This window comes from Lissotriton vulgaris, chromosome 7 (assembly GCF_964263255.1).
Source record: "Lissotriton vulgaris chromosome 7, aLisVul1.2, whole genome shotgun sequence".
Taxonomy (NCBI): Eukaryota; Metazoa; Chordata; class Amphibia; order Caudata; family Salamandridae; genus Lissotriton; species Lissotriton vulgaris.
This window is the reverse complement of record NC_141695.1, coordinates 702,933,983-704,087,415: the sequence shown is the minus strand read 5'-3', so window position 1 is coordinate 704,087,415 and position 1,153,433 is coordinate 702,933,983. Positions and strand designations below refer to the sequence as shown.

At 45.1% G+C, this 1,153,433-nt stretch overlaps 1 protein-coding gene and 1 non-coding gene across 2 annotated transcripts; both read left to right on the top strand.

Moving 5' to 3' along the window:
• The first annotated feature begins 329,703 nt into the window (after positions 1-329,703).
• On the top strand, positions 329,704-982,848 carry CACNG4 (calcium voltage-gated channel auxiliary subunit gamma 4). The gene is made up of 4 exons (XM_086928774.1): positions 329,704-330,100; positions 636,775-636,858; positions 858,322-858,462; positions 982,143-982,848. The coding sequence occupies exons 1-4, from the start codon at positions 329,887-329,889 to the stop codon at positions 982,679-982,681; spliced, it is 978 nt and encodes a 325-aa protein (XP_086784900.1). The 5' UTR covers positions 329,704-329,886; the 3' UTR covers positions 982,682-982,848.
• On the top strand, positions 542,411-542,482 carry TRNAA-CGC (transfer RNA alanine (anticodon CGC)). The gene has a single exon. It is a non-coding gene; the product is annotated as a tRNA-Ala (tRNA).
• Positions 982,849-1,153,433: the final 170,585 nt, after the last annotated feature.

The window sequence follows — 1,153,433 nt, the reverse complement described above, 5'->3', positions numbered from 1 at the left end:
GCAAAAACATATTGACCCCACTTTAAGTGGAAACAGCCAAACAATTAATTTGGTAGATTTTCCTCACATATAGTTTTTAATATGTCAGATTGGCCACCGAATAAAATATTTTTGGAGACACAATGTGGTCATTTTTAACTATCACTACATTTTCACTGATCCTCACAAATTCCCGCTCCGCAATAATTCTGGCGTTGCAGCACACCGGGTAAGCATTCGGCTTAACCCAGTGGGGCCCTATGATGAAGCAGGTCACCAACCAGGTTGGTGAGTGAGGGCTTTCCTTACAAATCGATTGGATTTGTATACTGTATTCTATGCTCTTGAACCACTTCATGAGAGCACACTCTTTCGTTGTTGAAAGTAACTTTCTGCTCTGACAGGCCGTATATGATCTGGCCAGACCTAATAAAAGACGAAATTTGGTAGAACTTTGAATTTTTTGCAAAACCCGACTTCGCTCATGCCACAGTGGAGAGATGACGGAGGCTCAGGCAGTTGATTACACCATTTCAAAAAGCAGGAGCATTGGCTTTTTTCTAGAACCCTGCGGAACTAAAAGTAATCTCGCAAGTACGGACTTTGTTTTTCACATCGGAAATACAAGTGGAAAAAGCACTAGAGGAAATCACAGCAGAGAAATCTGGGACACCAGAATGTAAACTCTAGATGCCCTTGCTGGTTTTATATTATTTATAATTGTGTGTATATTAGTGTCTTCACTTTCTTAATCAATTGGGTCAAGAACGGGGGAAGGGGGGTTAAGAGTGGGTGAGGTCGGTTTAGACGCTCTCACACAGGCTCAGGATTGAGCCTGACAGCCTAGATAATGGTCGGGGAGTAAGGGGAGGGCAAGGAAGGGGGGGTTTCAGACATAAGGTGAACACAAAAGGTGCAGGGAAGATGGGTCAATAGGAATATAGAAATATTAAACAAGGGCAAGTGCCAATCAAATTATGGGATATAACCACGGATAGGTATGCACGGGTTGAACAAGCATTTTCATGGCTAGGTTGAAAATTTGGACTATCAATATACGTGCCCTTAATGATGTAAAGAAAAGACAGAGAGTAGCTGTTTGATTACAGATGACTGGGGCTAATATCATTTGTTTACAAGAGACATGCTTCGAGGGCTCGTAACGATAAATGCTTAATACATTAGGGTATAGACTTATTATTGCTACAAAACAGGGGTGCGAACCAGGGGGAGTGGCTATTCTGGCAAAAAGGGGTGGTCTTCAATGTATGCGATTTCCAGCTGATAAATTTGGACAGTGGGCGATTACAGAATGTCATTATGATAATAGAGAAAGTAAAATTACTTTATTTACAATTCATGGCAATGTCAGCGATGACAAGGATGTATTGACTGTCATTTCTAAGTAACTGGTTCACTGGCCTCTCTCGTTGATAGTGGGTGGGCATTATAATCTAACCCTGCCAGGCGAATGGTCGTCGGATCCAGGTTTTAAATATCGGGGCAGGAAGCCAAAAGTATTCCAGGCTCTGAAAATCGGTGTTTATTGCACAGATTGATCGAAGGCTGGCAAATAAAGAATTCAGGGGATCCTGAATTTATGTATTTTTCCAACCCATATTCTATGCATGCGAGGTTAGATTGTATGTCTGTCTCTAGTTCCTTAAGATCTGTCATCACAATAGAAAAATTGCCAAGAGTGTTATCGGACCACAATCCTCTTGTGTTAAATCTAGAATGTGGGGTAATGAAATCCAATATGATGATATGGACTTTTGAAAGAACACTGTTCATCAATGAGAAAAATTGTCACCATATGAGGAGATGGATATCGGGGTTTCTAGAGGATAATTTAGGTAGCACAACAATAGATGTGGCCTGGGACGCTCTAATGGCTGACATCAGAGGGGAGACATTACAATTCTCTCTCAGGTCTAATAAGGAGGCTAAACAAAAATTGGCTGTTTTACAGAAAGTCTAGAAGAGTCTTAACATCATAAAATGTTCATAGTTTGATGTCCTCATCATCAAAAACTACAACGCTAGGTTCAGGAACGGCATCCGGATCTGAGGATTCACCACTTTCTGTTGTTCTCTTACGACTCTGCATTCTTGCTTTGGTAGAAAATGCCTGTTCATGTTTTTTTGTCAAAAATTATTTTCATTGAGCATCAAACAGAGCTTAGCAAATACGTAAATGACCTCAAAGCCACCCGAGGGCACGCAGGCTTCAGCTATGATGGGTTCAGCTTTATATCATCCTGAGTCCTGCTACACCCCCTCTCAAAATGAGTGATGCTAATTGGAGAAAACATATCTCAAGGAGGTTTGGCAAACCAAATACCCGACTTCCAAACACCACCCCCCCCCCGCAAAAAAAAAACCCTGAGCCTCCCCTGGTGGTGACTAGACTATAATGAGAGAGAAAACACATGAGGCAGGTTATGACCTGGCATATTGACTGGTGGAGAGCAACACAGTCTGAGAGTATATCTTAGGGGCCGCAGTGTGTCAAAGTGTCCAAGGGGAAACCTATATTTGGAAGAGGTGCATGGCCCGCACAGTCGGAGGGCGAACCGCAGACGGCAGACCTTGAGTCAGCAAGGTTACCAGTGGACCCCAGATGAGCTCAAATTCTTTGTAATTGTCCCTAAAAATGTCCGCAAGACGTTCCATGGAAAGTATCCTCCACAGTCGGGCATGCCACAGTGATGTCGCCGGAGTATCCGCCTTCTTCCATGCAACTGCAATAATAAGCTTGGCCGCCCCCAAACACGTCCACATAATCGCCTTGTCGGCTTTGGTTTGGTGGTCTAAGATTGGGTCTCTAACACCAAGGAGAGCAAAGTCTATAGAGGCCGGGATTGGATAACCCAACATGCCTTTGATAGGAGATAGGATCTCATCCCAGAATGGGCGTATATTTGGGCAATCCCACCATATATGCCTGAAGTCCCCCTGCAGCACACATCCCCACCAGCAAAGATCCGAGGTGTCAGGGAAAATTTGTGGGAGCTTAGTGGGGTACAGGTAACAATCATGTAGTGTTTTATAGTGAGCTTCTTGAAGAGCCATGGACTTGTTATGCTTTGCAATGTCCCTCCGGATAGGCACATATGTGCCCATTCCACCTCTGAAATGTCCCTACCTAAAACTTGCTCCCAAAAGGTCATATAACGTGCCCGTGGAGAATGTAGAGTGTGGAGCAGCGTGCCATAGAGAGCTGAGATAGCGCCTTTCATGGAGCCCGCTCTATAAATCACAAACTTCTCCATGTCCGAAAGGTCCCTAGTAGCCGCCTCTCTAATGTGAGGTGTTATGACCCAATGTTTAAGCTGGAGATAGTGGTAGTGTTCACTCGACAGGATTGCAAATTCCTTTTTACACTCATGAAACGTCAGGACCTTCCCATCATGAAACATATCAGATTGTTTGAGGCAACCCCCCTCCCTCCAACAGTCAAAGGGCCCCTCATGTAGTGCCAGGGGAAATACCGGTTAAAATGGATAGGTGTGTGAGGGGAAGGGAATGAAGTCCAACCCTCCCTGTGTGTAATCGTATCCCAAATGTTCAGAGTTGTGCGGGTGGGGGTGCTAATATATGCATAGGGAGGACGATCTCTCCTGGGCTTCCAAAGTACATTCCATATATATCGCCCCACTACGGAGCGGTCCATATGGAGCCAGTGCTTGTCTGATTCCCTTACCGACCACTCTGCTGTCACCCGTAACTGAGCAGCCTGATAATATAAAGTAAAGTCATGTAGGGCCAAGCCTTAGCTGAGGGGTGTCTAAGCACATGATAGGGCAGGCGTGCCTTCCCCCTTTGCCAAATAAATTTAGTTATCAGAGTGCGAAGGTTCGGCAAGAAGGAACACTCCAGCTTGATAGTTAGCGCTTGGAAAAAGTATAAAAATGTAGGTAAAACCGTCATTTTGATTGCATTCATTCTCCCAAGCCACGAAATGTGGAGAGGCGACCACCGTTTAAGGGCCTGCTGAAGTTGAGTCTTCAGCGGAGGGTAGTTTGCTTTGTACAACTCACCCAGCTTAGCTGTAAGATGCACTCCCAAATAATGCAGTGTTTTGCTCATTGAAAAGATGTCTGGTTTTTCAAGCGAAGCACCTCAGCGGGAGGAAGGGTGAGGTTAAGTATGAAGGATTTCGTGAAATTTATTTTAAACCCTGTTACCTGCTCAAAGCGTCGTAGTTCTCCCTGTACCGCCTGCAGCGAATTCACCGGATCCGTAAGCGAAAGTAAGATGTCGTCGGCAAAAAAAGATGCCTTGTGCTCAAAACGGCTAAAGGGAATGCCCCAGATCTCATCATTGGATCTGAACCTGACCGCCAAGGGTTCGATACTAAGGGCGAAAAAGAGGGTCGAGAGTGGGCACTCCTGTCAGATGCCTCTGCTCAGGGCAAAGGGGGAGGAGGAGCAAATGGTAGTTTGCTTTCACCATATTAAGAAAAGTGTCTCCAAACACAAACTTCCGCATAGTTAAAAAGAGGAAAGCCTAATTCACCTGATTGAAGGCTTTCTCCTCATCAAGACCCATGAAAACAGCAGGGATCCTAAACCTAGAAGTTTTCTCAATCAGATGGACAGTGTGCCTGATGTTGTCATGTGTTTGCCTGCCTTATATAAATCCGGATTGGTTGGGATTTATTAGCTCCGGCATCAGATTCTCCAGACGCGCTGCTAAGATTGCGAGTAAAGTTTACCATCTAAATTAAGGAGCGCAATGGGTCTATAGGTGCAGCAAAGCTGTGGATCCTTTACAGGTTTGGGAATTACCGTAATCATTGCCTCCCCCATAGAGCCTGAGACCCGCGCGTTGGCTGGGATGGCTTGGAATAAAGCCATATGATGAGGAATGAGCTCTGTTGAAGAACCCCTGTAGAAATGATCTGTAAGGCCGTCAGGCCCCGGTCTTTATGCAGTTCCTGGAAATAGCCTCCCGAACCTCCTCTTGAGTTATGGGGGAATCCAATGATTCGACCGATGAAAGGGATAGATGTGGGAGTGTAAGGGTGTCTAAAAACTGTTGTTGCCGTGCCGTGTCTGGAATGGTGCCCTGATATAGCTGACCATAGAAATCCCCAAAGATGTTTGCTTTAGCGTAGTCGGAGTGTGTGAGATGACCCTGAAGATCTAAAATCCCCCCAATGAAGTCCCTTTCCCTTTGTACTGGAAGCTGGCGTGCCAAGTGCGAGCCCATCTTGTTTCCCTATGTGAATGAAGACTGACAAATCTTTAGCAGAGTGAATCCGCCCGGTTGGAATAATTGGACCGAAATATACCCCTAAGGGCGGTGAGTTGTCTCTGGAGAACTCGGGTTGGGGTGGCTTTGTGTGCCCGTTCCGCAATCTCCAGTTCTTTTCAAGAGCCTCCCTTTCCCTCGTTCTCTGTTTATTTAGTATCAAATTAAGTTGGATGCATTTCCCTCGCAGTACTGCCTTAAAGGCATCCCAGGTGTTCTGTGGGGATGTGTTCCGTGGGTCATTGTGTACAAAGAAATCAGTAATGGCCGCCCTTATGTCCTCCCTGGTCACCAGGTCTCAGGTGAGAGGCAACGGGAAGTACCACTGAGCAGACCTCTAGTGTCGGCCTAGGGTGATCAAACTATGATCTGAGACTGCTATCAGCAGTATCTGGCCAGCCTGTGCCGCCCCTAAGGAGGATTGGCTGATAAAAATGTAGTCAATTCCGGAGTCCTATGTACATGGTAGAAGTGTGTCTAGTCCTTGGTATTAAGGTGAAAGGAACGCCAGGCATCATTTAGCCGCAGGTCAGTGATTTTCTTTTGAACTCTGCTAGAAAAGGTGCTGGTGGTTGCCCTTTTAGTACAAGTACTATCCAGGGACCGCTGCCACGTGAGATTAAAGTCCCCCATAAGCAAAATTGGAGTCAGACCTTCAGCGAACCCCCCTATTTAATCAAGAGCATGGGAAAGGAAGACAGACTGCCCCGAATTAGGAGCGTATAGTGAGACAAAAGTGCAAAGTGTACCCCTCAGTCGACCTTTAACAATAAGCAATCTCCACTCCCTGTCGGATTTGACAGCCTCGGGTTGGAAATGTGTTGTGTTATGAAAGAGCAAAGCCATCCCATTGTGTTTAATAGCTGCGGATGAGGTATAAATCATCGGATAGCCCCTGTGACGCAGCCTAGTAACCTCCGCCCTCTTGAAATGAGTCTCTTGCAGTGCTACTACTTCAAATTTGGGGTCATTCAAATATTTTAAAAAATTCTGGCGCTTCTGGGGGGAGTTCAGTCCCTTGACATTCCAGGAGGCTACGCTAACCATCAAAAAGGATACCCCCCCTCCCCATACTGTCCATTGACCACAACCCCACAGACTGAGTCACTGTACACAGACTACATATCCATCGCTCCCAACAAATGCCCCCGTCCATCCCCCTTCACCATGAAGAGGTTATAATCCTGCCCTTAAAAAAAAACAAAAAACAACTCCCAACAGTCACCACCGTAAACCCTTTCCCCCTCATCAAGAAACCCCCCCAACTAACCCCAAACCCAAGAGCCGTTGGACCGTGGGCCCTCGGCCCAAACACACTCCTGACACTAAAGGAGGAATAGTGGGTAGCAGGGGCAAGACCCGCAACCCCGATCGCAATGCCATAAAATACTAGGGAACAGCACAATGACAAATGAACAATAAAATAAAAACCTCAGTGTCCTTGGTAAACAAATTGGGCTACCTCCGGAGCCGTAGTGGCCACTCCTGCCGATGAGCCCATCAACTGTACCGCTATCATCAGGCCCTCCCTGGAAAGCCTCAAGTTTGCAAGTGGGGCATGTGTGAGGATATGAATTCCTGGATAGGATGAGAAGCATCAGCAAACTTCTCGAGACTGTGTGCCATGGATTGTGACTCCCCCTGAGTGGCGCTGCCTCTGCTGACAACGTCGAAGCTGGGATTCCTCTGGCAAGGGTAGTCCTAGGACACGAGACCCTCAGAAAGATCCGATATGTGATGAGTTTTGTTTCCATGGTCAAAGACAAGACCAAAGGGAAAGGTCCGTCAATAGTAAATTTTATCTTCTTGCAACTTAGCAGTAATTGGTCGCAGCGCTTGCCGGCGGGCCAGGGTCGCGGGGGCCAGGTCCTGGAAGAAGGAGCAACCCTGACCCTGAAATGATACCTCATTCTTTTTCCTGACAGCAGAGAGAATGGCTTCTTTCAATTTGAAAGAGTGGAGCTTGACCAAGACATCTTGTGGGTGCTTACGGCTCCCTATCGATAGCATGACCACATGGTGAACCCTGTCCAGCTGTTGCGGGGCAATCATTTCTTCAAAGAGGCAGACTAGAAAAGCCTCCAGATCAGGCCCCTCTGCCCCCTCCTCCAGGTCACAGATCCAAATGTTCTCCCTCCAGGGTTCTATTCTCCAAATCTTCCGCCTTAAGCATAACTTGCTGTAGCTGGGTTTGAAGGTTCTGCTGTTTGTCCTGCACCTTGGAGTTAGCCGCCACCAGATCTTGCGCTGGCGCCTCCACCTCCAGTATTCGGGTTCCCACAGCGTCCATGTCCTGCCATAGAGTAGGGAGTTTTTCTGTAAGATCGGCTTTCAATTGTTCCACCGAGGCCCTATGCTCCTGTGTAAACTCCCGGCAGAGATCAGCCTTAAAGTCACGGAGAGTAGCAACCAAATCATCATGTGTGAGCACCATATCTGTCCTGTGGGTGGTGTCTGCTGGGGTGGAGGACGTCTCAGAAGCCTTAAAATACCTGGAGACTTTATTGGTGTGTTTCTTGGAAGGCATCCCCTCCGCGGAGATGCGCGTGACCCAACATTGCCAAGAGTCTGACGAGAGTCGAAACTGCAGAACTCAAGGTCTCATGGAGAGCTTCTTCCACGGAAATAGGGCAGGCTCGGCAAACTGCACTGACTTCAGCAAGGCTATTTTGTCCAGGCAATGTTGATAATTAGCTGTTGCCCCCGCTGCTGATAGAGTACCGTGTGCACAACTCCCTCGCTAATCCATGGGGCCCCCCCCACAAAACCGGCTACAGCAACCTCCACCTGGAGTCTCTGCACCCCCGCCGTGCGGCCTTCTGTTCACCGGCCTCCCAGCATCTTCGCCATCACCAACAGCTCCAGCAGCTCCCCAGAAGCAGCGGACACCGGAGAGGTAATTAACACTGTCCCTAGGCTCCAGAAACTGTGGGGTCCGGAGCTGAGCCAGTTCACAATCGCTCCACCATCTTACTTGGCCACGCCCCCCGTTCATGTTTTTTAACATGGTACCTTTTGTGACATTTTAGGTTGCCAGTCTGGTTTTTCTTTCACAGATTATGCGCCTGGCTGCATTGAAATACATTAAGATGATGTACTCGGCAGCAAGAGATGACAGATACTTGATAACTAGTCTGCTTAGTTCTGGTTACTGCTCCATTTCCCTCACCAATAAAGCTCTTCACCTGAAGCAAGATGTACATTTTCATCAGTTTACTTCCATACCATAGTCTTTGCTGGTTTTCTTGTCTTCTGCTTTTGAGTTTGCGGCAATTGTGAGCTTGCCAATTGTTCAAATGTTAAAAAATATTTACAAGTCATGTTTTATGCTATAGATGATGGAGAACAGGATGGTTAATGTAGGTACACTTACATGCTTGAGGTTGGAGTACTATTTTGACTGAGAGCACTGATAGGCTTATTGACTAGTAGCTATTGTTTTTTTCTTAAAGAACAGCACCAGTTGCAATGCCCTCTGTGGATGTTAATGAAGAAGACAATGCTTCCGTTTTAACTTTTCAGTTTGATGAACCAAATCTGTTTTCATGACCACCTCTTGCACTTGCTTCCCTTTTTCGCTGACTAAAGCATAAAAGATAAAGTGAGAGACTTCAGATGATCTAGACTATGCACCTACAAGAGTATCACACATTTTCTGTTTGGAGTACAATGTCTCTTTGCTCATTCTGGACTTTGGCTTAGAGTGAAAGAGCATACTGCTTAATAAACCTGAAACTTGAACATCATTGTTAGTACCAAGCAGAATGTAGGTTCCTGCATCTGTACATTCAGCACAGGAGACAGAGAAAAAAATAGGGTCACAATAACATTGTCAAATTGAAATGGTGCAGGAGGATCCTCTCAATTACTTATTGTTAGACTTGGCATCTTTTAGTGTGTTTTCCCTGTCTTTTTGCTTTCTAACCTCCCTGTTTTATTTCTGTTTTTGCTGGTTTAGTGTCTCTGTGCACTTCCTCACTGCTGTTCAGTGTTAAAGTGCAAGTGCTCCTGTTGGAAATTGTTGCTATTGATTATGATTTACTAGTCAGTCTCTAGTACAGTGCACTGTGTGTTTCCAAGGCCTGTAAATCAAATGCTGCGAGTGGGCTTGCAGCACTAGTTGTGCCACCCACACAAGTAACCCTTCAAAGGTAACTCAGAAATGTCATTCCACGGTCAGTGTGCAGTCTAGTACTGCCATGTTGACTTTGCAAGTGTACCCACTTGCCAGACCCTAACCTTCCTTTTTCTTATATGAGTCACCCCTAAGGTAGGCCCAAGTTACCCCTAGGGGCAGGGTGCAACGCATTTGAAAGGTAGGACATGCCCTGATGTGTGGGACATGTCCTGGTGGTGAATTACAGTGCACGTCCTTTTTCACTACTGAAAGGCTATCTATCCCACAGAATAGCATGGGAGTTACAACATCTTATAAATATATCTTACCATTGGGACCAGATAGAAAAATAAAGTTTAGTATGCCTGAACTCAGAATCTAAAGACGCATCTTTTTAGTAAAGGTGATTTTTACATTCTGTGTTTAAAAATACCACTTTTAGAAAGTCGGTATTTTCTTGCTTAGCCATCCTGTATTCCTTTGCTAGGATGTGGATTGACTGTCTGAATTTTGAGTAACAGGGGCTGGGGATGTGCTGTGGTTCCAGAGAGTCTGGCTGAGTCAGAGCTGGGCTAAAGAGACCTGGGCTGCATTCAGAGTAGTGGGAGGAGTTTTCACTAGCGCCTGAATCGGCCCGGTCTGCATTTAGAGTGGTGGGAGGAGATTTCCGTTGCACTTGAATAGGACCTGTCTGGCTTGGGCAATGCTGTCTCCACCTCTTGCTGGGAAGCTCTGCCAGAGAAGGCCAAACTGGTTAGGACTAAGCACAGACACTCTGACTGAGTGGTCAAAGGAATTTGGAGTATAAATATTGGGGCCGAGAACTTTAGAACTCTTTTGAACCAAGAAGACTGCCAAGAAGAAGAAGAGTTTGAGAAGTCGTGAGGAGGGACTACCACTTTGCTGTGTGCTTTGCTGGGTCGGCCTGCATTGTCTTTTTCTGTCTTGGGCAGTGAAAGTACTGGACTGAACTTTCTGCAAGTTCGTTTTTGTGAGTTTCTCCGAGGGCTTTAGGTAGAGCTTTTCCCCTGTTAAAAAAGTCTCAGGAACAGCAAAGACTTCAAGTTCATCTGTTACCAGCACTAGGGACTGTGTGTTTTGTGCTACTTCAGAAGAAAAAGCAACCCGACGCCGTCAACGATGCCTCTGCCGACTCTGTGTCCTGAAGGCACCGCAGAGGGCACCGCAGAGGGCACCGCTGCACTTTGCTGACACCGGTGCTCCTAACTTCACCCGCGAGAAGTTCGATCTGCAACGCGTGTGACTCCAAGGGCCGACCTCCGGAACTGATGCCTGCGGACGCCCGCCCTTCGGGGCTCGAGAGGTCGATGACACCTAACATTTCTAAAGGTACTGTTTTGAGAGTCTTCCCGACACCGTAACTAGCCCGCGACGCCACAGACAGACAAACTGTTAGGATTTGTTGTTCACAATGTTGTGATAGCCCCAGGTAGAGTTATCGACTTCAAGGAACTATAATTCAAGTCTATTTTGATTACTGGAGATTTCTGAGAACTGCATGGTGGATTATTTTATCATTTTTAGTCTTGTTTTGGATACATAAAATTAGTTGATATTTTTCTAAACTGGTGTGGCGTCCTTTTGTACTGTCTTCACTGTATTACTGCTGGTTATGTGCAAATGCTTTACCCACTGTCTCAAAGATAAACCTGACTGCTTGTGTCAAGCTACCAAGGGGGTGAGCAGGGATAATTTTAGGAGTGTAACTCCCTCATCCTGCCTAGAAGGAAGGGTCCCTACTTGGGCAAAGCTAGAGACCCCCATTTCTAACTCACCTCATTGCAGTGTAGTCAAACGCATTGATGATGCATCTTCTTTCTTGTGGTCGCTAATGGCTTTACACTGCTGGAACACAAAACCTCTTGGATAAGGGAACGATGAAGAAGACCATTAGCTCACTATTGTTGTTTCTAGTAACTCAGGGCTTCTAAACAAATTGCGGAAAGGCCCAAACATTTTCTCATAAATGTTATTGATCATCATACAATTGACAGAAACTTTCACATGAAGTTGCATTTATTCAATTATAAGATCACTTAGTACAACACCTTAACATGTCCTTTAATTCCAGCAGCAGCAATTTCGAAAATATTACCACCATGGCAGCAAATTTTCTGTTACTGTTTCAAAGCTGCATCAGACAAGGCTAGTGTTAAAAATAAAACAACATGTCTGGAAGCCTCAAGTCCTACTAGCTTTAATGCAAAATAGCAAAGAGAACTGCAAAAGAATCAAACACAATTGTCAGTTCAACTGACCAGGCTCTTGCTAGAAAATGTCACTTGGAGCATAAAAGCTCAAATGCATATTGTTTTAAACAAGTATATAAAAAAATATTCTCAAAACAAGTCAATGCTGCTCAACTGTGTGGCAGACACTTGTTACATTTAGCAAAAACGTATCTAATGGATTGGTGGCAGAATCTTCTCCCCAATAAAGTGCTGAACGTCCTTGACGAGAAAATAATATTCACAAATACAATACCAGGCTCAGTATTCTCCTAAACTTATGTTTCCATTTGGCAGGTTCTAGAACGAGGTTCTTGGAAGTGACTTGAAGGCAACCAGCAACTATATTAACATTGAAGTCTTCAGTATTTAATGAGGGGACCTTAAGTGAGCTACTAAACTCTTTATGCATTCCTTTGTACATGAAGTTCTGATCCATTTATACATGCTTCAATGCTTTTTCAAACAATACAATGTCCTGAATGAGTATGATTTGTATAAGGAAAACAGTCCATCTGATTCTGCAATTTCGAAAATGGTTTGGCAATAAGGGCTAATAGAGTGCGTCATCATATTGCTTACACTCAGGATGATACTACCATGAGCAATTAATTAATGATGTTACGTATTGCTTTGTGAAATGTTAAAGGTTTTGGGTACGCCTATTAAATGGCAAAGAGTTCTTACACATTTGTCGAATCTTAGATCAGCCATTGTATTTTTACAAGAATCACATTTAGTTGCTTCAGAAGTTCTTAGGCTTAAACGACAGTGGGTAGGAAATGTTTTTTCTTCTCCTGGTACCAGGAAAAGGAATGGGACTGTAATTTTATGTCATAAAAAACTTAAATTGATTTTTCTATCTCAAGACTCAGATGACGAAGGACGTTGGTTAATTGTTGTTGACCTTAAAGTTAATGATATCCCTATTACTTGTTTATTGTCTATGCTTCCGCTAAACCTGATAACAATTTTTGGCCTCATATTTCTACTCTCCTGATCTCCACTACATATGTTGTTTTTGGAGGCGATTGCAATTTAATTGTAGACGCATATATTGATCATACGTCCAAATCACCTTTCGTTTCCTCTCCAAAGCACAATCACTTCATCAACCTGATCTCCCATCGATCTCTTGTTGTTGCATGGCGATTTTGTAATCCACAACTTTGTGAATACACTTTTTTATCACCCACTCTCAGCTCACAATCACTCATTGACCATCTCTTTGTTTCTAAAGCATTAACACAATCTATACTACAAGCAGACATTGGTTTTATATTGATCTCGGACCACGCCCCTGTAATATTGTACTTGGAATTGCTTCCACTTAATGTCCCTAATAAAAGATGGTGATTCGATACATCTTTGGTGACTGATTTCACTTTCACTTCTTCTTTTGAAGACTTCATTACAGACTTCTTCAATCCTAACATATCCACTGTATCATCCTTTTCGATTGTTTGGGACACTTTTAAAGCCTCAGCCAGGGACTTTATTATCTCTTATGTTGCTACAAAAGAATGCCTTAATTCCCTCTAAAGCAGATGAAATTCTCAAATCAAGTTATTAGAATCTCTCTCCACAGTTACAAATTCTAAAGCTGATTTACACAATCTTATTGAAGAAAAGTTTAAATATAGTAAGCTATCTACGGGAAATGCATTTGCCTATCTTCTCTGAGGTAGTGCACGTTATTATGGCGGCCAAAACAAAGCAGGGAAACAACTGCTAACATTGATTATGTCTTAAATTCCACTTCTTCTCCAGTAACTAAAAATGTGGAAATCTATGAATAATTCAAGAACTATTATACCTCTCTCTATACTCCTGAGGCTCATCCAGATTCTAGAGACATTCAAAGCTATCTTGCTTCTATTCCAAAACAATTTCCCACAGATATTAATTTTCCACCGTTGGAGCGCGATATCTTGATAAAGGATATCTCCCATACACTGAAATTTCTTAAACCCGGGAAAGCTTCTGGTCCAGATAGATTCCCCATGGAATTTTTTGCCTATTTTTCCAAATCCCTACTTCCTCATCTCCTTTCTTTATTTTCACACTTCATTTCCTCTAAGGTTTCTAGTGGTACCTTTCAATATGCTCTCATTTGCCTAATTTCTAATGAGGGAAAGGATCTTCACCTTTGTAAAAATTACAGACCTATATCGTTAGTTAATACCGACTACAAAATATTCACAAACATTTTCAGTCTCCATCTTGAACTTTTCTTCAATCCATTTTGTGTAAAGAACAATCTAGTTTCATTAAAGGATAAATAACCTCATTCACTAGCAGCTATTTCTCTAGACGCGGAAAAGGCTTTTGACCGGATGGATTGGTAATTTATCTTCCACACATTATTTTGGATTGGCTTTGGACCTAAATGTATCTCTTATATTTCTCTATTGCACACTTCTCTCAAAGCTTCTATTTTTGCCAATGTTTCCATTTCTGATTCTATTACTTTACAGAGAGGTGTTCGTCAAGGTTGCCCTCTCTCCCCACTTTTATTTATCCTCACTCTGGAACCCTTTCGCGCTAGAATTAAACAAAACTCCAGTATATACGGCTTCCAACATAATAATTTCCATGTCAAAATGAGTGTCTATGCAGATGATATTTCACTATATATCTCTAAACCAGAACATTCTATACCTGCATTTTTTGCAGAGGTTAAGACCTTCTCTTCCATTTGTGGCTATAAATTAAATCATGATAAATGCAAAATCCTTCCTCTTAATGTTTTTTGTTTTAAAGAAGATTTTGCCCTTGCTGATTTCTCATGAAACCCCCAAAAGACTAAATATTTAGGTCTTTGGTTTGCCCCTTCTATTAAACAAACGCTATCTCTAAATATGACTCATGTCTTGTCTTCATTATCCACATCAATCTCTAAATGGCATCCTCTGTATCTGTCCTGGTGGGGCAGACTTGATACGATTAAAATTATGTTTGCTTCCATCATTTTTTATATGATTTCTGCTACTCCTCTTAGCTTTCCATCTTATTTTTTCAAAAGATTTATTCTATTTTAACTACTTTTTTATTGAATAAAAAGAAAGCACGTTTATCCCTAGCCATGCTCAAACGCTCCAAATCACAAGGTGGTATTAACTTTCCTGACTTCTAATTTTATCATAATGCTTTTCTTCTTAAGCAACTCTCTAAATCTTTAAACCAACTCACTTCTGCTTTTTCTCCATTAAGGACTGAAATAGAACTTTCTTTCTTATCTCCATTCTCTTTTACATTATCTTTCACATTTACTCACAAAACAGTTTTTTTATCCTCACCAATATATAAAACAACCCATAGAATCTATTATTCTTTTCTCATCTCTCATCTTTCCTCCAAAGATCAATTTCTTAATTCCTCCATTTGGCATAATCACTTTCTTAAAATAAACAACAAACCCATATTTTGGAAAACTGGGCGAGACAAGGGGTTACTCTAGATCCATCATCTGCTTTCTAATGATATTCTCTTTACTGTTTTTGAAGCACATCAATTTATCAATTACTAAATTCCTTCTCCGCCGAATTTAATATATAGACACAAATCATCTCTTCATCCCTGTCATCAATATCCTCCATTCCACTTTCCACTTCTTCTCACCGTAATATACTTCCAATTTTGAGTACTCGATCTAGCGTCTCATCTATTTATAAATCACTTACCAAACTTCCCGAACCTAGAACTAAAACTAACATAATACTCCAATGGGAACATGAATTCCATACATCATAGTCTGTTATTTTTGGGATAAATTATGGTTAAAACTCCGTAAAACCTCTAGGTCAGCAAGCACGACACAAACACTTTTCTTTATTTACAATAAACTTTTGTTTACTCCAATGTCCTTACATAAATCTAATTCCATTACCTCCCCAAACTGCTGGTCATATAACGCCCCTAAGGCTGATTATATCACATGTTATTATCCTGTTCCTCTACTCATGAATTTTGGTTAAAGATTTGGTCTCAGATTAATATCATTTTCTACACTCACTTCCCTTATTCACCTGTAGATATTTTCCTGGGTTCCCTGTCTGATCACTGGCATGATTCTACCTCTAACATAGATATTATAGATGTATTGATTGCAATTGCCTACAAGCAAATAACGAAGAATTGGAAACAAGCTATACAGAGGATCACTATCAGTCATCAATTCTGAGAAAGTTAAAATATCAAGGCCTGGGAGGATCCAAGATGGCGGATTGACACCGCCGGAGTGGAGGACGCTGAGACGGGTCCGGGTAGAAGCAACATTTGCGGTAATGACCCGACACAGCACACAGCATTTGAGCTAAGAATTGCAGATGCCCGCTACAAGTTACAGCACGGAGCAATTTTAGAAGACTCACCTCGTTAAAAGAACCAATTTTATTGATTGAACACGGAGGCTGATGTGGCAACTACGGCTGATTGGGAGCCGTATCCGGAGTTTGCTGCATCCCGTCGGCGTAGAAAAGGCTGAGACATCACGGCTGCCTCGAGAGCCCTCACGGATTCGGCTGGGCTGGGAGAGCCTGTCAAAGTGGATTAGACTGGGATCGGCTTCAACGGCAGTCCGCTGGTTAGGTCTGCGTTCCCCCACGGCACCGGCTGCAGCACAGCCAGAGAGAACGAGCGTCAGCGGGATGGCGCCGAAACCTCCCACACGGACAACTCCCAACACAGCAGCAAGCGGGAGAGCGGGAGCCTCTGCAGTCTCGCTGTCTGTCACTGCCATAAACGAAATTTTGTCAAGTAAAAAACCTCCCAACACTGCGGAAACGGCTCAGAACATTGAACAGCAGATGCAGCAAGGAGCAAGCGGGAGAGCAGGAGCCTCGGCGGTAGCGAGCTCAGTAACTGGAAATATTGTTGAAGCGGCTTTGAAAGACGGGCAACTGCAGTATGGTGTACTCGAAGGAGAAAAAGTCTCACCTCACTTGAAAGGTATTGCAGATGATGGGGGTCAAGTGGGAGGCAATGCTACAAACGAAGGGGAGCAGAATAATTTAAAAGAGGCTGAGAAGCAATCTCAAAGTGACGCTACCACAGTTCAAGATGCTATTAATTTAGTGGCCTCAGAGACGGTTGAAACGGAAAAAGGGGCAAGTGATCTAACTCTCATCACCAATATCACTCTTGCTGATCACACAGATCACACAGATCCCCTAGAACTTCAATCCTCAATGCCGAATTCATCTAATATTGATACTAACGCTAAGACCTCACATGCTGAATTAACTAGTACTACTAGCTTGCCCTTAGATAAAGGATGTGCCGTGGGGGTGAAAGAAATCGAAGGAGGTGAAAATGATGATAACATAGACGTTGGTGAAACGGATGAAGAATATGTGGATGTTAATGAACAGGGGAGCAACACGCCTTTAAGTATGATCAAAGATAAAAATTAAACTTTTTCCAAGAAATCGAAGGGCAAAAGTAAGAACAAGGTGGCAAAAATTTCAGGCAAAACTAAAACAAACGCCTTGAAGGCTATTGCTGAAAACAGCCCTATTAGACAATGGGTACAGGCCAAGGGTGGTGTAAAAACTATGGCGCTGCGACTTTCTGGTAATAGCCCTAATGATTCAGCCACTATGTCTATAGATAAAAAAAAGGCTAATGCTCCACTCAGCCCTACTCAACCCATCATCTCTGATAAGTCAAAGACTACTGGGGATAGTACATTGGATCAACTACATCCACACCCTTCTGCACCTACCCCGATATTTATTGGAGATAATTCTGCTTCTGTGTCAATTGACTGCAGCAATACCAGCAGTAATAGTGGTAATAGCGGTAATGGCAGTATAATCGAGGATATGTGTGACACTCCTAGGGCACCTATTCCAGAGGTATTAAGGACTCCATTAGGTGAGTCTATACAAGAAATACATCCGGGAGATACTGCTTCATCTTCATCTATTGGGCCAACTGAGTGGATCCCGCAAGGGGAAGTGACTGCTTCTTTTCAGACAATCTTGCACCTCTTAAATGAACAGAAACAAGAGGCAAAAACCATTATCATCAAATGAGAGAAGACAATAATAGAACTCAAATTTCTCTGCAAGAGATGGCATGTAAATTGGGGGCAGTGTCGCAAGACATAGAGGAATTGCAGCAAAGAGTGGTAGTTACAGAAGAGAAATCACAACGTTCTGAAGTTGAAGTGAATAGGCACGCCTCTCAACTACTCCAGATGCAAGCCAAATTGGAAGATTTGGAGAACAGGAATAGAAGACAGAATCTCCATGTTTTTGGTATTGCTGAAGGAACGGAGGGGGCAGATCCGAGGGCATACATTACTCATTTGTTCCAAAAGGCCTTTCCTGGCCTTTCAGACTGGGACTGGGACTCTCAGATCCAACGAGCTCATCGACTGCCCCTAGTCCAGAGAGATAAGAGTGGCAAATTTCCAAGACCAATTTTGATCTATATTGGTAACTATTTGCTCCGACAAGCCATTTCTTTAAAAGCGCGCCCTAATACACCAGTTACTATTGAGTCTATCACCTTCTTTGTGAGATCAGATCTAAGTAAACTGTCGCTAGAAAAGAGATGGAAACTAAAACAATTCATAGATCCGATTAAAGATCTTGGATTTCAAGCTTATTTGCAAGAACCTGCAAAGTTGAAAGTGATTAAAAATGGCCGTTCATATTTCTTTCTAGAAGTAGATGAGGTCGAAAAAGCAATTGCTTCTTGGCGAGCTGGGAAATGATTGAGCTAAGGATTAATGTCAAGCACATATGGGTGCTATGGTTCTTCCGGTCTTATTGGATATATTGGTGTTAATATCTTTTTTTTCACAGGATATCAGATGATTGCTTATATGATTAGGTTAAAATTGAAATAATGAGAAGTGTATAACACGGGGTGATTTTTTCTTTTACTGTGTCGTATTGACTAACTATAAATACCTGGACCCTATTAGCGTCCTATCCGCTCATCAACTGCCAGGGGAACGGCAGTCAACAGAATGGGGGGGTCCGCAGGTAAACACGGGGTGGGGGGAGGTAGAAGCAGAGTGTGGGGTGGGCAAAAGGAAGAAATGGCTTGGGGTAAAAAGTGCATCAGAGGACACAAAAATGACAAAAAAATTAAGAAGTTTTACAAGGCACTGATGATTGTTTATAGCGGCCGCATGGATAAGGAAATATATAATTTAAAATGCATTTAATAAAGTGTTTAACCTGGAATGTTTCAGGATTAAACAATAAAATAAAACGCCGTCTTGTCTATGAGGAACTCAGGATGTATAACCCGCAAATAGTAGTTCTTACTGAAACTCATATTGCTTATAAAGACAAACAGCTGATCAAACAATTAGGATATGATCCCTTAGTTTGCACGGAATTTAACGCTTCAATTAGGGGAGTAGCGATTCTAAAACATAAAGGATTGAAATGTGAAATAATCAAGACTTTAACTGATAAAGCTGGCAGATGGGCGATAGTGCAGATAAAGCTAGGAAATTGTAAACGTACAATATGCGGAGTTTATGCTTCTAATCAGGATGAGCCTATAATTTTTGATCAAATTATTTTTGGAACTACTTGGCTGGGGGGGGGGAGTATATTGTGCTAGGAGATTTTAATTGTATAATGAATTATAAATTGGATAGCACTAGGAAAAATGCCTTTCAAAGAATGAGGAAAACTAGAGCTGCAATTCGGGATTTGGCAACAATACATCTTTTAAAAGATGTATGGAGATCTTTAAATCCTGAAATAGCTGGCTATACATTTTACTCTGCTGCACATAAGGTATGCTCACGCATAGACATGATATGGGCTTCAGACTTGATTCTTGGTAAATGCTCAATGGCTATACACCCAAGGGTGACATCTGATCATAACCCGATCTCTATAACATTTACACTAACAACTGAGGAAGCTACCTCCCGCTCTTTCTCATTTCCTCGCTATTTATTTTCTGATACAATGTTCATAAACCAACTTAAGGAGCATATAAAAGAATTCATTGATATTAACAGACAGTCTAGCTTACACTGGGTAGTTTGGGATTCCTGTAAGGCTAGCATACGTGGATTTACTCAGCAATACATTTGGCGACAAAACAAAGAACTCCGAACTTTAAATCAGCAAAGGCTAACTGAAATCAGAGATATTGAACTCCAGATAGCTGATGCTATTTGTAATGGTGCTCCAAATCTAGAGGAATTAAACTTCAAACTAATTGAGCTTAAAGTCGCAATAAAAGACCTTCTGAGGAACAAAAGCGCTAATAAACTAAAAAAATATCATCTAGATCAGTATGAAAATGGAGATAAAAGTGGGAAACTTTTGGCTTACAAAGTTGCAGAAGATCGTTCTATTAATATGGTTAAAGAAATTAAAGGGGACAATAATCAATTATTTTGTGATCCAAAATCAATCTTACAACAATTTGCTTCCTTCTATCAAACCCTTTATACACCGGAAGTTACTATTTCAGATGATTGCATTTACAACTATATTAACGTTAACAAAGTCAACAATTTAGAGCCGGAACAATCGGCTCAATTAGAGGCCGATATTACGCCTTTAGAAATTAGGGGGGCAATTAAATCTTTAGCAATGGGCAAAGCCGTAGGGGAAGATCTTATCCCTCTGGAACTTTATAAAAATTGTATTGAAGAATTAATATCATTATTTGTTGATGTGATTAGTGCTATTGGTAAAGGGCAACAAGCACCCAGATCCTGGAATTTAACCCAAATTATTTTCTTTTTAAAAAAAGGTAAAGCACCCCAAGAGAGGGGATCTTATAGGCCTATTTCACTTATTAATGGTGACGCAAAAATCTTTGCCAAAATATTGGCTACTAGACTAGCTCCATACATGTCCCAACTTGTCTCTCCCCAACAACATGGTTTTATTCCTAAGCGTGACACCACAGCGCATATCAACATGGCTATATCGGCCTTTGATGCAGCACGGACTAAACACACCCCACTCGGTATGATTTTATTAGACGCTGAAAAAGCATTTGACCGGGTGGGGTGGGGTTTTCTATGGGCAGTTCTACAGGCATTTGGTATTAAAGGACAACATCTACGATGGATCCAATCAATATATGATAATCCTATGGGTAAGATCTCATATATGGGGAAATACTCTTCTCTGTTTTCCATTAAAAGGGGGACAAGGCAGGGGTGTCCTTTATCACCACTGCTTTTTGCTCTTACAATAGAACCTTTCTTAATTGCCCTACAACGCCAAACTTTAATTTGCCCTTTTATTAATGGCTCAAACAAATTAGATATAACTGTATATGCTGATGATATTGCTGTTTTCTCGCCAGATGTTGTTAAAACTATGAAAGGTATTTTAATAGAAGCAGGTACATATGGCTCTGTCTCTGGTTACAGACTCAACACCACCAAAACTCAGGTTGTCATGAATTACCAACCAACCACTCCTGTTTCTGGAACAAGTAATGCAGCCACCTACTTAGGTGTTAAAATCTCCTCGATATTGATTCTATCATAGGATTAAACTATGAACCTTTACTAAAAGAAACCGCCATGCAACTTAAGAAATGGCATAAACTGCCAATCAGTATGATTGGTCGAATAAATTTAATAAAAATGAAAATTCTGCCTAAATTTTTATATTTGTTTCGAACGATTCCTCTACAGGTCAATAACTCCTTCTTCATTAGACTAGAAGGGATCATTGGCAGTTTTGTATGGGAATATAAAAAAGCCCGGCGTGCCGTATCATTGCTTAAACTCCCCTTTAGTCAAGGAGGACTGCTATTTCCGGATTTTAAATTTTATTACTGGTCAGCATTTTTGACTCGGATTTGTAGTCTGACAGTTATGGACAAATGCTTATATTTTCACAGGTTCCTACTAGGATTGGATGTCAATATGTTTCTTTATAGGATAAACGACCCCAACTATTTTAAAAGGGTTAAATTTAAGACCATACGGGACACTGTGAGTGTCTGGCGATCTATTATGGCTAAATGCAATACCTCTCTTTTTCATTGTAAAACACCTTTATGGGGTAATCCCGGTTTCCCTACTATTTTTCATGACCCAGCTTGTCAAATGTTTTTAAACTCCGGTATTAGATTTTTGGGGGATTTATATGATCATCATGGTTTTATGGCATTTGATAAAATGAAACTCTGCTATAATCTACCTGAACTGGCAAGGTTTAAATACTATCAGATTAGAGATTTTGTGGTGAAGAAATTAGAACTCACTGCAGTATTAGAATCCGAGATATGGGACTGTATCTATAGAGATGCAGATAAATCTATCATAAGTTTGGGTTACAAGCTTTTTTCTGATCTTAGGACCGGCGATGTTATTACTTTAACAGAGAAATGGAATAGGAAATTGGCAGTGAGTGTCCCAGCAGATTTAATTACCACATCTCTCAAAAGCCTTAATGTATCTGTTCAATCTTCCAGCTTAAAATTGCAAATGTTTAAAACTGTTTGTCAATTATATTATACACCTGAAAGGATACTCAAATGGGCAACGAATAATAATTATTCTGATAGAACGAAATGCCCTAAATGTGATATGAGTGGTGCGGATATTGTCCACATGTTTTTTTCTTGCCCTCATCTTAATGAATATTGGGAAGGAATAATTAAGGTTATCTCTGATAGGCTTGAGCAACCCTTCTCACTCTCACACATTGATGTTTGTGTGGGCATCAATGGGGGTTAAATGTTTAGAGATCTTTTGAATATCCTAATCACTTGCGCAAGGTTAACTATTGCTAGAGCGTGGATCCAAAAGAACCCACCAATAGTTTTGGAATGGTGGAGTCTAGTCAAGGAGATTTATAGTATGGAAACCGCTATCGCGGACTCAAGGCCAGACGAAAAATTGACAGAATATGGGGTTTATTTATGTCTCAGTAATTTTTACTTAAAATTTACGTTTATCTGTTCTTATCTATATTTGTGGCACGGTCTAAGTAATGTTATATAATTATCTAATGCAGCCTTTGAGTATTGTTATATATTCTTTCTTTTTATGTAAAAATGAAATGTTTATTGTTGCCTATGTGTTCCTTTGATGCAAATAAAAACCTTTGAAAAAAAAAAAAAAAAAAGGAAACAAGCTATACAACTTTCCTTTCAAGCTTGTTGCTATAGTGTTTGCTTTAATCATTGACTTGATCGTGCATATGTTTCCCCTTTATCTTTACTCTTGAAAAGACAACTTATATGGTCCTCTGTAACCACTTTTATAGATATATCAGCACAGAAATCTGCCCGTAATCACCCCTTATTGGGTTCCCAAACCACGGAATTGTTTTTTATTAATATTTTATCTACATTTCTGTTTTCTTACCTATAGCTTCAATTTCTCCTCTTTCTTTAATGTTATATTACAGCTATTATACTACAAAATGTTGATATATTTTTATATTGTATTATGCCCTCTTACTTTTATATTGTACATTTTATCATAATTGCTGTTGCACCTTTTTCCTTTCCCCCTCCTTCTTTTCTACAGAGTTACATTATCTTCTCTCTCCATATGCAACTATTTTGTTTGAATTTCTGTTACTTTATTCAGTGGCCTAGCTAGAGCATCTGGCACCCGGGGCTATCTCTCAGATTGGTGCCCATGATAGGTACTTGGTGTTCTGACCGGGTTTTTGTCCCCCTTTTTGAGTGAAGGTGACTTTAGCCTGCTATCATTCTAACAGGAGGATTAGAGCCTCAGACCTGGCCTATTTACAAGGCGTTTGACATAATTCCCTATTCTTTTTTTTATTCTAGGGCCTATAAGTTTATGTTAGGGGATAGATTCCTTATTATTAGTATTATTCCGTCCATTTGTAAAGCTACTAGTATATTTCTGATAGAGTTATGCTTATTTCGGGCCTTGTAGGCCTCGAAAGAGAGAGACTCCATCTTTCTTTCTGCCTCGGCTGCTTGAGATGCTTTTAGGTCAAATGCAATGTTTTAGTTATAAGGTGTTGTTCGCTTGGAGAGAACCGGCTCGAGCTGGCCCTTATCAAAAGACTGTATTTTTCTTTGTGACGAAGACATAACATCAGGCCGGCCGGCTGAGAACGTGTCCTTGGCACGGGGTGGTACAAGAATTTGGTGGGCGGCAGGTTTACTGGCTGGAAATTTCCATGCATGAACAAGGTTCCATATTAGCGAAAGTATGGAGAGGTCAGAGAGTCAGTTAGTAGACGGCAGCTAGTCGTTAGCATCATTGCAGTTAATCAACTTAAAGCAGACAGTCACCATTTTGAAATCCGAAGAAGACCAAAGGCTGATAATCTCTCAGAAAGATTGAAGTTATTTTAGTTGGAGAAGCTGGTGAGCTTTGACATTGAGATCAGAGCATGCAGAGTGAAGAAGTTAGCGGAGCAAACGAATACTAGAGCGGCAGAAACTGATTTATAAGATCGAAGTTGGAAGGTGAAGATAGTTGTGATTCAGAGGAGAGAGGAGTAGTGCAGAACAGCAAGAGTGAGACAGACGAAACAGAGAATAAGAGGAAGGTTCCAGTGACTTGGAGGGCAGCAGAGGAGACCGAGCATAGCGGTGCAGACGTGTATCCGTGACTGCAGGGGTGATCCTAAGATGAGCCAAGGCACAGACGAAAAGGAAACCCAGATGACAACTGAGTCCAGACTTCGTACTCATAAGGTGACGTCAACCCTTTCTTATTAGCGTGCACACACATTCTAATTCTTTCCTTTGCTTTTCAGGCTATATGTTATATTGCAGTATTATATGGTTGTTATAATTTGTTATTGTGTAATAAAGGGACCCCAGTTCTTAGTGAACCATTGTGTAATTGTTATTTGCTTGAAACAGTTAACCTTTCTTCTAGCCAGATGCTGTTATGTGGACGGATGCGTTTCCCGTCCGGGTAAGTGGTAACTGAGCAAGGGAGCAGGGAGCACTTGAATCAAAGAATAACCTTTGCATATTGTAATTTGGCCATTCTTGTGTGAAAGGATCAAACTGTATATGAGATATTCCCAGTAGTATATAATGAAACTTCCCAGAAAAGAGAGAGAGTTAAAGGTATTAATAGGACAGTGATCGTCGTTGTGTAACAGCGTTAGTGAGAGCATCGTAAAAGTACGGTGTGCATACCCACAGGATTGTGGCTTGAGTAGATACCCACATGATGGTGGCTTGAGTAGATACCCACAGGATGGTGGCTTGAGTATATAACCATAGGATGGTGGCTTGAGTAGATACCCACAGGATGGTGGCTTGAGTAGATACCCACAGGATTGTGGCTTGTGTGAACACTGATTGTGGTCAGTGTGTAATGGTAAGTAATCAGAACTACCCCCTTCACTATGAGTAGGAGGGTAGCATAGCCTGGGCCTAAGTTGCCGTGAGACTATAAGGTATGAGTGTGGTGTAGAATATGGAATTCCGTAGTAATCAGTGAGTATTTCTAGTAATCCTATAGATTTAGAGGTGTTTTTGATGATATGAGCTTGTATATTGCTAATTCCCCCTCCTCAGGTAGGTACCCAGGTACCGTGGTAAGTAGGTCCTGAGGAGGGAGGTGGTTACTTTTCGGCCGGGTTGGTAGTGTCTTGGTAAGCTGATTCTATCTGGTCCGAAAATCCGGTTGTTACACTTGGGGGGGGGAGGGTCTACAATGAGAGGCTGCATGCATGGGACACAAAACCTGGAACTGGTTGTTTTACTGCTTCAGAATATAAAGGCTGGGCTTCAGTGCCCGGGTGACGTGGTTGTGTTTTTTTAAATTTAGTAATAGTCTACATGCCAAGTTCTGGATCATTAGCAGTTCCACATTTGTGCTTCTTCTAGGTCCTTAACAGCATTTAACCTATTTGATATTACGAATACAAATGCAAGAATTGTTGGAATAAGAACCCATAATCATTCTGCAAGCAGCTAGCCTTCTTGCCTTTCATTTGCTGCACAATACACAAGGTGAACATGAGGATTAGTGCAGACTCAAAACTGGGGGAACTGAAAAGCAAGGTAGCAGTCACTGCTCCGAGGCAACACAACTAACTCTGAAAAGCACAGCAATTGTTTAAAGTGTGTAAACTATGCATCTGAAGATAGCATGGTGCTATTATTTCATGAACATAAATTCATACGTAGAAATAACTTCTCTGAAGAAACAGTACCTACTTCGTGACATGTTTCATACATTCAGAAAATTGCAGTTTCTGGCAGCTGTCCTTCAAAGCACTGGAAACACATTCATTAACCCGTCATCTCCAACTGGAGCATCTGTCACTGGGCCGGTGACAATGGCAATGGCGAGGTGACAGAACTTAGAGAGGCGAGCCATCTTGTACCAGTAACGTCAGGCCTGACTAGCAGGCATTAAATTACCAAAAAAAAACACAAGAGGGCTTGTTGCTTTTCAGTAGCAGGCTAGTGGCCTCTTGAAGAGGCCATGAGCCTGTTACTGAAAAGCAAGAAATCAATTAGATGTCGGCCTGTCAGGAGATTAATAAATAGGTTTTTCATATTGATACTCGTACTACCTAAATCTGCGGGTCCAGAAAAGCTCTGCCTAGTATTGTGCGTATTCTTACTCTCACAACAAACATATCATCCTATAATAAAACACCAATACACACAAGCAGTGCAGGCCTCCGTCAGCACCCCTAAGCGACAAGTGGCACCTGCAAACACGACCCGTTCTTTGTTGGGTTGGGAGAGGGAGGGTTCCAGTAGGCGAAAACTGATGTAAATTAGGCAAAATAGCACTTACTTTTAATTGTGGCACCAACAGTATTCAGGTGAATGCTTTACATACACCCGGTCCACGAGTAAGTCAGAAGACTCACGACCTGGTCGGGGATCTCAACGCGGTGGTGGTCGGTCTCGAACTAAGTGAGACTGCTGCTGTTCTTAATCAGCTGGACTGTCTGCTGCAAATCGCCCTTCACTACAGAGACTCCACTAAAGAGAACATGTGGTGGTGGTGTGTGTTAGTAGTATATTTTAATAATACAGCGCAGGGGCCCAAAAATATGCCCAAGGCCGTCATTAGTAGCGATTTTGCACGCTACAAGATTGATGGCCCTGGGACCCACATACACTGTACGCCATGTGCTGCACCACCACTAAGCTAGGTGGTTCAGTATTTGCAAGCATGTGTGCTTGCAATTACATACACATGTGCAGTGCTGCTCGGTGACAGCCGCACGTGTGAGTGTGGGGGTGAGGGTCACCCTGTACATCACTGTCAGTGTCCCTAACAAAATCCAGGACTGGCTACAGGCCACCAGTGCCGCGTAGATGCCGCCCGCAAATTAGTGCTGCTTGGGGCAGACCACCCCCACGCCACTTACTTTATTGAACTATTTATATTTAGTTGTATCTCTTCCAAAATAAAGTTTCCTTGTTTACATTTTTAAAAAAAATCATGATCAACATAATTCTTAGTAGCACATAATTCTCTTTTATATATTGGGTTGCAGAAGTTCCTGGTGTTGCCACAGGCTCAGAGCTGGAGAAAACACTTTAAGATCCCTTGCCATGAATGGCAAAATAACATTGCTAATAGATCAAGTGTTAATATATTGACAGAACAATTGAGGAGTGGCCGGAACCTGGGTTGCTAGCAATAAACTATCTTTTCGGTTCTGCAGCTAGTACATCCTCAAAAAGTGTTATCCATGTGGCTGGGTAATTATTAACGTAAGACCCACCTGTCTGTCTTCTCAAAATGTGTAGCAACCAACAAGTGTGGAAACGTAGACTAGTATGTTCATTGTTTAGACACTACCCTTGAATGTATTTTTCTGGTGGACATAAGGGACACAGTCATTCTGGTCTGGGGACAATGAAACAATCTACTTTAACGGTCAGGTCAACCACAGACTCTGCTGTGAAAACCAGCCTTGGCCATTAATGTTTTTTTATAACCAAATTTTATTAAGTTCTAAATTTGCTTGCGGCTGAGAATACATTACATCATGTACACATGGGATCGTCGGTATCATTCGCATCCAAGGTTTACCAAGTTATATCATAACAGTAAAGGTTACAAAAATACTATCCTCCATAGCATCCATGTGTACATAGTGATCGCATATACAAAAACAGTGGAAAAGACTGCAGCATATGTCATACCTAGCTGAATATCATGCAGTCTACACTCATATATGTAGTATTCACACACAGAGATACAAGTAATAAATCTGAGTTGAGTGCAACAAAAAACAACAATAAAGAACTGAGCTACTACTAACTGATTGTCTGTTTCATGCATCGGACGGAACAGGCAGGGCGGAGGTCCCCCAGACCAGGCAGAGAGGGGGGAGGAAGCAAGGAGGGGGAGAAAGGGCGAGGAGGGGGAAAGGGGGAGTGGGGGAGAAGGAATGGGGGCGACGACCACAGGGGAGGGAGGACACGGGTCATGACCTCAGTAATACCTAATTCATCAGTAAGGGTTGTAGATTGCATTTTGAAATGTTCTAAAATTGCGCCCACTCCATTAATATCGGTCTCTTTCTCAAGCCTCTATATTCTTTGCGTTGCAGCACTTTCCTCTCAGCAGTGGCCCGCTGTATAACCTCCTCCCGCCACTTCCCCTCACGCGGTGCCTTGCGTGACTTCCATCACTGTGTGATGAGCCTCTTGGCCAATATCAAGGTGAGGCCCGTAAAACGCCTAAAACTTTCGCCTTCTTGGGAAGAGGAAGGAGACCCAAAAGACAGGTTTCAGGAGCATTCCACATAGAGCGGTCAGTGAGGTCCTGTATAACCCTTGTCCAGAAGTCCACAAGAGAGGGACAGGCCCATAGCATGTGTACAAAATCTGCCTCCGAGCAGTTGTTGAAAGGTAGGGCCGTTTTTCGACCAAGAACCCTTCAGTATTTGCCCGGCGTTAGCCGCCTCTCATACCCTTTAATATTATCAAACAAAGAGGCAGGCGCTGGAGACTGGAAGACTGGAAACAAGAGTTTATTCCGACGGAGCAGAACACGTCAAATCAGACAGCAAGGTATCTTCTCGAGGTGCTCTAGCAGCATCCCTGAGGCCTGGCCTCTTATACACAGGTTTATGGTCTTTATTACAGTTTATTGCATGTGGCACATTCTTACAAACACTTTGAAGTACGGAAAGGCATCCTCGGAATCCCCGCCTCAAGCCCGTTCCCACACACATTTACAGTTGTAGTCCCCACCCCGGTCACAGTAGGTGATGACTATCGCACAGCAGGATATTCCGTCGATTCCCGGAATGTGTGTGTCTGATATGATCTCATGGGGTGGGGGCCTTGGTCAGTCGGAGATCCTTTGAATCGGGGCAGCTGCTTACTGTATGGGGGCAATAAACAGCATCCGCAGGGCCAGGTGGCGGCCTGGGAGCGAGCAGGACAATCGGGCACAGAGGAAAAGGGGTGTTTTATCAAAGGACACGGGATCATGAAAGGAATGAAGGGAGTTGTTGAGTTGGGAACAGGATGGGGTTCCGAGGCAGGGTTGCGCTGAAGAGGGGTTTATGGCCCAAGCATGTGAGAGCGGGGGGCGTCAGCGCGGGGGATGCTTGCGAGGTCAGAGGGAGAGATGCGCTAGCTAGCGACACTGGACAGAGAGACCATGACACTCAAAATGGCTGCTGCTTACGCGCGCATACGAGCCTGAACAGGGGGCAAGATGGCGCCGATAATGTTGACATCGCAAACCAGATTTTAACAGTCCTCCCTTTTCAACATATCTAGCCAGTTTGCCTAGTCGATATCTATCTTCATCAAATTCTCAACCTCGACATTTGTACAATACTTTCATGCGTTCTCCTTCAAAGTCCAGAGTCTTAGGGCAGATGGAAATAATCCTGCTATCAATGCTGACAGAATCGTACATAACCATATGTAGTCAATGTGATAGGCGAGGAGGCAGTGCATACAAATTACATTTGCGGGGTCATACGCTAGACCCGGAGATGGGGACCTTACTTAGATGAAGAAGGGAGTTCGTTCGAATACAAACATGATGTCATACAAAGAATGTTCTGGCAGAATAAGGGCTATTAAGTATATTACTTGAGGTCTAGACTCCATGGGAGTCAAACTAGACAGCATGTTCATGTGCATGACTGGTGTTCTACAATCATCATGATACAGAGTTAACGCTTTCTTAGCTATCCGTGTACAGTTGAAAGTGACCGATGTAATGTTTTGAAGACTCGATTGGGTGATAGTCAATACAAAGTGGTTTGGAGAGGAATTCAACTTAATACAAGTTACAGTCAGGGGGGGGTAATGTTCAAAAGAGTTCTTCTTTCCAGTGTCCTATTACAGCGAGCCATCACTGGCAGGCTCTCATTGTTCTTCTCCTTTCGTTGGCACTGTTGAGCACCGGCGGTGGAGCTATGCGTCCAGCTCTAATCCAAGTTTTCGCATTGCAGGGTGTGGCCATTCTTTGCTCTTGGACCACAGTCCTGTTTGTCCTGTTCCCTAACTAATCTATCATAGGAACCTTTAGGCGGGGTACCCGCATTCCGTTCTTCTTTCGTTACAAACCCTATTCTATCTTTGTGCTGTGTTTCTTCTTCAGGTCAAGTTCAAAATTCCATATGAAAAAAGGGGGATGGGGGCGTGCTTTGGGGAGGCCGAGGGAAGAGAGGGTGGAGTGGGATCAGATCTGAAATGGACCAAGGAGAGCAGAAATTTCAAGCAAGTGGGCCCATCAATCGGGCTCAATGGGCTGGGACTTTCGGCACGAACTGATCAACAAGCAGGGGGCTTCTGGACAGCCCTTCTTTCCATTGCTTTCCATGTTGGGAATGGTGCCTCGTCCCGCATCTCTTAGCTCTGTACCTCCACCTTGGTCGAGGTCATAGATGTTCCATGATCTGCAGCCGGGCTGTGCGTCACGTCCGACCCCTCTCCTCCGACGACTGCATGTTATCTTTAAATAAGTACAAAAACAAGTCTTAGAGAACTGGCAGGGGAAGACGTTTACACACTTCAATCGCTCTCCCAACCCCAAGTAGTCGGGGAAACGTTTATCGGTCACGCTAGGGTGGATGTCCATAAACCCTTACATCGGGGTATGCTGTTAACTCATAAATCATTGCTGAGGTGCAGGTTTGCAAGCATTTCTACAAATTTCCATCATCATGTCTGTTAGGTGGCGATTCCTGTTACATTCGTAAACGTGGCAAGAAGTCTGATATTTATCAATTACATGGTCTATCAAATTCAAACCGGCTCCTCCGGTAGAGACTCGTCTTTCCAAAACAAATCCTGTTGTGCTATATTTTTCTTCAGGGTCTGCTAATTTTATTATTCTGGAAAAAACGGGGACGTTTCAGACACTCTACTATTGTGCAATGGGTGGGGTGATCTGAACGGTGAAGGTGGTGTTATTAAAGCACTAAAACAAAAAGCCACTGACATATAGCTCCCTTTTTAAGGGCCAGATTAGGGGACATCAGTCGTCTTACCTGTCCTTTCTTTCTCAGCCAATTAAGTTCCATCATTTTACAGAAAGGAGAGGTAGTAACATGGCAAGATACGATCGTTTGTTTCTGTCAATTTGTTCAAACACTTTGTCGTGTTTAGGCCAATTATACATGTACCGGCGAGGTACAGTGTTGTCATTTATTCAAAAGAGAGCAAGGGAGCCCTCAGAGGGAGAGAGACCGTTGTGCGCATAAAATAGGCTATTCGGTACACGTACAGCATAAAGAGAGAGAGTGAGAGGGAGAGAGAGAGAGAGAGAGAGACGTGTACGATAATAGGCTACTCAGTGCACACACAACATAGAACAGTATGGGTCAGTTTTATGTATAAAAACACAAGCTCAGCAAAACGTAAATTCAACGTTTACGTACACACGAATAAAGGATAGGGGGCGACAGTACATACATCAAGTACGAAAACCTAAGAAAAAACACAGAGCTATTTTGGGCAAAGGGACCTCTCTTTTTCCTTTTTTTTTTTCTTTTTATGCCTGTTCCGCATTCTCAGTATCCCACTTAATTCATTTGGGGGTCGAACTTTTTACTCTCCTTCCTAATAGTAGACAATTTATTGGAGGCCTCATTTCTAAAATACTTACTCTCTTTTAGTCGGTCGGACACTAGTCCAGTCGTGTTTATACTCACGTGGCCAAGCTGAGGTAAAGGAGGGGTGTCAGCCGGTCGTGCAATGGTACAATTCTTATTTTCTATGAGGATGGAAGAAGAAGTGGTAAATCTAAAATATGCCAATATCCCTAACTTCTGGGCTGAGGGGGCGTTTTCGGATGAACCCCAACCCGGGGTACTCTTAACTTCTCTTATTTAGTCAGCACATAAATTGGTTCACTGGTGCGCATTATTTTGGTTGCACATTTGGGATATCGGTTGGAGTCGGGTTCGTCGTACTGCAATAACCCTTCAAGTTTCTGATGTAGGCCACCCTCCTATTTACTAGCTTCCGGGGGAGGGAGAGTCGTTTCTTAAGTGAGGGGGTACCATATTCGAGCTTATTTTCCCATCCCATTGACCGTTCGATCAACACTTCAGCCACACAAAAACGTTCTCTTCATCGACCCAGACATATGCAATACATACACATTCATACCGTACAATCAGGGCACACATGCACAGTCATACCATACGATTCTTCACGCCCCCGGAGATAGCCTCTGCACATCATGCACCATCTCACAGTACTAGTATATATCTTTTCCTGCGTGGAACACGGTGCGGTCCATGTCCACTCCATTCTTCAGTCGAAACTCCGATGTAACCTACAGAAAAAGAAAAGAGGGGGTGGGGGCAGCATTCAAAGCATATCAGCGCGCATAAACATGAAAATGTTCTACTTACCGCATACCTGACCTATCTCTCTGGGATGCAGTTCCCGGCATTTCGGCATTGAAGCCCAGAGGAACTGGTAGTGCGGCAAAGATAACCAATGATAGGCCGTTTATTACATACTTTCGGGAAATTTACAGCTGTAGTGTAATTAGAGATTCCCGGTTTGGAAAAGGGGGGCGCTTTTTACCCACGAGGGGGCTGCTAAGAAAGAGGTTCGATCTACCGTCCTATTCATTGGTATATTTAAATATCAGGATCCTTACCGATTGCTTTATGCTGTAGGAATGTAGAATCTTGACTATTCTTCTCACATTATTTTCTGTGTACTATATCTTTTTACTTTTTTATAATCAAAGTGCTTCATTTTACTTGTCCCTGAATTCGAGTTACTCCTTTGTGTATTTGTTTCTTAATTAGTCGTACATTATGGGACAAAATACCACACCTTATGTTCGGCAAATAATTCAAGCTAAGGGCAACCATTTTCTAACAACTTTGGAAAAGACAGGCACGATGGAAAAGAATCTCAATCAATCCTAAATTCAGACAAGGGGTCTGCATTATCTGTCCTTTACTATTTGAAAATAACGGCCATTATTCAAAACCTTACCAATCTAGGCGACTGTTATGATGCTGATTCCATATATACATTTTTTTCTTTTGAAAACCTTTATTGTGAAAATGTCAGCATACAAATATGGGCCTACAACCATATAGGCCGGCCACGGTGCAGAGTGAAAGCGCATAAGGTAAGGAGAGATTACACTGTAGTACAAAAATACGTAACGGGCGAGTCATTTAATTGTGAGAAACTAAATGTGACTAACAGTTGTAGGATCCATGAAGGTTAATTTTATAATTGAAGGTATAACAGGATCAGCTGCAATAGAGTCGTCCAGATACACACCGCTGGCGAGTATCATGAGTAACACCACTTTGAAGCTGCGATAATACAATAATCAATAATGAAGGACCAACATCAATAGGATTGTCCGCATGCCCAGTCAGTACCCTTCCCCGTCCATCATGTGCACAAAGACTGCATACATATCCTATAACATCAAGGCTAAGTAACGGGAACGCCATAAGGAGTTGCAAGTACCGCCTATACTGGCGCCATTTTGGGGCGAGGCCGGGCGGGTCCAGAGTATAGTCCAAATGCCTCCAACAACTAGCGGCCGGACCAGAACCCCTTTCGGCAGTTCAAAAATCTCGTTAATACCAACAGAAAGGACAGGCAGCATGAACCGTGGCTCAAAGGTGAGGAAAGCAAAATCTTCCCTACCGGGTCACGCTGAGGTTCCACCAGAACTGATCCAGTTGGTAGTCTACAGTGTCTCCTGGTAATTCAGACAAAGGCTGGCATCATCATGAGAGCACCATCATCTCGTGGCAACGTCGCGGCCACTCCGGAGAGCGGGACAGCAGGCGTATCCCTCCGCCGATGCGCCGAATCAGCCCCTCTCACGGCACCAGAGGGGGATAAGGCGGCGGTCACCCGAGGCGGAGGCAAGTCAATGGGGAATGATCGAGCAATAGTGGCGGTCGCCCCCACCAGAAGCCCGCGGTGGTCGAGGGCCAACGACTCTCGTAGAAGCTTTTAAATCAGAGAGGACGTCTTCAAGAGTGGGGCTCATGCCCGAGCAGGCAAGCATCCGAGCTCCATGGCAGTCCAGAGCCATCCCAGTGGACCAGGCCCAAATCCGGGGAGCCGGCCGCCATCTTGAGAGTCCCACGGCGGCTGCCCTTCACCACGGCCACCGGAGCGGGTCCCCCGGCCAGCCAACCGCGGGGGGGGGCCGCCGAGTGAAACGCTAATGGCAATTCCGGTGAGGAAGAGGAACCTCCACCTTTCGGGGCGGGGGGGGCCGTCATCAAGGCATCCCCCGCACACACCTTGCTGGACACCACCCCTGGGCTATCCGGTGATGGGCCTCGGCGCGTTGTGTTGCCTCCGGCCTACTCGCACAACGGTCCTCCACCTCAGGCCGCCACTGATGCCACCTCGCCGGCTGACGGATTTTGTAGGCTTTCTATAGCCCAAAGCCAACTAAAAAGTAGCCCAAAGTAGCCCAATGTTGCTACTCTAAGGAAGGAGGGACAGGTACAGCATCAAGCAGGCGGTGAATGCATTGAGATTGATGTTGCAGCAGGCTGCCATGTAAATAGTTGTCTTAATAAAGCGTTTTAACATACTACTTTGTTGGAGTGCTGTATATATGTTTATAATTTGGCAACTAGCACAAACAAAAATGTTACTGCATAACCAGGAGAAAAATATAGCCCAATAGTGCTTGATCTAGCCCAATCGGGCAACACTGATGGTGGGTATCAGTCTTCTTTTATTTGTATAGGGTTTGTTGTTATTGGGCGGGATGGGCGGCGGAGCCGGGCTACCTTGCTGCCATCATTGTGTCGAGCTCGGCTCCTCCCACTAGTTTCATATTTCTCGTGAAGGGTTGTTCATAGTGTTTCTATTTTAGCGGGGTCAAAAGGATCCCATCAGTGGCCTACTGATTTTGCTCGATTCCTTTTGTTTTTCTTAGCAATTTTTATGCCATAGTTTGCTAGAAAGATACAGCGGCTAATCCGCATTTTATATATATATATGTCCTTTTTATTAGGGGTGCCCTCCGGTGGAGCCGGATGATCTACCTCTAATAAACGGTCCAGGCTGAACCAACTACCAATCAGTGGGGAGAAGATAGCCATGAAGGGTTACAACGGGGACAAAAGTCTGCACTACCTATCTTATCACTGCTCGCAAAGACTAGACAGAATATTTTAACACAGTGGCATTGAGGACATTCCGAAGAGGTGTTTGGGTACATACGCTTTATCATCTGAGGCGTAAGGTAGGCAGGCCCTGTGTAGTAAAAACAATTGTATTGCTTTGAGTCTAGTCTTTTGGGAGACCCACCTAGGTTACTCAAGGATCTGCACCCATTCTCTGTCATTAAACTTCTTAGCTATATCCGCTTCCCATTTATGTCGAAAAGTCAACAGGGAGAGCCCTAGATGGGACCACAAGCCGCGGTATAGCTATCTGACCAGATGACTACCATAATCCATTATGTGCAGTGTCTGCAATAATCCATAGATCGGAGGCCCCTTCTGGTTGACCAACCATTACTTCCGCACATATTGTGCGATCGCAGCATGTGTTAAAAACAGCATCGGAGTGGCCGAGTAAGTCTGCATGAAGTCTTCATGGGGCTAAGTTCCTGTCTAAAAATAAGTCCCCCCCGGTCGTCACTCCAGTCTCTGCCCAACTGCGTAATCTAGTGGTAGATAATACTACCCGTAAAGTGGGCAGGCCTTCTTGGCCATTAATGTTAAGCTTTCCTGCACAACTTGCATCTTTTCATACTTCTATCACCAAGGACAACCACTACCAGGTCAAGCAGATGTCACCTATAGCAGCCTAACCTTGGCTGCTCATGCTTGAATGTAATTGAAGATTGAGAGCTTGGGTGATTGTTATGGAAAAGAAACGGTACACCAATTAGGAATAAAAACAATGATGAAATGACTTGCCGGTGGGGACTCAAATATAACACAATTATTTGATACCAATCAGAATCCAAATGAAATATGAAGAACATACATCTACTACAAGAGCAGTAATGTTGACACGGATTGCTTGGTGGAGTCTGAGCAGGGAAAAACATACTGTGTGAGTGCATGTCCATAACTGATGTTTTAGTCTGTCTTTCTCATTTGATTCCTCGTGACTGTACAACCCCATTTGTTATGTTGCATATTTTCCTCTTCTCTTTTCTGCAATCTATTGTCCAGCTTTTGGGCTGATCCCACCTCCATCACTTCATATTTTGCCTGGTGGTTGTTCGCTCTGCTTGCATGTAACTGTGTGGGTGGGTGTTAGAGGTTGTTTACTCTTGATGACAAATGTTTTATCATTCAAAACTGAAAGTGGCTTTTTTAAAATTCTGTTTGTTATTACTTGAATTATCAGAGCAAATGTTGCATTAAGTAAGGTTTATGGATGTTCTAGATTTGGTAGGTGCTGGTAAAGGTTGTTAAGCTGCAGATCCGAAATGTACATTTTTTTCCTATCCCCATAGACAATATTCATGTATTGAACTGTTCCAGTGGCCTTGAGGACTATGTGTGATATTACTGCAGATATGTTTTCCCAAACGTGTGTCTGATCAATGTGAATCATCCTCTCTTAGGACTCGTCTTCTCCATAATGTTTAACCAACATTTTAGCTTTTTAATTCTGTTAGCTAATTTTCTTCATGCTAAAATACAGATGATTCGAGAATCTTTCCCCTTCACTCCAAACCTAAGTTATAACTTTCTGACACTCAGCTGCTTCCTAGAGCTACCTAAATAACAACGCCTTCTTTTTTCCTTATAATTACATATATCACTGCAAAGATGGTTCAATCAATCAAACGAGGATCTCTCCAGATCTCTGTGCCATGAAATGTATTCAGCTTGTTTCAGACCCTCTTTTGCCAACCCCTGCAGACAGCTGTTACTCATTACAACTCCTTATAATACCCAATGCGTATTCAGCTGTTCGGAGTTAATAATACCTCCTTTCTTCCTTTCCCTTTCCTCCTAAAATTGCTGATAAGTAGGGCCCGATTCGGGGGGCGCTAGAGGGCGCACGAGCTAATGGCCGCACTTCTGTGAGGCTCTGGCTGCCTGGCCAGTAACATCCTGCATTCATCCTCTTACACTGGAGGTTGACGCCTGAAAAACACACCGAGGGTGGATACATGTGTGCTGCTGATATTGGCCGAGTTTGGTGACGATCCGAGGTCCGACGCCTGAGGATCGGCGAGGAGTGCACCCATCGGGAGAAGGCACTGCAGACGGCTGCTGCGGCGCCCCGGACGCCGACCAACGCGAGGCCGCGGCTTCCCACGAGGCGGCCGGGCCGTGAGGTTGTGGACTGAGGCCTGGGAGTCGGGCGGCCGGCGGGCGGGTCTCCGGATCCCGCCGGAGGTGAGTCTGGCCCCCATCAACCGGCACCGCAGCGAGTGGCAAGTCCAGAGACTGGCGCTGGGATCTGCGAGCTCCCCCGAGACGGACGCGGCGGGGGGGTAGTTTGCAGCCGGCCCTGCGGCGCGCCTGCCTACCGACCTCCCCCGGCTGAAGCTGCTGAGTGCACCGAGCGCCGGGGACGGACAGGGGCGTATCTCGCCACCTCAGACGGCGAGGGGCCAAGACACAGACCGGGGATCTATACCTGGGGATGGCTGCCGCTCCCGGGTCACCCAGCTTGGACTAACGGCGGAGGCCGCCATCACGCCCGGCCGTGCTGCACGCCGCCCTGCAGGCCTCTCTTGCACAGCTGCAGGACACTGCTGCCATCAGGACCTGCGGTAGCGAGGGCGGCGGCCCGTTAGCGGGGGCAGTTGTAGTGGTGCTGTGGGAGCGGGTTTGCCAACACGTCGCTGTACTGCCCTTCACCTTTTGTGCGCTATTGGCGCCAGAGACTACTTGGAACTGCGCGCATTGCCTGCGACCTGGCCGCCAACACGTGGGCCCTTACTGCGCTTTGAACACCGTAACTGAGGTGCAGAGGGGATCAAGAGGCCACTGGTAATCACTGACCTGCTCGTCTGCTTTTATTGCCTGGGGAGGCCTGCCACGTGGGTGACAGCCGGCAGGGCGCCATAGTCTGGAGGTGAGGAACCCTACTACTGCTAGCCGTTTACCTGCCCCGAATAGCGTCAACGCACTGGGCGCTATGGGTAAAAACGACGCAAAACAACCCAAACTGTCCTTTGAACCTGCAGTCGCCAAAAAACCAACGCGAGGCACCACAGGAACTGGTGGTGCTCCAGGTCCATCGAATGCAGAGTCATCCCCTGCACCTGTGACCCCAGAATTGCGACTGATTATCGACGAGATGCGGCAGGGCTTCGCGACAATCGTAGATAAGGTTGACCGCCTCTCTTCCAGGATGGACGGGGTAGCGCAGAAGATAGAAGTCCACGAGGAGCGACTGACAGAGACGGAACGACGCATATCCACTGCCGAAGACACAACCAACACTCACGAAACGCGCCTCAACCGTATGGATAACGTCCTCAGAGTGATTGCGGCTAAAAATGAGGAGTTGGAGGCGAGGAGCAGACGCAATAACATCCGCGTCACGGGAGTTCCGGAATCCACCAACACCGGACGAATGGAGGACTATGTGGAACGCATTCTGCTCGCCGCGGTGGGAAAAGAGGCCTTCTCCAATCAGTTCATTGTTGAGCGAGCACACCGCTCTCTTGGCCCGGTCCCCAAACCAGGGGCGCCGCCACGCCCTATTATTGCCAGGTTACTCAACTACCGTGATAGGGATGTGGCGCTGAGGGCGGCTCGTACAAACCGGAACCTGGCCTGTGATGGTGTTCAGTTCTCCCTGTATCCAGATTTCACACCCATGGTCCAGGACCAGCGGAGGAAATTTCTGGATGTGAAAAAGAAATTAAGGGATATGCAGGTGGATTATGCTCTTCTTTACCCGGCGCGTCTCAGGGTGACTCATCAGGGTAAACAACACTTCTTTACGACTCCGCAGCAAGCCGAGGACTACGTGAAGAGGCTCCGTGCTGCTAGAAGGGACAGGCGTGCGGATGAGGAGGTGGATGCAGACGGCAACCCGGCCGAGCAGGATGAGTCTTAATAATGTCCTGATGATTATTTGCTCGATGGCTCCTTGTTGCATTGTTGATATTTACTTTGGACACTGTTGCTTTGGGATACTGGTACCTACCTTTACAGCCTGCGGTGCCTATGATAACTGTTGACTTGCGACCTAGTCCAGCTTCTGGGCGATGGTGGGCGCTAGTGTGTTCTGCTCCGCAGCTGGGATGTGGCTGTTCATGCACTGTTGCACTGTGGTGCCGACTAAGAATGTGCAGTGATGGGAACTAGGGCGCCGAGCTGACATGGCACATCACTTTACCTGGGGTGCGGCTCAATTGGAGACGCAGCCGTCTTGATAGTTTGGCTATTGGGTTTTGTTGGATTGCTTGTGTCTGTTTTGAAGGCTCGTCCTTACACCCGGCAGGATGATCCTCCCTGCACGCGGGGACACGGACAGCTGCTCCACGGCCATAGAGACACTTTACGGAGTGAAGGCTAGATTGCCCAATGTACACTGTTGGATTGGTTTGGGGCTTGCGCGGGTTGGTGGAGCTGCAAGAGGTGAGAGTGGGAGGGGGCGGACCCAGGGCTGCTTCCCTTGTCCACACTGTTGACTTGGCCTGGTGATAGGCGTGAAGGAACTTGGAAGGTGTGTTTTGACGGCTGACACTTGCAGGATTTGTGTATGCCAGGCACCACCCCTTCTTCTCTGACTTCCCCGTATGCCACTTGCGGGGTGGGATGGGAATGCGGGGGTGTGTAGGTGTGTATCTCTAGTGCCTTCAGGAGGGGATACCCCACATGGTTTGACTACAGTTGCTGTTGTTGGGGATCGGGGTGGTGGGTGGGAATCTGGTACTGGCAAGTTTGGGTTGCTTCAGTGGGTTGGGGGTGGGGTAACGCTGTGGGAGTGGAGAAGGTGTGTGTGTAGGGGGGGGGGGACACATGTTGGGGTGGATGTTGTTAAGAATGGCAGGGGTATTGAGGGTAATGTACATGGTATGCATTCTGGTGCGGGAATGTTGGAGAATGTAGGCGTGTATGCACTTGCACAGAGATGGATTGTGGGGGCGGAGGTACTGTTACTGGGTGTGATCTTTCGTAGAGCTGGAGGGCTGGAGGTACGCATGCTCCATTATAGTGATGACGAGAGCGGGTGATAGCGCTTTATCCACTGTGTCCATATTGTCCTGGAACGTCCGAGGTCTCAATAACCCCCGAAAATGTAGGAATGTGATTGCATATTTGGACAGGAACAATGTGCAGATAGCAATGCTCCAGGAAACCCACCTGAGCCCATGCTGTGTCCCCAGGTTCGCAAGTAGATGGGCAAATGTGAGAGAATTTTCTTCCTATTCCACATATTCCAGGGGGGTGGCCATTCTGGTGGATAAACGACTGATGTTTCAGAAGATGGGGGTGGGTGCAGATAAGGAGGGGAGATATGTGTTCTTGTGGGGGCGGCTGGGTACTGATGTGATATTGTTTGTAAATTGCTACGCACCTAATGTTGACACACCAGGATTTTTCTTGTCATTGTGGGGTCATGTGCTTGAGACCGAGGCTACACACATTGTGTGGGGAGGTGACTTTAACCTCTCAATACATCCAGGGATGGACAGATCAGACGGTAGCGGACAGTATAACACAAAAGCTAGAGATGCGCTGCAGGGTATACTTACTGAGGCAGGGTTACTGGATAGTTGGAGACACTTACACCCGGGAACTAGGGAGGGCACCCACTTTACCACATACGCACGCTCATGGGCAAGAATCGATTATTGTTTCGTCTCTCGGGGCCTAGCTGGTGGTATCGTCCGGGTGAAGCATTTACCTCGCACGTATTCGGACCATTGCCCTGTAGTGGTGGTTATAGAGATACCTGGCTACGCAAGAGTACGGCCCCCGTGGAGACTTTTCCCGTCAGCCCTGCTTGATCCTATCTTTAAGCAGGAACTAGGAGAGGAAATTGAAGCCTTTTTCCCTAGGAACAAGGGATCTGTCGCCAAGGTCGAAACGATATGGGAAGCCTTTAAGGTTACCGTGAGGGGCGTCACTATATCCAAGAGCTGTGGAATACTACGAGAAATTGTACGTACATTGTCGGCTCTTGAAGCGGATCTCAAGTCGCTAGAGGCGGAAATGGTCAGGAATCCCTGTCCTACCCTAGAGAGGGCTTTTAGGACCAAACTGTCAGCCTATGAAGAGGAAGCGGCCAGAGAGGCGAAATTCCGAAGCAAATATTGGACCGCCAGACGATATTGCGAGGGGGATAGACCGGGAAAAGTTTTGGCAGCACTGACGCGGCATCAACGTTTTTCCACACATATTTTGGAGATCACTGATGGAGAGGGCAGGACCTACCGTGATACTAAAGGGATACAGGACACCTTCCTGCAGCATTACCAACGTTTATATTCAACACAACAGTCAGGTGAGGTGGAGTTTGGCAATTTCCTAGACGATATCGCACTCTGCTGGTTAAGTGATAGCGATAGGGCTTTCTTGGGATGCCCCTTCGAGCTGGACGAAATACGGGAGGCAATCATGTCGCTCAGTAATGGCAAGGCTGCGGGGCTTGACGGCCTTCCGGCTGAGTTTTATAAGTGCTATATCGACATCATGGCACCGGTGCTGAGGGAGGTGTTCGAAGAATCGCTAGAGGAGGGAATACTGCCAGGTTCCATGAGGGAGGTGGCGATCACATCGCTTCTGAAACCGGGAAAAAACCCAGCGGACACTGATGCATATAGGCCCCTGTCCTTGCTGAACTGTGATGCAAAGATTTTAGCAAAAGTACTTGCGACTAGGTTATCCCTCCTTATGAGTACCCTGGTCCTGCCGGATCAATCTGGATTCATCCCGGGGAGGGCTACATCCCACAACCTCCGCACATTATTCTCTCTCATACCCACCATATCACCTGAGCTACCGGTCGCTGCTGTCTTTTTAGACGCCACCAAGGCGTTTGACTCGGTGGAATGGGGATATCTCTTGTCCATATTGGGCAGAATGGGGTTCCCCCGTATATTCATCGCCTGGGTTACACTGCTGTACACTTCCCCAGTTGCCAGGGTCATCGTTAACGGTGCGTTGTCGGCACAGATGCCACTCACGAGGGGTACTAGGCAGGGATGCCCTTTATCACCCCTGCTCTTCGCCCTGTCCATCGAACCACTGGCCTGCAGGATCCGACAACTACATAAGGCCAGCGCCTTTAAGTTCAACCAAAGGCAGTTAGGCATATCCCTCTACGCGGATGACGTCACTTTATATGTGCGGCATCCACAGGACAACCTCAATCCACTGCTGAGGGAATTTGTTTTATTTGGAGGCATTTCTGGTGTGCACATCAATTGGAACAAGTCACAATTCTTTCCCCTCACGGCGTCAGTGACCCGCTTTGCGCTGGAGTACCCCTTGGAGTGGTGCGACTCTGACTTAAAATACCTGGGAATCGAGGTGTCGCTTAGCAGGGAGGACACGATTAGACTGAACTATGGGGTGGCAATCTCACAGTTGACTGACAATGTGACTCGCTGGATGGCCCTGCCGCTGTCGATGGCAGGCAGAGCCTCCCTGATAAAAATGGTCATTCTCCCACGGTTCTTATATCTATTCCAGAATGTACCTTATTACCCGGGGGCCTATTTCTTTAAGAGACTTCGCACTGAATTGCTACGCTTGTTCTGGGGAGGCAAGCAAGCGCGCCTAAGTTGGAATGTCCTCACACAGCCGTATGACAGAGGAGGTTTTGACGTTCCTGACCTGGAGGTGTACTACCTCAGCGCTCAAGCTCAGCATGCTTACCATTGGGTTCATCCTACTCCCTTCATGCCCCAGGTGGCTGCTGAGGACTGGATCGTTCATCCACTGCCGCTCAGGGGCATGCTGATGGGGCTGGTGGGAGATGTTGAGACGCCAGCTACCACTGTCACCTGCACCATAGATTCGTGGCGTAGGGTGACGAAACTACTGGGGGCTTCGATGCTCTACTCACCGGCAATGCCCCTTGCATATCACCCGAAACTGTCACTTCTGACGGAAGGTGGATTCCGCTCCATGTGCACCCGATTACGCCTTCTTACCTGGGGTGATCTGTTTCAGGATGGACGGTTCCGCACCAAGGAGCAGATATTCCAGACCGCCCAACCGACGCCAATGGAGTTGTTTTATTATATACGACTACGACAGGGCATGAGGGATATACTCCCCAGCTTTCCAGAAGAACCGAGCACGATCCTACCTATGCACATTTTGCTGGTGTCAGATGGCAGACATTTGGTGTCGAAATTGTATACCGCCATTCGTGAGCAGCGTCCCCCTGTAGTGGCCAAAGCGCGTGCCGCATGGGACTCCGAGCTCCCGTCTGCACTCACCGATGAACAATGGAAATATTGCTGCTCAGTCACTGCCAAAATCTCCTCCAGCTGTAGACTAAAAATTATACACTACAAATTCGTACAAAGATATTACTATACCCCTGTGCGTAAGCTACGATTTCACCTTTCGGAGGACGATAGATGTGCGAGATGTCGCGCGGAGGGCGCGGATTTCCTTCACTTGGCCTGGGAGTGTGGAGCGATTCAGGCATACTGGGAACAGGTTCACGCTGCGCTCCAAGTTATGATAGCTGGCCCTCTGCCCATGGACCCGGTGGTGATGCTGCTGGGTTACACCAGACATATTCCCAAGGCCGACCGTCGGTATGTTGATGTGGCATTGCTACTCGCGAAGAGAAGAATCGCGTGTAGGTGGGGGAGGGGGAGGGCGCCAAAATTTAAGGAATGGCTGGACGATCTCAAGTACTGCCAGGAACAGCATGGCGTTTATGCAGAACTAATGCCGGCCTGTTGTAAACCCAGCGATTTTTGGTCCCCACTGCAGGTGTACTGGCTGGCTCAGGCGAATCACGGCGACTCCTCTGGGGATGACGAGTCGATGCCGGACCCTTGAGCGTGCACGATTTCCTCACACCACGCCCACCACACTATAGATCACACGATGGGGAGGGCCAGTTCCGTCCTGACTGGGGTGAGATAACACGGCTACTGACGAGGTCCCGCTAGGTAGCCTGTAATGAGCATGATCCACTTATCATGGGGTACACGACTGGCTGCTATCCACTTTTGGAAACCTGGGAAATATTGGGCCGCTGGGAGTGACCCGACGTGCTGGTTCCTACAGCCGCCAGTTTTTTCAGTTAGCCTCGGTGCTACGGTGCGCTGAGCCCTGCACGTTGGGGCGCCCTGTTCAAGATTAACCTCCCGTGATCCACCACCAGAACACCCGACGGAATTGCGATTGCATGCTACATGTGTAACACGATACTTTATGGTGGGACGGGAAAAGTTGACTGGTAGATGCCGCTTCGACCGGGGAGGTGTGGTGACTAGTGGCGATTCCTGCCTGACCTACTAGACTGCCTGTGTATGACAGGTTGGGTCTAAAGTCCCCGCGACCTACGCCCCTGCTCGAATGGGGGGGCAAGATTCAGAGGGTTCTGTTCTTATTAATGTTTTGTTGTATTCCAGGAACCACTGTGAAATGCATGCATTGTACCAGCCCTCGTACAGTTGACCTCTGCCCTCTGTATGTACCATGTCCAGTAATGTATTGTCTTGATGCTGCATTGTCTTACGTGCCTCTAAGTTGTATGCCACTATTGAAAATAAAGGTTTAAAAAAAAAAAAAAAGTAGGGCCCGATTCACAGAATGAACTTAAGACTCAATCCTAAATTTACAACTGTTTTGAGTAAGTTCATTCTGTGAATACCAAAAGTAGTAAGTGCATTCTGTGAATGCCAAAAGTAGTAAGTTCATTCTGTGAATACCAAAAAGTAGTAAGTGCAATCTGTGAATACCAAAACAGTAGTACGTTTAGGATTGAGTCTTAAGTTCATTCTGAGAATCGGGCCCATAGTCACTAGTTAGAAAATGTTTTTTCTGGAAATAAGGCTCTTGCTTGGTCATAATGAGGTGTACTCCTTCTTTGTGAAATCCATATTAAATGCTTTAAGGATGATGTTTCGCAAAGCCAAGTCTGCTGCTCTGCTCAGCTGGACATCTCAGCTGCCTTTGGCACATTGCTCCTACAACATCTATTCTTTCTCAGGATGACCGACAGCGTTCAAGGACCTCTGGAATCCTAACACAGATGGAATCCACACCTTCCTTCTATCCATCTCTTTCTCCACCCACCATCGGTGTTCCGCAGGGATCATCTGATTGGTCCACCGCTTTTATTATCTACATTTCCCCTTTTGTTACACCCTTAGTCGCTCATTTTGTTTTCTACTCCAAGTGTGCGGCTGACAACTAAATCATTATCCAATTGAATAATGAGCAGATTCAGATAAAAAAGCTTTTTAAAAATGTCTTCTCGCTGATGCAGAATGGTTAGGGAATAACTCTTTGAATCATAACAGCAACAAGATTTAGGTATTAGTGCTAGATGGCACCCAGGCTTTTGGTCAGGCACCTGTTGGCCATCGACATGGGCTCAACATCAGTACCAACACGAGTGTGGAATGTAGGGTACATTTTCAATCCCATTCTTTACACTTGTAAGGTAGCAAATTGATATCTGCGTGCTTTCCAAGTCTAAAGCTCACACAGAAGATTATGTCCTTGCTTCCTACACAGCATTTTAAACCTGTAGTGCAGGATATTACAGCCTCCTACCTGCATAGCAGTAATTCTATTTATTTCAAGCGGTCAAAAGATGGTTGTCAGGCTTGTCCTGGGGTTGCCGTATAGAGAGCATGTTGTCTGACACCTAGGCAATTTGTACTTTCTTTGCTATTTATGTTATGAAGACTTTTATGTAGTGTGCTAGCATCCAATAGCAGTTAGCCATTTTTCATTGAAAGCAGGAGCTATACAGTAAACAATACAAAGTAACTCAACCAATGACATAAGACACATTTCTTTAGTAGTCCATCTTGTTGATGTAAACTCAGTGAACAATTAGTGAGACGGAGAAGCAGAAACATGAGGGGTAAGTTAACACCTTAGCTGCGTGTAAACATTTCTCCCCAGTGCTGCGCTGTCCATTAGAACTAGTGCTGAATGGACGTTCAATGGTCGTGCGCAGCACTGGGGAGGTAGCGCTGCTGACGACCATTGGCCGTCAGCAGCACTTAAGGGGTTAGGGAGCAGGAAGGAGTTATGTTATGTTATGTTAATGGGCATTTGTTGAGCGCACTGTCACCATGAGTTTCCTGGCGCTGATTGGACACTGAAACTGAGCAGGAGGGATTTTATTGGGGGTGTGAGAAGAGCAGAGTTTTTAGAGACTTCCTAAATGATACAAGGGAATATGAGGACTTAAGTGAGAGTGGGAAAGAGTTCCATAACTTGGGGGCCAGATGAAAAAAACTGTGGCCACCTAATTTGGTAAGTTTGAACCGGGGAATGGCTAGAAGCTGAAGGTGAATGGACCTCAAAATTCGGGAGGTGCAATAGGGGATGACCAGGGACTTCAGAAAAGCAGGAGAGGGACCAGTCAAGGCTTTGAAGACCAGGCAGCCGACCTTAAAGGCTATTCTTTCGCTAACTGGTAGCCAATGTAGTTGATGTAATAAAGGTTTGGCCGACTGCCATCTGGGGATTTTAGATGCCAGTCTGGCAGCCTGATTTTGAATGATCTGTAACCTGGACAGCAGGGATTTGGAAAGGCCGAGATACAAAGAATAGAAAAATCCAGACGAGACATCACCAATGCTATTAGGACTTGTAGCAGAGCTTCAGGGGTCAAGAGGTGGGCAGCTTTCCGTATCCTGTGTAGTTGGAACATGCAGGAAGATGTTACATCGCTCACCTGGGCCTTAAGAGTGAGCTCAGAGTCAATAATGACACCGAGACTCTTTACGCAGCCAGCAGGGGAAGGAGATGGACCAAGCTCAGATGGCCAGTATTGTGGGCCCCAGTGGGAAGCGCTTCTCCCAGGGAGGAGGAGCTCAGTTTTCCCAGGGTTGAGCTTTAGTTGATTTTGGTTCATCCAATGCTGGATGTGCATCATGACCGCCTTGAAGTTGGTGACGGCGTCAGGGGAGGAAAGGGGAAAAATAATTTGTAAATTGTCCGCGTAATTGAATACGGTGACGTCCCAACTGCCCAGGGAGTGGATAAGAGGCTAAAGGTACAAATTAAAAAGGAGGGGGGAGAGAGAAGAACCCTGGGAAACCCCGCAAGATGAAGGTGCCCTGGTGGCGCTGAAGGGACCCAAACTGACTGCTTGGAATCTACCCTCCAGGAAAGACTTGACCCAGGACAAGGCAGGCCCGCGGACTCCGGTGGACTCAACACGGTGGAGTAAGATGTTGTGGTCCACCGTGTCGAATGCCGCCGACAAATCAAGTAGGACCAATGCCTGGGGGCGACCTCTGTCGGCATTACATCTGAAGTTGTCCAACACAGCAAGGAGCACAGCCTCGGTGGAATTGGCTGGTCTGAAGCCGGCCTGGTTCATTTCCAGGAAGTTGGACTCCTCGATGAATTGCGAGAGGCAAGTAGTCACATGTGCCTCCAGGATTTTAGACAGGTAGGGCAAGAGAGAGATGGGCCGATAGTTGGCAAGGACCGCTGGGTCCGCGCCAGTTTTTTTTAGCAAGGGCACCAGTACAGCCTCCTTGAAAGATCTAGGGACTGTGCCGGAATTGAGGGAAGTGTTGAGTAGGGGTAGGATGCAGTGCGGAAAAGTATGACAGATGTCACGGAACACAGAAGGGGGACAGCAATCCTGGGGGAGCCAGATTTCACCCGAGTGGCCAGCTTAGCTAGGGAATCGGGGTCGAGTGTGGGAAAACAAGTCAAAGTGGAGGTGTTAATGGGAGGAGCTGCAGCTATTACTGAGAGAGGGGAGTGAGGGATGGAGTTTTTAATTGCCAAGATCTTGTTGATGAAAAAGGTGTTCAAGGCATTGCATGACTCTGCGGAAGGGGGCAGGTTCGGGAGTGTCCTGGTGTCCGATGTTAATCCGCTGAGGACCTTGAATATCTCTTTGGATTTGTTGGGGGCTGTTGATATTCTGTCCGAGAAGAAAGCAGACTTGGTTGTGATAATGGCTTTTTTATATGCTTTGCGTGCGAGCACGTACACCTCCCTGTCTGTACTGGAATAATTACGCCTCCACCTGCGCTCCAATTGGCGCAGCTCCAGGTGTTGTAATTTCAGTATTGCGTTGAACCATTTGTGGGATTTACTATGGCGTGAGCGGGGGAAACGGGACAGGAGGGCCAATTTATCACTAGCAGTAGTAAGCCAATAGGCAATATTAGCGTCCAGTGTGTTGACGCCTGGATTGTTACTGGGTGGGGGGTGAGTCTCCGCAAGGAAGGAGAGAAAGGCAGAGGAATCAAGAGCGTTCCATTTCCGAGCAATCCCGCCCTCCAGCGGGGGTGGCTTGACCAGGCCCTTTACAGAAATGGAGGAGTCGATCAACGAGTGATCAGACCAGACGCAGGGAGAGATATTCGGGCCAGTGAGCAATACCCCCTGCGTCCAAATGTAATCCAGGATGTGGCCCCCGGTGTGAGTGGGGGTGGTGACATGCTGGGTCAGGTTTAAACTGAGGAGTGCCTCGAACAATTCAGTAGCGTGGGGGCCTGCATCGGAATGGTTGAACTAGTAATTGAAATCACCGAACATGGCGATGCGAGCAGAAGAGGTCATCAGAGCGGCGAGCTGTTCGCTGAGGGCGGCAGGGAACAGGGGCATAGAGGTGGGGGGACGATATAGAACAATGAGAGTCAAGGCACCTGCTTCCGTTGCCAGGCTGATGACAAGATTATCAACCTCAGAAAGACATAGCGAGGAATACGCAATGAATGTCAGATCTTTCCGTATGATTGCCGCCACCCCCCCCGCCACGGCGAGCTGTAGGCCGGTTGGCATTCAACATGTAGTAGTTAGTGGGCAGGGCAGCCAGGATGTCAGGGAGGGAGAGGTCAGACAGCAGCAGGACATCGGGGTTCTCAGCTGTCAGAAGTAATAATTCTAGAAAACAACCGAATACGAGATGGTAGGTGTTTCCTAAAAGAGGTAAGGATTAGCTGAGTTCTGACATTTGTTGTTAGAGCGTTTCAAGCTGATATAGATCTTAAGAAGAAGCTGTTCAGGCAGAAAGTCATTTTTGGGGATTTCAATTCTCAAGTAATTCTTGCTGCTGAGATTCCTTTGGCATCTACATGGAAATTGATGTGGAAAGTAGAGAAGAATGACAAGAGGCGTTGTTAATGTTTATTTTCATTATATAACAGGCAAAATAGCTTAACTCACTGAACTCACTCTCGCAGTTCTGATTCAGACAGTGCTGTCTAATCAACAAGGCAATAGAGTGGTGCCCTGCCACCTGTGAGCCACCGCACAATGCCCATAACCTCTGCCCCCTCTGCTCTTAATTTCAATTAGCGGTGTTCATTAAAACAGAATGTTCTGTTTTTCAAGAACACTGCCAAAGCAGAGGGCACCCATTTCTGCTGCTCCACTCTCCAGGCTCCTGATGATGGGTAGAGGAGGAGGGCGAAGGGTCTGAGTCATGACTCATTTTCAAAGTGATTTTTAAGAGCGCGGCACTGTGCAAATGGATACCTGGGATGAGCATGGGGGAGGGTGTACTTGAACTACTCCCTCTCACACAAGCACCGTTCCATATTACTCAGTGACATACTGCACACGCCTCAGGCAGCACAGCATGTCTCCAAAAATGGTGCTGTCATGCCACTATCAGTGCACCCCTGTGCCCTAAAGGAATTCACACAGCGCAGCAGTGGCGAGATCTCAACTCCTGTTCAAGTCTCTGATAAGGTTGGTATACCAGCCCTATCAATGTCTTACGGTATGCCTTTCTCTTGCCTCTGCTGTCCTGTCTCTCTCTTTCTGCAGCACAGGAATTACGCCTTCCTGGTTCTTATGTTCATAGCCATGTTACAGCACTACTGCTGATTCGGAGATGTAACCATTACCATCAAAGGAATCATTATTGTTAATCTGTACATGTGCGAGTGAGTGTGTGAACTTGAGTGTGTGTGTGTAAGTGTAATTGTGAGTGAGTCAGTTAGAATCAGTGAGACATGCTGTGTGTGAGTGTGATTGTGCGCAAGATTGAGGTACAGTGAGAGATTGTGTGTTTGTGGGTAAAAGTGTGTGTGTTTGTGTGTAACTGAGATATTGAATATAAGTGAGTGCAACTGAAAATGAGAGACTGAAGGAGTAGGTGATGATAAATGAGAGATAGTATGAGTGAGTGTGAGTTAGAATGAGTGAGGGGTGAGAGAGTGTCTGAAACAGTGATAGGGTATTTGAGTGCCTTTGTGAGTGTGTTTCAGTGAGTGTGAGTTGGTGTCAATCAATAATAGTAGGTGATAGTGAATGTGTGTGTGCTTGTGAAAGTAAGTGAGTGATAGTGGGTGTGGTACATAAAAGAGTGAGTGAGTGGAGGAAAGTGAAAATGAATGAGAAAGTGGGAGAAAGAGTTTCAGGGTCAGTATAATAGTGTGAGTTTGTGAGTGAGCATGTTTTTGTGACTAAGGAAGTGAGAGACTGTAAGGGCGAACAATTGAGTTTGTGTGTCTTTGTGAGTGCATATGAACAATAATCTTTGAGTGAGACAGAGACTGCGAGTAAAAGTGTGAGAGAGTGAGAGTGAAAAAAGAGTGTGTGTGTGTGTAAATATGTTTGGGAGTGGAAGCGAGTATTGCATGGTGAGAATAAGCCAGTGAAGTTTAGTGACTGAGGGAGGCAGTTAAGGGAACCGGGAATAAAAGAGTGAGTAAAAAAGTGAGTAAAAGAGTGAGAGTGAGTGAATGAGGGTAAGTGAGATAGTGTGAGTGAATGTCAGTAAGGATGGGAGGGAGACAACGGGTATGAAATAATGAGTAGGTGTATGAGAGTGATTTTGAGAGCATTTCAGTTAGTGAGAGCGCATGAGAATAAATTAGAGTGGTTGCAAGTGAGCAGGTGTGAGTGAGAGCAAGTGTGTAACCGAAAGAATGAGGGAGAGAGGTTGAAAATGAGTATGAATGAGAATGTGAGCGAGTGAATGAGATTTGTGTGTGAGTGTAGGGAAGTGAGGGAGAGTATGGATGGGTTAAAGGCCATTTGTGAGTGAAAATCAGTGAATGATAGAGAGGAGAAAATGAGAGTGTGAACAAGAGTGAGAGTGTGAGAGTAAGAGAGACTGTGTAAGTATGTTTTGGGAGCGAGTTTGAGTGAGAATTGGTGAGTAACATTGACATTGAAGGAGAAAGTGAGGAAGTATGAATGTGAGTGAGTTACAATGAATGTGAGTGAGAATGTGTGCATGTTATGTTAGCATTTCTTGCACTTGCCAAGGCCTACTCAAGGTAATTCTTTGCTTATGGAGGCACCCACAGCAACATGCTGGTTCTGGCACAGTGTAGGCAATTCTTAGCATTAGTAAGAGTCACAATTGCATATGGCAAGGTCGAATTTTCTCCCTGACAAACTGGGGGTATTTCCTTCACATATGGAGCACATATTGCTTGTGGCTGGTAGCAATGGGAAAATTCTAGTACTGACAAATGGTATGTAAAACTGGGCATACAGGGGTACTCATAGCATATGCATGGCACCCATGATAAAAGATTTACAACAGCGCTCTGGTAGTAATTTGTCAAATAGAGGGTCCCACCCCATAGCAAATGTTGAAAAAATGAGTGGAAAGTGTTGCGCTTTGTTGGAACACCTTGAAATTTCAGAGATAGGGGAAACAATAGTCAAGTGCCAAGACAGCTTTTTAAACGTGAACACATGGGAGGCAAACTTACTGAAAAGGTACTTATATGCCTGGAAAGTGCTGACACCAAAATTAAATCTGTTTTGCAACGTACAGCTGAGTGGTCGATCTATTTCATAAGAAAATTGTTTCACGACATACAAAAAATATTTGTAAAACCAGCTCTGCACTAGATGCTGATTTGTTAAGCATCCACATTCAAATACAAGTATTGACAAATAAGATAGCTGTGGCTCTTGTTTAGAAAGTCATAGTAACACACCGAACAAGTACATTTACAGCCTTGCAAGATTCTGTCATTCAACTCGGGTACAATACAGGTGGCTATGGTGCAAGTTGCGCTCAGAGGGACAACATAGGCAGCGGCATGGCACTCTCCATCAGTCACAGAAGAGGTACAGAAGTGTAGAGCAGGCATCAGTAGTGTAAATGTATATCACAGTGCTGCCAGAGAAGCTTACAAGTTTACAGTAAGAAATTGGGTTATTCGTTTAGAGGGGTCGAAGCCCCACTAAAATTATAATTGCAATCCTTATCAGGGTGAACCACAAAAGTCACTAAATAAATCTGTGATTGACCCTTTAATAGCTTGGCACAAAGGCATTGTGAAGGACCCACCTTGAGCTTAAAGTCTTTTGTGGTCTTCTTAATTTTAACCTCTGGCTCACATGTCATTGGAAGACAAACACAAACATTAATAAACAGTGCAAATGAATGACCATGAAATAGAGATGGTGAAGGTTAAAGGGTGCCAAAGAAGCTATCAATGCCAACCAACAGAAAGAGAAATTATAAACAATGACAAATAAAAAATAATTTAGTGGCACGGGAAGTGATAGATCATAAAGTAATGAAAGCCAACTGCAAATAACGGAAGAAAGAAGGAACGGAAAAAGGAGGATGGAAAGAAGGTAAAAAAATGGAAAAGAGGAACGAAAAATAGAACGGAACATAGAAAAAGGAAGGAAGGAAAGAAAGAAAAATAACAAAAGAATTGTAAAATGGCTGCAAGGAGAAGAAAGAAAGGACAAAAATAAAAGTAAACATAAAAGGAGGGGAACAAAGTAGGAAAATAGAATGAAATAATGGAAACAAGAAATTAGAGACAAGAATACGAAAAGAAGGAAATGCAGAAAGTAGGGGGTTTCAAGAAGTAAGGAAGGTGTTGAAAATTGGGTTACTGGTTGAGGAGTATGAAACCCTACTCAAGTAGCAACCACCAATATTGTCCGAGTGAAACACAAGCATACCCCAAATTAGCCTGTTTTCAACCATCTGGTTGCATGGCACAAACGCAGTCAGGTTTAACTTAGAAGCAATGTTTAAAGTATTTATGAAGCACTTAAACAATTATAATGAGCAAACACAACACAAGAAACATCCCTTACCAATCTAGAAAAATAGAGTTAAAATGCAAAAAATTATGTGAGACCAAAACAACAAAAATCCAATCAATAGAACCAGAAATATACAGTTTTAAAGATTTTAAAAAAATATCTTTTTATTAAGTAGTGTATTACATCAAGTAAAGGCAGTGTAAGCCACACTCAGGGGGACTGAACTTCGCTGGCTACCTTTTGCCCCAGCTCATGAGGTGCATGTTATTCTCTAGGGAGAGTGGTTCACAGCCCACTTGCGGGGTTGAGTTGCCCTTTACCCTCCCTTTCTCTCTTCTCTTTTTTTTTAAAGAATTTTTTATTAATCATTTTAAACCAGCATGTCATCAAATCAAAAATGCGGGCCCGATCTTCTGGCAGACAACCCAGCACTTATCATACAATACAGAATGAGTCAGTTCACAGCATGCACCCCCTAACTCCCCCACCCACTTCCCTCTCTACCTCCACCCCCCTTGTCAGTGTGCCCCTGTATACTATCCAACAACTAGACTTATAGTTCCCTGCGCCTTGAGAAAATTAACATACATCCATGATGAGTAACATTATCACTGATCTCAAATAACAGAAGGTCCCATTAGGGTACTCACATGTACACCAGGACCCTGTCTTAATCATGCAGCATTTTCCAATGTGTCGTGCAGGAACTGATTCCTCCTAAATGGCGCTCAAGTGTCCCCATCCAAATCATTCACCTCAGCATTCCCCGGGGGCCCCCACCCTGGCCACCGCACTCTGGTCTACATCTGCCTGTATCCCCTCCCCTCATCCAGCTCTACCGGGGATTGGAGCTCCGCCACCAATGCCCCCCACGCCCTCGCTGCCTCCAGTGCCCTGTCATTGGAGAAATGCCTGGCCAGTTGTAGACGAAGCGTCCCCTAAGCTTCCCCCGCATCTCATCTCATGAAGTCTGCCTTCCATCTGCAGAAGCTAAGACCTGCTCTCGCCTTCCAGTGCATGGTAAGCTCCCTTTTCGCCATTATCAAGCCCAAATCATAAAATTTGCTAGTAACTTTGGTGCTGGGGGTATGCGGGAACCAAAGCAGAAGACAAGTCCCCATCTCCGCCTCCAGCTCGCGCCCTGTCACTTGAATCAAGCACTCCACCACATCTGCCCAGTATGTGCCCAACCGGGTCCCTCCAAAATACTGCTGAATCTTGACTGGTGTTAAATAGGCCCTGTGCAAAGTATATAATTGGACCAGTTGGAACCTGGCATTGCGCGTGCCCTTCCAAGCCCACCTCAACAGCTGTGGCCACGTCGTCTCGGGGATGACCCCACTAAGATCTTCCTCCCATTTACCCTTCAACTCTCTGTGGATAACCGCCTATACAGGCAAGTAATAGCTTTGAACGTGCCCGCCGCCATAGTGACGTATTGGCACCCCAACGAAGTTGGGGGTTCCGACAGTCCCATCTTCCACTGTTTCTGGATTCCCATTACAAGGGCAGCGTGCAATAAATAATTCTCCCTCGGCAGATCAAAAGCGCTCTGCAATTTCTGGAAGGACAACAAAACCCCATCCCTATACAAGTCTCCAATCATGTGGATCCCACACTCCTCCCAGCCAGCCAACGCCGACCATGAGGGAGGGCCGTGCATATTCCCAAAGGGATTTCTGGAGCATATAGGGCCTTAAAACCCGCCTGTTTCTGACTGTGTATCCAGCACATCCGAAGAGTGCACTCCTCGAGGGTGATCTGGTCGAGCCTGATCTTCTGCTGGAGCACAATGAATGACAGCACATGACGAGGGATAACCCTACCCCGCAATCCGTCTGGGCCTCTAAACTCGCGGGCCACAGCCTGAGTGAGCCATTGCAGCTGTGCCGCCAAGTAGTACTACTCAAAGTCTGGGGCTGCCAGCCCCCCCTCCTCTCTCGGCCTCATTAGGGTGGCTAGCGCCACCCGCCTTCTACCGGATCCCCCAAAAAACCCTGTCATCAGCGCCCGGAGCATCTTAAAAAAGGAGACAGGGGGGGCGTGGCCAAGATGTCGGAAAAAGGAGGATGGAAAGTGAGAGGACGCTTCTTCTCGCAGCTCCCCAATCCATCTAGGCCCAAGCCCTGAAATATAGCTTTTTCTCCACCGCCAGAGCTCGGCGGCGCAGGGAGAGGTGGCGTAAACAGACATGAAGACCCTGGTCTGGATCTGGTCTCAAAATAGCCTCAGGACAGCCTGCCGGACGGCATTGGAGGTCCGGACGGGGAGTCGGAGGAGAAAGAGGCCGACCCCCGAAGCACGTAGGAAGGCGACGGAACAACCACACGCCGCGCCCACCATCGTCCAGCGTGCACCGACGGAGGAAGGATTGCCCCGCAACGCCCGGACAGCCCTGAATAATAGCTGAGACCGGCGGGCCTGCTCTACCGGAGCAGCTGTGGGCAGCACTCGGGGTCTTGGCTTCGGCCTGCTCGACTGAACGCCCACTGGGAGAGAACTGGAGCAGACGGGGCGCCGCCTCGAGTCTTGCATGCCGGTTCTCCCCTGGAGCACCCCATGCCTGGTAGGGCGAGCATAAGATGCAACGGAGACCCCACTTAGCCGGGAGGTTCCGGAGCACGAATTGACGCCCGCTGACCGACCGCCGACTGCTGCTTTCGCACAACACGGCACGGCTGGACTGGAGTGGACGGCGAGAGGAGCGGCTTGAGTGGCCTCCGTCAGCAAGCGTAGCTGAGGGGTTCCAGGGCGATCCGCTAGGCCCCGCGGCGCTAACCCCGTCAGGGGCGATCGAGGTCTGGCGGAGACGACGGGCGCAGAGGCAACATTGAGGATCGCCGTTGCGGCCCACAAGCCAGTGTCCAAGCGGGGTCTCATCGGGGTGACCTGACCTCTCCAGGCAATGGAGTACGCAACAGAGCACGCTACAACCGGAGACCAGCGGGGCCTAACGGATGGGTGAGCGGTGTAATGGCGCCCGCCGTCGCAGCCGCGGCTGAAGCCTAGTACGGAACCCGCCGTCGCAGCCGCGGCTGAAGCCTAGTACGGAAGTGCTGGAAGCTATTTTTTCGGACGTACTCGAGACTGCCGCTGGTGACGACCGACAGTCCCCTACTTAGCCCAGGAAGGCATCCCCAGAGCCGGGAGTGTCGAGCCGAGGAGAAGGGGAGAACTGGCCTACACTCGTTCCAAGATGGCGTCTGGCAAAGGCACCAAGCGAGGGGATCGCACTCTCCCCGAAATGCTTAACAGGCCTCAGCAGAGAGGAGATAGGGGGCAACCGTCTCCAAGCTCCGCCGGAGGGTCGCAGGGTGCGAGTGGAGGGGAACCGCCTGTCACTAGATCGTTCCTTGAATCTCTGTTTAGCACCCTCAAAGACGATTTTCAGACACTAAAGCAGGAAGTGGCGGGAGAAGTTCGGGAGGTGCGCAGAGAGGTGGAAAATTGGGGGAGCGAATGGCCACAGTGGAGAGCACGAACCACCGACTCGACGAGGACATCGTGCAGCTGCAACAGGAAGTGTTGCGCCTCAGAGACCAGTATCTGGTCCTGCAAACGCACAATGAGGACCTTGAAAACAGGTCACGACGAAACAACATCCGAGTCCGGGGAATTCCATCTACAGAAGAGGGCTCGGATGTGGCTGGAGACCTGCGAGACCTGTTTAGGGCTATCTTGGGCGAACCGGCGGAGTTCCCAGTCCGGATTGATAGAGCACACAGGGTGGGACCGCCACGACAAGCATCGGCGCCACCACGGACATCCTAGCGTTTCTCCCAGACTTTCCGTTGAAGGAACGCATCATGGCTGAGTCGCGGAAGCAACCCTCATTCACTTTTCATGGTCACTCTGTGGCCCTGTATCAGGACTTGTCCGCCATCACCCTCCAGAGGCAGAAATCATTTAAGATAGTAACTGACTTTCTGAAAGAGCATGACACATCCTATGCCTGGGGACACCCCTTCCGCCTCATCTTCAGATGGAATGGCACGATGCACCAACTGCGATCACTGCAGGAGACGTGCGAGGTTCTGGGGATCACGGAGGAGGAGGAAGAAACTACTACACCAAGCCAGAGACGTGGCCCCAGAGACAGCTGTCGGAGGGTATCGCGGAGATGGGTGCCTGCCACCCCCAGAAGACCGGACTCGCCCACCCTTAGAACTGGCATGGCGAATGCAGTTTCCGAAGCGGCCAGAGACACTGCTTCCAATGGTGATGTAGCGCCGACAGCATAACAACGCTCCGGGGGGAGAACACCACAGTTTTACTGATGTAGCAGGTTTGGGCCCTGGGAGGAGGGGGGGCATGGGGAGGAGTAAGTGGTCGGACGTCCACTTTGGTAAATCACCACAGACTTGTCCGCTGGACATGACTGGGACTGAAAATTGTTGGGATTTCAGGGGACTGAAGAGGGGAGGGGAAGGAGGGCGCTTGGTTGTTTGCATGAGGGGTTTGTTGGGGGGTAGAGGGGGACGGGAGGGGGGTGGAAGGGGAAAGGCAGTTCGGGGGAAGTTTGAGGGGAGTTGGGGGGGAGGGACAGGGTCCGTCCAGTGCTTTTGATTCATTCACTCTAGCCTTCCGGTGCTCCTATGCACTATCTGCACCAGAGCCGCCCCTCCTGGGCCGTGACTCACTGCTTGAAATCTGTTTTCACCCGCACAGATGACAGTCCTTAAAGTAGTCACCCTTAATGTGAAAGGGTTAAATAGCCCTGTCAAGAGGAGAGCAGTGCTATCCCTACTGGAAAACACACACACAGACATTTGTTTCCTGCAAGAGACTCATCTCCTAGCCCGAGACTGTCATAGGATGCGTTCTCACAAATTCCACACACAATTTTTCTCCTCCAACACTACCAAGACAGCCGGGGTAGCAATCCTAGTGTCCAGAACCTTTAAAGGGGACATCCTACATACATTTGCTGAACAGAAAGGTAGACTCCTAGCTTATTATTATTATTATTATTATTACATTTCTTATATAGCGCCAGAATCGACCCCCGAAGGGGTATCTCCGCGCTTGCCTTGGGAACCCGTCCTGGTTTTTCCCTGTGAGATAGCCCCTACAGGGCATCCCCAAGGTGAAAGCCAGGCATCCCGCCGCGGGGGGGCCGTTGTGGAGATTAAGCAAGCTTAATGCCCAGAGTTGCAGAGTGTGAACCCATGATTAGGTCAGGCACCGAAGCGAGAATTATCGAGTCCGTGGACATATGAGCTCAACACCCTGCCGCGTCGGGAATCGAACCCTGGTCCCGGGTCTGACCTCTGCTTCAGGGTCTGCCTGCTCTAACCAGTGAGCCACACTTCTCCACTTCTTATAGGGTTAAGTCGGGAGGTCTGGTATTCACCATCGGGTCGGTATATAGCCCCAACGAATATCAGGAACGATTTCTTAATTCGGCCATAGTGGATATCACCGCCACCCCAGACAGGCACATAATCATAGGGGGGACCTGAACATGGTCTTCGATTCTTCCTTGAATAGGTCAACACAGAGACACCCGCAGACGGGGAAATTTCGCAGGTGGGCAGAAGCCAGTTGGAGGAATTAGATCTCCACGATCTCTGGCGCCGTCTCCACCCCACCACCCCACCACCCGGGACTATTCCTATTACTCACATGCACATAAGACTTATTCATGGCTGGACCATCTGTTAGTCACGGGGCCGGTCTGTGACTTGGCCACAGCCTGCGAGATAGGGGTTCTCTCTCTGTCGGACCACGCCCCTGTCACGGGAACGTTCCAATTGCCACCGACGTCACCCACGCATGGGGTATGGCGCCTCAGGGATACTCTTTTTCATAAGAAGACGGTGGTGAAGCACATTCATGACTCGATACGTGATTTCCAAATGCACAATGATAATGCTGATACAACCCAGGCGACACAGTGGGCGGCACTGAAAGCAGTGCTCCGAGGGGAATTAATTGCCATTTCCTCAGCGGAGAATAGAGCACGACAGCAAAAGTGGGATGAACTCACCAGTGAAGTGCGAGAGCTGGAACAGGTACACCAGAGGACGGGAGCTCCCAGAATCTGGAAGCAACTTAAAACAGCGAGGAAACTCCTGTCTGCCTTAGATATGGATAGGGCGGAATATGCTGCATTATGCTTGAAGCACGCATATTACATGGGTGGGGACAAATGCGGCTGGCTTCTGGCGCACAAGCTCCGGGAGGCGCATCAAAGGCATTTGGTAAAGGAGCTATCGATATCTGCTGGGGTGATGGCTAAGGAGGATAGCCAGATAGCGGAGGGCTTATGCCGATTCTATGCTGACCTATACACGGGCGAACCCCCGTCGGCACAGGCAGAAACGGACTATTTGGCCTCGGTTGACCTTCCCTCTCTCACTCCAGAACAAGCGGAATACCTCGAAAGAGACATTTGAGTTGAGGAGGTGATTACAGCCATTTCCAGGCTTAAACACGGGAAGGCTCTGGGCCCGGACGGCTACACATCACTTTTCTATAAAACATTCTGCCCCGTGCCAGCCCCGATCCTTACGCGCCTCTTTAACTCCTTCTCCACTCCAGGAGCCATCCCCCCAGATCTACCCCGAGCAACAGTGTCGGTCATCCCCAAACCGGGGAAGGACCGGACGCAATGCAGCTCCTACAGACCGATCTCTCTTTTGAATGTCGATCTCAAGTTGTATACTGGGATCCTTGCGGCCCGTTTGGCACTTCATCTACCGGGACTGGTGGACCCAGATCAGGCAGGGTTTGTCCCCGGGAGGCAAACAGTGGATAACACCAAGAGGGTGGTCCATATCCTAGAGAAGGCCTCCCGGATACCTGGGGAGAGGATGCTGATAGCTGTTGACGCGGAGAAGGCCTTCGACTGGGTGCATTGGCCATATCTGGAGAAGGTCCTATCGAAAGTGGGCATAGGTGAGAAATTTTGCACCCTAGTGTTCAATTGCTACAGATTCCTGTCGGCAGTGGTGCGGGTTAATGGTTGCAGCTCCCAAAAGTTTACGATAGAGAGGGGCACCAGGCAGGGGTGTCCATTGTCCCCGCTTTTCTTCGCACTTTATATGGAGCCCCTTGCCCAGAGGATACGCCAAAACCTGAATGCGATTGGAATACGGATGGGGAGGTATACCCACACCATTAGCCTCTACGCTGACGACATCATATTGACACTGGCAGATCCAGAGAGGGCACTTCCGGCATGCATTGCTGAATTAGAGACCTTTGCTGCTGTTGCAGGCTTCAAAATGAATATGGGGAAGTCGGCGGCCCTTGACGTTTCGTTGACTGCTGCCACTAGAACCGACTTGCAGGACCGGTTCCCCATGCACTGGTCTAAAGATCTGGGGCCAGATGTAGGTAGGCATTTACCGGTCGGTAACGGCCGAATTCGGCCGTTACCGACCGGTAAATGCAATTTGAGATGTAGGGCCCTGTATTTTACAGAATCGGTAAATTTACCGATCGGTAAATTTACTGATTCTGTAAAATACCGAATCAGTATTTTTTCCGATTCGGTAAAATTGATATGTAGGTGGGACTCTTCTGAGTCCCACAAGCATTAAAGAATCGGTATTTTACCATCAAATACTATTTGATGGTAAAATACCGATTCTGGTGTGCATGCACATGTGTGCATGCACACCTGTGCCATATGACAGGCAGACCTGCCCTTAGGGCAGGTATGCCTGCCACATGGCCCCCGAACCTTTTTTGGGGGTGCTAGAGGGTGTCAAAGTGACACCCCCTGCACCCTTGTCAGAATCGGTATTTGCCGATTCGGTAAATACCGACCGGTAATGCCCCGTTCATTCCTATGGGCTTCAAAGCCCATAGGAATGAATGGGGCATTACCGGTCGGTATTTACCGAATCGGTAAATACAGATATTTACCGATTCGGTAAAAGGAACATCTGGATGTTCCTACATATCCACCCCTCAGATTTACCGATTTTTAATTACCGAATCGGTAAAATTCGGTAATTAAAAATCGGTAAATCTCATTTACCTACATCTGGCCCCTGGTGCCCTACCTGGGCATACTTCTGCAACCCCACGTTACCCGCCATGGTGGCCGCTAACTACGCCACCCTGGGTAAGAAAATAAAGGAGGAACTGGGTCGTTGGAGCAGGGGCACTTTGTCCTGGCTGGGCAGAATAGCCGCGGTGAAGATGACCATCCTGCCACAGGCGCTATACCTGTTCCGGGCTCTGCCGCTTCAGCCCCCGAAAGGATGGCTCCAGCAGACTCAGGCGGACCTTGCACGCTTCATATGGCAGGATCGCAAACCTAGGCTCAAGAGGGCCCTGACCACATGGGCACCTGAGGCTGGGGGGCTGGGGGTACCGGACTTACGCAAATACTTTCAGGCAGCACAATTACGCTATCTGGTGGAGTGGAGCAAGTGGGAGTCTGACAAACACTGGCTTTTTCAAGACCAGGCGGTGGCGGGCCGGACTCTACAAGAGGTGCCCTTCTTACGTAGGGCTCATCGTCCGCCCTATGAGAAATGGCTTGTGACACGCACCTCAGACACGAAACTCATCTCAGATCTATATAAATTCTTGCAGCCTTCCTTCTCTTGTCTTTATAACCCAGGTAGGGAACGCAGGGAACGAGAATTGGGAAGATCCTTAAGTCACACCGAGTCGGACCATACTTCTTACCAAGCACGTCATTCTGCATACCACACTGTGCTTACAGAAACATTTACTAAAGTGTCTTGAGATGAATCGCAACATCGAGAACACTTTTTGGCGGGCCTGTGGGCAGATAGGCACACTCACTCATGTTTTATGGGAATGCCCTCTACTGTGCCTCTATTGGAAGGAAGTCCTGGATCAGATTGACTCAAACTTCGACATTGAACTGCCTCGCTTCCCTGCATATGTATTGTTGGGCTTACCCAATGGGCTAATGTATCCTCTGAGGTCTCGTAGAGGGAGGCAAATTGCGATAGCGCTAGGCTCTGCAGTTCAAAATATACTTATTCACTGGTGCACCACCACACTTCCCTCCACAACAGGTTGGTTGCATAGATTGTGGCATGTCCTGGGGATGGAAAAGTTGTCGCTTATGGTGGCGGGAGAGGTGGAGCAGTTTAATGACCTGTGGCAGCCGTTTCACTCACTACTCGTTAAGGAATTTACAGAACTTACATGCCCCCGATATCTTCGACTGTTGAGATTGACTTCACAAGCGGATTCAGATAACCAACGAGCCTAGGATTGTGAGCAGCTGAGAGAGAGGGGCGGCTTGAGGGGGTTGATGCGGGAGGGCGACCTTAGCACTGGACGGGAGGGGAGAGGGGGGTTTCGAGGGGTTGGGAAGGGGAGGGGGAGTTTTGGGGGGTTTGTTTACTTCTGAAGTTTTTGTTGCAGCATACGCGCCAGGCATCACACTTGGATGGACATTACGTTTGCAGAGCCCTTATGCGCTGGTGCGCTACTATATGGTTGTACCATAAGCAATGATTTTTTGTGACAACTGTTCCTTTTTATTTGTGAATGTCTCAATAAAATGCTTTAAACATAAAAAAGGAGACAGGTATCCAGACCGGCAAAGTACGGAAGAAGTAAAGCAGTTGTGGGAGTGCGACCATCTTCAAAAGAGCCCCCGCAGTGCACCACCTACATTCCCCTCAAAGAGGTCGACGGGAGCATGAAATACGCGGACCCCCAGATACAGTAGGCAGTCAGATTCCCACCTCAGACCCTCAAGCACCAGAGGTTTCTGACCACCTGGGGATAAGGGAAACAGGCAGTTCTTTGTCCAGTTCACCCGTAAGCCTGACAAGCGACCAAAATCCCGAAGCAGGGTTCTAGCACCCTGCAGGGAATCCCCTGCATCAGCCAGATACAGGAGGAGGTCATCCGCGTACAGGGATATGGGGTGAAGCTCCCCACGCATCAGAACACCCTTGTACAAATGCCCCCGTCAGGCATGCGCCGCAAACGGTTCAATTGCTAGCGCAAAGAGCAGTGGGGACAAGGAACAACGCTGTCGGGTGCCTCTCTCCACTCGACAAGCCGCTGAGATAGTGCGTCCCTTGCGAACCCTGCCTGTGGCGGAAATATACAACAATCTGGTCCAGCGTACAAACTGATCACCTAGGCCAAAGCCCTTCAACACCCGGAACAAATATCACCACTCCACACTATCGAACGCCTTTTCGATATCCACTGATAGCATTACTGCCTCGGACGTTCCCTCCTCTCTTTCCCCCATGTTCCGTATCATCCGTCGTATACACGTCACAGTGTTTCTAGCAGGGATAAAACCGGATTGGTCCGGATGCACCAGAGTAGTCATGTGATCCAGGAGTCGTGTGGCCAAAATCTTGCTGAGGATCTTATAATCAATTGTGAGCATTGAAAGTGGTCGGTACACTGTCCTAGAGGTGGGGAGCCCTCCTTTCTTCAGTAGCGGCACTATGATTACTTCTCTCGTGGTGAGCGGCAACCTGTCCAATTCCCACGCCTCTCTGTAGATCGACTGCAAATGTGGCGCCAGAGTGTCAAGTTACGCCGCATAGAATTACACCGGCAGGCCATCCGCCCCCAGTGTTTTCCTCCTGGCCATATGTTTAACCAAAGCCCTAATTTCTCCTAATGAGATTGGTTCGCCCAGTTTGATGCCCTGTTCCGGGGTCAACTGAGGCAGCCCCGCGGCCGCTAGATAGTCGTCCAGATCGTCGGGCAGGACCTTCATGCTTCTCTGATACAGGAGTGTGTAGTAATCCAGAAATTTGTCGTTGACCTCTTTCTGCGAGTAGAGCAGGTCTCCAGCAGGTGTAGTCAGTGACACTATGGGGGATCCCCGGGCAGCCGGATTGGCCAGCCAGGCCAATAACGACCCTACCTTGTCCCTTTCAGCATGGGCGCGTACCATGTACTCCTTATAATCATAGCAGTGGAGCCGCCCCACCTTGGCGTCCACTTCCTCCCGCGCCACCAGCACCCTCTCTTGGCCGCTCCCGGTCATGTGATGATCTATTTCCTCCTGACGCAGATGAGTCTCTACCCGGTCTATATCCTGTAGCAGCGACTTACGTGTCCCAGCAATAGACAAAATGCATATCCCCCGCACCACTGCCCTGAACGCATCCCATTCGTGGGCTCGGCTCATCGCTGTCCCTGAGTTTTCTGCAAAGTAGCGTTCTGTGCCCTCCCGGAGCTCTGTTTGAAACGTGGAGTCCTCCAGCGTCGCCTGATTCAGACGCCACGTCGGGATCACTGGTTGCAGCCTTGACCAGAGGACAGTAATCAGACAGGGGTTGTGGTCTGAGAGCATCATGGCTAGATACTCGCTATGGCGCGTGATCTCCAGGGCTCCTGGAGTGCACAAAAAGCCATCGAGTCGCACATCTAGATCGTGTGGTATTGAGTAAAACGAATAGCTCCTGTCTGAGGGGTGGTGTGCCCACCAGGCACCCACAAGACCCCATGCTTCCTGCCATTCCCTTCTCACGCTAGCTATTCTGCGCACCACCGACTGAGCCAGAGGTGGGTGGGAGCGATTCAACTCTACATCAGTGATGGAATTGAAGTCCCCTCCCAGGAACACCATGCCAACTAAAAAATATGCTAGCCTCCCAGAGAGGTGCGCAAAGAAAGCGGCGTGCTCCGAGTTTGGGGCATATACACTGCAAAATGTCACATCCCTGCCATCCAAGCGGCCGAGCACCAGCACAAACCTCCCCTCCGGGTCTACTATCGTGTTCATAGGTTGGAAGGGAACCCCCGAACGCACCTAAATTAGGGACCCCCTGGCAAACGCAGAGTAAGTGGTGTAGAATATATGACCTCTCCATCTCCTCTGCAACACGCGCCCCTCAGCCTGGTCAATGTGTGTCTCCTGCAAAAAGGCCACCTGGATCCGCCCTGCGGACTAAGTAAGCATGTACTTTATAACGTTTCCTCATGGAGTTCAGCCCTCGCACATTCCAAGTGACACATTTTAATTCAAGTTGGTTCGCCATGAGGGAATATACAACAGAAATGTAAATGTAAATGTATTGCGATTTATATAGCGCACGTATCACCCGAAGGCATCAAGGCGCTTGCCTAGGGAACCCGTCCTGGTATTCCCCTGTGAGATACCCCGGCAGGGTATCCGCAAGGTGAAAGCCAGGCATCCCGCCGCGAGGGGCCGTTGTGGAGATTAAGCAAGCTATTGCCCAGAGTCGCAGAGTGTGAACCCGTGAATCGAGTAGGCACCGGAGCGAGAATTGTCGAGTCCATGGACATTTTATGACTCAAGACCCCGCCGAGCTAGGAATTGAACCCTGGTCCCGGGCTGGCCTCTGCTTCCAGGTCTGCCTACTCCAACCAGTGAGCCACACTTCTCCAGAATCCAATACAGCCTAGTGGGCACACTGACAGCCCCCCGCTTTGCGAAACATCTCCAACAAACCCCCTCCCATCCTTCCCCAGAACAGGCTCTAAACCATAGTTACCCATCCAAACACAACCCTCAGAAGGGAAACACCCTGGTAGCTACCAGAGTCTCACAATAGGTGTGAGTTAGAGGGGGTGACCCAACACCTAAACGGGTTGGACAGCAATCTCACCTACTCAGCTCGCTGGTCGAGCCTCACGTACTAAATTTCCCTCCCCCTGACAGTGTTCCACCCCAGAGAGCCCCCCAGGTAGAATTCAAACAGCAATAGGGCAATATTCAACAATCAACTATCAAGAATCAAAAATCCGATATCCCCCCTCAGTGCCCCCCGCCTCAGCAAGGAATCAAGCCCCACCCCATCTCCAGCAGAGTCATATCCACCCCCCTCAAGGACACAAGACAATGTTCAGTGCACCTCTTCTTACTATACTGAGGCCAGGGCCAGGCAGCGTCACTCGTCCATCAGGCCATCAGAAGTCCGTAGAGTGACCTGAGGTAGATGTCCATCGTCTTCCTCAGAACCCTCTGACCCCACATACGCCGATCCATGTTGGGACCCTGAGTCCGCCACCGAAACTGCAGACGCCGCTCCCAATATAATAGTGACCGCCTGCAAAGCCGCTTGTCTCTCCAGCTCCGTCTGGGAAGTCGACGGTGACCGCCTATTCACCACACGTTTCCTGTTGCGACTGCCCCTATGAGGTTTCGGCTGTCTTGGCCTCCGAAATCAGCTGTTTAGCGCCGTCCTTACCCGCACGGTACAGCTCGAGCCAGTGCCATGCGTCGCAAGGCGTGTCAAAGAAGGTAGCAGTTCCGTCCACCATCACCTTCAAGCGTGCCGGGAAGAACAGAGCATATTGTATACCCTCGTCGCGAAGGGCTCTCTTGATCGTCATGAAGGAGAAGCGGCTCTTTTGGACCTCTTGAGAGTAATCAGGGTAATGGGAGACCGAGGCATTGTTGACCCTATATGGGCCAGAGGGCCGGGCATTCTGTAAGATGAGGTCCCGGTCCCTGAAATGGAGCAGGCGCGCGACCACCGGCCTGGGAGGACGGCCAAGGGCCGGTGGGCAGGCCGGCACATGATGGGCCCTCTCCTGCGCATAAAATGGTGAAAGCCCTTCCGGGGCAACCACCTCCCGCAGCCACCTTTCGAGGTAGTCGACCATGTTGTCCCCTTCAATTTTCTCGGTCAGGCCCACCACCCGGATGTTGTTCCCCTTCTGCATCCTCGGCCCTCTTCTCCAGCAGTCGCGATAGGTACCTAAGAACGCCTCCGTCGCCTTCTGGGCAGGCTCCAGTGTCTCCAGTGCCAGTTCTGTGCTCTTGACGCGATCAGCCAGCTTGCCATGGTCCGCCCGCAATAATCGGAGGTTCAGTGACACCTGCACAATATCCTGCCTTAGCGCCTCCTTCGTGTCCGATATGGCCTTGAGGATCTGTTCCATCTGCTTCTGCTGCAGCCCCACAGCCAGATCTCCCGCCGGGCCCTGGTCCTGAGTCTCGGGTGGGTCCTCAGTTTGATCAGTCTGGGTCGCCCCCGGGATTCGCTGCGGCTTTCCCATGGCTCAATCTCCAAGACAGAGGTCCAGCTCAAAGAACCCAGGCAACGCCCCTACAGCCGGGAAGAATAATATGCACACCGAGTGCTCTGGTCAATGTCTACAGGCTGGGAGCAAGAGCACCAGCCACCGCTTGGTACAGGCACGACTCCACCGGGCCCCACCGTCAATTCCACCAGGGGAGGGCCGCGCCCCGCAGCACTGGCAGCCTGCCCACTACAACTGCCCTCGTCTTCGTCTGGGTGAGGCGCCCACCGGTGGACCCGCAGCGGCCCCAGCCGCTAAGTCAAATGCACTGCAGTCCGCTCATCATAAGTCCGCAACACAGCTGGCCCCCCCTGCCGGGGTGTTCTCTATGCACCAGCCCCCCAAGGATCTCGGAGCACAGGGCAGCGGGGTGCAGCATCCGCGGGGGGGTCTTCAAAACGTCTCACCTTCCAGGGGTTCAGGCTCCCCCCCGCCCCAGAGCACTGGGGCGGCAGCACGAAGGAGGGGTGCCTCAGTGCAGGGTCTTCACGGTGCCAACGCAGGCAAAGGATCGTCGCCGCCACTCTTCCCGGCCGCCGCAGTCCGCGGCCGATCCGTGGGGGCGAGCCTGCCTCGACTCACCACCTGCCCCGGGGGGCCAGCACTGCCTTCCAGTTCCTTACCTAGGGCACCTATGGCATGCCCAGCGCCTACACCGGACGTCACTACAGCTACGGGGCACAGTCGGTCGTCAACGGTCGTCCGGGCACCTCCTGGGCTGATGTAGCAGTCCGTGTCCCTCAGCCGCCAAATCATCTGCAGCGCGGTCAGCACTCGTGCTCCACCGTGGCGCCAAATCTCGCCTCTACCGGGTCACCGGCCGCCGCCGGCGGACTCCGATCCACGCGAGGCCGGGGATTCCAGGCCCCCGTAGGCCAGAAGCAAAATGGCCGGGCTCCCCCAGGGTGATCAGCAGCGAACACCGAGCGGGCCGCCCCCGGGGTCCGGGCCGAGGCTCAAATCGCGTGCAGGTACCTCCCAATCCTAGGGGGCTCACCCCGAGGCCGTCTGCACCACCAGGGAAGTCCCTTGTTCAGGATAAGTCGTGAGGCCGACACGGAGCTCTTAGCTCACGCGTCCATGCCCGATGGTGTCTAAGCCACGCCCCCCTCCCTTTCTCTCTTCTCATCCTACCTCGTTTCTCCCCCTGTGCCCCATCCATGGTCCCCAAATCTTTTTGAATATATGGGGGCAACCTTTGGCCTGATATCTTACTCACTCTGCCACCTGACACCAGTCCAGATCCTCTTTCCATTCTCTAATCATCGGGGATCTGTTCACACCCCATAATCTGGCTAAATTACATTTTGCCACCCCTGCAGCATTTGACAGCAATTTGCTGGGGTGTTTGGGCCATTTCTCTTCCCCTACAATGCCTAGTTGCAGCTATTTCCCTCCAATAAGATTGCTAGCCCTGTGACTTCCTTCATCATCTCTATAACCCTGCTTCAGAAGCGTTGTATTAAGAAGCAGTCCCAGATCGTGGGGTAGAAAGTGCTTATCTCGCCACACCCCATAGCACTCTCGGCTGACTCACTGCAACCCATCCTGTGTATCCTGGATCTAGAGAGATACGATCTGTGTAGCACTCGGAGTTGCACCAAGCGAAACCAAGCTCGGATGGCTATCTCCCTAGGATTGTATATGGCCTCCCTCCATTTCTCAACATCCATGAGACCCAAGTTATCTGACCATGCCATCCTCAGCTGCAAGAGGGGGTCCGGTGAATTGTTCATTATTTTTTCATATGTTAAGGAGACTGCCTTAACGGGCATGGGGTCAAGGAGCAGCAAGTCCTCCATAGGGGAGTAGTCCGGTAATTGTTTGCCCTCTGGTAGGTGGCATTTTAGAGCATGCTGTAGTTGCAGATATCGGAATATCTCTTCCTGATTTAGATCGTACTCCAACTGCAACACTCTAAAGGTTAGTAGTGACCCCCTCCTGATGTTTACCAGCTTATTTATGCCTATTAAATGTCAATGTGTGTGGCTGCCCAGTTTGTTCACCGCTCCCAAACTGTCTCTGTCCCATAGTGGAGTTTCTGCTGTAAGTTTATCATTCCTCCCCAGGTGTCAGTTGACTGCTTTCCATGCATGCAGTACTGCTTAAGTATGAAACAAGAGATTTCCTTTCTTTGCCCTTCCATAGAGAAGTGATTGGCACTCCTCTTTACCCATGGCCCAGTTGTCCACCCTAAAGGCTGGATCGTCTCTCCCACCAAACACCCAGTCATTTACCACTTTAACTAGTCTTTACCATTGTTCAGGTTTTAAGGTTTTCTCAGGTCAACCTCATCGCATCGTCAGTTGTCTTCTCCACTCGGGGAACCCCCATTGCGGCTCTTGCGGGGTTGGCCCACTGATTTTGGCTGTGGGATCGGAGCTCTATGCGCCCTTTCAAACGAGAAAAACTTTGATAGGTGCTTGGGACGAAAATGTGTCATGATCAAGTCCTCAACAAACAAATCTACACTCTGAGCCTCTACTTCCTCTGACACACCTACTATTCAAATATTGTTGCGCCTGGATCTTCCCTCTTGGCCCTTGACTCTAGCAGCTTGCATCTCTTGCTGTTTCGAACTTGTTCCTCCAAAGATTAGGCGATGTCTGGAGATCGTGAATGTGCGTCTCCACCGTTCTCCCCTTACCTGGCATCTTTTGGAAGTCCACCCATAGGAGCCCCACTTCTATGGTGACCAAGTCTATTTTTAGTTCAAGGGAGGTCTTGAGGCCTTGTATTGCTGCCTTGATTGCCCCATGGTAGGCTCCCGGGGGAGTTGCTTAGTTAACAGCCTTGCCCACCTCCTCTAAGTTTTGCTTGGGGTCTGCGTATATTTGGTCATCATGTTAATTTGCGAATATTCCTGTCCCTTGGGCTTCACCAGCCACTAAAGTGCTTATTCTGCTTATATTGTGCCCCCTTTGTCAGGTGAAAGGTTGTGATGGTATGTACTTTTGCTAATGATCTACCTCTGGCTCTCAGTGCCCCCCTCTAGGTATCTGGAATGTGGGGGTGGTGGGGGGGTATTCATATGCTGCCAGCCCCTGGAGGCCACCTTCTTGCGCCCCCAGGAGTCTGTCTGGCCATGCCCCTGGCCAGGGTCTGGGTCGTTATCACTGATTGCACAGATGGAGAGCTGGGTGAATGGATGGTCGAGTCCCCGGGGGTCACTTCACTTTCAAGTTTACTGTTTGATTACTTAAAATCATTACAAAGTGTTAAAACCGTATGACTCACTTATACATATATGAATTTAAAAAGGGGCTGAAAGGAAACTTTGATTAATACAACAGCAGTGCAATAATCTAGCAGTAAAATTGAATGAAATTTAAAAATTGTCCGAATGTACGTTTATCTTTTACAGATCAGCTCGTTAAATAACATGGCAGTCACAGGTGTCCCGGAGGTCCAGTCTCGACCACTAGGGGGAACTGATCCGAGCAAGCTTCTCCCTGTTTCCTTCATACTTGCAATGTGTTTCTCTTCATTGCAGGACCCATTGCCCTGTACTCAGGTCACCTTTGTGAATGACGTTTGTCCTCCGGCATTCTTCAGATGTCATACCAGATTCATTCACTAACCTCCAGCATCGTCGAGGCTGGTAGGCCTTTGGCACCCTGTCCAGTGTGTGTGGCCTCAGTTGTGTTCTTCTTCGCCGCTATGATCCAGGCCCGCATGGGCAGGCCCCACTTGTTCTCTGCTGTCTCTGCTGTGTGCCCTCCTGCAACCAGGGTGTTGCATGTCTTGTGGCCTTTGATTTGGTCTCATTAGGGTGCCCGCTTACCCGCTTTCCAGATTGTTACTGGTCGGACCCAGGTCCCTCCAGACAGACTGTGGGCCTCAGCTCCTCCTTTGGGCCTATCTGGTGTGCTCCCAGGCTACTTGTCGCAGCCACATCCAATGTGTCCCTTCTCCGGCTGTCTGCCTATTGCACTGATGTTCTCCAGGCTGCAGTAGGCCGGGCCCTGCTCCCCTCCTGGACCGAGCCGGCGCTGCCCTGGGGAGTTGATCAATGCCTCCTCCAAGGCCTCTCTGTGCCGGCTGTTTGTTACTGGGAGGCTCCCATCGGCCCATGCGCCGCTATCACCCGGGCCGTGCTCCAGGCAACCACAGGCCGGTTCGATCTCCCCAGGATGGCGGAAGTCCTTAGCACCCGCCCTGGGCCGGCCCAGTCCCAAGCAGGCAATCAAAGCCTCTCCTTGGTCCTCCCCCTGCCAGATGTTCATTACTGGGAGGCTCTTGTCGCTCTGAGCGCCACTGTTATGTGGGCCGCTACAAGTTAGATGACCCTTCCTCCACTCATCGTCTCCAGCCCTGGGTCCGCAGAGCAGCAGGGAAGTCCGATTTTTAATCAGATCTGGACTGCCATGCGCTCCTCCTGCCCCAGGTATGGACTGTGACTATTGTGGTCTGAGATTTCTTTTTCGGATGGTGGGTCCCAGGCTGCTAGCTCATGGGAGGTCTTCTAAGATGCAACCATCTTGCTTCGAGTCAGGCCAAGCCCCATCTCCAGTTTTAAAGATTTAAGTAAAAATAACGCATTGAAATACCCAGGACCAACTGTGGTTATCTGGTCACTCCGTACCAGGACATAGTCATAAGTTCAGGCTGACCATGATGGAGTGCAGGCCAGATATGGGGAGAAAGTAAGGTCCGCTGACCACAATACCTTAAATCCTGGTTGTAGAGCATTCCAAGATCCTGCATCAAGCGTACAGAGGTGGTTCTGAAGAAGCTGCAGGGCTGCGATGCTTGGTCCTGTGTCATCATTGAGGATGCAGTCGATCTGGGCTTGCGATGTAAAGTTCTGTATCAAGGAAGCATCCCCCAGCGGCAGTTTTGAGGAACTACGGTCTGTGATGCTATGTCCCTTGTCGAAGATGCACCACACAATCATGGTTCTAAATAAATTGTGGGGCTGCGATGCAAGGTTCTGCGTCATTATTGAGGATAACGTTAACAGGAGCTTGTGATGTGAAGTCCTGAGTCTAGGATACGTTGTGTAGTGGTGGTTCGAAGGAGGTGGGAGCTGCGATGCAATGTCCTGCATCGAAGATGCATCATGCAGTATTAGTTCTAACCAAAGAAAAATAGCTGGGCTAGCAGAGGATCTTCAGGCTCCCTTTCAATGGTCCGGGACTAGGGTGGCACCACTGGGAGGCAAGACACACAGAAGACGGAGTCCAGGTCCTGGGTTCGACGTGGATGGAGCCTTTTCTGTCCCTGAGGCTCTGATCAGGAGGTGGCCAAACTAGTCCTTGGAATCTCTCTGGTGACCCTGGGTTCAAGATGCAGGTCCAGTCCATTTCACTGAAGCAGCAGCGAGGCAGAGCAGTAGAGTAGCAGTCCTTCTTGCAGAGCAGCACAGCAGTCCATCTGAGTCATCCACACATCCAGAGGTGTACTGAAGAACTGGGTTTCAGGGTTCAATATTTACATTTGGTTCCAGTTTTGAAGTAGGAGAAGGTTCTGGGGTTTTCCACCACCTGAAATGTTTGGAATTTCCTGTCTTCCTGCCCTGGCCCCAGCTTGTCTAGGGGCATAAAAGACGAGTGTCAAAGCCTTTGTGAGTGTTCTCACACAGAGGCTTTGTGATGTGCAAGTGTAGTAGGTGACAGTTCCTCCCCCATCAAGTCAGAGATGACCCATCCTGTCAACACTTATTCCCTTTCGTCTCACTGTCGGAGAACAATAAGCAAATACCAACTGCCATCTACAACTAGCAATGTGACCCAGGATGCAGACTGCAGAGAGCATATATTTGAGACAACAAAATAACAACTTTCTAAAAGTGGCTTAAAATCCGACTTTACCATTATATACATACACAATTCTTTAGAAAAAGGGCAGTGTGCCCTCCCGCAGCCGGGGTGTTGCATGTCTTGCGGCCTTCGATTTGGTCTCATTAGGGTGACTGCTTTCTTGTTTTCCAGATTGTTACTGGTTGGACCCAGGTACCTCCGGACAGACTGCGGGCCTCAGTTCCTCCTTTGGGCCTATCTGGTGTGCTCCCAGGCTGCTGGTCACAGCCTCATCCAATGTGTCCCTACTCTGGCTGTCGGCCCATGCACTGATGTTCTAAAGGCTGCTGTGGACCGGCCCCTGCTCCCCTCCTGGACCGAGCCGGCGCTGCCCCGGGGAGCTGATCAATGCCTCTTTCGAGGCCCCTCTGTGCCGGCTGTTCTTTACTGGGAGGCGCCCATTGACCCATGTGCTGCTATCACTCAGGCCATGCTCCAGACCACCACGGGCGGTTCGATCTCCCCAGGCTGGAGGCAGCCCTTAGCACCCGCCCGGGCTGGCACAGTCCCAAGCAGCTAATCGATGCCTCTCCTGGGTCCTCCCCCTGCCGGATGTTCATTACTGGGAGGCTCTTGTCGCTCTGTGTACCACTGTTATGTGGGCCGCTACAAGTCAGCGGACCTGTCCTCCACTCATCGTCTCCAGCTCTGAGTCCGCAGCCCAGCAGGGAGGACTGATTTTTCATCAGATCTGGACTGCCATGCGCTCCCCCAATATTTATATTTGGTTCCAGTTTTGAAGTAGGAGAAGGTTCTGGTGTTTTCCACCACCAGAGATGTTTGGAATTTCCTGTCTTCCTGCCCTGGCCCCAGCTTGTCTAGGGGCATAAAAGATGAGGGTCAAACCCTTTGTTGGTGTGCTCACACAGAGGCTTTGTGATGTGAAACTGTAGTAGGTGACAGCTCCCCCCTCATCAAATCGGAGATGGCCCATCCTGTCAACACCTATTCCCTGTTGCTCCATCTCCGGGTTTTCACACTGAGACTCAGGGCGCGAAAACGAGAGGACGCGAGGATGACGCCGGCTGCACCAGACCTCGGTCCCGTGGCAACTTTTGCAACCGCATTCCGTCTGTTGCCCCCCTCATCTGCGCAGAGAACTCCGGGGGTGTCAGGCGCGGGAGAGCAGGTAGCAGAGGCAGCGAGGCGGTTCGGCTCTATGACCCGCGATTTACAGTCCGCAGCCTGCAACGCGCATACTACACTCTACGACGGTGTTTGAGGTGGCGGCAGGCAGGCGGCGGAAAACGGCGGAAGCGGTGTGGTGCGGGCCGTCTCTGGAGCACCACGATCCCTCTACTCAGCACAGTACCGCTGCAAATATACATAGTGGATGTGAGCAGAGAGCAGCAGCCTGCAGCAGCCTGCATCTGTAGCAGGCCAGGAGTTCAGAGAAGGGCGAGTGGGTGGCTGGCAGGAAGAGGCTGTGGCCGTCCGCCACCATTACCGGCCGTGCATAGGAAGGGACGCCCTCCCTGGCCCCCTGGCCCTCACGGCCCCGGCCCCCCCTTCCAATCGGGGCTTCAGCTCTTGGAGACTGCCAGCCCCTCTGCACTCCTTGCGCCTCTGTGTTATGGCAGGGGTAGGAGCCTCAATTGAGCCACAAGCCAAGGCGCGGCAGAGCGACATCTGAGGGCAGTGAGATCGAGCAGAGCTGAACAACTCCCCTGCTGCTGAAACCCCTAACTTGGCAAACCAAATCCTAATTTACCGAGGATATTCTGAAAACAACTAGTGGTTGTGCGCTCACGGATACCTGGGGACACCTGAGGATAGCAGAGGATAACAAAAGAGGCGCTGGTGAATGAAGAGAACGGAGAACGGGGAAAGTTGATCGGAGAACGGCACTCAGGACATAGCAGGCTTCACGACGTAAGGTGAGGCCACTTGAAGAACTGACTAACTGGCTGTCATTTTTGTGTGTGTCCCTACAAGCCTATAGCCCCCTCCGGTCTTGGGGACGACTTTCTGCTTCTCTTTACTTCCTTCTGTCGCTGTTACCTAGTTTACTAGACTCTACCACATCCCGGGAATGCCTCCCCCTCTCTTGACCTGTCAGGAGGTGCGCCCAGAGAGGCTCACTGAGAGCGGGAGTTAGACATCAATTTTGAAAGAAAAAAAAACGTGACATTAGGAACATTTTGCGGCCACATCAGACAGCAGACAGCCTAGGCAGCCACATTAACCCAAACTGGCCCTCAGCGTCCCGCTTGCAATAATGCAGTCTGGAAAGACAAGGCAACAGGAATCAGCAAACCCCGCCAAAAGAGCAAAGAGAGCAAATAAGAAGTCAATAGACAAAGATAGTCCCGATATGCAAGTGAGGGCGAAAGATGATGCCCACAACCTAATCTCTCTGCTTCTTACTAGACCTGAACTCTCGTCAAGCGGGATGGCATGTATCACAAGCAGCCCAAGCAGCTCAAGCGGCGGCCTCAACATGCCTAAGCCAACATACCAACCGAAAATTTATACAAAATTTTCATTTCTAAAAGATGCTGGGCGGGTACTGTGCTTAAACAGCAGTAAAGTAACTAACCTCCCGGAGCCGCTCCAACCTCTCAATGCACACCAAACGGAACATCAACATCAATTGGCGCATAAGCACCAGCAGCAGCAGCAGCATTGGCAGCAGTCTCAGCAACAGGGGTCAGACAGTAGAAGCCTATCAGCAAGATGCAAAAACTATGTTAGTGGTGGCGCAAGCCCTAAAGAGGGAAAAGATGCATCAACCATAATTAAGGAGGCAAGGACCCAGGGATTCAACGAAGAAAATCAACTAGGGTACGACGACATGAATCAATTGGAGAAACCCCAGCCTACAGATAAAGTAAAAGGCAATGAGCATAGGCTCAATACGTCTGGCCTGGCGGTGAGTGGCAGAGCAACAACGACAGAGGGAGGAATCGAAGGCGGGGAGGGAAAAAAGGGGGAATTAACCAATAACAGCACCCCCTATGAGCACATCAAGGATGGATCATTGATCCAAAGGTTACCACAGCAACTGGGAGGAGAGGTGGAGGCTTCTGAAACAAAGAAGCATAGTCTAGCTTCTCATGGCTCCATACAGCGACTAGACATGCCGCCGCAGGCCAAAATAGAAGCCAAATTTATCCCCAAAGATCACCCTCTCAATTTGGGTTTTCATGATTCTATACGGCAACCAGTCACGCCACTGCAGGTCAAAAAAGAAGACAATCCCAACCCCAATTACATACCTCCCATTATGGGTACTCTTGGACAGGATACATCAGAGATACCTGAGATACTCAAGCATCCGGTGGCACGCACAGCTAATCTGAGTACAGTAAAACAGATAGCACAAACTCCAAAAAAATGATAAAAAACACAGAGGACGAAAAATTTCCAACAGCACAAGATGAGCACGTTCAACTAAGATGGGCAAAAACAAACACCCAACACAGCCTCAGCCTTGTCACAGCCCAACTTGACTGTAATACAAAACAATCGCTAATGCCTAAGGAAACCGAACCAGAGACATCTTACACCTGAAGAATGGGAGGAACTAGTCGCGTCCTATTCCAACGTCACCGGAGGTGAGTCAGATAGAAGAAATAACAGCTCTCCAAAACCAAACAATGAAAAGGATAAATCACAGGACAAAGACGATATCTGGTCCACTTTACTGCACACAATGCAAATGTCTGTGAACGCATTGCAGTATCAATCAGACAAGATGGACCTCCAGCTGTCAGTCCTCAACTCACTCTCCATTTTTGTTTCCAGCATAGATGACAAGCTGGCCGACCTCAACAATTTGATCAAGAGGGCACAGTCAGACACAAAACTTGCCCAAACTAGCTGCACCTGCATAACAATTGTGGACAAGCTAGCAACATTACCATCAGCATTGGATAATCTCCTTGTCGACATAAGGAAAGCAGTGCCAGCCAACCAACGCTAGGCGTGGTCCACTCCAGTATTAGTGGACAACAAACGACTAAGCTAAGTAAAGTCAAAAGATCCAAAGCACAGGCTAAGCAAACTGCAAGCGCGGCACAGACAACAGAGAACAAACAGTCTTGCGACGACGAGGGCTCACCCCCATCAGGGCCAAACATCAGTGTATTAACTGAAGGAGCAACAGTAGCCCTGAAGAGAAATTTCACTAAACCTAGTAATCTCCTGGAAAATCAGGTTCCGCTTGAAGGGGCACAATTATCCTCCAAACAGCGGAGAAAACAAAGGAGAAAGGGGCGAAACCAAAAAACCTTGCAGGCATCGCCATACAACAAGGAAGGAATCCACAGAACCAGGGATGATCCAAGGGATGACCAACTAGTCTACTCATGTAGGGAGAAAGAAGATAGGGCCCCGGGTCGAGGAGAGAAAAGGAGCCTGACCCAGGAAAAAGGACCAGAAATCATTGTGCGAACAACCGCCAAAGAATTGACTATGGATAGAATGGAGCAGAAACCGGGGAACAACAGCGGGAGCCCTTTTGGGGAACCACCGATAATAACAAATGTCTGGGAAATTAATAAGGCAAAATCATGCCCTGCCACCCCATTAATCAATGGGTCGAGGGAGCCAGTAGGAGAAAGAATAATCTCACGAAGCAGCATGGACGGGGAGACAACTAAAACATTTGCGCCAAATATGGAGAAAGCTGCAGTAAGTAACAGCCAGCCACTTGGCTCGATTATACCATCGCCATCATTATTAATAGAGAACGCAACAGTGACAGAGGACACCCTAGACCAACAATCAGGGTACTCAGACGTTACAACAGCAATCATGTTTCACCCAGAGTATATATCAAAGGGACGGGCTGATACACTAAACAGGGGTAACATCTTGCGTTTACTGAGGTCTATTAACACGCTAAAAAATATCAAAACCACCGACCTGGAGTCAGTTGAGTTTAAAAACTCACCCGATTGCCCAGGCTTAGAGCTAACGAAAACAGTATGGGCCACACTAGACCTGGCCGAGAGAGTCCTAAAAGAACAGAAAAGGTTCAACGAATGGGGCATTAAACTTCAGCCAATAGCAAAACAAAGGTATCCTGACCCACTACTGGTTGAGCCAAAGCGCCAAGAAGAAAAACGTGGCCATGAACAACTGAGCCCGCGATTATTCTCGGTACTGCGAGGGGCTCATAGTAACAGCATAGAGTATAGGGGTAACGGAGAATATAATGCACCTAGGGCACACGTGGAGATAAGTAGATCCATGCTGGAGTGGAGCAGGGTAACCAGGACAATAAAAATCAAAACTGGAAGACCGTGACCTTTTAAGTATAACATACCACCAAAAAAGACCTTTTTGAAAATCTGATCCTGGAACATCAATGGGATGGGAGATAAGACCACGGACCCTGAACTGCTAACTTATCTGCAGAAATTTGATATAATTTCGCTCCAGGAAACATGGAGCGTACTACCAACGGCACTGCACGGCTTTAACATGCTCCACCTACCTGCAATCAGAAGCACCAAATTTGGCCACAACAAGGGAGGATTAGTCACATATACCTCCATTAGCAGCATATACGCAACAAAACTCTTACCATACAATTTAGCTCCACCAAACGAAATGCAAGTATGCCGAATCACCCTGCAGGGGAAGATAAGCAAGGAATACATAATACTGGTAAACCTCTATCTACACCCACGCGATAAAAATAAAGGGAGTCAACAACAAAAGGAGGAGTTGATGAAAATAATAACAGATGAGAAAACAAACAGTTGGATAATCACAGGAGATTTCAACTTAAACATGCTGAGGAGACAAACTGATGACATCAACAGAGAGGAGGACCCATTTGCATGGGAGGAGACGCCCCAAGACATTAATACAGACGGAAGACTCACAAATACCTCAAAAAGTCTACTGTCATTCTTAGAGCAACTGGGCGCACGTGCATTAAACGGCAGATACCCCGGAGATCGCCCGCAAACAGCTACATTTAATAATGCAGCAACGAGGTCAACAATTGACTACACCTTCTGCAGCGACCACTTACCCCAGGAAATCACGGTAGACGAGCCATCATTACACAAACTGCCCCCAGCAAATATAATCTGCTCAGAATATACTAACAACGAGAGAAGAGTAAAATGTAGCACCAACGACCCTGAAGGACTACTAGCTCGAGCAAACAACTATGGGAAGAAGGGAAAGCAGTTACCCCCGACATAATCGGAGGCTGGCAGGCATGTACAAACACCCTACGTAAAAGTTACGGAGATACAAAGATCCGCTCTGGAAACGGGAGAACAACGTCCCAGCAAAATCCACAGTCTGGCTCCAATCCACGGAACAGAGCCAAGTTAAAAAAGCTAAAAACTCGGATAAATCTCACACTGCGGAGGCTGAAGAAAGATCCCTCGGCCTTACAAGAGTTGAGGTTGCTAAAAGCCACTCGCAAAAAACTGATATGGCAAAACAAAAAGGAAACTGAAGAATCCCTGTGGGCCAGACTGCTGTATTATGTCAAGAACAATAATAGTGCACAATTTTGGAAGAAGATAAATGCCCTATCAAATCCGCTAGGTAAGCGCATCCGCTCCAAAGTTACAGAAGAAGCATGGATAACCCACCTCGAACCCCATTTTAACAAAGATCAGACCCCCCAAATCGGTGTAAATATCCATGAGCTTAATATGGAACTTCGACCGCTCTATGAAAATCTCAATGCATGTCTTGGACAGAACTCCACAATCACAAACATCCAAGTTCACAAAAGAATCTTGAAAGGCAGACGAGAAGGAGCTCCTGGCCCCAATGGGATTCCGCCCATATTATTCAAACAAGACCCTGCATATTGGGCTACAGTTTTAAAACCAATATTTGAAAGAATCCTGCCGACGTCAACATTACCATCATCATGGAGAGGCTCAATGATCTCCCCTATATACAAAAAAGGCAACAGGAACGATCCCAAGAGCTATCGGATGGTAGCTCTTTTGGATAACGAGGCCAAATATTATGCTGGGGTACTTCTTCAAGAATTAACAATATGGGCCACGGAAATCAAAGCAATACCCTACAATCAAACCGGCTTCTGCAGGGACATGGGCACTGCCACTAACATCTCTGCCCTCTCACTAATGATAGACGCAGCACTTACAATTAAACAGCCTCTGTACATCTGCTTTATCGACTACAGTTCAGCATTTGACTATATAAACCAAAATATTCTGTGGCAAAAATTAAAAACATTAGGTATTCCATCATTGCTCCTAAGACAACTAATCCTTCTGCACAGTAACACCTGGATACAAGTCAAGCTGGGGGCAGGTAAACATCTATCGAAAAAGATGAACACAACCTCAGGACTAAAACAAGGGTGTGTATTAGCCCCCACACTATTCAATCTATTTATGGCTGAGCTTTCAGTTCAACTCAATGGAAGCAACGCGCATGCACCAAAGTTAGGTGGTCACTAGCTATCTAATCTCCTATATGCAGACGATTTAGTACTTATCAGTCGGACACCCATAGGATTACAACGTCTGCTGGACATTACATCTCAATACACTATATACTAACAAACTTAGCATCAACCAATACAAAACAAAAGTCATGTGTATAAATTACCGGAAAACAAAAACAAAACACAACTGGCACTTGGCAAAATGCAAGCTTGAAGTCGTACAAGACTACAAATATCTGGGGGTTATGATCGATAGTAAAGGCAATTACAAAGTACAATTTGAGGCAATAAAAAAGAGGGGGCTTATGACAGCAGTAGCACTAAGAAACCTGAAAAACATAACCGCGGGCCCTAGCTTCCTCCCTCTGACCAAGGTGATACAGGCCAAAGTCATACCATCTATAACCTATGGAAGCGAAGCCATGAGAGGGAGGGATGCGGAAACATTAAATGGTACCATCGCCAGAGCGTTAAGAATTATATACGGGCTGCCTGGATATACATCTCCAGCGCAAATGAGGCTGGAATTAGGTATACAAAAACAGGAGCTGGGCAGGAAAGGAGCCTTTGTTAAAACCTGGTTTAAGATCAAAAAAGGGCAACCAGAAACTTTAAATTTCTATTTGTGGTGAGAAGTAGAAACGAAAGTAACTTGCCCAGCCAGACTGTTCTTGGACACTGCACTGGACCAGTTGGGCTTACGGCAACTCTGGGCAACGCCTGGGACCATGGCAAGCTTCAAGAAAATCGTAAATAACACTGTTAAAAAAGAGTCCATCTTACAGGACAAAGCGGCCTTGACTGAACGTTCGCATGGCTGGCTCACTATACAATCTTATAGTAAAGCGACTCCTCAAGCTTACCTCCTCTCTAACTTCTCCAGAACCATCAAAGAGAAGTTTCAGAAATTTCGGTTAGGTCTGCTGCCGACAGCCTACCACATGCCCCCTTGGCTGCGCCCTCCAAAGCCAGTAGTGTGCTGTCTTTGTGGGGAAGGAGAGGAGGACATAGACCACATTATAACCATTTGCAGCGAGCTGATGCAGGAGCGCCGGCAACTACTCAGACCAATTTTCAACAAAAACCAAATACGGTCGTGCAGACAAGCGTTGTTTGCAAGCTTCTCTGGCCAAGATACTCAACTAAGCTGCTGTCTGGTAAAGTTTTTAATTGCAGCTGACCTACATTTAAAAAAAAAAAAAGTGCACACAACCGTAACAGTGTTTTAAGCATATAATGTCAAGTTTTTTTCTCCACACCCAAGCCTCAAAGGAAACTACTGAAAGGCTAACTATACGACATACTTTGCACAAACCAACGGAAGCCGAGGCAGCACTAAGCACTTTAAATCGGCGCATCTCGGTCTGTCAACATTCTGAAGCCAAGACTTTAATAAGGGGGGTTCTTTTATCTCACGGACTGCCACTAATATTCGCCGGCCGAAGTGAAGAAAGAAGATTATGGATTACCGAGGCCGGGGGTGTGGATTTTCTTCCCAATCTTAACGCATGTTTTTGTTTAACTATGGCTATCAGCTTTTTTTATAAAGAAAATTGAGGTTTTATTGTTTATAATAGTGGGTCAATCATTGTAATGGTTTTAATTAACTGCACAATAAACTTATTACTTACTTACTATTCCCTTTTGTCTCACTGTATGAGAACAATGAACAAATACCACCTGTCATCTACAACTAGCAATGTGACCCAGGATGCAGACTGCAGGCACCAAATGTTTGAGGCAAGAAAATAACAACTTTCTAAAAGTGGCAGTTTTAGAATTGTGTTTAAACTCTGACTTTATCATTATATATATGCAATTCCTTAGATACCAAACACGATATCCTTACCTGCTTTCAATTGAAAGTTATCACTATTAAATATAATAAGGTAACCCAATATTATTCTATTGAAGCCGTATGCCATGCAGTCGGGATTTTCAGCACCAGGACATGTAAAACTTAAAAGAGTACATGTCCAACTTTTTGAGTACACTGCACCTTTCCCTATGGGCTTTTTAGGCCCTACCCCAGGGTTGACTTACATCTACTAAAAAAGAAGGTTTGGGCCTAGAAAAAGGTCTATATTGCCAGGCCTGAAAAGCTGTGCAAATGGTACCCACAGGCTGTAATGGCAGGCTTGAGGCATTTTAAAAGGCTACTTAGGTGGGTGGCACAATAAGTGCTGCAGGCCTAATAGTGCAAAAACCATAGGTGATGGACAAAATGCAGACCAATGTCATACATTCACCCCAGTACAGAGATCTGTGCCTAAATCCATCGTTTTTTTGCACCCCACACCACCCCAGTTCAGTCGTGGCCATATGCAAATCAGACTGACCCTGTGCCTCATGGGAACAGTCCAGCCCGAACTGCCAAGCCATGCCTTCCCTGGACCGGAAACAAGTTTCCGAGGACCGGTTTCTGGCATTCCAGCCGTCTTCAGCCCGGCTTGCTTGAATCCAGTGGTGTGGAGTGCATGGGACTCACGTCTGAGCATACCCATCCCACTCGGGGTGACGAGTTCAAAAAAACGATGGATTTAGGCCCAGATCTTTGTACTGGGGTGAATGTAAGACATTGTTCTGCATTCTGTCCATCAACTGTGTTTTTTGCAATTTTCACCCCGAGTGGGCTGGGTATGCTCAGACGTGAGTCCCAGGCTCTCCACATCACTGGAGTCAAGCTATCCAGGCTGAAGAAGGCTGATAGCCAGAAACCGGTCCTTGGATGCTTGATTCCGGTCTAGGAAAGACATGGCTTGGTAGTTCGGGCTGGACTGTTCCCATGAGGCACAGGGTCAAGGCTGATTTGCATATAGCCAGTGTCTGACCTAGGGTGGTGTGGAGTGCAAAAAAACGATGGATTTCGGCCCAGATCTTTGTACTGGGGTGAATGTAAGACATTGTTCTGCATTCTGTCCATCAACTGTGTTTTTTACAATTTTCACCCCGAGTGGGCTGGGTATGCTCAGACGTGAGTCCCAGGCTCTCCACATCACTGGAGTCAAGCTATCCAGGCTGAAGAAGGCTGATAGCCAGAAACCGGTCCTTGGATGCTTGATTCCGGTCTAGAAAAGACATGGCTTGGTTGTTCGGGCTGGACTGTTCCCATGAGGCACAGGGTCAAGGCTGATTTGCATATAGCCAGTGTCTGACCTAGGGTGGTGTGGAGTGGAAAAAAACGATGGATTTAGGCCCAGATCTTTGTACTGGGGTGAATGTAAGACATTGTTCTGCATTCTGTCCATCAACTGTGTTTTTTGCAATTTTCACCCCGAGTGGGCTGGGTATGCTCAGACGTGAGTCCCAGACTCTCCACATCACTGGAGTCAAGCTATCCAGGCTGAAGAAGGCTGATAGCCAGAAACCGGTCCTTGGATGCTTTATTCCGGTCTAGGAAAGACATGGCTTGGTAGTTTGGGCTGGACTGTTCCCATGAGGCACAGGGTCAAGGCTGATCTGCATATAGCCAGTGTCTGACCTAGGGTGGTGTGGAGTGCAACAAAACGATGGATTTAGGCCCAGATCTTTGTACTGGGGTGAATGTAAGACATTGTTCTGCATTCTGTCCATTACCTGTGTTTTCTGCAATTTTCACCCCGAGTGGGCTGGGTATGCTCAGACGTGAGTCCCAGGCTCTCCACATCACTGGAGTCAAGCTATCCAGGCTGAAGAAGGCTGATAGCCAGAAACCGGTCCTTGGATTCTTGATTCCGGTCTAGGAAAGACATGGCTTGGTAGTTCGGGCTGGACTGTTCCGATGAGGCACAGGGTCAAGGCTGATTTGCATATAGCCAGTGTCTGACCTAGGGTGGTGTGGAGGGCAAAAAAACGATGGATTTAGGCCCAGATCTTTGTACTGGGGTGAATGTAAGACATTGTTCTGCATTCTGTCCATCAACTGTGTTTTTTGCAGGCCTAATAGTAGCATTTAATTTCCTGTCTCTGCGTATGTGTAGTACCACTGTACTGGGAATTACAAGTACATTAAATATGCCAATTGGGTGTAAGCCAATGTTACCATGTTTTAGGGAGTGAGCATACACACTTTAGCACTGATTAGCAGTGGGAAATTGTAGTCATAAGCACAACAAAAACAAGATCTGCAAAATCATGGAGGACTAAGGCAAAACTTTTTATGGAGGACCACCCTAAGGCTGTCTTATGGAAGGGACAATACAGTAATGAAAGAACAGAGGAAGTAAAGTTGGAAAGAAGGAAACAAAATTACATATGGGTATAAAGAAAAAGAGAGTGTTAGAAAGACAGACATTCAGTAAAACAAGGATTTACTGAATGAAAGAAAGAAGGAATGAATGAAATGAAAATTGAAAGAAGTAAAGAAAGAACAATAGAAAGTAGGAACATGAGATTGTAAAAAAAAGGAAAGAGGAATAAAAGGAAAGAAAGCAGATGTGAAAAGGAGAGACTGGATGAAAGAAAGAAGTCAGTGTCAGTAAATGTGCTATTTTGGGCTAAATGCCTTTAAAATCATGATGTAAAATGTTTCATTTTGCATCATAGGAAGAGTCAGGATCACTAATTGTTCTTGGTCATAAAGCACTACATTGCTTAAAGTACAGAATATTGTACTTTTCTGACTACTCTCTTGGCTAAATTTAGAGGGAAATTGTAAAGTATTTATGGAGCACTCAAATAGTAACAAAACAAAAGAAATCAAGGTAACAATAAATAACCGAAACAATTTCTGAAAAATAGAGTTAATTTTAACAAATAAAATGACAAAAACCAAATTAGCAGAACAGGAATAATGATTTTTTAAAGTCTTTAGGAAAAATAGCACCAAAAAGCACAAAGCACCAATTGTGGTTATCTGGTCGCTCTCAACTGGGTCACAGTCAGGCTGACCACGATGGACCGCGGGTCAGATACAGGAGCCAAGTGCATCTTCCTGAAGATTTTACCTTTTCTGTGCGCAAGTATATGTGGGGAGCAGCAGTGCAGCTTCGTGTTTGTGGTCAGCGAGAGGAGACCACTGTCAGCGCAAAGAGCAGGATGGATGTTGCCGACAGTTGTTGTTTGGCATGAAGGTTGGTTGTCATTGGAGTTTTTTCATTGGTGGTGGACTCAGATGGCTGCTGTTTTAGCTGGTTCTCAGAGTGGACGTGAAAAGTAGGTCGTTGCTGAAGATTCATATTGCCGGGTGTCATGGATAGTCGTCAAGTAACATGTGGAGTCCATTGGCGATCATGAAGAGCCTAGAAACCTTTGGTTCTTCACCCTCGGGACTTGTGCTTTTGAGGCAGGAAGAATATACGCTGATGCCAGCCAAGGTTCTAGGACCTGGGGTGCATCTCTTGGGGTATCAGGATTCACTCCAACAAAGGTCAGCAACAGAGCTCATGCAGGTTCATGTGGTATTGATCAGCTGAGCAGTTGCAGAGGGGTCTCTGGAAGCTTGTTGTTTCCCTGTATCTCAAACATGAGGTCCGCCAACTGACCCTTGGATTCAACTCTTGGGAGCTTGGGTTCAAGATAATCAAGTCCAGTCTTTCTTCTTCAGACAGCAGACACTCTTTCTTCTGAAGTTTCCACAGCTCCAGGAGTGTTCTAATGAGAGGTTCTAGAGGTGCCACTTTTATCCCCAGTGCCAGCATCTGGGTGGCAGTGCCCCGTTTGTCTAACGTTCCCCCTTCATGTGTTTGCTGTTTCCTCTTTACTACACTAGACAGTTTGGAGCCAGACAGGGATAGGTGTGAGGTATTTGTCAGTGGAAGAGCAGGCAGCCCTTAGAAGTCAGATAGGGAGTGGACAAGCTCTGGTCCTATCCTTTGAAGCTTAGGAAGGCTGAGTACTATCAACCCGGTCATTCTGCTCAGGAGAGGAAGACCCTACCCCACAACCAACTCCCTTTTCTTCACATGTCAGAAAGGAATACACAAAACCCCTTCGGAGAGCCAGTCACAGTCAAGTGACCAAGGAAACTGGCAGAAAGACACATTTAGTTTTGCATAAAAATCCCAAATTTCTAAAAGTGCCATTTTCAGGGTAATACTTTGAAATCCAACTTTATTATTAAAGAGCATTTGAAATTACAAATCATTAGAGTGGAAGAAGCATTTCTGTAACCATTCCCCCACTAAGTAAGTGTAAATAAAAGGTAACCTACTTTTTGTCTATGCCTTTCAAAAGTGAAAAATAACCTTAGGAGTGTTTCATTGTCAGGACATGAAATAAACTTAAGTACATATGTCCTACTTTCTAAATCCATACACCCTGCCCTATTAGCCTTCAGGGCTTACCTTATGCGTGACTTGTAAGTATTACCAAGTCGGGATTAGGTCTGGCAAAAGGTTTACTTTGCCAGGTTGAAATGGCAATTTAAAACTGTACTACAGGCTGAAGTGGCATTCCTGAAACATGTTGGTTTGCAGTGCTATTTTACTGAGTGGCAAAATGAGTGATGCCGCCTATTAGTAGCATTTCATTTACAGGCCCTGGATACTTTCAGCACCATTTAATAGGCACTTATAAGTATATTAAAAATGGCAGTTGTGTGTTTGCCCTTTTTCCCATGGTTATGGAAGCAAACACAAGCGCTTGCCTGTGGCTTGCAGGGGTAAAGTGCACAGAGTTCTAATGCCAACAAAACTGAGTTGACCAAAAATAGGGGAGTGAAGTCAAGCGTTCTGAGGAAATGCCATGCCAAGGATGTCAGGTCTCATATGTGAACTTCCTAGCAGAAAGCAAGAAGAACTACCCACCGTCTTTGAACTTCATATCGCTAAAGCAGAAACGCCTAGAAAGACCACCAGCATTGGCATTTCCAGGGAGATGTTCCGCTGTAAAGTCCATGACCTCGATGGACCACCTCAACAATTTGAAATTTTCACCTCTCATTTGGCATTAGACCTTGGAGGGGTCTTTGTTCTGTCTGTACCCAGAAATGAGTTTCACACAAGTAAGATCTCAAGTTGTTCAATGCCCAGACCACTACAGAGACTTCCCTTGCCATCACCCTCCATGTCTGTTCCCTGGATAGTAGCCTCCTGCTGATGCAGGCTACAGGTTGGTTTAAGTACTCATCGTGCAGCATGAGAGAATAGCCCCAATGCCATGCTCTGATACATCAGTCCGCATGATTAATGTTTGGGAGAAGTCATGTTTCTTGAGCACTGGTCTGATGCACATGGCCTCTTTCCATGTGTCAAATGCTTTCTGAAACATCTCAATCCAGATCACTTTATTAGGCTGCTTTTTGGAAGTAAAGCTCTGTCAAGTTGTCAACATATGGTGCTATATGCCTTGGCAAATCTCCTGTAGTAATTGGTGAGTACTATGAAGGCTCTCAACTCAGTCTGGGTCTTCGGGGATTCCCAAACCAAGATGATTTGTATCTTGGGCGGGTGAGGCTGCACTTTTCCTGCACTGAATTGGTGGCTCAAGTACAAAACGGATCCCTGCCCTATCTGAAACTTACTGGCCTTGATATTCAGGCTTACTACCTTATGCAGGGCCTACAGCACTGCCCTGAGCTGGTGCAGATGGTCATCCCGGCTAGAGCTGAAGACAGCAATTTCATCTAGGTAGGCATCGCTATAGTCCTACAAACTAGTCAGGCTCCAGTTGACCAATCTCTGGAAGACCACCGGTGCATTCTTTAACCCAAAGGGCATCAGCCAAAATTGGTAGTGGCCCCTTGAAGTGGAGAACCCAGAACTCATCTTGGCACCCTCGTTTAACTTGGGTTAACGCAATACGCCAATACCCTGATGTCAAGTCAAATGTGTTCAGGAACTTGGCAGCTCTCAACCAGTCAATGAATTAATTATCTCAGGGGATAGAGTGTGCATAAGGCTTGGTAACATAAGTCTCGGTAACTGAGTTGAGCCCTCTGTAATCAACACAAAATCAGAGTTCTGGTGTGGTGTCTGGTGGGGCGGACCCGACTACCAGAACCACTTGACTGCACCAAGGGCTGTTTAAGTCCTCTATCATCCCAACTCCAGCATCTTGGATACCTCCTTTATGCTGGTTCCCACTTTATCAGACAGCTTGTGGATCCCTAATCTTGACAGGCATGCTGGACCCTGTGTCAATATCATGGGTACACCAAGTGGTAATCCTGGGGGTAAGTGAGAATAAGGAGGAGATTGGCGATTCTCCAATTACCTTGCAGAGAGAATCTTAATTTCATTAAAGACAACTAAGGCTAGAATTATGCAGTAACATTTTATTGCTACCCCAACATACAGCACTTTAAAGAATATTAAAAACATCATAATTAAAACATTCCAACATAGAATGTCGCAACATCATAAAGCTCCATGACAACTGTCCTCTTCAAGTTGCACCACAAACCACGTATTACTTCAGTTCCATCCAAACCTTGATGCAGTTATCTGAAAAAAATGGATATCAAGTGATACTGATACTGACATGACAGAGATAGAAAACTGCAATATTAATCTTATAACTAAATTGTTACAAATTGTGAATGACATCATTCTATATATTTTAAACTCAATAGTATGATAAAATATTTGTAAACATCTAAGCATAGTAATGTTCAGAACTTAACAGTACAGAAAAATAGGGCATAGCGGGAGGGATAATGTTAGCCGCTGTTGTCTTTAATGAAAATAAGAGTCTCTACGCAACGTAATTGGAGAATAGCCATTTCATTACAGGACCGGAGGCTACCACTATGTACGTTTTAAGCTTTTCAGCACTACATTGCTAACATGTGCTACAGGTCTAAGGTAAAAATTAGCAAAAGTGCTAGCGTAAGAATATCGGCGAGTGTACCTACTGCCCAAAAGACCTTACTGACCATTGCCGCTCTTGACAAGTGTGCTCCAAATCAAGTTTAGTATATTCATGCTTAGGACATCACTGTCATTACCCATCTAGAAATTGTAGCTGATGTTACTGCTCTGAATGATTTAACATAAGAAATTAGTAATTTTTCTTCACCGTTTGCTCCGAATTCTAACATGGTTTGTTCATAAACTTTCAAACCACTTTACCACACAACTTTTGACAGCCCTCAAAAGCTGGGTAAAATCTGTTTTCTGACATTGTTTATTGTTCTTTTCAATATCTCAAACCCCATCTGGAGTGTTGTACCTGTTGCAAGTTTCTAGGGCTTATACATCTAACACCCTTTTAAATGAAATTAATCATGGTATGGTTGCCAGTTTGAATAATTTGTGTCTTATAGTGAGAAAACGATTATCTGGCCAAGATCCAAATACCAAGTTTACATTCTGTGGTAAATAAATTATTACCCCATACGTAATTTCTATACATTAGCAAGAAGCATATATCTAATGAGAGGCAGAGTCCGTGGCGTCCGTTTCAGAAGGGCTCTATTACATTCGCTGCAGCCAATGGAGAATCGGGTTCCATCACCACTAAGGTTCAGGAAGGATCGAAATCTAACGTTTATTCACAGAGTACATCATTTATAGTACAAATGTACATTAACTTGCATGGAGAAGGTGGAGTAAGCGAAAGAGAGAGAGAGATAAGAACACATAGGCGTGTAAAAGGGCGTACATGTAGGCGTTCCCTTGGTGAGTCACAAGTGTTGTCATAGGTGGGTGGATACCTAGAGGGGGTCTGAATGGCTTGGACGGGGTCATGGAAGGGGTCTGAATGTCCAGCTGGAACCTTTACCCTACTTGAGTGCGTAACCTAGTCATGACGTGTAACAGACGTGCAGCTGGGGGAGACAAGAGGGGGTTGACTTTTGTGCTAGTAGAGGAGTTCTTAGATGTCAGAACGACCTGTACCTTGAGTACTATCTAGTATCTATAGTAGCTTTAGTTTCGGAGAACATATTATCTAACTTAAAGGTCGCTCGGGCAAAGGCTATTCATCACTGAATGCTAGTTCGGGCCTATATTTCTCCATGCATAGCATGGGGGCTGGGGCTTTCTTATGGATGCGAGCTCTGTAAATTACTTGAATGGAGACAGGAAGGCTAGGCCCTATCTTCTGCAGGCTGAATATGTTTATCCTTTTCATTAGGCAGGAATGCGTTTCTGTGGAGCAGAGCAGATAACTGTAGGCAAAATACAGTCTTGGCAGGCCAGACCGGGCACCTCTCGGCTGAGTAGGAAGTAAGGGAGAGGTCAGGAATGAATAACTAAACTGCATCTTTCAGAGCATTCAGGAGGCTGAATTCGTATCCGAGCTCGACTAGGCCACAAAAACGGGTGCATCTTATAAAGACGTTGGCAACATAGGTTTAGAAGCAGAATTATCGTTTCTAACATGGAGGGCCTAGTAACTGACATGTTAACGTTGGACGCAAATGCATATGCGTCTTCATTTCGGCCATAGAGGGAAAATGCATGCATGTCATACATGTACATTGAACGTTGGGGTACACGATAGGGGACATACTTGGCCATATAAAATTCAATTTTCCTCATTCCCTCCTTGTCCCCTACGTTCCCTTCAAGTCACATCTATTTGCATAAGACCTTGTATATGGTCATACTGCATCATTAGCTCATCTTTTCTCTTCTGGATTCGTGGATGGGGAATACAGGCAGTGGCGCACAAGCCGCAAATCGCTGGGCCACATTGTAGACAGAGGCAGCAACTGAACAGAATAAGTAGCGCTATTCCTATGAATGATAGTACTTTCCATCCCCATGCTGCTATTACATTCCAGAGCCAACCGGACCAAGTCCATGTGCCTGGGCTCTGATGTATCTCGTGAGCTATCTTATGTAGTCTGGTTATTGCTGCATACACGGAGGGCGCGTTATTTGGAATAAACAGGCAACAACTGGATCCGATGACTCTACAAGCTCCGCCCCTATCTGCCAGAATGACGTCAAGAACAAGGCGGTTCTGAAGAACGACAAGTCTCATAGCAGACTGCTCCTCTGTTAAGTTTGCTAAAGCAGATGCAGTCTCATTTATTACTGCTTCAAGGGTTCTTGTCAACCTACGTATTAATTTACTGTTTTGAATGGGACCTATGAAGAAAAAGAATCCTTTATTGAAATCTGTATATTGCTCCAAAGTTGTTTCAGTCTGATCGACAATTAGGGAATCTGTCTCCCTCTTAGTTCTAACGTGTACTAGTCGGGAATCTCGATGATAATGGGATGGGGCTAGAAAAACTGGTGGCAAAAGGAACGCTATATAACATGTTCCACCCCAGTTCAAAGGCAGACGAATATCTGCTGTCTGACCACAAATGAAATAGGAATGGCGGGAGGCTTTGAAAGTAGACTTTCCTTTATCATTAAACTCGACTACTGTTGTGCAATCACTGTGTCCTAAATGTACTGATCCTTGTTTTCTAATACATAATTCACCTTTTACGGGTAGAACTGATATGAAGGGAGAACCTGTATTATTCTTAGACTGGACATTTAAAATCATAAAGTTAAAGCATTTCCTTGTTCATATACCTCATTTTCTATATCTGTTCCTTTCCTTTGAGGAAGACCCTCTGTGTCTGGGTAACATGCCTCATTCATTACTTTGTTCAAATCACCCCATACCCAATTGTTCGGGGGATCTACAACCTTTTTGTCTAGTGAGGACATTAGAGCAAACCATGCTCCACATGAACCATTATGCGTAAACGGGAAAGGAAAGAGAGGCAAAACTCCTTTAGTTTTCTGGTACGGTGGGAATCGGCCACATACCCAACAATTCGTTACATTGCTGGCCTGATGTGAATGGTGCAACATTCGAATGAAAGTATTATTCGCGGACTCAAGCAGCTGTGGTCTGATTGCAAGGGGCCTCACCTGGACACCGGCAGGGCTGCGAGGGTAGAGCGGGTGGACTCCACGTTCCAGGAGTCCCCGCGCGCCCGTTGTCAGCTGGGCTCCTCTCCCTGCCGGCCCCGCCCCCAACACAGCACTTTAAAGACGCTTTCAGCCCTCACAGCGGTGGTATTCTCACCAGGACTCTACGCCACGCCAGACTCTTCAGCATCTCCCGATCCAGCCTGCTGAGCCGCTGCTGCTCGCCGGATGCCCGCTGCGCGGGTCCCGCTTCGCGGACTCAAGCAGCTGTGGTCTGATTGCAAGGGGCCTCACCTGGACACCGGCAGGGCTGCGAGGGTAGAGCGGGTGGACTCCACGTTCCAGGAGTCCCCGCGCGCCCGTTGTCAGCTGGGCTCCTCTCCCTGCCGGCCCCGCCCCCTAGGTCACCTTCGTATTTCTTCTTTAAGTGGAGCAGTCTTTCCCGCTGAGCGGGAGCGCGCGGGAGGGCGCCGGGAGAAGCCCGGGACAAGGGCGGGACCGTCTGTGGCCGTCCGGGGCCGCCGGAGGCCGGGCTGGGCCAGGTCATTTTCATTTTCATGTTACTTGCAGTAAGCAGTGACTAAGCTCTTTGATAATTGGGATTGCTAGCACTGTTTTCTAGCCACTACCTCAAACCCCCCTATCCTGGTTTGCCCTTTGTCAACATGAGTCATTCTGCTCCACCAGGTGTGAGTGTCTCTGTTTTGGGTCCCCTTGATAAATTCTTTAAAAAATCCGCAAAGGAGGTTGATATGGACCTACTTCTTGCCGAAAGGAGAGCCGAGCGTAGACGCTCAATTGAGCAGTTAAAGAATATCCCACTGCCAGTCCTTAATATCCCTAAGGATCTCCCCGCCCAAGGTTTGAGCATTACTGATGCTGATTTGACCGATCTTAATCTTACCCCTAGTATATTCAGGTTCCCTGCTATCTCCCCGCCCTGTAGTAGTGCTACCTGCGGTGGTCAGTTGGTCTGTCCCCCTATCAATCACTCAAGTATAATTGAAACAAACATTCCTGAGTCACACAGCAGGGAAGTAGATCCATCCCCTATGCTGTCTAACCTGTCTCTGGTTTGTATTGTCCCAGGAGAGACCACTCCAGAGGCGAGTGTCCTAAAGCCAGGAACCACGTCCAAAGCAGCTTTTAGGGTAGTTCACTCCCCACCAAGGAAGAAAAGGCGAAAGGGGGGGGGTAAAAAGGAAAGGGCGTAGCTGCCAGACCCCACCACCATCGAAACCCAACACAAATAGTGTGTTGGGTCCACCTCTTACAGTTGAGCCTCCCCCCACAGATGCTGGTGAGCATGCAGCCCCTGAGCTAGTAACATCTGAGTTAGGTATCTTAGGGGTAGGTGAAGTGACTCTTGACATCTTGGAGAAGCTTATCAAATCTTACATGCTCCCCCTGCTAGAACGTGTAAGGGTTATGGGCGAAAAGTTGGATCGCCTTGTGGCGTCCATTGAATCATCTCATACCACAGGCCTAGGAAAGAACAAAGGCCCCTCCTCTAACCCTGCAAGTTCATCCCTTGCTGCTGGCATATTATCCAAAGCCTCTAGTCATCCTACCGCCACTACCACTAAAACGCTCACTTCCAACACCACCAAATCAGTTACCATTTCAAACAATGCACCGTTAGTGGCTGCGAAATCCTCAGTAACACAACCCTCGGTGACAGTTAATCCTAGTGTGGTAACTAGCAAATCACTGGCTAAGGGAGCAGCATCATCGACAAAGAAAGGGATGGGTAAATCCGCTGATGTAAATTGTAAAAAGAAGAAATTCATACCGGCAAAAAGAAACGTAGACTTGCCGCCCGACTCTTTAAATTTTGTTATTGTTATGACAGGTGTGCCACCAGTTCAGGAAGGGGACAGGGAAAATGACGATAGTTTAAAAAACAAAGTCATCTTCTGGCTAAAAACAAACAGACCCCTTCCTCCGAACCTCAATGGGGATATTGTCACGGTTAGGAGATGTCAGTGGGTTGGGGTGCGCCCCAAGGATATCGAGGGGGACATTGTGATTATCAATTTTAGAGACCATAGGGTTGTATCCCACCTCACTGATTGGTATGTGGGGAACAACGAGGGTGGGATTTCCACAAGGAATCTAAGTTATTTCTACCCCGAAACTTTGATTAACCCAAACAAGCGTCTTCCTGGTAGAACTAACAAATCTAAAAATCCCCCCAAATGGTCCAACTTCACATCAAGCTTCCATGTTCCCCATTTTAACCCTGAGGCGCTTTATCGCTCGTACATCCAATCCACTTACAACTGTCCTGTACAAACGCCGGGCTGGGCTAAGCCATTCATCCAGCCCTCTGGTCCTCCTATATCCCTGGGAATGCCTTTTTCAAATAATCCCCCGTATCCCTTGATTCCCTCAACACCAGTTTTTTCACAGTCACTGCAGCCTCCCAGCTTATTTCCAGCACATTCTTATTCCAGTAGGCCCTCCCATCCTAAAGATCTGTGGAACATCCCACTGAGAAACTTATATGACCCTCTCTCTGGGCTGTCGTCTATTGATTGACAAACAAGTGAGAAAAGCAACATCGCCCAGTTTAATTCTTGTGTGGGAGCGGCCCCTTGTATCCTCCCACGTAATGCTGCAAGTTTCAAAGCTCCACTCGAGTGTTGGGAGGATGGAAACACAGTTTACCTAAGCGAGCGGGTCATATCTCCACCGTCTCATGACTCACTGCCTTCTAATGCTGCTTCTCCCACAGGCTCATTTTTAGTACAGTCAACTCGGGTTGGGTTATGTAGCAAGTCAAGGGAAGGGACGCTTGTTGAGGTACCCCCATCTGAAGCAAGTTCCCCTCATCCCGGTGAATCCCCTCCCGTAGATGTAAGTGTCCCGGGTGTTCAAGCTTGTCTTAAAGGTACCACTCTGGGATGTTGGAATGTGGCGGGTATAGATTCCTGCATATGTATACCTGACTGGGCTGACTTCATCAGTCAAGGTGACGTCTGGTCCTTTCAGGAGACATGGTCAATCCTTCCGGTTTTTTTCCCAGGTTTTCTGTGTTTTAACAAACCCGCAGTTAGAGGTCAAAAAGGCAGGGCCATGGGGGGTCTCACTGTTTGGGTGCGCCAAACAGTAGGGGTCACTGTAAAAGAAATTTATATTGACTGTCCTGATATCCTCATAGTTAGCTTGAAACTCAATAGTGGGTTGGATATTTTGTTGTTTAATGTCTATGCCAGAGGAACACCGGGTGGCCGTGTATCATCTACCCTAACACTCTTAGATGAATTTCTTGGCTCTACACAACAAGGGGGCCATGTGGTGGTTATGGGAGATTTTAATACCTGCTTCGAACCCCTAAGCGGGGAGGATGGGATGTTAACTGAGGTCGAGGACATGACATGGGCATTCCACAGTTAGAGCTACCTCCGATTACTAAGTGGTCCCAAAGTGCCACTTTCATCAAAGGCCTATGTCTGAATTGGGGACTGCGTGCCCTAAACGGTCGCACGAGATCGGACAGACTGGGCAATCCAACATTCTTTAATGGAAGGCATAGTAGTTGCATCGATTATATTTTAGTCGATGCAACTATGTGGCCCCTAGTCTCGGATATGATAATCAGACCACGGACCGAAAGTGATCATGAACCTCTCCTAGCAGAACTGAAGGATTTCAGTTTTGCCGGGCCCTCTGTGCGTCACTCCAATGTCGTACAAGAGGCCTTGGTAATAACAAATGATATGAGGAGGGCTCGTTGGCCAAAGGTTGCCGTGGACGAGAATGCTCGTATTAAAATAAGATCTCTGGTTTCTGACTCCCTAAGAGTTCTTGAGAAATGTGACGACCCGAACCAAAATTCCCTCAAAATTTCTGACATTCATGCCAGCTTGTTTGTATCCCTAAAGACTTTATTCATTAAAGTAGTAGCCAAAAAGGGCTCAGGAAAGCCGAGGAAGCCTGCGAACTGGTTTGATGATGAGTGTGATAAATCCCATTCAAACCTGTTCAAAGCATTAAAATCTAGGAACCCAGCCCTAATCAAATCTTGCAGGAAGGCCTACAGTGTAGCCAAACGGCGGGCTAAAGCCGCCTGGGATGAAGAGCGCTGGGCTCTTCTTGTTGAGGCCTGCGGCTCTAGGAACCGCACGCAATTTTGGCATCTCCTTAAATGGGGTAAGTCCCTGGATGATCCTCCTAGCCCTGCTTCTGTCGATCAACAAAAATGGGTGTCCCATTTTGAGGAACAGTTCAGGTGTCTCAGGGAGGGGGAAGCTCCCATTGGCTGGCCGCCGTCCTTTGATACCCTCGTGTTTTCGGCCAAAGAGGTTGAATACGTCCTGAATACCATCCCCAGGGGCAAAGCACCCGGCCCGGATTGCATTCCAGCAGACATTTTTCAACAGGATCAAGACCTTTGGGTACCTTATCTTCTGCACTTGGCAAATACGTTGGCCAGGGGAGCAAAGGTGCCTGATTCTTGGGCTGGTGCCAAGATTTTGCCCATCTTCAAGAAGGGTGATCGGTCGGTTCCTTCCAACTACCGACCGATCAGCCTGATTGATGCTGTTCAAAAGATAGTGTCCCGCCTTGTCCTTTCCAGGGTCCAGGCTTGGATCGAAGAATTTAATATACTTACCCCTCTCCAAGCAGGGTTTAGACCCCATGTAAGTACCCTGGACCAGGCTTTCCGGTTTATGTTATTACACTGGAAGACGGTCACCCTGGGTAAGGGCAACTTATTTGCGGCATTCGTAGACCTTCGGTCTGCGTTTGACCTTGTTCCGAGGGCTGGGCTCTGGAACTGCCTTCTGGAAATAGGTATGCCTCCCTCTTTGGTCCGCATCATAGTTAACCTTCACGCAGAGACTTATGCCTTTGTAAGATGGGGCAAACCTGGAGAGGTGACTAAGAACTTCCCTGTGTCGAAAGGTGTCAGACAGGGATGTGTTTTGGCACCAACCCTGTTTTCCCTATACATAAACAGAGTCATCAAGTACTTTGAAGGCTGTCCCACAGATGCTCCAAGTCTGGCTGGCATGAAAATCCCTCTGCTCATGTTCGCTGACGACACTCTCCTGATCTCGAGAACCAGACAGGGATTACAGCTAGCACTGTCGAGGTTTGAGAGTTTCTGTAGCGAGCATGAGCTGGAGGTGAACGTTGCCAAGACCAAATTTATGGTTATGAGGGGGCACAAACAGGTCAAGGCTAGGGTTACAATGGGGAATACCCCCTTAGAGCAGACCAAGCACTTTACCTATTTGGGAGTTACTTTCAGTGACACTTTAAGCTGGACCCACCAGATCGAGCTCATGACCCTGAAACACCAACAGCTGGGCGGAGTCTTGATCAAGGAACATAAATGCTCATTTACGAAGCCAATGTCACCGCTGATGAAGATTTTGATATTTGATATTTATTTATTTTTATAAAGCGCATCTATCGCTCCAGAAGGAGCATCCTGGCGCTGACAATCAGAAGGGCCATAGCTAGGTGAGGTCAGGAATCATATGGCTGCGAGGACTGACGGGTCGGGTTGAAGGAAAATCCAGGTCTTCAGGAGTTTCCTAAAGAGGCTTTCTGAGGGGGCATGCCTAAGGTTAGAGGGAAGGCTGTTCCAAGCCTTGGCCGCCAGAAAGGAAAAGGTTTTTCCACCTTTGGTTTTGAGCTTAAACCTGGGTAAAATCACCAGATTGGCTTCTAATGACCTCAGGCAGCGCGAAGGAATGTATTGGGGGAAGCGCTTAGCAAGATAGGAGGGACCGGTGTTCTTAGTGGCCTTGAAGACAGTAACAAGGAGTTTAAAAAGGATCCTTTTATGGAGGGGCAGCCAATGGAGGGTGTTGAGGGCCGCAGAGGCTGAGGACCTTCTCGGAAGACCAAGAACGAGCCTGGCTGCCGCATGCTGGACGCTCTGTAGCTTCTTAAGAGTGGACTTTTTTATACCTGCCAGAATACCATTACAATAATCAAGCCTGGACAGGATCAGAGCCACGGCCACTGATTTCCTGGCGGAAATAGGGAGAAAGTCGAAGAACTTCTTTAGCTGTCTGATAAGGTTAAAACAGCACCCTGCTGTGATACGCGCATGTTCGTCGAAACTGAGGGACGAGTCAAATTGGACACCCAGATTGCGGGCCGATGAGACAGCACTGGGGGGTGCCTCGGAGTGTTGAGGCCACCAATCTTTTGGGGAGAAAAGGGTGTCTTTGCCTAAAGGTATGATTTCAGTTTTGGCGCTGTTGCACTTAAGGTGGTTATTGTTGAGCCATGTAAAGACTTGGGAAAGGCAGTTCTGGAAACTAAGAGCGGCATCAGGAAGTTTTTTGTCTATGGTGACGACAAGTTGGGTGTCGTCAGCGTAAGATGTTACAAGGATGCTGTGGGATTCGATCAGGGTAAGCAGGGGAGCCATGTAAATGTTAAAGAAAAGTGGGCTGAGAATGGACCCTTGGGGCACACCTGATGGAATGGTTCTTTCGCTAGAGAGGAAAGGGCCAAGTGAGACTGTTTGTGATCTGTTGGATAGAAATGAAGATATCCATTTCAGAGCGGTGTCCGACACACCAATTTCGCGCATTCTGTGGATGAGGATTGCATGTGAGATGGTATCAAATGCTGCGGTTAAGTCGAGCAGGATGAGTACTGCGTGTTTTCCCTCATCCTGCAGGAACTTAATGGTGTCGGACAACTCGATCAGAGCAGTTTCAGTAGAATGGCCGGGGCGGAAACCAGATTGCTGTGGGTGGAGGAGATGGTTGTTTTCTACAAAGGCCTTTAATTCTGCCTGTACTATTTGCTCAGTAATTTTACCAAGTGCTGGGAGTAGGGAGATTGGGCGCATATTGGAAAGGTCTGTCGGGGGTTTATTGTGTTTTTTCATTAACGGCTTTACGATAGCTTTCTTCCATTCAGCCGGGACAGTGCCTGTACTCAGGGATTGATTAATGATGGAATTAATAAGGGGGTTGACGGCCTCAATGAGAAGATGGAGAATAGCCGGTGGACAGGAGTCGGTGGGGGCTCCCGAACGGCAGGTCATGATGGCCTTCTGGGATTGAAGCAGGGATACGGGTGAAAAGTTACAAAGGGAGGGTGAGTCAGTGTTATGAGGTAAGGGGGGAGTGTCAGGAGGAGGGAAATCCTTGTGGATGTTATTAATTTTCTCAACGAAAAAATCAGCGATCTATGGTGGAAAGGTTTTATCAGCGGTGTTATATGGCGCAGAGCTATGGGGTGGTAGCAACTTGGAATCCCTGAAACACGCCCAAAACAAGTTCCTAAGGATGGTAACTGGTCTGCCACAGTCGACTCCTTTAATCCCCTTACTATTCGACCTAGGGTGCCACTCGGTGGTCGATTATGCCAAATACCGACCGCTATCATTCTGGCGACGCCTGTGGACAACGCCAGATCTACACCACTACGCTGAAGCTTGTCTGGAGGTAAAAAATCTTCCAGGAGCCCTAAAAATAGGATGGTTTAGAGATCTTAAGGCCACTCTTCTATCTATGGGCCTTACGGAGTTGTGGTCATCGCCCGAGACAGCCACATTTCCATCTAAAACAGAGCTTAAAAAATGTTATTGGGATTGGGTGATGCTCAATACTTTCTCAAAAACAAGCCCAAGTAGTCTTTCAGGTTTATTTATGGTGCACAAAGATCTACCCAGTTTAGAAAGATACTGGGATATCATCACCAAACCTCTGGACCGCAAACTCTTCTTTCAATTTAGATGTGGTTCTCTCCCTATAGGGGACTTTACCAATAAGTGGGGGAATGCTAGTTTGAGGTTTTGTGCAAACTGTCAGGGTTCTGGGGAAAGTCTGTCTCACCTTTTGTTTGTGTGCCCCTTATACTCTGCCCCCAGATCTAAGTGGCTCAAACCAGTTTGTAGTCAACTAGGCACTCGCTCGTCTGCTGAGGCCTTGAGATTGTTAAAAACTAATCTGGATCCGCTTATTGTTGTGGGGGTTGCCAAGTTTCTTGGTTGGGCTTGGGTGATCAGATGTAGGTTTATTAAACAAAATTAGTAGAGAATGCTTTTATCTTGTATATACTGTGGTAATATGGTATCCGTGACACCTTTTAAATTTTTGTATATTTCTGCATGAAGTCAATTCGATGTCGTTGATTTAATACTGATTTTATATATGTTATTGTGTGTTTTGTATTTATGTCTTTTATGATGAATTAATCGAATAAAGACTTCTTGAACTGAATATGTGCACAACACTTACCTTGTAAGTATCTTCCTATGAAAGAAAACATATATATAAGGCATTTTTATGTTTAGAGAAAATAGAAAATACACTTAGCTGTTTGAGGAGCAGCGAATAAAAGAGGAAGAGCCACAGTTGGCATGGAGCTATATGATTTTGCGACATTCTATGTTGGACTGTTTTACTTATTGTGTACTGAATATTCTTTAAAGTGCTGCATGTTAGGGCAGCAATAAAAGGTTATTGCATAATGGTAGCCTCCAATCTTGTAATGAAAGTGCTCCAGCAACTGGTAGTATTCGCTCTCCTGGTGTGAAGTTCTAGAGGGTGAGAGGTTCACACCGTCTATTGAACCAACTCGCTCTAAAGAGAAGAGGTAATCTGGGAGAAGTTCACTCTCCTCTTCCTCACCTACAACGGTTGCCAAAAGCATGGTGAATTTGGGCCTCCCAAACAATTGATAGATAGTTGTAGGGAATTGTCCAAGACTCAGTTCTGAATTTTACCATCAAGGTTCACTGTACCTTTCTATTTTCTTTCCAGGATTGTTATTAACGTATAATGCTAAATATATTCACAACCAGGGCCAAGTGAAGAAAAAACAGTATATAATACCCTGGTAGTTTCAATGGTTTGTAGACCCAGACATCAAAGTAAAATGAATCAACTGAGAAGCTTGCAGTGTTTGTTTTATTCTATATTCTTAGAGTTAAAGACCGAGTGTAGAATGTGGGCAGCAGGATAGGGAAAAAAGAAACCAAAGAAAATTATGAAAACAGATAAAGGTAACATGTTTTTTGTAGCTGGACCGTTATGAATGAGGAAGTGGAAGGCCAATCAAAAGTTATAGTATACTTACAAGAAGGTTTGAGGTTCAAAACTGACATGGTGTATGTTAATTGGAAAACATAATCCTTTTGAAGGAAGTAAAGTCAGCTCTGAAGGGCTCCATGAAGTAATGCATGGATCAAACATGTATGGAGATTAGGCCCGGATAAGCCATCCAAGAAGGGGAGCTGCTGTATAAGGCATATGTAAAAGTGTATCAATAAAGCACAGGTAAAATAATAAAGAAAATGAGAAAGAATAGTGATTAAGTGCATAGTGAATAAAGCACCCAGCCCATCCAAAACAAAATAGGAGTGCCAAGAGAATTAGCTTAAAGTTGACATCATAGTTGTAAAAGGAAAATGGTAAGTAAAATGTGATGAGTAGTGTAATGTGAAGTAAACAGCATAGCAGTTTTAAGCCAACAAAACACCCAGTGTGAGAAGAAACTGGAGATAATGCCCACTCATTTTAACAATAGTCTGAATGGAAACAATTGAATGTACAGCATTTTGAGAGGTACCGTTATAATGGCCATGAACTTAATAACAAACAATGAAGTATTTCATAAGCAACTGTCATTGTTAGCACCCAACAGCAGTATGCTAAGTAACAGAAGGTGCAGGCTATAAAAGTGGCATGTTGATGATTACGAGATCTCTTAAAGCTTGTAAAAAAACATGCAATCCAGAGTCTTTCTATTTAATGTGCAACCAGCCCATGCCAGTGACGAAGTAATTTACTAGAAGTGGCCACATGAAAGAGATAGAGGAATTTAAAGGTATTAAAAGGCTCAAGTATCGTTATGGCTATAGTAACTCGAGTCTAACCTGATACCACTAGCTGCTAAAATACTTGCTGTTGTAATATCTGCATTTTAAAGCCACTTGTTACACTTTACTTGTATCTGCTACCCAATTTTACCTTTTGTTGTTGTGGGAATTTTAATTACGGCGATTTTTTTTGTGTGAATGGTGCGGGAATCGAATCAGGTCCCCTTGAGCTCTGTGACCGCTAGCCGCCCTTTTTCCTCTTCGGCGGGGTCCAGTGGTTGGATGATGGCCCCTTCAAAATGGGCCGCTGCGGTTGAGCCTCACAGCTATAGTAACTCGAGCTAACCTGATAATACTTGCTGCTAAAATACTCGCTGTTGTAATATCTGCATTTTAAAGCCACTTGTTGCACTTTACTTTTATCTGCTGCCCAATTTTACCTTTTGCTGTTGTGGGAATTTTAATTACGGGGAATTGTTTTTGTGGAGGGAGGGGGAATCGAACCAGGTCCCCTTGAGCTCCGTGACCGCTAGCCGCCATTTTTCCTCTTCGGTGCGGTCTAGTGGTTGGATGATGGCCCCTTCAAAATGGGCCGCTGCGCTAGCACGCAGCCGACACGCGCAGCGGGCACGCCGCTGGCACGCCAAAGGCAAACCCGTCTGCCCCATCAGCGACCCGGAAAAGCCTGGGGCCGGTCATGCTGCCAGTTTTGCCGGGGAGGCACCAAAGGTATTTACCTATGATAGGGACCACTTGGTAGCACTTAATAAGGAGTCGGCGTGCAGACCCCATTCGGTTAATCTAGGGTATAATGGTCCTGAGAAGTGCATATACTGTAGTTGGTCAGTTCGACCTCAGTCAAAAGAGCACAAAGCTAAACGGGCTATGCCTGCCCCAGTTAGGGGAGAAGAGGTCACAGATATATTTTGGAAGGCCTCTCTATTGAATGTCTGGCCCCTGAAAAAACATGAATTCTTAAGCGATTCATCCAAGGGACTTGTTGTTTCTGACTGAAACCTGGTTAACGGAGGCCTCCAATCCCACTATTGCGAATGCGATTCCGCAGGGTTACCAGTTTTTGAGGAAGGACCGTCCCGAAGGGAGAGGCGGGGGCTTGCTATTATTTATAGGAGTTCTTTTACGTGTATTCCTTTAGTGGATTTGGAGATAGAGGGGGCAGAAAGTTTGGGCTTTTTTTAACATTTTCAGCTCAGCAATCCATGGCAAGAGTAGTAATTTAACGCCCCCCTGGTCCGGCAAAGGATTTCTTAGACTCGATTAGTCACTCCATTTCTCCCATTGCAGCCAAATATAGCCACTGTATGGTTTTGGGCGATTTTAATATACACATGGATAAATCTTTGGAGCATGACCCTATTAGACTTCATGAATCTTTGGATATCCTTAACTTGACCCCGTTTGTATGTGGTGTTACACATGATAAAGGCCATATACTGGATCAGGTTTTTTCTTCTAATCTGATTTATGTGGATACCCCCTTGGCCCTAACCTGGTCCGATCACCATTTGATCAATTTTAAAATTTGTTGAGTTGCCACAAGGCCTCAATCTTTAGATATAGCCAAGGTAAATCATTGTTCTAGATCATTTCATTTGATGTCACCTGAAGCCATTCAGTCGGCGTTGCAACAACGGCCGATTCTCTTAAGCAGTATCTTGGAACAGGATGTAAAGACGTTAAAGGACTGGCTTCAGCAACAAGCCACTGAATTGGCCCCCTCTTGTGTGAGACCTGCCAAATCTACTCGAATGTCAGCCCCTTGGTTTTCTGAGGCTCTTAGGGACAGTAAAAGAGCCTGTAAACATTATGAAATTGAGTGAGGGAGAAAATATAATTCTTCAGACAAACCGATTTACAAACAGGCATTGAATAATTATTATAAGAGTATACGTGAGGCAAAGAAGATTTTTCTGTCTACAAAAATAGACATGGCATCTAATAAGAGTAAAACACTTTTTAACGTTGTAAAAAGTTTCACCTCCCCTGCCTCTATAAGTCAACCGTTTGTCCCCACAAGCGACTGGACGAATCGAATGGCCCTCTTTTTCTATGAGAAAATTAAATTGATTCAGGATTCCTTTGAAATTCAACCACTGGATCGGGAGGGTTTTGAGGTCCCTCATTTAGATGCTTGTTCCAGCACCAGGGCTTCCATGTAGGAATTCCCTGAGATTACCTTAGAGCAATCTCTGATATTTATGAAAGCTCTGGAGTCGGGCTCGCCTACGGACCCTTGTCCAGCTAAGGTCCTATCTTCATTAGCAGATGTGATTAATCTCTGTGTGAATACCATTCTGAATACGGCTCCACAGGAGGGGCTAATGCCACACAGGTGGAAGCATGCAAACTATCTTCCTTTATTGAAGAAACCTACAGCTGATCCTGAGGTAGCATGTAATTATAGACCCATCTCGCTTCTGCCTTTTTTCTCGAAGGTTCTTGAAAAATTTGTCAATAAGGTCTTCACGAATTTTGTGGCGAACAATGACTTGCTGCATTCTAGCCAATCGGGTTTTCGAGCCAACTTTAGTACTGAGACGGCTTTACTGGAAGTTGCAGAAACTATCAAAGCCGCATTGGATAGAGGAGGCAGTGCCGTTCTGGTGCTGCTGGACCTCTCTGCAGCTTTCAACACTGTGCCCCATACCAGACTATTGGAAAGACTCAGTGATAGTAGTATTGGTGGCACGGTGTTGAGTTGGTTTTCATCTTTTTTGGCTAATCACTCTCAAACCATCTGGGCTCCCCCCTTCTCGGCGGTAGTTCCCCCTCTCAATGTGGGGGTGCCAAAGGGCTCTATTTTGAGCCCAACTCTTTTTAATTTGTACATGGCACCCCTGACCCTTCTCGCCGAGAGTCTGGGTGCTAAGATAGTGTCATACGCTGATGACACTCAGCTGTTGTTTACCTGTGAGAAGGGAGCTGAGTTTGACGGCAACTTAATTAACACTTGTCTTTCTAAAGTCTTCTCTTGCTTATGTTGCAATCATTTAAAAAACAACCCGAGAAGTCCGCGATTATTTTCTTTGGACCTCAGCCACCGGATATCTGGCAGGAATGGTGGCCCCAGGATATGTCCCCCCTGTGTCGGCTGTCTCTATAGTGAAAAATCTGGGAGTCAAGTTGGATTCCACCCTTTCTATGAAGGCTCAAGTACACTAAGTGACCAGGGTATGATTTGGGCTGTTGAAAATGTTGCAAAATTTTCTCCCATTGCTTTCCATCCCATACAGGAAGACAGTGGTTCAGGTGCTGATAATGTCCAGATTGGACTATGTTAATTCCTTGTACCTCGGCCTGCCTGAATATCTTTTGAGCCGACTACAAGTGATTTAGAATTCAGCAGCCAGGGCCATTTTCCTGTTGGGCCCCAGAATGCAGTCCTCCCAGCTGCTGTCTACCCTTCATTGGCTTCCAGTCCGGAAGAGAATTCAGTTTAAAGCTTTGGTCTTGGTTTTTAAAGCTTTTCATAAGATTGGGGCTCCTTATCTCAGGGAAAGATTTCAGCCTTTCCTTCCTCAGCCCTCCCTGAGATCCTCATCTCAACTTTTGATCGGTACTCCCAGGGTGTTTCGGGCCCGCATAGGGGGTAGATCCTTTCAAGTAGCTGCCTCTCGGTTGTGGAACAGTCTTCCTTTCGCGATCAGACAGAGTCCTGACCTTCTTACATTTAGGAAAGGGCTTAAAACTTGGATCTTTCAGCTGTGAGTTGTTAGCAGTCTTTGGTTGTGTTTGTGTTACTGATATTTGGATGTTTTTTTAGCGCAGGGACACTCCAGGGATTAGCCGCGCGCTCTTTAAATATGTGTTAACATAATAAAACAAGTAGTGGGAGGACATAAAATGCAATATAAATGATGGGGAAATGGAACACTTACCCGTATAGTCAAACTTGCACCATTGTCAGGATATAGCTCGGCATGGTAGGGAACAGGGACTGTCTAAAACAAACTGACACAAAAGAAAGATTAAAGACAATAGGTCATAGATTGGAGACTAGACGGTAAGGCAAACTAGGTGCAATTTTTGTTGAAATCCATAATGAAATGAAGGGCAGGATTGGGGGTTAAAACTAACGGAGGGTTCATGGGGCATCGATTGGGTGCCAGACCATGAACTGATAACGATCCATATTGGTAGAAGGCCATAAGGAGAAAAGGCCCTGGATTGCACTTAAAATTTAGCTTGCAGCACCTTCAAAGCGTTCCTCGGGGTCTGGAGATCCACCAAATAGGTGACCTCCGCTTCTGCTCTTTGACCTCCTAGGACCCAGTCCACCAGTCTTGTAAGGCCTGGCCCACACTGGCTTTATTATCCACACTTTTTGACCAAGTTGAAACTGTACCAAAGTGACCTTCTGCTCACACCAGAGTTGCATGACTTCCTGGCTGACTTCCAGGTTCTCAGTGGCTTTTTTCTAAAAGCGCTTCATCTGAGTCCTGAGAGCCAACATGTAGCTGACAACATCTTGGGAAAGTTTTTTGGGAGCTTGCTTCCACCGCTCTTTCACAAGTCTAAGAGGTCCCCAGACATGGTGGCCATGCTAAATTTCAAAGGGACTAAACCTTAGTCCCATCTGATGTACTTTCCTGTAAGCTAACAACAGCCATGACAAGAGGACGTCCCAATTACCTCCTCAAGGGCTCTGACAGGCCCACGATTATGCCTTTGATGGCTTTGTTGAACATTTCAATAAGTCCATTGGTCTGGGGGCAGTAGGGTATAGAGAACTTGCATTTTACCCAACCCTCATCTCACATTGGCTTCATGTATGCTGACATGAAGTTGGTGCCCAGGTAGGCACAATCTCCTGGGGAATTCCACCTGGATAAATATCCCCATCAGTGTCCTAGCCAATGTGGGTATAGTCACTGTCCTCAGAATTATGGCATCCAGGTACCGGGTGGAGTGGCCCACCAAGACCAGGATGACCTATTGCCCTGGTCTGTTATGGGGTAAACAGACCCCACAATATTGCTACCCACCCTTTCATAGGGGGTGTACGCAACAGGGAGAGGTATTAGGGAAACCTTCTGCTTTACACTTGACTTCCCACTGGCTTGGCTTGCAGTGAGTGCAGAACCAGCAGAATGCATCTGAGGTCATTGTCATCATGGGCCAATAAAAGTGGGTGACCGCCCTTGCAAAGGTGTTGGCCTTCCCCTTATGCCCTGCCATGGGTACATTATGAGCCAGTCCCAGTCAGAAAGCTCCGCAGCACTGGGGGACCACCAACACATTGGTTGCCCCTGGCTCAGGGACCATAGGCTTGTTTTATAGGACATCATTCACCCAGTAGATGAGGTGATCACCAGAGATGGCTCAATTTGCTTGCTCAGCAGCCTGTCACCATAGGCCCTTAAGAATTTTGCATTCCCTTTGCACCTGGCAGATTTCTGCCTGGGGGGGGATCATCCTCAGGATATGGTTCCTCCCACACCGTGGTGACATTTGGGTTGGTTTAGTATGCATCCTGGCCCTCCACCTTTTGGCAGGAACCTGGGCCATTGTTCTAGACTGGACTAGGTATTTTGGACTTCCCTCACAGGCTACCGTGGACTGTGTGGCCAGGTGGCCAGGGGCACCAACTCAAGCAACCCTTCACCTCCAAATGGGACTGGATCTCCACATCTTTCCAGATGATGTGATCTAAGTCGTTCACTAGCAGAGAGTCCACAGCATGGCCTGACTCACCGCTATCTTTAATGAACCTGAGAAACCCATCCATTCAAAGGGAACCAGAGCCACTCGATTGTCTGCAGTCGCAACTAGGTGGACTAAATTAGGAATTACCTGCTCTGAGGGCACCAGATGACACCTAACAGTACTGGCTCCTGTGTCTCTCAGAGCTTACTCCCTCTACCCATTGATGGTGAAATACTGTCTGTACTTTTTAATATTTTCAGGAATATGAGCCTTTGACACCATCTTTCTGTCACCCAGGGACAATAGGGTAACCTCTGCACTCCCCTGGCACTAACTGGGGGTATCCTTCTCCCAAGCACTACAGTTGCAATCCTTAGGGTCTGCCTATGAGTGGCGGGTTGCTTCCTCTGCTCACATATGTGATCCCCCTTAAAGTGTCCATATTCGTAGGACTTATGGCACTTTGTTTCAGGATGGAACTAAACTCCTTCCCCTCAGAACTCCACTGGGGGCCTTGAGAGGATGTCTTTAATTTTTTCCTGTTTTCCACCTTCTTCACATGGGTGCTCCCTTCTTCTGTGTCATTGGATCTCCCTGGGGTACCTTTTTTGTGGACTGGTGCTGAGTCAGAGGGGCGCTTCCCTATAAAACGTACTTGGTACAGTGAGTTTGGAATCAATGAGGTGTTGGGACAGGTCTGCAAAACAATTGTTGAACATGTGCACTTTGTGAAAACAACTTTTCAGCCCTTTATATTTACTCAAATCACTGCCCTTCACCCAATCATCAAGTGCCTTCTTGGTGTAATCCTTAAATCCACCCGGGACTGGTTTGACAACTTCCGGCTGTCCTTGAACTTCAACCCCTAATTCTTGGGGGTGTAACCATTTTTCCTAACAGAGGCTTCCTTCATCAAGTCACCCCTACCTAGGGCAAACAAATAATCCCTCCCCTTAGTGGGCATGTGACTCCAGAGATTGTCTCTCCAGTCCCTCTCTCTCAGGCACTCCTTGCATCTCCAGGGCTACCTCACAATCTTCAAACCTCTTATAAATGTCATGCTACCACCCCATCCGCCTACTCTGAAAGACCTTCAACTGGATTCCCCTCAAACACAAGAAAACCATCACCCACGACCTCATCAGCAGCAAACTGGACTACGGCACTGCACTCTATGCTGGGATCAACAAGAGCCTCACCACAAACTCCAGAACGTCGAGAATCCCACCACCAGACTAGTCCTAACCTACTGTGCAACTGGCACATCAGCCAACACCTACGGTCACTACACTGGCTCCCCGTTGAGAAGAGAATCACCTTCAAGCTTCTCACCTATGCCCACAAAGCCCTCCACAACACCGGACCCACCTACAAGAACCACCACCTTTCGTTCCATGCACCCCAAAGATCCCTCTGCTCAGCCCAGTTCTCTCTTACGAAGGTATTATGCATCAAGAAAACCAGAACAGGAGGACGCTCCTTCTCCCTCCTCGCGGCCAAGGCTTGGAACACCATCCCTTTCTACCTCCAACAGACACTAACCCTCTCCAAGTTCTTGAAGGACCACAAGACCTGGCTCTTTGATGAATCACCGTGAACATCGAGGAGCTGCACCTCCCTCCCACCCCAGCCCCTTGAGACCCTTTTGCTTAAGTAGCTGCACTTCACAAGCCCACTGATTGATTGATTTATTGATCCACAAAGCTAGGCACCAGGACTTTGGGTGTGAGACCCTCTTGTCTCCGTTGGACACTGGATTATAGTGACCACCATCGCTGCTGAACTCTGATAGATGTTTGGTTTTGAAGGGCAGCTCCTATTGACTCATTTCATGAGCCAGCAGAATCGTATTTCCCTTCAAGGCCCTATGAGCAGCTATACACACAGCTTTTGAAGCCAGCATCTTTTCTGCCAATGCTTTCTCTGCCTCAGCCTTCTCCTACTTTGTAGCCAGCTTTAGCTTACTCAGTTGGAGTCTAATCTCCCTTTCAGCCTTTCGGTCCCCCGGCTCCTTAATGGACAGGTTGCATGAAGACAGACTGTTCCATGCCCTGGATCTAGCAGGGGACCTTACTGCTGTGTCCCCTCCTCTCTCCTCTGGGGTCATGGAGAACTTGATCTCCTTCCTCTCCGGCTTCATCTTCCTCTTCTACATCATCAACATAGATTCTGATGTCAGATTATTTATAGGGGATTGTTGGTATTACACAAATCATTGCATGTCACTGCACAAACACGTACTGGATCTCATCACTGAACACCAATATAAGAAATTGGGTTGTTAGTTGTGAGGGGGACCACTATTGAAATAATAAACGCAATTCTTGTCAGGATGAACAACAAAAGTCATTGCTCCTCTGTGTGTTAACCCTCTGAAAGTTAGGTACAAAAAGAGATGAGCTTTGAGGCAATACTTAAAGTATTTATGCAGCACTCAAACAGTAATAATAGAGTTAATTTTAATTTTAAAAAATGACACCAAAACAACAAAAATCCAATCAGTACAATCGTAGTCAAGAATTTCCAAAATCTCTAGTAAAAATAGCAACACAAAGAACCAATTGTGGTTATCCAGTTGCACGAGATTCGGTCAAAATCACAAGTTGAGGATGACTGCAACGGAGTGCGGGACAGACACAGGGACCAGTTCTGCCTGCTGAAGATTTTACCTTCGCTAAGTCGAAGTCCATCAGTAGAGCTGCAGCAGATCTTCTTGTTTGTGGTTGATACAAGGAGGACATTGTCGGCGCAAAGAACAGGTCAAGTGTTGCATACAGTCATTATTTGGTGCGTAGAGTTAGTCGTCGCTGTAGCTTTATGTTGGCAGTTGACACAGATGGCTGCTGTTGGAGATTCAAGATGACAGGCTTTGCGGACGGCCATCGGGCATCATGAGTAGTCTGTTCACTGTCGCGAGGACCTCAAAAAACTTTGGATCTTCAGCTGGAACTCAGGATTTGTGGTTTTGAGTCAGGAAGTGTACACTCTGATGCCAGTCAAGGGTTCAGGACCTTAGGAGCACCTCTTGGGGCCCAGAATTCACTCCAGCAGAGGCCAGCAGCAGGGCTCACGCAGGTCCAGGTGGTACTGGTCAGATGAGCAGTTGCAGAGAGGCCTGTGGGAGCCTGTTTTGTCCCTGTATGTCAGCCAACTCACCCTTGGAGGCACTTCTGGAGAGGCTAGGCTCAACATGAGCAGGTCTAGTTTTTCATCTTTAAACAGCAGGGTAGTCCTCCATCTGAATCTTCCAAAAGGTCCAGGAGTGTTCTGATGAGAGGTTATTAGAGTATCACTTTTATTCCCAATGCCAGCATGTGGGTGGGTATACGCCTTCTGTCTGAACTTCCCCCCTTCTAGGGTGTGGCTCCAAACTATCTAGGGTAGCAAAGGCAAGGCATGCCGAGGTGTGGCCTGCATTTTTTCGTGGCAATCCAGCCAGCCCATAGAAGTTAGAAAAGGGGTCGGCGGGCTCTGAGCCTATCCTTTAAAAATCAAGAATGCTGAGTGCTGAGTGCAACCCCTCCAGGACATCCTACTCAGCAGAGAAACATCCTGCTCAACACCCAAGGGCATTTTGTCTTTTTATCTGGAAGGAATAAACGCAAAACCCCATAGGAGGGCCATTCAGTCATTCGACTTTAAACACTGTCAGAAAGGCACATTTGGCTTAGGTAGAAAAAATGCCAACTTTCTAAAAGTATCATTTTCGGAATAGCAGCTTAACATTCACCTTTTACAATTAAAGAGAATTCTAAATAACAATTTCTTTGAGTGGAAGAAACATTTATCTTTCTGTTCCCAAACTGAAGTTATCACTTAGTGCGTGTAATAAGGTAACTCATTGTTAGTCTATGGGAGAGATAGCCGTACAACAGTGAAAAATACCAGGACATGTAAAACTTAAGTACATATGTCCTACTTTTCAAATACCATGCACCCTGCCCTATGACCTATGAGAGCCTACCTTGGGGGTGACGTAAGTATTAACAAGCATTTGCAATGGAATAGGTTTCACCTTTGAGACCTTATATGTCTTCAGCTATGCAGGACATTAGGCTGGGAGCTGAAACAACTACTGTTCTTTACCATGGATGGAAAGTAAGCACCAAACTGCGTGACACGCCAGTTATGGGAACACATGGAGAAAAATATTGCCTTTCAGCGGGAAATGGTATAGTCCAAAGCTCTGTTTTTAATATAAAATCAAGGCCTTCGTGGTCATATCACTAAAAATACAAGATTTGAGGAAACTATTGCTGTCCACGGGTGCTTGTGGAAGACAATTTCTATGGACTGGAATATAGAGAATGCTAAAGTGATACTGGTATTTTACTGACCTCGGCTGGTCGTTTTCTATCAAGAAAGTTAAATAGAGGCAGTTGCCAGAAAAAAAAGAAAGTCCAGCAGCAGAAAGCAATTCTGATATTTTACTTACCTCTACCGGTTGTTTTCTATCAAGACAGTTAAATAGAGGCAGTTGAACAAGCAGAAAGCAATTCTGGTATTTTACTGACCTCTACTGGTCGTTTTCTATCAAGACCGTTAAATAGAGGCAGTTGAACAGAAATAAAAGTCCCTAAGCGGAAGCAGACAAGTCCTAGGGCTGATCTCCAGAGCCCACAAAGTACATATATGTGTATGTACTTTGTGTACCTCTTGTATATACTAAAGTATATACAAGAGGTCTAGAATGCTTGACCTAAAAAGGAATGTTTATGCCAACAAAAGGTTTACTGTGCCAGGTAATATTGGCAGTTTAGAACTGCACTACAGACTACAATGCCAGACCTGAGACATGTTTTTCAGTGCAACTTTAGTCAGTTGCACACTGAGTGGTGTTGCCCACTAGTAGCATGTAATTTACAAACCCTGGGTACAAACCATTTACTAAGGACTTACACCTAAAATACATATGCCAATTTTGCCATGTTTAAGGATGAAAGCACCTTACCACTGGTTAGCAGTAATACAGTGCACAGAGTCCTCATACTAACATAAATGAGTTCAGCAAAAACAGAGTACTGAAGGCAAAATGTTTAAAAGAATACCATTCTAAGGATGTCAGATCTAATACCCACATAAATGAGTTCAGACATAAAGGTCAATCAGGGTGATTGAAAAACAGTTAAAACAGCAGTAATCTGAAGAAAAGAAAAATGTGTGCTTCTAGCACAGTGACTAAATGCTTACACTGATGTATTTGTTGGTGTATGCATGGCCAAGGGTGTATTAAGAGTACCTTTCCCCTCCGTGGGAGCAATCTTGTTTGCCACTAGACGATCACAATTGCAAGTGCATTAATACAAGCAGTAAACCCCTATGCTCTGATACTTGCCAAACCACACCATGTATTAAATAATATTCTGAAACACAATTTCGTCACAAACAGTGCCTTCAGCACACCCACCCTCTTACATGATCTATCCAGATCTGTGCTTCAGCATAGGCACTGCCAGGTCATCCATACCGTGACAGATACTGCTTTATGCTTAATGGCATACAGAAACGCAGATAAACTTGGTCTACCTGAGGGCGAAGAAGAGATTAAATGGCAGTCTTAGTTTATTGATGTCCAAATCAGAAGTACTGATCTGTTCTATTTCATGAAATTACCAAAGACAGAAAAACTTCCTTTTAAAAGTGCTGAAATTGAAGTAATTAGAAAATGTAAAAATAAAACACTTGCTTTCATTACATATTTAAAAACTGTTGCATAAGGCATTGTGTGAATGCAAACATAATGGTTTATGTGCATTTCCTAAAACATATAATGATATAATGTATATGCATAGAACGTGTTTATAGTATATATAAGTGTGGTATGATGTGCAAGTGTGAGTGTTGGATATATATGATGGTGTATTGTGTTTGGTAAGGTATAGGTGAGTTTGTAGTGTTCTGTAGGATTTAGGTGGTATCATGAGATTGGGTCTAATGGTTAGGGATGCAGAAAGAATAGGATGTAGAAGGCCGGTGATGTAGAGTGCATTTGCTGTTACAGATAGGTGCTAATGCTGTAGGGTGTTGATGGTGGTCTTTGGTGGAGATAGTGAAGATACTGTAAAGTATAGAAGGTAGCTGAGGTAGGTCATAGATGGTTGTTTAGTTAGTGGGTGTAAGGCATCTATGGTATGTAGGCTGTACATGGTTTTTTAGGTAGTGTGACAGGTGGTGTGTAATGTAGAGGAGAATGATGTAGGTAGATGGCAGAGTATGATGGAGTTGATGTTCAGGTGGAGCTGTGTGTATATGATGTAGGGTTGGAAGGGTAGTGTGTTATGTACATTTTGTACAACGTACATAGGGCATATGTGATGCACGGTGGTGTTTATTTGTGAAATGTGTGATGTAGGTGATGGACAGTTGTAAGGCATATATAGTTGGTATGGGGTGCTATAGGTGTGGGTGATGTAGGATGTAGGATGTAAAGGATCCAGGTGGCATAAAATATATAGTGTGTGGTTTCGGAGGTCTTAGGTGATGTTGTGTAGGTGGCAGACTACAGGCAGTAGTATCTGCTTTAGGATCTAGAGTGTGTAAATGGTGGTGTAGAGTGCTTATGGGTGTGCAACATGTAGGTCATAGGCGGTGGAGTAGGTTGCAGTGCAGGATAACATGGTTGTGAAGTTTTAAGTTAGAGGGGTATTGTGTAGCTGACAGAATGGATGTTGGTGTGGTAGAGTGTAGGTGTAAGGAGTATTTTCATGTTGGGTTGCAGGTGATGGTGTAGGCTGCGGTGTTAAAGGTGTGGTGTGCTGTAGGAATAATCTGGTGGTGTAGGAGTGGGTATGGTGTAGGTGGTGTTGTGGATGGAGTTGGTAATGTCGCTGTAGGCGAAGCAGTGGATGTAAGGTGGTGGAGTAGAAAAGGAGATTGGTGTTGTTGGTACAGGGTATAGACAGGGACACTGGAATTCTGCAGCTGCAGGTTTTTTTTAACATAATTATGGATTTGCTGCATAATCGTAAATTTTTAGACTAAAAATAGTTTCTAGCTCAATAGGACCATAGATTTATTAAAACAATGCAGCTTGTTTGCTAGCATCTTTCGGTTGCTTATTTAGGTATTTAGTTGTAAAACTGGTACTAATGAGGTGAAATCTTTGCTTACATGGTATCACCATATGTAAAAATCACATTCAAATGAAGTAATATTATATCAAATGTGCCGCATTATGCCGCATAGTTTGCCTTTCGTTGTTGCATAATTTATTCAACCTTGTCACATCATTTTGTGCTTCCCTGTCGCATAATTCCAGTGCCCTGAATGTAGAATTTTGGTGTCTCGGTGTTGGATCTAGCTGTAAGGTAATAACAGTTTTTATCATAACATTATAAATCATGAAATATGCATCTGCTTTCCACTAAAGTATTTTTTGTTGTTCTTTGAAATAAATTATTACACAGAGATGTTCATTCATCTAGCATTCCCATCCGTTTGCAGTAACTGAGTCAATTGCATCTGATTAATGTTGCTAATTAGACAGAACCCCCAGTGGAGAAATTAATTTTGAAGGTTCATTTTGCTGTTACTGGATAGATGAATATTTCCAGTGAAGACTGCGGGAGTGTTGTCTATGTCCTTTTTCGTTGGTTAGTGGGCTGTGACTTTTCATGAACCTGAAGCACCCTGATCAGGGAGGGTTCTCATATGCTCAGATCAGGCACACGCTGCCTAGGGGAAGGGCTAGGTACCCCCAGCACGCCCATGAAGCCTTTATGAAGCGTCAACTATGCAAAGCATGAACCATCTCTAGAGTGTTAGTGTGTTGTTCAGGTCTTTTACCCATTCAATCTCTGCCGTCTGTACTGAGACAGATAAGGGCGCCAATTAGCCGCTTCCATTGTCGTGAGAGTTCTTTGATGCAGATGTACGTTCATTTGGAACTTGCACATGCTCGAAATTTAAAAGCGAATAACAAACAACGTGGCAGCCACGAGATCATGTTTTGTGGTCGTCGATAATATACTAATGGATGCTCGAATTGCTCCAGTCCACTCGTTGAACTAGCACTTCATTAGGTCTTCTCTGGCCTTTGGTTATTGCCTCCTGATAAACACATGCAAATGTAACTATGTGTCTCCGGGGCTACTCGTATTTTTCCGGTCGTCATTTTTTAATGTACCAGAACGTTCACTTGTTAAGCAACGCGGCTCCCTTATGTTTTGGTAAAGATGTACTCGAAGAAAGCTTGTATAGCCAGTCTGAGGCCACTGCAGTCACCGATAAGATGTAAAGTATCGTATGCACATGTTCCACTGTGCTAGTCGGGCAACATCCCCGTCCCCATCAGTCCTACAGCAAGATATCAAATCTTCCCTTCAGCAAAGTTGTATCCAATCTGCCCTTCCAAAGACGTCTGCAATGTCTCCTTCACCAAGACCTATCCAGCCTCCCCTCGGCAAGGCGTATCCAGTCTTCCACCAGACTCTTCTGACAAGATGTATGTTTGTGTATGTATGTGTGTTCTTATATAGCGCTCGACTTACCCTTGGGCATCTCGGCGCTTGCATTGGGAACCCGTCCTGGCTTTTCCCTGTGAGATAACCCGTACTGGGCATCCCCAAGGTGAAAGCCAGGCATCCCGCTGCGGGGGCCGTAGTGGAGATTAAGCAAGCTATTGCCCAGAGTTGCAGAGTGTGAACCCGTGATTCGAGTAGGCACCGAAGTGAGAATTATCGAGTCCGTGGACACTTGGGCGGGGGCCGTAGTGGAGATTAAGCAAGCTATTGCCCAGAGTTGCAGAGTGTGAACCCGTGATTCGAGTAGGCACCGAAGTGAATTGAACCCTGGTCCGGGGTCTGACCTCTGCTTCAGGGTATGCCTCCTCTAACCAGTGAGCCACACTTCTCCACAACCTGATGATGGATGCATTGTTTATGCAGTTGTTGCCAATGTGGCACTCGGCTGCATCTTTGTCAATAGAATCCAAGTCTGCAGGGAACCAATCACCGGCAGTTGATGTATTTGATTGCTGCAATCACCGGCAGTTGATGTGTTTGATTGCTGGTACGTTGGTTGGACACTGTCAAAGTACAAGAATCGGGTCTGGGTGAACCTCTGGTGGTGTCATGCCATATTACAAAATAAGTCTTTCCCATTCATGGGCATTCAGGAAGCGCCCTTTACACCCCACCACTGGCATCAATCATTATACACCCCCCCCTTCCCCCCACACCCTCCCCCACACTTTATGCCCGCCTAAATGGCTTTGTGCTCATCACAGGTCATCTCTCTTTGGATACAGCTATAAGTTTGCCAGAGTGTCAATCCTGCTCATCCATTTCGTGGTGGAGACGTTGTGGGCGCTGAAGAGCAGACCCACAGTTTGCAGAAAATCCCAGTGTCAAGTTGCGAGGGGTTTGAGGTGCAAAGCAGGAAGAATACAAAACGTGGCACAGGTGGACCAAAGAGTGATACTGGGGACTGAGGCCAAACCTACGTGCATGCTCAGTTGATGCCTCTCTGCTTGTTGAGAATGACACGAGACTGAGTAGGTGTAGGTGAAGAACACTCTTCTAAGCTTTACCACCAAAAGTCATAGAAGAGATCCCCAGGGACATGAAATGAAATGAAATGAATGAGATTTATATAGCGCACGACTTACCCCGGGGCATCTCAGCGCTTGCTTAGGGAACCCGTCCTGGTATTCCCCTGTGAGATACCCTGGCAGGGTATCCACAAGGTGAAAGCCAGGCATCCCACCGCGAGGGGCTGTTGTGGAGATTAAGCAAGCTATTGCCCAGAGTCGCAGAGTGTGAACCCGTGAGTCGAGAACACACCGGAGCGAGAATTAACAAGTCCGTGGAATTTTGAGCCCAAGACCCGCCGAGGCGGGGAATTGAACCCTGGTCCCGGGCCGAACTCAAGCTCCAGGTCTGCCGCCTCTAACCCCTGAGCCACACTTCTCCACATCTTAAGCATTTTGGGGGCCATGAGCAAAGTGTATGATGGAGCCCCTGTTCTGAACAGCTTTGTACTTATGCTTCGATTTTACCTCTTTCATGCCCTGTTTGGCTAGGTCACTGACAGTGCAAATGCACCGTGGTCCAAATCCTAAATGCAATGTTTTTACATCTGATATTCAGGGACAGTGATCTGTGTTTGCAACATTATAATACAGCAGCAGCTCATTCATGTTATTACAAATTGTCTTTGTGACCTCTTCCCATTCCTCATATGTGAAGTCCTGTTTTGATCTAAAACAAACTTTGGTATGGGTGTAGCAGTGTTGAAAAAACATAAACATGTATCTGCAAAGTGTCTGTAATAGACTCACATACATCACCCATATTAAAAAGAAATGAAAGGAAAACAGTATTAAAAACAATCTGTTTAAGAATTATTCAAGGTCATCATGGGAAGAGTCTATGTAGGACAAAGCCAGCTCAATTAGGAGGTGTGCCTGAAAGGCTGAGGCCCTGGACCAGAACCCACTTTGCCCATGCCTTAAAAAGAACCCCTTGCCTGGGGAAACATCATTTACCGTGCAGTCTTCATAATGACCAACCTTTACAACTATGGTATTACCCCGCATGCAACGTTATCACACATTACTTTAGCACACAAGTCGTTACAATGACTTGCTGTAGGGGGAGCTCTGTTGGACTGATGTTAAATTTTAAGTCCAACACCTTTCCTACTGTTGCCTAGACTTCATTTGGAATAGTAATGCTAATCTGAAATGTCCTGCACCCCCTAAAGCAAGTTGTTGTAGCGGCTGGCGTGCCAATGTAACGTGTGGTAAAGTTGCATGCGGGGGTACTGACTGCGTTGTAAAGTCATGCTTGGTAATGTCTACAGGGTTCCTTCATACAACCCCTTGCCTGTGATGGAGGAGGGAAGAGAGGGGAAACTTCAGTAACGCATATGTGAGCAACTAGGGCTTGTATGCTATGTGTTAGACTCGGCGGTCTCTAGTTGGCAGAGGTATACACTTCTGACAAAAAGGGACTAACTTCCTCTAGTCAGGGCAAGGGGATCACACACTTAGATAACCCCTGCTCACCCCCTCCGTAGCTTGGCAAAGCAGATAGGCTTATCTCAGAGGCAGTGCGTTAAGCATTTATGACCACATACAGTAATAAAGTGAAGACACTACAAATGGACACGACACAGTAGTATTATAAAAATACGAATGTTAATATAAGGCTTAGCACAAGACCAAATAACGACAAAAATATACCACAATCTTAATAAATACTTTTGGAAGGAAAAATAATAGTTCAAGCGTAGTTTCTTCTTAGCACAAAGTCTTTGGTAACAAAAGCAGCTCTTCTTCTTTAGATCACAGTTCTTGGCAACAATGTAACCCCCACGGGAGTCACACGACGTCGAGGCAAAGTCAATCCAAAGGTTCGGCGTCGACCGCGAGGAGTGCTACGTCGAGCCCGGAGTCACACGGACCCCCAACAACACAGTACCTTGGAAAAGCGAAGCACACGATGATCAGCGACGTCGACGCCTCGGAGTTGGGGCGATCTGCAGCGGCGTCGACAGATGTCAGGCAGGAGTAGCGCTCACGAGGTGAAGCAGGATACGGCGTCGTCGTCGATGTCGATGATGATGTTGCAAGAGTGAGCAGCGCTCACGGCGTCGAGAGGGCACGGGGTCGAGGCGTCGGCAGCGGCTTCGCTGCTAGTGTCGATCGGGCCCAGCGGCCGGCGTCGAAGATGCGGGACACGGGAGCTGCACTCACGATGTCGAGCTGGATTCGGCCGCGTCCGTCAGCGTCGAGATTGCTGGATTCTTTAGAGGTGCTGGATTTTCAGGTTCCAGCAAAGCACTTTTAGCAAATAAATGAAGTCCTTTAGCCCTGTGACTTCAACAGGAGGCTGGCACTATTCCAGCCCTTGGTGATTTCCTTGGCAAAGTTTGAGAGTACACACTCAGTTCCTCTCTCCTGGTTCCTTGGCAAAAATAAAGAAGCAACTGCAGGATTCCCCCCAGCAAACAGCACTCTGGCAGAAGGGGCAGGCAAGTCCTTGGATCAGCAGGCTTCTTGTCCTTGGTTCAGGGTTCCTTGTCAGAATTGATTTAAAGTCTTGGTTCAGGGGTCCTTCTCTTATACCCCTTTTCGGCTTTGATCCCTTTGTACATGCAGGGGGGCAAAGCATGGGCGGAAAATCCGTTCCGCTCACGGATTTTGCGGATTTTCGGTAAATTCACAATCCGCGAACGCTCGCGAATTTACCAAAAATCTGCAAATTCGCACGCAGCGGATTTTTTTTTCTTGGTGATACAATTTTGCGGCGTGCGGTGTAAGTTCGCGATTGCGAACTTGTAGGTGCGGCGGGCAGCAACAATCTCGCACTCGCGAAATTACAAAAATTGCAATTCTGCACAAGAAATCTACTAGCAAGCAGCATAGACCTTCTGAAAATGATGTTTTTTATCAGAATAACTCCTCAGGTTGACATTTGCCTGCACTTTTTTGGATTTGAGGCCATTTGATTTTCTTTGGATAACTTTTGGATTAGAAATCAACTTTCTCATATAAGCTTGTTTGGGGCATTACAGTTGCTGTAATGCTGTTCTGCAGAAAAACGAGTTTTGCAAAAGTGAAAGCATTCAGCAGGTTAAAAAGTTCAAACTCATCATTAGTAACCATTCCCTGTAGTGCTTCCTGACAAGGGCCCCTCCAGAGTTCAGTTGCTAGTTGCAACAATTTTATGACCCTGCTCTGACCCTCACAGCAGGCTCATAGAATAGCTACAAGTAGGCCACAAAGGCCCTGGAAAAAAAAATTGCACTGCAACAGAAAGCAAATTACAGATAAGGAAGCAGGCGCCAGACTGGAATTTTAAAACAGTGACACATTAATAAATCAACCCCAAATTAATTCATGTCAGTTGAAGCAGGCAGGTGTGCTTGCTTTTTCCCCCCCATAATCTACAGTGATGATGAACCAGAGGGTGGCATTGATGTACCAGAGGGTGGCATGGGTGAAACAGAGGGTGGCAGGGGTGAAACAGAGGGTGCTGGGAACCTGTGATGATGAACCAGATGTAGAAACAACATAATCGTGACCGTTGCGAGCCGACATGTAAGTTCGCAATTGCGAACTGGTACAAAACCCTCGCGAACTGGCAGAAATCCTTGCGAACTGGCAGAAATCCTTGCGAACACAAAAAAAAAATCCGCAAATTCGCGAGAATTCGCGGATTTTGCGGATTGCGAGTTCGCAAATTCGCTAAATTCGCGAATGCCAGATTCGCAAAATTCGCCCATGCTTAGGCTCCCCCTCATTCCAGGTCTGTTGTGGGTGTAGCCAGGCAGAGGCACCTGGCCTATTCACGGTGCAGGGCTGGGTCCTCAGACGCCCAGCAGGAGGTGGAGCCAGTATTGTCAATGGCAGGAGCAGAGCTATCCGTCGCTCAGCCAAGACCTGGTTGACTAAACTCTGGAAGATGGCAGGGGCATTCTTCATCCCAAAGGGCATAACCCGGAACTGGTAGAGCCCATCTGATGTGGAGAATGCGGACCTCTCCTTTGCCCCATCAGTCAAGTCGATCTGCCAGTACCCAGACATCAGATCAAACGTACTAAGGTACCGGGCAGCCCCAAACCGATCTACGAGCTCATCAGCTCTGGGGATGGGGTGCGCGTCGGTCTTGGTGACCGAATTGAGTCCTCGGTAATCCACGCAGAACCGAAGTTCAGGTGAAGCACCTGACGCCGCAGCCTTCGGGACCAAGACCACTGGGCTGGCCCAAGAACTGCTAGAGGACTCAACCCCCCCTAAGGCAAACATTTTGGAGACCTCCTCCTTAATGTATGCTCTGACCTTGTCAGTCACCCTGTAAGCCTTGTGCTTCACAGGAGGGCTGTCCCCAGTGTCCACGTCATGGACACACCAGTGAGTGACACCAGGAATCAAGGAGAACAGATCAGGGAATTGTCCCAACAGTTGGCGACAATCTTTCTGCTGCTCAAGGGTCAGTGTGTCAGGGAGGACAACACCATCCACTGACCCGTCTTGCTCTTTCACATACGGGAGGTCAGGAAGAGGCTCACTCTCCTCCTCCATTCCAGCATCTGTAGCTAGGAGCATGCCCACTTCGGACCTTTCTAAGTGGGGCTTTAACCGGTTGACATGCAGGACCCTCAAGGGGTTCCTGGGAGATTTCAAGTCCACCAAGTAGGTGACATCGCTCTTCTTCTCCACAACCTTAAACGGTCCAGTCCACCTGTCCTGAGCGCACAAGGTTCCACAGGGGACATGGCCCAAACCTCTAGACCAGGCTGAAGTTCGCCAAGAGTGGCATTCCGGTCGTACCACCGCTTCATCTCTTCCTGGCTGGCCTCCAGATTTGCCTGAGCAAGATCTCTGAAGCACCGAGTCTGGTTCCTAAAGGCCAGCATGTAACTGTATACATCCTGGGGAGGTTTCCTGGGAGATTGCTCCCAGCCTTCTTTGACCAGACTCAAAGGTCCTCTTACCGGGTGACCATACAAAAGCTCAAAGGGGCTGAACCCTAGAGACTTCTGCGGCACCTCTCGGTAAGCAAACAGCAGGCATGGCAAGAGGACGTCCCATTTACGCCTCATTGGTTCTTCAAGACCCATGATCATGCCTTTAAGAGTCCGGTTGAATCTCTCAACCAGCCCGTTACCTTGAGGGTGGTAAGGAGTGGTGAACGTGTAGGTTACCCCACACTCCTTCCACAGAGACTTCATATAATTGGAAATGAAGTTGGTGCCCCGGTCTGACACCACCTCTCTGGGGAACCCCATGCGGGAGAAAACACCCATCAGCGCCCGTCCCACCGCGGGGGCCGTCACTGTTCGGAGAGGGATGGCTTCCGGGTACCGTGTGGCATGGTCCACCAAGACCAGGATGAACCTGCTGCCCAGGGCTGTCTTGGGAACCAGGGGCCCAACAATGTCAATCTCCACCCGGTCAAAGGGGGTACTGACGACGGGAAAAGGTTGGAGGGGAGCCTTCTGCTTCCTTCCGCTTTTCCCACTTGCCTGGAAAGTGTGACAGGTTTTACAATGGATGTCTACATCCCTTCTCATCTTAGGCCAATAAAAATGGGTGACAAGCCTGTCATAGGTCTTGTCCTGCCCCAGATGTCCAGCTAACGGAACGTCATGAGCCAAACCCAGTAGGAAGGCTCTGAAGCGCTGGGGTACCACCAGCACACGGGCTACCCAGGCTCAGCAGCCTTAGGCTCGCTATACAGGAGGTCGTTCGCCCAGTAGACAAAATGTGATCCTGACTGATCACCTGCGGTCTGGGCTGAGGCCTGCTGCCTCATACCCACAAGAGAAGGGCACACTTTCTGTTCTGCACACAATTCTTCCCTGGAGGGACCACCATCCTGCTGCCAATGGGTCAGCTCAGGCAGGTCTCCCAGTTCAGCAACTTGTTTCCCTGTGGGCTCTAGGGCATCCCCCTCGGGGTCTACCTCCTCCTGGACCACGGGAACGGTGGGGGCCGGTTTCCCGCGCCCCCTGCCTCTTCTCTTCACAGCTGGGTCCTGGGCCATATTTTCAGGCTCCGGGACCCCATCGACACCCTTACTCGCTGTCATCGATCGAGTGGTCGCACACGTCCACTCTGGCACACCCAACATTTTCAAATGCGATGCTCGCTCCACCTTAGCCCAAGGGGAGTCTTCCAAATCATTGCCCAGGAGACAATCAACAGGCATGGTGGGCCTCACATCAACCTGAAGAGTACCTGAAACTCCCCCCCATTCAAAGGAAACCTGAGCCACCTCACACTCTTTTTGGGAGTTGTTGGCAGCTATCACGGGGTAGAATGCGTGGGGAACCGCCTGCTCTCTGAACACCAAGTGACACTTGACAGCTGTCACACTCGCTCCCGTGTCTCTGAGAGCTTCCACTCTATGGCCATTAATGGTCACCCACTGCCTATATTTATTAGTGTTACTAGGCAGAGGGGGTGGAGGGACCATTTCCATGTCTCCTAGCGAAACCAGGGACATCTCTGCGGGACCCCTCCCACCATGGGCAACCCTCTCCTCCCCTCCCAGGGCTACACTCGCCAACTGACGGGGGGTGCACGTGGTGGTGCATTCGAGTCCCTCATGGGACACTGGGGATCATAAAAACGATGTCCCACCTGCTTACAGATGTAGCAGGTCATTGGGCCCCTATGAACAGGTTTACCTGTCGGGCCCCTGACTTCTTCACAGGGGGAGGCTGGGAACCTTTCCCTTGGGTCCCTTTGGGATTACTTTGGGGCCCTTTCTGGGACTCCTTCTGTTTACCCTTGTCCCCCCCACTCTTCTGATGTGGACCCTGCCCACCTTTGGCTGAGTCTCCCACTGGAACCTTGTGGACCCTGGTACTGACCCAGCGGTCCGCCTCCTCAGCAAGTTTTCTAGGGTTAGATATCTTGCTATCAATAAGGTGCTGGTGCAGCTCTGGAAAACAGTTATTCGACAAGTGCTCCCAAGCAAACAAATCATAAAGAGCTTCATAACTTTCCACTTTGCTGCCCTTTACCCAACCATCCATGGCTCTGCAAAAATAGGACACATATTCAACCCACGTCGTACCAGGCAATTTCTTACATTCTCTAAAGGCTTGTCGGTACTTTTCTGGGGTTAGGCCATACCTCAACATTAAAGCATCCTTCATATGAGTATACGACATCCTATCCTCCATAGGAATATCTAACAGGGTATCCCTTCCCTCATTCACAAAGCGACCCCACAACCCCGCTCCCCAATCCTTTTCAGGGACCCGGTGGGCCAACAATGCTAACTCATTTGCTTTAAACCATTGGCCAATATCTTCATTCTTATGATAATCTTTGATTACATCATTGGGAAAATAAAACCTACTTTCTGCAGGCACAGATGGGATGCTGCCACCAGAGGGATTCAATTCTAAACTCTTAGCTTGGAGTTCCATCTCCCTCACTATTTTCTCCCGTTCAAAAGCTAACTTTTCTCTTTCGAACTCCAACCTTTTGATCTCCATATCAGCTTCTCTCCTTCCTCTTTCATTCTCGATCTCCAACTGCCCATCTATCTTAAGTTTTGCCATTTCCATGTTGTATGCTCGTCTTTCGCCTTTTCTTCTCTTTCTTCAGGAGAAAGACCTTTGGAGGAAACACTGCTCCCGGGAGGAGACACGGGCCCATTCACTGGCACCTCCTCCTCCCCTTCCACTGGCGGTACCACCACCGCATCAGCGGGATCTCTAGCCGCTAACCAGGCCTCCAATGCTTTGAGATATTCCTCTTTTCTTGAGAGGCCTGTGGTAGAAACTTTAAACTGCTTGCAAAAGTGTTGCAGCGGCTTCTTCCCTTATTTCTTTATCTTCTCCCTATCAAACTCCTCCACAACAACAACAGGGGTAGTGACTCCGGCATCACTCATGGTCAAAACTGGCAGTGTTCAAACAAGCTTCAGGAAAGCGGAGAACAAAAATAGAATATCCTATCCAAAAAATAGATTGTGGCTGCGCTATGGTCTGCTTTCATTATGTAGCGTACACTAATCACTGCTCATGGGTCATAAATGCAAAGTTCAAATCCTCACCGCTGACCCACCAATGTTAGACTCGGCGGTCTCTAGTTGGCAGAGATATACACTCCTGACAAATAGGGACTCACCTCCTCTAGTCAGGGCAAGGGGATCACACACTTAGATAACCCCTGCTCACCCCCTCGGTAGCTTGGCAAAGCAGATAGGCTTATCTCAGAGGCAGTGCGTTAAGCATTTATGACCACACACAGTAATGAAGTTAACGCACTACAAATGGACATGACACAGTAGTATTATAAAAATACGAATGTTTATATAAGGCTTAGCACAAGACCAAATAACAACAAAAATATACCACAATCTTAATAAATACTTTTGGAAGGAAAAATAATAGATCAAGCGTAGTTTCTTCTTATCACAAAGTCTTTGGTAACAAAAGCAGCTCTTCTTCTTTAGATCACAGTTCTTGGCAACAATGTAACCCCCACGGGAGTCACACGACATCGAGGCAAAGTTAATCCAAAGGTTCGGCGTCAACCGCGAGGAGCGCTACGTCGAGCCCGGAGTCACACGGACCCCCAACAACACAGTACCTTGGAAAAGCGAAGCACACGATAAACAGCGACGTCGAGATGTCCGGCGTCGCGTCTTCAGCGTCGATCAGGCCTCGGAGTTGGGGCGATCTGCAGCGGCGTCGACAGATGTCAGGCAGGAGCTGCGCTCACGAGGTGAAGCAGGATACGGCGTCATCGTCGATGTCGATGATGATGTTGCAAGAGTGAGCAGCGCACGGGGTTGAGGCGTCGGCAGCGGCTTCGCTGCTAGCGTCGATCGGGCCCAGCGGTCGGCGTCGAAGATGCGGGACACGGGAGCTGCACTCACGATGTCGAGCTGGATTCGGCGGCGGCCGTCGGCGTCGAGATTGCTGGATTCTTTAGAGGTGCTGGATTTTCAGGTTCCAGCAACAAGCACTTTTAGCAAATAAATGAAGTCCTTTAGCCCTGTGACTTCAACAGGACGCTGGCACTCTTCCAGCCCTTGGAGATTTCCTTGGCAAAGTTTGAGAGTACACACTCAGTTCCTCTCTCCTGGTTCCTTGGCAAAAATAAAGAAGCAACTGCAGGATTGTCCCAGCAAACAGCACTCTGGCAGAAGGGGTAGGCAAGTCCTTGGATCAGCAGGCTTCTTGTCCTTGGTTCAGGATTCCTTGTCAGAATTGATCTAAAGTCTTGGATCAGGGGTCCTTCTCTTATACCCCTTTTCGGCTTTGATCCCTTTGTCCATGCAGGGGGGCTCCCCCTCATTCCAGGTCTGTTGTGGGTGTAGCCAGGCAGAGACACCTGGCCTATTCACGGTGCAGGGCTGGGTCCTCAGACGCCCAGCAGGAGGTGGAGCCAGTATTGTCACTGGCAGGAGCAGAGCTATCCGTCGCTCGGCAGGAGGTGGAGCCAGCATTGTATCGGGCAGGGCCGGCTATCAAGAGCTACACTTCCCCTACTCTCAATGCAGATGTACCACTCACCCCACACTGACTCATTCAGAACTCTGGATCCACTCAGCCCCTGTCACACACACACCAAACCAGCAGAAACCAGAAATAGTTAGACAAGAAAATAGTCACTTTCTAAAAGTGCTATTTTCAAACCCAGAGTCCAAAAAACCATCCACCCAAACGGATGCGTTATCGAACCCTGAGTTCAGGGATACCAAACTCGACATTGCACCATGCTCCCCGAGCCAGCTAGGATCATACCATTAATAATCCCGGCTGCCCATTTTAACTAATGGAGAGCAGGCAACCTTACGATAGTGAAGTACGAATATGGTGGTAGTTCACTATTAGGACATGCCAACTTCGTCAGGCTTGCCCTACCTTATACTTACAATGCACCCGGCCCTTGGGCCTACCAGAGGGGTGACTAATATGAAGTTAAGGGAAGGTTTGGGGGACTGGCAAGTAGGCGTACTTGCGCAGTCCGCGTGACAGTACCAGACTGCATGTAGGTCTAGCAATGGCAGAACTTTTTTGACATACTTTTACTAGGCCGCTCTTGTGGGTAGCACAACACGTGCTGCAAGCCCACTAGCAGCATTTGCATTTACAAGCCCCGGCACTCCGCGTGCACTAGACTAGGGACAGACAGTAAACCAAATAAGCCAAACATGGAATACAGTAATTTAACATAGGGAGCACTTGCACCGCGGCACTGATCAGCAGTGGCACAGTGCCCAGAGCAATATACCAGCAAAAACATCGTAACCATAGGAGGCAACAGAAAAAATGGAGGAGAGACTCAAACCAATGATGTCAGGTCTAACACTATGTGTACAATTAATGAATGTTTGTATCCGTCTTTAGGATAATAGGGTGTTGTCTTTTATGCTTACCTTGCTGAAAAGGGTTGTCTTTCCCCTGTTGGCCGGGTGCTCCTCCTTATTTGGCTTTCTTTGTGGCATGTGGCCCTGTCGCCCAGTTTGCCAGTGCCTGTGTGGGGGACCTCCTGGGAGTGCCTGGTGCTGGGTGCTGTGGCTACCTGGGGCTGTTGCTCTGGGGCGTGGTCCTGTGGCTGTTGGAGTCCCTGGACCTTCCATTGCCTGGTTTTGGTTCCCCCTGCTCTGCTGTGGGTGTTCTTATTTCTTTAACCCTTGTGTGGTTGGCGGTCCAAGGGCTGTTTTCTGGTTGCCTCTGGTGGGCCGGCTTGTGGTGGTTCAGCTTGGCCTCCAGTCATGCCTCCTTGGTGCTGCCTGCTCTCTTCTAGCTATATCCCACCAGGCGTCCCTTCTCCTTTTTTTTCTATGGTACGGTCAGGGGTGTCCTGTGGTCTCTGGCTTGCGTGGTCTTGGGCTGGTGGGTGCCTGGTCCCTTTGCAGTAGGGTCCTAGTCCTTGCGGGGGTGAGTTGGCCCCAGCCCGTGGTTCCGGCATGGTCGGTCTTTGCCTGTCTGCCTGCACTTGCTTGCCCCCTCGTGGGCCTGCTCTCGCTGGGGGTGTCAGTCCGTTGGTGTGCCCCCTGCCCCTGTCATGGGTGCGGTCTTGTGGTGTTTGTCTTGCCTCTGCTGCTGCCTGCCTGGCTGCTGGTTCCCTGAGGTCTGTGTTTGAGGGTGGGGCGGGGGAGTCTTGTGCCTCTGGCTGCTCTGCTTTCTTCTGTTCCTGGGCTGTTGTCCCTCTGCCTGTGTCGGTGTTTCCCTGATGTTTTGTCCCTGGGGCCACTTGCTCTCCCCCTTCTTGTTGGGTCTGGGTGGCATGCTTGATGCTCTTTCTCTACTTTGGCCTCTTCCGGTCTCTGTTCCTGTGCGGGTAGGTGGGGGCACTGGCCTTCCGATCTGGTTCTGGGGTTTTGGCTGATGCCTCTTTTTTGTTTTGGGCCTGGATGTTGTGTTCTCGGCCCTGACTGGTCGGGCCTTTGGGCTGTTTTCTTATTTGGGTTTTGGTCCTGTGCCGGGGTCTCTGCTGCCCCCTGTGGCCTTTGCTTTTGCCTGTGCTCTGCTGGGGCTCACCCGCTTTGGGCCTTCCCCAGGTGTGGGTTGGGCTGTGGGGTCCTTTTGTTCGGGCGGATTGCTTGGCTTCGGCCTGGCTTCCTAGTTGCTTTTGCCCTCTGTTGCCTTCATACTGCCCTGGGGGTTTCTCCCCTGCTTCTGCCCTCCTTTGGTGCTTGCTGGGCCGTGGAGTTTTTTGTGCCTGTGCGCTCTGCTTGGCTTCCACCCTGGCTTCGGTTGCCCTTAGTGACTTGGCTGGTTTTGGTGTTTTTTTCCCTCTGCTCAGTGGATGAGGTATCAGGGTTGTTGCTTTTGGGCCTGTCCACACCCCTTCTGGGCCTCTATGGGTTCCGTATAGTTAGTCCCTGGTCTTTGCTGCCCTGTCTGTTGTTTGGTCGGTGCCTGCCTGGTCTCTTAGGGGGGTTCTCTGGTTGGCTTGCTCTTTTGGCCTTTGCTGGTCTTGGCTCGTCTACTGCTGCTATTGGGGCTCACGTGGAGTTTCCCTTGCTGTGGTCCTGGGTTCTCTGGACCACTTAGTGGACTGGCTGTTTGGTTGGGGGACCCATTGTCTCTTCTCCGGTGGTAGGCGTGTGTGCCTTCTCTGAGGCTGTGGTTTCCTGCTCCACTCACGCCCGAGTTGAGGTTGGGGTGGGGTGTTCTTCTGGGGCTCTGTTGTTTTGGGCCAGGTCTCCCTCTTGTTCCCTTTGTTCTTTGGTTTGCCCTGGTCTTGGTGTCCTTGGGGTTTGACCTCACCTGCCCCTGCTGCTATGGCATTTCCTGCCGGTCCTGGTTCGGTGGGGGGTCTTGTTACTTGGGGGTGTTTGACCTCCTGGGGTTCCGGGCTCTGCTGCTCACTTCTGGCTCTGGCTCTTGGGGCCTTGTGGGATGGCGTTCCGGGGCTTGTGTTCATGCTTCCCGGGTGTTCTTGTGGGGGCCTTGCCCTTTGCCTCTTGGCCTGTCCCTGGGCTCTGGCTGCACCTCCTGGGCTGGGTGCTTGGGGGTTGTTGAATGTCGGCTCCGGTGATTTGTGCTCGTCATTCATTCCTTCCTTGGGCCTGGTTTTCTTCTGTGGGGTTTCAGAGGCTTTGCCCTTGGGGCTCTCTGAGGACCGGGTCATTCTGGTTGGAGTGGGCTTATGCCTGGCCGGTGCTTACCTCCTTCCTGATTGGGTCTCGGTGGTCTTGCCCTTGGTTGGTCCTTTGGGTTTGTGCCTTTGCCCTGTTGGCTGTCCCTGTCCTCTTTTCCTTTTGGTTTGGTCTCTGGTGGGACTGCCCGGTGGTGTTGGGGTTTGTCCTGTTGTTGGCCCTTTTTGCCCTTCGTGCCTGGTTGTTTCAGGGGCTGTGGGGCCTTATTTCCTTCCCCTCATCTTTTTGGGGTTCCATGTATGTCTGTTTGGCTGTTGGGGTTTCTGTCTTCTTCTTGCTTGTGCACACTCTGTGTCTGTGCTGCTGGCTGCTCCTGTGTGGCTGCCTCGTGGTTTTGGGCGTGTTGGCCTTTCTTCTAGTGGGTACCCTTGGGGTTTTTTCATGTCCTGTTGGGGCTTCGTCTTCTCTGGTCCGCTGGGTTTCGGGGTGTTGGTTGCTTTGGCCCCCTTGTTTCCCTTCTGAGGCTTTGACTTTGGGGTCTCTTTGGGGTGCCTCCTTTTCAGCTCAATTTTTTGGGACTAGTCGGCTTTGTGGCGGTTTGGGGTTTCCCTTTTTGTTGGGGCCTGGGTGCTCTGTTTCTCGTTTTTCTGGTTGGCTGCCTCCATGCTGTCGCTGTCGCCTTCTGTTTTTCTTGGTCCCAGTTTCCAGTTCTTGGTTCTGTCCCTGCTGGACTGTGTCTGGCTTGCTTGACAGTTTGGCAGCTGGGGTTCTTCTTCCTTGTGTGACTTCCTCAATGTCCTTTTGTTGGTGGCGGCCTCTGTTGGTTATTGTTTGGCATGTTCTCCCCCTTCCTTGTTCGCTGGGGGGGGGGGCTCCTGGTGTGTACTGGATGCCCTTTGTGAGTTGTCCTCCTTTTCGTCTTGGTCGTTTCCCATTTGTTTTTGGTGGGTGCAACCCTGCTTTGGTGGGTTGCTTTCCTGTCTGGGTGGTCTGCCTGTTGTTTCCTGTGGTTCTCTCTTTTGTTTCCCTTGGGTTGCTGTCTTCGGTGTGGTTCTCTGGGTGTGCTTTAGGGTTTTGGAAGGCCGGGTTTCTGCTTTGGTGTTCTCCACTTTGTAATGAATGGGACAAGGACAGGAGGGACCTGGGGGTGATACTCTATTACTTACCAGTAATCTCCATTACACTGGGTCCCGTTGTCCTCGTCCCATTCATTACACCCAGCCCCTCCCTCCCAGACGGCTGGCCTTCCTGTTGTGGGCTTGGTAGTTCAGGCAGAATGCTGGGTAAGTACTGCTTATGTCCTCCCAGTGGGAGGGATTTGGGTAAGGGTCCCAGCATTCCTCTGTTCTTTTTTTCTGTCAGGAGATGATTATCTCCACTTCATCATGAATGGGGCGAGGACAACGGGACCCGGAGTAATAAAGATTACCAGTAGGTAATAGAGCATTCTACAACTATGCTGTGGGCCTTCTACCTTTACGCAAAAAAAATACAAAATACAACCTACCCACTTTAAATGATAAATAAATGCAAGTTTAAGTAAGTGACAGGAAGGGCAATCTTTTATGCTATGGACCAGTTCAGTTTGCGACCAATGCAATTGCATGAGCGTGTGTGTAACGAGACAGCCTCTAACTAAATTCTGGTAAGTGCATGTGAGAATTGTGTCCTATGTATTTATAGCACCGCAAGGTCCCAGTCTGTGTCTGAAAGAACTATGAATAACCAAGTCATTATTGTAAAATTATATTAATCTAGAGATGGGAGACCAACAAGAAGGCATCACCCGGGTGGTCAGCTTGAGGCCTCTTGGACCCTCAAGCCCATGATGCGCAGAGCTTTCAGGTGTGCTCCAACCATATGCACCAATAATTAAAGAGAAAGCATTTACCGTCAATGTACAGCATGATAGAGAAAAAGATACCCATCTAGTGGCTGAATGCCACAATGTAAAATCAGAAAACCTGGCTTCCCCACCTGACCAATTGCAGCATTCCTAGGCATATATTTTATTTCACAGTGCCTCCTTTTTCTTCATATATGCATAATACCACTTTGAAATACATGAGTTCAGTAAGTGTGCTGTGCAAAAAAAGATAATGTTGTGCCATATATAATAAGAATCTAGGAGACATTTAGTGTGCACCCGACAACTGACTTGCCTCTTAGTTCACTAATGGCATTGTCATCAGCAAGGGTGACATACATTTTTTTAGGTTCCTGTTTAAGAACTAACCCTTTTATTAAATGCATTTCAATGCAGGGATATAATCTTATGTACTAAGGTGTTAAAATATATATATTGTTTTTCATTTTCCAGAGGCGTTATCATTTTACATGCTGTTAAATGCACAATTTACATGTCAAACATTTTTAAGGCTCAGCTCGTGCACAGGTTCTTAGAGCAAAGTGAAACCTTCAGTTGCGCTTAATTTGGCTGTGGCTCTGCACTCCTTATTAGTTCATTGGCTCGCTCGCCTCTATATTATAGAAAGTATAAGATAACAGTGAACCACATTTATCAGCTGGAAAACCCTGCAGGTAAAATCATTGTGAGGAAATCGTGCTTTGCTGCCCAGACCCCTTCTCTGAACCCTACCCAAATCTTAAACATAGCACGCGATGCATTACATGCTCCCCTTGTCAGTCAACATTCTACACTCCTTCCTTCACCCTCCTTACCCATTCCCTCTAACTGCTCCGTACAGCATATTTTTACCACAGATCCCTGCACCTTGCCACCTGATGCAAATGGATTGCAATGTATGTGTTAGACCTCACAGAAAAGGGAATATTAAGCATAAGATCACCAGGTAAATAAGGTTTGTACAGCAAGTCCCAATTCCTTGGGATTTAACTCGTAATTGCACTGTACTGCTAATTGCTGATGTGGCGTTTGCACCCCATAGTCCTGTGCAACTTGTAAATAGGGGCAAAGTGGGACCCTCAATGTGCATGTGGATAGACCAACAGGGATGAAAGGCCCAGATATCACTTCCCACCACATCTACAAGACTTTCTTTTCAGTGGTACTTGAAAACATGTGTTGTTAATGCCACCTCATTTCTGGATTGAGCAGTGCCAATGTTTGATATGTTGGTCTTTCTGATCGAATATTTACATGCTTCAAGATTTTCAGAATATGGTGGCATAGCTTTTCATGAATTTCAGGAAATTTCATAGGTTATTTGAGGCTTGCCCTAAGCTGCACTGGTTGTCAGTTTCTAGAAGCATCCATTAAATGACAGTCTCCTTTGCATACTGAGCCTATTATGAAACAGGGCCCATGATGTTTTTGTGTTTGCTTCCAAATGTAATCCTTCTTTCATTTGAGATCTTCTATCCTGCTATAAGTCCCCTGATTTAGAAAGGCTTGGGGTTTAGAGAGGGATGCTCCTTCTCTTTTGTTGCTTCCTCTATTTGGATTGCACTCTTCTTGGCCTGCTCAAAGTACAGAACCATTTGATGTTAATTCATCTATGTCATTGATTATTTTTGTGTCTGTGTTTGCTTCTGGTGTTTGCAATTCTCTCGTGTACAATATAAGGGAAGAAACCTCCTACGTGCAGTTCAGAACCCTACTAAAAACATGGCTTTTCAGACAAACCTACAATTACTTGCATTTTCACTCAACTGCTACTGCTCTCAGCGCCATGAAACCTCTCGGGGAACATGCGCTTTAAAAGTTCCTCATAATAGAACATATCTTTTCTGGTGATGTTAGTCGGTTCAGCCATAGGGCTTTCATTGCACTTTATAAGTAACAATTCAACTCATGTCTTGCATGTTTAGGTTTTCTGTATATTTAGTGGCTGCTCTCAAGCACTAAACGTTTGGTCAGAAGCAATTTTAGTAGAAATCAAGCAGAAATAAGGGTCATGGAGCATTATTACCTGAGGGAGGGAAAGCTCAGGTATCTGGCACCTGACCCATTGGTAGACTGCGAGACATCTCAGCAAAGTGACGCCTAAACATATCATTTATATCTAACTGTAGGAATACCTCTGCCACCTAAAACGATTGGCTTCTAAGTGTGCACAGTAAAACAGATGTAGAATTTGCTTTAACATATGCTTATGTGGATTTTCAGGGATGATGTCTTAGAAGGATAAGTGCACCAACACTGAACTTGTTTAAGCATGCATCACTGTGTCCTGCCTCTTCAAACTAGTGTTGTTTAGCAGCAAAATGTTTGTGAAACCTTAAACCTTATTCGGTTGTCAAACTAAGCTGGGTTTGTCAAAAGCAGTATTGGTTTTATATTGTCTATAGTAGTTTAATAATGCAGAAGCACTGCACTTTGAAACCACTACTGTGCGCACTATTCATCCAGTATTACAATGGCACACTGGTAACAATGTTGTCTACCTTCTGCCCCATTTGAGGTTGTCCCTTTCTGGACCCAGGTCAGGCTAATTGCTATAATTAGTATCGATATCTTGGAGAATTTAGTAATTCTTCTCTATGGAATTTTGGAGATATTCATATCAAATGTTTTTTTTATAATGCACACTGCCACAGCAGGATTTAAAAACAACATTGATACATTAGATTATTTGCCTCTTAATGTGCTGCAGAACAAAACTAAAAGCATAGTTGTTGTTATTATCACATATGTAGTTAAGAGGCATGATTTCTGCTGGAGTGATCTTTTTGCAGGACATTGCTCATCAGCCACACAATCTTTGTGTTCTGGATGTTTAAGCTGCACTTGAATCTTTGAATGGTAGAAGACCATTTGTTGGCAAGGTATTTCAAGCAGCTACCTTTTTTGCCTTTTCTTTAGACTGGTGTTTGTAGCTCTGTAATCTCATTTGATATCTACTCAACATGGGATACTAATAACAACATTTTATTATTAATCTAGAATTGCATAGTTTATGTGCAGAGAAATTAAAATGTGTTCATATTGTAAGCCGATTGGCACTTCTTCAATCTCAGCAGTATTGGAATATGCATTAAGAATCTGATTTGAGACTTGACAGTCACACATCTCAAAATCATATGTACCCACTTAAACCCAATATTCTGAGACCTTTACATGTGTATGGCCTCAAATAAGCACATGTTGCAATATCCCAGTGAGCAGACTGAAATTTAACCTTTGGTCAGACTGGAGGGTGTTCCTGAAGATGGAATGAAAAATAATTCACAAGATCATTGTCATTTTACAGAAGGATTTTCCAGAGAATTGGTTAAAAAAGAGCCAAAAAAGAGTCATCATCCTACAATATCTTGGCCAAAAACTGGTTCTACCCAGTTTGTAGTGAAATCCATAGATGAAGCTTTTTAGTTGTCAAACCACTAATTTCCCTCTGCTCTGGAAAAATCTGTCTAAGTAGCCTATAAACATTGTCAAATCCAGTAAAATGTGTTTATTGTTATCCTATCAGGTTTAATCAACATGTTTAAAAAGGACAATGCATCACTCTTATTTCTTGTACTGGCTCCAAGGATGGCACGTCTCATTGTTCTGAAGTGTTTGCCCCACCTTCATTGGCTGACCTGTTAGCCTCCCAAAAAGTTCAGGTCTAGTTTCTAGTTGCGCCCCTGCTAGTGGACAACCTAGGGATGCACATTTATTGAGCTTCCAGGAGTAGCTGTGCTGCTCATTCAACTTCAACAAACACAGAGCCCAATTTAAATCAAAGACATGAAGGTATGTTTGGACAATTACTGAAGTTTACAGCACACCTGGCCTTCTTGCCTACAATGTAGCCACTGAGAAATTCTAGAATACCCCCCTCCCATTGTCGCAGTCATTGGAACATTGAAGATCTATGTTGGGTTTTAAGCGACCCCTGGACCACAATTAGGTGAAGAGCAGTTCACAGCATGAGCACTGAAGATCGACATAACGAATTTCCCTCACTCCAACAGCAGCAATGACAGGATGAGCAGAAGCACATAACTAGATTGGACTAAGGTAACAGACAAGCAATCAACAACGTTGGGCGCACCTCCCCCCCACAGCCCAACAAACATCACAACATACATGCTAGCCATGCGTACCTCCCCCCCACAGCCCAACAAACGTCACAACATACATGCTAGCCATGCACACCTACACTATTGCGCCATAAAACCAGGGCATCTCAGCGATAACATGTATTAACTAGTTCTTGTTATATTAGGACCCTCCCTCACAGTTTATTCTGTTAGCAAACATAACCATAATAAGGCAATGGCAAAGATGCACAAGATAAGTCAAGCTTAGAGGGGCCGAATAGTGTCCAAAATACAGCGAGCAACGGAGGAAAGGTAAAAACAATGGATTCAAAGATAACATAGTTGCATAACAGCGCTAAGCATGTGACATTAATGGGCCAATGGGAGTAGTACTTCTGCACTGTGCAGCAAATCCATTAGCATAACCTCACTTTGTGTTCATAATATCATAGACTAGACCAACTAATGTATGTACAGAAGCAACTCTTGCAAGCTCCAATTGGACGCACATGTGAAATTTATGTATAACCTGTCATAATGGAAAACTTTAAAATCAATAAAAACAGATTTTAAAAAAATGAGCCCTGAAGATCGACACTATCCTCAGATTCCAATTCGTAGCATCACTAGGGGCCTTTATCCTCTGACTAATGCAACAAAGTTATACTTACATTATTGTGAGCTTGTGTTGATAACTTTGTTAGCCAACCACATACAACTATAATTTGTTTCTTCTTAATACTTCCAGAATGTTCTCCATCATTTATCTCATTTGCTATAGTCCAGTACGCAGTTTATGGGCATGTGTTTTTATCTGTGTAGGTCCTGATTTTCATTGTTTATTCTTTAATGTGTTCAAGCGACTAGTCTGAATTAAAACATTGGAATATAAAACTACATTAAAAAAAATAAAGAAAAAGATGATGATAGTCTTACCTGCTATACTCTGTCCTTCAATATTTTCCACATCACAATAGTTCTTTACTTGATATTTGTGAACAACAAAATGTTTTATACAGTATTTTATTGAAATACCAGCGTTAGGCATCATAACCTGTACTTCATAAGGCTGTTGCCTAATAGGAGGGTATAATTCTGCCACTCACAAGAAAGTAACTGAAACAACAGAGTTAATGTTGGTTCTCAGAGGTTATCCGTGTTAAGTAGTCTGTACAACCTTTATTTAGTACTGGACTGAGTACAAACAAAAGATATCGATCTGAGGGTTTCGCTGTAGACAGAGATGCTGAGTCCTGTGGTGCAGAATACTCTGAATCTTTCCAGTGTTGAGCTCCTGTGATGTATTCAATAGAACATTGGTCATGATGTGAGAATGTGAACTTAGGAGTTGGTCAGGTTCATTAGGGGAACAAGAGTCAGGAGTTTGGTTGTTGGACAGAAGGACCTGAGGCTGGAAGCCACATTATAGGATTGGTATCCCTGCTGCCAGATAGCTCCTGGGATAACATATTTTGGAGTTGCCCTTGGCCCCTCTTGAGCGAGTCTGTTGCGTTTTAGTGAACCAAATTCATTTCCCCTTTAAGAGAGATGCCGATGGGAGCAGGCCTCTGAGAAAAGTAGTTTTCAGGGATGGAGCAATGAAAATGACAAGTCTGACTGAAAGAATGCTCTACTGGAGTGTAATATAAATATTAACAGGACAGTCAATTCGGCCCTGAGATGGTATGCTTATTCCTAGGAGCACTATAGTCATGAATTACGAGTTGATGGATTATTATCACTCCCAAAATTGTACTGTTAGAGTCTGGCAGGTCAAACCTGCAAATTTCATTCTAGGTAAAAAGGCCCAGAAAAAGGCAAAATAAGGCATAAAGTGTGTTGAATATTGATTTTACATGTTAGGCCTCATTTTTAAGCTGATAATTCAGAATCAGAGGCGTTTACCACACCTGGTAAATACCTCACCCCAGGTAATAGTATTTACCATTTGGGATAAATACCCCACCCTATTCTGCCTAACTTGTGAGGAGGGCCTGAAGAGTAAATTCTGAGTCTCATTATGGTGGATGATACAGTGTGGTGTCCCCCATTCCAATGTGTGAAAACAAGAACGTCCAGAAGGATATGAAAAGGGAATTACATTTCACACATTCTAGCAGTCAACATTGGGATATAACAAGCCAACCCTAATAAACCATTACAACGAAGTATTGATGTTCTGATCATTTTTTGGGTGAGTAAGGATGCACACCCTCATAGGGAAATTAAGTGCAAATGCAGACAATGTAGATCTCAAATCACACAATGAATAATAGAGCATACATCAGGGCAAGGAGATTAGACAGGGAGAGATGGTGCTTAAATGATGTCAAAATCAGCAGGATGCAGCTCTAATTCTAACATTTCAGGCTTGTTGAAGCCTATAGTATGGAGGATATTCCATTCTTGTTATATATATAGATATATATATAACATAGTAGATAAGTAGAAAATAAGGAATTTACTAGCTATGACAAAACCTCTCAAAAATATAGATTAATGAATCCAAACAATGTCTGCCCATTGCGACTACTCCCATATTCTTTATAACCTCAGCAGACAGCATAGATGACATTCTTGCAAAATTTACTAAAAGTAAGGACCCCATGTCTATCCAAATGCTATTGGCCATTGCCATGCCCCTGCTGCTTGTCATAATTAAGATTTTAGGGGGACAAAATCACTTTCTGCATCAAGGCTATGCAGAACCCCACACCATGCAATCAAAACGCAGGGTACACATCATTGGTGCTTTTAGGTAGAAAGGGCTCATAATGGCTTTCAGGGGCTTTGGCTGAGCTGTGAAGTAAGCCCTGATTTAGAAACTGGCAGAAGTTAATCCTAATGAAGATACCACCAGCTTACTTTTCATCTATTGAAAACTCTTCTTTAGAGGTATATTGTGTTCCTCTGTAGAACAATAAATAAATAGAAATAACAGGCTGATCGTGTTGGAAATTCAGCAGCACACTAACCATACAAGCATGTGCTGCACTATTAGGCTTGCAATTTGTGGTCTCATTCTCAGGGCTATGCACAATTATGGACCAGCACTCCGCTATAAATGAGTACAGTTCATCATGGACCAGGGGCAGTGGGTGACATTTCAAAGTGGTGGGGCGCAAAGTGATTTGTATACAGCACCGTAGCGGGCGAGCGCAGCGAAGTTGAAGTTGAAAGTACTTAATAGAGCGCACTGTGACCAAGCGGCTTCCAGGCGCTGGGGTTTGACAGAAGCACACAGAGGCAGACCTGGGGAAATTTAAGAGGGATAAGCTTGGGCAAACAGGTGGGTCTTAAGCGCTTTGCGGAACTGGGGGTAAACAGTGATAGACCTGATGGTCAAATGGAGACTGTTCCAGAAGCGGGGGGCTAGAATGGACAACCTGGTTCCACCAACTCTAGACTTGCGAAAGCGAGGGACATTGAGAAGAACCTGATTGGAGGAGCGGAGGGTGCAACTGGGAGTGTAGAGACTGATCAGGGAATTTATGAAAACCGGGGCAGTGCGGGCACAGGCCATAAAGACCCGGCAACCCATCTTGAAGAGGGTTCTCTGAAGAATGGGGAGCCAATGAAGGGACTTGAGTAGGGGAGTGATGTGATGAAACTTAGGAAGATGGTGAATGAGACGGGCGGCTTGATTCTGGATGGCCTGAAGGCGGCGCAGTTCGTAGGCAGGAATGCCCACGTACAGGCTGTTCCCGTAATCTAGACGGGAGAGAATCATAGCCAAAACAATAAGTTTGAGGGCATCAAGGGAAAAAAACGAGAGATTGTACGGATAATACGGAGGGATAAGAAGCAAGATGAAACAACTGAGCTAAGGGGGGCGTGGCTTGAGCGCCGAGGGAAATGGCGGCGTGAGCCCGGAGCTCCGCGCCTCTTCCCCACAAGAATCCTGATAGAAAGGCCGAAGAACCCGTGTGTGCCCCGGCGCCGATTGTAAGTCCGGCGGTGACTGCTCGGACGAGAGCTGGGCTGCCGGCGGCATCGCAGTGCCGAGAACGGCCGCCGATCGCGGCGGCCCCTGGAGCGGAGGGGAGAACGGCGCCGTACAAGATGGCTGCCTCGGCGGAGTCCTGAAAAGCGGAGGGCCGCCAGAGAGAAGAACACTGCCGGCGCACATAGAGAAGGCGCGATCGCCGGCAGCGACGGACCCCACACGGCGAGGATTGCACCTTAGAGCCTGGCTGCGGTGCGCAGTAGCATCGGGTGTGAGCGGAGACGGCCGCCCGGGTCCGCTCCTGCGGGCGAGGCTTCCTGGTGGACTCCTGGCCGAGAGGACGGGAACCGGAGCTCCAGCCCAGCCCCAGACACCAGCCGATTCCACAGGTGAGCGGGGGCCGTCCTGAGAGGGGGTCCGTGGGAAACGGTGCACGGAGCTGTGCATCCTGGGCCCCCCTCCCCCCCTCGCCCCCACAACAGTGGCCCGTGCAGCATATGGGGGCATGAGGAAAGATCCCGAGGGACATTGAAGGGACTGTGGCGGCGTCCAGCACACCACGCCACCCCAGGGGGGAGTGAACGATACCCCACAGCACCCGGGGGTCGAACAGCACGACGGACGCCTACTCTGGGGCGCAGTGACCGAGCAACGAGACCCCGTAGCGCGCAGGGGCGGACCACGTGGCCGGGGCCCGGGGACAGCAGGCAGGAGAGGACGGCGGGAGCGGCGAGGCCGGCCACGATGGGGAAACCGAGGACCAAGGTGGAGGAGGCGGCAACGTCGGAAGTAGTGGAAGGGGGCCCCGCTGAGCAGACTGACCTGCAGCGCCTGCAGGACCGGATACTGGACGCCATAACGGCCACCAGAGATGCGCTCCACAACGACATAGCGCAAGTGGCGTCGGGGCTGGGCCTACTCCGGGCGGACCATGACAAACTAAAAGACAGGGTCAAAGAGGCTGAAGTGGTGCTCGATGTCATGGCGCCGGCTCACAAGGCGATGGAGAGTAAGCTGACGGAGGCCCTGGACCGCATAAGCACCCTGGAAAGGCGAGCGGAGGATGCGGAAAATAGAAGCCGACGCAGCAACGTGCGAATCGTAGGTGTGCCGGAGACGGAGGGGACGGGGGACATGATTGCCTACATGGAGGAATGGCTGAAATCGGTGGTGGCGCCGGAAGGGCTTTCGCCATTCTTCACTCTGGAGCGGGCCCACAGAGTCCCTTCAGGACCGCCCAAGCCCGGGCTCCCACCCAGACCGATCATAGCCAAGTTGCTCCACCACAAAGACAGAGATCTGCTCCTGCGGAAGGCTCGTGAGGATGGCCCCTTCCAGATTGCGAACAGTAGTGTCACACTTTTCCCGGACTTCACCTTCGAAACGCAGAAACAACGAGCCTCCTTCCTCACGATCAAGAGGGAACTGCGGAATGAGGGGATTGCCTACTCCTTGCTCTTCCCAGCCAGGCTACGAGTGGTAGTGGACGACAAGGCGATCTTCTTTGCGACTTCAGCGGAAGCCTGGGACTGGTGGGAGACATACAAGGCCGGGACTGACGGCGCCAGGATGAGGGAAGAGCGAGAAAAAGAGCGGGAACGCTCGCCCAAACGGCTGCGGAAGTTGAAGAGACTATGGAAACGAGGGCGAGGGAAGCTAGGCCCTTCGGCCTCTCAGACTGACGCGGAACGACAGGCGGCGCTGCTGGAGGTGGAGAAGCTTGGTCGGGCAGAAGGTCCCGGATCTAGGGGGGCCACGGACTCGGACACTCATGTCTCGGCCTCTGGCTCGGAATCGGACCTATCGGGGATTCACCGCACGGAAGGGCCGCTGGTGACGCCGCAGACGGCGGACGAGATCCTCAATATATGAACTACTGTTGATGCAGATTGGGTAATGTTTGGGGAGCTGTGTGGGGGGGACCTTTGCCTATGCACATAGTGGGGGCCGGGGCACGCGGCGGGGTTCAGGGCAGAGGGGCCATGAGGAACTGGGGAGGGAGTGTGGCGATGGGCGACGCGGCCTCCCTCTGGACTAGGCCGTGCTCCGTAGGCCCTTAAGGCACCCACAGCTACGGCTGTGTAGTTGAGACCTGGGTCATCAGGTACGGGAGTTTGGATGGGGACTGGTATTTCGATATTGGGGCCTGTTCTGGGGGAGGGAGGATGTTCCACAGTTGGGGACTGTTTGCTTTTTTCTTTGAAGTTGTTGACCCTGGGTGTACCATGGGTAGGGCTGTTGGGGAGTCTTGTTTTTCTCAGAGGGGGCACCATCACCGCCGGCGGGCTGGACTTGGAGGGAGTGTTTCGTCCGGATTACTGGGATAATGGCTAATGTAAATGGATTGACCTGTATTACCTGGAATGTCCGGGGCCTACACACTATGCAGCGCAGACACAAAATACATGCCTATTTAGTACGGAGGGGAGTGCACATCGCAATGCTGCAGGAGACGCATCTCACACGGCAGGAGGGGGAGGCGCTACAGAGGAGATGGCGGGGGCAGGTTTATCACACCAGCTATTCGGCCTATGCGTGGGGAGTGCTCATATGGGTTAGGGCAGGCACGCCTTTCCAGCTCACACGCCAATGGGTTGACCAGGAAGGGAGATATGTGGTGGTGGAGGGGAAACTTGAAGGTAGAGATATAGTATTAGCTAGCATTTATGCCCCAAACACGGACCAGTTGGCTTTCCTCGCGACACTGTCAGGGACGCTGGCCCACTCCCTTGCAGGCCCGGTCCTGCTAGGGGGTGACTTTAACTCCATTGCCGACCCAGTGCTGGACAGGTCTCACCCCCCCCTTCGTGACTCCCCGGTTTACAGGCTCTCTAGAGGTAGGAGGGACTGGCAGGAGAGCTGGGAACTTATAGACATCTGGAGAGGGCAACACCCGACTGACCGGGATTATTCATTTTTCTCCGGGCTCCATGACTTGCATGTCCGTTTGGACACCATACTTTGCTCCCGGGAGGTGCTACCATGCGTCACTGGCTCAGAATACCTATCGAGAACAATCTCAGACCATAATCCGCTCCTGATCCGGATGGCGTGGGTGGCGGAGAAGCCCAGGGTTCCGCTCTGGAAACTGCGGCCTGAGACTCTGGAGGACCCCCTCTTCGGGGAGGCCCTAGCGGAAGGAGTGGCCTTGTATTTCACGGAGAATGAAGGGACGGCGACATCAAGGGCGACGGAGTGGGACGCCTTCAAGGTAGTGGTGAGGGGTATCTGTATCAGGGATTATGTAGGCGTGCGGAAGGTACTGCTGGGCGATTTGGCTACGGCGGATGCTAGGCTGAGGGAGGCGGAGAGGAGGCGGCCGGGACGCCCAGAACTCCAGGAGTCTCTCTGTTTGGCCAGGGAGGCGGTAGCCGTTGAAGTGGAAAGGCTCCGAGCATTTGACTACAAGCGCTATGTGCTGCGCTCCCATGTGGACGGCGATAAGGCGGGCACCCTCCTTGCGTGGCTATCGAACCCCACCAGACGATGCGCTCCCATACTCCAACTGCGAGATATGACGGGCGTGATTCAACAAACTCAGCTGGGCATAGTCAACGCCTTCCAGAAATATTACGAGGGCCTGTACAAGAGTGCCCCGGGAAACAGGACGGGACTGGTGGAACCCTTCCTGGCTGATCTACCCCTACACCGGATAGAGGCTGAGCAAGCGAAGAACTTGGGGTCGGACATTGACGTGGGGGAGATACGATCGGCGGTGCGGCGCATGGCGAGGAACAAATCGCCGGGGATAGACGGACTCCCCATAGAGTTCTATAACAAATATCTGGACATACTGGCACCGCGACTCCTGACTGTCTATAAGGAGGCCAAGGCGTCGGGGCGGCTACCGCAGTCGATGAGGGAGGCATTAGTGGTACCACTGCTGAAGCCCGGCAGAGAGAGTGATGACCCTGCGTCCTATAGACCGCTTTCTATGCTCACCGCAGACTATAAAATCCTGAGTTCCATACTAGCGGCGAGGCTACTGCCCCACATGGCGGGGCTTGTGCACGACGACCAGAACGGCTTTATACCGAAACGCAACACCACGATCAATATCAGAAGGCTCATCCGTCTCCTGGACGGGCTATACGAAGGGGCGGGGACGGAACTGGTCCTCTCGGTTGATATTGAAAAGGCCTTCGACAGCCTCGAGTGGGACTACCTCTATGCTGTCATGGAGCGCTTTGGTCTGGGGGCTGGTTATATTCATTGGACGAAGGTCCTATACGCGGAAGCGATTGCAAGGGTGAGGGTGGGACCGGCGGTATCCCTCCGATACCCGGTGGAGCGGGGCACTCGTCAGGGCTGCTCCCTATCACCGCTTCTTTTTGCACTGGCTATTGAGCCGCTGGCGGCTGCAGCCCGAACGGGGCGGCACACCCGCGGAGTGCGGGCCCGTGACGGACAGCATTTCATCTCGCTGTATGCCGATGATTTACTACTGTTCCTCTGCGACGGGGGTGAGGATTTACGGAGAGCGGAAGCTCTACTGGACAGCTTCGGAGAGATGTCGGGCCTGCGGGTTAACTGGCCCAAGACAAGTTTGTTTCCGCTACTGGAGGGCACTGCCCAGCCACAACACCAGTCGGAGGCGACCTGGAACCCTACCTGCATGAAGTACCTGGGGGTCCATATCTACCATAAGCCGGAGGACTTGTTTGAGGGCAACCTGGGACGATGCGTACGTGGACTGAAGGGCTGTATGTCCTTCTGGTCCACATTACCACTATCAGTAGCGGGCCGGATTTCCCTACTAAAGATGGTTGCCCTACCGAGATTACTGTATTATTTCCGGACGCTCCCAATCTGGATACCTGGCTCCTTCTTTAAGCTCCTTAAATCGCAAATCACAACGTTCATTTGGGGAGCGGGACGGTGCAGAGTAGCGCTGGCCACGCTCTCTCGCCCGAAAGATGAGGGGGGTTTGGCAGTGCCAGACTTTGAGCTCTATTACCTAGCAGCCCAACTACAAGTCTTCACGCAGGAAGTAGCGAGGGTATTTCGGGGCCCAGAGGACGAAAGCTCGCGGGGGACGCCCAGACACGTCCTGGCGTATATCACCCTCCAACAACGGCTGGACAGTCGGGATTTGTCGCTGGAACAGCGCACGTACCGTCACTGCTGGAACCGGACCCAGAAGAGAGCGGGTACCCAGCGCCCGTACGCGCCTGAGATACCACTGGGCATGTTAACGGCCTTACCGCATGGCGGCGACTGGTCGCAACTACAGGAGTGGGAGGAAGCGGGGATACAGGTAGTTGGGGACCTCTTTGAGAATGGCGCACTGCTCCCGTTCCAGGAGCTAATAGATCGCTTCGGTATCCCGAGAGGGGGATTTCTGCTGCATGCAGCAGTTACCAGGGCGATGCACGCCCACTGGGGCACGGGACTTGAGGAGCCCGGAGCGGCAGCGGCGTGCCAGTACACCATGATGGCGGCGGGCACGATTAAGGCGGTTACATGCCTATATGGTCGGATGGTTAGGGAGAATATCCCTCCTCTCACATCCCTAAAAACCAAATGGGAGGCGGATCTGAATAGGGACATACCGGACACGACGTGGGCACAACTTGTCCGTAGGGCTCGCAACAGCACGAGAAACGCCAGGTTCCAGCTGATCCACTACTATGTGTTGCATAGGGCGTACATGACCCCAGGTAGAATCAGGCGGTATTTTGGCGATGACACGGCAGCCTGCCCCCGGTGCCCGGAGGAGGGGGCTGAGTTAGTGCACATGCTGTGGGCATGCCCAGCCCTACGGGAATATTGGCAGGAAGTAGGGGAGGTGCTGAACGAGGTGACGGAAAGATCCATAGAGTACGGACCGGCGGAATGTCTATTGCACTGGTTTCCCCATACCCCCAAAAATAAGCTTACGAGTAAGTTTATCGACATGGGACTGATGGTGGCTAAGAGGGAGGTCACTACGAACTGGAAGGCGAGGGTGGGGCCTACTCCACGGAGATGGCGGCAGGAGTTTCTAAAATGGGCCACGGCTGACAGCACATATAGATACCAGCTAGCGCGTAGAACCCCTAGCCAGACAGCGGCTGACAATGCGACCGCATGGGAAGTGATGGTACAGGAACTCAGGGATAGCGAAGCTGACGCAGAGGAGGAGACTACCGGGGGGGAGGGGATGGAGGAGGCGAATTGAGGCCCTAGGAGCAGCAGGAATGTAGGGAGACTGAAGCCAGCAACCCAGAGATGGTAACAGCGTAGCCTTAGGCGGGTGGTGGTGTGCGGGTTGGGGTGGGGGGGGGAGTTTTGGTTTGGCGCAGGGAAGGGGAGTTGGGGATCAGCGCGTAGTTTAGTAGGGCCATAAAAGTAGTCATACACTTATTCCGAACACTAACCACTCCTCTGTACTGAACGTCAGGCATGGATGAGCAGAGACTTCAACGCCGCCCAACCCCCGGGTTGTGGGCCGGACGGCTGTGTACTGATTGACGAGATGTATCATATATCTGCTGAAACTTACAATGCTGACTATCTGTGTGTATTGGCCTGTACAGGTATGCCTACAATAAAAATTATTTAAAAAAAAAAAATGAAACAACTGAGCTAATCTGGGGATGCATGGATAGGTCCTGGCTAACTTTAATACCCAGAGTCCTAACTGAAGCAGAGGAGACCGGGGGAGGACCAAAGGTGGGGGGCCAAAAAGCAGCAGACCAGGGGCTGGAAGAACCGCCTGTCAGGACCAACTCCGTCTTATCCGGATTAAGCTTAAGATGGTTATGATTCATCCAGTCAGAAATAAAAGTAAGGGCAGTGTGGAATTTCAGGAGGGAGTCAAAGGAAGGGGAAAGGTCGAATACAAGCTGAAGGTCATCCGCGTAGTTATACACAGAGACCTCCATGTCAAGAAGAGAAACAATAAGGGGTTGAATGTAAAGATTAAAAAGGAGGGGGGACAGGGAAGAACCTTGGGGAACCCCGCAGGGTACCAAGCAGGTGGGGGCAGAGAAGCCTGAAAGATGGACCGCCTGCGACCGCCCTTGGAGAAAGTAGGCGAGCCAAGAGAGGGTGGTGCCCTGAACGCCTGCTGCCCTGACACGGTGAAGAAGGATGGAATGGTCGACCGTGTCAAACGCAGCGGACAGATCAAGGAGCACCAAGGCTTGAGGTGAGTTGAAGTCAGCCTTGCTCTTCAGTTCGTCCAGGATGAAAAGGACCACTGATTCAGTCGAGTGGACCGGACGGAATCCCGCTTGGTGGGAGGCCAGGAGGTGGTTGTCCTCGATGTAAGCAGAGAGGCAGGTGGTAATATGGCTCTCCAAGATCTTCCCTAAATAGGGGAGAAGAGAAATGGGCCTAAAATTAGCGGGGAGGGTGGGGTCTGAACCAGGTTTTTTTTAAATGGGAATGACTATGACCGATTTAAAGGATGATGGAACTGATCCTTGAGATATAGAGGCATTGAGGAGAGAAAGGGGGGATCAGGGCAACTAAGGAACAGCTCCCTTAGGATGCGAGCCGGCCCACAGTCCGCGGGGGAACCAGACTTAACTTTCCTGAGCAGGGCAAGGAAAGATTCCTTGGAGATAGGAGGAAAGTGATCAAGAAGGGAAGAGGGCAGGGGAAGGAGAGGGGGGAAGGAAGAGAAGGTACCAGAGGAATTTTACGTTTGATATTAGCGATCTTCTCTATGAAGAAATCATTAAGAGAAGAGCAAAGAGCTTGGGAAGGAGCAAGATTAGAGTTGACTCTGTCAGAAGCAACCAAATTGTGAACAATGGAGAAGATCTCTTTAGATTTATTGGCCGCCAATATGATCTTCTCAGAAAAGTATTTGGTTTTGGCTGAGAGGACAGCTCTCTTATAGCTGTTAAGAAGAGATTTGTATTTGGCCCGCAAGGCGGGGCAATAATTGCGCCTCCACCGGCGTTGTGACCGTCTAAGGTCCAATTTAAGAGTTTTAAGTTCATTAGAGAACCATTTGTTGGCTTCATGGGGGCGACAAGCCTTAACTTTTTCTGAGGGGGGGCGACCAAGTCGCAAGAGGCGGACAACCAGGAGTTTACGGCGTCCACTTGGAGATCGAGGGAGAGCTCAGATAGATCAGGAGAGGAAAAGGCAAGAGAGGTCCAAAGAGAATTGAGATCAACCCGGTTCCAGTTCCGGGCTAGAATGTTCTTGGGTAAAAGGGGTTTATCTATTGCGCCAAGGTAGATGGAAAAAGAGATCAGCAAGTGATCCGACCAGGTGCATGGGAGAATAGTGGGAGAAAAAATGGCGCGACTGGCCGACCAAATTTGGTCCAGGGTGTGGCCATGAACATGGGTGGGGGCGTGAATGTGGGGAGAAAAATTAAGGTAATGAAGAGTAGTCGAAAAGTCTTTAGAGGTCTGGTCTTCCCTGGGGTCCCCGGCCAATAATTAAAGTCGACCAAGAGAAGGACCGACGAGTTATTGACCACCAGAGTAGCTAGGAGTTCCTGCAGAGTAGACACAAAGGAGTGCATGTTTTGAGGGGGGCGGTAAAGAAGGACTATAGTCAGAGGGACCAGGAGATTCACTGAACGGGCAACTAGAAAATCCACACTGGAGATGGGGGGGTGAGGAAGGAGCTGGAACTGAAGGTTGGACTGGATGATCATAGCCACACCCCCTCCGGCTTTTCCGTCCGGGCGATCCGCCCGGAGGGCATAATAAGAGTCGGGGAGAGTGGATAGGACATCAGGCAGAGAATCTGCGGAGAACCAAGTTTCTGTAAGGAACAAGAAATTGGGGTTTTCAGTGTCCAGGAGATTAAAGAGTTCCAGCTGATGCCTGGCTGCAGAGCGGGTGTTAAGGAGATAAGCAGAGGCCACAGTAGGTGGAGGGGGGGATGAGAAGGAAGGGAAACCAGAGGGACAGATGACGGGGGCTTAAGCAAGGTGAGAGCAGGTGGGGGGAAAGGGGCAGAGAGGTCTAATGCGGCAATACGTTTAAGTAGGGGAGTACTGAGGGGCCAGTTGCCATAGTGAGCGAGAAGTTGAACAGAGGAGTAAGTCAAAAAAGGGGCAGGGTCAGTGGCCCCGGGTCCCGACCGGTCATGGATGGGCGCAGACGGGCTTAACTTAGGCGCAACTTCGGCACGCCTCCGTCGCGCCCGGTGCGAGCATCCGCTGTGCTGCCGGGAAGATGGCGTCATTATGTAAGGGTCGGAGGGGGCATGGCGGGGAGGAGTGGCCGAGAGACTGCACCGGCAACCCCAGAGTACCCTGAAGATGCCGGCAAGACCTCACCCGTCCCCGCTCCAGCAACCAGGACGGCAGTGAAGGGGAGCGATCAGCGAGCAGGCGCTCTGAAGTGCGGGCAGGTAAGGAAGTTAAAAGCAGCAGCAGGAGGTGTGCACAAAGTCCAAAGTTACACTTTAAAATAGCAAGAGAACGTTGCTCCCGGCAGGGCGCCTCAGGAGATCTGCAAGCGATAGTCAAACAAGCACGATAGCAGTCATGCGCCAGAAGTACTTGTCAGGGCGAGCGAGCGAGCCCGAACCTCAAAAGGGGGTTTTGGGGGGGTACCCCCCAAAGAAAATTTTGAAGAAAAAGAAGAAAAATCGTGCATTTTCAAGCAAATTTGAGAAAGCAGGAAGGTTAATAAAGCAATTGTGAAAGTGCAGTTATTAATATTAATAGATGGCATAACATAGGTAGCTGCTTATTCAGTATAACCACAGAATGACCATGCAAGGTTCTACAGCATATTCTAAAGCAGAACAAAACAGTGGAACTACCCCTCCCTTAAACCATACAAAAGAGGATGAATGAACTAGTCAAAAAGTGTCCACGAGGACACTAAATGAAGCACAGCGATGTTCAGAGAAACCTGGAGCCACTACCAAAATGAAAGTAGCCGGTGAATGAAAACAAAAAACAAGGAGGAGGGGCCATCACATGCTGTACAGTGTGATGGCCAAACAAAACGTTCTCTGAGTGAAATCGCCTGGGGCGGAATTAAGCAGCAAAGGAGGGGCATTTACACAAATGCAACAGTAACAATTAATCATTTCTGAATGCCACAGATCGTAACCAATGGCTGTAGGGGGTTGTGCCAAACCCCACAGAAGAGATATAACAGGTTATTCGAAGCTCGACTTAAAAATGGTGAGCGAGATAGAAGCAACCTGGGAAGAATGGATAAGCAGCGGGTGAGACTGAGCAGATAGAGTGCAGGAGCCAATGATTGTGTGTGGGTTTCTACCTTGAAGGATGCCTACATCCGTGAAGTGCCATTGAGAGATGTCAACACTGATGGAAAATCCTGGTAGCCAATGCCAAAAGTTCACTCAACCACATCAGCCAATGAATGAAATTGGCTGTTCAAAACCCCCTGCCTGTCTATGTATGTTTTATGTTGTGCTCTGTATTGTGTGTTGTGTCTGACAATATCTCTTACCATACAGCTAAAGCTACCTCTGAGTACCACTTGAGGCCCGGGGAGATAAGATAACATGATAGCTTTCTCTTCCTCACTTAATGGGTCTGTTCTCTGCAGTGTGCAACAAGTCCTGATGTACACTGCCTACAAGTTGGCATTGCTGTTCAATACCTCTGACTTCGCAATACCTCATTCACTGCACAAAATGTGTGCAATACAGTCAACTGTGCGTTAACTTGTGCAGTACCTTTGAATGGGCACTGCTATGTGTAAGAGGCCGTGACGCCTGCCTCTGCACAAGCTCTTTAGTATTGAACGGCTCAAACAATGAGAGCAGGTATATATCACCCACTCATGACAGGCATATCTCATTCATTCATAGCAGGCATATTTCACCCATTCATAACAGGCATATCCCATTCACTCATAGCAGGCATATCTCACCCACTTGTAGCAGGCATATCTCGCCCACTCGTAGCCAATATATCTCACCCACTCATAACAGGCATATCTCATTCACTCATAACAGGCATATCTCACCCACTCATAGTAGACACATCTAACCCACTCATAGCATCCATATGTCACCCATTCATAACAGACACCTCACGCATTCATCGCTGTCACATCTCAACCACTCGTAGCAGGCACATCTGACCCACCCACATCATAGCAGACACATTTCACCACTCACAGCAGCCTTATGCCGCCCATTCATAACAGACACCTCACTCACTCATGGCAGGCATTTCTCACCCACCCACAGCACTGAATACACATTTCACCCACTCACAGCAGCCATATGCCACCCATTCATAACAGACACCTCACGCATTCATCGCTGTCACATCTCAACCACTCATAGCAGTCACATCTCACCCACCCATAGCATAGCAGACAAATCTCACTCACTATAGCAGCCATACGTCACCCATTAATAAGAGACACCACACTCACTTATGGCAGGCACATTTCAATCACTCAATGCAGGCACAGCTCACCCACTCATAGCAGACATATCTCACCCTCTAATAGCAGGCATATCTCACACGCTCATAGCAGTCACACCTCACCCAGACACCGTCCGCCTCTGCACTAACAATCACTTTAATACACATGCGTCACCCACCACCAGAGCGACATGCCTCACCGTGCCACTGCCGGCCTCGAGGAGACATTAGCTCCACTCGCTGTAACATTAATTATAACATTCATCGTAACTGACAGTCATTGAGCCCCTCCTGCCCGAAGTCACGGCTGCCTCTGGCCTCTACCCTCACACTCTGACCCTTCCGCTCAGGAGCTCTCAATCCGCACAGATCTCACCCGCGTCCAGCAGTCTAAAGCCCAGAGTGTCCTCGGCAGCGGTCTCACCCCCTGACACCCCCGAACTCTCCCCCCCTCCCACACACACACACAGGGCACTCTCCAAAACCGGTGCACTAACACGGGGCACAACCTGAGGCTATAGAGTAAAAACATGAAAGGGCCGACTCCACCTTTCTTATAAAATCACTCAAACTCTACAATCCATTTAACTAAAAATACAAAATTGACAAGAATAGTTCTAAATTAAAAAAAAACACATTTCAGTTACACTTATTTGTAAAACAGTGAAACCAAAAATCACTAGTCAGGTTATTATACGATCCTGATTTCCCCTCTCCTGGGGCCTGAATGTCACTTTCATTCTGCACAGTTTTAAATCATGTTTTAGGAATGAGTGCTCAAGGGGGGGGGGGGTCTGATGCTCGCAGGGAAGAGGGACAAGGCCTTACCGTAGAAAGAAGGTTCTGCTGTTTGCAAGAAGCCCAGTGCCAGCAGCAACCGGAGGGCAGCTCTCACGGGACCCATGGCTTAAAGACAAGAAGGGACAGAGTTAGAGACGGCCTGCCCGATCCCCCACCTACCCCCCGAAGCCCCCAGCATCAACATGCACAGGAATGGCTCTGGAAGAGTGGGGCGCCCGGTCCCCAGCACCCCAAGTATCCCCGCCTCTCACCAGCTCCATCTGACCCCAGTGCCTGGCAGGGATCGCACTGCAGGGGGGGAGGTGGGAAGGCTGCTTTCCATTAAGGGTCGTGACCTCCCGTGACGCAGGCTACCTGACGTCACTTGTGGCCTGTGATGGGCGTTAAAGAGGGCCCACAGGGCCTGGTTCCATCAGTTGGGGGAAGCCTGGCCCCCGGGGGTACACACAGGGGCTGGCATGCTGCACCCAGGGTTACAGAAGAAAACGGAATTCAGTGCCAGTCACAGGGCGTGTGCGGGCCTCGGTCACCGTGACCCCACCCACAGAGATGCTGTGCCAGCCTGGTACAGCCCTGGCACACGGCCAATGAGCCTTGCACCGGTGCTGGAGTTGCATTCAGCGCTGTACAGAAATATGTCTATACCATAATAATATAGAAGGGGGAGGGGGGCGCAAAGAGCGCTACATTTCTCGTGTCTATGTCCTCTCTCGGACAGTGAATCTCTTACCCCCGCTGCTCTCGCTCAGACAGGGTGAATCTCTTACCTGCTGGAAGGGTGACTATACGGTGTGTGGCCTCTCAGCTGCTGTGCTCTCTGACCGGCGCCGTGCAGAGACAACAATCCCCTTGGTTTTTATAGACCCAGTGACTCGTGACTCGGGGTCGGGGAAGTGACCCCCGCAGTCATCCCAATCCACTTTCCCGTGTCTCCGGGGGCCTTGCACAATGACGAGGCTCCTCACCCGTATCCCCCCCCCATGACACCGTGAACGAGAAAAAGAGGAACACACTGACAACGCTCAGTGACACAATCACGACACGTGTGTGAACACACACTGCAGAAGCTGACTGAACACACCCGCGCTGACGAGGTGGGCCCAGCACACGCTGCATCTTAACCTCACAGGAGTCCAGCCCCACGCGCGGCATCCAATGATGGATGCTGCGTGGTGGACCAGCCAATCCTGGCGCTGCATGCAGTGCCAGGATTGGCTAAGGGGGCACATTTGCTGCTCGCCCTGTCGCCCTTTGTAAACCCGGGCTGTGGCAGGCGAATAAGTACCCGTGGGTCCGCTGGGAAACTTACAGTGTGCATGCTTGAGATAGTTGCCAACTATCCCAAGCATGCGCACTGTAAGTTCCCCAGCGGGACTGCGCACTATGGTCTGCTGCAGCCTGAGTGTGTGGACTGTCACTCAAGCTGCAGCAGGCCACCCCCCCTGCGCAATTCCCGGCGGCTGATTGTTACAATGTAATGTATTTTATTTAGATATGATTGCGGCCGGCGGCCGCGATGCGGGTCCATGTGGCTGGTGGGGCTACGCCCCTACTCCCCAATGGACGCACCGCGGCTGTCATGGACACCCAAAGCTTGAGTTAACTAAAGTGGTGATCTATTTTGGGATGTCTGACTCCGCCATTTATGTGTTATTTGGGCTCAAGAATGAAACTACAGACCCACACGGCAGCAACATGTGCAGAGGTCTATATTTGTGAAAGGTAAAGTGCAGCAGCTGTAGTTATGGTTATGTCCTTTCCTTCCAGCAAGCAAAGTAGGCAATTATTGTCTGACTTTAGCGAATGTCTTGGAGAAACATTGTTTACAACCTTTTCACACAATTATAGCATCTCTTGTGGTTTGCATGTAATGCCAGGTGTGATTTCAGCAATAATATAATTCCTGATATCGTCAGTGATTTTGGTTATATTTGCAGAGTACTGTCCAGCGAAGAAGGCCGCCTTTGTCAGACTTTATTGAATTCCTCAAAAAAACTCGTGGGCCTATTCACCAACTGCATTAGTGTGACATAGCACTGCATTAATGCTATCGAAATATGGTTATAATGCTATTCACTAACCTGTTGGCGAAGATCTTTGCCTCCGCCTTGCCTATCTTTTCTTTCCTGAGATCTCTGCACAAGTACATAAAGCGTTTGTTGTAAATGTGATCAATGCCAGAAGAAGTGGCTGGAAACTAGGCAATGCTTATTACAAAATAAGAGGGCTTGAGGGATGGGTAAGGAGGTATTTGGAGTGATAAATTCTAATACAAACACCCACCTACAAAACAATAAGCTCATTGGTATTTCCAAACAACACTTCTGAAGTCACTACAGCTCAAAAGCCCAAAAAACAGTTGTAAGTGTACTCCGTCCAAGCAATGGAGTAAGATTAATACTACACAGAGCCACACACAAGTACTGCAACACAAAACCATAGAAAATAATGGAGGCAGGGGGGTTAATTAGGATGGCAGGCAGATCGCCACTGCCGGCCCGGCGGTGCCGATCCGCCCACCATCGCAACCCTATTTACCCCCGCCATATTGTAATGGCGGGGGTCTCGCGGCAGATGCAAAGTGCGTCCGCCCCTTTTCCGCCAGTCGGCAATCGTTCCGATTGCCAGCCGGGCCGATTTGGGCCACAATATGGTGGCGGTGCGTACTAGGCATCACCATCCATATTAGGATGTGGGGAAATCAAGGTCTTTCCATGGCGGAGGCTAGTGGGGATTCACTTTGGGGGCCCGTTGCCTCTAGGGTGGCGGGCGGTAATCACCCCCAAGTCTCAAAATACCAGTCCATAGAACATATTGTTAAATAGTTAAATTATTGAGACTTTTAAAATAAATCCCAAAAATATATATCATGTTAAACAGTTATATTACAATTAAATTTATAATTCTAATTTTTAAAAAACCAAAACATTAATATCTATAAATTAAGTTTATATATATTATTTATTAAATTACTTAATGAACATCTAATTTGGTAATATTTTATTAGTTCTCAGTTTAATTATTTTCAATTAATTTATATTTCTATTTACACAAAACTATTTAAATTTGTAGTTAATTGGTAGTAGCCCTAAAGAAAAGTCCTATGGACTTTTACCATGAACTAGTGATTTCTGACAGGGCTACTACCAGGGCAGAAACATGTCAACCTCCTTTTAGGGTGAATGATTACCCTTCATGTTTAATCCTGCTGATTGGAGACATTAAAGACTGAGTAGGTCCACCAATAGAAAGTTAATTTCTTAATTTTTGTCCAAAATTTCCTCTCCTTTCGACACTCTTCCGGACCTTTCCTCTTTAGAATCAGACCTTACGCAGAAAGATCTTCTTCAAGCTCTTAACTCTCTCAAACATGGTAAAGCTCCAGGTCCCGACGGTTTCACTGTTGAATTCTTCTCCTGTTTCTCAAAACTACTTATTCCCAAATTACATACACTTCTTTCTACTTTCCTTCAAACTGGTTCCGCTTCTGTCTCTTTCTCTGATGCCCTTATTTGCATTATCCCGAAACCAGGTAAAGATCAACAACATTGTAAAAACTATCGCCCTATTTCTTTAGTAAATATAGACTATACCATTTTTTCAAAGGCTTTAGCATTGCGTTTAGAATCTTTTTTACCCGAGCTTTTAGGGAAAGAGCAATCCGGTTTCGTTAAAGGTAGACTGCTGACAGATAATACTAGATTGTTTTTTGACATTCTCTCTAAGACCTCACATAGCTCTCATCCCCTTGCAGCTATAGCCCTAGATGCAGAGAAGGCTTTTGATCGAGTTGAATGGCCATATCTGTTTAGTACTCTGAAGTGGTTTGGTTTTGGTCCAAAGATTTCCACCCTGATTTAATTCCTTTATTCCCGCCCTAAAGCAGCAATTTCGGCAAACGGTACCTTATCTTCTTACTTTTCTCTTAATAGAGGGGTTAGACAGGGATGCCCACTTTCACCTTTTTTATTTAATCTTGCTTTAGAACCTTTCCTTTTGAGAATTCGTCAGAATGCTAATATACATGGTTTTAATTTAACCGACTCTGATATTAAGATGGCAGCATACGCTGACGATGTATTATTATTTCTCTCCCAACCAGACGCATCCCTCCCTGCTTTTTTAGATGAAGTTAACTCATTTGCACAAGTATCTGGCTACAAATTAAATAAGGATAAATGTGAAATTTTGCCACTTACCAAACTCACTCTCAAGGACGATTTCTCTGCTTCGGGCTTTACTTGGAGCCCAAACTCTATTAAATATTTGGGTCTCCATTTTACTTCTTCTCTTTCGGGCACAGTTACTAAGTGTATGGATGACTGTTTACAAAAATTGACTACTCTCACTAGCAAATGGCATCCTCTATATCTATCGTGGTGGGGGAGATTAGATACAATCAAGATGATGCTCTCTCCCATTGTCCTATTTACAATATCTAACATACCGTTCTCTATCCCTTTGAAATGTTTCAAGAAAATTAACTCTATTTTATCTTCCTTTTTATGGGGACATAAAAAGTCTTGTATGTCTTTGCCCACATTAATGCGTTCTAAAAGAGAGGGTGGGGTAAACTTTCCGAATTTTGCCTTATATCATAAATCCTTTTTATTGAATCAAGTGTCGAACTGGATTACGGATTCCGCATCATCCTCTCCTCTCTGGTTGGCCTTAGAAAAGTCTTTTATATCTCCCTTTTCTTTCAAAGAATATCTATGTTTTCTCGTAAACCTCAATCTTTATCTACTCCTATTCTTAAGTATACCTCCAAAATCCTTCCTTCCTTTCCCGTTTCATCCTTTTTTGATCAAACTATTTGGCACAATACATCTATATTAATTAACAATAAGCCGATTTTTGGGAAATCCTGGAGATCACGTGGCCTTATCTGGGTGCATCAATTGTTTCACCAAAATCAGATCATCCCATTTGCATTAGCTGCTACTTCTTTCAATCTACCTCCCACTTTTCGAGTTAAATATTCGTTATTGTCACACTCATTACATATTGCCTACGATGCTTTCCTTGCTGCACCTCCTCCATCAAATCACGTATCCTCCGATATGTCTTCACTGAGTTCTTTACTTCTTAAACAACCTAAAGCTTCAAAAATATACGCTTTTCTTCAAACTCAGTCTTCATCTTGCACGAAAACCACAACTGAAGAATCCTGGGAAAAAGACCTAGAAGTCTCTTGGCCTATTGAGCTATGGGACAAATTATGGCTTAAGATCCGTAGATCTTTCAGAGCTGCTAATACTACTCAAACACTATTTTTTATTTATAATTGTTTATTATTTTCACCACTAGTTTTTAGTAAACAATACCCAGACGCTTCTGATAAGTGTTGGTCCTGCTCCTTACCATGTGCAGATCTTTTCCACATGCTTTTCAGTTGTCCCCATGTGCATAATTTTTGGCGGCAAGTTTGGTCTCAAATTAACAAGATTTTTTCCTCTAATCACTCCTTCTCTTTATCTCACATTTTCTTAGGGAGTGTTTCCCCCATCTGGGATCATTGCACTTTCAGGGTTAGAATAATTGACTTATTGTTGGCAGTAGCTTTCCAGCAAATAACTAAAAATTGGAAGGATTTTACCAAAATATCTTATCAGGCTTGGTGGTATGCTGTTTGCCATAATCACAGATTAGATACGACTTTTGTCTACCCCTTGGCTTTAGCTGCCAAGCGAAAAGAATTGTGGAGTCCAGTTACACTATTTTTTGATTTAAGTGCTCAGAGTTCTCTGCCTTTGTCCCCGTTACAACAAGAAGTTCCTAAACCTCCATGAATTCCTATATTTTGTTAAACATATTAATATTATTTTCGCTTTTCTTGTAATTACAATGTCTATTTAGTATATCTTTTATTACCTTGTACCATACCAGTTGCCAATTTTGCTTATATTTATTCTCAATTTTTGATGTTTCTTTTTGTAGCTTATATTAATACCTTTAATTATCTTGATGTATACTTTTGCTTGTTATTTTCTTTGTCTTACTTTGTAAGCTTATGTCATATTCTTTCAATAAAAATGTTCTGAACTCAAAAAAGAAAGTTAATTTCTTCTTTCCACATCAGGAAGCACGTCTGGATATCATAACGCTTCCTCTATCTATTACTCCTCAAAAGCTCCTCTTTATCTATTTAGGGTTGTAGTCCACATTGATGTAGACTTATATCGATGTGAGGAGGAGCCCTGTGATGTAGCATGCTATTTTGGGTGGATGAGGGCTTCCATCATGTAAAGAGTTGTTCCTTGAAGATCCGTCCACCCTTTTTTACTGACTAAAGCTACATACTCTTTTTTACTCACCCAAGCTACATACTGCTTTGCAGTTAATTCTTCCTAGGGTTGTCTTGTTGCGGTAGGAGTTATTTCGTAGGGTAATCCCCAGGTCTTTGCTTTTGTCTCCCCTATTACTCTCTACTCCACCTGTTGTTAGAGTTAAATTAATTAATATACATCTGCATGACTATTTCAGCTCATTACTGTAAATAAACAGCAATTTTCATAAATATGAACTGTTTTGAAATACACTGTATTTTTAGTTTTTTACTCTAGATTGCATAAAATGTGTGGTTCAGTCAATATAAACCAGTCTTGGTTTCCTTTGCAATATTTCAGTCACTTGAAAATATAAATACAACACCTGTTAAGCTTTCTGTAAAGCCTTCACAGAGAGTGTTATCTGTTCTGTTTCCTAAAAAGGGGATTTCCTAAATATTTCCAAAAAAGAATTAGTTAACTATACAGACACATCGGGATTTCATGATATTCCGTTCTGAACAAAGAAAAAGTTGCATTTCTTTGTTTTACAAAATTGGATGGACTCCACTGCATTGTGCCTGTGCCTCCTTTGGCCTACTCCCTGCTATTTCATGTCACCTCTGGACTCTCAACTTGTTGTCCCACATCACCTCTGACTACTCTAAACCTGCTGACCCATGTTCCCTCTGGGCCTTCTGCCCCACTGTGCTGTGGTTCCTCTGGCCACCCTCCCTTCTGTCTCCTCTGGTCTTCTACTCCCTGTAGCCCATGCATTCTTTAGATCATTTACCCCTAATTCCCTGCCTCCTGTCCCACTTTCCTCTAAACCCTAGCCTCTTGTGCCCCTCTCCCCCTAATCCCAAATATCTCTGCACCACCCTGCTTGTGCCCCACCTGGCCTCCCACATGCCACTGCCCGGTTAATCCTCTGCCCCACCAAGTCTTCTGCTCCCCTCACTCTCATAACTCCTGCCCCATGTTTCCTCTAGTGCCCAACCCTTATGACTCTTTTTGCCCCTGTCCTCCATATCCTGTTCACCTTACCTTTCCCTGGAACTCCTTCTGCCCCTGTCATAGCTGCATAGCAGGTTGTCTGGTGCCAAGATTTCAAATGGGAAACAGTGCTCTCTCTGGCACCAGATATCCCCTTTTTCAAGGTGTGGTGCCGCAGGCCACACACTGTAACTTGGCAGAGTCTCTGTTAGTGACAGGCCATGAGCTTTTTTTGACAGGCCCATTTTCTACCTCTTGTAGAAATAACATCCATTTTGGGGTTTTGTGCCATGATTGTTCCTTTTTTTAAAATTATTTTTATTAAACACATGCTTCAGACATAAAACAATATGGTACATACGTCAAATGCAGTGACCTATACATCAGTTCACAGGGTCCTACATATATCCACCCGATGCAGCCAACCGTTTCAATCATCAGAGTCTGGAATACTGTCTTCATCATCAGCTCCCTTTTTCTAAATGTTATTTTATGTTATTTTTTTAAACCTGGGCTGTCCCTTGTGCCTCCGCACTCTAACTCCTGTATTTAATCCAAGCCCCCCAAATCTTTTCCCATTTGCATGGGCAGCCTCTACTCTGGTTTATTGTCTGTTCCGCTCTTTGACACCGATCTAGATCCTTTTTCCAGGCCTCCAGTGTTGGAGCCTCCCCCACACCCCATGCTCGGGCTATATTCCTATTGGCCACTCCTCCTGCTAGGGCAAGCCATATTTTGGCACATTTCGACCAGACTGCCTCTCCCGTCACTCGCAGGGTGTGCCATCTAGCCTCCACTGGGACCTGTGTCCCCACCACTGTCGCCAAGTCACTCCAGTACCTTTGAAACTTGGGGCAGGACCATAGAATATGGAAGGATATGCCCTCCTCGCAGTACCCTCTCCCACACTCCTCTGAATCACAGTGGTCTATACAATACTGTACTGTCCTTGGGGTGTAGGACCTATGCAGTATCCAAAGCTGAATCAGCCTGGTCTGTGCCCTGAATATTCCTTTTTTACACAAAATTAAAGATAAGATAAAACTTGTCAAAGAATAGCTGTGACTGTAAACAGTCAAGTGGTTACTTTGAGTATTTGCTTTTTTCAGAATCGTCCACAAGCAAATGAACATTACAATATGTTTTACTTTTGTTTTTTGATAAAATATGCTGCCTTCTTTCACAGCATAGACCAACACACCAAGCATGTTGGTTGAAAAAAAATAGATAAGGCCTTTTACAAAAAAAAATGAAAAATCAATGAATTAGCCAGCAATGTTCTCATATTTCCTTTTGTTTAATTTGCAATTACTGCATTTTACAAGTTGTGGATCATGACCTCTGTTAAGTCTGTGTTGACAGATCATTACTCTTACCAGATTTGTTGCACATACAAAGTTTGGCACCATTGAACATATCTTTGCATTCAGCTGTTAGATAGAAAATTAATTCTAAGGGACTCTCTTCATGAGCGTCCATTGCTGAGTTTGCTTTTAGTCAGATTGTCCTCTGCTGAACTGCATTGCTTTCATAACATCTTTCATAAAAATACTCACACATCAGTTAGAATGTATTGATTTCTTTCTGCCACACAAAAACCTGCTTGGATCTCAAGGTCGGCAATGGAATTAATTCTACTTTAGCCGTAGAGGAATGAATGGACAGACCAGAGGTCTACTTAAGCCAATGCGAAACATATATTTCAAATGCTCATATGTCAGCAACAGCTATATTTCATCACTAGATGAGTCTTGAAGTATATATTGAGACATTCCAAGAAAAAACTTAAAATCACTTTTTTCAAAAACGATTCACATTGAATTGAGTCAGTATCTTGTTATGAATCTTATAATTTTTCTCTTCTGGGTATTCTCCTTTTTGAGTTACATGTGCTAATCAATCAAACATGAGCATGTGTGATTAAAATAGGATGCACATTTTGTTTATGTTATTTCTCTTTCAGATATGGTAGCAAGCTTGTCTGAATATATTCATAGTACCTAATATATGAGTTGACTGTCCTGTTCTATATCAATTGTTGTTATTTGATTTCTGAAAAGTTTCTAGAAGGTTGATACCTACGTATCTTATTTATTGTTATTATTAAAAAAACAGTCTTTCAGAATGAAACTAAGCAAAAGGGCATCAGGCCACTCTCTGCCAATTGTTTATTCCATGTAATGTTATAAGAGCTGAGCGCAAGGAGTGAAGGTTTAGAGAGGAACCTTCTTGCCAGGTGACAATGAGAAAGACTGTGCCAAATCATGTCGCCCATTGCAATTAAAGGCTACAGTGGAGGGAGGTATTCAACCTTCACATGCTGAGCTTATCAGCACAGCTGGCCTTGTACAATGAGAATAGCAGGCTGTTGAGCACAAGTCTAATTGTTATGACAGGTATGCGGGTGTGAACCATCATGGCAACCCATACAAGGCCTTCTATTTTCTGCTGTGCTAGAACTACCTTAGTACCCAGAAGAAGCAGAATGAAGGTAGGATTGCTGTTTAAGGTATACAGAAAATATGTTGGAATTGTTCCTGTTATTTGTGCTTTTAGCAAACATTGCTACTGTCATTCTATTTGTTCTAATTGTAGTGAAAAACATATCATGTGCACTAGGATACGGTTTTATTTTAATAATAAACATTTGATAATGTATCATAGTTTCCTAGTGTTGTTGAGTATATTCTTTCTTACTGAAAGAGAGTTTGGGGTTCCACCTACTCTCTCTGCAATTTATCATTGAATTGGCCACTACCTGAAACACGTCTAACTCAAATATTGCTCAGTGGGTTGCAGGGTGATTTCAGTACAACTGGTTTTCTGTCTGTGTTTTTCACATTGACTGAGTCTTTAGAGCCAAAGGTCTAGGACATTGAACTCTGCAATCTACAGTAATCTAGGAAACATACAAATAAACGACAACTTTCAAATTATAAATGGCAGCAGCAAAATTGAAGTACAGACATATAAAGTGATCAAAAAAGTAAAATTGAATGGATTTTTTTAAATACAAGACATTATAACACTGCCAGAGAAAGATGAAGAAGAATTATTATTTAGAACACTGAGTAATGGTCGGGGGCAAGATGGCCGCCGTAGCTCTGTAGAGAGAAGTCGCATTTTCTCTCTCTCCTATCCTAGGATGGTGAAGAACTGGTGAATCCAGGGATGTGGATTCTGGTTAACCTGGTATACCGTGGCACGGCAGAAGCATTTAACCCAGGCTGGCTGAGGGGTCTCACGACAAAGAAGGTGAAAAACTGGCTTAATTGTTGGAAAAGTGTTATAAGTAGCGTGAAAGCACCCTTCAAGATGTCCCAAAGAACCAAGGCGGACAGAGACAAACCAGCAACCACAGGGCCGATTAAAGGCTCAGCCGCTGCAGTAAGAGAGGGGGCAGTTCCAAAAGCTACGTCTTTGAAAAAACAAACGGAACTTCCTAATCGGTCCTCGAAGAGCGCATTAACTAAGAAACCCGAAAAACAAGAGAAGAAGACTGAAGGGGGACCTGAGACCCGATCGGCAGTGACTAAAACTACAAAGGAATTATCAGTGGACGGAAAAACCCTGCGCGCACAAACGGTGACGGCAAAAGATCAGAAGCGGCAGGAAACCTTACCGGAGTCTTTCATCTCGAGAGCGTCCCCAGCAGTACCGCGGATAGAGCTTCAGCTAATCGAGCCCCAGCAGAATGAAATGATGGCCGGGAAGGTAGCGATACCGCTGCCGGTTGCAGGAGCTCAGAGAGACAGAAGGGAGTTGAACGCGGAAGCAGAGTCAGCGGACCGCGAGGATGCAAGCGTCAAAGGCTTGGTTGCTGGGCAACCACTGAACAATGCAGGAGACGGCTTGTTACAACCGGAGCTGAACGCAGAAGACGCGAAGGTGAGCGAGGGGGCCGGTAAGAACATCGGCTGTAATGACAATACCTCAGATCGCCTAGAAAAGCACAATAACAAGCAAATGCTAGACGCCCTACTATCTGTGGAGATAGGGCCACATAGCAAACCTATGCAATGTGCCGAATCAAGATGGGGTAGCACCCAGAGTCTAACGGAGCAGCAAGGGTTACACTCGGACCAGGACATTGGCAAAAACAGCAAAAATATAGATAGAAACATGAGGGGAGGTTCCCCTGAGTTCTTTTCAGTTTATGAGGGTTCAGATTCTACAGATGTTAGTGAACAGGAATCTGAGGAGGAGGGGAGTCGCACTGAACATACTTCTGATTCGGATACTAGTAAGGGTTCCAGTGAATTAGTGACTAAAAAGAAAAGAGGAGTTGGTGGTAGAAAAAGAAATGGAAGAGGATCAAGGAGCAGCATGAGTAAGAAATTGTCATGGGACTACTCTGCTACCTCAGAGACCTATCAGGAAAATGAGCAGGAAGAAGGGGAAAAGGAGGAGAGGCAGAAAACTCAAAACGTAACTCTTGAAATGCTGTTTGGGACTTTGAAACGGATGCAGACTGAGGCAAGAATGGAGAGTCGAAGAGCAAAAAGAGACACAAAAAAACTTCAAGCATCGTTAAGAAAAGTAAGCAGAAAGCAGGAAGAGGTTGAGGGGAGAGTTTCGCAAGTTGAGGAAAGGACAAGCAGGGTAGAAGATGAAGTGACAGAATGGCAGACTTTCAAAGCGGATCAGGAGAAGGTGGTGGAAGACCTCCAATGGAAGTTAGAAAGTTTTGAAAATCGCCAAAGGAGAAACAATGTGAGACTTTTGGGACTGGAGGAAGGAAAGGAGGGGCAGGACCCCAGAGGATATGTGGTTAAGATCTTGGAAGAGGCCTTTCCAGAGTCAAAATGGCACTGGGATGTTGAAGTGCAGAGAGCACATAGATACCCGCTGTTCATTAAGAAAAACCGGGGGGGCATGAGAATGAGCGCCCAAGAGCAATGCTGGTTTTCCTAGGTAATTTTTTAGCGAGACAGGAAATAATTGATAAGGCTAGGCCTGACTCAAGAAAGACAGTTGACGGGAATACTTTTTTCTCTAGGCCAGACTTTTGCCACGTTACCATGGAAAGAAGGTGGAAGTTAAGACAGATGATAGGGCCCTTCCAAAAACAAGGGGCAGAAGCTTATTTGTTGTTCCCGTCAAGGTTGAAAGTAATCAGGAAAGGTTATACCAGAATGTTTACGTCTGAGATAAAAGCAGCAGAATATTTAGCAGAAATCACGGAATTTGATAAAGGAAAGGAGAGCAGAACCAGAACCAGAACTCCACCGAGGTCTCCTGTAAGAACTCCACCAAAGACCCCGTAAGATGGTAATACTAAATAAATGTATTTAGCAATACCGGACAGAGATGAGAATAGGATAGGAGAGAGTAGCGATTCTGCAGACTACAGGGGGCTACACATAGGCCAGGATTGGCCTATTTGCCTGTAGCAAGGGGTGGGGGGCTCTTAAGGGGAGGGGGGTAAGGGGGGGTGAGGGGAGGGTGGTGGGGGGAAGACAAACACGTTGGTTTTGGGCACAAACATGGTGAAGATAAAAGAGGTAAAAAAGATGCATGGAGTAAGATACACAAGAGAATTCCAAGAAAAAATATGGGGAAGAAAACAAAGAAAATCAATAAATGCTGCTGGCTTAGATGTATACACGAAGTAGGAAAAACTATGAATTATAATGACTTGTAGAATAGTTTCAATAAACATTTGCGGACTTAATGAGTAAAATAAGAGGTTAAAAACTGCTTCTTTGTTAAAATCGTTAAAACCTGACCTAGTGTGCCTTCAGGAAACACACATTGAGGGTACCAAGGCTTATTTATTGGATCAACTTGGCTTTGATGTTTTAGCAAAAACCAATCAGAATACCAAGACGAGAGGGGTGGTGATTCTGGGCAGGAGACAGGATACACTGGTTTAGGCATGGGCGGAAAATCCGTTCCGCTCGCGGATTTTGCGGATTTTCGGGAAATCCGCAATCCGCGAGATTTGCGAATTTCCTGAAAAATCCGCAAATCCGCGAGCAGCGGATTTTGCTCGCACTGCTCGCACTGTTCGCGTGAGTTCGCGCCCCGCGAATAAGTGCGAAATTGCAGAAATACGATTTTAGCAAAACTGAAAGTAACTACTTACCAGGTTCAAAAGTTCAGGCTCATCATTAGTAGCCATTTCCTGTAGTGCTTCCTGAGGGGCCCCTCCAGAGTTCAGTTGCCAGTTGCAACTATTATGTGACCCTGCTCTGAACCTCAGAATAGTTACACATATGCCACAAAGGTCCTGAATTACAGCTAAGGGAGACAAGCAGGAGCCAGGCTGGAAGTTAAAATCCATTAATCAGCCCCTAATTCATTATTGTCAGTTGGGGCAGGGCAGGTGTTGTAACTAATTTTGCAACAATGAAAGCACTTAGCAAGTGCAAAAGATCACTAATCAGGGCGCACTAAGGAAGCAGGTGCCAGCTAAAAAAATATTCTGTGACACATTAATCAGCCCCAAATTAATTCAGGTCACTTGAGGCAGGGAAGGTGTGCTTTGCTTTGCCAAAAATAATGTACACTGGACAACCAGAGGGTGTGGTGATGAAACAGAGGGTGGCATGGGTGGGCCAGAGGGTGGCATGAGTAGTCAGAGAGTGGCAGTGGTGACAGAGAGTGGCAGTGATGAAGAAGAGTGTCCCAAACAGGTTGGACACGTAGAAACAACAAGTTCGCAAAACTTGCGACCCGACAGGTAAGTTCGCAAATTGCGAAATTGTAAAAACCCTTGCGAACTGGCAGAAACACGGGCGAACACAAAAAAAAAAAAAAATCCGCAAATTCGCGGGAATTCGCGGATTTTGCGGATTGCGAGTTTGCAAATCCGCAAATTCGCGGATTGCCAATCCGCAAAATCCGCTCATGCTTACACTGGTTAAGAGGAAGTTGGAGGATCAGTGGGGCAGATGGGTTATAGCAGAACTAATGTTTAGGGGAGAAACTTTTACGCTTGTTTCAGTTTATGGATCTACTGGAGATGATCCAGACATTTTCCAATTTTTAGACGCGGAACTTGCGCAGTGGCCGGAGCCTATAATCTTATGTGGTGATCTGAATATTCATGATGCAGATAGTAGTTTTTTAGATTCTAATAGGAAATATATGCGGAGAAAAAGAAGAACGTACAGGGCCCTAGCAGATATGGCAAGGAATAATTCTCTAGAAGATCCATGGTTAAATTGCCATCCGAACCTTGATGGGAGTACTTTCTTTTCAGCTCCTCATCAGACACTGGTCAGGCTGGACTATTTTTTAATCACGAGAGGTCTGATAGATGGTGCAAGGATAGTAAGAGAACCAAGGATCATATCAGATCACAGCCCGTTAGTGTTAACTGCAATACTTGGGCAAAGGAGAAATAAAGAGCTGAGACAATGGACGTTTGACAGAATGCTTCTCCAGGATCAAACTTATCGGGAGAGAATGAGTGAATGGATTAAGGAATTCTGGGAGATCAATAGAGGTACTTCAACACCAGGGATTGTGTGGGATGCTTTTAAAGCCGGAATAAGAGGAGAAACCCTGAGTTATGCTATCAGTGCTCAAAGAATGGAGAAGGAAAAAGCGGAGAGAGATAACGAACTAATTAGAGAGGCAGAGGAAGAACTTATGATGGCTATACATGCACATTTTCCAATTGAGCAGATATTATTGAAGATAGTCGCCCTCAAAGCAGAAGGTATGGATGGGATGGCAAAAAAGACCGTTGAGAAGTATGTAGCCAATAAAGAAAAGGCGCATGAACTTAGCGAAAGAGTTGGTCATATATTGGCTGTACGAGCTAGACAAAGAGATGGGGTGGCTGACATTAAAGAGATCAAAAACGGTCAGGGAGCCAAGGTTAAGGGTGCAGAACAGATTAGAGAGGTTTTTAGACAGTTTTACACGGAGCTTTATGTATCAGATGGGTATGAAAGAGAGGAGGACATAAGGGCTTATCTGAGGGAGATAGAGCCCTCGGTGTTGGTAGAGGCAGACAGAAAAGAGCTGGAAGAGAAATTTAAGGTGGATGAACTGACTGAGGCCTTGAGGGAGCTGCCATCCGGGAAGGCTGCTGGTCCGGACCAGATCCCAATAGAATTTTATAAAGTCTTCCAATCCTCCTTGTTAGCAGAAATGTTTAATGTGATGTTGCTAGCGCAAATGGGTGAGTCTGCTCCACAATCCTGGGGAGGCGCAGATATTATTGTTATTCCAAAAAAGGGCAAACCTGTAGATGTCCCGGGCTCCTATCGACCCATTACTTTAATGAACGCCGATGTCAAGGTGTTCTCCAAAATTTTGGCAAAAAGGCTATCTAGGATAATTGAATCATTGGTTATTCCTTCTCAGCATGGATTTATTCCATGTAAGGGAACAACCCAGCATACTAGGCAAGTAATCACGGCATTTTATGTAGCAGGCATCCTGGAAGACCCAATGGCAGCAGTGTTTCTCGACGCCGAAAAAGCATTCGATAGGGTCTCATGGAGATATTTATGGGATGTTTTGAGGTGGCACGGTATAGGACCAGGATTTATAAAGGCTCTGCAGACATTATATATAAGCCCGACGGCTAGGATAAGAGTCAATAGAGGTTACTCAGCGGCAGTTAATATCCAGAGAGGCACAAGGCAGGGTTGCCCCTCTTCTCCCCTGCTTTTCGCTTTATATCTTGACCCTTATATACGAAAGTTGGAAAATAATCAGCAGATACCACCGTTAGCTCTCAATGGCTGTAGACTTAAATCATTAGCTTACGCGGATGACGTCGCCATCCTGACTGCAGAACCTACAGCTGCCATAAGGGCAATTGAAGCAGAAGCTGAGAGGTTTGGTCAGTTTTCAGGATATAGCTTGAACATCACTAAAACTCAGATAGTTAAAAATCAATGGGCAATTTGTAATGATGTTAGAGTGACGAATATGGCAACTTATCTAGGGGTACAAATAACAGCAGAAATAGGTAAGATTGTGGAAAAGAACATGGATCCCTTGATAGCTCAAACGAAAAAAGATCTGGAAAAAATGAACAATTTACACCTGACATTAGTTGGCTGTACAAACATCATCAAAATGATGATTTTACCCAAATTTTTGTATGTCTTCAGGGCTGTACCTTTGTTGTTTGAAGCCAGCTGGTTTAATGGTATAGAGGCTATATGTAACAGGTTTATATGGGCACACGGTAAGACCCGGAGGGCCTATAGGTATATGACACTCCTCAGAGAAAAAGGGGGATGGGGTGCACCAGATTTTCGTTTATATTATATGGCTACTGTGTTGCAATATATTCAAGGTCTTATTGGAGGCAACACTGATGATGTAAGACTGCAAAAGATGTCTACAGAGGTTTATGCTGTCGCACTTGGGGTAAATGCTCACAATTGTTTCTTAAAATGTACAGATTATAGCTACTTTAAGAGAACTAGGTTTAAAACTGTCAAAGCGGCAGTCACAGTGTGGAATGCATTTTTAAAGAAAGTAAAGATGGGGAGGTATAATAGGTATGTCTCATTAATTAACAATAGGTCACTCCCTGAGGAAATTTTTGCAGATCACACAATGGCAGAGTGGGCTTTAAGGGGGATCACGCAAATAGGAGATCTATTCTCACAGGATGGTTTCAAGCAATTTTCAGAGCTAAGAGACACATATGGCATACATAATAGGGGATTTTTCAAATATTTACAGGTTAGAAGTTTCCTTAATAACAAAGTCGGAGGCCCAGCAGGTTTTAATAAAATAGAAATAATGGAGAAAATAAAACTGATGGGGGATTGCTCTATCAAATCCTTTTATGCAGCACTGGTGAAAGAAAAGCAGGACGATTTAGATAAATTTAGCAAGAAATGGGCGGACAAATTGGGAGTTGAAAGTAATTTGTTTTATGATTCTTTAAATTTAGGATGTACGATACTATGTGCTGCCCCACTGCAGTCGCAGCATTATAAAACACTATATTTTTTGTACTTTACGCCTGCAAAGATCGCAAAATGGGGGGGGGAAATACAGGAATCAACTGTCCCAGATGCAATGCGCTGGAAGCAGATCAGATAGTGTACATATTTTCGCAACATGTCCCCAATTACGAACATTGATTAATGAGATTGAGGGGTTTTTGGCAAGATCACTGGGTATTGTGATATCCCTTACACCAGCTTGGATTATGTTAGGTGTGACTGAAGGGGAACAGGATCAATATGCTGAATTTCTGTTTGTAATAATGGCTGTCTACAGACTAACAATAGCTAGGGCTTGGCTAGATAAAAACCCTCCGAGATTGCAATGCTGGCTGGCAAATACCCTGTATGCATATAATATAGAGGGAAAAATTTATGCTCGAAAGGGGAGGAGTGGAAGACGACTGGGGAGAAGAATTTGGGAGCCACTATGTAAGTGGAAAGAGGTGCAAAGAAGGAACAGCTAGGTGTGGGGGTGGAAAGATGTTGTCTCTACTGTTATTGGTTTTCTGTAGATTTCGTATTTGTTTTCTTTCTTTGTAGCTGAATGTATTATTGGTATGTTAATACTTAAGGATGGAGTTTAAATAATATAATGTAAAAAGTATTGTAATGGATAAATTGTGATACATGTAAAGCTCATAATGCGCTGTTATGGTGAAGAAAAATAAAAAATTAAAAAAAATAGAACACTGAGTAAATTTCAGACTACAATGAAACAATGTGATCAAAGTACTTGACATAGCAAAACAGCAAGAACTCAAGGGAATTAAATATTAAGGAACCAAGAAACAGGATACTATAATTATCCCTGAAATTACCACAGTATCAGGAATTTGAAACCTAATGATAAGGGCAGAGCAATTGTTACACTGGGCAAAAGGTTTTCATAGGAATATTATTTATTTAATTGAGGAAGAAGGTCATTTAACCTCATCGCTGCGGCAGCTATTCCGGAATAGCCGCCGCAGCGCTAAGGGGGCTGGGGGGCCACGCGGTGCGCCGATACTGGTGACGGAACCGCTCCGTCACCAGCCGCGGTTGAGCTGTGCTCATGACGGAGCGGTTCCGTCATGGCCCCGCCCGCTTGATAGAACGCGCCGCACAGGCGCAAAATCAGCTCCGCGTAGGCGCGTCGGGCGGGCCATGACGGAACCGCTCCGTCATCAGCACAGCTCAACCACGGCTGATGAAGGAGCGGTTCCGTCATCAGCACGGAAAGGGTTAAAACTCAAACATGAGTTCATAAACATAATGTCTTGATTATTAGAAGATGAATAATGAAATCACTTGAGAAAAACATTAAAATCAGTATGAAAATATATGTACTGTAACCTAAAAGTCTCAACTGACGCAGAAAACCTCCCCATGAGGCCTATCATATCAGGTTCAAATTCCATCTATGATGATCTTTCAAAATATATGGATTTTACCAGCAAATGCATTTACCGGAGAGCTCAAAACTAATGAAGGATGCATAAACTGCAGATGTCATTATCTGTGGCTCACTTTTCAGTGCTCAGGGGGCACATGAACATCATAGTCCATATTTGCTTGCACAGAGCACATCCAAAAGAAGGACAGGCTGGAGGTGGTTACAAATTTTGGAAATAAAAGGTTATACATCTCTGGAGGATGCATTTTGTGGCAGCGTCCAAATAGAAACTACATTTCCTGTGATCCCATTGAATCTTCATGCTGTTTGAAAATGCTACGGACATTTTGAAGCCCTTTGGAGATACATTTCGGTACACTGACAAAATATATCAACACTCAAAATATCCTCATACAAAAATATAGTGAACAAAATACCTTTAAAATACAAGAGTATACATCGTGCAACACCGAATTCGCGGTATATGCTCTGTTTTGCCCCTGTGGAAAGGCCTACATAGGCAGCACAATACACAAGGCCAAAATTTGAATTTTGGAACATTTGAGGGCCATAAAAAACTGTGGCAAGGCATACCCTATTGCAAGACACTTCCAGGCCGAACATAATCAAAATACAAATCTGTTGAGGTTCTGTGTGTTGGATATGGTGAAACACGATGAGAGAGGGGGAAAAAAAATACAAAAACTTCGAAGGTTAGAATCCAGGTTCATCATCAAATATCAAACCGATAGGACATAACTGTGACGAAGAGTTAGAAACACATCTAGGATAAGGGGACAAGGGAGTCAGCTCCGTGTGAATCTCCTGTTTTTGAACTTGCAAGTAAACTGGGGTTATGTAATGTTTTGATGATGAAAGCACAAAGTCTAAAGAAGTGTGAGACAAATAATCTTAATGAACTTATGGCAGACCAGAATGGAATCACACTGTGATATTAATGAAGTGTTGCGATTTGAAGTCATGTTCTGGTATCAGAGAAGTCACGGTAGATATTGAACCATAGTAGTTTCGAGGACTAAGAATTTATGAAATTATGAAGTAGTATTGTCTCAAAATACAGAAAGAATGATTTTAAAATCACATAGGGTTATGGTGAAACATATGAGATAAATGTTTTATTGTTTATGTATTTTCATAGATGCAAATGAAGAACACAAGAGGAAGAGAATATGAAACTATGACAGCCGACATTAGGGATGAATTATGAAGAGAGTTGCAGATTGTAAATGAACTATGAAAAATGGAATTTATTGGGTTACAAGATGTTAAGCCCACTTGGGCAGAATGGACTCATTGGAAATGGCGCGGATCGAATAAGCCCACTGGGGCTAGATACCTAAGACGCTCTATCTGAGAAAATAGAGGAAAGCTTTAACCTATGGGTTGTTCACCGGCGACAAGCTGGATAAAGTTTTTGTTGAAAGTTAGACAAAATACCCAATTATTACTATAAGTTTAATTAATAGCATAAGAGAATCCTGAATTAAATTCTCAAGTCTAATGTATTTTGAAGGGCTGTGCATTAACTCGAATGAGTATATATGTATGTTTAGTTTAGTTTAGTTTAAAGGAGCTTGTAGAGCGCCTGGTGACGCCTCCCGGCGTGTCCCCGCGCTGTGGAGAGAGTGAGTTTTGAGGAGAAGGGGAAACTATCATGGATTGAAGAGGCAAGTTTTCAATTTCTTCCTAAAGGAGGTCTCATTCACCTCTACTCGGATGTCCATAGGCAGGAGGTTCCAGTGCTTCGCTGCCATTGTGCGGAAGGATCTGCCTCCCATTCTGGCCTTTTTTGGACGGGCAGTTCTGAGCAGACCTGTACCTTTGGATCTAAGGGTTCTGTTGGGTTCATATGGCGAAGCCAGATCTGACATATAGGCAGGTGCCTTGTTATGGAGGATCTTGTGACACCATAGCAGAGCTTTGAAAATGATCCTCTTCTTGATAGGCAACCAATGGAGAGTTGCCAGAGAGGGTCGTGAAGGGGCTCTGCGGGGCAGTCTTAATACTAGGCGTGCTGCCGAATTTTGTAGGACCTGTAATTTCTTTATATTTTTCTCTGAAGTGCCTAAGAGTAAAACATTCCCGTAATCAATCCGGGAAGTTATTAGTGCCTGCGTCATAGTCCGTCTGGAGTTGAGAGGCAACAAGTCAAGGGTACGGTTGAGAGTCTTCATCACTCCGAAGCACTTGCCTACAGTTCTCTTTATATGGCTATCAAAAGATAGCTTATTATCGACCCAGACTCCTAAGTTCTTCGCCTCCCGACTGGGAGGGGGCAAAGGACCCAAACAGGTGGGCCACCATTCTTTAGTCCAGTTGGTCTCATTACCTCCAATGATGATGACCTCTGTTTTGGTTCCGTTCAGTTTTAAACAGTGCTCTGTCATCCAAGAGGCCAGCTTGCTCATACAGTTGTTGAAGTTCGCAGCTTCCGTGGATGGGGCTTGCGTCAAAGATATTAAAAGTTGCGTATCGTCGGCGTAAGAGACAAGCTCCACGCCGAACGCTTGCACCACCTCAGCCAGGGGGGCCATGTATAGATTAAACAGGGTGGGACTCAGGGCCGAGCCCTGAGGCACCCCCTGTTCAAGCCGTACACTGTCTGAGAGGGAAGTCCCTCTTTGGACTTGGAAGCTCCTATCGATCAGAAAGGCTTTCAGCCATCCCAGTGCCCTGTTGGTTACTCTGGCTTTGTTTAGACACTGTAGCAAGATGGAGTGTGCTACAGTGTCAAACGCGGCACTGAGGTCGAGCATGATGAGGGCCATGATCTTGCCCTTGTCTGCTCCCTCTCGTAGGGTTTCAGTGGCCCTGAGGATAGCCGTTTCCGTTGAGAAGTTGGATCTGAAGCCCGATTGGGATTTATGGAAAACATCGTGTTCTTCTAGATGTTCCATGAGTTGGATGTTGGCAATTTTCTCGGCTAGCTTAGCTAAGTATGGTAGCAGGGAGATTGGCCGGAGGTTGTCCAAAATGTCTTGGCTGACATTCGGCTTTTTCTTGATCGGTAGTACAACTGCCTGTTTCCAGTCTGCCGGCAGGCAGGCTGTGGAGAATGATATCTGAAGTAGATGTCTATAATGAGGTTCTAGAGCAGGGAAGGCTTCAGCTAAGATTTTTGGAGGCGCCGGGTCTCGGGGAGAACCCGATTTGATTTTATTACATAATTTAGACAGAACTTCGTACAAGGGAACTTCAAAAGATTTGAGGCACTTTAGAGTCTTAATAAGACTGTCATTTTCTATGAAGTCAGAAGTCGACTCTACATGATTGGCGAAGCTTTTATATATTTTGTTAATTTTCCCTGAGAAGTACTGTGCAACTTCATTACATGATTCCACAGAATCATTTTGAGTGGAGGAGTTAGTATCCACTACTGATATTTCTTTATAAATCTGGAATAATTCCTTCGAGGAATTGCCTGCTTCCATGATACGGGAATGATAGTGCTCTGCCTTAGCCGAACGTACAGATTTGTAATACACTCTTTGAGAGTTTTTATACTTCATTTTAGTTTCTGCACAGAAATTCTGGCGCCAGGCTCTCTCAAGATTTTTGCAGGTTGTTTTCATGGTCTGCAGTTCTTGGCTGAACCAGGGAGCAGCTTTTTTTAGTCTCCTGGCCTTGGTCATGATACGACTGGGGGCAGTAATATCGAGGGCCTTGATTACGATATTGTTTAGGTTGTTGCTAGCAGCTTCACAGTCTTCCCCTTTAGGAGGGCCCTCCTCCTGGGTAATTTTAATAAAAGATTTTATAGAAAAGCTCTTCCATTTTCTACGTTTATACCGCAGAGATTGGTGTTGGAAATGCTCTCTTCTGTCCACTTGAATCGTGATCGGGATAATGTAGTGATCCGACCAAGGTATGGGTATAGGCTGTAAGGTGTTAACTCCCTGCCAGTTACAAAAGATAGGATCCAGTAGGTGACCTAATTGATGAGACGGTTCTTTGTTCTTCATTTCAAGTTGAACCGAAAGAAGCTCCATTTGAATCTCAGAGGCATCATTATCTAGTGGATCTTCAAAATGAGCATTGAGATCACCTAGCACTAGAAGTCTAGATTTTCTAAGTGCTAAGTGGGTGATGGCTTCCATTAGAGTAGAAGTAAAATCATACATTCTGCCAGGTGGGCGATAAATCAGGATTCCCGATACGGAGTGGTTAGGGCCGATATTAATTGTGAAGGATCCAGCTTCACTGTGATCGATCTGTATAGGAGCTAAGGAGCAGACTAGAGGGGCTTTCGTGGCTATGGCAATACCTCCCCCCCTTCCGTCTTTTCTATCTAATCTAGAGAGGGAGTAGCCGTGGGGCATGGCCTGGATAATGTCAGGGTCTGAGTACTCATCTAACCAGGTCTCCGTCAAGAATAGATTGTTAAGATTTTGATCCTCGAGTAGATGAAATATTTCGAGGGCATGCTTGCGGAGAGATCTACAATTAAGTAGAGCTGCTTTCACGGAGTGACCCGTGCTTGTTGTAGGACTGTGAGTCATGGGTTCAAAGCTACAACCTGTACATTTACTTAGCGACTGGGCGGTCATGGCGTGCTTACAAGCTGCAGGCATGTCAGGTTGGAGATCGAGCAAAGCAGGTCTGCCATACCTTATAGTGGTTGGTGTAGATGAACCAGGGTCTGTGGCCCCAAGCCCCGTTCGGCCGCGGACGGGCGCGGACGGGCTTGCCTTAGGCGCGCCTTCGGCGCGCAAACGGCGCGCCCGCTGCGCTCGTCCGCTGCGCTTCCGGGGGAAGCACATTTTTATAGAATGAAGGGGGCGTGGCCTAAGGGTGGTGACGTGGCCGCAGTGCTTGCAGTCAATGGCGTCAGCCGTGGAAAGTTTCCCCTCTCAGCGCTAAGGTGCGCTGCACTGGGGATACACTGGGCGAGTGGCAGGTAGGATTTGCTTTTAATCAACACAGTATCACACAATTGTTAAAAGTATTAAAACACAAGCAGTCTTCACGAAGAATCTCCCGGCTTTCCGCCTCAGGAGCTCACCAGTTCTCTAGTCGCGCTAGTGCATCAGCGCGCCTAAATAGCGAGTACAGGGGGCGTGGCCTAAGGGTGGTGGGCGTGGCCGCAGTGCTTGCAGTCAATGGCGTCAGCCGTGGAAAGTTTCCCCTCTCAGCGCTAAGGTCCGCTGCACTGGGGATACACTGGGCGAGTGGCAGGTAGGATTTGCTTTTAATCAACACAGTATCACACAATTGTTAAAAGTATTAAAAACACAAGCAGTCTTCACGAAGAATCTCCCGGCTTTCCGCCTCAGGAGCTCACCAGTTCTCTAGTCGCGCTAGTGCATCAGCGCGCCTAAATAGCGAGTAAAGGGGGCGTGGCCTAAGGGTGGTGGGCGTGGCCGCAGTTCACATTGTTCACATTGTATCTATTCACATTATGGTTTGGCAGCGCTAGTCTGCTTTCTATGGTTATTCACTAAAATGTCACATGTTAATTTAAAGCCTATTCAATATGAAACACTTTCACTCGTGAGCAAGGGAGGTGAGCTCCTGAAACGCGTCGAGTTTTGTTTGCCTTTACACTGCATTAAAGGCTATTTTCCAGCAAAAGAAGCGTTCGTGTGTTCTTGACTAGAAAGAAACGGTCGGGATTTGAATTGATTCGTAGGCTCGCAACCTACACACGGACCGCTTAAGCAGAGCGGTGCTTGGCGGCTGCTGAGCTATTCGAATTGGGATATATATATATGAATGGTCTGAATTTATGAATGATGTGATGCAGGGAATGCTTAAACTGCTAGTGAAACATGCATGGAATGACAGAACCAAATTACAAGAGGAGATAAAGGATATTGAGGAGAAGATCAGCGGCGACAAAGACACGAAAAAATGCGAGGAGTTGCGTGAACATATGAAGAAGAGATTAATTGATTATGAAAACACAATCAAATTAAGGAAACAATCCAAGTTCATCCGAGATGAAAAAGACTATGCAAATGGGAGGATTGTAACATTTGCAAGAAAATATGATGCCCCCAGGAAAACACTACAACAAGACAAACTAAGAAATAGAACCCCGGCGAGCACTGAGGAGTCGGAAGTCTCTGAGGACGGATCAGTCAGGGCTAAAAATACAGGGGGAGAAAAAGGTGCAGAAGGTGGTGGGCACCATTCAGAAGCAAGATCATTGACACCTGCTTCAGAGTCTGATTCTTTTTTCGAGGAATACGAGGTCATAAGAGGACTCAGACAATGACCTGCGGCGACCACACACCCACCAAAACCCTCAAGAGGAAAACGAGGAGGGGCAGGCAGGGCCGCGCAAGTAAGATCCACCCCTGTGGTGACGAGGAGTACCCGAGGGAAGAACTGGAAATAAATACAATAATGCCGACACAGAACACCATAATCAATCTATCGGATAGAAAACTGACAATAAATGAAGAAAAAATACTACAACTTGGATTAACTTTCTGTCCAACTCCGGCGTTTGATTACACGCAGACACGGATAGATCTGTTTAGATTTATCAGGAAGATTAAATTACAAAAGATACACACTCTAAACCCCAAGACTGATGATGGAACTGGAATGGAAGAGACTGATCCACTAGCAGCAATAACTGGAAAAGATCTACATGCCATTGCTATGGCACAAACCATGATTGGAATGAGTGACTCCCAGGACTGGGAGATACAACCCACACAGATGTTGGAGGAATGTGGGATCACACAACAAGGCTGCAAAAGTAAAATGACAATAAAATCCAAAATCAATCCGAGAACTCCACATGATGGAATCGACACATTTCAGGAAGTGGTTATTGAAGAATTAAAAGGACTACAAGAAGAGAAATTCAATTGGAAAAGAAAACATTTGAAAAAGGAAGAATGGGCTGTAATTAAAAGCTTAAAAGAGGATGAGAATATCATTATTAAACCCAGTGATAAAGGCGGAAATATCGTCATCCTAAAATGCAGCCAATATGAGGACGAGGCACTTTCCCAATTGAATAACAAAGAACATTGCATGGAAGTGAAAAGGGAAAAACATGTAGAAAGTACTAGAACCTTCAATAACCTGATTGCAAAATGGAAGGATGACGGAATTTTGGATTTTAAAGACTGGAACAACTTGAAATGCGAATTTCCCCAGATTGCTACGTTCTATCACCTACCTAAGGTGCATAAGAGTAAAATATGGCCTCCAGGTAGACCAATTGTGTCTGCAAAAGACAGCCTACTCGAGAAAACCTCAACCTACATCGATAGCTTCATCTCTCCGTTTGTTAAAGATCTCAGCTCGTACCTGAAAGATACAAAGGATTTTTTGAGAATCATACAGGATGTCAAGTGGGAGGAGGACATGATCCTAATAACACTGGACATTGCCAGTTTATATACTTCAATCAGGCATGAAGATGGCCTGCTGGCAATGAAGAGTTTCCTAGACAATAGATCTCTTAAATATCGAAGCCACAATGTAATGTTGCTGGAATTGACAGACTTCTGTTTAAGAAATAATATCTTCTTATTTGCAGGGAAACTGTACCTACAACTCCAGGGGACCGTGATGGGCACGTGCTTCGCCCCCAGCTACGCAAACCTATTCGTGGGCTGGTGGGAGAAGCACGTGGCCTGGGCGGGAGGCAACGACCGGTGGATGAATAACATCATCCTGTGGACCCGCTACATCGATGACCTGTTCTTGGTGTGGCGGGGTTCACAGAATGAGGCTGAGGAATATATTGCTGAATTGAATAACAATAATTTGAACCTCAGCTTCACTAGCAACATCAGCAGGAGTGAGGTCTTCTACTTGGACCTTCGGGTCTATGTGGAAGATGATATAATTCAAACTGCAGTCTATAGAAAACCAACTGCGGGTAACACAATTCTGCCCTCACACAGCTATCACCCCCGTAGCGTAATTAATACCATTCCCCTGGGAGAGTTTTTGCGGATGAAACGCAACTGCTCGACCAAACAGGAGTTTGAGAAAGCGAAGGAACAATCTAAAAAGAGATTTTTACAAAGAGGATATGGCAAAGGGATTCTGGATCAAGCTGAGATTAGAAGCAATTCAGTGGGGAGAAAAGACCTACTAATAGACAAACCGAAATCTGCTGAATCAAAAATCAGAATGATTACTGACTATTCAAAGAAGTCACCAGAAGTTTTTAATATCATGAGAAAAAACTGGAAAATCTTGAAGACAGACTCTGTAATAGGGAAATCCCTGTCCAATTATCCTCTTATTTCATACAGAAAGGGAAACTCTTTTAAGGACCATCTAGTTAACAGCCACTATGAGAATAGAAAAAATATAAAGTCGACTGTTTTAGGTTTCTTCCCATGTATGAAGTGTAAGGCCTGTAAAAACTCAAAGAAGGTCAAAGAATATCAAATTCCAGGGAGGAAAACCAAAACAAAGATATCGAAACTGCTCAACTGCAATTCTGACTACACTGTGTACTGCTTGATATGCCCGTGTGGGAAGAAGTATATAGGGAGCACAGTGAAACCTACTAAACTTAGGGTCCTTGAACATATGAGGGCTATCACCTCAAAGGATCCAAGCTATCCAGTAGCTCGACATTTTGAGCAAATACACAATAGCAACAGCAGTCTATTGACCTATTTCATACTGGACCAACTAGTCAGAACGGAGAGAGGGGGAAACTGGGTAAGAAAGTTAAGAACCTTAGAATCAAGGTTCATTATCCAGCTTCAGACTAAGACCCCAGGCGGGATGAACAATGAAGAGGAGATGTGGACTCATATCTAAAGTATTGTCATCCTGGCCCCTGTGAGAATATGTAAACCCTGAGAGAGAAAATATAGAAAGGAGATGTAAATAAAAATAAAAATGTTGTCTGCCCAACCCCTAAAAAAACTAAATAATACTTTGCTATGGAAATGTATAGGAACAATCATAAATGATTATTGTGTAAGCACACAACATGACCAACATTAAATTGGCCCATTCAGGGCTTGATTGTACCGAACTTGAAATAGATAATTGTTCCATGTACTGCAAAAATGTGAACCGTTCGTCAAAGCCTAGAACGGGATCGTTGTGGGCTTTGCGAATCAATGGCACTGTCTAAATAGGCGCCCGAGAATATAAACACTAAACACAAGTTACCACGAACACTTGAATGATGGAATCAGGTAATAGATTATTATTACTACATGTATTATGTAAATAATTATGTTGAATGAATAACATTATGGTACCAAGTGTTATTGAAATGATTGATGTAATGTTGCACTTAACCCATTATAAGATGGCTGCCACAAGTAATGATGTAATTACAAGCTTTGTGCCGTTTTTTATGTTTATCTTTTTAGAACATGTGACAGGTTGTCACCATGGTTTTATTTAAATCACCAAACAAACAAGTGCGAGTTTACACTGACGAAGGCGGCAACGCCGAAACGCGTTTGTAAGCTTGACTAACTGCTAAAAGTTTCTGCGATTAAACAACTTGGCGAAACCACGCTGTATTGGCTTTGAGTGCTCTTTATCTAAAAAACGAATCCTGAGGATTGTGGGGTTTGGCGTTGTCAATATATATATATATATATATATATGTATATATATATATATATATATATTATTTCACTCGTTTCCTCTCGACGCGCCCACCATCCAGAGCCACTTCAAAAGGAAGAAACGGAAGACCCAGAGTGCAGGTGAGTTTTTTAATTTTCAGCACACCACGCCAGCATAACGTTTCGGCCTTCGCAGAGGCCTTGGTCACATGACACACCGAGAGAGTTGAGCAAAATGTAAAGTGCTAGTGCATCCAAAACAGTACATTTTGATTGGCTAGTATACTGGGAGGGAGATGTCCAAAATGAACATGGAAAACATATTGCGTAAAGTGCATAGAAAATTGAAATCATTTCATGTTTTGCATGTTTTTGCTGATTACTGTTTAAATACAATTTGATCCGAAGAACTGGTTAACATATGTTATCCTATGTCACTATAAAATCACGTGATGATTAATCCATATATTTTACATCCTTTTGAACAGAAAAAGACCAAAACAAAACAAAGATATATACATATAATATAGTCAATTTGATTAGGATTAGCTAGTCGGATCAAGTGAAAATCATTTTTCTCCACTCAAACATTTTGATATCACTAGGACTAATGCAGTTCAATTGAAATTTACATGTGTCCAGAGTAGAAACAATCAGTATTACACAATTTTCAGCTCACCACTTTAAGCCATATTATTAGTACTGGTGATAGAAAGTACAAAATAAAATGATGTGTTCAAACTAAACCAAATGTGATAAAGCCAAACATATATATATTTTTTTGTGATTAAAAATGTGATTAGTTCACATGCCTAATGCAACTTCTGACAAGAGTATTCCAGGTGTACTCATTACAGTGGTATCTAACTTTACAACCTAGTTTGTTAACACATTTATAGTTGTAATAGTAACCAGTAATGAAACCTAAGTAGTAAGCAATTCAACCAAAAAGGAATAGTCGGGGGCAGACATGTATGCAAATGGCATAAAGAGACATGTTATAAACACGTATAAAAATCCTCCGTTGAATTGAGGCCATTTGGGGTCTTGCTGTCCATTTCCAAGATGTACCTGGTCTCTAATGCCCTTAAGATGCCATCTCTGTTGCCGCCCCTCCTTAAAGGACCTACAGTGTCTATGGCATAGTACCTAAGGAGTCCACTGTTGTTGTCGTGGTGCTCCCTAAAATGCCTCGCAACCGGATACGTGGCATCATTGGTGTTGATAGCCCTGATGTGCTGGAGTACCCTTTTGTGGACCTGCAATTAGGTGCTACCAATTTATTGCAGGCCACATGGGCACTCCAGCACATAGACCACGTACTCGGTTTTGCATGTCAACTGTTTGTTGATCTTACGGGGCACTGTGGAAAATGCCGTAAGGTACTCGGTTTTGTTGAGTCCTTGTGAGCATGCCTTGCAGCTCGAGCATTTTCTAAAACCTCCACTAGCTGCCAACCAGTTTTTAGGGGGAATCACCTCTGGGCTAGATTTTACCACAGCATCCTGTAAGGAATATGCCTTTCTGAAGGTGATAGCTGGCTTACTAGGCACGTATTCACCTATTACTGGGTCGAGTTTGATCAAGTTCCAGTGTTGGTTGATTATCTTCCTAAGGCCCCCGTGTTGCCTATTGTAGGTCCATATGAGTCTGATTGGCTGTGGAACACTGGGATCTGTGGACCTCTGGGCTTTCTTGTGGATCAGTGCATCATTGCGGGACAGGGCATTTGCTTTTTTAATGGCTATATCTATTAGATTTTCTGCATAGCCTCTTGCCAGAAACCTCTGTTTGCTTGCTGCTTGTGCTGCTTTACAGTGGATGTCTGTACTGCAGACACGCCTAATTCTGAGCATCTCCCCATAGGGGATGCTCCTAATTAGGTGTGGAGGATGGTGACTATCTGCGTGCAGCACGGTGTTGCCCGCAGTAGGCTTTCTATAAAGTTTAGTCTCTAACCTGTCCTGACTGACCTCTATTGTTACATCAAGAAAGTGTGCTTTTTTCTGACTTATATGGGAAGTGAAGGCCAAGTTGTATGCATTGCTGTTCAGGGTTTCAATGAATTTTTCAGCTTCCTCATGTGTCCCCCGCCAGATCATCAAAATATCATCGATGTACCTATACCATCGTATGATATGGCGGGTGCAGATTTCGAGGTAATCACCATGGAGAACCTGCCTCTCCCAGTATCCCATATGTAAGCAGGCATAACTGGGAGAGAAACAGGCCCCATGGCGACACCTCTAACCAGCTGATAGTACTGGTTAAGAAACATGAAGTAATTATGATGTAGACAGAAGCTGATCATGGTGAGTAACAGTTTGTTGTGCTCGGCTAGTTCGATTGGACGTTTACCCAGATAGAACTCCACAGCCCTCAACCCATCTGCATGCACTATGCTGGTGTACAGCGATGAAACATCTAAAGTGATCAACCAATAGTCTTTTTCCCATTGTATTTCATTGACTTTCTCAAGAGGTCACTGGAATCCTGAATATAGGAAGGGAGTGCCAAAACATGTTCTTGGAGAAATTAATCAATATAGGTAGTGGCTTTCTCTAATAGGCCCCCACACGCCGAAATGATGGGTCTTCCAGGCGGCTTGATAGAGTTTTTGTGCACTTTAGGAATTAAGTACAACACGGGGGTAATAGGGTGATCATTCTTTAGATATTTTAGTTCATCCATACTGATGAGTCCACTTGATCGCCATCCCATCAATAAGGAATGAAAGTCTGATTGTGCTTTCCTCAGTGCGCCCACATCACAATGTTTATAGCAGTTTGGGTCATTCAATTGGAGGTAAGCCTCCTCCATGTAGAGATTCCTGGGCCATATATATAAACACTAAACACAAGTTACCACGAACACTTGAATGATTGAATCAGGTAATAGATTATTATTAATAAATGTATTATGTAAATAATTATGTTGAATGAATAACATTATGGTACCAAGTGTTATTGAAATGATTGATGTAATGTTGCACTTAACCCATTATAAGATGGACGCCACAAGTAATGATGTAATTACAAGCTTTGTGCCATTTTTTATGTTTATCTTTTTAGAACATGTGACAGGTTGTCACCATGGTTTTATTTAAATCACCAAACAAACAAGTGCGAGTTTACACTGACGAAGGCAGCAACGCCGAAACGTGTTTGTAAGCTTGACTAACTGCTAAAAGTTTCTGCGATTAAACAACTTGGCGAAACCACACTGTATTGGCTTTGAGTGCTCTTTATCTAAAAAACGAATCCTGAGGATTGTGGGGTTTGGCGTTGTCAATATATATATATATATATATGTATATATATATATATATATATATATTATTTCACTCGTTTCCTCTCGATGACGCGCCCACCATCCAGAGCCACTTCAAAAGGAAGAAACGGAAGACCCAGAGTGCAGGTGAGTTTTTTAATTTTCAGCACACCACGCCAGCATAACGTTTCGGCCTTCACAGAGGCCTTGGTCACATGACGCACCGAGAGAGTTGAGCAAAATGTAAAGTGCTAGTGCATCCAAAACAGTACATTTTGATTGGCTAGTATACTGGGAGGGAGATGTCCAAAATGAACATGGAAAACATATTGCGTAAAGTGCATAGAAAATTGAAATCATTTCATGTTTTGCATGTTTTTGCTGATTACTGTTTAAATACAATTTGATCCGAAGAACTGGTTAACATATGTTATCCTATGTCACTATAAAATCACGTGATGATTAATTCATATATTTTACATCCTTTTGAACAGAAAAAGACCAAAACAAAACAAAGATATATACATATAATATAGTCAATTTGATTAGGATTAGCTAGTCGGATCAAGTGAAAATCATTTTTCTGCACTCAAACATTTTGATATCACTAGGACTAATGCAGTTCAATTGAAATTTACATGTGTCCAGAGTAGAAACAATCAGTATTACACAATTTTCAGCTCACCTCTTTAAGCCATATTATTAGTACTGGTGATAGAAAGTACAAAATAAAATTATGTGTTCAAACTAAACCAAATGTGATAAAGCCAAACATATATATTTTTTTTTTTTGTGATTAAAAATGTGATTAGTTCACATGCCTAATGCAACTTCTGACAAGAGTATTCCAGGTGTACTCATTACAGTGGTATCTAACTTTACAACCTAGTTTGTTAACACATTTATAGTTGTAATAGTAACCAGTAATGAAACCTAAGTAGTAAGCAATTCAACCAAAAAGGAATAGTCGGGGGCAGACATGTATGCAAATGGCATAAAGAGACATGTTATAAACACGTATAAAAATCCTCTGTTGAATTGAGGCCATTTGGGGTCTTGCTGTCCATTTCCAAGATGTACCTGGTCTCTAATGCCCTTGAGATGCCTTCTCTGTTGCCGCCCCTCCTTAAAGGGCCTATAGTGTCTATGGCATAGTACCTAAGGAGTCCACTGTTGTTGTCGTGGTGCTCCCTAAAATGCCTCGCAACCGGATACGTGGCATCATTGGTGTTGATAGCCCTGATGTGCTGGAGTACCCTTTTGTGGACCTGCAATTTGGTGCTACCAATTTATTGCAGGCCACATGGGCACTCCAGCACATAGACCACGTACTCGGTTTTGCATGTCAACTGTTTGTTGATCTTACGGGGCACTGTGGAAAAAGCCGTAAGGTACTCGGTTTTGTTGAGTCCTTGTGAGCATGCCTTGCAGCTCGAGCATTTTCTAAAACCTCCACTAGCTGCCAACCAGTTTTTAGGGGTAATCACCTCCGGGCTAGATTTTACCACAGCATCTGTAAGGAATATGCCTTTCTGAAGGTGATAGCTGGTTTACTAGGCACGTATTCACCTATTACTGGGTCGAGTTTGATCAAGTTCCAGTGTTGGTTGATTATCTTCCTAAGTGCCCCGTGTTGCCTATTGTAGGTCCACATGAGTCTGATTGGCTGTGGAACACTGGGATCTGTGGACCTCTGGGCTTTCTTGTGGATCAGTGCATCATTGCGGGACAGGGCATTTGCTTTTTTAATGGCTATATCTATTAGATTTTCTGCATAGCCTCTTTCCAGAAACCTCTGTTTGCTTGCTGCTTGTGCTGCTTTACAGTGGATGTCTGTACTGCAGACACGCCTAATTCTGAGCATCTCCCCATAGGGGATGCTCCTAATTAGGTGTGGAGGATGGTGACTATCTGCGTGCAGCACGATGTTGCCCGCAGTAGGCTTTCTGTAAAGTTTAGTCTCTAACCTGTCCTGACTGACCTCTATTGTTACATCAAGAAAGTGTGCTTTTTTCTGACTTATATGGGAAGTGAAGGCCAAGTTGTATATATTGCTGTTCAGGGTTTCAATTAATTTTTCAGCTTCCTCATGTGTCCCCCGCCAGATCATCAAAATATCATTGATGTACCTATACCATCGTATGATATGGCGGGTGCAGATTTCGAGGTAATCACCATGGAGAACCTGCCTCTCCCAGTATCCCATATGTAAGCAGGCATAACTGGGAGAGAAACAGGCCCCATGGCGACACCTCTAACCTGCTGATAGTACTGGTTAAGAAACGTGAAGTAATTATGATGTAGACAGAAGCTGATCATGGTGAGTAACAGTTTGTTGTGCTCGGCTAGTTCGATTGGACGTTTACCCAGATAGAACTCCACAGCCCTCAACCCATCTGCATGCACTATGCTGGTGTACAGCGATGAAACATCTAAAGTGATCAACCAATAGTCTTTTTCCCATTGTATTTCATTGACTTTTCTCAAGAGGTCACTGGAATCCTGAATATAGGAAGGGAGTGCCAAAACATGTTCTTGGAGAAATGAATCAATATAGGTAGTGGCTTTCTCTAATAGGCCCCCACACGCAGAAATGATGGGTCTTCCAGGCGGCTTGATAGAGTTTTTGTGCACTTTAGGAATTAAGTACAACACGGGGGTAATAGGGTGATCATTCTTTAGATATTTTAGTTCATCCATACTGATGAGTCCACTTGATCGCCATCCCATCAATAAGGAATGAAAGTCTGATTGTGCTTTCCTCAGTGCGCCCACATCACAATGTTTATAGCAGTTTGGGTCATTCAATTGGAGGTAAGCCTCCTCCATGTAGAGATTCCTGGGCCATATATATAAACACTAAACACAAGTTACCACGAACACTTGAATGATTGAATCAGGTAATAGATTATTATTACTAAATGTATTATGTAAATAATTATGTTGAATGAATAACATTATGGTACCAAGTGTTATTGAAATGATTGATGTAATGTTGCACTTAACCCATTATAAGATGGACGCCACAAGTAATGATGTAATTACAAGCTTTGTGCCGTTTTTTATGTTTATCTTTTTAGAACATGTGACAGGTTGTCACCATGGTTTTATTTAAATCACCAAACAAACAAGTGCGAGTTTACACTGACGAAGGCGGCAACGCCGAAACGTGTTTGTAAGCTTGACTAACTGCTAAAAGTTTCTGCGATTAAACAACTTGGCGAAACCACGCTGTATTGGCTTTGAGTGCTCTTTATCTAAAAAACGAATCCTGAGGATTGTGGGGTTTGGCGTTGTCAATATATATATATATATATATATGTATATATATATATATATATATATATATATATTATTTCACTCGTTTCCTCTCGATGACGCGCCCACCATCCAGAGCCACTTCAAAAGGAAGAAACGGAAGACCCAGAGTGCAGGTGAGTTTTTTAATTTTCAGCACACCACGGCAGTATAACGTTTCGGCCTTCACAGAGGCCTTGGTCACATGACGCACCGAGAGAGTTGAGCAAAATGTAAAGTGCTAGTGCATCCAAAACAGTACATTTTGATTGGCTAGTATACTGGGAGGGAGATGTCCAAAATGAACATGGAAAACATATTGCGTAAAGTGCATAGAAAATTGAAATCATTTCATGTTTTGCATGTTTTTGCTGATTACTGTTTAAATACAATTTGATCCGAAGAACTGGTTAACATATGTTATCCTATGTCACTATAAAATCACGTGATGATTAATTCATATATTTTACATCCTTTTGAACAGAAAAAGACCAAAACAAAACAAAGATATATACATATAATATAGTCAATTTGATTAGGATTAGCTAGTCGGATCAAGTGAAAATCATTTTTCTGCACTCAAACATTTTGATATCACTAGGACTAATGCAGTTCAATTGAAATTTACATGTGTCCAGAGTAGAAACAATCAGTATTACACAATTTTCAGCTCACCTCTTTAAGCCATATTATTAGTACTGGTGATAGAAAGTACAAAATAAAATTATGTGTTCAAACTAAACCAAATGTGATAAAGCCAAACATATATATATATTTTTTTGTGATTAAAAATGTGATTAGTTCACATGCCTAATGCAACTTCTGACAAGAGTATTCCAGGTGTACTCATTACAGTGGTATCTAACTTTACAACCTAGTTTGTTAACACATTTATAGTTGTAATAGTAACCAGTAATGAAACCTAAGTAGTAAGCAATTCAACCAAAAAGGAATAGTCGGGGGCAGACATGTATGCAAATGGCATAAAGAGACATGTTATAAACATGTATAAAAATCCTCCGTTGAATTGAGGCCATTTGGGGTCTTGCTGTCCATTTCCAAGATGTACCTGGTCTCTAATGCCCTTAAGATGCCTTCTCTGTTGCCGCCCCTCCTTAAAGGGCCTATAGTGTCTATGGCATAGTACCTAAGGAGTCCACTGTTGTTGTCGTGGTGCTCCCTAAAATGCCTCGCAACCGGATACGTGGCATCATTGGTGTTGATTGCCCTGATGTGCTGGAGTACCCTTTTGTGGACCTGCAATTTGGTGCTACCAATTTATTGCAGGCCACATGGGCACTCCAGCACATAGACCACGTACTCGGTTTTGCATGTCAACTGTTTGTTGATCTTACGGGGCACTGTGGAAAAAGCCGTAAGGTACTCGGTTTTGTTGAGTCCTTGTGAGCATGCCTTGCAGCTCGAGCATTTTCTAAAACCTCCACTAGCTGCCAACCAGTTTTTAGGGGGAATCACCTCCGGGCTAGATTTTACCACAGCATCTGTAAGGAATATGCCTTTCTGAAGGTGATAGCTGGTTTACTAGGCACGTATTCACCTATTACTGGGTCGAGTTTGATCAAGTTCCAGTGTTGGTTGATTATCTTCCTAAGTGCCCCGTGTTGCCTATTGTAGGTCCATATGAGTCTGATTGGCTGTGGAACACTGGGATCTGTGGACCTCTGGGCTTTCTTGTGGATCAGTGCATCATTGCGGGACAGGGCTTTTGCTTTTTTAATGGCTATATCTATTAGATTTTCTGCATAGCCTCTTGCCAGAAACCTCTGTTTGCTTGCTGCTTGTGCTGCTTTACAGTGGATGTCTGTACTGCAGACGCGCCTAATTCTGAGCATCTCCCCATAGGGGATGCTCCTAATTAGGTGTGGAGGATGGTGACTATCTGCGTGCAGCACGGTGTTGCCCGCAGTAGGCTTTCTGTAAAGTTTAGTCTCTAACCTGTCCTGACTGACCTCTATTGTTACATCAAGAAAGTGTGCTTTTTTCTGACTGATATGGGAAGTGAAGGCCAAGTTGTATGCATTGCTGTTCAGGGTTCCAATGAATTTTTCAGCTTCCTCATGTTTCCCCCGCCAGATCATCAAAATATCATCGATGTACCTATACCATCGTATGATATGGCGGGTGCAGATTTCGAGGTAATCACCATGGAGAACCTGCCTCTCCCAGTATCCCATATGTAAGCAGGCATAACTGGGAGAGAAACAGGCCCCATGGCGACACCTCTAACCTGCTGATAGTACTGGTTAAGAAACATGAAGTAATTATGATGTAGACAGAAGCTGATCATGGTGAGTAACAGTTTGTTGTGTTCGGCTAGTTCGATTGGACGTTTACCCAGATAGAACTCCACAGCCCTCAACCCATCTGCATGCACTATGCTGGTGTACAGCGATGAAACATCTAAAGTGATCAACCAATAGTCTTTTTCCCATTGCATTTCATTGACTTTTCTCAAGAGGTCACTGGAATCCTGAATATAGGAAGGGAGTGCCAAAACATGTTCTTGGAGAAATGAATCAATATAGGTAGTGGCTTTCTCTAATAGGCCCCCACACGCCGAAATGATGGGTCTTCCAGGCGGCTTGATAGAGTTTTTGTGCACTTTAGGAATTAAGTACAACACGGGGGTAATAGGGTGATCATTCTTTAGATATTTTAGTTCATCCATACTGATGAGTCCACTTGATCGCCATATCATCAATAAGGAATGAAAGTCTGATTGTGCTTTCCTCAGTGCGCCCACATCACAATGTTTATAGCAGTTTGGGTCATTCAATTGGAGGTAAGCCTCCTCCATGTAGAGATTCCTGGGCCATATATATAAACACTAAACACAAGTTACCACGAACACTTGAATGATTGAATCAGGTAATAGATTATTATTACTACATGTATTATGTAAATAATTATGTTGAATGAATAACATTATGGTACCAAGTGTTATTGAAATGATTGATGTAATGTTGCACTTAACCCATTATAAGTTGGCCGCCACAAGTAATGATGTAATTACAAGCTTTGTGCCGTTTTTTATGTTTATCTTTTTAGAACATGTGACAGGTTGTCACCATAGTTTTATTTAAATCACCAAACAAACAAGTGCGAGTTTACACTGACGAAGGCGGCAACGCCGAAACGCGTTTGTAAGCTTGACTAACTGCTAAAAGTTTCTGCGATTAAACAACTTGGCGAAACCACGCTGTATTGGCTTTGAGTGCTCTTTATCTAAAAAACGAATCCCGAGGATTGTGGGGTTTGGCGTTGTCAATATATATATATATATATCACAACCAAGAGTTTTAGCCTCGATGGAAGAAAACCACAGAATCAGCATTTTTTGCATCCATTTCTTTGGGAAGCAACAGCAAACAGGGGATGCAGGTAGACAATCACCATCTGAAATACGCAGCCAAACCGGTTTTGGGATTCCTGTCCCTTCTTCAATGGCATCTGTGAGACATGATGGTGCAAAGTGCGCAAGATTTAAAAGAATCTGCCTCCTTGGGTGTGGCGCAGAAAGCAGCCTTCTGGGTCTTGTAGTGCACAAACTGGTAGTCTCAAGTGAGTTCATCATAAACACAGTCAATGAAAGCAAAAGTTAAAACCCAAGTGGGCTGGTGTAGAGTTAGACTGTACTTATCCTCTTTGTTATAATTCTGCCTCTCCTGGACAGCCGATCTCCCCATGCGAGATAGCACCGTTTGGGCGCCATCACAGGTCCACTAACAAGTGGCAGGCTTTACTTCCGTGGCTGGGCTTTAGCCGCTAACATCACATCCAAGAGTTTTAGCCCCGATGGAAGAAAACCACAGAATCGGCATTTTTTGCATCCATTTCTTTGGGAAGCAACAGCAAACAGGGGATGCAGGTAGACAATCCCGAAACCGGTTTGGCTGCGTATTTCAGATGGTGATTGTCTGCGGGAGGGAGTCCGTTCAAGGCACCTTCCACCTTCCTTCCAGTAATGCTGCGCGATGCCCTGGATATCTTCCATGACCGCGTTATGGAGGAACTTAAAAAGTTGCACATAAAAACAATCAGGATACAACAGAAACAAAATAACTCTACTTCCAAACAATACTTCCAATTAATGGAAAAACTGAAAAACAACAACTCTCTAGTCGTGAAGAACTCGGACAAGGGGGGAAACTTGGTGCTCTGGGATAAAACAGAATACAGGGCAGAGGCATACCGGCACTTGAATAACGTCGAGTGCTACGAACAGTCCAATAGAGTGGCGGTTAACAAGGTAAACATAGAGTATAAAATACAATTGATGGCTTGGAAAAGAGAAGGGTTAATTACAAAAGATGAATTTTGTTTTTTGCAGAAGGAATTCCCCACTTTACCTACCTTCTACTTAATTCCAAAAGTCCACAAACAAACCACCCCAGTCCCAGGTCGCCCCATCATCTCCGCCAGGTACAGTGTTTTTGAAAACACATCTAAGTATGTGGATCACTACCTACAGGAACACATGACTGCATTGCCGACATACTTAAGAGACACCAAAGACTTCCTTTGCAAATTAGATTCCATTACTTGGTCAGAAAATTACCTCCTTATGACACTTGATATCTGTTCCCTCTATACAAGTATCAGACACGAAGATGGGTTAACCGTAACTGAACATTTTTTGCAAAATAGATGCATTTCTTTATTTAATCACAACAAAATGTTACTCAGTATGATGCGTTTGTGTCTGTTTAACAATCTATTCTTGTTTGATGGGAAAGTTTTTAAACAGCGACAAGGTGTCGCCATGGGTGCATGCTTCTCCCCCAGCTACGTGTGTTTACACGTGGGCTGGTGGGAGGAGCATGTACTCATGGGGCGGCATAGAAACTTGGCAGAAAAACATCTGATCCACATATGGAGGTATATTGATGATATATTCATTGTTTGGAAAGGGAGTGAATTTGAAGCACAGGCATTTGTCAACACCATCAATGACAATGACCTTAATTTGCAGTTCACCGCACATATAGATCAACACAAAGTTAACTTTTTGGACATCTCAGTAATCATTGAGGACGATAAGATCACAACCCAGCTATATCGCAAACCAACAGCAGGAAATTCCTTGCTGCATGCTTCAAGCTTTCACCCACAGCATACCATCACGAGCTTGCCTTACGGTGAGTTTCTAAGAATACGGAGAGCCTGAAGCACGCCTTCAGCTATGGTGGCAGCACAACAAGCAGCCAGGAGCAGACTCTTACAACGAGGCTATCCAGCTAAGTTGTTAGATTCTGCACTAGCCAAGGCCAATTCTAGGGATAGAAAAGAACTACTAGAAACACCACTGGGTAGGAGCACGACAGAAGGAGTGATACAGCCTGGAGACAGACTGAATCCAGAGGCCAGTGCCAGCACCACAGTACCATGTAGGTTTATATCCACTTACAATAGACAAGCTAAGGCGATAAAGGGCATCATTAATGCCCAATGGCCTATTGTACTTACAGATACCGTACTGGCCCAAGCAGTACCCATAAGACCTAACCACACGTACAGAAAGGCTCGGTCTAGGCATTATGACCTTGTCAGAACTAGCCCAGAGTTGGATATAAACAAAAATTGGCTCACAGCTAGCCTGTGTTTCCATAAGTGCAGCACATGTCGTGCATGTAAGTTCGGCATTAACACCAAGTCGTACACCACTGGCTTCTCAGATGTCCAGGTGAAATTAAAAGGACATTATACATGCTGCACAGATCACGCGGTATATGTATTACAATGTGGCTGCGGACTTCGCTAGATAGGGAGCACAAAGCTACCAGTCTACCAACGAATATTACAGCACCTTCGGGCAACTGTAAATTCGGACAGTACATACCCGGTGGTCCGCCACATAAATGAAGAGCACGCAAGTAATCTTAACATGCTCCATTATTTCGTCATTGATAGTGTCCCTTTTAATAAACAAGGTGGTGACCGTGAGAAAAGATTGCGACAACTTGAGACCAAGTATATACTGAAGCTTAATTCAAAGACTCCCAATGGATTAAACATCTGTGAAGATATACATCATTTCCTTTAGAGTTGCATTTGCAGCTCAAGATAGGTAATGGTAGTATATGGAATCAGACAATATCTTCACGCACTTTTGAAAATTCATGTCCTCGAAGTAGCCTAAATGTGATCTGTAAGATTAATCATAGAGTTCTTCATTGGCCCCGAGCAGACCGCCTTTTGGGTTTCTTCCTGTCCCTTGACCAAACTTTTCATTATATTTTTCTTTGTATTTTTCTTGTTGATTGTCTTTAGTGTTTCTATATATGTCGTTTTCACTCACCTTTTATGTGTGACCCTATATATCGAGTCAAATAAGAGGAAAGAACAATTCCTCAGGCAATGAGAGTCCATAGGTCCATGTGGTGAGCTACACTTTAGGAATACTGATTCAGACCAAACCTTCTCTGTTAGCACAACTCAGTGTGTAATATACACTTGTTGGTTTAGAATGAATAACTTTTAAAACTACACTTTTTTGCACGGAACCTTCACTTTGCACATATTGTTTGTCTGATACTGCGGTAATATTGTTAGTTTTTGAGCATTACCAGACTGTGGGTCACCAATAGATACTCAATACTTAGACTAGAGATTTATACCCGGTTAATTCGAGGTTATAATCACAAGATTGAATATCCAGGTAGCATTTTCAAGATTTTTTGCATTTGTGCATAGAATTGTTTTTGAGTTTACATTTAATTACATTCAAGCAATCCTGCTTCCTGTGTTGCGAACATATAACATCTAGTCAATCATTTAATAATATCATCATTATGATTATTATTATTTTGGTTTACCCTACAGCCTGATTGTAGTTGTATTTGTACAAGAAAAAAACATTCTGCTTTGCAAGCAACATAAAGTTCAAAACTAAGATGAGCTTTTAATGTCAAAGGCATTCAAATCTACAATGTAAGAAAAATGTTTATTTGTAGTTTTTTATACGCAGTATGTCTTCACTTTTTATTGTATGTGTAGTTTCAACAATCACGTGATCACCTACACCAATGTATTTAAATGTAGTTGTTTGAGCAGTCAAGGTATGTGAGCAAGGCTACACGTTAGCCGAAACGCGTCATCCTGTCTGACAACATCTCGCACCTGGTTAAATAAAAGTCACTGCAGCCAGCAGTGAGGAAGTTATTTTGGAGTCCGTGTTTTTCTCCTTGGGGTGGATCGAAGCACCTGAGCGGTAATTGGAGATGTACATATATATATGAACAGGATTCGCCGCAAACAGCTGCTCCATGCAGAAAAGGACAAAAAGCGGACCCAAGGTTCCTTGTGCAGTATCAAGTGACTTTATTTAAGTGCCCAGCAAGTCCACCATTAGGCGTTTTGACCCCAACTCGGGTCTTGATCACATGACGTGTTGCCTTCAGTGTGGTCGACATTTAAAGTGGCAAATACACGGGAGTGACATAATGAGATCAAAGTGCAAGTGCATAGTAACTGAAGAGTTACTATTAAGCAGCAAGAGGTTCATTACAAGTGCAAAAGTTACGCATTCAAAATACATATGATGATAAATATATAAAAATATAAATATTCAGCTATGATTATGCATTTTATAATAAATACATAAATGTGTATATAAAATAGCTCAAAACAATATATAATGCGTAAAAACAATGGAAATCACAATTATTAAGTTGTTAAGAACTACATTAATAGTGGCATTTAAAATCTATTAAAACATACCAACAACTGGAATTGTACAAAGATAAAAATGCCTACTATCTTATGATAGGTCTGAGAACCTGATATATGTTCCATTGTATTTGCCAATTCATATTTTACACACAATGTCATGCTCCTTGCTGCAAAACTTTGTTACATTCAAGCCCAAGTGGGCAATGGTGAAGCTTTCTTCAACCAATATATACTCTGCACACAACCACAATGTCGACCAGATAGTCAGTGCAAAAAGTAGTGCTAAAAAAGTGATAGATAAAATATTAAAGAAAAATAATTTCCTAATTTTCATATTCAGACGAGGAAATGTACCATGCATTAAAAATGAAGAACATTTCCAATTTTTTCATATACAGAACTGATTTTTCTACAGAGCACAAATCTCAACAAATTATCCATAAGTTTGATTAAAGACACGTATAAAAATCGTCGCTGGCATTCAACTCTGATGGAGACTTGGTGTCGAGCTCCAATATATATCGTGTTCCCAGGAGGCGTAATTTCGCCTCCCGGTTTCCTCCTCTTTTGAGTGGAAGGATTGTATCTATTACAAAGTATTAAAGATACACAGGTTTGGTCTCATGCTTTTCCTCAAAATGCCAAGCTTCAGGATAGGCTTGATCCCTAGTACTGTTTGCCCTGATGTGCTGGAGTATCCGCTTGTGGGCCGGCAGCTTGGTACTACCGATATACCTCAGCCCACAGGGTCACTCCAGCGCATAGACAGCAAATTCAATTCTACAGGTACATTTTTTGTTATTGGGTATGGGGTCAGATTTGAAAGGGCTGCTGTAGTGAGTCTTGTTGCATCCACACTTACAAACTTTACAACTAGGACACTTTCTGAACCCCTTGCATAATGCCATCCAGTTTGTAGGTGAAAGCACTTCCGGACTATTTCTGCTTAAGCTATTACTCATTGACCTCGATTTCCTAAATGTCAAAGCCGGCGTAGATGGTAAGAGCCTTCCAAGGACAGGATCACCTTGCACCAGGTTCCAATTATGGTAGAAGATCTTTCTAAGTGCCTGGTGTTGGCTACTGTCGGTGAGTATGATCCTTGGTTGGAGTTCTGTGGTGGCTGTGCTATCTAGAACCACCTTCTTGGGTTTGGATATCAGTGCTTCCCTTCTAGACAGATTCCTGGTCTTATTGATCGCACTGTCTATGGTACTGGGGGTATATCCTCTTGCTATAAATCGTAGCCTACTCATCTGCTGCGCAGTCTCACAATCCATAGCTGTGCTACAAATGCGTCTGATGCGCAACACCTCCCCATAGGGGATGCTCCGTATTAGGTGATGCGGATGGTGACTGCTCGCATGCAGAACTGTGTTGTCTGCGGTGGGCTTTCTGAATAGTCTAGTAGAAAGTGTACCACGATCCACATATACCTCCATATCCAAAGAGTAGACCAAGGTTGTACTAATGGTCGATGTAGAGTGGAGGTTGAGGCAGTTGTTATTATTTAGGCCCTTGAATTCCATTGCACTCTTTTCTGATCCTCTCCAAGTTAAAAACAGATCATCTATATACCGTAACCATGTTACTACATGCTGATTCATTATCTCTTTATGCTGCCCATGAGAACCTGCTCCTCCCACAACCCCATATGCAAACATGCATAGCTGGGGGAGAAGCAGGCTCCCATCGCAACACCCCTGATCTGTTGATAGATCTGATTATCAAATGAAAAAAGGTTTTGCTCCAAGCATGCCAATATCATAGAGATCAACATTTTGTTATGCATAGAGAGGTTCATTGGTCTTAGATTTAAGTAATACTCAACAGCTTTAAGACCATCACAGTGCCTATTGGAAGTATAGAGTGACATTACATCTAAGGTAATTAAAAGCATGTCTGAACTCCATACAATATGATCAATTTTGCGCAAGAAGTCCGATGTGTCCTGTATGTAGGATGCCAACCCTTTCACCCAATCCTGCAAAAAATAGTCCACATATTTGACGTGTTTTTCAATATGCTGTTAATCCCAGAGATTATGGGTCTCCCAGGAGGTTTGCTAGCACATATATGGATTTTCCAATTTGTCAATCTCAGCCTCCAACATTTCAACCTGGGCTTGCAATTTTGCACGGTCGCTCTCCACATATTTCACCAGGAACCCGATCAGCTTGTTGGAGGACTCTAGATTGCATTCGGCCCATTCAGCAAGCATTGCGGGATCCGGATTCTGATAGCTCCGTGCTAGTGTAATCCGTAGGCCTCTAGGTACTCTTCCGAACTCCAAGTAGCGGGACAGGGATTTGTGCTCCCACCACTTGGATTGTTCAGAGTGCACGAGTTTCTCCAGCTTCTTAAACATGTCTCTAACATTTGAATTTCCTGCAGGTGCGTTGCTCGTGTATACATCAGTTGCTGACCCTCCAGCCGGAGAGTCATTAAACATTGCATGTATATATATTGAATTGAATTGAATTTGTATTTACATAGCGCCTTCAAGCGCAGTATATAAATATGTGGAGGAGTCAGCAGTGGATATATATATATAATTATATATATAATTATATATATAATTATATATATATATATATATATATATATATATATATATATATATATATATATATATATATATATATATATATATATATATATATATATATATATATATATATATATATATATATATATACCAAAAAGAAGCGACCCGTCTCCTGAAGTCCGGGGCCCGTTGACAGATGGCGAGCAAACACCGAGCGGATCACTCGGTAATTAGTTACCACACAACAATCCTTCACAAGAAAGCTCGCACTCGGGATAAATTTCACCGCAGTTTATTCAAGCAAAGTAACGTGTTTCGACAGCAAAAGCTGTCTTGTTCACACAATTGCATATTGGAACAGGAGGTCCATACATAGGTATACAACATAAAGGAAGGACTTAAAGTTAGATAACTGATGTACAAGTCCTAATGTGGCGGCCATCTTGGAATGGTAGATACATATAAGTGGTAACACCAACTTTAAAGATATGTACAAGAATACACAATATACATGTATACACTATTTACAAGAAATTCAATATATCAATAAGGCTGCTGATATCACGTATATTCACAAAGCTGCCAAGATGATCGCGAATATTATTTGCTGTATTCGGCATAGTGCCGTAGTTCATCTAGAAATATCCTTGTGATCTAGACCAGTAAGTTAGAGGTGTCCCACAAATTATATAATATATATTCAGCATAAAGCTGCCACGTTACATAGACAATACCTACAAAACGCATCCTGTGTCAATAAAGAGAAGAAAATGTGAGGAAAAAGTTATAGTCCGTGCAAAAATTTAAATAACCACAGAAAGTGCAAATTCTTATATGTTAGACAGGACCCTCAGAAAGAAAGGGGTAGGTTGTCAGGGATGAATACAACAATCCACTATTCAAATAACCTGTCCTTTCTTCCTGTAAGTGAAAAAAATAAAATACATTTGCAATGGAATTCAGAGAAACACAAACAAGATGCAGATTAAATACAGTACAATGGCAATTAACAGATCAAATGAAATGTAGGTGACCAAGACCAAACATTAATCTTTTAGATGGTAGGCAAGTTCTTCATCCAGATTGTGCCCTTTTGGATGTTTGGTCTCAAGATTAATTATCCACTCTGATTCACGTTTACGAAGGGCAAGAGTTCTATTCCCACCCCTTGGACCTAAGTGGACTTGTTCCAAAGCAAAGAAACGTAACAAATTGCTCTTGGAACCATGACAAAGTTCAAAATGTCTCGCTATGGGGTAATGGGGGTCTTTGTTGTTTATCGCCCGCATATGTTCAAGAACTCTTTTTTTGGTCATAAGTGTGGTACTACTCACATATTTCATTTTGCATGGGCACACTAGTACATATACGCGGAAGGTGGAACTACAAGTAAGAAATCGCACAATTGTTTTGGGAGTATCAAATCCAGGGAAGGAAACACTTTTTACCATACTGCTGATACGACAGGCTTTACAATGCCCACAGGGGTAGAAGCCTTTGAGTTGATGATCATTTATTGTTTTTTTGGATGTGATATCATTGCGAACAATGATATCTCTTATGCTTCTGCCTTTTCTATAGGTAATTTGGGGCCTGCATGGTATACTGGGACCGATGATAGAGTCACTAGTCAGTACATCCCATTTGACAGCTAGTATTTTAGAGATTTCATTTGAATTACTGTTGAAGGTAAATATTGCCCTCAAAGTGCCTTCAGAATCCTGGTTATTTTCTTGAGTGTTGGTGTCATCCTTGGAATTCAATAGTGAATCTCGCTCTACACTCAAGACTCTTTCTTTTGCTTTGTTGAGTACCCATTCGGGGTAACCTCTCTCTCTAAATCTGGACATCATGATGTCCATCTCATTATCAAAAGCAGGAACGGTACTACAGTTCTTTTTTCACCCTCAGCAGCTCACCGTAAGGAATACTCCACTTGAGAGTGTCCGGATGGCTGCTGAGGGCGTGAAGAAGAGTATTACCAGCTGTAGTTTTTCTGTAAAGGCTAGTGGTCAGGACATGTTGTTCAGCTGTTATTCGGAGATCTAAAAACTCTATAGTAGTACCACTAATCTGACTCGTCAGTCTGATGTTTTGATTATTGGTGTTCAGGATGCTAATGAACTCGTTAGCCATTGCTTCACCACCCGTCCAGATGATAAACAAATCATCAATATATCTGAGCCACACCTTTACTTTTGAAAAATACAAGTTCAAGGTGTGGTCAGATCTAATCTCCTCCTCCCATTTTCCTAGGAAAAGGTTGGCAAAGCTTGGCGCAAAACATGTGCCCATAGCTGTGCCACGGATCAGTTGAAAGAGATTCCCATTGAACATGAAGATGTTACCAGTAAGACATAGTAGCATCATGTCCAATATCATGTTAGGGTGATCTAAATATTGTAGTTAGAAAGGACAGGTTATTTGAATAGTGGATTGGTGTATTCATCCCTGACAACCTACCCCTTTCTTTCTGAGGGTCCTGTCTAACAGATAAGAATTTGCACTTTCTGTGGTTATTTAAATTTTTGCACGGATGTCATCAGTGATGTCACTGACCATGTCATGAATGATCTAATATGTGACATCATCAGCAGTGCATTGCGGGTGCGCGAAATATAGTTAGAACAACTAACTATATAGGAGCAATTTCAATGGTTTTGTATGAGTGAAATGTCCAGCTAATTATAACACCCCTAAAACTTACAGTTTTTTGAGTGAATTTCAAAGGTTTTTTAAAAGCTAATTCCTAACTATATAAGGCCTGAAACCTATGGTTTTGGTTCTCAAAAGAAACACATTGCACTCTCGGGGCCCAAGTCAAAGACGCTTTGTTCACAAGGAAGCGTTTCGGCATTCTGCCTTCATCTGCTTGTGTTTGAAAAGCGGCACAACCTATCATGATGGTTTTTAACAGGTTAGTCCCATTGGATATGGCACACAAACACCAAAAAATGACTCGGACCCAGCATTTTTCTTCCTTGATGTATTCTGGGATTCAAAGTCCATTAAAGAAAATATTTTTCCTTTTTTGCGGCACAGTTTCCGTCCTCTTTTAGTGCCCTGTCGATCATTCCCACCATACCACCTTCGCGCCATGGAGTGTATCTTCTCCTAGGACCCCTCATCACCTTGCCACAGGGTCTCGCTGCACTCAGCACAGGAGCAGGTCAGATGGCCATAGCTTCCACAGGCATGATTCCTGTCGACGAAAGTTGGCGTCGGTGCCCTTATTACCTGATGGCGGTGCAATTGCCAATTAAATTCCAGCTCGAAAGTCCATCTCGCCAATGTATGCACTCTTGCAGGCGGGTGAAGTTAATATGGAGGTGGGTCCATGCAAATATCAAAGCTCCGGTTCCCAAAAGAAACACATCGCCCTCTCGGGGCCCAAGTCAAAGATGCTTTATTCACAAAGACGCGTTTCGGCGTTCTGCCTTCATCTACTTGTGTTTGAAAAGAAGCACAACCTATCATTATAGTTTTTAACAAGTGAGTCCCATTGGATAAGGCACGCAAACACCAAAAAAGGACTGAGAGTACGATATTTAAACAACTATGGGATATATTCACAAGAACGTGTGATAACTACCGCAAGAGGAGCGTAACACAACTTTCAACATCGCAGCCCATCTGGGGAAAACAACTCTGTGACAACGTGGAATTCACAACACGGCGGTAGCATGCAATAGTTTGCCAACACCGCGGCCAATGCCTACGACACAACCACCACGACGGAGATAAAAACACAAACCCCAACGCAAAAAAACCTGCGATGGGCAAAAGCGCAATAAGAAAACAGTGACAACCAGCACGAGGGCAGCAATACACGCGCACAATGCAGGAAAAAGCACAAGAACAGCATACTGAAAATGCCACAGAACAAAATCCAACACAGCGGAGTACCACGGATGCACCCTGGCCAACTGCAGAGAACTACATGTACACCACAACTACCTAGCACCGTGGAAGAACAGAACCGACAGGCACACTGCATGAAAGAGACCAGTGGCTGACAAATCAGAGCCGCACAAGCGACACACCCACCGTGCAGCATACGCACATAGGCAGGGGTGCACCTCAACATTGTCAACATCCCAGTACAAACAGCACCCCCACCACATTTGAACACAGGACACACCTGATTCCGCAAATGTGCACAACCGGTCAAATCATATTTGAAATCCCAGGGAAAAGTAACATTAAAATGTACAAATACAAGCTGAAACCTGCAAATATGTTTTATTCACACATGCAGTGCATTTTGACATTTACTACTGTCGCTTGATTGCCATGGATGGTCACAATGTGACGTGCTCATGAGAAGTAAGTGTCAATGATGGTATTCCTACGGGCCATTCCTGCTGATGCTGCAGTGGAATGTGGCCACCTGCCTCATCACCACTATCATTGTCCGATACCTCTAGGACTGGGATCCATGGGGCCCTGGTGCAAACACAGATGTTGTTCAACACACAACATGCAAAGATCAGCTTGCACACGATGTCCGGGCTGTACAGGAGATCCCACCTGTGCCGTCCAGGCACCTGAAATGTGACTTCAACACACCAAATGTGTGTTCCATGATGCCCCTGGTGCGTATGTGGGCCACATTGTACTGTCTCTGGGTGGGTGTGTTCAGATCTCTGAGGGGTGTCATCATCCAAGGGCAGAGTGCATATCCTTGGTCACCTGTGACAGTGCAGGGAGAAAAGAGTCAATACTTGGTTCGGCAGAATGTGATGGCAGGTTCACCAACCCAGTGATACCTGTGCTGGCTGTTTGTGGGCTGAGTGTAAGCCAGCCCACAGGGAGTAGATGATGCTGGCAACTACACCAACAGTCATCAGGCACCCAGAAATGCAATGTCAGAACTACAAGGGGGATGATACGAGTCGCACAGGGCTAGTGGCCCCGGATGTACAGCGGGTGACACAGGCCCACCGCCACGGGACGCTGACCTGCGGGAGACTAGGGTAGGGTCATGTAGGCAGAGCAGTGCCTCAAATGTGTTATGGCTGCATTTCACATCTCCACATGTTCAACTGTTGTGTAGCTGTGGTGCCATGAAATGTCTGTGTTGAGTGCAGGGGTAGGCCCGGATGACCATGGAGAAGTGTGGTCATGTCTGGTAGTGTAGTTTGACATGTTGATTGTGGTTTGGTCACATTGTGCATTGTGCTTTGGAGGAATTGGGATGTGTGGTGTTTTGACTTGGTACTTACCAACGTGCAGTCCTGTTCCAAATGTGCTGTCCTGGAAGCGCTGGTTGATGATGGACTGTCGGAAGATGAAGGAATCATGCACATTGCCTGGGCAGTTGGCAACAACATTGGTGAAGAGTCCCCGGTGGTCCACTATTGCCTGCACATTGATTCAATGCTTGTGATTTCTGTTGCGGTAGTGGTGTGTAGTATCCGCAGGGGGTACAAGTGGGACATGTGTGCAGTCGATTGCCCCCAACACTGCTGGGGATCCAGCTATGCCGTAGAAGCCTTGCTTTGTCTCCAGCTGTTCCTGCGCAGTGTTGGGAAAGTGGGGTACTGGGGTATGAAGCTGAGGATTGCATCTAGGACAGGTGTGATGAACTTTGATAGGGCTGGCTGTGAGACCCCTACCACTCTAGCAGTTGTTTGTTGGAAGGTACCAGAGGCCAACAGGTGCAGCACAGCCAGCAGCTTTGTCTGCGGAGGGATGTTGGTTCTCCGCTGTGTTGGGACCGTCAGCCTGTGGGCAATGTGAGTCATGATGTGGTGAATGGTTGTCCTTTTGAGCCTGTAGTGGACAATGACTTCCTCTGGCTTCAGGTCTGTGAGAGCGGGAACATTTTCGGTAGGTCCGCTGTCTTACTCTATGCTGCCTCTGTGGGGTTCCGGGGGGGCAGGTGTGCGGGTCCTGGTCATGAGGATGGTGGCGGTCCCGGGGGTGATGGCGGCGGGTGTTGTGACCCTGTTGGGGCTCCGAGCTGTATGATGAGTAGCTCTATAGCGTTGTTTGTTCTTTGGGTGTTGCTGTATGAGAGGCTCCATTGTCTACTGCAGGTAGTCACCGTCTTTACACCTGCTTGAGGCAGGTGTTAAATGCCTATGGCTACCGCGGTTTATCACCTGTTTTCGGTTCGGATCTGTCAGTTCGTTGTGAAAGTGTTGTTGTTTTTTCGTGTGTTTCTGCATGGGAACGCCTAATCTGCATCTCATTAGTTTTAGTTGGTGGTGTTGTTCGCTATAGTGTTAGGTTTTGGTACTGTTATCGCGGGAATTCTGACGATGTCTGCTATTAGCACCAGCTTGTGAATGGTGGGGTAAATTTATCATGACTTTGGCTGCGCTAAAGTGCCTTTAATTCGGCGATAGCTCCTTGGGAATATGCCCCTATATTTTTGCAAAGATATTAATGACTTCAATATTTTTTAAATCGATATTTCTTATCTTGGAGTCAATATTCTTTTTTTTAAACTGTTTTTATTTGATTTTATCATGAACAATACAAAATAAGCCAATACAGAGGAATGGGCGAAAAATAAATCTGGGAGGCCGTATGTGTTTTTTAAACTTGGTGTTTTTATTTTGAGAAGTCAATGTAACAAGAGGAATTTGAGTCAATCACAAAGAAAAATATGTCTAGGTTCTGGTAATTGTTCTTGGTTTGTCAGGACTTATTCATTCCTTAGTGAAACTCCTTTTTTCTTGCCCTTTTCTTAGTTCCCAGGTCCGGTCTCCGGTGATGCGTCATCCCCGGGTACCAGGAAAGAACACAAGGAAGGCGAGGTAAGTAACATGGTCTGTCTATTAAATTCAACAATGACAGAGATCACCACACCCAGGTGTACATTAAAAAACGCTTTTCTTGAGTGTCTAACCCTCTAATAAAGGGGTGAGGAAAGATGGGAGGATATTGTGCCAAAAGAAGAGAAAGAGAAAATAAACACATGCGTATAACTAAATCTGTGTAGCTTTATTCTCTTGTTTTTCCAACTAATTACATTGACTTTTCCTTCAGTCTTCTTGAATCCTTTCTATGACTTCCCTTAAGCTACTGCCTTAATTCTTTTCTTCTTGTACTCTTTCTATATACGTTTGTCTTTTGCTTTTATTCCTTTAAGTCTGCCTGTTTCTTTTGAGTCCAATCATTAATATTGGTATTGAATCAGGGACTCTCTTTTTATCCCTACACACTACTCGTCATGAGTCTCTCTAAGCTACTCTCCCTTAGTTACTCTTCTCCTCCCCGTACAACCTCAAGGCAACTGTCACATCCCCCCCTTTTAATGTACCGGGTAAAGCCGCAACTCTTCCCTGAGTTGCGGCAGGAACTTCAGATTTCCCAGGGTGACCACCACTCTGCCCTCCACCCTTCTGGATCCTTGTCGTCCTCTTGCGCTGTTCTCCAGTTTTTGGCTGCTGAACCTGGACATCTGTCTTCTTCCTCTACCTGGCGTTTTTGTCCTCCTCCAATTTAAACCCTTGAGTCCAGACTCCTCCTTCCTTTTTGGAGTCTTCGGGATTCTGCCTTCCTGTGCCTCATGTTCCAGGTCTAAGCGTCTGTCCTTCCAGGTCCGTGCTCGTTGCTGATTGGTCTTCTATGTTCCTGGCGCCGCCTTCCTTCTTTATCCACGCCTCTCTGTTGTATGCCTTAAACTTTTTTTTTGTCTTCATAGACACCAGGTCCACGGGACAATTCGTCGGTCTTGAGATGGAAAGGTAAGTCTGAATGCGTTACGGGTGCTCGGTTGGAGTCCGGGGGATTCGTAAGAGGGGGCAGTGGTGGCTCATCCTTACAGTCACATAACAACAAGTCTGATGAACATTGCACATAAAAAATTGCTAATCCAGTCGTCCATCTCTTGCGTATGTGTTGTGTACCATCTCGTGCCTGAGCTCTGTGGCGAGTGGGAGAAAAAAAAGAGGGGGCAAGGAGGCCTTTATCTCTTCTCCATCCCGCCAGGGTTTTGAGGGGTCATTGGGGATTCTATTCCTCCCTCCTCTGCCTTCAGCCCATAGAAGCTCATCCAAGGGGACCAAAATTTGTTAAACTTTTTGGGGCATCCTCTTACCTTATATACCATCCTCTCAGCGACCATATACATATCCATGCTCACTCTCCATTCTGCCCTCATCGGAAGAGTGGACGCTCCCCAATGTCGGGCTAGATCTCTCTTTGCCACCATGAGGCCCAGATTACAGCAGAAGTTTAGTGCGGGGACCTACATCTAAGGACACCCCTAGAAGAATGAACTTGGCATCCAAGGGGAGTTCCATTCCCAGTATCTGGCTAACCTCCTCCAGTATTTGGGTCCAGTAAATTCTAATCTGTTCTCATTCCCAAAGTGTGTGCGTGAATGTACCTCTTTCCGACCTAGAGTTGATATTCTTGACCACAATATTCTAGCTGCCAATATTTCTGTGCCACGATATTTAAAACTCAATATTAGTGTATGTCGACATTTCCAGCTCGAAATTTTGAATAAATACCATACGTTTCATTATAGTGCACAGCAGCCTTGCTAAGCAGTTGAGCTGCTGTAGCCTGGACCTTGAGCCCAGGTCTTGTGGATGCCTTAGATACTATTTATCTTTCCATGAATCGTGTATTTTAAGTGTTCTAAGGATGTATTGTTGTATACCAAAGGCTATCTTTAATATTTCAGCGAAGCATAGAGTGTTTACTTCCAGTTAGAAGGTAGTTGCCTTATAACAGTGAGAGTGAGTCATGATCAACGTTGTATTACATTGATTGAAGCAATATTATTAATGTTTCAATTTGTCATGACTACCATTATTCTACTTGAGTTTTACAATGTAGATAATCTGAAGCTATATCTATGCTACAGAAAGAGAAAGCATTATATAGATCAGGGATTACATGTTTGCCTTGTTTGCACTGCAACCCATGGGTGTTAATGGCCAACAGGGTGACAAGTCAAATTTCAATTAATCACTGTAACAATAAATATTACAAATGGTGGAAAGTCAAAAAACACAGATTCACTAGCATTCTGTATTTGTCAAATTTATTTTACTAATTTTCAGAATTCATGTGAAAAAGCAAATACTTCTTTGCTACGTTCCAAATCTGCATTAACAATCATTCTTCGGAAGAATTATTCTTTGCAAAAAATCTATTCGGCATGATATGTATATCATAAAAAAATAAGATTCATTGATGCTTTTCATCCCAGTAAAATACTGATGCATGGTAAAGTGAGTCCCAAAATATATAAATGTGATTATATGAAGTTGATGTATCCAGCATTCTCTCAGGGCTGTTGAGAAATCAATATGAAAAAGCATTAATCATAAAATTAAACAATAAAAACCGAACGCCACAATGCCCAACCAAACTACGGGACCAGCCGCATCACTTATGTTCACCACGGACGCTTCAATTTGAAATACTAACCTCTAAACATATAGAGCACCTAACGCTACATTAGTGAATTGGGAGGGCTTGAGACTACAGCTGCGGCATACTTGCCCAATCTTACTATATCATTATTTATACCAATCATTTCACACCTGGAATTAGCCCTGATGAAATCTGCTGTGAGTGTAACAGCCATAGACGAAACAGGTGTTTGCAAAAAGGGAAATGTTGGACCAATGTCGCAATAAAGATCTATTGAAACCACGATCCAATCTCTGAATTTCTGTGTGCCCAGAGAATCCTGTCAATAAAATTGACAATGTCAGAGTAATTCCTGGATATTCACTGCAAGAGTATCATATAACGAAGCAGGGTCTATCCCCTTTCCGTTTATACCAGCAGCATGCACAAAAAGACATAATACTATTACTACAAAAATCACGCTAGAAAAACCTCTTAACTTGCATCTAAAACTCAGATTGCTAAACTTTCATAAATGTTGGCCAAATATACGTGCTACAATATGTATGCACTCCAGGGGTGCATACATATTCATCAGATTATGGACTTTTTCCATTTATTGAGGGTAATCTCAGTTTTTTCTCATCAAATGCACCCACTTACCTCTAGTGAATTATTCAACAAACTGTCAAACACTGGTCATTAATCGTTTCCCAAAAGCCTAAGGAAACTGGTTTTCCTCTTACAGTATTCGATGGAATCATCTACCCGAGATTCATGCGATAGCTGTATAGAATATCACAAAAAAAAATGCAAACAAGAAAAAAGAAGGAAAGAAGCAGGCAGGCGCCATAATTCAGACTATCAAACATTAAACAAACTTAATCTTGAAAAAGTATCCAGTAGACGTATTCATTAAAACGCACTCACCCAGTGGCGTAGCTATGGGGTCGGGGGGAGGACAGTGCGCTACTTTTTTGGGGGTGGCGGGTGAGGTAAGACATTTTGTCGAGCGCAAGGTAAAAGTTTTTTTTTCTCGTTGACGTCTGTTGACACCCCACACCCCCGCCCTTCCCTGCACCGCCTGTTACTGGGCGGCATACTCAGGGACCACCCGAGGCGGCAAAAGCTCTAGCTACGCCACTGCACTCACAAGCTCTTCTGTTATAAATGATTCAACACAAACTCTTCTCCAACAGGTTAAAGCCCATATGCACCATCACACTGTTGCATTACCCCACAGGATTAAAGTAATCAGCACTGTCTGTCATAATGTCATTCATTATTCTGAAAATTCAAAAATTATTCAATCTAAGTATTGCGTATACATATGACTCAATTGATTCACCCATCCAGTATCATAACACTCAACATGCATATCACCAAACTACATCAAAATGATTCACCACCTGGCCAAAAAATCATCTAGACCCCCTGACCGTTCAGAGTTGCCTGTCGCAGGTTTTTCGCTGGCTGGCAATGGCCCAGCTTAAATGTAACGAGGAGAAGACGGAGATCCTCCTCTATGGATCTTTTCCGGATAATTTCAGGGAACAAATTTGGCCCTCCGACCTACCCTGTCCGAACTCATCAGGTGCCCCTGTAAAGAACCTAGGTGTCTGGTTCGGACAGGATTTAAAGTTTGGGGAGCATATTAAGAAACTAACCGGTACCTGTTATGCCACTCTAAAGGCCCTCAGAAGGTTCTTTCCCCTCATTCCCGGCAAAGCTAGAGAGACTGTGCTTAGAGCGTTGATTTTATCACGCTTAGACTATGCAAATGCACTCTTCAGTGGCCTACCTGATTACATGGTCCGTCGACTTCAGGTTATTCAAAACTCGGCAGTCAGGTTGATGTTTCAACTACCCAGGAGAACTAGTGTTCGTGAACATCTGCGCAGCCTTCATTGGCTGCCTATTGCCAATCGTATTTTGTTTAAAATTCTGGTCCTGGCATATCGGGCTATCAATCAGCAAGGCCCAGTATACTTGCGGAACAGATTTGTTCTTTATGCTCCTAAACGGGCTCTCCGCTCGGCTAACCTTTGTCAGATGGTCCAGCCTAAATTTAAGCTTGCCAGAACTGGAGGCAAATCCATCTCTGTTAAGGCTGCTAGAGTATGGAATGTTCTTCCTTTGGCCCTTCGCACTGCCTCCTCACTTTCGCAGTTCAAGAAGGGACTCAAAACATACCTGTTTAATATTACTCTGTAATCTCTCTCTTCGGTGTGTTAGTGGCCCCGCCTTTTTATCATGTACTCATCGCGCCAGGATACTCCTGAGTAACAGAGCGCGCAATAAAAGGATTTATAACATAACATAACATAACACCTGCATTTACCTGATACTACGACTTTCTCTCATATCATTTTAATGTGTCAAACAATTCATCCATTGTTGCTTCGTTTATCCCTCAAATTTCGCTGCAGCGTCACACTCAGTTTACATTCAGTCTCACACTTACTGTATAGAAATAGTCAGTACCCGTATGCAGTACCCCTCACTTTTATAATAGATAATGCATCTTAGATACTTCTTACCATTGCAGTAACTTTCATTTTATTGTCTCGTACAAAAAAACATGACCCCCACACTTCTTAGTTCACAGAAGAAGTATTCTCTTCTGTCCTACATAACGCATCTGTAAAGAATGGCTGTCTGTAAGATATCGCATCATAAGATACCTTTCAAAAGAAACGCTACAGCATTACAACGAGAGAACCCACGCTTTCAGGTAACAAAAAGTCTTATATGAACAGCCATCAGATACATCCTAAACAATATGTCTGTGTAAAATGACTATCCCCAAAACATATCGCATAAAACCCATTACAACAGCAACAAATTAACATCTTAGCAACCAAAAGACAATGATAACATAATAAACACTCTGACCCTCTTACCTTCTAAGTCTTTCACTCACATCTGCATTCTCCTCTTTACTGATCAACATGTACCTAGAACATGCGCTGTGGTTGGACTATTTATACTAACCTTCTGTCTCCAAGAGCACCAATAAGCAAGTTAAACTCTAATTAATAAATAAAAAAATGCTTTTTATAAATCTCCTCCAATCTGATTACTGCTCCCAGATTACGTTTCAAATACCAGTTCTCACTAAAATACCTCAAAAACCACTTAATAAAATCCTAAATCTATGCGTGGCCAAGATGGCGGCAGAGTAGGACGTGCTTCTCTGTCCCTCCGGCACCACCTGACATTTTGCTTTGTAAATCGCCCTACCTGGTGCCCATCCACGCTGCAGACAGTGTGCTCCTGTGTCCCCACGTCGTCCTGAGTCCAGTGGTGCACCTATTTCCGAGCTTTGTGGGGGAGCCTCGATGTTCTGTGCAGTGCGGCCATGACACGGCTTGTGCCCGGCGGACCTCCTGGTAGGGGAAGCGGAGGTCTGAGCGGCGCGGAGTGACACCTCGGCAGCGGTGAGTTGCCGCCCCGCCTCGTGGAGTTGGTGCGGAGTGTGGAGCTGTACCTGGGGCGGCAGAACAGACAGGCTGCTGCTGTTGAGCCCAGAGTCACTGCGGCACTGAGGCCTGTCCGGGAGGAGTTGGTGTGCCCGGAGGCCGCTCGGGCGCCAGCCAAGGCGGCGGCTGTCGAGACCCTCGCTGGGCAGGTGTGTGCTACCGCATTGTGGCGACCCCGGCGGAGGTTGCCCACTCCTAAAGGCTCGCTTTGGCAAGAGGTGAGGAGTGGAGGGACAGCTGCCTGGGGGCCCGGAGCTCGGTCCGCAGTCCCGGGGACGGTGCGGGGCCCTCACGAGTGGTGCTGGTGTTGGTTCCCCGGCTCTGGTGGTGTGCGTGGCATCTCCCCCGGATTTTGACTGCTCTCTGGGCTGGTTGGCTCCGGGCTTTGCTGGCTGGCCGGGACCTGACATCGGCCCATGTATCGACGGGCGGCGCAGTGGGGGGCCCCTTCTCTCCCATTGCTTGGTGTGCTCCCTGGGGCCTGGGAGTGAACTCGTGCCAATTGCCTTGGGCATGGTGATCGCGGGGCTGGTGTGGACCCCCCTGTCGGCCAGTATTTCGGCGGGCGGTGCTTTCCTGCTTTTGCATTTCCCCGCCTGCCGGGGGCCAGCAGAATCTGCGGTGTTTGGGGGATTGCAGCGGTGCCCCACTGGAGCTTTGAATGCGGCGGAGGGGGGCATTGATAGGCAACTTCCAGAGGCGCCCGTAAGGAGATCCGTGGGGGGTGTGGAGGTGTGGTCGGGGGCCTGGCAGGCACCTAGCAGTGAGGCTCGTGGGGCCTAGGCTCGGCCTGGGATCTGGTGTGAGGAGCCTCGCCGCCCTGCTTATTTACCTGCTGAGGGGTGCTGCCTGTGGATGTCCTGGGTTGGGGAATGACGTTGCTTCCTGGGCAAAAGAGACGGGAGCTGGGCCTTGCGCCTGAGCGGTCACACCAGACCGCTCAGGCGCAAGGCCCAGCTTGGTGGTGCTGGGGGACCCGGGGCTGTTCTGCGGTGGCACTGCTGAGCTGAGGAGACCGTCAGACGGAGGAGGGTGCACCTTCGGCCTGTGTGTCGGCGGGCGGTGTCTTTCAGCTGTGGCCCAGGTCTGAGCTGTCCGGGGGGGAGAGCGGGCGCTGCTGGACCCTGTTTACGCCCTGTTGGGCCCTCCGTGGCGCCAGGATGTCAGCTAACAGGGGTAAGAAGGATAAAGCCCTGAAAGACGCATTACAGAAAGCGGCGGGCGGTCTGACTTGCAGTCAGATGGTCAATCCTCGCAGCCTGAGGATGTGGATGTGCCCGCGACTAAGGCCTTTATGTTGGAGCTTTTTGCCGCAATTAAGGAGGACATCTTAGAACTCCGTTCCCAACTCTCTTCTGACGTGAGGGAAATGCGGCGAGATGTAGACGCTATTGGGAGCGGGTGGCGACCCTGGAGGAACATGACCTGAGTACTGCCGATGAGGTTCATCAGCTTCAGTAGGACATACTCTGCCTCACAGAACAAAACCTGCAGGCACACAACGAGGATTTAGAAAACCGCTCCCGAAGAAACAATATTAGAATTTGTGCGGTCCCGTGGAAAGGGGACGGGGATAGTCTGTGGAAGTATGTGGAGGCGTTGTTCCGACAAATCCTTGATGAGGGGGATGAGCTGGACATTCAACTAGATCGTGTGCATCGTTTTGGTCTGCCGAGAGGTGCCAAAGCTCCCCCGCCGGACATCTTGGTATGCGTGCATGATTTCCAGCTTAAGGAACGGATTCTCCGTGAAGCGCAAAACCTCAATCCAGAGTAGTTCCGGGGTCACCAACCCGCTCTCTTTCAAGATCTGGTGGCCTCCACTCTTGTCAAACGCCAAAGCTTCTGACTTATTACAGCCCATTTGCGGGAGCAGGGCATCCCCTACTCATGGGGGCACCTGTTTCGGATCATCTTTAAGTTCAAGGGCAAGCTTCTGCAGATCTGATCGCTGGAGGCAGCTTATGAGGCGCTCGGATTGGAGAGGTCTGCTGCCCAGGCCGAATCAGGTGGGTCACCTTCTTCGTGGCACAGATGCTCCATGGAGTGGCAGAGAGTTGGAAGATCACCTCCTCCGATGAAGCCTGACCTATCTGCGAGCCTATTGGAGAGGGAGGCGGTGTTCTCTTCAGTGGCGCTGTTGACCGACAATGAGAATGTTCCTTGAGGATTGCTTGCCTGGCACAGGTTGGACTCTACTTCGGCGCCGGAGGGTGGGAATGGGGGGTGAGAATGGGTTTTCCGCTCTTCTCTTGGTCCTTGTGTGGTGGAGGTGCCTTGTATCAGGGCTGGGTGTGGTTCTGGGATAGTGCCACGTTTTCCCTACAGATTGATTCCTCTGCCGGACTTTGGTCGACTTGAAAGACGTTTGCCATTTTTCTTGGTTTCTGTGGTTCAGTATTTTTGTGAGGGTTTTGAGGGTTGTTTTTGGGTCTCGGGTTGTTTTTGGGGCTCCGCATCAGTTCTCAGGGTAGTTCAGTGTAGGCCGGGCAAGCTGCTCGCCTCCTGCACTTCCTTTAGTGCTCCGGTCCTAGGATGTTGTATTGGCACTTCCTTCCCTCTTAGGGGTTATGGGTAGAGATCTGAAAGTGGTAAGCCTGAATGTTAGGGACCTGAATAACCCTGTCAAGCATGCGGCCATCCTTTCCTTGTTGGAGAATGCTGACGGGGATGTGTGCCTGCTGCAGGAGACTCATCTCCTATCTAGGGATATTAGGAGGATGAAGGACAGGCGGTTTCCTGTGCAAATTTGGTCTGCTGGTCCAGCAAAGAAACATGGGGTAGCTATTCTCTTTAGTGCGCGGGCGCATTGTAAGATCCTATCCCAGGTGGTTGACATCAGAGGGCGGTTTGTGGCTGTCCGGGTGCAATGGGGGGACATAACCTTGACAGTGGGGTCACTGTATGCACCAAACGACGCCAAGAGTAATTCCAGAAGGCAACTCTATCCGAGGTGTTAGCTTCTCCAGACACGCATGTGTTTGGGGGGATCTGAATATAGTAATGGATGCGGGGCTGGATAAGTCTGGGTTGAGGTAGCATCAGGCGGGGGCCCTGTCGCAGGGGGGGAGGCAATGATTGCTGCAAGGTGGACTGCGTGATGTGTGGAGGGTCCAACACCCCCTCGATCAGGACTACACTTATTACTCCGCGGCCCATAAAACTTATGCGCATTTAGACCATTTCTTGTCTACGTCCTCTCTTTTGCCCCATCTGTCAGCAGCAACTATCACCCCACGCTCCCTGTCAGATCATGCACTGATCTTGGTCATGCTTTCCGGTTGTGGTCAGCGCCCACCGTTGTCTGGCTGGCGTCTCCAAGATTCTCTTTTGCATTCGGAGTCAGTAGTCACTCGAATACAGGATGCTGTCACCCAGTATTTTGTTAGCAATGATCAGGATGGCATATCCTTAGCGTCAGTGTGGGAGGCCCTCAAGCTGGTGGTCAGGGGGGAGTTTATTCCGCTGTCTGCGACATATGCCAGGGTGCGCAGGGAGAAGCTTGCGGATTTGGCGAAGGAGGTAGGCGACCTAGAAGCGATACATTAGAGGACAGGGGCCCGCGCGTATGGAGGGAACTGGAGACGAAGAGACGCATGCTGAAGCACCTTGATTTGGATAGAGCGGAGCACGCACTTTGGCGCCTATGGGGCAAATTCTACCTTCGCGGGGACACGGGGCCGGATGTTCGCGCACAGGTTGAGGGCGCGAGCGCAGCAATCGGCCATTCACTCCATTAGGGACTCTCAAGCAGTGGAGCACACCACTGACTCCCTTATCGTAGAATCCTTCCGGCAGTTCTAGCAGACCTTGTATCAGGGGAGGCATCGGACTCTGAGCGGGTGGCAGCTTATCTGGCATCCTGCGATGTTACACCTTTTATTAGGACCTCAGCGGATGCTCTGGATGCTGCAATACGTATTGAGGAGGTCATATCCACGATTACGTGTCTGAAACTGGCCAAATCCCCGGGGCCGGATGGCTTCTCGGCCATTTTTTACAAAACCTTTTGTGTGGAGCTGGCTCCTTTTTTAACGTGCCCTTTCAACTCCTTTTTAGAGGTGGGGAGGTCATCCCCAAGCCCGGGAAAGATCCTGCGGAATGTGGATCGTATCGCCTGATCTCGCTCCTCAACATTGATGCTAAGCTATTTGCCAGTGTCCTGGTGGCGCGACTTAGCCCGTTGATGTATGGCGTCATAGACCCTGACCAGGCGGGCTTTATTCCAACGTGGCAAGGGGGGGATAACACTAAATGGCTCCTGCACCTCATGGACCTGGTCCACCGTTCCCGCACACAGGCCTTCTTCTTATCTATAGACGCGGAGAAGGCCTTTGACCGCGTGGACTGGAAGTATCTGTTTGATGTGTTGAAGACCTTCGGTCTGGGGGATAACTTTGTGTGGTGGGTCAGCTGCCTGTATGCGGCTCCGAAGGCGGCAGTGAGGGTAAATGGGTGCCGATCTGCCCTTTTCCCTATTACCAGAGGGACACAGCAGGGATGCCCCCTGTCCCCGTTGCTTTTTGCGCTCTATATGGAGCCTTTTGCTCAGCAGGTAAGGTCTAACGGGGGTATTGTGGGGATCTGGTTCAGCACGGACACACACAAAATTAGCTTGTATGCTGATGTTGTGATCCTCTCGCTCACGCAGGCCCACTCTTCGCTGAGGCACTTGTCGGCGGAGCTTCTCGAATTCAATTCGGCAGGGTAGCGGGATTCAAAGTTAACTTCTCCAAATCACAGGTCCTTAATATATCCGTCCCTGCCGCTGAGGTGCAGGATTTGCAGCAGGACTTTGCCTATCAGTGGATACATTCCGATGTTACGTATCTGGGAATCTGTCTCACCCCAACTATAGCAAAGATGGCTTCTCTTAATTACAAGCTGATGATGGACCAGGTGCCAAACCACTGTCCGAGTGGTCCTGCCTTAATTTATCCTGATATGGTAGGCTGGCGGCAATCAAAAGGACGGTGCTTCCCCGTATTCTGTATCTTTTCCAGATGCTCCCGTTCACCCCCCCCCCGCCGGGTGCCCTCCAGAAGCTACAGGGATTCCTTAATAAGTTTCTATGGAGCCCTATCACTCATCACGGCTCCTAAGTCCAGCAGTGGGATAGGCTTCCCCCTGCTGAAGGCATACTCTCAGGCGACATGCTTGCGGTTTGTCCTGGAATGGAATAGGCCTTGGTCCAGTAAACACTGGAATTTCATGAATCAAACGGTAGCGGGATGCAATATTTGGAGTGAGTTGTGGCTTCCCCGTAAACACAGGGCCTGGGGTCTTCACTCCTCCACGGTGACGTCACCAACACTGAAGGCCTGGAATCAATTGGCGCGGTGCAAGGGTTGGACTACTTTCCCATCCCCTATGAGGCCTATTGGGTATAATCCGGATTTTCCCCTGGGCTGTGCGTCCCCATCTTCCAGCGCTGGAGGGAAGAGGGTTGTAAGAGAGTGGGCTCCCTCTTTGACCTTGATGGCTTAATCCTGTTTCCCCGGCTTTGTCTGGACTATTTCTCCCTTGCAGAGTCCGATGCCTATCCTTATTGGCAAGTGGCACATTGGGTTACTCGGCCTTCTAACATTGCGTCTATGTCCCGTCCTTTGACGGCTTTTGAAAAATGGATAGTATGCAAGAAAGATGATCGCAAGCTCATTTCTGATCTGTATGCAATGATTATGACACGTCCCAAAGCCCCACGTACAAAAGTGGGTTTCCTTTGTCTTTGTTTGTTCTTTTTCTTGTACTTAAAAGCGGTATCTTACTTCGCGGGGTCGGCCTCCGGGGTGTAGGCCCGAATGCTGTGTCTAATGCCTCTGGGCTTCACTCTGCCGGCCATCAGATGTAGGCATCTGAGCTTTGTTTTGAATTGTTGTTCTGAGCAATAAAAATGATTGATTCTAAAAAATCCTAAATCTAAACCAGTAATCATGTACTCATCTTTAGCAAACATGGCATTTAAACAGAATTTGATAGACACACGTAAAAAGGAATCACCCCAAAATGTTATGTGAAAGTCAAATAGCACAATGGGGGATCAAACTCCCCATTCGTAAAAAAATGTGCCGGTTTATATTGATTGTTGGTTGGTTAACGAGGTAGGAATAGTCATGTGAACCTTCTACGAAATATTCTATGCAGAGTCTAGATATAGCACACAGGGCTCAAATTCCCCACTCATAGTAAAAATGCAGTCCTATATCAGTTCTTTAACCCCTCTACCACTCGCTTGTACAAATTAATGTATCCTAAAAGCAGGGAAACATTTAATACAACAAATATCTAAATTTAAAAATAGCCTTCTCAAAAAGAAGGAATCCAACACCATAAGGTCAACTGGTGGAGATAGGGATTAAACTCCTTCCCCCCACTACTGTATAAGGGTGTGTAATTCTTCTTCAAGTGCCTTAACCTCCTTTGTCTTGTTCCGCACTCCACCGCTCCCCCATTGCTGTTGCTCAGCTGCCTTTGATCCTCCGGTTAGGTGACTGCGGCACAGACCCCAATTCCTCTGGGTCAATCCTGCTGTGGGGACCTTTCCTGCAATTGTATCTACCTTGTTTATTATATTTTTATTTTACTTTTATTTGGATTTCTACTTATTTAGTGGCATAGTGGTTCGTCATGCATATTGGGAGCTTTCCAATTATTGTGTTTACCGCTGACTTACCCCCGAGTTTCCTGCATCCAGCTTCCCAACCTCACTCCTCCCTGCTGGCCATCCCACCTCGCAGGACTACTTATGGAGGCAGCTGCTTGGCCCCTGTGAGCAGCCCTTGACCTCCTTGGTCTTGCTCGCCACTCCCCCACAGCCGCTTTGCACCTGCCTTGGCTCCTCCTGTCAGGTGACGGTACTGCAGTCCAGGAGCTCTCTGGTTCAATCCAGCTGTTGGGACCTTGCTTGCAATAATATCAAACTCATTTATTTTATGTTTCTGTTACATTTATCAGGAGTTCTACTTATTTAGTAGCATAGTGGTTCCCACTTCACGCTCCCCACCCTCACGCCTCCCTGCCAGCCCCTCCCACCTCCCAGGACTAATTATGGCCCCTGTGAGTAGCCTTTGAGCTCCTTGATTTTGTTTGCTACTCCCCCACTGCTGCTGCTCAGCTGTCTTGGCTAACCTGGTTGGGGACCACGCTGCAATCCCGGCGCCCTCTTGTTGGATCCCACTGTGGGGAGCTGGCCTGCAATCATATCTACCTCATTTATTTTAATTTTCTTTGACTTTTATTAGGATTTCTACTTATTTAGCGGCGTACTGGTTCTTCATGCATATTGGAAGTTTCTCTATTAATGTGTTTGCCGCCGACTTTTCTGCCAGTTTCCTGCTTCCCCCTCCCTGCCCTCACTCCTCCCTGCAAGACTCTCCCACCTCCGAGGACTACTTATGGTGGGCGCATTGTGGCCGCGCTGCCAACGCACCAAAGGCAAGCCCATCTGCACCCATCTATGTCTGGACCGCACCCAGCTCCAGGACCCCTGACTCTTCTACCTCACAAAGCTACACCGCTGTAAACCTCTGAGCCCTAGACACCAGACACACCAACACCCACTTCTGCCACACATCCCCAGGTACCACCAGAGATCCGTTCTCCTGCAGACACTGCTGCGTCACCTTCAGTACTGAAGGAACCAATAACACTAGAGACACCGCTAACGCAACTTCGTCCACCAGGTCGACTGAGACCACAACAGCAAAACTCCAGTGCATTCCATTCAATACACAATCACTCTGCAAACATGTCATGGTGATCTACAACAGGATCTCATTCCTCACCCCACCTCATCTTCCTCAAAGAGACCTATTTGAACACCACACCGCACCAGGGATTGCCATCACGAAGGCTACATGATAACACACCAGGACCGTACCAACAAACAAGGAAGAGGACTCGCCATCATCTACTAGGACACCACCTGCTGCATGACATCCCCAGAAATCGAACCCCGATAATGGAACATCTCAACTTCCAACTCCACACAGAAGGAAAAAGCACCATCAGAGGCAGCTGTGCCTACACATCAGGAGTACTTCACCCCAGCTTCTGCCACGCCATCCTGGACCACATCGCTCTGATCGCAAAAGACTCCAACCATTAAATCTTCCTAGGAGACCTCAACTTCCACCTTGATAACCCCAATGATGCCAACACCACTGACCTCCTGGAGAGCATGAGTAACATTGGCCTTAAGCAGCTTGTCACTGATATTACTCACATCACAGGACACACACTCGATGCCATCTTTACCTCCAGTGACAGAGTCAAGTAAAACCAAGCCACACAGGTCACCTGGTACGACAACTACAGCATCCACTTCACCATCTCAGGATCCACCAACTCTAGCTCCATGCCCCCAAGAATCTTGTGCAGAGACTGTAAAAAGATATCAGAAGACCAGTGGAACAACAATTTCTTCTCCCATCTCTCAGACTCTACCCTGACCCAGTACAAGCAGCAAAAAACTTCTCCCAGTGGATTAAAAAATGTGCCAACGCTACTGCTCCCGCCAAGATAGCCAAGCTTAAATGACCAACCAAATTAACATGCTGGTTCACTGAGGAACTACAATCTACCAAGTGCAACTGCTGGCAACTAGAAAGGAAGTGGCGCAATAGCAAAAAGACGGAAAATCGCACTGCTTTCAGGATAGCACTCAACTAGTACCACCGCCTCCTGAAAGAAACTGAGAAGAATGCCACAGCAGACCGCATTGGAGGCATTACAACCCACAGCAAGAAACTCTTCACCATCCTGAAGGAGTTCTCCAATCCCACTGCCACGAGAATGACATTTCATACTCCCTGGCACTGTGCAACAACCTTGCTGATTTCTTTCACTACAAGATCTCGGTCATCTATGAAAACGTTGAATGCCAACCCTCCGCCGCCGACAGTGTCAACCAGCTCACACCCACTAACACTAACCCAGAACACCTGCTCACCCACGGGTACCTCCTTACCACGCAAGACACTCTCTCCATCATGAACTCCATGTACTGGGGAGCTCCCACAGACTCCTGCCCATACCTCGGAAGCAAGACAATCAGAGACAAGCTCAGGAAAGTCTTGAACACCTTCATCATTTCAGTCTCCTACCCTGAGGACTGGAAACATGCTGAAGTGAAGTCCCTCCTGAAACAACCATCCACCGACCCTGCTAAACTGAAGAACTACTGGCCCATCTCTCTGCTCCCCTATCGAGCAAAGGTCCCTGAGAAAGCTATCAATGAGTAGCTCACCCAACACCTATAATACCACAGCCTCCTGGACCCCTCTCAATCCGGATTGCGAGCCAACCACAGCACCAATACAGCCCTGAAAGCAGCCACAGATGACATTGGGCCCTCCTGTACTGCAGAGAAACGTAATCCTCCTGGACCTGTCAGCCGCGTTTGAAACCGTCTTCCATCACATCCTGATGAACAGACTCCACCACATTGAGATCCAGGGATATGCCCTCGAATGGATCACCTCAAACCTCACCGGTAGAAGCCAGGGGATCCGTCTCCCATCATGCACCCTGGAGCCCAAGAAGATCATCTGCGAGTCCCCCAAGTATCATCTCTCAGCCCCACCCTCTTCAACACCTACATGACCCACTGGCTGGCACCATTAGATCATATAGACTCAACATCATCGCCTATGCCGATGGCACCCAGCTCACCCTCTCATTGTCCGAAGACCCATCCACCACAAGAGCCAACTTCCATGTACGCATGATGAACCTTGCTGACTGGATGAAGGAAAATTGCCTCAAACTCAACACGGCCAAGACAGACATCCTCACCTTTGGGAACACCTCACCATGGAACAACGCAAGGTGGCCAAAGGAACTCAGCCCACCCCTGCCCTAAAAGACCATGCCTGCAACCTTGGCATCATCCTGGACAGCAAGCTATCTATGAAGAAACAAGTAAATGCAGTCTCATCCACCTGCTTTGCCACCCTTTGCATGATCTGCAAGATCGCAGTCAACACCAGAAGGACTGTCATGCAGGCCTTCATCACCAGCAGACTGGATTACGGAAGCACACTCTATGTTCGAATCACTGCACGCCTCCTGAAGAGACTCCAGACAATACAAAACTCAGCAGCAAGAATCATCCTCAACCTCCCCAGAAGGACCCACATCACACCCCACCTCAAGAAACTACATTCGCTCCCGATCCAAAGAGATGCTAGTTCAAGATGCTGACCAACGCTTACAAGGCCATGCACAAAGTAGAACCAGCTTACATCGACAAAAGCCCTATCTTCCACCAACATCTTCGATCTGCTTCTCTCTCCCTCGCAGACACCTCACGGAACCACCGAACCAACAGCAGAGGACACTCCTTCTCGCCCCTGTCAGCCGAGGCATGGTATAAACTTCATACAACAGAAAGAGAACCAGGGGTCTTTGTCAAGGGCCAGGTCAGACAGATCCTGCTCTAGTGACAACTGCTATTAATTCAGTTGTAGGTATCAAATCACCATACTATTTATAGACATCCAGGGTACATACTAGTGTAACTAAATAGAGAGCACGAGTGGTTGTAAGTGAGACTCACATACGATATTATAATGGATTCCCATCAAATGTCTTGCGATGATATATATTCTCATCTGGTCATCCAAACAAACATGGGGTGGTTCGTCCCTTGATCATTGGCACCATGTCCACACCCAGTTGCTAGAGAAGTCTCAGTGAGTCAAAACCACATACACTGTGCTGACCGTGAGATATATCACAAAGTATGGGAAGAAGTGCAGTGAAAAGAATAATAGGTGGTGTAGTGAGATAAAATAGAGTGGTGAAAACAGTGGTAACTACGTTTTATTCAAAAAGTTGTTTCACCCTCTAGTTAAAACCAAGAACAGTGCAAATAGACAGGCAGTCCTAAACAAATATCGACTGCCACAAAAAAGGCCAACATGTTTCAGCCACTAGGAAAAAGAGTTTCCGCAGACTTTTTGTGGCTGATAACCTGGATAACCATGGTATGGACCTGACATGGGTGGTTGGAAAGGCAGTTGTGGCGGGCCGAATGCCCCCCAGATTTTAGGAAGAATGGCAGGAAATATGGATCAAACTATTAAGGGTCTAGTTCTGATAGTAGCAGTGACACTGACACCACAGGTCCATCTATGCAGGGTAGCAGAGGTAGAGGGAGGCCCAACAGGTTCCAACAAAATAGAGGTAAACACCAGACACAATTTCAGCCATGGTGGCCCCTTCCCCCTTGGGGGGATTCGGCCCCGCCACAACTGCCTTTCCAACCACCCATGTCAGGTCCATACCATGGTTATCCAGGTTATCAGCCACAATATAATCCTCAACCTTTTTTTAGGGTTTGGCCCACGCAGGTCGCGAGGAAAACACAGAAACCAACAACCACAGGTTCATTAGGAGGACACATCACGGCCCCATGCGGGGACCCGCAGCAACACCAGGAAGAACCCCCAACAACCAGCAAACAACCAGAACCCAGTCTCGTGTTAAATTTGAGCAAGAGACAATTGAGTGAGACAGAAGAGAAGGCATTGAACAAAGGTTTAGGGTATGTCACCACTTTTGAAGGAGACCCTTTCCAATTGCAAATTGAATTAGCTACCTTTTTCCGCAAACTGCGTTTACATTATTTCTTTAAAGACAAGCTCTTGGAAGATAATGTCCCCAACAACGAGAACACAGGATTGAGGAATAAGTCCACTTTTATGCCTCCTACTGCTGTGACACCCCCCCCCAGGTTGTTACTTTTGAGAAAGCGGTTGTCGATGACATTAAAAAAATCTGGGTCACCGATAAAAATAAGCCCTTCAAAAATCTATCCAAATGCGAACATTTGACTTTGCGGGCATTGGCAGAAGACACCACTATCACGATCAAGCCTGCCGATAAGGGCGGGGCGATCGTGATTCAAAATACAGCTGACTATAGGTCAGAGTGCCTTCGTCAACTAGGGGTCAGGTCATCGTATGAACCTCTATTGGAAGATCCCACCATTCGACTGAGCCAGGAAATCAAAATCTTGATAGAAGAGGCCTTAAGTGAAGGTTGGATCAAGAAGCACAGTTCTTACAGACAAACCATCCAACGGTACCTTATTTCTACACATTGCCTAAGGTGCACAAATCCCAAAGACCCCCTCCGGGCAGACCAATAATATCTGGTCTGGGCTCTTTGTTGGAGCCCCTCTCGGAATTTGTGGACCATTTTTTGCGGCCGATTGTACGTACCATGCCTACTTATCTCCAAGATACAAAAGATGTCTTGCGGGTGATACCTGAAGTCGAATTTAACACAGAATCTGACTTTTTGGTTTCATTTGATGTGGAGTCCTTGTACACCTCCATACCACAGGATGAGACTTTAGAGACCATACTGTCCATCCTGGAGGGCACACCCTTGGACTCCCCCACCCCGGTGAAATTCATTATGTCCCTGGCTAGGCTTGCGATGAAAGAAAAATTATTTCAATTTGAGGAAACTATGTACCTTCAAGTGTCAGGGACTAGCATGGGAAGTATTTTTGCTCCTTCCCTGGCGAACCTCTATGTCCACACTTTCGAGCAACAGCACATCTTGACACCCACCAACCCGTTTTTTCCATCAACTGTGTGGTGGAAACGATATATAGACGACGTGCTAGTGATATGGAGAGGGGACCGTGATTCCATCCTACGGTTTCACCAGTGGCTTAATAATCAGAACCACTTTTTACGCTTCACGGTGGAGATAAGCAAGGAAAGGCTTTCCTTTCTTGATTTATCGATCTACGCCACTCCGACTGGACTTGAGAGTGAATTGTTCCGCAAGACCATGGCAAGGAATTCTCTACTATTATATGGAAGCCAACACCCAAAGGCCCTGCAAGATAATCTGCCTTACAGGCAGTTTCTCCGCGTCCGGAGGAACTGCTCTACAAAAGAGACTTTTTTAAAACATTCAGAAAGTCTTTCCCAACAGTTGGAAGCCCGCAATTACCCTAAACGCCTGATTAAGCAATCTTGGAAACGGGCAGCAAATAACCACAGAGACTCTCTGTTAGAACTTCCCCAAGAGAAGCCAGCACTCAATCGACTTACCTTTGTAAGCACTTTTTGTACCAAGTCCAACCAGGTACAAAAGATTGTGAATCGCCACTGGCGTATTCTGAAAGCGAGTGCTGACAAAATTGAACCTCCTCTATTCTCCTTCAAGCGATCGAGTAACTTGCGCGATCACCTGGTACATACACACCCGAAGGAGACTCCTAAACGCCCAATAGGCACTCTCTGGGACCTACCAGCAGTATAGGGACATTGCGGAGACTGCTAGATGTGCCCACAAACTAGACACACTACTGAAATAGACATTGCAATTGAACGCCCCTGGGAGCAGCGACACTTTACGAACTGTAATAGTTCACATGTGATCTATCTATTGACATGTCCATGTGCCAATAAGTATGTCGGCATGACGACGCGTAAGGTCCGCCTCAGGATGCTCGAACATAAGAGTGCATTCGGATGTAGAAAGACCATTACCAAACTCACAAGACATTTCGTTGAGCTTAAACACACAGAAGAGGAATTTACTTGGACAGTCTTAGAAAAGCCCTTTATACCATCACACACTAGGGATGTCTCTAAGTTTTTATTTGCCAAAGAACAACGTTGGATATACAAACTTTCCACAGACTCCTTGGGGTTAAATGATGAGATTCCATGGGCCAGCCTTTAAAAGGGTTGCTTATCTATTATATCTCAGCTAGTTGATTCTGTGGGAATGAAGAATGATCCTCTTAATATATTCAAATACTCGGAGTTACCGAAAACCGAGGAGGGACTACAACTCGTCATTTAATGACGTTGTTTTTTGGTTCTTGGTCCTCCTGCGAGTTGAGGCACGCTTCCTTGTCAAATCTTTAGATACATTATTTTTGAACGGGTAAGCGCGTCCACTCTTAATTACTATGACCGACACGAGAGTCAGATATTTTTGGGACATGTCCACAAATGATGTTACAGGCTCCCGTCCTGCTAAGGATGTTCATCTGATAAAGTTAAGTCAAGAGAGTCAGTGTGAATGAACGACGATCTTCAGAAACATATGTAAACATACAGCACCTTTGAAAAACACGGAGGGCTCACAAGATTACATTTCTTCATACGTTGATGTCAGTTTGCAGTCCTAGGTCCTCTCGCGAGATTGTAGTCGCGAGTTTGTAGTCACGCTTCCCGGGCAAACCGCAAATTTTAACTTACAAATATACTTTTATTGGCTGTGTGCGTGATCTTTACCGAATTATTAAGACTGACACAATAGCTAATTAGTTCTTGTGAAAGGTCCACAAACCACGGGACCCGGAAGCGGGCGTGCTACGTATCACGGGACTCCGCCCCTGAAGATACCATACAAATACTTCCCTTCGAAGTAGGCTGGTGCCTCCCCCCCTGATTCAGCGCCTACAACGAGGCATCGACGGACAAGTTAGTCTGTCAAGTAATGCATTATCGGATGATACGATTCTACCCATACGGTTCCGTATTTAATGCATGGGCAAAGATTGAAAGGGCTGTAGTTGTTTACCGTTTTAAATTTAAATCTAGTGCCACGCTGATAGAATAAGAGACATGGGCGTATATTGTTTCCTGGCTGCAGTCTTTGCCTGACATAACAGAATAAGAGGCAAGCGTACTGCTTGAGGAGAGCGTGTGTTTAACATCTGTTCTTTGATTATTCCTTATACATCACCGGAATAGGTGAAAAGCCCATAGTAGGAGTTTCTCTAAACCATCAAGGACAACTGTTATGAGCTTTTCGAATGACTACATTGTAAATGTTTTAAATTTGGTATATTGATAATTTTTGATGTGATGAGGCTCCTTGAGAGTGAGCCAGGTCCCTTATAAATGAGCGCCAATGAGAGAGGAGACAGGATTAAGTGTGTACATGGTAGAAACAGGAAACGCTCTATGAGCAAATTGTTTGACTCAAGACACCTTACACTTCTCTCCCATAGAGCGGGCCTCCATCTTCCTGAGCAGGGTCCAGGAGAGGTGAGGCGCAGCCCCCGGGCAATCTGGGTGAGTGATGAACTATTGAAATGTTTTCATACACGGTAGGGTACTAACGCTGTGTATTCCGGACTGAGAGCCTTATGTTTGTCCCTTTCTTTTTAGATGTGAGACCACTCCAGTAATTGACACGGATCATGCTGATGGACTAATATGTCCACTTATATCCTTTTTCTGTTTTCACTTTTTTTCATTGTATGTAGATTCACATTAGCGGTAGCAAATTTTTGAGATCAGAGGCCCTGAAGAAAGCCTGATGAACCTCTTTTTCCTAGTGGCTGAAACATGTTGGCCTTTTTTGTGGCAGTCGATATTTGTTTAGGGCTGCCTGTCTATTTGCACTGTTCTTGGTTTTAACTAGAGGGTGAAACAACTTTTTGAATAAAACATAGTTACCACTGTTTTCACCACTCTATTTTATCTCACTACACCGCCTATTATTCTTTGCACTGCACTTCTTCCCATACTTTGTGATATATCTCACGGTCAGCACAGTGTATGTGGGTTTGACTCACTGAGACTTCTCTAGCAACTGGGTGTGGACATGGTCCCAATGATCAAGGGACGAACCACCCCATGTTTGTTTGGATGACCAGATGAGAATATAGATCATCGCAAGACATTTGATGGGAATCCATTATCATTTTTTATGTGAGTCTCACAACCACTCGTGCTCTCTATTTAGTTACACTAGTATGTACCCTGGATGTCTATAAATAGTATGGTGATTTGATACCTACAACTGTTATGTTATGTTATGTTACATACATTTGTATTGCGCACAGCTGCCCCAGCTAAGGGGCGTCCTGGCGCATGGCAGGTAATATGCAACACCTACAGAGAACACAACAGAAGGAGAGAACCGAGGCAAATTTATTAAAACAGAAAAGTTTTCAAAGCTTTGCGAAAGGCTAAAAGATCAGATCATCTAGCAACCGCATCTCAACTGGGAGAGAGTTCCAGAGCTCGGCCGCTCTGACCCGAAAGGAACGGCCACCGACCCGACACAGCCTGTATCGGGGGATCACGGTAAGTGCTTGGCCCAAAGATCTCAGGGGCCGGGTAGGCACATACCAGGACAGAAGGTCCGCAAGAATTTGAGGACCCCCACCCCTCAAAATCTTGAACGCCAAACACAGCACTTTAAACTGGATTCTTGCCCTGATCGGCAACCAATGCAGTGATCTCAATGTGCCTGAGACGGAACATGTTCGGGGTAAGCCAACAATGGCTCTCGCCACGGCGTTCTGAACGCGTTGAAGGCGGGTAACCTCTGCCAGATTGGTCCCTACCAAAAGAGAGCTGGCATAGTCCAGGCGTGATAACACTGTAGCCTGGACTATCAGCTGCCTGGTGCGATGGTCAAAAAACTTCAGGACGGGACGCAGAGACCGTAGGATACCGAAGCAACAGGCCGCGGTTTTCTTAGTATGGCCCACAAAACTGAGGGAGGGATCCATCCATACTCCTAGGTTCTTTAATTCTGTGACCGGAAGGGGGGCCGGCCCCAGCTCCGATGGCCACCACCTGCCCCCCATAATTCCGACCTCCTACCGACGATCATGATCTCCGTTTTCTTTGCGTTGAGCTGGAGACAGTTGTTCTTCATCCAGCTCGCCACCGCCCTAAGTCCACTCTGAAACCTGGGGGCATCCAAGTCCGCATCCCCGCTGATCATAACCGCTAGCTGAGTGTCGTCGGCATATGAGACCATGGTCTGAATTAATAGCAGTTGTCACTAGAGCAGGATCTGTCTGACCTGGCCCTTGACAAAGACCCCTGGTTCTCTTTCTGTTGTATGACTTGTTGTTGGGGGATATGAACCATGGCAGGTCTTAAAACATCCCTCGGACCCTATCTTTCCCTGTGGTGTTATTTTTTTTCTTCTTTTTTTTTAATGGAATTAACTTCCCCTGCACCTCAAGACTGCACTATCACTCTAACTATTCAGGTGAGAACTCAAGACCTGGATATTCGAATGAACAACCCACCACGCAGCAGCCAACATCGCCAGTGCCTCAAGACCCTCAAGGATTATTTGCTGTGCTTTACAAATGATTGGCTGATTGATTGAAACCAGACCTATGCTTTAGCATCAATCTTAGAGGAACAAATGGCCTAATTACGATGTTGGGTGGACTGTGACTGACAGGCCGTCAGTGGCGGTCTGCCCAACCGTCAGCCCTTCAGTCTGACTGCCGTAATGTGATGCAGGCAGACACCACTGTGGGGATTATGATTTCCCTTTCCGACAGCCTTTTCATGGCGGTCCATTGAGGGGCTGTTGATAAGGGAATTTGCGGACCCCGAACACGGTCCCCATCCCTCCTGGGCCACTGCAACGTGGCCCAGCGGGACCATGTAGTGCCGACACTCACATCCATTCACTGTGTGCCATGTCCCACATTGTGCTTGGCACAGAGTACATGGATGTGCACAAAGTGCTCTTTTACACTGCGACTTTTGCTGTGGCCCTTTTCCATGGCTGAAGCACAAGTCGCTGTGTTAAAGAATACTTTTCCGACTACCAGCCTGGCAGTTGCATCATAACTGGGCAGTCAGACCGCTGCCTGCTTGTCAGTTGGTCTCCTGATTGACGTGATAGCGGGTGGCAGTCCAACCACCCCAATCGTCATTAGGCCCATAGTTCTAACTTAGTGATTTGAGAACAATAAATTTGGATTAAGGCTAGAACACCTAAACAAGGTTTAATCTTTCTGAGTACATCTCAAACAACTATATTTAACTATTAAATTGTCTCTGAAAATAGGCATGAAGAACTTCCCTGAAGTAACACTGGACATTTAGATTAATACATTTGTGACTAACGTATACATAAAAGTGACTGATAAAAATGGCTCACTGTTAGCCACAAGCTTTCATCCAAGATCATCTGTATGAATATTACAATATAGTCAAATATTGAGTGTTAGAAGCACTACATCATATGATACAGTTTATGGGAAACAAATGTGGGAAATGATGCAGACATCTTTAAAGAGAACATTTCCAAAATATTTTAAATGCACATTCATTAGACAGAAATTAACTATGAGCAGAAGCAATATGAAAGATAACATTTACTGAACTATTCCCTGTATTAAACACCTGTTGGCAGTGGTTACATCAGTGATGAAAACCTGCACCACCCTGAGTAATGAAGAAAGACTCATTATTGTATATATACAAAACGAGAACATTCAGAAAATGTTAATAAAGGCAGTATATAAAATACAAGAAACTTTTCAAAGGGCCTTTATAGAAGAGAACATTTACATGTCTTGCCTGCAGCAGTTTTGGCAGTATAATACACAGTTAAGAAAATGCACAGCCAGTGAGTGGAAATAATGTAGAATCCGGTCTATTAAATAAAATTACAAAGCGGGAAGTTATATGTGGGCCAAAATATGCAAATTGGAATTATGAATAAATTATTACAATGAACTATAGGACATTGAATAGGAGATCACATTTGGTCAAAAACATGTTTGGAATTGAAACATTTAAGGGCCAGATGTAGGTAAGTATATTTTACGGATTCATAAATACCGAATTTTACTGATTCGGTATTTATGAATCGGTAAAATAGAAGGGGGGAGATGTAGATAGAATCGGTAACGGTATTTACCGAATCGGTAAATACCGATTTGGTAATGCCCATTGATTCCTATGGGCACTGAAGCCCATAAGAATCAATGGGCATTACCGAATCGGTATTTACCGATTCGGTAAATACCGAATGTTGCAAGGGTGCAGGGGGTGTCATTTTGACACCCTCTAGCACCCCGAATTCAGACATGTGTGACATGTGGCACACAGACATGCCCTAAGGGCATGTCTGTCTGTCACATGCCATAGGTGTGCATGCACACATGTGCATGCACACCTTGAATCGGTATTTTACCACCCAATTGGATTGGGTGGTAAAATACCGATTCGGTAAGGCCTGTGGGACTCAGAAGAGTCCCACCTACATCTCAAAATTACCGAATCGGTAAAAATACTGATTCGGTATTTTACCGATTCGGTAAATTTACCGAATCGGTAAAATAGGGCCCCTACATGCCAAATTGTAAATACCGGTCGGTAACGGCTGAAATCGGCCGTTACTGACCGGTATTTCGGCTCCTACATCTGGCCCAAAATCTCTAAACTTAGGGTTAAAATTTGCAAATGGAATGAATCACCACGGAGGGATGGAAGGAATAGCAAGATGATGCAGATGGAAACCCACTGGAAATATGCAATGTAGAATTTTACTACACACTGGAATTAATGTATAAAGTACGTGAATGAATATGGTCAAGACAAATAATGGTGACAATGCATGGTGGTGGGATTGAATTCCAACTTAATAGTTGAAATTAGGAAGATGTTTTTTTCTGAATGTCCTTGTATCTATTTGGTTGTAAAAGGAAGAATTTGTTAATTTAGTTTTGTGCTGAGTTTTTTTTGATAATAGAGTAAAATGTGAAAAGGATAACACCCCTCATAAAGGGGAAGGGCTTCACCTGAGATACATTGATTGGCATATTAACTGTAACTTGCAAACCATAAATGAAAAAAGAAGATATGCTAAAAGGATGAATATGCCATTAACAATACAATAAAACTACATGGAAATATATTCTTATTCTGGGCCATATTGGGTCTAGAATCAGTCTGAGGGGATAGTAAGATATGGTGTCCTCTTGGGCCAGTAGTATCATTGAAACTATTTTGAAACACAGGTGATTTAAAAACAATATAAGTGAATACAGGGATTTTTTTATTGTTGAATATACCTAAGCCAGTCCCAAAATAGCCTTGCAGCCTGAATCATAAGTACTGACTAGAAGAACTCACAGACTGGGAAGCCATTTCCCTTGTTTTATGTGAGGAGTAGACATCATGGTTGGCCAGTTCCATGTTCTTGTTCTCTTCCACCCTCATATTTTATGACTGGAATAGATTTTACTAATCACAAGAACTGAATCTCTAGAGTCTGCCAATGGCAAAAAGATGACACAGGATCTTCTTCCTCACCAAGCATGTGCAATGAGGCAGGAGGATACTCTCTAATGAGCTAAATTTCAGATTCACTGATGAAATATCAAAAATACCAGTGTCAAAAATATTGCATGGAAAGTCAAACATTTACATAGCATAAATATAAAAGATCAAAATATTGTCAAATAATAGTAAAGGATATTGAATTTTAATTATAACACACTACATTAACCTTACACATATATTAAAACAATTGAAAATTTCACTGCGTCACTCTACGCCGTCACTGCATCAAAATTCCTACGCCTGCTAAGACCAGGCGTAACGAATCATGCAGGGCTTTTTTAAATGGACTCACCTATCTGTTGCGGCGCAGTGCTGGAGTTGAGTCACTTTCAAGAGCAACTCTAGGAATGCATCACTTTTGTGCCTACAGATGCATCAGAATTTCTGACGTATCTGGTAATCCTTACGCCATGGAGCACTGTATTGTGAATACAGCGCATCCATGGTGGCGCAAGGAAATTTGGCACTGGTGCAAGGAAACTGACACATGCATGCAGATGCGTCAGTTCCTTGGAAATAAGGCCCTACATTTAAAATAGTTTCCACTCTATTAGCTGAACATTCCAACAGGCACAAAACAAAATATATAAATAACAGCAAAAGTAACAAAGCATGTTATTTAAAAATACAGCAACACCATAAATTTAGTAAACAAAAAAGTAAATGTTATATAAATAATTAATAGCCAAACCAATAACAATAACACAATAATCCAATAAACAAGTAAAAATATATTATATTGTTGAAATTATCAGTTAAATGACTATAGAAAAATATAAAGCGAATTAATTATCTAATTAACAAATTAACATATAAAAAAATATAATAAATTACACAATAAATATGTAAAATAGTTCCCCGTCCTATTCTCTTACAAACACAAAAACACAGTGATATCATAACACAATATAATGTACAGCTACATTTACATAATCAATATAAATGTATAAAACAACTAAAAAACGATATTTTTACCTTATATATTCTGTTGCATGTTATTCTTGACCTCACAGCATGTTTTATACTTGTAGTCACAGTGATGGGCTACGTAGCATGTTAATTGTCTGTGCTGTTGCTAAATTTCTTAGGTAAAATGTGAATCAGCAGGAGGTACACATTGACAATGTCACAGATGTAACTTTATCTTGTCTTAATTCTTCAAATGTTTTAAGTATGTATCTATTTTTTAGTCTAGGTCTGAGCTAATTTTAGAACTGTATCTGCATGACATGGTCATGCCATGTAGAGCTTACAGTGTAGACTTTTGCTGTCATAGTTTTTAGTTATTACTCTAGCCGCTTTTTAATATTCTTTTAATCTTGCTCAGTTATTTGCACAAGTCGGTCGGAGTTGATCTGGTCTTTCGGTCATTTGCTAGCTATCTTCTGTCTCTATGCACTTTAGGCATTGGCACTTTTCAAGGTCCTTACTCGACAGTTAGGGATTACTGTCTAAATTGGATCTCATTAATTCCAGTCATCAGTCTTGTACGATGGTTATTAATCTTCCGTACTGTATGCATTTGCACTTTTGTAGATTTCTCTCATACCTCTGTGTTAGATGAAGTTTGTACTTTTTAAAATATGTAGTCACAGATTGCCATTTGTACCTGAATGTTTTATCATGTTTTTAATGTACTGTATGCATATGGCACTTTTATGGTCGCAATGGCGAAATAAAGTTATTGACTGACTGACAATGTTTGTGTCTCACTATATTTTTTACATAATCTTTTCTATATTTAGCTAATAATAGATAAGGGGCCTCATTTATGAGGCCCCTTGCGCCATCGGAACTTCACTTTTCATGAAGTTCCGTGGCGCAGAAGCCTGCGTGGTATTTATCAGGCAGCAGTACGCCAGTTTTTGTGGCGTACTGCTCCCTGATAAATATCAGTCCCTTTAACGCAGTGTTCTGCGTTAAAGGGGCGTGCAATGGGTGTTGCTGGGGGCGTTCCCAGCAACAACCATGCCCTTTTGACACTGCCCCAGATTTACGAGAAATCGTAACTCTGAAGCAGTGCCAAAAGCTTACGCCTCCCCAGGGGAGGCGTAAGGGAGGCGCAACAAGGAGAAATGTCTTTATTTCTCCTCGTATTTCCTTTTTCTATGTGTGCTGCATTCTGCAGCACACATAGAAAGAGGAAAAGCCTCTTGTGATTATTTTTGTACAGAAAGGTTTCCCTTCCTGTACAAAAATAATCTTCCCCGCAACGCAGGCACCCTTGCACCATTGTGCAAGGGTGCCTGCGCTGGCGCAGGCAGCCCATTGTGCGCCGGCGCAGGGGAAAAGGACAGGAATGCGCCGTATCTTATAGATACGGCGCATTTCTGCCCTTTTCTTTTGCCGTAGGGAAGCGCAGCAGGAAGGCCTGCTGCGCTTACCTACGGCAAAAAGTCATAAATGAGGCCCATGGTTTCCTCATTGGACCTCGGAGGGTGCCTGTCTGGAACAGTCGTCCTGGCCGGCTGAGAACAATTGCCTCAAAACCCATTGGAAATTCTCTGGCCTGAATAAATAAGTGAGAGCTGGCCAGATGACTGTGAGGATGGCCTACACCTCACTAGCATTATCAGTGCAGCCACCTCAGGCGTCCTCATCCTGACACCTGACATCCTCCCCGTGGTTCCTTAAGTGTAGGGCAAACCTGCAAAGGAAGCAACAAGGTAGGTGCCCCATCATGGCGTACCCCACCCTCAGAGGAAGGAGGTGGTGGCATGGGCCTCGTCTCGTAGCCCACTCCTAGTGGAGAGGAGGCAGCACGCAGGAGACAGACGATCAGCGATGGCACATGGTGCTTCCCTTCCCCTGAAGTATGCCATCTCCACTGATAAACAGTGGTTCCCCTAAGCTTCCGATACATTATTTGACCGTCTTTATGGCATAGGTTGTTCCCCTCTGCACGTTTAGGTTGTACTTGACTGCTGGTCCAGTTCATAACACAGAGCAATAGGTAGAAATATGATACCCTCCTTACGTGACATTGCCTCTGCTCCATCAGGGCTGTAGTCATCTCAGACGTCTCCTCCTTTGCACTGTGACCGCTGCTGCTGCCCTGCTTACTACTTACACATGCAAGTTTCTGTGTTAAACTGCAATACTTGATTTCCCTGGATACGAATTTACCACCCTGGCCTGCAGTTACAGTACTCGTTAAAGTGCCTTATTCAGAAACATAAGTGCTCTCTTATCAAATAGATGACAAGAGACGTTGTAATAAAACCAGGGATATTGCAAATTATAAAATAACTGTGGGTGGAATTAATATGATGTCTAGGCATAAAATGTGTGCTGATGTAAAACATAGTATCTGTAAAAAAATTGTACGTTTGAGAAAATGTAACATTCAGAACTTCTTTGGGCTGGACATTTATATGGTCCGGGATGCGCGCCACCCCTTCCACCACCAATCCCAATGGTAGGAGACAGACACAGTTTGAACTTTTGGAAGGCAGGGGGGCCTCGCGACCCCCCCGGCCGTATTTATTAAAATATGAAACAAAATGTAAAACTTTAAATTAAAACGTTTCATTTATCATGTACAAAATTAAACTTTCATTACACTTGATGAAGACAGGTATCCAGGCTAACCTTAACAAATCTCTAATACAAAGATTTTCCTAACCGAGTCTAACATCATGTCATAATGCATTGCATACGAATTTTGTACATCCTATCGTTAGGGGCCAATGGCAAGGTCTTAACCGGTGTCAGATCCCTATCACCAAATTTCCGCCCTCTAGTGTGAGTGGCGCATGCGCAGAGGGCTTGTCATGGGGGTCCCCTTCGACTCTGCGCCATCTTAAGGTCGTCCGAGTTCCCGTGCGGGGTAACCGTAAGAAGGACAGCGTGGACTCCCCCGGACCCCCGGACTCTCTTTCCCCGGACTCTCTTCCGCCGAAGCGGATATCCGGCCCCCGGGAAATTCGTGGGAGGGGCATATAGCCGTCTCCCCCTGGAAGGGGCCTTTGGCTGTCTCCCCCTGGGCGATCCCATCCGTAATGGGTGCCGCCCCCCGTGGGAGGGGCCAATGGCCGCCTCCCCCGGGCGCTCCCATCCATAATGGGTGGCGCCCCCACTAGGGACCTTGAAATCACTGCTCACCGATCATGACCTTACCGCCCGACCGAAGACTAAATAAATACGACAGTTAGTTACCTACTAGTGGGGAAAATAACACAAGAACAAACTTATGCCTAATCATAGCTAGAAGTTTTTAACAAAGGAGGGAGGGAGAGGGTCAGTGGATTCGATCTCCCCTGGCAATTTACATAAATAAAGTCGAATCCACTCTAGTGGTGGTAGTGGTCCCTACAGTGGTGGGGAGCACACAGTGTTGTGTAGAATACCCCTCACACACCAACAGGCCCCTTGGTGTCATGCTTCATCATCTGGGTCTTCGCACCCCTCTACGGGATGCGGCGTGCTGCGACTTACGACTACCTAGGAGCACTTCAAGTGAACTATGTGTTGGTGAGTGTGGGGGGGTTTTATTGTGTGAGTAGTGAAGTCGTGAGAGGTGAAAGTTAAAAAATACCTGGCTCGTAGGGTAAAAATAAAATTTATTAAGCCCTCGGCTGGTATTGTTAAAAGGGTGCAGGGTGAGGTTGTTACTGTATTTTAATGTACATCAACCTCAGAAAGTGCGTCGACATGACATGTTTCGGAGTGTGGAAACTCCTTCTTCAGGACGAGGGAGTGCACAAACCTCCTCACCTTACTCACATGCGGTGTAGATGTTAAAGTGTTAGTGCGAAGACCCCGATGATGAAGCATGACACCAAGGGGCCTGTTGGTGTGTGAGGGGTATTCTACACAACACTGTGTGCTCCCCTCCACTGTAGGGACCACTACCACCACTAGAGTGGATTCTACTTTGTTTATGTAAATTGCCAGGGGAGATCGAATCCACTTACCCTCTCCCTTCCTCCTTTGTTAAAAACTTGTCCTGGACAGCGCACAGCTGTGGGAGCCCCTCCTTTGGACACACATTAGTGGACGTAACACACATTACATCCAAACACCTCATTTCGTACTTTAACAGAATGGAAGGCGAACATGGCATCACCTTCGGGGAGGATGATGTCGATAGGATCCTTGCGGAAGTCAATCCCTTCGAGGGATTAAGTAACAGTGACCCGGGCCCCTCTGTGGCGGACTGGGATGAACTAACGAATTTGAGAAAAGTCCAGATTATGGCTGCATTACATGGCCTCCTCATGAGAGAATATTTAAGGAACAAGATAGCCCCACAAGGCCTGATCGTACAAAACAAACCATTTATCTTTCAAGACGATCTTGTTTTTAAAAAATCCTGGTCTTTGATCTCCTGGCATTGTACCAGAGATTGGCTGGTACTAATAGTACAAACAGCCACAAGAATTTCACAGGAACTTAAGGTAGAGATCCAGAAACTCGAGGTACAACTCAAGGCTTTTATTTCACCTGCAGCCATGAAGAAAGGTCTGGAAGAACTTAACCAACAAATGACAGACTTTGAAACAACACTTAAGACAAGCAAGTTTAATAAACTCAAGAAAGATAAGGATCGGTTCACTGCAGAGAGGGCATACCCTTATACTAAAGCAGACTATGTGGCGAAGAGTAATACAAGCGATACTGATAGTGTGAGTTCAGATGGCAGCACTAATTCAGGTGGTTTCCAACAAAGAAGACAACAAAGTGGAGGTTACCGACAACAGAGAACCCAATACCCACGCCAAAGAGGCTGGAGAGGTTTTCAAGGACCTCCACAATTTAACCCCTACCAAGGTCAATTCCAAGTACCATACCAATACGGTCCACCTCCGATGGGACCGTTGTACCCACAATGGGGACCAGAACCAACACTCGCACCCCAAACCGCGCAGCCTTTTTTAGCATGGGGCCAGGGACCCCGCAGAGGCAGGAACAAGAAGGGCAACAACGTCACCTGGCAAACAGTGGACGTGGAGGACCCGAGGGTCCACACCAGGAGCATGACAGCGAATCAAGCCTCCACAAGCAAGAGGGGAACTTAGTCATCAATATATCCCCTTGGCCTCTGACTGATCTACAAAATCAGATACTTAATAAAGGACTTGGATACGTCCCTACCAACAAATCTGACCCTTTTCGCTTACACCAAGAGATTCAAGACTTTGTGAGAACTATCAAACTGAAAGCGTTCTTTAATAACAAAGAACCCACTCCTGACACTTCGGACACAGGTCTAAAACCAAAATCGACCTTCACACCAGCCGATAACCAACTCCCTGTCGAAGTTCTAGCTTTTGAAAAAGCTATCATGCTGGAACTCGGTCATTTGGAAACCAATCAGAACGTTTTCCAGAACTTGAGCAGGTTAGAAAATGAAGCAATAAAAGAACTTTCCCAGAACAAGAAACTAACCATAAAACCAGCTGACAAAGACGGGGCAGTGGTTATACAAACCACCACCGCCTATGACCAAGAGTGCAAAAGACTCTTATCAGATGAGAGGAACTATCGGGTCTTGCCAAATGACCCCACTGAATCTCCACGCACACAGATAGGGGCAATGACTGAGGAGGCGCTAGCCCATGACTGGCTGACCAAGAAGGAAACTGATTTCTTGACACAAAAGAACCCTCATACACCATACTTTTATAGTATACCGAAGGTACACAAAAGTCTCACCAACCCACCAGGCCGTCCCATCGTATCTGGGATTTCATCAATACTAGAGCCTTTGTCTAAATTCGCTGATGCCTTTCGAAGACCTTTGGTACAAGCGACAGACACATACCTGAGAGACACTAAAGCTGTACTACAGTTACTACAAGATCTCCCATTTGACCAAGACTAACAAATGCTGGTGAGTCTAGATGTAGAGAGCCTCTACACCAGCCTCCCCCATGACGAAACCCTCCTCATCATTGAGGAGGTACTACATTCTAAACCATGGAAATATCAAACCCCACGAGGAGTGGTGATGGAGTGCCCCGGCCAAAAAACGCGATCGAATCCTCTCGCGTGTCATCCTAAAACCAGCCGAGTCAAACCTCCAAAGGTGACGTCAGACGCTGAACTTTGAAGCAGGGTGAAATACAGAGTGCCGGATTTATAGTGGATGTAAGAAAGATAAGCGAAAAGAATAATTTCACAGAGTCTGTTTACTCTCGATCGATCTAATACTAACGAGGGGCTTGTCTTTAACCAACAGCTTTTGAAAGAAACCACTCTCGCGAAACTGCAGAAAGCAGAAAATCCTGCTCCACAGCTCATCCATGAGGTACGTGTAGAGACAGTTCTCTACAATAATGTTAACTTGTTGAACATTGCACTTACATTTCTCTAACTATGTTGCACTCACTTCACAGTAAATGATGCTGAGTACCACAGGTAGAAGCAAGGGATTACTGACAAAGACCACGAATTTGAGGTCGGAGTACTAATTAGGCGCTTGTTTTTGCAAAGGTCATTTATTCTGTAAACATTGCAACCCAGCGAGCCAGTCCTGAGATATCATTTTATACATCTGCAGATACACAGTCTCAGAGCGCCTCGAGAGGAACATTGTTGCTCTACACCACAGATACTTCAGGTAAATCTAGACACTTATGAGGTAATGAGAGATATATAAGGAATCAGCTATTCTTACACTATTTTCTATTACACTTTACAGTATAGGACAGCCTCCAGTCCAGGTCCTGAGGAGAGCCCCTCAATAATACGTGGGCTCGAAACGCGTTGACATATTACTGGAAAAAGATTCAGGAAGGGCACATCAGGATAGTGACTATGGACATTAATTCTCCTGTTCTGTGACCCTATTACTCGCTATTGTTCCAGTAAAAACAAACAAGCAGGCGAAAAAAAACATCTAGTGCCTCTTGTTGTTTGTAGGTTGTATTGTAGGACTGGCGCCTCATACATTGATTGATAATAGGCATTTTTTGTCTGTGTTTTATGAATATAATGTGTATATATTGTGTAAATGTGAATATGTTTCATTTATAGTGACCGTCCAATTTATGTTGTGCAAAGTGTAACTTTATGTGAATTTTTGCTATTGAAACTGTATCTTTCTTTTGTCATATACAAATGAATTTTGTGAAAAGAAAAAAAAAAGAGTAAAAATACTAAATGAACAGTGGGTCTGCTTAGATCAATTGGGTAAGTGTGACCAGAATTTGTCATTTCATCTAACCTACCTCGCCAATATATATTTTTTGTTGTTACAATTTGAGTGGTCTAGGCTAGGTAGTGGATAGACCCAGGCCTTCTTTGTTTTCTTTAATAAATAAGTAAGCACTGAACAAACCAACCTTTCTCCTATAACACAACAACTTAGGAGAAGCTTATGACTTACCATTTGTAAATGTGTGTGTATTAGTCTGCATGTGTGTCCTTGTCTTTTTCTTACAGGGTTCCAGACTACACTAGGTCACAGATTGCCCTATTTTCTGAACAGATATTTTCTGATGATAATCTTTATCCTAATGTGATGTCTTGATTTATTATGCGCTTTATCTTCACAGGTCGTGTTCTATTACCCCCAATTGGGCGCTACAGACCATTGGATCATAAAAACATAATTAGGAACATTACACCTAATTTTTTGTAGATTTTATTTTTGTATTTAACACTTTAACATCTACACCGCATGTGAGTAAGGTGAGGAGGTTTGTGCACTCCCTCGTCCTGAAGAAGGAGTTTCCACACTCCGAAACATGTCATGTCGACGCACTTTCTGAGGTTGATGTACATTAAAATACAGTAACAACCTCACCCTGCACCCTTTTAACAATACCAGCCGAGGGCTTAATACATTTTATTTTTACCCTACGAGCCAGGTATTTTTTAACTTTCACCTCTCACGACTTCACTACTCACACAATAAAACCCCCCCCACACTCACCAACACATAGTTCACTTGAAGTGCTCCTACGTAGTCGTATGTCGCAGCACGCCGCATTCCGTAGAGGGGTGCGAAGACCCCGATGATGAAGCATGACACCAAGGGGTCTGTTGGTGTGTGAGGGGTATTCTACACAACACTGTGTGCTCCCCATCACTCTAGGGACCACTACCACCACTAGAGTGGATTCTACTTTGTTTAAATTAATCATAGCTAGATACATCCTTCCCTGCTACCCCGCCCTTGTAGAGCGGATGTCCCAGAATAGTATCCAATTTACTATAAACATTGCTACAAAGGAGGAAAGGTCCTATAAAAGAGAAACCATTTTTTTTTTGCATACATTTTTATCACACTTCTACAAAGGAAAAAAGGCCTATAAACCAATGTTTAGTTGCATACACAATCTTGGAATCAGTCTACAATGGGGAAAAAACGGCCTAAACAAGACGTGTTATGCATGGCAATCAATTGCAAATCACAACTTTGTTTACTCCCAACTATTGCAACAGGGACTGGTGGGTGGGTCAAAAAACTGCAGCTTGTTCCCTTGAGGGCTCACGAGCGACGAGTGGTGCAGCCTTCAGAGCGCGGGAACAAGAGGACGCCTGCCTGGACCCCCGCGCCTTTTAACTTGCAGCGGGGAGGCGGGGCAGCATCCCCATCCCGCCCAAAAGTGCACGATCTTCCGGGCGGGTGTTAGGACAACCTTCTTAGGCGGCGGGGGCGTGCTCCAACCATGCCACTTTGGGCATACCGGCCAGGAACACGCCCCCAGCCATACGTTCGGGGTGACCGAGAGGTCTCCCCTTTCCATATGGTCCGGGATGCCCGCCACCCCTTCCACCACCAATCCCAATGTAGGAGACAGACACAGTTTGAACTTTTGGAAGGCAGGGGGGCCTCGCAACCCCCCCGGCTGTATTTATTAAAATATGAAACAAAATGTAAAACTTTAAATTAAAACATTTCATTTATCATGTACAAAATTCAACTTTCATTATACTTGATGAAGACAGGTATCCAGGCTAACCTCAACAAATCTCTAATACAAAGATTTTCCTAACCGAGTCTAACATCATGTCATAATGCATTGCATACGAATTTTGTACATCCTATCGTTAGGGGCCAACGGCAAGGTCTTAACCTGTGTCAGATCCCTATTCACCAAATTTCCGCCCTCTCGTGTGAGTGGCGCATGCGCAGAGGGCTTTACCCTCGTAGCCAACCGTAACTTCCCTTGTCATAGGGGCCCCCTTCGACTCGGCGCCATCTTAAGGTTGTCCGAGTTCCCGTGCGGGGTAACCATAAGAAGGACAGCGTGGACTCCCCCCTTTCCCCACACTCTCTTCCGCCGGAGTGGATATCCGGCCCCCGGTAAATTAGTTGGAGGGGCATATAGCCGTCTCCCCCTGGGAGGGGCCTAAGGTTGTCTCCCCCTGGGCGATCCCATCCGTAATGGGCGCCGCCCCCCCCGTGGGAGGGGCCAATGGCCGCCTCCCCCGGGCGCTCCCATCCATAATGGGTGGTGCCCCCACTAGGGACCTTGAAATCACTGCTCACCGATCATGACCTTACCGCCACAGGCCAGATTGTTGATCGGCCAATCTCTGGCCCCCCCACAACTCCTATAGGTCATGTCTCCTCAATCCCACTAGCCAAGCTATCATGTCTCCTATCAATATGTCATTCCCCACCCTGGACAGGTGTACCCCATCGTCTGAATAACAGTGGTCCCCCCAGATGCACCTGTGAGGTATACTTTGAAGGTGGGTAGAACGAAACAATTTCTCCCTTTTATTGTTGACCCTCTTTACCGAATGGTTCAACGCTGTCGTGGACCACCCACCCCTCCATACCCTCCTCGGAATCATGTGTGACCAAGCTATCGTGCACCCCGGGAGTGTCTTTGCTAACCAACTAACTGCTGAAAGTATGTGTTCAATTAAAGCCCGTCTGCCCAACTTCACCAAGTCATTGCCCCCAATGTGCACTATGACTACTGATGGCGGTGACCTGTGCCACCCTAACAATTCTTCCACAAAACTTTGCAGTCGGTCAATACCCAAACCGCCCTTCCCATGGAAGGACACCCTGAAACCATATTCCTCAGATGTGTGGATCGCATCACCTGCCCTGAATATGTCCGCGGCACGCCTCACGTGTAAATGTAAATGTAAATGTATAGGCATTTATATAGCGCACTACTTACCCGGAGGGTCCCAAGGCGCTTCGACCGCTGCGAAACCCTTCCTGGCTTCCCTGAGAGATGGTCCCTTAATGGGTATCTCCAGGGTGAGACCAGGCATCCCCGGCGGTCTGGTGGGGCCGTTAGTGAAGATGAGGCAAGCTAATGCCCAGAGTTGCCGAGTGTGATCGCTGATCAGAGTGGGCACCGAGGCGAGAGAATTATCGAGTCCGCTGACCCTGGTCCAGAAACCTGCCGCGCCGGGAATCGAACCCTGGTCCCGGGCCGTCCTCTGCTCTCGGGTCTGCCTCCTCTAACCAGTGAGCCACACTACGTATGAGTGGCCCACGACCCAGACCACTCGTCTTCTATTCCTTGTTCCGGAAGTGGTGGTTAGCTGATACTGGGCCGGTCCCAATTTCCGCCCTGCGTCACAGGTCGTGAAACAGTAATCCAAACAAAAGACAACAAGCGTGAGTGCACTTCTTCAGTAAATTACAACATGTGCAACTGTACGTAACGTTTGAAACAGTTTGAAGACCAGCACCCCAACTGTTTAACATTGTCTGCCTGCAGACCCCCGGCCGTCGCTTCTGTAGCGGCCCCTATCCTAAACGAATGAGTTCCAAAATCACTCGGGTTCAAGCCCGCAGCTGCATCCGTGATCGCCAGCACCCTCTGGAACTGAAACTTTGTTGTTAACGGGGTACCGCCAGCATGCCGCAGCAAGGCCCCCCCCCACGTCGCCACCCTTTGTTTTAGGTAGGCCTCAACGTGCCTCACTGGACAACAGAGTCTACCTCCTGGTCTGTCTTTGACCTGGCAACCGTGATCAGCAGGGAATCCCCCTCACTTGTGTGTGGTCCCTGCGCAGACCCCCCTCGGTATCCCTTTTATTGGCAGCCACTAGTTCGCCTACCCGCAGGGCCCCATAGAATGCCAACGCAAATGCCGCCCGGAATAGGACAGCCTCGCTAGGTGAGGAGCATGTCTCCTCTAGTTGAGCTAGCAAAGCGGTCAACCTGTCAAATCCTATCGGATGCCTGGTATCCTTTTTGCGCCCCTCTAGGCGCCGCCGCTGCGCAGAGCCTTTCTGACTATAAAGGAGTCCATCGGGTCCCTGATCCCCTGGAGCTGAGCCATAAACGTTATGGAGGCCTCATACCGACTGGCGGTTGCCGCCGACCGGCCCTCCTCATGAAGTGCCACTAAAAATTGGGTAGAGGACCCCTCCTGACCCCATCTATGCTCCCATGCAGGGCCCAAAAAGGCGCAGTACGAGCGGAACGCCCCTTCATAAGCTTTCCTTGTCCTGGGCACTAAACTGGCTGCCACGAGGTTTTTGTAGTCCAGGGCCCCGATTTGCCATAATGCTTCGGGAAATGGCGCTGCCATTAGCTCCGCTGAGCGCATCAGCTGCATTATTCAGTACTCCCGGCACATGTTTTGCCCTGAATTGTACATTTAGTTTCAAGCATTTTAACACAATTTCTTTCAGCAATCGCAAAATCCACTTTCAGCGTGCTGCCTGCTGGTTAATGCACTCAACCACAGTCATGTTATCAGACCAAAATATCACCGAGCGGTTTCGGAACTCCTCAGGCCAGGCCGACAACGCTTCCCAGATGGGGAATAACTCCAGGAAACCAATGTTGCTCGTCAAACCACTTGTTTTCCCACCATGCTGGCCATTTCTGGGCCGACCATCGGTTACCAAGGATTGCGCCAAACCCACTGCCCGCAGAGTCGGTCCATAAACCTAATTCTGCTGACGAGGCCGGGGCTTTGCTCCAGACTACCCGGCCATTGAAATCCACCAGGAATGTCAGCCAAATGAGCATGTCCTGGCGAACCTCTGCCGACAGCCTCGTACGATGGTGCCCCTCTTTGAGGCCAACCATGGCCTGGGCAATGGATCGGGAGAAAGGGCGAGCCATTGGTATCACCCTCAGTGCAAAATTCAGCTGTCCCACTGTTTGCTGTAGTTGATGCAGTGTCACCTTGTCGTTCCGAAGGCATTGCAACAAGGAGGCCCTGAATTTGGCAATCTTCTCCGCCGGCAGACGGAAGCAACCCTCCACGGAGTCTAGTTCAATACCCAGAAAATCCAGGGAGGTAGTTGGACCCACTGTCTTACCTGGCACCAACGGAACCCCGAAACCCCGCATGAGCATGCAGAATTCCTGCAATGCCTGTGCACAGTCCTGAGAGCCCTCCGGGCCGAGAAACAGGAAATCATCGAGATAATGCATCACATGTCGGTGCCCTGAGGCCTTCGAGAATGCCCACTCCAGAAATGAGCTAAACATTTGAAAATAGGCACAAGAAATCGAACAACCCATCGGCATGCACATATCCATGTAGTACGTCCCCTGAAATAAGAAACCCAACAAGTGCTGATCCTGTGGATGCACCGGTAGTAACCTAAATGCGGCTTCAATTTCCGATTTTGCTAACAATGCACCGGGGCCTAGGCGATTCAACATTACCACTGCGTCATCAAATGATGCATACCTCACAATGCAAATGCCTGCATCTATTGCCTCATTCACGGAAGCCCCCCTTGGTGCAGATAGGTTATGAATGAGCCTGAATTCTCCCGGCTCCTTCTTGGGAACTACCCCTAATGGGGAACACACAAAATTGTCCGTTGGTAGTTCACTGAACGGTCCTGCAACCCGCCCCAAGCGAACCACTTTTGCAATTTTTGCGGCGACCACCGTCGGGTTGTGCGTAACGGACAGTTGGTTTTTGCATAAGGGGGCCCCCCGAAAATCACCCGCCGGGACCCTGAAGCCATACGAGAAGCCATCTTGCAGGATCCCGGCGGACACATGATCAGGGTATTTGTTCAGCCAGGGAGTCAAAGCAAAAATATCCACGGGCAATTGTTTAGTCATCCGAGGCACCGTGTCAATCCTGCTTGGTACCCCCTTTTCCCCCAGTACTAATGCCTCTGGGTCGACAGCTAGTTTCGGGGTGAGAGGTGTTACCACAACCTGCGCAGGCATGCCTGAACCTGCATGTTCCCTGCGGCCTACTACACGTTCCTTTGTGAAAACCCCAACATACCCCTCGCTTATTCCCATTCCTGCCCGATCTAGACTGAGTCTCTCCCCCGTGGGCTGGTCGAAAGGGCTGTGGATGTTTCTGCTGAAAAGCCCTGAAGTCGTTTGCACTCGACCCTGATCCTCCTGCCAAGCCCGGCGTGAACTGCGCATGCCAAGATACAGTGTCCAAACAATCCCAAGTCAGTGATTCATTAAACTCTTTTGCTTTCCTAAACGACACGTCATACCCTTTCCATGCATCCCCTCCATATTTCTCATGTAAGCCCGTGATCCTGCTCTGGTAGCAAGCAAGGTCTCCCAACAGTTCTGGTGTTCGCTCACCCATAATTGCTACAAAAACAGAAAAAGCCCTGATCCAGTTCATCATAGATTCTTCCACCCTGAATTCTACCATTTTTGCCCTCCATTCACTGGGGTGCCACAAATCTTTCTGGGTCTTGGCATATTCTAACTCACGATTGTCCATCAACAGTGAAAACATATTAATGTATTTATTCGCCCACACAATCTCTTTTATGGCCATCGGAACATGTTGTGCCAGGCATTCCCGCCTTCAAGGTACTCCCCCATTATTGGGAGCGACCTCTTACCGTTTTCTGTCGTACCTCCGGTTGTGTCTGTCGCCTTATTCTGATTCTCGACTGCGGCCGCGTTCGCCACCTGCAGAGGAATAGAAGGCACGTTCGCTGCCCCAGAGCCCCTTGCCTGCCTGAGCTGATCGATAATCTGCCTAGCCTCCTCAGCTGGATCTTCCGCCGCCGCGGATCCCCCCGCTCCCTTCTTCAACCAAGGCAACACCGCCGCTAGATGCATCGGCAGTTCGGAGGGCACTTGATCTTTATCCAGCGGTGTGATAATCACTGGGATTGGCAATCCCCCATCCGGTGCAGGTACCGGGCTGGCCGCTGGGGTTACTGGGACCAGCGGAACCTCCATCGGGGCCGGGGCCTCGCTAAGACCCTCTTTCTCTTTCTTCTTTTTCCCCTTGTCCCCCCCTGGAGTAATGTTCGGCAAAGCAGGCCCCACAATCCTCTTAGGTCTCCCTAAGTGCCCCGCCTGAGCTTCCACTTTCTTCTGGAGCGCCGCTAAGCTGCGACCCAGTCGGTCCACTTTACCAAATTTCCTGTCCATCGCCGACACTTGGTTTACCAGTGTGCGACGCATCCGTTCCATCTCGGAGCTCTTTCCACTCTTCTTTCCAGGCATATCCGACGTTCTGTTTTCTCTCTGCCTGTTTTCCAGCAGCTCCTCGGATCCCAGATACGCCTCGACGACTGAAACAGAAAAAACAACGATTACCACGTTCAAAAAACTGCAGCTTGTTCCCTTGAGGGCTCACGAGCGACGAGTGGTGCAGCCTTCAGAGCGCGGGAACTAGAGGACGCCTGCCTGGAACCCCGCGCCTTTTAACTTGCAGCGGGGAGGCGTGGCAGCATCCCCCTCCCGCCCAAAAGTGCACGAACTTCCGGGTGGGTGTTAGGACAACCTTCTTAGGCGGCGGGGGCATGCTGCAACCACGCCACTTTGGGCATACCGGCCGGGAACACGCCCCCCGCCTGCAAAGGTTTACCGGGCGGTCGGGGCACCCAGCCATACGTTCGGGGTGACCGAGAGGTCTCCCCTTTCCATTTGAAGCATTTATTTCTGTATTATTTTTTGCGGTGCTTTAACTTCAAATAAATGAAAATGTTGGCAATGCTAATGCAGTATTTTAATTTGTTTTCATAATGTTTCTTAACTATCGAACAGCTGACATTCCAGGGGCCAGAACACAAAACAATTGCTTTTGACTGGTGCTATTACATATACTTGCAGGTGAGTGATTCGTGCAAACAACTTACTCACCGTTCTGTGGAAACGATAATGTGTGTGCATATGTAAGCAGACAGGCGACAGCAATACCACAATGACACAACAACATATTAGAATAACATATCACAATAACATCAATACAGCACCACAACACAACATCATAACACATCAATTAACACAGCACAATGCAGTGCGTCTAAATTCAACTAAGCAAAACAAAACAATACAATAATACACAGCAGCGCAACAGCCCAACTTTGCCATATTGCTGAGTTTGGTTGTTTTGTGTTTTTTCATTCTGGTAAACTATTGTGGCAGTAATGGCCTGAGTGTGCTTTTGTATAGTTAAGTTGTATTGTGCTGCTTTTTAGCATAATGATGTGCAGTTGAACCGTGTGCTATTGTGTTACTGTTTACTTTGTCTTGTGCCTTTGTGTTGTTTTTGTACTCTACTGTTAAACAGTTAAGCAGTGTGTTCGTGTTATTAGGCTGTGCTGTTGTATTGTTGATATTTGTTATTGTTCTATGTTTCTGTGTTGCATTTTCTCTTGGCGGTGCTGTTTTGTACATGTTGTACATTTATTTGTGCAGTTGCATTATTGCATGGAGTTTGTGTTGTGTTTTTTCGGGGTTGTTGCATTGCATTCTGTCTTGGTTGTGTTTGTTGTGCTTTGCTCTACGGTTTTGCTGTGTTATTTCGCTTTGTGTTGTTTTTTTGTGTTGTATTTTCTTCCGTAGTTACTTTAAATGGTCAACAAATTATGCTACCTGTGCAGCTAAAAGAAGCACACTCTTTTAAAAAATCATTGACAAGCATCATATTACCACTGTCTATGGTGGACACATAAGCGCCAATGCAAAATATAGACTTCCAATTTGGGTGACGGTCGAAGGTCTTCAAAGAAATTGACTCTACTTAAAACATGCAATGGTTCAAGCCATCATAGTATAGTGTTGTGCTAACGCTACTGAGACATGGATTGTTTGTGATCCTAAGAAAATGCTTCTTGCAAAAAATAAACATAAATCATGTAGTATTTGTGCTAATGTCAGATCACTTGAAAGGCATCTCCTGCCCAAGTGAAATTAATGGGTTTGTACTTGTAGATTATAAATAAACATTCCAAGGGAACAAGGCACAGCCTTGTGGGACTCCACAATTGAAGGGGGTGTTTTGGAGAAAGAATGAACACCTTTTTTTAAGTGTGGTAAGTTAGAATAGACGTGAACCATGGGAGTACTTGGTCTGATACGCCGGTATCAGCAAGTCTTTCACATAGAATGGTATTGTCCACAGTGTCAAAAGCTGCTAATAAGCTCAGCAACATCTGGGGCTGACACCAGCACCATCCATTGCCCTTCTAAGGCTGTCAGTTGCAGACATCAAGGCTAGCTCAGTGCCCGGATTGGAACAAAACCCAAACTGGTCTTCGCCAACAGCCTGTTTTGTTTTCTAAATGGGTGCAGAAGTGGGGGCGTGTCGTTCCTATTACTGGCAGGAAAGTGATAGTTTATTGGCGTGTTCGGGCCTCTCCCAGGATTCTTAGGGCTCAACTGCCTTCGTCTAGACCAGCAGGAACTGTGCTACTTTGTAATGAATTTTTAATGATTAAAAAAAGTGGGTTCAGTTAAAACTGGGGCCAAGATTTGAAAGAACTTAATGAGAAGAGGCACCAGCGGTGAGCTAGATTTACATTCTTTCACATTCTCCAGGAATTGGAGGCTATCAGTTTGTTCTCAAACTGTGAGTATGGTGATAGGAGAGATGATCTAACTGCAGACCAGTTTTGGGCAATAGTATTTCTAGTTAGTTTATTTTTTCATTTAAAAAATAGGTTAAATGTAAACAATTTCCTGGAAGAGACAGACAGCCATTTCCAAAGAATGCAGGTTGATAAATTTTCCTTTGACTATGTCTACCATCGGTCCAACTTGGATTTCTTGCTCTGGTCCTGAATTCCAAGCAGTCTCCATGGCCTTTTCATTGCCAAGACTATGTTACCCAAAGATCCTTCAAGAACCAGGCAGGCAGATCCTTGACGACTGGCATTGCCTAAAGTATACTGATTTTGTGGGAAAACATCTCTTATCGATATGTTTCTTCCATCCATTTCCAATAGATGCACAGCACTAGACACACAACAAAGAATGATAGCAGGGATAGCATTGCAGATGAACATTGCTGTAGTGTGAAGATCCTTTTAGACTTTGCTGATGGTCATTGCTGTAGGTAACTGTTCCTAAGACAGGAGTCCAGCTTATTGGGCTACGGATTTTATGGAAGAAGGATGGAGGAGATGGAATGACGTTATTGAGATAGATAGGTCCAGCAAGGATACAGTATTCATGAGGGAAAAATCCTCAATTCTGAAGAGTTGCCCTCACACACCCGTGAAGGAGTCATGCTTCATCATAGGGCGTTTTTGCACCTCATGTGGTTGGCGCTGAAGTCCCACATGGGCCCTGCAAGATGACTCTTTAAGAGAGAACATTTTTGAGTGAAACACCATAGTGGTGAGTGGGGGGGGTGTGGGTTAGTGCAGAGGTGGATTAAAAATACCGCAATGGTACCCAAAAACGATTTTTTATTCTTGGGTCTGTATGGTATAGTTAAACACAGAAATCAAACTTCTTCCACCAATGAGGGAGTATAGTCTGGTTCAAAAAAGGTGAGTAGTGATAAAGGTCAACATGTTTCACACCCTGGTGGTTCAGAAAGGATCCTGGGCATTTCTCCAGGACAAAATAAATGTAGAGAATTATCAATGTCCAAAGTAGAAGAGATCAGGGGAGAAAGAATGCCTTGGATGTCAAGTCTCAGTCAGTCAGTCAGAATATCTTTATTCGACTTTTTACAAGTCATACAAAGAACAAACAAATACAACAATTACATTTGCATAAAATACATACAAAAAAAAGTTATATACATAGTTAAAAAAGTTTTTACATTTTAGGTGAAAAATACATAATAAAAAACCATTGATTTTAAGGCCAGATTTGGTCAACAGATTTCGCCCTTGCGGCAGCTACCAAAAAGTTTGCCATGCAAAAAGTAATGCGTGGGTTAGGTAAAAGTTGTAAAAAGAGCAAAGCTGGTCGCACCTGTACGAAGCCTGTTTCTTTCAAGATGGGGAGCAAATATTTCTTTCTCTGCTCGTGATACAGACTGCAAAACATGACAAAGTGCAAAGTGTCCTGCACCGAAAAATTGTCGCAGCTACACGGTGGGGCCAACTCAGGCTTCTGCCAGCTCTTAAAAGAACCCAAGTAAAAGTGTAGCAAATTAAATCTAAACTTTATTAGTAAAAACCTGTGATAAGGGAATGTAACAAAGCTTAGATAGGGGGCGAGTGAGGTTGAGCTAACCAAAAGGCTATGGGCCCTAACCGCGGGTTTCAACAATTCATGTTCCTCCCGCCGTGCTTCCTGCCTTTCCTTGAATAACTTTTTAATAATGGCTATATCCTGTCCCCTAATTTTATCCGGGGATGAAAAAAGTTCCGGGCGACCCAGGTCTGCAAGTGTTTTCGCTAAATAGGCCAACCATGGGATGCTATTGTGTTTGACCAGAGATAGGACGTCAAGCAGAATTTTATGGTTCAAGGGGAGATCTTCGTTCATCCACATTTTCAACCACAAGATCAGTGGTGCTAGACTCAAGGTATCAGACAGATAGGGCAAGCCCACCTCTTTGTGGATAGAGTACGTTGGGGTTGACTGTGGAACAGAGAACAGGGATCTGATAAATCTGTTCTCTGCTCTCTGAATTGGGTCAAGATTTACATACCCCCACAAAGGGGAACCGTATGACGCTATGGCTACCGGTTTGCTCGTATAGATTTTTAGAAGGGCTTCCATGGGCCTAGCCCCTAACTTACCAGCAAAACCCAATACTGCTGAGGACGATCTTATTACTGCCAACCTTTTTGCTCTTATCTGTGGGCCCCAGGATCCTTTCTGGTCAAACGTTACCCCTAAATAGGGAAATGTGGTTACATTGGTGACGGGAATCCCCCTACAAAAAAATGTTTTGTGTCTTTTTTTGTTACACTCACGCCCCATTACCATCGTGTGTGATTTAGAGGCGTTAACCTTGAGGTCCAAACTCTCCATAAAGGAACCAAAGGCGTCCAAGAGATGCTGTAGGCCTACACCGGTGCGAGCTATCAACACTGCGTCGTCCGCATACAGGAGTGCCGGTATTTTGACGCCTCCTGCATACGGAACGTCGGCTGCCTGACCCCGCAGGTGACCACCCAAACCATTGATATAAATAGTGAATAGTAAGGGGGCTAAGATGCAGCCTTGCCGCACCCCCTTTAAGGATTTAAACAAAGGGGTGCGTCTACCATCATTTGTAACTCGGACAGCTGCAAAAAGCTCCTGATGCAGGGTGGCCATAAACATAACCAACGACTCGTCGATACCCATCTCCAGCAATATCGACCACAGTTTTGTCCTATTAACCAGATCAAAGGCCGAAGAGAGGTCCATGAATGCAAGAAACACGGAACCCTCCTTTGCCACGGTATATTTAGAGATCAGTAGGTGCAAGTTTATGCATTGCTCAATGGTTCCTTTTCTTTCTCTAAATCCATATTGTAATTCAGACAGCCCACCACAGCTCTCAACATTCTCCCTTAGTCTGGCCAAAAGTACTCTACCTAAGATTTTAATGGTTGAGTCCAAAAGAGATATAGGCCTATAGGAAGCGGGGTCATCCCGCTGGCCTTTATTTTTAAAAATAGGGACGATGGTGGATGTGGCCCAAGAACTGGGGGCTTGATTATCGTTGACTGCATTAAACACATTTGACAGAACCTCCGCCCACAATTTAGGTGAGTACATAAAGAAATCGGCAGGGACACCGTCAGGGCCAGGTGCCTTGTGTCTTGTTGTAGCCAATAATGCTTTTTAAACTTCTTCTGGGTTAAAAATAATAGGGTGTGCAACTACTATAGGTAATAGGGCATCTTTAGTTCCTTCCTCCTCTCCCTCATAGACGTTTTTAAAAGGATGCAACCATTTTTCGTCGGTGATCACGCAATCCATAGGAACATTTTTATCATCGGAAAATAAAGGCTGTTTAATGATCTCCCAGAATCTCCTACTGTCCTTCAACACTGCCGCTGAGAGGAGATTTTCCCAAGATTCGCGTTTGATGGTATCCTTGCGGTTCTTGATGGCTGCCTTATAATTTTTCCTTAAACTGGCAATGTCATCTCCGACCCTAGGAGAGGTTTTTAAGGCTGCCAGCAGTACTCTGTGGGCTTTTGAGCATGCAGAGTCAAACCAGCGCTTATTTCCAGGGGTTCCTTTTTTTGGTTTGGCTAGAAGATCCTTAGCCACCTGGCCACATATTGCCTCATAAGCCGCTATTACTTCTTTGCCTTGGGCGCCGGATTTTTTGCAGATATCCACCTTATCTTTTATTTTAGGGAAATTTTTTCCATAAAAGTTTTCCGGAATCACTTTAGCCCATTTCAATCGTCTATCTTGTTCGGAGGGCCTCAAGGGGTGTACAGGTTTTAACGCTATTGGCGGTGCACCCATCTGGCCTCCCCAGGCCACTTCGAGTAGTACAGGGTTGTGATCGCTATAAGGTGTTATGACTGTTCGATAGTCCATAGTCCGGTTTAAGATGCCTTGTGAGACGAAGATGTAGTCTATCACTGATCCGTGATGGGTGCCAGTAAAGGTTGGCGCCCTCGGACCCCTGTCAGGTTCGTACAGATCGTAGTTAGCAAGAAGTTCTTCTAGCTCGTGCCCCTCTGTGGAATGTTCAAAGTGGGGTCCCAGGGGGGCCTCCTCATCCTCCTCGTTGACATTGTCACTACTTCCCTTACAGGCTAAGTTACATAAATGAATGTTAAAATCACCTAATAATATAAACTCAAAAGCAAACTTGATATTCTGAGATACTGTGTTTAAAATGCTATCTAGGTTAGCAACATTACAACCTCTGTATTCGCTATTCCAAGAATTGTAAAAGTTCACATAAATGGTCCTGCTATTATTGTTTATCACCCTTTCAACCATTAAGATGTTGACGGAGTCAGTATTGATCTGCCTATAGCTGCCCTTCAAGTCTAAGGAAAACATAATTACCAGGCCACCTTTGGCTCTACCCATGCGACTGGGGACAGCAGGTTTAGTGAAACTAGTGAATCCATCCCACCAAAAATTGGCGGATGTATCCCACGTTTCTTGCAAAGCGATTATGTGGTGATTTGAGACAAAGCTCGAACAAGCATTATCCTGGCGTTTTGCATTTGAGCCTGCTATATTCCAACTTATGATTTTACAGGGATCAGTTGGTATCCTAGGCTCTTTTACCCCCACCAAGCACCCTTCAGCTATTCGTGAAGATATAACCCCCTCATTTATTTCCACTTCAGAGGGGCTCTGTATTAAGTCGGTGTTCAAGTTCGGCTTTTCACAGGCCTCCAACTGATGTAATAACAGGGGATGGTCGCGCTCTCGCGTCTCATTTCTCTCTGATTCTTCATTGAAAGTAGGCTCGCTGGGGTCTTCACCGATATAATATTGGCCATTGTGTGATAGTGGCATGTATCTAGCCTCGTTTTCTAAGTCAATTACAAGCTTAAGTCAATCACAGTTATTTAGGTCGGATAAAGGGCCATACCTATTCCCCCTTCCGCATCCCCAATTAAAGGGAGTAGCTACCTGACCGTGACCAACTACTGAGGTATTCCACATAGGTTGTGGCGTATTTGGGCGTAACAAAAACTGGTCATTTCTCATCTGTGGTATAAACCTATTACTCCGGCCCATAAAGTCGTGACCCGGGAAGCCAGGGCCCCATCCATTTAAAGCTGGGTCAAAAGGCATAACAGGCCTGAAATTTGGCTCTTGCGGGTAATTGAATCTTCCAGACTCAAAGTTGGACATGGGCCAGAAACGGTCATTAGGCTGTCGAGGTCTAGTACCCCCTTCCCAGCCGGTGGCATTGTTCGCTCTCTTGGGTCTAGGAGTGTTAAAGAAAGTAGCAAGCTGGGCCTCACTAAAGAAAAATTTTAGGGTGAGGGGGATTATGGAACCGCTACGCCGTTGAGGTGGGAAGATGTTGGTCAAAATGTTTGGGAGGACGTCAGCGTTCGCAAAATTTATAATTACGCAGTCCCCCTTAAATTTTTTAGGCTTGTTCCCAATCCAGGGTACCCTCCTGGTCATGATGATATCCCCTGCTAAACTATCCAACCCTTGATGTGCCATATGCATGTTAGTAGTGAGCCAATGTAGCGCTTTATCTTTCAGACCCTGTTTGGATTCTGTTTTATCTTGTGGTAAAACGGGAACATTTGCTAGTACAAGCACTACTGGGGAGGCTTCCAAAATGAATTGGGCTGAGACATCCTCTTGTTTTGAACCTGCTATAGCGGCGGATGTGGTGGTGGGAAAGACTCCTGCTACTGCTTCCTGTCTGGGTGCCGATAATGATGGTGATGGTAGTGGCTGCTCTAATAGGGTGGTCTGTGATGCATTCTCAGTTGGTATGACCTCTGCGTCTCAACCCACCAGTTTTGTTACAAGGGAGGATAAATTCTCCACCTCTTCGGCCAACTTACTATGTACTACACCCACCTTTTTGACCTCCGATGTTAATTTGTCCAGTTTCCCTATCAGAGGCTTAATGATTGTCCTGATTTTAATATCAATCATTTCTTGTATCCGATTAAATAGATCATCGTCAATAATGTGTCTTGACTCCGCTTCAACGTCAAAATCCACATATTGCGCCTCCCGTCTTGGGGGTGGTGTGGCCAACTTTTTCCTACCTTGTTGTTTCCCCCCCGCTTTGACTGGGATTTTCTGCAAGCTCTCACAGCCCGTGGTGCGGGCTGCTCCGGTGATAATGCTTTTTCCACTGATAAAACTTCTTCCACTGTAACTATCTGATGGTTGGAGTCAGTGCCAATGTTAACAGACAAATTTACCAAAACGTCGGAATCTTCTTCCTCACTGCCATGTTCTTGTGGGATAAGGTATGATCTATTTATTAAGGGAAACTCTAGCGGTGTAGCAGACGTCACTGTGGTTGATACACTTGAGGACGGGCTTTCTGGGGGCAGAACTGGGGATTGGCTCAAGCCTAAGGATTGCCTCCTCTCATTATTAATCTTACTGACCTTTTGAATGACATAGGAGTCCATAGTATTAAGTGGCTCGGTAGCAGCGGGTGCCATTTTCTTCCTCACCATGTTGCCTAGCGACTGTAGCGAGTAGTCAAGATAGATGGGCGGTATAGCAGGGTAGGGTGCAATGGGCAAATGGCTACTAAACAATGAGTTATAGTCAACTTTGAACCATACCTTATTGGTGCAAAGCAATGGACGTCAGGGAGGTGGCCTCGCCTAGCCTTCTCGGGCCTCTGAGGGCCACAGAGGGCCCGCCCTTAGCCCGGGCTTCGCCCCGGGCGTCCCGCGAAGCGGAGGGCTCGCTTCCTATGAATCCCCTCCTGTTGCGTTGATCGCGTCAGGGAACGCGCCGCCGCAAAGGCTCACGGGAACTGTAGTCCCGGAGCGGCGGCGCGACTGGCGGCAATGAGGTGCTGTCTGCGCTGAACCAAGGGCGCTCCTCCTTCTCCAAAGATCTCGTGGCTCTTGTAAAGGTACGCCTCAATACGCTCCGCTGTACTGTCTGTCAGGACCCCCCGCTCCCCCGAGGGCTCGCTTCCTATGAAGCCCCTCCTGTCGCGTTGATCGCGTCAGGGAACGCGCCGCCGCAAAGGCTCACGGGAACTGTAGTCCCGGAGCGGCGGCGCGACTGGCGGCAATGAGGTGCTATCGGCGCTGAACCAAGGGCGCTCCTCCTTCTCCAAAGATCTCGTGGCTCTTGTAAAGGTACGCCTCAATACGCTCCGCTGTACTGTCTGTCAGGACCCCCCGCTCCGCCGAGGGCTTGCTTCTTATGAAGCCCCTCCTGTCGCGTTGATCGCGTCAGGGAACGCGCCGCCGCAAAGGCTCACGGGAACTGTAGTCCCGGAGCGGCGGCGCGACTGGCGGCAATGAGGTGCTGTCGGCGCTGAACCAAGGGCGCTCCTCCTTCTCCAAAGATCTCGTGGCTCTTGTAAAGGTACGCCTCAATACGCTCCGCTGTACTGTCTGTCAGGACTTGTAGTGGCGTTTGCCAAGAAAAATGTTAGTTCAACAAACACCTGAAATTCAGCTATCCAAACTAGAAGAGAAAAAAGAGAAGGGCGAAAATACATGTGTATATAAAAAGGGAGCCACGCAGTTTGTGTAAATACATATCACAACTTAGGCTGTTCAAATTGAAAAGAAGCCTACTTAAGGTATCATTATCCACTCGCAGCAAATAGGTTGTCACCTCACAATGAGTGATGAGCCTAGGTGTACGCAAGATTACAATTATAACATGGGTTGTCTCTCTTACCTGTGGAAGATGAAGGAGAGGGCCTCAGCGGAGGTAGTAGGCGTATGTAAGGGTAACCTGTATGGTGAAGTGAGAAGGTAAGGTAAGGAAACAGAGAACAGTGGAGGCTACATAGAGACCAGTCGTCCGTAAGTAAAAGAGAAAGTGTACTCACAGTGACCCGTAGCAGCGTGAGGTAATCTTACCTACCCACATCCACTACCGCCCGCACAGGTAGCGGTGGTTTGGTTTTATAGCAGTGAAATTTGTGAACGCCAGAGCTGCTCCCGGCTGGGAAACGGCGCGGGAAGACGGATGTGGCCACAAGGGGGTTGTGTCATCGACATGATTGGGTTTTGTTATACGTTAATGGTGACCTTCTTAGAGTGGTACAGAGGTACTGTAAAACATCAAACAAGTTTTTTCAACAAAAATGGGGGCATGCCTATATAGTGACAGAATCAGTACTCAAATAAGACACACAGAGGTGTCTGTATACACTCAGTTCGAAATGAGAGAACGCAGGTGATCGAATGTGGAGAGACATATTCAAGGGTAATCCACATTCAGGTGTTTCGTCTTGAAGTGAGCCGAAACGTCAGGTTCCACGTTACTAAATGGGGGTCTCATCAAGTTGTTGTGGCCTCAGATTGGCAGTTACTGCTGGCTGGAGATACTGTAGCGCAAACTGCAGATCTCACATTGCTGATCAGAAAGAAACTGCATTTGAATTTCTTGCTACTGCTTGACTGGATGAAATTCCAGTTTCAGAAAAGCACTTAAATGCCCAGACGATAAAATGTTGTTCTTAAACCTACAGTAGCACTTAACCATATGTTTGGAGAGAAACTATTTCTCTCCAAACAGCAACAGCAGCTCGAGCAGTTGGGTCCACCGGAGCTTCGTTTTGACAGTCGTCACAGGAGGCGAGATCTAGGTGTGAACAGGCCTGTTTACGGTCACGAAGAGCCCAAACCTTCAGGATTTCTCCTTTTCTTCGCACGAAGAGCTCAACTGATGTCAGCCAAGGGTTGAGGACCTACCAAGGCACCTCTTGGGGAATCAGTAACTTACTCCAGCAGAGGCCAGCAGGGCTCCGGCAAATTCAGTGTCACGTCCAGTGCAGCAGGTCAGCTGGGCAGTTGTAGGAAAGCATCTGGAGCTTATTGTGTCCCTGCATCTTTGAACAGGATGTCAACCACCTGACCCTTGGAGTCACTCTGCCTGGGATGAAGAGATCAGGTCCAGTCTTACTTCTCAGGGAGCAGGGGAGACCTCAAGCAGCATGGCAATCCTTCTTCTTCAGTATCCACAAGCTCAGGAAAGTACTGAAGAGTGGGTCTCAGGGTCCAACATTTATATCTTGAGCCAGCTTTGAAGTGGAAGAAACGTCTGGAATGTTCACACACACATAGTTTTGGGATATGTTGCCTCTATTTCCACAGGGTCTGGGGTCACATGAGGCTAGTGTGAAGTTCTTTGTGTGTGTGCTGAGACAGCTCCTATTGAAGTGCAAGAGTAGTAAGTCACAGCTTCATCCCCACCCCAACCCATCTTGCCAGGATGGCCCAACCTGCCAAAACCGACTCCCCCATTGTGACACTGTCTGAGAGGAATAAACACAAAAGCAAACTTCTGCCTACACCTAGGGGCCTATTTAAATCCTGGTGAGCAGAGTATTTCATCTGTCAGGGCAGTTGAGTAAATTACTCTGATGGCCTGGTGAAGGGCCGGTAAACCAGATTTATAAATGACTTCCAAGCTGGCAATCATTTATAAAGCATTGCTAGGAACCTCCATCACAGCAGTGCCTGGCAATGCATTTCAGTGTTTGCTGCAGAGCTCCATCCATCCTTTTACATACTCTAAAATCCATAAACCCACACATCCACCACCGGGACGCCCTATTGTTACTGGGATCCAATCGGTCCTAGAACCGCTTTCTCAATATGCGGATTTCTTTCTAAGAGAATCTGTGGTAAATCAGAGACCTTTTGTCAAGGATACCACCGACATTCTCAATATTTTGGAGGACACACAGTACGATCCGACTGAAGAATTCTTTGTCACAATTGACATTGAATCCTTGTACACTTGCATACCCCAGGACGCGGCGCTGGTGGCAGCAGCACGTGCCCTGGGTGACCAGGAATGGTTTTATGATACCACCCAGGCATTTGTACTCCAATGCATCGAATTGGCCCTCACAAGAAACTATTTTAGCTATAAGAACCAGCTTTATCTCCAGGTCTCGGGGACTTCCATGGGGTCCACAATGGCCCCCAGTCTGGCCTGTATTTACGTTGGGCAGTTTGAGGAGCACGTCATCTATCCTAATAACAACCCCTTCCAGAGTAGTCTCCGACTCTGGAAGAGATATATAGATGACGTGCTCTGCATTTGGTCAGGCACCGAGGAGAACTTGCTCAAATTTCTGAATTGGCTCAACGAGCAAGATGCTAATCTTAAGTTCACCTGGACCTATGATAGGCACAAGGCTGTATATCTAGATTTAGACATTGAATATAGAGACAACATGATTAATACCTGTGTACACCAGAAGCCCACAGACAGGAACTCTCTACTTTCCTATAATTCTTTCCACCCCAGGGCGTTGAGAGACAACATGCCCGTGGGGCAGTTTTTGAGATACAGGCGCAATTGCTCTTCCACCAACACTTTTCTGGAGCAATCAGAAGAACTGGCATCCAAACTTACAAATAGGAATTACCCCCAAAAAGTTGTTAGACAAGCTAAAAAGAGAGCTGTAAACACACCAAGAATGGAAAGGGGCGACCACTCGGTCCCCCCAAACGTATGGTGGAGTGCCCCGACCCCCCCGGTAAGCCATCTTGGGCGGGAGGCGAGTCTCGGCTGGTATGCCCGAAGCGGCGTAGCCGGGGCGCGCTTTTTCCCGCCCAAGAGTGGGTTGTCCTAGACACTGAAGCCGCCAGCCACGCCCCCGGAGGCGGATGGAGGCGGGTTCACGCCCGCCCGGAGAAGGATAAAAGGAGCGACAAGCCAAGGAAGCATCCTCTTGTTCCTGTGCTCTGAAGCTGCACCTCCCCGTTGCACGTGAGCTCGAGACGGAACGAAGAGCCAATTTTGAACGATTTAATTTTGTCTTTGTTCTTTCAGAAAATCAGCGTTGGACGATGCCGGGCAAGAAGGTCGGAAAGCGGGTCGGTACCGATCAGATGCTCCGCATGCTCGCGAAAGACATGGCCGAGATGAAGAAGCAGATGGCGGCAATGAACGGTGTGGGAGGACCCAAGCGAGTCGTCGGACCAGCATTGCCGGGAGTAGTCCCTAACGGGAGAGGTAGAAGGGCCAAGAAGGGAGCGTCAGGGGGGGAGGCCCCGGTTCCCGAGGTGCCGCCGGCGCACCCTGATGCACCGACCGAGGCCCCGATCCCGGTCCCGAAGGAAGGGCAACCAATTCCGGTTGTAGTCACCCCAGTGAATGGGGAGGATATGCCTCCCGAACTGGCTGCGCAGTTGGCAGCATGGTTGGGGAAAGATAGCGAGGGGGCCACGGCAGATGACGCCAGGGCAGTGATGAGGCAGTTGCGGCAATCAAGAGAGGCTGCGAAGGCACCTTGTCCTTTTGTTCCTCCGCAGGCTCCAGTAGGACAACCCGCAGCGGGCGTGAGTTCGGCAGCGACTACGGCCACAGCTACCGGTACAGGTAAGCAGCTATTGCCGATTGCGGGGGAGGGGTCAGTACCCTCGAGAAGGGAGAAAGTTGCTCAGCATATTCCGATGGAAATCAAAGAGAGGATATGGGCTGAGAAATATATAAACATGTTTTCTTTATTAACGGATCATTACGAGATTGAGCATTGAAAGTTCAAAAGGAGTTTCTGCACCCTAGTGTTTGGCGCGCTAAGATGGCCGCTTTCAGAGTTGATGAAACGATAGGTAATTGGGGCAGAGCGTTTGGTATATTCACTGCAATTATGGGGGAAAGAAGGCCTGAATTGTTGGCCGAGTTACCCGTGTATCAGACACGTATTATGGAGTTTTCTCAGACATATGAGGGTAATCAGTGGTTTTGTTACGATAACATATTTCGTAAGGCCAAGGAGTTCGACACATCCCTGACGTGGGATTGTTACGACTCCATTTCCTGGCAAAAAATGGAGAAATCAGGCATGGCAAAGTCGCCATTGTTGGGGGGGAACGGGGGCGAGCTTTCCCGCCACTCATCTGGGGCGCCCTTTCGGGCGGGATCAGGTAACAAGCACCATTCAAGGTCTAATGGCAACACAGGAAAAAAAGGGGTCTGCTGGAGTTTTAACAGGGGCAAGTGTACAAGGCCCCAGGGGTCATGCAAGTTTAAGCACGAATGTGGGGGGTGTGGACAGTCCTCGCATCCCGAGACCATGTGCAGAGCCAAGACGGGTGACACGGGAAGTAGGGGAAGCGCCAAACAGGTCTGAAATAGTCCGAGGGGCGCCTCTACCTACCCCGGTTGATACCATGGCAATGATTCCTTGGCTCAATGAATACCCGGATCATGTCTCCGCTGGGGTGATGCGAGACGGTTTTTCGTATGGTTTCCGCATCCCGGCGGGGAATTTTCAGGGTAAAACACAATGTAGGAACCAACTGTCGGTCCTGCAGAATACGGCGGTGGTACAAGCAAAGATTGGGAAAGAGGTGACCCGGGGTCGGGTTGCTGGACCATTCGACATACCGCCAGTTCCTAATTTTGTTTGTTCACCCCTGGGAGTGGTCCCCAAAAAGGACCCGGGCGAATTTAGGTTGATACATAACTTGTCAGCCCCGAGAGGTCTTTCGGTGAACGATGCGATTAACCCGGGAGTTTGTTCGGTGCGGTACGCATCTTTCGATGAGGCCGTCGCCATGTTGAATCGCCTGGGGCCCGGAGCGCTGATGGCCAAGTCAGACATTGAGTCAGCGTTCCGGTTGCTTCCGGTACACCCAGACGATCAGCGTCTCCTTGGTTTTATGTTTCAGGGACGCTATTACATGGATAAATGTATGCCATGGGATGCTCCATATCTTGTGCGTATTTTGAGAAATTCAGTAGTTTTCTTCAATGGGCGTTCACAAGAATAACGGGGTTTGAGCATGTTATGCATTATCTTGACGATTTTTTGTTCCTGGGGGCAGCCGGGGACTCTGAATGTGCACAGGCTTTGAATAAGTTTTGCGATCTCATGAGACATTTTGGTGTGCCATTGGTGCCAGGTAAGACTGTGGGGCCATCCACCTCGCTCGAGTTTCTTGGAATAGAGCTCGATTCCGAGGAGGGGTGCTTCCGGTTGCCCAAAGAAAAGGTAATAAAATTCAAGGCCTCGCTCGAAACATGTATTAGCGAGACAAAGGTAAATTTGCATCAATTACAACAGACTGTGGGTCAGCTGAATTTTGCCCTTAGAGCAGGGGTACTCATAGTACGGCCCCCGGGCCGGTGGCGGCCCGGCAAGCCTTCCTTGGCGGCCCGCCGGACCTTGCAGACATGTACCAGTTTAAAAAAAAAAATTCAAGAGTTTTAGTAAACACTGCCGGTTGATGCAGCCTGACTCGGAGAGGCTCTGCTCTAGGGAGGCCGGGAAATTCCAGCCATAGAGTGGAGCTGCAGGGGCCTCAGAAGAGGTGAAACTGAACAAAGCCTCATTAACGATTTAATGGTCTTTTAAAGACCTGTGAAGTGCTCTGGCTGTGTGCGCGCCAGGCAAGCTGACTCATCCCGGGCTGCCACAGAGGAGGGGGGGGGGGGGCGGGGATTGTTGGACAATTACAGTGATCAGGACAAACCCCGTGACGGATTGAACCGAGCCGAGCATGAACTTAGAGATCACTCTGCGCAGCCTCAAGTAGCATTTGTTTTATCGACACTGAAGGGATGAAAGTCTGAATCAGCCCAGCCTTATTTGGAATCTCTGCCCTCCGGATTACACCTGATCTCTGCTGCAGTGGTCCAGCCAGCTCTCGTGCACCCTCTACATTAGGGAGTCACTAATAATGTGCTGCAGATTTTGGGAAGGCTGGGGAAGGTGGTTCGATGTGTGCAGCAAATAGCTCTTGCTTTTTGTGATATTTCTAATAGAATTAATACACCTTGCCTAGACAGAGATAGGGAGACAGAAATGGAGAGAGAGGGCGAGGGAGGGAGAGGGCGAGGGAGGGAGAGACAGAGGGAGGGAGAGACAGGGGAGGTTGAGGGAGTGAGAGAGTCAGGGGAGGGCGAGGGAGGGAGTGAGAGAGGGAGGGGGAGAGTCAGGGGAGGGTGAGACAGAGGGAGGGAGAGACAGAGGGAGGGAGAGCCAGGGGAGGTTGAGGAAGGGAGAGTGAGGGCGAGAGAGGGAGAGTCAGGGAAGGGAGACAGAGGGAGAGCCAGGGGGGGTGAGGGAGGTAGAGAGAGGGAGAGTCAGGGGAGGGAGAGAGAGGGAGAGTCAGTGTAGAGGGAGGGAGGGAGGGAGGGAGAGCCAGGGCAGGGTGAGGGAGAGGGAGAGTGAGAGTCAGGGGAGGGCGAGGGAGGGAGAGACAGAGGGAGGGAGTGTGAGGGGAGGGAGGGAGGGAGGGAGAGTGAGGGGAGGGAGGTAGAGAGAGGGAGAGTCAGGGGAGGGAGAGAAAGGGAGAGTCAGGGGAGAGGGAGGGAGGGAGGGAGAGCCAGGGCAGAGGGAGGGAGGGAGGGAGAGCCAGGGCAGGGTGAGGGAGAGGGAGAGTGAGAGTCAGGGGAGGGAGAGTCAGGGGAGGGAGAGACAGAGGGAGGGAGAGTGAGGGTAGGGCGAGGGAGGGAGAGACAGAGGGAGGGAGAGTGAGGGGAGGGCGAGGGAGGGAGAGACAGAGGGAGGGAGTGTGAGGGGAGGGAGGGAGAGTGAGGGGAGGGAGGGAGAGTGAGGGGAGGGAGGTAGAGAGAGGGAGAGTCAGGGGAGGGAGAGAGAGGGAGAGTCAGGGGAGAGGGAGGGAGGGAGGGAGAGCCAGGGCAGGGTGAGGGAGAGGGAGAGTGAGGAAGTCAGGTGAGGGCGAGGGAGAGAGAGGGAGAGAGGGTGAGTCAGGGGAAGGCGAGGGAGGGAAAGAGTCGGGGAGGGAGAGAGAGGGAGAGTCAGGGGAGGGAGGCAGAGGCATAAGGAGGGAGGGAGACAAAGGGAGGGAGGGAGGGAGAAAGAGGGTGAGAGGGAGAGAGAGAGGAAGACATGGAGAGAGAGGGAGGGAGACAGTTAGAGAAAGGGAGGGAGACAGTTAGAGAAAGGGAGACGGAGAGAGGGAGGGAGACAAAGAAAGGGAGGGAGACCAAGAGAGGGAGGGATACAGAGAGAGGGAGGGAGACAGAGAGAGGGAGGGAGATAGAGGGAGGGAGGAAGGAAGTGGGAGGGAGTGAGGGAGACAGAGAGAGAGGGAGAGAAAAAGAGAGGGAGGGAGAAAAAGAGAGGGATGGAGAGAAAGAGAGGGATGGAGACAGAGGGGAGGTAGAGAAAGAGAGAGGGAGGGAGACAGAGATAGGGAGGGAGGGAGACAGAGAGAGGGAGGGAGACAGAGAGGGAGGGAGGGAGACAGAGAGGGAGGGAGGGAGACAGAGAGGGAGGAAGACAGAGAGAGGGAGGAAGACAGAGAGAGGGAGGAAGACAGAGAGAGGGAAGGAGACAGAGAGAGTGAGGGAGACAGAGAGAGTGAGGGAGACAGAGAGAGTGAGGGAGACAGAGAGAGTGAGGGAGACCGAGAGAGTGAGGGAGACAGAGAGAGTGAGGGAGACAGAGAGAGTGAGGGAGACAGAGAGAGAGTGAGGGAGACAGAGAGAGAGTGAGGGAGACAGAGAGAGAGTGAGGGAGACGAGAGAGAGAGAGAGAGAGAGAGAGAGAGGGAGGTAGAGAAATAGAGAGAGGGAGGGAGGAAGAGAGAGAGAGGGAGGGAGACAGAGAGAGAGATATGTGTGTATGCTCGGTCTGGTGGCTCAGTGGACAAAGACATCCGCTGCCAGGGCCTGTGTTCAACCTCATGGTCACAGGTTTTTTTTTGTCTTTAGCCCCGCCCCCTCTCTCACTGACCACGCCCCCACCGGTGCGGCCCTCGGCCACAAACTACACTGTAAATTTGGCCCCTTAGAGAAAGTTTGTGAGTACCCATGCCTTAGAGTGATACCAATGGCTCGCCCTTTTTCCCGCTCGATTGCACAAGCCATGGTCGGCCTTAAAGAGGGGCACCACCGCACGAGGCTCTCGGCAGAGATTCGCCAGGACATGCGCATATGGTTGGCATTCCTGGCAGATTTCAATGGTTGTGTTGTCTGGAACAAACCGGAGGTGTCCTCCGAGGAGCTGGGGTTGTGGACAGACTCGGCAGGGAGTATGGGCTTTGGCGCCATATTTGGTAATCACTGGTCAGCTCAGACATGGCCGTCATGGTGGCATGAGTGTGGGCTTACAGGTAACATTGCGTTTCTCGAATTGTTCCCTATTCTGGTGGCCTTGAAAACATGGCCTGAGGGGTTTCGGGATCACTCTGTGGTATTCTGGTCGGATAATATGACTGTGGTTGAGTGTATCAATAGTCAGGCAGCACGATGCAAATGGGTTCTGAGATTGCTCAAGGAAATTGTCTTGCTAGGTATGCAATTGAACGTGCTTTTTAGGGCAAGACATGTGCCAGGGGTGCTGAATCAGGCTGCTGATGCGCTTTCTCGTTTCCGTATGCAGGCCTTCTGGGGTTTTCTGCCCACAGCGGACCCGGTGGCGGCACCATTTCCCGAAGCTCTCTGGTCTCTCGGTGCCCCGAACTACAAAACCTCGTGGGAGAGAGTTTAGCACCCAGGACAAGGAAGGCATATGAAGGGGCGTTCCGTTCCTATTGGTCCTTTTTGGGTTCTGCTAGGGGGGAGCTTTGGGGCCAAGACGAGTATGTCTTGAAATTTTTGCTGTCTTTACATCAGGCAGGCAAATCAGTAGCTTCGGCCCAGAGGCATCGGGCCGCCATTTCTTTTATGGCACGGGCTCATGGTATCCAGGACCCCACGGCGTCTTTTGTAGTACAGAAAGCGCTGCGTGGGTGGCAACGCCTTGAGGGTCGCAGAGTGGATGAAAGGCACCCGATAGGTCTGGAAAGGTTGGCCCTTTTGCTGTCCGTACTCCCTGCAACATGTTCTTCTCAGTCAGAGACAGTACTATTCCGGGCCGCTTTTGCATTAGCATTCCATGGGGCTATGCGGGTGAGCGAACTGGTGGCAAAGAACAAGCAGGATACGGGGGGTGGTCTGTGCCGAGAGCACATTCAAGTTAAGGGAGAGACGATGATTGTCTCGTTTGCCAGGTCCAAGACCGATCAGGGAGCGATCGGGGACAGTGTAGTGGTCCAGCGGATTCCCGGATCTCCCATGTGCCCGGTGGCATGCGTTGAGGAATATTTGGCGCAAAGGGCGGCATCATGGGAGGGGACCTTGCTGAGACACGCCGATGCCACCCCACTGACGAGGTTTCAGTTCCAGCGGGTACTTGCAATGGCAATTTCGGCCGCGGGCTTGAACCCGGGCGAGTTTGGGACCCATTCCTTCCGGATAGGGGCTGCTACAGAGGCTACAGCCAGGGGTCTGAGTGTGGAAAAAGTGAAACAGTTGGGGCGTTGGTCCTCGAATTGTTACAAAAGGTATGTGCGGTTGCACATGTTGTGAAGCTGATATCATGTACTCACGCTTCTTGTTTTTGTTTGGTTTACAGTTTCGCAAGCTTACGAGGCGGGGCGGACTGTGCAGTCGACCCGACACCTGGGAACCAGCGGTCAAAGATCACCGGCTGAGGAAAGAGTGGTGTGGGTCGTGGGCCACTCATACGTGAGGCGTGCCACGGACGTATTCAAAGCAGGTGACATGATTCACATGGCTGGGGAATACGGGTACAGGGTGACCTTCTACGGAAGGGGCGGGCTCTGTATTGACCAGTTTCAGACTTTTATGGAGGGTTTGTTAGGGCGGACAAGGTCACCGCCAGCTATTATCATAGTACATCTTGGGGGCAATGATTTGGTGACCACTGGTCGACGAGTACTTCTCGAGTTGATACTATCCACTGTAAGTTGGTTGGCGAGAAGGGTTCCGGGGTGCACGATTGCATGGTCCCATATGATTCCACGGAAGGTGTGGCGGGGGGCTAATTCTGTGAATGCTATCAATCAGTCGGTGAAGAAAGTGAATAACAAACTTGGTAGATTGTTCCGTACAAGTACATTGCATTTGATTCCTCATGGATGTATCAGGGGGGATCATATGTATCTAGAAGATGGGGTCCATTTGTCCCGGGTTGGGAATTCCTTACTCATAGGAGACCTCGTAGCCTGGTTAAAGAGTTTACAGCATGACCTTTAGGTAGGAGTTTTGTGGGGGGTCCGGATAGCCGGTCAACTATCCGGCCTGTGGCGGTACGGTCATGATCGGTGAGCAGTAATTGGAAGATCCCTAGGGGGGGGCGTCACCCATTACGGATGGGAGCGCAAGGGGGGAGGTGGCCATTGGCCCCTCAACGGGGAGGCGGCCCCTTCTAAGGATGGGACGCCAAAAGGAAAGGGAAGGCGGTCAAGGCCCCTCCCTGGGTAGGAGGGGCTACGGGCCCCTCCTGGGAATTTCCCGGGGCCAGGACATCTGCGACGGAAGATGTGGTAAGTTGTGTGGGGTGGGAGGGGGGTCTACGCTACCTTCTAGACACCTCACACGAGTCCTCGGACGACCATTAAGATGGCGTTGAGTTAACAGGGGCCCCCGTCAAGACAAGGGAAATTGGAATGTGCACAGAGGTGCAGTCCTCTGTGTGGCCGCCACTCACAAGTGAGGGGGGAGTTCTGGTTAGGGATCTGACACCGGTTACGACCTTGCCGTTGGCCCATAACGTTAGGATGTACAATTTCAATTTTGAAAAATGCATTTGCAGGATGTTAGTATCGGCTAAGAGAACCTTTGTATTAGAGATGTGTTAAGGTCAGCCAAAACATCGTAATGTGGAAATGAAATTGTACATGATATGAAACTGTTATTTTAATGTTTTAATTGTGTTTCATATTTTTAATAAATACGGCCGGGAGGGTAACTCCCTCCTGCCTCCAAAAGTTCAGAACTGTTCCCGTATTCCCATTCTTGGGGATTGTGTTGAGAGGGGGTGGCGGGTATCTCAGCCATATGGAAAGGGGCGACCACTCGGTCCCCCCGAACGTATGGTGGAGTGCCCCGACCCCCCCGGGAAGCCATCTTGGGCGGGAGGCGAGTCTCGGCTGGTATGCCCGAAGCGGCGTAGCCGGGGCGCGCTTTTTCCCGCCCAAGAGTGGGTTGTCCTAGACACTGAAGCCGCCAGCCACGCCCCCGGAGGCGGATGGAGGCGGGTTCACGCCCGCCCGAAGAAGGATAAAAGGAGCGACAAGCCAAGGAAGCATCCTCTTGTTCCTGTGCTCTGAAGCTGCACCTCCCCGTTGCACGTGAGCTCGAGACGGAACGAAGAGCCAATTTTGACCCACCCACCAGCCCCTGAGGACAGCAAGTTGCTTTGAAATAAAGTCATGTGACGTGGTAATTGTTTTCTTACAGGTTGTTCTGAATAAAGTTTGTGATTTAGTATGCAATAAAGTGGATAATTTCTTTACAGTATGCTTTATTAAACAAAAGTAATGGCACCAGAGTTGGTCAGTGATGTTTTAGAGAGTTCATACTTTGAATTGCTTAAACTATAATTGTCTTTCTCCTCTTTAGTACTTAGTTTGTCGTATTTATTTTTGGTCGGGCGGTAAGGTCATGATCGGTGAGCAGTAATTGGAAGATCCCTAGGGGGGGCGTCACCCATTACGGATGGGAGCGCCCGGGGGGAGGTGGCCATTGGCCCCTCAACGGGGAAGCGGCCCCTTCTAAGGATGGGACGCCGAAAGGAAAGGGAAGGCGGTCAAGGCCCCTCCCTGAGTAGGAGGGGCTACGGGCCCCTCCTGGGAATTTCCCGGGGCCAGGACATCTGTGACGGCAGATGTGGTAAGTTGTGTGGGGTGGGAGGGGGGTCTACGCTACCTTCTAGACACCTCACACGAGTCCTCGGACGACCATTAAGATGGCGTCGAGTTAACAGGGGCCCCCGTCAAGACAAGGGAAATTGGAATGTGCACAGAGGTGCAGTCCTCTGTGTGGCCGCCCCTCACAAGTGAGGGGGGAGTTCTGGTTAGGGATCTGACACCGGTTACGACCTTGCCGTTGGCCCATAACGTTAGGATGTACAATTTCAATTTTGAAAAATGCATTTGCAGGATGTTAGTATCGGCTAGGAGAACCTTTGTATTAGAGATGTGTTAAGGTCAGCCAAAACATCGTAATGTGGAAATGAAATTGTACATGATATGAAACTGTTATTTTAATGTTTTAATTTTGTTTCATATTTTTAATAAATACGGCCGGGAGGGTAACTCCCTCCTGCCTCCAAAAGTTCAGAACTGTTCCCGTATTCCCATTCTTGGGGATTGTGTTGAGAGGGGGTGGCGGGTATCTCAGCCATAGTGCTCTTCTGGAGAAAGTTGTCGAACAAAGAGAAGAATGCGTACCGGTGGTTATGACATATGACCCGATGGCGACTAAAATAAGACAATCTATCCGGAAACACTGGTCCCTGCTATCGAACAATGAATTTCAAATGCCGCCTCCTAGATTCGCGTTCAAAAGAGCGTGTAATCTTAAGGATAAACTTGTACACTCTCGTGCCCTTGCTGAAAGAACCACCTCGAACTCTACGGTTCCTAATGGTCACTACCCCTGTGGGACGTGCTCCGTCTGTCCACTGACTAAGAAGAGCACGAGTGTGATGCTGACATCAGGAAAGGAATGGTTCCTGAACCACTTCAGTAATTGTAATTCCACCCAGGTGGTGTACAGACTTATGTGCCAATGTGGTTTACACTACATAGGATTAACATCATGAAAAATCATAGTCAGAGTGCAAGAGCATTTAAGTACCATAAGGGCAGGCAAACTAACAAAAAAATTAGTACAACACTGCTTCAAAGAGAAACACACCTTTACCTGGACAGTGTTAGTGAAGGTGAAAGGGACTCCACAGAACATAGAGAGCATTCTGCTCTCAAAGGAAGCACGTTGGATTTACAGCGAAAAGACAGATCAATGGGGGCTCAATGAAATTATTGAATGGAATAGGATCAAGCTGTGATTCCATTGGCAGTGCTGTTACTGGTTCTCTTTTCTCACTGCTTCCAGTAGTGTTAGCTAAGCCCCGAGATATGACAGTGGGATTGCAGCTGGCATAGTCCTGATGGTATGCATTATTCCCCTCTTTACCTGTCTGAGCTGCTCTGTGACTTGGATTGTGCAGCCGCAGTTAGAGTGCTCTTTGACTTGGATTGTGCATCCGTAGTTAGAGTGGAGGTACAAAGCATCTACTTGTAGCCATAAGAGGGCTTCCGCTCAGGATGAGGGCCAAGGATTACATTTGTCCTTTAAGCACATATAATATATGTCCGGTTTTTCAATAAATATTTTTTTGAGTCTGCAGGTCAAACTGATGTATATATTTTTTTGAATCTGCAGTTCAAACTGGTATGGAGTGACACAGAAACACTAGACCCCCCCAAAAAATTTTGGGCTTAGATTGGATGAGTTTTTAACATCTATCTTTCTGTTAAGTTTGCAGCCTATTCTGACGTATAGTACTGCACTTACATTTGACTTTACACTCTGACTAGTCTAAGATGGCCACCATTCACAGTACTGGACTCTGCTATTGTGTTTTATGTGCGTTTGAATATAAGGAGGCATTCCTTGGTTAATCAGATGCTTTGGTCTCGATACGATAATTATGGTACCGCAATCTTATCAGCTCTAGCACTGGAAGTGACTTTTTCTGGCATCGGTCCCCTTGCATTGAGCACCTTTCCAAGATGGCCGCCATCTCAGCAACCGCGCCACATGACCGCTTGCAGTGGGCGTATGCTGCTGCAGGTGTTCATTACAGTGCGACCGGGGCGCAGACACTGTGAAGGAGATGAAGCGCTCATGACTAGAGTTCACTGTGAGAAGTATCGTAGTAGATTTAGTGATACTGTGGCGTGTGACTTATGTTTTGAGCTTAGCATCTGCACAGTGGGCATGGAGAGGGTTTGGTCCGCCGTAATAAGTGGGGTATCGCATGACCGAAAGCGAGGGCTGACTACCCTAAAAGAAAGGGTGTTTGACACGTGCATCCCTCACTCGAGCACAAATACGCGACGGTCAAATGTGAACATTTGAGCATTTTTACGATAAGTTTGAAGCTACATCAATGTGTGCCTAACGTTCAGTATGGATGTGTGTTACTGTTCAAGATCTTGAATGTATAGTTTCATAACTTTTTAACAATGAGATATAGTATGTATGGGTATTCCCGTTCAATGGCTTGAAAGAGTGGTCTTCTAGCCCCTTAATAATGAGACATGCTTAAAAAGATTTCTGACAGTCGGAAATTCTTTTTGTTTATATCGTCAGAATGCTAAAGGCTAAGTGAAGGCGAGGACTCATGGTTGGAGTACTTCTGCATCCCTTTCAACCCCTAGGCGACCGCTATGAGCAACCAGGTTGTCTCTGGGTAAACAATGTTCACATATGGCACCATTTATACTGCAATTCATGGGTGTGTTTACATGCTTTTAACTGTTTTTATGCGCCTGTTTTCTTGGCAGTTAATACAGAACAAGTGTCCAAGAGTTGAGTGGCAGCATATAGTGCAGCCCTGATGAATCTGCCAAAATTGTTGTGGCAGCGAAACATGTCGACATTGGCAATAGGTAATGGTATGCATGAATAGCTACCAGCCTTTTTATCCTTACAGCATACATTCATTTCCCTACGAATAAAGTTGTTTAAGGGAATTGGATGCTGTGTTTTCATGCACTTATTTACGTTGTGTGTTTGTTACTAGCAGATGTTTTCTGCTTCCCACTGTTTGTTACACGTTTTTGGTTGTTTGTTTTGGACACTTTCCTTCTTCTTTCTTTGAGAATCGAGTGACTACCGATGATGAGACAGGGGCTTGTCTGGAAATTACATACCAGTTACCCCATTGGTGGTGTTTCTGTGAGGTGTCACTCGTTTCTCGCACATTTTTTCTAAGTAGAATTTGGTCCAACACTGATGGTGTGGATCTCTGATATTGACCTAGATGTGTCAGACTGCTTGTACTTGTTGTTCTGTGTATCTGTCAAGGAAGATGGGCCTTTTTTAATGTGAACTTGGAAACTTTTGGGCGTAGTGCAGTGAATTGTCCCCTCATAAACTGCAGGGGATCGTAATAGTTATCAGTACACACAGACTGTTCTATTACTTCAGTAACTGACACAAGTTGACGTCCTTCGGACAGGGTCTCTTGTTGTTGGTCTCCATCAACATGACACAGCTCTGGAGCCCTTCTTAAGCTGGTAGCTGGAATTACAGGTCTGCCTCCTATGGACCTTACTCCACTGCCACCGGAAGGGATTAATTACAGCGGAGATGGTGTAGTCTCCCTCATGATTAAACCACGGTCGGCCTGTTCCAGGCGGGCGGACCACTACCTTGCCTGTGAGCATACTCCATCCCCGTTGCGATGGAGTATGCTTATGGACAACATATAAATGGTGTCCCTAGTCATGTGACCCAGGACACAGTGTGCAGGTACCATGAAAATGCCGGCATTCTAAAAGTGATCCTTGAGGAATCATTTATTACACACACTTCCTATTTAAATATCGTCATAGTCATGAACGAAATTTTTTTAAGTATAACACAGGACAAGGTTGTATCAAAGATGTTTCCTTTATAGAAAAGTTGTTGTTTTTCAGTTTCAAATTTTTTCACATTTTTAAAAGTGCAAAACATAAATATAAATGTATATACAACTTATATGGCAACCAAACACTGCTGTTATAATTTCTGTGTCCACAGCAGTACCTTACACCCTCTGTATAATCATATGGACTAGATAACATGAATTGCCATACATTATCAGAAATTCAAAATATTTACAAATGTCTTCAGTTGTCATCAATGCTTTCTTTGACAAACAAAAGGTGTAGTGGTGTCGACGTTTCGGTCTCACACAAAATTAATTTAACAAGACCATCCTCAGGACGAAAAAGGTTGCACCACATTAGAAAAAATGAATCAAAGCTACATCAATCGATCCTCCAGCAAGTGTCCACTTGCTAGAAATGTCCTCAATGCTTCAACGATACTTATTCTCTTCCAAATGTTTTCAATGCGGCAACTCCACGTTAGGCAGTCGTCCTGCACTCGGTATAACAGCGTGATATCATCAGCACTTCAATGATACTCTTTCTCTTCCCAATGTATAATTTCAATGCGGCAACTCCACGTTAAACATCCGTCCTGCATTCGGCATAACAGCGATTATGAAAACATTTGGAACTACACCTTTGTTTGTCAAAGAAAGCATTGATGACAACTGAAGAAATTTGTAAATATTTTGAATTTATGATAATGTATGGCAATTCATGTTATCTAGTCCATACGATTATACAGAGGGTGTAAGGTACTGCTGTGGATACAGAAATTATAACAGCAGTGTTTGGTTGCCGTATATAAGTTGTATATACATTTATATTTATGTTTTGCACTTTTAAAAATGTGAAAAAATTTGAAACTGAAAAACAAAAACTTTTCTATAAAGGAAACATCTTTGATACAACCTTGTCCTGTGTTATACTTAAAAAAAATTCGTCCATAACTATAACGATATTTAAATAAGAAGTGTGTGTGATAAATGATTCCTCAAGGATCACTGTCTATTGAATTGATTATACCCATTTCCTTGGGGATTAGTGGGTTGCCCTATTTACTGTTAGGGCATTCTAAAAGTGGCAGTTTCAGAATTGTGACTTAAAATTCGACTTTACCATTAAAGAGGATTTTAACAATTCTCTAGACAAGTGGGGTGGGGCTCAAGGGGATAATAAGGTGTATATAACAAAGAAGTTACATGGAAAATTGAAAATTGTAAAATGTTCTATAAAGATAAAGGAATTTCCTCACTAGAACCTTGCCTAAATACTGAAGAAAGACACACTACTGCAACTCAGGGAGGGTCACCCACTCCGCCAGAGGCTGTCATATAGCGATAGACGTTTGTTGTATTTTGTTTGTTTCTGTTTTTAAAAATGTAAGTCAAAAAAGTAGTAATGAAATCACAGGGCACAATTGCTAATAGACTATTGTGATGGTGGGATAGTAAAGGTCCCCAGATCATTGTACCAACAATATTGCCTAGGTTACATTGTAACTTCCATTCCTTTGTGGCACCTCATAAGGCTAGCGTCTTATGAGCTGGGAACGGCGCCAAGCTACTCTTTACAGATGGGTAACCATATACCATATTGAAGCTTGTAATATGATTAGGGCTCCCGTTTTTCCCTTTTTACATATAAATACAGACGGAAATCTATATTTCCTTTTTCTGTATTTATATTTAGAAACGGTAAAATACTAGAAAATGTTGCCGCGCTGGAATCCAGAGTTCTTGCCATGCCCCCTTCCTGCTGCTTGAAATTCCTTCCCGAGCACACACACACACAGCCGCACCCGAGTAGTTCACAGGTCTTTTCAAAGACCATTTACTTGTTAATGAGGCTTTATTGTTCTGTCACCCCATGCTGTAGCCTCTCCTAACGCTCCTGACTCCCTGTCCCAGGCCCCATACAGTGCACGTTTTTTCCCTGTACAAGAAATAAAGTACGTTGGTCATTTAGAAAGGAAACCTAGCATCTCACTCAATTTGCGAGACAAAGGCAAGTGATGAATTTTTGCATGCCTGATTCCCTGAACATAACTCACTCATTGGCACGACTGTACATGCTTGGCTGTCCCGCCCCAACTGGAACACCTGAATGGGGAAGCATATGCGGCCACAAGCACCCCTCAGCGGTCCTTACAGCAAGTCCCCACTTTGTAAGTGCCCGTATTGAAGTTTTTTATTTTTGTCATAAATGTAAACATTGTCAGGTCTTACCTTACCAACCTCACACATTTCTTTAATTTTACCTCCGTCCTTTGGGTAGCGTTACCAACAGAAGAAAAACAGGAAGCGAGGGAGGCGGCAGGTGCCTTTAGTAACACATTACGGATGGTGTAGATATAAACGATGGATTAGATAGTGTGCGTCAGAGGCAGAGGAAGCCTCCTTCTGCTATTACTAGAACAAGGAGGACTGCATGGGGGTGGGGGGGTTATTCTTAATTACCAAACGTTCATCTCTGACCTATGTTAAGCCTTAGTGCAGAGGTACTTCAACTGAGAAGCATAATGAAATAAGAGGCAACTTAGAATTAATAACTTTTTTTCCTGCCACACAAACAACCTTAGTATTGCCATTTCATAGCACTTTAGAAAGAAGGGTTTCTACTACCAAATGTAAAAGTATGACATTTATCGACCATGGAAGAGTAAATTCCAGAGTGGACCCTGCAAGGTTTCGAATTCCCAGGCGCTTAAAAGAGAAACATGTCCAGCTAATCGTTGTTACAAAATTGTTCTATATATCGACTCGTTGCATGTTGGTTCCCAATGGTACTGTTTTAGTGCTTAGATATGTATATATTAAGGGCGAAAAAGCTTTGTATATTTTGCAAAATACTGGCTTTTTGGTTGATACAGTGGTTTAACGCACTGCAACGTTTCAGGAGCACTGTAAAAGGAGAACAACTGAACGGGGGAGGGGACAGCTTTTGCGTTTTATGACATTACAACAAATGCCCCCTTCAGAAAAGGCAGCACTATGCATCAAGCACCTGGATTCAAAGCACATGTGAGTGATGCATCTGATTCCCTGCACCTCAGCCAGGCTTCGCTAAGAAGCTGCAACCAGAATAAATTGCTTGCAACTTGACAACAAGAGTTTCCATGCTGCAAATAGTGAGTGGAAGTAAATTGCAAACAGCTGGGGGAGGCACTTTAATAAGAGTACTTGAGAAAGGCGGTGGGGAGAATAAGCACCTAGCTGTCAGGATGGCTGAGCGAACTGAAGACTCACCGCTCACAAATGTGGTGCCTTAGGAGTCAAGAGTTTGAATTCGCCCTAAAAGCCGGATTCGTCCCTCCAATTATGTTAAATTGAAGTACAACAAAACTCTTTACAGCGCTTAAAAATGGCATGCTACATTTGGCGCTATATCTAACCGAATTGTTGCTGTATCGCTGGCTGGGGTACAATTCTTGTCTGTATAATGTGCTAATGAGGTGCATTATAGCACGCAGTGTGAGGAAGAAGCGCAAGCGGAAGGGGGTCTGTGTTGCATTAGGGTGAGGTCTGGCTCCTATTACTGTGCCCTCTCACTGATGTTCCCCATTTACACCGGTGTGATCTGTGTGATACACTGCATGTCTGGGTACCATGGCGACAAGAGACACAAAGTGACAGGACAATAAAAGTGCACTTGTACAGCACTGGGTTTTTACTGTGCACACTTTTAATCCGTGTTTGTTTTAGGATGGCATCCTTCCAAGAGGAGGGGGCGCTGTTCCTCTGAAGGGGGTAGAGTTAAATGCCTCTGACAGGTGGCTTTGGATGGAAATACAGAAGCGCTGGCACATGTTTGCTCCTGATAAGTGCTTGTACTCTATCCTAAAGTGTTTTTATAGCAGAACTGAGAATCACATGTACTCTCCTTTTCAAATTACTCAGTACTGGACCATTTAAAGCACTGCTAAAGCCACAACAAATCGCTAGTTTAAGTGAGCGCATGTGTGCATTGTCAATTTAAATAAATGTGGAAAAATACTAGCTACTGCCTTTTACTTGTGGCAAAAATAAATGTAGATAAATACAGAAAAAATGCCCCAAAAATAAATATGGATAAATACAGACAGAAATGGCAAAAAAATAAATACCATAAAACCGGGAGCCCTAAATATGATGTTTGTACATTGATCCTCACATGCATACTACCAATAAAAAATTTTTTAAAAATGAAGGAATTTTAATTTGGAGGCTAAAAATAAAGGCCCTCATTATGACGCTGGTTGGACGAGCATCTGACCATCATCGTAGCTTGAATGAGACCACCCGACAAGGGGTAGGAGGTCCGACCTGCCGAATTACAATGCGACCACCAGCCTGGCAACACACCCTTTACTATTACGGCATGTGCTGACGGACGGAAAAGGGCCACAGCACAAGTCACAATATTAAAGGGTAGCTCACTGGTTAGAGCAGGCAGACCCTGAAGCAGAGGTCAGACCCAGGACCAAGGTTCAATTCCTGACGCGGCAGGGTCTTGAGCTCAAATTTCCACGGACTCGATAATTCTCGCTTTGGTGCCTGACCTAATCATGGGTTCACACTCTGTAACTCTGGGCATTAAGCTTGCTTAATCTCCACAACGGCCCCCCGTGGCGGGATGCCTGGCTTTCACCTTGGGGATGCCCTGTAGGGGCTATCTCACAGGGAAAAGCCAGGACGGGTTCCCAAGGCAAGCGCTTAGAGACCCCTGGGTGATAAGCGCTATATAAATTCAATATACAATACAATACAATACATCTATGCACCATGTGAAAGGCACTATGTGGTGCCTGGCACATGGTGCCGGGATGTTTGGGGGCCACCACATGTGCCTCGGGCCCCATAGCGGAGGCCCAGGGGGAACTCGCTTTCCATCTGCCTTTTAATGGCGGTCAAATATAGAGGGAAAGGGATGGGACATTGTAATCCCGACGGCGGTGCCTGCGCAGGCACCGATGCTATTCAGGAATTGCCTGTCCAACCACCGCCCGACGGGATGTTTGATTCTGTTGTAGGTGGCGGACTTTTCCCCGCACACAGTGCTCCAACCGTCGGACCATGGACCTGGATGTCATACTGACCGATACCGACGGCCTGTCGTGGTAGTCCGTACAACATCGTAATCAGGCCCATAGTAGATATCCTCCAATTGATCCGTTGGAGTGACCAAACAGAATATAGTATGAATGATGGGTGGCCTTAATGGAATTTAGACAAGTTCCAACATTCCCATTAAAAAAAAATATATATATGTATATTTTATATTTGTTTGTGAATAAAATAAACATTTTCATCATGTATACATTTGTTTTAAAAATGCTTGTTTTCATATTATTGTGTATTGTTTTGCGGTTCAAATTATCAACATTGCTTAGGCCACCATCCCCGAAATTCCAACAATTACTCAGGGTGGCCCAGATTTTAGTAATGCTTCAGTGGGGATCCCCGGTTTCTAGTAATAATTAAGTGGGGGTCCATAGACATCTAAAAGTTAAGAGACTAAACATGGTATTTCTACATGTTCCAAAGCAAAAATGAATATTATTAAACGTAATAAGTTAACTCGATGTTATTCTACGGGAGAGGTTGTCCTTGCAGTACTGATAAACGAATTTAAGAGTTTTCACTACCAGGACATGTACATGTCCAACTTATTAAATACAATGCACCATGCACTATGGGTTGTTTAGGGCCTACCCTAGGTGTGACTTAATCGTTTTGAAAAGAAAGGTTTAGCCCAGGCAAATGGTTTATTTAGCCAGGTCAAAATTACATTTTTTCTCAGCTAACCCCTGTAATTTGCCCTGCCGTAACGAAAGCACTCAATCTTTCCTTATGCTCTGCTAAATTTCCAAGATCTTGGAAGCAGGCCCTAGTCACCCCACTAGTAAAAAAAAGCAGGATTAGATGTAAACAACACTGCCAACTATCGACCAATATCCCAGTTACCTTACCTCTCAAAAGTGCTGGAGAAACTGGTCAATAGACGGCTATCCACTTATTTGGAAGCCAATGAACTGTTGGATGTCTCTCAGACAGGTTTCAGGGCGAACAACAGTACTGAAACAACACTTTTGGCGGTGACAGATAATATCAGGGCCCAGGTGGATCAGGGTAAGACAGTCGTCCTGATACTCTTGGATTTATCGGCGGCTTTTGATACCGTACCACACGACCAACTACTGAAAGCCCTGGAAGGGAAAGGTATTCGAGACAAGGCATTGGGATGGCTACAATCCTTTTTGGCGGATCGAACACAATCAGTGTGTCTGGGTGATTTCATTTCTCCCCCGCGAAACATTAAATATGGGGTTCCTCAGGGGGCTTCATTAAGCCCAACCCTGTTTAATGTATTTGTTTCCTCATTGGCAGCCATTGGAAGAAGGTGGGGTGTTGAAATGTGTTCTTATGCTGACAACACCCAGCTGATGGTCACCATTGATGAGAAAGATGATCCTAAAACTCGACTACTAAAATGCCTGACTGAGCTGGCCAATTGGATGCAAGAGCACTGTCTGAGATTAAATGCAGACAAGTCAGAAATACTCCTGTTTGGCAAAAATCCCCAGCTCTGGGACAACAGCTGGTGGCCAAGTAACCTGCCATAAAAGCGAAAAACTTGGGTGTGGTATTGGACAGTGCTCTGTCCATGAAATCACATGTCTCCATTGTCTGTGGCAGAGGCTTTGCATTATTGAAAATGCTCAGACGAGTCTTCCCCTGGATTCCGACTGAGTGTAGGAAGACCCTGGTCCAGTCGCTGCTGATGAGCAGACTGGACTACAGCAACTCTCTGTTTGTTGGAATGGCAGACTATCTTTTCTCTAAACTGCAGATAGTGCAAAATGCCGCGGCAAAGGCTGTATGCAATAAGAAGAGATATGATTCGGCCAAAAGTTGCATGCGAGAACTACATTGGCTCCCAATGCGACAAAGAGCCAACTTCAAATTACTGTGTATCACACACAAGGTACTTTACAATACAGGCCCTACCATTCTACACAATAAAGTCAAATTCCATAGACCATCGAGGAACCTTCGATCCAGAACTTCAGGAAGAGCAAACACTACCCACGTGAAGACTGTCAGGATGGGAGAGCGGGCTTTCTCTCATCTAGCTGCAACCAAGTGGAATGAACTACCTCCCAATCTCAGACTGACAGAATGTCTCTTATCATTTAGGAAACAATTAAAGACACTACTCTTCCCTAAACCAGAATAATCAGTAATCAATGCGGTTACCGTACCCCTCAGCACCAAACCTCAGCGCCGTGATATCCTACCTAGGATGATTGTTAGCGCTTTATAAATAAATTAAATACAAATACAAATACAAATAACTGCATACAGGCTACAATGGTAGGCCTGAGACATGCCTTAAAAGGGCTACTTAAGTGGGTGGCACATTAAGTGTTACATACCCACTAGTAGCCTTCAATTTACAGTTCTTGGGTACATTTCATTCTCCTTTACTAGATAATTATAAGTAAAGATAAATGAGCCAATTGTGTGTAAGCCAATGTTACTGTGTTTAAAGGAGTGAGCACAAGCACTTTAGCACTGGTTAGCAGTGGTAAATTAAGCCAACAAAAGCGAATTATAGCAAAACATGAGAGGAGAAGGCAAAATGTTTGGGGAAGACCCTCCTAAGGCTGACACATCTAACAGGCAATGATTGTAAAGCGGTGTGGTAAGTACAATGATAGTCAAGAAAGATTGTCTGTTGTTAGGAAAGAGATCTGGGCATCTGGATGAATATGTATAAACTAGCATGTATATATCTTGGTTGTAAAATATGTGCTCTTTTGAGTGATGTCTGTCAAAACATGTATATATATATATATATATATATATATTCACAGAAAAAACCATAGGTTATAGTGGATATATAGTTAGGAATTTGCATTTACAAAACCTTGAAAATTCAATGAAAAAACCATAGGTTATAGGCCATATATAGTTAGGAATTAGCATTTACAAAACCTTATTTTACTCGCATAAAACCATTGAAATTCCATATATAGTTAGCTAACTATAAGCGCTAACTATATATCGCGCACCCGCAATCCACTGCTGATGATGTCACATATTACATCATTCATGACATGGTCAGTGACATCACTGATGACATCACTGATCAAAACAACCAGTGATTGTATGTGTCTGTAAAGTTTAAATATGTTTCACATATTGAAGAATGAGTGGATGTATAAGTGTCTGGATGAAGAATTTAGTAGGTGCATGACTGACTGTATGAGTGAGTGATTAAATGTGTCTCACTGAGTACATGAGTTAGTGACTAAACTGTCTTAATTCGTGCATCAGTATGTTTGTTGTTGTGTAAGCTGCTGCATGTGTTGATCAGTAGCTATAAGAGTGGCCATATGGGTTATTGATTGGTTGCCCAAATATTTGAATGGGAGGCTGAGTGTGTGTGTGGGTGGCTGGGAGGTGCGTGACTCTGTGCATAGATGTGTAAGCAGTTGATTCACTAGGAGTATGAGTTCAAGAGTGCATGTGGAAACAGCTATATGGGCGGTTGACTGTGCATGGGTGTGTTGGTGAGTGAATGGATTTCTCATTGCTACATGTGCAAGTAAGTACGTATGTAAAACACAATACATGTGAGAGTTGAGATATATAAATAACTGAACATAAGACCCAGTGAATGTGTGAGTGGCTGTATCGATCACTGTGAGCTTGTATCAGGGATTATATAAGAGAGTAAATATGTGTTATTATATGTTTGAATAAGTAAGATGTGTATAACTGTATAGTTGAGGAAATGGAGGTGTGATTGATTCTTTGCATGACTGACTAGGTGTGTGAGTAACTCCATGGATGAGTGACAGTCTGTGAGTGTCTGTTTATACTGAGTGTATGTAAGGTTATATTAGAGTCTGAAGAGGTTCATTGTATTATCACATGAGTGATGTGATCAGTGATGACAAATGAGATGTCATCAGTGATGTCATTTGAGTTGTCATCAGTGATGTCATCAGTGATGTCATTTGAGATGTCATCATTGATATCATTTGAGTTGTCATCAGTGATGTCATTTGAGATGTCATCAGTGATGTCATCAGTGATGTCACTGACCATGTCATGAATGATGTAATATGTGACATCATCAGCAGTGGATTGCGGGTGCGCGATATATAGTTAGCGCTTATAGTTAGCTAACTATATATGGAATTTCAATGGTTTTATGCGAGTAAAATAAGGTTTTGTAAATGCTAATTCCTAACTATATATGGCCTATAACCTATGGTTTTTTCATTGAATTTTCAAGGTTTTGTAAATGCAAATTCCTAACTATATATCCACTATAACCTATGGTTTTTTCTGTGAATTTCATTGGTTTTTTAATAGCAAATATGAAAAGCTTTAAAATGTCAAGTACGTGATAGATAAAAACATTTTCGTATTTATGCACGCTGATGTGCTTTGAACGCTGCCCCCCCCCCCTCCCCTCTTTTGCCTTAGTAGTACTCTCTCTTTGCAGATACAGAAGGGTAGTTAACGCAGGCCTTTACCCCCGTTGTAATCCGTCGTACCTCCTTGTCTCTCCATTTGATTGATTGTTGTCCAAGCATTTACTGTTTTAGAATTGGTTCTCTTTGGATCATTCTCTATTTACAAACAAGCACAAAGTCGCAATACTCTGTTTAGTCTTTGCAGATAGTGAAAAATCGTGTAAAAAAATAAAAGTAATCGAGCAAAATCAGTAGGCCACTAATTGGATCTCTTTTTGACCTCGCTAAAATAGAAATATTAGGAACAACCCTTCTTGAGAAATACGAAAATAGTGAGATGAACTGAGCTCCACACCATGAGGGCTGCAAGACAGCTCGGCTCCATCACCCATCCCGCACAAAATAATGACAAACCCTATGCAAATATTAAAAATATAGACAACACACCAGCAAAGAAACAGGGTAAAACATTTTATTAAAAAACTATTTACATAACGTTGGTTTATAAGATGATGTCAGTAGTGGACCGATGTGTGAATAGATCGAAAACAGCACAAGGCTCCAAGATCCGGATAGCAAGCTCCTGGATGTTGGGTGCCATAGTTTAGAGTTCTGAATTTCAGCCTTTTTCAATGCCTGTGCTTTGTTGAATCAAAATGGCGGCTTGACACAAAGCTGACTCAAGCGTTGTTACTGATGCTATGCAGACCAAAACTGGTTTTCAGTTTGTACATTTTTCTAGATTTTTCAATCCAAGTTTGGTTGACTTTGTAGAACGATGGCTTCAGATTTTCAACATACGGTGTGGTGGCGCTGACTGGGAGGGGGCGCTTCGCTCCTGCCCCCTCCCCAAGTAAGATTTTCATACGTGAAAGTACGTTAATGGTTTTGGTCCCTGAGATGCTTCGATGTCACTACCATTCTCAAATAGCATAAGTTCTAGATGTTGGGTGCCATAGTTAAGAGTTCTGAGCAGCGCTTGTAACACTGTCTGAAGCTTATTTCCACCTACTGCAGCTTCACTATTCTCAAAGTAAGTGAGTGTCGTTTGTGGACCTGACTGCATTAGAAAACAATGTGATATGTTACCTTCCTAAACAGCTTGACGGAGGCCCCTGAGGGGCGCTGTGATGGCCATGGACTCGGAGAAGACGCTTGGCTCCGACACCCTCCCCAAGTCTTATAGCACTGGTGTAGCCTGAGATCGCCCCCGACATAGGCGGCCGGCTCCCGGGGTCCGGCGGTACTTTTTGCCTTTTGATGACTCTTCAATTCTGGACCTTGTCCCACAATCCGTTTGATCTGAAGACAAGCTGTAGTGAGGCGCCCCTTTATCGTTTTAGTTGCCATTCCGCCCGCTTTTGCTACACTGTGCCTCTTCCGCCATTCAGCTGTTTTCCGCCCGCTCTTGCGACTACAGCGTCTCGCTCACCATGTAGTTGAGATGCGCCCGCTCTTGCGGTGCAGCGATAGGCGGCTGCCACAGGACTCTCAAAATGGCGGCCGGCTCTTCGGTTTTGGGCCTGGTCCACTAAAATGGCCCTGGGACACCTTGGAACTCGGACGCTTGTCTGCTAGGGCTTGGGTCCCATTCTCGAAAAGCGTCCCCTCAGCCGTGAAGATTCTACAAAAGTCTTGGGGGCCTCCGACTCCCGCAGGCTTCTGGTGGGGAGCGGCTGCCATGATTGCTCGTGGAATGGCCACGACGGAGCTACGAGATGGTAGTGGTCTCATGCTGACGCCAGCTTTAGTCTGAAACATCCAGAAACACTGTAGACTACCAATTCGATCAGTTCCGGTAGCGCCCCAACATGACCCGGAAGAGAAGAACTTGCCCTCCCCTCTTTGACTGATGGTTCTTGTTGCCTGTCCCCTCTGTTGTCATTTAACAGAACTTTTTGGACTGCTGAAAGGGGTTGTGTTCTGAACGCTGGTTGGTGGAGACATTTAGACTATATTCTTGACCTACGTTGTCGCGTAATGCGTTTTATGACACGCCGCGTTAGCGCACCCGGAAGTAATCCGAGGCGCGGCGCGCAGCGCGTAACGTAAGCATAACAGGTCATGTGACTTGTTAATAAAACTTTTCATTGGTTCATTTTACTTTTGTTAATTTAATGATGAAAAGCTTGGTCATATGACCTAAAAATTACGCTTTTTATTATTTTCGAACAATATTTTTTTTTCAAACATATGTTATAATATTCCAGGCTAATGTACTTTCCCGGAAAATTTACAACTGTCTTGCAAGTAAAATATATTCCTTTTTCGAGAAAAAGGGCGTTTCTTCCTTCCATGACGGAGCCGTTGAGTAAAAGAGATTCGGCCTGCTGTCTTAGTCGCCGATACGCCTGATTATCAGATTCTTATCGATCACTTTATGTTGCAGACATGAAAAACACAACTGCCCTTGACCATTTATCTTTACTGCGTTCCTACATATTATACCTTTTATCCGTCATGTAATTGGACTGCTTTATTTCACTTGCCTTTTACTGATTCGAAAACAGTCACTAAAAGTAAAAACTTTACAAATGAAAATACTACTACCGTGTTTTGTTTTAAAAACCTTTATTGTGAAAATGTCAGTATACAAATACGGGCCTATAACCACGTGGGCCGGCCACGGAGCAAACTCAAATCGTATATGATGAGGAGACATTTACACTGTAGAAGAACGTAACGAGCGGGCCATTAGGTGACAAGAACAAAGGTGTCTAACAGTTGCGGAATCGGTGGACGTACATTTTGTAATTAAAATACGACAGGGCCACTTACAATAACATTTTCTAGATATACATTTGCGGGCAAAGAGTTACGAGTCCCATTTATACCGGCGCCATTTTGGGCGAGGCCGGGCAGGTCCAAGATATAGTCAAAATGTCTCCACCAACCATCGGCCAGACCAGAACCCCTTTCGGCCCTTTATGTTACAAGATGGTGTCTTCCATTCAGAAAATATTGGTGGCAGCATTTTGAAAGGAAACAGAAACAGCCGTTCTCCTAGTGAGTTTCACATTGTTACATTTAGGAAGAATGTTGAAGAGTAGTATGTGGAAAATCTGAAGCCATTTTTCTACAAACTCTCAATCAGACTTGGATGGAAAAAAAAACCTGAAGAATGTACAAACTGAAAACCAATTTTTGTCTGTATAGCACCAACAGTAACGCTTGAGTCAGCTTTGTGTCAAGCCGCCATTTTCATTCAATCAATAGCGTCCCCCTGCACACATTCAGGGACCTGGTCGTGTCTTCAGATGAAACGCATTGTAGGAAAAGAAGCAGAAAGGAAAAGGAAAAAAGTTCCGCCGGACCTAGTGAAGCTGCAGCAGGTGCAAATAAGCTTCAGACAGTCTTACAAGCACTGCTCAGAACTCTCAACTGAGGCACTCAACATCCAGGACTTGCCATTCGGATCTTGGCGCCTTGTATTTTTGTTTTGTTTTTGATGGAGGGGAAAGAACAAAAAACAGACATTGAAAAAGGCTCAACAGTGCAGGGCGCCTTGTGCTGGTTCCGACCTATTCACACATCGGTCCGCTACTGACATCACCTCATAAACCAACGGGGCACCCCACGCCGACTTTCGGCGCAGCATTGTAGGATGGCCACACCAGTGCGGCAATTTGCTGGACACCACCTCGGTGCCATCCAGATCTCGGCGCGTTCATTCATTCAATAGCGTCCCCCTGCACACATTCAGGGACCTGGTCGTGTCTTCAGAAGAAACGCATTGTAGGAAAAGAAGCAGAAAGGAAAAGGCAACAAGTTCCGCCGGACCTAGTGAAGCTGCAGCAGGTGCAAATAAGCTTCAGACAGTTCTACAAGCACTGCTCAGAAATCTCAACTGAGGCACTCAACATCCAGGACTTGCCATTCGGATCTTGGCGCCTTGTGCTGGTTCCGACCTATTCACACATCAGTCCACTACTGACATCACCTCATAAGCCAACGGGGCACCCCACGCCGACTTCCGGCGCAGCATTGTAGGATGGCCACACCAGTGCAGCCACTTGCTGGACACCACCTCGGTGCCATCCGGATCTCAGCGCGTTCGAGTCACTGTGCCGGAAGAGTGACCGGAACTCAGCTGAACACGCCGTCTTTCGGCGCAGCATTGTAGGATGGCCACACCAGTACGGCAATTTGCTGGACACCACCTCGACGCCATCCGGATCTCGGCGCGTTCGAGTCACTGTACCGCAACAGTGACCGCAATTCAGCTGGACACGCCGTCTTTCGGCGCAGCATTGTAGGATGGCCACACCAGTGCGGCAATTTGCTGGACACCACCTCGGTGCCATCCGGATCTCGGCGCGTTGTGCTGCCTTCGGCCTATTCGCACATCGGTCCGCTACTGACGCCGCCTCACGTGCCAACGGATTTTCTACGCTTTTTGTAGCCCTATGTCGCATAACAGGTCATGTGACTTGTTTATAAAACTTTTCATTGGTTCATTTTACTTTTGGTTTGCTAAAGATGGAAGGCTTGGTCATATGACCTAAAAATAACACTTTTCATTGGTTTAGAACATTTTTTTTTCCCAAACGATGAAAGCCCCACCTTGTTTCTGGATCATTCAGACTGAAGCTGGCGTCAGCATGAGAGCACCACCATCTCTTGGCTCCGTCGTGGTCATTCCGCGAGCAATCATGTCAGCCGCTCCCCACCGGAAGCCTGCGGGAGTCGGGGGCCCCCAAGACTTTTATACAATCTTCACGGCTGAGGGGACGCTTTTCGAGAATGGAGCCCAAGCCCTAGCAGGCAAGCGTCCGACTTCCAAGGTGTCCCAGGGCCATTTCAGTGGACCAGGCCCAAAACCGAAGAGCCGTCCGCCATTTTGACAGCCATGTGGCAGCCGCCTATCGCTGCACTGCAAGAGTGGGAGCAACTCCACAACATGGTGAGCGAGACGCTGTGGCCGCAAGAGCGAGCGCAACTCAGCTAGATGGCCGCCACCTGGGGAGGCCCGTTCACGCCGCCTCCCCCCCCCCCCCCACCCCCCGGGCCGCCGCACGCCAATTTTCGGAGCAGCATTGTAGGATACCAAAACCAGTGCGGCAGTTTACTGGACATCACCTGGGTGCCTGTCGTACATGTTGTGTCAGCCATGTGACACTGGACACAGACCGCTACTGACGAGGCCTCCCCCCGCACCACCCGGGACGCCCCACGCTGTTTTTCTGTGCTGCATTGTAGGATCCCTAAACCAGTGCGGCACCCAGGCGACATCACCTGGGTGCCGTCCAGAACTCTGCACGTTGTGCTGCCTTGGGACTATTCGCACAACAGACCGCTACTGACGAGGCCTCCCCCCGCCCCACCCGGGACGCCCCACGCCAATTTTCGGAGCAGCATTGTAGGATCCCTAAACCAGTGCGGCACCCAGGCGACATCACCTGGGTGCCGTCCAGAACTCTGCACGTTGTGCTGCCTTGGGACTATTCGCACAAAAGACAGCTTCTAACCATTGTTGCTTTTTGTGTTAATAAATGTTTAAATGTTTTTAGTTTTTGTTCTGTTCATTATCGTTAAAAGTTAATAAAGTTTTATAACCTTAATTTGTTGGAGTGTTATCTATTTTTTGAAAAACGGGTGAATGGGGCCTTGAATCGGGTTATTGTCATGTGTGGGCTTTGGAAGTGTGCTGCTGCAGGATCGGACATTTCAAACTCAAATGCACGTTCTTTTTCTTACCTTTCCGAAGCATGGAGCGCAATAGCAGGCAGAGAAAGGGTGATGCACGTGTTGAACACTACCTGACCTGGCAAGTTGCTGGCAGTGCCCCCCCGCCCGCTCCTGAAAGAGGGCACACACACACCGCCGCCCCGAGTACTTCACAAATCTTTAAAAGACCATGCGCTTGTTCATGAGGCTTAAATGGTTTATCACCTCTTCTAGAACCCCTACATCGACCCTCTGACGTTTCATGGAAAAATTACCATGTAACACAATACCAAGCCCTGTCAGCTGAAACCCCCAAGGAATCGTGGGGCATATTATCAAGGGGGTTTATCTCCGCTTTTTTGGCTTTAAAAACCATGAAAGCGGAGATAAAATTATTTCCCTATTATCAAGCTGTCGCTAACACCAGTTAGTGACACCTAAAAGGAGATAGCGACCATCTTGGGCCCGGCTTTGCATGTCAGTGATACTTATCACTAATGACATGCAAAGTGGCGTGCCAAGATGTTAGCGACTGGAAACAGTCCCTAACATCGCTACCTTCTATTACCAACTTTTGGAGATATTCGCGCTAAGCGCGAATATCTCCAAAATCTAACACCTGCCCTGAGCAGTTCTTAGCCATGTTATCCAATGGGAGGTGGATAACATGGCTAAGAGCATTAGGTCGATAATACATGAATATCGCTGACTTTTCTGCGATAATAGCAAGGTTTATCTGCGATAAAAATCGCCGATGTGCGGCGATAATTTTTGTCTCTAAACAAGTTATAGACAAAAATTATCGCTAGTTGTTCGTAATATGCCCCCGGGTTTTTGCTTGCAGAAATCGGGAGGCGGGAGACTAGCACTGAAATCAGTACTCACACGCCTGAATCAGGAGGATTGGCATGTCTGAATTCTCTACAGCTGGGGCCATAAACTACATCCGCAGGGGTAGGTGATAGCCTGGGACCAGCCTGGCATCTAAAATGGCTGCCGTGCACGACAAAATTGTGGCATTCGAAAAAAGGCAAGATGGCGCAGCCGCTGGAAGAGATATATCAACATATATCAGCCTCCTCAGCCACCCTCAGGAAACATAGGGGATTAGGATATGTCTCCCGCACCCCCTTATACCTAGTACTTTAATTAACGAAGCACAAAATGGCGAATTCCCGTTTCGCTACCAGTTTGCGGCCCAGTTCGCGGCCCGTGAAGCGCTTCTACCGTGAAAAATCTTTTTTTTTTTATTTTCCCCACGGGACCCTTTAATAACCCCAACAACATTCCTAGGGGGTCAAGAGGGGGATACCTTGCCCCCTTTCATTAAATTCCCCCTTCGTTTTCCACCTCTTCTTCTCTCTCGATCCTACCGAGAGACAAGATGGCGTCCGCTCCGGACTGTTTAGAATGTTGACAGACACCGGAGAGCCAATCAGCTTTCTGCGCGCAAAGTTCCGATAAGCGAAAAGTAAGCGGACCGGATCGCTGCCCAGAGCGCTGTTACAGATATATATCTTGGTTTGAACGTTAATTTCTCAAAAACTACTGGAGCACATATATTGAGACCTAGCAAAGGCACATCGGGCTAACAGTCCCTACAATTTTGCCAAGTTTCGTGCAAATCCATTCAGCCGTTCGAGCTAAAAGTGAGTCCAACCGCCCTATGGAAAAATGAATGGGAAAAACGCGTTTTGGGACCCCCCTTTTTTCTCAGCCCCCCCTTGACGAAACCCCACCAAATTTTCAGGGGCTGCTCAGAAACAAAATGTGCCATTTTCCTGAAAATTTCAGCCGATTCCGTCCACAAACGCCAAAGTTATTAGACATAGAATTTTCAAAAGTCCCATAGGGAAAAAATCCTAACTACATATACCTACTGGCGATAGCCAGTAGGTAATATATATATATATATATATATATATATATATATATATCACACTTCAAGCTGCGCAGACGAGCGTTTCTCCTTTTACGCCACCGCCCGCCGTAGACAAGACACGGACCCAAATCTAGTGCTTGGTTAGGTTTTATGTCCCAAAAACCGTCAGAGACGCGTTTCACTGCTTGCGCGGCTTGTTCACTTGTATATTTGATGTTTGGAGTTTCCCTTTGTTAATAATTCTATTAGAGATCTTTGAGTTTTGTGCAGTTTAGCTACCCAGGTATGTGCATGACAATGAATAGTTAACACTAGCAAATTCTTGAGTATAAGGCCATGTTTCTCTAAGGGATCTATGTGTGGCATATGACCACCAAACAGTGCTTCCTCCCCCTATTACTATTCCTCCTACAGTCCTGTACTGACCTACAAAATAAGGTTTGCGAGTCACTATTAGGAAGGGGGGTGCCAAGGGCATCCCTTCCCAATTGCGAGTCACAAGGGCTTTTACACTTGTTTTGCAACCAGATGCAGTCGCAAAACAATCGCAGTTTACCGCCTACTTCAATTAGGTGGTAAGCCAGTTGCAAACGGGAAGGGGTTCCCAAGGGGCCTTTTCACCTTTGTGGCTAGCAGCAAAAACTTTTTTTGAGAGCAGGCAGTGGTCCTTTGACCACTGTCTACTCTTAAAAAATTAAACAGAAACATTTAATTTTTCTTTTGGAAATGCACTCTGTGTTCATTTAAAGAAAATGGGCTGCATTTCCCCACCCCAAAAAAGTAGATTTAATTAAAAGCAAACACAGACATGGGTGTCTGCTGTCTCCAGCAGACCACCATCTCTGTGTTATTGCCCATTTCCAATGGGTCGCAAATTGTAACCTGCTTAGGAATATTGATGAGGCAGGTGCATTGCAAGCCCACTGGGAATCTAAAGTGTCCGAGACATTAATAGATTTCATTTTGCGAGTCTGTAATTTCGAATCGCAAAAATTCCTAAGTAGATACTTGCAAAATGAAATGGTCGTACATGTGGCCTCTTGTTCCTGTCGCTCTCCCATGAAGAAATCATTAAGCAATTGGGAAATAAGAAAAAAAACAAATCATCTCACTCTCTTGTAAGTTGCTGGGAATTCAAGTGAAACTATAAAAGAATTCCTGTTTAGTTTCCCTGTCTACTCTCTATTGTTAATATGTACTTGAGTTTGTTTCAAGGGTGTCAGTCAATTTAATCTCTGGGCTTCCTTATCACCTTTGTGTTTGGTGTATAGTTCATGTCTCATCCTTTGTGTATGTCAGGACTAGAATGTGTGTGACCCTAGAGAGAACTCAGATCGTCCATTTCAATCTTTACATCTCTCAATGGAGAACACAAGCAGAGACATCCTAAGGATTTTGGGAGCCCTGGGCCAAACGTATTTTGGAGTCCCTGTTAGGAACAGCTTTGGTTGTATTTATTTGTTTCAGCTCTTCCATCCCTCTTTGCCCAGGTCACTGGCAGTGCACAGGCACACTGGTACAAATTCCAAATGCGTTTATATCTAATATTCATGGATAGTGACATGTTTTCATATATAGTAACACAGCAGCAGCTCACTAATATTACTGCAGAGAATCTCTGTGACACACTCCCATATCTCAAATGTGAAGTCCTGTTTTGAGCTAAAAGAAACGTTTTTATGGATGTTTCATGAAACATCAACACAATATTTCTTTGAAAAATGTCTGTAATAGACTCTCACACATTACTAATATTAAAAATAAGTTAAAGGAAAATGATATTTAAACGATCTGTTTAAAAAGTATTCATGGTCATTAGGGCAAGACTCTCTGCAGAACAGAGTTGGCTCTATCAGGGCCCTCCCTAATTATTAAATATTTTGTTATTGGTAATTATTTTTAATTACATTTTTATTGGTATTGATAATTTTTGATTATTTAAATTTAAAAATTATTCATTACTTTCCCTACTGTTGAACTCACTGGAGTGGGAATAGTAATTGTTACCCCTACGCAATCCAACGCTTTCCCTACTTTTGCACTCACTGGATTGGGAATAGTAATTTGTACCCCTACGCTCTCCAACGCTTTCCCTACTGTTGCACTCTCTGGAGTGGGAATAGTAATTTTTACCCTTGCGCTATCCAACACTTTCCCTACTGTTGCACTCTGTGGAGTGTGAATAGTCATTTTTACCCCTACGCGATCCAACGCTTTCCTTACTGTTGCACTCTCTGGAGTGGGAATAGTAATTGTTACCCCTACGCTAATCAACGATTTCCCTACTGTTGCAATCACTAGAGTGGGAATAGTAATTTTTACCCTCCTGCTATCCAACGCTTTCCCTACTGTTGCACTCACTGGAGTGGGAATAGTAATCTTTACCCTCCCGCTATCCAACGCTTTCACTACTGTTGCACTCACTGGAGTGGGAATAGTAAATTTTACCCTCTTGCTGTCCAACACTGTTGTAAATTTATTTTTAGAGATTACATATTTTATTTATTAATTTTAATATTTTTAATACATTTTTAGTATGTTCAAATTATTAATTATATTGATTATTTAATTAAGTTAATATTACTTTTAACATATATAAAAAAAGTAATATTTTTTACAAACTATATTTTAAACAACGATATTTTGTCTTTGATATTTTTGTACTCACCTGTTTGTAGATAGGGATTTGATATTCTGACCTTCGATATTTTGATGTCGATATTATGTCCATTCTATATTTTTGTTGTCGATATTTAGTCAGTGATCCGATTCAGCATTTTCTGGGCCCACTTGCTTACCATTGGTCCTCCAATAGACCTTCAAATCTGTCTGAGGTGACAGGACTTAGTATTAACAGTCAATAAAATGTCAGTTAACAGTGCAACACAATTAACTATAAAACTGAGGGCCAGGTATCGCTAGCAACGTTCAAAAGGTTTCTTACAAGTTAATAATCAAATTAAAATAAACAACTCTATGTACCATGCTATGAAGATATATAATGTCCCCAGACACCAAAAGAAATTAGGGCAAATTAGTATCGACCAAACAAGTAGTTCTGTGGCTATGATACAGAACATTAGCATTAAGATTTGATGCTCAGAGAATAATCTAAGGTTCTCTCTTCTATACATTAGTAATCTATAATTCAGAGTCCAGACGATGGTTTGGGAGGAAAATGGTTCTAGCGATCAACGTAACTCAATATAGGAAGTCAGGTCTAGTTTATTTTATTGTACTCATGCTCAGCTTATAAAAGCCACTGCAAGTTCATGATAAAAAAATTATTACATTTATAAAAAAACATATGAATCTAGGAAGGAGAGAGGACCACTTAGGCCTAGTGCCAGGGCCGTTTTAAAACTATCAATTCATTGATAAAATGCAATATTTTGAATAAATATCGCAAAACAGAAATTGATAAATAAACAGGGTGATAAAAACTGCTGTGGCATTAATTTTAGAAACATTAAAATGACAATTTCACCATTATTAAAAATAGATCACTCAGACTTCAGTCAATATGTTACCCTAAACCTTTTAGTAACTATGATGTACTGAGCTAAGAATAATTTCATGTATTTGAAACTCAGTCAGTCATTTCTCCCATTATTGGAGCTGATTAGGATGGAGGATTTTCCGCATCCTCCGGGCCGGCGCCACCGCCGGCCCGGAGGATGCTGAAAATCCTCTGCGGACCCACCAAAGACCCACCGCCACATTAGGATGGCTGGTGGGTCCTGGTTTCAGTCCGCCGCTTTTCTGCCGTGGTTGACTTACAACCGCGGCGGAAAAGCTGTAACGTGGCTGGCGGTGTCTATCAGACACCGTCAGCCACATTAGGATGGTGTAAAACAGATGCCTTTCCACGGCGGCTTTTCCGCCGTGGAAAAGCATGTGTAACTTCACTGCGGGGGCCCGTTGCGGGGCCCCTGGGTGAAGGCGCATGGTGCCTGCCGCTTTCTGCATACAAATGAAATGTATGCCTTTTTACCATTGTGGCGGGTGCAGCTTGAAGCCTCACCCGCAGCAATGGTAAAAATAGAGGATGTGACCGCCAGGGTGGCGGTCACATCCTAATTTGACATGAGGGAACTCCGCAGGCCATGCGGAGGTTCCCTCCTCCTCTATGGTCGCGGACGGACTCAAGTCCGTCTGCGATCGTAATGAGCCTCTTAGTGTAGATTGAAGTGCCAGTGCGTTAACCCATGAGCTTGTTTCACACTGAAACAATTGTACCTTGCTCTTTCTTGGGTTGGTTTTTTAACATGAAGCCCTGAGGACACGTTTAAAGCCTTCAATTGATGAACTGCGCTTTTAGTGGGTGCACGACTTTGTTATGCGTACGGCACAACTTCGTGCCATAGAATAGAATTTTGGAATGGAATGCAGAAGTGGCCGGTGGAATGACGGATCTAAGCATTTTGTCAGCTTTCTTCAGAAATGTGGTCATACTGCAGATGGCTTGAGGATGAGGGTTGTTTAGAAGAAAATCTACGGAGGTTTGGCTTGTACAGGTCCCTTGTTTGATCCATGCTTGGCGAAGGAGTTTCTGGCAATCTTCGATTAAGACTGGGCAGATACAGAGAATGTTAGCTAAATTTTCTCGTGATTGGCCACATAGCTGATGCTCATTTGATGCTGGGCGCAGGGACCAAGGCAGTAGAAGGTCCAGGGATGAGAAAATTCCCATCCTGATATGGCACTTCTTGATTTTGAAATGCCCTGCAAAGGTATCTGTTAGATATGTTTGCATCTTGTTTTGTTATAGCTTCTCTGTATGACACAGGCATCCTTTCCGAAATTCAGGTTCCAGCGGTCTTGCAGAGATGAGGCGTTTTCAATTGCTCTATTTAATGCCCTCTTAAAATGTTGGTGTGAAAGATTTTGAATCGAAAGTGCAGTGATTGTTTTCAATTTTAGTGTTTCGTGCAAGGCGATGGACCAAGGGTTTTGAAGGACTGGGTGATTTATTTCAGATGTCTCTTGCCAGATTAGATTTTTCCTGGTTTCCTTCTTGGCAGCTCACGTGTCATGTAAGTATTTGAAAATACAGGCCTTTTGTGCCAGAACTTGATCATGCAACTTGAATTCTAGTCTAATCTTGGTGGCTGGGGAGTAGTTTGGGGGTTTACATAATGACCTGAAAACTTGACTCTCAGATGTATTCAAAAGGGAGCCCAGTGTACCGGGGAAGGCTTCTGAGCCATAGGCCAATGTATGAACTAGTTTGCTTTTTACTATCATCAGCAAAGCTTCGAGGGTCAGAGTCTTTGTGTGTTTTAAACATTGATTGAAAAACGAATTATAGCACTGCAACCTTTAGATAAAGTGCATTCTTGTGGGTTAAATGCCCTCCCTTGGCATTGAGCCAGCATCAGTAGCTGCGTGTTCTGAACAGTCTGGGTTTGTTGAAGTACCATGTTCCAGGTTTTCTATTTCTCGTCTAAATATCATGGCATTGGTCTTCTCAAAATTCACTATCATGCCACTCATAGGGCTATGTGCAAATAAGGCATTGGGTAGCCTTTGCAGCCCCCTTGCTGTTTGACTCAAAATAACAGCATCATCAGCGTAAAGAAGGGAGGTAATATGTCGAGGTCCCAGTTTTGGTGAATCGCTGACGACCGTGTCAAGAGCCGGGACCAAATCACTCACAAATAGATTAAAGAGGGCAGGTGCTAGAACGCATCCTTGTTTGACTCCTTGTTCTATCCTGATCTTATTGGAGGCTGTTGAGTTATTATCTAATTTGACTCTAGCCCATGCTTCAGAATAGAGCAGTTGAATACCCCGGAGTAGTGGTTGTGGGATGCCCCCGTGTTTTAATTTTTACCAGAGGAGTTCACGTTGCCACTAGATTATCAATAGTGCCTAGCATGGGCCTATATCTGGTTTGATTTAGTGGGAGCAAGTAGGTTGAGCTTGCCCATGCTTCTAGGGCCTCAAGTAATAAAGAAGCAAAATATTTTGCCTCAACATCTAAAAGGGCAATGAGGCGGATGCTTTCCTTGGTTCGCCACTGAGCCTTTTTTATAGATGGATTGCAAGGTTGAACCTTACCAAGAGGATGGGATGGTGTCTATGATAAGGCAGGTTCTAAAATGCCTTTCCCGGAGTTGTGACCAGAATGCAATGTCCTGTTTATAGACTGAAGAAGGGATGCTGTTTGGACCAGGGGCAGAGTCTGCTCAACATTTTTAAATTGAAACAGTGGTCCTTTTTGACGTGATGGTTATTGCTAAAAGGTGCATTTGTTTTTGACATTCTCTTTAGTTCTGGAGATTTGGACAGTTTAAGATTGTGGGTCTTGACAGTTCAGGTAATTGGGATTGGTTTGGTACAGAGTTCCAATGTGTTGAGACCAATTGTCTGCTGTAACATCGTTTCTGTTTTGTTGAGAAAAGACCTTTAGATCAATTTATGATGTTCCAAAAAGCTTTAGAGTTTTTTGTTGGACAGGCCAAGAATATCACTAGTTGAATTTCTTCTTCATGTCTTTTCTTTGCGTGCCAAATGGCGATCCAGGTTTATCTGCCAGATTCTTTTGCAGAGCACACTTCTGGATTTCAAGGTCTTTTGTAAACCATGACTGTGTTGCAATAGATATTGCCGGGCCAGAAGCCCACCAGGACCACTGAGTATAAGTAAGGGTTAGAAGGACTTGGTGCAAAAATGGTTCCCAAACTTCGGTTTTGTGGACTCGTAAAGGAAAATGACTATGTAGTGTTGTTTTCCATAACGAGTATATCATTGTGATAGTTTAGAGCCAATCGTCTCTAACATCTCCAGGGACTTGGACTGATGATCTAAAGACAGCTGATGGAGCGGATTTTCAGATTTATTTCTGAAAAGTTTGTGACAAATGAAACTCTCATGATTTTTATTTTTATTTTTACTAATGTGTGTTGCATGATTTGCACGTTTACTGACTCAACCTAGAGTGATATTCACCATCATAAACACGCGGGTATAATCATTTGTGCTCTTGTTATGTTTGTCGTTTTGTTTTGAATAATATATTTACTCTGTCTTTTGTTTTGTTATTTATTAATTGCAGCTGTTTTGAAAATAATAGCATGTGCATTCATATAAATGTGCTTTTGTTTATGTATTATCATCTCATGTGTATGTGTTTTGTTTATTTGTTTGTATGCAAAACTAGGTAACATAGCTAAAGGGTTAATTTTAGTAGAGGGGGTGGGGGACAGAATAATTATCATTTCTTAAATTAATTATTGTCTTGTGTTTCCTTGCATACTAGACTCACCCTCATGCAAAAAGGCTTGTGGCCTATTTCTAAAATGGACGTCTGAAATGCAGAACCAAAGTGGGCCTTGCACAGCTATGATGGAATGTGAAAAAAAATTCTACACTAATTCTTGGAGAAAGGCTTGCAAACAAAGGCTGTGTGGAAGCTTAAGACACTTGGTTCAGATTGTTTCATGGTCAAGGCCGTACTTGATGTTCGGCAGCGGAAAAGCGGAAAAGCGGAAAAGCGGAAAAGCGTGAGCGGACGAAGGAAGTTTTGCTTTTTGCCAAATGTTACTTTCTTCGGAAACTGCCGGTGATTTTTTTAATAGACCATGGTACTTTTGAAAACGTGACTCTGGCTATGTGAGAGATGAATGACCACATCGAAAGACATTTGTCGACCAATCAAATCCTGTTCTGCTCGAATATTTGTATTCTTTTAGTTAGTTTTAGATAGGAAAATACTATAACAATTGCCCCCTTGCTAAGAGCACTGTTCGATCGATCCTGTGCTCCAGAGACGCTGCCAGATTTCCCTTTCACGTAAGACTCAGAAAATTTCTTTACTTACAGGGTTTTTCTTTAGCTAATTTAGGGAGATAGGTAATGGACAAATAAATAAATAACTGTTTGAGCTTTACTCATGCTGATGATGGTTCTTTGAATTTGCTTATCATTTGTGCCACTAATGAGTTAAGTTTGCTAAAATAAAGAATGCTAAATAAGAGATATGTTTCTTCTTTGAAATAAAATTAATAAAATAGATTTTGAAATAACAAGCTGGTCTTGATCGTTTCTTTGAGTAACCATTAGTTAATCCATTGCCTAATAAATGTGACTTAATTAAAGTGTTTGCTAGATTTGATTAACTAGGTCATTTGATTCAGTAGGTCAAAATACAAATCTTAGTCAGGATGGGCCTAGTGACAATTTTATAAATAATGGTGAGTATCGTGGTGTAGAGTTTGTTTATATGAGTCTGAATTTCTTTGGACCCGCTGGATCAAATTCCTGGTAGCAGAGTTCAGTTACTATGGTAACATGCATGTTACATGGTAATTACATAGGATACATGATTAACACATGTTAAGTTTTGTTTAAGATGTGATATGTTTGTTGTTAGGTTTTTCCAGTTGTGCGAAAAGCCTATGTGCCGGCAGAGTAGTGTGGCAGGTGAAGTTACACAGTTCATTTGTTCCGTTTCAAATAGTGGTACAGAAATATCACTAAGTGTTGTGCGTGTACAACACAAGTTTAGGGAATTAGGTATGACAGATTGCATGAATAGTGAGGATTGTCTATGAAATCGTAACATTGGGTATAGGGACTTGGAGCCCATTTTAAAACTCGTTGTGAAAAGAGTAGTAAGATTTTTCCGAACTTGTGTGAAGGGTAAGATCGTTTTTCTTACTGGCGTAACAGGGATTCTATTGGTGGGTTAGAGTCCTACTGAAGAATTCAATGTATGTATGGATAGGTTTCTCTTTGTATGAATGTGTATATAAATTAAGGGTGGGCGGGCAACTCCGCTACGCTCACGGAGTGGGCGTAGTGCTGCCTACTCCGCACTTTGCGGAGTATGCGTAGCCGGCAGCACTACGCCCACTCCGTGGGCGTAGCGGAGTTGCCCGCCACCCGCCTCCCTCCCGCCCTCCCTATATACTTTAATCTAAATGGTATAAAGAATTAAAAGGCACTTACCATGCCCGCCGCTGCCCGCCGCGTCCCCGGGGCTCCCTCTCTTTATCTGCGCCTTCTTGGATAGTAATGCGCATGCGCGGGCGGCCGCGCATGAGCATTTCTCGTGAGAAATGCGCATGCGCGGCCGCCCGCGAATGCGCATTACTATCCAAGACGGCGGCGATGAAGAGAGGGAGCCCCGGGGACGCGGCAGGCAGCGGCGGGCAAGGTCAGTGCCTTTTAATTCTTTATACCATTTAGATTAAAGTATTTAGGGAGGGCGGGAGGGAGGCAGGCCTGTGGTGCGTAGTGGGGCTACGCGGAGCGCGGAGGTGGGCGTAGTTTCTCGCCCACTTCGCGTAGCTCCGCGAAGCCCCACTACGCCCAGGGTAAATATAAATTGAAAAATTATTTTATGAAAATAGCGTTGTCTACTTCATGTGAGTGAAATTTCTGAATGTTTGACAAAATTATTACTTTGTTAGCAAATCGGACGAATGGTTTGTTTTATGTAGTTATTAATTAAAACTCTTCAAAAAAGAAGTGTTTAAAATGGCGCTGTGAAAATATTTTGTAAAGGAGAGGTGAATTACGGAGTGACACTGACACGCGTAGCTTGGCTGCAGTGGCAGTATACGTCACAGGGTTCGCGCTGTGATTGTCTGACATACGTCACAGCAAGCGCACTTATTGGCTCACATGATCAAATCGAGCTGTTAGCTGATTGGTCTTTTCTGAAAACTGGTTTCTCATTGGTTGAGCAAGGTGGTGACGTAGCTTAACCTGATTGGCTTGTTGGTGAGTTTCGCGCACGGATTGGTTAGAATAGCGGAACAACAGAAAATTATTTACGATCTTTTCTAAGCTTTACGAATTAATTTTAAAACATGAGTTATTGGTATAAAGAAGAGAAAAAGCCTTCATGGGTTCAGAAAATTAAAAATGTATTTAATCCTGACAAGAAAATTAAAGCGCGTGGTGGAAAATTGCTTCATAAGTATAAAACACCCGCAGCATATATGGAAGGAGAATACGGATATCATACCGTTCTTTGGTTTGAGAATTGGATGCAATATACAAAAGGAGATGGTGTTTTAGCCTAGCCGGAGGATGGGTCATTTAATGTTAAAGTTTTAAGAAACCTAAGAGTTAAAATGATGGCTCTTTCACCAAAGACCCAGACCCACACAATTTGAAGCTTTAGTTGAATGGGAAATTGAAATGATGGAGCTTGAGCGAGAAAATTGGGGAACACCAAGGAGTTTATATAAAGAAACTCATCAGGAAAAAGTACGCCGTTGGAGGAAAGGAGATATGCAGGAAGGATTATATCCAGTATTAGAAATGGTTTTAGAATCAAGTCAAAAGAATTCTCAAGAGAAAGGTAAATGAGATCAGGAATTTGATGCAGTTTTAGAGGATATGTTAAACAGTCCTCCACCGTATCAACAACCAGGTTGTTCACATTCTACTCCAAGAAGTTTTTCAGGTGTTTCTCCTTCTGCACCTAGGGAGGAAGTTGAGGAATCACCCAGATTCATGAGATTACCTGATAGAGAAAGGTCAAGAAGCAAAACAAGATCCCCGAGAGAAAATTCTAATTCTAGAAATAATATTCCGAAAATGATAAAAAGACTCTGCCTGATATTCCAAATATAACAGATTATCTGAAGGCAAAGGGAGAATTAATTCAACAATTGACAAAAGGCATGGAAGCAGTGACAGTACCAGTTACAATTGGTCCTGTTGTACCGGTTTTTGATCAAAATGAAAACAGGCAGTCGATAATAGCAAATCCTTTGAATGCAGAGATTCAGAAAGTGGCTGAAAATTTTTATTCTGAATTAACAGAGATTCATAAAGATAAAACAATGCCAAATTTAACTTTAAATCAAGGTTTGTCAAATGTCACACCATCAGTTGCAGAATCAGATTCTGGCTGTGTAAATAGAACAGAGTTAACACAAATTCCTGAAACAAGACAGCTTGATGTTGCTAAATTAAAAGCAGATTTAGAGGAATTGATTATTGGCATAATTGGTACTTATTGTTTGAAATAATATCAGGATGATGAATTGCTTTTTATATGTAAAAGTATACAATGGAAAACGAAAAATAAATATGAACAGTTTGAAGAGGTGGCTGCTGAATTGGAAATACATTTAACTCGTCAGAAACAATTGCAAAAGCATTACAGAGTGGATTTTTCTGAAAGGGACATAAAAAATCTTAACACTACAGGAAGAATGACTCACATAAAAGAATTAATTGTGTTCCTGAAAAGATTAGGTGACTTAAGTAAATGGAGAGTTAAATGGACAAAAATGAGAGAAGAAGAAAAGAAGGACAGGGGAGAAGTGTTTGGTGAATTTCCAATGAGAGAAATTGCTGGTAGAGGTTATGTTCATGTTCCTTGGACAAGACAGGATATATTATTATTTACAAATGATTTTCCAAGACTCAGAGAAAAGCCAGTGGAATGGTATCGCCAGGTAGATAGGTTTATTAAAGTTTCCAAAGTTCTGTGGATTGATCTCGATGGTTTCTTTGACATTGTTGTCCCGTCAGATCTCTGGACAGAATGCAAAATTTCTGTGGGTTGGCCAAAGGAGGAACCACAAAGGCATAGAGTAACAGGTGCTCCTTCAGACACTGTCATGGATTTCTATGACAAAGTAATTGTCTGGTTGAAAGATAAAATTCCTGCAAAAGAAGTAGATTGGGTTAAAATTGACAGAACTAACCAGGAACCAAAAGAATCAGTTCATTCTTATTATGAAAGATTGCTTCTGGTATTTAAACAATACAGTGGCTATGAGAAATTAAGCGAAAGTGATATGAGCCATTTCATTTATAAATTTGTTTATGGTTTAAGACCTGAAATAGGGGACATGATTAGGACTGGAATTGTATGTTGGCAAGCACTTTCAGTTGATGAAATCCTGAGAAAGGCAAAATATTGTAGCAATGAAATAGATGCTAAACAGAAGAAACTTAAAGAAAAGGCAATGTGGGCGCAAGTGAAAGTAGCTGAGCAACAAATAGCAGCTATAGAAAATAAAAATTTTCAGCAGATCCAGAATCCTGGTAAGTTTAAAGGAAATTTTACAAATAAGCCAAAATTTAATATAAATATTGAAGAATTAAAACAAAACCTACCCTGTTTTAATTGCGGTGAAATTGGACACTGGAAGCAAAAGTGTAAAAATCAGCCCAGAAATTTAAAGAGTTCATCATCAAATCCACAGATGCAGAGTGAGATGAATCAGCAGCAACAGCAACAGCTTCAGCGACAGTTAAATGAGATAAGTCAGCAGCAACAGCTACATTGACAGTTAGTGAATCAGCAGCAGAATCAATACATTCAGCAAAGCCAAATTCCACAGCCACCTTTGCCAAATTGCAGCAATATACAGAGGTACAATCCGGAAACAGGTTTCTGCGGAGCTGAACAGGTAAAAAGATCACAAAATGTGTCAAGTGTTTCTCAACAAATTTGGTTAAAAGAAAACGAGAGCAGTGATTCAGAAGATTGCTCATGACGGTGCCTGAGAGGAGAAGAAGAATGTGTAGTTGGAGCCACTCTTGAGGTAGATCAGTCAGGTCCATTTGTAAATGGTAAGGTGAATGATAAAAATATCACTTTTCTTGTGGACACTGGTGCTACCCGTTCTACTGTTAGGTCAGTGGAAATTGAAAATCTTCCTCTCTCGGTTGATACAATCCAGGTTGTTGGTGTAGCTAATCAGCATATTAAAACTAGTCTGACAAATCCTGTAGATGTAGAAATAGGAAATTACAAAGACAAACACAGATTTATCGTCTGTGACAGCAGTCCTGGTAACCTATTAGGTCGGGATTTATTGTGCACGATGAATTGCACAATATACTGTTCACCTGAAGGTATTGAGCTTCAGACCTTAGAAGAAGATGGGTTGTACAAATTAACATTGTTAATGGTTGATGAAGAAAATTAAATGTTGCCTGCTTTTGATAAAAATAATTTGCCAGAAGAACTAAAAGAAATAGTGAATCCAAGAATTTGGGATTTGACAGGTGATGAAATGGGTTTAATGAAACATGTAGACCCAGTTAAAATTACTGTAAGGCAGGGAATAGATTTTCCAAATGTTCCTCAGTACAAAATGAAACCTGAAACAATTGAAGGAGTAATTCCTGTCATTGAAAAATTCATTAAGCAAGGAGTTTTGAAAGAAATTGAAAGTAGCCCATGTAGTTAGCCGATTATGGGTATTAAAAAGCCAAACGGAACGTACAGAATAGTTCAGGACCTGAGAAGAATTAATAAAATAGTTGTTCCTTGCTGTCCAGTTGTACCAAATCCAGCAGTAATTCTATATCAGATCCCGCATGATGCAGAATGGTACACGGTCATTGACCTGTGTAATGTTTTCTTTACAGTTCCTTTACATTCAGATAGCCAGCAAATTTTTGCATTTCGGTTCCAGGATCGAATATTAGCATGGTGTTGTATCCCTCAAGGGTTTACAGAGAGTCCATCTATTTTTAATCAGTTGTTAAAAAAGTCCCTGGAAGATCTAAAATTGCCTGTAGGGTCAACATTAGTCCAGTATATTGATGACCTTCTTGTTGCAGGAAAAACAAGAGAAAATTGTGTGACTGACACCACTACACTTCTGATTCGTTTGGCAGATGAAGGGCATAAAGTGTCACCTGCAAAACTACAGTTTTGCAAGCAAGAAGTTAAATACATAGGACACAGGATTGTGAAAGGAATTAGACAAGTGACTATTGAGAGAATAAAAATGTATTGAGCAATACAGCCACCAACAACTCAGAGACAGATCAGAATGTTTCTAGGAATGATTGGTTATTGTTGCCAGTGAATTTGAGGATTTTTAGTTATTGCAAAACCATTGCAAAGATTAACAAAAGCAGGCATTAAAGATCCAAGTGTTTTGACAAAAACAGAATTAGAGGCTTTTGAAAAACTAAAAAGAAGTCTTTGTGAAGCACCTGCACTGGGTATGCCAGATTATGACAAAGAATTTGAGCTGTATTGCAGTGAAAGAGAAGGGTGCGCTTTATCAGTTCTAATTAAGAAACATGGAAACATGAGAAAACCTATAGCTTACTTTTCAACTGTCCTTGATCCTGTTGCAAAAGCTTTGCCAGGTTGCTTAAAAGAAGTGGCTGAAACAAGTGTGAGTCTTGAGCAAAGTGAAGGAATTATCATGGGGTTTCCTGTAAAGAAAGATGTACCTCATTCAGTTGAAACACTCCTTACAAGAAGTAAAACACAACATCTGTCTAGCAATAGATTAACAAAATATGAAAAAGTTATTCTGGGATCAGATAATGTATCTATTGCAAGATGTCTGAATCTCAATCCAGCCACACTTTTACCAGATGTGACTCCTGATGATGATGATGATGTAGAACATGAGTGTCTGGATGTTTTAGAATACTGCACTAAACCCAGAAAAGACATTAAAGATGTACCTTTACCAGAGTCAGACATTGTTTACTTTGTGGATGGCTCTTGTTTAAGAACAGATGAGGGCATCCTGAGAGCAGCATATGCAATTTGTACAGTTTCTGAAATAGTTGAGGGTTCAACTCTTGAAGGAATTCGTTCAGCACAAATAGCAGAATTGGTTGCTTTAATTTGTGCTTGTGAAAGAGCTATATGGAAAAAAGTTACCATAGTGACTGATAGTCAGTATGGTTATGGAATAGTCCATGATTATGGGCAGCTTTGGTCTCAAAGAGGTTATTTAACCTCTGCAGGAACTCCGATCAGAAATGCAAAGTTGATTAAAAGATTAATTGATGGCATTCAATTACCAGAAAAAATAGCAGTAGTTAAATGTGGTGCGCATTAAAAGGGTCAGGATTACATCACTAAAGGAAATGCTTTTGCAGATGAGACTGCACGTTACTGTGAAAAGAACAATCTTTCACTTAATAGGGAGAGGAATAATGAAAATGCAATGAATTCTCTCATGCTAATATCTGTGGTAGAAATATGGCAGGGAGTTAAAGATTTACAAGACGAGGCTGAGGATGAGGAGAAAAATACGTGGCTCAAGGAAGATTGCAGACAGCGTGAGGAAGATGGAATTTGGGTTTACAAAGATGGAAGACCTGTTATGCCTAATTGCATGATTGCTGACATGGCACGGATGTACCACGGTCCAGGTCATTTAGGAAGAGACACTATGATCAGACAGTTCAGAGAGACTTGGTATAATCCAAAATTCAGAGTCATTGCAGAGTCACTTTGTCAACGTTGTTTGAAATGTCAGCAAATCAATCCAAACAGAAAAACAGTGGTGAGCATGGGAACCATAGGTCGGAAGGGTGGTCCTTTTACCAGGTTGCAAATGGACTTTATTGACATGCCTCAACACAATAAGCTCAGGTATGTGCTTGTGATTGTCTGTTTGTTTTCAAGATGGGTCGAAGCTTTCCCAACTTGTCACAATGATTCAATCACTGTGGCAAAATTGCTTTTGAGGGAGATCATATCTAGATATGGTTTTCCAGTAACTATTGAAAGTGATCGCGGAAGACATTTTGAAAACAGACTAATTGAACTAATTTGTGAAGCATTTGGCATTAAACAAAAGCTGCACTGTGCATACAGACCAGAAGCATCAGGTGTTGTAGAGCAAATAAATGGAACAATTAAAAACAGAATTTCAAAAATGTGTCTAGCCACAGGAATCAAGTGGACAGATGCTCTTCCACTTGTTTTGATGTCATTGAGAAGTACTCCAGACAAGAAAACAGGTCTTAGCCCTCATGACATACTTATTGGAAGAGTAATGAGACAGGCTCATATTCCAGTTGGAAAGTTGCTAGCAATAAATGACAGTGCAATTTTGGATTACTGTAAGCAACTCTCTGACATGGTAACCTCTGCATTCCATCAGGTGGGAACAGATGTGATTTCAAAAGAAAAGGAGCAAGCTCATGATCTTTTGCCAGGAGACTGGGTCAGAACAAAGGTTCATCGAAAAAGGAACTGTTTGGTACCCAGGTGGCAGAAAGCAAGGCAAGTAATTTTAGTGACAACGAATGCTGTCAAATGTAAGGGATTGAAAAGGTGGGTGCATGCTAGTCATACTATTCGTGTACCTGCACCAGATAATCCTGATGACGACAGTGACGAAACTACATCAGATTCAGATTCTGAGGAAGAAGAAAATCCTGAAAATCCAGATTCTGAAGATCGACACGGAAGTCGACATCTGGAAAAATGAGAAGCAAGACAAGCATCAAATGAAAAAGAACTAGACATTGTTGTTGTTGATTCAGATAATGATGAAAATGTTCTAGAAAAAGGAGCTGAAAAGGAAACTGTGTCAGAAGAGATTCAAGATCAGGAGAGTATTGAAAAGCAGATTGAAAGCTCTGAAAGCAGGAACAGAAATTCTGAAACTGGGAAGTTAGAAGTACTTCCAGAAGAAGAAGACGAATTGCCAAGTACCAGCTACACAGATGTTGTTCCTAACGGAGTGAAACTGCAGAGTAAAGAAGTTCCTAGATACAGTATTGAAATCTCTGAAACTGATTCAGACGACAGTGATGAAGAATCTGAAATAAGAAAATTCAGAAAAGAGTCTGGAAAGCTGAAAGTAATGAAATTGAGCCTAAAAAGAAACTTTTAAGAAAGGGTGATATTTGGCCTAGAGAAGATTTAAAATTCAAATTGGTCAATAAATCAAAAGAGCAAGTCAATGAAATTACAAGTCAGAAAGGTGAAACAGATAAAAAGGGTCAAGTTGCTGCCATCCATATAGATGAACCAGTTAGTGGAAAGTTTTGTATCAGAAGAGATAATACGGTCTATGATAACTATTTTGTTGGTGCAAGTCAATGTGAAGACACTTATCGAATTGTTGGGGGTTGTGGATTTAAAGGTGGCAAAGACCCAATTTTCCCAGGGATTTATTTTGTCTATGGTAATAAAGCATATTTCAGTCTTCCTGACCATTGGTATGGCACACCTTGGTCTTGTCTTTCCTAAAATTTTCCATGTTGACAGGAACCAAGAAGGATCATTTGAAATTGGCAAACACCTGAATAGGATGAAAAGGGAAGGTTTTTCAGAAATCATGGGGGATATTTTTGGTGCAATAATTCCTATGGTGGGAATAACCCTGAATGCAATAAAGATCAGGAAGGTTTCCACAATTGTTGACAGATTGTCCACTGATACTGCAAGTGGTTTCCAGTTGGTCAAATCGGAGCTCATTGCTACCAGAAGCATGGTTATGCAAAACCGGCTTGCCCTAGATATCCTTTTAGCAAAAGAGGGAGGAGTCTGTGGGATTTTGCATGTCCAGCACTGATGTACATATATCTCAGATAAAAGCCAGAATATTGAATCACTAATTAATAATATTACAGAATTTCACACTGAAATAGAACCTATGGAAGATGACAGTTTTTCTGAACGTTTGGCAAAAAGATTTAGGGCAATCAAGGAATGGTTCGCTGACATTGGCAGTTCAATCATTGGTAACGTACTCTATCCTGTAATAGTTATTGTTATAGTGACACTTCTGTTAAAAATCAGTTGCATGATTCACAAAAGAAAGAAACATGTGAGGGAAAAGAAGAGGATTTATAAGCTCAGAAAGGCTCAGGAAAAGGAGATTGAAATGGATGAGTTCCGCAGGACTCAAAATGATACTTCCAGGCAAAGACAGACTGATGAGACAGGAGTTTAGACTTACTAACACTGAGAGAAATCATTATGTCATTTATAAAAGTAAAAATTTTGTATACATTTTTGGGTTTTTGTTTGGTGATTTAAAAATCACCAGAGGAGGGAGTTGATGGAGCGGATTATCAGATTTATTTCTGAAAAGTTTGTGACAAATGAAACTCTCATGATTTTTATTTTTATTTTTACTAATGTGTGTTGCATGATTTGCACGTTTACTGACTCAACTTAGAGTAATATTCACCATCATAAACACGCGGGTATAATCATTTGTGCTCTTGTTATGTTTGTCGTTTTGTTTTGAATAATATATTTACTCTGTCTTTTGTTTTGTTATTTATTAATTGCAGCTGTTTTGAAAATAATAGCATGTGCATTAATATAAATGTGCTTTTGTTTATGCATTATCGTCTCATGTGTATGTGTTTTCTTTATTTGTTTGTATGCAAAACTAGGTAACATAGTTATTGGGTTAATTTTAGTAGAGGGGTGGGTAACAGAATAATTATCATTTCTTAAATTAAATATTGTCTTGTGTTTCCTTGCATACTAGACTCACCCTCATGCAAAAAGGCTTGTGGCCTATTTCTAAAATGGACGTCTGAAATGCAGAACCAAAGTGGGCCTTGCACAGCTACGATGGAATGTGAAAATGTTTTTCTACATTAATTCTTGGAGAAAGGCTTGCAAACAAAGGCTGTGTGGAAGCTTAAGACACTTGGTTCAAATTGTTTCATGGTCAAGGCCGTACTTGATGTTCGGCAGCGGAAAAGTGGAAAAGCGTGAGCGGACAAAGGAAGTTTTACTTTTTGCCAAATGTTACTTTCTTCAGAAACTGCCGGTGATTTTTTAATAGACAATTGCACTTTTGAAAACGTGACTCTGGCTATGTGAGAGATGAAAGACCACATCGAAAGACATTTGTCGACCAATCAAATCCTGTTCTGCTCGAATATTTGTATTCTTTTAGTTAGTTTTAGATAGGAAAATACTATAAGAATTACCCCCTTGCTAAGAGCACTGTTCGATCGATCCTGTGCTCCAGAGACGCTGCCAGATTTCCCTTTCACGTAAGACTCAGAAAATTTCTTTACTTACAGGGTTTTTCTTTAGCTAATTTAGGGAGATAGGTTATGGACAAATAAATAAATAACTGTTTGAGCTTAATTCATGCTGATGATGGTTCTTTGAATTTGCTTATCATTTGTGCCACTAATAGATATTCTGTTTCTAACAGAAACATGGCTCAAAGCAGGCTCAGAGCCAGACATCATTCAATCACTCCCATTGGAATACCTGATTAAGTTCCACAATAGACCCGAAGGTATCGGCGGAGGAATAGCTGTCGTATATAGAGACTACCTCTCATGCCAATTCAGAGATAGTCCTATACTTGACTGCGAAAATGTGTTCTTCTCCGTGAATCGACCACCCTCGTTCACCCTCTCGGGACTTCTAGTATATCGCCCCCCTGGACCAATTCGACGCTTTAATGAGTCACTCATTGACTCTGTCTCCTCTCTTGCGTGTCTATCACCAAACTTCTCGTTACTGGGAGATCTAAATCTCCACCTCGATGACTCCTCCTGCAAACCGGCGACGGATCTCAAAGCAGACTTGGGCTCACTCAGTCTCGAATTGCTTAATAACCTTCCCACTCACATCAAAGGGCATCTGCTGGATCCCGTTTTCTCCAACCTCCCATGTCTTACAACTCTACCCCCCCATTCCCCTTCCTTGGTCAGACCACTTTTTGGTCCCCTTCAAACTACAGCTGTCAACCAAACCTATTGGTAAACCTCCTCCCCAACCCCCGACCGTCTGTGGAAAAAACTGGACAATAATGCCTGGGCCCAGGCGCTGTCCTCCACTTCACCTATCCTGGACGATGACCCTTCTATCGCAGATGTTCAACTTCAGGATTGGATCCATCAATCCTTAGAAATAACCCTGCCCCGCAAACAACTACCCAGCAGGAATAAAACGGCCAAATCTCCCTGGTTCACCCAGGAACTTCGCATTCTAAAAAGAGTTGCAAAAAACTCGAACGTGCATGGAGGAAAACCTGGTCAACAGCCTCCAAAAGTGAATACAGAGCCGCTATCAAGCTCTATAAGAACGCAATAAAAACTACTCAAGCCACCTTCTTTAAAGGAAAGATTGCTGCTGCGGCCAACTCCGCGAAGGAAACATACCGCATAGTACGGCTCCTGACAAAAATCCAGGATCCCCCCTCCCTTCCAGACCTTGAGGGTACTAGATGCAACCAAATGGCCAATTTCTTCTCCGCAAAAATCGACAAAATCCTTACTTCACTCCCTGTACCATCCGTCCATTTCCACACCACCTCACCTCCCCTTCATCCTGAGGCTCCTTACCTACGAGCCTTTGAACAGATCTCCACGGAGACGTTTTTAGATACCCTGCAAACTGTAAAAAGTGGCTCGCCATCTGACCCTGCTCCCATCAGCAAGCTAAAACTGGTCGCCCCCATTGTAGCTCAACCTCTCACCAATCTCATAAATGCCTCCTTCAGGAAGGGTGCAGTCCCAGCCAATTGGAAGAAGGCTACCGTCAAAGCCCTCCTGAAAAAACCTCACCTGGACCCCACGGACCCCTCCAATTTCAGGCCCATTTCGCTCCTCCCAGGGATCAGCAAAGTGGCCGAACGAATAGCTAACCAGCAGCTATCCATCTTTCTGGAGTCAAATCACTTACTACGAGACTCTCAGACCGGCTTCAGACCGGGGCAAGGCACCGAAACCGCCCTGCTATCAGTTGTCGAAGAGGCGAGAGCCATCATAGACGCAGGAGGATCAGTGGCAGTGATCCTCCTCGATCTAAGTGCCGCCTTCGACACGGTGGACCACGCCATCTTGGTCCACCGGCTAAGTCGAGTGGGAATCACCGACTCAGCCCTTGCGTGGATTAAATCCTTTCTTGAGGGTAGATCTTTTCAGGTGTCTGATGGTTTTTCCACGTCCAAATCCCTGCCCATGCAGTGTGGGGTCCCCCAGGGCTCCTCCCTGAGCCCCACGCTTTTTAACATTTATATGTCCCCCCTCGAAGACGTTATCACTCCCTTTGGCATCAAGACAGTGATGTACGCTGACGACACCCAGCTGGTGGTGTCTATCAATCACTCAAACACTAGTTTAGAAAACCTCGCCAGATGTCTTGAAGGGATCTCACAATGGATGTCTGACTCAAGACTCAAGCTCAACGGCGATAAATCGGAGATCCTCCTCCTAGGCAACCAGAACAAATTACCCACAAATCTTTCCTGGCCACCTTGCATGGGTACCTACCCTACCCCTAAAACCGAGGTCAAAAGCCTAGGTATCTGGCTTGACCAGGACCTTAATTTCAAAACCCAGGCCAGAAAAACCTCAGGGGCCTGCTTCGGCTTAATTCGTATGGCCCGAAAGATCCTCCACCTGATACCCTTCCAGTCCAGGAAGTTACTGATGCAGGGACTGGTTAACTCAAGGTAAGACTACGGTAACGTTTTGTACCTGGGAGCCCCTGCATCAGTTATTCAGAAACTACAGGTGACCCAAAACGCCACAGCTAGAGTCCTTACAGGAACCAAAGCACGGAGCTCGGCGAAACCAGCCCTCAAAAGCCTACACTGGCTCCCAGTGAAGGAGCGCATCACTTTCAAGACGCTCTGCATATCGCACAAAATCCTGCATGATAAGGGCCCTCCAATACTCAGATCCCTGATGAAACCACACCAATCTACCAAACATCTAAGATCTGATACACTTGCCCTGGCTTCTATCCCAAGAATAAAAAAGGCAAGATCTGGCGGTCGCATGTTCGCCTACAATGCGCCAAAGCTCTGGAACACCCTCCCACTAGCCATGAGGAGAGATCACAACCTACTCTCCTTCCGTGAACAATTAAAAACTTGGCTATTCCCGTAAATTCTCCCGGTTTCTGGCCTCCAATTTGGAATAAACTAGGTCCTCTTAGCGCTGGGATGCCCAAGGGTAGCTATGCGCTCTACAAATCCACTTCCAAATTCCAAATTCCAAATTCCTAATGAGTTAAGTTTGCTAACATAAAGAATGCTAAATAAAAGATATGTTTCTTCTTTGAAATAAAATTAATAAAATAGATTTTGAAATGACAAGCTGGTCTTGATCGTTTCTTTGAGGTACCATTAGTTAATCCATTGCCTAATAAATGTGACTTAATTAAAGTGTTTGCTAGATTTGATTAATTAGGTCATTTGATTCAGTAGGTCAAAATACAAATCTTAGTCAGGATGGGCCTAGTGACAATTTTATAAATAATGGTGAGTATCGTGGTGTAGAGTTTGTTTATATGAGTCTGAATTTCTTTGGACCCGCTGGATCACAGCCACTGGGGCATATGATCACTTTCGCAGCGTGCTAAGATTATAAAGGTTTTTATTTGGCTTATCAACGAAATTGAGCAAAATGTATAATCTAGAAAGTCTGGTCAAGACATGAGAAATCAAAATAGAAAAGCGTTAGCATGTCAGAAGCTTGGTCAAGATTCTTCAATGGGTCAAGTGTAAGTGTCAGCCTGAGTCACACAGTAAGCAAAAATCAGTAAAAGCTGTGGGGTGCATGACTTCTCAAAGTCAATTAAGCTAGCAATGTCTCAAGGAAGGGGGGAATCAAGGAAAGATGTCTGCAGGAATCGGATCAGCATCAGGGCAACGTCAGAAAGGGATCTGAGTAATTTGAATAAAGTAAAAGAAGATGAGAGGTGGCTCCGCTGTCCTTGGGGACAAAACACTCAATTGCAGTGAAAAAACAAAAGACTCCCCTAGCGCAATACACACATACACACACTTCTACTCTTCCACCCGTCAGGTAAACGTCTCTCATTTACTTTCCCATCCTAACATTGGAGCATTGATTTTTCCTAAAAGGAGCCCCCCTATATAAATAAAGAGGATCCAAACAATGAATCCCTCGAATTCAGATATTGTCATGGTCGGGACCCCGACCGCTGAGCCTACCGTTTACCCCGCTTACTGGAAAAGGGCCACCGTCCTTTTCCGCGAGATGCGGGAGGAATGGAAGGGGGAGGCGGCATGCACAGAACTACAGCCCTCAGCTGCCTTTGCGGTGTGACGCAAACGCACATGAAGTGATGCGGCGCAAAGGTTCCGGTTGGCTATGAAAGTCGAAGCCGAAGACCAAAACACCGCTGATTATTCGAGTGCAAGGGTGCACATGTCCAGAGGCAACCAGCGATTTCAAACCTGCCAAATTTTCCTGTGTGGTGGGGTAAGGGTGTCGGTGACACCACCAAGAGTCCATTAGCATTTTCCAAGTGCTCGCTCCTAAGCGGCAGTTATTTTCTTCACGAGGACATAGCGTGTCCGTAAAACAATAAGCCTTGCTAGAACATTTCCAAAGCTGAGAACTTTGCGTAACCGTCTACTGCGATTCGCTTGCATTTGGGGGTGATCCCTAATACCAGGTGGTATATTGCTTCGATACACAAGAACACACCTTTCTCATGAACACAACCTGAATATTTAAAGGCATCGTTTGAATTACAAACTCTTTATTGAACACCAGGATTTATATGCATTGATGTGTGTGTATGTTTGTCTCATCTTTAGCAGGGGGTCATAGAGTGGTAGCTGGAGTAGACTATCCTTCTTCCCTTGTGAAGCCTACATACACACCAGTGCGGATGGGTACAAAACATTGTTATCTTTCTCCCATAAAAATGCATAAGTGACAATTTATATCATGGTGATGTGATGTTTATATGTTGTTCATTTATCTACAGTACCCAGTCTTGAGTTTTATATAAAGGTCTGCTACTACGTATAAAACTAGGTAGCCCAGAGAAGGCTCAGATGACTACCCAATCGTCCTTCTCTACATGGCTCCACATCATGGTTAATTTCCTTTACAGGTAGACATGGGCTGCTATGTGGCAATAAGCAGGGTCCGTTATCCTTGTTTATGTTGAAGCTATGTCTTACGGAAACCTTTCCTTTTCTACAGGTCTCCCTCCCCGCTGTTCCCATCCTTTCCTTCCCCCCGATTGACCGCCTTAATTTTCCGTGCCTTTATGGCAGTTCGAAATTAAGGTTGTCAATAGGTGGACCCATTTGAGCAACGAACCGATCCTGAGAGGCCTTCGAAGGACTCCAACAGATATAGCGCTTACAAATGTATAGTTTTACTAAAATGACCAGTGTCAAAAATTAAAAGAGGGAGCAGTTCTCCCAACAATAGAGTCAGCACCAATATAGGCCCTAATAGTATAGTAATTAAATTTGAATTCGAGGAATTCATTGTTTGGCTCACTGATTCGCTGTAATCTGAATAAAGTCCAAAGGGAACTGTATAATATAACGGGTAAAGTCCATTAGGCCACCCCCCTCAATCACACCATCACAGGTCCATTTGAAATCCGCGAATCATCATGTTGCAGACTGCAACATTTGCAATTTGTTCCCAAACTGGACATGGGAATTACATCTTTCACTCAACAACACATAGGTTGCAACTTTTGGACAATAGTTTATTCAGTTAGTGCTCCGTTTCTCCATATACCTTTTGTAAAGGACCTTTTCTCAGACTCCTGTTCCTCCATAGCTCTAATACAGTAAGGCGTCTGTTCTAAACTAAAAATGGATGTGAATTACTGCAGGAAATGTCGAGATAGCAGAAAAATGAAATCAACTTTATTCGCATGGCAAAATCCTCATGTTAAGTTTTGTATTACCTTCAATGGTAAACATTTAATATGCTTGCACATTTAAAAACAAATGAATATACATCTCTAATGCATTTACTTCATGCTACATGTAATATTCAGTAATTGCAGGTAATCCTAAAGCTGCAACTATGCTAGATGAGCACAAGTCAAGGGACCAGTAATCCCTTTTTAAATCTACAACATCTACTAACTTTTCCCACTGGTTCTGGTTCATCACCAGCTTCCTTGGCCTAGGTGCCGAAGATAGTGACAAGTATATACCTTTGGTCCAGTTCTGGCAGGCTATGTGGTACTCTGGCCCCTGGCAAGCCCATGTTCTGCCCAAATCCAGAGCTCATTGACTGAAACTTGCATTCCGCCTATTAGGTCAATTTTTCCCTATGGACTCCAACCATAACTTGCCCCAAATCATGCAGTGCAACCTAACCATCCCTCTCCCAGCTAGAAACAAGAGAGGCTTCCTGATATTAAGAGTCATTGTCCAGTGTCTTTAGCCAAATCGTATACATAAGAAATGATGAGGCATGAGAGAATTGAAAACTTTAAACAAGGAGACAGTCCTGGCCTCTCTGGGCATCCTAGCATTGAGGAGATGTGGGGTTATATATTTTTTGATTATCAAACAAGGACAGGTGGCTAGGCGAAGGACCCTCTTGGAATCAGAAGTACCACTGCCCAAATGTGTTGCTTAGTTGAAAGAAAAAGTCATGCAATGCAGCTCATAGCACATAGCGCTTACTTGCATCTGGGTGGTGTTCCAGGGGTAGAGGATGAGTGTTCCTGTGCATCCACTCGTGGATTTTGATGAAATCCATATTTACTAAAGTCTGTAAACCTGAGTGTGCACACAATGGTGTGCCTGGCCATAGCTGGCGTAATGAGGACAAATATCTTTATTTTTCCTCTTTACTTCCACTTTGCATGTGTGTTGCATAATAAGAAGACTCTAGGAACAGTTTTTGTACAGGAAAGTATTCCTTCCTGCACAAAAAGTATTCTGACTGCAACGTAGGCACCCTTGGCAACAACAAAACAGAAAAACAATTGTTTGAAAAGAAACATTGCTGGAGAATCCTCCTGTTTTCACACAAAAAACGGTCTAAACAGCAATATTCAATGGAACAGCATACACACATGATCCCTGGCTTCCATAAGTCTTAACCTCATGCCATAATACCCAAGTAAATGGGCTATATCTGAACACCCGAAACTTGTGTTGCAAGAATTTCACATACCAGTGCAATCTTCTTAGCACTACTTGGTGGAAACATTCACCCTCACTGTGGCTTACTTAGCCCGTAATTTCTATTAGTCATATGAAATGCCCACTACTACATGTAGTAAATGAGGTTACCAAATGATCGCTGGTTTCTCATAATATCCTTTGGTAATGAAATTGGCAACCGGATGCATAAAGGTCATCCTTGAATCAACCACAGTCTTCTAATTTAAATTAGGGAAAAGATACCCCTTTTTTATTGCACCTTTTTATGTGCGTTTTAAATTTTACAACCGTACAAATCCTTTTAACATTTTTAACAGTATTTGTGTCGCATTTTCATTGTTTCCTTATATATGTAGTCTCAGTCCTATCTACAGTTATCATAGGGCCAATGAAAACTTTTCGTTTTGCTTTTGATCTGTTTTTGCCAGCCACGTTCAGGTGCTACAGCATTAGCACGCATCCATTTTGGTTTCCATGGCACTATCCACTGAAGAGGCGACAGGGACACGCCCATGTCAGGGGCGGCCTTAGGCATGTGCAAGCTGTGCACCTGCACAGGGCCACCAAACCCCAGGGGCCACCACGCCAATATATATCCTTAATATAATATTCCTCTGAGGATGGATACATATTTGAGTGCCGGCCCCTGGCAGGGATTTGGTGGCCTCCGGTTCTGTTCCACTTCCAAACACCCTGACCCCTCCCCCTCCCCCCCCCCAATATTCACTGGCCTCCACGCTCTGCCGTGCCTGGACACCCTCTTCCGGGGCCCCCTACCTACGCTCCCTGCCCAGGGCCGCCATGAGCCTAGAGCCGCCCCTGCCCATGTGCAAATGACTCATTCCCAGAAGCACCTGCTGAGCATGCTCATGTGATGCATCGCACCATCCTGTCGACTAATTAGCGGGATGCAGCTTGGAACAGTAACAATGTATAGTGCTCTGAAGGCCAGAAAGTAGGTACTCATATGGGCTATCACCCTGGACCAAGGAAGTGCGGGCTGGGGGGATGAGTAAAGTTCTCTGAACAAGACCCCAAAGTTGGTGGGAGTTGTAACTATATATGTGATCCCTAACAGCATGTGACTACGGGGCTCTCCCCCTCGGAGTCTCCATCTTAAAAGGAACTATCGAGCAATAAGTAATTAATTTCTACCTTAAATACTGTATGATAGTCATGTTATTTTCCCCCCACCACTTGGTGTGCTTGTTACTTTTAAACTAATCAATATGACCCTTATCACCTGAGAAGATGCATGTTCACATATATCGCTCTGTCATAACACTGCAGCGAATGCAGAATCACAATTCGCCGCATAGCTTCAAAGTGCAAGATATCTTCCGCACCTTTGATTTCTCTTCATGATTGGATGATGCAGACCAGATAGGGAAACAGCGTTTACAGCTCTGTCTTTACATCGTGTTCCTTTACGGCGCAGTTATTGTAACAACCATGTTGATAGAACGCGATGCCTTTACAGCGCAAGTCATTTGATCGACTTGCTGTAGGGGGTGGTCTAACCTAAGGAATAGTATAACTTACTATTTCAACACCTTCCCTACTGTTGTTCAGGCTGGAGTTGGAATAGTAAATTATACTATTCCTAAGTCCAGCGTTCCCCCTACTGCAAGTCGATCTAATGACTTGCGTTATTTTCCTCCCACCACTTGATGTGCTTTGTTACTTTTAAACTAATCAATATGACCCTTATTACCTGAGAAGATGCATGTTTACATATATCGCTCTGTCATAACATTGCAGCGAATGCTGAATCACAATTCGCCGCATAGCTTCACAGTGCAAGATATCTTCCGCACCTTTGATTTCTCTTCATGATTGGATGTGCAGAGCAGATAGGGAAACAGCGTTTACACCTGTGTCATTACATCGTGTTCCTTTACAACGCAGTTATTGTAACAACCAGGTTGTTAGAACGCGATGCCTTTACAATGCAAGTCATTTTATCGACTTGCTGTAGGGGGTGCTCTAACCTAAGGAATAGTATAATTTACTATTCCAACACCTTCCCTACTGTTGTTCAGGCTGGAGTTGGAATAGTAAATTTTACTATTCCTAAGTCCAGCGCGCCCCCTACAGCAAGTCGATCTAATGACTTGCGTTGTAAAAGAAAGCGAAGTAATAGCAGGCGATGTAATATGCTATATTCAGCACATATAGCTATATTCTGCCATTTCATTCAGGGCACAGAGGTTCCATCACGCTTGGAACAACATGCATGGTCTAAGCGCACTGAGAGTACTAGGTCTATTCTCTCTTGAATGTTTTTTCTACCACAGTACAAAATGATGCCTTTCTCATTTTTTATATTCCACACAGAGACTCAAATGGAATAAAAGACAGATAAAACTGTAAGTTACGAACTGGGTTATTGTTGCATGCCTTAGCGCACACAAATCTGATCCTGAATAAAGCCATACTGACCCTCTTGGGCTGCTTAAATATTATGGCTGAAACATGTTGACCTAAACTGAACATGTGAGAGTTGTTTGGTTTCTCGCAACACATCCACCACTAATTGTAATCTTTGTCTACGGTTACCACTATTAAAATAAACCACATTAGTTGATAACCTACAGACAATTTCAAATTCACCTCTTTCCTCGTTTGAGAAAAAAAGCCAGCTGTGCTGTTTTCAGGTGTTGAAGAATACTCTTGATGAGCTCGGTGTCTCAGGTGGGACCGCTATGATGAAGTTCGCCACCAACTAGGTTGATGGGTGAGGGGTATTTTAATAAAAGCCAACAGTGCTTTGTTCACACCGAATGTGACGGACATCTCAAGCAGACTAATAAATAAGTATGGTAGTGTGCTCGCTTTTCTTTCCTGAATATATTTATACAGGAAGGAGAGTGAGCTTATTTCTCACTCTCCTTTTTGATATCCTACTGTTTAACATAAGCCTGAATCAAGTGTACAGCTTTACCTCAAAATAAACACATCCCACTCTTACTTAGGTTATCATTTTTACTCCTAAACAACATACCGTTCATAATGTATTCTTCTATAAGCTATTCTAGAGTCAACTGCTCTGCTAAACTTTCTGTTCTACCAGATGAAAAAACTCTCCGAAAATTCATACAGCCTTCTCAAGTAACCCTTCTCTTATTTCTTCTGTCCTGTAACCTATGTTCGATCAGCAGCACCAACTCTATACATTCAGAAATTTAGGTTAGGGGGCGTGGCTTGAGCGCCGCACAAGATGGCGGCTTGACGGCGAGGCTCCGCTGACAGGACGTGAGCGCCGGCAATTTTCTCAGCCTACACCGGGACTTCCCTGGACCTCTGCACAGAATCTGCAGTCAGAATGTGAGGTGAGCAGGACGTTATATTCCCTGTCTCTGAATTCCGCCGGAATGCGCTCTTTTATCAAGTGACGCGGTCCGCTATTCCGGCGGCCGCCATTTTCTTTTACCGCGATCCTTTCACGAGCGGTTTTCGCCTATGCAAGCCTCGTTTTCCCTTCACGGAGACTGTAATGTGAATTCTCCTCCTCATTCAGCCTCATATTACTGCAACATGCCTATAAAGCTGCAATTTTCGTCTTCTGTGTTTTAAAGGTCACACGCTGTTCTCACTAACTTTGCCTCCTCACCTCAATGACTTCTCATCTTGGTTGGCGCCTTTTTTCACTGCATTCATGCTTTTGGCGCATTCTCTATTCTTTTATTTATTTTGAAGAGGATTTCGTACAAAAACCACTAAAACTTTGCAATTTCTTCACGACAAATGGTCTACACTTGAATCAAGGGTTCTTTTGGTGGAGCAATCTACGGAGTCTCTTCAGACTTCCTGTGCAAAAATTTCGGTGTTGGAGAAGGATGTCTCTCTCTTAAGAAGGCAGACAGAGGAGTTGGAAAATAGAAATCGTAGAAATAACCTACACCTTTATAATCTTCCGGAACTCACAGAAGGGTCAAATCCAACTGCTTTCTTCCAAACCTTCTTACCGAAAATTCTGGATCTTCCTCCTTCTTCTTCACTCAACATTCAACGTGCACATAGACTTGGTCCAAAAGTTTCCACCAAACCCCGCGGAGTCATCATGCTGTTCTTACAATATACTGACCTCCTTCAAGTACTTTCAGCAGCAAAAGCTAAAAAACAAGTTATGTGGGAAGGTCACCGTTTATATCTTTCTCAAGATGTAGCTAAAGTAACAGCTGACCGTCGGAAGCAGTTCCTTGATTTACGTCCACGACTTCGGGATCTTGGTGCCAGTTTTGGTTTGCTTCATCCTTGCCTCTTCAAGGTGACCTACAAAGATAAGACCACGACTTTCGAAGAACCACGCGTCCTTGAAGAATTTCTCCGTCATCATGAAGCCGAAAACATGGACACTGCAAGACCTGTTAAAATATTCATGTTTTTACCATGTTTGACTAACGTGTTTATCTCTTTGTTATCCTACCGTATCTAGTTTTGTTTCTTCCATCCTAGTGATTACACCTAGTCCTAGTTTATTGTGCCTAGTATTGTGCATTTTACATATTTGGTTTTTTCTTATGTCTCTTTAACATCCCTTTTTCAATTTGTGTCTCCCTACAGATCCTCTCCTCATGTTCTTCACCCTGGTGTATTTTTGCTCCCTTCAATTGCTCCTATGCTGGTTCCTCAAATGTTCGGTCGCGTGAGTTTCCGTTGTCGATGTCGTCCTCTTCTGGCGTCGTCACCCCTCCTTCTTCTTCTGTATTTGTTGGTATGTTTCTCTTTTCTTCTCACTCCTTTCTATTTTCTATATTTTTTCTATTTTTTCTAATGTTCTTTCTTACTATTTTCTTTCTTTACTCTTTTCTCAACCTTTCACTTACCTTACTCTCGACTTTTTCTCTTGAGTATTTCTCTTACAGACTCTTTTTTGCATTCTTACTACTTCTCTCCTTTCTTCTCGACTCATTTTCTACTACATCTTCTCTTTTATATCATTCTCTTGATACTTTATATTCCGAGTAGTTACCTGGAATGTTAAGGGGTTAAATAACCCCATTAAACGTCAAAGAGTTTTAACACATTTGACCAGACTTAAAGCCGATGTAGCCCTCCTCCAAGAATCCCACCTTACAGAAACGGAGGCTACCAAACTTAGAAGAGGGGTGCGTCAAGGATGCCCTCTATCTCCTCTTTTGTTTATTCTAGCTTTAGAACCCTTTTTAACTAAGATTAGACTCGATGATAATATTACTGGTTTTAATTATGGTTCTCACAAACAAGCTAAATTATCGGTTTACGCAGATGATATCTTATTTTATTGTTCAAACCCCCAAACAACTCTTCCTTCCTTCCTTAATCAAGTTTCCTCTTTCTCAAATGTTTCAGGTTATCGCCTCAATACTGACAAATGCGAAATTTCACCCTTAAATCCTTTATGTCAAAAACATCTCTTTGACTCCTCTGGCTTTTCCTGGTAACCCTCTAAGATTAAGTATCTAGGTATTTGGTTCGCTCCTCGTCTCCCCGACACACTTAAATTTAATTTTGAATCTCTCTCTAATAAAATTACTACATCGATCAATCGTTGGAACCCTCTCTTCCTTTCCTGGTGGGGTCGTTTGGACTCCATCAAAATGATGCTAGCACCTTTAGTTCTCTACTCTATTTCCATGATTCCCATTCATATCCCGGACCACTATTTCAAGTCGATAGACACTCTTCTATTAAAATTTTTGTGGAAGGGTAAAAAATCTAGAATAGCACTCTCTTCTTTGAAAAAGGATAAATCCCTCGGTGGAGTCAAATTCCCTAACTTTAAATCATATCATAATGCTTTTTCCTTAAAACAAGCCCTGCGGTGGCTTTCTTCTGATCTTCCTCATATTCCTCCTCTATGGCTCACGTTAGAATCTTCTTTTCTTCATCCTTATGAATTTGAAGAAGTTCTATCCTTTTCCTCTAAGGTATCATCTCTTCGTTCCCCCATCATTTCTCACTCCTGTTCTCTTCTTCGTCCCTATTTATTGTCCACATACCCTTCTGCTTCCTCTACTCACACCCAACCTATCTGGCATAATAAACTCCTCAAAATTCGTAATCGCTCATTATATTGGAAAACCTGGCATTCTCTTGGTTTAAAATGGATCTCCCAACTTCTTTCAGATACTCAACCTCTTCCTTTTCATGACCTTCAAACGCAATTTTCGCTGCCTTCCTCTTCTCATAAGCAATATTTATCACTGATTCCATCCCTTACCCAATACCTTTCTTCGCTCCCGATCACCAACTCTATCTCTGTCATTCACCTTTCGATTTCTAATGCCTTCGACCAATCCCTTTCTGCTTCATTTATCTATAAATCTCTGCAGTCTTCTAACGATCGCACTAAATCTAAAGTTGAGTTGGCTTGGGAAAAAGATTTGTCTCAAATTTGGTCCTTCACTTTATGGGATAAAATTTGGTCTAAGATTCACAGTACATCCAGAGCTGCAAACACTACACAAACGTTATTCTTTATTTATAATCGTACACTATTCACTCCATTAACTCTGTCATCATTCTCCCCAGACACTCCCTTCACTTGTTGGTCCTGTCCATGCCCTTTGGCTGATTTGAAACATATGATATTCGAATGTCCTCACATTTTACGTTTCTGGCAATTAGTTTGGTCCCAATTGCAAAAGATTTTCAACTTTACTTTTTCCATCATACACATTTTCTTAGGTTCCCTCTCTCCTGCTTTTACCGGGTCACACCACAAACATAAATTAATTGACCTCTTAATAGCCATTGCTTTTCACCATATTACATCACATTGGAAACAGGCTAAAGATGTTTCTTTTACTGCTTGGTGGAACGCAGTTTGTTTTAATCACCGTCTAGACACAAATTTTGTTTCCCCCATTTCCTTAGCAATCAAACGTGATCTTTTATGGCTCCCCCTTACTGAATATTTATCTAAGATTGCCAGGCCTCCTCCCACTTCTCCGATACGTAATGTTGAAGTTCGTAAACCACCGTGATTGCATTTTCTTATTTGCTTATACTGTTCTTCATTGCATCTAATGTTTATCATATCATTTATATGTTTTTATAATTCAAGATGTTCCCTCATCCCCTATATTCCTGACATTTATTGCTTATCCTATTTTTATGTATAAGATAGCTTTAATAAGTTTCGCCATTTTGTAAGAGAGATTTCTTGTTTCTCATAACTTTTGACTGTTTCTTCATTTTCTGTCTTTGCCTCTTTTTATTTCAATAAACTTCAAACTTAAAAAAAAAAAGAAATTTAGGTTAGATTTGTGATCAACCAGTTCTTAATCTATTCTCTCTGACCATTCCGTCTGAGTTATTTCATACCTGGTATTTAGAGAAGCTAACTGATGAAAACTAATCTCATAAATCCACAGTTTCATTCCACCTTGTTGTATATCAAACAATGACTCTTCAACTGAGTACTCAAGTCAGAACGTTCAAGCACCTTCTTAAATGTTATCAAAAAAGAATCGCAAGAATGTAGACAAGAATACAGCTTAATTACTAATTGAGTAGCCCAAGCCAATGCTAACTCAGTAAGACAACCAAGCAGGTAAACCACCTTGTCCTGGTCTTGAAAAAACTGTGCAGGGCAAAAAGCAAGACTCAGTCTAACTTCACTGCTTCCCCATAAAAAATGCTGGGCACTAGAAGGAACTACTGGGATGTCTGTAGTCTGTGATACAAGAGTCTGCTTTAAGAGTCTAAGTCTCAAAGCCCAAAAATTGTAAAGCTTGTGCTAAATTCTGTGAATAATCCATAGTGTTATTAAACCTAAGGAGTCGTTGGTGTTGCAATCTGCAAAGGGCTGGATGTGGAAAAGTTCTGTGGAGTCCCCTTCTTGATTGATCAAGGAAAGAAACACTCCTCCCACTAGCCATGGTGATCCCCTGCACATAATAGTACAGAAGCAAGGTGCCAAATATTTCATTAAGAAAATCCCAGTTGGGAGCATTACCAAAAAAGGGAAAAAACACCATCTTGATAATTTTCTAGCTCTTGATTGAGGATGGAAATGCTTATTGAAGTCATCAGCAAGACACAAAACTCTTCCTGACATCAGAAAGGAGAAAAGGGTCCAGCAAAATCCAGGCATAGAAATCTACAAGAGGGTCAAAACAGCTTGAAGCAAATCAGGGACAAAAAAAGAAATAGAAGCCAGGGACAAAGAACGTGTCAAAAAAAGGGAACTAATCCATTGTGAAGTGACTAACACTTAGAAATGTCTCCGTATATATATTATTAACAAGAACTTGCCCCACAGGAAAGAACTCTGTCCCATTGGGAACATATCCAGCCAATTCAGTTCAGTTCAGTTCAATAAGCTTTATTCGGTTGAAACAAAGCAACCGTAAAAGCACAGTACAGTTATTGAAATACATTCATATCTATACATAATAAAAAGAGATACCAAGCCAAAGAATAAATACGTACATACATACAATAAGTTTACAACAATATAACAACGGTTTTTGGATTATACGAAAAAAGTGCATAGTGCGTTAACAAGGAATTTCATTCGTTTTAAAAGGGGGATACAACCCTCACTCAATCGACATGTAACCAGTCTAGTCGTAGCAGCTATCCCCCACTTAGTGCCGCCTCCCCTGCAATTCTAAGCAACCCCAAGCATCAGAGTTTTATTGTCAGACCAATCAAGGATCGGATTATCAGGTCAATACGAAAAGTAATTCCGAGTAGGTAGCTTGTAGTTGCTGAGTGTATGGCCATTGTAGTCCCTACAGCGATTCTTTCCTGTCTTAAATCTTACATGGGGCATGTATGCGGCTCTGGGGTAAAAATCTCTCAGTTCCCTTACACCTATTGGGCCGTCACCCCATTGAGGCTGCCAGCCCAGTAGATAATGGACAACCCGAGGATCCCTAAAATTTACAAGAATCAGATCTCCCGCTATATCTTTGGTTAGAGGACCCAACCATTTCACCCTTCTGACATTCAATATTTTTCCGTCGATGTTTGGTGGAAGGGGCCTGTTCTTTGTTAGCCAAAAAGATACCTTGTTTGCCAACTCAGTTTGTCCCTCGATCTTTTCATTGCTTAATTCGGGCACTCCTGATAGAATGCATACAAATGGAGCTGCCTCCGGCGGTAGGTCAATTTGATTAATTTTTCTTTGCCTATAACCATTTTTAGAGAGAGCCCCCACTAAGGGCGTTGAATCTTTGGATAACCCTACTCTTTTATCAGAGCTCTGTGGTATTACCATTTTTGGTGTAGTCTGCCGAGTATTAGATGGTAATGACTTTTTAGATTTATTAGGTGCAAATGACTGGGTTGAAGGAGTACTGCTTTTTGTCATAGTTATTGGTAGATCAGCAGTGGCTGTAAGTTCAACTTTGTTAGCTCTTACCAGGCTTTCTAAAAGGATAGCGTTAGCCTTCATTGTCTCTTCTATATAAGTAACTTTTTCCCCGATTACCATAATATTTTTAACCAGTGGGATATTAAAGATTTAACGATATGTTCAATCAGGGCCAATGGGTCAGTTGGTGTGGAAGGTAGGGGAGAATCAGAGGTTGAGCATGCCCTGAATGATTGCGGGGAATTACTACAGGCCGAAGGGGAACTTACATGCCGCTTTCTTCTAGTAAGGGGTGTTTGAGGATTTGTTATAAGAGTGCTATCTTTATCTATAGTTAGGGAGTGGCTTCCCAGGTAGGTTACTTTGGGATTGGGTGGTGTGTTAAGGCTAGGACTTATATTTATTGGGGTACCTGTTGAATCGTTTCCCTCTTGAAACAAGGTGTAATTGGTTCGCTCCACCCCTGATTCCCTCTCACCTCTCTCTCCCCAAGCAGTGCGTCAAATCACCAGAGCGATGGCCCCGGGCGGCGTTACACACAGCGCAGCGGCACCCGCGAAGCGGGTGCGGCAAGATGTGGCGAAGGGGCTCCTGTCCAGGATACAGAGGGAGCAGCGTCCCAGGTGCGGTTCCCCACAGGTAGGTTCAGGTGTCCAGGCGTCCGAAATACAAAGTTCCCCCCAGTGCATGGGATGCCGAGTGGTTTTGAAGAGTTTGCCGTCTGGGAGGCGGGGCAGTCAGGGGGCGCAGACCAGATGACAAAGGTCAAGCAGGGACTCCTGGGAATGCGAGTCCCTGCAGCGCTCCACCCCTGATTCCCTCTCACCTCTCTCTCCCCAAGCAGTGCAGCAAATCAACAGAGCGATGGCCCCGGGCGGCGTTACACACCGTGCAGCGGCACCCGCGAAGCGGGTGCGGCAAGATGTGGCGAAGGGGCTCCTGTCCAGGATACAGAGGGAGCAGCGTCCCAGGTGCGGTTCCCCAAGGGTAGGTTCAGGTGTCCAGGAGTCCGAAATACAAAGTACCCCCCAGTGCATGGGATGCCGAGTGGTTTTGAAGAGTTTGCCGTCCGGGAGGCGGGGCAGTCAGGGGGCGCAGACCAGATGACAAAGGTCAAGCAGGGACTCCTGGGAATGCGAGTCCCTGCAGCCAGTGGCGGTTTCACCGTGGGGGCGTTTGGGCGCCGCCCCCCCTGCTTTCTCGCCGTGCGAGAAGGCAGAACAAATGGTAGTTATCATATTATATAACTACCATTGTGTTTCTGCCTACTCGTACGGTGAAGCAGAACTTCCTGGTTTAAAGTGGTGGTGGGAGTGGCTTGGGGGAGTGGCTTGCCCACTGTGGTTAATACTGACTGTTTGGGCGGCCTGAGGCAGCCCAAACAGACAGTATTCACAAGAGTTGGAAAGCCACTCCCCCAAGCCACTCCCCCCCTGGCCTCGAGTAACTCGCCTTGTTCTCTCTGTATGCTGCAGCATACGTAGAGAAAATGACGTAGGTGGGGCAGCCGGCCGCACCAATGAAAAACGTGGCAGTGGAGAAGGAGGCTGCCTGCTGCACCGCCTTCTTGATGACGTGCTGGTGCTGCCTGCAGGATTTGAAAGCGAGGACGGCGGGAATCGGGATGGAGTCTCTGGAGTCTGCTGGACGGTAGGTTTACTTTTACTTTACTACTTAATTATATGTGTATTTGTGTTAATCACTGTAGTTTCCAAACCCCTCCCGCTTCCCCCCTCATCCCCTCACGACTCGAGTGCGACCCCATTCCACCCCCCCCCCACCCCGCCCGTAATCCCAGCTGCGACTGGCTCTCAGTCATAACGTTAATTATGGGATGCTCAGAGTAGGTGGCCTGTGCGAAATGTTCGGCTCAGTTACCTCTGGGCCGGCCCCACGTTCTGTTATTTTATCATGTCCAGCGAGGAAGGCGCAGTCAATAACTCTCACAGAGATCTGTAATATGCAAACATCATTACGGAATCCAGGCAGACCATCCTGCTGCAGAACTGACAGCTGCGAAGGCTGGAAAGGGAAAGTGCAATTAAGCAAGTCATTGCCCACGACTTTGAAGCCCAAACGCGGCAGGCACCTCATTTCAAAGACACAGGCATTTGCTGCATAAAATGATACAACTTGCTGGCCGTGGAAAGCCCTTGGCCCTGGGTGACCCTAGAATACAAAATAAATCCATCCATTAGCACATTCTAAAAGCCCTACGTGTTCTGGTCTCATTAATTGTTTTGCATTAGCAAATATTTAATTGTGTGGGCCTGCTCCTGAATTGATTTATGGTTAATTGCGGACAGTTTACTATCCATAAATACTTCTGCAGTGCACACAATGCGCATCTACGTCTCCCACTGTAGCAAAGTGCCTTCTGTAATATCTCTACACTTAAATTGAAAGATCCTGTTGTTTCTCCTTCCAAGGCTCGCACTATAAATAACACAACAGTTTACTAGTTAGTTGCGAGACAATACCAGTACCCTAACATCAGCAAAATCAGGTCGTTTGATTTCAGCGTCCTTCATTCCATATCTCCCAATAGCTTAATATTACATTCTGATGGTAAAACTCTTTTTAGGTAAATCCGGACTCATTGAGGACACTTTAAAATGTTGGCCCGTGTGTATGTTTGCAGTGAGCGCTGATGACATTTGTGGAACACTTATCTTAACTTAACTTGCATTTTCAAGAGAAGCCTCTGTGTTGCTAAATAAAGGGTGAGGTGCATTAAAGTATTCTTTTAAACCCTCCTGTTTTAAAATATTGCAGTCAGGCTAAGAGGAATGAAGTGAGATATGGGACAGCGCAGGGTTAAATGTGTTACTTTTATAAACATACTCGCTTTCTGAAATTTGCTGTAACTTGCACCATTTAGCCCTTTTTTATTCTTCCTTGCCGCAAGAGTCCCTCCAGTTCCTCTTTAGTCAATCAGGATGGCTTGCAACACAACACACAATCGCAACGTTTACGCCCTACCACTTTCAAAAATCACCAGCCGCCACTGCCTGCAGCGCTCCACCCCTGATTCCCTCTCACCTCTCTCTCCCCAAGCAGTGCAGCAAATCAACAGAGCGATGGCCCCGGGCGGCGTTACACATCGCGCAGCGGCACCCGCGAAGCGGGTGCGGCAAGATGTGGCGAAGGGGCTCCTGTCCAGGATCAGGCAGTCAGGGGGCGCATATATTACTACAACATCTCCTATCCTTAAAAGAAAACTGCTCATATTCCATTTAAGTTCCCAACCGCTCCAACACCTCCTTTCCTCGTGGTAACTGCTAACACCACCTGGTAACTGCTAACACCAGCCAATTCATAAAAGTGGCCCACAAGAGAATTCAGCCTACTATAGGCTGATTGCCCTAACAGATGTGGAGGCAAAAATGTTCTCAGGCTGACTGCTCAACAATCTTGAAGAATGGGCCGCCAAAGAAAAAATCACTCCAATATTCCAAATTAGTTTTGAAAGGGGCGAATCAATGATTACGAACTTGACCTTACTGACTTTATTATCTGAAAAAGCAAAGCATAAAAAGCAAAAGCTATATATTTGTTTTGTTGATCATAAGGCCGCTTTTGATTCTCTCCCCCGCAATTTACATTGGGCAAAGTTATCTGCATGGGGCATTCCAAGCCAATTGTTAGATATGATTATATTGCTAGATTCTAATTCGTGGGTCCAGGTCAAGGGTGGCAGCTATACAACTCACCAATTTAAAATGCTTAGTGGTCTTAAACAAGGTTGGGTCTTAGCACCTTGTCTTTTTTATCTTTTCATGGCCGATTTACATTCACACGTTAAAATGTTAATGCTCATTCACCTAATCTTACAGGACAAAATATAAAATATCTACAGTACGCAGATGATACCATATTGTTCAGCCATACTCCCATAGGTTTATGAAGATTAATAGATTATTTCAATAACTATATATTAGCCAATGGCTTACAGATGAACACCAAAAAAAAACAAAAATGATAATTGGTTCGACTAAATGAGATCTGAGAATTCGGAACATCAATGGTTTAAAAATTGAAACTGTAAAATTTTATAAATATTTAGGTATTACATTTGATGACAAATTGTCCTTTAAACAGCATTTTCTTAATTTAAAAGCAAAAGACACGGCGCTGTCTTTTGCTTTTAGGAAGATGAGAGACACATTAGAATGTCCTAACCATGAGCACTTACTTAAGGTAATGAAAGTGAAGCTGATTCCCTCTCTGGACTATGGTTAAGTAATTTTTCAAAGGAAAGACTCAAAAAATCTTGACAAACTACAGATAAAAGTTTTTAAATAAATCTTCAGAGTTCCAAAGAAAATCAGTCATGCCAATGTTAGTTTGGAATTTGGCTTGAAAAGACAGTCTTTAATAAGACAATCTGCATTTTTAAAATCTTTATACTCCTTTTGTTCAGACCCAGGCACACTGGCAAATTTTTGCTGGCAGGAAATAATGGGGTATGAGCATGCTAATGGTTGGAGATCCTATCTAAGAGAGAGCTTAAACAATGTTAAGTCTCAGCCCTTTGAAGATGTAGCTACAAATAAAGCTGCATTCAGACAGGTTCCAAACCAATCGGCTAATTTTATAACGATTTTACTGGACAAGGATGTGATTGCCAAAAAAAAGTCATGCATGGTCAATTATCAATAAATTCACTAAATTGGAGCCACAATTTTATAAGAGACAGATGTTTGGTGCTACGGCTTGGGAGATATCTCACAAAGGATGGAACCCTCCCCCCCATGGGTACAAAAATGTCCCTCAAATAGCTGCAGTATATGTGGTCTTCATAATTAATCACTTTTACACATTTTATCTATTTGTCCTCAACTTTTAGAAGAGAGGATTTCCACAGTGTCACTTTATTTATAGCATTTCATTCATTGTGTTTTACATGATGATATTAAAAAAGGGGGCAGTACATGCAATTCTAAGAAGACTTTGTGAAAGGTTTGTTTTAAAAAGGAACTCCACATTGGCACTTTAACTATGGCATTTTAATTATGACTTTTTTTATCCTTAAATATTACAATGCGGGGTAGTGGAGGCAATTCTCACATAACGTTTTAGATATTTTAATTATTAGTTTTATATATAATGTAGTGAAGTTATTTGTGATTTGTGTGAAATATCTGAATTCTAATAATAGAAATAGAACATCATCCTGAGAAGGATGGTACACTTGTAATGTTTACATATACAGGCACTTTAGCATTGGCACTTTTGAATTAAGAATTGGAGGTAAAATACTCAAAATGCTGCTAAAATCTTGGGTAAATATTGTATTGAAATGTGGTGCATCTTCGATATTATTTTCCAAGTTTTTGTTGTGTCCATGCACAATTTAATGTATTTTACATATCTCCTACTTGTAAAGCACAATTTAATGTATTTTATATACCTCCTGTTTGTAATTTTTTTAATTAATCAAAAATAAAGTCTCCATTCATCATTCATCAGGAACATCTCCTAACATTATATGAGCAACACACCATCTTGGAGAGGGCTGGTAATATGTCGTGTCCATGTCCCCTTTGTTAAAATCATCGTGCCCACCAAGTAGATGAAGAAGCCTGAGCTTGCCATTGCTTGACCAGCACTTCATTTCCCGTTCCCATGGCCACCATCCATGCCCACTAGTCCGACTAGCTGATGAACTCCCCTTGAGGTGGCCGCAAGCTTGGAGACACTAGGATGGTTGAATTGCTCGGCTGCTCGGCTGCTTGGCTGCTCAGCAGCACGCAAAACAGGAGTGGCCCGTGCAGGTAAGAGAGGTGAGGCGGGGTGGAAGAAGGGGGGGGCAAGGGAAAAATAATTTGCTGTCTTCAATTTTCCTTCATCACGTCTGTCAAGCCCCCCTAAACCACCCCACCACTCTTACCTGCACAGGACGCTCCTGGCGCCAAAAGTGTTATGCCACCTGTTAATGCAGACCAAGCTCCTGCCAAGTCGCAACCGGCATGACTCGTGGGTGGGGGGTTAGGGGGCACGTGGAGGGGGGACCTTGCGGGGGGGGGGGGGTTAATTTAAAATAAAAACTTGCCTTCGTCGGCCCAGAGCCGAGTCATCGGTCCGGCAGCCTCCCTACCCTAGGCCAATCACAACACTGCAATGGCAGCGTTGTGATTGGTTGGGAGGCCGACCTCACATGCGTCTATGGGGAGGCAATTTTCTCCATGCAGCCTACATGGAGAAAATGGAGAGTACGCATGACTGGTTTGGTCGGCCTCACAGGGCCAACCAAACAGCGCCCGCAACAGTGGACAAGCCTCTCCTCCCCTGCCCTAGAGCAGGCCAGCCCCCAAACAAACCTTTCTGCTTTCTTGCAGTGTAAGAAGCAAAAACATAAAATGGTATTGTAAATACCATTTTATGTTTTTGCTTCTCGTACTTCGAGAAAGCAGTGGGGCGACGCACCTCCGCACAATGGAGGAGCCGCCCCTGCTCGGTCCCGCCTCTTTTCCCCCTACTGGGCTTCTGGAATGTTGGTGAATCTGTTTTCAGCAGTTACAACACCACCCTCCACTTCCTCTCCTTTATTTCACTCTTGTTGTTTCCTTTTCATACCTGCTATCAGCCTTGTCACTGTTTTACAATGTTTCACTTCCTCTGTCTCTCTCTCGTTTCTTCCTTTTTCTCTTGCTTTTGGGTCAAAGTCAGATTATGACAAATGCATCCTGGTTATCAAAAAACGAAGGCTGGTGCCCTCCACCTTCAACCAGTGGTGCACATTATACACTGGGAATGTTTGTACCTAGGGCACCTGTGTACTACATGGATGAAATTTACCGACTTGATATAGACTGTATCAAAAAACATGTTACTATGGGATTTTCACTGTAATTAGTATACAGTTTACATTCTATATATGCAGTTTCTATGTCTTGATATAGTCGCCAAGTTGTAAAACGTGTAATGTAATGATATTTCGAAGCACGTGCATGCACACCGGGCGTGGTCGTAAAGTAGGTCGTACCAGCGACTCTTTTATTGTAAAACATTTCCACGGACACATCTTTGTCGTGGGTGTGCCAGCGTCGCGCAGTTTTGACAGCCAGAGGTGGCCACAGAAGTGAGCCTGTGTTCTGATCCTCGTGAAAAAGATTGCTCCCCACTTCTCACTTTGCATTTCCCTTCCTGATTGGCTTCGGCGGGGGTGGGCGTGGCCTAGAGGCAGCGCGTGCATCCTAAGTCTTCGGTGACGCTCAGTGCTTCTTCTGAGTTTGGGGGAAGTAAAGATTCCGGGGTCCGTCGGTGGTGCGCGAGCGGGAAGCGCACGAGAGGCTCGGGCGGTGTTTGTAGTCGGGGTGGTCCAACAGCTATGTTCAAGTCGGTACTTGGCGAAGGGACCGCACTTCTCCCACACAATGTCCCCTTCGGCTCTGCAGGTGGTCGGGCGTGAGCGGCCACACAGGTTTCGCGGGGGAGACGCTTAGCTGCTGCTCCAGCCGCCACCCCAGCTCCACGGGCCGCGCTGTGGACTATGAAGCACCATGGTGTGGTGTGACCGCGGGATCCAGATGCTGCTGACCACCGTGGGGGCCTTCGCCGCCTTCAGTCTCATGACCATAGCCATAGGCACCGACTACTGGCTCTACTCCCGCGCGCACATCTGCAACGGGACCAACATCACCCTGGACGACATGCCCAAGAAGACCAAAGGGGACCTGACCCACTCGGGGCTCTGGCGGATCTGCTGCATAGAAGGTAAGGCAGGCTACTGCGTGCCCGAGGGGACGGGCTGGGCGCTTTACTTGAACCAGATGGGCAAGTGTCACCCAGGTGGGCGCTTTACTTCCTCCAGATGGGCAAGTGCCACCCGGGTGGAGACTATTTCGTCCAGACGAGCCAGTGGGGTGGGCACTTTACTTCATCCACACAGGTAGCTGCCGAGGGGTAGGGTACTTTATTTCATTCACAGGGGCTTGTGTCAGCGGAGTGGGCACTTTACTTCATCCAGATGGGCAAGTGTCACCCGGTGGGCACTTTACTTCATCCAGATTGGCAAGTGTCACCCGGGTGGCGACTATTTCATCCAGACGGGCTCCAGTAGGGTGGGCACTTTACTTTATCCTCACTCGTAGCTGCCGAGAGGTGGGCGCTTTATTTCATCCACAGGGGGCTTGTGTCAGCGGAGTGGGCACTTTACATCATCCAGATAAGCCAGTGCCAGCGGGGTGGGCACTTTACTTCATCCAGGTGGGCCAGGGCCAGCGGGGTGGGGACTTTACTTAGTCCACATGGGCCAGTGCCAGCCGGATGGATACTTTACTTCGTTCACACAGGCCAGTGGCACGGGGTGGGCACTTTACTTCATCAAGATGGGCCGTTGCCGGGGGGGGGGGGGGGGGGTCCACTTTACTTCGTCCAGATGGACCAGTGAAAGCAATGTGAACAAACAACACTTTATTTAGGGCGAGTCCAGGCAAACGATTCGAACACCTTCCTTTCTATAGAAAGACAGATCGGAGCATAGCTTGAGCACAGTACTTTTCCAGATGTGTAATTTGCAACGGTTTGAGAACATTATTTCTCTAGAAAAGTAGCTGTGTAAACAACTTATTTGCTGCTGATAGACTTATACGGCAGGTCTATTTTTTTGCCCTGTTGCCCAGAGGTTCCAGATCGGACACGACATGTTCAAATGTGACAGAGGTCCCGTTATGAATCCTTAACTTCCTGATTGCCCATATTTAGGCTCATTTGGGCCACCAGGTGGGTTGGCGTTATCAGTCTGAGAGCTGGCATGGTGTGCCCAGACTACTTGCTCCTCGTTGGTTTCAGCTTCTCCTTACAGCGGTGACTGGTTTAATGGCGCGGCCTGCGCAGAAAGGCGAGGGTGGAGGAGGGAATAAGTGAGAGAGAGATGTGAGAGAGAGGTGGGCACAATATGAGACATGGAAGCATTGCCCATGTCATTCTTTTCGCACGTGGTCACCAGGGCGCAAGGGCTTTATCTGGAGGTGTGGAGACCGCTGAAGGGCCGCTTGTCTGATCCAACCACAGATCGTGTTTTCGGTCCACGGATACACTCCATACTCGGGCCTCAGGGCGCTAGCCTCGAGGTGCTCACGAGGATGACAGTGGCCGTGTTTTCACTGTGCGGCAGCCAGGAAGCTCCTGTCTGGGGCTTAGGACAACTCGTTGACCCCGTGGTGACTTAGTGCACAAGGGCGAGAGCAGATACGAAGTGTCCCCTGGTGAAATCCAAAGCCTGGCCGGATCTGACGTGCCAAGGCACGGACAGCTTGCTGTGGCAGTGGCAGAGAGTGTGAGCGCGAGACAGCTTGCTTCGGGGCCATAGAGCAGGAAGACGCGGGGCACGCGTGGTGCGTGTGAGGTGGGGGAGTGGGGGGTGGGGGGGAGGGGGCTGCACAGGGTCATGGGCGCAGCAGCGGAGCATGGCAGTGTTACCTGGTGATGCTGGTGACACGGGTGGGTGGCTCATAAAGATCATTCAGTTTGAGGCAGGAGTCGCCAGTACGGCCTCAGCACGGCTCCTGGGTGCAGCCAGGAGTGTCTCTCTCCGATACCTTTACTGTACGCCCCAGACCGGTTGAAACGAGGAGCTGCCTGGGGCTCATGGTGCGCTCAGCAGGTGGTCGCAAGTTTACATCAGTTGCAGTCATTCGGGGACAGGGTGAGACAATGCCCGTGGAAGGAGCTGCTGTATGTTGGTTCGTGCCGCAGACTGCCGCGCTCTGGTAGAAGTGCTCGTGTTTCCAGCGGGTGGCTTCTCTCGCCCGGAGCATTTATTGTGCTTTCTGAAGGTTGGCGCCGCCTCCTTCTCTCCTGGAGTCGGTCGTGTTTTCGGCCAGCCGTGCATTGGTAGTGTATTGAGTGCATTTCCAAAATACATCGTGCGTTCGGGTCGGGGTTATATTTCTGACCGTAGGGCAGCCCCTAAACTGTTGTGGATGTGAGTCGTGCTGTGAACTGCCGTGCTGTGCAGAATTGTAAGCCTACCAGTCTCGCCACTAAGTATCGGGCATGTTTCGTGGAGTGTTAGGAGCGGATCGCGGCTGTTGCATGTGTTGCTGTGATTTGTGGCGGTGGCGGGATAGGAGTCACGCCCACCTAAGGTTTCCTCCTGCAGTATTGATGTTCTGTTTAACAGACCCCGGAGAAGTGTCAGTACGCCTATCCGGTCCTCAGAGCAGAGCGCCGGTCTGAACTGGCCTGAGTCAGACAGACCTGCACCTCCGGATCTCCGCGAGATTGCTCTCGGGTGGCGCTCCTTCTACTTTGTATTTGATGTTGTTGTTGCTAGGCAACCAGCATCTCTGAGATCGCCATGGGAACCTGACAGTGTATTACACACAGCCCCGCCAGGCCCGAGTCTGAACCTCTGCTCGAGCACCCGGAAGATGCTTCTCCTTCAGTTGATGAATCTTTTATCTTTAGTGGTTGACTCGTTCTCAGGCACCTTCCCTCTCACGCTAGTTTGATTTTTGTATTACTCACATTTCACAAATACTAACAACTTTTATGAGTGCAAATCAGGAAGGAATAGGGGAAACGCATGATGGAGCGTGTTCACCGATACAACAGTCTCAATTAAATCTGACGCTGGGATTATTTCAGAATAGGGGCACTGAACATCATGACATTCATTTGAAACATGTAAATTCACAACTGCTAAGTGATGCGAGGCTGGGGGTGGTGCATTTCCCCCCACACCCCACTCCCAGCTCCACTTGTGAAGATGTTATTCAGAAGCAAGCATAAGCATGTGCCAGTATCAGCCACGCTGGGTGTTTGCTTTAATTAGTGTGTGCTAGTCGGCCTGTAGTCTACGTGTGCCTGTACTTTAGTAATTGTATAGATGTCGGTGTGCGTTTGTCTGATATTGTGTTTGTTTTTCTTTTCTTGGATGTGCCTATTGCTTCGTCGTAGCTTGTGCGAAAGCCCGTCAGTCAGTTTAGTTAATTATGGTATATCTGTCTGCCTACGTTAGTCTTCTGTGCTTGATTGTGTATGCGCTATGCATCTTTAAGAATCGGTGTTAATTTAACTGCGCGTCTCTGTGGTCGCGTGTGTGTGACTGTGCATGCTTGTTGTGTGGGCATTATTAGCCTATTTGTCTTGAGCAACATCACAAAACACGATTAGCACCTGTGTGACTGTGCAGTCTGCAGAGAAATCTTTGAAGACAGACACGGGCTCTGACTTTCATGAAGAAGCTAGCCGTTTGTTAATTCCCCAGGATGTTCTGATTTCCTCTGAAATTTGCTTTTTATATTTGCCGTCATTTCCAATTCCCCACAACATAGCCTTGGTAGGTAATCCCACAGCCGTGTTCTCATCCAAAGATCCCTGTGGTTGGTGAGTTCGTGAAATGGTGGTTTCCTTTTGAAGAGTGTTGTTTTCGTTCATTTCGGAGGGTGCCCTTTCAGCCTGCAGTCAGCTGCGCCTTGGGCTGCAGACCAGGCGAGCGCTGTCCAGCCCCGGGTGCTGAAGCTGCCTTGGGGTTGCGCGGGATCCTCCGAGGACAGACAAGGACAAGGCTCAGAGGCGAGCTCTCGGCATTTCCCCAAAGGGTGTTTATGCCACCGAATGGGGCTGTTTTATCCTTTCTGCACCGCTGCACTCGGCGTCTCATCTTCAGTCAGGCGTGCTGAGCGAGCGCAGCGAACACACATGAAGCTTGGATTTCACATGTTCTGACTAATTTCACAGGACAGCCTCATCCCTGCAATAATGCGTGGAAGCAGAGGGGCACTCTTACACAATGAACTGTAAATGTCACAGCATGCTGCATAAATATTTATACACTTGCCTTTGCACAGCGGGGGAGGAGTGCTGTGCAGGACCTCCTCTGTCAGGGTCCGAGCTGAACCTCCTCCATATGCACAAGTCCATCATCCCTGTGCAATGAGGGATGAGGGCAGGTGTTGAGCCCCCATAGGATCGTGTCAGTGTGATGGTATATCAAAACAGAGCACCGTGCACTTTTTCCTTAAATGTAAATTGTACCTGAACTATCGAATTTTGTACCTTAAGCCTTTATTTGTTAAATATGGGGCACGTACAGTGGATGAGGCAGTGAGTCTTATTTTTAACATGAATTCTGCTGATATTTGTTTTTATACTGCCACGTTTTTAATCAAATCTATCGGTGTACGTAAAAGAATGATATTTTAGCATATTGGTCTGTATTGTATTGAAACCTTTTTTACAAAATTTTAATGATTTCTGTATATGTATTTTTATATGTGCTTTTATGGTCAATTCTTTTGTACCGAATAAAGCTTCATGAACTGAACTGAGCCCCCATATGCGCACACCCCGCCCTGCATGGCTCAGCCTTGCACACAGAAGGTAGACTGTGGCCTGCACCCAACCACCGTATGGACACACCACACTGACACATGACCTTTAGCTTTGCACACGCCTCGCCCTGCATTGCCCAGCCTTGCACACCGAGGGTAAACTGCGGCCTGCACCCAGCCACCGTATGGACACACCACTGACACATTACCTTTAGCTTTGCACACACCCTGCCCTGCATGGCTCAGCCTTGCACACAGAGGGTAGACTGCGGCCTGCACCCAGCCACCGTATGGACACACCACTGACACATTACCTTTAGCTTTGCACACGCCCCGCCCTGCATGGCTCAGCCTTGCACACTGAGGGTAGACTGCTGCCTGCGCCCAGCCACCGTATGGACACACCACACTGACACATGACCTTTAGCTTTGCACACGCCTCGCCCTGCATGGCTCAGCCTTGCACACCGAGGGTAGACTGCGGCCTGCGCCCAGCCACAGTATGGACACACCACACTGACACATGACCTTTAGCTTTGCACACGCCCCACCCTGCATGGCTCAGCCTTGCACACAGAGGGTAGACTGCGGCCTGCACCCAGCCACAGTATGGACACACCACACTGACACATGACCTTTAGCTTTGCACACGCCTCGCCCTGCATGGCTCAGCCTTGCACACCGAGGGTAAACTGCGGCCTGCACCCAGCCACCGTATGGACACACCACACTGACACATGACCTTTAGCTTTGCACACACCCCGCCCTGCATGGCTCAGCCTTGCACACCGAGGGTAAACTGCGGCCTGCACCCAGCCACCGTATGGACACACCACACTGACACATGACCTTTAGCTTTGCACACGCCCCACCCTGCATGGCTCAGCCTTGCACACAGAGGGTAGACTGCGGCCTGCACCCAGCCACTGTATGGACACACCACTGACACATTACCTTTAGCTTTGCACACACCCTGCCCTGCATGGCTCAGCCTTGCACACCGAGGGTAGACTGCGGCCTGCACCCAGCCACCGTATGGACACACCACGGACACATTACCTTTAGCTTTGCACACACCCCGCCCTGCATGGCTCAGCCTTGCACACCGAGGGTAGACTGCGGCCTGCGCCCAGCCACAGTATGGACACACCACACTGACACATGACCTTTAGCTTTGCACACGCCTCACCCTGCATGGCTCAGCCTTGCACACAGAGGGTAGACTGCGGCCTGCACCCAGCCACCGTATGGACACACCACACTGACACATGACCTTTAGCTTTGCACACGCCCCGCCCTGCATGGCTCAGCCTTGTACACCGAGGGTAGACTGCGGCCTGAGCCCAGCCACAGTATGGACACACCACTGACACATGACCTTTAGCTCTGGGTAGCATCGGTTGAGCGCAGGTCCTGACCTTTCACCAAACTGGGCAGCAGCCCCCAAGTGGACCCTCGCTTCATCCCCACAACCAAAATAGTTTCCCTCAGTACAGCAGCAGAATGTCAATAGTGGTGCCATAAATAATGTAAGCCTTTCGGGAACATTCCTGTTGACTTCGGACAATTTTAAAGCTTCATTTTACCTTGCTGGTTACTTTCGCTGCTCCTGAACACGAGGACCGGGGACCAAAGCAGACGCTGCCGGGGTCGGGACTGCGAGAGCCAGGGTGCACAGCGCTTGAAGATCCCAGCGCACCTGGTGTCTCTTCCCGCCCCCAGCCCTCCGCCCTGATTGCTCAAACACCGGCTATTTAAGGCTCGCGGCCCCCGCTCCGCGGGAGCCGCTCGCAGCCTTTGGGGAACATTCCTGTTGACTTCGGACAATTTTAAAGCTTCATTTTACCTTGCTGGTTACTTTCGCTGCTCCTGAACACGAGGACCGGGGACCAAAGCAGACGCTGCCGGGGTTGGGACTGCGAGAGCCAGGGTGCACAGCGCTTGAAGATCCCAGCGCACCTGGTGTCTCTTCCCGCCCCCAGCCCTCCGCCCTGATTGCTCAAACACCGGCTATTTAAGGCTCGCGGCCCCCGCTCCGCGGGTGCCGCTCGCAGCCTTTGGGGAACATTCCTGTTGACTTCGGACAATTTTAAAGCTTCATTTTACCTTGCTGGTTATTTTCGCTGCTCCTGAACACGAGGACCGGGGACCAAAGCAGTTGCTGCCGGGGTCGGGACTGCGAGAGCCAGGGTGCACAGCGCTTGAAGATCCCAGCGCACCTGGTGTCTCTTCCCGCCCCCAGCCCTCCGCCCTGATTGCTCAAACACCGGCTATTTAAGGCTCGCGGCCCCCGCTCCGCGGGAGCCGCTCGCAGCCTTTGGGGAACATTCCTGTTGACTTCGGACAATTTTAAAGCTTCATTTTACCTTGCTGGTTACTTTCGCTGCTCCTGAACACGAGGACCGGGGACCAAAGCAGACGCTGCCGGGGTCGGGACTGCGAGAGCCAGGGTGCACAGCGCTTGAAGATCCCAGCACACCTGGTGTCTCTTCCCGCCCCCAGCCCTCCGCCCTGATTGCTCAAACACCGGCTATTTAAGGCTCGCGGCCCCCGCTCCGCGGGAGCCGCTCGCAGCCTTTGGGGAACATTCCTGTTGACTTCGGACAATTTTAAAGCTTCATTTTACCTTGCTGGTTACTTTCGCTGCTCCTGAACACGAGGACCGGGGACCAAAGCAGACGCTGCCGGGGTCGGGACTGCGAGAGCCAGGGTGCACAGCGCTTGAAGATCCCAGCGCACCGGGTGTCTCTTCCCGCCCCCAACCCTCCTATTTTACGCACTGGTGAGCGCGCACGCGGGACGCGCGCGGGACATCGCCCGGGGCTAAGACCGGGCAAAGGGCGGGCCCTCTGAGGCCCTCCGAGGACTGAAAGGACTGGACTGTCGGTAACCCCTAGCGTATCATTAGACTTTCTGCTGTTGCTACAAAGCCGCTATATTTGTGTGGGTCGTTCTGCTTAGCCCTTGGCATTAATAGTGCTTTGGTTTTATCTTAGGATCATTGTGCTCTATAGGGGTTAGTATTTAAGCTGCGGTCCTCCACCTTTTGCCTAGAGTATCACCGACAGTAAATTGTTGGATTTATATAATGTCTTCACGGACAACTCGAAGCCAGGTGGGGGCAGGGATAAAAAATACAAAAACAAAAAAATTGACTAACACCCTGGATAGTTTTATCCTTCGTACTCACACTCTAATTGACGAAGGTATCATATTGATGGAACGGAGGGTTTCCCAAGATTTGCTTCACGCCAAAAGATCGTCATTGGGTAACATAGCCCTGGCTCGTACTCCGAATAAAGATCTGTCCTTATCAGCCACGCCACAATCAATTTCTACTGATGCGACACCAGTACTGACCATGGCCCAGCCCCAATGCATAAATAAACCCTCGGTTTCCCTACTACCAGTATCCCCAATCGAGTCTGTTACCCCTACTACTTCACTGGTTACCGATGTTATTACACACACAGTTCCTCTAGAGTCACAAGGGCTTCCTGTAGTAGGTTCAATATCCCCCCCAAAATTAACCGTCCCTGAGATGCTCAGTGATATTGTACCCTGTTCAGAGAATTTAGCATGCACGGGAACTGGTGCACAGGAGGGAGGGTTAAGTGTGGATGCTACAGTTGATTCAGCTAGGATACATCGTGTATCGCACCCCCTGCCCCTAGAGTTGCCTGATGTAACTGCATCGGATTCTAGCATAGCTAGTATACTTAAAAATGGTAGCCCTGATGGGTCTGCAGAGAGTGAAGAGGATGCGGACGCGCCCTTTTTTGATTCCCTAGCGGACCTTATTAGGTCCTTGCTTTCGCCCCTTGAAGTTAGACTCCAGGGTATAGAACATCAACTCGGAATTATATCAAAGGAGTTGGAATGCAAGGGGGGGGTAGAAACACACGCAATTCAGAATAACACCCTTGGCACAGCGGGAACTTTATTGCCAGTGGCTAAGAACCCTTTAATAGCACCTACCCAGCAAACCAAGACCCGTCCATCTGCCCCAATTGTAGAGAAGGTTGGTAAAGTGGTCACCAAACCAGTCTCTGCAGAAGTTAAAAAACCCCCGGGGAAAGCTGATCTTATCGCCCCTAGCGCTACTCCTCTCCTAGCCCCTGTAAAGACACCAAGGGTACGGCGGAATATTAGTTTACCATCTGACGCCTGCCCATTTGTGATTGTGCTAACTGGTGTCCCTGAGCTTACCCCTGACACCCCAGAATCATTTTGGGGCCTTAAAAATAAAGTTTGTCACTGGCTTGACAGAAACTTTCCACCCCCTCTAAATATTAATAAAAATATCCTCATGGTAGAGAGAGCTCCATGGGTTGGAGAGCAAAAGAAACATCTCAAAGGTGATTGTGTGGTGATCACATTTGAAGACCCTTGTATAGTAGAGTTTATTTCCTTAGGGCATCACCGCAACACTGACTCTGAGATTCTTGTCAAACCTCTGTCATATTTTTATATGCCTGCGGGTAATCATGATAACAGATGGAGTTGGCTAAGGGCTACCACGCGTGAAACTGGTTGGAGGAGACCTGAAACCCAAGGGAACCAGCGCTTTAACAATTGGGGAGGGTCTGCTAGTGGCAACTGGCAAGAAGTACGTAGAGGGAGAGGTAGAACTTATAATGGTGGAAATAGGTTTAAGGAGGGATGGTTGGGTCCACAGCTGGATTATCCTATCCAATGTTACAACCGTTTCAACGGCCTGGAGGAAGTCGATTGACTTACTAACGGGTCCATTGAGCATTTGGGTAGTGGGGTGTTGCATCCCTTATGGGGAGACCAAGTAAATCTGTCTGTAGATATAGTGGCTAATGCCGGTTTTACTAGTTCAGATACAATTGAATCCCTGGTAGTAGTTGGTAACAGTACCCACGATATAGTCTCCACAGGACAATTGGAAATTAAGGCACCGGGTTCTTCAATTAACATTTTATCATGGAACATTGCTGGTTTAAAGAAAAATTTAGCAAATCCTGATTGGAACACTTTTATTACCAAATATGATATTTGTATGTTTCAAGAAACGTGGTGCAAACTTCCTGAATACATGAATGGTTATTCTACCTTCTATGTTCCAGCTGTTTCATTGGGGAGAGGGCGCCCCTCTGGTGGGTTACACATTTGGGTAAAAATATCTCTGAACTGTAGTGTCACCTCTAACAAGCATGTTTCTAATGACATCTTGCACATCACTCTAAAGAACAGTGTAGGGGGTCACAGTTATGAAATCTTCTGTATCTACGCTAGAGGTCTCCAGGGAGGGCTTGCTTCCCCAGTATTAGAACTAATGGATGAGGAGTTGTCCAACCTCCCGGCCAGATCCAAAATAATAGTCGGGGGAGACTTCAATTGCACGTTCGAACCGTTAGATATGGAAGAAGAATCAGGTCTCAATGTAGTGGAAGGAAGACCAATTATACCCCCCCTAGCTCTTAGCGCAATTAAGAAATGGTCACCTAGGGTCATTCAGTTGAATGCCTTGGTGTTAGACTACAATCTTTGGGCTCTTAATGGCCGCACAAACTCTGATCGTGAAGGAGCGATGACTTTTAATAGGTTGGGGTGCCCCTCTTGTATCGACTACATCCTTTTAGATGAATACTCCTGGCCTGATTTAATCGATATGGTGGTTAGGGAGTCTTCTTATAGCGACCACAACCCCTTATGTATGCAACTTAAGTGGGTAAGTGGCCGGAATCCCAGACAGGAAACAGAGATGATCACTAAAGAAGTTTTCCCTGTAAATAATAATCGGAAGCTAAAATGGAATGTGGTCAAATGCGATGAGGGGAAGCTACAAAATATCAATGACTTAGTATCTAAAGAAATTACTAGTTTGACAGCTTTAGAGTCTGTCCCAGTTAACCTAGCCGAGCCTAGTTTGTCGGTCTCTTATAGCAATCTAATAGGTAAAGTGGGAGCCCACTTTCGTAAGAAGCAATCGGGAAAATCCCGCTCTAACGGTACCAAACCAAATAGTAACCCATGGTATACGAGTAATTGTAGAAGTAAAAGGGATGCAATTACTAAAGCAATACGTAGCAAGGACTCTGTGGCCGTCAGGTTAGCCAGGAAAAATTATGCGTGCAGTATAAAATCTGCTAAAAGGGAATGGGAGGAAGAGCATTGGCAACAGTTGAAAGAAGCAGCTCGTGGTAAAAATACTGTTGCCTTTTGGAAATTAATTAACGCTCAAGATAGAAAGGGAGCAGGTCCCATCATTTTAAATCATATTACGGATCAGGAATGGTATTCTCATTTTTTTAAACTTTATTGTGAGGAGAGTGTGGATAGCTTGATACTATTATCAGCTAATATCCCGAAAGAACTCCTGGTGTGAATTTTATTTACAACACAGATCCATTTTCCCAGAGAGAAGTACTAGATGCTATCTCTAAATTATTGCCCGGGAAGGCCCCAGGCCAAGATGGTCTTCCAGGGGACTTGTTAAAGCACGAACCAAACGTGTGGGCTAAATACATATCAAGTCTGATGAATTTGATATAAGCTGGCCATCCTGTTCCCGACTCCTGGAAAGGGGCTGAGGTAATAACCATTTATAAAAAGGGCGATAGGGACGACCCTTCCAATTACAGACCGATAAGTCTGATAGACATTATTCAGAAGGTGGTTGGAAGGGTGATCATAAACCGTACAGAAGCATGGCTTGTGGATAAGGGTATTTTGTCCCATTTCCAGGCCGGGTTTAGAAGCAATATAGGTGCAATAGACCAGGTATTTAGATTCTGTGCAGTCTGTTGGAAGTCAGTGTTAATTACTAAGGGTAGTCTATACCTGGCTTTCATAGACTTGAAGACAGCATTTGATGTGATTCCACGGAATAAGCTCTGGTCGGTCCTATCCGATATGGGTTTTCCTAGTTACCTTCTACAATTCATTATTAAACTCCATGAGGGGAATTATGCCAGGATCCGTTGGGGATCCCAGGGCCAATTGACAGAGAAGATCCCGGTAAATAGGGGAGTGAGGCAAGGGTGTGTGATGGCCCCAACCTTGTTCTCCCTCTTTATTAATGGGGTTGTAGCCCATTTGAGGGAGGATCCTGCTGATGCCCCCGTCCTTGTAGGAGAGAAAACACCCACTCTCCTCTTTGCCGACGATACTCTTCTCATGTCAAAATCCCCAATGGGGTTGCAAAAACTACTCGATCGTTTTTGCAGTTTCTGTACAGACAGGGGGTTGTCAATAAACACTTCCAAAACAAAGCTGATGGTGTTAACTAATAAAAAGAAACATAGGAAGGTAAACCTCAGGCTGAATGACACCCCGCTGGAGGTGGTAGAGGAATTTGATTACCTTGGGGTAAGACTTTGTAATAACCTGAGCTGGTCTGCCCATATCGCCAAAATGGTTTTAAATCTCAAAAGGGTTGCAGGAGTAATTCTTAAGAACCAGCGCCGATCTTTCAGTAGACCCATAGCCCCCACCCTGGCAATTTATGAAGGGAAAGCATTAGCAGCAGCAGTTTATGGTTCAGAACTTTGGGGGGCGGAAAATACAAAAGCCTTAGCTGTGGCCGAAAATAAGTTTATTAGAGATTTGGTCTCGCTACCCTTATCGTCCCCACTGAAACCCCTTTTTCTTGACATGGGCAAAAAATCGGTTGTTGATCTAGTGCAAATTCGCCCCTTGCTATTCTGGGTTCGTCTTAGAAGGACCCCAGAACTTTTTAACTATGCTCAGGTTTTGGATGAGCTGATCAGTTTGAACGTAGCAAACAAAATTCAATGGCTCAACAATTTAAAGAGGCTTGTAAAATCTATAGGTCTGGAGGAGAGTTGGATTTCGCAATTACCACCCCCAAAAGCAATTGTCAAAAAACTTTATTGGGATTGGGTTGTTGCTAAAGAACACAGGAATCCTAACTGGGGTCATCTAACTAGTACTTTCCTTGATCACAAGCCCCTTAGGAAGTTAGAGCCCTTCTTGGATTTTATCCAGGTCCCTCGCGATAGAACATTGTTTCTGAAACTCAGATATGGGATTCTACCCCTTAACACATTCAAAGTAGGTTGGAAGGGATACAGAGGAACAGAGTGCAAATGCCCAGGTTGTCCCTGTCCAAAAGAATCCTTGGGCCATTTCCTATTTGCATGTGTAGCCTACAAAATACCTAGAGGAAGGTGGTTGAAACCTGTCTGTAGGAACTTAGGGGTGAGGGATCATAGATTAGCTATGCATATTTTTTTAACAGATGTTTCTTCAATGTACATGGTCTGTGGGGTGGCTAAATATGTAGCGAATGCTTGGCTCATTAGGTCAAAACTCGTACCCATTGTCTGAATTGTTTTATGTGCAGTTTATTATGGATTTATTATGGTTATTGTATACGTACTTTTATGAAATTTTGTTTCGAATAAAGTATTTCTAATGATAATGTAAATGTTTAGCGGATGTGTGATGTCAACAGTGAGGTCATCAGTGAGTCATTGGTGATGGCATCAGTGACATCTTGTGTGAGGTCTCGAGCAGTCTAACGGGGAGAGTTATGATTCGCTTATTTGAACATAACTAGCACATTTCAGTGGTTTGTAGATTTTGTCTTGTAAACGTGACTGGAGTTTTTATTTTTAACATACCTGTTTGTTTTATAAGAAAAATACATTCTAACTGCATTCTCATACTCATTGTCAACATTGCCAATGCAATATTCAGATACTGTAGCTGTGTGCTCATCTTTGTGGCTTGTAGAATGTTTGCACTTCACAAATCCTAAGCTGTTGCAGAAAAGCACTTTATCTGTGTCTTATTTCTAATACCTGTAAACATGTTATCTGTTTTACACCAACACTCAGACTATAAACAACGTTTGTAAACTCGTGTGGTTTTCCCCAGATATTTCATTGCCATTGCGTGCCTCTTGTTCTGTCAATCCTTGTGTTTGATTTGGGAGACGCATGAGCAATGGAGAGATGTTGGTAGTGAAACTGAATGATGAGTGGTGGTCGCTTAGCAATGTTGTGGGGGAAGAGTAACCACACAAGGATGATGCTACCATAAATCATTGTTGTGAGCTACTAGGACATGACAAAGCTTTAGGGAGGGGGAGGCTGTGTGACGAATATGGGTGGCAGACAAATGAGACATTATCTCTCCACGGTTTGTGCAGTAAGTCTTTTGCAAGCTGCATGTTTGAATGAAAAGGGTTGAGTCCCGAGATTACAAAGCTCATTGCAGAGAATGACCAATCATTTTGGAATCACTGGAATCTCACATGCCCTGCCACTTGGCGTTTTGCCATGTACACCAGCTTAGATAGATAACTTAGGCATGCCCGCTTCAATATTGCCCTGGAGAGTATAGTTATAGAAGCAGACTGTACTCCTGCTGGATCCATTCACAACACACTTCACATACACACTTAACATTGTTACTGCAGGTATAAACAAGCATTTGCAATGCAAAAGGTCAGACATTTATGAGAGTTTGAGCAATTGGCATTGTAAATGACAATGCCTTTTATTTATGTGTCGTTTTAAAAAAACAAATAATTAAAAGGCATGGTCATTTAAACTCTCTCAAATGCAAGACCTAACACATTGTGTTTGGCGTTAGGAAGGAGGGCCTTCAGCTATTTCTGAAGATAGTGCTTTGAGCCTGTAATTAAAACCTACTGAGTAACAACACACATAAGAGGGGTGTCCTCATGGGAGGTTACGAAATGAAACAAGACGGTACTAAGGAGGGACTACTAAGACTACGGACCAATGAAAAGCCACAGTTTACAATGGACAATGATACAAACCAATGAAAAACAAGGGCGGAGAGTGGGCGGGGCTTTAAGTCCATACCTCAATATAGCATGCCCCGCGGAGCAGCGCAAGCGCTGGCCAGGCTTAACCTAAATAGGAGCACCTTGACCTAGACTGAGTATACAGATACATATGGGTTGCTCAAATGTGCATATACTACACTTACATTTTTATTATTCAGTTTAGATTATTCAGATATGTAAAAACAATACACCAAATTAGTGACAAGTGGCGAATTGTTAATACAGTGCATTAAAAGCATTCTAAAAGAGTGGAATATTATCATCATTATATATCAGCACACCAGGCCAATTGTACCCGACTGAGCCATCGGCCTAAACTACATGCTTATTAGGTCAGTTCAATCAAAAAACTTGTTAAATGTTTCTTTCTGGATGAAGGTGTTGTGCCCTAGTGTCAATCCATACAGCAAGTAAACGTATACTGAATGGACAGGCTTGTGCACACACACACACACACACTCACACACGGATGTATGTCGTTACAACGCATACTTTTACAACGCATACCTTTACAACGCATTTTATACAACGCAACATCTATTACAACGCATTCCATTACAACGCATGCCATTACAACGCATCTCTAAAAACTACCTTTACAACGCATTCCACTACAACGCATACTACCTTTACAATGCATACCACTACAACGCATACCATTACATTGCATGTATGGTAAGTATTGGATAGTGTAGGGGTAAAATTTACTATTCTAACTCCAGGGGGTGCAACAGTAGGGTAAGTGTTGGATAGTGTAGGGGTAAAAATTACTATTCTAACTCCAGGGGGTGCAACAGTAGGGTAAGTGTTGGATAGTGTAGGGGTAAAAATTACTATTCTAACTCCAGGGGGTGCAACAGTAGGGTAAGTGTTGGATAGTGTGAGGGTACTATGTGTATGCGTTGTAATGGTATGCGTTGTAATGACTGCGTTGTAATGACATGCGTTGTAGTGGTACGCGATGTAGTGACATGCGTTGTAATGGTTGCATTGTAATGGCATGCGTTGTAATGGATGTTGCGTTGTAAAAGTTTCGTTGTAAAGGTAGTGCGTTGTAAAAGTTGTGTTGTAAACGTTGTTCCCCGCACACACCCATGCGCACACACACACCAACACACAGACACACACCCACACGCACATATGTGCACACACACACACAGACTCACACACACACATGCACACACACGCACACACACACACAGACACACAAACACACACAACTTCTCGCTCTCCCTCTCCCTCTCCCCTCTCTCTCCCCACATGGTAGCCTAGCAGTCCAGGCACACACAACCACACACAGACACTCAACGTCCCCAGGCCCCTCAACACACCATTGTGGTCTAGCAGTCGACAGATACTAAAAGTATTCTACCTTTTCATATTCAGCACAGAACCTTCCCATTTATCAAACTCCTTATGGTCTATCCTGGTCCATTCACAGATATTTGTTTCTGAGCACAGCACCGCCTGTGTGTCCCTGTCCCAGCTGCCGCTGCTGAGGAAGTTCGAGGCCCTCCTCCACCCGCAGGCTACCACCTGCACCTCATCCCTGGTGGCCAGTGGTAGGCCGTAGGTTTGCTCATCCTCCATTGTATTGCCTGTATTTTCTTTCATTGCTCCCATTGTAGTGACTGCATTTTCATTGTTGTGTCTGTGACTGCTGTACTCTGTCTCCCCCGCTGCCTGTACATGGTCTGTGCCCGTTCTCTCCCTCTGTTCCCATCGCTGCCCCCGTGTCTCTCTGCCCGGTTCCCTTCTGCTCCCCTCAAGCCCCTGTGTCTCTCTGCCTGGTTTTTCCTTCTGCTCCCCTCGCAGCCCCCATGTCTCTCTGGCCATTTTTCCCTTTTGTTGCTTAGCTGCCCCTGCATTTCTGTGACTTTTCTGCCTTCTGTGACACTCGTTTCCCCCCATTTTGTGTGACCTTTATGCCCTTTTCTTGTGATCTTTTGCCTTCTGTGCCACTCGTTTCCCCCAATTTCTGTGACCTTTTGCCCTTTTGTGACCCTTTTGCCCTCTGTGCCACTCGTTTTCCCCTCAATTGTTGTGCCCTTTGCCTTCTGTTTCCTTTGTCGCCCCTCACCGCCCCCGCTGCTGTGTCCCCTGCGGCTCCGCCCCCCTGACTGCCCATTCGCTGCCCCCGCCTCCCAGCTTCTCCTCACTCCCACCTCCTCATACATGCCAGCCGCTGCGCGGTCGTGCCGCTGGCACGCAGCAAGCCCGTCTGCACCCGTCCGCGCCTGGACCGCGCCCAGCGCTAGATACCCTGGCCCCCGCACCCGCCATGATGACTGCCGCCACTAGGACGCCCGCACTCTGCACACTCTCAACCCCGGACGGACCCACAACTGCTTCAAGGCCGCCCCTAAATGCACAGACGGTCCCTTCACCTGTCGGAACTGCAGCTACACCAGCCACAGAGCCGACGAACTACCCACCAAGAAAGACCTCAACCACCTCCGATGCATACTACTGAACACCCGCTCCGCACGCAAACACGCAGTCAAGCTCTGGGACCTGCTCAACACAACCTCCCCGGATGTCGCCTTCCTGACAGAGACCTTGTTGAACAACTCCTCTGCACCCGACTTCGCCATAGCCATCCCAGACGGCTACAAGATCACCCGCAGAGACCGCACCAATGGAGTTGGAGGAAGAATCACCATCATCCAGAAGAACAGCATCAGGGTCTCGACTAACATCAACAACGGGCTCAGCACCGTCGAACACATGCATTTCTAGATCCACACAGACCCAAACTCCACCCTCAGAGGCACCCTCGTCTACTGACTCCCCGAACCCCGGCCCCAGTTCAGCGACTCCATCGCCGACTTCATCAGCACGCATGCCCTGACCTCCACCGACTACATCCTCCTCGGAGACCTGAACTTTCACCTTGAGAACAACAATGACAGCAACCCCACAACCCTGATTGATAACCTCGCCAAACTCGGACTGAGACAACTCATCACAACGCCCACCCACTCCGCCGGCCAAACGCTCGACGCCATCTTCTCCTCAAGCCCGCACGTCTCCGTCAGCCACACCACCGAACTCCTCTGGACCGACCACCGCTGCATCCACTTCACCTTCCAGAAACCCACCACACACCGCCGCACCCAACAGATCCCCCGCCGCCGCTGGAGCAAAATCAATGAAGACCAACTACATGCAAACCGCGCTCTCAGCCCACCCACCGAACCCTCCAACACTGACGTCGCTGCCCACAACCTCAGACGCTGGATCGAGGACTGCGCCAACACCCTCACCGCGCTGAAGAAACCCCCCCACAGAGACACCAGCAAGAGGGCCAGCTGGTTCACTGCAGAACTCCTAGATTCCAAGTAAGCCTGCCGGAAACTAGAGAAGAAATGGCACAGTGAACAAACTCCAGACAGCCACGCAGCACACAAGGACGCCATCTGCAACCAGCACCACCTCATCAGGGCTGCCAAGAAGACCTCCTTCAAAGACCGACTCGACAACAACACACACGACAGCAAGGAGCTCTTTAACATCATGAAGGAACTCTCTAAACCCAGCTCCAACACCAACGACATCCCGCCGTCGCAAGCCCTGTGCAACTTCCTCACCACCTTCTTCCACCGCAAGATAGCAGACATCCACGACAGCTTCAACACCCAGACAACCCCAACAGACAGCAACACAACAGACCCTCCGCACACCATCGACCAGGTCCCCTTACTAGCCTGGACCAGCGTGAGCATCGATGACACCATCAAGACCATGAGCACAATCCACTCCGGCTCTCCGTCAGACCCATTCCTGCACCACATCTTCAACAAAGCAAGCAGCTCCATCGCACCCCACCTATGCAACATCATCAATCTCTCCCTTGAGACCGCGACCTTCCCAGAGAGCTGGAAACAAGCCGAGATCAACGCCCTACTCAAAAACCCAAGGCAGACCCAAAAGACCTCAAGAACTTCCGACCCATCTCTCTGCTCCCCTTCCGGGCCAAGGTCATCGAGAAAATCGTTAACAGACAGGTAACCCGATACCTCGAAGAGAACAGAAAACTGGACCCTTCTCAGTCAGGGTTCCGCAGCAACCACAGCACTGAGACCGCCCTCATCGCCACCACCGACGGCATCAGGACCCTGCTAGACAACGGGGAGACTGCAGCACTCATCCTCCTAGACCTTTCCGCCGCCTTCGACACCGTCTGCCACCGCACACTACGCGCACGCCTCCACGCCGCAGGGATCCGAGACAAGGCTCTGGAATGGACCACCTCCTTCCTCTCCGGCAGAACCCAGAGCACCCGCCTTCCCCCATTCTGTTCCGAAGCCTCCCAGATCATCTGCAGCGTACCCCAAGGATCACCCCTCAGCCCGACACTGTTCAACATTTACATGGCCCCGCTTGCACACGTCACCCTACAGCACGACCTCCTCTCCCTCACCAATGAACCCATCACTGCCAAAGCCAACCTCCATGAAGGAATGAAGCCCGTCGCCGACTGGATGAAGATCAGCCGTCTGAAGCTGAACTCGGACAAGACGGAGGTCCTCATCCTCAGCTCAAACCTGTCAGCCTGGGACGACTCCTGGTGGCCAACAGCACTGGGGGCAGCCTCGACCCCCACCGACAATGCACGCAACCTGGGAATCATCCTTGACTCAACGCTTTCAATGACCAAGCAAGTCAACGCCGTCTCCTCCTCCTGCTTCAGCATGCTCCGCATGCTCCGCAAGATCTACTGATGGATCCCGACAGATACAAGAAAGACAGTCACCCAGGCCCTCGTCAGCAGCAGACTCGACTACGGAAACGCCCTTCACGCGGGAGCCCCGACCAAGCGCATCAATCGACTACAACGCATCCAAAATGCCTCGGCACGAGTGATCCTCAATGTACCACAACACGGCCACATCACCCCCCACCTGAGAAACCTGCACTGGCTCCCGTCAAAAAGAGGATATCCTCCAAGCTCCTCCTCCACGCACACAAGGCACTCCACAAGACCGTCCCAGCCTACCTCAACAGACCGCTCTCCTTCTACATCCCCAACCGCCAGCTATGCTCCGCTGACCTCTCACTCACCACCATCCCGTGCATCCGAAGAACAACCACCGCCGGGAGATCCTTCTCCCACCTCGCCGCCAAGACATGGAACACCCTCCCACTGAGCATTCAACAGACCCAAGACCTGCTGATCTTCAGGTGGGCACTAAAGACCTGGCTGTTCGAAGAGTATCGGCCCCCACCCACCCCCCGAGCGCCTTGAGACCCTCACGGGTATGCAGTACGCTTAACAAATGACTGATTGATTGATTGATCGATTAAAACCAAGGTTTAGGAAAGCCCATTAAAACTTGGCAGCGCACACACTGCTTGAAATTATGAAATGTCCCTGTCAGGATGTTGTTACTTAATCGAGAAATGCCACATATCCAGTGAGTTTTTGAGTCTTTCCATTGCACAAACGGTGTTACGTGTTTGGCACTGGCATCTGGGGAATCAAACGACTGTAATCGAAATAGGATAATGCAGCGCAGTTATTCCAAAAACGTAAACCCTTGCACTGTTCGCCCATTGCTATATTATTCACTAGCAGATTGTGAGATGGCACGTGTACAGAAAACCTTACTTTTCCACTGCTAGGTAATAGCATATTTTCTTTATGGACACAATATGATAATTAATAGACAGTTTTAGAATATTTATTTTTCTGATTAACGTCGACCATTCCTACAAGCCATGTGTTAGTGTCAGTATCACATGCTGTAATACTCTCCCATGAGGAATATAAGGTACTGTACTCCTCATTTAGAAAACATATAAGTGCATTTTCTAGGAACTATAATTAATCCATGAAGATTTACATAATTTGCATATGGTACTTGAGGTGAGGAGGCCTACCATGGCCCAAGCCTGGCTCAAGACAAATATTGGCCACTTCGGATTAGAGGAATGACAGGACAGAGCCACGCCATGGACATGCCCCGTCTATCTCTATTTCCTCAAAGAAAAAAACAACAAAACCCTGCCCAATACGGAAGAGCACCGGTAAGACAAATTAGCATAAATAAACGCCCGGAGGCGTGTTTTTCGCCTCCTTCACCGCAATTACAAATCAACACAGAACAAGGAGGTGATAATATATTTGTCAGTCTGCACCTAAGGGATCGTTTACATATCTGTTCCACTGAAAAGCTGCTACCAGAAAGAGATCGGGCGCTCTGCCACTTCTTCTCTGGTTAACTGTTTATGAACTTTATTAAAGTGTGGGCATTTTTACCTACAGTCAGTTTCTTTTACCACCAAAATGGGAACACAAATTTAAAGTGATCACTACAGCATGCTGCATAACTGACATGTAGATTATCAAACTGTCCAAGTCGTTTTGACCCATAATACTGTTAAAATAGGCACACATTTGATTAACATTCTGAAGGGAAATGCATTTTTTGGGTCCGACCCCCCTCCCTCCCCCATCCCCACTCCAACGAACTTTCACTCTCTCCATCTGGTTTTTAACATCCGCTGTGGCTTATGTCCTTCTAAACAGACCAAACCACACGAGCTCCTTTTAAATGAATAACCATTTTATTCTCACTTGCCATACCTTTTACTCTGGTAAATCACCTTTCGTACCCTGAGTTGCTGCACGGTTGTTCAGAGTACAGAAACTGGCGGTTGGAAATAAAGAAACCGTTTTTTCACTCATACTTCAAACATACCACGTGCCCTTGGAGTGCATTCTTCCTTTGGCTCGGACGTTTGCAAGCTTCTTACTCAATGAACTGGAAGTGGCACAGTATGCTACATACATATTTATATACTTGCCTTTGTATAGCGATACCAGGCAATGTGTTCCCAACATATACCATGCATTAAAATGTGAATTATGCAATACGAAGAATTGCATCTTTTGAGCATCCTGGGTTGCAAAGACCTTGAGGCAGTGCTGTATTATCTGTAACACTTTACTAATTAGGGAATATGAAAAAGGCAGCGCGTCCCTGGCTGCACTCCCTGTCACTTCCCCTAGCCGCTGATATTAACACACCTGCCTCGGCCTGGTCTAACAGCTGTCAGTAGCAGAGTCCAAAGTAAAGAGGGGCAATTAGCCTCCTGCTTTCCTGGCGCTATGAACCGACAACAGCGCAGTTCTAATTCCCGAACATAGGGCAGGGCCAAAAGGTTCAAACCCCTCCCAGAGGGAGGTCTAGACCATGTGCTGCAGAGGGGATTCGAGAGGGCTGAACTTGGAGAGCCGAGGGCTGATTGGGAAGGCAGGAGAGCAGTGCCTAATTTGAGCTGGTGTTTGCCGGTGGGGGCCACCAGCACTTATTTTTCCATTACATTTTTTTAACTGAGCACAAGAAAGAGCAAATCACAGAGATCGGAATTGCTGTCCTTTCATTCCTGTCCTAGAATGGATATGGGCAATTGCCCTTTAAGGGCCTGATCTTAAGTTCCCAAATAACCCTGTGGGGCCATAGTTGATGATTCCAGCTGGTATCTCCGCGAGTTAAACTTCCTGCAATGGGGAATAAACAGGACTTTTTACACAGGTTTTCCCTGATTCAGGCTACTTTAGCACTGTTGTTTACAACAGACTCCAGACTGTTAGTAAATGCCAGTAGTGGGTCGTGTGGGTAAATGAGTCACCGATCAGAAAGATGGTGGAAGATAAAGACCGCGAAGCCACCACACGTGAAAGCAGGTACCTGCAAGAATGAGATCAAGGAGCAGGGAGTGTCTGGTGGTGAAATAAAGGGGCATCAGGTGGATTTAAGTTTACCAACCCTGGTTTTCAGTGCGTGTTATTTCATTGTGTGCTTTGGGGACTTCTGAGCAGAGTTTTACCACCAGCACTTTTTAGGCCAAGCCTGGGCAGTGCATGTGCTGCTCTGCAAGGCATGCTGTAATCTAGACTATACTAGGAAAAAATGGGGGTTGTGCCCAAATTACCCTCATGTACATGAGCACATGACATCAAAAAGATGTATACAAATACAAAGGAGCACAGAGGGATCGAATCAGTATTTATTTATAATCCAGGTTAAATTAAAAACCCAGATATATCCAAAAATGAATTTTTAAGGAATGAATACACAAATTACAATCATATATATATATATATATATATATATATATATATATATATATATATATATATATATATATATATATATATATATATATATCAAACAACTAGGTGGAGCACACAAAAAATCAACAAATGAATATATACAACGAGAGTACCTTCACTTGCACTCAATCTTTCCATATAATAATACAATGTACAACATATACATCACATATACATATGTACACACTAATTACACAACAACACAGCCCTACAAAAATAAAAACAAAAATTACACAAAACACTTATATATCTATGTGTGAATTCCTGAATTTCAATGCTGCACTCCCAGGTAGTCCTATAACAGCGCCAGGGGAAACCAATTACCCCAAATTAATTTTTTCAGCCGGCGCTTATGCTACAATCTGGCACAAATTCACATTTGAAACGGACTCCTCCACAGAATGTTGACGCAGTCGCGGTCACGTTTCAGCCACACGTATCTATGGGCTTCTTCAGAACAGAAGGGCCAAAGTACAGGGATCCACCGAGTATATACGGACCCTGTGCACCGTGGCTGAAGAGTCCAAGGTGGGGTACTCCCAACAAGGGGTACCTCTAAGGGTTGGCGCCCACTTACAGTGCCCACTCGGTTGTAAACTTCATAGCAAAGGTAAAGTTCAATTCAAAAGGCCAGGAGGATCGATTACAAGTCTTCTCTCTGGTGGCTCAAATCCACACGGCAAATTATTCTTCAAGACGCGTCGGCAACAAAGTTTACCGGCATGGTGTAATCTAGACTATGGCTTGAAGCACCTCCCATCTTTTCTATTCAGTCCTGTTCGTGCCCGTCATAAATGCATGCTTTTGGTTGGTCAGCATGCTGAATTCGTCCCGCCTTTTTGTGTTTCAGACCCTCCCAGGAGACTGCCCCGTTACAGGTGGTCTAAAGCTTTTTTTGCGTTGTGCGCACTATTTTTTTTCTTTTTTGCCTCAGCTTGTGTATCAGCTCAGCGCCCGCTTCACAGATGCTGTGGTTCATGTTTCGGTTGGCGTTTGCATCACAGGTTTAATTATTGTTTTATTTTGGAGGCCTTGTGCCTTCTAACAACGTGCCCATTTTCATTTTCATCATTGTGTCTTGTTTTCTCCTAATGGCAGCCAGCTCGCCCTGTGCCGTCTCTTTCTTCACCCCACCCCCACCACCCCTCCGAGTTTGCTGCTTGCATTGTAAGTGATTTGCCCCAAATCAAAGGATGTTGAGCTGAAGCTGAGACTCGAACTCCTCCGTCAGCAACTCTGACCGCACGTCTTCACAGCATGTTTGATGCCGTTTCATTGCTGTTTTTTAAATGTTGCCAGATGGAGTCATTTATAAGCTCAAATGCTGTTCCAGTCACATTGAGTGCCATCACTCCCCACCCCCTCACTGCTTTCATTATCCCCATCTTGTCTTGTTTCCTGCTCACCCTGTGCCATCTCTCCCTAACCCTTTAACCTGCACCCACCAACCCTCCGAGATCGTTGCTTGAATATTAAGTGATTTGCCCAAAATTACAGGACACCGCTTTCATTCTCACCATTGCATCTTGTTTCCTGCTCGTGGCAGCCTGCTCGTCATGTGCCGTCTCTTACTACTCCTTCACCCCGCCACCACCATCCCTCAAAGATCGCTTCTTGTATTTTAAGTTATTTGCCCAAAACCACTTGCTCATCAGCGACTCAGCACCCTGAATGCTCAGGGGTCACACAATATGCTGCATTACTAACTCCTTATAAGATCCCAAAGGCAAGACCTATTGCATTGCAAATGCTTGTTCTTTTACAAATCAAGCACTGCAGGAGAGCTCTTCAAATCTGAAAAGAAGAAGCTATAATGGAGAATTTTGCGGTGAACTGCTTTGTATGATAGCTTTTAGCCAAAAAGCATATTCCTGAGAAAGGACATGGATCATACTCAAATTAAATCAGGACGGTGGAAGCTCGGGCATTGTGTTTGAAATGCACAAAGGCACACGAAATGCACGAAAATAAAAAGGCTTTCTACCTGCTGCCCTCACAATTCATACCTGCCTCCACGCAGAGGTGTGGAGAGAGCTGTCTCCGGATTTTGTGGGGCCAGCTCTTGGCCCAGAATTCAGGGATAGCGGCATTAGCTTAATGTTGACCCTACTGGGCTAAAGGGAATTAAAGACCTCCCAGAAAAGTTTATTTGTTGCTGGATGGTGCAGAGGGTCCCGTACAAGAAGAAGGTGGTAGCTGGCTGCAATATAACAAATGAAGCATTAACCACCGGACACTTCACCTTGTTGCCCATATGGCATTTCCCTTCTGTGGCTGAACACAAAAGAAAGCCCTTTGGGCTGGGAAGTTGTTGCTGCTGAAAAGAAGTCCAGTGGGTCTTTTAGAACAGGGCTTTCTTCTTGGTCCTGAAACAGAAAACTTGGCAAGCATCCTGCAACTACAAGCCATGATCTGTGGCTTCAAGAAAACGCCTTGGAGTTTGGAGAATGTTTAATATAGGTAGCAGTGCTATAGTATTGTTTCAGAAAGTCTGTGACTTCGAAAATTGAGGACTGCAACAAGATGATGAGCCTAACAGAAAAAGGCACAGCCTTAGAAGCTTTATTCTAGATCTTTCCCAGTGGTGTGTGTTTTTGGCAGGAAGTTTGGCGCTACAGCAGGGCATCTAAGCAGACACACCTTAACTTGTAGAGCCTTTATTGACTACAGCCTCCAGACGTGTGCCACTGAAGAATTTCAAACACTAAGAGAGTTTCTAAGTGCAAAAGTAAAACTGTAGTCAGTATCCGGACACCACCTCTTACACTGCTGGGTTCTCACACGAGTGGCTGTAAGGGGTGCCAGCGTCCTAAACTACAACTGCCACAGACTAACATTGAGTTTTTAGGTTTCTATCGGTTTTAATTAAATGTTTTGTTTTGTTATAAGTGGAATTTTACGAATCAGATTTAGAGTTAACTATTTCCTAACTGCAACTTTGCTTTGAATAGTTAGTTGGGCATGTACCACATTTATTTTCTAGGAGGAAGGCCTGTACCAAGCTTGTACCAAGCTCCCATGGGTGAGAAAGGAATCCTAACAGAAACCAGTTTACGCTTGTTGGTCTGAATACTTGAGTCTCGGTTGAACTCACTAACACTGTTCGCTGCATGTCAATTTTAGAATTTAACTCACAAGCGGAGGTGAGTGCCAATTGCTGTCATTTCATTCTTGTCTTAGCATGACTATGGACAATTGCCTTCCAAGGGCCTCATTTTAAGTTCACAAATAACTCCGTGGTGAGATACTGGGGACGGAATTAATTATTCCAGCTGGAATCTCTGCGAGTTAAACTTCCTGCAATGGGGAATAACCTGCTCGAACCATAATTACCGGGACTTTTAGACCGGTTTTCCCTGATTCCGAGGAGTTTAGCTCTGTTATTTACAACCCACTCTCAACAGGCGGTAAGTGTCAGTGGAGGGCCGGTGTGGGCTGATGGGTCTGGAGTTTAACGCGTGCATGCACCCCTGACAAAACAGACTTCGGTGTCCGGGAACCATGGGGCATATTATCAAGACAGGCGATAAAATTATCACAGCTTTAGCGGCAGAAAACTACGGCTAAAACGGCGATAATGGGCTTGATAATATGCTCTATGGAATTCCAATTGAAGCCAATGTTAGATGTGAAGGACATCTAACCTGAGCTTCAATTGGAATACCATAGAGCATATTATCAAGCCACATATCACTGTTTTAGCAGCAGTTTTCTGCTGCTAAAGCGGCGATAATATATATTGCCTGTCTTGATAATATGCCCCCAAGTATTTTCAGGCCTGGAAACCCAAAATTACAGTCAGTTGTCCTCCTGAGCAGTGTTTCTGCAGGGACACCGCTCACAGCAACTTCGGATGAGAGTGTAACAAGATGTAGTAATGTGAGCAGAAATGGCGCCAACACGGTTTGTACACCTTACCATTGGTTTATGTATAAATCTAAATTGGGTGCAAGTACTACCCACAGTCTAGCACCACTTTATTCTGTTTTATATATATAGTAATTTTGTTAAACCTCTATGATGTGCATACTAGTAATAAAACTGAATCTTGGATTTCTTTGCATTATCATCAGGGCATTCTTCAATACATTTTTGTAAGCATACTTTACGAACTATCAGCCTGATTCACAAATAATGCTCTTAAATCTACACTTGTACTCCAACATACAGGTTTAAACTTATGAACTGTTTCATCTCACATGAATTCCCTGTAGTGCTGTGCCAGTTTAAGGTTTCCAGGCATATTACTAAGACGATCAAGTGACATTTTTTAAATTGGTATTTTCTCAGTTCAGAGTTGAAAGAACAGTACAATTCCATATTGAAGAAAGACAGCCTACTTGGAAATGCATATTTTTTTCTTTTCTTTCCCAACAACCTGTAGCGTCCTTGCCAGTCTGCGCACTTGCCATTGACTGCACCACACATGGAGCTTAGTATAACACGTCTTTATTCTTCTGCGTTCTAAACATACATTTAGGCCACTATGCTCTAATACTTACGTCACTGTTCTACGGAGTCCATCAGGAGTCACAAGGGTTCCGTCATTGCAAACTCACACAAAGCTACATCTCCCCACTGTTAAATAAAAAATAAAACATTTTTGCAAATATAACTCTTCAATGAGTCTTTGTTGCACTTTTTTTTTGTTGTTTTTTTTTGTTCGAGAACATTTATTTGTTCAATACAAGTCATTCATCATACTTGGGAGGTGTTCAAGAACATTTATTTCCTCAATACAAGTCATTCATCCAGGAAAATATTATGAAAGCAAAATAAAGTTCAGGCATTGGGAGGGTCTTGTGTGGCTGGTGGTTGTCTGCGTTCCAAGGGGAAACATTAACTGTTGACAATTCTCGCTCCATCCTCAGCCCCTGGGTAAGGCCAGTTTACAATGGGTTCCGACAGCCTGGTCATCATTGCTGCACTTGCCTTTTACTCCTCGCTCTGTTCATAATTGTGTTTTATGTGTTTCCAGATTCTCCCTTTGTTTAGGTGGTCATAGAGAGCGTCCGCCTCTTGGTCAAAGGCCCGTTCAATGAACAAGGCGCCCACGACAATAGTCAAGGCACTTTGATCACATGTCCCGACTGTGCCTGTGGAAACTGGGGACTATGGTTTCCTGGGTACTCATGCCTAGGTAATGAGATGACACAGGTTCTGGAATGTGGTGATGAAAGGGAGCAGGGAGTGTCAGTTGGATGGGAGGCTGGTAGTGTGAGTACGCTACAGGCTTGTTCTCTAGTAAATATACAACTTACCTTCATGTCCGAGCGTGCCCTACAAGGACAGAAAGTAAAAATGTCCATGACCAACGTTGGTGATGTAGGATCAACAGCAGTCAGAGGCTCTTCACTTGCTCTTTCAGACCCAGGCTTTACATTGACATCAGTGCCTGACGAGCGATGCCCCACATGTTGAACAATGCGTGGAATTTCGCGTAATACACTTCGTAAGATGTTGGGAAGTCACCATGTGTCCTTTGCTGGTCACAACATGAAATGGTTCAGCATCGAAACGTGCATCTGACTTTCATTTTCTATGCTGACGAACAAGCACTTCGTCTCCTCCAGTGAATGAGACATCTTAGGCCTTTGTTAAACCTGTCAGCCTTAGAGTGGGCTTCTCCTAAAACCTTTGCTTTGAACCTCCGTGTTTTTGCTGTATCTTTTTGTTGGCCTTAGGACTCTGATCACTTTACCACTGCTAATCAGTGCTAAAGTGCATGTGCTTTTTCCCTAAACATGCTTGTGATTGCCATATACCTGACTGTCCTATTTAATTTACCTGTAAGTCCCTTGTAAAATGGTACCCCATGTACCCAGGGCCTGAAAGTTAAATGCTACTAGTGGGCTTGCAGCACAGACAGTGCCACCCACAGAAGGAGCCTTTCAAACCTGCCTCAGGCCTGCCATTGCAGGACCTGTGTGCATAGTTTACTGCCACTTCGACTCAGCATTTAAAACCTAGTTGCAACGTCAAACTTCCTTTTTATTACATATAAGTCACCTCTAAGGTAGGCCTTCAGTAACCTAAGGGTAAGGTGTATGTAAGTAAAAGTTAGGACATGTACCTTTATGGTTTGCTGAGTCCTACCCCTCTCATAGGGTAGCATTGGGAATTCCTTAAAAATCTATTCTGCTGCAATTCCTAATCAGAGAGGAGTAGCTTTTTGATGTTACATATGTGTGGGATGGTATTGATAAATCCTACTTTCTGGTGAGGTTGGATTTAATTTTACTATTTTAGAAATGCCACTTTCTGTACACTTACTGCTCTGTGTGCCTGACAGCCTGTCTCCACTACATGGCTGGGCTGGGTGACAGCCAACTTTGCGCAATCCCTCTAGACAGCTACAACACAGGACACTCAACTGTATTTGCATTTATCTGCATACTGATGGTTCATCCTGGGTAGGAGTGAGGAGATGAGGTAACACCTCACTTGAATAGGTATACAAAGGGCTGATTTACCCCCATAACTAGGCTGTCAGACAAGACTGGGCTGAAAGGGGTCTGTGCACTTCAAAGAGTTCCTTTGAAGTCACCACCACATCACAAAGGCACTTTCAGGTATAAGTACTGGGTCTCTGACCCCATCTAATCAGACACTTTTTAGACCTGCAACCAGACATTGCTGGTTCTGCATCTGCACATTTCTAAAAAGAACTGCTGTGCTGCCAGGAGGGACTGCCACTCTGCTTACTGGTCTTCTGTTTTGGCCTGCTGCTTGTTGTGCAGCAGGAGGGGCTGCCACTTTGTGACCTGCCTTGTTGTGCTGGCTTGCTGCCTGCTATATTTGTATTTTGTGGACTAAAAGCATTTCCAACGGCTTCTTGGTATGCCCCCTGTTACCCGAAGTCTCAGGACCTTCTAGTCCCTGCTGTGTGATTTCTCATCCTGTACGTCCCGCAGTGGTCTGTTGAATACAAGTTGCTCCTAATCTCCTGCTCATGGTGTGTGTAGAGCGAGCACTATTTGTTCCACTGTTTCCAACGCACCCTCCAGAAAGAAGTTTGCTGAGCACCCCTTTTTGCAGAGCGGCCCTGGGACTGCAACTGAGAACTTCAGTTTATGCCAGCCCGAGCACCCGCCTCTACACCAGATGCTGTAGCCCTCCAATGAGCAAAACCTGAGGGGAAGAGAAATATTGCTGCATGTTTTAGATGTGGTAGTAGTTTCCATTGGGAAATTGTAAAATGTGTCCTGACAAGGATAAAAACGGTTCCAGAGGCAACACAAGAGGACATTTTGCAAAAGTGTGCAGATCAGCTTCTAGGAGGGAGAAAGTGATACAAATCTAAGATAAATTGTAATCTGTTTGGGAATATGGTGATCAGGATGTCAACACAGTATTGAACTTTAACGATGGCAAGGGTGTAATAAAATGTCCTTTATGTATTATTAGTATATATGGTGGGGGTACACGTCTGTTGCTGAATTCATGCACTTGGTATGCAATTGTAGCATATGACATAGTCAGAACGAAATGGCCTAACAGGATTTTGTTACCCCTGGATATTACTCCAGGAGGATATATAGCCAATAAAACTCAGTTAGTGGGTTCGTTTTAGACCAATATAGAATTTGCTGAACGCCATATGTTTGGGAAGGTTTACGTTGCAAATAATGGTCAATCTTTATTTGGTTGGCTACATCAGGAAGAACTCAGTGTCAGATTGGACCCAAGAGCGGATACACCTGCTTATTCTATTGGGATTTCCAGTGAAGTCACATGTAGTGGGAAGTCTGGAAGTGAATTCAACTTTATGCATGAAGTGAAACCTAAGTTCCCTGAGCTTTTCACCAATGAACTGGGGATGTATAAGGGATCTACACATCACATAAGGTTGCAGGAGGATGTTATACCTGCTCTTCATAGAGTAAGAAATGTGCCTGTGTCTTATAGATGTAAACGGAAAGAAATGCTACAGGATATATGTGCCAGTTGCATCTTCCCCCTGGGTTTTTTCCGGTAGTAATTTCGGCAAGCCCACAGGGGAATTGAACCTCTGCATTGATCTACTCAGTTTTTCTAATTCGGTGGATGCCCACCCACTTCCGAATCTACATGAGATGGTATGTACATTAGCTGGAGCGCAGGTGTTTTCATGTCTTGATTTAGCCAGTGCATACTGTTGTTATGTTATGTTATGTTAAATTAGGACTTATATAGCGCAACGGCTACTCCAAAGGAGTGTCCCGGCGCTTTGAGCTCCAGACCAAAAGGAGGGCAGAAAACATAACAGTAACAAAGAAAGGGGCCACAGAGGGGAGAATTATCCGGCAAATAGCCAAGTTTTCAAGTTTTTCCTGAAGATAAGCAAATTAGAGGTGCTCCGCAGGGACAACGGCAATGAGTTCCAAAGCTTAGGAGCGAGAAAGCTAAAAGACCGGCCGCCTAGCCGAGCCTTTTTGATACGTGGAACCCGAGCCAAGGCCAAAGTTTCTGACCTAAGGGAGCGTGCCGGTCGATAAAAGTCCAGCCTCCTCTGAAGATACTTGGCACCAGTGCCATATAAGGCCTTGTGGGCAAGAGTCATGGTCTTAAACAGTATCCTCTTCCGCACCGGGAGCCAGTGAAGGGATGCAAGAAGATGAGAGGCACTAGTCCGACGATGAAGGCCAAAAATGGCACGCGCAGCAGCGTTCTGGGTGATCTGCAGGCGTTGGAGGAGGTATTCAGGCAGGCCCAGATATAGAGCGTTGGCATAGTCCAATCTGGACCCTATGAGGGCCTGAACGGTAATCCTCCGATGTTGCTCCGAAAGTAAGGGGAAAAACTTGCGCAACATTCTGAGGATCCCGAAACAAGTTCCCGTAAGGGTGGAAACCTGGGATTTGAGCGACAGCTCATTATCGATTTTGACTCCCAGGTTCTTAGCCCACTTAGATGACTGTGTGGGAGGGAACTTGTCAACAGGCCACCAGCCTCGCCAATCTGGTTCAGAGGGGCATCCGAAGAATAGTATCTCGGACTTATCCGAGTTGCACTTGAGGCTGTTTTGTGAAAACCAGCTAAAAACAGCCCCAAGGCACTCGCGGATCCCTTCGCCATCAAACTCTTCACCCTTACGACAGGTGAAGAGGAGCTGAGTGTCGTCAGCATAAGAGACGATCCGGGCCCCATAGGACTCCGCCAATGTCGCCAGAGGGGTCATCAAGATGTTGAAAAGAGTGGGGCTCAGGATAGAGCCCTGAGGCACTCCGACTCCCAATGGCGGCATCTCGGCGGATCCGGGTGGAACCCAGACCGTCTGGCGGCGGCTGGCCAAGAAGGAAGAAAACCAGTTGAGCACCGTCCCCCCAAGCCCGATGTCATGGAGCCTAATGAGGAGATCCTCATGGGGGACGGTGTCAAACGCCGCCGACAGGTCTAGCATGACTAACAGCACCCTGCCTCCCATATCCAGCACCTCTCTAATGATCTCCGAGACTTCCAAGAGCGCCGTCTCGGTGCTTAGGTTGGACCGGAATCCCGATTGGGACTCATGGAGCAGATCATTAGACTCCAGGAAATTGGAGAGCACGCCATGTACGTGCTTTTCCAAGATCTTGGTCAGTGCTGGGAGGAGCGAGATTGGTCTGTAGTTGGAAGGAGCCTCCGGGTCAAGATTAGGTTTCTTGATCAGAGGAATGACCATGGCTTGCTTCCAGGTCGGAGGCAGAAAGCCCTCGCTCAGAGATAGATTAAGGATGGGATTGGCTATAGGATTTATAGCATCTGCCACTCTCGCCAGAAATTTTGCCGGGCATGGATCTAATGGTGAGCCCGACTTAAGGTTCCTCATCAGGGTTAAAGATGTATCAGCCGAGAGAGGAGGAAAATCGAGCAGGACTGGGCCCGGTGGAGACAGAGGCACTGCCTCAATCGGCCTCACAGACACATTATCCAGGTCTCTCTGCGGAAAGGAGGCCTGGATTTGCCTAATTTTGGTGGTAAAAAAGTTGGCAATAGTGTTGGCCCAGATCTCTGTCGGGGCACTCTGAGTGGAAATAGACCGAGGGCCAGTAAATTCCCGCACGATTGAGAAAATCTCCTTACAGGAGTTGGCAGCATCGTCAATCCTTTTGGCGAGATATCGTTTCTTGCTCTGCAGAACAAGTTCATGGTATGCCTTCATCGTTGTTTTATAACGTTGTTTAGCCTCAGGCTCATACTGGGCTCTCCATGCACGCTCTGCCACTTTACAATGCCTGCGGGCAATGGCTAGGTCCTCCGTGAACCAGGGAGCAGAAACCCGTCGAGCAGCGGACCTGGGTGGCTGGAGGGGAGCGAACTCATCGAGTCTGGCGAGGAGCCATGATTGTAAGCTCTCCAGATCTTCCTCCAGATCCCCAGTACAGACCACAGGGTGATCAATTAAGGCATGTGTGAGCATGTCCGAAGTCACCCTGTGCAGTGTCCTGTAGTTGCTTCCCTGCTGTCTCGTGGTTCTGGCAGGGGGGGCCGACATAGAATGTATTTCGAAGTGGGCCAGGAAATGGTCAGACCAAACGATTGGCGAGAGTGTAACATTCATGATAGGTATGGTGGAAAAAACCTGATCAAGTGTGTGGCCTTTATCGTGGGTAGGACCAAAAAGATAAGGGGAGAGGCCCAAGGTAGATGTAAAATCCAACAATTTGATGGCATTTTGGTCATTGTGGTCGTCCATGTGAAAATTAAAGTCGCCTACCAATAAGCACTGCTCCGATCTCAAAACAAGGACCGACATGGCCTGTTGGAGGTCCTCGAAAAAAGAGCCGACAGGGCCCGGGGGTCTGTAAACGATCATACCCTTCAATGCTTGTTGCGGTGATAAAGAGATGGTGAAGGCTAATGAATCGGTCCCTTCGATGGTATGTGTGTGCGTGACCGTGCACGGAAGAGAATTCTTCACAATCAGGGCGACTCCTCCTCCCCTTCCCTTGTCTCTATCCTGACGATAGATGGTGTAGTCAGTGGGAATGGCAGCCACTATGTCCGGATTAGAGGAATCATTGAGCCATGTCTCAGTAAGCATCAGACAGGTGGGACTGATGGTTGACAAAAGATCAAAGATCTCTTGAGTGTGGCGATGCAATGACCTCGTATTAAGGAGTAGACAGAGATGTTTAGAGCTACTCTCCTTAACAGACAAAGGGGAAGGGAGGGTGCGAACAGGGTGCCAAAGACAGGCAGGGCACTTATGCTTACCCTTATACCGGCTAGGGAAGACTGATAGGCATGAAGTACTGCGATTGCGCAATAACAAGAGCTCCTGAGCGGAATAGCAGCACATAGTGGCCAGAGGTACCTGCCACGCCGAACGCCTCCGGGACGCTGACGGGCGCAGACGGGCAGGACTCTGGCACGACTCCGGCGCAGATCCGGCGCGGCCGCTGAACGCGTCCGCTGCGCGGAGAAAGAGGTGAGCTTTTTATAGCGCTGCTAGAGCGCGCGTGTGGAAGTCCTACCCCCAAGATGGCTGCCAAGATGAGATCCCAGCCCTCGGCGTCAATACTCAGCCGAGGGCGGTCTCAGAGTCCCAGGCAAGGAAGGGGGGGGAAGCAAAGCGCTTACAAGCGCTGGGAGATCGAAAAATAAGCAGCGCTGTGCTCCTGCACGCTTTAAACACAAGCGCGAGCACAACTGCAGAGGCACACAATGAAATTGTAAATTTTAAAAAACACGAGTCAAGTGTTCTAAATAAAAGAAAAGTAGGGAGACCTCCCGGCTTCCGCCTCAGGAGGGGAAAGTAGGTTCGAAGCAGATGGTAATCACCTGCAGAGTGATCCGGTTCCCTTTTGTAGCGCTGCTAGAGCGCGCGTGTGGAAGTCCTACCCCCAAGATGGCTGCCAAGATGAGATCCCAGCCCTCGGCGTCAATACTCAGCCGAGGGCGGTCTCAGAGTCCCAGGCAAGGAAGGGGGGGGAAGCAAAGCGCTTACAAGCGCTGGGAGATCGAAAAATAAGCAGCGCTGTGCTCCTGCACGCTTTAAACACAAGCGCGAGCACAACTGCAGAGGCACACAATGAAATTGTAAATTTTAAAAACACGAGTCAAGTGTTCTAAATAAAAGAAAAGTAGGGAGACCTCCCGGCTTCCGCCTCAGGAGGGGAAAGTAGGTTCGAAGCAGATGGTAATGAATGCATAAAGAATCTAAAAATCTGACTGCATTCATCAATCCTTTGGGTTTGTTTAGGTTTTGCAGAATGTGATTTGGTTGGGAAGCTCTGCTTCAATGTTCCAAAGGTTAATGAAAGAAATGTTAGATGATCTCCCTGGAGCAATCACTTTCCAAGATGATAAATTGGTATTTGGAAAAGACATAGAGGAACATGACTGCACTTAAAGAATGTTTTGACTGCTTCAGTAGTTGAGAGTCTGACTTTACGCTGAGACAAATGTAGATTTAGGAAACACGAAGTTGAGTACTTAGTACATTGTGTCAGTGGATCTGGTAGTAAACCAAAGGAGTCATGTAGAAAATATCGGTAACGCACCAGTACCGACATGTAAAGAACAATTGGTGGCTTTTCTTGAGTTAACAGAATTCTATGCAAAATGTTTACCCAACTATGCGGCTATGGTTGACCCTTTTAGGTGTTTAATAAAGTAAAATGCAAAATTTGAATGGACTAAAGGAATGTCTACCATTTTTGATACCTTGAAAAGTCTGATTGTGAATGCATCATGTTTAAAATATTTTGTAGTTGGCAAAAATTGTAGTATAATGGTGGATGCTATCAAATATTGTTTGGCTGGTGTTTTAATGGCCATGAACATGGCCAGGAATGGATTGAAGCATGTGCATTGAGAGCCTTGCGTGATGCGGAGAAAAATGATTCTGTGATCTTGGTAGAGTCTCACTATTCAAGGGTGAGCCCATATGTCTGATAAATATGCTACAAATGTCTTTTTGGGTGTGCCAGAAGATGAAGGGTTTAGGAATTCTTGTAGTGATAGGCTTTTCAATGGTACAAATATGGATTTGTTCAGTGCCAATGCCAGGAGTATAATATCAAGACATCCACTTTCATATACTACTGGGGGAGTTGGTAGAATTGCGGTGCACGTGGAGCATCTTTTGGATTAGGGTGGAATGTATATATATGTAAAGGGCATGATGGTTGCGGTATTGATGACTTGGATTTACTGCTGTCAACATATGCTATGCTGAAATAAACACTGGATTTGTAATTACTTGAGTTGGCGTTCCTGGTGTCCTCCCAGTTCTTACAGTGTGCGTGCTGGTACCAAATATTTTCCCTTGATCCTGTTGATATACTTTGCTATCAGCATGCTGGAAATAACAGATTGTATTCCTTTGCTAAAGAACAGCTGGAATTATAATCAGCTTGTGTGCAAGGATTTTCAAAACCCCAGGCAAAATTTCATTGTGCACTTGGGTGTAGGCTTTCCCTTAGTACAAAGATTGTTTTCGATGCTATTTGAACTTGTCCCGTCTGGTAGTAGTGCCACATGGCCACTGCCTACAATGGCATTATGGTAGTACCAGCCTTGTTTTAAACATCCAAAGTCTGATGTGAGACCCATTTCAGAAAAGTGGGCCCTGTACAGCCAGAGTCCTATCTGTAATTCTTAACTTTTTTATGTTAGAGTTGATTAGCGTTGGCATAGTTCTCACAGTTCTTGGCAAGTGGCATGTCATTCTTCCGCAATGTTATTTGGTAAATGTTGGAAAGCAGGTTATTGGTAGGTGTAAGTATGCATCTACCATTAGCAATACGGCCACTAACGAAGTGTTAGGTCCAGTAAAGGTCTCCATAAATTAGTCCCTTGCTCAACCCTTGGTAGCTGGCAGCGAGCAGTCAGGCCTAACTTAGGAGACAGGAGTGTAAAGTACTTAAAAACATCAATACACCAAATAAGCAAGTCACTAAAAACCATAAAAATCCAACATCAATTTAAAAAAAAGTATATTTTTATGAACAAATAGACACCAAAATGACAAAAATCCAATGTAGGGAACCGGAGATATGAATTTTTAAAGAATTTAAACTTTCTAGTGCTTATAATCCAATAGCACCGCTTTGGGACATTTGGTCGCACTTGACTGGAACAAAGTCAAAGTATGAGGCCTACCGCAATGGAGCCCTAGTCGGATAACCATGAGCAGGAAGCCTCAGTCACAATTCTACCTTCACACTTAGAAACTTTTCTGGAGATTTTTCTTCCGTCGCCGATCAACCCTCCACAGGAGGCTGGATTCGGTGAGGGTTCGCCAGCTTGACTTCCTGGGAGTCTGGAGCTTCAGAGCTTTTAGCGGGACAAACCTGAAATCCTGGCTGAGTCACGGTTAAAGGTAGTCGGCCTGACTCCTGACGTTGGGTTGGTCCACTCCTGGAGCATTTTCACAAAAGTTCTCCAAAGTTCTCCAAACTTCAGGAGGTGCTTCCTGAAGGTATCCTTGTAGGTTACAAGTGTCTAAAACACCAATCCAAAGGTCTGGAATCTCCTATATGGTCTCTGGGATGTCTGGAATATAATTCCCACAATGCACCTGGCCAAATCCATAAAGGTCCACTGGGACACTCCGGGATGAAGACTGTTGGCTTAGATAATAGCGGTGGACTTAGTTAACCTGTAGTTTGCAGGTAGTCCACACCTTAATCCTTCTTGAAGCAAGGTACAGTCCCCAGGGCTCAAGTACCAGATTGTGCAGCAGGTGAAGGTCATCAGATTGCAGGCCTTTGGGTGCATATCCAGATTCCAGCAGGACAGTCCTTCTTCTTCTTGTAGTTTTGGGCAGCAGATCTGAGAGACTATGCAGCTCTCAAATATTTATTTAGTATTCTCGGATAAAAATTAGTGGAGCACATCTGTCAAATGCGATGCTGGGTGCCACCTCTTTTCCCACAAAGCATTACACTTCCAAAATCCAACATAGATGAATTCTCTCCAGAGGAGTAAGACTTGCCTAAACCAACCTACTTGTGTTGCTCATTTACCTGAACCCTCCCTCTCCAGACTCCTGCAAATTCCATTCTTGACCCTGCCATCTGACAGGAAGATAGGGTGTGCCTGGTTGGCATTCCTTACTGTTCTGCTCTATTTGAAGCTTGTGTTTTATTACCCATCCCCCTGCCTGGCCTGGTCTTTGCAGATGCATAACTCCCACCATCAGATAACCTTTGCTCCAGACAGGCCACTTATCACTGCAATCAAAGCAGCTTGGCTAAGCCTGCTAAGGCTAACCAATCAGCAGAGACTACTAGAAAGCTGAATTTTGGCTTACAGAAGAGAAAGTTCTACAACTTCTTTTTTGTACTAGTTATAAATTGTTGTTAGGTTTATCATTGTCCATCTTTTAACCCCTTCGATGCTTGTGACAAGGTCAACTCATCATGGGTGTTACCTGCGCTGTGCTTATGACGAGTTGACCTTGTCACATAACAAGGGATTTTTAAAATTGCAGCACAGCACAGGAATGTACGGTAGCAATGATGAGGTTAAGTCTCTGAATCCCATTTTCTGCCCGTTTGTAGCAATAGTTATAATTTTATAACATATTGTCATGTTAGCCTATGGAACTATTAATCTACAAGATTATCACTTTTAAAGTGCCCGTAACACCAAAGTCGAATTTGCCTAAATTTACTTTTAAATACGGTCTGCAAAGCAAGGCTGCCTTTAAAATGACAGCAGGCACTCAGCAGTGTACATATGAAAGTTCAGAAAATCTGCTGGGGCTCTAAACTTCCATGCCCTATTGTATACTAGGGACTTATAGGTAATTTGAACCCCTAGCCCTATTATATACTTGGGACCAACATGGTCTGTCAATACCCAAGGCAGGGCTGCCTTTAAAACTAGTCCTAGGATGCTTGTTTCCAGTCCAGAGAGGACCTGCCCTGACAGTTCGGGCTGGACTGTTCCCATTGGGTGCAGGGTCAAGACTTATTTACATATGGCTGGGTTCAAACTGGAATAGCATAGGGAACAAAAAACTGTTAGATTTAGGCCCAGATCTTGTACCAGGGTGAATGTATGACATTGTCTGCTTTCTGGCCAGTACTGTCTTTTTGCATTTAAAAGGACAGCAAACACACAGCAGTGCACTCATGCAAGTGCAGAAAATCTACTGGGTCTCTTAACTCCCATGCCCTATAATATACAAGGGACTTATAGGTAAATCGCACCCCCTGGCCCTATTATCAACTTGGGACTTATAGGGTCTGTCATTGCTAATTGTAAGTGTACCCTTTTACATGTACCCTTTTAGGTTTTGCCTATGTAGCGCATGCTGTGTTCAGTATTTGGGCTTTCATTCCACCCCTTTCCGCCCCTCGCTGCTAATTTGTTAAACAGTGTGTCGTTCCGAAAAGCTTGTTGCTCTGTGGCTCGTTTACTTGTTCTTACTCTTCTATCCCTCCTTCCCTCTTCTATCCCACCACTATTTCTTTTCAATCAGAAAAACCGAATAACATGTCCATCACTCAAATTAATGTAATATTTCCATATACTAACTCCCCTCCACCTCCCCTTTACTCACCCCCCCCCCCCCAAACCCCTGCCTATGGCTATAAACTCCCAAAAGAAATAACTAGACCCTTCCCTCTTTCTTCTCAATCCAAATAACTGAGTAACATGTCCACCACTCAAATTACTTTCATATTTCACGATACTAATTCATATGGGTTCTGGAGTAGTGTGCTACTCTCAGAAAAATCGCTGCAACGCCTCACGAGGTGTAGTAAGTGCTATATAAATGCAAACCCTTTCTCCTTTTCTATCCCTTCACTATCCTTCTCAAACCAAATAACTAACATATACACGGCTCAAATTACTTTCATATTTCACTATACTGATTTACCACTAATCATTTATAGATTCAAGACTAGCGTGCCAATCGCCGAAAAAAAAGTCAACGCCTTATCAGGGGTAGCAGTCGCTGTATAAATGCAAACCTTTTCCCCTCCACTATCCTTCTCAATCCAAATAACTGACTAACATATCCACCACTCAAATTACTTTCATATTTCACTATACTAATTTACCACTAATACTTTATGGGTTCCAGAGTAGCGTACTACCCGCTGAAATAGAGCTTCATCAGGGGTAGCAAGCACTATATAAATGCAAACCATTTCCCTGTTCTATACCTCCACCATCCTTCTCAATCCAAATTACAGACTAAAATATCCACCACTCAAATTACTTTCATATTTCACTATACTAATTCACCACTAAGCCTTTATAAGGTCTGGAGTAGTGTGCTACTCGGCAAAAAAGCACTCTGACACCTCATCAGGGATAGTAAGTGCAATATAAATGCACTTACAATACAATGCACTACAATATGTTCCTCTTTCTTGTGTTAAGTTACGGATATCCGTTCTCTGTAGTGTTTTTCCCTTTGCGTTGGCACTCTTTTTTTTATGTTGCAGAGTGCATGTTCACACTGTTCGTATTACACAGTCCACCGTACACCTCCCCCTCCATTTGTTCCACACCCCCCCAGCCGCGGTCGGTAGTGGGAGTACCTGCAGGGCGGTGATGTGGGGAGGAGCAGGGTGGGGGGTAGTAATGTATGGATTACGTAGCTTTACAGGTAAGTAAACATATAAATAAATAAAAACAAATTTCGTTGCGTGCATGGCATCCCCAAATGAGATGCAGTGCACGCAATGAAATTTGTTTTATTTATTTATATGTTCTAGTGCGAGATCACACTCGCACTAGAAACAACAGTACAATTAGATTTAAGGACGTTTAGCTATTTAATCTATCTACCCGACTGTCTATCTGTCTACATACCTGTCTATCTGTGTGGCAATCAGTCAGTTCGTCAGTTCGTCAGTCTACACTATCATTGAAAGTGGGTTCTCCCGTCAGCCAGCCTGCTGGGAATGTGTGCCAGCACGCTATAGGCAGTGCTTTAAATGGGCCGGTACTCACAAGCTGCTGGGTGTGAAGGTGAAGATTTCCATAAGTTGACAACAGAATAAGTGGAAGACAGTCCAGGTTTGGGGGGGGGTCCTGAATTTTGGAGATTCAAAATGCTCCAGGTTCTTGCCACAATCCCCGCACATTCTGCATGCAGCAAAGATTTAGCAGAGCCAAGTTCCAGTGTTAGATGCATTGTTTTAGTTAGAAAAAAAGGTTTGAACACAAAAATAAAACAAACACTAAGAAAGCCAATAGGTCGGTCTAAAGGTGACAACGCATGTAACATCAGCCATTCAAAAATGATGTTTTAATGCATTGTTCGTACAAATGCTATGGCCATGTCTGAACTGGGTGGCGTGGTGAGCAAAACAACAATGGATTAAACCCAGATCTGTGACTGGGAGTGAATGTTTTGCCAATGTGTAACATTCCATCCATCACCTTGTGTGTTTTGCTGTTCGCCCTATGTGGGAAGGGTATGCCCAGATGTGGGTCCCATGCCCACTACACCACTGGAGTCAAGCTATCCTGGCTGATAGCCAGAAACGGTCCTAGGATGCTTGATTCCGGTCATGGGAAGACATAACTTGGCAGTTCGGCTGGACTGTTCCCATGAGGCACAGGGTCAAGATTGATTTGCATATGGCCATGTCTGAACTTGGGTGGCCTGGTGAGCAAAATAACGATGGATTAAACCCAGATCTGGGACTGGGGGGGAATGTTTTGCCAATGTGCAACATTCTGTCCACCACCTTGTGTGTTTTGTCGTGGGAAAAGTAGAAAATACTGTTGCTTTTTCTATAAAATACGTATACGAAATAAAGATTTGAATGTGACAAAAAGGGTGACGACTGAGTGTGCTTTTCAGATGAAATATAGTCCCTCAAGTATTTAAAGAAATGTACCCAACAGGAGATGGAATGGTACACCAAAGAGCCAGTGTTTTCAATGAGCAACCACTGTCAGGTACTCACCCCTTCCACTTTCAAATCTGAGAAAAGACCTGCAATTTGGAGAAGCAGAGTAATGTTCATAATGGCAAAGGACAGGCACTTCTCAGCAACAAATAGGTACACTTGGCTAGTGAGTACCAACACGTGTATATTCCCATTCCAAGTACCTTAAACAGCAAATATCATGAGGCGATAGAGTAATACGTCTTTGAGTGGTTCTAAAGTCCAATCAATGTATATTTTAGAGTATGGGTAACAATACATCAGGCACACAAACAAATGCACTGTTAAGCCAGACCTAAACAGCTAGAAGAATTTTAATTTCCATAGGTAGTAACAGTTTATTTATACAATAGTCTTAAAAAAAATCATCCAGTAAAAACAGGTTCTTGCGTTTACTGCGTAGATCTTAACAAAGTTGTACTGATGCCTATTGCGCGTGCACGTCGAAGGCAAAATAAATGAAGTGTATTTACACTTGGTCAGGTTCCCACTTTCCGTCAGAGTCTGGCAGCTCTTGGGTGGCACGGAAGGGACGTTAGAAGGTGATCGATAAATCTTCCCAGCTGCATTCATTGCAAAGCACCCAGTGACACCAATTGAAAAGTAGCACATCTACTAAATGAGATATTGAACATCCGCTAGGCAAGAGCCGCCAAACACCAGGGACTCTTAACTCTGCCCGCCTTATAAAAACACAGACTGGTCAAAGAACGTCTTTGGGTCATCAAGAGCGCGCGCTTTCCAACGTTGCGGTTTGTTTAGTCTACTGGTCTATAAACCACTTCCATACCGATAAGGCACTAATAGGAAATAATTTAAAAGCGTCACTCGCTGCATTGATGTTCATGAGTGAAAGTCAATACTACTCACAGCACAGGGCCCATTAGGATCACGTTGAACCCTATGTATGCAAAGAAAAATGTTATTCATCTGGTTCATAACCTCATCACAGCAGGCGCCTTATATGCACTAGCGTGACCTGCTGTGAGGAAGAACAGATAAATCATTCATACAACACAGCACAAGCCTTTAATTGAAGGATTCACCTCCAACTCTTGTTAAAAGGTAATTGTGCCAGAATCCACAAGGAAAAAAGAAGGACGCAGCTGCCATACTTAAAGATAAAGTGTGGAACACCATGCTGGAAGTGCTCCCAATCAAAGTAAAACAAAGCTTTTAAAGATAAAGTGCATCATGCCACACTGGAAGTACTCCATGTCAAATTAAAATCAAGTGCAATATGCTGCGATGGAAGTGTTCTGTGTCAAAGTAAAAAAAAAAAATCCAAAGGCAGGACATTCAATAGCACAAGTGGAAGAAGACAAGTCATGTGGGCAATACATGGGGGTCAACAATTGAGAAAAAAATGTGGGACAAGCAGAAACCAATACCCAATTAGAAGCAATATTTTTTAAAGGGCACTGGCAATAGCCAATCAGAAGCTGGAGGCAGGCTGTACGTTCAAAGACTGAATACAGCATGTTGAGAGGCACTGCATGCTCTTGCACTGCCTAGGCTCAACTTAAAAACTAAAAAATGGGGATGAACAGGACAAAAGAATAACTTTCTAACATGGCTCCCACAAACAAAAGGTGATGAGTAACTAACCTGCGCCCTCGTAGTCCTTATCAGCTAAGTAGAAAAACCTGGAAAGTCAATCCGCATTTTCATGAGCATCCCCAGGGCTGTGTTCCACTGTGAAGTCCATCCCCTATAGAGAAAAGCCTACGTCAAAAGCTTGGGATTCTCCCATCTCATCTGCATGAGCCATTTGAGAGGTCTGTGGTCAGTTTGAACATGAAAGTGAGTACCAAACAGGTATGATCTAAGCTTTTTCTGGGACCAAACCACAGCAAAAACTCCCCTCTCAATTGCACTCCATCTTTGTTCCCTGGAGAGAAGTCATTGGATAAAAAAGGCAACTGTCTGATTAAGGCCATCCTCATTTACCTGTGCCAACACTGCCCCAATACCCTGTTCTGAAGCATCTGTCTGAACCACAAATTCCTTTGTGTAGTCAGGGGCCAGCCAGACTGGTTCTGAACACATAGCCTCCTTCAGAGTGTCAAAGACCTTCTGACACTCTAGGGCCCACATCACTTTCTTTGGGAAGTAAGTTCTTCTTTTTTTTTTTTTGTCCTCATTTTCCACCATGGTTTCATATATAACAGATTAATGTACTCCTTTGCGCTGTCTCAGTAGATTACTGGCAACGGTTATATAGTATTCTGTTCCGTCACCCTTCAGTGAGCAAAGGCCCTTTCAAGACCTGCAAATCGAAACCATATCGACGTGGGCAATGCTGCCATCATACTTGGGGATCCAATATTAGGAAGGCACACAAAGGGAGTAAGCCATAGCAGCATAATCATTGGACCGGGGGAAAAAAAAAACCCGGACAGTTAATTCCATTTAAGCAAATGCCAAAAGGATCTTTTGTTACGGTTCCCAGATCTTACTAAGTCAAGTTTAGACACTTGTAGGACCGAGGTTCGCCAGTCTAACAGTGTAGGAGGATGATGGTCTTTCCACTTTTTACAGATCTCCCTTCTGGCTAATATGATGGAGTAAAAAAGATCTTTCGCCGGACTCCGCACTCCATCAGTCACTCCAAAAATTGCAAGAGGGAGATCGATCAAAATTTGAAGTCCCAAAGATATCGTAAGCAAATTGCTGATGGAGTCCCAGAAGGCCGAGATAGAGGGGCATTCAAAAAACATATGGGCTTCGGTGGCATCCATTAAACCACATCTGGCACAGGCTACCGAGGAACCTTGGACAAATTTTGACAATCTTTGTGGCGAGTAATATGCTCTATGAAGTGTATATAGGTGGTTTCTACGCAGCCATGCGGGCTTCACAATATCCCACAGGACCTTAAATGATGCAGACCACCGATCTTTTAGGTTACAGCAGGCAAGACAAGAGCCCCACAGCAACTCGAGTATCTGGAATTCCCCGTCAGACTCCTCTTGTATCAAATTGTACCACAAAGATACCTCTTTTTTGCCAGATGGTTTGTCCAAAAGTAGAGTCTCAAGCTGGTTGCCACCCCCAACTGGAGCTCTACTATGGGCTGTGGCCTGCGAGGTATAGGAATGTGCCCAACTAGCAATCTGAATATACTTAAATCTAGAAAGATTTAATCCTGTCTTCCCTTTTAAGACTTCCCATGGCAGAAGGCTTCCTTCCACAAAGATATCTCCCCATGTCTTCAGCCCACCATCCCGCAGAGGAGCAGCTAGGCTATCTTCTAGCCACCCAGGATTTCCAGGAGATCCCCACAGCGGGGCCCTTCTAGAGAAGTATCCAAGCTTTATTAAGTTCCTCACCTTAGACCACATTTCTGCCATCCCCTGTAATACCTTCAATTTGATTTTCTTAAAAAACTTTGGGTCTCCAAATTTAAAAAAAAATACCTGACTGCGCTACTGCTTCACCCTTCAGCATGGCTGAAAACATGCTACCAACCCCATGGTCTACGGGCATCTTTAACAACATTTGAGCATGACAAAGTTGGAACGCCCAAGCATACATTTGTAGATCAGGAGCTGCTAAGCCTCCCTTCTACTGCCGGCGCCTGAGCTTTTTCCATGCAATCCTTGGAATATGTTTATCCCAAATAAAAGATGTTATATCCCCCTGTAACTTAGATATAGCTGATAAATCAAAAAAAGGGGAATAGTACTGAAAAGAAATTACACCTAAGGCAGGAAAGTCATCTTAACCAAGTTGACTCACCCCAACAAGGATAAAGGGAGATATGACCAGGATTGCATTAGTTTACAGCATTCCCTTGAGACAGAAGCAAAATTGGTTGTGGCAATTTTATTAATGTTTTTAATGATGGTCAACCCTAAGTAGCGTAAACTTGGAGAGAGCTGAAACTTCGTACCGCAATCACTATCATTCCAAACCATTACCTCGGTCTTTGAGGCGTTAACCTCATATCCTGATATTTCCCCAAACTCTAGAGCCAGTTTAATAGCTGCTGGAAAAGCTGTGCGAATATCTAAAAAAAGTAACAAAATATCATCGGCATATAAAGCCACTTTTCTTTCCCACCCTTCATAAACAAATGGCTTAATAGACTCCTCCTCTCTTAATAACTGGGCAAAGGGCTCTATATATAGATCGAACAACAAGGGGGAAAGGGGGAAGCCCTAACGCGTTCCCCTTGTGATAGGATAGGGGTCAGATAATTCACCATTCACTAACTCCCTGGCTGATGGATTTGAATATAGAAGTCTGACTGCTCGACAGAAGCTCTCCCCGATGTTAAACTTATCCAAGACCCTCGACAGGTATGCCCAATTCACCCTGTCGAAGGCCTTGGTAGCATTGAGTGTCAGGACTGCCAGTGGAAGTGAATCAGTTGTCGCCATATCTATGACCACTATCAAGTCATAGGTCAATTCGTACAATTGACGGCCTTTCACAAACCCCTTCTGGTCACAATGTAAAATGTCTGATGCTACTATACTTAACCTCTTCGCCAGAACCGTGGCAAAGATCTTATAATCCACGTTCAGGATGGATATGGGCCTATATGACCCGCAGGACAGTGCTGACTTCTCTGGCTTTAAAATTAAAGTAATTGAAGCACTATCCCAGGAGACAGGAGGAGATAACCCATCCTGTAGGATTTGGTTGAATAGCATGGTTAGAAAGGGTACAATTGCTTGTTCCAAGGACCTATAGATCTCGGCTGGGAGGCCGTCTGGGCCGGCCACCTTCCCCTTCTTGCTGTTGAGGATAGCTGCTCTAACCTCCTCTTCTGTTATAGTATTATCCAAGGAGGCCCATTGCTCTACGGATAAGGAAGGGAAAGACACCTTTTCCAGCCAACTGTCAATGTATTCCTGATCCAAGATGTTATCTTCCTGATAAATTGTTTGGAAAATTCTCTAAAGATTCTCCTAATATCCCCATCTGACGAATAAGGTACATTATTATGAATTATAGTCTCGATGGTATTACGGACCTGGTCAGTTTTCGCTTTCCAGGCCAACAGTTTTCCAGCTCCCTCTCCAAATTGGAAATGGGCTATCTTACTAGCCTCCCAAACCCAACTGACCTTTTAAGGATACTAACTTGTTAGAAAGTGCTTGTGTAGGATTCTCAGGTAAAGCTTGATCAATCTCGCCTTGGGTTTCCAACATCTCAGCTTCTATGGAAGCTACTTCTGCCTTATATTGCTTCCTTCGAAATGAGATATTGTTGGTAATAAGGCCTCTTAAAAAGGTCTTATAAGAGTCCCACACAATCTCAGAAGCAGCTGACCCCAGATTGATCTGTATAAAGTGCTGGGTTTCCGTAATTAGGAAAGATATGTCATCTGCTGCTGATAAGAGTGAGCGGTCAAATGTCCAGGATCTAGAAACCTTAGGGAACCCCTCAAGTTCCTTGAATACTGCCGAATGATCTGATAGGTGGGATGGGAGGTAACAAATATTTTTTACAAATTCTACCAGTCTATGATTAATTAAGACAAAATCGATGATAGACTGATGATTATATTTCTGGTTACGGTAAGAAACCCCCTACTTCTTGCCGGCCCTATCCCTCCAAATATCAACAAGCCCATACTGCTTCATAGATCTAAGTAAAAGAGTCCTAGTCTTAGAAAGAGCTAAAGGCCAACTATTAGGGATTTTGTCTAAAGCAGAGTCCAAAACTATATTAAAGTCCCCCGCCAGAATCGTCGGTTCTGGGAAAGACAGTAAATGAGAAAATATAGATTTTAGTATAGAGGGGTCATCTATATTAGGCCCGTAATAGCCCTCTATCGTAGTTTGTGCTCCGGCAATTAATACTGTAGCGATGACCCATCTGCCACCTGGATCCACCATTTTCGAGACTAATCTCACTTTGAATGGTCTTTTAAAAAATAATTGTCACACCTCTGGTGTTGGTAGATTGCGAGGTTGATATGGAGAAATCGATCCATCTATTTTTCTTTACTAATGAAAATACTTCAGCCTCCATTAAATGTGTCTCCTGGAGAATGATTGGCAAGAAAATGGGGTAACCCAAAAAGTCAGCAGACCTGGGTAGTGAATATCATTCAAAAACAATGGTCTCCAACTATTCTTTGAACAAGAACCAAATTAATCGAATAGTTAATTAAACTTTCACCTATTCAATGGGCATATATATCAAAATTAGCCCGATCCAATTAATGTCAATTTCATCCACAGAAAAACAAAGCAAAAAAGCAACAGCAGAGCATTCAAAGAAGCATAGGGCAATTTTAATTCACCATTGAATAGGTGTAAGTTTAATTAACTATTCGATTAATTTGGTTCTTGTTCAAAGAATAGTTGGAGACCATTGTCCTGGAGAATGATGACCTGCGCATCAGAATCCCGTAAATACTGCATTATCTTATCCGCCCTGGGTCCGGTTGAAGTTGAAGTTGAAGTTGAAAGCATTTGTAGAGCGCGCTGTGACCGAGCGGTTTCCTGGCGCTGGGTGATTACGGATGGCAGAAAGAAAAACATCAAGGGATCAGTGAGAGGAAAATGCTTGGGCAAACAGATGGGTCTTGAGTGCCTTGCGGAAGTGCGGATATTTATTTTAATTTTTTATTTTAGCTGTTTTATAACGCGCTCTGTTACTCCAGAGTATCCTGGCGCGAAAAGTAAAAAACAAGCAGGTGGCCAGAAGGAAACAAGAGAAAATTAACAAAAGTCTAATAAGCAGATCTAAAAAGATGAGTCTTCAGTGCCTTCTTAAAAGGTACAAAATTCTGGATCAATCTCAAGGATAAAGGCAGAGTGTTCCAGGCCGAAGCCGCAAGAACGGCAATTGACTGGCCTCCAAGGCGCACTCGCCGAAAGCGGGGAACATTCAGAAAATTGCAACCAGCTGAACGCAAAGAATGAGTGTATCGGCTGAATCTTTTCCTCAAATAGAAAGGCCCAAGATCATTGACTGCTTTAAATGCTAGTGTTAGGATTTTAAAAGTAATCCTTTGAGTCACCGGCAGCCAATGTAGCTCCTTCAAATGGATTTGCACACTCTCTCTACTGGGCACATTGCACAGAAGTCTTGCCATCGCATTTTGAATAATCTGTAGTCTGGCGACTAGGAAGGCTGGAGTTCCGCTAAGAAGAGAGTTGGCATAATCGAGCCGTGATAGAATTAATGCCCTCGCAACCGACTCTCTTGCTGAAGATGGAAGATATGGAAAGAACTTCCGCATAGCTTTGAGAGATCCGAAGCAAACCCCTGTAAGTTTTTTTATGTGTGCCTCAAATCTCAGATCCTCCCCAAACCATACTCCCAGGTTCTTTGCCGGGATAGTGACTGAACTTGGCTGGGGAAAATCAGGAGGCCACAAAAGATCTCTAAAATTGAGCAGAAATTGGCCGTACAGCAACATCTCTGTTTTGTCTTCGTTACATTTTAGCTGTGCCACTGCTAACCAGTTAAACACCGCAGAAAGACAAGAACAAATGACCTCAGTATTAAGTGTTGTATCTGGCCATGTAAATAAAAGTTGCGTATCATCGGCATACGCTATGATTTTGGCCCCCATTTGTTCGTCCAACACTATCAGTGGGATAAGGTATACATTAAAAAGCAATGGGCTTAATGTAGACCCCTGAGGTACCCCGGTTGTAAGAGGCTTGTCCGAGGAAGAAAAAGGTGGGATCCATACTTGCTGGGACCTATAGGACAAAAAAGATTTTACCCATTCCAGTTCTGAGCCTAGCACACCAATCTCAGCCAATCGAGTCAGGAGAAGTGAGTGCGGGACAGTATCGAACGCGGCAGAGAGGTCCAATAAAATTAGAGCCGCTCTGCCGCCACTGTCCAAACACTCCCTAATCGCCTCTGTGATCTCCACCAAGGTTGACTCCGTGCTGTGTGCTGCACGGAAGCCAGACTGAGCAGGGTGGAGAGCTTTCGATGACTCCACAAAGGTATTCAACTGACTAAAGGCAAGTTTCTCTCCAATTTTTGCCATGGCTGGAAGCAGGGAAATGGGTCTGTAATTGCCCGGCATAGCAGGATCAGCACCCGTTTTCTTCAACAAGGGAAGCAGCTTTGCCTGTTTCCATTCCGCAGGAACCTTGGGAGTTTCAAAGGATCAACCCATTATTTGAGAAACCTCCAATGCCACTGATTCCGCCACTTCAGCCAACACCCGGGCCGGGCATGTATCACCAGGGGCACCGGATCTCAAAGATTTAATTGCAGACAAGGTGTCTTCCACTGAGGGGGGCGTAAATCTCTCCATAGTATGAGTAGGCGGTATTATAAATCTAACATTTTCAGCAGTCCTACTCACACCACTGACCGTTCTAAGACTTTGCTGTATTGTAGCAATTTTTGTTAGAAAAAAAGAGGAAAGATTCTCACACCATTCAGTAGAGGGTTTCACCGATGTTTGTTCAGCACACGGGGAGAGAAAGCTCTTGACAATTGAAAAAATTTCCCGACTGTTATTATTAGCTCTCTCAATTCTTCTGGCAAAGTATTCAGATTTAGCCAGTTTAATACTAGCATAGGGGAGAACTCTCCTGTGGCTGCTGACTTTGATGCTGTAGCGATTTTTGTACTGCTGGTGAAACGCTCCTGAACGCATTCTAGCGCCGTCACACGGAAAGCGCTACCTGGCAGCGCTGGTGGATAACTGCTCGCGTTTCCTGCTTCGCGGGAAACACTCGTCTGTGTAGGGTTGTAGGCGGTTGGAGAGTGGGAGAAACCTCATTGCCCACAAGCCATCTGGGCCAGGAACAACTCCCCGCCACGCCCCCCTCACCTGGCTTCAATTGCGCTGAAGGTCCGCTGTGGAGCGGAGAACTCTCTTGTGGCTGCTGACTTTGATGCTGTAGCGATTTTTGTACTGCTGGTGAAACGCTCCTGAACGCATTCTAGCGCCGTCACACGGAAAGCGCTACCTGGCAGCGCTGGTGGATAACTGCTCGCGTTTCCCGCTTCGCGGGAAACACTCGTCTGTGTAGGGTTGTAGGCGGTTGGAGAGTGGGAGAAACCTCATTGCCCACAAGCCATCTGGGCCAGGAACAACTCCCCGCCACGCCCCCCTCACCTGGCTTCAATTGCGCTGAAGGACCGCGCATCGCGGAACGCGCGCGGGCATCGCCGGGCTAAGCCCGGGCAAAGGGCGGGCCCTCTGTGGCCCTCAGTGGCTGAGGTAGGCTGGGCTGGGCCCCGTTATTTTGATTTTTGAACAAAATAATCTGACAATTGTTTTGAAGTTGTGCTACCTATATCTCACCTTTACACTATGACAGCAAAGACATTACGCTCCGGAAGAGTCCTAGGTGGGAGGTCTTGTATAAAAACTAGATCAAATCCCTTAAGGAATAAATATGAAAATAGCGTTCTACTGAAAGGTCAGATGCAGCTGCTGAAAATTTGGGAAAAACCAGTGAATAAATCCATGGAAGTGCCAATTATTCTTAATGACCCATCGTCAACTATGGTTGAACCTCAGTTTGAAGTAGTGAAGACTTCCAAACCCGAGTTAACTATAGGAAAAAACATATCTACTTCACTTTCAAATATTAATTCAACCCCCTTAGTAGGGACATCTAAAGGCTCTAATTCTGATCCCACTAAAGCACATTCCAAAGTTCCTCAGTCCATGACTTTCAAACTCACAGAAAACGAGGAAATTAATATAAATGATCTTTCCATCCCATCCAGTATCGATCTTGAACTTTGTGGTCGCTACATGGACGAGAAAATACTGGAACAATCTAAACCCAGTAAAACTCCAAATGGAGCAACACCATCTGGTTTATTGCTATACAGTAGCACTCCTTCTATGACATCAAATGACATTTTTTCGTTGCAGAGCAATCTGAACTCCCCGCAGCTCAATCTATCTGGGATTTGTTCTCTTAATGCATCCGGACAACCAAAAAATGAAAAACCTATTTCCGAATCTCTGATAGCTCTCGAACATTTACTCGCTTCTATACTCCTTCTCTTAGGTAAATTTGTTGGGAGCTCTGATTGCATTTTGCACTCGGTTTCAGAGATATTGAAAGTACTGCTTGCTAAAAATATTGAGACTGGGGCTACCGATCACACTGAAGTTGCGGACCAGAAGGATTTGGTCAATAATCCTACATTGAGTAAAAATGCACAAATGGAGAAGCTGCTAAAGGTTGATATCCATGAGCCCTCTGTGGCTCTCCCCTTACTCCCCTCACAATGGAGAAAAGAATCTGAACCATCTTTGAAGGAAGTAAGCTCGGCAGAGGTCAACCAATCTGTCGTGATATATCTTTTTCCTATTTTTAACCAGGATGTAAAAGATTCTGAAGGAACTGCATTGTCAAAAGGGATGGTAAAAGTAAAAAGTAGAAAGTATAAGGGAAAAAATAGGAAACCTACTCGCAAGCATAATAAGAAAAAACAGAGACAAATTATTTTTCAAAAGCACATTGATACAGAAGTCCGTGATGAAATAGACATTGTAGATAGAACATTAGTGGACACTTCCTCCAATGTGGTTATTGTTTCTGCTACTAACTCTGTTGTAGAAGATCCACTTGCAGTCAGTATCATGAATGAGGGTCCTTTAAACTCTAAAGTTGCCATTATAATTTCTACGGAACCAGTAAAGGAAGCTACAAGAAATAATCCTAATACTGAAAAAAGGGCACTTAATCCATCTGCTCCTAATTTTTGCCCCATTGCTGAGGAACCTAGGAACATCTCTCTTGCTCCCTTAAAAATCTCTAACCTCTGTATTGATACTTTGACATTGGACTTCCTTCCATTATTTGACTCTGACCTAAACTTGAATAGATCATGGTTGATTAATTCCTTCAAAGATATTGAAAGTTTAAAACTTATCCTGTCCAGTGACATTGACCTGGTCTCCATAATAAGGGTTGGAAGTGAGCAACGAGCACGAGTAAAATTTTGTTCCAAAATTATCGCTAATTTAGTTCTCCAACAAGCCGAGGCATTTCAGTGTAGAGGGATCGATGTGTTACCTTTTATTAATAATGTAAAGCGTATCGCTCCCAGAGAAGAAGCCTTTAAAATGGGTTGTGAAAAGGATGATCATTATTCCTATAGTAAAGATTTAAAAATTTGGGTATCCAGAGGCAAACGCATGGTTTCAGAGGTACTCCCTCTTTCTGTGAATCTGGATAAACCTCCAACAGAAGATAATCAGTTATGGAACTGGCTTCCAGGAGTTCTGTCTAATAATACATCGAACAATCCAAGACTGTTCCAACATCTTTAACAGTCAATTAAAAATAGTATCCTGGAATGCTGCAGGTTTAAATAATTGTTCTGAGAAATTAGAATTTTTATTCTCTTTGCATGCTGATGTGTTATGTATCCAGGAAACATGGTGTAAAAACAGTATATATGGAGGAAAAGACTATTTTGTCCTTGAGGCCGCCGCCACATCTGTAAAAAAAGGCCATGCAAAAGGTGGAATTGCCTGTTTCTTGTTAAATTCATTACAATGGCAGTTTTCCCACTACAAGGACAGTAGTAATCTTTTCCAGTCTATAACCATTAATAATATAGGGACAGTAGGAAATCGTTCTTCTCTTGTACTTTTAAATGCATATATTCCCCCTGAAGATACTTTTAACGTTGTTTTGAAGCGAATGTTTTCTTATGTAAAACAATTATTAGAGCAGGATCAGCCCCCTTATATTTTGCTTATGGGTGACTTAAATAGCAAAGTTTCCAATGCAAGTATAGATATGTTTAGAAATACCTACAAGGAAGAAGCATATAATATACCTCAAGCAATTTTTCCTAGTAACATAAAAACTAATAAAAGAGGAAAAATATTACTTGAAGAGCTTAGTTATTTTGAGGGTCTAATTGCAAATGGTAGGATGCCTTCTGACATTCCTGCCAAGTTTACACATAGGTCATTTAGGGGTGAATCCATTTTGGATTATGTGATCACGGACTATGATACATTTTCCTTCATTCAAGATATAAGGATCTCTCAGTCTTTTTTAAGTGATCATAATATAATTAACTTAACTGTTTTGTTACAACCTCCAGATACAGACTCTTGGTCTATAATTAATAAAGGAGTCTCAATTCACTCTAAATCTGGAAGGTGCTTCTGGGACCCTACCAGTATGAAGGAAGTCCAAAATGTACTAGCACAAACCATTCTGGAATTAGAAGAATGGCAGCGTAGGTAATACCTAAATTTTGAAAACTTTAAGAAAAAGGTTACTATGGTAGCTAAGAAAACAAAAATTACCAAAAAATCGTATTCCCCTCCTAGTATATTACTACCCTTAAATAAGGAGATAAATAAACTAGTGAGGCAACAGTACCTTAGTAGAACAAAGGAAAATGCACAGAAATTAGCCCTACTACGGAGAAGGAGGGTCAGACTGAAAATAAAATTAAAAAGAGATAAAGAAGATTCCCTCTGGATTAGGTTAAGAGAAGCATTGGCCTCTAATAATTCCAGAGAATTTTGGTCTATAATAGGAAAGGGATGTGGCGTAAGAACCACCCCTACTCCCATTGCTATTGCAGAAGATATTTGGATAACATTTATATCTGGTTTGTATGCATCTAATGGTGCAGAGGGTGATAATGGGGATTTAGTTCAGAATAGCAAAAATAATATAGAGCTTCCAACCGAGAAAACCATAGCCTCTGTGTTAAAGAGTATGCGCTCTTCCGGAGCTATGGGACCGGATGAATTACCCATGTCCCTAATGAAACAAGATGTCATCTCCTGGAGTAAGATTCTTCTTCCAATATTTCATGCATGTCTCCTTTCAAGATCTGTCCCTGACTCATGGAGGGGAAGTATATTAATTCCCCTATTTAAAAAGGGAGAGCGGGAGAATCCAGCAAACTACCGTTTAATAGCTTTATTAGATGCAATAGGAAAAGTGTCCGCTAAATATCTTTTATCATTGATTAATGAATGGATAGAATTTAATTGTATTTTACCTTTGGAACAAACCGGATTTCGTAAAGAACATGGAACATTAGATAATTTAACAGCATTGCAGGTGATTACTGATAAATATGTACGTGTTCGAGGTGGTGGAATATACGTGGCATTTATAGACTTCTCCACAGCGTTCGACAAAGTAGATCGTCCTACGCTGTGGAGAAAGCTTGCAGCGTTAGGTATGCCAATGCAGCTTCTTGAACTTGTGAAGGCCCTTCACTCGAACACATGGTGCAAGGTGTTATATGGTGGAGAAAGAGGTCTCTCACAATCCATACCTTCCCTAAATGGTTTGAAACAAGGGTGTATATTGGCCCCTACATTATTTTCTTTATATACGGCAGACCTTCCTAAGTTTATCTCTGCTTGTGAGGGGCAAGCCCCAAAAATTGGAGGATCAGTGATATCGGTTTTAATGTATGCTGACGATATCCTTGTCTTAGATCTAACACCAAAGGGCTTGTCTACCCGTCTGCAGGCATTAAATCAATTTGCAGAAGCACATTATATGAAGATTAACGTCTCGAAAAGTAAAATAATGTGCACTTTTGGAAACAAAAAATGTAGATCTGAAAATTATTGCTGGGCCATAGGAAGGCAAAAACTCGAGGTGGTCAAAACTTATACCTTTTTAGGTAAAATCATTTCTGCAAACTTAAGTGAGAAACCCCACATTGAGCACAATGCACATAAAGCATCGGCTCATGGTATGGGATTAAGTTCACTGTATAACGCTACAGGGAAGAGACACTTCACACTATTTCTAGAGGTATTTAGAGCAAAGATCCCTGCTACATTACTATATGGATTAGAACTAGTGGAGCTAAATCATTGGGGATTTTTGCATAAAATAGAAGGAAAGGTGCTAAGAAGAATTTCCTCTTTAAATACAGCTTGCTCTGTTTCTGCATGCAGGCTAGAATTCGGACTCCGAAGCTGTTGGGTACAGGGGCTGACTGCCCTTGTAAGGTGGGTGGCCTGTTTAGCGAGAAGTAAACCAGATACCTTACGGGATGCCATTAAAAAAGAACTTCTGGGCCATTTTAATGAGTTCTCTATGCTGGTTAAGAACTTTAGAAAAGCTGTAGTTTTGTTAGAGTTGGATGAAAGCTCACTGTTTTTACTTACACCTGCAGAACTAAAGTCAAAATTAAAATGCGCATCATGGGAACTCAGTTTTAAAATGGATATGATCGCTAAACAAGGGAATAAAGAAAGGCAATTTCTGTTAAGTGCATATACCCCAAAACTGGCCCAACAATAACCTTCTTGGAATATTCCCCATAGAGTCCGTAGATTGTGGTACCTTTTAAGACATGACCTGCTCCCGCTTAATTACCTCATTGCGAAATGGTATGGTGTATCCCCTATATGCAACCTTTGTAGTAATGCTATACAGGACCGTAATCATATCTTGTTTATTTGTCCTGCACTGCGCCCTTTGCGTTTTAAGTGGTTAAAACCAATTTGCTTAGAACTGGGAATTTTAAATGTTAAAACCTTTTTCCATGCACTTTACTGTCCGCCAAATGAAATGTTCTGTTTTAGAATTTTTAATTTCTTTAAGGGGTTTTTAGATATTTATTAAATGTTACATGGAGAAGTGCTAGATGACTGCTCAACCAGTGAATAAGTTGTGGTTTGTTAACTCTGTAACCTATGTTTTCCTTTGTAATCATTATTGTTTTATTGTATGTGTTTTATGTGGCCCTCAGTTGAGAGTAAGCATGGGCGGCAAATCCTTTTCGCTCGCGGATTTTGCGGATTTTCGGTAAATTCGCAATCCGCGAGATTCGCGAATCTCCCGCAAAATCCGCAAATCCGCGAGCAGCGGATTTTATGGCTTGCTCGCACTGTTCCCGTGAGTTCGCGGCTTCCCAGTACAACTTCGCGCCCCGCGAATAAGCGCTAAATTGCAGAAATACGATCTTAGCAAAACTGAAACTACTTACCAGGTTCAAAAGTTCAGGCTCATCATTAGTAGCCATTTCCTGTAGTGCTTCCTGAGGGGCCCCTCCAGAGTTCAGTTGCCAGTTGCAACTATTATGTGACCCTGCTCTGAACCTCAGAATAGTTACACATATGCCACAAAGGTCCTGAATTACAGCTAAGGGAGACAAGCAGGAGCCAGGCTGGAAGTTCAAATCCATTAATCAGCCCCTAATTCATTATTGTCAGTTGGGGCAGGGCAGGTGTTGTAACTAATTTTGCAACAATGAAAGCACTTAGCAAGTGCAAAAGATCACTAATCAGGAAGCACTAAGGAAGCAGGTGCCAGCTAAAAAAATATTCTGTGACACATTAATCAGCCCCAAATTAATTCAGGTCACTTGAGGCAGGGAAGGTGTGCTTTACTTTGCCACAATAATGTACACTGACTGGACAACCAGAGGGTGCTGTGATGAAACAGAGGGTGGCATGGGTGGGCCAGAGGGTGGCATGAGTAGTCAGAGAGTGGCAGTGGTGACAGAGAGTGGCAGTGATGAAGAAGAGTGTCCCAAACAGGCTGGACACGTAGAAACAACAAGTTTGCAAAACTTGCGACCCGACAGGTAAGTTCGCGTTTGCGAAATTGTACAAAACCCTCGAAAACTGGCAGAAACCCGCGCGAACACAAAAAAAAAATCCGCAAATTCGCGAGAATTCGCGGATTTTGCGGATTGCGAGTTCGCAAATCCGCAAAATTCGCGAACGCGAGATTCGCAAAATTCGCCCATGCTTAGTTGAGAGCCAAAACATAATAAACTAAACTTGAAACTTGAAACTACTAGCATAGTACTCCTGCTGTGCCGAACGGTAGGCTACCTTAGCTTGTGGGCAATAATCTGCCCGCCATACTCGCTCCAATTTCTTACAGGCAAGCTTAAGAATGCGTAATTGGGGTGAGTACCAGGGTTGTGAAGGGGTCATCCTATCTCTACCAGATTTCATCCCTTTCGATGAGGCCGATATCCCTGCTCTCAGCCAATCATCGAAAACCTGAAGTGCAGAATCCAATTCCCCTCCCAAGATCGGTCTGTTTTGATCAAGCGAGGTAATAAAATTACCTACATTGATCTTCGGGGGGAACGTATTCCTGCAAGGCTTGGGAGTGTCTTTCATGGCCGACCAAGTAAATCTAATCAGCCGATGATCTGTCCAAGTTAAAATTTGAGGGGGATCCACCTTCAAAGGAAAGTTAGAACATATGACATCTAGAGTGTGCCCACCTATATGTGTAGGGGAGGAGACCCATTGGGTTAAAGACGCCAGGTCAAAAGAATCGTTTAGAAGCTCACTTTCCTGGAGTTCAGGCTGATCTACGTGGATATTCAGGTCACCAAGCAGTAAGAAACGTGAAAACCTCACTGCTCGGGGGACCAGAGTCTCTAGAAGAGCTTTGAGAAAAGGACCCAAGAGGTACTGGAGGTCGATAAATAAGGGAGCCACCCAATGTAAAGTGAGGGGACAAAATCAAAAAAAAATTCACAATCTCTCCCTCCACTATATCATCCGTATTTTCTATATTGAGGGCCCAAGAATCCCTAACGATAATGGCTAAACCGCCACCCCTACCGCTGGCTCTGTCTTTCCTCCGTATCTTAAAACCTCTGGGAATGGCCAGCTCAATGTCGGGAGCACATGAGCTATTCAGCCATGTTTCAGTAATAAACAACAGGTCCAATGTGCCATCTTCCAATAAAGAGTACATTTCTGCTGTATGTTTACACATTGAACGTGCATTGATTAAAGCTGCAGAGATAGAGGCTAGACCTAAGGAGGAAACTGATGGAGTAGTCTCATTGATACAGCATGAAAAACCACACGCGGAGCAGGATTTAAGACTGACTGGGTCTATCCTGACACAAGATGATCCCATCTCAGGTGACGGGCGGAGCGTCATCAGACTCGATCGAGTGTATCTAATCGCAGTATTAACCTGACTCCTTAACTGATAGGATAGACAGTAATAGATCTAATGGTAGGTGGAAGACTGTTCCAAAAGCGAGGGGCAAGAGTGGAAAACTTAGTGCCACCCGCTCTAGACTTGCGGAAATGGGGAACAGTAAGAAGGGCCTGGCTAGAGGAACGGAGATTGCGACTGGGAAGGTAATGGGTGACCATCGAGTTAATGAAGATAGGGGCCGTGCGGGCGCGGGCAATGGAGACTATGCATCCCATTTTGAAAAGGGTTCGGTACAGAATGGGAAGCCAGTGAAGGGACTTAAGTAGGGGAGAAGTGTGGTGAGATTTGTGAAGCCGGTGAATAAGGTGAGCAGCCTGATTTTGAATGGTCTGGAGACGCCGCAGCTCGTAGGCAGGGATGCCCACATACAAGCAGTTCCCATAGTCCAGACGGGAGAGAAACATGGCTAAAACAATAATTTTAAGGGCGTCCAGGGAAAAAAAACGGGAAATCTTACGAATAATCCGGAGAGACAAAAAACAGGATGAGACAACGGAGCTGATCTGAGGGCGCGTGGAGAGGTCCTGGCTGATTTTAATGCAGAGGGTTCTACCCGAGGCAGAGGGGACCGGGGGGGGGGGACCAAAGCTGGGAGGCGAGAAGGCAGAAGTCCAGGGACTGGAAGAACCACCAGTCAAGACCAGCTCCGTTTTGTCCGGGTTAAGTTTGAGGTGGTTTAGGCTCATCCAATCAGAAATAAAAACAAGTGTGGTTTGAAATTTAAGAAGGGAATCAGAAGAAGAAGAAAGATCAAAGATTAACTGAAGGTCGTCAGCGTAGTTATACACGGAGACCTCCATTCTGAGCAAGGAAACAATAAGAGGATAAATGTAGAGGTTGAAAAGAAGAGGGGAAAGGGAATAACCCTGGGGAACCCCACAGGACACCGGGCGAGGCGGGGCAGAGAAGCCGGAGAGCCGGACAGCCTGCGACCGGCCTTGAAGGAATGACGCGAGCCAAGAGATAGCGGTGCTCCGAATACCCCCTGCACTGACATGGTCGAGAAGGATGGAATGATCCACCGTGTCAAAGGCAGCGGACAAATCGAGAAGCACCAAGGCTTGAGGAGAGTTGGAATCCGCCTTGCTCTTTAGCTCGTCCAGGACAGAGAGGACCACCGTTTCGGCGAATGAACCGGGCGGAAGCCCGCTTGATGGGAAGCCAAGAGATGGTTGTCCTCAATGTAGGTCGACAGGCTGGAAGTGATATGGCTCTCTAGGATCTTGCCTAAATAGGGGAGCAAGGAAATGGGCCTGAAATTAATAGGGAGGGTTGGGTCAGAGCCAGGTTTTTTTAAAATGGGGATGACAATGGGCGATTTAAATTGGGGCGGAACTGTTCCCTGAGAGATGGATGAGTTAAGGAGGGACAAGAGGGGATCGGGGCAGCTAGCAAATAGCTCCCTTAAGATGCGGGCCGGTCCACAATCGGCAGGGGAGCCAGACTTGACCTTCCTAAGCAAAGCAAGAAAGGATTCTTTCGAAATGGGGGGGGAGTGAGTAAGAGATGAGAGCAGAGGGGGGAGAGAAGGAGGAGGAAGCGGAGAAAATGGTGGGGAGATGTTCCGTTTGATATTGACAATCTTCTCAAAGAAATAATCATTAAGGGAGAGACAGAGAGCTTGGGACAGGGTTGAGGTTGACTCTATCGGATGCGGCCAGGTTGTGGACGATAGAGAAAATCTCCTTGGATTTATTAGCCGCTGATGAAATTTTGCCAGAAAAATATTCTAATTTGGCAGAGAGAATAGCTCTCTTGTAGTTGTTTAAGAGAGACCTATATTGATCCCTCAGAAGGGGGCAATAGTGTTGGTGCGGAGGCCATTCACGATCCAGGAGAGGATTTTCACACTACTCATAAGGGCTCAATTGAACCATCCACAGATCCCTCAGATCGCTCATAGCGGCTAAATACCCAAAACTCTGCCCTAATCGTAATATTGCCTTGCTACAAATAATGACTCTAAGCCAAAAGTACACCAAGCAGAAAATGAGTTTTTTTAATTACTTCTCCCCAACCCCCCCTACCCCCCATGCCCTGAACTACCACCCCCCCCCCCCCCTTCCTCCTCAGGAAACCCTTGCCCTATCTGTCCGGAACTAGTCCAGAAGATAGTGCCTCAACCCAATACTCCCACTGGGCTATCTACAAAAACAAAAATTAAAGGTGAGGACCAATACAAAAGAGTAAATTACTAGGCCTATACCTGGCCAAGCCCTAGTATAGGAAGGAAGAATACTCTTACTTTCCATTCCTTTCTCTATCGTCTCATATTCCCTTTCCTTTTTTTTTTTTCCTTTACTGTGGGTTTTCTTTTTTTTCCTTTCTTCCTTTTTTTATCTTTTCTTACCACTTTCATCTTTAGTTAAGCCTTTCTTTCCTCTTGTTCATTACTGCGGCCTTCCCCACTTTCCCATTATGACCAAAAAATAAAAGGAGAGAGAGATACTAAGATGCTATTCTGAACAGTAAGAACAGTAATCTCAGCCAAAGGAACCCTTAGCACTTCCCTTAGTCCCCCCAAGGGTGAGTAATAGCTCATCTGCCTCCTGCACAGACCTGATATTAAACATTTTGTTGTTGTGCATTATTCTCAATGAGGCAGGGAATTTAAGTTGAGCCGATGCACCTGCACTTCTAAATGCCTCCAAACGCCTGCCAAGATCCAACTGTTTCTCAAGGGTAGCCCTAGATAGGTCCGATCTAATTTGAAAGTTGAACCCTTTCCCTACCAATGATTTATGCTTCAAAGCTGAATTGAGAATACTTTCCTTAAGCGTGTAAGTATGGAAATTTACAAGGATTTTGCGGGGCTTAACTCTTTGAGGGTTTTTCCTAAAAGGGTCTCTATGGATGCGTTGGATGTCTTTGGCCAGGTCTTCGGGTAACTCCGCCAAACTCAGTGACTCTCTTAAACGAGAAACCACATACTGTTTAATGTCGGACCCCTCGCTTCCCTCTGGAACATTTAAAATACGGATATTACTACGCCTAGCGTTGTTCTCCAAGGTTTCCATCCTTTCGGCCATTAGAAGATCTTCTCTCTTTAGCTTGATGATGTCGCCTTTGGCCTGATCTAGATGTAGTGATAATCCTGCGACTGTCACTTCAAGTGCTGTTGTCCTAGCATTAAGGCTATCAATCTTATTATCAAGAGATTCACAGAAATTTCTTATCTCTAATTGGTTTGCTTTTGAGGCATCAAACCCATTCTTAATGTCTGTGGACAGAGCTAAGAACATAGACTGCAAAGAGGTAGTCATGGAGTCGCCACTATCTCTTCGCGTGGGCTCTTCCTGCAAGGCATCCACCAGTTGTGCTTTTTCTACCTCCATCCCCTCTGATTCTGTGTGTGTCCCTTCTAGAAAAGGTACTTTATCAACTACCTGGGGGGGGGGGGTCGCTCTCTATGACCACTGCATCTATCTAAAGACCAACCTCAGAAGTAGGAGAAGGGGGTACCTCCATAACACTAGCCCTACCAGCCCCACTTAACTCCAGCAATTGACACTCTAATGGAGCAGACTGAGCCAGGGCCTGATCTTCTAAGAGGTGCAATATCTGTGGAACTACTTTAAAATACGAATGCAGTGATGGGGTGATTTTGGACCCGGCACTGATAGCTAGGTTGTGGCCCTTTATTGTTTTACAGTTTTTTGCCCGCTTAGCTTTAATTTCAGCACTTAAGTATGAAGAGGTCTTCTTTGTTTTTATTGTTCCAGAAACCGGACTAGTAAATGTATTTGGCCTCCGAGAAAGAGGCTTAAAAAGCGGTTTAACAGGTAATACAGATATCAAATTTAAATCACTCTCGGCAGGGCTGGCATTAGCACTCTTGTCCCCAGCGCCCTTCTTCTTGCAAGCACGCTTACCTCTTTTTTTTAATGTAAATACTGGTGTACCTTTAGAGGAGTTAATATCAGCCTCCGGGCACACCACAGCCTCACCACAACCCCCTTCAGCAGGCTCCCCTGGACCTCCCAACAACACCTTGAGTTCCTGTGATGGAGCCGCTCCGGTCTCGGCGTCAGCGTCAGCGTCAGCCAGTATCTCCTCACCAACAACGCTGGGGCTGGTATTGTCGTTTGCCACGCAAGGAGCGTGCAATAGGCTCCGGAACCGCCGCCCTTTCCTGAGCTCCAGGGCGGCCCGGGACCAAAGCCGCAAGCCCGGACGAGCCAAGGGCAGACGGGCAGAGAGACGCGAAAGCGGCAAGACACACACTCCAGCCGCCTGCCAGGATCCGGGAGGAGGGGTAGGGAGGGAACATGAGGGAAGTAAGTTCTGTCAGGGGAGCCACAATGGTCTGTAAGTTCTGATTACATTTTCTATAGTACCCAGTCAGACCACCAAATGCCCTAACCTTTGTCTGGGTAGTAGGGGCTGCCTAATCCAAAATGGTTTGGATTTTGACCTGGAGAGGTTGTACATGGCTTCCACCTACCAGGTGGCCCAGTTACACCACATAACCCTGCCATAAGTAGCACTTGCATGCTGCATGGCCTGAAGCACTTTCTTCAGGTGAGGTGGTTTAAGTGATTCTCACAGGTGGAACTATAATCAGCTATATCATCAAGATAAACTGTACTGAACTGTCAAACCAGACAGAACCCTGTTCACCAACCTTTGGAATGTGGCAGAGGCATTCTTTATCCAATGGGCATTACTTTGTACTGGTAATGCCCGTCTGGTGTGGGGAATGCTGACCTCTAATTTGCTCCTCCAGTGAGGGCAATCAGCCAGTAGCCTGAAGTCAAATCAAGTGTACTCAGATACTTAGCAGCCCCTAACCCATGAATGAGGACTTTAGCTCTGTGTGATCATTAGTCTTTGTGACTGCATTCAGTTCTCTCTAGTCTACAGAGAACAATAACTCCTTCTTCCCCCCCTCGGGATTAGGTTTGAGCACCAGCACCACTGGACTGCCCCATGGACTGTCAAAGAGCTCAATTACCCCTACCTACAGCATGTTAGCCACCTCAGCCTTGATGCTGGCGCTGACCTGCTTAGACAACTTGTACAGTTTATGTTTGACAGGTGGGCTGTCACCAGTGTCAATGTGGTGCACATACCACTCAGTGATACCTGGGGTCAAAGAGAACAGACCATCAAACAGCCCCAGTACCTACTTGAGTCTCCTCTTCTCCATCATCTGTGACCAGTAACATGGTCATATCTGCCCAGTCATGGAAGGACTATAATCTATTGACATGCAGGGCCCTATGAGGGTTCCTGAGGGTGTTAAGGTCTGTTATGTAGGCAACCTCCCTTTCCTCTCAATGGTTGGATAGGGCACAGTCCACTTGTTATGGAGGGCCCGAGGAGCTACAGTCTTTAACTCCTTGGACGCTCATGACGAGCTCAGCTCGTCATGATGTACACCTCTATACACTCATGACGAGCTGAGCTCGTCATGAACAATGGGAATCAAGAAAAGTCAGCATCCTGGAGGATTACCTTTAGCATTCATGTGGTTAACAACCCTACCAACTGCCCAAGAGTATACTCAGGCATGGCAGACTTTTATTCATATCAGTGCTTCAGGAGCTCCAGGAGGGCCTCCAGTTTCCTGCTTGCCCTGTAGATGTACTCTGGTATGCAGAATCGTAGGCCCAATACATAGTCAAGCACATTGTCCTGTGCTTCCTTGAGAGGCTTTTCCAACAACTCTCCAAGCAGGCACAGCGGCCTCCTCACAGGGTGCCCAAACAACAGCTGAAAGGGACTGAAACCAACCCCTTTTTGCAAGACCTCCCTGTAGACAAGCATTAGGCATGGGAGGAGAACATCCCATCTACTCCTGAGTTGATCATGCCCTTCAGGGTCATATGGAACTTTTCAACCAGACAATAAGTCTGGGGGTGATATACAATGGTGAACTTGTAGGTAACACCAAATTCCTCCCTCGTTGCCTTCCGATAGCTGGACATGATATGTGTGTCGCTATCTGAAACAACCTCTTTTGTGAAACCTACTCTGGTGAACACATATACTACGGCCCCAGCCACTATAGAAGCAGTGACTGTTTTGAGGGGTATTGCCTCAGGGTATCTTGTGGCATGGTCCACTACCACCAACATATACTTATTCCTTGATGCAGTTGGGGGCTTCAGGGGACCAACAATGTCTACCCCTACCCTCTCAAAGGGAGTCCCAACCACTGGCAGTGGTATCAAAGGAGCATTTGGTTTGCCCCCTGTTTTGCCAATGGCCTGCCAGGTGACACAGGAACTACAGAACACCTTTACATTCTCAGACATACGGGCCATTAGAAATGATCTACAAACCTGTACCAAGTCTTGTTCTGCCCCAAATGTCCTGCCAAGGGGATATCGTGACTTAAAGACAGGATGAACTCGCTGTACTTCTGGGGCACCATCAACCACCTGGTGACCCCTTATGTGAGGTTTTTGGCCTCAGTATAGAGCAATCCATGTCCCCAATAGATTCTGTGGAACCCACTGTCATTGCCCTCCTCTTGCTTTAACGCAATCCGCCTCAGGTCCTCATGGGTGAGACAGTCTCTCTGCCCCTGACAAAACACCTCTCTGGAGGGTCCATCGGCTCCTGTCAGTTCTGCCAAATCTGACAGCTCTGGCAGAAGATGGAGTCCCTTCCTCAGAGGCCAGATCTTTCCCACTCACAGTCAGATTCCTGCTGTATTTCTGGAGTTTCCTGGGCTGGCTCAACAAACCCAGTGCTCTTCTTCTTGGATGCTTGGTCCATTGTTCCAAAGTCCTGCATTTCCCTTCTGGGTAGTCTGTGAGCTGGTCACCGCACACAGATTCTCAGGGAGCTCCAATATTCTCATATGGAGCCCTCTCTCTACCTCTCACCATTCCGAAGCTTCAAGATAACTTCCCCGTAAACATTGTACTGGGAGTGCAGGAAACAAAACTACTTTCATAGGGCCTGTCTCACCTCCCATTCCAAATCCACCATACCCATTGGATGGAGTTTGGTTCTGCTGTCTGCATAGGTCACCTGGTGAAACTCACCCAGTAGTATCTGCTCTTTAGACATCAGTGTGTCTTTGACCATAGTCACACTGGCTCCTGTATCTCTCAGTGCCTCAACCTCAGTTCTATCGACGGTAGGCCTCGGCATGAACTTATCTGTGCTTGAGGATAAGGTGGTCAGGGTTGCAATATCCACCCCACACAGGAACACTAAGGTTGCCTCTGTATCTGCCCTACCCCTCTATGGAGTACTGTCCACCCCCACACTTACATTAGCAATTCCTAGGAACTGCCCACCAGTGGGGGGCTTCTTTGTGCAGACATCTCCTTTCTTGTGTCCTGACTGATTACAATCAAAGCACTTTCCCACCTTTGAGGAAGCAAAGAACCTACCATTCTTCCCTTGATACTCCTCCCCTTGATGTTGGATTGGGTCAGGGTCCCCTCCTTGTTTAGGTTTGTGTGTGTCTTTTGAGCATTTCTTCAATTTTTGACCTTTTTCCCCCTGGTGGGAGACCTGTCCACCCATGTTCTGATCACCTCCCTGGTGCTGATTGGAAACCTGGAGACTCACACACTCATCAGCTGTTCTGGCTAGTTCCCCAGTTCTAGACAGCCGAGAGTCCACTAGGTACGTCTCTGGCACACAATGGGACATATTTACAATGGAAGTGACGGAGCGTGGCATTAGCCTTCTTGTCTTAAAACCGTGCTCTGCCACTTCTGAGAAGCAGGGTGCACCATATTTACAACAATATGGTGAAGCCCTGTGTTTCCCCCTGTGCTGGTGCTAAATTTAGCTGCCTAGCGCCAACGCAGGCACCCTTGTACCATAGTGCAAGGGTGTCCATGTTGCAGGGGAAGATTGTTTATTTGCAGGAAGGTGTCCCTTCCTGCACACAAACAACAATTAAATGATATTTATTTTTTAATGAATCTTTATGTGCAGAAAGGGACACCTTCCTGAACATAAACAATCAATGGCATTATGCTGTTTCCATGTGTGCTGCACAACACAGCACACATGGAAACACAAAAACGAGGAGACATTTCTCCTCATTTCGCCAGGGTAAAACCAGGTCTTTTCTGGTCTTCATTGTGGCACGGTCCAATATTTACACCACCCTTGTAAATATGGGCCAGCGTCAAAATCAATGGATGTTGTGGTGGAACGTCCACCGCTAAACCCATTGCCCTCCGCTTTCACTCTCAGTATATCGTGAAAGAGTACCTTATTTACAAGGCAGCCTTAAGCTACGTTAAGTGGCTTAATACTGCCTTGTAAAAAAGGCAAAGCCTCTATCGCCACCACAACATCCAAAAAAGGGATGCTGTGGTGGTGATAGGGGCTAGTAAATATATCCTAATAAGTCTAAATGTGTTCTTTCAGAAGCAAATTATACAACCCCTCATATGTGTTTACTTGGTTACCCTCAATCCAGCCTCCTAGTACCTTCGCTGAGAGGTCCACAAAGTCCTCCCAGGACTGGGTGTTTTTTTTCTGGATGTCTCTATACTTTTCCTTGTACTGCTGTGGGCTCAAACCAAATTTCTCAACTAAGCATCTTCTCATGTCGGTGTAGGACCTAACCTCATCCCCTATAGTGTCAGGAGCCTATCCCTCCTAGCTATAGTAATTAGTTCCCACAAGAGTTAAACGCAATGCTGGGGGCGGACCTCCCTCATCTCAAGGGCCCTCTCAAATGCCATTAGCCATTTGCCAATGTCGCCCCCCTCTGTGTACCTGGGTACCATTGCCTTGGCAAGCCTGGAATCATACTCACCACCCTTGGACAACTCACTCTCTTTTTTGCTATCGCTGCCACCATTCCTTCTTGCTTTCTTCTCCTCCCACTGCTCCCTAGCTAATTCCAGTTTCTCATTCTCTAAGAGATTGAAGCTAGTTGGACCTCAAGCTCCCCCTCTAATGGACATTGGCGGACTCTGTGTGGGGCACCCTGCCCTTCTCCCATCATCTGGAATTATGTACCTAGTGCTGGAAGCCATGGAAGAGGTATCATCATCACCCTTCTACTGGGCAACGTTGGGGAGTTAGCCGTCCCCTCCCATCTATTCTCTGGGGCTGCCATGGTTTAGGCCTTCAGGGTCCTAACCAACTCTGTCTGAACGCACTCCACAGGATCCAGGATGTAGCAAGAATGTCCACCTCCTGACCTCACCAACACCCTAACAGAACCATATACAGGGTGTTCGAGTAGTCGAGCGAGGGAAGGGAACAGCGGGGAAAGGGAGGCTGCAAAAGAAAACACACATATGATGAATATGCATTTACTCACACTACTACTCTCTTAAATTCTCACTAAGGCGAAACCTATTCACCTGAAGGCCTTTTGCTAGGTTCCCAATCCAAACAAAGAAGTAGAAAGGACTCATATGTCTCTTATCCCTACGGAACATAAACATACATATCAATGCTGGCAGTAGAGCAGATGACAACCCCTACATGTAAAATAAGAGCTCTGGAAACCTACCCTGTCTGTTCCCCTTTTAAAACATAAGGATGGGGGGTGCTCTCCTAATATTTGATGATCCTTAATGATATCAGGTAGCGACCCAAGAATAAAATGAAATAAAGGATATGGTAAATTTGTTTCGTAGATCCTCACGAAACCAAACGATCAATAGCACAGTTCTATAGAATAGGACTAACTCCAAACACGGTAGAACGTAGTTAACCTCACCACCGTTCTCTGCTTTGGCACTTTACCATTTCCATGCAGTTTAAACAGTCAGTAATCCAGAATCCATACTCCAATATTAAAGTCCCCAATTCGGCAAGACCTAGTAATGTCTACCACTGTCCTCCGCCTTGGTATTTGTAATCCACAAATTAGATTTCTGTACACCAGGCTCCTGGATGCAATCACGGCAAGGCGTAGTGGAATACTACAACCCTCCGCGATAGCTATTCCCTCTTGTTCGTGACGGTAATGCGAGGAAAAATCACCTCCGCATTCCGCCCTCTTCACCCAACAAAAGAAAACACCAATACAGGAAAGCCTCTCTGAATCACAACTGAAGGGTTGTTAGAAGAGCCCCACCCGCGCTCCGGGCGCCGAACAGAAAACAAGCGTTGTCGACCAACAAACGCTAAAAGTACCTTCTCTGCAGCACAATCCGGGAAGACCCCAGAACTCTGACCAGCAAGACGCTCTCCCGATACCAGGATCAGAGAAACGGTGCAGTCAACAAAACAGAATCAGGCACAACGTGTTAAGGCTCCGCCCACTATTTATAAAGTACATCTGTCTGAAGCCTTCTGGGGCATGTAGTTTACAGCGCTAGGCAGGCGCGGTTGAGACGAGTCCTGACAAACTCTGCCTTACTAATCTTGTTAGTAGCAGATATCCCCCTAGCCTTATAGTGAACCCTAAGCTCTGCCACTGAGAGTTTAGTTTGTTGAGCCAGATCCAACTCCATGGTCTCCCTAATTTGGTGCCACAGTAACTATCAATCAGAATTAGAACACATTCAGAAAAATCAAAACAATCGACTACAAATCAGTTTAGTCCAAATTTAAAAAAACGCAAAAATCAAATGTTTTGTTAATAAGACCATTTAGAGGATTTTTAAAGATTTTAACTTACTTATTGTATGGTGTAGCTTAAACACATGTCCATATCCACACCGTTCATCACTAAATGTTGGAAAGTGGCTTATTGGTTATGGTAAGTATGCACCTACCACTAGCAATAAGGCAACTAACGCAGATTAAGGTCCAGTAAAGGTCTCAATAAGTGTGTCCCTTGCCCAGCCCTTGAAAGCTGGCAGTGAGCAGTCAGGCCTTTTAAAACACCAATACACCAAATAAGTAAGACACCAAACACAATAAAAATTCCACACCAATTTATAAAAATAGGTTATATTTTTATGAACAATAGACAATAAAATGACACAAATCCAATGTAGGGAACAGGAGATATGAATTTTTAAAGAATTAACACTTTCTAGTGCTTTAAGCCTACAGCGCCACTTTGGGACATCTGGTCGCACTAAAATGGGACAAAGTCAAAGTTTATGGCTGACCACGATGGAGCCCTGGTTGGATACCCTAAGCGTGAGGCCTTGGTCAAAGTTTTACCTTCACACTTTGACACTTTTCTGGAGCTTTTTCTTCCGACGCGGATCGGCCCTCCACAGCAGGCCAGATTCGGTGAGGGTTCGCTGGCTTGACTTTCTGTGAGGCCCCCGAAAAATTCTGGAAGTCTGGTGCTCCGGAGCTTGCAGCTGGATGAACCTGAACTCTTGGGTGGTTCACGGTTGAAGGTATTTGGCTTGGCTCCCGACATCGTGTCGGTCACCTGCTGGAGCTTTTTCAAAAAAGTTCTCCAAAGTTTTCCAAACTTCAGGAGTTGCTTCCTGGATATATAATTTTAGGTTCCATATGCCCAAAACACAAATCCAAAGTTCTGGAATCTCCTAGATGGTCTCTGTGATGTCGGGACTGCAATTCCCACAATGCGCCTGGCCAAATCCTTAAAGTCCACTAAACGCACTCCAGGATGAGGACTCTTGGTAGAGATGATGCATGGGTCTCTGTTAACCTGTAGTTTGCAGGGATCCCACTTCTTAATGCCTCTTGAAGCAAGGCACAGTCCCCAGGGCTGTAGTGCCGGATTGTGCAGCAGGCACAGTCAGTCAGCCTGCAGGCCTTTGGGTGCAAATCCAGATTCCAGCAGGACAGTCTTTCTTCTCCTTGTATCTTCAGGCAGCAGCTCTGAGAGACTATGAAGCTCTCACATATTTATTCAGTGTTCTGGGGCGACAAGCAGGGTGCACCTTTGTCTACTTAGATGCTGGGTGTCACTCAAAAGCATGAAAACGTTCTCCAAAGTGTGGCATCTTCTTGTCCCACAAAGCACTGCACTTCCAAAATCCAGCATGGATGAATTCTCTCCAGAGTTGTAAGATCTGGTTAAACCAGCCTACTAATGTGGCTCGTTTACCTGAAACCCCCACCTCCAGAATCCTTCAAATTTTATTCTTAGGTCTGCCATCTGGCAGGAAGAGGGGGTGGGCCTAGCTGCCATTTTTTTACTGTTCTGATCTCTTTGAGGCTGGCTCATGTTTTATTACCCATCTCCCTGTCTGGTCTGGTCATTGCAGCTGCAGAACTCCCACCATCAGATAACCTCTACTCCGGCCCAGCCACTTTTCACCTTATCAAAGCAGCCTGGCTAAGACTGTTAAGGCTGACCAATCAGCAGAGACTACTAGAAGGATGGATTTTCGCTTACAGAAGAGAGAGTTCTATAACTTCTTTACTGTACTAGCGATGAAAAGTTCAACAATAGTAAGTTGTTGGATTTCTCATTACCCATCTTTGAACCACATGTTCAGCCCCTCCCTAGCAATCGCTATAATTTAATAACATATTCTCATGTTAGGCTATGAAGTTAATAATTTACAATGGGAAAAATGGAATTGGAGGTTTTTCCCTCACCTGGGCACTTAAAACATATTTTATAAGGTCCCTGTGTATAGTTACATGGCACCCCACCCCTGGGACACCTAGCGGAGAGCTTGGGGTGCCTAATATTTAAGAATAAGGTAGATTATCACTTTTAAAGTGCACATACCACCAACGTGGAATTTGCATATAATTTACTTTTAAGACAGTCTGCAAAGCAAGGCTGCCTTTAAAATGACAGCAGGCATTCAGCAGTGCACACATGCAAGTGCAGGAAATCTGCTGGGCCTCTAAAGCTCTTTGCCCTATTATATACTAGGAGCCTATGGGTAGTTTGAACCCCGAGCCCTATTATATAAAAGGGACGTATAGCATCTGTCAATACCCATTGTGAGGATTTACTTTTAAAGACATGGTGCAACGCAGGGCTGCCTTTAAAAAGACATCAAGCACATAGCAATGCACACATGCACGTCCAGAAAACCTGCTGGGCCTATAAACCTCCATGCCCTATTATTTTCTAGGTGGCAGATTTGCAAATCCCTTGCGCTACTTTTGCATCACTTTTAACATGGGAAAAGTGACGCAAAAGTGGCACAAGAGGCTTGTAAATCTGCCCCTAAGAACTTATAGGTAGATTTCACCTCCTGGCACTATAATCTACTAAGAACTATTACAAGTACTTTTTAAAAAATATAGAACTGGCCCTGGGACTGGTTAGCAGAGCCCAGGGAAGACTCATGGTGGCCAGCCGCACTGGAAGATGCACCGACGCCCACTGTCCATGCACGCAACCTGGGGGTCATCCTGGACTCAGCGTTGTCAATGACCCAGCAAGTAAACGCTGTCTCCTCCTCCTGCTTCAACACCCTCTGCATACTCCGCAAGATCTACAGATGGATCCCCACCGGAACCAGAAGGACGGTTACCCAGGCCCTCGTCAGCAGCAGGCTGGACTACGGCAATGCTCTCTACGCGGGAACCTCAACCAAACTCCAGAAACAACTACAATGCATACAGAACGCCTCTGCACGCCTCATCCTCGACATCCCCCACCACAGCCAAATCATAGCCCACCTGAAAGACCTGCACTGGCTCATCGTCAACAAGAGGATCACCTTCAAGCTCCTCACCCACACTCACAAAGCACTCCACAACACCGGACCAGCGTACCTCAACGAACGACTCACCTTCTACACCCCGAACCGCCAGCTTTGCTCCGCTGACCTCGCTCTCGTCACCGCCCCCCGCATCCGACGAGCGACCGCCGGCGGCAGATCATTCTCCCACCTCACCGTAAAAACCTGGAACACCCTCCCCATCCGCCTGTGACAGACCCGGGACCTACTGGTCTTCAGGAGACTCCTCAAGACCTGGCTGTTCGAGCAGTAGCAGCATTCCCCCCCCCCCTAAGCGCCTTGAGACCCTCACAGGTGAGTAGTGCACTCTACAAATGACCTGACTGATTAATTGATTAAAGTCAGAATCAGTTGCCACGAGTGTTATTCAGCAAAAAATGGGGGGAACTGGGCAAAAGGATGATTTTCTAACAGTAGCATCTTCCAGAATGCTCTGGAAGGTACGTACAGACTCTATGGGAGCTCTAGATGTCCTCCTATGTACTGCAGAGTGTTTTTCCAGTTAGTATCTCAGTTTTACCCTAGTCGTAGCCAAGAATTTGGTGCTGGCTCCATGTCTCTTTTGACAAATCCTAATGTGTTTCAAATAAAATGACTACCTTATAATGAAAAAAGACTACTTGATATTAAATGTGCTGCAACTGTTGATTCTGCATGGTATCCCACATTCATCAGAAACCTCCATTACTTGGGTCGACTTCTGATGTATTTTGGAGAGAAAAAGGCTGATCTGATACAAGAAGAAACACAAATGGCAACCAATGGTGGTCGACCATCACATCAACACCAGCTCCATCTGAACTGAATCAGATAGCAATGGAACTCATAGAATTAAGTCCAGGCCCTGTATACAGAGCTGGTGAGACTGCCTCTGTTGTGAGCTTAAACAACAGGAGGGCAGTAAGGGCAGAAATTATATCAAGGGGTGCCCGGCAGCGAGATCATGGTGGGTGAGGGAACTCTGGCTATTGAGGTGGCATAGACAAGATGCTACAGTAGATGGTATTGTGGCTCAGGCCATTCATAGATGATGGCTGCTGAGGGAAGCCCTGGCATAAACAGGATGCTGCCATAGGTACACTGCTTATGGGATGGGAAGGGCTGAGACAAATGCTGCAGTGTAGGGCTCAAATCTCTGACTAATTGGAGGAAAAAACCCTTAATGACAAAGATCTTCAGAAGGCCTGAGTCGAGCAGGAAGCTGCCTGCTACCTCAACAGATGCTTCTTGGAGGTGATTGTGCTAAGTAAGTGAGACAGAAATGGAAAATAGCAAAGAATGCAAACTGAATTTAGAGACAGCGCTGGAGGGAAGCTGCAGAATTTATGGTTGGGGTCGTACTTTTATACAAGAGTGACACATTCTTGTACTCCAGCCCATTCTCTTTGCTACTTGCGAACAGTAGTACAGGTTGATTCAAATCTAGCTTGCCCGCTCCCTTTCCTCTCCCTACATTCCTAAGTGTCAGCCTCCTGCATCAAAGCAAACACTCAATATGTCACTCATCTTCATCTTACACTATAACTCTTCACCACATTCTAACATTTTATGAAGGTATGTGATCATAAATTAATTGCACCAATATTGGACAGCACACTGGCCATTCCTTTACAAACTACACCATGACAGCACACTCACTCAGTGTATCCACTCTATTTACACAGCATAAAATATTGACCTAAAGAGTCACAAGGCATATGTAAACTAATACCTACATAGCACGGAACACCAAGTTACCCTCTCTACATGAAAATGGTATCAGCACATATAATCGCTAAAATATCCCTTTCTTCTATGGCGGAGGAGCGTCTCCCCACTGCTGAAATGCAGCAGACAGAAGGAAACTAAAATGACAACAAAACTAGTTTTACTTCCAGTCCGCTGAGTGTAGGGCGGGGAGGGGCACAAAGCAGAGGGAGGAGGAGTGGTTTGTCCAGCTGTCTTAGGATGACCAAACCGACATGCACACTTGGATATCTCCAGTTTGTTCCTTGGAGATATCCACAGAGCTCAGGGGCACATGCTTCAAGTCCCTGCTGGAGCGCAAAACCGACCGCCCTGCCCAATACCAGGGCTTCTCTCATACTGGGAGTGATAGCATGAGAGAAGTGCTGGGATTGCTTGGAGTCTGGGAGCCTGTGCTCCTTGGAATTGCAGCGCTGGAACGGGGGCCGATGGAGCAGCAAGGCGCAGGAGCAGAAGGCCGCAGTGGCCGGCAGGAAAGGTAAGTCTATATTTTTATTATCATTCCCCCCCCCTCACATCAAATTAGCAGCAGCCGCTGCTGTCTGATGATCCAGTTGTTTAGTAGCTATTTGCTACAATGGGCCAGATGTAGGTAACACATTTTTACCGACTCAAAAATACCGATTTTTACCAAATCGGTATTTCAGAAAAGTGAATCGAGATGTAGGTCAAAATTCGGTAAAAAATACTGATTCGGTAAAAATCGGTAACCCCTTCACGGTATTTACTGAATCGGTATTTTCCGATACGGCAAATACCGAATCGGTAACTCACATGCAATCCTATGGGCCAGGAGGCCCATAGGAATGCATTGAAACTACCGACTCGGTATTTACCGAATCGGTAAATACCGATTCGGTAAATACCGAGTCGGGGATACAAAATATCAGGCAGTTGAAGTATCAACCAATCACGTGTCTCCATCCCGCCCCTCAGCCAACCAACAGAGCAATAGACCAATCCTGCGCATCGACCCCACCCCACATCCAGGAAGTGGCCACACCCATGCAGGTGCAGTGTAACTGATCACACAGGAGAGCGGACTCACAGAGACAGGCAGTTGTGAAGCAGAGCCCTGCAGGAGAAACAAATGGAGCCCCAAGACTCTCAGAGGGAAGGAGCAGAGAGGAAGAGGAAGATGAAGTTTATCACTGGAGAACTGCAGGTGCTGGTGGAGGAGGTAGTCAAGCACTACCCAAAAATCTTTGGAAAGCAGTCCCTGCAGGTACCAGAGGCTGTCAAGAGGAGCACCTGCCTGGGGATCCAGACTAAAATCAACGCCATAGGAGTGACCAACAGGGAAGTGGACGACCTAAAAAAGCGATGGTACGATCTAAGGATCACCACTAAGAAGAAACTGGCTGCAAGAGCAAAGGAGTCCAATTTAACAGGTGGAGGGAAGAACAAGGCACCTCCACTCACAGACCTGGAAGAGCTAGTGGAGTCCACACTGGAGCCACAGAGCGTCCTGGGGATTGGTGATGCAGACAGCTCAGCCCGAGCTGCAGCTAAGAAAGGTAAGGGACATGTCCATCATCCCACACCCCCTGCCTGTGTTCCTCCCCCAATGTGGCTATGTATTTAGGAAATCCAGTTCTGACTTTAGTAGTCATCTGCAATGCATTATGGGAGTGGTAGTCATAAGAATACCCATATGAGCAGTCAACATGAAATGTCGTCAGGCATGCCACACAATACAATCAGACACATGGGAGGAGCAGAAAATAGTGATGTGAAAATGTCATTTAATATTGATGTACACGGTGAAAGCACCACTAAGATACTGTCCATGTCTGTCCACAGGAGAGACATCACGCAAGTCACAGCAGGTGAGGGAGAAGACACATCCCCAAAGGGATAGCAGTGAGCAAGAAGGCAGGGATGCTGGGCCCAGCAGTGCAAGACCTACAGCACCCTGCACACAAGCAGCAGACATACCAGAGGCAGACGACACCATGCATCTGAAAGCATCTCCTGTGCTCATTGGCTCACCACTACCTGCGTCAGAACACACACCAGCAGACTCCGAGGTGTCTAAAATCCTCAGGCCTGTGAGGCATGAGGGTCCCCCGCATAGGATCCTGCAAACATCCTCGGATGAGGAAGGGGAATGTGAGGAGTCAATGCAGTCTATGGCAGGGAATGCACCAGGTCACACATCCACTCCTGTCAGGCCATCTGAAGGAAGAAGACGTCGTAGGGCTCGGGAGTCAGGCGGCAGTGGCCGTGATGAGAGTGTTTTCCAAGGCCTCGAGACCACAATGGTGAAGGTTCAGCGCCTGCAGGCAAAAGGGATAAGTGCAGTACACAGGCAGATGCTAATTCTGAACACCAACTTCACAGACATGAACAAGGGAATAGCATCAATGGCAGACAGCATGAGGGACATGGCAGAGGGTGTCAGGGACATGTCTCAGTGTGTGATGACACTCTGTGAGGAACTTCGTGAGGACCGTGCACAAAGGCGCAGGGAGAGCCATCGTACGCAGCAGCAGACAAGCGGCATGCGGCAACTTGCAAATGCAACTTCACTGATATGTCGCCGGTCAGTTGCAATACAGGAGGGGCTGGTGCACTGCTGTACTGACCTCACACGGGGGATGGGGAGAGTCACTACAGCGATGGAAGTGTTGCTGACAAACCAGTCAGCCACCACAGGAGCAGAAGGTGTCGGGGACACAGATACCACTAGTAGCAGGGGCAGCACCCCTGTCCCTGAAGTAAGGAGGAGTAGCAGACGCCAGAGTGCCGGCGCTGGCAGAGCAGACTTAGAACCCAGCCAAGCTCATGCATCACGCGGGGCTGTACATGGGCGCAAGCAGTGAGTCTAGCAAGTTCAGTTGGATATGTGAGGGTGAGGTAACCCCTGTACACACAGTAGTGCCAGGCACACTAGTATGTGACATTTGTGGCTCATGTCTTTTCTACGTAGTGCTAAATAAACTACGTGCATTGACGTACAACACGTGCTTTGTCTCGATACTTACTCAGAAGTAGTTGTGTGTGATTTCTGTCCGTCTCTGTCTTCCATCTGTGGGTGTTGGTACTCCGACTGTGTTGGCTGCTGGTAGTGCCTGCTCATCGTCATGGTCTTCATACTCCTCCAATTCCACCTCTGTGCCCCTCTTAGTTGCGAGGTTGTGCAACATTGCACAGGTTGCAATTATCTTACAGCACGTTACAACTTTACACTTTTGTGGAGGCAGCGGAACCGGCTCTTCAGGAGGCCAAAGGTGCGCTCAATGATGTTCCGGGTGGACTTATGTGCCACATTGTAACGTCTCTGGCTGGGGGTTGTGGGGTTGAGGTAGGGTGTCAGGACGAAGGAACGGAGTGCATATGCACTATCCCCTAAAGTGGAAGACAAAATTATACATTACTCAGATGCACACATTGACATATGTCTGCTTCATCTATCAAGGGAGTGTCACCCATTTCTTTACCTAGCAGGTATCCTTCCCCAAATTCACCCGCTGTCAGGCGGGTATAGATCCCACTGTTTTGGAAGATATATGAATCGTGGGTGCTTCCTGGGTATCTGGCCACTATATCGGTGATGATGAACTTGGCATCACATATTGCTTGTACATTAATTGTGTGTGTTGACTTCCTGTTCCTGTATATGTGCTCTGTGGCAGCTGGGGGGCAAATGGGGATGTGGGTCCCATCTATGCAGCCAATCACGTGTGGGAAGTTTACCATGAGGTAAAAGTCTGTCTTGGTCCTGAGCAAGTCCGCATCAGTGTCTGGGAAGTGGATGTAGTGATCCATTCTTTGTATCATGGCGTCCAGGAACTTTCTGAAAAAACGCGGCAGGCAGCTCTGGGACACCCCACCTACCGCTGCCACTATACTCTGGTAGCTCCCAGATGCTAGGAGGTGTATGCTACAGAGCACCTGGACATGGGGTGGGATGGCATGGGCCCTTGGTCTTGGGTGGTCCAGGAGTGGATGCAGGTCCCTGATCAGGTCCATGATTGTTTCAGGGTGCAGTCTGTATCTCTGCAGTATCTCTGGCTCTGTCAATTGGAAGAGTGTAATCCTTTGCCTATATACCTGTTCCTCCCTTCTCCATTCCCTCTCACCTGCTGCCTGTAGCCTTAGCCGTCTTGCTATGACGTAAAAAGCCGCCATTCTGGTTCCAGTGTTGCATTTTGGGCCCTTTTTTATAGGCTGCACCTGATTACCACCTGCTTGCAATCCATGTTAAATACCGACTTGTAATTACCGAATTTCGGAGCAAATCGGTAATTTAAGGCTCACCTACATCTCAATGGCGTGGTATTTTCCATTTTGTAATTTCCGATTCGGTAATTTTACCGATTCGGAACTTTTACCGACTCGGTATTTGTTCCAATTCGGTAATTTTACCGATTCTGAACTTTTACCGACTCTGTATTTGTTCCGAATCTGTAATTTTACCGATTCGGAAATATTAACGATTCGTTATCTTTACCGAGCCGGTAATCTACAGGTTCGGTATTTTTTCCGATTTTAGCCGACCTACATCTCATTTTCCAAATACCGGTAGGTAACGGCCGAAAACACTGATTTTCGGCCGTTACCGACCGGTATTAGGCTACCTACATCTGGCCCAATGTGTTTTACACAGAAGAACACAACGACTAACCAAGGTAAAGCACTTAAATCTGAATGTATCGTTGTTGAAATTTGGTGCTACAACTCCCAGCACCCGCCGTCGATAGGTGCCACTGATACAAAGAGTTTTAAAGAAAAAGGAGGTGCATTCAATAATTGTTCAGGAGAGGCAATAAAGTCCAAAAAAACCTTCTTTATTCAAAAAATAGTATAAGTAGCTCGAAGCACAGCCAACGCGTTTTTTTCCTGTGGGCCAAGAAACTTCGTCAGGGCTTAATATAAATAATAAATTGATTGTAATAACAATCAATTTTTGATTCAGTGTTGAATATATCCTATATCATTTATTTATACTATTTTGTAAATAAAAATGATTTTTTGGGACTTTCTTGACTCTCCTGAACAATTATTGAGTGCACCTCCTTTTTCTTTGAAACTATTTGCTACAATGTGCTAGCCTGAATACTCATTGATGCCTGATGTGATATCTGAGGAGTTAGTTCTGTGCTGTGCTGGTTTTTTGCAGGGTCAAACCTGCACCATTGTGGGCGATCAGCACACCAGCATACCATGCACCACTTGCCCTAGTTTGTACATGTAGTTCTATAGTCAGGCTTATGATCGTGAGCAAATCTTTCAATACTTTGGGTGTTTTGCAGTGGTTTGTACTGTACCATGTGATTGAAGAATTGTAAGATGTCATTCAGGTAAAACAACACACGTAGGTTATTTTCGAGCTCATATTCACTGAAGTGCTCCCTGCACATGATCCTGAGCCACTACCTATGTAACTTTACTTTCAATTTATACACTGCCCTGCGCACATCACAATCTATGCCTTCATCCTTTACACTGCTCTGCACACAATTCTCTTTCTGCCACTTCATCCAGCAGGCAAAACCCAAGGTTTGTATTTTTTTCCTTCAATATTTCAAAAGAAATCTTCACCACTCTCGCATAAGGAATTAACATATACACGACCACCAGCTTATTCATTTCTCTTTGCATTTTTGGCCAATCACATGTCCTTCTTCAAGGTTCTATTGAACCTCTCAATTAGGAGATTGCCTTCAGAATGGTAAAGCACACACCTCTGTCTCATATTCCTTTTTGGAAAAATATCCACCATCCCATGAGGAGCTAGTTCAGGCTGGACTGTTCCGATTGGAACAGGGTCAAGTCTGGTTGGCATATGGCTGGGTCCAAACTGAGGTGAAATGGTGGGTGAAAAACGATGGATTGAGATGTGACCCGAGCAATTGCCAGTGGCCAAAATCAATTCAAGCATTCTATCCATCACCTTGTTGTTGGTGCAGTTGCCGCCCTAAATGCAACGTGTATTCCCAGATATGGGTCTCGTGCTCACTGTGATACTGGAATCAAGCTATACCTGGCTGATGAGCTCATAATAAGGGCAAAACAGGTCCTATGTTGGATCAGGCTGGACTGTTCTGATTGGAGCAGGGTCAAGGCTGATTTGCATCCTGCTAGGTCCAAACTGAGGTGGCATAAACGGTGAAAAACAATGGATTGTCATGCGGTCCGAGCGATTGCCACTGGCTGAGATTAATTGAAGCATTCCATCTATACCTTGTTGTTGTTGCAGTTGCAGCCCTAAGTGTGATGGGTGTGGCCAGACCTGTGTCCCATACTCACTGTGCCACTGGACTCAAGAATTCCTTGGCTAATGACCTCAATCAATCTATCAATAAATCTTTATTCCGACAAACATATCAGAAAAAGAGCCACGCAGGTACAATTTACAAAGATATTATTAAAACATTCGTATTTAAAATAGATGACTAAAATTCCTACAAAATGGTCTCAGGACATAATAAACAGATTAAATATAAAAAACATAGAACACTAGACACCGGGCTATAAATCAACTCAATAGGCAACAAGTGTAAAGAAGTTATCAGAAGCAACGAATAGGGGATAATAAATTGGCATATATTAGCGCTGTTAAGGGTATAATATCCTTGTCTACTCATTTTAATATCTGAAAACGTCCAGTTATAGGAGCTCTTTTTTCTTCTTGGATGCCATAAGAAACATAGACACAGACTCTATAGCATACATTTAAGTTATCTAGGTTACGGATAAAATTAATATCATCTGTATGATAAATGCTTTTTTCTTTTAAAAACAGTGGCCACAATATTTGTTTCCTCAGATCCCTATACAAATTAAAAAAATTATAAAATGTATTGTGGACTGGTTAGACCTGCCATTGTATGGGCATTTGGGTAATTTTTGGGAACAAACACCTATCTCAGGAAAAGCATCCAAAAACTGCAATGTGCCTAGTTGCAGTCTTGTTAGATAGAATCTATGTTGGGTGTGTGCTACTAGAGTGAGATAGCTCTGGGCACTTGGTTGTATGGGATCTTAGAGGTACATTGACAGAGTCGGTTTAAAACGCACTTTATTATCCCTATCAGCCAACCTTTTCCCAATCAGAATGATGATGAACTCATAATAAGGGCAAAAGTGGTCCTAGGTTGCTTGTTTTCTGGTTCAGGGTAGACCTGGCCTGGCAGTTAGGGGTGGACAGTTCCAATTGGAGCAGGGTTAAGGCAGATTTGCATATGGCTGAAACCAAACAGAGGTGGCATGGTGGACAAAAAATGATGGACTGAGATGTGGCCCGAGCGATTGCCAGTGGCTGAGATTAATTTAAGCATTCCATCGATCAGCTTGTTGTTGTTGCAGGCCTACTATTAGTATTCAATTTACAGGCCCTGGATATATGGTATACCACTCTACAGGGAACCTTTAAGTAAATTAAATGTGCCAATAAGGTGTAAACTAATTTTACCATGTTCAGCAGAGTGAGCACAAGCACTTTAGCACTGGTTAGCAGTGGTAATTGCACATAGTCCAAAGGCCAACAAAAACGAGATCAGCATTAAAAGTGGGGGGGGCGTAAAGGCACAAAGTTTGGGGGAAGACAACCCTAAGGCTGACAGGTCTAATAACCATTATAGGAATTATAGGCCAACATCAAAAGACATTAACTAGAACCAACACATACAAAAATAACGTCTCCCCAAGAATAGGACCAAACATGCTGAATACTAGTTGCTCTCACAATTTACTGGAAAGCTTCCACATGTTCATTGGTGGAGATCTCACCTTCCGTACCTTGTCACTAAAATTACAATGACATACAATCTCTTATTATCTACTCAATTGGGTGATCCATTCCAGGCCACAAGTACTCACAACAACCAACACCCTCTCTCCTTTGATTTGCAAACTTCTGATGATCCTTAAGAGACAGTTGATTTAACCTAACTGTCAGCTTTTTTGGGAGAATTGGTTGCACAATCATAAAAGCTGTAATATCACAAACTTACATCTCACCTCTCACAGACTAAAAGCAAAACAGATCTGCATTCCATATTTGCCTTTTACCCCATCCTTCAGAAATCTTCTTAACGTCTTGCAGAGTCATAAAAGCCACCATTTTCTCTGCCTATTCCTTGCAAAACCCCCAATGACACAGAATAGACCCTCACAAACATTCTCTCATCTGCCTTATGCACTTGTCTGCTGTCATCGTTCTCGACAATTAAGAGTTAAAGTTAATCCTCAGTTTTATTATATGTACAGTAGGGAAATACATAACAATACTTCTGAAGCAAGACAATCCATAAACATTTCATAGACAAAATGGTATCCAGACATTTTCTCATACCTCAAACCTGGACGTTTGTAATTTGTCCTAACAGAAAACTCTGCACCTACACAAAATTGCTGAAATTCTTAACACTCCATTAAAAAGCAAATCGATTATACTTTGCATGCGTGGGTTAATATCCCATCTTCGTCACCATTGTAATATTCCACTAAGGTAAGACAGCAATTGTAAGTTCTTTTCTAGCACAGCTTTAATGAAGCTGCCCATCCACAGGATCCTGAACAACTGCTGATCTCAGAACACTATTCAAAGACTAAGTTCTAAGAACATGGAAAAGAAATGCTAAACTTATAACACACAGCTCAGGCTGTCATCTAAGAATGCATTAAGAAGCCAAACGTGTCTTATCATGTATAGTGTTGTAGGTATTTGCAGAGTACTAGTCAAAGCCCAGTTACTACTTGATAGTTTGTATAGGCTGCAGCTGGTCTAAGGCCCAGGGGTTTTATTCCTTTCAAGTGTGTAGGACGTGCATGTGTGTTTAACTGAATTTAGCATTGAAGTTCTAGGGCTGGTGCTCTCATACCATTTAGCCTGACAGGCTAGTGACGTTGCAACATCATAGTAGAGTGACCACGAGAGTTGAAAATGGTCCTCTCTAAGGTGGTGTCCTGTCAGGAGTCTTCATCAGAACTTATCCTTTCGGAGGAAAACCAGCCAGGGCAGCTCTAGTCTCTGAGCCCAAATGAGCCAATTCCTTCGGTTGTAAATTACTGTATGGGGACTGTAGAAACCCTAGGTTTTTAGTGAACTGCCCTGATCCTTCTAGGTGCTGCTACTCCACTTGGTCCACTCTAATTGTCTGCAATTTGGATGGTTGAACAACAGGTGAATTGTGACTGAGTGAACCCCAGCATAGCTCAGAGTACCCTTGTACATTTGTTTGGTACAGTAAAGGAGGTTAGAAACTCTCCCATCAGACTCACGCACCTCTGTGCGAAGTATATTGTAGGCTGCCTGGAAACCAGGAAGATAATAAAGCCCCGCCATCCTCGGAGATCTGTATGTCAGTGGAGTTACAGGGTACAAACGTTGAGGACGTTGCAAGGGCTCACTGCCCCACTGATCTACAGTGTTTGTATAACCTTGATTACCTACAGGGTATTAGGGAGAAAGCAACATAGGAGATAAGCTGGAGACAATACAGAGGCACGACAGCTCCCTAGGGGAGAAGCAAGGTAGTAGAAACCCCAGGCACCCTTTATAAGCAAAGAATGATTTCAGGAGCAAAAACCACAGATAGAGCCCCCAGAGGATAACCCAATGCAGGGAGGAGACACAAGAATGTTAAATGTTAGACACAAAGCCAGGTGCTGAATGGGTACCCTTGAGAAAAAAGAGCGCAATATAAGTCTCAAGCAAGGGAACCTCTCAAATAGAGCCAAAGTGTAGGTGGCCATAACTGACTTGAAGAAGGGAAATCTCCCACCACTGCAATAGACGTTAGGTGGCAAGGAGTTTATTGTAAATGAAAGATGTCATGTAGCCAGGTCACGTAGCTTATAAGATGTAGGTTTATTATATCAGTTATATCTTAGTTACAGGTTACAGGTTATATCAATAGCCCCACCAGGAGCTGCATTCTTGCTGCTCAGCGTTCTCTCCCCAACTGACACTCATACCCACCATGAACATTCCATTACATCAAACGCACTCTGGTTGAGTAGCCGGGGACTAATGAGAGGATGCATAGCAACAACCACAAGTTACAACTCATCTCCTCTCTTAGAGAAACAATTGAAAACATCAACAGATGTAAGAAGGAAATAAACAATGAATCAGTCCTCTAAATATCCAACTCGTAAATCCTCAATTACAAAAGATGGAAGTAAATGATCAGCCAGTCCTATAAATATTTGACTCATAAGTAATCAAAGCAGGTACATCGTCTGCAAGACTTAGAGAACTAATCCACTCCGTACTACACACAGTTAATCCTTGACCCCTTAGGAAGGACACTCACAGTATCACCACGGTGCAACAAACACACTCATCATATACTGCAACACACTAGAACATTAGCGTGCACACACACACACACACACACACACACACACACACTAGCCCTACACTTCTCCTTAACCTCTTAGGAAGGACACTATGCAATATTAGGGTGCAACACACATGCCCCTACAAAGTATCATCCTTAACCCCTTAGGAAGGACACTACGCAACATTAGGGTGTAACAAACATGCCCCTACAACTCATCATCCTTAATCCCTTAGGAAGACCATTACGCAACATTAGAGTGTAACACACATGACCCTACTTCTCATCCTTAACCCCTTAAGACCACATCACCCCCTCCCCTCCCCCCGCCCTGTGAGCACGGCGAAAACTGCTCTGAGAAAAAAACTTAACATGGCATTAATAAAAATTCACAGGCACTTCATAGCGTTTCCAAAGCATAGTGGAATGTCCAGTCCGTTGTTTGTAATCCTTGCATAGCATGAGTTCAATGGAAACAAAGTCAAGTTTTTGAAAAATACTTTTCTTACTGTCAAGCCTCCTGTTGTGATGACATACTGCTCCCTACTTATACCTCACTTCCTTCATAGAAACTGTATTCTTGTGGAGAAGTGTGGCTCAATGGTTAGAGCGGCAGACCCTGATGCAGAGGTCTGGCCCGGGACCAGGGTTCAATTCCCTGCCTCGGCGGGTCTTGGGCTCAAAATTCCAAGGACCTGATCATTCTCGCCTCGGTGCCTATTCCAATCTTGGAGTCCCACTCTGCAACTCTGGGCAATAGCTTGCTTAATCTCCACAACGGCCCCCACAATGCTAAGGATGCCTGGCTTCCACCTTGGGGGTGCCCAGGAGTGGACGCCTCACAGGGATAGCCAGGATGGGTTCCACAGCGGTATTCGTACAAGCGCCTTGAGACCCTTGCGGGTGAGTAGTGTGCTATACAAGTATCAATTTACATCAGAACCACAGGCTGCAGTCACAAATTTCACTTTGACACGTTGAGGCAGACATCAGTAATAACTGTACATGTGGAACTAAGCTCTTCCAATACCATTGTTAGTCATGGAATCCAATTACATCCTCCCCAAAGCCGCAAAATGACCACCGATGCATAGCCAAGCGCAGTTCTCTCCAGGAATTAGGGCTTGTTTGGTAAACGTGCTTTACGTTCTTTCCACATCAATCTCCATTGTCATTCGCCTCATTGAACACAACGCTGAATCGGGAGCTGAGGAATCCACAGAATGTGCGCGACTATCACGCGGCTCGTGCACCCACAATGGTAGGCTTTTAAACAATAATTCCTTGCTGCACATAAGACTGCATCAGGAGTTTAGGAATCCACAGAACGAGTGCGAATATTCATGCGAGTCCCAGGTAGAAAGTCAGGACCATAACAGTATGCGTTTTAGCGATAACACCTCCTATTTGTCACCAGTTAATCCCTTACACAGCAAAATTTAGGCACAGTGAGGTGCACTTAACCCAACGGTGTGGTTAAAGTCATTACACTTGAAATTCCAAATGTACTCACTGCCAGCTGAACAACATACACCAATAAAGCTGTATTACAGCCGATTAAACTCACTGCTGATTCGCTGCAAAAGTAAATTCTGCCTTCTATGTTCATCAGTGAACAGTCACCTCAAGTAGATCACCCTCAACGTTCACAGGCTGTCTGTTGATGATGTCACTGGTGGGGCTTCGGGGCGTCTACTACTTCTTCGATCACTTTCCTCTTTGTTGCACACAGTAGATTCTTCAATTTCTTCAATCTCCTTTTACTTTGTCTTGACAGTCTGAATACGTGTTGTTTCATTTCTAAATCGTTGCCAGTGTTGTAAATGAAAGATATCACATAGCCAGGTCACGTAGATCATAAAATATAGATTTATTGTATAAGTTATATCTTAGTTACAAGTTATATCAATAGCCCCACCAGGAGCAGCGTCCTTGCTGCTCAGCCCGCTCTCTCCAAGTGACACTGACACGCACTAGGCCCTCATCAACATTCCATTACATCACACTCACACTGGCTGAGCAGCAGTGAACTGAGGGCTATGGAGAGGATGCAACCCAACAACAACGTGTTACAACAGAGGTCCTGTTAACTAAAAACAGCACACGTTCACACTAGGATGAGATCGATGTTAATCACAGCCCTTTCAAAGTTCTGAGGTTTTCTAAAGTTTGGTAATGGACCTTAAAGGAAGGGGGATAACAACCATGGTAGATGTAGTCAGTGGAGATCTCACCTGGACTTTTAAAATGCTTTTAGAATTGTTTTAAACTAATATAGGCATGGACATGATAAGCACCCAAGACCTTTGTGGATATTGTTTCGTTTGAGGTTGTTGGAAACAATGTCAGTGCTGTAGGGATTCCCAAAAATACAAATGAAGAAAGTGGAGACATTGTCATTGCTTATGCATTTAGAGGTGGAATGTGCAAACCCATAACAAACTTGTGTTACCGATTGGATGAACTCCAACTCTGTTGTGCAAATCAAAGTCAAGAACTCCGCTGTTGTGCAGATTCTCCTTTTTATATCTGCTTTTTTTCATGAAAAAAATTCCCAGAGGACTGACAAGGGTGACTCTGAAGACCATGTTTGTTTACTCCTGGGAGATATAAATTTGTACCAGTCAATAATGTTTCAATGTAGTTTCCTTTTCATTTCTGGCTTTTAATCAATGATAGAGCATTGTATGATGATGTTTGGGGATTGACTTCCTTTTTAAAAAAAATTAAGTTTTTATTTTCTGCAGTAAAACATAAAAAAGCATAACAGTTCAAGACCGAATAGGCCCACCCCTCCCCCCAAATTGTACCATCAGATGATAAATATATTGCCACTTACAGAAAATATTGCATGTGCTCCATAAACGCATTTGTGTTTCTTAGGCCACCATCTAGTCTACATTTATAAGTGATTGATTGAAACTCCATCATAATGAAAGAAGATACATAAAAGGCAGGTGCATAAAAGTGAGTCCACAGATATATCACACATCTATCGGTAGGGACAAAGAATACATCAAAAAGAGTGACCTGTACTCAATACGGGGCAAGGTGCAGAATAAGCAAAAAAGTACAATCTGCTAAAGGTAAAAATGAGATGAACGAAATGTTGAACGGTCATAGCCAAACAGCTATTGTTGAAATTCCTAGTCAGATATCAACATGAGAAGAGAGAAATATTGACAAGTTTCAGACAAATACGGAATACCAAAAATTACAATTCATACAATAAAATTCATCAATCTTCAATACATTAAAACCAAAATTCCAACGGGTAAAAGAAGAGTAAACCTGACCCCTGCTTGGCATACATAGAGAATTCATTTTCAACCCAGTAGTTCATTAGTCATTCGTCTGGCTAAGCCATCTGGATAGGGGCTCCCATATGATTACACCTTTCTTTTTGGACCGTATACCTTTTTTGGCATAGATAGCTTTTCTAAATTACAGGTGGAGACAAGTCTAGCAAGCCAATGAGAGAATAAAGGAGGGTTTGGGTCTATCCGTGCAGATGCTACATAGCCTGTAGATTGTCATGGCCACAAAAATCAGAGCCTCACCGTTGTCCCTATCTACAGTGTCCTGAATACCCACCAAGATGGTAGCAGGTGACAATGAAATATCTATTTTCAAGACTATTCTAAAGAAATCCTGAATTTGATTAAGCAGATGCCCCAGATGTACGCAAGAAGCGATCATATGGATGGAATTAGCTCCAAATTCCGCACATCTGGGGCATCGCGTACCCCTGCCAGTCCCCCACTTAGCGATTCTACTAAGGGTAAAATAAAGAAAGAAGAGGGGGATGTCTTCCAAAGTCTGTAATTCGATGTGTTGTTAGAGGTTTGACATATGTTTGCAAGCATTTGTCATTTGTTTGGAATATGTAATTTTTTATTAGTTGATCATGGATATAGAAGGATGGCATACCATTTAACAGTGTCTCTGGGGGAATCCCTTGTAGACATGGAGCTGTTAGAGAACCCTTATAGCCCTTCAGTAATCCATGCTTCCACATAGGGGCCCACTGCCCATCACTAGAAGCTGTTGAGAGAAAGCAATTAGGCGATACTAAGGGAAGGGGCTACAGTTACACAACATTTGGAACTCATATAGGAGGAAATCTTGAAATATTGGTTGGGTTATGCAAAATGATAACTTCTCATCAACCTTTTGGACTGTATGTAGTTCCAAATTTTGGGCCTGATTAGGATCTTAGCAGACAGGGTGACTCCTTTACAAATTTGACGGATATCCCATCCGCAAATTATAATTCCATTATATCGTGTGGAACTTGTAATACAGAGGGCGGAATACTCGCCACGTTTATGGCCGAGTATCCCATTTGCAAAGATCATATTCAGGCCCTTTGTGTTTTTAACAAAAAATCTCCCTAGACAATGTTTGTCTAAAATATGTTGACGGAGATTTATTCCACGAAAACATTTTTGGCAGTATACTTTTCAACATTTTTTTAATGTTTTAGAAAATTCTTTCACTCAAATTAATATTTGTTGGGGTATTTCTTCTGCAAAACACATTGCTGATATGTATTTAGCTCACTGACTAAAACCTCAACAATTTTAAGAAGCTTACAAAGATGATAGTTTTAAAAACCTCTCAATGCAGGAGTTTGCAGACTTTCAAACTTATCTCAGTCCTGTGTATGAGACACATAAAACACAGGCCTTGGCCATGAAATCCTGTAATAGAATATGTTCTCTAGAAGACGCTGATGAGAAACTGTATAGAAAGCCGTAGTCAAAGTCTTTGTGAAATATACGTGATATTGCAGGTCATGAGAAATGCATACATGGTTCTCATTGGTCGTATATGATTGCATGGAAACCTGAATTATTTGTATTGTATTCGGTGTCAGTGAGTCTTTGAACAGGTGAGTATTCAGGAGAGGCCATCTTATTGTGAGACAATCCTGCTCTTTCAAGTTTATTTTCTCTACTGGAGGCTAGGTGTCAACATGCTGTACGTGATGAAAGAAATGGACATCAGGCATGCTGGAATGGTCTTCTATACCCCCGTCTAATGTCTAGTACAGTTTCTAACCGCACTATTGCTACAAACTTGCATTTTTTTTATTGTATACTGTAGCCGACCCATCAACAGGGTCACAAATAGAGGACACACTCCAGTGTTAGCGCTTATTTCAATAATACTTTATAATATTTCGACAGACCATAAATAGAGGCATATTCCCTACAGTACAAATCCTTTCCTAAATCATTCCATTTTAAAAATGTCCAGATCTTAAAAAGAGTGCTCCATAAAGCAGAGTATGGGGCTTAAATCCTGTTTCCGGTTTTACTTAATACTTGCAGTATACATCTTTGACTATCTGTATTGCCTTTATTTGGGCAGTGGGTCCCTGAAATCACACTTCTTCCCCCCTGGGCACCCTTGAACACAGGCCTGGGATCTGAGGTCAATGTTCTTCTCGTTATAAGCCTGTGAATAGCTCTTTCCGCTGGTCGGGCTCGAGCGCGCGCGCGCCGCCTCTTGTTTTCGCAACAAGGCTCAGATTTCTATTCGGATTTATATTCTGTGTCTTGCAGTTCCTGGGGGCGTCCTCCGCGGAGAGCTGCTCGGGGCCTTTGCCGTTAATTCGGCCTGCCCAAACTAGGACAGGAAATAACAGATTGCCTGAAGGGCAAATGCTTAAATGAATTCACAATGAAAGTATCATATATCCCGAGCCTGATTTTTCTAGCTCAGTGAGCCATGTTCATTCATTTTACCCACAGAGAACGAATAGTTTTGCAAGAAATGTTTTTATAATCGAGTAAAGTAGAATAGCTAAGAGTAAGAGAAGGGAATGTGAACAATCACTCAGTTCCAGGTTCTGCCCTTCGGCCTTCGCTCTGCCCCGAGGGTTTTTACGAAGGTTGTCGCCCCCTTGGTTGCCTGGCTTCATCTCCGGGGGGTGATGGTGTATCCATATTTAGACGATTGGTTAATCCATGCTCCCTCTCGGGCCCTGTTGTTGGAGGCGAGAGAGTTGGTTTGCTCGGAGTTGAGTTGAGGCGGCACGGTTTTCTGATCAATCTGCCGAAGTGCCACCTGTCTCCTTCGCAGGATCTGGTGTTCATTGGGGCTCGGTTTCGCACGGACCTCAACCGAGTGTTCCTACCGGAGCCTCGGGTGGTGACCCTGTTGTCCCTTGCTCGCAGATTCCAGGCGGGGGGTTCCTTTCGGGTGCGCCTCTGGTTGCGTCTTATGGGTCTGATGGCGGCGACTGTCTTTACGGTGGCTTGGGCTCGGTTTCACCTCCGCCCCCTGTGGTGTTACCTTCTGTCTCTCTGGGATCCGTTGTCCCGCGATTGGGAGTGTCTGGTGCCGGTGTCTCCTGTGGTTCTGCCTGCACTGCTTTGGTGGTCGGATCCGGGCCATCTGTCTCAGGGGCTCCCCTTGCAGCCCTCTCCGTCGCTGGTGTTAACAACGGATGCCAGCGCTTTGGGGTGGGGGGCGACCTTGGGTTCTCAGTCCCTTCAGGGTCGCTGGTCCCTGCTGGAGAGTCGCAGGTCTTCCAACTGGCGGGAGTTGACTGCTGTGTCCCGTGCCGTGATGGGTTTTCGGGTGTGTTTGATGGGCAGGAACGTCCTGGTGAGGTCGGACAATATGGTGTCGGTGGCCTATCTCAACCATCAAGGGGGGATTCGTTCGGCTTCCTTGAACGCAGTGGTGGTTCCGTTGTTTTGTTGGGCGGAGGGTCATCTGCTGTCTCTGACTGCGATTCATATCAAGGGAGTGGACAACTGTGCGGCGGATGTCCTGAGTCGCTGCTTTCCGGCTCCTCTGGAGTTGTCTCTCACCCGGGTTGCGTTTCGGCTTGTGTGCGGGATGTTTGGGCGTCCCTTTCTGGACCTCTTTGCCTCCCGGTTGAATGCGCAGCTTCCACGCTTCTGCTCCAGGTTTCAGCAGGAGGGTTGTTGGGGGGTGGATGCCCTGTCGGTTCCCTGGCCATCCCGCCTGCTCTATGCCTTCCCCCCCCTGGCGCTGATCCCCAGGTTTCTGTCCCGTCTGTGTCTGGAGGATCGGGAGGTGGTGGTGGTTCTGCCCTTTTGGCCTCGGAGGTCTTGGTTTCCGACAGTGCGTCTTCTGGCGGTTCGGGGCCCATGGTTCCTCCCTCTGTCCCCGTCTCCCCTGCGGTCCTCACCGCCACTGTCTCTTCTCCGCTTGCGGCTGTCGGTGTGGAGGTTGAGAGGCAGGGGTGGCGGCGGCGCGGATTCCCGGAACATTTAGCTGCTGCCATCCAGAGTTCCCGTAGGCCTTCCACTCTCCTGTCCTATGATCGCCACTGGGGTAACTTCAGTCGTTGGTGTTCGGCCTTGGACCTTTCCCCTTTGCACTGTTCTTTGCAGGCGGTGCTTCAGTTTTTGTGGGAAGGTTTTGAGAAGGGTTGGGCTGTGTCCACCTTGCGTGCCCAGTGGGCGGCTGTCCGGGCTTTTCGTTCCCCGTGGGGTAATCTGTCTGATGATGAGGATTTGGTCTCCAGACTGCTCCGCGGTTTTTCTCTGTCTCGTCCGGTTTCCCGGCCTTCCTTTCCCCTGTGGGATTTGCCCTTGGTCCTTCGGGCCTTGATTAGTCCTCCGTTTGAACCTTTGTCGGAGGTGGATTTGAAGTTTGTGACCTTGAAGGTTGTGTTCTTGGTGGCCATCACGTCTGCCAGACGCCTGGGCGAGTTGGGGGCCTTGATGTCACGGGAGCCTTTCCTGTCCTTTTCGGAGGGCGGGGTGGTGCTCCGCCTTGATTCCTCCTTCGTGCCTAAGGTCGCTTCTCAATTTCACCGGTCCCAGGAGTTGGTCTTGCCTGAGTTGAGTTCTGTTATGGATTCCCCGGGTGGTCCTTGTTGGTCCTTGTTGGATGTGTGCCGGGCTTTGCGTATTTATCTTGAGCGCACGGCGGCTGTCAGGTTGACTGACTCCCTGTTTGTCTCTTTTGGGGCTGCTTGCCGTGGACGTAAGGCTTCGTCTGTGTCCATTGGTAGATGGCTGAAGCAGGTCATTTCCTTGGCCTATTCTCTTTCTGGGTCCCCTCCTCCTGTGGGTGTTCAGGGTCGATCTACAAGGGGGGTGGCGGCCTCCTGGGCTGAGGTCCGGGGTGTCCCTCTTTCGGAGATTTGTAGGGCGGCCACTTGGGCGTCTTCCAATACGTTCATCAGGCATTACCGTCTCCTCAATTTGCTGGGTGATGAGGGCGGTTTTGCTTTGGGGGTGTTGGGTTGTGTTCGCCCATGATTTATGTTCTGTGCTCAATAAATGCCTGGTTTTTGCTGTACTGGTTGTTTGTTGTGTTTTGTGGGATGTATGCCGGGGGTTGCTTTGGTATGTCTCATATAGTAAGGAAGGTGTCGAGGACGTAGGGACCTGGGGGTAATGTCCTATTACTTACGGTAATCTTCATTACTCCGGGTCCCGTAGTCCTCGACACCTTCCTGGCTTCCCCCCCTCCCGCCCTGTTTGCCGGCCTTCATCCTTTGGCTTGGTATTTCAGAGGGAATGCTGGGACATGTACCCTTTTGTACTCCCGGCGGGAGGGGGAGGGTAGGTCCAGCATTCCTTCTTTTTCTTTTTTCTGTCAGAGATAGGGATAATCTCATATAGTAAGGAAGGTGTCGAGGACTACGGGACCCGGAGTAATGAAGATTACCGTAAGTAATAGGACATTTGCAACAAAATAACATTGCATCCACTACATCGAGCTAACCTCTACACCATAATGGAAGTATGTGATAGATGACTGTAAAAGGTGAATATAATAGTTAAAACGGTTAGGTAGGTGATGTGGAGGCAAAATAATAATAATATACTAACTATGCATATGTAGTGGTGGGCAACGTACTGGATTCAATATAAACACAACTGGTTATGGAGATTGTACAAAACACTACAGCCAATGGCAAGGAAAAAAACTAAAAGAACTGGTGAAAGGTTAAAGGGGTTCAATCATAACCAATGCAAAATGAGAAAAACACTGGACCATCCTTCAAAAAAGATGACATTTTTTTACCTTTGCAGAATCGTTGAACCTGCTGTTTGAAAATATAACATACAAATCAATAAAGAGTGAGATTGCTTTTCTGCTTTTTAATCCGGATTGTTTATAGCTACATTATCCAAGATGTAATAATGGAGACATTCACTGTATATAGACGACAGACAGAATAAACTGCCATGTACCCAAAAGAAACCTGCGATCATCCAACCCCGCAGTGGCCGAAACACCGCCGATCCACAGAGCCAGATAAGGCGAAAGATTGTTCTCTCACATCGCAGCCAAGACCTGGAACGAGCTACCGGCAGACATCCACCCCCCTAGTGCCTTGAGACCCTCACAGGTCACAGGTGAGTAGTGCACTTACAATTCCCCTGATTGATTGATTGATTGATTGCTGTAGGGTATTGATTTTCTTCAATGGAGGGGACAATAGGAACATCACATTGCTCCTCCTGAATAGTTAGGCCAAAATCAGAGCCAAAGGTTTGTCCCATATAGCTACTCTTGTGTGTCGATATGTTTGGATTTTAGAAAGCATTCTAGGACTATTCCAGAAATATTAGTATATGTAATTATTTCAACATAAGTAGTCGAAACGCTGCACACTTTCAAATGCAGACGAGAAAGCGCTATTGAACTTAGAACATTCCTTTTTGCTCCCACGGCGAAAATATTTTTCACAGGCATAAACCCTTGCTTGAACATATGGCTTAATGTTGGGAGTTTCTCTATCCATACGCATTGTTCAATTTATTTTCTCCTATCCTTGAAAGGAGTAAACTTGCAAATGTGTGCAGGGTGTGAAATTAAATACCCGCAAATGTAAACATCTGTCAGTTTTTACCAATTTTTTATTGGCAGACTCATTCTACACACTGATCCTGTTACTAAGTTTTCAAACACAGAATTTCTACCATGGGGAATTTTGGGTATGCAAATGTCAGGATAAAATTCAACACATCCCTAATTCTGTGACTCAATTATGCAATTTTATCCTCCCCAATAACTCTTTAAGCATAGAAGTGGAACCTTTACAGACAAAATATTAATACAATTTGGGCTGTTAGTTTTATAAATAACTTGATGTAAATGTGCATATACATTCCAAATGGTGACAGATATGTTTCTTTTAATATATTATTTTATGGACATTGTGATGGTAATCTGAATCATTTGCTTGGTGCAAAATACCCATCCGCTGACTGTTTACACTGCATAATTTGCATCATGTAGAAAGACGTCCATAGTACAGCAAGATGCACATTCATATAGGTAGACTTTTTCTCCACCATGCAGTCAAATGGACAATCATGCACTTCCAAAGGTTTGTTGAATACTAACCGGAACTCTGGGTTCTCGGTCTGAGGCTGGCAGAAAGATGGCCTCCACAGTTTTCTCAAGTCTGGGGTAGGCTTGGATGGGCAGTGGAGGACTGCAACCTAGAAGCTGGTGCAGGGTTACGTATTAGTGCAGTATATCACAATTATCACACTTGCAATTAAAATATCTGAAAGCCTTGCCAAAGCTGGTCAGGCTCAAACTCAAAACATAGCAGCGTAACTGCAGATCAAAAAGTATTGTTACAGTTGACTTGCAAAGGAAACCAGTCCTCAGGAAGGGAGTTAAAGAACATAGGAAGATAAGATTACCTCCCTTTTGAGGGTCAGGTCATTCTGGTTTCTTAAAGTGGGGATGTCCTGCAAATTGGGTCTTAAATGCTCTAGGTCAGCAGCATTAGAACCAGATGCAGTCCAGATGCAATCACCCATACTCTTCTCAATACAGCTATCATGTAGCCATTTGCTAAACCTCTGCATAGAAAGCATGGGATGAAATAAATAATAAAGAGAGATGCAGGGAGAGACTGTGCTGATAAGCCAATGTCATCAGTCAGTTCGCCTGCACTTATGGCATTTGGTTCTTGAGGTAACCCTCTTCTGGTCTCTGATGAAGGGTGGCGAGGGAGTCAATACCTGTTCAATACACAGATGTGACTCTAGACTCCTTGGACTGGCCTCGGGCTTCTACACAGGAAAGGCGAACATTGACAGAGTTGTTGCAGGGCCTTCGTCCTGATCCAAGTCAAAATGAAACAGGCAGCACTCAGCCCCGTGTTCTAGAAAGACGCCAGATGGAAAGGCCATACTGCCCACACAGCGGTGTCAAAGAAGGTGTTCTATATGCAGGAGCGAGCTTCAGTATCTCTATTAAAGTCCTAGCAATTGGGCAGCTGCCAGAGGGAAATGAATGGGTTATCCCGTTCAGACTAAGACTACAGAGTAGGAAGGTCAAATAGTTGTCTGCCTGATCATAGGGTGTACAGGACACCAAGTGGTTTCTTGTGGAGTGCCAGGTTTGCATTTTAAATCCATAAAAATCATGGGCCCCAAAACTAATTTCAAGAAACAAGAAACAGAAAAAGAGGTGAACTTTCTGGGACAAAGAAATAATTGTGAGGTTGGTCCGGTTAGGATGTTTTAGCCTTACCAGTACACTCTTTTCTATTTGTAACTTGTATTTTGTGCAGTCATAGATACATAGACATACACACAGTGGTGGCCCTAGGCACTATTACCTCTACTTTCATACATTTAACCTTTTAGGTTATTCTTCCATGTGACCTTTCTGTGGACGGTCAGGAGAAGTCGTTGCTGTTTGTATCAAAACCTGAAAAGTGCACCATAATGTCAATTTAAGTTCCTTAGAACTGAAAACCAAGACAAGGTGTTGCATAAGTTACGACTTTTGGCGTAACAACAAGGTGTGTTTTCCCACCCAAGGGTAACATGGGTGAACTCAGTTCAATGCACCAGCAATGAATGTGAAAGACAGATTATTGTAACCCAGATGAATGTGAAAGACAGCTTATTGTAACCCCACAAAACACTATTCAATGTGTAATTGACATAGACATATTGCTTTTGGTTTACTAACAATCCCATCAAGAGGTCAGGGGCACCATGGAAATAGCAACAAACCTTATTTTGTTATTCACCATATCACACATACTGTACTAAGAAGAATGAACACTTTCAAGTTAAAAATATTTATTTCTACAGGAATTATCTGTTTCTCAGTACATCTAAAACAACTACACAGTATATCATAAAAAAACAAGAAGGCATGTAATAAATAACAAGAATAAAACGAACGGTTCTAGCATTTCTAAAATATCATTAAAAATGTCACCTAACCCCATAACATATATGCATTATGCTAAGAGAGCATGGAAGGCAGAGCAACTTGCAGTCTAGCGTTTCCTAGGGAAAAGAAATGCACTGCATACCTTGTTGACAGCAAAGACTGTCTTTAGCAGTGGAGGCACAAAGTCAGTGTTTCCTGCAAAGGGCAAACACATGTTGCGGTAGCAATCACTCGGTCTTCCTCCGGGACTCAGCGTTATCAGCTTCAGATGAGCTGTAGCATCTGCAAAGTGTGAAGTGTGCCAGCAGTAGGTGAGACTGTCTCTGGAAGAATCTCAGTTGATAATCTGGGTGAAGGACCTTTCCTGACAAGTGATCAAGTGGTCGTTCTTATATAATAAATCTTATCAGAAATGGGAATTTGTGGCATGTTTAAGAATGCCTGACATAGATTATGTGCATCTAGGTACGTCCCAGGCGTTTCCTTCTGGGCATAGACTGTAAAAGGTTGTCAAATCAGACTACACTATTTTAGTTATATGTCTGTAGGTGTTCTTTTTTAACCATGTCATGATACAATGTAGACATTTTACCCAGACAAATGTTGCATTGAGGGTTGTATCTGTGTCATCAATTGATTGTCTTGATGTGTTCACAGTTCTTGGAAAGATAAGGTCAGGCAACATCTGTGTCTAATAGCAGACATTACAATGATTCTGCATACATTTGGAAATATGGTGACTTCCATTGGTTGAAGACAGGAAGATGGCGACCTCCCTTAGCCAAGATGGAGTTGGGACTTCATAAAATGGAGCTGGACCTTAGTGGCTTTACGTCAAAGGACCCACGTGATTGCCCTAAAACCTGGTATTATTTTTTTTTAATGCCATTATTTGTATCACAGTTTTTTATGTTACTTTAGTGTGCATGATAGTAAAACTATCAGTAAAAAAAAGTTTCTTTCCATCAATGTGGGCTCTCTGCACATGGCTCTTGTCACACCCGAACCAAGAACACTATCAAATCAATCTTGAGAGGAAGAAGTGCAAAAAAGAAAACCAAGAAAGAAAAACAAGGCAATATGCCTTTTCATCTACACATTTGTATCTGGAACAACACCCTATCTATCAGAACTGCCTCTACTCTGCTCCAATTTTGGAAAGAGCTTAAGACACAAGATGATGGAGTAACATTCCACTTTTGCTCTTTGAAATCAGCCACCCCTCCAATCACACTGCGACTGTATCTTTGCCTTCACTCCTGCCCTGGGCTCCCATACCGCTGGTGAGCTTTTTCCCTATGCAAATACCCAAACATACACCAGACCCTGACATAGTGCTGAACAGCCGAAACCGCTGATGTCAGATCTCAAAATAGTCTGTACCATATCTCCTCTTGTTTCTCCTGTCAGCAATTTTATTAGCAGTTGAGTAGGATGTATGACATTACAACGAATGCTTTTACCACGCATGCTGTTACAACGCCAGTTTTACAAGGCAAATCTTTACGCATAGTGCTTTGGGGTGCTGGATAGTGAATAGTTTAATTTACTATTCCAACTCCAGTCCCCATGGACACTAGGGAAGGTGTTGGATAGTAAATTAAATCTATTCCCTATCCTAGAGCGCCCCCCAGTGCAATGCGTTGTAATGGTTTTCGTTGTAAAACCTGCGTTGTAATAGCACTGCGTTGTAAAAGTTTCTTTGTAAAGGATGTTTACCAGTTGAGTACACCCAGAATAGGGGGTTGTTGAAATCTTACAATCTAGTATGATTTCTAAATAATTTTGTGGAAACTGGTAGACATTTCCTGCAATTGCTAATGGTTAATGGGGGTTCCTGTGGCATAGCTGCTGTATAGAAAACCCTCCAAGAACGGATAAACCTATTTCCATGTAAGGCACCACAGGTACTCCATGTCACAAGCTGGATATAGAAAGTCCAGGGGCTGTATTACGCATTGTCATTCTTTGCGCCCGATGCAACTTTTAAAAGGTGGACCAGGCTCAAACAATGACAATGTACCTTATTATGATGTATGTGCTGCCCCCAGGGCAACCGCGAGCATGCGCTTCCCCAGGGCAGCACATTCATGTGAAAGCACAGAGCAGCTGCTCTGTGTTTTTACAGTGCAGGCAGCACCCGCCTGCACTTTTACAAGGGAATAGAGATCCCCGTGCAGATGGGTCTAGTCAGTGACTGTACCCACCTGCAAGGGATGCCCCTTTTGCCCCTGAAAAGGGCTGCTCTCAGGTGGCGCACTGTCAGTGCGCCCCCTGAGGGCTTCTTTGCCTCTGCGCCCACGTCTGTAATGTGGCTGAGGCACAGAGTCAAAGAAATTTCCTCATTTGCATAGGGCACACCCCTATGCAAATGAGGGAACACCCTCTGATGGTAGGACTGGTACTTCAAGTGCACTTGAGCTATCATTATTAGTGAAGGGGACGCACAAGCGTCTGCGCCCCCTTCTATAATACCAATGTGCCCCAGAGTGCGCAAAGCGGGTGCAAACGCCCGTTGTGCCCCCAGAGCACTTATTGTAGTACGGCCCCTGAAATCCTCCTATTTAAACACCGCTATTAATGCCACGTGCACCAGCTATGGGAAGATAGGTTTTAGTGTCTTTAACCATGAAGAAACCTTTTGAAGAGGCACATTCTTGCACATTAAAAATTCCAGAGAGCGTCAGCAGAAGGCCCTGCCGGGACGGAGTGAGCGCTGGTCGCCATCTGTGTTTTACCACCAGTTGATAATTAACAGGAAGCACTTCACTAGGAACAGCGTCTGGATTAGCCGCTTCCGGCCTCTGAAGGGGGATGATAACAAGCCCACTATTATCATCGGGCCTTTCCCAGGGCGATGCATTCAGACTAGCTTCTGCCTGAGCCGCTTTCAATGCATGCGTTTCTCCGTTCAGCAGATTTTTGAACTTCATAAAAGACCTCCGACTCCCTGATCTGCCAGGATGCTCTTATGAGGAAGTATTTATTTCATCCATCTTTGGGTACCTATGAAATGCGGTGGTATTGAAATGTTGCGGAATGTTAGCCGATGAAATGTCAGCTTCTTAAGTAAGGAATGAAACGATCAGGGGGCAGATTTACGTTTCCTGGCACATTCCTGCAAATCAGCAGGGATGTGCCAGGAAATATGCGTGACGCAAGTTTACCCTTGCGCCAACACAGATTCGCCGCATTTACAATGCGGTGCATCATGGCGCAGGGATAAACAGATGCGTGTCGCATCTGCCGTCGTAAGGTTGACGCAGTGCTGGAGTTGTGTCGCAGGCATGACGCAACTCCAGCACTGTGCCACTCTGGCCTATCCTCAACATTGTGCGTCACACCTTACGCCTGCTTCAAGCAGGCGCAAGGTTTTTATGCAGCGGCGTCGGAAAAGTGACTGAGTGAAATTTTATAGATTTCGCTCAGGCACTTTTCGGGGGCGTTCCTGCAATGGAACGCCCACCTTGCGCCGGAATGCCCACATGAAACCTCACGCAGGTTTCATGTGGTGCAGGGCTTTACAATGTGACGCATCTCCCTAGATGTGTCACGCTGTAAATAGGGCACAAAGTGGCGCATGGGTTATGCCACTGCTGCTTCACAAAAGTGACGCAACTGTGGTGCAAATGTGGCGCACAGGGCTCGTAAATCAGCCCAGATGTATTGGACAACAACGGTGCCTTCCTTATCGTCCCACTTTAGTTTATATGGCACAGAAGGGAAGGAAGGACTATAACAAAGGCTCCATTTTCACCTGACCTTATTTTGACGTGCAAAGAAAGAAAGATAGTATTGAAGGCAATGGAGTCTTCGGTATAGCCCACCATTCGCTTCTATGAAACAGGAAAAAAAATATACAGTCCGGGTAGCGCGTAATTGAAGCCACTGGCGATAAAGTCAGGTGGGGGGAGCAAGATGTGCACAGAGGAGCAAGGGATGGCTGGGAGATATGTAAGGATGGGGGACAGTTGATGGAGGAGCCCAAAGGGGATGAGGGAAGGAGGAAAAAGGAAGGAGGAAGGGGTATGAGAAAACAGGGAGGAGGCAATCATACAGGCATGAACCAGGAGAGACAGAACGGGGAATATTATTGTAACTTAGTCCTTTATGCAGTTCACTGAAACCACTTAAGTAAAGGCAGAAAGTATACTCAAACAGCTAACCGTATTAGGTAAGAGATTATTATTCAAGTTGGCTGAGGCTAGATGCGATCGACAAAAAGTCCAGATGATGGACAAAAGAAATTGGCCAGTCTTTGAAGGAGTGGAGTGAACACCATCTCCATGTATATTATGAGCACTAAGGGGGCTGATTTGGAGTTTGATGGATGGGATTACTTTGTCCCACACCTGACGGATATCCCGTCCACTGTATTACAATTCTATTCTATCCTATGGAGCTTGTAATTCAGTGCACAGAATTTGTCATGTTTGTGATGGAGTCACCCCTCCGCTAAATTCGAAAACAAGCCCTAACTGTTTTTGATAACTTGCCTGTGAAAACCCAGACCTAAAAAGGAAGTCCAAGAGAAATTTCCAATCACCATCTGCAATATCTTTTAGCTAAGTCACAGATCATAATAAGTCCATACAATGCCACATACCATCTACACTAACACCTCAGACTCTGTTTCTCATCTTTGTGATCCAGATAGCTGAGACAAGTGCAGAAAACACTTAGTTCCCTTCTGCGGCAATGTCTGTTTCGACCACTTAGGCCAAGAAAAGACTTGCTTTACAACCCTGCATACACATAGTAAGTTATAATGTGTCTAGAACTTTACTCCATGCACCATATACTGAGACTGAACTGGTCACTGAAACTGAAATGCACCCACAACTGCCTCAAATACACATCTACTCACCCAACCTCATCCAGATTAGTACACGTAGCAGTTCAACATACTATCTTTCCCCTTTCTTTTTCATGCCCTGAATGTCATTTCAAGATGACTGCGTAGCACTGGGTGAGGTGCTGGAAAAAGAATCTGTGAACAATGTAAACATCACATCGATCTCCACTATCTTCAACAGGCCTACTAATCAGGTTTTTCTCTAGGCCTGGGTAAAATATTAATTATATATCTCAACAAGACCTGACATACTAGGAACAGTGTATTATAGTTCAAAGGACCAGGGGTACATATTCTTTAAAAAGATACCCTGACAGGACAGTACAATAGTTACTTGCCTGTATGTCCCACTGGTCACAATTTCCACTACACACCGTCATGTACCTCAGTTCACAACAAGCCTTTAAAAAAAAGTACAAATACCACCATAAAGACCTTGTGCAGAAAGTGTGTGAGAAAGTGAAAAAGCACCTCATGTTAGTAACACCAAGGGGGCAGCTTGGTGTCTTTGACCAGCAAAATTAAAATTCTAAGACACTGCTCAGGTCTTAGCGAATTGTGGGTGCTCTAAAATACAGCATAAGATTTTAAAGAGAACAGTGACTAGCTCTAAATTGAAGACTGAGTCAATGACATTCAATGTTAAGGATTCTCTCCCACCTTTTCCTGAAGGCTTGTGTCTCTGGGCGTCTATGGTGGCCTTTACCTCTGCTTCAAAGAGCACATACAAAATATATCCCAGAGTGGAGTTGTTAAACACTATGGGCCGCCCGGATTTTTCGCTTTTTGAACACCTTATTGTTGAGCTTTTACTGTGGGGGAGCCTCCTAAGTAGGGACTCACCCACAGTGAACTCAGAATGCAAGAGACTGCATGGGATTTTACTGGTGTCCCCCTGGCTTGACCAGGCCACTGCGCAGCAGCTGGAGTAAGGTACACCGGGCTGGTTACATGCAGACACATGTACAAGCGTGTGCACACGTGTAGGGGCTGCGCTGGGGAGATGCCTAGCATGTGCAGGTGCAGATAGACTGGGGTGGCAGGACTTATGCAGACTTATGCAGGCGCTGCTCTAATATGCAGGAATTCCCACAATGCCTTGCAGGCCAGGACCGGCCTGCAAGGGCAACACAGCGTTTTCACTGCTTGTGGTGGCCCCAGGAGAACGGGGTCACCACCATATGTGTGCAAAGGTGCAGGGGGAGCTGCTGGAAAAGCACAGTCTCCCCCAGCACGAAAATGGAAGTCCCTCCCTAAGTCTCCTGGGGACTTGAAAAGGATAACCCCACAAGGGCTGAGCCAGCATTTTAACACCTTCTAGGCTGGAACTTTTGTTCTACTGCTGGGGGTGTACTGAGGAGTGCATTAAAGAATGAAGAACTGAGTTGGGAATGTCTGAAGTAAGGTATTCCCTGGAGGGGAAGAGGTGTAATTGCACCTGTAGTGCATTTACTAATATTATTCCTTTAATAGGGACTGAAGGTTTCCTGTGTAATGTGAAGTACCAGTGGAAGGTGATGTCATAAGCAAAGTGGGATTATGTTGCCAGACATTACTGCTAGGGTTGCCAGACATTACTGCTGGGGTGTCTGGCTTTATATGGGTAATCCTGTGATTTCATTTGTGTTACCTTTAAGGGGCTGTAATTGCACTGCAGTCTAATGATCCACAAATGTGATGAGTGCTGTCTTTCTAAAGTGATGCCTACACATGTAGTCTTGCTGCTGCGCTTAGGTGAAGAACCCAGACTGCTAGCCCTTAAGATGTAGAGCTGTATTCTTCATGGTCCGTAGGAAATGCTCAGTCAGGCTTGTGTGTCACCAAGGCAGGGTTACCTACTTTAAATGCTTGTTTAGATAATGGGGTGGGTCTGCCAATGGAGGGACAGAGCTGAAAAGACAAAACAATAGGCTTTTTTTAGACTCACAAACCAGAGAACAATGTAGTCCCCCTTTTGAGAGTGACTCCCATGCTCCAAACCTCGTTACTTGATATGCCTCCATCTCCCCTCACCCCATTAATCCCTGATACATGTGAACTTCTGCTTGCTATTATAACTCAAGCATCTATTTACCACTGACCTTTTTAGGTCGAGTATCAGCGCACATCCGCTGACTGCGAGTCCACAGGAGTGATAATACAGCTGCTGCTTTACATTGGCTGACAACACCATCGCTTCTCCTTATTGGCAGGTGCTCCTGATATATCACTTCAGTTTTTACACCGTAGGTTTTAGCTATTTATTTATGGACTATATTTTTTTCTTACAATCACCTCATTCTGCGCTTTACCATTAATGGCAGCTGTGGCACTTTCTTTAGACATGGCTCGTCACAAGAAAGGTGCGCGGACGCTATTAAAGCGAAAGCGCATAATGGGGCTCTTTTAATAAAAAAAGCATTTGTTTGCAAATGTTATTTTGTAAAAGTGCCCCATGCCATGATTTAACTTTACTGGCGGCCGCGCCCCTTTCTTTAAACAAGCCCTGTCTAAAGAAATGCGCAGCTTCTGTTAAAGATCAAAACAAGCATATGCAATTTAATAGGTCTAACATTACTAAAATTTTGAGCCATTGGCGTTGTAAATAGTAATGCAACGCCAATAGCTCAAACTTTCTGTAATGCGAGACCTATTACATTGCAAATGCTTGTTTAAATGAGTGTCTTTCCAACATGCAGGCACGTAAAATCTATATAGTGTAAAGAACTATGCTGTTCCTTGGGGCCAGGTATCTACTAAATATATACCTATTATAAAATATAAACATCAAGTAATGAACCGAGCTGACAGAAAACGTAGATCATTCAGAACACTGCCTCTCATGCTTCATTTGCCTCCAGGTACAGTTTTCTTCTTGCCCCTCAGCAGCCAGTAGAGCTGCTCCTGGCAGCTTAAGGAGCTACAGAAATGCCTTCTTCCCATAGAGGAAGCTCTTCTGCACACAGAAGCTCCATGTGAAGCAGCTCCTCAAGCCTCCTTTTAAAATAACAGAAAATGGGCTACCCTGAGCCCTCGTGGCTTAAGTCTGCCCTAAAATTCCCGGATTGGCCGTAGCAGGCACCGGGCGTTTTCCTGGTGACCTGGAAGGGTGGGGGCTGTTTTGTTACTAGGGGCCGGTTTCACAGCAGTGATGCAATAGCGGCCCCCTCTAAAACAAACATTTGGAATGCATCGGTCTCGTTTTTGGGACCTTGTATGTATTTAGCTATGCAGCACATTCGCCTGGGTGCTCAAACATCTACTGTTCTTTAACATGGAGGGAAAGTAAGCACCAAACTGCATGACACGCCAGGTATGGGAACACATAGAGAGAAATATTGCCTTTCAGCTGGAAATGGTTGTAGTCCAAAGCTCTGTTTGTAATATAAAATCAGGGCCTTCGGTGGTCATATTACTGAAAATACAAGATTTGAAAAAAATATTGTCTACGGTTGCTCGTGGAAGACAAGTTCTGTGGACTGGAATCTAGAGAATGCTAAAGTGATTCTAGTATATTACTAACCTCTGCTGGTCGTTTTCTATCATGAAAGTTAAATAGAAGCAGTTGAACAGAAAAAAGTCCCTAAGCAGAAAGAGACAAGTCCTAGGGCTGATCTCCAGAGCCCCCAAAGTACATACACATATAAGTATATACTAAAGTATATATACTAATGTATATACAAGAGGTATCGAATGCTCAACCTAAAAATTAAGAAGTTGGTATTTTTAGCAATACTTTCAACTTCATACTATTCTAGATATACAGTGTGTATTATTCCGCCAGCTAGGGGTTGTATTGATAATAACACTCAGTTGCCCAGAAATATTGAATACTGAGAAACAATAGGTAGTCAGTGGCACTCATAAGAACAAAGAGACAAAGCCCACAATTCATCTGTTGATTTTGAGATTCATTGTTTTCTCAGAGAAAAGTGTAGCCAAGTGCAAGACAAGCTGAAACAAGCATTTATAATGCAATGGTCTTGGCATTATTAAAGTTAGAGCTATTGGCATTGCTCATGACATTATTTTTATTTATGTTTTGGTTTTTAAAACATAAATAAATGGCATTGTCATTTACAATGCCAATAGCTTAATCGCTCGCAAATGCCAGACCTATTGCATTTGCACCCACACATAGCCACACACACAAAGCCACCCACACACACATACAGAGCCACCCACACAGAGCCACCCACACAAAGTCATTCACATAGAGCCACCCACACACACACAGAGCCACCCACACAGAGCCACCTACACACACAGACAGAGCCACCCACACAGAGCCACCTACACACACACACAGAGCCACCCTCACACAGACAGAGCCACCCACACATAGAGCCACCTACAAAAAAGCAACCACACAGAGCCACACACACACAGACAGAGCCACACACACAGACAGACAGAGCCACACACACAGACAGACAGAGCCACACACACAGACAGACAGAGCCACAAACACAGACAGACAGCGCCACACACACAGACAGACAGAGCCCCACACATGGACAGACAGAGCCCAAAACACACACAACCACACACACACAGCCCCACACACAAACACAGCCCCCCACACACACACAGCCCCACACACACACACAGAGCCACCCACACACAAGGAAAAGAGGCCAGAAAAAACGCTCACAACGAAGGAACAGAGACCAGAAAAAACGCTCAAAACAAGGGAACAGACGCCAGAAAAAATGCTCACAACGATGGAACAGAGGCCAGAAAAAACGCTCACAACGAGGGAACAGAGGCCAGAAAAGCAAGCACAACGAGGGAACAGGGGGCAGGAAAGCAAGCACAACAAGAAAACAGGGGGTAGAAAAGCAAGCACAATGAGGGAACAGGGGGCAGAAAAGCAAGCACAACGAGGAAACAAGGGGCAGAAAAGCAAGCACAACGAGGGAACAGGTGGCAGAAAAGCAAGCACAATGAGGGAACAGGGGCATCAAAACCAAAGAACTGCTTGGGTTCTATGGTACAACCAGATGTCTGACTTTTGGAGAATGTCTATAAGAGTGAACTAAGGTCTTATCACAGCCAGATTAGGAAATCTAAAAGAGATTACTATAATAAAAGGATTGACGGTGCAGAGAACACATCTAAAGAGCTCTTTAGGATTCTGAAGGAACTCTCCGCCCCTCTAGCGAGTTCAGGGGAAGTCCCCCCCTCGACAGAGTCATGCAATGAGATTGCAGACTTCTTTATAGGGAAGGTTGAAAAGATCTATGCATCTTTTCAGACTAATTCTGAACCCACAAATATGCCAGACCCTAACTGCGAAACTCAGGTCATGGAAAAACTTAGGAAATTTGTGGTCCCCCAAGCAGAGGAGCTTATCAACATCTTATTGGACATTCACTCGGGCTCTCCCTTAGATGCGGTCCCAGCGAGGATTCTTCGCAGTCATCTTCCCCAGGTAGCGGAGCACATAGGTAACTTGGCCTCTCTTTCCTTCCATGAATGTCTAGTTCCGGACATCTGGAAACTGGCCCAAGTTGTCCCGATAAAAAAGAAAGCCCATATTAGCATAACGCAATTAGACAACCTTAGACCAATCTCCCTCCTTCCCTACTGTGCGAAGGTAGTAGAGAAATTGGTTAACCGACAGCTGGTGAGCTTTGTGGAGGAAAACAAGCTCCTCCACTCGTCTCAGTCGGGATTCAGAGCCAAACACTCGACTGAGACCGCCCTCCTCCTATCGACAGAACTGCTGCGGTGTAGGGCGGATGAGGGTCACACGGCCGCACTGGTCCTACTGGACTTAAGTGCGGCGTTTGACACCGTATCGCACTCCGTACTACTGGACCGTCTGAGTGAAAAGGGAATAACCGGACCTGCCCATGAGTGGTTGGTTTCCTTCCTTAAGAACAGGAGATTTCAAGTGCATTGTCCACCATGTAAATCCAGTATAAGATGTCTTAGACAAGGGGTTCCACAGGGCTCGATTTTGAGCCCCACGTTATTCAATCTGTACATGGAACCCCTTGCCAAACTGGTGGAGTCATATGGTGTTGCCATAGTCTCCTATGCAGACGATACACAACTGGTGATCAACCTGTCCCGTGATCCAGTTGTGGATGCTGAGAATTTCTCGGCCTGCTTGGTGGCACTTGATGGGTGGATGAAGCAGAACTATCTCTGCCTCAATGGTAATAAGACGGAAGTTCTTATCGTTGGTCCCTGTCCTTCCATCTGGACTTCTGCCTGGTGGCCCATAGAACTGGGCTCTGTCCCGGCCCCGGTGGACACAGTCAAAAACCTTGGCTTTCTTCTTGACTCTAATCTAGCCTACACTAATCATGTTGGTAATGTTGCCGGTAAATGCTATGGCATCTTGAAGGTCCTGAGGAAAATCCTGGACCTACTGCCCCCCAGCTCCAGAAAAACTATGGTACATGCCTTGGTCACCTCCCATTTAGACTATGGGAACTCCCTCCTATGTGGACTCAGTAAAAAAGGCCTAACACAGTTACAACGCGTCCAGAACGCAGCTGCCAGGCTGGTCCTGAACCTCCCTAGGAGAGCCTCTGGGAAACATGCATTGCGTTCCCTGCACTGGCTCCCAATAAAGGAACAAATTAAATTTAAAACTATGTGCATTACCTACCGTATAGCTCACAAAAAAGCACCTCCATATCTCCAGGACTTGCTTCCAATCTATCGTCCCTCACGCCCTCTTAGGTCGATGGGCAGCATGCTATTAGTGGCTCCACGGATCCACAGAGCAAGGATGGGAGGACGGTCCTTTAGACACCTTGCCAGTAAAGACTGGAATGACCTACCCATCGAATTGAGGATGGAACCGTCTGAAACCAGGTTCAGACAGAGGCTGAAAACCCATCTCTTCCCCAAGACATAATCAGCATAGTCTCCCCGGACCCAGTGCTCATCCTCTGTGAGCTAAGCTGAAGAGATGTTAGTGGGATTGTCAGCGCGGGGACGCACTGTTCTCTGTGCAACCAGGCGCTTAACAAATGTCATTAACTAACTAACTAACTAATCTACCACCCTCTCGGTTTCTTGCTTGTGGTGAGACAATGTGGATGCAGATAACTTCCACCAGAAGTCACACCATACCATCAATCCAGTTATTTCCCAGATCCTTGGGTCTTCCCAGTTACATCAGTGATACAATTCATACCACCTTGAAGACTGATGACGTCATGTTCTTCACATGTGCATTGACGCTTTGTATCCACCAATTGAATGAATCCCTTGAGTGGCGTTGAAACACTGCACGATTCTTCATCACGAATCACTGACAAATTATCGATTTCACTAAAATCGTCCTACACAAATATCGAGTCTCAAACATCGATTACAATTATATCGACACCCTATACTTATTTTAAAAAAATACTAAAACATCGATCACACAATATCGATATACAAAAACATTGACTACACAAATTTCGAAAGCACTTTTATCGAAATATAAAATATTGACATTTATAATTAAATATCGAACATCAAAATTATATCGATTACACTAATATCGACAGCACATATTTCGACTATCTCTAAATATCGACAGCACTAAATAAATATTTTTTTTTTCTAAACACTACACATGAAACACTATTAAAAATACACCCATAGAAATATATTTTAACATACAAAAGACATTTATATGAATATATCTCTCTAAAACAATTATTAAAAATTACAACATCAATAAATAAAATTTATACACACACATTTACTATATAGACATTTTTAAACAAATATTACTCTTATTTTACAACCTATACAAATTCTATAAAGTATTAGTAAAACACTTACTAATAGACTACTCCTCTGTATAAACTTTTAACAGACAACTAACTTAATTCATTAACTTAAAAAAATTCAAACTAACCAATACAAACACATCTCAAGGTATGTGACCAATCACAAACAAACACTAATTAAACATACCCTATATAAAGAAGTTAAAATAATACCCTAAAACCAGCAGAAAATATTCAGCTTCAAGATACACTGCCAAATTTTCGACTACCTTAAAGATTCTTCTAGGAACGAAAATACTACAAACTACAAAAAGTAAGTAATCTTATAGCTCTGAATGAAATGATTTATCTAATGTAACCTACTACTCACACTCAAATTTTTATAACTGATTATTTCTTTCTATTTTTACTTTTTTCCACAACAGATTCTACTATAAAATACAGAAGAACATTTCCTACAAAAGTACTACAACCTACTTATAACGTAAGTATATTAAAAATTGTTTATTTACACTAAAAAAAGCTAAATAAATAGGTAAAATGATAAAAACATGTAATAAATCAGACTTCAATTTCTAATGTTTCAAAATTAGTAAACACAGGTTTAAAAGACAAAACAAGTGAAAATCTTTTTTAAAAAATGAAACTTCTATTATAAATACTGAACTAACTATTACTCATACATTTTTATTTTCCAACAGATAACTGAAAAACGAAAATCTACAATTTATCATCCAAAAATCTACATTCAACAACTAAGAATTAACACTTGGTAAGTATAGAATGCAAACACATATACTAATATTTAGCTTTAAAAAATCGACAATGTTAGTACTTACCTTTATTAAAATGTATAAATGTGTTTTCAGAAAATGTTATCTATTTAAAAATAAATAAACTGAACTTTTTCATTATAAAAGGTAACACCCTAACAAATGTGTAACCAAAATACACATATAAACACTGTCTAAAATATTGTTTACTTTCTTTCAACAGACCAGTAAAAAACTATAAAAGCATCAAGCTAAAAAGACATCTACTTTCAAAATCTACAATTTTATTGTTGGTAAGTAAGTAGCTACAAATTGTACGTAAATAATTAAATACTCCTTTAAAGTAAAACCTTTTCCTAATATTATTTAATACACCCTTTCTAGATTTGAGAAAACAACAATGACAGAAGAAGCAAGATTTATAACATCTCAGAAAGGAAAAATTTTATTATGCTATATGGGGTATACTTATACTCAGGAAAAACAAAAAGACCTTAAAGTTAACTGGAAATGTACTAAGTATTACTCTAACAAATGCTATGGGCGTGCAACAACCAGAGAAACAAGTGTCATTAATACTACTGAACATAACCATCCACCTAACATCTCAGAAATAGAGGTTAGATCTACTCTAGAAAATATCAAAGAATTAAGTAGCACATCTGACCTACCAACAAGTGTAATTCTTAAAGAATTACTACCAAGAGTACCTAGAGAAGCAAGAGGTCAGTTACCATCAATAGCTTCTATAAAAAGAACCATAGCTAGGACCAAAAAATCCAGTAGACCAACAATCCCAATACCTAAAACTTTTGAAGAGATCATTATTCCACCTGAGCTTACCATAACACATCATGATGAACCTTTTATCTTCTACGATAATAACAACAAAGATAAAAGGATAATAATGTTTGCTACAAACAACAACCTTAGGAAATTAAAAGAAAGTCAAACATAGATGATGGATGGCACTTTTACCATATGCCCTAAATCAATCTATCAATGATATACCATACATGGGCAATACCATAATACCTGTATCCCGTTCATCTATTGTTTGTTACCAAACAAACAAACATCTACTTACACAGAAATATTGAACAAAATAAAAGAAGAAACATCAGACTTCTTTCCACTAAACATTATAATAGACTTTGAACAAGCAATGATCAATTCCATTCTTAAAACATATCCACACACATCCATACAAGGATGTTACTTCCATTTTAACCAATGTCTATGGAGAAATTTGCAAAAATCAGCACTTGAGTATGCAACCAATATTACCTTTGCATACCAAATCAAACACCTAATAGCCCTAGAATACGTGCCAATAACCGATGTGGCTGAACACTATAACCTTTTAATAGAAAGTCCTTTCTACACACAAAACGAACAAAAACTAGCTCCACTTTTGGATTACTTTGAGGATACCTGGGTGGGGAGACTACACAGGTCAGGCCACAGACGCCAACCTAAATTCCTAATACCTTGGTGGAATGTATATCTACCAACCCTAAACCAAGAAGCCAAGACAAACAACGCAGTTGAGGGTTGGCATAATGCCTTCCTATCTTCAACTGGACGAATAACTCCCACACTACACAAACTCCTAACAGCAATCCAAAAAGAGCAAAGTTTTCAAGAATTAAGAATGGAGCAATCTGTCTTACAACTAAAACCCAAACTATCAAGACAAACTGCCCAAATGTACCAATATTTACAACAAGTACAACTTTACCCTACAACAAAAGGACTCGAATACTTGAAAATGATAGCCAAAACATTAAACTAAATACACTAACCATATAAAAGGATCAAAATCCTAATAAAGCCTGAAATATAACACCACACATCTCCATAAAAAATCATAACATATTTATTTTGTCTAATATATTTATTTAATTTATAATATATAGACAAAATAATTATCTAACTATAGTAATAACGTTTAATAATAGCACATTTCCCAACCCACATAAATATTAATATTAAATCACTTACCTTTTCACAGCAACGTAATAGGAAAATCCAATAATCCATAACAATCCATGTAGTGATAAATCCACAAAATATAAAAAAAGACCCCATAAAATGAAAAAATACAACGGTGCTAAATCCATCCAACATCCAAATAAATCGATAGTTCCAAATCCATCAAAAACCCCAAAATAGTTTAAAAATTTAATAAACGCTCCAGGAAACCCGAAAAATAAGGAAGTGTAAAATACATCTCAGTTAAAACAACTGAAACACACTTCCTTTGATAAAAAAAAACTTCACAGCTCGGAAACGGAAAAGGCTGTATCCAAACACCTAGAAGGAAAAAAAAAACCTTCCCACCCACATAAAACTTAGAACGATACATTAATAATAAACATAACATACATATTTTTAACAAAATATAAATAAACAGCCACAAACACACTAACTCCAAGTTCAGGAAACAACAAAACGCCTCGAAAACGGAAAAACGTAACTACTCAACTCCATAATATTTAAATACTAATATACTAATCCAAAAACTCTAAATAACAAACTACTACCTTCAAAAGTTAGTGAAAATAGTTAAAATACAACGAAAAGCACTCCTACCTGCTCAGACGTGAATTAGCTTCCAACCGCGGGCTTCAATCTTCAAAAATGACCCAAAAAGACTATGCGGGGTTACAAAATAAAAGACCCAAATAATAGTATTATCAAGGAAATAGTGAAATAAATGTCAAATAAATTTATGTTACAAATTGTTTAACAACATGTTACCAATTTATTTATATTTGTTCCATTCCTATATTATTATAATCATATTTTTAATATTTATTACATTAAATATTATTACTATTTAATATTTAATGAAATAATTATTAGAACATCTTCTGTTATAAATTGTCAAAATAAATGTATAGTTTTTCTGTATTTATTTTTCCTATTTTACTAATAATTTAAAATTATTATTATTAATAATATAAAATTAATAATAATACATTTAAAATATAGAAATGATATTATATTTTAGAAATGCTATTGAAATTATGTTTATTGTATGATATTACATATTTCTAATATCAATGTTTCAATTTAAAAATATAAAAACATGTATAACATCATTTGTACAGCACATTAATATGTTAAAAATTTAATAAATGTTCATTTAATATCAATGTATATATATATATATTAATTTGTATCAAAATGTATGTACTCTATGTATTGTATTCCTCAATCTATTTTCATTTACCGAATTATTTGTATATACCTAAAATGTACTTTACTGAACAACTATCCAAAAATGTATAATTTCAAATTACATTTTACTTATACTTATTTGTTGAAATATTATATATTGATTTGTAATACATTTATAATTTATTTTATGTACTATATGAACAAATAAATAAAAAAATAAAAACAACTGTGTTATTTTTGTCTACGACCTATTATAAAATCACTACTAAAAATTTAATAACTTTTTTTAATAAACTTTATATAGATATATATATAAAGATTACAAATAAATTAATTACAATATTGTGACCCTTTTAATATTCACACATATAACTAAATTTAATTTAGGTAGATACTACACACTTAACCTATTTAATTTACTATTCCTACTCAAATTACATTCAGTTAAGGTAGGTACTGGACACTGAACCTATTTAATTTACTATTCCAACTCTAATCTACATTTAATTAGAGTAGTTGTTGGACAGTGAACCTAATTAATTTACTATTCCAACTCCAATCTGCATTTAATTAGGGTAAATGCTGGACACAGAAATAATTTTATTTACTATTCCAACTCCAATCTACATTTAATTAGGGTAGGTGCTGGACGCTGAACCTAATTAATTTACTATTCCAACTCCACTCTACATTTAAATAGGGTAAGTGCTGGACACAGAATTTTTTTTATTTACTATTCCAACTCCAATCTACATTTAATTAGGGTAGATGCTGGACACTGAACCTAATTAATTTACTATTCCAAATCCAATCTACATTTAATTAGGGTAGGTGCTGGACACTGAACCTATTTAATTTACTATACCAACTCCAATCTACATTTAATTAGGGTAGGTGCTGGACACTGAACCTAATTAATTTACTATTCCAACTCCAATCTACATTTAATTAGGGTAGGTGCTAAACACTGAACCTATTTAATTTACTATTCCAACTCCAATCTAAATTTATTAGGGTAAGTGCTGGACACTGAACCTAATTAATTTACTATTCCAACTCCAATCTACATTTAATTAGGGTAGGTGTTTGATGTTTGATGTTTGATGTTTGGTGGTTTTTATATAGCACTCTGTCACTCCAGGGAGCATCCTGGTGCTTTGTCTTCATTGCTGACACGTTGTACAGTGTTTCGACTGCATTTGGGAATTTTGAAAGATAGTTTAGACCATAGTTTTGCATTTGGATTCTCGGAGTCCGTAGATCCAAGTTTTTAAGGATTTTTTGAAAGTCTGTTCTGAGGATATTGAACGGAGGTCTATGGGGAGTGTGTTCCAGGCCTAGGCCCCAAGAACTGACAATGATCTTCCCCCCTTGGTGGCAAGTTTAAACTTGGGGACAGTGATCAGATTGGCTGTGGATGATCTGAGTTCTCTTGAAGGATGGTACCTGTGAAATCTGTTGTTTAGGTATTTTGGGCCCCGTTTGTGAAAACATCTGAATGTGATCACAATGATTTTAAATAGGATCCGCTTCTGAATGGGAAGCCAGTGCAGCTTGTTTAGGGCAGCTGATGCTGATGATCTTCTAGGCAACCTCAGGACTAGTCTTGCTGCCGCATTTTGAATAGTCTGTAATTTGTGTAGGGTAGATTTTGTAACTCCTGCATACAGACTATTACAGTAGTCAATTTTAGATGTTATTAAGGCAACTGCTACTGTTCGGCGGGCGGGCAATGGTAGATAGTCAAAAAATGTGCGTAGTCCTTTCATGATGTTAAAGCAGGCAGCTGCTATTTCTTTGGATTGTTGCTTAAAAGAGAGCAGATTATCAAATTTTATGCCCAGGTTTCGCGTGGCATTGATGGTATCGGGAGGAGCTTCCGCATCAGGTGGCCAACAGGTGAGTGGGGAAAAAAGATTATTTTTTCCAAATGGAAGGATCTCTGTCTTTGCAGAGTTGCATTTCAGATGGTTTTCGTGCATCCACTTAAAAGTCGCCGTCAGACACTCTTTTAGGTCTCGTTCTGCTTTAGCTGTATCTTTGTCCAGAGTCAGGACCAATTGGGTGTCGTCGGCGTATGCGACCATATTTACGTTGAAGGACGCAATTAGATTGATCAGGGGAGCCATGTATAAGTTAAATAAGGTAGGGCTCAGACTAGAGCCTTGAGGTACCCCTGAGCTAATCTCCTTCTCCTTTGAATAGAATTGTCCTAACCTGACGATTTGTTTTCTGTTTAGCAGAAAGTTAGTGAACCAGTTCAACACGGTGCCCCCTATACCTGCCTCAACTAGGCGATGTAATAAGATGGTATGGGACACCGTGTCGAAAGCTACCGATAAGTCAAGGAGGACAAGGACAGCCTTGCCCCCCTGGTCTAGTGCAGTTCTTATGGTTTCTGTTGTAAACAACAGAGCTGATTCGGTAGAGTGGTTAGCTCTAAAACCAGCCTGGTTGGGGTGTAGGATGTTATTTGTTTCCAGGAACGTTGTTAACTGTCTATTGACCAGGGTTTCAGTGCATTTACATAATGCAGGGAGTTGGGAGATTGGGCATAGGTTAGTTAGGACAGATGGATCATGTAAAGCCTTTTTTTGTAGTGGCTTTACAATGGCCGTTTTCCACGCATTGGGGACTTCTCCGGATTTTAGTGAAGCATTGATGATGTCGTTGATCATAGGGGTTACGTCCTCTTTAATGGCCTGGATTAGTGAGGGAGGGCACGGATCAAGTGGCAATCCAGATTTGATTTTTGACAGAATTTTCAGGGTGTCTGCTTTATCAATTGGGTCAAAAGTATTCCATCTAACTGTTTCCTCAGGGTTACTTTCTTGCGAATTGTGTACTTTATTTTCCATAGTAACAGGAAAATTTTTGGTGATGTTTACAATCTTTTGTTCAAAGTAATCTGCAATATCGTTACAGAAACTTTGTGATGGTGGTATCTCGTGAGATAGTATTTTTGGATTTCGGAAGCTGGTGACTATACGGAAAATTTCTTTTTGGTCATTCTGTGAGGTTTCTATTCTTTTGGTGAAATAGGTTGTTTTAGTTTTTTTGATAAGTGCGTGGTAATTCTGTCTTGCAGTTTTAAAGTTGACCTGATCTACCTCGTCATATTGTTTACGTTCAAGTCTACGAACTGTGCGTCGTGTGTCTTTCAGTTCTTCTGTGAACCAGGGAGCTGATGTTTTCCCCTGTTTAGATGTGGATTTTTTGTTATTTCTTCCTGACGTCAGTTTCTCACCTATGGTTCTCATCCATTTATCATAACTAAGATTGTCAATAGTAGCGTTTCCTACTGCCTCTGGTTTATTCTCTCTAACCCAATTTTTTAGGTCAGGGTGCTCAATGATTTTGGTCCAGCAAGGAGTTGGCTTCTCATCTTTAACTTTAGCTGGTTTAGAGGTTTTCATTTCTTCAGTTTTGAGGTAAAAAGAAATGAATTTATGGTCAGTCCACGTTTGGAGTAGGGGCGTAGAGACGTTTATTGACTTCAAGTTCGTGCAGATGCAGTCCAGCACATGGCCCGCTGTATGTGTGGGCTCATTCGTAAGAATTGTGAGCCCCAACACATGCATGATGTCTTTGAAAAGTAGTGCATTTGTGTCGTTAATGCAATCGAGATGAAGATTTAGATCTCCCATTAGGGTAAAGTTGGCGGCCTTGAGTGTCATATTAGTGAGTGCTTCACCTAGACTTTCTAAAAAGTGGCTGGTTTGTCCTGGTGGGCGATAGATAAGTGCCCCTGAGAAAGTGAAAGAGTCGTGGGCTTTTAAATTAAAAACTAGACATTCCGCGTCTTTTATATCCGACAATTCCTGAATATTACATGTGAGGGTTTCTCGATGAATAATAGCAATCCCTCCTCCTCTTTGTATAGGTCTGTCCATTCTCTGAATCGTGTATCCAGGTGGGAGTGCACATACAATGTCAGGGGTGGACCAGTTTTTTAGCCATGTTTCCGTGACCATAAGGCAGTCCAAATTATTTTCTGTAATCAAATCATATATGTGTAGGGCATTTTTACACATGGAGCGTGCGTTGATTAGTCCTCCCTTTATAGTTTTATATATAATTTTTGGAGTGAATTTTACATAGGATTGTAATGTTTGTTTACACGTAATACATGAAATGGGTCCTAACCATCTGTCTATTGGTATGGCATGTTGGCATTGTTTGGTGGTGGGATTTAAGGACAGTAGCTTTGCTCGGGTTAACTGACCTGTAGACATTTTGGCACAGGGCCGCAGTCCTCAGCCCGTCCTTAGCGCAGACGGGCGCAGACGGGCTGACTCTGGCGTGACTCCGGCGCTGGCGAGGCGCGTCCACTGCACGCGTCCGCTGTCGCGGAGGATGTCCGTATCCTTTTGTAGGGATGGCTAGAGCGCTGACCCAGCTGCCGCCTCCCACTCAAGATGTCTGCCGTGTGAAATTCTTACCTTCTGCTCGGTAAACAGCCCTGAAATCGGCTGTAACCAACGAAAGTGCAAGGGGAGTGATTTGTAGGGGCGGGGTGAGTGTAATTACTATTCCAAAGCTATTCACGAGCAAATGCTAATTTAAAAAAATTCGGCGTCTAAAATTGCTACTAGCGTGCGTGTACATTGCGCTATCAATCAGCGCCAGTTGCACACGGTAAAGCACACAGATAAGCTTAGTTTTCTTCTACCTCCCGGCTCAAGCCTCAGGAGGGGTCCAAAATTTATGCAGGTAACTCAGTGTCAGCGCAGTGATTCTCGCGTCTGAAAACCCTGGGCTCCTTTTGTAGGGATGGCTAAAGCGCTGACCCAGCTGCCGCTTCCCACTCAAGATGTCTGCCATGTGAAATTCTTACCTTCTGCTCGGTAAACAGCCCTGAAATCGGCTGTAACCGACGAAAGTGCAAGGGGAGTGATTTGTAGGGGCCGGGTGAGTGTAATTACTATTCCAAAGCTATTCACGAGCAAATGCTAATTGTTAAAAATTCGGCGTCTAAAATTGCTACTAGCGTTCGTGTACAATGCGCTATCAATCAGCGCCAGTTGCACACGGTAAAGCACACAGATATGCTTAGTTTTCTTCTACCTCCCGGCTCAAGCCTCAGGAGGGGTCCAAAATGTATGCAGGTAACTCAGTGTCAGCGCAGTGATTCTCGCGTCTGAAAACCCTGGGCTCCTTTTGTAGGGATGGCTAGAGCGCTGACCCAGCTGCCGCCTCCCACTCAAGATGTGCTGAACACTGAACCTAATTAATTTACTATTCCAACTCCAATCTACATTTAATAAGGGTAGGTGCTGGACACTGAACCTAATTCATTTATTTTTCCAACTCTGATCTACATTTAATTAGGGTAGGTGCTGGACACCGAACATATATAATTTACTATTCCAACTTCAATCTACATTTAATTAGGGTAGGTGCTGGACACTGAACCTAATTAATTAACTATTCCAACTCCAATCTACATTTAACTAGGGTAGGTGCTAGACACTGAACCTATGTAATTTACTATTCCAACTTCAATCTACATTTAATTAGGGTAGGTGCTGGACATTGAACCTAATTAATTTACTATTCCAACTCCAATCTACATTTAATTAGGGTAAGTGCTGGACACTGAATTTTTTTTATTTACTATTCCAACTCTAATCTACAATTAATTAGGGTAGGTGCTGGACACTGAACCTATTTAATTTACTATTCCAACTCCAATCTACGTTTAATTAGGGTAGGTGCTGGACACTGAACCTATTTAATTTACTATTCCAACTCCATTCTACATTTAATTAGGGTAGGTGCTGGACACTGAACCTAACTAATTTACTATTCCAACACCAATCTACATTTAATTAGGGTAGGTGCTGGACACTGAACCTATTTAACTTACTATTCCAACTCCAATCTACATTTAATTAGGGTAGGTGCTGGACACTGAACCTAATTAATATACTATTCCAACTCCAATCTACATTTAATTAGGATAGGTGCTGAACACTGAACCTAATTAATATACTATTTCAACTCCAATCTACATTTAATTAGAGTAAGTGCTGGACACAGAAAAAATATTATTTACTATTCCAACTCCAATCTACATTTAATTAGGGTAGGTGATGGACACTGAACCTAATTAATTTACTATTCCAACTCCAATCTACATTTAATTAGGGTAGGTGCTGGACACTGAACCTATTTAACTTACTATTCCAACTCCAAATCTACATTTAATTAGGGTAGGTGCTGGACACTGAACCTAATTAATTTACTATTCCAACTCCAATCTACATTTAATTAGGGTAGGTGCTGGACACTGAACCTATTTAACTTACTATTCCAACTCCAAATCTACATTTAATTAGGGTAGGTGCTGGACACTGAACCTAATTAATTTACTATTCCAACGCCAATCTACATTTAATTAGGGTAGGTGCTGGACACTGAACCTAATTAATTTACTATTCCAACTCCAATCTATATTTAATTAGGGTAGGTGCTGGACACTGAACCTAATTAATTAACTATTCCAACTCCAATCTACATTTAATAAGGGTAGGTTCTGGACACTGACAACATGTAATTTACTATTCCAACTCCAATCTACATTTAATTAGGGTAGGTGCTGGACACTGAACCTTTTTAATTTACTATTCCGACTCCAATCTACATTTAATTAGGGTAGGTGCTGGACACTGAACCTAATTATTTACTATTCCAAATCCAATCTACATTTAATTAGGGTAGGTGCTGGACACTGAACCTAATTAATTTACTATTCCAACTCCAATCTACATTTAATTAGGGTAGGTGCTGGACACTGAACCTAATTAATTAACTATTCCAACTCCAATCTACATTTAATTAGGGTAGGTTCTGGACACTGAAAAAAATTATTTTACTATTCCAACTCCAATCTACATTTAATTAGGAGAGGTGCTGGACACTGAACCTATTTAATTTACTATTCTAACTCCAATCTACATTTAATTAGGGTAGGTGCTGGACACTGAACCTAATTAATTTACTATTCCAACTCCAATCTACATTTAATTAGGGTAGGTGCTGGACACAGAACCTAATTAATTAACTATTCCAACTCCAATCTACATTTAATTAGGGCAGGTGCTGGACATTTAAAAAAAATATTTTACTATTCCAACTCCAATCTACATTTAATTAGAGTAGGTGCTGGGCACTAAACCTAATTAATTTACTATTCCAACTCCAATCTACATTTAATTAGGGTAGGTGCTGGACACTGAACCTAATTAATTTACTATTCCAACTCCAACCTACATTTAATTAGGGTAGGTGCTGGACACTGAAAAAATTTAATTTACTGTTCCAACTCCAATCTACATTTAATTAGGGTAGGTGCTGGACACTGAACCTATTTAATTTACTATTCCAACTCCAATCTACATTTAATTAGGGTAGGTGCTGGACACTGAAACTAACGAATTTACTATTCCAACTCCAATCTACATTTAATTAGGGTAGGTGCTGGACACTGAACCTATTTAATTTACTATTTCAACTCCAATCTTCATTTAATTAGGATAGTTGCTGGACACTGAACCTAAATAATTTACTATTCCAACTCCAATCTACATTTAATTACGGTAAGTGCTGGGCACTGAACCTAATTAATTAACTATTCCACCTCCAATCTACATTTAATTATGGTAGGTGATGGACACTTAAAAAAATTATTTTACTATTCCAACTCCAATCTACATTCAATTAGGATAGGTGCTGGACACTAAACCTAATTAATTTACTATTCCAACTCCAATCTACATTTAATTAGAGTAGGGGCTGGACACTAAACCTAATTAATTTACTATTCCAGCTCCAATCTACATTTAATTAGGGTAGGTGCTGGACACTGAACCTAATTAATTTACTATTCCAATTCCAATCTACATTTAATTAGGGTGGGTGCTGGACACTGAAAAAATTTAATTTACTATTCCAACTCCAATCTACATTTTATTAGGGTAGGTGCTGGACACTGAAAAAAATTAATTTACTGTTCCAACTCCAATCTACATTTAATTAGGGTAGGTGCTGGACACTGAACCTATTTAATTTATTATTCCAACTCCAATCTACATTTAATTATGGTAGGTGCTGGACACTGAACCTAATTAATTTACTATTCCAACTCCAATCTACATTTAATTAGGGTAGGTGCTGGACACTGAACCTATTTAATTTACAATTCCAACTCCAATCTACATTTAATTAGGGTAGTTGCTGGACACTGAACCTAAATAATTTCCTATTCCAACTCCAATCTACATTTAATTACGGTAGGTGCTGGACACTGAATCTAATTAATTAACTATTCCACCTCCAATCTACATTTAATTATGGTAGGTGCTGGACACTTAAAAAAATTATTTTACTATTCCAACTCCAATCTACATTCAATTAGGGTAGGTGCTGGACACTAAACCTAATTAATTTACTATTCCAACTCCAATCTACATTTAATTAGAGTAGGGGCTGGACACTAAACCTAATTAATTTACTATTCCAACTCCAATCTACATTTAATTAGGGTAGGTGCTGGACACTGAACCTAATTAATTTACTATTCCAACTCCAATCTACATTTAATTAGGGTGGGTGCTGGACACTGAGAAAATTGTATTTACTATTCCAACTTCAATCTACATTTAATTAGGGTAGGTGCTGGACACTGAACCTATTTAAATTATATTCAACCTCAAATTTAGATAAATTTAATACACTCCCCATACTTATACCCTATAAACCCTACATCTCACTTGCAAAAATTATAATTATAAAAATAAATCACCAATAATTTTTTTCCAAAAATAATATAAAATTTCGATTTTCCAAATTATTTGAAATTTCAAATTTGCATTTCACATTTCTATATTTTTTTCAAACATATAATATACTCTATATATATATATAAAATACACTCCCCACCCTTATCCCCTATAAACCCTGCATCCCGCTACAAAATTATTAAATTAATTTGTAATTTAAATTTTAATTCTAATTTCGAATTTCGAAATAATTTCAAATTTCTAATTTTAAATTCTATTTTCTAAATAATTATTTTATAACAATTTAAAAAAATCAGTATATATTTTTAAAACACTCCCCACCCTTATCCCCTATAAACCCTACATCCTGTTGCAAAAAATAAAATTAAATTTGTAATTTAAATTTTTAATCTAATTTCTATTTTTTAAATAATGTCGATTTTCTAATTTTCAAATCTAATTTGTATTTAAAAAAAATTTTACATTTAAAAAAATTCTGTATATATTTTTAAAACACTCCCCACCCTTATCCCCTATAAACACTACATCCCGCTACAAAATAATTAAATTAATTTTTTATTTAAATTTTAATTCTAATTTCGAATTTCGAAATAATTTCAAATTTCTAATTTTAAATTCTATTTTCTAATTAATTATTTTGTAACAATTTTGAAAACTCGGTACATATTTTTATAACACTCCCCACCCTTATCCCCTATAAACCTTACATCCCGCTCCTAAAAATTCACATTTTTTTTAAATTTCTAATTTTTAAATCTTATTTCTATTTCATTATTTAAAATGTTTTTACATTATAAATACAACATTTTAAAACACTCCCCACCCATATCCCCTATAAACCCAACATCCCGCTGCTAAAAGTATATAATACTTTATAAAACTATTTATTACTACTATAAACTATTATAGCTAACATTTTACACATTTAGTATTTTACAAACATTTAACAAACACTTTTTGTCATGTCGATATTTTGACTTTTCAATATTTTTAACATCGATATTTGTTATCTCGACATTACTGAACTCGATATTATTTATAAACACAAAAAACGATATTTAGTACTACGATATTTCAAACATCGACATTTCTTACCTTCGATTTTTTAGACTCGATATTAGTGCAAGTCGACATTAAAAACTCGATATTTTGACTGTGTACCGTCCTCGACCTAAAAACACGACTTGGTCATTATGGCAATTTGACAGCTTATAGTGATGTAGGCAGTGGCAGTAGAGATAATAATGGACAAGCTGCCTGAAGAGGACTCGTTAGTAATTTAGGCTATTTCAAAAACGTTATTGTACTTTTTACAAGTGCACATTTCACAGCGCATACATATATACATTTAATTTTCAAAGCAATAAGTAACTATTCATAATTCGGTCAACTTTACAATGTGGAAACATATTATTGGTCAATTGGGGGCAAACCCGATATTGTCTCCTATTTCCAAAAATGAAGAATTGTGGTCTTGCACTATAAGGCCCAAACCTGGCTCGGTTTTAGATATGTGCCTACAGTCTGAATGGGGTGGTTCTGTGGTTTGAATGAGTGGCAGTCATCTGCTTCCAGGATTCCAATCAGCGATTCTGAACCAAAATGCACTGAAGGCAGGGAACATGGCCGCAATGGGGTGCCCTCTATTGAGGGGTCTTATGAAAGGGCTAATTCGCAGGAGCAGTTGCAGGAAGAAGCGAAAACAGAATTGCATGGTTCAATTCGAAAGGCTTTGCTTCGGAGTAAATTCTAAACAGCTCAGATTTACACACGATGCTTTGTTTACACCAGATTCAAAGAGACATGGGCTGGAGCGAATCTGGAGGTACACAGGTAATCACAGAACTCTGCAGACCTCAGAGGGAGTTAGCCTGCACAGGCGGCATAAACGGCCATGACTACAATAATCGCGAAAGTAATAAACTATCCAAACTTTAAAACGCGCCCACCCACCTCACACATTACCTTTCACCGAGGAATACAAAGATTACAACCATTCCACCAACTAGGGTGACCAACTGGCATAGGTGCAAATTCAGGGCGGTGAGTGCAAAAATTCAGGACAAAGGGTCAAAATTCAGGACAAAAATTCAGGACAGGACGTCAAAATTCAGGACAAAACTTCTTGACAAAAGGTAAGTTTTACAGACACAGCAGAGGAGGTCGTGCAAACTATATAAGTAAGCCCATCCATATCCAAACATATTCAACCATTTGCAAACCTATACATCATGTATCCTTCAATCCATCATTTCACTCATCCATCCCTCCATCCACCCTTTCACTCATCCATCCTTCCACCCTTTCACCCTATCCATCTGTACACTCATCCATCCACTGTCCACCCATCCATTCACTCATCCATCCAGCCATCCTTTCACTTACTCATCCATCCACTCAGTCACTCATCCTTTCACCCATTCACCCTTTCCGTCATCCATCCATCCTCTTTCTCTCTCCATCAACTCTTTCACTTAGCCATTCTTCCTTCCTTCCATCCACTCACCAGTCCATCTACTTATCCACTCATGAATCCATCCATTGACCCTATCACTCACCCATCCTTTCTCTCATCAATCTACTCTCTACTCCTTCACTCATCTATCCATCCTTTTGTCCATCTACCCTCCCTTTCACTCACTCATCCATCCTTACATCCACTCTTTCGCTCATCCGTCCATCCATTCACCCTTTCACCTATCAATTCATCAATCATTTCACTCATCCATCCACCTATTCACTCGCCCATCATCCACCCTTTCACTCGTCCATCTATCCACCCTTTTACCCACCCATCTACTCTTCCACCCATACATCCATCAATTTACCTTTTCTCTCATCCATACTTCCACTCAGTCATCCATCCATCCTTTCTCCCATCATCCATCCATTCACCCTTTCAGTAATCCATTCAGCCATCCACCCATCCCTTCACTTACTCACTTGCCCACCTTTTCATATTAATTATGAGCTGAGCCTTTGTCTGCAGAGTTGCAGACAGAAGAGGCCCATCAAGAACTTCACCCTCGCTGTAGTTCCTAAAGCAAGGGGTGGGGTGGGGAGGGTTCACTGTGCCCCTGCACACAGGCAATCTGAAAAGTGGAAGGCATGAGTCATGCATGATGCACAGTGCCAGGCCATGACGTGACTGTGACATGGTGTTCTTACCAGGACTTTAAGTGGGATGAAATAACTGGGGGGGGCTCTCCAAAGGGGGTGTTCAATGTAATTAAGGGCGTGGCTTAAAACATCTAAGAGAAAAATCTGTGCTTAGCATACGGTGCCGCCAGATGGTATTTTGCCTCTTCTGTTATTGTATCCATATATATAACACAACAAGAAACGTTACACCTACAACAAGCCAGAACTATTGGCTTTGTCAATGGTTGTTAGTTGCATAAAATAAGAAAGCAGCAATCATGGCTTCCTTGAATATAATATTGAAAATGCATCCGTTCTAAAATGATGAGACTGAAAGAACTCTAGCCCCTTCTTTATAACTTCTTTCACCAGCTTCTTTTCTTTAACTGGATTCTCATGTAGCAGCATTGGTGTTTATGCACCTTTCTTTCATCTGACAGAATGCGCTGCCCTAGACCGAGGGTGGGGGAGGCTCACCACATGCTTTGCAGCCCAGATTGGCATATTGTCATGCTGTATGTTGACAAACTGCCGCATACAGAATGACAAAGGGCAGGGTAAGGCTACTCTTGTGCTCTGAGGAGGAGTGCTTTGAGGTGGCCCCATCACGGAGTTGAGGCTTCATGCAGGGGAACAGTGTTGTCCCTGCAATGCCGAAAATTGCAGACAAACGGTGTCCGTAAAAGGGATCATCACGGACAACGGATGTGAGATCCAAATTACAGACGGTCCGTGAAATTTACAGACGGTTGGTCACCCTAAGGGGAATACTAAACATCCAGCGATTGTTTCACACATGCCAAGAGCTACAATTTACTTAATATGAAGGAGTTAGGTCCTTAGATAATGGGGAAGGCTGGACCTTAATTACAATTTTGCAGGAAAAGAGTGCCCCCCACTAGTTTTTTGAAAAAAGCTCTTAGTTATAAGCAACACATCTACTTGGGTTAGAGGTGTTCGGTATATTTATTTGTACCTTGAGTTCACCAATTAATCAAAACGTTCAGAATTTTACATGTCAGACAAAGAACACTACAAATATGACATATACATGTACCAGTTTAGACATAATGTTTAACACAAAAACAAAGAAACAAATCAACATGTGCATACACTATACACAACAAAGCATTAACGTCTGTATTCAGACTATTCCACAAGAAAAGTCACAATAACCAGTGGTGAAAAATTATTATTTGAACAGTAATGGACAGAATCACACATGAAAGGAGATATCACGACACATGAATTGTAGCAATCGTTACAAAACACTAGTTTTTGGTCGTGTTAATTGTTTTTTATGGGTGCTTGTTATTTTTATCCCCTTTCTTGCCGACGCGTTTCGAACTTCATACACCAATTACGAGTTCTCTTCAGGGCCTTGTCATTACTATCTTCAGGGCCTTGTCATTACTATCTGCCTGAGTGGTAGCCGGATTTTTTCTCTATGTCTTGTTCTGGGTAATGGGAACTGCAGTCTTTAGTTTAGTTTAGGGTACGGAGGGGCGTCTCCCTATGGCACGGTGAGGCTTCAGTTACCTCGTAAGGTGCCCCGCGGGCTTCGGGAGCGGCTCACTTTCTGCCCCACAGTTTTCGGTTCCACGTTGTTATTCAGAAGTACCGCGTACTAACTCTCAGTCACCCTCCGATCTCATGCGCTTTCACCAAGCGGTTCGCTTCCCAAATGGTTCAGTATCGATACTCAGGCAGATAGTAATGACAAGGCCCTGAAGATAGTAATGACAAGGCCCTGAAGAGAACTCGTAATTGGTGTATGAAGTTCGAAACGCGTCGGCAAGAAAGGGGATAAAAATAACAAGCACCCATAAAAAACAATTAACACGACCAAAAACTAGTGTTTTGTAACGATTGCTACAATTCATGTGTCGTGATATCTCCTTTCATGTGTGATTCTGTCCATTACTGTTCAAATAATAATTTTTCACCACTGGTTATTGTGATTTTTCTTGTGGAATAGTCTGAATACAGACGTTAATGCTTTGTTGTGTATAGTGTATGCACATGTTGATTTGTTTCTTTGTTTTTGTGTTAAACATTATGTCTAAACTGGGACATGTATATGTCATATTTGTAGTGTTCTTTGTCTGACATGTAAAATTCTGAACGTTTTGATTAATTGGTGAACTCAAGGTACAAATAAATATACCGAACACCTCTAACCCAAGTAGATGTGTTGCTTATAACTAAGAGCTTTTTTCAAAAAACTAGTGGGGGGGCACTCTTTTCCTGCAAAAGAGCTACAATTTAGGCAGAAGACTCCGAATTTTCTCAGAAAAAATGGCTTTATTTTAACAGTCTCCTGTCTAAATTGCCTTTTCTTCAAGTCAATGGGGGGGGGGAATGAAAACTCCTGATTTTTTATTCAAAATCTCCCTCTTTCTAGTGTCAAAATGCTGACGTGTGCTGTTTGTTATTTGGTGAAAGGGAGGTCATGTGGCAGAGTGAACAAAGCTGCCCTTTGTAACTGGGGGCCATGATCCTGGGCAAATTAATTAATTTCCCTGACCCTAAAAAAAAAAAATCTGTCCTGGTGTATAATTAATCTGGTGGTCATGTAAAGTGCCACCATGCTCTTGGGTCGTGTTTGCACTATATAAAACTGCAAAAGGAATACAAGAAAGCATTTCTGTCAAAAGTAAGTGTTTTTGTGGTATTTTGCATTATGAGGGCTTCAACAGCATATCACTGCCTATAAACCTTCATTTATAGTGTTTTAAAGCCCCACATATGTGTTTTTTTAATTGCTGCATATTAGCGTGCTCCAATTAGAGTACATTTGCTGTTAATAATTTACTGAAATGTGACAAAACTACATTATAGTTTAAAAAAATAACATGAAGCTTGTCATGTACGTGCAAAAGGTTCCTGTAACTTCTTTGTGCCTTAATCTGTAAATCTATTGTCAAGGAATCCCTCCTATTTAGTCATTTATGGGCCAAAGAGTCTACATTGAATAATACCCTATATTATGAGGTACATTGTATATATATATTGAGAGATATATATCCCAACTACAGTAATGTAACTGCTTTGTTGTGGTATTACTCTTGATTTAGTTCTACTTTGTGATGAGAGCCTTAGAGTAAGAACATCTCTCAAATAAAAACTTAATGCTTGTGGAGCAATAAACGTGTGTGCCCGCGTGTGGTATCTACATATGAAACATTTCAAAGCCATTCTTTGGCTTTGACATTATTACCAAAACGAGCAGTGTCAAAGGCAATAGATTTGGCTTTTATGGGCTGCAATCACTCAGGGTTCCACTCATCCTCCTCTCATAAAGACACACCACCCATTCAACAGGTTGTTCACCCTACACTAACAGAGACACACTACCTATCCAGAACTCACAAGGATGCACCATCCCGCTGGACTGAAATAACAAGCAGTGCACCCTGAACTTACAAGCACTCCTCTCATCCTGTGCTATCACAGACATCACCTTACTCTGAACCCACACCAGTACAAGCCTCACTCTGCATACCCAGGGCACACGGGTCTCTCTGCACACGTACAGGAAAGACATGCACCTAAAGCACTTTGTTCACGAGTCACGATGCACTCACACTCGACGTTCAGAAGACCAATGGCTGGGTATCCTAAAGCTGTTCTCATTGGCCCTGGTGCGCATCAGGGCCAATGAGAACACTCCTGTAGTGACCCAGCGAGCTCTAGGATTGGCTGATGGCTTTCAAGCCAATCCTAGATAGCTTTGTTTGCTGTGCACAGCAAAGATTGGACCAACGCTTTTGTGATAGAAAGGCACATGATTTGCCGTCACACTACAGCAGGTAAAATTACGGACAAATGGCGTCCGTTAAAGAATCCTTCACGTACAACGGACAGACGGCCGAAATTACGGACTGTCCGTGAAATTTACAGACGGTTGGTCACCCTACCACCAACGTTGATGTTTGCATCGACTCCTGAATACTGACAGTCCCTTAGCAAAAGAACGTTCTCGAAGGAGGTATTAAAGAAGCAATACAATACGAGCAATATCTAGTACATGTCAGAACTTAATTCAATATTTGCCAGTTTCACCTATTCTCCATTAAATGTTCAACAATAAGTGCAAATCTATGAAACAAATACAACATTTACAAAAGTGAGCAGACGTCTTAAAAAAGTCAATGCGTCCGCACTGGTCATACTGACCATTCGCCTCGAGTAGCAGAGCTGATTGCTGTTCTTCCTTTTGTCTTTTTCATTCTTTTATGTTTAAATCCACAAAATATTAATACAAACGAAATTGAAAGCGCCAGAACAGTAAAGCATTTGCCTCTGGAAAGAAGTGTTACAGGCTTGTTCCTAGCCTGACAGCCACTTAGCCCTCACGTCTAAGACTAGTTCTTGTTGACACTGAAGATTAAACTGTATTTTTAACGAGTATGCTCTCAAATGTGTAAACAGTCTTAGAGATGGAACGTCTACACTATCTCAAGCGCCGAGCATACGGTCACTAGCGCTATTAGAATTTCACATGGCAGTCCCCAGTGCATGATTGAGGCAGCCGCGTAGTCCATTTTGAGCACTAAGCAGGGGAACCAGATCCTCTTTCTAGCTGCATTCACGAGAGGCAACAATTACCCGCATGTGTAAACAACGGAAGTGGGTGTAGTAGAGCCAAAAACGGTTAACGAGGAACCAGCAGGAGTGTGACTTAGCCAAATAAAAACGAATTCCCCTTCCCTTGCTCTCTGACCTCCTCCTAACAATGCTACGAACGCTGCAGCACAGAGCCGCCACGCCTGATCAGATCGAACCTGCCCTAAACACGCAGTCCTTCGGAGATGAGGATTTACAGCAGCAGATGTAGGGTGACCAGAATTTAAAAGCCAACAAGCAATGAGAGCGCTCCTCAGCAGAGAATTACAGAACAGGCAGTAAGAACATACATAAAATGTAATTTTTAAACCCAGTAGCTTGTCTGTTAATTAAATTGCTTTCTTCAAACAACTGCTAACTTTCCCTGCTTTGTAAAACATAAAAAACACCTCCCACCGTTTTCAGTCGACCCTCTCTAAAAACCGGGACATGAGCTAAATTTCTTGAAATTTGCTGGGACAGCTGGTTGAAAACGGTGACCATCCTGGCAAAATGGGGACGCCTGGTCACCCTAAGCAGATGCCCCTTAGTGACCCAGACGAAGCAGTACCGCAAATAACAGAACCGAGGCGGCGACTGGAACTATACACTTCAAACGAACACGCTGAGGGCACAATATGGGCGGATAAGTATAGACTGAAGCAGGGGCCGCTTGAAAACTTACCTGAACTGAGATGCAAGGAGCGCTGCCGTCATCAGATTAAAGAGAAGTTAGAAAGAAGCCTAACTCTCTTTTAGTGGCCATATTTTAATGATGGTATTTAAATACCTTTGAAACGTGTGATGTGAACAATCTAGAAGGACTTGGGTAGATGTTGTGACCCAACAGCCCTGGCTGCTGACTTTGGATCGGGAGATCCTGGTTGGAGTGTCAGATTCCCCTCAGCGTCCCTACCAAAAAAATAAATGTGTACTTGTGTAATGTAGCTAGGGCTCAAATAAATCGCTCAAATACATTTGGGTTGAGTCGCGCTGTATACAAACTGCAAAAAAATTAATATAGTTATAAAATGGTTACCACCCCTGCTTGCAAATTCCCTAATGCGATGTGCGTGTATGGATGTTGTGAGGGCTGGCAGGGAGAGGCTCTGGAAGAGAGCTCTAAGGCTGTTTACATTTAAAGCGATAGCGCTTGCACACTTCCCATGCACTTACGGGGGAGCTCTGGGAAAGCGAGAGGGGGAAGGGGTTAAGGGTGAGTGCATGGTGAGAGGGTTACCCAGTGAGGGAAACAAAGATAAACCCCTTTAAGGGGGCTTGTCTTGCAGCGACGAGGTGGCTTAACATATAAAGCTGCCGACTTTGGAGCTGGGGAGCAGGGTTCGAGCCTCAGCATGCTCTGTATCACCTCACCTCATCATGAATAAATAAAAAGTGATACTGGTGGGGGAGAGACAAATACAAATAAAAAAACATTGTTCGATCGTGGCTGGACTGCATTAATCATAAGCATTGGCAATGCAATAGTATGGCGGTGTAAGAAGGCAATGGAAGAAAGTAGTCTGTGCAGTAAAGGGGCCAATAGCCGTGGGCGGACACAACTGAAGACATGTCCATCACAAGGAGGGACTAACAAGCCTACAACCAATCGGAAGGCACTATGTAGAACATAAGCCAATAAAACTGATGGGTGGAGAGTGGGTGGAGCTTATATACACTATAGTGTATACTGCATGTCTCAACGAGACCTAAAATGCTTCAGCAGGGCTAAAGCGGGAGGAGCAGTGCTTCTCGCTAGACCCACTTCTCCCTGCCAGTCCGGCTAGGGTTGGTTTGTGCTCCCAGTCTCCTCCCCCAGTGTCTAGGCCAGGTGATCGAGGACGGACAGATGCCCTCTGCTGCAGCAGACAGAAGGACAACAGCTTCGAGACATGGTATTTCTCAAAACCCTGCTGACTGGGTGACCCAAAGTCACATGACAGAGCTCTGCCTTCATGAGCTCATTCCTGAAGGCTACAACATCATTCCCTGACCTCATTCTCCCCATACTGATGAAAGCCCTGCTGCTATTCGCAATGCAGGCTGAGCACCTGAGTTTGTGAAGACGAGAAGCATGGAAGGGCTGGGGAGCAGCAGGAGTGACCCCCATCACCCATCCCGGTATCCTGTGCATACACTATTGGGGCCAGATGGCAATCCCCAAAAGTAAGAGAAACACTCTTGAGACCATGACTGCTCTGCAGTCTGGGAATATTAACATTCATTACGCTCTTGGTGTCATACTTGTTCATTACAACTATAGACCATTATTACATTTAACCTCTAAGTCTTGATTCTCACGTTGTAAGCAGATTGTTAGCCTTTCATTTAAAACAGCCACAGTTCCTGCTGAGTGGAAACAAGCCAAGCTTCTTCCCCTGCTGAAAAAGGCTGGAGCAGACCCTGAAGTGCTGGCCAATTATCGCCCAATTTCTCTGCTCCCGGCTATGGCAAAAATAGGGGAAAAACTGGCTTTCCGGCAGCTTAATGAGTTTGTGGAATCATCTGGGGCTCTCCATCCTGCTCAATCTGGTTTCCGTGCTGCGCACAGCACGGAATCTGCTCTGGTGGAGATCTCTGAGGCAGTTAGGGAGTGTCTGGACGGTGGCGGCAGAGCAGCTCTAATTTTATTGGACCTCTCTGCCGCGTTCGACACGGTGCCTCACCAACGCCTCCTCTCTAGGCTTGCGGACATTGGGGTTGCCGGCCTTGCTTTGGACTGGCTGCGCTCCTTTCTCTCGTCTAGATCACAACAGGTTTGGCTCCCTCCTTTTTCATCTTCGGCTAAGCCCCTCATGACGGGGGTCCCGCAGGGCTCCACCTTGAGCCCTCTTCTTTTTAATGTATATCTGACCCCCCTGATTGAGCTTGCCGAACATTTGGGGGCCAAAATCATCGCATATGCTGATGATACACAGCTGTTGTTCACCTGGCCTAGGGATGTCTTAGATACCGAGCGGATTCAGTTCTGTTTATCCGCAGTTTTCAACTGGTTAGCCTCCGCGCAACTGAAGTGCAACGAGGATAAGACGGAAATACTGCTTTACGGTCAATTCCCCCCTAATTTTAGAGAAGCACTTTGGCCGGCCGGTTTCCCGATGCCCAGTTCAGTCAATGTCCTCGCCAAGAATCTAGGGGTCTGGTTCGGGGAAGACCTCCGGTTTGAGGGGCACATTAAGAAGCTGGCAGGGGGCTGTTTCGGGACCCTTAAGGCATTACGGAAGTTTTTTCCCTATTTGCCTGCCTCAGCAAGAGAGTCAGTGGCTAGAGCTCTGATTCTTTCGCGACTTGACTATGCCAATGGCCTGCTGAGTGGATCCCCGGCTTATATGGTGAGACGTCTCCAGGTGATCCAAAACGCAACCGTCAGACTGTTGGGTAATATCCCCAGTCGGGTCAGCGCTAGAAACCACCTGCAGAGCCTTCACTGGCTGCCAGTCTCTCAGAGAATTACTTTTAAAATCTTGACCCTGGCCCACAAAGCCATTTATGGACAAGGCCCCGCCTACCTGTTGAAACGATTCAGGCGCTACTCTCCTAAGCGATCATTGCGCTCTGCCGCCCAACATCTGCTTCAGGTCCCGCGCTTCCGGCTTTCTCGGCTGGGAGGGCAATCAGTAGCGGTGAAGTCTGCTTTGGCTTGGAATGAGCTCCCTCTATCCTTGCGAGCTACGGTGAATTTTATCTCTTTTAAAAAAGGGTTGAAAACCCATTTGTTTCGACTAGCCTTTTAGCTTTTGTTCTGTGTAGGGTAGGCTGCTTATTCTTATTCTGTTTTTTCTTTTCGCGCCAGGATACTCCGGCAGTAATGGAGCGCGCTATAAAACAGCATAATAATAATAATAATAATAATAATTCTTTCTTGTATCCTCTGCTACCATTTTATTTTCGTAGCATCTGAATGGGCAATTGTTGTCCGTGTGTCCATTCAGTAGAGTTGTGGGTGATATGTCTATTTAATGACGTTTTTTTAAATACTTCAAATACTTTTGTGTATATTGTGGCCATTAATCACTCTTTTAACTGTCCGCAGGGCCAAAGATCATGTGTTGTCCCTTCTGTAATGTCATCTAATGTGTTAATTGGAGCCCACTTCAAACTATTTTGAAAACATGAGAGATCTGTCGTCCGCACCAATGCATGGTTTTCATACTGAATGTAATCGTATTATTACGAAAACAAAAGCCTGAACAGATACTGTTATGAGTATTGAACTCCATGGAACACATCAATCTGGCCATGTCTTACAACCAGAAACAAAGCAACTTAGGGCCTGACTTAGGGTTCGACCGACGGGTTACTTCATCATAAAGGTGACAGATATTCAGTCCTCTTTATTACAAAGAGCCTCATAACTTATGGCACTTGTGATGAGGCGGACGAGATACACGTCCTGTTTGTTAGTGTATATGTCCGACTCAACTCTAAATCAGCCCTTAGTTTACTGTGCAATTACACCACCAGGTCTGATTTCTTACTGTAACTTCGCCACTTGTCCAAGTTGTGTGAAGCTCGTTCTTTCATGTTTTGTCTCATCTCATGGTCAGAGTCTCCCTTCACCTAAGAATTAGAAATGTGGCTGATAGTTATGGATTTGTACTTAGAATTTGTAATGTTGGGGAGTAGATCGGACATAGGGGCTGTTGCCATGGGCTAGATTCCAACTACATTTCTGCATTTTTTTCTGCAAGCCATTTTCCTCCCAGTTGGCATTTCTTAGTATTTGTTGAAATACTTTGTCAATTCATCAGGGAAATTCTGCTTATCTCACACAGGAAAGTGGATTTTAATCTGTAACCATGTGCCACCAATGATGGCAATATATTTTGTAGCTGGAACCAGGGTGTCGGACATGTTGACGGTGCTATGTTCTAGAACGGAAAACAAGAATAAATTAAACAAAAAACAATAGCAGAACTGATCCTTTTTTTCATTTTTATATATTCTTGATCCAATTTTTTGATTAAAAATGAGCCTGAAATAAAGTACTAGAGAGGATGGAACTGGAAAACGAGACAGATAATTGCTCTGAGCAACATCAGAGCAAGACTAGGAATCACCTAGGCAGACATTTGGTAGGACAGGGAGGTAAGAAAGCGCTTCGGGATGAGCAACACTCGGAGAAGTGTCAAGAAGCTACACACTTACGTAAGTTAAGCAACCCAATTCCATGACACTGCAGATACCTGGGTGAGGGTGTTGACCATGACATCATGGCAGTCGATGTCGAAGAGCACGAACACCAACTGAATGAACTCAAGCCTCTCATTTTAACAACGTGGCGGCCCAGGGAAGCCAGAGAGAGGCATTTCAGGAGCAGTCTTGCACTGTACAGACACTGCTTCTGCTTTAATGTCCTCTCCAGAGTTACCAGCTCGCGGTGGCCTTAGTGGCAGTCTCCAGCCCCAACAATAAATGAAGAGGCTGCTACAGTAGAACACATGGCACTGCCTATCTCCCAGAATCTTGTTTATCGCCTTTAATAAACTTACCTCTGCCGATGGCCAGCCCAGTAATATGGCACTTCCTTCAATAGGATTCTGGGATATGAAAGGTGCCAGCTTCTGTGTCACTGTGTGTGTGTGCGCGTGTGTGTTGTGTGTGTGTGTGTGTGTGTGTGTGTGTGTGCACGAGTGTCCGGGCACGCGCGTGTGTGTGTTATGTGAAGCACAACGTCCCCAGGAAGATCCCTTTTTGTTCACGCGCTGTAAGTTTTGTACATATAATGCTAGGATGTTAATATTAATTTAAACAATCACTCAGTTATACAGCCGGCAGTGGCAGTCCCAGAACAGCAATCAGTTAGCAATTACCGATTAGGCACTTGCGACAAGCGCGCAGGAGATAATTGCCTGGGGGGAGGGGGGTGAGCTCTCTGTCATATCACTATCGTAGAGGATGAGGCAACTGTTGTTTCACAAAAGGCGAGGGCAATTATGTTTCAGCTAAGGACCCTAATGTCATCAAGCAACATAAATACAAGAATTGCAATTCAATATTTCAGATATAATACAATTTAAGGATCAATAGAGAAAGATAGCTGTCTAGTCTTTTTTTCCTTAAAGTGATTTAATGGATATATTTAGCATTAAAACACACACACACAGTCTCTCTCTCTCTCGCTCTCTCTCTCTCGCTCTCTCTCCCCCTCTCTCTTTCTCTCTCTTTTTCAATTGCACATGATACCTGTACCACTCAATGCTTAGATGAAGTGGTGTAAGAATATGGGTTATTATTTGGGGAGGATGCGAGTTTTTCCTAAGCAGTAAGTCCAAGGTTTTGTCACGTCCAACACACAAGTTCAGTAAACAAACCTGGGCTTAAGCCCTGGTAGCTTATGCACAAAGCAGCCAGGTGTAACCTAACAAAAATGTGTAAGGTATTGAGTAGAAGAAAAAAAATGAATACAAAAAAGTCAAAACACACAACAGTAAAAATTACACAGCCAATTTCTAAAAATAGATCAACATTGAATAGGTAAAATGGCACCAAAACAAGTGAAATCCACTAACGTGAACCAGAGATATGAATTGTTAATGACAAGAAGCAGCAAGAAAAAGAAAATCACTGGTCAGAAGGAACTGTTTGCTGTTGACAGTGACGGAGAGGCAATTTCAGGCCATCCCCAAAGGAGCAAAGATTTTAACCTTCTGACTCAGTCTCTCACTTAGGGGCACATAAGGATGGCGGGCGGATCGCCTCTGCCGGGCCGGCGGTAATCACCGCCGGCCCGTTGGGGGCGATCCGCCCGCCATCCTTGCAGCAAAGACCCCCCGCCATATTACTATGGCTGAGGGGTTCGCGGTGGACGGAAAGACCGTCTGCCGCTTTTTATATGGTGGTGGTGTCTGTTAGACACCGGAAGCCATATTACTATGTGGGCGGAAACATACCTTTCCATGGCAGCAGTGCCGCCACGGAAAGGCATGCAGAGTTTGCTTGCGGGGGCCCGTTGCGGGCCCCTAGTGATTCTGCGGGGTAAGGGGGGGCACATGGGGGGGTACCTATGGTACCCCCCTGCATTTCAGTGTACAACGTGGCAGGCACCGCACGGTGCCTGTCACGTTGTGCATTGAAAGGCACAACCTGCCTTTGTGGCAGTGCGGCGGAAGGTGCTTTCAGCAATACCCACCGCAATGTCACAAATGCACCATGTGCCCGCCAGTGTGGCGGGCGCATCCTAATTGGGAGTACGGGACTGCCACACCATCAGCGGGCGGTCCCGTTTCCGGGGGGTATGGCGTAGGACAAATCCGCCCTCCATGCTAATGACCCCCTTAATCTCTGAAATGTAAGTCAAAATCCTCCAACAGGGGAAGGTTAAAGGCTGTATTTGGAGAAGTATTCTAGAAGCTGTACAGCCATTGGACAAGGCCCCCCTGAATTCATTGGTTTTGGCAAGAAAAGCTTTGAGAGGGAAAAGTGAAATTTTGCGTCTGCAGAAGTCCTCTCGTTAGTCGGATACTTTTTGCTTCTTCACCCAGCCAAGATATCTACCTTCAGATTGAGAGCCAGATTTATCAAGGGATTGCATTGCTCTTGTGTCACTCAGGGTGTTGCTAAGGCAACGCAATCCCTGAATCAGATTTACCAAGCAGCAAAGTCAGGCCATGTTGCATGGCCCTACGTTGCTTGGTAAATCTGGAGTAATGCAAGGTAACATAAGTCACTGCCCTCCGTTACTCTGCCCTGGGAAGGCATTCCATGGGTGGAGTGTGGGTGTTCCTATGCATCCACCCATGGATTTTGGTGCATTACCAGATTTACCAAGACTGATAGACCTGGAAATACGACAAAATGCTACTCCTTCCCAGGGGAGGCGTAATAAGGAGAAATATGTTTATTTCTCCCCATTGTTTCCTCTTTATAAATATGCTTCATTCTACAGCAAACTTAGAAAGATGAAAAAGACCCAGAGGGTTGTTTTAGTGCAGGAAGATGTGCCTTACTGCACAAAAACAATATTGCCTGCAACACAGTCACCCTTGCACCTTGATGCAAGGGTGTTGCCACTGGTAGCAGATTGTACAAAGGCCAGGAATGCACAATATCTTGGTAAATATGGTGCATTCTTGCCCTCTCCCTTTCACGCAGCGCAGCAAGTTGTCTTGCTGCATTACGTTGCACGACAGATTGTTAAAGTTGGGCCTTAGCCTCTTGTTTGGAGCTCAGAATCCTCCAGCCAAGCAAGCCTGGAAGCTGTGGCCAATCAGGTCCTCTCAAACTCAGACACCTTTGCAGCAACATCCTGCTGATGCTTCAGAGGTCTTGGAAGTCCAACACGTTTTTTAAGGCCCATCTTTTCAGGAATAGTACCTTTTGATCTCTTTTAAGGTATGCAGGACCTCAGGGGCAGCAATTAGTGGATAGGACTCGCTGCAGCAGAGGCCATCAGCAGGTTCAAATCCAGAATCAGAAGGAAATCGTCAACTAATCACTTCAAGAAAAAAAGCTTCTTGCAGCTTATTGTGCTCCTGAAGCCACGTAGGAGATTAGTCAACTGACCGTTGGAGGCCACTTCTCAGTCGTGTCAAGTGGGAGCCGGTCCAGCCCCTCAGTTCTCCACACAGGTCACAGACAGCAGGTCTACTCATTTGTTCTTCCAGAGGTCCAGGAAATATCAGATGAGCTATGGATGAGGGTCAATTTTGATGATTCACTTGCCAGTGGTCGGGAGGGATTTCTTGACACTCCTTAACCAATGCGAGAAAAAGTTGGCAACCCTTTCCACTTTTGCAGCACATGCTGTTTGCACTACTGAAAACAATCCCATAGTGCATTGTCCTGAGTAAAATACAACATGACATAATCCTTCTGCATTTGGAGGTGACCGGTGTCCCTGCCCTGCGTGAATTTATGGAAATAAGCAGTCCCCTTCTCTTCAACCACACCAAACTGGTTCTTAGATCACCTCCCCCTCCCACTGAGCTGGTGCCACACTAGCTACAGATGACTAAGGAACTAAAGGCTTCTCTTCCCCAGGACTCCCTTTACATTTACCTATAAATGGGCAAGCCTCTGGTCTCTTTCAAGTTAATGACGTTTCTGAACCCTCCACAGGTGCCCTTCCTTAGTTGAGAGTCGCCACATACAGCATATCTACCTACCAAAAGCTATAAACCATCATTTCTGCTTGGGAAGCTGTTATCACACCTCATTATTGGAAAGGAAAGGAAGGGGCCAGCTGCTGGCAGGCTACGGGAAGCCTACTGGAGGGCCAGGCAGACAAAGTCTAACTCTTTAAAATGTACTTTTCCTAAATATTTAGCAAAATCCAAATTCACCAGTGAATTGGGTTATTAATAAATATTAAAAGCAGTGGTGGTAATCTGTTGGGAATCCAAAACCAAAGTTAGCATGAATAGTATTTTATCTGAATTTTAGTATACTCATGACCACCTGCAGCCCTTAAAGTTAAAATCACCTTGGGGCTGAAGGAACAAGCCAACACTAAATTTTGACAAGTAGCACTTTTAAATTCTAGGCACTCTACCTTGTTGGCTTCAAAACCTACTCGACGGTGACTTATTTAATATTTGAAAGTAGGCTTACTTCCCGTCAAAAATTGTTGTTTTGATGGGTTTGCTTGAAGATTTAAAAGCTGCAGCTGTCAGGCTACACAGGTAGCCCTGAAGCTAGGTTTCTTTTATTTGCCTAATGGATGGCACAACATGTGCTGCAGTCCACAGGTGATATTTAACTTTCCTTGCCATTGGTTATTTTCCTGCACCACATGCTATGGTCTTACTGCAAAGTTAAACAATTGGGAGCCTGGAAAGTAGTGCCTCAGTGCTGAGTACAAAAATCAGCGGCCTCAGTCCACAAAAAAATGGGGGTTACCATGCAAAAATTGGTGCTTTCTCACCATTGGGAAGTAAACAGAAATTAAACTATAGTACAGTTGGAAGGATGGAGAAAAGGCAAGGGCATAACATAGGCCCCTGAAGCCCCCGCAGAGCAGGGGGCCCCCACCCATCAGAGGGCCCTATGCAGCCCCAGGTCTATAAATATGGGTAGGAGGCGAGAGAAGGTATGAAGGTGAGCTGGAGCAGAAAGGTGTGAAAGACCAAGTTATTGAACAACCTTCACCTGCTACATGTTCTAGGAAGGGGGCGCTAAAAACCTACATTGTAAACATTGATAGATGAAAGAATAGCACCTGGACACCGTACCTTTCATTACCCATATGAAGTTAGGAGAAATTTAACAGTTCTGGTTCCTGAAAATACAATTCAAGTAAATGGTATTTGGCTTCAGACAACCTGCCTCCTTGTAGTATAAATCTATGGATTCTGACATTGGGTAGGCTTCCACCCTCTATATGTAAACCCTTCAAAGAATGGTGCTGAGAGATGGACCTGGCATCTATTTACTGCTGAAACACACCTGTGGGTGTATCAGCAGGATCATGGCTGGAGTATGGCTAGGCAAAATACCACTTGAAACTATTAAGAGTGTTTGGCCATCTCTATCCCTATATCTCAAGTTGAACATAGTTTTTTTTTGGGTGGGGGTTTTATATGAGGCAGACTCGTCCTGAAGGTATCAGAGTGCTTTACAGAGGAGAGATTAACTGATTTGCCCAGAATCACAGGATGTTGAGTGTACCTGCAGAGACTCGAACCCGGTTGCCCAGCTTCAAGGTTGACCGCTCTAGCTGTTAGGCCATATCCTTTGAAATCTGTGACGGTTTTAAAAAAAGAGGTGAGCAGGGAAACTTTTAGAATTGATGTGACCAGGAATGTGAAACCCTACACATTACTGAGATATAATTTTCACTCGCCATGAGTGAAGTCTGACAGAATGCGGTGATGCTAAGGGCACCTGAATCCTAATATGGCCAACATACCCTAATCTGCCCAAATGTTCCCACCTTTGATCTGGAACACTCTTCGGAAAGTTCTTCCTTTAAAAACAGGAGCTACAGAGGGAACTTTGGGGAGTTGTGATCCACAGGTATGGAATGCTCTCCAGCTTTACATGATTGATGATTAACCTCCGTTCAGAAAAACGTTGAAAACGTTTCAACCTTTTGGGTTACCAGGCTGTTTTTTCTCATAGAGTGTTGTCCTAATTCCAATATATTATGTTCAATGTGCTTTCTAAAGTAATTAAATAAATAAAATAAACTATGAGGACAATAACACAATTATACTAAGGAGGTGAACGCTTCATTTTCATTGGCAAACTCTGCTGATGCAAGCAGAATTTACCATTACTTCTTTGACAGAAACATCCAAAAATCACAATATTAGCTGAAGGATTTACATCTGAAGAATTTACATTGTTATAAATCGTGGCCCTTGCACACTTTGCCAGAGGAGCTTGTATTCCACCTCAAAAATCCTTCTTCTGACTCTACAAGTATAACCTATGTTTATTATGTTTTAATTACCAATCAATAAATTGATCAGTCATTACGTTTTCACACATCAATGCTTGTTGGACAATTTGTTCAGGTGGCATCGACCTTATTGTGGTTGGATTAAACAGGTGTATAAAACTGATTTCATTGTATGGATTGAGTTACCTGTTATCTGAGTGAGAGGGAGGGGAATGTATTTTAAACAATAGGGCGAATGTGTAGGACCTACTAAATTCCACATGGGCACATACTAATTGTTCTGAATCATTCTTGGATGCATGATTGTCTGTGGTCAATTTATTGTATATGTTTTAGCTACCAAAAACACAGCATACAAATAAAAATTATTAAAAAACTTAATTCACAACAAAATTAATACACTGCTAATTTTATGTATCACATGATGAGACACTATGAACAAAAAACGCAGAATGCTGGTGTCAAAGAAGACTGGTTGGGGCCCCGGGCGTCTGTAGGTAATGGTGCCTCCTATCGTGGTTTTAGTGTCGGTCTGTAGTCGGAAGTTGAGGTGTGTTGTGAGAGGTGTTGGTATGTCATTGGTGACGATGTGTCAGATCATTTCCTTGAATATGATATCAATATCCCCCGCCATGTTTGCTGATGCGGTCATGGTGTATCATCTTGTAGCTGTCGGGAGCGGCTGTGGCGATGTTAGGGCTTGAGGAGGGTTTAAGCCATGTTTCAGTGATGAAGGTCACGTCAGGGGAGAGGGTAGTGATGGTGTCCCTGAATTTCATGGCGTGTTTGCAGAGGGAGAGTGAATTGAGCAGGATGCATTGGAGTGGTTCCGGTGTTCGTGTTCTTCCAAGCTGAAGCATTGCAGGATTCATCGTGAGCTATGCCGCATGAGAAGCGGATGCAGCGGTAGGTGAAGGGTCCTTGGGTTGATTGTGGGGAGGAAGTGAAGCATCTGTTGCTTCAGTGTCCTGGGTCCAGGAGCTCCTTGGTGGTGTATCGGCTAGTGGCAGGAGGTCCAGCAGTCCTGGAACTGAGCGCAGTCCAGGTGGAAACAGGCACCGACGTGCTTGCTTTTGGCATGTCGGGGTGTGATAGCAGCCTCCATAAGTAGTTCTGGGAGGTAGGATGGGGCTATCAGAAAGGCGGAAGCGCGGGGATTGGGAACAGCATCGAGGCATGGCAGGCAGAAAAACAGTGTGAACAGGTGGGAGCAATGAGAACTACTGCCCCAGTGTAAACCCCCCCCCCCCCCCCCCAAAAAAAAGAGGTGCTTATAATTACAAATAACCTCAATAAAGTAATGAGCAGAAATACCCCACTAAACTAAAAGGCAAGGATTAGACCCCAATGAAAGAAAAACCTAAACAAGTGGACCTGTGGACAGCATTCTTGAACTGGAGGCAGCAGGGCCTAGTGCCAGAGTCCCAATCCTGAGGAGCTGGCAGCGAGGAGAGTCGCACATGACCAAAAAGGTCAAGGGTTACTCTGGAAACGAGATCAGGCCTGTGGAGTATGGGGAAGCAGAAGAGGAGGAGGGGACACATTAGAGACATGTGGCTGAATAATAGGAGAAAAGCAACAACTGAGTCATCACTTCCGGATTTGCATTAATAGTGTCAGTTCGATGTAAGAAGTTGCTCTTGCAACTTATTTCATTGCAGGGCTCCCTTAGGGGTCCCCTCTGCCAAACATTTATTCACTTTATGCGTGCCCTTTCACCTTTGTCTTGATTTCCTTTCCTCCTGCAAATTCCTTTCCCTTTGTCCCTGAACTGTTCCATGGTTTTCTTTAAATGTGATTCCTATGTACTTAGCATGACTGTTGCTGCGCATATGTCAGTTGTTGGGGCTTCTAAGTAGGTGGAGGGTTTCTCGAACACTCAGGTGTCGTCATTTGCCCGTCCTTGAAGCATCATAAAATTTGTTTAGTGTACCTGAGAGTTGGACTTGGCCCTTTATGTAGGGTCATCCCCAAACATTTTGCCTTCACCCTTCTGTTTTATGAGTCCGTTTTTGTTGGCATTTAGGACTCTGCACACTTCACCACTTCTAACCAGTGCTAAAGGGCTTGTGTTCTCTCCCTAAAACATGGTAGAATTGACTTATACCCAAATGGTCTATTTAATTTACTTGTTAGTCCCTAGAAAAGTGTTACTACATGTACCCACGGCCTGTACATTAAATGCTACTTGCTTGCAACATTTATTGTGTCACCCACTTAAGCGTGTCTCAGGCCTGGCATTGCAGCCTGCGTGTAAAGTTCTGAACTGCCATTTCGACCTGGCACACAAACCTTTTGCCAGGCACAAGCTTTCCTTTTTAATACATATAAGCCATCTCTGGGGTAGGCCTTGGACAGCCCAGAGGTCAGGGTGCAGCGTATTTAAAAAGTTGGAAATGTATTTTTAAGTTTTATATTTCCTGGTAGTGAAACACTCTACATTTGTCTTTCACTACTGTAAGGCCTAGCTTTCCGATTGGATAACATTGAAATTACCTTATTACATTTAATAAGGTATAGCTTCCAAATTGGAACAGGTCTGCAGGTAATGTTTGATGTCTTTTGAATTGTAATACAAAATTCACTCTTACGGTAAAGTCAGATTTTAAATTACAAATGACACTTTTCGAAAGTTGGCATTTTTTTCTGCCTTGAACATTCAGTAACTGCAGGCTGTCTCTGCATCACGTGGCTGGGTATAGCTATCAAATGAGCTTTGTGTATTCCTCCCAGACAGCCGCATACAATAAAGGGCACAGGTGTGCCTGGATGGGCCATCACCAGCAAACGGGAGGTTGGAGCTCGGCACAGCCCTACTAACACTAGAATAGGCTGTGTCCTGCCTCCACACAACGAGCTGGACACCCCCTGTAGTTAGTCAGGAGCTAGGGCACTTGAGGCAGGAAACCTGTGCACTTAAAAAGGAAAGCTCTAAAAACTTGGTCCATTTCAAAGGAGGCTATTACAAAAATGGGATTACCCAATACTGGTCTGGGACCTTGGTTCAATATGATACAAAAAACAATGGTCCAAGACCTATATTTTCAAACTGATGCCTATCAAGCTCACAGTAATAGGTCCAAAAACAATTTTAGAGCATAAGATATTAGCTCACAGTAATCAATGCATTTCTGAGTTTAAAAAGTGCAACAAGCAAAGTTATTTATAATTCACCTAGTATGTATTCTTGTATCATTAGGTGAACAGTTATTTAATCACTGTATCAATTGGAGAAGATGGTGGGGAAAGAGTAGGTTGCGCCAAAGGGAACGTGCAGAAAAGGGGTGCTCAGCTGTATAGGAGGGGAATAGAAATTCACAGTAGTGAACATGAACAGAGAATTAAAATAATAATATGGATGCCGGCTCCTGCCGCATCAAAGTAAATGGAAATTTGTATTGGTGGCCCCTTTCTGGGCCGGCATGAGAATTGTTTACTGTTGGGAGGTGCTGGCTCTATTGAACACCTCCCCCCCCCCAGGTTTTTACTTTGCAGCCGTCAGCACAGACTGCTTTGGGGCTCATTTGACCTTCACTAATGGAAGGAAATGCCTACCATGATGACCATTTGTGAGGAACCTATATCCCGCATAGACCTGTAGGTTAGCAAGCCAAGCTCATACCTGCTTTTTCCCATTTTTACCCATCCAGTGCAACTCCCTGACACTTGTCTCCTATCCACTCTGTAGGTGGATGACACAAACATCACACCTACATAGGTTGTCCATACAGTCCTGAAGAAGACCCGCAATGCCGAGGTCATGAATTTCCCTCGCAGCCCTAAGTCAGGTCGAAACGTCGACGCCCCCAAAAAATAGCCTGGATCACGAGTTCTACTCTAATGTGCCACTCAAAGATACATATTTCTGTATTTATGAATTTTAAAAAGTTTTCACTAATTTGCCATGGCCAAGCTTAAGGAGGTCTGGGATGCATAACCAGTCCAGCATGTAAATTATTTTAATTCTCTCTTCATTGTTCATTACTGTGAATTTCTATCCCTCATTTCAAAGGAGGCTCCTGGTATAAATATTGGGCCAGAGACATCAGCTCTTCAGTAAGCTTCTGCCCCATAGACTCTCTGCCAGGAAGAGGTACTGCTGTGCTGCTGAAAGAACTGCCACTCTGCTGGGCTGCTGCCCTGATGAGTAGTCCAGCAGGGCAGCAGCCCAGCAGAGTGGCCATGCTAAATTGCTGCTCTGCTCCCATGCTCCTCTGCTGCCTCATGCCTGAGTCAGAGGGATTGGACCTGCACCGGTACCCAGAACACCCAGAATAACTCAATGGCTTGTCTGCTGTCCTCCTGTTCAGAGCCACAAGGACATAATAGGCTCCCAACCATCTGAACCAGCACCCAGATTGGAAAGATTATGGAGAAAGAATTTTGATCCCATAAAGAAAACTGCTTATAAACTAGCCTTGAAGACCCATTTCGCCAAAGTGCAAGAGGGAAAAAAAAGCTTTTTAACCTCTAAAATAGAACAAGCTGGAAACAGAAGCCTAGAACTGTTCAAAATTGTTATGGAGTTCTCCTCCCGAAAGTAATTAAGCCCCCTTTTACTCCCACAGAGGAATAGACCAACCATATGGTACAATACTTTTATAATAAAATAAAAAATATTCAGGATGCCTTCATAACTGGGTGCCAAACTAGCGACGATAGTCTAGCTGTACCGGTCTCTACCTACCCCAAGGTAGGCAAGACTCTTCGTGAATTCTCCCTTATTCCAATGACTATGTCCCTTAAAATAATGCAAGCACTGAAATCTGATTCCCCTATGAATCCTTGTCCGGCCAGAGTGCTAGTCTCTATTGCAGATGTGATAACACCAGCTGTAAATCTGGTCCTGAATTTATCACTATCGGAGGGTGTGGTGCCTGAGTGTTGGAAACAGGGACGAATCTTGCCACTTCTTAAAAATCCTTCGGGAGACCCCTTGACAGTCAGGAATTATAGACCCATAACGTTGCTGCAATACTTCTCCAAGGCCTTGGGGATGTATGTGAACATGGTGTTCACTGACTTTATTGAGATCACCCATGCTCTACACCCTAGTCAATCAGGATTTAGATCCAATTACAGTACTGAGACGCATCGACCGCTCACGGGGAATGCCATTGCGAAGGACTGGCTCGACCACCAACGACAACAGGATCTTCGTGCCATAACATCTACCACTTGCAGCCCAACCGCCTGTGCCAACAGCAGGAACTTCATGCAACTGCGACAACCATTCGCAATGCCAGGCCTGCTCTTTGCGCTACATTGGTGACCATCTGGGACACTTCCCTGCTCCTCGCAACCCCTTCCACTGTGAACAGGACTCTGCGTTGGACTGAGAAGGTAACTTTTCGGCAAGCCTAACCTCATCCCTGTATCCGACCCATGCTTCATCACAATCATCCTGAACTTGCGACATTCTCCCTGTTTTGCACAACTAGATAGATGTGAGTGGAGCTTTGGGCTTTTTGGCACAATTTTAACTTAAATGTTTAAAATTGCATATTTCCTGTTCTACTGACTGGATTTTTGTTGTTTTGGTCTTATACTGTTCATTACATTATACTCAATTTTTCAAAATTTGGTGCTGGATTTTTCTTGTGTTGTGTTTCAATGTATTACTGTTTGAAGTGGTACATACATACTTTCCACATTGTCTCTAGGTTAAGCCTGACTGCTCTGTGCCAAGCTATCAGAGGGTTGAGCACAGGTTAATTTGGGATTTGCTTATACTTATGTGGGTGCTGCTTGAGTATGTTTTAACACCCCTTAACCAGTAACCTAATTTCTTACACTGAGTGAATTGACAAACAGACTCTAACGAGGGTGACTTACTGGCGCATTCATCAATGTAGGCTTTTGTGATTCCTTAATTGCGATTATTAAGGAATCGCAATTAAGGAATTGCAAAAGCCTATGCATGTAGGAATTGCTATAAAATTAGCGATTCCCAAACATTCCTTAATTGCAACTCCCAAATTGCGAGTCACAATTAAGAAATGCGTTCCCATTCATTCCTATGGGCCAATATGCCCATAGGAATAAATGGGAGATTGCATGCGCAATAGGTACTCGCAAATTGCGCATGCCATTTCAAGGGTGCAAGGGTATCAAAAGGACACCCTGTTGCCTCCCTGAAATTGATCTGTGCACGCATGTTGCATGTTGGGCACGAAATGCATCAAGGGAATGTGTGTGTGTAACCTACAACTTTAGTCAATTTTTCAGCATTTTTTCAAATTACCATCAAGTACAAATAGATGGTAATTTGCGCTCCCTACTAGCAAAATCGCAATTTGCAATTCAATCATGCATTGCATTTAAGGAATCGCAATTTGCAATTCAATCATGCATTGCATTTAAGGAATCGCAATTTGCAATTCCTTAAATGCAATCGAAATTTAAGAAATCTCAATAATTTGCGATTTCTTAAATTGCGAGAGGCTGGCAGGTTGATGCATCGCAGAAGCCTTTTTTTGTGGGCGCAAACGGGCGATTTTTGCAAATTTCACCATTTGCGCTTGCAATAATGGTTGATGCATGTGTCTGTAGGGCCTTAGTGTTAGTTTCCTTATTTTCCTATTTAGAGCCAAGGGAGGTTTTCAACACTAACCAGTCAATTTTCAGTATCTGGCATTATACGCGAGGTATGCCATTTGAGAAATTACGAAAACATGAAGTTCACTTCTGTTTGTGACTTATTGAAGCTCATTCATTTTTCCTTGCATTGTAACAGTCTTCACCTCTCGCTGGCTATACATTGGTTTGTTTGCGGTCGTGTCTATCATCAAGCAATGAAGTCAGAAGTATTTTTTAAACTAAGTCGAACAACAAAGAGAGCATCGTAGGCAAACCATGACTGCAGCACCCCCCTGACTTTATTACTATTTTTTAACTTTCCTTTTCTCCTCGAATAAAGCTCTACCTTGTATGGCAATCACAGTCAATTAATTATGTTATGTGGCAAGGAAAGGCAAATTATGCATCATCTTATCTGATGTAAGGCAAGTTACGTGTCAGTCTTTGCCGTCGATATCTACCCATTTTCATGTTTTAACAAATAGTGTTTCAAAATTATTCTATTGCTAAGAAAATGCATACATTTCTAAAAAAACGGTTCAAATTCAGCGGGTCATAATCAAAATGTTATTTACGAGCAATTCATTATTTTGCCGATATTTTATTAAAACTGCTCTTTCTGTTCGAGTGCATAGCTTTTGTAAAACATATACAATGGGGTACTCAGCAGAAAACAAGCCTGTATATGTCAAATGCGTGCCTCTTCTATTTTGTGTGTTTCATTTGTGGTTTAAAACATGTTTTCAGTTCACCAGAGGGGCTCTGGAAGGTCATTGTTTCTTTAAGAAGCAGAGCATGCAATATATAGTTGGTGCATTTCATACTTACCATGTATGTATCTCACAAGGGCTTTATAGGATTCAATACATCAGACTTTTAAAAAAAATGCAACATGTCTGGAACTAAAGTAACTTTTTCCCGGATCCAGTGCCTGCAATAAGTGCCTCTTTGAAAATGTATTTGTGAAGTAAACATGATAAATCACAAATAGTGAGAGAAACATTTGAACAGCAAAAAAGGAATCAGGCTTTACATAGTGGTTCCATTATATTTAAGTTGCTTAGTTTTTTGTTTTCTGCTGCAGATAGCAGCTCTTTCCCAGTCCGTCAAGTGGTAATGGTTCCACCATCTGTGCAAAATTGTTACTGTTTTTAGGTCTTGCCTCTCAATGCGCATGCGCATTGAGCAGAGCGAGACTATAGCGACTTAAACAGACTTTACCCAACTGGGCGATTTGGTGCTGTGCCCGTGCGCTTTTAGGTCAATGCGCAAGCGCATTGACCTAAAATGCGCATGCCCATCATCAAATCGCGATCTGTTCCATCAGTCGCCCTCCTCCCACACCTTTGAAGTGAAGCTTAGCTTCACTTCAAAGGCCCCTGCTGCTTCACACCCTCATCGCCGCTCTCTCCGCTCCGCCACCCCCCCTGCCCGCCGTGTCGCATTTCTCCTCCCCCCTCCCCACAGCAATGCCCTCCGTCTTGGTTTTTTCATTCCACTTATTGCCCTGACTACCACACTTGCCACTGTGGACTCAAATTGACCCTCGAAGTACAGCACAGACGATGCCTTTTAGTCCCATTGGTTTATTTACATGCTATAGATGGAGGAGAAACGTGCTAAATAATAGTAGTTGTCATATACAAGCATGTCCTAGTAAAGCTATTTGTATGTTGATTATTAAGGGACGCCTTAATCGGTAGGGGAGACGGGAGGGCTGCAAACACATACAGCAGAGAGAGGGGCCTCAAATCTGCAGGAGCGCACCCCCGGAAGCTTTGCTGCCATAACTTAGTCGAGCATTCATTGCAAGCTCATTTCAGCAACGCTACCCTTGTGCTGTGCTGCGCTGCAATCAGAGTGGTTTACGGGGGGTTTCCAATGCTCCCCGCACCACTCACAAATAATTGTAATACTAACCAATTTATATAAATAACGCATTCTATTTAAAAATCAACGGATATCTTAAAAAAAGGACAAGGTATCTCTCTCTCCTTCCGCCTCCCTTCATACACATATGCCACCCCTTGCCCCGGATCTATCCCCACCCGCTGTCCTTCTCCATCCTCCGTCTGCCCCTGGGATTCCTCACCAGGATTCTGCCTATTCCACCACCACCGCTCCTTCAGCAGTGTTTCAGCGGCGTCCGTTACCAGGGCAACAATCAGGTTGAAGGGCTGTGTGCACTGTGGTTGTGCCGACATGTTACAACCTTAGACTAATACTCGCAGGGAAAGACGCAGCCATATCGGAGTGTAGCCGACAGTCAAGTCTTAGTTGTACGTGAAAGGGCAGAAGTATGAAAGCTCGAGTAAGTACGACCCAGGCTTAAACTTATATTGAAAAACTTCAATAGCGAGTGTCTTCATATTTTTAGTTCAATAAGATTTTATTGAATTTTAAGAAAGGAGCAGTACATAAAGACATACAAAAAAGTGAAGAAATTCATTAAAATACAAAGAAGCGAAAAAGAATAATCATAAAAATACAGTCATCAATAAAATGCATCGCAATATAACAAAATTTGTCATTCAGAGGAAAACAGAAGAAGGGAAAAGGAGGGGAAGGGAGGGGAAGGGAGAAGGGAATGGAAATATACAATTCATAGCATAAATACTTAAATAAGTAGAGTTACAAATACTACATGAGCAATACAGCAAAAATAATTATACCTGTACATATGAATCTATAGGAGACCAAAAAGATTGAAAGTGTGTATATTTATTTTCCATTTCATAATGTTTGATTCTATTCCTTTTTTAACTGCACAGCGTTTTTAATATTTGCGAACAGAAGTGTTTTGGCTGTTACTACGTTTATCAGAAGCCTATACTTTTGTCTTTAAAGATGGCTACTTCGCTGATGTCTGACTTTACTTTCTGCTTTATGCAAACGTGCCATTATGCATTGAGCATTTTTGTATTGCCATTGTGCAAGGGGATACCAATGTATTTTATTTTATTCATCACACACCCTCACATCCTCTTACCCTCACAAACCCTCACCCTCACCCACCGTCACCCCCTCACCCACCCTCACCCACCCTCCCACCCCCTCACCCTCACACCCTCACTCATCCTCACCCCCTCATCCTCACACACCCTCACACCCTCACCCCCCTCACAACCCTCTCACCCTCACTCAGCCTCACACCCTCACCCTCACACACCCTCACTCACCCTCACACACTCACACACCCACTCACCCTCACCCTCACACCCCCTCACCCTCACACCCCTCACCCTCACACCACTCAGTGCTACAACACATATGTGTGTGTAGGTGCAAATGCAATGTTCTTGGATTTTCGGCACAATAAAATACACTGAACATAATCTTCACAAAAGTTATTTACAAACGTTTAAGCTATTGCCATTATAAATTACAATAACTTTTATTTAAGTATTAATTATTTACTAAATTAAAAGCCATTGTTATTTGTAATATCAATACATCTAAGTCACGTAAATACAACACACATTGCATTACAAATGCTATAGGTGTCACATTTACGAAAGTTAAAACTATTGACATTGTAACTGACAAAGCTATTAATTTTGCTATTTTCAAAACCAACACATAAATAAAAAAAGTGTCATTTACAATACCAATCGCTCAAACTTTCCTAATGTGAGACCTATTGCATTTCCAATACTTGTTTAATGCATGGATACAACAATCACCAGCGGAACCTTGGTAAAGTGTCTGGTGCGACACTGCACTCTATGTGCAGCCTTTTTAATAACTTTTGACACATTTGAGCTACAAACATTGTTTTGGTTAAAATCTGCAAATTATGCAGCAGATAAGAGGTTGTGCTGTAAATGAGGAATGTCCATCTTTAGTCAGAAAACAAGGGTGGAAACACATAATACCAGAAGTTATGGTATAGCAGATAAAGGAGAGCTTGGATGACTGAGTTATTTGGGTTGGGTGACTTCCCTCCACATGGTCACTGTGCAGGTGGCAGATGCTCAACATAACCTGCAATGCATAGGAGCAGACATCAGAACATATTGGTAACGCTGAAGGCGCAAACAGTGCTATACTTACTGACCACTTAACCGATTAGCACCACGGAGGATCGCGCAGAGCGCGCTGCGCTTATAATTGCTGCTTAAACGCCGTTTTCACGCGGAATTGCGCTTTTTAAAAAACCTGTTAACTATTTAATTTACTTTGTGTTATTTACCCCTGCTTTTAACCAACGCCCACTTACTTGCACATTAATAGTACAGCACTGCGTTTTGCGGGCCCTTGTCCTGGTAGTCAATATCGGCGGCCATCTTGGGTGAGTAGGACGCCTGACGGCGCCACTTTGCTTGACGGTCTAGACGTCACAAGGACGCTAGACCTCTACATAAGGGGGATAAACTAGGTGCTCGGCCACTTACTGACCACTTAACCGATTAGCACCACGGAGGATCGCTCAGAGCGCTCTGCGCTTATAATTGCTGCTTAAACGCCATTTTCACCCGCAATTGCGCTTTTTAAAAAACCTGTTAACTATTTAATTTACTTTGTGTTATTTACCCCTGCTTTTAACCGACGCCCACTTACTTGCACATTAATAGTACAGCTTAATGGATCAAAAACGGAGATCATGCTCCTGGGTCATCACTTTACACCTCTCCCCAAAGCCGCCTGGCCCCTTTGCCTGGGTGAGCTGCCCATACCAAAGGATAAAATTAAAAGCTTAGGGGTGTGGTTTGAGCCCGACCTAACTTTCAAGACACAGGCACAGAAAATCGCAGGCATCTGTTTTGGCCTGCTACGTTCAGTGCGGAAAGTTCTCCCTCTTCTGCCTCCCCAGTCCAGGACACTTCTGATTCAGGGGTTAATATTATCCAGACTGGACTATAGTAATGCCCTGTTTTTGGCAGCTCCCGAAGCTACCATTAATATTCTTCAACGGGTGCAGAATGCTGCAGCCAGGATGCTTGCGGGTGCCTCAAGAAGATCTTCAGCTAGACAGGTTTTGAGAGCGCTTCACTGGCTGCCTATACGCGAAAGAGTCATCTTTAAATCGCTATGCATCACCCATAAGGCTCTTCAGGGTAAAGGACCTCCGGTCCTCAGGAGCCTGATTTGCCCTTATAAATCATCTCGGGCTCTCCGGTCGGACCTTGGAAATTTTGCCAGGGTTCCCAGAGTTAGGAAGGCATGCACAGGGGGTCGCCGCTTCTCTGTAAATGCCGCAAAAAACTGGAACTCTCTCCCCAGTCGGATTCGTACCGAACCCTGTTATTTTAAGTTTCGAAAGGCCCTTAAAACATTTCTTTTTCCTAAGGATTCCTAATTATCGGTACACTCTTCAGGTTGTTCTTTGTTCTATTTTCTTTGTTAGCGCTGGGACGCTCTCGGGCAGCCATGAGCTTTATAAATTAAATTTCATTTCATTTCATTTCACCGCGTTTTGCGGGCCCTTGTCCTGGCCTATGAATAAAATGATAGGAAAAACAAATACAATTTGGGGATGGGAGGGTGGGACAATGAATAATTCATTACCTGTCCGACGCCCTCCAACGCAGGTGTGGTGTTTTCCTGCCCTGCCAAACCTCTATATATAGATTCCCTCAGGCACCCTGGCCTTCCTTAACCACTCCCTAATTGCACCTGGTGGCCCATTCCATTGTACGAAAATACCCAGGGGGAAATACCCCCCCCCCCCCCCAAGCCCCGCCCCACCCTTGATCAAGCATCTGAACTTCAGGTTTCTTCATTTCACGTTTTTGATTGCAGCATGAATCTACAGACCTCTGATTTACCCATGAGGTCAAATGGCGACTCGTTTTTTGTTTATCCTTTATTGAGGGAAAAGAAATGTGGGACAAAGTCGAGCCTCAAGGCACCGTCTTCATTCAGATGTCCATGGCCGACCAATGGTCGATGAAACTCTTCCTTTAGATTGATTGCCTGAGGGTCTCATTTTATTGCTGTAATAATGTACAGCTACATTGGAGCACATGTTATGACCAATAAATAGGGCAAATGTCAGGTCAGGATGTTATAGCTTGCAAGACGGGCTCTATTGCAATTCGAACGCGCTGCTCTATCTGAGAAGATTAATTTGCCATCTCGTGAGAAGGCGTTCTTTGTATATTACACGAAATCAATCATTTTTAACTAATTTACAAAACGATGATAGCGTGGGTTACTAAAATGTTTACGAAGCATATAGGAGAGCTAATAACGTGTAATGGGGGAGACAATTTTTAATATGTCTTCTACTTAAGTCATTAATCACTTGTATCTCATTTACGAGTGCTTCATGACGTGTCCAATATAAGGAGGGCATTAATTAAAGCCGTTTAAGCCACGTATGAGTCATTCATAGAACCTTAATTACTGTTCTGTAACCTGCTCGTGGTGCAGGTTATCAATCATCCATAAAGACGTTATTACTCGATCCTTAAAATAAAGCCAATCCCGCATGAGATAGAAACATCAATATGTCCCCGAGGTTGGAAGCTGAGCTCTCTGGGGTCTTGTCTCCCCATGTTGTGTGCGTACTCGTCAGACGAGTCGATTTGTGTTACTTCTGAAGCCGTCTATTTGTCCACTCTGAGTGAGGAGGCAGCTTCTCGAAGGTTCGATGGCCTCGAGCTGCTGGAAACAGCAGCGGATTATTATCCCGCATGTAGTCTAATGCGGTGAATGAAGTAATTGGCGCACGGGCTGTCAAACTGGCTGGCCAATTGAGCGTCAGGTACCTGCGTCGCTGCTCTTCTGTATTACTTCTTTTACATGTTGTTTGGAGAACATATGTGCAAATAGCTAAACGACAGCGCTTGTTTGATGAGTAAATACACCCTGATGGTATATATAGCTAAATAAATCAAATGGTTTACACAGCCACTGCTGGATTGAGCCGTGATTGCAGCTAGAGCCCACGCGCACTCTTTGGGGGAGCGGAACAGTGCTTATTTTTATTGCAAGAGGAAGAGTAAAGCGGAAAAAACAGAGGAATAGAAAGAAAGCGGGAATGAAAGAGAACCTCCAAGAGTGGGATAAAGGAGCAGGAAGCGTCTGGTGGATGACGAAATAGGCATGAATGAGGCGGAATCAAGGCCACGTAGCCTTGGTTTTTAGCAACCCCGATCTTCGTAGCACCTGCTTCTGCTTTTGAGAAGAACTTTCGAACCTAGAACAAATTAAGCACTGGACTCATATCTACTTTTATCTCAATCAATAGCTTTTCTCCCTAATCTTGTGTTTGTCCCACGCAAAGCACATTTTAGTCTCACTGTGTTTTGATTTAATTAATGGATTGGTTTGATTAGATGTCTTGTATATGACATCAGACCTTTCTCTACAGTGCACAAGGAAGTATTTTCTCACCCTCTTTTTACTCCTGCTCCCCCACTACTTTCCTTTCTTTTGTCCACTTCCCTTCTACCTCAACTGATCTGCGAGCGATATCATCTGTCGTATGGGTGAACAGCTTTCTTAAACTGATATGTAAGCCATTCCAAGATAGTATAGGAAGTCCATTTGGTTTGCATTTGGCATTCCAAGATGTCCGCTCAAGCCCCCATCAGGAAAACAAACAAGCATTAGCAACCCAGTAGGTCTGCAGCAATCATGGGCAGGACTTTAGCCTTTACAAACATTCATCCTCCCACATGTTTACTCTATGTGAAAGCAAAACAAATAATGTGTTCAACATTCTGGTGCAGATTTACAGCAGACATCTGTAATGATCCCTTTGAGTATGTATGACTGCCTTCTTACTGCACAGAGTCCCTGTATTCAAAAGGAGGGATATTCAGCACCAGTGCTTAGCTTGTATCTGTGGTTTGTGGAAGTAAACATCCTGATACCTGTTGTGTTTCCAGAAGTTCAGCAGTGTGAGCAATAAGTCAGTTACATAGAGGTACGTGATGAATTCAGAATTAAAGTGGCAGAAAAACGTTCACCTCGGAACCCAAGAAAATCATCTGCAAAGTCCCCCAAGGATCGTCCCTCAGTCCCACCCTATGCAACACGTACATAAACCCCCCGGCAAAGGCCATCTGATCGCATGGACTGAACATGATCTCCTACGCCGATGACACCCAGCTCATCCTCTCTCTGTCAGAAGAACCCTCCACCACCAGAGCCAACTTCCACAGATGGATTATGAACGTCGCTGACTGAAGGACATCTGTCACCAACTCAATAGAGACAAGACGGAAGTCCTCATCTTTTGGAATAGCACCTTACCATGGAACTACACATGGTGGCCTGCTGAACTTGGCCCATCCCCTGCCCGACATACCACACACGCAACCTCACATGATCTTGGACAGCAAGCTATCAATAAAGAAATAGGTAAACGCAGTCTCAGCCTCCTGTTTCCATACCCTACACATGCTCCACAAGATCTTCAGGTGGCTTCCAATCTACACCAGAATGACCGTCACGTAGGCTCTCGTGATCATCAGGCTGGACTACTGGAACACACTCTAATTAGAAATCACAGCATGCCTGTTACATCCTGGTAAGGAATTCCAGAAGACTTGGATAGGTTACAGATGATAGTGTAAAATCCTTAAGTAGGTTCGTTTTGAGTAAAATCATGAATAAAAGTACCTTTAAGAAGCTTGAAGAAGGTCCTCACGCGTAGTTTTGATTCCACCTCTTCGCCAAATTTATGTTACATCCTGGTAAGGAATTCCAGAAGACTTGGAAAGGTTACAGATGATAAGTTTATTCTTCTTAGATGGTTAGATAGGTTTTCCAGTATATATGTAATCAAAGCCCCACCAGGAGCATCCTCTCTGCTGCTCAGCCCAGGATCCAACTGACAGTCCACTCACAGCATACCAAACACTCCAATGACATCGCATTCACACTAATGCCACTCACACTGGCTGAACAGCAGAGGCAGAGAAACAGGGAAGATGTAAGGTAGAAACAGATGTAACAATGCCTCCTAAAGAGACTACAGATAGTACAAAACTCAGTTGCAAGACTCATCCTCGACCTCACAAGACGGACCCACATCACACTGGCTCCCAAACCAGGGGACATGCGAGTTCAAGATATTGACCCACATGTACAAAGCCCAGTACAACGAAGGACCAGCATACATCAACAAATGCATGACTGGCACTAACCAATCAGACACAATCGATCTGCCTCCCTCTTCCTTGTAGACACCCCCGGATCCGCCAAAGCAACAGTGGAGGAGGCTCCTTCCCACTCCTGGTGGCCAAAGCTTGGTACAACCTTCCTCTGCACGACAGGACCAACTCATCACTTGGGGACTTCAGGAAAGGACTCAAGACCTGGCTGTTCGAATGAACAGATCACAACAAAACAGTAACTCCAGTGCCTTGAGGCCCTCAAAGCAATTTAGTATACTTTATAAAACCCTGATTTATTGATTGATAGTAGGTGAGCTTCATCTTTCATCACCTGCAGCAAGATATCTATCTCAGTGCTGCAGTGTGTGCAGAGTGTCAAACGATGAGGCTCAGACTGAACCTGGCAGACACAGTCCGACACAGTCATATACAGGAGAACCATGGTGCGAGCCCATCTCCCATTGGCTGATTTGGGCTAGGAGCAGGCGAGCCTCAGAGCCCACTATAAACTATGGATTCTGCTGCTTTTAAATGAGTCCTGTCCCATGCCACCTCCTGGTGCCCTGATTTAGCCTGGCGGTGCTTTGAGCCAGCTATGATTCCTCTGGATGGTATCACCCCGCATTAATTGAGATATTTGTCTCCCAACAGGGAGTGGGAGGCTTTGAAAGATTTTAGTCTCCACATTGAAACTGACAATTTTTGAAAGCTTCTTTAAGCTTTGCTATTTTCGTTTGTATGATTCAGAGAAAAAAGAGAATGACCTTACTTTGATGGGAGGTATGTTTCATGGTACAGTTAATATATTGAGTCAATATTTGGTACTCATACAAAATGAAGTGGGTAGATTGGGTGATAATTTAATGATGTATATTTATGTCTCCCAGATTAATTGCTTAGTAGGTTCTTGTATATTTAATCGGAACCCTGATACCGGCTGCACACACTTTCCGATGTTGGATTTGAACTTTGGTCGAGCCAAAAATATCTGAGAGACTATTTTTTTTTAAGTTGGAGCCCTTGAGTTTTAAGCACCTTGGTTATTAGTATGGCCAAGCATTGGGAGGTGACATGCTAGGATGTAATGGATGTGTGACACAAGAGAATTATATTAATTTAATTATGGGTATGCCAGAATACAAAAGGAGATTTGCTAGGCATGAAGTGACACCTCCGGGTATTTGCGCGCTAAACAAATTGCAAAAATAAATAAATAAATAAATAAATGGGCTTGAAGTAATAGAAAGGTGTTAAGTGTGTATTTGGAAGGGAATATGTGAGGTGATCAACCCCTGGTCCCTGAGTGTAGCATGGTGACAGTCGTTTCAAATGTACACAACATTTTTTGGAATTAATCAAATTGTTTGGTCCTGTGTTTAATATGGTGACATCCTTTTTAAATGTACACAAAAAAAATTGGAATTAATCAAACTGTTTTGGCCATCGCAACTGTATAATAATGTATACAAAGGATTGTAATTGGTTATTGAAAACAAGTTATGGACATATACATTTGGTGCACAATAGCTAATTATTGTTTTTATTCATGTGTTTTTATTTATGAGGTTTTATGCAGGAATTTATAAAACTTGGCATTCTTTTGAGGGTAAATGTTTTTTTCTTTGTCTTGAAGAAGGTGGTTATAAATTGTAATGATCCAACGAAATGCGTCAACGCATATTCAGTGCTAAATTTGAGGAACAGATGAGCACATTAGAAGAATATTTGTTACATATATGTGCTTGTGAGGTCGATTCCTACACATTAGCATCCTTGAATGACAGATGCAATTGTCGTATGTGTGTTCTCTCTCATATTTTGTTTATAAACTCTTGTTTATGCACCTTTTTAGAAATAGATTTTATGACTTTTTCTGTGATGCCATTATAGCATAAAGAGGCTTTTTAATATATGATGTAATGTTCTATGGACTGATATTTGATTAAAGCCTTGTCATATAAATATCTGATATGTTTTGTAACATCTGACTCATTCAGGATTGGGGCAAGGAATATTTGATGCATGATTATTGGAGTGAGATGCTGACTGTTTGAATGTATAATTGATAAAAAGGTGTGATACGTTGTAGTGACAAAGGGAAAAAGTTAAGACTTGGCTGAGGAAAAGGCCAAAGACGCTTGTGCCGAGATGGAATGTGCTGCTTTCGCAGGCCTCCTGGCCAAGACATCTCTGCTATTGTGGGTACAGTCTTTGGCCTTACAGTGCATGTTTGATCATGCTGCATTGGTAAATTAAACACATTGCACCAGTGGTCCCATCGTATGCACATAGGAAGGATTAATTTCCAATACATTCCTATGCTGACACAAGAAGTCTCAGCTCCTCGCCTGCTTTAGATGGTGAATTTTAAGGAAATTATGCTTCCTCTGTCCTTATCTACTTTACAGTGGCTCAACCTTTCTTGACCCTGAGAGGCTGCGCCTGCCAGTCTGGGGTCTTAAAGAAGAAGTCCGGTCATGAGAGGTGTGCCTTAAGTAAAAACATTAGGCTCTTTGTCTTCATGAAATTCAAATAAGGCGTTACAACCAATTTAATGAGGATCCGGAGTTTCCTAAAAGGCAAAGAAAACAAAAGCGTTTTTTGTCATCACTGTATATGTTTAGAAGGGCTCACTCTTTCAAAGTGGGCTCAATGTCTAGAAGCCGCCAGTACCTGAACATGTGAACGCTGTGTGTGCACCACACGTATTTATGACCAGAACTGGTGCTGCCACTAGTCCCCCTGCTGACATAAGTCATCATTCCTGTTGGGCGAACAACTGATCTTTTGGGCTGCGCTAATGCAGCATCTACTATAACGATGACCCTCGGTATCGCGGTGGGATTCAGGGCCAGATGTAGGTAAAATAGATTTACCGATTCTTAATTACCGAAAATTACCGAATTTTACAGATTCAGTAATTAAGAATCGGTAAATCTGAGGGGTGGATATGTAGGTATTCCAGATGTGCTGGAATAAGGAATCGGAAAAATGTGGTATTTACTGATTCGGTAAATACCGAATCGGTAATGCCCATTCATTCCTATGGGCTTTTGAAGCCCATAGGAATGAATGGGCATTACCGATTCGGTATTTACCCAATCGGTAAATACCGATTTTCACAAGGGTGCAGGGGGTGTTACTTTGACACCATCTGGCACCCCCAAAACAGGCTCGGGTGCCATGTGGCAGGCATACATGCCCTAAGGGCAGGTCTGCCTGTCACATGGCATAGGTGTGCATGCACACATGTGCATGCACACCGGAATCGGTATTTTACCATCAAATTGGATTTGATGGTAAAATACCGATTCGGTAAGGCCTCTGGGACTCAGAAGAGTCCCACCTACATCTGGGTGCCTCAGATTCGGTAAATTTACCGAATTTTTATTTTACTGATGTAGTAAAATTACCGAATTGGTAATTTTACCGAATCGGTAAAAAAATGCCCCCTACATACCTGTCACCCATTTACCGATCGGTAACGGCCAAAATCGGCCGTTACCGGTCGGTAAATGGCCTGAAACGGCCACCTACATCTGGCCCTTAGTTCTTTCGAAGGGCACACTAATATCTGCCCACACACTAACGTATAACACATATTTTTCTATCCTTCCCCCATTATATTAACATCTGGGGCCATATGTAGGTAATCTCTATTTACCGATTTTTAAATACCGTGGGGCATATTATCAAGAACAGTCGATACAATTATGGCCGCTTTATCGGCAGGAAACTGCAGCTAAAGCGGCGATAAGGGTCTTGATAATATGTCCTTGTGAATTCCCATAGCAGCCCAGGCTCTGGTGTTAACCTGGACTTCTATTGGAATTAACAAGGGCATATTATCAAGCCCATTATCGCCACTTTAGCGGCAGTTTCCTGCCGATAAAGCGGCGATAATTTTATCGCCTGTTCTTGATAATATGCCCCCGAATTTTACCGATTCGGTATTTGAAAGTCTGTAAATAGTATGTAGGTAAATATTCGGTACATTTTACTGAATCAGTAATATTCGGTATTAATGATTCGATATTTACCGATTCGGTAATTCCCATTCATTCCTATGGGCCTGGAGGCCCATAGGAATTAATGGGAAGCCATTCACTATTACCGATTCGGTAAATACCAAATCGGTAATAGGGGGAACATATTCAAGGGTGGCAGGGTGTCACATTGACACCCTGTTTCACCCCTAAATCGTGCATGTGTGCACATGTGGCACACATACATGCCCTAAGGGCATGTATGTTTGCCACTTGGCACTGAAAAAAAAGCAAAAAATTGCTTTTACTAAGGCATTCGGTATTTACCTCCAACTTATTGTTGGTGGTAAATAACGAATCCTGAAGGCTAAAATGCACTCACTTGAGTGCCTCCTACATAGGAATTAAGGATTCAGTAATTTACTGAATCGGTATTTTAAGAATTCGGTAATTTACCGATTCCTTAAATTACCGATTCGGTATATTACTGAATCCTTGAAACCTGCCTCCTACATCTCTAATCCCTAAATATCAGTCGGTAACGGTGAAATTTACAGAATTTCACCGTTACGGACCGGTATTGCCCCACCTACATATGGCCCCAGGTGTTTTAACCTCTGCAGTACTCATGGCCTGCTACACAAGCTGTAGTCATATGTGTCTCTTTAAATGAACAACCGTTTTGATTTCTAAGTTGCCATGATATCAAATCTGGTAAATAAAACCTGTCCTTTATGTCAGAAACATTTCGTATTTCACATCTTCTGGGAAGTGGGGCTTGCTAGCTACTGCTTTAAAGAACTGGCCACACAATATCCACAAAACGAGTATGTAAATTCCAGAGAATTATCAGGGGGGGCTATTTTGGTTTCAACAGATCTCTTTCTATTTCAACAGTGTACCTCTCAACTTCACCGAGGTCAGACACTATCCATGTGTCGCCCAAGTAGAGGTTTAAAGGAAGGAGATTTACTTCGAAACCTTGTGGCTCATTTATGAGCCCTTGTGTCACTTTTACGCTGCTAGTGCGTCACTTTTTGTGACGCACCAGCGGAGTAAAAAATGTACCTTGTTGCACCATATTTACAAAGTGACGCATCTAGGTAGATGTGTCACTTTGTAAACCCCTGCGCCACATTATACCTGCCCCAGGTATAATGTATGCAAGGGGGGCGTTTTGACGCAAGAAAGAGTCATAGAAGGGACTCAGTGAAATCTATAAGAGTTCACTGTGCCATTTCTTGGACGCTAATGCATCAAAATCTTACGCCTGCCTCATGGCAGGCGTAAGACTGACGCAGGCACTAACAACATGTGACTTGCCCATGTGAAGTACACGTTGCTGGAGTTGCGTCACTTTTGTGACACACTCCAGCAATGCATCACTTTTGCGCCTACAGATACTTCAGAAATACTGACGTATCTGTAACTCCTTGCAACATGATGCGTCATACTGTAAATATGACGCATAGTTAGTGTCGCAGTTTTCACGCAGCGATGCGTCACTTTTCATAAATGAGGCCCTTTGTGAGCAGAACTGGGAGCGACAGGGTTGGGTTTGGAAAGGTGAGACCGTGATCCACCTTAGTTTGTGGGTTAATGGAACTCGAAATTACCTTTGGTTCTCCCAAGTGTCCTTAGGAAATGAATTGTTACACACTGTTGAAACAGGCGAGTTGAATATCTCAACATGATATTTAGATAGGTGCAGCATCATCACCAATAGCTGCTTAGTTTACTCCTCAAGATATTCTGCTTGACCCTTTTAAGGGAGGTAATCTTCTTGGAACTGGAGAAGAGAAAAGATTTTCCTGCCTGCTACTCTACTAAAGAAAGGAATCATTGTCTTCCTGCCTGGAGTCGAGAAACCTGTATTCATCTCTGTCTAAGAATTTTTGCTCCTTTGCATTTCTCTAGAGAGAGGTAGGTCGTGCAAGCCTACTGCTGGCCCGCAGCACTAAATGTGTCCAAGTTCTGCCATTAAGGCAGGTTACACCGGTAGATCTTCCCAGCTGTGGTTTGTGGATGCAAGGTCACATGAATTGAAGAGGCAGCTTTCTGCTGTTGAGACTTATAATATATAGACATCAAAGTAGAGTTATAGGAACCCTTCTACAACTAGAAACTATGGATTAGAATCTGAGGATTTAGTGTTCACTTTTTCCATTTGTGGAACTGGAACATGTGCCTCTTTTCCTAGAAAGTGACAAATTTGGTATTTGGACAAAATATTGAGTTGTAAAAAGTGGGAGACAGAAATATTGGTAAAAAATATTGTGTTACAAAAGTTTTGTGATGCAGAAACATTGTTGAGAATATCGTTTTTTTCAGTTAAGTAATATTGTTGTTTAGAACTTCATTGTTGTTAACCTCTTGTGTGCTCAGGACGGCCCCGACAGTCCTACGTCACAGTGGGCGTGTGCTCAGGATGGCCGGGGGCCGTCCGAACACCGCCGATTCCCCAGCACGACGCAAATTCTCCGCCTGTGCGGAAGAATTAATTAGTGAGCGGAGTTCGGATGGCCCCCGGCCGTCCTCGGGTTTAATATGGTTTTCAATAATATAGTTGTGACGAATATTGTTCATTAAGTATCTTAATGTGTTTCAGTTCATATATTAATTGTATGTGTTATTGTTTATATAATTGCTAATAACAATTTCAAACATAGTTTGTCATTTTAAGTGATATGTGCTTTGTTTGTCACGTCAGCAGCTGAATTCCCTGTGCCTCCTCCCTCAACTGCTCGCGGAACCCGCTCCGCGGGTCCCGCTTCATGTGGGGTCTAAATTACTGCACCTTTTGGGACGCCTGGCCGAGGATTGCTGAACGCTACACCCGTGGTGTGTTCTGTGGGTGCTTGAGAGTGCAGGGCTGCGAGCGAGCGTGGGCGCAGGACTACTAGTCCCAGGAGCGCCCGCCAGCCTCTATTGCTAGCACCTGGGCCGCTCTCCCTGCAGGCTCCTCCCCACCAGATCGAACTTAAAAGCTGGTGTACCTGGATCATCGCTGGGACACTTTGTGCTTTGTTTGTCACGTCAGCAGCTAAATTCCCTGTGCCTCCTCCCGCAACTGCTCGCGGAACCCACTCCGCGGGTCCCGCTTCGTGTGGGGTCTAAATTACTGCACCTTTTGGGACGCCTGGTCGAGGATTGCTGAACGCTACACCCGTGGTGTGTTCTGTGGGCGCTTGAGAGTGCAGGGCTGCGAGCGAGCGTGGGTGCAGGACTATTAGTCCCAGGATTCCGCCAGCCTCTATTGCTAGCACCTGGGCCGCTCTCCCTGCAGGCTCCTCCCCTCTCACACTGATCCCATAAACACAACAGACTAGTCCCGCTGCGCGGGAGCGCGCGGGAGAGACCGGGAGAAGCCCGGGACAAGGGCGGGACCGTCTGTGGCCGTCAGGGGCTGCAGGAGGCTGGGCTGGGCCACCCCCCTGACACTTAGACAACGGGACAGTGGTATTGTTTCTAAATATTGTTAACTGCCTATTATCTACCCTATACTACCGTATGCCATGTTATATATGACTCATTTCGTATAATTGGGTTTGTTGTTAATTGTTAACTCATATACTTTCAGGGTCTTTTCATATACGTTGTGCTAAACAATTCCTTACACCCAAGATGTCTTCATCTGATTTGAATCCTTTACCTAGCACTGTAGGGGTATCTATTCTTGGCCCATTGGATAAATATTTTGCTAGAGTTAAAAGTGAGGTAGATAGAGAGATCACGCTGGCAGAGAGGCGGGCTGAGCGTCGCTTCTCTATTGAACTCCTTAAAAAACAACCACTTTCTGCTCCACAGAAGGCTGACACATACATTTCATCAGACTTAACTACACGCAAAGAAACTGATGCTGATCTACTCAGCACAGAAAACATTCCACTAATATTCCAAGACATCCAATCAGTTTCAGATGATATGATAGTTATTCCTGATTCCAACACCATTGAGTCAATCCAAATATCCAATTCTCTAACTGACCTAAGTACATCTTTACCTACTGATGTGGTACCCCTTCACAATATAAATGTACCTTCCCCTGTGTTCACACCCTTAGGAACAGACTTTCATCCGATTATAGTACCTGATAAAAAGTGCAAAAAATCTCCTACTAAGGGAACTAATAGCATATCTCGCTCCCCGCCAAGAAAGAGGAGAAGAAAGGGAGGAGTTAGAAATGGGACAGATTTCTCCCCATGGCTACTAGTAACATGTACTCTCCACATAAGAAAATTAAAGAAGTAGGGAAGGTAGATCCAATAGGGCATCCAATTGCTAACTCGAAATTTTCCCCCAATTACAAAGGGCTATTAGAGGATATTGAATGCCTCTTAAAAGCTCTAATACTTCCACTCACTGAAAGAGTTAAAAGGCTAGGGGAGAAAATGGACCAGATTCTGTTAGAGCAAAATTCGACGGACCACCAAAAACCCAATAACCAAAGTAAAATGCATCCTGTAGCTAAACAGCATACTAATAATCCACTTAGGCAACAAATTGCCTCAACCATACCCAAAAATGTGTCACTCGCAACAAATCCAAATGAATCAGCAGGTATCAAAACTGCCACAGCTATCGAAAAAACTAACATAGAAAAACCCCATACAGGTATATCAAAAAGAGGTCATACCAAAAATGATCCCCCTAGTAAGGCTACCTATACAATTAGACCAAAAACTAGAAATGTAGCAGACCTGCCCCCGGAATCATCAAACTATGTTATTATTCTTACAGGTGTCCCGGTCTTGCCAGTTGGAAACATAGAACATAACTCTAGTCTTAAAAATAAAGTTATCCACTGGTTGCGTAAGAATAGACCGCTCCCCTTGCACCTAAACGGAGACATAGTTTCAGTGAGACGTTGCAACTGGGTGGGTTTACGACCCAAGGACATTGAAGGGGACGTGATAATAGTCAACTTCAAAGACCATAGACTAGTCACCTACATCAGTGACTGGTTTCCTGGGAGATGTGAGGGAGGCATATCAACACGGAATCTGAGCTACTTTTACCCAGAAGCTCTGATGACGCCCTTAAATAATCCATCAATGTCGTCCACAAATCAGCCCCCAATGAAGCGTAGACCTGATGTACCATATAGGTCAAACCTAATCCCGAACCCGGTTGTCCATAGATACCACAGCGACAATGACACCCCTTTTTTCCAACCCATGCCCACAATTTATCCTCCAATGATGCGTAGACCTGATGCACCCTATAGACCAAATCTAATCCCGAACCCGGCTGCCCATAGATATCACAGCAGGAATGACACCTCTTTTTTCCCACCCATGTACCCAAATCTATATCAACCATCGTTGGATAATAATAATTTTCACATCAATAATCCCAGGGAATACTAGGACATACCGTTATCCAATTTATTTCATCCTTTCTCGGGACTGGATGAAAATGAATGACTCATTGAACCTTGTCTGAAGGAGAAGTATCCTTGTGGGTACATGCCTAACTGTCAATCTATAGCAGAGGCAAGAAATCCTGATTTAGGGAAGGCCAATACAGTTAACGCGAGTGAAGTAACGATAAGGGAAGTTACCCCAAAAAAGAGTAGTGATGGTAACAGTGATGACCCTGGTCGAGCTGAACCTGCCAGTATACTGGAGGAGATCAGTGTGACTGAAAAGCACTACAAAACCACAATAGGCAAGGAAATCCTGGGGGGGGGGTCTCCCTGAAACTATCATAGACAGCGGGTTATGTACCAGCCGACGATTAAATGAAAGCTCCCGGAAAAAATGGTCTATCACATTCTGGAACATAGCCGGCCTCAGGGCAAAAATAGAGAATCCAGATTGGAAGCTCTTCACTGAAAACTGTGATGTTATATGTCTCCAAGAAACATGGACAGAGAGTGAATACCATATGAGCGGTTTTAAAACTGTTTCCATCCCCGCTGTAGGTTCAGTGCATGGACGAGCGAAAGGGGGTCTATGCATGTACATTTCTAATCGTTTGATTTTTTAAAAACTTCAGTTATATTTTCATACCTGCTTCTTTCATATTGTCGGGGTGCACTTTAGCAGTTCTGTTTCCATATTAATAGTTAATTTTTATAATAATATCCCTCCTGCAGATATATTGACGGTACTTAAAATTCTGAACAATAAGTTAAATGGTATTATCAATAGCTCTAATAGATTGTTCACTGTAATATGGGGTGGGGACTTTAACTGTTCCCTATGTGAAAGGTCTGGAACAGGAAATTGCGGCCTATCCACGGAAAGGGATACTAATACATCCCATTTTGAGCACTCAACATTGGGGAACGCACTAAATGAGATCCTGTTTACTTACGATCTAGGGTTCGCAAATGAACTATGTCATAACAAGTCTGCATTCACCCCACCCTTTAACGGCAGAGGTTTGATATCAACTATTGACTTTATCCTTATTTTATCATGCTATCGGGATTTTATTGTCAATCACAATGTTTTAAGCTTTCCCCTTAGCGACCATTTCCCGATAAGGATAGAACTATTGGATGCACATCTAACAGTGCACAAAAGAGCTGAGGTTTTCTCTGTTGATGTAGACATAAATAGGCAAAATGGATATGCCCTTAAATGGACTAGGGTGGTTCCTGAGGCTTTCCTCAGTAAACTTGTCAATGCTTGTAGTACAAACTTTGACGTCTGCCTGGACCCGGAAACTGAGGACGCAGAAATCATAACTAATTTTAAAGAGATAACTGCCAGTATAAAAAAGGGTTTATGGGTTAATGTCAAGGCTAATAAGAATCAAAAGAAAAACAGAGGCTGGTTTACACCGGCCTGAGCAAGGCTCACAAACAACTTAAATTTGCCTTGCAACAGCGAGTGAGAAATCAACCTCTGATAAGGACCCTACGTTAGGAGTATAAAACTGCACTTAAAACCCAAAAACAGGTGATGAAAATTAAGGCATGGACAGCCATTATGGAGGCCTCAGAACTTAAGGACATGACTGCTTTTTGGAAAGCAGTTAATGCCCCTTTTTTTAAAGATAGCTCAAAAGCACGTATGGAAATAGCTGTAAATGAAGAAGATTGGGTTAAGCATTTTGAAACTCTCTACAACCCAGCAGCAGCTTCCATCGATTTAACAAGAGAACCAACGGATAGGAAAAAGAACGTAGAACGGCAGCAACTTAACTTCCTACTGGACGAGGTAACCAAGGGTATTAAGACTAGTCTTGGGGGTAAGGCACCAGGTCCCGACGGTGTTCCAGTAGACATTTTTAAGAAGAACATCTGTCTTTGGGCTCCGTTGCTCACCAGAATTTTCAATGCTGCCAGCTCCAAAGGATTACTTGATAAGTGGTACAAATCGATTATAATCCCTATTTTCAAAAAAGGAGATAGATCTAGTTGTGCTTGTTACCGGCCCATATCATTGCTTGACTGCACCATTAAAATTATCGGGAGAGTCATTTTAGTTAGACTTCAGAAATGGGCAGAGGAACACCATATCATAAGCGATCTTCAATATGGGTTCCGAGAAGGAGTTGGTACTACTGAGCAAGTACTTAATCTATCAATCTTGATAGAAAAATACATAACAGCCAAGGGAGGTAGACTCTTCCTAACCTTTTTAGATCTTACCTCGGCATTTGATTTTGTAAATCATGGCAAACTATGGACTATTCTAACCAGTTTGGGAGTAGAAGTAAACATTATTAGCTTTCTAAGAGAACTGTATAATGGGGCTAGTGCAATGGTCAGATTTGGCATAAAAGGTGAGTGTACAAGGGAATTTAGAGTTGGAAGGGGTGTGAGGTAGGGGTGTGTCCTTGCTCCATTCTTATTTTCTATTTATATTAATAACTTAGAGGACACACTTTTACAGGAATGTAATGATATGCCAAACGCCTCAGCCCGCCGGTTACCTGCACTTATTTATGCAGATGACACTGTGCTGATGGCAAGAACACCTTTAGCCATGCAGGCCATGATTTCGTCTTTTAGTGCCTTTATGGACAAACTTGAATTACAAATAAATTGCACTAAGACATTTGTTATGAACTGCGGGAGTAATGCCCGCCAAAGAAAAAAAAAACATGTTCATTGGGTCAACCCCTTTACAGCATACCCCAACTTTTCCATATCTGGGGATTCTTTTTGAGCACACCGGGAACTGGAATAGTGCAATACAGGCCAGGAATTTACTATTCTCCAAAGCCATAATGGCTCTTAAGACCTTTAGCAAAAAGATGGGCAAAAAGCCAGTTAAAGAGCTTATATACATATATAAGACTAGCTGTGTTTCGGTGGCACTATATGGGGCAGGTATATGGGGACACTTAAACGTTACTAGTTTACAAGTAACTGAAAACGGTTTCTTACGATACCTATTGGCACTTCCGTTGAGCATGTCCAACTATAACTGCCATACAGAATTGGGTATCCCCTTCTTGGAAGACCTAATTAGAATTCAACCGATACTTTTACGGCATCGGGTATGGACTAACGAGAGATGTCATCTAAATAGACTCATACTGGGAGATGCATTAAAATTGGATGGGGCAAAAAGGATAAAATGGTTATGCTATATAAAAACTGTCTGTAACAATATCAAGCATCCGGAGTTCTTTGACGAGCCAGATACTATGTTCAACACTACCAGGAAGACATTGAAATTTTTGTGCCTAAACTTCCTTGTGAACCAAAGACAAACAGATGAAATGGCAAAAAAGACTGTGATCTCCCATCAAATGATCACCAAAGGAAGGACCATCCAGCCCTATCTAAATTTACAAATGAAAGAGCAAGAAAGGTTCTTATTGACCAGATTCAGATTTGGAATTTTGTTCAGATTACTGAGTTTCCCAGCCACGAATGATTGGTCCAAGGTTTTGTGTAAATGCCCTTGCGACAATGTCTCTGACCAATCGGATATACACATCTTATTCTTTTGTAGATTTTATGTGATATCTAGGAAGAGATGGATAATGCCAATTTTAAAATATATGAATTTGAGACAGTGCCGCCCTGCTTTTCTAGCTATACAGATTTTGGAGGACATTTTCTCCGTTTCTTCCGTTGTGGCATTTCTTAAAAGTGTATCTTATCTGTGTAAGACAATGATAACATGACTTTTACCTGTGTATATATATACTGTGTAGTTTGTTCCCCTTTTTTTATTCTTTTAATCAATGCTTGATGTAAAATTTTTAATGTGATTTTATGTACTTTTCTGGTTATGAAATATAACCGAATAAAGTCTTTTGATACTGATATGTAATTTTATAATTTAGGGCATGATTGAATTTGAATTTGAATTTAAAAGAATTTATAAAGCGTGCATACACCATGCGGTTTCTTGGCGCTGGGGATACTAGTGCCGGGAGTACAGAGGGCTAGGGAGAGATGGCTTGCTGGAACAGAAAGGTTTTAAGAGCCCTACGAAACTCCATATAGGAGTCAGAAGATCTAATTGGGGGCGGAAGTGTGTTCCAGAAGGTGGGGGCGAGAACAGAGAATTTCAAACCACAGGATCTGCTTTTCTTAAAGTGGGGGATTGAAAGAAGGGATTTGGAAGAAGAGCGTAGGTCTCTAGTGGGGCAGTAGGCTTTAATAGCAGAGGAAATAAAGACAGGGGCCGTGCCTGCATGAGCCTGAAAAGTCAGGCAACCCAGCTTAAAAGGAGCCCGCTGTTTGATGGGTAACCAGTGTAGAGATTTGAGTAGGGGGGAGGAGTGGTGGAACTTGGGAAGACCGTATACCAGGTGGGCGGCCTGGTTCTGCACTAGCTGGAGGCGCTGGAGGGCGTAAGCAGGAACCCCGTTGTATATAATGTTCCCATAATCGATCCGAGACAGGACCATCGATATTAAAATCAGCTTGAGTGCAGGAAGGGAAAAGAAACGGGAGATTTTTGGGATAATACGCAAATTAAAAAAACAAGAAGAAACAACAGAACTAATGTGGGAGTGAAGTGTAAGGTGTTGGTTAAGTGTGATCCCAAGGGTTTTGACTGAGTGTGAGGGAGAGGGAGAGGGGCCTAGGGAGGGGGGCCAGAAGGAAGGGGACCAGGGGTTGCGACTGCCACCGGTCAGGACCAACTCTGTCTTATCAGGGTTGAGTTTGAGGTGGTTAGAATTCATCCAATCCCGGATAAACAGCATGACCGATTGGAAGCTGTGAATGGCTGCTGAGGAAGGGGACAAATTAAAAATGAGTTGGAGGTCATCGGCGTAGTTATACACCGTGACCTCCATCTGCTGCAGGGCAAAAACAAGAGGGAAAATGTAAAGGTTGAACAATAAGGGGGAAAGGGAGGACCCCTGGGGGACGCCGCACTGCACCTTACGGGGGAGGGCAGAGAACTCGGCCAAATGGACTGCCTGGGTACGGTCACTCAGGAAGGAGCTGAGCCAGGCCAATATTGGGCCCCCCATTCCCGCCGCCTTGACACGGGAAAGAAGAATAGAATGATCAACCGTGTCAAAGGCGGCGGACAAGTCAAGGAGGACAAGAGCCTGAGGAATGTTAGTGTCCAGCCCCTCCCTAAGCTGATCCATGATGAAATGACCACCTTCTCGGTGGAATGCCGAGGGCGAAAGCCCGCCTGGCAAGGTGCAAGATAACCGCTTTCCTCCACAAAGGAGCTGAGTACCTGAGTGACGTACGACTCAAGGACCTTTCCCAAAAAAGGAAGAAGGGAGATGGGACGGTAGTTTGTCGGGGAAGCAGGGTCAGCCCCGGGTTTTTTTAAGATGGGGATAATGGTGGCGGTTTTGAAGGGGACAGGGAACACGCCCATAGAGAGGGAATCGTTCAAGAGGGTAAGGAGAGGGGAAGGACAATCTGAAAAAATCTGGCGCAAAATGTGAGCTGGGCAAATATCAGCAGGGGAGCCAGATTTGACACGGCTGAGAAAAGGGAGAAAAGATTCTCTGGTCAATAAAGGAATGTGAGTGAGAGCAGACCGATTGGAAGGTGGCTGGAGGTAGCTGAAAGTGGGGGAAGGGGGGGAATATTGGCCTTGATGAGTGCCACTTTCTCAATGAAAAACTCATTGAGAGAGTCGCAGAGGTCCTGGGAAGGGGGAATTTTTGACGATGTCCTGTCAGATGAGGCCAGCTCACGAACAGTAGCAAAGATTTCTATTGGCTGACTCTCAGCAGCCAGGATTCGCCTGGAGAAATATTCGGCCTTGGCGGCAAGAATATCTCTTTTGTATTCACTAAGAGTAGAAGTATAGCGTTGCTTGCGAATGGGACAGTAGGCGAGCCTCCAGGCCCGCTCGGCTTGTCGCACCTCAAGTTTTTTGGCTTTGAGGCCAGAACTAAACCACTTGTTCGTATCATGAGCGCGTCTAACTGTGATGTGCTTCATGGGGGCTACTTGGTCGCAGGCCCTCGAGAGCCAGCGATCGAGGGTGGCTACTTGGGATGACACAGCCAAGCCAGCTAAGTCCGGGCAAGAAGTTGTCAACGAACCACACAGGGAAGGGATGTCTACTCTACACCAGTTCCTTGCTCAGGTGTTTCTGGGAAAGGAGGGAGTTTTGGTAAGACTAAGGTCCAAAAAAAAAGAAATTAAGAAATGGTCGGACCACATGCAAGGCATAACAGTAGGGGCAGAGACTGGGATGTTTAAAGTCCAAGTTTGGTCCAGGGTATGACCTCGAGAGTGGGTGGGGGTGTGAACCTGTGCAACAAAGTTAAGGCTAAGAAGAAGCTGGGAAAAATCTCTAGATATATTGTCGTCTGCGGGGTCATTGGGCCAAAAATTAAAATCTCCCAGAACTAAAACTGATGCGTTGTTGATTACCAGAGTAGCTAGTAAGTCCTGGATAGCGGGGATAAAACAGGGGCTAGGCTGGGGCGGGCGATAAACTAAGACACACGTGATGGGGGCCAAGAAAGAAGCGGAACGCACAACCAGGCAATCTGCTGCCGGAATCGTAGGAATGGTGTTGGACTTACATCTGACCGCCATCCCTTCGGAAACAGGACCACCTGACTAGCTGTTGGTGGTACCACAACTGGTATCACGATGCGACCGCCTTCATGGTGGTCGCCATGTGTATTTTTGTATTGCGGAGCGTGCTGTGGGCTGCAGCGCAAGCCGCAGTACAAAATATACACTTTGTGTATATCCCTGCACTACGTGGCAGGCACCGTGTGGTGCATACCACAGGGTGCAGGGATATGTAGCGGGCCCATGTTGGAGAGCCAGGGGGAAGGGGGGCCCGCTATGTCTGCAATGTCCCTTTCATGGCGGGTAAACCGCCATGAAACGACTGGCGGGAAGGGACATCGTAATCCCTACGGCGTTACCTGGCAGGCACCGCCACCGTTTTAAGGATAGTGGACCCTCCAAATGCCTGATGGCCTCCTTGAGCCCGTGGGATCCATGGCGATTGGTCTCTCTGACTGCCAACCATCCTCCGCCATCATAATGTGTCCGGCGGCAATGCAGGGTCCAAGGGCTGATGGTAGCGGTCCCACCACCAACGTAATGAGGCCCTTAATTTCTAATAGTAATTTATAGTGTTGTAGTGGGTTGCTGATTTTGTAGGGGTATATAGTGTGGGAAATGAATTAAGTAATAATTATTTAAACAGTTAATATTAATGATTTAATTGATTATTAATTATGTGAATTGTGTAGTCATATTTTTTGTTACATTTTCGGTATGGACTGCTGGGTTTGTGGGGGTATAGGGTAGGAAGGTAATTAACTGATAAATAATTAGCAATTTATTATTCATGAATTATTAAAGCAGAGATCAGACCCGGGACCAGGATTCAATTCCCGACGCGGCAGGGTCTTGAGCTCAAATGTCCATGGACTCGATAATTCTCGCTTTGGTGCCTGACCTAATCATGGGTTCACACTCTGCAACTCTGGGCATTAAGCTTGCTTAATCTCCACAACGGCCCCCCGCGGCGGGATGCCTGGCTTTCACCTTGGGGATGCCCTGTAGGTGCTATCTCACAGGGAAAAGCCAGGACGGGTTCCCAAGGCAAGCGCGGAGATACCCCTTCGGGGGTCGATTCAGGCGCTATATAAGAAACATAATAATAATAATAATAATAATAATAATAATTGATTATTCATTATGTAAATTGTGTAATAATTATATTTTCTAATTATATTTTAGGTGTAGGCTGCTGAGTGTGTATGGGTATAGAGTGGGAAGGTAATTGAGTATTAATTAATTAATTAAGAATAGGACATGTTACAATGCAAACTTCTACAATGCATGCCATTACAATGCAGTTTTTGCATTGCAGCATCCATTACAATGCATGATTTTGCAACGCATGCCATCACAATGCATATTTAGAAACTACACCTACAACACATTCCATTACAATGCATATCATTACAACGCATACCATTACAACGCATAATACTTTTAGGGCAACAGTAGTGTAAGTGTTGGCTAGTGAAGCGGTCAACATTACTATTCCCACTCCAGTGAGTGCAACAGTAGGATAAGTGTTGGATAGTGTGGGGGTATAAATTACTATTCCCACTGCAGTGAGTGCAACAATAGGGTAAGTGTTGGATAGTGTAGTGATAAAAATTACTATTCCCACTCCAATGAGTGCAACAGTAGGGCAAGTGTTGGAGAGTGTAGGGGTAAAAGTGCTATTTCCCATGACTTACTTTATAATACGTTGTAATGGCATAATTTGTAGTGGCATGCATTGTTATGGCTGCGTTGTAATGGCATGTGATGTAAAGGATGTTGCGTTGCAATGACTGGGTTTTAAAGGCAGTGTGTTGTAATGACTGCGTTGTAATGGTTGTTTCCCATTAATTGACCATTATTTATTATTAATGATTTAATTAATTATGTAAATTGTTATTTATTATTAATGATTTCATTAATTATGTAAATTGTGTAATAATTGTATTAGTTTGTTAAATTTTAGGTGCAGACTTCTGGGTTTATGGGGATAAAAAGGGGGAAGTTAAGTAATAATTAATTAGCAATTATGTATTATTTTAATGTTAATTATGAAATTGATTATAAATAACTTAAAGTGTGTAATAACTTTATATTTCAGTTATATGTTATGTATGGGTTGCTGGGTTTGAAGGGATATACTTAGCTGAGATCCAGTGATCTATTACCATTACGCCCCAAGCGCATTCCGACTGCCAGATTTGGGAGTTGCTCCTTTTCATTCCTGGCTCTGCATAACTGGAACCAGCTGCCCTTGTCCAACCTCTAACCATTTCATCTCTTGGTGATATGTCCCCTGCTGCAATGGCACATAGAGATCCTTTTGGGGATGATTTGTGTGCCCAAAAAATAAAAAATAAAAGATAAAAAAATAAAAATATTGGGTAGCAAGTTAATGAAGTAATATTTATAATTTCATTATTTATTTATTGGTAATTATTTAATTGATAACTATCTAGATTGTGTTATAAATATTTGTTTTAGTTATATTATAAGTGGTGGTTGCTAGGTTTGTAGGGGCATAGTGTGGGAAGTGAATTAAGTAATACGTAAATTAACATTTTTCCAGACATACCCATGACCTTTCTTGAGCCATTGCTTAAAATAATGCAGATGACCCACACAATGTGGAACAAAATTTGTATGATATGTACACATTCTATAGAATAGCAATTATTGTTTGGTGCTGGCATCTCTACAATGCCCGTAATTGCAGAATCTCAGAGAAAATACTGGGACCTATATAATCCACCTGGTCCAGCTACACTTTTAAGTGTTAAGCCATTCTGCTCCAATATTTCCCAAACTTGCATCAGAGATCTTGTGTGTAATCTTACAATCTTACAATCCTAAAGAAAACAAGTATATGAAAAATCAAAGAAGTCAATGTCAAAGAGGAACAACATGAATTGTTCTTAACAAGTACAGGACTTCCATGCTCACAATGACTGTGAGTGCTATAACTCTGGATGAAGGTCATCTGGATGGAGAACATTTGATGGACACCAACCTTGAATCTATTGTTGAGAACCTTCTGGTTTCACCTAAGAATGTGACCAATTCATTGGCATTAGGGAGATCGGACTAAAACTTGACTTGATACATATTAAGTTGATACACATTCTTAAATTACCTTTACTATTTTGAGCCAGATTGATAAGAGAAACCCACTTTGAAGAGTCAACTTCTCCTTATGAAAATTATTGAACACATTCTTAAAACCTTTCCTGGCTTACATATTGTGTATCATGTGCATCATATTCTTCTTGAGGAATAATTTGTGACAATACTTTTTCATAACTTGACATAAAAAATTTGCATTATCTTCTTTATCATGCCTAACTTATTTTGTTGCAATGTATATAACTATTCTTCAGCACAAGGGTCATATTTTATTTTCAGCTTGCTTTAGAACAGACTCATATCAGCTAAGTAAACCGAGATAGTATCCATCCTGCCTTTTAATATCTCACATAGCCTTAAATACACTTCTATCCACTTCTCTCCATTTAAAATATTTGGCCCATATAGACGATGGCTCAAATTCTTTCGTTTGTGTTTATATATTTTCCCACAAATGTCACCTTTTATTTATATTTATTTTTTACTGGGGACCCTAAATCAGCCACCAGCTCAATTTCCACCTCACCTATCTTAACCTCACATAGGAGTCTTTGTTTTGAAATATTCTATCACAAGCACTCACATCACTTCACAAGCCATTCCATTTTCATTATAGGCTCCCTTCCTTGATCTCATATCCTCCCTTTCATGATCTCATAAACTTTCCTTCCAGATTCAGAACATGTTTTTCTTTGTATGTGACAATATTTTGGCCTGCTACATGTGACATACTTTAATGTAATATGTAACATTTCAAAGTGTTTCTCCTGTCTTAAATACATACATGTTAGATACGCACATCCAATTCCCACTTCCCTTGTTTAAGGGTGATCTCTTTTATCAATGCTGCTATAGCACTAGTCATACGTGTAGCTTATCTACACCGAGGTCTCCATCACCTCTCAATTTGCTGGAATCCTTTGCTTGTATGTGACCAATAAGTTGGTGAAGTAACACTTCTTGACCTAACATTCAAGTAGCGACCTGTCCCATTATTGCAGCCACAAATTCATCAGTTGAAAAATCTTCCCCTTGCTTCCTCATAAAATAATGTATGGTGTTCCAATGTTTCACTTAACTTCAATTAGAAATGCATGTCTAACTTACTTATGCCTTTGCCAAAGTCATGTTCTTCTTTTTCCCCTTGTGCTGATACAGCTAATGTCAAATGTCTAAATAAATATATCCACTCAGAAAAATTGGTGCAATTTATTTAATGCATCCATGATCAGTAAATACGTATGAAATTGCTCTTCCATTTTACATTAGGCAATCTCAGTTCCCTTTATTCTACATAAACTTACTTGTGGGTTGATGCATGTGTTGTGAAGATGTGGAAAAACCACAATGCGTATGGCCGAAAGAAATGCCTTAAATTCTTTGACTATGCCCTCCATTCCATCCTTCAGTTATGAGCATGGATCTTTAGTTGTGAGTAGTCACTGTAATGAAGACATGGGAAAACAGATACATTATTTCTTTTTATTGAGTATTTTCAGCAGTACAACAAGCCACTGGGCTCTAGATTGATTGGCAACATCAGTAGATTTCCTTCTGTGGTAGTCCCCCGTGAGTCTTTCTCATGTGTCTTGTTTGTTTTATATGCTAGATCTTTTTTCTTTATTTACCAAATGTATTCTCAATCCAGTCCCAGTCTTTTCTCATTTGCAAAGTTGGCCAGCTACTCTTCTTTTCCTTATTTCAGTTCATTCTGGAATCAACCCTAGCCCTGTCTCTATTTCCACACTCATATTCAACTCTTCCCCCAACCGAAATTAAACATAAAGAAGCTTAGTCCTCATGAACCTCCTTCCGGAAAGCAGCCGACCCACAGACTTGTATTCCCCTGCTAAACACACTATAGGAATGTAACAACAGAACAAATCAATAATCACCTGGCACACTCACGCAGCTTAGATCTTTGCAGCAACCAAGCTTTAAGAAATGACTAAATAGGTACACAGAACTTTCCTTCACATCAACAAGTGCTATTAGATATAATCTTATTCAATTTCACAGCTATGGATTTCACTCTAAGATGTTCGAGTGACAACCATTGAGCTGTTTCTAACGATCATTTTCATTTTTAGTGGTAGTAATAAAATGTACTTCCAAGACATGTATCTTATAGAATTATAATTACAATCACTTCAAAAGGTAGTAATACACCTTTTAAATTCATTCATTTTATATAGACGAGGCATCTGTTCCTACGAACTCCAAGGAGTGGACCTCTGGGTTTTTAGAGGCTGATTATGATGCGGTCGGAAAAGGCTCCAACGGTCGGTAGGAGCCTTTCCAACTGCATCGTAATATGTTGGTCGGATTCCTTTCTGACCACCTCATTACGATGGAGACAGTTGGAAAGGAATACAATCGGTCATTCCGACTGGCTTCCAGTCTGCATGCCGTCAGTAATCCCAAGGGCGGCTCTTTCTGCCCGGGGGATTACGATGTAGGGTTTCAGCACCCTTTCGGTGCCACCCTTTCCGACAGAGAAAGGCTGTTGGAACTCGACTTTGGGGGCTGCCAGAAGGGCACGCATGGGGCCCCCCAGTTGATCCCTGCACCCCGTGACAAGCACCTTAAGGTGGACTGCACCTCCTATTTTACAATGGGAGCACGCATTCTGGCCGGAATATGTGCTCCTAATGTAAAGTATAGGAATCGTTCGGTCGCATCCTAATTAATTGGTCCCTGGGACCACTGCCTGCCCTTAAAAAATATTTCTACATGCATTCCCAAAGGGGGAGGGGTCCCCTGGGGACCCTTTACCATTTATGAGTGCCTTACCACCCTCTGAGAAGGGTGGTAAACTGCAAGTGTTTTGCAACCGCAATTGTGGTCGCAAAACATTCATACATAGGTTTCGAAGTTGCTATTCGGAAGGGGAGCCCTTGGAACGCCCCTTCCTAATAGCAAGTCGCTATCCCTATTTTGCGAGTCGCTAATTGATTAGCGACACGCAAAATAGGGCTGATAGATTGGTACTGTTTTTTGCAGTCGCAAACGTGCCTAAAACCCCTTTGCAACAGCGAAAAAGGTCACACATCTGGCTCTAAGTTTCTATCTGCTGTTACTGAAGCGAATAAAGCTTTCTCCTTGAAAAGCCTCTTCAGACCATTTGCCATAAGAGAATTTTTAGACGATGATTATCCAAACCTGGCCCTCATTTTTTCCACTGACGCTAAAGAAGATTTCGACAGCTGAGTCATGGACAGCCCAATGTCTTGCATCACTGCATAGGAAAGTTTATTACTGGTTGCTTCATACAGTAGGCCATTGGCAAATCTATTCTGGCCAACGAGGTCTAGGAGACAAGAGACAGCTCCTGTCCAAGAGCCTGTATCATAGTAACCACTGGGAGACCCAGTGGAGCCCTTAAACAGGGGCCCTCCAGTGACTCCTAGCAAACATAGTGATCCAGGGCCAACAACTCAGCTCCGTAAAGTGTCTGCTGAATCAATTTCCCTACCACCGCCTCCCTTAAAGGCTCTCCTGATAGGTCATCAAACCTCCAATCAAACCTTCTCAATGCATTTACTTTACTTAGATGCCCAGTTTTTACCTTCTTCATATGACTGTTCCCATCTCAAGTTCCAAGCAAAGGAAATCCCCTAGTATTTATGTTATTCAACTTGCTTTAGTGGGGCATTATCTAAAAACTCACCTGCCGCTTTGAGAAGATCATGGTTCTGGTTTTCTCCACATTTATCGTCATTGAGTTCCTTTTGCAATAAGTGCGTAGGATTTCTAATTTCCACTTCAACCCTATCTGGGTATAGTCCATCAGGACCAAATCGTCTGCATACATCAAACAATGAGTGTGCACCCCACCTACTTTTGGGGAAAGGGCATTTGACATTCACTTGGCACAAACAGTTTTCAGCAGTGTGTGTTCATACTTCCCTACTTCATGTAAGACACTGTCAATCAATATACTTCCTCACAAAGGGCCTGATTCACAAAGGGCCTCCACACTCATGGTGGAGGCCCACAGTTATGGGGGAATCTCCGCACTTGGGGTGGAATTTCTGTAATGATAATTCTTTTTGCAGAAAACCAACCCACAACTGCAGACCTCTGCATTGAGTGTGGAGGCCCTTTGTGAAACTGAGTCTTCTTTACATGCTGCACTTCCAATAAAGACATAAAATATTGCTTGTTGTGCTGACCTGCGAATGGCAGCATGTCTCCAGCAAAGATGACAAGGGCCAAGCAGGTCACTTAGGTTTATGGTGCACTGAGGATTCCTCTTGGAACCACAATTGTCACCAACATGAAGAATAAAGGAATCATTCATTTGCGATACTAAGTTTATTCACAAAGTTACAGGAGTAACCAGAAGCAGCTCCTGACAAGCAAAGAGACTCACCAGCTCTTACAGGTGGGATCTCAGGAACTTAGGGCCCGATGTAGGTAACAGTGAAATACCGAATTCTAAATACCGGTTTTTTACCGATTCGTTATTTAGAAATCGGTATTTCAGATGTAGGTAAGAATTCGGTAAAAAATACTGAATTCTTAATATTCGTTAGTACCGAATCGGTAATTGAGATTCGGTAATAACGAATACCTACCCATTTGTTCCTTTGGGCTTGGAGGCCCATAGGAATGAATGTGAAGACATTCGGTATTACCGATTCGGTATTACCGAATCGGTAATACCGGGAGGTATTTCAAGGGTGCCAGTGGTGTCCATAGGACACCCTGTTGCACCCCCGAAATGTGCATGTATGCACATGTGGCACACATACGTGCCCTAAGGGTATATGGAGGCGTGCCACATGGGACATAAAAAAAGTAATTACCACCAACTTGAAGTTAGTGGTAATTACTGATTCCTTAAGGCCCAAAAGCACTCTTTTATGTGCTTTCTACATTGCATTTAAGGAATCGGTATTACTGATTCCTTAAATGCAAGGCCAATTAGAAATCGGTATTAAGGAATCGCTATTTACCGATTCCTTAATACCGAATCTTTCCCTACATCACAAATGCCTAAATACCGGTCAGTAACAGTGAAAGTTACCAAATTTCACCGTTTCCGATCGGTATTTGGACCACCTACTTCGGGCCCTTAGTTGGATAACTGAGAGCTCATAAATTCCAAATAGAGACATCCTTTTTCAATGTGACACAGGGTGACCTTATGATGGGGATATCCACCACTAAACCTTAAATATTCTCTATTATGATACAAATCCAATTTTTAAAGGGATTTCAAAATTATGTCAGGGATGCCCATTATTACTCCAAAACTGTATACAATGTGCTAAGGATACTCATTCCACAGCCCCAAATATGTCAGTGATGGCTGACATTATGCCAGGAGTAACCCTTACTATGTGTGGGATAGCCACCATTGGTTGCATGGATGGCAATCACAATACCTAGACAGTCGTACTAAGTAAAGGCCACTGTTATGCCAGGGATGGCTAACACAGTGATGAAGGAAGTTAAGAATGTGCTATAAAGGGGGGCATGTCTAAAATGGTACCCGTGTAGGAGTGTTTTCTCGGAGCTCCGCCGTGCAACATCGCTAGTCAGCGGATCCCCAGTGTCCTGGCAGGCTCCAAGCACAGGCATCGAACCACTGTTGCTACGAGATGCCTGTCGGCACCCCGCTGCCCAATGGGGAAGTACTATGAGCGATGCATCAATGAAAGGGAACGGAGGCGCTCTCTGATGCTTGGTGCCACTGCAGTGTGCGGCTTCTGCCTCCGGAGTCCCTAATGCTTACAGAGCTGCACCGGAGGTGGGAGCTTGCCAGACAGCTTGCGGGCCAGGGGGGGCGCCATCTCCAGGCACAGCACTAGAAACATGGGCTTGCGGCCTATACATCTACCCGAGATCAGAGTAAAGCCACAGCCTGGGACCCCCTGGGCGGTTGCTGCACGCTGGGACTTGGTGGTGCGCAGGGTGCCGAGGCCAGCAGGAGGCGTGGAGAGACCCATTGGGGAGGGGGGCATTGTCCCCACTAAGGATCACAACGCCTGGAGGGCGCATTTGTGAACTTTTCGGTTCGATGGCCGCATTCACCTGGCGGGGCAAGCCCAGATCGGGGGTGAGATGGACGTGAGAAGCTTCCATCAGAGGGAGAGCCGAGGAGGCTCCACTGCCCAGATCAGGGTCGGACTGGCCGTAGCAGGCACCGGGCAATCCCCCTGTGCGCCGCAACGGGTGGGGGGCCGGTTTGAGGCCCCTGGGGGCCGTTTTTGTTACAGGACCGTTTTTGCAGCATAGCTGCAAAATTGGCCCTGTAACAAAATCGTCCGAAATCCTGCCCAGGCAAAGAGCTCGGCACTTTGCCAGGGCCGGTTTTGGTTCCCAGTCCGGCCCTGGCCCAGATACGACACACAGCTCGCTTGGCACTTCAGAACCGCCCGGAGGAGACAGCGAGACTGCCCCCAACTGAAGAACTAATGGGGGCCACCGTTGTTCTCCCCCCCTGTGGTGCCGGTGGGCCCAGTGAAGCAGGACACGGCATGCTGCCGCGGGCGGAGTGCTGACAGCGCATGCGGGGTGCCCAAAGACAGTTTGTGCAATGCAGGTGAGGTGCTGGAAGGCCCAGGGAGAGCCCAGGCCATTGATAGTGCCTTCTCTTGGGGACCCAGGAACAGTGCTTAAAGCATAAGAATAAGAAATATACAATTGCAGAAATCGAAAAGAAAGCACCTCATATATTAAAGCTGTGATAAAGAAGCCGAGACAAGCATGACAACAAAATACGGAGAAATATGCAGGGCAGGCCCTGTAGAGTTGCCTTCTCCGCAGGAGCTGCGAGCCCAGGGTAATCATAAGCGCGTGTGCGCGCGCACTGGAAAGCTTCAGATCTTTTATCTGCTGCTGAAGCCACGTGAAATCAGCATGAAAGCCGTGAAGTGGCCTCGAGCGGCCGGCCCTTGTGCCGCGTGCAGTGAATAGGATATGCAAATCTCTCTCGCCTGATAAAGCACCCTTGTCCCTCGTGTTGTCTGGATTGCTGTTGAAGAACATACTTCTATGGGTTCTTATCGGAAGCTTGGCAGGCGGCTCTGAGGGGGGCTCATGTTTCAAACCAGAGGCGATGGAAGTTACAATGAGTACGATCTTTCGGCTGGAAAGGGGTACTTTCTGCAGCTAGCATTACTAGATCTGTCTCAGTGTTTTTCATCATATCCTACAAGTGGCAGTCGCCACTGTGTAAAAAATTGACAGCAGGGTAGTACCGTCCTAATAACAACTTGTATGTTAATAATGCATTACAATGGTTATTAGAACACAAGGGTGAAACACAAAAACACCAGCAAAAGAACAAAAGGCCATCCAGGAGGCATACATTACAAAACTAAAAACATACGTTTTTCAAACATGAAAATAGGCTCATTAAATTGCATATTGCATCTCATATTCAGCTGCAGCTGTTATTTTTTTATCTGTTTCCAGGCAGCAGCGTCAGGAATTGCTCCTACACGGCGGTGCTGCATCGGAAAACTCAGCCACAAAAAGTGTGGAGTCTATTTTGTAGTTTCTTCAGTTTATTGTAGATCTTTGCAGCATGAACAACCTCTATGGGCCCAGACTGGATTTGGCACCACGAGGCAGGTGGAAACTCCCAGCAGTGGAGTTCAAACAAACTGCAAGTGAAGCCTTTGTCTCCCTGAGAAATCTTAACAGGAGGGAAGCTCTGCATCAAGCCCTTGGAGATCTTCTGAAGCAGTATACCATAGCAGGGCAAAGGTTCAGTCCTTTCCACTGCCCACAGGCAAAAACAGCAACTGCAGGTCCACCCAACAAAGCACAGCTTTCCAAACTTTTCATGTTGGTGACACCCCTTTTAGCGAAAAAATAATTTCAGGGACACGGTAACGCGAGCGAGCGCAGCGAGCGAGCCCAAACCACCTAAGGGGGGTGGTTTGCATGGTTAAATTGATGCACCGGCAGCACAAGGGACATGTAAATAGCCCCTAACTGTGTAACACACAACCCCACACACAAACAACCCCACCCCCACACCCCCACACACACAACCCCACACACACAACCCCACACACACACAACCCCACACACACATAACCCCATACACACACACACATAACCCCACACACACACACACACATAACCCCACACACTCACACAATCCCAAACACACACACGCAACCACACAAGCACAACCCCACATACACACAACCCTACACACACAGCCCCACATTCAAATGTATTTTATTTTTATATAGCGCAAACTCGACTCGAAGGTGTCAGAGCGCTTTACACGAGCACCAGTTGCGTTACATTCATTTTAGGCCCCAGGAGATTAGGTGATTTTCCCAAAATCACAGAAAGAAAAGTAAAAAAAATACAATTTTTAAAGACACTGATGACAGAATTAAACTTATGAATTATGCTTAGATCTCGCACATTTTACAAACATTGATTGATAAAGTGCATAGCATACTCCGACGCCCGGCTACAACAAGGCACTGGACAATGTGCGCAGATCATGAATCTGATTTCTTTCCTGATGTTGATGGTACGGATGCCATGTTCCAACAACCGACACGTTGCCCAAGTACGTGATTTCTGGAAATTAGAAGCAGATACCTGCTTCGTAAAAGGCAGTCTTTTCTCGCCTCGGTTAGTCGCTCCTACTTCTGACGGGCGATGACTATTCCAGATTGAAGGAAAACATACATCTGTGCAGAGCGCGCTGACCAAAGAAGTTAAGCAACACAAACGATTACAATTCTCCTTGATCTCTGTCACAGGATTCTCGGCCGCTCCAGCCATTAGGACACATCCTCTCCCTTGTTGCAGCCATTAACAGGAGGGTCTGAAGATGTTTCCTAGGAAGGATTCTATGCCATGTTGATCAGGCGGGCAACTAGAGCCAAATTTCAGGGGGGGGGGGGGGGGGCTAATTCTTCCAGCTGTAACCAGAGCGGCTGTAAAAAGGGATGAAAACACAACAAAAGCCTCATTTACAAGTACCTGGTCTTTTAAAGACCTGTGAAGTACTTGGGTGCCGCTGCAATTAGACGTCGCCAGCACGCGAAGCTGTCGCAGCCCGGGCTGACACAAAGAGGAGGGGGGTGGGCCAATGGGTGTTGCGCGCCTGATGCCTGATGCAGTGCTTTAAATGGAAAAAAATAAGTGCAGGTACTCACCAAAAGGAACAGTGGGTGGAGTTAAGGGCGGGGCTAAGGGGTAACAAGGGTCGGGGTTAGCTTTTTGACCGTGCCAAGGTTGTATGCACGAAATCTGCATGCATTTTATCACCCGCCTAAGGATTACATTGCTGCTTCAGCCTGCCTTAAATCAAACCGGTGGCTACAGCCCACTGAGCCATCTGGCCAGTACTAGTACTCTTTGTAACATGCACACGTCACTTTTCTCCTGTAACATACTGTTTGCTACCTCTTACATTTTGTTTGCTCTCGATACTTGCGCAAGTGCCACCATTGCCTCATGTAACGTTTGTTCTTGTGTTTGAGTGCCCTCCATTTATTGCAGTTGTATACCTCTACTTGTAATTTGTATGCTTTTGTAACCTGCACACATCACTTTTTCCTCCTGTAATGTATCGTTTGCTACCTCTTGTATTTTGTTTGCTCACTATTGTCACTATTGCCTCATGTAACTTAACGTTTGCTTTTGTAATTTTCTCCTCATGTATCATTACTGCTCCTATTGTGAAGCGCTCTGACACCTTCGGGTAAAGTCCACGCTATATAAAAACGCATAAAATAAATAAACAAGTCTCTCCTGAAACATTTGTAAACCGGAGTTAGGGCCAGAGCTGACAACATCTGTACTGGGGAACCAGGTGCCAATCTCCACATTTTTGATTGGTCTTAAGGTCTGTCCAAGGTCGATTAAATAGGAATCAGTGAGTGTGGAAGTGGAAGTGTGCAAGAAAGCAATTCATATGCGTGGCGACTGTAAAAGCCTTCCATTACGTTCTTTTGGAATGTCCTGAATAGTGCCTCCCACCGCCACCCATTAGATTTTACAGCTCCCTCTTAGCACCCACTGTGAAAGATCTTTGGATAAGGAAATGACTCAGCAGACACACCCCTGCTCTGATTTACAAAGCAGCTCACGCTGGGTCCTGGTGACGAGCTCCATTGCCTCCCCTTTGGAAGTCACCGCAAGTGGCCTGCAGCACCAGAGATTAGTCATGGATTCGCGAGACGCGCCCCAACGCACGCCTTGAGGGGGCCTGACTGGCGCAACACACCTATGTACGGGGCGCAACCCAGTAACGTGTCGCGCCACACAGTATGGAAAGCTGTGCAACAAAGCAACACACAGCAAAGGGGACAGCACACTTCCTGGCAGTTCTTTAGCTCTTCTTCTTGGCAGGGTCCTTTCAGTCCAGAAGCAATCTACAATTCTGGGGTTTTAGGTCTAATACTTATATCCCTTTTTCTCTTTGTAGTCTTTGTTCGGAAAGTCTCCACTGCTAGGAAAAGTCAGTTCTGTCCTCCCTGGTCCAGTTTCACTACAGGAGGTGGAGACAGCATTGTGCTGAGCAGCAACAGCCTATTCAGGTATCAGTGACAACTCCTCCTACCACTCTAGCCCAGGATGGCTCACTGGCATATGCAGGGCACACCTGAACTCCCTTTGTGAGTGTCTGGAGTTAATGCACAAATAGCCCCTGTCAGTCTAAAACTAAACGGTGGATCCACAGTCAGGCAGGGAAACAGATCAAAATATTGCTCCAGCCTGGAGGGAGCAGCATTAGGAGTTGCTCGCCACATGTGTGAGCAACTCCAGCTCAAGATGTATGTGGGGAGCTGGATGGGGCTACAGGGGCCATGGGGCTCTCCCCGTGGCACCCCAACAAGAGTACGGTTGGTGCCCTGGATAGCCACTGGAGTACCCACCTTTAACAGTGATGAGCCCTGGGGGATGGGGTCCCTGAGGACGAAATTGCCCTGGGAAGGGGTGCCACATGCACCCCCTTACCTTTATGTAAAAGAGTGGCCCTGGGAGGATGGGGTCTCCATAGCCTAAATAGTCTCAGGGAGGGGGGCATGCAGCCCCCTCCCCTTTATTTAAATAAGTGGCTCCCGAGGGTGGGGTCCCCAGTGAAAATAACAGCTAGTGGATGGGGGCTTTGCTGTCCCTCTCCCCTATTATAATTAATTATTTATAAATTAATTTAATTAGAAAACAAACAGCCCTGGGGGATGGGGTCCCAAGGGCCCTACAAGGTTCAGAGAGGGAAGTCACTCTCTCTCCCCTATTAACTCATATATACAACCCTAGGGCATGGGGTCTCCAGGGTCTAAAGAAGCTCATGGAGCGGGACGATGTGATCCCTCGCCCATTTAAAAAAAAAAAGGCCCTAGGTGATGGGGTCTCCAGTGCCTGGCCCGATGGGCAACTCCCCACTGCGCACAGCCGAAGGCCGTGTGAAGTGTGGGGTTAGTTGCAGGCCAGGTCTTGGAGCCAACCCCCTCACCATGCACAGTCAAAGGCCATGCACAGCTTGGGGTTGGCTGCATGCAGGGGGTTGGCATACACCCTGTGGCCAACCCCTCACCAAGCATGACTGAAGGTCCTTCGTAGTGTGAGATTGTCTGCCTTCACGGGGCTTAGGCACAGGCCCGTGCTGCAGACCAGGCCTTGTGGCCAGCCCCCCGTACCTGACCAAAGGCCGTTGCAGCATCGGGTTAGCTGTAAGTGGGGGGTTAGCTGCAGGCCAATATTACTTAAAAACACTTGAAATTCTAGTTAGGTGAATTTGTCAGTAACAATATTAACATTTTGAATTGAAAAAAATACAGAAATCCTCCAGTTATAGTTAGCAGAGCACTATAACTTGCGCCCCCGCCATACACATCTATGCCTCTAGGTAAACTATAAAACAAATGAATACACCCTTTTCGTGATGCCATCAGTGAAGTATTCAATGATGTCAAATGAGATGTCATCAGTGATGTTATAAACTATGTCACAGAACATGTCATGTGTGACTTCATATGTGAGGTCATAAGCAGTGCAGGGCGGGGCATAAGTTATAGGTAGCTGTGCTAACTAAAACAGGTGAATTTCTCCGTTTTTTTAGTTTAAAAAAGTTAATGTGACTGACAAATTCACCTAACTATAACGTTACTCTAACTTTTGCTTTTTTCATTGTATATATATCTATATCTATGTAGATATACATATTTAACTTTCTGACACTACTGTATTATTCAAAGAGTAACTTCCTCTTGCGAGATGGACATACATTTAAGCAGAATCCCATATAAACAAACTTGAACAACTTTACAAATTACTACCTGTTTTGAAACTATAAACACCCTAGACTGTGTGATCTGATAAAACCGCTGTGTCCTATATATGAAACGCCCTGGCACCCTTGTTTGAGGCTAATGAGCATGCTATATAACCAGTGGTAGCTGGCACAGATCGGGGGTGCCGGGTCGGGAAGGTTGTAGAAAAATAAAAATAAAAACATACCTCATCACTGCGTCTCTCCTCATCGTCTCTCCTGCATCTTGAGATGGGCCAGAACAGAAGCAGGAAACAATCAGGCTCACCTATGCCAATCACAACTCTGCTGTCAGCAGCATTGTGATTGGTCTGAGCGTAGTGGTTTGGCACTCAGACGGGGACTATCAGCCTGTGCATGTTCTGTAATACAGCCTGGTGGAGAACATGCAAAATGCAAATGACTGTTTGGCCGGGCCAAGATGGCCAGCAAAACCGTCATGCGCACTTACAGAGTGCCCACCACATTGTGTTATTATCATTTTATTTTTCCTTTTATACACTGCTGAAAAGCCGCGGGATGACACTCCTCCGCCTTAGCGGAGGAGCTGCCCCAGTAAGATAATAAAGTATATTAAAAACTCTTTGGGGTGCTGCTTACTCTCTGGTGTTCCCTGTCCCCACCCGCAGTGTGTTCATTTTGTTTTATTGAGGAGCTGGAAGAGAGTGACTCCTCTGAGCCTTACAGAACTCCAGTTGCCATGGCAAATGTCCTTGGTAATAAACAGTTCTTCATTACACAGACCAACAGGATTTCACGATTAATACAGCTCATTGCTTCTCCAGCTCCTTAGATGTTGGCGGCTGCTCGTTAGTAACTATATTGAGATGGCCCAGTAAAGTGGCTCTCTGGGTTGCATGTTTGCTGTAAAATCCTGTACTCAACCTACTACTCACAGGTTTACATCCTAGAAAGGCTAGTTCAACTTTTAATCTTTTCAAGGTATGATAAAACAAGTCCTTTTTAGCAGGAAAGATGACACGGACAACTACTCAACAAACTGGTTTGGTGCACTGAAGCCTTCTGAACCTTCGCGGACACTAGGAAACACAACCCTATGAAAGCACAACATGGGGTGATCCTGCATTTAGAGCACATTATTTCAAGGGCAAATGATGAGACTCTGTTTCTTTCTTTATTCATTTATTTATATTCATCAGGTCCTTTTCACTCATGTGAATAAATATCCCAATTTGTGGTTTCATCCTTGAACAATGTGTTAATATATTCTCAAATCCTATTTTGGTATTACATATGAAATGGGGATTATACAAATATGAATAAAAGCATGGATAAGCCTCATCAGGAGTAGTAAGCGCTATATAAATATGTAATTGTCCTTTTGCTAGTATTTGCATAGATGGACCATGCATACGCAACTGCTGCCGACCATTAGCACTTCTGGAAACCCACAATTGTGGTGTTTCACCAAAGAACTCCAGAAATTCTTTGGGACTTTCAAAAATGGGTGCATTTCCACCCAAATCTGATTGTAAGCCTATGGGTGTGCACTATTACACTATCAGAGCAGGGGCTGACAACAGTAAAAGATTCGCCAGCCCTCACCACTTAAAAGTTTGGTGAGCGGCAGGGACCGAGCAGTTCCAGGCCAGGTTTAGGCGAGGCTTGTCTCGACATTAACAATTATTTGTTCCACACCTACCTGTCTCCTCCTCAGTTACACATATGTTACTGCTCTGCCTACTACATGCAGACATTCTCACTGGGATCCAGTCAAAGGTTGGTAACTGCTGATGACAGGTGTCTCCAACAGGTAACTTCTCAGCTACTGGTGGCTCTCCAGCTACCTATATGTAGCCTCCTGTGTGCCGGCCAGCCTTCTAAATTAGACACTTTTGCTTGGTTGAATTGAAACACATTTATTTGAGAAGAAAATATGTGCATTTTCAGAACTCACAAGGTATGTGTGGAGAAAAATGGTTGGATTTCCATGTTATATTTAAAGCTAATATTAAAGTCCTAATTCCAAGGTATTGGTGAGACTTATCACTAATACTATCACCCTGGTGCCAGGGGCATTGGTTGTGTGTTAACCATGTAGAGGCGTTCCAAATTTATAAAGCTTTTTTAACATTACTACTTACTGATGCAGTGAGGTTATCACAGCAGGATTTGTTGCAAGTGGTATCCACTAATTCGTTCTTGTCTTACGTGGTCACTATTACCACACTAATAATACTAGTATCTCGGTATCATTTTCATTAAACTTAAATAGCTCTTGTTAAAGAAAAGGTTAGAGCCTCCTAGCACACCATCTAGCTGGCGATGTGGTGCACTCACTGATGTCATGCTCAAGTAACCTAGCGGTAAGCATGTCACTCACAGAGGCTGTAGCACCGCTAAAAGTCCATTCCAGGCTTTCAATGCGAGAGAATAACAGAATGTCTTTGGACGTGGATGTGGGCTCTGGTTTCACGGGGTTTCCAGAAGTACAGTAAGTAGTTTCTCTTATGTGTAGTTATGCATTACTAACGGTAAAATCTAAATTATACATATTGGTACAAATAAGAATACGACTCGGTAATCTATTATGCCTCATAATGACGCATTTTGAGATTTTTTCTATAGTAGAGATGAGGATGCTTTCGTTTAAAGCAATCATTTTTCACTCTTGCAGAGAAATACGTGTCCAAGTCCCAAACAGCAAAAAGAACAATTGATATACAGAATGCAGAACAATGTCATACATTCACCCCAGTACAGAGATCTGGGCCTAAATACATCATTTATTTATGCACCATGCCATTCCAGTTTGGACCCAGCCATATGCAAATCACAATTGACCCTGCGCCCAATGCGAACAGTCCAGCCCGAACTGCCAGGCCAGGTCCTCCCTGGACTGGAAACAAGCATCCTAGGACCGGTTTTGGGCTTTCATCCCTCATCAGCCCTGATAGCTTGACTCCAGTGGCATGGAGAGCACAGGATCCACATCTGGGCATACTCGTTCCACTCGGGGTGACAAATGCAAAAAGAACAATTGGTGTAATTTGCTTTTTCACCCTAAGTGCGCCGGGTATGCCCAGTCATGGGTCCCGGGCTCACTGTGCCACTGGATTCAAGATATCCTGGCTGATGAGGGGTGAAACTCCAAAACCGATCCTAAGATGTTTGTTTCTGGTCCAGGGAGGACCTGGCTTGGCAGTTCGGGCTGGAATGTTCCCATGAGACACTGGGTCAAGACTGATTTGCATATGGCCAGGTCTAAACTGGGGTGGCATGGTGAGCAAAAAAATGACAAATTTAATCTAGATCTCTTGACTGGGGGTGAATTTTGATTTGTTTTGCATTCTGTCCATGAATTGTGTGTATTTTAAGTTCTGAATTAGATATGAGACAAACTTAGAGTTTTAACCTTGTCAACATGTCAGTTCTGAATGGCTGCAATAGTGTTATGCGTCTTGGTGCCATAAAATGAGTAATGGTGACACCAAAAAAGTGCCAGCACCTGGAGAAGGTATAACTGTGGTTTGAAATGCTACATAAGAGAGCAAGTTGTTCAATTTGTTATCATTGCGCCCTGATATTTTGGAAATGGCTTTGGAAACTCACAAAGACATCCCATGCCCTGGGTAAGCCAGTTGTCACTTGAGGTGAGGCAGTCACCTCAGGCCTGTCAGACGTCTTTGAGCACTCTCGCCTTTTCGGGACGTACCCTTCAGGACAGTTGCCTTTGCTGTGAGAGAGCTGATGTGGCCTTATTGTCTTGTTCTTCTATTTTGTTGCCTGAGGTGTTGGCCTTCTGAAATACCTTTGTTCCAGACTTCCGAAAAATATGTAATCTTGAGCAAACCATTTTACTCCCCACTGCCTTACTATCCATTACTCCAACTTTTGTAGCCCCTAGAAGTGGTCCAGTCAAGAGTAGGCTCTATACAAACAATCAAATGCTATCTGTTTCTCTCTGTATGGTGACCTCTATCGCAAATTGAAGTAGATTTAATACAGGTCATAAATTCACATCCAGGGACATCCAGGCATGGCCAACCCAGCCTTCCATCCTTTCGAAGTCAGTAGACTGCGTACAATTAAAAGGTGCAAAGTGAACACCTGTTATTTACTGTAAAGACACAACATTAGTGTTTTTACCCTAAGGATTTAAAAACTATTTTTCTTCCCTTCAAAGGGCTTCCTCAGTGCCACATAACTGCTCGTGATAACACGTCCTGGTACACCACTATGTGAAAACATGTAATTAACATTAATAAGGTGTTGGATTTTGATGTCATGTGCCGTGTGTCCTCCCTGCATTAAATCTGATCACATTCATTTCACATGTATTGAGACAGTGTCACTCTGGACGGTGGCAAGTTGAGTCTATGGTTTACGGTAACTTTGGTAAGATGCCTTAAAACTGGAATCTCCCTTGTCTATATGTCTATTGCAGCTATATTAAAGGGGTCAAAGTTTGTGTTTTACACCTCGTCCCCTCCTATGGAATTTGGAAGGCTGAGCTAGGGACTAAGTTTTTCTCATGAAAATAAATAGATCCCAAGCGTTACTGTCCTAGTCACCTAACAGCTTATCGTGACAAGAGTCACAGATCGTGACATGAGAGTGTGACTAGGTACGAATAGTAGAGTGGAGACCGAAGGGAACAAGGGAGATAAAGGTGATACAATGATACAACTAATAACTGGACAATATTTACCATAAATATACGACTGGTGCCTTTTGCGGTGTGACCTATTTTAAGGTGACTACATGCATGTTTGTGCATTGGCAGCTTGATTCACAAAGTTATTTTCCACTTTAAAACGTGCTCCATCATTGATGGAATTTTACTATCGCAAATGAGATTTGACAATACGGACCTTCTGTTATTATGGTTAAATTCGCAATTTAGGGATTGGGCGGGCTATGAGTATTCCAGAGGGGATCTAACTGCAAAATTAGTCGAACTCCCACAAAACATAGGCTTGTGGGCACTCAGGTACTAGGAAGCCCTTGCAAATCTTCTTCCGTCTAAGGAAAGAGCATGTGCCTTTCCCGGATTGGATGATGGCGCTTCCCCATATTAAATGTTGGTGTAGGCAAAACTGTTTTCCAATGGGAAAAGTACTTTTCCTTTAAAAAAAAATAAAATAAAATTAAAATGTTAAATGTGCAAAAAGACATTAGCTTCTTACTTCTGAATATAGAATTTTCAACTAGGAGGGATTTCTGAATGAGTACATTTTATGTATATGTCTGCTTTTGGAAAAGTATTATTGTTATTGTTCAATGGGAGCGCTCCAGAGGTAGTTTGTGAATCACATAACAGTTAAAAACTGATCCAAACTTTGGAGTAATCTTTCTGCAGCGGACGTAACTTTCGAGATCCGGGCATCAGATTTTAGTAAGATAACTTTTCCCGCTCAGTTTTTCGAGACGAGTGTAGCTTCGAAAAACTATGGGGCATATTCGCAAGGGCTTTATCGCCGCTTTAGCTGCATTTTTTGCCGCTAACGCTCCGATTTTTATTGCCCTATCAGCAAGCTGTCGCTAACAGGCGTTAGCAACAGCTTTCTGGCGATAGCAGCCGGTTTTCCGATCGCCTTGCATGCCAGCGATGATTATCGCTAATGACATGCAAGGTAGGCGTTCCCAACTAGAAGCGACTGTAAAACAGTCGCTAACACAACTTCCCACTATTAGCACCGCAGGCGAAGCGATAAAAAAAGTTGCGCTAAGCGCAATTATCGCTAGTATTTAACACCTGCTGAAAACCTGACTTACCTGTATCCTCAATGGGAGGTGGATTTTCAGGCTGAGTCCACCATGGCGTTCATGCGTGAATATCGCTGGATTCCCAGCGATATTCAGGCATTTCGTCACTATCGCTGGATATTTTATTGCAGTGGAGATAAACGTTACTAATAGCATGTTTTCTCCGCTAAAATATCTAGCGCTAGGCAGCGATAAAAATAAACGCGCTAAGCGCGTTTTGCGATAAATATCGCAGGTTCTTGCTAATATGCCCCTATATATTACTTCAGTGTTTGACGAGTTAATTTTCGAAATGAGGTCCTGTCAGGTAAGTAGTTATGACTGGAGCAGAGTCAGTCATGCTACTTGTGCCCGACATGTTGGATGTCCCAGCTCTCTTAACACTTCATAAGTGTTCCCCTTTCATAAAACCTCCCACATTATTATGGGTCAGCACAATCTTAGTGAACCCTAACTACCATGGACATGACTCTGAGTTCCAGATTAGGTATTGAGCAGGTTTGGACTGGGAACCAAAATCAGACCTGGCAATATTGCGCTGACCATACACGCGCAGTGAGTGAGTCTGATCACCGCAATGGAAGTGTGGATGGGGTCCCGACTTCAAAGACATTTTTAGAAAAATGGTGAACAATTATTCATGTTGGCAACACATCAGTCATCCTATACTGCCTCTTTAATCCATCTGGTTTTCTTCTCACTTCTTCTTTTCTCTCATCCTCTCAGTGGCGTAGCTAGACCTACTGCCACCCAGGCGGCCCCTAAGTTTGCTGCCCGGTGTGGGTATGAGCGGGGGGTTGTGGCCGACTTGTTCCAGGGGGGAGTGGCGGACCTCTCGTTCTTGGGGAGCAGGGGGGCGGTGGTACTCGACGGGCACAACTTACTCACCTCCACCGCCCCCAAAAATAGTGCCACATGGGGCAGACCACCCCCCTCCCAGCTACGACACTTTATCCTCTCTCATTCCCTCTCCTTTTTCTTTCTCTAATTGTAACTTGTGTATAACTTTCCCTGCAATGCCTCCTTTCTTTTGCTATCATCTTACTATTCCTCTCTCCTTTGCTCTCATTCTTCCTAGTTGGACTAGTCAGATACTTGGAATTAGACTAACGAATATAAAGACACTGATGCACACAACACACTCCACCAACTGCACCACTGCTGCAAACAAGCATTCCTATTGTCTGCATACATGCACTGATTGGCAGTATGTCGCAGGACTAACCACCTTCAATCCCAGAGGGTACCCACCTTCAGAAACAAGAAGGGTGAAGGGAACCTCAGCATAAAAGTCAGACACTAGAATGAGAGGCAGAACCCACAATCACCTATAAAGACAAAATCATAGAGCAAGGAAGTACACACATGACTGATAGGGATGAAAAACGCAGGAACATTACATTACTATAAATTAGAAATATGAATACATGAGATGAGACACTTCTGATTTAGGAGGGGAGATTTTTCAGCATAACCTACGATAGTTTAGCTTGCTCCCTCTTGAAACAACCTAAACTCCAGCACAAGGTAATGGAAAACTTGTCTTATGAAGACTATATTAGGTGTTCCCAAATGTTGGCATGCATGTTGCATATGAACTTCAAACAATATTTAATTGCATTGAGATTTCTACAAAATACCATCTTAAAATAATCCATGATTTTAATAGCCCAACGCAAAATGCATACTTCAAATATTTAGCATATGCACAAATGTTGCACAAAGTAGGATGTCCGAAAATTATGTAGCAGCACAGATTTGTCTATTACATGCTAAGTTATTATGTTCAGTAAAATTGATGATTGGGCACAAAAGAGGATGAAGGAAATCAATAAATATAGGGATATGGTTATATAAAGTGAGTGCCGAGGCAACCCATGCAGTAAGGTATGAAAAGCAGATCATGGTTTCACACCAGGTTCATTTATGTCTTGTCTTACACTGGTTCCTTTAAATATGCAGTGGATTCTTTGCACATATTGCCTCGGATTTGGAGGGAAAATACAGACCTTTCTCCTTGATAAACAAATTCATTTTCCTGCGGCAAAAATAGCATAGATGATTGTATCTAAAACGCTCCCTTAGCCTGTGGGAAAGCAAATGGTTCTGCGTATTACCTGAGCCTTGCAACAGACATTAAGTGCTATTTCTTCTCCACTAAAATGTACAATAAATTATGTCTCCACGCATGGAAGCAGAGAAATAATGGGGCCAACTTACAGAAAAAGTAGTTATTCTGCACCCAAATATTTGCATCTATGTGCAGGTGCAGATTTACTTCATTCCCCAGTTTACTAACATTCCAAGCAAAATGCATGGAACTTTGCGTCGCACAAACTTTTCAAGGCATATTTGATGAGGTCAAAAAAGTAAGGGTGGGCGTAGTTCGCGAAGTAGCGCTACACGTAGCTACGCAAAGTGCACTTCGCACTACGCGAACTGCGTAGTAGCATGTTCGCACTTTGCAAAATGTCATTTTCAATGATTGCACAGTGCGGACAAGCATCCGGCACTGTGCAATCATTGAAAATGGCATCTTGCACAGTGCGAGCTATGCTTTTCTGCCGCTCGAGGAGATTTTTACTCGAGCTGCAGCTTTCTTAACGCGGACTGGTAGTTTCACATCGTGAGCGGTCGCGAGCATGCGCGACCACTCGCAATGAGAAACCTGACCTCCCCGCGTTGAGAATATTACCGGAAGGTTTATTTTCCATGATCCCAATCAGCAACTTGATGTTTCTGATCGCGAACAAGGAAAAAGTCTCGCGAGGATGTCATTTTGCTTGCTCGCGGTCGCCAACTTGACATTGAGGACCGCGAGCGAGCAAAAAATGACCACTACAAATGTTTGCACTGTGCTACATGCAGTTCGCGTAGTGCGAAGTTGTGCAAACTTCGCAAACTACGCGAGCGTAGCGTAGTGCTTTGCCCAGGGTTACAAAAAAGGCCTTTGATGTGTGGAGTTCTCCATGGCTGAGAAGTCCACACAAAGGAAATGGAGCCCTCTGTGCAAATGAGCACATTTTTTCCTGCACAGGAAAAATCTTTTTAACTTCCTTGGAGTTAGCCCCTCACTTATACCACCCACCAAAATTGGAGGTGCTCTGTTCCCCATTCCACAGTGGAAGGGAAGTTACACCAGCCCTGTGCTGGAGTAAATTTATGACGCTTTTACAGGTGTAAAAGGAGGGACTGGAGTTTGGGAATGCTTACTAATGGACATGTTTGTGTTCATTCGCAAACCTCCATGTGAGTAGATGTGACAGAGATCTCCTTCCTTGTAAAGAGATTTACACTAGGGGTGGGCAGTATATTCCACTCCACCAGTGGAATTGACGGAATTTTGGACAGTTGCATTATGCTTGTAATGCAGAGTTTCAGCCAAATTTCGCCAGTCGTCACATGGTGGAGATTTTTTCTCACACACAGCTCGAAAAGTGTAAGTGACGAACACGATGCATCCCCTACTGCGATTTACGGTTACTAGGGAGGCACCCGTCGAGATTTCTCCAACAGACTGTTCATAGTCAGAAAGCTGCCACTCGAGTAGAAAACCCACTCTACCAGCAGCAAAATCAACCTGAGAAGCTTTGCCCTAAGGCACGCTGTGTGGTGCCATTCAAGCGGCACGAGCACTTGGTACTAAATCACAGCACAAACAATGTGACGTGACTATTTCCACCAGATTGTGGAATTCTGTGGAATCTTGCCGAGTATTTTTGTAACTATTTGGAATTCCATGGATTGAAACTCTGCAAGATCAACCAAGGCCTAGATTATGCTTGCCCAGACTTCCTTTGTGAATTTCTGGCAGATGTGACAAGACAAATTTGGTCATAAACATATGTTTACAACAGATTGTTCCAGTGTGAATAGGACCCTCTATGTTTATGTAGATTGTGTTGAAAGAATCATGACCTGTGGAAACTAATGTTTCTTAAGAAAGACCCATAATTGCTGGTGGGGGGGGCTGGAGATGGGTTACCGCTTTGATAAACTATGTGCTCAATGAAAGCTTAAATTCCTGGGAGAGCCACAGCCGCAGTCTGCATTTTGGAACAGTATCAGACTTACACGCAGTACTCTTTTTACCTTGTCAGGAATGGTATTCCTTGTAGAGCATCCGTAGTTGGAAAGTCCAGAGTTTCTTTGTGAATTTTTGTTCCTCTCCTTTTGGCGCAATTGTTCAGCTACGGGTGTTTGCAGTCTCTGATTGTTCAGCTACGGGTGTTTGCAGTCTCTTGCTCGCAGCCTGTACTGGTTGAGGTTACTTTCTCCCTGGCTCACAGCTGAGCCCACCTCCAAGTTTCTACAAGCCAATAGAAGGTTGTGCTGCTACTGTGAGGTGGGAGTCTCATCCTTTGTGACCTAAGAGCAGGGTAAGGCGACCAGCTTTTGGCACTACCCTAGTGCATCAGCAGCAAATAGGCTGCTGAGGCCAATGGAGAGGCAATGGCTCGGGTGCAATGAAAGACCCTGTTTTCCTAATGTTACTGCTTTCTCTTCTGAATGCGTTTGTACTCACACAAAACAATCATTGGCAAAGCCAATATGCCTTGCATTGGCTGCAATCCTTTTGCCTTTCTCAATACTTGTTTTGTCATTGTTTATGCAAAATGTTATTGTTGGAATTGCACACATTGCCAGTGTACTCCTTGGCAGTGAACTGAACTATTTTGTGTGTGGATGACCTCATTATAAAAGAGTAGAAGGCTGTCACTTACAGAGAATTTAGCCATTGGCTGAAGTGGGCTGACCCATTGCCCCGTGATGAATTCTGTAGTGGGTGGAAGAAAAATGTAAATGGCACAGTAACAGACTAATGGTTGAAATGGTTGAAGAGGACTGGCAGACAGCCTTTATAAGTAAGTATATATATATATATATATATATATATATATATATATATATATATATATATATATATATATATATATTCACTGAAAAAAACAGAGGTTTCACACCAGTTATAGTTAGCTGGAAATTTTACTGACATAAAACCATTGAAATTCCCTCGTTATAGTTAGTTGGACTCACTATAACTTGCGCGCCTGCAATGCACTGCTGATGACGTCACATATTACATCACTCATGACATGGTCAGTGACATCACTCATGACATCACTGATGACACCATCCTTGTGACAGAGTGACAGACCTCCTTTCACTGTAATGTAACCCTTGAAACACATATTCAAAAATAGAATTAACATTTTTTTTTAAATGGAGATAACCATATCAGTTACAACAACCAATTCAGTAATTCCACCATCACCGCCCTTTAATGGCCCCCATATCAAACGTAGGGGGTCAGGGGGGTCTACTCTGCCCCCTTATGCTCAATTCCCCCCTTTGTTTTTGCCACCTCTTGTGTCTCGATTTTACCGAGACACAAGATGGCGGCCGCTCCGGACTGTTTATAATGTTTACAGACACCCGAGAGCCAATCAGCTTTCTGCGCGCAAGTCGCGTGGCGCGCCCGGTGCGCTCCCCGGTGCACGTACCGGGGAGCGGCTATAGATATATATATTTTTTTGAACCTAAATTACTCAAAATCCACTGGAGAACATATCTTGAGACATAGCAAAGGCACATCGGGCTACCAGTCCCTACAATTTTGCCAAGTTTGGTGGAAATCCTTTCAGCCGTTCGGGCTAAAAGTGAAATCGACCGCCCTATGGAAATTAACATGGGGAAAACGCGTTTTGGGGCCCCGCTTTTATCTCGGACCCCGCTTGACGAATCCCCCCCCCAAACTTTCAGGGAAGGACCGGAGCTCCGCGAGGCCATTTTGAGGAAATTTTCAGTCAGATTCATCAACCGGCGCCAAAGTTATTCCAAATAGAATTTTGAGATTTAACATTGAAAAAAATCCTAACTATAACTACCTACTGGCGACCGCCAGTAGGTAATATATATATATATATATATATATATATATATATATATATATATATATATATATTCACTGAAAAAACCATAGGTTATAGACCATATATAGTTAGGGATTAGCATTTACAAAACCTTATTTTACTCGCACAAAACCATTGAAATTCGCATATATAGTTAGTTGCACTAACTATATATCGCGCACCCGCAATCCACTGCTGATGATGTCACATATTACATCATTCATGACATGGTCAGTGACATCACTGATGACATCATCCAGTGACTGTATGTTTCTGTAAAGTTAAAATATGTCTTACATATTGAAGAATGAGTGGATGTATAAGTGTCTGGATGAAGGATTTAGTAGGTGCATGACTGACTGTATGAGAGAGTGATTAAATGTGTCTCACTGAGTGCATGGGTTAGCGACTAAACTGTCTTAATTTGTGCATCATTACGTCTGTTGTTCTGTAAACTGCTGCATGTGTTAATCAGTAGCTATATGAGTAACTATATGGGTTATTGATTGGTTGCCCAAGTATTTGTATGGGAGACTGAGTATGTGTGTGGGTGGCTGGGAGGTGTATGACTCTGTGCATAGATGTGTGAGCAGTTGATTCACTAGATGTATGGGTTCAAAAGTGCATGTGGAAACAGCTGTATGGGCAGTTGACTGTGTGCATGAGTGTATTGGTGAGTGAATGGATATCTCAGTGCTACATGTCAAAGTAAGTACATATGTAAAACACAGTACATGTGAGAGTTGACATATATAAATAACTGTGCATAAGAGCCAGTGAATGTGTGAGTGGCTGTATGGATCATTGTGAACTTCAATCAAGGATTGTATAAAAGAGTAAATATGTGTTAGTATATGTTTGAATAAGTAAGGTGTGTATAACTGTATAGTTGAGGAAATGGAGGTGTGGTTGATTCTTTGCATGACTGACTAGGTGTGTGAGTAACTCCATGGATGAGTGACAATCTGTGAGTGTCTGTTTACACTGAGTGTATCTAAGGTTATATTAGAGTCTGAAGAGGTTCATCGTATTATCACATGAATGATGTCATCAGTGATGTTGTCAGTGATGTCATTTGAGTTGTCATCAGTGATGTCATCAGTGATGTCACTGACCATGTCATGAATGATGTAATATGTGACATCATCAGCAGTGGATTGCGGGTGCGCGATATATAGTTAGTGCAACTAACTATATATGCGAATTTCAATGGTTTTGTGCGAGTAAAATAAGGTTTTGTAAATGCTAATCCCTAACTATATATGGTCTATAACCTATGGTTTTTTCAGTGAATTTTTAAGGTTTTGTAAATGCTAATTCCTAACTATATATGGTCTATAACCTATGGTTTTTTCAGTGAATTTCAATGGTTTTTTTAATAGCAAATATCAAAAGCTGTAAAAAGTATTTTTATTTTAATTCAAAAATATATTTGATATGTTTTTAATAAAAAAAAATGATGCATCTGCCAAACCCTGACCTCTTAATAGTGCACTGTGGTGGATATGATTTGGGCACTATGACTGGGGTTGGTCTTGAAATGCTTTTAAAGAACACCTTTCTTCAATTGATGACACTTTTTCCCCAAACTGCCTTGGTATATTCAAATATATGTCAAAGTCAGAAATGTAAGTGGTTCAACCAATTTTTTCCACAATTTGAGAAAGAACGGAAACATGTGAATAAATCTGTTTCTGCTTACATGAGAGACTATGGAATGGGTTTAATATACAACAATAACTTGCGTTACAACGTTCAAGACATCTACAGAAGAGATGGTGTGCACTTCCCCGATGAAGGGAATAGAATATTCGTCCTTTATTTAAAAGTGTGCATTGGAACATACTTGTAGGTACCTAAATTAGCCACAGAACCCAATAGCTCTTTTCAGAGCTACCCTACCTCTGATCATTCAAAACGTTTATCTTTTTCTTACTTTTTTTTTTTTTTCACCAAAGTACGCTCCCCGGTTCGCTTACCGGTGCGCGTACCGGGCGCTCCCCCCGCGAAATGTAAATTATTTTTTTTGTTGCATGTATCAGCGTCCTTATCCCCCCTCCGAAAACCTAGAGGGTCACAAAGTGTCTACCGTGCCCCCTACCCATTCCGAACATTGTTTGTCCTCCATCTTGTGTCTCAATTCTACCGATACTCAAAATGGAGGACTCCCGTTACGCTACCGGTTCGCGTACCTGGGCGAGCACCGGTGAGCGCTCGCTAAAAAAAGGTGGGAAAGTAATTTACAGAAAAACCACTAGAGACACTTTCATCAAATATAGAATAGCCCCTACTACATAGCAGTCCCTACCATTTACCCAAAATTGATGGAATTCCATTGAGAAAATTATGCTGTAAGCCTGACTAAATATCCTGAGGTAAATTACCTAACAAAAACACTTATGAAGTGTTACAATTGACAACCAATCAAAATACTACTTTCAAAATCTTCTATTATTTCATGACATTTGATTGGTTATGTACCTGAATATATATAAAGAAAGAGAGAGAAACACAGCCATTTTGACTACTACTTCCTGAAGTACATATCAAGTGCATTTCAAATGAGAACTTAAACTTCTTTTTGAAAGGTAAGATGTTATTTTAAAACTGAAGTATGTTCTGTACTTTAAGTTAATTAGGAAAACATTTTCTGATAGTTATATACTATCCCTCTGTAATACTTATAGAATAAGATAGACTTCTCTGTTTTAGTTATGGATGGAGTTAGGCTTGTCTTGTATAATTAAGAATTGACTTAGACTTTATCACATACATTTTTTTATATTTCTACTTCCAGTCTGATACCATACACTGCCCAAAGATAAAATCACTGTTTAAAAAACCAAACTACCTGTCTGTACTTAAACCCAACAGTGCCCTATCTGTACTGATATATATTTTTTTAATTCATTTTACAGCACAAAAATGGAAGGAGAGAAAAAAAATAACGTGGAAATTGTTGCAGAATGCAACAAAGATACAGAAAATGAATCAGAATTCTTTGATGAATCACGGAACATAGAACTTCTGCAATGTGTTGAATCTGTGGATTTCCTAATTGAAAATGAGACAAATTCTGACAAAGAATTATTAGAAGTTCTTTTTAATTTTGAAAACAATTCTGAAAAATAAATTTATATATAATAATTCAAAAATTGTTTGAGACATTATTCATTTTTATATGTATTTTTTAAACTAGTAGCAAATTGATTATAATGTAAAATTAGACTTTAAATATACTGTGCAACTTTAAGTTTGCTCATAGTTACTTCCTTTCTTCCACTATATCATCTCCAATGTGTATTTAACATCTCTTTATCATCTCCTGCCTCCATGGTGTTTCTGCTTTCCTGACAGACTACGCTATGAATTCCATATACCACAATAACTTCTGAAACAACATGCAAGATATCTACAAAGGAAACAATGTATTTTTATTTTTAGACTCTGCATTGGTACCTACATGTTGGTACTTAAATAAAAAAATAAAATAAAAAACAAAAAGAACAATCAATAAACATACAATATTTGAACATTCTTTCATCCTATTTTCCCAATATTACGCTTCCCGGACTGCTTCCCGGTGCGCGTACCGAGCGCATCCCCAGCAAAAAAAACGATATAAAAATTATTATTTTTTAACCCCGCGAGGCCCTTTTAAAGCCCCCTCATCAAACCTAGGGGGTCAGGGAGGATGTACTCTGCCCCCTTATGCTCATTTCCCCCTTTGTTTTTACCACATCGTGTGTCTCGATCCTACCGAGACACAAGATGGTGGCCGCTCCGGACTGTTTCAAATGTTGACAGACACCCGAGAGCCAATCAGCTTTGCTTCGCGAAGTTCCGTTACGCGTCAGGTACGCGAACCGGGGCGCTAACCGGAGCGCTGTCACAGATATATCTGTTTTTTAAAACGTTAATTTCTCAAAATCCACTGGAGCACATATATTGAGACATAGCAAAGGCACGTCGGGCAAACCATATCTACAATTTTGCCAAGTTTTGTGTAATTCCATTCAGCCGTTCGAGCTAAAAGTGAGTCCCACCGCCCTATGGAAAACTCAATATTAAAAACACGTTTTGGGACCCCCCTTTTTTCTCGGCCCCCACTTCACGAAACCCCCCCCCCCAAACTTTCAGGGGACGCTCAGAAACATAATGTGCCATTTTCCTGAAAATGTCAGCCAATTCCGTGCACAAACGCCAAAGTTATTCCACATAGAATTTTCAGAAATCCCATAGGAAAAAAATCCTAACTAAATATACCTACTGGCGATATTATATATTACCTACTGGTGGTCGACAGTACGTAGTTATAGTTAGGACCAAGTTTCCATAGGAAGAGCATTTTTATTTTGCTTATAACTTTGGTGTCGTTTGATGAATCTTAATGAAATTTTCAAAACAAATGATTTGCTCATATCCACTCCTATGTTGAACGTTTGGAGTGATTCATCAAGGGGGGCCTAGGTAAAAGGGGGTCCAAAAACGTGTTTTATCCATGTTAATTTCCATAGGAAACTTTAGACAAGGCTACAGGTCGAACGTGGAACGGAATCACCCCAAATTTGGCAGGGAGAAGGGTTTTGGTCTAGAAAGCACGCTTTTGTTTATTTTGTGTAAATCCGTTCAGTAGTTTTGGAGAAATATCAAAATTAACAGAAATCGATAGTTGGGAATTTTGCCATCTGATTGGCTGAGGCGCTACGAGCACGAGCTTACTGCTGATTGGCTGCGAGCGCTGTGAGCGGTTGCAACTAGGAACTGTTGGCTGCCATTTTGTGATTCCGTTGAAGCGAGTAAGGAGAAAAAAGGACAAAAAAAGTTGGAAAGGAGGGTAGGAGCACTGTAACCTCTATGGGGTAGTGTGAAGCGAAGTAGTCACTCTTACCGGTCTGAAAGTGTGGTGTTGCTCAGAGTGACTTGGTGCTGATATGATATGGTGCTACACTCAGGTATGAAACAGAGAGCCTAAACCGTGAGGTCATTGATGTAAAGTGATGTGGTCTGATCATTGTAGCATACGTGTGCAAGTAGTGTTAGTAGGCGTTTATACCATACAGGGACTGGGAAGCGAACTACTGACCGCTATCATGCGTTTATACTATACCGGAAGCGGGAAGCGAATTACTCATGCCTACCGGTGTGAAGATATGGGGATAAAACCGAGGTGATTGCTGTAAAGGGATGGGCTCTGGGCGCTGTAGTATATGTCTGCAAGTAGTGGTAGTAGGCGTTTATACCATACAGGGAGTGGGAAGCGAACTACTGACCGCTACCGTGCGTTTATACTATACCGGAAGTGGGAAGCCAAGTACTCACGTCTACCGGTGTGAAGAGTCGGGGATCAAACCGAGCTGATTGGTGTAAATTGATGGGCTCTGGGCACTGTAGGATACTAGCTGCAAAGTAGTCAGCAGTTAACAATCATTGACCTTTCCTGTGCCTAAAGGCAAGCAATTTTTCTTCTCAGCCAGAATGGTTACCTCTCCCAGCCAAATATGTTTATTGCAACTCTGGACGTGTGAAATGTGGTGGAACTAGTCCCCCTTACTGTGACTGGGGACAGGCCTCCTAGGGGGGTTCTGGGAATGGATAGGTATATCCAAAACAAAAGAGGTAGTGCTAATGCTGCCCTTTGTTCTGCCAACTGTTCCTGTCCACTCCCACTTAGTTAATACCTTCTAAATGGTCAGCAATAAGCACCCATTTCCCTTCTTGGGTCCAGAGACTAGCCATTGTCTTCTGAGCCAGGGTCATTAGGTCTCCCAGAGAGAGAGAGATGGATTCCAGCTCTAGAGGTGTTATGGGGCTATCAAAAATCTGAATTTAGCCTTAGGTAATTTTTTAAAAATTAGGCAGGAAATACATTCAAAGCATTTTCTAACGCTTTCCTCAGCTGAAGTGGAAAATAAAGATTTTAATCCCACCTACAAAGTGAAATCGCATTTGGATTTTATTTAACTGTGATGCACACTAACCTCAATATGTAGTATGGTCTATTTGTATATATAAGTACCCTGCATGTGGGCCTATAAGGCATATTTAAGGGGGACTTAGGAAAATATAAAAAGTAGGATTTTCCTACAGTCATTTTTCCTGCCATGTGTCACTCCGGTGCATTTTAATTGGAGCCTAGTCCAAGCACAATGCTGCTCCTAGCAGATACAGAAACATATGTTTAGCTATGCATATGGGGGGTGTAAATGCTCACTGCAGCACACTTTTGACATTTAACTTTAATTGTAATAGGTACACTAAGGGCCAGATGCATCTCAAATTTTTTTTGCGATTCACAATTAGGGAATTGCAAAACGGCATACATGGAAATGTGCAGTACACTTTCTGCAATTCCTAAGGGGTCGCAAATGACCTACCTCATGAATATTAATGAGGTAGATCGCAAAAATCACAGGGATGGTGGCCTGCTGAGATCAGCAGACCACCATGTCTGTTATTGCTTTTAAATAAAGCAATAACTTATTTTTTGTAAAACAGCCTGTTTTCCTTAAAGGAAAACGAGATGCTTTACAAAAAGAAAAATGAAAAAGTTTTTTTTACATTTTTTAAGAGCAGGCTGTGGTCCATGGGACCACCGCCTGCTCTTAAAAACGCTTTTACAAACATTCACAAAGGGGAAGGAGTACTTTGGGGACCCCTTCCGATTAGGGAATATTTTACCACCTACTTGAAGTAGGTGGTTAAATGCGAATGTTTCGGGACCACATTCACAAAACATTCATGCATACTGTTAGGATTCGCTATTTGGAAGGGACGCCCTAAACACACCCCTTCCAAATAGTGAATTGCAAACCCATTTTGCGATTTGATAACAGGTTGTCGAATCACAAAATTGGGTTTGATGCATCGCAAAAGCCTTTTTTGCGGTCACAAATGGGCCGAATCAGCCCGTTTGCGAGGAGAAAAATGCTTAATGCATCTGGCCCTAAAGGCCCAATTTATAAGGAACTTATAATGCATGTTGAAAAGGCCAAATAGTGAGTTCCAATGTACAACACATTTTAGCGGCTAAGCACGGGGTATTACTTCTGTTTAATAGTGGCAAAGTGCACAGAGTTCTAAAGCCAGCAAAAATAGATTTCAGAAAAAGTGCAAACATCTACAAAAAATGCACATTTACTGCAGTAAGGCGCACACTCGCTTTGGTGCATTACTCTTAAGAAATTTCGCCTAACGTCTATTTTGTTATTTAGCCCCTCTCATCCTACAAGAGACCCACGAAGCTAGAACAGTTCCTGGATGCGTGGCACTCTCGCACTAGCATGCCATGGAGTGTACTTATGGAGCTGCAAGGAGGCATGCCACCCTCTCAGCAAACACTCTTCAAAGGAGACTGAGACGATTGCAACACATTTAATGCTGATTTACAGGTCTCCAAATTGCAACTGAGCCACCTCATAAATGGAAATGTTAGAGGCCGAGCAGGCAATAGCCTGCGATGAGTGCACATCAAAGCAGTCATCTGGGGACAAATTGAAGAGAGGTGTCAAGGGCAGGCGGGCTTGGGCTACAAGTCACACATCTCTGCAGCAGCAGACGTGTTTCAAGCAGCAGCTCTGTCCACTTGAGGGAGATTTTGTCGGTACTCTTGGTACTAAGGAGATAGCCAGCTGTGTGTCAGTGTATGTGTGTGCGTCGCCATGCACCCATGTGTGAGTTATAAGAGGTGCTGTTTACTTATTTGTATAGTGCACACCACAACTCGAAGGTTCTCAAAGAGCTTAAATAATAGGTGATATTTGTACCCAACTTATGTTTTCAGCCTTAAAATGAAAAAGAGCTGAGTGAGCAATAGAAGGATGTGACTGTGCAAATGCTAAGATTGATGATCTACCTTACCAAATAAAATGAATGATCATTATCTAGCTCAACATTACAGATATATTAAAAAGTTATAGCTGGTCACAAGGCTGCATACATTTCTATGCACAAGGTGCTAAACAACTGAGCTATTCTAATTCCAACAGTGCTGCATTGTACCTATTCCATGCAGGGCAATGTAGAGCAGTCAGAGATAATCTCCGCGGCACCTACCCGCCCTAAACCCCATCAAATGTCTGGAAAGGTCCCCTTCTGATATGATAGAGCAATGCAGATTCGGGATTCCAGCTGTGAATGAGTGAGTGACTGAGTGAGTGCATACACGCTAAGTGAATGGATGGCAGTTCACATCTGCTTAGAACGGCTGTACATTCATTTAGCTGTCGTGAATACGAAGAGTGGTGTGGGAGGCTGAAGAGCCTTCCAGCGCTGGACAGTGTGCACATCGGCTAGTTCACACCCTGTTGTACTCCTGTCCATTGCCTCTAAAAACTACTACGACTTGCAAACATGTATTTGTATGATGTGGTTACCTCCCGATGGCGGATTTGTGGTTCCAGACTTACAAAGTTTGAATAGGGTTTGTGTTACTTTTTTAATACAGACCCAGTTTAACGTCTACTAGTGAATTTACAATCCAACACAAATCGTTATTTATGCTGAATTTTAAACCAAAATATCATGACACAGTGCAATGTGCTGCGTTGCATTACTTTACATCAAGGGGGTGTTCCATGGGTGGTAAATGGGTGTTTCCATGCAACCACTCATGAGGCTTGATGAAAATCCCTATCTACAAAGAATTGTAAACAGGGTTTTGCACCAAACTCATGTGCCTCCCTGAGGCAGGTGTAAAGAGGAGAAATGTTTTCATTTCTATGAGTCCTTTCCTGTTTTCATGATTGCTGCATTCCCAGCACGTAAACCAAGAGGAACATGCCATGAAGTAGGAATTGTAGACGAGGGGTTGCGCTAAAATTCTTTGCCCCTCTGAGACCGGTGTAAAGAAGTGAAATGTTTTGGTTTCTCCAGGTTTTTTCCTCTTTGCATGTGTGCTGTAGGGATGCATTCTACTGAACACATACATGGAGGAGCATGCCTTAAAGCATATTAGAACATTGGAATGTTGGGAGCTCCATTGAAAACAATGGAGTGCTCTGGGCTTATAATGGCTGGTATAAGCCCGGAGCTCCACCAGTCCAATGTTTCTTTGTTCACAGCTCTGGCTGTGAACAAAGGCTTCAGGGAACCTGAGGGGATTCCTTTTTGTTTTTGTTAGAACATTCTGTCCTCTAGTGACAGAATGTTCTAATAGCCTTATAGCCCTTCGTAGTTGGGCTATACCTCTATTAAAGTCCTTCTCCCTTGTTAAATGCCCTCACCTACGGCTCGGGGCCTTTAACGCTGAGAGGGCCTTTAATAGCCGGTATAGCCCTCTACGGCGGGCTATAAGGCTATAGTTTTGCACAGAAAGGGACCCCTCACTAAAGAAAAACTGTGCCGACCACAACGCAGACACCCTTGCACTATGGTGCCTTTGCTCGCACACGGCTGCCAAAAGAGCTCCGGCGCAGTTCCGGATAGCCTTTGTTAGCTATGCAGGACAGGGTAAAGAGAAAAAAACATTTCCTCGGAACTGGATAATCCCTTTAATTCTTATGTCAAGATCATTGTCTGTTCTGTAGAATTTAAGGGGCAAACAAAAATATTTTTGCAATTCTTATCTTCGAGGTGTAGTTTAACCACCATGTAGTATACACCCACTCAGTTTCACTTCAGAGCCTTAATATCACCAGGCCACGTCTTAGATATATTCATACTAACTAAGAAGACCAATATACCGTTACCTATATCATGTGTTTATGATTGGGCCTGATACACCAGCAAATAGCACTGGTACGATGAATTATGCTTGTTTAGGTCACGAGCACCGCGGCGCTGTGCACGCCCCCCTCCCCCCAGCACAGCGGGGGAATTAGCTCCGCGGAGAAGGGGTTAAGTGTTCCAATGTGAGTACTTCACTCAACTATTCATGCTTCTGTGCTTCATTTTAATGTGTATGTATATACTTATATAATTGATTTTATAACCATCTCCTTCCCACAATATCAGGCCACCATAAAATGTGGTCGGAAATATTTCACTCCAATAGCCAATGACATCCCCAATATTAACCATGAGTTTGCAACAATTGTTATGACACATTAGAATGCTACATTATTTATTCATTTAAATCAGGAGGTCACTGCGGCCTCGGAGCCTGGGTTTTTCCAGGAGATAGCTGCATGGATGCAGTCAGCTGCTGCAAATCCAACAGATTGCTAGCGTAATGTCCTATTACTTACCGGTAATCTTCATTACTCCGGGTCCCGTAGTCCTCGACACCTTCATACTAACAAGTGGAGATAACCATCTCCTGACAGAAAAAAAACCAAGAGGAATGCTGGGACACTAATACTGCCCCTTCCCCCGGGAGTACATAAGCAGTACTTACCCAGCAGACCTCCTGTACTAACAAGCCCAGACAGGAAGGCCGGCCGTCCGGGAGGGAGGGAGGGGCGCATGAAGGTGTCGAGGACTACGGGACCCGGAGTAATGAAGATTACCGGTAAGTAATAGGACATTACCCCCAGGTCCCTCCGTCCTCGACACCTTCATACTAACAAGTGGAGAATACCAAAGCAGAAAACCCGGCCTTCCGCACGCACAAGTACACCCAGGAAACCACACCAAAAGCAGCCACCCAAGGGAACACCGAGAAGGAAGACCGCAGGAACAGGCCGGCCCGCAACCCAGAACAGGACAGCAAGGACAAGGACCGGAGAAAAAAAGCCAGGGCTCCAAAGAAAGGAGGCCGCCAACCCGGGAAACCGGCAACCGGGACCGGGACCGGGACCAGGACCAGGACCAGGACACCAAGACCAGCAAAAACAACCCACCGGAGAAGACCGCCCAGGCAGACCCACCAGGAAGACGAGACAACCCGGAAGAAAGCCAAAGAAGGAACGGCCAACAGAGCGCAGGCCCAAGCACCCAGCCCAAAAAGGAAGGAGAAGCACAGGCCAGAAACACGGCCAAACTCTCAAAAGAAAGGACTCGAGCCCAAGAGAACCGAGGAGGAAACCCCACCGAGGAGGCCCAGGAGGCAACAAGCACCCAGGAGCCGAACAGGACCGAGAACCTGACCCAAAAGACAGGGACAGGAAGGAACCCCATAACCCAGTCGAAAGCCCACCAAACAAGGAGAGGCCAACAAGACCGGAAACCAGCAACAAAGAAAACACAACCAGGTCGGGAACAGAGAAACCGACCTCAAGCCCAGAAAACCCCAACCCCAAAGGGATGGAACACAAGGCAGGAGGGGAGCACAGAGCAACCGGGAAATCCCAGCAGCCGGCCAACGAGGCACAGAGGGCAGCACAAAGAAGGCGCCCAAAAGACACAGGAACCCCACACCCAGGCCAGGCAAGCAGCAAGGGCAGGAGCAGCGGGAAAAAGAAAGCCCAGGGAGCACAGCACCCAGACCACAATCACAAGGCCCCAACCCAGCAACTCCGGAGAGGAGCCAAGCAAACCGCCAAAAAAGAGGCCAACAAACCCCAACAGAAACGGGAAGCCAGGACCAGAGTCAAGCAACCCGACCACGCAGGAGAAACAGCAGGCCAAGCAAACCCCGAAGGAGAGCAGAGGACCAAGCAGCAGGAAACCACAGACAACCCGCAGCCCGGAGGGAGGAACCCGCAGAGGCACGAGCACCACAGAACAGCACCCCAACCCGAGAGGGAGGGGCAGCCAAACAGACGCACACAGGGAACAAAGCCCCGGAAAAGCAAGGGAGGAAGGAGCAAGCCAGGACCACAGAACCAGGAAACAACCCGGAAAAGGCCGGCAACAAACCCCCAGAGCAGGACAAAAAGGGTCAGCACAGCCCGAAAACCCAGAAGGCACAGCCCGAAGCCACACACAACCAGCACGAAGCCGGCAGAACCTCAGCCACAGAACCCCACACAGGCCCACAACACCGGGAAAACAAGCCCGGGAAGAGAACCAACAGCATGAGAAGGCCCAGAAGGAACCACCAGGAAGCGGCCCCAACGCAGGACACCCCGCCAGGACCCAGAGGGACACCGGCCAGGAAGCAGAGCCCAAAAAGGAGCCCAGCAAGCAGGAGCGGCACGCCCCAGCCAACACCCCAGCCAGGCACCCACCAAGGGAACCAGACGAGACCAAAACAACCCAGGAAGCAAAACACCCCCGAGAGCAGAAGGACCAAGAAGCCAACAGCACCCAGCAGCCCCAGGAGGACAGGCAGGCACCAACCCGGCCCGACCAGGCACAACCACCGAGCAGACAGTAGAGCACGGGGACAGCATACCACACCAGAGAACAGGTGGCACGACAGGACACGGCAGCAGCCAGGAGGCCCCATCCCGGAAGAAAGTAGACAGGCACCAAGGCCGAAACAGAAGGAGCAGCCAGGAAACACCAGAAGCAAGCCAAAGGCAAGCACGGGGAGAGCCAGGGCCGAAGCATCCAGGCCAGGCACACAGAAGGCCCCGGGACAACACCAGAAGCCCCAGGCCGGGGCAAAGAGAAGCCCACAGCACCAGGAAGACCCAGATGGGCGCCCAACCAGGCACCAACCAGGCCCGAACCAGCAAAACCGCAGGGAATAACTGAGACCAGGTGCAGGCAGGGAGGAACAGAACAGAACAGCCAAACCCAAGGCAGCACATGCCACCCCAGCGCAAGTAGAGGGGACAAAGCACCCCAGAGATGCCCCGGCACGACACTAGCAAGCACCAAAGGACAGGAACCAGGTGCAGCTCAAACGCCGACCAACCCCACAGGAGCCAGGAAGCGGAGGCGAAGAACCAGGACACACCATCGGAACAAGGCCACAACAGCCAGCCCACAGCGGAGACAAAGGCACCCAAGGAGAAGGCAGCCCACGCCAACCCCGGAGGTAAAAAACCCCAAGTCCGAGCGGCCAAGAGCAGGGGCACAACCCGAAGAAGGGAGCCAAAGCGAGAAGCCCCACGACACGCCCGCCCCCAGAGAACAGACAAGAACCGGGGCAGGCAGGCGGCAAGGCAGCAGGCCTGGAACAGAAAAGTGACCCCACAGACCAAATAGAGGAGCACAGGAACCCAGCGCCCGACCGACCAGCACCCACCAGACACCCACGCACCGCGGGAGGGGGGGGGCAGCAGAGAACACCAGCGCGTCTGAGCACCACAAGCACACAGGAGCACCCGCCACTGAGCACACACAGGAAGCAAGCAGCGCAGGCACCTGTGGCAGCAGCACGACCACCCAAAAAAGAAGAGGGGACGAAGCACAGCGCCGAACACATGCACCCCAGGAGACCATGACGCCGAAACACGGCACAGCCAGAAGGACAGCCAGCCCCCACGTCCAGGAAGAGTCCACGAGACACCCAGAAGAAGAAAAGGGGGCGAATCATTTGCAGTCGAGGGGATGTAGCTCAGTGGTAGAGCGCATGCATCGCATGCATGAGGCCCCGGGTTCAATCCCCGGCATCTCCAGAAGTCTCTGTTCAGTGTCTTGCCATGTCCCAGAAGGCTAGTCCGCCATCTTGTATTGTCCAGAAGAAAAAGGGGGGAAACATCAGGAGCGGGGGCCAACAACACAACAAGGCCCCAACCGCAATGTGAGAAAAACAGAAACACCATCAGTACAGGAAGTAGACACCCCAGCGCCCCATGCCATAAAAGCAGCAAAAAGGACATGCCAGGGAAAGGCGGAGGCACCTTGCCCAGGACACACCCAATAGGAAAGGAGCGGCAGCCCCAGCAGACGACACAGGCGGCCAAACGAAACACATGAAAGGATCAAAACCCTGCCTACATACATATACACACACATAGTCACAGGAGGCACGAGGCTGGCGTACCAGTACCCATGCCCACAGCCCCGACCCCCAAAAAGCATGCCACAGCACCCAGCAGAACAACCTTATGGCCACAAGGTGCTGGGGGCCCTCGGGGAGAGAAGGCGAGCAAATGCCCAGTGTTACACGGGGAAGAGCTGCCGCTGGGGACCGAACACCGAGCCCGGTGCACAGGAGTCAGTCGCTCCGGCCGCCATGCTACATCTCACCACGTAGCGCGACCCCGACCCGAACAGAAAACAGGTGTCATGAATTGAAAACATGCCACAGTAGGACCCAGAGACAGCAATTTGCAGAAACGAAACCCTGCCCCTTGAGAACCTCAGCCCTCACAGGATACATCACAGTGAGCCAAAGGTCCCGGAGAGCAGAACCAGCCCCGAAACCCAGGCAGCCCGAGAGCAGGGCGGGGGCCTCAGAGGCACAGAACCGGGCCGCTTTGACAGCTGAGACGTGGCAACTCGGGGATCGGAAAGCGGCAGTCCTGGAGCCTGTAATGAAGCACACTGACAACACAAACGAAGAACTCTGTAGAAGTAATACAAAAGAAGGAAATCACCCACAAGCAGGAGCGGACCCCAGTCCGGACTTCAGCAAGCCGCGCTCCACCCTCGCAGGTAACCAGCAAAAGACAGCAACAACAGCTGGAAGCGTGAGCAAAACTCAGACAGTACAGACATCACATTGCCAAGTACGGGGGGAGAAAGACCGGCACAGAAACACAGCGCGTTCAGCAACACAGTGCAAAGTAGCTGACGCATGCCAGAAGCAAGGAAAAACCCCGCAAGCGGGACTCACCCAGAGTGGGGGCCAACCCCAGGAACAAGGCCCCCACTCCACCAACACCACAGCCAGGAACAGCAGGAGCCCATCCAGTGAGGCACGCCTCCCCGGCCAAGCTCGGGAAGACGAGCCCGTGACCCGGAAGCAACTTCCCGGGAACTCCAGCCCCAGCCGCAAAGGACCGGCAGGTGCACGAAGTGCACAGCAGAACACCGGCTCCAAGTAGAGACTGACTCCCAGCAAGCCGGGCAGGCCAGGAGGCAGTCCAGGAGAACCCCACGCCCACACAGCCAGGCAGCTGGGCGGGGTGGAAGAAGAGAAGCACCGCCACTCAAGCCCAGCAGGAGCAGCACCAGCACACCATCCAATCTGTCGAAGACAGAAAAAAAGAACAGGAGGTCTGCTGGGTAAGTACTGCTTATGTACTCCCGGGGGAAGGGGCAGTATTAGTGTCCCAGCATTCCTCTTGGTTTTTTTTCTGTCAGGAGATGGTTATCTCCACTTGTTAGTATGAAGGTGTCGAGGACGGAGGGACCTGGGGGTAATGGTTGTTATGGCAATAATGGTAGTAAGGATAATTAAGGTGTTGTTAATGGTGGTGGTAAAGGTAGTAATGGTAGTCAATAGCTCGCACTTGAGTCCTGACTAAACATTAAAAATGCCTACTGCAATTAAAAAAATCTAATCTCACCAGTCAGTTTACTTCACTTCACTCATCTTCTTCTCTCTATATTTCCTTCTCTCTACATCTAGCCCCAGCTCCCTACCTGTATCAAAAACCTTACCTACCCCTCTATAACTCTTTCTCTACCAATCTCTTCCTCTTTCTTCCTTATTACATCTCACCTACAGGCTGCCTCACCTTTCTCTTCGTATTTAGCTTCTCTCCCTGCTTCACCTATCTCACTGCCTGAGCTCTATTTCCACCCTCTTGTCCTTTTACTTCACAACTCTTGCAATTAGGGGATTTAAGCCAATGTGCCCCCCAGGGAAAAGAAAGCCCAGTAGGCATGGGGGAAAGGATTTGAAAAAACAGAAGTGGAGTGGGCGGCTGGCATCGGGCTGCCCCTCCACCTCATGGCCCAAGAATCCCCCATAGCAAGAGAGAGCACGTTGGATTTCACTTGGTGTCGTTTTAACAGATGAAGGGACAGTGTGGGTGGTTAGCTCTCTGTTGGCAAAAGACCATCTGGGTCCTAGGAGTGTGGTCTGATGTCAATGTCTGACTGGCATGCCACACCATTCCTATTTTGGACTCCAATCCCTAGCATCTCGTTGGAATTCTGCCTTGCCCCAAGATTCTAAACCTTGTGCTGATAGAGGGCTCACGTGCCATGTTGATGCTTCTGTCCATATTAAGAATTGAATGTTGTGGGCAGTAGTTACTTTCTTGGCTATTGACAATTGTTAAAACCCAGGGCCCGATTAACAAAGTTATTTGTGCATGTCAGTTCAAATTTCACATGCAAAAGAATTGATTTATAAGGGAAAGCTCCCCAGAGAAGGGCTACCTACAAATCCCTGAGCTATACAGGTGTAATGGTATGCTAGTATAATGTAACATTTAGGTAAATTTCTGACCTGGGATAGAGAGTGAAAGCTCCAAGGCTGGAGTTTTCGTGGGTTTGTGGGCATGCACAAACCTAACCGTGGAATGGGAACACACGCATAAATCAGTGGGGTTGTAGGAAAGGTGATTTCTGAATCAAATAAAATTGCAATTGGACTCACACTAAGATATTTTTTGGAACGTACAGATAGACACTGTGTACATTTGTCCTTGTGCATTCACAACAGCCCTCACATGCACAGAAGCGTTAAACATTTGAGACAAATTCTCAAAATATTGTTAAATCTGCTCCTTTGAGTTAACACCTTCAAATGGGTACAGATTTACAAATATTAGGAATTCACACACTTTTCCAATAGTACTCCTAAAAGCCTATGACAGCCACATGTTTCAGGAGTACTCATGAACATGTTTTGTGAATTTCTTTTGTATGCATGCAAAGACAGTTGCGTATGCACAGTTGTATATGGTGTAAAACCGCACGTGCTAAAATATCTTTTCATGAGCGCTATAACACACTACCACTAATTCTGGGAATGTTATCTATTCCAATCATGAAAACTTTTTTTGCTTCCGCCTTGATAGATGTAAATATTCTTTGACTGGATAATGGACAATTTGGTAAATATCTAATAATTACAAGTTTGAGGTATTCGCAAACTTTCTGAGGCAATCGCTTCCGAAAACTAACACTACCTGCCCTGGTAGGTGTCCATTTTCTGTTCTCGTAGAGATGTATTGTAAGTCTTCAGGTGCCTGACTTAAGATCACTGTTGAAATTGAAACTTTGAGGTGATTAAAGGTGGGCAGAATCAAGTTATCTGCCAGAAATTGGTGGATGTAGTTCCCCCATCACACTCAAAGGCAGTGGAAGCACTTGGTCTCTCTCAGTGAAGGCTAAGGAGGCTCTGCTGTTAGAGCACTTTCCCAGATTTCCCACTACCACAGGACCACTAACTGACCTGCTCTGGAACGTCCGCACATTATAGGGTGCACCTTCTTATGCTTTTTTTTCCACCTAATAGTTGCCATGCAATCCATAGTGTTCTTGGGCAGGAATAAAGTAACAAAGACTGACATGAATGTCAGGAAAAGTTTTGGTTGATCTGTATCTGAGAAACAGAAAAAACTGCATACAGGGCCGCCATGACATAGCACCCTGGCTAGCACTGCCAATTTAGCAAAATGTGGACCCACCATGTTGGCACCAGTATCTCTGGTGACAACTACCCCTCGAGGGCTGTGTGAAACTGTAACATTTTCAGGCCAGTCTAATGTACTTGAAATGATCATCTTTTTGACTTTGTGTAGAGGTGAAATGTTAGACATCAATAGTTAACCTTCTCTTCTAATCATATTGATTCAGGGTAATGCTGATGCCATTGGAGCTAGGTTCAGAAATTATTGGTGGATCACTTTTCATATAAAATCCTCCATCAGAGTGCAATAATGTGATCAACCATATGGAACACCTCCCAACCCATGCATTTGAGACCACCCTAAAATGATCCAGGATTCACCGTACACCACCAATTTCTAAATCCTCAGTCAACCAACCAGCACTGGGAACAAAAGCTGCCATATCTTAACCTGGTAAAGAACGTAGTCCATATGGGCAATTCAGAGCTGTAAGTATTGGAATAAATACGTTTATAAGTGTATAATTTTTCTTAATACATATCTGAAGTTGTTGCCTGAAACATGAAGGGGTAAGAGTGCTTAATTAACTTCATTCAGTATGATTACATGAATACATATTTAAAACAACACACATATTTGATGTGGTCAAGCATAGATAAGTTGCCATTTTTTTAAAATACGCACCTTAAGTGAGTTAATATTTGTAAGAAATTGGGTTGTTGGTTAAATGAGGTGTTAACCCTGCTCAAGCAACAGTCACAATCCCTATCGGAGTGAACCACTAAGGTTGCTTACTTAACTTGTGCTTAGCACCATGGTATCTTGTCAGGCTTAACTTAGAGGCAGTGTGTAAAGTATTCATGCAGCACACAAACAGTAATAAAGTGAAAACTTAACACAAGAAAGATCCCACACCAATTTAGAAAACTATAGTACATTTTTCTAAATTATTTGACCCCAAATTGACAAAAACTCAATAAGTAGATCGGAGTTATGAATTTTTAAAGTTTAAGGTAAAAACTGGTACCTAAAAGTAAAAAGCTGCAAACAGCAGACATTTAGTCATGCAAGACCGGGTCAAAGTAAAAAAATATGTCCGACCGTGATGTAACAGGAGTTGGATCCAAAAAGCGGATTGGGCCGGGTTGGCACTTACCTTCTGACTAGGAAGAAATTTCGGTAAATATTCTGAGAAAGTAGAAGTTTTGCATGGTAAGGTCACAGGCTGTACCCGAGGAGGAAGTGTTGTCACTGGGGAACTGTTGGATGACGTTGCGGTAAAGATTTCCACATTCAGATGTATTCTCTTTTTTGGAAGACGAAAATATTCAGCAGGACGAGGCTGGAGTCTGTAGCTGACAAGGGTTCCACAAGGCCGTAAATCCCTTCTCAGAAAGGACGGCTGAATAGTATTTACTACTGCAGAGAAGAATGTATCGAGAGCTTCCGCGTAGTGAGGCTGCCTGGTGGTGTACACGCCGGTTGGCCCTGGTTTCGTCTTGGTTCTCAGAGCAGTTTTTAGCCAAAAAGTACTTCAAGTTCCAAGTTTTGGAGTTTGGCAACCTGGGATTCTTTAGCACCGCTCACAAGGGTCCAGTACAGGGGAGGCACCACTTGGAGGGTTGGTACTCACTCAGGCTGGTACCAGGTGCTGTTTCAAGATGGTTGGAGGCCTTTCTGTCCCAGAGGGTCTGCCAACCAAATAGCATTTGGAGTCACTCTGGTAGTCCTGGGTTCAAGAAATGGAGCAGGGCTCAAGCAACAGGGTAGGCATCTGAGGGTTAAAGGCAGGCTTCAGGTAGCAGAGCAGTTTCTCAGGGTGCAGCAAAGTAGTCCACTGAAAAACGCATCAGACCACAGCAGCAGACAGTCCTTTGACAGTCTTTCTGTGGTCCACAAAGTCTACTGAAGAATGGGTCTGAGGGTCCTAGTTCTACATTTAATAACTGGTGCCTTCTTTGAAGTAGAAGAAGTTTCTAGAGAATTTCCTTTGAAGAGCTTGGAGTTTCCTGCCTTCCCTGCACTGACTCAATTCTGTCTGCATGTTGAAGTGAGGTAGTGTGGAGTCCTTTATGTGTAGCCCCTTGTGTGGGGCACAGCTTATTGACTTGTAAGTGGGGCTGGGCCCAGCTTCACCCCACCACCCAGCTAGTGATGGCCCATCCAGGCATACTTAATTCCTTTATTGTGTGGCTATCTGGAGGGAATAAACAGAGTCCAACTGGCAACTACGCCCAGTCATGTGACGCAGGAACAGGCTGCAGGCACAAAAAAGCTAGGGCAGGAAAATGCTAACTTTCTAAAAGTGATTACAAAAAAGGAGGGGATAGTCCCAATAGACCAGAACCAAGTAGGGTCTTCTGATAGAATTTAAAAGAGAAAAAACGTGGTATCCTTGTCACTTATACATTACTTTTGAAACCCCACACTATATTCTTTCAGTGATTGGGTTATTTATTCAACCTATTATTCACAAACTCTCGTTTTTTGGAAGGACTTTTACCTTCACATAGAACACATAAATATCATACATATATTACATATATTTACATATATTACAATTTGCACTTTTGCTTTCAACAATATACAAGACCAACATTTGATCACAACATATACAATACTTTTACAAGACTTTATATCGCTATCTCTATTAATTTAGCTGGATGTGATAAAGGATCAAAAAAGGAATATAATTGATTCTTTGAAATATAAGGAAGAAATTTGAATGCTACAAAACGCTTAATGACATTTAAATTGAGCTAACACTTGATTATTTGTTACACATTGGTTTGTTTTGATGTAGTCCCGGTTGTATAAAGTATAAAGTTAAAAATGCATTTAGGCTGCAATGGCAGACCTGGGACATGGTTTAAGGGGTTACTTTACTGTGTGGCTCAATAAGTGCTGGAGGCCCACTAGTAGCATTTAATCTACAGGGCATAGTTACATGGTTTACCACTTTTCTAGGAACATATTACTAAATTAAGTATGCCCATCATGTGTACAACAATTTTACCATATTTTAGGTAGTGAATACAAGACCTTTAGCACTGATTAGCAGTAGTAAAGTGTGCAGAGTCCTAATGCCAACAAAAACAAATTCAGAAAATAGGATAATAAATAAAAAAGGTTTGGGGGAAGGCTGTCAGGTCTAACAATATTGATCTACAGTGATCCTCACTGATAATTGCCCTTAGCTGGTAAGCCCTAGATATTGTTCGTTATCTCATTGTGTCACCCATACACTACATCTACAATAGTGCTTTTTGTGACCCTTTATTTATTTAGGTTTAATGTTCATATCACAAACCAATGAAGCCATCACAGTAAGAAGCCACATGCTGCCCAAACAGCCTATACGGATTGAGGGCTGCAGTATTATAAAATGTTACTTAACAAAGTTCAAGCAACATGTACTGAAAGCCATCAATGAAGGGTCGAGGAATTTGGGTTTAAGGCCCAAGCACCATTAATTCTCACATTAGTACGCACTGCCCTTGTTAAAAAGGCTAATGGATAGGGGAACCTCATGGCACGTGGCTCCAACCATTCACAACATTGGCCACACCTTTATCAGATCCACTATGGCACCACATCGAACCTGTCCCCTAGCATGGAAATTTTTCAGATGTACCTGGGTTGCCACCACCTGCATGAATATTTACGTATTTCCATTCACCTTCACACTAAGATTGGCTGTAAAGCATGCTTGCTTGGACACATGAATCAAGATATATTTTCTGCGCTACTTGTACGTAGTGTCTCTTCTTGAAATAGCCCAGGTAAGTCAGAAAATATTGAAACCGTGAATTTGTGACAGTGATCTATTTGTTTAAGATGGCACATCCAAGTATCCCCTCTTGCAGGAATTTATCAAGAAGGCCTGGCAAGATGATACTTTAACCAGTGTTTTGGACAGCCTTTCCACACATTGTTTTAACTCAGAAGTAAGGAGGCTTTCCACAGAACCCTTCAGGTCCTAAGCCTTTGACAAAAAAAGCCATCCAATCAACCCTCCTTGCATTTTCCAAGACCTCTACCTTGTTTTCTAGCCTCATAATGGAGGTCACAGTGCACTCCCTAAATTCAATTGATTTATCATTGACCACCTTGTGATTGGATATGATAAACTTCTCTAACACATAGATGGAAGCCTCTGTCCTCTGAACTGAGACTTTGGCAGTAGCAACCATTGCAGATACTGAAGGAAGCAGGGAAGCATTGCTTACACAGATGTAACTTGAGCTTAAACTTTATCACACTTCATAATTGGATTAGTCTCAGATACCATGAGTACTTTCTCACTTTGTGACAAGCCCACTAGAAAGTCATTGTCCACTTGGGCACCGCCAGCTTTACCAAAGTGTAGCTAGAAAAGAGAGTGGAAAAAAGTCCTTCATATCTTGTACTCTTCACTCACCTCGAAATTGGTGTGTTGCAAACTCCTGAAGTATGTTTCAGAAACAAATCTTCACATCAGATGTAGAACAAGCCCATCAATTCCATTTGGTAATTTGAGCAGTTATATTCATGCTCTGTTATGTCGGGTGAGCACAAGGTGGAAGTCCCTCCTTGTCTGTCATAGCTTCACCTCAATGTGTGCTCCTAGGCCTCGCTTCTGTCACCACAGCTGCCTTCGTCCCATGAATGTCAGTGTTCCTGGTCTATTGCTCTCTCACCTTCACTGAGACAAAAAGGCATGAAACCATCTTATGCTCTCCGTGGATATGGGCAGAACACCAGGTGCCCCCTCCCACGGAGGACCTTCAGGTCCTAAGCCTTTGCCAGAGCAAACCATTCAATCAACTCTCCCTACATTTTCCATGGCATCTCCCCTTCCTTCTAGCCACACAATGGAGGTCACAGTGCACGCCAAAAATTCCTTGATCTATCATTGCCCACCTTTTAATTGGGTATGATGAACTTCTCTAACACATAGACAGAAGCCTCCGCCCTCTGAACTGAGACTTTGGCAATAGCAATTATTGTGGATATTGACACAAGCATGGAAGCATTGCTTAAATAAATGTAACTTGAGCTCCAACTGTATCACGCTTCCTAATTGGATTAGTGTCAGATACCATGAGCATCTTCTCACTTTGTGACAAGCCCACTAAAAAGTAATTGCCCACTTGAGCACCGCCAACATCACCAAAGTGTAGGTAGAAATGAGGGTGGAAAAAAGTCCTCCATATCTTGCACTATTTACACACCTAGAATGTGTAGTGCAGCAAGCTCCCAAAGTATGCCCCAGAACCAAATCTTCACACAAAAGGTAGAGCAAGCTATCAATCCCATTTGGTAATTCAAGCAGTCATATTTACCCTCTGTTATGTCGGGTAAAGTCCCTCCTTGTCTGTCATAGCTTCACCTCAATGCAGGATCCTGGATCTATCCACTGTCAATCAATCAATCAGGGAGTTTTAAATGCACTACTTACCCATGAGTAACTCAAGCGCTGGAGGAGGGGGGCAAGCAGCTCCGGTCAGTCAAAGAGCCAGATCTTGAGGGTACCTGAAGATGTGCAGGGTGGGGGCATGCTTGATGTCGATCGGCAGCTCATTCCAGGTCTCGGCCGCAATGTAGGCGAAGGTTCTTCCACCCATTCTTGCTTTGCGGATGCGTGGGGGTTCAGCAAGGGCGAGGTCGGTGGATCAGAGGCTCCTCTTGGGTACGTGGAAGGAGATTCTATCATTGAGGTATTGGGGTCCGGTGTTGTGGAGGCATTTGTAGGAGTGTGTGAGTATCTTGAAGATTATTCTTTTCTCACAGGGGAGACAGTGGAGGTTGCGCAGGTGCTGCTGGGTGATGTGTTTGTGTCCGGGGATGCCAAGGACGATTCTGGCTACGGGGTTTTGTATGGTCTGGAGTTTGCAGAGCAGAGAATTGTTGATCCCTGCGTAGAGGGTGTTTCCGTAGTCCAGTCTGCTGGTTATGAGTGAGTGGGTGGCGGTCTTCCTTGATTTAAGGGGGATCCATTTAAAGGTCTTTCTGAGGATGCTTAGGATGTTGAAGCAGGTGGAGGTGACAGCTTTTACCTGCTGGGTCATGGAGAGGGAGGAGTTGAGTATGATGCAGAGGTTCCGGGCGTGGTTCGTGGGGGCAGGGGCTGCTAAGGGCTGTGTGCCACCAGGAGTTGTCCCATGCAGAGGGGGAGGTCTGTGGATGAGAACCTCTTTCTTCAACCGAATTGAGCTTCAGGCAGTTGCTGTTCATCCAGCATGCAACGTCCTTCATTCCTTCCTGGAAGTTGAGTCTGGTGGTGATGGGGTCCTTGGTGAGGTAGAGGATGAGCTGGGTATCGTCGGCATTGGATACTGTGCTGAATTGATGCTGTCTAACAATGGCGGCGAGGGTGGCCATGTAGATTTTGAAAAGCGTGGGGCTGAGGGACGATCCTTAGGGTTCTCCACAGTTGGTTTCCGTGGGTTTGGAGAGGTAGGGTGGAAGTATGCTTCTTTGGGTTCTGCCGGCAAGGAAGGAGTGGAGCCAGTCGAGGGCAGTTCCCTGTATGCCGGCTTCATAGATTTTGGCGGTGAGTGTGCGGTGGGAGACGGTGTTGAATGCTGCAGAGAGGTCGAGCAGGATCAGGGCTGCAGTGTGTCCTTGGTCGAGGAGGGTGAGGATGGCACCTGTGGAGGCAAAAAGAACAGTCTCAGTGCTGTGGTTGCTGCGGAATCCGGATTGGGAGGGGTCAAGGACTCCACAGCTGCCTTCCTCCTATCAATCTCAGTGTTCCAGGTCTAGTGGTCTTACCTTCACTGAGATAAAATTGGCTTGTAACCATCTTATGATCTCCGTCAATGGGGGCACAACACCAGGTTCATGTGATGTATCGTCTGGACTTGGAACCCAAACAGGTCCTGGCAATTTTGTAGGACCAGCCCTGAGGGGGAAGGGAGGTTGGGGTGCAAGTGTGAAGCAATCCTGCTTTTGATACAGATGCCGATATTGCAGCACCGCTTGCAAAACCAGCCCCCAGTATCAAACAAAAACGCCCCCACTGCTGCAAAATCGGCCCCCACCCTTTCAGCCTCAGGAAAAATGCTTGATGCCCACTATGGCCAGTCCGTCCCTGATCTGAACAACCACAATACTGATCAGCCAGGGGACTAATGGCTGAGACTCCCTCCATTGCATTAGTGTCCTCCAACACTCACCAGAGCCAGACAAAGCTCATGAGAAATCTGCCATCCTACCTTTCACGCATCCAAGCCCATTCCCTTGTGATGCTTACCATTGTATTGTATGCCATGTTGTGGGTTTCTTTTGAGCTTTATGGTATCCTTTTTTTTTTTTTAAATATATTTTTTATTTTCCAATTAAACACAATACATAGACAGTGCAACACAATTTCCTATATAATTAGTAAACATAAAAGATAACTGAGTATTAAACAAAACCTTGAAAAAAAAAAGAACATTACATCACTTAGTATAATAATCCTAAATACTAAAGTTTAAGAAAAAAGAAAGCTTAAAAGAGAAAGACAATCAAAATTACTGCTATAATTAATACGCATTACAGTACTTCAGACCGTACAAAGTCCTCCTGCAGTTTCCCAACATATCATATCCCAAATCCAGCCCGCCACCTACTAATTGGTTCCCATATTCTTAACCCCAATTGCCTTCCTCTCCTACCTTTCCTTGCATATATAGATTTTTCCAAATTATACACTGACAATAAGTTAGCAAGCCATACTTGCATACCAGGTGGGTTCTTATCCAGCCAAGCCCTTGCTATACAAAGTCTATATACAGCCATGGCAACAAAAATAAAGTCTCTCTCCCCAAAGGTATCCTCCCCTACTATTCCCAATAATATCTGGGCAGGTGTAAGGATAATTTTCACATCGAGGGAAGATTCCAAAAATCTCTCTATGTCCTTAATTAAAGAATGAAGCTGAGGACATAGGGCAAACATATGTACTATGTCAGCGTCTAGTGAGTTACAGCGTGGGCAAGAGATCCCCGTAGTACCACCCCATTTCGCTATTCTGGCTGGAGTATGATAGAGTAAGTACAAAGTTTTGTATTGTTGTGACTGCAATGGCGCAGAGCAAAGGATCGTTCTTCCTAAGTCCAATGCCTCCTGAAACCATCCAACTTCTCCATCCAATTTCTCTGCCCACTTACAACCATACTTATCCCTATCATCCTGCTTTAATTCTACGAGGCTTGCGTAAAAGCTGCGTATTGAGCAATCTCCCCCTAGCCTAATCTTTTCCATAATATCCACTCTATTAAACCCAGTCCGTCCACCCAGTTTTGTCCCCAAAAAACTCCTTATCTGAAGGAATTTAAAAAAGTCCCGCCTATCTAACCCAAACCTCTCCATTAATTCTGTGAACTGTACAAAGCCTCCTAAATTCATCACATCCCCTACCTGAACAACTCCTTTCGCTGCCCAACCCTCCATTGTCCTGTCCCCGAAAATTTCAGATGGAAAAGATCTATTATTCAGCAACCTAGTATACCAATTAAACCTCCCTATACCCACTTTCTTCATAAGAGCAGTCCAAATCTTAATTCCAGCTTCCAAGGTCTTGAATCTAGTTCTTTTATAATAGGCAAACTCTGTACAGTATAAGAAGCAATTTTCCACCTCCTCCCCCAGAACTGCTGCATACACCCTATCAGAGCTATCCATCGTTCTCTGATCAAGCCCTGCCCCTCCAATCAGCCCTTGAATGTATTGAGTTGCGGCTGCCAGGTAATATAGCCTAAAATCAGGTGCTCCCCACCCACCTCTCTCTCTGGGAAGGGTCATGAACCTATATGCTCTACGGGTCTTACCCTGTGCCCATATAAATCTATTAAGTAGAGCTTCCAAAGTATTAAACCATTGTCCCTCAAAATACAGGGGTATTGCCCTAAACAAATATAAAAACTTGGGCAATATTACCATTTTAATAACATTCGTACACCCCACTAAGGAAAGATGCAGATTATTCAATCGTTCCAAGTCCAGCTTTACCGTACTCATCAAAGGGGTCATATTCCTCTGTACCACAGTATCAAGATCCGCTGAAATTATCACCCCTAGATATACCGCCGACCCCGTGACCCTTTGATCCGTACATCCCACAACATGTTGATTACAGACTATTTGGGTTTTAGCCCTATTTAAACTATAGCCTGAAACCTGACCAAAGTTAAGAGCCTCAACTTCAACCTCTCTAATAGCTCCCTCTGGGTTAGATGTCAACACAGCCACATCGTCTGCGTAAGCCAAAGTTTTAACCACGCAGGCCTTCAATCTCATTGGGGGGATCTCCTGATTACCTTCCAACCTACGCAAAAAAGGATCTAAGTATATTGAGAAAAGAAGAGGAGATGAGGGACAGCCTTGTCTGGTTCCTCTTTCTATCTTCACTGCAGCTGAATATCCTCTGTTGACCCTAATTCTGGCGCTAGGGTTCTTATATAGTGTTTGCAGGGCTTTAATGAACCTCTCCCCTATGCCACCCCATCTCAAAGTTTGCCATAAGTATTCCCAGGAGACCCTATCAAACGCTTTCTCAGCATCCAAAAACAATGCCGCCATAGGGTCTCCCAGGGTACCAGCAGCGTCAAACATTGTAATCACCTGCCTTGTATGCACTGTAGTTCCTTTGCCTGGTATAAACCCATGCTGTGAGCAAACTACAAGATTCTCAACAACCCCTGCTAATCTCTTAGCCAACATTTTGGAATAGACTTTAGTGTCCGCATTCATCAGCGTAATCGGTCTGTATGACCCAGGTTGAATTGGGGGTTTCCCTTTTTTTAGAATAACCATAATATCAGCTCCGCCCCATGAGTCAGGTACTGCCTCACCAATTTGAGCTAATTTCATAACCCCAAACATATCAGTCCCCAGAGCACTAAAGAAAGTTTTATAAAATTCCACCGGAATCTGATCCGGGCCCGCAGCCTTTCCAGAAGATAGAGCACCCAATGCCATTGATAACTCCTCCATCTGAAAGGGTAATTCCAGCTCCTCCTTATCTTCCTCCACCATACACGGCGGAATAATGCCACTTAAATACTTTCCAATCTTTTCTGCCTCTCTTAAACTGTCCTCCTGGTATAGCTGCGCATAAAATCGCCTGAACACCTCCCTCACCCCTTCTGTATCTTGAATATTAACCCCCTGTTCGTCCCTAATTTCCATGATATCCGCAGCTGCCAATCTCTGCCTAGTTCGGACAGCTAGCAAATGTCCCACTTTCTCGCTAAGCTCATATGCTCCTTCTTTCTTAATTAAATAGTTATCTGCTGCTTTTTTAGCTATATGTTCTATTGCTGAGGCCTTTAGTGAAACAATTTTAAGTAGATGTTGTTCCAATGAGAGTTGTTCTTCTATAGCTACCCCCAATTCCTCTTCTGCTTTCAGTAATTCACTATTTATCCCCTTAATCCTGTCTTTTTCCTTCTTCTGTGATGAGAGTACAAAACTCAGGGTCTCTCCCCTAACCCCTGCCTTAAAGGCATCCCAAACCACTCCTGATGGTGCCGTACCTCTGTTAATGTCCCAGAATCCCTCAATCCAACCCTCCATATACCTCCTATACCCCTCATCCCTCAAAAGTGATCTTTCAAATGTCCATTGTGCTTCCTTCCTCCCCCCTTGGCCCATCTTAATAGTTAGAATGACAGGGCTATGATCCGACACCACTCGCGGTTGTTTTTCAATCTGTGCCCCCCCAATCAAGGATCCCGAAATGAGAAAATAGTCTAACCTAACGAGCACTCTATGTGGAGCTGAGTAGAATGTGCTGGGATCTTTATTTGGGAGGATCTTAATCCATGGATCAGTTAATGAGTTATGTGCAACTAGCCCTACTATAGCCCTATATGTTTTCTTCTTCCTGCCTCCATAATGGCCCCCTGCCTGTAAGAATGAACTCAAGGGATCATGAATATTTAAGTCTCCACAAAATACAATTGGTTCTGACCAGTGTGCTAGCTCTACGTCCAAGTAATGAAAAACCTCAGGATCATCTTCCGTTGACCCGTAGACTGTTACAAGGGTAAATTTATCACCTTTAAAACTTATCTCCACAATCACCCACCGACCCCACTGATCCTCCTTCTTCCTTATTACCACCACGTCTCTACTTTTGCCTAAAACTGCTACCCCCCTATTTCTAGACCCTTGTTTAGAATTGGCCAAAACCATAAACCCTAGCTGTCCCAAAAGATAGCTCTTAGATGCCTCCACATGTGTTTCTTGCAGACATACTAAGTCTAGTCTCAGCAATCTCAAAAGTGCAGCCACTCTTAGCCTTTTAGCAGAGTCGTTCAAACCACAAACATTTATAGTGGCAATTCTACAGCTCATTAAGGGATATCAAACTTTTCCCAGGGACTATAAGATCATACTTAAGCAGCTGCTTCAAATTCTTACTATTCTTACTCAAGTGCTGAAATAACCGAATAAAGTGTGTGTTACACTGTCCACCCTTGTGTTGTACTAACCATTGTGCTGTTTTTCCTCTACATTCTTTATTTCCCCTTAACCCCCTTATCCCTCCCTGCCCCCCCTTCTCCTCCCTTGCTGACCCACCCCCCTCCCCCCCTTTACAGGCAAATAGGTCCGTAAGACCTATGTGTGATCGCTGCAGATCGTGGCTGTCGCTAGCCACCCCCTGACCCCCCCGCCACCCCCACTCTACTCCCCTAACTTTCCCCCATATATCTGTCCTCCCCTTACCCATTCTTATTTCTTAGTTACAGTGCTCTGTGCTTCTTTTTAGTGCTTCTTTTTTAGTGTATAAGCCAAAGATATACAAATACTTTTCAACCATTCTTCTTCTGTTTAAGCTCTTCCAAGAACTGCTGAGCCTTAACCTCTGACCAAAACATTAGCACCTTCCCTCTTACGACCACCTTCAGTCTTGCTGGGAATAACAGATACGCCTCAGCACCCACTGCCTGAAACGGTTTGATAAGCTCCCTCAACCTCCATCTCCTCTCTACCGTCACATGGCAGAAGTCTGGTCTAGTGAAGAAGGTAGTCCCCTCAAATGTCCGCCTATTATCTGGCCTTGCTTTTTCCAACAGTTCTTCTCTAAGGAGATAATTGCCTACATAAATCAGAATGGCTCTGGGTAGAGGTGGTTGTCCCCCCCCACCCCTGGCTTTCTTGACTGTAAATGGGAATCTGTGGGCTCGTTGAACCTCCTTTTCCCACTGCCAATCGGATTCCGGAAATGCTCCTTTTAAGAGATTTACCACAAACTTTAAAACATTCTGCCCTTCTGTCCCTTCTTCCACTCCCAAGAGGCGGACATTGTTCCTCCGCTGGCGATTTTCACATTCCTCCATCTTCCAAAGCAAGTCTTCCGCCATCTTTTCTTGAGTTCCTTTAAAGTCCTGCCAGGCTTCCACCTCATCTTCTAATCTCCCTGTCCTCTCCTCCACCTCCGTAACTCGACTTACAATACCATCATAAAGTTTGTTGACTTTTTTTAAAGTATTATGGATTTTTTTCGTTGCGTGCCTTGCCCTTCTACTTTCAGCTCTAGCCTCCCCCTGCATTAGCTTTAAAGTACTAGTTATCATATCAAAGGGAGCTTGCAGCTGTGCTGGAAGTGGGGTTACATCAGAAGCGATTCCGCCTGCGACTCTCTCTTCCATATACGTCTGCGACGTTGCTGAGTAGTCCCAAAGAAGCTTCTTTCCCCCCACCGGGGATCCTTGTCCTTGCCCATGCTTTCTTCCCTTTACCCTTCTTTTTTTCTGAGTACTTTCCTTCCCTGATGAGCTCAAGCCTGAAGTAGTCTCTTCATCCTCCTCAGTGTCGGACTCACTTATTAATGATTCATCCGTGTCTTCATTAACTGAGAAAAAACAGTCTCCCTCAGTTGAACCTTCTGCCACTTCAGGAACATCAAATGCCTTTGATACATTGCCCTTTTTTGTCAGACTGACCGTGCTCCCCCATGACTTTCCAGCTTTCATTTCAGCCTCAACCTGCATTAGGGCTTCATGCATATCATAACTCCCTGCAGCTTTAGCCATATGTTCCGCATCATGGGGTTGAATTATTGCCAATCCAGCCTGTTCAACGCCCTGTTTAACGCTGTGACCCTTACCGGCATGTATGTTTTGCTCGAGATCCACAGCAGCCTCGCCATCCTTTTCCCCTCTCGATCTGTCACCTCCAGCTTTGCCTCTGCTTCTGCCTCCGCCGCCATCACAGCCATCCTCGCGGTCTGCCTCGCAGTCTGCCTCAATGCGTGACTGTTGCCTAGCGACCAGAACAGCGTCTGCAGGAGCGTCCTCTGTAGCGTCCTCGAGGACGCCTCCGGTGTCTGCTGAGCCCCCATCGAGCTGTAGAGGGTTTCTTGGGGTAAACGCCTCAATCACGGTAGGCTGTCTCATACCCATGTCTCTGTTCTTGCCCGAGGGTCCCGATGCCTGATTTTCCGCATTGTTCGTGCTTCCCTTGATTACTACCGCGGGGCCGCTTTTAGACGTTTCTTTTACCGGCACCTTACCGCGTAGCTCTGCTTTCTTTCCTTTCGGCGTTGAGACTGGGGCTGGGGCAGTTGATTTTCGTATGGCCCCCGGCATCCTCTGTGACCCAGAACCTGCATCAGTCTTTCCAGGGTCCGCACTCTGCTTCTGCTTCTGCTTGCCTGCGTCCGGCTGCGTCTGTGGTTTATTTTTTCCCCCTTCTCCTTTTCTGGCTTCGAGGGACGTGGTGGTAGCGACATTTTATTCAGAGAGTGATCTCCACCCAGGCGCCTCGCTACTTTTGTTTGCAAACAAGTAGAGCCAAATCCTCTATTGAGCACTTTCCTAATAAAGGATAATCCCAGCCGTTTTATGCGACACCAGAGCTCACGCGCCATCTGGGGAAACAGGGATTCATCCTAAGAAACTTAGCCTACAGGGGGTATAGCCAGGAGGTAGCCAGGAGCGACTCCTCACCACAACCCGTCAGCGGCCATCTTGCCTACTCCGGCATTCTCGAGCTTTATGGTATCCTGCTGAATAAATATACAAAAGACACACAATTGATGGATGGAATGCAGAACAAATCAAAACATTCACCCCCAGTCAAGAGCTCTGGGTTAAATCCATCATTCTTTTGCTCACCATGCCACCCCAGTTTAGATCTGGCCATATGCAAATCAGCCTTGACCCTGTGCCTCATGGGAACAGTCCAGCCCGAACTGACACGCCAGGTCCTCCCTGGACCAGAAACAAGCATCCTAGAACCGGTTTTGAGGTTTCACCCCTGATCAGCCAGCCAAACAGTCCTGCGCACTTTGCATCTTCCCCACCAGGCTTAATTTCACAACCTGGTGAGGAACATACAAAGCCTCCCAGTCCCCGTCTGAGCACTGTGGTTCGGCACTCAGACCAATCACAACACTGCATTGCAGCATTATGATTGGCTATGGGGAGCCTGGGAGCTCAGGTGCTTCCTGCTCCTTCCTACAGCCGGTGAAGACAGGAAGAAGAGGACGGAGATGAGGCAGCGGTGGGCCAGCCCAGGTAAGTGTATTCTTTTTTTATTTGTTCCATCCCTTGACTCCACTCAGCCCCCACCCAACCAGTTGCGATCAGTAGCAGTCGCTACTGCCCAATGGGCTGGTCGCATACATCAGTGTGTGGACCATTTTTTTAGTAGTTTGTGGACATGTTGTATGTTCAAATGGGCCGGTTTTTACTGTTGATTTCCCTAATATTAAAACAAACATTGCCTGCATCAATCACAAATGCTTGCAGTTTCCCATACCTTGCGAATTACCCATACAGCAGTCTTTACAGGTTAAAACCTGGCCCGATTTGAAAATGTGGGCCACTTTTTAATCTTTATGATTCACTAACATCGGCCATTCTTATTTCGGGTCTTGGGCCTATTTTCTGTCCCAGACCGACCATGCGTGCAGTACTGTCTGATACTCATACAGAAGCTTGGGTGGGAAGTGTTTGTGTTGCCCACTAAAGGGACAAGAGGTCTGAGTAGTGTCCCTACAGTGAATGTCCATTGCTGGTGTAGCAGCCCTGCTGAGAAGCAGCTGATTTATAAGAATGACACCATAATAGCCAGGCTGAGCTGTGCACATGATAGCTCCATCATCAAGCACATTTTACCCATTACCTGCTACTAGTCATCACGTACTAGTATGTACTACTAGGCTGTGACCTGTCCCTAGCCATGTCCCTCCACATAACCTCTCACCCCCAAACAGGGCCAGCTTTGCGGCTGCACTGGGCACTGACCTGTGGAGGGGGTGTTGACCTGGGGAGGGAGGTGCCTTGTTTTGCAATAAATTATGAGTGGAGGGATGAGGGGCACTCATGCCTGGTGGGAGTGAGAGAATCCGAGGCGGTCATGGCGCATGGGGGTGTAAAAAATGATTGTCGCACAGGGCGCCAAAAGCGCTTAAGCCGGCCCTGCCCGCACACTCGCACACACCCCGCCCTCCTCCTCGTAATGGTGATTCCACATAGCCATTTTTAGGTATTGCATACGCAGCGCCAACCGTATTGGTGACAGTAGTGGGGGGAGACGTACGAGTACGGGTAGGTCTGTGTATAATACCATTCAGTGGTACAGGATCTGCAAGCCAATCTTCTGTGGCCACTTGTGCCATGTATCGAGGGGGATACACCCAATAATGTGCGTAATGGGCCTGTGCCCACAGAAAGTATATCTCGAAATCTGGAATGTTGAAGCACCCTTGATCATACGGTCTCGTTAGTATTGACCATTTGAGCCTTAGCTGCTTCCCTCCCCATTGCAATCTGATTCGTTTAGAGCGTAACATTTTAAAAAAATAGAGCCCAGGGTGGTATGGTATATTTAAGAATAAATATAGGAACTGCGGGAGTATGATCATTTTTATAAGGGATGCACGTCCTGCAAATGAGAGCGGTAGTGATATCCAGCGTGTAATATTAGTGTTTAGTCATGTTATAGCTGTACCATAGTTCAACCTTATCATGTCTTCTCTATCTCTGGTTATCTGTATACCGAGATATCTAAGGTCTGTGTCACACCATTCCAGTGGGAAGTTGAGCTGAAATTAAGGCACTGCTGCTGTAAGAGGAAAAACTTGGGATTTCCCCCAGTTAATACTAATACCAGATAGTCTGCCAAACACTATAAATTTCCATATTATGGGGTTTATATTTTGTAGGGGGTCTCTGATGTATAATGTCACTTCATCTGCATTTATAGATTTTAATATTTGGCGTAGACAACAGCTGAATGCTTTATCTTGGTGGTACTGACGAAGTCTAGAGGCCAGCGGTTCAGTCGCAATGGTGGAAAAACAGTGGGGATAACGGGCACCCTTGCTGAGTGCCCGTTGAGATAGAGATTGACTGGGAAAGGTGTCCATTTATCAATATCTTGGCAGTGAGTAGGTGGTATAATAGTTTAATCCAAGATAAAAATAGGAGCGGGAAGCCCATTCGCTGTAATACACCGAATAAGTAATCATACTCAACGGAATCGAATGTCTTGGTGGCATCTAAGAATACCGCGGCAAGTGGGAATTCAAGTGCTACTGTTTGAATCAAGGAGAACAGGGTATGGACATTATGGGAGGTGGCCCTGCCCGGTACAAATCCTGATTGGTCTGGAAGTATGAGTTTGTCCATTAGAAGAGTTAGGCGGTTGGCCAGGACTTTAGCCAATATCTTTGTGTCGGAATTTATTACTGACAGTGGCCGATAAGAGTGGCATGACTCGGGGGGGTTCCCAGGTTTCAATAGGGATGTAACTATCGCTTCCCTCATCTAGGAGGGAGTTTTCCTACTTCCAGGGATTCCTCATATACTTCTTTCGGCACTGGTGCTATGATATCAATGTAGCTTTTATAAAATTCCGCTGGTAGGCCGTCTGATCCTGGCGCTTTCCCATTCTTCAGCTGAATTATTGCTCCCCTGATTTCATCGATCTCAAAGGGGTGACTCAGGAATTCTCTCTGTGCATCACTGAGCCATCAAAGCACCACCTACCCCATGAAGCTGTTAAGGTCTTTGTCTTTGGGATACATATAGCATTCTGTAGTATTTGATGAATGTGTCTAGTATGGTGAGTGAGTCTCGCTGTGTCACCTCCCCAGGCCCCTGTATCTCTAATATGTGGGTATTAAAGCGTGGGCATCTAGTCACTTCAGCCAATGTCTTGCCTAGCCTTTCGCCTTCTCCATATTTGTGGGCCACCCAATAGTGTCCCTTATATTTTGTCACCCTCATCGCAGTTTCTTCGTATTCAGACAGTTTCTCTAGGAATTCTTTTTGCACCTGCCCTATCTTGCCCCACCCCATTCGTCTCTCCATCCCTCGCTGTTCCGGCTCCAGTTTTTTTAGTGTACCCTGTATATCCCTTAGTACCCCGAAGCTCTTTGAAATGCAGAATCTCTTAATCGTTACTTTAAAAGCCTCCCATATCATCTCAACACTATCCACTGACCCTTCGTTCCTGGTAAAGAAATCCTTAATTTCATCGCCTAGTTCTGCTTGAAACACTATGTCCAACAGGGCTGTGGATTGTAGTCTCCAGCTTGGTCTGGGTCTGTCATAGCCTGGCGGGGTGAGTGACAGCTTCACTGGGCAGTGGTCCGAAAAAGTCCTGGCTAGGTGCATTACATTACATATAGCTGATCCTAGGCCCCTTGAAAGGAGACAGTAGTCAATCCGCGCCCATGTCCCTCTGTGGGATGTAAAATGTGTTCCCTCCTGGACTTGTGGGTGCGTGTGCCGCCAGCTATCAAATAGTCCGCCCTCCTCAATTATGCCCCGTAGCGCCTCCTGTAAGTTGGTATAGTGATGTGCAGTCACATTAGATCTGTCCTGACTTGGATTTAGGGTAACGTTAAAATCCCCCCCAAATTATGTGAGTGGATCCGATCGCTAATATTTTGCCCCACAGATTAGTAAAAAACTCGGGCTGTCTGTATTGGGTCCATAACAATTTGCAATCGTGACTGAGTCTCTGCCCAATCGTCCCCATGCTAGAAGATATCTACTGTGTGGAACTTCAATCGCCCCTGCTAATTCAAAACAGGTTTGTTTTTTAAAGAGTATTGCTGTTCCTCAGGCATACGAGGAGTAGGAGGAGAAGAGTCTACAACTCGCCCATTTGCTGGCAAATGTGATCTGGGCCTTTTGGTTAAGTTGGGTTTCTGTAGTAAAGCCACGTGTATCTGTTGCCTGTCTAAATAGGCCAGAACTTGCCTCCTTTTCTTCGGATCTCTGAGGCCCCTGACATTCCAAGACATCACCCTTAGTGTGGTTTTATCCTCCAGTGTCATTTTGCCATTTTATCACTTCATGACTAACGTGTTGTGAGTTTATATTTGTCAGCACTTGTACATATAAAGAGACATACTTTCTAAGAATATACCGCGCATCTTGTTCACTGTTGCTTTGAACCTCCCATCCCCCTACCCCCCCTCCCATAGAAGCATCCCAATTATGCCAGTTGTGAGTGTCCCTCCCCCCTCCCCGATGCCCAAAAGCTCATTCATTGTAACAGGTATGTCCATTCCCTAAGTTGCTTCAAGAATTTTTCAACTTGTTGAGTCTTTGAGAAGAAGGTTTGGGTCCCTTGGTGTGTGACGCGAAGCTGTGCGGGGTAAAGTAGGGCATACTCAATCTGGGCCTGCCTTCGTTTTCGTTTGACTGCAAGAAATTTGTGTCGTTCATCCTGGACCTGCATCGAAAAGTCAGGGTACATGGTGAAGGGTATCCCATCATAATACAGCTGCTGTTTCTCCCTGGCCACCCGTAAAGCTACATCTCTGTCTCTGTAATTCAATAGGCGGGCAATGATAAATCTGGGAGTGTTTCCAGGGGTTGGCCATGGTCCAAGGGATCGGTGAGCCCTTTCGAGGATGAAATAAGGAGAGAGCAGATCTGTACCCACCACTGCCACTAGTCATTTTTCGACATACTCCTCCATCTTGCCCGTATTCTTACTTTCCGGTATTCCCAACATGCGTATGTTGTTTCTCCTGCTTCGCGCTTCTATGTCCTCATTTTTGGCTGCTATGATCTTTAGCAATTTATCCATCTGTGCCGTTGTTTTGTGTACTCGGGCAGTGGTATCTTTGACATCGGAGATGCGTGGTTCCGCTTCTTATGCGTGTCTCGTGACCTTCAATTTTGCGGGCTATCACATCCATTTGTGTTTCATCGTGTCCATTTTGTCCGCTATAGTCCCAAATCCTTGTCGCACTTCTCACAAAATCGATTTCATGTCATCCCCTGGTGTTTGCTGTTGTTCCTGCTGCGTGGTTTCAACACCGTTGTCTATCTCCTCTTGTTGCTGCCGGGTGGATTTTTTGGTATTGAATGTCAGCCGCGGTTGGCGGGGTCCGGTTCCGCCATCTTGGCACTGGCCCTCATGGCGGTTGCTAGGGTATGTCTGGTCGCGGGACCCGCAGCGGCTCAGCGTCTGCGCTATACAGTTCTCCTTGGTCCCCCTGTTCTTTATGGTGTTGTGTGGGTCTATTGTGTAATGGCCCTTCAGCTGCGGGAAAAGGATCCTCTCAAGGGCTCTAAGTCCAGGCCAGTTGCACCTGCCATACAAGCTTCTCAGGCGGTAGGCTATGTCGTTGTGGTATGGCCTTGATTCGCCAGCTTTCTGTGGGCAGTGTTCCCCAAAATGTTGATCTCTGGCCTTGTCGCAGCTGTCCAGTTTCCAGTTGAGGTAGCGCAGCGCCGTGTCACCACAGTGCCCCAGTTATATGGAGTGCGTACATGTCCCAGTCAGGCTCCTTCAAACGAGCGCCAGTGCCAGGTATTGCGCTCTTCTGAATCGCCTTATTGCCTTGCCTTTGGGGGTTCACTGAGCTAGTTTTTTTTCCCGTTATGGCCGCTCCTGCTAGCTGTCTATTCCCCAGTGCTATTGTGCCTCCCGGCATAGATTACAGCCCCCACCATCCGTGCTCCGAATTTCCCAGTGGCTGCACTGCTTACTTGTGGCGCAATTCACTGGTCTGCTGTACCTGATGAAGGTCGGCACGTCGCCGGCAGTGCTCAGTGCCCGTTCGTCTTCGCCATTTTCGCGCTCAGGCCTATCCGCCTTGTGGGGACCACATCTCTCGCATTCCTAGCTCCGACCCGCAGCAGCACCAGGAGCGCTGTCAGCGTTTCTCGGCCTCCGCTCTCGTTCGCAGCTTTCCGCCTTGAGACACCGCGGGCAGTTCTGAAACTAGTGCTGCTTACTCCATGCGCATTAAGATTCCTCACCTCACGTTGTTTTTGCCATTTTGCATCGGAGGAATCAGGATTATTAGCGGTTTTCAGCGCCGGTCTGCAGGAGCCTCACACAGTGGCAGCCATTCCGCTTGTGCTCCACCTAGCGCCCCCCCAGTCTGGGCTGATATACTGATGGAAGTAGGCACGGGCGGTCCTCTGCTGTTATTTTCCTAATGAGAGAAGTGGCACAGTAACTCCACTTTCCTCTGTTAACCCTCACCCACTTTAATTTGAAATACTCAAGTTCTTTCCTGGCAAGCTTTTTACAATACTTCATTAATATTCATTTTAAGTGACGGCTTTAATGCTGCCAAAAAGAGATTAGCAAATTGTAGTATCCTGCATCTGTTTGGTTATGTAGTTTACTCCTCCTTTCCTGGAGACATTTATATCCCAGCACATTGTTAATGTTATCCAATGTACACTTTCTGCTCAGCCAGTGTGTTTGTGCTGAGTGATCCTTATAATGTTGGTGATTGATGATGCACCTCGGAATGTTGGGAGCTGGTGTGCTGTGGAGCGACAGTTGAGAATGGGCTGAGCAGCACACAGGCTGCTCCTGGTGGGACTCCTTGAAAGATCTCACCTACATGATGTTATCTACAATAAACACTTCTTGAATTACATCCTTCCTGTGTGGACCCTCATCACTACATATTTTGGCGACAAGGATGAAGAAGAACCTACACCTACAAGAAGATCTCAGGAACCTGGCGTACAAATCAGGATGAAGATGAATCAACCTACACTTCAGACAGTATCCACAGGAAAGGAAAAACTGTGAACAAGGCACAAGCTATGTTTACTTACAAGAAAGAATTTTGTCACAGAAAAGAAAAGAAGACATCTACACTAGTAAGTTGAAGCACTAAGCCGTTAAGCCCCACCAGTGTCCTCACCACCGGACAGCCCTCTCCCTGGCGTTTTGTGCTCTTCTTCATTACCTTCAATCATTGAACTTTGTATACATCTACTGCCTGCTCTTTCATACTCTTCAACTCTACAGGCAGACTATTCATCTCTTTCACGTTGGTGCATTCCCAGGCAAACACTCTACGACCCTGATTTTTACAACTAAAATGTGGCATGTACTGGAGTCGTTCTGCTGCCTACGCTGTGTGACCGTGTGCACTTTTACACTACGTTTTGTGGACTTACAATCTTTCTACATGTGGTACTGTCATTGTGACCACATTCATTCTACTGAACAACCGGGCGAACATCCTCACACTATCTACAACTCCTGAAAATTGATTTGGGATATTCCACTTCTTGTCTCACGCTTTTACTGGGCACATCGGCATCATGCTGCCTTACATTCGTGTATGTCACTGTGGGCAAAGTGGTGACTAACCGTTGTCCACGAGTCAACCAGGTCTGTAGTGTTTATTTTGTGCCTACATATCTGTTTTCATCGACTGGATTATGGGTCTTTACACATTTATTGCAACGTGATTTTTCCAATTCACATTATGTGGCACTCAACTTGTGGATTTTCTCCCATGGCGGTTTGTAATCATGTCATTGTCACAAGAAAACATTGGAGGCCTGTTCAGTGGCAGTTTAAATGGTCAAAAATGTTCGTTATCTTGTGCGCGCGCGCAGCGCTTAACTCATCAACGAAGCAGCTCATGTCTTCTCAGGGTCGCTCTGTGACGTCAAGCTCGGAACTCTGCCTTTGCTGCTTCTTGACATCTGCCTGCAGCAACGCATCCTACGTGCCGCCATGTTGTGATTGCATCCAGCACTCAAGCGTTTGGTTTACTCTGACAGATTGTGTGTGCCATCCACGTTCATTTTAAGCTTACACAGGACATCCCTAGTTCCAAGTGCTCTACTCCACAGTATTTCATTTCAGGACACCAAACGTCGTGGAATTCATAGTGCCATTGGTTTTCACCATTAAACTTCGGAGCCATCAAGGACAAAGGCTAGGCATGCCTACCGTTTCATGGTCCACCTCTCACCTTAAAAACCTGTTCAAATGTACTTTGCCTGATGCATTATACGTTTATGTTTCAATGCCAGAATTATTAATCGCTATCATTATTCAGTTTACTTTCACTAGGGTGACTTTCTCACCATTAACGCTTACTGTCAGCATATGACATTTTAATGTACTGTGTTTCACACTTGCTTTTGCATATGTGTTTTTGGTTTGGTGCTGGTTTACATTATATATGCCCATCACCATCATTATCCTACATTGGATTGTATGGTGGTTCTCCATGGCTCATCATTCTACGTTTATGGACCATGGACCTTCAGGGGTTGATTTTTCTTTAACTTGTGTACAGTTTACACTTTGTTCTTCCCTATATAGGGATGGCTATGGGTTCTATACCCATTAGCTCATACACACATTTTCCTACTTGCTTTGTGTTCATTACCCTTTACGTTTCCCTACACAGGGATGGGAATGGTTACTAGCCACATTTGACCAAGCGTCATACTCTCGAGAGTGACGTCTCTTCAGCGCACTCTATTGAATATTTTCCATGGATTCGTTCAAAATAACCTATTCTTCGAATTTGGTCCAAGTGTGTTTTATTTTCTTTTACACGTTAATTTACACATTATTGCTTCATAATGTTTCAAGACATATATCTTTGTTCCTCCCAATGCATTTCGGCATCCGCCCTTCGTCAGGGGACTTGATCCTGTAAAGTAACCAAGTTTAACACACAATCAGTACATGTATTTTAAGAGTAAAGCAACTCTTCCATCGTACTAGTGCTCGTGTTAGTCTAAAAACATGCGTAGGACGAGTGTGGGGCAGGTTATTAGTGGGACTGTGCCTAGAAGGTGAACAGTTGGGCGAAAAAAAGACTGGGAGATGAATTTGGTTCAAGTGAAAAAACGAGTGCAATGTGTCCATACCTATTATCGGAGTGAGGGGACTGGGAATATGCTGACGGAGCTCCGTAGGGGGGGTGCAATAATCATGCTGATGTGTTTCTGATTATTCCAAGTATTTGAGCAACATGTCATTACGTGATTCGTAGTGAGACATTAAGTGCCAAGTGATATCACATACTCTCGACTGACCTGCGATCGATGCTCTAGGTTGCGTTTCCGATCGGTATAATTGTCTGAACACCCTTCTGTAAAAGTTGAAAAGCGTCATAAGTTTACTACTGATTATGCGCGTAGTGTGCGTTTCTATCTAAGAGTGGGTCGCGGTGCTTTGCTTACCGGGTGTTTGTGGCTGAGAGCTAAACTCTCGTGCTTCGTTCTGCGGTGATGGACAGCAGTTTTCCGTGGATGACTGCCGCCAAAGTTAAATGTGTTGATAGGGTGGCTGAGGTCATGTGACGCCTCATTTTGCAAAGCCTTCTATGACTGGCCGTGACAGCATTGCCATGGTTGCACGGCCGGCGGGCGGACGTGTTTTTTTAAAGAAAAGAGAAGTTGAAATGCTTTATCTCGTGCATTTTGGGTGACATGCAATATGTGCGCGTGAGACACGAATGTACGGTGGAAAAGGAGTGTGAGTTCCCGTCGGAACAATGTGATGAAACGATATCGATTACAATGACAGTCAGTGTATTATACAGGTGAGATGTACAAATACATTGTTAGGTGAACATGCTTGACTAGAATAAAATTCAATTGAATTAAAGTTTGAGTGATGAACTGTCCCACTGAAAAATAAGTTCATAGATAACAACTGAATTCTAAACGTTCATTGAGCCCCTTGGGCTGTACTGAGGACAAACGGTGTATCCAATGTAGTTCTCGTCTGAGTAGGTACTGGGCGTTGTCTCTTCCTGGCAAGATTGGTACCATTTCTAGAATGCAATATCTCAATTGGCTGGGGTTATGATTGTGTTCCTGGAAATGAGTAACTATTGTTGATTTGATTGATTTTAAACGGGTGTTACTCTTGTGTTCCACTAAATGTGTTTTTATCTTCCTGGTTGTTTTTCCAACGCAAATGAGGCCACACGGGCATTTTAACATGTACACTAAATTCATGCTGTCACATGTTCCGTTGACGTTCAGTTTGATTTTAATCCCATGTAGTGGATGAGTGATTTCATTGCCTCATATAATAGAGTTGCAATTGCCACAATTGTGGCAAGGTAATGTTCCTTTGAAGTCTTTCACTGGGGCATTGGTTTTCCGGTTAAGTAGTTCTTTGATGTTTCTCGTCCTTTCATAGGCGAATATAGGGTTACTTGCAAATATCCCTTTGAAATCTTCCTCTAAGGCTAGTAACGGCCAGTGCTTGAGAATCACTTTTTTGATGTTTTGACTTCTAGTCAAGTATTTGGATACAAAAACTGCCCTACGTTCATCTTTAGCGTGTGGTGGTAACAACAACTGTTCTCTGTTCAAATCCTGTACTCTGTCGGCAGCCTGAACTAACGTGGTCTCTTGGTACCCCCGATCCTTACATTTTTTAATAGTGTTGATTTTGTGCTGTTCATACAGATGTTGAGAGGAGGCGATCCGTTTGATTCTGAGTAATTGTGAAAACAGAAGGTGTTTTTTAAGAGATGGTTGGTGGAAGCTGTGAAAGTGAAGAAGGTTATTCCTGTCGGTGGGTTTCTGGTATACTGTGGTTTGTAGGACGCCCTGGTTATGAATAACCAAGACATCTAGAAAAGGTAGCTGGGTTTCACTGATGGTGGATGTGAACTGGGTACGGTCATTGATTTTATTGAGGTTTTGAATCGCTGTTTGTAATTCTGAGGTTGATCCCTTCCACGGGATGAAATATCATCAATGTACCGTTTGTACAAAATGAGGTTTTCTTGCCATTCTTGTTTGGTCAATATATGTTCGGTTTCAAATTGATTCATGAAAATGTTAGCGTACGACGGAGTCGCACAATTCTCCATGGATGTACCTGAACATTGAGCATAGAATTGATCTTCGTATTGGAAATAGCTGTGAAACAGTGTAAAGTGCATCAACTCCATAAGTAGTAACTTCAAATTCTCTTCTTTGTCGCTGTTGAGCAAAGCTGTTTCGATGGCAGTTAAACCCAAATTGTGGGGGATGGAGGTGTACAATGCTTTGACATCGATGGTAGTTAAAATCATGTTGGGAGTAAATGCCAGTTTATGTTCTTCTAAAATGTTTAAGAAATGTGTGGTGTCTTTAATGTACGTAGGTATCTTCTGAACTAATGGTTGCAAATGTTTGTCAATGAATTTGCCCACCGGTTCATGGATGGAATTCACAGTGGAAACTATAGGACGGAAGGGTGGAATGGTTGGATGCTTGTGGATCTTGGGGATAATATAAATATACGGGATTGATGGATTTTGCTTCACTAAGTATTCTTTGTCTTTCGTGGTGATGATACCTGTGTCAATTGCTGCGTCGATGATTTGGGTTATGATTTTGACGTACTCCTTAGTGAGATCGCTCTCCAATCTCATGTATGTTTCCTTATCGTTGATATGTTCGGTCACATTCTTTTCATAGAATTCAGTATCCATGATTATTAGGGCCCCTCCCTTGCCCGCTTGTTGTATGGTGATATCCTTGTTGTCTGCTAGTGTTTGAATCGGCTGCCTCTCCTTTTGGGTCATGTTGGTACTTTTAGTCCTAGGTGATTTGAAGATTTTAGCTAGATCCTTACTCACTACCTTTTCAAATGCGTCCAGTACTTTATGGCTGATGGGCGGTTGGTATCTGCTCGGGTTTCTCAACCCTAATAGGGTGTCCGGTTTGTTATTAGTGTCCTGATCTTGTTTCTCAATGATGTTGGTGAAGAAGTGTCTGAGACGCAAACTTCTTAGGAATTTGTATGCACACACTTGTGTTTCTAAGATGTTAGAGTGGTATGTGAGGACGAACTATGTTCCTTTTTGTAACGTTTGAGTCTGGAATTTCGTTATAGCTTGTTTGGATATGTTGATTATTAAAGTTTGTGACTCCTCGTGTTCTTTGAAACCGGTTCTGTGGACGGTGCTGTTTTTGTTCCTGTTCTTCCCCCTCCTGGTTCTTCCTGGGGTCCTCGGCCTTTCTCTAAAAAAGTATTGACTGATGTATGTCTGCGGTTGTCCTCAGAGCGTGTATCATCTTGTGTTTGTCTCCCATTTCGTTGAAACATAGGACCTCTTCTGTTGGACTGAGAGTCATCTGATGAAGATTCATCAGTGGATTTGTATTGTGTTGGTCTCTGTTGGCGTCGGCGGGCATAGATGTCGGCCCAAGTGTATACTTCCCCAGTGCGGTAGTCGGTGGTATCTCTCTTAAACTTCCTCAATTTTCGCTCATTTATTTCTTTGGTGTATGTGTCAAGTTGGACGTTTATGTCTTTCAAAATGTCATCCCATTCCTCTTTTGTCATCATGGAGTTGAGCTCGTCTTTAAGTGGGTGCTTGATCTTTATTTAGATCCTCTAGGAGTTTTGCTAGTTCTTCAATTATTAGTAATATGAGGTCTAGCGAACATTAATTAAGTATAGCGAACCATTTCTCGGTGAATCGTGCGTTGTTTTTGCACAGGGTAGATTTCAGTGATATCCTGAGGCCACACGGAATACGTTGTGCCTTATGATATTTTATCAATGTGCTTGCGTGCAGTCGTTGATTGATAATGCGTTTAGACATGTAGATGAGTTGTTTTATGTTAGCTTGTGTAGAACCGGTACTTGTACTGGGACCTTCGTCCTCTTGTATGAGCAAATACATTTGTTGTGAGTCTGCCTCGGTGAATGCCAGAGTGTCTGCTCTTTGATCAGAGGAATGTAGCATATATTCAAATTGCATGATGTACGTGCGGTGCTGATTCCACGGTGGTGCAGAAGGAGATGATGTGAAAGCCAATGATTGGAGCGTGGGAATCGCACTCTGTTTATGTACGAGTTTCTTGAGTTCCCAAAGTGGGTGGTGCTGCTGAAGTTAACCCCGTGAGCCCAGGGTTGAATAATATGACCAAGCGTCACTACCCTCGAGAGTGACGTCTCTTCAGCGCACTCTATTGAATATTTTCCTTGGATTCGTTCAAAATAATGTATTCTTCTAATTTGGTCCAAGTGTGTTTTATTTTCTTTTACACGTTAATTTACACATTATTGCTTCATAATGTTTCAAGACATATGTCTTTGTTCCGCCCAATGCATTTCGGGCATCCGCCCTTCGTCGGGGGACTTAGGTTTCACTTGAACCGAATTCATCTCCTAGTCTTTTTTTTGCCCAACTGTTCACCTTCTAGGCACAGTCCCACTTATAACCTGCCCCACACTCGTCCCACGCGTGTTTTTAGACTAACACGAGCACTAGTACGATGGTAGAGTTGCTTTACGCTTAAAATACATGTACTGATTGAGTATTAAACTTGGTTACTTTACAGGATTAAGTCCCCTGACGAAGGGCGGATGCCCGAAATGCATTGGGCGGAACAAAGATATATGTCTTGAAACATTATGAAGCAATAATGTGTAAATTAACGTGTAAAAGATAATAAAACACACTTGGACCAAATTTGAAGAATACGTTATTTTGAACGAATCCATGGAAAATATTCAATAGAGTGCGCTGAAGAGACGTCACTCTCGAGGGTAGTGACGCTTGGTCACATTATTCAACCCTGGGCTCAGGGGGTTAACTTCAGCAGCACCACCCACTTTGGGAACTCAAGAAACTCGTACATAAACAGAGTGCGATTCCCACGCTCCAATCATTGGCTTACTAGCCCCATTTACCCATATACACTTGCCTACATAGGCCACTCACGGTTTTCACCCTTACACAGGGCACAGTTACATGGGTCTCTGTCCCATCTACGCTCACATCGCTACCTTCACATAGGGTGCGTCTTATGGTTCTTTGTCCCATTCTTATTCTACATGTGACCTCCACACGAGGGTTGTCCTTTCACGGGCATTTCACACTATGGGTCACAGTCCCATTTATAGTTCTCCTCACACTCTTGCATAGGAGTAGAGGACGGTCATGGATCTTAATCCTATCGGCTGACATTGCCTTTCTACATTAAGTCACATTGCAGTTTTTACAACGTAGTGTGTCTCTCATTATTGATTTGAATTGTTTTTTTGAAAATTGGGAGAGGATTTGTTGCATCACTATTGTATTTCTTTTCCTCTTCTCTGTTTTCTCTTATGTCCAGCTTTCCTCATGATGTTATACATAATTTTCATCCTTGGCTTCTGGATGTACATTGCTTGTTGTCGTCCTTTGTCTCCAGCCTTCCCTCTTTCGTATTTTCATTCCTTTCCTTCCCTGTTCAGGAGGAGATCCATCACTCCCACTTCTTTGTATTTGTGTAGGCTGGTGTCCGGTTTGCGTCATGCCTTGTTCTTCCTTCCCTTCCTGCCTGCCTGGCCAGTAGGTGCGTTCAGGGGTTAGTCTTTGGTGCATCTGTGTCCCTCTGTCCCTTGTTGTTTCCATCTTCTGGTTACTTGTCTTCTTCTCACAACTTTGCTATGTCCGTGACGTGAGTCTGGGTATTCTCCATCGGTTTTCGCTCAACCCTTTGCTTCCTCCACCTGCTCTTAGCACGGCTTTGCTTACTCCTTTCCTTGACGTTGTTTCTGTTCCTCTGCTGTTCTTCCTCGTTAACTCTTCCTAGGTTCTCTCTTGCTATTTGTTATTCACATTTTGGATTTGTGCTTCTGTTAGAACGAAAGGGGATATGTAGTATTCTGCATCTGTTTGGTTATGTAGTTTACTCCTCCTATCCTGGAGATATTTATATCCCAGCACATTGTTAATGTTATCACATGTACTCTTCCTGCTCAGCATGTCTGTTGGTGCTGAGGGCTCCTTAGAATGTTGGTGATTGATGATGCACCTCCAAATGTTGGGAACTGGTTTGCTTTGGAGCAACAGTTGAGAATGGGCTGAGCAGCACACAGGCTGCTCCTGGTGGGGCTCCTTGAAAGATCTCACCTACATGATGCTATCTACAATAAACACTTCTTGAATTACATCCTTTCTGCGTGGACTTTCATCACTACACAAATGATATACACACAGCAGGTACCATGCACTTTGTCTTCACAGAACAATAGGCTGACTTTACGTTCTTGTCAAGTGTAGGTAATCCCTTCCATCTGAGTTGGCATCGTCCTTCAGCACTTGCGGGGACAGCCTATTGGCTTAGTCCCTTTCAATAACCCCTTCTATGATTTTCACCGATACTTCGGGAACCTCCCTTCCTGCTCAGGATTGGCACTTTAAGGCAATACGCATCTTCAAATGCCTGGGAGCTTGTGGCCTGTTGAGTGGCATTTACAGCGATGCCCAAGTCATCTCACCAATTCTGCATGTAATTTCCCATACCCTGCAGCTCCTACCACCTTACCCGTTGCCCTAACTATTGTTATAGATTAGTGGTGGTCTGGAACCTAACCATTTCTCCATCTTAGATGTCCGTTTGCGTCCATCTTTTGTCTTTTGTGAAGCAAGCATTGGCATAGCCAATAGGTCTCGCCTTTGGGACCTTATAAGTGTTTAGTTATCCAGCACAATATCCTTGGTGCAACAACAAGTGTTGCATGGTTAAACACTTATAAGGTCCCATTCTCAGCACTAACATCCTTTGTTTGCAAACAGGATACTAAGAAACGGCACATTCCCATCCAAGAAAGGCATTGCCTCCTCTCCAGTGACAATTACCGAAGACCGCGTGAGGCAGGTGCGAGGCCCAGCCGGGAAAACGGCCTCTCTCCCGCCGGAGCACGCGGAGAACGCCCGGGTACCGAATAGCGGCTCGCTCTTTTAACTACGCAGCTGTTTTCCTGACAAAATTTACATTAAAAAATCTAAGCTGTCAGTTATCCTCGATTGCTGGCTTCCCGGGATAAGGGATTTTCAAGACTGTTTGCAAATAGCATTCGGGCGCGTTGATTGCCTCACCACTGTAAAGCCAGCTTAGGTATAAAATATTTACATAGTATTCGTGGAAGAAAATCCATGTTTACTCTTTTTAGCGAAGGGTAGATTTTTCCGACGATTATCCTGTGCATTTATGCTCTCGAGCAGGCCAAGGAGGGCATGCTAAGCCAATGTGTGACACGCACACACAGACACAGGCGCTCGAACACACACTTAAACCGCTGAATAATTTGCCACGAAAGCATGCATAAGTAAAGAAGCCGCGCTGCCAGGGGCCGGCTTTAATTCTGACTGCCACAGATAATATATCTAAGATGTCGCTTTTCTATTTACTTCAATATTGAGGTCATTGCCTGATTGCCAGTGCATATTATCAATTTTGTAAGCAAAGAGGATTTTAACACATTTCTGAATACAAAGCAGGGACTATCTTTACATCCATTCCTATCGCTCGCATTCTCTCTAACAGCTCTTTCGCACTCCATTCCTCCCCCTCTCTGTAGCGGCAAACCTTTCTCTCTGCAGTTCTTTAACTCTTCGCATCTTTATTGCTGTCTGTACTCTACGTATCTTTCTGTCAAAGTCTCTCTCTACGCTGCTTTCTCTCTCTTTCTCTCTTATTATATATAGAGGCCTCCCTTTTTTTCTATTTCTGTGTCTCTAGATATCTTTTTCTAGCTCCATCTCTTCGTCTCTCTTTGCATACCCCTCATTGATTTTCTAAATATTTCCCAGTCTTTCTTCTGTCCTACTGCTGTCAACTTCTCTCAAGCTCTCACTTTAAGATGCTCTCAGTCTTTCACTCTCCACAGCTTTTTCTTCTTCAGCTCTCTCCATCCATCTCTCTCTCTCTTTCTCTATTTGTCACTATTTCCCCCTTTCTTTACCCCTCTCTTTCTATTTATCTGGACCTCTCTTCTCCATCTCTCTTTCTCTCATTCTCTCTCCTCTATCTAAGTTTATCACTGCTTCTCCTTGCCCCCAATCTCTCTACATCACTCTCCTCTAACTTTCACTCTCTTTACATTTATCACTCCCATTTTCTTGTATTTCTGTCTCTAACTCCCGGTCCCAGCCCTGTCACTCCACCGCTATGTAAATCTCTCTCTCTCTCTCTCTCTCTCTCTCTCTCTCTCTCTCTCTCTCTCTCTCTCTCTCTCTCTCTCTCTTTCTCTCTCTCTCCCTCTCTCTCCTTCTCTCTCTCTCCCCCTCGTACCCCAATTCTCCCTGTTTCTTTGTTTCCAATTTACACTCATTCAAGAAAGCAGAAAGGTACATAAAGAGGGCTCGCAGGTCCAGGGCAAGCACACACACAAGTCAAAGGTACCCACAACAGGTAGGCTCACACGTGCACACACACTGTCATTAAAGCATGCCCCCACAATACACATGAACAGGGTACACACACAAACACACGTGCAAACACAGAGTGGATGCACACTCAGATACACACAAAGACACACACCTTGCACATACAGTGTTGCTGCAAAACACCAGAGGTTTGGTGCACCAGCTCTGAAGGGTAGTTTACTTTCTTCCATGAGAAATAACGAGCGGTGGTATGCACTGGCCAGTGGGAGGGGTTGGCTGTCTCAGCCTCCTATGCATTTAACCTGGGAGACCATGCACAGTGCAGCACAGCCTGATCCATCCTCAAACTTCTTTTTCAGAGAGGAATGCGTTCTCCGTTTCACAATCCAGACTAACACTTTCCCATTTTTTAGGAAAGTTAACATGAATTTCGAACAGTGCTGTGAACTGACCACGCAAAGACACTAACTTAACTCAGAAAGTGCATCATCAAATGTGCCTCTCTCAGAATCCCATACTGCCAATCCCCACTTTTACACCCTAATGTAGATGATCCAGACACTCACAAAGCATTTGTACAACGCACAGACCCAACCTTGTAAACATCGCCCTAACTACTACACATCCTCAAACTACAGAATACACATCCTACCTAATGCTCATCAACACTCACTCAGCAGTACTCTATACACTAGTTATCGCAGACCTTATCATGTCTCACCAACTTGACATCCTCTTCATCACAGGAACATGATTTACTCCTACATCGTCACGCATCCTAGTCATGCTTCTTTCCACAGGCTACAGCAGTTATCAAGTGGACCTTGCACATAAGAAGGGAGGAGGCCTCACTCTCATCGATAAGTCCTCCTGGTAATGCACCCTAGGGAAGCAAATAACACTTAACTTCATGGAGCTGCTCAGATGCCATTTTCCACTCTCTGCAACTTAGACTTCCACCTTTCATCTCATTGACAGGCCAACTGGGCATAACAAGGACTTAATTGATGAAAAACACTCCAGGCAATTGTGTGTGCTTCGTTATCCATTTCAACTAGCTATCGGGCACCACTTTGCTGTGCATTTTAAGGATGTATTATACACTTAACCTCATCTCAGAGATACCACTTACCTGATCCTTCCTGACAATTGCAGACTTTTCTGGCAGCCTCCACTCAACGAGGTACGCCAAGGGATACCTCCCACATTCTGGGCTGTCCGTAGCCCTGAAGAGGACCTCTATGACATCACACTAAGGCGTTATTAGGGTCGAAACATCGACAATATGCCATGGCTCACTCTTAACAAATCTCTTGGTGAATACTATTGAGCGGCCTTGCCATAACCAGAGATATTGTCATCCTTGTTATTCTGACCGATTTGTTAGCTGTACATATTTGTATATAGCTTCACTCTTGTACATATGCACTGCACTACCACTCATCACTATATAAATGTGCCCCACCTTGACAGCCCTTGAAAAATGTACTTCTAAGAAATGTTTGAAAAATCAAAAATAACAAATAATGATTATTTTATTTTTGCAAGCATTATGGAGTTTCTTGTTGTACTATTGTGTTCCAATATACCAATAATCTTGTGTTGCGTGCTGCGATTTAGCCCACTTTCTACTTTCTAGCATATTGGTTAAGCTGGTATTTTCTATGGGGTTGTACCGAAGTAAAAACCCTTTACCTCAGGTGAATCATTCAAAGGTTGTATTAAGGGCTCAATGGATAACAGCAGAAGTAGCAGAGACAAGGAGCAGCCCCGCTGTGTACCTTGATACAGATTAAAAGGGATAAACAGAGCCTCGCTACAGGATCGGCATAATTTAAGTCTCCTAAATTTAGTTTTGAGAGTATGGACTCTGAAAAGGGCCACAAGACCAAATTGAAGGCTTTTTCCACATCCAGGGCCATATCATCCGAAGGATGTGAAGATAGTCAGGCCATCTCTATGATATGACAAATCTAGCTTGTTTACCTTTGATTAATCACGTTTGGGAGTTATGTATAACTTCGGGGTGAGTGGTTATACTATTTTAGCCAGAATATAGGCATATATTTTTGCCTCCATATTCAACAGAGAGATAAGTCAGTAATATTTGGGGTTAGAGTGATCCTTACCGTCTTTGGGGATTACCACAATTGTGTCTTCTGCTGCAATTCCCAAGACCTTGACCTGTCTCACAAAGTGGTTAAGAGCACCTTCTAAGGATTTAATGATGGAATTTACAAATGTGTTATGGGGAAGCCATCAGGGCATGGTGCTTTTCCGGAACTAATGGACTTAATTTCCTCTAAAACGTCTCTGGTCTTTAGGGACATATTTAGTCTTTCTTTTTGGAATCAGAGATAGTTTTTAGTGGTAGTTTATTCAGGAATTCGAAACAATCATTTTTGGTGATCTCTGTCTTTGGTCAATAAACAGAAGTGTAGAAGTTTTTGAAAATGTTCAGAATATATTCAGTTTTAGATCTGGGTGAGCTGTCTGGGGCTTTGATGTGGGAAATTAGATTTTTAAAATTATTATTAAGGGTTGCAACTAATTCTTTCCCAGCTTTGTTGAGGTAAAGGTTGATGATAAGAAAAACATAATGAGCGTTCCATATCTAACCATCAAGGTTGGGTGCTTGAGTACTCTAATAGCCAGTGTTGAATAGGAAGCAAGGATGTAACAAAATTGATAATGGTTATAATCACATTTTTTGAGTTTCTATCGTACCCTACCATGATGAGTAGGGTTGTTTTTAAGTATCTAAGCAGGTGAAATGCTATAGCACTTTCACTCAGCCCCCTAGAACATCTGTCTATACAATCTGCTCCTGACATCCCTCCAATCTAATTATAAGTACTTGAAGGTGGGCATGGTTTGCAATAAACTGAAACAAGCCACCCAGTATCTAAACCTCTGTCACTTCTCTGGGATCATAATAATGGAATACAATGAGACTCACCACCATAAATGCACTCATTTTGAATATGCACCAGACATCAAAGGCATCCATGAAGATCTGGTCAACCATGAATCCTAATTCTCCTTGACCAATTGGCAGCTTTTAACACAATTAAAATACTATCTTAATTAAGCACACCAAAGGTAGTTTTAAAACCTCGTAGGCAGAGATAATCTGGCTTTAATCTGTCTATTCCACTTGCTCCCTAAGCGTTGCAACAGAACATTACTACTCTCCAAACCATTTAGCAAACTCTTCATGCCTCTTGGAATTCAAGCCTGAAATGCCCTCACAAAATGGTGTTGAACTAAGGGAAAAGAGAAATCATTCTACTATGCTCACTTCCTCACCTGGCATTTATATTTCATATAATAAAAGTATAATTGCATTTGTCCCTCTGCACCCAGGTGATTGCTGGCATGACAAGTTGGCTGACAATTCCATTTTTTTGCAAGCTGTCACTCAGTAAATTGGCGAATCATACAGGTCATGTCAGTGATATTTTAAACACATTCTCTGTCTTTACTAAATACGTTTTTTTAGAGTGATTAAAGGAAACAAAAATGAAAAAATAAAAACATTGATTCAGAACCATTAATTAATGATTTTGCTTCTGATGATTTTAGCAGAAAAAGAGAAAGATTTTAGCAGGAGAAATGCAAATCTCTGGTTTTTGGTACTGATCAGCGTGAAGTACAACTTGGAGAGAAGCGGTTATACTGGTACACAGGAAAGGCTATTGATGCCCCCCGGTTGGCTGGCTCATTCAGGGCTTTGTTTCTGTAAAAGAATAATATATTCACCTAGGAATTATGGCAAATTACAACACACGACAGACCTTTAAAGAAATACATTAAAAACATTGTTGAGAATATATTGATGTAACAACATCAACATATTTTCTTAAAAACGTAACATGTAGCTTTTATTTTAACAAGCTTTTATCATTGTTTTAATTATGTATAATATACATACTTTAATACATACAGTTCTACTAATATAATTATGTAGAGATATAGAAAATCAGATTTTTAATTGTGGTGGGCACAGTCTTTTTCTGAGCAGTGCTTGAAGGCCCCCAAAATGTGACTTCTAAAAGGTAAACAGTTACTGTGAGGAATATCTGGCTCGCCCTTTGTGTCTTGGCTCTAGCAGCATGCCTTTCCCGAGAGAGGAACATGTGGTACTTATGCCACAACAAAACAAAAGTGCAATATTAAACACAAAATAAATAAAAATGTAGTTAAAATTATAGGCATACATAAATAAAGAAAATCTGATATAGGAATCAAAGGTTAAGGCAAACATGAATTTATTCTATACAAATACAAATCTCTGTGCAGGCCTCGGACAGGTAGACATCAAATTGTCACTGAAGAAGGCAGGGAAGTTTTCTTTCTTCTGAGCTCCGTGTGGGGAGACGAGCATGAAGGACAATGTAAAAGGTGAAACTGAAAGTGACAGCTGAGGACCCATAAGCGAATCATACAAGAACTCCCACCCCCTTTTTTAGGTCTCGCGTCAGCGAAAAACCTAATGTTGCTGGCTTGCCGGGAAAGTTGGACAGGGGATGGGCACGCGCTTTCCCTTGGCGATTTCATCGCCTGCACGCGCACGTCCAGCACGGCGCTGTGCACATCCCCTGTCCCACATTCCGAGCAAGTCAAACCTTTTGAAACCGCGCGCACACGCCCACAGAGACAGACACACACACATACACACGCACAGCTACACACATGCGTGCACACAGACGCGCGCGCACACACGCACCCCCCCACTCACGGGCTCACGCACACACACAGCCACGCACGCAACCGAACCCACCACTCACACACGCACGCACACAGACACACACAGACACACACATATCTCCCACTCCACTCACCGGGCTCTTTCTCCACTGCCTTACCACACGCGGGGCTTCCTTCACTCCTGGGAGCCCCGTGTCACCGCTGCTCTCCGTGGGCCGGGCTTCCCGCAAAAAAGCGGAAGTCCCGCCCCACGACGTGACGCTCCCGAACTTCCGGTAAGCTGTTCCTAATTAGCCAGATGATTAGCCTGACGGCTACATACATACACTACATAATGTAATATTGAGAAAGGGGATCGGGTGGATTTTTGCTCTTCTCAAATAGTTCGTTTTATTTTAGATGTTTTGATTGCGCATTCTACTTTGTCTGCTAGCAGTGCACTATGAACCTCGGTGCAGTAAAGGGTATTGATAAGCATCCTTAAATGCGACAGGGGTATGCTGTTGAATACTGAAAGAGAAACCCCACTGCTGAAGTATGGAGCTCACGAGGACCAGAGCACCTAAGTGTTAGAAAAGCCGAGTGTCAAATTGTCTTTTTAACGCTAGCAGCACGTCCTCTGCACGTTCGTGCATCTTGACAGTTTATGGATGCAAGAAACTATTTATTGAAGTTTCCAGAGTGCATTTTTAACTGAGAGCTGTTGTTATGTGTTTAAATTATGTCCGCTGCTCCATATGTGCAGCTGCCTATTTCCCAATTCCTAACTCTGCACCTGCTCATCATACTTCACGCTGGCTTCCGTCTTCCAGCAGGCGTTTCAGTGCTACATCTTAAAATAAAATAGCATTAGTAGCACTGCACTACGGTTCTTTCAAGAGGCAAAGGCCGGCTGGCGAGGCTTGCAGAAATGGTCACAGCTCAGTATGGCTGTAGGAGCACGACTGCCTATGCCCCCCCCTTCTCTGAAGAGCTTCGGTCAGAGTGGTGAACCTGCCGTCCTTGCAAAAGACGTCTGAAGACTGCATGCAGCACTGAAGAGGCAAGGCTCGATCGCGCATGTGTTAGCAAGGAGTCTCCTACTGCACTGCTGCAGCTTCGAGGCATCTACAAATATATGTAATACAAGAAGTGTGCAAACTTTTTTATTATCGCACACACCCTTTGTAAGCACTGGTTTCATGATCTTTAACAGAGTTATAAGTATGTGCTCAGCCCCCCCAACCACCCAAGCTAACAATTACAGGAGGATATTAAGTATTTTTATTTATTAAATAGTAGTTTGGTACGCGCATACTGTGCATTCCTAGCACTAATGTTGGATCCTAATCAACTACTGACCGACTCGCCCACTCTCTCTCACTCACTGACTGACTCTCCCACTCACTGACTGACTCTCCCACTCATGCTCACTCATTCTCAACACATATTACATTACAAATGCAATAGGTGTCACATTTGCGAAAGTTTAAGCTATTGGCATTGTAAATGACAATGCTATTAATGTATCTATTTTCAAAACCAACACATAAATAAAAAATGTGTCATTTACAATGCCAATAACTCAAACTTTCCTAATGCGAGACCTATTGCATTGCAAATGCTTGTTTTCTTTAAGTTGCAGGATTGTCCCCAAGCTTCAAAAATGTTTATTACACTGGCTACTCAAAAGCAATTGTGCCCTGGGACCGTCTTCAGCTCTTTCCAAAATTGGAGCAGGTTTGAGACCGTCCTGAAGGATGCCATTCCAACTCCTGGGTGCATAAATGGGGAAGGCCTTTTCCCTTGAGTCATCTTTTTTGCACTTCTTCCTCTACAATCTAATGGCATCCTTGCTGTAACACAATTTATGGTCTTATACAACGAGAAAGAATATGTTATAGAGGCAGTGTTCTCCGCTTTTAGCTTATTTCTGAATTTTGAAGGAAGGGGAAGCAGTTCTGACGTTGCTACAGGTGTTGTTCATAGGTTGTGCGTAAACTGTGAAGGTCTGATCCCCTCTTTTTTGTTTACCGTTTTACATTTCTTTGTGTCCAATCTAATGATGTCACCGGCTCCTTTTAGCTATTTTCTTAGCCACCTGTGTCTGGGTGATATTTCGAACATGGTACAGCTGATAACAAAGGCGAAGAATGCTTGGATGGGAAAGCCGCCTAGGCTCTTCTCTGTTGGAGTCAGGCCATTAATGAGACTTCAGCACTACAAATTTAACTTTGATTGTATGTTGCTCTCAGAAGTTAGTAAACATGCTTTTCTTCCAAGTTTAAATAGAAAAGCACATTCCGCATGCACTTCTGAAAGCAGATGTTACAGTTTAGGTGTCATTTGGAAAGGTTTTACTTTTGTTCCAATGTCACAACTCAGCCTTTTGTTTAACTAAGCAAAACACTTTGAGCACCTGCTGCTGATTTACCACAGTAGAACACGTGGCTCCTTTAAACGAAAAAAATATATAGTGCACGGTATCAATGTTTAATTAGCAGGCACCAGATATTCGAAAGGTTAACATCCTAGATGCTAAGAGCAAACACATGGGGGGGCGGGGGTGGGGGGGGGGGTACACAGCAAAAAGGGTGAACGTTATTTAGCAATGTTGCAAAAGAATTCATCTTTTTTCATCAGCTTTCAAAGCTAATCCCTGTCCATTTACAAGAAGTAACTGAGGGTCAGATAGCATGGGTCGTGGATGCATGGGGTTCAAGCAAATGCAACCAGGTTCACTTTAACAGCTCTGCAACCAGTGTGAGAAGTCTCTGAAATCCTCTCCTGATGACTTTCAAACAAATACAAATGAACTAGCTTGGTCAGTGCATGGAACAGGAAGGTATTGCACAACAAAGGTCCAATTTAGGAGAAGGAGCAGCCACTCAAAAGAAATCATCTTCAATTGAGCTGGACAGGGTTTTAAGGACTATGGGCCTGATGTAGGTCGCCAATTACCGGTCGGTAACGGCCGATTTCGGCCGTTACCGACCGGTATTTGGGATTTGACATGTAGGTAGGCTTATTTACAGAATCGGTATATTTACCGATTCGGTAAATTTACCGATTCTGTAAAATACCGAATCGGTAAATTTACCAAATCGGTAAATACAGATGTAGGTGGCACTGAAAACAGTGCCACAGGCCATTACCGATTCGTTATTTACCATGTAATACTATTACATGGTAAATAACAAATTCCAGTGTACATGCACATCTGTGCATGTACACCTGTGCCATGTGGCACACAGACATGCCCTAAGGGTCTGTATGTGTATCACATGGCACACAAGGCAAAATCAGGGGTGCAACAGGGTGTCAAAATGACACCTTGTCACCCTTGCAAAATCAGTAATTTTACTGAATCGGTATTTACCGATTCGGTAATTGACATTGATTCTTATGGGCCTGTAGGCCCATAGGAATCAATGGCAATTACCGAATCGGTAAATACCGATTTGGTAATTACCGAAACTTACCGATTCGGTAATTTTTTGGGTAAAATTACCTACATCCCATTTGCCTGTTCTTAAAATACCGAATCGGTATGATTCAGTATTTACGAATCGGTAATCTGGGATTACCTACATCGGGCCCTATGTAATTTAATATCATTGTACTTTGTAAAACACTAAGGGCCTGATTTGAAGTTTGACATCTGGTCCACCACACTGACGGGCAAAGATCTGCCGCATTTAGAGATCACCACTGGCCTCAGAAATCCATGATGGCAGTTCCTGTCAAGGTACAAAAGGTTTAGTGGATATCCGCTGTCTGTCATGACATGGGAATTTGTTGAAAAACGTAAAATGTATGACCAGCCTGCGAGCTTTCTATCTGGGCAGGTCGAAAATGTTTTTATGTCCCTCACTTCCAGGAATTTTCTGGTGTTGACGGACAATAAAAACAACCATCAGATCATCTATTCTAAGTAGAGTGGGAGGTGTGATGGCTTTATTCTGATGTGCCCTATTCTGTCAGGAGGTCTGAGGTAGCTTTCTGTCAATGAAGCCAACAATGATCTCTGACTATGGAAGGTTCATGGTCCACCCATCCCTAAATGAGGTGGGTGGAGCGTCAGTTTGGCAAACAGATTACTCGGTCGCCCTTGGAAAGGAGTGCCCTGTATGCCAATCTCTAAATCATCTCCATAGCACCTGTGAGGATTAAATAGTTAAATAATGAAAGTAAGTATAATGGTTTTCGCATGGGCAGGGGAAAGGAAATGGTAATGAACAGTTCAAGATATAATGGAGAACCTTGCAAAAAGTAAATAAACAGGGACACTAATAGAATGATGAATGGTCCATTTAATATTTACCAACATGGTGAAGGCGATGAAGAACATCTGATGAGGAAAGTTTGATATGACTGAGAATAACAGTATAGACATGGACAGAGAAGGTAACATACTCTCCATGGGCACAGTGAAAGTCAAAATCAGAGCCCTTCAAGGGCCAATAATGGCAAACATATGTAGACTTGTTGTGTTTCGACCATCATTTCAACTTACATTGGGCAAACCTCATTTGGAGGCCTTCAAAGGGTTGAGAAAGAATGAATTCCTGATCTTGGCTGCCCCACCTAAGCAGGTATGCATGGCAAGCTAACCCAAACTGAGCAATATGTGCCAACCCAGACTATTGCGACGATGAGATGTGTACAATACCTTCTGTATTCATGAAAACGAGACATCTGGGCTTTGAAGATACCTACAGTACTTTATGTAATCGTATATCATTTGACTCATCTCTCAGAGCATCAGCTCCCATGAAGGTAAACAGTGGGAGAGTGTAGAAATTGGGAGCCTTCCAGTATTAACCACTATAAAAAAATGCAAGCCATATAATAATTTGGAATTTCACAGTTGGTTACCTCCTCTTTGTAACACATGCAATGCACTGGGTCAGTATTTTGACCATAACTGGACCTGCTCCTGTGCCAATGCACAAACGACGTATCTGCTTTATGATATGCTGTCGCATTGCATGTCAAAGTATCATTTTCTAAAGTATTGTTTAAAGAAATATCATGCCTTAAATATCGTTTTCAAAAGTATCAGCACTTTGGTTGTAGATTTTCCATTATTCCTCTAACAGTGTGATATTTTTGTAAACGATATGTAGGACACCATGATTGGTGTCAGACCACATCTTAGCTATAATATTCTGGTAAAGTACCTAGCCACAGAGCCAACATTTTATCAATACATGGCGGCTGTGACTGCCTTGTAATACAAAATATACCTCAGTGCTTTGGGAATCTCTAGTGCTGTTCTGGAGAGACATACTAGTGTACGTCACACATGCGCGTGACTGACACATAGGAAAACTTCTCATTAGCATCACTTTGACACCTAAAATGCTCATCGTTACACAGACGCTTTACCTGGAAGCCAAGATAATGAGATGTTCAAAGAATGTGTCTAATTTATGCCCACAGCACCGCATTTTTATTCTGTTCAAATTTCAAAAGCAGCAACAGAGGAGCAATGAGAGCTTTTAGTGGGGGAGGGGAAACAAGCTAATATCACAATATTTTTTCAATATGCTGTGACATATTTCAGCAATATGTTTCTCAGTCGCAATCTCACATCCTCCTGATTAAACAATAAATCACTATATAATGCTCGCAGAGGGTACACAGTGCTTGGCTTTTGGAAGAACTGTTTTGCCGATATATTGGTATATCCAGCCACTATTTTAGGAGACACATTAAAAAGAATAGAATATTTTGCATAAAAAGAATAAAAATGGTTTTCCTATGCCACAATAAAAATGCATTGGGTGAAGAAAAGGAAATCCTTTATACATGCCAGCTCCATTCAGTTTTCCTTCTTAGGAGAGGAATCCATGATGGTAACTTGCCTCTAGCTGCATTTAATCCCTCAGTGAACATTATAAACTCTTTTATGATAATGACATCTGGCAGTTTTCTGTTCACTATTGAATTGTTTGCTGCATTTCTGTAGTCTCAATCATGGACGTCAATTTGCCAAAATGCCAGGGGTAGCGGAAGTGACATCACACACTATTTGACCTATACTTTGACTCACACACATGCCTACACATACTAACATTCACACATTTTCACACACATAAATACACTCTCTCCCGAAAACATGCATACAACATACATTTAACAGCATTTTCTACTTACCTTAGCTTACAGATAGGGTCACATTCCAGCTAATGCACTTCATGTTTATTACACTAATAGTGAATAATATTATTCACTAATTGTATAATTAAAACATTGACAGAAACCTGGCAAGTGGAGCTCTAACCAGCATTCATTAGGAAGTCTCGACCCTGTGTTCCAAGCACTGATTTTGTCACCTCTGAGGCCAGGGGGCGAGTTATAGTTACCCTAGGTTCACATTGCATTGGACTAAAGTTTTGTTTCTCAACTTGAACAACATGCCATCCTGGTACATGATGGGCAGAAGGGTTCTTTTGACCATTGTTTCTCCATGTTTACTGCCAGTTTTCTGTCAATTTTCTCTCAGGCCTCTCTTAAATCTTTCTCTAGCCTAAAAAATCATGATAATTAACCTGCAAGAAAGAGAGGAAACATACTGGTGAGGCGAAAACCATTTCAGCAGAGGCCTTTAGTCAGGCTTACTTTAGTTAATTAAGGCACACCATAAATATAAGGTCAGGTTTATGTATATAATTCAGTATGACAGATAGGTTCTAACATGTGATATATACAATGAACATATGACAAACAGGCTTCCACTTACCCTGATTTTATTACCTCTCCTGAGGCAGCCCAGTATTTCTTTGGCTCTTTCAGTGACCCTGTCATAGTTTTTTAGGTCATCCATGATGGGAATTCAAAGATGTTAAAAGGAAACTTTATGACGGGTGAGATCTCCGCCTATCTTGACGACCTACTACCGCAGGCCGTCACCGACGAGACCAGGACCGCTCTGGACGCTCCGCTCACGGCTGAGGAACTCGGGGAGGCCCTTGGCCAATTGAATACTGGGAAGGCGCCGGGCCCGAGCGGCTACCCATATGAATTCTATAAAAAGTTCCACCTCCAGTTGGGGCCCCACTATCGGCGGGCACTGGAGGCGGCGCGGACCCGAGGGGAACTGCCGCCTGACTGGCGCCATGCCGAGATTGTGGTTTTCTTGAAGCCGGGCAGGGCCCCGGACAGGCACGACTCGTACCGGCCCATTTCCCTTTTGAACATCGAGGCCAAGCTTCTGGCAAAGGCCTTGGCGAACCGTTTGTTGCCCCACATTGCTGACCTGGTCCACCCCGACCAGGCCGGGTTCATGCCCCATAGGGCCACCCAACATAATATCAGGCGGGCACAGGCGGCGGTTGATGCCATGGGTACCCGGGGTGAGCAGGCGGCACTCCTACTGGCGGACATGGACAGAGCCTTTGACTCTGTGAGCTGGGCATACCTATTTACTTTGCTGGCCCGCCTCAACCTAGGCCCAGTGTTCTTGTCGTACATACGCCTGCTCTACACTAACGTGACGGCCTTGGTCCGAGTGGCCGGGGCTACCTCCGGGCGCTTCCGTATAGGCCGGGGTACTCGACAGGGCTGCCCCCTGTCCCCATATCTCTTCGCCCTTGCCATGGAGCCCTTGGCGTCGAGGGTGCGGGCGGATGCCCAGCTGCGCGGCTTTGTCTGGAACGAGGATCTGGTGGATAGGATCGCGCTGTATGCGGATGACGTCCTCTTTTTTCTCTCCGATCTGCAACGCTCGGATCCCCGGGTTCTGGAGATCATGCGCGTATTTGGTGGGATCCTGGGTCTCCGGCTCAACCTCAATAAATCGACCCTGTGGGTGCTGGGCGGCGGAGTTGTCACTGACCCCTGGGCTGAGGGACTGCGGGTGGCGACGGATGGCCTGAAATATCTGGGCATTTTCTTATCGGAGTCGCGCGTGGTGGCTTGGGCTCGTGGTGTCCTGCCAGTGTGGGAACGAGTCCAGGCTGATGTCAAGGCTTGGTCCAGGATGCCGCTTACTATCTTTGGGAGATCGGCCATCTTTAAGATGGTGGCACTCCCGCGTCTCCTCTATCAACTCCAGAATTTCCCGTACCCCGTTGGCCAGCAGTGGTTCCGTCAAGTTAATTCTGTATTGGGCCGCTTCCTATGGGACGGCGGTGCGGCCAGGGTGGCGTTGAAGACATGCTTTCTGTCTACGTACTGTGGTGGCCTGGCCACCTCGGACCTCCTCTCCTACTACCAGGCCTCCCAACTACTGGTTCTTAACGAATGGTGGTACGGCGATAGAGGGGATCCGGCGTACGCCCTGGAACGATCGCTCATGGGTGATCACACGCTTCACACCATTCTATATTCGCCTCGCCTGCGCCGTGTGCTGCCATCGGTTACCAGAATAGTCTTTGCTGTGTGGCGGCAGACCCTGTGCCGCATGGGCTGGTGGGGCAAATTGACGGCCGAGACTCCACTTTGGCATAATGGTCTGCTCCCGGAGCTGGCGGCCCTGTCCGGCTTTGAGGGCTGGGAAGCCATTGGTGTTACGCAACTGGGCCAGGTCATGTCCGGCACTACCCTCAAATCCTTTGAAGAACTCCGCGCGGAGTTCCAAATGCCTCAGTCCCAGTTCTTCCGCTACCTGCAGCTGCGACATGCCCTCACCCCGAGCATCGCCGGTCTGGATTCCCTGCCGGAGTTCAGCCCGGTGGAGGCTAAGGTGTTTATGGGGGATCTGGGGGACAGAAAGGTTTCCAGGATATATCAGACGTTGGTCATCCACTGCTCCTCTACCCTGCACTCTCTTCGGGCGGCGTGGGAGGTGGACATAGGCCCTCTCGACGAGGACGACTGGAGGGAGGCGCTGGAATCCCCACGTGGAACCGCCATTGCTGTCCGGCTCAGACTCATCCAATTTAAATACTTGCATCGCACCTATTATACGTGTGAACGGCTGTGGAAGGCTGGGCTGACTGCATCCCCGGAATGCTTGCGTTGTGGGGCAGTGCCTGGGTCCCTGATGCATACTGTGTGGACGTGCGGCCGGCTGACTGGGTTCTGGAGGGGTGTGTGGAGCTGTCTGTCCGAGGTCCTGGGCTGGGACCTTCCCCGTTCTCACCGACTAGGGTTATTGCACATCATGGAGGGGGTGGGGGGAAACATATATAAGCGCCACTTGCTACTCTTGGGGCTTGTCGTGGCTAAGCGGGATTTGGCCCGGGCATGGAAGGCGGTGAGGGCCCCCCCCCCTATCTGCATGGAAGGCTGGGCTAGATTATTTCATGGGTCTGGAGAGGCCGATCTTTGAGGCGAGGGGCTGCCCGCGCAAACATTACAAGATATGGAAGCGGTGGGCCGACTACCGAGGCCTGTCTTTGGATCCCCCGGCGGAGCAAGAGGAGGACATTTGACTACAGTGACATTGTTGGCCTGAACGCAGCTAAGCTCTGGTTGCACTACACCTGCATATTTTGTTCTATTGCTTTATATACACGTGTGGTACGGGGGGCTGGGGGGGGAGGGGAGTTTTGGGGTTGGGGGGTCCGAGTTGTGGGATAGGGTGGGTACCTGGGGGGGTCTACATAATGAGCCTCTTCTTGAGTGTGTTTTATCACTTGCTGCCTCTGTGATTTGCTGTACTGATATTGTGGTGGTGATCTCCGGTCATGGGGACGCCACGTTCTCACTGCTCATTTGCTCAATAAAATTGGTTTTGAAAAAAAAAAAAAAGGAAACTTTATGGTAATTTGTCTGTGTGTGCAAGGAAAGCTTGCATTCAGTTTGAGGCCCGTCAGTATGGGGTTCAGGGCTCCACCTCCCTATTTCCAGTGCATGAGGATTATTTGTTAGGCTAAGAAAAGGTCAGCCTGACAGACACTCCTCACATGAAGGTCAAGCAGTCGGATGCACACATGCACCAAGCAGACAAGGCTAAAGATTTCACAGCCCTGTGGGCAGCGACATAATCAGCCCAAATAGATCTTGTGAGGCTGCTCCCCCTGATGACTGGGGGAGACTCACTGATACAGTCATCCTGGGGTGCTTTAGGCTTCAGCCCAATTTTTCACAGAGTGTGGTGGGATCAGCAAGTCTCATTTGGGGGTCAGTCACTGTGTGACTAGTTAGAAAACGTCCTCCTTTCATTGGCTGACTTTTGTAAAGGTTACTCAATGAGAGAGGCACCAGGATCTTGTTATCCCTGCTGCCTGCCCAAAGCCTCCAGCTCCCTCCCAGGGCATTAGCCTATTGCCCTAAGCCACCCGCAGGTTTAGGTGCATATGTGTACGTCTAAAAATGTATGTATTTGTGTGTTTGTGCTTCTTAATGAGTTAGTGTATGTGCATGTATGTATTTGTGAATGGGTGGGTGTGAGTGTGCACGTATGCATGTGTGTGTTTGTTAATAGATGGGTGTGAGTACGTGCTTGTGTATCAGTGGATGGGTGGACGTGAGTATGTTTGTGCGCCCCTCAACCTACACATTTAAGCAATTGCACCTTGCGCTGTAACTAATCTGTGTGTAATTTGTTGCATATATAAAATTCATTTGTCAATATCTGGATGCATTGCAGGTATTAATAATAGTGCCAATATTGTATAATTCTAAACCTGAGTAGATGCGAGGTGGGGTGTATTATTTAATGGGTTTTGCATTGTAATTACTTTTTCAGCAATTTGTCTATAGATAGAATGTTGTGAACAAATAACATGATTTGATTACAATACTGTTGTAAAGTCATCCTGTGCCCTGGGCACCCCCCAACATTTTGCTGACTGGAACTGGTGGTAACTGACTCTGACTGACCCTGGGCTCTGTTTAACCAGGCCCAGTGCCAGTGCCAAGCTAAAATGAACACATCAGAATGCAGTTAAGACACCCAACATACACTAGGGTACACTGTGGTATGGTGGGGTACCCCTGTAATTGGCATGACCTACCCCATAAGCCCCTAGTATGTAATAGGGCAGGGGATTAAAACTACCTGGAACTCTCCAGTATCCTGGGGCATGGCAGTTTAGAGGCCAGCAGATTTTCTGCACTAGCAGTTGGACCACTACCTGCTCTTAAAAAATGAAAGTAAAACTTTTTATTTTCCTTTTTGTTAAGCATCCCATTTTCCTTTACGGAAAACAGACTGCTTTACAAAACAAAAGATTGCTTTAGCAATCAGAGACATGGTAGTCTGCTGACCTCAGAAGACCACCATCCCTGTGATTTTTGCAATTACTAATGGGTTGCAAATTGCATCCTATCTCATTAATATTCATAAGGTAGGTAATTTGAGACCAAATGGAAATCACATAAAGTGTCAGCACACTTTCATACAAGCCGTTTTGCGATTTCCTAATTGCAAATTGCAAAGAATCGCAATTAGGGAATCGCAAAACGGTGTCTTCATAGATCTGTCCCTTAGAGTGATACATTCAAACATTATACTAAACAAACAACTGGACTTTGTTGGGGGTCAATCTCCTACTACTTACTGATTATTATGACACTGTGGGGGAGGGCAATCCTTCTAGCAGCATAGTACCTTGTGAAACCTTTAAAATGTTGAATTACATCAGATTAATTTGTAGCCCTGAGTTCTAAGTCACCTGAAACCTGATGGTTTAAGCATGACTGCCAAAGATTTTCTGCACTCTTTGCCAAACTACATTAAGGTGGTGCTGCTGCTGTGTGGATATTCATAGTTTCCAAGTGCCACATGGCAAATGGCTTACTTCAAGTCACCTCGCCTTTTAACAGGCAGCACATTTTATTTGGAGCTTGACATTTTGCTGTTAACATTACAACGAAACCCCACCAGCAAAGTGCAGTTGAGTAAAAAACCAAGATTAACTGGAGGTACTACACATAACAATGGGGCACCATGAAGCTATGAATTGTGATGGTGTGAGGAAAGTCTTCTGTCATGCTTTTACCCTTAACCCATTTGCATGGTGAGAGCTCTCTTTTCACAGATATCTTTCACAACACCTTCGATTCAAAATGTTAAGCCTGGAGTGTTTGGCGGCTGACCTGTTGTCAATTTTGACTTGTTAGAATAGGAGGCTGATATGTGAAAGGATTTTACCCTTTCTAGTCCTCATTCACAAAAGGTCTCTGCGCTGGTGGCAGAGGCCCGCATTCGTGTGGGAGTCTCTGCACTCAGGGCGGAAACTTCCCGAGATTCCCTGTGAATGCCTAGGCTCCCCCATAACTATCGGGACTCTACCACTAGTGTGGAGGCCCTTTGTGAATTAGGCTCTTTGCGTCTGTGTGGGTAAATGTGATAGTACATATTGGACAAGATTCTTATAATCCAACCATTTTAACTAATCTGTGAAAGAATTAAACAATACCAAAAAGATCAACTATGATTGTAATATTCCCATTTTTTTAAGTGTATAAAATAATTTGATCTGACATAAAAAATGTTTCCCTGCACCTTTGATTCAAGTATACTAAAGTGGAGGACGCAAACGGAAGAAGAAACAGTATTTTAGTGACATAAACTCAAGCAGAATAATCTTAGATCTAGTCTGTCTTACTGCTAGCTTTTATTGCAATGTTACATTGTGCTGTTCCCTTCAGGAAGAAATAAAAATGTCTCATTCTCTCTCACTTTCCGTTGGTATTTTAGTTTGTAATTGTGCAAGTGTCTATCAGTAAGTATGTTTTTACACTGAGTAAGGCTATTTCCCTTTTGGTGGGGTTTAATCAGTTATTATAAGTTTAAACTTAAAACAGAATAGCCAACCCATACTGGACAATTTGTGGTATAACAGTGACAAACGTGCTATAGTGTCTAGGCTTGGGCATAATTCCAATTAGGAAGGATAGGCTGGTGACATAGTACTGAGTTGGCAGAGCCATACTCAACCATTGGCTGGATCGGCCTTTAGAATGAATCGTCACTGATGACGTTTTTGCCCATACTAAGCTGACAAACGAACATGTTCAGACCTGGCAAACCCTTGCATGTAGGGCTCTATTCTGCCCTGGTCAAGGTAGGAGCCTCTGCCTAATGGATGGCACCATTACCTTGAAGGGTATAGGCATCCAGTGAGAGGATTATGGAATCTGTTCAGTCTGCAGGAGCCCCATTCTCCTCCCTAGTCTTACACCACCCTGGCCCAGGTAAGGTAGGTGGCCCTGTCCAGTGCCTGGCGCACTGGCTTCCCAGCCAAAAGCCATGGCTTCACCCACCTCCCCCTGGGGATTCAGGGAGCTGTTCTGCCTGGAAGAGCCCCAGACTCCTCCCCAGTCAGACGCTTCCCATGACCAGATAGGGAAGGTGGCCTGTGTCATACATCCCATGGGGGCCCATTGTCGTTTTCCTCAAGTTAGCATGACCACATTACAGACTGTCCTCTGCTTTGCCCATATTACTATACAAACATATTTTGCTTTGTGCCACACTGTACTTTCACACGGAACCTGCTATTATTTAAGCATTCAGTTCTTCCCTGGGATTTAGTCTGCACACCGTAGACAAGAACAAACAACAATGCCCCTTGTTATTTTTTTCTGGTCAGGCCCTAGCACCTAGCCAACACATGTAAATGCAGCTGCTGCTTGGGAACACATACTTTTGTCATATTGGTATTCACAGCCAGGCAATAACACACTTGGAGAGGGATCTTTCTAGGGAAGAGATCGTGACATCACCTGAGATGTAGAACTTTTAGTTGTTCATGCCAAGGTACAGGGTCTGCTGCCAGCAACAAGAGATCTTCTGATATATAATAATTTTGCTTATCGTGGACAAGTACAAGTGTGACAGTGATAGTGAAAGGGTGTGTCCTGCAACCACGATTTCAGAGAGGGTATGGAGTGTTGTGTTCCGGGGTGTCAAATCACTTGTTCCTCTGTGAGTGAGTAGGAGGGCAAGTGAGATACTATAGGTAGTCAGTGCCGGGCTCATGGCTACTAAGGTGGTAGGATGACTCAGTCCCTGCCTACTAACATTCTATGAGTCCAAGCATACTTCTGTGCCTCCACAGAATCCCTGCAATACCTGGATCCCAGGCTTCCCAGGCAAAATCCATGTCTTCGTCCACCTCTCATAGCGGATTACAGGAGCTGGCTCATTAAATCAGTTATGGCTCCTATGATTGCTCCATTCGTTATGTGAATAATTGTGGTAATTCTAGAGCTACCCTCCCTGGATGTGTGCATTTGTCAGACCAAGACCAATCAAGGCTTCCTTGGGGAACCGGGGGGGGGAGGGGAGGGGTTGGTCTTTGGTCATGCGTAGGTTACACAAACATGACATGGAGCGCTCACTGTGATCTGGGAGGTGCATTAATTTCCTGTTGTGTCTTTTGCGGTTATCAGGTTGTAAAACATTACCTAAAGATTATGGATATCTGAAGGCTGCATAGTTTCAAGAAGGGGTGCTATGAGCAGATGAGAAGGTGCCACCACTTTAGACTACTGAGGGGGGGTATATCTGGGTACCTCTTGCACTAACATGCTTTGAAACTCATGGCGACCTCAAAGTTTCACATTACACAAGCATGGCATAAGGTTGATGGAAACCAGGAGATGGGCAGAGGAAGTTAAGCACGGGGCACAGCTTGCGGTGAGATTGAAGGTTTGTTGAAAAGGTAAAGAGGGTTGATTAATTTAAGGTGCTCCTTACAGGTGACGCAACTGTTCAAGTGCGTCCAATAGGATAATGGGGTTGAGTGCGCTACTGGGGTGTAAGCGCATCCCTGTGGTGGGCACACTTATATGGTACTGTGTGATACGACCAACTAATGAGTTTAAAAGGGAGCTCTTCCTCATAATTGAGAAAGCCACAACTGATGGAATTATTGATGACAGAACTAAAAGATACCTCACCACAGAGCATCCCCGCAGCCCTTCCATCACCATGCTGCCCAAAATCCACAAAAATTTGACGGACCCTCCGTTCCGTCCGATCGTATCCACCAGAGGTTCAATACACGAACCGACCGGAAAATTTATCGATCGCTATCTTCAGCCCATGGTCTCGAATTTACCCAGCCACATTAAGGACACCACGGAACTATTGAACAAACTGTCAAATCTACAACTTCTTGACAATGAGAAACTTATTTTGTGTACAGCAGATGTAAGAAGCTTATACACTTCTATCCCCCATGAAGGAGGTATCAATGCCGTGGAACAAGCTTTACTTCAATCAGAAATTGACGATTCCCTGAAACCTTTCATCCTTGAATTAATGATATACACCTTATATCATAGTTATTTCAAATTTGAGGAGAAATGGTACCTGCAATTGTCCGGGATGGCCATGGGCAATTGTGCGGCGCCGACCTACGCCAACCTGTACATGGGAAATTTCGAATACAATCACATCTATCAGACCAACACCTGGATGGATAACCTCAAACTTTATGTTCGTTACATTGACGATTTGCTTTTCATTTGGAAGAACACTGAAGAGAGCTTGGAATTGGCTCTTACTGAACTCAATTCCAAGGATGATCGAATCGACTTTACCTGGAATCTCAACCATCATGAAATTGCGTTTTTGGATGTGCTCATCAAAATAACCCCTCAGGGAATACAGACAGATCTCTTTCGGAAGAGCACTGACCGCAACAATGCTTTGCTCTTTAGCAGCTTTCATCAAAACTCCTTAAAGAGACACCTACCCTACAGCCAGATGTTAAGAGTCACCAGGATCGTGTCTGACCCCGACATCAGAACAAACCAAGTCTTATCTATGGCATCTAGATTCCGGGAGAGAGGTTACCCAGAAATAATCCTGAAGGAAGCCATTGACCGATCTTCAAAAATCCCTCGCACGGAAGCTTTGCAGAATAAACCGAAAACCGAAAATGAGAGAATGGTATTGGTTTCGAGGTACTCCACCTCTAGTAATAAATACAAAAGGATTATTCTAAAACACTGGCGTGTACTTTCTTCTGAACCAGACTTTGGTGAACTATTCAAAGATCCCCCCATTTTTGCTTACACCAGACCAATGAACTTTAAAGAGATCCTCTCAAGAAGCGCTACTGAACCTACCGCAACACATCACACTGGCACAAGACCGTGCCACCACTGCAGCAACTGCCATAATGTGATCAAAGGGAACACTGTCAGTCACCCCATGCGAGGGTTCAATATCAAGCTCAATGTTGACGCCACATGCGATTCCGCAAATTTTTATCTCCTAAAGTGCCCATGTGGTAAAACCTATGTGGGAAAAACCAGTCGGAAAATCAAGACAAGACTTAACGAACACAAGTCTAATATCAGAACCAAAAACACCAAATCTAATATTGCCATCCACTTTAATGAAGCCAACCACAACGTGGCACAGCTCAAATACCTGGTGTTGGAGATCGTCCCCAAGATCGAAGGGAGAGATAACAACAAAACCCTTCTACAAAGAGAAACATCATGGATGTACAGATTGCAATCCCAGAAACCTTTCGGTCTTAATGACCGCACAGAACTAAGTTGCTACTTATAAATGCCCTGCTGGGCACATCTTGATGCTCCTCATCCTGTTTTGCTGTTTGCATTTAGCAATTGCATGTTTACACTTCCTTGCTTATCTCACTTGTTTTCAACCACAGCACCATTCCAAGATGGCCACGTTTTGCACACCCTTCACATTAACCCCTCTTCTATTTTTACTACCCCGCCTCCGTTATGTTAAACTCCGCTTCCACTCCGCGAAGGCTGTTACAACCTGAACCGGAGCTTCATGCTTCCTAACCTGCGTCTCACTCAGTAAGTCTTGCCTGTCTTAATCTTGCCGTTCATTCTAACCGCGCATGCTTCTACAAGCCGCGTATCACTTTGTTTTACTCTGTTTGACTACCTCTCGCTGAACTCCGCATGTTTGTTAAAGACCGGTAACCACGTTATCGAGCACCAGCGTTTGTCACTTTGAATTCTTTTCGAGTCCGGAGCACGGACATCACTCCCATCCTATTTACCCTTAAAATTCACAAATGGGTGATTCTCCCTTCATCAAACCATTTTTTTGTCTCTGTCACAAGGGCGCATGAGGTTGTTTTCACGGATCCGCGTATCCACGTGCAGTTACCCTGCTGTTTAATTGTTGTTTTAAGCTCTTACATTGATTGGGTTTCAGTATATCCTTTGTTGTAGTGCTCCTTGAAAAAGGACGTCCAGTCCGAAATGCATTGGAGCTTTTTTCACGCCTAATGATGATAACAACGATTGTTAATCCATTTCATATGAAGAAAATATGAGACGTACTGATGAAAAAGTTTAATTAAATTTTGAAAACTCTGAAAGTTTTGGAACTTTATTTGAATATCTACTGTGTTGTCGTATCACACAGTACCATATAAGTGTGCCCACCACAGGGATGCGCTTACACCCCAGTAGCGCACTCAACCCCATTAACCAGGAGATGGGCCCATTCTCTGAGTGTTTGGGTCACCCCTGCACCCACATTACACTCACACTCACACAGATCTTGGAATGACTCATTGAAACTCTCTATTGATGTTATAACTACAATTCTTGCTTTCCTAAATTTGCTTGAAAATGCACCATTTGCCTACCATTTTTTCAAAATTTTCCTGGGGTGAGAATACCGCCGAACTCCCCTTTTGACGCTTGGGCTCGCCCACTATGCCTGCTCGCCACAGGGCATTCTTCATAAAAATTTACGCCTCGCCACTTTTAAATGTCACCAGCCACCACTGTTTCTAGTAGCGTTTATTAAAGTTGTTTCAGTTAAAAAGCTCATAATTGGATCTTGGGATTGAGCTGGAGGACTGCCGTGAGGCAAGCTGCTGCCTGTCCTAGCCCCTTCCTCTGGTACCCCCTTGATGCTCTTGACTGAGTGTTCTGGGGGTACCAAGCATTTACTGTGAGAAAATCAGAGTGTTAAAAGCAGCCCCGTGACCTGAATACTTCAGCTAGAAATAATTGGATAGGACTCTGGTACTATTTTGTTGTTTTTCAGAACTGGGGCCATGATTAGAAGGGACTGCGGGGGCATTTGTAACGTGCCCCTGGAGGTGAAATTCTTGGACCAGCTCAATTCAAACCAAAGGAAAGCATTTCCCACAAATGTTTTCATTAATCAAGAACAATAGTCAAAGGTTTGAAGTTGATCAGATAACGTTGTACTTCCGAACAAAAATAATGTTGAATAGCCATCCAACTGTGTTATTCCGATGATCTGCTGAGCAGCTTCCAGGAAACCAAATTCTTTGGTTTTCTGAGGGGAGTAGGGTTGCTAAGCTGAATTTTAAAGCAATTGATGTTGGAAATCGTCCTGGGCCTCTATTAGGGAATGGTTGGGGCTGTGGCAGGGGGCTCTACTCCCTATGTCCTCCAATGTCAGAGCGATGATCGTCCATGCAGGGGCCCTCCCCCCAATCCTACTTACGCAGAGGTGCTCCACGGATGGGCCTAGTCTTCCCTGCCTTAATGGGGTGGGTGCTCGATCTGGCCTTGGCCTGAAAACCCAGGGTTGCCCGTGTGCATCACCTTGGGTGCGCACTTCTGCAGCTGGGGCCGGGAACGTCCCCTGTCTGCCCGCTTGCGCCTATTTCCATGCAGGCCCTCGCAGGCTTTGGTCTCTGATCCAGTAAAAGGTGTGCTGATATCATCTCCCTGAGCCAAAGAAGGTCCTGCCTTTTCTGGTACCCATTGAATTATTCCGGCTCCCTATACTTTGTACAACCAGAGTGAAACAGCAAGCCTATAGAGTGAATGTGTCTCCCCCAATAATCCCCCACAATTAGTCCAAAATTCAAAATGTGTTGCTGTATAGTGTGCTCATCTACTACTGCTGTTTCCAAAGAGTGATCCCAAGGACCAAATTGATTCAACCACAACGAATAAGTTCCAAAATTATTTAGTCCATCCAACCAGTATGAATCCAAAATGTTCTTTAATCTTCACATGAATATTGTAAAAACAGCCAACGCATTTCATCCATCTTCTGTGGACTTCATCAGGGCTTATTAGTTAGTCATGTTCTTCTGTGACTAGTGTCATGAATGTCAGCACTGTTTTATTCACAATCGTTCATTTCTCCTTTTGTGTACCTAATCCTTCTTGGATCCAGGGTAGACTCAATACCTCTTTATTGAGTAATTCTGCAGCGGTGCCTGGTTAAGCTCCAGTTGCTGCTGCGGTGGTCGGCGTCTCTTCGTGTGATCCCCATGCTTTGTCATCTGACTACGACCTCAGATCAATGTAGCGACCTGCTGAATTTAATCATTTTACTAAGTGGAGGAAAAGACAGTAACCAGAATTCCCTAAGTAAAAGCGAGTGAAGAGAGACGAGCCCAGATTTCCATTGCTGCTCACGTGTACCACCTTAGGTGTCCACCTCTGTGGATGGATATGGAAAGGTCCCCTATCTGCCCGCGGGTGTTGGTCTCCATGCTGGCTCCCAAAGGCTTTGGTCACTGATCTGGGAAAAAGTGTGATGCTGTGATGCCCCCTCTGCAAATGAGGGCCTCCCCCTTGGAATTGGTCAGGCTCCCCATGCTAAGGTATCCGACTATGGCCTCAGATCAACGTGGTGACCAGCTGAATTTAATCCTATTACTAAGCAGAGGAAAGCCTGGTTTCCATGCTGGCTCCCGCAGGCTTTGGTCTTTGTTTCCCTCAGTAGTGGCGCTTGACGAGGGCCCAGGTACTTTTTATCAAGGCTCACCCTGTGAATAGCATTCACTTTGTGGGGGCTTAACAGTCAAGGAAAAATTGCTTACTAGTCAGGCCCAAGGGAGATGGTGGTTGGGTGGGGGCTTCACCCTCCTTAGCTCCCTAGGCCTGGCCACCAAGGAGGTAGAAGGCAGCAACCTCGGACATCCTTGGATGATGGACTTGGGGTGTTGGTACCTACCCAGAGCATGGTGTCTGCATACTGGGAAGGACCCTTGTGCCCTTCCAGGGTGTGGAGCAGACACAGGACCCAATGTGAAGGTCCAGGCTGATAACACATAAGGGTGATATTGGACTAGGCCTGGGCATAGTTCGCAGAGTTTTGCTACCCGGAACTCTGCGAAGTTACAAAAAAACTCTGCGAAGTTCCGTGTGTGGCGGAGTGCAGTGCAAACTGGAGTTTGTGCTGGTATTCCTGCAGCTCGGATAGAAATTCTACCCGAGTGGCAGCTCACGCTCGCGAACTTACTGTTTGCGATCATGAACGGGGAAAAAACTCAGCTGCACATCGCAAAGCGGAGTTTTCTGCACTTCGCGAGCTCCGCGGAGTGCGGAGTGCAGAGTGCAGAAAAATCCACAAACTGAGCGAAGTTCACCGCCCAGGCTTACATTGGACCAGGGATGAATCAGGGGCTCCAGTGGGCCGAATAGCTCCTCTAACACCCCGTGAGAGTTGGGTGAAGCCATGGCTTTCACCAGGGAAGCTTGGCCTCCAGGTTCTTGGTAGAGCCACTTACCCTACCTGGGCTAGGACGGCGTCTCACCATTCACACATTTATTGTACCAGCTGTGTGTACTTACACTTGCATGGCTTAATCTTTGAGACAAAGGTATGCCACTTGCAGGCTCTATCAGGTAGCCACACCTACTGGACTGGAAGAGGAGTTGCATGCCCATCCTAGATTGGCCTGCTTTGGTTGCCCCTGCTTGCCTACAGGGGTTTGGGGGATAGGGAAGCCTAGTCTTTTCTGTGACAACAAAAGGGAGAAGCAGGCCAAGGTGCAGCCTGAGCAAGACACAGTGGAACTGTGTCCAAGCCTGGTCACTCCTAGCTGCCGCATAAATTCACAGGGTGGAAAATGGCAATGGACATGCACAAGGGCCCAGTCTGCCAGGTAGCATCTGGGACTAGCACCACTCTGGTCAGACCTCTTTACCAGCTGGCGAGCTGCTTGGCCTTCGCTCTGCGGAGTCGCCTTCACAAAAGGCAGACCCTCGAGTCAGTCAGTCTAGGCAAGATGGAAGCTCTTTGCTTGAAACAACTGCTGAGGTTGGCCAAGCAGTCCATCCCCAAGTGGACCAAGTGTGTCCAACCAATCAGAGTACAGTGCTGGTTGAACCGGCCCAAAGCAGGCTGCCCTGCTTTTGGATGTCAGCTTTGCACCCCTACCTGCTCTCTGAGAGTCAAGGCTCAGAGAAAGAGCCATCAGACAGGGCTGGAAGGCAGCCACAGACTCAGCCCCGTGGGACCCCAGGGGAGCTTTTCCTGGTCCTCACAGCACGTCGGGGTAAAAGACACATAGACAATGGGGCTCCCTCATACCTTGTCCCTAATATTCCAGAGGAAGGCCAACTTCCTATCTTGTAATCCACACACATCCAGTGAAAGGGGCCCAATAGAGCAAATACATCAATGTCATTGAGACCTTGCAAGGCTTGGAGGGCTAAATGAGCCTTCATCAGGACCACAAGATCAGCCTGGCCGTCACGATCACTGTACAGTGCTGGCTAAACCAAATAAAAGCAAGCTGTCCTGCACAAGGATGTCAGCTTCATTTGTCTGCCTGCTCTCAGGGAGGCAAGGTTCGAAGGAAAGGCCCATCAAACTGGTTTGGAAGGCAGTACAGACCCAGGCAGCATCTCGATGAGAACCAGAAGGCCACAAGGGGGTCCCTAGTACACTGTCCCTACTAATGTGGAGCAGGACTACTCCCCTTTCTTGTAATACATGCACAAGGAGTAAAAGAGTGGGAAGCCGGAGAAAACTCACAGAACTCCTGGAGCTCTGGTTGGGATCAAGGAGTCAAATAAGCAATAATCAGGACTTCCACAGCTGCCCAGGCATTTGGGCACCCTATAGGACCATGTGGCATGCAACCAGGTGCTGGGCTCAAAAGACAACCATCTGGTTGCACCGTGTTTCATTTTAAAAAAGGAGTCATCAAGCTCTTGGAGATGACAGGGGCTCTGAGGCCAGGGCTCCAGGAGCCCAAGCTGGGAATCAAGCAAAATGCTATTGGGGAACAGCAAACTCAGGCCTCTCTGGGGCCCTGGCAGCACCTGGGTGAGAACAATTGAAAAAATGGGTCAGGGATTCTCTAACTACTAATCTGGAGGAAGGTTACCCCTTTCCTTGTAATCCGTGCACACTGGGTGACAGAAGGGTCCTCAAAGTAAAAGCACCCAAACTCATGGAGCCCTGTCTGGGCCTGAGGACTCAAATGAGCCCTCATTAGGACTTCTAGGGCTGCCCAGCCGTCTGGGTGCACACTAGGAACTAATTGTACGCTAGATGGCCGGGGTTCAGAGCAACCTGGTGTCCGGACTTAAATGACAGCTATCTGGCCTCATCGAGACTTTTTAAAAAAGATTATGCTCACTGTAGTAGTGAACAGGGACTCAAAGTCCCGGGTTCTCATAGCCCAAGCTGGTTATTAGAAAAGGGGTTGAGGGGGCCTCAAAGAGCTCTGACCCGGGCCAGGTCAAACCTTCTAAACCTGGGCAAGCAGGGACAACCTCCCCAGTCCTCTGGGACCCCTTCCTGTGCACTTTGTGACACAGTGGGCTGGGGAAGGGAGCCCAGGGCCATGGGTTTCCAACATAGGGGCCACCAGAGCTCTGATCAGGGACTGGATCAGAGCTTCTTATTCAGGGCAAGCAGGAGGTCTCCCTGGCACATCCCAGGCACTTAGCGACACTACAGCTGGAGAAGGGAGCCTAGGGCTTGAGACTTCTACCAGAGCGCCCTGCAGGGCTTTGACTCGGGCCCAGTCAGAGCTTCTGAACACAGACAAGCAGAGGAAAGCTTCCAGGGTCAGCGGCCCTCGTCCTGTGCTCTTTGAGATACTGCGTGCTGGGAAAGGGAGCCCAGGGCCACACACAGATCTGACCCGGAGCCAGGTCAGAGCTCCTTATCCCTGGCAAGCAAGAGAGGCATCTTCTGGCCTGTGGGACACCTGTCCTGGGGACTTTATGACACAGGGCCCAATCAGATCTACTGAGCATGGAAAAGCAGAGGAGATCTTCCAGGGCCTGTAGGCCCCTGTCCCATGCACTTTGTGACACAGCCTGCAGTAGAAGGGGCCCTGGTCTGGGGACTTCCAACCCTGTGCCTTTCAGAGCTCTGAGCCTGGGGCTGGACAGAAATTCTTATCCAGAACAAGTGGGGGAGGCCTCCCCTGGCCCGTGGGACCCGGTCCCAGGCACTTTGTGACATAACAGCCCAGAGAAGGGAGTCCAGAGCCCGCTGGGGATCTGAACCATGGCCCGCTGGGCTTCTGAACCAAGGCCCAGTCAGAGCTTCTGAACAGGGACAAGCGGGGGAGACCCCCAAGGCACTTTGAGACATAGCAAGCCAGGGAATGGAGCCCAGGGCAAGGGTCTTCCACCCCAGGGCCTGCTCGAGCTCTGTCCCAGTCCGGTCAGAGTGAGGTATCCCAGAAAAGGAGAGGAGGTCTCCCTGGGCCTGCTGGACTCCATCCCAGGCACTTAGTGACATGGTGGGGGTGGAGAAGGAAGCCCTGGTCCTGGTGCTTCCACCTTTGGGCCTTCTGAAGCTCTGTCTTGGGATCCAGCCCGTGTTTCTGAACCCAGACAAGCAGGGGAGACCTCCCCAGGCCTGCGGGTCCCTGTTGGCGGCACTTTAAAACACAGTGGGCAAGGGAACATAGATCAGGGCTGGTCAGAGCTTTTGAATCCGTCAAAGCAGCGGAGACATCCGTGGGCCTGGTTGACTCTGACCTGTGCACCTTGTGATAAAGTGAGCCGGAGAAAGGAGCCCAGGGCTGAGGGAGTCTCTGACCCAGAGCCCGGTCAGAGATTCTTTTTTTTTTATACATGTTTTTATTACCAAAAACAAATGGTTTCCATACAAATTAAAACAATATACTTTACAGTGGATCAGCGGCTACAGTTATATATCACTGTTCACAATGTACAGTTCCCTTAATTCTCTGATGTCCCCAAGGTTATCCCAGTTCCGGTCAGAGAATATTTACCCTGGCAGGCAGGAGAGACCTCCTGGTCCTACAGGCCCTTGTCCTTGGCTCCAAGTGACACTGCAGGCCATGGGACAGAGCCCAGGGCTGAGGGCTTCCACTTCCAGGCCTGCCACTGCTCTAACCGGGGACCAGTCAGACATTTGTATCCCAGGTAAGCAGGGGAGGCCTATCCGGACCTTCAGGTTCCTATCCCAGAAACTTTGCAACACAGCATAAGGAAACCAGGTTCCCAGGGTTTCACCCTGGGCTTGCCTGAGCACAACACATTCTTTTAATTTGTGCACACCTAGTGACAGAGGGGAACCTTTGAGAAAATGTATCTGGCGTCCTGGAACCCTGACTGGGATTTAAACTTTAAATGAGCTCTCATTTGGACTTCCAGGCCAGCTTAAGAATCTGAACAGTATGTCACGTGAAGGAAAATACGTGTTCCATTCATTTATTTTTATACACAAAATGTCACCAGTCTCGTTGGCATGGCACATTTTGCACCACCCATGTAGGCGTGGTAAAGAACCCATAATATGAATGAAGCCCAGCAAATCCATTTTGGCCATCTTTGGCATATGATGGACATCTCTAGTATTTGATGATGTAAATGAACATGAAAGTCAAAAACCACCCATGTGAGGACAGCTGCAACCCTACCCTGCTCCAATTTAGGCAAGAGCTAAAGACCCATCTCTTTAAAGAACAGTAAATCACCACACTGTAACAACTACTTCTGTTCTTATAACCCAGCTACCCCTCCATTACTTGACAGTATCCTTGGATTCGATGATCTACAGTGCTTTACTGCCTTTCTCCTAAGTGTTTCTATACAAATACTACAAGCAATATATGTGCACATACATGAGAGTACATGAGGAAAATAAAAATAAAAATTTGGTGACCAGGCTTGTAATGACTAAAAAAGAAAAGCTGACATTTTGTGGAAGAAACTGTGATTTACTGAAAAGGTTTTGTTTGGAGCAATTGACTTGTTAATCTAAAATTCTGTAAAGTCTGTTTTCGATAGCAAAATGTATGTATTTAGAGAAACCATTAATTAGTCGTTTGGGAAAAAATAATTACATTTCTCATATTTTAAACTGATATTTAGTAGTGAGTGAGGTGGGGAAAGCTTAGTGGCTTGGTACCAGAGATCTCTTACAACTGCGGCGCTTTGTTGATTTGGGTAACTGCACTTCATCTTCTATGCTGAAAAAAGCCTTGTGATAGTATCCTTACTGTTTTTTGAGGTCTGAGTATTTAAAATTGCTGGGACTTCTCTGCTTTCTGATCCTGAAAGATCTCTAATTTGGGTGGTAGTAATGCTTTTTTAGCCTGATTTTATCATTTGTACCTTTTCAAGTGTTTCCAGTGTTTGCAAACAGCCCCTTCCAAGCAGATTCATGGTCATAAACCTGGCAGACTGTATCAGGAGGAGGTGGGTGAAAAAGTGAAAGGACGTGGACTCCAGAGCTTAGGAAAGATCGTACATGCGTTTAAAGATCTACCAGATAAAATGGTATAATCAAAATTTGTAATTGCACATGAACCACTTTTGTGCCGTTGTACCAAAATGTGCACAGTTTTTCTCTAATGCTGCAGTTTTAAAGTGGTTTGGGCATTCGGACATCCCTAGCGCTCTGGGGTGGCATAACATCAACTGATTATAATGTTACTTACATCTCTTCAGGACCTCTGGATTTTTAGACATTTTATGTGGACAATTCTGTGGAAAAATGAATCATTTTGCCCTTTTATCAAACTGTGCTCCGTGCTTTCAGGTTTTTTGGGGGCAGGTCTTAAAGCCCACCACTTTCAAAGTTTCCCAGACACTGCTGATCCACTCTCCATACAAGATACATATGCCAATTCCTTACGCACTTTTTCAACAAATATTCTTTTGATAAACTAGTGCTTGCTGTTTTTCTTATGAATCCGCTCTGTTTTCCATTACTAAATAATCATTATAGTAACTCACCTAAGAGGTCTAATGTTGCATGCCACATATGCCTCTTTGAAGTGCCAGGTGTTCGCACTCTCATTGCTCATCAAACGCATATTTAGTACCGCTTTTGTATGTTTTATCACAACACTAGATGTGAATCCAAACAGAGGCGTAGCTAGCCCCCTGGACGCCCATGGCGGTCCCTGCGTTTGCCGTAGTGAAGAGCGGTGGGAGCCCCCAAAACGCGGACGGCTCCCCTGTCCCCCTCCAGCTACACCACAAGAGCATTTTAGTCTCACACTTGTACGACTGGATGAGTTGTACCCTTCCACTGCTAAGCTGAGGGGAATTGTATTTTCTTTCCCTTTCAGGAGAGTGCGTGCCTTTTCTTTGTGCCTCCTCTAGCCACTTGTTTCCCCGACGCTTGCATGCTCTCGGTTTTTACCCTTCCTCCTCTGATGCTCCCTTACAAGCTCCACCACTATCATCTAATGCAACCGGATGCTCCCCATCCTGATCCCATCGTCTTTGTTTTTAGAGGGCCCGGCATCTGCACAGTGCTGCTAGGCTGCTTTCTTCCGTCATGCACTTTATTTTTTAGCTTTTAATTCATTATTTTAAAATAGCCATCCAACAGTAAATGAAAAATGCCAAAATGGCGTGTGAATCACAACATATGATCATGCATGAGTGCACATCAGTGGCCATCTTGTAATGCATGTGTCATAATGCTCATACATATATGTATAATGACATCCGTGCATATACAGCAATGGTCGTCTTGGAACAGTGGTGTAACAAAACTTGAGGGGGCCCCCCTGCAAAGTAAACAGAGAGGGCCCCCACTCCCCAGCCCAACACCTATCGCTTTTGCTGAGGGGGTCAACTCTTGCACCACTGCGGCTTATGTTACGCGTGTCTTGGAATGGCTTTCCTCCAAAACATACTCCATTTAACGTGTCCACATATTTGTTTGGAAGTATGCCCACCTGTCATAATCCATATATGCATAAGCTTTGGGATGCTTTAGAAGCCATTTTAGCATTATTTAATTCCAAAACAAACGAGCAATGGCAAAGCCAACAGCATGTCTATTGCAGTTGAGACCCATTCATTTTTCCAAAGCTTGTTTTTTACTGCAAGTAATTCTGAATCACAATTCAGGCATCCTGTCATTGTTCAGCACTCTGTCGCTATGCATACATACATACATACAAACCTGTTGTAGAATTATAAATAAATAAATACATAATATTGTGGGCATTCTTGCAATGAGATGAGCAAAAACATAATTGAATGCTATCTGTGCAGTGGGCATAGGGCTCCCTCGGAATGGAACTATGGTGTAAGCTGATGACATGTGCACATCCAATCATATAATGTATGATCACTTGGCCTAACAATAACCCTGAAATCGTTTAGGCTTGATAACTTACTTACCACATTCACTTTTATTTTTATATGCACAACAGGAAAAAGTATTATTGGAACTATCCTCCAGAACAATATTTTTTGTAAACTTATTTTATTAACAATTTTCTTTTATTAACACAGTACGGAAATATAGATACGGATAAAACAATCAGATCCCTCAAGCGAAGTTGGCAGCAGTACAAAACTGAGCAGTTAAAGCAACACACTTATCAGACTTGCGACAGAACAATCCAATAAATACCTCTACCTCAATAACCCAGAGCTTGATCTTAAGGAAGCACCCACTCTGTTCATTCAGAGGACAACAACTGCACTGGCATTCCTCCCAAGGAACTATCGAGGTCCAGTAAAGGGAAGGAGAGTGTGTGTGTGTGGGGGAAGGGGGGGGGGTGCTACACTCGACTATCCTCCTGGGCAGACGAGTGGGAAGCAGCCGCCGAGCCCGCCCCCGGGTCACACTCCTCCAGCAGTGTTTGCCAGGCCTCCTACAATGAACTCTGTCCCCTCTTGGCCGCCCCGAGCAAATTCGCACCCTCATAGTCCGCTCATCTCAACAGCTCCGACTTTATTTGGCGAACTGTGAGCCCCTTGTGCTCTTCCAAAATAAATAAGCATGATTTTCCGCTTCGCAGTATCAGGGCAAGGTCCAGAGACATCATAGTATCCTTGTGTTTGGCCGGTCTCGGGAGCAGCCCCGACAGGCTGCAGGTGTGGGGGGCAATGAATGCTCTGTGACTTAATTTACAAGGCCCACTGCACCTGGCAAGAACTCCCCCAAGTGAGGATAACTCCACACCATATGGTACATATCCATCCCTACCGGGCCACATCTGAGGATCATAAGCCGGAGTCCAGAAGGAATGTGTTGTTCTTCTGAGGGCGGAGGTATGCCCTACAAAGGTAATAAAAATGATTTAAATTGAAATGTTCATTATTGGAAATTCGGGAGACCCTAGAAAGAAGTTTAGCCCAGTCCGTGTCATTGATAGGAGAGCTGATATCAGCCAGTCCAGGTGTCTTTGAGAGAGCCAAGGAGAACAGTAGTATTAGCCCTGATTGCCGCATATAATCCCGTAATGGCCCAGTGTCTATCCGAGGATGTGCATAGGACATGGAAGCCCTGTAGGGTGAGTTGATGTCCCTACCCCTGGAGCCACCACCGACGCACCAGCGCAGTGAGGACACCAAAAAAGGGGAAGTGGCCCACTGGCATGTAATAGAGGGGGCAACCTTTGACCCTGCTTGCAGGCAGGTCGCCCACGCCGCTGCTCGTCACCTGACTGCCTCCTTGCTGCCTCCTTGTTCCTGGGCTTTTTCCTCCCCTCTGCCCTGTGCGTAAGTTCCTCCTGATCCCCTCGCCGCTCCCGATCCGGCTCTTTCCCGCCGCTGCCTCCCTGCGGCCCAGCCCCCCTGCTCACCCATTCGCCTCCCCGCTACCGCCTCCCAGCTGCTCCTCCCTCCCAAGCCACCTCATATGCAGGTCGAGAAGCAGCCGCGCTGCGAGAGTGACGCTGGCGCGCCAAAGTCGCACCTAAGGCAATCCCGTCTGTGCCCGTCTGCGCCTGGACCACGCCCAGTGCCCGAACCCCTGGACCCCGCGATTGCCACGACACCAGAATCCACTACAACGCCAGCACCCTCCACGTACTCAACGCCGGCCAAAACCACACGTGCTTCCAGGCCGCCCTGAAACAGATCCTTCTCCTGCCGCACCTGCAGCTTCACCTGAGACAGAACCACCAAACCTCCAAGGACTGGACCCAATCATTTCCGCTGCATATTCCTCGACACCCGCTCTGCACGCAAACACGCCGTCGAGCTCTGGGATCTGCCGACACCTCTGCCCCAGACGTGGTCTTCCTGACCGAGACCTGGTGGAACGACTCCTCGGCGCCCGACATCGCCATAGCCATCCCAGACGGCTACAAGATCACCCGCAGGGATCGCGCCAACGGAATCGGAAAGGGAATAGCCGTCATCCACAAGTCCACCCTCGCAGACGACATCCTCAAGACCGCCAAACACCTGCACTTCCGGATCCACACCGACCCCAACACCACCCTCAGAGGAACACTCATCTACAGACACCCCGGGCTCAGTACAGCAACTCCATCGCCGACCTCTCCAGCACCCACGTACTCGCCTCCATGGACTACATCCTCCTCGGGGACCTGAACTTCCACCTCGAGAACAACAACAATGCCAACTGTGCCACCCTGATCGACAACCTCGCCAACCTTGGCCTCAGACAACTCGTCACCGCACCCACTCACGCCACCGGCCACACGCTGGATCCCATTTTCTCCACAGGCTCCCACGTTGCCTTCCACAACACCACCGAACTCCACTGGACTGACCACCGCTGCATCCACTTCACCTTCAAGAAACCAACCACGTACCACTGCACCCAACAGCTGCCTCGCCGCTGCTGGAGCAAAGTCACCGAAGACCAGCTGATCACCTCCCTCGCCATGAACCCACCCACTGACCCCACCAACCAAGACGCCGCAGCCCGCAACCTCAGACAGTGGATCGATGACTGCGCCAACACCTTCGTCCCGCTCAAGAAACCCTCCAACAGTCACGGCAACAAGTGAGCCACCAGGTTCACCAACGAGCTCCAGACCTCTAAACGCGCATGCCGGAAACTGGAGAAGACATGGCTCCACGAATGCACACCGGACAACCACGCAGCCCACAAGGACGCAACCCGCAGACACCACCACCTCATCAGATTAGCCAAGAGATTCTCCTTCAAAGACCGCTTGGATAACAACGCACACAACAGCAAAGAGCTCTTCAGCATTGTAAAGGAACTCTCCAACCCAAGCGCCAACGCCAACGACATCCCGCCCTCACAAGAACTGTGCGACTCACTAGCCATCTTCTTCCACCGCAAGATCGCTGACATCCTTGACAGCTTCAACACCACGACTACGCCAGACTCCACCTCCCTTGTGAACACCACCAGCGCCATCAGCCTGGCCTCCTGGTCCAACGTCAATGGCGACGAGACACGCAAGGTTATGAACTCCATCCACTCAGGAACACCGTCTGACCCGTGCCCACACCACATGTTCAACAAAGCAGTTGCAGCCATCGCACCCCAACTACGGAAGGTCATCAACATCTCCTTCGAAACTGCGACCATCCCGGAAAGCTGGAAGCACGCCAAAATTAACGCCCTCCTCAAGAAGGCCATAGCAGACCCCAAGGACCTTAAGAAATTCCGGCCCATCTCCCTGCTCCCATTCCCGGCAAAGGTCATCTAGAAAATCGTCAACATGCAACTAGCCCGCCACCTAGAAGACAACAACATCTTGGACCCGTCCCAGTCCAGATTCAGACAAAACCACAGCACCGAGACAGCCCTCATCGCCTTCACAGACGACATCAGGCGCCAACTAGACAACGACGAAACATCAGCCATCATCCTCCTGGACCTGTCGGCCACCTTCGACATGGTCTGCCATCGCACCCTAAAGACACGCCTCCTAGAAACCGGAATCCAAGAGAAGGCTCTTGACTGGACCACATCCTTCCTCGCCGGCAGAACCCAAAGCGTCCACCTCCCACCCTTCGGATCCGAAGCCACGGACATCATCTGCATCGTCCCCCAGGGCTCATCCCTCAGCCCGACGCTGTTCAATGTCTACATGGCCCCCCTCGCACAAGTGGCCCGCCATCACGACCTCAACATCATCTCCTACGCCGACGACACTCAGCTCATCCTCTCCCTCACCAAGGACCCACACACCGCCATAACCAACCTTCATGAGGGAATGAAGGCCGTTGCCGACTGGATAAGAAACAGCCATCTGAGGCTAAACTCGGACAAGATGGAGGTCCTCATCCTCGGACCCACCCCCTCAGCCTGGGACGACTCCTGGTGGCCGACCACACTGCAAACAGCACCAACACCCACCGACCATGCACACAATCTAGGATTCATTCTCGACTCCTCCCTCTCCATGTCTAAACAGGTCAACGCCGTTTCCTCCACCTGCTACAACACCCTCTGCATGCTCCGCAGGATCTACAAGTGGATCCCGACCAAAACAAGAAGAACGGTGACACAGACCCTCGTCAGCAGCAGACTGGACTACGGCAACGCACTCTATGCAGGAATCCCAGCCAAACACCTACGACGACTACAACGCATCCAAAACGCCTCCGCCCGGATGATTGTCAACGTCCCCCGCCGCAGTCACATCACCCCCCACCTGAGAGACCTACACTGGCTCCCCGTCGACAAGAGGATCACCTTCAAGCTCCTCACCCATGCACACAAAGCACTCCACAACGCCGGACCAGCCTACCTGAACAGCAGACTCAGTTTCCGCACCCCCACCCTCCAGCTCTGCTCCACCGGCCTCGACCTCGCCGCAGTCCCACACATCCAACGAACGACCTCCGGCTTGTGTCATTAACATACATCATAATTTGGTCTCTGATTAAGTCATCATGTAGCGAACCAATTTTACAAGAAATTGCCAATTTTTTAGAGCTGTTACATAATCCTATTTTTTTTCAGATTTCCCTTACTTTCTCTAAAAAAACTGTAGTGATCGGTTAACACAGACACACACACAGTCATGAGAAATAAGTCTCCAAATCTTTTAAAGCATGTAGAAATATAGTGTGTCTTGGATTTTTCCCACCTAAATTTAACACGTTATAACTCCAAGACCTAAACAATGTAATAAAAGTTTTTTCTTCCTCTCAAGAGACATCTTCTTCATCAGAGGTTAATATGTAGTTTATAAAAATGCTTTTCACTTTTCCCATTTGATGGATGGCTCTGATCCCGATGGCTTAAACGGCAAAGTAGCTGCTCAGACATGATGAGAACTCTATTTTCAGCACAATACAATAAGGTGTACCTGAAAACAAAGTCAAAATCTTGGTTGAAAGAATAGGGATGCTCAGGTCCATGGAGACTTGTCATTATCTATCTTGCATTTTGTATAGTATAGCACCAAGTAGATCATCACTGGCCACTGTGTTGTAGAAAAACGGTGCAAGAGGCCACTTTGTGTCCCCCGGTTCTCACTAGCAATCTTTTACAAATAAGCACAATCCACAAAATCTAAGTCTAAACAAATATTAAAAATAAATGTACTTTAATTGGAGGTTCAATTGATGACAGTGATAGAAAATATTACAGAAACAAGATGTGGTAAGGTTAGCGAATATCATAAGATAAATTGCTGTAATGATGGTTCTAAATTTCTGAGTTTTCAAAATCAATATGATCCCAAGAAAAGGCTACATAATTTCTAGCCATTCACGCTATCCAGACTATATCAGATACAGACTACATATTAGATGAATTAAGAAGAAGTTCTGTTGTTTAAATAATCAGGTTACCACCAGACTACAGAAATGCACAGTGGAAATGCTATGCACCGTTCGTTGGTGATCTGCAATGCAGGTGAATATCCACATTGTGAGGTCCTGCTGTGAGACCCAGCAACTCTATCCAAATTGAGTTGAGGATGCCAGAGGTACTGGGAATCTCTGGGGGGCTGAGGGCTGAGTGAGGTATTACTAGTGAAATCAGTAATTCTGGGTCTGATTACCCCAGTAATTCCTCATTCTACCCTTGAGTTTCAGCAGGGGATTTTGACTCTTAGAACAGACAAGGTCTACAATACTCCCCTGATTCTTGTAATTTGCATGGGGCAATGAACTTTTATTATCTGCTCCATTGGAATTGCAAAGAAACTCATTATAAAACCCTTAGAAGAGGGTCCACCCAACTTCCTGACACTCAAGACTTTATCTTTAAGTGGAGTGGGGGATGCGTGGTCAAGCAAGGATGGAGTAAGGTGGTGGAAACGGAATCCCAGCCAGCTGGCCCCATCCAGCAGAATCCAATTCCCACCAAGGGGGTGCCCATTCAGTGAGGGGAGCCTCCCTTGACCCCAAAGCACAGACAGGGAGCAACGGAATGGACAGAGACTGCCGATGTGGAGACCAAGGGCTCAGCTTGGCTGTCGCGTTTATAAAAAGGCAGCCGAGGATCGCGGATATGCAGCGAGTGTGGGCCCCAAGGGGGTACGGTGTGGCCGCCCTTGGAGGTCAGCTAGCTGGTGCGATACACCTGCCGACCCTGGGGGGCAACTATGTTCCGGCATGAGGGAACAATAGTGAAAGCGCAGAAGCGCAGAAATGGCAGGCCACATGAGTTGCTTGCTGCCGGGCGAGCTACAAACCAGGAGAAGTTGATGACACTTCGAGTGGTGAGTGGCCTCTAACCCCACAGCTGAGGTCCTCCAAAGGGACCACTTTGGTTCATATAAAACTGCCTCTAAAGAGGTGCCAGAATCTAAAATTGACATGCTAGTGACAGATCTGGAGATCCTGAGAGATGACCAAAGGCGCCTTGTAGAATGGCAGAAAGGACATTGGTGTAGGTCCTCCAAAGGTGGTGACGCTGCAGGCGCACTTCACCTCCATGGAAAATAGGGTCAAGGCTTTAGAATTAAGAGGACTCAAAAACAGATCTCATGTGAATAACAGAGTGATTGGACTGCCTGAACGCACAGAGTGGAATCACATGCAGGCCTTCCTTGAACGATGTTGGAAAGACGAGGTTGCACTTCACTCTACAGAGAGCACAAAGAGTCCCGGCGTGACCCCCACCCGGGGGGCCCGCCTCGACCCATGGTGGCCAGACAGTTACATTACAAAGATCAGGACCACATTGTACAACAAGCCTGATCCCATGGACACCTAAAAGTGGGGAAAAGCAGTCATATTGTTCCCAGACTTCACCAAGGAGGTACAAAAGCAGTGGTCTACCTTCCTGGAGGCTAAGTGGTGCCTCACAGGTGGGCCTCAAATATGCAATGATGTTCCCCACCAGACTGCGAGTGACAAAACCCAAATGGGGTGCTGTTCTTCCTGACAACACAAGAGGTTTGGGAGTGGCTCGACCAACACCCACCACCTGAGAACAGCAAAGCGCCCATGAGAAGGAAATAGACGAGAATCAAATCAAGGCACAGAATGAGGAGCTGCAGCAAGGCAGCCTCCACCAATTCAGAGGTCTAATAACAGCTGCGGGCGGTGGAATTTGTGGCAACAATGGGTGGATCAGGAGCGAGGCCACAATCGACGTTGGATGCGCTTTGATGATGGACTGCCTGTGGTGACACCAGGAATGGCCAGCGACGGCTCGTGGAGGGAGTTACGGTGGGGCAGGAGGGTGGGGAGGGGGAGGGGCAGGGTGGAGGTTGCTAAAAACCGGCATATGGATAATTGCAGGTAAGTAAACAATTTAATTAATAAAACGAATTTCGTAGCTCGCACTGCATTGCATTTTGCGATGCAAGGCGCACTACGAAATTCGTTTTATTAATTAAATTGTTTACTTACCAGCAATTATCCATATGCCGGTTTTTAGCAACCTCCACCCTGCCCCTCCCCCTCCCCACCCTCCTGCCCCACCGTAACTCCCTCCACGAGCCGTCGCTGGGAATGGCTGATGAACTTCTGTAGCTTGAACATCCTTTGGTCATGTGGCACCAGATACTGAAGGGGGGGCCACCACAGAAGTGCCCCATATACTCTTTGGAGGGTAACAGAATCCCCTCAGCAGACTGCCAGCCCAATCATTGAGGTGTCCCTCAATATTTATAATCGTTTTTTGTGCTACTGTTCCATTTACACCACGTTGCATCCGTAATATTGAGATTGACGTGGGATGGTGCAATCTGGGGAATTAATGGGGTTAAAACAATGTAACCTCGTTGATAGAGTTGCTTTGTTTGCGACAAGAATTATCACTTTAGACAATGTGTCTTTTAGACAGTAATATGTGTGTCGTTAGAAACTAGATTACACATTTCTGCCCCATCTCTTCTTTTTAAAATAAAATAAAATAAATATGCCGCACAAATGTCGATGAAGGATATTTTACTTGTGTTTCATAACAGATAGGAATGTGGAGGACAGACGTCTTATGATTCACCTTTCACTAAAGGTTAGACTATTATTTGTTTCTCCACACAGTTTGTGGACACTTATTCAGTTATCGATAATAGCTTCACTCTGATCGGAATTACAACTCGTATGACGACAACTTTTCGAACTAACCGGGCGGTTGATATTGTTCGACTCTTCTAGGTAATATATCTTTTTATCTAAGGGACTTCTTTATAAAACACGTAATTTTTCTTTTTTCAGATTCTGGCACATCTTTGGTGATCCTCTTCCAATAGTAACTACAGTAACATTGTTTCTTACCTGTTCTGGTCTCTTCTTCTTTTCTGGACACATGCCGGAATTTTGACACATCTTGTTTTGTTACAATATAGTTATTTGTTTGAGATTTATAACTGAGGATAACTACATGCCTGTAGTGATTGTTTTTGTGCAGGAAGGTGCCCCTTTCAGCACAGAAACAATCTCCCCATGGCGCAGGCATCCTTATGGTGCAAGGGTGCATGCGCCGGCGCATGGCAGCTGTTTGTGTGCAAGCACAGGGGGGGGAGATCACAGGAATGTGACTTATCATTGTAGATATGTCACATTCCTGTGCTCTGAAAGTGCCGCAGCGTGGCGCAGCCAAAGGGCTTGCGGTGCCGAGCTGTGGCACTTTCTTGTAGATCTGCCCCTAAGTCCTATTTAGGTCACAAAAGCTGTGAAAATCTGGAAAGATATAATAAAAATCCTGGCAAAAAGGATGAGATGTTGTAGAAAGGGAGAAACGCTTCTGCCACACTTCAGGAAAACAGAAGGCATACTGAATAGGTGGCTCGGGGACACAGCACTAACTGACGCCGTTGTCAGTGCCTCCTGTGTGCTCTGGTGGAGACGAGATTCAAACAGAGCGGTATTTGGGCCAGTAACCCACCTCGCAGCATCTTCATGTCAGACTGGAGCAGAGATGAAGTGTAACAAAATCTTGTCTTTTGAGCCAGGCGAGCACCGGATGAAGGAGAATAACCGATTAAAGCAGGAAGTGTATGCCTCAGAAATGGAAATTACTTACTGGCAAATGCACAGCTTGCATAAAAGCAGTATCCTTTCTCCCTAGATTGTACTGATTCCCATTTGAACGATTACGCTGGGAGTATCTGCTTCCGGGAATAGCTGGAAATGTCCTTCAGCTCCTAGATTCAAGCATATTAGTTTATCATTTAGAAATGAAACTACATTTCATTCAAATAAAAATGCCTATATTTGCAAAATGTTTTGTTTGCAAAAAATGAACTATTTCATAGCTTGTATATTTGTGTAATGTATATTTGTTTCTGCATTTTTGTGTATTGTTTTGGATTCACATTGTATAAATAGCTTAGGCTGGTCGTCATTCAGTAGTGATTCAGTGGGGATCCGCAAAAGTCAAGAACCACTGGTCTAGTTTCATTAGCTGAGGAACATAGGCCTGATGGAAACTCAAGAGATTTCACAGCAAACAAATTGACCAAAATGGACTGAACTGCTGAGGACATATGAGGACAAGCATTGGCATAGCCAATAGGTCTCACCTTTGGGACCTTATAAGTATTTAATCATGCAGCACAATATCCTTGGTGCAACATCAACTGTTGCATGACTAAACACTTATAATGTCTCAAAGGCGAGACCTATTAGCTATGCCAATGCTTGCTTTAATAAAGCTTTGCCGAAGCAGTGTTTTGCGGAAAGGCAATATGCAAATGTGGACGACTTTTTTGGGTGCGCCCGGGCCGATTTTTAATCCGAATCCAACCCTGGTCTGGGACGAATAGGTTATGGTACCAGGAAGCACCTGGACTGCATGGGGTAAAGCTGCGGCAGGACCCAATCCATGCCACTCCTACAAACTGCCGCCTCCAAACAGGGCAGCGATATTCTACCCGTTACATTAACACAACTGCTCTGCAGGGCAGCCTTGCTGGCAAAATAGCTTAGTACTTCCCAGGAGGACATTGAAATTACATAGAAAGGTGGCGTCTAAAGAAGGTTTTTTTAGACTGGGAACTGCGCAGGTTCTCCTCCATTCTTACGGCACGGTCACACAAAATCCTTATGCATCACACCAGCTTGCCAAGGCGAGACCTATTGGCTTTAGCAAGACAAGTGTGCATCCATTCAGCCATGCAGGGATGGGACTTTGGTGACGTCACCGCAGGCTGGTACGAGGCACAGTGAGAGATGATGACTGAAAGTTCTTGACAAGTCATTACTAATCAGGACGTTTTTATTTTATATTTATGTAGTGGCAGTAACATTTCGAACAGAAGCATTGTACTGAGGACAGTCACTCAGGAAAGGTGCCACAGCAGTTAACTCAAGCCAAAGTCAGGAATGGTTGTCTGCAAGGACGACACTGCAATGATGAACAGCAAAAACAGTTAAACAACATCAGCCATCGCAAAGCACTTAACACATCAGACCAGGCTACTCTGTTGGAAGCCCTGGCACCAGCCCCGATGTCACTGTGGGGAAACTAAGCTGCTGAAATAGCTCTGATGGCTGAAGGGAGGCAGAGATCTGGGATTCACTGCCCTGCAAGCTAGAGACTAAATACAGCAAAGCCAGGTCCATCTTTCCTCCTCCTGAAGTCGATAAACGGGTTTGAATATTAACAAGTCTTGGCAGTTGCACTTATGTGGATGTTGCAATGTCGATCATAACTTCCAATCTCTCCTCCCAAACACATGTCCCTTGGAAACACACCCCCGCTCAGCCTTGAAGGTCTCAGTCTGAAAACTTAGACTTTCACCGGTCTGTTGATAAAAGGTGGACCACTGCAATGGGTGATAACAGGAATTCCATTTAGTGCCTAGACACAGCACCCCCATTCCGCCAGCTTTCAGTGGCAAAAGGGGCAAAGTGCCTGAATGGGGTTCATGTCAATATGAGTTATTAGAAAAACGCACACTGACATACTCTATATGCGCGCTTCCGTTCTGCACAGTGCACATACTAATAGCGCTGCAAATTATTTTTTGAAAAAAATGAACACGAGCGCTAGATACAAAAATAAATAAATAATAATAATGTTTCTAAAAGAATTCACGACTCGGGTCAAAGTAGTCCACATAAACAGAATTTAATATCCAGTGGACAGGCACAAAAGTGTAACACTAACTGGTGATTAAACTTTCACTTGAAATGGAAAACGTGTTTTCTAAAACACAATCCTGTCATAATCTCCTATTTTTGTGTTGAACCTTGTTGACTGTATGCAACCGAAAGACACGGTGTGCACAGACCCGTTAAGGCACCGTTGTTTATGTTCAGGTAGAAAATATATAAATTTTAATCACACGGAACCCATAAGTTACACACAACATGAGCTGGTGTGTAAATAAATTCGTCAAGGCACGACGGTTTTATTTGTTTGCGCAAAGAGGAGCAGGGAAAGTTGTCACATAACAAACATTTGCCTTCTGGCCTGCGCCCCATATGAATCCCCTTCGGTGGAAGTCGGCCGCACTGAAAATATTGTTGCAGGAAATATTTCCTTCCCCCCCCCCCAAACGTCAGCCAGGGCAAGGGATTGGGCACAGAGTCACTGACAACAAATATGCTGTTTTGCTGGTGATAAAACTGTTCGAGGCATCGGCAATCAATATAATAGCCGAAGTGAGAAGGCTGTAATAGTGCATAGAGGCTCGGGGGCCGTAATGAATGGCCCCGGCCCTGCCTTTGATCCCAGGCACTCGTTTGTTCATCCTGTCAGTATTGGCATCCGAGCACCGCTCCGTCTTGTCAATCTTCATCTGTATTTAAACAGTCCTCCCGCGCCAACGCTGACTGACGGCCGCGAGATAAATGAAAAACAACACATGCGCGCGCTCAAGTGTCCAAAGAGAGTGTTTCATCAAGACCGCCAGAAATATTGCAAGCACCTAACAAATATGGACTTTTTATCCCCCTAAAAAAAAAGGAGTGCCACCCTCACATCTGAGCATACCCTTCCCCCCCTTTTCTGAATCGTTTTGTCCACCATAAGCGTGGAAGGGTATGCTCAGACATGAGTCCCTTGCTCACTGCACCATCAGGATTCAAGCAAGCCGGGCCGAAGACGGCTGTAATGCCAGAAACCGGTCCCCGGAACCTTGTTTCCTTTCCAGTAAAAGAATTGGCTTGGTAGTTTGGTCTGCCCTGTTCCCATGATGCACTGGGCCAGGGACAGACTAATTTGCATGTAGGCAGGATCTGAGCTGGGATGGTGCAGTGAGCTAAAAAACGGTGATGGATCAAGCCCTGATCTGTTGACTGGGTACGAGTGTTCTGTTTAATTCAGATACTCTGTCCATCACCACCCCCTTTTCTGAATCGTTTTGTCCACAATAAGCGTGGAAGGGTATGCTCAGACATGAGTCCCTTGCTCACTGCACCATCAGGATTCAAGCAAGCCGGGCCGAAGACGGCTGTAATGCCAGAAACCGGTCCCCGGAAGCTTGTTTCCTTTCCAGTAAAAGAATTGGCTTGGTAGTTTGGTCTGCCCTGTTCCCATGATGCACTGGGCCAGGGACATACTAATTTGCATGTAGCCAGGTTCTGAGCTGGGATGCTGCAGTGAGCTAAAAAACGGTGATGCATCAAGCCTTGATCTGTTGACTGGGTACGAGTGTTCTGTTTAATTCAGATACTCTGTCCATCACCACCCCCTTTTCTGAATCGTTTATCTGAAGGAATGGCAGTATAGAGAAGATAATGATGGCAGTTCTAGTTAAAAAACTTAAAGATCGTTGCTTATTTTATTGTTATCTTTAAGGATTGTTGTTCATTTGTGTACAGTTTTCCACCATACCGCGTTAAAACTATGCGAAGGGGAGCCATCTTAGTTCCCCTTTCTGGTTCGAGACTCAGGCTCTAGCACAATAGGTAATATGTGTTCACTGCAAAGACATCCTTATATATAAGTATATACTGCATTTCTGAGTGCCTATCGAGCTGCAGTGCAATACAGCACTGTACAATATGGACAGTGTTGCATGAAAGTGGATGAAGGGTAGAAGGTAATGCGGACATGCAGAAGGTGGCACAAGCCTGAGCTGCAGGAGATGGGTCATGAGCTACTGTTTGAAGCGATGAGTCCTCAGCTGCGTCAGGATTTGGAGAAGCGATGTGGTCTGCCACATTTGAAACAGGATTGTGCTCTATATTCTTGGCATGTATCATGAAGGATGGATGGCTCATTTTTTCTGTCTTGCAGTTCCTCTTTCTAGTCTGCAGATGGTACCGATGTGTGTAACTTATTTTTCTGCCAGAGGTCTTGATGTTAGTTGCCATGGATGGAAGGGTGTTAGTGCTGATGGCCTTGTAAATGACACAGCCTATTTGAACATAAAGCATGCTGGTAAAGGGAGACACTGTAGTTCTTAGAGTGTAGGAGTGATGTTGTCATATTTGTGAAGACCTTTAATGTGATGGGTTGGGGATCGTAGGATGCTCTGCAAAGGAATCAGGTGAGTCGCTGGGGCACTGACCACAGAGATGGTGCTTTCATCAAGCTGAGACAGTGTTTAATTTGAGCCTGTGGTTTCTGAAGCTCTGCACTAGCACTTCATTTTCAACACCAGCATTTATGGCTTTCGAAATGAGCAACACAAACGTTGTTTTTTCAATTTAATATATATTAAAAGTGGCTAATATCTGCCGTCCAGGCCATTCTTACAGTTTTGGGGGCCTGGAAAAGTCTGAAATTGTCACACTTGTATGAGTGTGATGCTTAGTTGTTACGTTGGTACTGTCATTGGCAGCACTGGCATGGCAACAGGTTGTGCAAGCTTCAGTGGCTTTCTGATGTACGCCCTGGCATTTTTTCCAGTAAGCACTGAGATGAGGATATGGCTGGTGCCTGCATGGCTTTCATGAAATCCTGTTCGGGGATAAAGTGCTTTGTTTTGTGGAGTAGGGTCAGTTGTCTTACTTCCAATCTATTTGTTGCATTCATTTATTTATTTATGTGTACCATTGATTGCTGTAATGTTGCATGGTTTGATGTTTTATCTTGTTTGTAAATTGTTGTATTGTTATGTAGTTCTTACCAATCCGTAGGACATGCACATTGTTAGAACAACATAAACTAAGGGCTTGGTGTCAAGACTGAGTCCGGACACCTCCACAGGATAAGTTGCCCTATAGACCATCTAGCTCACAGTGCCACTGTAAGCTCCCCTAACCTACCAGGGAGCGAATAGTTTCTGGCAACCAATGAATATGACAACCCTGATTTCTCCGGGATTGTGGAAACAGGACCGGACCTTTCGCTCAGTCACTCGTGCTCTTATTCTCAGAGAAATATATAGAGAGAAAATACAGTGGAACGTTTTTCAGTAATATTTATTGAACCAACGTTATTCTTGCATAAGATTCGTGTGATGCATTGATTAGGAGACAGAAGCAGATAAACGCAATTACAAGCACCAAAAGCGTAAATGGCAGATAAAGTTCCACCAAGGTGCTAAACAATTGTATATATGCAGGCATATAACCAAGGCAGTAATCTAGCATACTCCTAGTATGCGAACCCTACTCTAAGTGTACCTAGAGTATGTGTAGGTTTAAAGCCAAGAATCCCCCCAAGGGACGATCCAACCCATTACTTGATGGGATAGAGTGAAGCACCCATCTTGGTCCGAACTGGAGACCCCTCACGAGATGTCAGACCGCTGCATGGTGACTTCTCAGCATGTAAGGACAGTCGGTGTCAGCGGAAGTCCCTCCTCTACTAATCTATCAGGATGCTTGTCTTTTATAATAGAAAGCAGCCTTGCGATGTACGCATAGATTAGTGATGTTATGGATATACAGATAGCCCTGTCGCCTCTTGGATGAAGATAGTGATGACATTTGTACGTAGTTAGAAACAAGACCGTGTACATGATATTCAGGGCATTGTCATATGTGCAAAGCTAGATGTAAAAACAAGTTTAGTTTCAGAGAAATGAATCCACCATAGTCGTGCGTGCAAATGTTTGCAAAAGTTCACAGCTGGAAATGTTATTTGTGAGGACAATGTAAAAAATAAGCTGCTTCACTACATGGACCTAACTCGGCACTATCGCAGTATGAATTGTTGAAACATTTGTTGTATACATTGCGATACCTAACTATTTAGCCTCTATCTACTGTATTACATGGTATGTACAGTGCTCTGACTTATGTGCTCTATTGGCTGTTTGTATGTTTCTTACAAATTACTGCTATTGTGAGCATGATGATGTGCAATTATGCGGTGAATCTGCGGTGTATTCTATCCAAGGTTTTGTCAGATATCTTTTGTGTTAGTGATTAGCTTTGTTTTGGGGGCATTTATATCAATTTGTAATGTATATTCGTGCTGTGTTGGATGCATGTGCTATTTTTCATCTAACACATTCTGTTGGATGGTGTCTGTGTTGTTTCTTAGCTGCTGGTGCACTTGTGAGCCACATGGCACATTAATGCCTTTTTGAGTGGATGCGTGTGAAATGCTCCGTTAAATGTTTTGTGTTGATTGCTAAGTGACCGGATGAGCGCACAGAAGGCACATTGCATCATTTGCTAGATTGCAATGGGCACTGAACTTTGAATGGAACCTATTAAATGTATTTGAACGAATTATAAAAGGGATTCAGATTGTTCATGTATCAGATGCTTTTCGTTAAGAAACAAATATTTCCTTTTGATGCAGATATTCTATGGTTGAGGCAGAGACATTGTAAGGCAGGCAGGGGCAGGGGCAAAGTGCGCAATTACACAGGGATCTACAAGAAACCCCTGCCCTGAGTGTCTTGACCTGTGATAGAGACTCCAATTGTCGCTGTTGTTGCCGCATACTGCGAGATCCGTGACCCAGAGACGACGTGAGACGATGTGACGACGTGAAAAGTGAGAGCCGGGAGCCAGGAGCCGAGATGCGAGTGAAGGTGTGGAAACCCAATATCCCAGTATCCCAGAAACTAGGCTCCAAAAAGCTTGGAAAAAGGCGCCGGTTTGCACCAAATCACGCCGAAACCCTCTTTTAACACCTCCTCAAATGGCGAATATTGAGCCGCTGAACTGCAGAAGCCTGAGCCTTGTCTGGGTGAGATGCGAGGCTAAGGGAAGCCAGCAGCGCAGCGGGGGAGACGGGTGGGGCGAGGCGAGAGTGGTGAGAGAGGTGAGAGTGGTGGACGACGAAGAGGACGTCTATCATAGTTAAAAAGCGGAGTGCAAATAAAAGTCGTGTAGAAAAGACATCTGACAACCTCGCTGCAGTTACAAATCCAGATCTTCATAAAGAGGAATTTCGCATTTAAGCAAGGGCCCCCCAAGTGAAAGTGGGGAAGGGCACGGGCGCAAGTACACGTATAAGGGACAACAGATGTATATGTAAAAAGCTGTTTTCTTTCCCTTATCAGCATTATTGCCCCCACCCCCGTCCTGAGGATCGTGTCTGGTAACAGGGGGTAGTGCTTGGTGGAGTATTGTGAAATTGCTAAAAAGTATCAATTGAAGAGCTCAAAAATGGCCTCCATGAAGAACAAAAGCACACTGGGAATTGCACAGAAGCAAAAGGTCCTCCCTAAAGATCAAAAAGTTTCAGGAGAGAGCCTAACGTGCCCAGGGGCAAAACCAAAACTCAAACAAGCACAGAAGAAAAAAGAAAAAGTTTCTAAGGAGTCATCGCAAGGGGATGTAAGGGAGGTACAGAATCAAACTCCCTTAAAGACTTTGTGGGGAAACATTTTAAAAGGGTCTTTTCACCAGCCACGTCCTCAGCTGCCCAAGAAGGGGAGGAATCATGGAAGGGGGGTTCCTCTCTAATTTTTGATGAGCATACGGTCTGTAAATTTAATCAATCAATCCCTACAGTCTCTAATAGGTTATAAGGGGCTAATAATGTCACCTCATCTATCCTCATCTCCGCGGCTGTTACCACAGTGTGTTACCCAGGTGACCCAGGAGATAAATAGCGCAAACTTAAGGCAGGATGAGGAAGAAGTCCAAACCTCGGATGTAAGATCAAATGGAATAGAAAGACATGAACTACATGGTGTCCAGAACTCAGCTCCTTTGGACAGTAATGGCGACAACCAATCCTTAGAGCTTAACTTAGAATCCTCAGGAACACCAGCCTCTTCAATGTTGGAATTGATGTTAATGCTGCAAAAATCACTCCAGGGGCTCCTGGAAGTTACAATGCTAAACCACAACATTTTAAAAGCACAGAAAATGCACCTCTCTAAGATTGAGGGGAGCTACATGGTATCAGGGGCCAAATGCCATCAATGTTAAGACCCATCCCGGACCCGGTGACTCTAGCCCCGGTGATGGTGGGGGAGGAGGTCGGGAATGTTGAACCCCCAACTGCCAATCATGAAGTTCATGTCTCAAGATGGCCGATGTTGGTCAAAAGAAGGGGTGATTATACAAGATATGGTTTATTAAAACGAGGGAGACCAGCAGGAAGAGACGACCTAAGAAAGGGTAACATAAGAGCAGTGAAAAAAAGAAGGGAGCTGGAGGAATTAATAGGAGTATCTGAACAAGAGCCAAAGCTAAAACCCCTTAAAACTGTGAGAGAAAGAAGAATAAGTAAAAAAAAGTGCTGAGAATTCAACGAGGAATCCAGTAAAAAAGGGGAATTGTAATAGTAAACAAAATCACCAGGAAAAGGCAATAAAATATATAAAACACATATCACCTAATGTAGCTAGAATACCTGGCTTTACTACCTCCCTTAAAGAGAGGCCATATCTGGGCAATAGTTTGGAGGAAGGGGTCAGAAATAACACTCAACTGCCCCTGAGGGAACCCAGATTGTTAGGAGAGGAGGATAAATGGAACAGGTGGCTATATTTTGAACAAGTGAAAATGGGAAGGGGAGGGAAAAAACATGAAGAAGAGATCATACTTAAATAGGTCCCATCTTCTTAACTCATTCGCCCATTGTCCCAACTTGAAAGGAATAGGATCAAAAGACCTCCGACAGGTGGGTTTCCAATCAACCATTGACGGTAATGATCTTACCAGGGTACAAGTCTATTCTGACCTGGTAAAAATTGCCATAATGAAGGTAAAGAGAGAGATATTAAAAGAAGCAATCAGGCTAGTACCCAAAGAAGAGGTAGTGATAGAACACAATGCTCCGCAAAAGAAAGCCTTCCTAAAGCATCATGCTGGTCTAGGAAAGAGGCAAGTGAGATTATCAGAAAGAGAAGTAGATTTAGGATGGGAAAAACTCAATATAGTAATAAATAATTCAGACTTGGTGGAAGCCTGGAAAAATTGGAGCTATAGTACAAGTCCTGCAGGGACTTCCTAGCGATATTTAGAGGAAACCAAAATAAATGGGCTACTTAGCGGCGTAGAATAGGTAACGGGGCAGCTACATAGCATAAAATTGGTCTCTTGGAATATAAATGGACTAGGAAATAAAATAAAGCAAGAATTTATAAAAGAATTGGCAAAAAACAATGAGATCATTTGCATCCAAGAGACCTGGCTATGTGGAGACCCCCCGGTAGTTGAAGGGTTTCGACAAATCCATCGTCCGGCAATAAAATCATGGTCTGGTCGCTCAGCAGGTGGCTTACTGACATTATTATCTACAATTTTAGTGAAGAACGTACTTCGCTACTTGTAACTTGTAAATGGTTGTTTGGCTGCAGGATAACCACAATGTTTGCCGATAAAATGTATGAAAATATGTTGATTCTAAATCTATACATGTAATGGGGTACCAAGGAGGAATATGGGTTTGAAATTAGACATTTTAAGAATGATATGGATTCATTTTGTGATAAGTATGGGTCGGATTTAATTTTGTGGGTGGGAGATTTTAATCATAAATTAAACCCAAAGCTGGTAAATCTTTGGTTTACAGAATATGATATAAACCAAGCAAAGTTTCCTGAAAGCCTTTTCTCAACCGATGATGCAAAATTGGGAAATTACCTAGCGACAAAAAGCCTTTTTTGCTTAAATGGTAGGATAGCCCAAGAATGCCCTGCAAGGAAAACTTTTAAACAGGGGACCCAAAATTGCCCAATAGATTATGTTTTTACGTCGGCATGGAATATTGAATTAGTAAAAGACTTCAGGATCTGCCATACGGAAGGCAGTGATCACAATATAATAAAACTAGAGCTTGCAAACTACCCCAGATTGTCTGCAATAAAGTACTAATCACACAAGAGACGGATTACCCAAAGCGGATAACAACACGACTAACAGACGAATATATAGAAAGGTTAACGAGACTGCAACAAAATATTGAGCTAGGATGTGTGAGTGGCCTAAACTTAACCTGGTATGTTGAGAAAATAAATCACGTGGTACAAAGCATAAGTGTAGAACTAAGAACTGATGCAAGGGTTTCTAAGAGCAAACAAAACATCCAGGTCAAAACAAGGAAAATGGTTCAAAATTGATTGCCTAAATATGAAAAGAGAACTAAGGAGAGAAGAGCGTAGTTTACGCAAAAAATGTGACCAGGCCAGGGCCGAAAACCTTGCCAAGCTAAAGAGAGAATACACCTCACCACTTCATAGTCCTAAAAGGGCCAACAAGGAAACATGCTGGGGGAAACTGTTGGAGGCAATCGAATCTAAGAACATACATCAGTTCTGGAAGCTGGTACTATCAGCTACAGAACTTTTGGTTGCCTAAACAAACTGTGTGGTGGTAGAGGCAGCTTGGGAAGATTATCTGCAGGAACTATATACCCCGGGGAGAGAAATGGATGAGAAGTAGTTAAGGGACTGGAGGGCCCTGGTAGAGGACCTAAAATCAGATTTTTTAACTGAAAACATACCTAATACAATAAGGACCTTGAATTTAACAAGAGCAGAAGGCCCAGATAACCTACCAGCTCTGACAATTAAATCAAAGTTGTCCTGGTGGGCAGAATTCTTCTCTCAAATGTTTTTAGTAATCTTAGAATCAGGAATGATCCCAATAAATTGGAAGGGAGCAATAATTAGGCCGATTCATAAGAAAGAGGATGTTTATGCCCCAAAGAATTACAGATTAATTAACCTACTAGATATTGGCGAAAAGATCTTTGCTAAAATGATATTAGGTAAGTTAAAAGATTGGGCAAAACAGGGATCTATTGTGCCAGTTGAACAGGGAGGTTTTAAAGAAGGACACTTCACTATAGACCATTGTTTTGCCCTGTGGGCATTGGCCCGGAAATCAATAGAGCAAAATGGTAAATTGTTTTGTTGCTTTGTCGACTTTCGGGCACTTTTTGATTCTGTGGACTGTAACTGCCTCTGGGAAGACATGAAAAAATATGGAATACGAGATGGCATATTGATGATTTTAAAAGAGCTACATAGTGGGAATTGGGCCCAGATCATCAGAGATACACAGGGGTCATTAACTCATAAAATACCTGTAGGGAATGGCCTCAGACAGGGGTGCATTTTGGTACCCTTGCTAATTAATTTTCTTAGCTGACCTCCCCGCAGTGTTAGAAGTAGAAAGAAGTGCAAGTCCCCGAAGGAGTGGAAACAAAGTGTCCTGCCTTTTATACGCAGATGACCTTGTGATCCTTGATCAAACTGAAATGGGACTCCAAAGGAAATTAAATGTTTTTAAAAATGATTGTGTAAAAAGTTTTTAACTGTAAATATAGAAAAAAACAAAGGTTTTATGCTTTGGGAAGAGAGGCAAAAATTTTAATTGGTTTTCAGGACAAGACAAACTGGAAATAGTCAAAGAATATAGATACTTAGGCATCTGGATTGATAGCGCATGAAAATAGAACACTTACCTGGAGGCCCAAGCAGCAAAAGCCTTCTCGTCAGTCTGTGGGCTGAAAAAATTCAATAAAGAATATGGTGATATGTCACACAGACCTATGTTAAAGGCATTTGAAGCAATGATCCCCCCGCAAGTACTGTACGGGGCAGAAGTGCTGTATCTGAGTGGCAAATGTGGGTCGGATTGTGAGGAAGGAAAGATTTTAAAAATGATATTGTCCTTACCAAGCTGTACAATGATCCAAGCAATCAGAATGGAGCTAGAGCTAATAGCATGGAGTGTACAGACTCAAATGTCCTTAGTAAGATTCTGGAAACGCCAGGACTTAGGTGGTGTGCAGAAGGTCTGACTCTGGTGCAGAGAGGAGATTCAAACAAGTAGCCTTGGTTGGGCAAAGGATGTAAGAAGAATCCTCCAGAAAATAGCAGTTCGCCTTAAGGTGAGACTTTCGCAGAGATCCCTGAAAATAGACTTTATAAAGAGAATGCTTAGAGACCGAGGGCTCTAATACTCAAGATCGCAAGATCTAGATTATATGAGTGAGAAAAAATCGTCAAGTGGCTAAAGAGGTCATGGGAAAATCCAGCTTGGTTCCCATACTTGGATATTCTGCCTAATAAAGGGTTAAGACACGAAATTCTAAGGGTTTGTGTTGGTATCAACCCCTGGAAGACGGAAGAAAAAATAAAGGCAGTATTGATTCAACTAGATGGTATTTGTAAATGCAGGCTAGGAATAAGAAATTATACTTTGCACATATTGCTTGATTGCACACTGATTTTAGCCATACGGAAATTGTTTTTATGTCCAATATTCTTAAAAAACAAGGTTAACTCACGTGCCCAAGCAGTTTGTCTACTTACGGATATGCCATCTCTAGATATTACGATTGCATTGGGAAAAATTCTGAAAGCAACAAAAGACTTAGTAAGGGAGACATTAAAGGAGGGGCATTGATTTTAAATGCTTTTTGTGTTCTTCCATTAAAGAATTTTATGGATTTAGGGGCATATTATCAAGAATGGGCGTTACATTATCGCCGCTTTTATCGGCAGGAAACTGCAGATAAAGCGGCGATAATGGGCTTGATAATATGCTCTATGAATTCCAATCGAAGCCCATGTTAGATGTCTTCACATCTAACATGGGCTTCGATTGGAATTCATAGAGCATATTATCAAGCCCATTATCGCCGCTTTATCGGCAATTTCCTGCCGATAAAAGCAGCGATAATGTAACACCCATTCTTGATAATATGCCCCTTAGTTTTGTGTAAACTGTGTTAAATGAATTATGATTGTCTCAGGGGGCTACATTTTTTTTCTCTGTAGGTTAAACTGCTTTTTTATTCTTTATAGAATTAACAATGTCATTACTATGCAGATCCTAATCATGTTATATGTATTGTTTAAAGACTATGGTCTAAATAAATAACGTTTTCTCTCTCTCTCTCAATTACACAGGGCCCTCAATTTTAAATGGGTCTCTCTTTCACTATCTTAACCTCTCCCCCTCTCCAGTTTAATCTTAAGGATTTTGAGGCCTGGCTCAAAGCCATAAATAATCTGTTTACGTGTGATTCAGTGCCTGAAAATTTAACATACTCTAATATTTTTGGTGCATTATGCTTGCTTCAATTATCACAAAATGGGTAATAAAATTCAAAATTGTTTTGAACACGGGCCCCAAAATATCTTCTGCCCAGGCCCACAAAATCCCTTAAAATGACAATGGTTGAGAATTGCGTTTCTTTAGTAAACTATTCTACTGCATTGTAATCTTATGGAAAAGTTCTCCAATTTTGACAATGCATCCAGTAGCGGGAATCGGAGGTTTTCATGATGCTTTTGGACATCACAAATTGAACCTGATTTGGCAAAGCCAATAGGTCTTACATGTACATAGTGAAGGTTTTCTTTCTCTCTCTCTCTCTTTTTATCTTTCTACCCCTCTCTCTCTCTCTTTCTCTCACATGCTACATGATCAGAGGCACTTTAATAGGTCAAGTTGTGATTATGCAGAAAGAGGGGACACAGTTTCCGGTGCAGAGGTCAATCCCCTTGGAATAAAGTTTCGCTGATAAGGGAACCGAGCAACAAGAGGCGTGCTGCCCGCAGGATGTGCTAAAAGCATGGCATTCTGCTTCTCGGTGTTCCAGTTAGGCATGGCTGTTGCTTTGTAGCTGCAGCTCTTCACTATGGTAGTCTGACTGCTTAAATAAACCTTTGGTCTTTCTGTGCCAGAGGTCTGCTCCCAGTGTCTGGGATGATGAATGTTATTCTTTAGTTGCAGAATCAGGCCCAGGAAGAAAGGCAAGCTCTCAGACTACAGACATTGCAATGACGCATGATGCCATTTTAAATAAGCAATTTTACAATTCTGTGGCTTTTTTTAATCATATTGTAAATTTCTGCAGCTCACAGCCCTGTGCAGAAGGCCAACCCCCACTGCACACAAAGTTTCTTTAGCAAAATGTTACTGCTTTAAAATTAGTGAGCAGTTAAGCTACTGAAAAGATGGGTATGGTGAGTAAACTAATGTGGAAAGTGGATGCTGCACTTATGCAGATGTCTTGCTGTTGGGCTATTTGTAGCCCCTTTAAAAATACATTAAGCCTCAAATTATTAAAAAATAAAGAAAAACAACTCTCCTCACATTTTTAACTCACTAGTTTGAAACCTGAATTAACGTTTCAATGCTCAAAGTTGTATGCCCCCCGGCACTCAAAAAGATACATTTGGCACTGTATAATAGCAAGAAGCAAGTCCCCTGACATCAGCGGGCTACCTGTTAAAATGTATTCTGCATGTGGATCATAGTTAGCGGCTTGTCTGTTACATGTGCATGAAGCAGCGTGGGAGCTCGGGACCCCACCAGTGTTCGAGAGAGAGGCATTGCTGATCATCTTTCCGAAATGAAACAGAGACCCATTGAGTTTTAGATCTTACAGACCGCTATCCCTCTTAAAAGTTGATGACAAAGTACTTGGGTACGTGTTGGCAAACCGCCTGATACCGAGAGCGCAATCTATCTTGGACGCAGATCAAAATCAATCAATCAATCAATGCATTTATATAGCGCTCTACTCACCCGGAGGGTCTCATACCAGGCAGGAACACCTTTCTGAATATAGGCAGATTATTCAGGGTCATGGATTGGGCTAGGCGATGTGGCAGGGGCGCATGATTGGCCTTGTTCCACATAGAGGGCCATTCAACGGCCGGGCATGGCCCCATTTATTAGCAGTTCTCTGTAATATAGGGGTGGGCCCTATGCAGTTAAGATGGGTATTACTATTGTACTCACAGCCATTAGCAGGAGTCTGCACTGGCAGAACAATCTCTGAATCCTTCTAAATTGAGAGGGCCTCGAGGCAAGGGAGTCTGCTGTCTTCTGACGTATTTCTTCTGATGATGAGCCTGCTGGCATCCTCCTGCATACAAAAACCCGGGTTCAGGTGTTAATGTGGAAGTGAGGTGGCATATGATAGCATTACAGGTCAACAATTCTTTGATGTTATTGTGCGACAATGGCCTTGTGCTGGACCTCCTGATTTACCTGAAATATTCAGAGCGATGTCCAGATTAGCAATAAACTGGTATAAATCCTGGTTATTTCCCTTCCACATAATGACATATGTCCTAAAACAACTGCTGCCTGCTACACCCTTGAACTGGAAAGACGACACCATCAGAAACCCGAGAGTGAATGTCTGTCACTCCGAGATAGACCTGGCCGACAGGAATCTGGGATAGGCCTTGACATCCATACAGGCAATCGCTTCCGGTTCGGTCCACACTCCCTCTGTCCCCGATGTACAGGGTAGCAATATCGAAAATGGTATTGCTCCCTTGGTTGCTTTATTTCTTTGTGGCACTCCGGTAGTACAGAGGCAGCGCTTATTCAGGAAACTACAATCGCCACTCACAACGCTGATATGAGGAACAGGGAAGCACAGAGAGCAAATCGAGAAATTATACACCTCTTTGACAGAAGGTGGGGTGGTGGCCCCCAATTATGAAATGTAATATGTGGCTGCAATGGCCAATGCGGTGGCTCAGTGCCGGGGGAAACCCTGACTCAGATGGCATACTTGCAAGGCTAGGGAGTGTCCCTGTGTGGAAGAGGATATTGGGACTGAAATGGGGCATATGCAGGAATGGTGTCTTGATGCAGGTGGCGTCTAAGTGTTGGAAGGCGTATGTGCAGCCTAGACCCTATCAGATGGCATACACCCCTGAGCCTCCACTGTGGGCATCTCAGGTTGCATCGAACTTCGGAAGGTTCACAATATAATCCCCTGGATGGAAGTCGGACTCGCAATATGCTTGGACTTGTTTGCCGATATGTTATTACTCTCAATACTGAATTTCACTGAACTTTAAGACCTGGGTCACTCATCAGCTGTCACTCACAAGGGCTACTAATCAGTCAGAGTCAAAGGTGTCAACAGTATTACAGGTGCCCCTGATGCACAGCTCCCACAGATTAGCGAGTATGCACTTTACTACATAACACAAATCTCGGTTGAGAGAGCCTGAAGGTGTGGTAGACCCATCTGAATCAAGAATTGACCACAAAAGAATGGACTCAGTACCTGAGTAATGTTAAGGAGCTTCCAGGAATGCCAGACTGAAATATATCCAATTCACTTATTTACATCACACTTATTTGACCTCTAAAATAATAGGACATGTGGCACAGTGGAGCAATGAACACTTGTCCCAGATGTACGGAATGGAGGCTGGATTTGACCATATGTTATGGCATTGCCTTGTGGTGGAACGTATCTGGGATGAGGTGTTGGTGTGTATAACTGATGCTTCTGGGAAAACAGTCCCAAGGGAAGCTTCCCTATGTCTGGTGGGCTTAATGCCACATACCAAGAAAGGGAAAGATATTTGTAACTTTGTGATTCTCGCATTGGTACTCATGAAAAGGCGTATTGCCTGTCATGGAATGCCCTCTCTGGGCAGTGATTTGGAGAGTGGTTGCGAGACTTGGTTAAGTGGGTGCGTGCCAAAGAAGATATGCTATCTAATTGTGTACACTTGGGGAATAGCAAAGCAAGATATGTACACAGGGGCTGCTACCCAGATGCACCCTGTGTCTTAGTCGGTTCGCCAACTCTCCCCCCTCCTTCTTTATCGTACTCCCTCTTCTCTGTTCTCCCCCTCCATTGAAATATGATGGCACCTGAACCATGAATGCAGGATGAACGTACTGTGATCTTGTCTGACAACCAAGTTATAGCATTTAATGTTTTTCTTTCTATGGTTGACTCTCGCACTAACTGATATGCACAAGACAGCAAAGATATATATGGCCATGGAGGCGGATAGACTTGAAAGTCATAGCTTATCCTTACGTATAATGTAGTAGATCACATATTGTATATAAACCCAGCATACGGAGATTTGATGTTTGTCATTATGTTTACCATATTTTCTGAAAAGGTCAATAAAGACATTTACAAAACTTTGAATGTTGTTGAACCCAGAATACATTAATTTAGGTATACCTTCATGGCTCCTGAGATACAGGCCAATAGCCTACCCATAGCACTCTTTCATGCAAGGATTTAATTATGCAGTTAATTTATTTCTCATGTTTCCTAGAAATAGATCATATGCGGGCGTCTGCTAATCAATATCACCTGCTGTGTACCAATTCTGGACCTGGGCGGTTGAGCGGGTTAAGAGGGATATATGCTTTCGGATGGAGCTTTCCCTGCTACACTGCCTACTGCAGCAAATTACGAAACCCAAAAAGCTCAAGATGGCATACAAACTCTTGCGACTACTCCTGGTTTTAGCAAAGCACAGGATCACTTTAACATGGATGGAAAAGCATACCCTCACAGTTGATGAATGCTTAAGGAATGTGTGTGAGTGGATACTGGCGGAGGAGGCCCACATGACGGCCAGTAGGAGGGATGAAAAATTAGAAGAGGATTGGGAAAATAAGGAAGTTATGCAACGTGATTTTAAACCCTGGGGCAAATGTGAGTGATCAACATGATTCAGATGCGAGTGACCGCACGACTGAGGAGGAGTTCAGCTGATGTTTCTGATATTTCATTGTCAAGCTCTTAGATTTGAGACAACTGGTAATGCAATACGTGATAATGTACTGTCTACATATTTGCACTTTTGCCGTGGACCCCACCTGACAGCAATGTTTGAAACTGTATACCCACTGTGAATTTATTGAAAAGATAAATAGAGGTTATAAAAAAACCTAAGGCTTTGCCTATGGAATGGAAAATTCTGGGTTGAGCAATCAAGGAAAGTGACTAACTCTAGATTGAACAATTAGAACTGATTTAACATCTGTACAGAAATCGATGAAACATTGTGTGACTGTAATTAATTCAGTAAGAGAATCATAACGTCTGGATTTTTCCGCATAAATACAATTGGAAGGCATTGTCTGCTCTGAGATGTTGAACTCAATGGCATTCTGTTTTGTTGTTTTTGTTTAGGACTCTACAAAGGAAATTGCTTTAGGATTAACCACTTTCCAGAGGACAACGACTACGACCATGACAGTTCGGAATATATACTACGTAAGTATATGCATGAATTCAGCTTTCTTTTTTTAAAATAAAAGACAAGCATGCAAAGTATGTGGTCAGACTTAGTCAACACTTATCCTCACCATATTAAAAAATGTAACTGTGCATCACAGCTAAGGCAAAATAACTTTCAACTGCTACAGATTGTACGAGCCACCAAGTGAATGTTAGACCCCACCCAGGAGGATGGAGTGTGAAAGGTCTGCTAACACATGGCCCTCAGTTCCTGTTGTAGGTGTTGTTAGCCAACTATTAATAGCAAAGATCTAATTTAAAGTTTGGTGGTAACAGGAAATCCCTTGATTTCTGGAGGAAGTGATAATTTTGTAGGAAAATCCAACTCCAGAATTTCCACCACAATATCAGACTTCTGATGGAGAAAAATCCATACATTTTTTCGTCTTCAGATTTAGAACTTTCTCCAGAAACTATATGATCTTCAGAAACCGTTCAACTCTACATCAGCCCTAAGACTCTCATTGCAAGTGGCCCAGTTGGGGATACAATAATAATTGCATCTTTTAAAACCCAATACTATACGGACCGGTATTTAAAAGGCAGGTAATTATCACCTATTCTAAGTTGTGCCCCTAAAATGGGACATAACATGTGGAGTTTGGTGCTTTGCATGTCAAAATCAGCATGTACCACAGTTATCAGGCATTTTGAACCAGTAGAATTCAAATAGTTTCACCTGCAGAAATATATGTGGGGGAAATTGCATGAGATGTAAAAACTTGTCATTCTGGCCCCTAAAAATAGTAGTTTGCACAGGGATCTGAAAAGAATGATGAGGACCTTAGTGTTTAAAATAATTCAGACGATGAGTTACTTATGGGCCAGTTTAGACTTTAATATTTTATGGAAAATGAATTGTCAGGAAATTTATTTCTCCCTGTTTCTGCATATGTTATTCATTGAAATCCTATTTTTGTCAGGGTCATTTAAAAAATGTGGAAAGGTAAAAATCCTTCAAAGCATCATGCCTGGTATTCTTATACCTCAAGATATGATTGAAAAACAAGGGGGCCATATTCTTAAATGAAAATAGAACTTTAATCTAAATTGTTTATGTATAAAATGTACACATTTTTGAGGAATCACCTGGAACTGCAGAAAAACTCATACATAAACTATGGGCATGATTCATAAAGGTAAACGAGCACTTTTGTGTAAGTTTACAATTGTTTGCTATTCACAAAGGTATTTTATTAGAAGTATCATTGTGATTGCAGGTGTACTTTCAGGTGTGAGGGACCAGCTTTAATGAGTGGGCTATGGGAGTTCAAGGGCGGGATGCAAGTGAGTAGTCACACACCTGTAAAAGTACAGGCACATTCTCACAATGAATGCATTCAAAGATTTACTTCAGCCTGTGGCAAGAGTAAATCCTTCTCCAGAAATGTGGTGAGTGGAGGGGTTACAGGAATGGCTGCTCTATGGGGAACAGCAGAAGAACAAAAGTATTCATCAAGAGACAACAAACTTGGGTGTCACATTTACCATGAACACATTCACAATGAATACATTTTTGCACCTGAAAATGATTTTAGATGGAAGTAACTTGAAACGCACAATGTATTCCAAAACTACTCCTGGGCAGTTGTGACAGTTGCAGCTTTCCATGAGTTCTTCTGCAGTTCCATGTGAATCCTCAACAATTTCTAAACTTACCACAAACATAGACATAAACAATTGGGATGAAAGTTCTGTTTTTGACAATCTTTGCCCCTTTTTTAGTCATATCTAATGGTATAGAAAAATCATGACAGTATGCTGTAAGATTGTTTTTTCCTTTCCATATTTTTAAATTATATTCTTCTTCATTAGTTGCTTTTCTAAATGGTATCCACAATGTTCAGACATACATATGGGTAAGTTCTCTTTCAGCTTAGAATAAATAAGCATATTTAATGGCTGATACACATCTGTGTACAGTTAATTTTGAGAATATGTATTAGAAGGAATAAAATTCTCCAAATGTATGTATGTAATGAGGGTACTTCAAGTAACATTGTTATTTGTGGCCTAATCTCTCTATGATAATAGAAGTCCCTAGTAACTGCCAATATTCTGATAACATAGAGTTGGGGATTATTTATACCAAATATAATATCTAGAAGTATGTTATGTATGTGCAAACTCTCATTATTAATTGTCTTCTTACAGACTCATTCTGGCATTGGCATTCACTTGTGATAGGACGATTAAGTCACTACTGGCTTCTTGTACTTTATTTCAAGGGTGTTTTAACCTATTTGTAATTGTCTATGCAATCCAGTGTGCAAATAGACACAAAACAAGCATACCTACATCTGGGCACATCACCCATCACTACTATGTTGTACAAAGGTATTAATCTAATGCAGAATACAAACTATATCTGACGTGAATATGCTATGTACCCAATAATATTGTCACCCATCAATACCACACAGGTATCCCTGACTCCATCAGCATTGCACTAATCCACTAGGCTTGCTGCTTGTTTTACATCAATAACAGAAATGAAAAAAACAGGCAAATCTACATTTTGAATTTCCATGATGCAGCATCATTAAGAACTGGGCAGGGGTGGAACACGGGCAAGCAACTTAGGTCCTGGGCTTCAAGGGACCGGGGTACTTATTCCTTTCTGACACTTGATGTGATCACACACAGCTCACATTAATCACCTAGGTTATGTTTAATCAGCAGTGTAATAGGAGTACGCAACCTGAGAGACAGATCTGGTTTCTAAATGCACAAATTGACAGATGTTTGACTAGACAGGCAGCTCTACTGTCTGAGGTGTGAGCTTATTATGTCTTTGTTACATAAAGGTGATCATATGCTATCTGGTTGCTTGAATTGGCACCAGGCTGCACATAGTGTGCCAGCACCAGGAGGAAGCAGAAATACACCATATCTGTGTAAATATAGCACACTTTGGAAGTCCCTGCATTGCATGAACTATCAGTAAATCGCCCCACAATTTCTTTTACATTTGGAATTAATCCAAGCTTGCATGAATGTAGTCACCATGTACAAGGGTTTTTCTCATAGACTTAGGGCCTTACTATGAGTATGGGGGTCCACAGGTTTGCAGCACTTGCCACCACTGCAGGCCCGTCCACATTATTTTGAGTGTGGCGGTTGGACCGCCACAGGACTGCTGCATCCACTAGGATCCAGGATCACAAAGTGATGGCTCAGCGGTCAGGAGCAGTAATATGTTAGCGGTGATGCTGCTGTACCACTAAGCATATTACAAGTTGCCTGTCTACTGCCCATTTCATGGTGGTGAGCTTGCCATGAACAGGGTGGTGGAGAGGCAACTAAGGGGGCACTAACAGTGCTCCCAGCCACTCCTGGATCTGGGTGTGCATGCAGAGGGGCACATGCCGTGCCTCCCTAGAATTGGACCTCTGTTCCTGCACGGTGTGGCATGCACAAAATGATGCATGCCATATCATTCTGGAATGTGCAGTCGGCACTCTCATGGCAGCGGTCTGCATGTTAGACTCTCCTATGAGCCTTACAGACCCCTGCAGTGAGACTGTTGCAGCACAGCTTGCCCGCTATGGATTATACTCGTAATCTGGCGGGTAGATGCACTATGAGCTGAGCCGTTCTCCTGTCAGCATGGTGGTGGGATGCCGACCGGAGGACCGCCAAACTCGTAATGAGCCCCATAGATTAGGCAGCCGATTAACAACCACTACACTTGACTTTTACTGGAATTCTTAAACCTATTTTTCCCGTTTCTCTTTATCACTTTCTTTTCCTCATTTCTGGGTCAGCACATTACAAATTCTAGCTCATTGCAATGAAGATGGCCTGGATCTTACATTTATTTTGTGTTGCTGTGTAATGCATCGGGTATTTTTGACCCCTCTAACCTCCAACACTTCCTGAGAGCAATTTGTGACTTCAACCTTAACTACTAAAGTGTGAGACAAGGATACTTTTAAAGATCACTTTGTGTTCACCTGGAAGGGCCCTCACCAGCATGTTTTGGGAACTTAGGCATATCACACACAGCATCTTTGGTCACTCTCCCTCTTTAGGCTGATAGGTGGATTTCATAAACTAGGGTAGAGGCAAGGTTTGATTTTCCTTTTAAGAACCTCCGATAGTAATTTGCTCAAAATAGTGTTGATTTCACTAGGTAAATGAGGCTGCCTTCCTCCACATTACATCTGGAGCAGTTAGTAGTCTCAAAACTAAAACAATATATATGCATTAGAAGCTTTAATTTATAATAAACGTGATGTTTCAAACAAAATTACTTATATTAATTCTCAATCAGGAAAAACTTTTTCAATTTTTATTAGAATAAATAAGTGTAAAAATATTCTTCTATGGATCCATCCATAGCACAGTTACATATTCATAAAACATACGCCTTTGTACGCATATAAATTCTGTTCAATAAACATTTATAACACTGAAAATCCAATTAATGAAGTTGATCTTGATGCATGATCATCAGTGTTAACAACATTTTAAAATCCATTTCAGTTTAAAGTTTTTTCTGATTTTACTAATCCAGACTATAATTGCATCTAAGATACATATTGCAACAGTTCTTATACTCCACACCTTTTCAATTACTCCTAAAGCCAAAACCAGCTCGTAAGATATAAAATATTAATGTGATATTATGCACACTTTTAGATGTCCATCAAATGATCACTCCTTTTTATAGGCTCACATTTGCTAAGACTACTGCACAAACCATAATTTGTCTCTTGATATTTATCATAAAAGAAATTTTCTTTGGACTGTACTTCAAGACTCAAAATAGTATTAACTCTGTGTATCAGTGTTCACCTTACTCACACCTGTTCAAACTCTCATCACTCATAAAAGTGAAATATAACCGTACACCAAAGGTTGACAAAGTAAACAACGTTTTTAATAAAAAAAGTACAAATCGATTTATTAATCAAAATATCATAAAATACATAAGTCTTTGATTGTGTAAACAATCAATTATACTATTCCCTGAGATAACATCTGAAATTGATTCCAAATAATGTACACATTATAGACACGTCAAGATAAAAAACATTCACATTAAAAAAATGTTACAAGTTAAAAAGAGAGAACATACAACAGACAAAACATATGTCATTCAAGTGACACACATCCGTGATATCATAGCATTTACAGTTGAAACCCGGTACTGTAGTGTTGATAAGTACTTAGTGGTCCCAGTCTCTTCACGGATTATGTTTCTATTAAAGGACGTCAACGCATTTCGATGGAAAACCTTATACCATCTTTATCAAGACTGAATTTGTGACTCTCAAAGAAAACCTGGTTTTAACTGGAATCATTGATTGATTGATTGATTGATAAAAATTTATAACGCGCAAAACAATAACCCGCAGGTATCAAGGCGCCTAACAATAAAATCAGAAAGCAGAACCATTCATCCATTACACATAGGGTTGCAGGAAGAGGCGAGTTTTAAGGGCACTACGAAATGTCTGTAGCGAGGGCAGGGACCTAAGATCCAGAGGAAGATCATTCCACCATTTGGGAGCTAGGGTGGAGAAGGCCCTGCCACCCCATTTGGCTCTTCGTATGCGAGGGGCTGACAGAAGCAGTTTCCCGGAGGAACGCAAGTTCCTTCCAGGAGTGTAGTGGGAGATGATGGAACCCACTCCCGAGTCACTGTTTTTTGTGATGGCTCTGTATGTCATGCACAAGACCTTGAACCGTACTCGGTGTTCTACCGGAAGCCAATGCAATGTTTTCCTGGCCAATGTGGCCGAGGTACGTCTGGGAACATCCAGAACAAATCTGGCTGTGGCATTCTGAACTACCTGTAAGCGCTGCAGGAGGCTCCTGTTTAGCCCCGCATACAGCGCATTACAGTAGTCTAGGCGTGAGCCAATGAGTGCGACAGCTATTTGTTTTCTAGACTGTAGCGAAAGGTATTTCCTGATCCTTCGCAGGGTATGGATTAAGCCCCAACAGGTGGAGATGGTTCTACTCACCTGTCTGCCCATATCCAGGGCAGGATCTATCATCACCCCAAGATTTTTAGCAGATGTTGTAGGGGAAGGGCACACTCCAAGCGAATCAGGCCACCAACTGGCTGACCAGATGTTTTCGTTCCCTCCAAACACCATTACCTCAGTCTTCTCCCCATTCAGTTTAAGAGAGTTCTGAATCATCCAGTGACCAACCGCCTCCATGCAAGATCTAAACTTAGAGGCGGTCTGCACATCTGAATGGGAAAGAGAGACGAGTATTTGGGTGTCATCAGCATAGGAAACTACCTCCATCCCGAAAGTTCTTATTAGTCTGGCCAGTGGGGTCACGTAGATGTTAAATAGGGTCGGACTAAGAGCCGACCCTTGGGGGACCCCACATAGCACAGGTCGGGATGGAGATAGAAACTCACCCAGTTTGACTCTTTGTTCCCTCCCAGCAAGGAAGGAGGTCAATAGATCTAGAGCTGCGCCCTTCACCCCCACATCCCTCAGGCGAGATGTAAGTACTGAGGGGTAGAGGGTATCGAAAGCTGCAGTTAGATCTAACAGGACCAGGAGGGTGGTCTGGCCCCCATCCACTGTCGTGCGGATGTTATCAAGCACGATGGTGAGGGCCGACTCGGTGCTCTGTTCCCTCCTGAATCCGTGCTGGGAGGAGTCCAAGCAGCCCGCGCATTCCACAAAGGCCGCGAGATGCTTGTTCAGATGTGCCTCAAGCATCTTCGCCGGGGCGGGAAGCAACGAGATTAGGCGGAAGTTTTTTAGGACCTCCGGGTCGAGGTAGGCCTTCTTTAGCAGAGGTTTCACTACTGCCTTCTTCCACTCTGAGGGGAAGACACAGTTTCTTATAGCTAGATTCATTATTTCTAGCAGCGGTGGTAAGAGGGTCTCCCTACACTGCTTGATGATTTTCAGTGGGCAAGTATCCAGGGGGGAACCAGATTTAATTTTATTAGTCAGAATTTCAAGATCTTGCAAAGTCAGGGGTGGAAAGGAGTCCAAGGTGCCCAATGGGGAGACATCGGTGGTAGGCATATTCGTCTCAGCCAAGACAGTAGGCACACTAATACAGGCTCTTTGTTTTTCAAGAGCTAGGTGGATATCCTGTATTTTAGTGTGGAAAAAGGAGGCAATCCTATCACATAAGTCCTGCGAAGGTACAACAGGGTCAGGGACTTGTAAATTGACTAAGGAGTCAACAATTTTGAAAAGCTCCTTCGGCGAAGAGAGCGAGGTTGTCAGGGTTACAAAGTAGTCTTGTTTAGCCTGCACAATCTCAGCCTTATATTTCCTGATAAGGAGTTTGTGAGCTTCTTTGTTCTTAAGGTCCCAACTAGAATGCCAGAGCCTCTCCTTCCTTCTCACTTCTTGCCTGAGGAGCCTGAGGGAATCTGAGAACCATGGGGCAGATGGTCTCTTTCTGGCTCGGCGACGGGTCTGTATTGGGGCCAATTCATTCATGGCCTCAGTGATAACCTGTTCAAAGTGGCCAACTGCGGTCTGTACACTGTCCATACCCGTAGTAGAGAGGCTGGCAGCCCAGGGCGCAAAGGAATGGCTACTGATGTTCCTGAAGTTTCTGGCCAATCATGAAAATCACCTTTTGATAATTTTAGGAGGATATAAGCGCATCCAATAAAAAATGGAATTGCAGTGGTAGTCCAGGGCAGATACCTCCGTCCTCCTCACTGATGTCCTGATTGCAGTTGGGGAATTATCTTTTTGATACCCCTCGAAGCCCCGGTACTGGGTGGTTGACGTGGAGCTTCCCTATATCATTGGCATTGTGATCACCAGCCTAGTTGATACAGCTGTCCTTCCGGATAGGAACAGTTTTATCTTCCCTCGAGCTTGTCACCTTCTTATTGCAGCCTTGATGATCCCTTTTATAATTAGGGTTCGTCGGCGTACTGGAGCGTCACATCGTCAGTCCGGTATCATCCATACATATTGCAACAGTTCTTATACTCCACACATTTTTCAATTACTCCTAAAGCCAAAAACAGCTCTTAAGATATTAAAAAAAAATGTGATATTATGCACACTTTTAGATGTCAAATTATCACTCATTTTTATAGGCTCACATTTGCTAAGACTACTGCACACACCATAACTTGTCTCTCGATATTTATTACAGACTACTTCTATATTGTCTACGTCATTAATTAGTTTACTCCTATTCCCAGATTCATAAATTAAATGTTTGAAATAATGAACAAGGCAGCATGTTACTTTCCTTCTAAAATTCAGACTGGCTGGCATTCCTTATCACCCTGTGGCACTGGTCCTGGCACTGCTCTGTACTTGCACACAATACTCAACCCGAAAGCACTCTAACCCCATCCCTCTATGATAATGATATTGGCATTATGTCTCTGTCATGGGGAATGTGCAGTGATTAATTTGAGACTGTGGATGCGGGTGGCGCCCACCGGCACTCATTTTTGGAGACTGGCACTTATTTTACCCAATCAGACATTTTTCATGAGAGGGAGAAGCATAACAAAGGTAGAGTGTTAGAAATGGGGTTTCATGTTGGCTAGGGTATGCATCTAAGCCAGGCAGACCCCACCACTCTAGTCACATCAAAAATCCCCAGTGCTCACCCTCTGGTAGCTTGATGCAGAGCAGGCAGGCTTATCATCCAAGGCAATGTGTAATGCGTTTTCACCACACACACACACGAAACACACTGAATACACCACAAAAGAGACTCCACACATGACTATATAAAAATATGTTTTAATATTGTATATATTTCATAAGACAAAAACAACATGAATCTTAAGTATCATGCAATTATGGAAGGGGAGTGGCTAAGCAAGCCACAATGGCGGCTGTGCTGTGCTGAGGCTCCGTGGACGGGCGGCCCAACAGCCCTGTAATCCTCGTCGTTGGGGGAAAAAAACCAACCCTCCTGGTGGCGGCGCTCTACTGGCTCCGGGTACAGCCGGTGAAACTGCGGTGCCCCACTCTGCATGGGCAGAAAACAGCGTTGTCCCTAGCCTGCGGACATATCGGCAAGATGGCGGAGGCCCATCGCCGAAAGGGGAGTAGACGGCGCAACCGCCCGGCGCTGCACCTCCCGCAGCCACATTTTGCGGATTCACGAATCCGGGTCCAGCCACACGGTGGATCCCCCCCCCCCCCCCCGCCCTCTGCAACAGTGATCGGCGGCGCTGCCTGAGATCGCCAGGCCGCCTGTGTCATTTCCAAGGCGGCGGAGACGGCTGGACGTCCAGGGACACCGCCACAGAGGTGCGGGCCACGGGGGGAGTGAGAGGCGGCCCCCACCCCAACACTTGCATCGGCCTAGGAGGGGGCTGGTGGCCATACTTTCCCCCCCTCCTGGGGGTCAGACACCCGACGGGGGCTCCCGAGGTGATGCCAGCCTGACCCCAAAATGGCACCCATGAAGCAACAGCGCTGAAGCAGATGACTTCCCCGGCGGTCCTGAGGGATATCATAAGCAACATCAGCGGGTGAGTGCCTCGCAATACTGGCTTCCCTGCGGGCCCCCCCACGAGACTCCCCGCTGGCCCGGACACACTACAGGCGGGCTGAATAACACACTGACGTTGCCTGACCTTAAGATGGCGTCTGCAGCATATCGACCTGGACTGAACCTGGGCCGCGCCATAAAGAGAGCAGACCCTCGGGGTGTTCACAGGGCATTCATTGCTGTATTGGAGCCAATCACTCTCGGAGGGTGGCATACCCTGGGTGGGGGAGCGCTGGAAAGCAAGGTGAAGGTCCGACGACACACGGTAGGCCCCACCCGGCTGGCACGGCTAGCGACGCAGCGGGGCAGTCCCCGGTGAGGCGCAGGAGACCTCAGGGCACACTACGCCCCCTACCACATGAAGGCGACGAGCAATACGACCGCCACTCAGGGGCACAACACTTCGATCTCACCCCCACGCCAGACAGAACATAACGCGGGAACAACCTCCAGGGACGCCGCCATGGGGAAGCCAAGGGCCACGCAGCAAACGGCGGTCCCGGAAATGGCACCAGAAAATCAACCCCGCACCAGCGTCCTTTTCAAGGTGCCATCGCCCCAACCGGACCCTACTATATCTGACAAGCTAGACCGGGTCCTAGCAGCCATAGAACTTTCTAGGGCCTCCATGGAAGAGCGCCTGGGTACTCTCACTACGGATATGAACCTCATCCGCAACGACCAGCAGAAACTAGCCGATAGGGTCCGGGAGGGAGAGAAGACTCTGGCAGACGTGCAGCCAACCCTGAAGACCCAGCAGCAGACACTTCAGAGAGCCATGGATCGCTTGGCGACAATGGAGGAACGGGTGGACGATTTGGAGGGACGCTCTCGGTGTTGCAACATACGCGTGCTGGGACTGCCGGAGGGAGTTGAGGGAGCGCACCCTATTGAATACGTGGAGGCCTGGGTAAAGTCCTTCACTCCAACCAAGGACTGCACTGCCTTTTTCTCGTTGGAGCGAGCCCACCGGGTTCCGACTGGGAGACAGCCACCTGGCGGCGCCCCTCGCCCCCTGCTCGCAAAATTTCTACATTTTCAGGATCGAGACGCGGTTTTACGGGCGGCCAGACGAGCAGGCCCCCTGCAAGTCGAAAACCTGCATGTTATGATCTTCCCGGACTATGCCAAAGTGGTACAAAAACTTAGGGTGACCTTCCTAGAAGTGAAACGGGGCCAACGAGCGAACGGCATACAGTACTCATTGTTATTTCCTGCTTTCTTGAAAGTCATCCATGCTGGCTCCACACACTTCTTCTCCACGGCAGAGGAGGCCTGCGACTGGGCAGATCGCCACTGCACACAAGGATCGGCAGCGGCCCAGCCGCAGAAACGCAGCCACAGGGCACCCCGCAACAGAAGGCATGCCCCACAACAAACACAACAGCAGGGGCAACTGAACTGGAGGGACCCCGCCGGGCGTCAGGAAGTCAAATCCCCAGACCTGGACCAACTCAAGCAGGAGCGTCAAAAGGTCCTTCAAGCCGCGGCGGATCTCGGGGCCCCCCCATCGGAGGAGGACGTAGAGGGGGTCCCCCACCTTTTCACATCAAGTGGCGAGGAGGACAGTAACCAAGCTCGTCCCACAGCAGACTCAATTACTATGCCCCCGATCACACCAGTGATCACTGATATCACCCAGTAGGGGAGATCCCAGTCATTGCCCGACAACATGCTCCGCAGATAGATCTTGACGGGTGGGTACCCCGGCTAGGGGCCACCCGCCATCCATGTCAGAACACATTGGACACACTACACCCCAAACCGACAACCATTTATCCTACTAACGCCCGAAAGGCACTTGCCTCGCAGGCTCAGCCCGCCACCCCTACAGATTGACTGTTCGCTCCCTGGTTCCTGGAGCGCTAGTTTGGACGTATCAAGCTTGTCGATGCCTCCCAAGTATTGGGACGGTTTTCCCACTCAGTTGCATGTTTGGTTCACCCTGTTCTTTCTTCCCCTACACCCAATAGAAGACATGAACACCAGGGCAGAAAACACACATGGAGGGGGGCACCCGGGGGCTCTCTCCACGTGCAGCGCCGCCTCTTTCCCTGCCGCCACGACGCGCGCCACGTCCGAGAGCAAGCGCGACGGCGCAGATAGTCCTTTGCCCACCTACCCATGCTACACGCAGACGTTAGTATACTCACCCTGAAAGTGCGGGGCCTGCAAGCGATACACGACATATGCATATATTAAGCGCCAACGTGCCCACATCGCGTTCCTGCAAGAAACGCACCTCACAGCGCCCGAGCAAGACAAACTGAGATCTCGCTGGTGGGGTACCCTATGCTCCACATCATACTGGGGCGCTCATTTGGGTTCACCCAGGCACTCCCTTTCAGGAAACACGCAGAGCTGTAGATAAGGAGGGGAGGTATGCCCAGTTGGAGGGTCTGCTAGACGGGCAACCAATCCTATTAGGCTGCATCTACGCGCCCAACGTTGAGCAGGATAGATTCTGGGACACCCTCTCAGGAGTGTTGGCCCAATTCGCCTCTCTCCCATGGATATTAGGGGGTGACTACAACTGTGAACTGGACGTAACACTTGACAGGTCCCACCCACCACCCCAACGTTCTCCAGCCACGGCACGAACTGAAAGATTCCGCTGTTGGGTCAACCACTGGACGCTCGTAGACGCATTGAGGGCTCACCATCCCCACACGCGGCTATACTCCTTCCACTCCATCCCACATGACTTGCGAACTAGACAGGTTTTTATGCACCCCGTCACTGATACCCAAGGTCCAACACACCGACTACCTAGGCCGAGTAGTCTCAGACCACGATGCACACATCCTAAATATACGCTGGAGACCACCCCACCCTCCGGTGCCCACATGGCGCCTCCCGAGGGACTGCCTCACAGACCAGGTATTCAGACACGAACACACACAGACGGTCCAAGATTACTTCACCCACAACACCGGGACTGCCACCTCTAGGCTAGTGGAATAGGACACTTTCAAAGTAGTGGTAAGAGGCACCTGTATCAAACAAATAGTGGGGGCCCGCCGCACACTCGAACACACACTAACCGACTCGGAACGCACGCTGGCGACGCTCACCAAAAAAGAGGATGCCCGGTCGGCTACGACGGCACAGGTAGCCAAGGCCAAAATGAAATATGCAACAGCCCTAGCGGACTTGCGGAAATTAAATTTTCGTGCTTACGCTGCTCGCGTACACACAGAACGCGACAAAACAGGCACACTATTGGCGTGGTTGGCACGCCAAGACACAGACGCAGACCCATTGCAGAGATCCGGACGTCCGTGGGCACACTGGTGCGCTCCCAACAGGACATACTTGATGCGTTCAGGCACTATTGCGCTGCTGTGTACAGTGCTCAGACACACTACCGGCAAGAGGCGGAGGCCCAGTTCCTGGACCCGCTACCGCTCCCCCATATCTTGGAGGCGACAAGGGTTGCCCTGGAAGCAAAAATAACAACGACCGACGTCTCCGGTGCGATACGCTCTCTGGCGCGGAACAAGACCGCCGGCCTAGACGGGCTTCCTCTTGAATACTATAGTACCTTCGCTGCTCTGTTGACCCCCCGGCTGTCCTCCATGTTCACGGATGCCCTCGATCGGGGGAAACTTCCGGCATCATTACGAGAATCGGTCATAGCGTCCTTTCTTAAGCCGCACAGAGACCCGCAACAACTGTTCTCATACCGCCCTATCACGCTCCTCTCGGCCGATTGTAAAATCTTTGGGAAAACACTGGCTGTCAGGTACGAACAGATATTGCGCCCCCTAGTCCACCCGGACCAAAACGGCTTCGTCCCCGGCAGGAACACGTCACAGAATATCAGGCGAGTCTTCCACGTCCAAGATCAGGTGGGAGATGCCTTCCCCCGGGCAGCCTGCATAATACTAGATCTCGAAAAAGCTTTTGATACAGTGGCCTGGCCGTACATCTTTGCAGTCCTTCGTCGGACGGGAATAGGTACAACCCTATTACAATACACTCGGCTCCTATACACCAACCTTACGTCTCGAGTCAGGCTAGGTCGCTACATACTGTCCCCGCTGCGAGTTGAGAGGGGCACCAGGCAGGTTGCAGGAAGCCCACCGGCCTCCGAGTGAATAGGGAGAAATCCGTGATATATCCCCTGCACCATTCCCTCGCTCCGCGGGAGGTCCGGATTGGTTCGCAGAGCCTATCCTGGAACACGGGCGCCCCCATTACCTGGGGGTCCGTCTTTATCCTTCACCCATTGACACATACGAGGGCAACCATTGTAGAGTCCTCCCTTTGCATCCGTGCCTCGGTGGGCTTCTGGAAAAATCTCCCACTTGCCCCTATTGGTCGGGTGGCCCTGGCGAAAATGATCATAGTCCCCCGCTTGTTATATTACTTCACCAACCTTCCGGTCGTGCCCCCCAGACAGTTCTTCCGCCAGTTGGATACGCTCCTTCGCTCACTTGTGTGGGGAAACGGCCGACACAGAATAGCCCTCACTAAACTCCAGTTACCCACTACGCAGGGGGGTCTCGGTGCCCCAGCATTTGAGTCAAATTTTGTCGCAGCTCAACTCCAGTGGCCTCTCGTACTGGACGGCAGGCAGACACTCCGGGGAGACTTGCACTACACACGGTCACATCCCCATACCAGAGCTCTGTTGTTTGTTGCTCCCTGGAACCAAACCCTGTCGGACCTACCCCCTGCAAGTAACAGTGGCACGCCAGTGCATGCAACGAATTCACCGTATGGCAGCGCAGACCCCTTGCTATTCCCTACGGCTGCCACTGGCGGGATGGCCACGAGGGGACACATACTTCACGAGCGCCATGTTACGCGTCTGGACGGAATCTGACATCACAGAGGCGGAGGCACTCTTCGCGGAAGGCCTGCTTCGCCCATATGACCACCTCATGGAGGACCACGGCCTCCCCCCGGGGCAGTTTCTGACACATCGCCAACTCATCGACGGCTATCGCCCACACAGTTACCTTACAGCCGGCGAGCCCGCGACACACCCCGTAGTCCACACCATCCTTTACATGGGCAGTGGCAGACACTTAGTTACTTGGCTGTATAAGTCAATCAGAGAACTGATGAGCAAGCCCCTGCATGCCTTGTGGGCTACCTGGGAGGACGAGTGTGGGCGACAACTACACGACCAGGAGTGGGACAGGGCGCTTGAATTCCCAAAGAAAGTGTCGAGAAACGCACGGTTCAAAAACATACAATATTACATTTTACACAGAGCCTATCAGACCCCGGCGTGTCTCCAGCGGTTTTACCCCAACACGCAATTCTTATGCCCCAGATGTCATTCCCCAGATGCACACTTTCAACACATATTCTGGAGCTGCCCGACCCTTCAGACCTTACTTGACTAAATCAGTGCCCTCACGGGCCTCAAAGGGCTTCACACCTGGGAGGCGGTTGCTTTGGGGATTTTCCGCAGGCCGAAGACACACAAGGTACAAGCCAGATACGCTGCTTTATCCCTGCTACTAGCTAAAAGGAATATAGCCATGCAATGGCGCGCGATCTCCGGCCCCTCGCTCGAGGCATGGGCGGGAGCAGTGAAAAAATGGGCGATGGCGGAGGAGGACGCCCTGAGGGAGGAGGAGGAGGCGAAAGGTCAGCGCAAACACACCCTATATCTCTAGAATGGGCCACAGTATCTCACCAGTTTGCGTTGGCCCGCAAGCGTGCTACCCCGAACATTTCTCAAGATCTCGCCACCCACCCTGCTTCACCGACGCCCCATTAACGTGCACATAACTTGATCACCTCCATCTCCCTGGCTCCCTTCCCCTCACACCTCTGCTCCCCCCCCCATTGTCTATCTGCAGAGGTGCCCTGAACAACATGTCTAATTCTGCTCCTCATATTCATTCTTCACCCTGCTCCACGCCCCATACTCCCCCCCCCCCCCCCCCCCCGCCCCCCAGTTTCTCTTACCAGTCCTCTTCCTTCCACGCTCGATTCCCTGTTACTCTTCCCCTAGTTCTCCCCTGCGCTCACACTGCGTCAGTCACTAACGGAATCATGCCACTATTCCGCTCTTCATATACATAATGACGACCTCCTGATGGCATGTTTATATCATTGTATTGTCTCTGAACGCAATATGATGTATCGTGAGAGCTTTCTTTTTGATGAAATGTTAATAAAAACCATTTTTTTAAAAAATAATGTCAGGGCATGAAATGCAAAAGGTTATATTAGAGGCAAAACACCTAGATAATACCATCAGTGCCAATAATGTAGGAATAATAAAAATGCTTCTAGGTTGCAAATGACATGCATCACAGGTATGTTTTTAAGTCTGAAAGCTTCCCAAGTATGCCGATCATAAATACCTTTTAAAGAACTAGGGTTCAGGAGCACCTGCACTCCTCTTAGGTGGTATATGGTAATGGGATAGAAAAATCAATGTGCACTCTTGTCTCTACACACAACCTTGTGCTGTTCCCGAGTCCTCTTCTGAGGCTTTCCTCACTGAAGAGAGCCACACCAATGTCCCCACGGCCGCCCCAAAGGCAGAGAGGGGGAGCACCACTGCAGGCCACACAGAGAGACCTCATCTGGTCCCCCTCGTTTTTCTGTAAACTAAAGCATCTGCCCGCTAGAATCAAAACACAGGGAGTGACAGTAATTTTCTGGCCAGTGCACCTGCCACCTCTGCTTCTGGAATAAAGAGGCGGGAGCTTTGTAGCAACGCTTTCCCCCTTAATTCTTCCTATTTCAGTGTCAGTCGAGAACAGGCTGTGGGGAGCCTGTGGCACAGTACCTATTGAGCCGGCTGCCGGTGGTCTCGAACATGGGCCCTCGAAACAGGAAATCCATTAGGGCTTTGGTGCAACCTCTGGAGTGCAGGTGAGCCTCCAACTCTGGGCTCGGGTTGGTGAGCGTAGAGGCAGGCAGGATTAGGGCTCAGCTGCTGTAGAGGCTGACATATACTATCCTCGCTTTCAGGGAGTTTGGAGAAGGACGTGCTCAGCTTGTGGTGGCTGCTAGGCAACCAGGCAGGTTCTCATGGTGCTTGGAAGCTCCGATGCTGACTTATGTTGCAGGACAGGCAGAACAGAAAGCGCTCAGTAGACACTAGGTTGAAAATGACTGCTAGGGCTGGACTCAGAGTTCCATTGCCAATTCTGGAGCAGCCATCAGTCGCAGGAGAACACTTGAGAGGTACAACAAGCAGAAAGCAGTATGCAGGCAGACCAGCACAGCAAAACCAGGAGCTCTAATGGTGGTCTCTCCTGGCAGCACTACAGTGCCTTGGCAGCGTGGAGTCAGGGAGCAGCTAGCAGCAGGGCAACAGTAGAAAAGCAATAAAATGAGAACTTTAGGCCACCCAGCCAGTAGCAGGCAGCCGGACAACAGCAGAAGAGCAGTCCAAAGGAGTCCTTAGGGCAGTGCAGCAGTCCTTCTGACAGACATTCAGTTCCAGATCCAAAAGTGCTCTAAAAACATGGAGTAAGAGCCCCTGTATTTATACTCAAAATTGTATTTGTACAAAGGGTGATTTCAAAGGGAACCTTAGAAGTGCATTTCAACCCCAGCCCTCGCTCCAGACATCAGTAGGGGTAAATCAGCCCGTTGTGTGAGAGCAGAACACAGCCTATAAAAATGTAAAGAGTGAATGCCCTCACAATCTTCCAGCCCAGGAAGACCATCAGTAAGCAGATTAATGCAGGTGTAGGCCTATCACACTCATCCCTCCATGCGTGACGGCTGTCTGAAAAGTATTCACAAAGTGTAGCTGTCACCCAGGCCCAGACGTGGATTAGAGTCAGGCTGCAAAAACACAGAGTCACAAGCACAAAGAAATATTAATGTGAAATCGAACTACACCAGTAAGCAGGATTTGTCACTAGCATTCTAAACATACCAAACATGGCAACACTACTCCTTTTAGAACAGGAATTACCACTTTAGCACATTTACGAGAATTTCCAATGCTAACCTATGAGAAGAGAAGGCCTCACAGTAATGGGAAATAAGATAGGCTGTTTGTCGCTACCAGCACATGCCACACAATGAAAGCACACATCCTACCTTTTGCTCACACAGCATCCTGCCCATAGGGCTAACTAAGGCCTGCCTTAGTGGTGCCCTATATGTAGTAAAAAGGGGAGGTTTAAGGCTTGACAAGTAGTTTTAAATGCCAAGTCAAATTGGCTGCCAAGTGTTCAAACACGTCCTGCAGTGGCAGGCCTGAGACAGGTTTGAAAGGCTACATCAGTGGGTTTCATAAGCAGTTCTGCAGGCCTACTAATAGCATTTAATTTACAGGCCTTGGGTATATGGCATACCACTGTACAAGGGATCTACAAACAAATTAATTATGCCAAACAGGTGCAAACCAATCATACCATGGTTAAAGGAGAGAGCACATGCACCTTGGTAGTGGTTTGCAGTGTTAAATGCCCAGAGTCCTACAACCAACAAAAAAAGGGCCAGAAAAATAGCAGGAAGAAGGCAAAATGTTTGGGGATAACCCTAAAACAAAGGTCCAACATAGAGAAAGTGTCACAAAGGGAGATAAAGGGTCAGAAAGTTTCTGGCAGTGGATAAAAAAGAATTGGGGTGGATATAACGTTCTGATTTTTAATTGCATTGGCTGTATGTTTTTGAGAAGCTTTAGACACCGCCACTCATTCTGTCGCAAATTAAGTACTGGGCTTATGCATACTCACAGAGGACAATGTTTTTTGCAATACACGCATGCTAACTCTTGTTGTATCCTAGAATGAACATTCAATCAGAATATGTATCATTTGGCAAAAGAATGCAGTGTTTTATGTCAAGAATTGAGAAATACACAGCGAAGTTCAATGAGGGGTGGACTGTTACCTAAAAGAAGCCATGGCCCTATGACTTGAATTAGTTTCTGAGACCTTCATGGTTGGTCTTGGCAACCCATCCAACTCTAGAAGCAGTCTTGAAACTTTGCTGCCTGTTGGTAGAGTGTCAAAATAGTCATTCCACTCCTGAGTTCCATATCATTGGAGAGAAACGTGCCTCTATGTACAATAGTATTGAAATGTGAGGCAGAGCTGGTGTCAAAGAGGCAATATTAATGCTGCCCAGTTACATATCAACATATAATGACTGGCTCGTAATGATGGGTAAAAGTATGACACCTGGTTCTATACCATGAGGAAATGTTTAGGTGCAGTTTTAGTATTATGATACGACGAGTCAGTTATACCACAATTTAGGTCCAGTGATGGAGGTCTTGTGCTGAAGTCTGCATCCAGCAGTGCTACCATGTTGTCACATCTCTGTCATTGGACACACATGCTGCCACAGTCAGCATCTTGCTTGTAAGCATGTTCCTGTGTTATGTATTCCTGTATACAAGCAGGCTGGCGGGGGTATTATCCAGAGAGTGGTGTGGGGTTTGAGATGTTGCCTACTTTGGAGTAGTGCGAAGCCGGTGGAGGGAGGCGGATGAGGGGCAGTAGGTCTGCGTTTAGACTGGCACAGCTTGGACGAGCCTTCCACTCTTGGACAAGATCATTTGTGTGGAATTGAAAGGAAATAGAAACAGATTGTGTAAGTTAAAAAGAATAATTTGAAGCATTAATCCTTTCAGATAACGATGCCTTTTGCCACTTGACTGTGCTAATGTATTTGCCTACAGTTCTGCCCTTTTCACAGCTCCCTTCCAAAGCATTACATACCCACGCATCTTGTGTGTCCCAAAGTTTGAGCGCGGCCTTTGTTATAACAAGGCATATCCACATTCGCCTCTAAAGGATGCATCTTGCTGTGCAGTGCTGCAGATTAAAAATAAAAAAAACATGTTTTTTTCAGGACAAGAAGTGGACTGCAGACCTTGGGGTCAGGACACTTCCTGGGTAGCTCATGAAATGAAGTGGAGACAAAGTATGGTGATTCATGTTTTTCTGGAAGAGCAGAAAGAAACTAGACTTTCATTTTCAGAACAGGAAGGGGGCAGATAAATAGCGAGTGTGAGGACTTCCTGTGCAGCACAGGGGCAGGTGAGCCTTCCAGAAACGATTGCAAAATGTTGGACCACCCTGCACAATTTCAGTAAAGACCCCCGATATTCCACCACCAGTGGTGCATCTACCCAGTTATACTACACAAGAAATGTCCACGGGTCTAGAAAAACGTATCTACCTCAAAGGAACAATGATCCAAAAAACCTAAAGGATCTATGTGTGTATGAGCAAAAAAGTCTCCTTAGGAATAAGGATACCCATCAGTCACCACTCGATACTGCCCTAGTTATCATCTCGGCCTCGTCTTGGCACGTCCGTCGTGGAGCATAAATAATGAACACAAGGACCTGATGTTAATGTCCCATATCAAATTATGAGTCACTGGATAGCCCTCTAGATGTCAACTGGTAGTGATTTGTGATGGGTGAAAAAATTGCAGTGCATACATTTATTTGTCAAAAAAGTGACTTAAAATTGAGTAAATGAGGGAAGCATTGTGTTTATTATAATCAAATGCCCAAGGTTAAAAACAGTGCAAAATAAGGCAGTTTTAACAAATACCTGCCAGAGTGGTTACTAGGTTGACATGTTTCGCCAATACATAAGGACACTTCTATCCTCTGCCTTCCTCATGACCTATAAGTGGAATTGCTACTGCAATGTGCAACATAAACACCAAAAGGGTGTAAAATAAGAAGAAAATAACCGTTTCACCTGGAATCCTAGGTGTCTAGTGAAATCCTTCTGCATATTGGCTGATTGGCCACTGTAATTGATACATAGTGTCATTAATCAGGTTTAATGGTTACATATCCAAAGAGGTAAAATCAAACATCAGGTGTTTGCAACTATCGACATCCCGGTATGGCTTAATTACCATCTATACAAGTGTTTCATGGATGATAACATCAAGTATTATTATATTCATTGATGTGTTGCTACTCCAGCTTACCTATTTAGCAGGAGGATTAAGCCCCACATCGCCTGGCTGCGGCTCAGGGAGAAGGAGCACTGCTCTATAAAAATCAGAGAAAATATACATAGAACATAGTTGAATGCCCTGTTTCCTCTGATATGTTTGTTCACGTCCAAATACACACTCCTTGCCACTGGTTGCTATCATTATTGTCATTCACTGATGGTCCAATTTATGTCAATAACCATAATGAATACTGTGATTTTCAATCTTACTGCTGTCTTTCCATAGTAAAATGTATACAAGAACATTGTGTGAACCAGCGTAGTTCTGGTGCCACTCTATTACTGTGACCCTATGTTATCGGAAAGTCAGATAGTGCCATAGAAAGCCACCACACCCCTTCTATGGGTACACTACGCTCTTTAGTTTGTGGAACACTGAGAGAATACTTGTGGCAAAACCTCAAGTATTCAATCATATCGTATATTGGCCTAACATATCAACAAGCAGGTGCAACACATAGCACAGTTGTGTCCTCCTTTTTCTTACTGCGTTACGTGCATCGTAATCAACAGATGTTCTATACTGTCATAGCCCCACAATCTATAATCTCACATGACGCTAACCGGCACCACTCCCGCGCCATAGTCTAGGGTATTCTTATGTGGCAATTGAACATTTTTCAGAGAGCCACCAGGTCAATGTTGAGGACAATCGACTCTTTAGTTAGGGGGTAGCACTTATAAAAGCGCAATAGGCATTCCATCATACTGCTTATCTAAGAGAAAGACCCCGTTCTGCTAGAAAGTATTGTCAAACAGTGCAAAATGCGTGCAAAATGTCCCCCCATTCTCTCCCTCTCAAATTCAAATTCAAATTCAAAATAACTTTATTCGGTATTTGTCAAACACCATAAAAGCAAGCAATGCAAGGTACATTCAAAACACAACATTAAAAACTTAGTAATAAAAACAAAATCACTGCAACCAATACACTTTGTTACATTTATCAAACAATTAATCTAATCTTACAAGCCATAAAATCTTTTTATAAAATACATTTGGTAGGAGAATAAGTTCATTGGGTTGGTGGAACGGTTGAGGTAAATATAGCATATTTATGTATTATGTAGTGTTATTAGGCACAAAATAATACTCATATAAACCCTCAGCCGTCTAATCACTTCTCATGGTTCCTCTACATTTTATAATGAACGACAGGAATTTTATCACCACTACAATAGTAAGCTCATCTTGGAGCAAATACAATCTATGGAGAGCAGTTTTACAACTTCTCAGGCCCCACAGCTTTAATAGTGGTAACAAGTGTTTTTTCCTTCCCCACTGGTAGTACTGGCAGAAAAGAATACAATGTATATTAGACTGGGTGGCTACCCCATCACACGGGCATTTTATCAAATTCCCAGACCAGTCATTTGGAGCAGGGAACGTTATTAGCCTAAAAAAAGAATCCGTCCTCAATCGTGCTAAAAGCATTCTGTGATAACTTGACAAATTTGGCGCCAGATAGGGATGAAGGCCATGATCATGGAGGATCTGGCGATGGGCTACGATGGTAGACTTATTCCCATCTAGATAATATCTCCTCTCCTCCAGTAGACCAAGACATATCTCTTTTAATACTTTTTTTGACATTTGGGCACATGAGGTTGGGTTTGAGAAAAATTCTGGCTGGCCGATGGAATTCAAGAATTTTTTAACATAGGCCAGCCATGGCTGCTTAGAGCCCTTGGCTTGCTGCAGGCAATCATGAATTACTTCCCTATTGAAGGTCGTGTCCTCGCATGTCCAAATCTTGTACCACAGCATGACTGGCGCTATCTTTATCAGATCACTAATATGGGATCTGTCAAGTTCATTGTGGCATATGGTAGTAGATGTGGAACGCGGGACTCCTAAAAGATACCTCAGGAAAGCATTTTCCACCCTTTGAATTTGAGAACTGTCTGCAAGTCCCCATATCCCCGCCCCATACACAGCTGTAGACACACATTTTGCTGCATAAATCTTAAGTAGTGTGTCTACCGGTTTCCCGCCGAGTCTTTTAGCAAATTGCTTGACCGCCCCTATTGAGCGGGCAAAGGCCAGGTTCCGGGAGGTAATCGCTGCGGACCATGTCCCCCTATTGTTAAAAATAATGCCCAGGTAAGAAAACGTTTTAGACATAGCTATCTTTAAATCATTAACAAAGGTTTTGCAATCAGGAACTTTTTTACTGGTGGTACATGACATCGTAAAAGTTTTCCCCACGTTTATTTTTAGGCCTCTAGAGCTCATGAAGGTTGCAAAGCCCATTAATGCCTTTTGGAGTCCCCGCTGTGTGCGGGCCATGATCACCGCATCATCGGCGTATAACAATAGTGGGACTGCGAGACCATTTATCTTGGGGTAGTCCACCTCCAGATCAGACAAAGAAGCTGCTACCTCGTTGATGTACAGGTTGAATAGAAATGGCGCAAGTATGCAGCCCTGGCGAACACCCTTTGCTATGGGAAATTTTCTAGTTTGCTCGCCATTTTTACCAAATCTCACCGTGGCGCCTGCATCTCTATACAACTCCTGGATAAAACGTAAGATATTTTTATCTATCCCCATTGTGGTCAGGGTTTTCCACAGCATTCCATGATCCAAACAATCAAACGCCGAAGTTAAATCAACGAATGTTAAAAACAGATTCCCTTTTTTTGTTCCAATATATTTGTTCATTATGAGGGACAGGTTTAGACCCTGCTCTATGGTTCCCAAACCAGACTTAAAACCATATTGGAATTTTGAGAGTATCCCATTGCTCTTAGACCATGTTTGTAATTTGGTTAACAGCACCCTGCCTGCTATTTTCATTAGGTTATCTAGCAGGGAGATGGGGCGGTAACATTTTGGGTCTTGTCTGTCCCCTTTTTTAAATATTGGGATAACTATTGCTTCATTCCATGTGTTGGGAAAACCTAGTTTAGTGTAAGCATTCAATACATTTGCTAGTAAGGGGGCCCAAAGATCTACGTTCCCTTTAAACAAATCAATAGGAACTCCATCAGGTCCAGGGGCCTTTAAACTAGCGCTCTGGCAGATAGCTTGTTCCACGTCTGCAGGGGTGAACATTACTTTTAGTGGGAAATTTTCCTGAAGCGGTGAAAGAACCCCTCGCCCCGCATCCAACTCATCTTGTGGGATCGAAGCAAGTGAATCTTTCATGTAGAGGGAGGTAAAATAATTAACCCAAACATCTTCTGGTATGCCTATTTCCATGGTGTCTACCTTCCTATCCAGAAAGAAGGGGGCATTAATTTCTTTCCAGAACGACGTGTTGTCCCTTAGAGCGCTTGCCTTTATCAGGGCTTCCCAGGCTGCGTTTTTGAGTTCTTTCTGTCTAGTTCGAAGGGTCTGCTTATAAGCCTGTCTCGCTTCCTTAACCAGGCCGCTATCCCTCGGGACGATCTTTAAGGCCTGTAAGAGGGCTTTATGTGCCTTAGTACAGGCTCGATTGAACCAGCCATGTAATCTTGTGTCATCCCCTAACTTTAATTTTTTAGTTAACTTGGCGTTTATTGTGGCTTTGATCCCTTCATACGCCTGTATTATTAGCTCGGGGTTGGTACTTGGTTCCAAACAGGTGGCAAATTGTCTAGATTCTTTCCGTACCAGGTCTTTTAGAAAGATTGTAGGTTCAATTTTTGCCCATTTAATGGCGTAACCATTTTTTCTGGCCAGCGCCACTGAATGACCATGAAGTATATTCATAGTACTTGTTTTTTGGGTCCCCGATTTCCCTAGACTAAGGGAGGTGCTGATAGGAAAATGATCGCTTATTGCTAGATCCTCCGTATCAAAACCCCCCACCCAGCCTTGATTCCTGTTAGAGACTAAAATAAAGTCAATTACAGTGCCTGCCCCATGGCCAAAAAAAGTTGTCTGGAACGCTACGGGTGGCTGACAGAGTTCATTTGCAAAGGCAAAATCCCACTCATGCATGAGTTGATTTAACAGGTTGCCCCCTGTGGAGTGTTCAAAGTGCGTAGTTGGATCCCCTTTTAGGTCAAAGATGCCACAATTTTTAGTTTGACTATAGGGGCATAAGTGGCAATTAAAATCCCCTGCTATAAGTAAGCAGTCTGCTGCCTGCCCACCTTTCTTTAACAGTGAGTCCAACTCCGCTATTAAGGTTTTCACCTTAACTTTTGGCGCGTTGTTATAGAGGTTGATCAGGAAAAAGGAGCGCCCGTTCGATTTAATAAACAGGCCTTGTAATAAGCTCCCTACGCCTGCTTTTGGTCCGCTTGCCTCATACATACTCTGTTCTATATTACAGAGGTTTGAAGTGAAAATACACAGTCCCCCAGAGCCTCTGCCTCGGTTAACCTGAATCGAGGGAACATAGAAAGTGCTAAAACCCTCAATGTGGGTCTCATCTGGGTCCCAGCACTCCTGTAGGCAGATTATGTCCTGCCTTTCCATAAAAGTTAGAAATAACTGGTCCCGCATTTTTTTTGCCAGCCCAGCAATATTCCATGATGTTATTTTTAATGAACATTTCCCCTCATTGGGTGGACTCGGTTCTTCCTGACTAGTTAGTGGGACAATGCCCACGGGCAGGGCTCCAATCTCATTGTGGGTTTGACTCTTAAACTTATCTATTGTGCACAGATGTGAATGCATACAGGTGGTTTCGGTTATGGACTCAGGTCCGTTCTCCTTCAGTGGCTTACTAGATTTATCTGTTAGATGCTGGCCTGACAATTTTACACCACCCGTGTCATGATCTAATGTAGTCTCTGTCATCACGGGATTAGTGCTTTCTACCTGGGAAAGGACATCATGGATCTTAAATTGGGGAGCTAAGATTACTGATACCCCTGTACTGACCTTTATTGGTCAATCGACCATATCTAAACAGTCGTATCTGTTCCTTGTAGGAGCCCCCCTCCAATAATCAGGGTTTGGGTTTCCTCTACTATAATACCAGGGGCGAGAATCCCAGCCTCTGTTCCAGTGATTATTGCTATTCCTGTTTCTACTTCTATTGGTGTACCCCACCTGCGTCCATGGCCAATCTTGGTCTTCGTCCCAACCAGTTGTATCACCATAATTGGGAATATTTAAAGGTGGATAGAAGAAGGAAAGACGCTGTACGTCAACCCCCCCCCTTTTTTCAAGCGCTGGCCAGGAAGAAATATAGTCAACCATGGCAGGATCGTCACAGTTGACTATAACACAATCACCCTGTAGGCTTTTTTTCGTGTCCCCAATCCAATACACTCTTCTCACTGAATTTATTCTGCTAAGATGCGATGGCTGTATGGGTCTGTTTTGACTTAACCATTGCAGAACTTTGTTCCTCAGTGACCACGGGGGCTCATCCGAGCCGTCTGGCAGTTCTGACACCCCTGTTAGGACGACAGTGTACGGGGTAGCCTCAGGTGGCAGGTGAAACGGCCGCCTGAATCTAATGCCCGTCCTCTGTTTTCCCTGAGATTGGGGAGGCTGGTTTTTTTGTGATGTGTGTGCAGTCTCCTTTAGATTAGCTAGCTGAGTATTTAACGCCACAAGGGCTGGGGTGGGTTGCGCATTAACACTAGTGTTGTCGGATTGGCCCTTCCCTTCTACAATTAGGGGTTTAGGGGTGTTTTGTGAGTTTGGTTTGACACTTTTATTAGTCTGGGTGTTTACTACTTTATCTTGAACACGGGGCTTTGGGCACGCCGCTGGTAAGGTAAGCGGTTGAGCCGGTTTAGCCGGCTTTGGGCACGCCGCTGGTAAGGTAAGCGGTTGAGCCGATTTGGCCGGTTTACTTGGCTCTTTGGATTTCCCCTCCCCCGTATCTAGGGTGCCCAGTGACTTCTGAGTAAATGCAGGAGTATTTAATTTTGCAAGTTGTTTTTCAATTATCCTTATACTTTTTTCCAAGGGTTTCAGATGATATTTTAACAATTCCCCCATGCTATTTGTAAGAAAATCATGTAGTGACACACATGTGGTGCATGGTTTGTGTATACCACCTGCAGCGCCTAGTGCGTCTAGGTTCCCCCGTGACTCAGTGATCTGTGGGGGCATGTCAGGAACCACTCTATATGTGGGTGGGGGGGTTTGCAGTACTACAATATTGTTACTGTTCATATTCAGGTTACAAGGATTTGCACAGTTAGGTGGAGCCGATGTGGTCTCCTGTAAGATCAACCCCTTACTTGACCTCTTAGGTATGGCACCCTCCCTTTCACCCGTGGAGTTAGATTCTAATGCCATGTCTTGGTTGTGTAGGAGTTGCAAATCCGGGGTTTTTTCCAAGTCCTCCACAGAATCAGATCCTAATGACAATTGTGTTGCTGACAGGTCCATAGTATTTGGAACTGTGTGAACTAGTGCACTTGCTTGATTCAACAAGGGAGTGATTGGACCCTTGTAACTTGGAGTTTGTGCTAGAGCCAAGGGGCCCAATGACGATCTTTTTCTAGCAATCTCCAGTTCATGTGACATCCGACGATCTATCAAGTGGATGGTATTATCGATAACTGCATTGGCTTTGTGCAGAAATAAGTCAATGGGTCCGGTTATGTCAGTAGTTTTGTCTGTCTTTTTACTTCTAGTGGCTCTAGTCATGATGGGGCAAAAACAGACAGGTCTACTGTTTGACTGAGATGTGGGTGTAGGTCCCCGCAGTTATTATCAGTACAAGTCTAAGAATGAAAAATAAAACTCAAATACCGTGGCCCAGTCCAGTCCTGCACAGTCTGTAACGGGCTGAAACGGGCCCGCCCTTGGCCCGGGCTTCGCGCTGCGTCCCGCGCTGCGGGAGGGACTGAGCTTGTTTTTATGTTGTGCTGTGATGAGGGGGCGTGGCCGCCGGGGGAAGAGGCACCAGCTGTGGAAGCCAGAGGCTGCTGGTCCTCGCAGTCCCCCGGTGTGGTCCGCAGTAGTTTGATTGATCTGCCTAGGTCCAGCGCACGCTGGGAGCGTGCTGTGTTACCGCCGAGTGCGGAACTGCTCCCACCAGCAGCGCGACCTGGGATTAGAGCCCCTTTCAGCAGTGGGACCCTCCGTGGGCAAATGAGCAGCTTCCTTCAAAGGCTCTCCGCAAAGACAGAGGAAATGAGCGGCACCCGCGGAGCGGGTGTCGCGAAAGGTATGTAGTCGGTGGTGAGGGGGCGTGGCCGCCGGGGGAAGAGGCACCAGCTGTGGAAGCCAGAGGCTGCTGGTCCTCGCAGTCCCCCGGTGTGGTCCGCAGTAGTTTGATTGATCTGCCTAGGTCCAGCGCACGCTGGGAGCGTGCTGTGTTACCGCCGAGTGCGGAACTGCTCCCACCAGCAGCGCGACCTGGGATTAGAGCCCCTTTCAGCAGTGAGACCCTCCGTGGGCAAATGAGCAGCTTCCTTCAAAGGCTCTCCGCAAAGACAGAGGAAATGAGCGGCACTCCCTCTCACCTATCCGTCGGTACTCCTGACGGTCTTCCAAGCCGTCTCGGGGAGGTGTTCGGCAGCATCTCTCCGCCATCTTTATCTCGGCACTCGCGGCTCGTAGGACACGAGACACGTGAGCCGGTCATGTGATACCATCCCGCAGATTAAGGATCAAGGAAAATGGAGTTCTCTATTTCTTAATGGGCCTGTTTCGTGTCCAGTTTGACAGCAAATAGCGCTGCAATGACATATTTCTTATTCAGAGGGAGTAGTAAAAGAAAAATATTCTTTATAAAAAGAGGGTTGTTTTTTTAAGAAAAAATCGAGATTGAATTTATCTGGAACATACTCTCTCTATGAATTTATCAAGCGATATTCTCCCTGAACATATAGATTTATTATCTACTAGCAGCCCGTCCCGACCTTGTCCGGGAGCATTCAGGCTTCTCCTACCCCCGCCTGCCCCGACATTGCCCAGCAGCCCGTGCCCCCGCCCGCTCCGTTCCCCGCCTGCCCCAACCCCTGCTTGGCCCGACATTGCCTTTCCTCTAGCGATCTTTTTTCCCGGCTGGCCCGACCCCCGCCTGGCCTGAGTCATGGGACAGCACTACCTGCAAAATGTTCCCGCCTGCCCCGACATTGCCTTTCCTTGTTGTAACTCCCCGTCCCCCGCCTGGCCCGACACCAGCCTGCCCCGACATTGTCCCCGGAGCCTTACCTCAGCTACCGCTCTGCTCCTCACCGCCTGTCCACCACCGCTCCTCCCCCGCGCCATGTCCGCCTCTCCGCTACTCCCACCGCTGCTGGCTTCACGTCACCGCTCCTCCCCGCGCCATGTCCGCCGCTCCTCGGATGCCTCTCCTCCCCGTGCTGACGTGAGCTCGCACGTCGCGGCCGGCACTACTTTGGGGGGGACTACTTTTAAAAAATATATAAATATTGTAAATACCGGTTAATTTTTACATTTTTCTAGCCTATAACCATGTACACAACCTGCCGATTTCAACGGTGTATCGGGTGTGTAGATTGGCACAGTGGTTCCCGAGTTTACCCGCCTCAAAGCCTGAAAGTTTCTACTTTATTATAGTAGTATAGAATAATCTTTTAATGAGGGAGAACCCTATTTCTATGTTCTTACCAAGAATGTCCATAGTGGTATCTTGTGTTCTCTTGTGCATGGAAGAAACTCGACTTTGGTGAACAAAATTTGTAAAAAATGTTGTAAAAATTTTTTACAAACTTTTTTTGTTGAAAGGTGGTTCGTGAACAAGGGATAATCTAAAAAGCCTGTGCCAGAAGGTAACGAGACCTATCTCCAGAGTCCGGAAAGGGCTACATTGCTTGCGGTCTTACAGTGGGTAGCTTTTTAAACTAAACATTCCATCAGACTGAGGCACCATTCATTAGAGATAAACCTAATTTCTATCTTCTGATGGGATTGCTTCTGTCCCGCAGCCACCTGCTCTCCCAAGAATCACGATTTAGGAGCAGTTGGTTCCCGATCATTCTCTGTGTTAGCCCCTTGCCTTTGGAATCGTATTCCGCTTGTGCTCTGACAGATCTTTCATGGTTTAGTCTTGCATTAGACGTTTGAGTTTTTCTCTTTGTCAAATGTAGTGACTTTAATCCCTGTTTTTCCCTGGTACTTGTAATTACTAGAACATGAAGCCTCATGGTGACTATAGTCTATATAAAAGCCTGCTATTTTCATTGAGCTGCTCTAGGGCGTAGCCGCTTTTCCAGTTGGTGAAGAATGCAGACATTGCGAGACCTGTACTACTGATGATGTACAGAGTGTCGCCTGGATTCCAGATGTTAAGATCTTAACGGCTGTCACTAACCAGGTTTCTTCCTAAGAACTCTAAGAAGCAAAGAGCAACAAAAATCGATGGAGTAAGCTATCTCAAATGCTCTGGAGCAACCTACCATTGCTCAATTTTACTGCGAAACACAAGCTACACCCTAGAACCTATAAAGGACAACACTAAACTACCTCAAGGGCATCCACCTGTTTCATAGACTCCTAATGTAGCTTTGAGCAGGCAGCGACAAGGTAGGTTTCTCCAACATGGCTAATGATGGTGCAGATGACCCCAGGCTTGTATTCTGCTGAGATGTTCCAAAGCGTCAATTTGCTTATTGCCGAGACCTGAGCTAGAGCTTGTTGCAGCTATGTACACTCATCTGAGTTTCTCACATCATTTTATGGTTTGGGAACATGTGGGTTTTTTTCAGCACCGGAGATGCCCAAAACTGAGAATTTTGTAGCAACATCCTCCACATGTGTTAATCAGCCTGGACGCATGGAGTCATTTCACAAAGCGATTGACGCCAGTAAATTGTACACAAAAGGTTTCAAGTCAGGGGCGAATGGTTTCATTGGTGCATAATTCTATGCCATGAGTGCATGGAATTGGGCCACCCCCAAACTCGTCGGCCGTGCAAGTGGAAAGGGTTCTCCTTGGGGTGTTTTCTACATGGAGGAAGAATAAAAAAGGAAACAAAGTGTGTGTTCATGCAGTGTGATGTGTAGGTTACAGCGTGTACTATTACATTGTGAATAAATAGCTGCCTTCAAAAACATCACATCATTCGGAATCGCTTCTGGAGGGCTGCGTAGATCCAAGTGTCCCGTTGGTGTGTGATAGATTTCATACCTGTAAAACTGTTTGTTGACCTGGTAGGGAATGGTGCAGTGTCTGATTATGTGACTCCCTTTATCTGGAAGGTCTACTCAGTGATATCACTTGAAAAAAGGTCTAAATGTATCCCATGTCAGATGTGAGTACCTCCCTGTTCCAATGTATTTCTATTTATATTCGCTGAACTATCACTATAGTGAATGCACAGTTCCAGCTTAAAATCAATAGCTGATGAGCATGTACTCTGAGGGCGTTTACTAGCTGGATGGGCGGGCCCAATACTCTCCTCTTTGGCATAAGCCTAGATCCGCCCTAGGGAGAGGTCGCCTCAGTAGCTCCCAAACAAGTTCAGTGATGCACAGTACTGAGCAAAGACAAGCGCGCTCCAAATAAAGCACCCACATGCAGCACACAACACAGAAGCTCTGCGTCCAATGTATCTGCTAGCGCTGTGTACCTAAACCCGCCCCTGAGGTGCTGTTAGGGGAGGAGGAATTGGCAAAAAACAAATGCCCTGCATGCTAAAATGCCTTCCATCTTCAGCTCCTGGCAGAGCGCCTAGCGCACGGAATTGCTTTGTGAATAGTTAAGCAGGCTGAACGTTCAAGATGTCCCACTGAAGCACGGGTAGCAATTTGTAGCAACAGCTGTAACTTGCCATAATAGGATTTAATAAAATATTTGTATGTATTCCTGGAAGTGGTAATTGTGCGTTGCTGCCCAGGGGAGCAAGCTCTTTTTTGAGCTATTTACCCTCAAAGACAATTTGGCCACAGTGGAGAGGCGAAAGGCAATTATTGAGGGATAGACTGATAGGTGAATACATTCTTATACAGCGGATATTGTTAACTGAATCACTGGTAGGAGTTTGTGAATTTAGAACTCGTGGAAAGAGCAGGATTAATAGTACTTTCAACCAAAACGCAGATTGCAATGTTATCTTCTAAACCTCCCTCTCCCTCCCTCACCACTTGTATTATTCAAAATTATGACAACTCCAAAGCAATCCAGTAGGGGACAGTGAAGCTTGCATACTGCTTCATGTAAAAAACATAACAAAAATGTTACACCTGATGCAACCTACAGTGATTATTCAAACGACAACAGTCCCTCTTCTAAACACATCAACGCAAACACCTTAATTCAGGATCTCGACGCCAATCAGCTCACTCAAAGAGTGATGCTGCCTACACATAAGAAGCATTTGCAATGCAATTGGTCTCACCTTTGGGACCTTATATGTATTTAGCTATGCAGCACATTAGCCTGGGTGCTGAACCATCTACTGTTCTTTAACATGGAGGGAAAGTAAGCACCTAACTGCGTGACACACCAGGTATGGGAACCAATAAAGAGAAATATTGCCTTTCAGCGCGAAATGGTATATTCCAAGCTCTGGTTTTAATATAGAATCAGGGTCGTTGGTGGTCATATCACTGAAAGTACGACATTTGAAAACATATTATTGTCAACGGGTGCTTGTGAAAAACAATTTCTATGGACTGGAATCTAGAGAATGCTTAAGTGATTCTGGTATTTTACTGACCTCTGCGGGCCGTTTTCGATCAAGAAAGTTAAATCTCGGCAGTTGCCAGAAAAAGAAATAAAAGAAAGTCCCTCAGCAGAAAGAAATTCTGGTATTTAACTGACCTCTACTGGTCAAGACAGTTAACTAGAGGCAGTTGAATAGAAAAAAAAGTTGCTAAGCGGAAGCAGACAATTCCTAGGGTTGATCTCCAGATTCACAAAGTACATAAACATATAAGTATATACTAAAGTATATATAAGAGGTCTTGAATGCTCAACCTAAAAAAGGGTATCTATTTGACCCCTTCATCCTCAAATATACCTGACTAAAGCCCAGCAACTCTCCTTTTTATGTGATGCTTAGATCAATATCTTCTTCTTCCCTCTCAATAAAGGAGGAATCAAGCTCTCATACACTCTGCAACCTACCTCCTGACGAAGTTGGACGAAAGTAGATGGTGACATCTGGGAATCTACTCTATCCAGCTCTGTTTCTATCATAAAATGAGGGGTTGCCGAAATGTATTCTGCATTAGTAAATTGGATAGAGAACTCATTAGAACAGTTATTCCCTAAGAGAGTAGAGAAAGGTAGCCACACCCAATGGCATGCCCCGTAAAAGGAAAGAAAGAAGCTGGAGGAAAGATTATGATACTGCCAGTAACATTTTTTTCAAGATTATGGTAAAAACACACACACATATATATATATATATATATATATATATATATATATATATATATATATATATATATATATCACTGAAAAACCCATAGGTTATAGACCATATATAGTTAGGATTTAGCATTTACAAAACCTTGAAAATTCACTGAAAAAACCATAGGTTATAGACCATATATAGTTAGGAATTAGCATTTACAAAACCTTATTTTACTCTCACAAAACCATTGAAATTCGCATATATAGTTAGTTGCACTAACTATATATCGCGCACCCGCAATCCACTGCTGATCATGTCACATATTGCATCATTCATGACATGGTCAGTGACATCACTGATGACATCACTGATGACATCTCAAATGACATCACTGATGACATCACTGATGACATCTCAAATGATATCACTGATTACATCACTGATGATATCTCATTTGACATTACTGATCACATCACTGATGACATCATTCATGTGATAATACGATGAACCTCTTCAGACTCTAATATAACCTTAGATACACTCAGTGTAAACAGACACTCACAGACTGTCACTCATCCATGGAGTTACTCACACACCTAGTCAGTCATGCAAAGAATCAATCACACCTCCATTTCCTCAACTATACAGCTATACACACCTTACTTATTCAAACATATACTAACACATATTTACTCTCTTATACAATCCCTGATACAAGTTCACAATGATCCATACAGCCACTCACACATCCACTGGCTCTTATGCACAGTTATTTATATATGTCAACTCTCACATGTACTGTGTTTTACATATGTACTTACTTTGACATGTAGCACTGAGATATCCATTCACTCACCAATACACTCATTGTAATTGTGATTGTAACTGGGTTTTATATCGCGCCAGCTCACCGACAGGTCTCAAAGCGCTACTAACCAAGTACAGCAACAAGAAACATGATAGGTATATAAAAGCATCTGGAGCAAGTGACCGTCAACTAGGAAATGAATGCGTCTTTGAAGAGTAAGGTCTTCAAGGACTTCCTAAACTGGAGAAGGTTGGACTCTCTGCGAAGCGCCTCCGGTAGCTTATTCCAGATAGTCGGGGCCTGAACTGAAAAGGATCTGCCACCTTTAGTTGCCAGTCTAAAGCGTGGGCAGGATAGCAGAAAGGAACAGGACGATCGCAAGGCGCGCTTGGGTTCGTATATTTCAAGCCTCTCTTTTATATAGGCTGGCGCCTGTCCGTGGATTGCTTTGTGGCAAATGCACATACTCTTGAATTCAGCTCTTTGCACTATAGGCAACCAATGAAGCCTATAGAGCAAAGGGGAGGCATGGGTCCGCCTTGGCACTCCAAATATCAGGCGCGCTGCGTCATTCAGAGTAACCTGAAGACGGTTGGATAAATTGTTTGGGAGGCCAAGGTATAGAGCATTGCCATAGTCGATTCTCGACACTATAGTGGCTGTGACAATGGTTCTGAGCATGTTCCTTGAGAGTATGGGGACGAGCTTACGCAGTTGCCTGATTAGGTTGGTACAAGAACCAACTACAGCAGACACTTGGTTAGCCATCGAGAGTTCCTGGTCAATTTTCATCCCGAGGCTCTTGACGCTAGGGCACGGTTTTGGTGTAGGTCCAAGTTCTTGTGGCCAAAACAAATAATTCCAGGGGGAGGTCGAGGTTGAGACTACGAGAACGTCCGTTTTGTCTGGGTTGATTTTTAATAAATTGGACGACATCCAGTTTACTGTAAAACGTAAGATGTCTTGGGCATGGACTGAGCTGATGGTGTGTTGTCGATACTCAGCAGCAGCTGAGTATCATCGGCGTAGTTAAAAACTTTGCAGTTCATGTTTGCCAGGGACTTTATCAGTGGCTGTAAGTAAAGATTAAATAGGAGTGGAGAGAGCGCAGAGCCCTGCGGGACTCCACATGTTAAGACTCCCGTATCGGAGACCTGATCTGCTACCTGGATTCTCTGCGTCCTCCCGGATAAAAAGGCTGTCAGCCATTTGAGGGCTTGCTCTCCTATCCCGAACCCAGCCAGTCTGCCCAGGAGCAGTGCATGGCTGACAGTATCAAACGCCGCTGAAAGATCTAGTAATATCAGGGCGCTTGGCTTTTTACTGTCAGCCATACATCTAAGCTTGTCTAGAACAGACAGCATTACTAGTTCCGTGCTATGGTGGGCACGGAAACCAGCTTGCCGCTCCTGGAGAAGGTGGTGAGATTCCAAGAGGGGTGAGAGAGATTTTAGCACGTGCTGTTCTAGAACTTTTGACAGAAATGGCAACTGGGAGATAGGCCTATAGTTCTTCAGGCTAGATGGATCTGCCCCAGGCTTTTTTATCAGGGGTCTGACGCGTGCTTCTTTAAAGGAGATTGGTAATGATCCAGTGACTAGAGAGGTGTTTAGGAGGTCTAAGATCTGATCCTCTAGAATTGGAACAGATAGTCGGAGGATATCGGGTGGGCACGGATCGGCAGGGGAGCCAGACTTGGTGGACGCTACCAGTTGTCTCAGGGTGATAGGGTCGATTTAGGGGAATCTGGTAAAGATGGGGGTTGAGGGATTTAAAGGAGGCAGTTGTTCAGCGTATGATACTGGATTGTTTTTCTTAATATCAGACAAGATGGTTGCTACTTTTTCAAGGAAGTATCCTTGAAAGGTATCACAGTCGATGGATATGACTATCTTTTCCTCCTTCTTACTTAGCTCCTTCAGAATTTGGAAGGTTTCTCTCTGGATGTTTGTAGCGTTGTTTATGCGCGTCTCGCAGTAATCCTTCTTAGCTGACACAATAAGTTTTTTATATATTTGAAACGATGTTCTATATGATTCCCTATCAGTATCCTTTTTGGATTTCCTCCAACATCTTTCGAGGTAGCGAAGCTTTCTTTTTTGTTCACGTAGACTTTGGGTGAACCAAGGGGCTCCTTTCTCTGCACCCTTTACTTTCTGTACCTTTTCAGGGGCAAACACATCGATTGATTGCCTAAGGATGGTTGTTATGGCATCATACTTTGAGTCAAGGTCAGTCTCATCTAGGGGGATTGTGGAATTCTGTATATATTTGGGCAGAGTTTTGGCCAGGGTATCGGCATTCACTTTTTTCCATTGGCGCACTTTTTTGGATTTTAGAGGGAGTTTAGTCTGGGAGTTGTTTAGCGGTATGTCGTACAGGATTAGGTGATGATCCGACCAGATACAGGGTGTAATGTTTGTAATGACTGTCTTTGGGATGGAGGACCAGATAAGATCTAAAGTGTGGCCTTTTATGTGGGTTGGGGCTTCCACAAATTGTACTAGTCCAAGAGCGGTCATAGTGTTCTGTAATTTCTGGACTAGCGGATCTTGATCGCTTTTATCCCAGTGGATATTGAAGTCGCCAGTTACCAAGATGTTTTTGTAACGTGTACATAAATCAGATATTATAGGAAGGAAGAGATCACTGAACGTTGCGGTACTTTGGGGTGGGCAATACACTGTTAGGATAGTGCAACAGGAGTTGTTCATAGTGATTTTTATCCCTAATAGGTCGACGGTATTTATAGTCTTCGATAGGATTTTGGTAACTGTAAGCTGCCTTTTGAAGATCGTTGCTACACCCCCACCTCGAGCCCCATCTGGTCGGTTATGCCAGATCATATCATACCCGCTGGGAAGGGCGGCAATGATATCCGGGGAGGATGCGTCACTCAACCAAGTTTCGGTGAGTGCCAGGATATCAATAGTCTCGTCTTGTAGAAGGGTGTAGATTCCCAGGTGATGTTTTTGTAAAGACCTGGTATTAAGGGTAGCTAGCTTTAGGGGGGATGGACGATTAGGGTTACTACAGCTGGCTATGTGCAAGATGTTATTTTCCTTCAGTGTAGCACATGTAGTGGGGGACAGTGTGTACCTGTCTGATTTTAGTGCTAGGAGATCCGCTGAGGTATAGCAGGTGCGTGTACCAGAGTCCCTAAGCCCTATGCCCGGTCGTGCGCGGACGGGCGCAGACGGGCAGGACTCTGGCACGACTCCGGCGCAGGTCGGGCGCGCCCGCTGACCGCGTCCGCTGCGCGGAGTCATCCCTGCCCGTTTTTATACCGATGGGAATCGCGTCACGAACTACAGCCCGACCCAAGATGGCCGCCAAAACCGGTGCTCTGCTCTCGGCGTCAACACTCGGCCGAGAGCAGGTCCGGATCGAGAGTAACGGGGGTGACAGGGGTCTGAGGCGCCACTGAGCGCAAGGGGGGTCACAGGGGGGTCGTAATACACCTATTCCACTCAGGTGTGGCAAAGTAAACAAATACACAAATTTCAATTATTAAGATCAATTAAAATTTTAGGAAAGGTAAGAGACCTCCCGGCTTCCGCCTCAGGAGGGTGAAAGTGCGTGTAGGTTAGAATTACTGGCACTCTCCCTATGCGTCCCTTTTATACCGATGGGAATCGCGTCACAAACTACAGCCCGACCCAAGATGGCCTCCAAAACCGGTGCTCTGCTCTCTGCGTCAACACTCGGCCGAGAGCAGGTCCGGATCGAGAGTAACGGGGGTGACAGGGGTCTGAGGTGCCACTGAGCGCAAGGGGGGTCACAGGGGGGTCGTAATACACCTATTCCACTCAGGTGTGGCAAAGTAAACAAATACACAAATTTCAATTATTAAGATCAATTAAAATTTTAGGAAAGGTAAGAGACCTCCCGGCTTCCGCCTCAGGAGGGTGAAAGTGCGTGTAGGTTAGAATTACTGGCCCTCTCCCTACGCGTCCCTTTTATACCGATGGGAATCGCGTCACGAACTACAGCCCGACCCAAGATGGCCGCCAAAACCGGTGCTCTGCTCTCGGCGTCAACACTCGGCCGAGAGCAGGTCCGGATCGAGAGTAACGGGGGTGACAGGGGTCTGAAGCGCCACTGAGTGCAAGGGGGGTCACAGGGGGGTCGTAATACACCTATTCCACTCAGGTGTGGCAAAGTAAACAAATACACAAATTTCAATTATTAAGATCAATTAAAATTTTAGGAAAGGTAAGAGACCTCCCGGCTTCCGCCTCAGGAGGGTGAAAGTGCGTGTAGGTTAGAATTACTGGCACTCTCCCTACGCGTCCCTTTTATACCGATGGGAATCGCGTCACGAACTACAGCCCGACCCAAGATGGCCGCCAAAACCGGTGCTCTGCTCTCGGCGTCAACACTCGGCCGAGAGCAGGTCCGGATCGAGAGTAACGGGGGTGACAGGGGTCTGAGGCGCCACTGAGCGCAAGGGGGGTGACAGGGGGGTCGTAATACACCTATTCCACTCAGGTGTGGCAAAGTAAACAAATACACAAATTTCAATTATTAAGATCAATTAAAATGTTAGGAAAGGTAAGAGACCTCCCGGCTTCCGCCTCAGGAGGGTGAAAGTGCGTGTAGGTTAGAACCGCCCATACAGCTGTTTCCACGTGCACTTTTGAACCCATACATCTAGTGAATCAACTGCTCACACATCTATGCACAGAGTCATACACCTCCCAGCCACCCACACACACACTCAGTCTCCCATACAAATACTTGGGCAACCAATCAATAACCCATATAGTTACTCATATAGCTACTGATCAACACATGCAGCAGTTTACAGAACAACAGACATAATGATGCACAAATTAAGACAGTTTAGTCACTAACCCATGCACTCAGTGAGACACATTTAATCACTCACTCATACAGTCAGTCATGCACCTACTAAATCCTTCATCCAGACACTTATACATCCACTCATTCTTCAATATGTAAGACATATTTTGACTTTACAGAAACATACAGTCACTGGATGTTGTCATCAGTGATGTCATCAGTGATGTCATTGAGATGTCATCAGTGATGTCATCAGTGATGTCACTGACCATGTCATGAATGATGTAATATGTGACATGATCAGCAGTGGATTGCGGGTGCGCGATATATAGTTAGTGCAACTAACTATATATGCGAATTTCAATGGTTTCGTGAGAGTAAAATAAGGTTTTGTGAATGCTAATTCCTAACTATATATGGTCTATAACCTATGGTTTTTTCAGTGAATTTTCAAGGTTTTGTAAATGCTAATTCCTAACTATATATGGTCTATAACCTATGGTTTTTTCAGTAAATTTCAATGGTTTTTTAATAGCAAATATCAAAAGCTGTAAAATGTATTCTTCTTTTAAAGGAAAAATATATTTTATATGTATTTAATATAATTTTTTTATGTATATACATTTTTTGAGGGAACAAATTTATCAACTATCATGCTGAAGAAGAGTGTGGGGGAAAAAAAACAAAGAGGAGGACTAGGAGGAAAGAACAATCAGTTCAAAAATACAATTGCTTTAAAGCATGAAGTGCTTTTTCACACATTTACATTTAAATAACCCATATTAGAACATACAAAATATCTACAGAGGAGACGGTGTACATTGAATTTTAGACTCTTCATTGGTACCTACATGTTGGTACTTACATCACCCACACAACACAACAGCTCTATTCAGAGCTACCCCACCTCAAAGCACTCTAAAATATTATTTTACTATTTCCCTTGGTTTTCCCCTTGTTACGCTTTCCGGAACGCTACCCGGTGCGCGGACCGGGCGCTTTTTTTTTTTTTTTTTTACATATATGGGCCTCCTCAGCCACCCTCAGAAAACCTAGGGGGTCTGGATATGTCTCCAGTGCCCCCTTATACCCATTCCCAACATTGTTTATCCTCCATCTTGTGACTAAATTCGGCCGAAACACAAGATGGCGGACTCCAGTTATGCTACCGGTGAGCTACCCGGTTTGCGTACCGGGTAGCGCTTCCACTGCGAAAAATTGAAAAAAAATGTATTTTATTTTTTTGCCCCGCGGGGCCATTTAATAGCCCCCACATCAATCCTAGGGGGTCAGGAGGGGTCTACCTTGCCCCTTTCATTCATTTCCCCCTTCGTTTATTTCCACCTCTTGTCTCTCGATCCTACCGAGAGACAAGATGGCAGCCGCTCCGGACTGTTTAGAATGTTGAGAGTCACCGGAGAGCCAATCCGCTTCTCCTCGCGAAGTTCGGTTACGCGTCTGGTACGCGAACCGGGGCGCTAACCGGGACGCTGTCACAGATATATATATTTTTTTGAAAGTTAATTTCTCAAAATCCACTGTAGCACATATCTTGAGACCTAGCAAAGGCACATCGGGCAAACAGTCTCTACAATTCTGCCAAGTTTCATAGAAATCCATTCAGCCGTTCGAGCTAAAAGTGAGTCCAATTGCCCTATGGAAAACTCAATGTTAGAAACACGTTTTGGGACCCCCCTTTTTTCTTGGCCCCCGCTTGACGAAACCCCCCCCCCCAAACTTTCAGGGGACGCTCAGAAACAAAATGTGCCATTTTCCTGAAAATTTCAGCCAATTACTGGTGACCGCCAGTAGGTAATATATATATATATATATATATATATATATATATATATATATATATATATATATATATATATATATATATATATATCATTTCTATGGCAAAATGAAACCCCTCATTTTGTTCCTTTGCAAATTAAATGTTTTAAGTGTTAACACTTTATTCCAATCAAGATGACTTCAGGTGTGCCATACTTTTGTCATAAGTAAGACTTTTAGCGCTCTAGTTGTTCTTTAGAACACTCTGGGACATTCTGTCACTGGGCTATAGTTGGGCTACATCTGGCTGATATTTGGGCTACATTTGTTTTTTTTGTCTCTGGTGGTCATCTTTGGGCTACATTGGGCTACATTTGGGCTCTAACATATATATAGCCCAATATATATTTTTCAAAGTTAATTTTCGTAAAAACCACTTGAGCATATATCTTGAGACATAGCAAAGGCACATCGGGATACCAGTCCCTACAATTTTGCCAAGTTTTGTGGAAATCCATTCAGCCGTTCGAGCTAAAAGTGAGTCCAACCGCCCTATGGAAAACTCAATGTTGAAAACACGTTTTGGGACCCCCCTTTTTTCTCGGCCCCTGCTTGACGAAACCCCCCCAAACTTTCAGGGGACGCTCAGAAATAAAATGTGCCATTTTCCTGAAACTTTCAGCCAATTCCGTCCATCAACGCCAAAGTTATTCAACATAGAATTTTCAGAAATCCTAACTATATATACCTACTGGCGACCGCCAGTAGGTTATATATATATATATATATATATATATATATATATATATATATATATATATATATATATATATATATATATATATATATATATATATATATATATATATTCACAGAAAAAACCATAGGTTATAGTGGATATATAGTTAGGAATTTGCATTTACAAAACCTTGAAAATTCAATGAAAAAACCATTGGTTTTAGGCCATATATAGTTAGGGATTTGCATTTACAAAACCTTATTTTACTCGCATAAAACCATTGAAATTCCATATATAGTTATAAGCGCTAACTATATATCGCGCACCCGCAATCCACTGCTGATGATGTCACATATTACATCATTCATGACATGGTTAGTGACATCACTGAGGACATCACTGATGACATCTCAAATGACATCACTGATGACATCACTGATTACAACATCCAGTGACTGTATGTTTCTGTAAAGTTAAAATATGTTTTACATATTGAAGAATGAGTGGATATATAAGTGTCTGGATGAAGGATTTACTAGGTGCATGACTGACTGATTGAGTGAGTGATTAAATGTGTCTCACTGAGTGCATGGGTTAGTGAGTAAACTGTTTTAATTTGTGCATCATTATATCTGTTGTTCTACAAACTGCTGCATATGTTGATTAGTAGCTGTATGGGTTATTGATTGGTTGTCCAAGTATTTGTATGGGAAACTGAGTGTGTGTGTATGGGTGGCTGGGAGGTGTGTGACTCTGTACATAGATGTGTGAGTAGTTGATTCACTATATGTATAGATTCAAAAGTGCATGTGCAAACAGCTGTATGGGCGGTTGACTGTGCATGAGTGTATTAGTGAGTGAATGGATATCTCAGTGCTACATGTCAAATTAAGTACATATGTAAAACACAGTACATGTGAGAGTTGACATATATAAATAACTGTGCATAAGAGCCAGTGAATGTGTGAGTGGCTGTATGGATCATTGTGAACATGTATCAGAGATTGTATAAGAGAGTAAAGTAAATATGTGTTAGTATATGTTTGAATAAGTAAGGTGTGTATAACTGTATAGTTGAGAAAATGGAGGTGTGATAGATTTTTGGCATAACTGACTAGGTGTGTGAGTAACTCCATGGATGAGTGACAGTCTGTGACTGTCTGTTTACACTGATTGTATCTAAGGTTATATTAGAGTCTGAAGAGGTTCATGGTATTATCACATGAATGATATCATCAGTGATGTTATCAGTCATGTCAAATAAGATGTTTTCATTTTTTTTTTTTTTTTTTCAGATGTTTTCAGTGATGTCATCAGTGATGTCATTTGAGATGTCATCAGTGATGTCATCAGTGATGTCACTAACCATGTCATGAATGATGTAATATGTGACATCATCAGCAGTGGATTGCGGGTGCGCGATATATATTTAGCGCTTATAACTATATATGGAATTTCAATGGTTTTATGCGAGTAAAATAAGGTTTTGTAAATGCAAATCCCTAACTATATATGGCCTAAAACCAATGGTTTTTTCATTGAATTTTCAAGGTTTTGTAAATGCAAATTCCTAACTATATACCCACTATAACCTATGGTTTTTTCTGTGAATTTCATTGGTTTTTTAATAGCAAATATTAAAAGCTTTAAAATGTCAAGTACGTGATAGATAAAAACATTTTCGTATTTATGCACGCTGATTTGCTTTGAACGCTGCACCCCCCCCTCCCCTCTTTTCTCTTAGTAGTACTCTCTCTTTGCAGATAGTGAACGGTAGTTAACGCAGGCCTTTGCCCCCGTTGCAATCCGTCGTGCCTGCTTGTCTCTCCATTTGATTGATTGTTATCCAAGCATTTACTGTTTTAGAATTGGTTCTCTTTGGATCATTCTCTATTTACAAACAAGCACAAAGTCGCAATACTCTGTTTAGTCTTTGCAGATAGTGAAAAATCGTGTAAAAAAATAAAAGTAATCGAGCAAAATCAGTAGGCCACTAATTGGATCTCTTTTTGACCTCGCTAAAATAGAAATATTAGGAACAACCCTTCATGAGAAATACGAAAATAGTGAGATGAACTGAGCTCCACACCATGAGGGCTGCAAGACAGCTCGACTCCGTCACCCACCCCGCCCAAAATAACGACAAACCCTATGCAAATATAAAAAATATAGACAACACACCAGCAAAGAAACAGGGTAAAACATTTTATTAAATAACTATTTACATAACTATTTTATACTTTTTATTGCCCGATCCGGCTAGCTCAATCGATCGAGCATGAAACTCATGCACTCTGATAGCAAGCGTTGCTACTGATGCTATGCAGACCAAAACTGGTTTTCAGTTTGTACATTTTTCTAGATTTTTCAATCCAAGGTTGGTTGACTTTGTAGAACGATGGCTTCAGATTTTCAACATACGGTGTGGTGGCGCGGACTGGGAGGGGGCGCTTCGCTCCTGCCCCCTCCCCAAGTAAGATTTTCATACGTGAAAGTACGTTAATGGTTTTGGTCCCTGAGTTGCTTCAATGTCACTGCCATTCTCAAATGGCATAAGTTCTGGATGTTGGGTGCCATAGTTAAGAGTTCTGAGCAGTGCTTGTAACACTGTCTGAAGCTTATTTCCACCTACTGCAGCTTCACTATTCTCAAAGTAAGTGAGTGTCGTTTGTGGACCTGACTGCATTAGAAAACAATGTGATATGTTACCTTCCTAAACAGCTTGACGGAGGCCCCTGAGGGGCGGTGTGATGGCCATGGACTCGGAGAAGACGCTTGGCTCCGACACCCTCCCCAAGTCTTATAGCACTGGTGTAGCCTGAGATCGCCCCCGACATAGGCGGCCGGCTCCCGGGGTCCGGCGGAACTTTTTGCCTTTTGATGACTCTTCAATTCTGGACCTTGTCCCACAATCCGTTTGACCTGAAGACACGCTGTAGTGGGGCGCCCCTTTACCGTTTCAGTTGCCATTCCGCCCGCTTTTGCTACACTGTGCCTCTTCCGCCATTCAGCTGTTTACCGCCCGCTCTTGCGACTACAGCGTCTCGCTCATCATGTAGTTGAGTTGCTCCCGCTCTTGCGGTGCAGCGATAGGCGGCTGCCACAGGACTCTCAAAATGGCGGCCGGCTCTTCGGTTTTGGGCCTGGTCCACTAAAATGGCCCTGGGACACCTTTGAACTCGGACGCTTCCCTGATAGGGCTTGGGTCCCATTCTCGAAAGCGTCCCCTCAGCCGTGAAGATTCCACAAAAGTCTTGGGGGCCCCCGACTCCCGCAGGCTTCTGGTGGGGAGCGGCTGCCATGATTGCTCGTGGAATGGCCACGACGGAGCTACGAGATGGTAGTGCTCTCATGCTGACGCCAGCTTTAGTCTGAAACATCCAGAAACACTGTAGACTACCAATTCGATCAGTTCCGGTAGCGCCCCAACATGACCCGGAAGAGAAGAACTTGCCCTCCCCTCTTTGACTGATGGTTCTTGTTGCCTGTCCCCTCTGTTGTCATTTAACAGAACTTTTTGGACTGCTGAAAGGGGTTGTGTTCCGAACGCTGGTTGGTGGAGACATTTTGACTATATTCTTGACCTACGTTGTCGCGTAATGCGTTATATGACACGCCGCGTTAGCGCACCCGGAAGTGATCCGAGGCGCGGCGCGCAGCGCGTAACGTAAGCATAACAGGTCATGTGACTTGTTAATAAAACTTTTCATTGGTTCATTTTACTTTTGTTATTTTAATGATGAAAAGCTTGGTCATATGACCTAAAAATTACGCTTTTTATTGTTTTCGAACATTATTTTTTTTTAAACATATGTTATAATATTCCAGGCTAATGTACTTTCCCGGAAAATTTACAACTGTCCTGCAAGTAAAATATATTCCTTTTTCGAGAAAAAGGGCGTTTCTTCCTTCCATGACGGAGCCGTTGAGTAAAAGAGATTCGGCCTGCTGTCTTAGTCGCCGATACGCCTGATTATCAGATTCTTATCGATCACTTTATGTTGCAGGAATGAAAAACACAACTGCCCTTGACCATTTATCTTTACTGCGTTCCTACATATTATACCTTTTATCCGTCATGTAATTGGACTGCTTTATTTCACTTGCCTTTTACTGATTCGAAAACAGTGACTAAAAGTAAAAACTTTACCAATGTAAATACTACTACCGTGTTTTGTTTTTAAAACCTTTATTGTGAAAATGTCAGTATACAAATACGGGCCTATAACCACGTGGGCCGGCCACGGAGCAAACTGAAATCGTATATGATGAGGAGACATTTACACTGTAGAGGAACGTAACGAGCGGGCCATTAGGTTGCAAGAACAAAGGTGTCTAACAGTTGCGGAATCGGTGAACGTACATTTTGTAATTAAAATACGACAGGGCCACTTACAATAACATTTTCTAGATATGCATTTGCGGGCAAAGAGTTACGAGTCCCATTTATACCGGCGCCATTTTGGGCGAGGCCGGGCAGGTCCAAGATATAGTCAAAATGTCTCCACCAACCATCGGCCAGACCAGAACCCCTTTCGGCCCTTTATGCTACAAGATGGTGTCTTCCATTCAGAAAATATTGTTGGCAGCATTTTGAAAGGAAACAGAAACAGCCGTTCTCCTAGTGAGTTTCACATTGTTACATTTAGGAAGAATGTTAAAGAGTAGTATGTGGAAAATCTGAAGCCATTTTTCTACAAACTCTCAATCAGACTTGGATGGAAAAAAAAATCCTGAAGAATGTACAAACTGAAAACCAATTTTTGTCTGTATAGCATCAACAGCAACGCTTGAGTCAGCTTTGTGTCAAGCCGCCATTTTCATTCAATCAATAGCGTCCCCCTGCACACATTCAGGGACCTGGTCGTGTCTTCAGATGAAACGGATTGTAGGAAAAGAAGCAGAAAGGAAAAGGAAAAAAGTTCCGCCGGACCTCGGTAGCCGGCCGCCTATGTCATGTGCGACCTTTGGCCACACCAGGGCAATAGTGAAGCTGCAGCAGGTGCAAATAAGCTTCAGACAGTCTTACAAGCACTGCTCAGAACTCTCAACTGAGGCACTCAACATCCAGGACTTGCCATTCGGATCTTGGCGCCTTGTGCTGGTTCCGACCTATTCACACATCGGTGACTTTTCAACGATATTCATGCATTGCGGCCGTTTTTTATCGCATTTGCGATAAACCTTGCTAATAGCAAGGTTTATGTGCGATAAAATTCGCCGATGTGCGGCGATAATTTTTGTCTCTAAACAAGTTAGAGACAAAAATTATCGCTAGTTGTTGGTAATATGCCCCCGGGTTTTTGCTTGCAGGAATCGGGAGGCGGGAGACTAGCACTGAAATCAGTAGTCTCACGCCTGAATCGGGAGGGTTGGCATGTCTGGATACTCTACAGCTGGGGCCATAAACTACATCCGCAGGGCTAGGTGATAGCCTAGGTCCGGCCTGGACAATCGGACACAGAGGAAGAGGAGTGTCAGAGGGTGCGGTAGTGAATAGGGTGAAAGGGAGGTGTCGGGCGGGCACAGGGTGTGATTCTCAGAGAAGAGCAGCGCAGATGGGGGGAAGTATATGGCCCATGCATGAGAGAAAGAGCGGGGGTGACCAGTGCGTGGGGGAGATGCTTGCGAGGGTGGGGAGCCATGCTGAGGATCGGCGGCGTGCAGAGAGTGGCCCTGGTCAAGGCATCTAAAATGGCTGCCGTGCACGACAAAATTGTGGCATTGGACAAAAACGCAAGATGGCGCAGACAATGTTTATCAATAAGGATTCATTTATAACAAAATATTTACTCGCAGTGACAAAATGGTGGTCAACACTTCCTGATTTCCATCGAATCGAACGTTAACAAACGTCACGCAGCAAAAAAAACAAAAAAAAGCTCACGCACAGAACAGTTTTTAGCCATGTTATCCAATGGAAGGTGGATAACATGGCTAAGAGCATTTGCTGGATAATGCATGAATATCGCTGACTTTTCAGCGATATTCATGCATTGTTGCCGATGTGCGGCGATAATTTTTGTCTCTAAACAATTAAAACGAAGCACAAAATGGCGAATTCCCGTTTCGCTACCAGTTTGCGGCCCAGTTCGCGGCCCGTGAAGCGCTTCTACCGTGAAAAATCATTTTTTTTTTATTTTCCCCACGGGACCCTTTAATAACCCCAACAACATTCCTAGGGGGTCAAGAGGGGTATACCTTGCCCCCTTTCAATAAATTCCCCCTTCGTTTTTCACCTCTTCTTCTCTCTCGATCCTACCGAGAGATAAGATGGCGGCCGCTCCGGACTGTTTAGAATGTTGACAGACACCGGAGAGCCAATCAGCTTTCTGCGCGCAAAGTTCCGTTTCGCGAAAAGTAAGCGGACCGGATCGCTGCCCGGAGCGCTGTTACAGATATATATCTTGTTTTAAACGTTAATTTCTCAAAAACTACTGGAGCACATATATTGAGACCTAGCAAAGGCTCATCGGGCTAACAGTCCCTACAATTTTGCCAAGTTTCGTGCAAATCCATTCAGCCGTTCGAGCTAAAAGTGAGTCCAACCGCCCTATGGAAATTAACATGGGGAAAACGCGTTTTGGGACCCCCCTTTTTTCTCGGCCCCCCCTTGATGAAACCCCCCCAAATTTTCAAGGTCTGCTCAGAAACAAAATGTGCCATTTTCCTGAAAATTTCAGCTGATTCCGTCCACAAACGCCAAAGTTATTAGACATAGAATTTTCAAAAATCCCATAGGGAAAAAATCCTAACTATATATACCTACTGGCGATAGCCAGTAGGTAATATATATATATATATATATATATATATATATATATATATATATATATATATATATTACCTACGTGTCGCCAGTAGGTATATATAGTTAGGATTTTTTGTCTATGGAACTTTTGAAAATTCTATGTCTAATAACTTTGGCGTTTGTGGACGGAATCGGCTGAAATTTTCAGGAAAATGGCACATTTTGTTTCTGAGCAGCCCCTGAAAATTTGGGGGGGTTTCGTCAAGGGGGGGCCGAGAAAAAAGGGGGTCCCAAAACGCGTTTTTCCCATGTTAATTTCCATAGGGCGTTTGGCCTCACTTTTAGCTCGAACGGCTGAATGGATTTGCACGAAACTTGGCAAAATTGTAGGGACTGTTAGCCCGATGTGCCTTTGCTAGGTCTCAATATATGTGCTCCAGTGGATTTTGAGAAATTAACGTTCAAAACAAGATATATATCTGTAACAGCGCTCCGGGCTGCGCTCCGGTCCGCTTACTTTTCGCGAAACGGAACTTTGCGATGCGAAGCTGATTGGCTCCCTGGTGTCCGTCAACATTCTAAACAGTCCGGAGCGGCCGCCATCTTATCTCTCGGTAGGATCGATAGAGAAGAAGAGGTGAAAAACGAAGGGGGAATTTAATGAAAGGGGGCAAGGTATACCCCTCTTGACCCCCTAGGAATGTTGTTGGGGTTATTAAAGGGTCCCGTGGGGAAAATAAAAAAAAAATATTTTTCACGGTAGAAGCGCTTCCCGGGCCGCGAACTGGGCCGCAAACTGGTAGCGAAACGGGAATTCGCCATTTTGTGCTTCGTTTTAATTAAATTACTAGGTATAAGGGGGTGCAGGAGACGTATCCTAATCCCTTATGTTTTCTGAGGGTGGCTGAGGAGGCTCATATATGTTGATATATGTCTTCCAGCGGCTGTGCGTGCGCCATCTTGTCTCTCGGTAGGATCGAGAGAGAAGAAGAGGTGAAAAACGAAGGGGGAATTTAATGAAAGGGGGCAAGGTATTCCCCTCTTGACCCCCTAGGAATGATGTTGGGGTTATTAAAGGGTCCCGTGGGGAAAAAAAAAAAGATTTTTCACGGTAGAAGCGCTTCCCGGGCCGCAAACTGGTAGCGAAACGGGAATTCACCATTTTGTGTTTCGTATTAATTAAATTACTAGGTATAAGGGGGTGCGGGAGACGTATCCTGATCCCTTATGTTTTCTGAGGGTGGCTGAGGAGGCTCATATATGTTGATACATGTCTTCCAGCGGCTGTGCGTGAGCTTTTTTTTTTTTTGCTGCGTGACGTCTGTTAACGTTCGAATCGATGGAAATCAGGAAGTGTTGACCGCCAATTTGTCAGTGCGATAAAATATTTTGTTATAAATGAATCCTTATTGATAAACATTGTCTGCGCCATCTTGCCTTTTTTCCAATGCCACAATTTTGTCGTGCACGGCAGCCATTTTAGATGCCAGGCCGGTCCCAGGCTATTACCTAGCCCTGCGGATGTAGTTTATGGCCCCAGCTGTAGAGAATCCAGACATGCCAACCCTCCCGATTCAGGCGTGAGACTACTGATTTCAGTGCTAGTCTCCCGCCTCCCGATTTCTGCAAGCAAAAACCCGGGGGCATATTACCAACAACTAGCGATAATTTTTGTCTCTAACTTGTTTAGAGACAAAAATGATCGCCGCACATCGGCGATTTTTATCGCAGATAAACCTTGCTATTAGCAAGGTTTATCGCAAATGCGATAAAAAACGGCCGCAATGCATGAATATCGCTGAAAAGTCAACGATATTCATGCATTATCGAGCAAATGCTCTTAGCCATGTTATCCACCTCCCATTGGATAACATGGCTAAGAACTGCTCAGGGCAGGTGTTAGCTTTTGGAGATATTCGCGCTTAGCGCGAATATCTCCAAAAGTTGGTAATAGGAGATAGCGATGTTAGGGACTGTTTCCAGTCGCTAACATCTTGGCACGCCCACTTTGCATGTCATTAGTGATAAATATCACTGACATGCAAAGCGGGGCACAAGATGGTCGCTATCTCCTTTTAGCTGTCTCTAACTGGTGTTAGCGACAGCTTGGTAATAGGGAGATAATTTTATCTCCGCTTTCTTGGCTTTTAAAGCCAAAAAAGCGGAGATAAACCCCCTTGATAATATGCCCCACGATTCCTCGGGGGTTTCAGCTGACAGGGCTTGGTATTGTGTTACGTGGTAATTCTTCCAGGAAACGTCAGAGGGTCGATGCAGGGGTTCTAAAAGGGGTGATAAACCATTTAAGCCTCATGAACAAGCGCATGGTCTTTTAAAGATCTGTGAAGTACTTGGGGCGGCGGTGTGTGTGTGCCCTCTTTCAGGAGCGGGCGGGGGGGGGGGGGGGCACTGCCAGCAACTTGCCAGGCCAGGCAGTGTTCAACACTTGCATCACCCTTTCTCTGCCTGCTATTGCGGTCCATGCTTCGGAAAGGTAAGAAAAAGAACGTGCATTTGAGTTTGAAATGTCCGATCCTGAAGCAGTACACTTGCAAAGCCCACACATGACAATAACCCGATTCAAGGCCCCATTCACCCGATTTTTTAAAAATATATAGCACTCCAACAAAGTAGGATTATAAAACTTTATTAACTTTTAAATATAACGAACGCAACAAAAACTGTAAATACATTTAAACATTTTTTAACAAAAAAAAGCAACAATGGTCAGAAGCTGTCTTTTGTGCGAATAGTCCAAAGGCAGCACAACGTGCTGAGTTCTGGACGGCACCCAGGTGATGTCACCTGGGTGCCGCACTGGTTTTTGGTTTCCTACAATGCAGCTCAGAAAAACAGCGTGGGGCGTCCCGGGTGGTGCGGGGGGAGGCCTCGTCAGTAGCGGTCTGTTGTGCGAATAGTCCCAAGGCAGCAGAACGCGCTGAGATGTGGATGGCACCCAGGTGATGTCCAGTAAACTGCCGCACTGGTTTTGGTATCCTACAATGCTGCTCCGAAAATTGGCGTGGGGCGGCCCGGGGGGGCGTGGGGGAGGCGGCGTGAACGGGCCTCCCCAGGTGGCGGCCATCCAGCTGAGTTGCGCCAGCTCTTGCGGCTACAGCGTCTCGCTCACCATGTAGTTGACTTCCGCCCACTCTTGCAGTGCAGCGATAGGCGGCTGCCACAGGACTCTTAAAATGGCGGACGGCTCTTCGGTTTTGGGCCTGGTCCACTAAAATGGCCCTGGGACACCTTGGAACTCGGACGCTTGCCTGCTAGGGCTTGGGCTCCATTCTCGAAAGCGTCCCCTCAGCCGTGAAGATTCTACAAAAGTCTTGGGGGCCCTCGACTCCTGCAGGCTTCCGGTGGGGAGCGGCTGCCATGATTGCTCGCGGAATGACCACGACGGAGCCACGAGATGGTGGTGCTCTCATGCTGACGCCAGCTTCAGTCTGAATCATCCAGAAACAAGGTGGGGCTTTCATCGTTTGGGAAAAAAAAAAATTCTAAACCAATGAAAAGTGTTATTTTTAGGTCATATGACCAAGCCTTCCATCTTTAGGAAACCAAAAGTAAAATGAACCAATGAAAAGTTTTATAAACAAGTCACATGACCTGTTATGCGGCATAGGGCTACAAAAAGCGTAGAAAATCCGTTGGCACGTGAGGCGGTGTCAGTAGCGGACCGATGTGCGAATAGGCCGAAGGCAGCACAACGCGCCGAGATCCGGATGGCACCGAGGTGGTGTCCAGCAAATTGCCGCACTGGTGTGGCCATCCTACAATGCTGCGCCGAAAGACGGCGTGTCCAGCTGAGTTGTGGTCACTCTTGCGGTACAGTGACTCGAACGCGCCGAGATCCGGATGGCACCGAGGTGGTGTCCAGCAAATTGCCGCACTGGTGTGGCCATCCTACAATGCTGCGCCGAAAGACGGCGTGTCCAGCTGAGTTCCGGTCACTCTTGCGGTACAGTGACTCGAACGAGCCGAGATCCGGATGGCACCGAGGTGGTGTCCAGCAAGTTGCCGCACTGGTGTGGCCATCCTACAATGCTGCGCCGAAAGTCGGCGTGGGGTGCCCCGTTGGTTTATGAGGTGATGTCAGTAGTGGACCGATGTGTGAATAGGTCGGAACCAGCACAAGGCGCCCTGCACTGTTGAGCCTTTTTCAATGCCTGTTTTTTGTTGTTTCCCCTCCATCAAAAACAAAAAAAAATATAAAACTGTGCAAAAATACAAAAAAATCAAAAAATGTTTAGAAAAGCAGTGCTTGTAAGACTGTCTGAAGCTTATTTGCACCTGCTGCAGCTTCACTATTGCCCTGGTGTGGCCAAAGATCGCCCATGACATAGGCGGCCGGCTCCCGAGGTCCGGCGGAACTTTTTTCCTTTTCCTTTCTGCTTCTTGTCCCACAATCCGTTTCACCTGAAGACTCGACCAGGTCCCTGAATGTGTGCAGGGGGACGCTATTGATTGAATGAAAATGGCGGCTTGACACAAAGCTGACTCAAGCGTTGCTGTTGATGCTATACAGACAAAAATTGGTTTTCAGTTTGTACATTCTTCAGGATTTTTTTTTCCATCCAAGGCTGATTGAGAGTTTGTAGAAAAATGGCTTCAGATTTTCCACATATTACTCTTCAACATTCTTCCTAAATGTAACAATGTGAGACTCACTAGGAGAACGGCTGTTTATCTTTCCTTTCAAAATGCTGCCAACAATATTTTCTGAATGGAAGACACCATCTTGTAGCATAAAGGGCCGAAAGGGGTTCTGGTCTGGCCGATGGTTGGTGGAGACATTTTGACTATATCTTGGACCTGCCCGGCCTCGCCCAAAATGGCGCCGGTATAAATGGGACTCGTAACTCCTTGTTGTGTACTGGTTGAACAACCTTGATATCACGAGATATGAATGCAGTTTTGATGCTCATGGCGGGCGGGGACGAGAATTGATCGAATATTTCGACATCCCTATTGATATTAAGTTCTGATGTGTTATTGATTACTGTACTATTGAAAGTTCGAATTAACGTCACCCATGGTACTTGCACGCAAATGTATATCTAGATAACTTTTTTGTAAGTGGCCCTGTAGTATTTTAATTACAAAATGTACGTCCACCGATTCCGCAACTGTTAGACACCTTAGTTCTTGCAACCTAATGGCTCGCTCGTTACGTTCCTCTATAATGTAAATGTCTCCTCATCATATACGATTTCAGTTTGCTCCGTGGCCGGCCCACGTGGTTATAGGCCCGTATTTGTATACTGACATTTTCACAATAAAGGTTTTTAAAACAAAACATGGTAGTAGTATTTACATTGGTAAAGTTTTTACTTTTAGTCACTGTTTTCGAATCAGTAAAAGGCAAGTGAAATAAAGCAGTCCAATTACATGACTGATAAAAGGTATAATATGTAGGAACGCAGTAAAGATAAATGGTCAAGGGCAGTTGTGTTTTCCACTCCTGCAACATAAAGTGATCGATAAGAATCTGATAATCATGCGTATCGGCGACTAAGACAGCAGGCCGAGTCTCTTTTACTCAACGGCTCCGTCATGGAACGAAGAAACGCCCTTTTTCTCGAAAAAGGAATATATTTTACTTGCAGGACAGTTGTAAATTTTCCGGGAAAGTACATTGTTACAAAGCAGACTGCAGGCTGAAGAAGTATGAAGTTAGGTTTATTACAACAGCCCCACACGGGTGGTGGTGCGTGGGTAAGCGGAACATCAGTAATGACAGTTGGTGTCAACGGTATCAGCTGGGAAGGAATGGAATGTGGGGGAACCAATGGGAAAGGGGAGAACTCAGGGGAAGTTCACGCGCAGGGGAGGGGAAGGTACCATGCGCTGGGGTGCAGGGGGGGTGGCATAGGTAAGATACAACACATCTTCCTCTCTTGAGAGTTTTGGCAACAGTGCCACGGAATGTGGTGGCAATAAGCAGGTGGGTGCATAAACAGTTGGGTAATTAGTCACACACATAATCATCTAAACGTTTGGGTCTACGGATGGTTCTACCAAACCTTCCAGAGGCCGCCGGTAAGTTTGGTGCACATTCGGTGTCCGAATGAGAGTCAAGGTTAGTTCTGCCGAACCTACCTCTGAATCTGTGACCATCAGACGCAACTTCAGAATCCGAATGAGGGTCATCATGACAACTCCGATTATATGTCGAAGTGCTGGGATTGACACCTGCAGACCGATCTGTCGATTGACCATCATCAGAGTCAGAGTCAGGTTGGAGATCACGTGTGCTGTTATTTCTAGACATATTATTCTCTTCAACACAAGATCTATCAACATCTACCCACAAATCATTGCTAACGGTAACATGCTGCTGTTGATCGTGGGCCTTGCCACTGGGATGATAATTCGCCAGTCTGCTCATGTGCCAGACTTTTCCATCACTGAGTCTTGCCGCATTGTTAAACAATTCGTCAATGTGAAGTGGGGCGGTGAATCTGCTTTCTCCTTTCTTTACTTTTTTTTCCAAACGAACTTTCACAAGGTCGCCAACCTTGAATGTATGATCTTTTGCGCTGTGTCTAGAATCATACCATTCTTTGTAGTACTTCTGTGCTTTGATGATGTTATTCCTTATGTTTTCAGGTGACCATTCAATTTGTTTGGATTCAGACATCCACCCCAGATCAATGCTCATGGGCTGTCTGCTTCTCATGAGAATAAACGGTGCTGTGCGTGTGCTTGCACAAGGAGCAATCCTGAATGCCCAGATAAGTTTGTATATTTCCTCTTCCCAGTTTAAGTTTGCATTTCTGGATAGTTGTATGTGTCCCTTCAAGACACGGTTGAAACGTTCAGTGAGGCCATTTCCTTCCGGATGATAAATTGAAGTGGTGTGATGGGTGATACAGTTCCTAGCAAGGAATGACTTGAATGCCTCAGAACAGAATTGCCGGCCATTATCGGTGAGCACCGATTTGGGTAAACCTTCACTTAGAAAGAGCTTGTCCAAGAAGTCTATACATTTAGAGCTGTCAATTTCCTCAACAATCTTAATTTCTGGCCACTTGGAGAAATGATCTATTGCCACCAGGATGTACTTGATTTCTCCATTATGTCCTTCGATGGGCCCCACAATGTCCAAGCCCAATTTCTCCCATGCCATTTGCGGGGGTTGAATCGGAGAGAGACTGACTTTTGAAGTTTTGAGAGTTTTGTCTGAGTCACAGCATTCCACACAGTTCCTGACCTGGACCTTAATTTGCTTGTCAATACCCGGCCACCAATAACTTGCCCTGACTCGCTGCTTAGTTTTGGTGATGCCAAGGTGGCCAACGTGACACAAACTTAGGATCTTGTCTCTGAGCGTGGCAGGGGCTATGGCTTTACCCATTCTGTACAACACGCCGTTTTCCAAACTGAGTTCATTCCTTGTTTCCCAGTACGCCTTGACATTGTCCTGTAGGTTGCGCTTATCTGGCCATGCGGAGTTGACGAATTGGCATACCATTTGCAGAGTAGAGTCGCGCGACATGTGTTGACCCCATTCTTCCGCTGATATTCCATCCAGGTCAGTGTTGAAGAGCAGAGCTACCTTCTCCTCGTCTTCTTGAGTGACCATGCTTTCCGTGTGAGGCAGAGGTAGTCTGCTGAGGAAATCCGCAATTTTGTTTTTCACTCCTGGCCAATATTCTGCCGAGTAGTTGTAATCCAACAACTTGATTGACATTTTGCTGAGTCTTGGTGACGCATTTTGTAGACCAGAGGCAGTCAGTATCTTGATTAAAGGTTTGTGGTCTGTGCGGAGATGAATTTTGTATCCCCACACATATGCTCTGAAGTAATTGAGCGCCCATGAACAAGCCAGCATTTCGCGCTCAATGACAGAGTACTTTTCCTCCGCAGAGGTGAGCGACCTGGAGGCAAAGGCTACAACCCATTCTTGGTTAGATGAGTCCTTCTGTGCTAGCACAGCTCCAATACCTTTGTTGCTTGCATCTGTAGTTAGGTAGATATCTGCTTTGGGGTCAAAACCTTTGAGGAAAGGCGCCTCGCTGATTTCCTTTTTGATGGTAACAAAGGTGTTCTGACAGTCTGGTGACCAGACAAATTTGGTTTTGTTTTTCAGTAATTGTCTTATACTGTAGGTTTTTTCAGAGATATTCCTTATGAATTTGGAGTAATACTCCGTCAAGCCGAGAAAGGCTCTTACATCTTCTTTGCTTGAGGGACATGGGGCATTGAGGATAGCATCCACTAAACCTTGTTTGGGTTTAATTCCTTCTCGGCTGATGGTGTGTCCAAGGTAAACCACTTTGTCTTGTGAGATTTTACATTTGTCTAACTCTACTGTTAAACCATGCATTTTCAGTTTGCAAAATACTTGTCTAAGGCGTGTGTCATGTTCCGATTGGTTGCTGCCCATGACCAGGATATCATCTTGGAAAAACCTGATGCCATCAACACCTTCCAGAATGGATGTCATGACCCTTTGGAAAAGTGCTGCGGCAGAGGCCAATCCAAATGGTACCCTGGTAAACCGATAGCAACTAAAGGGTGTGATAAAGGTTGTGAATTTTTTACTGTCCGCATGCTAAGGGATCTGGTGATATGCGGATTTCAAGTCAATTATGGAAAATACACACATATCATTGGTGGCACTGAACATTTCACATATACGTGGTAGAGGATATTGATCAACAATAATGTTCTTATTGAGGTCCCTGAGATCGATGCAGAGTCTGATTTTCCCGTTGGGACGTTTAACAACTACCAAGGGGGAAACCCACTCTGCCGATTCCACTACTTCTATAATGCCATCCTTGACAAGTCTGTTTAGTTCAGTTTGAACATCACTTCTCACTGACACTGGTAGATGTCTTACCTTGTGAATGCAAGGAACAGCTGAGTCCTTGAGTTAAATTTTGTGTTCGAAACTGTTAAGAAGACCAACTTTACCTGAGAACACTTCGGGGAAGTCTTTTTGTATTGTCAATTTACAGGAATCATTTATGGACAAGACGGGATCATCACTATTGGGATCAAGCATGATGCCTAGATCAGCCTGGTCACTCCAGCCAAGGACAGAGGGGCCTTTTTTTGCAACATAAAGTCGGCAAAATGCTCTCCGGTTTTTAAATTCAAATTCCAGATCACGTGTTCCTAGGAATTCTATGTTGTTTCCCGTGTAGCTTCTAGCAATAACCTTGGGTTTTTCAAGAGTTGAGCCAATTTTATCCGTGAATTGCTTCCAAATATTTTCGTTGATAATCGTGAAGGGAGACCCAGAGTCTGCCATCAGATTGACTGTCACACCTCCCAAATTGACATCACACATGGTTTTTTTTTTCTTTGTTGGCGTGAGTTCTAACACGTCATATTCAATTGAGAAAACATAACTGACATTGTCGGAGTCAGAATACTCCGAATCCTCTTCGGTTGAATCACTCTCTTCATGAATTTGTCGTACCTGTCTGCTTTGTTTGTACAATTTTCTGTTGCAAACCTTAGCGATGTGACCAGTCATTCCGCATGACAAGCATTTTTGATGTAAAGCTGGACACCTTTTTGAGTCAGCTAGATGGGTTGGGGACCCACAGCGATAACATTTAAGTTCAGGAAAATCATTGTCTCTTGTATTACTGCATCTATCACTGCTATGCTTCGATCTGCTTGGTTCACTTCTTTTGTAATAATCATGACTCATTTCTTTTTTGTTTCCTTTCTGTTTGAATTTACTTGCATTGGAGGACCTTATAGCTTTTATTTCCGCTGGTTCATCAATAACTGCTTTGGCACATCTGCCTGTAAGTTCAGCTTTCTTGACAAGGGCAACAACCTCCTTCAAGGAAGCCTCACCATTGACCCAAAGTTTGTCCTGGATATTGGGGTTGCTCGCGTGCATAATTATTTGATCACGCACAAACTCTTCTTGCAGTGCTCCGAATCTGCAGGTTAAGGCCAAGTTGTTCAAGGCAGCAACGTAATCCTCAACGCTTTCATCTTTTCCTTGCTTCCTTCTTGAGAATTTGTACCGATCAACAGCAACGCACACAATTGGCGAGAAGTGATCGTCCAGATCATCTAGGGCATGTTGGTAAACATCATCACCTGTTCTTACTTTCTTCTCTATGTTATTGTAGGTCTTAAGTCCACCAGGACCCAAACAGTACAAAAGTACTTTTTTCTTCTTTACAGCAGTGAAATCATCATCCTCAACTGTCTCAATGTAATTAACAAAATACTCTTTCCACTCTTTCCAAGGCATGCAAGGTGCACCTTTGAGAGGTAGAAATGCCTGAGGTTGCGAAAGATTCAAGGAACTGAGAGCACACATGACGGTAGATGAATTATAGGATTAAGATTTACACTGCGAGGATTCCAATGTCACTTTATACACTTTTATTTGTGAAGTGTTAACAGCTGTTGCCTTCAATCAATAAGAATAGGCTTTAGTAAGTGCTTGCTCAGTTATTTGTGACCTTTTTTTGTTTCTTATAAACACATTTCGCAAAGTCAAAAGAATGCAGAGCTTAGGCCAGGCTCGAACACTGACTTGAAGAAAAACGATCAATTTCTCATGAAGTATTTTTTTTTCCCAAAATGGCCCCCAGCGCTGCGTTCCAGTGACGTCACGCGTCACCAGGCATGCGCAGATGAGTGGAATCACAGGCGCGAAAACAGCTGACAGGAATTTCCGTTTCGAATGCACAAAGCAAGCGCATACGCCACTGACAGGAATTGAAATGCGCTATGGCAACCTCAGCCAGGGAAGAGCGTCGAGCACGTTCAGAGGGCACACACGAAGGGAAATCCCACAAGTACCGTAGCAGTCCTACCTCCGTGTGGCGCAGCAGCCGGTCGTTGTGAGATGCTCAAATCTCGAATGAAGACACACGGCTACGTTACCCTCGACAGCTATGCGGTCCACGTCTTCGTTCGCTTATGAAGAGAGGGTACCGGAATTCCCAAGGTAAGAAGAATAGTTCCAATGAACCGATCACAGCAAAGTTAATGTCCATCAGCTGTACCACGGTGTGAGGCTGTAGTTCCGCTGATAACCTCGTCGCCACTGTTACAAAGCAGACTGCAGGCTGAAGAAGTATGAAGTTAGGTTTATTACAACAGCCCCACACGGGTGGTGGTGCGTGGGTAAGCGGAACATCAGTAATGACAGTTGGTGTCAACGGTATCAGCTGGGAAGGAATGGAATGTGGGGGAACCAATGGGAAAGGGGAGAACTCAGGGGAAGTTCACGTGCAGGGGAGGGGAAGGTACCATGCGCTGGGGTGCAGGGGGGGTGGCATAGGTAAGATACAACATACATTAGCCTGGAATATTATAACATATATGTTTTAAAAAAAAAGTTCGAAATCAATAAAAAGCGTATTTTTAGGTCATATGACCAAGCTTTTCATTATTAAAATAACAAAAGTAAAATGAACCAATAAAAAGTTTTATTAACAAGTCACATGACCTGTTATGCTTACGTTACGCGCTGCGCGCCGCGCCCCGGATCACTTCCGGGTGCGCTAACGCGGCGTGTCATATAACGCATTACGCGACAACGTAGGTCAAGAATATAGTCAAAATGTCTCCACCAACCAGCGTTCGGAACACAACCCCTTTCAGCAGTCCAAAAAGTTCTGTAAAATGACAACAGAGGGGACAGGCAACAAGAACCATCAGTCAAAGAGGGGAGGGCAAGTTCTTCTCTACCGGGTCATGTTGGGGCGCTACCGGAACTGATTGAATTGGTAGTCTACAGTGTTTCTGGATGTTTCAGACTAAAGCTGGCGTCAGCATGAGAGCACTACCATCTCGTAGGTCCGTCGTGGCCATTCCACGAGTAAACATGGCAGCCGCTCTCCACCAGAAGCCTGCGGGAGTCGGGGGCCCCCAAGACTTTTGTAGAATCTTCACGGCTGAGGGGACGCTTTCGAGAATGGGACCCAAGCCCTATCAGGGAAGCGTCCGAGTTCCAAGGTGTCCCAGGGCCATTTTAGTGGACCACGCCCAAATCTGAAGAGCCGGCCGCCATTTTGAGAGTCCTTTTGCAGTCGCTTATCGTTGCATCGCAAGAGCGGGAGCAACTCAACTACATGGTGAGCGAGACGCTGTAGTCGCAAGAGCAGGCGGTAAACAGCTGAATGGCGGAAGAGGCACAGTGTAGCAAAAGCGGCCGGAATGGCAACTAAAACGGTAAAGGGGCGCCCCACTACAGCGTGTCTTCAGGTCAAACGGATTGTGGGACAAGGTCCAGAATAGAAGAGTCATCAAAAGGCAAAAAGTTCCGCCGGACCCCGGGAGCCGGCCGCCTATGTCGGGGGCGATCTCAGGCTAAACCGGTGCTATAAGATTTGGGGAGGGGGTCGGAGCCAAGCGTCTTCTCCGAGTCCGTGCCATCACACCGCCCCTCGGGGGCCTCCGTCAAGCGGTTTAGGGAGGTACCATATCACATTGTTTTCAAATGCAGTCAGGTCCACAAACGACACTCACTTACTTTGAGAATAGTGAAGCTGCAGTAGGTGGAAATAAGCTTCAGACAGTGTTACAAGCGCTGCTCAGAACTCTGAACTATGGCACCCAACATCCAGAACTTATGCCATTTGAGAATGGCAGTGACATTGAAGCAACTCAGGGACCAAAACCATTAACGTACTTTCACGTATGAAAATCTTACTTGGGGAGGGGGCAGGAGCGAAGCGCCCCCTCCCAGTCCGCGCCACCACACCGTATGTTGAAAATCTGAAGCCATCGTTCTACAAACTCAACCAACCTTGGATGGAAAAATCTAGAAAAATGTACAAACTGAAAACCAGTTTTGGTCTGCATAGCATCAGTAGCAACGCTTGCTATCAGAGTGCATGAGTTTCATGCTCGATCGATTGAGCTAGCCGGATCGGGCAATAAAAAGTATAAAATAGTTATGTAAATAGTTATTTAGTAAAATGTTTTACCCTGTTTCTTTGCTGGTGTGTTGTATATCTTTTTAATATTTGCATAGGGTTTGTCGTTTTTTTGGGCGGGGTGGGTGACGGAGCCGAGCTGTCTTGCAGCCCTCATGGTGTGGAGCTCAGTTCATCTCACTATTTTCGTATTTCTCATGAAGGGTTGTTCCTAATATTTCTATTTTAGCGAGGTCAAAAAGAGATCCAATTAGTGGCCTACTGATTTTGCTCGATTAATTTTCTTTTTTTACACGATTTTTCACGATTCTTCACTATCTGCAAAGACTAAACAGAGTATTGCGACTTTGTGCTTGTTTGTAAATAGAGAATGAACCAAAGAGAATCAATTGTAAGACAGTAAATGCTTGGATAACAATCAATCAAATGGAGAGACAAGCAGGCACGACGGATTACAACGGGGGTAAAGGCCTGCGTTAACTACTCTTCACTATCTGCAAAGAGAGAGTACTACTAAGAGAAAAGAGGGGAGGGGGGCAGCGTTCAAAGCACATCAGCGTGCATAAACACGAAAAAGTTTTTACCTATCACGTACTTGACATTATACAGCTTTTGATATTTGCTATTAAAAAACCAATGAAATTCACTGAAAAAACCATAGGTTATAGGCCATATATGGTTAGGAATTTGCATTTACAAAACCTTGAAAATTCACTGAAAAAACCATTGGTTATAGACCATATATAGTTAGGGATTAGCCTTTTCAAAACCTTATTTTACTCACACAAAACCATTGAAATTTCATATATAGTTAGTTCCACTAACTATATATCGCGCACCCGCAATCCACTGCTGATGATGTCACATATTACATCATTCATGACATGGTTAGTGACATCACTGATGACTTCACTGATGACATCTCAAATGACATCACTGATAAAATCACTGATAACATCTCATTTGACATGACTGATCACATCACTGATGATATCACTCATGTGATAATACCATGAACCTCTTCAGACTCTAATATAACCTTAGATACAATCAGTGTAAACAGACAGTCACAGACTGTCACTCATCCATGGAGTTACTCACACACCTAGTCAGTTATGCAAAAAATCAATCACACCTCCATTTTCTCAACTATACAGTTATACACACCTTACTTATTCAAACATATACTAACACATATTTACTTTACTCTCTTATACAATCCCTGATACATGTTCACAATGATCCATACAGCCACTCACACATTCACTGGCTCTTATGCACAGTTATTTATATATGTCAACTCTCACATGTACTGTGTTTTACATATGTACTTACTTTGACATGTAGCACTGAGATATCCATTCACTCACTAATACACTCATGCACAGTCAACCGCCCATACAGCTGTTTCCACATGCACTTTTTAACCCATACATATAGTGAATCAACTACTCACACATCTATGTACAGAGTCACACACCTCCCAGCCACCCATACACACACACTCAGTTTCCCATGCAAATACTTGGACAACCAATGAATAACCCATACAGTTACTCATATAGCTACTGATCAACATATGCAGCAGTTTGTAGAACAACAGATATAATGATGCACAAATTAAAACAGTTTAGTCACTAACCCATGCACTCAGTGAGACACATTTAATCACTCACTCATACAGTCAGTCATGCACCTACTAAATCCTTCATCCAGACACTTATACATCCACTCATTCTTCAATATGTAAGACATATTTTAACTTTACGGAAACATACAGTCACTGGATGTTGTCATCAGTGATGTCATCAGTGATGTCATTTGAGATGTCATCAGTGATGTCATCAGTGATGTCACTAACCATGTCATGAATGATGTAATATGTGACATCATCAGCAGTGGATTGCGGGTGCGCGATATATAGTTAGTGGAACTAACTATATATGAAATTTCAATGGTTTTGTGTGCGTAAAATAAGGTTTTGAAAAGGCTAATCCCTAACTATATATGGTCTATAACCAATGGTTTTTTCAGTGAATATATATATATATATATATATATATATATATATATATATATATATATATATATATATATATATATATATATATATATATATATATGAAATCCAAACCTTACTCGTCGAGATAAAAAGAAAAGGCGCTGACTCCGTGGGCTTCACGAAAAGGGAATTTATTTACCCTGTGCAAATGGCTTTACGCGTTTCGGCGGACAGACCGCCTTGGTCACAACACCTTTCCATATAAAAAAGACAGTTTATATACAAATGCACAACTCGATCGTCGGAGCAGTTTGATGACGTTCTTTGTTTACATCGGCTATTGGATAGACATAGAAAAAATCTTTTTACACATGATTCAAATGCAAGATTTTGTCGTGCTTGGGCATTACTTTGTGATTGAAATCCACTGCTAGTGCAGTTTGCGATTGCTATACATGATTATAAATTAATTCAAATTACTTAAATTCAGTAAATCGCAAAATCTCACGTTACTGAATACTCTATGCCCAGAACAATTGTGATGAATTCATTCACATATGTACATTGCTTTGAACCTTCTTGCCCTCTGGTTCCCCACCGGCAGAAATCACGGCACAGCAGCAGGTAAGCTTTTTACAGTTCTTTATTTGTTTTTACACACCATGTGCAAAAATCCGTGCAAAATCGGACGGCCTACGCGTTTCGGCTTCAATAGCCTTCCACTGGACCATATATATATATATATATATATATATATATATATATATATATATATATATATATATATATATCAATTTAAATTGACCCGGCAGCCGCCGAGCTCCGCTATGCTCTCAGCCACTTAGGAAGGCAGTCCAGGTGTGGGTTCTGAGCCCGTAAATTAACTCCAATTTCTGCAGCTTTCACTCTCCAGAAACACACGGACACTTCTTAGTGGAAAACAGCCTTTATTTCACTTCAAAAGCAACCAAACTTGACGCGTTTCGGCAACTCTCCTCCCTTGCGCACGAGTAATGGTGTGTCATTACTGATAGGTTTTAAATAAACATGTGACATTTACTAACAAACAGAAATAGAAAGCAGACTGAAACTGCTAAAATATAATGTGGTTGACTCTAATGGAAAACAGAGAAATTTGTAAATTAATGATTTCGTCTTGCTTCATAAACATGATTATATTATGTGCACTATTAATTAAATTGATACATTTAACCATCTGCTTGTAAACATTATTTGGCATTATTAACAGTGTTCGTGTATTTCAACAAAAACTTTATCCAACAGCCATCTACTGCAATTATCTTCAGTTTACAATTACATAAAATAAATTTCGTCCGATATCTCTCTCATGCCAATATATATTTTCCTTGCTATTCACTCAAGGTATCTCGCCATAGTGGTCTGAACATGCAAACGTATTATTTCTGACTTAAGTAAATTCAGCCCCAAGGCTTCAGGCCATAGTGTTCAAAGAGGTTCTTTGAAAAATATATATTTTTCAAAGTTAATTTTCGTAAAAACCACTTGAGCATATATCTTGAGACATAGCAAAGGCACATCGGGATACCAGTCCCTACAATTTTGCCAAGTTTTGTGGAAATCCATTCAGCCGTTCGAGCTAAAAGTGAGTCCAACCGCCCTATGGAAAACTCAATGTTAAAAACACGTTTTGGGACCCCCCTTTTTTCTCGGCCCCTGCTTGACGAAACCCCCCCAAACTTTCAGGGGACGCTCAGAAATAAAATGTGCCATTTTCCTGAAAATTTCAGCCAATTCCGTCCATCAACGCCAAAGTTATTCAACATAGAATTTTCAGAAATCCCTATTCAAAAAAATCCTAACTATATATACCTACTGGCGACCGCCAGTAGGTTATATATATATATATATATATATATATATATATTTATATGAAATCCAAACCTTACTCGTCGAGATGAAAAGAAAAGGCGCTGACTCCGTGGGCTTCACGAAAAGGGAATTTATTTACCCTGTGCAAATGGCTTTACGCGTTTCGGCGGACAGACCGCCTTGGTCACAACACCTTTCCATATAAAAAAGACAGTTTATATACAAATGCACAACTCGATCGTCGGAGCAGTTTGATGACGTTCTTTGTTTACATCGGCTATTGGATAGACATAGAAAAAATCTTTTTACACATGATTCAAATGCAAGATTTTGTCGTGCTTGGGCATTACTTTGTGATTGAAATCCACTGCTAGTGCAGTTTGCGATTGCTATACATGATTATAAATTAATTCAAATTACTTAAATTCAGTAAATCGCAAAATCTCACGTTACTGAATACTCTATGCCCAGAACAATAGTGATGAATTCATTCACATATGCACATTGCTTTGAATCTTCTTGCCCTCTGGTTCTCCACCGGCAGAAATCACGGCACAGCAGCAGGTAAGCTTTTTACAGTTCTTTATTTGTTTTTACACACCATGTGCAAAATTCCGTGCAAAATCGGACGGCCTACGCGTTTCGCCCGGCAGCCGCCGAGCTCCACTATGCTCTCAGCCACTTAGGAAGGCAGTCCATGTGTGGGTTCTGAGCCCGTAAATTAACTCCAATTTCTGCAGCTTTCACTCTCCAGAAACACACGGACACTTCTTAGTGGAAAACAGCCTTTATTTCACTTCAAAAGCAACCAAACTCGACGCGTTTCGGCAACTCTCCTCCTTTGCGCACGAGCAATTACTGTTAGGTTTTAAATAAACATGTGACATTTACTAACAAACAGAAATAGAAAGCAGACTGAAACTGCTAAAATATAATGTGGTTGACTCTAATGGAAAACAGAGAAATTTGTAAATTAATGATTTCGTCTTGCTTCATAAACATGATTATATTATGTGCACTATTAATTAAATTGATACATTTAACCATCTGCTTGTAAACATTATTTGGCATTATTAACAGTGTTTGTGTATTTCAACAAAAACTTTATCCAACAGCCATCCACTGCAATTATCTTCAGTTTACAATTACATAAAATAAATTTCGTCCGATATCTCTCTCATGCCAATATATATTTTCCTTGCTATTCACTCAAGGTATCTCGCCATAGTGGTCTGAACATGCAAACGTATTATTTCTGACTTAAGTAAATTCAGCCCCAAGGCTTCAGGCCATAGTGTTCAAAGAGGTTCTTAACGTTAGTCCGTTTTTAATTTGTCACCTTCTTCATTCATTCAACTTGATTCATAATGAAGACTGCCAAAATCTCATTTTCCTCTTCTTCTCATACTCTCCTTTAGAATCTACAAAGAATACACAAATTGTATATCAACCCATAAAATTCAAATAAAAACACCATTCGTGATTAAAAAACCTTTCGGTTAATATGAGACAAATTACGATTACTTAGTTATCGAATGTCATAAGCCACAGACACCTCAATGGTTATCAAACTGCGGTGACTTCTCAGATGCCGGAACAGAAAAACCTCTAACATTTTAGACATTTTCAAAACATTTTCAAGATCTTAATCAATTCTACGGAAATACAGTTAAAGAGTGTTTGCACATGAACCGAAATAAGGATACAAATAACTTGCATTCAGTTTCCTATCCCAGATGAGTTTGTAGCTCCTCATCGCAATTATGACCTATTGGGACTACTGTCTGATATTTTATAATGAATCTTGACTCTAGCCTTCGCAATCGTTGTACCCTATTTCCTCCTCTCTCATGTTTCACCATATCGGGTAAACAAAATCGCAATAGATTTGTGTTCTGGTTATGCTCTGTTTGAAAGTGTCTGGCAATGGGATACGCTTTGTTACCATTTTATCACCGTTTTTTATTGCCCTCAAGTGTTCCAAAATCCAAATTTTTGCCTTATGTATGGTGCTACCTACGTAGGCTTTCTCACATGGGCAAAACTCTGAGGAGTGTCCTGGAACTAGCAGTAGAGCCCAGAGAAAAACCAAGTCTTGCGATTTTTTACGGAAGACGGGCTCGGAAATAGTCATCGCAGCTCACAGGGGAGCTCATTCCAGGCCATTGCAGCCAAAAAAGAAAAGGCCTTACCTCCCCTTCGAGTCCACTTAAAGCGTGGATAGCTAAAAGAGAAGCACAAGTGGAGCACAGCATTCTGGGGGCAATGTACTTAGTGAATATATTGAGGGCTAGAAGAAAACACTGCTCTATAGACCATCACGAATGCTTTGGAGAGGACGCGTTTCTTAACAGGCAGCCAATGCAAAGCTTTGAGAGCAGCTATCATTGAGGAACACCTAGGTAGGCAGAGAAGTAACCTGGCTGCCGTATTTTGATTCACCTGCATGAGCTTCACCAGCTTCCAAGAACAGAAGATTCACATAGTGGGGAGATGTGAGGTGATCATGGCATGGATCACTACTCTTCTTGCCTCCAAAGGCAGGAGGGGAAGAAATGTCATAATGGTATAGAGCAGTGGTATAGATCAGCGCAAACCATTGACCTACTACTGTCAAAATGTGTGCCTTCATAGAGAGGGTATTGTCTAGTTTGTTTTAATCCAATATTTTTTACCACTAGAGAAGGAGGACGTGGGGGGGGGGGGCAATGAAAAGGGTCAAAGATCTTCCCACCAGTTGGACAAATGTGACTCAAAAGAGATCATTTCAGTCTTCTGAGCATTACATTTCAGTTGGTTGCTCTTCATCCAATCAAAGATGGCATGCATGCAGTCCAAGAAATGCGATAGAGGCAGGCAAACACTCGAAGTCAAAAAGCAACTGCATCTCATCAGCGTAAGAAACAATTTTACAGCCTAACAGCTAAACAATAGACACCGGGGGGGGACTGCATAAAGATGTTAAAAGGGTAGGGCTAAGAGAAGAGCCCTGCAGAATCCCTTGATTTACTACCTCAACTTCAGAGGAAAAAGGAGCAAGCAAAACCAATCGGCCTCTGTTCCTGAAGAATGACTTGAACCGGTACCAGACAGAACCCTCCACACCCAAGATGGAAAGACGGTGCAGGAGGGCAGAGTGTGGGACGGTGTCAAACGTAGCAGACAAGTCAAGAAAAATCAGGGCTGCATTTTTCTTTGAATCCAAAGCCTATTTAATATGGACAGAGACTTCCAGTACTGCTGATTTTGTGCTATGACAGGGGCGAAAACTAAATTGGCTAGGGCGTAGCAGGTTCCCATCCTCAAGATATTCTGAAATCTGAATGTTGACAAGCTTTTCCAGCATTTTTGTCAAGGCCGGCAACAAAGAGATGGGCCTATAGTTGGAGAAAATGCAGGGGTCCAATGTAGGCTTCTTGAGCAAAGGGAGTGACTTTGACAATCTTCCAAGCGCCAGGCACAATCCTGAGGCTTAATTTTAGAAAGGGCCAGTGTACCAAGTCAAAGTCTTTTTCAGTGTCTAATGATAGTATTAGATGGGGTTCTTCTCTAGATTGTGTAGTTTCCAGCCAATCATGCAGGTGATGCAGATTTATTCTAGTCAATCTTTTTGGCATGAAGCCTGACTGGTCATGGCGGATAAGGGGGGATATGGCATTCATCAATCTATGGGCCAATATTAGAGCCAGAATTTTGATTTCAGTATTTAAGGGAAATTGGGCAATAGGAACTGCAAGCCGTGGGTGGCTTGCCTTGTTTGTGGATTACCACAAGTATGGCATCTCCAAGATCATGTGGGAGGGTAGCTGTTTTTTTTGCTTCCTGGAATAGACTTAACAGGTATGGGCTCAACAGATCTGCATTCTGTTTATAGAATGCCCCTGGTATGCCATTGGGGCCTGGGGTTTTCACCGGTTTCACGTTAACTATGCAGTTCTTATTTCAGCTAATGTGATCTCCTCTTCCAATAGCTGGACAGCAGTAACATTCAAGGAAGGGGTGGAAAACTCTGTAAAATAGTTTTCTATTAATGGGACGCTTGCTAAGGGATGTGCTTCATAAAAGGCCTAGTAGTAACAGGCAAATTAGTTTGCTATGTCTATAGGTATAACGCAGATATGGCCCTCCCCCGATTCTATATGTGATACCCAAAGTGCCTGCTTAATTTTTGCTCAACCACACCAACACTCTTCTGGCCTTATCTCCAGCATCATAAAGTCGCCGTGTGTGGCCTGGATTGCAGCCTGTGCTTCGCGATGTGCTAATGCCTGATATTCCTTGCAGAGGATCATCATAGCTCGTAATTGTGAGGAGACTTCATCTGGCTTTCGATTTAAAGGAAACAGGTTTTTATTTCCTCCATCTCCCTCCTTTCCATCTTTTTTTATAAGCTATTATGTTCTATGCCCTGCCGAGGAGAGCTGTCTTGTATGCCTCCCAGAGTGTGTTAGCTGACGATACTGAGCCTTCATTTTCTTTAAAGCACAGCTCCATATCTGTTCTAATCTCCTGGGCCACCCTATTGTCCTGCCCGATTCAGCGGCTCAACTTCTCCTCCCTAGGGTGAGCCATAATGGGGAGTGGTCTGAAAGACCTCTGGCTAAATATTCTGCTTTGTCTATTTCTTCCACTTTGCCCGGTGGGGCCAGGATGTAGTCTATCCTTGAGAAGACTCTATCTACTCCTGAGTAGTATGAGTAGACCCGGGCCCGGGGGTGGTGTCGTCTCCAAAGGTCTGTCAGTCCAATTGTAGTGAGGAAGCATTTGAGCTGCATGTCCCTGTGTGTGGTAGTTGTGTGGGTGGTACGGTCCAGCCGGTGAGCTACCACATCGTTAAAGTGTTCTCCACTATGTGAGTGCAGGAGCTGCCTCCAAAGTATTCCTGTCAGTTTAGTTAGCGCATATGTTTGCAGGTGTGGGGGTGCGTAAACACTGATCAGCTTACATCGTGACTATCCCATGTTCCCTTAACGGCCATGTAGGTCCAGTTTGGATCTATCCAAGTGCATTCTACCATGACCCAGTGGGACTTCCTGATCAGGATTACCACTCCCCAAGCACCAATGGAGAAGCCTGCGTGCGACAATGATCTGTATGCTCCTCTGCCCAGGAACCCACATTGCGTACCTCTCAAGTGTGTCTCTTGGAGGAATATCACCTCGGGTTTCAGCTGTTTGAGGTAAGCAGCCACCAGACCTTGTTTTACCTTATTTCCGAGTCCGCTAACGTTCCATGGCAGAATGGAGTATTTACTGTGTTCCTGTGACCCCATCTGCTCATCAAGGCATCGAGTAATATTGTCTTGGGTGGTCTTTTCTCGCTCTATCTGGGGTATGATCCCCATGTCTGTGTTGCTGTCCGCTTGCGTCACTGTACTTTTGGTGCATCCACCTGTGCCCCAACTGATCCACATCTGCTCGCCCCCTCCCCCACACACCATCCCCTATATGTCAACATGACAACTGTGCCATGGATGGTTTAGAGAGGTCTGTTGCCCACTCTCCCCCAAATTTCTTTCCTATTATCCCTCCATTATTATGCCAATTAGATATGTGTAAAGTCAGCAATAGGGAGGTATGTGAAGCAGTTAAACAAATAAACAAGCAAACAAACTTGAACGTGAGTATGGGATAGCAGTCTCTCTCAAGCACCGGACCGTACTGATGAAGGCTCACCATCTCGCGTGTTGCCACCTGGCTCCACCTGCTCCCGGCATCATCAGATTTCTTCCTCTCTGCCTTGTGGTCCTATATCTTTTCACAGACTTGTGTGGGGAGTGTACTCCAGGTGTACAATTGAGGTCAAAAGGAGGTGCTCCAATTCAGAGTCAGTCGAGGGAGCACTAACCGAAACCTCAGTTTCTTCATCCTCCCCTTCCTTTCCTTGGGGCATCCCCCTTTCGCGAGTGTGGGCTCCATTTTCTGCATACAGGGAGAGTCCCATTCACCGGGCGCTCCCCCAGGCTGCGGTGTAAAGCATTGTCACCTGGCCTGGGTCTGTAACCTCCCGAGCTTTCCCTCAGTCTGCCTTGGTTTAGGCCTGATTCTTTGCTGCCAAGTCCCTGCGGAATCCTTTGGTTCTGTCTCATCCAGCCGTTGCAGTGGGAATTTTTCTACCCATGTCCAAGCTTCATCAGCAGTCTGGAAGAAGAATGTCTTCTGGTTATACATTTCTTAGAGCTTGTCTGAGAACAGGAGCATTTTGGATACGCATTGCTCTGAGTTTTGTTTTCACGGAGTCGAAGGTGCACCTTTGTTTCTGCGCCTCTCTGGAGTAGTCCAGGAAAAATATGATTTTTGCCTATGCGTGTCGGAGTACCTTTGTTTTCCTCGCTTCCCATAGTATTACATCTCTGTCTTGGTAGTTATAGAATTGGGCTATGAGTGGATGCTGTGGGGTCCCCTCTGGTTGTTTGGGTTTAAGGGCTCTATGTGCCCTCTCGATCACGAAGCATGATGAGAAATGGGCTGTGGGAATGAGTCATGGAGCCAGTTCTTCAGGAACATGTCCAAATTTGGGTGCTCCGCCCCCTCCGAGAATCCAACATAATGCAGGTTGTTTCTTCTTACCTAATTTTCAGCGTCATCCACTCTCCAGGCCACCTCTTTCAGGGTTGCTTGCATGTCGAGGACTTCCTTTCACAGTGTGGTGGTCGTGTCCTCCACCTCCGAGATCCTGTCTTCCATTAGCATTACCCTTTCGGACATCTTTTGCAGGTCTTGTCGTAGTGGTGTTACCTCCGATCTCACCTCACCTATCCTCCCTTAAGGGCTTCCCTGGAGGTGTTTATGGCCTGCAGGAGCATCGCATTGTCTGGGGTGGAGGTTTGTGGTCCACTCAGGTCCGCTGCAGTCTCTACAGGTTTCACATACTTGTCTAGTTTGCCTTGCTGCTGCAGTTTGAGTTCCTTGTCTTTGACCATGTCTTAGATTATTGACCCTGGTACGTGGAACTGTGTTGTCCAGGTGTGGAGTAGACCTGCTTTAGATCGGAGATCTAATGAAGGCTCTGTGCTCTTTCTCTCTCGTCATTTAATGCTGGATTAGGTTATATCTCCAGTGTTTCAAACACAGTGAAGGGGTGTTATTCAGCAGAGGTTTCCTGTCTACTGTGAGAATTCCTGGCTCTTCATGGGTAGTTTGTAGCAGGCGCATTTCCTGGAGACTCCTTTCGCGGAACCCCGGCAGTCCGTGGGGTCCGTTTGTGCCCACCATATGTTAAATCATTGCTATGGCCCCATTTGCTGTCACGGTCTCGCTAGAACCAGGCACTGTGTCCCCATGTCTACACCCCCACTCTCAGGGCTCCTTGGAGGGTGGGAACCACTGGTCCTACCTCACTCCTGAGCACCAGGGTCCCCTGTGCCTCTCTGCCAATGCTGGCTCAAAATGGAGACGCACGATCGCCCCCGCCAAACGCACAACTGGAGTAGCCTAATGCAGGCAATAGTCCAACTGATCAAAATTAATCCATGTATTGCTTTGTAATCCAGTTTCTGCACACTATCATCAACTTTATCAAACTTTCTTTCCCACACGTGGAGTGGATTGGCAGCTTCAAAACCCTGGGGCCGTCCACCTCAGGACCTTGCTGCTTCCTCTGGAGGCTCCCACCACCTACTTCCACCCTTTTTTACTTGTGTGGTCTCACTCCATACCTTTGTCACATCAGAGTCTTCAGGCCTTCTCTCTGGCACTTTGTATTCACCGGGTTCTAGCCGCAGGTGGAGGAGGGAACAAAGCTGTCGTTCTCTTCACCATCTCGGATACCACGAGCTGTGGCCCCTCCTGGGGAGGATGTTGTGTCTCCGCGTTCCCCCTGCCTTATCGCCTATAGGGTGGGTGCTGCTCCTCCTGTCGTTTGGGCCTCGCAGCACAGCGTGGCAGCTCCGGTCAGTTCAGGGCTCTCTGCACCATATTCCAGCCTCACCAGCAGTTCTCCACTCTGCACTCAGCTTTTGTCAGCGCTCTCTGTAAAGGATCAGAGAGGCCGCAGGACGCTGTCAGGCCTTCGGCACATCTGCCCCAGGGCTCGTGGCACATGTCGTCTTCGTTTAGTCTGTCGGATGGGTCGTATTTTGGTCCAATACACCATTTAAACCTCTCATTGGAAAGTGAGTACAATCTTGGGGCACAGTTTCTTGGTGGAAGGATAGATTTAAACAGGATTGGGTGTTGGATTATTCTGTGGGCCAGCAGAGCTTGTGCTTAGAGCTGCTAATCGGCCATCCTGCAGGCCAGGCCCCCTCCCAGAAGTCAATCTTGAACAGAATTGGCAGTGCATAGGAAGTAGCAAGGGAAAGAAACTGAAGAATTGCGATGTTCTCCTTCTATACATGGAACAGAGGCAGATGCATCACCATTACCAAACTTCCAGCACAACAGCAATGAATACTTTCTGCATCTGTGAGCTTCATCCAATATTGAAAAATGTTTCTCTACATTGTAGATAAGTGGATTATTATTTAAGGATGACAAGTGTCCACCTCAAAGGATAAGGCTATCACTTTCTAGATATGACACAAATATTATAATCTTCTGCTCAATCTCACGCACCCCCTCCACCGGCCCACCACTTCTTCTTTTTATCGGCCACCACTGCGAAGTGGCAATAACAATCTAAGAGATTGGTAGACCGGGACCCAGGTGCGATTTTAGTCAGAAAGTGAATGAACCCTGGTTGGATAAAATCTATAAATACCCCCTTTGTCTAGTGTGTTAAGCATGAGGAAATTCTCTAGGGGATTGTACTCTGGTATAGATATGGGATTGTCTTGATAAAGTTTTATTTGCCCACAGAAAGGCACCATCTGGGCCTGGAGAATTGGACAGAAGGTCAGGGGTAGAAAATATGGGAAGGGTTGAGGAATCTAAAGGTATTGTGGGAGGGAGACCATTCATGCCCAACTAGCGGAAGATATCCCCTGCCAGCTGAAGCCTAGAGCTGATAACCACTGCTCAGATCTCTCCATTTTTCCTGCACAAATGTCAACTACCCCCAGTTCACCCAAAGCCCCCCATAGAGGTGTAAGATTTCCATGAGTGGGGATACTGTAGTTTTGGGGCATTGGACATAAAGAATCATATCATCCACATATAAGTAGACTCTGTCATTCAGTCCAGCTCCCCACTGAAATCCCTGTGACCTAGCATCTACTCTGATTAACTCCGGAAAGAGTTCCATCACCAGGGAGAAAGTGGGCACCCCTAGCGAGTGCCATGCTCCATCGGAGAGGAAGTGGAGAGGATTCTGTTGACCGTGACATGCTCCAATAGGCCACAGTAAAAAGTGTTGTTCCAGCTGAAAAACCAATGGCCAAGTTACATCCAACGAAGGACCTCCAGTAGGAAAGGCCAGTGGACCGAGTCAAAGGCTCACTCCACACCAATCAGGTGCAGGTGATGGAGACAGTGCTGGGTGCTCCTGCCAGGCATGAAGCCATTTTGGTCTAGGTGGACTACAGAGCAGATCACTTTTCCCAGCCTTGACGCTAGCATTTTGATAAGTATTTCCACAGAATGTTTAGTTGTTGTTTTTTCAGGGGTGCTGTGAGCCTTAACCATAATAAAGCTGAGAACGCAGTCTGACACAGTGGAACTGCTAGACTTTTACCCACAGGCCTGCCTGAAGCTCTTGGGGAAAAACTTTTCAGACTTTCCAAGTTTTCTTCTGGTGGCCACACAAACACCAGAATACACTTCTAAAGCACCAGGAGCCTTGGGAAAAGGCACTTACAGACTCTCAGGGTGTCAGGCAGAGGCCAAAAGTAACAGCAGCTCAGGTTCAGTTGGCACTAGTCAGCTGGGCATTTCCAGGAAAAGGCCTCTTACAGCTTGTCTCCCTGTAGCCTCACAGGATGTCAGACAAATGACCTTTGGAACTCACTTCTTTCTCTTGAGTACAATAAGGAGCATATCCTGTCCTTTAGGCCTCCTCTCAGGTCACAGATAACAGGTCCAGAACTCTTCTGATCCTCCACAGGTCCTCAATGTGTTCTGAGGATGGTAATTTGGAGTACTACATTTATGCCTGGCAACAGACAGTGGGTAGGGGTAAATTCTGACACCCCTAACCAAAGGGGTAAAAGATCCAGTGATGTCCGTGAGAAAGTAAGTCTTTGAAGGCAGTGTGTAGCTGGTACTGGTCAACAGTTTTAGAATAAAACATATACTCCATACTTTGAATTTTCCTATTGGTCAGGTGCAGCCTGACCAGTGACAATGCCGGTGTGGGCCCAGTCACAGGGGTATATGCTATTTCCGAAGTAACTAATGGTCCACTCTTGAATTTTATGCACCTGCACTTGTGGGAATCGAGATGTTTTTAAGTGTGAATTATTTAATATTTAGAATTCAGGTATTCCTACCTTTTAAAATGGTGATTTTAACAGGTATGTTCTGCAATGTTCATGCAGCTGCTGCTGTCAGACTACACATGGCAGGCTGAAGGGACAGTCCACAGGGTGTAGGTCCTGGGTACATTTTCTTTACCATATACTAGGGACTTATAGGCAAATTATATAGGCTGATCAGGTGTATACTAATGTACCACATTTAAAGGAGGAGTACAGACACTTTGCTCACATTTAGCAGGGGTAACAGTGCACATGTTTCTAAGTCCAGCACAAATACAGTACAGAAAAGGTGACAAATCTGGGACGGCTATGCAGAAAATGTAGATTTCCTACATATTGTGAAGTCTAAAATTTGTATAACTACCCGATGAAATGATGGTTGAAAAGTCCAAGTCAGGAATAGATCTTGGCAATTTTCATAGTAAGTTCTACAGAGGATGAGCCCAAAGGAGGTCTCCTTTGATTTTTATGTTAGCCTTTTAATTCTTTTTTTTATTACTTATTTCTCAATGTTGAATCTGAGGTTAGTGTTGGGGGCTGTTTAAAAGGATGAAGGAAACAGAGCAGGCAAGGAGAAAGATGCAGGGAATTAATGAGCACAACAAGGTGCAGTGGTAGGTGTGAATCTAAAATTCCAGATCCTATCCTTGATCGTGAAATTCCTTAACTGTCCTTCCAAGATGATGAAGATAAATAAAGGTATAGCACCCAAGAAAGCCGACATTGTGCAATGCATGGTACACTCTCTCAAATGGGAAATTTAGAGAGGTTCAGATGCAAGACACACATTATATAGATCCATGCAACTGCACAGACTAAAACCTGCAGAGTGGCTATTTTGATGTCACATTCCATACCATGCACGGTGTTGGAAACATTGATTGCAAAAAGGGAATGTACACTCTGATGAAGAGGGAACTAAGGGATGAGGATAGTAGCCCTTTACCGCCTTATCACAGTGCAAGGATGTATGGAGGAGTTTCTGGTATTCGCTGGATACGTTTGCGTAGTCATGCAGTGGGGCAAGGAGTGAAGAGAAGAGTTGGGTGGACTTTCAGGAAAAATCAGAGGAACTTAAATAATAATTCTCTGAGCTGAGATTTGTGGACATCCGGAAACTGGAACATCTTTCTAGTCATTTGTGAACCATTAGTATTCTAGGATAGACATAATTCTAGTAGCTCGCACCATGACAAACAATGTCAAAGGGGCAGAGATAGGCGGGATAACTGTCAGATCACGCCCCATTGTGGATAATCAGTCGAAGGGCCAGCAAGACATTCGAGGGCAAGGCATTGGATACTAGGAAGCTATATTCTGGAAAAGGCAGTGCACAGGGCTCAAATAACGAAGGATATAGATGGTTACATACAAATCAAACACACCCTAGAAAGTCCTAACGCAAACCCATTGGATGCATTGTAGGCAATGGTCAGGGGAGCTTCACAACTCTTGTGGGCGAGGCAAAGAGAGAATACGTTTTAGTACAATCCCAACTTGAGACAGATCCAAAAGCTGCAGAAAGAACACATAAGGAATCCGGCTACTGAGTGGATCTTATAAAGATTAATTCAAGATAAACTGGAAGTGGTGTTATTAAGTCAAAAATAGTGCTCTTTCCCCTTCGAAGAGAAGTTTATGAAAGAGATGAAAACGCATTCTATTGGCAAACAAATTGCACATTAAATGAAACCTGAACTGCACGAGCTGCTGATGCATGGATTTGGAAACTCTGGTCCATGTGACCTAGAATAAGCTTAAAGTGCCCAGCTATGACAATTTAAAAAATGTAAATCTATCTAAAAATCAGCCTTCAAGGGAAAAGTTTATTTTGAACAAACATGGAAGTCATGTCGATTTTTGCGTGTGGGATTAAGCATTGGCACAGAGAGACTGAGGCGAAGCTGCTGTATGTATTCAGGTCATGTGCAACACGTACAGCCATGGCAGTAGTATTGAATAGTAGAGACCAGTACATGGGCAGATGAGGCAGAGTCTGTTTTAGTACCTAAGTAGGAAATAAGAAGAAGAAATACTTAAAATGGTTATTCGCGTGATTATTCATGCTGTTTATGGAAGCATAAGAGATTGGAGTATTAGTTGAGGGGTATAGGAACTCTCTCCAAATAATAATCACAGTCCTTGACTGGGTAAACTACAGAGCCTACTACTAAATAACGCCCTGGTAACTTGGCACAAAAACAATCAGGCTTACGGTAGAGGCAATGTGTAAAGTATTTATGCAGCACTCAAACAATAAAAAAGTGAAAACAAAATACATGAAAAACCCAACTCAACTTAGTAAACCATTTACATTATAATAACTAAAACAACACCAACATGGTAAAAATCCAATAAGTAGAACTGGAGTTATGAGTTTTTTAAGTTTAAACTTCAAAATAGCACCTAAAAGCATTGAGCGCCAACTTCAGTCATCTGATTGTGCTTGACTGGGACATGAGTCAGGTTTAAAGCTAAGCCAACCATGATGGAGAGCAGGTCAGGCACAATGGCAAGGTCTATCTCAGTGAAAAGGTATACCTACTGACTAGGTTTCTGAAATTAAAGACAAAAATACTGAGCAAAGCACGGAAGCAGGCTGTAACCAAAGAGGGCTCCAAATCCTTATTTAGCCAGTGGACAAGGTCTCTGTGAATTCGTTGACTTGCGACAAGAAAGCTCCAAGGGGCAGAAATTTGAATTTCACCCCCCAGAGAAGGCTACTTGCCGTCCGGAAACTTTTTGTGTCGTAGGTGAAAATTTCTACCTTCGGATTTATTCATTTATTTGAAGCTCAGATTCTACCAGCGGGGCAAGGCTGCAGTTTGTTGCAGAAGAGGGCTGCATGATGCCTTCTCTGAGAAGTCCTCCTGGATCGGATTTGCTTCTGAGGAAAATAACATAGTGGGAGCAACCTAAATCTTTGGCCCAGAGGGGATGCACCTCCTTCGGACTGACTTGGCAGGTTGGTCCCAGTCCCTTGTTGGTTAGCAGAGCAAAAGGTTTCTACTTTCCAGGTTTCAGGCCACTTCAGGAAGAGAAAACTTTGACACAAGCCAAGGGTACAGGACCTTGCAGGACAGGACCTGTGGGCCAGACTCACCCCGGCAGAGGCCAGAAGCAGGGTCCTGGGCAGGACCAGTTTCAACTGGTTAGCTGACAATTCTGGAAAAAGGATTTGAGGAGTCTGTTCAGTCTCTGTACTGTAGTTCAAACAGGAGGTCAGCCTTATGATCCTTAGAGTACACTTCTTTGTCCTGTTTACAAAAGACAGATCAGACTTCATCCTCAAGGTTCTTCTCAGGTCACAGGCAGAAGTCTTTTATGTTCTTCCGCAGGCCCATAAGTTGTCTGAAGAGGGTACTGGGGTGCCGCATGTATGCCCAGTACCAAACTGTAATAGGGGGAAACTCCTGACCCTCCCTAACTAATGGGGTAAAGGTTCGAAGGGGTGACACCACCCACCTTTGCAGCAACTCCTGTGTGTTTTACCTTAAACTATCCTAAAGTGCCCTTCCCTACCAAACCCAACATATCAGAACCCTGTACAGACCTCTCTGTGGCCACCTAAAGGTGTGGTTATGATAATCCGCACACCCTCCAAACCAATTCTTTTGGCAGCTCCTTTCCCCCTGAGATTGGTGCCTGGCTGTCTAGCTGGACAATAGAGGGGGTCAGGCCCAGGTGTAAACTACATATGCCTGTGACAGGGAAGGCATACTTTGAAGTTAATTACATTTCTGAGCAGAACACAGATGGACATATAGCCTGGGGATGCTCAACCTCGCTCCCTTGTCTCTGCTCTGGGAGCCACTTTTCACCCAATTAAGGAGTCATACACCTCTCAGATGACAGTGAACACTGGCAGAAAGGTACATTTGCTCAGGCTGGAAAATGTAAACTTTCTAAAAGTGTGATTTCCAAATTTCTATTAAAACGAGTATTTAAACCATATTTCTGACTGCTCCAAAACTGAAATTTAGCACTATAAGCAGTAAACGTTATTATAGTGTAATCCAGTGTTTTCACATGGGAGGGTCAGCCTGGCCACAGTGAAAAACAGCTTTGGGTGTTTTTTTACTGCCGGATATGTAAAATATTAAATATACATATCCTACTTTTTAAGTCCTACTTATTGGTATTAAAAAGGAGGGTTTCGGTCTGGCAAAAGGTGTACTTCTACAGGTAGGTTAAAATGGCATAACTGCATACCCAGGCTGCAGGGGAAGGCCTGAAGACATGTTTTATAGTGCTGCTTTAGTGGATGACACAATGAGCTACTGCCCACTAATAGCATTTACTTTACAGGGCCTGGGTACATGTAGTACTGGGTACTAAGGACTTATAAGTAAACTAAATGTACCAATTAGGAATATGCTAATTTAACAACGTTTAAAGGGAGCGCATAAGCACTTTTATCTCTGGTTAGCAGAGGAAAGTTTGCAGAGTCCTGTGGCCAACAAAAACAGGTTCGACAACACCAGGCACAAATCTGGCTAAGTACCATGCAAAAGATGGTCATTTCCAACAGGAAACACATTGCTGATGTTGTGTCCTGGGTGCAAGAGAGCATGTGCTGGATGGCCATTTTTCTATGCATCATGTGCATTAAATTTCCTCATCTATATTTATAAAGCGTTTTATGGAATTATAACTACTTCTTTCTGAAGCTTGAGTATTTAAGGGTGCTGTCACTGTCTGATCAATGAGCCTGGAAGGTCTCTGTAACTAAGAGGACCACTGTTGTATGAGCAAGTTTCACCTCTGAAGTTCTCATTTTTATGGACAGAAAATGTGAGATCTGTGCAGCTGTTAATTACTCCATCATACTAGTTTAAAGTGGATTCTCGTGTATGACATGTAAGTGGAAATCTACTTGGAAGTGGAATTATAATTTTTTTTTAAAGGAGGTGGAATGTAGAAGTGAAGAATGATGTTGTATTGTTGCAGCTGCCGCCACTAATGGGCAGCGTCTTCACAGGCAGGTGCCTTCAGTGGGAGGACCGCAGCACCAGGAGGTTCAGGCTGGTGCTGGGCAGTCAGCAGCAGTGGTAAGAAGAGCTTGGCTTGGCCTTCATTACCAGAACAATCCGAGACCGCAACTCGTACTCCTTGATCTCTCATGTTAGTTTCTTCTGGTGGAAGCTGCTCCCTGGAGGTTCCAGTCTGGAACTCAGTGATGTTTGGCAGTGAAGAACAATGAGGCAAAAACTCTTCAGCAACCTCACGGCCTTCCTGGGACAGGAAGGCCACCTCTCATATGAAAGCTTATAGAAGCATTTTATATCATCTCAATTACTTGTTTTAGTCAAGATATTTCTTTTTTGCCTGTAGTAAATCCAAAATGGACGAGCTATCTTTTCAAGTACTAGGTATCCCAATTCAACATGGAAGTTGTCATGTGATCCTTTGTCATTTCCTTTGCCTGCAAGTTTACTATTTAAGGAAAGCCTTTTTCCCTTGTCAATGCGTCGTAATGCAGCTGTAGTATTTTTCTGTAGGTTCAGCACCCCTTAATACTGCATTTTTGTTCTTAATATTGTTCCTTCTATGATTCACCATATATTTGGAGCCTCACTTACATGAACGCTTACTTCAGCTTAAGTTCCTCCGGAGAGTCTTCAGTGGAATTATCATCTCGGTTCCTGGGCTCTGTTTTTCCCTTTCCATCTGTTCTGTGAGTTTTTGTACCACTGGCCATTCCTACAGAAAACTGCTACCTTTTCTGATGATGCCTGTTTTTGTTTCACACACACAATAATAGCAAAAAGGCACTCTAGCTTCAAGAAGGAGACACCTCTACCACGGACACGCAAATAACCGGATCAAGTAGGACCAACCATGTCTCACAAATTGATAAGCTATGTGACGCTTTGCACTTTGCAGCCAATTTTAAGGCAAATTGCTAAAATGCATAAAACTGCCACATTTGTTAAAAGTTTTCTTGGAGATGGTGAACCCGGAGAAAGCCTTTCAGGTTTAGGCATGTTTGGGAAAGTATAAAAGTATTTGGATGTTACTTGACCTGAGCTGTTTTAATACATTTCTGTGAAAATTGTTCTCTAAAATCCACCCTTTCCCCCTGTTTTTTCAAAATGTTCTCAGGTGGGCACAACTCTGGAGCAATTTGAAGGAAGCAAGGGTTGTTTACTTTGATCATTCGCTCAATACAAATAGGGATGGATGTCTGTACCCCATACATATAAACTTCACCAGTCACCAGTAATGTTTTGAAAGATCTCTGTGGGTGTCAAAATATCCTTTTGCAGTTCAGAATATACGAACAAAATTTGATGGCTTCAGCAAAGTGTCATTTATGACCATGGATTGGGCAGGTCTGGTGGCTCTGTGCGCTCAGCAAATAAATAAGATAAGTGAAATAGAACACAAGGGTTTTACGCTAACAAACAACAAACACAAATAAACTAGTCCTGACAACCCTATTTCATCAAACCAGGTGCCATACATTTTACACCTTAAATAGCATTCAACAGGTTGCAAAAACAACCTGGTCAATGTCCTAGTTGGCGAAACTTTGGACAGTTTGTTTTCCTGTAATACCTTTTTTCTCTTTTTCACACCCTTTTTTCTGCGGAAGGCGGGGTGATAAGCGAGAAGATTTTTGTTTTTTGTAAACTTTTTACTTGAAAAGCTTTGGATGTTCATGGCAAGGCCTTCCTCTGACAATTCCCCAAAACCTGATTCGTCAGCTTAGTTTCATCAGGCTGGTATTCTCCATTTCGGGAATCAGCCCAAAATGAGCTACGACCAGCACATCATAGTTCACAAAACAATGGTCTGAGCAGAGCATGACGGACAGTCACCCACATGGTTCAATGTGGTATCACTAGGAAAAGTAGAAGCCTTAGGTAGTAGCTTTACTGGTATCTGTTTTTACTGGATGTATGCCATTACAACGCATACTTTTACAACGCATGCCATTACAACGAAACTTTTATAACGCAACATCCATTACAACGCATCCCATTACAATGCATGCCATTACAGCGCATTTCACAAAACTACCATTACAACTCATTCCATTACAACGCATATTACCTTTACAACGCATACCATTACATAGCATGTATGGTAAGTATTGGATAGTGTAGGGGTAAAATGTACTATTCTAACACCAGGGGGTGCAACAGTAGGGTAAGTGTTGGATAGGATGGTGTAGGGGTAAAAATTACTATTCTAACTCCAGGGGGTGTAACAGTAGGGTAAGTGTTGGATAGTGTAGGGGTAAAAATTACTATTCTAACTCCAGGGGGTGCAACAGTAGGGTAAGTGTTGTATAGTGTAAGGGTACTATGCGTTGTAATGGTATGCGTTGTAATGACTGCGTTATAATGACATGCGTTGTAGTGGTATGCGTTGTAGTGTCATGCGTTGTAATGGTTGCGTTGTAATGGCATGCGTTGTAATGGATGTTGCATTGTAAAAGTTTCGTTGTAATGGTAGTGCGTTGTAAAAGTTGCGTTGTAAAGGGTGTTTCCTGTTTTTACGTGTGGTTGAATGACGCTTCAGTTCAGAAACTTGATTCCAGCTTGCAGACATAATGCTTCGTGTAGGATGTGAGCCCTAGGAGGAAAGCCACTTGTGGGAATGAGACCGGGTCCTGAGACTTAGCAGCCAGACTTCTATCTATAAAGCATTCAAGCAGCCAAGGCTGACATTTATCTCTAGCTTTTATTTACTCTGTAGCTAGGTTCATGCTATACAAATCACATGCTATCCTACATAGATGCATGAGGCTTTGCACATCCCACACCTTCATCACCCTTGTGTATCTTGAGGGATAGCTGGGTGTTATTAGCATGCATATTATAACTAATCTCCTCGCTACCGGGGATGTGCGTGGGATTATCTTTGTATGAATGAAAGGGGATCGCGGATAAACCTGTGTATTGTAGCGCAGGTAGGTGATAAGATCACGCTTCCGCCTCTAGGGTGGGTTTAGCTTGAAAGAATACAAATCATTTTGGTAAAATTCCATCAACAGCTTTTCGCTCTCGAAGCTAGTAGAGCGGGATGCAGGGCTTACACCTTTACACTTGAATTCACAAATTGAAAAAAAGACCATCGAAATTCTGTAAGTAAAACAACAAATTGAATAAATTCAATCGAGCTTGCAAGGAATATGAATGATGCTATTTATATGAGAGATTGCATTTCGCAAATTTAATACGTACATAAATACATTTTTATTAACACTTGCTTGGCTTTGATCCATCTTCAAATAAATTTACACCATTCATGAAATGGTTAAAATGTGTCACGCTGAACTGTAACCCGTTCAGGAAACATACATGAAGGCTGAGTGAAAGGGGTAATAGTCTCGGTAGAGAGATATTTCCCGATCTATCACTGCAAGTTCGCAAACAAAGAGATCTCACTTAATTCCTTTGAACATCTGTCAGGTTCACTTCTCATGCTCCAAAGAGTACTTTGGAAAAGCTGCCAGGCAATCACAGCCCTCCCCTCGGAAGTAGCAACATTGTGTCCTCTGAGCATAATCTCCGTGCAACAAGCAGGTAGGTGAGTGTTGGCTCAAGGCCTTTCCAGGAAAAGAAACTGACGCCAGTGAGAAGGAGGAACAGGTTAGAAGAATCATGGGTTTAATCTGTCGTGTTTATTTTGATCCCGTTTGCTTGCGTTTTAAAATAAGAAGTGCATGAAGCCGTTTTCTCGGGGTGGCCAGTCCTATAGATAAGTACCAGTACCAGAACTCACGTATAAAATGCAGGTCGTCGTGAAAAACTGCTGGCATTCAGGTCCTGGCTTGGAGTTGGAAGAGAACACACAACCCTCCCATTTGTGGGGGAAATTGAAACTCGCAAGAATAATCTATGTGCGGAATTTCCTTACCAATGGACTGTTTTAGTAATGATTCCACAAGCGATTTGTCCTTCGGATGTAGGAATTCCTCTAGTAACTATTGGATTTTCTGTTGCAACTCAACCCCAACTCATGCCCTTCATTGTACTACATTGCATGCAGTTTCCAGAGAAGCATTAGTACGAAGTGCAAACATTCTAAACAAGGGCACTACCGCACGTGGGCAGGGCCATTTTAGGGATTTTGGAGGCCCCTGGACCAAAGGTATTGGGGGGCCCTGGGCCAAAGGTATTTGAGGTCCGTGGTTCAGAACATCTTTAAATGTATGATCCAATTTCAGCTCTTGCATGTCCTGTTCGGCCAGGTAACTCACAGAGCACAGGCACACTCGTCCAAATTCTAAATGTGTTGACATCGAATATTCAGGGATAGTGACGTGAAACACAGCAACAGCTCACTAATATTACTGCACCTTGAGACACCTTCCTGTTTCTCATATGTCCGGCTGGTTTTGATCGAAAATAAACTATTTTAGGGATATTGCATGAACATAAACACAACATTTCTCTGCAAAATGTCAGTAATGCACTCTCACACAACACTCACATTAAAACTAAATTAAAGGAAAACTGTATTTAAAACAATATGTTTAAGAATTATTCGAATATATTAGGACAAGACTCCCCAAAGGACTAAGTTGACTCAATCATTTCCCCTCCTGAAAGGCTGGGGCCCTGGGCCAGGGCCTACTTTGCCCATTCCTTAACATTGCATATTTGCTAAGAAGGGACGGAGTACAGCATTAGCCTTCCTGTCATAACGCCGCACTCCGCAACTTATGAAATGCAGGGCTGCACCATGTTTACAACAATATGTTGCAACCCTGCGTTTCCCCCTGCACTGGCGATACATTTAGTAGCATAGAATCAACGCATGCACACTCTCCCCATAGTGCAAGGGTGTCTGCATTGAGGGGAAGATTGTTTATGTTCAGGAAGGGCACCCTCACCGCACATAAACAATCTTTAAATCACGTTTTGTAACTTCTATGTATGCTGCTCAATGCCGCACACATAGAAGTTGCAAAAGGTCATTTTTTAAATGATTGTTTATGTGCAGGAAGGAACACCTTCCTGCACATAAACAATGGTGTTTTGCTGTTTCCATGTGTGCTGCACAATGCAGCTCACATGGAAACGGAGAAAACAAACATTTCTCCTCGTTTCACCATTTTAAGACCAGGTTTTTCCTGGTCTTAATTTTTGGCGCTGCCTCCTATTCACGCCAGCTTCGTAAATAGGAGGCAGCGTCAAAATCAATGGGTGTTTTGATTGCACGCCCACTGCAACACCCATTGACCTCCCCTTTCATGCTAAGTATAGTGTGAAAGCGAGCCTTATTTACAAGTGGGCGTTAAGCCAGGTTAAGTGGCTTAATGCTGCCTAGTAAATAAGGTGAAGCCCCTATCGCCACTACAACATACTGAAAGGTGACACTATGGTGGCAATAGGGGCTTGTAAATATGCCCCCATGAATCACTGCTGGAACAGTTTTCAAAAGCATACCATTTACATCACACATATCTCCACCCAAGACTACGGTGGTCCACTTTCCATTATCGCACTTTAGGACACTATGGAAGTGCGGTTGTACTTTACATCTGCAGAGCCACCAGAAGTCATTTATCGGGGATGGAGGATCTTGAATAGCTGAGTGTATTTTTTGTGGTTTCATTTCATGCTGACAGGGTCTCAAACAAGTTTGCCATGCCCCACCCACACCAGAACATGCGACCCTGTGGGTGGTATTACTCAACAATGAAACGATGGGACTTGACATTATTATCGGCTTTACATCTTCACTGAAATTAAATGGTAATAAACAGGGCATTATTCTATGCCTCGCCAGTTGCGGTTTAGTGGGAAAATTGGAAACTGTGGAACCAGGGGATATGGTTTTCAATCCAGGCCTCCCCATGAAGTCAATTGGTGTTCTGAAGGACACTCCATTTCTGAATAAATTCTTCACTTTTCGCATTTTGCAACAATTGAAGTACTTGGATTCTGTCTACAATGGCCGTGCACGTGGGAAAACAGAACCGGAAATCATTACACAGTGACATATTTCCCTGGAGACAGCGCCAAGCGTCAGGGTCTACTCACTAAAATGTAGTTTTCAGGCCTAGTAATAAGCAATCCTGAATATTGTTAACTTGTTTTTCCTGCTTGACCACCTTTGGTGCTCTTGCCCAAATATGGCGCCTATTAGGATGGCGGACGGACCTGTGTCCGTCCGCCACCCCCGAGGTGTAGTGACCGTCCGCTGGGGCAGCAGCGGTCCCTCCGTGCGGATTAGGATGTGTCCGCCACCCTGCGGTCATATCCCGTATATTTTACATTGCGGCGGGTGCTGCTTTAAGCAGCACCCGCCGCAATGTAAAATATGCATGCGTAGCCTTGGCATGCACAACTTGGCAGGCACCGCGTGGTGCCTGCCAGCCTGTGCATGCCAAAGCAGGGGGGTACCATAGGTACCCCCCATGTGCACCCCCCAACACCCTGGGGGCTCGCAACAGGCCCCCAAACACGAAGGACCACATGCTTTTCCACAGCGAAAAAGCCGCTTCGGAAAAGCATGTTTTCTGCCCCATCCTAATATGGCTGGTGGTGTCTGATAGACACCGCCACCATATAAGAGCTTTTCCGCCACGGTCAAAAGGCGACCGCGGCGGAAAAGTGGCGGACCGTCTTCCCGTCCGCCGCTGACCCCCCCAGCCATCCTAATGTGGCGAGGGGTCTTTGAAGGCACCTCAGCGGTAAAACCGCATCCTCCGGGCCGGCGGTGGCTTCCGCCGGCCCGGAGGATGCGGATTCACCGCAACCCTAATCGAGCCCTATGTTCTCACTATGCCTGTGCCTCTTTATCAGACTTGATGTGATCACTTTAACAAAGGCTCAGCACAGAAAACAGGCAAGAAGAACTTATTCCCGCAGCAGCCCTCGACGTAGAGGTTTCGTTCATGCACGATTATGATTTCACCATATTTTGATGGATTAACCAGGAAAGTAAGTAATTACCACCAATGTTCTGTCCTTGCTATTACCTTTTCGTTACAGTACTGATGTGATGAAATATCAACCTTTCATCAGATCCCAAAGTTGTGGATAATGCATTCCAAAGATTTACCAAGTCACAAAGTTGTGTTGTTGATTGTTTTATATATGTTATGTTATGCTACATACATTTGTATTGCGCACAGCTGCCCCAGCTAAGGAGCGTCCTGGCGCATGGCAGGTAATATGCAACAACTACAGGGAACACAACAGAAGAAAAGACAAAGGCAATTTATTAAAACAGAAAAGTTTTAAAAACTTTACGAAAGGCTAAAATATCATCTAACAACCGCATCTCTACTGGAAGAGAGTTCCAGAGCTCGGCCGCTCAGACCCGGAAGGATCGACCACCAACCCAACTAGTGAATTGGTCGAATGTACTGCTTAACAAGAGGAGTCAGAATGTTTAGCCTGTTGGCGATGCCAAGCTATTGTCTCGATCAGACTAATGTAAATGTATGGTAGCAGCCTCCTTCTAGCTTAGGGTCACTCCCCTGGTGGTGCTACTGCTTACGCTCATCTGAATTAGCATATCTAAAGGTAAACATGTCCCTAAAGTGGCTGTCACCTTGCATGCTATTACTCCTTCCAATCAGTCACCATGTAAACATGCGCAGGTGCCTCACAACTCTGCACAGAACGTGTCCACAGTGTCAGGCTTGGGACGTCTTGCTTTGGGGAGGGGCGCGGTTACAGTATCGACTTCACAACCAGCCATTAGGACTAAATACTCCACTCTGAGCGTCTTTTCTGGGCTTCACAAACCCCTTTGCCTTTGTTGTCGTGTGACATGTAAAAAGTAGAACACAAAGTATCCCACACAAACTCAGTGTGGGACAAACACCTCAAATGTGAGACAGCCCCACCAAAATCGTGATGGTTTCCTGCTCAATAAGAGATACAATGTGGGTGAACCGCAGAGGAAGGAGCCCAAAATCCAGCAGCCCAGACATAGACCCTTCAGGGTAGCAATCAAATCCCAGATGAGGGGACCGGGAGGTACCAGAGGCCAGGCACTACGTGATAACGTTTTAGAGAACCTTATGCACCATCCCAGGGTGGAGCGCCACTCTACTCATTCATGCCTTTCCCACACCTTTAAAGCTGCTAGTAAGGGCAGTTACGTGGGTGGCAAGGTTGAAGCCCTGCATAGCACGACCACGTTCCGTCACCCTTTCAAGGCACACTGTTGCATATACATGGCAATCTGGGCACAGTTTTTCCAGCACTCATTGACTCAGAGCATTTGCATTTCCAGAGAAAAGTTCCTGCACTCACAGCCACATACTGACTGCAGTCTCCTAGTGAAGTGTCAGACCTCACTGTCTTGCATTGCATGTTGTCCCATCAAGAGGGATTTACACTCACTGTCTACAAGAGCGTGCAATGTCTCACAAAGTTGTCGCTCACTGATTCACAATGCAGGCGTCATTTATACAGTGTCACTGACGAGTGGCTGTTTACAATCTCTGGTTTTATGAATATGGGCGTAATATTCCTATAATTACTGTACCAGATCCAAAACACCATAGCCAACCCCATCTATGTGGTCATTTTAGGGTCTCTATTGTACATTTTTTATAATACGTTTTGCAAAAAATGTAAAGTAAGTATTTATTCACCGTTGATAATGACACACTCCCCTAAGAACACCAGCTTAGCCCTCTGTTTTGACCAAACATTGCTCCATTGTACTACTCAGTGACTGTTCGTCCAAGTGCCTTCAGAAGCTATCTAGAGCACAGCTGTCAAGCATATTGAGTTGAGCTGCGCCCAAGCCCTGTAGTTTACCTGCAAAGTGGAGAATCTTGGATACATCATACATGTGATGATACTCTTGTAATGCATTATGTTTCATCATGTAGTGGACGTAGGCCTGCTGTTCATGTGTGCACAGTGGAAGCAGCCCTGGGGTTCACTCAAAGAGAACCCTCACACTTAGCCCAGGGTGGCCACTGCCACTCAAATCAGGCTATGGGAAGACTAGGATTTTGATTCTGTTTCTGGTTCTACCTGTTGTCCAATATCCCATCTCTTTTACTGAAAAAATTGACATTTTGCACCCAAATGCATGCCTGTACCATAGATATATTTTACCTTGACCGTGCTTGCCGAGACTACAACTGCTCGATTGATCAGTGTGCTGTGTAATAGAAAATGACTAAAATGCAATTGAATAATAGATCCAGACTCTTTCCTTTCAATTTTTCTCATCCTTATCCTCTCGGCATGCTGTATGACCTAATATAGACGTAAAACAATTTACAATTAAAAAATATCACAGAAAAAATCTCACGGTGCTGAATATCAAATTTACATACTTATAGTGCACACTAAAAAAACTTTTAAAGAAAATATCTTGGTCCTAAGTATCAAGATGTTTATATATATATATATATATATATATATATATATATATATATATATATATATATATATATATATATATATATGTATATATATATATATATATATATATATATATATATGTATATATATATATATATATATATATATATATGTGTATATATATATTCAATTAATTATTTAAAATGATAATTACTAGTAGTTACCGCCTGGCCGCAGATGCACTGCCAGTTGTCACACGCGCGCCTAGGCTGCACCCCAAGGTCCAGCGGGTAGGTAGGTCCCAGGAGGCGTATTGAGACAATTCGTCCATGGGCATCACCAGAGCAATGATTACCGGCAACGAGGCCCTGTCTTTCTACTCATACAAATCAATTCCACGAACTGCTGCACCCCACCTGATAGTACGCCCCTGCTTCTCAGGGTAGAGGAGTAGGATGACCAGTCCCATTCCAGGGTGGTTATAATTTGAAATTCAGGGGGGCATCTGGCACCACAGTCCTGAATATATCTTCATTTCAAAAGCCACAACCTCCAGTTCCCTTGTCTGACCAATTACAGTGATAAACCTGAGCACTCATGACACCGACGCGAGAGATCCTAGACCACTTAGTGGCACCCTCTTCCAAAACCCCAATGTGACACCTCTTGATCCACGTGCATACTTGCATCCAGTGAATAACACATAGCATTGGTCATGTCAAAACTCTCAAGATATGAGTCTACAAGATTTGCAGTTCACTGAGTGATATTTAGGAATCAGACATACTGCGCCGCTTCAGATATACTCATATTGGTGCATTGTACATCGGATAAGACCAAAATCAATAAAAAACTTTTAAAACTAAAAGTTACTACTTGTAACTTTTCGCACTGAGGAGCGATCCCTGCCACCAGGGTGGAAGTCTCTCGAAGGTAAAGTTTGCCTCCGCAGACCTCGGCACATACGTCAGTGGATAGCATTTTGCAGTATTTTAGTAGTACTATTGTAGTACTACTAAAGTACTAGAACAAATTGTAGTATGTTAGAATTACGATAGTACTACTAATATACTACAACAAGCAATTTGAGATGAAGCCTCAAAGTGTGCTACTGGAAAGTCTGTTCTTTTATTTAATTTAACGTGCTTGTGTTGTGCGCTGGTATGAGACGTGTCTTTACGTATGTCTCCTGCGAGTAGATAACATTTCATTCCATTCTTACTCTGTGGCTCTGGAGCACCTTATTCTCTAAAAACAATATAATCATAATGATAACAAATTATGATTTTTTTCTTTGAGTGCGACATTACCTTTGCATATTTGACTTGGGTGTAGTCGAGACATACATTTGTCGTTGCAGTATTCTGAGAGGTGTTTATGATTTTGACGATGCATTTTTTAGCTACGGTTTTTTATGACTTCCCGTCGGAGATAAATAACATTTAGCTACTGAGTGTATTTACCTGTCTGATATTATTTGAGCGTCTGTTTATCTCTCTCTGAAAATTAGACGATGAGTGACAGATCTTAGAAAGAACAGGATGATGGTAATTAAGAATTGTACACTGCACTGGTACCTGACAAACATCTTTGCATCAAAGCTAGAGTTCTGAATCGAATACTGCCTTGAACCATCCGTGTAACTCATTTCTATTCCTCGTCTAGTATCCGTATTTCATAGCTGCCATAAATGTGATATCCTTGCTTCGTCGGTTGTCAGACTTTGATGGCACTGCCATGCTCTATTTCACATCATTCTCGGAAGCTGCAAGCAATCACCCGCGTATATTATTCTATTTTCATTAAACCCTCACTTCCATCTACTTATCAACGCTGCCTCAACTCAATTGTAAAATGTGTATCTTTTGAAACGTGAAAAACTTTCAGAATACACCATATTATGGAGGCATAAAGTATGCTATTTGATTGAATTTCATGATACAGAAGAAATGTGATTATACATATTTTCTTTTGTGCAATAAACCTATTTGGTTTAACTTACTGCGAGTGCTGGTTTGTCGACTTTTGGCAGGCAGAGGAGGCAGAGGAGCTGTGAAACATATAAATGCAATACAATGTTGAATGCGATGCAAAGTATGTTTTCTATGTTTATTACTGAGTTTGCACAGGTGATTTCAGTTAACCACTCGCTTTCACTTTAAAAGGTGTACCTAACTAAGTAAACGCTGTCATGTGATCAAGGCTCCGCTGAGCCGAAACGTCGGTGACTCTTTCTGCGAAATAAAACCTTTTTATACACCTCGAGGTCCGTGTCCGGAGTCTGCTTGCTGTGTTGCACGAACGCGCGAGTTTGGAGACAAACGGTGTACAGGAGATATAGCCAGTGGGATTCGTCCTGGCTTTACACGGGACCCCCCTTGAAAATTGGTCGACGCTTTGGAATCGAATTCTTTCTCTGAACGGCGTTCAGGGAAGTTACAAGCTCCGGTAGGAGTACGGCGTCTGACCCCCGGCTTCCGGTAATTGACCGGAATACAGAGCGAAGGATTTGGGCGCCCTGGACTGTATGCGGCTCGGGCTCGAGTCTGACGGAAGAATACAGTCTGGCAAGGCGAGGACGCTCAATCAAGTAAGCTCACCTGCAAGTGCTACAGCTGGGAAAGGGGAGAGGGCAAGCCCGGAACCTCGGTTTGTTTGCCGGTAATTTGGAAACGGCCAGCCTAAACGGTACCGGTGTAATATCAAAGAACATTGCAGAAAGATGTCGGGTGACAGCGTAAGGGCGCGGGAAACATTAGCTGCAACGATGTTTTCCGATGACACCCCTATCCCTGACAATATACAAGGGAGGAAGAATGCAGAAGCCAGTGGCAGCAGCAATACAACCAAAATTAAGGAATTATTTAAATCATTAGAAAAAAAGTCATTTCAGGAACAAGCCAAGTGGTGGGAGTCTAAGTCACTGCAACGTTATATCGAGGTAAACCGCATCCCACGGGGCTTGAGAATATTAACAGCCCCCACTTATGAAAACCCAAACGCCGATTTGATGAAAGAGTGGGCAGAAATAAATTTAGAGGCATCGCGACGCCAAGTGCAGGTGCTTATTAAATATGCAGATATTGACAGAGCCAAACTCCTCACGGAAATAGCCACTTTGTATGAAGAAATTGATGGCCTGGGGGAAGAGGAGGAAAAGAACAGACTTTTAAAAATCATGCAAGAACGTCTGAAGAAAGAGGAGGCAAAAATCGTGGCAAGGAAATCGTACAAATTCCAAAGGGACAGGAATGACTACGAGTTGGGCCAGATTTTTACTTTTGCGGGAAAATTCGACACTCTTCGCAGGGGTGGTGCCAAACAGCAACAACAATCCAATAAAAGGAACCCCCCGAGCCACCTCAACCCCGCAAGGAAAGAAGTAGGTGAAGCAAGCGATTCATCCAATGCCACAGTTAGTTCAGATCCAGACTCTGATTTGGAAGCAGACCGCCGTAGACAGGCGGAAGCGGCAACACTACCGAAACTTACGCCTGGCCAGGAGATTGTTTTTTTAGGCCAGGACAGGCGGAATACCCTGAGATCCCACACAAAAAACAGTCAAGAAAATGCAGGGCAAACTACAGGCGCCGCCAGAGGTCGCGGATGGCAAAAAAGAGGAGCCCAAAAGAAGAGAGGTGGGGGATCCGGACGGAACAATGCCCCACAACTGGAGTAAAACCAGCCTCCAATCGCACTATTGTTAACCTTACTGAATTGAAACTTACAGAAAAGGAGGAGAACATACTCAAACTTGGCTTGTCATATGCACCCCCCTGCGACTTTGATTATACCAATACCAGATGTAATGTCTACAAGGCAGTTAGAAAATTGAAATTGCGCAAATTCTATGCCTTAAGAAACAAAGACGGAACGACATCAGACATGGAAACTCAGCAACCTGAGGCATCACAAGGAACACGCATTATAAGTGAACTTTGGGAAACAGAAGGAATGGGTTATGAAGCAACCCACAGTACCAATGGAGCTAACAAAGGGATGGATGAGAGTGGAAATAGAATATCCACAACTACAGATTTTAGAGCACCATCTACCTTCTATCCCATCCTTCTACGAGACAACATAGATATTTTCCAAGAAAATGTGGTTATGGATCTGAAAAAGTTGCAAGTTAAGATTGGGAGCAAAAAACGCAGATATTCAGCCCAACAACAACAATATAAAGCATTGACTGAGAAACTCAACAAAGAAAAAAATGTGGTAATCAGGAGCAGTGACAAAGGGGGTAACGTGGTCCTCATGACTAAAGTTAACTATGATAAAGAGGCCTACAGCCAACTAAATGATTGTGATTGTTATGAAAAAATCTACAACCGTGAGCTCCTGACCATCAAGGAAGAATATCATCGAAGACTATGTAAGTGGCGGTCAGCCAAACTCATTACTGACAATGAATTTGATTATCTGAAGGTTGAGCACCCTGTAACACCGATATTGTATTTTTTACCCAAAATACATAAAGACCCCATCCATCCACCGGGAAGGCCAATAATATCAGCAAGGGGGAGCCTTCTTGAACATACCTCAATTTATATAGATCATTTTATACAAGGTTATGTTCAAAAATTGGGGTCCTATATACGTGACACAGGGGACTTCCTAGTTAAAATCAAGGATGTACAGATTCAGGAAGGGGATTGGCTGATAGCCCTAGATGTAACAGCCCTATATACCAGTATAACGCATAGTGATGGTCTTGAGGCAATACGGTATTACCTAGCAAGAAGAGAACCAGGCAATGAAAAACACAGCAAAATGTTGTTAGACATGTTGGATTTCTGTTTGTCAAACAATGTGTTTTTGTTCAACTTCCAGTTGTACCGCCAAAAACAGGGGGTGGCAATGGGGGCCAGTTTCTCTCCAAGTTACGCATGTCTGCACATGGGGGCTTGGGAGGAACTGGTCCTGGGGCTTGGTTTCCAACACATCATTAAGAACAACCTAGTAGCATGGTTCCGCTTCATTGACGACCTGTTCGTCATTTGGAGAGGGAGCCAGGAAGAGGCCCTCAAATTCATTGAGGATATCAATGATAACCCCCTTAACCTCAGATTCACTGCAACACTCAGTCAGGAAGCAATCACTTTTTTAGATGCTGAGCTCTACGTCAATGGGTGCCGTTTGGAATCTAGGGTTTATAGGAAGAAGACAGCGGGCAACAGCATTTTACATGCTGCTAGCGCGCACCCGGTTCACCTCATTTCCAGTATCCCATACGGGGAAATGCTGCGGTTAAGATGCATATGCAGCAACCCCGTGGAACTAGAACAGGCACAAAAGGAAAGCAGGGAGAGATTCCTTGAAAGAGGATACTCCGCAAAAGTGATAGACAGAGCTGTGCAGAAATCCTTATCAATGAGTAGAGAGGAGCTCCTAATCAGAAAAGCGGATAGAGAGTTGTCCAGTCAAGGCAAAACCAAATCAGATACAGTTGAGCCTGAATGCTTCAGATTAATAACAGGATTCACTAGACAACACCAGCAAATAAAGAAAATAGTGAATAAACATTGGCCCATTGTGCTGAGGGATAATGTTATAGGCGAGAGCCTACCAAAGACTATCTCTTTGACCTACAGCAAAGCCCCCTCTTTAAGGGACCATATAGTCAAAACCAACCCGGATCCCTTTACAAGAACTGAGTGGTGGCAAAGGAATAAGGGGTTCTATAACTGTAAAATCTGTAAAGCGTGTACTCATGGTGAAAACACCAAAACCTATAGGGATGGATTCACAGGGAAGGAACATGTAATAACCCAAGTACTAACATGCAAGACAGAATACGCTATATATGTTTTGCGCTGTCCTTGTGGCCTGCAGTATGTGGGCAGCACCAGGAATGCTGTCCATAAACGCATTTTGCAACATTTGCGAGCGATTACGAATATGGACAGCACGTATCCTGTTGCGCGCCATTTCAAGGACCACCACCAAAGTAATAACAGTGGTCTCAAATACTGGGTTATTGATTCTATCATCAACACAAAAAGAGGCGGAGACAGGGAGACCAGGCTCAGAAAGCTTGAGACAAAATACATCCTCCTGCTTAATACTAAGGTGCCTCATGGGTTGAATGTGACTGAAGATCTCCACACATGCTTGCTCTAGTAGACTCAAGATATTAGGACTGTGTGCTCTCCCCCACGTGGATAATGTCCACGGCACTCACCCGGCTGGGAGATGGCCGGGACAGATCCCGTGGGGGCTGCGAGCAGTCACAGTCCTTATGAACCATCACTGAAAGAATTAATGCTGCTATGTGAACACAATGCTTGTCCAGTTATTATTATTTTTCACTGTGCACGTTTTTTGCAACCAGGTTAAGAACCATTGAATTATAATGAAATGTATAGGTTTTTTACCATTAGGTTGTTTGTTTATTTGTACTTTTGGATTAGTTTGGTTTTTGGGTTTCAGGCCCTTTGTGGGCCTGATTTATTTATTTTAACTCGTTCCAGCACTTGGAAAAAAAATTTTTAAACATAGAAACATTTTGCATTCACACAGGAAGTTTTAACATGGAATTGTTTGACTTTTGTAAATGAAAACTTACCCGCAAAGTATTAGAAGCCTTAATAAGACAGTATGTAAGGAATATTGCAAGAAAAGATGTAATTACTTCTCCCCTCTTGAGCAATTGTTTTATTTGTAAACATATACTGTATATAAGTGAACTGGATCAGGAACTTGGTATTCTGTATTATGCGTATTTGCACTATGCTAATTTTGCACATATTGATGCACTTTTTGAAGCACTATTTGCACTTTAAAAAGAAAGCACGCAGCACTTTATAGGGATTGAACTATTGTACCGAGGCTCCTGAATTAGGAGGCAAAATCGAAAACTATGTTTACAAATATGTATATACAATGATTAGGGGTTCAATATATATATATTTATTTGTAAATAGGGCTTTTAAAACGGGTTTGATCAATTGATATGTGTATTTTACAATAATACCCCCCCTTTTTTCTAGTCATTCAATTTATTTAATCTGTTGTTAATCTTGTGAATATGATATGGTTATAAATGTATTTTACATTTATTAAGAAACATATAAATGCAATACAATGTTGAATGCGATGCAAAGTATGTTTTCTATGTTTATTACTGAGTTTGCACAGGTGATTTCAGTTAACCACTCGCTTTCACTTTAAAAGGTGTACCTAACTAAGTAAACGCTGTCATGTGATCAAGGCTCCGCTGAGCCGAAACGTCGGTGACTCTTTCTGCGAAATAAAACCTTTTTATACACCTCGAGGTCCGTGTCCGGAGTCAGCTTGCTGTGTTGCACGAACGCGCAAGTTTGGAGACAAACGGTGTACAGGATATATATATATATATATATATATATATATATATACATACATACATACATATATATCTATATATATATATCTATATATATCTATATATATATATATATATATATATATTCCAAAAATACACTCTACATACGCAAAGCATGCAGTGCACTCGTGTAATGGCCGGATTTTCCGCTTAGATGGGATCAGCCCCCAGGGGCCCCTATAACCCAGCCAAAACGTACTCACCTCCCTCCTTAGAACGTATTCACAATGAATATGGATAGATATATAGGTATATATATACAGGTCGCACCTAAGGATGGGGAATAGCAATACACATGCATAGATTCTCTACAATATCTTATTCACATCAGTTGGTCTCGCGGCCACCCCGACCCAGACCGGTCTACCCTAGGGCAGATATGACACACAATCCGGTGCGTCTACACATGGGCCTGCAGAACCCAATGCTCCCCTTTCCAAACGATCCACAATCCGGTAGATCTACACGCCAGTATCCTCCCTGACGCTCTCACTTATGCAAGCCACAATCCTGTGGGTATCCACTCTGGTATCCTACCCAACGTTCTCACTAACGCCGCATATCAACGACGACCACATTCCTATGAGCAATTATCGGGACAATGTCTCAGTTATCTACTTGGGATAAAACTATAATAATGACTTTTAATATGGTTCCCAAATTATATGATGTACCTCCTATTCTTGGCATCAAAGGTCCACTCACTCCCTCTTTGTTCGATCACTATTTACCTGATCGGGATTTCACATCCGTTCACATAAACAACTTTCGACTAGGAGGTCCATTTACCAAGATTGAACAGGAACACAAGGCACACGTTCGTTCTATAAGAACTAGGGTATTTATTAACAATAAACACATATCACATTACTATGCAACATAATTTCTGAAAAGGTAAAGATTAGAATGCGCGCTAATTGGGAAAAGGGCGGAGATCACCTTGTTAACATGAAGTCTGGGCTCGGCAGTCATCTAGGTTCCCTTCTCGTCTCTGTGTCCTGGCTCGCCTCGCAGTCACGCCCCAGCCGTCACAAGTACACGTCTGCACCGCTAGGCTCAACCTCGTCTGCTTCCCTCCAGGCCACCGGAACCTTGCTGGTTATTAGCTACCGTCTCTCTCTCTCTCTCTGTGCCAGTGCGCTCCGCGCTAATTCTCCTTCAGTCTTTCTCAGAGAGTTTCGGTCTTAAATCTTTCTCGGACTTCAAAGATGGCGACTGTCCGCCATGAAATAATTAATGGCAGAGATGCTAACGGCTAGATGCCGCCTACGGACTGACTAACAACTTACTAACACCTTCGCTAATATCAAAGCCCGTTCCTTCATGGAAAGTTACGGTCAGCCACCTGCCGCCCACCAAATTCTTGTACCTCCCCGTACCAAGGACACGTTCCCAGCCGGCCGGCCTGAAGTTGTGTCTTCGGAGTGGAGAAAAATACATTCCTTCGATAAGGGCCAGCCTGAGCCGGTTCTCTCCAAGCGAACAACAGCTTGAAACTAAAACACTACACTTGACCTAGAAGGCCTCTCAAGCTACCAGGCAGAGAGCAAGATGGAGTCTGTCTCGTTTAAGGCCTACAGGGCCCGCAATATGCGCAACTCCATGGAAAATATCCTAACACTTTAGCAAATGGGCAAATCATGACTAATACTTATGTATCTATCCCCTAATTTAGATTCATAAGCCCTACACCACGGAAAGGGACACGAAAATACTCTACTATATAAAAGGCAGGGATCCTGTCTATAGTCCTAATCCCTATGCTATGGGGGTGATAGACTGGAGTCACTCTCCATCATTCTCCCTCTTAAAGTAGCCAGAAAAGGGCAGCCATTACATTACACCCCTTGACTCCAGTCTATAAACCACAAACTAAATGGAACTCACATCAGTAGAAGAATAATAGGAAACAAAATTAACTGATCTATGCCTCTTGCTAAGTCTACAAAACTGAAGCAGGGAAGGAATGTACTGAATAAAGCAACAAACAGCTATTAAGACACAAATGGCAACGATAACTCCCCCTAAAATCTGTCGTAAAGAATGTAGGTCAGGTAACCAATTAAAGAGCCAGTCAAAGAAACCCTGATCTATATGTTGTCTAATTTCTGCAGTCAAGTCGTGGAGTTTGTCAATATGGGCTTGGATTGATTTAGAATGGTCAGACAAATTAAAACAGCATAGACCCTCGAAATCAGAACATTCATGTCCATGTTTTAACAAAAGATAATCAATAGCAGCGCGATTCTGTAAGATAGCTCTACGTTCGCCTTGGGCGTCTAATAAAAGGTCAGATAAAACAGTAGAGGTTTGATTGATGGACTTAACCATCCAGCAGGCCATCTTGCCGATCGTTTTGGCATTATAAACGGCCAATGCAGGCACTCCAATGATAGAAAAAGCTAAACCAAGATACTCTGATTTAGAATAAAGGTGGACAGAGGAATCGCAGTCCTCATGCAATGACATTGAATCACGTACAATACGGGAATGTGAATTAGGATGTGAGGAAAACATTAATAAACTCAATCTAGTGATGGCACATGGGCCACCAGAAATATTTGCAGGAATATAGGGCCAAGATGAATTTCCGCAAGAAAAGAGCCATCCAGCTGGCAATAACATGGAACGATAATAACTAGGGGCGACTAATAAACGTTTACATGTCATATTATTCTTCACAGAAAGACATAAATTCGGAAGTCTCTTTAAACACAGCAATCGTTGATGAGCCGAAAAAGAAGTTGCAGCCTGTATTTTTAGCTTGATACATTCGGTGATAGCTTTAGGATCACATGTCATTATAAAACATAGGTCCCCAGGGGTAATATTAAAAGTAGTAATCCGGGAATGAATAGGGATATCGAGGTCTGGAAGAGCAGTGCATGAGGGACAAAATTCATGGGCCGCAAAGTCGCCCAGAATAACATTTGGTCGGGCATTCGAGATATTAAAAATATGTCGCAAAGTCTCGGTAGATGCAGGGACGGCAACCAGACAGGTCGCTAAGATGTCAGTGACAGACCTCATTGGGGTAAGACAGAAATGTGGAGAGTTCGTCACTCGCTTTGCGAGTGTAATCCAAAAGTTAGAGGAAGTCATCCACGCAGACCGTGGAACTCGGATTCTCCCATCAACCGGCGTCGGTGGATCCTCTCCTCTCCCGGCGTAGCAGGCCAAAAGGAGTCCAACGCCGACACATCCTGCAGCAGCAGTCCAGAGAATGATCTGAAAGAATACAAATACAGGCCTTAATCATTCTCGTAAATAACATTTATCAGCTGGGACAGCATCCCAGCCATCTTTCCCTGGCTTCATCACCAAAACGGTGTTGTCATGACCGGTCGCAATAATATCAGCCTGTTCAGGAGGATTTTTAGGCGATTGCACCCATATTTTAGCTCCAGGAAGATCAGATGATCCGAAGCCTTTTTGTCCTCGCACAGTTAGCAACGTTGGGGCAGAGCCTTTTTTGATCTCACCACTGAAGACAGGCATAATCAATAACTGAGCAACACAGTCAGACTTTTTAATCAATAAGTCAGTCTCACTGCTATTAAGCAGGAGAACCTTAATCTCTCCCTGATAGTCACTGTCAATTACTCCGCCGAGCACTTGTACGCCTTTCAGGGCCAGGCCAGATCTGAGGGGAATTAATCCAAAACTACCGGCAGGTATACAGACACCAATGCCAGTTTCAACAATGATTCGGTCTTTTCCTAGTAAGTTTGCATCCTTTAAAGCATGCAGGTCTAGGCCTGCGGAACCTGGGGTCGCTCTACATGGAGCCAAAGCTCCGGGGGTAATTTCCCAATACATGACAGTTTTGGATAGAGAATTAGGCTTTACATCAACATTTGGAGGAAACAAACGCATCAACGGGGATTCAGCATGTAACAAAGGGCGATTATTCAAAATCAATATAGCTTGAAACGAAACATCCTTCCAGTTCTTATATCGGTCATCAGTCAATTTACGTAATTGTTCTTTCAGCAAACCATTCATTCTCTCAATCAGTCCTGAAGCTTGTGGGTAATATGGAATGTGAAACACCCAATCAATATTATTTGCCGCACAGAATTCCTGCACCAGTCTTCCACGAAAGTGGGATGCGTTATCTGATTGAATTTGGAATGGGACACCATAGTACAGAATAAGCAGCTCCAGGGTTTTAATGGTATTCACTTGGGTAGCATTCTTACAAGGGAAAGCGACCAGAAGGCCACTATAAGTGTCAACAACTGTACAAATATATTGACAATTTCTGCTCATAGGGAGCGGACCGATATAGTCAATCTGCCAAATTTGAGCGGGCAATTTACCTCGATGCAAGTGGCCTCGAACAATTTGAGGCACCTCCTTTTTCCTAGAATGCTGACAAATGGGACAATGTAGAATGACATCTTTTATTAAAGAAAAAGGAATATGAATTCCTCTATCGGCAGCCCACCTGCTAGTGGCTTTCTCTCCAAAATGTCCTGCTTTCTGGTGGGCCCACTTCGCCAATCCCGCCAAATCAGAATCTTGCATGTCCACCACTGCCTCAGCAATTTTAGATTTTTCATCTGCAATGTTATGGAAGAATTTATCAAGGGAGTCAATTGGAGTGTGAGCATCCACGTGAAAGATTGTTACAGTACTCTGCGGGAGCAACTCCCAAATTTCTTGCCATAATTCCATTCCCCACAATTCTTTTGAATGCAATTCCCAATTATGAGAATGCCATGTTGGTAACCATACCGCCAGTCCATTCGCAGTGGACCAGGAATCAGTAAAAATATGACATGTGCCAGGCAATTCCTGTTTCAAAACTTGGTAAACTGCATAGAGTTCAGCATACTGACTACTCTTACCATCTCCAGTCGTACTCAATAATTTCTGCGTGATCGGGTTATAAGAAACAGCTTTCCAATGTCTTTTGTCACCGATAAACTTCGCTGAACCATCCGTAAACCACACATGTTTTCTATCCTCCACGGACAGATCATCAAATGATTTACCCCACTTAACGGGAGACTCCTGCACCACGGGTACCGAACAATCGCTTTCAGTCTCATTGGAGGGCGCCTGCGCCACTCGCTCATGTAAAACCGCCACACCTTTCGGACCTACACGTGCCCTGTCCTGAATGTACCATTTCCATTTAATCACACTCGCCTCCTGAGCATGTCCAATTCGATGGGACTTCGGTGAACTCAAAACCCACTGCATAATGGGAATTTCAGGCCTCAAAATCACAGCATGGCCTAGGGTCAGTTGCTCGGTATCCACCAAAGCTCAATAACAAGCAAGTAATTGTTTCTCAAAGGGTGAGTAACGCTCACCAGCCTCAGGTAACTTCTTGGTCCAAAAACCTAATGGCACTTTTTGTCTGCCCTGCTTTTGCCACAGGCTCCAATTGGCATACAGACCTTCCACGGACACATTCAAGTCCACATCACCTTCACTCACAGGCCACAAATCCAAAGCATACTGAATAGCTTCCTTTGCCAAATTAAAAGCATTCTGTTGAGACTCACCCCATTCAAACGCATTCTTCTTACGAGTGACTCGATATAATGGAGCCAAAATCTGACTTAGATGGGGAATATGCTGACGCCAAAAGCCAAACAAACCAATAAAACATTGAGCCTCTTTCCTGTTCCTAGGAACTGCAAAATCAAGTATTTTTCGCTTCACCTGTGGGATCACTTCTCTGTGACCTTCATGCCAATTAATTCCTAAAAATTTAACATTTTGGGATGGAGTTTGTAGTTTGTCAGGATTAATTTCCCAACCTTTCGCTCGCAAACAGTCAAGAATCTGATCTAAATGGGACTGTACCTGGTCTTGCGTTTCACCTTGAATCAAAATGTCGTCAATATAATGACTCACCTGAACTTGTGGATTCATAGGCACTTCAGACAAATGCTCCGCCACCAGCCGGTGACAGATCGTAGGACTGTGCACATAGCCTTGAGGAAGACTCCGGAACGTCATTTGGCGTCCATTCCACGTAAAACTGAACTGTTCCTGACATTCGGGGGCAATCGGAATTGAAAAGAAAGCATTAGCAATATCAATAGAAGCATACCACGTACCTGGATGCTTTTGAATTCTCTGAATTAGCGTGACAATGTCAGGCACTGCAACAGTCAATTTAGGTGTGTTTTTATTCAATTCTCGATAATCAACAGTCATGCGCCAAGAATTGTCACTTTTGCGCACGGGCCAAACGGGATTATTCCAAGCAGACGTGACCGGAGTTATGACTCCCGCGTCAACCAAATCCTGAATTGTAGCAGTAATCTCTTCATGACCACCTGGAATACGATATTGCTTCTGAGAAACCACTTTCGTGGCCAAAGGAATTTTGATAGGTGGCATTCGCAAACGGCCAACCCGAACGGGTCTGGTCGAAACGTACTGTCTAGTTCCAAATTGATAACAACCATCATCCAAATGCAAAGTCATTCCTTTCAAAATGTCAATTCCAATTATATATTCCAAAAGTGGTACAACCAACACAGAGTATTCTCTACGAGGAATCCTACCAATTCTAATGTCAAGTGCAGTTTGTACTGCGGGGGTTTCTTTTCCACCTAAACCAGTAATCGTAAAAAACTGTCCTTTAAATTTCTTTGATTTACCGTGAATTAAAGTGGCCTCCGCCCCAGTATCAACTAATGCTCGGGCCCTTTGGATATTACGATGTTTCCAAAAAATCTCAATATCTACATAGGGTCTGTTGTCTCTGTGAGCCCACTTGTGTACCGGAGCTTGACCTATTTCCTAGTCATTTTTTCCGCGTTCTGTCAACCAAGACAGATCAGGATAAATGCTCTCAGTTTTCTTCGGTATCAAAATGTCTTGTTCATATCCGTCTCCAGTACGAAACGGATTATTGTCATGTTCAAAAAATTGCGAATTACGGTCAGAAAGTCTGTTACGATCCTCCCTTCTTCTCATCTCAGGGGAATAACTCCTCTCCTCTCTATTTCTATTGGAAACACGATCATCTCTTCCCCTTTCACGTTCATCCTCTCTCCCCCTCTCGCCATTACGATGAGGGGATACATCACATTCACAGCGCCGACCATCACAGCGATCAGAATTCACACGTCGTCTCTCATCACCACTGTCATCCGAACCACGGTCATACTCATTCTTTCGCACACGACGGGCACCCTCTTTCCGATCCAAACCACACTTACGAAACATATCCCATAAGCGATTATTAGGCTCACCGTCAATGTCTTCCCTTTTGACACCATCAGCAATGAGAGCAAGAAACATGTCACGTCTAGAGAACTTATAGTCCCCACCAGTACGGCCCTCAGGTCGAGATTGTCTTTCAGGTTTAAACCACTCACCCAGCTCACCAAGCTGACGAACGGACTCAAGCACAGCAGACAAAGGATGGCCAGTTTGATTAATCAACAAAGTCATCATAACCTGCTTGTAAGCAACAGGCGAAGAACGGATAATGCGATTACGCACAGAAGATGTTAAAAGCCCATCCAGCAATCTGTCAGAAGTACTAAGAAAAATAGCAGTTTTCATGACTTCCTCCTTCAAACGTTGCGACGCATCGCGCAAAGTGTACCATGGCTTGTCATCAAGAGGCCAATCAGATTCAGTAGGATATTTGTGGTTACAGCCGTCAGACGCAAGCTGGAGCAAGGTAATTTGACCAGCACCATTATAGTTCCGAAAATGATCCTGAATAGTGGAATCAGAACTCAAAGAGCAAAACCGCAAGCAATCAACAGCATCAAGAAAAATACCGGCAGCGCCGAGTTCATGAAGGCGCACCATCCAGGTAAGCAAGGCCTCACCAGGCCGTTGTCGAAATCGTTGTAAAATGTCACTAACCTCCTGCTGAGTAAAATCTTCAATACAGTCTAAAGCTATACCAGCCGGATTACCAGGGGCTTGTTGTAATTTGCGTCGAAACACAGGGTGAGCAGAAACCTCAGGAAGAGCTTCCGAGGAACCCCGCAACTTAGATTTAGCAGAACAATCGGGGCAAGATACGTCATCCGAACGGGAAGAACGAGCACGGTCGCTGTGAGGACCCGTATCAGTACATGAAGCAGATTTACAATCACGTCCGGAGCGAGAAGACTCGCGCTTGCCACCCTCCTCAGCCGAGGAGTCCGAAGCATTTGAATCCCAGATATTACCATCCCACTCATCAGGATTCCAATCCATTCCGGCTTTTGCTACAACCAGACGCACTTTCCGTGACGATACACGACCACGACGATGTTTGTACTTATATCGTGCAATGCGGACCGCAGCTCTTTCGGCTATGGTCTGATATGTTTCAAGTTTGTCGGCAAGCAATTTATTTTGACAACGCAAAAGAGTATGCGCATTTTGCAACTCAACACACTGTCCTTCCATGTCCTTAAATTGTCTTTGTAACAGAACAAATCTCTCATGAAGTATCCTGTATGCATTAAGAACAATCCAACCTCTGTGTCCTAAAATAGGAACCTCATCACCCTTCACTACTGGCGCCTTCTGTAAGCATGATACCACATCGGCAGGCTCCGCCTGCTCTAAACAAGAAGACCAATTTTCACTCAAACCAGTAGAATCAGCCCATTCACGGGCCAAAGCCTCGTAGGGCGTACACTCCCAGCCGGGAATCTGAATCGGTAACTTGAAAACCGACGGCGATTTTTTCGCAAACATATTCACACACAAAAATTATATATACAATTATACACAAAATATTATACGTACGAGCCGAGCGCAAACCAACAAGATCAAAACAATACAGCGCACACAGGCTTCGTAAACAGTTCGTGACGCCAGATGTAATGGCCGGATTTTCCGCTTAGATGGGATCAGCCCCCAGGGGCCCCTATAACCCAGCCAAAACGTACTCACCTCCCTCCTTAGAACGTATTCACAATGAATATGGATAGATATATAGGTATATATATACAGGTCGCACCTAAGGATGGGGAATAGCAATACACATGCATAGATTCTCTACAATATCTTATTCACATCAGTTGGTCTCGCGGCCACCCCGACCCAGACCGGTCTACCCTAGGCAGATATGACACACAATCCGGTGCGTCTACACATGGGCCTGCAGAACCCAATGCTCCCCTTTCCAAACGATCCACAATCCGGTAGATCTACACGCCAGTATCCTCCCTGACGCTCTCACTTATGCAAGCCACAATCCTGTGGGTATCCACGCTGGTATCCTACCCAACGTTCTCACTAACGCCGCATATCAACGACGACCACATTCCTATGAGCAATTATCGGGACAATGTCTCAGTTATCTGCTTGGGATAAAACTATAATAATGACTTTTAATATGGTTCCCAAATTATATGATGTACCTCCTATTCTTGGCATCAAAGGTCCACTCACTCCCTCTTTGTTCGATCACTATTTACCGGATCGGGATTTCACATCCGTTCACATAAACAACTTTCGACTAGGAGGTCCATTTACCAAGATTGAACAGGAACACAAGGCACACGTTCGTTCTATAAGAACTAGGGTATTTATTAACAATAAACACATATCACATTACTATGCAACATAATTTCTGTAAAGAAAAGGTAAAGATTAGAATGCGCGCTAATTGGGAAAAGGACGGAGATCACCTTGTTAACATGAAGTCTGGGCTCGGCAGTCATCTAGGTTCCCTTCTCGTCTCTGTGTCCTGGCTCGCCTCGCAGTCACGCCCCATCCGTCACAAGTACACGTCTGCACCGCTAGGCTCAACCTCGTCTGCTTCCCTCCAGGCCACCGGAACCTTGCTGGTTATTAGCTACCGTCTCTCTCTCTCTCTCTGTGCCAGTGCGCTCCGCGCTAATTCTCCTTCAGTCTTTCTCAGAGAGTTTCGGTCTTAAATCTTTCTCGGACTTCAAAGATGGCGACTGTCCGCCATGAAATAATTAATGGCAGAGATGCTAACGGCTAGATGCCGCCTACGGACTGACTAACAACTTACTAACACCTTCGCTAATATCAAAGCCCGTTCCTTCATGGAAAGTTACGGTCAGCCACCTGCCGCCCACCAAATTCTTGTACCTCCCCGTACCAAGGACACGTTCCCAGCCGGCCGGCCTGAAGTTGTGTCTTCGGAGTGGAGAAAAATACATTCCTTCGATAAGGGCCAGCCTGAGCCGGTTCTCTCCAAGCGAACAACAGCTTGAAACTAAAACACTACACTTGACCTAGAAGGCCTCTCAAGCTACCAGGCAGAGAGCAAGATGGAGTCTGTCTCGTTTAAGGCCTACAGGGCCCGCAATATGCGCAACTCCATGGAAAATATCCTAACACTTTAGCAAATGGGCAAATCATGACTAATACTTATGTATCTATCCCCTAATTTAGATTCATAAGCCCTACACTAAGGAAAGGGACACGAAAATACTCTACTAAATAAAAGGCAGGGATCCTGTCTATAGTCCTAATCCCTATGCTATGGGGGTGATAGACTGGAGTCACTCTCCATCATTCTCCCTCTTAAAGGAGCCAGAAAAGGGCAGCCATTACAACTCGTGAGTTGATTTAAAGTTTTATTTCATCCAAGCCATCGTAGCTGACAAACACGTTTCGGCCTTAGCTGCCTTTGTCAATGTCAGCGCGTCTCCATTTTGAAAAACCTTAAATACGTCAGTTCACATCAAATTCAAAAACTGGCTACAGGGAGACATTGCCTTCCGAATACATGGCGGCCATATTTGTATATGTACATTGCAAAACGGCGTTTTATAATACATCAAACGCTTCATTAGATGCAAGTGCAACAACAAACATAATACCCAAGTATACATTTTTTAACATGATTATCTTCTATGTAGGAAAACTAATTATGCCCTGAATGGGCCTGATATTCATCCTACATATCATCTGATAAAGAGGTTAGTTCGGTGATGTGGCAACATGGCAGATATAAGCATATACTCTGTCTAAGAGAACACATGATTGTAATATCTCATTTATCATAAACATACACATTATAATATTTATTAACCTTGTTCTGCCCTGTATGAGCCTTGACATTGCCTTAACCACGCTTGCCATTAAGACCCTGATTAGTGCTGAGCTCCCACCTCAACCTTAACCATGGTCTCCCTCACCGTTATTATCTACTCCCCAAACATCATTTCACAGCGCTCTCGATATAGGAGAAATGAGTAGGTTCTACTTGTAGGATTTTCCAATGTTTGTTCAGACATTTCCTTAACTCATGTGGCGTTGTGTTATGAGTACTGATATATCTTACAATATCTTCATCAGAGTTGATCGCTTTCTTCCACAGAAGGAGTGTGTGCCTGGCAATTTGTTGTTGCATAGTGAAACGGAGATATATACATATACGTATATATCTCCGTTTCACTATGCAACACTGAACAGAATTACACCAAATTTGGCAGAAAGCTAGGTCTTGGTCCAAAAGGTGCCTTTGTGTGATTTTGTGTAAATGTGTTCAGTAGTGTTAGAGATATTAACCGAATTCCAAATTTGTGTATCTTGGGGTGGGAATCCTCTGTGGATCCGACAGTCCCTGTACTGCAATCCGATTGGCTACCAACACTCCAACCAAGTGTTGGCAGCAACCTTGAGACTCGGCTGCAGCTGAGTCCCACAAGGTAAATATTATAAATGAAGAAAAAGGTGCAGGTCTCCCATGCTTGTTTACACTAAATCTCCCAGGTGGGCAAAGTCCTGGGGCATGCAGGATAAATATGATGGAGGGGGGATGCATGAGACCCCCCTCCAAGGGCATCTTTATGCCACCACCTCCCCGGGGCTTTAAAAAAAAAAGGACGGGGGCTGCATGGACCCACCACCTTGAGCTTTTAAAAGCCCCAGGGACCATCACCTCCTAGGGGCTAAAAAAACAATATGGAGGGGTCTGTGCAGACCCACAGGCCCCCGGAGACCACCAACACCCTAGGGCCAAATGCAAAATTAACACATGGAGGGGGTCGCAGTGGCACCAATCCTGGGTCATACATGCCCTGGGGAACCCCAACTCCCTGGGGTTGGCCTGTGCAGAAGAAAGGAGGGGTGGCACTCCTGGACCTATATATGGCTCTGGGGACCACCATCCCCCCCCAAACCCGGCTCTTGCAATGTCCCGGGGTGCCTACCGCCGGGACATAGCTGTTTGCTTTTGCTTGATGGGAGCTTTTGACAGTTCCCTCCAAGCAAAAGCAAACACTCTGCTTCCAGCAAGTGAGAACTGTCAAACCGCTCCTGTTTGCTTGAAGTGGAGTTTTCATTCATTCCCTGCCCACAAACATGCAGGCAGGGAAAGAGATGAAAGATTGCTCTCAGGCACACTGAGCTACATTTCCAGCAGCTCCCTTTGTGCAAGTGCAATGGCTGGGACCGCGGGGCCATGAGGCCCACCCACTGTGGGCCCCATCCTGCACACTGGATGAACTGGGTGGGCTCTAGGACACCCTGGAGATTTGGCTGGGCCCCGGGGGATGGGGTTCCCGTGGAGGGTGGCTGCATGGCTCCCCCATTAAATTATGTCTGGACACGTGGGATAGGCCCCCGGGTGCCAAAAGCGGCCCATGGGGGGGGGGGGGCATGCAGCCCCCACTCCCATTAAGTCATGGCAGGCCCCGGGGGTGAGGTCCTTGTGGCCGTTCTGGCTCTGATGCTCATTTCTCAAAAATGAAACCTCAACTGCTCCACTTCTGTAAAAGTAATATGATCCTAGCTCCTGGGCTTGGCGAAAGCAAAAAAGTGTGTTTTCTTAGCAATTCCTTATTAAAAAATAATCTGAAATCTTTTATGGAGGGGACTACATCGGTCATCTATTGGGGCACAATCTGTTTGTTCTTTTTTGATCTCCCTTGCTGAGAGCACAGTCCATGCTTCTCTCTTTAAATTGCTAGGAGTATGCAAATGTGGAAAAGGGCTTTGATGCTTCCCTGTTTGGCCCTCACCCACCTTAGTAGCATCCAAAGGTCTATGTATATCACTGTGCTTTTCCATAGGAAATGCCTTTTCTGGTAGGCTAATAACTTTAGCAGAGATTATCAAATTATGGTGAAACTTTCCAAAAAAGTTCTCTTTATTGACTAGTTTCTTCATGGGGAAAGTTTTGGGGTGATCTGTCAAGCAAGGGCCGAGAAAAAAGGGGTTCCCAAAATGCAAAAGCCCCATTTGCCATATACTTTTAGAACAGCACTAGCCCAAAAACTGCTGATCAAAATTACACCAAATTTGTCAGGAAACTAGATTTTGTTCCAGAAAGTCTTCCTTTTATATGTAGTGGAAATCTGTCCATTCGTTTTTGAGATATTACGTCTCAAACATATTTGTGTATCTGGACCTGCACAGTGTTGTCATGAATTATGCCATTTCAGATGTTGCAGTGCTGTTATCAATGATATCATAGAACATGTCATGTGTGATGTATATGAGAGGTAATTAATTAGCAATACATGTCGAGGGTGTGAGTTACAGTTACTTTAAGGGACGAGATATAGTTACTTGAGGGAACTACCTCTGTAAATGTCAGTGGTTTTGCTAGTTTAAAACTGTATGTTTCAACTTTCATTTTCACGACCTCTAACGTCCCTTTAACCTTTGGTTTTTTTCAGTGCTTTTCTAAGTTTTTTTAACGTAAATTTATATTTTTTTATGATACATGAAGCCAAGCCTAAGCTGAAGGCTGTGCACAGTGTGGGGTTGGCAACAGGACCTGATCTGCATCCAGGCCCCGTGTCCAACTTCCCCCAAGAGTAGCCAACCTCACATTGTTCATGGCCTTAGGCCACTCGCGGTGTGGTGTTGGTCTCAGGTCCTGACCCAAGGTTGGAGGTGGGGTTGGGTGCAGGGCCTGGCCCTGGAGCACAAGACAGAAAAATGATGGCAGCTCCACCAATTGTTCTTTTTGCTTTTGATGTGAGAGAGACTTCAAAGAGAAGCCTTGGAAGTGCACATATTCCCTGCCCTGGCTCCCATTGCACTGCAGGTGGTATGAAGCTCTTTGTGTGGGGACAGGCACAACCCATTCAGGTGTAATTCCCATCCTCCCCAGGAAGACCCATTAGGATATTAATAGTCTATCAGTCATATCTAGAAAAAACAGCAATGGACCGCATACCGCTAGCCCATCCTCCAGGTCGCCCCTAAGCACTCTGGTCTGTGAAGTGCCTGAAGTTCGAAGATTTAATGAAAGTTCGTAAGTGGTTCACCTACGTAGACACAAGTAGATACTTGTTATTCCCCCGATCTCTAGACCCGGGACATGGCCCGGGTTTCGGGATATCTTCCCTCATCAGTAGAGAAAGTCAAAAGGGGTGGAAGAGAAGGCCTCCTCGTAACCGTCATGGGCCTTGTTGCCCAGCACGCAGGTGCATCGTCCAGAAGCTCGTCAGCTTTGGAGGCTCATGGGAGCCCTTATGTAGAAAAAACAGCAATGGACCGCACACCGCTAGCCCCTCCTCCGGGTCGCCCCTAAGCACTCTGGTATGTGAAGGGCCTGAAGTTCGAAGAATTACTGAAAGTTCCTAAGTGGTTCACCTATGTAGGTGCAAGTAAATACTTGTTATTCCACCGATCTCTAGACCCGAGACATGGCCCGGGTTTCGGGATATCTTCCCTCATCAGTAGAGAAAGTCAATAGGGGTGGAAGAGAAGGTCGCCTCGTAACCGTCACGGGCCTTGTTGCCCAGCACGCAGGTGCGTCGTCCAGAAGCTCACCAGCTTGGGAGGCTCATAGGAGCCCTTATGTAGAAAAAACAGCAATGGACTGCACACCGCTAGCCCCTCCTCCGGGTCGCCCCTAAGCACTCTGGTATTTGAAATGCCTAAAGTTCGAAGAATTACTGAAAGTTCGTAAGTGGTTCACCTATGTAGGTGCAAGTAGATACTTGTTATTCCCCCGATCTCTAGACCCGGGACATGGCCCGGGTTTCGGGATATCTTCCTTCATCAGTAGAGAAAGTCAATAGGGGTGGAAGAGAAGGCCGCCTCGTAACCGTCACGGGCCTTGTTGCCCAGCACGCAGGTGCGTCGTCCAGAAGCTCGTCAGCTTGGGAGGCTCATGGGAGCCCTTATGTAGAAAAAACAGCACTGGACCCCACACCGCTAGACCCTCCTCCGGGTCGCCCCTAAGCACTCTGGTATGTGAAGTGCCTGAAGTTCGAAGAATTACTGAAAGTTCGTAAGTGGTTCACCTATGTAGGTGCATGTAGATACTTGTTATTCCCCCGATCTCTAGACCCGGGACATGGGCCGGGTTTTGGGATATCTTCCCTCATCAGTAGAGAAAGTCAATAGGGGTGGAAGAGAAGGCCGCCTCGTAACCGTCACGGGCCTTGTTGCCTAGCACACAAGTGCGTCGTCCAGAAGCTCGTCAGCTTGGGAGGCTCATGGGAGCCCTTATGTAGAAAAAACAGCAATGGACTGCACACCGCTAGCCCCTCCACCGGGTCGCCCCTAAGCACTCTGGTATGTGAAGTGCCTGAAGTTCGAAGAATTTCTGAAAGTTCGTAAGTGGTTCACCTATGTAGGTGCAAGTAGATACTTGTTATTCCCCCGATCTCTAGACCCGGAACATGGCCCGGGTTTCGGGATATCTTCCTTCATCAGTAGAGAAAGTCAATAGGGGTGGAAGAGAAGGCCGCCTCGTAACCGTCACTGGCCTTGTTGCCCAGCACGCAGGTGCATCGTCCAGAAGCTCATCAGCTTGGGAGGCTCATGGGAGCCCTTATGTAGAAAAAACAGCAATGGACCGCACACCGCTAGCCCTCCTCCGGGTCGCCCCTAAGTACTCTGGTATGTGAAGTGCCTGAAGTTCGAAGAATTACTGAAAGTTCGTAAGTGGTTCACCTATGTAGGTGCAAGTAGATACTTCTTATTCCCCCGATCTCTAGACCCGGGACATGGCCCGGGTTTCGGGATATCTTCCCTCATCAGTACAGAAAGTCAATAGGGGTGGAAGAGAAGGCCGCCTCGTAACCGTCACAGGCCTTGTTGCCCAGCACGCAGGTGCGTCGTCCAGAAGCTTGTCAGCTTGGGAGGCTCATGGGAGCCCTTATGTAGAAAAAACAGCAATAGACCGCACACCGCTAGCCCCTATTTCTATTTCTATTTCTATTTTGGGGGTTTTGTAAAGCGCATGGTGAAGCAACAACGGCGTGTCCTTCTCTGGGTCGCCCCTAAGCACTCTGGTATTTGAAGTGCCTGAAGTTCAAAGAATTACTGAAAGTTCGTAGGTGGTTCACCTATGTAGGTGCAAGTAGATACTTGTTATTCCCCCCGATCTCTAGACCCGGGACATGGCCCGGGTTTCGTGATATCTTCCCTCATCAGTAGAGAAAGTCAATAGGGGTGGAAGAGAAGGCCGCCTCGTAACCGTAGAAGTACCCTGACCTCCTAGGCCTGCTCAGGGGGTCCAACAAGATCACCCAGGCCCAAAAAAAAGTCTTTTGTTTTTTAAAATTACGGTGGTCCGCTTACGGTGCGCGCACCCCCGTGATTTTTCAAAAAAAATGCCTGGAGGGCGGTGGTCCCCGGGGCAGTGTGGGGGGGATTGGGCACCCCCCACACTTCTTTATCACTATGCCCCCGCGATTTGGTCCCCCTTGGGAGTAGTTTTTAAATAAACATACCAGGATTTAAAAAAAACATTTTTGGCCTTGGGGGTCCTTGTGGGACCCCCTGAGCAGGCCTAGGGGGTCACGGTGCTTCTTCTCTGCCCCCTTTGCGTGTTTTGCACCTTTGTTTCACAGCTTTCTTGTGACTTGGTTCTACTGAGGCACAAGATGGCTGCCAACACTTCCTAGTTTGGAGTGTTGACAGACAGTGGCAGCCAATCAGCATGCCTTTCACAGGAAAGCAGCATGCTCATTGGCTGTCAACACTTCTAACCAGGAAGTGTTGGCATTCATCTTGTGCTAGGTAGACCGGGGCACCAGAAAGCAGAAAAACAAACGTGTAGAAAAAAAAAGGGGGCAGGGTAGAAGCACCCTGACCCTCTAAGCCTGCTCAGGGAGTCCCACAAGGACCCCCAAGGCCAAAAATGTTTAAAAAGAAAATCCTGGTATGTTTATTTAAAAACTACCCCCAAGGGGGACCAAATCGCGTGGGCATAGTGATAAAGAAGTGTGGGGGGTGCCCAATCCCCCCACACTGCCCCAGGGACCGCCGCCCTCCGGAGCAAAGCAAATCAGCCTCCTGGCTCATACTGGAGGCTCCTGGTGGGTTAGTTGCCCCCCAGGGACCCTCAATTTGCAAGGGGAATTAGTTCCCCCTCTGCAAACATGCCCGGGGGCTGCGTTGCAGAGAGGTGTAAAAAAGGGTGTGGCCTCATTACACCTCTCTGCAATGCAGTCCACTGGCTTATACTGGAGGCTCCTGGTGGGCTAGTTGCCCCCCAAGGACTCCCAGTATGCAAGGGGAATTAGTTCCTCCTCTGCAAACGCGCCAGGGGTTGTGCTGCAGAGTGCTGTAAAAAGGGGCCGTGCCCTCTGAACACCTGCCTGCAAAAATTTAGTAAATCAATATAAAAAAAATAACAATTAATACATTTAAAAATTCTCATTTAAAAAACCTTCGAAATTAAATGAAAAAACCATAGGTTTCAGGCCTGATATAGTTAGGAATTAGCATTTTAAAAACCATTGAAATTACTTTTTAAAAATCATAGGTTTCAGGCCTTATATAGTTAGGAATTAGCATTAAAAAAACCTTTGAAATGCACTGAAAAAACATAGGTTTCAGGCCTTATATAGTTATGAAATAGCATTTTAAAAAACTTGCAAATTCACTGAAAAAAACATAGGTTTCAGGCCTTATATAGTTAGGAATTAGCATTTAAAAAACCTTGCACATTTACTTAAAAAAACATAGGTTTCAGGCCTTATATAATTTATTAGGAATTTGCATTTAAAAAACCTTGCAAATTCACTATAAAAACCATAGGTTTCAGGCCTTATATAGTTAGGAATTAGCATTGAAAAAACCTTGCAAATTCATTGAAAAAACCATAGGTTTCAGGCCTTATATAGTTAGGAATTAGCATTTAAAAAACCTTGCAAATTCACTGAAAAAACAATTGGTTTCAGGCCTTATATATTTAGGAATTAGCATTTAAAAAACCTTTGAAATTCACTGAAAAAACCATAGGTTTCAGGCCTTATATAGTTAGGAATTTGCTTTTAAAAACGTTTGAAATTCACTGAAAAAACTATAAGTTTTAGGGGTGTTATAGTTAGCTGGACATTTCACTCATACAAAACCATTGAAATTGCTCCTATATCGTTAGTTGTACTAACTATATTTCGCGCACCCGCAATCCACTGCTGATGATGTCACATATTAGATCATTCATGACAAGGTCAGTGACATCACTGATGACATCTCAAATGACATCACAGTTCACAGAGCCACTATGTGGGACATCTGCTTGGGATATTGAACGGCACCCACATGCGGAGGCCCATCTGTGGGCTCGGAACTTTTTGGCAACAGCAATATTTATGTGCACCCATTAGGGTAGAGCTCGCTGATCCAGACTACAACTCCTACAAGTCAATACGCTCAACAGAGCAGCCCATCGAAGGGTGACATTTTTCCTTGTGTGTGCATGGGTCAGAACAGCACGAAAGACTGTCGAAACCTCTGATGAAGTGCGGCAGCACAGAAACGCGTCAGGCATGCATAACTCGACACGAAAGCTGTTATTTGCATCAGCATGCCGGTTCCGTTCTTACCCTTTAAAAGCCTGGTGCTAGCAGATGTCTGAGTGCGTCTTTGTTCCAGTGGGGAACTTTGGAGCTTTCATTTTACGATGCATCCCCGGCCGCGAAAGATGCACCACCCTACTAAGGGTGGGGCCCACGGGCTCTGTAGTTCACAGAGCCATTATGTGGGACATCTGCTTGGGATATTGAACGGCACCCACATGCGGAGGCCCATCTGTGGGCTCTGAACTTTTTGGCAACAGCAATATTTACGTGCACCCATTAGGGTAGAGTTCGCTGGTCCAGACTACAACACCCACAAGTCAATACGCTCAACAGAGCAGCCCATTGAAGGGTGAAGTTTTTCCTTGTTGTTGTATGAGTCAGAACAGCACGAAAAACTGTCGAAGCCTCTGATGAAGTGCGGCAGCACAGAAATGCGTCAGGCAGGCATAACTCGACACGAAAGCTGTTATTTGCATCGGCATGCCGGTTCCGTTCTTACCCTTTAAAAGCCTGGTGCTAGCGGATGTCTGAGTGCGTCTTTGTTCCAGTGGGGAACTTTGGAGCTTTCATTTTACGCGGCGTCCCTGGCCGCAAAAGATGCACCACCCTACTAAGGTTGGGGGCCACGGGCTCTGTAGTTCATAGAGCCATTATGTGGGACATTTGCTTGGGATATTGACCGGCACCCACATGCGGAGGCCCATCTGTGGGCTCGGAACTTTTTGGCAACAGCAATATTTACGTGCACCCATTAGGGTAGAGTTCGCTGATCCAGACTACAACACCCACAAGTCAATACGCTCAACAGAGCAGCCCATTGAAGGGTGAAGTTTTACCTTCTTGTTGTATGAGTCAGAACAGCACGGAAAACTGTCGAAGCCTCTGATGAAGTGCGGCAGCACAGAAATGCGTCAGGCATGCATAACTCGGCACGAAAGCTGTTATTTGCATCGGCATGCCGGTTCCGTTCTTACCCTTTAAAAGCCTGGTGCTAGCGGATGTCTGAGTGCGTCTTTGTTCCAGTGGGGAACTTTGGAGTTTTCATTTTACGCGGCGTCCCTGGCCACAAAAGATGCACCACCCTACTAAGGTTGGGGGCAACGGGCTCTGTAGTTCATAGAGCCATTATGTGGGACATTTGCTTGGGATATTGAACGGCACCCACATGCGGAGGCCCATCTGTGGGCTCGGAACTTTTTGGCAACAGCAATATTTACGTGCACCCATTAGGGTAGAGTTCGCTGATCCAGACTACAACACCCACAAGTCAATACGCTCATCAGAGCAGCCCATCGAAGGGTGAAATTTTTCCTTGTGTGTGTATGGGTCAGAACCGCACGAAAGACTGTTGAAGCCTCTGACGAAGTGCGGCAGCACAGAAACACATCAGGCATGCATAACTCAACACAAAAGCTGTTATTTGCATCGGCATGCCGGTTCCTTCTCTACCCTTTTAAAGCCTGGTGCTAGCGGATGTCTGAGTGCGTCTTCGTTCCAGTGGGGAACTTTGGAGCATATATATATATATATATATATATATATATATATATATATATATATATATATTTTTTTTTTTTTTTTTTTCTCACCTACTGTTGGTTGCCAGTAGGTAGTTATAGTTAGAACCTAGTTTCCATAGAAAAAGCATTTTTAGATTTGCTAATAACTTTGGCGTCGTTTGACAAATCTTCGCGAAATTCTCCAAAAGCAAAGTCTAAGCAGGTCAGCTCCTATCCTGAAAGTTTGGGGGTGATTTGTCAAGCGGGGGCTGAGAAAAAAGAGGGTCCCAAAAAGCATTTTCCCCATGTTAATGCAATTTCCATAGGAAACTTTAGACAAGGCTACAGGTCAAACTGCTGAACGGAATTACGCCAAATTTGGCAGGGATAAATGTCTTGGTCCAGAAAGCATGCTTTTGTTTAAATTATGTAAATCCGTTCTGTAGTTTTTAAGACATACCACATTTTACAGCTATCAATATTTGAGAATTCTAACATCTGATTGGCTGAGGGGTTACAAGCACAAGCTTGCGTTTCAGTGGCTAAGAATGGTTGAAGTGTTGGCAGCCATTCTGTGACTCAGTTGAAAGGAGTAGGGGGACAAAAATAGAAGAATTGTATAAGACGGTATAGTAGGAACACTGTGGAGTTACTTTAAGCAGTCTGTATGGTGCAGAGGCAGGGAGCTTGAACGTTGCGTTGGCCGTGGAAATCACGGTGCGCGGTATTGCGGCAAGGTTGCGTAGGCTCTGGAAAGTCCGTTGGGAAAACAATGCACCGTATTGCGAGTAGCAGTGTGTAGGGTGCACACATAGGTAGTGTGAATGGTGCGTAGGCTGTGCAAATCACTTCCACAAAACAACGATGCACCGTATTGCGGCAATGTTCAGTAGGTTGTGGAAATTATATAGGGAAAACAACAATGTGCCGTATTGCGGCCTTCCTTTAATAGAATGCGGAGTAATGTCTACTTGTAATACAGTGTTCACTTTTATCACAGATAGTGTCACTTTGTTGCAGGAAATGTAATATTATGTGGGAGGGCGTGCTCTCTATCTGTGCTCAGAACAAAATGAATGCTTAATTGGCTGAGGTGTTCCAACAACGAGCTTAATGTTCATTGGCTGCGAACCATTGAAAGAAGTGTGGTATTGGGTTCTCCAGGCCTACATACTCCGCAGAATACCCTCTACACCATAAGAACTGTTGGCACGGAAACTAGAAAATGTAAAAGACAAGTTTATTAAGACCCCATGGGGTGGTGGTACATTCCTACAGCACCCTTCGGTAATGCAAGAAGTATTTTATTTTATTTATTAACGATTTGTAGAGTGCCTGGTGACCCGGAGGCATCCCCGCGCTATATCGTTTGTGGGAACCAGAGGAGAGAAGAGGGAGAGAGGAGGGGGCTTTATTTTGGAAATAGGAGCGTTTTCAGTTTTTTCCTGAAGATCAGATAACTGGGTTCCAGCCTAAGGGTGCGGGGCAGTGAGTTCCACCCGGCGGATGCCTTCACGGAGAAGCGTCGGCCGCCGGTCCGTGTCTTCCTGTATCTGGGGATGTTGGCCAGACGCTCATTCTCCGAGCGAAGGGATCTCGGGGCCTTGTAAGGAGTGACCAGGTCTCTAAGGATGGCAGGGCCGACGCCATTCAGCAGTTTATGTGCAGTACACAGGGCCTTAAATTCGACCCTTTGACGCACTGGAAGCCAGTGTAGTGCCTTAATTGCTGGTTTGGCTGATACTCTAGAGGGGAGGTTCATGAGTAGTCGGGCGGCTGCATTCTGTGTGCGTTGGCGTTTCGCCATGGTAGCCTCTGGAGCTCCCAGATATACCATGTTGCTGTAATCTAACCGCGCAAGGATTAGACCTTGGACTAGGAGTTTCCTAGATAGGGGCGGGAGTAATGGGAGGATCCTGCGTGTGGTGCGCATAAGCCCGAAACAGGTGCCCGCTGTTTTGGATGCTTGGGTTTTCATCGAAAGCTCGGGTTCCAGCCAGACTCCTAAGGTCTTGATTTCTTGTTTCGGGGTGGGAATTTCCCGAACACATCTGGCCAGACCAATGGGGGGATGGTGGCCCATTGCTTGCCCATGAGCATGACTTCGGTCTTTGACCCATTTAATTTAAGTGAAGACTCACACATCCAATTGTGAATTTCCGTGAGGCAGTTTGACAGATTGTCCGGGCGGTCGTCCAGTTGGGATAGTGAGACGACCAGCTGCGTGTCGTCAGCGTAGCTCACTATTTTAATCCCGAAGGGGGTAACCACATCTTCGAGAGGGGCCATATAAGCATTAAATAGCGTTGGGCTTAGTGACGACCCCCTGGGGACCCCGCTCGTGAGGGGGAGGGTGGTAGAGTGGTGATTGCCATCCCATACCTGAAACGAGCGCCCTGCAAGGAAGGACTCTATCCACCTGAGCGCCGAACCTGCGAGCCCTGCTGCAGCCAGCCGATGGAGTAGGACACGATGGTTAACTGTGTCGAAGGCTGCGCTAAGATCCAGGAGGATCACTGTGAGAAGTTGGCCCGATATGCAGCGTTCGCTATTCTAGCGACCACTATGTATCGTTCCAAACGGCCCTTATGGTGCTTGGTTGTAAGTCAACCTTAGACCAGCTATCCTAGTAGCGTGGATACGAGCAGTCTTCGGGCTAAACTCTAGAGGGCGTTTTAAGCCAGCTGTAATACCATCACATACCCCTTGAACACCAAGTGAAAGGACACCACACAAGTGTTATGAAAATAAACAGTATATTTATTAGAATCACAACAGCCCTGTACTCTTTATGAGGACAGGGTACTAAGCACAGACCAAAAAGCTCTTAGAAAATACTTCAAGTGCACAATTAAAACAAGTGCCCGAGGGCACGGAAAGTTTAGTGGTCTCGGGCGGACCCGATAAGGCAAGTCGGAAGCGAGGGACTCGGGACCCTAGAGTAAGGAGGCTATGCAGGCACCGAAATGCCGAAGTTACCTAGCCACGAGGGCTGCGGCTGCACAAGTCTTACAGGCGTCGGGGGTCTTCGCTGACGAGCCAGGAGCCGGAAGAAAAGGAGTTGCTGGCCGGCGACCAGTGATGAATAGTTCGTAGAAATCCAAGCCTGGATCAGTGATCGTTGATACCTGAAAGCAGAGGGGACCAAGTTCGTACTACTAGCCAGTAGTCAGAGGGTACCAGGAAGGCACCGGATGGCCGTCACCTCGACTAGGTGAGTGGGCGACGCTAGGCTCTGCAGTCTCACGGACCAGGAGGCGTTGTCGGCGTCCAGGATGGAGGTGCGAGCTGTCCCACGAAGGTTGATGCTGTCGGCGTCGCTGGGCCCAGGATTGGGGCAACAAGCCTTGGCAGATTTCAGGGCCACGTGGTAGGCCTAAAATGGCGTCTTGAGTGGACCAGGAGGGTCCGGGGTGCTCCTCTTGGAAAAGGGAGCAAGGGCCGGTCTGGAGCAACCAGACCAGCAGCGTTGGTTGTCGGATGTCGTCAAAGAAGGGCACAAGCCAGCGGCTAGTGACCAGACAACGTGCTGAGCAGCGATCAGAAGGGCCCCACGCAGATCGTGGAGATGCTGGGAGACTGCACTTCGGTGCTGGAGCTACTCAGGGTCGGGGCTTCTTGGACCCCAGAGCACTCACCAGAGAATTGCTTCGATGGTCGTGCTGATTAAGAAAGCGTGCAGGTTTTGATGATGGCCGGTCCCTCGAGGTCTCGTCACACCCACAGATCTCAGCTGAGCTGTCGATGTGGGTAGAGGTCAGAGGTGCCAGGGAAGCCGGTTCTCGTCGAGCTGGGTCGTCGGATCCTTGAGGAAGGACTTGCAGCAAACCGCAGAGTTCTTAGATGGTGCCTGCGGATGCAGGGTGACTACTCCTTAGCCACAAGGGAGAAATCTTGAGAAGAGTCTCGAAGTCCTTTCGTAGAAAGTATTCTTGATTCAAAGATGATCTAATTTGGAAGGGTCCCCGCTCCGGCCTTTATCCTAAAGAAAGGGGTGGGTACATGACTAGGTCCTGCCCTAAGGGTGGGACCAGGAAGGGGGGTAGTTACACCCCTCTCCCCCTGCTGGACTTTCCCCAGGTCAGGGGCTGCGCGCCCCTGGAACTGGTTCTAGCCGGCAGATGCGTAGTGAGCACCGGGGTGCCACTCCGCAGTCACCTCCTTGCAAAGCCCTACCTACCCAGAATACACAAACCCTGTCTGGGACGGTGCTAACACCGCCCTTGACAGGAAACCCTTTGTCCAAGCTCTCCTCGCTGGAAGGACTCCCAGCAGCAGGAGGTCAGACTTGTGTCTGTGGTGGCAGCGTCCATTTTGTGGAGCTGAGGCTTCAGTTAACTTTAACCGGGGTTTACAGTTACGTACATGTCGTGTCCTTCTAGAAGGGCGGAATGCTAACCTCGTCGCCAGAATTGGTGAGGGGGCAGCATCCCGATTCGTATGACACCTTACTCGACATGTCTTGATAACGCGATACCGAAGTTACCGATATGATACGCGTTATCATGGAACAGCCATTGGGTCTTGGTTCCGCAAGCTGCAACCGGGCTCGGCTCGTGCCAGAGCCCAATTCACACGGTTCCATGCACTCTGCCTTCAGGATTGTCAAGGCCTGCCATAGGAGTGACTGAGAGGAACTCGGGTGTCCATTTTAAGGTTAGGTATAGGGATACTACACCTACAGCAACGGGCGAGTACGCCACGTGGCCCCAGCTGTCGTGCAGCCAGTTGTGTCAGATTTAGATGGCCATCCAGGGGTGGCATAATACATGCTTCAGCCCCTGGTAGGCCCTGGGTACACCGATGCCCTGAGTTACAGGGTCTGACAGGGTTGCCCAGTTCCAATTGGGTAATGCACCTAAGGTACACATATCAATTTAGCGAGAGAACAGCTAGGCTGTGGGTCTGATTGGCATGCCCACAGCCCGAGAAAGTCGTAAACCAGTGAAACAAAAGCAAAAAGTCCGGGTGATCATAGGATTGCAGACCCTACTCTCCTACAATCACTGCCACTGACCCTCCTGAATCCAAGATGCACCTTGCCTCCTCGATGACGGCAAGAAGGGCGGTGTCTGTGCCATGGCCCGGGCGAAACCCAGTTTGGGACTGCCGTAAGATGTTATTTACTTCTAGAAACTGTGAAAATTGCCCATTAACCAGTTTCTCGGCCAATTTGCTAATGCAAGGAAGGAGTGAAATTGGCCGGTAGTTCGCCATATCGGCTGGGTCCAGGTGGGTTTTTTTTAGGAGTGCCTTGACTACTGCACTCTTCCAGCTGGAGGGGACCGAGCCTTGGGCGAGCGAGCTGTTTATAAGTTCCGTGATCGTAGGCACGATGACAGGGGCTACAGTTTTAAGAAATCTAATAGGTGCGGGATCCAAAGGTGAACCACTTTTCATTCTGGCCATAGTTGTATCTACCTCGTTGCATGTTACTGCTCTAAAAGCAGACAGTTGAGGGCGCAGGCTGCTTCCTGTCTGAGTGGTGGATGTTTCATTGTCCATATGGTACGATAGGCAGGGAGGGGGAAGGGAGACTAGAATGCGGGCAATTTTATCGTTGAAGTAAGTAGCCAGTTCGTTACTTCGGTCCACCGGGGGGGTATTGGAGGAAGATGGAGCTGGTATTTTCAATAGCTCTTTTACAATAAGGAAGGATTCCCTTGCTGAGTTGGTGGAGTTTTTTTATCCTCGTATCGTAATGGGAAGCTTTGGTGAGCTTCAGAGTAGATATGTATATTCTCACCGATTTCTGGTAGGTTTCCTTGCTGGCATGCTGCCAGTCTTTCCTCCATAGCCGCTCTGCTTTCTTGCAGTTTTTGCGGAGCGTCCGGAGTTCCGGGGTATACCATGGGGCGGATCCTGGTTTCCCGTTTTTATCCTCCCGGGTTCTAATAGGGAGGATGGAGTCCAGTGATGTGACGATCCACTCCCTGAATTTACTGTCTGCGGTGGCCGGATCTTCCGAGTAAGTGGGGGTAGTTGTCTTCAGGGTTCTTGCCCAGTCCTCTGTGGAGAGCTTGGACCATGTCCTGTCCCTGGTATAGGTGGGAGATTTGTGAGGTTTCTTAAAAGCTCCTGGCAGACGGAGAGGGACTAAGAAATGGTCCGTCCATGGGAGGGGGAGGGACTCTATGGCTTGCATGGTAGAGATGTTTGTGAACACCGGGTCAAGCAAGTGACCTTTGTTGTGTGTGGCTCCGGAGTTTAAGAGGTGGAGGTCGTAAGCCGCCAATTCTGCAATCAAGTCGGCTGCCCCTGTATCTAGAGGGTCATCGAAATGAATGTTCAGGTCCCCTAGTATCGTGAAGTTGGTAGTGGAATGGGCCTGAGACGCTACAACATCCAGGAGAGCCCTGGAAAAAGGGCCTGGATGACCAGGAGGGCGATAAACTAGGAGGCCTGATAGCGAGTTAGTCGGAGCCAACTGGATAGTAAAATGAAGGCTTTCAGAATCAAGGACATGCGCCTCATTGGCTTTACAGGGGAGATGGTCCCGATGGATGATGGCCACACCACCTCCCCTACCGGAAGGATGGGGTAGGGACTGAATAAGAAAGCCCGGGGGGATAGCTAGGACCACATCTGAGTCCGAGTGATCGGAGAGCCACGTTTCCGTCAGGAACAGAACGTCGATCTCGTGGTCTTCTATTAGATGGTTAATTAACAATGCGTGTTTAGGGAGTGAACGACAATTCAAAGTGGCCAGTTTAAGGGCTGAGGGCATGGCGGGTCGGCTAGGGAGTTTGAGCTGAGCTGGACGGCAGAGGGTGCAACTGGTAAATGGTCCTTCGAGATCATGTATATAATTACATGAGGTATCAATAGTGGATCTGAGACTTAAAAGGTCCCGGCGTGAGTAGCTTACCTTAGGGGCAGCTTGGTCCGACAGGGGTTCTGGCCCTGGGCCCGGCCGTGCGCGGACGGGCGCAGACGGGCTTGCCTTAGGCGCTCCCGCTGCGCTCGTCCGCTGCGCTGGTATGGCCGACACATTTGATGTCGAGGGGAGTGGGCGTGGCCTCGTGGTGGGTGTGGCTACGCTTTCGAGCCGCGATGGCGGTTTGGGTGTTCTCCCTGTGTCAACGCTAGGCTACGCTGTATCAGGGGAAGTCAGAAGGGCTGCTCGGCGCGTTGGCAAGCGCTGCTGAGTTCAGGTGAGCTCGGGTTTGTTGTTTAAAAACAGTGCAAGTGAGATACGAAAGTTTTAAAATAAACAGAGCAAGAATACAATCCTCCGGCTTTCCGCCTCAGAGGTCAGACAAACAATAATACTAGGCACTTGTATATCAGCGTATTTGTACTATTTCAGGTGGGCGTGGCCTCGTGGTGGGCATGGCTAGGCCTTCGAGCCGCGATGGCGGTTTGGGTGTTCTCCCTGTGTCAGCGCTAGGCTACGCTGTATCAGGGGAAGTCAGGAGGGCTGCTCGGCACGTTGGCAAGCGCTGCTGAGTTCAGGTGAGCTCGGGTTTGTTGTTTAAAAACAGTGCAAGTGAGATACGAAAGTTTTAAAATAAACAGAGCAAGAATACAATCCTCCGGCTTTCCGCCTCAGAGGTCAGACAAACAATAATACTAGGCGCTTGTATATCAGTGTATTTGTACTATTTCAGGTGGGCGTGGCCTCGTGGTGGGCGTGGCTACGCCTTTGAGCCGCGATGGCGGTTTGGGTGTTCTCCCTGTGTCAGCGCTAGGCTACGCTGTATCAGGGGAAGTCAGGAGGGCTGCTCGGCGCGTTGGCAAGCGCTGCTGAGTTCAGGTGAGCTCGGGTTTGTTGTTTAAAAACAGTGCAAGTGAGATACGAAAGTTTTAAAATAAACAGAGCAAGAATACAATCCTCCGGCTTTCCGCCTCAGAGGTCAGACCGAACATCAGTGTAAGTCCTTCTTTTATACAGTTTTACAGACATTAAAAGACAGGCGGTACACAGTTACAGAGTTTTAGGTACATATATGGTCATTTTTGGAACACAGCCAACTCATGGGAGGAGTTACAATAACACTGGTCAGTTTGGCGGAACATTCCTGAGTGATGACTGGTCAGTCGGAACTACGCATGTGCAGGCTTGACCGTTACTAAAAATAGCCTGTTACTGGGCAAACTCAAGTGGTCAGTGGTACAGAGAAAGGACCAAAGGGCATGCTGACCACGAGGCGACGCATTCTCTAAAATGGCCGCCGTAACATACAAAATGGCGTTCAACCACTATGGTCAAGCTAAGGGAATAACGTGTAGTAAAGCTTAACGCTAACTCAGTCATTTGCCAAATTACGACAGACGACCCTTTAGCGTTTAGCTGAAGCTACCTCATAGTGGAAATAATCAGGATACTCATCTTCTATATCAATAGACATAATTTGGGCCACTTCTTTACGAATTATTTGTTCATTTTGGGCAAAAGCTCGTCTGGATGGAATGCAAGCTGATAGACACATAGAACATAATGCAGGGCCACACTGGATACATAAGCATAAGAAGAATAATATCCCAATTATTATACATAAGATTGTCAGTAACTTCCAGCCCCATGTACTAAGCATTAACCAGAACCACCCCGAAATGGTCCATGTACCATTGTCCGGATGTATCTCAGCAGCAATTTTATGTAATATAGCATCATATACAGATGGTGAATTATCTGGCACGTAAACACAGCAACTACTTCCGATAATGCGGCATGCCCCCCCTCGATCGGCTAGAACTAAATCTAGAACCATCCGGTTCTGAAGCGTTACAATTCTAGAGATCTGAAGCTCCTCAGTTAAATTCCCTAATGCAAAAGCAGTATCATTGGCAACAGCTTCAACAACACGAGTTAATCGTCGTATTTTCCGACTATTCAGAGCAGCTCCCACAAAAGAAAACAAACCCAGATTGAAATCTACGTATTGTTGCAGTGCGGTATCTGTCTGATCAATATCGTCAAGGACTACTGCTCTTTTAACTCTATTCAATACAAAATCATGATATAACACATAATCGTTATGGTACATGGGTGGAGCAATGAATACAGGGGGTAATACAAAAGAGATGTAACATGTGCCTAACCATCCTAAAAGGAGACGATGATAACCTTTATTACCACATATGAAGTACGTATTTCGGGAGGCCACAAATGAAATGCCATTCGGGGTATCAAATGTAAGAGTGGTGTTACATTCACTTCTGCCAACTGGGATTGTACCTTTATTACGTATACAGAGATCGGCCTTTGTATCAATGACATTAATAACATGAGAATTGGACATGTTAACATTTCGTTGATTGCTGTAAACTCGCGGTGCAGATACATTGTCCGGGTGGTACTCTTCCCATTCGAACTTAGTACCTTCAGCTTGTGGATAGCCGTCTCGATCGTTAAAACAAATCTTATTTAAATGGAAAAGCAACCCCCCTTTTGTTGGCCATCGCAAAGTAAACAGGAGAGTGTACCAGGCATTGCAAGACCCATTGTGAGAAAACGGGAGTGGGATAAGCGGTGTGCCTCCTTTCTTTTGATGTCCAGGCAACATCCCACATACCCAACAGTTAGAAGTGTTCGTCATATTGTGGGTGTGATGCAAGATTTGAATGAAGCTATTATTCAAGTAAGTCTGTCGGTGCCGTTCTTCATGATATGGTAGAGTGAAAGGAAAATGTTCAGATGGAGCCGGGGTAGTCGGCAGCAAATGTTCTCGCACAGGTACCACAAGTTCTACTACCCAGGCTATCACAGCTATTACCACAATTGTCAACACAAATAATACAGCACCAAGTATTCTTTTGTCTCTCGCTGCAGAAGACGCCATAGTTCAAAAGTTCACAATGTCTCAAATGTACAACTAAAAAAATAAAAATGTGAGTGCTGGGCTCCGAGGTAGCCGTTGTTTTCTTCTCCGGGGTCAAGACGGGTGTCGCTACTCTTGGCAGAAATGATCCCCCCCCTTGAGATTCCCGGTTTCCGTTTCACAAACCCCAGAGCGGTAACTCAACCAGTCTCGCACCAAAAAAAAATCTTCTTATCGTGGTCGCAGATTGTATCTTTGTCGCCCAGAAACAGTGTGGTCCGGGAAGGCTCCCTCCGATTCGGCAGACGTTACAGCTGGGCTCTTTTCCTCGTCCAAGATGTCTCTGTAGTCAGACAGCACAGTAGGATTCACCAGATCCGGAGAGACACGGCGGCAGTGAGTAGAGTGCACCCACCGCTTCCTGTTGGTAACTGGCACAGCGGTTCGAGTTGCGAGCAATACCTGCTCGGGGCCACGCCACCTCGGTTCCAAGCTGTTCGTCCTCTCGAACGAGCGGATCATAACATAGTCACCAGGACGAAGATTGTGAGCCTCTCCAATGGAATTGTCAGGGAGCGCTTCTCGAACCTGTTGCTGAATAGAAGGTAAATCATTTGTTAATCGTGCCAAATAATCGTTCATCATTATACAAGGCACATCATGTAACAGTCGAGGCTTAGGAACTCCCCATATATTCATTGGCCTTCCAAACACCACTTCATAGGGTGTGAGGCCAGTTCGAGAATGGGCACTGATCTAATAAAGAGTAATGCTAACCGCAAGGCATCCGGCCACTTCAAAGACGTGAATGCCACAATCTTAGCCAACTTTAGTTTCAAAGTAGCATTGTACCGTTCAACAACACCTGCTGACTGAGGATGGAACACAGCATGAAACTTCTGCTGGATTCCCAATCCTTTCAACACGTACTCCACAATCTTCCCAACAAAATGGGGACCATTATCGCTCCACAAAAATTTGCAAACGCCATATTGAGGGAAGTACTCTTTGAGCAAAACCTTAGCTGTTGTCAAAGCTGTATTATCCTTCGTGGGGAAGGCCTCAACCCATTTGCTAAAAGCACACACCACCACTAAGACATACTTAAGGTTATTGCAACGCTCAAGCTGGATGTAATCCATTTGTAGTACCTCGAACGGTGCAGAAGGTAGAACGAACCCCCCTTTCGGAGTATGCGTCCCTTTTGCAGGATTGTGTTGTAAGCATATCAAACAGGTCTGCACTACTCTCTTGGCCGTATTGGCAATCTCAGGATGCTCCCAAACTCGCGTTAGCAATCGAGTAATTGCAAGAGCTCCAACATGTGCCAACCCATGTGTCATCTGGACCATCGCTTGCAAGTAAGCTGCAGGCAATTTCCATCGTTCCATATCTTTGCTCCTCCAACAACCCTCATCATCCAGTACTCCCTCTACTGCCCAAGTTGCAAGTTCTGCTTCAGTCGCTGATTTTTGAATATCTAATATCTCCTCTCTAGCATCATGCCATCGCTCGGCCTGCGACTTCACTACATACATTGGGGAGTCATTTCGTGACATAGCCGTTTGTCTTGCTATACTGTCTGCAAAAGCATTACCTTGTCCCACTTTGTCAGTGACCTTTTTATGTGCACTGCATTTAATTATCGCCACTTTCTTTGGACAAAGTAACGCATTTAGGAGATCACGCACTAGCTCTCCGTGCATAATGTGTACTCCATGCGAAGTCAAAAACTCACGCTCTCTCCAGGGTAGGCCGAAGTCATGAGCTACTCCGAAGGCGTACCGGCTGTCTGCGTAGATGTTCACACATAAGCCAGCACTCAATTCGCAGGCTCTTGTCAAAGCTATTAACTCCGCTGCTTGGGCGGATTTCTGTGGGATTCGTGCTGTTTCTACCACTGTCTTAAGTGTCGTGATCGCATATGCTGCAGAAGTTGTGCCATCTGGCAGCCTCAAACACGATCCATCAACCCACAGTTCCCCATCCACATCTGGAAGTGGCGTATCCTGTAAATCGACATGACCCTTTGTTTGTTCTTCGGTCAGGAAAACACAATCATGGTGTTCTTCCTCCTGGCCCTCAGCAACCGGATACGGCAATAAAGTGGCAGGGTTCAGGGTAGCGCATCTTTTCAGTGTGATATGTGGCGCCAGAAGTGTAAGCTTATATCCTGTTAAACGTGCGCTCGTAAGATACTGGGTTTTCGTTTGATTTAGCAGAGCATCCACTGCATGGGGAACTAACACCAACAGTTTATGCGACAAAACTATTCCTTCACTCTGTCGTGTAGCTACTGCTGTTGCTGCAACTTCTCGGAAACACCCAGGTAACCCTCTTGCTACAGGATCAAGAATGGCTGAAAAGTACGCACATGGTCTCTGCTTATCCCCGTGTGCCTGCACTAACACTAATAATGCGCACCCTTCTTTCTCGTGCACATACAACGTGAAAATCTTTGTGTAATCTGGTGTACCTAACATGGGTGCAGAACAGAGGGCCTGTCTCAATTGTTCAAAAGCATTCTGACATTCATCTGTCCATTTAAGGGGCATTGGTGTAGTTTTGGACAGTAACGCTAACAAAGGTTTTATAATGTGCGAAAACCCCATTATCCACTGTCTACAAAAGGACGTTAATCCTATAAAGGCACGTACATCTCTCTGAGTGCGGGGGACTGGTGTATCTAAAATCGCTTGAATTCGATCAGATGTTAATGCACGTCCCTCCTTAGACAAAAGATGACCGAGGTAGGTCACCTTTGGTCTACAATATTGTAATTTCTTCCTAGAAACTTTGTGATTATTCTGAGCCAAAAAGGAGAGCAAAGCAAGAGTACTCTCCTCACATTGGGCATAGGTGTCTGCTGCCAATAGGAGGTCATCAACGTATTTAATAAGAGCCACTCCAGATCGCAATTCAAATGAATCGAGCTGTCTTTTTAAAGCCTGGCTGTAAATGCTAGGGCTTTCCGTGTAACCTTGAGGAACACGACAAAATCTATACGATTTAATATTTAGCGTGAAGCCAAATAGGTATCTGCTATCGGGATGGATGGGAATGGAGAAGAACGCATTTTTAAGATCAATAACAAAGAAAGTCGTAGCTGTGGGGGGGACCAAAGTAAGTAGGGTGGTGATGTCAGACACCACCGGGTACTGGGGAATGACAATTTTGTTTATTTCTCTCAAGTCAATAATAAATTGATAAACCTTGTCATCAGTGTCTTTCTTAAGGATCGGAAGAATAGGGCTGTTACAGACATTGTAAGGAACTTCCTCCACTACTCCTGCAAGAATCAAATCTTGAACAATGTGCGTCAGGGCAATTTCACCTTCCCTGGATATCTTGTACTGCGGTACCCGTGGCAAAGATACTCCCTCCTTGACAGTAATTCGAATAGGCGGAATAAGCATCTGTCCCACATCCGTATCTGATGTCGCCCATAACGTGTGTGGGAGAGAGGCTAACGCTTCAATTTCTTGCATGGTACACAGTCTGTCTGTATCTGGATAATTATCATTCAAAATAACAGGAGCGCAGCGTATCGTTGCTCGAAAATATTTGAGCAAATCTATGCCCATAATATTGTCTGGAGTATGGGGCAACAACAAAAATGGACAAAAACCAAAAAATTTGTCAATGCAAAATGCAAGAGGTTGTGATAATGGGCTTGGAGAGGGTGTGCCATCGAACCCTATACATGTTATTGTTTCGCCAGACAGGGGAGCCCTTGGAACCAAGTTTTTAGACAAAGCACTACGAGTAGCTCCTGTGCCAACTAAAAACTGATCAGTAGAACCCAAAACGCCCGCTGATACATATGGACCTCTTTGATCTACTGGCACTTCAACCGATTCCACACCCCATCCTACGCAATCCTATGCATGCACATAATCCTGACTCTCCACGTTCTCACCCTCCGATATCTGATACTGATTTCGCTGATCAAAAGTATTCTGTTCATCCTGACCACGACCCCTCGCCTCAAACCTACCACGATCACTTCCACCACCTCTCATTCCCGAATAACTATTCCGTGACCTTCCACCACCTCGACCACGCTGGCTACGTTGTTCACGAAGCACCGGACAATCTTCAGCCCAATGTCCGAACTCTTTACAATATGCACATTGGTCTTCAGCATTATCAGTACGACCATATGACTTATTACCCCCTCCTCGCCTGCCTCTATCATTCCCTCTAGATTGCGCACCGCGAACCTGTGCCAACATCACCTTCGTCTTCAATTCCTTCGCTTTCTTATCAACACTTTCTTTAGCCTCTAATTCCTGCCGCTCATAATACTGAGCCATGGTTAACAAAGACGCAGGGGTCGCCGTGGTCCAGGAACTTTCACTAGTTTTCAACCGCTTTGCAATCTCCGGTAGGAGATTAGCCACATACTTGTCGACAAACAGATGCCTACCCGTATCGTCTGTTAACAATTGTCCACTGTAATCATGAAACGCTTCTTCGAAACATGTGAAGAAGTCAGATACCGACTCGTCTTGTTTTTGTTTACACGAGGCTAGCATAGTCCAGTCAATCTTTTTAGGGGGAACAAGCGTTTTCAATTTATTCAAAATAGCTGTTGGAAGGTCTAAAATCAACTGACAAGGTTTGCATGCAGGCACCCTGTCTAAATCAGCTTGGCTTATATCTTTCCAAGTTGCTCTGAACATCGTTTGATCATCGAACTTACGAATCGCTCTCCACATATCAGGGGGGAGTATTAATCCACAGAAAAGATCTATATCAACAAGCGTCATAACACAAGAAGAAATAGCCCCCTCCACTCCTTCATAGAAAGCTGCCGGATATTTACGGGGATCAGGTAAAGCATTTTTCAATGCCATAACATCCGCTCTATTCCAAGGCGTATATACCCAATTATAGATAAAATACCCTTTTGCATCCCCAGACGTTTTATCATCACTGGTACCCTGCCCTTTAGGAGGAACATACAAAGGTGCAGCTTCATGCATAGGCATAACATGCACTTTAGAACTCTTATCTGCTCCAAAGATAGAACACTCTTTGGATTGCTCCGTCGACCCCGGCAAGGACTTCTCTGATCCTTTTCGTTTTTCCCGCAAGCTGGACGCCTCATCCCGTAGCTGGACCAATCGTAAGAAAAAGGCATCCGCATCTGAAAGAACAAATATACCTTTATGCATATTCTCATGATGGACTGATACCTCCTTAGGTTCTAAATCCTCTGAATTCTTACGAAATCGCTCAACAACTTTATCTGCAAAAGTATTTAGAAAACACAACTGTTCCCGTTCCGACCACTTATTCCTTTCAGCATTAATTTCTGACATAGCTATTCTATTCAAATTCCGTTTTCTGGCGAGGCCACGTAATTCCGCGGCTCTTTCAGCAGTTAACCTTGTACTCGCACTTCTTCGATCTTCATCACCGAAGTCCTCGTCCGGGGCCGTAGGCTGAACATACGGAGGCGGAGACCGATCTAATAACGAAAAATCATCAACTTCATTAGTAAGGACAGGATAAAGCGGACGTCGAATAGGAAATTGACCGGTCGTTTGCAAATTACGTTCCCGTGCCTCCCTCTCTTTCTTCTCCTGCAACTCCTTCTCCTCCAGCTGTAAAGCTTTATCTCGAGCAGCCTTGCGCTGCTCTTTTTCCGCCAAGGCAATCTCATGCTTCATACTAGGCATGGGCGGAAAATCCGTTCCGCTCGCGGATTTTGCGGATTTTCGGGAAATCCGCAATCCGCGAGATTTGCGAATCTCCCGCAAAATCCGCAAATCCGCGAGCAGCGGATTTTGCTCGCACTGCTCGCACTGTTCGCGTGAGTTCGCGTGAGTTCGCGCCCCGCGAATAAGTGCAAAATTGCAGAAATACGATTTTAGCAAAACTGAAAGTAACTACTTACCAGGTTCAAAAGTTCAGGCTCATCATTAGTAGCCATTTCCTGTAGTGCTTCCTGAGGGGCCCCTCCAGAGTTCAGTTGCCAGTTGAAACTATTATGTGACCCTGCTCTGAACCTCAGAATAGTTACACATATGCCACAAAGGTCCTGAATTACAGCTAAGGGAGACAAGCAGGAGCCAGGCTGGAAGTTAAAATCCATTAATCAGCCCCTAATTCATTATTGTCAGTTGGGGCAGGGCAGGTGTTGTAACTAATTTTGCAACAATGAAAGCACTTAGCAAGTGCAAAAGATCACTAATCAGGGCGCACTAAGGAAGCAGGTGCCAGCTAAAAAAATATTCTGTGACACATTAATCAGCCCCAAATTAATTCAGGTCACTTGAGGCAGGGAAGGTGTGCTTTGCTTTGCCGAAAATAATGTACACTGAACAACCAGAGGGTGTGGTGATGAAACAGAGGGTGGCATGGGTGGGCCAGAGGGTGGCATGAGTAGTCAGAGAGTGGCAGTGGTGACAGAGAGTGGCAGTGATGAAGAAGAGTGTCCCAAACAGGCTGGACACGTAGAAACAACAAGTTCGCGAAACTTGCGACCCGACAGGTAAGTTCGCAATTTGCGAAAGTGTACAAAACCCTTGCGAACTGGGAGAAACACGGGCGAACACAAAAAAAAAAAAATCCGCAAATTCGCGGGAATTCGCGGATTTTGCGGATTGCGAATCCGCAAATCCGCAAAATTCGCGAACGCGAGATCCGCAAAATTCGCTCATGCTTACTTCATACGTTCACGCACTGCTTTCTCCCACATTCGCACACAATCAAACATATCCTGTCTAGGCCTACGTTGAAACAAGCATTGCTCCACAAACTGAACCTTTTGTAAATCAAACGACCCATGTAGTGGCCATTGCAACTCGGGATCAGACTTAGTGTATTTGTTCCATAATTTACTGTACAATATAGGGGGAGGCCAAATTTGATGTACATTTCACGGTTAGGGGTCCCCTCTGGGGAAGCCAGCTGACATTCATTTAATCTGTATGTGGTACCACTCCCAAGACAGGACATCCCTCGGAGTGTGCTTAAAACAGGCATGTTCAAAAAGTACCACGAAAACGTGATACCGTAAAAATGGCACTTACTATACTTCACACAAATGTGCCGCTCAAAGTACAAACGAAGTTAGAGAAACATCTCTACATGCCTGCCTATGTGAAGTGCACTACACATATATGTTCAAATTCACAAACTCAAATGTTAGCTAACTCAAAACATATTCATATTCATAGAACCACTGTAAGCGTCCGCAGACTACCTTACCAATCACAATTCTTACCCAAAACTCAAGTATCCAGGTTCCAACTGCCAAGGTCTTTAATCAAATCAGCCAAACCGGCACTGTACAGCAACGCAGACGAGCAGGATCTCAGTCGGGGACCGGCGCCACCTGGAAGGTCAGATCAGAAGGAAGGGAAGAAAACACCGTGGGTGCCAAGACTCGGGTCACTCAGTGGCAGCGTACGCGTCCATGGCGAGTTTCCAATCCTTCGTCACGACCTCTCCTTCGGGCATCCGAGTCGCCGATGAGTCCCTTCGTGGTCGCCAATTTGTGGTATTGGGTTCTCCAGGCCTACATACTCCGCAGAATACCCTCTACACCATAAGAACTGTTGGCACGGAAACTAGAAAATGTAAAAGACAAGTTTAGTAAGACCTCATGGGGTGGTGGTACATTCCTACAGCACCCTTCGGTAATGCAAGAAGTATCACACCGAACATCGGTGTAAGTCCTTCTTTTATACAGTTTTACAGACATTAAAAGATAGGCGGTACACAGTTACAGAGTTTTAGGTACATATATGGTCATTTTTGGAACACAGCCAACTCATGGGAGGAGTTACAATACCACTGGTCAGTTTGGCGGAACATTCCTGAGTGATGACTGGTCAGTCGGAACTACGCATGTGCAGGCTTGACCGTTATTAAAAATAGCCTGTTGCTGGGCAAACTCAAGTGGTCAGTGGTACAGAGAAAGGACCAAAGGGCATGCTGACCACGAGGCGACGCATTCTCTAAAATGTCCGCCGTAACATACAAAATGGCGTTCAACCACTATGGTCAAGCTAAGGGAATAACGTGTAGTAAAGCTTAACGCTAACTCAGTCATTTGCCAAATTACGACAGAAGAAGTGTTGCCAGCATTCCCTTCCCCTCTGCAGAGTAGCAAGGACATCTGATTGGCTCACATGTTCTTAGGAGGACCTTCCAGAGCGTAATGTTCATTGGCTGGAAACCATTGAAAGTAGAAGTTTTGCCAGGCATTCCCTTCCCCTCCGCGGAGTAGGAGGGACATCTGATTGGCTGACGTTTTCCAAGGAGGACCTTCCCAAGCTTAATGTTCACTGGCTGCGAACCATTGAAAGTAGATGTCTAGCCAGCCATGCCCTTACCCTCTGTGGAGTAGCAAGGACATTTGATTGGCTCACATGTTCTAAGGAGAACCTTCCAGAGCTTAATGTTCATTGGTTGAGAACCATTGAAAGTAGAAATGTGGCCAGCCATTCCCTTCCCCTCCGCGGAGAAGGAGGGACATCTGATTGGCTGACGTGTTCCAAGGAGGACTTTCCCAAGCTTAATGTTGATTGGCTGTAAACCAATGAAAGTAGAAGTGTTGTCAGCGATTTCTTCCTCCTCCGCGTAGTATTAGGGACATTTTATTGGGTAACGTGTTCCAAGCAGGACCTTCCCAAGCTTAATGTTCATTGGCTGTAAAGCATTAAAAGTAGAAGTGGAATCATTGGCACTATGTTTCCCAGCACGCATTTCACTGGAGAAGGCATGCTAGAAAGAGATTATAAAAAGTGATGCAGTCCGTGTTTTTGTCTTTCCCCCCTCCCTATGATTAAGGTGCAGGTGCACGGAAATGTGTCAGGGACATTTAAATAATTGGAGAGTTTGGCACGGTTTGATGAAATAAAAGCTCTGATGAACTATCCTGCTGTTGAGTGCTTCCTCAAGCTCGGGGGCTTTATTTTGGACATATATATATTCAATGAAAAAACCATAGGTTATAGGCCATATATAGTTAGGAATTAGCATTTACAAAACCTTATTTTACTCGCATAAAACCATTGAAATTCCATATATAGTTAGCTAACTATAAGCGCTAACTATATATCGCGCACCCGCAATCCACTGCTGATGATGTCACATATTACATCATTCATGACATGGTCAGTGACATCACTGATGACATCACTGATGACATCTCAAATGACATCACTGATGACATCACTGATCACAACATCCAGTGATTGTATGTGTCTGTAAAGTTTAAATATGTTTTACATATTGAAGAATGAGTGGATGTATAAGTGTCTAGATGAAGAATTTAGTAGGTGCATGACTGACTGTATGAAAGAGTGATTAAATGTGTCTCACTGAGTGCATGGGTTAGTGACTAAACTGTCTTAATTTGTGCATCAGTATGTTTGTTGTTGTGTAAGCTGCTGCATGTGTTGATCAGTAGCTATAAGAGTGGCCATATGGGTTATTGATTGGTTGCCCAAGTATTTGAATGGGAGGCTGAGTGTGTGTGTGGGTGGCTGGGAGGTGCGTGACTCTGTGCATAGATGTGTAAGCAGTTGATTCACTAGGAGTATGAGTTCAAGAGTGCATGTGGAAACAGCTATATGGGCGGTTGACTGTGCATGGGTGTGTTGGTGAGTGAATGGATTTCTCATTGCTACATGTGCAAGTAAGTACGTATGTAAAACACAATACATGTGAGAGTTGACATATATAAATAACTGAACATAAGAGCCAGTGAATGTGTGAGTGGCTGTATCGATCACTGTGAGCTTGTATCAGGGATTATATAAGAGAGTAAATATGTGTTATTATATGTTTGAATAAGTAAGATGTGTATAACTGTATAGTTGAGGAAATGGAGGTGTGATTGATTCTTTGCATGACTGACTAGGTGTGTGAGTAACTCCATGGATGAGTGACAGTCTGTGAGTGTCTGTTTATACTGAGTGTATGTAAGGTTATATTAGAGTCTGAAGAGGTTCATTGTATTATCACATGAGTGATGTGATCAGTGATGACAAATGAGATGTCATCAGTGATGTCATTTGAGTTGTCATCAGTGATGTCATTTGAGATGTCATCATTGATATCATTTGAGTTGTCATCAGTGATGTCATTTGAGATGTCATCAGTGATGTCATCAGTGATGTCACTGACCATGTCATGAATGATGTAATATGTGACATCATCAGCAGTGGATTGCGGGTGCGCGATATATAGTTAGCGCTTATAGTTAGCTAACTATATATGGAATTTCAATGGTTTTATGCGAGTAAAATAAGGTTTTGTAAATGCTAATTCCTAACTATATATGGCCTATAACCTATGGTTTTTTCATTGAATTTTCAAGGTTTTGTAAATGCAAATTCCTAACTATATATCCACTATAACCTATGGTTTTTTCTGTGAATTTCATTGGTTTTTTAATAGCAAATATGAAAAGCTTTAAAATGTCAAGTACGTGATAGATAAAAACATTTTCGTATTTATGCACGCTGATGTGCTTTGAACGCTGCCCCCCCCCCCCCCTCCCCTCTTTTGCCTTTGTTAGTACTCTCTCTTTGCAGATACAGAAGAGTAGTTAACGCAGGCCTTTACCCCCGTTGTAATCCGTCGTACCTCCTTGTCTCTCCATTTGATTGATTGTTGTCCAAGCATTTACTGTTTTAGAATTGGTTCTCTTTGGATCATTCTCTATTTACAAACAAGCACAAAGTCGCAATCCTCTGTTTAGTCTTTGCAGATAGTGAAAAATCGTGTAAAAAAATAAAAGTAATCGAGCAAAATCAGTAGGCCACTAATTGGATCTCTTTTTGACCTCGCTAAAATAGAAATATTAGGAACAACCCTTCTTGAGAAATACGAAAATAGTGAGATGAACTGAGCTCCACACCATGAGGGCTGCAAGACAGCTCGGCTCTATCACCCATCCCGCACAAAATAATGACAAACCCTATGCAAATATTAAAAATATAGACAACACACCAGCAAAGAAACAGGGTAAAACATTTTATTAAAAAACTATTTACATAACGTTGGTTTATAAGATGATGTCAGTAGTGGACCGATGTGTGAATAGATCGAAAACAGCACAAGGCTCCAAGATCCGGAGAGCAAGCTCCTGGATGTTGGGTGCCATAGTTTAGAGTTCTGAATTTCAGCCTTTTTCAATGCCTGTGCTTTGTTGAATCAAAATGGCGGCTTGACACAAAGCTGACTCAAGCGTTGCTACTGATGCAGACCAAAACTGGTTTTCAGTTTGTACATTTTTCTAGATTTTTCAATCCAAGTTTGGTTGACTTTGTAGAACGATGGCTTCAGATTTTCAACATACGATGTGGTGGCGCTGACTGGGAGGGGGCGCTTCGCTCCTGCCCCCTCCCCAAGTAAGATTTTCATACGTGAAAGTACGTTAATGGTTTTGGTCCCCGAGATGCTTCGATGTCACTACCATTCTCAAATAGCATAAGTTCTAGATGTTGGGTGCCATAGTTAAGAGTTCTGAGCAGCGCTTGTAACACTGTCTGAAGCTTATTTCCACCTACTGCAGCTTCACTATTCTCAAAGTAAGTGAGTGTCGTTTGTGGACCTGACTGCATTAGAAAACAATGTCATATGTTACCTTCCTAAACAGCTTGACGGAGGCCCCTGAGGGGCGCTGTGATGGCCATGGACTCGGAGAAGACGCTTGGCTCCGACACCCTCCCCAAGTCTTATAGCACTGGTGTAGCCTGAGATCGCCCCGGACATAGGCGGCCGGCTCCCGGGGTCCGGCGGTACTTTTTGCCTTTTGATGACTCTTCAATTCTGGACCTTGTCCCACAATCCGTTTGACCTGAAGACAAGCTGTAGTGGGGCGCCCCTTTATCGTTTTAGTTGCCATTCCGCCCGCTTTTGCTACACTGTGCCTCTTCCGCCATTCAGCTGTTTTCCGCCCGCTCTTGCGACTACAGCGTCTCGCTCACCATGTAGTTGAGATGCGCCCGCTCTTGCGGTGCAGCGATAGGCGGCTGCCACAGGACTCTCAAAATGGCGGCCGTCTCTTCGGTTTTGGGCCTGGTCCACTAAAATGGCCCTGGGACACCTTGGAACTCGGACGCTTGTCTGCTAGGGCTTGGGTCCCATTCTCGAAAAGCGTCCCCTCAGCCGTGAAGATTCTACAAAAGTCTTGGGGGCCTCCGACTCCCGCAGGCTTCTGGTGGGGAGCGGCTGCCATGATTGCTCGTGGAATGGCCACGACGGAGCTACGAAATGGTAGTGGTCTCATGCTGACGCCAGCTTTAGTCTGAAACATCCAGAAACACTGTAGACTACCAATTCGATCAGTTCCGGTAGCGCCCCAACATGACCCGGAAGAGAAGAACTTGCCCTCCCCTCTTTGACTGATGGTTCTTGTTGCCTGTCCCCTCTGTTGTCATTTAACAGAACTTTTTGGACTGCTGAAAGGGGTTGTGTTCTGAACGCTGGTTGGTGGAGACATTTAGACTATATTCTTGACCTACGTTGTCGCGTAATGCGTTTTATGACACGCCGCGTTAGCGCACCCGGAAGTGATCCGAGGCGCGGCGCGCAGCGCGTAACGTAAGCATAACAGGTCATGTGACTTGTTAATAAAACTTTTCATTGGTTCATTTTACTTTTGTTAATTTAATGATGAAAAGCTTGGTCATATGACCTAAAAATTACGCTTTTTATTATTTTCGAACAATATTTTTTTTTCAAACATATGTTATAATATTCCAAGCTAATGTACTTTCCCGGAAAATTTACAACTGTCTGGCAAGTAAAATATATTCCTTTTTCGAGAAAAAGGGCGTTTCTTCCTTCCATGACGGAGCCGTTGAGTAAAAGAGATTCGGCCTGCTGTCTTAGTCGCCGATACGCCTGATTATCAGATTCTTATCGATCACTTTATGTTGCAGACATGAAAAACACAACTGCCCTTGACCATTTATCTTTACTGCGTTCCTACATATTATACCTTTTATCCGTCATGTAATTGGACTGCTTTATTTCACTTGCCTTTTACTGATTCGAAAACAGTCACTAAAAGTAAAAACTTTACAAATGAAAATACTACTACCGTGTTTTGTTTTAAAAACCTTTATTGTGAAAATGTCAGTATACAAATACGGGCCTATAACCACGTGGGCCGGCCACGGAGCAAACTCAAATCGTATATGATGAGGAGACATTTACACTGTAGAAGAACGTAACGAGCGGGCCATTAGGTGACAAGAACAAAGGTGTCTAACAGTTGCGGAATCGGTGGACGTACATTTTGTAATTAAAATACGACAGGGCCACTTACAATAACATTTTCTAGATATACATTTGCGGGCAAAGAGTTACGAGTCCCATTTATACCGGCGCCATTTTGGGCGAGGCCGGGCAGGTCCAAGATATAGTCAAAATGTCTCCACCAACCATCGGCCAGACCAGAACCCCTTTCGGCCCTTTATGCTACAAGATGGTGTCTTCCATTCAGAAAATATTGGTGGCAGCATTTTGAAAGGAAACAGAAACAGCCGTTCTCCTAGTGAATTTCACATTGTTACATTTAGGAAGAATGTTGAAGAGTAGTATGTGGAAAATCTGAAGCCATTTTTCTACAAACTCTCAATCAGACTTGGATGGAAAAAAAAACCTGAAGAATGTACAAACTGAAAACCAATTTTTGTCTGTATAGCACCAACAGTAACGCTTGAGTCAGCTTTGTGTCAAGCCGCCATTTTCATTCAATCAATAGCGTCCCCCTGCACACATTCAGGGACCTGGTCGTGTCTTTAGATGAAACGCATTGTAGGAAAAGAAGCAGAAAGGAAAAGGAAAAAAGTTCCGCCGGACCTAGTGAAGCTGCAGCAGGTGCAAATAAGCTTCAGACAGTCTTACAAGCACTGCTCAGAACTCTCAACTGAGGCACTCAACATCCAGGACTTGCCATTCGGATCTTAGCGCCTTGTATTTTTGTTTTGTTTTTGATGGAGGGGAAAGAACAAAAAACAGACATTGAAAACGGCTCAACTGGAGAAAAAAAAAAATTACTTCTTGGGTGCATTAGGGCATTTATGATTTTCGAATGCCGTATTCATCAGGTTGATGCTCATGTTGCCATAGGACAGCATAGCACCACAGTGTATACAAGTTAACTTCATATGTTCAGATGAGGCAGGTGGCATATTTAGCATTCACCTTCTTTGATCCAGGAGGGATGGAGAAAAACTGCCAGATGAAACTTGACCATCCAGATCTCGGCGCGTTCATTCATTCAATAGCGTCCCCCTGCACACATTCAGGGACCTGGTCGTGTCTTCAGAAGAAACGCATTGTAGGAAAAGAAGCACAAAGGAAAAGGCAACAAGTTCCGCCGGACCTAGTGAAGCTGCAGCAGGTGCAAATAAGCTTCAGACAGTTCTACAAGCACTGCTCAGAAATCTCAACTGAGGCACTCAACATCCAGGACTTGCCATTCGGATCTTGGCGCCTTGTGCTGGTTCCGACCTATTCACACATCAGTCCACTACTGACATCACCTCATAAGCCAACGGGGCACCCCACGCCATCTTTCGGCGCAGCATTGTAGGATGGCCACACCAGTGCAGCCACTTGCTGGACACCACCTCGGTGCCATCCGGATCTCAGCGCGTTCGAGTCACTGTGCCGGAAGACTAACCGGAACTCAGCTGAACACGCCGTCTTTCGGCGCAGCATTGTAGGATGGCCACACCAGTACGGCAATTTGCTGGACACCACCTCGGCGCCATCCGGATCTCGGCGCGTTCGAGTCACTGTACCGCAACAGTGACCGCAATTCTGCTGGACACGCCGTCTTTCGGCGCAGCATTGTAGGATGGCCACACCAGTGCGGCAATTTGCTGGACACCACCTCGGTGCCATCCGGATCTCGACGCGTTGTGCTGCCTTCGGCCTATTCGCACATCGGTCCGCTACTGACGCCGCCTCACGTGCCAACGGATTTTCTACGCTTTTTGTAGCCCTATGCCGCAGAACAGGTCATGTGACTTGTTTATAAAACTTTTCATTGGTTCATTTTACTTTTGGTTTCCTAAAGATGGAAGGCTTGGTCATATGACCTAAAAATAACACTTTTCATTGGTTTAGAACATTTTTTTTCCCAACCGATGAAAGCCCCACCTTGTTTCTGGATCATTCAGACTGAAGCTGGCGTCAGCATGAGAGCACCACCATCTCGTGGCTCCGTCGTGGTCATTCCGCGAGCAATCATGGCAGCCGCTCCCCACCGGAAGCCTGCGGGAGTCGGGGGCCCCCAAGACTTTTATACAATCTTCACGGCTGAGGGGACGCTTTTCGAGAATGGAGCCCAAGCCCTAGCAGGCAAGCGTCCGACTTCCAAGGTGTCCCAGGGCCATTTCAGTGGACCAGGCCCAAAACCGAAGAGCCGTCCGCCATTTTGACAGCCATGTGGCAGCCGCCTATCGCTGCACTGCAAGAGTGGGAGCAACTCCACAACATGGTGAGCGAGACGCAACTCAGCTAGATGGCCGCCACCTGGGGAGGCCCGTTCACGCCGCCTCCCCCCCCCCCCCCCGGGCCGCCGCACGCCAATTTTCGGAGCAGCATTGTAGGATACCAAAACCAGTGCGGCAGTTTACTGGACATCACCTGGGTGCCTGTCGTACATGTTGTGTCAGCCATGTGACACTGGACACAGACCGCTACTGACGAGGCCTCCCCCCGCACCACCCGGGACGCCCCACGCTGTTTTTCTGTGCTGCATTGTAGGATCCCTAAACCAGTGCGGCACCCAGGCGACATCACCTGGGTGCCGTCCAGAACTCTGCACGTTGTGCTGCCTTGGGACTATTCGCACAGCAGACCGCTACTGACGAGGCCTCCCCCCGCCCCACCCGGGACGCCCCACGCCAATTTTCGGAGCAGCATTGTAGGATCCCTAAACCAGTGCGGCACCCAGGCGACATCACCTGGGTGCCGTCCAGAACTCTGCACGTTGTGCTGCCTTGGGACTATTCGCACAAAAGACAGCTTCTAACCATTGTTGCTTTTTGTGTTAATAAATGTTTAAATGTTTTTAGTTTTTGTTCTGTTCATTATCGTTAAAAGTTAATAAAGTTTTATAACCTTACTTTGTTGGACTGTTATCTATTTTTTGAAAAACGGGTGAATGGGGCCTTGAATCGGGTTATTGTCATGTGTGGGCTTTGGAAGTGTGCTGCTGCAGGATCGGACATTTCAAACTCAAATGCACGTTCTTTTTCTTACCTTTCCGAAGCATGGAGCGCAATAGCAAGCAGAGAAAGGGTGATGCACGTGTTGAACACTACCTGACCTGGCAAGTTGCTGGCAGTGCCCCCCCGCCCGCTCCTGAAAGAGGGCACACACACACCGCCGCCCCGAGTACTTCAGAAATCTTTAAAAGACCATGCGCTTGTTCATGAGGCTTAAATGGTTTATCACCTCTTCTAGAACCCCTACATCGACCCTCTGACGTTTCATGGAAAAATTACCATGTAACACAATACCAAGCCCTATCAGCTGAAACCCCCAAGGAATCGTGGGGCATATTAGCAAGGGGGTTTATCTCCGCTTTTTTGGCTTTAAAAACCATGAAAGCGGAGATAAAATTATTTCCCTATTATCAAGCTGTCGCTAACACCAGTTAGTGACACCTAAAAGGAGATAGCGACCATCTTGGGCCCGGCTTTGCATGTCAGTGATACTTATCACTAATGACATGCAAAGTGGCGTGCCAAGATGTTAGCGACTGGAAACAGTCCCTAACATCGCTACCTTCTATTACCAACTTTTGGAGATATTCGCACTAAGCGCGAATATCTCCAAAAGCTAACACCTGCCCTGAGCAGGTCTTAGCCATGTTATCCAATGGGAGGTGGATAACATGGCTAAGAGCATTAGGTCGATAATACATGAATATCGCTGACTTTTCTGCGATAATAGCAAGGTTTATCTGCGATAAAAATCGCCGATGTGCGGCGATAATTTTTGTCTCTAAACAAGTTATAGACAAAAATTATCGCTAGTTGTTAGTAATATGCCCCCGGGTTTTTGCTGGCAGAAATCGGGAGGCGGGAGACTAGCACTGAAATCAGTACTTACACGCCTGAATCAGGAGAATTGGCATGTCTGAATTCTCTACAGCTGGGGCCATAAACTACATCCGCAGGGGTAGGTGATAGCCTGGGACCAGCCTGGCATCTAAAATGGCTGCCGTGCACGACAAAATTGTGGCATTCGAAAAAAGGCAAGATGGCGCAGCCGCTGGAAGAGATATATCAACATATATCAGCCTCCTCAGCCACCCTCAGGAAACATAGGGGATTAGGATATGTCTCCCGCACCCCCTTATACCTAGTACTTTAATTAACGAAGCACAAAATGGCGAATTCCCGTTTCGCTACCAGTTTGCGGCCCAGTTCGCGGCCCGTGAAGCGCTTCTACCGTGAAAAATCATTTTTTTTTTATTTTCCCCACGGGACCCTTTAATAACCCCAACAACATTCCTAGGGGGTCAAGAGGGGGATACCTTGCCCCCTTTCATTAAATTCCCCCTTAGTTTTTCACCTTTTCTTCTCTCTCGATCCTACCGAGAGACAAGATGGCGGCCGCTCCGGACTGTCACGCAGCAAAAAAAAAAAAAAAGCTCACGCACAGCCGCTGGAAGAGATGTATCAACATATATCAGCCTCCTCACCCACCCTCAGGAAACATAGGGGATTAGGATACGTCTCCCGTACCCACTTATAACTAGTAATTTAATTTACGAAGCACAAAATGGCGAATTCCCGTTTCGCTACCAGTTCGCGGCCGCGCTTCTACCGTGAAAAATCATTTTTTTTTTATTTTCCCCACGGGACCCTTTAATAACCCCAACAACATTCCTAGGAGGTCAAGAGGGGGATACCTTGCCCCCTTTCATTAAATTCCCCCTTCGTTTTCCACCTCTTCTTCTCTCTCGATCCTACCGAGAGACAAGATGGCGTCCGCTCCGGACTGTTTAGAATGTTGACAGACACCGGAGAGCCAATCAGCTTTCTGCGCGCAAAGTTCCGATAAGCGAAAAGTAAGCGGACCGGATCGCTGCCCAGAGCGCTGTTACAGATATATATCTTGGTTTGAACGTTAATTTCTCAAAAACTACTGGAGCACATATATTGAGACCTAGCAAAGGCACATCGGGCTAACAGTCCCTACAATTTTGCCAAGTTTCGTGCAAATCCATTCAGCCGTTCGAGCTAAAAGTGAGTCCAACCGCCCTATGGAAAACTCAATGCAAAAAACGCGTTTTGGGACCCCCCTTTTTTCTCAGCCCCCCCTTGACGAAACCCCCCCAAATTTTCAGGAGCTGCTCAGAAACAAAATGTGCCATTTTCCTGAAAATTTCAGCCGATTCCATCCACAAACGCCAAAGTTATTAGACATAGAATTTTCAAAAGTCCCATAGGGAATTTATCCTAACTATATATACCTACTGGCGAACGCCAGTAGGTAATATATATATATATATATATTTAGACACAAAAGTTTAGCTGACCCAAGCCTCAAGTCCGGCAGGCGCACGGCTGGGGTAGCCACCCCCTCTATATCTCACACGATATATCTTACGCGAGATCGCACCCTCTCCCACACCTCTCAATTAATTATGTTTAAAAATACTGTCAGCATCTAATATTTGTTATTAATTTTTCTGCAACCCCTAATAATTACTTGTGCATGAATAAGATTGTTTATGTAGCGCTTGTATTACACTTCACGTTTAGAATTAATCACGTGACCAACTTTCCTCCGATAAGCATTAATTTTACTACAACATCTTTTGATCATATAAGAATGTATATCATGAAATACAGTGCTGCAATATACATTGAATGTTTATTTTATCCTTTATCGAGACGATAATACAGTTCAATACCCTGCGAGGGATTCTATTGTCCATATTTATGATCACGTGACTTTCACTTTATTTACTCTCACTTTAACAATGTTTATTGCCCGTGATGAAGGAGTGACTACAACTCCGAAACGCGTTGGGCATCGTGCCTGAATAAACCTTTGCACTGCGATGCCTGTGGCCACGGCTCCTTTGTTGGTAACTCTGCGTGAACCAAGAGAGTTCTCACATTGGTAACAGTGTGTGAGATTATATATATATATATATATATATATATATATATATATATATATATATATATATATATTAATTCAGACACTCCTCACCCTCCGGTAGAAGAACAAAGGACGCAGCAGGGTTTCACTAGGGTTTGAAAGGCTGCTTTGTTAAAAGGATTTAGGCAGACCGGTTTCAGCGCGTAGCTTTCATCAGTGCCAGCAGTCTCAGCCACGCTTTCCCTCTGACGATCTTAAAGGCATAGCCCCACCTTCTCTGTCTGATGAGGCTCACCTGCGCTGGACTCTTCCTCACGCTGCTACAATTCCGGGGACTACCAGTCCCACAATGCCGCATGACGATGTCCAGTGCTTGTGGGGAACCGTGGCAAAATTCAAAGTTCACTCGCCATGTGTCCCTTTCTCTCGTCCATCAAAGTAATTTGCAGGCACCAGTTGGAGACGCCAATTCAGCATAAGCGTCTCGTCGAGCAGTCTCAACCCGCCGTTTACACAGCAGCCTCGGTGCATTGCAGGTCTTGATGGTGGGTCACAGATAATTCCGACACCTCGGTAACCTCAAGAAATGTTCCCATGTCTCTGTGACCTACTTATATGAGAGGGTCGTCGGTGCGCACCACGGGCAGCGCGTTAACATTAATTCAGACACTCCTCACCCTCCGGTAGAAGAACAAAGGACGCAGCAGGGTTTCACTGTGGTTTGAAAGGCTGCTTTATTAAAAGGATTTAGGCAGACCGGTTTCAGCGCGTAGCTTTCATCAGTGCCAGCAGTCTCAGCCACGCTTTCCCTCTGACGATCTTAAAGGCGTAGCCCCACCTTCTCTGTCTGATGAGGCTCACCTGCGCTGGACTCTTCCTCACGCTGCTACAATTCCGGGGACTACCAGTCCCACAATGCCGCATGACGATGTCCAGTGCTTGTGGGGAACCGTGGCAAAATTCAAAGTTCACTCGCCATGTGTCCCCTTCTCTCGCCCATCAAAGTACTTTGCAGGCACCAGTTGGAGACGCCAATTCAGCATAAGCGTCTCGTCGAGCAGTCTCAACCCGCCGTTCACACAGCAGCCTCGGTGCATTGCAGGTCTTGATGGTGGGTCACAGATAATTCCGACACCTCGGTAACCTCAAGAAATGTTCTCATGTCTCTGTGACCTACTTATATGAGAGGGTCCTCGGTGCGCACCACGGGCAGCGCGTTAACATTAATTCAGACACTCCTCACCCTCCGGTAGAAGAACAAAGGACGCAGCAGGGTTTCACTAGGGTTTGAAAGGCTGCTTTGTTAAAAGGATTTAGGCAGACCGGTTTCAGCGCGTAGCTTTCATCAGTGCCAGCAGTCTCAGCCACGCTTTCCCTCTGACGATCTTAAAGGCATAGCCCCACCTTCTCTGTCTGATGAGGCTCACCTGCGCTGGACTCTTCCTCACGCTGCTACAATTCCGGGGACTACCAGTCCCACAATGCCGCATGACGATGTCCAGTGCTTGTGGGGAACCGTGGCAAAATTCAAAGTTCACTCGCCATGTGTCCCTTTCTCTCGTCCATCAAAGTAATTTGCAGGCACCAGTTGGAGACGCCAATTCAGCATAAGCGTCTCGTAGAGCAGTCTCAACCCGCCGTTTACACAGCAGCCTCGGTGCATTGCAGGTCTTGATGGTGGGTCACAGATAATTCCGACACCTCGGTAACCTCAAGAAATGTTCCCATGTCTCTGTGACCTACTTATATGAGAGGGTCGTCGGTGCGCACCACGGGCAGCGCGTTAACATTAATTCAGACACTCCTCACCCTCCGGTAGAAGAACAAAGGACGCAGCAGGGTTTCACTGTGGTTTGAAAGGCTGCTTTATTAAAAGGATTTAGGCAGACCGGTTTCAGCGCGTAGCTTTCATCAGTGCCAGCAGTCTCAGCCACGCTTTCCCTCTGACGATCTTAAAGGCGTAGCCCCACCTTCTCTGTCTGATGAGGCTCACCTGCGCTGGACTCTTCCTCACGCTGCTACAATTCCGGGGACTACCAGTCCCACAATGCCGCATGACGATGTCCAGTGCTTGTGGGGAACCGTGGCAAAATTCAAAGTTCACTCGCCATGTGTCCCCTTCTCTCGCCCATCAAAGTACTTTGCAGGCACCAGTTGGAGACGCCAATTCAGCATAAGCGTCTCGTCGAGCAGTCTCAACCCGCCGTTCACACAGCAGCCTCGGTGCATTGCAGGTCTTGATGGTGGGTCACAGATAATTCCAACACCTCGGTAACCTCAAGAAATGTTCTCATGTCTCTGTGACCTACTTATATGAGAGGGTCCTCGGTGCGCACCACGGGCAGCGCGTTAACATTAATTCAGACACTCCTCACCCTCCGGTAGAAGAACAAAGGACGCAGCAGGGTTTCACTGGGGTTTGAAAGGCTGCTTTATTAAAAGGATTTAGGCAGACCGGTTTCAGCGCGTAGCTTTCATCAGTGCCAGCAGTCTCAGCCACGCTTTCCCTCCGACGATCTTAAAGGCGAGCCCCACCTTCTCTGTCTGATGACGCTCACCTGTGCTGGACTCTTCCTCACGCTGCTACAATTCCGGGGACTACCAGTCCCACAATGCCGCATGACGATGTCCAGTGCTTGTGGGGAACCGTGGCAAAATTCAAAGTTCACTCGCCATGTGTCCCCTTCTCTCGCCAATCAAAGTACTTTGCAGGCACCAGTTGGAGACGCCAATTCAGCATAAGCGTCTCGTCGAGCAGTCTCAACCCGCCGTTCACACAGCAGCCTCGGTGCATTGCAGGTCTTGATGGTGGGTCACAGATAATTCCGACACCTCGGTAACCTCAAGAAATGTTCCCATGTCTCTGTGACCTACTTATATGAGAGGGTCCTCGGTGCGCACCACGGGCAGCACGTTAACATTAATTCAGACACTCCTCACCCTCCGGTAGAAGAACAAAGGACGCAGCAGGGTTTCACTGGGGTTTGAAAGGCTGCTTTATTAAAAGGATTCAGGCAGACCGGTTTCAGCGCGTAGCTTTCATCAGTGCCAGCAGTCTCAGCCACGCTTTCCCTCTGACGATCTTAAAGGCGTAGCCCCACCTTCTCTGTCTGATGAGGCTCACCTGCGCTGGACTCTTCCTCACGCTGCTACAATTCCGGGGACTACCAGTCCCACAATGCCGCATGACGATGTCCAGTGCTTGTGGGGAACCGTGGCAAAATTCAAAGTTCACTCGCCATGTGTCCCCTTCTCTCGCCCATCAAAGTACTTTGCAGGCACCAGTTGGAGACGCCAATTCAGCATAAGCGTCTCGTCGAGTAGTCTCAACCCGCCGTCCACACAGCAGCCTCGGTGCATTGCAGGTCTTGATGGTGGGTCACAGATAATTCCGACACCTCGGTAACCTCAAGAAATGTTCCCATGTCTCTGTGACCTACTTATATGAGAGGGTCCTCGGTGCGCACCTCGGGCAGCGCGTTAACATTAATTCAGACACTCCTCACCCTCCGGTAGAAGAACAAAGGACGCCGCAGGGTTTCACTGGGGTTTGAAAAGGCTGCTTTATGACATCATCCGGTGAATGTGGTGTAGTTTGACATTTAAATATGTATTATATATATATACCAATCTGTATTGAAGATTGAGTGGATATATTACTGTCTGGATGGAGGATTTAGTAACTGTCTGTTTAAGTGAGTAATTAAAAGTGTCTCACTTAATACATGGATTAGTAACTAAACTATGTGAATGTGTGCATCACTGTCTCTGTTGTTGTATAACATGCTGCATCAGTTGGTCACTAACTACATGAGTGTGTATATTAGTTAATCATTAGTTGGGTGTAACTCGGCATAAATGTGTGAATGGTTGATTGACTAGGTGTATAGGTTTAAGAGTGCATGTGGAAACAGTTGTTTGGGTGACTGAGTGTATTTATTTGTGTTTTGGTGAACGAATATATGTTTTAATAGTACATCTTCAACAAAGTAAAAAAATAAAAGGCATTCTTTGTGAAAGTTGGTGTATATAAATAAGTATATGTAAGAGTCAGTGATTGTTAGAGTAACTATATGAATGAGTGTATAATTGTAATGGTGATTTTTTTAAATATATTAACTATGAGTTACTATATGTTTGAATAAATGAGGTGTTGTTGGATAATTTGGTAAGTGAGTAAATGTAAGTGTGATTAATTTTTTTCATGAGAGAGTAGAATGACTACTGATGTGTCAATGTCTATATATGTGTATAAGTGCATTTTGATAGTGTTCTATTAATTAATGACTGCATGTATAAATGATTCTGTTGTTAAATGGGTAGTTGTGTGTGTAGACTTAGGAATCAGTGAGTGGGTATGTAGTATCTGGTCTTGGTGTGTCAATGGTTTCAAATATGGTACTCTGTTTTTTACAGTGAGTGATGAAAGGCTTTAGTAGTGTATGATGAGGTGTATCACTGATGTCATTTGAGATGTAATCAGTGATGTAATCAGTGATGTCACTGACCATGTCATGAATGATGCAATATGTGACATCATCAGCAGTGCATTTCAGGCGCGCGTGTTATAGTTAGCAGAATTAACTATAACGGAGGAATTTCTATGGTTTTGTATGAGTGAAATGGCCAGCTAACTATAACACCCTTGAAATCTATGGGGGTTTTTTCTGTGAATTTCTAAGGTTTTGTTAAATGCTAATTTCTGACTATAACGTCTCTGAAACCTATGTTTGTTCAGTGAATTTCAAAGCTTTTTTAAATGTTAATTTCTAACTTTAACTTCTCTGACACCTATGGTTTTTTTCAATAAATTTCAAAAGGTTATTTAAATGCAAATTTTTAAGTGTGATAGTAGTTATACCTATTTGCTTGTACTGATTTTCTACAGTTTTTTTTAACTGTTTATTTATGAATATTTTATTCATTAAATAACATTATATATTTTTCTGAGAATTGCAAAAAAAAAAATTTTTTTAATTCAAACTGAAATATTGACACATTTTTTGTTTTCATTTTTTATTTTTTATATTTATAATATATTCTTTTTAAAAGAAAAATAATTCCCATATTTTTTTCGGAGTCACGCACTCAAAGCGTATACATCACGGTGGGTGCGCGGATTCTAGCCGACATTTTAGAAAAGTCGTGAAGGATCAGCGTACGGTGTGCGACGGCTGTGTGTTTTTCAGTTACATCATATACATTTCATATTACTTGATATGCATTATTGGTATGCGACCAGTCCGCGACTACTGCTCCCACGCATTCATGATACATGCACATTAGGGTATGAGATGCTTGCGCTTTGGGGGGGTCCCGCGTGACGACATATACGTACTAGGGCACGCTAGGTGCGCGACTCCCGCAAAAAAAATTATGTTCCAAAATTATATGAATGTGTCTTTGATATACACATTAGGGCAAGAGATTATCTAAGATATTCATAACAATAATATATTTGTACTTATAATAAACTTATATTATTTTTAAATATATTTTCGCGGAGTCGGGTGCATGGATCTTGAGCGGAGAGAACCAGGTCAGCAGACCTACTGTAGAGCCAGAGAAACCAGCTCAGCAGAGCCGGTGTAGAGCCAAAGAACCAGGTCAGCAGAGCTGCTCTAGAGCCTAAGAAGCAGGTCAGCAGAGCTGCTGTACAACCAGAGACCCAGGTCAGTAGAGCTGCTCTGGAGCCAGAGACCCAGGTCAGCATAGCTGCTCCAGAGGCTGAGAACCAGGCGAGCAGAGCTGCTGTAGAGCCAGAGAAACCAGGTCAGCAGAGCTGCTTTTGAGGGAGAGGACCAGGTCAGCTGAACTGCTTTAGAGCCAGAGAACCAGGTCAGCAGAGCTGCTCTAGAGTCAGAGAAGCAGGTCAGCACAGCTGCTTTAGAGCCACAGAACCAGGTCAGCAGAGCTGGTCTAGCGGCAGAGAACCGAGTCAGCAGAACTACTTTAGAGCCAGAGAACCAGGTCAGCTAAGCTCTTTAGAGCCAGAGAACCAGGTCAGCAGAGCTGCTCTAGAGCCAGAGAACCCGGTCCTCAGAGCTGCTTTAAAACCATAGAACCAGGTCAGCAGAGCTTCTTTAGAGCCAGAGAACCAGGTCAGCAGAGCTGCTCTAGAGGCAGAGAACCAGGTCATCAGAGCTGCCTTGGAGGAGAGAACCAGGTCAGCAGTACTGCTTTAGAGCCAGAGAACAAGGTCAGCAGAGCTGTTCTAGAGCCAGAGAACCAGGTCAGCAGAGCTGCTTTGGAGCCATATAACCAGGTCAGCAGAGAAGCTCTAGAGGCGGAGAACCAGGTCAGCAGGGCTGCTCTAGAGCCAGAGAACCAGGCCAGAACAGCTGCTTTAGAGCCACAGAACCAGTTCAGCAGAGCTGGTCTAGTGGCAGAGAACCAAGTCAGCAGAACTACTTTAGAGCCAGAGAACCAGGTCAGCTAAGCTCTTTAGAGGGAGAGAACCAGGTCAGCCGAGCTGCCTTAGAGGAGAGAACCAGGTCAGCCGTGCTGCTTTAGAGCCAGAGAACCAGGTCAGCAGAGCTGCTCTAGAGACAGAGAACTAGGTCCTCAGAGCTGCTTTAGAGCCATAGAACCAGGTCAGCAGTGCTGCTTTAGAGCCAGAGAACAAGGTCAGCAGAGATGCTCTAGAGCCACAGAACCAGGTCAGCAGAGCTGCTTTGGAGCCATAGAACCAGGTCAGCCGAGCTGCTCTAGAGGCGGAGAACCAGGTCAGCAGAGCTGATTTAGTGGGAGAGAACCAGGTCAGCAGAGCTGCATTCGAGACAGAGAACCAGGTCAGCAAAGCTTCTCTAGAGCCAGAGAAACCAGCTCAGCAGAGCCGGTGTAGAGCCAAAGAACCAGGTCAGCAGAGCTGCTCTAGAGCCTAAGAAGCAGGTCAGCAGAGCTGCTGTACAACCAGAGACCCAGGTCAGTAGAGCTGCTCTGGAGCCAGAGACCCAGGTCAGCATAGCTGCTCCAGAGGCTGAGAACCAGGCGAGCAGAGCTGCGGTAGAGCCAGAGAAACCAGGTCAGCAGAGCTGTTTTAGAGGGAGAGGACCAGGTCAGCAGAACTGCTTTAGAGCCAGAGAACCAGGTCAGCAGAGCTGCTCTAGAGTCAGAGAAGCAGGTCAGCACAGCTGGTTTAGAGCCACAGAACAAGGTCAGCAGAGCTGGTCTAGCGGCAGAGAACCGAGTCAGCAGAACTACTTTAGAGCCAGAGAACCAGGTCAGCTAAGCTCTTTAGAGCCAGAGAACCAGGTCAGCAGAGCTGCTCTAGAGCCAGAGAACCCGGTCCTCAGAGCTGCTTTAGAGCCATAGAACCAGGTCAGCAGAGCTTCTTTAGAGCCAGAGAACCAGGTCAGCAGAGCTGCTCTAGAGGCAGAGAACCAGGTCATCAGAGCTGCCTTGGAGGAGAGAACCAGGTCAGCAGAGCTGCTTTAGAGCCAGAGAACAAGGTCAGCAGAGCTGTTCTAGAGCCAGAGAACCAGGTCAGCAGAGCTGCTTTGGAGCCATATTACCAGGTCAGCAGAGAAGCTCTAGAGGCGGAGAACCAGGTCAGCAGAGCTGCTCTAGAGCCAGAAAACCAGGCCAGAACAGCTGCTTTAGAGCCACAGAACCAGGTCAGCAGAGCTGGTCTAGTGGCAGAGAACCAAGTCAGCAGAACTACTTTAGAGCCAGAGAACCAGGTCAGCTAAGCTCTTTAGAGGGAGAGAACCAGGTCAGCCGAGCTGCCTTAGAGGAGAGAACCAGGTCAGCCGTGCTGCTTTAGAGCCAGAGAACCAGGTCAGCAGAGCTGCTCTAGAGACAGAGAACTAGGTCCTCAGAGCTGCTTTAGAGCCATAGAACCAGGCCAGCAGAGCTTCTTTAGAGCCAGAGAACCAGGTCAGCAGAGCTGCTCTAGAGGCAGAGAACCAGGTCATCAGAGCTGCCTTAGAGGAGAGAACCAGGTCAGCAGTGCTGCTTTAGAGCCAGAGAACAAGGTCAGCAGAGATGCTCTAGAGCCAGAGAACCAGGTCAGCAGAGCTGCTTTGGAGCCATAGAACCAGGTCAGCCGAGCTGCTCTAGAGGCGGAGAACCAGGTCAGCAGAGCTGATTTAGTGGGAGAGAACCAGGTCAGCGGAGCTGCATTCGAGCCAGAGAACCAGGTCAGCAAAGCTTCTCTAGAGCCAGAGAAACCAGCTCAGCAGAGCCGGTGTAGAGCCAAAGAACCAGGTCAGCAGAGCTGCTCTAGAGCCTAAGAAGCAGGTCAGCAGAGCTGCTGTACAACCAGAGACCCAGGTCAGTAGAGCTGCTCTGGAGCCAGAGACCCAGGTCAGCATAGCTGCTCCAGAGGCTGAGAACCAGGCGAGCAGAGCTGCTGTAGAGCCAGAGAAACCAGGTCAGCAGAGCTGCTTTAGAGGGAGAGGACCAGGTCAGCAGAACTGCTTTAGAGCCAGAGAACCAGGTCAGCAGAGCTGCTCTAGAGTCAGAGAAGCAGGTCAGCACAGCTGCTTTAGAGCCACAGAACAAGGTCAGCAGAGCTGGTCTAGCGGCAGAGAACCGAGTCAGCAGAACTACTTTAGAGCCAGAGAACCAGGTCAGCTAAGCTCTTTAGAGCCAGAGAACCAGGTCAGCAGAGCTGCTCTAGAGCCAGAGAACCCGGTCCTCAGAGCTGCTTTAGAGCCATAGAACCAGGTCAGCAGAGCTTCTTTAGAGCCAGAGAACCAGGTCAGCAGAGCTGCTCTAGAGGCAGAGAACCAGGTCATCAGAGCTGCCTTAGAGGAGAGAACCAGGTCAGCAGTGCTGCTTTAGAGCCAGAGAACAAGGTCAGCAGAGCTGTTCTAGAGCCAGAGAACCAGGTCAGCAGAGCTGCTTTGGAGCCATATAACCAGGTCAGCAGAGCTGCTCTAGAGGCGGAGAACCAGGTCAGCAGAGCTGCTCTAGAGCCAGAGAACCAGGTCAAAACAGCTGCTTTAGAGCCACAGAACCAGTTCAGCAGAGCTGGTCTAGTGGCAGAGAACCGAGTCAGCAGAACTACTTTAGAGCCAGAGAACCAGGTCAGCTAAGCTCTTTAGAGGGAGAGAACCAGGTCAGCCGAGCTGCCTTAGAGGAGAGAACCAGGTCAGCAGTGCTGCTTTAGAGCCAGAGAACCAGGTCAGCAGAGCTGCTCTAGAGACAGAGAACTAGGTCCTCAGAGCTGCTTTAGAGCCATAGAACCAGGCCAGCAGAGCTTCTTTAGAGCCAGAGAACCAGGTCAGCAGAGCTGCTCGAGAGGCAGAGAACCAGGTCATCAGAGCTGCCTTAGAGGAGAGAACCAGGTCAGCAGTGCTGCTTTAGAGCCAGAGAACAAGGTCAGCAGAGATGCTCTACAGCCAGAGAACCAGGTCAGCAGAGCTGCTTTGGAGCCATAGAACCAGGTCAGCAGAGCTGCTCTAGAGGCGGAGAACCAGGTCAGCAGAGCTGATTTAGTGGGAGAGAACCAGGTCAGCAGAGCTGCATTCGAGCCAGAGAACCAGGTCAGCAAAGCATCTCTAGAGCCAGAGAACCAGGGAAGCAGAGCTGCTTTAAAGCCTTAGAACCAGGTCAGCAGAGCTGCTTTAGAGCCAGAGAAACAGGTCAGCAAACCTGCTCTAGAGCCTAAGAACAAGGTCAGCAGAACTGCTCCTGAGCCAGAGAACCATGTCAACAGAGCTGCTCTAGAGCCAGAGAACCAGGTCAGCAGAGCTGCTGTAGAGCCAGAGAAACCAGGCTAGTAGAGCTGCTTTAGAGGGAGAGAACCAGGTCATCAGAGCTGCCTTAGAGGAGAGTACCAGGTCAACAGTGCTGCTCTAGAGCAAGATAACCCTGTCCTCAGAGTTGCTTTAGAGCCATCGAACCAGGTCAGCAGAGCTTCTTCAGAGCCAGAGAACCAGGTCAGCAGAGCTGCTCTAGAGGCAGAGAACCAGGGCATCAGAGCTGCCTTAGAGGAGAGAACCAGGCCAGCAGTGCTGCTTTAGAGCCAGAGAACAAGGTCAGCAGAGCTGTTCTAGAGCCAGAGAACCAGGTCAGCAGAGCTGCTTTGGAGCCATATAACCAGGTCAGCAGAGCTGCTCTAGAGGCGGAGAACCAGGTCAGCAGAGCTGCTCTAGAGCCAGAGAACCAGGTCAAAACAGCTGCTTTAGAGCCACAGAACCAGTTCAGCAGAGCTGGTCTAGTGGCAGAGAACCGAGTCAGCAGAACTACTTTAGAGCCAGAGAACCAGGTCAGCTAAGCTCTTTAGAGGGAGAGAACCAGGTCAGCCGAGCTGCCTTAGAGGAGAGAACCAGGTCAGCAGTGCTGCTTTAGAGCCAGAGAACCAGGTCAGCAGAGCTGCTCTAGAGGCAGAGAACTAGGTCCTCAGAGCTGCTTTAGAGCCATAGAACCAGGCCAGCAGAGCTTCTTTAGAGCCAGAGAACCAGGTCAGCAGAGCTGCTCGAGAGGCAGAGAACCAGGTCATCAGAGCTGCCTTAGAGGAGAGAACCAGGTCAGCAGTGCTGCTTTAGAGCCAGAGAACAAGGTCAGCAGAGATGCTCTACAGCCAGAGAACCAGGTCAGCAGAGCTGCTTTGGAGCCATAGAACCAGGTCAGCAGAGCTGCTCTAGAGGCGGAGAACCAGGTCAGCAGAGCTGATTTAGTGGGAGAGAACCAGGTCAGCAGAGCTGCATTCGAGCCAGAGAACCAGGTCAGCAAAGCATCTCTAGAGCCAGAGAACCAGGGAAGCAGAGCTGCTTTAAAGCCTTAGAACCAGGTCAGCAGAGCTGCTTTAGAGCCAGAGAAACAGGTCAGCAAACCTGCTCTAGAGCCTAAGAACAAGGTCAGCAGAACTGCTCCTGAGCCAGAGAACCATGTCAACAGAGCTGCTCTAGAGCCAGAGAACCAGGTCAGCAGAGCTGCTGTAGAGCCAGAGAAACCAGGCTAGTAGAGCTGCTTTAGAGGGAGAGAACCAGGTCATCAGAGCTGCCTTAGAGGAGAGTACCAGGTCAACAGTGCTGCTCTAGAGCAAGATAACCCTGTCCTCAGAGTTGCTTTAGAGCCATCGAACCAGGTCAGCAGAGCTTCTTTAGAGCCAGAGAACCAGGTCAGCAGAGCTGCTCTAGAGGCAGAGAACCAGGGCATCAGAGCTGCCTTAGAGGAGAGAACCAGGCCAGCAGTGCTGCTTTAGAGCCAGAGAACAAGGTCAGCAGAGCTGCTCTAGAGCCAGAGAACCAGGTCAGCAGAGCTGCTTTGGAGCCATAGAACCAGGTCAGCAGAGCTGCTCTAGAGGCGGAGAACCAGGTCAGCAGAGCTGCTCTATAGCCAGAGAACCAAGTCAGAATAGCTGCTTTAGAGCCACAGAAACAGATCAGCAGAGCTGGTCTAGCGGCAGAGAACCGAGTCAGCAAAACTACTTTAGAGCCAGAGAACCAGGTCAGCTAAGCTCTTTAGAGGGAGAGAACCAGGTCAGCCGAGCAGCCTTAGAGGAGAGAACCAGGTCAGCAGTGCTGCTTTAGAGCCAGAGAACCAGGTCAGCAGAGCTGCTCTAGAGCCAGAGAACCAGGTCCTCGGAGCTGCTTCAGAGAACTAGAACCAGGCCAGCAGAGCTTCTTTAGAGCCAGAGAACCAGGTCAGCAGACCTGCTCTAGAGGCAGAGAACCAGGTCATCAGAGCTGCCTTAGAGGAGAGAACCAGGTCAGCAGTGCTGCTTTAGAGCCAGAGAACAAGGTCAGCAGAGCTGCCATAGAGCCAAAGAACCAGGTCAGCAGAGCTGCTTTGGAGCCATAGAACCAGGTCAGCAAAGCTTCTCTAGAGCCAGAGAACCAGGGAAGCAGAGCTGCTTTAACGCCGTAGAACCAGGTCAGCAGAGCTGCTTTAGAGCCAGAGAAACAGGTCAGCAAACCGGCTCTAGAGCCTAAGAACCAGGTCAGCAGAACTGCTCCTGAGCCAGTGAACCATATCAACAGAGCTGCTCTAGAGCCGGAAAACCCGGTAAGCAGAGCTGCTGTAGAGCCAGAGAAACCAGGCTAGTAGAGCTGCTTTAGAGGGAGAGAACCAGGTCATCAGAGCTGCTTCAGAGGAGAGAACCAGGTCAACAGTGCTGCTTTAGAGTCAGAGAACCTGGTTAGCAGAGCTGCTCAAGAGCCAGAGAACCAGGTCAGCAGAGCTGCTTTAGAGCCATAGAACCAGGTCAGCAGAGCTGCTCTAGAGGCGGAGAACCAGGTCAGCGGATCTGATTGAGAGGGAGAGAACCAGGTCAGCAGAGCTGCATTCGAGCCAGAGAACCAGGTCAGCAAAGCATCTCTAGAGCCAGAGAACCAGGGCAGCAGAGCTGCTTTAAAGCCAGAGAACCAGGTCAGCAGAGCTGCTCTAGAGGCGGAGAACCAGGTTAGCGGAGCTGATTTAGAGGGAGAGAACCAGGTCAGCAGAGCTGCATTCGAGCCAGAGAACCAGGTCAGCAAAGCATCTCTAGAGCCAGAGAACCAGGGCAGCAGAGCTGCTTTAAAGCCAGAGAACCAGGTCTGCAGAGCTGCTTTAGAGCCAGAGAACCAGGTCAGCAGAGCTGCTCTAGAGGCGGAGAACCAGGTCAGCAGAGCTGATTGAGAGGGAGAGAACCAGGTCAGCAGAGCTGCATTCGAGCCAGAGAACCAGGTCAGCAAAGCATCTCTAGAGCCAGAGAACCAGGGCAGCAGAGCTGCTTTAAAACCATAGAACCAGGTCAGCAGAGCTGCTTTAGAGCCAGAGAACCAGGTCAGCAGAGCTGCTCTAGAGCCTAAGAACCAGGTCAGCAGAAATGCTCCTGAACCAGAGAACCATGTCAACAGAGCTGCTCTAGAGCCAGAGAACCAGGTCAGCAGAGCTGCTGTAGAGCCAGAGAAACCAGGTCAGTAGAGCTGCTTAAGAGGGAGAGAACCAGGTCAGCAGAGCTGCTCTAGAGGGAGAGAACCAGGTCAGCAGAACTGCTCTAGAACCAGAGAAACCAGGTCAGTAGAGCTGCTTTAGAGGGAGAGAACTAGGTCAGCAAAGCTGCTTTAGAGGCAAGGGACCAGGTCAGCAGAGCTTCTCAAGAGCCAGAGAACCAGGTCAGCAGAACTGCTTTAGAGCCATAGAACCGGGTCAGCAGAGCTGCTTTAGAGCCAGAGAACCAGGCCAGCAGAGCTGTCGTAGAGCCAGAGAACCAGGTCAGTGGAGCTGCTCTAGAGCCTAAGAGCTAGGACCGCAGAGCTGCTGTAGAGCCAGAGAACCAGGTCACCAGAGCTGCTTTAGAAAGGGAGAACCAGGGCAGCGGAGCTGCTATAGAGCAAGAGAACCAGGCCAGCAGAGCTGCTTTGGAGCCAGAGAACCAGGTCAGCAAAGCTGCTTTAGAGCCAAGGGACCAGGTCAGCAGAGCTTCTCTAGAGCCAGAGAACCAGGTCAGGAGAACTGCTTTACAGCCATAGAACCGGGTCAGCAGAGCTGCTTCAGAGCCAGAGAACCAGGTCAGTAGAGCTGTTGTACAGCCAGAGAACCAGGTCAGTGGAGCTGCTCTAGAGCCTAAGCGCTAGGACCGCAGAGCTGCTCTAGAGGCAGAGAGCCAGGTCAGCAGAGCTGCTGTACAGCCAGAGAAACCAGTTCAGCAGAGCTGCTTTAGAAAGGGAGAACAAGGTCAGCAGTGCTGCTTCAGAGCAAGAGAACTTGCATGCAAATGAATCCACATTTAACAAACTGTTAGATGAGAATATAAATCTAAACAATAGAATAAATAAATGACTGAATTGGTTGGCGTAGAATTAAATTGGCACATTATTACCAAAGTCTGGGTGCCAGCGTAGGAAACTGGCAGAATACAGGGCGGACAACCACTCGCCTGATGAAGTTGCACTAGAGTGCCAAATTAAGGAGACATATGGATGGCCACAATGTCACAGAGAACCTAAATATTAGTTATTTAAAAAAGGCTAGCATCAGATGACCATGAGACACAGAATTGTACAATATTAAATAAATAACGGACATACCACATGGTCCGTAGTTTACAATGTGGTCATATAGGAGCTTAAATCATAAGCAGGTCAGAGTCAGCATCTAAAATAATTAATAGGTATTAATTAGAAAAGGGCTGAGGTGGCAATGACAACATACAACACACATAGAAGGGGGGTAGAGCGGGAAGCTTACCGAAACACGGCATTATGCCAGTACTTGGTGTTCAGTCAAGCAAATAATAACTAATATTTAGGTTCTCTGTGACATTGTGGCCATCCATATGTCTCCTTAATTTGGCACTCTAGTTTAGATTTATATTCTCATCTAACAGTTTGTTAAATGTGGATTCATTTGCATGCAAGTTCTTTTTTAATAATATTGATTCTCTTGCACGCTCGCATTTACCTATGTGATAAATAGAGGTTGAAGCTACACCCCTCTAATCTAAGTTAATTACACCCGTTTACTAGGTCCCCTGCCCCTTCCTTGGTCCTGATGAAGACCCCGCAGCAAGGTTAAATCTTCCTGCGTTCTCAGAGGGTCGAAACGTCGACGGCTTTTTCATTCACGGCAACCACACATGCGAAAAATTGCATTTATATTGTACTATGTGTCGTATGCCTGTTCTGAAATAATGTTGCCATAAGCTTGTGGCACTAACTGCTATGTGATTCATAGCGTGAAAAATATTTTGAATTTGTGATTTTACTGTCACGTCATCCCATCACTCCCTTACCTCCTCACGATCACTTCCTTTTCCTTCCCGGGGCACTGTATGACCATGAATACAGTTGACTGCTTTGCTATGTGTATTAATTACACTTGATCCCTTATTGAATAATAAATTTGTGGATCAAAATAATTGTTTCAGATCAATTCTTGTGAAATGTATTATATGTCTTCCACGTTTGCTGGGGACCCCTTCCTCTTAACACTTATTGAACCCAGGTCCCCGTGATTCCATTGGGTAACCCCCTTGTACAATCTCAGAGCAAGAGAACCAGGCCAGCAGAGCTGCTTTAAATCCAGAGAACCAGGTCAGCAGAGCTGCTCTAGAGCCAGAGGAACCAGCTCAGCAGAGCTGTTGCAGAGCCAAATACCCAGGTCGTTAGAGCTGCTCTAGAGCCTAAGAAGCAGGTCAGCAGAGGGATTGGTGACGTTACAACGCAGGCTATTACAACGCCTGCTGTTACAACGCGGTTTTTACATCGCATACCATTACAATGCATAGTGCTTTTAAGCGCTGGATAGTGAATTATTTAATTTACTATTCCAACTCCAGTCCCCGTGGATAGTAGGGAAGGTGTTGGATAGTAAATTAAATATATTCCCTATCCTAGAGCGCCCCCCAGCGCAATGCGTTGTAATGGTTTGCGTTGTAATGGTTGCGTTGTAATGGTAGTGCGTTGTAATGAATGCGTTGTAAGTGATGTTTCCCCAGCAGAGCTGCCGTACAACCAGAGACCCAGGTCAGTAGAGCGGCTTTAGAGGCTGAGAACCAGGTGAGCAGAGCAGCTGTAGAGGCAGAGAAACCAGGTCAGCAGAACTGCTTTAGAGCCAGGGAACCAGGTCAGCAGAGCTGCTCTAGAGCCAGAGAACCAGGTCAACAGAGCTGCTTTAGAGCCATAAAACCAGGTCGGCAGAGCTGCTCTAGCGGCAGAGAACTGAGTCAGCAGAACTACTTTAGAGCCAGAGAACCAGGTCAGCAGAGCTCTTTAGAGGGACAGAACCAGGTCAGCCGAGATGCTTTAGAGCCAGAGAACCAGGTCAGCGGAGCTGCTGTAGATTCAGAGAACCAGGACTTCAGAGCTGCTTTAGAGCCATAGAACCAGGCCAGCAGACCTGCTCTAGAGGCATAGAACCAGGTCATCAGAGCTGCATTAGAGGAGATAACCAGGCCAGCAGTGCTGCTTTAGAGCAAGAGAACCAGGTCAGGAGAGCTGCTCAAGAGCCAGAGAACCAGGTCAGCAAAGCTGCTTTAGAGCTATAGAACCAGGTCAACAGAGCTGCTCTAGATGCAGAGAACCAGGTCAGCCGAGCTGATTTAGAGGGAGAGAACCAGGTCAGCAGAGCTGCTCTAGAGCCAGAGAACCAGGTCAGCAGATCTGCTGTAGAGCCAGAGAAACCAGGTCAGTCGAACTCCTTAAGAGGGAGAGAACCAGGTCATCAGAGCTGCCTTAGAGGAGAGAACCAGGTCATCAGTGCTGCTTTAGAGCCAGAGAACCAGGTCAGCAGAGCTGCTCTAGAGCCAGAGAACCAGGTCAGCAGAGATGATTTGGAGCCATAGAACCAGGTCAGCAGAGCTGCACTAGAGGCGGAGAACCAGGTCAGCAGAGCTGATTTAGAGGGAGAGAACCAGGTCAGCAGAGCTGCATTCAAGCCAGAGAACCTGGTCAGCAAAGCTTCTCTAGAGCCAGAGAACCAGGGCAGCAGAGCTGCTTTAAAGCCAAAGAACCAGGTCAGCAGAGCTGCTTTAGAGTCAGAGAACCGGGTCATCAGAGCTGCTCTAGAGCCTAAGAACCAGGTCAGCAGAACTCCTCCTGAGCAAGAGAACCATGTCAACAGAGCTGCTCTAGAGCCAGAGAACCAGGTCAGCAGAGCTGCTGTAGAGCAAGAGAAACCATGTCAGTAGAGCTGCTTAAGAGGGAGAGAACCAGAACAGCAGAGCTGCTCTAGAGGGAGAGAACCAGGTCAGCAGAACTGCTCTAGAGCCAGAGAACTAGGTCAGAAGAGCTGCTGTAGAGCCAGAGAACCCAGGTCAGATGAGCTGATTTAGAGGGAGAGAACTAGGTCAGCAAAGCTGCTTTACAGCCAAGGGACCAGGTCAGCAGAGCTTCTCTAGAGCCAGAGAACCAGGTCAGCAGAACTGCTTTAGAGCCATAGAACCGGGTCAGCAAAGCTGCTTTAGAGCCTGAGAACCAGGTCAGCAGAGTTGTTGTAGAGCCAGAGAACCAGGTCAGTGGAGCTGCTCTAGAGCCTAAGAGCTAGGTCCGCAGAGCTGCTCTAGAGCCAGAGAACAAGGTCAGCAGAGCTGCTGTACAGCCAGAGAAACCAGTTCAGCAGAGCTGCTTTAGAAAGGGAGAACCAGGTCAGCAGAGCTGCTTTAGATCCAGAGAACCAGATCAGCAGAGCTGCTCTAGAGCCAGAGAACCAAATCAGCAGAGCTACTCTACAGCTAGAGAACCAAGTCAGCAAAGCTGCTTTAGAGCCATAGAACCTGGTCAGTAGAGCTGCTTTAGAGCCAGAGAACCAGGCCAGCAGAGCTGCTTTAGAGCCATAGAACCAAGTCAGCAGAGCTGCTTTAGATCCAGAGAACCAGGTCAGCAGAGCTGCTCTAGAGCCAGAGAACCAAATCAGCAAAGCTGCTTTAGAGCCATAGAACCAGGTCAACATAGCTGCTCTAGAGCATTGGAACCAGGTCACCAGAGCTGCTCTAGAGCCAGAGAACCAGGTCAACAGAGCTGCTGTATAGCCAGAGAAACCAGGTCAGTTGAGCTGCTTTAGAGGGAAAGAACCAGGTCAGCAGAGCTGCTCTAGAGGGAGAGAACCAGGTCAGCAGAGCTGCTCTAGAGCCAGAGAACCATGTCAGCAGAACTGCTTTAGAGCCATAGACCCGGGTCAGCAGAGCTGCTGTAGAGCCATCGAACCAGGTCAACAGAGCTGCTCTAGAGCATAGGAACCAGGTCACCAGAGCTGCTCTAGAGCCAGAGAACCAGGTCAACAGAGCTGCTGTATAGCCAGAGAAACCAGGTCAGTTGAGCTGCTTTAGAGGGAGAGAACAAGGTCAGCAGAGCTGCTCTAGAGGGAGAGAACCAGGTCAGCAGAGCTGCTCTAGAGCCAGAGAACCATGTCAGCAGAACTGCTTTAGAGCCATAGACCCGGGTCAGCAGAGCTGCTGCAGAGCCATAGAACCGGGTCAGCAGAGCTGCTTTAGAGCCAGAGAACCAGGTCAGCAGAGCTGTTGTAGAGCCATAGAACCAGATCAGCAGAGCTGCTCTGTAGCCTAAGAACTAGGTCAGCAGAGCTGCTCTAGAGCCAGAGAACTTGTCAGCAGACCTGTTGTGGAGCCAGAGAAACCAGGTCAGCGGAGCTGATCTAGCCTAAGAACTAGGTTAGCAGAGCTGCTCTAGAGCCAGAGAACCAGGTCAGCAGAGCTGCTTTAGAGCCATAGAACCAGGTCAGCAGAGCTGCTCTAGAGCCAGAGAACCAAGTCAGCAGAGCTGCTCTAGAGCTAGAGAACCAAGTCAGCAAAGCTGCTTTAGAGCCAATGAACCAGGTCAGCAGAGCTGCTTTAGAGCCAGAGAACCAGGTCAGCAGAGCTGCTCTAGAGCATAGGAACCAGGTAAACAGAGCTGCTCTAGAGCCAGAGAACCAGGTCAGCTGAGCTGCTCTAGAGCCAGAGAACCAGGTCAGCTGAGCTGCTGCAGAGCCAGAGAAACCAGGTCAGTAGAGCTGCTTCAGAGGGAGAGAACCAGGTCAGCAGAGCTGCTCTAGAGCCAGAGAACCATGTCAGCAGAACTGCTTTAGAGCCATAGAACCGTGTCAGCAGAGCTGCTGTAGAGCGATAGAACCGGGTCAGCAGAGCTGCTTTAGAGCCAGAGAACCAGGTCAGCAGAGCTAATGTAGAGCCAGAGAACCAGATCAGCAGAGCTGCTCTGTAGCCTAAGAACTAGGTCAGCAGAGCTGCTCTAGAGCCAGAGAAACCGGGTCAGTAGAGCTGCTTTAGATCCAGAGAACCAGGTCAGCAGAGCTGCTCTAGAGCCAGAGAACCAAGTCAGCAGGGCTGCCCTAGAGCCAGAGAACCAAGTCAGCAAAGCTGCTTTAGAGCCATAGAAACAGGTCAGCAGCGCTGCTTTAGAGCCAGAGAACCAGGTCAGCAGAGCTGCTCTAGAGCCTAAGAACCAGGTCAACAGAGCTGCTCTAGAGCCAGAGAACCAGGTCAGCAGAGCTGCTGTAGAGCCAGAGAAACCAGGTCAGTAGAGCTTCTTTAGAGGGAGAGAATCAGATCAGCAGAGCTGCTCCAGAGGGAGAGAACCAGGTCAGCAGAGCTGCTCTAGAGCCAGAGAACCATGTCAGCAGAACTGGTTTACAGCCATAGAACCGGGTCAGAAGAGCTGCTTTAGAGCCAGAGAACTTGGTCAGCAGAGCTGTTGCAGATCCAGAGAACCAGATCAGCAGAGCTGCTCTGTAGCCTAAGAACTAGGTCAGCAGAGCTGCTCTAGAGCCAGAGGACAAGGTCAGCAGAGCCTCTCTAGCTGACACTGACTAACTGAAACTGACTGATTGACATTGACTGACACTGATTCACTGACTGACACTGACACTGACACTGACTGGCACTGATTGACTGACGGTGACTGACTGACAATGACTGACACTGATTGACTGACACTGACCAACTGACACTTTCTGACTGACTGACACTGACTGATACTGATTGACAGACACTGACTGACTGACACTGATTGACTGACACTACCTGACTGACTGACACTGACTGACTGACACTGACTGACACTGACTGACTACTCTCTACTACTCACTCTCCACTACTCTCTCTCTACTACTCACTCTCTACTAATCACTCTCTACTACTCACTCTACTACTCACTCTCTACTACTCTACCACTCTCTACTACTCTCTCTACTACTCACTCTCTACTACTCTCTCTACTACTCACTCTCTACTACTTTCTCTACTACTCACTCTCTACTACTCACTCTCGACTACACACTCTCTTATACTTGCTCTCTACCACTCGCTCTCTACTACTCTCTACTACTCACTCTACTACTAACTCGCTACTACTCCCTACTACTCACTCTACTACTCACTCTCTACTACTCTCCACTACTCACTCTCTACTACTCACTCTCTACTACTCAGACCCCTCCAGGTAGGTCGATCCCCCTCCGCACAGCTCCGCCTGTGTGCCCCTTGCCGCTACTGAGGTCTGGCTGGTATGTGTGTTTCTTCCATTTTGGTGCCCCGTTTTTTTGCCTTCTGTGCCACTGTTTTGCCCCCTCTTGTGCCCCGTGTTTTGCCTTCTGTGCCACTGTTTCCCCCCTCCCTGTGCCCCGTTTTTTGCCTTCTGTGCCACTGTTTCCCCCCTCCTGTGCCCCATTATTGCCTTCTGTGCCACTCGTCTCCCCTGCCGCTGTGTCCCCTGTGACCCCACCCCTCTGACTGACCACTGCCCATTCGCCTTTCCCGCCTCCCAGCTGCTCCTCCCTCCCACCTCCCCATATATGCCGGAACCTGGGCGGCCACGCCGCTGGCGTGCTGATGGCATGCCCAGCGCCAGGAACCCTGGACCCGCAAACACCACAACACCCGCCTCCGCTACGACTCCAGAACTCTCCACGAACTCAACGCCGGACAATCTCACACCTGCTGCCTGGCCGCCCCGAAATGCACCAAGGACCCTTCTCCTGCCGGAACTGCAGCTTCACCAGTATCCGGCCCGCCAACCCACCCAACATGGTAACCAACTTCCTCAGATGTATCCTGCTCAACACCCGCTCCGCCCGCAAACATACCGTCGAACTCTGGGGTCTACTCGACACCAATGCCCTAGACGTCCCCTTCCTGACTGAGACCTGATTGACCCCCTCCTCAGCACCTGACATCGCCTTAGCCATCCTGGAAGGCTACAAGATCACCCGCAAGGACCGCACCAACGGACAGGAGGAGGAATTGTCATCGTCCACAGAAATACTCTCAAAATCTCGACACACACCGACAACACCCTCAGCACCGCTGAACACCTGCACTTCCGGATCCACACCGACCCCAACACTACCCTCAGAGGCACCCTCATCTACAGACCACCAGGACTCCGACCAAAGTTCTGCGACCCCATCACCGACCTCGTCAGCACACACACCCTCGCCTCCACGGACTACATCCTCCTCGGGGACCTGAACTTCCACCTCGAGAATAATAACAACGTCAACTCCTCCACCCTGATCGACAACCTCGGCAACCTCAGACTCAGACAACTCGTCACAGCACCCACACACTCCGCTGGCCACACGCTTGACCCCATCTTCTCAGCGAGCAGCCACATCTTCTTCGACCGCACCACCGAACTCCACTGGACCGACCACCGCTGCATCCACTTCCCCTTCAGGAAATCCACCACACACCACCCCGCCCAGCAGATGCCTCACCGCAGCTGGGGCAAGATCACTGAGGACCAGCTAACCTCCGCCCTCCCCAGAACCCACCCGCAGGCCCAACCGACCCAGACGCTGCAGCCCACAGCCTCAGACAATGGATCAACGACTGCGCCAACACCCTCGCCCCGCTCAAGAAACCCCCGAACACCCACACCAGCAAGAGAGCCAGCTGGTTCACCGAAGACCTCCAGGCCTGCAAGCGAACCTGCAGAAAACTAGAAAAAAACTGGACCCGCGAAAGAGCACCGGAAGCTACACAGCCCACAGGAACGCCACCCGCCGACACCACCAACTCATCAGATCTGCCAAAAGGACCACCTTCAGAGACCACCTAGACAACAACACACACAACAGCAAATAGCTCTTCCTCTTCAGCATCGTGAAAGAACTATCCAACCCCAGCTCCAACACCAACGACATCCCACCGTCATAAGACCTGTGTGACTCTCTGGCCACCTTCTTCCATCGCAAGATCACAGACATCCAGGACACCTTCGATGCCGTCACCACCCCGGCAACAGCCCACACCCACGACCACCACCTGCACCAACCGCCTGCGTGCCTGGACCAACATCAACGACAACGACACCATCAAGATCATGAACACGTCCACTCTGGATCCCCGGAAGACCCCTGCCCACACCACATCTACAACAAAGCCAGCAGCACCATTGCACCCCCACCTCCGGAAAACAATCAACATCTCCTTCGAGACAGCAACCTTCCCGGAGAGCTGGTAGCATGCAGAGATCAATGCCCTACTAAAGAAACCCAAGGCAGACCCCAAGGACCTCAAGAACTTCCGACCCATCCCCTGCTCCCGTTCCAAGCGAAGGTCATCGAAAAGGGAGTCAACATACAACTGACCAGCTTCCTCGAAAAGAACAACATCCTGGACCCATCCCAGTCAGGGTTCCACAGCAACCACAGCACCGAAACTGCCCTCATCGCCGCCAACGACGACATCAGGAACATGCTCGACAATGGAGAAACTGCGGCCCTCATCCCCCTGGACCTGTCAGCCGCTTTCATCACTGTCTGCCACCACACACTAAGAGCACGCCTCCATGATGCCCGAATCCAAGAGAGGGCCCTGGACCAAACCACCTCCTTCCTCTCCGGGAGAACCCAGAGCGTCCGCCTGCCCCCCTTCCGCTCCAAAGCCACTGAGATCATCTGCGGCGTACCCCAAGGCTCATCTCTCAGCCCAACGTTGTTCAATGTCTACATGGCACCACTCACCCACATCACAGCACGACCTAAACATCATCTCCTACGCCGACGACACCCAGCTGATCCTCTCGCTCACCAAGGACCCCCACATCGCCAAAACCAACCTCCACGACAGAATGAAGGCCATCGCCAATTGGATGAGGAACAGCCGACTGAAGCTGAACTCGGACACAGGTCCTCACCCCTTCGGCCTGGGACGACTCCTGGTGGTCGACGGCACTAGGAGCACCCCCTACACCCACCAACGACGCACGAAACCTAGTGGTCATCCTCAACTCCACACTCTCCATGACAAAGCAGGTCAACGCAGTCTCCTCCTCCTGCTGCAACACCCTCTGCAAGCTTTGCAGGATCTTCAAGTGGATTCCCACTGAAATTAGAAGGACGGTCACCCAGGCCCTCGTCAGCAGCAGACTGGACTACTGCAACGCACTCTACACAGGAGCCCCGGCCAAACACCTGAAACGAGTCCAACGCATCCAGAACGCCTCAGCACGCCTGATCCTCAACAGCTCCCGCCGCAGCCACATCACACCCCACCTGAAAGACCTGCACTGGCTCCCCATCAATTAGAGGATAACCTTCAAGCTCCTGACCCACGCACACAAGGCACTCCACAACACCAGACCAGCGTACCTCAACAGACGACTCAGCTTCTACACTCCCGCCCCCCCCAGCTCCGCAGACCACGGCCTCGCCACCGTCCCCCACATCCGAAGAATGACCGCCGGCAGCAGATCATTCTCCCACCTCACCGCCAAGATGTAGAACACCCTCCCCATCCGCCTATGGCAGACCGAAGACCTTCTAACCTTCAGGAGACTCCTCAAGACCTGGCTCTTCGAACAGTAGCAGCACCCCCCCTCCCCTAGCGCCTTGAGACCCTCACGGGTATGTAGTGAGCTTTACAAATGCTTTGATTGATTGATTGATTGAGTTAGCGCTCTAGTTGTTCTTAAGAACACTCTGGGACATTCTGTCATGGGGCTATACTTGGGCTACATCTGGGTGATATTTGGCCATCTTGGGAGACTTATTTGTTATGAAGTTTCCTAATTTCCTCATTTAGTCGCCTCAGTAGGAAATACATTCAGTTTTTTATATTGATTCCATCAAGAAGGCATTCAGATGTGTCACACATTTGCCATCAATTCTGAATGTTAGCACTCTAGTTGCTCATTAGATCACTGTAGTAAAGCTACTCCTGACCGGGGAACTCTGCTGCTGGTATTGAAAGTGCATCTTTCAGTCTGCATGTCAGAATTTTTTTATGAAATAGAAGAGGATATGAGAAGTCACTCAAAATGTGCCCTTATTATTGTTCTGCAGCACTAATCATATTTTCTATGGCAAAATTAACCCCCTCATTTTGTTCCTTTTTAAATTAAATGTTTTAAGAGTTACCACTTTATTCACATCAAGGTGGCTTCAGGTGTGCCATACGTTTGTCATAAGTAGGACTGTTCGTGCTCTAGTTGTTCTTTAGAACTCTCTGGGAAACTGCAGTAGAACACAAAGGAATCAACTGACAGTCTCTGCCCTTTTGGATGTTCATGTTTTACTGAGAATGTCAGACTTCATTCTCACATGACTGAGAAAGATAATGTGAATTTACAGAAAATATGCTCTCAGTTTAGCTTATAGAGCACCTTCCAAATGTCTGTAGGAAAAGCATGAGAAAATAGTTTTCTCTCAAACATGATTCATGATATCCCAGCAGAAGGCTTTTTCACATGGTAAAATAAATCACCTTAGAACACACCACAATTCCTAAAATGAGTATGGTACCATCAACAAATGATTTATATAGTAACTAAAGGCTTAAAACCTTTTATTAACTGTAATGCTTTTTAATGAGGTGTTATCATGTATATTGGCCCCAAGATGGCTGCCAACACTTCTTGGATGAAGTGCTGACAGCCAATCAGATCTCACGATGAGATGTGTGGTTAGGCTCCGCCCAGATATATATGCATTTTTTTCCTTTAATATCTAAAAAACTACTGAACAGATTTACACCATTTAACAAAAAGGCATGACTCTAAACCAAGCTACCTTTCTGCCACATTGGGTGTAATTCCATTCAGCAGTTCGGGCTGTAGCTGTGATTAAAGGTTCCAACTGAAAATTGCATGGAGAAAACATGTTTTGGGACCCCCTTTTTTCTCGGCCCCCGCTTCATGAATCACCCCGAGACTTTCAGGATAGGAGATGACCGGAGCGCTCCACCAGTTTTGAAAATGTTGCGAAGTTTCAACAACCGGCGCCAAAGTTATTCGGAATAGAATGTTGCGGATTTCCTATGGAAAATAGGTCCTAACTATGACTACCTACTGGCAACTGCTAGCAGGTAATATATATATATATATTCCCTTTCCCGGCAAACTGTTGCATGCTGGGATATGTAGTACATCTCATTATTGGGACGCTGCACATGATGGTAATTGGTCATCAAGGAGGGCGGAACACTCTGTGAGTATTTCAACAGCTGAACATTCAGACCAAACAGTGGCATTTGACTTTCCTCATAAACTACACTGAGCGCTGAGGAGGCTAATCGCAGCCGAAATGCATACGCCCGTCATGATGCCGATTCGAAAATAAGAAGCCTTCTTGAATGACCCCTGTTGTGGCCTCTGCCTTTCTTTTGGAGGGTGTTTGGAGATATTATACATGCTTGCCAGCAGCATGTTACAGAGACCCCTGCACGCAATTTTGGACCTGATCAACACTGGCAACCTGCTTCTTGCCTCGGCGAAAAGCTTCTCTTTTTTCAAGTTATTGAAACGGATCGGGCCCACCCTTGGCAAACAGGACAATATGCAGCGGTATCGGAGTTATTAACTCCTCCTTGGGAGAATGCAGTGCGGACTTACCCCGTGAAGAAGAGTCCTAGATGTCAAGGTTGTGCAGTTGCGGACTGGAGAAGGCTCTTACTTCTGAATATGCGGTAATAGCGAGAGACTGGGTCCATAGCCATGTTCACAGAGCATGAATCCATTTGGCTGCCCTTTCCCGGCAAACTGTTGCATGCTGGGATATGTAGTACATCTCATTATTGGGACGCTGCACATGATGGTAATTGGTCATCAAGGAGGGCGGAACGCTCTGTGAGTATTTCAACAGCTGAACATTCAGACCAAACAGTGGCACTTGACTTTCCTCATAAACTAGACTGGGAGCTTAGGAGGCTAATCGCAGCTGAAATGCATACGCCCGTCATGATGCCGATTCGAAAATAAGAAGCCTTCTTGAATGACCCCTGTTGTGGCCTCTGCCTTTCTTTTGGAGCGTGTTTCCATATATATATATATATATATATATATATATATATATATATATATATATATATATATATATATATATATATATATATATATATATATATATATATTATATATATTGTGCAAGGCGGAGGAGCTAGCAAACCGGCTGACAATAGTAACAACTGTGATGCCAAAAATCTCATGAAAGTGTTGGAAAAGAACAGCTGTAGTGAGTTAGCTAAGTGGTGGGAGATAAGATGATTAGAAAAGTATCATGAAGTCAGCAGAATTCCACGAGGTCTGCGGATAATGTTGGCGCCGAGTTTCGATAGCCCGAACCCTCTTCTATTTAAGGAGTGGGCTGAAAGCAATTTGGAGGCATCAATGAGACTGGTTTGCCTACTAGTGAAATACCCAAGGATTGATCGGGATAAAAATTTGGAAGAAATTACACGCAATAATAATGAATTGAGTAAACCTGAATATGCTAATGACAAGGAGTTTATTGAGAAAAGTACTAAAGAAATGAAGGAACGTTTGCGGAAGCTTTCAAAACTAGGAAAGCATTTAAGTTTGCCAGCGATAAGCAAGATCACGAATCAGGGCAAATTTTTACGTTTGCCAGCAAATTTGACCATCTTCGCAAACAAAAGGGCGGTGAATTTGTCAAACATGCTATAACCTCGAGAAATGTAGAGTTGACAGCTAATGACTTACTTATCTACATCAGAGGCCAGTCTGGCCCCAAGCGAAACAGAATCTGATGACAGTACCCCCTGTGCAAAGCGAGGGGATTTGGGGCAGCTTACACTGGCAGAGGAGTTAGAATATAACAGGATGCAGCAAAAACAAACATTACGCCAGAGGTATCAAAACGCCTCAATAAACAAAGGCGGAATGCAAGAAGGCCAGAACGGCGCAAATGTTTCCGCAACAAGGGGAAGGAGGCAGCAAAATCGTTACTGGAAAAAAAAAATTAAGTGATGATAATACCATTGTAAATCTGACAGGTACCATTCTTGATTAGGCTGTGAAGCAACTGTTATCCTTGGGACTGTCCTTTTGCCTTGAAAGTAACTTCGGCTACTGCAGCACCCGCATAGACATTCTCAAATTCATCAGAAAGATCAAATTAAGAAAGTATTTTACTATTAAAAATAACCTTGAGCAAAGAAAAAGGATATGGAAAGCAGAAGCAACATCGCCCAATGTGGGTTACAAGCCAAGTATATACCATTAATACGAACGTTACATGATCTTAGAGAAAATGAGGCCAGTGCTAGTAGTACTCAAGAAGCAGCCGATGGTGAGGGGATCAGCATATCATGTATGGGTCGAAGTCCATTCAAACCAACTTCCACGTTCCTTCCCAATATGCCACGAGATGCCATTTACATTTATCATGATTGAATCATTGAGGATTTGAAAAAATTGCAGTATACCAGCAAAGCTCATCAACGGCCACCCAGTAAACGAATGGAACAATATTCAATCCTGATGAAGAAACTTAAGAATAACAACAGTATTGTAATTAACCAATCCGACAAAGGAGGGAATGTTGTTCTCTGGGACAAAAAAGAATATACAAAAGAGGCCTATCACTACCTCAATGATGAGCAGTGTTACATGAAAAACAATATGGCGTCAGTGAAAATGATCCAAAAAATCTATAAAGAAGATTTAAACGAGTAGAAAAGAGAGGGCCTCATCTCCAAGGATGAACACAAGTTTCTCAGCAAGGATTCCCTGACCCTGCCAAATATATACATCATACCAGAGGTACATAAAAAAGAAATACCGGATCCGGGAAGACCAATTGTGTCATCTATAAATAGTACCTTTGAGAACACTTCTAATTACATAGACTTTTACCCCCAGGAATTTGTAACAGGCTTGCCGGCTTACATCAAAGACACTACTGAGTTTTTACACCTATTGAGTAACTGTGAGTGGTCTGATGATTTCTTGTTTTTAACGATGGACATAGCTGCCCTATATACTATCATTGCCCATGTTGATGGCATAAGAGCTGTGCAGTTTTATCTAGAGAAAAGACCAATTGAAATGTATTGCCACAACCAAATGTTAATCAAGATGATTTCTAGATGTCTCCATAATAATGCTTTTATGTTTGACAACTCAGTTTTAAACAGCAAAGAGGTGTGGCTATGAGGGCATGTTTCTCCCCCACGTAGGCTGTTGGGAGGAACATGTCCTCAAGGTACAACATGCCCCAGCATGGTCTGCTCACATTGTTAAGTATTGGCGTTACATCGATGATGTGTTCATTGTTTGGCGAGGGACTAAGGATCAGGCGACTGCTTTTGTAAACAGTATCAATCACAACAAGTTAAATCTTCAGTTCACTGCCAACATAGACACCACGGTGACCAACTTCCTTGATATTCAAGTCCAAATAATTGATGGGAAAATTGAAACTTGTCTATACAGGAAGTCAACAGGGAACACCGTGCTGCACGCAGGCAGTTTTCATCCCCAACACACCATAGCTGGTATTCCGTATGGTGAGTTCTTATGAATTCATAGGGCGTGTAGTACTCTCGAAGCTAGACAGTACCATCAACAGGAAGCTAAGAAGAGATCAGAGGCCAGAGGGTACAACTCTAGTCGCTTGGAGACAGCTATGAAAAAAGCGAATGCCCTTAGCCGTTCCTCCCTTTTAGATCCAAATAGGAATTCACAAGCAGTTGATGTTAGCCCTACTAGCAATGGGGAAATCAGATTGATAACGGGTTACAGCAGATAGGCCAATCACATAAAGAAAATCATCAAAAGAGAATGGCCCATCATCCTCTCTGACCAAATATTAAAAGAAGTGGTCCCTAAGAACCCCTCCATTACCTTCAGGAGGGCCGATGCAATGCGGGAAGAACTTGTGAAGAGCAGCCCAGAGACTAGTTCTACTGGGAATTGGTTGTCCCCTCGCAAGGTTTTTTTTAAATGCAGCTCATGCTGAGCCTGTAAATTCGGCATAAACACTACTTCATATCTGACCCCCTTTTCCAACATTCCTATCGCTCTCAAGGCTCATTACACCTGCCGTACTGAATTTGCTGTGTACTTTTTAAAATGTAGTTGCAACCTGTACTATGTAGGCAGCGCCAAGCTACAAGCTCGTGTACGGATCCTTCAACACCTGAGAGCCATCGTGAACTTATTCCGGCATACCCTGTTGCCCGGCATTTTAAGAGTGAAAATGACAACAATTTAAACTGTTTACAGTATTTTGTCATTGATGCGGTGGCACCAGTTAAGAGAGGTGGCAACCGGGAGAAAATCTTACGCCAGCTGGAGTCACGATAAATAGTAGAATTAGATAGTAAGGCAACATTGGGGCTGAATTTAGGAGCAGACCTTTAGAATTATTTGTAAATGGGGAACATATGTTAAGATAACGCCGCTTGCCTGTCCCAATTTAGGTGTTCTTTGATGTATAAGCTGACTTACCTTTGAATACCGAATCATACCATCAAGAAAGAATACATGATGATTATTTCTTTACGATGATGTTCTATATCTCCCACCGTTTGTTGATTTCTCTGGCTGTACATGGTTGCATACATGTGGCATGCATCAGTTTTCATAATTTTCAAGCACTGAATCACATGATGGTTTGCTCATATAGTTTCTATTCACGTATATATCACATATGGTCTATTAGATAATTTTCATTTTAGGGATTATCCTTATGGAGGTTGAAGTGATTAGTGAGAGCGCACATACGCAGTTACCACCACTTTTTTTGCATATATACATACTTCCCAAATTAGGGGTTCCGCTGTTTTCGTTCCATTACACATTTTTTATATTTTTTTAACTATTACTCATTTATTTCTCTTTTGCTCTTTATTGAGCACTTTAGCACTGGTATCATATTCATCACCAAATGAGATATCATATAAGTTGTTTCACAAGAGAGGCGCCACAGGGGTACAAGTTGATCGACTACAGGAGAGGATTAGTTTAGCCATCTATGCCATAGTTATCTTATTACGATAAAACCCCCCTTTTTCAAGGTTTATTTTTAGTTATTATCCCTTAGCGAATTTGCACAGTGATCATTTCATGTATGTGATGATTTAGCTCAGCGTATTTGCACAATCATATCTTTGCATTATTGATTGGAACTATCTCGAATTAAAGAACAATAAAGGGCTTTGAACACAAGAAATATGGCAAAAAAATGATAAATAAATGCTGGAACAGAGCCAATGACAAGCCGAGAATGGATTGCCTTATACCAAAAAAGGAGGAAAACAACCAAACAGAGGAACCTATAAGGCTAATCCTAGACTACGGCAACGAATCCAGGCAGATAGCACAAATAATAAGGAAAAACTGGAAAATTCTGCAACTGGATACTGCAATTGGAGAAAAAATGGGGACACATCCGGAAATAACATACAGGAGAGCCAGAAACTTAAAAGATCATTTGGTCCACAGCCATTTTAGAAACAGAAATGTGAAAGCTACTTGGCTGAAAACAAAAAGGGATTCATAACGTGCCATAACTGTAAAGTTTGTGAAATCGCCAAAACAACAAAGGAAATAACGATGGCGAATAATAAAGTCTGGCAAATAAAAGAACTAATCACATGCAAGAGTCAGTATACAATTTACATCATAGAGTGCCCCTGCAAGTTAAAATACGTAGGGAACACCATATGTGAATTAAAGAAACGAATACTTGAACACGTTCGTGCTACAGTAAATAAAGACCGAAACAACGCGGTAGCTAAACATATGGAAATTCACCACAACGGGAACTGAAAACTGCTTAAGTTTTTCGTAATAGAGACAATGCCTTTATCCGAAAGGGGTGGCCACTGAGAATAAACCTTACGTCAAAAAGAGTCACGTCATATCTTGAATTTCCGCACCATGACACCTTTCGGACTTAATCAGTTGGAAGAACTGTATATACATTTGGGAACTTAAAATTTAGCTTCACAATTTTCTTTTCTTTTTTACCATGATTGCAACAGAGAAGAAACAGAAAAGGTAGAATACGCTATCATGCAAAATGACTAATCTGCGACAGTGAGATGTATGCCCACTGGAGGGCTTGACTCTTGTAAATCATATAAACACTAATCAGTAATCCACTATAAAAAGGAAAAAAATTGCATTGTTGCAAAAGAACTTTATTAATATTGGTCAAATAAGTGTAAACACAATATGTGCTCAGTTTTTTAAAATTTCTAAGATAAGTAAATAACACTCGTGTTGAAACTATTTGCCTGAAATAATGTAATGTATTTGACTGAGATACACAGTTGCACTTGGATATTATTTGTGTATTATTTGTCGCCAAAGAAAAGTGAGAGGACTACAGAGCCCACAATTCATGGGGTCAGCTGTTCCTCCTCTTCTTTCGTGACAAACAGGAAACGGAGGAATCACGGATTTCCTGTAGCAATGTTTTTAAACCATTAGAAACTGTTTGACTAATTAACCGTGAACAAGGTAGACAGGGCTACTGAAACACGTTGGTTAAGTCTGTGCAATGACCAAAAATTGATTTAAGAATAAATTAACTTTCTGGAACATATGGCTGGAGTTGCGGCTTGATTGTTTCCGTGGAGACGTTGTTTGGATTTGTTAACGTCTGGGTTCGACCGTACAAGCCACGCACCTACCAAGAAGCGCCAGTAGCGGGGAGAAAAGGAACTATTCAGTGTGCATATATATGTATATATAATGGCGGAGGTGCTCGGTGAGAGAGAATAAAATTTGCAGCACGACTTTGGGTCCGCGTTGTCTCTTTGGTGAAAAAGATTCCTGGGGTGAGACGACTTTCGGGATATATATATATAGCGCAACTCTTTGCTTCACTGCAGAACTTTTGGAATTGTGATTGAAACTTTCGGCTGAGGGTTTGCCGAATTTTCGCGCCACCTGACTACGGGAGGAGGTCCCAGCAGAACCCAGTGTGCTTTGGATTATGTTATGGAGGGACCCAGTGCCGGCCGCTGAGAACACCACCGACTTCAACTTGAAACGTATCCCGGAATAGCACCGCCCTCAACTCCCGGACGGGTAAGCCTTTCTGTGTCTTCCGCCGTGTCGAGGGGAGAGCCGGCATTTCCGTGCTGGTTCTCTTCCGAGACCGGTGGTGTGCGTAGAGAGTGTGCTGCCCCGGTTGAGTGAGGTATTGTAGGACGGAGTTAAAACAATCAATCCCACGATTTTGTAGTCCCATCTGGGACTCTGGTCTCCGTAACTCTTTCGGTGTGCTTCCTGGACGGGACATTAGCGGCATCAGGAACTGCTTACTAAAGCGGGAGGATTTTCAGTTTAAAAACTTTTTTCTCACACTGTTTATGTGAAACGGTAAGCCATTCCGTTTCCAGCACCGGACATATACCATCAGTGCCAAGCGTTGTTTACGGTGCACGATCAATTCATTCAACTCATAGGAGTCAAAAGACTACAGTATGGAGGAAGAGGGAGAAAGACGAAAAGAGGCAGTAGCCCTGTTTGCCAGAGCACCAGGCAAAGGGGGAGCAGGGGCAGCAGTAATGGAAAGACCCACAAGCAATCCCCTCAACGTGCAATTAAGAAAATATGAAAAACTTAAAAAACAAGAAAGCGCTAGGTGGTGGGAAGCCACTTCCTTACAGGACTACGTAGAAAAAGAAATGGTGCCCCGTGGTCTAAGGATTTACATAACACCATCCCATGAGTCACCCAACACCAAGATGCTGGAGGAATGGGCACAAAATTCAGCGGCCAGTAGTAAGAACATGCTTTGCATATTGATCAAGTATGCATGGGAAGACCGTGAAGATATCTTGAAACAAATCAAAGAATTAGAGGAAGAATTCAAAAACAGTAAAGATCAAGATATAATCAACAAATTCATGGATGAACTAAAAGGCCGACTAAAAAATCATGAGGATGATATCAAATATAGGAAGCAGCGCAAATTACACAGGGATTGTGGGGATTATGACAGCGGGAGGATCCTTACGTACAGCCCAGAATATGATTATCTGTACAAGCAAACTACCCCCCAAATACAAACACCAGACAATGCGGAAGCCAGAGCTGATAGCGTGACAGTAAGCAGCGCTAGCGGATCGGAATCTGATGCTTCAAAGAAAACCACAAGTACCTTGTCAGAAACAGAAGTAACCAAAAAGCCGGCAAGTTTTTTAGACGAGTTCAAAGTGCTCAGGACCCGGCGCAAGAAGGAAACGGAAACAACCCAACAGCAAACCTTCCAGAAAAGAACAACACGAGGAAGACCAAGGGGACAAGCAAGAGGACGGGGAGATCACGCCAGAGACACATCAAGCTCCAGCAGAGACGAAGAAAACAACCAAAAGCCAGTGGGAAACAAAAGAGGTGGCTACAGAAGAAGGAGATAATTATGGATGACGCTATGGTAAATAAAACTATAATCAATTTATCATCTAGATCTCTAACTCTTAAAGAAAAACGAACCCTGTGTCTGGGTTTAACTTTCTGCCCAACTGAACTATTTGATTATGCCGGGACTAGAGTGGACATGTTCAAATTTGTCCGCAAAATGAAATTAAAAAAATGGCACTCATTGAGACCAGATAGAATAGCACCAGCAACAGTGGTTGAAGAAGATATATCTGAAGTCACTGTAGGCGACACGGACACCCTCCAAGACATGTATTCCTTGGCAGGGTTGTCCAGTGATAGCCAACCGAATAGCTCCATAATGGGAGTAAGGGAGACACAAACTGACAGGGCGGCTTGTACTTCTTTCAAACCCAAATCGATATTCTGTCCTATACTACCACATGATGCAATCGATACTTTCCATGAGGTAGTTACCAGGGAACTCATCAAATTGAAACATAAACAAACTAAAGTAGGAGTGAAAAACTTTAATCTATCTAAAGAACAGATGGATTTCATTTTTTCACTAGCTGATGACAAAAAGGTCATTCTGAGGCCTTCAGACAAAGGAGGCAATATTGTCTTGTGGGGGAGGGACCTCTATATTACCGAAGCTCTCAATCAACTTGAAAGGAGCGTATTCTACTGTAAGTCTAACTCTGATGAATATAATGCCAGCATCACTGAAACATGGGAAAGTTTAATGGAGTGGGGAAATGAGGGACTCCTTTCTTGGCAGGAATTCTGTTTTCTGAAAAAGGACTACCCCAAGATGCCCATTTTTTATCTTCTCCCGAAGGTTCACAAAAATATCAGTCAACCTCCGGGCAGACCCATCATCTCTTCAATAGGAAGTGTCAATGAAAACCTATCCGTTTACATCGATCACTTCCTACGTGAATATGTTTGTCTTCTCCCTTCTTATACCAGGGACACCACCGATTCCCTTATCAAAATCGAAAAAATTGTTTGGGTGGAGGGGGCATTGCTCATCACGATGGATGTAAATGCCCTGTACACCATAATTGACCATATCCAGGGTATGGAGGCTTGTTACCATTTCCTTAAACAAAGAGAAATTGGCTACAGAGATCACACATGCATGCTTGTTAACATGATGAAACTATGTTTGAAAAATAATATATTTTTGTTTGATGGGTCCATCTACAAACAAACTAGAGGTGCGGCCATGGGATCAGCATTTTCCCCTAATTTTGCCAATCTTTTCCTAGGTAAGTGGGAGGAGGAGATAAGAGAAGAAAAAGACCTTGAGCCATACTTTACCAAAGTTCAAACTTGGATAAGGTATATTGATGACCTGTTTGTCATCTGGCAGGGCACTGAAGAGGAAGCTGTAGAATTCATTGACAAATTGAACTCCAACAGCTACAACATATCTCTCACTTTCAATATCAGTAACAAAAGTGTCGAATTCCTTGATACCACAATAGAAGTAAGAAATGGTCAGCTCACTTCCAAACTCCATAGGAAAGACACATCAGGGAACAGCCTCCTTCACGCTCTGAGTGCCCACCCTGACCCCTTAAAATGGAGCATACCCTATGGTGAGCTCTTAAGAGCTAGAAGAAACTGTAGCAGTCAAGAGGGTTTCATTGAAGAACAAGAAGCCATGCTGATTAGATTCAGAGAAAGGGGTTATCCTGAATGGGTACTCACCAAAGCGGTCAAAAAAGTAAATGAAATCGAGAGATCCAGTACATTGATACCTAAAGCCAAAAATGAGCCTGTCACCTCTGATACCAGACTCATCACTACCTTTCATGAACAATCCAGCAAAGTTAAAAAGATCATTAACGAGAACTGGAAAATATTACAAGCAGATACCACCATAGGCCCTAAAATCACTGAGAGACCACTAATAACATACAGGAGAGGCAGGAATCTCAGGGATATTTTAGTGAAGGGAGATATCACTGAGACCAAGAAACAACATATCCAAGGGCTCAAAGGTTTCTATCCCTGTGGACACTGCCGGGCATGTGCGGCTAGTGTCATGGTCAAAGAAATAGAAGTCCCAGGTACCCATGTGCGTAGAAAGATCAAGCAATTTCTAACATGCGCCACCAACTTTGTTGTGTACGTCCTAGAATGTCCCTGTAACATCAAATATGTGGGCAGCACCACATGTATGGCCAAAAAACGCGTGCAAGAACATCTTAGAGCCATTACGAACAAAGATGCCAAATACCCCATAGCTAGACATTTTCAAGATGTCCATAATTCTAACAATTCCTTGTTAAGATATTATGCTGTAGAACAAGTGAACATAGGCAGAAGGGGTGGCAACAGGGAACTGGCCCTTAGAAAGAGGGAGTCACGTTGGATCATGGAGCTCGAGACTAGGGCCCCGGGAGGACACAACATGGATGAGGAATTAGCAACTCATCTCCATAATGAATAGGTGTATTGCTGTTTTGATATGATTTACCTATAGATGACCTGTAGTCAGTCTGCTCCTCCTTTATATAGAGTTGCTATCTGTGAATCTTGCATAGTTGTCAGAATTTCGTCGTAAACATGTATCTCATGTAATTATTTTAAATCATTTTAATCTTGTATTGTCATGTTTCTTTCAGGAGATTAGGAAGGGGAACTGCACTCTGTCTGACCACCTCACCACGGCCCCACTCATCTCCAGTTTGAATGGAAGAACTCACGTCACTGTGTTTTAAGATAAGACTTTCACTATGGGCACTTTTTCCTTCTTTTTGTGAAACATATATTTTTTACTTGTCCCTTCGCCATTACTATGGTCATGCATTATCCCCCCCGGTTGAATCCCTTGTGCACTAGACAGCCAGCATTGGTTCAGTCCTATGTAGTTCAAAATTGGCTACAAGAATCGGTATCAGGGGGGCACTAGACCGCCAGCATACACCATTATATAATTATATAATTTGGTTTTTACCGATTTTGAGGCTCAGGCACTGCACGAGGTTTGTGTAGTCTAATCCTTACTACAGTACTAAGTGGGCACTAGACCGCCAGTATAGATTTCTGAACAATGGTTCTAAGTACGGACAGTGTTGACTCTATATATATTGTCTCATTGGTTTCATTTAAACATGGTTGAAATGTCGATTAGCAATTCCTAATCAATTTACTTTCAGTGCAATGCAAATTGTATGCTTGGTTAATTTCACTCTAATTTAAATTGAGTTGATTTACAACATGCGTAATCCCTCACATGGGTTTCCTGTTACCTTTGAATACGAGTGACTCCACTCCAATATGGCCGAAAATGTATTGACCTGAATGGTTGAAGGGTGTTTGACCTTTTTCTATGTTCATGAATTGTTTTCACAGTATGTACTTAACATGTCGAAAATGGGATAATGGTTATCGTGTGATCAAGACACCTTGGTGTGTCGAAACGCGTAGCGATATCCGGTGATTAAAAAACTTCACAACTGAAATCCTTGAGTGCGCGACTCTTTGCTTCACTGCAGAACTTTTGGAATTGTGATTGAAACTTTCGGCTGAGGGTTTGCCGAATTTTCGCGCCACTATATATATATATATATATATATATATATATATATATATATATATATATGCTCCAGATTTTCCCCTAGGAAAGAAAGCACTCTCACAACAGCTGGCAGCCAGTACCTTTATTTGGTAAAGACAGAGACAGGCATCACAATCCATTTCACAGTCCCAAAGTCGATATAGCCTGATGCGTTTCAGTGCTAAGCGCGCTTTCCTCAGACGTTCAACAATGTTCTGGTGCACGTTATAACACACCCCTTTTATTACTGAATTGCCCGCCCTTAGATGGGCCACTTAGATTCCTGGGCATTGTAATTCATGTGTCCTGCATAAAACTCCAAATGGATGCACATCAATATTCTGCGGGTAAACATCCAAGCCTTCAGATGGGCCTCGTAATACCGTTCTGTCTAAAATCCTCAGAACATTGGGTCCTTCACGGCATGGGCCGCTGTGTAAACGTGAAAGCTCCAGATTTGCCCCAAGGCAAGAACGCAATATTCTCGTGCACGTTATGACACACCCCTTTTATTACTCTGCAAAGCCGAAATTATGGACCAACAGCTCTGAGGATTTTAGACAGAACTGTATTACGAGGCCCATCTGAGGGCTTGAAAGTTTACCCGCAGAAATTATGTGGATGATGTCATCAGTGTGCCATCAGTGACATAATTTGAGATGTCATCAGTGATGTCACGGACCATGTCATGAGTGATGTAATATGTGACATCATCAGCAGTGCATTGCGGTGGCACAGCTAACTATGACGTTGAATTTCTCTGGTTTTGTACGAGTGAAATGTCAGCCTAACTATAACTAAGGTTTTTTAAATGCTCATTTCTAACTATATCGTCCCTGAAACATGTGTTTTTTCTGTGAATTTCTAAAGTTTTTTAAATGCTAATTTCTAACTATAACGTCCCTGAAACCTGTGTTTTTTTAGTGAATTTCTAAGGTTTTTTTAAATGCTAATTTCTAACTATAACGTCCCTGAAACCTGTCGTTTTTTCAGTGAATATCTATGTTTTTTTAACTAGCTGTTGAGTTTCCCGAGTGGTGGAGAAAGGGGCTGGGCCTCCAACCAGTGCTCAGGAATTCCACTGCGTAAGACTTACAGGAGGTACCAGGAGGGATTCCTGGCCCCTAAGGGTCCCCAGGAATAAAGCAGACTTCATCCCCCAACCAGTAGTGCGCCAGGAGGTGCATTTGCAGAGTGGTAGAGAAAGAGGGGCGTGGTATCCAAAAACCTCTAAGCAATCCCACTGTGTGGGACCTACTGGAGGTAACAGGAGGGGTAGTTGGCCCCTAAGGACAGCTTTGGAGTCCCCGGGCTGAAATTGGACACGGGAGGGGCCCCTTTCCCGTTTAGAATAAAAAAAATAGGGGTCAGGCCCTGGGGGATGGGTTTCCCAGAGCCCCAAGAATGGGAGACGAGGAGGGCTTTACAGCCTCCTTCTGGAAAAAAAAACCTGGCATTGGGCTGGAGGCCCCTCCCCTTCCCTGTAGCACTCTGCAAATGCGCTCCCCTGGCATTTTGTAAGTTGGGGAATTAATTCCCCTTGAATACTGAGGGTCCCTGGGGTCAACTAGCCCACCAGGTACCTCCAATATGGGCCACAGAGCTGTGTTGCAGAAAGGTGGTCCAAGGCCATGCCCCTTTTTTACACCTCTCTGCAACGCAGCTCTGTCGCACTTACTGGAGGTAACTGGTGGGCTAGTTGGCCCCCAGGGACTCTGAGGATTCCAGGGAACTTAATCCCCCAACTTACAGCACACTAGGGGACGCGTTTGCACAGTGTTTCAGGGAAGGGGCGGGCCTGATATTACTTGTGTGCAAACACACCCCCTGGCGCTTTGTAAATTGGGGGATTAAGAATCCAGAGGGTCCCTGGGGACCAACTAGCCCACCAGGTACCTCCAGTAAGCACCACAGAGCTGCGTTGCAGAGAGGTGAGCCGAGGCCACGCCCCTTTTTACACCGCTCTGCAACGCAGCTCTGTGGCACATACTGGTGGCACCTGGTGGGCTAGTTGCCCCCCACAGACTCTCAGGATTCAAAGGGACTTAATCCCCCAACTTACAACACTCCAGGGGGTGTGTTTGCACAGTGGTGCAGGGGGGGGGCCGGACCAGATATTACAAATGTGCAAACACACCGCCTGGCGCATTGTAAATTGGGAGATTAGGTCCTCTTCAATCCTGAGGGTCCCTGAGGTCCAACTAGCCACTAGGTACCTCCGGTAAGCCCCACAGAGCTAAGTTGCAGGGAGGAGGTCTGAGGCCATGCCCCTTTTTACACCAATTTGCAAACGTGGCTTCTGGTGCAATGTCGGTGGGGCGATGAGGTCCTCTTGTGTCCTGAAGACCTCAGGACACAAGTGGACTTCAGCGTCCGAGCAGCAGTGCACCAGAAGCTGCATTTGCAGTGTGGTGTAAAAATGTGTTTGGCCTAAGAACATGTCTCTGCAACACAGCTCTGTGGCGCTTACTGGAGGTATCTGGTGGGCTATTTGGCCATCAGGGACCTTTAGGATTCAAGGGGACTTAATAGGGATTTTATAGTTAGAAATTAGCATTTATAAAACCTTAGAAATTCACTGAAAAAAGCAAAGGATTGAGGCACATTATAATTAGAAATACTCGTTTAAAAACCATTGAAATTCACTGAAAAAAACATAGGTTTCAGGGATGTTATAGTTAGAAATTAGCATTTAAAAAAACCATTGACATTCACTGAAAAAAACATAGGTTTCAGGCACGTTATAGTTAGAAATTGGCATTTTAAAAACCTTAGAAATTCATCGGAAAAACCTTAGGTTTCAGGGATGTTATAGTTAGTTGGACATTTCACTTGTACAAAACCATAGAAATTCTGCTGTTATAGTTAGTTCAGCTAACTATAACGTGCTCCCCTGCAATGCACTGCTGATGACGTCACATATTACATCATTCATGATATAATCAGTGACATCACTATTGACATCACTGATGACATCTCAAATTACATAAAATCTGGGTCGTCGGTGGTCAAATCACTGAAAATACAAGATTTGAAAAAAATATTTTTGTCTAGGGGTGCTCGTGAAAGACAATTTCTATGGACTGGAATCTAGAGAAAGCTACATTTATTCTGCTATTTTACTGACCTCTGCTGGTCGTTTTCTTGCAAGAAAGTTAAATAGAGGCAGTTGCCAGAAAAATTAAAAAAAGAAAGTACCTCACGAGGAAGCAATTCTGGTATTTTACTGCCCTCCACTGATCGTTTTCTATCAAGACAGGTAAATAGAGGCTGTTGAACATTCAGCAAGCAATTTCTTGTATTTTACTGACCTCTAATGGCTGTTTTCTATCAAGACAGTTAAATAGAGGCAGTTGAACAGAAAAAAGTCCCTAAGCGGAAGCAGGCAAGTCCTAGGGCTGATCTCCAGGCCCCACAAAGTACATACACATATAAGTATATCCTAAAGCACGCATAAGAGGTCTTGAATGCTCGACCTAAAAAACCATGAGACCCCCTCTTTTTCCCACAACTTTAAGAAACACAAATAGATGATAGATGTTACTGGATATTTGATATTTGAAGAGATATTTGATATTTAGATGAATTGTGCAGTTGATAAGTCGCTAGAAACAATAGCCATAACGTATCCATGATGAAGACCCTTTGCAGGGACGAAACATGTTGGCTTGGCTCACATGTTGTTGGATATGAGACAAAAAAAATTGAATAACAGTTTATTGGATGGACTGAATATGAATGATGATGTCACCGTAGCATCAAGAGCAGAAGGAATTTCAATGAGTTGAACTGTGATAAAAGAATCAAGGACTATTCTAACATTTTAGTTCTTCCCTCTGGTTTCTGTTTGTGGTTTTGTGTGATTTAGGAGGTGTTCTCGCAGTTGAACCTCAGCGTTAAACACCTATCTTAATATATTATTGCAACATGTACTGATGCGGTTGAGTGCCAAGAAGAGTGTCTCACTGGTCGCCACCAGCACTAAAGCTGGCCCTGAGTGTCATCATGCATTTATTACTGGGTGTTGGATGAGACTATAATTCATAAATGTTGAGATGAGACAGAAGAAAGCAACTCAGGGGGTTAAAATGACAAGATGAAAGAAAGTCCCTAGTAACTTTTGGAATACAACAGTACCATGCCAGAGGCTCGGACAGGAGCAGACTGGCACACACATGGATGACCAAGAACAAGAAAAAGGAATTAACAATGGAGCGAAAATATAAACTTAGGACCATATTTATGTACAGGTTGCGTAGCTTTTGCACCACGCAATGGGGTGCATGCACGATGTAACCCTATAAGGCAACTTATCAAGCCATGCAAGGCCACCTTGCGTGGCCCTGAGTGGCTTGATAAATCCAGAGTAACACAACGCAGTACAAATGGCTGCGTTGAGTTACTCTGCCCCAGAAAGGCATACCATGGATGGAGACCGGGTGTTCCCACGCAACACCCATGGATTGTGGCGCATTCCCAGATTTACCAGTACTGGTAGACCTGGGAATGCGAAAAAATGCTATGCCTTCGCAGAGGAGGCCTGGCAAGGAAAAATATCATTATTTCTCTTCATTTTTGTGTTGCATTCTATAGCAACAAACCTCAGGAGATTGTTTTTTGTGTCCCTTCCTGTACAAAAATAATGTGGCTTACAACGCAGGCACCCTTGCACCATGGTGCAACCCTGCCTATGTTGGCTCTAGGCAGCGCTTTGTGTGCCAGCACTGGGAAAAGGCAGGAATACGCCTATTGTGTTAAGTGCGGCCCATTCCTGCTCTTATCATGACTTGCTGCGCAGCATGACTTCTACATAACTATGCCTCATAGAGTACCGGCAGCCACCCCAGCCACTGAAGTGCAGGTTGATGTGGGTCTGTGTGTGGGGGGGCTGGGAGGGGGGGGGGGGACTGGTTTATCACGAGAAAGTATCTTTGCAAGGTAGTATATTAAAATATACAATACAGTCGCCAGTCAAATACATTATTCCATCTTTGAACACTGAACCCAATGATATATCTGAGCACCGAAGCTTTTGTTGCGCATCACACTCTGAAAAAAGATGCGTTCATGCTGCAATCGGCGGGCCTTGGATCCGTAGAGTCGAGGGACCCTGCGCATTTTCTATTTTTTGTTTAATATACCGGCCAACTTGCGAGACGGAGGAAATGTTGGAGTTTAAAAAAGCCGCATCCATGCTGCTGCTGTCGCTCTTAGCCGCGCAGCTGCTTTGTGTGTGGAAAGCAGCAGTTGGCTGAGCCGGCTGTCACCGGCGGCTCACAAAGCTTCTGAGAAGGGAGGGATGACTGGTTCAGTCAAGATGCTGCAATACGTCATAAGTGGCTGAAGCTGTGGTTGGGTGTCCGATAAAATGGGATTGAAAGTATGTGCTTTTGTATCAAATGCTGTCCTGAATTCTATATGTTTGTATGTGCATTAGCCTAACAACAAACCTCGAAGTTAAGCAGTCTCTCTGATTTAATATCGTTCTTCTTCTTTTGGGGTGGTTGTGGAAATGAAATCTTAATAGCACATCCAGACTCATTTTGTCCACCTGTCCCTTATATTAATTGCTTCACACGGATCACTGCAAGCTGCCTGCTGCCAGTGCCACCACAAATGGACACAGGAGGGTGCCAGATTGCAACAAATACCTTGTGGTTAGAAGAAAGGGAGCCCAAGAAAGAAAATTGCATTTTTCCTGGTGCCCGAAACTCTTGTCTGGAGCTGCTTTTATGTAATAATCAGTTTTAACAGAAGGAAGCATGCAAAAGATTTACAAACACCTGTATTTTGTGTCATTGTTGTGACGTCGTTCGTTCACCTTTATCAAGAAAAAGGCAGCAATATTCATTGTTAATAGAAGTTACAGTGTACTACCATCGCAATGTATGTTGGCAGAACCTTATAAAAATCCATCTACATTTAAAGGAATACTAGCTTTTCAAAGTCCTTCTGAACTTTCTTTCCCTAAATATGGATGACTGATAAATAGGATTCAAAGTGCACTGTGTAATTTAGTGCACTTCAGGAGTTCAGTTAATGTTGAGCTAGTATCCAAGAATACAGACAGGAGGTGAACGTGTTCAACGTAGTTTATTGCAAGCTAAAGAGCACACGTAGACGCGCCCAGCACCTGCCAGACTCTACTCACCGACCACCATTCGTTTCTCACCCACCCCAGCATTCCATATACCCGCAGTCTCAAGCAAGCACAACACATCCACCCCCAACACCAGACACACACAAACTAACATTCTCCCCAAAACACACGCAACCTCAAGCAACCACAACACTTCCATCCCCAGTACAAGATACACAAAAACATTCTTTCCCAAAACAACACACACAAAGCCCTCATCCTTACATTCCTTTAAAGAAAAGTAAGACACAATTTAAAATAAAATGGAAATGGAATCAAACATTGACAAATCCCCACAAGCAAGGTATCTAGAAACAGAACTGGCTAGAATTCCTAATTTTTCACACACAAAAATCGTCTTTCCATCTAGGGCATGGGTACTCACAAACATACTCTCCGGGGCCAAATTTCACAGTGTGGTGTGTGTCCGAGGGCTGCACCAGTGGGGGCGGGGTCAGTGGGGGAGGGGGCGGGGCTAGAGCAACAAAAAAATACTATGACCATGAGGTTTAGCACAGGTCCCTGCAGCGGACGCCTTCGTCCACTGAGCCACCTCTTTCTCTGTATCTTTCTCTCTCTCTCTGTCTCCCTCCCTCTCTCTAGCTCTCTCTCTCTCTCTCTCCTTCCTTCCCTCTCTCCCTGTCTCCCTCTGTCTCACTCACTCTGACTTTCCCACTCCCTCTCTCTCCCTCTTTCTCTCCCTGTCTCCCTCTGTCTCACTCACTCTGACTGTCTCACTCCCTCTCCCTCTGTCTGTATCTCTCCCTCTGTCTGTCTCTCACTCTGTCTGTCTCCCTCCCTCTGTCTCCCTCCCTCTGTCTCTGTCCCTCTGTCTCCGTCCCTCCGTCTCTGTCCCTCTCTCTGTCTCCCTCTGTCTGTCTTTCTCTCTCTCCCCCTCCATTCCTCTGTCTCCCTCTATCTGTCTCCCTCCTCCCTCTCTCTGTCTCCCTCCCTCCCCTCTCTATCTGTCTCCCTCCCCCTCTCTCTCTGTCTTCCTGTGGTGTCTTGGTGTAGTGCATTCTCCTGGTACCATGGTGATGGAAGATGCACTGCAGCTAGACTCTAGAATGGGGGGACTGTAGTCAGTTGATGAGTACAGCTGGACAGGATAAGGTGTACCTGCTTGCCTTCCAATAAACATACTTGGAAATTACTATTTTGAATTGATCCTTCTTTACATTTTGGCGACTGAGGTCGGGATTGAACAGCAGCAAGCAGGAAGATTAAAGAACCTACGCAATTTTTTTTTATTTAAAGCGAACTCCTTTCCTGGTTTTGAACATTCATTTGAAGAAGAAACTTTGTTTTAAAAATAAAGGGAGGAAGAACCACTCTGGACTTTGCAATACTCTGTGAGTAAAGAATTGAAAAAACCTTTCATGATAAATAACGAAGGCAGAACTTTTCTGGACTTTACCGTGCTCTGTCAGTTAAGGAGGAAATATTACTCTGTATCCTTTTCATTTACTTGATGGTTGGGAAACGTTATATTTAAGAAATGCTTAATGAACATATCCGACATTGTGTAATGAACTTCGTGTAACTCTTGATTCTTAAATTGGAAGTTCCTGTGATAGTCGGATATTCTAGCATTAAACAGTTTGAACACTCGTGAATGAAGCCTGGATTGTAAAAAGAGTCAAATGCTCCCGCATCGTTATCTTTGCAATCAGTATATGGATTAAATGATCGATTTTTACTTCTACCATCCAATTCAATAACGATACCTGAACAAAGTCCATTCTTCAAGTGGGGTTGAGTGTTCTTTCCCCAAGGTCCATGATCGCGCTGAGAATGCTTCGATCTCCAACCATGACGTCTTTCCCAGAATGTTGAGAAACGACGGAGTGAAACTTACATCACGTAGCGTTTAACGTCATCATTTGACGCGGGTCACGCTACGTGCCTCCATTTTAGATTTGGACTAGTCGTCTAATTCATCACACCGCTGCCTGACATTCGCCAATCTTATTGCGCATGTTACAGGATTCTTGTTTTTAACGGTGACGTGTGTAGGAGAGTAGGGTCTGCAATCCTATGATCACCCAGATTTTTTGCTTTTGTTTCACTGGTTTACGACTTTCTCGGGCTGTGGGCCTGCCAATCAGACCCACAGCCTAGCTGTTCTCTCACTAAATTGATGTGTGTACCTTAGGTGCATTACCCAATTGGAACTGGGCCACCTTGTCAGACCCTGTAACTCAGGGCATCGGTGTACCCAGGGCCTACCAGGGGCTGAAGCATGTATTATGCCACCCCTGGATGGCCATCTAAATCTGACACAACTGGCTGCGCGACAGCTGGGGCAACGTGGCGTACTCGCCCGTTGCTGTAGGTATAGTATCCCTATATCTAACCCTACAATGGACACCCGAGTTCCTATCAGTCACTCCTATGGCAGGCCTTGACAATCCTGAAGGCAGAGTCCATGGAATCGTGTGGATTGGACTCTGGCGCGAGCCGAGCCCGGTTGCAGCTTGCGGAACCAAGATCCAATGGCTGTTCCATGATAATGCATACCATATCGCTAACTTCTGTATCGCGTTATCAAGACATGTCGAGTAAGGTGTCATACGAATCGGGATGATGACCCCTCACCAATACTGGCGACGAGGTTAGCATTCCGCCCTCCTAGAGGGACACGACATGTACGTAACTGTGAACCCCGGTTAAAGTTAACTGAAGCCTCAGCTCCACAAAATGGATGCTGCCACCACAGACACGAGTCTGACCTCCTGCTGCTGGGAGTCCTTCCAGCGAGGAGAGCTTGGACAAAGGGTTTCCTGTCCGGGGCGGTGTTCGCACCATCCCAGACAGGGTTTTGTGTATCCTGGGTAGGCAGGGCTTTACAAGAAGGTGACTGCGGAGTGGCACCCCGGTGCTCACTACGCATCTGCCGGCTAGAACCAGTTCCAGGGGCGCTCAGCCCCTGACCTGGGGAAAGTTCCGCAGGGGAGAGGGGTGTAACTACCCCCCTTCCTGGTCCCACCCCTAGGGCAGGACCTAGTCATGTACCCACCCCTTTCTTTAGGATAAAGGCAGGAGCGGGGACCCTTCCAAATTAGATCATCTTTGAATCAAGAATACTTTCTACGAAAGGAACTCTCGACTCTTCTCAAGATTTCTCCCTTGTGGCTAAGGAGTAGTCACCCTGCATCCGCAGGCACCAGCTATGAACTCTGCGGTTTGCTGCAAGTCCTTCCTCAGGAATCCGACTGCCCAGCTCGACGAGAACCGGCTTCCCTGGCACCTCTGACCTCTACCCACATCGTCAGCTCAGCTGAGATCTGTGGGTGCGACGAGACCTCGAGGGACCGGCCATCCTCAAAACCTGCACGCTTTCTTAAATCAGCATGACCACCGAAGGGATCCTCTGGTGAGTGCTCTGGGGTCCGAGAAGCCCTGACCCTGAGCAGCTCCAGCACCGAAGTGCAGCCTCCCAGCATCTCCACGATCTGCGTGGGGCCCTTCTGCTCTTTGCTGTTCAGCAGGTTGTCCGATCACTAGCCGCTGGCTTGTGACTCTCTTGACGACACCCGACAACCAACGCTGCTGGTCTGGTTGCTCCAGACTGGCCTCTGCTCCCTTCTGCGAGAGGAGCACCCCGGACCCTCCTGGTCCACTCAAGACGCCATTTTAGGCCCACCACGTGGCCCTGAAATTTGCCAAGGCTTGTTGCCCAATCCTGGGCCCAGCGACGCCGACAGCATCAACCTTCGTGGGACAGCTCGCACCTCCATCCTGGTCGCCGACAACGCCTCCTGGTCCGTGTGACTGCAGAGCCTAGCGTCGCCCACTCACCTAGTCGAGGTGACGATCATCCGGTGCCCTCCTGGTACCCTCTGACTACTGGCTAGTAGTACGAACTTGGTCCCCTCTGCTTTCAGGTGTCATCCATCTCTGATCCAGGCTTGGATCTCTACGAACTATTTCCACTGGTCGCCGGCCAGCAACTCCTTCCTTCCGGCTCGTCAGCGAAGACTCCCGACGTCTGTAAAGACTTGTGCAGCCGCAGCCCTCGTGGCTAGGTAACTTCGGCATTTCGCTGCCCGCATAGCCTCCTTAGTTAAGGGTCCCGAGTCCCTCGCTTCCGACTTGCCTTTTCGGGTCCACCCGAGACCACTAAACTTTCCGTGCCCTCGGGCACTTGTATTGATTGTGCACTTGAAGTATTTTCCTAAGAGTTTCGTTGTGTGCTTAGTACCCTGTCCTCATAAAGAGTACAGGGCTGTTGTGATTCTAATAAATACACTGTTTATTTTCATAACACTTGTGTGGTGTCCCTTCACTTGGTGTTCAAGGGGTATGTGATGGTATAACAGCTGGCTTAACACGCCCTCTAGAGTTTAGCCCGAAGACTGCTCGTATCCACGCTACTAGGATAGCTGGTCTAAGGTTGACTTACAACCAATCACCATAAGGGTCGTTTGGACTGATGCATAGTGATCACTAGAATAGTGAGCACTGCATATCAGGCCAACGTCTCACAACGTGCACACCTGGTGTAACAGCACTTTATTCAACTTTATGTTAAATAGAAATTTCAAGTCATTTATATGATACGATACACTCCTTCACGTGATGTGCAAAACTAAGTATGAAAATATGGAGTCGTGATTTAATCTGGTGTGGTATTATCTACCAAAGAACACATCAAAGATCAACTTCACATCAAGGATCACATGACTTGGGTTCCTTGAGTTGTTACATCACTCGAGAGAAAGAAGTTTTTCTAGAACTGAGTCTGTGGATCTTCGAACTTCTCTGCGGAAGTGACGTCAAGTATAAGATTTTTTGAACGTCGTCACGCAACGTGTCTCCGTTTTGTGTTGTTTGAGGAAGACTTACAGCCACGGAGAGCATTGCCGATCGCCTTTAGGGTACTTAAAGTAAAAAAACATCGTGAACCTGCATTTTTTTTTTCTCACTTGTTTAAAAAAAAGATCGCTTTATCACAGGTTGTTGGCAAAGTGCATACTATATTATGCACATCTTGACATTTATTATCACAGGTTGTTGGCAAAGTACATACTATATTTTGCACATCTTGACAGTTATTATCACAAGTTCGTCGCTGGTGCACACCATATGTAGCACATTGTATCACTTAATTTTCAAACGATTATCGGTGATGTGCACACCATACTTCTATTCTTCTCTGATAGTTGTTCGGAAACATCAATTCTTCTCTGATAGTTGTTCGGAAACATCAATTGTGATAATATTGATCCACTGTGACGTTAGACATCTTTATTGGTGTTTAAATGTATTACATTATTTAAAAGCATAATTTTATTGTCCTGTCTTTGTGTAAGTATACCACACAATAGTAGTATATTTTTAAATAAGTATATATTAGGGCATCACATGAGAGTTAATTTTGACAATTTATTGAGTTCACAATTTAAGTATGCAATATAACCTCATTCTTTACCTTATTCTGTTCAACATTAGAATTACCAGGGTGTTGCGCACTCGGTAACTAATTTGCATATCAATTCTTGTTTATGTTGTATTTATGGTAGTCCTTTGGAATGGTGCATCATAAATTTAGCACATTTGGTCATCTTTACTTGGTGACTTGTTCACTGTTTATTTGACGCACCTGTTAAGAATTAAGTTTCTGGAGTGGTTCGCCTTGCCACAGAGAACTTTTCATTGAACTCACTATTTACAGTAGTGTGTTACATCCAAGAATCGCATGGTACTTACTTATTCTTTAAGTAGGTTGCTAAGGTAATTATATTTCAAATAGTTAACAGTGATTTAGATGGAATTTCTCTATTCTATACATTTAATGGATTTAACACGATGAGATGCACACTTTAAAATTATAGGTCGTTGTTACGTTTCAAATAGGTTAACACGATGGTATGAATAATTCATCCTTTTTATACATTTTAACATGGTGTTGTGCACGTTTTTGAGTAGTTCATTTGAGAATATCGTAGTTTGAATAATTAACACAGAGTTGTGGTTGGAATGTCTCCATTTTAATGCATTTAGCACAGTGAGGTGCACACTTTAAAACTGATGGTCATTGATATATTTTAAATAGTTTTGCACGGTAGTGTGGATAAAACTCATCCATTTAATACATTTAACATGATGACGTGCACATTTCTGTGTAGTCATTTGAGAATATTATAGTTTGAAGAGTTTACATGGTGGTGTGGAGAAAGTGTTCTCCATTTTAAATGCATTTGGCACAGTGAGGTGCACATTTTTAAAATGACGTGCACATTTTTGTGTAGTCATCTGAGAATATTATAGTATGAATAGTTAACATGGTGGTGTGGAGAAAGTGCTCTCCATTTTGAATGCATTTGGCACGGTGAAGTGCACATTTTTAAAATTAAAGATCGTTCTTGTTTTACATTATTTGACATTGTGTGCAATTTTAGTTTAGTACTTCCTGACACAGTCGTGGGCACACCTTATAAATTGCATATTTTCACTGGGAGTTGATGTTATGATAGTAATGCTATGATATTTATCAGGAATTATTTTTGTTGTTGTTGTTGTATCCTATTAAGATAAGATTTTTATCTGTCATAAATGTGGGTACGTTACACACCTGCACTGACTTGCCACTTTAGATATTGGCATATCGTGTGGTATTAATTTGTAAGTTAATTGAAGTGATTTTATTTTATTCAAATTACTTATTCTACATGATGTAGTTCTTAGTGAAAGTGTGGAAGATTAGTAATTTAATGTCGATGCCTATTTCATTTGTTTTAGTTTGTTATTTTAACAACTATTGAACTGTTGACAACAGTGGTAAGTATACTTTAAAAATTGTTTAACTCAAGTGAGGCGGATAATATTCATTCATTTTAATGCATTCTAACACAGTGATGTGCTTACTTTGAAAATTGCTGATTGTTACTATATTTTGCAGTTTAACAAGGTACCTGAATTAAATTATCCTTTTTGACGCACCTTAACACAGTGTTGTGCACACCCTAAAATTAGATGTTATCATTTTTTTTTATATAGGTTTTATTTAGGTTAACACAGTGTTGGGGATGAAGTTTCTTTCTTTCAAATGTATTTTTAACACTGTGATGTTCGTACCTCAACTGTAATTCTTCGAGCATTGAGTGACGTTGTGATATTTATCATATAATTTTTGCCAGTGTCCTCTTTAAATATGTCTGAGATTCCTATTTGTAATAGATGTGGGCACAGTAAGCATTGTGCGAATTACAGGATATGTCCATCCTTAAAAGCTATGTGCAAATACTGCTGTAGTGTAGGAGTAGAGTCGGTCAAATATATTGAAGGATCTAATGTTGCTAACGTTGTCAACTCCGATTCTTCTTGCGATGATTATTTTGACACAGATAATTTGGTGTCAAATGTAAATCCTGGATCAAAAATGGGGCCCTGTTCTAACATTGTTATAGGGGGAGTCGAGGTTAACTTTATACTTGATTCTGGCACACCCTACACAATTATCAATATTGAGGTTTGGAAGGAACTTTTTGCTGATACCGTATGGAAAGAGTTGCTGCCTCCTGATATTCAACTTTTCAGCTTTTCAGGGGAAAGGATTCCAATGGTGGGGTTCATAGAGATGATTTTTGAATTTCAAGGCAGGAGGTGTGTTGGGAAACTATATGTATCCTTGGTTGGCCGCCACTCAATCTTGGGTAGGGTTGATCAAACCAATTTAGGTATTGTTATTAATGGGGAAAAGAGTCTAAATTATGACTTTGGACACGTATTATGAGGTTGGACGTAGTCATTTCACATGAGAATTATACGAATAGTCACGTGTTACATCTAATAAGGAATAGGATGTGGGAAGATTCATATGCAAAGATTTAATTGTAAAATTTGGTGTTGCTTCCAAACTTGTCTTCCTTTGGACCTTTATTCTGAGTCGTACGTTTGTTAATGATTTTGGTACATACAGTGAACTGAGATGCTAATTTTCAATATGGTGATTGGTTGATATTGAAACCTGGCATAAATATAGTTGGGTAATGACATGTTGTGTGCTTCCATACCCTTGTTGGAATTGTGTTCTTATTACCTTGTTAAATATCTATGGAATTAGCACTATAGCTGAATAATATTATTGCGAAATTATCTGCTTTTGCACCATCTACACAGTTGTCTACTTCTCTTCTAGTCTTATTTAAACGCCACATGCACTTGTTGATAGATGAATTCCTGCTCGTCTCAGGAATTGTGCAATGCAAAATTGAATGCGTATTTTAAAATTGTTTTGTTGATTTGAGGGGGAAGATGTGGGTTTACCACTGTGTAGCCATTACTGAATTGTTTTGAATTGTTAATGAATTGTTTTGAATTGCTAACTTATGTAGAGTGTTTTGCTTTAATTGTGTTATTAAAGTAAAGAGGGAAGATGTGGTGTCTTGGTGTAGTGCATTCTCCTGGTACCATGGTGATGGAAGATGCACTGCAGCTAGACTCTAGAATGGGGGGACTGTAGTCAGTTGATGAGTACAGCTGGACAGGATAAGGTGTACCTGCTTGCCTTCCAATAAACATACTTGGAAATTACTATTTTGGATTGATCCTTCTTTACACTCCCTCCCTCCCCCTGTCTCCCTCCCTCCATCCATCTGTTTGTCTCCCTCCCTCTGTCTCCATCTGTCTGTCACCCTCTGTCTCTCACGCTCTGTCTCCCTCTCTATGCCGAGGACCTAAGCTGAGCCTTAGGGCCCGGCTTAGAGCAGCTTGAGTCCAGAGGAGCAACCCAGCCAAGGCCTCAGGCTTATCATGCCACTCCCATTTATAGAGATTCACATTAATTGAAAGTAAACCTCACAAGGCCATTTTACCGGTGCTGCAGTTACCACCTGAAACTGCCTGACTCTTTGAAGTAGAATAAATGTACCCTTCTTACTTTCAGGGAACATCGAAAAACGAACCTTTTGTGTCTCTTCTTCCTCTTATATTGCTTCAAACGTTGTACAGTAGTTTTACTTGCTCCAGTATGTAGACTGTACTTTACTTTGCTGTTACTTGCACCAGTTCTCTGAGATCTGATTTTGCCCTTTTGGTTGTTACAGACTTTAGTTTGTTACTGGTGTCCGGACTTTGGTTGCCAATAACACAGATAATTCAGGTTACTCTTGTCCATACCCAAGTATTAGGACCACTGGCTCTGTAGACTGCCCAGCTTGCTTGCCTCCAAGAAGAGCTTGAAAACAATTATTTTACAGAAGGCTTTTCCTGATGCCTCCACACAAGATCACCAAGCAGCAGACGCAGCATAAGACCTTCTGCACGCTTCTATCCGTTGGGATGCCTTGAGGTGGGAGCATGACACCCAAGAATCTGAAGTCCTTTCTATGACTTGGTGGGTGTTGCAGTGTAATAGCAGGGGAACTTGTGGCCATGATACAAAACACACAAATAAACAAGTAAAAATGGTACAGTGCATTGATTCAAATAATTCCCCAGTCACCCCCTTCATCTCAGCCTGCCTTTGTGTCATCCCGGGCTGAGACAGCTTCTCGGGCAGGCACACACAGCTGCAACCGAGCACTTCACAGGTCTTTAAAAAGACCATTAGCACATTAATGAATCTCTGTTTAATTTCACTTCTTCTTAGGCCCCTGCAACTCCACTATGACTATTACTGGAATCACCCGGCGGCCGGCCCCCACAGAGCAGCAGAGTCTCTTAGACTCGCGCTGCTGCAACCGGCAGTGTTTGAAGACACTATTATTATTTTTTTTTTTAAATACACGGGTACAATGACTGCAAGGTCCGCGGGCCACCAAGGAAGGCTTGTCGGGCCGCCAGCGGCCCACGGGCCGTACTATCAGTACCCGTGATCTAGGGGGTTTCTGTCTTCTCTTCGATGCGGGATTGCTGGATGGCTTTCCCTCAGGTTCACCCTTTGTATCCTCAGAACTTTCAAGAAACCCTTACAAGATAACCCGCCTTAGGGTTCACACCCTTCATCCATTGGAGTGTCGGAGGATCTACCCTCCTGTCCATGGAAGTATCAGAAATACACAAATTATACACATTTCCATCAGGTTCAACCCTTCATCCAGTGTTGTCATGGATGGTACTCAACTCTCTCTTTCAGACTCTGACCCATGTGGTTGAAACAAACCATCCTGGCCCATGGCACTCTCTTCCATCGCAGTATCACAGGAAACCTCTGACTCTCTACGGAGAGCCTTCGACTCACCATCCTCACAGGAATCTAAACATCTCTTCTTCGTACTCAACTTCATCATACCAGAAATCTTTCACCTTGTTACCATCTGCCTTAAACTATCAGACCAGTCTTGAATGTGACTTAAATAAACTGCTCAACAAAGTTAGCAACATCAAATTATAATCTGCATTTATTTCCACAAAACTAATGTTACATGTACTTTACTCGTCTGGTACTGGTTTGTATTGTGAATCAGAGGGAAATGCCTGCCTGGTTTAGAGTTGGTTGGTAACAGATAGTCTGATATCAAACACTAAACCATGCCCCAAGTCCCAAAGGGGAGAAGTGATGAAGGGCGCGAAGGAGGATGCTGGGGCCAATATAAAGATCTATGTTCCCCAAGTTGGCCAATTCCTCTTTTAGCTCAAGACAAGTGCAGCTCCTCCACCTGGGTGGAGGAGCGTCGCCCCACGGCTTTCTTGCAGTGCAAGAAGAAGAAACATAAAATGGTATAAATTCCACTTTATGTTTCTGCTTCCGCACTGGCGAAAAAGCAGAAAAAGGTTTTACATGGGAGGCAGGCGGGTGGGCGGGTCGGGGAGGAGTGGCTAGCCCAATGTTATGGGCGCAGACTGTTTGGTCGGCCCCAGGGCCGACCAAATCAGTCATGAGCAGTCTCCCATTTTCACCATGCAGGCTGCATGCAGCCTGCATGGAGAAAACGGACTCCCCGTAGACACCTGTACGGATGGCGTCCTAGCCAATCACAATGCTCCCATTGCAGCGTTGTGATTGGCTTAGGGGAGGAGAGTGAGGCTGCCTGCTTCTGCTTCCTGTGAGTAGAGAGAGCGGAAGATGCGACGCGGGACCGGAGCCGAAGGTAATTTTTATTTTATTTAAATTTTATCAAATTAACCCTCCTACCGACGCAATCCCTCTCCGCTCGACCCCCGCGCCCCCCACCCGCAAGTCATGCCGTCCGAGACTCGCTCAAGAAACTCCTTGATGAATGTAAAACACCTTACAACAAGTGTTATGTTTTTTTTAAATCCAAATGTCACATCATTTCACACTGCAGCATCTACGTCAGTACTTTAAAGCTTCTGCTACTCATCAAATACCCATAGTATCAGTTCACATTTTTGCAAATTTTTTCCCATTTTTAGAACCAGCGCATCTTCTGAAGGAGAGTACCAATACTCAGCACACTTGCATGAGGGCTGCAACATATTCAGATCTCTACCAGATGCATGATGGGTGCTATGTTAGAGGAGGGAATGAGTACATATGTAAATAATACCCTGCTAAAGAGCTGTACAGTTGTGAAAAAATTCAGGGCTCACTGACAGAATATCAACCACAAAAATACAGATGTAAAAAATATTGAGGTAAAAATATAGATTGCAAAAATATCAACTCCCCATACTTAAACAGGTAAGTACAAAAATATCAAAAAATATATAGTTTACAATGATATAGTTGTATCAAATATCGAATAAAAAAATATATATAATTTAAATATAAAAATAAACATAAATTGAATACTAACTTTAATTTATTAAAAAATATATAATTACATGTATTTTTGAACAAATACAACAAATAAACTTATTTTGAAAAATGTAAGCACACACATATATATATATATATATATATATATATATATATATCCTTGGTACCAATTCAAAGCTTTAATACTGTGCCTGGAGTGATAAATGGCTTTTGTCATTATACAGCACTGTGCTAGTCCTCTGCTTAAAGACTTTGCTGTAGAAATGGCAAAAGACTTTGTCCATTTCTATCTCGGCGTGGATGGCACTGTGCTAATCCTATGCTTAAAGACTTTGATAGAAAAGCAGACATTCGAGGTGAGCAGATCTAGAGTGTCGCTGGTGTTGATAGTGCTCTAACAGGAGCTGCTTTCCACCTAAACTTGAGAACTACCCAGAGTTCTCTCCTTATTTTTTGCATACTTTATGTGTCACTCTATGCCTGAAAGGGTTTTGTTTTGACTTATACTGGGTGCTCCCTTGTGTCTGGACAAAGCTATACCTCTCTGAAGAGCTCTAAATATAGCGAAACACTGTGTCAGAGGTTGCTTTTACTCACTTCAGGTTGGCTTGAATTGGTATTTTACCAATTCAAAGCTGTAATACTGTGCCTGGAGTGATAAATGGCTTTTGTCATTCTACAGCTCGCCAAGGACAGCACTGTGCTAGCCCTATGCTTAAAGACTTTTCTGTAGAAATGGCAAAATACTTTGTCCATTTCTGTCTCGGCGTGGATGGCACTGTGCTAATCCTATGCTTAAAGACTTTGATAGAAAAGCAGACATTTGAGGTGAGCAGATCTAGGGTGTCGCTGGTGTTGAGAGTGCTCTAACAGGAGCTGCTTTCCACCTAAAATATATATATATATATATATATATATATATATATATATATATATATATATATATATATATATATATATATATATACAGTTTACAGTTTACAGTTTTTATAGTCTTTATTTCGAAGTTTTCCTTCATAAAAGACATAACATACATAAAAATTTATCAGAAACACAAAAAAAAAAAGAGAATGATATTAATCAAAATCAAAATCAAAATTTAAAAAAGATAAACCTTAATATAAGCAAATAACCACTTAATACATTTTTTTCTTTAGCAGTTATCAACAAAAAGCTATACCAACAATATCTGGAACAGTTTCCATTATACACAATGTTAGAACTAACGAATATAACAGGCAATATGTCCCAGATCATAATCAGTCAATTTCAGTTTCGAAATAATTTAGTTAAATTAATGATGGACGCTACTTGCTAGCTTCTTTGATATACCTTGCTCGGATTACCCAAGCCCATCCAAGATATTTTGCCAAGCCAATAGACACCCACTCAGCTGTATTAGTTCTTAGAATGTGTATTGCTTTTTTACACACCCGTATTTTTGTTCGTCGACAAACTGGTTTGAGCCACTTCAGACGGGGTGCGCGATAGGCATGACATTCGAATAAGAAATGGCTCTCAGTTTCGTTAACTTCTAAACAAAAGGGGCAATACATTTTCAGACTATTCTGCCATTTGTTAGTAAATTCCCTAATTGGTAAGGTGCCTACTCTGAATTGATGATAGAGTTTTCTATCTAGGCCTTTGGTGATGTTATCCCAATACGTCTCAAGTTGTATATATGTATATATATATACATTCAAAATAGGACATCCATTCATTCCCCAAGGAAATCATCCGGCACTCGAACACGGGTATCGTTAGTTCAGGCTTATTTTATTATTGTACAAGTTACATCCATCAACGCGTTTCGGGAGTCAAGCTCCCTTGATCATGATGTTTGTTCCGCCATTTAGGACATCTAAAAATACACAAGCAGGGTAGTAAGCAGTGCAGAAGGACCATCAAATCCTGGTCAGACCGTCTACTAATGCGGTGGCCATTTTAGCACTTGCAAATAAGGAAACCTTTATTAATATAAAATATAAACATCCTATTATCTTGTTTTTTACCGTTTCAGAAGTATAAAAATACAGTCTTAATATCACGCAAGTGCATGTGAAACTCAATTTCATATATTCAAACGATAAGGATTCCACAATTGTCTGGGCAAGTGCCCCTAAACCACTAGAACCTTAAAAGAGTATTCATAGGATTATTTAACAATTTCTTATCTCATGCTGAACAACTCATGTTTCCAATTGATTGCTTTCATTAGACCTCAGACAGCTGACCCAATGATTTATCTAAATTCACCACTTGGCTTTGTCTGTATAACTGATTATTCTCGTTTGAATGGTGAAAGCATTTCCTAGTAATGCAATTTTATCCAAGATAACCCTATTATTTTTTAATTATTTTTTTTTAATTATTTTTTCATAAAGTGCAAAAGCCTATTTGTAAACAATAATTCTCTCTTACTGTAAACAACTACTCTATAAAATGCACAAAATTCAGAGAGAAAGTAAAGTGCTAGTGCTTGAATACGTTTCATTTTTACTATGAGCTATTAACTCCTCTTATACAACATAAAAGGAGTAAGCCATACATAAAGTGCTAATGCCTAAACGAAAATAGTAGCACTCTATACTGATTATGTAAGCAATCCACTCCTATTGCACATAAAAAATGTTTAAAGTGTCAGTGCATAAATAGTTAAAAAAGCATTACCCATTTCATTCCACTTCTTCAATGCCATCATACTACCTCTTATGCATTAAAAGAAGAAACATTTTTTTTTAAAAGCTTATTTTAACAAGTCATAATTTCAATGTGCAGTTTCGATATGCTCAAGGTTGATCTATCATTTCATTTAATACATATGCAATCAGGTTAGGCATGTATAGAGATCTTCATCTACATTCAGTCCCTGTGGCTCTTTGCAATTGAATTCTAAGATAAAATAGGTCTCCAACCTCCTTAGTTCACCATTCCTGTCACCTCCTCTCTTTTTCTTTGGGACCTCTGCAATACAAGAATATTGGAGGCCTACGGGGTTACTTTGGTGGTGTGACTCAAAATGCTGTGCTACAGGGTAGGATCTATCCTGATTGACAATTGCACATCTGTGCTGCAGGATTCGCTGGTGCACTGGTAAAATAGTGCTACCAATGTGTATCTTGGGGCATGCGCATTGTAATACATATACTACATATTCACATTTACAATTTATAGCACTCCTGACTGTAACTGTCTTATTAAAAGAGGTTTTAAAATCTGTGCAGTTCATTCCATGTTGACAGGCTTTACACTTAAAACATCTTTTAAAACCAGGTTTCGGTTTCAGCCAGTCGATGTTGCTTTTCTTTTTCTCTATGAACTCATTTTTTACAATTAGATCTTTAAGAGATTTAGATTTTCTCTATGTAATTCGGGATTCCTTTTCACCTTTGAACCTAACACTGGATCATTCCTTATAGATACCAGTGTTTTCTTAGAATAGATCTTATTTCTTTATGTTTGGTATTAAATGTGGTTATGAATCTCGAAGTAACTTGGTCCTTCTGTGATTTACCTAAATTCTTTAGTTGCTGAGTTCTAGAAGGTTCAAATAGTATATTCTGTCTTACCAACCTTCTTGCCTCGCTGGATGCTCCTTTGAGGATCGTATCCTTAGACCCTCTTTGAATAAACCTCTGGGTCATTTCAGTCTCAATCTTATCATATTGCTCATCACTGCTGCAGGTGCACCTGGCTCTATAGTATTCCCCAAACGGAATACTTCTTAAAAGAGCTGTCGGATGGGTGCTTTCAGCATGTAATATTGAGTTACCTGCAGTTGTTTTACGGAACACTGTAGTTTCTAGTCTGCTGTCTATGGGAGTAATCCTAATATCGAGGAAATCAATTGTTTTTTTACTTGAATGCCCCATGAATTCCAAATTTAATGAATTCAGGTTCAACTCCTCAATAAATAGGTCGATTGATGTCTCCTTGCCCTGCCACAGCACGAAGACATCGTCGATATACCTGACCCATAATAGAGCGTGTTCCGTCCAATTATCGAGGGGACCCCCTCTCTCTCTCTCTCTCTATATATATATATATATATATATGTATGTTGGTGGAGGTTCATCGATGACCTCTTTTTAGTATGGCAGGGCACGGAAATTGAGGCAAAAGAGTTCATTGATTCACTTAACAACAATGAATTGAACCTGAACTTTACCGCCAACATAAGTAAGACCAGTATAGTGTTTCTAGATGTGGAGGTATTCATCAGTGAAGGTAATGTCAAGACTAAATGGCACAGAAAACCCACAGCGGGAAACACAATCCTACACGCTAGCAGTTCACATCCTAACCATCTAATACAAAGTATTCCTTATGGTGAGCTACTGCGCATAAAGTGAATCTGCAGCAGTAGTGAAGGATTAAAGCTAGCACAACTGGAATGTATAGGCAGGTTTAAAGCCAGAGCTTATAGCAACAAAGGTTTAGAAAAGGCTTTAACCAAGTGCAATCTAGTCGAGAAAGGGAAGAGTTAATGGACAAACAACTAAAACAACCCATTACCCCTGGCAAAACAACCAGTGATTTTAGGTTAATTATGGACTTTAATCGACAGGAGGTAGCAGTAAGAAAAATTATTAACACAAACTTGTATCTCATAAAACAGGACCCTATAAAAGGGAAAACAGTCCCCAAAAGACCATCCATAACTTACAGGAAGGGTGTATCTATGAAAGATACTTTGGTAGAAAACGACCCATGTGGCACGCCTTTGAAGGGATCTTGGTTGGCGCAAAAACAAGGATTTTATAAATGTAAGATTTGTAAGACCTGCCAACATGGGGTAACCACCACAAACTACTCTATACATTTTGGAGGGCAAAACAAAGAAATAACAAAGACCTTAAACTGCAAAACTGATCATGTGGTGTATCTGTTGGAGTGCCCGTGCAAACTAAGATATAATGGAAGTACCATCTTACCAGGGCACAAACGGGTAATCCAACACATACATGCTATCAAAAACCACAATCAGGCATATCCAGTGGCATGCCACTTTCAAGAAAAACATGAGGGCAATCCTAAAGATCTTAGATACTTTCTCATAGACTCAGTCCCAAGACAAAAAAGAGGAGGGGATTGGGAAAATCCCTCAGAAGATTAGAGATACACTACATTCTAAATTTAGATAGTAAGCACCCTAATGGACTGAAAAGCTCGGAGGAGCTACATGCGAGCCTATGAGTTAGTAGTTGACTGACCCCACTGAAATTGGTCTGTTAAGTTTTCCTACTAGAGACAAAAAACAGAAAACTAACAAAAAAACAGAAAGTCTGGTTATGCAGGATATGAGTTAGGATTGTACACTAACAATAATAAGAAGGAAGGCCACCACCTGTATTTATACTGTATATACAAATTGAATTCCCCCTATACATGTTTATAAGCTACCATTGTTTTTTAACTTGGCACAACTTGCACTTTTTTCACTTTTTCAATTAGCACTTTCCTTTTTTTGCACATATTACAGTCCCTTACAGTAAGATCGATTAAATTGGATCAAACTATAAACTCGATATACATAAGGGCAAACAATTAATTGACTGATAAGGACCTAACAAGATGGACTAGATATACGAGTATCCAACAAACAGAGTCAAAGTGGATTTATCCCAATAATGTTGACACATTAGTGTGATTTTAAACACTGTGTGATGACAGATGGGTGTTTATATAGGCTACAAATGTTTTTTACATGACAGTATTTAATTGTGAGTATTTATCTATATATTTATGGTGGTTTTATAAATATATGTTCTATTGATATTTACTAATATGTATTTATGGGTGTATATATATATATATATAGGTATGTTTTAATTTTTATATATATTTATATATATATATTTATAGATCCATTTTATATACAAAACAAGTGGAGACTTAAAACGCACACACCATGCCTAGATGCAATAACCTGATCACCCATTTTGTATCGAAAGCCCTATTTTTGTCATCAGAATAATGTATTTATTCAGCAATATTTGCACTATCCAATAGCAGGTGGAGTGAGGGGAACCATACACCATCTGCACTGGTTATACTATCCTGGCCCAAACGAGTTATAATGACAGAACGTGATGGATGTTCAAGTGTATTTTAAATATAAATATATTTTATTATATGTAAGTCAACACACAGCACTGTTTTGCACAATAATCACATGGTGTATTATCACCCAATCAAAACAAATGAGAAAAAAAGTGTAACCTTTAAAAAGTATTGCCATTGGTAGAACCGTGTCATGTGATCAAGTCCCCAAGGAGGGATGAAATGCGTTATGGCAGCCGTTTATCTGTGAGAAGAACCTGAATAAAACAACTCGGTATTAAACAAGAATCCTGTGGTCCGTGCTCGTTCTGTTCCGGTGGTGATTTATGGAAGAAGAGTACTTTGGAATATATAGATACATATATATATATCCCAATAATTCCTTCCGCGGTTGTGAAAATAATACACTCCCAGGCACACTTTTTGTATGCAGTTCAGCGAAGTTTTAATCTGCTTCCACATATATATATATAAAATGATGCAGATATACAAAAGATTAATAATTATTATAATTAATAATATATCATTTACAAAAACTTAAATAAATATCAAAAATATATGTAAACATATTTAAATATACCAAAAACATAAAGTATTAAAAAAGGAAATCAATTCAATTTAAAATAAAAATTAAGCAACACACCTATTTTACAATTTAATAAAAAATAAGTTGCAAACAAAAAATATTGCAAATTATAATATTATTTTTTTAATAAATCAAACACATAATTATATAAATTGCAACATAAAATAAATGATTACAAATTAAAATAAATATATATACACATTTCCCACCACATTAAAAAGAAAACATTTTTCTACTAAAAATAAACATAATTACTTCCACCTAAAACAACACAACAGTAACAAAATATTTTAGACCACACGAAAATAAGATTTATTGTTCTAACTACACTAAGTAAAAAAAATATATAACATATAACATTACAAAATACTGCAATCTACTATTCCCACTACACTTAAAACAACAATTACATTGATAATTAACAACAAAAAAGCAATTCCCACTCCAGTCAGTGCAACAGTAGGAAAAGTGTTGGATTGCGGAGGGGTAAAATTGACTATTCCCACTCCAGTCAGTACAACAGTAGAGAAAGTGCTGGATTGTGGAGGGGTAAAATTTACTATTCTCATTCCAGTGAGTGCAACAGTAGGCAAAGCGTTGGATTGTGGAGGGGTAAAATGCACTATTCCCACCCCAGTCAGTACAACAGTAGGGAAAGTGTTTGATTGCTGAGGGGTACAATTTACTATTCCAACTCCATGCAGTACACCAGTAGGGAAAGTGTTGGATTTCAGAGACGGGTAAAATCTACTATTCCCACTCTAGTAAATGCAACAGTAGGGACAGTTTTGGATAGCAGAAGGGTAACATTTACTATTCCCATGCCAGTCAGTTCAACATCAGAAACAAACAAAATATCTTCAACAAAATAAAAATATTTTAAAACCAAAGTAAATACAAAAATATATAAATGTTGAATATATATATATATATATATTTAAAAATGTTAAAACATTGAAAAAAAATATAATGTGAAATACATATCACAAATAGCAACAAATATTATTATAAATAAAATACAAAAATAGTTTTCATAAAAATAAATATTTTTATTAGAAATTATTTATTAACAAAAACATTAATTATTACATACATTTAGTTTAGTTACTTCCCGCCATATAACACCACAAAATTAACAACCTGCACCTAAAAAAATTATTGAATATAAATATTCAACAAATTAATGTTCATTGATTAAATATTCATGATTAATTATTTATAATGAATGTACTTACCACAATATACCCCCACAAAACACACAACAGTTAAATATTAAATCAATAATTCGTATTCATTTAAAAAAAAAGAATGAATTGCTTAAACTTGATTTACTTCCCACCCCACACCCCAATAAAACCCAGAACCCACATCTAAAATGTCAAATAAATAATGTATTTGCACAGTTAACATTAATTATCAATTAAACAAATATTAATAATTAAATAGCAAATTATAATTTATTAAAATTAATTAACTTCCCACCTTTTATCCCTATACTACCCACACCTGCGCCTAAAATTTTACTTTTTAAATTAAATAACGAATAGTATTTGACAACTAATTATAAATTAAGTACAATTAATTTACTCCCCACCCTTTACCCCTATAAACCTCAAACCCACACCCCAAATAATGTTATTGTACGTTGACATTGTTAATGATCAATTAATTAATTAATATTAATTAGCAACTAATTATTAATTAATTAAAAATAAATTAATTCCCAACCTTTGCCCCTATTAACTCCACAACCAGCACCTAAAATAATACACAATTACCATAATAAATTATCAATTAATTAATATTAATTACCAACTAATTATTAATAGATTAAAAACAAATGAGTTCCCGTCTTTTACCCCTATAAACCCGAAAACCCACACATAAAATGTACCCCCAAAAAATTAAAAGCACAATTAACGCAATTAAATATCAATTAAATAAATATAATTGAATAAAAAATAATACATAATTTGTTATAATTGAATTACTTCCTACCCTATTCCCCTACAAACCCACAACCCGCTACGGAACTAAAGAGGCAAAATGTAATTAAATTAAATGTAATAACTACCAGAAATTTAACACATAAATTAAAAAACAAAAGCAATAGTTATACAGAAAAAATACATGACATCTATTCAAAATATATACTAAAAAACATGTCTAATTAAAAAATCGATATTTCAAACAACTATATTTTTGCAGATGATCAACATTACTTACCTTCAAACCGACATTCTTGACAAGGATATTCTTGCACTCAATATTTCCATTCCACAATATTTCCAGCTCCATATTAATGTAGTTAGAATTTTTTTTACTCGATTTTCTCTCGTTACCAAACTCAGTACATGACACACATGTTGTTCTTGCTTAGTGTGTTGTGTAATGTTTTATATTACATGGGTTGTGTTCCATTTGTGCATGTTTCCCTTAAAGCAAGGGAGTAGCCAGAAAATTAAAATACACCCCACTTGAACTGTACCTCTAATCACACGAGCATGTGAAAAGAGCAAACCAACTTTTCTTCGAACACTATCTCCCTTTCATCCTCCTTCCATCTTTCTATACATCCATCCTTTCACATTTCCACCTATTTATACACCTACCTCTCCTTGCCTTCACATTTGCAGCCATCTATTTTTCTTTCCATACATCCTTTTACTCTTCCTTCCTCCGTCCTTTCATTCATCTGTCTTTTCTTCCATGCTTTATTCTATGAACCCTTGCACCTATTGATCCTTTCACTCTCCCATTCATTCTTTCACACTCCCATCTATTCTTCCTTTCACCCTTTCATACTTTCTTGCACTTTTTCGTTCACCATTCCTTCCTTTCACTCTTTCTTCATGCAGTCTTTTACCCATCTGCTTATTCTTCCATGCTTCCTTCTATGCACCTATTGATCCTTACAATCTTCCATTCATTCTCTTACGCTTCCATCTTTTCTTCCATTGACTCTCCCATCCTTCCATGCACTCTTTCAACATTTGTTACTTTCACTCTTCCTTCCTTCATCCTTTCATTCATCTGTCTATTCTTTCATGCTTCATTCTAAGAACCGTTTTACCTATTGATCCGTTCACTCTTCCATTCATTCAATCTATTCCTTCTTTAACCCTCCCATTCTTCCATGCACTCACTTATACCATTTGTTTATTTCACTCTTCATTTCTATCTTTCATCTTTTCCTTCTTCTTTCCTGTCACGTTTCCTTTCTCCTCTCGTTCTTTTTTTTTACTCTTTTTGCCTGTCCATCTTTATTTTTCATGCTTATCTTTTCTTTCTCTCTTTTTTCTCTCAAGCTCACTTTTTAGGTCGAGCCTAGACAGCGCATGCGCTGTTGCAAGACCTGGTGTAAACACTATACTGAGTGTAATCCCGCCTGCTGCTTGGGATTATTTCACTACTCTGCTACTCTTCTTTCCTGGCTCCTTATTGGTTCCTTGTCTTGATACATCATTTCTAGTTTTGCCTAGTAGCACCGACAAACTACAGCTTACTTACGCTGTAGCTGGTTAATTCTTACCTTATGGACTACTTGCTTTATTTCCTGCTTTATGTATGAGGGTCAGTAAGCACTTCGAACATTCGCTCCAAAAACTGAAGCAGGCAAGTCTAAGCAATCATGCCAAGAAAGCCCTACCATTTATTGTGTGGATGATTGCAGCCAGGGGCGGACTAGATTTGAGCAGCCCGGCCAGGACGCGTCTGCAGCTCAATTGAAAAAAAGATACAGCATCACACACTCTTGCACGCCGTGAATGTGAGGTGTGCCTGCGAGCTGCTAGCATTTGTTAAAATGGGAGACAGAGCACCTGAGCAGCGTAGTTCAGAAGTTTGCTGTAAGACTGGTTCATCTTCAGTTATGCTAATAATGAGAAATGTGATCACTTGCTGCGAGGTGGCCCTAAACCAGGACGGAACAGTCCCATGGCTATTAACACAGCCGCCAGAACGGGCATCACACAGTGAAGTCCGTGCTCTGTTCTCAATATTGCTGTTGCCAGTGCCGCCTCACATTGTGTGACTTGATTGCGGTTATTTGTGTCTCATTGAAAGGGAGGGACGGCAAGCAAGGCCAGCGAGTCTGGGGTTGGGCGACCGAGCTTCAGTGCATGCTGCGTAGTTCCATTTTGCAGCTGCTGATCATATTTCATGGAGCTGTTAAGCAGGGCACAAGTCCTAAAAAAAGAAGTGGGGGGACGTTCAAGTTAGGTGGTGTCATAGGAAGTGACGTCATGGAAGGGAGTCCCTTCTTATTACAGGGAGACCCGCTTCACTTGGGGGGGCACGTTAACACACTGTGGAATGTAGCTTCATTATCTGTGTGTCTTTGGGAGCGATTCTGTGAAAAGCTCTGTGAATCGACCCGGCAAAGTTACACGGCGATGGGGGCAGGTACAATTCAGCTACAATTCAGCTCTCCCAAAATCTACAGTACATTCACCAGATCAGGAGCTGGCCATTGGCCACAGTTCACTCTTTCCTAAGGGGCCTTCTTGTAGCCTAGTACACCTGCTACCACCATGTGCCCCCTGGCAGCTGCCATGCTCCTTCCCAGTGTAATCCATAACTCACCATACTTAGTGGTTAAATTATACTCACCTCCGAGAACGTCCGTGAATCTTGAAAGCCTTGGCAATCTTTCAATACAGGTCCTTGACGTTGGTGAAGCCCTCAATGCGGCCAGCTGTTGGGCAGGGGTGATGACGTCCACCTGGTAAAATAAGTGGGGGGACGCCGTCCACCCACGTGGTATCCCGACTCGAGCCCTGCTGTAAAGGCACTTAAACTCCAAAATTTGGTACTGTCTGGTAGTAAATATTTTAAATTGCTGCATCAAGAAATACAGAGGTGTTGTTGCCGAAATAAGGATTTGTACATCCAGTTCATGTGAGTAGCAATAGTTTCTCTTTGAAAACATTTACTGTCTGCTCCAAATTTGCAGGATGGTTAAATGGAATTTTGTATAATTTATGTCAGTATTTTGGTTATTTCATTATTTACATTTTAATATTTTAAGAAATATTTTGAGTGCTCATCGTGTGCATTTACATTAATACCGTATGTTAGTGCGTTTAGAGACTTGTTGCAATTTGTTCTCTGTTGCCTACCATTGTAACAATTCACAATATGTTTACGGGAAAGACAATGTTGCTGTGGGTTGAGATGTGTTTAAAAGAATTGTCTTTGTTAACTATGACAGGAAGCCAGAAACAGCCATACACTGGAAAACGGATTAAGGGTCTCATTAGGATGGCGAACGGACCTGCGTCCGTCCGCAACCCCGAGGTGGAGGGACCGTCCGCAGGGGCAGCGGCGGTCCCTCCGGTGCAATTAGGATGTGACCGCCACCCTGGCGGTCACATCCTGGATCTTTAACCTTGTGGCGGGTGCTGCTTGAAGCAGCACCCGCTGCAAGGTTAAAAAAGCATGTTTTACATTTACATGCACAAAGTGGCAGGCACCGTGCGGTGCCTGCCGCTTTGTGCATGTAAATGCAGGGGGGTACCATAGGTACCCCCCATGTTCACCACCCACGCCCCCTTCACCCTGGGGGCCCGCAACGGGCCCCCAAAGAAAAGACCGTATGCCTTTTCGTGGCGGCATTGCCGCAGCGGAAAGGCAAGTCCCAATGCAAATCCTAATATGGCTGGTGGTGTCTGATAGACACCGCCACCATATTAGAGCTTTTCCGCCGCGGTCGGAATGCGACTCGGGCGGAAAAGCGGCGGACGGTCTTCCTGTCCGCCGATGACTCCCCAGCCATCCTAATCTTGGGGGGGGGTCTTTAGAAACACCGCAGCGGTGAATCCGCATCCTCCGGGCCGGCGGTGGCTTCCGCCGGCCCGGAGGATGCGGATTCACCGCAATCCTAATCGGCCCCTTAGTTCATACAACACAGTAATGTTTTGGCTGCTCACCCACCAACACCTACTCAGGACTCCATGCCTGAAAGCCAGGGATATACATTAGTGAAGTTCTGCAGAGCATAATTGAAGCATTATGACATAATATTTGGCGGAGGGAAGCTGAGAATCGGAGTTAATTGTTTTTGCATATCTTAAATAAAGATGGTCCCGCGGAAGTTCACCCATTGGAGTGATCTTTGATGTGCATTGGATCTGTGGTGATGTGGTGTGGGGAGGGATCCGGGGAGGTGTGTGCTGTCTTGCTGAGCTTATTTTGCTATGTGCAACGGCTGTGGGCGAGAACATGCGGAGTTTGTGCGCCCTTGGGGGGAGGGGGAGGGAGGGTGGCAGTTGGGGGGTGGGTTTTTTGTATTATTTCGTATGCCTTGGTTATACATTCTTGAAGTAACTCGCAAAAGTCGATTGCTCTTGTTGTATATATGACTTGATTCTGCAGATGTCTCTGGGGTGCAGAGCCCTGCGATTTAAACGCTACTTGACAAATAAAATTAGTTTTAAAAAAAGAATAAAGATGGTCCCCTGAAGAGTTTAATCTTTTGTTGTTTATTGTGCACGTTCTACGTATGATCAGCCCATCAACCTTTAATGCTTTTGATCGCACGGAGTCTGAAACTACCAAATAGCATAGTTTGACACTCAAAGCCTTGCAACTTTGGCTTGGCTGTGTACTCACATGTGGGGAGGGTATGGTTAACCCTCCACTCCCTAGCTGCACTGCGTGTTTGTGGATACTAATTCCATTCATTTATCTTTCGTTAATCCAATTTTTAACATTTATTTCAATCTTGACCATGTCGCTAATAATTATTTTCCTCTCCTTTGACTTGTCCACATTTCAACAATTTGTAGCAGAAAAACTTCTTGCATAAGCGGGTGCCCATCCAGGCCTCTTCTTTCCGCAAATACGATTCAGTACAACAGATGGTTCAAAGCAGCAGTTGTTTATTCAAAACCCAATGCATTTCGGGCATTTAATGCCCTTCGTCAGGGGAGTCTAGAAAACAGTAATACAAAACAGTGCTTTAGGTCTGACATATGCATACTAATGTTGCCTATGTACAAGTAAAGATAAAAACATTCTTATCCAAACTTCACGCATATCAATACGTAACTTACAATCTTCCCTTATGAGTGTCCTTCGCTATCCAAACCCCATGAACCAAGAGCTCTAATCACTCGCTTCCATTACAATGGTGAAACATCAAAAGTCGCATTTATCTATGTCATTATACTGAGCGATTATGTAGACCACGCTTCAACCTTTCATTAGCCGAATAATATTTGCATATTTTTCAAAACATTCCCATCTTACAGTACGCCTGCCATCTCTTTAATTTTCTGTATCAAGACGATTCTTTAGACTGCCTCACTTTAAACGTGTGCGTGGCATTTTCTTATTTCCCCACATTTACATATTACAATCTACTATTGTGCGTAACGCGTACCTGCTGCCTTTAACTTTCATTCTCTGATCAACACTGGCCTCGGCCTCCTTCCTTCCATGTGATCCTTTCACTGCGTGCCCTCAGTGTTAAACTCTTGCGTGCTCCACCTCCCTCACGTGGTAAAAGTTTAATTACTGACACCTGTGACGTTCTCGCTATCCTACAATTCCCGTAATGCATCTTGTTCACATAAATAGGCAGCGCTAGGTCACTTCATATAATAATTACCAATCCTATGAATCCTTTTAAAAGCAACATAATTACATATAAACAAACATTCCATATTATCTCCCATGTCCAGAGTTACTGCGAACCTGCTGTTAAATCTTACGTGGTTTTATCCGTCAAAGTCGATAGTTCTTTCATTCATGATTATTTAGTCCTGGGTGCTACTCCAACAGAGGGCATATTTATGTTTACAACAATCGCAAAGGGTGGCGTGCACACCATTTTTTTCGGTTTTAACATTATACTTTACAATAGTTTAATCTTCAATTGTCCTGTGTGCGTGCCAGCCGGGGTAGTGCAATGCCCGAATGCACTGACTTACGTACAAACATGTGGGGAGGGTATGGTTAACCCTCCACTCCCTAGCTGCACTGCGTGTTTGTGGATACTAATTCCATTCATTTATCTTTCGTTAATCCAATTTTTAACAGGTTTGTTTATATGTAATTATGTTGCTTTTAAAAGGATTCATAGGATTGGTAATTATTATATGAAGTGACCTAGCGCTGTCTATTTATGTGAACAAGGTGCATTACGGGAATTGTAGGATAGCGAGAACGTCACAGGTGTCAGTAATTAAACTTATACCACGTGAGGGAGGTGGAGCACGCAAGAGTTTAACACTGAGGGCACGCAGTGAAAGGATCACATGGAAGGAAGGAGGCCGAGGCCAGTGTTGATCAGAGAATGAAAGTTAAAGGCAGCAGGTACGCGTTACTCACAATAGTAGATTGTAATATGTAAATGTGGGGAAATAAGGAAATGCCACGTACACGTTTAAAGTGAGGCAGTCTAAAGAATCGTCTTGATACAGAAAATTAAAGAGATGGCAGGCGTACTGTAAGATGGGAATGTTTTGAAAAATATGCAAATATTATTCGGCTAATGAAAGGTTGAAGCGTGGTCTACATAATCGCTCAGTATAATGACATAGATAAATGCGTCTTTTGATGTTTCACCATTGTAATGGAAGCGAGTGATTTGAGCTCTTGGTTCATGGGGGTTGGATAGCGAAGGTCACTCATAAGGGAAGATTGTAAGTTACGTATTGATATGCGTGAAGTTTGGATAAGAATGTTTTTATCTTTACTTGTACATAGGCAACATTAGTATGCATATATCAGACCTAAAGCACTGTTTTTTATTACTGTTTTCTAGACTACCCTGACGAAGGGCATTAAATGCCCGAAATGCATTGGGTTTTGAATAAACAACTGCTGCTTTGAACCATCTGTTGTACTGAATCGTATTTGCGAAAAGAAGAGGCCTGGATGGGCACCCGCTTATGCAAGAAGTTTTTCTGCTACAAATTGTTGAAATGTGGACAAGTCAAAGGAGAGGAAAATAATTATTAGCGACATGGTCAAGATTGAAATAAATGTTAAAAATTGGATTAACGAAAGATAAATGAATGGAATTAGTATCCACAAACACGCAGTGCAGCTAGGGAGTGGAGGGTTAACCATACCCTCCCCACATGTTTGTACGTAAGTCAGTGCATTCGGGCATTGCACTACCCCAGCTGGCACGCACACAGGACAATTGAAGATTAAACTATTGTAAAGTATAATGTTAAAACCTAAAAAAATGGTGTGCACGCCACCCTTTGCGAGCGTTGGCTGTGTACTCGCCATATGCTCCATTGCAGAATAATAAAATAAGATTCTTGTATCCCAGCTATTTGTTGTGCCTATATTTAACTATTGAGAATGTATGTGGCAGAAAACATGCAGATTTTTAAATATGCAGTGAGCTTATACTTTATCTTCATAGAAATATGTGATTGCAATTTCGCGCTTAATAATAAATCCAAATCTGCATGGATTTGTAATTGTAAGTGACTGAACAATAAACGTTTTATTCGGTTGGGAAAATTAGCTGCTCTTCACGTTTTTCGGGGTATAAACTAGGGGGTTACCCAAATAAAGTCACTGGGACTGCGAACGGCGTTCATGTCAGATTTAATCGACATTTTCCAACTTTGCTGGATCCATCCATCTCGGCCGAACTGATCACGGCTCCCCAGTTCCGGGGCTAACAGTTTCTTCATTTACCTGTGACTCAGTGAATATTTCAAATGTTACCACATGATACTACGCGTATGATAAACATGCAACTCAGTTGAAAACCTATGACGTCGCGATCCTATATCGGACTTCCAGGTTGCTTGCCCCCCTTCTTGGTCCTGATGAAGACCCCGCAGCAAGGGCTCAACTAATCCCTGCATTAATCAGAGGGTCGAAACGTCGACAATTGCTCACTTGCTAATCAACTTCACGCCATCAATTGTTTCATTTATAGGCTAATGTGGAGTATGATCGTACAAATGTATCCATTATGAACCGTTGGTCCACCATACTGTATATGAATAATAATTACAGTTTTCCTTGATTCGCTGATTTTACTGTCACTTATTCCTTCTCACTACCTTATCCTCACCTGATCACACTCCCTCACCTCCCCTATTCCACTTGGGGCACTGTACAACCAACTGTACTGTTTGATTAACTCTTGTGTATATTCAATATACCCAGTCTCATTGTGATTAAAACAATGTTGACTCATTTAATGTGTTGTTATCTATTTTGTTTCCAATGTTTAAAAATGTATCTTGCATAGACACTGGGACTCTCTTCACGTTTTTCGGCAGGGAGTGGAAGGGTAAAAATGGAGACTATAAGAAACAAGCATTTGAAATTTAATAGGTCTCGCTTTCACACGAGTTTAAGCTATAAGTATTATGTTAAATGTTAATGCCTTTTATTTATGTTTTAAAACCCAAAACATAAATAAAAGTCATTGTAATTTACAATGCCAATAGCTCAAACTCGAGTGAATGTGAGAACTATTGCTTTGCAAATGAATGCTCTATTTGTAGCTTGTTATTTTTTACCTAGTTTGATTATTTCTCTTTTGCGATTTCCATGAATGTACATATCAGCCATTGCCCACACCCCTTTGTCATAGTAGTCCCTAAAAGTAGTATTTATGAGCATTTGGTCTGCAGGCGGAAGAGGCCCATAAGTAAGTAATGAATGTATTGGCGCACCCACTAAATCTGCGAACGTGTGTGGAGGTAAGGTGAGGCGGTGCGGGGGGAGGGGCCGCTGGTCCCTGTGCCACTGCCTTTATGGGAACTTACCTGAAAGTTGCAGCTTCCTTGGGGCACCCCTAGCAGACTTACACTCTGTCTTCTGATGAATACATTCTACTATTTCTCCGCCTGCTGTGCTGTGAAGTCATCTTTTCAATGAAGTTTGGGAATGCAAAAAGAAAATATTTCAAGAAATATTTAAACTTTGTGGAGGAGCTGGAGCTGAAGATGAGATGAGGGTAGAGCAGAGTTCTTCAAACTTTTGTCGTCTGAGCCCATCCATCGAAACCTTTTTACACGTTGAGCCCTCCTACCACCACCACCACCCGACAAAAAAGTTCTGGAAGCTGATACTCTGCATCATTGATGGCCCGTCCCTCCTGCAGAGCCCAGGTCGTGTAGGGCAAATAATATTAAATAAAGTAAGAGTGTACAGTAAACTGAAGATTTTTTGTGTTTGTGCTTATTCTAAAGTTCAAATGAAAAGTCTCCCCAAAAAAAATTAGCACAGAAAATTACATTGGCGCTTTATTTTTCACATAACTATATTTAGTGTCAAGATAAAGCCTTTGCATGCTCTTTAAACAACACATGGCTGGCATTTTTCTTCTGATAACCCTACTTTATATTCCTATTCATAAAATGCATTCTCACACTAAGGCAGTAAAAAGTAGAATCCAAATGTAAGGAATAAGAGGGGGGCCCCAGGGGGTACTGGAACCAGAAAACAAACAGCCTCTGTAATCAGTTTACAAACGTATGTAAATATACAGATGGTCTTTAACAGGCGTACAACGCCCATTGCCTCCAAGGGCTTTAGCTACCCCACCTGTTGTGTGTGTCAGCCAGGGCTGAGACAACTTCCCAGGCACACACAGATTTAGAGCTGCTGCAGGCTGGCTGATCTGGTGTTCGTCTTATCGCAGCCGTACCTGAGTACTTCACAGTCTGTAAAAGACCATTTACTTGTTAACAAGGCTTTGTTGTTTTTTCACCCCTGAATTAGCCCCTGCCCCGAAATTTTTATTAGCCAGCCCCACATCCCCCCCCCCCCCCCCCCCCAAAAAAATGTTTGGGTCTAGTTGCACCTCTGGTGTGGCTCATTTCTTTTTTTAAGTTTTTCAATTTACTTTTAGAAATATATTTTTTAACTTTGAACGCCGTCTGCAATTTGAAACTTTTTAACTAGATAGCCTTATATTAAGTTTCTATGACATTGACACAGGCTCAGATTTCACGTTACTTTCTTGGAATTCATAGCCGCAAGTCAAAACTACAATACCCACCATTCCAGTGTGATAGTTACAACAAACGTGATCAAAGTATACAAGTGAACATCCATAAAGAAGCAGATGGGGACATTGTTGTCATTCTCTAGTCCTCATTCTTTGCTGCTTGTGTTAGCTGACGTAAGTGCCATTCTTGTTTTCTTAAATTAAAGTTTCAGTGATAAATGTAGTTATATTTATCTTTGAGTCTGGAATAAAATCTGTTGGCATCTCATTCTGGGTACTGTGCAGCACCTGCTTTGACGTGTAGCCAGTGTGGGTACCACTGTGGTTTGCTACTGTCATGCTGCGACAGGTGCCACCGCCTCAGCACATGTTGCAGCAGAAGGCCGCGCTTCCGGTTTTAGACGTCACATGGATCGAGGAGAGCTCCAGTGGGCAGTCTCCCCCATGAGCTATCCCATTTCAATCTCTGACCTCCCTGCAAGTTTCAACAGCAGCTAGGGCCATGGTGTCTGATTGCATTGCTGAACACTGATAATCTTTAGTCCCCCTTTGTCACTCACCTCCACGCAGACATGGCTGAAGAGCATGGGTACGTGAGTCAGGAAACAACAGTAAGATATGTTATGGACTCAAATTTTAGCATCATGTTTAAAGTGACAGTATCCCAATTGGTGGCAGCAGCCATGTCAACGGCCTTAAAAAATACATGACCTCCTGACTGACCGGTTTGGACTTTCAGAGAGTCGCAGTACAGACACACCCTGTGGTTGCAGGAGGGTCTCCAAAGTGTGGTTCAGAGATAAGAGAAATCCGGAACAAAGGCACACTCTTTTGACAAGTTGCAGTTGCTAATATACTCACAGCCTGCAGGGTGCAGGTGCTGGGTTCAATGTTGTTAGAAGCCTGTTATGTTCCTGAGACTTCTGATCAGGAGGCCAGCCAACTAGACCTTGAAGTCACACTGGGATCCTGGGTTTAGAGAAGGAGGTCCAGTCCTTCGCATCTGGGCAAGAGGGCAGCAGGTCAGCACAGCAGGGCAGCAGTCCTTCAGATCCACAGGCCAGCAGAGTGGTGGTCCTTTTCAGCAGCACAGCAGTCCTTCTCCCTGGGAGAGTCTACAGAACGATAAGTGTATTGAAGAGTTGTGGTCTGAGGTCAAAGATTTATACCTGATGCCCACTTTGAATGGGAGGAAGCTTAAAGAGGTTTCCATCCGCCTCCCAAGGTTTATTAAAATGTATTGTTACATTATTTTTGAAAGCATAACGTTATTAAAATATTTTATAATTAAATTAAACCTAGATACTATTTTTATATATTTTTAACACTAAGGGCATCATTAGCCGCCCGCCATCCTCATGGTAAAGGGGACCACCCGCCATAAGGGTGGGGGTCCCATGGAGCCAATTTGGATGCGCCCGGGACAGTGGTGTGTGCATCCCGTATTTTTAACATTGCGTCGGGCGGTGCTGAAAGCACCGCCCGCCACAATGCTAAAAATACATGTTGTGCTTTTCAAAGCACAACATGACAGGCACCATGTGGTGCCTGCCACGTTGTTCTTTGAAAGGCTGGGGGTACCATAGGTACCCCCCATGTGCACCCCAACCCCCCCCCCGGAGTCCATGGGGGCCTGCAACGGGCCCCCCAAGCGGACTATGCATGCCTTTCCCTGGCAGCAATGCCGCCACTGAAAGGCATTCACAAAGGCACATTCTAATATGGCTGGCGGTGTCTGGAAGTCACTGCCATCATATTGGACCCTTTTCCGCCCGCTCGACATGTTGACGGGCAGAAAAGCGGTGGACGGTCTTTCCTTTCGCCGTGGACCCCCCAGCCATAGTAATATGACGGAAGGTCTTTTCTACAGGGATGGCGGGCGGATTGCCCCCACCAGGGCAACCGCTGGCCCGGTGGGGGAAATCCGCCCGCCATCCTAATGAGGCCCTAAATGTTATTTATTTATATTTTTAGCTATTTGAAATTATTTAATAAAAATTTTAAAAAATTCCAAAAGGGTTTCCATTTGAGTACCTGTTCTCCATTATTTTCTATTAGAGGATGCTGCACTACTAGGGTTGTCCAAGTGTGGGCTAGACTAATTACTATGTTTTTTTGTTAGTAACTCACACTTGTACGTGTAATACATTTTGTGATTAGCCAAAAGTAGTAACATTACATACGTAAATTACTAAAAGTGTAACCTACATTTGTGAATAGCCCCATATGTGTCTTACTAAAGTATCCCTTTCTTTGTGGCAAATAGTAGACAAAGGCATCCACAAACAACATTAAAGGCAAACATAGGTGTAGTTGTGAATGAGATATTGTATTTTAGGGCAATATGTTTAAGTTGTCTATTTCGAACATTCGGACTCTAGTAATATTGAGCTCACACTCTCAGTCCACCTCTGGGAATGAGGTATCTTATTAGACTTTGAACTCGTTGGAAAAAACTATAAATACATCTATGAAGTAAATTAATTAAACAACTGATTGATCTCACTAGGACTGGAACTTGTGACCCACATGTTACAGATAAATTGCTGCATTGGTGCATTAACTGAGTGAACTTTCTGAATGGGATTAAATGGTGGTTCAAGCAAATCTCTCTCCCCACATGCCCCCAATAGCAGCAGGCTACACTCACTCCTCCCAAATACCTATGGTTTGCTGAACACATGTAGCGACTCTGTAACCTGTTACCAAATCTCTATATGGGTTTAGTTCATTCAAAAAACACACTCACTGGTCGCAAACGGTATAATTTACTAATTGCAGGGTTTGTGACCACTAAATGCATTTGTACATCTGGGCCTTTGCTACACAGGCCACACCTCTTGGAAAGGATTCCTGGGTACCCTCTTTGACCAATCCCATTTTAGAGACTGTATGCATATATATATTTTCATCCTGCTTAAAGCACTGATACTGACAACAAAGGTCACAGGACAGCAATAATCCCATGTGCATCACAGACTTTTTTTCAATAGGGGAGAAACAGATGCTGTAAACAACACTTTTAGCTAAGGAACACATGTCAGTTCACTGGGAGGGCAAGGGGATCCGTTCTTGACAGTCTGCTGGGGATGGACTTCAAGGGGTGGGTGCCTTATTTGAGGGAACAGCATGGTAACTGGCTCATGTGATTCCCGAGCCAGGAAGGACCATACTGATAACGTCATATCCTTTCTCTCTTGTCGGCAGGCATTGTTCGGGCCTCCAGTGTCTTTCCCATCCTCAGCACAGTGTTGTTAATGCTTGGAGGCCTCTGTGTCGGAGCAGGGCGGATTTACAGCAGCAAAAACAACATCATTCTTAGTGCCGGGATTCTGTTCGTAGCAGCAGGTAAAGTATGTCACTCAAATGTTCATTTATCTCAATAGAAATATACCAAAATATATTCTTAGCAATGGCAGTGACATACACTATATATACACAATGAGCATGTACATTCTGGTATTCTTAAGTCTCACCTACAGATAAGTTTAGCTGCCTGTTGTGCAAGACCTATTTTCTCTAATACATTAAATTATGTACATATGGTGGGTTTAGGGTCAGGACCTTGCTGTTCTTTGGATGGCGGCTTTCTTGAACAATAATTTCCATGCTTCTTAATCAATGACTTTCCTTCCTATTTTCCTATTCTTTGTTTGTCCTTCCTCTGGAGCATCTCTTCTTGATTGTGTTCTGATTGGATGGCGTGTGCCATTTCCCAATTTTATTTGTTCTTTTTCTTCTCACACTCAGGGGAAATGCATGTTTTTCTTCCTCTCACCCTCCCTCAAGTTCTCCCCACCACCACTATATTGCTCCCCCGTTTGCCCACCACTATTGGGTTGCTTTCCAGAGGGCTATTTCTTTTAATGTATGAATCCTCCACTCCTCTGCTGCTCCTCCATCCCCTCCGCTCCTCCTGACGCTTGATGCAATTGACGTCCTACCCCCACCGGCTTCTCCAATGCTCCTCCACCTCTTCCCTTCTGTCTTCCATTTTTAAGAAAAAATATGTTTTCGCTTTTTTAAAAAAAAAAAAAGATCAGCACCTACAATCAGCTACTGGGACTCTCCTTTCTTTTTCATATTTTCATGCACATTTTTTTAAATATAATTCCTCCAATTGTGGCATCCACGTCCTTGCAATAAAGCATTTCAAATCACTGCCTACTGTGTAATAAGTGACCTATACATGCATGTGTGGTGACGCAGGTGCACATCTCATGTGGTAGCCACTGTATCATTATGAAACATATGCGTACATCCATGATGACACTCATCAGCAGCAGCAATACCCATTTTATTGTTTTCCTTTTGCTGATGCTGACAGCATTGGTAAAAACCACTGACAAAACCAATATGTCTAAGGTAATGGTAATGGTAATGGTAAAAGTATTTTTAAAGCGCTAACATTCATCCTAAAAGGATATCATGGCGCTAAAATTGAACAACGTACAGAAAGCTGGCACTGGTCGATGATAATTTTAATGAGTGTTAGGGAACAGCGTGGTTTTAAGTTTTTTCCTAAATGTAAAGTAGTCATCAATAAGTCTCAGATCTATCGGTAAATTGTTCCACAGGTTTGCAGCTAAGTGTTGCACGGCCACCCGTCCTAACCTTCTTTATTCGGGTAGTTACCGCTCTTGCTGTGAATTAGGAGCAAAGATTTCTATTTGGTACATAGAAATTGATTCTGTTTTTTAGGATGGTTGGGCCGGTATTGTGCAGTACTCTGTGGGTGATGCACAGTATTTTAAAAGTGGCTCTTTCTCTCATTGGCAGCCAGTGTAAGGCTCTCAAACAACTTGTAGCGGAGTCATATTTTCTTTTGTTGCATACAGCTTTTGCTGCCGCATTCTGAACAAGCTGTAATTTTGAAAATAGGTAATCCGCCATGCCAACGAACAGGGAATTCCCGTAATCAAGTCTGCTAATTAGTAGTGACTGGACTAAGATCTTTCAACATTCCAAGGGAATCCATGGAAACACTCTTCGTAGCATTTTCAGTAGCGCAAAGCCTTTACCACAAATAGTTGTTACGTGGTTTTTCATTGACAATACATTGTCGATGTGGACTCGCAAATTCCTCGCCGTCTTAGTTGGTTTGAGGGGGGGTACCAAGAATGTTGGGCCACCAGGTGTCATCCCAAAGTTGTTGGGAGCCGCCGAACAATAAAATCTCCGATTTATCGGCATTTAGTTTCAGACAGTGATTATGCATTCAGCTGGATAATTTGGAGAGGCAGTTAAGCAGTCTGTTTTTGGAATCTTCTTCACCATTTAAGGCAATCATTAGTTGTGTATCATCAGCATATGAGCAGATGTTAACGCCCCACTTCTTCCCAATAGTGGCTAATGATGACACATAAACATTAAATAATGTTGGGCTTAATGATGCCCCCTGTGGTACACCATACTTGATCTTACGAGGTGTGGAGGTATAGCTGCCTAATCGGACAGATTGCGATCTGTCGGATAAGGGCCTGATTACGATGGCGGTGGGACAGCCACTGAGAGGCTGTCGGTGAGGGTCCCACCGCCATCAGCCCCTGCAGGTCTGTCCGCCACATTAGGATGCGGCGAGTGGATGCATATTGCAGAGGGACCGCATGCCTCACATTCAATGGGCTCAAAGAGCCTATCAGAGGGACTGCAATCCCTACAATAGGAGTGGTGCATGTTCAGGCACTACTGTAGGAATTACAATGCCCTTACCAGGTCAGTCCGCCATTAAAAGGCAGGCGGAAAGTGATTTGGGGCCCTAGCGGGCAGCCTTACTCCCCTGGCCCTCTGCTATAGGGTCTGGGGGGTACCTCTGTTGCCTCCATGAACATCACAGCACCATGTGGAAGGCACCGCATGGTGCCTGTCACAAAGTATGTATGTATGTATCGCATACTTTTATAGCGCAAGCTGTCACCTGGAGGGTATCCTGGCGCTTTGACTCTACCTGGCTATGTGCGGTCATAGAATTTACACCGCCCTTGGGAAGAGATAAGACTTCAACCCTTTCTTGAAGGAGCTAAGTTCATTCAAACTCCTCAGGAACAGGGGAAGAGAGTTCCAGAGTTTTGCGTCAGTAAAACCAAAGGAGCGGCCACCCATCCGTATCATCTGAATTCTAGGGACTGCCACCACATGCGGAGGAAGACCGTAAAGGTCTAGCTGCCGAGTACCAGCAAAGAGCTCTTGCAGTAAGACAGGCCCCTGTCCGTGAAGAGCCCTAAACACAATACAGGACGCCTTTAAACAGATACACTGGTGAATTGGTAGCCAAGGGAAGGGAGAGGTCTTCAACGGCGGCAGAATCAAGGACTGTCTGAGCGCAGTCTTTGCGTGGTTTCAGCGGCACAGCCTGAAATGCAACTCAGACAAGTCTGAGCTGCTCTTCTTCGGCTGTGCCCCAGACCCGGGCTGGAAGACATGGTGGCCCCAGGACATGTTCCCCCCAGAGACACCATCTGCTCAGGTAAAAAATCTCGGAGTGGTGTTTGACGATGACCTCTCTTTTCGTCCACACATCCTGGAATTAGCAGGGAAATGTTTCAGCATCCTCAAGATGCTTAGGAAATTTCTTCCTCTGCTTTCACTGCAGTACCGTAGGAATGTAGTTCAGGCGTTGGTGGGATCACGCCTGGACTATGCAAATGCGCTCTTTGCGGGCCTACCTAAGTATCTGTTATCTAGGCTGCAGATTGTACAGAATTCGGCGGCCAGAGCCATCTATGGCCTGCCCAGGAGAGCCAGTGCCTCAGCGCTCTTAGCTAGGCTGCACTGGCTGCCAATCGCTGGGAGAATTAGATTTAAACTCCTCACTTTGGCGTTTAAAGCTCTCCATGCGATTGGTCCTTACTATCTGAGGAAGCGTACTGCTTTCTATGTGCCACGGAGGTCTTTGCGGTCGGCGGAACTGGCCAAAATGGAGGTGCCTGTGGTCAAACGTGTCCGGATGGGAGGTCGCTCCTTCCAACACGTGACAGCATGCCTGTGGAACGAGCTCCCACTTTCCCTTCGGAAAGCAAACAACCTCCTGGCTTTCAGGAAGGAGTTGAAGACTCTGCTCTTCACCAAGTAACCCGCGATAACTGTAGTGTGTTTGCCTTTGGTTTTCTCCTGTTTCTAGGGGCCTCTTTGCTAAAGCGCCGGGACACCCTTTGGGGTAGCCGTGCGCTCAAAAAGTTTGGCTTACATTAACATTACATTACAATGCAGATCTTTTAGCGCTAGAGAGGAGGAGGCCGAGCGCATTCGAGAGAGGGCAAGCTTAGCTACCATATTCTGTAAGCGCTGCAACTTCCTGATCAAAGTGCTTGGGGCACCCAGAAGAAGTGCGTTGCAGTAATCAAGCCTGCTAAGAATGATACTGCGCACCACCTCTGGTCTAGCCGGTGCCGGAAGCAAGGGAAGGATCTAACGCAATGTACATAGTAATATCATACATGTAGCAATCGTTTTATTTACAAAGGCGTCAAGCTGAAGATTTGGGGCAAACATAACACCCAGATTGCGAGCAGCATCCGGTGCCACAACTGTGCCCAGGAAGGAAACTGGCCAGAAACCCGTCGGCAAAGGGCGAGAGGTACGGTCCGTGGAGCAATACAACACCTCCGTTTTGGATCCATTGAACTGGAGGGAGTTGTGTTTCAACCAGTCCGCAGTGGCCGTCATGCAGCAATGGAAAGTTTCCTTAGAAATGGCATCTCTGCCTTCAAAGGAAAAAATTAGCTGCGTGTCATCGGCATAATTGATGACCGAGATGCCAAAGGATTTGATCAGCCTAATCAAAGGATGGTGATCTAGATTGAATAAGATGGAGCTGATTGCAGACCCCTGGGGCACCCCTTGTCCTACCCTTCTAGTACCAGATCTAAAAGGCGGCAAGGCCACCACCTGATGCCTGTTATGAAGATAGGAAGTTAGCCAGTCCCGGGCACGGCCAGCTACCCCAATCCCTTCCAGTCTACTGATTAATGTGGCATAGTTGATCGTGTCGAACGCGGCCGACATGTCGAGCAGCACTAAGAAGGCTGCCCGACCAGTGTCGACCCGCGAACGAAGATCGTCCAGGACAACCATCAGCGCGGATTCCGTGCCATGGGCTGGCCAGAAGCCGAACTGAGCCACATCCAGGCAGTTGTTAGCCTCTATAAAACTGGACAGAGATTTGGTGACAAATTTCTCCATGATCTTAACGGGAAATGGGAGCAGCGAAATTGGCCTGTAATTCGCTGGACAGGTGGAATCCAATGTGGCTTTCTTCAAGAGGGGGGAGACCACAGCGAGTTTCCAGCTTTCAGGGACAGTGGCATGCTAAATGACTGGCAACAGATGGAATACAAAGGGGGAAAGAGTTCCTCGCGGAACGCTTTCCAGAACTTATGGGGCAGCGGGTCCATCGGAGAGCCTGAGGACACCCCATTGGCCAGAGTACAAAAGTCCTCGTACGAGGGAAAGATAAAACTGTCCAATGGCGAATACTCTGTAGCTTCCCCGGGAGCACCCGATGTAGACAGAGACGCTGACTCTATCAGGGACTGAGGACCGGGAGTACAGGAAGCCAACTGGGAACAGGGAGTCCCTGCCTCAGACAGGCCACTCAGAATGGTGGAGATCTTGTCCTCAAATGCTGGAGCCAAGGAATCACACAAAATCTGGGAGGCCGGGATGTTATTGGTCGCACACACCGGATGGGAAAGATCATTGACGATTTTGAAAAAAGTCTGTGATTTATTAGCTGCTTGAGCCAGCATATCCTCAAGATATTTGGCTTTAGCACACTTAATCTGAGCTGGGTTGTTTACAAACATGCCTCTTAGCAGTGAGGCTTGTGCTGCATCCCTTTTTCAGGCTGCAGCACAAGCCTCTATGCTAAGAGGCATGTTTTCGACCGCCTCCACGGCGGTCAGATTATAATTTGTCCGGTGGGACTGCTGACTCCCTGTCGGACGGTTCCGTTCCCGACAGGATGGCAGTCGGACGCTCGTTCAACGGCCATCATAATCAGGCCCTAGGTTTGGAAAGCTTAAAGGCACGAACGAAGGGCTCTGACATTGCTTTTGATATTAGTGTTGTCATGAGACAGTTGTGTATGTCCACTGCCAATGCCAGGATGCTCTAGACAGATTTTTTGGGTTGTTGAGATTGCTTTGTATTTGCTTCTCCCAGCAAGATTCCAATGTATTCGCGATTAGCCCCATATGCCCTTTCTCCTTTCTTTTTTTGTGTTTTATGACTGTTGACATACTTTTTCCTCCACTTTTTCACATCAAGCTAGCACTTTTGTCCTATGCCTTCCTTCTTCTCCCATCCATGTCAGGCAGAGGACAGGGGGTGATTTCCATGTCAATGTAGGTTGTTTTTGGGCTACAAAATCGAATTATTGGAGTAAAAAAAATATTGTTTAATTTTCTTGTATTTTGAGTTTTACTCTGTAAGCAAAAAATAAATGTTGTCAATAACTTAGAATTAGTGACTTTTCCAGCAAAAGTTTATAGGTTAACATCAAACCCTTTTTAGGTTTCTCCTGCACAGCACTTGCACTGTGCTTAAGAAATCTATTGTATTTAATACAAACCTAAAGAGACTTACATCCCGCCTCCTCTCTGTCCTCGCTTCTCATTGGTTCCTGTGTGTGCCACTTACTTTTCCTCTATTTCTATAGGCTGTAGCAGATTTTCCTGCATGTACCAATGCTTGATCCAGGTCTGCCTCTCTTATCAGTTACTCACCGCCTAAATACTGTTAACATCCGCTTTGGTGGAACCATATTTTTATAACGTTTTGCCTTTTACTACAGCAGCATATTTATATAACAATTTATCACCCGGAGAGATTAGGTGATTTGCATAGAATCACCGGATGTTGTAAGGCCCAGTTGAGGCTCAAATCGGGATCCCTAGCTCTCGAGTCAGCAGCTTTGGCCGCTGCGTCACATCCTCTCTACTCCTGTGTTATCTGTCAGGGAGCTCTTTCCTTCTCCCAGACGATGATCGATGAAAACAGCTCTTTATTAATTACATAGGCGAAACCAATGCATTACCCCTGCATGTTAATTTAGATGTCTCCCTCAAAACATTGTTCTCCTTCCTACAAGCAACAAATACTGCAGCTCCAATAATTAATGCTCCTGCTTTCAGATAATAGTGAGAAGGATTGAGCTGGTTAACTGTATCACCTTTAGGTTACAGAGCTATGAACCAACACGTGTTTTTTTAAAGTTTGTTTTTAAAGAAATGATTAATTGCTGCAGTTCCCGGCAGTTCCTAATTTGAGCTAGTGCTCAGCACCAGCACCCAATCCTCGGCACCGGTGCTTATAGTACCAATTAAGGACACACTCATTTGGAAGGTTCGCGATTTTCCCCAGAATCACAGGACGTTGAGCCACGCCAAAACTCGGACCCGGTCCCCCAGCTCCAATATCGGGAGCTCTAGCCATTAGGCCAAGTCCTCTCCAGAATAATAGATGCCGGGGCACTAGTCAGGAGGCAGTTTGAGCCAGCACATTTCTCCTGTTAGTGCTGCCTCTTAAGGAGAGCCCCAGCACTTTTCTTTTGGACAAATTAACCACTGGTTTCCGGTAGACCTGTTTAGCCATGCTGGATCATGGGCTTATATGAGAACAAGTAAACATGAAGTATGTATATATTCCATCACCATTTTAATATATCTAGGATCAAGCATTGTGGTCAAAAAGAGGATTTTAAAATTAGAAGTCATGTTTGCGGATTCTACGACGAACAAATTAGCCACTAGATCACACACTGTCCCTCGGTATAAAGTTTAATTAGAAATATAGCGTTTAAAAAAAGAGTGGGAGAGCGGAGTTCCAACAAGTGCAAGAAGGGCTGAACCAGGCACATCCATCATGAAGCTGCAGTCCTTCGTGCCCAAGAGTCTCTACATTGGCCATTTCCAAGGCACACCACAAACAAGCATTGACTAAGCCTATTGGTCTAGTCTTTGGGTCCTATTGGCTATGCAACAGTTATTGAAATGCTGTACAGCATACCTGATGATGTGCAGCACGCCTAAAGGCAACAGCCATTCACAGTAAATAAAATTAAAAAAGTTTCTATGTAATGTGCAAAATGACATGGGTGCTTTAAAAAAATGTATTTAAGAATCTGAGTTGTTATGTGAGGAGGTTCTTTTAGAGTGCACTGTCATCGTGAGTTTCCTGGCGCTGATTGGGGTTCTGTAGGATGGCAGATGAGAGATTAACCAGATTGGGGGAAGAGCTAAGTTTTGAGAGACTTGCGGAAAAGGATGAGTGAGTTGACAGATTTGAGAGAAAGGGGAAGAGAGTTCCAAAGTGTAGGGGCAAGATGTGAGAAACTTCGACCTCCAACTCTCGCGAGTTTAAAGGAGGGGGTGACCAGGAGGTGAAGATGAAAAGATCTGAGATTGCGAGGGGGGCGGTACGGAGTGATGAGGGATTTCAGAAACCTTGGGGAGGGACCAGTAAGGGACTTGAATACTAGGCTGCCGATCTTAAAGGCTGCCCTAAGATTGATTGGGAGCCAGTGCAATTTGGCAAGGAGAGGCTTGGCCGACTGCCATTTAGGGATCCTGAATACCAGTCGCGCCGCTTGGTTCTGGGCGATCTGCAGCCTGTAGAGCAAGGTTTTTGGCAGACCATAGTATAGGGAGTTCGAGAAGTCCAAGCGGGAGAGGACCAAGGCCATGGTGACTTGGAGCAAGACTTCGGGGGACAAAAGATAAGCGACCTTCCTAATCCTGCGGAGCTGGTGCATACAGGAGGAGACCACTGCCCCCACCTGGGCCTTGAGAGAGAGTTCGGAGTCAATAACGACTCCCAAACTCTTTACGGATGCCACAGGGGCGGGGGGAGGGCCAAGCCCAATGGGCCAAAAGTGTGGACCCCAGTGGGTAGAGCTCCTGCCAGGAAGAAAGAGCTCTGTCTTTCCAGGGTTCAGCTTAAGCTGATTTTGGCTCATCCAGAGGAGAATGTGGGACATGACAGAGTGAAAATTGGAAACAGCGGAGGGGGTGGAGAGAGGAAAGATGAGTTGTAGGTCGTCAGCGTAATTAAAGACGGTGACGTCCCACTGCCTCAGAGAAAGAAGAAGGGGGCGGAGATAGAGATTGAAAAGAAGGGGGGGACAGAGAGGAACCCTGGGGGACACCACAAGAGGAAGGTACTTTGGGTCCATGGAATGTACCCAGACTGACCGACTGAGACCTGCCGGACAGGAAGGAGTGGACCCAGGCCAGCGCCGGGCCCTGGAGGCCAGCTTGTTCGACACGGCGGATAAGGATGTCATGATCCACCGTGTCGAACGCAGCCGACAGATCTAACAATACCAGGGCCTTGGGGATGCCCTTGTCGGCATTGCCTCTCAGAGTGTCGAGCACGGCCAGGATGACTGCCTCCGTAGAGTGGCCGGGTCTGAATCCGGCCTGATTGGCCTCCAGGAAGTTCGAACTTTCTACGAACTGTGAGAGGCTAGCAGTGACGTGGGCTTCCAGAATTTTGGAGAGGTAGGGAAGGAGGGAAAAGGGTCGGTAATTAGCTGGGACCGAGGGGTCAGCCCCAGGCTTCTTCAAAAGAGGCACTAGGACAGCCTCCTTAAAAGAGCCAGGCACCGTGCCCGAGGAAAGAGAAGAGATCAACAGAGGGAGAATGCATTCGGGAAGGGTAAGGCAGATGTCTCGTAATATAGAAGGGGGGCAACAATCATCCGGGGAACCAGACTTGACCCGGGTGACTAGTTTCGCTAGGGTGGCTGAGTCAAGAGTAGGGAAGTGAGAGAGTGAGGAAGAGTTGTGGGGAACCGGAATGATATCAGCGTCAGGAAGGCAGGCGGTGATGGAATCCTTAATCCTAACAATTTTGTCCACAAAGAAGGAACTGAGGGCATTGCAAGATTCCTGGGTGGGGGCCTGGGTAGGAAGAGTCCTAGTGTCAGTAGTGAGTTCCCCAATGACTTTAAAGATTTCCTTGGATTTGATGGGTGCGGAGAGGATTCTTTCAGTGATGTGTGCGGATTTGGCCGCGATAATAGCTTTTTTATATTTATTACGCGCGGCCAGGTAGGTCTCCCTACTCGTGGTGCAATAGTCCCTTCTCCACCTGCGCTCCAATTGGCGAAGTTCAAGATGTTGCTGTTTTAAATTAGAGTTGTACCACTTGTGGGAGTGACTATGCCGGGACCGAGGGAATTTAGTGAGGGGGGCCAAGGTATCGCTGGCCGAGACAAGCCAGTGGAGGATGTCATTGGCTAGCTCGCCAGTGCTGCGGTCAGGCGTGAGGGAAGGGCGCGATTTCGAGAGGAGGTCAAGAAGGTCCTGAGTGTCTACAGCCCTCCATTTTCGTGCCATGCCGCCCTCTAAGGGAGGGACCCTGATATGGCCAGTGATAGTGAGGGTGGCCTCGACCAGGAAATGGTCGGACCAGATGCAGGGAGTGATCACCGGGTGAGAGAGCTTGAGCCCATGGGTCCAAATGTGATCGAGGATGTGGCCTCCAGTGTGTGTGGGGACGTCTATATGTTGTTTTAGGTTGAGGGACGATAAGGCCTCGAAGAGCTCAGTGGCCTGAGGGCCAGCCTCCTTATGTTGGAACCAATAGTTAAAGTCCCCGAAGATGGCCACACGGGAGGAAGAAGTGGTGAGATTGGCCAGCTGTTCGACAAAGGAAGAGGGAAAAAGGGGCATAGGGTAAGGGGGACGGTATAGCACCACGAGCGTGACAGCGCCCTCTTTCGTGCCCAAGTTGATCACAAGATTGTCAACTGCTGGGAGAGTAAGCGAGGAAGTGGAGATGATTTGTAGATTTTTCCGAATTACTGCTGCCACGCCCCCTCCATGACGACCACCTGGTCGATTGGCGTTCAGCATGTAATAATCGGGAGGCAACGCCGCCAGGATATCTGGGAGCGAGTCTTCCGATAACCATGTCTCCGAGAGTAGGAGTACATCAGGGTTCTCGGTAGTCAGTAAGAGGAAGATATCGATCTGATGCCTAATAAAAGAACGAGTATTGAGGTAGAATATGCGAATGCGTGACTCATGAATGGCAGGTATGTCCACCCCTAGTAGAGGGGGGAGCTTCCCATAATTCCCAGAGTGGAAATGCGGGCCCAGATGGTAGAATGAAGGGAGCAGGGGGGGACTGCAGTGCTTTAAGTGCCGCAGCGGTGTAAATTATGGGAGCGGTAGCGTCCCTGGCCCCTGCGCAAGTCTGGGCACGGATGGGCACAGACGGGCGGGACTTAGGCGCGACTTTGGCGCGATGACGTTGCGCCCGCTGCGCTCCCTGAAAGGAGGGACCATTTTATGAGGCCGAGGGCGGGAGGGGCCGAGCGCTGCACCGCTCGCCTACTCCCTCACCCAAGATGGCGGCTCACCAGGTCACGACCCAGGCAGCACCTAGCTCGGCTGCAGTGGACGGGCCGGGAGGCGGGGCAGGGTGTCAGCTAGTGGAAGTGCAGCGCGACCGGACGGGTCCCAGCGGGCACTCGAAGGTCGGGAGAGAGTTTTGGCGAGGCGGCGCAAGATGAAATTAAGCGGCTCCAGGGGGACCTGCACGACAAAAGAGGTTGTAGCGCTAACTAAAAAAAATATATAGTGTGAAACTTTTTTTAAAGTGCATGGGAGAAGCAACATGGAGGCCAGAGGGTAAGCAACTTGAAGGGCACTACATTTTTGAGGCACTGAAGTGCTTATGCACATGGATAGCAAGCTACACTATGCAAGAAGTGTGGTTGGTAAAGTTTTGTTTTATTTTGGGCTTATGTCGGAAGTCTTTTCATGTTGAGCGTGATAACCACTGAGGTTCGAACTAATACACATAGAAATCCACATAGCACCAGCCTAGCAATAGGGCAAGAGGGATGCAGTATGAGTGGAAAACAAAAAAGGAGGGTAATCAGAGTAGGCTCACTTATTCATATGGCTACATGCATCATGCATGTAAGAACTGGGGTCACCAATTCCACTGCAGTAGCTTGGCGCGAGCGGGAAGGCACCCGAAAGCTAGGTGTAAAGCAGAAGTGCAGCACACACTCCACCGAGACAGGGAGGCACACGCAATAAAATGACACCACACCAGTTAGAAGTTTAAAACAAGATTCTTTACCTAGACTCTCTTCATTGCAGGTAAGTAGCTGGGTCTTGAACAGTTCTCAAACATCAGGCACATAGCTCTGTAAATATCTCGCTATATGTATGGGCAAGCTAGGCAATGACATTCCTCATGTACAGATTAATTATGAACAACAATTGCTAGGACCAGCTTCACTGTAAAACACTTCTTAAACATGTGGATCATTGAAATGAATAAACCTCTGCATAAATGGCATATCAGTAACACAAACCAGGTTACCTGCTCCAGGACAGGCTGCAGAGAACACTCCCCTAGCCAGGGGTTAACCTTAGCACAAGAAAACCGTTAACAAGTAGGGCTAATGCCCAGTTCAGGGGGCCCTCAGTCCATTTCCCCCTTATTTCAGGCCCTTGCTGTATGAATTAGGGCGACCACAGGGTTAATTAGGGCCTACGGGGCCCAACTGCAGGCTCCTGAAGGGGAGGGGCGGTCGCGGGGCTGCCTCCCTGGTTCCAGAGGCTCCTCAGCAGCCCCCGCGGTCACAGCAGTCTCTTGCCCTCGCCCCGGGGGGGGTGTTACCTCTAGTCCCGGCCTCCGGTGGAATGCGGGAGCCCGCGCAGGCTAAGCGGGTTTCCCGCAGATCCTTGGCGGTCCCTTAGGGCTTCTGGCAGGTCTGGGGCCGATGTGTGCTCTCCCTCTCCTGGGAGCCCCCTCGCCAAGCTTCCTGGCCAGTCCCGGGCCTCCCGGGGCTTCACCCAGCTCGGAACCAAACAGTAGGCAGCAAGGGCTGAGGCGCGCCCACAGCCGCCAATCGCAGCGCGGCCTACGGGGGGCGCAGCAGCCTCCGCCAATGGCTGTGCGGCGGGTGGCGGGGGCGCGGCCAATGACGAGACCGGCGCCCCCGTCATGTGATGGATGTTATCCTGGCTTCCTTGGCCCGGGGCAGGCCTCTCTAATACCGAGGTGGCCCTCTCCAGGCTCCGGGGGCCAAAGCAGGCAACAGCGGGCACCTCCCTGATGAGGCGCCGGGCCGCGGCGGTGACTCAGCAGGCACAGCGCTTCCTGATTATGCACTAGGGCCGTGGCGGTGAGGTGAGTCAGTAGCGCCTCGCGGGCCGCAGTACCGGGCGGCGGTGGTGAAAAGCAACTGCGCTATTCAGGCACAGCGCTTCAAAGTGCACAGTGCTTTGGAGTTCACAGCGCTTTGGTAGACAGCAATTCGGGCATGACACAGTTCTGGGCAGTCTAGAGTAAGGCAGCACTGGGGATCAGTCACAGCTTGGGCAGGGCAGCACAGGAGCACAGTTCAGGTGGGAAGTGCTGGTTACCTGGTTGATCCCCCAGCAGTCCTCATAGCAGGTAGGTGGTTTCTTGCGGTGCTTGATGGTTCCAGCGCCCTTCTGGTGTAGTTTCTTGGGAGGGGGAAGAAGGGGGGGTTGAGTTAGTGGCTCAGAGGTAGGATGGTCCCCCTTGGCTCACTGGAGGTGGTTCCCTGGGTTCCTCAATGCTGGGCCAGATCAGTGGGCTGGCAGAGTCCCTCACCTAACTTAGAAGAGCAGTGCCTAGGCCCAGTCAGTTCCAGTGGTGTAGGTTCCTCACCTAGGCCCAACTGCCTAAACTCCTACCGAGGTTCCTCCAGGTCCAGTGGCACCCCAACTGACAGGCAGGTTTCCCTCCTTTCCCCTTATACCCCCTAGGTCAGGTGACCACTCTCTAAAGGCGGCAAAGCGTAACTCCTCCCCTATTCTGGAAGGTTCCAGGAGCTTCCACATTCTAGGCTGTGGGCTGAAAAGGCAGGATGGCAGGGTTACTGTATCCTAATGTACTAGCCTGCTCCTGACTACTAGTGCGTGTTTACAAAGGCCACTCCACAGTAGCAGGGGCCTGTGGCAGCAATGTTGTTGGGAGAGAGCACCTGCACCTCAGCACTGTTTGGCTGTGGTAAGGCACCCAGAGACCTAGGTCCAACAAAAAGATGGTGAAAAAAACAAGGCAAAGGGCAAAAAAACGGGGTAAGACCACCCTAGGGCTGACAAGTCTAACAATGCATATATGGTGTTGAATGAGTAAAAGGATGTCAAGAGGGCACACATGGGACTTGGTGACATGAGAAGTAGCCAGGCAACTTTTTAAAAGCATTTTAAGGTAAGGATACTGTCTGCTGCTGAACAAATACATACAATACAATAAACAATTGAACACAAAGAAAACATAGTAAAAGATGTACTACAAAAGTTTAAATGTCTCATACTATTTTTAGTTTACCATTAAATGAAGAAACTATTTTGGGGATATGTACAATGAACTGGTGGAGTGCGGGTTAACTCCAAAATTGCTAACGTTGAGCCCCGTCAGTTAAAAAAAGCAGGGATGCGCTGTATTTACAAGGTGCACCCCTGCATTTCCGCTGGCACTAAATTAAGCTGCCTAGCGCCAACGCAAGCAGCCTTGCACCATAGTACAAGGGTACCTGCTGTGAGGGAAATGATTGTTTATGTGCAGCACTCATGGAAGTTGCAAATCGTCATTTTTTTTATAATAATTGTTTATGTGCAGGAAGGCACACCTTCCTGCCCATGAACGATCATTCTTGGCGATTTGTTGTTTCTATGTGTGCTGCACAATTCAGCACACACAGAAACAGCAAAAACGAGGAGATATTAAACATTTCATTTTGCCATGTTAAGACTAGGTTTCTTTTGTCTTCATTTTGACACTGCCCCATATTTACACCACCTTTGTAAATAGGATCAGCGTAAAAAAGCAATGGGTATTGCGGCGGAATGCCCACCGCAACACCCATTTCCTTTCCCTTTCACGCTAAGTGCTGCGTGAAATTGGGTCCTATTTAAAAGGCGGCATTAAGCCAGGTTAAGTGGCTTCACGTCGCCTTGTAACTAAAGGGATGGACTTAACACCACTTGAATGTCTTATCAAGTGACATTCTGTTGGTGTTTAGTCCTTGTTCGTATGCCCCTATGTTTGTGTTATACTCGTTGCCCTTCTAAGTTCATCATAGTAAGCAAAACACAGTATGATCTGACAGTGAATTCTGCAACTCCAGAGTTTGTCACTTTGTTAACAAGTTAAAAGCTATGATCTCCTAAATGGTGCTATTGGGCATTTACGATTCTGCCCACAAAAGTGAATTTAAATTTGTAACAAAAAAAAATAATAATACCAGTATGTCTTATTTTCCTGTGTTCCGGTTCATTAGTCTAGCAAGGGCTCACATTATTTTCAGTGGGATGATGTAACTCAATGAATCGCATTTGTGTTGCAAGTTCTACACATGGGACCCGATTCACAAAGGTAAACCTTGACAGTTGTCTAAAGGCGCAATTCACAAAGGTTAACTTAGACCTGAAGTTCAAGTTTAGACCAGAAGTCTAGTACTTCAATGTAAGTTTACCTTTGTGAATTGGGTAGTTTGGATTCAGGTCTAAAGACTTCAGGTCTAAGTTCACCTTTGTGAATTTGGCCCATGCCCTTCCAGTTACGGGTTAGAATCTTGGGAATAATGGATTCACATTTTAATTATTCTGGGTTGCTTTAGTTGAGTACCATCAACTTATTAATGATAACACGTTTTGTTTAAGAACCAAGGGCTTAATTTAGAGCTTGACAAACAGGGTTCTCCATATATTAAATGAAAATACCTTTTCTGAAACAATCTTTTGAGTATATTAGTTTGACGATATCTTTTGCACTGGTGCTTATATAATTTGACTGTATAGAAATGTTTGCCAATGTGTTTTAATTTGTATTAGGCCATTCATCATCAATACTGTACATTATATATTGTGAGCTTCTTCTATTTAGTAAGGGTGGTAACTATGTATCATGATGTTAAGGAGAACTTGGTATACTGTCGTGCAAAGAGTATTTTCCATCATATTATTAGTTTAATTTGATTTGCACAGGAGCTTATGAAACTCGTAACTTAAGAGTTTAAACATTATGTGCATGTATATATTAAGAGAGAAATTCTATATATTGATATTGGCAAATTAATTTTGGTAGAAAATGTATATTTTAAAATGGCCGCCACTTTTCTGACATTATGAGACCATATGTGTGTATTTGTCCAATTTCTATGTTGATGGTGCTTCATTATTTACCCCGGGTGTAGTTACTTTACTCCATGACCCGTAGGTAGGATTTGGCCGAAAAGCGTTGGGGGGAGCTGTCTTTCTAAAAACAAAATTCATGCAGAGACCAGGAGAGTCTGAGGTTATTCTTGGACCGTCGAGAATTAATGTTACGGGTTGCTGGAACCCATCTCAGGCCGCCGCTTAAGTGGCCCAAGAAAAATGCTGGATATATATATATACTACACTTTGAAAACGGCAAGAGTCCAAAGGAGAAGGCCACTCCAAGGTTGCATGATACCAATGCTTTTTATTTTCAGCAGCGAGTTTCGGCTGAATTGAGGCTTTTTCAAGGTTACGAGTCCCATCACCATCAGAAAATAAATAAGCATTTCAGTATAGACACTGAAGAAATCTTCCATCAAGTGTCAAACCATATAATGCACCTGAAGATATTTACACTGTGGGACTTTGCCTTTTTTTGGATAAAGTTCCCTAAACTTTTTGCTTTTCCCCTAGACCTTTTTTCTGACATGTGTTGCCAACTTAGATGTTTTGGACGCTTTGCTACTGCTAACCAGTGTCAAAGGGCAAGTGTTCCCTGTATACAGTGTAATGGTAATTGGTTGTCCATAATTGGTATGTTTGCCATACTAACTGAAGTTCCTAGGAAAGTGCACTAGGTGTATCAGGGATGCTAATGCAAATGCTACTAGTGGGCCTGCAGCACTATTTGTGCCACCCACATAAGTAGCCTTAAAAAGGGAACCCAGGCCCGCCATTGTAGGGCATGTGCGCGGTTTGTGAAACTGCCATGTTGATCGCACTCACTTGCCAGAACTTACCTTTCCCTTTCTGTGCACCTAAGACACCCCTAGGTATACAACCTTTACAACGTAACTTTTACAACGCACTACCATTACAACGCAGTCATTACAACGCAAACCATTACAACACATTGCACTGGGGGGCGCTCTAGGATAGGGAATAAGTTTAATTTACTATCCAACACCTTCCCTAGTGTCCACGGGGACTGGAGTTGGAATAGTAAATTAAACTTATCACTATCCAGCACCCCAAAGTGCTATGCGTTGTAAAGGCATGCGTTGTAAAAAACGCGTTATAAAGGCATGCGTGGTAAAAGTATGCGTTGTAACGTCATACATCCCACCCCTATGGTAGGTGTAGCATCCCCCCTGGACAGGGTGTAGTGCATGTGAAAGGTAGGACAGGTACTAACTTGTGTGTCATGTCCTGACAGTGAAATAATCTCCATTTAGTTTTTCACTGTTGGAAGGCCATCTTGCCCATTGGATAGAATGGAAAGGCTGTATAATATGTTTTCCAGCCTATCTTCCCAAAGGCTTAAGATGGAAGGGTGAGGTTTAATATTCCTGACCTCACCCTGAAATAACACTTCTTTTTATGAAGATGGTTTTTGCATGATCTGTTTGTAAGCCACTCTTTCAGAAGTGGCTGGGTTTTTGTGCTTTAAAAATGTATGTGTGTCTCTGCCTGGTTGTGGATTGACTGGCTGGATTTGAAAGCGATAGGATATGGGGAATGTCTTGACCTAGGGAAGAGGTGTGACAGCTCAGGCTGACCTGCATTTGGAGTATAGGGGAGGAGAAGCCCCTAGAGGCGAAAAGGCCTGGGATGGTGCTATAAAAAAATTGTCCCGTCTCCTGCTGAGTGATTGAGAATCCAGACCCCCACTAATCAAAGGAAGAGGGTGTCACTGGTATGGAGGCCATTAAGGAGGATAAATATGTGTGCTGAAGCCCCTAAACTTTGGAGAATGGCTTGATCAAGTGTGAACAAGACGGGAGCTACTTCGTAGTCAAGAGGACCTTTGCCAAGGAAGAAACAACTGAAGAGACTGATGGATTGGACTGCTCTTGCTGAGTGACCTGGGACTGGCCTGCTGTTTGTTGTTTCAACCAAGGAAAGGCTAAAGGAATTTTGCTGTGTCCTGTGCCCCCCTGCTTGAAGGACTTTGCTGTGTGCTGTGCCCTGAAGTAACTGTCCCCAAGGGCCTGAGGTGAGCTGGCTCCCTGTTCGCAAACACAGGAACACAAACATTTCCAGAGAAGACTCTCAGAGATGAAGTGTGCGTGTGCTCTGTCTAGCCTGAGACCTTCATAAGTTGTGCCCTGTGACCGTGGGCACGTGCAGTTCCAAATGAGACTCAGCAACGCAGTGTGCGTTTGCTTGGTGCAGCCTGAGTCCTTCGAGAGGATCGTCTTGTGAACTTGTGCACCGGGAAACCAAATAAGTCTCAGCGATGCAGTGTGCTTGTGCTTGGTGCAGCCTGAGACTTTCACGTGGATTGGCCCGTGATCGTGCACACTAGAAGGGTAAGTGTGTCTCAGAGACTCTGTGTGTGTTTGCTGTTTGCAGCCTGAGACCCTCTCCAGAGGTGCCCTGTGATCGGGGGCACCCAAAGATCAAGCGTGTCTCAAGCAACGCTTTGTGCGTGTGCTTTCTACAGCCTGGGACCTGCACAAGTTATGCCCTGTGATCGGGGGTGCCAGACGATAAATGTGTCTCCACAACGCCGAGTGCATATGCTTTCTACGGCTGGAGACCTACGCAAGATGTGCCCTGTGATCGTGGGCACTAGAAGATCAAGTGTGTTTCAGAGACTCTGCAAGCGTGTGTCATGTTCAGCCTGAGACCCTTGTGAGGATTTCTTTGGTTACCGTGCACCTGGAGTCCAGTGAGTCTCATTGACTCTGAGTGCGGGTGTAGTGTGCAGCCTGGGATCTTCCCATTGCCCGGAAATTCCGAGAGATTGCATCGGAGGCCAAGTCACTGGACGAGGAGAGGAGAGTGGGTTTAGGCCCCCAGGTAACGTGTCGATTCCTGGGGCGGGCACCTGGCTCGGAGGGAGACGCTCTCAGCTTCTTTCTCTGTCCTGCAGCACGAGTCTCTGCTTTGGCTCAGATCGTGGTGCATGTGCCAAGGGAGTGGCAGAACCGGGGCCGGAGTGCGAAGCTGTATTTACAGTGTTATATCTTACCCATGTGGGGGGACAACTGTGGCCGGAGACTAACTGCAAGCCAGCACGAATGGCGGAAAGACCGCCGGAGGCACCGTGAATGGTGCAAGAGTAAATTACGCATCACATTATTCCTGCATAACGGAGTATCTGATGATATTATGATGCATTGACTTATTCCTGCACAACGAACTGCTTGTTTGTCATATTGGCCATTGCATTACTTTTGCATGAAGAACTGCCTGATAGGTGTGTTACGCATTGCACTAGCTTTGCATAACGAACTGCCTGATAGATGTGTTACGCCTTGTCTTAGTCCTGTATCACAAACTGCCGGATTGTCCTTTACACATTGTATTAGTGTTGCATACCGAACTGCCTGATATATGTGTTCTGCATTGCATTAGTTTCGCATAACGAATTGCCTGTTAACTGTATTACACGTTGCATTGCTTTTTCCTAACAGACTATCTGAAGGAGACTGTACACATTGCATTACAGGGGCATAACAGTTTACAACGTTGTTGCATTACACACTGCATTACAGTAACAGTACAAATCACCAGATAGCCGTATTATGATCTGCATTATTCTTATGTTGTGAAATACTTGATTGTTACATAACGAACTGCATATTACAACATTAGGAGTACATAGAATTGTTTAGATTAGCTCAATAGTAATAGGCCTGGGGAGCTTTATCCCGACGCACATGTTGGTTTAGTATTGGGTGGTCGCATCGTATATCTTTTTATAAACATATACTTGTTTTTCTATGAAACTGGTGTGTAGTCTATTTGTGGCGTCAACATTGGGTTGCTGTGAGCATAATTGCTAATACTTTACACATTGGCCTTGGAGATAAGCTTGCCTGCTCATGCCAAGCTACCAAGGGGAGTGGAGCGGGGCAATCTATAGAGGCGACCTGTCTTTCCCTAACGTAGGGGGCTCGTGGGTCCCTGTTTGGCCTACGGTACTTACCTCAGCCAACCAGAGATCCAGGGATTCTAACATACACAAGAAAAGAATATAAAAATTCATCACAGTGAAATATTCAACATACTATTTAAAATGCACAAAGAAAAATAAATAAAAGAAACGCAAACAGGGACACAAATGAACAAAGACAAAATACTATTGTTCACGAAAGCTGCGAATCAATTCATCATCTTAAACACAGTCTCCTATAAGGCGAAGCTCGATGTCAACTGAAAGCAGCAAATTACATATGCATAATGAGTAATACACTCTATAAACAATGTGTATTGTGCAATATATAAATATTAAACCAAAAATTCGATATTCTAGTAATCAAATAAGTGACAAGACCTACGATTTAGCCTCAGTGGGCATTCCTAAGCATCACCAATCACGATGTGAGTGGAGCAGTTACTATATACACTAAGCGCAGTGAACATATTCAATTCTATAAGATTTTGCCCCAATGGCCAATACTTAGATTGCAGGTGGAATTAATTATGAAGAAGCAGACAGCATACACAGAGCAGTGCTCTGCTACAAATTGTGTGGCATAATATCCAAGTAATTGAAGTAATACCAGGTCTGCACACAAAGTCATATGTGCAACATGGAAGGCCACTATGTAATGAACAGTATATGTAATAAAAAATCTAATAATACAATAACCATAAATATAGACAAATTGCATACAACTTGCAAAGTGTTTTACCATCATACTTCTTTGGGCAAAGCAACCTTACAATGAAGAATATTGATATGCCATCATTCCATTCCAGAGCATTTGTCACTAACAGATTTTTGACAGTAATTTACATGTACCTCTAGTTCTTCATCCTTGTTGAAACCTAAGGGATGTTTTGTCTATAAGTCAAGGATATACCTAGATTCCAGTTGTCTGAGCTGTCTGGTTTTGTCTTGCTATGGGTTTAGAAGGTGCCCGTATTCCTAGTTGCTCTCTGATGTTCAAGAATGCGTTCCTAAGTGGAAATGAGGTACATGAGATTGCAGGGGAGCCTCAACCAACATATGAACACAGTAGTCAGATGAACATGTTAGAAACTGGGTGATATGTCTCTTTCGTCCACCAAATGACAAATATTCATAGGTATTCACAGTATGTTTACATGCCTTACATTGGCTGCTTTTAAAGATGCCCACAGATTTTGACAACCATGTTTCCCCTTTCAGATTTTCAGCATGATAGCTATGTGTTAAGATGTCCCCCAGGGATTTTCCTCTTCTTTATGTAATGGAAGGTCTGCTAGGTAATCCAAGGCCTATGATCCTATCATTTCTCAAAACGGATCAATGTCTGCTCATGATGTTCCTTATCATATGTGATGATCTAATATACAAAGAAATCCAGCATATACACTCATCTATCTGAGATTAATCAGTGTTATGGTATAGGAGTTTGTCTCTAGTGACTAGATCAGCTTTCTTTCAGCCATCTTTGGCCGCATGCCCCCTTCCCCTAAATCTCATATTCGTGTGATTTTTTTGTTTTTGAAACTCGTCTTCAGTGTTACATGCCCACCTAATCCTCAATCCTTTGCTATAGGGGATGCTGTTCATTAAGTTTCTAGGGTGATAACTTTTGAAATGTAATATAATATTCCCAGCTGATTCTTTAGGAAATATGGTGGAATAGACTTTCCCTTTTCCACCCAAAGTTTAACATCCAGAAAATCAATCTAAACCGGACTCATTGTAGTCATGAATCTTATCTTGAAAGGATTAGCATTCAACAATTGTATGAATCTCAGTGCCTTTTCAAAGAGCCCATTCCACAGAATAAATAAATCATCTATGTACCTAGTCTACACAGATACATGTTGGGTGAACACTTCATTATTTTTCACCCAGGCCACCTGTTCGACACACCAGCCCATTATAAGATTTGCGAATGTAGGTGGCAAAGCAGGTGCTCATCGCGGTAACCATCCACATATGCGCCGTTGAAGGAAAAGATATTCTCCTTAAGGCAATATCTAATCATGTGAAGCAAAATGTTGTTATGTTTGTAAAAACATACAGCTCTGATTTTCAAAAAGTCTTCACTAACCTTCGCTCCAAACTGGTGATCAAAGCATGCATAAAATGATGCGACATCCATGGTGATCATCACGTATGTGTCCACCCATTCAGTGCTTTGTATCTTGGTCAGAAAGTCACTGCTGTCCCTGCACTACAAAGGTAGCACGGAAACAAAGGGAAAAATAAATACATTTATATAAATGGCAGTATTTTCTGAAAATCCCTCTTTAGAGAATACTATTGGCCTCCACGAGGCATGGGATATGCTTTTATGGACTTTAGGCAAGAGATTAAATCATGGTGTCTTGAGATAAACCTTTCTTAGAAACAGATATTCATCAAAATCAAGTATGGCATAATCACCCCAGTCAGACAAATAATCATATTTGAGTACTGATTCCTTGTATATTTCTAATTTGATGATCTCATAGTATTCTGATTGGTTTAACTGTCTGAGTGCTTCACTTTCATACATAGAAACATCTAATACCACTATTTTCCCACCCTTATCTGAGGGTTTAATGACTATTATGTCATTCGATTTTAAGGCTGTTAATACTTGTTTCTGCGCATTAGATAAATTGCGAGGTGCTCTATTCAACTTATTTCTTAAGTAAATTAATTCCTTCACCGTAATAGCATGAAATACAGCGATACTATCATGAGGCAACAATAGTATCATCCTAGATGTCAATTTGAAACCACTGCCACGTGGAGTGTCCACATCTATTCCCAAAGACTCCAGAATTTGATTTAATTTCACATCAGAATTTTCTGATTCTCCCACCTTGAGTAGCGTCTAAGAGGCAAGAGACAATCTACGTCACCAACTTTGATGTCACTTCTCTTAGTAGAATTGCCAGAAAGAGTAGTTTTTTAGTAGCCATTAAATGCAATTGCTGGAGTTTTAACTTCTTGATAAAAAGATACAAGTCTACTCATGTTTGTGCATAGATAAAGTCCAAACTAGGACAGAAAATCAATCCCAGCTCAAGGAGGGCTCTTTCTACATCATTCAATGATCTTATAGAGAAGTTGATGACTGTGGGTTTCTGCATTAGGTTTTCTTGTTCCGATGGGTTGCATTCCTCCTCTTCTCGTGCGCTTCCTCTGTTTGCTTCTCCTCCACTTCCTATGCCCCTTAACAGAGGTCCTTTTTGGGTTTGTCCGCCTGACGCAGTAAAAACAATATTTATTGTAAGAAACCCCCTGTGGGTTAACAGAAGTGCAGATGCCTGCCGTGTCATCTGTATTGGTACTACAATCCGAATTGGATTCAATGGCGCATTTCCTTTCTATAGACATCATATTTTCTAGCAAATGTCAGACTTCTGCACTCTGCATAATCCTTTTTATCCCACTGAGATTTTTATTGTTTTTTTTAACTTAACTTCCTCCTCCGCAGTTTATCCGTCATAACTTGTTGCAAATCTTTAATCATAGTTTGGTCACTCTCCTTTTCAAGTTTTTTTAGCTCTTCTATCCCACTACAGATTCTCACCACATCCAATTCAGTATATTTAAGGAGAATTTGCATCATACCTTTAGAGGATTTTTCAGTAAAATCGCCTATTCCTCCAGGAGCCTTGGAAAAAGAGATTCATAGGTAGGCATAATAAAAATACATAATCCATGTGGATCTCGATTCACTTCAATGGATCTGGTAAGTGAGGTCAGTTCCCTCCATTTGCTTATTTCCTTGTGCATTCATTTTTCAAAATCAAATACTTTTTGTTTAATGGTCACAGTACCTTTATGTTGCAATTCTGCTCCACCCACCTCATTGTTTGTGCTAGTTTCATCCATATCGCCAAAAATGTGTTTCGCTGCTTTAAGGAAGATTCTGTCACTAGCAGCCATCTCTGCTGGCAATTTGTTGATTACTGCTGTGCTAAGAGCCCCCCAAACAGACCGTTCCGACCTCGCCACAGACCCGGGCACTACCACTATCCAGAGATATCCGTGAACCACTGTGAGACAGTCGGAGTCGATCGGTCATGTGTGGTCAGCCTGCTCCAAAGCTCAACCGTGTCGGTTGGAAAGTTCAATCAAAAACATTATGTACCATGGCGAAGATCACCAAAACCCTAAAAACACCCTTGTCACCCAAATACCACTACCCACCCTGAAGCCTAAAAATACCCTTCCCACCCAAATACCATTACCACCCTAAACCCTAAAAATATCCTTGCCAACTAACACCTTTACCCTCCCTAAACCCTAAAAGTACCCTCGACATCCAAATACCTTTACCAACCTTAAACCCTAAAAATACCCTTGCCACCCGTACACCTTTACTCATCCTAAACCCTAAAAATACCCTTGTCATTCAAAAATCCTTACCCACCCCAAACCCTAAAAATACCCTAGGGGAAACATCACTTACAACGCAACTTTTGCAACGTAGTGCCTTTACGACGCAACTTTTACAACGCAAACCATTACAACGCATTGCGCTGGTGGGGGCGCTCTAGGATAGGGAATAGGTTTAATTTACTGTCCAACACCTTCCCTACTATCCACGGGGACTGAAGTTGGAATAGTAAATTAAACTATTCACTATCCAGCGCCCCAAAACACTATGCGTTGTAATGGTATGCGTTGTAAATCCTGCGTTGTAAAAGCATGCAATGGAAAAGCATGCGTTGTAATGTCGTACATCCATACCCTAGCCACCCAATACCCTCACCCACCCCTAAACCCTAAAAACGCCTTAATACATATATGTTATATCAGTGAATATATGTATATATATATTTGTATTGAAAAAAACAAGGGTTTTAGGGACATTATAGTTAGGAAATAGAATTTAAAAAAACCTTAGTTCTCTAAAAAACCACAAAGGTTACAGAGACATTATAGTTAGGCTCAGATTTCACTCGTACAAAACCAGTGAAATTCAGCAGTTATCGTTACCTGAGCTAACTACTAATGACCTTACATATTACATCACTCATGACAGAATCAGTGACAAAACTGATATCACTGATGACATCTCAAAGGACATCACTGATGACTAATACTGGGCATAATTCGCGAAGTAGCGCTACGCGTAGCGATGAGAAGTGCACTTCGCACTACGCGAGCTACGCGTAGCACTACGGGAACTGCGTAGTACCCTGTTCGCGATGATTGCACAGTGCCGGATGCTTGTCCGCACTGTGCAATCAATGAAAACGGCATCTTGCACAGTGCAAGCTGTCTTTTACTGCCCCTCGAGTAGATTCTTACTCGAGCGGCAGCTTTCTCAATGGGGACTGGTAGTTTCTCATTGCGAGTGGTCGTTAGCATACGCAACCACCCGCAATACGAAACCTGACCTCCCCGCATTGAGAATCTCGCCGGGAGGTTTATTTTCCACGCTCGCGATCGGCAACTTGATGTTGCTGATCGCGAACGACGAAAAAGTCTTGCCGGGATGACATTTTGCTTGCTCACGGTCACCAACTTGACGTTGAGGACCGCGCGCAAGCGAAAAATGACAGCTGCACTACGCTACGTGTGTTTGCACTGTTCTACGAGCAGTTCGCGAAGTAGCGCAAACTTCGCAAACTATACGAGCGGAGCGTAGTGCTTTGCCCAGGGTTACTGATGACATCATCCAGTGATTGTGAGTGTTTTCTAAAAGTTTATGAGTGTTAAATATATATACTACGGTATTGCAGATTGACTGCATGAGTGGCTGTATGGGTGAGTGAGTAGACATGTGAGTGCTTGTATGGATGTGTGAATGGGTAAGTAACTGGTTGTGTGACTCTGTTAGGAGGCTGTATGGGTGCATCAGAGGGTGTGTGAGTAGCTATATTAGTGAGTGAGTGGGTGTGTGAGTAAGTGGCTGTATGGAGATGCCTCAAGAAAACCTGGTGAAACCGGAAAACCATGGAAGACCTGAACAACTACAGGAGCACCCAAAAGGAATACCACCAGCGCATCAGAGACAACAAGCGGACCTTCATCAGGAACGAAATCCAAACCAACGTAACAAATGCCAAAGAACTCTTTAACGTCATACAGCAATTCACCAAACCCCCCAGCAAAACCACAGACGTCACATCTTCCTAAGAACTCTGCAACAGGCTTAGCTCCTACTTCCACCTGAAGATCAAGGCCCTTAACGCCGATTTCAGCGAACAGATGCCAGAGAGCACCCCCCACCACCACCACCGACATAGAGCCTACCATCACAACCTGGAATCTGGCCACCGTCGAACACACCACCGCGATCTTGAAGAACACCCACTCAGGAGCCCTCACTGACCCCTGCCCACCACACATCTACCACAGAGCCGCAGCCGCCATTGCACCCAAACTTAGATGGACCATCAACACCTCCCTCGGATCTGGCACCTTCCCAGATGACTGGAAGCGGGTGGAGGTCAAACTCCTCCTCAAGAAGCCCACGGCCGACCTGACAGACCTGAAAAACTACCGGCCCATCTCTCTCCTCTCCTTCGCTGCCAAAGTTGCTGAGAGACTCGTAAACACTCAGCTGACTCCTTCGTCGAAGAGAGCTCCATCCTAGACGCCTCCCAGTCCGGATTCCGCAACAACCACAGCACCGAGACCGCCCGCCTTGCTGCCACCGGTGGATCCACATGCTACTCGACAAGGGACACACCGCAGCCCTCACCCTACTAGACCTCCCCGCAGCCTTCAACACCATCTCACACCGCACCCTCACACCCAGACTTCACAACGTGAGGATACGAGGAACAGCCCTCAATTGAATCCGCTCCTTTCTGTCCGGCAGAACCCAATGGATCAGATTCCCCCTTCCTCTCCAAACCCACAGACATCAACTGCGGAGTACCATAAGGATCATCGCTCAGCCCCACGCTTTTCAACGTCTACATGGCCCCCCTCGCCGCTATCGTCAGACAGCATGGGCTCAGCATAGTATCTTACTCCAACGACACCCAGCTCATCCTCTCCTTCACGAAGAACCCCGAAGACACCAGACTCTGCTTCCAGAAAGGAATGAAGGACGTTTCAGCCTGGATGAAAAACAGCTGCCTAAAGCTCAACTCGGAGAAGACACAGGTCCTCATACTCGGACCCTCCACCTGGGACAACACATGGTGGCCCGCACCGTCTGGAGTCCACCCACCGCCATAGACCATGCACGGAACCTCAGCATCATCCTTGACTCTGCCCTCACCATGACCCACCAGATCAACTCCAACACCTCCACCTGTTTCAACTGCCTTCGCATTCTCCGCAAGACTTTGAAATGGATCCCCCCCGAATGCAGGAAAACAGTCACCGATGCTCTAATAACCAGCAGACTGGACTACGGAAACACACTTTATGCCGGAATCAACAGAACTCTACAACACAAGCTTCAAACCATCCAGAACACCACAGCCAGGCTCGTACTCAGAACCCAACAGCCCAAGCACATGACCCAACACCTACAAGATCTCCACTGGATCCCCGTTGAGAAGAGAGTAACCTTCAAACTGCTTACCAACGCCTACAAATCCTTCCACAACATCGGACCCAAATACCGCAACGAAAGAGTCTCCTTCCATGTACCCAAAAGGAACATCCGCCCTGCTGAACACGTCCTCGCAGAGACCCCCGCATACGCAGAACCAGAGCAGGCGGGAGAGCCTTCTCCTACATCACAGCCAGTGCCTGGAACGAGCTCCCAGTCACCATCAGACGCTCCCCGACCCTGCAAACCTTCAGGAAGAACCTCAAGACCTGGCTTTTTGACTGAAGTGGAGCTGCACCACCCACCCTACCCCCCACGCCACCAGCGCCTTGAGACCCTTACAGGTGAGTAGAGCGCTTTATAAACCCTTCATTGATTCATTCATTGTTGGAGGAGCGAGTGGCTGTGTGTGTGACTTTATGGGTGAGTGAGTGGCTGTGTGAGTATGTGAGTGGGTGTGTGAGTGGCTCTGTGGAATTAGTATGTGGGTGTGTGAGTGGCTGTGTGGGTGTGTCAGTGGCTGTGTGAGAGGTTGTGTGGGAGTGTGAATGGTTCTGTGAATTATGTCATGTCCTCAGCAATAGAATTTGAGATGTAATCAGTGATATCACTGACTATGTCATGAGTGATGTAATATGTGCGGTCATAAGTAGTGCATTGTGAAGGTGTAAGTTATAGCTGTCTCAGTTAACTATAACTGCTGAATATCACAGGTTTTGTACAAGTGAAATCTGAGCCTAACTATAACGTCCACATAGCCTTTTTCAGTGAATTTCTAAGGTTTTACCAAGCCCCAGGGACCACCACCTAATAAGGGCTAAATTTTAAAATAAGCTGGGGTGCTCCATGGACTGCCAGGGTCCTGAGGCCCACCACCTCCCCGGGGCCTACTGAAAAATAATACTAGGATGGTGGCTGCCCAGTCCCCGTCCCTTGGCTGAATTCGGCCCCAGGGACCCCATGCACTGGTGCCCAGCCTCGTCTACCTGGGTGCCCTGGCCTCACCTAGGGCACCCAGTGTGCTTTGGTAGGATCGTGGAGGGAGCCTGAATGCCCCTGGGGTCTCTGCTCCCTCCCTGCTTCCTGCAGGAGCTAGCATTCCTCCTGCACACAGGAAGCTGCTAAATATACAGCTCTCTGGGTATGAGAGCAGTATTTCAATTGTTTCCATGCATGTATGACTTAGGTCAGGGGAACAGATGAAAACTCCTCTCCATGCAAGCAGGTGCAGTTTAACAGCTTCTGCTTGCTGGAAGCAGAATTATGTTTGCTCTCGCTTGGCATTAGGGCTGGGGCATGATGTGCCTTATATGGCTGGAGAAGGGGGGCGCCACAGGGAGGTGGGATCAACAAAGCTTTTGAGAATAACTCTTTTGTAATATGGCATTTATACCTGAGGATACATTGATTCTATCAGGGCAGACCTCATCCTACCCAGGGGCGGCCTTAGGCATGTGCAAGCTGTGCATCTGCACATGGCCACCAAACCCCAGGGGCCAGCACGCCAATATATATCCTTAATATAATAATCTTCTAATGATGGATACATATTTTGGTGGAGGCCCCTGGCAAGGATTTGGTGGCCTCCGGCTCTGTTCCACTTCCAAACACCCTGACCTCCCCTCTTCACTGGCCTCCGCGCTCCGCCCCGCCCGGACCCCCTCTTCCGGTGCCCCTTACCTACGCTCCCTGCCCAGGGCCACCATGAGTCTAGAGCTGCCCCTGTCCTACCTGTGGATAGTACAACTGATAGAGCTTCAAATGTGTACCTACCGCCCTCCCAAGGCTCATAGATCTATGAAAAACTTATGTTTGAGGTTTAATCTAAAGGATGCATGAATATTCAACACCCAGACACACTAGATTTCATTTTTTCCTTTCTGCTGCTTCTTTCTTATTCAAGGATAGAATAATTAATGATTTCGGATTCTCACACACACTACATCATTACCACTTGTACAGAAGTCAGACACATCTCTGACCATTCCTGTATCATTTTTTCATTTATATGTGGTGCCCTATTAATAAAAAAATCTGAAGATTGAATGACAAGATTCTTAATGATGATGAGCATACTGCTAAAATTTGCACTGAACTCCGGAACTTCCTCAACACGAACCCAGTCAGCAATACTTGCCCTCTTACTCAATGGGAAGCTTTAAAAGCTGATTCAATGAACAATTTAGAAAAATAATTAAAATCGTTAGAACAACAACACAGACAAGATATGACAAGATGTGACGAATACCAACCTATTAACCAAATTAAACAACAAATGGAATGCATATAATTTGCCGTTGAGTAAAAAGGCAGGCACCTGGATTAAAAAAAAAAGTATGCATATGTGCAAAGCTAATAGAGCTGGTAAGATGTTTGAAATTAAAGAGAACAAATCTTAAATAACTTGTATAGGGCACTCAGGTGGTACAATACACAGCAATCTAGATCAGATAGCTGATATTTTCAAAACTTTCTATATGGAATTATATGATAACAACAACAATTTAATCCTGAGCAATGTAATGAATTTCTTAAAAACCTAAATCTTCACTACAATCACTGTTGACGAAAGAGCACCCTTTTCTTCTGAGGAAGTTTATCAGTCATAAAATTATTAAAATCCTCCAAAGCCCCAGATCCTGATGGATATACTGCATCTTAGACTAAGCATTCTCTTCTACACGAGAAAAAATGGCACACCGGCTGAAGCAGTTAATGCTGTCATTCCAAAAGAAGGTAAAGACCTATCACTTCTGAAAAATTACAGTCCAATATCATTGATTAATATAGACTGTAAAACGTGTGATAAAGTTCTTGCCACTTGTTTAGATAAATTAATTCCTACATTATTTCACCTCACCCAAGTAGGATTAGTTAAAAATGGGCAATGCAGTGATAATACATGTTTTGCTGTGTCATGCATAAGGCATCCCTAACAGCTTCCTCTACAGTTACAATAGCCTTTGATGCTGAGAAGACATTCAACAAAGTTTCCTGGTCTTTTTTTAAAGCAGTTCTTAACAAATTCGATCTAGGAGAAGATTTGATTAAAATGGTTATGGCCTTTTACACCCACCTTAAACCCAGAGGCAAACTTAATGGTACTATTTTTAATTGTTCTGACCTAAAACAAGACAAGAGACAAAGCTGGGCACTCTCACGGGCACTTTTTCTTTTAGTAATTGAACCTTTTTTACAAACCACAGGAGACAATAAGGATGCTGCAAGCATAATATTTGACAATCTTATGGTTAAAGCAGCTACATATACAGATTATATATTAATCTTTACTGAGCACACTAAATCATCTATCCAAACCTCTATAGAAACTATTGAAATGTATCCTACAGTATCAGGCTATACTAGCAGCAGCTCCTCCGCTAAGGTGGTGGAGCGTCGACCCACTGCTCAAAAGGAAAAATAAAATGACAATAACATCATTATTATCATTTTATTTTTCCTATTAAAGTTAGTGGCTCTATGGGTGGGGTAGGTAGAGCCAAAGCAGGGAGAGGAGTGGTTTGCACTCCTTAAATGCACAAGACTGCTTGGCCGTACCTCTTGGGTCGCCAAACAGTCCTGCACACTTTGCATCTTCACCACCAGGCTTGCTTTACACAGCCTGTGAGGAACATGCGAAGCCTCCCAGTCCCAGTCTGAGCACTGAACAACTGCACTCAGACCAATCACAATGCTGAATTGCAGTGTTGTGATTGGCTATGGGGAGCCCAGGTGCTTCTTGCTACTTCCTGCTGCCGGCGGGCACAGGAAGAAGCGGCGGCTGGCCGGCTCAAGTAAGTGTTTTATTTTCATTTCCTTCCTGCACCCTCCCACTACTCCCGATCAACTGCTGCCGCTACTGGGCTATACATTAAACAAAGATAAATCTCAACTTATGGCATTGTACAAGTTGGGGAGAAAAGATGTCCTGTTCACCTCTGCCTTATATTGGCAAATAAATCAAATGTATAAAGTACCTCGGCATTGGATTCAATGACGATCTGAATGAATCCCTTGAACACAATGAATCTATCTTGTAAAAAAGGTATCCAAAATCTTGAAAAGGCGTCCCCAAAATGTCTGACTTGGTGGAAGAGAATCAAAACATCTATGATTAGATATGTGATCTCTATGAGTTCGATCGCATCATCAAAATATTTCTTTTGCAAATTGGACGATCTTTTAATAATTCCTTTCGAATAACAAGAGACCAAGGCTCTCCCTGTAAAAACTAAGGTTACCCAGAAACCTGGAAGGAATCAGATTAGCAAAATTGTCATTATGTCATAAAGCTATCCTCTAAAAACAAAGCTCTAAAACTTTGTTTCAAACAGAACAAAATAGCTGAAGTTAGCACGCCAGATCCTCTGAACCTTCAAGCTTATTTCTTTCCTAACTGCTTCTAACGTGCACTTCCTTCACTTCACAGATATATTTCATAATCAAAACACTTGACTTTATCTATTGACTTAAAATCAGTCACTAAACTTTAAAATTCTACTTTTGGCTTCAATCAGGAACAATCACCTAATTAAACTTGATGGCTCAAGCATCAAATGGCCAAGTTAGATCTTGGCTGGTATGTTTACTTTGGGCCACCTTGGTCCCCAACAATCCCCGCAGACTTTTCCAAATCCACAAACTAAATTTCACCTATCTAATATGGAATTCTACTGATTCCTTAAATTGAAATCAGCCATCTCTGAACTTAAGCTCTCTTTCTCCTTCCCATCTATTTTAGAGCTAATAGCCTTGTACAATTGTAGTGGTCACATTAGTTCCCAAGTCTACGCTCTCCTTCTCCCTAAGTCCTCTATATTAATTACATCTTCTCAATCCAAGTGGGAACGTGAGGCCAATATAAATAACTCCCCTTAAAATTGGCAAGAGATGTGGACCTCTAGTTTTAAATAAAAAAATCTCTCTCTCACTGTCCAAATATTATCTTGTACATAGATCTTTCTAGACTCCGCAACGTTTGTTCGAAATTAAGTTAAGAGATAACACAATGTGCTGGAATTGTAATGTTACTTCAGGAAATCTTGCTCACATGTTTTTTCAATGTCATGTACTCAGGACATTTTGCCTAAAAATCTTCTGTTTTATTGGAGATGTTTTGCAAATTAAACCAACAGTTTGTTTTTCATATCTTGTTCTTGGTCTTCATAAAACATAACTAACAAATGTGAATTACAGACCTCTTTAAGCACTTATCCCTGTACGTGCTTGTAAAATTATACTTAGTAACTGGAAAAGCTCAATCAAGATCTCCTTTGAAGCCTGGAAAGAATTGTTAATCTACAGGCGCAGATAACATCATACTACAGCAGTTCCCTTGGAGACACAAGAGCAGTCATATCTGGGAAAAACTAGAATCTTATCTTGATCAAGTTGAACCTCTGTGGCTGTTGGTCTCATTACGAATATTGTTGTATCTTCGTCAATACTAAAATGGTACTATTTTATTGTATTATTATATCCATCCATCCTTTCTTTCTACTCTCTTGTCCTTTCTTTCGCTCTCTTTTTCTTCTTTCCTATTACTTATCTATAAATAGCTCTGCTGCTAATTTTCAATATGATTATATCAATGCATAAATGTATGCAATAGCATTGTCTGTATATTTTGGACTCCAGAGTTTCTTAATATATGTATGAAATATGGTCTAACTTTCCTAAAACCAATGAAAGATTTTGAAATAAAAAAATCTTAGAAAAGTTTATTAATAAACAGCTTACAGCTTCCTCCTATTACATCAGAATCTGGATGAGGCACTATCAGGATTCAGGCCTTCTTACAGCCCAGAAACTGCTTTGGTCTTTACCTTGGATGATCTTTAACTACTAGCAGACAAGGGCCATTTATCAGCCCTGGACCTGCAAAATCTATCTGCAGCATTCAGCATAGTCTCTCCTGGACAACTGATCACTAGGCAGAGGGAAATATGGATCGGCGTGCTGCTCTGACTGGATTAAATCATATTGTCACTTACAGTTTCAGGCGGCTTTCCTTATGCCTTTCTGTTCTGAGCTTAACATCTTGAATCATATTTGCATACATGGTCTCAGGCCATTTCCATTGTGCCTTTCTGTTCTGAGTTTAAAATCTTGAATCAAGGGATGCCACTGGGCTCCTTGTTGAGCCCCACCTTATTTATTCTGCATGTACGTTCACTAGCTAAACTGATGCACTCCTGTGGTTCCAGTTTAATGAGCTATACAGACGACACCCAACTTTTAATATCAGTTGGTGATCACTTTCCTGACTACTTGCACACATTTGAAAACTGCATAGTTAATGTGACAAGATGACCGGCTGCCAAATCATTGAAAATCATTTATGATAAGGCCACAGAACTGTTGCTTCCTTCACACCACTATGCTTCTTCTCTATCGAATGACTTTTGGTTTTGGCCATCACAACTGAGCCCTAACCCCAACCCAGTGACCAAGGTGCAGGCATCTCCTTGGTTATTACCTGTCATGTTAGTCATTTATCATCCACCTAATTCTTGATTATGAGATCCTTGTACAGAATTCTTCCATTGTTGCCTCCATAAATCCGTCCACTGGTGGTGCAGGTCAGGATCAGTAGCTGGCTGGATCATGCCAATTCATTGTTTTTGGGTTCCTCCTCTAAGTGGCTGTTGAGTTGCCTGCAGCCTAATCTGAATGCGACTTCTAGGATGGCATTACAGCGGTCTCACCGTTCCTCGGCTTCCTTAGCGCTGAATAGTTCCCATTTCCCAAAAGTGTCATCTTTAGGTCACTCTGTAAGGTTTTTCGGGCCTTTCATCAATGCTTAGAGAAAACGTTTTTTCCTTATTCTCCTTCCTGTCAGTTGCATCTTTGGGCACACACCTTTTGTTATTCTCTAGATGTATTCAGCCCAGGATAGGCGAACGTACCTTCTCTGTGATGGAGGTTAAAGCATTGGAACACCCTGACTCCCAAATTACAATCCTGTGATCAATCTTTAGCATTTATCTCAATAGCCTGGCACTTCATATTTCTTGTTTTACTTTGGTCATGTGGATTTTTCTCTCCTGAGTGACAGGACACTTTGAGGCACCAGCGCACTTTTACATTACATTTTAAAAGCGTTATCTTCAAAGCACTTTTCTTGGCTTTTCAATCCTTTCATCACTTTCGTCCTCAAAACTTGCAGCAAACGTTTCTTCAATAAAGGCCTTCTTGCCAGCTGAGGTCTTCTAATGCACATCTTTTGGTGGCTACCAGGTTTTGCCGCTTGGGTTTTTGCCTCATTAGAATAGGGGGCCTTCTGTGTTTTTGCAGCTAAATTTGGAACTCCCTCCCTTTTCATCTGCACACCTTTGATCACTTACTGTCATTTAGAACAGCCTTAGAAATCAGACTTTTCCTTCAGTGGAGTTTGATTGCCTCCTTTTTTTCTGCTAACCTTTGGACCTCTCTAGGACCAGGACTACTTTCAGGAAGTAGAGCGCTTTACAGATCTATTTTACTTTACATTACAATTATATAAAAATGTATGTGCTTTAAAAGATGGAAACCTTGGGTGCACACACATCCGTGGCGGCGGCTGTCTTTGAAAGATTTATATTTTATTTCTATAAATGGCTGACTCCATAGATATGAGCACATTTGCAGCCACCATTTTCAATAAAACAGGCTTCTCCAACGAGTAGCTTGTGAGCTCCTGGTAGCTCTCCAGCCACTTGTAAGTAGCTGTCCTGTGTGCAGTCCAGTTTTCGAAAGTTGAGGCTTTTGCTTGCTTGAGTTAATAGATGTATACAAAAATTAAGAAGTGTGCATTTGAGACGAAAACCTGCCTAATGAAATGAAGTGATACTTTATGGCATCCCGGCACTGAGGTGACAAAAAGCAGTAATTTGGCATAGGAGGCCAACAATTTAATTTTGTCTGATATGGTCATTATTACAACACTAGTAATATTGATAGGTTGAGATGATTTTCATTAAGCATAAGTAGCACTAATTGCAGAAAACGTTGGAGACCCCTGCCATAAAACAATAAGAATGGGCAAAGCCAATAGTTTTCTTTGCTGAGACATATTGGCTTTGCCAGTGCTTGTTTTTGTTTTCTTAACCGTGAGCTCTGCTGCCCTGGCACGGTTATTTATCAGGCAGGCAACATGTCTGCAAGTTTGAGAGCGAGGCTGGAATTTGTGGGAAAATTTTGTATTTTATCTCTGATCTGAGCTGTTCATTTAGACTTCAGAAATGGTGCAGCATATGCAACAAGTCTGTCTAATCACAACCCAGCCCACAGTAAAAAAAAAAAAAAAAGATTGGCAAATGCCAAGGGTTTGGCATTGGCTGACAGTCTTTTGCCTTTGTCAATGTTTGTTTTGCTTTGTTATTTTTTTAAACCTTTATTTTTGAGGAGTTGTCACGCACTCTCCAATATAAAAAATAAAAACATTGACTAAAAGAAAAAAAAATGTTACCCTCACCAAGCAGGATTTGCCATAGTAGTCGCTGGTACTGAATGGAACTACTTTGTGTGGATATGCTCTTTGTGAAAGAGCAGAGGGCCAGATGTAGGAGCCCTAATACCGGTCGGAAACGGCCGATTTTGGACAATTCCGACCGGTATTAGGGTTTTCAGATGTAGGGGGCTGAAAAATACAGAATCGGTATATTTACCGATGCGGTAAAATTACCGATTTGGTAAATTACCGAATCGGTAAATATACCGATTCTGTAATTACAAATGTAGGTGGCACAGTTTACAGTGCCACAGGCCTTTCAGATTCGGTATTTTACCACCCAATCCAATTTGGTGGTAAAATACCGAATCCAGGTGTGCATGCACATGTGTGCATGCACACCTATGACATGTGACAGACAGACATGCCCTTAGGGCATGTCTGTGTGCCACATGGCACACATGCCTGTATTTGGGGTGCTAAAGGGTGTCAAAGTGACACCCCCTGCACCCTTGCTGGAATCGGTAAATACCGATTCGGTAATGCCCATTGATTCCTATGGGCTTCAATGCCCATAGGAATCAATGGGCATTACCGAATCGGTATTTACAGAATGGGTAAATACCGAATCTTAACGATTCGGTATTTACCGATTCTGTAATACCTACCTCCCCCCCCCCCCCCCCTCTATTTTACCACTTCTTAAATACCGAATCGGTAAAATTCGGTATTTAAGAAGTGGTAAAAAGAAGTGGTAAAATAAAATTACCTACATCTAGGCCAGAATTTCATCACTCACTGGGAAGTTATCCAATGGCTGAAGTGGGCTGACACGCAACTCCATACTGTATGCTTTTGTGAGTGGAAATAAAATGTGAATTGACACAAAAAACAGACCAATGGACGAAGAGGGCTGTCAGAAACCCCCTTTTCATAAGAATATCATACATAATGTTAGTAAAATTAATATTTCTTGTCAGGCCTACAAACATATGTTGATGGTTCGGTGGGCTAGAAAAAGTACCTCTAGGGGTATATGTTCGACAAGCCAGACCTACTGTTAATTACATGTTAAAACGTTCAGCTGCTGAGAGTGGCAGCAAAGCAAGAGGCGGAGCAAGCATCACCACAGGCTTTCAAGGGAGAGCAGCCGTGATACCAATCCTAACTGTCACATCCATCTTCCTTCCCTCACCCTCCCCCTCCCCCAACAGTGATGTGCACCCTTGAAATTCGTTTTTAATCTAGTAAGCATAAGAAGACGAGGCCATTCCAGCTGTGCTCAGAGTGCCAGTCAACACAAGCTGCCAACAGTGCTGTACCGCATCCACAATTATTGTGTGGTTTACAGTATGTTTGTGGTCTACAACGCAGCCTTTCACCATGAGGATGTTAAATAGTAAGCTGCTGTGTTGCAGGCCCAGTGCTGTCTATGGAGTACAATTGAGTTGACTGCAGGGGTGTGAATTGCAGTGGTACGGAATATATTGGCACAGAGTACTGTGGTTTTGAGTAAAGTAGAGTAGAGTGCATTGGTATAGAGTGCAATGGAGTAGTGCTGTTCAGAATAGAGAGGAGTGGTGCAGAGATCAGTAGTGGTGAGTGCAGTGGCATAGAGTAGATTGTTTCCGAGTAGAGTGCAGTGGTGGAGCGTAGATTAGAGTGGGTTATAGAGGATAGGCATATAGTGTACTGGCGTACAGTGGAGTGGCACATAGTGGAGTTGAGGTTCCGTGACAATTGTAAGTGGTGTTTTTTTAACTCGCACGAATATGGTCGAGTCTGGTATCTATGAACCGCAAATGACGAGTTCAGTAAGTGTGCGCAGTTTCGCTGTGCTAACTTAAACCGTTCGTTTGTTATGTGGGTTTTTCATCTGTACCCACGGGTTCCATCTTAGATACGGCATCCATTTTGTCTCTTGCCCTCAAGTAGCCAGCGAACGGACGTTGTCCGCTTCGCGACCCTGGGACTCCCAAGATATTTGCGGAAGACACATGTTCTTTGTAAGTGTCTTTATGATGAGGGGGATGCTACTGTAAAGCAGATGGTGCCGCTCGAGCCTCATCTTGCCGCACGGACTTATTGTCTCAGCCGTGCATCTCATTAGGCACGTCCCTTTGATGTCTGTATCTCGTGTTTCCCGATACCTCCCCTTTTACACCCTTTCCGATCTCCCCACTGTCTCCGTCTTCCTCTGCACCTGTCCTTGTTCCTATTTCGATCTGTTTTACTGCTGATTGGAATTCGCTAATGGTGGGAAGATGGGTTTTTACAGTTGGGAACCACCAAATGTTTCCGCACTTATGTTCCGGACCTCATGTGTATCAAAGTGACCAAAGCGACCCCTCTGGGGGATAATGGTGGGAACCGGGTTGTAAACTTTTGTGTGCCATGTTGTCCTATGGGTAAAAACTGTATAAAAGGAGCGATCCACAGAACCAATTTGAAGCAGTCTCCCCGAACTACACTCGATGTACTTCCTGTGATTTCTGTGTTCCCTGCAGCAAATAAAACCTTGAATCTTTGACGCCGAAGGAAGTGTCCCGTGTCTCTGTCATTCGTACGCCGGAGCAGGTTACCCACGAAGGTTTCAGGTGTTGTGCCCTGGCACCGCTGGGTCTTAAAGAACCCAGTCCTTCAGTTGGTGCCCAACGTGGGGCTGCATCAGTGGTACCGGTCCAAGCCCGACGATCGTGAGGAACTTCGTGTGAAATCTCCGAGGGAAGGTGCACTCCGCTTCATCGATCCTGTTGTCGAAACAAGTGGCCCGAAGACTTTTCCCGCGAAGATTCCCGCCTCCTGACGGCTGCGACGGACTGCTGCCCTGACTGTAGACCTGTTTTGGCGCCTGGCGTAGACCTTGGTATAGCGAGACGATTGACGGGCCTTCCTGGTGACGCCATCGATCTTTGAGTTAAGTATTTGTGGGTCGCTCCCAGAGTTCTTGGTTGTTGACACTTTAGCGAGTGTTTTTGTTGTTAACGCTGTGTGAGTGTTTTTGTCGGTGACACTTTGCTAGCGTACTTTGTTGTGTTGTTTGACGACTGCAGCCGCCAAAAACCGAGGGTTTTGTTCATTGCTGGGACTTGGTAAATCCTGTAACCCTTGAAGTTTGTGAAACTCGGCTAGTGTGCAAGATGCCTGGCCGCAGTACTTTGTTTAGTTGTTTCAGGCCTTGTGGTACGGATTCCCGACTGGAGGACTCGTGTCCGATACCTCCGGTTGGAACTCCCACGTATGAACTATATAGCAAACATGGGCTAGGCCCGATTACTTTTAATGAATACTGGATCAAATATACGAAGAAAGATGGTGACCTTCGCTGGCCACCACATGGTAGCTTCGAGGCACCGATCTTAGATAATCTAGAGGTTAAATTATTCGCGAAAAAGTCAAGGCCGGCCATGTTTGATGCCTTTCGGTTGTGGCGTAAAGAAGCCCGACAGAAAGAAATCAGACAGACTAAACGAAATCAGCGAGATAGTGCTGGTACCATTGTAAAGAAAGCAGAGCAGTTCCAGCATGATAAGGAGGTTAGGGAAAAGGAAGTGTTTGACAGATTACAGCGTATGACTATAGATAAATGTTATCCCGCTTTGCCTACGGAGTCGGACAAGAAGGAAGATGCAGTTGAGGATCCTTTAATGTCTTATCTTATGAAGTCGCCACCTCCGTACGTATAGGGTACCACGGTCCCTGTGATTCCCCCTGTACCTGTTCCTGCACCTATTCTTCCTTTGCCTGTTCCTCAACCTGCACCCGTTCTCCCGACTGTTCCTGCTCCTTCCTCTGTTTCTATTCCTACTGCTCCTCCGCTTCCACATACTCCTGCTCACGCTACTGCTCCTGTTTTGTTAACCCCTGCTGTTGTTTCTGCCTCTACCCCTTCCCTTGTTAGTCCTGTGTCCTATACTTCTCCCTCTACTCGTAGTCGTAATTCTCCTCTTGCGGCTAGCTTCTTTCATTCACTCGGACCTGTTCTTGGGTCCGCTGGTTCAGATGGTCCTCAGAGACGTAGTCAGCTTCCCGGTAATAGGGAACGTGCTTCGCTATACAATATGGCGATGGGTTGGATGACGCACCCCCTTAGAAATCCACCACGTGTTGTGCTCGACACGTTTTGTCAGTTCAATATACCAACCCAAAGATTTGTGTTCGAGGAAATGTGTAAGGTTCTTCGTGATCAGATATCGGCCGACGCGCCTGACGAGGTGCTGACCGCGTTGTCTGATCTACAGCTTCAGTTCTCGACTGGACTGATAGTGGATACCAATGTTCGACGTGCTGTTGAACGGTTATTATCTTTTCGTCCCACTCCTATACCTCAAGCCTTGTTTGTCGAGGATGTCGAAAGACAGACAGATGAGTCTGGCCAATATCCTATGCGCGAAGTTCCACTAGTATGGATGCCAGGTGATGCTAATGCTATTCCTATTGTTCCGCCGCATTTCCAGAGAGTATGGATACATCTCCCGTGGAAGCGATCAGAGGTGTTGCAGGTGAAGCAATCTTTGCCTGACCCTCGCAAAAATCCTGCAGGGTATTACAAAGAATTATCGCAGCTCGTAGATGCTACGATAATGAATCTTGCCGATATTGACATGTTGTTCGGCAATGTCGTACCGCAACCGGTTTGGGCTAAGATTCGTCAGGAAAATCACGCAAACGAATTAGGTGGTGATTGGGCGGCCATTATAGCGGCGGATGGGTTGCAAGTTGGTGGTGCTAAGCCTGAACAGTTGATTGCTGCTCTCCCTCAAAGAATAATCACGTTAATGAAAACTCTTATGCCAGCTATGAAGGTGAACTGGGACAAATTGTCAGCTTGTAAACAAAAGAAGGACGAGAGTGTTTCCGACTTCTTTACGAGGTTCGAGGAAGCATTCATCGACCATAGTGGCCAGGATATGAGCACTGAGGGTGGTCAAAGGTTGTTTGTGGATAAATTTGTTTCGAACTTACTGCCCGATTTGAGCAATAAATTGAGGAATTCAGAAAGTGCATGGGCCGTTTCTACTTCGGCTCAGATATTGGCTACGGCACAATATTATGAGAACAGAGAGAAAGAAGAGAATGATCGCGCTGATAAAAAGACGAAAGAGCTAAAAACTAAAGTGCTGCTTCAGCAAGCGTATCCTCCGCGCTCAAATCAGAATAATTCGCAACAAAATAGATCACAGCAGCAATCAAACAGATCTCAAACTCGTAATGACTCCTCTTCCCAAAGATCTTCGTTAGGATACAATCAATGTGCTTATTGTAGACAAGAGGGTCACATTAAATTCAATTGTCCTGTTTTGAATGAACGTAATAGTGGTAACTCATCTAGAGGAGGTCGTGGTGGTTCGCAGCAGGCACCACGTGGTAGAGGTCGTGGTGCTCAGAATGATCGTTCAGATAACTCATTGAATTCCGATAATTGTTTCGATCAACGTGGATCGTCGCAAGGACGATCTGCGCAGTACAATGTAGACGATTATTACGTCGATCAGGGAACTGACGACAGTAATTACTAGGACAGCCAAAGACAAGGAGAGGGAGTGGTATCAGTTCCGGTTGATCAGAGAGGGCCTTACGTCGCAGTTGCTACATCAGGCGTCGTTGAGCCTTTTCTGTTGGACACTGGTGCAGCAAAAAGTTCCATTAAGCATTCGAAACTCCCTGGCGCACCTTTGTCTGGCTTAACAAATGTTTCCGTTGGATTCTCTGGCGCCCCTGTTAGCAATCCAGTTTCGCGCCCTTTGCCCCTTAAAATTGGGCCGCGTGAGCTAGAAGCTCCGTTGATTTTGACTACGGGTTGTGGTGAAAATCTTTTGGGCCTGGATTTGCTTAAACGTTTGTATGCGACTTTGTATTGTTCTCCTGCGGGTGTGAAGCTTACGTTAGGAGAGAGGGTTGTCTCTCCCATGTACTTGTCCCTCGATAAGCTCCCACCGGAATTGAGTTCTCTTCCTGCGTCTTTGTGGGCAACGGGTCCCAACGATGTGGGCCTACTTGATATCTCCCCATATGTTGTTCAGTTGAAATCTAATGTGCGATTGCCACGTATTCCCCAATATCGTATCTCCCTTGATGGTGAACGAGCACTGTTAGCGATCATCTATGATTTGATCGAGAAAGATGTTATTGAGGAGACTCGGGGAAACGTGTGCAACAGCCCTGTACTGCCCATTCTTAAACGTACTGATCCTTCAAAGCCGCCTGTTTATCGTTTTGTTATCGATTTACGGGAGGTGAATAAAATCGTGGTTCCTCAATTCCCTGTTGTGCCTGACATCACGGCGCTACTGACTCTGATTCCAGCTTCTGCATCATGGTTTTCGGTGATTGACTTGAAAAATGCGTTTTTCAGCATCCCGATTGCCGAGGAGAGCAGAGACCTTTTCGGTTTCTCTCTTGGTGGACGCAGCTTCCGGTTCAAACGCGCTCCTCAGGGCTACTGTGAAAGTCCATCTATTTACAGCCAAGCCTTGAAGGGTCAACTGGATGCGTTTAGGTTGCCGGCTGGTGCGGCCTTAATCCAATACGTCGACGACTTATTGGTGGCTGCTGATACTCAGGACATTTGCAAAATTGCTACGGTGTCGTTGCTGCAACATCTCTGTGAGTTAAATCACAAGGTGTCCCCTTCTAAACTCCAATATTGTTGTCAAGAAGTCACCTATCTAGGTCACTTATTGTCAAAGGAGGGAAGGAGGTTGACCCCAGAGAGAATTGCAGCAATTGCGCGCATGGCTGTGCCAACAACCCAAAGAGATGTGCGTGCCTTTCTAGGTATCACATCGTACTGCAGGCAATGGATTCCAAATTTTTCATTGCTAGCGAAACCATTAGTGGCTCTTACGTGCAAGGATGTTTCGACTCCTTTACCATGGACGGAAGAATGTCAGAAAAGTTTTTCTGAATTGCGTGATTCATTGTGTTCGGCTCCTGTGTTAGGTACTCCTGACTACAGTAAGCCGTTTACGTTATATGTTCACGAGAGGGAAGGTTGTGCTTTGAGTGTCTTAACGCAACCTTTTGGTGGTAAGCAACGCCCATGTGCATATTTTTCCTCGACCTTGGACCCAGTAGCTAGAGCATTGCCGAGTTGTTTGAGAGCAACTGCGGCAGCTGCGGTCTCCATCCGACAATCAGCAGGATTGGTCATGGATAATATGCTTACACTGATGGTTCCGCATGCAGTCGATACTCTTTTGAATCGTACGAAAACTCAGCACTTGACGAGTGCGAGGTTGTCTGGGTACGAGTTGACGCTGTTGGCAAGCCACATTCAGATAAAACGTTGTAATGTTCTGAACCCGGCAACTTTGTTACCAATTAGCACAGAGTCAGATGAAGTAGCAGAACATGATTGCTACTTGAGGACAGAGGAGGAAACAAAAGGTCGAGTGGACCTTAAAAACACCCCATTGGAAGATCCGGACGGTACATTGTATGTGGATGGGTCATGCTTTAAGTTGCCGAATGGCGATGTGACTACTGCTTATGCTGTTGTAACGTTGAATACCGATTTTGAGACTGCAAGGTTGAATCAGAATTCTGCCCAAGCTGCAGAGCTGATCGCTCTTACTAGAGCGTGTGTGTTAGCGAAAGGAAAACGTGTGAATGTGTTTACCGACAGCCAATACGCATTTGGCGTCGCACATAGTTTTGGACGATTGTGGAGAGAGAGAGGTTTCTTGACGTCGCATGGTACGAAGATTCAGCATGGCCAGCTTGTGAATGATCTTTTGGATGCACTCACGTTGCCTAAGCAAGTTGCAATTGTTAAATGTAGTGCGCATCGTAAGGTGACGGATGATGTTGGTCGTGGTAATGCGTTTGCGGATGAGACTGCTAAGGAGACTGCCCGGAACCTTAGCACTCGAATGTATGTGACGAGTTCGGTTAGGTGGCCTACAGAATCGAGCATGTGTGAAGACACTATCGAAAGTGTGAAAGAAATTCAGAATGAGGCCACCGAGACTGAAAAGGCGAAGTGGAAAGAAAGTACGGGAAAGTTGGATACGAATGGTTGTTGGATTGATTTGTCTGATCAGAAAAGATGGATGTTACCGGATGCGTATGTGCTGGCCGTTGTGACAATGGCGCATGGGTTAGCACATATTAGCGCGAAAGGTATTTGCAAATTGTTGTCCCCTGTATGGAAGAATGATGGTATCACGAAATGTGCTGAACGTCTGGTGAAGAATTGTATGGTGTGCATGATGTACAATCCTGGCAAAGGAACCCCAACTCCTCCTGGCATTTTTGCTCCCCCTTCATGCCCCTTTGAGGTGATTCAATTGGACTTCATCCATATGGAGCGATGCAATAACCTGAAATACGTTTTAGTTGTGGTTTGCGCATTCTCCCGATGGATCGAGGCCTATCCTCTCAAAGACAATACTGCTTTGTCTACTGCGAAAACCCTACTGAAGGAATATTTTCCTCGGTATGGAATGCCTAGAGTCGTGTGGTCAGATAACGGAAGTGAGTTTGTGGGTAGTGTGATGAAGAGTGTGTGTAAGGGCCTTGGAATTAATCAGAAATTCCACAGCGCCAATCATCCCCAGTCAGCTGGATTGGTTGAAGGGTACAACGGCACCCTCAAACTAAAGCTCGCGAAGATTCAGGCTACGACTGGTCTTTCGTGGCCTGACGCTTTACCTTTAGCATTACTGTCAACTAGGGCGACTGTACACTCCCGAGTAGGGCTTAGCCCCTATGAAATAGTGTTCGGCCGTCCTGCGAATGTGTGGGGGGTTCCTAGGCCAGGAATGTTCTGTGATCTTGAGTACCCAATGTTGATCGATTATCTTCATGACTTGACTGCTAAACTGAGGTTAATTCACCAACAGGTTTACGACGCATTGCCGACGCAGACGGAGGGTCCAGGCCACCAGCTCCAGCCCGGAGATTGGGTGGTGCCGAGAAATTTTTCACGCAAGAATAACCTGGACCCGAGGTTTACTGGACCCTATCAGGTTCTCCTTGCCACGAGGACTGCTGTTCGTCTCGAGGGACGCAAGAATTGGTTGCATGCCACCCATACCAAAAAGGTCCCTATCCCTTTGCCGACAGACCCGTGGGTAAGGAGAGGCATTGCATCAACTGAAACTGAAGGATTGCCGGCGTTTGTACCATTCAGCGACGCGCAGCCTGTTGGAGAATCCTCAGCGCAGCAGAAAGACATTGTTGAACAATTATCATCAAAAGACTCAAGACCAGAACACTCAACTGATCAGCGGGACGCTGTCTCTTCAACGGATCCTTTGTTTGACGAGCAGACACGTCCTGGGAAAACTCGATACTTTCTACGATCTAGCACTAAAGACTAATAAAAGATCCTGCTTTGCTGTATTGACAACTGCATTATCCCGTTTTCCGTGATCAGTTTTGAACATTCATATTACTGTGAATATTTCCGTATATATATATACTGAGCTTCATTCCTTATACTTTTTGCTTTTACAGCTGAGAGACTTTGTTTTTGCATATATACATATTGTGCATTAAAGGCCGTAGGGCCGCGCGCGTACTTCCTTCTGGATAGTAGGTCTTGACGCTAGGTTAAAGGCCGTCGGTTCCTGGGAACTCCTAGGGATTGACTATAGCTACACAGAACGAAGGGCGTCAAGAAACGTTGCGGACGGTCGTAGGGAATGGCATTCTCGAAGCTGAATGATCTGGAAGGAGCTCAGGCTCATAGATTCAAGTTGCAGCAACTCAGTCGTACCAAATGTTTTATATTCCAACTGTTTGTATTGTTTTTGACTGCTTCTGCATTATTGGCGGGTGGGGTGTATTACACGATGTCTTACTTCTTACCTTCTGCTGCACCTACTCCTACTCCAGACCCTAAACTTACCTCCACTGTTTCTCCTCATTCCTTTCACATGTTACCGGAACACGAACAGGCTAGACGTGTAGAATTCCGCAACAATTCCTTTATTCAGCTCCTTCATCAGCATCAGTTAGTGGTTAACACTACTAATTGTTGGGTGTGTGGGTTGATGCCACATACTACGGATAAGGGAATTCCATATCTGGTGTTACCGTATAGTTCCCAAGGGTCAGCTCGAGCATTTCAAACAATGTTTCGAAGCGCACTGGGTTTCCACCCCATTCGAGAACCACGTTCCCCCTACTCTGGTCCTACCTCGTATCAAAAACCTTTGTCGATAGCAATAGAGGATTTAGATAGCGATATCTATGATCCTTCGCTTATTCCCGAAGAAGAGATACAAGCCTATAGGGTCCTAAGTAGAGGTGAATATAGCGCGTTCACTAGCGAAAAGCAGCTTAAAAGCTCGCCTCCGATATGGGTCGTACCCCACACTGGTAATTTTTGTCTCATGGGTCGTGGCCGAAGATCGCAAGCTCGACTTGGAGCAAGTGCTTGCACTGAAAATTACATCCTGCCGATGGTCTCGTCCCCTGTGTTTCTGGCTGCCAAGGGTACATACTTTATCTGCTATGATCGTGCATATGCATGGTTGCCCGCTGACTTCATGGGCTCATGCTTCATTGCAAATTTGTTGCCTCCGACGTTCACTGTAGATGCCGATTATCATAAGACTAGAGTTGTGCGAGGCGTAATTAGCGAAGAGGATACTGCCGGTCAAGAGGCAGGAGACTTTTTCAAGGGTTTCCTCCCGTTTTGGGGACCTATGGTTAATAGTAGGAACCTGAGACAGTTGACTCGAGTGGTAGAATCGACAGCTAATATTACCGCCAGTGCCCTTGGTAATATCACCACTGAACTTCAGGCGGATAGACTTATGACGTTACAAAACCGTATGGTTTTAGATGTCATCTTAGCAGATCGAGGTGGGGTATGTAAGGTGATCCATTCGAGCTGCTGCATTTTCATTCCAGATAACACTCCTACTGTCTATCAAGCCATCTCGAGGTTGCATAAGATCTCCGAATCCATACACGTGGATGTAGGGGATTGGACGCTACTTGGATGGTTTTGGGGCCTGATGTCGACTTGGGGTTGGAAGATTCTGATGATCATCGGAGTCGTTGTAGTGTTCCTGTTCACGTGTTGCCTTTGTGTGCAGTGTGGTCCTGCCTTATGTGGCCTCTGTGCTACAACGTGTATGAGACAACCACCTGTTACCAAGGGGACTCGGTTGGACAGAGCTATGCTACAGCAACATCTCGATGGTCTGATGAATATCGAATATGATTCCGACTAGTGCTTGCCTACATGAGGGCAAAAGGAGCGTCTGAGGTTCCGTGACAATTGTAAGTGGTGTTTTTTTAACTCGCACGAATATGGTCGAGTCTGGTATCTATGAACCGCAAATGACGAGTTCAGTAAGTGTGCGCAGTTTCGCTGTGCTAACTTAAACCGTTCGTTTGTTATGTGGGTTTTTCATCTGTACCCACGGGTTCCATCTTAGATACGGCATCCATTTTGTCTCTTGCCCTCAAGTAGCCAGCGAACGGACGTTGTCCGCTTCGCGACCCTGGGACTCCCAAGATATTTGCGGAAGACACATGTTCTTTGTAAGTGTCTTTATGATGAGGGGGATGCTACTGTAAAGCAGATGGTGCCGCTCGAGCCTCATCTTGCCGCACGGACTTATTGTCTCAGCCGTGCATCTCATTAGGCACGTCCCTTTGATGTCTGTATCTCGTGTTTCCCGATACCTCCCCTTTTACACCCTTTCCGATCTCCCCACTGTCTCCGTCTTCCTCTGCACCTGTCCTTGTTCCTATTTCGATCTGTTTTACTGCTGATTGGAATTCGCTAATGGTGGGAAGATGGGTTTTTACAGTTGGGAACCACCAAATGTTTCCGCACTTATGTTCCGGACCTCATGTGTATCAAAGTGACCAAAGCGACCCCTCTGGGGGATAATGGTGGGAACCGGGTTGTAAACTTTTGTGTGCCATGTTGTCCTATGGGTAAAAACTGTATAAAAGGAGCGATCCACAGAACCAATTTGAAGCAGTCTCCCCGAACTACACTCGATGTACTTCCTGTGATTTCTGTGTTCCCTGCAGCAAATAAAACCTGGAATCTTTGACGCCGAAGGAAGTGTCCCGTGTCTCTGTCATTCGTACGCCGGAGCAGGTTACCCACGAAGGTTTCAGGTGTTGTGCCCTGGCACCGCTGGGTCTTAAAGAACCCAGTCCTTCAGAGTGCATCGGCATAGAGCGCAGTGGCATAGAGTATAGTGGTGCATAGTAGAGTAGTGTTGGGTAGAGTGCATTGGCCTAGAGTAGAGTGGAGTGATGTAGAATAGAGAGGTGTAGAGTGGAGTGGTGGAAATAGTAGTGCAGTGACGCAATGTGAAGTGGAGTAGCCTAGTGTGGAGTGGAGTGGTGAAGAGTAGAGTGCAATGGCGTGGAGCGAAGCAGAGTAGAGTGGAGTGGGGTAACATGGAGTATGCATGGTTTAGTAGCATTCTACTATTACAGACAACTCGTCTTCAATTGAAATAACCATTAGATTTGCACTCACATACAGTTTAAATGATAAAAGTATACAGCACACAAACGATAATGTGTGGAAATGTCATCACCCAATGTATTGATTTATTCATCAGCACAGGCCACTTACAGACATTTAAATTTTGTTGTGTGCTAGGAAAAAAAAACATTGTACAGACCCCAGTAGCCGCCATGATTGTCACATATATCCTCTCCCTTTGAAGTCAGAAAAATAAAAATAAACACCAAGCTCCCTGGAAGACACGGGTTGACATTTGACCTCCATCTTTAAATGCACAGCAAATGTGACAAGATAAGAACAAGATTTAAAGGCCTCTTTACAGAAAGTGAGTTTGCGGAAGAATACAGTAAAGAAGCTTTGGGCAACGGAAGGGGCAAACTCGAGTTGGAGGGCCTAAAGCAACTATAGCTAGCAAATAGAAAGCCAGAAAATGTGAGATACAAACCACAGTGCCCTAGTAAGCTATGGGCAGAATGCACTCATAGGTCAAATTTCTAAATGTCCCCAATATATCTTTAACAAACCAGACAGCTGCGCTATCTCATAGGCTGCGACGTAGAATAAAAAGAGTGTCTGAAACTGCCTGCTCACATTATTTTATCCGCCACCACTTCATATAGCTTTTTAAAAGGTTTGTAAAGAAATTGTGGGAAAAATACCCAATGCCCAGCCATTTCTTGGAGTGGGTCGGCCCCCTTTGATCTCTAGTATGTGTGAGACTTATTGGGCACACCTTGGAAGTATTTTAATATGTTGTGAAGGCGTCTTAAAAACCAGTGGTTTAATTTGCCAATTTATGTAAAAATGGTCATCTAAAAAGCATCATTTGTACCATTGATAAAGAAATATATTACGGTAGAACGACGTGCAGCAGGGAAGACAAGCTGGCTGGCTTTGCTTATTCACTTTATAGTATTCGGTAAGTGTATTACGCCATTCATTCTCTAACCTCAGTCAATATCAGTCCGTGTTCAGGGCAGACCGGTCTTTGTATAAACTGCATGTGTACCTATTGACAAATAATCAGTGTGCATTGAATGACACTTCTTACCAAGCTTCATTGGTAAGAATGAAATTGTTATTGATACATACCAGCCTGTTATTCGGACTGCTCGCTCATTTGTCAGTATCTTGACGGTATCCCTTGTGACTGTGTAGCTCCAGGGCCCCACCTGCTCTTAATCCGCCCTTCCTCATATGTCTGCCTCGTACAAAACCGAAGACACAAATAGAGCATACAATGACAGCATGGATACAGATCGGTCGATTCGATTATTCGTTTTTCATTAGGGTCCGTGTGGAATGACAGCTATGTCTGGCCTGTGGCAGTGGCCTCACCGCACCCTGTTAAATATGCTGTTCCAGCAAACAAGCAATAGGTAGGCCTGGTGGCAGGATGAGGAATAACCCTGGTGGCTGATTGGACATGTAGCCGAACCCATACCCTAGCACGCCCAGTAGGCCAGCCAGAAAAGGGTTACCTTAGATGACAAACACCCATGAACTGCACATATTATCATACATTAATATAGCAATGCGAACGCAAGTCTGCCATGCCGCAGGGTCGAGGGGCAGGCGTCGTGGCTTTCTCGAGCTCAAAGAAGGCGAGCGCACTGGCAGGTTTATATCAAACGATCTAAGATGAACGAACAGTGGTTGAAGGAAATGCCTGTGTTTCCGGTTTTGTGATGTGCTAATGTTATGCACTGTGATAACAAAAAAATTAGCAATGCAAATATCTATTCACGTTATGATCTGCAACAATTTGGATCAATCCGTGCGTGTAAGCTCCGAGCCGGGCGCGTGTGATAGATAAACTGATTTACATGTCCTACTTTTAACGGCCAGGCATCAGCCGCTCCTGCAGTTAAATCAAGGTTCAATCATTTCTTCAACTTGTTTCAGCTTTACAGTTTCCCCTTTCACTCTTTCTGTATTGTTACCTTTCGACCTATTCCGGTTTGATGCCTGTTTAAATGTCTGTTATTTGAAGCGTTTTGTTTTTCTGCCCCACAAGCCGTACCGACATTCATTGGTTTCACGTGAGTTGTGCATGAGGTATGTGGATATAACACGCTTAAAATATTGCCTTTACATTCAAAGTGTACATCATGCGCCATATAATTTGGTGGAAGCACCTCTCACTCATCCTCCTGTAAGCTGAGGGATGGCGCCTCATTCTTACTGAGTGGTTGCTACTACGAATTAATTAGCCACCTTGAAGTGGTGGCTTTCCTTATAGACTGGAACACCAGACATTCAAGCATAAGGGAAGCCCATCGTGTTTTTAAAAAACTGCCTATTTAATTTTTTTTTAGAAACTGGCAGCTATTAGGATGGTATTAATATTTTTTGTTATAAAAGATGCAGTCAGAATTGCTATAGAATTATATTATTCTTAATGAATTTATAAAAACTATTGGAGGATGTTAATTTGCATTCTAGTATGTCCAAAGGGCAAAATGTTCTATTTATTCACTAGCTACTGTTACTTTGAAAGATACATGCTTTTTTCCAATTGCTTCTCACACAAATCCATTAGTAATTCGCAGTTCACAGAGTGTAAATTGAGACTCGGGCGAAGAAAGCAGAGAGAATGCATTAGAGAGACAACCAGCCCCAGAAACAGGGGCATGCCCAGTGCCTTGCTTTCACTCTCCCTCTTCCTCTCCATTGCACCTGGAAAGAGAACTGTGCACTGACTCAACCAGAAAATCCAAAGTAGAATCCAGCTGCAGAAAAATGGAACAAGATGTAGGGATGGAAAGACATCGCAGTGGGTGATGAACACAATAAAAAATACGGTAAGAAATACATCGCTATGCATCGAGTTCTTAGTAAATGCTCTTTTATTTGTGGCCTAAGAAGAAACTGACATCACAGGAAACTAGGTGACCTGAATAGATTTAAGGTTAGTCACTTCTACTTCTTCAGGGGAAGGGCGTCTTCACGGCATGAAAAGAATAATCCAGAGTCTGACGTTCTTCATGTCCTCCATTTTCCTGCAGTTCACCTGCTGCCGTCTCTGGTCAGCCCTACGCATGTGGCGGCCGGCACAGGTAAATGCGGTGAGGCGGAGGGGCGGGCTTGGTGTGAGGGAGGTGTAAGTCGACAGATGAGGAATATGTATAATTAAATAAATAATTAATACCTATTCCATCGTCTGTTGGCCTCCCCCCTGCTGCGCCCTGTCCCGCAATACTGCGCTTACCTGAGTTGGCTGCCGAATTTCTCCCTACCAGACAAGCATGAGAACCAAAGATGTGTGGTCTTTTGTTCCATGAATTCGAGGCCATGCAGACACACTGCTTCCTCTGTAACAATGACAGACAAATCGGTGAATAGATTTAGAGATTCAGAGATATACATTTTGAAACTTTTTTGTCAAAAAGAGCCAAAGATAACCCAGTTAAAGTTATTTGTTGCAGTTGGACCGAGACCTTGATATGATTTCAAACTTACTGCGATTGAGTGAGGGTTTTGTAAGCCATGCTGGTGGCTCCAGTCAGAAATTCTTGGAACATAAGCTTTTCTGGAAGCCAGATTAGTTGGGGAAGGCAGGATGCTGCAGCCAGTGAGTGTCCTCTGAAGTCAGATATGTTGAGTTCAGCACTCCCCCTGATGCCTTCAGTTTTAGTTTAAAAAAAGTCAAGGCAAAGCTGACATCTGTAGCCACCAAGGTCGTTTTACCAGCACCTTGCCACCTTGCCACCTTGCCACCTTGCCACCTTGCTGTGGTCCAAAGTCTCACGTTCAGACTTACTGACTTTTCTTTCTCAGAAGTCTTTAATGGGGCAAAGCAGGATGCTACAGCCAACAGGGGCTCCACCAGGCTGGATATTTCCTGAACTTTGTAGTTGGCGAAGACTTATCTTTTATCCAGGGCTCTTGTCACCCTGTTTCGACCCCTAGACCCAAATATTATGTAGGACTTTATTCAGGTCCTGGCACATAATCTGCTACTCCGCCAGAGGAGTGGAAGCCATGACCTCGGCCACATTGGCAGATGACTGCCCACCCTATTTAGATCCCTGCCTTCTTGGTAGGCGTTTCTGTGCTGTAAAGGGGGCTGCCACACACTGGATCCCTTCACAACACTATGCAGCATCTTCTTTCAGGCGCCCACATGACAAACTTTTTCGTTCAGAGAGACCAGTATCCCATACCAGGAATGTGATTTTCAGAGCAAACAATTAATGGTCTCAATGCACAGCGACTTTCCTCTGCATGTCGGATCATTCAGCCTTTTTCCTCCCTGCGTCTGCCATGTTTTGTATGATAGTCACGAGAAAAGAAGAATAAGTAATGGTAATTCTACCTCAAAAGGGCAGGATGACTGTCACTTTTACCTACTAGGCCTTTGGCGGAAGGACCACCAGGTCATAGGTTTACAGAGCCAGTGGAGGGTCTGCTAGTGCAAACTTGTTGCTTTCCTCCAAATAGAGTGTGGGAACTGATTTTGGCATGGCAGGAGTACTGCTGATTCACAACAGTGCTCCCACTCCTCCAAACCCTCAATGAGGCCCTTAGTCCTACTTGATTATAGGCATTAGGACAGTTGTTCCTAGTCTCTCCCACAGTTTCCAGGCAAGGCTCCTAGGGTTCATGCCTTCCTTCTAGACAGGGCTCCCAGACTGTCCAGTAAAATCGAATCCCACAGTGGCAGCAGGTTCTCCATTATATCATCTTTTGTGTCCCTGAGCTAAGACAAGAGGCCAGTCAACTCACCCTTTGGAAAACACTCAGTATGAGAGGACAACAGGATACCCCTCAGTCCTTTTCACAAGCAGGCTCTGTCAACATCCTGCTTCTTTCAAGTCTTCAACAGGTCACATATGTCTTTGTTCAAAGTGGCAGGGCCCTGGTTCCCGTGTTCAGGGCTGCAAAACACCTCCAAGTGCCAGCTCTTTGGAAAGTGCCTCCATCTAGGAGCAGAGACAGGTCTGAGAGAGATCCCCTATTCTAAGGCTTCCTTCACACAGGGCCCATTTCAGTGTCAACGTAAGAAGAGGACCCTGACTGTCTTTTGGGATGCCATCTGTATTATTGTTCATTGTCAACTATCAGGTACCAGGGTAAGTGGCTAGTGATTACTCTCTGAAACTTCTATTGTATCCTGGCAGAAAGACCCTATCATGCTTCGTCAAGGCTAGTTATCACTGCCAGGGGAAGCCAAGAAAACCTGATCTATTGCACAAGCACTTCGGCACTACAAAATAGGCATCTGCAAAGTGACCATTCTAATATTCTTATCAAACACCTTCCTTTACCAATGAACTACACTTTTGATAAATATTAAAAACATACTTTGAATGGAATTTGCAGCTTTATATCCTGGCATGAAATGTGCAAAAATAACTCTAGATCAAAATAAGGCTGCCTCCACAAGAAAAGCAAAATTAAAATAGCACTTTAAAGTTAGTAAAGTGCATATTATTATTAATATTTAGCATGTCCCACTTTCATACATTAAATACGCAGCCTTTTGGGCAAAATGTTACACTTATATGTGATGTAAGTAATGTATAAATATAGGTTTTTGTAGATGCCAAAACAGTTTCTTTTAAGATGTGGTACTGCAGGCTACTAAGCGCCAGCCAGTCAGGCCATAGTGGAAAACTTAAAGCCATGTTTTCCAGTCATGGGTGTATAAATGTAAATTTCAGCAAACAGTTGACATTTTACCTTTTTTGTGGCACTGGTGCACTTTCCTGGAAAAACTTACAGTGCCATTCCTTAAAAGTTAAATATGTTGTAGTGTTATCCCCAATATTAAGTGGTTATACCTGGTAGATTTCTGGAGCCAAACAAAGTGACCTGAAACTTTAGTGAAAAAAAAAAGAAAACTGTAAAGTACCTCTCACCAGCTCCTATTTTGTTATGGTCTTGTGGGTAAGGGTTCACAAGAGTCAGGCTAACCTGTCAGAGAATCTGTTACATCTGGAGATGATATGGTGAACCCCACCTCGAACCTCCGAACTAGAACACCGACGCATGTTGATACTTTATAATGAATTAAAAAATATTATCATAATAAACACCTCAGCAATCAAAAATAGAAAGTGAAAGCTAGATGCTCGCAAAATATTTTTGATCACATACTCACACATTTCAGTTGTGCTCCTCTCTCCAGCACAATATCACATGATTGCTCAGGCACACCTAGAACCTGAGTTCTGTGTCCATATACACAGTGATCTCAGAGCTTGAAACCAGAGCAGGACAAGTGTTAGCAGCATCACAGCAAAGTGCAATGAAACTTCATGCAGAGCCTGCAATCCGCTCATAAAGAGTTTTGTAAGAATGTCCTGGCTCATGGCTCCTCCTGTTGTCTAAATGTGATTGAGGGGGAAGTAGTTCGATCTAATAGTCCTTGTCAGCACTCTAGCATCCAGAAATCATAATCCCAGATAGGAAGCAAAGGCAATTTCTTTTTGACCATGTACAGAAAGGACCCTATGCAAGCGCGGTGCCTGCTCCAACTGCTGGCACCTCGAATCAACTGAATTTGAATGACAACTTTTCTAAAAAGCACCCTCACCTCACATGGTTTAATAGCACTTGTACTTAAATCTGCAAAACCACACACTGGAAAAAGGACCATTTAGCTATAAAGAGACAGGTTTATAATCCTTTCTCAAAATTAATATATCCCATCAACAGTCTAAGTAAAAAAGGTACAGACTTCCAGTAATTAGTTGCTAAGTAGGAAAATAGCATCAGTCAGTACAGCAAGTAGGACGAAATTGAGGCATTCTGGATTAAAGAAATATTTAGGGCCAGAACAATAGGGAACAGTGAAAGGTCATGTAAAGGGCTTTAATGATACAATTGATCTTGACTGGGCTGCATCTCTGAGCTCCCCCATGTAAGAGAGTTACTGCATTCTAAACCAAAGGTGATCTCTGGACTAAGTCATTTTAAATATTAAAATTATTTGCAGGTAATTCCATTGCTCCGACTATATTCTTCCTAGTTCCAGCCATTATTCTACGACGGGAGTCCACCTCCCCAGACAGGCACTCTCATGTCCTCTCACTTTTTCTCATTTTAAAAACAACTCACTCCCTCCCATAGGTGGAGGAAAAGGGCACCTACTCGGAAGATATGCTATGGCTAGAGTCTGTGACTCAACCAGGAGGGAGGGAGGGTTGAGCTTAATAAATGGAACAAGGAAAAACAACTCAGTGATAGAATTACGGTGTGTAAATTAAACACTACCCCAGTGTCCTCTTTTGAGCTCCAGCCATTAGTCAATGAGGAATATCCAAGGGGAAAAAGCAAAGAACGCATTCTAGCACATTAAAATGTGTTCCAGACCACATTAGAAAATAAGCGTAATGCATCACCTGTGAAAATTTTAATCCAGAAGCCAAATACCAGACAACAATAAATATCTACTATTACATGGTTGAAAACATTCTGCCACCAAAGATACCATAACCTTTATCTTCACACAAAAGATTTACAAAATGGAAGGGACTGACGTAGAAGCAACCCTACTAATCTCTAACAAAGAGGCATACTGAACATTTTCCCAGAATGCTGACATACTCCTAGTGAAGTGATCTTGAACACCAATAGAACAAGGGAAATGTTCTTTACTGTAAGCTGCTGAAATAGTGGATCGTGGTCTCCTGCTCACAGTGAAGATATTAGGTTTCAACCCTTCAATATCAGGGCGAATATTTAAAAACAAAAATTCAGACTTTCCAAAAGGAGTCACCCTATCTGAATCAATTAAAATAGCCATTGTAACATGAAAATGGCATAAAAGCAGGCAAAAGAATCTCTTGATCTATATGAAACTTGAAAGACACTTTAATGACAAAGGAAAGGAAGGACCTAAACACAACACCACCATGTCAGGAAAAATCTTTAGAAAGGGAGGCTTCAAACTTTCCCAAACCTGTGACTGGTGTAATCCTCCTATTGCTCTCTGAAGGCCTTGACAGCTGCCCATTGCAAGCAAAGGATTCCTGCCGCCAGACCTCATTTAAACCTTGAAGCCTGAAGGGTAGAATGTCTTCTGTAAGCCTGAACAGAGATAGCTGACTCCTGGGCAGATCCCTAAACCCAACCCTTTCCCCCCAAGGCCAATAGGTAGAGATGGCACAATACTTACAGGTGATATACTGAGAGGAGATACCAATATTGGAAACACCCATTCCAAATCCACTACCTTCAAAAGAACGAGAGGAAACCAGGCTGAGCTGGATTACACTGGGGCAATCAGTATCACTTCCATTTCCCCATTGATCTTCATCCCTTGCTATAAGAGGCAAAGAAGGAAAGGCATATAAGAGACCCTGAGGCCCAAGGCAAGAATTACCATTGATTGCTCAAGCTTTGTCCATTCAAACCTGTGAACAAATGAATGTGACTACATCATTCTCCTAACTGGAAAATAAGTCCATATTTGGGATTCCCCATATTCTGCAAATGTCCTTGAAAACCATTGGCTCAGACAATAATATTGGTCTGAAAAGGAGCACCCTTTTTAATCTATCAGCTGTCACTTTCTCCACCCCCTTGATCTGAAATGCAGACAGACCCACCAGATGAATTTCAGCACACTGAAACATCTGAACTGTAAAGTGAGCCCACGTGTGTGTCTTCAATGCCATATTGTCTGTTCTGATAAGCACTGCTGTATTAAAAATCTGAAAGCAAAACCGAGAAAAGCCCAAATAATTACTTAAACCCCTTTCCAGTTTCATGAGTGTCTCTGTTCCTAAGGAAACCAACAAGCCTGCAAAACCCATGTCCCTAACATTGCTCCCTAACCATAACCTCTTGCATCCATTGTCATTTTCCCTGGAGTTGGAGGTGAAAGGGATGTGTCTGCCCTGAGATGCAGGATATCGAACTGCCAATGAAGTTTCTTCTGAATGTAACATTCATAGCAATGTGAGCTACAAAGTTCTAAGACTGTGCCCGCCAGACCACCAGTAGGCACCAAACTAGAGCCCCAAGCCCTCAACATCAGAGTCACCATGATATCTCCTTGGACTTGCAACCAGGACCTCACTTTGAAACAGTTTTGACAAAGGAGAGACAAAACATGGCTATGCATCTTTTCTACTCTCTCATCTAGAAGAGCTACTATAATCACCCCAATGAAATCCATGTCCTGAGATGTTTCTAGCCTGGAAGTGCTCTATGATGACGTATGCTCTTTGACATATTTTGTTAAAATTCACTAGAACCACTTTCCTTTTCCTTATCAAATTCTTGAATCCAGGAAACAGTGATCCTGCCCTGACCTTGAATGCGGGGATGAGAGTGAGGATAAATACCCACCTGGAAGCTTGGATGCAAGTGCCACTGAGTAATCTTTCTAAATAACCTGTAGCTGTCATTGCTCTGAAATGCCAGCCTCCCATGTTTTCACTTGTCTTGGATACACCCCCCCACCAGAACCAGGGGATCTATTACATCACAAAAGTGCTTAGCTTCTTGTCGTTCAGGTCGATAGACTGCTGTAGACTACCTGTCCGCTCTATGAGGTTAAAACGTATTCCTTCTAGATTCGGATTACTCTTGTGAACAATTGTCCTGTGTCTCTGCATTGGGAAAAAAAGTTATACGGGAGGCTATGTGTTCCTTCCTTAAAATCTTTTATAACCGTATGCTGATTTCCCAAAACATTTACCAAAAAACAGAATCTTCAAAAAAGCTGACATTTCAGCCTTATCAACTATCCAGACCCTGAGCAGCATTTGACATTGTGCCAAACAGCACATCCAGCCGTCAAAAGCACAAAGACCATTTCATGAAAAATCTGACATGCATCTGTCTCGTTGTTCCATCTGGACAAAAAGATCGGAGTAATCCTCACCCTGTTGCTTGGTTCCAGCCAACAAATCAAAATTCGAACCAAGGAATGTTTGCCTCTTCCGCATAAGTTCCTGCTCTTAGTGTGAAGTTATTGTCTGATTTAACATTTTTTAGGAACTTGTATCTGTTTGTCCACTGCACCTGCTGATAGAGTCCTATTAATTGACCGTATTGTCCCAGTCAAACGTGGACTTGAACTTTAATGCATATGACATATTTTATTCCCCATCTTCCAATGCAAACATATTTTGCATGCACCTGTGTATATACACATGACCTAAGTCTTGACACTCTCTTAAAATGAGAGACTGAATGTTCTTATGAAAAGGAAGAGCAGAACCCGGTGGCTTAATGCATTGTGGAAAACGTTCAGAGGAATGATCGACTTCATTTTCTGCTGGAGGAAACCCCAAATTCGCTATAAAATTATCCAAGTTCTGACCCATCTCTGCTCTCTTTACATATTTGCTTTTACTAGAATGACCAGCATTTTCCTCGGATACCAACTAGGAGGAAGAAGATGCATCTCTCCTATGTTGCTTTCCTCTGAGCTTTCTCCATTTGACCTTCTCAGCCACCAGAGATTTTGCTACTACCAACTCAATAGAGTTCTGTATTTCTGAGCCATAATTTGTGCCAAGAGCATCTTTCCCATGAAATATAGAGGAAGAGAACCAATTTTTCTGTTCCTGCTCCTCACTTTTCTTCTCCAGAAAGGGATTCGATGTGTCTTTGTTAGGAAGATTGCTTTACCTCCATATTGTGAGCTGATACCAGACTAATAGGCCTGGTATCAGCTGTCAATATCGGCGGCAAGCCTTCTGTGCAAAAATGCCCGTTGTGACTGGCATAAATAGGTGCAAACCAGAGGCTGGCTAAGTAATCCTTGATGGGCAAACAGAAAGATTAATTTTTCTTCTATCCATTGGCTTTATGTATACAAACCCGCACTGCACTGAGCTGATTGACACGTGACAGGAAGCGAGAGCGAGAGCGAGAGCTGTGCTGTGCTGTGCTGTGCGGACGAAACCGAAAACTCAGGGAGCCACGGAGCCGAAAGAGGCTCCTGTAACTTGTAATTAGGTGCCAGGCCCACGGCAGCCGCTCGGAAAAGCAGTTAACGGTCAGCAGAGGAGAACGCAGGGCTCGGCAGTGCGGGAGAGCTGGAAGCTGCGGGTGTGCCTGCAGGAGCATTTCCACCGCGCTCCCCTTTTCCCTCGTGTATCGGGCCGGAGCAGTGCTGGGAGCCAGGAGGCGTGCTGCTGGTGTGCCACCGCAGGAGTGCTGCAGGAGTGCTTCTATCGCCCCCACCTCTTCTCTGTGTCCTGGGCCAGGGCCGGTGCAGAGTACTGCCGTGCCGTCGCGTTGAGTCAAGTCGTCAGGCTGGGCAGGGTGAGCACCAGCGATCAGCAAGCGACGGGGGGCCAGAACCACAACAGGGGCCCGGGCTGGGCTGGTGTCACGTTGTGCTGTGGAGCTGCCGGCAGGGTCGGATTGGGATCACAATTTGGCCCGGGCACTGACGAAAAAGTGGCCCACATTAAGGGGGCGTGGCCTACATTTAAGGGGCGTGGTCTATATTTAAGGGGCGTGGCCCACATTCGAGGGGCATGCCCTTTCATGAAACACCATTTGGTTACTCTTTGAGGTCTAATTTGTAGACAAATATTTAGTAAATTAAGCCTTTTAAAGCTTACAGAGCAAGTAACATTGGTAAAGACTAGGAGCACTGCAGTTCAGATAACTGAATACTTACTTGCAGTCTTAACGCCCTGCACAATGTCGTTGGATACTCTTTCCTAACCAGCTGTGTCCTAGACTCTAATCATCACATAAACCAGAAATCTAGTACAAAGTCAAGGAGAAAGGGTAAGACTGGAATCTCTGGTAATAGAACATGTAATAACAAAAGTAAGAATTCACAAACGAGGAAAAGGCAGTCTGGGGTGTAAAGAATGCTGAAAAAATGTATCTGTACAATCTAGTCATACATTTATTTCACAGTCAGCAGGTGATGTCTATATACAAAAACCACAGTTTTATTCATATCTGTTGCTGCCTTAAAGTCTGGGCCATGGGGAGTGAAATAAAACAATTGCCTAGGATCACATGATCTGATTAAGATACGAAACCAGTATTAATGCCAAGTTGTTGGTATCACATTGTGCAATTCAGAAACTAGATGTATATGCCTCACTTCCCTTACACTCACCTTACCCCCAACTGCAACTCATCTGGTATCAACATAGCTCTTGGTCATAACTCAGACCAGATGTTGTTGCTCCTGGCAAAATGTTTGTGAGCACCTATGTTCAGGCCTATATCATAATGTAATACAATCTGGAATAATGCTGCAAAATCATTCCTTGGGTAAATTGTGTACATTAAATTGCAACAACATTTGACGTGGAATTCTGTGTGCAACCTGCCTATTTCTCACATTTTTAGTGGTAAGGGTGATTTGGTTGTTGTTTTGTGAGATAGCACACAATATCACAATAAACCATACGGGCATTGTGTTTGCAATTGTAGCTTTAGTTATGTTTACTTATGCCATTCTTTCAGCAACAATGAAAACCAATGCGATGTTCTGAGGATTTTCACCATTCCATTGGAGGAAATCTAATAATTTCCTCCTTATATAGAAGAAGCAATACACACACTCTGTTCTCTGAATCATGGTACAAGAGACCTGCAAACAACTAGTGCTATTGGTTTTAAATATTCCAACCGTGTAACAATCCCTCACAATTTTTCGCATGTCCTCCATGTGTAAGACACATTATGTAGCACCAACTCTGAAGCACGTTCTGGGGCCCACATGCATGATAACAAAACACAACCAACCAGAAAAAGTTGTGCAATACCCTAAAAACTAATCCCACCATGGTCCCTTTAAATACCCCTGCACCCCATAATCATAACCCATCCTAACCCTAAAAATACACCCTGCACCCTAAAACACAAGCCTATCCCTGAACCCTAAAAATACCCCTTTACCCCAAACCCCAAACCTATCCCTGAACCCTAAAAATACCCCTGTACCTCAAAACCCAAACCTATCCCTGAATCCCAAAAATACCCCTGTACCTCAAAACCCAAACCTATCCCTGAATCCCAAAAATACCCCTGTACCCCCAAACCTATCCCTGAACCCTACAAATACCCTGTACCCCAAAACCCAAACCTATCCCTGAACCCTAAAAATACCCCTGTACCCCAAAACCCAAACCTATCCCTGAACCCTAAAAATACCCCTGTACCCCAAAACCCAAACCTATCCCTTCACCCTAAAAATACCCCTGTACCCCAAAACCAAAACCTAGTCCTGAAACCTAAAAATACCCCAGTACCCCAAAACTATCCCTGAACCCTTAAAATACCCAATCACCCTAAAACATATACCTCAGAACCCCAAAACATATACCCTATATACCCATACTTACCTTATCCTAACATATACAAAAAAACATGCTTTTATCATTCATGCATTTACGAGTTTCGTTGTAAATGTATGCGTGGTAAAAGCATATAAAATGTAATGCCATGCGTTATAACGGCATTGCGGAGTCCTAGTAGATTCGTAATAAAAGTATGCAGAGTGATGGTATGCGGCAAGAAAGATTCGGGATAATGGGTGTTTACCATCAGAATGACCTACAAACTACAAAAAAAAACGAACCAAAACTTACTAAATGATATTTTTGGCATATAGAGAAATATGCCCCTTGTCTGCATTTTGGATTAGGCCTTTAAAATAGAGTTAAATTGTTAACTGGCACATGAAATGGAAATTTTGTATCGGAAAAGCTGTGTTAAAAATATGGACATGTTTTTATAAAGTGTCCTCTTTAATTATCATGGTCCCTTTGCAGAATCATAAAGCATGAACAAATGGTTATTTTTTATAATTTTCTTACCATTTGACAGTTTTATGTAGTGTAAATTCAGCCCAAGACAAAGGCTATTTGAGTTCTATTCATGAGTACCAATTACAGTACACATGATCTGATTTTTTATTTAAGGGCCTGGGCGAGGAAGTGATCTGCCCAGAATCACAGGCTGTTGAGCAGACCCTGGGATTCAAACTTGAATCCCCATCTCTGCAACTCTGGCGTTAGGCCACCTATGCCTATGCTAAGATAAGGAATGAAAGTGGGAGGATACTGTTCTTGCGCAGGACACAGGCCCAAGGTGACAATGGCCTACATGCTGAGCAACTAAAAAAACAGCAAGGCCCCTTTCTGTCACAAAATTATTCAAGAACTTCAGTGCAGGAGCACCTGAAAAGAAGGGAAGCCCCTGCTATTACTAACCTACTTAGCTCAAGAGCACATGAACAGCAGTATGGCCCCTGCAATTAGTAAATTAATCAGCCCTCCCCAGCCCTCCAGGCCCCAGGGCAATGTCTTGGCAGGGGAGCACAATGGTAGACAGGGGAAGGCTGAGGTGAAGATGGTGGGAGTTCAAAACATCACCTAGCCCCCACAGCCAGACCCATTCTTCCTCACCCACTGTGCCCTGAATCTGAGGGGCTGTGGGCGAGGTGTTAAGATTAACACCGTTTCTCGGCTGCGTGGGCCCCAGGGGGGCCGAGGTGGAAATGGCTCAAGGCCTGAGCAACACCTGGCCCCCAGGGAGGCCGATTTTCGCAGACAATCACCGCTCCCCAGCCCACCCTTGGCGTGATTGCTTTTCAGGGGCAGGGGGTGAAGTGAGGCCACAGCTAATAATCACTGCATGGCACACAGTGAAGCGCTTTCATTTCTGTCTCTGTTTCCGTGCGCTCTGTGGGCGTTTTTTTTTCTCCCCTTCCCAAGTTCACAGAGAGCAGATAGCAGAGAGCACTCTCTGTGAACTGAAAAAGGGGAGAAAAAAACCGGCCCACAGAGGGCACTGAGACAACGGCCCTTCGGCCGTTTCCCGAATGCCCGCCTTGCCAATCCGACCCTGGCTGCCGGGCAAGGCGAGCAGCTGCCAAAGCGGGACCAGCCACAAGCTGTGTGCAGAGTGCCGGGCACCGGCAACGCAGCCGCATAAAGGAGACGGCCACGGGAGGCAGCAGTGAGCGGAGGAGACGGCCACGGGAGGCAGCAGCGAGCGGAGGTGACGCAAGCATACCAGCGCTGCGCCGCACCACCCCGGGGCACCCGAATGCCCGCCAGGAGCAAGGAGCAAGGAGTCAGGAGACAGGAGACAGTGACAGAGTTAGTGAATACATTCGTTTTTCGTTCACACTTGGTCTGCATTCATTTAAATTTATTAAAATTCCCACCCCACCCTACGCCCGTTTTTGCCAAAGTTAACCTCAAATAAAGCCGGGGAACCTGAGACCCATCTGTGGCCGGACGACGCCAAAGCAAAGCAGAAGCCACAAGAAAAGAGGTAGCGGGGGCAGCAGAACCGGGAGAGGAGGCAGTGGCAGGGGGGACAGAGGGAACGGTGGCAGCAGCAGCAGTAGTGCCGCAGTACGCACCGCTGACATCCTTCGGCCACGGCCACGGCCACCGCCCCTGTCAAAAATTAGACCCCTCAAAAAGGATAACATAAGTGCGAGAGAGCGGAAAGGCTCATAAACGACTGTCAGCAAGCGACAGGTCTTACATTCACCAACTTTGAGACAAGAGTAAACAAATAAACAAACAAACAAAAAAAAAAAAAAAACCCTTTTCGAAGGATCAGATTCCGACGTAGGGCAAAGAGGAGTGCAAGGCCCCGTCTGGGGAAATGAGATCGGGGAAGATGCGCCAACTCACAGAAAGTAAAAAAAAACCCAAAAAAACAAGGAAGCTTATTATGGAAGTTAAATCAACGGAAACAGGGACCGAATCAAACCCCAGGGAGAGGTTGGTATCAGCCCCAACCCCCGATCTAACATCAGACTCCAGACGGAAAACCGGTCTCTTAAAATTCTTCTATTTAAAGGACCCAATGGCAGCGATCTACGCACCAACAGCCGAGGCTGGCAAGCTGCCAAGCCCCATTGCGCCATTGAATGTACCCTCCCCACTGGCAAACGGCTTGCAGAACACGACGAGCATTGAACCAGAGTGTCTACCATTTCCATCTTGTTCAGGTTCCCCTCTCCAAGGCAAACTGGAGTTAGTAACCGCCCAGGTGCACTGTTCCAACACCCCCGTAGCCACAAACGAAACCAAGGGAGGTAGAGCCATAAAGGACACCATAGATAACCGCCTCGTAAAGGACACCCGGCAGAGTACAAGTACGACAATCATGGAGCTCGTCGAAGCCAGCGTCCACACAAAGAAACCTAAGAGCGCCAAGGAGGGTAATTTAGGTCACAAAAACCTATCTACTTCATCTGGACAAGAAGGGGACCCATGGTTAAAGCCCCTTTTCCTATCAAACGATTCTCAACTCGAGGAACTCTCTGAAAGAATCATGAAGTACATCGACTCACAAGGGAGAGGACCCCAAACAGAATATGGTTTTGCTAATCGACATCTGAGTCCGGGTATGCTGGTCTCAACCCCTCTCTGCCCAGAACTAAAAAGAGACCAACAAAAAGTATCCATAAACGATAGTATCATTATGCAGATGAACCAGTTTCATTCCAACCATCCCGTACCAATTACAATTTCATCGGGGAGCACGCTGGACTCAGAGCCCAAGGACCCAAGCATAATCCAAAAAGTCGAACCCTCCACGTCATGGACTCAATCCCTGTTAAGCACTTTAGAGCAGGCAATAAGGGTATTGAACTACCAATCCAACAAAATGGAAGTCCAGATTGACCTCATCACGTTAGTGGCCGGGCACATTTCGGGCATAAATGCTAAACTGAACTCCTTAACATCCCTATTAACAACCCAGGGGAAATTGGAGGCCAACACCAGCTCGAGGAAACAACAGTGCAACTGTGGATGCGGAAGCATAATCGAAAAGCTAGCAAGCCTCCCGGCCATCTTGATGGATATTTTAGGGGAGGTAAAACAATCGCGCAGTCACAGTCAGGTGATAGAAGCTAAACCAACCCCAGAGAAACCTCATATAGTAAAGACGATGTATATTAATGGTCCCACAAGATGTAAACGAACAATGGATCAAGACCAAATACCAAATGAAACTGGTAAAGGAAAACTAGTCTCGGAAATTGACGAAACACAATTTGTTCAACAATCCTTTACTGAAGATAAACCAACAAAGAGGCAAAAGAAAAGGGCAAGGAAGGCTAGGCTCAAGTATAAAAAACAACTAAACGCAGATCCAGATAACATTTTTCCAATTTTCAAAACCAGCATCTCTCAGGAAAAGAAACCTAAATTATTGAACGAGGCGCCTGCGGGTGAGGAGTTTCTTGCAGAGCCATCTGAGAAGGCAAACTCATCGAGTACTTCAAGGGTCGAAGGCCCAGGAACAGGAGCCAACTCGTGTCCATCCCCATTGATAGGTGCAAACAGTCAAATGGATATAAGATCTGTCCAGCGACAAAAAATGCAAGAGCCTGGCCGGGAAAATATGAGGTTCACGCAAGTGGTTGAAAATGGAGGATGTGAGCGAAACGAATGGAAATCAGCCCTGGAAAAAAACAGTATGGGCACAAAGGCATTTGCAGAGAGGTTTTAAACCACGGTACAAAAATTATTATTGAGAAACAATTACCCTCAACGTTTGAAAAAAGCGTAAACGAAATTCAGGGTCAAGCAGTAGCACCAAAAACAAAATCTGTGCCAACCCCCGTGCGAATAACAGTTTTTGAAAAGGATCGTAAATGTTCGCTAATGCCAAGGGTTCCAAGTTCGGCACTAACTAAGTTAACCAACACAGCTCCATTACAGGAAAAAACATATACAGTTGAGGGAGTACAGAAAGATGAAGCACTTCAAGAGACACACCCCCCTTGCGGAAGTATTCAACTCCACAACTCGTCATCACGCAAAGCAGGCTTGATACATAAGGAGCTAAGTCAACATCTGGAGACATTTGACTTAAAACTAGTTTTTATTCCCGAATATTCAACCAGGGGGACACAGGACATTCTAAACCGAGGTAATCTGTTAAGATTATTTAAGGAAATACCAGCTTTACAAGAAATTTCTTCTCATGACCTTTACTCCATTGAATTTCAACAAAACTTAAACAACGCGGCCATTGAGGAAACAGTTACAACATGGGCCTCAAAGGTCCTCGTAGAAAAGATATACTCCGCAAGACCTCAGTTTGAATCATGGGGTATCTCCATTATGCGACACAAGCGCCCAAGATATCCCTATCCTTTACAAATTAGGACAGGTGACCTGAACAAGGGGCAAGAGATAAGAGGTCAACACACCACCTGTCTACGTGGCGCCCGATCCACCGCGCTAGTGTCATCAAGTGCAAGTCGCAAACCACAAACAACTGGTCTCCACCACGCAGATAGAATGGATTGGTCCTGGATACCCAATGTCTTGAGTAATAAAACTACCTAACCCAGACCCAAACCTCTCTGGGACCACGTGGAACAAGAAGCTCTCCCAGAGTGCAACAAAGAAATCAAATGTTTCACTTTGCTCGTGGAACGTGCATGGCTTTCGAGAAATGGCTCATGATCACGAAACACTATCCTTTTTCTTACGACAAGATATAATCTTGATCCAGGAGTCATGGAAATTACAACCGACTTCAATCCCAGGTTTTACAGAACACCATATATCTGCAGAACGCAATTCAATGCATGGGCACCCCTGTGGTGGATTATCAATATATGTAACCCATAAATTTAATTGGGCATCAGAAGAGTTGGACGTGGGTCTGAACTGGGCCCAAGTGATTAGAATCACTGAAGCCCCACAATCAGGGTTTGATCCATGGAAAATTTTAATATTTAATGTCTATATCCATCCCAACAGAAAGACACAAAAAGAAAAATACGCAACTTTGCTGTCACTGATCAAGGCAATGCAAAGAACCCACTCACAAAACCCACTGGTTATTTCCGGGGACTTCAACAATACTCTCATTGTCCAAAACAAGATGAAGGCGAAGTCGACCGCAAATATTGGCGGAAAAAGGCTAGTATCAAGCCTAAAAGAACACGGACTGTCAATTCTGAACGGCAACACAAAAGGGGATAGGCCGGCAGCCGTCACCTATCTGAGCGGTAAAGTCCATTCAACAATTGACTACTCCATAGTAAGTGACGAGTTAATTCCCAGCATCGAATCATTTAGCATCGAACACCGAGTAGAAAGTGATCATTTCCCCCAAATAATAAGACTAAATATCGTACTCAGTAAGGCTCCAACCATGACCTCCCTTCTCCACCATGCATCAAAGTTCAACTTAAGAAAACTGAAATGGCGTGGTGACGGGTTGGGCAAAATCACGGACACAGTTAAAGACCAAATGGCCAACCTTGGGACCCAAAAAGATGTGGAGCTAGTCTCTAGCTGGGAGCAAACGATTCAGGTCCTTCAGCAAAAGTTCCCAGCAAGGTCAGGGAACCAGGGTTTTCGCAAAATCAAGAAGGAGCCTTGGTTCAACATGGACCTAAGAACAAAAAAAAGAAAAGTCGCCAAGGAAGTCAGAGCACTTGCAAGGCAAAAAATGTTGGGGGCCGTGACAAACAAATTTAATTTGAACGGAGCCAGGAGCATCTACAGGAAGGCAAAGAGGGCCGCAAAGTACTCGCATAAAGAAACCATCTGGAACAAACTGCTAACCGCGGGCAAACAATCAAATAGCCGGGACTTTTGGGGTATTATAAACGATTTAAATCAAGGGGCGAAACTCCAACAGGAAGTTGGGGTTGGAGCAGAAACCTGGACCAGACACGTGCAAATTCTATACTGTAACACAGATTCTGGCCCCGTTAATGGTTCCGGGGCATCACAGGAAAATGCGGAGGAACTAAAAGGAGCTGAGTACAAAGAAAAAAGAGCTCTCGAGCAGGAAAAAGTTCAGAAGGGGCCAACAGAGCTTGACGACTTAACCACCAAAGATGAACTAAGGATGATAATATCAAGATTAAAGTCAGAAGGAGCTGCAGGGCCAAAAGGCTGCCAAATGCCATCTTTAAGCATGACCCGGACCTGTGGTCTGAGATCCTAACGCCCCTGTTCAACCAAATATACAAGCAAGCAGAGTTACCCGCATCCTGGAAAGGCAGTATCATCCACCCCATATTTAAGCATGGCGATCATCGTAACCCCAGAAATTTCAGACTGATATCATTAATAGACGTAGAGGCTAAGCTCTATGCTTCCTGCATTCTACGAGAACTACAAGCCTGGATAGCAGAAACAAAGATAATGCCCAAATTTCAAACCGGTTTCAGGCAAGGAATGGGAACAACAACAAATTTAACTTGCCTGTCCATCCTAATGGATCAAGCGGTTGCAAAGGGATGCCGCTTGTACGCCTGTTTTATAGACATTAAGTCAGCTTTTGATCGGGTGAATAGAGAGCGCTTGTGGATGAAATTAAAAAGCTGGGGGTTGCCACATCAACTCTTAATAGCCATCAAAGCCCTTCATCACCATACTTGGGCAAGAGTGAAACTGGGAAACGGGGGCAATACAACCAGGAGCATCCCGACACATCAAGGCCTAAAACAGGGCTGTGTATTAGCCCCCACCCTCTTTAACCTTCTTCTCTCCGACCTCTCAAGCGCGCTGGAATCGGCAGATAGCCATCCACCATCTCTAGCTAATAACCCAATATACTACCTACAATATGCTGATGATATTGTATTGCTGAGCAAAACACCAATCGGCTTACAAAGAGCTATAAATAAATTAACATCGTACTTAGAACGGGAAAGCCTAGAATTAAATAAAGAAAAAACTAAAGTGGTCCGTCTGGTAGACGCGCACAAGTTACGGTACAAATGGATGGCTCAAGGGGCAATAGTGAAAGAAGAAAGGAATTACAAGTATCTGTGAATAAGAATATCAAAAGGTGTTAACCACAAGGACCATAAAACCGCCCTACAAGCAAAAGCACAATCTTTAATCTTTGCGTATCGTTCCTTAAAAGTAAAAATGGATTGCCCTAATTATAACCATCTACTAAAAGTAATGGCAGCGCAGATCATGCCTACCCTATCTTACGGCCTAGCGACGTGGTGTGGCAAGGAGGCCGATCTTTTAAATGAACTACAGACAAAAATTTATAAAACGGTCTTCAATCTGCCAAAATCCGCCTCAGCTTCACAAGTCAGGCTTGAATTTGGACTGCAAAACCAGAACTTCCGGAGCATGAGCGGCTTCGTGAAACTCTGTTACAAACTTCGATCCGCAGACCCAGACACATTGGACTGGCTGAGCTGGGAGGAAATCAAAAAATGGGCGGATACCGCACACCCAAACCCTTGGGGAAAGTACCTGAAACTATGTGTGGAAAAGCTGGAGCTGGAATCAGTCTGGAAATTAGGGACAGATAAAGCAAGCCTAAGTAAATTAGCCAATGCGGCAGTAAAAAGGAAATCCTTTTTGGAGGATAAAGAGACATTGGCAAAACGTCGGCATGGCTGGACTATCATGAACTCGTATACAAACTCAAAACCACTCGCTTACCTATTATCTCACTTTAGTGGCCATTTAAAAAAGGCTTTTATTGATTATCGGATGGGGATGCACATTTCAAAAGACTTATTACCGTCCTGGAAACCCTCCGACCAGAAGGAGCAATGTCGCCTCTGTGGGTATAAAACTGAAACCCTTGCCCACTTTCTTTGTGTTTGTCCTGCGCTGATAGGACAGAGACGACTGTTATTGAAACCTATTTTTAACGCGCTAAACATACGCTCTTGTAGACACGCCGTTACAAGCTGGCTTGGAGGTTCCTCCATAATCCTGGCATGCCGCGGAGTTAAATTCCTGGCTGAAGTAAGAAATCGCCTTGGACAAATTGAAAAGGGGGATCACCAGGTTGGTGGGTTATCAGAAACTTTTTTAACATGATGATCGTTCACGTTTTGACCCCAATTTTAATAGAAGCAGAGAGTTTATAACTCTAGTAGTTTTAATTCACTTTGTATCGCTATTTTATTATGCGAATTTTGTAATAATTTTAACCAATTATGCAAATAAAACTTTGATTTGATTTGATTTGTATACAAACCCACAACCTCATAAAATAAAAAGTGGAATCAGAATGTGTTACCTTATTGCTAGGACTTTAAATCCCTCACATGCCACAATCTACACTCAAGTAGATACTTAAGAATATGTGGTTGCACTGCGCTCATTTCTCTGCAACCATCAAACGAGCCAGCTTGTTGTAGGTGAAAGGGCCTCCTCACGCTAACGACTTCCTCTTCCCACTTTGCTGATACCTGGAACTGACCCGGCTGCTTCTCCATAATGCTGGTCATTACTCCATACCACAGCTGACCTTCATAACAGTGCATGTGCCCCAGTGACAGAGTATGTGGTGAGGTGGCAGAGGTAAGCCCCGCTCTAAAAACACCACACTCCATGAACCAAGTTAAGCGTCTCCTGCTGGTTGCTTTAGAGCGCTATCTCAAGACACTGTCAGGAGCATGGCTCTGGGTACCACCTGATATGCCCTAGACTAGAGCTCTGTCCAGGTGCTGACCCAAACCTCCTTCCAGAAACAGCAGCAGACCCCAGCCGGATCAGAAGGGGGCTCTTCAAAGCATGGAAGACTTGAGTCGCTCTTTGCAGAAGCTGCTAAGTGATAGGTTCTAAAATGCTTTTCTTGAGGAGGCATTTTCTTTCTCCCCAGAAGCTCTGATAACGAAATTTCATTGCACTGCTTGGAATACTAGACGTATTCCTCTGGGCCTGGAGGAACCAGTGAATCATACTTTTCCTACAATGAACAGCGAGCTTCAAGAACATACCCATCTGAAATCCGACTTCCTCTGTACTCAACGATTGCAAAAATCTCAAAGCGATCGGACATTGCACTAAGCCACACTTTTAAAGAAATGGCAAGAATATGTCTCTCGTGTAAAAAGACAAAAATGTACAAAAAAAAGGTGAAATGAAGCCAGATCTGCTCCGAGGAATGGTCACAAGGGCAGGTACCCCAACAACCATCTTTGGCAAAACCCAAAGGAAAGTGAAGCAGATGATGGGCTGTCCCGGCCCTGGTGCAAAATAATAGTGGCATTTCCCATCTACCCATTTTTCGGGTGACATAGGGCTCCATGCTGAAGCTCATTTTTAAGGTTACAGATTGTACAGAGTGATTTTACAGCACTCTGAACACTCCCTCCACTCCGACCTTTCATTGATGAAGAGTTTACTCACAGTTCATGTGTCCTCCCTACGGAGGGACAATGGGGAATGAAACAGCTCCGTTGACTTATATTATTGAAAAGAGATTCTACATAAGCTAACCCGGGGACAGCTGAACTTCTATCTAACAATTGAATACAGTCCTCCATGTAGGGCAGACCCAGCTCACCAAGACTAATACAATGAGAGGCAAAAGGATGTTGGTTCAACATACCTTTACAAATACAATTCTCCTTTCGCTGTGTAGGGTTTTGTTAGTATAGGCCATACTCCTGTGCCATGAGATGCTGTGGAAACACACTGAGAGCTATAAATCGAGGTATCGGGAGCCAATGTTTTGTGCCCTCCCAGGCAGGGGAGACTCAATAGAGAGCCCGCTGCCCTTGATCATTCTAAGGTGCCGGCTGAAATATGGGTGCCCCGTGACCCTGAACTATCAAACCCTGCAGCTAAATAAGGAAAGCTAGGCACACCATCTAGCCTCTGTCCACCACATGCTATGTGGAGTACCCTGTGTCTACCAGGTCCGTAGGCTATACTAAGAGACTCACTGGAGTTTGTGACTGAATCCAAATTTGCCATGAATGTGAGAAAGGAATCCACCAACCTGCAGAGAGTGACAGGAGTGCGGCCATAAGGACTGCATCATCCACATACAACAAAGAGGGAATGGCAAGGTGGCTATCATGTGGATATCTCTCATAGTGGCCAGTAAGAAAGAAGTCAAATTGTTAATATACAGACTGAACAGCAGGGGCACCATCATACTTCCTTCACCAACCCTGGGTCTGAGGCTATAAAACATCAGTAAGCTTCCCTCAGGACGAAAACGTGCCCTTGCCCCCAAGTTCTCATGGAGTGTATGCGAGAAGTGTACTAATGCAACACCGAGGCCCATGTCCAACAGTAGCCTCCACAGTTGTGTACTGTCCAGACAATCAAAGGCGGTGGAGAGATCCATGTACACCAGGGACAGCGGGAAACACCCGGTGATAATATACTTCCCCACAATGTGAAAGAGGTGCAGGCACTGCTCTACTCTACCTACCACTCCATAAAACGGTATTGACTGTGATGGAGTACGTTTTGCTCCCTGGTCCATTCCTGCTGCTGCATCCTGTGTGTTGTATGCATGTAGAATTTCAAAAGCGCAAAGTAAGCCAAAAGGCAGCGGCGTGCCAGATAGACAGGTGTAGAAATCAATGAATGATAGGAGAACTGGTGTGTGGATGGTACCGCACTGTGATTTAGAGTTCTTTAAAGAGGTGCATCGCCAACTCGCCAGTAATGTTATTTTAGATCCTGGGTGTGTAGATGGGAAAAGCCTGCTGTCTTATTTTAGCTGTGGGTGTGCGGTGATTCACCAGAGATGGTGAGTTTGTTCTCAAGATAAGCAGGGGTGCTGGCCGTGATGCCTTTTGTAAATTATGCAACTGGTTTTAAGGATGGTGCCAGCTGGCAAGGGGGGCCAATGGAGTACCATCAGGATGAGAGTGATGTGATGTGATTAAATTATGTATGTGCAATACAATTAGCAATTTACTGTGCTTAGAAAAGGCAGCAGAGCGGCATGAAGCACTTTAGGGAAAATAGGTTATTGTTATGTTTATCATTATTGCTATAAATATCAAATTATTATTATAATTATTAGGAAGAGAAAAATTAGATGGAAGCAGGGGTCGAGGACGTATACAATGCATGTGGCTATTCTGTGACACCCCTGCCATATGGCTTGCTCCGCCATGTGTCTTTCACAGATCACAGGAGACCATCTGCTCACGTTTCACTCTGAGAGCTTATAGAAGGAATCTGGGCCTGGTATTCACGCAAGCGTGAGGGGAGGCTGGCCAGAGCACTGTGAATATTCAAGGTTCGCCTCCCCATCTCAGATTCATGCTGAGGGAGAGAATTCTTTGGTTTTATGATGCTCCTATTTTAAAATCCACACTGTGCATGGAGACAGAGCCTGGGGCGGGGACTGATGCAACAGTTCATATGTGAGTGTCTTTATTCCCTGGGCCTATCACTTCATACTTTATATTCTCAGGTAACCGGAGCGTGGAGATCAAGTGTTTTTTATGTTTGCATTTTGACACTGAACTCCTTGCTGTGGTTCAGAAATCCTGGGGTGACCCCTGCTGCGCCAGTGATCACTCAGTCGTTGGTAGGATGCAATCAATTACTTTCACCATCTTGACAAGCACAGTTTCTCTCGAGGTGCTTTCCTGGACACTTCCATGCCTCCCTCTTTGTTAAGTTTGGTAGAAGTCTACCTTCAGGGACAGTATTGAGTCAACCTGGTTGCCAGAGGATTCTACTTCCGCCACACTGAGAGGCTACCGTCCACCAAATTGTCCCACCGGTGATCTCTGCACCCTGGCAGGAACCTATCAAGGTACAAAATGTTTGTGTGGCTGCCCTCGGTTTTGATGGCCACCAAACTTTAACAATTGTTGTGTTTGTCCAAAACAAACCTCCGCAGTATCTTATTGAAAAACAAAACATAAATTACCTTCACACCCAGGGAGTCTTTTGACTGGGCGTGGGGGTCATTATTTATTTTTCTGTCTCTCGCAGTGAGACAGAATTAAAAGGCCATCACATCATCCACATTCATTAGAGCAGGCGGTGTAATGCCCTTTCTCGGACGCCCTGAATGCCATCCTAAGAAGCTTTCTGTAACAGAGCCAACAAGGGCTCCATTAACCAAAATCTGACTGTCCTCCCAACCCTGAATAGGATGGGCTGACCGTTATGTTGGTCGATACCGTACTCTGTCAAAAAATATGACAGAATACACTGTCTGCCAAACTACAAATCTTTCCCCAAGCCTCGAATATGTTTTTCATTGAACAGGGAATTTAAATGTTGAACTTTACAATGTATGCTTAGCTCTGGTCTGGTAGCTGTACACACTGAGGGCCTCATTTATGGGTTTTTACCGTAGGGCAGCGCAGCCGGCCTTCCTGCTGCGCTGCCCAGCAGCAAAAGAAATGGGCAGGAATGCGCCTTATCTATGAGATACAGCGCATACCTGTCTTTTTCCCCTGCGCTGGCGCACAATAAGCTGCAGTGCGCCAACCCAGGCACCTTTGCACCATGGTGCAAGGGTGCCTGCGTTCAGGGGATGATTGGGGATCATGGGAAGCTTGTTTTTGTGCAGAAAGGGAAACCTTCCAACACAAAAACAATCACAAGAGGCTTTTTCCTTTTTAGGTCTCGGACTCGAAGGCAGCGCTTGCGCAGTCTCGCTCCGAGACTTTATGTCTACAGTATGGGGGCTTGAACCCACCCCTCTTTTCCATTGGCTGGCTTCCTAAATGGAGGCCTGCCATTGGAGGAGAGGGGCGTGACTCAGTTGAAGACAGGATTCGGGGGGGTGTTTTTTACTTTCTTTCTGTTTTCTTTCTCTCCTCTTCTCATTGGCTGGAATTTTACCTTCCAGCCAATGGGAAGAGGAGAGAAAGAAAATCACGCCCCCGAATCCAAAAATGACACTGGTTTCTCCGAAGCATTTCTGCCTCGCCTCGCCCCGCTGTAAGCGGCGCGTTGTGCGATCGGATTGCCGGTGAAGGTATGGTTATCGGGAGGGTGTGGTGGTCAGCAAAAGTAATGATACAAAGTAGATTCACACGAAGCAGTCGGGTACGACAGATGCGGGGTAACCTAGGATGGTAGGTTACTTTGGCAGTGTATGGCGGGATGGGTCCGAGAGCCATCCCGCCATACATCGCCGCAGTAATCTACCATCCTAGGTTACCCCGCATCAGTCGTACCAGACTGCTTTGCGTGAATCTACTTTGTATCATTACTTTTGCTGACCACCACACTCTCCCGATAACCATACCTTCACCGGCAATCCGATCACACAACGCACAGCTTACAGCCCTGATGAGTCACAGGCACTCTCCTGTTGATGAAACACGTGTCGGCTGGCATTTGTAAAAAACGAAAAAAAGACCTATATAAAGCACCATTTACTGTCTTTAGCTCACCACCGGTGTCAAGAGTATTTGTCTCGAACAACTGTACTACCACAATTGTTTTAATCATACGTGTGCCCAGTACCTGTTGTACATTTGTATGGTGTTAAGGCATCCCATGCCCAACCACCTTTGAGAGGCTTTAGGGGTTTCCTCTACACTGGCAGCACCGTCCAACGCATTTTATAATTTATCCATCACCATATACTATAACTGCACTGTGTGAGCGCCTTGTCCTGTATTACTCAAACCCATAGGTTGTCTGGGAGCTACCCTTTCTATCAGGAAAAGGATTGGGTCAACAATAGCAAAAATTCAGAGTTCCTTCTCCTGGATTCACTATTTATCAAATCTTTAATTAGTCATGGGGTCTTCCCTAGAGAAGCAGGGGGTTTGTAGTGTTACAGTAGTTACCAAATTTACACTTCAATGAAAATGGTGCCCACAAGTATCAGCAAAAACATGAAACAATAGTGTTGTTGTATAAAAATATTGATCAATTATTTATTTAAAAAACATAATGCAAACAATTTATAATAAGTCACAACATTTACAAAATTAAAAATTTATTCTAGGTTTTTACAAACGCAAAAAACATTCATCATTTTAAAACAATTATTATTAAAACATCATACTGTCAATTATACAATGGTTTTTGTTAAAAATTACTGGGACATAGGAACGAAAAAGTGTCGACGCGGCGTTTCGGTGCCTCTTTATTTTGCACCTTCTTCAAGGACTCGTTCACGATTCAGTTATTCTACTCTGAAAACATACAGTGATACATAATGTTAGGCCCATATTTTCGTACATTTGCACATAGATATTTAATAACATTTCTAGACTTAGCTAATATTTGGTAACTATGAACATCAATACAAGCGCCCTGCGGTTTCTTAGCATTCATTTTGTTAACAGAACGCCAAGGATGGAATACATCCCTTGTGTTATGGGGGGTCTAATTGTTATTATTTAGACACCTAGTGTTCTACTCCTTACAGGTTCTCACTTTCAGGGTAGATATATCGCCTTGGTGGGTTCTTTGATTTTTTTAAATTTCAAACTGAACCCTTTAACTTACCCAGGTGCGAACATCCTGGTGATCTTTCTTGTATTTCAGATTGAACACGTTTCTTCTTGTGCTCGCTGTCTTTCCTTATCACTTATTTCTAAGGAAAATTGTATCGTAGGTCATGATCGATAACTGTGCTTGTTTTTTACTTTAACTGTTGTTTTTGCACTATAATGAACTTATTCCCAAAAAATTTTACCTTGTGCAAGTGTCTTTGGTTGAGCGTCACTTGTTTTGGTAAAGATTGGGGACACGCTACAGTCCTGTTAAGAGGTTATGTTCTGGTTATACCACTGGTTATCTAGTGTATTTGCTCTAACATTCAACATATTTTTGCAACTAAAACAGCATGTTACTGGCTGTCTAGAGTCTCTATTTAGTCTAAATTTAACGTGACATTTCTTGCCGGTCCGCTTTACTCTTGGTCTTTTAAGAGTGATGGAGGACGCCTCTGGGAGCTACCTTCTGATAATTTCATCCACCATTAACTCTGTGAAATACATTTTGTTATATTTATTACTCTAATGTCCTAACTTCTGTCACTCAATTCTACTTTACAGGGGAAATTTATTACCTGTATGGTTAGAATGAATACATCTTAAGTTTATTTCTTTCTCCTTATAGCTTCTTCTTTGTGGGGCTTTTTTATCACATTAGCGGTCCACTCTATCAGGGAGAATCAGAAAATACTCACATTTAGTCAAGCATTGCCTTGCTATACTCTACTCTTAAGTTAACTTTAACTGTTATAAATTATTTCAGCTTAGTTCAACTCTTAGGGAGTGCCTAAGTATAGCCATGTTGTTGGTAGTCAGAGGGGTCCTTTCTCATTTGCTCACCTGTCAAGGATAGCTGAACTGCACGGCGTCCTCCACCTTCCTGGGCTCGTTTGGAATGAATGATTGCTGTTCTAAACCCTCATTTTTATACTACATCTTGTTGGGTAATTGCTTGCACCTGTGGTTAATCATTCCATCTGTTGCATTCGATGGATGTTTTTGGTTGGGCACACCGGTCGCCATCTTGTAGTGCCTTTTTTAATTAATATACTTGTTACTGTTCCTTGTGATTGTGGGTCTCTCTATTCTTTTAGGTATCTATGAATGGGTTTCTTCTTGTCTTATATCAATTCCGTGTATTTACGGCATTAGACCATTTAAAACGGAGCGTTCTTACGGACTTTTTTGAATTGTCTCTATTAGGTGTTAATTTTTATATAATACTCGCGTATTTTTGCTTTTTATAGTACCAGCGTATTTTTGTTTTTTTGTTGTACCAGTGCTCACTTTTTTACTCAAAACACCTCTAATGCGCTCACTTTATTCGCCGGTGCCAGGATGTACAACCGGGCTCGGTTTCTTTGTATGGTGATCTCGGTCACATAACGTGGCCGACATCTTGTAATGTGCAATCTATTACCCTCAATTGAATATCTGTATTGTGGAGTGAGTGCACAACCTGCGTATAACACTGTTTGTTCCTTTTTTGGGTGCTCCGTGGGTGGCGGCCAACGTCCCTGGGCGCCTGATAGACAAAATAGCACGTTGTGTCTCTAGTGAAGCACTAGGGACATCCCCTTGGGCACTCCTTTATCTCCTCCCTTGTAGTCAGAGGATTCCACACAATTTGTATTTCTTTACTTTGATATTTTATTGGATATTTTCAATGTATTATCTTGAATTCATGCATTCAGTAGTTTCTCATTATTTCAACATCAGTGACAAGTAATTCTTAATATTCCAATGCATTTCGGGCGAAATCACTACGCCCTTCATCAGGGAATCAGTACTATGAAAAAACAAAAATATGAAAAAAACGTCACTACCTAAATAAATGTGATGAGTCTTATCCAAACAAGGCATCATTATTAAAAAAGCATGACTGTGCATTACTACATAAGAGAATAAAACGTCTACATTTGAGTACAACATAGTGAAAGACTGTAGTCCTTATCTAAGTTGCATGCATACATTCACGTGTCACTGTTCTTCTCTTAGGAGGGTATGTCTGGAAAAATATAGTAAAATGACGGGTATAAGCTTAATGTTCTAACAGCACTATTCTTAAAAACTCAATACAGTCATTGCCGATAGTTCTTAGGACTCACTGACCTCGTAATCACAATCTCAGCGTTTAGTTCAGCAAAACCTCTCCGACTCCATTATCAAACGGTTGCCTAGGAAACGAACAAGCTGAAATGCTATTAGATGCTGCTCCGCTCATGTGACACGGGGCGTCATCTCAAACACGGAGCTACAATATCGGCTCAGGAACATCCTCTAAACTGTGCTTCTACATGAAGACAATACCTCAGTCCTAATTCGTGCTATATAGAGTTGAATTGTATGAAGAACTCAACATGTTCTCTAAACCAATTTGGAAGGACAATTTAAAATTCATGGTCCGCTACATAGATGACATTTTCATCTTATGGAAATCTTCCAAAACATTGCTAGAAACAGCACTATGTGAATTTAATCAGGAAGACAGCCGCATACAACTCACTTGGGAAACATCAGAGTCTTCAATAACATTTTTGGACATGAGAATTAACTTAACTAACAAAGGCTTTGAAACAACAATATACCGAAAGGAAACGGACAGGAATAACATGCTACATTATACTAGCTTTCACCAACCAAGCCTAAAACAACACCTGCCCTATTCACAAATGACAAGAGTCAAGAGAATAACATCGGACAGCACACAGGTGAAAACTTCTTTGGATGAAATGGCTACAAGATTTGCTAATAGAGGATATCCAACTGAGGTGATAGACAAAGCGAGAAAAAGAGTGGATGTGATGGATAGAAAGGACCTACTAAAACCGTCCGAAAAACACAAGGAAGCTCGCATAGTAGCGGTGTCGAAATTCTCCACCCAAAGTCATAACTTTAAAAGAATCATCACCAAACACTGGAATATGCTGAGGTCAGAACCTGACTTCCAACATGATTTTGATCAAGTTCCTATATTCGCACATACTAGAGCTCAAAACATGGGGGAAATCCTCAAGCAGCGCAAACCCCAAACAAAATCATTCAAAGGAACTAAACCCTGTCTAAGTTGTGGAAGCTGCAACAATATCATTAAAGGCAACACCATTAATCATCCGATGAAGGGATATAACATTAAAGTCAATGTTAATGCCACATGCAATACCAAAAACGTCATCTACGCACTGAAATGTCCGTGCGGAAAACTATATGTGGGGAAAACGGAAAGAAGCATAAGAACACGACTGACGGAACATAAATCGAACATTAGGCTAAAAAGTGTAAAGTCCACCGTAGCCGCCCACTTCACTGAAGCAAAACATAACATCTCGCAATTACAATACATGGTGTTGGAAATAGCAGAAAAAATAGAAGGAAGAGACAATACTAAACACCTACTACAACGTGAGAACTTCTGGATACATAAACTGTGCACGCAAAGCCCGAATGGGCTCAACGAACGGAGTGAACTGTCATGTTACCTCTAATTGAACGTGCATCATTGATGCCTGCTCGTCCCCACCCGGGACTGGACACCTGTGATAATATTTACTGTGATGTTTTATTTTGTTATAGTTTACCGTTTCTGACTGTTTATTTAGTGCATATTTACTTTTTCTCCACCTAACCTGTTTTTTTCCTTCACTGCTAATGTGTTCCACGATAGCACACCGCGATCGAGGTTAGATTTGTTTTGCAGGGCATAAGAGGTTCGAATCCCAGCAGGGATACTTATAATTTTTTTCGATTTATTTCTAAATTGGGTAAGTTTAATGACAATTCAACTCTATATAGCACGAATTAGGACTGAGGTATTGTCTTCATGTAGAAGCACAGTTTAGAGGATGTTCCTGAGCCGATATTGTAGCTCCGTGTTTGAGATGACGCCCCGTGTCACATGAGCGGAGCAGCATCTAATAGCATTTCAGCTTGTTCGTTTCCTAGGCAACCGTTTGATAATGGAGTCGGAGAGGTTTTGCTGAACTAAACGCTGAGATTGTGATTACGAGGTCAGTGAGTCCTAAGAACTATCGGCAATGACTGTATTGAGTTTTTAAGAATAGTGCTGTTAGAACATTAAGCTTATACCCGTCATTTTACTATATTTTTCCAGACATACCCTCCTAAGAGAAGAACAGTGACACGTGAGTGTATGCATGCAACTTAGATAAGGACTACAGTCTTTCACTATGTTGTACTCAAATGTAGACGTTTTATTCTCTTATGTAGTAATGCACAGTCATGCTTTTTTAATAATGATGCCTTGTTTGGATAAGACTCATCACATTTATTTAGGTAGTGACGTTTTTTTCATATTTTTGTTTTTTCATAGTACTGATTCCCTGATGAAGGGCGTAGTGATTTCGCCCGAAATGCATTGGAATATTAAGAATTACTTGTCACTGATGTTGAAATAATGAGAAACTACTGAATGCATGAATTCAAGATAATACATTGAAAATATCCAATAAAATATCAAAGTAAAGAAATACAAATTGTGTGGAATCCTCTGACTACAAGGGAGGAGATAAAGGAGTGCCCAAGGGGATGTCCCTAGTGCTTCACTAGAGACACAACGTGCTATTCAATCTATTACCCTCATCATATCTCTTATTCCCTATGCTTTGAAGGAAAAAGTTGTTCTGGGTGTTTTTATTTTAGTCTTTTTGTTGGCATACTATTATCCCAGCTTCTCATTGTTTAACCCTTGCATGGCCCTGTGCTTTTGGCATTTATTTAAAACTAATTTAGTTGGTGTGTTTTGCATGGAGTTTATTTCTGAGCCCTGTGTCTAAGGGATTTTCACGATGTTATTTAGCGGTTGCTTCTATTTTTGCTAGCCTTTTTTAAAGTTGGGGCGCTTTATTGTTGTGTTGCACTCTTCCATATTCGATGCCTTAAGTTTAGTTGTTTAAACTGTTGTTTATCTGGGTGCCATTTTGGATTGGGAAGGGGCTGACTTTCACACTGGGTCGTGTGGAGATAGAGCCTGCTTGTTTATAATGTCAATTTTCATTACTGCCCATTCATAAATCTATAATTAAGTTCATTTGAAATTTGACAATTCGTCAATGTTGGCTAGAGTTATAACACTATTTCCTCAATATTAGTTTGTTGTTTGGAGCTATTTGCAAATTGTATGGTATTTTTCAGTATTTTTCAAAATATTGTCCATAGGGATATGTTTGTCTTCCCTTGAGGTGTGCATTAATGTGCAGCCAGGGGTATTTTGGCTATTTTTTCTTCCTGTCTCGATGTCTGAAACATCTGCACGTTTATCCTACACTTTTTACTCCTGCAGATCTTTTTCAAAATTCTCTCCCATTCTTCTCTATTGTTTAATCCCGTTTTGTAACTGTTGAATTTGGACATAAAAAACTGTTCCCTTAATTTACGTTTCCTGGTCATATCTCCCCCTCTTCTGTTTGTGGTTATTGCTTCTAAAACACACCACCTAAGGTCCTCCACTTTGTGGTTCTGTTCTAACCAGTGTGTCACTAGGGGGGCGGCCGTTTTCTTTGTACGAATTGCTGATCTGTGTTCATTAATCCTTGATCTAATTTCCCGCTGTGTCTCGCCAATGTATATTTTGGCACAGGGACATTTGATCAGATATACAACGTTTTGCGTTTTACAGTTGAATAAAGATCTATAAGTATGGGTTGTTTTACCACATTTGATGCTTGTTCCTGATATTATTAGGGTGCAGTTTGTGCAATTTCCGCAGGCTACATTACCAGTAGGTTTCGAGCCGTCTATGGTTCTAATCATATTTCTATTGTTTCTGTTGGGGTATGTATGTACAAGGCAGTTTCTTACTGTCCTGTTTCTCCTGAAAGCAAATATGGGTTTTGGCATCGGACAATTCAAAAAAGTCCGTAAGAACGCTCCGTTTTAAATGGTCTAATGCCGTAAATACACGGAATTGATATAAGACAAGAAGAAACCCATTCATAGATACCTAAAAGAATAGAGAGACCCACAATCACAAGGAACAGTAACAAGTATATTAATTAAAAAAGGCACTACAAGATGGCGACCGGTGTGCCCAACCAAAAACATCCATCGAATGCAACAGATGGAATGATTAACCACAGGTGCAAGCAATTACCCAACAAGATGTAGTATAAAAATGAGGGTTTAGAACAGCAATCATTCATTCCAAACGAGCCCAGGAAAGTGGAGGACGCCGTGCAGTTCAGCTATCCTTGACAGGTGAGCAAATGAGAAAGGACCCCTCTGACTACCAACAACATGGCTATACTTAGGCACTCCCTAAGAGTTGAACTAAGTTAAAATAATTTATAACAGTTAAAGTTAACTTAAGAGTAGAGTATAGCAAGGCAATGCTTGACTAAATGTGAGTATTTTCTGATTCTCCCTGATAGAGTGGACCGCTAATGTGATAAAAAAGCCCCACAAAGAAGAAGCTATAAGGAGAAAGAAATAAACTTAAGATGTATTCATTCTAACCATACAGGTAATAAATTTCCCCTGTAAAGTAGAATTGAGTGACAGAAGTTAGGACATTAGAGTAATAAATATAACAAAATGTATTTCACAGAGTTAATGGTGGATGAAATTATCAGAAGGTAGCTCCCAGAGGCGTCCTCCATCACTCTTAAAAGACCAAGAGTAAAGCGGACCGGCAAGAAATGTCACGTTAAATTTAGACTAAATAGAGACTCTAGACAGCCAGTAACATGCTGTTTTAGTTGCAAAAATATGTTGAATGTTAGAGCAAATACACTAGATAACCAGTGGTATAACCAGAACATAACCTCTTAACAGGACTGTAGCGTGTCCCCAATCTTTACCAAAACAAGTGACGCTCAACCAAAGACACTTGCACAAGGTAAAAATTTTTTGGAATAAGTTCATTATAGTGCAAAAACAACAGTTAAAGTAAAAAACAAGCACAGTTATCGATCATGACCTACGATACAATTTTCCTTAGAAATAAGTGATAAGGAAAGACAGCGAGCACAAGAAGAAACGTGTTCAATCTGAAATACAAGAAAGATCACCAGGATGTTCGCACCTGGGTAAGTTAAAGGGTTCAGTTTGAAATTTAAAAAAATCAAAGAACCCACCAAGGCGATATATCTACCCTGAAAGTGAGAACCTGTAAGGAGTAGAACACTAGGTGTCTAAATAATAACAATTAGACCCCCCATAACACAAGGGATGTATTCCATCCTTGGCGTTCTGTTAACAAAATGAATGCTAAGAAACCGCAGGGCGCTTGTATTGATGTTCATAGTTACCAAATATTAGCTAAGTCTAGAAATGTTATTAAATATCTATGTGCAAATGTACGAAAATATGGGCCTAACATTATGTATCACTGTATGTTTTCAGAGTAGAATAACTGAATCGTGAACGAGTCCTTGAAGAAGGTGCAAAATAAAGAGGCACCGAAACGCCACGTCGACACTTTTTCGTTCCTATGTCCCAGTAATTTTTAACAAAAACCATTGTATAATTGACAGTATGATGTTTTAATAATAATTGTTTTAAAATGATGAATGTTTTTTGCGTTTGTAAAAACCTAGAATAAATTTGTAATTTTGTAAATGTTGTGACTTATTATAAATTGTTTGCATTATGTTTTTTAAATAAATAATTGATCAATATTTTTATACAACAACACTATTGTTTCATGTTTTTGCTGATACTTGTGGGCACCATTTTCATTGAAGTGTAAATTTGGTAACTACTGTAACACTACAAACCCCCTTGCTTCTCTAGGGAAGACCCCATGACTAATTAAAGATTTGATAAATAGTGAATCCAGGAGAAGGAACTCTGAATTTTTGCTATTACTCAAACCCATAGCTGAACCTACAGCTGTGTGTACTGGGCCCACATAGTTCTACTTCCCAGATAGTTCTACATTAGCACATAGAATCTTCTGCCCCATATAGTTTCACGTCAGCTCGCGCATCCTTCCTTGGATGTGCCGTGCCTACTGTGTCCTAGCACTGGCACTCGAATCTTGCTTTGTACGTGCTTTTTGTACTGCTCCCGGTATGAAAGGTGTGGGGATCTTTCTTTGTATGTGCTGCATGCACTGTGCCAGGGATACTACTGTTTATTAAGGCTCACTTGAGCCGGTCGAGCTGACGAGCTCATGGTTACGCACCTGCGCGCCGCGAGAGGTATCAAGACCTGAGAACACTTTGGCAGCCTACGCAGCAGCCCCATACATACGCCTATTCCCTGCTGATTAAAGGTAACGACCTAGAAACACGTGTCCAGGGATGGCCAGCACAACGGTGAATATACTCAACATTTTCCTAGAAGGGCACACGCTGGAACAAACTGCATTAACCATGATGCTCAGTGGGAAACCCGCTGGTAGGAGGAGCAGTGTGCGACCATATGGATTTCTGCACCGTGCCAGGTAGTTTTGCGTTGGCATGCGAATGTTTACTTGCATGTGCTGCATACACGGTGCCAGGTAGTTTTGCGTTGGTAGTTTTGCGTTGACACGCGCATGTTTCCTTGCATGTGCTGCATTCTTGCATTGGCTTGTACATCTTTCCTTGTATGTGCTGTGCCAGCTAGTTTTCCATTGGCATGCCCACATTTCCTAGTAAACAGTGCATGCACTGTGTCTCGATGGCTGTCGTGTGTATGTTTCCGAGTTATCGCTGTATGTACTGTGTGCATATAGTTTTATAATTATAAACACGTCTTTTCTAGTCAGCGATGTTGGTACTTTGCCCAGTTAGTTTATGCTGACATATCCACACACTTTGGGTCGTCGTGATCATTAGGGCTTTAAAGTGGCACTTAAGCCCAGGTGTGTGAGAGGCCTATAGCACTCCAAATATGTCTACGTTTTACTACCCACCAAGGACACATGGATAGGGCTTCAAGTGGGGCGGGTCTTGCCAGTGTTCTAGAGTGGAAGTAATTCAAGTTCGGACACTGTATTCATGTCCTTAAGTTTACAGGCAATGCACAGATCTTTTTATAGCAATTGTACAAACCGTTATGGTCATCCATGCCAGTGATGCTGTCCCTGTTTACAGTGCACACTTTGAATTTCATTTTTCATTACCTAGGAGCATTTGCTTTTCCCAGATGTTGTCTTGCTATAGTTTTGTTTTTCATGCGTACTATGAGTTTTGCATAGATCATACTTCTCAGGTGCCTGTGGTTGCCAGAGTGAATTTACCTTGTGGATGGATGTTCATAACTAAGAATGATGAATGATGGAGAGCTCTGGAGTTGAGGCTGAAGGCAGTGAGAGTTTCTTACAGTGCCTTTTAGTGGGCCGTGAGGTGCTCAGGCTCCATGCTCATCCAATACATGGATTCTCTGAGGTGAGCCAGAACTATGGTCACATATTTGACAATTACCATTATTAGCTAAAGCGTATGAAGGAGATCTTGGAATATTCTTGACACCAAAGGAAAATAAAATGCTGTGTTAACAGGTGCTGATAATGCTGTGTTTGCAGGTGCTAAGGGAGCGAATGGTGAATGTTGGGAGATATAAGAAAGTACATGCAGAGGGAAATAGTTAAGTTGCGATAAAAAGGTGATAAAAAATGAGAAATGCAGATTTGAGATTTTAGAAAGAGAGATATGGTGGGTAAAAATGCTGTAAGAGACTAATATATGATATGAAAGGGACAACAAGAGTGAATGACACCCCAGGAGACTACTCCCTGTTCCATGGACTTTTATAATGTTTCATTCAAAGTCTTGTGTTTTCAGGATTGAAATAGTTCGAATTTGAGCAATTCATGACAATTTCAGGGTTGGTACCTATTTATCTGATATTGAAGGAAAATTATTACTAGCAAGCACTTGCATAGCCAATAGGGCTGGCTTATTTTAGCTACATATATTTGTTGCTGTATGACATGCCTTGATGCACTAACAGAAACTCACAGAAAGGCACCTCAGTACTGGTCAGGTGGCATTGTGTATAAAGCACGGGATTTGTTTCCCCATAGTTTTTTCACACACTTAATTGTAGGCTATGCCTCCTGTAAAAGATTCTGTGTGATGCTTCTTTGATCACACCCCTTTTAAAGGCCCCCACTTTTTTAATCACAATTTAAAGCAGGCACTATGGAGGCACTTCTTGCTCGCAGTAGGGCCCGATGCACCCATGCTTCGCTAACATGATTCTGCCGTGCCAAAATAGTTTTTCATTGTCATGCACGACCCCTGCATTGTGATGTTTGTCGCCTGCCTAGGTAGTTTCTTGTTAACATGCATGTCTCCTTGCATGTGCAGTATGTCCTGTGCCCAGATTGTTTCACATTGGTGTGCACTTGTCTTCTCGTATGTGAAGGACTCTGCCCAGATAGCTTAACATGGGCACGTACGTCTCCACTGTCCAAGCGAGCTCTCTGTCCGAAGGGTTTCACATTGGCATGTCCACATCTCGTAGTGTGTGTTGTATGTCCCGTGCACAAAGAGTCCACGTTGGCATGTATGGCAAGTAGTATGTATGTACTGCACCAGCCAGTTTCTCTTGCACACCGCCTTGAATGTGCTGTGCCCTCTCAACGGGCTTGTCTGTGAGCTTTGCATGCCCAGCGCCGTGCCACTTGAATTAACCCCGTGACACTGTGCAAATCCTTTACACAACACGTGATTCCTTTTGTTTGAAGAGTGTAGCCCCCTCCCACGGCTGTTTCCAGTTGATGAACCACGAAAGGAGCAGAGCAGGAGGGGCTCAGACAAACTTTTCTGACCACGCACGAGTCGAACTTCGTAGCAGAAGCCCTCGCACCAGGGCGGGGGGAAGTGCACCCCACGCAACTTCGAGATTGTTTTATTTCTTGTGAGGTAATGTGTGGTAGAGCAGACGATCACCAGGCCAGCTACTTCGTATCAGACGCAAGCACACAACATGCAGTTCATTCTGGCAAGCTTTTCTGATGAAAGCCATGGTGCAGCCACCGGTGGGGGAGAAAGAGAAAGAACCGAGGCAATGGCAAACCTGAAGCCCTGCATGAAAAAAGAAAATCAGACAATCTCCCGAGGTGTCACAGATCCGATTATCTGAATGCTTATTACATATGGACAACACGTTAACCCCCTGTCTACCAAACCCTTGTTTTCTGGCACACCCTCCCCAGCGCCCTTTTGGCTCCCCTTGTTGTTGGCACAGGAAGGCAGGTGGCACTGCCTCCTGCCTTGTGCCCTGTTGGGTGGGCTGCAGATGTGTGGCTCTGTCTGTGTGTGTGGCTCTGTGTGTGTGTGTGTGGCTCTGTGTGTGTGTTTGTGGCTCTGTGTGTGTGGGGGGGGCTCTGTGTGTGTGTGTGTGTGTGTGTGTGTGTGTGCGTGTGTGTGTGTGTGTGTGTGTGTTGGGCTCTGTGTGGGAAGCTTTTTTTGTAGGAGGTCTGTGTGAGGGTGGCTCTGTGTGTGTGTAGATGGCTCTGTGTGTGTGGCTCTGTGTGTGTGGCCTGGTGTGTGTGTGTGTGGCTCTCTGTGTGTGTGTGTGGCTCTGTGTCTGCTAATACTCTCTACTACTCTCTAATGCTCACCTATTGCCATTGTAAATTACAGTACCATTTATTTATGTTTTTAAAAAAAACAAAAAATGAAAAAAATGCCATTTGAAATGCCAATAGCTCTAACTTTAACAAAGCTGAGACCATTGCATTGTAAATGGTTGTTCTATGTGTAATGCAGAATGCAGCACACATAGAAAAAGGAAAAACAAGGCGAAGAAAATAAATATCTCCTCATTGTGCCATTTTTTACGCTTATGATTTCTTGTAACTCTCAGTGTCAAAGTGCCATGGATGTTGCTGGGAACGCCCCAAGCGACATCCATTGCATGCCCCTTTAATGCAACATTAAAGGGGACAACATTTCCGAGGCTGCATTCAGCCAAAATATGGCTTACTTCTGCCTCATAAATATTAAGCAGGCTCCCTCGTCACAGAACATTCCGACAGTGCAAGGGGCTTCATCAATGAGCCCTTGATTATCCTAGGGATTCATTTGGTATTAGGTTTTTGCTATTGTTTAGTGAAAATTCACGATAGACGTTGCGTCTGGTGCTTTTTTTCACACTGGCCTCAGGCTTTAATGGCAGAGGAGTTTATGTTTGCAAATGGGATTTTACAGGCATGCTGAAACCCCCTTAATACAAGCCTGTGTCAAGAGTTCCACAAAGTTTGGGCATGGTAGAGAGCTGCCTCTTTTTCTGGGGCCAAAATATCCATATCCATTTCACTGTGGAGAAGTGGGGAGAAGTGTGGCTCAATGGTTAGAGCGGCAGACCCTGATGCAGAGGTCTGGCCCGGGACCAGGGTTCAATTCCCGCCACGGCCGTTCTTGGCGGGGTCTTGAGCTCTAAATTCCTCAGACCTAATTTCTCGCCTTGGTGCCTATTCTAATCATGGGTCCCACGCTGCAACTCTGGGCAATAGCTTGCTTAATCTCCACAACGGCCCCAACAGCGCTGAGATGCCTGGTTTCACCTTGGGGATGCCCAGGAGTGGACATTTCACAGGGAAAAGCCAGGAAGAGTTCCTTAGCGGTATGAGTACAGGCGCCAGGAGACATGGTCCAGGTAGCTGTGCGCTACACAAAAACATTTACATTAGTTACAATCTTCTCCCCTTCTATGAAATTTTGCCTCTATGCCTTTGGATATTCGTCACTGGCTTGCATTGTCAAGCATATGTCACCTGATGAAACCACTTTTGCCAATTTGTTAATTTAAGAAATCAGTTTAGAACTCAGGGCACCTCCATTTAAGTGCTTGGTCACAAGTGTTGTTGGTTTTCCATTTTCATTGACACTCACTGTAGGAGAGTAGGGTCTGCAATCCTATGGTCACCCCAGATTTTGCTTTTTGCTTTACTGGTTTATGACTTTCCATGGCTGTGGCCTTTTTAATCAGACCCACAGCCTAGCTGTTCTCTCTCTAATTTGACATTCATGTACTTTAGGTGCATTTACCAATTGGTATTGGGTCACTCTTGTAAGTCCTTGTACAGTGTACCATAGGTACCCAGGGCATAAGTGAACCCAAGGCCTACCAGGGGCTGCAGCATGTACTATGCCACCCCTGGCTGGCCATCCAAATCTGACACAACTGGTTGATCAATCAGCTGGGGCAAGGTGGTGTAATCACCCTTTGCTTTAGATATAGTATACATATATCTAACCCTAAAATGGACAGATATACTCCTATAAGTCACTCCTATGGCAGGACTTAACAATCCTGGAGGCAGAGTGCTTGGAATTATGTGAGATAGTACTCTGGCATGAGCTGAGCCTGTCTGCAGCTTTCGGAACCAAGTCCTTTAGCTGTTTCCATGATAACGCTATACCATACACTCTTAAGTGCATTATAATCCTCGCGGTTATTGCTAACTTTGGCATAGCATTATCAAAACATGTCGAGTAAGGTGTCATACGAATTGGAATACTACCCCTTGCCAATTCTGGCGACGGGGGTAGCATTCCACCCTTTTAGAGGGACACGACATGTATGTAACTGTGAACCCCGGTTAAAGTTAACTCGAGCCTCAGCATCACAAAATGGATGCTGCCACCACAGACACAAGTCTGACTTCCTGCTGCTGGGAGTCCTTCCAGCGAGGGAGGCCTGGACAAAGGGTTTCCTGCCTTGAGAGGTGCTAGCACCACCCCAGACAGGATTTTGTGTATTGGGTAGGACAGGCCTGAAAGGAATGAGACATGCCTGGGGCACACAAGGTTACCTGTGCATACACCGGCTCAAACCAGTTGCTGGGACACTCCAGCCCCAGCTCTGGCGCGAAACCGGACAAAGGATAGGGGGTGTAACCACCCCCCTTCCTGGTCCCACCCATAGGAGGGACCTAGTGATAGTACAGCCCCCTTTAGCAGAATAAAGGTAGGAGCTGGTCCCATTCCAAATTAGATTATCTTGAATTGAATGTACAAGAAGAAACTCTGTACTTCGACTTTCTGCTCCACAGAAGACTGAAGAAATCTCCCTTGTGGCCAAGGAGTGACCACCCTGCACAAGCAGGCACCATCAAGCGTTCCAGTGGTTCACTTTGTCGTCTTCCCGAGAGGATCCAGACTTCAGAGCCCGACGAGACCTGGACTTCCAGACCTCTCCGACCTCAACCTACATCTGCAGCACAGCTGGGATCCGTGGGTGCGACGAGACACGTGGGACCGGCCATCTTGAAGAAACTGCACTTCGCTTCCAGCACGACTTCAGAGGCATCCTCGAGGAAGTGCTTTGGGGATTGAGAAGCCCCAGCCCCGAGCAGCTCCTAAACAGAAGATCAGCCCTCCAGCATCCACGAGATCTGCGTGGGGCCCTTTTGCTTGATTGCTGCTCGACGCGTTGTCTGGTCACTTGCCGGCTGGCTAGTGGCCTCCTAGACGACGATCCTTGAAATCCACACTGCTGGTCTGGTTGCTCCAGACTGGCCCTTGCTTCCCTGCAAAGGAGAAGCACCCCAGACCCTCCTGGTCAGCACCAGACGCCTTTTCCATTCCCCGCGTGGGTCGCCTTTGCCAAGGCCTGTTGATGCCGAATCTGGAACCAACACCGCCGACAGCGAGAACCTGCGTGGGACAGCTTGTGCCTCCATCCTGGTTGTCGAAGACACCTCCTGGTCCACGTGGCTGCAGAGTCAAGCGTCCACTCTTCACCTGATCGCGACAACATCATCTGGTTCCTTCCCGGTTCCACTCCAGTCACTGGCTAGTGACTTTGAACATTGTCCCCTCTGCTTTCAGGTCTTCATCTTCCTTGATCCACCCTTGGATCACTACGGACAGCTTCCTCCTGATCGCCTGCAGCATCTTTCTTCAAGGCTCCATAGACTTCAACGCGGAAACCCGACACACTTTGACACCTATGCACCCGTAGCCCGTGGGTGAGGTAACAAGAGCATTTCGGTGCTCAAGGGTAGATTGACTCTCCTTGTGTCCAGTTTCACAGTCGTTTTAGTCCTAACTAGTCAGAACTGTCCGTACTTACCTTTTTCGTAAATTGTACTGTCCATTGACTTTGTTACGCATCTCGCGTGTGAGTTCACACTCTGCACACGTGTCCCGTGGGCCTCCTATTACTTACCTAAAGTTAGGGTAGTGTAGTCCCAGCGATCCTACAGCCTCTGGACAGCTCAATTCCTTCTATGGACTTTCTCAACCCACTCACTTAGTGTATGGTTTGACGTGCCCCTCGGGCACCATTGTAATTCGTGCAACTTAAACGTATTTTTCCTAGGAGTCTTGTCATGTGCTTAGCCCTCTGATCTCATAAAGAGTTCAGAGGTGTTTGTTATTAATAAATATATTGTTTATTTTCATAGCAACCTGTGTGGTGTTCTTTCTATGTATTCAAGGGGTTATATGTGGTAAAACAGCTGGCTTCACATGCCAAAAGAGTTTAGCCTAAGACTGCTTTGTCCATGCTACCATTAGGATAGCTGGTCTATAAGGTTGACTTACAACCAATCACCATAAGGGTTGTTTGGACTGATACAAGGTGATCACTAGAACTAGTGAGCATCATATATCAGGCCAACTTCTCACACTCACTATGTGGTGAGGCACTGTTTTGAGGTGCATGACCATTTAGTCGACCATAATCTCAATTTACTAAACATTAGTGATCCAAGGCTTGTGCACACCTCGGGGAAGGGCATATCCTTTCCAAGGATCCCGTCTAAACTGGTACAATTTAGCTGTACAATGTGTATGGGAAATTTTACTACTTTGATCGACAGTAATACTACATTCCCTATTCCCATCTCAATGAAGGGACGGACACTGGCTTTCGTGTATATTCTCATCTTCTAGCAGGGAAACCACCAAAGATTTCTTGCGGTATATCATAACAGAAATGAGGATTGACCACTCGGGGTATGATATACCTTTGGTTTCTATGTTGGATTTGTTTTAATAGGCTGCCTTGTTATTCGTTTCTTAGTCCAGCTACGTTTCCATTCATTTTCTCATATTGACTAACTCTGGTAGCTTCTCTCCATTTGACAAAAAGGAAAGCTCCACTTCAAAAATCACCCCTTTTCTCTCTCTTCTACTTTAGTTTCCTTCTGCCATAAATTGGGGTCTGTATTTCTTAGATTTTGCCAGAATTTTTATCCTCCTAGCAGATTGCTTAGTTGCAGGAATTTGTAAAGCATATGTTTTGCCATACAAAAACACTCAAAAGATGGCGTTTTATCTTTTTGCTTTTAATGTTAAATCTGTTGTGCAGTGGGAGAGGGTTTACGTTTTCTGCACAACATGCAATGATGGCTAAGGAGGCATAGTTTGACCTGTTCCACAAGAAACAGCTACGGATGAGAAGGCGAATGGCAATGGATTATGTCTGTCCTCCTAGCTTCTTGATTAGCGTAATAATGTTTGTGTAGGTTCATATCTGTTTCCCTAGTACGAGTAGCGTTGAAGAATGTTAAGTAAATGGGGCTGTAGCTTTCTCTTTGTATTGGATGCAGCATTTGAGCTTGAAAACCTTATTGCCTATATGTTGTGGGGTCTCCATTAAGGTCAACATGTCCTATGCAAGTCTTCTTCATGTCGCCCTTTTCGGTAAACGCTCACACCCTGGTCTTTTTTCTTCTTTCAACCTTTCTTGTGTGTTGAGATTCCCATACATTTCGGCCTTGACTTCCCATCAAAGACTGGGTTTCCTACATTATCTGGAGGTCGGGCAGCCCATAAGTGGGATAACCACTCAAATTATTCAGTCAATTCCTTCAAGGACAGACCTAACCTAAGAAGGTCTGTGAGGCCCAAACATGCAAGAATGGGGTTCTCGTTGTAGAAGAGATTGTATGTCTTCTTCTGAAAGACTTTTAAAAGCATGCACAGCCCCAGTCCCTGAATATCTGTAAGGCACTGCCTTTGTTAGTTCCCACCTTGAAACTTTAGAAGCCCTCATGAAAAAAGCTTCTGGTGATGTTGGACAATTTAAGGTATTTTTTTTATATTAAAAAGATGTATTCAAAAAAGCAAATTGTTAAATATGTATGCGAAGAAAATTATCAGAACAAAGAATGTTGGAAACATATTGCCAGTAGGAAGAGTGGAATAATGAAGTAATATGCATTTGAAGTGTAGTGAATGGCATAAGACTACATCCTGTGATTACATTATCTTAGCCTCATAGTGATGTTTGTATCCAATAAATCATAGGATCCCCTTTTGACTTTAAATATTGGGGTCCAATTTTGCGTTCTATTATCAACATTTCGAATCCACAGAAGTATATAAATGACTGCGCCACAATTCTCATCATTTGGCGGTTTACTGTCTAGCCACAATGTTGCAATATTTAATCTAGCCAAAATTATTAGGCCTGGATGACATTTAAATAATAACATAATGATTCAAATAATGTTGGGAATTTCGCATTACACTTGTTACACAAAACTCCCCAAATTTTTTTTTATTTTTTTTTAAAAATTTTAAAACCTTTATTTGAAGAAATGGATGCGTACAAATACGGGCCTACAACCCGGGGGCCGGCCACGGTACAAAACTGGAAGGCACCATCATCAATTAAAGGCACAGAGTGGTTAGACGATATTACCTGATGCTGTAAGTCATTGTTGTTAACCAACTAGAACCACTCGACATAGGATTAAAGGAGGTTAATTTTATATATTAAAGAATAAAGGATCAGTTGTATAGGTAGCAACCTGGTGTACGTGGCGGGGAATAATTCAACTATTACAGTACAGTACTGCCAAAAAGCGATAATCAGAAAGGTCCATAGCATGCAAAACGTAGGTTCGCTTATTGATCCTCAATGGTAGTATCCCCGCCCGACCACATGTACCCAGAGACAGACTGAGCAGCGATTCTGCAATAACTAAAAAAAACATCAGAGAAACAGAGCAGTTGCAATCACTATACATCCCAACCCAAGAAATAAGAAAACAAAAATACTAAAAAGAAAAAGACGTAGGGAGACTCCGCGTCACTTTACCCGCCCCACAGAGGTATTGTCGAGCAATAATACAACTGGCGAACGTGCTTGGGGGCAGATCGATTAATTCAGGAGAAACATTGGCAAAGGTACCATATTACATAAAATACCTATACCTCCCCCCACAGTAACTCACCCCGCGGGGTTACGCACAGTAGCGGAGGCCCAAGAAAAGGACACAAAAGAGCCATAGAAACAAAGAACAACCTGATAGACCCCACTCCACCCGTCCCACCCTGCACCACTGCAGAAGGCTACGGCCTACCCCCCCCCCCTCCCCAGCAGCGTGCCTGTCGCCCTAATTATGAACCCGAAATATAGAAGTAGAGAATATAGAGAAACAGAAAAAGAAAAGAGAAAAAAGAAAAGCTTGGGGAGAGGAACCATTTAGCAAGTGGTACGGCCCCCGCCCCCCGCCCACACACGCCATAAGCGTGGCCCAAAACAAAACTGAAAAATGTTCAGTAACATATTAATACGAATGAATCAACACAGTATCACAGTATAAGGCAGTCCATAACTCCATTCACCGATTAGTAGTACACCGAAGTAAGGATCGGGTTCATCCCAGTCCTTTCTTAGCCAACGTCGCAATGTGCGTAGATCCAGTGGGCATAGGACATGGCGATGAAAAAGGGCCTTGGAAAAGTTGCTGGACTATCGATGGAAGCAGCCAATAGAACCCCCTCCTCCGAGCGCAATGCAGAAACTGTTCACAGTAGCCGTGCATACCGGTGTCAATGAACCCCAGCGGTTCCACTCGCTCATGTCTCGGATCATCGCTACCCCAACCAGAAGGCGGGGAACAATCAACGACCTCACCGGACCCATCCGCATCCTCAAAAGCTGACCCGGGAGCAATGGCGGCCATTACTTCCCCCTGCACACAGGAGTCCCGGACCATGGTCAACCGCCAGGTCTCCAGAGCCTGCAGAACATCGCCAATCGTGGGCTCGAGCTCACCAGCACAGGTCCAAGCGGAGCACAAGGGCAAGAGATCGTCATCCCGGGATCCTGCACAGGACATGGCAGCAGCCGCCATCTTGCGATGACTACGCCGTCTCTCCGGAATCGTCTCCAGGGGCGAGTTCAACAGCAGAGCCCCGGCGGGACCCCCCTCAAGCGCAAAAACGGCACCCACAGCACTAAAATGGTGACCACAGAAGAGGGGGACACGCCGGCGACACCGCTCCGCCAGAAGCCCTCTTCGCCACCAAGTGAAGGAGCCCGGTGCAGTCGGACGGCAACAAAGGGAGGAGCCACCAAACACGGCGTCCCCAACCCACAACTTGCTGCACACCACCTCTGGAGCACCGGACGGGTGACCCAGGCACGGTCATTTGCCTTCAGGGCTCTCCGCACATCGGCATCTTCCGGCCGGCCCCAGACCTCCACCCGAGGCCGCCGCCAACACCGTCTCGCCGCCAACTAGCTGAAGGCGAGGCCCCGGTCTCAATCCCGGGGAGGCCGTACTTTCCGAGAGGGTGCCGCTGTGGATCCACCGAGCACCGGACCCACCAGGATGGACGGTAAGTGACTGCAAAGCTATGCATGTAAGTTGTTGTCCGTCTTGGCCAGGATGAGCGACAGGATATTAGAAAATAAGCAGGCAGGACGGCGGAGCCGAGCTAACGTGCGACCATCTCGTTGTCGAGCTTGGCTCCTCCCCTCAAAAAAAACTCCCAAAATTATGCCATTAGGACACTTTACGTAAATATGGGCATTTGCAGTGAAAACTTATGTCGAAATGCGCCATTGATGGTAAATTTTGAACACAAACAACAGAACATGGGTAGCTATTGTTCCCAGGGCTTTTAAATGCGTTTGTCCCAAAAATTGGCATGAAGGCGCATTTTGTGTTAACATATAGTGCAAAATTACAGGTGTGCATTTTGAGTAATTGCATGACCCGTAATTATGAAAAAACAAATTAAGCATGTCCCTAAATATTATAGCTACAAAATTAATTCCTGTATATCATGAGGGGACTACTGAGGAGGAGCCTAATAGTAAAAATATTGCAGAGGGAGAGAAAGTGATATTGAGTATAGTAGTACTGATATCTTCAAAGCCATGTGTATAGACCGTAAGTGCTGCCTCAACACCATTGACTCCAAGATCGACCTCCTTACTATCAGATTTGAAAGCCTTCATGAGAGTGGACACGCATGGGGAGCGCCCAGCCCAGCTGGAGAACTGCACCTCTGATATGGAGGACATTCACACTTCAATTGGGGAGCAACTTATCTGTCTGGAAAAAGTGTTCAAAATTGTAAAAAACAAAAATGAGGACCTTGAAACATGCTCACACCGTAACAACATCTGCATCTTAGGAATTCCGGAATCCACCTCTCTGTACAAGAATGAACTGTATGTAGAAACTATGCTGCATGCTCTGTTCGGTGATGACCTGTCCCTAGTCTTCATTCAGGAACATGCACATCGCTTCCTGGGCCCTTGCCTGCCTCCTTGGGCCCTGGCAAGACTAATAGTTGCAAGTTACAGGGATACCATTTTGCACATTGCCAGAGAATGCTGGACTGTCCATTATCAGGTGAACTCCATCTACCTATACCCTGATTTCACCTTGATGGTAGTGGTCTTTAGTCAGGAGTTTCTGCTCGTTAAACATCTCCTTCAGAAATCTGATACTCCCTACTTCCTGCTATAACCTGCTTAGCTTTGCATTGATATCAATGGAATATTTCAGTACATCACCGATCCCAAGGCTGCAGCACAGTTCTTGGGTGGATTGCCTACCCCCACAGCGCCACACTCACCATCCCCTAGGAAGATAGGCGTTGGCCATCTCGATGACAATGGGGTGGGTGCTAAGTGGGGTGTTTATTGCCACTTCTCAGTACTTGCTTCTTTCTTTTAAAGTGCAGGGGCATTCACGGTCCACAGAATGTTAGGCACGCCAGTGCACCCTGCATCACACAACATACACTTATGTCTATGTCCCTGATGACTGCCATTAAATGCTTAACTTAGAATATCCAGGGACTAAATGACCAATGCAAAGCTCGCTTTGTGCTTGCCTACCTCAACAGACACCACATTGATATTTGTTTCCTGCAAGAGCTGCACCTGATCAATGCTAGACATCCCTACTTGCTTGCTGGCTTGTTAGAAGAGTCACATGTGTCCATCTATTCACTTTACACGAGGGGCGTCGCTTTGCTCATTCGCAAAGGCTCTCCATGTGCTTTGCAACATGCAGGGTCAATTTTGTATCCATGCAGGTACTCTACAGGGATACCCTCCCCTACCTAGCTTTGATATATGGCCTAACATAGACAATCCTGAGTTTTTTTGCTGAGGTTTAGCGACTAGTCGGCACCATGGGCCCAGGGTCCATGCTTTGGGGTGTGGATTTCAAAGTGATACTAGACACACAAGTGGGTAGATCTAGAGACACTCACCACCCACACCGTGGTACCGCTGCACAGCTACACACACTCATGCGTGATATGGATCTCAAAGATATCTGGCACCTCCAGCAAAGTACTTATACTGAAGGCACTTGCACTGTGCCGGCCCACAACACCTGGTCACAAATAGACTACTGACTGGTCACAAGGGACTTTGTCATCAAGGTGCAAAACGTAGTGAACCTCTCTAGGATGCTGTCAGAGCACGCCCCTGCCCTGCTGGAACTCTCCCCACAAAATCTAGGGACAAGGGCATTTTCTTAGAAACTGCCCCCCAATGCACTCAGGGACCAAATCTTCAGATATGAGATCAGAACTGCTATACTTTACTACTTTGAGCATAACCAACAGTCAGTTAACTCACCATCAATGCTGTCTGAAGCATTTAAAGTAGCAATCAACTGGGCATTCATAGCCAAGCAGGCCAGGGTGCCACAGGCATTGCGAATGCAACTTGTTCAACTGGAAACTGACATCCGCACACTTGAGCTCCATTACCAAACTAAACACTCACACGTTGGCGTCCCTCAGGAATAAGTTGCTGGAACACAAGGAGGTAGCATTAGGATAAACGCACTACCTCAGTAAGAGGCAGTCGCCAGGAGCTTTGGGGAGGGAGACAAGGCACTGAAATCTCTTGCTAGATTTCTATATAAGTCATGGGCAAGTGACCATATCATGGAACTCATAGGTGATGAACAGGATATACAATGATCTACACTGACATACACTTCAATGCTGACATATGACTCTGAGGGTCTGACCTCTTTCTTTGACACAATACAACTCATTTGGCTTGACGAGGCACACCACCAGTTTCTGGATGCGCCTTTCATGGTAGAGGACATAGTGCAGGGCATCCAAAGTATGCCTGGAGGTAAGACACCAGGCCTGGATGGGCTTACGGTGGCCTTTTATAAGGAATGTGCCTAACTCCTACTGCCCCACATTCTGGCGATGTACGAGGAGCCACTGACTCACATACACTCCCACCCTCCCTTTGCGAGGCACTAATCGTCACGATAATTAAACCCGACAAGTCACCACAGAGCAGGGACTCATATAAGCCACTATCTATGATCAATGTGGACAATACAATTCTTGAAAAACTGATAGGCACCGGCCTTCTACATTACTACCAGATGTGGTCTGCCCGGATCAGGCCATAATTTACTGACCCTTGTTTGCTCTGCGGCTCTCTTGCTTGATGCCACCAAGGCCTTCTCTCTTTCAACATCTAACCTGTATTGGGCTTAGCGCAAGCTTTCTCTGCCTGAGAATGCAATGGAGCTACTAGCCACCAGCTTCGACAACATCATGTGCCTCGCGGGCTGGTGTACCCCTAGGAGCATCTTGGTCTTGTTATATGCGGATAATGTAGCTGTCTACGTTCAAGACCCCTGTACAAACATGACTCCAATAATTCAGGAAACTATACTCTTTGGGGGATTTGTTGGGAAAACCAATAACTGTTCCAAATCTATCATATTCCCGATCACACGACCCATTTTGACTCGGAGTACCCTCTACGGGGCAGTGGAACCAGTCAGACGACTGGGGAATTTGGCTCAGCGGCAGTCTTGACTAGCTATAGAAGGCCAACTTTGGTAGTTTAATTTCTGGCTGGAGGAATGCACTCCGGTTTGGGGGAGATTGCCATTGTCTGCCATGGGTACGATTGCCATTACTAAAATGGTGATGCTCCCTCGGTTCTTGTACTTGGGTGCAAGCTGCAGGCCCACTAGTAGCATTTCATTTACAGGCCCTAGGTACATGTGGTACTTTTTACTAGGGACTTATAAGTAAACTAAATATGCCAATTGAGTTTGAGCCATGTTACCGTGTTTTGGGGAACAGCACAAGCACTTTAGCACTAGCTAGCAGTGTGCAGAATCCTAAGGCCAGCAAAAGTGAACCACAACAAGGATGCCAGGTCTAACAGCGAGCAAGCCCCCATAGTTAATGACTCTAGCACAGACGTTGTGCTTTCTTCTGAAGTACACATATAGGTACGTGAACCCTGGATAATTTTTAGCCAAACTGGCACTTGAAGAAAAACCTATGCACCTGTGTACTGAAAACTTAGAATCACCTGTCAGTTTTGCCAACAGTGTTTAACTGTGCAGTAACTGAACTCAGAACAGATAAGGAAAACATGTGTATCATTGTTTACTGGATTAGTGGTGTTTGCACCTCATAAAGTTTTGACAGGCGATAACGTTACCTATAAAGTTACGATTAGCCCCTAGGTAAGAGCTTTTTTGGTTACCTTTTTGTGAGTGAAAAGAGGAGCAGTGAGGGCATTGTCATTGGCAGTCAATGTCCCATTCCTGTTAGGTTAGAAATTTGATCTGAAAGAGTTGAGCGGTGAAGCCACGTAGATCATCGCCTTCTGCTCCTTCCTCAATGCCCAGCATCTGAAAGTTATTACGTTGCATCTGGTTTTCAATGTCCTCTAGTTTGTCCATTATCTCCAGGGATTGATTCTGCTGGACTTAAACTTTTTGCTGTAAGAATGCAGTTAGACCTTTCAATTTGCTTGTGTGTTCTTAAACCTCAGTGATTTGTGTGCCGATGCGTGTCTTTTGCTTTGAGATTTTACACACCACAGCTTGTGTTTTCAAATTAGCTGTGAGTAAAGCAGCTGTCTCTTTTTCTATATTCTTCCTAGTGATTGCATAGTAATTCATATATGGCTATCAGCAAGGGTGCCATTATTTCTTGGTATATGGAGGCTGATCTTTGGGAGCCGACTCTCAAAAAATATTGGCTTAAGGTAACCTGTAATATGATTGTTTCCGTCTTGTGAGTGAAGTGTTGAGTAGTATGAGCCCAAAGTGAAGCTTTATTTTCTTTATCGCTCCAGTCAGTGTTTCACTTTGACTCCCGGTTCCAGCTGAGCCCCAGTCACTCTTTAAGGTTTCCGCCATAAGCTCACCCCAGGTTAATCCATTATTAGCAAAGTTGGTTTAGATGGCCATTTCAGTTACAGGCTCTAAGTCTCCTTCTGACCGAAGGTCAGAAATGGCTAGGATTGAGGAAAAACCCCTGTTGTTGGTCAGCCAGGTAAGAGGTCGTTAAAGTAGATGTATTTAATTTGATTCCATTCTTCAAAAAGAGTCCACCCTTTGGTGTGAGTTTGACGATCGGAGTGAGTTGGACGATTGGACTGTGCTGAATCTGTTGGCTTTGTCATGGAATTGGTTGCCAAGGTGTGCAACCGTAGGGTCAGCTTTGCTTTATATAAGGAGTCCTGTCTTCTAGGAATGCAGTGATCCCATCCTGACATAGTTATTTGGAGGAGAGTTCTGCCAGGACTTGTCTTGAGAGAAACAGTTAGCAAGGTGGCAATGCTGGTCGAGCATACGCCATGTAATCTGTGGAGACTGGCACACTTTCCAACAGAGAGGAGCCAAAAGGGAAGCCAGGTAGAGCCTGTAGCATACATTAAACATCTGATGATTGCTACCTGCTTTGTCGCTCATGCTTTTTCAACAATTGATTCCCTGCATTAGTGTCAATATTTGGGCTTAGGTTGCAGGAGACCAAATGGGGTCAGGAGAACAATATTATAATGGCTCCCTGCTTCAGTACAACAGCTCAGCGTAGCGTGCTGCCATTGTGAGCACCAGGTCAGGTGAAGACATTTCCCTATTTTCGATATGGAGGCCAGAAAGTCTCCCTGGGGTACTGGAAACAGTAGGTCTTTAAAGAACATGTAAGCACATATACGCCTCAGTAGTGGTTTCTTGCCCCCATTTTTTATTTTATAGTACCTTGCTTTTCTGATGTTAGGTTACAATTTATATGTATTTAGTTGGTTAGTTAGTTAGTTGGTTGGTTAGTTAGTTAGTTAGCTAGTTAGCTTGTTAGTTCATTAGTTAGTTTGTTAGTTCTCTAGTTCTTGTGCCAGGCAACACAGAAAATTTCAAGATCCAAAAATATTACAGTCAGTAGACCACAAATTTACATTGTACTTGGGAAAGATGTCTTTCCGTTGGTGATAAATCTGAGCCTAAAATAAAATGTCAAGCTATGTTTAAACTAACCTACACCAACTTTTACCACAAAGTCAAACTCACCATATTCATGTGACTGTGGATGTCAGTCCACTAAAGTCTTATGTGTGACTTCCTTTTATTTCAAAATGGCTCAGGACTATGGTTGCTGGTACGAGCTTGTCAGTCCTTGCTTTATAAAGAGTTAACATGGTGAGCAGATGAAAAAGAAAGGGCCTATACTGGCCTTGGGAACATCAGGGCGGTGTTTTGCACAATGAATGTGAAAGTATCCCTAGCTGGATGACTAATGATAATGGTTCTTCTACGATCATGACAAATGTGTGGAGTCAATTGTCCATTTCCCAAAGAGAATCATTGGATTATGGCTACCTCTTTTTAGCCATTCATATTAGCTAGGTCAGTCAGTCCTGAACACAAGTTGTATGGAAGAATGGACTAATATCTTTACCCTCATAAACAAAAGATTTAGCTCATCAAATTATCAGATATGTTACTTTCACAAAACAATACATACACATTTCAAATGTTATACTTATCCACTAGAACCATGTAAAAATGCATGTTTAGTTTATTTGAAAAAAAGTTACCTGGTAAACTATGCTGTAGACTTCTCTTTCCTTGTTTGAATCGCATTCATTGGTCACACATGATCAAAATCGAACCTATCAACCATACTCTGAGGGAAAGTCCCATTAAGTGCCAAGGTTATGCTACATGAGAGAGTTCCTACTGTAGCTACATGATAAAATGCTATTGCGAAACAGAGTATGTGAGAAAGACCAGCCGCCAAATCAAGATCTTCATAGATGAACATAAATGTAACACTGGAACCTAAAATCAGAAATCACCCTTGACTGTACATTGAGTGGGCCTTGGCAATAAACTATTCACGTTCGTTTTTGTGTCCTTGAAGTCCTGAAACAGACTGATATAGGCAATAATCCTGCGAGAGAACATTTAGGGATTATGAAACTGGGGACCTTCCAGCTACTTCGTCTCAATAAAAAATTGTAAATGAAATATTTGTATGAACACTGTCTGAGTAGTTTTCAAAGTCTTATGGTCTTTAGAATGTCAACACAAGTCAATTGTTTGCTTCACTATTAATTGTTTTCTTTAAAGCTAGTTTTGTTTGGTATACATATCAAATTTGTTCCCTGGTTAGAACCTATTCTTTAAATCTATTCTATAACAATCTATGTTAGACATTGTACATGGCAGATTTCAAAGGGCTACTTCCTGATTCACACCTTGGGATAGCACCATTGGTAAAATTTGACATTTTTACATACTCTATTCTTATATTTATCAATGGTGAGCTTTGACCTTATAATTTTCCTCTAACTAGTGATCTTCTTTGTTGGTTCTTGGAGGTCCATGTTCATAGTATCTTTTCTTTTTCGTTTGTTGCTGATGTAGCTCGCATGCTGGCATTTTTTTCTTCCTATACAACCTGGGCTTTGCACATGACCACCCTGGATCCCTAGAGTGCCGTTGTGTCTGCAGTCCTCGGGCCCTAATATGTATAGGGCGCACTTTCCCTAACAGGGAAAGTTCACCCTAATACAGAGAATGCACTTCGACCAGGGCAGCCGCAAACTCATGCTGCCCTGAGGGCAGTGCATTTAAGTGAAATACAGAGCGGCTTTATAGCAGCCGCTCCGTTTTTCACTCTGCAGGTGGCAACCTATGTGCACTTTTAAGGGGGATTAGAGATCGCCTTGAAGGCGGGTGCAGTCTGGGACTGCATTCGCCTGCAAGGGGATGTCTGAGGGTCCATGGCACCCCCTTTGCCCCTGCCAGAAGGCTGCAATCAGGGGGCGCGCTGACAGTGCACCACCTCTTAGATGGCGCACTATCGGTGCGCCTTCTGAGAGCTTCTTTGCCTCTGCACCTGCGTCTGTAATATGGCGCGGGTGCAGCGGCAAAGGGATTCTCTCATTTGCATGGGGCACACCCTCATGCAAATGAGGGAACACCCTCTGAGGATAGTGCTGGTGCTTTATGTGTGCCAGCACTATCGGCATTACAAAAGGGGTAAGTAGGATCTGCTTTCATGGTTTACCCCACTTTTTGCCTGTTTCTGACTAGGCTGACTAGTACCCTGCTAATCAGGACCCCAGTCTCTGTGCTTTTTCCCCTAAATTGGTTATGGTGTGTACCTAGGTACATCCTAGATTGGCTACTGGTGTACAATTAGAAGTCCCTAGCATAGGGTACTGAGGTACCCAGGGCATAGGTACACAAGGGGTCCCCGATGGGCTGAAGCATGTATTATGCCACCCATGGGAGACCATTCAAACTGTGACTACAGGCCTGTCATTGCAGCCTCTGTAAGTTGGTGCTAGCACCACTTCTGACAGATATAGGTTTCCCTATATCTGTGGTCACTACAGTGTGTCCTGAAACCTATAAGTCACCCCTAAAGCAGGCCTTTCAGTCCTGAAGGCAGGTAACTCGGTTCTAAGTGTGAGGGTGCCCCTTCATGAGCAGGAACATCTGTACAACCTTCGGAGTCCGTTCTCCCAAGGTTGTAAGTGCATCAGCCAGTATGATATATAGAGTGGCCATGTGCTAATAGGCGATGGCTAACTCTAAACTGGCTGTAACAAACCCTGTCATGGTTGGTATTTAACATGTTGGAAGTATACCCCCACATCGTAAACAGTGTGGGAAGTATGATTTCATGCACTGTTAAGCTCCTCCGGGAGGCCCTCAGTGCCCCTGGTACAAGTCTTCCAGAACCGGACAGCAAGCCAGGGTTGCTGCCGACCAGAGAAATTTTTCTACCCTCCTACTGCTGAGCCAAGCTCAAGCAGGGGAATGCAGAACAATAGATATCCTGTCACAGGGAGGTGTTACTACCTACCAGACAGGGTTTAGTGTGTTGGGGCAGAGTGGGGTGCTTGCCAGAGCCACTGAGACTGCTTGCAAGGCACATTTGGTGTCCTCCTTGCATAGTCCAGTTCAAACCAGTTCAGGGAGACATAGGCTCCAGCTCTGGAGTGAAACTGGACAAAGGACATGGTAGTATCCTCCCCACTGTCTGACCCCTCCCCAGGGAGGGAACCTTGAATCCTCCCAATCCTTTCCTGAGGGTACTTAAGGACCTACCTGTGGGTGGGTCCCTAGATTTGTCATGGGACAAGATTCATATCAAGACACCACTTCATTTTCAACCGTCTAGGCACTCTGGACCTCGCTGGACTTTGCTCTGGGCTCCAAGACTCCAACCGGGACAGCAAGTCTGCTGCAACATCTGTGCCCGTGTTCCATACAGGAACCTTCCAAGGCCTGTGGACATTCAAGACCAAGACCAAGGCTCAAAGAGCCCAAACCTCAAGCATCTCCTGTGACCGAGATCTTCGTCCTCACCGTATCACTTGCACTGTGGGCTTGCATCTTTGGTGAGCTGCTCGAGGTCCCCTTGGGACTCCGGCCTATGGGTCCTCTCGGGCCAGCTCTGACTCCCCTGCTTGTGGCGAGTCACTTGGAACTTGCTGGTCCTGACAATACACCTTTTTTGCTTTCCACATTGATTGCAGTTGCCAAGGCTTGTTGGTGCTCCCGACAGACACCGGCCACTCAACTCTCGACATCCAACGTGGGACAGCTTGTGGAATGCTCCTGGTCTTCCACAGCATCACCTGGTCCGCACAGCTGCAGCTCCAAGGTCACCGTCAGCTCTCCTGCAACATCCGACATCGGTGGTCATTCATATTCTGTGCATCCTGGTCACTCCTGAGTGACATAGACTCTGTCCCTTCTGATTTCAGGTACTTCTCATCTTGAATTCACCTTTGGGTTCAGACACTTTCATCATCTTTGCCAGCGGCATCTTCTTGCAGTCCTCCATTGAGTTCAATGGCGGTTTCCGACGCCACTTTGCATCTATGCACCTAGCTTCCCTGGTGTAGGTATCCTGGTTCCTAGGGTATTCACAGGTGGGGTGGCTTTCCAACCCTCTGTTTTCCACAGGGTTTCTTCAGGGTACACTGGGAACGGTCCTTCAGCTTTAAAATTGCAACCACGACTTCCCCATTGACTTGTATGGAGCACACAGTTGTGTTCCCAATCTACACACTGCCTCTGTGGGGTTCCTGGGTACTTTCCTCAGATGGTTCTTCGGGTCCCCAGCACTTCTACATCTTCTGGGTATAGTCTTGACTTGAGTCGTGGTTTGCATACCACTATTTTAGTATATGGTTTGGTCTCCCCCTGGCGACCACTGTGTATTCGTGCTACTTGCCTGTTTTATTTGTAAAGTATTGTGTGGATTGGCATATCTCCGGGCAGGAGATATTTGTATGCATTAGTGAGTGTCTTATAATAAATAGAGATTTTTATGAATACAATTTTCACTTAATCTATTTTAATAAAATTAGGCTCTGGTAAAACAGGCTGCTTTTCACTCATTCTGGACTAAGCCTGAAGGCTGCTCTCCACAGCTACCACTTAGAGCAGAGCTTTCCAAACTGTGTGTCGCGACACAGATCTGTGTCCCCTGCAAATGGTGGGTGTGTCGCGGGATGACACCAGTATCAAGGGCACTTAGCACATAACTGCTGCTAATTAAGAGGCATTCCTTTGAAAGAGTGTCTCGGAGTCCGCCACAGCAGCACAGACTCTGAGACACTCTGCTCTATGGGGGCCAGGCGATTCACAACAAAGCCTCATTAACAAGTAAATGGTCTTTTAAAGACCTGTGAAGTACTCGGGCGCGGCTGTGTGACCAGGAAGATGGGGTGAGGTGACAGAGGGTGACAGGCAGAGGGTGACAGGCAGCGGGTGACAGGCAGGGGAAGGGAGACAGAGGGAGATAGAGGGAGGAAGACAGAGAGAGAGGGATACAAAGAGAGGGAGACAGAGAGGGAGAGATGGACGGAGACAGAGGGAGACAGAGAGGGAGACAAAGGGAGACAGACAAAGGGAGGGAGACAACCAGAGGGAGACAGACAGAGGGAGGTAGACAGAAGAAGAGGGAACCCGTGGGAGACAGAGAGAGAGGGAGACAGGGGGAGAGAGTCCTGATAGACAGAGGAAGACAGAGAGACGGAGACAGAGAGAGGGAGACAGATACAGGGAGACAGATGGAGACAGGGGGAGGGAGACAGAGGGAGGGAGACAGAGGGAGGGAGACAGAGGGAGGGAGACAGAGAGAGAGGGAGACAGAGAGAGAGGGAGACAGACAGAGGGAGACAGAGGGAGAGAGAGAGAGGGAGACAGAGGGACGGAGATAGAGAGAGGGAGACAGACAAAGGGAGACAGAGTGAGAGAGAGAGGGAGACAGAGAGAGAGAGAGAGAGAGAGAGAGAAATAGGGAGACAGATGGAGGGAGACAGAGGTATGGAGACAGAGAGAGGGAGACAGACAGAGGGAGACAGACAGAGGTAGACAGACAGAGGTAGACAGACAGAGGGAGACAGACAGAGGGAGACAGACAGAGGGAAGAGGATGACAGAGGGAGGAGGGCGACAGAGGGAGGATGGCGTCGGCCACATGCTTGACCCAGCCTTCTCCTCCAGCAACCACATCGCCTTCAGCCACTCCACCGGACTACACTGGATGGACCACAGCTGCGTCCACTTCAACTTCAGGAAAACTACGACCACCACCATCCGCAGCAGGCTCCCCGAAGAAGCTGGAGCAAGATCACTGCCGACCAGCTCACCACCGCCCTGAGCCAAAACCCCCACACCAACACTACGAACCCCAACAAAGCTGCCCGTAACTTCACACAGTGGCTCTCCGACTGCGCCGATGCCCTTGCACCGCTGAAGAATCCTCCCAGCAGACCCGGCAGCAAGAAAACTTTGTGGTTCACCAACGACCTCAAAGTCTCCAAAAAATCTTGCTGTACCCTCGAGAAAGCCTGGCGCCACGACCAGTCAACAGAAAACATGTCAGCCCTCAAGAGCGCCATCCGCAAACACCGCCAGCTGAGCCGCATCATCAAAAGGACAGCATTCAGGGAACGACTGGACAACAACACCCACAACAGCAAGGAACTCTTCAACATCGTTAAAGAGCTCTCCAACCCCAACGGCAGCAACAACGACATCACGCCCTCGCAAGACCCCTGCGACGCACTCGCCTCGTTCTTCCAACTCAAGATCGCCAACATACACAACAGCTTCAGCGCCCAGACCACGCACCCAACCACCGAACCAACGCCCCCCACCACCATCCTCTACGCCTGGACCCCTGTCAGCACTGAAGACACCACCCTCATGATAAACACCTTCCACTCCGGCTCCCCTGCCGACCCCTGTCCACACAACATCTTTAACAAAGCTGACTCCATCATCGCACCCCAACTCCGGAACATCATTAACAACTCCTTTGCATCCGCCACCTCTCCGGAGAGCTGGAAACATCCGGAGATCAGCGCGCTCCTGAAGAAACCCACCGCGGACCCCACGGACCACAAGAACTTCCGCCCCATATCGCTCCTCCCGTTCCCCGCTAAAGTCATCGAGAAGACTGTCAACAAACAGCTAACCTCCTTCCTCGAGACTAACAGATCCCTCGACCCTTCACAGTCCGGATTCCGAGCAAACCACAGCACCAAGACCGCCCTCATCGCAGCCACCGACGACATCAGGTCTCTGCTCGACAACGGGGAAACTGCTGCCCTCATCCTCCTGGACCTATCAGCCGCATTTGACACAGTCTGCCACCGCACCCTAACAAGCCGCCACCACCATGCCGGGATCCAAGGAAGGGCCCTGGAATGGTTCACCTCCTTCCTCTCCGACATAACTCAGCGAGTCCGCCTCCCTCCCTTCCACTCAGCGGCCACCAAGATCATCTGCGGTGCACCTCAAGGCTCCTCGCTCAGCCCCACCCTCTTCAACATCTACATGACCCACCTCGCATCCATCGCACGCCAACACAACCTAAAAATCATCTCCTACGCCGATGAAACCCAGCTGATCCTCTCCCTCACCATCGACCCCGCCACCGCCAGAGCCAACCTCCAGGATGGATGAAGCTCAGCCGGCTAAAACTGAACTCAGACAAGACGGAAGTCCTCATCATGGGACCATCCCCCTCTGCCTTGGATGACTCCTGGTGGCCCCCTGCACTGGGCACCGCCCCTAAGCCCACGGACCATGCACGCAACCTAGGATTCATCCTGGACTCCTCTCTCATGATGACCAAACAAGTCAACACAGTCTCATTTTCATGCTTCAACACCCTGCACCTGCTCCGAAAGATCTTCCGGTGGATCCCCAATCAACACCAGAAAGACGGTCACCCAGGCCCTCGTCACCAGCCGTCTGGACTACGGGAACGCCCTCTACACCGGAACCACAGCCAAACTACAGAAAAGACTCCAACACATACAGAACGCTTCCGCGCGATTCATCCTGGACATACCCCGACACAGCCACATCTCTACCCACCTGAGAGACCTGCACTGGCTCCCCGTCAGCAAAAGGATCACATTCAGGCTCCTCACCCACGCTCACAAAGCTCTCCGCGACACCGGTCCCGAATACCTCAACAACCGCCTCACGTTCTGCACACCCACTAGACAACTCCGCTCCGCCAGCCTCGCTCTCGCCACCGTCCCACGAATTCCCAGAACCACCACCGGAGGAAGATCCTTCTCCTACCTGGCTACCAAGACGTGGAACTCCCTCCCCACCCACCTACGGCTGACCCAAGACCACCTCTCCTTCAGGAAGCAACTCAAGACCTGGCTCTTCGAGCAGTAGCAGCCCCCCCCCCCGCGCCTTGAGACCCTTGTGGGTGAGTAGCGCGCTCTATAAATGTCCTGATTGATTGATTGATTGACAGAGGGAGGAGGGCGACAGAGGGATGGAGACAGAGGGAGGGAGACAAATAGAGGGAGACAGATGGAGGGAGACAGGTGGAGGGAGACAAAGGGAGGGAGACAGAGGGAGGGAGACACAGGGAGGGAGACAGATGAGAGGGAGACAGACAAGAGGGAGACAGACAAGAAGGAGACAGACAGAGGGAGGGAGACATAGGGAGAGAGCGGGAGGGAGGGAGAGGGAGGGAGGGAGAGGGAGAGAGAGGGGGTGGGAAACAGAGAGAGGTAGACAGAGAATGAGAGAGAGAGAGGGAAACAGGCAGAGTGAGTGAGACAGAGGGAGACAGAGGGATACAGCAAGAGAGAGAGTGAGAGAGAGATGGAGAGAGGGAGGAAGACAGAGAGAGAGAGAGAGACATAGAGAGGGGCGGAGACAGACAGAGATAGAGACAGAGACAGACAGAGACACATAGAGGCAGAGACAGGGACAGGGGCAGACAGACAGAGACAGACAGAGAGAGAGACAGACAGAGACAGAGAGGGAGACAGAGGGAGGAAGACAGGGACACACAGGGACAGACAGAGACAGGACAGACAGACAGATAGAGGCAGAGACAGGACAGGGACAGACAGAGGTAGAGACTGAGACAGACAGAGACAGAGAGGCAGAGAGAGACAGAGAGGGAGAGGGAGACAGAGGGAGAGAGAGAGAGTGAGACAGAAGGTGACACAGTGAGTTTGAGGGAGACTGAGAGAGAGGGACACAGAGGGAGACAGAGAGAGAGGGAGACAGAGAGAGGGAGGCAGAGGGAGACAGTCAGGGGGAGACAGAGGGAAGGAGAGTGAGACAGACAGGGAGGGAGACAGAGAGGGAGGGAGACAGAGGGGGACAGAGGGAGACCGACAGAGGGAGACAGAAGGAGAGGGACACAGAGGGAGAGGGAGGGAGACAGAGGGAGGGAGACAGAGGGACAGAAACAGAGGGAGACAGACTGAGGGCGACAGACAGAGGGAGACAGACAGACAGACAGAGGGAGGGAGAGAGAGGGAGGGAGAGAGAGGGAGAGAGGGAGGGAGACAGAGAGAGGGAGACAGAGAGAGAGGGAGGGAAATAAAGAGAGAGAGAGACAGAGAGAGGGAGGGAGACAGAAATAGAGACAGAGACAGACAGAGAGAGGGACAGAGAGAGGGAGGGAGACAGAGATAATCTCTTTGCTTCAGATACCAGAGCCACAGCACTAATTTGATCAGTACTTTTGTAACAAGCGACTCATATTCAACTTATTTGGCCTTATATTTGTCTGTCCAGCAACATATTGCTGTGGGATTTCATGCAGTTTTTTGCCACCTCCTTTCTTGGGTGGTTTGGCTCAACTGATCGTGTATTTTCCTTTATACTAATTGGCCCTCATGTGCTCTATTTTTCTTCTCCAGTGACAAGCTTGATTGCTGGCCTCATAAGTATTTAACTCATGATAATAGTATCTGTGGATTTTTTTTACTGATTCTCTTGTAAAAATGTTCATAAGAAATTATTCGAAATTCTGCCATTTTTAGGTCTTTCTAATAGGTCTCTCTCATGTCTTCTAGCTCCTGATAAATAGCCAGTAATGAGAAATGCATTGAGCAGAATTGAATGAATATGTATTCTGGAACAATGAATGTTTGCTGGTCAGATACCCCAAACTGAGGTATTTGAACTCTAGTTCCATTCACAATACATAATTTATGGTTTTAAAATGCCCGCTGCTCACATATCAGTAGCCAGCTGCTAGTATGTATGCAAGGTGAAGTATGGGCGACTCTTCAGATCTTGATGGGACACATAACAGTTATCCTGACATTGTCATGGTCAAGCAGCAGAAAGAACTAGGGGACAGATGTAGGTCGGTCGGTAACGGCCGAAAATCAGTATTTTCGGCCGTTACCGACCGGTATTCAAGAATTGGCATGTAGGGGCACAATTTTACAGAATCGGTAAATTTACCGAATCGGTAAATTTACCGAATCTGTAAAATACCGAATCGGTATTTTTACCGATTCGGTAAATCTCAGATGTAGGTGGGACTCTTCTGAGTCCCAAAGACCCTACAAAATCGGTATTTTACCACACAATCCTATTGTGTGGTAAAATACCGAATTCAGGTGTGCATGCACATGTGTGCATGCACACCTAGCCATGTGACAGACAGACATGCCCTTAGGGCATGTCTGTGTGCCACATGGCGCACATGCCTATTTGTGGGGTGCCAGAGGGTGTCAAAGTGACACCCCCTGCACCCTTGCAAAATTCGGTATTTACCGATTCTGTAAATACAGAATCGGTATTTCCCATTGATTCCTATGGGATTCGGTATTTCCACATCTGGAAATACCTACATATCCACCCCTTAGATTTACCGATTTTTAATTACTGAATCGGTAAAATTCGGTAATTAAAAATTGGTAAATCTATTCTACCTACATCTAGCCCTAAGTACTGACAAAGAGTGGAGACATACAAACGGTGAATTGGATTCTTTGCCATAAGCAGCAAAACTAGCTGACAGCGAATTCTGCCTCCTGCTGTTTTCACCATCCATCCTGCTGAAAAAGACTGAAAACAGTGAAAAAGGCAGTAAAACACACTTATGTGAATGCTAGTCCATTATATTACAAGAGGGGGGGACTGTGGGGCCTCACCACTGAGTGTAGATAGTTTCACTGTTTTTAGATTTGGTCCTGAAGAATTGCAACGGATGACATAACCACTAGGCAAGAAACATGTCGATCTTTAGAGATGAGCAGAGCTCCAACTGAACCTTAACATCAGGAAAGGTGCCACTCTTTGTTTTTACTGAGGTGGATAACCACCAGAATAAAACTTTTATTTGTATTATCCTACCTTTTTTAACTCACTCACTCGCTTCACGGTATCTACACACCACAGGTCACACAACCCCACTTCATCATACGGCAAGGAACAAAAGAACTCCGATAAAGAGCCCTATACGGGTGCCAGTTGGGTATTGCTGCACCGACCTAACGAGGAGCAGGTCCAGATGATGAAGCATGACACCTAGCTTGCTGGGTGTGTGAGGATCCTAGTTCCGAATAAGCAGGATCCCCTCCTAATCCCTCTCCAATACCAGGTTCCACCTCCACTATCATTAACCAATTATAGCGGTAGGTTCCCTGGCTTTTATTGCCTAGGCTCTTCCCCTGGAGGAACAGCATACCATTAGTTAGTAGGAAATGCTAGTCCATTAGCATTGGTTGACCAACTTGCGCAATTTATCAGTCTGTGGTATTTCTGAAGCCCTTTTACAACGCAAGGAGATTGAAGAGCTAAGCACAATTGGTTGATGTGATTTTCAAACCAGTCACAGAAAGAGAAAGCATTGGCAAAGTCACTAGGTCTGGTTTTAATGCTGCAACTCACAGAACATAGGCATTTTCAAATTTTGTTTGTATGTGTTAACTCATTATAGCTTGACCTATTGAGTTTGCCAATGCCATTTTTCCTCTCCTCATATAGACACATATTTGGGATTTTGTTGATAAAAATAACTCAGTGTAAACGTTAACAATCCTAATATTTTCATAGTAAATCAAAAGAGGCTCTCTTGGACTACCCACTCCCTTTGAAACCAAGTTCGCAATTAATGCCAGAACATTTAACTAGCCTGAAGCTATGATCCCTCTCTTGCACCCTGAGCATCTCTGCAAGAAATGTTGGAAACATAATTTGTTCTCAAATTCGAAAACAATCTGAGGCCACAGATTCCAGACAAGAGATGAAATTAATAAATGTAATCTGTATGTTGTTGATTATGTGCAACACGCTTACATTTATCATTTGAACAGCTTCCTTTCACGAATAATTATTATGTGTTGGCCACAGTAGAGTTTGCAATGAAACCAAAAAATGGACACTGCACCAACTGACAGATCAGCAGGTCATGCCTTTGAAACCGAGGAGAGATGTCTAATTATTTCATCCTCTTAGGTAAATTGAATGAGTCCCAGTGTGCTAAGTAGAAATAGCATCCATTTCCAGGAGCCTAGCGGTAAATCAGTTTGCATGACAATATGAGATTACAAAGAGGCAACACACACTGGAATGGTTTAATACTGGCCAGGCAACAGCTACATTTGTATGCTGGCACAAACAGGTGGATCATCGTCTCATTTCTACATGTAGAGCTTAACAAGCACAGCCTGAAAACTTTGGAAAGCAACCGTGACAGGTATTGTCCTTGGCTCGGCTGCTACACTGGTGCCAGGTCCTTCATTTCCACTGATATTTATTCTCACAATGTATTTTTAAAAAATGAAAGCGGGCTAGGCAGAAGGTCTGGGCCGTTTGGCTTGCATTCTCCAGGCAACATCTTGTTGGAAATGTATTGAGAAAATAGCTTAAAGTATTGCACTGTTCAATCACTATCTCTTTTCACTTCGTGCTGTGTATGATATATGTTCCAATTAAAGCTGTTCATTCAAAAACAGTGCAAACCTCATATGAGAAAATATGTGAACGTCACTTCAAACAAGCAATGTCTGAAGGGGCTTACCCAAAGCCTACTCTGTATGTTTGTTTATGGTGATAGCATGAGGTCAGAAACACATTTAATGCTGGTTCTAGCCCGATCTAAAATTTGGCAGCGTCACAATATATTTATTAGAGCAGTGGAAAGATCAAATAAGACTGACCTTTTATTTAGAAGAAATTCAATAAGGGTTTCGAATAAGATTATTTAACAAGTAAACAATAAAATAATCTTAATGTAAAAAAGAATGTCACCAAATATGAATGTTTCATATGCTTTTCTAAATTGTATATGTGGCATTCAAAATGTGATAGACATTTTTATTTCTCAAAAATGTCCTCATTGCTAGCCTGTACGGGATGGTGCAACAGCAGAATGGATTGCTGATATGTTGCCTGGAATATAAAATAGGGTTAATACGGAGAAGGAAATTCAGTAAGCCCTTATGTTGCTGTCTGTTGCCGATGCGGCTTGATCTGCAACCCCTGTGAATTCAGCATTCTGGCCTTCTATACGGTTTTGATGAAACTAAATCATTGTCTATTGCAGCCATCCGTGTTTCACCTGGACGGTAAATGCGTGACTCCTTGTGGACACTTTCGGGATCCCACTGAAGCCTATTTTAATACCATGAATTAATAATTGACTCATCCCAGAAAGCACCTGAAATTGACTTAGTGATCATTCCTAACCAGTATACTAATTGGTGCTACACTGCTAGGTGTAGCGCCAGCGCGGGGGAAATTAAAGGCAGACCCATATCCTTGTAAATATAGTGCAGCCTTGTGTTTCAGAAGTGGCGAGAGAGGCATTAAGCCATGACGGCTAACACCTCACTCCACCACTTCCTCATACATATGTCCCTTAGTTTGTTGTTCCTGTGCTCCTGCAGAATTATTTTTGCCCCAAATTAGTCTTAAGTACTGAAGCTGGCGTAATCGTGTAACTTCAGTACTTTTGCATCACAAAGTAAAGCGTAATTACTGAAATTACTCCGATTTCTCCTCGTAATTAAAATTCCACCCAGGCATACTTCTAGACTGATTTTAGGAGGGAAGCTGACATTTTTTTTCTCAGTTTGGTGCTTGCAACTTCCTTTGGTTGCTGTGGCAAGATATGTACCCATGTACCGATTGTCCTTGGGATCTCCATTTGCACTCGGTTGAACTTGGTGGCTATGATGACTACAGCACACGATGTCATTACGGACACTGTTTCCAGTCTTAAACATTTCACCAACAAATCATTCATTTACAGTGTGCTAATCTAATTAGTGCAAGGAAGCAAAAAAAGACTACAACACCCAGAATGCATTAAGCTGGCACACAAATGTCAAGGACTGGAAAGTGTGTCAATAATGATATGGAGGCAGATGGTCATCCTATTGGTGGAGGTGTATTGCTTTCCTGATTTTCACTGTGCAATTTTCATTTGCGGATGGCTTCCTCTGATTTGCTGCTGGGCTTGGGTGGCTGGGTTTGCATTCTTGTTGGGCTTCTGGCCAACATCCACCCCTTTTTGGAGATGGGGTTTTGGAAGTCATATGTCTTGCCCCACAGCCCCTCCTTTTGTGACTTCTAGGACATGGCTGAATTTTGTTCTAGGATTGCACCACTGCCCTATTTTGTTTGAGTTTCATTGAGAATTCATGTTCCCTGTAGATTTACTCCTTTCGCTCCCTGTTGAAATTGGAAGTTATGATGGATGATATTGTGGTCTTTGGTGACTGTTTCTATCCTGATTTTATGTTGATTTCTGGGTGGTGTGAAAGTTGAGGTCATGTGGCAGTCCTGAGTTGGCATCTAGCTCTTCAAAGGAGTTTAAATTTTTCTTTAGTGGGTCTCACCTCCTTAATTATTTTGGCATATCCTTTATTTATTTTGGCATGGTGGTGAACTGTCTCATGTGCTTTTTGCTGGAATTTGGCTTCTCTTTGAGTGGAGCACCTTAGTTTTATTGGGGAGAGGGAGGTTTACCTATATTCCCCATTGAGGTTGCTGACCCCGTGTCTGCTTTTTGCTCTTATGTGTCTCCCAGCTCCATATATGTGTTTAGACCTTTTGGCATTACTGGATGCTGTCTAGGTCTAGGAAGTGAGTTTTTAGCTGATCTCCCTCATTATTCTCTGCAGACCTGGTCTTAGGATTCAGCTCTTTTTTTGTCTTCAATCCAAGCTGTTCGGTCCATAAATGTTTACCAAATAGTCCCCTGCAATGTCAGTAGCTTACCCCTGAGGAGAGCAGAGACTGTCCGTGGTGAGCGACCTATCATTCTCAGCATGGTAATGACCCTGTGGTATGTTGACCTTTACTCAGTCGCCTCAGGTATTGCCGACGAGGCCGGCATGATACGTGTCTGCATGTGTCGTCATGTCGTCCTTGTCTATAGGTCTTTCCAATAAACCATTGGTAGGGGGGGATACCCTCTCCGGTCTGACCTTTCTAACTTTTTCAACCTTTGGGGTTAACCTGGTGGGGTGGGGGGGGGGGGGAATCAGGGGGGGGGAGCGGGAGGTTATCAGCTGTGCTGGGGTGGGGTTTCAAGTATCTTTGATTGTATAGTACGGTAGCGTGCGGGGAGTCAGGAGCGTGTGCTGGATAGCAGGGGTCACAGGGTGCGGAGCTATGAGGTGTTCAGGTAGTTTTGTGACTGTGTCATTGAGGCGTAGGGGCCGGAGTGGCTGTTCGGGTCTGGGACTGCGACACCTCCGGTTACTCTTGCGGATTCGTTGCCTGTGTGAATCAGTGCATTAACTGGGCCCATTCTAGGGATATAGGGTGTATGCGGTGCCCCTTCACTTCCTCCTCCGGAGTATCTCCTCCTCCGCTTTACCCCATTTATGCATGGCGCCTATCCAGGCTGCTTCCGGTGGTCCCGTGTGGGTTCTCCAATGCATGGCTATTCCCCGCTTTGCCAAGAGAATGGCCAGTGATAGAAAACGATACTGCACTTTCTCGGTTTTCCGCCTGTGGAAGATCCCGAGCGCACATGCTTCCCATGTAGACATGGTTGTGATGGTAGTTACCTCTTCGAGGGTCCGATTGACTTTATCCCAGAACCCTTGGAGTGTGGGGCAGTCCCAGAACATGTGCTTAAAATCTGCTTCCCGGGTTTGACAGCGGGGGCAGGCAAAGTGTGTGTCTGGAAAGAAGCAATGCAGTCGGCGGCGTGGTGTGAGATAGGCTCTATGGAGGATGTTAAACTGTATGTTACGGAATCTTGCATTCCTGGATACTTTTTTGTGGTATTCAGGGCCGTGCTCCATTCTTTGTCGTGGACCACTCTGCCTATGTTCGTCTCCCACTTCTGACGTAGAGGTTGAAGGGATGGGAGGATCAGTGTACGCACTGTCTTGTAAAGCCAGGTGACCAAATGTCGCCCCACTCCCATGTGCAAGATCGTGTGTATCACTGGGTGTGGTGTGGGCTTACCTGTGTTAGGATTCCAGTATTTACGACTGCTATCTATTAATTGCCTGTGGAGTAAGAATTGTCCGGGGGGGAGGTCATATTGCTCCATCATCTGGTCGTATGTCTTCAGCTGTCCCTCTTCGAAGAATGATTCTACCTCTGTGACTGACAACTCTGTCCAGATCTGAAGTGTTCCTTGTGTGTAGTATGTGTCCCCTCGTGGGAAGCCCACCAGTGGTAGCAAGGGGGAGTATGGTGGCCGTGTTTTGGACATGCGGTGAATACGCATCATACAGGTGCGGGCTATGGACATCTGTAGGGGCCGAGTAGTATGGTTTTAGTACCTGGTAGTAGCATTCTGTGGATTGCTGGTTGTGGCATGGGGCCGCCTGCAGTAATGGTTTCTCCTTTATGTCGCCCTGCTGTCCAATATGATAGCCATTGGAGCTGGGCCACTAAAAAGTACACTTCAAAGGCCGGCGCTCCCAATCCTCCCTCTGCGGAAGGCAGGTAAAGTGTTGACAACGCAACTCGCCGTCGTCCCCCGCCCCACACCAACTCCGTGAGGAGACTGTCCAGTTCTTTAAAGAACGATTACGGCGGAACCACTGGGATGTTAACGAAATTATACAGTATTCTGGGGACCATGATCATTTTTGCCAGGGCCACTCAGCCTATAGGTGCCAACGGTAGCGTTTTCCAAAAACCCACCACTGAGCGGAGCCCTGTCAGGGTTTTACGATGGTTTCCCTCATATAAATCCACTGGGGTGTGATATAACCGCACTCCCAGATAACGGGGGCCTCTGCATTCCACGCAAGTGATTGGGTGCCTATTCGGGCTTCGAATGGGGCCATACGGGGGCTTAGCGGGTACAAAGAGGATTTCTCCCAGTTTACCTTGAGGCCCGAGATGTCCGCAAAGTCCTCCAGTGTTCTCCAGATACGGGTCAGGTCGCTGGTGGCGTCCCGAACATATATTAAGAGGTCGTCCGCGTATAAGGACAAACAGTGCCTCGTGCCTGCTAGGGGGATTCCCCATTCCTCACCTTCTTGTCGCAGACGAATTGCTAGGGGTTCAACCGCTAAGGAGAATAGGAGGGGTGACAGCGGGCACCCCTGCCTAGTCCCTCTCTCCACCGCAAACTCTGACGAGATGTAGCTGCCCATCCGGACTAGGGGCGTAAGGTACGTGTATAGGAGTCTTGTGTATGCTGACAGGCCTGGGCCAATATTATTCTTCCTGAGGACTTCGAATAGGTACGACCATAAGAGACTGTTGAATGCCTTTTCGAGGTCTAATATGAGGCATGCTGCGTTGGGGTACCACTCCTGTGTCGTGTCTTGAATATGAAATAGTCTACGGTGGTTGTGTGATATGTTGCGGTTTGGAACAAACTCACATTGATCTGCGTGGACTAACGGGGTTAGGATTTGGGTATATCGCTCCGCTAGTATTTTACCTAAGATTTTGCAGTCCGTGTTAAGCAATGTGATCGGTCTATAGGACGACTGGAGTGTGGAGTCCCTGTGTGGTTTCAGAAATGTAACGATTATTGACTCCCTGAGGGAGCTCGGCAAAACCCCCGCCTCGAGTGCGCCATTGAACATGGTAATCATTCGTGGGACCAGGTGAGCCGAGAAGGTGCTATAGTACTCGAGGGGGAAGCCATCCATCCCTGGGGCTTTGTTTCTGGCTAATGCTCATATCGCTTTTTTTACCTCAGCCGGTCCTATCTTTTGCTCTAGTTCTTCCTTATCTTCCGGCGAGACTTGGGGGATTGTCAGAGTGTGGAAGAATCTGTTCATTGCTTGGGGGTCTCCCTGTCTAGGGGCTTGATAAATGCGGGAGTAATATTTGTAGAAGACTTTCAGGATTGCGAGTAGGGAGGTTTGGAGCCATCCAGTCTGATCTCTAATTTCTGTAATGGGTTTCAGATCTGGGTCCTGTCTAGCTAGCCAGGCCAAAAGTGTTCCTCCACTATTGCCCTCCTGGTGTACCTTGGCTGCGTATACTCTGAAATTATATTTGCGGAGAGCTCTTAACGTTTCCGCGTACCTTGTTTTTGCTTCAGCCACGCGCTCTGGGGTGGCCTTGCCGCGGTCGCCTTCCTTTAGTAGGGTTGCTAAAGTGCGTTCTGAGTCCTGTAGTGTCCGCTCTAGAAGCCTGTGCACACCCACCACTTGCTGTATGCAATGACCCCTCGCGCCACCTTATGTGTGTCCCATTCTACGAGCCTAGAGAATGCTGTCCCTGCATTGAGTGTGAAGTATTCCTGTAGGTGTCCTCCGTGATCATGTGTGAATACCTGATCCGTGAGACACTCCTGAGGGAGTTTCCATGTAGACACTGGAGGGTGTGGTGGTTTCCACCTAAGGGTCAGTGAGTGGGCATTGTGGTCCGAGAGCACCCTTCCCAGATAGTCCGTATGTTGTACCTTAGTGTGCAGAGCTGCTGAGCAAAGAAATCCATCTAGGCGCACTTGGAGGTCATGAGGAACGGAATGAAATGAGTACAGTTTTGTGGTGGGGTGTACCGATCTCCATGTGTCGATCAATGCCCAGTGTTTCACCCATTTATTAAAGAGTTCCGTTTGTTTGTAAAGTGGTGAGTGTGCCGGTGGGGGGCGGGAGCGGTCGAGGGCCGTGTCTAGGACAGTTGTAATCTCCACCTAATATCCAGATGGTGTGGGTATGGTGCGCTAACGTTTTCGTGAGGCGGCTCCAAAACACATTCTGCTCTATGTTAGGGGCGTAGATACTGCCTATTAGAAACAATTGCCCATCCAATAGTCCCTCCAGCAGCACATATCGCCCTTCCTTATCCACCACCCTGGTCTGCTCTTTAAATGGGATGCCTGGCCTGACCCAGATCAATGTCCCTCTGGCAAACACGGAGTACCCGGTAGCGCAGACAATGCCCCTCCATTTTCTCAGTAGACGCCCAACCTCTGTCGTCGTCAAGTGGGCCTCTTGTAAGAGGGCTATGTTTGCTTGTTGTTTATTCAGGTAAGCATATACTGCGTAGCGCTTACTCGCCATATGTAATCCCCTTACATTCAGTGTGATGAATTTGATGTCTGTGTTGGAGATTCGCGTCATGTCAGTCAACTAGTCACACAGGTCATTATTCCACTTCCCCGTGGCACATGACTATAGCCACCCCCGTCCATACAGTCACTCCCCACATGTCCTTTAGTAGACCAGCTGCCCGCTCCCACGGGTGTATTAGGAACAGGTGGGAAAAGGGGGAACTTAAGAACAAGGTCTGGGAAACCGTCCCAACTGAAGGGGCCTATTGCTTGGCACAGGAAGTCCTAACTGTTTATCTCGTACTGTCTCTAGTTCGTTTTGTGTGGGGGGTGGGTTGGCGCCACTGCCGAGGGCTCGAGATCTGGCTGCCCACTGCATAGTGTATCTGTCAGTGTGTTTGCGGCTGCCATTACCTTCGTTGGTGATCCGCGATGCCGTGGAGTGCCCACCTTGCTGGAGTGTCCTGGTCTTACCGTATTCTCTGCTCGTTGTCGTTCAAATTAGCGTGTCAGCCATTTGCGGGGTTACCAGTGGCGGGGAGACTGAGCCCTCCCTGGAGGTGCGAGTGTCGCTATGTTCTTCTTCTTCGGACGTGAAGAGGTGCGGGCCCCAGTCCTCTCCCGAGTCATCCATCGCCTGCTGGGCCCCCGCCGCCGCCTGGAGGGCCTTCCACCGGTCCGCTATTATTTGTTCCAGGTTCGGGGAGTTTCTGGTGTTGGGGACCGACAGGCAGTTCAGCTGCGTGAGGGCAACCTTCTTGGAGTGCAGTCTCCATTTGTTGGAGAGGGAGCGCGACGGTGTGGCCCTTCGTTCTGGTAGGTCATTGTTGTGGTGTTCCAGCCAATGCCGTGCCTCCGCTGGATCCTTAAAGAAGTGTACTGAGTCCCCATATATAATTTTAAGGTGAGCCCGGAATAGGAGCGCATATTCTATCTTGTGCTGTCGCAGGGTTTGTTTTACCGCCTGGAATGTTGCTGGTTGGAGTTGTACTGCCTGAGAATAATCTGGGAACAGCATTACGTGCTTGTCTTCCACTCTGAGTGTTCTCGCTTGCCCTCGCAGTATTGTATCCCTATCTTGGTAGAGCAGCAGTTTAAGCAAAAACGGCCTGGGTGGGGAGCCTGCAGGCAGTAGTCGGGCTGGAACCCTATGCGCTCTCTCCACCGAGAAGATGAGTGTGAGGTCCTGGATCTGAGTGAATGTTTTTATCCAAATTTCGATATATTGTATGGGGTCTGCCCCTTCCACTCCCTCCGGCAGGTTGAGTACACGTATGTTGCTCCGGCGGGAGCGACCCTCCAAATCGTCGGCCTTGTGCTCTAGGAACTTAGGATTCAGCTCTTGTAACTATTGTGCATTGGGAGCTTCTGCCTCCTTTGCCTTCTGCACTTCCTCTAAGCAGGACAGTGGTTTGGCCCTTTAGTCACCCTGGCTGGTTCTTGCTTCTTGCCTTTCCCCTTCTAAAATGTGCCCGTTGGAACTTGAGGTTGTTGTTGATCTGCCTCCTTCCCCTTTTGTGCTTGGGTCTTTCATGGAGAAGTGCAGCTCTTGCTGGGGATTGCTCTATCTTCCAGGCTTGTACTGATGTGGGCTCCCTCTGGGTTTTAGGTTTTAGTGCCTGTTTGGTATTATTTCCCTTCCTGCTCTGAGTTCTTGCTTGGCCTTTGCTATAGAAAGGATCTTTCTTTGCTGGTCCAATCTGCAGGTCGTCTGTTGGGTCCCCCACCTAAGAGTCTCTGGTGGCTCTTCTGCGGTACTGTGTTCCTTGCTGCCTATCAGCCATTGGAATATGGGGCATGGAATGCTTTGGGTGTGCTTCCTCTAGTTGATGTACTCTTACTTGTTGAAACTACTGACAGGATTTGGCTGGTGCAGGCCCTCTGTGCTCCATGTTGGGCATGCTTTGCCTATTGTAGGTTTCTTCTTGTTGTTGCATTAGGCTTTCTCTTCCGTTGTCCTTCTCTGCTTAGTACTGGGCAGGGGCTGAATCTGGTTATGGTTGGGACAGTTTGGCTCCTTGCTGTAGGTTCTTTGGCTTTTCTTATGCGTGTTGGCTTAGGTTTCTGGAGGACTTACAAATTACTTGATGGCTGTGCTCTGGTGTGGGTAGGTGTTTCATGGTATATGGTGTCAGTCACTAAATGAGCTTCTCAACTTCCGCAGCACGCCAGGTCTTGGCCTTTGATTCGGCTGTGCTCCACCTCGACCCTTCTTGAGATGTTTTCCCTAGTATTCTTGATCCACAGAGACTTCTGTCAATTGGGCACTACCTGTTTCTTGTGATTTACTGTTGTCCCTGCTTCTAACTTTCCACTTTGGTTTTCCTTAGGTGCCTGGCATGCACTGGTGTTCCCGTGTGGATATGGTGAGGTGTCTATTGCCTTTGTTTGGCACTGGTGTTAGGAGATCTGTTGGCCTTCTAGTTTTAAGTTTACTGTTCTGGCTGGCTACTGGTGGGCAATCAATGCCTGGAATGTCTGCTTTAGTAGCACTCTATGATGTGAGGACTGAGACGAGGAAAGTATTAGGAGGTAATGCTTCCTTACTGGTAAATTTCATTACATCTATTCTATCTACTTGTCCCAGTTGTTATAAAGTTCATACCTTCCCAGCTATATACCTGGCTTTGTTCTTGGTCCGTTTGACCTCATGATGCAAGGACTGAGGTAAGGAAATAAGATTGGAGTAATGAGACTGATAGAATGTAAGTATTTCAACCACAGTCAACATAATTTCTATGGATCTTGATTTATGAGAGACAATTCAAAGGACTGACTCTATGTTTTTGTATTGCATCATTGCAAGTAAAGGTCTTCTTTAACATTTTACACGTTTGTCCAACAATAATTGACTCCACATGGTGGTACTCTTTTACTGATGTGGATATGCAAGTATTTCTCGCATATCTTAAAATCTACCATAGAACTTATGTTTTCTTTCAGTTTAAAATGGTGGTTAATGAAGTGGCATTTCCAGTTATCCATACAATAAGAACCTACATGCATGCCTACCCTGCACTCACAGCAGTTGGGGGAACAGGAGCTAGCAGATGTGAAAATATCCAGAATCACAAGACAAGAAGCACATTCCTCCATGTCATTCTCTGACGAAGTCCAATTACATTTTCACAGTGAATCCATTAGTGAAAGATTCCAATACCTATTTCCATTTTATGTTGTTAGCATGTTTGATGACTAAAACTTGGTCCATTCTTCTATGGCTTCTATTTTTAACCTGGTTTATGTTGTTTTGTTTTTTAGGGCTCAGTAATATTATAGGAATCATCGTCTACATATCCAGCAATGCTGGTGACCCGAGTGATAAAAAAGACGAGGACAAGAAGAACCAATACAACTACGGCTGGTCTTTCTACTTCGGGGCCTTGTCATTCATTGTGGCGGAGACCATTGGTGTACTGGCTGTGAACATTTACATTGAAAAAAACAAGGAGATGCGCTGCAAGTCCAGAAGAGAGTTCATCAAGACATCTTCATCCTCGCCCTATGCCAGGATGCCCACTTACAGATACAGGAGGAGAAGATCGCGGTCCAGCTCCCGCTCAACAGAGCCGTCTCCTTCGAGGGACATGTCCCCCATAGGCGTGAAGATTGGGAGTTCAATACCCATGAGCGAGATCTCTATGTACACTCTCTCCAGGGAACCGCTAAAAGTGACAACGGCAGCCAGTTACAACGGGGACCAAGAGGCCAGCTTTCTGCAAGTTCATAACTGCTTTCAGAAAGAACTCAAGGAAGGAATTAACGTTAGTGTGGTGAACAGGCGAACCACACCAGTTTGAGCAATGTTTTCAAATCCATAGAGGATTCTGCCTTTTTTGTAGAAATGTATCACAGACCTTAACTCCAAGTTGAACTTTAATAAGAAAGTCCTTTTCTTGTTTTTTAAGATGTGGAGTCCAGTGGTTTGTAACTGGGACCAATTGCTAGCACTGCCATTAAACTGTATGAGAGAGGGCAACTCTTTTGGTTGATAGAGTTTTCCCAAAAATCAGTAGTTTAAGAATTTAAAAAAATTACAAATGTAACATGTATTGTTTCGATATCATAGTATGTTTTGTGAAATTGTCAATGGTTTACAAAGAATTTATTTAACTCGCTAATTGCCATCGCAGATGAAGGCTATACCATCCTACAACTGTTACATGTGAAATAGTCTGTCAGCAGGGGATCTTTATCACGCCTTTTCGGCACAAGAACTTGGGGATGGTGGAGGGCAACTGGGGGTATCTGACCTCTTTCCTGTTAACCCCAGCCCTTCTCCAGTGGAGAACAGATGTCTAGAAGAGAGGCAACCACAGCGAAGAGCATTGATAGAGCATCTTCAGAATGTCAGCTTGGAGGAGACACAGAGAGGGAACAGCAGTGAAGGCAGGAGCTGGAAGGAAGATCGGACTCACTCTCCCTATGTCCCTTCTTCAGGGGATGTCTCTGATGTACTCTGGTAGTTGTTATTACTGTTTTTCTCTCTGTTTCAACCACAGGAGATTGCGTAATCTATGTAGTTAAATCTGCCTCGAACTGCCTCTATCTTTGTCCTCTTGTAAGGGGATGTCTTTAGTCTACACACGGTGTTTGACGCTATAGCGTAATGTCTCTTCCTATTGTTGTAGCTGCAAGAGACTAGGCTACGCTCTTGTTAGTAGCAGCATCACATAGTTGATCTCTCTGCCCCTGCTGCAGCAGCCATCTCTAGGCTGTCTTCTGTTATACACTGCCTTTATCTCTCGCTTTGACTCTCACACAGGGGCTATCTCTCGTCTGTGCTCTTTATTAAGAGCTGTCTCCCACTTCTCCCCTGCTAGTATAAAGGCTGTTTCTGTTTTCTGTTGCATGTTACAATGTGTCCATTAAGACCCTTACTATAGCAATTTCCTCTTCCAAAACTGGGTGTGGCACTCAGACCACTGGTAATTAAAATGTTTTCTTTTATTCTATGGTACCAACATTGGGTGCGCTCTACTCTTGAACATCCCTTCTCCCCCCCCCCTTGCTCCCCCTCCCCCTCCCCGATCATTAGTGCCGGCTTTTCAATGCCCACAGACCCAATGGGACATAGATTGATGCTCGAGCTCCACCTGTGATCCAAGGGAACATTGGCCATTAATGCTTATTTATATTAACCGCAGGAGCTGGTGGCTTAATCAGGTCTGATGTTTTATCCACAAATACTTTACATTGAAGAGCGCGGCTGCAAATCAAAAGCCTGCTAATGTCGGGCAGCACGCTAGGGAACCACTTAGGCTTTTTCTCATTAAAGTAATTCTCCCAGGGTCTTTCATCTTTGCACCACAGCACGCGTGCCAGGCCAGTCTCGTGGAGCATCACTGGATGAAGCCATGTTGTCTAAATGCGAATTATTGTAGCAACTAAAAAGTCAAAGAAAGAGGTTTCTCTTAAAACTGTTGTACTTGAATGAGATATAGGTGGCGCTTATTCTAGCTATCTTCCACATCAGTCCAAACTTTTTACCAACCCAAACATATATTTTTTTAACCAACTTTCAAAAAATCTACGATCCCCTCATTTTGCAGATGATTGGTTGTTGTTTATCCGTTACTGACATAAAGATGCTACTCCGATGATCGTATGAGATGGATTCGATTGTAAATTGATGCTCCTCAAGTGATAGTTAGATAGGATCAAGAACGCTTTTGGGTGATTATTGTCCAGGTTTGGGCCTTGCTCAATAGCCCCCTTTTCATATAATATAGTGTCCTAATATTGTTCACAAATGTATCTTCCCATTGGGTGTAGATTTTCTATTATTAACTTCTGTGGGACAATATTTAAGACGCAATATTGATACCAGACGATGGTCATGGAATGATATTCTGGTACCACACAGTGGTACAGTGGTTCATACTCTTGGATGGCATCAATAATGTGTCTATTCATAGTAGCAGTTGGAGGAAGCTTTTTTCCTGGGGAGGGGTTTCATTTTTTTCGGGTGCAAGCGCGTCCTCTGCTGGAGGTTCTGACTTCAACTACCCTTAATGTTGATTTCTCCCTGACACTGGAGCACAGCGTGGCCTGTTTCCTGTACAAGGCAGAAGGGCTTCTGACAGCCATGATGGACCTCCATACTCTTATTAAGTTACAGCTGCTCTCCTTCCTTTAGCAGGATGCTGATTGTGTGGTCTTTTTTTGCAAAGCTGAATCAAGGAGCAGAGACCGAGAGAGTGTGTAGTGCTGTGGATTAGCCTTAAACCATCATTCAGACATTACGGGGCCTGAAGTCAAGCCAAAAGCGGGCGTTGGCCAGAGGGTGCCTAGACCAACCGCAAGTTGCAAGAGCGTGCCAGCCGAGGGAAGACAAGGGGACCATCCTGGCTCTTTCATCCTCCACTAACTGTATGGTGATTTACCCTTCCCCTTGCTTCCTGGTATCCACTGAAAAGCTCACAATCTACCCAAAAGCCTGCATTGTAAGCTGTTTTAAAATGAAAGATATTATCTGCAATCCAGTGTTAAATCTTTGCATCTGATCCCCGGTGTCTTTGAATAATCAATGAGTGTTGTTAAAATCTTTCATCTGCATCCAGAAGAAGTAGTGACATTATAGCCATGTCTGAAGTTCTTTCGCCTTATCTGAAAAGCAGAGGGCTCCTTAGACCAATGCCTGCTCCCAGGCTCCGGGGAGGCCCAGCCCAGACTGGGCGGGATGAGCAATAGCATTCCTGGAGGCAGGTAACAAAAGAAACTGCTGCACTTTTCCTGAAAGATCATCTCAGTGCAAAGGTTTGTAAATAAGATCTTGCAGCTCCAATCGTTGACGCAGCGGATAGGAGGATGAAAGCACTATTTTCAGAATTTTACAATATTGCTGGCATCAAGCACACCTAAAGGACTTGGCATTATGGATGTGTAAGTCCTCTGAAGTAGATCAGCACTTCAGAAGTGCTTGGAATAGTCAGGCAAGTATTTTATGATATATTTAGTGGACTGCTACTGTGAGGGTCCTGCACACTTTGGACATTTAAGACTGATGCACGGGTCTAACAATCAAAGCAAGAGTGACAGAGCCTAGGCTTACCTGGGGTCGCTGCTCTTCTGGACTCAGCCTTGGATTGCATGAGGAGGGCCCTACTGCAGCTGCAGACAGTATGGCTCTGTGGCAAAGAGGTTCTAACAGAGGTGTCTTTAGATAGCGGACGGGTTCTGCCTACTCTGGAGTCCTACCAGAGCTGCATCAGGAAGACTCTGCAATGAGGAAACACTGTAGATCTGCAACAGGTCTCAGCAGGATTCCATTTGTCGAATTATTCTGCTGCCCATGGAGACAGGATGACCGTCTCTGCAGCACCAGGACACTGCTTCCTATGGAAACAACCTGGGTCTTCATCAGGAGGGCTCCACTGTCTATGAATAAGGCCTGTGTCTGGAGCCGGAGGGCTCCGCTGCTTACGCAAACAGACTGTCTCTGCAGCACATGGATTCTGGCACTTACGGGAACAATTTGGGTTCTGAGGCACTGCCTGTGGAGATGCCCCATGAAGTACCAGGACTGTGCTACTTCCACAGATATTTTGGGTCTTCTTCAAGAGAGTTCTGCCAGCTAGAGAGACAGACAGACTCTGCAGCACCAGGGCTCCTCTATCAACGGAGAGACCCTGAATCTGCATCAAAGGTACTCTGCCTCTGGAGAGCAACCTTGACCTGGAGCTGAGTTACTTTCTACCAGTTTCAAGGGTCTCCTGGGCAGCAAGCAGGTAAGATGCATTCTGTGTCATCAATTGCACCGCTTTTAATGAGGGATCCATGTAGAGCTCCCTGCCAGAGGCTTGCAATTTCCAAGAGCTTGAAGTAGGTGTTATTTTTGGAAGAGCAGAGCAGTGGCGACGAAGCAGGCTCTGAGATATTGAAAACCAGACGTTGCCACAGCCAGATGTCTGTAATCAGATTACTTTTGTTGTCCTTGATTAAATGTATTTTGCAAAGTAATCTGAATAACTGCATGAAAGTTTCTGGACACATCTATCATAGAACTTTTAGTTAACATTAACTCCTGAGCAATCCTGAGCCAGAAGAGACTTTTCAGATGCCCAAACTTCATCTGAAAGCCTTATCACATTCCCACATCACAAAGAAGTTACATTTTTGTGTTTAGGCGTAACCTAAAAGTAGACAATAAAGTGCATTTCATTACTCATCTACAAGAAGAGTAGTTTTACGTGGTGGCATCAATACTTTGCCATATAATTGATATATGAGCAACTTGCCACAGAGCTATCTCTTCCCTGCTTCTGCTATGGTGTTACGAGCACACCCGGCTACTGATTTATAAAACATATAGTATGCACCGAGGTGGTCACAGAAGGGTTTACGCTATGCCAAAGTGCCATACATTGGTCATGTTTTACAGCTTCAATAAAAGTAAGTGTACTTAATGGCATCTCTGAACAATAGTGTTATTATATCAGTGTACATTTTGAAGGCCATGTCGTCACTATCAGCAGCATTCTGCTTAGTGAGCTATCAGTCTTTGGCAGGCCATATAGATTACTAGGGGTAAACAGGAAGCATTTCCACATATTTACGCTATTGAAGCACTATTGTCTGAGGGCTGATTTCTAATAACATCTTCCCAGTCAGTATCAGCCCAGGGAAGGCTAGTGGCATGCTTGTGCCCCGGACATGCTATCATCACCGGCAGAAATCCGTGTGTGGCATCCTCTACACCTATGAGGAGATCCATAGGGCAATCTCACTTTCTGATGGGCAAAGCTCAGAACTATGGTAGTACTATAATTTATGAAATACCCTTTCACAAAGCTTGAAACTGTTGAAAACCATTCAAATATATGTTCTATTTTTGCAATCCTAATTTTGTCGTAGTGTTCACAGGAATAATAACCTCAGGGCCTGGCATTACTGCCTCTTTCAGGTGATGTACAGCCAGTGGCAGAGGGCATTAACTACGAGATGTGGGTTCTTTGTCACTTATTATTGCTCTATAAATATCACTGAACCACATTCCTCATAAAATGGCGTATGAGCTTTGGGGTGTTTTTTGAAGTCAGTTGAATACCAAAGAGAGTGGCAACTCCCTGACCCTCCATTATTCACTGTTCCAGATTCTATTTAAATATGGTATTTACAATTAACTAAACTCCCAGTGTTGGTCTCTGCCACCCAGCACTTGATTATATTCATTGGCCAACAGAACAGTAATATTGAATTGCCCAATTCATAGTCCTTTCCAGGTGCAACTACTACCCACATTAGTGCCGAACATGTGAGTCCACAAACGTCCATGTCTCAAAGAGTGTGTTTGAAAGAGAAGCCATATACAGACAGTTAAAATAATAACAATGAAGGAAAATCAGATAGAGTATGAACAAAAGGTGAATCCCTTACATATTCAAAGGCATCATGTGTAGATTGAGCATGGAAATGAATGAGATCAGAATACAAAAACAACACACATGTGCACAAACTTGTCCTCGGACTTTGTGAAAGTAGACATATGTTTGGAAAGGTGTGCACTCATCAGACAACAGTGCCCCAAAGAGGCCTCTAACTTTTGGAAACAGTGAACATGTAACCAGTGCCCACCAGGAGCTATTTTGTGATGTGCATATCTTTAATTCACTATAACACAGACTCTAGCTCATATGCTGAATGCAAGGAGTAGCATTAAAATATTATTTTCAAAAAACATTTAAGATGATTCTGGGTAAGAGGTTCCTTTGTGTGCTGGGAACTTTCTATATGAGGTAAGTGAAAGGTGGTGGTAGACTGCTAGTGGCCCAAGGAGGCATGAGTAGCCCAAATACATTCCACTATATTAAAAAAAAAAAGCAAGAATCTGACTTACATGACCTTTACCTTCCAGGCACAGCTCAAATGCAAGAAGTTGACAGGATATTCCAAATGAGCACTCCAAAATCACTCCATGGCTTAGGAAAAGTGCAGACCCTGTTTTTATTTGCTGATTGATACATATGTTGAACTGGTTTGTACAAGCTTTAAGTGATACCCAATCATATCTCAAGGTTAATCATTTTCCCACAAAATATTCTCTCCTAATGAATGTATTTATGAGAAATAATTTACAGTAGTAATCAAGTTAAAATAACATTCTCTGACATGCGCTGTTTGCAAAAGCAAAGGCCAGCTTAGTGATGATTTGCCTATTAGTAGGCAAGGACATAACACTCCAAAATAAGTCGCAGATACTTGTAACTTTAAATTTAATACTTTGGAAAGATTTTAAAAATCAGAAAAGTGTAAAACAATTTATGACTAGAAGAAGGCCAGGACGTCTGTCTTCTGCTTTTAGTGAGCGACAAAACACAAAGCAAGCAGGGTGAAAATAAAGTGAAGGTTAACATTGGAAGCCCATGGAAGGCGGAAGAAAAGTGCAGCAAGAAAAGAGGTATTCTGGCTAAACAAAGATCGGTTGTAGTCCACGTGACAGGTGGAGATGTTACATGAAAAATTAAATTGACAAATCGTTGTATGCCACAGAGATGAAGGTCAACAGGAGTTGTATGAGGAGGCCCCGCTTCATTGGAAGATTGCAACTAGTGGCTTCCAACAAAAAAAAATAACGGGCAGAAATGTTACAACTTTATTTACAAAACGGTGTAAAGTTTAAATCTGTGAGAATAATGTGAAAAATAAATACTATCAAAATGTAACCAAAGAAAACTAAGATATGCAGATGTTAATACACAGAACAATCTACATTTCAGCAGGTTAAGGTGTCAAGAGCCAGGAGACATACCGATTGGGCAGACTGACTCAAGTTCAAGAGATGTGATCACAATTGAGTCTGTCAGTCTCAATTCAGAGGTGTACTGTTGAGGTTTCCAAGGTGGCCTGTAACCCTTGAAATATGATTGGCTAGAGCCTGTCTCTCTTGGCCTAGGGACGTTTTTCTCCAATCATATCGGTAGTCACTGAGCATCTTGAGCATTTGTCTCTCATATTCTGACTGACATATATGAGAGACATAATTCAGCATGCTCATCAATGATAAATTACAAGATTTTGCATCCAAGAGATCTTTTCATTTCCAGCAGATATTTATATTTAATGTTATAATGGACAAAGTGTCAGAATTGATTCGTTTTTTTCTTTGAGATTGACAGGATTCTGTTTTACAAACGAGTGGGACATGTTGACGACACGCAGATATAATGGAACGTCAACAGCCTTATTTGTAAAGTTTGTTGAACATCACAGGGCCTGAGATAGAAGTAAAACTATACAACCATCAAAGCCAGAATTTAAGTGGCTCAATACTTTCAATTCGTGGAGTGGAAAACAATTAGGTGTTGCACTTTGGTTTGAAATATTTTATCTTTTAATATTTGCTCACTTTACAATAAAACAGTAAAAGAGATAAAAAGACAATTTCATCCAGCATCACGATTTAAAAATTAAACTGCAATGGTCAGTTGAGTTCCTGAACAAATTGGCGATAAGACAAGGCAGCAACAAAGCAAATGAAAATATTAATGTGCAACAATATATGTTCAGCTGTGTCTTCTGTATAATATTTCGCATGCCATATTGTCACTTATCCCAAAAATTGGTTACATTCAAAAATAGCTAGCGCTCCTACTACATTTAAAATTTCGGACTCTGAATTCCTTTTTGAAAAAAAGCAAGGCAGGACAACACTGACCTATCTCATTGCGCTTGTATGGAACTTACATTTTCGAGGCCTTGGTAGCCACAACATTCAGAAATTATTTGAATATGACTATCACCTGGCTGGTGCTGAGGTTGGTTTTGCACCTTATTGCAGAACGGAGTCAGTAATTTGAGTGGCTTTGAATAATCTCTTTAGTGCGCTATATAAATTATTTGACTTGACTTGACTAGTTGGTATCTGCAGTCTGATTCTTTGCGATCTAACAGCGGGGTTGGATACCGTTGACCATACTATTTTGTTGGCCACCTGGATACTTTGAGGAATATTTCATTCAAATACTTTGATTCTTTTCTTACCGATTGGGTTAGGAGTATGCTAATCTTTACAGTCTAAATCTAGATGTATGATGTGCATGGTCCCACAATGATCCTAACTCTCATAGAGCCTTTTTAACATCTCGGTTGAGTCTCTACTTCATCTCAGTCGATCCTGTGACCTCCATTTCAGCTTGTGTGCAGATGATTCTTGAATTAAGCATGCATCATCAGCTTGTTTATTTTCACTAATGCTGTTGCATAGAAGTTTTACTCTCTCTCATTAGACTTCTGGGGTGACAGACCTCTTTGGGAGTGGATTGGAGTATGAGAGCTCTCTCTGTTTTGGGTCTTTCAAAGGTCTGATACAGCATCATCATATAATCCATGATACTGTAGTCTGTCTTATTCGGAAGGCTCCCATTGGTCGGTTCTACAACACATCTTTTGCAATCCCTCCACTGGTTGCATATTTCAACATAAGTGATTTTTGAGCCGGAAAGCTTTGTTCCTGCTTTTCGGCTCAGGATTTTAACCCAGAACCGCATCCAGCAGCAAGCATCTCAAACTCAGCATGCACTCAGTAGGACACATGCAACGCAGGCATAAAAAACCTCGCGTTACAAACTATCCAGAAACTATATTACTAGTTAACAGGGTAATCAAACAAGAAGAGGTTACAAAGAATCAGCAGAATGGACGAAATCGGCCTTTGACATCAGTGACAGGGATGTTATATTTAAAAAGAGAGTTATAATTATCAGAAATAGGGTTGAGGAGTGATGAGCTGCCGGGTGGCCCCGTATCACAAGTGGCACCTTTAGCTTGCCCCAATTGGTTATTAAACGGATAAACAGCAATACTATGGCACTACCTATAAAGGCCGTGCAGGACATTTTCTTACCATACAAGGAGACAAACGTTTAGAATTTAAAGGGTGTTGACTTCTTTCCGAAAATCAGCTCAATCAGCACTTGACTGAGCCACAGTAGACATAGGAGACTGCAAGAAAAGTATTTCGAGTACTCTCAGGCGTCACACTGTGCATATCCATATCCAAATAATATAGGACGGATGTGGTTCCTTATACTCACTGTTCCCATCGCATTGTATTAACAAATCAGTAGACATGATGAGTTGGTGTTTGTTGTAGTGGTAGCGCTATCCCCTGATGAAAATTAGATTTAGGGTGATCTTGTAGTTAGCCTGCATGTTGTTTGGGAACCTTTCTGACAGGCAGCGCAGGGTCGATCACTGAGCCTGTGCTTTATCTAAAAGCTGGACAAACCAAAAAATGAACCAAACAAACTGTGTTGTGGTTGAAAGTCAAAAGTAAATCTGCCCCCCCTCCAAGTATGTCAATGGTAGTTTGGCTCATTGGTCCTAATGTGAATATTACCTGTAACCCAAGCAGAGCTTCAGCCATGACACTACTAGTATTTACCCACAGTAGGCCAACACCACCTGCACCAAGGGGAGGATACTGCATGCAGGGCCAAAATTTCAGTCATCAAAAGGATGGATGGCGGTATCCCACCCCGACCCTCAACACTCCCTGCTGTCAGATTTACCAGGAAGAATCAGGGCTTTAGCAGGTACCCCTAAATCATTCGTCCTTCCAGATCTGTGCACCATCAGAGAGGGCTGAAGTAGGAATAGTAGTGGGCTGGGGTGGCAGCTGGAGACTGACTTTGGCATCCACAATGGTGGAAATGCCAGTACTGCTGGCTTTGGCCGGTTATAATTCAGGGGATGGCACTGCATCGGTAGCTATATTGGAGTTATCTACAGAATTAAAACCAATCCATTTCACCTCTGTTCAGTGGTAAACAGGACATATGGTCCAATGACCGACAGAGTATAGCAGTTATTGATGGCTCAGCATAGTTATAGTCATGGTGAAGCTTGCTTACTTGTACACGGGAGAACGTGTACACACACATACACACACACACTTGTTTCGTACTTTAAGGATCACTGTAAGAGTACAAACGTTTTGAGCACCTTTGTTTAAACCACTATATTTACCTTGAAGAATTCATTGAAATGTGAACTTTCTGCCTTCTGGCCTGAGCTTCTTACCTCCTTTGGTATTCTCGTTCTATCACCCACACGATTTTTGTCCAAAATGGATTAATATTTCTGTGTTCAATCTAGGAAAGTTTTCTTATTTTTCTTATTGTCATATTTAGCCAAGGTCTGCTTTGCATCCAGTACTGAAAGTAGCTTTGCACTTTGGTGCACTGAATACTCAACACGACTTTTGTAAAACGTATGCCCACCATGAGAGCGTCCAAGAATTTACTTTATTATGAACTGTTGGTTTTCTCCACTACAGCAAAACTTTTCCACTGCTTCCTATAGGCACAGAGAGAAGCAGCATCCCTGTGTACTTCCCAGAGGCTCTGGATGAAAGGTTTACCATGTCTAAAATAACACTGCAGTCATAATGTGTTTTAATGTGTTGTGTGATTCTCTGTTGGATATTTTGCATAGCAGTACCATGAGTGGCCTGGAAAAGCATAGGTACGAGAATATTGATATATTCTAGAGTCTAGCGTCGGTCAGACATTGGTAAGTCTAGGTATAGTGGTGGGCCCGCTAGTTTTAGAAGGTTGCACTTTCAACTAACATTGCATAAGCCATTTCGCTCCAAAGTCAACCTATCTCTAGTGCAAACATTGCCTATCTGGCACAGAGCTTTAAATTCTCTTGGCAAGAGACATGTGAGATGGAGAATTTGATCAGAGTAGGATGAAGTTGACAGATGGAAAGCAAGTTTATTTGAAAAATACAACAGAAACAAAACACTTTGGAAAACACACAAATAATCTATCCTCTTCAGAGTATCCCAATGTGGGCTTCCCTATAAATAAAGCACTTCTGCTGCACCCGGTACATAAGGAAGGCCCTTCAGCGTTGCTCTCCTCTTCCACTGCAGTCAATCTTGGCTAATAAGACGCCAAGTATATGCTGGTGCCTCTGTCCCAGCCATCCCGTGTCATGGCTACCACAGCCGCAGAGTATTCTTCTGTTAACAACACTCAACTTTAACATCACCAGCAGCCTATCTTAGCAAACTCCACACTCAATGTTTATAACACCAACACGTTAACAACCTTCACACTCAATGTTAGCAGCGCCAACTCACAATGTTAACAACCTCCACACAACGTTAGCAACACCAACACATGTTAACAACCTCCACACTCAACCTTAGCAACATCAACACATACTAGCAACCTCCACACTCAACGTTAGCCACACAAACACATGTTAACAACCTCCACACTCAACCTTAGCAACACCAACACATGCTAGCAACCTCCACACTCAACGTTAGCGACACCAACAAATTTAACAACCTCCACTATCAACGTTAACAACACCAACCCATGCCAACAACCTCCACATACAACGTTAGCAACACCAACACATGCTAACAACCTCCACACTCAACGTTAGCAACACCAACAAATTTAACAACCTCCACACTCAACATTAGCAACACCAACACATGTTAACAACCTCCACACTCAACGTTAGCAACACCAACACATGTTAACAACCTCCACACTCAACATTAGCAACACCAACACATGTTAACAACCTCCACACTCAACATTAGCAACACCAACACATGTTAACAACACCCACACTCAACCTTAGCAACACCAACACATGCTAGCAACCTCCACACTCAACGTTAGCCACACAAACACATGTTAACAACCTCCACACTCAACCTTAGCGACACCAACACATGCTAGCAACCTCCACACTCAACGTTAGCAACACAAACACATGTTAAAAACCTCCACTATCAACGTTAGCAACACCAACCCATGCCAACAACCTCCACATTCAACGTTAGCAACACCAACACATGCTAACAACCTCCACACTCAACGTTAGCAACACCAACACATGTTAACAACCTCCACACTCAACATTAGCAACACCAACACATGTTAATAACCTCCACACTCAACATTAGCAACACCAACACATGTTAACAACCTCCACACTCAATGTTAACAGCAACAACACACAATGTTAACAACCTCAACGTCCAGATGTCGAATGATTCCAAAGTCCATTGCTTCCCCACACCCAGCAGACTATTGACTAACATTGAACCCCTTTTCCCTGTACACTATTTCTGTTTGTCATAATGTTCCAGAAGGGCTAAACTGCCATGTCTCTACACATTGGTATTTATTGCGCAGTTCACCAGTGTGAACCCTTTTTGTCACTGCTGTATTTCACAATTGTGTTCACTGTACCTCCGCTTTCCTCCTGTTTTTTAATAAACTCTTTTCTTACTAAATATATTTTTTGTGTTGTATTGATATTACATTCTCGTGGGATTTGGAATGTCTAAACACTTTGGGTTCAGCTGAGTGGGCGCTTCAAATATTTACAGAATGTGTATTTCTGTTTCATGTTGAAAGCTTTCATTAATTTTGTAGTAGTGCAAAACATGATAAGGCCATTACCGCTGCTCTGTATATCATTAGGCAAACCTCTACGGTGACTACGGAGGACAGTGCATGGAAACACCTCACAGTGTACAACAAGGAGGAAGTGTGAAGAATCAGATACCTATCGTCCTCCTTCCCTACCGATACTTTGTAAATGTAACCCTATCCATTTATTGCTGCACCAAGCTCTGTACCGTCTGAACATGAGTAACTTATACAATACATTACTATCACATATATGATGCACTAACACCTCATGTACGCTGTATCATCTCTTTATACGCACTATGTCACCATCTCATGGACACAGAGGGGAAGGCCCCAAGAGTGCCAGGACGTTGCCCCCCTGCGTGCGCCAGCCATCACAAACAAAATATATATATTCTCGCAGTTTTAAGCAATTTATTTATGGCCCAGGCGTGACTTCCATCAACGCACCAATGGCGTACTTTGGGCTGTCCAAGCATGATGTGTTGCTGCCACCCTGCAGATTGAAGTGAAGTGAAGTGCGCATGGCAGTTTGGCCGTTTTGTTTCCCACGGCCAATCTGACATGCGTACTTTGTCTCTTCGCAATTTGCAGGGTGCTATGAGCTGGAAGAAAACAGACACAGCCGCCGAGTCACTACGTGAGCATTGTGTCTGCCAGCCCCATCCAATACGGGTGCTGCTGCCATGCTGTTCACTAATAGAAACAGCATGTAGCAGCATCAGGATTGATGTAGTTGGCGCCTGCGGGCAACACTGGTACACAGCTCTGCGCCAGGACCGCGGCATGCTTTAAGGCAGCCGGCAGCGCTGGGGCATGCAGACCAAGGCCGGTTGACATGGTGCCTTTGGTGCAAAAGAGAGAACTTTGGATTCCTCACAGATTCCTTCACAGTCATGATCCCCAATCTTGACGCAAATTTGGAGTTTCTGGGGGACCTGATTCCATAGAAGGGGGCAATTTCTTTATCGACACAGTCAGTTGGGACCATTACGCTAATACCCTCGTCAGGCAGCAGAGCGAGTCCAGAAGCTTGAGGCGGAGTGCGCTCGGATTGTGTATGGACAGAGTAAGAGCATGAGCTGCACACATTCACAAAGTGTGTGTGTTAAAACAGCTTTATTTTATGCCGAACAGCAGGGTTTACAAACACAACGATGGACATGTGAGGTCCGTTTGAAGTACGTTTATTTCCGTTCCCCCAATGCAGACGCTACTATTTACATACGCGACATCGACACACTTTCAAAATCCAGCACACTTAATAGGCAACAGTCGCGGCTGTCATGACTCGCAGGTGGGGGGGGGGGGCGCACTGGGGTTCACGCTGGGGGGATTACATTTTTTTTCTTACTTACCTTTCCGGGTCCTGCGTCGCTTCCACTCCTGGCCAGATCCCACGTTTTCTTGCTGCTTTCCTGCTCTCCTGCCTCTGGCAGGAACAGGAAGCAGGCAGCCTCCCTCCCCTCCCCTAAGCCAATCACAATGCTGCAATGGCAGCAGTGCCCAATTGGGTGTCTATGGGAAGGTCATTTTCTCTCTGTAGGCTGCATGCAACCTACAGAGAGAAAATGCACTACTGATTGTATTGACCTTTTCAGATTCATGTACCAATAAGTACATGTTTTTTGCGTTTGAGAATCAACTTATACCAATGTTGGACTGCTGAATTAGGCTTTTTTGGTTTTGACAGCTTCCGGTGTATCAAAGAAATATGATTTAGAGTTAAAGATAACCCTCATCCTGGCTGGGTATAGTAGCATTTACTGCATGTTGAGGACCCGCAGTCGAGGTTTAGAAGCCACAAAGGACTGGCGTTGTTGTTGGACCAGGCGAGTGTAGTCCAGGAAGATCATGATGGGCTTTAAGTCATAACAGATTTTGTCTTTGTGTAATCTGATGAACTGTAGGATGGAATAACGATCCGCATGATTCAGCAGCCGCACAATTACTGGCCTAGGATTTTTGCCGGGGGGAGGCTTCCTCATCAGTGCTCGGTGTGCCCTTTTGACGTGAAAACATGGGGATAACATATCCTTGGGCGCCAGATCCCCGAGCCATTGGGCTATAAAGCGAGTCGCGTAGGTACTCTCACATCCCTCCGGGAAACCCACAAAACGTAGGTTATTGCGCTTTGCATGGCCGTCTGCATCTTCGACTTTAGATGCAAGTTCCTGTGACACCACTGGGCCCACACAGCAGTCGCCGCCTCTGACTCTCACTCGCAGGGCCATGACCCGGCCCCACGTCTCTCCGCTGCAAGTCGACTCGTTCTTGGCTGCGGAGGCCGCTCACTCCGGCAGCTGGGCCCAGCGTCAAAGTAAGGCTGATCCTGACTGGGCACTCCCGCACTCCCACAGGGTTCCCAGAAGCCCAGCTAGTATGACTGGAGTAGCACTCCAGGTCACTGGCGGTGCCGGGGAAGGTGGGCACCAGCCCTACGTACCGCCCAGCTATACTCATCACGGGCCACACTCACTGCTGCACCCCCTGCTCAAACACCGGCGCTCACCTCAAGGGCCCGGCCCTGCCCCACGATCTTTAGCGCACACTGCTCTCCGTCAGTGCCGAGTAAGGGGGATGGGCTGCCATGCCAGGCCCCGGTCCACAGCCCTCTTGTCATCATCTCACTTCAGAGCGATGGCTAGGCTCCGTGTCGGAGGTCACCGGGCAGAACGCACTCCAGGTACAGCCGCAGGCAGGATCTTCATAGAAGTGACCTTCCGAACAGGATTTCAGTCGGATTTGAGTCGGATGATGGCGTGGACGAGCAGAGCTCATCTAAGCCACGTCCGCCATGAGGGCTCACCAAGCCACGCCCCTCAACATTCTACACTTTAAATAAAAGCCCACAGGTACTCCTACATCAGATAATGCACTAATAACCAGATGCAAGATACAACTGAATAAGCTTTTTTTCCCACATCGCTTTATTTGCAGTTAGTTACTGGGTTGAATGGTGAGAAATTAATAAATGTGCTGAAGCAAAAATTACAATTTAGGAGCAAAAATAATCAAACTGCATGCATATATTTCCTAATGTTTGTAAAGTAAATAAAGGAAAACATATAGAGTAATTTCCCCATTCATACAGATTGTCTTTCAACCCCTTTGTTGACCATGATGTGAAATCTTTGTCTTCTGACACATCACTTATCAACTGTTTTTTTTGTAAATCTGATTTTATTGGTGAAATGCAATTAATTGCCAAAACTAAGTACAACATAACATACACAGCTATTTACAATGTGCAACAATATCAAAGCAAATAAGAATTACATTGGTTGTCTAGCTCAAGCACCAGTCCTCAGACTTTCTGAAACCTGCCAATGGCATCTGGAGTCTTGTAGACCCTTCCCACTGTACTCTATCTGCGAGGATATTCCATGTATGCTTTTCTATCTCCTTTCTCTCTCTGTCTTGTCTATTACACTTGTATAGGCACTCATCCCGAACTCTTTCGTCCTACCACTTTAAAATGTCACCAGTCGCCACTGTGGACACAGCATTCTCATTGCCATCACATGTCCAATGTGCTGTTCCAGTGTGCATGCTTCATCATCATCTTCTCATATACACTGTCCAAATCACCTGCACACATCACCATGAACTCAAAAAAATGCCACGCCATCACATGCACACTGCATCATTACATGGAAATTGCATCATCATCACACGCACACTGTAACCCCACCATCACATGTTCACCGCACTACGGTAGCAAGCTCTCTGCATCATCATCTTCTCATACACAATGCCCTGTCATCACATAAAGACCACATATACACTGCTTCATGATAACATGTATCATTGTCATCACATTTACACTGAACCATCATCAGAGTGATGTATTCAGGGTTCTTCTTCGTTTAGAAAAATTCAACCATTTCTCATATGCTCCTTACACTGGCTCTCTGTGCAAAAACACATTCAGTCCAATGCTCTACGTGTAACGTGCAGGGTCTTCAGTAACCAAGGTCATCTTTTTCTTAGCAAAAATATCTGAAGATATAATCCTCCTATCAGTATCTAAAACACACTCTTCTCTCTCTTCGCCTGGGTTTGCACGTCTGGGTGCTCTCTGCCTCCTTCAATAATCCAGGCCTACTCATTGGCATTGTAACAGTAAACAGGGGAAGCGTTTCCATCTGCTTTCTCCCAGCTTTAGGTCAATGTTAGTGTCCTCCACATCATCACATGCTGAAAAGGGTTACAAGTAGCTAGAAGGTAAGGGGGAGGAATAACATCGGTGATGCCTATAACCCGGTATTTGTAAAGTGCAAACTAATCACCCGTAAGGGTCTCAAGGCGCTGGGGGCCGTTGGGGAGATTAAGTGAGCTATTGCCCAGAGTCACATGATGTTGAGCTGATCTGCCTGCGACGCTGGGAATCGAACCCTGGGCCCCACGCTCCGGAGTCAGCCGCCCTGGCCGCTGCGCAACACCTCTCCTCTGCAAGCACTGAGCCAGTCATTGGCTGCTAAGGGTGACTGGACTGAGGCCAGCAGGTGGGAATCCAACACTGGTTGGGCAAGAAATGACACTAGTCCTGAATCTTTGGATAGCTCTTCTACCTCTCTTCAAAACTATCTCTTTTTGAAAGTTCCAAGAGGGAATGGGAGGGCACCTTGAAGCCTCTTGCACCACTGGATGTAAAAAACAGACAAACAAAAATAGCATATTGTTTGAGGTCATAAACCTCTACAGCATCTTGGACCTTCAAGCATGACAACTGCAATTGAATCACCAAGTCAAAGCTTCCTATCATCAGTGGTTGTCAGTCCCTGTAGAAAAGACCTTCTGAGCTCAGAAGAGCTGCCCAGCCCAATAGAAGTAGCATTTCACTGCAGGTACTGCAGTATTCTTATACCATATCACAGTAAAACAAGCAGAAAGCCCCATACATCGAAGGCCCAGGACTCAGGAGTGGAAGAAAATGCAAGAGAAATGGTAGGCGGGGCAGGCCTCCTACCCGAAGTTGCTAGAGTAAAGTCCACCAGTGCTTCATTTGTAAAAGAATATATGCCCAGGGCCCAAAGTTTTTTTCAGCAGCTCTCTGCAAGTACAGCTGAATGTTGGGGTTGCCAAATACTAAGGTTGTCTAGTCTTGATTCCACCTCATGCCTTTCTCCCAGCAGCAGTCAATCCCTGCCCCTTTATCTCACTCGTCTCTTGCAGGTTCTTTTCCCCACCTACGTTCTCCCTCTGTCACTCTTTTTTAATCTTTCTCATTTTTCCCTCTTTTCTGCCTTTCTCACTCATTTCCTGGGTCAGAGTCTGATGGTGAAAATTAAGTCCGAGTCCCCAAAAATGAGTGCATCTACACCCCACCTGCAACCACTGGCGCAAACTAAGCACTGAACCTCAAACGAACCCAACCACACAATACGTCTGGCACTCAGTCGTAGATGTTTAGGCCTGCAGGGCCTAGTCGTTATTGGTTGCAACATGATCTGCACCACTTCAAATAGTGGCCCTGAGGCAGCATAGGCACAACCTCTCCAGCACTCCACTGTGAGGCCTCCACAGCATAGGACACGCCTGGTTTGAACGAGGTGAGCCTAACACATCCACCACTACATCCACCGACCTGACACTGAACAGCTGGACAATCTCAGGCTCATGGCTGCTTTGGAAACAAAATCAGCCCTGAAAAAACTGTTCAAACCAGCCCAAGCTGCAGGAGACTGCGACTGGAATGGAGCCATGGGAGCTTGGTCGGTGGCCCCTCACCTCGCCCTCACTCCGACAGCACCAACTCAAAAGAAAAGGGGATAACTTTGGTCATCCGTTTTCTGCAGTTCCCTTAGTGCAGTCTGGTACCGCTTCTGGCTCAGCGCATGCTCCTCGGCCCTTGGTCCCCACCTGCTTCTCCCAATAACCACCAGGCCTGAACTAAGAGAGCTGCCATGATCTCAGCGATGAATCTACCGTGGCAGAGGTCTGAGTATTGCAACTTCTAGCTGATCATAAGTACAAGATCTACAAGTAAAATTGTGATGGTAGGTATGCAAAAGTAAGTACAGTAACGATAGGCAAACGTGATTCTGTCTATCCCATATCTTGCTTCTTCATGCCATGCTTAAACGCAGGACACGTTTGCTGCAACATGTTTGGTTCATTACAAGTGAGAACGTGCTAAACAGATGCTAAAATACAATACAAACTCCCTAAGGTGGATAATTCAAATATCCATTGCATACCCCCAAGCAATCATAAGAGAAAGACTGGAGACACTGTGACTGGCATTATGGGAAGAAAAAACCATACCGTAATAAAGAAGTAACAATAGAAGAGGCCGAAAAAGAATAAATGTGAAAAGAAACATCTTGTTAGGTAAGAATTAAATGCCCTTCAAGCAATGTAATTCTTTTAAGAAATACGAATGTGACCATGACAACGGTTAAAGGGTTCAAATTACGGTTAAGATAAGTGGTGGTGGTTAGCTTTAGGGTTAAAGTCGGAGTAGAGCAATGGTTGGAGTTGGAAAAGAGCTAAGGTCAGTATCAGGTTCTTGGTCAGGCTTTTCTAATTTTGCCATTGTTGTAGGATCCAGCAGCTACAGGTCTGAAAAAAGCAAACCGCAGGTGAAATGCAATGTAAGCCCACACCCTATGCTGTGTTCAGACCACTTCCTGATTCACTGGCAACGGACTCTAATTCATCCCCACTTGCAATAATCCAGCACCCAGAATTGACCACAGGTGGTCAAAGATCAATAAAGAGAAATAGAGTGTTTATCTAGCCTCTGCTAAACCTACTTTAGGTGACTACCATATGCTTGCTAATTATACATTTGAAGACTGAATCAAACAATCTCTTTATATGATCATTCCAATCACCTTGATTAAAAGATGCTTCAAGGAATAATCCTCACTCTGGTTTACCTCTCACCTATTATCCTTAAACACAATGCAAAATGTTGAACGAAAATGGAGGAAAAGCTATGATGAACACTAGAAATACACTTATCGTACTTCTATCCGGAACTATCGCCTTGAAATTAAAAAGCCTAAGCTTCTTACTATGGAGCCAAAATTGAAATGTCAACTAACTCCCCAAGGGAACTGGTATAGACTGCCAAATCCCTAACTACATTAAAGTCGGGCAACAGTTTCCCAGACTGCACAGTAGCAAAATAAATCTCTGACATATACAGTACATTACAAAAGACTAGTAGCGTCATTAAACAATACTTTTAGCTCACCCATAATATGCCTCTCAATCTTCCCACCCATTTCTAGTGAATTACTCCCACCACTTTTTAATAAAGTTGAAAATTGGATCCCCTCCTAAACCTGCACCCCTCCACATACTTCTTGTTAGAAATGGCGATTTCTGGTTGGGTAAGGCTTACGCCAAAGCCAGGAAGAAACCACCACTCTAGTCAGGGCAAGTGAATCACACGCAAAGATAACCACTGCTCAGTCACCCCCTTGGTAGCTTGGCACGAGCAGTCAGGCTTATCCCGGAGGCATTGTGTAAAGCATTTACGCACGCACCCACCAGCAACAACATCCAAGGCCCCCACAAAAGGAACTCCACACAAGGTTATATCAAAAATAGCCTTTGTATTATCAAAACACATCAGAATAATAATCACAGGATGTACATTGTGCCAACTGGCACAGGCAATATTTACAAGGGATTACGTACACCTGACAGGGCCACATGGACCACTGTCAGCATCAGCACTTGGTAAAGAAATAGTACATTAGATAAATTTGTAAAAGTAAGATATCCATAAAACGTACAACCAGTAAACACTGGTAATAACTGCACTTGCAACAGTCTGTGCCATGAAATCTATCATACACAGTCTAACTACATTAGACCCTCACCACCTAAGTAAAACCTTACACTAGGGGCGGAACTCACACAGGGAAGTACAATCTCCCTAACATAAACCTAAACAGGTAAAGCAACCTCCTATGCAGAAATCATATATAGAGGTATAAAACACAGGGTGACAAAACATACTACACACAGTCATTTCCTAACACCCAAAGCATTAGCACATAAATCACATTTAGCGCATAACTCACACCACTGCGCCACTGCGCCAAAACCTAAAAGTAGCAGCTGCCCACTACTTGCTGGGCAGCTGAGAACAATGCACTGGGGCCTAAACGTTGCAGCTGGCACTAAGTGCTGCGCAGCTGTGGGTGGCCAAAGTAGGGAAGAAGGAGTGCGACTCACTCCTGAGTCCAAAGACATGTCCCTAGGAAGGAAAACCTAAACGGTGCAGCTGTCCACTACTTGTTGGGCAGCTGGGAACTCAAAACTGTGACAAGGGCCCTCACTGGCCCTTAGGAGCAAAACTGCGCCAAAATGTTGGAGCCACACAGGGCTCTGAAAATACATATTGCTCCAACGGTGGAGCCCTCTAGGCTCTGGATCAAACATATTGCGCATTTTGGAGCCTTCTAGGCTCTGGGATCAACTGTGTGCATTGGAGCACTCTGGCTCCTAACATAATCATGCCCCCAGCTAATGGTGCTTTCAGATAGCTGTGCCTCCCCCTTAGGAGCCTCTCAGGCTCAGGAGGAAATGGGACTGAGAAACGGGGGGAGCCACTCGGGCTCTTGGGGTCAGCAACTACGTGGGCCCCTCTGGGCCCCCTAACAACAAAGGGCCCTTGTTACCGTTGGAGCGGCCCGTTACCAAGTGGGGCCGCTCAGGAGACAACCCCTCCTTACCGGGATGCCCTAATTGCTGGTGCCTTCTCCTATCTGAGGCCGGCGGGCTGGGTTCGGCCTCCGGGGCTCCCCTCACTCATGGGAGCCCCGCTGCGCTCACCACCTCGAGCGCGTCTTCACCCGGTCCCCCAGCTCGGGACTGGGACTTGTCAAATGGAGCCTGCAAGGCTCCGGGACTTCTTGCGGCCACTCGAGGAGGCGGGGTAGGCTCCCGGCCTCCCCACGTACCACCAGCTTCCGTTCGGCAGTGGGCAGCATCTCCGGTTTCCCTCTCCACACGGGAGACCGGCAAGGCTTGCAATGGCTTCTCCAGGCAAGGGGAAGTGAAACGAAGGGGCACCAGGCCCCGACCACCTCCAGCACTTCCGGGTCGCAGCAGGCAGCGGCCCGGGAACGTTTCAACAAGCAGCTCGGGGCTGCAGCGGTGATTCCTCGGTGGCAAGAGGGGTAGGCTCCCTCGCAATAAAAAGTAAATAGCAGGGTGGGCACCCGTAAAATAAATAAATACATTCAAAGAGCGTAATTGAGGGTTAGGCTCCCTCCGAATTGGACGATAAAGCAGGGTGGGCTCCTGCTATTTAAAATATGAAAACACAGGCATAATGCAGGGTGGGCATAATGCAGGGGGGGGCACCTGCGATGAAGGGGCCACGAGGGGAATCCCTATGCTGGGGGTTCCCTCTCACAGGGCCACGAGGAAAAGCAGCCCAGCGCTCCCATCTTAAGAAAGGTCCTGGAGGCTGGGAAGAAAGGCCAAAGGGGTTCCAGGTATAGCAAATACTGAAGTCCTCCAGCAACAAAGTCCATCAGCAATCCAGGGGCTGGGCAGGGCCCAGGGAGGCAAACCTTCCCCTGGGCCCCAGCAGCAGCACGCCCCTGGTAGATTCAAGTAGGAAGACAAGAACATTTAACATGAGGTCACAGCCTCTTTTTATACACCAAATCCCTTTGTCTCTAGGGTGCAGGGTGGGGGAAAAACAGATGCAGCTGGTTCTGGAGCACTCTGTTGTGCTCAGAACCTCTCCCCATTCACAGGACAGGCTAGCGACATCAGACGCATCACAGGGGGTGGAGCCAGCATTGTGGAGGGAAGGCCTAGCCCTATTCAGGTCCCAGGTGCACTCCTCCCTGCCATAAACATGCAGATCTCTCCATTCACCACAGGGCAGACCCATCCTGGCTGCTGGAGCCAGGCACACCAGCCAGCTCCAGCCAATCACAAGCCAGACAGTCAATTCACATTTACTGCACAGGCAGGCCAACTTCTAGAAGTGGCACTTCCACACTAGACACATTAAAGCCGCACACATCATCGTGCAGCATTCAATCTCACGAGTTTGCACATACCAAACTCGAGCTTGCACTCTCCACGCCTCAGGAAATACCATGGAGACACATATCCCCCATGCATTCCTATGGGAGGGCAGGACAATCTCATACACGCAGTCAGAGAGCGCACACACTTTACACTGCGCCAAAGTTCTAAAGTGTGCAAAGACCAGAAATCACTATAATGAGGTAACATTAAAAGGCAAAAAGTTCAGGGGTGAACCTGCCAGAAGGGCCAAGTCCAACACTCCTTCAAGCTGCAAAACTTATCTTCCCTGCACTATTGGATCTCCTCAAACTCTGTCAACACAGTACTGGTCCCACCTGCATGGAAACATGCTATTGTTAAACCTTTACTTTAAAAAAGCAGTCTTAATCCCTTATGCCCCGGGAAGTGTAGGCCCATCTCCCTGCTTCGAGCTACGTGGATGTTTATAGAAATACATGTTAATTTAAATCTCTCCCTATTTCTTAAAGAAAACTCTCACCTTCACCATACACAGATGGGATTCCGCCCCCATATAGCATGGAAACAGCCCTCTTTAGCAGTTACGGAGGCGCAAAAAATGCTTCTGGAACAGGAAGGATCCACCGCAATCATACTCCTTGACCTGAGCGCAGCATTTGACATGGTAGACCATTAAATACTAGTACAAATAATGATATAATGAGTGAAGCCGGTGTAGAAAACGATGCTCTAAATTTGCTCACTTCTTTCTTAAAAGATAGGTCATTTCAAGTAAGCGAAAACCGCATCAGTCACCCCGCATGTTGTCACAACACGGTCAACACAACGACTGTGTTGTAACAATGCAATAGCATTACCCCGCAAGTCATTACAACGACTTGCGGAAGGGGGGGGGGTATGAAGGTTTTGGATTTAAAATCCAACACCTTCTTCACTGTCCGCACAGACTGGAGTTGGAATAGTAAATTATATTATTCCAACATCCAGCGCCCCCCCACCGCAAGTCATTGTAATCACTTGCAGGGTAATGGTATTGCGTTTTTACAATGCGGTCGTTGTAACGAACGTGTTGTAACAACATGCCGGGTGAGGTAAAGCAGGAAAAGGAGGCATATTCCTTGCGTTGCCTAAATTGCACTACGGAAACTCCACTCATTGCAGCCTTCCTAGGTACAAACTGGCCTCGCTAAGGGCCTCCCTTAATGCTGCGGCCTGACTGGTCTCCGGAACAAAAAGAAATAATCACATATCCCCAGCCCTGAAAGCACTGAACTGTCTCCCTTATGAGGCAAAAATACAACTAAAGATTGCTTGCATGACTCATAAAGCCCTACATTTCAAGACCCCAGATATTTTGCACAAAAGCTAGAGTTATCGGGGCTGCAGGCCTTCATGAAGTGCAAGCTCCCTGCCACTGGAACCACAGATTTACCACATAAAGAAAGCATGCCACAGAGCCTTCTCGGGTATCCCCCGAAGATATGGAACTCTCTGTCGCCGGATGTCCACCGAATCTCAACTACCTCCTCCTTCAGAAAAGAAGTGAAATCTCTTCTGATGAACATGTTTCTGGCCTAAGACAATCACCTTATGTTCTATTGTTAAAACCTTTTGTCTTATTGACTATATACCTGCCTACTACTCTGGTACAATGTATGACTACTACATTGATGATCCTCTATAGATGTCAGACTTACTATGATACGTTCATATATGTTACAAGTTTTTTTTTCTTTAGTTACAACTATCATGCCTTCCTCTAATGTAAAGCGCTTTGATATCCTCAAGGGTCATGTTTGCCATATACAAATCTTTATAAATAAATTTTAAAAAATGCCTAAAATCTCTAATGCCCATTGAAGTCTTAGAGGTTAAAAAATCAATCAAAGACAAAGAATCGTATGAGAATCAATAATTATCCGAAGGAATTCACTGAAGAGTTGGGTAAACTCAGAGGTTTTTCTTCCAGTATAATATTGAAAAAGAATGCTGTACCAGTGGCTCATGAAGTTAAAAATGTCCCTAATCTGATAAGAGAGCGTGTGCAGAAAGAGTTAGACAAGTTGCTCAAAAAAAAAATCATCGAACCAATTGAGTATTCAGAATGAATGGGACCAGTGGTAGTGACACTGAAGGACAGTGGGAAGATTCCACTATGCATAGACCTTCAAGACTTGAACAAGAATATATGGCTGGATATGCCTCCCAAACATATTAGAAAGTTAACTGCCATGGTGGAAGGAATTCTGTTTTTAGTGTAATTGACATGTTTAAAGCTTATCATCACATTGATTTACATGAAGACTCGCGACACCTTACATCATTTCTAACACTGTTGTGTGCTTTTTGATATTGAAGGGTGCCTTTTGGGTTGGCATCAACCTCAGTTGTGTTTTAGAGGCTGATTAAACAAATGTTTGAAGGGTTTGTGAATGTCTTATGCTTTCAAGATGACATTCTCAGTGTTGGTAATAATGTAACAACATGATGAATTAATTGATGAGGTCATGGAGTGATTAAAGAAAAAGAGTTTAAATATAAAAAGGTAAAAGTGTCAATTAACAAAATAGCAAGTCACCTATTTGTAACACAAAATATTAAGGATTGGCATCATACTAAAGAAAAATATCATGATGGCAAAAAAAGGTACACCTAGGCCAGAGACGAAAGGTCAGCTAAAATCATTTCAGGGGCTAGCTGAGTATTGCTCAAAATGTGTAGTTTATTTCATTGAGCTTGTGGAGCCTCTCAGTATACTGACTAAAAACAATGCTGTCTTTGAATGGGCCAGTGAGTGGGCAGCAACATGTAGTTGGGTTTGCATCTAGACATTTACAAAAAGCAGAGACCTCTTACTCAGTAACAGAAAGAGATGTGCTTGTGTATTGTTGGGGAATCAAACATTTCAAGTACTTTGTGTAGATTTTGCCCTCCAGAGTTAGAACTGGCAACAAGCAGTTTATACACTTGTTCAAAGGTGGAAAGGGGTTGGAAGGAAATGTGATGCCTAGAATACCGAGATCGATGTTATGTGTGCTTGAATACAATTTTGAGATGGATATGTGAAAGGATTGAAGAATGTTGTGGCGGATTGTTTGTCAAGATTGCCTATCGATGAAGTCGAACAAACTGTAAAAATGAGGGTGGAAGGAGTGATAGATGGCTGAGAAGAAGTAGCACTCAGAAAAAGAAGAATGGTAAGTTGCCATGGAGAAGGACACATTGCTGAAAGTACTGAAATAATGTAAGACAAGGCTGAAACAATTAAATAAGTCTATGTAAAGAAATCAGTGCATTTTATAATGTGAGGCATTAATTGAGCTTATGTGAAGGAAAGCTGATGAGAAGAGGTCAGGTAATTCTGCCAGTGAATCCTCAGAAGCGCATTGTTCAGCTAGAACATGAAGGACATCCAGAGCACAACAAGAGGTAAAGTAGAATAAGGAAGGATTGTGATGGCCAAGATGGATGAGGCAATTTTTAGGATGGTGTAAAGAGGCTTATGTGTATACCAACAAGACTAAAGTAGTGAGACAACTTCCTTTAGGGTGTATGGAACTACCTGACAAACTATGGGAAAGATTAGCTATAGATTTTCTGGTACCGATAGCAAGGTTGGGGTCTAGAAACAAATACATGGTCATTTTGGTTGATTACCGCACTACATGGTTTGTAATATAGATTTTTAGAAGTGATACTAATTTATGAAGACATCCCTAAAACCTTAGTCTCAGACAGTGGGGTGCAATTAGTTTCAAGGAATATAACTGAATTTTTAACTAAGATGGGAATAGTACATGAGCAAGTAACCTTATTCAGATCTCAGGCCAATGGGTAGATGGAAAGCATTAATCACCTGGTCATGGAGGATATTCAATTGTCTTTGGCTAATGGACTACCATGGAGAAACTAATTTAGACATGTAAAATAACACCCCATTCATTGATAGGAGTGTCAGCTTTTGCAACTCTGAAGGGAAGAGAGCCTGGAATGAAATACATTTATTTTGTGGTTGAAGAGTAAAGATTGTGTGTGCATTGATTGTAAAGCGATTCAAGATGTTACTGTAAAAAAGCGCAACAAGCCAAGGGGTATTATAATGTTAAGAAGGGAGTAAAGAATGTGAATGTGGATTTCAGTGACTGGGTTGTGAAAAAAAAAGGAGGCATGGTCAAGAATGAGGACAGTAAGGTTTTTCAAAGTGAGGAAGGTGAAGCAAAGTGTAGTGATATGAGAGGATGGATCAGTATGGAGCCTGGGTAGTGTAGGCAAGCTCATGAGTTATCTAACCTCTGTAACAAACTCAGCACCTTCTTCTGCCACAAGATCTGGCTGATCTACGACAGCTTCAACACCCAATACCATGCCACTAGGCCCGCCACCACCGCACGCAACCACGCCGCACCCGAACAGATCCTGCTCAACTGGACTCCGCTCACCACACACAACACGCTCAGGCCATGAAAAGCATCCACTCAGGAGCCCCATCGGATCCTTGCCCATAACTCATATTCCATAGAGCAGCCGCCTCCATCGCCCCCAGTTTCGCTGCACCATCAACTGTTCCATCGAAACCGCCACCTTCCCCGATGACTGGAAACACGCTGAAATCAGCCCCCTGCTGAAGAAGCCGTCCACCGACCCGACATACCTCAAGAACTTCAGACCCATTGCCCCCCTCCCCTTCCCTGCCAAGGTCATTGAAAAGGACATCAACGCCCAATTCTCAGAGTTCATCAAAGAGAACCACAACCTGGACACCTCCCAATCAGGCTTCTGAAGCAACCACAACACTGAGAACGCACTCCTCGCAGCCACCAACAACATCCACTCCCTCCTCGACCAGGGCAAAACCACAGCCCTCATCCTACTGGACATCTCGGCCACCTTCGACACCGTCTCCCACCGCACCCTAATCACAAGTCTCCACAACGCCGCCATCTGTGGCAAGCCACTGGACTAGGCCCACTCTTTCCTTACCTGCCAAACACAGCGAGTCATACTACCCCTGTTCCTCTCAGAACCTACAGAGATCAGCAGCGGAGTGCCCCAGGGCTCCTCCCTGAGACTCACCCTCTTCAACTTTTACATGGCCAACTCGCAACCATTGTCAGAAGCCACAGACTCAACTCGGAGGACACCCAGCAGATCCTCCCCCTCACCAACGAACCCACAGCCACCAGACTCACCTTTCACAGCGGAATTAAGGCTGTTGCTACCTGGATGAAAGACAGCTGCCTCAATATCAATTCAGACAAGACCGAAGTACTCATCCTGGGACTCAACCCCTGAGCCTAGGATGACTCCTAATGGCCTGCCACACTAGGAACACCTCCCACCCCTACAGACCATGGATGCAATCTCGGCATCATACTGGACTCCCCACTCTCAATTAACTGCCAAATCAATGCAGTATCATTATCCTGTTTCCACACGCACCGCCTGAATGGAAAGACATTCGGATGGATCCCCATAAAATTCAGAAAGACGGTCACCCACGCGCTCATCACCAGCAGAGTCAAGTATGGCAAGGCACTCTACGCTGGCGTCACCCAAGAAACAGCTCAGGAAACTACAGAATGTCCAAACCTTGCAGCCAGACTAGTCCATAACAACCCCGCCGCAGCCACATAACACAAAACCCCTGACAACTCCACTGGCTCCCAATCAACAAGAGAATCACTTTCAAGCTCCTCACACATACCTACAAAACTCTCCATGAGCAGGACCAGAATATCTGAACCACCGCCTTGCATTCCCCACACCCGCCAGACAATTCAGCTCTGCACAATTCGTCCTGGCCTCAGTCCCGCAGGTCCCAAGACCAGAAACGGAGGAAGATCTTTCTCCTACCTCACTGCAAAGACCCGGAACAACTTGCCACCTCAGGCAATCTGTGTTGTTAGCCCAATTCAGGAAGGACCTCAGTAACCGCCTCTTTGACAGAACCTCCACACCCAGAGGATCAGCATCCCCCCCACACAGTACCTTGAGACCCTCAAGGGTAAGTAGCCATGCTACACAAACCCAAAATTGATTGATTTACATTAATTTACTAAAGACGTGGTGATTTGTTTCCTCCCAGTGGACAGCTCTTCGCAAAAATTGACAAGTTATCTTTCAGATGACTTTTGCTAACTTTTTTTGGTAAACTGGGACTAATGAAGTGAAATCTTTACCCATACTTAGTTACCTTTGAGTAAAAATGACAAAATGCCAAAGTAATACTATGATAAAATGTGCCGCATTATGCTGCATAATTTACCTTTTCTTGCTGCATAATTAAATCAAAAAACACATTTGATGGACAGAATGCAGAACAATGTCTTACATTCACCCCAGTACAAAGATCTGGGTCTAAATCCATCATTTTTTTGCACTCCACACCATCCTAGGTCAGACAATGGCTATATGCAAATCAGCCTTGACCCTGTGCCTCAGGGGAACAGTCCAGCCGAACTACCAAGCCATGTCTTTCCTAGACCGGAATCAAGCATCCAAGGACCGGTTTCTGGCTTTCAGCCTTCTTCAGCCTGGATAGCTTGACTCCAGGGATGTGGAGAGCCTGGGACTCCAGCCCACTCGGGGTGAAAATTGCAAAAAACACAGTTGATGGACAGAATGCAGAACAATGTCTTACATTCACCCCCGTACAAAGATCTGGGCCTAAATCCATCATTTTTTTGCACTCCACACCACCCTAGGTCAGACAATGGCTATATGCAAATCAGCCTTGACCCTGTGCCTCATGGGAACAGTCCAGCCCGAACTACCAAGCCATGTCTTTCCTAGACCGGAATCAAGCATCCAAGGACCAGTTTCTGGCTATCAGCCTTTTTCAGCCTGGATAGCTTGACCCCAGTGATGTGGAGAGCCTGGGACTCACGTCTGAGCATACCCAGCCCACTCGGGGTGAAAATTGCAAAAAAACAGTTGATGGACAGAATGCAGAACAATGTCTTACATTCACCCCAGTACAAAGATCTGGGCCTAAATCCATCATTTTTTTGTACTCCACACCACCCTAGGTCAGACAATGGCTATATGCAAATCAGCCTTGACCCTGTGCCTCATGGGAACAGTCCAGCCCGAACTACCAGGCCATGTCTTTCCTAGACCTGGTGCAAATTTGGTCATCCCTGGTCGTCTAATTCCAGTGACTCTGCCCATAGCCTACCGTTGCAAAGTCTCACAGAGTCTGAATTACAAGCAGAAAAAGGCCCAGTAAATTCCAGGACAAGGAGAATGTGGTGTGTGCTATTCCCCGGCACAGGTGAAAACTCTGAATGGGTACAATTGTAGGTGTTATTTATTTCAATTGATACATTCCAAACCGATGGGTGATGGACTTTATCTGGTACAATAAATACGACATATGACCCTAGAGCACTTTGAATCAGGGCCTAAGTAGTGTGTTTCGCTTTCCCTTTCTTTTCTTTCACTTCCCCTCCCTCTGCTCTTTTTCCTACCTGTCTCTTTACAACCTCTCTCTTACTCTCACTCTTTCACCGCTTCCTGTTGATCTCTCTCTCTGTTGGATGGCTCTCATCCACCTGGGTTGTTTATAACCTGAATGTTTTTCTCTCTCTCTTTATAACCTTCATCTCACTCTTTCTTTCTCTCTCTTCCTCGGCCATGTATTGCTCACTTGACTCTTCATACCTTAGGTCTCTCTTACTCTCTGTGATTTCTTCATTGTGTCCTCTCTCCTCATTATTTCGTTTTTCCTGGTAGTTCTTTCCCTCTGTTTCGCTCTGTTCTTACTCTCCCTCGTGTATGAAGTGACCCAGGGTCACATGGTCGCTTTTGGCTTGCATTTTCTATACTGCAACAATAAACCAATAAATGTTGCAACAGTGTTACTTCCAGCAACCTGTCAAGCACATCTCACAGAGCAGGCTTCACGGCAGCAGCAGTTGCTGTTTTTTATCCTGCCAGATCAGATTGGCATGTCATGTGATACACGAGAGGCTCCCTCCGGTGCAGGGCGGGCTTAGGGCGGTGCAACTGCATCTGCCCGGAGCTGTGGGAGGTTGGGGAGGGATGTGTTTCGAAATTACTCAAGGTTTTAAAAGCTCCTGTTGCAGAGTTCCTTGTGTGTCTTGCAGATTTCAGGCAACAATAAAAAGGTCGAGATAACTCTGGTGATTAACGCTCCTGCTGGAGGGAGATTGGACTTTTTCTAGTGGCACTTTTGACTCATGATAAAGTAGCACAGAGGGGTAATGTGCCGGCTTTTACCACCGAGATCGTTTTATTTTAGTGCGGTTCATAAATTACAATTCTAAAAATGTCCAGTGACCTACAAACTCTCATCAAAGAGCTGCAAGTGAGAGAGAGAGAGCATGGAGAGATGAGGCGTAGTTTAGTAGGATAGTAGTGAGGGAAATGAATACAGGGAAAAGATGGTCATTGGGGTGAGTGGGGTAATGGGGGTGCCAAAAAAATACCACATCTGGCGCCACCAGCACCAAAGCCGGACTTGCTCCGCTGCATGGGGGTCCGCACCACTGTGTCTGCCATACGTGAGGTCTCTAGATGGTGTTTGGCTGACTCTGTAGTGTTTACTTACGGTACCAGGGTCGGTCTGGCCCCCGCAGTGCGCGCGCACTCTCTCTCTCTCTCCCACACGCGCTTTCTTTTGCTCACAAAGGTTCAACCGTACACACAGACTTGACTTATTGTGTTTGCCAATCCAAACTAAGCCGTAAAAAGCATAAATGCATTTAAAAATGTGTACATACTGGGCCTGATTCACAGAACTAACTTAAGACAAAATCCCAAACTTACTACTTTTGGTATTCACAGAAGTTAGGATTCTGTCTTAAGTTTGTCTTAAGACAGACTTAAGACAAAATCCTGACTTAAGTCTGTCTTAAGTCTGTTTTAAGACAAACTTAAGACAAAATCCTAACTTCTGTGAATACCAAAAGTAGTAAGTTTGGGATTTTGTCTTAAGTTAGTTCTGTGAATCGGGCCCACTATTATTTTCTAATCCAATCGAACGTAATAGTTTGTACTCTGAGGCATATTTTCAAAAACGGCGTTAAAAATTATCGCCGAACCGGCGATAATTTTAACGCCTTCCATTTCACGTCAGATGAATAACACCTTGATTAAATATATATTCATACAATCAGATGGTAAAGGCTCACATTTGATTACTGCAAATGGCGTTTGTAGCATTCTAAAAGGTTTTCTGAACAGCGCAGCATCATTCTTGAATATTTCCTAACCGTAACCAACTAGGACAGAACTTTCTGTGCATGCTTTAAGTAGATTTACATCACGTTTATCCAAACCTGGCAGCTCATAATGATTCACGGGCAGTATTTCTCGATATATTCTTTGAAGATGTTTTGCACTGAGTGTTGTGGATAACATAACACAATTATATTATCTAGAGTCCATGAAAACAAGATACGACTTTTCCTTATAAATTGTTTTTCGACTTTTGAAGATTAATTCACATGTTATGCAATGCTGTACATGTCACGCATTTATCGCGCGCTCTCCGTACATTTATTGCGTGCAATCTCATAAAACTGCTTCATTTGCCTATAACAGACAGCAGGTCGGACACGAAAGAAGCGGTAGCACCATCGAGCCTTCCATCAGGAATAATAACTCAGCCCAGACCCCCCTGGCTCAGTCCCTAGTAAACATCAGCAAGGAGGCGGAGCTGAGAACCCGTCTACTCAAGGAACTCTCTGTTACAGAGCAATCACCCGGACCCCCCTCCCCCAAACCCCCTGCAGGCCTCACTTCAGCACCCTTCCGCTCTCCCCAGCAAACCTGCGCCCGTGATGCAGTACCCCACTCCCCTTTCTGCACTACCTGCTGTAAAACGCTCCTCGTGGACGGTGCTCAGTTGCTTTGTGATATGACACACATGCACAGGTCTAATAAAATGGGAAGAGCAATGCCATTTAGTCTCGGGGCATTGATAAACTGGTAAGATGATCAACCAGGAGGAAAGAAAAAAACACAAGGGACAAGCATGAATCTCTGCCATAACCAGCTGTGGATTGGGAAATGATAGCTAGTCACCTGTCCAAGTGTTCCTAAATCGAGTCCAGGTTAGAGAGTAGTAATACATTATTATTTTCAATAGACAGATCTCAAAGCCAAGCTACACATTTCACACCTTCCGGAGGTGCACATAGAAGCGTACATTTGTGACTGTGTTAAGAGTGGGAGGTTTGCACTTCTGTTGCTTAAACTGGTGCCCTCGTATCTGATATGTGTATGTAAGGTAAGCGGGCTCTGCTAGTTCCCATGTGGTACCTGTTTAATGTCTATATGAAGCTTGCAAGGTGTGTGAATGACAAGAAGTAATCACTGCTTCTGCCTGCTCTGTACATGTTATGAATGTGCTGAGTGGAGCTCTCACTGCTGGTGAGTATAGCTGTGTTGTCTGTGAGTGCATGTTGGTGTGGCTCGAAGTTTGGTCCTGCCTGGTCTTTCAATACACTGATGCATCCAATGCAATGATCTATCCTTGACTCCAGCACTCTTGCACTCATCATTTTAATTCCAATTAGGGGTGAGCGGGAAATCCGTTACGCCCGCGGATTTTGCGGATTTTTGGGAAATCCGCAATCCGCGAATTTTGCGGATTTCCCGCAAAATCCGCAAAAAAAAATCCGCGGACGTAGCGGGTTCAAAAGTTGAACCCCCACTCATGGAACTATTTTACAATGGCGCCAGCAAGCTGCCAGCGCCGTTGTAAAATAGTTACAAAGTTAGCTTGCACAGGAACCACCAGACAAAACAAAGCAGATGCTGCTTTATTTTATCTAAGTGCTTCCTGTGCAAGCTAACTTTGTAACTATTTTACAACGGCGCTGGCAGCTTGCTGGCGCCATTGTAAAATAGTTACAGCTCACAGGCAGCTCACTCAAGGGACCCCTGCGCCCTTCGGGGCGATTGCATAGTAACACACTCATGGTCGCTCGAACTAGTTGATGCTCAAATTCAGTGACTCATTCATTAGCCCAAAAACAATCGTGAGCGTCATCGAGGCTGGACAGGTGTTCCTTCTTCCCAAATCTACCGTGAAAAATCAGCTGTGATGCTGGATAGGCTTTGCATCCTTGACTTTCACGAGCCCAATACCCGTGCTGTTCCTGTGACCAGGAGCTTCTTTCTCTTCATCTGCTGAACTGATCTTTCTCTGACCTTTTATACACACAAGAGGCACATACCCTACTGGGCACATTGTGTTCGCACGGGTTTCTGCAAGGTCGCAAGCGTTTTGTACAATTTCGCAATTTGCGAAATTGTACAAAACCCTCGCGAACCCGCAGAAACCTGTGCGAATATTAAAAAAATAAAAAATCCGCGAGGATTCGCGGATTTTGCGGATTTTGCGGATTTTGCGGATTTTGGCAATCCGCAAATTCGCAAATCCGCAAATTCGCGGATTGCCAATCCGCAAAATCCGCCCATGCCTAATTCCAATGGTGATAACAATAAACATATTGAGTCTGTCCATAGCGTCTTGGGGTTCAATATGCACTATTTGAATATGAGAGTTTGATTGAGAGTGTGTGTGTGTGTTTGTGCGTGCGTACGAGAAGTTGCACTGCTGACGTGGTCCCTATTGTGTGTGACCGTCAGAAAGATTGCAGCACGGCTGCTACATTTGTTGTACCTGCTATTTCTGTTTGGGAATCTTGCATTGCTCTTTCCCATGCTGAACATGTCTTGCATTCTTGAAGCTGGTTTAAAAACCCTCAATTAGTAGCCATACCGGCCTGTTCTCCTGAGGAGTGACACCCAGTATGCGCCCTGTTTCGCTATGAATGCGATTTGGAAGGTTCTGTAGTACGCTAGGTTCAGATCCCCTAGTTTCTTGTCTAGCCTTAGCTTTTTTAAGCTTATTCTTTCTCTTTTGTCCCTCCACAGGAATTTGTTAATCATCTTGTCCAGCTTGCGGTGAAAGTCATCCGTGAGTGGGAGCATGCTCAGTGAGTAGTTAATCATCAGTGTGATCATCATCTTAACTGTTTCTATTCTGCCCCACCATTTTATAAATTTGGGGGACCAGGATTCTAAGACGTTTTTTTTTCCTCCTAACAGGCGTGTCTCGTTTTGGTCCAGTGTGGTTTTAAGGTAACTGCCAAAGAGAATTCCCAGGTATTTGATGGGGCCAGTTTGCCAGGCCAATCCTGATCCCCCCAGGGACTCTTTATTTATATGGACGTTGAGGGGTTTGCACTCAGATTTGTCTTTGTTCAGCTTATATCCTGAGTGCTTTGAGTATGTTTCAATCGTTCCTATCAGTGCCGCGATGGAGTTCTTTGGTTCTTCTGTCCCGATGAGTATGTCATCTGAATTTGGGGTTAGTTTGACCCCCTCCTCATTAATGCAGACCCACCCTCACTTCCTCGTTGGTCTTGATGTCCCTGATTAGAGGTTCCATGACCAACAGGAAGAGCTAGGGGGAAAGGGGGTATCCCTGTCTTGTGCAGTGCTGTAAGGCAAAGGGCTCGGAGACCACCCGTTGACTACAACGTGTGCCCTGGGGTCCCTGTATAACGCCATTACCTTGTGTATGCCTCCCCAAGGTTGAACATCCGCATGCATTGTTCTAAGAATTTAGAACGATACCCGTCAAACGCTTTCTCGGCGTCCAGTGTAATGACTACTGCTGGTTCGTCTGACTTAGAGGTGCGTTTAATTATGTGGCATAAGAACCTAGTGTTTTCGTGCGACATTCGGGTCTTTAGGAACCCTACTTGTGAATTAGAGATCAGTTTTGGTAGGATATTGTTTAGTCTCATGGTCAAGACTTTAGCATACATTTTGCAGTCTACATTGATTAAAGATATGGGCATGTAATTTTTAGGTAGTAATGGGTCTTTGTCCTCCTTCGGTATCACAATTATGTTTGCCTGCGCAAACTGGAAGAATGAGGCAACCCCACCACATTTAGCACGCTAAAAGAGAAACATAATCTACCAGACATCGAACTCTACAGCTACCTAAAAATCAGAACAGCTCTGACGAAGGCAAACCTAGCACACCACAACCCGTCAATCATACACTACATGACAAAGCTAAACAGAGTAGGACACCAAGTATCTCACATCTACAAGCTATTACGCCCTAGCAAATCAATGACAAACCAGAAGAATACTGGTTGAAACAGCACAACCCCACACTAAACGAGCATGAAATGGAACGCCCCTGGGCCTCCCCCTCAAGGAACAAAATCACCCCAGCACTGGCCCAGACAAAGTTCTGGCTATGGCACAAAACCTACTGGACAGCTAGCAGCACTGGCCCTCAGAGAAAACAATCTATGCTGGAACTGCGAGAACGAATAGGGGGACCTGGCTCACCTCTTCTTCTATTGCCCTACAGTTAAAAAGTTCTGGAAGGAGGTATTCACCTTTATAGAGAAAATGCTAGGATGTACACTCAAGCCAGAATTCTACACCCTTGCCACAGCATGTATAACCACTGACCTAGACTCACAACAAGACAGGGACTTGCTAGACCTCCTCCTGACCGCTGTTGTTAAAATGGTGGTATCCGAATGGAAGGAAACAGCTAAGGCGTCTTTCAAGGGGTGGCTCAACTGGATAACATATCTCAGGGGCGCAGACAGTATCGCACTACGGAATTCTCCCTGGAGTCCAGCAACCAGGAGAATGTGGGCATCGCTTGATGAATACTTAGACCCCTACAAGCCCCCGTGAACACAACTGTAGAAGAGCGAACGCCCACAAAGCAATCTCACACAGGCCAGATTAGACATGCAAGCAGGCACTTCTTCTAGTATAATACCCTTCTCCTCTTCTTCCTGTTTCTCCTTCTTTCTTTCTTTCTGTCTGTCTATCTCCTCTCAATCACTTTCATTCGTGTAGTAGGACAGTGGAAAGGGGGGCAGCCAAACATGTAGACCACTTACCTGCATAATGGGCAAGATCAGCCACTTTGTGTTGTTACCCTACGATGGTAAAGCGAAGACAACTGTATGTGTTGAACATTTCTTAATAAAATACTTTGAAATAAAAAAATTAAATAAATAAAAACCCTTTGAACACTCAAAGACAAACAACTGACTTGTCAACGCTTGTTCATCAACTGGGATCATGATGGACCCTGCCCAATTTTCTGGAACTGCTAAATTAGAGAGAGAGCTGTTATTCACTTAAGTAATTAGGGAGACCTACCAGCATAGAAATATGTACATTTAATAATGTATTTGGATTGCTGTTAGGGCCGAGAACCCAGGCTCGTTCAACCAAGAAACATTTGCTGTCTGTGTCCGTTTTCAGAAACTCTGATGCTACATTCCCCATCGCCACAAATGCAGGTCCATTTCTTCTACTAATAACTTCCTGTAGCGTACTGTCCAAATGTATACACAATTTATTTGCTTGTAGGAAAGCTATATTGGCTATAAACCCACTTATCAATGACAATTTCATATCATTATGAGTGTGCTGTTTAACAACCCATAGAATTGTGTTGCTCCTATTAGGGTGGGGCACATTGCAGCTGTTCATGATGCAGAACATCTCCACTCCACTCACAGGCTTACTTCAAATGTTTGACAGAAACAGCTGTTTTCTGCGCTTTTTGTGATGAAAACCACAGATACTTAGTCGTTATCTTATTTTAAAAGTTTACATCTGCAAGATCAAGCATGCGTAATGAGATAGCATAAGAGTCATGATTTTTTCTTTCTATTACTTACTGGACTTCCATTCCATGATTTTAGAACACCTGATGTTCAATGTACTGAATATATCTTGTATGAAATTTCCACCTATTTTATCACCTTACCTGTGATTAAATTCTTTCCAGATAATTGATGCTAAATCTCTGTGACTTTAAAAGCGAGCTTGCAATTCTATTTTTCCCTAAATTACAAAAGGTATATAAGAAACAAAACACTTTATTTAATAACTTGGGTTTAAATGAACCTATTGTTGTTGTCAGTCTTATTCCATTCATTATGCAAGGCAAATGATTGGTTTGCATTCTAAGTACTCTGTAAATCCTAAATCTTCTGATTTATTAATAAATTCACCTACACTGCAGTACTTTTTGATTGAAGTGAGCTGTTACACGTTGGCCACAACTATGAACTAAAGTAAATTTGCTCTTCCAGGCATACAGCAAAAGCGGCATATTGTCATGACATTATCACCCAAAATAACCCCATTAGGAATAAAGCACATCCCTTAAAACAAGTGAATAGTAAGTCATTGATGATTATTATAAAAATGAAGACAGCAAGCCAATCAGGTATCTCTTGAAATACTTATTTATATATGCATAGCATATTACATTTGATCAAGACAATTCACCTGTTAAAAAAGACTCACAGGTTTATAGGTGAGACATTTTGGACTTTGGATACTATACTAAAAAATAGAAAAAACAACAATATTAATTTATATTTCATTTTATACACTATACATGTTTTAGGGAGATCAAATTATCATTTGTAGGATCATCTGGCATCCCGTTATAACAGAAGAAATTATACACATTAATAACCAGAAAAAAAGAAATATAGAAATTACAACAGATTTGTAATTTAGATTTAAAAAACGTCATTTGACTTTATGTCCAGAAACTAAGATCCTTCACTAAATAGTTTTTATCCTTGTTTTCAATCAAATGATAGTGGTTTGATTAATCTTGCTTAACAATCCTAGACAATGCCAGCACTGAATCAACTAACACAAGCACATTTCACATACGTTAACCATTAAAGAGGTATACATCTATGACTTTCTAATGTTTGCCATTCACGGTCTTTCACATCTGAAAACAATGATTCATTCACTCTCATAAAATGAAGAAGAGGAACATTTGCAACTGAAAAATGTAAGCTTCTATGCCTCCCTATGGCACTATTCCAAGCACCATCCAATGTAGCACCATGAGACATACTAACAATTTGCAAAATCTCTCTCCTTAGCTTTTAAAGATAGAGGTTTATAAAGAGGACTGGGACCATTCCCATTTTCTGATAAGAACACATCCATGCTTTCAATTGGACCAGAGCTTATGAATATTAAATGCCATCAATTAGTATTTGAACAGAATATCGGAACCAAAATTATTGTGGGATAAAATATTGTGGCAAGATGATCACAGACAAAAATATTGTGAAGGGTAAGTTTTAATAGGTAAGTAAAGTCTTACGATACATAACTCCACATATATGTACATTGACGATATATATCTTCAAGGTACATAGATGTGGAGTTAAGAATAGTTCATCTATAATTTCCTATTTGAAATGAAATGAAACAGAGATTTGTAGAGCGCAAAACATGCACCCGAGGGTGTCAAAGCGCTTACCTACTCGATATGTTTCAAACAATATATTGTCTACGCTATATTTTTGGTTTCATTTACTGTCAGTGATCCCATCAATGCACATTCAAACAGCAGTTACACTTTCCCAAAAAGGTAGCATTTCCCTTCCTGACCAACTGCAAACACTTTGAGTTCAAGCTCTGGTTACAGGATGGTTTGAACTAGAAAGAGTGTACTATCTTTACTTTGCCTTTTCCAGTGGACTGTACACAATTACTTCTTCACACATAAATGACATAATCAATTGGGATGCATCTAGAATCATGCAATTGAATGTGTTCTAAATATACTTGCTTCTGAAAACCAAAATGTTGGCTTAAATCCCAAGCTCTCATATTTTCATAGTGAGCTTGGATGGCAGCCAAAGCCTTCCAAAGAAAAGAACATGCGGAACAGACTTTTGTTTCAGCAGCTTAAAGTGTTAGCATGGTTAGTTAATTCACTCAAAACAAACAAGCACCAATTTTAAATACATACATGAATTCCAACATAAAATTAATTGTTGGGGCTTTAGCAGCTTCAGCATTGCTAGAATTCCCAAAGAGCCCTGGTTGGCTGAGGTAGGTACCGCAGGCCAAGCAGGGTCCCATGAGCCCCAACGTTTGGGAAAAGACAGGGCACCTCCTCCAGAGATAGCCCCCGCTCCACCCCCTTCGTAGCTTGGCACGAGCAGCCAGGCTTATCTTCAGGCTTAATGTGTAAAGTATTTGCAATTACGCTCACAGCAATCCATTGATGCCACCACAAATAGACTCCACACTAGTTTCATAGAAAACGAGTATATGTTTATGGAACGATATAAAATGCGACCACACAATACTAAACCAACATATGCGTCGGGGTATTGTTCCCCATGGCCTATTATTATTGAGCTAAACTAAACAATCCTACGTAATCTTAATGTCGTAATATGCAGTTCAATATGCAACAGTCAGGTACTTCACAACATAAGAATAATGCAGATCGTAATACGGTGATCTGGTGATTTGTACTGTCACTGTAATGCAATGCGTAAAGCAATAACGTGGTAAACTGTTATGCCCGTTCCCACTTCAGGTACTCTGGTGGGAAAAAGCAATGCAATGTGTAATACAGATATCAGGCCATTCGTTATGAGCAACTAATGCAAGGTAGAACACATATATCCGGCAGTTCGGTATGCAACACTAATGCAATGTGTAATACGACAATCCGGCAGATCGTGGTGCAGGATTCAGACAAGGCGTTCGTTATGCAAACCTAGTGCAATGCGTAACAACTAATACAAGGGGTAACATGACAAAACAGACAGTCCGTTGTGCAGAAATAAAGCAATGGGTTATACAAACATCAGATACTCCGCTACGCAGAAGTTATGCAATGCGTAAGTTACTCTAGCACCGCTCACGGTGCTTCCGGCGGTCTCTACGCCACTCGTGCTGGCTTGCGGTAAGTCTCTGGCCACAGTTGCCCCCCCACACGGGCAAGATAGAACACAGTAACTGCAGCTTTGCACTCAGGCCCCAGTGCTGGCACACCCTTGGCACAGGGGCATCTATTCAAGCCGAAGCAGAGGCTCGCACTGCAGAACAGAGAGAGAGGCCGAGAGCTTCTCCCTCTGAGCCCGCGCCCCGCCCCAGGAGTCGACGTATGTTACCTGGGGGTGCGCAAACCCACTTTCCTCTCCTCGTTCAGCGACTTGGGCCTCCGATGCAATCTCCAACTTTTTGGGCAATGGGAAGATCCCCGGCTGCACACTACACCTGCACCCAGAGTCGCCAAGACTCACGGGAACTCTGGGTGCATGTTAACCAGACAATTCCTCATGAGGGTCTCAGGCTACGCACGACACACGCACGCAACGTCGCCTAGACATACTTGAGCTTTTTGTGCCCACAATCACAAGGCACAACTTGCGCAGGTCTCAGGCAGTAGAAAGCACACGCATTCTGCGTCGCTGAGACACACTTTATCCTCCGGTGCCCCCGATCACAGGGCACCTCTTGCGCAGGTCTCAGGCAGTAGAAGGTACATGCACACCTCGTCGCTTGAGACACACTTTATCTCCCGGTGCCCCTGATCAAAGGACACCACCAGCGAGGGTCTCAGGCTGCAAACAGCACAAGCACACAGCGCGCTGAGGCACACTCACTCTTCTGGTGTGCAGGGTCACTGGCCAATCCACACGAAAGTCTCAGGCTGCCCCCAAGCACACGCACAGGGCATCACTGAGACTTACTTGGCTCCTCGATACACACGTTCGCAGGACGATCCTATTGAAGGACTCAGGCTAGACAGAGCACACGCACACAGCGTCTCCGAGTCTCGTTTGGAACTCCCAGTGCCCAAGATCACAGGGCACAACTTGCGAAGGTCTTAGGCTAGACAGAGCACACGCACCCATGGCGTATCTGAGAGTCTTCTCTGGAAACTTTTGTGTTCCTGTGTTTCCAAACAGGGAGCCAGCTTACCTCAGGCCCTTGGGGATAGTTAGGACACAGCACACAGCAAAGTCCTTCTAGCAGGGGGACACAGCACACAGCAAAGTCCCTACAGCCTTTCCTTGGATAAAACAGAAAACTGCAGGCCAGCCCCAGATCACACAGCAAGAGCAGTCCTATCCAGCAGCCTATTCAGTTGTTTCTTCCTTGGCAAAGATTTCTCTTGATTCACGAAGTAGCTCTAGTCTTGTTCACACTTGATCAAGTCATACTCACAAGTTCAGGGGCTTCAGCTCACATAGTTATACCCCTCAAAGACTTTGAAGTCTTTGTGTTACAGGGGGCACTGACCCCGGCTCAAACCAGTTCTGGGTGCCGCCCTATCAGTGACACTTTCTCCCTTTAATTAGTGGGGGTCTGGATTCTCAATCACTCAGCAGGAGATGGGGCAATTGTTTTATAGCATCAGCCCAGGCTTCTTCACCTCTAGGCCTACTCCTCCTCCTACACACCAGAGGCAGGTCAGCCTGTACTGTCTCACCTCCTCCCCTGGGTCAAGACTTTCCCCAGATCCAATCGCTTTCAAATCCAGCCAGTGTAGTTCCGTAGTTTGAGGGCAAGTGGTTCGGTGCTTCCGAACCCGTTCAATAAAGGTCGTTGGATATAGACGATTTTGGTGTCAGCGGACAGCAAATCACGAGTGCGGTGTGTACGAGTGTTTTCGTCTTAATCGATCAATGAGAACACTACGTATTCAGGGATTTCGTTTGAACCCCCGGGTTCCATTTGTGTACGGCAGCCATTTTGTGTGGTTGCCCTCACATAGGCCGATGACTGCGGCCGAGCGAGTCCTTGGGACACGTACACCTTAGCTGACTATTGTTTGACCTGGCCGAATTGACTCCCATGCCCGAGGCTGACTTCGCTGAGCCAGTTCCTTGTTAAGCAGCTGGTCAGATAAAGATCAAAGAGCCTGACATGCCGAAGTTTATAGTACACTGCACCCAACTTTCTATCTTGCTTCTCATCTGTTTCTGTTCCTTCCTTTATGACATAATCACTGATTTGGGTTGAGGTTTTGTCCGGCCTGATCGAGCAGGATATTGGAATGTGCTTGATCATTTCTGGTGGGCTGGACAACGGAAAATGGGATTGTCGTCATGCGCTACTTTTGAAATGTCACACTGTGATTGGTTAGTTTGAGTGTAATTGATGCTAGCCTGGAATGTGATGTTTGGCATAAAAGACCATGCTTCGCTCATTGAAATTGTGCAGTCTCTAGCGAACCACCCGTGTTGTGCTTCGTAGACCTCTGTTCCTGGTTGCAGCCAATAAACTTTGGTCTTTGACGTCATCAAGAAGTGTCCCGTGTCTCTGTTTGCCGAGGCAGGGGAATCCGAAGACTTCGAGCGTTTTCCCTGGCGCTGCTGGGTTCTAAAACCCGGTTCTTCACCAGTCAATCTACAACCAGGCAGAGACACACAGAAATGTTTAAAGCACAAAAATCCAGCCACTTGTAAAAGAGTGGCTTACGAACATACAATGCAAAAACCATCTTCATAAAAGGTGTGTTATTGCAGGGTGAATTCATGCACACTAAACTTCACTTTTCTATCTTAAGCCCTTGGGGAGATAGGCTGGAAAACATATTACACAGCCTCCCCATTCTATTCTAATGGCCTTTCAGCAGTGAAAACGAAATGGAGATTATTTCACTGCCAGGACGTGGCACACACCTTGGTACATGTCCCACCTTTCACAGGCACTGCACCATGTCCAGGGGTTACCCTAGACCTACCATGGGGGTGCCTGATTTATATGGAAAGGGAAGGTCAGGGTCTGGTAAGTGCGTGCACTCACCAGAACAACATTGGAGTTTAGGAAACTGTACGCAGGCCCTGCAATGGCAGGCCTTAGATCCCTTTCCAAGGCTAGTTGAGTGGGTGGCACACTAAGTGCTGCAGGCCCACCAGTAGCATTTGCATTACTAGCCCTGGCACACATAGTGCACTTCACTAGAGCTATTACTAGTAATGCAAACATAACAATAATGGACAACCAATCACCATTACAATTTGCACAGGAAACAGTTGCACTTTGACACTGTTTAGCAGTGGCAAAGTGTCCAGAGCATCAAAGTTGGCAACACATGTCAGAAAAGGAAAAGGTTTTGAGAACGTTAGCAAAAAAGGGGCAAGTCCCACAAGCATGCTAATTATAAAGAGTTAGTTCACTACAATATGGGATTTCACGTTTGATGCACTTGCTGTCTGAAGAAAATTGCAGAGGGCAGAAGGTTAGTATGATTGAATTTAATCAGCACTTTGTCACAGCTGTAACAGCCTTACAATTCAAATACCAGCAGCCCAAGGAGGAGAGCACACAAGTAGCTTACTGTTCTATGCATCAAGGTTTTGGAACAGGCCTCAAGGCATTACAGCAGCAAAACACTGAGACCTCAACACAAGGCAATATGGCAAATTTTTCCTATTCACAGAAGGTAATCGTCTTCTTCCAGTTTTTGTTTGACACGATTGACAATATTTCTAGTGGCACATCCAAATTAACTCTCACATCATTGTCCAATACACGATCAGTGCAGCATTCATCACCACCATCCAAAGTGTTTGTATTTTCAAACCCAACTTAACTCACGCTTAAGCTAGGAGGAAATCTCAAGATAAAGTCAGTTGTAACATCTTCTAACTTCTAACTTCTAACTCCCATCTTGTGTGACAATGTTGTCGGTTGACTTCAACAATTTTTATAGGCTTCCCAAATTTGGCACTGCTTTTATCAGCCCTTCCCAGTTAGTATCCAGTCATCAGGATAGAAATCAAGAAACTGAACTTTCCTCCCATGGTCATACCCAGATTTCTGATATAGCTTCTTTGCTCTCATTGTTTGCCATAGACAGCCTCAAGTCTCTAATACTTTCCGGAACAATTCTATTTGTTTCCACCATGGACTCTATTTAGGAGCCTGGCCTTTACTTTTGAAAAATTGTCAGGAAATCAATCAATTCCAACCCATTTGGCTTAGTCCCAGTAATACTGTCTTTGATAACCCCTGTTACCCCTGATAGCACCCTAACCGTTGCAATGCAGATCATAAATAGTGATATTCTTTATGCTGTGTGTTGACAAAAATCCTCTAATTTCCACAGAGGTTAGCTGCACTCCATACTCATGTGACTAGAACTCTTAAACTTCTATCTCTTTCAAGACGTCAACCACAACAGTGATTGAAACATGACTTCCAACCTTCCCTTTAGGCTACTTGGAGTAATAAGTAAAAATAGTAAAGCAAAACAGGAGCCACATGGAAGACTACTGAAGGGACATGACATACCAAGGCTACTTTTTCCCAGGCAGCTTTGCCCATGGAATTGGATTGAGGGGAACTTAAACTGGTTTGAGAGATGTGTAATTACTGCCAAATTCCAAACATTGTCTCCCCCAATAGTCAGCCCTCATATCACTTATTGGCCATCAAAAATGTTGTGCTAACAATCTTTTAATCAAAGACATGCCATGATGACTTTCATGAGCCGCACCCATGATTTTCTCAAATACTCCTACCTGAGGAATGCATTTACCAGATTTAAACAAAAGAGCATCCTTAACCTCTAAGTCTTTGGAAACATTGTGGAAGGGAATTGCTTCCATGTGCAGCAACCTGCATGATGGCCATCCCTCTCCCACCCATGTTTTCACTAATCTCAATTGGGAATCTGTGTCATTAGCTTCAATCCACTCTTTTTCTGTAATACCGCTCAAACATCCAAAAGGGACTCTTTCTATTGTGGCTCAACATCCAATTGAATCGATCCCACAGATCCCTTCGATTCTTCACATGGAGGTTTGGCCAAGCAGTCCGCTTTCACATTTTACAGCACATATTCTATTAAGAAATAGCACTCTTGAAGTCTACAAGATAATCTCATAATAGGTGTTGTGGAAATCTATTCACCACGTGGAAAAAGGATATCCTCAAAGGGTTTGTTATCAGCGGTAAGAGTGAAGCAACTTCCCCAAATGTGATTTCTAAAATGTTCTACTGCTTACACACAGGCCAAGAGTTCTCTTTCAAGGGGTGGTCACCAACTCATTAACATTGGGGAATGAATGGCAATCTATATGGTTGTTTGAATTCAAGGCACTAGATCTATGTACAACCATAATATGTTCTCTGCCTTTCTAACCAGTACCATGGAAGAAAGCCATTCAGACGATTCAACTTCTTCAATAGATATCTCTCAATCAAGTAACCCCTTAAATTATTGCATTACATTCCAAGTCACCCCCCTTAGCTGTTGTTTCATGGCAGTTACATTTTTCCTCTGGACAATTTTGTGAACTACATCTCTCATCTTCCCTAATCTGTCTGAAAATACTTCAGGATATTTCTGTTTTTATCCATTCTCCACAACAAGGGCTCCTTATTACAGGGTCTTGTTCTCTGCTGGGATTAAGCATGATTCCCAACATTCACATATCCTTACAACCCAGCACATTCACTCCTTTGACAGCCACATACATTTTGATATTAGGGGAACACTATTTAAACTGCAGATTTAGCCTGCAAAGCTCTATACTGTCTATGCTACACCTCAAAAAAGTTTCAACAACTATAGCTGAGGGTTCCAAATCATCTATTACTAGCAACCCCAAGGAATGCTCTAAAAATATTCTTTAGTAAGAACAGTCCACAGTAATCCTGAACCAGCAATTAAAGCAAACATTTCCTGATACCATGACCTGGCAATTGGTACTACATTTCGGAGGGCCTTCCACATTATTACTTCTTCAGCTCCTTTAATAATTAAAAGTGAACATAATCCTTCTTCAAATCCACAATTATAATTTGGTTTCATGCTCAGCCCCTCAGCACATTCGGAAGCGTTCGCAATCTTTCCTGTGGGAAACTTCCAGCTTCTTTTATTGTCACATCTGGCAAAATGTCCTGCTTCCCACAATTCTTATAATACTTACCTAAAGCAGGACATACCTTATAAGAAGATGCATACCTATTACTCCTACACTATAACATATTATTATAGCATCCCTATTTCGATTTCGATCTTCCCTTCCTACACTTCGTTTACCCCCATTGCATACTTCTGCACCCACACACTTATTCTCACTTCTTTTTTACAGTCTTCACCTATTTTGTCCTGACTATTCTACTACGTTGGTGATAGTATACTTTAAAATAGGATCCCCTAAGACCTGAATCTGTTCTACTTTCTTTTTACTTTTTACTTTCTCTTATTATCTCATGACACATAAAATTACAAGGCCCTTAAGACTGTTAAAAACTCATAAAGCATCTCTCCTTCTCAAGGAGCTTTGTTGTAATATTTATATCAGTCTAAAACTATACCCGTGCATGGCTTAAATCTCTCCTGTGACCTCAATAAAGCCTCATGAAACTCATCAGTTTCCCCTTGGCTTTCATTGAGAATAATCTAAGGGAAAGTTCTAAAAACAAACTGGCTTTCCCACCCCAGACAATACAATAAAAGTTTCTCACTCTGCTCAACTGTCATTGTATCTGCCTCTATGGCTCCAATGGAAGTGACAAACCCTTCCTTCCACCTATCCCAATGTAAGGGAGGCTCCCCTTCAAACTGAAAAAGGTGAAGAAGAGGGTAACACCGCATGGTGTGTTAAATATCTGAAGCAGTAAATAGGCAAAATAGAAGAGTAACAAGAAATTACTTGTAAATCCCTATTTAAAATTACTGTTAAACATTGTAAACATATGGTATTAATCCAAAATCACTGATCTTAAAAAAACCTGACATTTGCGTACATGCTATACAATGTTGGTAACAGTTAAAGCTGCCATACAATCCCAGTTTGCGTAAAAAGTGCATGTCACAGATTCCAGGATCTCGTGAATATGTACACCTCACAGTGATGTTGATATCTTTATTAATAATAGTGACACGCAATTTCAGAATGTGTGCACCTCACAGGGAAAGTAAAAGTACTTACAGGTGACAGAATAATGTGCATGAGTGTTACAAGCAGAAGTGAGACGTCCTTCCTGAGTCCAATGCAGCCGAGGAGCATTCACAGTTCGGAAGCAGAGGTACCTGAATAAATAGGCACAAACACAGCGGTATGTCTGACTGGAGTTGGAAGCTCTAGCTAGGATGAGTTGCAGAAGATACTCCAGGAAAATTCTTTGAAGGAAATCACAGAGTTTAGAAGTTAAGCCAGAATGACTTCAGTCAGCATGGTACTGATAGCTTAATGTTTCATGCCTCGAGTCCTGGGAACATGCCTTGCGGCAATAAGGTGGAAAAACACAGATTCCCCAACACAAGGGAATACAACTCTGCCCTATATACAATCAGTTTTAGAAGCTTGGCTCCTCAGTTCACTTTTCATAGAAAAGAAAGCATATTTTTTCGTTTTTCTCATGGTGTCATTTAGAATTAACTGGTGCTCCTATTAGCCAAACAGCCTCCTACTAAATAGAAAATGAACATTACTAGCTGAAATCCAAATGCCTTTCTGCTAGATTGCCAGACCTTTGCTTTTTTGGGCTTCTTGACTGTGCATTTTTTACTCTGACTACTTGAAGACTCCCAGCCAGCAGCTGGCCTGTCCAGGACACCCACTCTGACCCCCCACACATGCTGACAACTTTGCTGACTCTAATTGGCATATTTAACATCCAAGTACAGCCAGAGTGGCAATCAATCATCATATAATTTGTAAAGCGCACTACTCACCCGTGAGGGTATCAAGGCGTTGGGGTGGGGAATGCTGCTCGAAAAGCCAGGTCTTGAGGAGTTTTCTGAAGGTCAGCAGGTCGTGGGTTTGCCATAGGTGCATAGAGAGGGTGTTCCAGGTCCTGGCGGAAAGGTGGGAGAACGATCTGCCTCCGGAGGTCGCTCTTCAGAAGCGGGGGACTGTGGCGAGGTCGGCGGAGCGGAGCTGGCAGGTGGGGGTGTAGAAGCTGAGTCGTCTGTTGCGGTACATTGGTCCGGTGTTGTGGAGTGCCTTGTGTGTGTGGGTGAGGAGCTTAAAGGTTATCCTCTTGTTGACCAGGAGCCAGTGCAGGTCTCTCAGTTGGGGTGTGATGTGGCTGCGGCGAGGGATGTTGAGGATCAGGCGTGCAGAGGCGTTCTGGATGCATTGAAGCCATCTCAGGAGTTTGGCCAAGTCTCCTGCTGACTAGGGCATTTCCGTAGTCCTACCTGCTGCTGACGAGGGCCTGGGTGACCATTATTCTCATTTCAGTGGGGATCCACTTGTAGATCCTGCTGAGCATGCGGAGGGTGTTGAAGCAGGAGGAGGAGACGGCGTTGACCTGTTTAGTCATGGAGAGGGTGGAGTCGATGATGAATCATAAGTTGCGTGCGTGGTCGGTGGGTGTTGGAGCGGTTCCCAGTGTGGTCGGCCACCAGGATTCATCCCAGGCCAAAGGGGTGGATCCGAGGATGAGGACCTCCATCTTGTCCAAGTTCAGCATCAGTCAGCTGTTCCTCATCCATTCAGCAACGGCCTTCATTCCTTCGTAAAGGTTGGTTTTGGCTGTGTGGGGGTCCTTGGTGAGGGGGAGGATCAGCTGGGTGTCATCGGCGTAGGAGATAATGTTGAGGTCGTGCCGACGGGCGACGTGGGCGAGCTGTGCCATGTAGATGTTAAACAGAGTTTGGCTGAGGAATGAGTCCTGGGGTACGCCGCAGATGATCTCGGTGGCTTTGGAGTGGAAGGGGGAAGGCGGATGCTCTGTGTTCTGCCGGAGAGGAAGGAGGTGGTCCAGTCCAGGCCTTTCTCTTGGATGCCAGCGTTGTGGAGGCGTGTTCGTAGTGTGTATTGGCAGACCATGTCGAAGGCGGCTGACAGGTCCAGGAGGATGAGGGCCGCTTTTTCGCCGTTGTCCAGCAGGGACTTGATGTCATCGGTGGTGGCGATGAGGGAAGTCTCAAAGCTGTGGTTGCTGCGGAACCCAGACTGGGAAGGGTCCAGGATGTTGTTCTCCTCGAGGTAGCGGTCAGTTGTTCGTTGACGGTCTTCTCGATGACCTTTGCCGAGAACGGGAGCAGGGAGATGGGCCGGAAGTTCTTAAGGTCCTTGGGGTCCGCCTTGGGTTTCTTGAGTAAGGCCTTGATCTCGGCGTGCTTCCAGCTCTCCAGGAAGGTTTCTGTCTTGAAGGAGGTGTTGATGACTTTTTGGAGATGGGGTACGATGGATGTGCGGGCTTTGTTGAAGATGTGGTGTGGACATGGGTCTGACGGAGATCCGGAGTGGATGGTGTTCATGATCCTGATGGTGCCGTCGTCTTTGATGTTAGTCCAGGAGTGCAGGCGGTTGGTGCGGATGGTGGTCGTGGGGGCGGAGGTCTCAGTGGGTGTTGGGGCGGTTGTGACGTTGTAGCTGTCATGGATGTCTGCGATCTTGCGGTGGAAGAAGGTGGCCAGAGAGTCGCACAGGTCTTGCGAGGGCGGGACGTCATTGGTGTTGGAGCTGGGGTTGGAGAGTTCCTTCACGATGTTGAATAGTTCTTTGCTGTTGTGCACGTTGTTGTCTAGGAGGTCTTTGAAGGAGGCCCTTTTGGCAGATCTGATGAGGTGATGGTGTCTGCGGGTGGCGTTCTTGTGGGCTGTGTGGCTGTCCGATGTTCGTTCACGGAGCCAGATCTTCTCCAGCTTTTGGCAGGTTTTCTTGCAGGCCCGGAGGTCTTCAGTGAACCAGCTGGCTTTCGTTTTGGTGTGAATTTTGAAGGGTTTCTTGATCGGGGCGAGGGTGTTGGCGCAGTCGTTGATCCATTGTCTGAGGTTGCGGGCGGCGGTGTCGGTGGAGTCGGTGGCTGGGCTCTGTGCGAAGGTGGTGGTTAGCTGGTCTTCGGTGACTTTGCTCCAGCAGCGGCGAGGCATCTTTCGGGTGCGGTTGTGCGTGGTGGGTTTCTTGAAGGTGAAGTGGATGCAGCGATGGCCGGTCCAGTGGGTTTGGTGGTGTGGGCATATGAAATGCGCCAATGACAATAATGTTAAATATCACATCAGCTGCATTCAGCATTGCATCACAACGTGTGAACCTATGTATGTGTGTTTTGGTATTTCCACAGCACAGACCTAACTGGCTGGCAGGGGAGCACTGTACAGGGTCAACCCCTTTTACAGTTGCATAGGGATTGGATACAGTGAGGAAGCAGAGATGGGGTAAGGGATGGTAAGACAGGTTATCTGGGGTAGTGATTGCAAAGGTTTCCTTTCCAGCCTGCCAATGCAGCCCTGAACCTCTCTTAGCAAATACCACACCATGCCCATTATTTGACATGTGTAAAAACCTAGGGCCTGATTTAGATTTCAACTGATGGGTTACTCCGTCGCAACGGTGATGGATATCCCATCCGCTGAAATATAAATCCCATAGGATATTACGGGCTTTATATTTGGGAGGCTGGGCTATCCATCACCATTGCGATGGAGTTACCTGTCCACCAAAATCTAAATCAGGCCCATAGTTATTTTTATTAGCTAAGTCACACATCACTAGTGAATCGAAACCTTGAACTCCTTGTTACATAATCTGTGAAAGTGAGATATGCATATTATTCAATCTGGCATGTCCCTGCAGTGACAGGATGCAAACAAAATTTTCCCTGTATGAGCTAAAGTATATTTTCCTATGGTAAACATCTGATTGTGAATAAAAGTTGTATTTGTGTCATGTTATGCTAAGTAACTGCAATGCGCAATTGGAATATTTGATAAACATGTAAGTTAGTGGCAAGCAATCAGCTCTGTGAAATATACAGCAACGGTGATTTTATATAAACATGTTTATCTCTGCCTGAGAGACTGGGCAGAAATCAAGCCAGTTCTGTTGGTTTCTGTTCCCTCCATTCACTGTCATTGGCCCTTTGCTGAGGCATGAAAATAAAGCCATTCCTGAGATAAGACAATTGGCCTGGCTTGTTGGCAGGAAGGAAGGCAGGAGTAATAACTGGTCACTTAACCTCAGTACAATCCTAGGCTAAATAGGAAAGCTCCTTTATGGAGATGGTGAGCAGGGTTCCTGCCATTTTGTAAGACCCCCAAAGCCATGCTTCTGAAATAGCCTGCTACAAAGAAAAACAAAGTAGTGTAAAAGTAACTTGATTCGTGCCTCAGCAACCCACCAACAGAATCTCACAAGACAAATGGTCTTTGAAGAGCCATGACGAAAAAGATGATGTCTCCTTGCTGACTGCAGGCCTGCCTACAAAAGGACTGAGGGAATTCTGTTTCCCCTTGTATCCTTGCTTTGGAAGTACTTTCAGAGGTCAGTATGGCTGGCCTCATGTAGTCTCAAGGACATTCTGAATCTTCTGCTTCAAAGCACATGGTTTCACTGGGACCTCACAGTGAATATATCCAACCACTGAAGCCATTACAGATTGCAACATTCAGCCTTCTTCTCAGTATTTCATGCTTCAAAGGTAAAACAAGGGACAGCGAGAAGGTGGTAAAGATTCTGCATCGACATAGTAGTTGCTACAATTTCTATATTTTTCCCTCTCTGAGACTATGTTGCCATGGCCGGACTGGCTACCGGGTGTTTTGGAATGCTGCTTAGCTCGGGCTGATTTCATTGATGGGGACCTGCGTGTGCTGAACGAAATTCGTTTTGCTTTGTTTATTTCAAAGCACACGCAGGTCTCCATCAACGAAATCAGCCCTCACCGAAGTGAAATCCCCCACCGGAGTGAAATCAGCCCCCAGCTCGGCAGCATTCCAAGACGCCTGGTAGTCACCCTGTATGGTGCCAAAACTGAAGTCTGCAGCCGGCTCCCGACTCAATGTAGTCGACTTTGAGGGACTCTCCCAGTACTAGTATGCTGCTTTTCCCTTCTGGAGTTGTTGAAGTTCTAGAAAAACAACTAAGTCTCAAAGCAGAACTTGCTAGGCTTTCCCAACCCCCTCTGCATTCCAGTCAATCCGTAATCGCCCCTGGTCCATCAGACAGTTGCATCTCTTGACTTAAACTGGTGCTATTTGTTTTTATGATACCTTTGAAATTAAAACTCCCTTTTTACTAAATTGGTTTAGGAATTGTATTGGTCTGTTTCCTGGCTCTACTATTGTTTTGGTGCTGCTTTAATACTTCACGCACGTTTCTCTGAGGAAAAGTCTGCTCCTTGTGTCATAGCTGCCAGCGGTTAAGCCCAGGTTACCTCATTGAAAGTGTGTGTTTTTTTCCCAGCAATATAAATGAGTACTAATTCGGTGGGCCCTTGCCTAGTTTAAATAATCCAGAATCTCACACTACCCTGTCACCTTTTAACTTATAAGCTCAAACATTTTAAATCAGCGAATTTTACACCCTTTACATCATCCAATCCTCTTAAGATATACAGAAGATCACTTTAAAATTAAAAAAAATAAAAATTCTATTTTGAAGCATGTAAGCGGATCTACAATTAATTAATTAATTAATTGTGGGTTTATATAGCGCTAGAATCTACTCCCGGAGGAGTATCTCCACGCTTCGACCGCTGGGGAACCCGTCCTGGCTCACCCTGAGAGATGGTCCCTAATGGGTATCTCTAAGGTGCGACCAAGCATCCCCGGCGGTCTGGTGGGGCCGTTGTGAAGATGAGGCAAGCTAATGCCCAGAGTTGCCGAGTGTGGTCCCTGACTGGAGTAGGCACCGAGGCGAGAATTATCGAGCCCGCTGACCCTGGTCCACGACCCTGCCGCGTTGGGAATCGAACCCTGGTCCCGGGCCGTCCTCTGCTTACGGGTCTGCCGCCTCTAACCAGTGAGCCACACCACAATGAGCAAGATATTTTTCATTGTGCTAATCGCCACATCACTTAACCCCTTCGCTGATGATGACGAGCTCAGCTCATCATCAGCCACGGGTGGCGTGTGCTGATGACGAGCTGAGCTCGTCATGTAACGCGGTATTTTTAAAAATGCCGCACAGCGCAAAAATCACCGCAGCAGCGATGCGGTTAAGGAAGATAATCTGCTACAGAGTCTGCAGTCAAGCAGAGTCGTTTGACCAGTGGGAGGTCTACCACAGGGCTGCTGGATCGCAGTTACATTCACCCCATCATAATTAGCTCAGGAAAACCATCACTGTTTTTTCTTTGTCTGGACTGCCATGGCTTGGCATTCCTGGGACAAAAAATATTCAGATGTCCTGGATGCACATGAGGAAAATTCCTTGCATGTCAGGGAAATGTTTTGTTTTCGTAGCAGCAACAAAACCCTTCTTTGGAGGTTTGTTGCTATGCATCATGAGAAACTACTGAGTGGGCTGGTGCAGCGTGGCAGCCAACCCGGCATTCATTAGTAATGAAAGTGCAACCTCCGCAACTAGGCTGTCCTAGATCTCTAAGTATAACCGGCAGACATCCATCAGGGAGCATACGTCAAGACCATCACATTCCTGGCAGGCATCCAAGTTATCCCATAGGCTGTAAATGAGCCTTTAACCCCTTGCGTGCGGGGCGTATTTTCCGCCTGTGCTGACTCCGCCTTACGCGGGCGGAGTCATGACGGAACGGTTCCGTCATCAGCACAGCTCACCCGTAGCTGATGACGGAACCGTTCTGTCATCAGCACGCAAGGGGTTAAATCTTTTGTTGACCCCATAGAACTATATGTCTTCTCCTGTATTGCAATATTGTTTTACTACATTATGTGGCCCAGTTCCAGGTTTTTTTTTTTACAAATCGAATATATATATATATATATATATATAATTTGTTTCCCCTTGCACTTTCCAACTTTATTACTATCCATATAAAATGACCAGGATAATCTGCACTCAAATTCTGAGGGAGAGTCTAGGTGTGATAGTGCTTCCCTAAAATCTGGATACCATAACAAATTTGCACAGGCCCTACCCTGTATGTTATGATCTTTGAGAGGTCAAACGGATCGCCCTAACTACATCAGAACTCATGTCTCTACTTAAAATAGTACAGTTTGTGTTGCTGGAATACACTTGTTGCAAAATTATCTTGTCTGCTATTTGCAAAGTAAATTGCAGAAACGTCATAGATCTTAGCTGTCTATTCTGTTCATATGAGCAATTCCAGTATTTCGGCTGATACTGATTTTTTTTTAAAAACAGCTTTTCTTGATACGAATACAGAGATTCTCTCCCCAGATAAATTTGCCTTGTGTAGCTTGAGCCAAATAAAAAGTATAAGGTACTTGAAGAAATGCCATCACTCCTTTATCAGTCATTTGAAGGAGGCCACATATATTGTGCAGTATCTGGGACGGAATGTTAGTATTGGATCACTGACTAAATATCGAGGGACAAAATATAGACTACCTTAAATATAGATTCCAAAATATCGACAGACAAAATATTGAATTCCTATCTACAAACAGGTAAGTACCAAAATATCGACCTCAAAATATCGTTTATATATATATATATATATATATATATATATACACATTATAAAAATATTGAATTTCCTAAATTTATTGTAAAATTAAAAAAATAGCTATAATAAATAGCTAAAATATACTTAAAAATACTTAAATTACCTTAAAATTATTAAATAACTAATTTAACTTATAAAAAAATACAATCATATCTGTTAAAACATATATATATATTAACATAATATTAATAAAAAATACAAAATATTATTACCGTAGGATAGCGGAGGTGTAAAAATTACTATTCCCATTCCTGAAGTGCAACAGTAGGGAAAACATTGGATAGCGTAGGGGTAAAAATTACTATTCCCACTCCAAAGAGTGCAACAGTAGGGAAAGCATTGGATAGCGTAGGGGTAAAAATGACTATTCCCACTCCAGAGAGTGCAACAGTAGGGAAAGCGTTGGATAGCGCAGGGGTAAAAATTACTATTCCCACTCCAGAGAGTGCAACAGTAGGGAAAACGTTGGATAGCGTAGGGGTAAAAATTACTATTCCCAGTCCAGAGAGTGCAACAGTAGGGAAAGCGTTGGATAGCATAGGGGTAAAAATGACTATTCCCACTCCAGAGAGTGTAACAGTAGGGAAAGCGTTGGATAGCGCAGGGGTAAAAATTACTATTCCCACTCCAGAGTGCGCAACAGTAGGGAAAGCGTTGGATAGCGTAGGGGTAAAAATTACTATTCCCACTCCAGAGAGTGCAACATTAGGGAAAGCGTTGGATAGCTTAGGGGTAAAAATTACTATTCCCACTCCTGAAGTGCAACAGTAGGGAAAGCATTGGATAGTGTAGGGGTAAAAATTACTATTCCCACTCCAAAGAGTGCAACAGTAGGGAAAGCGTTGGATAGCGTAGGGGTGAAAATTACTATTCCCATTCCAGAGAGTGCAACAGTAGGGAAAGCGTTGGATAGCGTAGGGGTAAAAATTACTATTCCTACTCCAGAGAGTGCAACAGTAGGGAAAGCGTTGGCTAGCATAGTGGTGAATTTTACTATTCCCACTCTAGTGAAATAAATTAATATAATTCACATCATTATCAATTAATCAATTAATAATAATTAATTATCAATTAAGAATTAATTAATTATCAATTAAAAAGTAATTAACAATTTGTTCTAAATAAATACCAATAAATTAATTAACATATTTAATTAATTATAATTAAATTCCTTCCCACCCTATTCCCCTATAAACCTACATCCCGCTACAGAAAATAAATTAATATTATTCACATAATTATCAATTAATCAATTAATCAAAAATAACAATTTAAGAATTAATTAATTAACAATTAAAAATTAATTAACAATTTAATCAAAATAAATACCAATTAATTAATTAACATATTTAATTAATTATAATTAAATTACTTCCCACCCTATTCCCCTATAAACCCACAACCCGCTACAGAAAATAATGTAATTTAATTCACATAATTATCAATTAATCAATTAATAAAAAATAATTATCAATTAAGAATTAATTAATTAACAATTAAAATCAATTAACAATGTATTCTAAATAAATACCAATTAATTAATTACCATATTTAATTAATTATAATTAAATTACTTCCCGCCCTATTCCCCTATAAACCCACAACCCGCTACACAATAATTAAATAACATAAAGTTAATTACTTAAAATAAATTACAAAAATATATACACTTTTCACACATATACTAACATAAAAACACTTAAAAAAATTCGATATTATTAAAAATTCGATATTTTTAATAAACTATATTATGTACTTCGATATTTGACTGTCTATATTTTTAAAATCGATATTACATTACTTACCTTCAAAATGATATTTTTGATGTCTATATTCTGTCCATTCGATATTTTGTCCACTCTATATTTTGGACTCGATATTTTGGTTTGTCTATATTTTGGAATCAATATTTTGCCCATTTACCGTTAGTATTGCTATGACATTGTACAGAGGGGAGTTGTTTCGCTGACAAGGACGTCATGAGTCTGCCGCCTCTAACCAGTGAGTGGTGTGGCTCACTGGTTAGAGGCGGCAGACCCGGGAGCAGAAGTCGGCCCGGGGCTAGGGTTCAATTCCCGACGCGGCAGGGTCGTGGACCAGGGTCAGCGGACTCGATAATGCTCACCTCGGTGCCTACTCTAACCAGGGGACCCACTCGGCAACTCTGGGCATTAGCTTGCCTAATCTCCACAACAGCCCCATCAACGCCGGGGATGCCTGGCTCCACCTTGGGAATTCCCAGTAGGCACCATCCCACAGGGAAAGCCAGGACGGGTTCCCCCGCGTTATACAGCGCCAGGATGCCGGCTGGCAACAGTGAGCTTTACAAGTTCAACAATATATTATGATTGAGTATCAACTGACATTTAAATGACGTGTTGAGTCAAATCACATTGTGTGTATTTGTTAAAATATAAATGCAATGCAGTCAAAACAGGAGGTTACTAAATAACGGTGGAGGGATCATTATTCTTAAATATCTTCATTAGTCAGTTCACCGCTCCCACTAACCCCAGCAATTCTTAATGAAAAAGTCCTGAAATAATATTCAAGTGCAAGCAAGTCTATATCCAAATCAGAATTATCTTTATTGTTTAAAAAATGTGCCTTACCATTTAAAACACAGGTAATGCATTTGTAATAACCAACAAAAATATACATTAAAAACAATTCCATACCGTAACAAACGTGTGTAAACGGGCAATTGAAGTGCTAACATTTGTGCAGACTTCAAGCTCGGTAGTTTCACATCTATCCATGACAGTCTCCATCAAAACTTAACAACTCGGCTTGTGAATAAACCTACACTGCCTGCATTGCTTTCACGATAGAACAAGTTAAAATAAAACACTGACATTTCTGCCCACTTTGTCAACAAGCACAGCCTTGGCGGAGACAATGGCATGGCATCTCACTCTAGTTTTCTCCTGTGTCCCTGCTCTGTGTGGAGGTGCCATGGATTACGCCCCATATCCTTGGCAAGTATTACTCATGAGTTAGGAGTTAGCTGAGATGGGACGGTGTGCTTCTGTGCAAAACACTGTCTATATTTACTCTCTAGTGGTGGTTTGGACTGACATTTAATACACTGCCGCTTTGATCTCTCTGTTGCTTGGCTCAACAGTAAAGTTGGGTCAATGTGCTGTGCTTCTGACATCATGGGTCAGCTCTAGTACAGGGCTAGTACAAAGCTGCTCTTGAGAAGATGGCCCTGCCCTATTAAAGGTACATTGTCCATTTGTGTCCTTATTAGGTGTTGATGATGGGGCACCAAGCAGTCATTTTATTATAGGGACTCTTTGAAATGATTTGTAATTGCTTTCTTTAATACATTTTCCTTACTGACAAAATGACTTTTTAGTTGCTGATTACAGCATCAAATATAATAAAACCAGTCACCTATTAGCAATAAAGATATGCTTTATTATTAACCATAATTTTGGAGAAGTGTGGCTCAATGGTTAGAGCGGCAGACCCTGATGCAGAGGTCTGGCCCGGGACCAGGGTTCAATTCCCGCCTCGGCGGCTCTCGGACTCAATCTCCCCGGACCTGATAATTCTCGCCTCGGTGCCTAGTCTAATCATGGGTCCCACTCCGTGACTCTGGGCAATAGCTTGCTTAATCTCCACAACGGCCCCAGCAGCGCTTGGATTCCTGGCTTCACTTTGGGGGTGCCCAGGAGTGGACATCTCACAGGAAAGCCAGGAAGGGTTCCACAGCGGTATGAATACAGTGCTACGAGACCTCTGGGTAGAAGGCGCTATATAAATAAAAACACATTTACATTTACATTTACATAATGTTTGTGCTACACCTTAACAATGCTAGAAAATGCATTAGGGTCCCAAACTTTTAAATATTGGAAAATATAATTTGTCCTAATGCTGAGTGATCATCACCACCATTACCACATTTCTTACCATTATACCCATAACCGTTACCATGACCACCAGTATCACCAGTACTAATACAACCACCAACAGCACCATTCCTACCACCACCAATATCAGCATCACCAGAAGCACCACAGTATAATTACCACCACCACAGCGTTCACCACCAGAATTACTTTCACAATTACCTTCACCATACTGACTACTATAATTACCACCACTACCTCCACCAAAGTCATCCTGCCACTGTGACAACCACTATCATCACTACTATTATTATCACCACCTCTGTCACCGCTACCACCACCACTACCAGAAAAAAACAGAGTAGAGCCTGATTCGCAAAGTTAACTTGCACTTGTGTAATTTACACTTTTACAGTACGTCCAACACAACTCTTGGTCAGCTACTGGTGCGTCAACACCCTACCAATGAAAATAATGGAAGAAAGGAATTAAAATAAAACCCGATAGTGTATAGGAAACTTTATTTGGTTATTCCTAACCATAAAGTGCATTACTTACATTAAAATATGTGTTCATACACAATATAAAATCTCATTTTCTAAAATACAATAAATCATTAAAAGTTGATCAAAATTAATAAGAACAAGAACGTTATCCCAGGGTAAGATCAAATAAAGATTATGTTGTAGGACACCAAGATTTTTTTTTAAACCCCATAGGAAATAATGTTAAATAAAATTAAAATACTTACTGATGGTACTGATAAGCTGGCTGTTTGGGAGGGGCTGTTGGTGGGAGAGTGGCCATGTGCTGGCAGATGTATGCCTGCTTGCACGTGCCTATTATCTGCCGGTAGCAACGTACTTTGATACTTTATTGCCCAAGACATGGATGTTTAACCGATAGGAGAACAGGCAGAATTATCCTACAGCGCCTCGAGACACTCACGGGTGAGGCAGCCACGCTCTACAAATCCTGATTGACTGATTGATTGATTGCTATAATTTAAAGGAAAGATGCTGACTGCTGTCAGTGTGATTTTGTAAGTGCTCCTTTCTGACATGATGTAACGTGAACTGCTATGACCATGGGAGATGTTTTTTCTTTTGCTCTTATCTTTAAATAAAGGTTATAAGAATTAAATTCAAACAGTTACATATATAAATAAGTATAAATGGATTTTAAAATATATGTATAAATAGTACATATTTATTATGTAATTTATGTAATTTTAAAATATTTGATAACCTATGTTTTGCTTGTGTTACAGCTGCCACCCTTAAACACGTCCATTAAGTAATATTTTTCTTAGGGTTGGATGTAGATAGGAGCACTAAAGCGAGAAGAAACTGATGACCAGAAGGTATTTAAAGGAGCCATAGTCCAAGCCTTGTATTTACCTCAACATATTTCTAAGATGATGAACCAGGGCTACCATGGTTTCTCTCATGGTTTCTGCCAACAGGTGCTCGGGCACAGTAAGAACAAATCATCTCTTCTTCCTGGGTAGGAATTACAGAAAGGGGCATCGTCAAACTCTCTGAGAGTTGGTTTCAGGCACCTAAAATGAGCATTTCAAGATTGTCGGTCTTTTTCTTACTTGGGACCAAGAACTCTTGTCATATTTGTCCTCTTTTCCCTAGCCTTCCCCACTGTTTAAAGGGGAACTGTATACATGGTTTTGCCATTTCTTTTGACTAGTTGTACAGTCATAAAGTTACTAAGGGCGCTGGATGGCCACTAAGCGCCTGCCAGTGCATGTGCTTTGACCTAACATGGTAAATAGTTGTCTAACCAATGGGCATATATTTGACTTTGAGCTAGGTCACAGTACTGTGACACAAACATTTCAGGGAAAGGAATAGAAGTCAAATGTAACAACCTGAAAAACTGTAGCAATATATTTCAAAATAAACTTGTTTGACATCTTCAAAAGCTTCTCGCTATCATTAAATAATTCCCCTATAAATGTGCTCTGGGGCCCATAAGGCCTATGTGTTTAATGTGTAGAATGTGCCATACTGAACACGGGACAGACATGTCTCTATAGTTACTAATTTCATAAGTGTTAATTATTGCATAGGCTGTAGAAGCCTTTTTATTTTGGACTGGTCTGTTGTAGGTATAAAACTCTTATTCTCATAACATGGTTAAAGAAGGACTAGATTATTCGATTATGTGGCACACTGTGGTTTATTAGCAATCTAATTCGTTGGTGAAATGATTCCTATAACTATTCTTTGTTCCTCAGCCTGCACAGTCTCCCCACAAGATAACGCCCACTCTTCTTTACTGTAACTTTAAATTAAGCTTTGCTAGTCCAGGTCGCAAGTGTGAATGGTACCTGTCTGCATCCTCCTAGAGAACAAAAGGTATTGTGAGAGGCGCTGTATGGTCCCTGAGGAGAAGACAAAGGGAGATTAATTAAAGTGACCACCACCTCCATCTATCTCGGAATTGTGAAGAGAGGCACTAGAACAGTTGCACGACCTAATGACACAAAGGACAGGCAGGAGCACTAATAGTAGTAATTTTATGCTAAAATTAGGGCTCTAGTTTGAGCCTACCTTTGATTTTGTTCTCGTCATACCCTGGGTGGCTTTTGTTACACCACGACAACCATATATAGGTTTTTGCACTGGGAAAAAGGGAGAGGTCTTCCATTTAATGGGACAGCTTTGGGCAGTTCCCCAGAATAGCGCTGTTTGTGACTGTTTTGCAGTAAAGTTTAGGAATTGCTGCAATAGAGTGGACAACTGAGGTTCATCCTAGGATCCATCAATTTTCACTAATTTGCAACTGTGAAAGATGTCGAAGCGATGACAAAAAATAGACGCCACTCTGGCAGAGGATCGTCTGCTCTGTGTAGAGCTCTGCACATGCCTGGCGGGGTATGACTGCTTCACAGCTGTACTACTGCTCAGCCAAACACTAGATGAACCCCTTTGGTATGTTGCAGGGATGTGCGAGCATTAATGGATTGTTTAGGAATGCTTGCAGTGAATCTAGAGGATATTTCATTTTGGTCAAAGGAATGGTATTAATGGGAGAAAGGACAGAACAGATACTGACTGAGATTTGTATGATGTCATTGTCAGATGGAGAGGGTTCAATGATAGGAAGGAAATGTGCCAGTGTGGTAGACATCAGTAGTAGGTCTAAGGGTTGAGTGTTGGTGTAGTGAATGTGTTAAACACAGAGTGATCCGAGGTTAGCTGGGAGAGAAGAGAGTACTAAAGTTGATTATTGAAGTTTAAGTTAACATTTCCAAGAATGTTGAGCAGTGGCGTAGCAAGGTCAGGTGGTACCCGGTGCATAACATTTTTTGTCACCCCTCCACAGTCCCCCCACATTCGTCATGTTTGTTGACTGAAATAAAACGTTTAAAAAAAATGTTATTTTAAAAACACATACTGTTGCCATTTTGTTACCCCCCTCAGTGATGACACCCGGGGCGGCCCGCACCCACCACACCCCCCCTTGCACCCCACTGATGATGAGTGGAACAGTGGATGCTGCTGGGACAGTATCGAAGTCTTTGAAGAAAGAACCAGTTGCACCCTGAGGGTGATGAAGAGCCACCAAGTTGGCCTAGATGTGAGCAATAACAGAGATTTAATAGTAATTTAAGAAGCTGAGGGATTGACTTCTGTAAGGGACGGTCATGTGTGACTGGTTGAGCAGAATAGTAATACTCTTACTATTCGTTGACTTTATTGTCATTGTTCTCTGCTGCCTCCTAATTGACCTGCACGTGTCAGGCATCACTTCCTGTTTCTTCTGTGGAGCATGGACCAAGCACAGATTGATTCATCATAATTAGTGATCGCCCGCTGTTTTTGCTGTGATTGAGGTACTTCCCTTCCCTCTCACCCTTGTCTGCAATGCTCCTTTCCCCTCCCATCAACCTCTTCGCTGTGTTTTCTCATTCAGTGCTCAGCTACCGTTATTAAAATGCACTCATAAACTCACCTTTTTGTCTATTCACATACTTGCTGCTATGCTAATGCGCTTCCTTTGCCAGAAACCTATTTGGCGCTTTATTAACCTGCAGATATTGAGGTCTCCTTAGCATCTCTAGTGTGCAACTTGCACGTTGAATTTCATTGCTACAGTTTAATCTGTGTGCAAACATTCTACGCATTTAATGACATGCGCTGTTTAACATCGGTAACTATATAAGAAAAAGTGTACACACATATTTTGAACCTTTTTTCATCAGGATCGCATGTCTCTTATTGTAAAGTAATAAAAAATGCTTTGAAAAACATTCAGCGGATCTGCCTACCTGGAACCTTGGATCAAACTTCATACAACCATCAGAGCATCTCTAGTGAAATGTAAAAGTGGTAGTACAATTTAGACTGGAGAGACAGAGGGTGACAGAGATTTCTGTGTATGGAATGCAATGTAACACAATTCCACTCCACTCTACACAATGCCACATAATTCCACTTTACTACTCACTATGCTACATATTTCCAATCCAAGCCACACAGTGCAACATAATTCCACTCTAGTCCACGCCACCCAATGCCACCCAAGTCCATTCCACTCCATGCCAAACAATGCCATAGTTCCACTCCACTCCATGCCACACAATTCCACTCCACCCCACTTAACACCACACAATCCCACAGAATGCTACCCCACTCCATACAGTTCCACTCCACAACACACAGTGCTGCTCCATGCCACACAATTGCACTCCATTCAATGCCAAAAATTCGAATCAATGTACGCCACACAATTCTACCCCACCCCACATAATGCCACACAATTCCTTCCACATAGTGCCACATGATTCCACTCCACTCCACACAGTGCCACACAATTCCACTCTACTCTACATAATGCCACTCCACTCCAGGTCAGTCCACATCGCCCAATGCCTCACAATTCTACACCACACAATGCTAAACAGTTCCACTCCTCACAATGCCCTCCAATCCACTCTATTCTACAAAGTTCCACAAAATTCCACTCCACACCACTCTTTTCCACACAATACCACCCAATTCTAATCCATACAATTTTACTCAACTCGATACAATTTCACTCCACGAAATACAACACAATTCCATGCCACGCTACACAGTGCCACTCCACTCCATACAATGTCACACAGTGTCACATAATTCCACTCCACACAACACCATACAATTCTAGTCCACCCCACATAATAGCATACAATTCTAGTCCCCGCCATGTCTCACAATGCCACACAATTCCACTCTATGCCATTCCTCTCACTACAATGCCACACAATTCCACTGCTCTCCACAGCACACAATGCCACACAATTCCACACCATGCCACTCCACAATACACAATGCCACTTCACTCCACACCAGTCAATGTCACACAGTTTCACTCCACTCCACACAATCCAAACAATATCACACAATTCCATTCCAGTCCTCACAATGCAACTCCAGTCCACTCTATTCCACACAATTCCACCACACACCACACAATGCCACTGTACTCCACTCAATGCTACACAATTACACTTCACTCAATCCCAGTCCATTTCACTCAACACAATTTCACTCAATGCAGTGCAACACAATTCCATTCCACACCATACAGCCACTCCACTCTATGCCACACAATTCCACGCCACACAGTGCCTCTTTGCACAACACAATTCCATTTCACACCACTCAATGCCACACATTTTCACTCCATGCCACACACAATGCCACTCCACAACATACAATACCACTCCATTCAATGTCACTTCACCTCGCACAATGCTTCTCTACTCATTGCCACTCCATGCCAATCAAAGCAGCTCCAGTCCTCAGTGCACAATGCTACTCCACTCAATGTCACTCCACTCAATACCTGCCTCACAATATCGCTGTACTCCACAAAATGCCACTCTACTCCACACCACACAATGTCACTGCACTCCTGCCTCACAATGCCACTCCATGTCACACAATGCCACTCCACACCACAAAATACCATCCAACATGGATGAACGCTTCCTCCGCCCCTGACATCGCCATTGCCATCCCAGAAGACTATAAGATCACACGCAAGGACCGCACCGACCATACAGGAGGAGGAATCGCTATCGTCCATAAGAAATCAATCCGCATCTCAACCAGCTCTGATGCCAACCTCGCCAACTCCGAACACCTTCACTTCCAGATCCACATCGACCCCAAGACCACACTCAGAGGCACCCTCCTCTACAGACCACCAGGACCCCGCGCACAATTCAGTGAAGACATCACAGACTTCATCACCCCACACGCGCTCCCCTCCAAAGACTACATCCTTCTGGGAGACCTCAACTTCCACCTTGAAAAGATCATCGACCGCAACACTGCCACCCTCTTGGACAACCTAGCCAACCTCGGACTTAAACAACTGGTCACTTCCCCCACCCACATCGCAGGCCACACACTCGACCCAATCTTCACCTCCAGCAACCACGTCTCCTTCAGCCACACCACAGATCTCCTCTGGACTGACCACAGCTGCGTTCACTTCACCTACAACAAGCCGAAACCCATCAACCACCTCCAACCAACTCTACAAAGAAACTGGAACAAAATCACCACGGATCAGATCTCCACATCGCTCCTTCGAACCTCCCCAGCCCTCTCCTCTAACGCCAACGAAGCCGCCTCCAACCTCACCCTTTGGCAATCCAACACCGCCGACACCTTAGCACCACTGAAAAAACGTCAACACAAACTTGGCAACAAGAAGGCTTCATGGTTCAACGATGACCTCAAAAAGTCCAAGAAACTGTGCCGCTCCCTTGAAAAGGCCTGGAAAAAAGACCCAACCACCAGCACCAAGGACGCCTTCAAAAGCGCCACCCGCACTCACCACCAACTGATCCGAAAAGCCAAGAAAACAGCATTCAAGGATCGACTTGACAACAACGCCCACAACAGCAAGGAACTCTTCAACATCGTCAAGGAATTTTCCAACCCCTCGGCCAACTCAAACCCTCTGCGATTCTCTAGCCTCTTTTTTCCACAACAAGATTGCTGACATCCACAACAGCTTTGACAACCAACCCGGAAGCCAACCCACCCTACCACCAGCTGACCATCCTCCCCCCGTTAACACCCTTAACGCCTGGAACCCAATCTCCACAGAGGACACCATCCGCCTGATGAATTCCATCCACTCTGGATCCCCCACAGACCCATGCCCTCACCACATCTTCAACAAAGCAGACTCCGTCATAGCCCCGCACCTCCGAGACGTCATCAACTGCTCCTTCAACTCCGCCACCTTCCCAGAAGACTGGAAACACGCTGAACTCACCGCCCTTCTGAAAAAACCAACAGCAGACCCCACCGAACTCAAAAACTACCGCCCCATCTCGCTTCTTCCATTCCCGGCCAAAGTCATCGAGAAAGCTGTCAACAACCAGCTCGCCGCCTTCCTCGAAGCCAACAAATCACTCGACCCCTCACAATCTGGCTTCCGAGCCAAACACAGCCCTGAGACCGCCCTCATCGCAGCAACAGACGACATTCGAACTCTACTGGACAATGGAGACACAGTCGCCCTCATCCTCCTCGACCTCTCTGCAGCCTTCGACACAGTCTGCCACAGCACCCTTTTACAACGCCTCAGAAACATCGGAATCCAAGGAAAGGCACTGGAATGGATCACCTCGTTCCTCACCGGAAGAACCCAAAGAGTCCGCCTCCCACCATTCAAGTCCGAGGCCTCTGAAATCATCTGCGGCGTACCACAAGGATCCTCACTCAGTCCCACCCTCTTCAACGTATACATGAGCCCCCTCGCGGCCATCGCCCGCCAACACAACCTCAACATCATCTCTTACGCGGATGACACTCAACTGATCCTTTCTCTCACCAATGACCCCAGCACCGCCAAAACTAACCTACACGAAGGAATGAAAGAAGTTGCCGAATGGATGAAACAAAGCCGTCTAAAACTAAACTCAGACAAAACAGAAGTCCTCATCTTAGGTAAATCTCCCTCTGCATGGGACGACTCCTGGTGGCCGGAAGCCCTCGGAAATGCACCCATCCCGACAGACCACGCACGGAACCTTGGCGTCATCCTGGATTCTTCACTCTCTATGAACAGACAAGTCAGCGCCGTATCCTCTTCCTGCTTTAACATTCTTCGCATGCTCAGAAAAACATTTCGCTGGATCCCCACCGAAACAAGGAAAACAGTCACCCATGCCCTGGTCACGAGCCGACTGGACTACGGAAACACCCTCTACGCAGGTACCACCGCTAAACTCCAGAAGAAACTACAACGAATCCAAAACGCCTCAGCCAGGCTCATATTAGACATCCCACGCAACGAACACATCTCTGATCACCTTAAAGACCTCCACTGGCTACCCGTCAATAAGAGGATTACTTTCCGTCTGCTCACCCACGCACACAAATCACTCTACGACATCGGACCAGATTGCCTCAACTCTCGACTGTCCTTCTACACCCCCTCCCGCCAACTTCGCTCTTCCAGCCAAGCCCTCGCCACTGTACCTCGCATCAACAAGACCACCATGGGAGGCAGATCCTTTTCATACCTGGCTGCCAGAACATGGAACTCACTCCCCGCTTACCTTCGCCTCACCCAGAATCATCTAGCGTTCAGAAAACAGCTTAAAACGTGGATTTTTGACAAATAATCCTCCCCCCCTTCCTAAGCGCCTTGAAACCCTCTGGGTATGTAGTGCGCTATATAAATTTTATGACTTGACTTGACTTGACACAATGCCACTCCAAGCTACACAAGGTCACTCCATTCCATGCGGCCGAGTGCCACTCAACTTGGATGAGGTATCCAAAATGTTGGAATTGGGGTGATTGAGCCCTTCAGTAATCACTGGTCCAGTCAAAGTCAGGAGGTAAAACTTCCAGCAGGATGAACTTGATCCTGTATTCTGCCGTGCTCCACTGCAGTCTGCTTAAACTTTGTCCCGAACCAGAGCAACTAAATACCTGCAGTTGGAGCTATTTTTACCTAAGACTTAGAAAATCATGACTCCGGTTTTACTGATTAACTTTTCGTCATTTTGGTATCATTCTATTTATTAAAATGTACTCTATTTTTCTAAATATGTGTGGGTTCTTGTGGTGTGTTTTCAATTTATGATTGTTTGAGCCCTGCATAAATACTTATTGACTCTCTAAGTTAAGCCTAACTGCTTTTATGCCAGTCTACTAGAGAGTTAAGAACTGGTCAATTTAGTGACTTTTGTGGTTCACTCTGACAAGGGTTGTGATTATTATTTGAAGTTGGGTTCTCATCCCCTTCAACAAATAATCCAGTTTAATACACACAATGAGAGAATTTAGTGCTCTCCACTGCCAAGCAACATCTTCACCTTTGCTCCACAAACTCCTCAATCCCTCCCTCCCCTTTACCGCAGGATCTCCCGGTCATGTCCTGTGCATAGTCAGTGAATGGAAAATTACCTCCATCCACTCCTAGCTCTTTAAACACAAATCCGGCCCTCCATTTGTAGGACTTCCCATGGACCCTACAACAAGATAGCTCCTGCCAACCTCCACCTGAAGGAGCTCCTTCACTTTGCCACTCTCCTATTTAGATGAGGCACCCTTCCCTCTGTCAGGGTCAGAACGGCCTTTTCCTTTGTGCCAGGGTGAAAGGCAGAAAGTTTGGAATGATGCAGGGAATGAATGATAGTTGTTCCTGTCAATTAACTTGGCATCTACAGGTCAAAGGTTGGCTTGTTGAGACTATCCTTTGTTCTGCAAAATGTCCCTGTCCCAATCCCAGATGGCTAACACCGACAACTTATTAACAACACTCTTGCCTTCCTGGGTCTAGACACAAGCCATTGTCTTCCAGGTGGACAATATTTAACAGCCAGCTAAAGAAGGGCATTGGACTTCTGTTGTATGACTCAGAGGAACACTGGTTTTAAAATCAGGCAGCACACAGTTCACTTTCTTAAAGTTACTTTAGCAATAAAGTCACCAAAACTCTTCTTTCACCATTGAATTGGATTTGGATCTTTAAATCAGTCTTCTAACATTTTTGCATATGAAATTATAAAATAATGTTTTTGTTTACAGCTAAAGTCACCAAAACTCTTCTTTCACCATTGAATTGGATTTGGATCTTTAAATCAGTCTTCTAACATTTTTGCATATGAAATTATAAAATAATGTTTTTGTTTACAGCTAGGCCTATCCCTAGAAAATCCAACTGTTAAGGCATACTAATCCAATAGGCAAAATGCCACATTGTTATATATTAAGTACCCACCTATGTGAGCATATAATGTATATTTTAGGGGCGACTTATCTAATATATAAAAATAGGTTTTTCCTACACGTGAAGGGAACATTTCTGAGCCATATGTCAATGTGGTGATTTTAAACACAGTCCAGTCAGAGCACCAGTGAGCTATCTGAAGCCATCCATGTGAGTGGTGTAAAAAAACCACTTCAGCCCACAAATTACATTTAACTTCAAAGCCACTGGTGCAATTCCCTCACCATCTTTCAATAGCCTTACTGGAAAGTTAAATACAAGAATAGGGTGAAACCAATGTTCCAGTACCATTTTAATAGCAGAACACATCCACTGTGGGACTAGATGGCAGTATCACAATGGACAGACTGCTGATACCAGCAATAATAAGGTCCAGAAAAAGTCGGAAAATCCTGGGTGAACACAGAGAAAAGGTGTGTTTGATGCACTTATATGTTCCTTTACAACGCGATCTAGTATCCGCCCAACATACACTTGCTTCAGTTGCTCTCACTTCCAGTATGCATGGGTCACTGTTGGACAGGCCTCGTAGAAGGCCCGCTCCCTCCCCGCACGACAGGGCCCGGACCCGGCTCTCCCTGTATTTCCAGCAAGCACCATTCCGGCAACCCACCGAGGCAACCCACACCCCGTCCCCAACGGGACTCCAGTCCTCGAACACCCCGGTATCGGCTGGACTGGGCCCCCGTCAGCAACATTGCTCCGACCCAGCCGCCATCTTTGGACACTGCATCACGTGGCCGCGTGGCCTCAGCTCGACCCCAACCCTGGGCCTGGCCAGGCCCCGACATCGAGGCACCACCATCCTCCCAGGAGGTGAAGAGACCACTTGGCAGGTCAATGGGAGAAGGAGCGTCAACGGCTCTCCCCCGCCAGGTGTCGATCGCCCCCGGCCTCCCCGGGCGCGGGCTCCACCCCCCTGCTGGGTGTCTGGACTCCCTCATCCCGGACCTCCCGACCTCCAAGAGCGAGGGTCCGGACATCAAAGGGCACCAGACCTATAACTGGGGGAGCTCCAGAGCAGGAAGACAGTTGTATCCTGGAGTCGAGAGACACCGAGAAGAACTCATCCTTGGCGGACTGCTGGCGCTGCCGCAGCCCTGCCTTGTGAACCATCTTTTAAGCCTGCTGGCGCTGCCGCGGCCCTCTGCATCGTGAACCCTCGCCCTAGCCTGCTGGCGCTGCCGCGGCCCTCCTTCGAGAAACTATCATCCAAGCCTGCTGGCGCTGCCGCGGCCCTCCTTCGAGAAACTATCATCCAAGCCTGCTGGCGCTGCCGCGGCCCTCCTTCGAGAACTATCATCCAAGCCTGCTGGCGCTGCCGCGGCCCTCCTTCGAGAACTATCATCCAAGCCGGCTGGCGCTGCCGCGGCCCTCCTTCGAGAACTATCATCCAAGCCTGCTGGCGCTGCCGCGGCCCTCCTTCGAGAACTATCATCCAAGCCTGCCGGCGCTGCCGCGGCCCGACCTTGCAGACCCCTAAGCTCGAGGATTGTGAGCTTCCCTCTTGCCGCACCTGTACCGGACCGGTACCAAGACTGTCCCGCTACCCCGTTCCCTACAGAGACTAGAATTGAGAGGACCCGCGTGTCCTGACCCCACTGTATCGCTGATAACCTTGCCTCAAGAACCGTATATAAAGTGTGTTGACCTCATCCTTGTGTCGTGTCCATCTGTGGGGGGGAAGTTACTTGTCTGAACGGTCGCTGGAGACGGCCCTCACCGGAGGCCTCTCCCCCTGTCCTCGGCCGACCCTCCGGGTCCCCGTCTAACATTGGTGGCCAGCGGCGCGATCCGAACCAACGCATAGCGTACAGAGAGTAACTCACCCCACGACACACAACCACCATGACAACAAAAGAGAGCGGAACAACGGAAAAATTCCAGATGGAAAAACTAGAAGAATACAACCACAGAGAACTGAAACAATTCTGCATAGAACTAGGCATTGCTACCACAGGACTGAGCACGAAAGAGGATTTCAAGCACGCCCTGGAATCTTGGGCGGAGACGGGTACGGCTGTACCCCAGAACCAAAGCCTCGAGGCACCCGAAACAAGCACCACACCGACGGAAGAAAGAAGATCGGGTCTCTCCCCAGAGGAGATCCGAGAACGAGAGAAAAGCAGGCTCCATGAATTGGAACTGGCTTGACTTCGGTTAGATGGAGAACTCAAATTGGCGGAACAAAAGATAACGTTGGAACACTTGCGGCTCCGAGAAGAGCGAGAAGAGAAACAAAGACAGAGAGAGTTAGAAGAGAAAAAGCTAGCCTACGAACATGAGCGCAACCTAAAAGAACTAGAGATTCGGAAACAGAACAAAGATCTCGGGGTCCCCGAGCACCCGAACACTCCGGCCACTACAGACCCCAAGGTCCACATCCCCAAGGATGTCGTCAGAGAGTATTACCGGAACGATAATATCCAGCAATGGTTCAAAGCCTACGAGGTAGCCATGACCTCCCACCGGATTCCCCGGAGCGACTAGGGAGCCGGGTTATGGGGGAGGTTTGTCAACGAAGGGCGAGACGCCCTGCTGCAACTCCCGGATCATCAGATGACATCCTACGACCACATGAAAGCCGCCCTCCTCACTTGATATGGGCTCACGCCCGAGATGTACCGCCAGAGGTTCCGCGACTGCAAACGGATCCCGGGTACAACTTGGGTGGAGTACGTGAACTTCTTTAGCCGAGCCTTCGAGGGGTGGTTCAAGGGCAGCAAAGTGACCACTTACGAGCAACTCTTCGACCTCGTTGTGTGGGAGCACCTTTCTAACAACTGCTTCGTCGAGCTCAGGCTGCACCTCCTCGACAGTAAACTGACTGAACCTCGGCAGCTCACCGCCGAAGCTGACCGATGGGAAAGCACCCGAGTTGCCCGAAACGGGCCCAGCCAACAGAATAGAACCACCCAAGGGCCCCATCGCCCCCGAGGAGGAGGTGGAGGCCAGGGTCGGGGCAGAGACGCCGTCCCGGTGGCTCCCATCAGCAACGCCCCGCCCCCGGCCGGCAGGGGAAACCCCCCGATGCGTCCAGGTTTCCGGGCCAACGTTACCTGCCACCGATGCCAGCGACTCGGCCACTACGCTAGTGATCCCAATTGCCCGAAGAACCAGAGCCCTATGCCCCGCCAGGTCTCTGCCGCCGTCCTGGGAGAAGAACAGACCCAAGAAGACACTGAAGAGTACGAACCAGACCAGCCCGAGTGGGAACCAGCCGCCATGTCCCTGGTCTGCCTAGGGGAAAGAGACATGATCCCGCGGGCCCCCCTTCCCGCCAACACGCAGAAATACAGCCAGTGGGTCAGCATTAATGGACACAGGGCTGAAGCCCTCCGCGACACCGGGGCCAGTGTGACCGCAGTCCGCTGTCATCTGGTGACCCCGGACCAGATCTTACCAAACATCCTTTGCCCCGTACGGTCGGCCGACAACTCAGAAAGCCTGTGTCGGATGGCCTGCGTCCCCTTCGAGTAAGGAGGAGTGTCCGGAATGCTGAAAGTAACTGTCCGCGATGATGCACCCGTGGACTGCCTCCTGGGGAACGACCTCGAAAGTTCTCCCTGGGCAGCCGTTGAGAGAAGAGAGCACCTGGGGATGCTGGGCCTCCCCGAATGGGTCTGCGTAACGACCCGGTCCGTGGCCGCCCGCGCCATCACCAGTTCTGAAGAACCCGAGTGGCCCGAACCTCCTCCACCGATCGTCCCCGAGGGAGCAGCCCCGGGGCCCAGTTCCCCAGAGTCCAGCGAAGAAGGACTCGATCGGCTCCGGGACCTTCCCGAACTGGCCCAGTGGCGTCAAGAGGGTGGTCCTACCCAGGAACAATTCCGACAAGAGCAGAGAACCTGTCCCTCCCTTGAGGGACTCCGGCAACAAGCCCTCGCCCAGAGCACAGGAGACACCTCAGAGGCCCACTGGATTTATTGGGACAATGACCTGCTCTACAGTGAGCAAAAGATTGCTGAGCTGGGGGCCAGCCGGGTGCTGGTGGTACCCCTACGCTTCAGAGACTTCCTTCTGAACTTGGCACACGATGTGCCTCTTGCGGACACTTGGGGCAAGACAAAACGTACAGCCGCCTGGTGACCCACTTCTACTGGCCCAAAATGCGAAATGATGTCTCCAACCACTGCCGGACCTGCCCTACCTGCCAGGCCAGCGGGAAGAGCGGCCGAAAGACCAAAGCACCCTTGCAACCCTTTCCCATCGTCACCACCCCGTTCGAACGGGTGGGAATAGACATTGTGGGGCCCCTGGACCCTCGAACGGCACAAGGGCACCGTTTCATCCTGGTCCTGGTGGACCACGCCACCCGCTATCCTGAGGCCATCCCCCTTCGAACTGTGACAGCGCCCGTGGTGGGCCAAGCCCTGATGGGGATCTTCTCGCGGGTAGGCTTCCCCCGAGAAGTCGTCAGCGACAGGGGCACGAACTTTATCTCGAAGTACATGAAGTCCCTCTGGCAACAATGCGGGGTCACCTACAAATTCACGACCCCCTATCACCCCCAAGGAAATGGGTTGGTCGAGCGGTTCAACCGCACGCTCAAAGAAATGATCATGGGCCTGGAAGAGCCCCTACGTCGCCAATGGGACGTGCTGCTCCCGTGCCTCCTGTTCGCCTACCGAGAAGTCCCCCAGAAATCCCTGGGCTTCAGCCCATTTGAGCTCCTGTACGGACACCCCATCCGGGGTCCCCTCAGCCTGGTCAAGGAAGGGTGGGAGGTAGCCCCCCAGAAGACTCCTCCAGATGTGTATAAGTATCTCCTGACCCTCCGCACCCAGACCCGGCGATTCAGGGAACTCGCCAAAGCCAACCTTGAAGCCAGTCAGGATGACATGAAGAAATGGTATGATCAGCACGCCTCCTCCATCGAGTTCGAGCCGGGACAACAAGTCTGGGTGATGGCCCCGGTCGAACCCTGTGCCCTGCAGGACAAATGGACAGGACCCTTCAAGGTGGTCGAGCGTAAGGGCCCTGTCACATACCTAATCGACATGGAGTCCTCCCGGAACCCCCTACGGGTCCTCCACGCCAACAGGCTCAAACCCCACTTCGTACGCTCGGAACTCAGCCTCCTGATGGCTACCGATAGTGGGACGGAAGAAGACTCCGAGCCCCTCCCTGACCTACTGAGAACCCTTGAGCAGGATGGCTCAGTGGAAGGGGTCAGACTCTCCGAGGCGTTGTCCCCGGAGCAACGCCAAGACTGTCGCGCTCTCCTGCTGCAATTCGCAAATCTGTTCTCCCTCACACCCGGGGTCACCCCCTGGTGCCTTCACGACGTGGACACCGGGGATAGTCCACCTATCCGACACAGGGCGTACCGGGTGCCAGATAGGGTGCGCGCCTGCATCCAGAACGAAGTCACCAAAATGCTGGCTGGAGTGATCGAGCCATCTGACAGCCCCTGGGCCAGCCCAGTCGTACTGGTCCCCAAGGCTGCCGCCCCGGGCGTTGCCCCCGAGCTCCGATTCTGTGTGGACTATTGGGGCCTGAACGCCGTTACCAGAACCGACGCTCACCCTATTCCCAGGGCGGATGAGCTGGTTGACCGCATGGGGGCCGCCCGCTACCTGAGCATCTTCGATCTAACAGCGGGCTACAGGCAGATCGGCCTAACCCCCGGGGCCCAAGAACGATCCGCCTTCTCAACCCCGGATGGCCACTACCACTTCAAGGTGATGCCATTCGGCATGAAAAACGCCCCAGCTACCTTCCAAACGGCTCGTGAACCAGGTACTGGCGGGCCTCGAAGAATTCAGCGCCGCCTATCTGGACGATATTGCTGTGTACAGTCGCCACTGGGCAGACCACCTCCACCACCTCCGGGAAGTCCTGCACGCCCTCCGACAGGCTGGCCTCACCATCAAAGCCAGCAAATGCCAGATTGGCCAAGGGTCCGTGACCTACCTGGGACACCAAGTGGGGAGCGGTCTGGTGGCCCCCCTCCAGCTCAAGATCGCTGCCATCCAGGCCTGGTAACCCCCTACGACCCAAACCGAAGTCCGGGCCTTCCTGGGGCTCACTGGGTACTACCGGCGGTTTGTGAAGGACTATGGCAGCATTGTGGGGCCCCTCACAGAACTCACATCCAAGAAGAACCCCAAAACAATCAATTGGACTCCAGACTGTCAAGCGGCCTTCGAGAGGTTGAAGGCCGCCATGTGCACCGCCCCCGTGCTCCAGGCCCCCGACTACAGCCGGGAGTTCATAGTGCAAACGGATGCCTCGGATCATGGCATTGGGGCTGTCCTCTCTCAACTCAACGACGAGGGAGTCGATCAGCCAGTGGCCTTCATCAGCCGACGCCTGCTGGCCCGGGAACAGCGCTGGAGCACTATCGAGCGCGAAGCGTTCGCCGTGGTATGGGCCCTCAAGAAACTCCGGCCCTATCTCTTCGGTACCCATTTCCGGGTACAAACAGACCACCGGCCCCTACAATGGCTGATGCAAATGCGGGGGGAGAATCCAAAACTGCTGTGATGGTCCGTCTCTCTGCAAGGGATGGACTTCACTGTGGAGCATCGTCCTGGCCAGGACCACGCCAACGCAGATGGCCTGTCACGCTTCTTCCGCCTCGGCGAGGAGAGTACCCAAGAGGATGGGTGACTCTCCCTGCCTTCAGCTGGGGGGGACGCATGTTGGACAGGCAAGCACCATTCCGGCAACCCACCAAGGCAACCCACACCCCGTCCCCAACGGGACTCCAGTCCTCGAACACCCCGGTATCGGCTGGACCGGGCCCCCGTCAGCAACATTGCTCCGACCCAGCCGCCATCTTTGGACACTGCATCACGTGGCCGCGTGGCCTCAGCTCGACCCCAACCCTGGGCCTGGCCAGGCCCCGACATCGAGGCACCACCATCCTCCCAGGAGGTGAAGAGACCACTTGGCAGGTCAATGGGAGAAGGAGCGTCAACGGCTCTCCCCCGCCAGGTGTCGATCGCCCCCGGCCTCCCCGGGCGCGGGCTCCACCCCCCTGCTGGGTGTCTGGACTCCCTCATCCCGGACCTCCCGACCTCCAAGAGCGAGGGTCCGGACATCAAAGGGCACCAGACCTATAACTGGGGGAGCTCCAGAGCAGGAAGGCAGTTGTATCCTGGAGTCGAGAGACACCGAGAAGAACTCATCCTTGACGGACTGCTGGCGCTGCTGCAGCCCTGCCTTGTGAACCATCTCTGAAGCCTGCTGGCGCTGCCGCCGCCCTCTGCATCGTGAACCCTCGCCCTAGCCTGCTGGCGCTGCCGCGGCCCTCCTTCGAGAAACTATCATCCAAGCCTGCTGGCGCTGCCGCGGCCCTCCTTCGAGAACTATCATCCAAGCCTGCTGGCGCTGCCGCGGCCCTCCTTCGAGAACTATCATCCAAGCCTGCTGGCGCTGCCGCGGCCCTCCTTCGAGAGCTATCATCCAAGCCTGCTGGCGCTGCTGCGGCCCTCCTTCGAGAACTATCATCCAAGCCTGCCGGCGCTGCCGCGGCCCGACCTTGCAGACCCCTAAGCTCGAGGATTGTGAGCTTCCCTCTTGCCGCACCTGTACCGGACCGGTACCAAGACTGTCCCGCTACCCCGTTCCCTACAGAGACTAGAATTGAGAGGACCCTTGTGTCCTGACCCCACTGTATCGCTGATAACCTTGCCTCAAGAACCGTATATGTTGGCCACATACTATCTACCTCTTTCAACACTGGCAAAGTCCCTCACCGGTGGAAACAGGCAGTCGTACTGCCTCTGAAGAAAAAACCCAACATCAGTGCGTCCCAGCTTAGCAATCTACGCCCCATTTCGCTTTTACCCTTCTTCTCTAAACTGGCGGAAAAGCTGGTGAACCAACAACTATCCGCGCACATAGAGTCCAGAGGCCTCCTGCATACCAACCAATCGGGATTCCGAGCACGCCACTCCACGGAATCAGCCCTCCTTTTTTCGACTGAGGCACAGAGGAAGCACGTAGATGCAGGACATGTGGCAGCTCTAGTGCTCCTGGACCTCAGCGCAGCCTTCGACACTGTAGCACATCATACGCTGCTGCAGTGTCTGAAGAAAGGAGGGGTGACAGGCATGGCCTGGTCATGGTTTCTGGAATCTTTTCTCACCAACCGTAGCTTCTCGGTAGAGCAAGGAGGAGCACGCTCCGATACCTTTGACCTTGGTCAAGGAGTGCCGCAGGGCTCAAGTCTCAGTCCAACCCTTTTTAATTTATAAAACCACTGCGGAACGATACGGGGTAGAAGTAGTGACATACGCAGACGACACACAGTTGGTGGTCGCTCTGACCCAACCTGCTGAACAAACCGCCGCTAACTTCTCAGCTTGCCTCCAGGATATGGCGGGATGGATGGCGAAGAATTGCCTCCGTCTTAATGGTGACAAGACTGAGGTGCTGATTGTTGGAAAACCCCCCTCAGTCTGGTCATCTGCTTGGTGGCCGCAGACCCTAGGGCCCCTTCCTACCCCTAGTGATCAGGTCAAGAATCTGGGAGTATGGGTGGACTCAAAGATGGACTTCGACTACCATACTAGACGGGTAGCCGGTTCGTGCTTCTCGATTCTACGGAAACTCCGCAAAACCATCGACCTGCTCCCAGAATCATCTAGGAAGACCCTGGTCCACGCCCTTGTCACGTCAAGACTGGACTACGGCAATGCCCTTTATCTGGGAGCCAATGCCACTAGCCGGCGGCGACTGCAGACAATTCAGAATGCTGCCGCTCGCCTGGTCCTCCGGCTGCCCAGAAGAGCCCCTTCAAAAAAATCCCTACGAACTCTGCATTGGCTGCCGATCAATGAGAGAATTGATTTCAAAGTCCTTTGCATTGGTCACAGGATCGTACATGGCAAGGGCCCGGCCTTCCTTCGGAACCTTCTTTGCCCCTATACGCCCACTCGACAACTCCGCTCGTTAGGAGCAGGCCTCCTCGCTGTCCCCAGACACAAGAAGGCCAGAATGGGAGGAAAATCCTTTCGTATTTTGGCGGCACATAAATGGAACTCTCTCCCCCTGAGCTTAAGAGTGGAAACATCGGAGCTCATCTTCCGGAGAAAGCTCAAAACATTCCTCTTCCCTAAAGACTAACCCGTCTTGTCTGACTGACGGAGTAGATGGCTCTTCTGACAGCGCGGGGACACACTGTAAGTGTAACCATGCGCTTTACAAATTCAGAAATAAATAATAAATAAATATATAAAGTGTGTTGACCTCATCCTTGTGTCGTGTCCATCTGTTGGGGGGAAGTTACTTGTCTGTACGATCGCTGGAGACGGCCCTCACCGGAGGCCTCTCCCCCTGTCCTTGGCCGACCCTCCGGGGTCCCCGTCTAACAGTCACTTATTATTGAGAAGTGCTCTGCAAGACCCCACAAGACTTAACAAGACATACATGACATAAATGACACTGCATCCATACATTGCAAGAAACCATCAAACACACTAAAAATATTTCACTTTATTAATATCAAGTCCGAACGGAAGCCCATTTCTCCACTTCTTGCTATGCAAACTCTTTCAAATCGGTGAAAAATAGATGTGCAGCTATTTTCTCGTTACCTTGACCAATTTGACCTAAGCCAAAGGCATTCATTAAGGTGATGCTGTTGAATTAGGCACTACATCGTAACATCCTTGGTGATGAAAACTTTTTTTTATGCTTCATTGGAATCATAGTCTTGGGCACTATTATTATTTAGTAACTGTCAGGAAAATAGGTGTAATACTTTTGGGTCAGTTAGCAATCGAAAAATGCTTCTATTAGGTGCTACTTGTGGCAAAAGACATCTTCTTTTCCACTGGTTGATACGGTAAGGAATGCTCTGATTAATGGAGAAAATTAACATTTCAGAAAACTTTTAACAATGTTGGAAGATAAAGACCCTCATTACAAGTTACCTAGAGTAAGGATTCTGGTATGTCCAGACCCAGAATTGATTTCTCCCCCAGAAAAATCACACTGACACAGAATGTAATGTGGAGTTGCGGGACTGTGCCCGCTCATATACAACAGCATGAGGAGAGCAGAAAAACTTTCCCAAGCTAATGTAAAAAGCCCTTTGCCTTCCTGCTACTCATCGTCCTCCCTCAAGCCTCAACAAAAATGTGTGAAACTGACCTGGGTATATTTTAGGTCAGCTTGTTATTCCTCATTCCTGGGGAAATAACTTGTAACTTGTTAACTCACGGGTAGGTACCAGCCAGAATCATTACTTCTAGCAAAGTGACCTACATGAGGAGCTAACAAGCATCTTATAATGAGGGTAAATCAGTTTTGTAAGACTTTGACCGTTTTGGAAATGCCAAACCAAATTAGATCAGTGGTCTAGTGTTTCCAATGAAACCACATAAGAAATATCAGGAAGCAGAAGACAAGTGTAGATGCTTTCCAACTCTTTTTCCCAAGAGCTGAGCACTCACTTACCCATCACTTCAAAATTTTGCTTCTGGATTAACGTTATCTTGCAGTTAGTATTCATTCCTTATCCAGTGGTGATGTATAGTAGCAAATCTATCACTTGCTTTTTCATTTTTTAACCCCTTCGCTGCAGCGGTTAAACCCCCGCTGAGCTGGGGGGAGAGAGGTGCGCACAGCTACGGCGCTCCTGTGCTCATGACGAGCTCAGCTCGTCACAGGTGTATTGCCTCCTGTGGAACGCTCAGCACAGCGGGGGAATTCTCCCCGCACCTGAGCGTTCCACGGGCCATGACGAGCTGAGCTCGTCATGAGCACCGGAGCGCCGTGGCTCATGACGAGCTCAGCTCGTCATGAGCATCCAAGGAGTTAAGTACCAGTTGACGCTGAAGAATTTTTCGACCAATACCGTTAGATTTACTGAGTACCTTGATCTGGATCCTTTTTGTTTTAATACAAGTTATTGGAATATCTAAAGAGACTAAGAATTTTCTTAAAAAGAACTATGTAGAAATAGTCCTGTGGAAGATGTACTTCATGAATTTCCAGAAAACAGATCTACAGCCAGCAGCACCCGCCCCCAATGGCAAACATGCAAGATGTGACCGCCATTGTGGCGGTCGCATCATAATTTCACGTGCGGGACCAAAGAGATCTACTGCAGATCCCGCAACTCAAGACCCACCCACAACCACTGCACCCATCGGATCCAGACCCCAGCTGACTTTGCCCAACTGGACCACCCTCACCTCTGATGACACCCTCAAGATCATGAAGAGCATCCACTGCTCAGGCCCCTCGGAACCCTGCCCTCACCACATCTTCAACAGATCTAGCATCTTCATTGCACCCCAACTCGGCTGCACCACTAACTGCTCCATCGAGTCTACCACCTTCCCAGAAGACTGGAAGCATGTAGAGATCAACCCCCTGCAGAAGAAACCCTCTGCCGACCCAACGCCCCTTAAGACCTACCTCTCTGTTCACCTTCCAGCCAAAGTCATCGAGAAAACCATCAATGCCCAACTCTCCTAGTTACTCAAAACAAACCACATCCTGGACCTCTCCCAATCAGGCTTCAGAAGCAACCACAGCACTGAGACTTTTCTCCTCGCTGCTACAGATGACATCCGCACCCTCCTTGACTGAGGCAAAACAGCTGCCCCCATCTTCCTGGATCTCTCCGCCGCCTTCAACACTGTCTCCCACCACACCCTCTGCACAAGACTATACGATGACTGCATCCACAACAAAGCCTTAAAATGGATTCGCTCCTTCCTCACCAGCCGAACACAGAGAGTCAGACTTCCACTATTCAACACAGACCCATAGAGATCAGCTGAGGAATGCCTAAGGGATCCTGCTTGAGCCCCACCCTCTTCAACATCTACATGACCCCACCTGCAGCCATCATCAGAAGCTGCGGACTCAACATCGTCTTTAATGCCGACACCCAGCTGATTCTCTCCATCACAGACAAACCCACAGCTGCCAAGAGCAACTTCCACAACGGGATGAAGGAAGTCATCACCTGGATGAAGGACCGCTGCCTCATGCTTAACTCAACAAGACTGAAGACCCAATCCTGGGCTCCACCCCCTATGCCTGGGATGACTCCTTGTGGCCCGCAGCGCTCAGACCCCCACACCCACTCCCACGTATCATGCACAAAACCTCTGCATCATGCTTGACTCCTCAGTCTCAATGAACCACCAAATTAACGCTGCTTCATCCTCCTGCTTCCACGCACTCCGCTTGCTTTGTAAGATCTTCAAGTGGATCCCCACTGAATCCAGGAATACAGTCACCCATGCGCTCATCAGCAGCAGACTCGACTATGGCAACACACTCTATGCCAGCACCACCTAGAAACTCTAAAGGAAACTGCAGAACATCCAGAACGCCTACGCCAGACGCATTCTGAACATTCGAAGCTGCAGCTGCATCACTGAGCACCTGAGAGACCTTCACTGGTCACCTAACAACAAAATAATTACTTTCAAGCTCCTCACGCAGAGCTACAAATCCCTCCACAACGGTGGACCTACATAAATCAAACACTTCCTCTCCCTCTACACTCCCACCAGACATCTTCGCTCCACCCAACTGGCCCTAGCCACAATCCCACAGATTCACAAGACCACAGCGGGAGGAAGATCCTTCTCCCACCTCGCTGCAAATACCTGGACGGATGTATGACGTTACAACGCATACTTTTACCACGCATGCCTTTACAACGAGGTTTTTACATCGCAAACCTTTACAATGCATAGCGCTTTGGGGCGCTGGATAGTGAAAAGTTTCATTTACTATTCCAACTCCAGTCCCCGTGGACACTAGGGAAGGTGTTGGATAGTAAATTAAACGTATTCCCTATCCTAGAGTGCCCCCCAGCGCAATGCATTGTAATGGTTTGCGTTGTAATGGTCGCGTTGTAATGGTAGTGCGTTGTATAAGTTTCGTTGTAAAGGTTGTACACCACCTGGACCTCAGGCAATTTTCATCACTGCTGCAATTCAGGAAGGACCTCAAGACCTGGCTCTTCGACTGAACCACAGATCCACCCCCATCCCGTTTCAGCGCCTCGAGACCCTCACGGGTGACTAGTCGTGCTTTATTAGAAAACTCTTTGATTGAGTACTATTTCTGTTGTGTACTGCTTTTAAAAGTAATTGTATCATAAGATAAGTATAGCAGACGTATTCCACACACACCAGACAGAGTTTACGAAGACTTAATGATGTTTTGCTTTGTTGGACTTTTTTTTAATTATCGCCACTAATAACATACTTTGAGGCCACAAAACAATGCCATGAAAAAATAGTCACAAAGAGTCCTATGTGATGCGTTCATCATCATCAGTTTTTTTTTGTAAAAGAGTAACTAAGGCCCATATTTACTATATTTTTGTGCAGGTGCTGCTGTGACCTAAGGCATCACCGAAATTACACATATTACATCCATTAAAATCACACAGTTTTCTTTCACCATATTTTTTGCACCATCTTTCATTTGGAGATAGAATTTAACACAAAGTCATGTCACATTATCTTGTTTAGTGTAGATTCCTAGGCGCTATTGTGCTGTTCCACCCTGGTTACAGCCCCTTTTAAAATATTAACAGGGGCTAACGGCCACATGCATCATCCCGGGTGTTTGCGAATTCTAAATTGCGAAAAATAGCGATTCGCAATTTAGAATTCTCAAAACGGGATGCATGAATATTTTCGGTAAATTTATGCGATTCGCAATTTTTCCCGAATCGCATAAATTAACGAAATACAATTTGCGAATTCGCTATTCCCATTGGTTCCTATGGGCCAAAAGGCCCATAGGAAGCAATGGTAAGGCATTAGCAAATTGTGATTTTCACTTTGAAAATCTCAATTTGTTAATGCATTTCATGGGTGCAGGGGGGGATCCAAAGGACCCCCCCATGCACCCCTGAAATGTATTTTTCGCATCATGTTTCACACACACATGTCCTAAGGACATGTGTGTCCGTAACATGAATGTTGAAAAAAATGCATTTTCAGTGTTTTAAACACTTTTTGCAAATTTACCGAGTGGTTCAACCACTCGGTAAATTTGACCCCCTAATTGCGATTTCGCAATTTTAAAAGTAATCATGCATTGCTTTTAAGAAATCGCAAATTTGCGATTTCTTAAAAGCAATCGCAATTTTAGAAATCGCAAAAATGTTGCGATTTCTAAAATTGCTTCATGCATCCCAAAAAGCACTTTTGGAATCGCAAACGGCCGATTTTAAGGAATCGCACCGTTTGCGACTCCAAAAATGCTTGATGCATGTGGGGGAAAGGAACGCTAACCTGTTGTGCTCACATTACTTTTCAGTGAGAAAAGTTAATTTACCGTGGAAAGTTGATAGACGCTGCCCTTTGCTTCATAAGTGCCAACACAAAAGCACATTAAATTTGGTCTTTCACTGTGACTATTGAAAGTAACAGGTAAGTAACCAAAACGTTACAACTTGACATCTTCCCTACCACAGTTCTCATCTTTAATAAGGTGAAAAATCAGATTTTTTTCTCAGCCATAAATCAAGAAAGTAATGCAAACAGTTCTAGAGGAGGGGGGGAGATTAATTTTACCAATTTGTCTATAAAGCTGTGGATTTTTATATTTTTTTACGGACATCCTGTTAAGTTTAATTTTTTTAATAAAGCATTGAGAGTAACAAAATACACTGACTATTAAAACTTGGAAGAAAGAATTATAAATCTTCGAACAAATGTGCTTGGGTAAATGTGCACCATGCTTCCTGTGCAATTTTCTCTAAGATTTACGAATGATACGGATCGAACCAGTGTTTGTGCAATATAGCACCAATATTTAAATGCACAAGTGCACTGCCAAAGCAATCCCTGTAATACAGCCACAGAAGATTACAATGGAGTGATGTAAAAGACATGTTACTGGAGAGATCATTATAGAATGAGCCCTGCTGCTGAAACTATGTGTAATACAGAGACAGACTTTAAGGCAATTTCCAGAGTGTCTACAGTAACCTACATCACACATGTTGTAGCATGGAGGGCCACCAGGACTCCGCAGCTGTTGGTCTGTCAAAGGCGGTATCCAGAAAATGTTTCTTTCAGAGCAGCTGTAGGCTCTCTTTTTTTAAACCAGCATGAGGGTTACCAGCTGGTTCCTGGGTGTAACGTGACCGCACGTGCTAATTAATTTTAGGTCGTAATTGATAAACGTGCACATGCCCATATGTACTGCACATATTCCCCAACTCACAAAATATGTGTTTAAATATATTTGCTTAGAATATTTCTTATGCTCTGCATTTTTTGCTGGTGAACATTAGTCAACATTTTCTCCAATTCATAACATATTTAATGAAATAGGTTTGTTTCGAATAATATTTTTCAGGAATTGCATCCTCTTTTAAATTTTTTTTTTAACTCATTTGTTGTGCTTTTATGTTTGGCTATAAAAGTTATAGCACTTTCAGCTAATGCATCGATGTAGAAGGGCTTCTGATCAGTGCAATTCCATGCTACAGTATTTAAGTGTCCGCCAACTAGTAGTGCAGAAAGGTGTCTACAACCTGGGCCACTAGCATAATGCCGTTTTTCACAAACGCATAAGGTATAAGTAGGGGGAAACTGATGGAGGTCGACGTCCCCTTACTTTTTACATTAAACCAAACCCGCTTCTATAGTCGGGAAGAAGAAAATACTTTCCCGAACGCAGCAGACTCCTTGCGCGTGCGCCCAAATAATTCACAGCAAAGCCGGGCCTCATTTATGAAGGCCTTGCGCCACTGGTACGTCACTTTTTCCCATTTTAAAAGTGACGCACCGGCGGCGCAAAACCTTCATAAATAAGGCCCCCTGGGCCTCATTTATGAGGCTGTGCGTCACCTTTACGCCGCCGGTGCGTCACTTTTTGTGACGCACCAGTGGCGTAAAAATTGCGCCTTGTTGCTCCATATTTACAAAGTGACGCATCTAGGTAGATGCATTACTTTGCAAACCCCTGCACCACATTATACCTGCGCCAGGTATAATGTATGCAAGGGGGGCGTATTGACGCAAGGAAGGGTCGTAGAAGTGATGAAGTGAAATCTATGAGATTTCACTGTGTCACTTTTAGGACGCCGTTGCGTCAAAATCTTGCGCCTGTCTCACAGCAGGCGTAAGACTGACGCAGGCCGACGCATAGCTGCAGTTGCGTCACTTTTGTGACACACTCCAGCAATGCGTCACTTTTGCGCTTACAGATACGTCAGAAATACTGACGTATCTGTAACTCCTTGCGACATGATGTGTCATACATTAAATATGACGCATCAGGAATGTCGCAAGGAGTGCGCACTGAGAAGTGACGCATCGCTGCTTTCACGCAGCGATGCGTCATTTCTCATAAATGAGGCTCCCCGTGTCCGACCAGCATGCAAAAGCATCAGCGCACCGCAGCGCAGCAGCAACAACGCCCCAATGCCCCGCATCACCGGCGCACAACAGCCTCAGCGCACAGACGCACCGGCGCGCAGCAGCCCCAGCGCCTCGGCTCTGCCCCTCCAGACCCCGCCTCTGCTGGGGACAGTATCAACGGAGGACCGGAGCTGCACGTGTTCTCGTCTTAGAACCACTCCCTGGGGGATTCTAATTGTGCTGCGCGAGACGCCCTGTCAGCATGCCCATGTGTTTCCGATAAGAGCAAACGGCCTTCCGTTAACATTCTGAGGCGAGCAGCTGCACTTGATCGCCGTCTCTGCCATCACTCCTACTACTCTAAATAGTGCCTCGGCTTCCAATAATGCAGAAAATCATATCGTAAAATATTTTCCGCTTTTTACAGTTAACAGAGTGATCCATCTATTAACAAACTGTGCCTAAATGTTTTATTCGACGAAATCAACATAAACCCGGAAGCTGTCAAAAGGACCGTAATATCTGTGACACCTTCATCCTGGTGGGATTTTTTAGCTAACGGTGCACTGCATTTCCAGGATTCATAGCTTTACTTTTTTACCTTATAGGCATGGGGTTTAAAATCCTAGAACACAAAGGGCCCTTAGTTAAGAGGCAAGGACTAACAGAAGGTGTCACACAGGTAAAGGGGCTACTTGGGATTTGTGAAACCTTGCTCATACCAGGAGGTCTCTAGCAGCACTGCGCAACCGCCCAGAAGAGGTGTAGTTTGGGTAGTCACAATACAAGCTTTCATCCCTCAGAATGTAACTACAAATTGGGCAGCAGTGGTAAAGGCTTAACGTTATCCAGAAACAAGCTCCTTTCCTCACAGAACAGGCCAACGCGATAGAAAAATGTTTTACACACACACAAGTGCACACACTACCAGGCACACTATTAAGCTCTCTGTCACGGGTGCCTAATCACCTGAGCTGCGTGTATGGGTGAAAAACCTAATGAAAGAGTGAGGGAGAGTCCTAAAGCCAGGGCCACCTTTAGAGTCTCTAGTGCCTAGGGGGAGAATCTTTTTTGGTGTTGAGCCCCGATGGAATACTTGTCCACAGATTTCCCCACAGCCACTCTCCCGGTGCCGGCTCCTCCGCAAAGGCTTTTAAGCAGTGCCAAGTAGATACATAAAATGATAATAACTTCAAGTTATTATCATTTTATGCTTCGTGTTCGTGTGCTACTGCTTTGTGGGTGGGCCTGTGTGTGGGCGGAGCTGCTCTGCTCTTGGAGTAGGGGAGGAGTGGGATGCCCACTCCTAAGTGGGCAATGGCTGTTTTGTCGGCCCTCTTGGGCTGCCCAACTCAGTCATGCACACTTTGCCCGAACTCCAAGCAGGCTGCATTACCCATTTCTCCCCTCGAATGTAAAAACTGTGCACAACTCCAGTATCTGACCAGCACAACATTACATTCACAGGTATCCAACACCTCTTTGAGAGGCTTTTCATAGTCTTAGAATTTACTATATGGAGTCTGCAGCACAGGCAGTGCTAAGTCATTTTTACAGAGAGCCTGCTGGTCTGACTGTGTCAAAATGTTCCCACCAAGATTGCCAAATCTTTGCATGTTTTTGGTGGCAACCCCTGGATCTACAGAGTGAGTCTTCAGCGAGTTTGCAACAGTTATACCCCTCAGCCATTTAGACAACCGGGGGGGCCTTCTCAGAGCGCCAGTGTCTCGCTATGTCCCACTGGGTACCACGTATCTAATTCCAGATAGCAATTTGTGTCGCAGCTCTGATAAACCCTTAGAAGTGCAATTTTAGGTCTCTATCAAAGGGAAGGCCAACCACCCCCTCCATCATATCTAAAATTTGAGTCCAGGATCCATAAATAACCATAGATTCCCAGATTACATGTATGACAGTTAAGGTGGAGGAGCATCACCCCACTGCTCAAAAGGGAAAATAAAATGATAATAAAATATTGTTCTTATCATTTTATTTTCTCTTTTGCAGTCAGTGGTGGGGCGTGGTGGGGCTATATGCTAATCAATGAGAAAGGATCACTCGTCCTGCGCAACCTTAGGTATGCAGGAAGAACGGGGGGTGTCCCAATTTAAAAGACCCTCATGCACGTGACGGGTATGGTGGTATCTTTAGCGGTATATCTTGATTCTCCGCTATCTAATCACGTGTGTGCATAATCATCAGGTCGATCAGGTTATGCAGCCTCCACCAGGAGGTTCTTACCTAAGGTTGATGCAGTAGTGAGCCAGTGATAAGGGGTATTAAAAGGCCCGTAAAACCAGATATAGGAAAGTTTTATTGGGTCTGGATTCGGGTCTGGTAAACTCTGAATTAGTGCATCTCGTGAACTTGGTTATGAGTAATAGGTGCACTCAGAGTATTGAGGTCATAAATATTTCTTATCACTTTTTTGAGAGCACATTATTTATATCCTTGTTTCACATTACTCACCTAATGGTCCTGATGAATGCCCGTAAGTCCTAATCAAGGCGATTGAGGCAGAAACATGTCGACTAATTTTTAACTCCCCCCCACTATTTATGGCCTCAATACTTTGAGTGCACCTATTACTCATAACCAAGTTCACGATATGCACTAATTCAGAGTTCACCAGACCCGAACCCGGACCCAATAAAACTTTCCTATATCTGGTTTTACGGGCCTTTTAATACCCCTTATCACTGGCTCACTACTGCATCAACCTTGGGTAAGAACCTCCTGGTGGAGGCTGCATAACCTGATCGACCTGATGATTATGCACACACGTGATTAGATAGCGGAGAATCAAGATATACCGCTAGAGATACCACCATACCCGTCACGTGCATGAGGGTCTTTTAAATTGGGACACCCCCAGTTCTTCCTGCATACCTAAGGTTGTGCAGGACGAGTGATCCTTTCTCATTTGATTAGCATATGTACTCTGGAAACTGAATGGATCAGCCTTCCACCTCCCCCCTCTTTGATTAGAAGACCGTGTTGGGGCTAGCCATGGGAGGAGTGGTGTGCACTCCCAAAGTGTGCATTAACTGCTTGGCATGCACTCTTGGGCAGACCAAACAGTTCTTGTGCACTTTGTGCATGTTCCTACCAGGCTGTGTAATGCATTACACAGCCTGGTCAGTAACATGCACAGGCTCCCTGTTGCAGTCTGAGTTCTGATTCACGGCGCTCAGACGAATCACAGCGCTGCATTGCAGAGTTGTGATTGGCTCATGGGAGCCTGTCTGCCCGGGTACTTCCTGCTGCCGCCGGCTGGAACAAGAAGGTTACCAGGACGAGGACTGAGCAGAGGCAGTGGCTGGCTGTTCAAGTTAAGTCAATTTTTTGTATTGTATTCCACCCCCTTATGTCCCCCGCGGCCATCGCCCCCATCCGGTAGCAGCCGCTACTGATGTATATAGATGCCCATCTCTGTCTTGCAGTAAACAAAAAGATGGCCAGATAGATACATTTCAAGTTTTTACACCTCACCAAGTCAACAAATCCTAAGCGGGCGACCTCTTCATTTCAGTCATTTTTTACTTATTTTGCATTTTTTTTAAAAAACATTTACATATGACCAAGAACAAAACGCAATTGTCAAGACATTTTGCACCATTAATACAAAAACACGTTACACACAATCATAAATGAAAAACATTCATGTAGACACCATATACAAAGTGAGGGAGGGGTAAGGATGCCTCAATTAATTGTGCACACAGTTTCCGTGCATTCACCTACGTACTACAGAATATCTTTGGCTGAAAAAAAAATTGCTCAAATAAAAGAATGGCCCAAGAGTCCCTGTTTTTCCTTGACCTGTAGACAGCAGTTGTGGAACAAAAGATATACAGTGAAGGCCACCTCCAGTCCATGTCCTGAGGAGAACCCCTAAACAGAATCAGGGTTCGAAACGCGTTGACCTTGTGCTGGAACTTAAACTGCATCGGGCGCTACAGGAATGTAGTTTCAAAAAATCTCCCCTGCAAGCTGACCCCTCAAAAAACTGTTTCCAGCACAATTAACAAGCTAGCCTATATGAACTAGTAACTGGCCGCTTGTTTATGTATTTTACATTAGGACTGGTGCCCCATAAATGAAATTAATTGAGGCATCCTTACCCCTCCCCCACTTTGTTTATGGTGTCTACATGAATGTTTTTCATTTATGATTGTGTGTAACATGTTTTTGTATTAATTGGTGTAAAAATTCTTGACAATTGTGTTTTGTTCTTGGTCATATGTAAATGTTTTTTAAAAAAATGAAATGAAGAGGTCGCCCGCTTAGGATTTGTTGGCTAGGTGAGGTGTAAAACGTGAAATGTATCTATCTGGCCATCTTTTTGTTTACTGAATTAGTGTGGTCGAGGCCAGGTAGTAACCAGACTCAAGCCTTTGTTGGTTCCACATCTCTGTCTTGCAGCATCGGCAAGTGGGTTGAGGATCTAGCCCATGCAGAATGTATGACATTACAACGCATACATTTACAGCGCATGCCTTTACAACGCAGTTTTTACACCGCACCATCCCTTACAATGCATACATTTACATCTCATGCCATTACAACATATTTTTTAAAACTACATTTACAACGCATTCCATTACATCGCATTATACCTTTACAACGCATAGCATTACGAGGCATACCATTACATTGCATTTAAGGTGTTGGATAGTGTAGAGGTAAAAATTAGTATTCTAACTCCAGTGGGTGCAACAGCAGGGTAAATGTTGGATAGTTTAGGGGTAAAAATTACTTTTATAACTCCAGGGAGTGCAACAGTAGGGTAAGTGTTGGATAGTGTAGGGGTAAAAATTACTATTCCAACCCCAGGGGGCGCAACAGTAGGGTAAGTGTTGGATGGTGTAGGGGTACTATGCGTTGTAATGACATGCGATCTAAAGCCTGCGTTGTAGTGACATGCATAGTAGTGTCATGCATTGTAGCAAAATGCAATTTAATGGCTGCATTGTAGTGACATGCGTTGTAAAGGATGTTGCGAAGTAATGACTGCGTTGTAAATGTAGTGGGATGAGATGACTGCGTTATAAAGGTTGTTTCCTAGCCCATGCACCATATTGTTTTCCGGGAGAAGTAAATCCTGTGGAAATATTTAAACTGGGGAAGAGGAGCAATCTGGCATGGATTATAGGATCCTGGCTGACATTTTTGCCTCAGTCCATTCTGTAGGGGTCGAATATGTGTATTACTAGCACTTTGTAGATATGTGAAATTCCCTTTTCTAGTATGGGTTCTGTTAGACCTGGCACCATTGGCGTGGGTCTCCCTTTCATTTTCGCTGTTGTCGCCTCTGTTTTTGCTGGTATTAGATGCTCTCGGCACTGTGCCACTGCCATTCAGTGCCACTGCACGAATGCTCCCTGTGTAAATATGACTGTGAATTGGTATATCCCTGATTGGCTTATTTGGTTTACCTGTTAGTCCCTAGTAGTGAGGCTTGTGTGTGCCCAGGGATGGTAACCCAAATGCTGCTAGTGGGCCTGCAGCACTGGTTTGAGCCACCCACAGAAGCAACCTGTAAAGTGTACCTCAGACCTGCCACTGTGGTGTCTGTTTGCAGTCCAGAACTGCCATCTTGGCGGTAAAGTGCCCACACTTCCCAGCCCCTCAACCTTCCCTTGGCCTCTTATCAGTCACCCCTATGGCAGGGTGCATTGTGTGTGTAAGGTAGGACATGGTTTGATATGTGTAGCATGTCCTGGTAGTGAATTACAATCGTTTTTCACTACTGCAAGGCTACCATTTCTCCATAGGCTAGAGTAGGCAGTCTGATTATCACATCTTATAATCCTAACTGACTCAGAGAACATGGTAGGAATTCTATTTTAGTATGCCTGAACTCAGAATGATAAAATGCATCTTTTAGTGAAGTTGGTTTTTACATTCTGTGTTTCAAAATACCACTTTTAGAAAGTAGATATTTTCTTGCCTAGGCCTTCCAGTGTGCTCTGCTGTTATGTGTATTGGCTGTCTGAGTTTATAGGCGCAAGGCAGGCTTAGTCAGACCTAGGTTGAATAGAGAGATCTCCATTGAGTATTGGGGAGGGGTAGCTCCTTGAACTGAACAGGGCTGTGCCTGGCAAGGTGAATGCTGGCTCCACCTCCTACTGTGCGTCAGGTGGCAGACCCCCTCTTTCTGAAAGGAAGGATGCAGCCTGGTAAAGAAAGTGCTCCAGGACCGAGCAGAACTGGTTTTGGTCACTAGTGACTTTTTAGAACAAAGACTTTTGGGGTATAAATATATGTGCCCAAACCCCTACAATTGGTATTGCTCCTGGATGTCAAGAAGAACCTCTGTCCGTGTAACTGAAGGAATTTGCAGGTGAGGACTGTCCTTGTGCTTGTGTGCTGTTTCTTGGATTGGCAGGCAGTAGTTTCCCCTGGACTTGGAAGAAGAGGGAAAAGGACTTTGAGAGAACTTTTATTTCAACTTGCTAAAGCAATCACCCAAGGGCTAGAAGAGATCCAGCCTACTGCTGGAGTCACAGGCCCATCTGACTCCACCACCAGCCTCCTGATTCCTCCTGAATGCTCGCAAACAAAAAATCATCGCATCGCACGCTTGCTGGCCGCAAAGTGCTCGCTAACACCCAAAGTCCATCGCATTGCACCTTTGTGGGCTGTTGAGTGCCCGCTATCCCCGGATCCTTGCATCGAGATCATCGCATCATGATATCGCAGTGCGGGCGCAGTGCGGCCGCCATTTTTGTTCCATCACCCCCGGAGCATCGCTCCCTCACGGAGCGCCATTTCTTCTCATTGCAACAGGGTCGCACACGCAACAGGCTCAGCGTATCATCCTCCCTTGCGGCAAGGATTCAACGCATCCCTGGCCTTGTGTGAAGAAGTTTGTTGCTGTGCCCCGCACACATCCACAGATCAGCGCATCATCCTCCCTTGTGACAAGGATTCAACGTATCGCCGGCCTCGCATGAGAAAAATCATCGCCACATTTTGTTTGTTTTGCTACGGAATCCAGGTACTTTGTAAGTAAAAGTGTCGCAGAGACCACTGCTTTGAACTAAACTCCTATTTGCACACTTTTAACTATTTTTACAGCCTTCCAAGAATAACCCTATTCGATAGTATTGTGGCTTTTTAACGTTATTGGTCTTGTGTTAAGTCTACATATAAAGGTACTTATTTTTTATAACTACTTGTGTGGTGTCCCTTTGTAGTGTTCTTCACTGTGTTACTGTGTATGATCATAAAGGCTTCACACACTGTCTCTGAGATAAGCCCAGCTGCTCGTGCTACGTTACCACAAGGTTGAGCAAGGGTTATCAAAGAGTTTAGCCCCCTTGCTCTGACTTAGGAAGAAGGGTCCCTACTTGGACAGTGGCCAGCCATTGCCAACTAGAGACCCCCATTTCTAACAGGTTCCATATTGATTTTGCATTCTAGAGGGTTGAAGTCTCGAAGGGCTGTAAGCCTGTACTTCTACACAACTAGTGCATGTCTAAGTTGTAAATAAAGAACAAATTGTGATTTATGGAGAACAAATATCTCCTTCAGGTGTGCATAGGACAGTATGTGATCCGAGGACATCCTCTATCTTGGAAATCCCAATTCTGTCACAGGTACAGAATTCCTGAGCCGTGAGTTATCTGGGAGCTACATTCCATACCATAGAGGCTTTTCTTTGTCAGTTCTCCTCTCATGCCATCCATCCGAGAGCTAGGTAATAGCACTCCAGGCGAAAAGCCATCACTGGAACTATACGGACCCATATATTACGGACCACAACCTGGAGCTCTCAAGTTAATTGATTTCCAGCAGTATTGACAGAACCGAACTGTTTTACGAAGATTAAGCTATTAATGGAAGTCAATTGAGAAGCCCATTTGTATAGTTTCTATTCCACTATGCCCTGCCCCCATCAAACACTGATAGTATGCATTTTTTGTGGGTCACTCTGGGGGGGCTTATTTACAAACCCCTTGTGTCGCTGGTGCATCACTTTTTGTGCCAAACCAGCGGCATAACCTGCTGCCCCATATTTACAAGGACACGTAAAGCCACCCTGGTTGAAATGGGTGTGCCAAGGGTGTTGCCATGCAACACACTTTGCTTCTAGCACATTTCCAGATTTACGAGAAATCATAAACCTGGAAATGCATCATCATGCTACTCCTCTCCAGGGAAGGCATAGGGAGGTGCAACGAGGAGTAATGTTTTCATTGCTCCTCGTTTGTTTCCTCTTTCTATGCGTGCTGCATTCTGCAGCACACATAGTAAGAGGAACTCACCTCTTGTGATTGTTTTTGTGCGGGAAGGTGTCCCTTCCTGCACAAAAACAATCATCCCTGTGATGCAGGCAGGATTGCTCAGGGGTGCAAGGGTGCCAGCGTGGGTGCATGGCAGCTAATTTTGCGCCAGCACAGGGGAGAGCAAAGTGATCCGTCACATCATTGTAGATATGACACATCCCTGTGCTTCGGAATTAACCCAGTGAGGCACAGCCAAATGGCTTGCGGCACCATGCTGCATTAGCACAGAGCTGCATTAATTCCTTATAAATAACGCCCTCTGAGTTTTGCCCATATATAGCTATTTGAATGGTGGACAACCTGGCGGGTGGGAATACTGAAGAGATAATTCGGCAATCATGTACAATGGGAGTCTCCTCCGTGTGGAGACATGATCTCTGATTTTTTGTATTAGTGGAGCGATATTCAGCTCCCAGCCATTCCAATGGTCCTAGTTATAGACACCCCTTGATAGCAGAAACTACCCCGTCAAATTGTAATATTTAGCAAGCTCAGGAGCTCTCTCCCTGTCTCTCCAAACAACGGTACCACCATTGACTTGTCCCATTTGACCTGGACAACATAGACCTCACCATAGACAATTAGGATCTGCAGTAGTCTCAGTAGTGTAAGGTCTGGGTTCTGCATAAATAGCAGAAAATCGTCAAATATAGAGAAATACGGTCTTCAATGCCTTCTCTAAAGCTGATACCCCATACCAGTGTGTTGCACATGATCCATTCTGCCAGTGGCTAAATGGGCAGGGTGAATAAGATGGGAGACGGAGGGCATCCTTGCGGGTTCCCGACGCTATCAGGAATGGCTGTGACTGTGTGCAGTTTACACATACTCTGGCCCAAGGGGAGCAATAGAGTACCTTTATGCAATTTCAGAAATAGGGTCCAAAGCCCATTTTTCCCAAAACATGGTGGAGAAATGACCACTGGACCAAATTGAAGTCCTTTTCAAAGTCTAACAGTGCTAATGTTGTTTTGTTGCGTGCTTATCTAGGTTCCTGATCGATACTGTGACCTTATGCCCCTATTCGGCTATAAATCCATTTATTCCCTATATTGGCATAACCGTTCAAGTGCGATTTTCTGAAAAGTCATCTCTGGCCTCACACGAACAGAGCCACATTCCAGCATGACTCTCTGCTACTTCCTTTGCGACCAATTAGTGCAATGACAGAGCAGCAGTCACTATCTGATATTCCTAGATAACACTCCGAGTTCTTCAACAAGATAAAAACTCAGCAAACCTGGAAATCCCCGCTTGCTATGTTTTGATTAGTAATGGAACTCTAATGAGCAACTGATAACTGTCACTTCCTAGTGACATCTTTAATTGACGTCTTATGTCCAGCAAACTTGCGTCAAACCCGGCACCTGTCAGGTATAAATATTACCAACGTTGCCTTAAGCAATGAGAGAGATACGAGCTGTGAGTTCGTTGCCTGTTGCTGATGCCAGCTGCCTGCATGACCCTGTGTTGGTAAAAACTAGCGCTCTGTCGCTGCAGCCTGCTATCCTGTGGTGGTGAAGCTGCTGATTACCATTATCGCCGCTACAGCGCGACCTATGGTGCAGTACGCTTGAGGAGCCGTGCAGCCGTCCTCTGCGAAGACATCCAGCCCAGCTGCCCGCGGACGCTGTCACCCCTCCTTCCTCGACGCGCTGAAGAGAGAAGCCGCTGCATTTCTCGTGCAGAGAAATCCAGTCCCGGCGCTTCCGGTTTACCCTCGCGGGTGACTGGGATATCGAGAGAGACCCCTGAAGGAGATACCAATCCTCCATCATTCTATTCAGAGGTATGGTGTTGACTAAACCCTTAGACGAGAATTCTTGAAACAAACCTTGGCAAAACCAACTTAACTTAAGCTACTTACTTACTCCCCCTTTCACGTGTTAGGCTTAGGTCAGGCACACTGGGGTAGGCTTAGTTAGAAGCACCAGTTGAGTATGTTAGCCTAATGTATATATGACTGTATATATGTTTTATTACTTTTAAACCATTGTATGGCTAAGAAACCATATCAATGCTTTTACAGTTCTATTTCGCAATACTTATCTTACTGTACGTACTTTTTATAATAACAGTTATTGCAATTGTGGCAATACATTTCTCTTGTACGAGAAGAAAGACTGTTCAATAAATGTTAACCCTTTATTGATACACGCCCGTCTCTCTATTCTCTACATACTGTGAAAGTAAACTGCACTAGACTGACTGAGTGAAATCTATGTCTATTGTTTCACACGACCCTAGAGATTGACTCTTGATCTGAGGAGCAAAGTTGTCATGTTGCACGGTTGTTGGAAAACTGAATCCCTTTTTGTCTGTGCCAAGGAAGCTGATTACTTCCTATGCAGAGAAGAAAGTTTCCAGTGACCTCTGAGCTAGTTGGTAACACAACCCAATTAAGTTTAGCATAGTCAGTGGAGGCCTGGAATATAAGCAGTTCCACGTCGATACTACTGTTTATGTTATTCCAATGCGCAGGGCCTAGTGGGAAACTAGGAACTACACTACATGGCGCCCTAACGTTTGGTAAGGCGATAAACTAACGCAAGACTTGTAGAGTAACTCAGTCGTGCATATTTCACACCCCTTTCTCCCGTAAATACTCCAATAGACGTCTGGAGTGGGTGAAAGGTTAAAATCCGCCCGACCTTAGTAGGAAGAGATTCCTATGTAAAGCTCTGGTTTATTCAACGTTGAAGGATACAGTGTTCCAAAATATTGTGCATCTAATCTTTGTCTCCTTGGAGACCTACTCTGCAAAACTCGCATTTTTACAATGCCAGAAAACGGAGCCCCTGGGGCCGCAGTAGATGCGACTCAGCAAGGTCCCGAATACACAGACCCGGGTGCTATTATCATCCCGGTCCAGTTAAGAAGATCTATAACTTTAAAACTTATAGAAAACGGACTGCCACCTCAAGGTGGTACAGTAATTTTCGTGATAGAGGCTCACGAGTATCGGCAGACAGAGGTATTCTATTCATAGATAAACTTTCCAGCGGTAAACGCTATAACACAAGAGTTTCACTATTACAAAATAGAGGAACCTCCGGGAGAGTACGCTCCTTTCGAGGAGGTTGAAATCCCACTTAAATTTCAAGAGCACCTGCTCTGGTTTAATGGCGCCCTAAAACACAATGATCACATAACTAGGCTTGGTCCACTAGGTAGACCAGGAGCCACGTGGCCGGTTCTAGCCAGCTACACACCACATCCTGACATTGCAAGAATGTCTAGAGAAGAGCTGTTAGCACAGCTTAACACATTAATAAAAATACATAGGCAATTAGTCCAATATGTAATGCGGACTGCAACAATCCAGCCAGCTGTTAATTCACCACAGCTGACCCCTCATCAGGGGAACACAAATAAAATTACACCACAGAACATACAGTCATGTCTTGGTAAAACACCCGTAAAACGGGAACAAATTCCTTTCTGGTTAGCCCAGAAAATCACTCAAATAGAGGCAGTATTTCCTGATACTACCCCTATTGAGAAACACAGAATCTTGACCATCTGCCTTCCTATGGGAATCGCACCACACGTGGAGGACTGTGACACTTGGGGTACAGTCTTTGCTTCCATTTACACAAAAACACACGGTGTTCCGTCTATGGCGGTAATACCAGAAGTGCTAAAACAGATTCAAAATGAATTCGGTCCAGAACCCGCTTTAAATCTAGGTATGATATTACTGAAAGATTTCAAGCAGGTCACGGCTATATTATTAGCCAACATAAAGGGAGAAGCAGCATCTGTGGCGATTCGCCAGAAGTTGAGGGAAACAGATATAAAAGATCCTGTTGAACTTGCAAAAATCATAGAAAAATGCTATGAAGAATTAGGTAGAGACAGCTTGGGTGGAAAACCAGTTAAGCCCCAACTGCTCGAAAATCCTGAAAAATTATTTATTAAAAATAATTCAAATACTCCTAAAAAGAGCTGGGATGGAAATAAACAATCCACTCCCAAGGAAAAAGTTTTCCAGTCCAGAGGAAGGTCTCCTCGACGGAGGGAAAGAACTCCGACTCGAGAACGCCAGTCTCCCCAACGGGAGCCCTCTGAGAAAAGATATAACCTTAGAAATAGGGATAATCTGAAAAAACCTGATAGATATCAAAGTATTGATACACGTCCCTCTCGATCTTTTCCACAGAATTCGGAAAGAAGAGGACGGTCAGACCCAGGAGAGCACACCAAGTCCAAAGACAAGGAACCTGCTCAGAGTAAAAAATCTCAATTTCAGAAAAAGAAGGTAGCCAGTATTAGAGTAATCAACCATGCCGAGAATACTGAGGACACAGTTGAAAAACGGGGAGTGGGCATTGACAATGTTGGACAGTGCAGCAGAGATCAGTATAGCGCGCAAGAACTTGATGAGTCATCTGGAGACAGTGGACACGAATGAATACATTCAGGTTGAAACTGCCGACGCCAGACTTAGCAAGCCCCATAAAATATACGAAATAACATTGCGTATGGAGGGTGATAAGACTAGGAAAATTAAGGGTCTATTTTGGGATAAGCTCTCAAAAGGCTATGATATTCTGTTAGCTGAAAAAGATTGGCCCCCAGAGTTTGTCAGGGAGTGCCCTCGTGGCGAAGAAGTGATTATGCCTGCCTTCTCGAATCACATACCGATTCACAAAAAATACACATATGCAAGTAAATGGGCAGTAGCCCAGGCACCTGCATTGTATAAAAATCATGTAGGATGGGATGAGGATTCACCGCCTCACAAAATCCAACTAAAAAATGAACCAACTGCCCAACGGCAGTATCCCATAAAGCAAGAAGCTAAAAAACAAGTCAGGGAGATCTTAGATCAACTTGAGTACCAGGGGGTGATTGAAACATGCACCTCTCAAATGAACAATCCTTTGTTTCCTGTCTCCAAGCCAGACAATTCATATCGTCTAGTTTTAGACTACAGACATCTTAATACATGTTGCAAAACTTTTGCAGTACAAAACTAGCATAGTGCAGCCCTAATGAATAACATAGTTAGGAAAAAATATAAAACGACATTAGACATTTCTAATGGTTTCTTTTGTCAAAACATTGCACCAGAAAGCAGATACTTGACCGCTTTCTCCGCATTTGGGTCACAGAAAAAATTCTGTCGACTCCCACAGGGGTTCAAGAACAGCCCAGGACTATTCTCAGCTAGGGTAACAGAGTTACTACAAATCTATGATGATGAAGCATTATCTTACGTAGATGATATTTATCTCACAGACGACGACTTGGATACTCACTTGAAAAGAGTGAACACCATCATACTTGGGTTCGCAGCAGAGGGTTACAAATTCAACTTTAAAAAGTCTCGAATTGCCCATCTGACAGTACTATTTTTAGGGTACGAATTATCAAGTGAAGGGAAAAGCCTAGCGGACAACTTCTTAGAAAAGTGCGCTGTACTCCAAGCTCCAAAAACGCTGAAGAATTTACAATCCATACTAGGTTTTCTGAAATTTCGGAAGAACTTACATACTAAATTACGCAGAGAGGGTTAAACCTCTCTACGAACTAATAAAACCTGATTTAAAACAAATCAATTGGACTCAAAAACACACAGAAATTTTGAGATCACTGCAAACAGACATGTTAGCAAAAACAAAATTAGATACACGTGACAACAAGATCGATCTTGTAATCCGAGTCATCCCAGGAAGATGCGGATTCACGTACCTAACCTCTAATGAGGGAGAAAAGGTACCAATTTCAATTAAATCTCACTTGTACACACAAGCAGAAAAAACATTCAGTCACACAGAAAGAACTGTGAACGCAGTGCAAATCGCATTAGCAAATGAACGAGAACTAGCACACGGCAAACGGATTAATATCCTTACAGCGGAATCCGCCTTCGAGGCGCTATTCAGCCCAGTAAACCTGCCTACAGTGTCACTGGATCCGAAATGGATACAGTGCATAGATTCTCTAGGAGCGGAAGATGTGAAATACTATTTCGCCCCGCAATTTGAAGAACTGAATGATTTAGAATATGAAGAAGAATATCCTCTGCCAATCGAAATCCTGCCTCTCCCACAATACGCCTGTATAATCTATGCAGATAGCTTTGTACAGCATTTTAATGTAGAGAGCAAATCCTACAATGCAGCATGTGCGATCATTAAAGGTCGTTGGCTGTGCGGTCAATTCAGACCGAAAGTAACAAAAACGGAATCAGTAAAGTACTGTTCGGTCCAAAGAACTGAAATCAGATCTTTAAAGATGGCGCTAGAAAATGCAGAACGCGAATTCCCCACACTTATAGTGTGCGATTCTCATTTTTGCGTCAATTCTTACAATAACAAACTGCAGAGTTGGATCGAAAACGACTACAAAGATGACACAGGTGCCACAATAAAGCATAAAAAGCTCTGGAACGAGGTAGCTCTTTTACACAAAGAACTACAAAAGACTCACGTGATTCACGCACAGAGTCTTCAGCGTGATGGCGTTCACGTTGCAGGGAATTCATTGGCTAATACAGCCACCGCGGAAGCAACTAACCCGGCTTCCGTAGCCACAAAAAAGCGTACAGATAAGTACATAGACGGGGAAACCATGCTGGCAGTAAAAACGACCGTAAAAGGCGATTGTGCAGCACTACCCGTAAACTATCCACTCAATTATGCATACATAATCGATGCAAACTCCGTTCCTTTTGCTCGAATCCCTGGAGTGGGGGATAGAGTAATTCCAAACATGAACAGGAGAATATTTTTAATAGCAGACGCACACATGGGTTTGGGTCTAAGGCACAGAGAGATCAAGGAATCACTGACTGAATTACAATCAGTATTCTGGTGGCCGGGAATGAGTGTAGAACACCAAATATATGCAAACAACTGTGAAAACTGTAATAGGGATCGCAGTAGCGAACCTTGCTACCGGCTACCAGTTAGAAAGAGCGTAACGCTGCCTACACCCCATCCTGCGTCCTATTAATAGTTAAGACGAAAAGCACTTAAAAAATGAGGCCCCCAGCGCTCGGCTGACGCTAGAACGGTTATAAAAGATTTGCGAGTCAATATCGGCACATACGCAATTACCTCGTTCCATTCTGATCAGGGTCCTGCTTTAAGCTCTCGAGCTTATAAGGGGGCCATGGCTAGCATGGGAATTGGGTTGCGGTATTCTTGTCCGTCGCACAAGTGTGGTAGAAAGAAAAAACCGTGACATAAAGCAATGTATAACAGCGAAGGTATTAGGTTCAGGCGCTGGGTGGGTCAAACATTTAATAAGTGTCCAGACTAGTCTTAACAACATGCCAAGAAAATCTCTAAAAGGTTTCAGCCCATACGAACTATTGTTCGGAATTAGAATGAACGTTCAGGACCTCGATAGTCAGATGTCAGTGGTACAAGAAGAAAAAACGCACTTTGATGTAAAAGACCGTTTGGCTGTTTTACAGGAACTGAATGAAACAAGAAAATCATTAAGCAACATAAAGTTAAAGCAACAGCCAAGTACCACTGACGAGGCACCACCCGCAACAGCCCCAGCAAGGCCTGTCTGGATTCCAAAGATTGGGGATCTAGTCAGAGAAAAGATTGCGGTTAAGAAGGAATTTGGGCCTTCTTACAGAAAAGCAGTACCTGTCTTAGCAGTCACCGGAACAAGATCAGTTGTGCTACCGCCCCTTGCTGGTAAAAAGGAGAACAGAGTCGTGCCCATCGACCTGGTAAAACCACAAGCATGTGGCCTATAATCAACAGTAGGCCCAGTGGACTCCCAAGAAACAACAGAATACCCAAACTTGCAACAATCCAAGAGGTTCAAACTGAAAGACTAATCACATTCGATCAGCCTGCAGTGCACAATGAAGGACTATGCAATAATGCCATGGAACTCGTGCCTCTTGAAACATAGATTGAGACAGTTCGTCAAGAAACAACACCAGTGTACAATGATGTGGCATCAGAAAGTGCTACCGAGAGACAGATTGAAAGAACAATCCCATCAATTGACAGAACTGCCTCTGGTTATTTCATCAACTTCGACAACTTCTCTGAAGATTTAAATGACCCCGAAGTGATGCCAGAAACAAAAAAGTATTCTAAAGAAAATACAACAGGACTCCTTCAACAAATCAAAGAACTATATCTGGATTCACCGTTGATTGAGCATTGGATCATCTCGGGGGTATTCATACTCCTACTATGTCTAATTTTAGTTTTAATATTAGGGAAGTTCATTACAATTGAATGGACACAGCAAGTCAGAACATCAACCTAGTACTGAAACCACACAGATCATCCCACGTGAAGAAAAGAGAACTGTCAACAGTAAATATCACAGCAATTCCAATACCTGGTGGGGTAGTATGGGAGAAAACAGACTATGAGATCTATGGTCCGGTCGAAATCCTGAAGTATCCTCATCAACTAAAGGTTTCCTTAAGTGACTTTGTGACACCAAGTGCATTCTCTGATGATTGGGACTTTAACAGTATTAATGACATGATGTCTGATTTAGTAATGTCAGCTAGATTCACAGATCATGATTATTTACAAGGTTCATCTAGTTATGAGCAGTTATTCTGTTACACCCACTATGGGGATCATTACTTGCATAAATCTGCACAGCCTAGAAATGTTTTTATGTATAATCAATGGGAACATTGTTCTACACCACCTAAAAGCAGTTCTAAAGCATTTTTTGAGAAATTCAAATACTTCTCAGGGTTTAACACAAGTGATGCAGAAACGTTTTATTACAAACTGTTAGATAAAACAGGTATGAAAACAATGCTGACAAATTCTAAATTGATATATTCAGAAGCATTTTATGACAAAATGATGACATTTGGTTTTGATTATTGGAAAAATAATATTGAAACGAAAACAATTTGGGGTACAAAAGATTGGCAGGTGCAAGGCATAGAAGCACTGTTTAGAACCTGCATGATACCAGAACAAATGTTATGTTTAAATGACACTGTACACCAAACATCTTGTCTTGGCCTAGCTAAGATCAAAGAAATGAAAACACCGTCTATTCCAAAGCCAATACCTGAAAATACAACAGCTGATATTGAGTTAGACGTGTCACACATTTTACATTTCAACAGAACACATCCTGATTGGAAAAAGTGGTTAATCTGGCCTACAGACACAAATAGCTGTCAAGATAGGTTCCTGAATAAAACACAGGGTTTAAAAATGACCAGATTAGACCCTAGATACTCCCAGAGACAACATCCAGGGATTATAACAACATACAGTGTAGGGAAACTCTGCCTAGAATGGCTAACTACATCCACACTGGCTGAAATTAAGCAACACTTGTCTTTGCTGAAAGATGGTGCTGATTTGCGCGATTTCATTCTTGGACCACGCAAACAGCGTCAAAAGCGTTTCATAGCGACCAGTATCTATGCTGCTTACAACGAGGCTTGGAAAGTAAAGCAAATTGAAACTGCTGAAAAAATACGAGAAATTGATCGTATTAATTTGGAGAAATCACTTTCTGTGGTAGACAATGGGTTAATGACTCTGTCTTCCAGAATATATTCTTTGGACAATATTGTATCCTCTGCCTTTGATGTGATAGACAGAGATTTGCTAATGTTACAACATGGCCAGTCTCAATTACGCTCTATTATAGAATTAGGCTGGACGCTGCAAAATCTTCGTTCAGGCTATGTGCCTTGGCGTTTAATCAACACAACGTCATTATTTTCCATTTTTAACCTTACTGATAAACAGATCAGTTTGGCACAGAAAGGAGCAGACTATACAATCTTGAGCATCGAGAAACTCGAGAGATTACCATTGACAATGTCAGAGAGCCCTGTCATTGAATGGATAATACACGGAATTATCACAATTCCGATAACAACTTTCCGATTTCATAAATGCCTTGAGTACATACCTGCTGGCCAATATGAACAATTGGGTAAAGGATATGTTAAATCTATATGGAAATTACCATACACTCATTCTTGCTATAGTGACAGCGACAAAAATATATTTCTTAGTGGTGACAACTGTAAACACTCACTAAGCGGTATACTTTTGTGTCAAGATATTAATTTACACGGAGCATGTGATGGAAATTCAAACAACCTTTCATGCCACCAGCTAGTCACACCTGCAACTCAGATAGAGCCCTTCTTTATGCAACTCGCGAACGGGAGTTACATTCTTAGAACGGATCACAGGTGCTGTGGCCTCGCGCCAGGGAAAAGTTATCTAGTACAAGTAACGTCCATGGTCAAATGTTGTATGCAAGCATTGTTTCCGAGCGGGCCTCCAGACATAGTGACTCCTCTCTGGCCTCGTCTGAATCTCTATTCTATACGAATTGATACATTAAGCAAAATGAAATCTGTGCTTTTACAGACAACAGTGCCTATAACGTCATCTAAAGAGACGTATGATCTTCTAGTCGCAAGGACGGCTACTGAAGTCCATGACCTTTTATCAACAAATTGCCCCGTGCATTTCGTAGAAATGTTCAGCCAACTCCTTAACATGTCTAGTGCAACAAGCATCCCAGGCATATTTAAGACAGTCTTTACGGGACTGCTGACACCCTTCCAGGCAATTTTGGGAATCTTTCCTAATTTTGTGCACTCCATCTTTGGCGGCATACCACTATTTTTGGGACTCATCGCAGGGATTCTATTTTTGACCATCCTGCTACGTTATGGCAAGCCTCGGCTCAGACATAGCTCCCATGGGAATGGAAGAGACAATCCTAGCAATGCGCTACAGGGACAGGATAACTAACGTCCTCGGATTGGCCAGGTTGAGAGATCTAAACATGACCTGGTTCCTTTCATTCAGACCGATATGGCAAAATTGCATTTTACCTGTGCTACGGTGTATGCTTTGCGGCGAGGAATGCGTGTTGGACATCTGTCTTTCACTTCCATCAGCAGTACCAATGGACGTCGATACTTTGCTCAGTCCAATAACGGCTCACGCATTGTGTTGTCCCCAGCGGCTACCAATCCTGATGACGGCATTCGTGGAGACTCCTGTACTACAGCCAAGTGGTAACAGTGGAGCGAGTGACAAAAGCAACATCATCCAGGTACAACGTTCTGTGAGCATTGCTGGTCCTGCCTTCGATGACAGCAATCATTCTCACACCTGCCAAGTTACAGCGCTATCTAATTTGGTTGAACTATCACCTGATTTTGTAGACCAATTCTTTGCGAGCCTGTCTGATACGATGTTCTCACCCACAGAGAAACAATAACTTTTTGAGAAGCTTTCCGACACACAGTGTTCCCATGAACTCTGAATTCGGCCTTCAGTTTTTGATCAACAAAGACTGCAATAAGCTTTGGAACTCTATGTTTCCCCGTTCAAGCATTAAAAATTTTTTTTTTTTTTTTTGAATTGGACATTTTTAATAAATTCACCTTTTTTGGCACGAATAATTCTTTGCTTAACGTAAAAACTATTCTTAGAGAACAGAAGCTTCACACTTCTATTTCTAAACACATCTAGAGACATAACAACATAACACCAGCCTCTAGCACACATGTTATTACAATGCATTTTTATGTGATGATTTATCTCGCATTTCTTCTGTCAGAGATACTTCATGTGTAATTCCTTTTGCATAATCGTTCATTGATTTCATATGCAATACTTTTTTGAATGATTACTATGCTTTAAAAAAACGTACAGTACCTAAAATTCCATGTATTACAAGTACGCCTATTTCGAATGCATTTATGTATTTTGGGGTGGGCAATGTTACACATACATCTAATTGCTTAGTTTTAGTAATTTTGATGGACATGAAAACGTGGAGTGGGTGTTGCGTGCTTATCTAGGTTCCTGATCGATACTGTGACCTTATGCCCCTATTCGGCTATAAATCCATTTATTCCCTATATTGGCATAACCGTTCAAGTGCGATTTTCTGAAAAGTCATCTCTGGCCTCACACGAACAGAGCCACATTCCAGCATGACTCTCTGCTACTTCCTTTGCGACCAATTAGTGCAATGACAGAGCAGCAGTCACTATCTGATATTCCTAGATAATCACTCCGAGTTCTTCAACAAGATAAAAACTCAGCAAACCTGGAAATCCCCGCTTGCTATGTTTTGATTAGTAATGGAACTCTAATGAGCAACTGATAACTGTCACTTCCTAGTGACATCTTTAATTGACGTCTTATGTCCAGCAAACTTGCGTCAAACCCGGCACCTGTCAGGTATAAATATTACCAACGTTGCCTTAAGCAATGAGAGAGATACGAGCTGTGAGTTCGTTGCCTGTTGCTGATGCCAGCTGCCTGCATGACCCTGTGTTGGTAAAAACTAGCGCTCTGTCGCTGCAGCCTGCTATCCTGTGGTGGTGAAGCTGCTGATTACCATTATCGCCGCTACAGCGCGACCTATGGTGCAGTACGCTTGAGGAGCCGTGCAGCCGTCCTCTGCGAAGACATCCAGCCCAGCTGCCCGCGGACGCTGTCACCCCTCCTTCCTCGACGCGCTGAAGAGAGAAGCCGCTGCGTTTCTCGTGCAGAGAAATCCAGTCCCGGCGCTTCCGGTTTACCCTCGCGGGTGACTGGGATATCGAGAGAGACCCCTGAAGGAGATACCAATCCTCCATCATTCTATTCAGAGGTATGGTGTTGACTAAACCCGTAGACGAGAATTCTTGAAACAAACCTTGGCAAAACCAACTTAACTTAAGCTACTTACTTACTCCCCCTTTCACGTGTTAGGCTTAGGTCAGGCACACTGGGGTAGGCTTAGTTAGAAGCACCAGTTGAGTATGTTAGCCTAATGTATATATGACTGTATATATGTTTTATTACTTTTAAACCATTGTATGGCTAAGAAACCATATCAATGCTTTTACAGTTCTATTTCGCAATACTTATCTTACTGTACGTACTTTTTATAATAACAGTTATTGCAATTGTGGCAATACATTTCTCTTGTACGAGAAGAAAGACTGTTCAATAAATGTTAACCCTTTATTGATACACGCCCGTCTCTCTATTCTCTACATACTGTGAAAGTAAACTGCACTAGACTGACTGAGTGAAATCTATGTCTATTGTTTCACACGACCCTAGAGATTGACTCTTGATCTGAGGAGCAAAGTTGTCATGTTGCACGGTTGTTGGAAAACTGAATCCCTTTTTGTCTGTGCCAAGGAAGCTGATTACTTCCTATGCAGAGAAGAAAGTTTCCAGTGACCTCTGAGCTAGTTGGTAACACAACCCAATTAAGTTTAGCATAGTCAGTGGAGGCCTGGAATATAAGCAGTTCCACGTCGATACTACTGTTTATGTTATTCCAATGCGCAGGGCCTAGTGGGAAACTAGGAACTACACTACAGTTTATTCTCTCAGCTTGTTAGAATGGGCCATCACGGCCTTCAGGCCGTGTATACAGTGTTGGGTGACCCGTTGTGGCATGAATTTATTTTTGTCTTTGTTGATTAGGGAACTTATCCCCTTCACCAACCTATTGGCCAAAGGTTTGGCCACTATTTGTGTTTCTATATTAATTAGGGAAATTGTCCTGTAGAAGGCACAGTGTGTAGGTGGTTTTCTGTCCTAGTGATGACAACCATAGTGACCTGCACAAGTCTATGGGCAGTTCTTTTGTCTGCAAGTCTTCATTGAATATAGAAAGCAGGCATGGGATTGGATGGGAAGCAGTGGCTTTCATAAATTCTGGGGGGAAACTGTTCAGCCCCTGTGCCTTTCCTGAAAGCATTCCCCATATGGCGTCTAATAGTTATTCCTCTGACAGGCAAGCAGTCCAGCGCCACTCTGTCGAAGGCAGACAGTTTTAGGAATATCAAATCCCACACTATTGGGTGTTGGCATACCAGATCCTCCGGTGGTCATTACCTTTATAATGTTTCATATTACTCTGCAAATGTTTCTGCAATTGCCTGGGATGTATATATCACGTCTCCCCTGACATTATGAACTTTAGGTATGAGTCTGGCCGCCATATCTTTATTGACTATCCAAAAGAGCAGCTTCCCTGTTTTATCACTGTGCTTGTAGAGTCTGTGCTGCGAGGCAGCCCAAGCTATCTTTGTCACTTCCAGCAGCCTTTTTTTCAGGGCCACCTTGGCTGCTCCCAGCCGGCACTTAGTCTTCTCACATTCAACGATCGTACATTCAGCCATTCAAGGTGAGCTATTTGCTGCATTAATTTAATGTTTTCCCTTTCTTTATACTTTTTCAGCTAGCAAGGTGGCTGATAATTAGGCCCTTTAGCACCACTTTTAGGGTCTCCCACAGGACAGCACCAGATATCTCTGGGTTGGAGTTGATCTGTAGATTTTCAAGAAATTCTCTACATGCAACTACTTATCAATGAGACTCCATTGTCACTGTCCCCGTGTGGATGGGTGACCCAATGTTGCCTCCATTGCTGACTTGTTTGGAAGAGAGTGGGGTAATATCCAGGCACCTACCACCCTTCCTAGGTCTCCCTCAGGGACAAAGTAATAGTCCAGTCTTGAGTACAATTTATGAGCGTATGAGTAGAGAGTAAAAATGAGGGTTTCTGCAGTTCAAAATCTCCACACATCACTGAGTTCAATGGAACCAGCCCAATCTGAGCGGGACACAAAGGACTGGTGAGACCCAGCTCCCTTAGAGTCTCGGACAGGGTTCATTAAGCAGTTGAAGTCCCCACCTATGACTACTTTGTTCCCCAGGGACGCCAAGAATATCCAATATATATCGTTCAGGGTGGTGTCAATCAGTGTGGGGGGGACATAGACACAGACTATGATCCAGGTCTGCTTCTCCAGTGTGTCAGAAAGTGAGATATACTGTCCAATTCTGTCCGCCTCTACTTCTGAAAGAACTAAAGGGAATGAGCAGTTCAGCAAGAAGTCCACACTGCACAAACCTCACGCAAATCCAGCATGACCGAACCTAGTGTAGCTGTTCGGCCAAGGGAGGTACACTTGGTCCCTAAGAGTGGTTCTCCTTAATAATTTTGTGACATATCTTTTCACCACCCCTCTATTGTATTTATTGTTCAGGCGATTAACATTCCAAGAAAGTAGTGTAATATCAGACTCTCTATTGCAATGTGTCATGTTGGAAAGACCCTGTAGATCTCTTGCTCAATCCCTATGTTGCATTTTCTATTTACCAAAAAAAAACAGCCTTGCTCCCACCCATCCTAGACTTCTAGAACATGAAGCATCCGTCACATTAATAATTGAACAAACTGCTTGATTCTAAGACACCAAATCCCTCTAAGATCTGTAAAATAGAAATGAGAATAGAGGTTCAACTAATGCAGGAGGAATGTACAGCTTTGTGCGTTGGCCTAACAGATCGAAAACATCCTGTCCCCACACATTCACAAGTAGAAACGTGGTTCAACCCTTGAATTCCAGGGTAGTGCCCAGTTGGCCACCCCAGGTGTCCTTTACATAAAGTCATGAAACCTCTATGCTGTGCGCATCTTTGTCGCTGGTCTGTGCTGTGGACTAGTCACTAGCCTGACAAGTTTCTCTCATGCGCGAAACTGGTCTCCTTCAGTTTCTCTTGTTGGTGTTGAAGTCTCTTAATTAGGGCTACCCCTCTTGGGCTCCGGCTACCGGGCGGCAACCACAAGGACTCTGTTTTGCCAGGCAGCAGGTTCTTCACCTCCACCCAGCCTCACACGACTTTGGGCCATCAAAAAAAAAGGATATGCCTTGAAACATCCCCTACAAATGGACAGGGTAAAGCAGCATGTACTGGACCTGAATTGCCCTAAGTTTATGTTTTAATTCAATAAAAGACTATAGTTGCATCTGTATCTGTAAGAATATTCAGAGGAAAATCATGACTTTTTGGGAGGCACAGCAGAGGTCAGGAGCCACTCAAAGGAAGCCGCTGAAAGGAAGGCATTCTTATCTACATAGATGAGTAGTCTGATGACCATAGACTACTGTGTGGTATCCAGGGGAGGCTTGGGGGTTAACGCCCTGTGAGCCCTCTCCAGTACAAAGCAGGTAAATATGTCCACCATGCAGATCCAAGAACAGAATCAATCAGGTAAAATTGTGTGATTGTGGGATCCTTCCACACCCTAAGGTAGACCCACCAGTCTCAAGTTGTTCCGTCTTGATTTCTCCTCTGTGTCCTCTGTGCACTTCTCCAGCCGAGCGGTTAGCGCCCACAGATGTTTCAGTGCCTGTGCAGTAGTGCAGATTTCGTCCTCCATGGAGGAAATTTGGTTTTTGGCCTTCCCTATGTATCCTGATAATTTTCTAAAGACCTACTGAAGGAGAGATCTCCACTGCCACCCCCCTCCCCCAATTTATTCTTCTAGGTCTCTATGTGAGTCCTTGATGGCTTGGTAGGCAGCAAAATCACCTGGTCTACCATAAGGGCCCATTGTAGCACCCTCACTCCCTTTCTCCATTTGGGGAGACAATTTATCAAATTTGTTAATCTTACCCTTATGTGTGGTGCATTGTACTTTATCATTACCTATCACTAAGTAAAATTTGGGGGGGGTCCCTGTTGAGTCACAGCAGGAATCCAGCAGGGGGGAGTTGGGTGCACCCCCGAATGAGGCCCAAGGTGCCACTCCTGTCTCTCTCTCTCTCTCACTCTGATGCAAGGAGCACGCCTGCCTCTCAAACTGGGAATGCTGACAAGCGCCTCTGCAGGGTATGCTCAAAGACAGGGGAGAGGAGCACAAAGGGTTGAGGTGGCCCCCCTCCTCCACTGGCCCCCATCAGGTCACCACCCATAGTTGAAAGTAACCTCTAGTCAGCTGCAGAGCCCCATAAACAAGAGGGAAGGGAGAGCAGGCTCGCCCACTGAAGCGAGGCCCAAGGAGCCACCACAGTCTGAGATCAGCAGGATGAGAAACAGCTATCCTGACAAAGAGGGCCAGAAAGCATCACAAGGTCCACTGGGCCTGGCAGAGCAGTCCAGACTGGGTGTCCATCAGGTGGAGAGGGTGATGTTCCATCCCCCCTCCAGTGCTGACAAAGAACAGGCCAGAACTGGGTGGTGCGGTACAGTAGGTGGTATGACTCCGAATCTGAGGGCTGATGCACTCACCCACCTCTGCTCGCCGTCCTCAACAGTTTCAGGCCAAAGCAGTGGGCAGGTTAAGCAACACCCCCAACCTCCCCATACATTTCTCTTAATCTCAGCTCCCATGGTGGGTATTTCCACAGCTAAACTGTCGAATAGACCTGGCCTGGGTCGTCGGGTTCTTGGACAAGGCCCTCTGATGCCTCCTCTGGCAGAACACTACTCCGGTATCCCCACGAGTCCTTTTGCAGCCTTCAAGGCCGCAACAAAGTTGTTCGGCAAGGAGCCCCAATGACTTGCTATTGGTGAATTTGCTGCCCGGAGTCATGCTTGCCTTGTGGATGCTACAGCATGGATTATGTTGGTAAATGGAGGATTTTGAATGATGATACTTAAGGGTCGAGATGGAGCTAGATCAAGCTGCAGACATCATCTTGTGCAGTCAAAACAAACCCCCCTCCCCCAGTCTTCACAGTGTTCATGAAATATGCATGCAATTGTTGATTTTCAGAGCATATGGATTTGCTAGATCATGGTTGACCTTGAAGAGTTCCTTTGTATTGCTTTATGGTCCATTATTATGTTATGAAAGACATGTTGCAGAGACCTTTGTCCTCTACGGTCTTTGACTTGCATTAAAGGTTGTGGTTGGCATGTTTCATTTCAGCTTGTTCTTCATTGAACCATTTCTTGAGAGCTTTAATACCTTGTTTAGCTTACAGGATCTAAGAGAAGCAAGAATATTAGTGGGTTATGTTGAGATAGAGATTGTTCAGTGGCGATGAACGGTTAGTTGAGTCAAGATTCACGGCCTAACTTTGTTTCAGGGATATCCATAGAAAGACTCTAGAGCTTATGGGGAGAGTCATTAGTGTCACAGACAACGTGTTTTCTATGTGAAACTCAGGGATGTTGGCATTTTCGTATAGTATCAACATTTTTGTGAAACAGGAAGCTCTCCTCGAAGGTCAGGAAATTACATCATTAGCTTGGATCATAATTGTACTATTGTTGTAAATATTAAAGGTAACGCTTCTGGGAGTGCCTCTAGCAAAGGTGGTCAGCAGCCACCTTGCTGAAGTTTCTCTCAGGATAAGATTTGACTGAAATGTCTTATGCCATTCATCTGTGTTGTGTGAGAAGACAAGAAGGGCAGTCTTTGTGCATTTTGTGTTTCAGCTTGAATAGACATCTACAATATGTGTTGAAGGGTCTGCTCACATGATGGTATAATCTTAGGTTTTTTTTCATGCTTGTTTTGATCTTACCTTTAATGGACAGACGATAGACAACCTCTCTGGGTTGGCACATATGACCTGTGGTTTTGGCTCTCTAGTGCTTGTGATTGGTTTTATCATTACTTGTGTTGGCTTCCATTATCATATACATGGTGGGTGATTGCTGTGAGGCTTTGTTAGTGTGGCACAGTTTAAAATAGTGTTGGTCTGCTTTGAAGCAGTTTCAAGCCAAGTGTGCTTCATTAACTGTCTAAACAATCCATTTCTGTCAATTGTGCCCTTGTGCTTATGTGGTGTAGACCCTCATGGTGTAGAGTTTTTAGGGGGAGCTATTGGTAACGTAACCCTTTTTAAGAAAGACAGTTTGTGCTTGTCGATTAGCGTATGTCTGGTAACTAAAACAATACTGGTTGCACTCATCCAAGACGGTCACTCCAGGCTAATAGTTATCACCGGAATTAAGAATAAGAGTACCACCAGAAACTGTGGTAGAAACCCCTCAATGAAAGATCAACTCTGATAAGGTTTTAAAAACACAGAAATCATCAGTTGCTAATTGAATTAGTAATACTATTCTTTGTATAGTGATTGATTCCACACTTAGGGGGTCATTAGGATGGCGGACAGAGGGGCCGTGGCTTGGAAGCCGATGGCGGAGGAAGCGTTAGCCAGCAGCTCCGCGCTAGCCCCGCTGATTATCCTGAACTGGGGACTGCTGTGGCCCCTAAATTGGCCCTCGGTGCAGAGGATACAGTATTATCCTAAAGGAAAAATTTAAGGAGTCAATAATTTTTTTGTTCATGATTGTGCTAAACAAGCATCAGTTTATGATTTTTCAAAAATTATGAAAGGCAAATTGAATAAATACAAACAGTTACAGCACTGTGTAGATAAATTAGCCCAAGTAGTATGTACAAGGTGCACGAGTGCAGTGAGTGGTGACACTATGGCAGCGCAAGTGACAAAAATTACAGCGTGATCGGCGCAAAGTGCAAAGTGCAGATATATACAGTGAAATTCAATGGTTTCCAATTAATTTAGTATTTTGGTTCAAAGTTCATTTAGGTAAACCACTGAGGAAGCGCCTAAAGTCTGGCTGTGTAGTCGACGGCGTTTCGATCCGTATCACTATGGATCATCTTCAGGACAGGAAGGGCTGGGTGCAGTGCTGTAAAGGAGTGAGATAATAACGAGGCATTAGTCCTCATGACATGGGGGCTGGGTGGGGGTTGGCGGCGGGGAACGTCAAGGGGGTGGGGGGGGGCAGAGGATGGAACAAGGGCCGGAGTAAAAAGGCTTACCTTGGTCCAGTGAATTCCGTGGCAAAGTGTGTAGCCTTGAGACGAATCAGGTAAGGGGAGATCTTGATCGGGGTCGTGGAGCACTAAAAGAAATTCCGTCATTTTATTCATCCGGGCGAAAACATGGGAAAGGTGCTGGTATCATAGGTAAAAACCTTACTTACCAACAGGATCCTGGATGGTCCAGGGGGGGGGCAAGGGCCGTGAGGTGGCGTGAAAACGTCCACTGCGGCGTCACGAAATTCAATTATCTAAGGGGTAGATAGGGATCAGTGGTATCACCAGTAATATCGGGTATTATGGGCAAAGTGAAATAGCCATATGGGTGAGACTTGGCGTCTTACCTTCGAGTTGAAAATGGCGTGTCCAGAAGAAGGAGCAAATCTGAGGAGTTAACGGGGAACGGAGATAAGTAAACATGCGGAAAGCGGGGCGGGAACTGAAACCAGGGAGCAGGGGTAGTGTCTTACCGTCTTCTCTCTACCCGATAGATCCAATGGCAGCAGTCCGTTGCTATGGTAATCAGCCGTGTGGTTGTATTTCCTATATGCCGATTGGTTCAGAGAGCAAGGAACGCCCGTTGTTGAAAGAGGGGCCGTGATTTGAGAATAGCAGTGGGTGACGTGCGGCGTCCCTAACTACTCGTGTAAGGACTGGGAGATGACTATTAATTACGTGCCGCGTGAGTGGTGGTCAGGGCGAGGGGGTATAATATTATGAACGCGCTACCAGCCCGTTGAAGAATGAAGAAATTAGGAATTACAAATCATCGTGTAGTCTCACGATAGAAATGCCATGGTAGAAAGGGAAGCATTACGGGTATGATAACTAGAGGAGGATCCTGAGTTTCTAAGTGGGACTGGAAACCGCAAGTGACCTGATTGTCGATATTTACAAGGAAGACATGACACAATCAGTGAATATATTACAAGCTTGCAGATGTTATTTCTGGAAAATGCAAGTGACCTGATTGGCGGTATTTACAAGGAAGACATGATACAATCAGTAAATATATTACAAGCTGGCAGATGTTATTTCTGGTATACAATGGTACATAAATACTAGCTGAAGTTCCCCTGATTACAGCTAAGCTTGGAGTAAATAGCTATTCAATAAAATTACTAATAGTAGCTTAGGCAATTAAATTAATGGTAACAAAGGGGAACAGGGACAGAGAGCATATTACAGTAGAGTGGTCATATCAGAATGGTGCTATTCCATTCATCAATAGTGTTCATCCCTTGATGTACTGAGTCACAGAGGGTAATCCATTTACTTTCACTTTTGTTGAGTAATGCATGAATGTTACCCCCTCTGGTTGGTAAAGAGATATGTTCAATGACCTGCCATTTCAAGTCTGTGTCTTTGTGGTTTAATAACAGGAAATGTGGAACCATGGGTGAATTGGCCACTTCACAGTTAATACAGCTTTTGTGCTGTATGATTCTGTTTTTTATCATTTGTGTAGTTTGGCCGATGTACAGGAGGCCGCATGGACATTCAATAGCGTAAATCACATTTGATAATTTGCAATTGGTATGACTCTTAAGTATCTGGGTCTTTCCGTTATATTGGAATGTCTTGGTGTTCACGGTCAATTCGCATACCGAGCAATTTTGGCATTTATAATGTCCCAAGATCGGGGGCAGACCCCATGCTGCAGTGATGCTGTTTTTTTCAGATTTCTTCTCAGGCCAGGTGATGGCTCGTACTAGATGCGTGGAGAGATTGTTGCCTCTTTGGTAGGAGAACAAGGGTTCATCCTTGAAGGGGGCGAATGGACGTAAGATGGACCAGTTTCTTTTGATTATCTTAGCTATCAAGTTGCTGTTAGGGGAGAATTTAGAAACAAATGGAATTCTCTTCAGAGGTTGTTTTTTCTGGGGTTCGAGAAGATGTTCTCTGTGGCAGTACCAAGCTACACTGAAGAATGTGATTTGATGGCAGGGTTGGACATCGAATCGTTGTATACCAACATCCCTCATCAAGAAGGCCTAGAGGTCATTGAAACCTTACTCCAAACCAGACCATTACCCACCAGAATTCCCACTCATTTCATTATGAATTTACTCCGCATTGCTCTAAAAAACAATTACTTTTTATACAAAGACATTTATTATTTACAGATCAAAGGTGTCTCCATGGGCGCTTGCTTTGCCCCAAATTTTGCCATACTATATGTGCACCATCTTGAAAAAACGCTTTTCCTCCAGCCTACCAATCCCTTCTATAGTAATATCCGTCTGTGGCGTCGCTACATCGACGATATTCTCTTGCTCTGGACTGGCACAAGAGAACACCTGGGATCTTTCATGGTTTGGCTAAATCAATCCCAAGAACATTTACGTTTTACCAGCGAGTGCAAAACCAATGACCTGCCATTTTTGGACGTGACCATCCATGCTGAAGAAGGCAAACTGGGAACTCGTCTCTTTCGGAAAAGCACTGAACGGAATACCTTGCTGCAATATTCCAGCTACCACCCCAGAGGACTCAGGGACGGTTTGCCCTATGGGCAGTTCTTACGGCTCAGGCGAAATTGTAAATGGCGCCAAGATTACTTCAGAGAAGCGGAAGTCCTGACTCAGAAGCTGCTGACACGAGGATACCCAAAAAAACTTATCACCCGTGCACGCAAGAGAGCTTGGTACTGCCACAGAGAACATCTTCTCGAACCCCAGAAAAAACAACCTCTGAAGAGAATTCCATTTGTTTCCATTTGTTTCTAAATTGTCCCCTAACAGCAACTTGAAAGCTAAGATAATCAAGAAACTGGTCCATCTTACGTCCATTCGCCCCCTTCAAGGATGAACCCTTGTTCTCCTACCAAAGAGGCAACAATCTCTCCACGCATCTAGTACGAGCCATCACCTGGCCTGAGAAGAAATCTGAAAAAAACAGCATCAAATGTGATTTACGCTATTGAATGTCCATGCGGCCTCCTGTACATCGGCCAAACTACACAAATGATAAAAAACAGAATCATACAGCACAAAAGCCGTATTAACTGTGAAGTGGCCACATTTCCTGTTATTGAACCACAAAGACACAGACTTGAAATGGCAGGTCATTGAACAGATCTCTTTACCAACCAGAGGGGGTAACATTCATGCATTACTCAACAAAAGTGAAAGTAAATGGATTACCCTCTGTGACTCAGTACATCAAGGGATGAACACTATTGATGAATGGAATAGCACCATTCTGATATGACCACTCTACTGTAATATGCTCTCTGTCCCTGTTCCCCTTTGTCACCATTAATTTAATTGCCTAAGCTACTATTAGTAATTTTATTGAATAGCTATTTACTCCAAGCTTAGCTGTAATCAGGGGAACTTCAGCTAGTATTTATGTACCATTGTATACCAGAAATAACATCTGCCAGCTTGTAATATATTTACTGATTGTATCATGTCTTCCTTGTAAATACCGCCAATCAGGTCACTTGCGTTTTCCAGAAATAACATCTGCAAGCTTGTAATATATTCACTGATTGTGTCATGTCTTCCTTGTAAATATCGACAATCAGGTCACTTGCGCTTTCCAGTCCCACTTAGAAACTCAGGATCCTCCTCTAGTTATCATACCCGTAATGCTTCCCTTTCTACCATGGCATTGCTATCGTGAGACTACACGATGATTTGTAATTCCTAATTTCTTCATTCTTCAACGGGCTGGTAGCGCGTTCATGATATCATACCCCCTCGCCCTGGCCACCACTCACGCGGCACGTAATTAATAGTCATCTCCCAGTCCTTACACGAGTAGTTAGGGACGCCGCACGTCACCCACTGCTATTCTCAAATCACGGCCCCTCTTTCAACAACGGGCGTTCCTTGCTCTCTGAACCAATCGGCATATAGGTAATACAACCACACGGCTGATTACCATAGCAACGGACTGCTGCCATTGGATCTATCGGGTAGAGAGAAGACGGTAAGACACTACCCCTGCTCCCTGGTTTCAGTTCCCGCCCCGCTTTCCACATGTTTACTTATCTCCGTTCCCCGTTAACTCCTCAGATTTGCTCCTTCTTCTGGACACGCCATTTTCAACTCGAAGGTAAGATGCCAAGTCTCACCCATATGGCTATTTCACTTTGCTCATAATACCCGATATTACTGGTGATACCACTGATCCCTATCTACCCCTTAGATAATTGAATTTCGTGACGCCGCAGTGGACGTTTTCACGCCACCTCACGGCCCTTGCCCCCCCCCTGGACCATCCAGGACCCTGTTGGTAAGTAAGGTTTTTACCTATGATACCAGCACCTTTCCCATGTTTTCGCCCGGATGAATAAAATGACGGAATTTCTTTTAGTGCTCCACGATTCCGATCAAGATCTCCCCTTACCTGATTCGTCTCAAGGCTACACACTTTGGCCAGGAATTCACTGGACCAAGGTAAGCCTTTTTACTCCGGCCCTTGTTCCATCCTCTGCCCCCCCCCCTCGACGTTCCCCGCCGCCAACCCCCACCCAGCCCCCATGTCATGAGGACTAATGCCTCGTTATTATCTCACTCCTTTACCGCACTGCACCCAGCCCTTCCTGTCCTGAAGATGATCCATAGCGATACGGATCGAAACGCCGTCGACTACACAGCCAGACTTTAGGTGCTTCCTCAGTGGTTTACCTAAATGAACTTTGAACCAAAATACTAAATTAATTGGAAACCATTGAATTTCACTGTATATATCTGCACTTTGCACTTTGCGCCGATCACGCTGTAATTTTTGTCACTTGCGCTGCCGTAGTGTCACCACTCACTGCACTCGTGCACCTTGTACATACTACTTGGGCTAATTTATCTACACAGTGCTGTAACTGTTTGTATTTATTCAATTTGCCTTTCATAATTTTTGAAAAATCATAAACTGATGCTTGTTTAGCACAATCATGAACAAAAAAATTATTGACTCCTCAAATTTTTCCTTTAGGATAATACTGTATAGATATCCTTATTAGATATTGGTTATTGTTTTTTGAATTACACCCTTTGGGATATTGTTTTATATACACTTACCTATACCCCAATCCCAACTGGTTGATGGGTTTATACTCCTGTTCTCAGTATATACTCGGTGCAGAGGAGCAGTGGAGGGGCTTGCCCCCGTGGATCGTTGAGGCTGGGCACCCCCCTGGACATGCTGGGAGCCCTGCTGCGGCCCCCGGCTCGAGACGGGACCACAGAACAAAATGGCGGTGCCCGCTGAGTGGACAAGGCGCAGGAGCTTCGTCAAGCCCTGACCGACCTGCCTGGGGAGCCGGGAGTGGGGCTGGCCTGCTGCAGAGGCTGGGGAGGGGCACGGAGAGGACCCCCCCCCCCGGCAGCCCAGACGATACAGACTGCGGCGCGGTGGTGGCCCGTGACTGCCTCCGTTTGGGTGGATCCTGGAGACGGAGTCGACCTGCGGCCGGGCGGCAGTGCCCTTGGACTGGTGGACTGGGGAACGAGTAACACCTGGCACCGGACCGGAGACTCTGGCCTGCTCGATGCGGGGACGGCAGGTAGCGGCCAGATTGTGGGCAGTAGACTGAATGAGGGGGTGGTGCAGGAGTGGTGAAGAGAGTTGTGGGCGCCTTTCTCCCCCCCTCCTCCCTTTGGTTCATTTCTGCTCCCCCTGGCAGCGGCCCACCGGACACTGCGGGTGGTGGCATGACCCATCCGGACTATGAGAGTCTCCCCAGGACCATGTAGGCGCTGGGACGCAGGTGGCGGAGTACTGCCCTGCTGCCCCTTCTGGGACAACGGCGCTGCAGGGGTTGGTGTGGAGTGGACCCCCGCCCTATATGACACTCTGACTGGAACCTCGCTGGTCTCCCTGAAGTGGGCTGCGGCTGAGGGGCAGAGGGTGATCGTGGCTGTCCCTGCGGAGGACCCCCTTTTTTCTCCCCCCTCTCCCCGATAGTGGCATATAATACCTGTGAGGGCGACTTGGTGGCGGCAGCAGAGTTGATGAACTGGGGCTACTAGTGGGACCCGACTGATGTGAGCGCCTGGCGCCCGACCTGCTGCGACGTGGGCAGAATCCTTGCAGAGGACCCTGCACTAGAGGGAGGATTTCCCTTCCCTGCCTCGGAGGGATCATTGCCTCACTAATGGGTCGCCCCTTGCTCTACAACAAATGGCCTTAGCGGGAGGCACGCTATGCATGACTGGTCGGCACGTACCTGCGGCGCTTGGCTGTCCCTTATCCCCCATAGAGGTGTGCGCAATAGACGACTACCTCAGGGCCTGAAGAGGGAACCCGCCTCCTGAACTAAGCTGGGCCAGCGGTCTTTGAACATGGGAAACCCCGAGGAAAGCAGGGGGGACCTCCTTGGACGGTGCGGAGCCGGATGCGGAGCGGGGACAACGAGACCCGGAAACCATCCCTCCTGGATCACTCCCGCAGCACCAGGTGGATCAGATGCTACAGGCTATATTAGACACTAGAACGGCCCTTCAACAAGATATCGCGCAGGTGGCAATGGGTTTGGGGCTCTTGAAGGCTGATCATGCTAAATTATCTGACAGGGTGCGACAAACGGAGCTTACGCTGAAGGACGTGGGGCCCGCGCAGCATAAGTTGGACGCTCAGATGGTGGATGTTATGGCCCGGCTGTAGACCTTGGAGAAGAGAGCGGATGATGCGGAAGGCCGCAATAGGTGGAATAACGTCCGAGTAGTGGGCTTGCCAGAACGGATCAAGGGGACTGATATGGTGACATATCTGGAGCGCTGGTTCTGGCAGGTGGTCGCGCCAGAAGGTCTGTCGCAGTTCTGCACGCTGGAGAGGGCCCATAGGGTGCTGGCGTGCCCACCCGATCCTGGACGCCCACGTCGACCAGTAGTGGCACGTCTCCTTCACTACAGAGACTGAGATCTGCTCCTTCATAAGGCCAGGACATCTGGCCCCTACACTGTGGATAATAGCAATTTCACGCTGTTTCCAGGTTACACTCTTGAGGTGCAGCGGGCTAGGGCTTCCTTTTTGGCGGTCAAAAGAGCACTACGCGACAAAGGCTTGCAGTACTCTCTGATGTTCCCAGCTCGGTTGCAGATTGCCCTGGATGGCAAAACACACTTCTGCAACAGTCATGAGGAAGCCTGGTCCTGGCTGGAGGAGTACAAAGCTGGCAAGGGTGAGGCCGGACTACCATTGCGGCGACCGGCGCAGGAGCAATGACTTTGCAGATCCCACCGTAACCGGAGGCGGCGCTTGGTGCCCAGAGGCCCTTCACTATCCCAGACGGAGGCGGAGCGATTGGCAGCACTACAAGCGGTGGTGGTGATTGCTGGAGCGGAGGTGTCCTCCCCGGAGCCGGCCGCAGGGTCTGGGGAGGAGGCTGATGGGACTAAGATGGAGCTGTCGGAATCTGGCAGCCAGATTCTTCCTAAGGTGACACCAGGCACGGCGGATGACATAGTAGACGCTCCATGAAGACGTGAAAGATTCCGAGACTCTGGGACTTCTATGGTGGTCGCTATTGGTTTGTACTTCCTGAAACACTGGGGGGCGGGCGGCTGGGGTCCGTGGTGCCTGGGGCTCTGGGGGGCTGTGGGGGGAAGCCTGGCCGCCAGTAGATCTTTTAATCATTGATGGGGGAGCACTGCCGCTTTCACCACTGGGGGGTTGGTTGCTGCTGAGGGGTTGAAGCTGGAGGTATTGGCTGACTGTTGTTGTTTGTTAGGCTCTAACCCACCCCCGCTGGATGGTTCACAGTTAGTACGCCTTGACATCTTGTGGGGGCATTTGTTGGGATCAGTTTGGATGGGATTCCCTGTGTTAGTGCATGTTCTGGGGAGGGAGGGATGTGCTTGGGGTGGGGCTGGGGTAGTTGGGGATGTGGGGAGAACTAATTTGGGTATGGTACTCACCGGTGTGTCTTGGAGAGAACAGCGATTTATTGCGTTTTTTTATATTGACTATGGGGACATTACCTGATGTTACATGTATGACTTGGAATGTGCGGGGTCTACACTCGATGCAGCGTCGACACAAGGTCCACTCCTACTTAATGCGCCGGGGCACGCAGATAGTATTCCTGCAGGAGACACATCTGACTGAAGCTGAAGGGATAGCGCTGCAGCGTAGATGGCGAGGGCAGCTTTATTATACTACCTATTCGGCCTTTGCGAGGGGACTGCTTATTTGGATTAGGGCCGGGGTCCCTTTCCAGATGACTGAACAAATGGTTGATCCTGAGGGCCGCTATGTAGTGGTTGCAGGATGTCTTCACAGGCGGGATGTGACTCTCTGCCGTATTTATGTCCCTAACATGGAACAGGCGACTTTCTTCACGCATATGTCTGAAACACTGGCAGTCTATTTCACGACCCCGGTAATAATGGAGGGAGATTTTAACTCCATAGCGGACGTGACCATGGATAGATCCAACCCCCCGCTGCCCGACGCCCCCATTCATAAGCTTTCAAAGGTCAGATCACAATGGCAGGCTAATTGGGGATTTATAGATGTATGGTGGACGCAACATCCAGATGAACGTGATTATTCCTACTTTTCAGCTTTGCACGAGTTGCATGTGAGGCTTGATGCAGTGCTGTGTAGCTCCGGCCTGGCTACTATGGTGATTCGTAGTGAATACCTGGCATGCACCATCTTCGATCATAACCTGTTATTGGTGAGTTTCTGCTGGGCCATGGAGCGCCCGGCCGTGCCGACCTGGCGACTGCGCCCGGAGATGCTTGAGGACCCGATCTTCCGCACTGAGCTGGAAACGGGAATAGGGCGTTATTGTGCCGATACTGAGGGTACAGCTACGACAACTGCCCTAGAATGGGATGCCTTTGAAGTGGTGATCCGGGGCTTGTGTATTGCCAAATGGGTGGGGCGTACGTAAGTTGTTATTGCAAGAAATCAACACTGCGGAACAGACACTTAGAGAGGCAGACCGAACGCACTCGACTAACCCTCAGGCGCGGGACTTAGTGTTGAGATCAAAAGAGACCGTGGCGGTAGTCGTAGAATGCTTGCGGTGTTTTGACCATAAAGTTTACCTGGCTAGGGCGTATGTCGAGAGAGACAAGGTGGGCACCTTATTGGCTTGGTTGGCCAACCCCCTCCACCCGAGGCGCTCCCATTCTGGTGTTGAACTCCCCGGCGGGACAAACGGAATATACTCAGTGTCAGATTAATACCCTTTTTCGCAACTATTATGCGGATCTGTATGATAGCAAGCTGCGGACCGGTGAGGCAGACATCCAAGCTTTTTGGGAAGATTTGGAGCTTCCCGCACTAGATGCAGAACAAGCTGACTCCCTTGGCCGAGACATCATATTATTTGAAATTAGACGCGCTATTAAGCATATGGCGCGAAACAAAACTCCGCTAATTGATGGCCTGCCCATAGAGTTTTACGCGACGTATGCGGAACTTCTTGCCCCTAGACTATAATTGGTCTTTAAGGAAGCTAGAGAACTAGGGATATTACCGACCTCGACTAGGGAAGCTATCCTCATTCCCCTACTGAAACCAGAAAAAACCTCTACTGACCCCGCTGCATATCGCCCCCTGTCTATGCTCACCTCTGATTATAAGATTCTGAGTCGTGTGTTGGCTAACCGACTCCTCCTGCACATGGTACATTTGGTTCATCCTGATCAGGCTGGCTTCATCCCTACTCGCAATACTGCAGGCAGTGTGCGCCGACTGCTACGCATACTGGGAGGGGACCACAATGGGGACCCAATGGCAGCAATCCTGTCTGTGGATATCGCGAAAGCATTTGATAGCTTGAAATTGCCCTACTTATTTTTTGGTATGAGAGCCTTCGGGCTTGGGGAAGCTTATGTTCGCTGGACCGAAATATTATACTCCTCGGCGTGCGCTAGAGTGAAAGTGGGGACGGTCGTCTCCTCCCCCTACCCAGTGGGCGGAGGCATGCAACAGGGGTGTTCCCTATCCCCGTTGTTGTTCGCCCTGGCCATAGAGCCATTGGCTGTCAGCGCCAGATTGGGGAGAGCATTCCGAGGTTTACAACTCCAAGGTCAAACACATTTTATCTCGCTTCATGCGGATGATCTCCTATTGTTTTTAAAAGACGCAGGAGATGGCTTGAAGTGGGCTCGAGCACTGCTTTACAAGTTTGGGGACATTTCTGGACTCAGAGTCAACTGGGCGAAGACTTGTGTTTTCCCGGTTAATCCGGCATGTGACCCGCCTGCAGCTGCGCAAGGCATCGCATGGGAGCCTCACTGCCTTCCTTATTTAGGGACACATATTTATCATACCCAGGAAAACCTACTGGACGGTAATATTGGTCTGGCGATGCGAGGCCTCAAGAATAGCATACAGTTCTGGGGAACATTGCCTTTATCAGTGACAGGTTTTGTGGCCCTATTAAAAATGGTAGCACTTCCACGGCTACTTTATTATTTCTGAACGTTACCAGTGTGGATACCCGCCTCCTTATTCCAACAGCTCAGGTCTATGGTGGGTGGTTTCATATGGGGGAGCGGAAGATGGAGAGTAGCACTTGATACATTAACGCGCTCGAGAGAAGAGGGGGGTCTTGCGGTCCCCGACTTCAATTTATATTATCTAGTCGCACAGGTTCAAGGGCTTACTCAAGCGGAGGCGATGGAATTCAGGGGCCCTGAAAGCGACTATGAACCGGAGGTGCCTCGGCATGTGCTATCGTTTATTATACTCCAGCAGAAATTGCACATGCGTTCGCTGTCCATAGAGGAGCGCACTCTGCAGCTTTGCTGGAAACGCTATTTTGGTAGAATCAAGGTGCGGAGCCCCTATGCCCCGGAGATACCTTTGGGTATGTGTACCGCCCTTCCACACGGTGGGGACTGACAGGCCCTCGCGTAGTGGGAGTCTCTCGGACTGCAGGTAGTGGGTGACTTGTATGATGATGGCACGTTATTACCCTATGGCGAGTTGCAGGAGAGATTCGGGCTCCCGCGCGGACATTACTCAATCCATTCGGCACTGATAGCCGCAATACCAACGTACTGGGGCGAGGGTATTTCGGAACCGCCGGTGAGCACGGTGTGTCAATATGTGGTGATGGCAGCGGTTACCTACAAGGATGTCACCTATTTATATAGGCACATGCTTGGAGAGGGATCGCAGCATCTGCAGAAACTGCGTGAACAATGGACGACAGATATTGGTAGAGACATACCGGACCCAGCTTGGTCACAGATCATTAAGAGGGCATGGAAGAGTACCAGAAAAGCCAGATTTCAATTGGTTCATTTCTTCATACTGCATAGGGCCTACCTCACCCTGACAAGGATCAACCAATATTTTCATGTAGAGACAGCGCAGTGCCCTCGCTGCAGGCTTGCTGATGCGGGCCTATTACACATGTTGTGGGACTGTCCGCAATTGGGCACATACTGGGAGGATGTGGTGGATCTACTGTGAAGTGTCACGGAACGGCAGATTACTCTGGATAAGGCAACCTGCCTATTGCATTGGTTCCCCCATACCACTAAGACCAAAATAACGAGTAAATTCCTGGATCTGGGTCTGGTGTTGGCCAAAAGGGAAATCACGATCCATTGGAAAGCTGCAGAGGGGCCTAGTTTTGCTAGATGGAAGGCTGCAATGCTTACATGGGCAGGGAGTGAGTGTGTGATTCGCCTACAACAGGCCAGAGGTCCCACAATGAGAAAGCGTTAGATGCAGCCTGGGCATGGGAAGCCCTAGTTACAGAATTGAAGGCTACAGATGCGGACTCTGGGTCGGATCTGAGTGAGCGTTCGGGGAGTGGAACTTCATAGATGACTGCAACTACATAAGAAACTAAATGTATGAGTATGCCCCCTTTCCTATTGTAGTCATGATCTTTTATGACAATTGTATATATAGTACCCTGAACAGTTATTTTTTCCAAGTGATTATTGGTATACGTTTTGCTGTAGTTGACACAGGCCGGTGAGAGTGGGTGGGTGAGGGAGGGCTATGGGGGGAAGAGTAGTTGCATTAATACTATATAGTTCTACAGCACATGTATGTATATGCTGCAGTTGGACACGCTATTATTATTATGATGATTTGGGGCTATTTAAGTGTTCTTGGACAACTGTTTATTACTTATCCTGACCTCGTACCTCGGCTGTACCATTGCTGTTATTACTTCTGAGACAGTAGTGCTTGTTTGAATGTACCTAACTACTGGGTGTGTTGCTGATGGTTGAAAATCAATAAACAGATTTAAAAAAATAATAATAATTAGGATGGCGGACGGACTGGCGTCCTTCCGCCATTGTGATGGCGACAGGGACCGTCCGCCATGCATGCGCCAGTCCCGCACACCAAATCAGGATGCGACTGCCACCATGCTGGTCTCATCTTGCCACTTAATATTGCAGTTGATTTTTCTGACTGCAGCGCCTGCCTCGATGCCAAAAAGGCAGGATGTGCATTTCACTGCACTACGTGGCAGGCACCACCCGGTGCCTGCTACTTAGAGCTGTGAAATGTAGGGGGTACCATGGGTACCTCCAGTGCACCCACACTTCCACCCAACACAATGGGCCCCGTAAATAATCTCCGTCAGCCTTAGCCATCATCCTAATTTGGTGGACGGTGCCTGCTAGGCACCACCACCATTTTACGCTATCTGGACCATCCGCCAGGCAATCTGTGCGATTGCTTGTGGCGGTGCCCTGACAGACGGTCTTTGCCTCCTTCACGGTCTATGTGTGGATCCGCCCGCCATCCTACTATGGCGGACGGGAAATCCACGTTTGATGGCGGACGGATCGCCACCGCCATCCTTCCTTCCACCACCCTAATGACCCCCTGAGCTCATCCCTAAAGCACTGTGCATGAGCAGTGTTATTATTATTCAATTTAATGGTACACCATTTTATCAAATTCGTTAGCAGCAGATTACTGCATGTTTCTGCTGCACCTGATCACATCACTGAGCCATAATTATAAGCTGAATTTGGTCACTCAGCATACAGGTAATTACAGAGGTATCTGTTTTTTGCTACAGGGTCCTAACAATACCTATATCAGTGGTCGTTAGTACATTGTCGGCCGGTAATGCATGGTGAAATAGTCACGTAGCATTTGATGAGTGTCTCTAGAGAGACATCTTATTTTCAGTTGACACTTCCCTTTAATGGGCAACGAAGGGGTTGAAACGAAATGCATGGTTTGTCAGAATGTAGTTTGCAGGCAACCTTTGGGTCTGCCATCCTTCGCATGGAGGGGGGTGTGCTCCTGTGTTCAGGCCCCCGTTGTCTGATTACACAGATGCAGGCCTTCTCAGCAGGTGCTCATTTAGCTCAGGTTTACATTTCCTGCGCTATTGATCGGCGCTTCGAGGGGACCGCAGCCGCAGGAGGAGACGGATCGTTAAAGAACATTTGTACAAACTTCCTGCACGGCCTTCCATCGAATGGTGCGGCGTCTGCGCGGTGTGGTTCTTTTTTTACATTGAAATATTTTCATGAGCGTGAGCCTTGGAGCAATGTGCATTGTAAAAAATGTGTTATAATATGAATGTATTCATTCAGCATTAAAGGGGATGATGCTACATTTGAAGCCTTACATACTTTTTTCCGTAACTGAAAATAACAAATCAGGAAGAGGGAAGAAATTTGGATAGTGAAACAGTAAATCATTAAGGGCCCGATTATCAACACCTTTTGTGCACCTAATTATGACCTATGTAAGATTTTTAGAAGTAAATTCCCCATCGTGATTTGGAGAATCAAGATTCAATGGATTAAACAATATTAAAGGAATCATACAAATGAAGAAATGGCGGCCTTTTTTGAGGAATGTATGCTTTCTCTAGTGTAGTCTAAGTATAGGGGCAAGGCTATGAAACAGGCCTATCTGTTTCTGTTCAGCTCGCATTCATTTCCCAAACATTTTGAAACATCTTGCCCCCACTGGGTCACATTAAAATTACTTGCAATTGTTTAATTTGACTCTAGTTGATAACAGGTCTCTGTGACTGTTAGGTGGGTGGCTACCATTTCTTAAATAAGACTTGAATTTGCTCAGGACAAACAGACCATTAAGGGGTCTAGTTCTCGGATAATGAGGACTGCTGTTTGCACTGTCCTTGTTTAAATGACACTGCTGGAGATGAACAACATGTAACTTGCACACGTTTTCTTTTTTTACTTCTTAATAATTTATTTTACACCCATATTAAACAAGAATCGGCAAAACAAAGGGTCTGGTCCTTCACACAGCTAAAGTACCTGCAGTAATTTCTAGATATCCTTCTTGAGTCAGAAGAAAAAGTGTGAAGTATTTAACAAGACTGCAGCCTTTCAAAAATTCAGAAGCTATGGCTTAACAAGTCTGTCAGAAAGCTGCAATAACACACGTTTTACTAAAGTCCCTCTTGAGTGAGATGCAACTGCTTCAAATGTCCTTCGCAAAGTTGCAGGGGTGTGGGTTCAACATAAAAATGTACATATCCACTTTAGCTACTCGAATAAATTGCGCTTGATTTCAATAGGATAAGTAAATATGCCATTGCTGGTATATGCTGATGAATCAATTTTTTGAGCTTCTAAACTGCTTATAATCGAATGTGCACTAATTCAAAGATGTACTGTCTCCCTTTTTTGAAGTGACGCTTCACCACACCACGTGATATTTGTTGTTATTTCTTAGTTCTAAATAAAGAATTTCAATCCCCTATGAAAAGACCGTGACCGTCCTCAGGTGGATCTCTCCATGCTGTACCCAACCAAGGGCATCCCAGCTGTTCCAGACTATCATACAGTGTCAAATTTGAAGAAGAAACAGTGCCCAAATTTTTGCTCAGAAACCCACAGCCGCTGCAATTAAACTTTGCTCACTGAATACCAAGGCTGGTAGTCTTAAACCCACCTGAGGTCTCTTTAATCCATCACCTGACACTTCATATATGGAAAAATAATTATAATCTGCCAGATGTGCTGAAAATTGGACGGGAGGAGTTATTAGATGTGGAATGGAGTGGGGCAATACAGGGCTCCAAGAAGCCACTCAAGGCCTAATGACCACCTCAGACCATTGACCGGTACAGCTTACGCATGAATGGGAGCCACCATGTGGCCGCAAACCATGAGGTACTACTCAATTCTTTGTTGAAGGACACAGTGTTCCTACATTGGTCCTACAAATGAGGGAAGCCATTAATGAATACCTCATACTCAATCATACTAGGGATCCAATGGCAGTAGTAGTCTGGGACACCCTAAAGGCAATATACTGGGAGTATTTACCCAACAGGCTAGCTGCCGCCGCCATGCGTGAGAGGTGACAATCTTGCAGCTCAGATATGAGCTAACCCAGCTGGAACAAAAACACAGTTCAGCCCAAAAACATTTGGAGGCAACTATCTGCCATTTGTGGTCAAATTCACACTCTCAAATTTGCTAAAGTAAATTACATTCTAGAAGGAGTAAGTGGCTCGTTTCTATGAAGGAATAAGGCTGGTAAATTGATGGTCAACAAATTATGAGCAAAGCAGGCTTGAGGATTCGTTAAAGAGATTAACGATAAGACAGGCAGGACCCACAACAAAGAGGAGGGGAGGACCCAAGCCTTCCACGAGTACTATAGGGAGTGCCATACAGCAATGGCCACTAATGAAGAGTCTCAGACAGCCTGTAGACACCTAGTCTTACTTCTCATGCTCCTAGCCTCAGAGAAATCTAAACTGGGAGAACCATTCACAATAGCAGAAATCCTCAGAGCCATTAATCATTTGAAACCGGGTAAGGTTTCAGGATGGATTCACAGCAACATTTTATAAACACTTTGCACCAGTCAAAGCTCCATCACTCGCAGAGGTATTCAGAGGCTTGAGCCAACTACGCTGGTTGCCCTCTTGATGGTCGGTGAGACAATGGTTTTTATACCGGAACTAAATAAGGACCCCTCACTGTGTAAGTCATAAAGGCCAATCTCACTAATAAAGATTTATGTCAAGATCATTAACCTAGCTCAGAAGCGTTGCAAAGAGGCTTCTGAGCCACGATCATGGCCAAAATCCTGCAAAATCACTTTGGAGCCTCTTTACCCCTCCTGATCCAAGCTAATCAGACTGGCTTTATCCTGTCCAGATCCATAGCCAAAAGCACAAGATGAGTGCTCCATAACATTGACCTACCTCAGAAGCCTGGCAAAGAGGGTGTTGTGCTGTCCCTGGACGCAGAGAAAGCTTTTGACAGCATGGACTGGGCCATGATAAAGGAGACTCTGGTCAAGGCGGGCTTTAGAGATTGTAATAGGAGTTGGATCAACACTCTTTAGGGCAACCCATGGGCCAGGGTATATGTAAATAGCTTGAGCTACTTCAAGATTTTGACCCACAACCTCTATCCCAATGCTATTCACATTGGTTCTTGATCACTGACTTCAAAAGCTACAATAACACAGATGGATGGTTCACTGATAGAATATCAACCCACAAAGTATCCCAATACACAAATATCGAGTTATAAATATCGATGTCAAAAATATCGACATCCTATATTTATAATGGTAAGTACAAAAATATTGAAGAAAAAAATAATGATGTAAAAATATAGTTGTACAAATATTGATTGTAATATATGTAAATAAAGAATATTAAATAATAAAATGATACTTTAAAAAATAAATTAGATGTAATATACACTTTAATCCCTTCGACGCTTATGACGAGCTCAGCTCGAGGAACAGCGGAGCTGTGCTCATGATGAGCTCAGCTCGTCATAACTGCTGCGGAACGCCCACGCAGGGCTAATTCCCCTCCTGTGCGGGCGTTCCATGGGAGTGGGTGGAGTCGTGACGAGCTCAGCTCTTCATGAGCACAGCTCCACTCTGCAGCATGACGAGCTGAGCTGGGAATTAGCCCCGCGTGGAAGGTTTTAATAAATATAACAGATCATTTTAATTTAAAAAATGTAAACATACATATATAAAATGTAATATATATATATTTTTTTATTTTCACTTTAAACAATTATTCAACTATTCATTTTGATGTATTATATAATTGTATACATAAAAATATATATATATAATTATATATATATATATATATATATATATACATATATATATATATATATATATATATATATATATATATATATATATATATATATATATATATATATATATATATATATATATATTATATTATAGAGGCTTTTGTAGCGCGCTCTGTTACTAAACCAATAGTATCCTGGCGCGAGAGAGAGGGGAGACAGATCGGAGTGATATATATATATATATATATAAATACACCAATAACATAAAATCTAATTAAAAAAACATTAATTACAAATTAAAACATTAAACTATTTAAAAATCTTCAAACTTACATTTTCCACTTCAGTGAGTGCAACAGTAGGTAAAGTGTTGGATAGCGGAGGGGTAAAAATTACTATTCCCATTCCAGTGACTGCAACAGTAGGGAAAGTGTTGGATAGCGGAGGGGTAAAACATACTATTCCCACTCCAGTGAGTGCAACAGTAGGGAAAGTGTTGGACAGCGGAGGGGTAAAAATTATCATTCCCACTCCAGTGAGTGCAACAGTAAGGAAAGTGTTGGATAGTGGAGGGGTAAATTACTATTCCCACTCCAGTGAATGCAACAGTAGGGAAAGTGTTGGACAGGGGAGTGGTAAAAATGACTATTCCTACTCCAATTAGTGCAACAGTAGGGAAAGTGTTGGATATTTGAGAGAGTTTGAGCATTTGGCATTGTAAATGACAATGTCTTTTATTTATGTCTTTATTTTTAATACCAATAAATAAAAGACAATGTCATTTACAATGCCAATAGCTTAAACTCTTGCAAAAGCGAGAGCTATTGCATTGCAAATGCGTGTTGTGTAGTGCTACCAGTAGTGAGCCCCGCCATGTCTCTGGGACAGCTGGCCCCAGATATCCTATCCTGCTCACTGGGCAGACACTTGCAGTAACTATTCCAGAGTGCCTCGCTCTCAGGGCTAACCAAAACACTGGCACAACAACCTTCACACTTGCTAAATTGGCTAGCTTTTGTATGTATGACACAGTAGTGAGCAAAAAATCGATAAGCCAATTATAGGCCACTGTTCGCATTTTGCTTGGACATGAAGCATAGTTTGGCATACAACTGAAGCATAGGTGGACTGAAAAATTTTAATAAACTACTTTTGGAAGCAGGGATCCATTAGTGATCCACATTTACACATCAGTAACATGATCACTGAATTTGAAGGGTGAAGGGGTAGACTGAAATCAACGTGACAGCAGTAGAAAACATTTGGCCAGAAAGTCAAAGAACAGGTAAGGACACATATCACTGGTGCAGACAACGTTTCTTAATTGAGAGAGGATACCAAAGAGTTCCTTGGTGGGGACAAAATCACAAGAAAGGCAGATGAAACAATAACCCTTCTTGACTTTCAGGGTTTTTACCCTGTGCATCCTCCAGTGTGGTCGGTAGATTAAGCATGGGCGAATTTTGCGAATCTCGCGTTCGCGAATTTTGCGGATTTGCGAACTCGCAATCCGCAAAATCCGCGAATTCTCGCGAATTTGCGGATTTTTTTTTTTTGTGTTCGCGCGGGTTTCTGCCAGTTCGCGAGGGTTTTGTACAATTTTGCAAACGCGAACTTACCTGTCGGGTCGCAAATTTTGTGAACTTGTTGTTTCTACGTGTCCAGCCTTTTTGGGACACTCTTCTTCATCACTGCCACTCTCTGTCACCACTGCCACTCTCTGACTACTCATGCCACCCTCTGGCCCACCCATGCCACCCTCTGTTTCATCACAGCACCCTCTGGTTGTCCAGTGTACATTATTGTGGCAAAGCAAAGCACACCTTCCCTGCCTCAAGTGACCTGAATTAATTTGGGGCTGATTAATGTGTCACAGAATATTTTTTTAGCTGGCACCTGCTTCCTTAGTGCTTCCTGATTAGTGATCTTTTGCACTTGCTAAGTGCTTTCATTGTTGCAAAATTAGTTACAACACCTGCCCTGCCCCAATTGACAATAATGAATTAGGGGCTGATTAATGTGTCACTGGATTTAAACTTCCAGCCTGGCTCCTGCTTGTCTGCCTTAGCTGTAATTCAGGACCTTTGTGTAACTATTCTGAGGGTCAGAGCAGGGTCACATAATAGTTGCAAGTAGGCAACTGAACTCTGGAGGGGCCCCTCAGGAAGCACTACAGGAAATGGCTACTAATGATGAGCTTGAACTTTTGAACCTGGTAAGTAGTTTCAGTTTTGCTAAGATCGTATTTCTGCAATTTAGCGCTTATTCGCGGGGCGCGAAGTTGAACTGGGAAGCCGCGAACTCACGCGAACAGTGCGAGCAAGCCATAAAATCCGCTGCTCGCGGATTTTGCGGGAAATCCGCGAATCTCGCGGATTGCGAATTTACCGAAAATCCGCAAAATCCGCAAAATTTGCGAGCGTAACGGATTTTCCGCCCATGCTTACGGTAGATGGGCTAAGTTGCCTGTTCCATTAGTTCACTTACACAAATGCTTGGTTTATAGCACTGAGAGTTGCAATCTCTTTCAATAAATATTTTCCAGAGCCTGTATTGCTAAGAGAGGGGAAAGCTGTTGTACTTATCGTATCTTCAAGTCACAGATCAGAGGCTGAAACAGCAATATTTGATCTGGTGATACTGTACAGCAGGGAAAAGATGGGGGAGGAGTCTTATCAGGACTCTAATATGGTATGTATGGTCAAGGCTGAGGTAGCAATGGAGACCAAGATAGCAAGGTGGACACTCCAAGAACTAGTGAAGGCTTTAATATATCTATTATAAAGAAATCTGTAAAAAATGTCATGTTGCTGAATGGTTTGTGTAGGAGAGTAGGGTCTGCAATCCTATGGTCACCGCAGATTTTTGCATTTTGCTTCACTGGTTTACGACTTTCCCTGGCTGTGGGCCTGCTAATCAGACCCACAGCCTAGCTGTTCTCTCTCTAAATTGACATATGTGTACTTTAGGTGCATTTACCAAATGGTATTGGGTCACTCTTGTAAGTCCTTGTACAATGTACCATAGGTACCCAGGGCATAAGTGCACCCAAGGCATACCAGGGGCTGCAGCATGTATTATGCCACCCCTGGCTGGCCATCTAAACAGACACAACTGGCTGGTAACACACCTGGGGCAAGGTGGTGTAATCACCCTTTGCTGTAGATATAGTATACCTATATCTAACCCAAAATGGACACATATATTCATATAAGTCACTCCTATGGCAGGCCTTATCAATCCTGAAGGCAGAGTGATTAGAATTATGTGAGATGGTGCTCTAGCATGAGCTGAGCCTGTCTACAGCTTTCGTAACCAAGTCCTTATAGCTGTTCCATGATAACGCTATACCATATACTCTTAAGTGCATTATAATCCTCGCGGTTATTGCTAACTTTGGCATAGCATTATCAAAACATGTCGAGTAAGGTGTCATACGAATTGGAATACTATCCCCTTGCCAGTTCTGGTGACGGGGATAGCATTCCACCCTTTTAGAGGGACACGACATGTATGTAACTGTAACCCCGCTTAAAGTTAACCCGAGCCTCAGCATCACAAAATGGATGCTGCTGCCACAGACACAAGTCTGACCTCCTGCTGCTGGGAGTCCTTCCAGCAACGGAGGCCTGGAACAAGGGTTTCCTGCCTGAGGAGGTGCTAGCATCACCCCAAACAGGACTTTGTGTAACAAGATAGGCAGGGCTGAAAGGAATGAGACATGCCTGGGGCACACAAGGTGTCCCTGTGCATACCCCGGTTCAAACAAGTTGCTGAGGCACTCCAGCCCCAGCTCTGGCACGAAACCGGACAAAGGATAGGGGGTGTAACCACCCCCCTTCCTGGTCCCACCCATGGGAGGGACATAGTCACAGTACAGCCCCTTTTAGCAGAATAAAGGTAGGAGCTGGTCCCATTCCAAATGAGATTATCCTGAATTGAAACTTTACAAGAATAAACTCTGGACCTCGACCTTCTGCCCCACAGAAGACTGAAGAAATCTCCCTTGTGGCCAAGGAGTGACCACCTTGCACAAGCAGGCACCATCAAGCGTCCTAGCGGTTAACTTTGTCGTCCTTCCGGCCGGAACCAGACCTCAGAGCTCAACGAGACCCAGACTCCCAGACTTCTTCGACCTCTACCCATATCTGCAGCACAGCTGAGACCCGTGGGTGCGACAGGACACGTGGGACCGGCCATCTTTGAAGAACTGCACTTCGCTTCCAGAAGGACCTCTGGGGCACCCTTGAGAAAGTGCTTTGAGGATTGAGAAGCCCCAGCTCCGAGCAGCTCCTGCACCGAAGACTAGCCCTCCAACATCCACGAGATCTGCGTGGGGCCCTTTTGCTTGATTGCTGCTTGACGCGTTGTCTGGTCACTTGCCGGCTAGCTAGTGGCCTCCTAGACGACGAACCTTGAAACCTACACCACTAGTCTGGTTGCTCCAGACTGGCCCTTGCTTCCTTCCAAAAGAGAAGCACCCCGGACCCTCCTCGTCCACACCATACGCCATCTTCCCCCACCGCGTGGGTTGCCTTTGCCAAGGCCTGTTGACTCTGATTCCGGAACAGACACCGCCGACAGCGAGAGCCTGCGTGGGACAGCTCGTGCCTCCATCTTGGTCGTCGATGACACCTACTGGTTCACGTGGCTGCAGAGTCAAGCGTCCACTCTTCACCTGATCGCGACAACATCATCTGGTTCCTTCCTGGTTCCACGCCGGTCACTGGCTAGTGACTGTGAACATTGTCCCCTCTGCTTTCAGGTCTCCATCTTCCTCAATCCACCCTTGGATCACTCCGGACATCTTCCTCCTGGTCGCCTGCAGCATCTTTCTCCAAGGCTCATTGACTTCACCGCGGAAACCCAACACACTTTCACACCTATGCACTCGCAGCCCGTGGGTGAGGTAGCGAGATCATTTCGGTGCTTATAGGTAGATTGACTCTCCTAATGTCCAGGTATCATGTAGTTTCAGTCTCAACCAGTCGGAACTGTCTTTACTTACCTATTTCGTAATTTGTTCATGCCCATTAACTTTGCATTGAAACCCGCGTGTGTGTTCTAACACTGCACACGCGTCCCGTGGGCCTCCTGCTCCTTACCTAAGGTTAGGGTAGTGCAGCCCCAGCGATTCTACAGCCTCTGGGCATCTTCATTTCTCCTATCGTTCTACTTATACCATTTACTTAGTTTATGGTTTGCCGTGCCCCTAGGGCACCATTGTAATTTGTGCGACTTATTGTATTTTTCTGATGAGTATTGTTATGTGCTTAGCCCTCTGATCTCATAAAGAGTTCAGAGGTGTTTGTTAGTAATAAATATATTGTTTATTTTCATAACAACCTGTGTGGTGTCCTTTCATCTGGTATTCAAGGGGTTATATGTGGTAAAACAGCTGGCTTCACATGCCAAAAGAGTTTAGCCTAAGACTGCTTTGTCCATGCTACCATTAGGATAGCTGGTCTATAAGGTTGACTTACAACCAATCACCATAAGGATTGTTTGGACTGATACAAGGTGATCACTAGAACTAGTGAGCATCATATATCAGGCCAACTTCTCACAGTTTGAACTAATGATTTTTCTATTTTGCTTTCTAAAGTTAAATCGGGCTCCCCTACTGATAGTTGCCCAGTTTATTTATTGAAGGAGGTCTTCTCTGCCTGTCCTGATCCCCCTCTTTCTTTGCTAAACAACTCTCTCACACTGGGGGTTGTCCCTGACCTTTTCAAATCTGCTAAAGTTATACCCATTTTGAGAAGACAGGGGCTGACCCCTCCCTCCCCAGCAGTTTCTGCCCTATTTCTTTACTCTCCTTTTTGGGGAAGCTTCTAGAGAGCCACGTTACATCCTGTCATTTTATCGAGTCCTCAAACTTCTTGGATCCTCATCAAGCGGTTTTCGGGCCTGCTCACTCAACTGAGTATGTCATTCTCACTGTCCTCGACAAACTTAGATGTGGCTCCGACGAGAAATTTCTGCAGGCCTTGGTCCTCCTGGATCTTTCGACTGCATTTGACACGGTCGACCATGTCATTTTGGTCGACCATGTCAAGAGTGCTGGCCTACAGGGATCCTCTTTAGCTTGGATCTCCTCATGCCTGGAGAACCGTCATCAAGCGGTTCAGTTAGCTGGCTTTTCAGCCACTGCCTGCCCCGTCACTTGTGGTGTCCCCCAGGGTTCTTCTCTTTCTTCCCTTCTTTTCAATCTTTATATTCTTCCTCTAATCTTGGCCCTTCACAAACTGGACGTTACGGTATTTAATTACGCCGACGATCTCCAGCTCATTTGTAATACCTCCTCCTCCCCTTCTTCCATCCTCAATTTTCAATCTGTTATGATCTTTATCAGCGACTGGATGAGCATGAACCACCTTAAGCTCAATCCAGATAAGACCGAGCTGGTTCTTACTGGTGGTGTTCTTTGCCCCTGGTCTTCCACCTTCTGGCCCTCTTCCCTTGGTTCTTCCCCTTTCCCCTCCCACACTGTTAAAAGCCTAGGCATTAAGGCCAGCAGTGACCTTTCTATGCATCACCAAGTCAGTGCTGTGGTGTCCTCATGTTTTCTTAATTTGTGCATTATACATAAGATTTCTGGTTTTTTTTCCACTGAGGCGCTTAAATTAATTTTGCTAGCCGTGGTTATCTCGTGTCTGGACTGCGCGAATGCCCTGTATGTCGGTATACCCGCCTACGAGCTTCGCCGGCTTCAACTTATTCAAAATCAAGCTGCAAGGCTAGTCTACAAACTTCCTAAATCCCATCACACCACCCCTCTTCTTAAATCCCTCCACTGGTTACCCCTCACTGAACGCTCTCTGTTTAAGCTTGGTCGCCTAATCTTTAAGAGAGTACTCAATAAAGGCCTTGGGTTCATTCCTACTCCTACCCATGATGCCTTTAAATGCAGGATTGAATTTCACGAAACAATGAGAAGAATCAAACTAAAGAAATTTTTCAAGGACAAGAAATCGTCGGAGAATACCTCCTAAAATACCAATCTGAGAAAACCCTCCACTTTCTGTCCACCTGCCTCGTCTATTGGCCCTGAGGTAGTTGTATTCGAGTCGCAAGTCCTACAGGATATAGACAGGATAGAGCAAACTCAAAAACAGTTTGTTCACAAAAATATGTCAAGGGAAGACTGGGAAGCGGTCAAAAGCCTCCAAAACAATCATAACCTGACCATAAAGTCAGCAGACAAGGGCGGGGCAATCATCCTGCTCAATACTGCCGACTACGAGGCAGAAGTTATGCGTCTTCTGAGTGTAAGGACCAACTACCAACCTCTCAATAAAGATCCCTTGGAAGACTTATTGAAAACTATCCGTGAGATGGTAGGAACAGCAAAGGAGAAGAAATGGATTTCGGTAAAAGAGGCGGAGTTCCTGGTGAATACCAACCCCAGGACTCCGTCCTTTTACATACTCCCAAAAATCCACAAACCAACACGTCCGCCCCCAAGACGCCCCATTGTTGCTGGGATTCAATCAGTGCTAGAACCGCTTTCCCAGTATGCTGATTTCTTTTTGAGAGAATCCGTGGTCAACCAGAGATCGTTTGTAAAAGACACCACTGACATTTTGAATACTCTGGAGGACATCCAGTATGATCCTATGGATGAATTCTTTGTCACTATTGATATTGAATCTTTATACACTTGCATACCCCAGGACGCGGCGCTGGTGGCAGCAGCCCGCGCCCTGGGTAACCAGGAATGGTTCTATGATACCACCCAGGCATTTGTACTTCAATGCATTGAGCTTGCCCTCACAAGAAACTACTTCGGCTACAAAAATCAGCTCTATCTCCAGGTTTCGGGGACTTCTATGAGGGCCAATATGGCCCCCAGTATAGCCTGTATCTACGTCGGGCAGTTTGAGGAGCACGTCATCTATCACAATAACAACCCCTTCCAGAGCAATCTTCGTCTCTGGAAGAGATATATAGATGACGTGCTCTGCATCTGGTCAGGCACGGAAGAACATTTGCTTGAATTCCTTAACTGGCTGAACGTGCAAGATGCAAACCTTAAGTTCACCTGGACCTATGACAGACACAAGGGGGTTTACCTGGATCTAGACATTGAGTATAGTAACAACAAGATCAACACCTGTGTACACCAGAAGCCTACTGATAGGAATTCTCTCCTGTCCTATAATTCTTTCCACCCTAGGGCGTTGAGAGACAACCTGCCCGTGGAGCAATTTCTGAGATACAGACGCAACTGCTCCTCTACTAACACCTTCCTTGAACAATCGGAAGAATTGGCATCTAAACTTACCAACAGGAATTACCCTACAAAGACTGTAAAGCAAGCGAAAAAAAGAGCGCTAAATACACCAAGGAGCGCTCTTTTGGAGAAAGTAGTTAAACCTAGTGAAGAATGTGTACCAGTCGTTATGACATATGATCCAATGGCAACTAAAATTAGACACTCCATCCGGAAACACTGGTCCTTGTTATCCAATAATGACTTCCAAATGCCACCTCCTAGATTTGCCTTCAAGAGGGCCTGCAATTTGAAGGACAAACTCGTGCATTCCCGGGCCCCTTTTGAAAGATCTAATTCTATTTCTAAGGTTCCTAATGGCCATTACCCTTGTGGGATGTGCTCCGTGTGTCCACTCACCAAGAAGAGCACGAGTGTGAGACTTACATCCGGAAAGGAATGGTTTCTGAATCATTTCAGCAATTGCAATTCGACACAAGTAGTGTACAGATTAACTTGCCAATGTGGTTTACACTACATAGGACTTACATCCCGAAAAATTAAAGTAAGAGTACAAGAACATCTGAGCACCATAAGAGCTGGCAAGTTAACAACAAAGCTGGTTCAACACTGTTTCACAGAGAAACACACCTTTAATTGGACAGTCTTAGAAAAGGTTAAGGGGACTCCCCATAACATTGAAGGCATTTTACTCTCAAAGGAAGCACGTTGGATTTATAACGAAAAAACTGTCCAAATTGGGCTAAATGAAATTATAGAATGAAACAAGGTTAAACTGTGAGTATTACATCTGTCTAGTCCATGTTCCCTGCATACTGAACAGTGGCCTCAGGGATGATTCTTGCCTACATTTGGTATATGGGCTAGGGCAGTCTACTTTTTCCATATTTTTTCCACTTGTTTCTGCCTTTTGATCATTTGACATTTAGCAAAAAGAGACCGGATGGTTCTCTGAGAATGAGGTCCTTATTGGTATGGGGCACACATAGTTCCTCTACTGTCTAGAGGCATAACCAAGTGTCTACCAGTCATGAAGGGTTGCTGATCCGTCCATACATGGACATTAGTTTCTGCAGCCATAGCCATGCCCTAGATACACGCATTATTATATACAATCACAGTTTTGTCTCATACATATATAACCACTTTCCCTCCCCGTGTACCATGTTTCATTCTAAGATGGCCGCCATTTGGAGCACGGTGGCATCAGCATTGAGGAGCCTGTATCTAGTATGACATGTTCTTGATACCACATTAAGAGGGCCACCACATACAGTATGGAAATGAACTTAGAAGAGCGTTGCACCACCTTTAATGGTTTTGGTATATATTTCAATTCGCTTGGAAAGGGGGTGGTATGTTAAGCATCAGGTGCATAATAAAATGACTTTTGAGCTGGGTTGTCCATTAGCTCCAGCGTTCGTATTGACTAGTCTAATATGGCCGCCGTGGCCAGCACTGGAGTCACATGACATTAGTGCAGGGGCGAAGACCGCTTGAAGCCATTACTTCAACGCGTCCGTGCCTTGCTAAAATGTGGAGGAGGAAAAGCATCTACATGACGGTAACACGGTGAGGAGTATCAACGAGGTCTGGTGCCAGGCAGGCACCGGTATTGGGGGCAGTACCAATAGTTTGTAATTGCCGAGTAGATGGGTTATCGGACTGTTCCGACTAGGCGGGCGGGGCAGTACTCGGGTACTTGTCCGATTAATAAGGCAGCTGTACTCGGATAGTCGCATACGGCTTCTCATAGCAATCCCGTCACCTTTTGTTTACCTTCCTGCCCAGCACTTTTACAATTTGAGTCCGTGTGTAGTTCCCCTTATAAGACTGTTTAATAAGAGCTGAATGGGGTTGGAGGCAGAATGTATAACATTAAACAATGTGATCAACTAACTATGAGTCATGTTTCACACACTGATAAGAATGCCTCTCTGGTCTTATTAGTATATGTTTTACAAATTTGCAAAAAAAAATTTATCAACAGAAAACTTAATGATAAGTGAAGGTGATAGCTCACTATTGGAGTACCCCGGTATCCTTCCCAACCCCGGAGCGGCTGGTATGAATAACTTGGCTGACTCTGGGTAAACATGAGTTATACACCATTTGTTTCACATACGGATAGCTAACTGTGGGTTTACATGTTTTTAATTGCGTCTTTTTGCCTGTTCTTCTTTGACAGTGCACACAGAACTAGTGTCCAAAAGTGGAGTGGCGGCGTATGAGTGCAGCCCTGATGAAACTGCTTAAATTGTTATAGCAGTGAAACATGTCGGCACTGGTAATAGGTAATGGTATGCATGAATAGCTACCAGCCTTTTAAGCACAGCAGCATATAATCACCTCCCTATAAATAAAGTTGGTTAAGGGAACTTTATGCTGTGTTTTATGCACTTGTTTATGTTATGTGTTTGTCACTAGCAGATACTTCTGCTTTCCACTGTTTGTCCAATTTTTGTTGTTTGTTTTGGACACTTCTTTCCTTTCTTCTAATTTTCTTTGAGAATCAAGTGACTACCGATGATGAGACAGGGGCTTGTCTGGAAATTACATACCAGTTACCCCGTTGGTGGTGTTTCCGTGAGGTGTCACTTGTTTCTCACACATTTTTTCTAAGGAGAATTCAGTCCAACACTACTGTGTGGACACCTGTGACTAACCTATTTAGGTCACAATACTTGTTGTTCTGTGGCACTGTCAAGGAGAATAGGTTTTTCTTTTTAATGATAACCTGGGTGGGGTGCAGTGCAGTATCTCCTTATAAATTGTATAAGAGAGCGATAGGTAGCAGTATATATTGACTGCCCTTGTTTAAGTCACTGACAAGCTTTGACACCCTTGGACTGGGTCTTTTGTTGTATTACAGGTTTTGAGTGGAGGGCGACCCTTTCCTTTCTCCCTCTGAGCTCCCATTGAGATTTTGCCTAATCTTTAAGGCCTTAGTTGGATCTGCCCCTGTGTTTGTTTCCACTAAACGTAAGCTTTATGTTCCTACTCGTGATCTTCGTTCTTCTACTAAAATTTTTTTGCATATCCCCCGCTTCAAAAGGAAGAAACATGGTGGCCTGTGTTTTTCTTACCTGGCCCCTTCCTTTTGGAACTCTTTACCTTTTACTATTAGAACTACTGCTTATTACATGGAGTTCCGCAAACGGCTGAAAACCTGGCTGTTCTTACAAGCTTTCGCTGAGTGAGCAGTTCTCCTCTTACATCTGTCCTTAGCGCCAAGAAACCGCTCCGTCAACGAACGCTCAATAAATTCTTTTCAACGTCATGTTCAACTTTTCAACTTCAATGATGTGCAAATAAAACTGCAGCAGTTCAAAAGTATAGATTAAGGATTTAATCAAGTGCTATAAGGCCTGTCAAAGCAGAAGCCAACAAGGACAGTCTGGCAGACTGCTAAGCAAAGGTTTGTAGTGGAATCGCAAGATTCCGCAAAAGAAAGCTGAATGCCAGGAGAGCAGAATGTGAATAGATCAAGTGAGTTGCTCTAGGCAAGGAGGGAGTCAACCAGTAGTGGGGAAAGACTCAAAGGTGTTTTTGTGCACCTTGATTTCACTTCCAGCTCTTACTGACTCGGAAGAAATACTTTCTGGGAACAGGGCACGGATATCTGCCAATCATGCCTCAGTGAAGAACAACCAATCAGACTGCTTTTCAGTGAGCAGTACATGGACGAGTTTTTGGACAGGATTCTTACATGAAAAGGAATGCATTTCAGGGATTGCTGAAAGAAAACAAGGAGATAGGTTATCAGTAGAAGCATGCAGTATATTAGGAAGGACTGATCCCAAAAGGAGGAGCAGGAATCAGACCATGTTGGGCAAAAAGGTCTGTGAAAGTGGCCCAATGGGAGGCTTGGCATTTAAGGGCACTGTGAGGGTTCCCCTCCCCGACACAGTGCGCCGCCCGACCAATCCAACATGGCGGCCGCGATGTGGTCGGGCGAAAGCCGAGGCAGCGCTCTAGCAGACATCAAAGACGTCAAGGAGACCGAACCAATCAGGGACGACCCAAGGGAGACCTTGGGAAAGAAAAAGGTGGGCCCAGAGCGATCAGGGAGAACGACGGGGAGGAGAGAGAGGAAGACAATAGGGAGAGAGAGGAAGACGCGGAGGAGAGAGAGGAAGACGCGGAAGAGAGAGAAAAAGGAGCGGAGGCGAGTAAAAAGGCGAAGGCGAGAGGAGCAGAAGCGGAAACGGGCGAGGAGGAAGAAGAGCAGCAGCATTTGGATGACCGCTCTGGGAGCAAATCGATCGAGTCCAGCACTCCCACAGTGGAAGGAGAGGCTGTGACTCCTACCCCCATGGCCCAGGAGGGTCGTGGGTCCAGGCAAGTGCCCAGGGATGGGTTATTTTCTTTAAGGGGCTGGCGGGCGGGGATTAAGGGTCACATCCCCTGAAACCACCAAAGCAAAACCCCTTTTCACCTAGGTACCACACATTAGGAGCACAAAGGTGATGGGAGCACTTTTCCCTATTTCTTTTCTTTTGTAACCTGCCAGTTAGGCTAATCCTGTGTTCTTTGTTTTCTATTCCTGCTACTTCCTGCTGGAAACTCTCCCCTGTGGTACTCCGAAGAAACACAAGAAGGAGACAACCCCGGTGCAAAGGACCAACAGCAGCAGTGACTGTGGACTGTTTTTTTTTATTATTATCATTCACTCTACTGAGGAAATGGAAAATCTTCATTCTCAGGGGTCTTACTAATATCAATAAAGAACTTGGCACAGAAGCTGAAATATGAAAAAGACATCTTTATTAAACTTAATTAAGTGAGGCCACGTCACACAGAAGCCGTAGCAAATGAATGAGGTAGTCTGAGGAATACAGAGAACAGAGGCCTTTTATATGCTTAGGGTTACAAAACTCAGCATAAATGTAAGGGGCAGTCCTAGCTTTTGCAAGCATGCAAAAAAAACAACATTCCTTCTTACACAAGCCGGACAAACCCATAATAAAAGACCACAACCCATATCGTAAACAAGCCATAAAAGGAAGGAAACAGAAACAGATGAGAAGTAGGATAAGGGGTGTGTGTGTGCATACCAAACTTTACAATCTCCTGTGCTCTGATCCTTAATCTTGATCAGCTACTGGGCAAGGAACTGGTCTAACAAGGTCAGCTTCTGGCAACAGGGTCAGTTCACTCAGGTTATCCAGAAGTCAGCTAAAGTCATCAGCCTATGTGAGGGCAACCACAAAATGGCTGCCATGTACAAAATGGAATCCAAGGGTTCAGAATTCACATAACCTCAGACCCTCCTTTACATAGGCAATAACCTAAACTCACGTCAATTTGAATCCAGGTCTATATTCATCAGATCATCAAGATGTTGCTGGACCATAATCCTATTACTTAGTAACTCTCTCGGGACAGGTCTCCTTACACACGTAGTAGCAAAAAGGCCACATATGGCAGGACCAAATAGGGAATACCTCTATCTGTAGTATGTGGCATAAGACCACACACCCAACAATTAGTGATGTTCACTACTAACTGGTGTTGGTGCAGAAGCTGTACAAAGGAATTATTTGTGAACTCTGACCTCCTAACCAGTTCATGTTCAGGTAAAGTATGGAAAGAATGCAAAGAAGTAGTAGTAGGAAGAGACATAGGTTGAGAGGTGGGTGCAGAAGTCAATTGAGCAGAAAAAACAATCCCACCCATAGAAGACAACGTCATGTTTAAAAAAACACTAGAAAACATGTTATTAGGAACATATAGACAACAGGAGAAAGTAGTGACCACTATTACAAACGAAATTATAATTTTTCACAACCCTAAGCAAAAAGCAAATCCTAAAATTATCTAGTAAAATTTTTATGGCTCCTATGCATTTCAGTAACCCATCACATGTTCAGGTAAAACAGTGGTGATCCTCATCAATGCTCTGAGGTGAAAAAGGGGATATTCTTCCACAGAGAATGGACTTTATTCTGTTTTTACTAAACAGAATAGTACTTTAAAATAATGCCAGCAAAACAATCAGTCTCCTAACACCTAGTCTATACAATCACACGGAAACCTCTTGTGAAACCAATTATGCCCAGAGTCCGTTCAAAAAGCCTCTCTGGCAGGCTTCTATTGTCCATCAAATCTGCTCCTGTTGTTGCATGGGCCTTTTGATTCAGGCCTCCCATGGAAAAAATGCTTCTCAGTATCCGTTGGAGTGTCCTCCTGGCAAACACTCAAAGCTCACTTAAAAGTCTCAATGTCTCAATGCAGTGCACCAGTATCTCTCCTCTGCGGCAGACACTACAGATATTGTGCTCTTCATTGGTCATGGGCACAGATCATTTCGTGCAGACCGGGGACCATTCTCAGGCTCCAACACTCATCATTCAGTGTCAGAGGACGCTCAGGCTGCTCTTTCATGGGCACCAGAATGTAGTGCCTTTTGCCAATCTTGGATACTCATGTGCACTGCACTTCCGTTGGAGCAAAGGAAAAGGGGGGTGCGTGTGGCCAAAACTCAGGCCAAGGGGCTCAAGGGACTGCACACTGTCAGAGGTTACCAGCACATGACAGGCGCTCTTTTGCACTGAAATTAAGGGGCTCAAGGGACTGCACACTGTCAGAGGTTACCAGCACATGACAGGCGCTCTTTTGCACTGAAATTCTGGTTCTGTGATGTCCAATGCCGTCTGATGGAGCAAGTGCGATGCTTTAAACAGTTCATTGTATAACAAGGGGATTGCAAACAGGTGGCCTGCGATCTTCAAAGGAGTGGCCACACGCCATGGGACAATTCTGGTCTAGAATACACTGTCATTTAAAAAAAAACAATATAAATAAAAAGGCAGTAGGCAAAACAGTGCCTCTAGGCTTTTTCAATTGGGTTTCTGTGTGAGAGCATATCCTTCATCATCTAAAGGTAGATAGCAACATGATTAAGTCTAAAGAAAATTCTTTAAAAACAGTCTGGTCATACAAAAGGGAATTATACATAATATGGGGGTCCCTGGTACATTACTGTAATCTGGAAGTGTGAACCTGAACAATACATCAACAATAATAAAAGCTGACTAGTGAAAGAAATATGGAAAAGAGAAATGGGACTAGGTCACAGCTAAAATCCCCAATAACTAGACATGATGCGTCATCGGGGGAGAAGTGACAAAAGAAAAATGTATAGGAGGAACAAGAAATTACTTGGGTAATAGTCAAGCATGTGACACAATACCAAGAGTGTGAGTGATACACACAAAAAATCACAATAGTTTAAAAATGTAACTCTACCGCTGGCCGTGACACCATATACGGTAACCTCAGCTAATGTTCCAGTTCCTTATTCAGGGAAAAATATGAAACCTGGTTTCCTTTATGGTACAAAGCCATACACTACTTAGGAAGCAGAACAAAACTGACTAATGTAATATAGAAATTAGGTCACCATGTACAAGAGTCACAAATCTATAATTTATCCTTACATCCAATCAGGATACATAAATTTAGGGCTGCCTGTTCCTTTAAGGGAAGAGGCGGTAAGTGACTGTGACACACTTTCATCCTGTATATCTTTTTTATTTTTCTTGAATACTATTCATAGCCAATATTGACATACACTGGTGAAGTGTTGTCTGTGTCGTGTTCACAAAAATGAAAATATCATATTTGTGAAATTTAGCAAATCAACCCAACTGTAGTGTAGCGATACACATCGTCATGTATATCCCTTCACAACACAGGTAAACTTGTAATAGTATCAAAAGCAGCAACATAAAACAAAAACATGCATAACGCACATGTCAAGCCATCAGATATACTTGCGGTATATCAAGCACGAAAAGCATACACAAAACAATAACATATGTAAATGAGTGGTGACGCACAATACCATGTCCCAAAACCCAATATTCGGGCCATTCGGGCCTTCTTAATTTGTCAGGTTTAAAATCCTTACCCTCCTTTTGACAGTAGATCACCAGTTAGTGGATATCTGCTGTCAAATACAACTTTCTAATATACAGGACCAGCAAGAACAATTCATGATAGGACCAAATACACAAACATAAAAGACACATGAACATTTCTTTCCAAAGGAGTTACGCAAAAACACAACTCCTTTCAACGAACCAAACTCACGTGTCTTGACTTCCTTAAAATCACCCAGAACAATCCATGAATGATCTGTAAGCAGAAACAAAAAAAACATACACAACACACAAAAGAGAGACATTTCTCATAACAAACAAATATCAATTATAACTTTTAATCAGAAGGCAAAACCTGATACACATTAACAAACACAAAAATAAATTTCCATTACTTAACTGTTACCATCTTGTCAGTCAGCTTGCAACATCAAGTCACCTTAGTTTTTTTTGCCTTTTTAAAAGTAAAATTGTTACACTGACACCCCAGATTAATTTGGCACCTACAATTTCCCACTGTAAAAAATAATTCTTAATTGGCAAATCGTTCTCACTTAGGCATGTAGCCTTCACAATTTTAGTAAAGGGCTGCATCTTATTTTTTGTCTAAGACTTAATGCAACACTTCGTTTTCTGTCAAATAAAAGCAACTAGCAAACATTATTTTTTTTCAGAGCAGAGACACAAATGTATCAGTTCTGCAGAGCATTTAACATGATGTTGGGACTTTCAAAGAAACCTTTTTTATATTTCCCTTTGGAATTAAGTTCTTTAATTTTATTGATGTTCTTATAGAGAAACCAGAAACCCCACCTTTTAGAGGCCTGTTTAGCAAGGTCATTCTGCATTCCACAGAGACAAGGCCCTAATTTAAAAGGTCACAAATGTCAAGATGAGAGCCTCCTTCCACTGTTTACAGGAAAACTAAAGATAGCATCTCAGCGTGACTTCACAGAACCTTAAGAACACTCATACCAGTTTTTAGAACAAATGCTTGTTGCAGTGGTACTCATTTCACCCACCTTAAATGGATCTCACTGGTTCATTTAAAAGGAAAACCCCAAAATCGGGACAACCTGCAAATTTGTATTATACCTACATGTATGTATTTACTGAAGCCTAAAGCACTTTAAAGCTATTATAAGTGGCAAGAATGCTGTTTTAAATGGTCTAATTTACCCAAATTCGACTTTGATATTAGGGGCACTTAAAAATAAATATCCTATAATTGGTTTACATATTAATCATCCTCAGAATGTTCTCTACAAATTGCAGAGATTGGACATTAGACATATCTCATGTATATCCTTAGAAAAATGAGTTTTGTACGCCTGCGCTAAGTGAAATTCCATATGCTAATGTTCTCATTATGCAGTGTAACACAACTTAAATTAAATTATAATGCTAGGAAGTCACAGTATGAGCATTAAGCTTCATGAATAGTAAAAAATGAATTTTGTAGCACTTATTTTTAATAATTATTTTTCAAAATGTATTAATTATTTTTAATAAACCCAATCATTTTTGATAATTCCACATATACAAGCGAGCTGCATCCCTTGCCTATCATTTTAGATGCATTCATTTATAAGCCTAAGCACAGAAGCCTAACTTATAACATGACAACATGTTTGCACCACTTTAAAAGGACAATTTTTAATTAGCAACAGACCCAAGAATATGCTTACAAAATTTTGCTTAATAGACTGAAAACATAAAAAAACACAAACACACATTTGAGCTCCTTTCAGACATAAACAGAAAAGGGGTCAAAACATTCAGGACATACAATACAGCACACTTTAGCCATGCATTTCGTGAATTGCGCCATCGCTATTCACGTACAGAAGTTGCACTAATGGGAAAACCACATAGACATTTAAACACACATTTGACCCACAAATCAATACTCAGAACAAAAACAAAGAACAGCCCATAGACTGTACTTGAACCAAACCATTTGCAAATACTAGTTGTAAGTCATATTTACAAGAAATGTTTCTCAATAGTGTTCCAAAAGACTTCAAAAACAGCCAAACAGACTGATGTATGTCCAAAAAGCGAAAATACACTCAATTCACTAGCTTTGGCTAGCAGAACACCAAACAAAATCGTTCTGCATATCTTCATTCATAAAACTGCGCAGAACAAAGGATCCTTGTTTTGTATTATGTCATATTTTAATTCCCTGGGGATACAAAATCACCAAGGAAGAAATATGTTTTTAAATCTAACCTATTTAGATATTCCCTTTAGGGTAGGCCGGCTAATTTACTTCACATCATACTATGGTACCTTTCAAATAAGCAACACATTGTTCATGTGAGCTTAAAACAGGCATGCCAAAAATACTGCGGAATATGCAAGTATTATAATCATAGTAGTGCTTAAGGTACTTTTCGCACGTGCACCGTCCTAAGGACCAAATACAGAAAATTCTCCTTATTACCTGTTCTACACAAATTGCAATTACCATATCCAAACCTATACAAACAAAAAGTTGGCTAACACAAATTCCAAAGTTCCAAAGCTACATTTCCAAATTTGAACAACCAAAGGACTGGGAGCGATCCGCTTATACTTAACTCTTACTTTTACTAAACAAAAGGGTTATTCAAATTCTAACTGTCAAGTTCTACATGACCTAACGGTCTTTTTAGAATACTCACACCAAAAAGGTTCTCAGTCAGTAGTGACATCATGTGGAGGATAAAAATCAGGAAGATCAGAAATATACTGGGCTGCTGAAACAAAGAATCTCCAGAATCCCTGTGCACAGAGTACCTTCTTAGTAGAATCCTGTTCTGTCCTCCTCAGTTGATTTCTGTCTCCTGACAAGATCACTCCCAAAAGAAAGTCACTTCACTGATGAGCCCCGCGTTGGCTGCGCCATTTGAGGAAATGGAAAATCTTCATTCTCAGGGGTCTTACTAATATCAATAAAGAACTTGGCACAGAAGCTGAAATATGAAAAAGACATCTTTATTAAACTTAATTAAGTGAGGCCACGTCACACAGAAGCCGTAGCAAATGAATGAGGTAGTCTGAGGAATACAGAGAACAGAGGCCTTTTATATGCTTAGGGTTACAAAACTCAGCATAAATGTAAGGGACAGTCCTAGCTTTTGCAAGCATGCAAAAAAAAACAACATTCCTTCTTACACAAGCCGGACAAACCCATAATAAAAGACCACAACCCATATCGTAAACAAGCCATGAAAGGAAGGAACAGAAACAGATGAGAAGTAGGATAAGGGGTGTGTATGTGCATACCAAACTTTACAATCTCCTGTGCTCTGATCCTTAATCTTGATCAGCTACTGGGCAAGGAACTGGTCTAACAAGGTCAGCTTCAGGCAACAGGGTCAGTTCACTCAGGTTATCCAGAAGTCAGCTAAAGTCATTGGCCTATGTGAGGGCAACCACAAAATGGCTGCCATGCACAAAATGGAACCCAAGGGTTCAGAATTCACAGAACCTCACTACCCCAGATCTTCGGACAATAGAGAGACTCCAAAACAAACCTATAGATATTTCTTTTGTGGTTAAAATAAAATACTCCCTCCTTTAACTATCCCCTTGAGAGTCTTTTCCTGGAGTTTCTTTTGGGAGTTCCATTTGGGTGTCAAATTTACAAAGCGGGTGACCTCAATCCCTGGCGATATCACAGTAGTGGTGTCAGAAGTGGGATTTTGGTGTTTGGTAAAATGACACCACCCCTCACAATGGATGCAATGATGACCCAATTAGCTGAGGGTCAATGCCACTTGCAATTGGTGGTTCAGGAACAGTCAAAGGTTGCCCAACGGGAACGCGAGGCCTTTCAAACGTCACTAAAAGAACAGGCTACCCTCATGCAAAATGTACAAGTTACCTCTATAAGGACCTATATTGCTTTAACATTGAATAAATCTTAACTATTTTTATAAGAAGATGCCAAAGAGGAAAACTGAAACTTCAAAGTATTATCAAAACATGTTTTTTATTTTTTATTTTCTTTTTTCAGATAGATTTATTTGAAAACATTTATGCATCTGTACATATCATTTTGTCATATATCATGCTCAACAGAAATTCATCACCATTACCAGTACATTTTTGAAAATCCGTAAAGTGCAAATGCAAACAATGAAGCATAAGAAGAAATGTGCCCCCTAGCAATATATAATCTTGACATTCATACATACATCCTCACATATCAATCATACCATTTCAATTCTTAAAAAACATACCTAACAACATAAATACATAGACTGAGTACCACAAGACAAAGAAAAAAGAAAAAAAAGACAACCCAAAGGTGTACTTGATGGAATACAGTAGGAACTTAGATGTAATAGTTCTGCCAATTAACTTTTTGGTCTAGATGGAATTGACCAATTTATATCCAAATAATGGATGTTGGGCCGACGTACGTTTCAGTGATGCTGTCACCTTCCTCAGGGCCAAGGACAACATGTAAAAAAGTATAGCATATATACAAAATCTCTACTTATTTTAAAAGAACAGGGGCATTGCACAGTTTTCTATTAGATGAGTAATCAGTAGACAGGTTGCAGTGGATACAGGGTCTGACTGTTTTTAATGGGACGTATGCTTAGTTGCACAGAGTGTTTCTCATATTGAAAGTCCATAGGGGGTTGTAGGTAGAGGACTGCTGTGTATCATACGCTCCTTCTGATCATTTTAATTGTAGGTCCCAAATTTAGAGAGTTCAGATCGGCCAGCCTCTATATCTGATTCAGCGAGGGCTGGTTCCGCGACCGGGGGTTCCTGGGACTGAGCCCGAAGTGAAAAAAAAAAATGTTTTTTTTTTCTTTCACTTCGGGCTCAGTCCCAGGAACCCCCGGTCGCGGAACCAGCCCTCGCTGAATCAGATATAGAGGCTGGCCGATCTGAACTCTCTAAATTTGGGACCTACAATTAAAATGATCAGAAGGAGCGTATGATACACAGCAGTCCTCTACCTACAACCCCCTATGGACTTTCAATATGAGAAACACTCTGTGCAACTAAGCATACGTCCCATTAAAAACAGTCAGACCCTGTATCCACTGCAACCTGTCTACTGATTACTCATCTAATAGAAAACTGTGCAATGCCCCTGTTCTTTTAAAATAAGTAGAGATTTTGTATATATGCTATACTTTTTTACATGTTTTCCTTGGCCCTGAGGAAGGTGACAGCATCACCGAAACGTACGTCGGCCCAACATCCATTATTTGGATATAAATTGGTCAATTCCATCTAGACCAAAAAGTTAATTGGCAGAACTATTACATCTAAGTTCCTACTGTATTCCATCAAGTACACCTTTGGGTTGTCTTTTTTTCTTTTTTCTTTGTCTTGTGGTACTCAGTCTATGTATTTATGTTGTTAGGTATGTTTTTTAAGAATTGAAATGGTATGATTGATATGTGAGGATGTATGTATGAATGTCAAGATTATATATTGCTAGGGGGCACATTTCTTCTTATGCTTCATTGTTTGCATTTGCACTTTACGGATTTTCAAAAATGTACTGGTAATGGTGATGAATTTTTGTTGAGCATGATATATGACAAAATGATATGTACAGATGCATAAATGTTTTCAAATAAATCTATCTGAAAAAAGAAAATAAAAAATAAAAAACATGTTTTGATAATACTTTGAAGTTTCAGTTTTCCTCTTTGGCATCTTCTTATAAAAATAGTTAAGATTTATTCAATGTTAAAGCAATATAGGTCCTTATAGAGGTAACTTGTACATTTTGCTTGTTTTTTCTCCCCCCTGTGGACCTAAAATTAATTGGGAGAATTCTCTCTCTTTGCCAGGCTACCCTCATGGCCACTAACCAACAAGTTCAGGACACGGCCATTTTGCGCCTCACTGATGCCATTACAAATGCCCGAGTACACCCGACCGTCCCCAGTACTGACTTGCAGAAGTATCAGGAAGGGGACGACCCGGATTTCTTTTTTGTGAACTTCGAGAGATTGGCCACTACAGCGGGTTGTCCCCCAGAAAGGATGGCACAGTACATTGCACCCCTTCTTTCTGGCGTATTGCAAGCAGCCTTCCAAGCCACCAATCCTGATGGGACTATCCCTTATACCGAGGTCAAACGGGCCATATTAGAGAGACTGGGGTGCGACCACGAATATAATCGAGTCCGTTTTTGCAAGGAAAAATGGAACACTGGGGACAACCCAAGGGCCCTCTACTACAGAATAAGAGACCTAGGAAATAGAGGGCTCCAACCCTCTACTGCATCGATGGATGACGTGACTGAAAAGATATACCTTGAGCAATATTTAGAGGCGCTTCCTTCCCAAACCAGGGCATGGGTTAAACAACATCCTCATCTTACTGTAACAGTAGCTGTAGACCTAGCGTGCGCCTATCACAGATCCCCCGATTTCAAAACACAACCTCAGCGACCCCCCCAAATCTTTTGCGACCCCAAGCCAAACTAACCCCGGCCATTCGACCCCTCCCTTCCTCCATAAGACCCAAACTACCTGCAGTACCTCGGCCACTACAGGGACCCCAATGCTTCCACTGTGCTGAGTGGGGGAATATAGCCATAAACTGTCCATCTCGACCCTCTCCTCAAGAACCAATGTACGAAGGGTTCACCCGAGGCCAGATATATATAGCAGGAGAACCCCCACAAAGATACCAAAAAAAAGATATTGGTAAATGGAAGGCCGGTAACGGCTTTTCTAGACACAGGGTGCCACCACACAGTGATTAGCAAGGAACTACTACCCGATACCCACATATCAGAGAAGGAACACATACAGGTCACATATGTACATGGGGAGAAAAAGATATACCCACTGGTCGAGGCTTTATTGACTATAGACGGGGAACCACTTTTGCGAAAAGTAGGGGTTATACCCTCCCTTCCGAGACCGTACTCTTAGGGACGGAACTACCCCATTTCCATGACTACCTGTCGTCGTATTCTCCCCTTCAGCTGTTACAGTGTGGTTGGGTAGTGCACCATTTGCCCATGTCCCGATAGAAGGAGCCCCATATAAAAAAACAAAAATCACGCAGGGAAAAGAGAGCAGACAAACAAAGATACCGTCAATCCTGTGATGTACTGTCCGTTCCTGTTCTTGTTTCCCCAGAAGAACCCCAGACACCGAGTCAGAACTTTTGTTACACCCAGCGGGATGACACAACCCTATAACATGCCTGGAACCAAGCACAAGAGGACGACCCAAGAAGGTAGGCCCTCTTTTTTGTATTAAAAGTGGGCTGTTATATAGGGTGACAAGAGAAAAAGGTGATATTAAAGAACAAATATTAGTACCCCAGGCTTTCTGGGAATACATAATGAACCTTACACATAACCAGGCAGGGGTTGGTCATTATGGGAAAGAACACACCCTGAAGTATCTTCTTCATAGGTTATAGTGGCCAGGAGTATACCAGGAGGTAGCTAGGTACTGTGCATCCTGTGTCCGGTGCCAGTTGGTAAATAACCCTGTCCTTTCCCGAGCACCCCTTCAACCTTTACCAATCATTGACACCCCATTTAAACAAGTAGGCATGGATTTAGTGGCCCTCCTACTTCCCTCCGCACGGGGTCAACAATACATTCTGGTTTTAGTGGATTATGCCACCAGGTACCCAGAAGCGATACCATTGACCAGTACAACCACAACAGTAGTTGCTCAGGCCATGGCTTCCTTTTCCTCTTGGGTGGTATTCCCTCAGGAGATCTTAATGGATCTGGGTACCCCGTTCATGTCCTGACTCATGAAACAAGTCTGTACGCTATTTGTCATTAAGTAGATCCGAACCGCCGTATACCACCCCCAAACCTCCGGCCTAGTCGAAAGATACAAAAGGACAATCAAAATCATGTTGAGGAAAACCATAGAGAAGACAGGAAGTGACTGGGATCGGCAATTACCTCTGGAGTTATTTGCCATCCGTACCCACGAGCAGAAGTCAACTGGGTTCTCCCCCTATGAACTGTTGTTCGAACGACCCCCTCGCACCCTTCTCGATATGGCGATCGAGCAATGGGTTGAAGAAGAAGACGAGGGTAAACCATTGCTGCAATATAGCACAACATTAAGGAACACCCTCGCAACCCTATGGGAGAGGGTCCATACAAATATGGAGAAGGCCAAAATGCAACAAAAACACTTGTATGATAAGAAGACGAAAATAAGGGAGTTTAAAACGGGAGATCTTGTTCTGATACTGTTACCATCATCCGAAAAAAATTACTGGCCATGTGGCAAGGACCTTACAAAATCTTGAATAAATTAACTCCTGTATCATACAGGGTAGCTGTTCCCCACAAAATACAAAGCGGGCAAACCTATCATATCAATATCTTGTAGGCCTGGGAGGGCCACTACCCACGGCCCCTATGAGTTGCTCTTCCATAAGTCATGTCACCCGAAACAAACGCTTTGATATCCCATCTCTCAATACATGTCCAGAGTTATCTGAACCTGTTCACACAGACCCCCAATTGATAGACAAACAGCAACAGCAGATGCTGTCTTTGTGTTCTTCCTTCTCGGATGTCCTATCGGGTATACCAGGACGTACAAGCTTAGTCGAACATCACATAGACACAGCAGAAACAAAACCAATGAGGTTAAGACCATATCGCATACCTGTATCGAGAAGACAGACTGTAGAGCAGGAAATACAAGCAATGTTAGCAGCCGACATAATAGAACCTTCCCACAGTGCATGGTCCTCCCCAATAGTACTTGTTCCCAAATCCGATTGGAGTATCCTCTTTTGCATAGACTTTCGACAACTAAACTCAATATCTAAATTTGATGCATACCCAATGTCTAGAGGGACATCCGCACCGTACCCCTGAAATCCAGAGGTGTACGCACCGTACCCCGATGCACCGTACCCCGGGAATCATGGGGTGTACGAACGTACACGGGGGGTCCGTTTTGTACGCATTTTGAGGCGAAATCTGCTTTTACGGACGTTTTAAGCTCCCGTAGAAAAAGAGTTGTACGGAGTGTTGTCAATACGATTCGTACTTGCTGGGTCAGAGAATGCAGCTTTGATCCGTACGGACATCGCGTACTGTGCGTTCTGAATGCGATTTGTACGGATTTGTGAGTTGTACGGTCTTCGGTACGATTCGTACGGAGAACTGCTGTGGGTACACATCGTACTACATCATACGTACGGGTACGGTTCTACATATGATTCGTACGGGAAAAAAACTCCGTACAGCTATTCGGAGGGCATTTTACCAAATCGGAATCGACCCCAAAATGTCTCTCAAAGCAGCGCATGCGCGCTGACTCAGCGACACCTAAAAATGACTATTCCCACTCCAGTGACTGCTACAGTAGGGAAAGTTTTGGTTAGGTGGAGGGGTAAAAATTGCTATTTCCACTCCAGTGAGTGAAACAGTAGGGTAAGTGTTGGATAGCAGAGGAATAAAAATTACTATTCCCACTCCAGTGAATGCAACAGTAGGGAAAATGTTAGATAGCGGAGGGATAAAAATTACTATTTCCACTCCAGTGAGTGCAACAGTAGGGAAAGTGTTGGATAGCGAAGGGGTAGAAAATACTATTCCCACTCCAGTTAGTGCAACACTAGGAAAAGTGTTGAATTGCGGAGGGGTAAAAAATACTATTACAACTCCAGTTAGTGCAATAATAGGGAGAGAGTTGCATAGCGGAGGAGTAAAAATTAATATATCCACTCCAGTCAGTTCACAGCAAAATATCACCAACACAAAATATTAAACAATAATAAAATGAAAAAGATATAAAAATATTTTAAAAATCTAAAAAATATAAACATAAAATAACATTAAATAGATATGCCAAACACCTAGAAATATTATATTAAATAAATGTAAAAACAATTTACAAACAAATAACTATTTTTAATTAGATATGAATTATAAACAAAAATATTAATTATTACATACATTTTATCTTTTTTATTTCCTACCCTATAACACTGCACAATTCACAACACACACCTAATTAAAAAAAAATCCTCTATAGTTAACAAAATTAACTATCAATTAAAGAAATACTATTAAGTAACACAGATAAAAGTAATTTACTCCCCAAACGTTACTCCTATAATACCAAAATTCACACAAAAAAAACAATTACCCTAATTAATTATCGATCGATGAATTAATATTAATGATCAACTAATTATTAATTAATTAAACATAAATTACTTTCCACTCTCTACCCATATAAACTCCACAACCCACAGCTAAAAATCATTACACAATTTCCATAATTCATTTTAAAATAATACATTAATATCAATTGACATCTACTTAATAATTAATTAAAAATAAATTACTTCTCACCCTTTAGCACTATAAACCCCACAACTCACATCTAAAATGAATTACACAATTGCCATATATAAATTTGTATTACTTAATTAGCATTAATTAACAAATAATTATTAATCAATTAAAAATACATTACTTCCCACCCTCCACCCCTATAAACCCCACAACCCGCTCCTAAAGAAATGACACAATTAACATAATTAATTACCAATTAATTAAATAAGATAATTAACAATTAATATTTACTTAATAAAAAATGACTTCCAACAATTAGCATTAATACATTTAAAAAAATCATTATTTATGATAATTAAATTACTTCCCACCCTTTAACCCTATAAACCCCACAACCCACTCCTAAAAAAACACAATTACCATAATTAATAATTAATTAAATAATATTAAATAACCAATTAATAATTAATTAATAATACATTACTTCCCACAATTAACACTATAAAATCTAAATTAAATAAAGATTACTGAATAAAATATAATTAATTTATTATAATTTAATTACTTCCCAATCTATTCCCCTATAAACCCACAGCTGCAAAACTAAAAAACGCTAAATTCAATTAAAATAAAATTGATAACTATGAAAAATGTAACACATATATTAAAAAACAACAACAATACTTATACAAAAAAATAGATCACATAAATTTAAAATACATACTAAAACACATAACTCAAATCAAAAAATTGATATTTAAAACAACTATATTTTTGCAAATTATATTAATGACTTCGATATTTTTAAAAACAATATTTCTTACCTTGAAGTCGATATTCTTGACCATGATATTCTTGCTGTCGCTATTTCTGTGTCACAACATTTCCAACTCAATATTTTGTCTGCACATCCACAGCGATCCAGGGCATTCCATTCCATCAGGATACCTTTGAGGTTTTTGGCGTTCTGAGATGACATCCTCCTCTCTTGATCACCCCGAGCCACTTCCTGAAGGCGTTGCTGCTGGCCCTCTTGGAAGAATACTGCTTTTTGGCAGGCTTGTAGGTAATACATTGCAAACAGAGACCCCCTTCCGATGGGGACACGTGGGCCACCCCTATCTGGGAATTGTTCTGTCCCCAGACTTCTCTGAATGTGGCAGGAGCAATTTTAAAAAGCTCCACAGAAGAGCCGAAGGATTCACTGTCTCTTGGCACTCGCATGCCATCTCGTGGCAGGGGAGAAACGCCTCACTTAAGAAGCAGATCCTCCTAAAAAAATAATTTTATTCCAGGCCCTTCCACTTCTACTTCTTCCTACTGCAATCTCTCAGTTGGAAGACATCTGCAATAATTTTACCAAGGATAGGGAAGTCCATTGAGTACAGTCTCGGACCTGTAAATTACACCCCAAACAGGGAGTCTTTCGACCCCTAGGCAAAATGTTGTGGCTGTCCAAGAAACAGAGAGATTGCAACCTCTACATCTCACCTGTTACACTGGCCACTCTCATGACCATCTAATATTTGCCACCTGCCTGCCGTTCTGCCTGCCGCTCTGTCCCCCAGCTTTTCCGTTTGTTGTGCGTTCATCTGTTGTATAATTTGCTTCATTGTGTTGTATTATTTGCCTCATTGTGTATATTATTGTGATTCTGTACTGGTACCCGGTCCGACGCCTGCACCGCTCTCCGCTTCCCGCCGCCGCCGCCGTTCTCGAGGCCACACCCCCTTTTCCGCGTCATCCCCTGCGGGAGCGCCGATTGCGCACCAAAGGCAAGCCCGTCTGCACCTGGACCGCGCCCAGTGCCAGGACTCCTGGCCCCCACTGATGCAAGACGACCCGACAGACCTACGCCGCCGCCGCCCTCAACGCACTCAATGCCGGCCGGAACCCCGCCTGCTGCCGGGCCGCCCCGAAACGCATTCACGGACCCTTCACCTGCAGAACCTGCAAGTTCACTGCCTCCGAACCTGCACCGCACCCGTCAAGCCAAACACCAGCAGAAACCTCAAGTGAATCCTGCTCAACACCCGCTCCGTCCACAGACACGCCGTGGAACTCTGGAACTTGCTCGACACAACATCACCAGACGTCGCCTTCCTCACGGAAACATGGATGAACACCTCCTCGGCCCCCGACATCGCAATCGCCATCCCGGACGGGTACAAGATCATCAGGAGGGACCGCGTCAACCAGACCGGAGGAGGCATTGCCATTGTCCACAAGAACACCATCCACATCACGACCGAATCCAACGACACCTTCGCCGCCGCCGAGCACCTCCACTTCCAGATTCACACCGACCCAAAGACGACCCTCAGAGGCACCCTCATCTTCAGACCCCCGGGACTACGCACACAATTCAGCAAAGACATCACGGACTTCATCAGCCCACACGCCCTCCCCTTCGCCGACTACATCCTCCTAGGGGACCTCAACTTCCACCTGGAGAACAACAAGGACTGCAACACCGCCACCTTGCTGGACAACCTCGCCCTCCTCGGACTCAAGCAACTGGTCAACACCCCCACCCACTACGCCGGCCACATGCTTGATCCCGTCTTCTCATCCAGCAAGCACATCACCTTCAGCCACTCCACCGGACTCCACTGGACCCCACTGGACCGACCACAGCTGCGTCCACTTCAGCTTCAGAAGAACCACCACCACCCCAACAGGTTCCTCACAGAAGCTGGCGCAAGATCACCGCCGACCAGCTCACCACCTCCCTCAGCCAGAACCCACCCACCAGCACAACAGACCCCAACGAAGCAGCCCTCAACTTCACCCAGTGGCTGACCGCCTGCGCCAACGAACTCGCACCACTGAAGAACCCTCCTAGCAGACCCAGAAGCAAGAAGGCCTCCTGGTTCACCGACGAACTCAAGGTCTCCAAGAAGACCTGCCGCTCCCTCGAAAAAGCCTGGCTCCTCGACCAGACCACTGACAACATGACCGCCCTCAAACACGCCACCCGCAAGCACCACCAGCTCATCCGCACCACCATGAAGAAATCACTGAAGAAACGACTGGACAACAATGCCCACGACAGCAAGGAACTCTTCACTATCGTCAAGGAGTTCTCCAACCCCAGCACCGGCCACAACGACATCACTCCCTCACAAGATCTCTGCGACTCTCTCGCCTCGTTCTTCCACCGCAAGATTGCTGACATCCGCAACAGTTTTGGCGCACCACCCACGCACCCAACCGTCGAACCAACGCCCCCCACTGCCACCCTCCGCACCTGGACCACGGTGACCACCGAAGACACAGCCCGCACGATGAACACCATCCACTCCGGATCTCCGACTGACCCCTGCCCCCACCACATCTTCAACAAGGCCAACTCCACCATCGCACCCCAACTCCGAGACGTCATCAACACCTCCTTCAACACCGCCACCTTCCCGGAGAGCTGGAAGCATGCCGAGCTCAGCGCCCTACTGAAGAAACCAACAGCGGACCCCACCGACCTCAAAAACTTCCACCCCATCTCGCTCCTTCCTTTTCCTGCCAAAGTCATCGAGAAGATCGTCAACAGACAGCTTGCCGCCTTTCTCGAGACGAACGGATCCCTCGACCCCTCGCAGTCCGGTTTCAGAGCCAACCACAGCACCGAGACCGCCCTCATCGCAGGAACCGACGACATCCGAGCCCTGCTCGACAACGGGGAAACAGCGGCTCTCATCCTCCTGGACCTCTCCGCAGCGTTCGAAACTGTCTGCCACCGCACCCTAATACAGCGCCTCAGCAACATCGGCATCCAAGAGAAGGCACTGGAGTGGATCGTCTCGTTCCTCACCGGAAGAACACAGAGAGTCCGCCTCCCCCCGTTTTGATCAGAGGCCACCGAAGTCATCTGCGGCGTTCCGCAAAGATCATCACTCAGAACCACCCTCTTCAACGTCTACATGAGACCTCTTGCCGCCATCGCACGCCAACACAGCCTCAACATCATCTCCTACGCCGACGACACCCAGCTGATCCTCTCCCTCACCAAACACCCCGACACCGCCAGAACCAGCCTACACGAAGGGATGAAAGACGTTGCCGAGTGAATGAAGAACAGCCGCCTGAAACTGAACTCAGACAAGACGGAAGTCCTCATCCTGGGACCATCGCCCTCCGCCTGGGACGACTCCTGGTGGCCCCCAGCCCTGGGCACCGCTCCCAAGCCAACAGACCACGCACGCAACCTGGGCTTCATCCTGGACTCCTCCCTCTCGATGACCAGACATGTCAACGCCGTCTCCTCATCATGCTTTCACTCCCTACGCATGCTTCGCAAGATCTTCCGATGGATCCCAACCGAAACCAGGAAGACGGTCACCCAGGCCCTCGTCACCAGCCGATTGGACTACGGAAACACCCTCTACGCCGGAACCACAGCTAAGCTACAGAAAAGACTCTAACGCATCCAGAACGCCTCCGCCCGACTCATCCTGGACATCCCCGACGCAGCCACATCTCCGGCCACCTGAGGGACCTGCACTGGCTCCCCGTCAACAAGAGGATCACGTTCAGGCTCCTCACCCACGCACACAAGTCTCTCCACGACCTGGGCCCCAAGTACCTCAACAACCGCCTGACCTTCTACACGCCCACCCGCCAGCTAGGGTCTACTAGCCTCGCCCTCGCCCCGGTACCACGCATCCGAAGAGCAACCGCCGGAGGAAGATCCTTCTCCTACCTGGCGGCCAAGACATGGAACTCCCTCCCCATCCACCTTCGGCTGACCCAGGACCACCTCGCCTTCATGAGACAACTCAAGACCTGGCTGTTCGAGCAGTAGCGGACCCCCTCCCCCAAGCGCCTTGAGACCCTTCCGAATGAGTAGCGCGCTATACAAATGTTATGATTGATTGATTGATTGATTGATTGATATTTAATAGAAGAATTATCTCCTACACTTTTCCTTAACCCTAGTGCAGGAAATAAAGACTGTAACCCAGGCCTGGACGGATCTCATGTCCTGGTTTGAGTTGAATGGGGGTGCTATCCTCTATTGGAAATCTACCTGGGCGGGGAGAATTGTTCCTTCGAAGACATAAAAAATACATACCGCATCCCAGCGCGGGAGGTGGTCCACTATTTATAAATCAGACACTGGATCACTCAGACGTACATTAAAGTCGCGGCGCCCTCTCACTTTCTTTGAGAAAATCCTCCAGCGCCTCAAATCGACACAGTACCTAATCTCACAAATTTAATCTCTACTCAACACACAAGCTCTGCCCAACATGGTTCATTTCAAAAGAGTTGGGAAAAGGACTTGGGCATTACAGTAAACGATAAACATTTGGACACAATCTACATACAATTCTGACCAGCATGCCCAAGGGCGGGTCCTTTACAAAATCCTGTAGAGGTGGCACTGCACGCTCACGAGGTTGCCCGCAGAAGATGGCGCACAAACTGCATCGGTCTGGAGTCTGGACGAAATTTGGGGAGGCTGGCACGATTTGCCACATACTGTGTGGGTAGTAATTGCCTATAGTTGGTCAGATTGAAGGACGACGGTTTTATAGAAAGAAGCCACCTCACTACTACTAGGGACCCCTGTCGAGGGCACCTGTCCCCAGTTTTCTTCGAATGAAAAAGAATCTCAAACCTCCTTTTAGCAGCTGAACAAACATCCTAGGTTTATGGGGCAAAACTCTCAGCCCGAATACCGGTGCGCGCCTCACAGAAGGCATGGTGCTTGTTAGCATTCGAGAAAATAGCATATGACTTAAAAAACGAAACAGCCAAATGTAATAACACGCGGTCCCGGCACAGGGCTATCTTAATATGGACAACAGAACTACGACTTGCCCTAATGGACTCGGGGCCCTTGACCTATTGCCTCTTGAAAGAGCCCTCTCAAATCAAGATGAGAGCGGCGCCAATTATCTGAAGGGAACGGTTCACGAAAGGCAGACTGGGCCCTCACATTTCGGTGCCATGAAGCAAGGAGGTTAGATGGGTGGGATTTGGAGGGCGGGGCGGGGGTCCTTTTCTCTTCTTTTTCTGGTTTAGGTGGGTGTGCCCGCCTTTGCTTTGTATGTTGTAAAACCTCAATAAAAACGATTGAAACCTAAAACGTGTAAGGTAAGTGTCTCCTTGTTCCTTATTTAAAATTGTATTATTTCCATTAAAGGTGGTTTTGTGTATAGTTTCCTGCTTCTGTGTACCTCACAAGCACCCACCTGCTCCTAGTTCTTGTCTCCACTCAGCAACCAGTAGAGGTGCGCAAGTAATGGCCTAAGTACTAGACAAGAACAGCACTAACGGGACCGTGTTATGTTTTCAAACTCATTCACGTGCCTCGCGTTGTAAGAAATAAGTAATTCGGAGAGCTTAAGTTTTTTAACAAACACTAATGTTAATTCAATCGAATTAAAAGTACCACATCACAGTGGTTTGCAAAAGGAAAGCCCCGGGCAGGAAAGATAGCGTGCCCGTGACTGGAAGGCACGTGCTTACCCTGAAAACAAGCCTCACCCTAGTGATACCAAAATGTAACCGAACACGGTGTGACTGACTGCGCCGCCCTCGAACCCCTAACAGCGCTGGGTAGCTATGAAGAGCTGTGCCAAAGATACCCCAGAAGGGGGCTGGCACATGCCTCCCGTGCCTGAGCTGGGAACCTGTGCGATGCGTTTTGGAATGCGGCTCAGCTGCCCTCACTGCAGACACTTCCTAGATCTTCCAGCAGTCAGTCAGGGTTATTTTCAGAGGGCGTATTCTGAGTCCACTGGTTGTCTGGTACTTGTCACAGCGCTCCACCAAAAATATCACTCTGGAAAATGTAATTCTGGCCACACCCAGAGATTCTGTTTTGACACGTGAAATGACGCAATGTGCTTTTGACATGGGAGATTCAGCATGGCTGGGATCAGATCCATCGCAACTCCAGCAGGTGCGTCTTTCCAGCCCCTCACCCTAGTATACTATGACACAGACTGCAAAATGTGGTATACAAGGAAATAGTGTTTGCTGCACTTTAATGTACTCACTTTCAGCCCTAAACATAGCAGGGAGTACAGACTATTGCACATCCAAACAAGCATCTTGACGGTTAGTTAGAGAAGGTTTTACCAGGCATCCCTGTTTGGTAACATTCTAAACGTTAAAAGTATTTATACCGCGCACGTTCACCAACGGTTTCATGGCGCTCTTGACAACACGGTGACCAGGGAGGAGGATTTACTCAAATGCTGACTGAAACAAAAGGGTTTTTAACAGTCTGCGAAAGCGGTCGTAGCTGGGGCAGAGACGAAGTGCAGTTGGAAGGGAATTTCAGGTAGTGGGGGCCAAGACAGAGAAACTCAGCCCTCCATGCTTTTTCCGTCTGCTTTTGGGAACCACAAGATAATTAAGAGATGTTGAGCGGAGATCTCTGTGGGGAACATAACGTGTCAGGCAAGATGAGATAAAGGCGGGGGCTGAATCTGATAAGGCTTTGAAGATGGTACATCCAAGCTTGAAGGTGCAGCGTTTGGAGACAGGGAGCCAGTGAAGGTTACGCAAAAGGGGGGTGACGCGCTGATGTTTCGGCTGGTGGAAGATCAGGCGGGCTGCCTGGTTCTGCACCAGTTGCAGCCGGTGGAGGTGGAATGCTGGAATCCCCACATACAGAGTATTAGCATAGTCGAGTCTGGAGGTAATAAGAGCGAGGATGACTAAAATCAGGGCATCTCTGGTGAGGAACCTGCTGATTTTGCGAATCCGCCTTAGATGGAAAAAACAGGATGAGGTGACTGAGTTGATTTGTGGCCTCATAGAGAGGTCTTCAGAGATGATCACCCCCAGACTCTTCACAGTGCTCACAGGAGTGGGTGCCGCCCCTAGGGATGATGGCCAAAAGGTGGAATTCCATGGATTAGAGGAACCCCCCACCAGTACAAGCTCTGTTTTTGTGGGGTTCAGTTTCAATTGGCTGTGAAACATCCACTCTGCAATGGCCAGCATGGTGGACTGAAAATTAAGACAGGAGGAAGGAAGAGAATCAATGGGAAAGATTAACTGAAGATCGTCCGCATAGTTGAAAATAGTGACCGGGGTATTGCGGAGGGAGGCTAAAAGGGGCTGTAGGTACAAATTAAATAATAGGGGTGATAGCGCAGAGCCCTGAGGGACCCCGCAAGTTAGAGACGAGTAATACACTCTCGCAAGTTAGAGACGGGTAATATACTCCAGAATGTGAATCTTGCCGGTTTTTCAAGGATATACACAAAAGGGCCCATAAACCACGGAGCATGAATGTCCAGGTGCTACTGGTTGACAACCAGCACACAGATGGATTAAGCAACAAGATTCAATGTCCATTACCAGCTCCCCACTCGCTACTTGGCTGAGTGCCATCCTCCTGGTTTGCCCTTTGGGTCCGTTGCTGTCCTCTGTGCCTGTCAGTTCAGACTGTTTTAAGTGGTTTCTGTACCTGTTTGAAGTGTTTTCTGTAGCTGTTAATTTAGCTTGTACCTGATTTTGTGCCTCATATTTTGTTCAGAGAGCCTCGCCGCTCGCTTCACAACAAGCTGCCTGCTTCCTACATCTCAGTGTTCCTTTTCCCACCGAGGACATACTCAACGGAAACCGCAGCATGACTCCATTGAGCAGATCTGTATACCAGCTCCCACCACGCTGCTTGCCTGAGTGCCATCCTCCTGGTTTGCCCTTTGGGTCCATTGCTGTTCTCTGTGCCAGTCATCGCAAACTGTTTTAAGTGTTTTCTGTACCTGGTAATTTGCCTGGTTTTGTGCCTCACTTTTTGTTCTACTGAATGGAGTAAGCAGCGTGGCTGCACTGCCGTCACGCCATACGCACCCGGACTGTGTCCAGCACCAGGAATGCTGGTTTTTCTACCCTGCGCAGCTACACCGCCTCAGATGTCCGAGCCCTGTATCACTGGTGCATCAACGACAACAACCTTTGCTGCACATATCCACATACAACCAGCAGACTGTTCTCCTACCTGCACTGCAGCTTCACCTGCAACACCAAAGTAACCAACTACGCCAGAGACACCCCAAACACGACTGTGTCCACCACGCCGACCAAGACTGCTACAGCACAACTCCAGTGCATTATACTTAGCGCACGATCATTTGACAAACACGACACGGAGATCTGGGACACAATCTCATCCCTCACCCCGAAATGTCATCTTCGTCATAGAAACCTGGTTGAACACCAGTCCCTCTGCATGGGATATCGCCATCCCCACTCCGAAGGCTACAAGATAACACACTGGGACCAATCCATCATATACGGAGGTGGAATTGCCATCATCTACAAGTCCACCATCCACTGCACGGCCTCCTCAGAAGACTCAATCTACCAAATGCAACTGCTGACAACTAGAAAGAAACTGGTACACCAGCAAAGACAAAGTAGACCACACCACCTTCAAGACAGTACTCAACATGAAAGAAACAAAGAAGAACCTATTTGTAGACTGCATAGAAAGCAGCACAAACTACAGCAAGGAGCTCTTTTCCATCATGAAGGAGTTCTCCGATCACCAGCTGCCCAGAACAACATCATCCCCTCCTAAGAACTGTGTGATACCCTGGCAGGCTTTTTTCATGACAAGACAAGATCTACGAAAACTTCGAACCCCAACCCATCACCGCTGACAGCATCAGCCTGCTCACACCCATGAACAAAAACCCCGAACACCAGCCCAGCCATCTCACAGCTCAAGCCACGATCTCCATCATGAACTCCGTGAACACGGGGGCACCCACGGACCACTGTCTCTACCACATCTTCAACCTTGGAAGCAAGACGATTAGTGACAAGCTCAAAAATTCCTCGACACCTCCATCACCTTGGCCTCCTTCCCTGAAGACTAGAAACAAAGTGAAGTAAGGCTCCTCCTGAAGAAACCATCCGCTGAGCCAACAGAGCCAAAGAACTACCAGCCCATCTCCCTGCTCCCCCTTTCATCCTCCTGGATCTGTCAGACACCTTTGACACTGTCTCCCATCACATCTTGCTCAACAGTCTCCAGCACATCATAATCCAGGGAGACGTCTTCAAATGTATCACCTCATATCTCACCAAAAGAACCCAGAGAATCCGCCTCCCACCGTTCACCTCAGAGCCAAAGTAAAACATATGCGGTGTAACCCAAGGATAATCCCTCAGCACCAACCTCTACAACTTGAACATGACCCTCCTGGCCAACACCATCAGATCGTATGGAGTCAACATCATCTCCTACTCCGACGACACCCAACTCATCCTCTCACTATCAGAATACCCCTCCACCACCAGAGCCAACTACCACAGATGTAGGATGAACGTCGCCCACTTGATGAAGGACAACTGTCTCACGCTCAACACAGACAAGACAGAAGTCCTCATTTTTGGGAACAGAACCTCGCCACAAACCCACGCTTGGTGGCCTGCTGACCTCAGCCCATCCCCCACCCCAAAAGACTAAGCCGGCAACGTTGGCATCATCTTGGACAGCAAGCTATCGATTAAGACAAACCTATTTGCAGTTTAGTTCTTCAATCCCAGAGAGGCATTGACCCAGCCTGGATAATCTTTGGTTTCAGCAGTAGAATTTCTGAAAATAGTTACTGCATATGCGATCTAAAAATACAATACTCTCCAATGTATCTTCTGTAAGACTGTCTGTTTCTGAGTGAGAGGAAAATGATTGTCTGACGTCCCTTGAGGAAGTGCAGCATTAGGCGTCTGACTGAAGCACGGGTACCTTTATGCTCAAAAAAAGTTTTAGACATTCTAAAGTATATTATACAGATAGTGTTGGACTGGTCTATAGGGCAATTAGTCAGTGTCCGATGAGCTGGGCCATTTATTTTAGCAGTTGTGGCATATTTTGGGGCAGGTGGGCTGATTTATACAGTTGATTTCCATGATATTGCTACTTCTTTTCAAAATATCTGATTTACAAATGGGGACACTTTTATTTTGTATCCAGGCCTATTTTTTTCCCAGTCCGACCATGTATACAGAAATAATTTTTTTGATGTGGTTAGATCTTGTTATCCGAAGATCGCAGTGCGATAGAGTCTTTTTGTAAGATGATGCCTGGGGAAAATGTTATAATATTGCTTTGAGTATTATCTAGGAGAATGTCGTTTCGGCGGATTAGAATTGTTGGCTATTAGAATTGATGATGAATATGTTGTTTGGGAAATTGAGAAATATCAATCTATTATCTTTATGATCATTAAAAAGTTTAATTTGATTGGGTCAGTAAATTTGATGTATTCTTCACCAATCGAAACTGGGTAATATTGCCATTATATGTTTATCTGTGAAGTAGAAAGGTTTTATTCAATTTGTTGAATGAAGTTAAATAAAATGTATGTTGTTATGCAACATATTACATTTTGATCCAACTTGGTTGAAGTATTTTAACCTGTGTAATGTTTTTGAAAGTTGCTCAATACAGCTATGAGTGAATGTTGTAGGGCTCTATTTTATGTGATTGATTTATTTAACTTTGTATAATATATGTTTTTAGAAATCTGTTACATTTTTAGTTTTGCATTTCTACAAGATACAATTTTAGACATAATGAAGTATCCTACTACAAAATGTTGTGAGTAGTGCAAATACTTTTATCCCTACCACAATAGCGCATAACCTTGCAATCTACTGGCTTCATGGATTACTTTGTCACATTGACTAGGACCCAGATGGCATCCCATGAAATGATTTCAACACAAAATAAGGATTTCCTTTTTTTTTAACCTATTTATTATTATGGAGCAAAAATCATATAAATTCCTCCGTATACATACATACTTATGGCTGCCAGCAGTGAATTTATACAGAAAGTATTAGTTAATTAATATAAAACATTTCACATTTGAATATTCAAATATTTAAATGCTCCCCAAACCTAAAAACACAATTCTTTGGTACACCTAGCTTCAATTCAAATTTCTGATTGAACAAATCCTAAAATAAACCATCAGTAGGGTTTTACAGCGCACAACCTCCAATCTTTAACATCTAGATAAATGTGTATAATTCCAGGATTTTTTCCTCTAGGTTAGTCAGTCCCTCCTTCAAAAATGTATTCTTTACTCCTCTCAATGTGTTAATCCTTAACAATTCCATAATTCAAATAACTCCATGAATATATACATGATTGACAGTTACAATTATAGACAGTCAGTGCATAATTTCTCGTAGTTGAAATAAAGCAAGAAAACAAAAACAAACAAAAAAGCTAATACATAACGAATGTCCTGTACATTTCCCCTATGTGTTCCACTCCAGGTGTTTGTCTACCTCCCTCTATTAATGCCCATTGACCCGTTGTATACATATGCCATAGAACAGATTACGAATAGAGCTACAGTTCTTACCCCGATTTTAGTTGACAGCAATATTCAAACCGCCATAGAATTCAAAGGTATTCTCCCTCCATTCCGCTATTGGTGCCCAGATCAGAGCTCCACGTTTCCTTGCCCTCCTCTACTCTTACAATTATAAACACTTTTCTCCAGATTATACATACATAGCTTCTTTGAAAACCACGGCTGCATTGTTGGAGTCTTGGGACTTAGCCAAGCAGCTGCTATACGGAGACATGCAACTCCTATGGCTATGAACATTTTATTTTATTTTACAGAGTTTTCTATAGCACGAACGTGACCCAAAGGTATCGGGTATCAGACCGTGTACATAGCACCAGTTGCGTTACATTAGGACACATTCATTTTTGTTAGGCATGGGGAGATTACGCGATTTGCTCAGAATCACAGGATGTTCAGCGTCGTTGCCATGACTCGCGCCCAGTTCCCCGGATGACCCCCTAGCCGTTACGCCAACTCCTCTTATGTAGATGTGCATTTAGGAATCGTAAATGTATGCTTTCTTATATGCACTTACTTTGGGTATTTTGGCATTTAATATTTTGTCCTTAACATTAGTAAATGTAAATATACAGGTATTTATATAGCGCAAATCACCAACCGGTCTCTAAGCGCTTGCTTAGGGAACCCGTCCTGGTATTCCCCTGTAAGATAACCCCGGCAGGGTATCCGCAAGGTGAAAGCCAGGCATCCCGCCGCGAGGGGCCGTTGTGGAGATTAAGCAAGCTATTGCCCAGAGTCGCAGAGTGTGAACTCGTGAATCGAGTAGGCACCGGAGCGAGAATTGTCAAGTCCATGGACATTTTTTAGGACTCAAGACCCTGCCGAGCCAGGAATTGAACCCTGGTCCCGTGCTGACCTCTGCTTCCAGGTCTGCCTCCTCTAACCAGTGAGACACACTTCTCCACTAGGCTGCCTTAGTATTGATGGTATTGATATTAAGTTGCACAATCCTACACAACACATTATCCATAACCATAGATGGATAGCGACATCATCAGCAGCAGCAAAATTATGGACCTTGGGCCACTGGAGACAGCAGACAGTGCGACCATCTCATGAATGACTAATTGAATTGTCCAGGATAGCACAATTGTGACTGACTTATCTACTGACATATTGATTCGCTGCACCTTTTAAAAATAATATGGAGTCCCTTCCTGGGGGGGAGATGAGAAGACTGAGAATCTTCATCTCTGCTAACCCTTGACAAACAATATGGGCAATGTTTAAGCTGCTTAAAAAACCTCGACCATGGTGCAATTGCCACAAAAACAAGCATTTACAATGCAACGGTTTTGCCTTTGGAAAACTTAGAGCTATTGTGAATGTAAATGACAATGCCATTTATTTATCTGTTTTCAAAACCAACACATAAATACAAATGTTGTCATTTACAATGCCAATAGCTCAAACTTTTCCAAAGGCGAAACCGTTGCATTGTGAATGCTTGTTTTATAAAGCTGCAGTGTACTGGAATGGTAATGTTTTCAAATAAGCATGCTGCATTTGAGGTATGCGTAATACAAGTGGATGCCTGATGAACCTGTAAGTCTACATTTATCTGTGAAATACATATGGAAATATCGGAGTAGCAAATTAACTTGTTTACACATCTCAAAAAATATGGATACAGACAAAATTATTTCAAAATAAATTTGGAGAAATATTCAGACTGATGTGTCTACAAAGTAAACACTGTAAAGTGGGATGCAAATTATAATGCAGAATGCATTACCAATCAAATGAGATTGACAAACTCCGATTGACCTATGGCAATATTTATGGCTCAACAAGAACACCGCCTTGTCCTTTAGAATAGAGTGTCAGAAATCCCGAAAAGACCTAGATGCTGGTTCTACCACTTTTGTACTTACTAGCATCACCAGTCTAGAAGAATTAACACAAGTCCTCAAAAAAAAAAAA

Bases quoted from the DNA above. Each gene is read 5' to 3' on its own strand.
- CACNG4 (XM_086928774.1), top strand. From the start codon at position 329,887: ATGGTGTGGTGTGACCGCGGGATCCAGATGCTGCTGACCACCGTGGGG. The intron at 330,101-636,774 runs GTAAGGCAGGCT...GTTTTTGTTTAG, and splicing joins GCGGATCTGCTGCATAGAAG to GACTCTACAAAGGAAATTGC. The intron at 858,463-982,142 runs GTAAAGTATGTC...TTTGTTTTTTAG, and splicing joins GATTCTGTTCGTAGCAGCAG to GGCTCAGTAATATTATAGGA.